This window comes from Mesoplodon mirus (assembly GCF_964341445.2).
Source record: "Mesoplodon mirus genome assembly, chromosome: 11".
Classification (NCBI taxonomy): domain Eukaryota; kingdom Metazoa; phylum Chordata; class Mammalia; order Artiodactyla; family Ziphiidae; genus Mesoplodon; species Mesoplodon mirus.
The window spans coordinates 80606245-81759677 of NC_138987.1; the positions used below are offsets into that span (position 1 = coordinate 80606245).

Genomic DNA, 1153433 nt, shown 5'->3' on the forward strand with positions numbered 1-1153433 from the left:
TATGATAAAACACCAAAAATAAATGTACTTAAAAGTATTTTGAGATTTACAGATTTACACAAACATAACAGGCATTTAAAAAAACAGAAAAAGTATGTTATTATAGAAATAACTGAAATCCTATCTTGAGCCTTAGCAACCAAAGAAAGTTTTGAATATTCCACACTTGTTATTTTCCATTCAACTAATAGCTTATTAAATCATATATATATTCCATTCAGAAGAGGTTGACTTATAAGAAATTCCCTATTCTCAGATTGCAGTATGTTTCAATAAATTTAAAGATTTAAAGCTATGTTAATAAGAAAAGCATAAAAGAAAAATAACATAACTTGCTTTAATACAAAGGTTTTTTTAATAAAAAAAGTCAAAGTCTACATTAAATCAGGAAATCAATAAATCTGAATTATACAAGCTTTCTATATACTTAGAAAAACCAAGAACACACAGTTTATAACAAAACTCTTTAATTCAAAATAGAGTCTAATTTAAAGAAAATGTCATTATGCTCAGTTGATTAGATAGGGTTTTGTCATTTAAATTAAATGGTTCACCTGAAATATGGGAAGTATATAACAGAGAAAATTCAATCTCAAGGGTACTTCGCAAATCATCTAGCTAATTTGCATCATGAATCAAATTCTTAGCTTCCAAAGGGCAGACACAGTCTGTAATTGCTTTTAGGTAGGCACTTAAGAAATGCTTTTGATGAGGAGGAAACCCCAAAGATTATGAGTCACTCTATTAACTCCAGGGGAAAATGAGACTCTAAACAAAGTAAATTTTCCCTAACTGCCCTTCCACTGCCAAGAAACCGTAACTATTCCCAAGTTCTTCCTATTAATAAGAATGAAGGAGATGGAAACTAAAATGCTCTATTCTTATTCAATTAAAAGGTAAACTCAGCTCCTTTGTATCAATCTCTCTAACTTGAATTAATGAATTTTTTTGTACTAGAAGAGTTACCATATTAGAGCCAGAGAATGTTGCAATTTCCCCATATCTTACCCATTCACTATCACACTCGCAAAACATCCTTTTTTAAAATGGGGGGCGGATTTGAGAAAAATCTCATAAAACTAAACATAAGTTAAAGATTTTTTAAAATTAGAGGCAGTTATGATTAGAAAAACCAGAGTTAGTCAGATTGAGATAACCCCAGGATTTTAATAGTTCTTTCTCCTAGATGAGAGATGATCCAAGTAAGAAAAATGGAGATGAACTATTAGATGAACACATAATAAGTATCAAACAAATACTAGGAAAGAGTGGGGTGAGGGAAAGGGAAAGGAAGGAAAGGCAAGGAATGGGGAGGAAGGGAAGGGGAGAACAGGGCAGGAAAAAAAACCTAGAATGACCTTATTAAAACACTGTGGAGTTCCCTAGCAAGCAGCGACATTTATAAAATCTTTTGTAGATTTGCATAATGGTCCTATGCAATTCTTTCCCACTAAGAAGAACATCCATACAAATAAATTATCATTTTAGATTCTGATCACAGATCATTTGTAATAGTGATAACTGTTGTATCTAAAAAAATCCCACCAGTTAACAGTTAAGATAAACATTAGGCCATTCTTGGATAAAGTATTACTTCTCCACTACTACTGATAAAACCAAAACCTCAGAGAGTCATTTTAAAATTAAAATGTTGAGCTAGAAAAGACTATTCCATTCTTAGGGAAATACCCAAAGAAGTTGCTGCTGACATCATCACCCCTATTCTCTAATCACAACCCACCGGCCTTCATTTACTTCCTTAATTCCATTTACATTAGCCACAGTGATGTAGCTAAACATGAACAATATTGCCCTTGAATGAGCTGGCCTCCATCAAAGATCTGAAGACAGCATTCCCACAGGACAGTGAAATTCTCCTCAGTTGTGAACATCCACTCTGTTCAGGATCTTTGGTACATTTGGAGTATAAGATGATAATGGCACAATAATACAGGTACTATCAAAGGAAAAATGTTCATCAAAAGAAAGAAAAGTTAACCAGCCATGATATGTAACAACTTTCTAGAAAACCAAAGTAAATAGCTCTTTGTTCTCTACAAGTCCATTTACATGATCAGAAGTCTGACGTTTAAAAAAATAGTTTAATAAAAATACACTAGTTCTCTACAAGCAGCCCTCATGGTCATTTCTTAAATTCAACTCACCATAATCAAATTAAAATAATGCCATGTCCTCTTGTTAAAAAAGAAGTCCTCTTGTCACAAGAAAAGCAACTTTACATTTTATATAATACAGTACATCTCCCTATGAGTATACAGACTACGTATATAAAGGTCATCAGTATTTCTGAATGCAAAGTAAATATATTAGTGGAGTGCTTGAGTGAAGGTGTTAAAACTTCCTCCTTATTATAAACTTGTCACTCCCTACTGTGGAGTTTGTGCAATAACATGATGATAAATTCTATTTTTTAAATAACCAGTGTATTTCCTTTTTAAAATGTCTTAAAACCATTACAGAAATTGTCTTCATATATATTCTATACATGTCCAAACCAATAGGGCAAGTGTTCTAATGGCTTTTATTGATTATCTAGACCCATAAGGTCTGCAGTAAAACAATACTGCAGTGTTACCTACAGGTTAGCCTATGTTGCTTTAAATGACATATGTTGCTCCTGAATTGATTAGAGGTGTTACAGTACAAAGCCACAGCACACACAGGCAGAATGGACCTTAATACGCATGTAGGCAGTGCAGTTAGAAAGGGATGTACATTTCTTTTATTCCAGTACCTTCATATAATAAAGTTAACAAAAATAATAAAATATTAAAAAAAAAAAAAGCCAGCTGGCACTGCCAACCAATTCCTGTAGTAGTCTCAGAAATCCTAATCCTGTAGAATTTCCTCTTGTAGTCGGAAGCACCACCATCTTCGGGAGTATTTCAGTGTACTGTTATCTACGCCAAGCAAGCCTGGTGATGCAGCTACCTGAGTTCTCTTGGTTGTGAGCGAATGTGATCTTCATTCATAATTTCCCAGCTTTCATGTAGGTGGGGATAGAGCCACGCTGAGTCAACCCTTCAAACCTTTTATAGGTATAATTGAGAAAAACCCAGTCTTTGGATTTGTAGTCCGGTTCTGTGGTGTTTGGCACTAGGAAGATAGAAAAATTAACAAAGAGCAAAGGAATTTCATTAATGAAAATGTCATCATCTTCAGAGACTTTTAATAGTGTTAATTGTGTTGTAGATTGTCCTACCTGGTTGTAAAATATCAGATTCAGGAAAGTCATCAAAATTTGATGTATCATCAATGCTTTTGATTTCTATAGGGATTGCTGCTGGCCTTTCCCTGTAAAAAGGTATTGAGTAACCATGGTAAGTTTTCTTGAACTCAGTTTTCCAAAACATAATCCTGCCTGCAAATTCTGCATGCTGTTCTACAGATATTAGAAGAGCCAAGGAAATTTATTATGGATTTGAAAATACCTGTAGTTAAGTGGATTTCATAGACGAGTATAATTTTTAAATTAAAATATTATCATTTACTTGGAATTTTTATTTCTTTGTACCAAGACTTTCTCATGCTGTCTTTTTAAAGAGGAAAAATAAGAGTTAATGAAAGGGAAAGCAGAAAAGATTTTATTTAAAGAACTTTATCATTATATAAAGTACCCTAGATATTGTGGGGACTGGATCCTACCTAATTAATTCAGGAATAGAATTCTTCTAGTAGAGGATCCGTAAATCAAGTCATTTAGGAAAATAAGGGGCTCAAAGAGTGAAGGGACTACACATTTGTGATGAAATCTGAATCCAAAAACTTCTCAGTCATGTAAACGTTAAGGGAATCAGGGACATTAGGTTAAAAAAATACTAAGTCATGAAAATGCCTTTTTATCATGCTAAAAATAGTTAAAAATTTATCAATTTTTATTGCTTCTAGTTTTTTAACAAGTACTTATTGGATCTATTAGGTGATAAGTTTACAGAATTATGTAAGAGCATGTATATATTTTCTCCAGAATTTTCTAACCTATTTATACTTAATGTACTAACTTAATAAATTTACATTAGTTTAGTGTAAAGAAGCATAGACCCTGGTGCCCTGAGATCTAATCTCTTGTCATTACTTAGCAGGATGACCTTAGGTACTGCGACTGTTCCCTAATATAAAACCAGGAGGGCTTCCCTGGTGGCGCAGTGGTTGAGAGTCCGCCTGCCGATGCAGGGGACACGGGTTCGTGCCCCAGTCCGGGAGGATCGCACATGCCGCGGGGTGGCTGGGCCCGTGAGCCATGGCCGCTGGGCCTGCGCGTCCGGGGCCTGCGCTCCGCAACAGGAGAGGCCACAGCAGTGAGAGGCCCGCGTACCGCAAAAAAAAAAAAAAAAAAAAACAAAAACAAAAAACAAAACAGGAGACTGGACTGGTAGTCTCTAAGCATCCTTCCAACTGTAACAGGGGGGAATCATAGTTCGGCTCAATGAGATGATGTATAGACAGTATAATACAGTGTAGCGGGTAAGAGTCAGGACTCTAGAATCAAACTGCCTGGGTCTAGTTCTAGTTAGCAGTTCTAGCTAGATCATTCACTAGCTGAGGCACTGCAGGCAAATTACTTCTCTGTGACAGGTTTATTATGAGGATAAGATAAGAAATGCACATAAAGCACCTAGAACAGTGCTGGACATACAATAAATGATCCCCCCAAATTGGCTATAATCAGGTAGAGTGCCTAGCATATCATAGAAGCTCCAGTGAAGGGACACATAGGCTGTCTTGAAAGTGAAAAGGGGCTGGCTAGGCAGGGCAAGGGCAGGGGCAGGGAGGTGAAGAGCATTTTTGTCAGAATGAAGAGCAAATGACAAAACCCTGGGGTGGGAGAAGTGGGAAAGACCATACAAGATGCAGCTTGTACAGATGAGGCAAGAGCCGCATCCTACGATCCTGAAAAGCAGTTAAGGATCCTTCGTTTTATTCTAAGTGCAAAGAGAAGGAAGAAAACGGCATGATCAGACTTGTTTCTCAACTGTTGCTGTCTGAGGAATAGATCACAGCCACTGAGGGTGGTTTGGCCACAGACTGAATAAAGGCCAATGCTCACAACGAACAACTGTAAGCAAATTCTTAAAAGTTACTTGCATTATTTAACTTTTCCCACAGTGTTTTTTTTTTTCTGTTGTTGTTGGGTTTTTTTGGCGGTACATGGGCCTCTCACCGCTGCGGCCCCTCCCGTTGCGGAGCACAGGCTCCGGACGCACAGGCCCAGCGGCCATGGCTCACGGGCCCAGCTGCTCCGCGGCACGTGGGATCCTCCCAGACCGGGGCACGAACCCGTGTCCCCTGCATCGGCAGGCGGACCCCCAACCACTGCGCCACCAGGGAAGCCCTCCCACAATGTTTAGAAGAGGGACCGTATATTCTTACAAATTAATGAAGGAGACACAGTATGGTATATTAATTAGAGGACAAAAATGAGGGGTTATAGAGTCAAATGTAATTATATCTTTGTTGTGCAAACAGTCTTCGTCATGTAACTCTGAATATCAGAATCTAAACGGGCACAATATGTGCTTCTTCCTTAAAGTGGACATTAGATAAAATGAGTCATTTAGCTATAGCCACTATAGTCTCACTCATTTATATAACCCAGAGAACACTGATTTATCATATTATCACAGTGCTACTTCTTGTATTTAATCTAGCAGAATCAAAGAAAAATTAATCACCAAATCTAGTAAAACAGTTTTTACTCAGACCTCTCCCACTCAAAGCCTATAAACATACCTGATGTGCCCCCAATCTACACCTTCAAAAAAAGGATGACTTTTTATTTCTTCTACTCCACTATTCCCAATTCTATTTTCAGAATCAATACAAAACCTGGAAAATGGAGACAGAGAAATGATCATATGCAGATTGCATCTAAAGTAGTCTATTTGCATGATTTCAAACATTTCATCGTTTTTTCTGTTTACAGAAGTTAACTCTATTGTGGGAGATGTGGGAAAAAAATAGAAATCATCTATAATTGCACTACTCAGACATAACTACTATAAACACTGAAGCCATTTCCTTCTAGTCTTTTAATATAATTTTTAAAATATTGTGTTGATAAGTAGTTACCATTTTAGGACTATTTTTTCCACTTAGAACATTTCTCAAAGTCATTAAATATTTTTCTATAACTTCATTTTCTAAAATTTACACATGGAAACACTACAATTCATTTAGCCAGTTCACTATTGTTGAACATTTAGAAGGTTTTAAATTTTTCATTACTAAAAACAATATCAAGATAACATACTGTACCTAAATCTTTACACACATCTGATCATCTGCATATGCAAAATTCCTAGAAGTAGAATTGCTGGGTCAAAGGTCATAGACAGTTGAAGATTTTTGTATAATATGCTGCCAACTGGCTGTTCCCATGGGTTGCCCAATTTATATCCCTTCCAGCCATTTACAACAGAGCCTAAACACTTCATCTTAGTTGAGAAACAGAATGGAATCTTGTGCTTAGAAAAGGTTTCATATAGAGACTTTTGTGATATGAACTGCTACTAAGAATTTATTTTCCCTTTCTCTTTAGGGGATAGGGATATGGTCATTGTATTTTAACAGGAGTGACCTTTGAAATAATACAAGGCCTCTTTCCCCTTCTTAACTCTGACTTTTTTTCCTGCATAATTCCTTTTAAGAGTCTACATTTGTAAAAAAACACCTTTTCTTCACTGATGCCTTTGACTGTATAGATCAGTGATAGTCTTTTTCCTCCCACAAAGCTGAAATAGGCAATTTAGTCTTTTAGGTCCCTGTGAAGTTTTAAGATACCACAAACTCTTCTAGGGATTTAACTACTAACCTAAGAATTAAGTCCTTGGCTTTTTCAGATATAGGCACCTCTGGAGGAAATACCAGAGTTTCTTTCCAGTTCATCACTTTCCTATATGTTTCTTGAGGTGTTTCAGAGCAGAAAGGTGGATATCCTACGTATCAGAGAAAACAAGTTTCATGAGCTTTTATGATCAAATATGCTACACCTATTATATGTGTGTCACAAAAAACAAAATAGCCCTGGGTGCTCCTCTTAACGATAAAAAATACCACCATTCAGCCATTTATAATAAAATTGCTAATAAAGTCAATAAAATAAAGGATTTAAAGCATTGCCCCTCTTTTACCTAAAAGGCCATGCAGACACAATTTTGATACATGGGAGTTCCAGTTAAATGCCCCCTTCCTGACAGAGGATCCCTGGAGAGCTCACTGATATTTATCAGTGTGTATTTAACATTGGCGGATGTCAGAAATCAGTTTAAAGAGTTCAGATATTTCAGCCCATAATATCTACAATATGTTCATCAGTGGCACTCAAGGAAATTTATATGGTCTGTACATAAATGAATGATAAAACATACCTATTAGCATTTCATACATAATTACTCCCAAAGACCACCAGTCACACAATTTGTTGTACCCAGTCTGCATGAACACTTCTGGAGCAATGTAATCTGGTGTCCCCACTGTGGAATATGCCTGCAAGGGAACAGCTTGTCAAATCAATGTTCTCAATGTTTTTTTTTTTTAAAGATCCAAGTATGGCTCACTACTGGAAAAACCAATATATACAGAAGTTAATATTTCATTTAATACTTGTTTTGCATGTTTATCATGTATAAGGCTTGGTGATAGGCACTGAGTCAGATAATTTGTTATTTAAGACATGATTTCTGTCCCGCAAAGAGCTCAACAACGTTATTTATGTATTTAGCCCTAAATCCATTCCAAAAAGAATAAAAAGCTTGTGCCCAGTAGGCCTGGCTTCCCCACTCACTAGTAATGTGCTCTCAGGCAAGTTATTCAACCTTTCTGAGCCTCAGCTTCTGCTCACATAAAATTGGAGTAATAATACCTGCCCTAACAGAGTGGATACGAGGATGAAACAAGCAAAGGAATGTGTTTGTAAACTACAGCCTACTATATAAACGTCAGGTATTTTCATTATAAACTCATTTCCAGGGCACTGCTTATCCATTAGAAAGCAATGCAGTTTTTCATTCTTAATTCATGTAAAATCTTACAAAAACTTTCTTTAAGGCAATGATTTTCAACTACAGGTAGTACTCTAAGGGCCACCTGAAAATGTGGAAAATGTGTGACAGAAGATTTTGACATTTCAATGACCTGGGGGAAGACATGATTGGCATAGAGTGGGCAGGGGATACAGGTTCTAAAGGAATTTCCTGCCCCAAATACCAAGAGTCCCTTATGTTTCTTCACTGGGAAACACTGATGTAAGTCATGATGATGGTCACGAGAATAATAAAACCTGCACATGAGTAATCAGTGTGAATATTCTGTAATCAGGGGGTACAGAATTCCCACCATAGCTTTAGGCAGTATTCATTTTTCCCTTTATAAGTAGGAAATACTACAATTCTTTTCTCAATTGTAAAATCTGATCTAAAAGTGACACGTTTAAAAGTAGAAGGAAGATTCTGTCATTAATGCATAGCTCAAAACATTTTAAAAAAACTTGTAAAAACACCAAAATGTTTTACAAGCACAAAAAGTTTACTTGGGCTAATGAGAGAATGAGCTCAATAATGCAAAGGTCATTTTATTTGCTTTGAGAGGGTATCAGACTCTTGCCTTTCAGTCTATTTACCTTCCTGAGGGACTCCTGAATGAGTTTCTCTTCATCACTTTGTTGAATTTAACAAATATTTACAGAGTGTCGATATGTACCAGGCGTTGTACAAGAAGTTACGAAATTAAAGTCAAAAGGCACATTCCTAACCTTGACAGTGTTCATGGACCTAGTTAAGAGGATAAAGGGAAAGAGGAAAAGGGGCAAATGATTCTAATATTTGCTGAGTAATGGAGGAGAAATAGTGTGGGGTTAAAAATAGTGTTGTTCCACATTAAAGCAGTCAGTTTATTTGCAGTAAAGTCTGCTTTCCAATTTTATTTTATCTATTTTATTGTAACACTGCTAACATGCCAGACTTTCTGTTTACTTTGTCTATGAAGTTCTTAGAAGCACACAATAACCTTACTTATGCTGATTGACATTTGTTGCATCAGGACAGGTAGGGAAAATGGAAACATAAAAATCATACGGCATTTACTACAATTTACACTCATCTCGGTGAGTTTTATAGAAAATGCCAGTACTCGTAAACAGACAGATTAACTAATTATAGATATGCTTGATAAAATATTCTGAAGTGAAATCATAAAGTAAAAATCAGCATTTTCCTTTACAGGGAGGGAAGTGTTACAGAGAAACTAAGAAAACTCTATGATCCCGGAACAAGCTCTATCATTGCTATGAAGTAAGAACTAATCATTGTGAAGCTCCGAAGTACCAAGCAAATACCAAATGAGATTTTAGGACCAGGGCACAAAATTCCTTCTTCAACTCACCAGTTGTCTCCTGTTCTTCTTCCATGTTTCTGCTTTCCTCTTTGAGTTCATGTTCTGGAATGCTAATTCAACAAGACAGAATTGTAATTACAAGGGAAAAGCTCTTACCAGAAAACAAATTTACACATATCCATTGAAAATACATTGGTTTAAGGTGTGAGGAGAAGGAGAGAAGCTTCAGTTCTCAACAGTCCTGGATTAAACCAGCTGTACTACTTTAACCCCCCAAAAATCAAACTTACAGAAGTCACTTGGTGGGTTGTGTGTAAGATTTCTGTAGAATTCAGTCCTATGAGCCTTCTTTAATCCCGTGCACAAACCAAAATCAGATAATTTTACATGACCCTAAGGAAAAAAAGAAAGACAAAACCTAGTAAAATCAATAGATTTTATTAACTTAGAGACAAAAGCCTCATTAAAAACTCTTCTAAATGTAATCATAAAAATTCTTAGAATTCATACAGGTGAAATGTAAAATTATCAATATTTGATGATGATGATTTTAAGGAGTAGAAAACGGAAGATGATAAAAAGACAGCCAGTTCTCCCTTGATGTCATTTCACTTCAAGGCTCTCTCCTACCGTATCCGTCTATGAAATAATGTAGGTTAGCAATAATATAAATTGCAGTGGCCCATTTCCAATCACAGAATCACCTCTATCACTTCATAAAATAATCAGCAACCTAATAATTCACTTTCTTCACGTGCCTTGGCATCCAATAAAAGGTTGTCTGGTTTAATATCCCGATGGATGAAACCCAACTGGTGGATCGCATCTATCGCCAGAACAGTCTCTGAAATGTAGAACTGTGTTTCCTCTTCCGTCAAAGTATCTTTCTTCATGAGCAATGTCATCATGTCACCTAATTAAATGAGAGTGAGTACCATGTGTTAGAAATGCCTCAAAAAGGGGAATGCCTTATAAAAGATTTCTTTGTAATATACAACATATGCCTGATGTTTGCCCTTTATGATCTACCCAGTGTACCTCCTACCATCTCTAGGGCCCGATAAAAAAAGTGTCACTGCATAAGGAAAAGTTTCATGACATTTAATGGTTTTAAGGTAGAAAGTATGTGAAATCAAATCAGAGCAGAGGTGATAAAGAAGTAATATCTACCACTCAACATCCAGAATAAGTGGCTGAGGAAAATATGTCAAAATGTGAGAATGAATCAGTGTAAGCACACCTGGAAATGGGATCTATTCTTTCAAATTCAGGTTCAAAAACACTCAGTACTCTCTGGGCCAACAAAAATAGGTCATCATCCCACCAAAAGGGTCACTTCTAGACATTTTTTTGTTTTCAAGAAATTTTGCTCTTTTACAAGGGGCAAAGAATAAACACTGGTGAATTTACAACTCAGAATTGACAACTGTTGGTATTTTTTCATGATGCTTCAAGTCTTAAAAAAAAAAACCACCATGCAGATTCTTTGTCCTCCATTCCCATTCTATTCCACTTTCCCTTTTTGCTGAGTAGCCATTATCACGGATTTGGCTTGGTGTGCATTACTCCAGCTTATTTTTGAAGTATGTTTTCATATACATATATATTAATCTATGAATTTACCGTCTTTTGTATGTTTTTAAAAATTATGTAAGTAATATCAACTGTACATAATTCCACAGCTTGCCTTATTATTCTACTTTGTTTCTGAGATCCTACTGTTGAAATAGATAGAGCTCCTGACTTTTCACTACTGTAAAACATTTCATCACACAATTATGCCACATTTTATTTATCCATTCTTCTACTGATGGACATTCATCTTGTGTCTAGTTTTTCACTACTATGACACTGCTGCAATGAGCATCCTTTTACAGGCCTCTTGCGCACGTGCATTTTCAACTTTACTGGTATCTCTGAACTGCTCTCTGTAAGGGTTAGAGATTCCTTCGAACAGATGAGAGGCCCATTTCCCCCAGCCCCATCAGACTTTCAGTGTTTTTACTAATCAGATGAGTGTGAAATGGAATCTCATTCTTGTTTTAATTTGCATTTCCCTGAATATGGGTGAAGTTGAACATTTTCCTATGTATTTGTAGACTAACCAGAGTTTTCTTCTGTACACTGCCTACCATTTACCCACTGGGTTGTTTGTCTTTTTCTTTAGTGACTTGTTCTTAACTCCAGACTTGTAAAGATCTAAATAATTATATACAGTAAACACAGAATGATAATATTTAAAATGTGCCAACTTTATCATTTCTTCAAAATAATCTGATTTGTGGTCCAAATTAGCATTATTATGGGAGGAACTATTAGAAAGTCATTACTGACTGTGTAAAACCTCAGAGCTAGGGATATAAAAGTAAACCTAATCAATAAAATTATAAGTACATATAACAATGTGCTTGTGTCAGTCTGTCATTGCTATTGTTTGCTTTTACCTCCAGGGAGAAATTCCATGATCAGATAAAGGTTCCTCTTATCTTGAAAACTGTAAAACATCTTCACCACCCAGGCACCATCTGCTTCTACTAAAATATCTCTTTCTGCTCGGATATGGGCCACCTGGAAGAATGTATTTTGAAAAAATAATTGTAACACATTACACATTTTCCAAGCTTACTTCTTAACAATGATCATATTCTCAGTAAATTTGGAGAAGCTCAGGAAATAGTTTATTTATTTATTTATTTTTTGCGGTACGCGGCCTCTCACTGTCGTGGCCTCTCCCGTTGCGGAGCACAGGCTCCGGACGCGCAGGCTCAGCGGCCATGGCTCACGGGCCTAGCCGCTCCACAGCATGTGGGATCTTCCCAGACCGGGGCACGAACCCGCATCCCCTCCATCGGCAGGCGGACTCTCAACCACTGTGCCACCAGGGAAGCCCGGAAAGTTTATTTTAGCTGATATCTTTAGGCCTGAAAAGGTGGGATCACAAGGGGAAGCTGAGGCCTCTGAAGTAGAAAAATGATTAGTCTAAAATTTTTCTAACCAGAATCTCCACCTGGCCAAGGATCTTGGCTTTGTCATGTAAATTTAGGGTCTGACTTTTAAAAGTTAAAAGTACTAAGCAATGCCCTATAGATGGGTATGACAAAGTCTGGGTCCTTAGCAAACTATTTTTAACTCTTACTAGTCCAAAAAAGGGACTGACTTGGTCTTTAACCATTAGGTTGTTTTTTTAAGAAGGAGAAACATTTATAATAATTTTATATCATTTTGTTATAATGAACTTTTATAATATTTATAAACATCTACAGCAAATTATTATATAACTTTTTGGGATTTTGCTACTTACTTTTGTCACATAATTTTGACACATAATTACTAGAGCTACTATTACATGAACAATAGACTGAAAAATTTTATAAACTGAGTGATTTGTGGGGTTGGTATAATCAACTTTCAGATGCTTTTCCACTGATATAGTTATACATTCTCTCTTCAAAGATTAATTAACGATAGGATTTGATTTTATGCGTTTGCTATTTTCATTGTGCATCATTATGAACTCTGACCTAAAGCACACAAGAACACAGATTTTGTAAACCTTTTCATGACAACAAAATATGATCTGCTTAAATTATCTGGGATTATTGTATTATGATCTGATACAGTAAATGCTCTGAGATCAAAATCAAAGCACAAGAATAAATGTTAAAAACTAAAAACTTGTTTTCTGGCATCAAAAACCTTAAAATCTCTCTGGACCTGTTTCATAAAGTGAAAAATGATACCAAAATTCTTACCTATTACCTTTTACAAAGCATTTTAAGATGGCAAAGGAAAAACAAACTTTTGGTGTTGCCTCTGTGGTTGTCAGGATAAACTTGGCTTGACTATTTTTAAGTATCTTAAAGCCAGATTACAGGATATGTTTTCAAAAACGAGCCTATGTTTCTAAAGTATAGGAAGTATCATGCACAGTAATCCAGTACCACAGTAGTGGGGAGAAAAGTTGCTACTTAATTTTGCAGAGTGGTTAGCATTCAAGTAAATGTGATAAAAACTTAAAATAATGACATATTAGAATTGAGTGGGGAAAAGGTTTTCTAAAATGAAATTCAATGGTGACAAAAGCAGATTAATTTATATAGGGGAAAAAACAACCCCAAAGTGCAAAACAGACTTGATGTTGGACTCCAGCGAGATTCTCCTGCAAAATATTCTAGACCAGGGCTGTCCAATAGAAATAAATGTAAGCCACGTACATCATTTTAAGTTTTCTAGTAGCCACACAAAAAGTAAAAAGAAATGGGTGAAATTATTTTTAACAATATAGTTTCTGTAACACCCATATATCCAAAATGTTGTAATTTCAGTATATAATCAATATAAAAATTGAGATATTTTACACTTTTTTTTTTTTGCACCAAATCTTCAAAATTTGCTGAGCATTTTCCATGCACAGCACATCTCAATTCAGACTAGCTACACTGAAGTGCCCAGTAGCCACACGTGGCCAGTAACTAAAGACTAGAGCTGGAACTAACTGCTGCCTTTTGTTCTTCCTCTAAAACCCGACCCAGGACTAATCCCATATGGCTTAGTTAGAAGATTCCTGTTTATGTCCTCATCTCTGAGGATCAACATCTTGACACAGACATGTATTCCCATGATTGTCTGCAACTCTCTAACACAGCTCAGTATCTCGACCTTCCTTGTCTTCCGAACCACTTCCCCCTGGAATCAGCCTGTGTTCAACAGAACCCCTGTCACCTCATCTCTGGATGGCTCCCGTCACCTTCTCATCCTAACTGAAATCGGGCTGTCCACGGAGAGGCCCGTCCTCCTGCACAGTGAGTTGTCAGGAATGCCCTGCTTTCTCTCTCATGGTTCTTGGTTTCCTGCTCATCCTCAGCTGCTTCTTAACCACTGTGACACTTTCCTCATCCCCAGCTCCTCTGAGGGCATGCTGTCAGGCGCCGTCAGCGGTCATCCTTCCTCCTGGTCAACCCCCCCAAGTCATTCATGACTTCAGCTCATGGCTCACCAGCTTCCTTTCCATCCTTTCTAGTCATGCGTGAATTTCAAGATCCGTAAGGACGAACCACCAAATACCCCATCGGCACAGCTCCTGCATTCTTCCTCACCTCCAGTGATCTTTTCCTCCACTGCGCCTCAGCCACCCATGGTAATCTTCTTGTCCTTCTCATAACCAATAACTGCCCTCCCTCTAAAATCTCCATTTGAAGGACCTCTGTTTCTGATCCCCACCTTTTATCCTCCCAGGTGTCTTATTCTTGTACTTCAATCTCCATTCCATGGACCCTACACCACTTTTTCTCTGTTACTCTCCTCAGAACCTCATTTCTTTCTCTACCTGGCCTTGGTTCCATCATTATAATCACTCTTTTGCAAACAGCTTCAACTCCCTTGTCCTCCTCTCCCTCTGTTGTATTTGCCTGGGCCTAGTTAGGCCCAAATTTCTGCCAATTCTGTACCTGCCCCAGAGCAACTAAGTATTACCAGAGAAAAATCACCCAACAATACCAAGTGGTTTCACTTTACGTTCACGATTGAAAATCTCAAGGGACATTCAGCTGCAAGTCTGCTTTCCCACACTTCAAGTCAATAGTTGTGACTGTTCCACAACTTCTCTCTGCTTACACCCCCAGCAAGCTACCTACCCCTCCTTTCCTCCTGCTGATGACCTCCTTTATTTGCACTCAGGAGGAACCTGGCACTTTACACGCCAGATCAACCACCCTGCGTTTGTTCCTACTTTCTCTGCTTTTCCTCCCTGTCCGAATGTCCCAGCTCCTATCAAAGATCAACTTCTCTGTCATCCTGTGTACTCCTGTAATTATCTGCCTTCTCTCTCCCGCATCTTCAGTTTTTCTCTAATGGATTCTTCCAATCAGCAGTGCCTTAACAACAACAAAAGAAACCCCAACATTCTTTACCAAACTGTTCTTTGTTCTGCTTTACGTGAAAGACTTATCTATACTCACGTTCTCCACTTCTTGCTTCCCATTTTCTTTCCCACTGTTCCACTTAGGCACTCCAATCCACTGGAGCTGTCCTTCCCAAGTTATTCAGAATCTCCAACAGTGACACCCAGTGGCCTGTCTTCCTCTTGCCCCTCTCTTAGCATTCAACATACTTGACCATTCACCTTCTCCTTTGAACGCTTTCTTCTGCTGGCTCGCGTAACACCATGTTCTCCTAGCGGTCTCCCTTAACTGAGCAGATGTGCCCTCTTGGTCTCCTTTCCTGGATTCTCCTCTGCCTAGTGTTCCCTAAGGGCTTGGATCCAGGCCCTCTTTTCTTCGCTATATTTGTTCCCTAGGCAATTTCATCTGTCCCATTACTTTAAATACTATCAATCTATTGATTACTTCTGAATTATATTTCTTTTTTAAATTTATTTATTTATTTATTTATTTATTTATGGCTGCGTTGGGTCTTTGTTGCTGTGCATGGGCTTTCTCTAGTTGCGGTGAGAGGGGGCTACTCTTCGTTGCAGTGCACGGGCTTCTCATTGCGGTGGCTTCTCTTGTTGCGGAGCACGGACTCTAGGTGCACGGGCTTCAGTAGTTGTGGCTCATGGGCTCTAGAGCGCAGGCTCAGTAGTTGTGGCTCTCGGGCTTAGTTGGTCTGTAGCATGTGGGATCTTCCTGGACCAGGGCTCGAACCCATGTCCCCTGCATTGGCAGGCGGATTCTTAACCACTGTGCCACCGGGGATGTCCCTAAATTATATTTCTAGTCAAACTTCTCCCCATATTCTAGCCAACTGTCAACATAATTATCTCTACTTGGATATCCAAGAGGGAGCTCAAACAATATGCCACAAAGAGAACACTTGATTCCCAGTGTTGCCAAACCTGTTCCTTCCTCAGTCTTTCCTACATTAGAAACTGACACCATCAGGCATCCCATTCCCACAGTAAAACTCTACGTATTATCCTTGATTCTTCCCTCCCTTTTCACTACCCTTACCTCTCCTCTCACCCCCGCAACATAGAGTATGTCACAGAAAATCCTGCTGGCTCTTCCATGGAAACATATACTTAATCTGTTTGACTTTTTTCCTCTTTGCTGTTGTGTAAGCCACAATCACATCCTGGCTGGAATCGCTACACAGTCTCTTAAGTGTTCTCCCTGCTTCAACTCTTGTTTGTCCTTCCAGCAAGCAAAGGGATTGATTCATCTTTGTAGAACATCCATCAGACATGACGCTTCTCTGTTTAAGCAAAACATGTCTTCCCACTGCATTTGGAGTAAGACCCACACGGCCTGCAAAGCTCTGTGGGATCTGGTCCCTGCCTTCCTCTCCCCCTTCACCTCCAACCACTCTTCCCCTCACTGAATTCAGCCACCGTGGCTTCTTGCCGTCTCTGAGCAGGCCAAGATTATTTATTCTTGCCTCAGGGCCTCTGCATTTGCTCCCTGGATCTTTGTTCTACCAGATCGTTAGATCTCATACTTCCTAATTATTCAGTCTCTCATCAATATTCCCTTCTCAGAGAACCTTCCCTCATCTCATTCTTCCTCCTAAAGCCAGGTCACCTGCATCACTTTATCCTTTTGTAAAATCTGTCTTCATACTACTCATCAGAAATGACTATTTCAAATAGCTGTCTGCCCATTTTCCCCACGACTGTCAGCGAACAAGAATCAGGTTTCTCCTGTTAATCACTGTACTCCCAGAATGTAGAATAGTATTTGACACGTCATAGGCACGTAATAAATACTTGTTGAATAAATGGAATAGAAATAAAGTGAAACAGTGCAGTGAAAATTAAACTGGGCCATATTTAAATAAAAATCAACATCATACGGCTATAATAACAAAGTAAGCTTTAGGTGGGACTAAAGACTGAAATCAAGCATTAGGTATAGAGGGGTGCCATCTCCCTCTGTACCCTTGTTGAGCCCTTCACTAGCATATATATTCACTTAGGGTTCTACCCAGACTGGAGATACACGTGAATGCATAAAATAATACTATTGATGTTTTCAGATTTATGGCCGCCCCATAAACTGCATCAAGTCACAGGAAACATGGAGAGAGCCCAGGAGTACAAAACTGGAGTGGCTACAGATTTTGGAAATATGTAAAATCAGCAAATTCTCAAGAGACTGGTTTGCTTATTTGATAGGTGACAGGGACTGAGAGAGCTGAGAACTGTCCTTTATTTTCACTGAATTCAGAGAAGAAGGTATTCTGTTATAGACTGAATGTTTTTGTTCCTCCTGAAAATTCCTACGGTGATGTGCTAACTCCCAGTGTGCCTGGGTTTGGAGATGGGCCTCTAAGAAGGTACTGAAAGTTAGTGAGGTCGTTAAGGGGCAGGGCTAGTGTTCTCGTATGAACAGAGCCCAGGGAGTCACTCTCCCCTCTCTGTGCACACACCAAGGAGAGGCTACATGGGGACCTGGTGAGAAGGTGGCCGTCTGCAAGCCAGGAAGAGCGCTCTCACCGGCAACCAAACCCTGCCTGCTCTTGGGCTTCCAGCCTCCAGAACTGTGAGAAAAGAAACTTCTGTTGTTTAAGCCACCCAGTCTGTGGTATCTTGTTAGACATGTAAATCAGATTATGAATTTGGAAGAAATCTGAACTATAAGAATTGAGAAACAACGAAGCAGGCTACCAAAAGTCTACAGATTATATAGTAAGATGTGTAGGTTTCTTTCTACAAGTCCCAGTTTTAGCACTTGCTCTAACACCTAGTCAGTGGATACCCCTTTGGCTACGTGTGTTAGAGCTCATACCTGCTCTTTTTCAAGCATGTCAGCTTTTCTCAGTATCTTCATTGCATAGATGTGGCCTGTATCTTTCTTCTGGACCAGCCGCACCTAGAATGTAAAAATTCATATCACAAATGTCAAACAATCACTACTATTTGTTTAGGAGTGAAAGGTAGGTTCCTTTAAAGAAAGCAGTGTTGTAGTTTGCTGTTGCTGGTGTTTTAGAAATTCTATTAAAATTAAGCTATTTTAATATACATTTCAATATATTACACTACTTTAATACATATTAAGCTATTTTAATACATATTCTGAACTATCTTAAGATACATATGTTCAACAGCAGTGACTTAAAAAAGAAGCACACCTCTCCGAATGCTCCTCTTCCTATAACTTTCAGAGACTCGAAGTCATCTAAACCAAGTCTGGTCCGCTTGAGCCGTAAGAACTCTGTTTCCTTGCGAGCATGTTGTGATCGGCGTAACTTTTTCTATTAAAAAAAGGACAGTTTAAAAGGATGATTTTAAAATCAGATTATTTCAAAGGAAGCCTATAGTATTAAAAGATGAGATACATTATAATAAAGGTAATGTATCTAAATATTATATACTGGTACTATAACTTATTTACCAAAGTTGAATATTTATTAAGCATGGAAAAAATAAAGTCATCTGAAAAAACCATTTTTAAATTTTTAACAATTGATAAATCTTTATTCTTGAGGCAGACTCCATTAAATGTTTCATCTTAACTAGTTCACATATGCTTTCATTTTTATGCTAAATTAATTCAAAAACAAAAATTAAACTTTAGGAAATGCTAATAGTATTCTGATATTGATTTTTTACCGTCAAGAACTCTACTTTGCTTCAATTCCCTAATTTCCAAGGTTGCTCTGTCACAACTACTGAGACTTCTGACACTGAAATAACACAACAGCAGTATTTCCATATAGGTTTATTTATGGTTAGAATTTATTCTTGGGCAGATTTTTAATAAAGTGCTTGAGACTTGTCACACAACTTCTTGAAAATATGAAATTGCAACAACAAAAAAAATTACACAAAGTATCCTTTAAAATATCCGAGTCAAGAATTTCATAATTCATTCTCCAAAGATGACAAAAAATACTATTAATAAGAAACATTATGAAATACCTGAAGGTTACACTTGGAATGGGCATTTATTTAACTGTTTTAAACCTCATTTTTCCCCTCACCAAACAAAATTCTCTTTTTTTGACATAGAATTATGTCAAATTACCTCTCCTAGTAGAGGTCACATAGAATGGGTAACGAACAAAATCAGGGAAAAAATTAAACCCCGGTTCATCTTCAACTGAACCCTATCAAGCTTTCAGTGGTTCCGGTCTGAGGAGAAAATAAGTCAAAATGACTGAAACTGGAAACATTGCTCCTAAATGCAGTGCAAGATAAAACCACTGAGTAGTCCCTTCCTACCCCTGTGTACATCTGTTTTCAAAAGGGTAAGGTGAACTATTAATTAGAAATATGCAAGCATGGGCTTCCCTGATGGCACAGTGGTTAAGAATCCGCCTTACAATGCAGGGGACACGGGTTCGAGCCCTGGTTCGGGAAGATCCCACATGCCGCGGAGCAGCTAAGCCCGTGCACCACAACTACTGAGCCTAAGCTCTAGAGCCCGTGAGGCACAACTACTGAGCCCACGTGCCACAACTACTGAAGCCCGCGCGCCTAGAGCCCGTGCTCCGCAACAAGAGAAGCCATTGCAATGAGAAGCCTGCGCACCGCAACAAAGAGTAGCTCCCGCTTGCTGCAACTAGAGAAAGTCCGTGCACAGCAACGAAGACCCAACGCAGCCAAAAATAAATTAATTTATTAAAAAAGAAGAAAGAAATATGCAAGTATGTATCATTAATGCAACGGAATTCTGATACTTCTAACAAAGTTAATCTAAGAGGATAAAATTAGGAAATATGTCTTCCATCTAAATATCTTTAAACAGCTAAGTAAAGTCACATCAATGGTGGGAACAGTGAATACCTTCTTTGTTTAAAAATGCCTTTTGAATAATAATGTTGAAAAATGAATTATTAGTAAAACAAAAGAACTCAAAAGTAGCTTTTCAACTATGTATCTGATTTAAAAAAGGCCACATGGTGGCACTATACCACCATCTTTCAAAACAGCAAAGACCTTTTTAAAATTACATAAATGAACAAATATAAGAATTTTGAAAAGGCATTCTGGATTTATGACTTTATGGATTATAAAACAGTGTGTAGTTGGATGTAGTTCAGAAACTTGTCTAATCTGAACGGAAAAGATGACCTCATCACACAGTTTCATAAATTATGCTCAAAATCGACAGACAAGAGAGACAGCCAAAGAAAATAATGCTTATTAGTATTTGATAGGTTGGGTAGTGCAGTAAGTAAATGATGTTTATGTAGTTTTGAGGACAGCTATTAAATGGCAAAAAGGGAGATCACAGTGTATGGAATATATAATCCTACAAAAAAGGGAAATCACCTACAACATTGTTATAGTACTTTAAAAAAAAAAAACTATCCATGATATTAGAGTCAGTGTTGTAGTCCAGAGAGAGCTGAAACAAGTTCACATTAAACTACAAAAAAAAAAAAAAAATCGATGAAAAATCATTGATACATCTGCTCACAGCCTGTGTAGATTAAGTCACCTTGAAAAACAAATAACATTTTTGTGGTAATCACATTCTTTCCTCTCCAAAGACAACAACAAAAATCTGTGAACAAACTTAACATCTCATGGCTCTCTTGCAGCTTAAACTTGCCCAGTTTGGTTTTCCAGTAGAGTAAATAATATTCCATGTTCGATGGGATTTTAAGTGAGATGAAACTAGAAATATGCCATTTTCTTTTTTTTCTCCATTCCTTTTCAAATTGGCATTCTCCAAACTCTCAATCTGTAGGGTGCTCAGTTTTTGTAGAAGACAGTGTACACAGAAGTTTTAAGATAAGAAAGGGGTCAGCTAACAACTTCATCTCAGTATAAATGCTTTTTAAGGCCACGTTATATATGGTTGAGTTTTCACAAATAACTTTCACAAATTATTTCACAAATAACTTTCTATTACAGAATGAATTAAGGATGAATTTATTTTTATAAAACAATTTTACTTTGAAAAGACCCATCCCACACAAAGAGAGTTCAAAAATACTGTACATTAGGGCCTCCCTGGTGGCGCAGTGGTTGAGAGTCCGCCTGCCAGTGCAGGGGATACGGGTTCGTGCCCTGGTCTGGGAGGATCCCATATGCCGCGGAGCGGCTGGGCCTGTGAGCCATGGCCGCTGGGCCTGCACATCCGGAGCCTGTGCTCCGCAACGGGAGAGGCCACAACAGTGAGAGGCCCGCATACCGTGAAAAAAAAAAAAAAAAAAATACTGTACATTAGATTGAGAGACCATATCTATTTTATAGAATGTGACAGCCTGGGACCTAGTATGGGGCCTAACAAGAAGCATTTTTGGAATTCAAATACCTTTACCAAAAATTTTAGATGTTTTATAAATGGTTATAATGGGCCAATGAGCATTTTTAGGGGTAAAATCACCTCACATTTTCTACAAGTTATTTAAGGAGAAACAAAGAAAACAGCTCTAGATGTACTTAGTACTTCCTGGTGTGAACCAGAGATTACAAGCCAGAAGCTACAAGCTGTACTCAACTCACAGATGCATTTGATTTGGGCCCCCAAGTTGTTTTTAAATCACTCTAATGACTTGCCAATATTTTAAAAAGCGAGTGTTTTCATAAAAGTCCAGATTTCCAGCTTCTCTTGAAAAATAGGAACTTGGCCTCACTGGGCCAATGGTACAGCCCCCTTGGGTGGGCAGCAAGCAGCTCTGGGACCGGTCAGTCCCTATCAAGGCGCCAGTCACCAGGCGACAGGTATAATCGGGCTGGTGCTCTTGTTCTTTCAGTAAAGTGAAAAGTGGTATGTCTTTATCAAAAGATAAACTGTGAGGAGGGAATCTTTTAGAACAAGGCAAAAAAAGAATCTATTTCTTTGTGTAAATGAAAAAAAAATAAGAGTTGAATATGCAAAGTCTGTTAGATCAAAAGAATATAACCTAAGACGTCACTATGAAACAAGCGTGGCCAGCTTTTCTCGTTTATGTTTACCTGCTTGGCCCTTGGACATCTGCTTTCATACAGTTCATTATTAAAGTTCAATAGTCTTCATATATTCATTATTTTGTACAGACCTCTTAACGATCATGTAAATTCTACCTATTTCTTTAAGATTCAAATCAATTGTTACTTCTTCCATGAAACATTTTCTGATCTCCTAAATTAGGGGAAAAAAATCTCCATATTTCCAAAGTTTGCCACATTCTATCATGTGTACATATTTTTACACACACACGTAATCTTTCCTTCCCATCTGTAAACTCTTCAGGGAGAGATCCATTGTCCATTTGTTCATTTATTCACCAAATATTTGTTCATTTATTCACCAAATATTTATTCTCGCCCTCTGACAGCCCTGGAGATGTAAGAAGTTTCTACTCTGGGCAGATGGTATTTTAAGGCTGCCACAGGGACAGGAACAGAGTTCTGTCCCAGTGGACATGATGCCTAAAGTGGGATGGAAGGAGTCTTGAAGAATAATGAGACTCAGGCAGGAGGAAGGAAGAGTTCCAAGCAGCAAAAAAAAAGCACGGGAAAAGGTCCACAGGCAAGAGCGTGGAAATGAAAGTAATTTGACGTTGTTGGTCAGCCTGGCGGTAGAGTGACAAGAGATGAGGCTAGAGAGAGGGAAGCAGAGGCCAAATCATAAAGGGCCTTGTACACCCATGTTAAAGAGTAAGCCTTGGGGCTTCCCTGGTGGCGCAGTGGTTGAGAGTTCGCCTGCCGATGCAGGGGACACGGGTTCGTGCCCCGGTCCGGGAGGATCTCACATGCTGCGGAGCGGCTGGGCCCGTGAGCCATGGCCGCTGAGCCTGCGCGTCCGGAGCCTGTGCTCTGCAACAGGAGAGGCCACAACAGTGAGAGGCCCGCGTACGGCAAAAAAAAAGTTAGCTTTATCCCAAGAGTACTTGGGAGCCAGTGAAGGGTATTAAGCAAAAGAGTGACATGGTCAGATCTGGTTTTTGACAGATAACGCTGGTTGAAGTGTGTAGAAAAACTGGGAGTGGGACTGTGGCTGAGAATGGAGGAAGAGAGACCAGTTGGGGGCAGTGATTCTTCAGGTGAAATACATGGTAGTTTAAACCACTGGGTTCATGGCACCAGACTAGTGAACTAGGTGGTTTTAAGAAATACTTAGGAAAAATTTAAGGAAATTTGGCAACCGATCAATTATTCTTGAAGCCCTCTTTTCTTATTCCTCACACTCGATACTATTCACTGAATATATATATGTTCTTGGAATTAAAAAAAAAAAAAGCTACCCCCTTTCAAAGATTTCCATCACAGCAACAAAGTAAGAAGCCCACGTTCAAATAGGAAACCCACATTATCTAAGTTATAAAATCATCTGATATCATTACAAGAAGTCGTCACTGGGGTTGCTTTCATACAGTAGTTTTTCCCCCTTTTATTGAGATATAATTGTCATGTAACATTGTGTAAGTTTAAGGTATACAATGTGATGATTTTGTTTTTTTCTTTTTTGGCCATGCCACTCGGCTTGGGCTTGCGGGATCTTAGTTTTCCCCTGACCAGGGATCGAACCGGACCCCCTGCAGTGGAAGCGTGGTGTCCTAACCACTGGACCACCAGGGAAGTCCCTACAATGTGATGATTTGATACAGGTATATACTGTACATTGTGAAATGATGACCACAATAAAGTTAGTTAACACATCCATTACCTCACATAACTATTTTTTTTTTGTAGTGAGAGCATTTAAGATTTAGCAACTTGCAATTATATGACAGTATTGTTAACTAGAGAGAGGGAAGCAGAGGCCAAATCATAAAGGGCCTTGTACACCCATGTTAAAGAGTTAGCCTTGGGGCTTCCCTGGTGGCGCAGTGGTTGAGAGTCCTCCTGCTGATGCAGGGGACATGGGTTCGTGCCCTGGTCCTTTTTTTTGTAGTGAGAGCATTTAAGATTTAGCAACTTGCAATTATATGACAATATAATTATATGACAGTATTGTTAACTAGAGTCATAGTAATTACAGCTTACGTTACCTCTTCATCTGCTAATCCTTCTTCTTCCATAGCCACTTCTAATTTCTTCTGCCTTTTCAAAAAAAATTATTTAAATTTTAATATGTACCTAAGTATTCCCATTTAAGAAATGTACATTTATTTTTTCAAGTTTACACTCAGTTTGCCATGCTAAAAAAATCTTTCAAGTTGAATCAAAATAATCACTAAGAATAGCGACTTATATAAATATATATGCACATATAAATATTTCTTTCTCAAAATATAAATACAGTCCAGAATTAGCTGCCTCATACTAGCCAAATGAATAATTTACTTCTAAAGCTGCCTAAATGAATCGTTAGCAAAGGTGACTCATGTTCTGATACAGAAAACTCTGTTATCTAATGTTCAAATATCCAAAATCATTAACATTTATCAGAGTTTATACTAGATGTATAAAAAGGTAACTACAGTGACTAAAAGTAAAAATTTTTAAGGTGGATATCCCTGTGCTCGAACCTTGGTTTTAATGCTTATTAGCTAAAGGAGCTTGTCTAAGTGCTTCACTTAAACACTAAACTTGATTTTCCCAATTAATCACAGAAAGATGTTCAGTGCAATTAAGTATATTTTATTCTAATTCTTGGAAAATTGGAAAGTCATATACGTACATTAAAAAATAACCCATTAACTACCAGAACATTTGCTTTTCTAGGTATAGCCAAGTTCAGTTCTTCAATATTTTAAAATGCACTCTTAAAGTTACTTAAGCTACGGGTAAGGGGGGTGACAGATGAAATAACTAGTAACCAGAGAGATAGCTGTGGTACACATTTTGCAACTCATTTCCAAGTGACTATTAGTATTTTATTTCTATGGTATTGCTCTTTTTCCTAAAGATAAACCTGGGAGAGCTCGTCCTAATTAGTTTTGGAGCGTCCCAGATAAAGACTAACTTTCAAGGATTTATCCAAATGGGTATAAGGGCTGAGGATTGAAACCATCATACAAATCTTTTGGCATTTGTTGTTTATGACAATATGTCCAAAGATAAGCTCTTTCCTAAACCACTGTTAAGATCCTTTTTATTTCTTATGGAAAATTCATAACAAAAATACCTGAAGCCTGTTCATAAATCAGCACCTAAAAGTATATCCTCCACTGACTTTCTCAATTCTAGTAATAAGCACCTAGGCTGATGCTAATCACACTGATTTTTATCTTTTTTACACATTATTCACCCAAGCCCAACCCTTCCAATGGACTAAGTTCCTAATGCTGGATTCTGTGCCTGCCATCAGGCACCTCCGGGCGCCACAGAGCTGCTTGTTGAATGATTTGAGTTTTCTTCTCTGCAGGAAGAATCCAAAGAGTAAGAGGACCATTAACCCAGGAGGACTATCAATATACGAGCAACTTTATTCTTCCGGCAAATTCCTACTGTTCCCTTTCCTCAATCCTTGCTAAAGCTAATATTTCAGTAAAGTATCCCTCCTTCTAGGGAGACATGCAATAACTTTTATCCATTTCCATACCTAAATGAGAAGATCCATGGACTTCTCTTGTACCTTTCTAAAAAACAGCTTTCCTTCTAAAATGATCTTATGCTTTGTTCTGATTGGTACTTTTTTTGTCTTACGCATTTATCCAGTTAATTAAGCCTTAAAAATTCATCACATGTTTCTTAAAGTATAAGCTTCTAGAAAACAGCTGACTATTTAATTTGAATTCCATGGCACCATCATGCTTTTTTTTTTTTTTTTTAATAACAGTAGATACTTTTATTCTTATTTTCCTTTGTTTGGGAACAGAGGGCAAAACTGAATTATTTTAAGGTTTCAGCAATAAAAGACAATGAACCTTTAAAATTCTGATGAATAACTTGAGTACTGTCAAAAAAATATAGGTCTTTCCTTCCTTGGTTCTCTTTTACTTTATTCAGCCTCCCTTGATGATCTGCTCACTTCCAGAGACTTCCATTACATTTACAGTTAGTATAATTTCTTACATGTTTGGATTTATTTCTAATTTATGGTGTGGTTTCTACTTGTGCCTGCCTTTTGGTATTTCCGTTTTTCTTTTTCCCTTGGCTTCTTCTGAACTTATTTTTCCCCATCCGTTTTTTTTCCTTCTGTTAGTTTGAAAGTTACAAACTCTATTTTTACTCTTTTAGTGGCTACCCTAGAAATTAAATGTACACTTAATTTGTCAAAGCCTTAAATTAACCAATCTTTACCCCCTTCTGTGTTGTATCCCTATCCTTAGAGACACATTGATCTCTAAGAACAATTTAATTCCACTTACTTCCCTCTTGACTGACAGTCTACTGCAGGAAAATATATTTTTTAAATACATATGACATTATCATTATTGTTGATTTTTCTTACACAGTCAATTTTGGCTGAGATTTAGCCACATATTTACATTTAGATCTTCTGAATGCGATCACTTTCCTTCTGCCTAAGTTGAATCTTTTGGAATTTCTGCTGATGGCAAACTCTTAGTTCTCTTTCCTCTCTTCCTTTGGGAACTTTGATCAAAGATACGTTTGCTCTCCTCACTATTCTCCGCGTTTCTTAGCTCTCTTTTATATTTCCTTACTCTAAGTTGACTTCCGAATAGTTACTTACGTTTCATTTTCTAGTTCTAATTCTCTCCCCAGTCACGTCTAATCTGTAGTTGGACCTGCCCAAAATTATGCTCAAAACCAGATTCTTCCCCTCGAGTTCTGTTTCACTAAGTTGTACCACCTTTCCAGTTGCCCAGGTGTGAAATTTCAGAGCCAGCGTGGACTAATTTCTCTCACGTTCCATATCTGGGTAGTTGCCGTGTTTTTTCTGTCTTTCTCACTCAGTTCTTCCCTGTCGTTGTTGTCATAATCCTAAAGCAAGCCTCCTTTCCACTGGCCTGGACTACAGCGCTAGCCTTTCCGGTTTCTAATCCCTCCTCCCACAAGCCACTCTGTACATCACAACTAAAGTAATCTTCCAGAGAAACACCTGTGATCATTTAAATCTCCTGTTCAAAAGTTTTCAAGGCTGTTTACTACCATGAAAATAGCTCCGTTACAAAGCATCCAAGGCTCTCAGGAAACGGTAAGAACCCAGCTTGAGTTAAACTGGACAGTGCCTGACCTGGCAGTAAAGGTGCTTTCTTGTGTCTCTGATAGCCTTCCTCCTGCTCTTTAACCTCTTTCTTCTCCCTTTTATGTATATATAAATAATAGTCTTCCTTAGGAGCTCTGTTTAAATGCCACCACCATTTATGAAGCCTTCCCAGTTGCCTTAGTCAAAAACAACCTCCCCCTTCTTTGCCCTTCTCAAAGGGCATACTTTTCACCCTTTCATGTAATATTCATGTGCATTATCTCCCTTACTATAAGTTTCCTGAAGGCAAAATAACGTCATTCATTCTTTTTATAATTCTCCCATTTCCACGGATATACACACAACACTACAAATGTTTCTGGATTAAAGGCAGTCATTAAGTAGCCCTCTAAAAGAAAGTATAAAAAAAAGAAAGTATAAAGATATACCATAATTTCATGGTTAGAAACGTTTTGTTTAAAACATCAATTGACATGTAAGTATATGGGTGCCCAGGACAGGACACTATTCTGTGAAAATAAAACAAGGAACCAGGTATACTGTCAGCAGACAGGGACCCACAATATTTATATTATTCATGGACAACATGCTTATACCCCACTTGCAGTATAACAGCTTATTTAACTACACAGAAAATTTTGACCAGCCTTTACTATACCTGGTTTCTCTCTCTTCATGCTGTAAAATTAGGTTGCTGTAAAAATTCTCCAGCGTGAGCTTGGCCACAGTCACTCTTTCCCGGGTATGGTTGCTCATAGGAAAGGTGGTTGTGGTCCCTGCCGTCATTGCCATAGTAACAGAAACTAGAACAACACAGAGACACAAATTACTCAATAGAAAGAAAACTTTCTATCCCTTTTAACAAACTCTAGAAATGGTTTAATTTCTACTAGGCAACAACATTTTACCCTAACAGTTAAGACATTCAAATGAAACTCAAATGCCTGTAGGAACCAGGCAGGAAACAAAAATGTATGAATCAAGCCAGGTGACAGCATGGAAGTTTTATGGCTTTTCCTGAACAATGTTTGTCTACTTAAAGCCAACTTTTAAAAACCACCGAGCCAGCCAAGCAAAGTGCTGGTTTAAAGAAGATAATGTGGGGACTTCCCTGGCAGTCCAGTGGTTAAGACTCCGCACTTCCACTGCAGGGGGCACGGGTTCGATCCCTGGTCGGGGAACTAAGATCCCACATGCCACGCGGTGTGGCCAAAAAAAGAAAAAAAGAAGACAATGTGGACAATTAGACAAGATAAGGAATGTAAGACTGAACTCTGGTGGCTGCTATAGGTGGGCACTGACCCTAAGAGACTTGCCTACCATAGTCCACATCTAGACCAAAAAAAAAAAAAAAAAAAAAAAAAAACCCACAAAAAACAAACAAAAAACCTAGAATGGTTCCATACATTAAAGAAGTTTTTGCTTATCTGGATGGGAATCATAACAGACTATCCTAGAGGAGATCCAGATTGCCAGGTGACCATCCAACGTTGCCTTCTTAGCTGAAAAGTATTCTTCCAAATCTGCCACCTATTCCCCAACACCTACCTCTCCTTAACTACATAAAGACACAGAGTCCTGGATATCGACCTCAACTGGGCTATACTCCAGGGATAATGGAATGAACCAAAGACCTTCCTTGTTCTTCATGTGAAACAAGTCAAATACAGGTTGAAAGTAAACCATTTAACTCTGGCAAACTCCCAGTTCCACTGTTGTCTTAGTGGGTTTATACCTCAATTTACTGCTTGGGCCTCATTATGTCTAAAATGGTATCTATTATTTCAACATCATAAACTTGTTCCTCTGCTGACACTATAAATCTTTTTATCACAAGAAGCTGATGACACTACTTGTTTAAATTGTTCATGGCATGTACAGCAAGTCAAATTAGCTTAGCAAGATAAACAAAGACAACTCACAAACGCGGAGTGCTGGTATCTAACAGAAACTTGATAAGACTTTATTCATTAATTTCCCCCTTTTCTTGCCTGAGGATTTAAGGCAGTGGCACTCCTAGGCATGACTGCGTTTCTTCCTCACAGCAGCCTGGTAAAGAAAGGAAGTGAAGCTTGGACAAGTCACACAGCTGGTGAGCTGCAGAGTCCAACCCCACCCAAGTGCTATCTCCAACTTGCCTTTCTGGCCTTACCTGCTGTCCTTCCTCACCACTCACTCTTCTCCCAACATACTTGGCCCTTTCATGCCTCCAAGCCCTCACATGACCTATTCCTGAACCAGTTACATCCTACACTCTATTTGCAGGCATCCTGCTGATCCTTTACAGCCCAGTTTGTCTGAAGCCTTACTGCAGTGACTTCTCTAAGGTTCCCTGCCAGAAGAGACATCGATGGACCAGAAGGGGCCAAATGGCATTCTTTCAAGTGTGCTCTCTACCATTTGTAACAAATACTCCCAGGACTGGTGCTGGTCACTTCACCTGCCTATCCCCCTAAACTAGGAACACCTCTGGGCAAGAACTTTTTCTGCATCATTTTTGAGCGTTCACCTTGACAGCACCGTATTGGACACACAGTAGGCATTAATGAGTGAAGGAGTCCACCTATCAAATGGCGGGGGGAGGGGGTGGTGTGGGAGGAGAGTTGAAAAAATTAGCAAAAACTGCCTATAAAGGTGGGCAACTGTGAAAAACGAAACTTACTGAACCTTGGAGTCAGATATTTAGAGATCTAATCCAGGTCCTGCTGCTAACTGATCACATGGTCTTATTCAAATCACCAGAACGCTCTGAACTCACGCCACTTTCCGGGCCAGACAGGAATTACGGTGCTTGCTCTGCCTTGTTCACAGGCCTACTCTAAGGCCATCTGAGATAATATAACATAGAAATTATACAAATGTAAGACATTATTTCAGGCATCTAGTTTAAGTTTTTAATGTGCTTTAATAATAGTGAGCATTATTTTTTAAACAGTAATAAAAATAAGCTCAAGAATTATTCTGGCCAAGTGATTTTCAAGCACTAAGCTTGGAATGCTACCTAAGGCAATGCTGCCATACCATCTTCGGAAATCTCAACTGGGTTCGTGTTTTATGTTTCAGGATCAGATGCAGAAAAGTCAAAGAAAGGAAAAGAGGGAATGGGACTGTATATAGCAAACATCCCAAATCATGTTTGCTAATTGGGATTTGCGGATTTGGTGAGGAGGGGGGAGCTGGGAGGATGGACTAGAAGTGGAGGAATTCAAATATATTTAGGAAATCCAGATTATACAAAGTTTCTTACTGCGAGACTTCCCGGCATCATTAATATGTTAATACGTATCCTGAATCCTCAAAAGAAGGTTAGGTATACATTTGCAATAGTATTCTAGGGAGCCTCTTTAGGCATATAAAATTTAAATTTATAGACAGTTATCTTTAAACACTGGTAAAAAAGTGCCTGCTACTCTTTTTCAATATCTGGGGGAGGGGGACTTAGAAACTCCAACAAAGAGTAATTAATACCTAGAAATTTGAGAGTGCTTTCTGATTTGTCCAGAGTTATCTATAGCTGATAGAGAATTTTCAGATTGGTTTGCCAATTTGCAGGAGGAAAAAAGGTCAAGACCCAACTATAGTTGTCTATAGTTTCCTTTCAAAAAGTGAATGGTGAAAAGAATAACAAACAAAACCATGCCCCTTGGAAAAAAGCACAAAAAAATAACACATCAGTAATATTTGTAGAAGTTGGAAAGAAAGATGTATGATGAACTCAGGGTGTGGCCTTGGAAGGCAGCTGACACGCTGCTCTGCTCTGTCTGGCCTTCAGCTGCCAGCGTCCCAGGACAAGGGAATTCTAGAAGCTCCTTTATCCTCACAAAGTTCACAAGAGACTGATACACAAGACATAATGGCAATCTGCTTTTTCACACAATAAGAAACTGAGGAACACGAAACAGATACTTGTATCTCTGGGCAAATGTGCTCCGTCCTTGTAGACAAGCTGGATGTACAGACTGAAGAACACTGCTTGGTAAGCATGGCATCAAAACAGAGAACTGTTATGCAATTTAACTGTTTAATGGCATAAGGATAAGGTGGAATCTTAAAAAAAAAAAAAAAAAAAAAAAAAAGATCGACTGCTATCCTGCCCAGGACACCTCTGCCCACTTAAAAGTGGCTAGAGGAGATGGCCAATATTAAGCCCTGCTACTGACTGGGCTTTCCCAGATGATGCAAAACTCGGGGGGGGGGGGTGCGGTGGCTAGCAGTGGGCAGAAATACTACTGAGAAAAACTTTGGGGGAAATTTTTGTGAAACATTAAAAAAAAGTTAGGAAATTGAAAACAATTCCAAACTACAGAAATTGTTTGCATTAACAGTACAGAAATAAATATGAAATTGTTTTAGATAAAGATTTTTGAATCTGAGGTCTTTATAAAAGAGGGGTAAAGAGAAGATCAGGTTTCTCCCATATAAAGACGTAATGAGTTTATAACTCCAAGATTCAGAAGTGGATATCGAGTAATGAAAAACAACTTCCAAACACTACATAATTTAACCATCATCGCTATGGTCTTTCCATTCTAGTTATACATACATGCAAGTGTGCAAGCCTTGTTTAAAAACCAAATCAGAGCAAAACCTATGTCTATTCATCTTTGTAACCAAAGTATTACAGCACCTGGCAAAGTGCTGAGCACACAGTCGGCATTCTGTAAATGACGGTGAGTAACTGAACTCAAATTTAATGGATATTAAATTATATATGTCCCATATCTAATAATTTCCTTTGGATTAAAAACTACAGAATCACTTACTGTTATGTTAACCTTCATAGAGACAAATCCTACTTGAGAGATACAACTACAGAAAAAGCCAAAAATCCCACCCTTAGTCTTGACTGAATAACATCTTTTAGAGATTAGCTTAAAAAAACAAGAAAAAACTATTACTCTCTAACCAGACACAAATAGGCTTTATAAAATTCAAATTGAACATAACTAAGAACAGAAGTGACCAAATTATTAAAAAGAATGATCTGGATGACTGGTACTTATTATACTGCAGATTTATTCCTCTAATGGATTTCACACTGTTCTTTGTCTTTTACTAAAGCCCTTTCTTTAGCCAGAAAAAGAACAGGATACAATTTGCAAGTCTAGAATTCCTGGACTGATAAAAACAACACTAGGTGCCCCTGGATTTCCTGTTCATGTGTTTTCTCCAGACTCCCCTATTCATTAATGGAGACTCTACCAATCGTTGAGTCCAGCATTCTTTCGTGTTTATCAAGCCTGGGGAAAGGAGATAACAAATCTGGCACTCAGGCCATCTATAAATACATGTAGTGTCTCTGAGCATTTGCCATCACACTTCTAAAATAGGAAAACAGAGCTGCTTTACCTGACTGGTAAAACACTATTTAACCGATGATTTCACCTTAGTTTCCTCATACTGTATTTCAGAGTATCATTAATGCCTTAGAGTATAAAAATTTTCCTAGATTCATCATTAGTTGCCACCATAGTGGCAACTAGGCTGCAACAGGTCCTCAGGTTGGACACTGTGTCCGCTGGGTCCCTAATGGTAACAGAGCAGCCACAGCTTCTTTCCTCTATGAGGTACAGTCTGAAGAGCAAGAAATTCACAGTCAGGTGAGAGAGAGTTCAAGTCCCAGCACTAACTTGTACTAGTTGTATCATTTCCAACCAACATTTATTGCAGATATACACTACCTTCCAGCACTGCACAAAGTACTAAGACTGATAAAATACAGTCCCTGCCCTTAGGGAGTTCACAATCCTACGGGGACACAAGGGAAACTCAAGGAAAAGTGTACTCAGAGGTGTAAGAGAGGAGGAGATGCCTGAATTGAATCTTGTTGGTGGGTTGGGAAGGATAAGAGTTCACAAGTCAGACGGCCAGGGCAGAAGAGGAAGAGGTGAAAGGGCATGAAATCAACGGACACACCTGAGTGTAGAGAAGGGCTTGAGTATACATTTGGTGAAACAGCCAAAGATGAAGGTGGAAAGTCAGCTAGGAATCATGATAAAATACCTTTTATGCCATGTTAAAAAATTATCCTGAGTATAAATGGGAGTCATTTAAGGCTTTTAATTAAGTGAAGAACTAACAGCCAATAAAGAACATTCATTGAGTGCGTACCCCAGTACAAGAACTTATCTAAAAACGTTACATGTTTTAATATTTTTAATCCGCCTAACCACCCCTAAAATTCTATCTGATTGGCACTTCGGATAGGTTACGCCAGCACAGGGAAGATGGCAAGAAGGCTGGGAGGAGACTAGACTGGAGGAGTGTAAGTCAGGTGAGGGGACTCAGTAGTAAATACTCAGGGGTTACAAACTGGTGGTCTGCAGCCATATTGCGTGTGACTTGCACTATGATTCAGAAATTAGAAGATTTCACGTAAAAATCCAGATTTCCGGTTCCTCTCCAAAAATCAAGTCTGTCAAATTTGAACCCATATTCCTGCCTGCACATAGGCAGCAAGGACAGAAGCAGCAGGCCCCTTGCAAGCCCGCCTCCTGCCAGAGTCCACCAACCTCCATCCCTCAGGCCCAGCCTCCTTCGCTCCTTGCGTTACCTGCCTGCTTCCGTAAGCATCTGAGATTCCAATCCTGTTTTAGTGCAGAATAATAAGGGCCCAATTTCACACAGCAGCAGAAGAGATTAAAAGAAGGGCTCAGATACTCAACTGAAAACACTGAAATCTATCATCCAATTTCAGATCTGGATGACTGGGTAAATGTTGATATCATTAGTAAGAATAGGAAGTATAAGAAGAGCTAACGGTGGGGAAAGAACATAAGTTCAAGGCTGATCCTGAGTTATCTCACCAGACACAGGATCCATGTCTCTAAAATGGATATAAACCACGCCAGCCTTAGAGAGTTGATGTGATGCCCCAATGATGGCAGAGCCCAGTGATGAAGGCCCAGATTGCTAGGTCTGAATTTTGGCTCAGACACTCACTGGCTGTGTCAGTTTAGGCAAACTACTTAAACGTTCTGTGCTTCAGTTTCCTGTTGACTAAAATAAAGAGAATGATGGCCAACTTGTGTACATGCTTATTATGTTAATGCAAGACTTACAAGAATTATGGAAGTTAATATTTATAAAGGACTTAGAACGGTGCCTAGCACAGAGAAATGTCATGTGTTTGATAAATCAATATATAAATGAGAAAATATTTTAAACACACCTGGCTCATATTAAATGCACAAAAATGATGAATTTTCTTCCCTTCCTTACCCAATCCTCCTGCACATTCTTCCTTCCTTGAGCTGCTATCCTAGTAAGTCAGTTTGTAAATTTATTCTCTAGTGGATATTCTCTATCTCTTCTAGTCTTAAAACTTACTTGATTTGAAAATTTAGAGTGCTTTTAGTGGAGAAAGAAATGTACCAAAAAGTACTTATCAGTTTTCTAAATAGAAAGACTTGAAGTACAAAAAAACAAAAAACAACAACAAAAGCTTTCGGTAGAAGTCTTACTAGAAGTTAGTAGTGATTTGGGGCTATGACTAGGACAGCAGAAGGTGCTCCAGAGAAAAACTAATCACTCCTCTTACAAGATGGAGTAATTCTCCTGAGACAACAGACATCCACTCTACTTATAATCTATTTACTGTGTTTAGTGCCAAGAGCTTTTGTTTTTGTTTTTCATTAGTTAATGTGACTCTCTCCATTTGCTGTGTGTCCTGTTCACTAGTCCAGAGGAGCGATTATACAGACGGTTGTCCTTGCTTTCTATGTGTCATAAGCCTGGTGGTGATGGCACAGTGGTGCTGAAATCAACATTATCATTTTTATTTTCAAACCTGTTTTACAAAGAGGCATTTTTCCCTGCTGACCAAAATATAGTTCAAAGGTTGAGCTCCCAAAAGCTTAGCTACAGTAATACTGCTAATAGCAGACTATTTAAGTATGTTGACACGAATAATTACTAAAAATCCCTCTGCACATTTTTTTTAACTTGAGAAGGGAAAGTGTTTATGAAATGTAAACAATTAAGCTAAATTAAACTGAATTAAATTTGCCAAACAAAGTAGTAGTAATTTTATCTAAAGACTGGCCTGTTTACAGATCTTAATGTTTAGGTAAGGTAGTACCCCATTCTTCTCAAAAATATTCAGAAAGAAGCCATCTATTCTTAAATATATTTACAAAATTAAATTTTCTATCGCTCTAGCTGTCTAGTAATGCATTAGATCTTGCCTGCAGAAGATGCTCAGCTCAATCTACCAAGTCATAGTGAACTTAAAAAAATAAACTGGGGCTTCCCTGGTGGTGCAGTGGCCTGCCAATGCAGGGGACATGGGTTCGAGCCCTGGTCCAGGAAGATCCCACATGCCACGGAGCAAGTAAGCCCGTGCACCACAACTACTGAGCCTGCGCTCTAGAGCCCAGGAGCCACAGCTACTGAAGCCCGTGTGCCTAGAGCCCGTGCTCCGCAACAAGAGAAGCCACCGCAATGAGAAGCCCGCGCACTGCAACGAAGAGTAGCCCCCACTCGCCACAACTAGAGAAAGCCCGTGCACAGCAACGAAGACCCAACACAGCCCAAAATAAATAAATAAATAAATAAATAAATTTATTTAAAAATTTTTTTAAATAAATAAATAAAAACTAAACTACCTCAGCTGAAATGCCGAACAACTTAGATGCTGATAATTTAGCACCAGAATGGCAAAACAAACAAACAAAACTTTTAGATAATAGAGGCATCCCTAAAAGAATTTTAGATCAAGTTCTATTAACTGGTACCCTCATAAACACACACAGGAACATACTTGCCTTCTTTAGACTAAAAGAGGAAAAAAAAACACAATTTGCAAGGCAAGAAGTGGGGGGCATAGGGGGAAGGAGGGAGGGGGAGAGTAAGGGAGGACCAGAGTGAGGACTTCAAAGCTATTTGTAATGGAGAATTATGCAGAAGCAAAACAACAAAAATAACACGGGAAGAAAACAAGGATTAATAGATTATAACTATAAAAATATATCCTTATTTATTAGTATTTTATTTACATATAGAATTCATATATGTAGAAATTATAGAATTTACACATGAAGTTAGTAGCCTAGAGAAGTTCTTGGAGAGCGAGAGAGCGTGAGAGGGAGTGAGGGGTTACGAGTGATCTGGAGCCTTCTGGGCTCCCAGACTTAAGCTGTGGCTCTCAATTAGGAGGTGGAGGAGTAAGATGAACAAAAACAATGAATGCGCCAAGAGAACTACCCCTCCCTGCGCCTTGTCAGATGGTCATGCTCCCATCTACTTCCAATACCCAACAACATGAGTTTTCTGTTTTTCGCCTCTGTTATAAAGAATATGGGTCACTGAAAGTAAGACAATGATTTTCTAAATAAAGTGTTCAATTTGAAGGTTAAAATTTATGCTTTAAAAGGTTAGTTTTAAAGATAGACATTTAGAAATGGAAAAATAATCCTGTTCACAGAAGTAGCAACGAGGAGGAGACGGAGAACAACATTCATAAAATCCCTGGAATAACCTTGATCCAAAACAAAACAAAAGAAAACAAACAAACAAAAAAAACCTGGTGGCCTTTTAATGAAGAAATCTCATCATAGATCGTGGAAGGAAGGGAAGAATTATTCAATTAATGTGTTGGGACAACTGGTTATCTATTTGGGAAAAAAAGCAAGTCAGATGTTCATTTCACTCCAAAGATCAAAATAAATTTCAAGTGGTTCAAAAGGGTGAACATAAAAACTAAAGGAAAAAACAGAAAGGAAGGAAAAAGAAAGGGAAGGGAAAGAAAAGGATGGAAAAGAATGGCAAATAAAAGTAAAAGGAAAAATTAAACTTCGAGAAAATAAGATGAATAACTGATCTTTTAAAGGAAAAGAACTGTCTTAAAAGGAAATCATCACAATGAAAATACTGCTAGGAATCATTACAGAAAAATTTGGAATATACATATATGTATGTCAAACAAGATTAAAGGATAGTATTTTAAGCGAAATTGCAAAGTAACAATATATATTAAACGCTTATGTTAAAAATACCTTATACCCATGTTAAAATAACAAATTATATTTCTTAAAACATAAAGTTTATAACAGCTTTTATAACATTAAAGTTGTAAAGAGACAATAAAAACCTTACTAGTAAGTGGCTAATACTGATTGACAAATATATATAAGTAAAAGTAGCTAACAAACATGTGAAAAATATTCAATTTTACCAATAAATCACAGACATGGAAACTTTAAAATAATGCAATATATTCCCTACCTGAAAGTAGCCACAATTTTGGGGAAAACCTTCTTGGTGGGGTCCAGTCTATCATCAGACATCTTTCTACACATCATCTGTGTTCAAGTATATGTTTTTCTAGCTTTATTGAGATATAATTTATATATAAGATTGTGTAACTTTGAGATGTACAATGTAATGATTTCATATGTGTATATATTCAGAAGCAATTATCATAATAAGGTTAGTTAACACATCCATCACCTCATATAGTTACAATTTTTTGTGTGTCTAGTGAGAACTTTTAAAATCCACTCTCCTAGCAACTTTTAAATATACAATACTTACAAATACTTTCAACTTTCAAGTAACAGTATAATATTGTTAACTATAGCCACCATGTTGTACATTATATCTCCAGAACTTATTCATCTTAAAACTGGAAGTTTGTAAGTGAAGTCAGACAGAGAAAGACAAATGTCATATGATATCGCTTATATGCAGAATCTTAATGTGGAATCTTAAAAAAAATGATACAAATGAACTTACAAAACAGAAACAGACTCACAGACTTAGAGAAGTACTTATGGTTACGGGGGGGGGGAAGGGGGAGGGGGAGGGATAGATTGGGAGTTTGGGATTGACATGTACACACTGCTATAATTAAAATAAAATGCCTTTCCATGAAGAAAAAACAAAACAAAACTGGAAGTTTGTACACTTTGACCACCTTCACCTACTCCCCCTCTCCACCCCATCCTCACCTCTGGCACACTGCAACCACCAAGCTGCTCTCTGTTTCTATGAGTTTCATTTTTTTATATTCCACATTTAAGTGAGATCATACAGTATTTGTCTTTCTCTGTTTGACTTATTTCACTTAGCATAATGCCCCCAAGGTCCATGCGTGTTGTCACAAATGGCTAGATTTCCATTTTCATGGTTGAATAATATTCCAGTGAGGGGTGTGTGTGTGCGTGTGTGTGTGTGTGTGTGTACCATTTTCTTTATCCATTCATCCATTAATGGGCAGTTAGATTGTTTCCATGTCTTGGCTATTATAACATGTGGGTGCAGCAGTGTCTCTGAAAGTAACTTTATTTCCTTTGGATAGATACCAGAAGTAGAATTGCCAGACAATATGGTAGTTGTATTTTTAATTTTTTGAGGAACCTCCATACTGTTTTCCATAGTGGCTGTACCAATTTACATTCCCACCAGTAGTGTACAAGAGTTCCCATTTGTCCACATCCTCAATAACACTTACCTCTTGTCTTTTTGATAATACCCTTTATAACCAGTATAGAGTGATATCTCATTTTGATTTGCATTTCTCTGATGATTTGTGATGTTGAGCACCTTTTCATGTAACTGTTGGCCATCTGAATATCTTCTTTGGAAAAATGTTTTTTCAGATCTTTTGCCCATTTTTTTTTTATTGGATTGTTAAATTTGCTACTGAGTTGTATGAGTCCCTTGTGTATTTTGGATATTAATTTGGGAGATTTTTGATTACTGATTCAATCTCCTTGCTCATTACTGGTTTGTTCAGATTTTCTGTTTCTTCAGGATTCATTCTTGGTAGGTTATATGTTTCCAGGAATTGATTTCTTCTAGGTTGCCTAATTTGTTGGCATGTAATTGTTCATAGTAGTCTCTTATGATCCTTTGTATTTCTGTGGTATCAGGGTAATATCTCCTCTTTCATTTATAATTTTATTTATTTGGGTCCTCTTTTTTTCTCGGTTAGTCTAGCTAAAGGTTTCTCAATTTTGTTTTTTCAAAGAATCAACTCTTAGTTTTATTCATCTTTTCTATTGTTTTCCTATTCTCTATTTCACTCATTTCTGCTTTGATCTTTATTATTTGCTTCCTTCTACTAACTTTGGGCTTAGCTTGTTCTTTTTCTAGTTCCTTGAGGTGTAAAGTTACATTGCTTATTTGAGAGCTTTCCTTTTTCTTAATGTATGCTTTCATTTATCACTATAAACTTCCCTCTTAGAAGCTTTTGCTACATCCTACAAGTTTTGGTTTGCTGTGTTTTCATTTTCAACTGTTTCACATTTTTAAAATTTCTCTTTTGATTTCTTCTTTGATTCATTAGTTGTTCATGGCTGTGTTATTTAATTTCATGTATTTGTAAATTTTCCAGCTTTCCTCCTGTTATTATTTCTAGTTTCATACTGTTGTGGTCAGAAAAGATACTTGATGTAATCTTTATCTTCTTGAATTTGTTGAGACTTGTCTTGTAGCCTAACACATGATCTCTCCTAGAAAATGTTCCATGTTCACTTAAGAAAAATATACGCATTCTGCCGCAATGGGATGGAATGTTCCGATTTTGCCTGTTAGATCTATTTGGTCTAATTCAAATCTGCTGTTTCCTTATTGATTCTCTGTCTGAATGATCTATCCATTATTGAGGGGGGTATTCAAGTCCTCAATTATTATTGTATGGCTGTCTATTTCCCCTTTTAATTGTTAGTATTTGCTTTATATATTTTGGTGCTCTGATGTTGGATGCACAATTATTTACAGTTGTTCTATCTTCTTGATGAATTGACCCCTTTATCATTATATAATGACCTTCTTGTCTCTCTTGACTATTTTAAGCTTAAAGTCTATTTTGTCTGATATAACTATAGCTCCCCCTGCTTTCTTTTCGTTACCATTTGCTTGAAATAACTTTTTCCATCCCTTCACTCTCAGTCTATGTGTGTTCTTAAAAGTGAGTGCCTTCTGTTTGCAGATGACATGATACTATACATAGAGAATCCTAAAGATGCTACGAGAAAACTACTAGAGCTAATCAATGAATTTGGTAAAGTTGCCGGATACAAAATTAATGCACAGAAATCTCTGGCATTCCTATATACTAATGATGAAAAATCTGAAAGTGAAATCAAGGAAACACTCCCATTTACCATTGCAACAAAAAGAATAAAATATCTAGGAATAAACCTACCTAAGGAGACAAAAGACCTGTATGCAGAAAATTATAAGACACTGATGAAAGAAATTAAAGATGATACAAATAGATGGAGAGATGTACCATGTTCTTGGATTGGAAGAATCAACACTGTGAAAATGACTCTACTACCCAAAGCAATCTACAGATTCAATGCAATCCCTATCAAACTACCACTGGCATTTTTCACAGAACTAGAGCAAAAAATTTCACAATTTGTATGGAAACACAAAAGACCCCGAATAGCCAAAGCAATCTTGAGAACGAAAAATGGAGCTGGAGGAATCAGGCTCCCTGACTTCAGACTATACTACAAAGCTACAGTAATCAAGACAGTATGGTACTGGCACAAAAACAGAAAGATAGATCAATGGAACAGGATAGAAAGCCCAGAGATAAACCCACGGACATATGGTCACCATATCTTTGATAAAGGAGGCAGGAATGTACAGTGGAGAAAGGACAGTCTCTTCAATAAGTGGTGCTGGGAAAACTGGATAGGGACATGTAAAAGTATGAGATTAGATTACTCCCTAACACCATACACAAAAATAAGCTCAAAATGGATTAAAGACTTAAATGTAAGGCCAGAAACTATCAAACTCTTAGAGGAAAACATAGGCAGAACACTCTATGACATAAATCACAGCAAGATCCTTTTGGACCCACCTCCTAGAGAAATGGAAATAAAGACAAAAATAAACACATGGGACCTAATGAAACTTAAAAGCTTTTGCACAGCAAAGGAAACCATAAACAAGACCAAAAGACAACCCTCAGAATGGGAGAAAATATTTGCAAATGAAGCAACTGACAAAGGATTAATCTCCAAAATTTATAAGCAGCTCAGGCAGCTCAATAACAAAAAAACAAACAACCCAATCCAAAAATGGGCAGAAGACCTAAATAGACATTTCTCCACAGAAGATATACAGACTGCCAACAAACACATGAAAGGATGCTCAACATCTTTACTCATTAGAGAAATGCAAATCAAAACTACCATGAGATATCATCTCACACCAGTCAGAATGGCCATCATCAAAAAAATCTAGAAACAATAAATGCTGGAGAGGGTGTGGAAAAAAGGGAACACTCTTGCACTGCTGGTGGGAATGTGAATTGGTACAGCCACTATGGAGAACGGTATGGAGGTTCCTTAAAAAACTACAAATAGAACTACCATATGACCCAGCAATCCCACTACTGGGCATATACCCTGAGAAAACCATAATTCAAAAAGAGACATGTACCAAAATGTTCATAGCAGCCCTATTTACAATAGCCCGGAGATGGAAACAACCTAAGTGTCCATCATCGGATGAATGGGTAAAGAAGATGTGGCACATATATAAAATGGAATATTACTCAGCCATAAAAAGAAATGAAATTGAGCTATTTGTAATGAGGTGGATGGACCTAGAGTCTGTCATACAGAGTGAAGTAAGTCAGAAAGAGAAAGACAAATACTGTATGCTGACACATATATATGGAATTTAAGAAAAAAAAATGTCATGAAGAACATAGGGGTAAGACAGGAATAAAGACACAGACCTACTAGAGAATGGACTTGAGGATATGGGGAGGGAGAAGGGTAAGCTGTGACAAAGTGAAAGAGCGGCATGGACATATATACACTACCAAACGTAAGGTAGATAGCTAGTGGGAAGCAGCCGCATAGCACAGGGAGATCAGCTCGGTGCTTTGTGACCGCCTGGAGGGGTGGGATAGGGAGGGTGGGAGGGAGACGCAAAAGGGAGGGGATATGGGAACATATGTATATGTATAACTGATTTAATTTGTTATAAAGCAAAAAAAAAAAAAAAAAAGTGAGTGCCTTGTAGGCAGCACATTATTGGATCTTCTTTTTTTATTCATTCAGCCTTTCTATGCCTTCTGATTAAGAATTTAATCCAATTATGCTTAAAGTAATTATTGATAGGTTAAGACTTAATATTGCCTTTTTGTTTTCTGACCATTTTGTAGATCCTTTGTTCTTTGCTTCCTCTCTTGCTACCTTGTTTTGTGAATGATGACTTTTCGTGGCAGTATGCTTTGACTCCTTTAGTCTTTCGTGAACCCACCACAGAAAGTTTTTCCTTTGTGGTTACCATAAGGCTTACATAAAACATCTTATTTTACGGTGATAACAACTTAACTTCAATGGCATATAGAAACTTTATACATTTAATCCTCTGCCCCTCACATTTTAGGTTATTGCTGTTACAATTTACATCTTTTCAATAGTGTGTATCCAATAACAAACTATTGTAGTTATGGCTATATTTAATACGTTTGTTTTTTAACTTTTAAACTAAGTTTTAAACTTTTAAACTAGGGTCACAATTTCAAAGAACCAGATTTTGACCATATATTTACCATTACCAGTAAGTTTTACACATTCAGATGTTTTTATTTAACATTTAATTAACATCTTTCAATTTCTGCTTGAAAAACACCCTTTAGCATTTCTTGTAAGTTAGGTCTAGGGGTGATGAAATCCCTCACCTTTTGTTTGTTTAGGAAATCTTTTTCTTTCCTTCATCTGTGAAAAACAGCTTTACTGGGTATAGTATTCTTGGTTGACAACTTTTTTCTTTCAATATTTTGAAAATCATCCTCCTACTCTCTCCTGAACTGCAAAGTTTCTATGAAGAAATCGACTTACAATCCTCTGAGGGCTCCCTTGTATGCAGGCTAACACAGATGCTAGCTGAGGCCACTGCCCATATTCTGCGGAATGTGGCGGTGCTGCTGGCTAGGCTCTGTGGTTGGGTGAGACTGCTGACTGGACTCTACATCCAAGCAGAGCTGCTGGGAGGGCCCCCTCACACGGTGGGACTGCTGGCTGTACCCGTGGTCAGATGGGGCCCCCAGCTGGATTCCACAACCACCTCTGGCGGGGTGAGGTGGCAGGCTGTGTTCCCTGGCAACACAGTGCTGCAGGTTGGACTCCATGAATGGGAAGGGCTGTGGCCTGGGCTCTGTGGTTGCTCCTGGTTGGGTGGGGTCTCAGGTTGTGCCTCCTAACCAGATGGTGCTCCTGGTTGGACTCCATGTTAAGGGGGGGGGGGCCCAGGCTGGGCTTCGCAATTGGGCAGGTTATTGGCTGTGCCCTACTGTTGGACAAGGTCACCGGCCAGTTTCACTGGTTGGGAGAGGCTGTATCCTGCAGCTGGATGAGCTACAGACTGTGCTTTTCAGATGGTCAGGGTCACTATCCGGGCTCCCTTAACAGGTGGGGCTGCAGGCTATGCTCTGCAACTGGGCAGGGTCAGTAGCTGGACTCCCTGACTAGGCAATGCCACAGGTTGTGTTCAACAGTTGGGCAGGGCCCTAGGCTGGGCTCTGCTGCAGACCAGAGCAGTAGGGTGGCTCCACAGCTGTCACCATGGTTTCCTGGTCAGACAGGACTAGAGGCTATGCTCAGCAGTTAAGCAGGACTGTGAACGTGCTTCTCTGACTGGGTAGGACTGTGGAATAGGCTCCACGCCCAGTTTGCTCATTGGCTGGAGACCTAAATCAGGCCGAGTTGTTAACTGAGCTCCCTGGCCAGACAGGGCCACCAACCTGCCTCTGCAGATGGACAGAGCCACTGACTGGGATCTCTGCTCAGGCATCACTGTAAGCAGGAATGTGGCCCACCAAGATCTGAGCACTGGTTGCTGTGAACCCCACCTACCTTCTCTGTCTCTAGTGTCTCCCAGTGGTTGAGTCCTACAGATTTCCCCAGTGATTCCTGTGAGGTGAAACCCAAGTGGGCTTCCCAGGAAGTGTCCCGCATCACTGGGGGAGCTGGATGTCCAGCTTGGGCTCTTTTTCTCACTGGAAAAACCACAGTCTCAGGGGGACCCTCTTGGTGTGGCACTGTGCTGGCCCGGGGGAGCAGCAATGCGTTCAGAGGGTGGCTGCTCCTTTCCCCCTTTTAATGTGGTTGTTCTCAGTCTCTGCAGTCCCGAGGGGTGAGTCAACCTCACCCCTGGGTTCTGGGATTTTTACAATGGTGTCTGGTCCATAGATAATCAATAACTGGTCCTCTTGTGAGGGGGACTGAAGTTGGCAATGACTTATGTCACCATCCTGATGATAACATTCCCTCTGCTTATGTTAACTGGTAGGGATTAATCCTTTCTGGCAGGGAATGTGGCAATTTATACCAAGAACCTTAAAGTTGTTTCTTTATCTTTTGACATAAATAATTTCACCTTCAGGAATCTATGCTAAGAAAAGAATCAAAATTGCAGCAAAGCTTCGAAGGTTTTTTTTTTTTTTAATCAAAGCATTTTTTTTTTTTTTTTTTTTTTTTGGTGGTACGTGGGCCTCTCACTGCTGTGGCCTCTCCCGTTGCGGAACACAGGCTCTGGACGCGCAGGCTCAGCGGCCATGGCTCACGGGCCCAGCCGCTCCGCGGCATGTGGGATCCTCCCAGACCGGGGCACGAACCCGTGTCCCCCGCATCGGCAGGCGGACTCCCAACCACTGCGCCACCAGGGAAGCCCCAAAGCATTATTTAAAACAGCAAATAAAACAAATGTTTAAAACTAAGTGAAATGACTGATGGAATGGTGATAGCATGAAATATCATAGAAATAATACTGAAGAAAACTTCCCCCCAAAATTTAACAACATGAAAAATAATGTTAAGTAAACAGGATACAATGTTCTATCTTCAGGTAAAATGTGAACTCAACTATATGGGGGGAAAGGAGGGTAAATTAGGGTGAAATATATGAAATTATGGATGATTTAAATTTTGTCCTTTATCTTTTTTTGAATTTTTTAATTTTTCCATAATGGGAAAACCACCATTTTTATAAGAAAAAAATATTTAAGAGTGTGTGAGGGTGCAGGTACGAACAGTAAAAGGGAATCAACTTGCACTTTTCAGCCCACAGAGGTGGTTTTCCAGGTACCACTGTACTTGAATTTTTTCTCTATGAACCAAATTCTTAGTTTTGGTTTAGTGGAGGATTGTGAAGAATAGTAAAAAGAGTCTGAGGTCACAGAATAAAACTAAAGGCAAATAAGAAGACTAATGAGAATTCTGCAAAGTTTTTCAGTCATATCTTACACTTCTTTTTAGGGAAACATTTTTTTTAGTGGCTTATACCTGTGCATATTTACAAGGGCTCAAACTGTCACTCTCTTCTCAGATAGCTTTTCTACTGGTGACTCAAAAGGCCCATACCGAAATCAAAAAGCAAGGCAGCACAAATCTCAGCTAAATTAACTTCAAGTCTTACTTAAGGTAAGGGAATTACTTCTCCAAAATCATAGAGACAAAATAATTGCTCTAGCTTTAAAGAAGATCCCCAGTCCCCTTTACTCCTTCTTCGCCTGTTTTAAAGCAGATAATAATGCCTGATTCAAAGCACCAGTACAACCAAAATTGCCTATTTTGTGCTAAAAGGTGAAGGTTTGGTGTGACAGAGAACAACCAATGAATGGGCAAGGCAGGAAAATGGTGAGTTGTGAGAGGTGGTGTGACTTGCTGGTAAAGGAACGGGGAGGAGCTTTGGGAAGCAGCCTGAACGCACAAATCCCTCAGCAGCCCAGTTATAAAAAGTTTGGTCACCTCTGCACTATTGCCTTTCACTTTCCTAAAAGTAAGCTTCTAAGAGGAGAGACAGAGAGAGAAAGAGAGAGAAACAGACCAACATTCACACACACAATTAAACTTGAAAACAGACCTGAGTTTAAGTGAGGCTGTAAAATATAAATTTCATTAAGTGACTTTAATTAAAAATATAAACTCCTATTTTAATTTCCCCATTCACTCAAAATATTCAAAGCTTCTACATCACTAAATAGCTTCAGGAGAGACTTAGGTAGATTCCTCCATTATATCAATTTCTTTTATATTTCTTAGTTTTAAAATTACTGGGTTGCTTTTTGTTTGTTGTTTCTTTTTAAATGAAAACCACTCACTGAAAGAGATCAGACTAATTTAACAACCTAAGAGCCAGAAGCAGAAGTCCTTTTTGAGGGCAAAGATTGGATTAGACTAAAATTAAAACATGATATCACCACACTTAAAATTTTAAGATATAAGTAGCTATGAGTTACCTTTAGTTATTGTGAGTGATTTAAACTCTCCCAAGAGACTTTTGACCATTACAACTGACCAACGAAAACTGCTCCCAACTAAAAGCAGACACACCATATGACTCATCAGACTCAGATATTGTGTTTAACACACAGATTACTTGACTTCTGCAATCATGAGAAAATCCAGGAGGTATCCACCTCAGTAAGACACCAGAGAACAGAAAACTTTAAGGCAGAAAAAAATACTTTTAGTGCTAGTGACCTTTATAATTAATACCTGAACAGCTTATTATCTAAGTATCAAACAGGGCCATACCACTTTATTGAACACAATTCTGGTTTATTTGGAAAACAAATATAGGAGAAAAAATGCCTAAAATGGAATAAAAAGTAACTAATACAGTTTTTTGTCATCAGGGATAGCCTGCAATTCAAGTAAACATTCTGGCAAACCCTTCCATAAATCACTTTATGAGCTCAATTCTGTTCAGCATTTTTCTAGACTCCACTAAAGGTCTCGGGTCACAAATTTAGCTCGCCACCAGGCAAAACTGTTAGAATCACAGAACTCGAAAACAGAAATTCTATTACCTAGTCCATCTCCCTCATTTTACAGACATGAGGCCCACAAGTCACTTGGCTATCTGGGGCAAAAGCCTGGACTAGAACAGGCCACTCAACCTTTAGGGGGAGCCCCCAGTCCAGCTGGAGAGTCCACCATGCACTGACAGCTAGGTCAGTCCTGGACCACAAGGGTGCCTACCAGCTCTGTCACTGATGTCCCTGTCTGACACTGACACTGCTTCCTATCTTAGGATTACGGGTCTGTGGATCAAATAACTGGTTTCTGCCTGCTTTTCAGATGATCGAAGAATGACATTTTTACCCCAAACTTCCTGGAAACCAAAGTATTGTGACTAAAGTCTTCTTAAAGGCTATTAATACCACGATTACAGAAGTTAGTGACCATTAAGCGATCTAGATTTAGCTTGGGACTCTACCTCTATCTATAATTATTTCCTTATAAAAGTATGCCCCAAAGTGAGGTTCTCAAAATCGTATATACTGTAACAGGGTCCTGTGTACTCCTTGTCTAAGACACATGGGAACGAGGGCAAACCTAAATGTACAAATATTCAGGTCTCTGGAATTTGCCATAGGTATTCTATAACAGATGAAATAAGGTTTCTAAAATATAAAAATACATTTTTTTCCAAACTGGAAATATCTTCTTTTCTATTTATGAAAGTAAAATACCTGTCATGTAAAAATGTGAAAATATCCAGAAGTATATAAACTGCCAAGTGAAAGTGACTTCACCATCCTACCACCCATAATATCCAGTTTTAACTGTTGGGTGACAGACTGGAGTTGGACCGCCTGGATTAAATTCTGGGCCTGCCACTTATGAACTGTAAGACCTCTCAGGGTGTCAGTGTCCTTATCTACAAAACAGAGATAACGACAGCATGTGAGAATTATTAACTAGTGTTGATTAAGTACTTTACAAAGTGTAGGTATTGTTCTAAGCACTGAAAACATATTAACCAATTTTAATAAGGTAGTTGATTGATCCAATTAACTTTAAATGGTTAAAGCACTTAGAATAGTGCCTGAGATTTAGTCGAGGGCTCATTAAGTGCTAACTGTTGTTATATCCTTCCAAAACTTTAATGCCCATATAAACACACACACATATAGTTTTAACATAAATGAGTTTATGTAAACTGTTCTGTATCTTGCTTTTTCCCTTAGTATCTCGCAGACATCCTTCAATGTTAATACCAACAGATCCACTTTATCCTTGGTAAGCAACACACAGTAATAATATTTTCTAACGTATAATGAATTGTTTTGTGTTAGACCCTGTACTTTGTGTATCATCTCAATTAATCCTCATAAGACCCCTAAAAAGGGCACGTGCCATTATTATTCCTCTTAGGGAAGAGGGAGGTGAGACTTAGCTGGATTAAGTAATTTGCCCAAGATCATACAGCTAAACATGGTGGAACCAAGATGTGAACCTGGGTTCCTCTGCAACTGAGGGACCGTGCGCACTCCATTTTCTACAGTGCTGTACTTTGTAACTAATGTCCCCTGACAGATGTTTGGATGGTTTCCATTGTGTGGGGGTGTGTGTGAGATTTTTAGCAATGTTGCTGTGAACATATTAGATCACAGGTTGTGCATTCTTTCTCCTATTTCCTTACTATATTCTTCCAGATGTGCAATTGCTGAGTCAAAAAAAAATTCACATTTAAAATTCTGATACACACTGCAAGATTGCTTTCCAGAGATACAGAACCAATTGATCCATCACAGTTAAATGAGAGAGCCAACACTGGTCACTGTCCATCTTTTTTTTTTTTTTTGCGGTACATGGGCCTCTCACTGTTGTGGCCTCTCCCGTAGCGGAGCACAGGCTCCGGACGCGCAGGCTCAGCGGCCATGGCTCACGGGCCCAGCCGCTCCGCGGCATGTGGGATCTTCCCGGACCAGGGCACAAACCCGTGTCCCCTGCATCGGCAGGCGGACTCAACCACTGCACCACCAGGGAAGCCCACTGTCCATCTTTTTAATCTTTGCCAGTCCAATAGGTTAAACAGGACATCTTAGTTTTGCTTATGCATTTCTTTGACTGTAATGAGTTAAGCATATTTTCATATATTTTAAATAATTATTTCTTCTTCTATAAGCTGCCTGATTTAAGTCCTTTGCCCAGCTTAAATCATACCATAATGCCAATATTTAAATAATTTCAATTTATACAATTTAAGAGAAAAATCAGAGCATGCTTTAGTTCATGCGGGAACTATAGTTATTACATTAGCAGCCAGGCACTTTCCTGTAAATCAATAGGATCAAGTCAAAACTAATGTCACAAAATGCAATGGTTAAGTATATATGTAGAATATGACTTTCCAAACTAAGTACAATTTTCTGTGATACAGATGTGACATTAAGACCCTGTTGCTTAGACCCTATTTATTTGGACTAGCGTATATAAATTTTTTTAATAATGCCAATTTATTCTTCAGCAGAAAACTTCCCAGCTTAGACCACAAATCTCTGGAAAGCAACTAATCAATGTCCTTACCATTATCATGATCATCACTGCCATCGTCACAGCCATCGTGATGGGCCAGACAGTACTGTGTGCCTCATCTCACTTAATCTGCCCAGTGGCCACGTGAGGTACTATTTACGCATTTTCCAAATGAGAAACTGAGGCTCAGAGAGGTTAAGTGACTTGTCAGAGGCCTCTTAACTAGAAAGTAGCAGAGCTGGGATTTCAACCCTGTAGGACTCCAGACCCTGTTCTATTGTTCGAGTAAGGTGCCTACCCTTTATGACCAGACCCAAGCAGTTAAAGCTAAAGCCAAAAATAAATCTATAAGTTCCAAAAAGCAACTCCAAAGAATGACTGGTCTTTTCTTACATGATCACCTTACTTATTCTTGACAAATCTTAAGTTGCTGTATAATTCCTAGTTTTAAAGAAACTTAAAAGGATGGACTTGCCCATCCTCCTACCAGAAACAAGGCTGTGCTAACCTTCCCACTCAACCTGCCTTCTCACCCAAGCAGCTCTATAAGCTGTTTAAAAGAGATTTATAATCTTTGTCGTCCTCATTTACTTGTCCAAATAGGGAAAAAGTATCAGAATGCTTTGCTGTATGAGCACGAGGATTAACCAACATTGAGGGGCAGCCAGAATCTTGGCAAAGATACCATCATTCGGGTTGAAGTCCAGGTTTAAGCTGTATCTAGATGGGTTTGCAGGAGCCCTGAAATAACCTCAGGGGACAGAAAGGTCTCCTGTGGTGACAAAGGAGTCCTTCTTATCTGCTTGGCAGCCTTACAGTCAGAGAGTTCTTACATCTAACCTAAATCTCTCCCACTGAAATTCAAACCTATTTCTTTTTCTCAAATTCTCCATAAAAAGAAAGAACTTTACTGCAGCAATTAACTTGCTCAAATTCTCACAGCAAATTTTAAAAAAAGGTAGCTGGAATCAGCACTGATTTTCTTTGATTCTCTTCATTGCATAATCAAAAGTTCTTAATTTTCAGTCCTTTTTGCTAAGGGAAGAATGGCTTGTCTCTCTCAAGAAAACTGTGAAATTGGTTTGAAAATAAAAGTTGCTTTATTTATAAATCTTCATGACTACTACCTAACTGAGAATTTCAAAAACAAAAGCCCTTCACAGCGCTTTTACAGTCTTTACTAACAAAAATCAAACCACAGGTAACTTTTATCAAAGGCTTCTGTGTCAAGTACAGCGCTAAACACTTAACATGTATGACGTTCTTTCATCTTCACAATAATTCCATGAAGTAGATGTTTCCCACGTTTAAAAATAAGGAAACTGAGGCTTAGTTAAGTCGCCATCCCAAAGACATACAACTAGTAAATGGAACCGGGTCTGCCTCATACCAGAGGCTAAGCTTATAACCCATTCGGCTGCATCGTCTCTCATCTGACCTTTACTTTTAAATGGGTAAAAGCCTCTGTTTATAGAGCACTTTGTTCCTAAAAGCACCAAGTTCTTTGTAAGTAATTTTATTTTCCTCATCTCTTTCCAACACAAAATTTGTGCAATATAACAACCCCAAGGTTTGACAAAACTAAAGAGAGTCATACTTAAGAATGCAGCAAATATCTTAAAAAACTAAGGAAAAAAATACGTGTGACAAGATTTAGGAGCCTGAGTTTCAGCAAGCATAGAACTTTTGCACTAGATAACCATCTGGTAACAGTCCACTTTGAAATTCTACTCTGTTCCATCCATCTACTTATTTATTTATTCTCATACTTAAACTAAGCTATTTCCAGAGCTGTAAAATACATTTTGACATCTGGTTGGATAAGCCTCTCCCCTTTTTGCTTTGTTTTCCCCCACCCCCAGATTTTTACACTCTTTCACCTGAACATCAGACTCTGCTTGTAAAGTTCAATTAAAAATACTGATCGTGTATCAGTTTTTTAAAAGAGGGAAAAAAGCATGGTTCAAGCAAATCCAGCCTCAGCCCCAGGATTAAAATTGCCAATTTGACTTTGGTTCCTTTGCCAAGGTATTTCTGCCACCTGGGAGACAAACATCCAAATTGAAGGTTAAGGTTTTAAAATCCCTTTTAAAAAGCTGCATCCAAATTTACAGTGTCTGTTACTGATTATAGAAAAAAAATTAAATATTCAATAAACCTATCAGGTGGTGTTTGCAAGGCAGGCCTTCAGGATGCCTAAAGATGGAGAAATAGAAGCAAGCAGCTGATCAAATAATTGGCATCAAAAGCATCCATTATAGAACAGACACTTTGCTAGCAGGAAGAGACCCAAACAGTAAGAGAGATGACACGAACACTTAAAATCCCGTAATCTGTTGAAAGAAGCAAGACTAACCCACAAGAACAGTCAATGCATATGACATATATGCCTGCGTGGGCCTTTCTGATATAAGCAGGGCTTCAGAACAGGGAAAGATCAGTGTGGGCTGCAGTGCCCAATAAAGACTAATAAATTGGGTACACTCAGCTCTAGCTTACCCGAATGTGGTAACCAAAAGTTAATGACAGCTATTTAGAAGCCCGTGTGAAGAAAAACAGTGATGAGCTCAAGTTGGTTTATAAATCATGACTGAGCCAAACTTCCAGCACCCTGATAAAAGGGCAGAGAGCCTATAAGCAAGCATGTCTCATTGTTCTTGCAGCAGCTACTCCAGATGACATGCAGAAACTGTGGCCAGAATGGGATTAACACAATGGGAAATCCCCAAATACTCTGTGGCCTGAGGGCATTCAATACCAGAACCTGATCCTACTCCCCTATACTCAACCTGAAAAGTCCCTGTTCCAGAGGACTTGCATCCACAAAAACTCCACCCAGTTTCCTGACATCATGGAAATTCACTAGTTCACTCAGAAGACCTAGTATGTGGGCTCATCTATTCGTGGAAAGAGGTAGCTCTTTCCAAAAGTACTGAGTCAGAAATTTTTACCAGCACTAGATTAGTTCAAAAAAAAAAAAAAAAGGAAAAAAGAATTTTTTGAGTTGAATAAACAGGATGAGCACCGTATCTCCTTCCAAGGAACAAAAAAATAGTGCTAAACATAGCTGGGAAAACTGGATGGGAGGAATTGGGGTGGAACTTCTCAAAACCTGAAATCATATGAAAACTCTACAGTTATTCATTTTAAAACATTAATAGATAATGCAAAGCAAGACGTCTCAGTGACTTCTTTACCAACCTGACATGTCAGTAAGCATTACTTAGGGAGGGTATTTGCTTTGAAAATGAGTAGAAAACTTACCTGTGAGTTAGTTTTAAGACAGGTTCACTAAAATGAGGAAGTTAAGACTATTTAATCTTCTGAGGTTCCTTCCCAATCCCATGACACTGTTTATACTTTTTAAAGGTAATCATTAGTACTTTAAGCACAGAACCTAGCAGGCTGTGAAGAGCTTTGACACACAAGCCTCAGAACTCAATTTCTAATGAGATACAATGTAAATCATAAAACATCGCCTCATATCCTATAGCTTTTATTAAGTGAAACTGGGTTAATTTGGTGGGTTGTACATTTTTAGAAGTGAAATAAACAATCTATATAGTTCCATACATACTTCAGGAGTTGTGAAAATCAAGTGGGAGAGGTAAAATTGCTTTCCAAAGGGCAAAACACTACTCAACGTACGGTTTTATAAATGCACTAGACAATAAAACTTTTACATCAGGATAATGGTTATTTTCAGGAAGAGAAGGGAAGGACTGCAAAGGCATCTCAAACTCTATCTGTAATGTTTTGCTACTTCAGTAAAATTCGAGACAAACAGAGCAAAAAGTTAAGCTTTGTGCAGCAGGTACACGAATGTTCCTTACATTTTTCTCTATAACTTTATAATAATTCATAATAAAAAGTCAACTCTAAGTTTCTAATGTAATCTTGAGAAAATAAAAATGACAAATATTCCAAGGACTTTTCAAAGGTTTCTTGCAGATAAACCTTTTTAAAGCTATTTAACCTTATACTGTATATAAATAGAGTAGCTTGTTTCCTACTAACAACTATCTATTTTCCTTATTAATATCTTCACCATTTCTTTTCTTCCTGACACCTCCATCTAACAGAGTCTGAATAAAAAAAGCACAACTCTCTCTAGGGCATGTGGACAAAGGAAGCTCAGGGAGATGGGCTCAGTGGAGGTGATAGTCCTGGAACAGCTGGGGAGGGGGAGGGGAGAGCACAGGGACAAAGACCACCACCCAGTGGGAGAGGCCGCAGATTTCTGGAGCCGTGTCTTCAGTGAGGCTGCATTATTTTGTCTGAAGTATCATGACTTCCCAGAACACCAGAGGGATCTATATTTAAAAGATTAAAAACGTATCCCATACATACTAAAATATTCCCAGATGAAATAACGTAACATCATCAAGAATCTGCTGCAAAATAATATGGAAGGAATGGGTGTGGGTACAGATGAAATAAGACTTATCATGATTTGGTAACTGTGGAAGCTGGTGATGGTACATGGGAATATATTACACTCTCCTGTGTACTTCTGTGTATATTAAAATTATCCCGCAATAAAGTGTTCAAAAAATATCCCCAAGCTAAAATAAACTGTTTAACTATTATCACATTAAAAGCCTTGCCCCCTTCCCATTTATTAGACCTATTCATGACAAGGAGATCAGCAGTCAGACCAGAGTTAATTCTGACGCTATCGCTCCTCAGCTGGGCGCTCTGGCCTTAGATACTCAGTCTCTTTGGTTTTGAGTTGATCCATCTGAAAAAATGAAAAGGGCTGGATGAGATGATGTCTTAAGTTCCCTTTTAGCTATACATGATTACTGGATTTATAAAACTGACTTAGTTACTGCATAATACAGTTAAGAACTGCACATGTTATTAATAATATACTATGGTCACACAGGAGCATCTTTAATCCCTCACTTATTTATTTATGTGACCAACATTTAGGGAATGTGCACTATGTGCCTGGCAGTATCACATGTGGGTAGAACACAAAGTGAAATGATGCAGAATCTCTGCCTTCAAGATCCAATCTAAAGGTGGAAGACAGATGTATAAACAATACGATACAAGTATATGGTAATAGCGGTGATGGACGTGAAAATACTAGAGGGCCTTCCTAGCGTGAGAAAGCAAGGAACTGTAAATAATTTCATATGCAGAGGGAAAGAGAAAGAAAGTGGCAGAAGATGAGACTGGACAAGAAAGTAGGGGCCAGATTGAGAAGAGCCCTGTACGTTATGCCGAAGAATTTGGACAGTATGTTGAAAAGCGATAAAGAAGGTATTATAAAGATTTCTAAGCCAGAAATGATGTGGTCCAATTTACATTTTAGATGAATTGCTGGAACAGGAATATAGATCTGGTGGTGACTGGTGGTGTTTGAGGAACAGAGAAGAGTAAAAAGGAAGGAAGTTAAACCTAGTTTTTAAGAGATAACTAAAATGGTCCAGCAGGATATGATGAGGCCTTGAATTGAGGTAGTATTACTGGAGATTACTGAGATACTGTTCTAGCAGCATCTTGAGGCTTGGAGTAGGGAATAGAAAGCATTCTAAATTATATAAGGAGTTGTTAATGCACAGTAAAGGTAATCAGTTCCTTCTCCAAAGTAAAGGTAAGCAAAGATCTTAGGAATGCACATTTTAGGTACTCTGCTATATTTCTACCCCCGTCTTTCAAGATACCAGAGAAACTACAGCATGAGACAACAGTTATCTCTTCACCATCGGTGGGGGACCAGCTTCAAGCACAGTGCCACACATAGTAGGCGCTTAATAAATATGGGTTAGGTGTTGAACGTGACGAGTTTTAATAACTAGTGAAACAGTGCCACGTGGCCCCGGTGGTTAACTCCCTGCTCACCGGCCATATTAGCAATGATTTGATCAAGAGCACAAGTAAGGAAAGATGAAAATTCTTTTTCAGGTGATTTTTACGCCCCTCTGAAACCCTTCCCATAACCCCTCATCCCCTTCAGATTTTTAGACCATATCAGCAATAATCCTCACACAATGGAGTGGACGGCTAAGTTCTTGTTATTTGAGTTAGACTACACCCCACATGTAGAGCATTATAGAAGATATTTTTTTCCTTATAAATTACATTGTACCTTTTACCTGAGCCCCCAAAGGGGCACTTCTGAGAGAAGAATCAGAAGTGCTCAGTCAGTCCTAGGTGTTGCAAACCACATGGACTTCTGTTTCAACTTTTATAAAACAAAAGCAATATTTTTTCCCTCAAAAACCATTATCTTTATTTGAATAAAGACAAAAAGTAAAGCACAGGAAGGTAGGTCATCTAGACAATGTCTTGCTGTTAATGGCTATTAGTCTGAAATTAGAAAATTCTGCCCATCTGTTAAGTACTACTTTCTTATACTTTAAGATTTTCTCAGCAGTAAGTCTGTGGTACCAAACAATGAAACTTAGAAATCTGATCACTCTATTCCAAACTCATAACTTTATAAAATGTTAATATCACCCCAAATGTTATTGACATAATTGTCAATATGTTGATGTTATTGACATGTTGACATGTTGACATGTTGACAATAATGACAATATATAATTAATAATAATTAACTGAACATTAATTATGTGCCAGGTAATAAAGCTTAACACTTTATATACACTGTCTCATTTGATTTTGATCCTCACATTAACCCTAAGAAGTAGTATATAAAGTTACTGCCGTTTTGCAATAGGAAAAAATGGGGCTCGGAGATCTGTATCATATCTGATTTTAAATAACCAAAACAAGCCTGTCAGACTCAGTAGCCCAGAACTCTTCATCACTCTGCAGTACTGTCTCTCCCAAACCATGTCAGGTAGGGCAGGTAATATCCCTATTTAAGGATTAAAAACCTGAGGCTCAGGAAGTTGGCAAGACTTGTTGAAGGTCACACATTTAGAAATAGAGCCAGCGTTAGGCTCCTGGTTCAGGGTCTCTACCACTCTACCTCTAATACTGGATCTGTTCCATGAAAAAATCATAACCACCCCACAGGAATCAGCAAAGTATAAAATCCCCACCCTGTTTCAAAAAAAGAAAATCAAACACAAATGGCTTTGTCAACATAGCATAAAGGTCATGAGGTTCTTAAAAAAAAAAAAAAGCCAGTAAGATTTATTTTTGATGCATCAAAGTCCCTTTTAACTCAGATCATAAAAGGAGCTAATTTAGAAAATAATGCTTTTCAGATTTCTTACTGGGCATTTATTTTTGCTTTCCCAATATTTATTTATGTGTTTCTTTTACAGTCCACATTCAATTGTCAAAGTTTTCAGTACTTATCAAGGACTTGGGAAGAGGTTAAAGAGCAATTTTCCGTCCCCAGCCCACAGAGAAAACAATGTATACAATTAATGCTCATAGAACCTACTGCCAAGTAACAAGCAGGTGCAATATTTCTCCAATGCACTGGGCGGGGCGTGGGGCAGGGGGAGCAGAAGGACAGGAGGGGTGAAAGAGGGCAGAGAGAAACACTGAAAACAAACCACACTTGGTGGGGTTCATTTCTTTTAAGTGACTTCCATCTCATAAGGCATTTGGCTGTTGACAAGATGATCCCGCCCTTGAATACAAGGAAGTTGCACCCAGTCTCACAAAGCACAGATTGAATCACCCCAAACAGAAGTCTGGACTTCCCTCCAAGACAAATATGGAATTCAATCTGTGTGATGCTTTGAACGCAGCTAATTAATTTGCAATCCTTCATTATGACCATACAAGGGAGGGAAACGAGCTACCTTCCTAGTCCTTCCGTGAGGGGGAAGCAATAGAGGAAAAAGCATATTTAAATCCCACAGCAAAGTTTTAGAAGTTTTCCATGAAGATACACACCCTAGCTGAGTCATCAGCATAATACCCTCCAGTGGCTCACCTCAGTGCTAACTACCCTTCCTATACATGGTTCTTCCAACTCTGCTAACTGACTCAAAACAGAATGGGTAAGAAGCTGTAACTTGTTTCATTCTTTTCACTTAGTCATTTAACCCTATAATTTTTAGAGTAAATGTACTGACCTTAATCCACTTAAGTACTTAATCTATAGCTAAATGAATAAAGAAACCACAACTCAGTGAAAATTATATCTGAAAATGGCCAATAGCCAAAGCAGTAATAGCAAAATTAAAAAATTGCCTCATGAACCAATGAGAATGTTTTAAATCCAAAACAAAGACTATGAGAGGGGGAATTCTCTTAACCTGAGGTTAATGAGCGGACCCTTTTCAAATATGTTTACTCCCAAATAGTTGTATAAGATTCCCCTACTAAATCTTTTAGAAGGGTTCCAACCAAGCTCTAAAATCAGTGGGAGACCTCTGTGGTATTTCTAAAGCCATTTTCCCACTTTTCCCTTTCCATATAGTTGAAAATGGCATATGGGGAACTGAATTAAAGGTTATGGATTTCCTGACATCTTTCACAGGCCATCGTCCACTCACATAGACCCAAAGTGTTCATAATGGAAGCCTGACACATCAGGCAACTCCAGCTCCAAGCTTTGCCCCTACCTTAAAAGTACTTGATCCCATCTACCATGCTGAAAATGTGTTTTCCACTCTTTCACCATCACATTAAAAAAAAATACAGAAAAAAAAATACAGAATTTTAAGTAAATTCTTCTTTTAAAACTAAATCAAGTAATACTTCGTCAGATACCAAGTTGATAACTATCTTAGGAATCGACTTCTGAGACTGCAACTAGACTCCCCGGATTTGAATCCCTGATTCCACTCTTGCTAGCTTTGTGATTTTAGAGAAGTTAATTCACCTGTCTGAGCCTTGGTTTTCTCACTGATCAAAGAAATTCTTGCCAGTTACTACATGTAATGCCTTTAGGACAGTACCTAGCACATGGTAAGTGGTCTGAAGAAACTATCAATACTGTCTATCATCACTGTTGTTAACCTGACAATCTGTTAACATGTCCCTTTTACCATCCTTCCAGTAAATGGAAGAATCTATCAAGAGATAATTAGGGCCTCCCTGGTGGCGCAGTGGTTGAGAGTCCGCCTGCCGATGCAGGGGATACGGGTTCGTGCCCCGGTCTGGGAGGATCCCATATGCCGCGGAGCGGCTGGGCCCGTGAGCCACGGCCGCTGGGCCTGCGCATCCGGAGCCTGTGCTCCGCAACGGGAGAGGCCACAACAGTGAGAGGCCCGCATACCGCAAAAAGAATAGAAAAAAAAAAAAAAAAAAAAAGAGATAATTAGATCTCTGAACTACCACTAAGCTAAAGAAAATAATACATTAACAGCTTGGTCAGCAAGTTACATATTCCAAAGAACTTAAGTCTGTGATTTAACACCATAAGGACTCAACGACTCAACTATAATAATCGTTTAGGATTCATCTGAATCCCTTATGGGCAACTGTTAGACTTCAGGCAGGCCCTAAGTTATGAGTATTTTCAACTTTTGAAATCATGAAGCCAAAAATGTTTCGTCTTCAGAACAATCACAATACATTTGGAGAGATGGATGTATCTATAAGTAGGCTACAATATAGAGAATTAAACTACAGTAATTTGAACAGGAAATTAAATAGGTTAAAATTTCCTGGGGTTAGGAAAAAAACAGCAGCAGCAGCAACAAAAAAAATGGTACTGCAGATTGAAAAGCTATAGGTTATGAACTATAACATTTGCACCATGAATTTGCCATGGTGATAAATATGTAATTCAAGATTTTATATAAAACTTAATTTATACATATGAAAATACTATGGTAGAAAAAACACATTAGCATCACAGAATGAAAAATAAGCCATAAACTAGCATAAGATATTTGCAACACATAAAAACAAAGAACTAAATACAATGGTAATACAGTATTAATAGCTATTCTTATATAGTTCTTACTATGTATCAGGCACTGTTCTAAACAATATACGTGTATCTTAAATACATGAAGAATTCCTATGAATCAATAAGAAAAACACAAACAACAAAAGTTTTAAATGAGCAAAAATCCCAAACAGGAATTTCACAGAAGAGAAAACACAAATGGCCCATACACATAATGAAAGATGCTCAACTACAATTCTAATCAGGGAAATGAAAATTAAAGCCCTGATGAGGTATCAGTTCATACCCTAGATTTGCAAACACTGAAAAAGCTGTCAGCATCTAGTCCTACTGAGGAAGTAGAACAATGAGAACTCTTATCCACTGCTGGTAAAGGTCTAAATTGGTATAACCACTGTGGAGAAGAGTTGGATATTACTCAGTAAAAAAGAACAGCCAATGACCAAGCAATCCCATTCCTAGGTATACACAGTAAAGATACTCCTGCACATGGGCAGTACCTAACAACGTTCACTGGACATTGTTACCACGGACAAAAAAAAGTACAAAACAAATGACCATCAACAGAAGTGGAATTATGAAAAACAGTCTGGTATATTCATCTAACTGAAAACTACACAGCAGTGAAAATGAACAAAGGACCACTACATGGATAAATCTCAGATTCATGAAGTTCAAAAAAAGGAAGTGAGTGATAGAATATGCACTGTATGTTTCCATTTATATAACGTTCAAAAAGAAGCAAACCTAAAAAATTATACTGACTCAGTGGGATGTATTCCTAGGTGATGAAACTATAAGTAAAAGCAAGGAAGTGCTTACCATAAAATTAAAGACAGCAGTTACCACCAGAGGAGGAAGGGCATATGGGGAGCTTCGGGGACACTGGTAACGTTCTATTTCTTAAGCTCCCTGGAAGATTCTTTGTTGTCTGTTTCATTATTTTTTCTTACTCTGTACAGATACATTTTATATTCTAATATGCGACACACTTCAAAAATCTTAAAAAACAATTTAACATGTATTCATTCCTTTGTAGGCAAGTCTACATAATGAATCCATCATTGAAACAATGTATACACTGCAGAGTAGAAAAGTAACTATTTTAAAATAAAGAAAACCTTAAAATCTGCAACAGAAACAAAATCCTAAAACTTTAAGATTGAACCAAACTAATTCGCAAGCAGAAAAACAACACAGTAATGACCCAAAGCATCATTTGTCCAAGCGTGTTCTACAAAACACTTTTTTCTTAGATGTCTGAGGGAAAATGGGTACCAGGAGTGAAATAAATTTGATGACGAATGGGTTAAACAAGTAAATCTCCTAAGGAGGAAACAGAATTTCCCAAACTCCTTAACGCTGGAATCTTTTAACATGGTGAATTACATAGTGATTCTTTTAGGCTTCATGTTTCCTATAACACAAATTGGGGAACATTTTATGACACAGAGGCCATACTGGAAAGAGAGCAGGAGATACTCTGATAAAAGGTACTCAGATATCTAAGTCTTCAGTAGCTGATCAGTCCAAGCCAAACCCTGGCAGTTGGGATCAAAAGCCATAACCAAATACAATACTTTAGTAACTAAGGGAACAGTCATTTGAGGTGTTGCATGAACATGGAGACAGCTTTATGTGCCTCCCTTGGGGGCAAAACATGATATAAGCAGAAGGTGCAACAGAAAAGATCTGGATAAACATTACTACAGCTTTTAGGGTCATGGTAGACTAACAGAGTGTCTTATTTGGCTTAGGTAGAGTTCAACAGAAGCCTCCAGCACAAAAATCTGTTTCAAATCATATCTCTCAGTTAAAAGGTTTTTCCACTAGGCTTCTCCTAATACAATTAGAAATTCCCTAGTTTTCTACCGAAGTTTTCCCTAGGTACAAAGAATCTGTGAACTGGATCTGCCAATTCTTCCTAATGTGCTTTTATTACCATAGGAAAATAAGATGATAATGCTCTTCAAAAGAAAATATAAACTCTGCACATTTATTTTTAAAACTTCTTTATGATTAGACCACTAACATATACTTTTGCAAACACTTATTTCCCTTGGAAACTAACTTCGGTATTTTTAAGGAAAAAGTTGTCAGACACAAGGTCTTTGTATCTCAAATATGTTAAAATATTATTTGAAGAGAATCAAGCATCTGTCTTTCCAGAGTAGCACAGGGATTCAAACTGGAAAATGTGGTCCTGCCACAGGTTTCTGTAAAGATGGCAGACGGGCTTCTTCAGAGGGCTCTTGACAGATGGCATCGTTACGTGACTATTTACTGCAACCCAGGCCCAATCTACAGCCTCACAAATTCAGAAATTTGTTTTTACCAGCATCAGGTATCTCGCATTCTTAGGAGTAAACAAAAATTAATCAAGCTTCAACAGGAATCAGAATACAAACCTATTAACATAGAATGACAAATATGACTGTGACAGAAGGAAGAATGCCTGTTTGTGGCCGTACGTGGCCAATTATTTCACTACAGCCAGATTGATACTGACAGCCAAATCACAATCAGAGGGTTCCTGAGTACGCATGGAATCAGAATTAAGAAAATAAGAGGAATTGAGTATTTAATGGTCTTCTGTCATCCTGGCAATAACTGTTGTTGTTTTTTTTATTGTTGAGGTTGTTCTGTTTTGTTTTTAATCAAGCAACTTCTATGTCCAGGCATTCTTCCAGGTCCTAGGGATACAGAGGTCTCTGCTTTCAGAGAGCTCAAATTTAAGTAACAGCTGAAGAGTATATATTTCACCAAAGTTTACTGTAATATTATTAATAAGAGCAAAAAAACCATGGAAGCAATCTAAACGTTCAACAATAAAGTTGCAATTGAATAATGGTAAATCTAAATGATGAAAAAAATGCAGTTTTTAAAGAATAGTACTTTTAAGCAGTAATTCATGACATGGAAAAATGATCATGGTGCAACATTACATGAAAAAAGCAAGCTATGAGAGTATAGGTACAGGAAACCTGCACAACCCTCTTAGATACCCTCATCCACCAGAGGACAGACAGCAGAAGCGAGAAGAACTACAATCCTGCAGACTGTGGAACAAAAACCACATTCACAGAAAGATAGACAACATGAAAGGCAGAGGGCTATGTACCAGATGAAGGAACAAGATAAAACTGCAGAAAAACAACTAAATGAAGTGGAGATAGGCAAACTTCCAGAAAAAGAATTCAGAATAATGATAGTGACGATGATCCAGGACCTCGGAAAAACAATGGAGGCAAAGATCGAGAAGATGCAACAAATGTTTAATAAAGACCTATAAGAATTAAACAACAAACAAACAGAGATGAACAATACAATAACTGAAATGAAAACTACACTAGAAGGAATCAATAGCAGAATAACTGAGGCAGAAGAACGGATAAGTGACCTGGAAGACAGAATGGTGGAATTCACTGCTGAGGAAAAGAATAAAGAAAAAAGAATGAAAAGAAATGAAGCCAGCCTAAGAGACCACTGGGACAACATTAAACGCAACAACATTCGCATTATAGGGGTCCCAGAAGGAGAAGAAGGAGACAAAGGACCCAAGAAAATATTTGAGGAGATTATAGTTGAAAACTTCCCTAACATGGGAAAGGAAATAGCCACCCAAGTCCAGGAAGTGCAGCGAGTCCCAGGCAGGATAAACCAAAGGAGAAACACACCGAGACACATAGTAATCAAATTGGCAAAAATTAAAGACAAAGAAAAATTATTGAAAGCAGCAAGGGAAAAACGACAAATAACCAAAGGAGAAACACACCGAGACACACAGTAATCAAATTGGCAAAAATTAAAGACAAAGAAAAATTACTGAAAGCAGCATGGGAAAAACGACAAATAACATACAAGGGAACTCCCATAAGGTTAACAGCTGATTTCTCAGCAGAAACTCTACAAGCCAGAAGGGAGTGGCAGGATATACTTAAAGTGATGAAAGGGAAGAACCTACAACCAAGATTACTCTACCCGGCAAGGATCTCATTCAGATTCGATGGAGAAATCAAAAGCTTTACAGACAAGCAAAAGCTAAGAGAATTCAGCACCACCAAACCAGCTCTACAGCAAATGCTAAAGGAACTTCTCTAAGTGGGAAACACAAGAGAAGAAAAGGACCTACAAAAACAAACCCAAAACAATTAAGAAAATGCTCATAGGAACATACATATCAATAATTACCTTAAACGTGAGTGGATTAAATGCTCCAACCAAAAGACACACGCTTGCTGAATGGATACAAAAACAAGACCCATATATATGCTGTCTACAACAGATCCACTTCAGACCTACGGACACATACAGACTGAAAGTGAGGGGATGGAAAAAGATATTCCATGCAACTGGAAATCAAAAGAAAGTTGGAGTAGCAATACTCATATCAGATAAAATAGACTTTAAAATAAAGAATGTTACAAGAGACAAGGAAGGACACGACATAATGATCAAGGGATCAATCCAAGAAGAAGATATAACAATTATAAATATATATGCACCCAACATAGGAGCACCTCAATACATAAGGCAACTGCTAACATCTGTAAAAGAGGAAATCGACAGTAACACAGTAATAGTGGGAGACTTTAATACCTCACTTACACCAATGGACAAATCATCCAAAATGAAAATAAATAAGGAAACAGAAGCTTTAAATGACACAATAGACCAGATAGATTTAATTGATATTTATAGGACATTCCATCCCAAAACAGCACATTACACTTTCCTCTCAAGTGGCACAGAACATTCTCCAGGATAGACTGCACCTTGGGTCACAAATCAAGCCTCAGTAAATTTAAGAAAACTGAAATCATATCAAGCATCTTTTCTGACCACAAAGCTATGAAATTAGAAATGAATTACAGGGGAAACAACGCAAAAAACACAAACATATGGAGGTTAAACACTACGTTACTAAATAACCAAGAGATCACTGAAGACATCAAAGAGGAAATCAAAAAATACCTAGAGACAAATGACAATGAAAACACGACAATCCAAAACCTATGGGATGCAGCAAAAGCAGTTCTAAGAGGGAATTTTATAGCTATACAAGCCTACCTCAAGAAACAAGAAAAATCTGAAATAAATAATCTAACCTTGCACCTAAAGGAACTACAGAAAGAAGAGCAAACAAAACCCAAAGTTAGCAGAAGGAAAGAAATCATAAAGATCAGAGCAGAAATAAATGAAATAGAAACAAAGAAAACAATAGCAAAGATCAATAAAACTAAAAGCTGGTTGTTTGAGAAGATAAACAAAATTGATTAACAATTAGCCAGACTCATCAAGAAAAAGAGGGGGAGGACTCATCAATAAAATTAGAAATGAAAAAGGAGAAGTTACAACACACACCACAGAAATACAAAGCATCCTAAGAGACTACTACAAGCAACTCTATGGCAATAAAATGGACAACCTGGAAGAAATGGACAAATTCTTAGAAAGGTATAACCATCCAAGACTGAACCAGGAAGAAATAGAAAATATGAACAGACCAATCACAAGTAATGAAATTGAAACTGTGATTAAAAATCTTCCAAGAAACAAAAGTTCAGGACCAGATGGCTTCACAGGTGAATTCTATCAAACATTTAGAGAAGAGCTAACACCCATTCTTCTCAAACTCTTCCAAAAAATCGCAGAGGAAAGAACACTCCCAAACTCATTGTATGAGGCCACCATCACCCTGATACCAAAACCAGACAAAGATACTACAAAAAAAGAAAATTACAGACTAATATCACTGATGAATATAGATGCAAAAATCCTCAACAAAATAATAGCAAACAGAATCCAACAACACATTAAAAGGATCATACACCATGATCAAATGGGATTTATCCCACGGATGCAAGGATTCTTCAATATATGCAAATCAATCAATGTGATACATCATATTAACAAACTGAAGAGTAAAAACCATATGATCATCTCAATAGATGCAGAAAAAGCTTCTGACAAACTTCAACACCCATTTATGATAAAAACTCTCCAGAAAGTGGGCATAGAGGGAACCTACCGCAACATAATAAAGGCCATATATGACAAACCCACAGCAAACATCATTCTCAATGATGAAAAACTGAAAGCATTTCCTCTAAGATCAGGAACAAGACAAGGATGTCCACTCTCACCACTGTTATTCAAGATAGTTTTGGAAGTCCTAGCTTCCGCAACCAAAGAAGAAAAAGAAATAAAAGGAATACAAATTGGAAGAGAAGTAAAACTCTCACTGTTTGCAGATGACATGATACTATACATAGAGAATCCTAAAGATGCCACCAGAAAACTACTAGAGCTAATCAATGAATTTGATAAAGTTGCAGAATACAAAATTAATGCACAGAAATCTCTTGCATTCCTACACACTAATGATGAAAAATCTGAAAGTGAAATTAAGGAAACACTCCCATTTACCATTGCAACAAAAAGAATAAAATATCTAGGAATAAACCTACCTAAGGAGACAAAAGACCTGTATGCAGAAAATTATAAGACACTGATGAAAGAAATTAAAGATGATACCAACAGATGGAGAGATATACCATGTTCTTTGATTGGAAGAATCAATATTGTGAAAATGACTCTACTACCCAAAGCAATCTACAGATTCAATGCAATCCCTATCAAATTACCAATGGCAGTTTTTATGGAACTAGAACAAAAAATCTTAAAATTTGTATGGAGACACAAAAGACCCCGAATAGCCAAAGCAGTCTTGAGGGAAAAAAACGGAGCTGGAGGTATCAGTCTCCCAGACTTCAGACCATACTACAAAGCCACAGTAATCGAGACAATATGGTACTGGCACAAAAACAGAAACATAGATCAATGGAACAAGGTAGAAAGCCCACAGATAAACCCACACACCTATGGTCAACTAACCTATGACAAAGGAGGCAAGGATATACAATGGAGAAAAGACAGTCTCTTCAATAAGTGGTGCTAGGAAAACTGGACAGCTACATATAAAAGAATGAAATTAGAATACTCCACAATACCATACACAAAAATAAACTCAAAATGGATTCGAGACCTAAATATAACACCGGACACTATAAAACTCTTAGAGCAAAACATAGGAAGAACACTCTTTGCCATAAATCACAGCAAGATCTTTTTTGATCCACCTCCTAGAGTAATGGAAATAAAAACAAAAATAAACAAATGGGACCTAATGAAACTTCAAAGCTTTTGCACAGCAAAGGAAACCATAAACAAGACGAGAAGACAACCCTCAGAATGGGAGAAAATATCTGTAAACGAATCAACGGACAAAGGATTAATCTCTGAAATATATATACAGCTCATGCAGCTCAATATTAGAAAAACAAACAACCCAGTCGAAAAATGGGCAGAAGACCTAAATAGACATTTCTCCAAAGAAGACATACAGATGGCCAAGAAGCACATGAAAGGCTGCTCAACACCACTAATTATTAGAGAAATGAAAATCAAAACTACAATGAGGTATCACCTCACACCGGTTAGAATGGGCTTCATCAGAAAATCTACGAACAACAAATGCTAGAGAGGGTGCGGAGGAAAGGGAACCCTCTTGCGCTGTTGTTGGGAATGTAAACTGATACAGCCACTATGGAGAACAGTATGGAGGTTCCTTAAAAAACTAAAAGTAGAATTACCATATGATCCAGCAATCCCACTACTGGGCATATACTCAGAGAAAACCACAACTCAAAAAGACACATGCACCCCAATGTTCACTGCAGCACTATTTACAATAGCCAGGTCATGGAAGCAACCTAAATGCCCATCGACAAATAAATGGATAAAGAAGATGTGGTACATATATATAATGGAATATTACTGAGCCATAAAAAGGAACTAAACTGGGTCATTTGTTGAGACGTGGATGGATCCAGAGACTGTCATACAGAGTGAAGTAAGTCAGAAAGAGAAAAACAAATACTATATATTAACGCATATATGGGGAATCTAGAAAAATGGTACAGATGAACCAGTTTTCAGGGGAGAAATTGAGACACGGATGTAGAGAACGAACATATGGACACCAAGAGGGGAAAGCCGTGGGGAGGGGTGATGGTGGTGGTGTGATGAATTGGGAGATTGGGGTTGACATGTATGCACTGATGTGTATAAAATTAATGACTAGTAAGAACCTGCTGTTTAAAAAAAAATAAAAACTGAGCCTAGGGGGTTAGTGGAGGGATGGAGTGGGAGGTTGGGGTTAGCAGATGTAGCTTTTATATATAGAATGGATAAACCACAAAGTCCTACTGTATAGCACACGGAACTATATTCAGTATCCTATGATAAGCCATAATGGTAAAGAATATTACAAAAAGAATGTATAAAAAAACTTTTTAATAAAAAATAATAAAAATTAAAAAAGAAAGTATATGTAGTGTATGATCATATGTACATATATGTATCACGTGTATACATACATAGATGTATATATTTCCTATTCCTTTATATGCATAAGAAAAAGACCAGAAAGAAAGTCACCAAAGTACTGTTAACAATTATATTTTTTTCCTTGATACCTTTTCTAATTTCCTGAAGTATCACTACATGCCTTTCATCACCAAGGGAAAAAAAATTACTTTTCAAGTAATTTCAATCAATACAAATACTAGAATCTCTTCAGATTTATCTGTAAGAAGCTATCCATGAATGCCAGCCCTTGACTTTGTCTTTGAACTCTCAGGGAGAGGAGTCACCCTTCCCCATGCCTTTAAGCCATACTCTACAAGGATGAGCAATACACCTGAGTAACACACCCTCTTATGTCTTCATCCTACTGGCAGGCTCATATTTCTTGCTGTCATTTCAACGTAAACACCTTACAGATAACTCATATTTAATTATGTCTGAAAGTAAATACATAACTCTTCCCCCACAGCCCATCTTCTAACAACACCATTTCTAGCCATGGCACTAACCTTTCTCCCAGTCAGACAGCTTAGAAAGCAGCCTTAATTCATCTCTCCCTTTCCCATTTCAGGTTCATTAATAAAACCTGTCGAAATCTCTCTCCCATCCCATCTTACTCGTCATTTTTACTTCCATCACCATGCAGTCCAGGCCCTGACTGCACTCACTGTCAGTATCGTGACTGTACCAGTATTCAAGTGGGTCTTCCTGATGCCATTCTCTCCCTTTGCTAAATCACAGCTCCTTATACAGAATTTGGATGATGTCATTCCTAGGCTCAAAAACTTTTAAAGCCACCCCCTTTTTTCCATGCCAATCTAAACTTCTTTGCCTGGCTTTTATTAAACCCCATAATTTGGCTCCACCCTTACTACTTAACTTTATTTTCCATTACTTTCCGGTCTCATCCCTCATCAACCAACAGACATGCCATAATCAATCTGACCACCAAGCCCTGATATATCTAAACATAAAAATGGCCCTTCCTTTCCCCTCTGCTTACATTTAAAGAACCTAATGAATATTCCCTCTTCTACAAAGCTTTTCTTGATTTCTCCAACCTCATTTATGTTTCACTTTTCAGAACTTGTCTAGTGTGTGGTGTGTGTGTGTGTGTGTGTGTGTGTATAAGTTCTTCACCTATTCATCCACTGATGGACACTTAGGTCATATCCACATCTTGGCTAGTGTATATAATGCCGCTTGAACATGGAGGTGCAGATATCTTTTCCAGTTAGTGTTTTTGTTTCATTTGAATATATTCCCAGAAGTTACTATGTAATTTTGACTCACTGATCAAGTGGACTTTAAGCTTAAAATGGAAGCAGTGGTAGAAAAAGTCCAGATATTACCGTAACTACGAAAGAAGCTGGTCATGCTCTTAAAGAAAAAATGACAATAATGAGTAGGATCTAACAAATTATTTACTGCAGAAAAAGAAATGGGAAGGGTGTGAGCAACAGTGTGGTCTTAGGTCCCTGCAAACCCATGTCAAGAATATGGTATTAAATAAAGAAAGAAAACGGACATTTTAAAAACAAGTTAATATAATATACCACTAAGCATCGCTGAGATTTGATGGTATGGGACTCTGAACTGGAATAAAGCGATGGTGGAAAAGTAGAAGCATAAAGAACTGCTGGTTTGCTCTTGCACTGTAGGTGGGAATGTAAACTGATATAGCCACTTTGGAGAACAGTATGGAGGTTCCTTAAAAAACTAAAAATAAAACCACCATATGACCCAGCAATCCCACTACTGGGCATATACCCTGAGAAAACCATAATTCAAAAAGAGTCATGTACCACAATGTTCATTGCAGCTCTATTTACAATAGCCGGGACATGGAAGCAACCTAAGTGTCCATCGACAGAGGAATGGATAAAGAAGATGTGGCACATATATACAGTGGAATATTACTCAGCCATATAAAGAAATGAAATTGAGTTATTTGTAGTGAGGTGGATGGACCCAGAGTCTGTCATACAGAGTGAAGTAAGTCAGAAAGAGAAAAACAAATACCATATGCTAACACATATACATGAAATCTTAAAAAAAAAAAGTGGTTATTAAGAACCTAGGGGCAGGAAGGGAATAAAGATGCAGACCTACTAGAGAATGGACTTGAGGACACGGGGAGGGGGAAGGGTAAGCTGGGACAAAGAGACAGAGTGACATGGACATATATACACTACCAAACATAAAATAGATAGCTAGTGGGAAGCAGCCACATCACACAGGGAGATCAGCTCGGTGCTTTGTGACCACCTAGAGGGGTGGGATAGGGAGGGTGGGAGGGAGGGAGACGCAAGAGGGAAGAGATATGGGAACATATGTATATGTATAACTGATTCACTTTGTAATAAAGCAGAAACTAACAGACCACTGTAAAGCAATTTTACTCCAATAAAGATGTTAAAAAAAAAAAAAAACTGCTGGTTTGGAATATGTTAGAGACTGAAGCTGACATAGAGATAAACTGAGCTGTAACGGGGACTTCAACATTTGGGATATCTGCTGGATTTCTCCCACAGCTAAAAATCAAGGCATCTGATAAATGCCTCGCTTAGCCTTCCATCTCTCACATAGGGAAAGAAACATTCTGGATATGCATGCAACCACTGGGCAGGAATTAGCCGATTAAATGGCAACGATTAATTGGCAAACCTCAGAGTAATTCTGAAGTTGGTTACAATGGCTGGGGATGGGAATGTGGGACATAACTAGGGAACAAAAATTACAAAAAGTTCAGAGAAAAGTAAATCCTGCTTGAGACTATAAAAGGTAAGATGTGTCATATGTTTCAGCAAGTTCTCAAGAACAGAATTCTAGTTAAACTAGCCTTGATTAATTTTTTTAACATCTCTATTGGAGTATAATTGCTTTACAATGTTGTGTTAGTTTCTAAAGTGAATCAGCTATAGGTATACATATATCCCCATATCCCCTCCCTCTGGAGCCTCCCTCCCACTCGCCCTATCCCACCCCTCTAGGTGGTCACACAGCACAGACAAAAGTGGGTGATCACTAAAAATCAGCACGGACTCAGGAGGAACAAGTCTTGCCCAGTAACTTTATTTCTTTTCTTGGCAAATCTACAAGGCAAACAATCTATGTGACTCTCTGAAAGGTACTTAACAAGCTCCACTCTCCAATTCTTTTTAGGGGGGTAAGGGAGAAAGATGAAGAAAAATGGGCTGAGTAATAGATGTGTTGATAACTGATTAAGCAACAAAACCCAGAATGCTCATAAGAAAGTTCTGCAAGACTCACTGGGCTTAGACAGTTATATTACCAATGAACCAGATAAAGCTTTTGACGGCATCCTTATCAAAACATGAGGATGAATAGATCCTAGAGAATAATCAAAAGTGGGACAGCAGAGTCAGAATCCAAACTAATTTTTATAGAAGGTTAACTTTAACAAATGAAATTTAATAGAGAGAAGGTAAAAATTATATTTGGATTCAAAAGCAATCAAATGCTAAGTATAAATTGTGATAAACTGTTATATACATAAAGAACAGCTAAAGTTTTTGTTGAATAAAGCTTGCCACAAATTAAAAGTGTGGAATGACTGCCCCCAAAACTTACATGATCTTAATCTTAGGCTGAGTTAATAGACATAGGTTAGGAAGAAGCAAGGTGAATGCCATACTCTTTGCTGTATTGTTGGGCTCATACCTGGAGAAGCTTTCAATAGTCGGCAATGCCCTATAGACAGTATGAAGGGACAAAGTAAAATGTTCTCGAAATTTGAAAATTAAGTCACCCTCTGGGAGTAGTAACAGCATGAAACAAATGAATTAGATAGTAATTCCAAGAAAATGTGTAATTGAAAATATCTGAGAATATCCCAATGCAATCAAAAGTGAGCAGGGTGTACTTTCTGGGAGGCAGGATTAGAATGTGAATTAAGAAAGCTGAAACCTTGTCAATTGCTTTTCTTCTGGCTAAAGGAAAGACTGTGTTAATAGAAGAGTTACATTAATTAAGAGTTACATTAAGAGTTACATTAATCTAGGGGGGAAAAAGCAGGAGTTTAACAAGCAAGGTTTTGCCTGCATTCCCCTAACATTGTCAGAGGTGGAGATGGCTGACCATATCCAGAGCAGTGCTGGGCAGGTGCATCCTTATAAAAAAGAGGCTCCATCAGCTATTCTGACTTAGTGACACTCCTCATGAGGATGACCCATTTTGATTAGAATGACCACTTCCTATGTAGATTGTTCTACTGAGGTGACATGTGCTGACCAAATGATGCAAGTTTCCGTTCTACTCACAGTGATATTAACAAATTCATTAGTTGACATTTTTGTTTCTATGTCAGTCTCCTGGTCACTTGCTAAATGTAAGTAAATTCTACAATCCTGAGTATTTCTGGACACACACACACACACACGAACACACAAATTCACATCTATGTACCTGGAAAAGTGAGATCTGTATCTTAAATATGACAATCTATATCCAGATACTACACACCTGTGAAGTTCTGCTTCTCTTTATGACAACTGTAATTTATCTAAAACTGAACCACACATTTTAAGAGAGAAAACTAATGAAATATAACACATATGGAAGAGAGTGGCCAGGAAGGTAAAAAGTCTGGAATCTATGTTATCTGAACAAATTAAATGAGCACGCTTAGCCTGAAACACAGAAGACATAAGATAGCTGTCCTCAAACATCACTCTTACAGTGATACAAAATTATCTCTAATTCTGTGATGACAACCAGTTGAAAGCTGCATAAGGAAGAAATTTCCAATTTACACTGTTCCGTGCCTGGCACGTAGAAAAAGCTCAGTAAGTTTTGGCACACGATAAATGTTCACAATGTTAGCTATGACTGGGTTTTAAGATATAAAAAGTATCATGAGAGAGATATGCACAAGATGCTGTGGGAAAGCAAAGGAGGAGCACCTAACCCTGAACAAGAGGTGAGAGGTCAAGGCAGGCATCCCTGAAAGTGGAGATGCCTAAGCAGAGTACTAAAGAAAGCACAGGAGTTACCCAGAGGAGTATGGGAGAGGGCATTCCAGAAAGTAGCTTGTAAGACCCAAGGTCAGAGAAAGCGAGAGGTTCAGTACAGCTGCAGAGGTGTGTAGAGGGAGTAATGAAAGATAAGGCTAGAAAAGCACAAGGGCACCACTTCTTAAAGGGACTCAGGCTCGCATGCCATGTTAAGGAATCTGGAGGAGGCGGTGGGGAATCATTGGAAATTTTAACTGTAGGAGTTATATAATCAGATTTACATTTTAGGAGAACCCTTTTGGCAGCCACATAGAAAACGGAAGACAGCAAGACTGGTAGCAGAGAGATGGCTATTTTAGTAATTTGGAGTCCACTGTGACGATACTGACACTGAAAAAGAGCCGAGATGGATAGAATTCAAGAGGTAGTAAGGAGGACTTAATAAGTAACTGGATGTGAGGGATAAACAAGAAGAGGAGTCAAGGGTGATTTCCAGGTTTATGGCTGGGGCAACCAAAGAGAGAATAACATCATGCATTGGAGGAGGTAAGAAGCATGAGACAGATTCTGGGAAAGGAGAAGATAACATTGACTCTTGCAGAAAACACCCAGGTGGTGATACCTAGGAAAGAGATGGACCATGGAGTCTCAAGCTCAGAAAAGGGTCTGATTTGGAAGTCGTCATCACAGAGTTGTCACTGAAGAAGATATCGGAGCATATGAGATCATCCAGACCCCAGAGTGTGTGGAGTGAGAAGAGGATTGGAGACAGAAGGCTGGAGAACACCAACCACTGAAGAGAATGAAAGTCAGCGATCTTGTCATCTGTTAAGTTTCTTATCTTTAGGCGAGGAACTGAAATCTTTAGGCAAAGACTAAACACCCACTTACCAGGGATCAGAGGGAATTCACAGGAGAGAATTGGACTATTTGACCTCTACAGCATCTTTCAACTCTGAAAATGAGTCAGAGACTTTAATTCAATCCAGTATTTCTTACAATCTGAGAAAACTTTTCATCACTGTTACAGAAAAACTAAAATCATACCTATTTTTATGCTTTGGCTTCGTTTGTCCAATGATGAGAAAACATTTTGAAGAACAAGTTTCTTATTTGATAATGTTTTCATAAAGGGAAGGAGGACCTGTGTTGACCTAGAAAGGAAAACACAGGCTCTAGAGCTAATGTCTTATCCTGCTTCCCCCTCTATACGTCCAGTTATGTGGCTGCTATCAGGATGCAGTTTTACCCAAACACACGTGCCGACTTACTCTTCCTTTCCCTTTCTGTCACCTTGGACCTGACTGGGACTATACATCATCTATGGTTTTAAGTCTTAACATTTCAGACAGGTAGCTGTAACTCTCACTAATATTTAAAGTGTGTTGGTTTCCGTTTCCATTTCTGCTCAATTCTAAAAACAGAGAGACACAGGTACATGAACAAGTTTTTAAACTTAAATCCAGAAATGTTTGATGAAAACAAACTGTCATTTTTGGCACAACACACCCAGGGTATTTTTAGACAGGACTACTTGCGGCTCAACGTAACCTTAAAATATGGCACTGGCCCCACCGAGTGGCACCTGGAACGGGTGTTAGAGGTGCTTGACCTTCTTCAACCATAGGCCCCTTTTCTCCCACCCCCGGCCGATGCCTCTCCGGCCCCTCGGCAAGCCTTCGTTTTCTTCCCCGTCCTGCCTTTCGCTTTCCTCCTGGTAGTGGCCATAGATTTTATGACCACTAATGGCAGTAAAGCTAACACAGCTGTCAACACCGCCGCCCCCCGCCCCCGCCGGAAACGCAACTGATATACACCTAACTGGGGTCTACAATGAACTTTTCAGTTGTCCTTAGAAAACAATTTAACTATATTCTGTGTCAGTGGCCCAAATCACAGGACAGAAAAAACAAATGGCTGCAGAAAGTAAACCTTTGGGAAGAGAAACCTTGAGTGCTTTTTAGCTCTGGCAGTCTAACGTCGAGGCTCAGAATCATGACTTGCAGATGCAGGTTTCTAAATGACCAAAAAAGGTGGAAGCAGGGCCAACTAGAGACAATGGCTGATACCATTTGAAGTTTAGAGTCATGCTGAGTAATCACAATATAATAAGCGCTAGCATAATGAAGATGAAAAAAAAAAGCTATATCCAGAATAAAAGGACTTTAGCACTAGATTTTACAATTCTGGGAAACTTTTAGGGTGCCATAAAACTTGATGGGAAAGGTAAATAATTATGTTCCTACCACAGTCCCCTCCCCCCCCCCAAGTCAAGTGCTCCTGAAGCCATGCTCTGATGCCGCATTCTCCTTATACGCCCTCCTTGCTCCGGGCACTCATCAAAGAAAAAGGTTTTAGTGGATTTCTTCTCCTCTATGTCTCTGGCTAATGGTGTCATTACCTTTTCTATTTAATTTCACAAAATGGAAGCAAGAGACATTTATCCCTGGCAGCAGGCTGAGTGCGAAACACAGCAGAGGTGCCGCCACGAGGCTGTGAGAGGCAACAGAAACACTTCCTTGCAAAAGCTCAGAGTGCTAAAGCTGAATAAAATAAATATGGAAAAACACGGCAAAAATAAAGTTATTTTATGAGGACAAGTTCGTTTATCTTATCCAGCCTCTTGCCCCAACGCTAAAATAATCCCTCAACAGCCTCTTACATTCTATGCTATAATGTTTTCCTGCTGCTTTTTGGCCTGAAAAACTCCCACTCACCCTTCAAGTCTAAGCTCAAACACTACCACCTCCCTGGGAACCTCCTTTGATTCTCCCAGGTAGGTGCTCCCTTTCCTTAGGTGCTCCCCTGAGTGCTCCTTCATTACAGCAGCTACATGACATTGCAATTATTTCTAAACCTCTAAGCAGCCCTGCAGGTGCCTGCCTGCTTTCTGAGTGCGCACCATGTCTTTTCATCACTGCATTTCCTGGTACTCGACACGTACCTCATAGGTAATTCACAGAGTCAAAGAACTCCCTAGGTCTCAACATGAAGGGGCAACACTCATCCATCCAAGTCTCTCCTTTCCAATCCCACATGGTTTAGGACTTCATTATCTATCTCCTAGATTATTTAAATTAGTCTCTTCATTGGTCTTCCCATTTCCGGTCCCTCTTCCCTTGAATCCGTTCTGTATACTCTTGCCTCTGTAACGTTACTAAAGTATTGATAATACTTTAATTAAACATACCAGGTTGAGCAGTTGATGCAGAGAATGAAAAGCTGAAAAACACCCGTTCCCTAAACTGAATGGGCTCAAGTCCAATAGGGCAGAGAAGTAAATAATTAACATATAATTTATCAGGTGTTATAGAGATGTTACCAACTCATGCTAATCCCTCTGCCTAGCATGTCCTTCACTCATAAATGGTCAATTCCTATTTCACTTTATATAAGAAGCCTTCCTAATCTCTCCAGCCAGAAGCAATCTCTCCTTCCTCTGCTCCCACAGTGCCCTGTTACTTGCTTATCACTTTCTGCTTGAATTAACAGTTATTTGTACCCATACATTTTGTCTCTTACTGGATTGAAGCTTTCTAAATAGAAGGGCAATACATTTTACTTGTCTCTATTTTGCCATGGTACCTAATACAGTGCCCAGAAAATAGCTGATAAATGTTGAACCGTGATGATTAACCTCACTAAAATATTATGAGTCTGTGATTCCTTTAGGACTTGCCAGTATTAAAACTATCAGTGGGTCAAATAAATACAATTCAAGACTGAAATTTTTCCACTCTAGCCACAAAAATAGAAAGTCTATTCTGTTTGGCGAGGTAATAGTGGACATATGGAGAATATTCTCAAACAGATTTGAAAGATGTGTCCAAATGAAATGGATCTCTATTGTAAAAAGACAACAAAAGGCAACTCCCTAGTCTTAAAAACGAGACAACTAGCCCCTCCTGACAAATACAGAAAAATTAAGAAGGACAAACATGGTGTGGTATTTCCATAATGGGGGCAAGTCAATGGACAAATGCTCAGCTAAGTAAAAATGTCCACAGCTCAATAAAAACTAAATTTAATAAAACAAGATACTGGCACAAGATAATATTTCAAAAATGGTTCATTAAGTAAGCTCTCTGATCTCTCAAAGAGCACAACTTTCCAGAGGTGAATACTTGCAGCTTATCCATTCTTTAAAATTTATAACCAATTTCCTACAACAGTGCTACTGTAAGATACCTCATCAAGCCCTTGTTAGGATCCCCAATTCTTTAATTTCATTTTTTTTAAGCTAACATTTTATTGTATTGTATTGTACTGTATTGTACTGTATTGTATTGTATTTTTTGGCTGCCTTGGGTTTCGTTGCTGCACGTGGGCTTTCTCTAGTTGCGGTGAGCGGGGTCTACTCTTCGTTGCGGTGCGCGGGCCTCATTGTGGTGGCTTCTCTTTGCAGTGGCTTCTCTTTGCATTGGCTTCTCTTGTTGCGGAGCACAGGCACTAGGCACAAGGGCCTCAGTAGTTGCAGCTTGCGGGCTCCAGTAGCTGTGGCTTGCGGGCTCTAGAGCGGAAGCTCAGTAGTTGTGGCACACGGGCTTAGTTGCTCCGCAGCATGTGGGATCTTCCCGGACCAGGGCTCGAACCCCTGTGCCCTGCATTGGCAGGCAGATTCTTAACCACTGCGCCACCAGGGAAGTCCTAATTTCACTTTTGAAAAAATATCTGTCCTCCCTCCACCCCATTCCTTCATCATAATTATTCTAGTTAAATCCAACAGTTGTGTGCAGGATGAGGTAGACAGCAATTTAACTATCATTCACCTAAATCACAAGAATTGAGAACTTAAAACATTTTATGATTTAAAATGCAGAACTAAAGCTCCAACTTCTCAATTTTGACCAAAAAAGAAGTTCAAGGCTCAAAACTATAAGACCTTTTAAGAAAACGCTGAGCTACAATGATATATATCTGCTCCCATTTGGCTTGAATGAAGTCAGAACATTTGATCATATCATTTGTTTCAACATTAAAACTGCTTAGGGCAAGAACTGTCTCATCAACTAACTTTATAGAAGCCTTAGCAAACTACCTGTAGCAGCTTTTAATCTAAAGACCCGAATTTAAGTTTGCTTTGAGGATTAAGCGAGAAAATGTGCAAAAATGCTTTATAAAACTCTAAAGAACAATACAAATGTAAGGTGTTACTAGTATTATTCTTACAATAAGCTCTCTCCAAGAGCAAATCTCCCTCTATAGGAAATCAGAATAGAGCTGAAATATTTCTGTATACTCTGCGCAAGAGAATTTATGCTCTACATCAAAAATGTAAATAACTCCTAAAAAAGGAGGGAGTACAGAGAAGAAAGAAAATTCAGGTGGGACTAGAAGAAGGAGGTAAATTAAATAGCAAAGGGGAAGTTTTTGTAATAAAATAAAACAATATAAGAGAAAGCAAACCTGGATCTTAGGAATCAGTTTCTAACTCTGCCACTTAACTATCTACTCACCTACTCAGGAGGCCCTGGTCCCTTCACCCCACTAGGCTCCAGTTTCCTTGTTTGTAAGTAGAGATAATAACTCAGAGGGTTGCTGTGGGGATTAAATGGGATAATATTCATATAGAGTATTTAGCACTATATCTGGTGCATAGTAAGTGTTAAGTAAATGATTACTGTTGTTGATAAAATTATTACTAGGGGCTTCCCTGGTGGTGCAGTGGTTGGGAGTCCACCTGCCGATGCAGGGGACACGGGTTCGTGCCCCGGTCCGGGAAGATCCCACATGCCGCGGAGCGGCTGGGCCCGTGAGCCATGGCCTCTGAGCCTGAGCGTCCAGAGCCTGTGCTCCACAACAGGAGAGGCCACAACAGTGAGAGGCCCGCATACCCAAAAAAAAAAAAAAAAAAATTATTACTAGACCTGCACCCTAACTGGTGACATTCAGAAAGAAAAGGAGCCAAGAACATATCAATGGGGAAGATGATATACAGAGAGCTAAGTCTACATACCACTGTTAGGAGACAGTGTTCAAGAAATACAGATTACACAGAGCATTTTTCATGTTAAATGCACAAATTACTTCCTGTGCCTCCAGGACGGCAGAAGGATCTAGAGAAGCATAGCCAAAATCTCCGAGTCATAAAAGCTGAAGAGCAATGACTGTACAGAAGAACAAGACCAAGAAAAAACAAAGGTGCTTATTGATGTGTACAGAGGCGTCTCTAATTCCGAACTTTCGATTTTCTAAATATTCATAGACAGAATGAAAGCGAAGCTCCATAGCAAAGACACAGCAACTCTGCTTGCCCAAAATAGATGGTATTAGCATCATGCAGTGTCATTTAAGTTTCTGCCATCTTGTTCTTTATTCTGGGGAAGTGGTTGTATCTGCAGTTGATTTTGAGGTGTTAACCATTATTAACTCCATCATATTTGGTAATTGCAAAAGCAGTAAAAAGTGCCCCAAAATTAGGAAGAAGAGGAATAGAATCCCCTCCTGAGGCAGATGTAGAGATAGCAAATAACTGTAAAAAGTGAAAGAGCAATGGATGCTGCCTTTGCACATGGGCTCAGTGACTTACACACCTGTGGAATCAATAAGAATCAGCAAAAGACAAGGAAAACAGGAAACCTTCCATATGTGTGCCCAGAGAATCAGCACCAATTTGGGTTGTCAGCTGGTCTGGTGTTAATTCAGGGGAAGACAAGGAGCTTGTTTAAGAATTTAAAAGCTGAGCACAGTACAAGTACTACTATCATAAGCCACAGACAAATTGCCAAAGTTCGAGGCCTTTCTGAATTTACACAACATCAACCTGAATGGTCGCCTCACTATCTGACCCGTAACTGCTAAGGTCTTAGGGAGGCTACCTGTCTCAGTGGACTTTCAATGGAGATAAAACTAGCCTATGGGGCTTCCCTGGTGGCGCAGTGGTTAAGAGTCTGCCTGCCAATGCACGGTACACGGGTTCGTGCCCCGGTCCGGGAAGATCCCACATGCCGCGGAGCGGCTGGGCCCGTGAGCCATGGCCGCTGAGCCTGCGCATCCGGAGCCTGTGCTCCGCAACGGGAGAGGCCACAACAGTGAGAGGCCCGTGTACCGCAAAAAAAAAAAAAAAAAAAAAAAAAAAAAAAAAAAAACAAAAAACTAGCCTATGATGGGATAAGATGCCTCCAAAATTTCTATCAACAAGGAAGTGAGAGTATGTCTGATTTCTCTTTGAGTTTGCCCAACTCACACTCCTTTTTACTGAGAATAACCTTTCAAAACAAAACCCGTACTTAAAGGAACGTAGAACTTTTTACAACGAAGCATAGTGGACTTAAAAGCATCTCCCTGAAATTATGGGCTGAAGATCCTGGAAACTTTATCAATCAGGGGGTGGTAAATGGAAATAATATGCCAGCACTGCTAATTCAAGCTGTGTGGAAAAAACTTCTTAAATTTGTTTTGCCATTTTCCTCTTATTGTAATAATATAAATACATGGGCTTTAAATCCTGGCTATTGTTCTGCCACTTTTCCCATTAGGTTTTACGGTCATCAGGGTTTTCTAGAATCTACCACACTCACACAAGGAGAGAACACTTATATTAATTCACAGAGACTGTGCCTCTGGAGCTCTACTTAAAACTATGAGTATGGTCGATCAGTGCACTGACAAAGGTCTCCATCTTGCTAGACGGGTAAGGACAGGTAAGTACCCCTACCACTGCCTAGACATACTTTTTTTCCCTAACCTTTAAATCCAATTGAGTTTATTGTGATTTCAATACCTAGATAACCAATAACAAATGCGAACCATTCCTGAAACTTCATAAATAAAATCAGTTGGACCATTCATTCAACAAAGAAGCATTTACCGTGTAGGCCTAAACTGGGCCCAGTGCAATTCTATAGCACCTTTTATTTCACAATCCCAGAGAGCTTTCAAAGTTGCCCTAACATAAAGTATCAGTGATTGAACTTCCCTCATTTTAAGCATGTACAACACTCTATTCAAAACAGATTCAGGCAGTATAAATTTAGCTGTTTGTGGAAATAAAAACTGAAAGGGCTGAGAATGACAGTCAATCATTAACTAAATTCCAACTTCACAATTCAATCCAAAAAATACCCAGTACCAAGTGGTTTAAAAAAAATCACAAGCCAAATATACAATGATTCAAACGTTCCACTAGGCAAAGGAGCTAATATAGTTATAACTTCTCACTTCTAAATCCTTATGGGTATTGCTTCTAGGTAATAAGTCAAATTTATCAAAAGTCCCACTCAATGATTACATTTAATCTGCACCAAGAGCAACTTCTAAAAAGAGATTAAATATCTAACATGCCAAAAATAAGTTATTTACCTCGGTTTTTGCGGTCTTGGAGCTCTTTCTAGAAAATAGATCCCTAAATTTAGGTGCCAGAGGAATGTATTTTTCCAAATCAAGTCTTTGAAACTACAGACCTGAGAAAGGCCATCAAAAGCGGGAGATAAAATAAGGAGAGTGGTTAAGCACAGGGATGCAAGTATAAGCCAGAATGCCTGGGTTGGAATCCTTGTTTTACCATTTTCTAGGTACCTCAGTTACCCTGTCTGCAAAATGGGAATAAAAACACCTACTCCATACAGTTGCTGTAAGGATTAAACCCAGGTAGATTAGTACTGTAAGGGTTTAGAGGCAAGCAGCATTATATAAAGTGTTTGCTTATGATGACTATCATATGACTAGCTCATCCAAATCATCTACACAAATGCCTTTCTCTACTGAAAGCCTTCCTTAATTGGTCTAGTAGAATTTAACCCCTCCCTCCTTGGCTTCTCCACAAAATGCATTGTGTACTATAGTTATTGGGTATATTTCCCTCCCATGAGGTTGGAGACAGAGACCACAGTTCATCTGAGTGTACAGGACAGTAAATACTGTTCATTGTTGCCCTTCAGTTTCCTCTCTCTAAAGGTTCTGAACAACAATATCCTGTCAATTAGCAAACCTTCACCTGGAGAAAGGAGCTTTATGTAATCAGCACACTTAAGTACTGGGCATACCTTGCTAAATGTTCTCTTAAGACTTAAACAAACATTTGAGGGGTTGGAGTGGGGAGAAAGAAGGATTCACTTAATATTTTTATAACTAATGACCATGGTTATCTTTTTAAATTAATTTTTTAAAATTTCTTATGCTTTAAAAGCTTATTCTCATTTTTTCACTCAAAAAGTCTATGGTGCTTTTAATATAAAAATACAGTAGCATAATTTCTGCATATGTCAAGTCTACCTAATCATAACTTGACCATCTGCTGATTTTAACATTACTTTGAGATGCCAATCTTTCTGGCTTTGATTTGCCCTCTTTTCTCTCACAAAAAAGTGCCACACACATACAAAAAAGCTTCCAACTTATGCCAGATCGCTGGGAAAACACTTTCTAAGTGTTATCCTACTTCGCTAACATAATGATGTTGCCCTTACTTCGAGAGGACAGAACTTTCCTGAAAACAAATGGCTGAATTGAGTCCATTGGTTTGTTACCGTTTTCTACAAAGTACAGTTCTTCCTTTGTTTTTATAGCATCTTACCTATTGAAATTAATTTTTTTCTGGCATAAAAACTGCTGAGGACAGCTTCTTAGTTGCACAAATATTCCTGGCCTCTACTCTTTGATTTATTTTAAAACAAACTCAAAAACAAAAGGCTAAAGAAGAATTGCACTCATTTAATGTGGTTTTTCTAAGTCTAATTTTTTCATTCCCCAGTGGCACGGCCTTTCAAAGGATTACACAAACTACACCGAATTTGTTTCTCATTCTAAACATAACCCAACCAAATGGGGAATGTTATCAGCCATCTTAACAAGGAAAACACCACAAAGCTAAAACCAAACCAAAGATCAAACCAAAAAAAAATATTTTTATCCATTGTACCTCCTTTGAGATCAGGACTTTTTTACATCAAGGTACTTTGACGTACCTATGCAATGAATAAATGTCATCATAATTTAACATCCTATTTTGGACTAATTTCTCTCCCCTCAAATAGTCACAAGAATGGCCAATTCACATACAATACCTCTCAGCTACTGGGTAAAGAGTATAATAAACTTAATTGTTTTATATATCCTGAGGCATACAAAGAAAGACCAAACAAACCCAAAGAGGTTTCCAGTATCTTATATACATTTATGATCGAAACAAAGAACTTTCAAAAACCTGCCCTCAGTAAGCAAAACTGGGCTTAAACCACCATAAACCCTGCCTTTAAGTAGGGAGACCTGACAAGTTTAAACCCCCAACCCACTCACACACCCTCAAAAGACTAAGTCTCACTCCCTTCTTACAGCTAGGAGGCATAATTAAAACACTTAAAGTTGTTTCCTCAGACTTTAGTAGTAATAAAGCTAATACTCAGGCCACCTTCTCCGAGCAATCGGCTTCTATCAAAACTTATCACAAGCTGCAGGAAATAGACAGGAGCGTTGGTTTTGCATTTTATCAAGTGAAGAACAACAGCATCACACTTTTTGGAGAAGCCACTACTCCCAGCACCACCGGCTCTCCCCGCCCCCCTCCCCATTTGTTTTTGTTTTGTTTTTTTCTTTTTTTATGTCTTTCCTCCAAATTTAGTCTGAAAAGCGGTCCCACGAAACAAAAGTAGTATCAGTAAACGGGAGTCCACTGGTTTTGAAAATAAAGTTTGTTCTTTTGCTATCAACCTGACAACTTTTTAAAGGTGAAATGTCTCCTCCTCAATCGGGCACAACCTCCCCTATTCCCATACCAAACAACCACTCATTTGCCCCCGATAGTAAATGTGAAAAAAGGGAGTGGGAGAAAATGATGTTGAAAAGAAGGGTCTAGGGTTCCAGTGGTAGGTACGGATTTTGAGACCGGTTTCTAACACTCCGTGTCTTCTGGGAGCTGGGCAGCTTTACTGTGTCTATCTGAGAAATGTTTAGCAATCTGACGCATCAGTTTTTAGGAATGGTACACAAACAGCCCCCACAATCTAAGAGCCATGCCCAGAATCCTTCCCCTCGGTGGCATCGGCTGAGGGCAAGGGACGGGAGAGCGGGGGATACAGGAGAGGATCCGCGACATTTGTTATTGTTTATAAAGCCCAGGCAGGGACCGGGAGCGTGGTGCTCGGGGGCCGAAGAGTGGAAGGCGAAAGGAGCAGGGAAGGACAAAGATGCCTCCCGGGGCTCGAGGCCACCTCTCCGGGCAACCGGTGCCAGTACCACCCCGGGAAACAAGAGGGCCAAGGCCGTCGGCGGAGCTTCACCGGAGACATTTCCAGCCCCGAAATTAGCCCGGCTTTCCCTGGACACCCAAAGACACCTAATATCGTCTCCCGCTCCCGCTCTCAGAGTTGGGGCCGGCGCGGCGAGTCGAGCGCCCCAGCCCCCTCCGCCGCGGAGCGCCGCATCCGCGCACTCACCTGCCTCCGGTCGCTCCCGCGGCCGGCTCAGCCTCCACACGGGCCGCAACCGACCGGCGCCAGTCCGCTCCCTTCTGCCCGCTCCGCCCTCGCCCCGCCCCCGGGAGGTGGGACCCGCCGCCGCGCCGGAATCTCGGGGCGGCCTCCCTGAACTCTCGCGAGGCCTCCCTGCTCCGCTTCTAGGTGGCTGGGCCGGTCTGACTCGCCCTGACGTCATACGCACCACAGCCGGAAGTAGCCTTCTGTCGTCAACGCAGCCAGCACCCCTACCGCCCCACCCTCCTGCACCTAGTGAATTCGTGACTGACCCTGGAGGGGTTGTTTGAAGAGTCACCGTTTCCCTCCCTCATCAGCCTCACCTCACTTCCCTCTTCTCTGCTCAAAGCTAGTTCAGGCCACTCTTGAGAGTGGCCCAGTGTGTTGCCACATCAGTCACGTGTCCTAAATGTCGCCAGAGTTTTTCTTGATGCTTCACAATGCAGTGTGAATGTTAGAGGAGGAAAGGGGCTTAGAGATCATTTCAATTATTTTTTTGGAACATAACTGTAGAGCAGAGTAGGAAAATGTGATCAACAAAAATGGATTGACTGACCTAGTTGCCTAGGTAGTATCTGTGGAGTCTAGAAGCCACCCAGCTTCCTCGATCCTTTTCCTTTTCATCATGACTCAACTGTAGAGATTTGAAAGGGATTCACATTTGGAAAAGCTACCAAAATAACTCTGCGGTATTCATGAAAAACTTGCTTGGGTTATCTTGGAAAATCTAAAATAACTGACAATACCGGGCTGCTTATTTAGGATCAGAGAACGATGAGGAAAATCACCTGCCTGTAGCATGACTCAGAAAGGATGATTTTGGGAAAATGATGCGTTTGAGTTTTTATTGGGCAAGCCAAACGAGAATCGTTCCCAATTATTGTTGACAAATTATCTTCTATCTAAAATAGTGGAGATTTTATAAAATACCATTTACTTTTAGTCCTTTAAGACAGTATACAAAGCTAGTACTGTGCTTGCAGAAAATATAATTCAGAGATGCCAATCATTATCTTTAAGTTTCACCAAGAGCAGGTGACACGTTATGAAAGACTTAGGGAAGAATCTTAACATCACTTCTATTTTTTTTACACTCTGTGCTTTTTCATGCATAGCTTGATAGCAGAAAAAGCACTATGTAGTCTGGTAATTAGTGTATTCTTGGGGAAATCAGTTCATTCTATATCATATGGTCGTTTTGAGGCTCAAATGACAATTGCCATATGCGAGCATAAGAGGTTTAATTGTGATCAAACATGCTCGACAGAGGCCTGTGCACCTCTCTCCCTCCACCACGCACATACTACTTCAAGTGGGTAGGATTAAGAACAGCTTATGGAGTATTATACAGCAAATTTATGTTTTCAAATGTGCCGTGCTATTTTCATGGAGCTAGAGTAATAGGGACTTGTCTAGGGTGTCAGACTAGGATAACATGAGGCAGGCTAAAGCTTCGACTTTTAGTTTCTTAATTGAGGCCATTCCAAATAAATTCCCCCTGTTTGTTGAAGGTACCTGACCTGAATCAAATTAGAGCCAACTGCTCTTTTGGAAGTTTGGTGAAATCTATGGACCCTTTTTCAGAACAGTATTTTTAAAGGCATAAAATAAACTACCTAGGGCTATAAAGGAAATTGATTATATTAATATACAATTATTAAAATAGTAAAAAATGAGGTTTTGATATAGTTCTGTAGTAGGCAGCTTCTAAGATGATTCCCAATAATCCTCACCTTCTGGTATTTCTGTCTTGCACAATCCTCTCCTCGAGTGTGGGCTGAACCTAGTGACTTGGTTTGGGTTTTTTTGTTTGTTTGTTTTTAAGTTTTTTTTTGTTGTGGACCATTTTTAAAGTCTTTATTGAATTTGTTACAATATTGCTTCTGTTTTATGTTTTGGTTTTTTGGCTGCGAGGCATGTGGGATCTTTGCTGCCCAACCAGGGATCGAACCTGCATCCCCTGCAATGGAAGGCGAAGTGTTCACCACTGGACCACCAGGGAAGTCCCTGTGACTTGGTTTTGAAAAAGAGAATCTGGCAAAAATGATGGGGTGTTACTTCCATGATGAAGTTACAAAAGACTCTGGCTTCCATCTTGTTCATCTTCTCTTGCTCCACTTCTTACTCACCCTGATGAAAGCCAGCTGTCAGGCTGTGCCCTGTCTTATGGAGAGGCCCATGTGGTACAGAACAGAGCAAGGTCTCCAGTCAACCGCCACTGAGGAATTGAGGCACCCAGTCCAACAACCCATGAGGAACTGAATCCTGCCCACAACTACATGAGTGAGCCTGGAAGCAGACTCCGTCTCAGTGGAACCTCGAGATGACTGCAGCCCCAGCTGACACCTTGACTGAGCCTGGTGAAGGACCCTGAGCCAACAGACCCAGCTAAGCCTTGCCAGATTCCTGGCCCCCAGACACTGTGAAATAATATGTATTTATTTTTTAAGCCACGAATTTGGGGGGACAGTTAATTTATTACATAGCCATAGATAACTAATAGTTATATATTTGCTTCTGTATTAATGCATTAAACTACAAGATCAGTACCTACAGTAATTTTGCAGTAATGATGCACATAAACAATATTTTGAGAAGTCTGCACCAACTTTAATGTGGTAGAAAATATGTGTGAGTTCTATTGGGGGCAAAGCCACAGGTTGCTAATATTACTGTGGTTTGCTGACTACCTTCATAATGGAAGAAATGCTAATTTTCAATTAGGTAGGGCTTAGTAAAAAATACATTTATGCATATATATTATTATTTATGCCTAAGTTATATATATATATATATATATATATATATATATATATATATATATATATATATATATATGTAATGTGTATATTTATTTTTTCCTCAAAGTTCACAGACCCAGATTAAGAACACTTAGTCTAAATAATAGATTTTTTGGTAGGGCTTTCCAAAACTCTTATTATCAACTCTCTTATTATCAATTGGAATTAAATAAACCCAGGTAACCATGGCCATTGCAAACTGTATTAACCTACAGTTGAATATGAATTTTTATCCCCTTTCCCTTGTTCCCTCTTCTCCAAATCTATGCTAAGTGTAGGTAGACAAGCTAAAATTGTAGGCCAGAGAGAGAGAAAAATCATGATGAAAATCTTTTCAGCACCCAGAATTCATCTGATTTTTGTTTTCAGTGTGTGCAATTTAGTATTACTTTTACTCCCCTAGACGTACCACATAGTAAATAACCAAAGAATGCCAAATGATGGTAGTAAATGATAACAGAAGGAAACTATCAATAAAACTCTTCCATATAGAAAACACAGAAACATAGAAAAGTTGCTTTCCTATATATGCAGCTTTGCAACTGTGGGATATGGTCAAAGCAGCTTTTAGAGAACAACTTACTGCTTTAAATGCATTTAACAGAAAACACAAAAATGTAAAAACAAATGAACCAAGCTCTCAATTCAGGAAACCTGAAAAAGAAAACAAAATAAATACAAAGAAAATAGAAGGATGTAAAGATTAGAGCAGGATCCCTTCCAGATGTCCTGGCCCTTATGTGTACCAAGTATTATAGATCAAATACATAATCACTCCCATATATAACTCTATTTTTCAAATGGACCTAAATTATGTTATGATTAACAAGTTCAAATACAGTTCTGAAATATAAAGGCAGAAATTAATGTAACAGGGAGTTAAAATCAAGTCTGAAATTGACAAATAAGATGATTCTTTGAAAAGTCAAGGAAATAGGAAAAACTTTGGCAAGACTAATTGGGGGTGAGCGGTGGCCGGGGGGAAGGGGGCAGGGGGAGACACAACTAGCAAGAATGATAATAGAGATGTAACTGCAGATATGGAGTTTCTTTAAGCCTTACAAAATTATGATTAAAAAGAGAGGCTATCAAGACAAGCTGGCTGAACACTCCCCTCGGTGTGAGTATGAGCAATGCTAATTCCTGATTAGCTCCATGGATAGACCAAGAAGAGGAGCTAATATTTACTGAGTTCTTTCTGTGTGCCAAGCATTGTGCTCTTCGCTTGTACTGTCTCATTTAATCTTTACAATAAGCCAGTGAGTTAGGTATTATTGTCACCAGTTTATAGATGATGAAACGGAGGCTCAAAGAGCTGTAGTGACTCACCTAAGATTACCCAATAGCAAGTGGCAAAGCCTAACAGTAGATAAAAGCAGTACTACTGAGCAAAAGTAAAAAACGGAATTTGGAGACAGGGAAACTAGTTTGAAGTGCTTACCTGTTTACAATATGCTCCATGAATGTTAGCCTCGAGTACTATTATTATGATAATCCCCATCCTTTAAATGGGATTAAGAAGACTACAACTGCAAACATGCAGAGATATGGACAGAAAGTCACATTCAAAGATGTTTATCTCAGCATTATTTATCCATAACTGTAAAAAGTTGGAACTAATCTAAATATCTAAAGATAGGGATTGGTGTAATAAATTATAGTGGATCCATACAGTGTAATAGCATATGTGTGTTAAAAATCACATGTAGAAAAATGGTTAATGACATAGAAAGATGTTCAGAATATACTGTTAGGTTTGGGAGTTCTTCTAAAGCACGTTACCAACAGTGTAATAGCTTTGGTATAAAAATTATTTGAAAAATAATATGTCTATGCATTCATAATGTACACATTCCACATCTATATTTAAAGACTAAAAAGAAAAGCAGTAAAATAAAAACGTTCAATGTTGTGATTATGGAAAAAAAAGTTAATGATCTATAATGTTATGCCAGTTAATTTTTTTTTGAGGAGAGAGAGAATAGGTGCTTTTCAGTTCTCTTGGAAGACTGTCCAATGGAAAACCATTAATTTTTTTATTGTGGACAAATAGAAAGTTGATGGGATACAAAGAAAGTTGAATGGACCTTTCCAGTTTGACGTAAAGAGTGCTTGACCCCTGGCTCCTTTTCTCATAGCCAAGACTTTCAAAGGGGCTCTTGCCCAGACAGGCTAAATGCAATTGAGTTTGTTTGTTTGAAAATAAAGGCTCTTTTCTACAAGCTTCAGGGGACTTTCATTGGACCATTTAATCAAACACATGACAATCCATTCAGAACTCTCATCAGACTACCTTCTGCAGAGCATTTTATAAGCCTGGAAACAATGACTTCTAATTGATTCATGTTTTAATTTTTAACTGGCTTGACTAAAGTGCAAACTATTTATCACCTAGGGTGTAAAGCATTCCAGATTTAGGCTATTAATCCTCCAAAGTTAAAAGCACCTTTGTAAACCAGAAACCTGAAGAAAAGCATGAAGGAAAGGTGAAAATATATTATGTCTAACTATCTCTTTGCATTATATTTATTGCTCTGCAAAGTGTAACAAAGAACCACACGGGATTTGTATTCCAAAGACCTGGTTCTTTTACTACTGTACGACCTTGCACAGATCAAAAAAGTTCTGTGGAGTCTTATTTCCTCATTTGTAAGATGGGAGAATATCAACATGATAGTTGCTGCAAAGATGAAATATTTTTTGATGAAAGCACTTTGTGAACCATACAACATCACTGCCATAATGGAACGAACGCTGAAGATAGAGAGATCTCAGTTTGAAAAATAGCTACCTCTTAGGATTAAATGAAATTAAATGAGATAATATAAATAAACACCTAGTATAGGACTCAGGATATATTCACACTCAATTCAAGGTAGCTATTATTATTATTATCATCACTAATACTAATAATTAGTGATATAACAAAAACGCATGTTTCAAAATGAAACCCTTTTACTTTTGTCAGCTGCAAATTAAATGGATTCTCTGCATCTGCAGATGTTTGGTGCTGTTTACATCCATGAAGAGAGAAAGTCCCTGTCAGACCTTTCTTGCTTTGATTCTTGTCTACTCTATTAATTTTTACAGATTCCTGATACTAACAGAGATACAGTGGATTTTCTATCTGTGAAATAGGAAATACAGTGCATAAGTAAGATGAGGATAAGTGATGCTGTGGTAACAATCACAGAATTTTAGTGGCTTAAAATGTTGAGGGGCTACCCTTGTGTCGCGGTGGTTGAGAGTCCACCTGCCGATGCAGGGGACACGGGCTCGTGCCCCGGTCCGGGAGGATCCCACATGCCGCGGAGCAGCGGGGCCCGTGAGCCACGGCCGCTGAGCCTGCGCATCCGGAGCCTGTACTCCACGGTGGGAGAGGCCACAGCAGTGAGAGGTCCACGTACAGGAAAAAAAAAAAAAATGTTGAGGACTTATTTATTGCTAGTGTTTTATGTCCTTTGCAGGTCAGCAATAATGCTTGCTCATCAGGGTCACTCAGGGTTCCAGACCAACGGAGCAGCTATCATCTTGCACACTGCTGATCTTCATGCCAGAAGGCAAAGACAAGATTGGAGGGTCTCAAGTAGAGACTTTTGCTCACAACCCATTGATTGGCCAGAAGTAGTTGGATGGCCCCATACAAATAAAAGAAAGCCAGGAGGTACAATCTTTTAATATTCCAGGAAGGAGCAAAAACCAGGAATATTTGGCAATAGTACTAATGACCACCACATGTTGTATATGTGAAAAACACTGTCCAAATGCTAGATGTTACATTATTCCCTTTCTCCACTTCTTAAAGAAAAACTGATAGTTAAGCTCTTTACAAAAGAAAAATGCAAGACACTATATAATATTTTGTGATAATATATGCTATATTTGAATGGTTTAAAATTTTAGAATAGCAAATTAAAACAGAAAAAAATAAATTTCTGCTTGGTGTTTTTAGTCTCCTAAAAGCGACATTCATTGACATTAGAAATTCACTAACATTGCATAATATTAAGTTTTAAAAAGACTTTCTTTTTAAAACTAAAAGGTGGGTTTTTTCCCCTTAAATCTCACCGCCTTTCTCATTCCTTATTTTAGGATTGAGTCCTAAAAATTTTATTTTCTCAAGTAAGAAAAAGAATACCCCGCCCCAAAGACTGTTTTTCATCACAATAGTAGAATTCAACTTATTAAAAAAATTCACGTTTAATGTAGGCAGCTGAAGAAAGCTAAAATAATTTGAAAACATTCTAGGAAATTATTATAGTCACTTTGTTGTAGAGTGTCTATTCATATTCTGTGATTCTAGTACTTAAAATTATTATACCTTTAAGAAGCAACTACTCTCCAGTTTTGTATTCATTTATTTTAAATATTATTATTTATTTTAATTATCATGAAAATATTTATTATAAATAAATAAATAACCTATTTGGGTTTTGAATCTGCACCAGAGTTCCTATACTTTATTTGGTTCTTCTTCTATAACTTAGTAGCTCATTTATATAGAATATATTTTTTTTAAGTTGATCTCTTTAGAAGTGATTATGACTCTGCTTCAAAATCTATTTAAGCTGTTATAATGAACTCTTTAGAGATGATGTCAGGTCTCAGAAAATCTATAAAAAAGAGGGTTTAGAGGGGGTTTCTTTTTTACGACTCCCATCTGCTGGGGTGGGGACTCTTTCCTTTTCTTACAGCTACATTATTCAGTGACTCTAAGTGCAGGTGCTACTCCTCAACTACTACATTCTACTTTCAATCTACTTTCTTTATTTTTTATTTTTATTTTCTAGATGTTGAAATTCCTGGGAATGGAGGAACAGGCCAGATGGAGAATGTCTCTAACTCATACCTCCATAGTTGCCCGAGTGCTAGTAGATGTTTCTATAGTTCTATAGTCTGAGCCTGGAGGGACAGTCGGACATAGGGGCAACAATCAGATCTATTTTCCTCGGTTTGAAGTAAATGGCCTGTGCTCAGAGATGGAGGACAGGACTGATCAAATAGTCAAGCAGGACAGAGGGTCCCAAATGTGTCACACTGTGCAATGGAAGGAGGACCACATCTGAGGACCACATTTGGACTAAGGGCTGAGTCCTTAGTCTTGTGGTCTCGGGCACTTAAACTCTCTAAACCTCAATCTACTCATCCATAATATGGAAAATGTAGGATGTTCTGATTATCAGAGGATAATTGTTGCCAGCAAAAAAAAAAAAAAAAAAAGTAAATATCAGAGGGAGGGCCAGTATTTTTTTTTTTTCTTTTGGTTGCATTGGGTCTTCGTTGCTGCGCGCGGGCTTTCTCTAGTTGCATCGAGTGGGGAGCTACTCTTCGTTGCGGTGCGCGGACTTCTCATTGCGGTGGCTTCTCTTGTTGCGGAGCACGGGCTCTAGGCACGCGGGCTTCTGTAGTTGTGGCACGCGGGCTCAGCAGTTGTGGTTGGCGGGCTCTAGAGCGCAGGCTCAGTAGTTGTGGCACACAGGCTTAGTTGCTCCATGGCATGTGGCATCTTCCCGGACCAGGGATCGAACCGGTGTCCCCTGCATTGGCAGGCGGATTCCCAGCCACTGTGCCACCAGGGAAGTCCGATGGCCAGTATTTTATAGAAACTATGGAAGAAAATTTATGTTATATGTATTTTACCAAAATAAAAATAATTGGAAAGAAATTTCAGGTTGCAGTTGTAGCCATGCAGTACTTAGACTGAACAAAGGCTGAATCACGTCAGGGATTTTTTTTTTAACGAAATTTTTCAGACATTGGATGATATTATTGATTGACATTCCTCAGTTTGCGTCTGACATAACGTCACAATCATATAGAGGACTGCTCTTAAAAAAATGTTTTCTGAGATCTTTTGATGTTCACATTTTTCTATTTTAAACCATTGTTTGTAACAGTTTCCACTTTGTGAAAACAGTTAAAACAATTGAACTTCCTTCTCAGTTATCTCTTCCTACTAGAGAGTGTCGACTTTAGGGTGAATTCCTAGAAGTGGGTCAAAGAGAATGCACATTTTATTTTTCCCACACCGATTGCCAAACTACCATGCAGAGGTTGCACTAATTTCCACCGTTACCGGCAAGCAGTACAAGAAAATTCCTGTTTCCCCACATGCTGTTCACAGTAGGCTTTGTCCAGACTTTTCATCTTAACAGAGAAAGAGAGACTTACAGTCATAGAAAACAAACTTATGGTTACCAAAGGGGATAGCGGGGGGAGGGAAGAGGTAAATTAGGAGTTTAGGATTAGCAGATACACACTACTATACATAAACTAGATAAACAACAAGGACCTACTGTATAGCACAGGCAACTATATTCAATATCTTGTAATAACCTATTATGGAAAATAATCTGAAAAAGAATATATACATATATTTGAATATATACATATATATTATATATATATCTCTCTCTGAATCACTTCACTGTACACCTGAAACTAACACAACATGTAAATTAACTATACTTCAATTTTTTTTAATGGTTAAAAAAAAAAGAGAGAGACTAAGACCTTGGCATGATATTAGAGATAAACCTTAGTGTTAAGCAGAAGGGAAATTTGTATGGAGACTCATTTTGTAATTGGTGAGTTGGTTAGTAATTATTTTCATGTTTTGATGATTCCCTCAAACAATTTTATAACAGTGGAGACTCAGAGAATGACTAAGGAGGACCCCCTCCCTCCATCTAATAGAGCTGTGAAAACTAAGTTAGATAAGGTACATAAACTGACCACCACCACACAGGAACTCCATCAGAGTACCTCTTCTTCCTTTCAGCTCTGGAGCTAAGGTTGGGAACAAGACAGTGTAAGGAAGTAAGTGACAAAACCTGTGGCTTGTGTAAACAAAGAGGATTCAAGTACGGTCTGGGGTAGTGTTGGTTGTTGCTGTGTTGATAATTTCTCTTTGCCAGATAATTTTATAAATCTGAAGACAGGGATTGTAGGGGAGAAGTTACTGGACCTGCCTCTCATTCTGCTATGCTTTCCAACCCTTCTGTGAGTCAGGTTGTTTTCAGAGGGTTGGCCTCATGCATTTTATGCTGATTTGGTTTCCTGGAGGAAGTAACCCAAATAGGGCTTTCAAAAAATTGATCTTTTTTCTCATTAGGCCACACGGAGCCTTGTGGACAAGGTTAAGGAGATTTATCTTCACTTAATAGCAACTGGAAGATATTCAAGGGTTTTAGGCAGAGGGGTGATGTGTCAAATAGGCATTTGAAAAGTACTCTGATGCTCGTATAGAGAACTGATCTCATAAGCATCAATATTAAATTGTATATTGTAAACTGTTTGGGGCAAGAATGCCACGGTAAGCAGAAATAAATGTCTGGTCTAGTTGTAGGTGTGTCCCACTAGGGCTGAAGAGTGCAAATATGATCAGATATGATAAATCAGATAAATGAACATCAGATAAATCATCTTAGTCATCACATAAATTCCTGACTTGGCTTCTGATTTAGATTTTCTTATAAATTAAGGGTGTGCCAATTAACCAATAGAAGTTTTTGGTTTGCTAGGCAATTACATTTCTCATTATAAATTGCTACATGTTCTTTTCTGAGTTAGATTACCATTACTCTGCATTAGTTTCTCTGAGTTTTATCGCCTCTGACAAAGTTAAATTTCTGGCCATGCAAAGCTAAGGATCAAGCTCTATCCTGAGCAACAGAGTCTCTTGTTGACTTCTTGGTGAGCATGTTCTCTGACTACAACAGTCTATGGTAGGATATCACTGGAGTAAAATTCTTGTTAAGAGGATTAATATGCAGACTATTTTAATGGTTTTAATATGTTTAAAATGAGCCTGTTTTAATGTTTGAAATGATTATGAAAAAACTCACTCACATATGTAAAATGGCCCAGTCGTAGGTCAGGTTTCCTGGGGAAAAGACCCTAAAACTCTCAGATTAACATGCAAGAGATTTACTGGGGAGTGATCTCTGGAACAACTCAGGTGAGTGAGAGAAGACAGTAGGATGAGGCAGAGGAAGAAGTTGAACTCAGATGCAGGTGAAAAGGAGGCCTCAGCCTAACCTGCAGGGAGCTCTGGAGTGGTGATGACGTTTCCGAGTTGTCCCAGTTGAGACAAGTAGCCAGGCCTCTGTATCCCAACTGCAGCCAGCTGTTGAATGTGGGAGAGGCAGCCTCTTGGCTGAGGGAATAACTGAAGAGGGACATGTCTCTGGGCTGTCAGAAGCCAAGGTTCCCAGCAGCTGTGGGTTTGATGGTACCCCACAGCATCCACTACCAGCCGCCTGAAGTCCTGGCCTTCATCCTTGGTCCTAGGCCTGTTTCCTGCATGTACCAGTAAAATACTGCTCTTTAAAAATGTTCTACTTTGCCTTCTGATATGATTTACTTAGGTCACATCACTTCTGTCTTACCCTGCTTACCCTCAAATTAATCATGAAGAACATCAAACAAAGAAAAAGTCAGAGATGTTATACAAAATAAATGGCCTATGCTCTTCAAAATATAAATGTCATACAAAAAGGCAGACTGAGAAATTGTTCCAGATTTTTAAAAACTAAAGAAATAAGACAGCTAAATGCAACATTTAATCCCCAATTAGATCCTTGACCAGAATTGCATTATTTGCTGTAAAGGACATTGTTGGGACAGCTGACGAAAATATGATTAAGATCGGTAAATTAGATAAAGTCAATGTAAATTTCTGATTTTGATAATCATTCTGTAGTTATATAAGAGAATATCTTTCTCCTAAGAAATACACACAGGAATATTTAAGCATAAAATGGTAAAATGTTCCATTTGAACAGTACCATTTATTTTTATCCCAAATAGTCCCAATTTTGCCCTGGGAAAAACTACAGTATCTGTCAATGGAGAACATGACATTTTCAGTAACTAGGACTAATTACATCTCACAGAAATACATTTACCTAGAATGCATATAAGAAGAATAGATCCTATTTTCTAAAAGGGCCCTTTCTTATAGTTATTTTTTTACAAAAGCCCGGTGGCTTTATTTATTTTAGATTTGTGCAACTACCTCCTTCCTGCCTATGTTCCTTAGGTCCAAAGGCCCTGTATCATTTACCTTCCTTCTTTGATATTTTTTAAAAGAACAATTTGTTGTGAACTAGTTCCATATTATGTAAATATTGTTAGTGAACCTCCACGGGAATTATAGTATCTAAATAATGGTAAAAGAATCCCTCTCAGCTCAACCAGTAAGGAGCTTTGAATCCTGCTGAGTCTCTCTGAATAAAATAAGAATAATATTGTTACAAAGCTTTACAGTTACTTGTGCTTTCATCAAAGGATCCCAAAGCAATTTACAGGTATTACTTAAGCAATCAAACACTCCTGTGAGCACACTGCATATTATTCTCCTCACTTCAAAGCTGATTCAACTAAAGAAAAATTAAAAGGTGGTAGAGAGATAGGTGCATATATACATACATATACATATAAATGTATATGTATATATATTTAAGTGCCTATATGGGATATAAAATTAATGGAAAACAATGTTTATCACATAGACCTAATGCCCTTTATTTTATATCTATATAAATATGATAACCAACTCATCCCAGTTTGCCAGGGACTTTCTTGGTTCCAGCAGTGAAAATGTTGTGTCCGAGGAACTCCCTCAATATTAGGCAAAGCAGAACCATTGGTCACTCTAGGTAAAACTTTTGCTTTTTTTCAAGGTAAATGAATGAAAATTGACTATAAAAGTCAGAGACCCCACTAGTTAATAAATTATGGACTGGCCTTGTGGTCCCATAAATTTAAACTCTCATTTTTTTCTATTAAAGAAGTGAGACCTGGGTCAACTTACATGGGTTTTTGCATTCTCCACCAAATATTTTATATTGACATTTTTTTGAGGAACTGACTATATAAATAGTGGTATAAAACAGAATTGCATATTGCTTCTTGCCTCTTGTGAGCCCAATCTTAAAATTCATAGCACTGAGAAACAGAAGTTATTAAAGTTTTAAGGGGCTTGAAGTTTCATAATAGGAAGGTTGACTAGGAAAAACATAAAATCAAAAAACGCATCAATAGAACTCTCAGAGATGTTGTGAGGAATAACAGACTTTGGCAAAATAGAACCAAGAAGTATGTTAATGAATGGCTTCCTACAGTAACACTGGATCTTGACCCTAGCTAGCATCATCATCATCATCACCAATACCATCATCATCATCATTGTCATCATCATCAACATCATCCCACTATAAACTGGTACTGTATAGACTTTCAAATTATTCATATTTTATATATAAGGAAAGATGAGGTTAAAAAGGTGACTAAAATGAGTAAAACAGCCATTGTGTATAGCCATGTGTATGGCTACTGTGTATAGCAATTAAATTACCTGTAATTAATTCGTGTAACTATCCCTTAAAAATGAAAAATAAATGGAACAAAAAGAAAGCATACTAAGAAGAAAACATTCCCTCATTTACACTGTTTGTATCCTGTGCACATTTTACCACAGCATTTGCAACATTCCAAGCATCTACAGTGATTATTGACATATAATGAATATTCAATAAATATTACTTGAAGAAAAGACTTGGAGAAAGAAAAGCATTCAGGCAAGGGTAAAATAGTCTACTGAAAATTGGTTCTTCTAAATACACAGGTGCTAACTAGACAATGGGTAAGACATTGTTCTTAACTGGGAGGAAGGGTATGAGGACAAAGACATGTAAGATTAGCCTTCTGTCATTAAGAAGATTGACCTTATATTAGGGAGCTATGATTAAAAGTTTAAAAATGCCTTGTGTTCAGTACGATAGTACAAAGCTCCACATAAATAAAAGTCATATGAATGATAAGGACAGTAAACTTGGAGAAGACTGCACAATCACTGTGACCTAGACTAGAGTAGGTGAGGTCTTAGCTTCACCTTCTCCAGGAACCCTGGCCTGATGACCTAAGATTGGGTTATATGTTCCTCTTATGGTATCACCCTCATAGTATGGAGGTTTTGAAATTGCCTTTTCTTCTCTTTTTCTGCCACTAGGCAACAATGTCCTTAAAGGTAGAAACTCTATTTCATTCACCATCACATCTCCACTAGCTGTCATGATGCTTGGTAAATAAAAGGCCAAAAAGAAATGGTTTTTGAAAGGCTGACTGAGTACATCAGTGAATAAAAAAATCTTCTGGCTGAATCTTAAAGGATTTGGAGAAAGTAAAGGATTTGACATTCAGAGACAGGGAAGACAATGTGGACAAAGGTGCGGAAGCAGGAACAATGTGTTTACAGAATAGTGACTGGACTAGAAGTTCCAGGAAGAAGAATTTAGAATATAAACCTAGAAAAGTAAGTTTTAAGGGGCCTGAACATCACAGTAAGGATTTTTAACTAGGTGTTCTAGGCAAAAGGAAGGCAATAAAGGTTTGAATTGGGAGATGATAAAAATCAAAGAAATTCTTCTGGGAGATTAGTCTAGTGGCAAGGAATGGATGCATTAGTTGAATGAGGGAAGGGAAGACACAGAGATTAATTAAAAGGCCAGGGCACTGGTCCAAGTCAAAAAGGCAAGAACATGAGGGTGGCCTTGAAAAAAGAAAAGCAAGGACAGACAAGAGAGATATTTTATTTGTTTGTGATCCTACCATAAAACAGATATATTCAGGAGAGATTTTGAAGAAAAGATCTTTATAGTAGACTGGCTATGGGCAAGGTCAGGGAAAGAAGTAAAGAATTAAGTTCTTGCACCTGGATGAATTAGTGAATGACAGTTTTAGCTATGTATATTAAAAAACCAAACAAACAAACAGAATAGGGGGATGAATTTGGTTTTGGAATGTTGCTGTGGTAGCTGGTCTGAAGATGCTTCCAAACAATTGCACCATTCCCTATATACTCAAGCTGCTTCTCCCATCAAGAGGTAGAGCTTCTGACCTCTTCCCTTGAATCTGACTGGGCCTAGACTGCTTTCATCAATAGAATGCAGAGGAAGTGATGTTCTGGGACTTCTGAATTCAGGCTTTAGGAAGGCTCAGCAACTTCTGCTTCCTGCCTCTTGGAGCTCTGAGCCCTCAGGGAAGAGGTCTAGGATACCCTGCTGAAGAGAGTAGGCCATGGGGATCAGATGACACATGGAAAATCATCAAGCCACCAGACATCCAGCCCCAGCTGCAGCCCTAGATGCAATCTGACTGCAACTGCATAAGAGAATTCAACTGAGAAACATGCAGCTACCCAGCTAAGCCATCCAGGTCAAACTATTTTTTGTTTTTGTTAAATCTGGCAATCTTACCATTAGCCACAATATGGAGGATTCTTTCCTAAAAGAAAACCACGTGCAGCCAGTGTGGGCATTAGGCTTCCCCAGTGTCTCCCATTGCATTCAGGAATTTGAGGGATCCGTGTAAAGTCTGGCTCCTGAGGTGAAGTCAGCCCGCCAGCAAATCCCACCCAGATGCACAGTTCAACTTTCTGTTGTCTCATTCTTACATCTGAAGAGATAACTAAGCATTTGATGAAAGCCTACAACATTAAAGGGAAAGATCAAGACAAGTAAATAGAAAGAGTGGCCCTGGACAAAACAGCAAATGCAGGGAGTAGGATAGAACTTTTAAAAAATGCAGATAGAATCCTCAGAGAAATAGAAGTGACGTATTCCTAAAATATGAACAAGATGCCATAGAAAAGGAAAAGTAAGAGAACAAACCTCATTCTTGGGATTTGAAAATACAACTGCCAAAAACATTTAAAAACTTGGAAGATAAAACAAGGAAATTTGGCAAATACATTTAGAATATAGAATAAAAAAGACATTAAGGTAAAAAATAGAGAGAAAGTTAAGAAATGAGAGATCATTCCAGAAAGTCTCAACTGACTACAAAGCATTTCAGAAGGAAAGAACCACGACATAATAGAAAAGCTAAAGGGAGAAACAAAATGTCTTCACATTGCAAAAGCCCATTGATTGCAGAGCAGGATGAGTAGGAAAAAAACAAAAAGAAAAAGTAAAAACCCAGATACATCACTGGGAATGTATAAAGATAAAACCTTAAAAGCTTCTAGAAAGAAATTTCACACACACACACACACACACACACCTGTCATCAAAGGCATGCCTCAGACTTCTCAACAGAGGTAGTGCTGTCAAAGTTCTAAGAGAAAATGAGTTTCCACCTAGAATTCTATGTCCAGCCTAACTATCAGTTAGGTTGAAGACCAAATACAGACTTTACAAATATGTAAGAGTTTGGAAATTTTACTCCCAATGCATCCTTTCTTAGGAAGTATTTGAATACTGTCTCCAGCAAAATGGAAACAGAGATCCATAGGACCAATCAAGGAAAGTGATGAAGGCAAGTACCAGCATGGCATCTATTTAGCAGGTTTAAGAGAGAAAATCCTTCATTTATCCAGTCAATACTGACTATGCACCTACTATCTCCTAGGCACTCTTCTAGGTGCTGGGAATTCATCTGTGATCAACAAAGTCATCATAATGCTTCCATTCTGACACGGGAGACAAAAAAGGTAAACAAAAATGTATATAAGCTAATTGTAGGAAGTGATCAATGCTATGATGAAAAAGAAAGCAGGGAAAGAAGAGGTATTGCTCATTCAGGCAAGGCGGACAAGGAAAACCCCTCTGAGGAGTGGCACTTAAGGGGAGGCTTGAAAGAAGTGAAGAACTGGGTCATAGGAAAAGCTGGGGGAAAATTACTTCCGGAAGAAGAAACAGGAAGTGCAAGGCCCCAGAGGTAGAAATGAGCTTTGTGTGTTTGAAGAGTGGTAAGAAGGTAACTGTAGCCAGAATGGTGGGAGTGACACAAGGTGTGGTAGATGATGTGAGAGAGATAAGCAGGGGTCAGATCACAAGGACCTTCTCTGCCCTGTTAACTGTGCCCATAAGTCACTGAAGGGTTTAGAGCAAGAGAATGAACTGAGCAGGACAACGGAGGAATATAGGAAAAGGAGGATTTCATGGGCTTGATGGTGTGATTGAAATAATGGAAAATGTTAAGGATCAAGCCAAAGAATGAGAGAAAAAAAATGGAAGGTAATTTGAAACTATAGGGGGAAAAGGTGGTAGAAGAAAATAAAGGTACTCATAGCACATTATGTGCCTTTTCACTGAAAGATATTTAACTCAACACAAAAATAGAAATAGGGCTTCCCGGGTGGCGCAGTGGTTGAGAGTCCGCCTGCCGATGCAGGGGACACGGGTTCGTGCCCCGGTCTGGGAAGGTCCCACATGCCGTGGAGCGGCTGCGCCCTTGAGCCATGGCTGCTGAGCCTGCACGTCCGGAGCCTGTGCTCCGCAATGGGAGAGGCCACAACAGTGAGAGGCCCACGTACAGGAAAAAAAAAAAGAAAGAATTTTCATTGACTTTCAGATTTTAGGATGGATTGGGGGAAGTGTGAAACAGAGGAAGCAGAATAGCACAGTAGTTATAAGCATGGCTTCTAGAAGCAGACTGCCTGAATTTGAATCCCAGCTTTGCCATTTATCAACTGTGTGACCTTTGGAAAATTATATTACCTGTGTTCTTCAGTTTCCTTACCAAGAAAATGGGGATAATAAAAGTACCTACCTCATATGGTTGTAAGGAGTAACTGAGTTGACATTTGTAATGTAGATAGAACAGTATCTGCACATAGTTGGCATTAAATTAGTATTTCCTTAAATTATAAACAGAGTATGTTTAGAGGGCAATAGAAAAGTGCTCCACCTAAATTTCTCCCTCCTACAGGTATGAAATTCCATTATCAGAAATCTTGTCCAAGGCTTTACCATCTTTTAGAGTCCCCTGTTCAGTAAAATTTCTCTTGAGAGGAATGACATCTTAAATTCTCATTTGCTGCAAACGTGTTTGAATCAATCGAATCCTTTCCAACCTTGGTTGCTGTCTGAGCACAAAGGCAGTATGGTGGGTTGCTAAGATGGCCAGAGGGCTCCACCTGCCAGGAGAGTAAAGAGCTTCAGAAAGGGAGGTGAGGGGATAGTTTAAAAGGCAACTAACGTGGAGAACTCCAAGACAAACAACCTCCCCATGTGGCCAAGAGCCAGACTTCAACCAACAGAGTCCTGGCTCCTGTTTCCCCATGGCCAGTCCTGGCTGTGTCACATTGACATGTTAGAACCAAGATAGACCTGGGCATGAGTTCCAGGTTTGGCACGAGTTCCAGGTTTGGCACAGGTACAGGTTATTTATCAACAGACTGAAAAACCACATTATTTCTGGGTCTGCCATGGAGTCAAACCCAGGGACCACTTTCTTCACACTTATTTTTGCCCAAGGCCCACTGGCTGCTATAGTGGACTTGATCCCAAATGGTAGTCCCTGAACCAGCTCAGCCTCAAGGGCTTGGGAGGGGCTGTTTGTTCAGGCAGGAAACGGTTCCCAGAAACTCAAATTGCCTTTGGGAGTGGTTGCCTCGGGAGACCTTTCAATCCCCATGGACTGGGGCCTCTGGCTGGCCAAATTTCCCTACTGTTTCCACAAAAACAGTGTCTGCATTTGAGTGGAAAGAACATGTGGACAAGTTAGGACCTTCCCCTTTTCAAGATGAGAACTTCTGATCCATAGACAATTTACTTTGGGAGTTGATGAATTCTGAAATGTGGCCATTTACAGGAAACTTTTTCAGTCTTTTAGGTTTCACTTGGAGAGAAATATGATATAGGAGAAAACCGTGCTGGCTTAAACTGTCACCATCTGTATTTGTATTTAAAGTACAGAAATCATAAAATTTTAAAGCTGGAAGAGACTTGACATCATCTAGTCCCCCTCCTTTCTTTTTATATATGAGGAAGCTAAGGTATGAAGTAACTGAGAGTGACTGAGATTAAACTCAAGTGTGTTGACTTCCAGGCTAGGAATTCAACTCATCAGACACCATCCGTAAACTGGAGGGGATTGGAAATATACTGTATGAGGCTTGGTGAAAACACTATATTTTCTTTGTCTGATACTATTATTATCTACAAAAATGCAAAAATAATTTCAAATGCTGTAAAATTTTTAATACTTAAATGGTTTAAAAATTTTAAAGACTATAAAAATTTAAAACCATCAACATCTCACAGACACCTGTAACCTGTGGCATGTCCACTGGGAAACTCTACAGATCAGCTCACCTAAGGAGTCAGTAAAGCCCTCTGAAGTGCAAGTAGTTAGTGGGAAAAAAAAAGTATTAGATATCTCCCTTGCAGCCCCACTCCTACCCAAATGGCCAAGCTTAGATGTCTGGGTGTTTGTGAAAGCAAACGAAACTCAGAAGCTGGAGGCTGGCAATGGCCAGACCAGGCCAATCTAGACCAGCATGTCTGCTGTACTGTGGGCCCAAGGGGTCTGGATCCAGAGCACCAGGGAGCTAGAGATAGAAGCAAGGATGGGAGGGAACAGGAAAGTTTGGGAACAAACAGGTAGGAATCAGACACATAGGACTGTGCTCAGGTAAGGATGAGCCCATCATTCTGAGACTTAGCAAAGTCTATCTATGGCCTAGTCTGTAAAGTGTATCCACCCTGAAATATAGAAATACTAATATTCGATCAGGCTGATAAAATGGGCACATGGAGGAAAGACAAAGTGACTGAATCCTTAAAAGGGTGAAGGTAGGGATGGAGTGGGGAATACAGGATGTCAGGGAAGAGAGCAAACTTTCCTCAGCAGTGTCAGAGAAAACTAGCCTCTGCTACTCAACACTTTTATCCCTCTCTCACTGACTCATCACTTATACTCTTTCAAAAATGAACTTTATTTTTTAGAGCAGTTTTAGGGTCACAGCAAAACTGAGTGGAGATACAAAGAGTTCCCCTCACAGACACAACCCCCATCACTTTCAACATCCAGCATCAGAGTGGTACATTTGTTACAACTGATGAACTTAATTGACACATCATTATTACCCAGGTCTCTAGTTTACACTAGAGTTCGCTCTTGGTATTGTATATTCTTTGGGTTTTAAAACAGTGAATGATGAACGTAATCCACCATTACACTATCACACAAAGTAGTTTCACGGCCCTAAAATTCGTCTATACTCTGCCTATTCATCTATCCTTACCCTGTAACCCCTGGCAACCACTGATCTTTGTATATGTCCAGAATGTCATATTGTAGGAATCATACAGTTTGTAGTCTTTTCAGATTAGCTTCTTAGTAATATGCATTTGAGGTTTCTCCACATCTTTTTTGGCTTAATAGATCATTTCTTTTTAGCAACAAATAACATTCATTGTCTGGATGTACCACAGTTTATTTATCTATTCACTGACTGAAGAACATCTTGGTTGCTTCCTTTCTTAATGACATATGATGTTGAGCATTCTTTCATATGCTTATTTGCCATCTGTATATCTTCTTTGGTAAAGTGTCTGTTCAAGTCTTTCACTGATTTTTTTTTTTTTTTTTTTTTTTTTTGCGGTACGTGGGCCTCACTGTTGTGGCCTCTCCCGTTGCGGAGCACAGGCTCCAGATGCGCAGGCTCAGCGGCCATGGCTCATGGGTCCAGCCACTCTGCGGCATGTGGGATCTTCCCGGACCGGGGCACAAACACGTGTCCCCTGCATCGACAGGCAGACTCTCAACCACTGCGCCACCAGGGAAGCCCTTTTCACTGATTTTTTAATTCAGATTGTTTATTTTTTACTGTTGAGTTTTTCTTATTGTTGAGTTCTTTGTATATTTTGTACAAGTCCTTTCTCAGATATGTCTTTTGCAAATATTTTCTCCCATCTTATGTCTTCTCATTATCTTAAAAAAAATTTTTTAACACCATGTATTTCCTTTTTTAAAAAAATTATTTTATTTTATTTATTTTTGGCTGTGTTGGGTCTTCATTGCGGTGCATGGGCTTCTCATTGCGGTGGCTTCTCTTGTTGCAGAGCGCGGGCTCTAGGTGTGTGGGCTTCAGTAGTTGTGGCGTGCAGGCTCAGTAGTTGTGGCTCGTGGGCTCTAGAGCGCAGGCTCAGTTGTTGTGGTGCACAGACTTAGTTGCTCTGTGGCATGTGGGATCTTCCCGGACCAGGGCTCGAACCTGTGTTCCCTGCATTGGCAGGCAGATTCTTAACCACTGCGCCACCAGGAAAGCCCTGTCTTCTCACTATCTTGACAGTGTCTTTCACAGAGCAGAGGTTTTTAATTTTAATGAAGTCTAGCTTATCAATTATTTCTTTCATGGATAATGCCTTTGGTATTGTATTTAAAAAGTCATGTCATTTCCATACCCAAGGTCATCTCAATTTCTCCTCCTATGTTATCTTCTAGGAGTTTTATAGTTTTGCATTTTACAATTATCTGTGAACCACTTTGAGTTAATTTTTGAGGGTGTAAGGTCTGTGTCTAGATTCATTGTTTGCATCTGAATGTCCAGTTGTTCCAGTACCATCTCTTGAAAAAGCTATCTTTTCTCCATCATACTGCCTTTGCTTTTTTGTCAAAGTAACTTGCTGGGATTTTTATTGAGATTGCCTTGAATATATAGATCAAGTTGGGAAGAACTGACATCTTGACCAGATTTGGTCTTCCTATCCATGAACATAGAATACCTCCCCCTTTATTTATTTCTTCTTTATTTCATCAGAGTTTTGTAGTTTTCCTCAAATAGATATTATATATATGTTGTTAGATTTATACCCAAGTATTTCTTTAGTATTTCTTTTGGGGAGTACTAATGGAAATAGTATTGTGTATTTTATTTCAATTTTTACTTGTTCATTCCTGGGATAGGAAATTGACTGACTTTTTTATATTAACCTTATATCCAACAACCTTGCTATAATAGCTTATTAGTTCCAGAAGATTTTTTTCTCTATTCTTTTAGACTTTCTACATAGACCACTTATGCTCTTTTAAGTTTTGTTACACCTGTGTTTTGTTTCAGTTACTTCCAGTGGAGCAGCAGAGTTGGGGGAAAGGGTTTGTGGGCAGACACAGTTTTCCCTGATTCTCCAGACTAGACTGAGCAGAGCTGCAATTCAGATGAAGCTTGTGTTTAGGTCAAGTCACTCGGAAGGATGGTGAAGGGATGAGATAGTGGGTGAATAAGATACTTCCTTCACCAATTTTTCAGATATTTTCTCTGATTTTTGGCTATTGTTTCCCCTAAGTGCTTTCTTTGCCCAAACAGCCATGGATGGCTGGAGATACCATCTTGTTCTCAGGACCTTGTACAATGCTTCTAAAATTTCTAATGTGGAACTGTCTGGTCCTCAGCTTTGCTCTTTTGCAAACCTGGATACCCAGCTAGTCTCCAGAGAGACAGCTCCTTGTGGAGCAACCTCAGAACTTAAAAAATATATATATATATACCTTTGCTGTTTTATCTTACTCCTCTCTCCCAACCTCCTGGAAGTCCTGGGCCAAGTCAAGTAGCCCCTACAAGCAAATATTTACAAACATTTGTTCAACATTGATTTGGTCAGGATATGGATAAACTTTTTTTAATCAGTAAAAAAAATGTATTTAGAAACGTATTTACTACTAATTCACTTCCACTTCCTGAAGAACAGGAAAAGTTCTAAAAAAAATTTTAACAGTCACTTCCCATTCTTCTGAAGCTCTCTTCTCTCTTGAGTTTTGTTTGTTTGTAATTCTATGAACCAGAAAACATTTTGAGAGGCATATGAAAGGGTTAGTAAAACAAACCACTCACTTTCAAGAAATAGCCCTAGGTCGTACATTAACTGATTCAGGAATTTCAGCTGACCACTAGTGCACACATGCATCTCAAAAATATCCAAATTAGATGGACTGCTACTAATAAAGAGTGCTGTTTTCATCTCCTTTTGAGGGGAGTGTCTACCTCAGTGAGACTGGAACCAATTTTCATTTTCTTAGCTATATAAGGAGTTGATAGATAAACCAGCATTAAAGGATACTGCTTTCCAGTTCATTCCAGTGAAATGTTGGAGTTGATTTGTTTTTGCCAATGTTATTTTAACATCCTTTTTTTTTTTTTTTGGTGGTACGCGGGCCTCTCACTGTTGTGGCCTCTCCCATTGTGAAGCACAGGCTCCAGACGTGCAGGCTCAGCGGCCATGGCTCACGGGCCCAGCCGCTCCGCGGCATGTGGGATCTTCCCGGACTGGGGCACAAACCCGTGTCCCCTGCATCAGCAGGCAGACTCTCAACCATTGCGCCACCAGGGAAGCCCTTAACATCCTTTTAAAATCACTCTTCCCCACCCACCTCCTTCCACAGCTGCCCACTGGCCTGCCTCTTTAATCTGGCTCTGAAATTCTGTGACCTAGTCCAGTCACATAGTTGCTCCTTAAAATACTCTTCCTTGACTTGCTGACTTGAAGTTGAGCTTCTGAATAATTTAACTCCTTTCTTGGAACGGCCATATTTTAAGACCTCTCTTCACTTTCACTTCTGAGGGTGGAAAGAAAGTTAAAGTGTTAGAGACTCACTATGTACTTGGCTAAGGAGTACATGGACCTGACAGTAAGAATTTTTACTCAGTCTGATGTATGGGCATCATATAACCCTAGTTTGATCTGTATTCACCACAGTGCCCACCTTTACTCATACAAGTGTGATGGTTTGACTGGGATGCTCTCCTTTAGTCAGGAGGGGGTGGGGGTATGAAAAGAAGAGACAAGACTGTTTCATACTATAATTCTACCCTGACCCACTGTAGCAATATCAACTAGAATTCAATTCAAAATTCCACATACTCCACAAGTATATTTGGCAATACCGTTCTGGGAGGTATTTTGGAAACATGCACCGAAACCTTAGACTGTCTATATTAGGCAAAAGTCTTGGTTGCCTAAAGACAGAAAGCTCAAACTATTTTAAGAAAAAAGAGGAAGTTATTAGGTCAAGTAATTGGAAAAGTCTCAGGCAGCATCTTGCTTCTGGCATGGCTGGAACCAGGAACTCAAATGATATCATCAGGAATCTCCCTTCTCTCTCTACCTCTCAGCTCTGCTTTCTTCTGTGCTGGCATCATTGTGGCAAAGTTGACTTTTGTCAGTTCCAATCTTAAACAGTCCTTGGTGCCCATAATTTCAGAAGAAAAGAGATGTTTTTATCCAAGTATCATTAGCAGACTTAGAAAAATTGCCCCTAATTGACCCCGCTTAGATCTTTTATACCACTCCTGGACCAGTCACTGTGTCTGGAGGGGTCGGAAACAGGACACTCTGATTAATCCCAGCCATGTGACAGAAAGTTCCACCAGGTCGGGCAGAAGCAATTCCTGAAAGGCAGTTCATAAGTAGAGTGTGAGATCAGTTCTATCATCTGAAAAAGGGAAAGAATTCTGGACAGGCAGAAATAAGGGACATCTATACCCAAAGTTCTTATTCTTCTATGTATTTACCCTTAGGAAATAATCAGGGGTGTGAGAGAGTTACAAGGTTATTCATGACAGAATTATTTATAATAATGTGAAACCGGAAAGAATGGAAATATTCAATAATAAGGGATTAGTTGAATAAATTATGATACATGTATCCAAAGGAACACTATGCAGCCTTTGAAAAGTGTGTTGTTGAAGAAAATGACATGACAAAGTGTTCATGGTGTGTTGTTAAGCATAACAACAGTGCACAGTGTCCCAATTTATACACATTTTTACACATGTACACATTTTATCTAAAAAAAACATATTGTGTAAATGTTTTGAAAGATTGAAAAAAATAGATAATGTTGATTACTTCTAGTTGGTGATATTAGGAGTAATTTTAATCATTCCCATACTTTTCTCTATTTTCTACAGTCAACATGCATTTTTTAAATTAAAAGCATTATTGAAAAACTTTTAATTCCTCACTACCAATTTAAAACTGATCATGCTATTTCTCTCTGGGAAAGAAGGAGATGAAATGGAGATTCTAATTACTGGTAAATAGCAAACTATATGGAAAGGAAACTAATTAGGAGAATAAATTCTTCACAAGTTTTCTAAGATTAGCTAAGACCCAAATGTATTCTCCATTATGTCACATTTCCATGTTTTGAGGCTTTATTTGTATGCACACCACTAAGTCTTTCAGAATTAATCAACCAGCCAGCTCCATACTCAAAGCACAGGCCCAGATATCTACACAGAGAGAGACTCAGCGTTCCTTTCTAAACTTTACACTTACTCCTGAATGTATCTGAAGAAAGTGAGATGTATTTCCTACTGCTAGAGACCAGGACTTTTTCTTGATCGTATTAGAAATATTCAGATAAGAGGAAACTACTTCAGTAAAACAGAGAGCAATAAACATCCTAAATGAACAAACCTTAGCTCCTGAAACTCACTTACACACTTGTATCAGTTTCTCCTGGAGAACTCCCTTTATGAATGAGACTTGGCATCATCCAAAGAGCCTCTACATTACCCAACCCCTGGAGAGAGGATCAAGTAATTGGTCTCTCCCCAGTTTACTAATGAAATATCAATGAGCCAAATTTTTATAAGCCAAAAGGGAAAATTTTAATTATGCCAGTGACTTTTAGAAAAGCACAAAATTAGGAGTAAGGACAAAAAGCAACACTCATGTTCGATGATTTCTACCATTACCCGAGTCCATTATTTCACCTGGAAGCTAATCCCATTTCCTTTTGAATTACCAAGCCAGAGGCAGCTTGATGCCATTGGAAGATGGCCTACAGGGTGCTCCCTATTAAGATGACATTTCTGTTCCTTGGTACCTTCCACTATGGAATACACTTACTCGTAGAAGTTTGTTCAACATAGAGTCCGCTTTATCTGGCAAAGTTGTTCTTGTCACTCGAGAAGGAAACTTAACAAAGTATATCCGATACAACAATGGCCTATAAAATATCCTTTCTTCTTTCTTATTAACAGAACTCCAAATTTCTTTGGGAGGGCAACATGTCCAGCTGGAAACCTCCATTTTCCAGAGTGGCATACGTGGGGATGTACCCGTCAAATCCCGTTGCTTCTGGAAAGGATTTGCTACCCATGTCAGACTGTGGTTAGCTGACTGTCTCCAGTTATTAGCTTCTGTCAACTTTCAAGCTGAGATCCTGCTCTCCTCAAGGCAGCCCCCAGCCAATGACTAAGCAAGCTGGTAATACAAAGACCTAGCCATTTCCACCCAACACAGGATTCCCCCAGAGGGCAATCCTTACTCTCACTGGGCTGGTAGAGACTGTCAGGTTTGCATCAGTGAATGCTGGCTCCCCCTGCCCAGTTTGGCTTCCTGCTTCTTTCACAGTGTCACTCCCCATTAAACCTTTTTCACTCCTCACTATCTCAGCATCTATTGATACTTCCTGAAGAACATAACTGGTGACCACCAGCTTCCTTTGTGGCTTTGGGCAGACACATGACACAGTTCTGACCAGTGAGAGGTAAGTGGAAGTGGCTAGGTGGGAGTCTAGAAAAGTACTGTCATCAGAAGCAGTTTCAACTGACACACACCTTTTGCTCTTTGCTTTTTCTCTTTGCCTGGGTTACAGATGCGTTTTAAAGGGTGGAGCAGTGATCTTGTGACAATGAGGTAACAAGTCCAAGGTCTAAAACCACATACTAAGGATGGCAGAGTAGAAACCTGGAAAGAGCCTGGGTCTTAGAAGGAATCATACCAGCCTTGGACTGTGTATCTCTAGGTTTCTTTTTTTTTTTTTTTTTTTTTTTTTGAGGTACATGGGCCTCTCACTGTTGTGGCCTCTCCCGTTGCGGAGCACAGGCTCTGGACGCACAGGCTCAGTGGCCATGGCTCACGGGCCCAGCCGCTCCACGGCATGTGGGATCTTCCCGCACCGGGGCATGAACCCGCGTCCCCTGCATCGGCAGGCGGACTCTCAACCACTGCGCCACCAGGGAAGCCCTCTAGGTTTCTTATTTTGTGTAACAAATAAGCCCCATTACTTTTTTAAGACTTGATATGCAGGCTTTACAGTGGAATGCAAATCTAGCTAATTCACAGGACATAGGAAATGGTCCTGATATTAAGCATGTTGTTAAGCAACACCAGTAGGCTACAGAGCATGTATGGAGCGTGGTCCTCATTATCTGTGTGTGTGTACATACATGCAAATGTGCAGATATCCTTTATATACACATTTTTTTTTTTTTTTTTTTTTTTTTTGCAGTACGCAGGCCTCTCACTGTTGTGGCCTCTCCCATTGAGGAGCACAGGCTCTGGATGCGCAGGCTCAGCAGCCATGGCTCACGGGCCCAGCCGCTCCGCCGCATGTGGGATCCTCCCGGACCGGGGCACGAACCCACATCCCCTGCATCGGCAGGCGGACTCTCAAGCACTGCGCCACCAGGGAAGCCCTATATACACATTTTTAACATGCACACATGCAGATATCTTTTATACACACATTTTACACATATTACACACATTTTATCTATATAAATCTAAAATATGTGCTTAAGAAGAGGAGGGGCATGGTGATACCCACCTATCCAGCCAAATGAGCTAAATCAGCCTCCTTCAGTGAGGGGATTAGGAGTGACATAGGTTTACCCTCACCTTCTCCTGTAACAGTTTAAGTCATGAGGAATAAAACAATCAGTAGGGCTTCCCTGGTGGCACAGTGGTTAAGAGTCTGCCTGCCGATGCAGGGGACACGGGTTCGTGCCCTGGTCCGGGAAGATCCCACATGCCGTGGAGCGGCTGGGCCCGTGAGCCATGGCTGCTGAGTCTGCGCGTCCGGAGCCTGTGCTCCACAGCGGGAGAGGCCACAACAGTGGGAGGCCCGCGTACCGCAAAAATAAACCCCCCAAAAAACAATCAGCATATGAAATATTTTGTGTGCAAGACTGAAAGCAAATGTTTATCAATTGTGTAATACCCGTATTGATTTACCCAGGAAACTGCAAAGCCAAATGCTGCACATAATTTGAGCCAAGCAACTCTCTTCCTAGTGGAGTAGGAGAATTCCAAAGTTCTACCTTGTCATCATCTGACAGTTCCCAATGACAAGGCAAGATATGCAACCTTTAAATTTCTGAATAAGGAAAACCAGGCAGCCACCTGTGCTTTGGTAGTAGAAAATCTGAATTGCAGACCCGTGTACTGAATAACTTCATCGGCAAAGGTGGTAATATGGCTTGTCTTAACCTTTTTCACAGGGTGTTGTGAAAATCACATGAGATAATGACTGTAATATGATATAAAACATAAATTAGTAGTAATAATAATAACAACAACCAATGCTGTCTGTATGTCAGGCACTGTTTACAAACTTTATACATTTTAACTCATTCAATCCTTGTACCAACCCAACGGTATTTTGTGATGTGACTATGGGACCCAGAAAACCGAGACCCAGAATACGCTGAGGGCCATGCACCCATTTTGTGGGTGGCCACATTTATGTACTTACTATGAAGGAAACATGCTTCACTGGTATTTTCACATTTCAGGAAATGTGTTTAATTATGATCGAATTGAACACTGAGACACTTGTAGATCTTAGTGCTTCTAATTATTTCTAAGAACAGAAGACACACAGGTAAGGAAAACTGTTGAAGAGGGAGGGACCTCCTTTCACCTCCTGTGTTTGCCTTATCCCGGAGGAGAAGAAAACTCGCTACACTTCTGTCCTCTCTCGCTTCACTCTTTTCTTTGTTTCTCCTCATGGGAGGGACTGAGATGATTGATCAGAGTTGGGAACATTCGTTGGGCTAGTTTCACTGGTGGGGGACCTGTTTTCAAGGCTAAGGGTCCGTGCTCATGACTGTCCTGTCCTTTCATTTGCTTCTGAGCCCAGATCTGACTTGACTTCCTGTCAGAGTGGCAAGCCCACGTGGGCAGGGCCTGGAGCCTACCTCTTAAAAAGGAACCTGTGGTCCTTGCTGTTTGCCTGCCATTTGGGTAAGTGACCTTACCAAGGTCACTTACCTGTTCTGAAGGCCCTGCCTGTGTTTCCCAGCCACGTGCCTGAATACTCAGGTAGCAAGTCTGCTAGTCAGTGTGCAAAGGAGGAAACCCCAGTACAGCTTCAGCCAGACTCAAAATTCAGTCTCTGACACTGCAGTTTATCACAGCCTTGCATCTGGGGGCATGTGTGGCTACTGCCTGGATTAAGAGAATGGTCTATCCTTTTCATTTGCCTAGTGATCTTTTCACTTGTGTTCCTAGAAGAGAAGAGGGTTAGTGGCACCCTAATCCCCTAAAAGAAATCCAAACCCAAAAGAATATATATATATAGACATATATATATCTGAATCACTTTGCTGTATACCAGAAACTAATACAACATTGTAAATCAACTATATTTCAGTAGAAAAAAAAATAAAGAAATCCAAACTGCAACTTAAGAAACTTCATCTCTTCTGCTAGATGGAACCAGATACCCTTCTTCTATGTCTCCAGGTTGTAGCATAAGATTGGACCTATAGTAGGGGCTTTAAAAGTGCTTCCTGGATGAATTAATAAATTATGTCTTTTTTAAAGTAGAGTTTGAAAAAAAAATTGAATAGAACAGGTTTCCAGAAAGATGAGAAGGTAAACTTAGCTTTGACAGAGCAAAGAAGTATATAGTCTTTCACAGAACCAAGGCAACGTACTCAGAACTGAAGAAATACTGGACTTTGGAGCTAACAGAAGTATCCAAACTGAAAGGCTAGAGTCAGAACACAAGGGCAAACATCCTCAGGCAGTTGCAGAAATTAAAATTAGCTCTCGACGGGTGGGCTTCTCTACTGCAGAGCCCTCCACAGGTAGGTCTTGAAATATTTACTATCTGACTCCCCACAGCTGAAACATCTTTAGATGTTCAATCAAGGTATCTGTCAATATCATGTATTTTACATGTCAAAGGGGAGCAAACCAGTATAGGATAGCTGTAACTTCTCAAAACGTAAATAAAAGATGTAGAAGAAATAGTATGGGCAGTCCTCTAAAAAAATCTGTTTAATGAATTAATTAAATCTTATCAAAACAACACAGGTGCAGTTAAAACAAATAGTGAAAAAAAGGCTTACAATGAAAACAGCAGTTCCTGCTTCACCATTCACCAGTCCCCAGTACCTGTCATAACAGGCCACTCTTCACTTTTTATCTATTTCTGTCGGTGTGTTTCTAAATAATATGCTTATATTATAATATTATTATTATATTTCTTGACTAATTTCAGAAATCTACTAACTTCTTTTGATGGAGGATAAAACTTTAACTCAACTTTCCCTACTCTCATTCACTCTATAGAGTTAGGTCACAATTTCAGGATAACTCGATAGTATTATAACTATGTAATTGCTGACTATTGAAATAAGCAATGTACTTTTGCGGGGGGTTCTATCTTTTTATTTTTCCTACAGTTAACCACTGCCTCATTTGTTCATATGCTTAATTTCCAATATTTATAATCCTTAATTTTTTCTATCAATTTGTTGTACTTGTAGCAATGATAATTTTCCAGATGCCAGACACATCAGTTTATTCAGTCAAATCCATTTTTCCCTAAAGCCCTCCCCTAATCTCAGCTCCAATTCTGACTGGTTTTTGGGCACAGGATGACATCCATGAGCTTTATTTTGTTATTTCCTTATGTTAGATCTCTATTTCCTAGATCTCATTTCTCAATTATATTAAGTTGATGGCTTTATACTTTTTACAAGTTATCAGCACTAATTTTTCTGCTTTCTACTCATTGTTATCAAATGTTAAGGACAAGATGCCATTAAACTATCCTAAAAATTACACACACTACTGTTTAACAGAAATAACAATGCCATCAAACTCAGTACCACCAATAAAATCCTCGACGTATTTAGTGCACAACTGTTACAGAGAAATGTACAAGAAGTACTGCCTGGGTTGTATTAAGGTTTCTGTGGGCTCAAGAGAAGCTTCTCATTTGGTGTCTCTTCAAACCAATCTCTTAAAAATATTTCCTTAACTTCTGTGTGTGTGTGATTAAAAGGATAAGCTGATTTTCGGCAAACTGAAATTGTATGCTTTTTCTTCACGTCTCTAAGCCTTATGCCAACAGTATACTCATCCTCTTCTTTGTTTCCCCTAAACAAGACTCCATTTAACAATAATGTTGGTGACTCAATTTTTTCTGAAAATTCCACTGCGGAATAGTGCACAGCTTTTCACAAAAAGAAAAACAAAAGGAAGGAAAGAAGGAAGAAAGGGAGGGAGGGAGGGAGAGAGTCCACTAGCTATATCTCTTCTTCCAAATCTCTGTATTTGGCTTGAAACCACTTTCTCCCTCTAGCATTAAGCTGGAGCTATCCCTGGGGTCTTGGATCTTCCCCGACCCCCAAACTCTTTCTTTCGCCAAACACTTAAGCTCTGCCCCAGCCTCTTGTTCCAAACTTGCACAACAACCATTTGTTACTACTACTCCCGCCTTCTAGTATGTCAGAAGCTCTTAGATTGATCCTCTAGTTAACGCAGATCCATTTTCATTAGGAGTCAGTGAAGGATTATTAATAATAAATTTTCCTCTTACATGTTCAAAATCAGACTAATGGATTATTTTATGCATTAAAATAAGAGTTGGACTGGGGCTTCCCTAGTGGTCCAGTGGCTAAGACTCTGTGCTCCCAATGCAGGGGACCCAGGTTCAATCCCTGGTCAGGGAACTAGATCCCACATGCCGCACCTAAGAGTTCACATGTCACAAATAAAGATCCCTCATACCGCAGCTAAAAAGATTCCTCATGCTGCAATGAAGATCCCACATGCCACAACTAAGACCCAGCACAGCCAAATAAATAAATTTTAAAAAAACAAGAAAAAAGAGTTGGACTAACTTCAATTTCTCCACTTATATAGGGAGATGCATGTAAAAATCTAGGTTTACCAGCACCAAATTTCCAGGTGGGGTAGGAGGGGTTCATGTTTTGTTCCACTTGCAGATTCTTACCTGGGTAGCTGGCTGACTGACACTGAGAGTGGGTTAGTTGAAAGTGGAATAACTGAAATCAAGGACCACCATGGAGTTTCCCAGAGAAAGGTAAGTCAGAAAGAGCACCTGGGGCGGGGGGGATTTGGGGGTATAAGGCAGCATAGTATCCAGTGTTTGGTTCTCTGAACTGTGATGGAACACTGTTGGACTTTCAGTTATAAATGAATTCTTACAATTAAAGTGCTTTCTTCATAGCACTGTTATGACAGCTATGTAATCCAAGACACAAAAGACATTTAGAACACTGCCTGTCATATCATAAGCCCTCATTAGCTAATAGAAACATTGGCTGCAACAAAATTACTGAGAGTCCTATGTTTTTAATTTGTTAGGCTGGCAAACTTAACGTTTTTATTTGACAGGACACATTGTCATACCCAACAACATGGGCACCTAATCGGAAGCAGAGCAGTCTATTAGCAGTCGCTGCCATGTTGAGCCTTCTGTTGCTTAACCCTCCAGTTTTTAACCCATGTTTCCTCTCCCTGTTCCCTAGAGTAATTAGCCAGTTTTAGTTTTCCTAGGGTTCCTCATCTACTACAATTCTAATATTAACATGATTTTATTTTTAGCAGTACAATAAATTCCATTGTGTATTTGAAGGTTCCCTTGAGAGGTGAATAGAAAGAGAGACATTTGGCTCAAACTGGATGTTAAAGATAAATGAATGCTAATATAATTTGTCACATTAATTTTATAGCCTAAATCTTTGGGTCCACCTCCCTATGTAAAATGTCTTCTACCTCACCGCTTTTATAGTACTTAACTCTGGGTTTTAATAATTAATTTTAAGGTAACAAGTATAGGAACAAAAATGGTGATGTAATTATATTAAAAGGAAAGCAGAGCGGAAATAGAGGAAGGTATGGGGAAGTGAGCTGTTTCATCATCCATTGTAATAGGATGTCAACCTACCATGTTTAACATTGATAAATTATAAATAGTTAAATATATGTATATTTTATTTTAAAAGGTTCCTTTTGGGTTTTGGTGGAGTGGGGCAGGGAGCTATTGCCTTTCAATATAAACCATTATTATTATTTTTTTTTAATCCTGTGATTGAATTATTTCACTGAAAATTGAAATGTGAAGAGGAGATTGCTCACTGATTACACATGGGATTTTATCTTCTTGGAATAAACAAGATGGCTTAGCAAGAGAGCCGTTACAATTAATCAGCAACAGTGACCAACAGAGTGGGCCCTAGTAATCAATGAACTAGGCAAAGGTTATGTTTGTTGCCCACCAACTGCCGCATTTTTCTTTTTACAGACTTCCTTCCTTTCTGTCCACCTGAAAGCTAATATTTTCATTCTTTAGAAACGTCTCACCTGCAAGGATCAGAAATCCATCTACTCCACTATAAACTACCAAGAAGCTTAAAGAGTTACTTTCTTCGTGGCTATTTTGATTAAAAAGATAGGAAGTGAAAGAGTGGCATGGACATATATATATATACTACCAAACATAAAATAGATAGCTAGTGGGAAGCAGCTGATAGCACAGGGAGATCAGCTCAGTGCTTTGTGACCACCTAGAGGGGTGGGATAGGGAGGGTGGGAGGGAGGGAGACGCAAGAGGGAAGAGATATGGGGATATATGTATATGTATAACTGATTCACTTTGTTACAAAGCAGAAACTAACATGCCATTGTAAAGCAATTATACTCCAATAAAGATGTTAAAAAAAAAAAAGATAGGAAGCTTTTAAGGTCAAGGAACAAAACTGGGCAGAACTCTGGGTCCAGGTTGTTAGAGAAAAACTCTCTGGAGCAGCAGGTTTCCCTAGAATGCCTGAAATCAGGCAAAGGAAGTGATTAGATAAGGTTTGCTTTTTGGTGAGGCTGTCACACTAGGAATCATTTATTTGCTTTAGAATTTTGAGTGATATGATTATTCTAAGGAATTAAATCATTTCTCCAACTTAACTTTGCAGTTAAAAAACTAAAAACTAAAACAGTCTCGAGCAGAGTAAATAAGCCCCTAATTCAGAGCCATATTTTAAATCAAGCCATTGTAACACAAATGTAACTTTAATAAGGGCTGCTTTGAAATAGATCACTTTATAATAACTACAAGGTATATTATTGCCACTACTTCCAATAGGGTTGCTCCAACTTAAACATGCTACTACAGTATACGCAGGATGTAATGTGATTTTTTTAATGTCTTTTATTGAAGTATGGTTGATTTACAATGTTGTGTTAATTTCTACTGTACATCAAAGTGAATGAGTTATACATATAGAGACATTCTTTTCCATTATGGTTTAAGGATGTAATGTGATTTTTAAACCTTTTTATGTTGGTAGAATAGAAGTAATATTTTATTCTTTTTTAGTTTCACAGATTTAAAAATTGAAGTAATTTTACAGTGTTTTTGCTCATTCCAAAATAATACACACTGACCTGTAAAAATTAAAACAATGCAAAAGTATACATGATGTGCTGTGGCAGATTGTATTTTCCAAAGGAGGTTGCACCAATACACAGTGCATCCCACACACTCTTCTTACAATGAGATGCTGATGCTTTTCTATCAAGAGGTGGAGTCTAGAACCCATAGAAGCAGAGAACAGGTTGGAGGGTTTTGCTGGGGGCTGGCGGTGGGGGAAACAGGTGAAAGTGGTCAAAAGGCACAAACTTCCAGTTGTTGAGATGAATAAGTTCTTGGGATGTAATGTACAACATGTTGACTGGAGTTGATAATACTGTGTTGTATATTTGAAAGTTGCTAACAGAGGTTTTCAAAGTTCTTGCCACACACACATAATTGTAACTATGTGAGGTGATGGATGTGTTAGTCTTATGTGTAAGTGTTAGTTAATCATTTTGCAATATATACACATACAAAATTACTACATCATATACCTTAAACTAATACAATGCTGTATGTCAATTATATCTCATTAAAGCTGGGGAGAAAGGAGAGGTGGGGGTCTAGGTTCCTCACCTTGGACCTGGGCAGACCTCTGTAACTGCCTTTGACTAGTAGAATGTGGCAGAAGCAACTTCCAAGGCTAGGATCATAAAAGGTGGTATGGTTTCTGCCTGCTTCTTGCTCTCTTTTGACATGTATCTTTGGAGCCCTGAAAAGCCATGTAGGAATTCCACCTGCCTTGAAGCTGCCACTCTGGAGAAACTACATGGAAAAACCACAAAGGGAAAGAGAGAGACTGCTAGGAGTCTCAGCTGTGCAAACCTTCCCAGCCCAGGCACCAGAAGAATGAATGAACAAGCCTTCAAAATGACCCCAACCCCAGCTACGGTCTGACTATAATCTGATTATAATAGAACCACCCAGCTGAGCAGCTTCCAAATTCCAGATCCACATAAACCAGGAGAGTTAATAAATAAATATTGTTGCTTTAGGCCAGGGGTCCCCAACCCCCAGGCCACAGGCTGGTACCGGTCCGTGGCCTCTTAGGAACTGGGCCGCACAGCAGGAGGTGAGTGGTGGGTGAGCAAGCGAAGCTTCATCTGTATTTACAGCCGCTCCCCATCGATCGCATTACCGCCTGAGCTCCGCCTCCTGTCAGATCAGCGGTGGCATTAGATTCTCATAGGAGCACGAACCCTACTGTGAACTGCGCATGCGAGGGATCTAGGTTGCGCGCTCCTTATGAGAATCTAAAGCCTGATGATCTGAGGGGGAGCTGAGGTGGTGGTGCTAGCGCTGGGGAGCGGCTGCAAATACAGATTATCATTAGCAGAGAGGTTTGCCCACACAGAGACCATAATAAATCAATTGCTTGCAGACTCATATCAAAACCCTATCAGAGGGCTTCCCTGGTGGCGCAGTGGTTGAGAGTCCGCCTGCCGATGCAGGGGACACGGGTTCGTGCCCCGGTCAGGGAAGATACCACATGCCACGGAGCGTCTGGGCCCGTGAGCCATGGCCGCTGAGCCTGCGCGTCCGGAGCCTGTGCTCCGCAAAGGGAGAGGCCACAACAGTGAGAGGCCCATGTACCGCAAAAAAAACCCAAAAACAAACAAACAAAAAAAACCCTATTGGAGTGGCTTCCCTGGTGGTGCAGTGGTTGAGAATCCCCCTGCCAATGCAGAGGACACGGGTTTGAGCTCTGGTCCAGGAAGACCCCACATGCCGTGGAGCAACTAAGCCCATGCGCCACAACAAGAGAAGCCACCACAACGAGAAGCCCGCACACTGCAACTAAGAGCAGCCCCCACTCACCACAACTAGAGAAAGCCTGTGCCCAGCAAAAAGACCCAATGCCGCCAAAAATAAATAAATAAATAAATAAAAATTTAAAAAACCCTATCAGGGGCTTCCCTGGTGGTGCAGTGGTTAAGAAATTGCCTATCAATGCAGGGGACACGGGTTTGAGCCCTGGTCCAGGAAGATCCCACATGCCGCACAGCAACTAAGCCCGTGCGCCACAACTACTGAGCCTGCGCTCTAGAGCTCGTGAGCCACAACTACTGAGCCCATATGTTACAACTACTGAAGCCCGCGCACCTAGAGCCCGTGCTCCGTAACAAGAGAAGCCATCGAAATGAGAAGCCCGCGCACCACAACGAAAAGTAGCCCCCGCTCGCTGCAACTAGAGAAAGCGTGCGCGCAGCAACGAAGACCCAACACAGCCAAAAAAAAATAATAATAATAAAATAAAATAAAATTTTTTTTAAAGTGTTCTTAAAAAAAAGACCCTATCAGTGAGTGGCAACTGAAAACAAGCTCAGGGCTCCCACTGATTCTGCATTATGGTGAGTTGTATAATTATTTCATTATATATTACAATGTAATAATAATAGAAATAAAGTGCAAAATAAATGTAATGCACTTGAATCATCCTGAAACCATCCCCCCACCCCACCCCCATTCTGGGTCAGTGGAAAAATTTTCTTCCATGAAACCAGTCCTTGGTGCCAAAAAGGTTGGGGACCACTGCCCTGGACCATCCTATGGACTGTGGCCTCACTCAGTGATGACTGTGTTTTTCACATTGTACCCCTTTGCTTTAGCGTTTTTGAGATTTCAAGGTACTCACCTAAGCAAGGATACTTATGAGATGTAGGTGACATTGGGAGAATATCAATACAGAGCCTTTCAGGCTGGTTATGCTAGGCTACAAAAGGCATTTAGGCCCACCTGGAATAAAAGTGCTAAGAGGGGAAGATTAATCTTGTTATTAGAATTGGTCTTCCTAGACTATATTTCAAGATGATCTCAACCGATAATCCCCGGGACCTTCTGCAGGCTCTCAGGAGGTAAATACTCTTATGGTCTGGCTGAGGTGCTCGTGATTCACACAGAGGTCCTGAGACCACACAGTGGATGCTGCCAGTGCTCCCTGAGGCCCTGCTGCAGCATCTTGCCCCTCTCCCAACATACGCAACTCAGGGTACCACCCTCTTGGTCTGGATCAGGGATGGAAGTATGTGGCATGCATGCCCTTATTCTCCTCATCCTTCCTCCCGGCCCATGGCAGACATTGCTAATCCATCATGGTGGCCGTTTCTGAAAAGTCTGAATGTGGTCTCTAAATGCTCCAAAACACAGTACTCCAAATATCCGCCATCTGTCAAATATCTAGCAGAGCAGGTAGATGGTGGGTATTTGGAGTGGGCAAGAGCATGACAGTGGATGGGATCCAAGTGAACAGAGATGGGTATTTTCCTCTTCATCTAGGAACATCTCTCAGGTATCCATACCTGTTGCCATCCTTCCACGAGATCTGGTGACAAAGGTCTTAAAGCAGAGACTGACAACCCTATAGTTTCTCGCCAGGTAGTTCTTCGATGGGGACCGGATCTCAGGTAGGTAAACTGGATTTATTACTAATTAATCATGTTACTTCGTCTCATCAAGGCCAAATGCATCCCCACAGTCCTTCTCAAAACAGCTCCAGAAGGCCTCTACCAATAACTGTAGATAAAATCTGCTTGCATCCCATCAATGGAGACTTTTTTTTTTTTTTTTTGTGGTACGCGGGCCTCTCACTGTTGTGGCCTCTCCCGTTGCAGAGCACAGGCTCTGGACGCGCAGGCTCAGCGGCCATGGCTCACGGGCCTCGCCGCTCCGCAGCATGTGGGATCTTCCCAGACCAGGGCACAAACCCGTGTCCCCTGCATCGGCAGGTGGACTCTCAACCACTGCGCCACCAGGGAAGCCCCAATGGAGACTTTTTTAACTGGACAAATGGGAATCTTCACTGTGGACTGGCAACAAGGGAATCAAAGGATGGCTCAAAAGCTGCCCTTGTCTCAGGACGGCCCATTTCAAGCTGAGGCTTGTGACAGTGCACTAGCTCAGGAGGGCTCAGGCACAGGGTAAGGGAAGTCCCTGCAACAGAAGGCCCACAAGAAAACAGAATAAGCCAGAACGGATGAAGACTGGCTTCTTTGGCCTGGACAGAGGCCAGGGAGAGACTTGGCTAAAGAAAAGAGCAGTTAGGTGGTCCAAAGTTCAATATTCAGTGGGCAAACCCAGCTTGGATATGATGACCTTATGAGCAGAGACTGGGCTAGTATAACTGGGAAGTCAGATGGGACACTGGTCAATTATCTGGATATCTGCCCTGCTACAGCAGACTTAACAGCTGTGAGCAGAGTTTGGGGAGCGAGATCCAGCTCCTGGAAGGAAAGGCTCGGAGGTACTTGTCTGTGTGCCAAGGTCCTAGTCCTAAAGAGGCACTTGGGTACCAGTCACGGAGACTCAGGAGGAGAAACTAGACAAAACTGAAGGTCTATGAAAGAAAAAGAAAACACATGGCATGGAAAATGCTGTGGTGAAGGAATCTCAGAGGGCACGACTGCAGGAGACCAGTGCTGATACCACCAGACGCTGGGTCCCAGGGGCATGGCTTTATTCCAAGCCACCTTGGTAAGGCTACTGTTGCTATGTCCTGAGGGAGACTAATGCTAGAGTAGGCACCCAGCTGTGCAGCTCTGAGAAAGGCAAAGACAGAAAACGAGGTGAGGCCCACAACTACGTATCAGACTTGACTTCTCAGTGTCCCCTTTTCCCCCCGAGTGCTCCCTGTCCCTGTTCATTTTCTCACATGGCTCCCCCGTCCTACAGTCCCTTTCCCTCTTTCCAGATGAGCTGATCCCATACCTTCCAGCCTTTCTAAGCCAGAAATATTTGGTCCTCACTTAGGACACCACATTTCACATTGTAGTCTGTTTATCTGCTTACAGATTCCCTCCACTGTACTGAAATTGAGACTGTACATTTTGCATTTTCATATTTCTCCACAATGCACAACACAGTGTTAGTAGATTATTTTTTATTAAATGCTCATAACCTTTCCTCTTTCTTTTGGTTCAAATGTCAGCAAACTACAGCCTGTGAGCTAAATTCAGCCCTCTACCTGTTTTTGTAAATAAAGTTTTATTGGGACACAGTCATGTTCGCCATTTATGTACTGTCTGTGTCTGCTTTCACTCTAAAACAACAGTGTTAGGTAGTTGTGACAGACATATAAAGCCTGCAAAGCCAAAAATATTTATTATCTGGCCCTTTACTAAAACAGTCTTGCTAATCCTTGTCCATTTTTTGTAAGAAAAGAGATGTGCCCTTTGGACTTAATCCATTAAACCACTCACTGTTTTCCCTCTCACCTTATAAAATCTGCAAGCATTAGAATTGTGAAGAGGAATATTCATCATAAAATAGAATCTCAGTTCGGGAAGTGTCAGGTGTCAGCTAAGGGCCCTGTAGGAAATTCATCTACAGCCAAAATGTCTAGAAAGTGTCTAATTATCACTGAAAAATACTGACCTGACATTTTAGATTCATAGATAATTTTCTCTGAACTTGGATTATAGGAACCTGCCATTTGTGTCCACCCCAGCTGGAGTTAGTCTCTCCTCCCCCAAAACCTCCAGAATACTTCATTCTCTCTGTTACAACATCTGTTTCAATTGCCCTTGCGTTAATTTCTTTTCATGAGTGTACTTCCAGGCTCGGGTTATCAACACCCTGTGGTAAGGAACCTTTTGTCCAACGCTGCAGCCTCCATGGAGTTTTCCCAAATCAGATATCGATAAATGGCAATTGAATGGATGTCACTAAGACAAACATGAAAAATAGGTTTACAATACATTGATCTTATGAAACCATGGGCAGACCCTCAGCAGAGATTCTTCATACTGTGCTTCACGCATACACGTTTTCAATCCTGTTTTTTCTGCTTATATCTCTGTTGCATTTGTTCATATATGTGTACAAAAAGGAAGTCATCTCAAGAATGCTTACTATACAATAGCGCTCTGTTGTTTAAAAAAAACACAAGACAAAACAATTCTCTTGAAAAAGTAAATGGCTTGTCTGGGGTCAAGCAATTTTCTCAGGAAATTAACATTACTGTGAACTGGAACACCCTTCTGGATTTCATTTCCTTAACTCTTTAAACTCTGTTAAACTTCAGCAGATAATGAATCCCATTTAGCAATCCAAGTGACAGGTGATGTAATAGGCCTCTGGCTTTCATCTGTGTGAAGTAATATTTATAGTTCAGACCCAGTGGAAACTAACTTGAAAAACAAAGCATCTCTAAGTACTTTATTTGCCTTTGAGTAAATAAGGGTATTGGTTGCAAGACGATAGAAACACAGCTTGAATTTGCCTAAGAGAAGGGGATGGGTGGCAGGGGGTGCTGGTTCACAAAATCCAAGGAGGTAAATAATCAAATGATGGGGAAAACTGGGATGCAGCAGAGCTTCTGAAACAATGGGAACCACGGACTGGAAAGCTACCAGAACTCTCTCCTCCATTTGGAATCTCTGCTTCTCTCCACATGCTACCCTCAATCTCAATAGATCAATCTACTCTACCAGGAGGAAACCTAACCTTACACATCTCCTTTTTCCCCCTCTCTTTCAAATCTTACAGACCTATTCCTAAAGAGGGACAGTGTCTCAATTTTAATTAGAAAAATCCCAGGGAAAGCCTTTGGGCCCAGGTTGGATCCAACCTAACAGGAGATGTGTCATAAAGAAAATGATACTCTTGACCTAGCCATGAGGGTAAAGAGGGAGAGAGGATGGAGGAGAGACAGATCCTAGGAGAAGGGGGCTGGAAGGTTATTGGGTTAACAACTCCATCAATGTTCTTTGCTTTTTTTTGAGGGCATGTGCTGTCCTGTTTACAAACAAGTCCCTAAGATTCTGGAAAGACAAAACAGGGCTAGTGAAGAGACTTGCCCTGGATACTCGACCTCAGAGAAGAGACTTTCATCATAGTAGCCTCAGCTAAAGGCAGGGAGAGGTGAAATGTTTAACTATAGTCAGTGACAATAGGCTTCCCATCAAAGGGCTTTGAGAGAAACTGACAAGAAGCACCTAACATGTGTAGCACCTTAAATGGAGCATACTGGGAGGGGTCTGGTCTGTTTTTCTAATATGAAAGACTATAACTGTGGACTGGCTTAAGGTTTCTCCAATCCTTGCCCAGGACTGCTGCCAGCCCATGCAGTGTCTTTGTCTAAATCAGAAAGGCACACCTTTGTCGAGGCAGACCCAGCGCCCACCCACCTCCCTAGCACCCTGCCAGGACTCCTGTGTTGAGTGTTGAATTTCAGCTTCCATGTACCCCTCAGCCAGGCACCCTTGGGCAGGGTCCCACCTGCACAAGTATTTCTGGCAGCCCTGGCCCACCCAGAAGGAGGTGAGGTAGGCAGGGTATCCCTTCTCCAAAAGCGAGACTTCCAGCATCAGTAAAAGTGAAGGCTCAGTGGTAGCTTGGGCTTGGTGATGGAAGACAGCAGCAGGAATGGCAACAGTGGCTGAATTCAAAGGACTCTAGGGACGGACAGTCCACTTCCGGTACCGGAGCCATAGGGACATCTCTGGGAGTGGAGAGGCCAGCAGCAAACTCCATGGGCTGAGCAACAGCAGAAGCAGCACTAGCTTCTGAGGCTCCTGGAGTGACTCAAGGAGCAGCAATGATGAGGGTCTGAGCATGCCTGTCTCTCCCACTTACAAAGAGGGTTGTTCTTTAAATCAAGAATTAATTAATTAATCAATTAATTAATCAAGAATTTACATAGCAGAATGCCTTGACAGAGATGAAACTTTTTTATCTCCTTCAAATACCATATGATACCACTTATATGTGGAATCTAAAATGTGACGCAAATGAACTTATCTACAAAACAGAAACAGACTCACAGACATAGAGAACAGACCTGTGGTTGCCAAGGGGGAGGGGGGAGGGGAGGGATGGACTGGGAGTTTGGGATTAGCAGATGCAAACTATTATATAGAGAATGAATAGAAAAAAGGTCCTACTGTACAGAACAGGGACCTATATTCAATATCCTATGATAGGGCTTCCCTGGTGGTGCAGTGGTTGAGAGTCCGCCTGCCGATGCAGGGGACACGGGTTTGTGACCCGGTCCGGGAATATCCCACATGCCGCGGAGCGGCTGGGCCCGTGAGCCATGGCTGCTGAGCCTGTGCATCTGGAGACTGTGCTCCGCAATGGAAGAGGCCACGGTGGTGAGAGGCCCGCGTACCGCAAAAAAAAAAAAAAAAAAAAAAAACCCTATGATGAACCATAATGGAAAAGAATATGAAAAAGAAAGTTATTCATGAATAACTGAATCACTTTGCTGTACAGCAGAAATGAACACAACATTGTAAATCAACTATACTTCAATACAATAAATGTTAAAAAACAATTTTGGCTCCTTTATTTTTACCACTGAAACATGAAGAATAACTCCCCTTTGAAGGGGGTGCTTGTGTAAGGATTTAAGAGAGCTGTACTTAGAAGAGGTAATGTGAGGATTTAGGAATGCCGGTTTTAATTGGGTTGGCCAAAAAGTTCGTTCGGCTTTTCCTGTAACAGCATAAAGCACCCGAACGAACTTTTTGGCCAACCCAATATAAGGTTGTATTCAAAGTTGTAGGGTAGCCCCTATTCAAAGAGAAGTCACACCCCCATTGTCCCCAAAGAGGGAGCAGCCAGTCCATTTAAGGTGCGTGTGCAAAAGAGAGGCGCTGGCACCCTGAAGCAGAAAGAGAGGGAGAGGGCTTCCCTGGTGGCGCAGTGGTTGGGAGTCCGCCTGCCGATGCAGGGGACGCGGGTTCGTGCCCCGGTCCGGGAGGATCTCACATGCCGCGGAGCAGCTGGGCCCGTGAGCCATGGCCGCTGAGCCTGGGCGTCCAGAGCCTGTGCTCCACAACGGGAGAGGCCACAACAGTGAGAGGCCCGTGTAATGCAAAAAAAAAAAAAAAAAAAGAAAGAGAGGGAGGGAAAATGATCGAGGTCAGGGTCTGGGTGTAGGGGACACCAGAATCTGGGTGTGCCTTCTGATACCAGTTGGAGATCGGCATTCACCCTGGAGGTCCTGAGCACCATGAACCTGGGTGATCACGGTGCAGTTCTGCTGCAAATGGGCATCGGGCCAGTGCCTGAAGCAACGGCTAGAATAGAGGAGCCATCATGCCAGCGCTGCAGTCCAGAGAATAAGTGCCCAGGCAGTCTGCCACTGTGCTGTTAGAGCCCCATTTATTTTTGTCTTCTAAAGGAGCCGCCCATCAATTTTCCAGTCACTGCATGAGTCATAGTCTTGTTCCCCAAGCGTTGCTGCAACGCCGCCTCCATTCCACCCTCTTCCCCCACTTCCTGGACTCCATCTGAGATGCCAGTTACCAAGTCTGTGTATGAATTGGGGGCTGGGCTGGGTCTCATACTCTGACGCTAGCACAGAGCCACAGGGGGCAGGGAGACGGGAAAGAACTGGGTCCTAGTTACGTGAGTATGTGACAAAAAGTGATATTCAAACCATTGAAGAAAATAATGGATCATTTTATTTTTTGGCCATGCTGCGAGGCATGTGGGATCCTAGTTCCCTGACCCGGGTGGAACCTGCGTCCCCTGCATTGGAAGCGCAGAGTCTTAACCCCTGGACCGTCAGGGAAGTCCCAAGAATGGATCATTTTAAAATGTTGGGTAAATTGACTTGTAATTAGGGGAAAAAATACTAGCTCATTACTTCACTGCATCTAAATAAATACAGACAGGCCAAAGATTTAATGTAAACATTTTAAACATAAAAGTAACTTCAAAATAGGAAAAACAATAAGTAAATAATGTTGAGTACAAACAATTGGAAACTTCTGTGTGGCAAAAATTTTTAAACCACATATACGTTTGAAACATAAGTGACAATCAGGAAAATAATAAGGGTAATGCGAGGCAAAGGCTTTGTATTCATAATATTAAAAGAGCTCATAGAAAGCATGAAAAATTAAAACTTCAATAGAAAAAAATGGGCAAAAGTCACAAACAGGTAATTAAAATGCAAATGGCCAATGAATATATGAAAAACTGTTCAACTTCATTAATATTCAAAAAGGCAAGTTGAAACAATAACAAGATAAATTTCACTGTCAGATTGGCAAATTTTTAATTGCTGAAACTCACAAATTAACGAGGTTGGAAGAAATGTGTACTTCGAGCTTTTTTTTGTGGGCATGTAAAATAGTACAACTCTCCCAGAGGGCAATCTGACAAGAAGTATCAAAGCATAAGATGTATATACTCTTTGGTGCAACAATTCTGCGTGTGGGACTTTAATCCAAAGAGATTATTACACACATTTGAAAAGATGTATTCAGACCTTACCATTTTGAAAAATGAGGAACAACCTTAATATTCCTCTGTAGGGGCTATTTAAGTAGTTGTGGTACATGTATCCCTGGATTACTCTATAGCTCTTAAAAAGAATGATGTAGGGCTTCCCTGGTGGCACAGTGGTTGAGAGTCCACCTGCCGATGCAGGGGACACAGGTTCGTGCCCTGGTCCGGGAAGATCCCACATGCCGCGGAGCAGCTGGGCCCGTGAGCCATGGCCGCTGAGCCTGCACGTCCGGAGCCTGTGCTCCGCAACGGGAGAGGCCACAACAGTGACAGGCCCGCGTACGGCAAAAAAAAAAAAAAAAAAAAACTTCTGCTGACAATTCTACCACTCCATCTCCATCTACACCCACCATGTCTCGCTTCTCTCCTCTTTAATAAGAGGCATCTCTCCCCCATCAAAGGCCAACATCTCTGCCTGTTCTTTTTTTTTTTTTAACATCTTCATTGGAGTATAACTGCTTTACAATGGTGTGTTAGTTTCTGCTTTATAACAAAGTGAATCAGTTATACATATACATACGTTCCCATATGTCTTCCCTCTTGCGTCTCCCTCCCTCCCACCCTCCCTATCCCACCCCTCTAGGTGGTCACAAACCACCGAGCTGATCTCCCTGTGCCATGCATCTGCTTCCCTCTCTGCCTGTTCTTAACCTTCCCTTCATCTTCTTGGTGACTCTCCACAATTGATTGCTTTTTCTCTCTCATGAGTCTTCAAACTCTGTCTCCCTTGCCTCCTCTCTCCCATCTTAAACAGGCAAACACCCTTCCCTAGAATTCACCTCCCATCCCATCTATGGTCCCGTCTCTTTCCTCCTCTTCACACCAGATTTATTGAAAGAGCATCTTATACACGTGACCTCCAGTCTCTCTCCTCCCTTCTACTTCTTCCTGCTCCATAGTAACTGCTCTCATCAGGGTCACAAATGGCCTTCTTGTGACAAAAGTCAGAGGATGCCAGTCCTTATCTCTCTTGCCATCTCAGCAGCATGACTCTGCAGATTAGTTTCTCCCTGGGCTTCCAAGATATCTAATTCTTTTCATCTTGCTCCTTTCTGTTCATATCCATTCAGTGTCTTTTTTTTTTTTAAGGGTGTCATTCTTTGGTTTTTAAACTTTTATTTATTTAATTTATTTATTTTTGGCTGGGTTGGGTCTTCACTGCTGTGTGCAGGCTTCCTCTAGTTGTGGTGAGCGGGGGCTTCTCTTGTTGCGGAGCACGGGCTCTAGGTGTGCAGGCTCAGTAGGGCTCTAGGTGCGTGGGCTCAGTAGTTGTGGTGCACAGTTAGTTGCCCCGTGGCATGTGGGATCTTCCCAGATCAGGGATCGAACCCCTGTCCCCTGCATTGGCAGGCAGATTCTTAACTACTGCGCCACCAGGGAAGCCCCCCTTCAGTGTCTTTATTCACCTCTTAAATGACGCTGTCCTCAGCTCTTCAACACTCTCCACCAGTGTTCTCATCCACTTCCATACCTCTATCACCATGCTAAGGGAGATGACCTCTAGATCTACAGAAACAGCCCAGATTTCTCTGCTGAACTCCAGACCTAAATATGCATTTGCTTAATGCACACACTCAAATCTGTCACTTTTGCCAACTCATTAAACTCCCCTTAACCTATGTTCTTGAGTGTAATATGAAAATGAGATGCCTACCTCTTATATCCTTAAAAATTTTTTTGAAATAATTATGGATTCACAGAAAGTTGCAAAGACAGTACAGAGAGGTCCCCTGTGCCCTTCACCCAGTTTCCCCCAGTGGTTACATTTTACATAACTATAGTACAACATTAAAACCAGGAAATTGACATGGGAACAATGTTTGTAATTCTATACCATTTTATCACCTGTGTGTGTTTGTGGACCCACCACTGCAATCAAGACACAGAACTATTCCATCACCACAAAGAGCTCCCTATTTCCAACTTTTTACATGTTTCTTTCTTTTTTAAAAATTCTCATCAGATCCTTGAGTGAAGGGACATCTATGTTATTTGGTTTTGTGTTTTCAGAGTCTCATTGGTGCCTTGCTCTTAGAAGGCACTGCTAAATGTTTGTGAAAGCAAGAATGGAAGAATGAAGAGGGATTCTATCTATGGAGGCCAGGGACAGTTGCCTGGGATCCAGAACAGGTTATGACAATGCTTAGCTCCAAACCAGTGGCCAGGGACCTGAGGACAGAGGCCTCCTCCTTGGATTTATCTCCTGTTTGAAGAATATGTTGGCAGATACAAGAAGCGTAAGAATGGTGAGGCTCACCCCACATTAATTCCAAGAATCACAGCTCTGCCTGTAGTAGAGAAGGACTTTCTCAGTCCAGTACCTTTTGTGGGAATCTCTCACATCACACCACATGGCCACTTACCCACTCCACCCATCTGAAGCCTGCCCTGCTCTGCGTCACATCACTGGCACATTCTCTGCTTGCTGGAAGAATCAGGAAGACCATCCTGACCTCATCTGGTTTGCAACCTGGCCAGCATGTGGGGCAACATTTGTCTCAAGGCTCAAGGAAAGTGTTCAGTCCTAGGGCATGATTTTAAAATTTTTTCTTAGTAGTAATTGCTCTTGATAGATAAGTAATATTTTTGTTTGCTCAGTAATTATTATAGTCAATAGGAAAACTCTGAAGCTGGGAAGAGAGAAAAGCATAGAAGAAAACAGCTAAAGAAACTGCATAGACAATTACACACACATTCATGGCTATACACACCCCATATAGAACGTGTGTGTGTGTGTGTGTGTGTGTGTGTCACCAAATTACTATTCCTATTAGAAGGAGAAATAAGGGAATATTTATCAAACATGATCCATGTTATTATAATAGATTTTAATCAGAGCAAAAGTCAGTTTGTGTTCCCTTAAATAGCATGGTTAAAGCCTCCAAAATGAGAAATATTAGCTTGGAATCTCTTTGTCAGCAATGAACAATTTGGGTTGTCTAGTCTGCAAGCCTCAAAGGGCAATTATTTGATTTCCAAGTCTTAACCTCGTTTATCAGTGGTAGTTTATAAACTTGGTGTAGCGATTTGTGAGCTGATGTCATGCTTACAGCAGGGTGGTTTGGAAATGGTCCAAATGGGAATTCATTTTCTTTTTTTTTTTCTTCCTTCTTTTTTTTTTTTTCTTTTTGGCCACGCTGCATGGCATGCAGGATCTTAGCTCCCCAGCCTGGGATCAAACCCATGCCCCGTGAAGTGGAAGTGCAAAGTCTTAGCCACTGGACCACCAGGGAAGTCCTGGGGATTCATTTTCGATGGAGGAAGGGAGAGGCATGGAATTAAGGCAATACTTGGCTCCATCATCTGGGAAAACTGGGGGGGGGGGTTTGGAAGTACAGTGTGTCTTGTCATTAAGTGGAAGACCCACTGACCTCATGTCAGACTGTGTTTGATTTTAAAGATCGATGTTCACAGAGAGCACATACAGGATGGACATGGTTAGAAGGACAGGGATCTTGTTTAATTCACTGGTGTTTCCTCAGTGCTCAGAATAGTTCTTGGTGGATGGTGGACTCAGAAAATTTTTGTTGAATGAATAGTCAATACTTACACCACATACAAGGGAGAAAGGACAAATCAATAAGTGTTCAATTATCAACCAGCCCAGGGCACTCTGGGTAATAATGTCACAGCTCAGACTTAGCCACAGAGCCTGTTGGGTCACAGCAAAATTAAAGAAGATTGAGAGAGAAACAAGGAGTCAGAAGAATAAGGACAGAGGGGACAACCAAACCAGCTCTGGAAACCATCTGTAGTTCAGGGCCAGCTTGGGTTGGGTTTGGGCAAGTTGGTCCAGTCTGAAGGGGAGGGAATGACAGCGTGAGTCCCAGTGACAGGCTAGAATCAAAGTCAGGTGGATGGAGAACATTCCAGTCCTAGCAGAACCTAGTCAGTGGCTGAAGATATGAGAGAAAGGATTTAGTCTTATAGGAGAGGGATCTAGAAAGAACTAAGAAGGTGAAAGGATCCAAACACCAGCAAAGTACTAGACTTCAGGACAGTGGAATGGAGATCCACCCAAACTTACTGGGATGACCTGGCAGATGACTGGGGAAGGCTGATATCTGGTAGGTCCACAGGGATGTCCAAGGTGCCTGGTTTTCTAGGTCATTTTCTAATCCTGAAGGTTCACCAACTGATGGGCAAGGGCTCATATTGTAGGCAGGGCTGAACCTACAGGTAAAGGGAAGCAGATCAGCCCCTCACTGTGTGCTTCCATGGTATCCTCAATATGCTTTGGGGTAACGCTCATCACACTTGCAATTCCTTCAATGACTTGTGTTTCTTCCCGGTGCAAGGGGCTGTTTTATTTTTATTATCACTGTATGCACAGCACCAATACTTGGCACATAGTAGGCACAAAATATGAGTAAAAGAAAGAACCAGGGCCTCTCTACAGAAGAGGCTTGGGAAAGCAGAGACAGACTCTGAGACTTGGCAGACTTACATCCCGGCAGTATTTCTCACCCCCTCCACCTTTCATGTCCTTGCAATGGTCAGACTGGCATTGAGAAGAAGGAAGGAGACTAGTCATGGCCAGCCTTGCAGAGTAAAGCTCAACAAGGGAGCCCAGAATGTATATATATCTATGTTTTGGGTTAGCCAAAAAGTTCGTTCGGGTTTTTCCGGAAGATGTAAGATGTTACAGAAAAACCCGAACGAACTTTTTGGTCAATCCAATATAACTGAGTCATTTTGCTGTACTGTAGAGACTGGCACAGCACTGTAAATCAACTATACTTCAGTTAAAAAAAAAAGAAAACAAAACAAAACAAACAAATGAGGCACCCTGGCCACACTGCCCCTTTTTTCCTGAGCAGCCCCAGATTTTCAGTTGCAGTTATATACTTTGCTCTTTAAAGAGTGTATTGTCATGCCAGCATTTTCTTCTACTTTACTGAAGAGAGCTAGTAAGACAGTATGAGTTTCAAGGAGAGGAAAGATGAGGAGCAGAGAGAGGAAAGAGAGAAAGAAAAGGGAGAAACTGCTAAGGAGAAGCAAATTGGAAATCTCTGAGCTATTTTCCATGTTTCAAGAGACAAATAAAATCACAAAATCTCCAACTTAAAGACTGCTGAGACTAAAATATCAAATTGCTTAGCGTTTGATTTAAATTATATCAACTAAGTTAATCTCTCTGGGTATATCATGCCAGTTAGAAGTATCATTTGAGAATTCTACATGAAAGTGATTTGTAACAATGGAAAACAGAAACATTGTTATTTAATAAATACAATTTTGTAGACAAAGTTTTTTCAACTATAGGATGAATGGAGGAAGATGTAATTCAATACATGGGGTCCTAGAGTACTCTTATATGGTTTTGGGAAACAAGACATTCATCGATGTGCCTGACCGAAAGATATTGCTCAAGAGTCACATGTTGAATTAATAAACAAACAGATATCTAGGTTGTAGGCTTAAGAAAAAAAGAAGAAGAAAAGAAAAGGAAGAAATTAAGATACCCTAGTGCCACTTGCGCCAGGACAGGATAGGGATTGCTGATGGCCCACCTCCCAGTTGCTGCCCCCATCCTGTCTACTCCTGGCTTCCACTCTCCCAAAACACTGCAGCTGCAGCAAACTGCAACCTCGGGAGAGCCATCCTAGAGACAGAGGGAGCCCTGCCCACCGCATCCCAGCACAGCAGCCACCTTTGTTCTGAGCGCCTGACTTCCCGTACCATATACACTGAAGTCCTGCTCTCCTGTGGTTACTTGACCTTTTAGGGCTTTTTTCCTTTGTAGCATAAGCATCTCAATCAGTGAGACAGATCTGGAAGGTCATACACTCTACAATGCCTCTGAAACCAAAGCTAATAAATAGCTGAAAAATGGGTGAATGGCGGGAAAGAAAGACTCTGTGTGTGTCCATGTGAGATTTTCAACTAACGGGAAAATCACTGTAAATAGAATTCCAACAGGACAAAATCCTATCCAACAGGAAATTGTAAATGGTCCTAAGAAATAGCAAAGAACATAAACTGTTTGCAGAAAAAACTGAGGGATGACATCATCACCTCTAAAAGGACTCAGTGTCTGAAAAAAAAATAAACTGACCCATGAAGCAAAGAGATAACAGGAGCATATCTGGAATGTGTGATTCTTTACCCCATATTTTCATAGAAAGTTCAAAAAAAAAAAAAAAGGATTTCAAGCATGATTCTAAGAGGGAGGAGGGAAAAAACTAAGTGAACATACAGCTTCTATTCTAGTGGAGTGACAGGTAATAAACCAATAAACAACACAGTATATAATACAGTGTCATGTACTAATAAGCACTCTAAAGAAAATGAAGCGATGGAATGCTTTTTTACATAGGATAGTAAGGAAAGGCCTTTATGAGGAGATGGTATTTGACAAAGATCTGAATGGAGTGAGGACACAAATAGTGTGGCTATCTAGGGAGAAGAGTATTCTAGGCAAAGGAAATAGCATGTGCAAAGGTCCTGAGGCAGGCACATGCTTGGGGAGCTCCCAAGAGAGCAGGAAGGCAAGTGTGACTCAAGAGGTATAAGGAAAAAGGGTAGGAAATGAGATCAGAGAAGTAGGCAGGGGCCGGATCACACAGAGTCTTGTAAGCATGATGAGGACTTTGGATTTTGTTTAAGATTAGCCGTAAGCCACTGGAGAGAGTTGAACGGTGAAATGACATTATCTGACTTAAGTGTAGAAGGATTGTGAGGGTGAGAATGAGAGCACAGACAGTTGTTGGGTGACAATCATCTGGATATGAGATGATGCTGCCTTAGCCTGGGTAGTAAGAAGACACTGTATTTGAAGGGAGACGTTATAATAGCCTTGTTGTCAGGTTGGTCACAAGGTGTGAGAGAAAGAAGCATGGAAGTATATGTTCTGAGCAACTTGGGAGAATGGTATCACCATTCACTGAGGTGAGCATCATTCAGGAAGGAGCCATTGGGGGAGGGGAGGTGTTGAAAAGTTTGGTCTTGACTGGTTAAGAAGATGTGAGAGATATATACATGTAATGGAATATTACTCAGTCGTAAAAAAAAGAAAGAAATAATGCTATTTGCAACAACATGGATGGACCTAGAGATTGTCATACTAAGTGAAGTAAGTCAGACAGAGAAAGACAAATATCACATGATATCAGAAACAGACTCACAGACATAGATAACAAACAAAGGTGGGGGGAGGGATAAATTAGGAGTATGGGATTAACAGATACAATTACTATACATAAAATAGATAAGCAGCAAGGATTTACTGTATAGCACAGGGAGCTACGTTCAACATCTTACAGTGGAAAATAATCTGAAAAAAACATATATATAACTGAATCACTTTGCTGTACACCTGAAACTCACACAATATTGTAAATCAACTATACTTCAATAAAAAATTTTGGTCTTGGACATGTTAATTTTGAAATACAAATTAGACATCCAAATTCAGCAGGCAGTAGCAATGAGATTTTACAGTGGAACATTAATAAAAATAGTGACTAGAGCAAGTATTTCCACGACAGGTTCGAGGGCCTGTGTGGCGACAGCAGAAGGATAAAATAGGAGCCACATCGCAGGCAAGGAGAACCGAAGGTGAAATGGTGGCCAGCAGTTCAGAGGCCCTCGTGCGGTGGTGGCGGGCACGGCGTCAGCCAGGTGACAGTGGCAGCATTTGGGCAGGTAAGGGAAGGGGATTTCTCAATTGGGTACAAATAACTCCAGTGTCACACTTGTTTTCACCCTGTCTATAGATTCTGAGACCGAGGGTGTGAGGCAAAAATAAATCACTTAGGGCTTCCCTGGTGGCGCAGTGGTTGAGAGTCCGCCTGCTGATGCAGGAGACGCGGGTTCGTGCCCCGGTCCGGGAAGATCCCACATGCCACGGAGCGGCTGGGCCCGTGAGCCATGGCCGCTGAGCCTGCGCGTCCGGAGCCTGTGCTCCGCAACGGGAGAGGCAACAACAGTGAGAGGCCCGCATACCGCAAAAAAAAAAAAAAAAATCACTTAATATTTCTAAGCCTCTTATTTTTATCTGTAAAGTAAGGAAGATAGACTAATAATACTAATAAGAGTGAATAATTATTGAATATTTTCTATATGCTGGATGCTGTACTAATTATTGTACAAGGACTGTCTCCTTTAAATGTCACAATAACCCAGAAGACAGATGTCATTTTACAGACAAGGAAACTGAGATTTAAAGAAGTCAAGGAACTCTCCCAGGGTCACATAGCTTGTAAGCGGTTAACAGACAGAGACCAGGATTGAAATCCAGATAGTCTGACTCTAGAGCCTGCTAAACAGTTTGACATTCAGCTCTCATGCCCTCTTAACATAGGATAAACATGCCACCTCACATAGGTGTTACATATGACAAAGCACTCCTGAGAAGCACTGGCATGTTTCATTCAGGGTGCCTAAGGTAGTAGTAGCTGGCCAGCATCAAATGGCGTGGTGGGCTGAATGGTGCCCTTCTGTCCCCACTGCCTCCTCCCCATGACCATTAGGATGTCCATGTCCTAATCTCTGGAACCTATGGCTGTTACATTATATGGCTAAAGGGATTTTGCAAATGTGATTAGACTGGGGATCTTGAGATGGGGAGATTGTCCTGGATTATCCAAGTGGGCCTGAAGGCAATGTGAAGATGGAAGTAGAGGAAGATTGAAATTTAAAGATGCTATGCTGGAACTTCCCTGGCGATCCAGTGGTTAAAACTTTGCCTTCCAATGCAGTGGGTGCATGTTCGATCCCTGCTTGGGGAGCTAAGATCCCACATGCCTTGCGGCCAAAAAACCAAAACATAAAACAGAAGCAATATTGTAATAAATTCAATAAAGACTTTAAAAATGGTCCACATCAGGGCTTCCCTGGTGGTGCAGTGGTTGAGAGTCCGCCTGCCGATGCAGGGGACGCGGGTTTGTGCCCCGGTCTGGGAGGATCCCACATGCCGCGGAGCGGCTGGGCCCGTGAGCCATGGCCGCTGAACCTGTGCGTCCGGAGCCTGTGCTCCACAATGGGAGAGGCCACAGCAGTGAGAGGCCCGCGTACAGCAAAAAAACAAAACAAAACAAAAAAATGGTCCACATCAAAAAAATCTTAAAAAAAAAATAAAGATGCTATGCTGCTGGCTTTGAAGATGAAAGGTCAATGAGCCAAGAAATGCAAGAAGGGACTTCCCTGATGGTCCAGTGGTAAAGAATCCGCCTTCCAGTGTAGGGGATGCACATTTGATCCCTGGTCGGGGAACTAAGATCCCACAAGCCGCGGGGCAACTAAGCTTGCGCGCCACAACTACTGAGCTCGTGCACCTCAACAAGAGAGCCCGTGTGCCGCAAACTACAGGGCCCACGGGCCCTGGAGCCCACGCACCACAATTAGAGAAGAGAAAAACCTGTGCACCACAACTAGAGAGAAACCCAAGTGCTGCAACGAAGAGACCACGCCACAAGGAAAGATCCCACATGCCTCAACGAAGATCCCATGTGCTGCAACTAAGACCCAATGCAGGGGCTTCCCTGGTGGTGCAGTGGTTAAGAACCTGCCTGCCAATGCAGGGGACATGGGTTCGAGCCCTGGTCTGGGAAGATCCCACATGCCATGGAGCAACTAAGCCCGTGTGCCACAACTACTGAGCCCACATGCTGCAACTACTAAAGCCCACGTGCCTAGAGCCCATGCTCAGCAACAAGAGAAGCCACCACAATGAGAAGCCTGCGCACTGCAACTAGAGAAAGTCTGCACGCAGCAATGAAGACCCAACGCAGCCAAAAATAAAAATAGATACAAATTAAATAAATTTAAAAAAAAGACCCAATGCAGCCAAAAAAAAAAAAAAAAAAAGGAATACAGCTCTAGGAGCTGGAAAAGGCAAGGAAACAGATTCTCCCCAAGAGCCTCCAGAAATGAATAGCCCTGCTGACACCTTGGCTTAGCCTACTGAAACCAATTTTGGACCTCTGGCCTCCAGAACTATGAGAGAATAAATCTGTGCTGTTTTTAAGCTGTCAAGCTGGTGGTAATTTGTTACAGCAGCCATAGGAAACTGATACAACAGGGAAGTGTGGCAGGCATGGCAGCTACTGGCGAAGGTGATGTAGAATTGGTGAGGTGGTGAAAGTCCCTGGACGTCTTCAAGGGTAGAACTGTCTGTGAGAAAATGCTAAGAAGTAGCCTCAAGCTTGGGATGGATGTAATTTCTAACCAGCTCATAGAAGGCTGTGCTTCCAGAAATGTCAGGAACTGGTTTCCCACCATGAAAAGGTATGTTGAATCAAAGCAAGTTGTGTGCTGCCCAGACTTTCTTTAAGGTTAAGGACTGACACACCTGCACCAGGTGAGATTGGATTCCAGGCTTTGGGGGTGAGGAATGGCACCTTGGCTTGGCACCCAGGACTGTGCCTTGTACATAAAGGGGCTCCAGTAAAATTGTCCTTTGTTTTCTCCTGGACAGTGTGGCTCAAAAACAAGAAACACATAGACATACAAAGACATTCTCTTTCTAGATTTCTAAACAAAGCCCTGGGGAAAAATTTTCTACCCAAACTTAAAGGATTAAAGAAAGTAATGACGCATAGGGAGTGGTTCTGATTCTAAGGAAATTCATGCTGTTTTTCATGCATATCCAGACTCATGAGCATTCTGCCCATAGAAGGAAAAAATGTCAGCATTAGCAACAACAAGTTACCACGGTACCTGATTTATCGCTGGCTCTGGGGTAACTGCAAACATATTCCGTAAAAATTTCATTTTAATCAACCATTGTGTGACTAATTTAAATACCAATACACTACCTTTTTTTGGAATTAAATTAAATTAATTAATTAAGTTATTTATTATTTTTGGCTACGTTGGGTCTTCGCTGCTGCGTGCGGGCTTTCTCTAGCTGCGGTGAGCAGGGACTACTCTTCGTTGCAGTGCGTGGGCTTCTCACTGCGGTGGCTTCCCTTGTTGCTGAGCACGGGCTCTAGGCACATGGGCTCTAGGGTGCAGACTCAGTAGTTGTGGTGCACGGGCTTAGTTGCTCCGCGGCATGTGGGATCTTCCCAGACCAAGGATCAAATCCATGTACCCTGCATTGGCAGGCAGATTCTTAAACACTGCACCACAAGGGAAGTCCCTACACTACCATTTTCAACGGGACTATCTAAATTGCCAAAAGTTGTTCCCTGTAAAGGCTGCTTGCCAAACACTGGGAGTATTGCTGATTTGCTCCCAAGGAAAGCATCATTCACAGAATGACATTGTATCATTTCAGAACTCCAAGGTTTTTAGAAAGCTTCAAGTACACTTGGTTTGAGTGACATTGAACATAATGGGTTTTGGTACACAGTTATTAGAATTCACAAATTCAACCCCAGATACGTCATTTTTATTATTAATTTTTTCCTGATTATTAAAAACAGTGCATGTCATTGTAAAAAATTTAGGAATGCAGAAAAGTGTATAATAGGAAAATACAAATCAGCCATAACAGAACCACCTGGATACAGAACTATTAGCATCTTACTGAATTTTTAAATATATTTTATTTCAAGACAATTTTTAAATGTTTATATACTAATGTGTGTGTGTTTTCTTTTTACAACATTCAGAACATACTGAAAAACTACAACCTGAATTTTTATTGTATCACAAACATTCTCCCAGGTCATTAAATATTCTTGAAAAAATCTGAGTTTACTGGTTGTATCACATGATTTACCATACTTATTAGTGATTTTACATTATTGGATTTTAGATTGTTTTTCCAAGATTCAATTATGAGTCTTGTACTTAAATATTTATGACAACTTCTAATCATTTCACTAGCTAAATTCTTAGAATTACTGGGTTAGAGGATAGTAATTTTTAAAGGTCCTGATACAGAAAGGTAATAACAGTTTATATTTCCACCAAACTTACACCCATTCTGAGTATTATCTTGTTTATATTAAAAATTAAGACTCAAGAACAAACAGAAAGACTCCAACAGTCATAAACATGCACATGTCAGATCATAAGTAAATCTACCTTTCCTGAACAGACAACTGAAATTTCCACCTGAACAGACAATTGGAATTTCTAGCAGAGTTTCACATTTACAGCCAGTTTTTAAAAAGCAGTGTTTTCCTTCTTACTTCTTTTCTGGGGTGTGTGTGTGTGTGTGTGTGTGTGTGTGTGTGTGTGTGTGTTTCCGGTGAGCGTCTATAACTTTTAGAATCAGGAAAACAAATCCTAAGTTAAAAACCTGAGGATACTCAATAGTTGTACAAAGACTTGCTGAATTAGTACACCTATCTATACACATCTTTCAGTAATAGAACACAATCAGAATATTTGCTTTCCTTACCTGTCAAATGGGATCCAGTGAAAGAAAGACTCTATTTTGTGTGTTTGTTATTTTTGTTTGTTTAGTTTACCAGAAAGATTTTTAACAGAAAGAGAACAATGCAACTGGAACAGTTAAAAGAGGCACTGCCTTAGATGGTGTTGCTTGAGTTTCTTTGCTCAGAATGGAAGGGAAAATGATCTTTTTCCATTAAAAATCCCAAAAGATTCCTTTACCCCTCCACCTGCCCCTACCTCTTCTACCATCTCTTTTCTCCTCTACCCATCAGACTTTTGAAAGTTGTCTACACTTACCGGGAGGCTTCGCTTCCTCAGCGCCCCTTTCAGTTCACAGTTGCATCACAGCTCTGTGCCAACCATCTGCTAAAACATGATTTTCAAGAGCAATCAGTGACTTTCTATTGAGAAATCCATTGATTACATTTTGTCCTTATTTGAGTGGATCTTTCTGCTGAATGTATTGCTGGAGACGACTTCTTCCTTAAAATTCTCAACCCTTGGCTTTGGTGACACCATATTTTCCTGAGGCTTCTTAAGCCCTTCTAATCCTTTCTTCTTGGCCACCTTCCTAAGCTCCTGTTCCACTGCCCACTCCATAGGTCTCGATATTCTCTCATTTTCCCACTAGCTCTCTTCTCTTTTTGCTCTACGTGTCCTCCCTGGCAGACCTCACACACTCTTACAGTTGTAACAGATACCTGAATGCCAAGTCTCCCAAACTGATACCTCCCTAAAGCCCCAGACACACAAATCCGTCTGTTCAACTTATCCATTGAAATCTACCACCACAGACACTGCCAGTGAATTGACTGAAATCGGTCTTTGACTTTTCCTCCTTTGTTAATCGTATTTTCTTGCACTTAACTTCATATTTTGATTTTCCCTTGCTCAATTTTTGATCATATGCCTGGGTGATTAGTTAGGATGATTTCTCAACATCATAAAATGTTGTGGAAAAATACACATATTTGGTGTATGTGGTTTCCCAGTTTTCAGCGATACAATAATCATTTTTCATTAGGAAGATACACTTTTTCAAAGACTTGTCCAAAAACATATCAGGTTGCCTTTTGGTGCAATAAGCAGGAATTGATTAAAGTGAAATATAAAGGCATGCTTGTGCTCATGTGCCTCTGACTAACATATCTTATTCAGGTTGGGTGGGGATTGGCTGTGTTTTCTAACTCAAGGAATGGACTTCTTATGAAAGGTCATCTGTCTAATGCATCCAGCCTTGTCAACTAAAAGTGCTAGCCATCTTATCTCTGTCTCTTTGAAGCACTCCAGCATACATAGCTCTAAGAGCTGATAAGATATTCCATGCTGTAAGACTCCAGTAGGATAAAAACTCCCCTCTCTTCAGAACTGCTTTAAAAATTCTGACCTGCGAGAATAAGAAGAAAAAATCCTGGACAATAGTAAATTCAACATCATGTAAGGTCTGAATGTTAATAATTCACTTTAATTATTTGCATATATTTAGCACATCATTTGACAACTTTCACATGCCCGCTACAGAACGCAGCATCCTTTTGCCTTAAAGCCAAGATACATTTGGATGTCTGTAGGCCTCCTCTTCACTTTTAGGAGGAAGGAGATTCTTTAGAATCCGCTCTATTCATGTGTTTGTAATAAACCATCTTTCCTAGTCTTCCTTTTACAGCCTATTAACATAAATGACCCCCACCCTTTATTACTATCCCCCTTCTAGTAGACATGTAGAGTCCCTCTCTTGAGTGAAGATCTCTAGGTTGGGAACTGACATTATTATGCATCTGGCAATGTTATTCATTCAGTCAGTCAATAAATGTTTTTGAACACTTGCTATGTTTCAGGCATTGTTCTGAGAACTTCAGATTTGGCCTTGAGACAAAGAGATGAGGTCTGTTCTCACAGACGTTAAATTTCTGGGGGTGGGTGGGTATGATTTCAGTCAATTAAAAAATCGAGTGAACAAGATAATTTCAGGAATTGCTATGAAGAATAGATAGCCCAGTAATGTGCTAGGGAGTGCGGTGGCAGGGGGGGCTACTTCAGATTTGATGCCAAGGGAAGGGTCTCTGAGCTGGGGGTCTACAAAGGTAAGCCACCCCTCACTCCCAGCCTGGTCTGACAAAGAGGGATTGAGAAAAACTAGCTGAACTTCCCTATGAAATACACTAAAAGCTTTCTCAGTGACAGTGGGGGTGGGAAGTAATCTTAGGGAGATTCTTTGATGTGAACTGATGTTTTTTTCTTCTCTTCCCACTTCTTCTGACTGGAGCCAGGACAGATGTCAGAGTCCTGGATTTCAGGAAGCAGGCACAGTGTATTTGTTTCCTAAGGCTGCCATCATAAACTACAACAAGCTGGAACAACGGAAATGTACTCTCTCACAGTTCTGAAGGCTAGAAGTCCAAACTCAAGTTGTTAGCAGGGCCATGTTCCCTCCAGAGACTAGGGAAGGATTCTTCTTTGCTTCTTCATAGCTTTTGGTGGTTGCCAGGAAACCTTGGTGTTCCCCTTGGCTTGCGGCAGCATGACTTGAATTTCTGCTGCAGTTTTCCCATAGCCTTCTCCCCTGTATCTCCTCTGTGTCTGTTGTTATTAAAAAATAAATATTTTTAATAAAAATTTCCCTCTTTTTATAGATACCAGTCATTGGATTTAGGAGGACCTACCCTAACCCAATAGGACCTCATCTTAAATTGGTCACATCTGCAAAACCCTACTCCAAATAATGTCATATACACAGGTCGTGGGTAGACATGAATTGGGGAGGAGGGGAAAATATCCAACCCACAGTGGAGTCAGCTGGAACTGTCATCAGTGGGAGGAAACATACCCCAGTAACTTGGTGTCATCCAGGGACTAAAGAAGAAGGCAAACTGCGGGGACCACCTGAGAAGCATGGTCTGTGGAGTCTCGGAACAACGTTACTTGGTACATAATTTTAACTTTGCTTCTAGTGTCATCAGCCCCCTCTGTCATCCTCGAGAATTGAGTTAGGTGTGGCTGGGCCTTCGGGCCTCAGCGGGCGGGTGCCGGGGCTTCACCTCCAAGGCGGGTCCCCGGGTAGAGGCCGGAGCGTCTAGGCGGGTGCTGAAGGGCGGCGGGAGGTGGAGTGGGCACCACACGTGACCCACACCCTCCGCCTTATCCCCCACCCACCCACCCAGGGAAGTGGGCCAGATCCTGGAGCCGCTAGCGCTTGCGGACTGCGGCAGCCGAGAGGCCGTGGCACGGCCGGAGAAAGCCATCGCGTTCGCCTACAGGCTCTGCACCGCGGACACGGACGGGGTGGAGCCCGTGCAGTCAGTCCTGGAGGATGGATGTCTGTGCTTAAGATCCGACAATGTGGCAGAAGGCAACTGTGCCGGAGAACTGTTACAAAACTCCCGTCGAGATGTGGAGGAGTATTTTGTGGCCCCCCAGGTCGTATCTCTTGGCCAGAGCTAGATGAAAAAGAGCCCCTCTCACACTGCTGAGGACCTGTTCTGCGAAGGCGTGCCCCATGAACACGTGGAAGTGCAACGACTATTTTGTTATTATGAACACGAGTGTTCCCGCTCCCTTCAGCCACCTGAAAAAAGTGATGGTTAGGGATCTTTTAGTAACTAACTCTTCTGAAGACAGAATTGGGAAAGATCTAGCTAAAACAAGGCAAAGAGTCCCCGATGCCAATGGAAGTAGAAGGTATTGCCAGTTTCCAAGAAAACGGATCAAGTGTTTACTCACAGGCTGTTCAGTATGGAAGGCTTTATCCCCTCCCCAAAAGACCGTCTACCAAACGGCACTTAAGTGAATTTTTCTACTCATGTAACTGTTAGACATCGCATCTGATCACTATGTGACAACCTGAGTTGTCCCTTTCAGTTGCTGTTTCCATCGACTTGAGCAGCCTTTTATTTTTACTGAACACACTAAATTTGTTCCTGGGTACCCACTGTATTCCAAGCAGAGGGCTGACTTTCTGCTAAAGTTAAAGGAGTAAGGAAGCAGCTTTGGGAGGTGATGTATATGTTTACGGCCTTCATGGTTGTGATTTCATGCGTGCGTACTTAACCCCAAACTCACTGACTTGTATACATTAAATAAGTACAGCTATTTACAGGTCAGCTATATTTCAGTAAAATTGTTTTAAAAAAAAAGAATTGAGGGCTTCCCTGGTGGCACAGTGGTTGAGAGTCCGCCTGCCGATGCAGGGGACGCAGGTTCATGCCCCAGTCCGGGAAGATCCCACATGCCGCGGAGCGGCTGGGCCTGTGAGCTATGGCTGCTGAGCCTGCACGTCTGGAGCCTGTGCTCCGCAACGGGAGAAGCCACAACAGTGAGAGGCCCGCATACCACAAAAAAAAAAAAAAAAAAAAAAAAAGAATTGAGTTAAATTTGTTAAACCGCCAAAGCCTCTTAGGAGTTGTTTCAGGAGATGGCTCAGAGTAGTTGAGTCCATGATTAAGCAAAGTGGGCGAGGAGATCACAGCAGCCCAGAGAGGCAATTGCCACACAGCGGGTTGATCAGCAGTCTCGACCTGAGAAGACAACAAAACCAGGACTACCTGGGTGTCCTCAGAAATGTTTGGCAACAAAATCTTTAATGATGCAGGCTTCATTCACCCACCCAACAACATTCCTCAAATATCTGCCATATGCCAAGTACCTTGTTGGTGTTGGGAAAAATGCTCAGCAACAGGAAGCTGGTCCCTGCTCTTGAGAATTTCACTGTCATCAAGGAAGGTGAGAATTTGAAAGATGGTGTTATTTGGATACAAAGGAAAATGTGACCCCAGGAAGCTGAATTGAGGACATGACTTACACTGATTATAAAGTGAGGGGTAGCACAACAAATGTTGGTTGATTGCCTCCCACGTGCCAGGCACTGTGCTGGGTACCAGCATCCAGAAGCACCATCCTCCCTGTTCCCCTTCCTTTAGCTTCTCCTTCACTGTTCCATGGAATCTTTAGACACAACAAATCTATAAGACATTGATGTCCCTCTGACCTTCCCCAAATAATTCCTTTTTGTGTGCTTCATTTGGAAATAGCCCTATAATAGTATCAAATACCAAACACTTGATCACTCAGCATTCCAGCCGGAAAAACCCAAATCAGTGTCCCTCTCCTTCATTTCGATTTAAACCCCATGGCACAAAGACACATGGCACAGGGTCCAGAGCAAAGTAGACATTCATTCACATTTACAACTACTCTGCACCAGGCACTGACCAAATGTTAGTTCCCTTTTCCTTCCTAAATAAATATCACAGGTTTGCTTGTTGGTCACAGCAATGAGTTTAGTATAAAACAAATAAAATTCTGATGAGTCATCTCACTATAATTTAGCCAAAGAAAGAATCACTGTAGTTCAGAATTTCAGAAAAGTTATACCTTCTCAAGATCTTACAAGAACCCATCTCCAGCTTTTCTTTAATGTTGAATTTCCCTCCAGGCATAGTTCCTGTTACGTAATCCTCTTGTCTTCTCCTCTGATCCTCCATCCAAGATAGAGAGTCACTCACTATTCAGTTTGGTCAACTACAGGCAACTTGTAATACTTTTGTCTAAATAAAAGTTAGATGGGCAGTTTACATCTATCTTATAAGAGCTTCTAGAAATCAATGTCTAAGCCATCTCTTGTGAACACACCTGATCTGACATGGCTCACTGTTCTTTTACAATGATGGACACCATGACATTTTGGAGTGTGATGGAAGACCAGAGTTTCGGGGTCAGGTCTAGTTTTGAGTCCCTATTCTTCCATTTGCTTCCTGAGTGAACATAGGCAAGTTCCTTAATTTTTTTCAGCTGAAAATCATAGCTATAGTTTTGGACTATAGTGAGAACTAGAAACCATCTATGAAAACTGTCTGGCAAATAATAGGCACTGAATTCGTGGAAGCTATTCCTATTATTCTAGTCATGTCCAGTAATCTACATAATCTCTTGGATCTATTTATGGTGGCTTCTGACATTTCTACTTTTGCTTTTTTTACATTGGTTAGGAATGTACTTGTAAAAAATAAACCTGGTGTCTTCCAAATGCAAGGGGTGGAAAACCCAATGAAGATTACATTACATAAAATGGAGTGTCCTGGAATTCAAGCTGTGAGATACTAAACAGATTACCTACCATGGACGGGTGGTGAGGTCATAGCTTAAAATAATTTGGCAGAGTTAAACCAGACTAGCACAGACTTCTGAATTCGCACATAGCACAAAAGGTAGGTCTCCTATGCCCAAATAAAGAGGTTGACTCATGCCGTCTGCGTGAAACATCTGAGGAACAAAGTGATATCATCCGAGGAGGGAGGCTGACTTCATTCTGAAAATGTTTCTCTTCTGTCTGGTTTTGGGCTTGGGACTTCTGGGGCTCCCATGTCTCATGATTTCCATCGGTTGCTCTTAAACTCACCCCTCCTTGAGGGAGGCAACATCAGCTCCTGCCTATCTTTAAATTTCCTGTATGATATAAATATTTTTCCTTGTTTGGCACAGTATCTTGTTTCCACTCTGCTCATTCTGTTGAAACTGGTCTCAGAAGGGTTGCTAAAAATAGTCTAGTTGCCCCATCCAATGGATTCTTTTAAGTTTCCTTCCCACTGGAACTGTACGCTGTGGTTGACATGTAGATCAACTCTTCTTCCTCGCCCCTTTCTTTGCTTCCGTATATTTGTCTCATGATTCTCTTGATTCTGAAGATCACTTCTTCCAAGGCTTCTTCACTTGTTTCTCTTCTACAGCTCACCCTTAGATGTTCTCCAGAGCTATCATTCCAGCCTCTTCTCTGACCACAGGCCCCCTTGGCAAGCTCATCTCCCCTCTTCCCTGATCTCAATCACTGCTTCTGCAACAACCTTCTCCAGACCAAACCTGGACAGGTCACTGCCGCAGCTGAGAACCTTCCATTTTCACTGTTGCTTTCAGGATAGAGTCCACACACTCTAGGAAGACTGTTGCCTCCTTTATTACCTGGATTAGCAAATCTTCTGACCTTCATCTCCCACCATGGAGCTTCTTCTCTGCCTCGGGTCATGCTGCTTCTCTGTTTCTCCACCCACTGCCTCCAAAAATCTTATAGGTCCTCTAAGATCCCATTCAAGTGCCACTTCTACAACGTCTTCCTGAGCAGCTTCCTCCCTGCCACCCTGGTGGAATTAGTGGCTTCCTTAACACATAACATTTTTGCATACTACGAGTGGAGCTCTTCCCACATTTTGTTACTGTCTGTTCCACACTTATTTGTCTGTTCCTGTAGACGGTGATTTCTTGAGAGCAGAGATATTACCTTCTTTGTTTTATTATTATTCACACCACCCAGCACAGTGCCTTGCAGATAATTACATTCTCAAGAAATACTTCTCCGTTTGAAGTGAATCTATTTTTCAAAAATCAGCCTTATAATCAGGTCAGTTGCTTTGCTACTTGCAACAGAAGGGAGAGAGAGACACAAACTCTGCCATGCACTCAATGTATGTTAGGCCATATTGGACTTTCTTGGCAAAACTCTTTTCCACACTCTCTGTATATAATTTAACTGTGGCCAAAAGAAAGGTGTGTTCCATGCTTTTTTATGCACAACCAACTCCCAGGTCAGCTAAATTCCAATGCAGAATCATCAGAAAGAACGAACATGTCTAATCTACTCTGTGTGAATAAAGGGCATCCTCCATTAAGTTGAGTAAGCCCTTCTAGAACACCAGGGTATCATTTGGTAAATTTCTTCTCCTAGGAGATTAAATAGGGCCTGGATATATGTTATAATAAATGCACATAAGCTCTCATTTTGTTCAGCAAATAAATGGTTGCTTAAGATTAAGACTGGATCAACTCAAATGTATCATGTAGCCAATCCAGACAGAAATAAAGCTCATGACAATGGTTGTGAAGAGCACAGTTTTTCTATTTTCACCTGCTCTATTCAGTCAAGGTCTACTTCAACAATGATCTCTGTACAGGAATATCTAATTAAGTTCTTTAGCTCAGGATTTCATAAAGGCAACAGAAAAAGTCTGTGAATGACTGAATTTCTACTGCTTAATAAGGGTGCATACAATGTATATGTTTCTATAAAATAATGGATAACATGTATTAAGCAATAGCATGTGTATGTAAAGCCCTGGCTGTATATCTTATATGGATTATCTCATTTCCTCACAGTAACCATATGAGGGGAACTGTTATTATCCCCATTTTACAGATGAGGAAACTGAAGGTCAAAAGGTCAAGTAACTTCCAAGTGTTACAGAGCTACTGCACAGTCAGCTGGGAGTCAAAGACTGAATCTGACACCAGCGAATTTAGGGGATAGAAAGAGATTTTTTTTTTTTTTTGCGGTATGTGGGCCTCTCCCTGTTGTGGCCCCTCCCGTTGCGGAGCACAGGCTCCGGACGCGCAGGCTCAGCGGCCATGGCTCACGGGCCCAGCCGCTCCGTGGCATGTGGGATCTTCCCGGACCGGGGCACGAACCCGTGTCCCCTGCATCAGCAGGCGAACTCTCATCCACTGCGCCACCAGGGAAGCCCAGAAAGAGATTTTTGATGTCAGTTACTAGCACCTGTTTATGAAAGGAAGGATGATGACCCATAAGCCATGTGAACAAGGAAACATGGTCAGTCAGGTCTCAATCTTTATGCACTTTCTTCCAGCCCAGGCTTTATCAGTTACAGGTTCAGAAGACTTTATTTCTTTTTGAAGTGGAAAAGGGAATAGGAAAGGGAGAGATGCCGAGGAAGTTAAAGTATATGAATGCACATTTTCCTGCTCAAACCTAGCTTATAACTATGTGTGGATAAGTGGAGGCTGTGCTCAAAATCCCTTAGGACCTTGACAGTGGGTCTGACTGCACCTTAGCAGAAACAATTCCGCCTTTGCCTGGCTCTCTCCTCCACCGCCCCAGGGGAGCTCTGCAGCTTGGAGCCCAGGGGACTGTAGTACAGGATGGTCAAGCACTGCCACGCAATTACTTCATTTATATGGACATTTCTTTTGTAAAGTGACATTTCTCTTTCACTTTTTCCTGTGTCTACTAGAAAAATACTCCTATATCCCTTTTGAAGTGGAAGAGCCAGAATACTGAATTGTATCTCTAAGAATAAATGTTACCAGTTCTCAAACAAATCACTTCAAGGCTATCATTTAAAATAGAATTGCAATTATTATTAAATGCAATAATTAATGCATGGTATTAGCTAAAAATTGTATTTAAAAAAATCTTAGATGGATTATTAATGACCAATAATAATAATGGTACAGCAAAATACAAAGCATTTGACAGCACACTGTATTGCTGAGGGTGTGGGAAAACAGACATTCTTGTATATTACTGGTAGGTGTGACAATTGATGATGATTTTCATAGACAGCAATTTTGAAATAACTATTGAAGTTACAAATGCATTTACAGATGATTCATAGGTGATTCACTGTAGCTTTGTTTTGTAACAGTGAAAGACTGCAGCCTAACTATCCATCAACAAGGTATACACAGTGTAAACCTAAAAGGACTGAAGAAGCTCTGTTAGTGATATGGAATGATAGTTGGGGTGTGTGTGTGTGTTTATACCATGGTGTGCTGGTAAATGTTCAACTACCAGCTCCCCAAGTGTAGTTCCATGAATGATGGTTGCCAAGTAAAGTGAAAGGGAAACGATGAAGGTGTATTCTGGAGCTTCACTGGTTCCTCAGTGCTGAGAGTGACTTCTTTGCCGGACTGGATAATAATTTCAAATATTGGAAGAATATTTCTTTAATTTTTTATTATATTCACAATGACAAACATTTAGGTTTAATTTGTATTATTAACATATTTACCATCATTTTCTTAAGTCTAGACAATCAGTGAAACAAAAAAATTAAGTACTGATTGTATCATATTCTCATTTCTGTGGTGGAAATACTCCCACTATGGCCAGTTTCAAGCTACAAATGCAACATCACTGAATACAGAGTTGCAAAGAGATGCACGTACCTACATGAACATCATTATACAGCATTTACACCTTTCAGATACAGTAGATGCAAATAATCTCACAACACACATATAATAGAGAAATGTAGTAAAATAATTAGGAAGTGATGAAATTTTAGTATTTATTATCTGTTATAATTTATTTAATTGTAAGTTTCTTTTATTTCTTTTAAAATAGTGGCTGTGTTTGATAACCAGCACACAAAACTCCTGAAAGTTTAACAATCAGCTCTGATGAGTTGGTATGAGCTGGCACCAGCATACCACCAGGTATAAAATTAGATAGTTCCCACGGGGAAACAGAAAACACACTTAGATGAAAATCTGAAGAAAATTTGGGACTTCCCTGGTGGTCCAGTAGTAAAGAATCCATCTTCCAATGCAGGGGACACGGGTTTGATCCCTGGTCGGGGAACTAAGATCCCACATGCTACAGGGCAACTAAGCCCGCGCACCACAACTATTGAGCTCACACGCCTCAATGAGACATCCCATGTGCCACAAGCTACAGACCCCATGCGCTCTGGAGCGTGCAAGCCACAGAAGCCCAAGCACTGGAACGAAAGATCCTGCATGCCTCAACGACCTGACACAGCCAAAAAAAGGAGAAAAAAATCTGAAGAAAATTTATTGAAGGGTGTGATCAAGGTTAAGGAAACACAAAGAGAGGCTGCCAAATCTGTGAATATCCAGAAAAAGAATTTTACACTTTAAGTGAGTGAATTGTATCATATGTGAATTACACATCAACAAAGCTGTTTTTAAAAAAGAGAGAGATGCTGAGGCCCCCAGGGACCAGCAGTGGCAGGAAGCCACCATCATCCCTAAGTCTCATGGGGCAAGAAGACGGAAGGGTGTTTTCAGAGCCTGTGTGAGATAAAGACCCAGAGGAGGCGCTCCCAGCAAGAGCTGCAGCTGTAGAGGGATTCAGCCACTGCCCCAACAGTAGCTCAGAAGCAGAAAATGTCAGTGGTGGTGGTCGTGGGGAATAACCCAACCTTTTTCCTCTCCTTCCCTTCAATCTACTGATGCCTCACATTGACCAAACTCAGCTCTAAGTCAGAGGATAAGGCAACCTGGGTGCTATTTGCCTACAAGTCAACTCCCTGACCACAGAGCAGACCCATGAAAGGTAGATAATGAATCTGAGGGCAAACAGAGAATACACACACACACACACAAGTATTTGCTAATAAGGTATATATAGAGAATATTTCTGGAAGAAACACAAGAAAATTGTTAACACTGGTTGGCTCCCAGGGAAAGAGAAAGATCGAAGGATATAGACTTTTTCACTCTATAACATTTTATAGCTTTTGAATTTTGAACCATGTGAATGTATCACCTATTTCTAAAAGTAAATAACATTTACATTTAAAAAATGAAAACAAATTTAAAAACAAGGAAGTCTGTGGTAGTCATTAGGTTGTTCATGAATAGCCTGATACTTTTCTCCTGAGTGCAGAGTAGAACTGTAATTCTCTATGCCTGTTGAAGTTAGGTGTGACTACATGTCTTATTTGAAGAATAAAATATGAGCAGAACTAATGTACATCAAACCAGGCAGAAGCTTTAAGAGCCAGTGCATGTATTGCCACTTTCTCTTTTTCCCGCCTTATAGATCATGGAAGCATCATGGAACCCCTGTGAGCCAGAGTCCATGACATACAAGGAGTAGACACCCTCCCTCCTACCCCACTACACTAACATTGGACTTGTAGCATGAGTGAGAAATAATCTGTGTTGTTTTAAATTACTGAAATTATGGGATTGCTTGTTACCACAGCATAAACTGCCCTGTCCTTGCTGATAAAAAATGGAACCAGATGACTCCTGGCATTATTTCCAAGTAAAAAATATTTTAAAGAATATTTAAATTTAGCCTCTTGTATTAAAAACAATACACATATTTGCACCCATGGAAATACCATTGTTATTTTTGGGGGGAGGGCATGCGGCTCGTGGGATCTTAGTTCCCCAAACAGGGATTGAACCCAGGCCCTCAGCAGTGAGAGCGTGGAGCCCTAACCACTGTTCCACCAGGGAATTCCCAAAATATCATTGACGTTAATGACAGTATGAATGTTGATTTATGAATATTAATTCTAAGCTTAAATTTGGCAATTTATAACAAAACCTAAAAGATGCATACCTTTTGAACAAACAATTCTACTCCTAGGAATTAATACTAATGAAATAATCAATAATAATGGCTAAATGTTATTGAACAATTATTAAGCACCAGGCACTCTTCTAAGTGCTTTGCACAAATTAATTTAGCATGCTTATAGCAATCCTATTATGTATATTATTATTATTACCTACTATTATTATTACACTTTTACACAAGGAGACTGAGGCTTAGAGAAGTTGAGCAACTTGTAAAAAATTATATAATGGAGGACCTTCAAGATGCAGAGGAGTAAGACGTAGAGATCAGCTTCCTCCCCACAAATACATCAGAAATACATCTAGGGCTTCCCTGGTGGTGCAGTGGTTGGGAGTCCGCCTGCCGATGCAGGGGACACAGGTTCGTGCCCCGGTCCGGGAAGATCCCACATGCCACGGAGCGGCTGGGCCCGTGAGCCATGGCCACTGAGCCTGCACATCCGGAGCCTGTGCTCCGCAATGGGAGAGGCCACAACAGTGAGAGGCCCGCGTACCACAAAAAAAAATATATATATATACATCTACACGTGGAACAACTCCTACAGAACACCTACTGAACGCTGGCAGAAGACCTCAGACCTCCCAAAAGGCAAGAAACTCCCCACATACCTGGGTAGGGCAAAAGAAAAAAGAATAAACAGAGACAAAAGGATAGGGACGGGACCTGCACCAGTGAGAGGGAGCTGTGAAAGAGGAGAGGTTCCCACACACTAGAAGCCCCTTCGCCGGCGGAGACTGCGGGTGGCGGAGGGGGAAAGCTTCAGAGCCGCGGAGGAGAGCACAGCAACAGGGGTGCGGAGGGCAAAGCGGAGAGATTCCCGCACAGAGGATCGGGGCCGACCGGCACTCACCAGCCCAAGAGGCTTGTCTGCTCACCCGCCGGGGCGGGCGGGGCTGGGAGCTGAGGCTCGGGCTTCGGTCGGAGCGCAGGGAGAGGACTGGGGTTGGCGGCGTGAACACAGCCTGCAGGGGGTTAGTGCGCCACGGCTGGCCGGGAGGGAGTCCGGGAAAAGTCTGGACCCGCCGAAGAGGAAAGAGACTTTTTCTTGCCTCTTTGTTTCCTGGTGCGGGAGGAGAGGGGATTAAGAGCGCCGCTTCAAGGAGCTCCAGAGACGGGCACGAGATGCGGCTATCAGCGCGGACCCCAGAGACGGGCATGAGACGCTAAGGCTGCTGCTGCCGCCACCAAGAAGCCTGTGTGCGAGCACAGGTCACTATCCACACCTCCCCTCCCGGGAGCCTGTGCAGCCCGCCACTGCCAGGGTCCCGTGGTCCAGGGACAACTTCCCCGGGAGAACGCACGGCGCCTCAGGCTGTTGCAATGTCATGCCAGCCTCTGCCGCGACAGGCTCGCCCTGCATTCCGTAGCCCTCCCTCCCCCCGGCCTGAGTGAGCCAGAGCCCTCTAATCAGCTGCTACATTAACCCCGTCCTGTCTGGGCAGGGAACAGACACCCTCAGGCGACCTACGGACAAAGGCGGGGCCAAAGCCAAAGCTGAACCCCAGGAGCTGTGCGAACAAACAAGAGAAAGGGAAATCTCTCCCAGCAGCCTCGGGAGCAGTGGATTAAATCTACACAATCAACTTGATGTACCCTGCATCTCTGGAATACCTGAATAGACAAGGAATTATCCCGAAATCAAGGTGGTGGACTTTGGCAGCAACTGTATACTTGGGGTTTGCTGTATGCGACAGACTAGCTTCTGATTTTTATGTTTATCTTAGTATAGTTTTTAGCGCTTGTTATCATTGGTGGATTTGTTTATTGGTTTGGTTGCTCTCTTTTTAAAAATATTTTTTTATTTTAATAATATTTTTTAATTTTTAATTTTAATAACTTTATTTTACTTTATTATTTTTTCTTTCTTTTTTTTCTCCCTTTTCTTCTGAGCTGTGTGCATGACAGGGTCTTGGTGCTCCAGCCAGGTGTCAGGCCAGAGCCTCTGAGGTGGGAGAGCCAAGTTCAGGACATTGGACCCCATGTAATATCAATTGGCGAGAGCTCTCCCAGAGATCTCCATCTCGATGCTAAGACCCAGCTCCACTCACGACCAGCTAGCTCCACTGACAGACCACCCCATGCCAAACAACTAGCAAGATAGGAACACAAACCCACCCACTAGCAGAGAGGCTGCCTAAAATCACAATAAGTTCACAGACACCCCAAAACATACCACCAGGCACAGTCCTGCCCACCAGAAAGACAAGATCCAGCCTCATCCACCAGAACACAGGCACCTGTCCCCTCCACCAGGAAGCCTACACAATCCACTGAACCAACCTCACCCACTGGGGGCAGACACCAAAAACAACAGGAACTACGAACATGCAGCCTGCGAAAAGGAGACCCCAAACACAGTAAGTTAAGCAAAATGAGAAGACAGAGAAATATGCAGCAGATGAAGGAGCAAGGTAAAAACCCACCAGACCAAACAAATGAAGAGGAACTAGGCAGTCTACCTGAAAAAGAATTCAGAGTAATGATAGTAAAGATGATCCAAAATCTTGGAAATAGAATGGAGAAAATACAAGAAATGTTTAACAAGGAACTAGAAGAACTAAAGAGCAAACAAACAAGGATGAACAACACAATAAATGAAATTAAAAATTCTCTACAAGGAATCAATAGCAGAATAACTGAGGCAGCAGAACGGATAAGTGAACTGGAAGATAAAATAATGGAGTTCACTGCTGCAGAACAGAATAAAGAAAAAAGAATGAAAAGAATTGAAAACAGTCTCAGAGACATCTGGGACAACATTAAATGCACAAACATTCCAATTACAGGGATCTCAGAAGAAGAAGAGAAAAAGAAAGTGTCTGAGAAAATATTTGAAGAGATTATACTTCAAAACTTCCCTAATATGGGAAAGGAAATAGTCAATCAAGTCCAGGAAGCACAGAGAGCCCCATACAGGATAAATCAAGGGGAAACATGCCAAGACACATATTAATCAAGCTATCAAAAATTAAATACAAAGAAAAGATATTAAAAGCAAAAAGGGAAAAACAACAAATAACATACAAGGGAATCTCCATAAGGTTAATAGCTGATCTTTCAGCAGAAACTCTGCAAGCCAGAAGGGAGTGGCAGGACATATTTAAAGTGATGAAAGAGAAAAACCTACAACCGAGATTACTCTACCCAGTAAGGATCTCGTTCAGATTTGATAGAGAAATTAAAACCTTCACAGACAAGCAAAAGCTAAGACAATTCAGCACCACCAAATCAGCTTTACAACAATTGCTAAAGGAACTTCTCTAGGCAGGAAACACAAGAGAAGGAAAAGACCTCCAGTAACAAACCCAAAACAATTAAGAAATGGTAATAGAAACATACATATCAATAATTACCTTAAGTGTAAATGGATTAAATGCTGCAACCAAAAGACATACACTGGCAGAAAGGATACAAAAACAACACCCATATATATGCTGTCTACAAGAGACACACTTCAGACCTAGGGACACATGCAGACTGAAAGTGATGGGATGGAAAAAGATATTCCATGCAAATGGAAATCAAAAAAAGCTGGACTAGCAATTCTCATATGAGACAAAACAGACTTTAAAATAAAGACTATTACAAGAGACAAAGAAGGACACCACATAAAGATCAAGGGATCGATCCAAGAAGAAGATATAACAACTGCAAATATTTATGTGCCCAACATAGGGGCACCTCAATACATAAGGCAAATGCTAACAGCCATAAAAGGGGAAATCAACAGTAACACAATAATAGTAGGGGACTTTAACACTCCACTTTCACCAATGTACAGATCACCCAAAATGAAAATAAATAAGGAAACACAAGCTTTAAATGACACATTAAACAAGATGGACTTAATTAAAATTTGTAGGATGCTCCATCCCAAAACAACAGAATACACTTTCTTCTCAAGTGCTCATGGAACATTCTCCAGGATAGATCATATCTTGGGTTACAAATCAAGCCTTGATAAATTTAAGAAAATTGAAATCATACCAAATATCTTTTGCAACCATGATGCTATGAGACTGGATATCAATTACAGGAAAAAAACTGTAAAAAATACAAACACATGGAGGTTAAACAATATGCTACTAAATAACCAAGAGATCACTGAAGAAATCAAAAAATACCTAGGAACAAATGATAATGAAAACACGACGACCCAAAACCTATGGGATGCAGCAAAAGCAGTTCTAAGATGGAAGTTTATAGCAATATAATCCTACCTCAAGAAACAACAAAAATCTCAAATAAACAACCTAACCTTACAATGAAAGCAATTAGAGAAAGAAGAACAAAATACCACCCAAGTTAGCAGAAGGAAAGAAATCATAAAGATCAGATCAGAAATAAATGAAAAAGAAATGAAGGACACAGTAGCAAAGATCAATTAAACTAAAAGCTGGTTCTTTGAGAACATAAATAAAATTGATAAACCATTAGCCAGACTCATGAAAAAAAGGGAGAAGACTCAACTCAATAGAATTAGAAATGAAAAAGGAGAAGTAACAACTGACACTGCAGAAATACGAAGGATCGTGAGAGATTAGCACAAGCAACTATATGCCAATAAAATGGACAACCTGGAAGAAATGGACAAATTCTTAGAAAAGCACAACCTTCTGAGACTGAACCAGGAAGAAACAGAAAATATAAACAGATCAGTCACAAGCACTGAAATTGAAACTGTGATTAAAAATCTTACAACACACAAAAGTCCAGGACCAGATGGCTTCACAGGAGAATTCTATCAATTCTATTCAATATTTAGAGAAGAACAAACACCTATCTTTCTCAAATTCTTCCAAAATATAGCAGAGGGAGGAACACTCCCAAACTCTTTCTACGAGGCCACCATCACCCTGATACCAAACCAAGACAAAGACGTCACAAAAAAAGAAAACTACAGGCCAATATCACTGATGAACATAGATGCAAAAATCATCAACAAAATACTAGCAAACAGAATCCAACAGCACATTAAAAGGATCATACACCATGATCAAGTGGGGTTTATCCCAGGAATGCAAGGATTCTTCAATATATGCAAATCAATCAGTGTGATCCACCGTATTAACAAATTGAAGGAGAAAAACCATACGATCATCTCAATAGATGCAGAAAAAGCTTTTGACAAAATTCAACACCCATTTATGATAAAAATCCTCCAGAAAGTAGGCACAGAGGGAACTTACCTCAACATAATAAAGGCCATGTATGAAAAACCCACAGCCAACATCGTCCTCAATAGTGAAAAACTGAAACCATTTCCACTAAGATCAAGAACAATACAAGGTTGCCCACTCTCACCACTATTATTCAACATAGTTTTGGAAATTTTAGTGACAGCAATCAGAGAAGAAAAAGAAATAAAAGGAATCCAAATCAGAAAGAAGAAGTAAAACTGTCACTCTTTGCAGATGACATGATACTATACATAGAGAATCCTAAAGATGCTACCAGAAAACTACTAGAGCTAATCAATGAATTTGGTAAAGTAGCAGGGTACAAAATTAACACACAGAAATCTCTGGCATTCCTATACACTAATGATGCAAAATCTGGAAGAGAAATTAAGGAAACACTCTAGTTTACCATTGCAACAAAAAGAATAAAATAGGAATTTTATAATAATAAACCTACTTAAGGAGACAAAAAACCTGTATGCAGAATACTAAAGGACACTGATGAAAGAAATTAAAGATGCTACAAACAGATGGAGAGATATATCATGCTCTTGGATTGGAAGAATCAACACTGTGAAAATGACTATACTACCCAAAGCAATCTACAGATTCAGTGCAATCCCTATGAAACTACCAATGGCATTTTTCACAGAACTAGAACAAAAATTTTCAGAATTTGTATGGAAACACAAAAGACCCCGAATAACCAAAGCAATCTTGAGAAAGTAAAACAGAGCTGGAGGAATCAGCCTCCCTGACTTCAGACTATAATACAAAGCTATAGTAATCAAGACAGTATGGTACTGGCACAAAAGCAGAAATATAGATCAATGGAACAGGATAAACACATGCACATATGGTAACCTTTTTTTTTTTTTTTTGCGGTACGCAGGCCTCTCACTGTTGTGGCCTCTCCCATTGCAGAGCACAGGCTCCAGACGCGCAGGCTCAGCGGCCATGGCTCATGGGCCTAGCCGCTCCAAGCCATGTGGGATCTTCCCAGACTGGAGCACAAACCCATGTCCCCTGCATCGGCAGGTGGACTCTCAACCACTGCACCACCAGGGAAGCCCCCAATTTATCTTTGATAAAGGAGGCAAGAGTATACAATGGAGAAAAGACAGTCTCCTCAATAAGTGGTGCTGGGGCAACTGGACAGTTACATGTAAAAGAATGAAATTAGAACACTCCCTAACACCATATACAGAAATAAACTCAAAACAGATTAAAGACCTAAGTGTAATGCCAGACACTATAAAACTCTTAGAGGAAAACATAGGCAGAACACTCTATGACGTAAATCACAGCAAGATCTTTTTAGACCCACCTCCTACAGAAATGGAAATAAAAACAAAAATAAACAAATGGGACCTAATCAACCTCACAAGCTTTTGCACAGCAAAGGAAACCATAAAGAAGATGAAAAGACAACCCTCAGAATGGGAGAAAACATCTGCAAACGAATCAAGTGACAAAGGATTAATCTCTAAAATGTACAAGCAGCTCATGCAGCTTAATAACAAAAAAACAAACAACCCAATCCAAAACTGGGCAGAAAACCTAAACAGACATTTCTCCAAAGAAGACATACAGATGCCCAACAAACAAATGAAAGGATGTTTACCATCACTAATCATTAGAGAAATGCAAATTAAAACTACAAGGAGGTATCACCTCACACCAGTCAGAATGGCCATCATCAAAAAATCTACAAACAATAAATGCTGGAGAGGGTGTGGAGAAAACGGAACCCTCTTGCACTGTTGGTGGGAATGTAAGTTGATACATCCACTATGGAGAACAGTATGGAGGTTCCTAAAAAACTAAAAATAGAACTACCATATGACCAGCAATCCCACTACTGGGCATATACCCTGAGAAGACCATAATTCAAAAAGACACATGCACCACAATGTTAATTGCAGCTCTATTTACAATAGCCAGTTCATGGAAGCAACCTAAATGCCCATCAACAGACAAATGGATAAAGAAGATGTGGTACATATTTACAATGGAATATTACTCAGCCATAAAAAGGAATGAAATTCGGTCATTTGTTGAGACGTGGATGGATGTAGAGACTGTCATACAGAGTGAAGTAAGTCTGAAAGAGAAAAACAAATACCGTATGCTAACACATATATATGGAATCTAAAAACAAACAAAAAAACGTTCTGAAGAACCTTGGGGCAGGACAGGAATAAAGACTCAGACGTAGAGAATGGACTTGAGGACACAGGGATGGGGAAGGGTAAGATGGGACGAAGTGAAAGAGTGGCATTGATATATATACACTACCAAATATAAAATAGCTAGTGGGAAGCAGCCGCATAGCACAGGGAGATCAGCTCTGGGCTTTGTGACCACCTAGAGGGGTGGGATAGGGAGGGTGGGAGGGAGATGCAAGAGGGAAGGGATATGGGGATATATGTATACATATAGCTAATTCACTTTTTTATACAGCAGAAACTAACACAACATTGTAAAGCAATGTTATTATACTTTATTATACTCCAATAAAGATGTTAGAAAAAAAAAAAACCTTCCCTGAAAGCCATCAGGGAGTTTGGGTCTTTAGAACATGAGCTTCCCATTCTTGCTTGGCCCTGTAATAAACACTGTGCTTTCCTTCACCACAATCTGTTGCAGTAGATTGGCTTTGATGCTCACAAGTTTGGTTTGGTAACAGTCTGAGGATCTAACGTATAACATAGTGACTATAGCTGATAACACTGTATTACATAATTGAGATTTGCTAAGAGAGTAGAACTTAAATGTTCTCAAAAAAAAGGTAAATTTTAAAAAATTTCCACATCCTGCAATATGGATGAATTTTACATTGAACAAAGAACAACAGAATTCATAGTGGATTATTCTATTTATATGAAGTTCACAAACAGGCAGGACAATACTACAACGTGTGAAAATTCATGCATGGGTGGCAAACTCTACAGAAAAGCATGGATGTAGTGACAATAAAAGTCATGATAGTTTTTAACTTTGGAACAGAGAGGAGTAGTAAGGAAGAGGGCGCACAGGGGGAGATTACAGAGTTTGGCAATTTTGTATTTCTTGATTTAAGTGGTGGTACTTAATGTTGGTTTGAGATTAAATCCACCTCTACTTCAAGGTTTGTTCATTTTTATTTATCTATGTTATGTTTTACAAGAAAAATTTAATTTTTTTAATTGAAGCATAGTTGACTTACAATATAATACTAGTTTCAGGTGTATTACATAGGGATTCAATATTTTTCTAGATTACACATCACACAAAATTATTATATTATTGACTATATTCCCTGTGTTGTACATTATATCTCTGTGATTTATTTTCTAATACAAGTAGTTTGCACAAAAAAAGTTTAAAGAAAGCTATATGTCTAGGAAAATAAATGAAAGTTTCTCCTTACCTAAAGAAGTGAAAGTTCCTCTTTACATAACAGCCTTCCCAGGTCCAACTCCTGGGAACATCTGTTGGGTACCTCTTTCCTTATGCATATACCATATGCATATCTCTGTGTATATCACACCTTTTTAATTTTTTTTTTTGAAGATGTTGGGGGTAGGAGTTTATTAATTAATTTATTTATTTTTGCTATGTTGGGTCTTCGTTTCTCTGCGAGGGCTTTCTCTAGTTGTGGCAAGTGGGGGCCACTCTTCATCACGGTGCACAGGCCTCTCACTATCGCGGCCTCTCCCGTTGCGGAGCACAGGCTCCAGACGCGCAGGCTCAGTACTTGTGGCTCACGGGGATAGTCGCTCCGCGGCATGCGGGATCCTCCCAGACCAGGGCTCGAACCCGTGTCCCCTGCATTAGCAGGCAGACTCTCAACCACTGCGCCACCAGGGAAGCCCCTTTTTAATTTTTAAAATAAGTTTTACTATTCATATTTTTAAAAAATTATATAACTAATAGAGTACCCTGGATTTAAATCAATCAGCTTGAGTCCTGAGCTTGTACAAAATTTCAACCACCATGATATACTGTTACTTTTTTTCCCTCTGTTTCTTCTTTGACCTATAGACCTCTTAATTTCCAAAGGTATGGTCTCTTTCTAGTGATCCTGCTTTTCCAAACTTTACCGAGGAATAACTGACAAAAATAGTCATGTATATTTAAAGTGTATGACGTGATGATTTTATATATATAAATATTTTATTTTATAAATATAATGAAATAATTACCAAGATCAAGATAATTAACACATACATCACCTCTGTGTGTGTGGTGAGTATGCTTAAGATCTATTCTCAGCAACTTTAAGTATACAATACCTTATTATTAGCTGTAGTTGCCATGCTGTACATTAGATACTCAGAACTTGTTCTTCTATAACTGAAAGTTTGTGCCCTTTGACCTATATCTCCCCATTTCCCCCTCCCCTCAACCCCTGGCAACCACCATTCTATTTTCTGTTTCTATGAAATTGGCTTTTTGTTTTTTTAAGATTCCACATATAAGTGATACCATACCATACCATACTGCTGCTTCTTAAATAGCTTCAAGGATGTAACTCATAGCACTGCTTTAGAATCACAGAGCTGGGAAAAAAATTTGAAGTCCAAATGTGAGACAATGTTGAATTAGTTGCAGTCACACTGTGTGATAGAATACCATGCATGAGCAGGCACACGAAAAATGATTGTAATACATAGAATGAGAATAAGTTAACAAAATATTGTCCCATTTTTCAAAAAAGTATATGCATAAACAACAATCTAGAAAGCTTACGCTTGGGTAGTAGGTCTTGCATGAGTTTTTCTTCTAAGTGTCTACATGTATGTTTTGACTTTCTATAATAACATGAATAAATCTTTTTTTAAAGAACTTTACTGATATACAATTGGTATGCAATAAACTGCACATATTTAAAATGTACAATTTGACAAGTTTTGGCATATGTGTACAACTGGAAACCATCACCATCATCAAGATAATGAACATATTCATCACAGTTTAACCATTCATTTTTTGGTAGGCATTAAGGTTGTTTCAAATTTGAAGCTATTCAAAATAAACCTTCCATGAACATTCATGTACAAGTCTTTTCATGAACATATGCTTTCTCTTCTCTTGGATAAATACCTAGGAATGGAATGCCTGGGTCATATGGCAGCTGTTTCTTCAACTTTTGAGAAACTGCCAAACTATTTTCAAAGTTGTTGTATCACTGTACATTCCCAGCAGCCCATATGAGTTTCATTTCCTCCACACCTTCCCCCAACACATAATATGGTCAGTCTTTTAAATTCCAGCCATTCTAACAGGTATAATGTGGTATTCCACTGTAGTTTTTTGGGTTTTTTAAATTAAATTAAATTTATTTATTTATACAGCAGGTTCTTATTAGTTATCCATTTTATACATATTACTGTATATTACTGTATATATGTCAACACCAATCTCCAAATTCATCCCACCACCACCACCCTGCCCCACTTTCCTGCCTTTGTGTCCACACTTTTTTTCTCTACATCTGTGTCTCAATTTCTGCTCTGGAAACTGGTTAATCTGTACCATTTTTCTAGGTTCCACATATATGAGTTAATATATGATATTTGTTTTTCCCTTTCTGACTTACTTCACTCTGTATGACAGTCTCTAGATCCATCCACATCTCTACAAATGACACAATTTCATTCCTTTTTATGGCTGAGTAATATTCCATTGTATATATGTACCACATCTTCTTTATCCATTTGTCTGTCAATGGGCATTTAGGTTGATTCCAAGAACTGGCTATTGTAAATAGTGTTGCAATGAACATTAAGGTGCATATGTCTTTTTGAATTATGGTTTTCTCAGGGTATATGCCCAGTAGTGGGATTGCTGGGTCATATGGTAGTTCTATTTTTAGTTTTTTAAGGAACCTCCATACTGTTCTCCATAGTGGCTGTATCAGTTTACATTCCCACTAACAGTGCAAGAGGGTCCCCTTTTCTCCACACCCTCTCCAGCATTTGTTCTTTGTAGATTTTCTGACGATGCTCATTCTAACTGGAGTGAGGTGATAACTCACTGTAGTTTTGATTTGCATTTCTCTAATAATTAGTGATGCTGAGCAGCTTTTCATGTGCTTCTTGGCCATCTGTATGGCTTCTTTGGAGAAATGTCTATTTAAGTCTTCTGCCCATTTTTGGATTGGGTTTTTTTTTAATATTAAACTGCATGAGCTCTTTATATATTTTGGAGATTGATCCTTTGTCTGTTGATTAGTTTGCAAATATTTTCTCCCATTCTGAGGGATGTCTTTTCATCTTGTTTGTAGTTTCCTTTGATTTGCAAAAGCTCTTAAGTTTCATTAGGTCCCATTTGTTTATTTTTGGTTTTATTTCCATTACTCTAGGAAGTGGATCAAAAAAGATCTTGCTGTGATTTATGTTCAAGAGTGTCCTTCCTATATTTTCCTCTAAGAGTTTTATAGTGTCCTGTCTTACATTTAGATCTCTAATCCATTTTGAGTTAATTTTTGTGTATGGTTTTAGGGAGTGTTCTAATTTCATTCTTCTACATGTAGCTGTCCAGTTTTCCCAACACTACTTGTTGAAGAGACTGTCTTTTCTCCATTGTATATCCTTGCCTCCTTTGTTATAGATTAGTTGACCATAGGTGCGTGGGTTCACCTCTGGGCTTTCTATCTTGTTCCATTGATCTATATTTCTGTTTTTGTGCCAGTACCATATTGTCTTGATTACTGTAGCTTTGTAGTATAGTCTGAAGTCAGGGAGTCTGATTCTTCCAGCTCCGTTTTTTTTCACTCAAGACTGCTTTGGCTATTCAGGGTTTTTTGCGTCTCCATACAAATGTTAAAATTTTTTGTTCTAGTTCCATAAAAAATGCCATTGGTAATTTGATAGGGATTGCATTGAATCTGTAGATTGCTTTGGGTAGTATAGTCATTTTCACAATATTGATTCTTCCAGTCCAAGAACATGGTATATCTCTCCATCTGTTTGTAGCATCTTTAATTTCTTTCATCAGTGTCCTTTAGTTTTCTGCATACAGGTCTTTTGTCTCCCTAGGTAGGTTAATTCCTAGGTATTTCATTCTTTTTGTTGCAATGGTAAATGGGAGTGTTTCCTTAATTTCTCTTTCAGATTTTCTATCATTAGTGTATAGGAATGCAAGAGATTTCTATGCATTAATTTTGTATCCTGCTACTTTACCAAATTCACTGATTAGCTCCTGTAGTTTTCTGATGGCATCTTTAAGATTCTCTATGTATAGTACCATGTCACCTGCAAACAGTGACAGTTTTACTTCTTTTCCAATTTGTATTCCTTTTATTTCTTTTTCTTCTCTGATTGCCATGCCTAGCACTTCCAAATCTATGTTGAATAATAGTGGTGAGAGTGGGCAACATTGTCTTGTTCCTGATCTTACAGGAAATGCTTTCCATTTTTCACCATTGAGAATGATGTTTGCTGTGGGTTTGCCATATATGGCCTTCATTATGTTGAGGTAGGTTCCCTCTATGCCCACTTTCTGGAGAGTTTTTATCATAAATGGGTATTGAAGTTTGTCAAAAGCTTTTTCTGCATCTATTGAGATGATCATATGGTTTTTATTCTTCAATTTGTTAATATGGTGTATCACATTGATTGATTTGCATATATTGAAGAATCCTTGCATCTGTGGGATAAATCCCACTTCATCATGGTGTATGATCCTCTTAATGTGTAGTTGGATTCTGTTTGCTAGTATTTTATTGAGGATTTTTGCATCTATATTCATCAGAGATATTGGTCTGTATTTTTCTTTTTTTGTAGTATCTTTGTCTGGTTTTGGTATCAGGGTGATGGTGGCCTCATACAATGAGTTTGGGAGTGTTCTTTCCTCTGCAATTTTTTGGAAGAGTTTGAGAAGGATGGGTGTTAGCTCTTCTCTAAATGTTTGATAGAATTCACCTATGAAGCCATCTGGTGGTGGAATTTTGTTTGTTGGAAGATTTTTGTGTGTGTGTGTGTGTGTGTGTGTGTGACGTGGGCCTCTCACCGCTGCGGCCTCCCCCATTGCGGAGCGCAGGCTCCGGACGCACAGGCTGAGCAGCCGCGGCCCACAGGCCCAGCCGCTCCGCGGCACATGGGATCCTCCCGGACTGGGGCATGAACCCGTGCCCCCCGCACCGGCAGGTGGACCCTCAACCACTGCACCACCAGAGAAGCCCTGTTGGAAGATTTTTAATCACAGTTTTAATTTCATTACTTGTGATTGGCCTGTTCATATTTTCTATTTCTTCCTGGTTCAGTTTTGGAAGGTTATACCTTTCTAAGAATTTGTCCATTTCTTCCAGGTTGTCCATTTTATTGACATAGCGTTGCTTGTAGTAGTCTCTTAGGATGCTTTGTATTTCTGTGGTGTCTGTTGTAAGCTCTTCTTTTTCATTTCTAATTTTATTGATTTGAGTCCTCTCCCTCTTTTTCTTGATGCTTCTGGTTAATGATTTATGAATTTGGTTTGTCTTCTCAAAGAACCAGGTTTTAGTTTTATTGATCTTTGCTCTTGTTTTCTTTGTTTCTATTTCATTTATTTCCGCTCTGATCTTTATGATTTCTTTCCTTCTGCTAACTTTGGGTTTTGTTTCTTCTTCTTTCTCTAGTTCTTTTAGGTGTAAAGTTAGATTGTTTATTTGAGATTTTTCTTGTTTCTTGAGGTAGGCATGTATTGCTATAAACTTCCCTCTTAGAACTGCTTTTGCCACATCCCATCGGTTTTGGATCGCTGTGTTTTCATTGTCATTTGTCTCTAGGGAGTTTTTGATTTCCTCTTTGATTTCTTCAGTGATCTCTTGGTTAATTGGTAACGTATTGTTTAGCCTCCATGTGTTTGTGTTGTTTACGTTTTTTTTACCTGTAATTGATTTCTAATCTCATAGCATTGTGGTCTGAAAAGATGCTTGTATGATTTCAATTTTCTTAAATTTACTGAGGCTTGATTTGTGGCCCAAGATGTGATCTATCCTGGAGAATGTTCCGTGTGCACTTGAGAGGAAAGTGTAATCTGCTGTTTTTGGATGGAATGTCCTATAAATATCAATTAAATCTATCTGGTCTACTGTGTCATTTAAAGCTTCCGTTTCCTTATTAATTTTCTGTTTGGATGATCTGTCCATTGGTGTAAGTGAGATGTTAAAAGTCCCCACTATTATTGTGCTACTGTTGATTTCCTCTTTTATAGCTGTTAGCAGTTGCCTTATGTGTTGAGGTGTTCCTATGTGTGTGCATATATATTATTAATTGTTATATCTTCTTCTTGGATTGATCCCCTAATCATTATGTAGTATCCTTCATTGCCTCTTGTAATAGTCTTTATTTTAAAATCTATTTTTTCTGATGTGAAAATTGCTATTCCAGCTTTCTTTTGATTTCCATTTGCATGGAATATCCTTTTCCATCCCCTCACTTTCTGTCTGTATGTGTCCCTAGGTCTGAAGTGGGTCTGTTGTAGACAGCATATATATGGGTCTGGTTTTTGTATCCATTCTGTGAGCCTGTGTCTTTTGGTTGGAGCATTTAATCCATTCACATTTAAGGTAATTATTGATATGTATGTTCCTATGACCGTTTTCTTAATTGCTTTGGGTTTGTTTTTGTAGGTCCTTTTCTTCTCTTGTATTTCCCACTTAGAGAAGTTCCTTTAGCGTTTGTTGTAGAGCTCATTTGGTGGTGGTGAATTCTCTTATCTTTTGCTTCTCTGTAAAGCTTTTGATTCCTCCATGGAATCTGAATGAGATCCTTGCCAGGTAGAGTAATCTTGGTTGTAGGTTCTTCCCTTTCATCAGTTTAAATATGTCATGCCACTCCCTTCTGGCCTGTAGAGTTTCTGCTGAGAAATCAGCTGTTAACCTTATGGGAGTTCCCTTGTATGTTATTCGTTGTTTTTCCCTTGCTGCTTTCAGTAATTTTTCTTTGTGTTTAATTTTTGCCAATTTGATTACTATGTGTCTCAGCATGTTTCTCGTTGGGTTTTTCCCGCCTGGGTCTCTGCGCTTCCTGGACTTGGGTGGCTATTTCCTTTTCCATGTTAGGGAAATTTTCAACTATAATCTCTGCAAATATTTTCTCAGGTCCTTTCTCTGTCTCTTCTCCTTTGGGACCACTATAATGCAAATGTTGTTGTGTTTAATGTTGTCCCAGAGGTCTCTTAGGCTGTCTTCATTTCTTTTCATTCTTTTTTCTTTATTCTGTTCCACAGCAGTGAATTCCACCATTCTGTCTTCCAGGTCACTTATCTGTTCTTCTGCCTCAGTTATTCTGCTATTGATTCCTTCTAGTGTAGTTTTCATTTCAGTTATTGTATTGTTCATCTCTGTTTGTTTGTTGTTTAATTCTTCTAGGTCTTTGTTAAACATCTGTTGCATCTTCTCGATCTTTGCCTCCATTCTTTTCCCGAGTTCCTGGATCATCGTCACTATCATTATTCTGAATTCTTTTTCTGGAAGGTTGCCTATCTCCACTTCATTTAGTTGTTTTTCTGCAGTTTTATCTGGTTCCTTCATCTGGTACATAGTCGTCTGCCTTTTCATCTTGTCTATCTTTCTGTGAATGTGGTTTTTGTTCCACAGGTTGCAGGATTGTAGTTCTTCCTGCTTTTGCTGTCTGCCCTCTGGTGGATGAGACTATCTAAGAGGCTTGTGCAAGTTTCTTGATGAGAGGGACTGGTGGTGGGTAGAGCTGGCTGTTTCTCTGGTGGGCAGATCTCAGTAAAACTTTAATCCACTTGTCTGCTGATGGGTTGGGCTGAGTTCCTTCCCTGTTGGTTGTTTGGTCTGAGGCGACCCAACACTGGAGCCTACCCGGGCTCTTTGGTGGGGCTAATGGTGGATCCTGGGAGGGCTCACGCCAAGGAGTACTTCCCAGAACTTCTATTGCCGGTGTCCTTGTCATCATCGTGAGACACAGCCACCCCTGTCTCTGTAGGAGACCCTCCAACACTAACAGGTAGGTCTGGTTCAGTCTCCTATGGGGTCACTGCTCCTTCCCCTGGGTCCCGATGTGCACACTGCTTTGTGTGTGCCCTCCAAGGGTGGAGTCTCTGTGTCCCCCAGTCCTTTTGAAGTCCTGCAATCAAATCCCGCTAGCCTTCAAAGTCGGATTCTCTAGGAATTCCTCCTCCCATTGCCGGACCCCCAAGTTGTGAAGCTTGATGTGGGGCTCAGAACCTTCACTCCAGTGGGTGGACTTCTGTGGTATAAGTGCTCTCCAGTTTGTGAGTCACCCACCCAGCAGTTATGGGATTTGATTTTATTGTGATTGAGCCCCTCCTACCGTCTCATTATGGCTTCTCCTTTGTCTTTGGATGTGGGGTATCTTTTTTGGTGAATTCCAGTGTCTTCCTGTGGATGACTGTTCAGCAGTTAGTTGTGATTCTGGTGCTCTCGCAACAGGGAGTGAGAGCACGTCCTTCTAGTTCGCCATCTTGAACCAATCTCAACATGAATAAATCTTACGTTTCATAGTGCCACACTGAGCTCACATAGTAGATCCTGAAACAAGAGCTTGCACACAGTGATGCTGTTTTAGTCAGTGATCCTATAGGGAGCAGGTGTGGGAATGTGCCAGAGTGAAACTGGGTGGAAGGAAAGTGAAATCAAGGGTGTGATGTGGTATAAAGCTGATCACCACTGTGGGAAACTGAGGTGTTCTCTCTAGAACTCTCTCTAAAGAGTCAGATGGAATGGACCTCCCCACTGTCTGCCTGAGGGACATAAGACAGGAGGACTTCTCTGTGGTCCCTTCCCCACTGGTCAAGGGTGTTCAGCCCCTCCTGTTTCCAGGTTGGCACATTTGACAGAAAAGCTAAGAAGGTTGCTGCAGGTGACCCACTGCAGAGCAGAGACACCTCTGGACAGAAAGCCAGAGCTATGAAGGGCAGCTAAAGTGAGGGGCCAGAGTGTAACTGAGGCAAACGAGATGAAATGAGAGAATGAGCATTGGGACATGAGAGGTCCACCATATGTATAGCTTTGTGAAGGTTTAGGGATTGAAATGCCTTGTTCTTCCAGTCATGACTCTCTTCTTAATTAGAATGTGATGAGATGCATGTCTTATCTTGTTTTTCTTTTAGAGTAAGAGACTCATTGTAGAAGAAAAAGTCAAGTGGGATCCTCTGAAACTACCCACCTCCCCATCCAGCCAAGACAGTAAATTAAAAAACCAAGTCACATCCCAGAGGAGCATGGAAGAGATTAGAGCCATCCTCAAAGCTTTAAAGGATGCAGGGGTGGTAGCTCCCATTTACTTATTCTGGCATCTGTGAAAACCAGATGGTGGATGATCATGCATTACTTAACTGTAACAAAGGAGTAGCCCCAATTGCAGCTGCTGGGCTGGATGTGGGACCTTTACTAAGGAAGATTAACAGAGCCTCAAGTATGTAGTGTTCATTTGATCTGGTGAGCATATTATTTTCCATATCATTCAAAAAGGAGGACCGAAAGCAGTTTTCATTGGCATGGAATGACAACAGTATATATTCACAGGATTGCCCAGGCACTATGTTAATTCTCCCATTTTCTCTTATAAGGATCCATACTATTTGGACATTTCACAAAAATTACATTGGCCCATCATTTTGAGGAAACGTGTTAATGAGCAGAATGTGCCATGTACCCTTAATGCCTTGATGAGACATACAGAATTCCAGAGGGTGAGAAGTCAACCCTAGAAAGATCCAGAAGCCTGCCAGATTAGCATAGGTCATACAGGGCTATCCCCTCCCAAGTACAAGGTAGGTTACTGCATCTTTCACTTCCAATCTATAAAAAAGAAGGACACCACTTGTCAGGTCTCTTTTTTTTTAATTTATTTTTTTATTCTGGCTGCTCCGGGTCTTAGTTGTGGCATGTGGGGTATTTTAGTTATGGCATGCATGTGGGATCTAGTTCCCCAACCAGGGATTGAACCTGGGCCCCTGCATTGGGAGCGCAGAGTCTCACCCACTGGACCACCAGGGAAGTCCCTTGTCAGGCCTGTTTATCATTTGTTTGCAGGCTATTCCACACTGAGATACACTCCTTCAATCCATTTATAGGAAGGTTGCTAGCTTTGAAGTGGAGCCCAGAGCAAGACAAGGCTTTGTAGCAGGTCCAGTAATAAAAGCAACCTTGCGGCTTGGGTCATATACCCCGCAGATCCCATGGTAGCAGGAGTACCAGTGGAAGAAAAGATGCTGTGTGAGTTCTTTGGCAAGTCCCAGTAGGAGGATCGCAACGCAGACCTCTAGGGTTCTCAAATGATGCCATGCCATTTGATGCAGAGAACTATGCCTCATTCAAAATGCAGCTCCTGGAAGACTATCAGGCCCTGATACATAGTCTGAGTACCTCACCATGGGACATCATGTGACTCTGTGTCCAGAATTGCTCATCATGAGCTGGATGCTCTCAGATCCCCAAGTTCTAAGTTAGGCAGACCCAGCAGCAATGTGCTGCTGAAAGAGATAAGTGGTACCCTGGAGACAGTGCTTGAACAGGCACAAACGCCCAAATAAACTGCATGGAAAATGACCCCAACCCCTGGGATCACCCTGCCGTTGCCCTGACTGACATCTCTTCCTCAGTTCACGCCTATGGCCTCATGGTAGTTTCCCAATGACCAGCCAGCAGAGGAAGAAAAACCCAAGCTTGGTTCACAGACGGATGAGCTGGGTGAAGTTAGTTCGGGTTGATAACGGACTGATAATTCCCATTCAGGGGTGGCCTTGAAAGACAGAGGTGCAAGTAAATCCTCTCAAAGGTCAGGCCACATAAAAAAAATCATTAAATTGTCTTTGTATACATTCACATGTTAACTTTTAAATGTATATTACCTCTACCACAAGCTTTATATAGTGCTTAAAAATAATATTTGTATTAAGTGTTTGCTTAAATGTCCTAGATTTAAATTACTCCATCAATAATGAAAATTATTTCGCTATTACCATTAACATTGTTAGTAAGAGAGAATCAAAGGGAAAGACTTCCAAGACCATATAGAGAACATGCATGGGAAGTAATAGGCTCTTGAGAATTTTGTTATGTTGCCTCCGCAGTGGGAGATTTGGTAAGCCTTAGCAAAAGAACAAGAAGGCAAATCGAAGTAGCAGAAGGCTTTCAGAACCAGATAAATGTGGCTCCGAGTCAAGGCTCTGCCACTTACTAAGTGTATGACTTTGGGAAAGCTATTTAATTTCTCGTAACCTCAGTGTCCTTCTTTGTGAAACAAGGTTGATGATACTTTAACTAGCTTCTTGAGAGGCCTGCCAAGTACAGCTGTGCAGCCTGTGAACTGCACAAACGTACCTAGTGGAGGAGATGAGAAGGGGCTGACATCCCACTTGGGCTCAGATCCCTGGGTAGCATCTACCATGCAGCAGTACCTATTTCTAATTTGCACAAGGCCCCCTATAGGCTACTTCAGACCTGCCTGTTGTCAGGATTTAAATGAGGTCACATATGTAAGGCACCTAGTAAGTAGTAATAAATGGTAGCTGCTACTGTATTCTGTTGACTCCAAGTCCAGTTATTGAAAGCCTAAGTTAAAAATAGAAGTCAGGGGCTTCCCTGGTGGTGCAGTGGTTGAGAGTCTGCCTGCCGATGCAGGGGACATGGGTTCGTGCCCCGGTCCGGGAGGATCCCACATGCCGTGGCGCGGCTGGGTCCGTGAGCCATGGTCTCTGAGCCTGCGCGTCCGGAGCCTGTGCTCTGCAACGGGAGAGCCAGACCACAAGGCTGGGACCTGCCTCACTCACCTCTGGATGCTCCTGGCACCTAGTACCGCTTAATAAGTACTTGCTGAATGATTGGTTGAATGAATGAATGGATGGAAGGATACTTTTACTTTTTCTGAAACAAAGTCACAGCATCTTTGAAAATATTTGCTTGGAGCTGTTCTTGAGTATCTTCCCATACCTTGATTTCAGTTTGCCAGTTCCCAGAGTTTCCTGTAGTTTTGAGGCCACTTATAGAATAAATCTAGGTCAATGTTCAAGATAGGTTGCTTCAACTGTCTTAAATTTAGCGAGAGAATCCTCCAATAGTGCAACCAAGCAATAACAATCCCACAGTTTCTCCAAGCTCGGATCTTTGTCATGTTTACCATGTAATCAAACTATGTCTTTTGGCCCCTTTAGGCTACACTGATCAAGCTTAAGTCTGATTTATTTAGAGTTATTTTTGTTGTCACTTTTAGACTTTTAGACTATGTAGAAAGAGTCTGATTCCTTACATTAAGCTTCCTAAACCACGTGGCTGGCGGGGTGACTACTACAAGAGGGAGAAATTGTCTTTGGAGACAAGTTTCTGTGGTAGAACTTTCTCTGGTTCGACCACAGACTCCTCCCCTTCTCAGCTGTGCAGTGGAGAATCAGACCTCCCTGGGGCACTGTTAGCAGCATGGTGAAGTTCCAGAACAATACTCTTGGGTGATAAAGAAGGGTTGCTGTGAGATATTATGGAAACCAAGTCTTTCCAAAGGAATAAAACTTGCACTGGAATCCAGCAAAATAATGTTTTCAGTTCAGTAAATTTAGTTTTCCTGTAGTTACCTCTGATTTAGCGTAAGTGGTCTGAACTAGCTCTAAAATATGATACGATGTGATGATGAAATGCGGATAAACCTTACTCCCGTGGGTCATCTGTTCCGTTTGCACTCCCTCCCTTTTGTTCCATTGCCTGGTTACATTCCTCTCTTCCTCTTACCTCACCACTGGCTGGGCTTATTACCTGGGTCAGAATTAAATTTTACACGTTGCACCAACAGTTTTAAACATTATTGAGAACTCCAGGCCCTGTAACTGTAACAGTGAAAAGGAGCTGCACAAACCTCCCCAAAAGGACAGCCTCAGTGAGGATCGGAAGGGCCTTTGTTCATCTCCAGAACAACTAATCTCTCTTGCTAAATTTGCCTTCCATGCAATTCCAGAGACTTCTGAATAATTCTGTTCTTGGAGCATTTCCTTACTTGCTCCTAATATGTTTCATTGTCACAGTAAGCCAGGTCTTTGGCTGGTTTTAGTTGCCTGTTTAGAGGTTGCTTTTAGGATAGTCTGCTTTTAAATTAATCTTTATATTCACTAAGTTTGATGGTAAACTAGCAGTATTATGTTGTCATTTCTTTTTTTTTTTTTTTTTTTTTTTTTTTTGCTGTACGTGGGCCTCTCACTGCTGTGGCCTCTCCCGTTACGGAGCACAGGCTCCGGACACACAGGCTCCGCAGCCATGGCTCGCGGGCCCAGCCGCTCCGCGGCATGTGGGATCTTCCGGGATCGGGGCACGAACCCGTGTCCCCTGCATCGGCAGGCGGACTCTCAACCACTGCGCCACCAGGGAAGCCCCTATGTTGTCATTTCTTTATGAGAACAGGATTTCCCAAATTTAATTATATTAAAGCCAAGATAACAAGTTTTGGGGCATTTAAGAGAGCCTGTATCTGTAAATGCAGTTTAAAAATCTTTTCTCATTAAGTAAATTATATTAATTCAATTTACTTCACAGCAAAATGATGCAAGGAAGAGGAAAAAAAATTACGTTCTGCATAATAATTATGTTTTGGAAAGCCGCATTATAAAATCACAAATTTGAAGAGAGGGTGATACAGATTTCTTCAGATAAGGTTTTCCATTTTTGGTCTTAACAAAATAATTGATGCCTGGCCTTCTGTTCCTGATCTAAGAAGTTCTAGGTTCCCTTAATTTCAAAATGATTATGCAAGACCCTCTCCATTCCCAGAACCTTCTCATGCTCACCAAATTCTCTTTCCGGGATACTCCTGTGCTGTCCCATTAACATCTCAAATCCCATTTCTCAGATACCCCAGGAAAACAACAACAGAGAGAAGCCTTGTAAGGGAATGGCTAAGAGTAAGGACCCTCATGCTAGACTAGCTCTACCACCTACTACCTGTATGACATTGGGCAAGTTGGCTAAGCTCTCTCTGTTTCATTTTCCCATCTGTAAAATGGGGATAGTAACAGTATGTACCTCATAGAGTTATTAGGAAGATTAAGTGATTTAATCTTTCTAAAATACTTAGAATAGTAGGAGTAGGTATTATATGGGTGTTGTTAAATAAAATTTTATCTAATAAAGTTTAATCCTGATTTTTACTTTTTCTCTCCAAAATCAGAAGTATTTTTATCCCATAAATCCAGTAGAAGAAGTTGTTAGTAATTTTTAATGCCTTTTATATAAATAACATATCTAATAAATATCTTTGTCACAGATTATAAACAAACTAGATGTCCAACATATACAAATTGCTAAAACTTCAGATATTTATGTGACATAATCTATTTTCAATATGTTTAAGTGAAAAAAAGTAGGTTACATAAAAGTAATATGAATTATGATTCCATTTTTTAATTAAAAACAATATGTATCATATATGAAGGCCAAAAAGAGTCTGAACAGATAGACAACAAAATGTTCGTACTGGTTATTTTTTGGTGATGAAATGATGGATTTTTAAAATTTTCTTCTTTTTCAAAATCTGGATCTTCTAAATTATCTCCAAGAATATTAATTACTTATTAATAAAGGGAAACTAAAAATTAATAATAAAAATATAGTTTATGATTGTGGAAATTTATTTTCTCTCCATGGGAATCTCTAAGGAAAATGGAGAAATACATTAAATTCCTCTAATCTAATTCAATCACAACTTCCATAAACCAGACATTTATTTATTTATTTATTTATTTATTTATTTATTTTTTAATTTTATTTTATTTTATTTTTTGGCAGCACAACACAGCTTGCAGGATCTTAGTTCCCTGACCAGGGGTCAAACCCTGGCCCCAGCAGTGAAAGCACTGAGTCCTAACCACTGGCCCACCAGGGAATTCCCATAAACCTCAAATTTAGTAAGATTTTTTTTTATCCCATTGTTTTTAGATATGCTAAGACACTAAAAGGTATTTTAAACAATCTTGCATTTATTGGTGTGGATATTTTAATCATTTGTTCTCACTTTTATCTTACTTTAGTTGTGGATAATTAATGTTTAATGTTGGTTTATTTTGTGTAAGCAAACCTTTAAAACAACTTATTACACTAAATTTGAGAACTGAAGTAGATATTCTGTGAATACAATAATTTTAGTTGTTTCTCTAGTTTATCAAATAGCAGAAATAAAAAGTTTCTAGCATTACTTATGAGTCAAGATAGATGACTATTTAACTGGATATATTTTCCAAGAATCAGAGAGAAAAATTAAATATACCATCTTATGGAACAGAATAGGGAGCCCAGAGATAAACCCACATACCTACGGTCAATTAATCTTTGACAAAGGAGGAAAGAATATATAAAGGGAAAAAGACAGTCTCTTCAACAAGTGGTGCTGGGAAGGTTGGACAGCCACATGTAAATCAATGATGTTAGAACACACCCTCACACCATACACAAAAATCAAAATGGCTTAAAGACTTAAACATAAGACATGACACCATAAAACTTTTAGAAGAGATCATAGGCAAAACACTCTCTGATATAAATTGTATCAATGTTTTCTTAGGTCAGTATTCCAAGGCAATAGAAATAAAAACAAAAATAAACATTTGGGACCTAATCAAGCTTACAAGCTTTTGCACAGCAAAGAAAACCATAAACAAAATGAAAAGACAACTTACAGAACGGGAGAAAATATTAGCAAATGATGAGACTGATAAGGGCTTAATTCCCAAAATATACAAACAGCTCATACAACTCAACAACAAAGAAACAAACAACCCAATCAAAAAATGAGCAGAAGATCTAAATAGACATTTCTCCAAAGAAGAAATACAGATGGATGATAGACACGTGAAAAGATGCTCAAACACTGCTAATTATTAGAGAAATGCAAATCAAAACTACAATGAGGTAACACTGCACACTGGTTAGAATGGCCATCATTAAAAAGTCTACAAATAACAAATGCTGGAGAGGGTGTGGAGAAAAGGAAACCCTCCTACACTGTTGGTAGGAATGTAAGTTGGTGCAGCCACTATACAAAACAATATGGAGGTAACTCAGAAAACTAAAAATAGAATTACCATACGATCCAGCAATCCCACTTCTGGGCATACATCCAGATGAAACTATAATTCAAAAAGATACATGCACCCCTATGTTCATAGCAGCACCTATTCACAATAGCCAAGACATAGAAACAACCTATTTGTCCATCAACAGATGAATGGATAAAGAGGATGTGGTACATATATACAATGGAATACTACTCAGCCATAAAAAAGAATGAAATGCCATTTGCAGCAACATGGATGCAACTAAAGATTATCATGCTAAGTGAAGTAAGTCAGAAAGAGAAGGACAAATACCATATGATATCACTTATATGTGGAATCTAAAATATGACACAAATGAACCTATCTAAGAAACAGAAACAGAATCACAGACATAGGGACCTCCCTGGTGGTCCAGTGGTTAAGATTCCACGCTTCCACTCCAGGGGGCACAGGATCGATCCCTGGTTGGGGAAGTTCTGCATGCCACACAGCGTGGCAAAAAAAAAACTTTAAAAAGAATCCCAGACATAGAGAACAGAACTGGTGGTTGCCAAGGGGGAGGGGCTTGGGGGGAGGGCTGGAGTGGGAGGTTGAGGTTAACAGATGTAAACTATTGTATATAGAATGGATAAACAACAAGGTCCTACTGTATAGCACAGGGATCTATATTCAATATCCTGTGATAAACCATAAGGAAAAGAATATTCAAAAAAGAATGTACACATATATATGTATAACTGAATCACTTTGCTGTACAGCAGAAACTAACACAACATTGTAAATCAACTATACTTCAATTTTTAAAATGTGTAAATGTATGATCTTAGCATTAGGGAGATTGTACTGCAACACTTCTGATTTTGCCCTTCTTGAAGTGCGACTTTGTTTCTCCTCAAGCTCAGTTGTAATCTTTTTCCACTCATCTGTGACCCTTGTATTTCTTCCTTTAATCAACTTTTAAAGTGTTCAACAGATTCTTAAGTAAAATCCTTGCAAAAAAGCCAACTACAGCTCTTTTTTCTTCTTTAAAAAATAAAAATAAAAAACTACAAAGGGAATTATCTTTCTCTCTCATACTAAGAACCATAAACCTAAAAGCCACAGTGAATCAGTATGTTGGAGAACTGATAAATCAATACATTTAAATTTGAGGGAAGTCGGCTGATCTTTGTTCTCCCACAAAACTGAGAAACCGATTTGTCTCTCATTAAATCAACTGTTAACCCACTAATTCACATACTTTTTTTAGCCACTAGAAATATTTATTTCAATCTTGCTAATTCCATACAACCATCCTCTCTAGCTATTTTACTTCTTTTGTCCCTAAGAGGAATTCCCCACTGGATTGCTGAAAACTTTCCACCTTTGTTTCCCTTGAATATGTTCTCAGATTTAGGAAAAAAAAGTTCTGAAAAGAAGATGACCCTGATTTTTTAGAGTGATTTTTTAGAGTGAATAAAAATTTTCTTCAGTGGAAATCTTATAGTATTTTTCCCCAGAGCTATAAGATGGTGGGAAAGGAGTTTTTTTTTTCTTATTTAGAAGTATTGAATAAAAGGTATAAAAGTTGTCAAAAATCTTACTTAGAAAATCTACTAACAAAGTAGAAAAAGCCCAGAAAACTACAAAGAGGTTTAAAAAAAAAATTAAGGGGTCTTCCCTGGTGGCGCAGTGGTTGAGAGTCCGCCTGCCGATGCAGGGGACACGGGTTCGTGCCCTGGTCCGGGAAGATCCCACACGCCGCGGAGCAACTGGGCCCGAGAGCCATGGCTGCTGAGCCTGCGCGTCCAGAGCCTGTGCTCCGCAACGGGAGAGGCCACAACAGTGAGAGGCCCGTGTACCGCAAAAAAAAAAAAAAAAAAAAAATTAAGGGAAAGCCTCTTTTCTTGTAATCTAATTTCTCTATTAACTTTAAGTTTGAATGAGTCTTTCTATTCCAGATCTTACAGTACAAAGACAGTTTATTAACCAGTGACACTAGGTTAGGAAAATATTTTACTCAAGAAAACAGATAGCCTTTATATGCCATATAAAAAGAGAATGCTGTTTTAGAAAAACACTCAAATATAGCTCAGAGCAGAATGTATTAAACTATATGTATATAGTTTAATATTATATATATATATATATATATAAAGTATTAAAATCTACATAAGGAATTTATCAGATTTTCTGGAAAGCTGAGAGTTTTTCATATTTTTTTCTGATATGCTGTTTCCCTTAAATGTCTTGGCTCCTTATCTCCTGCTGTTACATCTACAAGAAGTATCTTAAAGATATTCTTTTATGGCGCCTAAACCCTTAACTCTAAAAGTTTCTACTGCCACCTCCTCCCTGCTACTCCCAGGAATACGTTCTAATTACTTACATTTAATGTTTTTCCTTCATCCATTTATGTATTTATTCAACAAGTATTAATTGAGCCCTTACTATGTGTCAGTCCCTGGGTTAGGCTCTGGGAACGTCATGGTGAGCACAGACAGACACAGTCCCTGCTCTTATAGAGCTGAACATCTAATGGGGCATTCAGATATTAATCAAGTAATCACACTAATGGAGGTATAATTATGAAATAAGGTTCACTTTCTGAAAAAAAAAAAGAATACAATCTTAGAACCCAAACAGCAGGAACCTCACCAAGACTAGAGGGACAGCCAGGTTTCTCACAGGAAACAAACCAAAACAACATCAAGACCAAACCTGACTGGATCTACAGCACAAGATTTAATTTCTTTTCATAATGGCATTGCTGTAAGCCACACAAACAGCCTATTTATTAATTCTAAAGGTAAGTAGAAGAAAATTTAATCTTGACCCTTTCCCTACCAAAAGTATTCTTTCTCATCTGATAGGAAATACTTACCATCACTCATCTAAGCGATACATTTTACACGGTGCCCCCCACCCTGGCTATTCCCATAAATTATCTAAGTGAGAAAAAAAGAGTTTTAAAACACCTCCAGCAATTTTTCATCATTTTGCCTCTCTGTCAAATGAATTACCCTCTTGAAATATTTTCTGTATATTAAAAAAAGATGCTTCATGGGTTCTTATTTGCAAACCTATTCCTTAGATATTGCTTTAGTAGATTCAAAATGTATTCTTTTTTGCCCCCTTTGGAAATCTGTGACTCTAGATCAAATTACTCCTCAGTTAGGTTTCATTGAATGGAGTATATTAGATAATATTTATTTGCAATCATTGCTTTATTATGCATTTTGAATCATTGTAAAGATATTTCTTACATCAAAATTTTCCTAAAACTCCAAATATATTTGGTTGCTTTTCATTTGGTTGTTCTTTTCTTTCTTTTTTTTTTTTAAGTCAAGGTTTGTCTTCATTTCTGTTATCTTACTCTAATTATCCTTTATCCTTATTTTAAATTCTGCTGGGTTTTTCCTTTATCTCATAGATTTTATCTTTTTGCTATCAACACAGCATTTCAGTCCACAGAAATCACTAGGAATCCTAATTTCATAATCTGTCATTTTAGCTAAACCTCCTACTTTTGTGTGATCAACACATTTGAAAATAATTTCTTCTAAGCCTTCATTTGAAGCATTTATTTAAAATGTCAAACCATTTATAGCATATGGTAAGGATGGCTAAAAAAGAAAGGACAAGAACAAAGTAGCTCACTACACAACTCCAGTGAAAAGACAAATAAGAAAGAGAGAAAAATAAGAAAGAGCCCTATGGATGCAGTAATGACTTGTTCTGGGTGCACAGCTGGAACTCCAGTTTAAAAGAAAGGAAGGGAAAATGTAAAATAGATAGCTAGTGGGAAGCAGCTGCATAGCACAGGAAGATCAACTGGGTGTTTTGTGACCACCTAGAGGGGTGGGATAGGGAGGGTGGGAGGGAGGCGCAAGAGGGAGGAGATATGGGGACATGTGTACACGTATAGCTGATTCACTTTGTTATACAGCAGAACCTAACACACCATTGTAAAGCAAATATACTCCAATAAAGAAGTTAAAAAAAAAAAACTTATACTGAACTTATACTGTCAACCAAAAGCAGTACCCACGGTGAAAAAAGATGTGAGAACAAGGAACTGAATTCAAACAAATCTGCACAAATCTTTGATATTATCCCAGGGAGGGCTATATATCTGTATGACTGCAAAAAGTTGCATGTTGATGCCATTTAAGTATGCCTGGAACATTACAATAAAGATACCTGCTTTTCTGTTTCTGTTTCATAGATTCATTTGCGTCATATTTTAGATTCCACATATAAATGATATCATATGATACTTGTCTTTCTCTTTCTGACTTACTTCACTTAGTATGATAATCTCTAGTTGCATCCATGTTGCTGCAAATGGCATTATTTTGTTCTTTTTTGTGACTGAGTAGTATTCCATTGTATGTATGTACCACACAGAATCACGCACATAGAGAACAGACTGGTGCCAAGAGGAAGGGGATTGGGGGAGGGATGGAGTGGGGCTTTGGGGTTAGTAGATGTAAGCTTTCATATACAGAATGGATAAACAACAAGGTGCTACTTACTGTCTAGCACAGGGAACTATATTCAATATCCTAGGATAAACCATAGTGGAAAAGAAGATTTTAAAAAAGAATGTATATATATGTATAACTGAATCACTTTGCTGTATAGCAGAAATTAACACAACATTGTAAATCAACTATACTTCAATTAAAAAATCAGTTTGGGGCTTCCCTGGTGGCGCAGTGGTTGGGAGTCCGCCTGCTGATGCAGGGGACACGGGTTCGTGCCCCGGTCCAGGAGGATCCCACATGCCGCGGAGCGGCTGGGCCCGTGAGCCATGGCCGCTGAGCCTGCGCGTCCGGAGCCTGTGCTCCGCAACGGGAGAGGCCACAGCAGTGAGAGGCCCGCGTACCGCAAAAAAAAAAAAAAAAAAAAATCAGTTTGGCAAAAACAAAACAAAACAAACAAAAAATACATGCTTTTCACAGCCAATTAGAAGATGGAAGGAAGATTTGACTGCTGTTGCTTGAATCAGCAATGTGTGTACTAGTCGACACGGCACCTGTATGCAAATTAGAAAAAGATGACTCTTCCCCAGGCTGACATAGCTTCACACAAGCGCTTGTCAAGAACAGCACGGGTTGGACTTCTGCCCTCACTCACCCCCTCGGCCAAGAGTCCGGTGCGCTGACCACACATCGCGGCTTTGCTAGTGGGCTCCGTGTTAGGCTCTGACAATAGGGGGCACTAGAGGGAGCCCGAAGGGCTGGAGGAGGAACAAGGGACTTGCTCCTGCCTGTGACCCTCCTGGTGGCTGTGTTCTTGCCAGTGGTACTCCATTAACACTTCTTCCCCGTAGCAGCAGTTAGATCCCGTGTGCAGTTCTCCCAGCACATGAAGGACTAGTTGTCTCGTGCCCCCTCAAGGACACCTGGCACCAGACCCTTCCTCAGAGGTGGGTCCCAGCTCAGTGAGGCACCTCCTCCAAACCCAGAGACACCAGCGCCCCCTGAGCAGCACCCCCTTCCTCAGAAGTCTGAGTTTCAGCTCCACAGGGCCCCTCCTCTAAGTTTCTACATTTTAATAATAATTCTTACCTCTTGACATTGTTTCCTCAATCCTGAAGGTAATTAACAGTTTCCTGTAGTTGCTACCTCGACAATACATTCGATTTCTCTTTATACCTTTATGGTTACCAAGTTGACAGTCGTATACCTAATTGACAGTTCATTATGTTAAATTCTCTTTGGCAAATAACTGTGTAGTTTCTGTCTCTTGAGGAGACCCTGAGGGGTACAAAGAGGAAGATGAAGTAGAACAATAAAGGGTACAATCTACATACATGGTATTTTTCAGACATTACTTGAACTGCCCTAACAGCCAGACTATGCAAAAAGGGGAAACTTTCCATCAGTCTCTTGAGCTGGGGATTATTGCCAGAATCAAAAGACTAGCTGGCTTAGTTGGCAAGCTCTCCTTAAGGAATCCTGGTTGGAGAGCGATAAACCCAACCTACATCTTTCCAAAGGGGTTGTATTAATCACAAACAGGTTATTCTACAACAACAAGCAACTCTCCAGTTAGCACTGACTTAGAACACTTACCTATCTTAGAGGTTTCCTGGCAGCCGAGGATCTGCTGCAGCTCTGTTCCATGGCTCTGCTGCAAATATCTTCTTCATTTGGAGGCCTGGGCCAAAGGTGGGATGCCCCTCTCCTTGCCTCCTGGCAGAAGGAAGAGGCTAAGTTTGGAACCAGACAGTGGCTGCTGGGAGGAGGCCATAAATCACTTCCACTTGTGTCTAAAAGCAAAGTCATGTGGTCAAACCCATTATCAGTGGGGCAGTTTGGATAAAGGGTGAACGAAATCTTTTCCCTGCTGTGTAAGAATTCAACCTTTAAACTCACTAACTCTGTTCCCCCTGGAACCAGATGAGAGTAATATGTTAACAGTGTTCTTCAACAGCTTTGTTTATAATAAAAATGATCTCGGGGCTTCCCTGGTGGCGCAGTGGTTGGGAGTCCGCCTGCCGATGCAGGGGACACGGGTTCGTGCCCCGGTCCGGGAAGATCCCACATGCCGCGGAGCAGCTGGGCCCGTGAGCCACGGCCGCTGAGCCTGCGCATCTGGAGCCTGTGCTCCGCAACGGGAGAGGCCACAACAGTGAGAGGCCCACGTACCACAAAAAAAAAAAAAAAAAAAAAAGATCTCGGATTGGAAGTTGCATCTGTATGGGGAGGAACTATACATGCACAATAGACGCCTGGTGGAGGCTGTGTAGCTTTTAGCTTTCCTGAGTGTGGTGACTGTTTTCACTGGGCGTGTCCTTGTGGCGATGCTAGAAGTTATGGCCCTGAAGCTGTTAAAGGACATATTGGCTCCTGTGGGGTAGGAGTGGTTCCTGCACCTGCCCCAGGTAGATCTCATCTTCTTGCACTTGAGCTGTCCCTAGGCAGTTGTGTGACCTGATGTCCCAACAGAAGAGGAACACCTGATGCTGCCCTGCTGGCAAATTGGGGTTCCTCTCCTGTGTTCTTCTGAGTGACTCTGATGCCAAAGTGGTCGATGGTAGTTTTGTGCGTCTGAATGCTGAGTTTAACCTAAGAATACCGCATGGTGGGCATTGTAGGAGCAAATGTATACTCTTCCACAGGGAAGCACTACAAAGGTGTAGGCCCTTCTTACAGGGAGAGGAGCAAGTAATTAGGTGCAGTAATAAACTCTACGTGGGAGATTCTCCTACAGGACCCTGGTACCTTTCAGTAAATTATAGATTGAGAACTACTGATCAATAGAGGCAAATGGAAAGAGAAATAGGTTTGTGGCTCAGAGAGATCTCAGAAGCTTGGATCTCTCGCTTACTGCTTGTAACTTGACTGATTGAGCATCAGAATCATCACCTATGAATTTATTATCATTCTGGCCTTTTTACTAAAAAGGAAAAAAAAAACAACTGAAACTCAGTTAAGCAAAAGAAGTGGAATTATGTGTTCATGTGATTGAAAAGGGCAGGGATGGAGTTGTAATCTAATGGACTTGAGTCTCCAGGACTCTCTCTTTGTCCCTATCTCCAATTTATTTGGCTTCTTGGCTTCATTCTATCCTACTTCAGGAAGGATATTTTTTACACGACACAGCTGCTAGCAATTTTGGCGCACATTCTTACAATGAGCATATATAAGTCTTTTCAAATTAATGGTTGCATTTTAAAATGTGACTGGGTTCTCTCATTATCTCACCTGTCTTAATTAGATGAACGTCTTTATTTAGGCTAATTGTCCTGATGTTTGTACATTGAAGGCAATCCTTCTTGCTAGAGAAGTTGAAGCAAAGGTAGGAATTGAGTAAACTGATTATCATAAAGCTCTATGTATGGTCGGGACCATGGAGATCACCTAGTCCATGAGTTCTGCCTTCATCTAACCTTATAGCATCCTTCCCAGGTTGCTGGCTTACCCTTCTCTTGTTCTTGTTCAGATCATGCCTTGAAAGTCTTTCCATTTTTATTAAGAATATTCACAAACTTACTTTATTCTGGACTTTAATCTTTGCAACCATCCTATTGTCTTCATATGTTTCTCCTATTTTTTCTCCTTCGGAATTTTTCACATTTATGCAGTCCGATGTTTTTCTTCTTTTTTTTTTTTTGGCTGTGTCGGGTCTTAGTTGTGGCACAGGGGATCTTTGTTGAGACATGCGGGATATTTCTCGTTACAGGGCACGGTCTGCTTGGGTTTCTCTCTAGTCGTGGCGCAGGCTCCAGGACGCCTGGGCTCTGTAGTTTGCTGCACACAGACTCTCTTGTCGAGGCGCACGAGCTCAGTAGTTGTGGTCCAGGGGCTTAGTTGCACTGTGGAATGTGGGATCTTGGTTCACCGACCATGGATCGAACCTGCGTCCCCTGCATTGTAAGCCAGATTCTTTACCACTGGACCACCAGGGAAGTCCAAGTCAGATATTATTTTTTTTAATTAATTAAGTTATTTTTTTTTTGCGGTACGCGGGCCTCTCACTGTTGTGGCCTCTCCCGTTGCGGAGCACAGGCTCCGGACGCGCAAGCTCCGCTCACAGGCCCAGCCGCTCCGTGATGGCATATGGGATCCTCCCGGACCGGGGGCACGAACCCATGTCCCCTGCATTGGCAGGCGGACTCCCAACCACTGCACCACCAGGGAAGCCCCAGATATTATTTTAGAATGTTCTCCTTTTTTCCTATTACATATGGTATTTCTCTGAATTTTTGTAAACCTGCTTTTCTAAACCTATCCATTCTGTTAGGATGTAATTATTTCATAGTAATTTTTCCCCTATAATCAGTCTTTTCTTTCTTATTGGTAGAGAAAAAATTAGAATATTGGGTTTCCCTTTGACTTTCTCTACTTTCTAAGAATGTTTCAGTTAGAGGTCTTGGTTGCAAACAAAGAAAATAAATCTAGTTTGGTTAAGGAGAAAAATGATTTTTGGAGGGGCTGAAAGTTGCTCAATAGGCAAGAAGCCTGGATAAACAGACTTGGGCAGGAACATAGATGGACAAAGCACAGCCAAGATCCTGCTAAAAGAGCCATCTGTGTAGGATGCCCCATTGGCACTGGCCCTGCTTGAGAGTCACAGCTGTGCTGCCGGCATTTGCTCCTTCTGCACCTTTACTCTCATGCCTCCAAACTCACGGTGTCTCTATATATACAGTGACCAGACTGACATTACCAGAATCAACTATTAATTAACCAGAAAGACTATCATTCCCTTTCAGTTTCCATGATGTCAGTCAGAGCTCTTTGTTTCTTATTTCTCCCCTTGTGATTATCCCAAAGAAGGTGTCCATGTACTGGGCTACCAAAACAATAACTGACCATTACAAAAACATCCAAGAAATGTAAGGATTTGTCAGTGTCATTCCTTTTTTTTTTTTTTTTTTTTTTTTTGCAGTACGCAGGCCTCTCACTGCTGTGGCCTTTCCTGTTGCGGAGCACAGGCTCCGGACGCGCAGGCTCGGCGGCCATGGCTCACGGGCCCAGCCGCTCGGCGGCATGTGGGATCTTCCCGGACCGGGGCACGAACCCGTGTCTCCTGCATCGGCAGGCAGACTCTCAACCATTGCGCCACCAGGGAAGCCCAGTGTCATTCCTTTAACATAATTAGTTTTCAGGATGTTGGTATATTTGAATTCTTACATTACCACTCTAACCTGTCCCTCTGCAGTTTTTATAATTATGAGGAAAGCATCTTTTATATAATCTACCATCCTATGTCCTCATTATAATCTAACAGCAATAACATTTTTGTTTGTCCCTGTTTTTATCCTAGTCTGAGGTCCTATGAGATGTTAAAACTGTGTTCTATGGGGGGAAACTTACCATATAAAATTGAGAAGCACTACAAACTATAACTCCCTTTTGAAAATTTTCAAAGCACAGTAGCATACTGAAGGTTTTGGGAAATCTCGAAGTAAAGAAATGTGTTTAACTCAGCTTTGACCATTCTTACTAGAGTATTGATCTAGTTATTTGACTATTGGCCTTCAACTTCATATTGGCCTTCAACTCTTTTTTGCATCTCAGGGGCCAGAAGCCTGAAAACTACATCTCCCAGACTCTCTCATCTGCTGGGTCTGATTAGGTTCTGGCACGGGAGGTCCTGGCAAGGGGTTACAAAGCAGGAAGCGCAGAAGAGCCCTTACTTTCCTTCTTCTGCTCTGGCTGGGGCAGCAGCGGTGGCCGGCCATCACAGGCCACACAGATTGCTGTAATAGTGGCACAGGCATAGCAACAGCGCCAGGGGACAATTAGCAGCTCCAGCAGCAGCAACATCTGTCAGCAAAAACGGGACTGTGGCTTCCAGAATCCTGAACCATCACAGGGACCTCTGGCTTCCTGTGAAGCAGCAGCTGCTGTGGTTCCAACAGTGGCAGTGCAGCAGTGGTGCAAAGTCCCAGCAGCCCAGCACTCAGGGGATCTGGGCGGCACCCTTTCCCTTTCTCTCCTCCCGCCTTATAGTTTGGCAGCTTCCTGGACTTACTGATATCTGAGGAGCATCCTTTCACCTTTTGGCCCCTTCAGCCCTTCTAACACTTTTGCAAACAATTCTCTATATCAAAGGCTAAAGGTTAGAAATACCCAAATTGTGGGACTTCTCTGGTGGCTCAGTGGTTAAGAATCTGCCTGCCGGGCCTCCCTGGTGGCGCAGTGGTTGAGAGTCCGCCTGCCGATGCAGGGGACACGGGTTCGTGCCCCGGTCCGGGAGGATCCCATATGCCGCGGAGCGGCTGGGCCCGTGAGCCATGGCCGCTGAGCCTGCGCATCCGGAGCCTGTGCTCCGCAACGGGAGAGGCCACAACAGTGAGAGGCCCGCGTACGGAAAAAAAAAAAAAAAAAAAAGAATCTGCCTGCCAATGCAGGGGACACGGGTTCGAGCCCTAGTCCGGGAAGATCCTATGTGCCGCGGAGCAACTAAGCCCGTGTGCCACAACTACTGAGCCCGTGTGCCTAGAGCTGGTACTCCGCAGCGAGAAACCACCGCAGTGAGAAACCCGAGCACCACAACAAAGAGTAGCCCCTGCTCACTGAAACTAGAGAAAGCCCTCACGCAGCAACAAAGACCCAACACAACCAAAAATGAATAAATAAATAAATAAATTTATTTTCAAAAATACTCAAATTGTTTCTATCATTCTGACTAGACACTGAAAGATACGAACACAGTAATTTCCCCCCGGCAAACATAACATCTTTTATGACTACAGTATTCTGCATGAAATAGTTTAGAAAAGGCAAACAGCCCAAATCCTCTCTACCTTTCTTCTGTTTTCTAGTTGTTTTTCTATAAATAAGTACTTTGATTATTTACAGTGAGTGAGGGAAAAAATGGGAAGAATTAAAAGTGGAGATAGAGTAAGATCTTATATTTTCTTGAGCGTGAACAATCATGTGTGCTTAAAGATCAGATTTATAAATAGGGATACAGAATTCCATGTCCTTGGTGAAGTTTACTAAGAGAAACTAACACCTCACAGATGAACCAATGCTCCTAAGTATAAGTTTTGGTTCTCAAATACCTGCTGAAGAAAAACCATACACATTTCAGAACTGTAATGAGTCAACAAGCTGAAACCAATTTTGCCCTTCGAAGTACTTCAAAGGAAAGGTGTACCTCAGCCACTCTTATATTCTTTTTTCTAGAAGGTAAATGAAGGAGACTAAAGCAATTGGTGATCTGAAGCCTGTATTTTTCTTATATGGACCAAAAAGACGTCATAAGGATTTTGAGTTTCATTATTCATAATGAGTCCTTTCTATCCCTATAACAGGCCAAGCTTGTTCCCCGCCTGAGCCCTGGCTCTTTGCTCAGCTGGTTCTCTTTAATGATCAAAGCCTGAGTTCAAATTGCTGCCCCCCACAGATAGGTCTTCCCAGACAACTTTATCTGAGACTTCTCCACCCTCCTCACCATCTCTTCCCAACAGCCTGTATCCCCTTACCCTGTCTTACTGTCTTCTTAGCTCCTATGTACGCTATCTGAAATTACCATTTTGATGTATTTATATGTTGATTGTTCATCTCCTCCCTCCATTATGTGATCTCTTTAAAGATATCCCTGGGATGAACTTTTTTTTTGTTTTTGGCTGCATTGGGTCTTTGTCGCTATGTGCGGGCTTTCTCTAGTTGCGGCGAGCGGGGGCTACTCTGTTGCGGTGCGCGGGCTTCTCACTGTGGTGGCTTCTCTTGTTGCAGAGCTCGGGCTCTAGGCGCGTGGGCTTCAGTAGTTGTGGCACGCGGGCTCAGTAGATGTGGCTCTCGGGCTCTAGAGAGCAGGCTCAGTAGTTGTGGCACACGGGCTTAGCTGCTCCATGGCATGTGGGATCTTCCCAGATCCCACAGGGATCAAACCCATGTCCCCTGCATTGGCAGGAGGATTCTTAACCACTGCACCACCAGGGAATCCCTGTGATCTCTTTAAGAATAAAGACCTGATTTTTAAAAAAAAACAAAAAAAGAGGAAAGACCTGGTCTGGCTTATTCATTGCTATATCCCAGGGCAGTCCCTGCACACAGTGTGGGTGCAATAACCATTTGCATCATGAATAAGTAACTGACCTCCCCTACTATATTCAATTGTTCAAGACACTGTACTGGACCCTGTACAATGTTAAGATGGTCCCTGCTCTTTTTGAAAAACTACCATGTCAAGTGTGAGCCAATGTTCCTCAAGTTTGGGTCCATGAATATCTACTGAAGAAAGATAGATCTTAGTTTCATGTGAAAGTAATAAAACAATATATAGTCAACAGAAAATTAAATAAATCCAATAATTAATGTATGCTTTGTTCACAAATGTTCAAAGTTCAAGTTTATATACTTATCTGAATTCTATAAATCCTCCAAATTTATTAAATGAGGTCTAAGATTATGTAAGAGATCAAGCTTTTATGATTCTGATTCCTGTACTTACAAGATTTAGGATGGAGTATTGGGAAGTGCCCTGGAGTACTGGAATCAGAGGGCCTGCCACAGGCAGGCTCTGGGTCAATTGACAATTAATTGCTGATCCTCAGTTTACCCTTGGAAATGGTGATATCTACCCCATAATAACCGCAGAGATGTGTGAGGTTCAAGAAATAAAAGAAAACCAGTTATAAATAACATTTATTGGTCACTTCATATCAGACTAAATACTTGACATTTATTGTTCGTATCAAGCACATAATCCAATGAGGTGGGTCATTATACTTTTTATTTTATAGATTCGGTATCTGAGACACAGAGCAGTGATGTGACTTAATCAAGGTCACATGACTTGTAAGTGGTATGGCCAGGGTTCAAACCCAGAGCCTATGTACTAAACCATTATGTCTATGCCTTCTAAATAGTAAAAAGTTGTTCAAAGGTGATGTATCAATTCAATCAAGAAGTTCTTGCAACAATAATCAGGAGACTGCACCGTTCTTTCAGCAGTAATCAAGAGACTGCATAGTAAGATCCTATTTTTCATAAGCTCAACTTACATCTACTGAACCCAAAGCCAATGCTTCTGGTATTCTCAGTAGCTGCATCTAATTTCCAACAAAATCATGGGAGTAAAATTCAATGCTGAGTCACCATATAAGTCCTGGATTCTGCATAGCATGCTTTATTGGCAACTATTCCTTTGTTGTGATTTAGCCAAACCAGAAAAAAAAAAAAAAAGGCTGACATTGAACTTGCATCTCAAATCTGAAAAAGCCTCTCTGAATTCCTATGTATAAACCATTGTTAGAAAGAATAAGTACAAATGGAGGGAATTAAGTTTAATCCCCCTAATAAATAAAGAGAGCCTTAGCCAGGGTTAGGGAGAAATCTCTTCCAGCAGCGCTCTTAGGAAGGATAGGGATTTGCCGTACTGTTTTGCGTTATTTGCTGAAGCATTTAGAATAAGCCGCTGTCTGAGAGAGCAGCCTACATCAGGAAGGAGCTTAACTCTTCTAAAATTAAAGTGTATATTCAATCTCTTATTGACTTTTTTCTTTGAAAAGCACTTGTTTCTAATAAACAATTTCTTCACTGTGGGTTGAGAGCAATAATTTCAAGATCACAGATATGACCCTGGTGTCTAAGGATTTTCTTAAACTTTTAGCTCTGGCAGAAGAAAAGTATAATTTCAGGGGAATCTTTCAACTTTAGCCAATCCTGGGCCTGAGAAATAAATAAGATCAATGTAAACAGTCTGGATAACTGACAAGGAAATGCTTCATTGTCACACTCAGCATGGTTATGTGACTTATGAGCGTCCTCCATAATGTCAGAATTCTTCTTGCCAAAACAAAACAATTAAGATAAAATACCAAGCTATAACAGACCTCAGCCAAAGAGGAAAGAGTAAGAAGAAAAAAATAAAACCGCTAATTGTTACATCTGCTGCATCACTATTTCATGTAAGCGTCTTCTCCTCTCACCCACACCTTTAAACAATCTTAGCAAAGTAAAGGTACCATGCTGTCTTATTTTATTTTGAGGTAGCAGTTCTCAAACTTTTTAGTCTCAAGACCCCTTTATACTCTTAAAAATTATCAAGAACTCCAAAGAATTTTGGGTTGGATGATATCTAATAAATGGGAAATTGTTAACGTTCAGGCATACCTCAGAGATACTGTGGCTTCTGTTCTATCACCGTAAAGTGAATCTTGCAATAGAGCAAGTCACATGAATTTTCTGATTTCCCACTGCATATAAAAGTTATGCTTACACCACACTGTAGTCACATTTTGTCTAAAAAAATAGTACATACCTTTATTTAAAAATATGTTATTCAAAAACAGAAAGATACATCAATGGAACAGGATAGAAAGCCCAGAGATAAACCCACGCACATATGGTCACCTTATCTTTGATAAAGGAGGCAGGAATGTACAGTGGAGAAAGGACAGCCTCTTCAATAACTAGTGCTGGGAAAACTGGACAGGGACATGTAAAAGTATGAGATTAGATCACTCCCTAACACCATACACAAAAATAAGCTCAAAATGGATTAAAGACCTAAATGTAAGGCCAGAAACTATCAAACTTTTAGAGGAAAACATAGGAAGAACACTCTATGACATAAATCACAGCAAGATCCTTTTTGACCCACCTCCTAGAGAAATGGAAATAAAAACAAAAATAAACAAATGGGACCTAATGAAACTTAAAAGCTTTTGCACAGCAAAGGAAACCATAAAAAAGACTAAAAGACAACCCTCAGAATGGGAGACAATATTTGCAAATGAAGCAACTGACAAGGGATTAATCTCCAAAATTTATAAGCAGCTCATGCAGCACAATAGCAAAAAAACAAACAACCCGATCCAAAAATGGGCAGAAGACCTAAACAGACATTTCTCCAAAGAAGATATACAGACTGCCAACAAACACATGAAAGAATGCTCAACATCATTAATCATTAGAGAAATGCAAATGAAAACTACAATGAGATATCATCTCACACCAGTCAGAATGGCTATCATAAAAAAATCTAGAAACAATAAATGCTGGAGAGGGTGTGGAGAAAAGGGAACACTCTTGCCCTGCTGGTGGGAATGTGAATTGGTACAGCCACTATGGAGAACAGTATGGAGGTTCCTTAAAAAACTACAAATAGAACTATCATATGACCCAGCAATCCCACTACTGGACATATACCCGGAGAAAACCATAATTCAAAAAGAGTCATGTACCAAAATGTTCATTGCAGTTCTATTTACAATAGCTAGGACATGGAAGCAACCTAAGTGTCCACTGACAGATGAATGGATAAAGAAGATGTGGCACATATATACAATGGAATATTACTCAGCCATAAAAAGAAACGAAATTGAGCTATTTGTAATGAGGTGGATAGACCTAGAGTCTGTCATACAGAGTGAAGTAAGTCAGAAAGAGAAAGACAAATACCGTATGCTAACACATATATATGGAATTTAAGAAAAAAAATGTCATGAAGAACCTAGGGGTAAAACAGGAATAAAGACACAGACCTACTTGAGAATGGACTTGAGGATATGGGGTGGGGGAAGGGTAAGCTGTGACAAAGTGAGAGAGAGGCATGGACATATATACACTACCAAACGTAAGGTAGATAGCTATTGGGAAGCAGCCGCATAGCACAGGGAGATCAGCTCAGTGCTTTGTGACCATATGGAGGGGTGGGATAGGGAGGGTGGGAGGGAGGGAGACACAAGAGGGAAGGGATATGGGAACAGATGTATATGTATAGCTGATTCACTTTGTTATAAAGCAGAAACTAATACACTATTGTGAAGCAATTATACTCCAATAAAGTTGTAAAAAAAAAAGAAGGTATAATGACAATGCCATATCACAAAGAGAATATCAATAAAGAGATGGAAATAGAAGGCCAAGAGCAGACAACTTTCTGAAGAAGGACAACATGGTGGACTTATACCAGAAGCTAAAGCCTATTATAAAATTAGAGTAATTCAGGTAGTATGGTATTGGGGGCAGTGTGTGTGGTGGAGGATGGTAGGAAGGAGTAAGATATGATTTTAAATTGAGCCATAATCCCGAATGGCACAGATTCACTCCAGATCATCTTGCATCTCTGCTACTAGCTGGCTCTGTAAATGCATCCACATTTTCCTTTTCTACTCTTTTATTTTCCTACCTCTCCCAGTCATCTTCAAGACCCTTGTGATAAATGTGATTATACTTTTAAAGTTTCTTTGAAACCGTGAATCTAATTAGATACTTGATAGTCACCTGAAAAATAAAATTCCTTAAAACAGAAAATTCTATAGGGGAGCACAGCTTGAAGGCAAAAGCTTGTCAGTCTATTCAGTAGCAAGCATAGACATGTTGTATTTATTAGGATTTGGACTTGGCTATTGATTCAGTCTGATTTCAGCCAGATTTCTAAATAATATATGCAAGTCTTTCTTACTGACTTACTCCCACATTGTAATAGAATTATACTGAAGAATGGGACAGCATGCTGTGTATATGTGTTTATATACTTTTTTCTCTGTTATAGAAGTGGAAGTATAAGAATTTGATCTCATCTTCCATATCAGAAATCAATTGATATTACCTACAATTACAATCAGTAAAGAGAAAAGAATATGTTATTTAGGAATATGGTAATAAGTAAGAATTAACAATTAAAAGAGCTTACATGTTACCTCTAACTGGAATGCAGAGGTGATAGGATATAGAGCAATGGATTACTTTAAACTGTTATATATATGCAGGAATATTTTCCTATTGTATTATGTATATGCTTTATTTGCTAAAAATAAAAATTAAATATAAAAAAAATACGTTATTGCTCGGGTTTCCCTGGTGGCGCAGTGGCTGAGAGTCTGCCTGCCGATGCAGGGGACACGGGTTCATGCCCTGGTCCGGGAAGATCCCACGTGCCGCGGAGCGGCTGGGCCAGTGAGCCATGGCCGCTGAGCCTGCGTGTCCAGAGCCTGTGCTCCACAAAGGGAGAGGCCACAACAGTGAGAGGCCTGCGTACCGCAAACAAACAAACAAACAAACAAAAACGTTATTGCTAAAAAATGCTAACCATCATCTGAGCCTTCAGTGAGTCATAATCTTTTTGCTGGTGGAGATTCTTGCCTCAGTGTTGATGGCTGCAGACTGATCAGGACGGTGGTTGCTGAAGGTTAGGATGGCTGTGGCAGTTTCTTAAAATGAGACAATGAAGTTTCCTTTCACAAACGTAGCATACAATGCTGTTTGACAGCATTTTAGAACTCTTCAAAATTGGAGTCAATCCTCTCAAACCCTGCTGCTGCTTTATATAATAGTCCTTTGTTATCATTTCAGTAATTTTCACAACATCTTCAACAGGAGATTTCATCTCAAGTAACTACTTTTTGGATCATCCATAAGAAGCAACCCCTCATCCATTCAAGTTTTATCATGAAGTTGCAGCAATTCAGTCACCTCTTCGGGCTCCACTTCTAATTCTAGTTCTCTTGCTATTTCTACCACGTCTGCAGTTATTTCCTCCACTGAAGTCTTGAACTCCTCAACGTTATCCATGAGGTTGGAATCAACTTCTTCCAAACTCTTGCGAATGTCGATATTTTGACCTCTTCCCATGAATCTCAAGTGTTATTGGCATCTAGAATGGTGAGTTATTTCCCGATCTCAATTTACTTTGCCCAAATCCATCAGAGAAATCACTATCTATGGCAGCTATTGCCTTACAAAATTTATTTCTTAAAGAATAAGACTTGAAATTCAAAATTACTCCTTAATCCATGGGCTGCAGAATAGATGTTGTATTAGCATGCATGAAAACAACATTAATCTCTTTGTACACCTGCATCAGACATCTTGGGTGACCAGGTGCACTGTCAATGAGCAGTAATAGTTTGAAAGGAATCTTTTTTTTCTGAGCAGTATGTCTCAACAGTGGGTTGAAATTCCTCAGTAAACCATGCTGTAAACAGATATGCTGTGTGTCATCCAGGCTGTGTTGTTCTATTTATAAAGCACAGGCAGAGTTGATTTAGCATAATTTTGAAGGGCCTTAGGATTTTCAGGATGGTAAATAACATTAGCTTCCACTTAAACTCGCCAGCTGCATTTGCCCCTAACAACAGAGTCAGCCTGTCCTTTGAGGCATTGAAGCCAGGCATTGACTTCTCCTCTTTAGCTATGAAAGTCCTAGATGGCATCTTCTTCCAATAGAAGGCTGTTTCACCTACAAATTGTTTGACAATCTGTTGTTTAGTGTAGCCACCTTCATGAATTATCTGAGCTAGATCTTCTAGATAACTTGCTGCAGCTTCTACATCAGCACTTGCTGCTTCTCCTTGCACTTTTATGTTATGGAAAAGGCTTCTTTCCTTAAACTTCATGAACCAACCTCTGCTAGCTTCAAACTTTTCTTCTGCAGTTTCCTCACCTCTCTCAGGCTTAGCAGAATTAAAGAGAGTTAGGGCCTTGCTGTGGATGAGGCTTTGGCTTAAGGGAATGTTGTGGCTGGTTTGATCTTCTATCCAGACCACTACAACTTTCACCATATCAGCAATAAGGCTGTTTCTCTCTCTTATGCGTTCACTGGAGTAGCATTTTTAATCTTCTTCAAGAACTTTTCCTTTGTATTCAAAACTTGGCTGTTTGGCTCAAGAGGCCTAGTTTTCAGCCTATCTTGTCTTTCAACATGCCTTCCTCACTATGCTTAATTATTTCTAGCTTTTGATTTAAAGTGAGAGACATGCAACTCTTCCTTTCATGTGAACACTCAGAAGCCATTGTAAGGTTACTAACTGGCCTGATTTCAATACTATTATTGTGACTCAGGGAATAGGGAGGCCCGAGAAGAGGGGGAGAGACAGGGAACGGCTGGCTGCTCAGTGGAGCAGTCAGAACACACACAACTTTTATAGATTAACTTTGCTGTCTTGGGTGTGCACAGTTTGTGATGCCCCAAAACAATCAACAGTAGTAGCACCAAAGATCACTGATCATAGATCACCTTAATAAATATATTACTGACAAAATTTTTTTTGAAATATTGCGAGAGTTACCAAAATGTGACACAGAAAGGAAGTGAGCAAATCCTATTGGAAAAATGGTGCTGATAGACTTACTAGATGCAGGGTTGCCACAAACCTTCAATTTGTTAAAAAAAAAAAAAAAGTGTCTGAAGTGCAATAAAGCGAAGCACAATAAAATGAGGTATGCCTGTATTAATATATTCTACAATACAATAATGAGCCCAATATACGTAAATATAAATAATGTAGATTTTTATGGAATTTAATTATATTTTCCGAAACAAAAAACTAGTGAGAAGGATTTTGCAAATAATGGATTGTCATATCTGCTTCTGTGTTCAATCTATTATGATACTGTTTTGATTGAAGTATGTGAAAAAAGTCTGGATGTGCAATTTGAACAGGGAAGCGTATTTTAATAGTCTTTTTCAGATCATTGTGAATATTCTTCTTTGACCCAGCCCTGAGAATCAAGTCACAGTTTACTAAAAGTCAGTTGCAACTTGGAATCCAAAATCATTATCAGTGAGCTTTCTTATTGCGTTACAGTAAAATCCATTGCATTTAAATGGATATTTTACTGGTGAATTGTTTTATAACATCAAGTAATGGCCATTTGGGGGAAAATGGTTTGCTGAGCTATTTAGATCTTCCCTATATCGACACATATTATTAAACAATACTTTAAAAATCACAATTGGTAACCTCATCACTGATTTCATCAGAAAGATCTCAGAAAAATCTTTAAGTATTGGGAAGCTGTTGAACTCATGAGGAGGATACAAGTTTTCCAAAATTCTAATTTTTGCTTGAAAACTCATATTTTATCATTGGCAACAAATACTGTCAGTTGTGCTCCTTGAAGTGACAAGATTACTTGATTTATAATATTTTTGAGACAATTATCTTCCAAGTTACCCGAGTCTGAATAGTTTGTCTCTCAGTCATTAGTAAATGATGTTCCCTGAAAACAAGCAGCTAGTGTAGCTCACAGGTCAAAAAACTGTCTAAGTTCTTTCTCCTTCATACAACCGTTATACACGGATATGCAGCAGAAGTGCTATATGTATTCGTCATAGTTTGTCACACAGAATAATAAAAAGATGTACACTCAAGGGTCAAGATTTAATAAAATTAATTTTTACTGTTTCATCAGGGGCATTCTTAAATGAATAGGCTTTTCCCCCCATGTGAGTGTATGACAGTAAAGAACGACAGTTTATGATGAGTTTGTTTCCAGTGCCTTGACTCATGGCAAGGCTCCAGAAGTTTTACCCACCATGGCTTTTGTCCCATCAGTACAATGCCAACACAGCAGAAAAGGCCAGTAATATCTCAGCATTATTATGAAAATACTTTTGACTTCACAGACCTGGGTATCCATGAGCCATACTTTAAGAACTGTTTTCTATAGCATAGCACATCAATACCTGGATTTAAATGTGGATATTCTAAAACCACTTTCTAGGGTTTTCTTCTTGAAAGACTGCCCTAGGAAAATATTCTGACTAAATGTTGCTATTGAGATGACCTGGTATCTAATTGAGTATATGGGTTGCTTCGTTATCATAGAGGCCTATGATCCCCCAATTTTTTATTGCACACCCCATCCCAACAAACGTTGGGTTGACATCCCTGATATATGTGTATTTATTTCTTTACAAACTATGCATAGTGCTGTACTAATATATTTGTTATTATAAGTCATACTTCCAAAGACAGAAATTTTGAAAAGATAAAAATTTAAAACTATTCTTCAATATAGTATTTTATTTTATGTTTTATAAAACATTTCTTTGCCTTCGCCAAAGAAATTTTAGTGAGAGAAACGTAATTAAAGAGTTTTGTTTCTATAAAATTTGGCTTGGTACTATGGGATAAAATGATATGAAGTTCTGGTTACAAGTTTAGTTTATTCCAATATTTGGTGTTAATGGCTCTCACAGCCAAAAAAGATCCTGCAAAGAATTATGGATTCAAATCGAAAGGTTAGCTGCATTTACTAAATCAGTTCATCCACCTGTTATAAAAAGCTTTTTTTTTTTAACATCTAAGTAGTAAATTTCCATCTTCCCAGATGTCAATAAATTGTTCTTCCAAACAGTGAAACTTTTTGCATTTCCATATTTTAAACAAATTGGTTCAAAACTAACTTTTTGGAAATTTTTAAAATAGATCAGATAGTTTTGTTTTAGAGATATTTTAAGTGTTTAGATAGGAGAACTTCACAGAGGATGAATATCACTTTTGGCCAAAAAAAATCCTATAATAATGGGAGTATTTCCAAACATCTGTTGTCAAAATGTCTTTTACATTAGAAGAGTTTCTTTCAAACTGAAGATACATATTCTCACTCAGTGTTAAATATTCCCCTTCTCTTGAAATGACATATTAAATGTGTTTTATCTGTATGTGCTTTGTTTTGTTTCTCATTCTTATTTCCATACAACCACTTTGAAAACAGTTTTGCAGATGCTTAAAAAATGTTAAATATACACCTATCATATGATCCAATCATTCTATTCCTAGGTATTTACCCAAGAGAAATGAAAGCATATGTCCATATAAACACTTATACCTAAATGTTTATAAGCAACTTTGTGTTGGACAAAAATTGGAAACAATCTAAATGGCCATCAATAGGTGTATTGATAAACTGTGGTACATCCATACAATGGAGTAAGACTCAGCAGTAAAAAGGAATGAACTATTCATACATACTGCAACATGGATGAATCTCAAAATCATTATGCTGAGCGAAAGAAACTACACAAAGTACATACTGTATGATTCCATTTATATAAAATTCTAGAAAATACAAACTAATCCACAGTGACAAAAAGCAGGTTAGTGGTTGCCTGGGGTCAGAAAGCAGGAGCAGGGAGGGGACGGAGGAAGGAATTTCAAAGGGACATGAGGAAAACTTTGGGGAGTTACCCCTACACACATCCTGGAGTCGCTAAAGTTAACAGACTGTTACAAGTGTTGGTGAAGGTTTGGAACAACTGGAACTCTCATCCACTGCCAATAAGAAAGTAAAATGGTAAACTTTGGAGAAGAGTTTGGCAGTTTCTTAAAAAGTTAAATATATAACTAATAAATACCCCAGATGTTCCACGCCTAGATATTTATTTATTTATTTATTTATTTATTTCCCTTTTTTGCTGTAGGCGGGCCTCTCACTGTTGTGGCCTCTCCCATCGCAGAGCAAGGCTCCGGACGCGCAGGCTCAGCGGCCATGGCTCATGGGCCCAGCCGCTCCGCGGCATGTGGGATCTTCCCCGACCAGGGCACAAACCCGTGTCCCCTGCATCGGCAGGCGGACTCAACCACTGCACCACCAGGGAAGCCCTAGGTATTTATTAAAGAAAAATTAAAACAAGTTCACAAAAAGACTTGTATAGAATAGCTGTATTCATAATATCCCAAACCTGGAAACAGCCCAACTATCCATAAACAGGTGAAAGGATAAACATATTTGGCACATCCATTAAATGGAATACTCTTCAACAATAAAAAGGAATAAATGACTGATAAACTCAATAACATGTGTAAATCTCAAAATCATTATCCTTAGTGAAAGAAGCCTAACAAAAAAAGAGTACACACTGTATGATTGCATTTATATAAAATTCTAGAAAATACAAACTAATCTATAGTGACAAAAAGCAGATCAGAATTTCCCTGAGGATGGGGGTGGATGGAGGGATAAATTAAGAAGGGGCAGGAGGAAACCTAGGGGTTCTTGGAAATGTTTGTTATCTTGGCCTTGATAATGGTTTCATGAGTGTATGTGTACAACAAATTTATCAAATTGTACACTACACCCCCCAACACACATGCAGTTTATTGTTATCAACTGTACCTGAAGAAATTTGTAAAAACAAAGGACTGGGATATGATGGTTATTGTTAGGTGCTACAATCAATGCATTGGGGCGGGGGGCGGGGAATGAGAGGCTAGAGGTATTAATCACCAATTTAAGGCAAAGGTGTGAAAGCCAGAAGGTGTCCTTGACAGCAGACACTCAGCTCTTATAGCCTGAAGGCAGGAAAAGCTGAAGATCACATTCAGTCTTTAATTATAAGAGAAGTGAGCCTCCAGAAATATTTGATTCTCAACCCAGGCAAGTCAGCTTCAGCAAAGTCAGGGCATTGATTGGGAAGGAGTGTGACGCTCCGACTTAGAATGGGGCCTTCTTGGTGACAGCACTCTAACATCTTGAATCCCCAGATTCATCTGGGACTGAACAAGGCTAGCTCCTCCCCATTAAAGGCTAGCTCTACTCACTTCCTTGAACATGACGCAGAATCCTCTGCTTTGCAAGACAAATGCCATCCCCACACACCTCTGGCCAGGATATACTGTCACCTCATAGCCTGGCTACCAGATAAGAAACTAGGGTCAGTCACAGTCTAACACAGCTGAGGAGGTTCTGGGCCTGCTGAGAAGGATAAGGTGCTGCAGGACCTAGCTAAGGTGTATGGGAGGAGCTGAGAAAATATATGCAAGACCAGGACGTGACACCAGTGTACAGAACCAAGGGGACAAAAAATAAAGCTGGACAAGGGAGAGTTTACTGACATCAGACCACTCTCTTTGTCATATAACATTTAACATCTTGTGTTTAACAACTAGTTCATAAAATTCCTAAAAATGTCACAACTGGGTCTTGTAAGAACTGATAAGAGCCATCCTGCCCTAGGACACCACTGGCTAAGGCAGATGGCAGAAGATGCTGGCACTAAATTGGGCTACCTGATAGCAGTAGAAATGATAGGATCCCAAATCGGGGTCAGGTGGTAATGCTTATCAGAGGCACAAGATGGGCTCAATCATAGTAATAAATAGCAAAGTCAGAGTGGCTAGCAATGGGGACCCTGACTTCAGAGAACTATGGAGTGTGTTAAGAGAACACAAGTCCCCAAGGGCAGGAGAGATGGGCAGTACTGCTCAATCAATACAATCCAATGAAACCAAGGGTGGATGGTTAAACACCAGAGAGCCGCTGCCCCAATTAAAAGTCACAATCTCTTCCCTATTTCCAATCCTGAGCCCCTTGTCAGATTCAGAACCCAGTGTTCTCATGAGGATCCCCACAAGAAAGATTCTACAATACCATAGCAAGTGTTTATAATTCTCCCAGGCCTACTCCCAAGGGACCCATGGCCATTTACCCAGGTAACTGTATACAAGGAAAAGAGAAATATCAAGGCATTTTGAGGAGTGTTAGCTAAAGGGTCTGATTTGACATTAACACATGAGAATCCAAAGCATTATCATGGCCCCTTTGTTGGGGAAGGTAATAATAAACAATAAATGGTGCCCTGGCCAAGATCCCACACATAATAGGTCCACTGGTTCCATGACTTATCCAGTGACCATTTCCCCAGCCCCTAAACTTCACAGTTAGCAACCACTCCACATGAGTTACTTAACCCCTGGCATAAGAGGTATGGAAGTGGACAAAGCCAAGTGGAAGCTCTGAAACTGTCCCTCCCACTCTGCCTTGGTCAAAATAGTAAATAAAAAACAATATTGCATCGGCAATATTGGAAATAAAAGACAAATATTGCAAATATTTGTAAATGCTGTAAAAATTCAAAACAAATTTATAAAATTTTATTATAAATACTGTAAAGAAAAAAATATTGCCTGGAACTATGGCAGAGATTGAAGCCACGCTTAAAGACCTGAAAGATTCAGGCACTGTGATCACCATCACATCCCTACTTAATTCAATAGTCTAGCCCCTACAAAAACACATGTCCAGCATATGAACCTACCTATGAAACAGAAACAGAATCACAGACATAGAGAACAGACTTGTGGTTGCCAAGGGGGAGGGGGTTGGGGGGAGGGCTGGAGTGGGAGGTTGGGGTTAGCAGATGTAAGCTTTTATATATAGAATGGATAAACAACAAGGTCCTACTGTCTAGCACAGAGAACTATATTCAATATCCTATGATAAACCATAATGGAAAAGAATATTTTGTAAAAAGGAATGTATATATATGTATAACTGACTCACTTTGTTGTACCACAGTAATGAACACAACATTGTAAATCAACTATAGTTCAATAAAAAACAAAACACATGTCTAGGAGAATGATGCTAGACTACTGCACACGTATGCTCATTTACCCTTCATAACAACCCCATGAGGAAATTAGTCATATTTCTGCTATTTTTCAGTTGTGTTGAGACATAGGTAACCTGTCCAAGGTCATACAGCTAATTAGTGGCAGTGCAGGCAGGGTGGCACGTGCGCCTATACTATTAATCACTTTTTTCATTGCCTCTCCATGTAGGGCAGGCAGGTTTCTGATGTGCGGCTTGTTCAACACACACCCACATGCATGAAGGTGGACGTAAAAGATAATTCACCATCCAGAGAAAGTGCTCATTGAGCTTCCGCTGTGGCCCATGCCAGGACTTAACAACCTCTGTATGAAGAGCCATGAAGGTGTGTCCCTGTCCTTTTATTTTCAGATGAGAGTGGACATTTGGTCTCAAACTCAAGTTACTGGCTCCAGGAGAACACTAGTTCAAATCAGAATCTTAACACTAGCTTTGAGTGGATTCCAGGGGAATCGTAACCTGGCATGACAGCTAGTCCCCATGTACCCCTCTAGGTCACAGAACAGCCACTTCCTGAATGGAACCAAAGTTCAGGGTCAAACGGCCCTCTCGTGGTGAAAGATGGATACTTGTTTGGTCTCAGAAGCCCCAACCTGCAGCATCAGTGCCTTAATGGAGCTTTTGCTCCATCTGAGGCCTTTCTCAGGCAACTGGGAGAAAAAAAAAATGCAACCCTCAATAGGCAGGGACAAGGATGCAGAGCAAGGACACGGTGGCAGGCAGTTCATCTTCCTAAATTCTACTCACTGTTGAACTTTTGAGGAGTTCGGGAGACAGCGGGAGTCAGTCCTGTGGAGGAAGATCGAAAGGCCCCTTCCACCAATATCTATAGCTGGCTAACAGCAAACCAGTTCTGCCGAAATCAAACAAGATATTATGCTGCTTAAAAATGTGTTGCCTCACTATTTACAATAGCCAAGACATGGAAGCAACCTAAATGTCCATTGACAGATAAACATAAAGCAGTTGTGGTATATATTTAAGATGTTATAGAAAAACCCAAACGGACTTTTCGGCCAACCCTATAAATATAAATATAAATATAAATATATACATATATATAAAATGGAATGTTAGCCATAAAAAGAACGAAATAATGCCATTTGTGGATGGACCTAGAGATTATCATACTAAGTGAAGTAAGTCAGAGAGAGGCAAATATTGTGTGACATCACTTATATGTGGAATTAAAAAAAAAATGATACAGAGACTTCCCTGGTGGCGCAGTGGTTAAGAATCTGCCTGCCAACGCAGGGGACACGGGTTCAATCCCTGGTCCGGGAAGATCCCACATGCCGCAGAGGAACTAAGCCCGTGTGCCACAACTACTGAGCCTGTGCTCTAGAGTCCACGAGCCACAACTACTGAGCAGCCCACGTGCCTAGAGCCCATGCTCCACCGCAATAAGCCCGAGCACTGCAACGAGGAGCAGCCCCCGCTCGCCGCAACTAGAGAAAGCCCACATGCAGCAACGAAGACCCAATGCAGCCAAAAATAAATAAATAAATTTTTTAAAATGATGCAAATGAATCTATATACAAAACAAAAATAGACCCACATACATACAAAATAAGCTTACAGTTACCAGGGGAAAAGGGGAGAGGGATAAATTGGGAGATTGGGATTGACATATACACACTACTATATATAAAACAGATAACCAGCAAGGACCTACTGTATAGCACAGGGAACTCTACTCAGTACTCTGTAATGACCTATATGGGAAAAGAATCTGAAAAAGAGTGGATATATGTATATGTATAACTGATTCACTTTGCTGCACACCTGAAACTAACACAACATTGTAAATCAACTATACTCCAACAAAAAATTCTTTTAAATGTGCTGCCTTAAACCTTATCATTGAAAACATGGCCCTTAAGTATAGTTTACATGAACTATTGAGTTTTATTAAATACATTCCTTCCTGTTCAAGAAAAAGAATATTATTACACTTACCTTTAAAGACCCTCTTCCCAATAGCATCCCCTTCTGTCCACCAAAGAGGTAATCAGTGCCCTGAATTTTGTCTTTGGAATCTCCTTGTTTTTCTTTAAGTTATATAAACATGCATGTATAGGCCTGCCCTGAACATACATAGCCCTGGCCAAGAATACTTGGAAGCCTAGGGACTATATATCCAAATTATAAAATTTATAAATCAAGCTAGCAAAGTGTTAATTAAAAAAATAAGTAAGTTTTGCCCTCCTGCCTGGAAAAGTGAACCTTCTTGAACACCTAGAAAGCCAGATTCAAATTTCTCAGATTACCAATGAGGCTGAGCATTTTTGCACCTTTATTGGCCATTCCTCTGCTGTGAAATGATTATTTTGTGATTTTCCTAATGGGTTGTTTTTTTCTTTTTTTTTTTTTTTGATTCATAGAAGGGTTTTACATATTCTAGATACTAACCCTTTGTCCAGTTCCAAGTATTGTAAATACCTGCTGCAAGGCTGAGCTTGCATTTTTACTCTTTTTGGAGTATTTTCATGAACAGAAGATCTAAATTTTAATGCATTTAAATTTATTAACCTTTTCTAAATTAGTTAACATATGTAAGTTTGAAGCAGTGTGTGACATATTGTTTATCGTAATTTTTGTATTCTTTTCCTTTATGATGTGAAATTTTTATATCTAGTTTAAAAAAGCCTTTCCTATCCTGAAGCTATGCATATTTTCCTAAAAGGTCTTCTAAAAATTTTAGATATTTGCCCTTCACCTGGCATGAAAATTTTTCTTTTTCCTTTTTTATAACAGCTTTATTGGGAAATAATTAGCATACCACAAGTCACCCTTTTAAAGTATGTATTTCAGTGTTTTTCAGTAAACTCGGTTGTGCAACAACGTCCACTAATTCCAGAACATTTTCATCACCCCAAAAGGAAACCCCACAGGCACTGACTTTAATATATAGCATATATATAACCAATATCCAGCACAATTTCTATTCTTTCCGCAGTGATTCACAACATCACCTCCGTCACAAATCAAGTTTTCCTATCTGCGTGGATTTTTGTAGATCTCTCTATTCTCTTCCATTGGCCTATTTATCTATCCCTGCACTAACACATGCTGTCTTATTAAAGCAAGCTGTCATTCTATTATTTTCTCTTAAGAATACTGATTTTTATTGACACTTCGTACTTCCATATAAATTTTAGAAATAACTTGTCAATTTCCACAGAAATCCCAGTTGGAAACTTAGTTAAAAATCTGTTACATCGTGAGGAAAATTGATATATTTACAATATTGACTCTTCTGTTTCATTAAGATATTACTCTCCATTTTATTCCACTTTTGAAGAATATTTTATAATGAAGTTTTATAATTCTTTCAATTTTTATTCTATTTCTTCCTAAATGTTTTACATTCTTATTGTAAACTTGAAAGTTTTTTTTTGCTACTGAAAATTTTTTTTCGAAAATATTTTTTTCTACAATTTGTTGCCAGTGTGGTGCACGTTGTTTTCATGTCTAACACTCGACCCTTCCAAAATCTATCTATGGAATCTTCCTGATTTTCTCTTCGGGTAATTACTTCATCTTTAAATAATAAGAATTTTGTTTCCATTTATAATTTTTATTTCTTTTTAATGCTTAAATGTATTGGTTACTACTGTTGGCACAAAACGAATAGATGTGGTTATAGCAGGCATCCTTGTCTTAGAGAATGCATTTGATCTTTCAATATGTTTGCAGTATTTTGTAAGCTACTCGTCACATTTAAAATTTGTTGTTTCTCCTTTGCCAAGAGTTTTTCATAAATGATGTTGAATTTTATCAAATGCTTTTCCTGCATCGTTAGATGATCCTGATTTTGATTTTAACCTGCTAATGTGACAAATTACATTACTATTTTTTATCAAAGATCCCATCAATTCTAAAACATACCATGATTTTATGCTCCATTAAGGAAAGAAAAAACAGCTGCCCACTGAATATTCCAATTTAAGATACAGTTAAGTAAAAATACAGGCATTTTAGAATTGATAAAAATACAAAGTAACTTACAAAGAAAAACTGCCATGCATTCTTGGGGTTAAACACATATTGTGATGTATTCAATACTGTATTACCCTCTGGCTTTAATTTGCTATTATTTTTTTTTGCATGTTCATGAGTGATATTGTAATTTTTATTTTTGTACTGTCCCTGTTAAGATTTTGGGAATGAGATTTATCTATTTTGTATAATACTGGAAATTTTTTCTCTGAATGTTTAGTAAAACTCACTAATAAAACTCTCAAGTCTTGGAGATTTGTGGGGTAGAGTTTTGACGACTGAATTTCTTTATAACGTTTAAAGGATCATGATTTATACATCTTCTTGAGCCTATTTGCTAAATTGTCTTTTCTTGTAGGAATATATCCTTTTCATCAAAATTTTCAAATTTATTGGCATGAAGATACTCAGATTTTCTCAAATATTGAAAAATCAATGCATATGATTTTTTCTTTAATTCTTCATATTGTTTATTTATGCCATCTCTTTTTTCCTTGATCAAACTTGCCTAACTTGTCCATTTTATTACTCTTTTTGAATCCCAGCTTTTCTTATTCTCTCATGGTATGGTTGCTTTCTTAGTTTCTTCTGTTATGATTCATTATGTCCTTCTTTCTTTCAGCTGGAAGCTTAACTCATTAATTTCTGTTCCCCTTTTTCTAATATAAGGAACGTAATATTGCATCTCCTAAATGCTCTTAGTGGAATGCCACAAGTTTCTATATGTAGTTTGTTTTTATTAAGTTCTGAATTATGTCCTAATCTCCATTATCATTTCCTCTTTGATCGCCAAGTTGTGTCTTAGTGTTAGGCTTTTGTTTTTTTTTAAATTTATTTATTTATTTATTTATTTATTTTTGGCTGCATTGGGTCACAGGCTTTCTCTAGTTGCTGCGATCGGGGCTACTCTTTGTTGCAGTGCATGGGCTTCTCACTGTGGTGGTTTCTCTTGTTGCGGTGTGCGGGCTCTAGGCACGCAGGCTTCAGTAGTAGTGGCTCGCGGGCTCCAGAGCGCAGGCTCAGTAGTTGTGGCACATGGGCTTAGTTGCTCCGTGGCATGTGGGATCTTCCCGGACCAGGGCTTGAACCTGTATTCGAGCATTGGCAGGCAGACTCTCAGCCACTGCGCCACCAGGGAAGCCCCAGTGTTAGGTTTTTAACATTCATCTCTACTAATTTTATCCTGAATGTGCACACAAGATGTTCTGAATCAGAGATAGATTTCTTATTACCTTAAGGTAAGTAAGTGCCTCCGCCCCCTTTACCCCAGACTTAGCCCTGGGGCTGTGCAGTAAGAGTCATGGGATTTTTTTCCCCACACAGTGAGTGGTGTTAAGTAAAAACAAACCCAGACTTAGGTATGACAAGACTTTATTTGAAATACGAGAGGAACTATAGGGAGGCTACAGCAATAGAGAGGATGCTCTGACCATAAGAGCTGCAAGCAGCTCAAAGACAGATCAGATGGGTATGAGGGAGTGAGGGGAGCAGATGACAGAATGGGACAGTTGATCAGGGAATGTCTTTTTTTGTGGTCAATTGTCAGGAGGGGTTGTTGAGGAAAGACTATTCCACATTCCAGTGCTGGCTCAGGCTGAGGGTGGATTCAAGTTCAGAAGCCTACCGGTGAGCAGCCTAAAGTTTGATCAAGTCAAGTTAGAGGGCATTTTGTCTAGACTGGTCTTTGGGAACAACCAGTTCAACTAATTAGTGATGAGATAAAAAACAGGAATCTGGAGGGTCTAGGTCTGGCTGTGTCATAGGTAGTCAAAGGAGTCATCTACACATCTTACCTTAGTCATCTTGGGAAAGGAGGCTCTTCGCAGTAAGCCATTTCCTGGAATACAACAGAGTAAAGGGATTTCTTAACTGCTCGGTCCATACACCTATTTCAGCTCTGAGGATCTCCTGATCCAACAGCCACGTCCACAAAATGATGCCTAAGAGAAGTTGCTGCAAACAGTCTTGATGAATTATGTTATACAATCTTTATGCATATTTCAGAATATGTACTGTCCTTTTTCTATAATACCTTAAACTGGAAAAAAAAGGCAATTTCAAATATAAGAAGTTTCTTTCAGGTAAGAGTAATATTTTAACGGTAGTCTACCAGCTTAAGGCTGTAATTTTTATTTCTCTCTTGGGGCTAATTGTATTGAATAGGGTTCAGTAATTTGAAGGTTACTTTCTTTTGTGAGCTCCTCATCTTCTACTTGATTCCAGTGTTTAAAAATAAAATGAATTTTAAGTGATGTCAGAGAAAATAAGCCTAACATTTAAATTATCTATTAGTGTGAATAACATTTAACAATTTTAAAAGTTAATGATTTTATGGACTTCCCTGGTGGCGCAGTGGTTAAGAATCCGCCTGCCAATGCAGGGGACACGGGTTCGGGCCCTGGTCCAGGAAGATCCAACATGTCGTGGAGCAACTAAGCCCGTGTGCCACAGCTACTGAGCCTGTGCTCTAGACCCCGCGAGCCACAACTACTGAGCCCGTGTGCCTAGAGCCCGTGCTCCGCAACAAAGAGAAGCCACCGCAATGAGAAGCCCGCACATCGCAACAAAGAGTAGCCCCCGCTCGCCACAACTAGAGAAAGCTCACACACAGCAACGAAGACCCAAGGCAGCCAAATAAAAAATTAATTAATTAAGTTAATGATTCTATAAATCGTCTTATTGTAGTTAAAATGTACCCCTAAGCAGTATTTTTCAAGAACTGTAGAAGAGCTTATTATTCAAGGAGATCCAAGAGTTGAATGCATAAGCATACTTGATAAAGCTAACACAAATGTCAACAATAACAAAGTAAGCAATGGCAATGGAGACAATGATGCTGAAGTAACCGATGTAGCGGAAGCATGTTCTGGTCAATTAGAACGCAGCAATAAAGGCTGAGAGGTTTACAAGATCAGAAGACAGAACCTTTGGATAAATAAAAAGAATGAGAAGGAATCAATGACTCAGGAAACATACTTCACTGTGCAAATTAAGGAGAAAAATGGAAAGAAGCAGGTGAAGAGATATGGAGAAAAAAAGTTGAGAATGAAGAAAATTTTTCTCACAACAGCATGGGAATTCCACAGAGGATTTCTTATTAGAAACAAATGTGGAGATGAACTAGAATGGGTATGAGGTTCTAGAAAAAGAGGAAAAAACTTCCATAAAAGTGACCTAATATCTTATCCAGCCACACTAACTCTGTTTCTTAAAAAGCAACATGGTTTCAGAATTGTTCCTTGCTCAAGCTCCAAATTTATACCATGTCATCATTAAAGAGGCAGAAGGGGGCTTCCCTGGTGGGGCAGTGGTTGAGAGTCCGCCTGCCGATGCAGGGGACACGGGTTCGTGCCCCGGTCCGTGAAGATCCCACATGCCACGGAGCAGCTGGGCCCGTGAGCCACGGCTGCTGAGCCTGCGCGTCTGGAGCCTGTGCTCCACGAAGGGAGAGGCCACAGCAATGAGAGGCCCGCGTACCACAAAAAAAAAAAAAAAGAGGCAGAAGGATATCCACCTAAATCCAGAAGTCCACTGTCTCTGCATTTACCACCTCTCCTCTGCCTTGAGGGATGTTTTGATTTGTAAAGACTGTAGAAATATGACAAAAATAAAGACAGAAATTACATCACAGTAGAATTTTATAGTACATCTGTTTAATTATATTATGACCATTAATGCAATATCTGCCTCAATCATTTAACCCAGATAATAAAAAAAATGGCATAATGACAGTTTAAAGCTGGTTCAATCACAATTTTACAAGCTTATTATTAAGAATGAAAACAGAAGACTATTTAAAATAGGTAAAACGATAACGTGTCATAGTGCTTAATGTTTCTGTAACTGTTGGTAAGGCTTACATCTAAATCTGATGCAGAATTCTCAATGGCACTGAAACAGTTCTTTTCTCAGCCGCACGCACGGTATATATATGCTGTGCTATGAGTCTGGAAGAGACTGGCTATGGGTGCCACTTCTTGTCTTCAGCTGGGACTGTGCAATATCAGCAAGTGCGCTCTGTATCTTTTCCAGAAGCATGTCCCCTCGATAAACAACATCCTCCAGACATGTAGCAGCTTCATGATTTTCTTCTTCCAGCTTATACAAGCTTGCAGCCTTTATAAGACACAAATTTAAGAGTGTTCTGAGAAATGAAAAACTTGGAGATTAATGAAAGTTGAGGCGGAAAGAACCTGCAGTAAAAGTATTTACTTTTAAATCAGATGACTACGCAACCATTGTGATAGATATTTCAGTTGCAGAAATCCTAAGATCAGATAAAACTTTCAGCGGCAGAAATCCTAAGATCAGAGTCTTCCCTGTATGAATTAACTTAAAAGATGACTTTTCGATTGGAGATCTCTGTATGGCTACATGAGACTCCCTTCCACACTGCTTTCAGACACTACTATTCTACTCCACACCCAGAATGTGCCCCTCTCACTCTTTGCAAGGAAAAGAAGCAAACTGAGGAAAATGGTAAGTTTTCTTTAAGCTCAAAATTGGACAATTATATACATTCAGCTCGGTCTTTAACAGACTACAGTAGTTCACAGTAAAATTCCCACTTTAAAATTTAGATTAACTTTGAAAATTGTAACAAAAGGCACTAAATCTATCTCTTTAATTCAAAATTCTCTACTCACAAAATTCTCAAAGGAAAAGATATTTTTACCTGCAAAGCAGCTGTAGATTCTTCACTGGGTAAGGAATCTATCAAAACATCAATGTCTTTTGCTGTTCGTGCAATCAACGCTGCAAAAAGCTGGGCATATTCTAGAGAAAGATGGTACTCACTTAGGATATTAGAGAATCTCAAGTTTTCAGAAAGAGAAATTAAACTTTATGAAAACAGAAAACTTCATAACTTTTTCTGTAGCAGGCTTCTAATGATTAAAGTGTAATTTTAACACATCAATTCTGTTACGTTTGAGAATTAGCTTTAATATTAACTCAAATTGGAATGTAAGCACAATGTATATCATTTCATTTATTAGGACAATACAGTGGTCACTTGAATAGAGGAATCTATAAATGGGATGCCTTTCTTATTAAGGTCCCTCAAGTAAAATTCAGCTAAATTCATACAATTCTCCTCTAAACAAGTGAAACGTCTGTTATTTGACAAGAAAAGAATTATGAGGTGTTATGTAAATTGACTGTAACAAATTCATTTCTTTTATGACAAACTTGTAGTAATATTCTCAAACAATAACATTTTTAGAAAGCTATAAATAAGCTGAATTTTTCAATAAATCTAATTTTAAGGGATTACAGGTAATGTGAGAGTCAAACTAAGAGAAGCCAAGAAAATCTATTTACCTTCTGTAGGATTAGCTGGCTGATCTTTGTTAATGGCTGTCTGAATATTACTAAAAGAGGCAGGAGGACCACACTGCTGCAACACTCCAATGGCATTACAAAACTGATCTGCAAGCTTGAGGCCAAAGGAAACGTGGCAAAGTTAGAAAGGATTTATCTGTTTTACCGATTTTATTGGTCACAGCAGCAACAATGTTTCTATTATGGTCTCTGAGCAAGAAAATAAAACAGAAAGGAGTAATTCTGGATAACATAAACCTGTTACTAACAATGATTAAATGTTTTAATCGTGCAAAGAAACTACATTTGGTTTTAATCATGCAAAGAAACTACGTTTGGTATCAATCAAAGAAATACAAAATCATCTTTCTTTTCTTCCCAAGGTAACAGAATGACAAGAGAAATATATGCCAATACTTACTGCAAGCACAAGTAAAGACTTCTGGGGAAGTAGTGGTGGAAAAGAGCAAATGTGATAGGCAAATATCTAAGAATGGCCCCAGGGTAAATTTTAAAATGTGACTCGTGTACAAAGTATACAACCCCTTTTCTGAAACTAGAGTAGTTACAAGAATAAAAGTGGGGAAAAGACTGCACCTTAAGTATTCTGAAATGTTTTTCTCCAGGACTCAAGCTGTAAACTCCCAGGGCTCTAAAAGTATTCCTTATGCAGTTTTGAAGATTGAGAATACCAAGTCCTTACTGAAACCGTGTCCCATGGGGTTAATGGAAGCTGTCACGCTAACAAACATACTGGAGTATGTCTTACAGAACAGCAGATAAGGGAACAGCTTGTTAGAAACCCCTCTGCTTGTAACCTGCCTTTAATGATTAAGACTGCTTTAGTTCTTTTTTCTTTCCCTAATTGCACACCCTCCAAGCTTCACGCAGCCCATGTAATACCACACCAGACTTCTTACCACCCCTACAGATAACGCTGCTGATGCGTGCATCACTGTAGTAACAGGGGCTTAAGTTGTTTTCCAGAAATTTGGAAGATTTGGAGTGGGCCCCTGCCCAGTTCAGACCAGTTAAGAAGAGTTGGGACCACCAACCGTAAAACTGGTCCCGTGCACAACACTGATTACCTCACCTTTTCCCTACCTCCACCCACCCCTCCCCAGGCCTGAGAACACCCTGCTTCTTTATCCCATAAAATCTCAAGGCTCTTGCCTTCTGGGAAGCAATCTGAGATTTGTTCTCCTGTCTCCTCACTCCGCTGCCTCCTGAATAAATAAACCCCTTCTCTGCTGCGAAACTCGGTGTCTCAGTGTCTGACCTGCTCCAAGTACAGCAAACAAACCTGGCTCCATAACATTATCATCCCCAAACCTAAGATTCCTAGTCTCCCCACCAACTATAGTCCCGACCTCTCAAACCTCAATTCCTTATCTCCAATCAGTGAATCAGCATTTCCACTAAGTTTCACTGCCATTATTTGAATGACAGAACTCAAAGTCAACTGTTTCCTTTGTTTAACATCTAATTTGTATTGAGAATCTCCTAGTCAACCAGTCTAACTTCAGACTCAACTTTCCTTTCATCTTCAAATCCTGCTAATACTACTACAAATCTTTCCCTTTTCCTTCTACCATCACTGCTGCTGTTAGTTCAACTTCACACAAGAATTGTTTACAACAGACTCCTTATTAATTTCTAGTTCTTATTTTCTTTTTTAAAATTATTTATTTATTTATTTTTGGCTGCTTTGGGTCTTTGTTGCTGCAAGCCGTCTTTCTCTAGTTGTGGCGAGCAGGGGCTACTCTTTGTTGCAGTGCGCAGGCTTCTCACTGCGGTGGCTTCTCTTGTTGTGGAGCACAGGCTCTAGGTGCAGGGGCTTCAGTAGTTGTGGCTCACGGGCTCAGCAGTTGTGGCTCGCCAGCTCTAGAGCACAGGCTCAGTGGTTGTGACGCACAGGCTTAGTTGCTCCGCAGCATGTGGGATCTTCCCAGACCAGGGATCGAACCCGTGTCCCCTGCATTGGCAGGCAAATTCTTAACCACTGTGCCACCAGGGAAGTCCCTAGTTCTTATTATTTTCTATGTTATTTTACTCTGCTCAAAAATTTTGAGTTTGCCCCAGCATGGTCTTCAAGATAAATCTCCAAGTCTTCAGGCTATTTCAAAGCTTTCAATAATCTAAGTCAACCCTACTTGTTCATTATCTACTCCTCCTTCACATATGCCTGACTGGTGATAAATTCATTCCTGACTACACTGCTTTTGCTCACATTTTGCAAAGGTAATAGAGTGGCAGTTAGTCCTCTGAAGCTGTACAAACATGGATTCTAATTCTGGTTCTGGTAACTCGAGTTTCTTTTAATTTTTAAATTGGGAACATTCTCACATTATAGCATTGTTATGAAGAATACACAAAGCACACACAAATATTTAACACACTGGTTATTTGCTCTGTCCTTATGAAGCTCTCAAAATCCATTTATTCAACAAATATTTATCAAAAATCAACTCTATGACAAGCATTGTATGTAACTGTATAAACACAGTGATACAGTGAACAAGACAGTTTCTGCTCTCATGGAGTTCTCAGTGGGTAAAATAAATTTTAATAATCTCACAAATAATTACAATTCAGATAAATGCTAATAAGAGTCCCTCTATTTTAGTTAATATCACTCAACAGTTCACTTTACTTCAGCACTTACAGCTGAAAACACTCAATCCATTACAACTCCTAACCACATACTGCCTTTGCATTATTTAAATGTCTTGAGTATATGACATCTTTCTAATCAGACTGTAAACTCCTCAAGGAGTATTTCTCTGTAACCATGATGGTGCACCCATCATGGATACCAGGCACCCATACCAGTTAACCTAGAAGTTTTTCTCCAAAATCCAATGATCAGCCTGCCTACCATAGAGTTAAGGGCCATATTCACTTTTCCTTACTATCCTTCTGGCTATGAGACACGTATGAATACACAACATTTCCCCTAAAATAACATTTGTATCCAGCAGCATCATTACAATTTGATTTTGTAAAGCCTCAAAGGAGTATCTCCCTGAGGGAGACTGGTTGGCAGCCTAGGCAAGTCACCAAAGGTAGAATTTACCTTGGTGAATTCATCAACATTTAGGGCCTGGCCCTCACACATAAAGTAGATCAGTTTCTAGTGAGCAGATTCACACTCTTCAAGTGCACAAAGACTAATAACAAGAATACCAACTTATTAGCTTCTGATGAGAAAAAACTGGCAAGAGACCAGGTACTTGGATTTTCCAGTCAACATCTCACCTGGGACATCAAATTATAAATTGAATGACAGAAATGTAAACAATTTAGCTCTTAATGGTAATAAGTATATGAATTCTTTGGTTTGCATATACTTTCTACGTAGACATAGGAAAAATAATCAGAAGGATCAAAGTAAGGGGTTCTACTCACAACACCTGACTTTTCATAGGGAGTAGACCTATTGGCAGGCATTTTAAAAGCCTTAAATAAAGATATACGAAGGTCAGAATATTCACTATCATAAAGACGTCGGTTTTCCCTAAACTGACATGCTGGGGGCGTGGCCAAGAGATGGAACCCTTGGTCTATAGAAACCAACTAAGATGAAACAAAACTTTTCACTTTACTATCACTCCCGCCCCAACCTGAAAATTTTGGCGAATGAATATTCTCGGCTAACATCTAATGACAAAGATCCAATCATTAAGAACACGGACTGCCCTCCGTGGGTTAAAACTGATAAGGGGAAAAAAGCTTCCGCTTCCTCTCCCCTACCGGCCAAAGAGGAGCAATCCCATAAGCACCACTGACAAGAAAATAAAACCTTTCCGAGAGAACATGATAACGCCGTGAAGCCTGACAGTCCACGCAGTCCTGTCACGGAGTGGAGTGAGATCCTCCACTTCGCAGGCTAAGAGGCCGCTGGCTCCCGCACCGCCCCGCCGCCGGCCTAAGACCTTCCAGGCCGCGGCACCGCCTCCCTCCAACCCCAGCGCTTGAGGCGGAAGCCCGGCCTCAGTCCACTCCCCACTTCCGAGTTTTGTCCCTCGGACCTCTTTTTCTGCCTTGCTTTCCCTCGGGAAAGAAGACGACGGAGATTAATCGCGCGCAATTACTCACCGAGTTCACGGCGTCCTGCAACTGCGTGAGCCGATCCGCCATGTTTCTCCCGGAAACAAAGAGAGGCGAAAGCAGCTGCTCGTACTCAATAGGGCAGCTCTAGGATGCGTCATGACCAATCACAGGGCTGCGTTCTTGGAGGGGGTGGAGTCAAGCCTTACTCCACCCCCGGCGCGGAGGGGGCGGGACTTAACGGAGGCCTACTTTCTATAGACTACCGCCACCTGGGGCGACTCAGCAGGGCGCACGTTCAGTAATGCGGGCACTGTACAGGGCCCACTCTGTTTGAGGGACCAACATACTTTCTCGTGGCTTTTAGGTGTTAAACACTTTACAGAGATTGTTGGATTATGCGGTTTTTAAAAGTAATTTCCCCTCTCCTCCCTTGTATCCGTTTATAAACATCGCCTTGAATACTTGCATGGACCACAAAACATACACTAAAGCAACTAAAGCAACTAAAGAATACTTGGGAGTCACGGTACCGACTTGAGTGTCAAGAAATCCAAATTAAAATTCATCAAGCAATCAGGACGGGCTGTGTTCGGGTGCCCCTCCGTTGCTTTTGGGTGCGGAGCGCCTGGATGCGTGTTTAAATGTGGGTGTGCTGGGGGAGCTGACACACGTGAGATGGAGAGCGTCCAAAACTAGTACTAAACTGAGCTGTAATGGTCGTGTTGGAAGAGTATGGAAAACAGAGGTCTTGTGGGCAAAAGTGAGAGGAGGAAGACGGTAAGGTAAGGTGTAATCAGCATCTCTTGTTTGTGTGACTGCGAGAAACTCGGTAAAGAACAGAGCAGGGTTGGTGGAGAAGAGAATGGAAGTTTCACAGTGAGAAAGAGGAGGAGGTAGTGGGAAGAGAGGAGGTTCCTGGAAAATAAGCCAGGTGCGTAGGTGCGGCAAGTTCAGTTTGAAAAAAGATAAGCTGTGCAATTTAGGCTTAGACTTGGGACCTATTGAGGGTTTCAGTGTGAAGAGTGATGGTCGAAACTTGGTATTAAGGAAAGTTAGAGCCTGGAAAGAAATGAGGCTGGAATCAGCTAATGACTGCTTTGTGGACTTCAGACAAACTCACAGGCCCTCTTCCTCAGGCTGATTATCCCTGATTACCCTCCTGGGGTAAGTGGGGTTGGGGGAGGGTGGAGAAAACTCTCCATTGGGAACTTGGCTTGTGGCGTCTACTCCAGCCCTAGCTGGGAAGCTCCACTTCTGCTTCACCACCACCCGACCCCACCTGCAAACAATCGACAAAACTGCTGAGACCTAATTAGGAACCTCTACAGGTGAGGCACCTCCCCCCTTAATGGGATTATTGAGAGAATTCTAATTTGTTTTAACTGTAATATGGGGTAAGCTTGTGACCCTCTCTTCTCACCCCCAGCTGAGAGTGTTCCTTACTGAATGTCTGCCACGTGCCAGAAAGTTATGTGGGTGCTGGGTTTGCAAAGATGAATAGGCCAGGGGCTCACAAGGAGGAGGGGTCTGCAGTTATTCAAGAATGAGGTGGGGGCTTCCCTGGTGGCGCAGTGGTTGAGAGTCCGCCTGCCGATGCAGGGGACACGGGTTCGTGCCCAGGTCCGGGAAGATCCCACATGCCGCGGAGCGGCTGGGCCCGTGAGCCATGGCCGCTGAGCCTGCGCGTCCGGAGCCTGTGCTCCGCAACGGGAGAGGCCACAACAGTGAGAGGCCCGCGTACCAAAAAAATAAAAATAAAAATAATAATAATAATAATGAGGTGGGCTTCCGTGGTGGCGCAGGGGTTGAGAGTCCGCCTGCCGATGCAGGGGACACGGGTTTGTGCCCCGGTCCGGGAAGATCCCACATGCCGCAGAGCGGCTAGGCCCGTGAGCCATGGCCGCTGAGCCTGCGCGTCCAGAGCCTGTGCTCCGCAACGGGAGAGGCCACAACAATGAGAGGCCCGTGTACCGCAAAAAAAAAAAAAAAAAAGAATGAGGTGAGTTGGGCCTAGACTAGGGTGTTGAGCCTGAGAAGAGAAGACAAGGCTAGTTTTGAAGGAAAAATTCACACGGATTGGTGCCTGGTTGGATACAGAGGAATGAATGACAGCACCCATGAAGGGAGAATGCTAAGTTTTGTAGCCTGATTGAAGAGAATTTGGGCACTTGGGGTAGAACCACTCTGAAGCAACTCCTATTACAACCCAACTTCCATCCTGTCATCCTGTCGTTACGTTCCTTACAGTTTTCAGTAGCTCCACAGAGACTTCAGGTTGATGTTCAGCCATTTCTGCTTGGGTTTCAAGGTTGACCATAATCTGGCTCTAGGAAACAGATCCCGCCTCCTCGTGCAATAGTTTTTTGAGTGAAATAATCACTTCATATTATTCAGCCACAGACCCTGAAAACTTTTGTTTTTCCTGTGCTTCTTAAGCTTCTTCTGTCCATGGACCCCTAAAGAATCAGATGAAAACTGTGGACCTTTTGCCAGACCAGGCTCTCAAAATTTTGCATACATTTTCAGGGGTTTATGAACCTCTTGAAGCTGTGGACTTCAGGTAATAATCCACCTGCAAAATACAGTCTTATATGTGTAGCTCAGGATGCCTCAACAGTGGCTCTATTGATATTTGAGGCTGATTATTCTCTGTTCTGAGGTGCTGTCCTGTGCATTGTAGGATGTTTGCCAGCATCCCTGTCCTCTACTCACGAGATGAGAGTAGCAATGCCCCCACCAACCCAGTCGTGACAACACGAAATATCTCCAGATATTCCCAGATGTCTCCTAGCAAGTGTGGGGCAAAATTGTCTCCAATTGATAACCACTCAATTCTTTACCTTTATCAAAACAATTTCTTTGCTGCTATTTAATTCACACTCGATCTTTTAAAGTTTTACTTTTTACTTTTAATGTAAATTTTATGAATTACTAGATTCCACATGGACCCCTTCTCTCTCATGATTTTGACATTTTTTTCATATGCTTTTTCATTTGCTTTTCTTGAATCCCCTACTGGATTATATGGTTTTAAGAGGAGGAACTCAGTATTATGTATCTCTTATCTTTGAAACACAATTTTGGTAAGTATGTCCTTTTAAACTTTATATTATTAAAAGTTTCATTTTTTTTAATTTAAAAATTATTTATTTATTTATTTTTGGCTGCGTTGGGTCTTCATTTCTGCACGAGGGCTTTCTCTAGTTGCGGCAAGTGGGGGCCACTCCTCATCGCTGTGCACGGGCCTCTCACTGTCGCGGCCTCTCTTGTTGTGGAGCACATGCTCCAGACATGCAGGCTCAGTAATTGTGGCTCACGGGGCCAGCCGCTCTGCATTGGCAGGCAGATTCTCAACCACTGGGACACCAGGGAAGCCCATACACAAAAGTAGAGAGAATACTATGGTGAACACTCATGTACCCATCACCCAGCTTCGATTTTTTATCAACTCATAGCCAATCTTGTAGTAAGTACTTTGATTTTTTTAATCTGTAGTGACTCTCTATTTTTTCAGGAAAAAAAATCTTTAACAGTTCTTTAACTTGACATTCTAGACCCTTAACTACCTTTATTACCTACTCAGTCACAATTTATTAAACATCTAAACTGTTCCAAGCACTGTGCTGAAATAACTGTAAATAAGCATTTGCTACATTAGATTCTTTGCAATTCCCTACAGATGCTCTGCTGTTTCGTACTCCTATGCACATCATATAAGATGCATTAATTCTCTCTTCCTTGTATGAAAAGCCCACACTTCCATCCCTACCTCGATTTTGTTCCCCTGTTGATCATCCACTCAGCTTTAAACCTCATTTTAAACGTTTCTTTATTGATAAAACCTTTCCTGAAACCCTGGAGTAAGTTAGTTGCTCCCAATCTTCAGAATTGTTCCTTGTACTTGTTATTACACTTAATGCATTGAGGTTTAATTATCCATACATGACTCTAATTCACTCACCACCATGAGCTACTTGTGGGCAGGAAACATATTTTAACTGTTTCCATATTTCCAATGCCTAGCACCTAGCATTTAGCCTGACACTTAGAAGACTCTGAATGCATATTTATGGACTAAATGAATGAATTTCCTAGCATAATGATTTCCATATGTTACTAAATAAACATTTATTGAATTTAATTTAATGAACACAGTCCAAAGAATGTAACCCACAGGAAGAACAAGAGTTAAAAAATACAGAGCAATAAAATGGATAACTAACAAGAACCTGCTGTATAAAAAAATAACTAAAATTCTAAAATTCAAAAAAAAAATACAGAGCAAAGGTGAGGTTAGAATGAGATAGAATAAATGGGCAAGCTTCACAGAGCACCTTTCCTGCCTCTCCCCTGGAGCTCTATTCCCATCTCCATCCAAGGTGTCTTGGGCTTTGTCAAAAATCTAGGATAGGTTGCCTGCCTTCTTTTTCTAGACTTGAAGCAGTCCTTAAGGCTCTAGTTATCTATATCTTGGATTTGGGAATCTTGTCAGTTTTTGTGTTTCCTTTCAATTCTTAGGAATAAAAACTCATCTGCAAAGCTGCTGGGCCCATTTGCTTCACAGGTTGCCAGTGTAACTCTGACATGAGCAAGGAACCCCAGCCAATATTCTTCCCAAGCTGTTACAGTATTTTGGAGCCAAGGTAATGAGGCCCTCTTCTGCTTACTGACACATCTGTCATCAGCTGTCCACTGCAGGCACAGGGAACTGCAATGCTAAAGTGTGGAAGAGAGGGAATGGGGTTAATTCAGGGAAGTGAAATTAATTCAGCATGGCCAGCATAGAGGAGTTGAGTTGCAGCAAGAACCTGGAGAGCTGGACAGGTGCTACATTATGAAAAACATTATGTGTCATACTCAGGAAGATGGACTGTTATCCTGAATGCTTTTAGCAGAAAACCTTTAGAAGTATATCTTTAAAAAAATTTTATTTTCTTATTCAAAAGCCATATACATTCAATGTAGAAATTTTACAAAGAGCAGAAATGTGCAGAGAAAACCATTCTTAATCCAATCACCTGGAGATAAACTATTTTGATAATGTTTTTTTCAACCTTTCTATGCATATAAACATGAATGCATATTTAAAAAAAAACAAAATAGGGCTTCCCTGGTGGCGCAGTGGTTGAGAGTCCGCCTGCCGATGCAGGGGACACGGGTTCGTGCCAGGGTCCGGGAAGATCCCACATGCCGTGGAGCGGCTGGGCCCGTGAGCCATGGCCGCTGAGCCTGCGCGTCCAGAGCCTGTGCTCTGCAACGGGAGAGGCCACAGCGGTGAGAGTCCTGCGTACCGCAAAAAAAAAATAAAGCTTATACTATATACATATATACATATATTGCTTTTTAACTTGCCTTTTCGTAAACACTTCCTGATCAATCAGTTGCCTTTTAAAAAATGATTTTTGAAGGGCTACAAGGTATTCTATTATATGGCTGCATTACAGGTTATTTAATTAACTTCTTATTGTTGGGCATTTAGGTTGTTTTAGTTTTTTTGCTATTGGAAATAACACCTTGAACAGTTTTGTGCACTTATATATATATATATAATTTTTATACATATTTACATACTTAAATCCAAAAGTGCAATTATCACACCAAAGCTGAGTATTTTTAAGATTTCTGATGCAGCTAATGCCATAAAAAGTTGTATGAACTTACACTCTCACTAGTTACATCTTAGAATGTCTTCTCAGCTCTTTCATCCACACTCGAAGTTCTTGTTCTTTTAAAATATTTACAGCTTAGTTTCTTAATTTGATTTTGTGTGTTACTAGTGAATTTGAACTTTTTTTTCATGTGTTTACTGGCCATTTGTGTTTCTTTTCTTCTATTTTTTTTTTAATTCCCTATTCATGTCGTTTGCTAACTTTTACTTTTGGTCATCAACTTGACTTTCCATATGGTTTATTGTTTATGGTGTTTTTTGACTTTAATAAAATTAAAAATTTTAAGTAGCCAAATCTACCAATCTTTTCCTTTATGGTTTCCTCCTTTGCTTTTTTGCTTAGAAAGTTCCTCCACTGAATACTTCTTTGTACGCGGGCCTCTCACTGTTGTGGCCTCTCCCGTTGCGGAGCACAGGCTCCGGACGCGCAGGCTCAGCGGCCATGGCTCACGGGCCTAGCCGCTCCGCGGCACGTGGGGTCTTCCCAGACCGGGGCACGAACCCGTGTCCCCTACATCGGCAGGCGGACTCTCAACCACCGCGCCACCAGGGAAGCCCCTCTACTGGATACTTCTGATCACTTCTGGTTTGGCGCTGCCCAGATTCCAATAGATTTTTGCTCAAATAAACTCTTAAAAGAAAAGTTCCATCATTCTGCGATCTTTTTTTTTTAAACGTGTATTTCTTTTAGCTCTTTTAAGATTTTAATTTTATTTATTACTTTGGGATTTCATTGTGACAATGTGAGGTAGAGTTGTAATCCTTTCTCCCCTATACAGTGCAACTAATCAGCTATCAGACACAATTTACTGAATAATCCATCCACGGATCCACATGCTACCCTTATAATCGCTGCTATCATCGTCCCGGGGTTTCATCTATTGAGAGTTACTGGAAAGAGGGCAGTGAATAAACACCATAGGAATAAATAGTACTACCGTAGGTGTGAACATTTGGACCAGGCAGAGGATGGACAGGAAAAGAGTTGTGCCTATTAATATTACGGTGATTGCTATAGGTTTTTAGTTTAGTAGTGGATTAACCAAATATGGAATTTTCAACATAGTTGCTTATTAAAATAGATAACTGAAAAAGTTAAAGAGCAGTAAAAATAAAGCAGGGCAATCTTCCCCAAATAAATTTGAGTCTATAAACCTAATTCCACAGTCGTCTCACGAGACATCTGTCACATGGACTACTGTCCTTTAAACAGCCCTCACGTATAAAATTTGAGAGAGGAAGTTCAGATGAAGGTCTTGAGTCTTCGAGGATAATTTCACTTAGAGAAAACGAAACTTTATTTTTAATTGTGGTGCTCATCACCAGCGCAATAACCACTACAGAAACAGCACTGCCCCCGTATTTTCATACCATCATCTTCCTGAGGAGCTAAGGCAATTGCGACAGGGAGAAACGATCAACTCTAGCGTTTTGAGCACCAGATTCCTCTTTTTTTTCCGTTTGCAAAGGAAACGCGGGAAACGGGAGCCTGGAGACGTTAGGCCGCAACAGAAAGGGTTATTTTATACTCGAACGGTAGTTTTCGTAAGTGCGAAAGATACCAAAGTGAGAAGTACAGGTTACACCCCAGAACTTCCTGGGGTCGTCGCAGCCCCCGGCGCAAGGGTGCCCGCAGCGCCGCGGGCAGGGAGGAGGCGAGCGCCGCCCGGGCACGCCCCTCCGCTCCCGTCCCCGCCCCCGCCCCGGGGGGCGCCGTCGCCGTGACGTGAGGGCGGGAGGAGGCGTGGGGCCGCGCTGCTGGGCTGAGTGCCGGAACTGGAGACCTCTGCCGGGGCGGGGGGCGCGCGGGCTCAGCGGGGCTGGCAGGTGTGCTGCGCGTGCACCTGGCGAGCGATGGCGCCGGACGCGGGCGCCCCGGGATAGCGCGGGCTAGGTGGCGGCGCCCGGCTGGGGCAGCAATGGAGCTCCTTCGGCTGCTGCTCCTGGCTGTGTTGGCGTCGGAACCGGCGGCGGTCGGCGGAGCCGAGACCGTCGGGAACTCCAGCGGGGGTAAGGTCGGGGGCGCCTGACTGCTGCAACCCAAACTTGGTCTTGCATTTCTTGCAAGGTCAGAGTCCACGCCGGGCTCTGTCCGCGCAGCAGGGGAGGCGCTGAGTTCAGAACCGGCAGGAATGGATCGAGGTCCTTTCCTGCAGAAGGCAAGTCCCATTGCTAAGGAGGCCTTATTGTCAACCTCTTAATTTAGGTTGGGGGAATGGGAAGAGATAGGAAACTCTCTTGTTCAGACACATTATTCTCTCCCTTAGGGTGCAGCCATGTTTGTAGGTTTAATTTAATACATTAAAACACCTCTTTGCTCCCAAGTGGCTGGTCTGAGCGTCTGGACTGCGAGTCTTGATGCAGCCAAGGTGCAGCGGGTTTTTGTACTCCAAAATCTAGGTGCTTTTCAAACTGGTTATGCTCTACGGAGTTTCGGAGGAAAAGTGAACCCAGAATGGGACTTTAGACCATAGGTCATGTGCTTGGTGAATGGATTTTAGCAACAGTTGGTGGTTTGTTAATATAAACGGTAAAAAGCGCTAATTGTATGAAGCTGATAATCATGTGCTTTTCCATGGGGTCAAGAACATTGTTGGTTTTGTTTCGAGCTTAAGAGACTAGTTGTAGTTCTGAAACATAATATTTTCTGAATAATGTGATTCTGTTTCTGAATGCTTATCTGTGAAAAGCACTTGTGCAAACTGAATCCTAGAATTTTTGCCTAGAATTTAAGGCCAAAGCTGAAAAGGGCGGTTATAGTTTTGCAGAAAAAATAGCCTTATTTATAACAGGGCGCTAACATTCACTGCGTGCAGTATGTGCCAGGTGCTTTTCGTGGCAGTGTTATTTAATCCTTACAACCTTGTTAGATAATTATTGTCCTCACTGGTGGAGGATGAACCTGAGGCCTGAGGCCCAAGACGATGCTCACTACACAAGTAAACAGCTAAGAGGGGCACAGACAGCAGATGAACCCAAGTGTGTCTTGCTGTAAATTTCATGGTCTTCCACTTCTACAAAGCTGCCCTCCAGTGAGAATGTTTTACTTAGTGTGGTGCTTTACACTTAATTCTTCTCTGAATTCTCATTCCTCATATGGCTATTTCCATTCTTCCAAGGTGAAGAATCTGAGAGATTGAGTTCACAGACGATCAGACGAGAGAAGTAATTTGAGAAATTAATGTTTTCCAGACACTTTCTCACCTCTTTTCTGTGATTACAGCACTGTTATTTCTTCAGCCACATTCTTCTTCTGGCCTTGCATCAGTATTGCTGTTCTGTGCAGGAGAGGGACAGCAGGTGGGAACTTGACTGCTGAGGGTTAATGAAAGCTCATATTCTCCACATCTGTCAGATGAAGATCAGAGTGGAAATTAAGGAAGATTTAGTTCCAGACTTGCATGATCCTCCTGGAAAATGTCTGGATTTCTATTTGATGATTCTGATGACTATACAAACTCGAAATTGAGTAGCTGCTGTAAGTTAGGAGGATTTACCCATCTTTAGCAGGAAGAGCTAAACACCTTGAGTAGTGGCTTAGAAGCTAAGTGAATCTTTAAACGTGGCAGATCGAGTTCTAGAATGTCTGAGGATGGTGCTTTCTGTGACCAGCAGGAGATGAACCATACATCTAAACAGTTTTCCCTTCTCTTGGAGTCCCGGTTCCCCGCTACCCTGAACACCTTTCATTATTGATTCAGGTTCATATCTGGTAACTCACAGGAACTTACCTAGTGATAGGAGTTGAGCAGAGTGCTATTTGAACCTTCTCAAGTTTGTGCTGTCCATAATGCTTAAGGAAGGTAGCAGGCCACTTGTGTAGTTAGTTGCAAGTGTTCTCTTTCTCTCAAAAGTGTGTGCATTTTTGTGTTTCCTTTCACCTTTTAGGGCTAATGAAAATTCATAAGAAAGTATCAATGAGAAATTGGGTGGGGCAGTTGAATGCTGGCTAGCTCAAGTAGCTGAACGGTTTTTGTTTTTAATACTCCATCTGAAGAGAATTATGAAGATTAAGCGTTGACAAATCTGTCCAGAATTTTTCTGTTGAGTTAAAGCAGAAACAATGGAGGTACATTTCAGTAAATAGTAAAAAGGAAGAGGTGGAAAATTTTAAGGTTGCAAGTTTAGGATCTGATTGAGAAAGAAAAGGAACATATTGGGATTGGGCAGCTCTTATTTATTTATTTATTTATTTATTTTATTAGTTTCTGCTTTATAACAAAGTGAATCAGTTATACATATACATCTGTTCCCATATCCCTTCCCTCTTGCGTCTCCCTCCGTCCCACCCTCCTTATCCCACCCCTCCAGGCGGTCACAAAGCACCGAGATGATCTCCCTGTGCTATGCGGCTGCTTCCCACTAGCTATCTACCTTACGTTTGGTAGTGTATATATGTCCATGCCTCTCTCTTGCTTTGTCACAGCTTCCCCTTCCCCCTCCCCATATCCTCAAGTCCATTCTCAAGTAGATCTGTGTCTTTATTCCTGTTTTACCCCTAGGTTCTTCATGACATGTTTTTTTCTTAAATTCCATATATATGTGTTAGCATACGGTATTTGTTTTTTCTCTTTCTGACTTACTTCACTCTGTATGACAGACTCTAGGTCTATCCACCTCATTACAAATAGCTCAATTTCGTTTCTTTTTATGGCTGAGTAATATTCCATTGTATATATGTGCCACATCTTCTTTATGGGCAGCTCTTTTTAGAGTGGAATTATTGGAAAGGAAGAATGACTCTGGGTAGGAATGGAGGAAGGGTATGAAAAATAGAAAAGGGTCCCCTGCTGTAGGTTAGATGGGAAGAAACATTTTTGCCAGAAAAAGCAGAGCCACTGCTTTTTAGAGGAGAGCTACAGCGTAAGTGCTCAGTCTCGTGTTAGCCATTTGCCCTGTAATATCCTTCTTTTTTTTTTTGTAAAGCATTGGGCCTTCGTTGCTGCGCATGGGTTTCTCTCTAGTTGCAGAGAGCGAGGGTTACTCTTCGTTGTGGTGCGCGGGCTTCTCATTGCGGTGGCTTCTCTTGTTGCAGAGCACGGGCTCCAGGTGCGTGGGCTTCAGTAGTTGTGGCACGCGGGCTCAGTAGTTGTGGCGCACGGGCTTAGTTGCTCCACGGCATGTGGGATCTTCCCGGACCAGGGCTCGAACCCGTGTCCCCTGCATTGGCAGGAGGATTCTTAACCACTGCACCACCAGGGAAGCCCTGCCCTGTAATATCCTTGATGTGCTGTCTTTCCTGTTCACTCCTCAAGTCATAAGATCTAATTATCCCTCAAAAAATGTTTCTGATTCATCCTTTTCCAGATGACTTAGGAGTGCAGTTAAGTTCCTGTTAACCTCTTCAGGATATATTTTTGTATTTGTGTCTTCCTTTGCCATGTCTGTTTTTATGAGTAGAAATGAAATGCAGTTTCTGCCAGGCTGGACTGTTAAAGTTGTCTTGACTTTGAGTATATTTCCTTGTCACTCTGTGGAGGTCACTTTCTCAACTCGCTGTTCGATGTGCTGGGCGTTTTATACCTGTTAGACCTCGTCTTCCCACTAGTTTATTTGTAGGGGGACCATACTGACTGCCTGCATTTTTTTTTTTTTTTGATAAGGACATGAGCCTCTGAAACATTGGAAAGCTAATAGAAACTAATAATGATATTTTATTGTGTAGTATTGGACAGTTTACACATTTTTTCCCATTTGATACTTTCAGCAGCCACATGATGTGTGCACCACAGTTACCTGCATTTTACCATGAGGGAACTGAGGCCCATAGGAAATAATTACTTGTCTGAGGTCACAAAATTCAACTATCATTTACCAAACATTTACTGTGTGCCAACCAGGTGCCTGGCACTGTGTGAGACTCCGGAACATCAAATATGACAGAGCCCTGCAAGTCAGGACTCAAACCATAACTGGTTTGTTTAATATACAGTAGTCTATAAAAATTGTGAAATGGCTCTTGGATTGCCAGAGGATTTTCACACAAAAGTTAGATAAAGATAACTAAGAATAGGAAAAAATATAGCTTTCCTTCCCTAATTCATCAAATGTTGTGTTAGGAGTTCTCACACCTGGCTGGACATTAGAATCACCTGGAGAGCCTTGAAAAAAAGGCATGTTGGTGAAGAGACAGCTAGAAATTGAAATAGAAAATAAAAAGTAAATTTATAATACCATCAAGAAATATTAAATATTTAGGGATAATTATAATGGGATATGTTACAATCTCTATAGAGAAAACGATCCAACATTCTTGAGATAAATTAAGAAAATAAATAGAGGGATATCTCAAATTCGTAGATTAGAAAAATTCTGTGTTATAAAGGTATCATTTCTCCCTAAATTAATACATTCAGTGCCATCTCAGTCAAATCCCAGCAGAGTTTTTTTTGTGGAAATTGACAAGCTGCTTTCTAAAATTTATATGGAAATGAAAAAGGGCCAAAAATACTCAAGACAGTCTTGAAGAGGAAGAACAATTTGGGGCAGAAATTAATATGCCCCAAACATAACACCAATAGTGTAATATTGGTGTTAGGATAGGCAAATAGACCAGTGGTACACAGTTAAGAGTCCAGAAATAAACCCTCACATATGTCACTTGACTTATGTGAAAGGTGGAATTGCTGAGCAGTAGGGAAACTACTTTCGATAAAGTTTGCTATGTCAACAGGATATTCATATGGGAAAATGAACCTTGACCATCCCGCCTCACACCATACATAAAAATCAGTTTCAGGTTGATTTTAGACTCAAATGTGAAAGGTAGAACAAAGTTCTAGAAGTTAACATGAGGAATGTATCTTCCTGATCTTGGAATATGTTGGCAAAGAATTCTTTAAAATCATAAAGGAAAAACTTGAGAAATTGGACCACATTAAAATTAAAACTTCTGTTAATCTAAAGGTAACGAGAGTGAAAAGACAAGCTATAAGAGTGGGAGAAGATATCTGTAACACATATCTGACAGAATACTCGTATCCGTGATGCCTAAAGAGTTCCTAAAATTCAATAAGGACAGATAATCCAGTTTTTAAAATGGGCAAAAGGCTTAACAGACCCTTTCACAAAGAGGATATTTAAATAACCAATAGGTAAAACAAAATGTTCTTACCAAGCGTTGGTGAGAGTACTGTGTAACTGGAATACCTTCTCACAAGCTGATAGAGGTCTAGATTGGCAAAACCATGTTGGATAACTGTTCAGGAGTATCTACTAAAATTGAACATAAGTATACCCTGTTACCTGATAATTCTACTCATAGGTTCTACCCAATAGAAATGTGTACATGTGCACCAAAAGACACATACAAAAAATTGTCTGAATGGAGTTATTTATAATTACTCCAAACTAGAAATAGTCCAAATGTGCGTTAACAGTAGAATAGATAAATAAATTGTGGTATATTTATTTCATGAAGCATACAACAATGAAAGTGAATGAATAACAGTTACGGTAGCAGCTGGGATGCATCTCACAAATAAAATGTTGATTTTTAAAAAGCTAGACACAAAAGAATTCATGCTGTATGATTCCATTTAATTAAATTTCAAAAAAGAAGTCCATCTGTGGTGTTAAAAGTTAGGATCATGGTTACCTCTGGGGAGGAGGGAAGAGGTAGTGATTGGAAGAGGCCACCAGGAGACCTCTAAGAGGTCAGAGTGCTGTTTCTTGATCTGGCAGTGTAAACTTTGTGCACTTCTTTGTAGGCATGTGGGTTTTTTTAAATTTAATTAATTAATTTATTTAGGCTGCGACTGGTCTTAGTTGCAGCCTGCAGGATCTTCTTTGCGGCATGCGGGATTTTTTTTTTCCTTTTAAATTGCGGCATGCAAACTCTTAGTTGCGGCATGCATGTGGGATCTAGTTCCCTGACCAGGGATAGAACCTGGGCCCCCTGCACTAGGAGCACCAGGCAAGTCCCTGAATGTTATTTTAATGAGTATTTGTTTTGTAATTGATACTTGAACCCTAACCCCAGGAATTTTGATTTAACTGGTTGGAGAGGGGCCCAGGCAACAATATCTTTTAGAAAGCACCTTCAGATAATTGTAACATACAACCAAGGTGGATAACCACTGTATTAGAATTCCTTTCTAAGAAGGACACCTCATGAGCACTACAGAAAATATGAAAAATAGGAAATGTGTAAAGAAAACATTATTTAAAATACACCCCATAGGTACCTGTTTTTTTTTTTTTTTTTTTTTTTTTCGGTACGCGGGCCTCTCACTGTTGTGGCCTCTCCCGTTGCGGAGCACAGGCTCCGGACGTGCAGGCTCAGTGGCCATGGCTCACGGGCCCAGCCGCTCAGCGGCATGTGGGATCTTCCCGGACCGGGGCACGAACCCGTGTCCCCTGCATCGGCAGGCGGACTCCCAACCACTGCGCCACCAGGGAAGCCCGGTACTTGTTTTTAATAGCCCTACTTACTTTGTCAAGTGACCAGTTTTTAAAAAATAATGTATACAGTGTCTCTCCCCTTTGTTATCTGGCTTCTTTCTGGTTCTTGTCACAGGCAATTGACTGGGGAAGGAGGGTTAGTAGGCATCATCTTCCTTTTGGAAGCTTTCGGAAATCTGTTTCTGGAATGGCAGGTGTTCTTCTTGAAGAAGTCGGAAGCAGAGACTGTCACTTACTGTTTTGGTCATGATCATTTTATATTCTCACAGAAGCTGTTTGTTTTCATTTCTGATTTTCTTAATGAGAACAAGACTTCTTAGTTATTTTAACCATTTAAAATCAAAGGTGATCTGCTACACCGTCACAGCAAAAACCTTCTCAAATAGGTTTATTGCCTGGCATATATATGTACAGACACACACACATATGTATATTTTTTTTCTAGAGTATTCTTTCACAAAATAGAACTGTCTTATTTCTTATTTCTTATTCATGCTGGAATGGTAACAGCTTATATGTTCATTAGTAAGGGATTGGTTGAATAATCATGTTTACCTATAATGGAATATTATATAGCTTTTAAAATGATAAAGCTAGAATTATCTGTTGATGTGGAAAGATATCTAAGATCTATGAAATGGCTATACCAAACATATTTGTGTCCTTCTTTTTCCATCTACATAGAGATGCTCATGCTGATATCTGCCTAAATCCTGAAAGATGTATACCAAACTGTTAATAGTGATTATTTCTGTACAGTGTACTTGCTGGAGGAGTTAACTTTCTCTACAGATCTTGCCTTTTAAAATATGGCTTATGTATGATCTGGAACAATATTACCATTTTAAGGGAAAAACAAAACAGGTGACACCCGTTGAGTGTTGAGAGTGTCACCATTTTGTCTAAATTGTGTCCCTGTTTTATAAATTTCACATGAAGAGTTGAGGTAGAACCTGTGTTTTGAGTGCCATCAAGGAAGGAGGTTTTTTTCAAACTGTGCATTTCCTTTCTGGTAAGAACGCCTCATTATCGCTATAGAAATCTGATAAACAGTGAAATGTGTAAAGAAAAGGCACTTAGGGCTTCCCTGGTGGCACAGTGGTTAAGAATCCGCCTGCCAATGCAGAGGACACGGGTTCGAGCCCTGGTCCGGGAAGATCCCACATGCCGTGGAGCAACTAAGCCCGTGCGCCACAACTACTGAGCCCGCGTGCCACAACTACTGAAGCCCACGCACCTGGAGCCCGTGCTCTGCAACAAGAGAAGCCACCGCAATGAGAAGCCCGTGCACCACAACGAAGAGTAACCCTCGCTCTCTGCAACTAGAGAGAAACCCATGCGCAGCAACGAAGACCCAATGCAGCCAAAAATAAATAAAATAAAAATAAATTTAAAAAAAGAGAAAGAAAAGGCACTTAACATACATTCCCAGGAATACCTACTTTTATTACCCCTACTTATTTTGTTAAGTTACCAGTTGTTTAGTAGTATATTTTAATTTCTGTCTTTCCTTACTGTCTTTTAAATCACTGAAAGTTTTGGTTCTCCAAGTATTTCTGAGTTGTGATTTATCTTCACCCTTGTGTGATAGATTAAGGAAACGTTAAGAAAACAAACACTTCACTAACTGATAGCTTCAGTCTCTTCCAGGGCTTATAAATGTTCTGGGTAGTATTTTGATTCAAGGCCCATGTAATGGGAGACAGACGTAAAGATCATCGAAAATTTCTAAAATAGGCTTAAGGGCAAATTTAAGTGTCAGTTAAGTGATTATAACCTTTACGAATTTACTTACATCAGTTCTGGTCACAGTATTCAATAGGCAGAGCGACTAGTCCATAAGTACTAAAATAAGTATTTGTCAAATAGAGAAAATGGGATGGGGAGGGACTGAAAAAACAGAAAAACTGAAAATGTAACTCGAAAAGGCAGGCCGGTAAATGAGCTGAGTGCTTTGGACAGTTAAAGGATGGAAATCCAATTAATTCCTAGGAAAAGAAACAGACTGCTCTTAGACTGGAATTTGTGGATAGTTTTAAGAGTTGGAAGGTGGGGAATGGATGGGACCAAAGTTAAAGTGCAATACATGAAAAGTTTTTAGGGCCATTTACCGAGGTCCACTTAATTTTATGTAGAATTTGGTTTCCTAATAAAGTAATCCTGATGCTAGGAAGACCTGGAATATTAAAATGTTCCTTGTTCCCCTTTAAAAAAAAAAACAAACCCAGAAATCTCCCCACGTTTTCCAGACTTCCGTAGATTCTGTTAGCCACTTCCTAATATTTTTACCTCTATTCAGGCTGGAGTTTTGTTCCACATAAAAGGTGAAATGTCTTTCCAGTTACATAAATAGAAAATACACCACCTTCATTTGTCATTGTTACAACTATTAAAATTTTCTCTGGATTTTTAGAAATTAAATTAGAACCACAAATAACCTTTTTTTCTACAATCAATTAAAAAATTAAGTTATGAAAATAATATAATAATATCATGGAGTTTGGGGAAATTTTATAGAGAGTAACCTTTATTCTAGTTCTAGCAATGTTTGTATGTTCTGTTTGGCTTTCTTGGTTAGCCTTTCTTGATAGTCTTTTTTTTAATCATCCAAATGGAGTACTTGTGTTAACTACAAGAACAACAAAAAGTGCTGAAAAAATTAGCGTTCTTAGGAAACAGTACAGAAGAATGAGTTAGTGTCTGGGGTGTTTTCTTTTAGCTCCCACTGACCCAAATTTCCTTCTAAAATAAAACATGATCCTTCCACTGTGGGACTCTGGTGAATATAATCTTTACCGCATCAACTACTTTTCATCTCTATTAAATTGAAATCTTTTTTCCTATTTTTAGGTTCCAGCCCCCAAGACTGCTTATGTAATGCTTGCAGGCTCCTCTGCTGTTTACGCAAAGACACACTGACTCTAGGGCAGGGGGTGAGATGGGAACCCAGAACCACACAGAAGTCAAAGCAGCTTATTTAGTGGATTCCTTGAGAATTAGGTTGGAAAAGGAAAGAACTGGTGAGCAGCTGGGAGATAAGACACAGTGAGTGAGTGAAACACAAGCAGACAGTGGAGGCAAGTGGACAAATGGGAAAGCCTAGGTGAGGTGTTGGAGAATTTGGTATAGCCTATCTTTTATGTGGACTCTGAACTTGATCCTTAAACAAACAAACGAAAAGCTCCTTCTCCCAGAAGCCCTATGATTCATGAAGTTCCTGGTGTGGACACTCAATAGACATTTTTGCCTGTGATGATGACATCTTCCTTTGCAAGCTGAGTACTTCAGTCCCATTGGACAGATGAAGAAATTGAGGTTTAAGGGAATTAAGTAACTTGCCTGAGATCACACAGCTAGTAAATGGTGGGGTAAAATTGAAGCCAGATGTGTCTTTCTAGCTGGGCTGACTTCAGAATTCACTAGATTGTAATAATCTTTAGTACCCGTGCATTCACGATTGTTAGTAACTCATCAGCGTTGTTAATCCTTAAATTCAGGGACTCTGTTCTGAATAGAGTTGTTATTGCTGCTACCAGAAGGGGGATTTTCCTGGGCTCTGGGAGCCAGGCACCTTGAACAGCCTATTTTTCACATCTCTTGAAATACCTTTCTTCCCCTTAGGTTCTCAGTTCCACCCTTCCTAGCGGAGTCGGGCAGTTTCACCCCTTTGAGCTTCATTGTCCTCATCAGTGAAATAGGAACAGTAATAATAATATTTATCTCAACGGGTTTTTCTGAGGATTAAATTAGCCATGCATTTGTGTTTAAGTATGCAGTTTGTACAAATCATTGTTAGAGATATAAGTGTTACAATGAAACGTTTCTCTCATTGTAGGTCTTCTTGAATTTTCTGTGGGGAAATTTACATACTTGGAGCTCAAGAAGCCCTTTCCAGAGGAAGCTATTTTGCGTCATATTTCCAGCAATGTTACTTTTCTTATTTTCCAAATACATTCACAGTATCAGAATACAACAGTTTCTTTTTCTGAGGTAAGTACAAAGAGTTACTTCCATAAAAGCCATTTCCACATTTTGGGGTCTTGTATTTAGCATGAGCGTTAGAAATTTTTTTTTTTTTTTTATAGACACTTTTTTTTTTTTTTTTTGGCTGCGTTGGGTCTTTGTTGCTGCGTGCGGGCTTCTCATTGCAGTGGCTTCTCTTATTGTGGAGCACAGGCTCTAGGCGCACGGGCTTCAGTAGCTGCAGCGTGCGGGTCAGTAGTTGTGGCTCACGGGCTCTAGAGCGCAGGCTCAATAGTTGTGGCGCACGGGCTTAGTTGCCCCATGGTACGTGGGATCTTCCCCATGTCCCCTGCATTGGCAGGCGGGTTCTTAACCACTGAGCTACCAGGGAAGTCCCGAGCATTAGAATTTGATGCCACTTTATGTCTTAAATTTTTTTTCTTTTTTTAACAGGAAGGGAAAAAAAGAGTTTATTTACATGTACAATGTGCGTATATGTGGGAGAACGCAGTAATGCGTAATTCCAAGAGGTGGTTAGAATTTGGGGCCCCTATACCATCTTAACAAAGGGTGATAAATTTGTGGAGAAGTGTATGTTTTAAATTTTTTTTTTAAAAAATCAAGATTGGGTCCTGTCAAGTTAGTGGTTTAGACTGGCTAAGAGGTGAGTATCACAGGCCTTTCTTGAGTGGTGACCTAAAGAGGGGTGATGCTCCTGAGTTTGGGGGAGGGTGGCTTGTACCAAATGTCTCCTGTCTGCGGTTAAGCTTCCCTCATACTTCCCACCTTTTCTTTTTCTTACCCTACTGTGTCCTTGGTGATTTTTACCTGAGAGTACATTTTAATGGGTTTGCTTTGTCGTTCAGCCATTTAGTGTTGAAGTTTATTAAGACTCCTGTAGGATCAGCTTTCTTCTTTGGAGTCTCATGGAAACAAAAGAATCCTAACACTCAGTTTTAACCAGTGCAGTGCTTTGCTTCCAGCGGCATTGAGGACCCTGTTACAGAGGTCATCCCTACACCCCTGAACCTCAACCTCAGCTCTGGGAAGGTTTTCAAATGTCCTGGGTCAGCTTAAGCTATTAAGGCTCTGCCATTTATGTTAACCTTTTACAAATCTATTTCTATTTAGTCTATATGACCCCCTAGACAAATAAATGAATTTCACTCTGTATAAAGTTGTGCTGCATTTTTATTTGTCCTAAGCCTACCTTCTAATATTCTGGTATTTGCTAAACAGAGCTGTCTTAGTCCAATTCCTATATATCTTATGGGCATGGGTCACAGTATCTTTCAAACTAAGTGTTTGGTATTTTTTGTTCCTGCTTTCCTGTCTCTGCCACGAAGGTTTTGAAGTTGTGTGTGGTGATCTGATAGACTAGAAACGGAAAGGTTTGTTCAAGGAAAAGAGGAAGGAGTAAGTTATGTTAATTGAAGAGATAACAGTGTCTATGACCCATATATATATATGTGTTTTTTTATGACCCATATATTGATTTTGGCTGAGTTCTTTGCAGCCAGAGCAGAAATCAAAGCATGTTAAATTTCATAACTTTCTTACATGCCAGTTCTTGAGGGGAAGTGAAGTTTTTTTCTGGGACTAAATTCAAATGGAAACTTTCTATTCAGGCCCTTACATAGGATGCATAGTAAAATGGCACAGAGATAATTTCCTTCTTAATAATATCATAGCAGAGACAACATTTGAAGGAAGAGAAAGGATGGAGAAAAAAGGCATTTATATTTATTGCATGCCCACTGTGTGCTAGGCCAGCGATCCTTAAGCTCCTGGGGCCATAGACTTGGAATTTGCTGAAATCTCAGGACTCTCTACCTGGCAAAATGTATCACTTCATCTGTATTATTTCATGGGGACCTCTGGAAACTCACTGGGCCTTTGGGGCTCCTAGTTAGGAACTCTTGCATTTGGTTTTCCACGTAGTTAATTTAATTCTCGTAACAGTTCAACCAAGTAGTTCTAATGCCTATTTTTACATTTGAGGAAACTGAGGTTAGATAAAGGGAGGCCAGCATTACTAATGTGACAAAAATGGCCTAGATGAATAGCATCTTGGTCCTCGATTTTCATGCAGAAAGGATCTTAGTTAACCTGAATTATAATTGTGTTCCTTTCTTGGACTGCCTTTAGTTCTCACTGTATTTATACTGCTGAGAAGATGATAACCAGAACTGCACATAGCTCTAGAAGTGAGTCTGTGAAGAGAACTTTCTGTTGTAACTTCCTGATGAAGTGTGGCACTTTGGAGTTTTTGGGTCATCTTAGCAGTTACTTCTTCGAAACTGCTGACCCTGTAGTTCCTCACTCAGTATTTGGGTCATTCTCTTTTACGCTTGTCAAATTGAAACCCATCTGGCACTTTTTTCTATTTCCTTAGCTTTAAGAAAACACTCTGAATCTACTACCTCTTAACTTAATACTTTGTTATTCAAAAAGCTTTCCCAGCATATGGGAGCAGGGGATAGGAGAGTGGCCAGGGTGTGAGGAAGGGTTAGAACGGGGCACAAAGAAGGTGATCTGTGTGTTCACTGTCTTGGTTGTGGTGATGGTGTCACAGGTGCCTACATTTACCAAAACCTACCATTAGTATACTTTATGTGTAATTTATAATATGTTACTTACAACTCAGTTTTTTTAAAAAGCTTTTCAAGAACTGAACTCTTTGGGGGCAGAGCTTATATTTTTGTCTTGGTAGTGGTCAAGTTAATTTGTATATCGGGACCACAAATGGGGGCTGCCCCAATGGCTTGGTCCACGTCACAAATCTAAACCTAAGTCAGCCTGCACTTACAGGGAACCCCTGTCAAGGAAACCTAACTTATACTGACCACAATCTTCCCGCTCAGCTTAGCCTAGAAAACAGGACCTGCTCGACTTCTAAGGAAATGCTGACCTAGCCAAGCATGCCCTTCTAATGCTCTAAAAAACTAGTTCATGCCCCATATCCCTTGGGAATAGGACTCCACAGCTAGTGAGGCACTTCCTCCCCCAATCCGTGGGTTGTCCTCCCTTGAATAAAGGACATCAGACTCATCACTAAATTGTTTGTCATTCACCCAGTAGTCCTTACCCAGTAGTCTTAGTACTTGACATAATAGATCCTGAGGGAATTGAAAAGCTTGGGGATTTTTCTGTGTATCTGTTATTCCTGATCAAAGACGTATATTTTATTTTATTATTATTCTTATTTTTTTAATTTATTATTTTTTTTGCGGTACGTGGGCCTCTCACTGTTGTGGCCTCTCCCGTTGCGGAGCACAGGCTCCGGACGCGCAGGCTTAGCGGCCATGGCTCATGGGCCCAGCCGCTCCGTGGCATGTGGGATCTTCCCGGACCGGGGCACGAACCCCTGTCCCCTGCATCCGCAGGCGGACTCTCAACCACTGTGCCACCAGGGGAGCCCAAAGACGTATATTTTAAATAGTTCCTCCATGTGTATGTGTGGGCACGTGCACATAGTGGTGAAAAGAATTCTTTAACCATCTAAGGAAGGTCTGTGTTTATTCCTTTTTGCTTTGAGAAGCTTTGGAGTAGGGCATGCACACTAGATCCACCCCAAAATTTAAGCTCTCTGCTCGACTCCCGATTCATGATGACTCTTCTTTCCTTATTGCAGACTCTCCTTCCCAATGCCTCGGGAACAGGCACTGACAAAGGACTGGTTTTCATTCTTAGACCAGAGCAGAGTATATGCACTTGGCACTTGGAGACTTCAGACCCTGAGCCTGTCCAAAATGTGGCCATTCCACTCTCCTACTCGGAAAGCGGTAACCTTTCTATTGTCAACTCCCCATTACTCTCCAGAATGCGGGACTTGTGTGTGAAAATTTAGGGAAAACTATAATCCTATTAAAAGTGTTTATTATAAGTACAACACCTTGAGTCAGAAAGGTATTAACAGCAGGGGAGTCAGAGAATTAGCATGATGACTGAAAGCCCAGGTAGGGAGTAGGAGAACACATTTATTCATTTGGAAAACATTTAAGGAGCCCTTGGAGAAGCTGTAACAGAAAGACAAGACATGGTCCTTCACACATTAGTTGGTTATCGGAGGCCGAGGAAGACGTGGAAGAAGAATGGGGTGTTTGGAGGATGGTGAACAGTGGGTGTGGCTGGAGCCAGGGTGTGAAGGGCCTGGTGTACAACGTGAGGTTTGCACTCTATGCTGAGGAACATAGCGAGTTTTTTTTTTTTTTTTGCGATACGCGGGCCTCTCACTGCTGTGGCCTTTCCCGTTGGGGAGCACAGGCTCCGGACCCACAGGCTCAGTGGCCATGGCTCACGGGCCCAGCCACTCCGCAGCATGTGGGATCTCCCCGGACCAGGGCACAAACCCACGTCCCCTGCATCGGCAGGCGGACCCCCAACCACTGCACCACCAGGGAAGCCCCATAGTGAGTTTTTAAGCAGAGGAATGATCTGATGCATTTCATCTCTTAGAAAGTTAACTCTAGAAGCAGTGTGAGGAGTGGGTTGGAGAGGGCATAGCAGAGTCAAGACAGCACAGCTTTCAGGACTCATAGTGAGACATGAAGATGCGAACAAAGGCCCCTAGAGGGGGATGGAGAGGCGGAGCTGGGTTTGAGATATTCAGAAGGTGGAATTGACAAGATGCAATGACCAGTGGTTATGGATTGTACAAGTGGGGAGCATGGGCTTCCCATTTGGGCAGCTGGGAGGTGGTTTTGCAAAATAGGCATGGAGATAGGGTTTTTGTGGTACTGGATGTTTTAGGGGGTTGGGATGAGGTAGATGGTGACTTCAGTTTGGGACACATTGAATCTGAGACCCTTATAGGACACCTGGATGGAAATGTATAGTAGGCAGTTTAAAATAAGGGCCTGGAGTGGAGGTGTGAGGTTAGATATCCAACTGAATAGTTGTTAGTAAAAGCCATGGAAGTGAGTGAGATTGTCCAGGCATGAACTTAGAGATTTAGGGGGGGAAAATAATAGCAGATAACTTCCTAGTGCCTACCACGTGCCAGACTGTTTCTGGGGGATGCTAACTGCTGAAGAATAATTGTAAGACTAAGGAGTAGACAGGAAGGTAAGAGGAGAGCCTGGACATCCTGCATTAAGTAAGGAGTGGTAAATAGTACTTTGCAGAGAGATCAAGAGAGTGACTGAAAGTGTCCATAGGATAGCACAACCCAGAGTCAGTGGTGGCCTTTAATGAGAGTCATTTTAGTGGCACAATGAGGGTGAAAACTAGATTATAGTGATTGAGGAGTGAAGGTGAGGTAAGGAAATTTACATTCTTTTAAAGTTTGGTAGTAAAGGGAAGGAGAGGTTGCAATAACTAGTAAAGGAGGTAGAAGCCAAAAAGTGATTGGAGTTGAAGAAAGACAGTGTTACGTAGCAAAAGGGTAATTACCTGATTGAAAAATGATAGATTTCAAGCTTCCCTCAGGGTCAGTGCACAAGAAAATTTATGGACAGTGGAGTGTCAATTATAGTACACATGCTTTTCTCAGGTGTGGTAAATACTTGTAAATGCAGGGAAAGGAGAGTGTGAAAGAAGAGCATAGAATTCTGAGGAAGGTTCCACAGAATATTGAAACAGTGCACACTGGGTATCTCCATTGCAAATCTGCAGAGTTCCAGCAGTTTATGGAAACTAAGAACCAGCTGTGGGAATGATTGGATGAGTGTATGAAGTTGAGATCTTAAAAGCCTTTAAATGGGTTTACCTTGTTCTTAGCTTCTCCACTTGAGTCCGCTGTATACAGTTCTTTGCATGGAATTGAAGTAATGTCAAGTGACTTCTTTAAGTGTTGTCTTGCTTGAAGTTTATGAATAGGATTCCTAATAAGAAAAGAAGAACTGTTTTAACCACATTACTAATGTAACTTAAATACCCCCAATTTATTTTCTGTTTAATTATACATATGCTATTCTAATACGTGGTCTTGGGGTTCTTGAGATTTTCAAATTTTTACTCTTTTATATATACACATTTACTCTTTTATATATACTTCCAGCAGTGAGGATGACACCATCTTCCTCCCTGCTGAAAGAGTCATGTGAAAAGTGGACACCCTTATTCTGCATACTAAAATCTAATAAAAACTTCTCTATGTAGGAAAGGCACACATTCAACATTTGGCATACAATTTCAAGGTGTTCATAGAGCCCCTGAAACCCACTCTTGGACCCCAGCTTAAGAATCTCTGCCTCTTCTGACCTTTTTAACTCTAGTGCAGAGGTTGGCAAACTCCAAAGCGCAAGACAAATCCAGCTCATTGCCTGTTTTGTACATAAAGTCTTATTAGAACATAGCCCAGGGACTTCCCTGGTGGTCCAGTGGTTAAGACTCTATGCTCCCAATGCAGGGAGCCCAGGTTCTATCCCTGGTCAGGGAACTAGATCCTGCACGCTGCAACTAATGTCCCGTGTGCTGCAACTAAGACTTGGCATAGCCAAATAAATAAATAAATATTTTTTAAAAAAAGAAAAGCAACTAAAAATCCGATACTTAAAAAAAAACCAAAAGAACACAGCCCATTCGCTTACATATCATCTATGGCTGCTTTCCTGCCACAAGAGCAGGGTTGAGTAGTTGCCACAGAGACCATCAAGTCTGAAAAGCCTCTAAAATATTTACTATCTGGCCCTTTACAGAAAAGGTCTTCTAATCCCTGTTCCACAGCCCGTAACCTCAGTGAACTTTACCCTTAGCCCATGAGGTAGTGCAAAACTAGAAGCTGTCTATTTAACTTCTATATTGGGAGTTCTTATAAGGGGTGGGGGGGTCTGTTTTTCCGAGTGTGGTTTGAATATATATGAATTCTATGTTAAGTAACTTCCTTGTTTTCCATCCAGATCCTATCCCTGGTGGTTGTAATTTGGAGTTTGATTTAGATATCGATTCCAACATTTACCTGGAGTATAATTTCTTTGAAACAACTATCAAATTTGCTCCAGCAAACCTAGGTCATGCGAGGTATGTCTGTCTCCCGACTCCTAAAACTCCTTTTAGGACGTGCATGGCTCGCTGTTGTGTAAATTGAGTAAATTCTCTCAAAATCCATAGTGTCTCTTTAGCAAAATGGAATTGCTTAATTTTTGGGGGGGAATGGAAGTAATTTAAGCTTTGTTACTAATACTCGAGCTGTCATTTACAGTTAATATTGTTTCCCTTCATTCTTAGGAAGAGCCAGATGTTGAGCCTTTATTAGGAGCTTAAGCGTACATCTTAGTTTTTGTAAGGAGTTTTAAATATAGAAAACATTCTGGAGGCATGAAACACTCATATGTTTTGTAAGGATTTTATTATTTTAATTAACATTCTGCCCTAGTTTCTACTTTTATAGTAATGTAACTATTGTAATGTAATGTAACTATAATATAGTATATATTAACTTATTGTGTATATTGTAATGTAACTATAATATAGTATATATTAATTTATTGTAATATATTGTAATGTAATATAACTATAATATAGTAATGTAACTATAATAGTAACATTTGAGTAACATTTGAAATGCTCCCTGTGTATCATCCATGGTGCTGCTAAGTGCTGTGTGTTGTCATTTAATCCTAACAATTTTATGAAGAAGGGGCTGCTGTTCTTATTTTACAGAAAGGCCCCCTAAGGGCTGTTGAGATGAAGTGACTTGCCCACATACACACAGCCAGCAAGCAGCAAAGAGGGCAGTTGACTCAACCTGACTGATACTCACATCTGGTTATGTAACCATACATACTGCCTCTCCTTTCTTGGTGGTGCTAAACTTGGAATCGTTGTTGCAGAAGTTTGAAGTTCCAGCTTTTGGTTCCTTCTTATAGATGAGACTTGCAGCACAAGACATTGATGTTCAGTTTTGTTGGTTGACTTTAGAGGCGCAGATGCTCCGCCGTGTGACGTCAAGACGGGCCAGGACTCCCGGTGGAGGTTACAGTATGACGTCTATCAGTATTTTTTGCCGGAGAACGACCTCACTGAAGAGGCATTGCTAAGGCACCTGCAGAGGATGGCCGAAGTGCCTCAGGTGCAGGCCAATGCTGTCAAGGTAAATCTGACTCTCAGTAAATCTGACTCTCATAATTTGTGGCCAGACTGTGATGCCTTTGTAAGAGTTGAGAAGGGGAGAAGCTACCAGGAGCTTTTTTTTTTTCTTTTAAACTGTTTTCTTGGTTTTTCTGGGATTCTCACTTTTTCTCTTTTATTTCATTATCACCTTGGGAGTCATTGCTAGTGATATCCCTAAGTAACATTGGCTTTTGAGGAGATGCGTGTAAATTTTGTTATGTTTTAGTTGCAGCCACATCTATGACTGGTAATCTTGAGCTATGGATGGAAGTGGGTGGTAATTTTCTATGTACTCCCATAACTATTAGATTAAAAAAATTTGGCAAGTCTAAAGGTTATAGTGTTTTGAGAAAAAGTAATGTGAAACTGTGTAACGATATACACGTTATCTTTAATATTTAAACCCAAATGCAAAGTTTCTAACTTGAAGCGAAAATTTTCTTCGAACTTTTGAAACCCCTGAAAACTCTTGCGACTCCAAGGGTGGGGACAGGCCAGCAGCCTTGGCATCATCTGGGAGTTTGTTAGAGTTGCAGACTCTTAGGCTCCACCCCAGAGCTATGGAATCAGCCTCTGTATTTATGATCCCCAGGTGATGCCTGTGCAAATTAAAACTTGACACTCATGCTCTAGATCATTTTTGTGGAGGGCAGGATTTTATCTTTATGTCTTAAAGGGTGCCTGATATCGGTCTAATAAACAAAGTCATCTGTCAGTCTAGTGGTTGGTGGGTAAAGTTTTTCTAGACTGCTAAGATCTTCCTAGAAGGTTGTAGATTATCAGATTACATAGAAAGAAGCGATTGAAACTGGGTGTCTGTGATTAGCCTAGGGGTTCAGCCTGTTGCAGAGTAGGATCTGATTTTGTTGCTATGTCACCTAGCATGTCATTGCCCCATGCTAAAAGGGAGCCTTGTTCTTATTCACAAATTAGGAAGCTCTATTGGCAAAGTTTGCCTTTGTACATAGGAAATTTTGAAGACCATTTTTATTCTTATGAAGAATGTAAGAATTCTTATAACAGAGTCTTTTTAGTTTACTTCTTAACTTTTGGTTAAGAGCTAGAATATCGTGTGCCAGAATTCAAGGAAACCCTCAACGACTAAGGGGGGCGTGTCAAGAAGACTCTGGAGCCTGCTTTTTCTGATTGTTTTTTGTTTTCTTTAGATTTTTTTTGATGTGGACCATTTTTAAAGTCTTTATTGAATTTGTTACAATATTGCTTCTGTTTTATGTTTTGGTTTTATGGCCGCGAGGCATGTGGGATCTTAGCTCCCTCACCAGGGATCGAACCCGCATCCCCTGCATTGGAAGGCAAAGTCTTAGCCACTGGACCACCACAGAAGTCCCTGGAGCCTGTTTGAAGAGGCTCACACTGGCCATCTCTGGGACAATTCAGTCATCAAAGAGAATGTGATTGATTATGCCTTGATTAAACAAAAACACGTCCATACTGATACTAAAAAAAGAAAAAGGAAAAATGCTCAGTTGCTACCGTTGGAGCAACGTACACAAACTTATACTCTGAAAATTAATAAAGGGAAGGAATTTACCCTGCCTTCTTAAAAGGATCTGTAATTCACTCCCAGTTGATAAGAGAAAGCTCTGCTTTACAGAAGTATGCCAGCTAGTAAATGTAGAAGGAATAATAGAATTAGAAAATCTCCATTTTCTGACCCTCAGTGAAATAATTCAGGCAAGGATCACCAGGTGAAAGAGTGTTGGGGGGAAGGATATTCCCAGGATACCTAAATAGCACCCTCAGATTAATTCTAATTGCAAAGGGAAAACTACTTTCAGAGTGGAGTGATCTGATGGTCTCTACCTTATCCATGTGGTCAGAGTTAGCTTTGCTGATAGTAGGTGAACCTGCATTATGTGCTCATGTGAATGTAGGCTGACTTTATTGCCATAACCTATGGAATATTCTAGCAAAACAGGTTTAACTTGACTTCCTGTTTATAGGAGTTCCTGTTTACAAGAAATGCATAGGATCAAAGTACAAGTTAGACATCTTGAGCACAATCTGATAAATTCAGATTGTGGAGTAATCTGTAAAATAACTTCCTTAATCTTTCAAAGGTGATTCTGGATTACAGAAATTGGAGATAAACATCATACGTGAAACTTGGTTGGATCTTGGTTAAGGGGGAGAAAAGCTATAAAAGACATTTGGGAAAATTTGAATGTGGACTGTGTATTAGATAATAAGAAATTATTAATTTTCTTAGGTGAGCTAAGGTATTGTGAGCACATATCCTTGTACTTAGTACCTTGCTATTCAAAGTGTGGTAGATGAATGCATAGCGCTGCATCACCTGAGAGATTCTTAGAAAAGCAGAATCTCAGGTACCTCCTCTGACCAGCAGAATCAGAATCTGAATTTTAACAAGCTCCCAGTGATTCATAGGCTATTAAGTCTGAGAAACACTGTGTTAGGACATGCATGCTGAAGTATTTAGAAGTGAAATGATTCCTGTAACTTACTTTAAAACAGTTCAGCCAAAAACTGTATATATATGTGGGGTGGGGAGGAGCAGGAGGGAGGGACAGAGAAGCAAATACGCTAAATCTAAGTGGGGTATATAACGTTTTCATTGTATTCTTCTTTGAACATTTCTCTAAGGTTTAATGTCTCATAATAAAAACTTGGGAGAGTAGGAGGTAATGTTAACATTCTGTTGGACTTGACCAATCCTTTGCCCAGAAAACATATTTATTTATTTATTTATTTATTTTGTGGTACGCGGGCCTCTCACTGCTGTGGCCTCTCCCGTTGAGGAGCACAGGATCCGGACGTGCAGGCTCAGCGGCCATGGCTCACGGGCCCAGCCGCTCCGCGGCATGTGGGATCTTCCCGGACCGGGACACGAACCCGGGTCCCCTGCATCAGCAGGTGGACTCTCAACCACTGCGCCACCAGGGAAGCCCCAGAAAACATAGTTTTGAAGGCTAAGCACTATATTTAAACAGTAGAAGTTTTCTAAGAGGCTCCTAATTATTTACTTCTGAAACCCTAACATTTCGTTTTCTCACTTCTGTTAGTAGGAACATATCTGTGTATTAGGGCTACATGGGGCTTTTGTTTCTCCTATTATATTTTTCCCCTATTTAAAAAACAACCTTTAAAAGGGAATTTTTTTTTTTTTTTTTTTTTTTTGCGGTACATGGGCCTCTCACTGTTGTGGCCTCTCCCGTTGTGGAGCACAGGCTCCGGACGCACAGGCTCAGCAGCCATGGCTCACGGGCCCAGCCGCTCCGCGGCATGTGGGATCCTCCTGGACTGGGGCACGAACCCATGTCCCCTGCATCGGCAGGTGGACTCTCAACCACTGCGCCACCAGGGAAGCCCTAAAAGGGAATTTTTGAAGTGAAGGACTACAGGATAACACAGCTATATGTGATTTTTCTTATTTCAGAGCCTGTTAGACAAAAGTAAGTGGGTGCTCTCTGTGAGATGTTAACCCACACGGCCTACGTCAGCTCTGTAGCTCGTAGTGACCGCTCATGTTTGTTGCACACTTACTCTGTGCTAATTACTGAGGGGAGACTAGTGAGCAGAATAAATAAGGTTCCTGCCCTTATGTCATTTACAGTCTAGCAGACGAGACAAAAATTCTTTTCTTTGTCCTAACTAGCACATTTTACTTAAATCATTTATTTATATCACATTCTACTTAAATTATTAACATATACAAGATCTTTAGATGCATTTTGTGTAAGAGCTTGTTCATATCAACATGTACAGAGTGTGCAGGACAATCTCTTGACAAAGTCCAATGGGTTGGCAAACTGTTATATGTAGGATGGATAGCACAGGGAACTATATTCAATATCCTGTGATAAACCATAGTGGAAAAGAATGTGAAAAAGAATAGATATATATGTATGTTTAACTGAATCACTTTGCTGTACAGCAGAAATTAACACAACTTTGTAAATCGACTATACTTTAATAAATTGTTTTTAAAAAGCCAAATGGGCTAGTGTATATTTTAAACAAGAATTGTACTTTCATATTAGAATTTAATAGCACATGTAGGTGGGGTTATAATAGAAAAGCTTGTGGGGTTTTTTTAAAATTAATTTTTATTGGAGTATAGTTGCTTTACAATGTTGTATTGGTTTCCACTTTACAGCAAAGTGAATCAGCTATACATATACATATATCCCCCCGTTTTTGGATTTCCTTCTCATTTAGGTCACCACAGACCATAGAGTAGAGTTCCCTGTGCTATACAGTAGGTTCTCATTAGTTATCTATTTTATACACAGTATCAATAGTGTATATATGTCAATCCCGATCTCCCAATTCATCCCCCCCCTTCCCCCTTGGTATCCATACGTTTGTATTCTACATCTGTGTCTCTATTTCTGCTTTACAAATAAGATCATCTATACCATTTTTCTAGATTCCGCATATATGCATTAATATGAGATATTTGTTTTTTTCTCTTTCTGACTTACTTCACTCTGTATGACAGACTCTAAGTCCATCCACATCTCTACAAATGACCCAATTTCCTTCCTTTTTATGGCTGAGTAATATTCCATTGTATATATATGTACCACATCTTCTTTATCCATTCATCTGTTGATGGACATTTAGGTTGCCTCCATGTCCTGGCTATTTTTTTTTTTGCGGTACACGGGCCTCTCACTGTAGTGGCCTCTCCCGTTGCTGAGCACAGGCTCCGGACGTGCAGGCTCAGTGGCCATGGCTCACGGGCCCAGCTGCTCCGCAGCATGTGGGATCTTCCTGGACCGGGGCACGAACCCGTGTCCCCTGCATCGGCAGGCGGACTCTCAATCACTGCGCCACCAGGGAAGCCCATGTCCTGGCTATTGTAAATAGTGCTGCAGTGAATATTGGGGTGCATGAGTCTTTTGAATTATGGTTTTCTCTGGGTATATGTCCAGTAGTAGGATTGCTGGGTCATATGGTAGTTCTGTTTTTAGTTTTTTAAGGAACCTCCATACTGTCCTCCATAGTAGCTGTATCGATTTACTTTCCCACCAACAGTGCAAGAAGACATGCCGATGGCCAAGAGGCACATGAAAAGATGCTCAACATCACTAATTATTAGAGAAATGCAGATCAGAGCTGCAATGAGATACCATCTCACACTGGTCAGAATGGCCACCATCAAAAAACCTACAAACAATAAATGCTGGAGAGGGTGTGGAGAAATAGGGTTTGCCTTTTTTAATCTAAACACTAATCGTGCATTATTTTTGGCTTCAGGTGGTTACCCTAACAGCTGATGATAAGACAAGTGTTTCTTTCTCCTCCCTCCGGGGACAAGGTGTCATTTACAACGTCATCGTTAGAGATCCATTTCTAAATACGTCTGCAGCTTACGTCCCTGCTCACACGTACGCTTGCAGCTTTGAGGCAAGGGAGGATAATTGTTCTTCCCTTGGTGAGTATGTGGATTTCAACTGTGAAAATTCTTCTTTGGCTTTGCCGACCTGTATCAACTAGTACAGAACTGAAGGATATTTAAAACTGCTTTTGTCTCATTCATTCATGCATTCAGCACATGCCTCCTGAGCCCCTCCGTTACTCCACTCTCTGTTCTAGGCGCTGGGATAGAGCAGTGGACAAAACAGACAAAATACTAGCCCTCCTGGAGCCTGCATCTTAGTGGGGGAGACGAGACAGACAAGATACATTTGTGAACTATATCGTATGTGAGATACATGACGAGGGTTAAGAAGCAAGAATTAAGTAGGAAAGGGAGATAACCAGTGAGGGCAAGAGAATTTGAGAAAGCATGGCTCGGGAAGTCCATGCTGAACAGGTAGCATTAGGGGAAAGACCCAGGGCGAGGCAGGGAGCCATGGACGTGTCACCGGCGGGGCAGTGGCAGGGGGTGCCAGGCCGAGGGGACAGCCAGCGCAGAGGCCCTCAGCTGCGAGCCTGCCTCATGTGGCTGCTGGAGCAGGCGGCCTCGCAGGTCCCAGTTTGGACTATAGCTTTTATTCTGAGAGCAATGACAAGGCATTGGAGAGCTTGAGCAGATGGTGCTGATTCATGTTTCAATGGGATCACTCTGGCTGCTTTGTTTCATTTTGTTTTGTTTGAGAAAAATCAGGGGCAAGAGCAGAAATAGGGAGATTGATCAGTAGACCATCACAGTGTCCAGGAGAGAGAGGATGCCGGCAGTGGGGCTGTTGTAAGATCTTGCTGTTTATGTGTATTTAGCATCTTATTTTGAAACAGTTTCACAGAAAAGATGCAGAAATGGTTCAGAGAATTCTGCATAGTCTTCACCAATGGTCCTCAGATGTTAGTTACCACGTTATGCTGTTTGCTTTTTATTCTTTATTTCTATGTACACATATATATACATTTTTTTCCTGAAGCTTTTGAGAGCAAGTTGCAGACATAGAGACCCTTTTGCCCTTAAATGTTTCTATTTATTTCCTTATGTAACTAGTAAAACTATCAAAGCACAAAATTAACATTGATACAGTACTGTTATTTAACCTACAGATGTTATCAAATTTCACTAGTTATTCCACCAATGTCCCTTATAACCAGAAGAAAAATTTCTTTTCTGGTCTAGGGTCCACTTCATGATCACATGTTGCATTAAACTGTCTCTTTTATCTTCCTACATCTGGCACAATTTCTTAGTCTGTTTTTGTCTTTCAAAACCTTTACCTTTTTGAGGAGTACAGGTTATTTATTCTTGTAGAACATCCTCAGTTTGGGTTTATCTGATGTTTCCTTGTGTTCAGATTATGAATTTTTGGTAGGAATACAAAAGAAGTGATGAAGTGTCCTTCTCTAGAGGCACCTGATATCTATGTTTTCCATTACTGGTGGTAGTAACCCTGATTACTTGGTTAGGGGTGTTGGCCAGGTTTCTCCACTGTGTAGTAACTATTTTCCCCTTTAAGTATCTTTTGGGGAGATACTTTGAGTACAGGTCAATAGTCGTTTCTCAAACTCTTCACTTGCTGGCTTTAGCATCTGGTGAGCTTTGCCTGAAACATTTATTACCAGCCGGTTGCCAAATGGCAGTTTTCCATGTTTATCATTCCTTTTATGTTTATAGCTGTAGGAGAGGGAGGGGGTCTAAGGACTGAGCCCTGGGTGCTCCAATGATTAGAGGTCAGGAAATTGAAGAAGATCCCACCAAGGAGACCGAGAAGGAGCAACCAGGTTGGTGAAAGGAAAGTGTTTTTTGTAGCTAAGAGAAGAAAGTGTTTAGAGGAAGAGAGAGTGATCACCTGGGTCAGATGCTGCTGACAGGGCAGCTGAGAAAGAGACTGGAAAATGACCATTGGATTTAGCAATATGGAGGCCACAGGTGCCAGTGAGAGCATTTCAGGGTAGCCTGACTCGAGTATGTTCAAGAACAAATAGGAGGAAAGAAATTGGAAAGAGTTCAGAGACCTCTTTCAAGGAGTTTTGCTCTAAAGAATGAAGTATGTCGGTTGGGTTCAAGCCAGGGTTTAATGTTTTCTCTCCTCTGCATCCTGCCCAGTCTTCCACTGACACACGCAAGATCCTTGAGAGATAAAATGCAAGAGACCAGGCAGATATAAGTTCTGCATTTTTTTGTTTTTGTTTTTGTTTTTTTTTTCGGTACGCGGGCCTCTCACTGCTGTGGCCTCTCCCATTGCGGAGCACAGGCTCTGGACGCGCAGGCTCAGCGGCCATGGCTCACGGGCCCAGCCGCTCCGTGGCATGTGGGATCTTCCCGGACCGGGGCACGAACCCGTGTCCCCTACATCGGCAGGCGGACTCTCAACCACTGCACCACCAGGGAAGCCCTAAGTTCTGCGTTTCTGACTGATGGGCTGTATCTTGTCTGGGTTCCTCCGTTTCCTTTCCCTCAAACTCTTTGCACCAGGGCCCCTCCTAATGAGGGTGAGCTCTGGGACCTGTCTTTCCACGTTAGGCGGAGGGGAGGGAAAGGTCCGATCCTACTGTTCCTCCAGCTCAGAGTTGGGTTCTGTGGCTTTTGTCTTCAAGCTCGATGCACACTAGGATGCCTTTCCTGAGCTTGGAGTAGGGCGGATGGACCCACATTGCCTTTTAATTAAAACCTTGGCCTCTGTCATAGCTATAGTGATTCCGTCATGATTAAAAACACTAAACACTGGCTTCCCTCCCACTCACCCCTTTGTCTTCATTTTCCCCAGAATTCGTACCTTGTGTTGTCTCTAGATTCTACTTACGAAATCTCTCCTCTCGGGCTTTACTTGTATGTTTAACTTTTTCTCTCCTTCCTTCCTGGTACTGTGATCAGAGATTCTACTTAGTTCCTCTCTGCTGTCTAATGTCCTGGAGGAACATATCTAACTGCGTGTGCCAGTTTTTCTTGGGTTGCTGTCTTTGGTGACTGCACCACTTGCTGGAAACTTCCGCTAGATTTTCACTTGAAAAAAATTATCCCGCTGAACTGCATGTTTTTGCTCTAAGGATTGAATCGTGGAACTGCTGTCAGCCGCAGGTCTGAAATAAGCAGGATGTTGCAGTAACTCTCAATTCATCTTTTTTTGAGCTGTTCATTCTCAGAGAAACTGATATGTAGGTATATTTTATGCCCTGCAAATTGTGGTCTTCTGTCTGTGTTCCTTATCTAAATGTAGGTCTTCATGGTATCCATCTGAACACTCAAGTATTTTATGTGTTTTGACGTGTGGTCAGTTTGTAACACTTCACATGAGTTTGCGTAGGTGCTTTGTTTTTGTTTTTAGTTCGGGGATGATTTGCTTGTGTTTATCTCAAAGGTGTCATGATGGTGGTGATTTTAGTGGACCTGTTTCTCCCTTCAATAGGGCTTATCTTTCGAATCCTGTTTTTTCTATTTAAGTTTGTGCCGATTGAGGATCACAGGATTTGGATTCTTCGGCATCAGGGAGCATATTGTGCTTCATCATTAGTTATTACACTACATTTTTTTCCAAAGCAACATGTATAATTGAGAAGATTGGTAGTAATTTGTTCATGTGTTCCTTATAGAATAATACATCTTCTTTAATTTAATGTGAGTTTTGGTTAAAATCTTTTGTTATGGAAAATTTCAGTGAACCTCCATATATCATAATCTCACCTTAGCAATTTTGATTCATGGCCGTTATCTTGTTGCAGTTATACACCCACCTGTGTCCCTGTGGACCCCACGCCTTATCACTGGATTCTTTTAGAGTGGGTCTCTAATGGTCATTTTGCTTACAAAATTTTCGTACAATATGTATATCTTAAAGATAAGTGCTGTTTTTAAAAAATATATATAGCCACAGTATCATTAACACAAGTCTCAATGAAAAATGTTGAAGATAATTCCTTAATAGCGTCAGATTAACAGCCAGTGTTTACATTGTCCCAGGCTTAATTGTTTTTCATGGTTTTGTTTGTTTGAATCAGGTTTCAGATGAGGTCTGCACATTGGTTTTAGTTGATGTGTCTTAACTCCCCTTTAAGCCATCGGTCTCCCTCCCCCGACCCTCCTTTTCTTCTTGTAGTTTACTTGTGAAGAAACAGTTATTTGTTTTAGGCACGCTCTCTCTCCTCCTCCTTTCCCACTTCTCCCCCATCCCCTCCCCCAAATGTGTCATGGGTAGTATTGCAGACCTTCATCAGGAAGCAGTGTTGTCTGATTTCTCTTTTTGTGACACCAGCAACCATTGGTATTCACCGCCCACATAGAGTAAGTCATTAGGGTTGGCAAAGATGTTTTTAAAATAAGTTATACATGTATGGAATAAACTATTGTCAGTTCACTTTGCTTTTTTTCATGAAGCTTTGTTCTATATTAATTCAATTCAAAGTATCAAATTCTATGTATTATGCACTCAGTTTTCATTTTTTTTAGGAAGGGTATCTACCAAAGTGTTCTTCACTCTTTTTGCCCTGCTTGGTCTCTTCATCTGTTTCTTTGGACACAGATTCTGGAAAACAGGTATTTTGTCTAATATAGTTGCTATTTACATGCCTTGTGGTCTTTTTTCTGAAATGCTGCTGGGGAATTTATGACCTGTAAGGAGAGTAAGCAACTGGCTACCTCCACTATCTTTATAGATTTGTAGCTGGGGTCTTTTAGTAAAGATTCTACTGAATTACAATGCATTTTGATTTTTTCTCTTTTCTCAACAATGGAATGCAACCTTCTCTTATTAAGAGGGGAATAAAATTTGATTTGTGCATCAAAACTTCAATTGCTAGATTGACTAGTTGACCAAAGATTACTAATTAGAAATCAGGACGTCTGTGTAAAAATATATGTGGATTTTGGTGATGGTGATTGACATGGTTTTGTATAAATCAGGCTGCAGTGTACAGTACAGGGAGGTCGAAATGTCTGCACAGCCCTGGGAGGTTCAGACAGCAAATGGGAACTCCATGATCTGCTCAGTGAACCCCAGTGGGGGAAGTAGAATATGAATTATGCTCATTGAATTGATTTGAATTCTTTGGGCTGACTTTTTTTTTTTTTTTTTTTTTTTTGTGGTACGTGGGCCTCTCACTGCTGTGGCCTCGCTGTGGAGCACAGGCTCCGGACGCGCAGGCCCAGCGGCCATGGCTTACGGGCCCAGCCGCTCTGCAGCATGTGGGATCTTCCCGGACCAGGGCACGAACCCATGTCCCCTGCATCGGCAGGCGGACTCTCAACCACTGCGCCACCAGGAAAGCCCTGGGCTGACTTTTATATAACTAATGTTTGCAGTTACTAAAAAAAAAAAAAAAAAATCCTTATATAATTCATTAACAGGCAGTATAATGAGCGTCAAGGGGAGAGTAAACATAATCTTGATCTTATAAAACTCTTTGAACTTGCTTTAATAAGTTGTTTGAAGCAGCAACTCCTTTCCCTCCATTACTATACTTTTTTTCTTGATTGAGAAGAGAATATTGTGAAGATATTTAATTTCTCAAAGTGTAGAATGATTCTATAATACAGAATTTAATTGTTAAGCTGTATGCAAGGTTCCAAAGATATTACTAGGTTTTTTATAGATAAAGACAATGGTTGATGTTCATCCTAAACAGGAAAGGATGACTTAAAAGAAGACATAAAAGTTACATTTTGCTTTGGAATATATTTTTTTTAACCTTTCAAATTGTATTCTTGCTCATGTAATGAATTGAAATCTAGTCTGTAATTTCAGATCAGACACAATGACAAAAGTACTATTTTTGTTTTAAGTAGGAAGTATAAATATATTAAAATGAGCTATGAAATTAACAGTTAACTGACCAATTGAAATTGACCTATATACAAGAAAATGTATCCAATAGTTAATACTTTAATTTGTACCCATTTAATGATAATATTTACTTCCAGTGACTTCTGAATTTTTCCTGCCTTTTAGATAATTATTTCTCTTCTCTGAATGCCCTCATGTGTAAATTCTGGGAACTGAAGCATGTAGTTGTAGATTAGACATTTAATTTGCATTTACTAACTGTCGCTTTTGTTTTTTTTCCTTCCTTGGTCGTTTGCTACTAGAACTATTCTTTATAGGCTTTATCTTCATGGGATTCTTCTTTTATATACTGATTACAAGACTGACACCTATTAAGTATGATGGTAAGTGAAAATAATATAGTTTGATTGAGTGTTCAAAAAGGAAGGCACCGTTTACACCCACCTTTCCTTCTACAGTTTGACCAGTATTGTGTGTGATATCCTCTTATGTGTGTAAAATAACTGGCCACCTGTGCTCTACACATCTTTTCTAAACTACTCCTTCAGACCTTCTCTCCCGGGTTTTTAATCTACGTGGTGAATTCCTTGGTCCTGAGGGAAATGAAGGGCCGTATTGATTATAAACCTGTGTTCCAGCTGTGTGGTGTATTGACCATATGACCTTTACAGCAATCAGAGTGTTAGGATTTTCTTTACCTTAAAACAAACACAACCCCTCCTTCCTTGTCACATTGAACAGAATGCTTGTCACCCCTTCTTCCTCTGCCCCAATTATAGGTTGTACCAAGCCATGCCTGTCACTAGTCCTTGGAGGTTTAGCTCCCCGGCTGGTTTCCAGCCTCAGACTGGGCCCTCCCTAGAGAGGGCCTCCCCATGCTGGTTTCACTGCGCCACTGATGCGCCTTCGGTGCCTGACCCAGAGAAAGGCTAGGCTGGCTCTGGTAATGGTATAGTGTGTCTGAGCGTGTGGTTGGAAAAGCTTCCTCTGATCTAACCGTTCATCCTCTCTCCTTGTGCAGTCCGCCTGGTTCTGACAGCCGTTGCCGGAAGTGTCGGTGGGATTTTCTTGGTAGCTGCTTGGTGGCGATTTGGAATCCTTGTGCTCTGCATGCTGTTTGTTGGACTGGTGCTGGGGTTCCTCGTCTCATCAGTGACTTTCTTCACTCCACTGGGTAGGAGATGTGTAACTAATGTTACGTGTGTTCAGTTCATTGTTTAAAGAGTTCATTTCAGCTCTCTAGTACACATATCCCCTCGTCAAGGATTTGGGGCCTCTCCTTAGAGAGTTCTGGAAATTTGCACTGATAATGTGGCACTTTGGGGAGGGTCAGTACCAGTAAGAATCCCTCTTTCCTCAAAGGCGTTCTTTATAGATAATTCTAGAATGTCTTTGGAGGTAGCTTTGTATCTATTTGTCATGATAAGGGCAGTGTGGGTGTGTGTTTCTGTTAGTTGAAATTAAGGGAGCTAAAGGGAATTCTTTATATATGGCAGAATGGTGGTTTTCGTTTTTTATTTGTTAAACCCTGGAACTCTTTCTTCAAGTGAATTTTAAGCAGAAGCCTGATACACCTCACAGATAAATTTGGTGCTGCTCTGATGGCTGCTGAGCTGAGGAACCGGGTGCTTTGTCCCCCATCTTCTCTTTCCCCCTAACCTCTGTTCCCACCCTTTGCCAAACCCCGAGTATTCCCAAAGTACCTACTTGTAGTCATCCTAGGGCAGTAGCAAAGGGATGGTTCTGGGGATTTTTTGAAGTTATTCAATTTCTATCAGTTTTTAAAATCTAGTTAGCTTGTAAGTTAACTTCCTTTTGTAGGGGAGGAAAACTTTTTCTTCCACCCTTCTAGGTTCTTTGGCTGCTCTAATAATTAAATTGACATAAAACAGATCAATAGGAGAAAAACAGATTTAATTTCGTGCCACTGGAGTCCCATAAAAATATAAGACTCAAAGGCAGTCAAGCAGTTGAGGCTTATCTGCCATCCCGAGCTAAGAAACGGAATGGAGTCTGGGGCTTCAAAGGGGAGGAGGGCAGTTTACAGGAACATAAGAAGAGCAGATGTTTGCCATACAGGTAAGTCTTTCAGATAAAAAGTTATCTCTGGTAATTGCTTTCGTTCTGGGTCAGGCCCCTGATCTAAATTCTTTTAGGCAGTTAAGGGAAAGAAAAGGTTTTCTGAATCTGCTGGGTCTTGATTGCCTTTCAGCTCATGCCAAAGGGGCACATTTTGGGGTGCCCTAATCTGTTTCCCTTCACTTTGCAGTTGTACAATAACAACATTTCTTGTTTGTTGTCAAAAATGCAAAAAAAGGAGTATCTACACACTGCTATATTTAAAATAGATAAACAACAAGGCCCTACTATATACCATGGGAACTATATTCAATATCTTGTAATAACCTATAATGGAAAAGAATCCAAAAAAGAATATATATATGTGTATGTGTGTGTGTATAACTGAATCACTTTTGCTATACACCTGAAACTAACACAACATTGTAAATCAACTATATTTCAATTAGGGAAAAAAAGGGAGTATCTACATTCAAAAGTATTAGGCGGGCCTCCCTGGTGGCGCAGTGGTTGAGAGTCCGCCTGCCGATGCAGGGGATACGGGTTCGTGCCCCGGTCTGGGAGGATCCCATATGCCGCGGAGCGGCTGGGCCCGTGAGCCATGGCCGCTAAGCCTGTGCGTCCGGAGCCTGTGCTCCGCAACGGGAGAGGCCACAACAGTGAGAGGCCCGCGTACTGCAAAAAAAAAAAAAAAAAGTATTAGGCTATTTCCTTCTTGTGACAATGTTCTTATATAATAATATCAGATTAAAGGTGATTAAAATGTTAGATATAAGAATAGCTGTCTCAAAAAAAAAAAGAGTGCCTGTCTCTTGAGGCTGTCAGTTCTTTTTTTTTTTTTTTTTTTTTTTTTGCTGTACGCGGGCCTCTCACTGCTGTGGCCTCTCCCGTTGCAGAGCACAGGCTCCGGACGCGCAGGCTCAGCAGCCATGGCTCACGGGCCCGGCTGCTCCGCGGCATGTGGGATCTTCCTGGACCCGGGCACGAACCCGTGTCCCCTGCGTCGGCAGGCGGACTCTCAACCACTGCGCCACCAGGGAAGCCCTGCAAACTCATATTTTTAAGCATTAAAATTTGAGAAAGATTTGGCTGACCTCTCAGATCTAACTAAATTACTGTTTTCACGTTATTATGTGTCTACCCAAGAGCTTGTACTCTGAAAGGGTCAGTGTTCACATGCCTGGCATCATAACTACTATTTTTTTCAAATTTATTTTACTCAAATAGAGTTGATGTACAAGGTTGTGTTACATAACTCCTCTTTTTAATCCTGCATTCCTTTTTTTAAAACCACATGTGCATTTTGTGAAGGTTAGTGTAGTTGACCTCGAGATCTCATCCATCCATTCACCTCACTGCAGCATGTTGCAGTTTGCTTCCTGAGAATGTGGGGTCTCCAAGTCAGAGTCCCTCACTATGGAACTCCCCCTCTTTCAGGATACATGGGTCTCAAGATATGGGGCCACCTCCAGTTGGACTGAGTGACAGTGCCAGTGTCAATATGAAATAATTGTCAGATTTATATTCTTGCTATTTAAACGTAATTTATAATAGGAGTTCTTATATATCTGTCCTGGGTCACCCCAAGGTGTGCTGGACTTTGGAGAAGGGTTTAGTAGGGCAGATAAGTGGTTGGCTCCCAACTTTCCTGATGCCTGAGGAAATCTTCTCTTCCAGTGTGCAGTGGCTGGGCAGGAAATGCATTGATGGTAAAAACCTATTAAATCGGGCTTCCCTGGTGGCGCAGTGGTTGAGAATCTGCCTGCCAGTGCAGGGGACACGGGTTCGAGCCCTGGTCTGGGAGGATCCCACATGCCGTGGAGCAACTAGGCCCATGAGCCACCACAACTACTCAGCCTGCGCATCTGGAGCCTGTGCTCCGCAACAAGAGAGGCCGTGATAGTGAGAGGCCCGCACACCGCAATGAAGAGTGGCCCCCGCTTGCCACAACTGGAGAAAGCCCTCGCACAGAAACGAAGACCCAACACAGCCAAAAATAAATAAATAAAGAATTATTTTGCCTTCCTTACTGAATTACTTATTTAAAAAAAAAAAGACCAAAACTTTAATATTAAAAAAAAACCCTATTAAATTGATTTTGCTGCTTATATGGGGGTTCATATGGTTAACTCTGAATGCCACTTATATTTTTTACTTTGCAGTACAAAATCATGGAATCATTGAAATTTGTAGCTAGAAGGGATGATTTGAAGCTTGGGGATGAAGTAGTTCAACCTTCTCATCTTATGGGTTAGGAAACTGAGGCCCAGCATCACAGCTGGTAAATGGAAGAGCTTGGACTAGTCCAGCTTCTTCTAAATTATCCTGGTAATAAATGCAGAGCATTTACCTGCTTGATTTTCCTCCCACCCCTCTACCTTCTTAGGACACTCCCTTCAAAGGGGATTGTATTGACTGTTAAGTGAAAAAAGTCAGTTCATATCTAATTGCTGACATATTCCCTGGTTGTTAAATTAAATCTTCGATGTACGTCTATGTTCACACGTTGAGAAAATGAAATTTAACTTGGTGAACCTGTTGTTTACTCTTTATTTCTTTTTGCTTTTCCAGGAAACCTAAAGATTTTCTGTGATGACTCAGTGTTCTGGGTGACCTTCTCTTGTATAGCTATTCTCATTCCAGTGGTTTTCATGGGCTGCCTAAGAATAGTAAGTGTCATCGGGTCAGTTTATTCATCCTCTTGTCCTGGGCCTTCAGTTGTTTTGCATTTTTATTCACCAGAGAGAGCTGTCTGATTATCTGTATCAGATGATTGATTTTTAAATAGCCTTGTTACTGTGAAAGCAAGAGAAGTTCTAGTTACGGTGACCTAGTTACGATGTTTTTTCCATCAAGTGATGCAGGTCATCCCTCTTTTGACAGCAGAAGTAGAGAAGGTAGGGCTTACAGTAATGCAACAATCTGCTGGATTGTTCATTTCAGCCGTCTCTCCAGAAGAATGGTTCTTAATCTACTTAGAATTTATTGTTGAAGTTCTTTCACAGGGAAGATATTTTCTATGATGAGGGAAACTTTTACCAACTGTAGGTGTTGAAGATTGTTTTCAGTTTATATTTTCAGGTAACCTTTATTCAGCTGTAAGACTTGGTCTCTCTTCACATGCTCTGAGGGAGAAGTGATTCCCTGGGATTGAGGCCAGTGACCAGAGTTAAAGACTATTATTGTTCTACCAGAGGTGCCGCCTAAACGCTTCTGCTCTTCCACAGCTGAACATACTGAGTTGTGGATTCATTGGCGCCTATTCGGTGGTCTTGGCTGTTGACAGTTACATGTACACAAGCCTTTCCTACATCACTTTGAACGTACTGAAGAGAGTGCTCCACGTGGATTTCCGCAGAGCTTTCATAAATGTGCCTTTTCAAACGAATGGTAAGACTCTAAATCCGAGAACCAAGTGATAGTCAGATAGGAATATTGGCCCACCTGTGCTAACAAGAACTCTTGGTAACCAGATTGAAAGATTGAAAGAAGATTAACTGGACAATAGGAGGAAATTCACACCATCCCAATGCTGTAAGAGCCCTGTGTTAATAACTTAGGATCATAGGAATGAAGAATTTAAATTTGTAAGGTGGCTGAAAGTCATACTTCTAAAAATCTAGTAAATGAACTTTATTAAGAAATTTCTAAGCCAGGATTACTAAGGTTTACCTGGTCAATTCCCAGTTGTAAGAAAAATGCTGAGAATAAAGCTGTTTGGCACCTTATGAGTTGGGGTGGGGTGAGGGGTGAGAACGACAACCTGATTTTTTTAAGCTATTCCCTTGTTTTCCTCCTATAAAGAAGCACGTCATTTGCTAATCAAAGTGAATTTGGTTTTCAATCAGTAGTTGTATTTTCCCTCAATTATAAGAGTCTACCCGTTAAAGATTTTCCATTAACTTTTTGAAAAAAATGACTACTAAATTAAATGTTCACAAAGATGATAAGCTATGTTGGTTTCAGAAATGTTAGAATAGCAAGGATGGAAAAGCAGGTCTTAGAATTGAAGATACATAAGCACCATTGTGATTGTTATGAATGTTTAAGGGCAAATCTTTCCCTCTGCTATCCTGAGCCTGCCCTCATTATTTAAGAGGTTGATGGTAAAAACCTTGAAATCCACATGTCTTGGAAGTTTGACAGTATCTTGCCAAGCCTTCTGCTAGAAGTTCAGTACAATTTGTTGAATCTTTTCATGCATTTCTGTATCCACTCTATGAGTGGGGTGGGATGGCAAAAAAGAGCATCATGACGTTCCAATGATGTACATTTGTGAGATCACTGCCTTTCTCCCCACCTCTGGAGAAACACAGCAAACAACAAACAGCTGTGTCTGTGGGCACTAGTCATAAAATACTGGAATGCCCAGGATCCAAACAACTGATCCTTTACAACCTGTCTGGACTTTCAAATGCCTGTAATTGGAAACTCCTATTTTAAAATATAAGTCCATAGCTTCCTCACTTATTCCTTGGCTGGTAAGTGAGGATATACATGTATGTTTGGACCAACTTACCAGAAAGTCTAATATTAACTGAGAAAAGATGATACAGATTGAGGCTATGAAATGTTGTCTTCGATCTGTGTTAGGTTTTAAAACACAAGATTCAAACTGTGCTTCTCTACCGTTCTTTAGACTTTATTATCCTGGCGGTATGGGGGATGCTGGCTGTAAGTGGAATTACGTTACAGATTCGAAGAGAAAGAGGGCAACCGTTTTTCCCTCCCCACCCATACAAGTTATGGAAGCGAGAGCGTGAGCGCAGAGTGACGAACATCCTGGACCCCAGCTACCACATCCCTCCACTGAGAGAGAGGCTCTACGGCCGGCTAGCCCAGATCAAAGAGCTCTTTCAGAAGGAACAGCCAGCCGGAGAAAGGACGCCCCTGCTTCTGTAGATGCGGAGGGCTTGGTCAGTGCCATCTTGAAGTACAACCCAGGTACCACCTCAGATTGGGTGTTGCTGCCTTGCTGCTTCAGCAGTCTCTGGGGCAAGTCTGCTAAGAAACCAGCTTCTGTGTCCGTGCTTTGTACAGTGTTGTGGTCTCCTTATTGATACAGGGCAAGGGTATACCAGGGAGATGACAGTAATTCTAAGTGAGAGGGAGAAAGATGGCCAAAAAGTTGGTGGTAGGGAGGTTTTTCCTTATTATGAAATACTTAAGAAATTACCTTTTGGTTTATAAATATATGTCAACTTATTCCATTAAATAGATACGCTTAAAAAAACAAAAAAGGAACTTGAAAACAATGGTTCTCCTGTAAAGCCCTGGTGTGTTTTTTTTTTATAACACCTTAAACAGTTCTATCACCTGAGTCTGTCCAAACTCGGGGGCCAGGGCACGGAGGGTGGTTTAATTTAAGGGTGGGACTGAACTTTTATATGTCACTGTGTTTGGAGCTTTGGGAATTTGAAACTGGGCCTTTGAACTTCAGAGTACAAAACAGGGAAAACTAACTTATTTTCTTACTAATAGCAGTTTGATTACTTAGTTGCATCTTTCTTAGTATCATATATTATCAAAAAGTACCCTTCTTTTGTTTATGGTAAAATACATATTTACCGTATCGATCGTTTTTTAAGTATATAGTTCAGTATGTACCCCTCGTCTTTGCCTTTTGTTGCTTAAAATGGTAATTTAAATAGCTAAATTATTCCAATTATTTGAAAGTAGGTCCATTTATGTAGATAATAGAGCTTTTAAATGGATGATTTATTTATATTCCAGATTAAAAAATGGCCTTTTTTTTTTCTTTCAAGACCTTTTAAAATAGTGTTGATAGCTGATCTCTAATTGAAACTGCATTCGATGACATATGAATTGTTTTATTTTTAGGAGACAAATTGGCTCCTAGCTTCATCCATAATCCCATTAATATGGAAACCTTTAAAAAATTTGCATTTTGTAGTTCTTTCTGCTAAATTAGTTGTTAGAGCATTGGCACAGTTTCAGAAAATCTGTGCATGAAGCCTTTGTTTGTCCTGTCTGTGTTGTAAAGCGCTGAGGAGGGCATCAGAAAGGACTCAGGTGTTTAATAGAGCTGCTTTCAGTGACTTGGACTCTGTAAGGAGAGTCCCTTCAGTTTTGACTTTGTTCCACCACAAGAAAGCGCCCGATGCCCTGGGCTGCATCCCTTCTCCTCACGGCCTTTTAACTGTCAGAGCCTCTGCCGAGGAGGTTCTGCCTTGCATTTGGAGCTGGGGACTCTGACGTGCCTGAGTGGGCTTGAGGTCGGTTGTGGTTGTTGCATTCCCATTTGTAAGTTAACCGCTGTTTAAATGATGCTGCTTTTCAGAGGTTTTCAATGGACAGTAGGTTTCTGAAGTTTCGGGTAACTGGAAAATTTTCAACTCGCTCTTAAAAGTGTTCTGGTAAGGTTGAAACAAAATGAAAAAATGTATGACTAATCATTTCTTGCATTGAAAAATTATACACAGGTGTTTGTTTACTATTTATTTTGTAATCTTCACTGTTTATATAACTTCAAAAACACTTAAACTTGAAGAAAAAAATGTGTTTTTTAAATAATTCACTGTAGGGATTCTGGATTCTGCTGTATTGTTGTAAATTCTAACAAAGTTATATGGAATATGTGTGAATTTTTTCCTATACCATCAAAATGCACTGCCAGTAAAGAGTATAAAGACAAAACACACTTTCTTGGAGGGGGGAGACAAAGTGTTTAAAATTTTTCATGATAATTTGTGAGTAATAAGTCCGTATAATTTTTTAATAATAAATACCTATTTTGAAAAAATGCTAAGAAGTCTCATTATTATAAAATTCCTATAAAATTTTTTACCAACTGTATTTTTGTACCAAAGTAACAAGACATGAGAGGACCGTTTCATAGCTATAAAAACAAAATTATTTAATCTGGACAAACAATTCTTTATTAAAAAAGTCAGTTTAAATGGAATGATAGGAAATGAACAAAATGTGGAATAATGTGTTAAAAGTTATATCCTTTGGGGCTTCCCTGGTGGCACAGTGGTTGAGAGTCCGCCTGCCGATGCAGGGGACATGGGTTCGCGCCCCGGTCCGGGAAGATCCCACATGCCGTGGAGCGGCTGGGCCCGTGAGCCATGGCCGCTGAGCCTGCGCGTCCGGAGCCTGTGCTCCGCAAAGGGAGAGGCCACAACAGTGAGAGGCCCGCGTACCGCGAAAAAAAAAAGTTATATCCTTTGTTAAAAGGAAAGCTGATGTCTTTAATGCATTAGTTTGTGTTGTCTTTAGTACTTCAGTTGTGTCAAACAAGAAAAATAGTGTTGCTGGAAACTTGGTTCTACTATTTAAATGTTTTGGTTCTGATTAACCTATTGTAGATTAGCTACTAGGTTGCCAAACCACAGCAGCTAACCGGTGCTATAGACCAGTTGAGTTCTATGTAAATTGGGATAGAAAACTGGTTCTAACAAAGAAATTGCTAGAATATTAGACCAGGAGTGAACTTCAGAGATAATGTTAACTGATCTTAACATGTTATCATGTTATTTTATACCTGAGGAAATACTTAACCAAGGAGTAAATTATATGAAGTCACAGTTATCAAATAATAGTTCCCAGACCAAAATTTGAGAACTCCCTATCCAAATGTGCTTTATACTCTGTCATAATGAAAATGTAATTCATTGATTATTTTCAGTTTTCTTCTGTTGGTGAATTGGTAGGAAGCTCCTATGCTCCTAATATTGCCATGATCTCTACTTTTGGGGAGTTATTAATTTTACACAGTGAAAACATGTTTTTCCAAGTTAATTCTCTGTGGACCATTTCCTATTCATTACAAAGTACATGATAGATACTTAAAATTTCCAATATCCTTAAGTATTTCTCCACAGCAGCATTTGTAAAGAATTTTTTGGTATAAAGTTCACTCCTTGATGATGTACTTGATACCTGTTATTAACCTTCATTAAAACCCCAGAATTCTTGGCTCATCTCCTGAGAACTGGGTGGAGGCTTTCCCATTGTGCTACAGCCCTTCTTGGGAGGGAGGCTACCTGTGTTTTCCTTTTTGCTATGGGCTGAGTTGTGTTCCCCCCTCCCAATTCATACGTTGAAGCCCTCACCTCCCAGTACTTCAATATGTGACTGTATTTGGAGAGAGGGCTTTATTAAAGAGATAATTAAGTTAAAATGAGGCCGTTAGGGTGAGCCCTCATCTAATCTCACTAGTGTCTTTACAAAAAGATTAGAACATACAGAGACCCTGGGGCAAAGTACATGTGAGGACACAGAGAGAAGGTGGCCGTCTGCCAGCAGAGGAGAGAGGCCTCAGAAGAAACCAGCCTTGATCTTGGACTTGCAGCCTCCAGAACTGTGAGAAAGTTTCTGTTGTTAAGCCACCCAGTCTGTGGTATTTTGTTATGGCGGCCCTAGCAGACTAGTACACTTTACAAGTCCTTTTATCCTGATGGTTGATTGAAAGACATCTGGGCACTCTGGCCACTACGTTTGCAAGGACCACTCTTTATGAAATTGAGGTAGAGAGGGGCTCAAGTTTAGCAGAAACTTGGGCTTACCAGGGACTACCCCATAATCATTACACGGGGGAGGCTGGCAGTTCTGGATGAAGCTACATCAGCACCAGGGGCAACATTTTAGTCTTTTTTTTTTTTTTCTTTTTGCGGTATGCGGGCCTCTCACTGTTGTGGCCTCTCCCATTGCGGAGCACAGGCTCCGGACGCGCAGGCCCAGCGGCCATGGCTCACGGGCCCAGCCGCTCCGCGGCATATGGGATCCTCCCAGACCGGGGCACGAACCCGTATCCCCTGCATCGGCAGGCGGACTCTCAACCACTGCGCCACCAGGGAGGCCCCAGGGGCAACATTTTAATAACTGAAATACAATGAATGGTAATAGTCTGATTTCGATCTCACCTTCACTTATTCACTCAATATTTTGTTGCGTTCCTAAATGCCAGGCATTGCCTTGGGGCCTAGAAGATGACAAACAATACAGGCCTGGTCGCTGCTTCAGGGCTTAGAGTGTGGTAAGTGAGACAGATACTAAAATAGTTACAGAAGAAGTAACAATATGCAATGAAAATCTCCAACGGAATTGGGGGTGGAATCTGAGATGCCAGGGAAGAATTCCTTGAGGAAGTGACATTTAAATGGAGATTTGGAGGAAGAGCAGGACCACAGGAGGCTCAGTGCATTCCATGTAGTGGAGGAAAAGCACCAACAAAAGCCTGGAGGCCTTCCCTTCTCATTTTGGAGGTGACCCAGTGGAGTCTCACTTGTGTGCCCACCAGTCATTATAGCCCTTCATTTTGGTGCTTGGTGAGAATCAGCTCTCCTATTCTCAGCTTTTGACATTTTGAGCAGTTGATCCAGACCAGGATGTTGTCAGGTTTTGTTTTGTTTTCTTTAAAATCGAGTAATAATTGACATATCAACATTGTATAAGTTGAAGGTGTACAATGTGTTGATTTAATACATTTATATATTACAATATGATTATCATCACAGCATTAACTAACATCTCTTATCATGTCACATAATTATTTCTTTTTTTGTGGTGAGAACAGTTAAGATTTAGTTTATTAGCAACTTTTAAGTTTATAATACAATACTGTTGACTATAATCACTATGCTGTATATTAGATCTCCAGAATGTATTAATCTTCTAGTTGTAAGTTCATACCTTTAAACGTCTCCCCAGTTCCCCTACCCCTAGCCCCTGGTAACTACCATTCTGCCCTCTGTTAGTAGGAGTTTGGCATTATTAGATCACACGGATGGGTGATATTGTAGTGTTTGTCTTTCTCTGCTGACTTATCTCACTAAGCATAACGCTCTCCAGGTCCATCCAGGTTGTCACAAATGGCAGAATTTCCTTCTTTCCCATGGCTGAATAATATTCAGTTGTATACAAATGCAACATCTTTATCCATTCATCCGTTGAAGGACACTTAGATTGTTTCCCTATCTTGGCTATTGTGAATAATGCTGCAGCTGAAGTAAACTTGGGAGTACAGATAATTTTTCAATATCCTGTTTTTGGGTTTTTTTGGATATACGGAAGTGGGATTGCTTGATTATATGGTAGTCCCGTTTTTATTGTCATTCTTCTCTTCCTCATTAAATTTTAACTGTACTACAAAACTGCACAGAGCACACCTTACCTCTTTATTTACCTTTCTTTTTCCATTCCTTCCAAGACCTAGAATTTAAGTCATTCCCTGGCAGGTAGGTCAGAACTTGAGTGACCCACAAGCTGTGGCCCTCGGAATCATTCTTTCTATTCCAGAGTCTATACATACGAGGATAATAATATACCTGACTCTACTGCCCCTAAGGGTGAATTCCTTCCCCTGGAAGGAGGTTAAAGAATGGCCACAATTTTTTTCTTCTTGAAGTCCTTAAGGGTGAAAAGGCCTATTCTGTCTCACGTGAGGTTCTCATGGCTCCTCCTGTAATGGATTCTCTCTCCCAGACTAGCTTGAATGTGCTTGCCCTGCCTGCACTCATGGTGCAGGATGGATGATCTGGGAGCTTTGAGGAAAGGGCTAGAGGATAAGAAGATGAATGCAGCTGCAAGAAGCAAGCGAGACACGTTACTAAGCATGCCTTGGCTCCCCCATTCTCCATGGGCTGTGTTTTCAGGAATTGAACCAGTTCTCAACTTTTTAAAGTAAACTAGCTGTCTCATTTGGAGACCATCTGTGTATCAAAATTCCTTAAAATGACTAAAATATATGTATCATTAGGGCCGGGCTTAAGGTTCTAGGGCAGGGGTACCCAACCCCTGGGCCACGGACTGGTACCAGTCCATGGCCTGTTAGGAACCGAGCTGCACAGCAGGAGGTGAGCAGCGGGTAAGCAAGTGCAGCTTCATCTGTATTCACAGCCGCTCCCCATCGCTCGCATTACCGCCTGAGCTCTGCCTCCTGTCGGATCAGCTGCGGCATTAGATTCTCATAGGAGCACGAACCCTACTGTGAACTGCGCATGCGAGGGATCTAGGTTGCGCGCTCCTTATGAGAATCTAAAGCCTGATGACCTGAGGGGCAGCTGAGGTGGTGGTGCTAGCGCTGGGGAGCGGCTGCAAATACAGGTTATCATTAGCAGAGAGGTTTGACTGCACGGAGACCATAATAAATCAATTGTACGCAGACTCGTATCAGAACCTTATCAGTGAGTGGCAAGTGACAATTAAGCTGCATCTGGTGGCAGGCTTTAAGTAAGTCAGAATCCGACACGTATTTTAGTCCTTGCTTGGCCCACCCGTTATTTTATTTACCACTTCCATCTGTGCCTCTTTCCCACACTGCGCACTTGTCTCAGTCACAGTTTTGGTGAGTCCACAAGCGAATCCTAGCCAAAGTGAGTAAAAACCAAACGTCGCTGGAGAGCTTCTTTGAAAAGGGGGAAAGACCCAATGATGAGACAGCGGAAGGCTCTAAGACTGCCAACAAAAAGAAAGCTACATTTAAAAGAAAGTACCAAGAGTCCTACTTAAATTACGGGTTCATTGCAACAGGTGATTCACATTCTCCAAGCCCGCTTTGTGTAATATGTGGCGACCTGCTATCCGATGAAGCCATGAAACATTCAAAACTGCTTCACCACGTGGAGACCAAGCACCCTGCATTAAAAGACAAGCCTTTGGAGTTTCTCAAAAGAAAAAAACACAAACACGAAGAACAGAAGCAATTACTGAAGGCCACCACTTCCTCAAATGTGTCTGCACTGAGAGCATCATTCTTAGTGGCTGACCGCATGGCTAAAGCTGAGAAGCCCTTAGTATTGGTGAAGAGTTGACCCTGCTGCTGCTAAGGACGTTTGTCGTGAACTTTTAGGAGAGGCTGCAGTTCAAAAGGTGGCACGTGTTCCTCTCTCGGCCAGCACCGTAACTAGAGGAATTGATGAAATAGCAGAGGATACTGAGGCACAATTGTTAGAGAGGATTAATGAGTCACTGTGGTACACAGTCCAGGTTGACAAGTCTACTGATGTTGACAACAAGGCAATAATGCTTGTTTTTGTGCGATATATTTTTCAGGAGGACGTGCATGAGGATATGTTATATGTACTTTTGTTGCCAACCAACACCACAGCAGCAGAACTATTCAAATCTTTGAATGATTCATATCAGGAAAACTGAATTGGTCACTTTGTATCGGCATATGCACGGACGGAGCAGCTGCCGTGACTGGATGGCTTTCTGGTTTCACTACTCAGGTCAAAGAGGTCGCTTCCGAATGTGAGTCTATGCACTGTGTCATCCATAGGGAAACGCTGGCTAGCCGAAAAATGTCACCTGAACTTAACAGTGTTTTGCAGGATGTGATTAAAATGATCAACCACATTAAAGAACATGACCTTAACCCACATCTGTTCACGCAGCTCTGTGAGGAGAAGGACGCAGAGCACACACGTCTTCTCTGATACACAGAAGTGAGATGGCTTTCTAGAGGTAGGTCACTGGCCAGAGTTTTTTACAAGAGCCGCTCCAGAGATTTCTTTTAGAAACAGTCACCACTGGCAGCACATTTCAGTGACACAGAATGGGTCGCAAAACTTGCTTACTTGTGTGACATATTCAACCTGCTCAACGAACTCAATCTGTCACTTCAGGGGAGAACGACAACTGTGTTCAAGTCGGCAGATAAAGAGGCTGCATTCAAAGCCAAACTGGAATTATGGGGGCGATGAGTAAATATTGGGATTTTTGACATGTTTCAAACATTAGCAGGGATTTTGAAAGAGACTGAGCCAGGGCCTTCTTTCTCCCAGCTGGGGCATGATCACCTGTCTCAGCTTTCAAAAGAGTTTGAGCATTACTTCCCAACCACAAAAGACACCCGAACTGGGAAGGAATGGATCCGCGACCCATTTGTGAATAATCGACTTTGTCCGTGCTAGAACAGGATCAACTGCTAGAGATCGCAAATGACGGCGGCCTTAAAGGTATGTGTGAGACAATTTCAAGTCTCCATACGTTCTGGATTGAAGTCAAGGTGGAATATCCTGAGATTGCCACAAAAGCACGGAAAAGCCTGCTTCCATTTCCAACATCCTGTCTTTATGAAGCAGGGTTTTCTGCAGTGACGGCGACCAAAGTGACATCACGGAGTAGACTGAACATAAGCAGCACACTTCGATGTCACTGTCTCCCATCACCCCCAGATGGGACCATCTAGTTGCAGGAAAACAAGCTCAGGGCTCCCACTGATTCTGCATGATGTGAGTTGTATAATTATCTCATTATATACTACAATGTAATAATACTAGAAATAAAGTGCACGATAAATGTAATGCGCTTGAATCATCCTGACACCATCCCCCCACCCGACACCCCCGCCGTCTGTGGAAAAACTGTCTTCCACGAAACCGGTCCCTGGTGCCAAAAAGGTTGGGGACCGCTGTTTTAGGGGACAAATTTCAGGGATGGGATTGAAGGCCTTTCTCTGAAAAAGAAAACAAAAAATGCACTCTCTCATTTTGCTTATTAATGCCGGAAGGCTTTTCCAACAGAGGACAACTTCCCATTCCACAAGTAGAGCTACTCAACCCTTCTTCCAAACCAGCTCTCCCTCCTGAATCCCTTCAATGATAGATACCAGTGATTTTCTTTCTACTGAATAGAGATGGTTTTCACCTCTTGTATTCTATATATGCTAGCGTCTGCATGAGCTAGGAACAAAAACCTTATAATCACGGAGGTAGGTCTTAAAATGAACATATTCTAGGGGAAGTTAGTATCTGAGAAATTCATTCACTTGCTCTCACATCAGCCTTTGGTTTGACAGGCCAGAAGTCTGAAATCAAGCAGGGTTGGTCCCTTCTGGAGGCTCTGAGGGAGCCGAGGTCATTCCGTACATCTCTCCTAGCTTCTGATGGCACCTCATAAACCTTAGGGTTCCTTGATTTGCATAACCCTCTGCCTCTGTCTTCACATGACTTTCTCCTTGTGTTTCAAATCTCCCTCTTTCCTATAAGGACAACAGTCATTGGATTTGGGGCCCATACTAAATCCAGGATGATCTTATCCTGAGATCCTTAAATCTGCAAAGACTCTATCTGCAAATATGCTCTCATCCACACGTACAACAGGTTAGGACCTGGGCATACTTCTGGGGGACACTATTAAACCCACCACAGATGATCAAAAGGTCTGCCGAGTCAGCAATAAGTTGCTGGCCAATTCCTAAGAAATACAGATAGAAGTTGTTGCTAAGTACTAAGTTTCTGGTAAGAAAAAATAAACTTGGAGACCATACCAATTTTAATCGCTCATCTTTATTGATAAAATAGGTTCCTAGTAGTACATATTCTCAGACACAAATTTTAAGGTTCTGCTTAAAAAAAAAAAGTATGGGATAGAACACTGTTGCTATATAATAACATAAATGTCTTTAAACACCAAGTTCTTAAAATAATATCCAAGTAAGAAGACCAAGAATAAATTAACTCAACTTATTTGTTTACAAAAATAATTATTTATCAAGTAATGTTTTATAATAGAGCTGCCCCAATGAATTGCCTCAGACTTACTCTCAATTGTGTAGCTTATTTCAGTTCTGACTTGGGATAAAAACTCTATGAATGAATGTGCCATCAAATTAAAGGATACTTTCCCGAAAACCAATAGAAAAGTTTAAAAATAAAAACTGTCACTTGTTTATCAAATAACAATTAAGGCCTCTGAATGAGAAAAGAAATCTATTTAATGTTTGGGCCATTAGCCCTTTTCTATTCAATCAGTCCCATCAACCCCACTTACCCCAAACTTAAGATAAAAAATTCCAAAGTGAAAAGTAGTTTTGAATTTTACCAATATATGAAATTATACATAAAAGTTACCATGTAAATATTACTTTAACATATATACTCCAAAGTAGAATTTTCTATTGTGCTGTTTTTAATATATATTTAATATGAGTACAGTATATTTAATAATCATATTTGACACTCTTACCTTTTCTTCTATAATCACGACAGAATATGAAAAATTTAGATTTCAACTGATGTTAAAGCACGTTTCTATTTCTAGCAGCTTTTAAAAATTTATATACTGGATATATATTCTGTAAAAAATAAAACGAATACTTATAAATCCAGATTTCCCCCTCACCACCCCCTAGCCCTTTGACTGAAAGGTCACAAGAAACATCTTGTAGGTTATGAGAACCAGATGGAACTTAAGAATAGATCTAGAAAAAAATTTTTTTTTAATTTTAACTTACTGTTTCTATATGTCTTAAGCGTAATTACTTAAGGGGGAAAAAAAGGGTTTTGAGGCAGAGGAATTCCCAATTTACTTTGAAATTACCATACTGATCTTGCTATATCAAACATTTCAACTGTTAGCTAAATGAACTACATAATATCCTTAAAGATCAACCGGAGAAGAAAAAATCTCATCTTCATTACTGATTTAGAACCAAAACTTATTCTTTCAAAGAAGTAGTTTAACCTACTAAATATGTCTCTTATAAGCTCTTCTTTCTTAGAAAGTAGTACTCCTTCTCTTTCATTCCTGAAATATTTCATATACTTAAGCAAATCATGGACAACTGTTAGCTCAGTATTAATTAGGATAAATTAGCGAAAATTAAATTACCTCTTTTATTTATGGTGTATATAAAACATTCCTAAGTCTTTCAAACTGAACTTTCTTTGACAAAAATTTAAATTAAGGAGAAGGTAGATAGGCAATCATTAAAGCTGAAGTCTCATGGTACATAAGCTACTTGTTAACTTTCACCATACAGGGAGGATATGCTTTAGTATGACGATTTTCCATTCACAACACTGTGGCAAAATTTGTATTTTAAAATTGGGATGTTTCTATTAATTCCCAGACATTTGTTGGGGATATTCATGTTTATCCAAGTGTCAACCAGAAAGCCAACAGCACTGCTGAAAGCTCTTGATACATTCAGCAGTCACTGTGAAAATCTTGAACTTGTTCACCAATTAACAAAGGCTTAGTTTCTATTTTTCAATTACAGTTTGGAATAACGTCTATGACCATTAACTATGCATTTTCTTGTTGCTATCTTTTAAAAATGTCATTGCCAGTGCACTGTACATATTATAAAAAAGTAAAACAAAGGGCAGCTTGAGATGGATTTTTCTGTTAATTCATTCACAGACTTAAAAGCTCTTCAGCTCTTCCTCAGACTCAGGTCACTATTGGTCACTAATGCTGACAAAGATGTACTTTCCGACACATCATCTTTTCTAAGATTCAAAAATGATTCTCGAGTTATTTGAAGGATCTCTCTCAAGCCTTTATTTTCTTGCTATAAGAAAGCACAAAAACAAAGAAGCAGTCACCAAGGTGGCTACAAGAGTACAAATGTATCTTAAGAAAAGCCAAACATATGAAGGTATGATAAATAAAAAGCATGTACTGTAATTGGCAGAAATGTATTAAATGATATATGCAGCTGAAGTTGACAACTTGAATCCACAGAACACTTTTTTAAAGAGGTAGGAATCACGTATTCAATGTCTTCCACCACAGAAAAGCCTTTTTAATTTATGCAGCGGTAACTGTAGACAGAACCTCAGAAACAGCCTTATTTTATAATCACAGTATAGAAAATCACAGTAAGAAAATAACACCTAGATTTATGTTTGTGTAAACTCAGAAAGTCTGAATAATACCCTGGGGCTAAAAGCTCTCAGTACTTTAGTAATTTTATTATTTCCATGATAGCATGGAATGCAGGGCAAGCCCTGGTTTGCTTCCCTCACTGGAATTTAACAGCAGCAGGGCTGGCTGAGTAGATTGTGATATTTCTTAAGAAGGAAAGTTAAGTGACCAAATCTAGCACTGGTAAACAACTTTGCCTTTGCCTTTTTCTTCTAGATTAGTTACTGCAAGAAATTTTTAGACATTTAAAAATAACTCTCATAACTTATTCTCTACTGCTTTGTCTTTTGGTCTTACTTTCTAAGTTTCAATGGTATAAATAAAGCAGAGATCAGCAAACTTTGGCCTGGCTTGAGTGAGGCCTGTTATTATAAATTAAACTTTACGGGAACACAGTTGAGTCCAATCTTATTTTTTGTGTGTATAGCTGCTTTTTCATTACAATGCCAGAGGTGAGTAGCTACCACAGAGACTGCCTGTTTGCAAAGCTTAAAAGATTTACTATCTGGCCTTTTACTGAAAAAGTTTGCTTACCTTTGTTATAAAGAATGAGAGAACTTTGTACACTTAGAGAAATCATTTTTGGCCCTCTATAATCAATTTCTCCACCATGATTTCAAAATAAAGGTTTTAAAAGTATAAAGGTCTACTCTACTGATTTCAGTTATTCAACAATGACCTGTGCTTTTGCTACCACAAAATAAAGGACAGATGCGATAAAAGCTTCTATATTCCCCAGAAAAATACAAGTGGCCAAAGAATATGATTTGTGGACTGAAAACATTTCTCCCTGCATCACTGTGATCTCTAATAAAATAAAGATATTAAAAAAATTACTAAGCTGAAGAAGTATATTCACCTAATAACAGAAGAGACACAGGATCAAAAAAAAATCAATTTTCTCAATTACTGGTATAAGTTTACTATTGATCCTAGACTCTTGCATTACTATATAAATGGTCTTGCATTATACACCCATATAACCAGTATCCAGATTAGGAAAAAGAACATTACTAGTATCCCAGAAAGTGTGTGTGTATATATATACATATATATATACATATATTATTTTTTAAGCTTTTTTGGGACCATTTTTAAAGTCTTTATTGAATTTGTTACAATATTGCTTCTGTTTTTTTAATGTTTTGGTTCTTTTGGCCACGAGGCATGTGGGATCTTAGCTCCCTGACCAGGGATCAAACCCGCACCCCCTGCATGGAAGCTGAAGTCTTAACCACTGGACCACCAGAGAAGTCCCCAAAAGGATATATTTTAAAGTGGGATATATTTTCTGATAAATGTTTGTATGGACAGTTTTCACCCACATGTGCAATTTAAAATTTACCTCAAGTTGAAATATTCGTTCCTGTTCCCTGCAACCCTGTTGCTCGTCAATTTCAATGGCTTTCCTCATTACCGCTGCCATTTCAGTTATCTGGTCAACATGTGCTTGTAATTCCTGAAAAAAAAAGAGATGGAAGTTGTGAATCAGTGAAATACTTTAAAAAATTTTTTGGATCCTCCCCTTTTTATAAAATCTGCATTGCCACTTAATATGAATGTAATATCTTTACACTGCCATTTAACATAAATGTAATATATCAAACAGATATTTACAAGAAAGTTGACTGACCATGAATGTGCTTTTGAAGTCAGATTTCTGTTAGGACTAGGATTAAGGATAAGCAGCACAGTATATCTAAACCCACAAACAGGAAAAAGACTCATTTCACATTCCTCTCACCACAAAGGATCAGAAACTTTTTCTTTTCTGCACCTACATACCCCATTGACCAAAGTAATGGGAAAGATAAGCATTCAATCTCTTTTCCTCACTGAAGTCTTCATGATTTAAAAATATTTTCTGTATTTTCCATGCCTAAAAATTCATCTCAATTCAATCCAGAACCTTTTCTAGATTATAATCCTCATTGAGAGCAGGAACTGTATATTGCTTATATTTGCCTATTATTTAATGTTAGGAACATAATAGATAATAAGTATTGAGTAAAATGAACAGAGTTCTGCTTTTAAGTATTGAATATTAAGTGGCCTTCCTTGCAAACTGTTCAAAATATAACTTTAGTACAAAATAGACATCCACATTTGTTTGGCACAGCAAGCAGCATAAATTTCTTCCAATCTCATTCTCTTATTCTTTTTTGCACACCTATGATGAGCCAGGCACTGTGCTAGGTGACAGGAATATGAAGCCTGTTAAGAAATGTTCCCTGATTTCAAGGAGCTTACAGTCAATGAAACAGACAGACAAAAGGTTTATAATCAACAAAAACATGAGAATAATACTTTTTTAAATGAACAACTTCTATAGACCATTGTTCACTAGCAATTGAGGGTCATTTTGTTATACTAAGGACAAAACTTAAATATAAAAGTTAATAGCTCCCCAAATAAACATTGTCTCTTAAATAGTTGTATATACTCTGTTTGTAAAAAGGATTTGAACAAGACCCCCCAAAACCTACAAAACTAGTAAACTATGGAAGGAATATAATAGAGAACAAATAGGAATATCTTTAGCAAACCACATATTTAATATCTTCTTAACCAACAAAAATACAGATCCTTATATTATTTTAACACAATCTATAAAAAGCGAGTACGCAGGAAGAAGTCAAAATAAAAGCTTACGCTGTCCAGTATGGCACTATTTAAATTTAAATTACTTGAAGTCAAATACAATTTTAAGAAATTAACAATTCAGCCCCTCAGTCGCACTAGTCACACATCAAGTACTTAATAGCCACATGTGGCTGGTGGCTTCCATATTGAACAGCATAGATAAAGAACATTTCCATCACTGCAGAAAGTTCTATTGGACAGCTCTGGATTAGATTATGATAGCAAGAATGATATCAAGACAAACATCTGTCGTATTCTGTAGTAGTTTAAACAAAATGATTACAATCCCTCCCACTGTAAAGGGAGCCTAATGTTTAAAAGCAAGTTAAGTATAGGCAACTGCAGCAGCAAACTGAATAAGGGTAATGAGTAAAAATTTTGAATACCAACAGCTTTCTCAGCTTATGATTTGGTGTCTTATGGCACTGACCTAGGTTAAACGACTACAAGGAAGCAGATAATTACTTGCCTTTAAAACGAAAGAAAACAAGAAACTACTAAATTTTTCAGGACAGTCTGTTTTAATAAAATCATCGTAAGAAAAAAACCCCAATACTTCAAACAGAAGTGTATTTTTATAGGTCTGGTTCCTGGATGGTTCACTTATTACAATAAAATCTTCAGGGAAGTGTCATGGATCTCTTAATAGGCCCAAGAAGGCAAGACCTCTGCTTTCAAAACTCTTAAAGGCAAGAAGTGCTAGCAACATAAACCTTGCACTGTCTTGAAATGCCTTTCAAGAAAAAAAGGCAGTTAAAACACAATAACAATGGAGAGGGTACTACTATACTTAATAACACCTAAACAAAGGCAATTTTATTTTATTGTGAACTCAAACTAAAGGACTATAACTATCGAAAATCTGAATTAAAACAGTTCATTTAACAGTTTGATTGAACAAAATTTTTAGAAAATCAGATTAAAATTATTACCAGGAAAACATCTTTGATGTCCAGCAATAGGATGACCGTTTGAAGCCTACTAAAATTTTGCATCTATAGCTAACAAGAACAATAACATGAAAGGCTGGCCCAAAGAACCTTTAAAGCCTGCAATTATCTAACAGGCTATGTATCATACAATACACAGAGAATTGATGACAGACTTAAAGTTTCTATACTGAGTATTTTTGCAAGGCTATGAAAAGCACAGCGTTTTTAAAAGCAGTTTCATTTATTTGCTGATTTAATTTGGGAGGAGAATTCAATGTAAAAGAACTTTTTAAATGGACCCCCCTTCCATCCACACCCCAAAAGCTGACTGTTTTATTTAGTGTACATTCTGATTTGCTTCCAAGTGCCTCCTCTGCAGTCCATGTTGAGGTGCTTCAAGGATGTGTCGAGATGCATCAAGGAAGAATCCTTCGGAGTTGTTACGATGCACCATGTCAATCTGTAGTACAGAGTCATTATAATGTTAATACGGATATTATCCGTAATTTAAAAACTGAATGAGTGTTAGTTCATGCGTGTTAGCCAACTGTTTGAAATGTTTGTTTTTTTAAGATTTCCAAAAAGGTAGCAGTTCAAAAATAATGTAAAAATGAGTATTTGAATGAAAATGAGTTCTCCTCAAACTTTTTATTGGTTTTTAAATGTGTGCTCAAAAACTTCTAGGTGAGGACAAAGTTCTATGTTACAGTAGTCTCAAAAGGGTCTCTTACTCCAAAATGCTGTTACGTGTAACTTTGTTTATTACCCCTAAATGTGTTATAAAATTATTTTTGTGTTTAGGCATATCAGAGCACTAGTACCTAAACATATCTTGGAAGCTCATATTTATCGTACAAGTTTCTCTGCTCACCCACTTCTGCTTGTTGACCCCAATAATTAGTTCAAGGCTAGATTTAGATGGATTTGCTACCTTTCCTTGCCACTTTCCCAGATTCTCCTCATGAGAACTAATCTTGCTTCCTCTAGTATTCCAGTAATAATTCAGATCTCTATTTTAGGATTCATCACATCCTACCTTATATTAGATAATCATGTTTGTGTCTGTATCTCCCAATACACTGAAAGCTTCTATGGTAGAGTAATTAACTTATTCATTCATCTTATTATTAATAATAACTAAGCCAGTGCAAGTGTTAATAAATATCTGTTTGAATCAAAGTGTCTCCTTTTTGTTAATAAATATCTGTTTGAATCAGTGTCTCCTTTTTGGGAAAAATCAAAATCACAAACATTAATATGTATTAGTTAGAATTAATAACAAGTAACTGAACTGTCATTTCATGGAAGGCAAGAATCAGCACTTAGATGAAGAATTCAATTGACATAATTGAAAAAAGATGATTTACAGCCATCTTAAGAAATGTTTAACTTTGCTAATTAATAAAACAGCTGTGATGAGTGGTAAAATCTAATGTGTTTTAGAAACCATTTGCTTCTAACATAGCTGCTACCACAAGAGACTAGCTAGCTTCAGTATCTTATTCTTAAGCACTAGTTTGCCAGAGCATTCTCTTTAGATCTTAAAAGATTTAAGTTGTTAAACATAAGGGCCTTTTGGAATGTCTCAAGATTATACTTATTTTACCAATAATTTTAAGTCAGTTCATATTTGTACCTTAAAAAAACCTCTTAAATTATATATTTAAAATTAAATTTTTTATAATGATCTCATTAACAATAGATACAGTTTATAGTCAAAAGATTGCCATTTAACTATCCAAGGTTTCCTTTTGGATAGGAGATGAATAGCATAATTAGATAATATTAAAGCCACATTTATTTTTACTATTTTACTATTTGACACAAGAGCTGTCTATTACTGACTTCCTTAATATGTAGAGTTGAATCTACATATTAAAGCAATTCACTAGGTATTTAATTTTAATAGAATTAATAATTTAAAAATACCTACAAGCACCAAGATGGAAGAAATATAACATTCTAAGGAATCTAAAAAGTGTTTCAATAATTGAGAAAGATAAAAATGTTATATGAATATTTCTTAAATAATATTAGTTATAACTAATAGTTAGTTCACCATTATCCAATACAGATAATGGCCTAGTAGTCACAATCTATTCTAATATTTTTATTCCACACCAGCAGTTAAAAATCAGTTTAAAATAAAACATAAATGGAAAAGGACTATTCTACCTGTTTTCAACACAGTTGCTAGCAAACACAGGGATCAGAATGAGTATGATGAACAGCAGGAAAAACACTAATTTCTATTAGTTCAGCTCTGTCTCTAGAAATGATATTAAGTGATATGTGATGGAGGAGGGGGTGGGGAGGCAATATATTTTATATATACATAAATATATACATATATTTGATATATATATTTCCTCTCCCCCCCACCATGGCACTTCCATTAATAATCAGGAGTATCTATAGTCTGGATGAATCAACCTCATTCAGAAAATAGTCTTAAGAAAAACAAATCTACCTTTAGCTGTTTTCAGATTTTTTTTTAAGTGTTAAGCATTTAATTTTCATTTTTGCAAGAGATATCAATACACAAATTAAAAGAAGTATTTCTTACAAGCAGATAACCTTATAAAAATAATTTGATCTGAACAGACTTACCTTTATTTCCCAAATAAAGTTTATTTTTTAATATATATTAAAGCTACTAGGGAAGAATGGGAGTTAGAAGAGTAAATCAAACAAAATGACACATAACATGAAAAAATAAGGAGAAGAAAATGTCAAAAAGAGAAGTATTCAGTATCACGTAAGTAAGATTCTTATGATTTTTTAAAAATCTGAACACAAGTTAACCAATTGTCCTTCTTTTCTATTTCAAATTATATTTACAGAAAGGATTACCTTGGTGTGCTGCTCTTTTAACTTCATTATTATCCCTGGATCATCTTTTTTGCTAGCCATTAGCAATCTAAACATTTGCTCTCGATACTTGCTCATTATAAGTTCCAAGGCAGACTGATGTTCTTCCAGGGATGTACGTAATTCTATCAAAAACAACAGTATATTTTATTCAAACTTGAGTTCAGGATGTACAAAGTATTCTCTTCCACATTACACTTATCAAAAAAGCAATTTATAAAGGGGGTATTTTAAAAAGAAAACATGAGGTACAAAAACCTAGCCACATGGAAATAAAGGATACCAAATGGAGTCCTTTATTCTCAAAATGACCATTTTAAACTCATTTTTTGAGAAATCATTTTAACAAATATTTACTGAACAGAAATTAAGTATCAGATCATGCTCTATATTAGGAAGACCAAAAGGCCATAAAGCTCAGAGTCCAGTGGAGAAAACAAAACATAAATAATGAAAATACAATGTGGTAAGTGTAGAGTGGAGCTCTATCCAAATACATACATAAAGTCCGTGAGGAAAAATTGGTGAAAGCTTCACAGAAGTATAGTATTGAAATCAACTTGCATTCCTTGAAATGAAAAATAAATGACAGGGCATTCTAAGCAGGGAGGCATGAAACTGGATGGTGTGTCCGGGAAATCGTTCAGGGTGACAAGAGCAAAGGTTTCAGGAGAAGAGAAGTATGGGAAGAATACAAAAAAGAAGGCTTGGAGTCGACTTTGAAGACCTCTGGATAAGGAGATAGTACACAATGAAGGTTCTTAAGCAAAAGAATAACATGATCAGATATATTTTTGAAAAATCAATCTGATGCCTGTGTTGAAGATGGATTGGAGGGAAAAGACACTGAAATCAGGGAGACCAATGAGGACAGTTCAGGCAAGAGACTATGAACACCTAAGCTGTAGGCCAAAGTGGTGGGACTGCCGAGAATGAAACTGAGTTATTTCATAGGTAATGACAATGGTGCAAACTGGATACTGAGGGTGAGAGCCTAGATCCAAGTAACGTAGACATTCATATGTAGGACAGGATAAAGAGCAATAAATATCCTCTCTATCTGGGGAGCTACCTTGATCACACGCCTCTTAATCACCACATCACAGCCTTTTGCCCTCAGCTATCTATGGTTCTGGTTCTGCATGGGTTCCAACTGACTTCACATTGTAGCAATCTGACTTCAGGCTTCTGCCTGGCTTCCGGCTAGCACCGTGCACCTCTGCCTTCCACCCTTGAGTTACATAGCACAAATGAAATTGCCTTTCATAGCTAAGCTAAAAAAGTTTTATTACTCAGTACTGAGAGTACTGGCTGACACAAGGGAGGAGATGTAGAGTGTCAGGTCCATTAAAAATATGCTATCTTAATCCTCATCCAAATCTGCGATGAGGATATTATCCATTCCATCATCTGGATGGAGAAACTGAGACTGTGCAAAGGATAAAATATTTCTCCAATTTAATAAAATTCAACTGTAAAAAGAGTGACGAGTGACCCAGCAGAAACAAAAAATAGATGTGTGATAGCAGCAAGAATGGAGAAAAACTGAAGATGGAGTGAGTCAGGAAAGGTGTAGGTATGGCTGCTAATCCCTGGGTGCCTCAACATTCCTTGCTGTTTCCTTCCACACTCCTGAAATAGTGTCTTCATTGCTTTTTCCTCAAAGTCCCAGCTAAGCACGCTGTTTCCTAGTGGAACCCTAAATAATACAGCAGCCGTGTGGTTGACAGGGTCTTGGTGCTCGGGCCTGGTGTCAGCTGGGAGAGCTGAGTTCAGGACATTGGACCACCAGAGACCTCCCAGCCGCACGTAATATCAACTGGCGAGAGCTCTCCCAGAGATCTCCCATCTCAACGCCAAGACCCAGCTCCACCCAACAGCCAGCAAGCTCCAGTGCTGCACGCCCCATGCCAAACAACTACCAACACAGGAACACAACCCCACCACTAGTAGAGAGCCTGCCTAAAATCATACTAAGTTCACAGACATCCCAAAACACACCACCGGATGCGGCCCTGCCCACCAGAAAGATAAGATCCAGCCCCACCCATCAGAACACAGGCACTAGTCCCCTCGACCAGGAAGCCTACACAACCCACTGAACCAACCTCACCCACAGGGGGCAGACACCAGAAACAACGGGAACTATGAACATGCAGCCTGCTAAAAGGAGACCCCAAACACAGTAAGTAAAGCAAAATGAGAAGACAGAGAAATATGCAGCAGATGAAGGAGCAAGGTAAAAACCCACCAGACCAAACAAATGAAGAGGAAATAGGCAGTCTACCTGGAAAAGAATTCAGAGTAATGATAGTAAAGATGATCCCAAATCTTGGAAACAGAATGGAGAAAATACAAGAAACATTTAACAAGGACTAGAAGAACTAAAGAGCAAACAAACAATGATGAACAACACAATAAATGAAATTAAAAATTCTCTAGAAGGGATCAATAGCAGAATAACTGAGGCAGAAGAACGGATAAGTGACCTGGAAGATAAAATAGTGGAAATAACTACTGCAGAGCAGAATAAAGAAAAAAGAATGAAAAGAACGGAGGACAATCTCAGAGACCTCTGGGACAATATTAAACACACCAACATTCAAATTATAGGGGTCCCAGAAGAAAAAGAGAAAAAGAAAGGGTCTGAGAAAAGATTTGAAGAGATTATAGCTGAAAACTTTCCTAACATAGGAAAGGAAATAGTCAATCAAGACCTGGAAGTGCAGAGTCCCATACAGGATAAATCCAAGAAGAAACATGCCAAGACACATATTAATCAAACTATCAAAAATTAAATACAAAGAAAAAATATTAAAAGCAGCAAGGGAAAAGCAACAAATAACATACAAGGGAATCTGCATAAGGTTAACAGCTGATCCTTCAGCAGAAACCCTGCAAGCCAGAAGGGAGTGGCAGGACATATTTAAACTGATGAAAGGGAAAAACCTACAACCAAGATTACTCTACCCAGCAAGGATCTCATTCAGATTCGACGGAGAACTTAAAACCTTTACAGACAAGCAAAACCTAAGAGAATTCAGTACCACCAAACCAGCTTTACAACAAATGCTAAAGGAACTTTTCTAGGCACGAAACACAAGAGAAGGAAAAGACCTCCAATAACAAACACCAAACAATTAAGAATATGGGAATTGGGCTACCCTGGTGGCACAGTGGTTGGGAGTCCGCCTGCCGATGCAGGGGACATGGGTTCATGCCCCGGTCTGGGAAGATCCCACATGCCGCGGAGCGGCTGGGCCCGTGAGCCATGGCCGCTGAGCCTGCGTGTCTGGAACCTGTGCTCCGGAGAGGCCACAACAGTGAGAGGCCCGCGTACCACAAAAAAAAAAAAAAAAAAAAAAAGAATATGGGAATAGGAACATACATATTGATAATTACCTTAAATGTAAATGAATTAAGTGCTTCAACCAAAAGACATACACTGGCTGAATGTATACAAAAACAAGACCCATATATATGCTGTCTACAAGAGACCCACTTCAGACCTAGGGAGACATACAGACTGAAAGTGAGGGGATGGAAAAAGATAGCCCATGCAAATAGAAACCAAAAGAAAGTTGGAGTAGCAATTCTCATATCAGACAAAATATACTTTAAAATAAAGACTATTACAAGAGCCAAAGAAGGACGCCACATAATGATCAAGGGACCAATCCAAGAAGAAGATGTAACAACTGTAAATATTTATGCACCCAACATAGGAGCACCTCAATACATCAGGCAAATGCTAATAGCCATAAAACGGGAAATCGACAGTAACACAATAATAGAAGGGGACTTTAACACCCCACTTTCACCAATGGACAGATCATCCAAAATGAAAATAAGGAAACACAAGCTTTAAATGACACCTTAAACAAGATGGACTTAATTGATATTTATAGGACATTCCATCCAAAATCAACAGAATACATGTTCTTCTCAAGTGTCCATGGAACATTCTCCAGTACAGGCCATATCTAGGGTCCCAAATGAAGCCTTGGTAAATTTAAGAAAATTGAAGTCATATCAAGTATCTTTTCAGACCATAACACTATGAGACTACATATTGATTACAGGAAAAAAACTGTAAAAAATACAAACACATGGGCAAAACAATACGCTATAATAACCAAGAGATCCCTAAAGAAATCAAAGAGGAAATTAAAAATTACCTAGAAACAAATGACAATGAAAATATGATGACCAAAATCCTATGGAATGCAGCAAAACCAGTTCTAAGAGGGAAGTTTAGAGCAATACAATCCTACCTCAAGAAACAAGAAAAATCTCAAATAAACAACCTAAGCTTACAACGAAAGCAATTAGAGAAAGAAGAACAAAAAACCCCCCAAAGTTAGCAGAAGGAAAGAAATCATACGGATCATATCAGAAATAAATGAAAAAGAAATGAAGGAAACAATAGCAAGATCAATACAACTAAAAGCTGGTTCATAAAGAAGATAAATAAAATTGATAAACCATTAGCCAGACTCATCAAGAAAAAAAGGGAGAAGACTCAAAACAACAAAATTAGAAATGAAAACAGAGAAGTAACAACTGACACTGCAGAAATACAAAGGATCATGAGAGATTACTACAAGCAACTCTATGCCAATAAAATGGACAACCTGGAAGAAATGGACAAATTCTTAAAAAAGCACAACCTTCTGCGACTGAACCAGGAAGAAACAGAAAATATAAACAGACTGATCACAAGCACTGAAATTGAAACTCTGATTAAAAATCTTCCAACAAACAAAAGCTCAGGACCAGATGGCTTCACAGGCGAATTCTATCCAACATTTAGAGAAGAGCTAACACCTATCCTTCCCAAACTCTTCCAAATATAGCAGAGGGAGGAACGCTCCTAAACTTATTCTACGAGGCCATCATCACCCTAATACCAAAACCAGACAAAGATGTCACAAAAAAAGAAAACTATAGGCCAATATCACTGATGAACATAGATGCAAAAATCCTCAACAAATACTAGCAAACAGAATCCAAGAGCACATTAAAAGGATCATACACCATGATCAAGTGGGGTTTATCCCAGGAATGTAAGGTTTCTTCAATATACTCAAATCAATGTGATATACTATACTAACAAATTGAAGGAGAAAAACCATACGATCATCTCAATAGATGCAGAAAAAGCTTTTGACAAAATTCAACACCGATTTATGATAAAAACCCTCCAGAAAGTAGGCATAGAGGGAACCTACCTCAACATAATGAAGGCTATATATGACAAACCCACAGCCAAGATCATTCTCAGTGGTGAAAACTGAAACCATTTCCACTAAGATCAGGAACAAGACAAGGTTGCCGACTCTCACCACTCTTATTCAACATAGTTTTGCAAGTTTTAGCCACAGCAATCAGACAAGAAAAAGGAATCCAAATGGGAAAAGAAGTAAAACTGTCACTGTTTGCATATGACATGATACTATACATAGAGAATCATAAAGATGCTACCAGAAAACTACTAGAGCTAATCAATGAATGTGATAAAGTAGGATACAAAATTAAGGCACAGAAATCTCTTATATTCCTATACACTAACGATGAAAAATCTGAAACAGAAATTAAGGAAACACTCCCATTCACCACTGCAACAAAAAGAATAAAATACCTAGGACTAAACCTACCTAAGGAGACAAAAGACCTGTATGCAGAAACTATAAGACACTGATGAAAGAAATTAAAGACGATACAAACAGATGGAAAGATATACCATGGATTGGAAGAATCAACATAGTGAAAATGACCATACTACCCAAAGCTATCTACAGATTCAAAGCAATCCTTACCAAACTACCAAAGGCATTTTTCACAGAAATAGAACAAAAACTTTCACAATTTGTATGGAAACACAAAAGACCCCAAATAGCCAAAGCAATCTTGAGAAAGAAAAACAGAGCTGGAGGAATCAGGCTCCCGGACTTCAGACTATACTACAAAGCTACAGTAATCAAGACAGTATGGTACTGGCACGAAAACAGAAATACAGATCAATGGAACAGGATAGAAAGCCAAGAGGTAAACCCACGCACATATGGTCACCTTATCTTTGAAAAAGGAGTCAAGAATATACAATGGAGAAAAGACAGTCTCTTCAATAAGTGTTGCTGGGAAAACGGGACAGCTACATGTAAAAGAATGAAATTAGAACACTCCCTAACACCACATACAAAAATAAACTCAAAATGGATTAAAGACCTAAATGTAAGGCCAGAAACTATCAAACTCTTAGAGGAAAACATAGGCAGAACACTCTATGACATAAATCACAGCAAGATCCTTTTGGACCCACCTCCTAGAGAAATGGAAATAAAGACAAAAATAAACAAATGGGACCTAATGAAACTTCAAAGCTTTTGCACAGCAAAGGAAACCATAAACAAGATGAAAAGACAACCCTCAGAATGGGAGAAAATATTTGCACATGAAGCAACTGACAAAGGATTAATCTCCAAAACGTACAAGCAGTTCACACAACTCAATATTAAAAAAACAAACAACCCAATCCAGAAATGGGCAGAAGACCTAAACAGACATTTCTCCAAAGAAGATATACAGATTGCCAACAAACACATGAAAGGATGCTCAACATCACTAATCATTAGAGAAATGCAAATCAAAACTACCATGAGGTATCACCTCACACCAGTTAGAATGGGCATCATCAAAACAGCTACAAACAATAAATGCTGGTGAGGGTTTGGAGAAAAGGGAACCCTCTTGCACTGTTGGTAGGAATGTAAATTGATACAGCCACTATGGAGAACAGTATGGAGGTTCCTTAAAAAACTAAAAATAGAACTATCATATGACCCAGCAATCCCACTACTAGGCATATATCCAGAAAAAACCATAATTCAAAAAAACACATGCACCCCAATGTTCACTGCAGCACTGTTTACAATAGCCAGGCAATGGAAGCAGCCTAGATGTCCATCAACAGAGGAATGGATAAAGAAGATGTGGCATGTATATACAATGTAATATTACTCAGCCATAAAAAGAAACGATACTGAGCTATTTGTAGTGAGGTGGATGGACCTAGAGTCTGTCATACAGAGTGAAGTAAGTCAGAAAGAAAAAAACAAATACCGTATGCTAACAGATATGTATGGAATCTAAAAAAAACAAACAAACAATGGTTCCGACGAACCTAGGGGCAGGACAGGAATAAAGACGCAGACGAAGAGGATGGACTTGAGGACGTGGGGAGGGTGAAGGGTAAGCTGGGATGAAGTGAGAGTGGCAATGACATATATACACTACCAAATGTAAAATAGATAGCTAGTAGGAAGCAGCTGCATAGCACAGGGAGATCAGCCCGGTGCTTTGTGACCACCTAGAAGGGTGGGATAGGGAGGGTGAGAGTGAGATGCAAGAGGGACGGGATATTGGGTTATATGTATACGTATAGCTGATTCACTTTGTTATACAGTGGAAACTAACACAACACTGCAAAGCAATTATACTCCAATGAAGATGTTTAAAAAAAAAAGAGCAATAACTACGATTTAGGCATAATGGACTAGAAATGTCAAAAAGTAACTTTAACTGGCTATTTTCCCATTTTATTTATTTATTTATTTATTTATTTATTGACCATGCCACACAGCTTGTGGAATCTTAGTTCCCCAAGCAAGTACTGAACCTGGGCCCATGGCAATGAAAGTGCGGAGTCATAACTGCTAGACCACCAGGGAATTCCCTATTTTCCCATTTTCAAAAATAGTAATTGGTCCCAAGTTGATAGTACAATTGCAGATTAAAGTTCTCTTTTGATTTGCTATACACAGTGATAATATAGCTTGCCTTTGTTCTCCTGCTGCAATTCTCTGATTTGTCTGTTTTCTTGCTGGATTCCCATAACTAATGTGGACCGTGGCCGATGTCTTGCAACTTCATTAAGTTCTTGAATTTCTTCTTGATACTAATGAAAAGATTTTTATTAAAATGTAAGAGAAAATATTTGAAAATATGTATCTGATATATATATACACACACACACACACATATATATGTATATTTGATAAAGAACCCTTACAACTCAACAATAAAAGGAAAAATAACTCAATTTAAAAATGGGCAAACAAGTAAGTTCTGAGGATGTAATGTACATCATGGTGTCTAGAGTTAACAATATTGTATTATATACTTGGATGGTGCCAAGAGAATACATCTGAAATGTATACGCACACACACACGAACAGTAATTATGTGAGGTGATGGAGGTATTAACTAACCTCATTGTGGTAGGTAATCTTTTCACAAAATATACATATATCAATATATATTGTACACCTTAAAGTTACACAATGTTGTATGTCAAGTATATCTCAGTAAAGCTGGAAAAAATGGGTAAAGGATTTGAAGAGACATTTCTCTAAAGAAAATACACAAATGGCCAATAAACACATGAAAGATGCTTAACATCATCAGTCATTCAGGAAATACAATTCAGTGTAACAAGGAGATACCACTTCACAAAGACTAGAATGAGCTTAATCAAAAAGCAAGTAATAACAAGTGTTGGTGAGGATGTGGAGAAATCGCTCTCATATACTGTTCATGGGAATGTAAAATGATGTGCCTGCTTTGGAAAACAGTCAGGCAGATGCTCTAAAAGTTAAACATAGAGTTATAAGACCCATCCATTCTAATTGAACTAGGTATATACCCAAGAAAATTGAAAACATATATCCACATAGAAACTTACACACAAGTATTCACAGCAGTATTATACATAATAGCCAAAAAATAGAAACAATTCAAATGTCCATCAACCCATGAACAGATAAACACAATGTGCTGTATCCTTATAATGAATATTATTTAGCAATAAAAAGGAATCAAGTACTGATACATGCTACAACATGGATGAAACCTGAAAACATTACGTTAAAAAAAGTCACAAAAAGCCACATATTGTATGATTCCATTCATATGAAATGTCTAAAATAGGCAAATCCATAGAGATAGACAGATCTGTGGTTTCCAGGGGCCAGGGAAAGGGAGACCTAGGGAGTAGCTACTAATGGATATGGGCTTTTGGGGTAATGAAGTGTTCTCAAACTAGATAGTAATTATGGTTGCACAGCATGTGAATATACTAAAATCCAATGAACTGCACTCTTCAAAAGGGTAAACTTTATGGTATGGTTCTTAACTCTGGTTGTCAACCCCCCTTCTTTACAACTCAATACCAGATATATATGTTCACTGGAATGCATGAATCAAGGTAGACAGGGATGTATGTAATGTGTTTAGGGCAACAGAGTTGCAAAACAAAATAAGTAAACTTCCTTCACTATTTTCAGCAGCTTTGTTAAAAGCAGTAACCCTGGGTTGCTTCCTTTACAAAAGGGATGATGCATTTCTAGAGAGTAAGCTATGAATATATATTTTCCTCCCGTGATTTCCATCATAATATCAGAGATTTTATAATTCTCTTAGAGTTGAAACTCTTTATCAAAAGAGGGCCTAAAATAGTAGCTCACTGTAAAGTTCTTATATACAACAGTAAGGATAACAAGAAGTGAAGCCCTTTTTATTTCTTCTTTAACTGGCAGCATTAAATGAAAAATAAGGTAGCAAGTACAAATGCAGTAACTGCAAAAGGTGGAAACCAGTTATTGCTTTGCATCATTTTCAAAAACGATTTTATTGTTAAATAGTGTCACCTAAATACTTTTATAAAGAAAAATATTTCTACGTTATAAAAGTAGGAGACAGAGGAAAATGTGTGTCAATTATATAGTAAAAGATATTATCTGGTCTTTGTCAAATGTATCTAGACCTAAAAAATTCACACATTTTCCAAACTCAAATGTGCATCACTGTCAGAAAAGTGATCAAGTCTATATGTTTTAGAATATATACTGAATATATACATATATACATGCCAGTTGAACTTGACAAAATTACATTTCAATCTAAAGTAAACTGAAACACACAAGTCAAGCTACTTTTAAATTTTAGAGAATATTAAAGAATAATAAAATACTAATTAAGCAGAAGTTTACAATTCAAGCAACACATAAATGTCAATGACTGCTTTTTTAAAATGGAATCAGCAAGGAAAAACATCAGACCTGCTTCATAGCTTCTACTCGCTTGTTGAGAGCTGTGGCTTGCTCAATCAGAGATTCTGCTGCATCGTCGTGATCTCTCAGTCTTTCAACAAGGGCTTTAGCATCAGCAAGTGCCTTCTCAATTGTGCAACTCATTTCTAAAGGAATATGTATAATTAAAAATGAAAATCAAGATTCAAAACAAAGCTGGCATAGCATCTTAGTTTCACGTTAACACAGATATGCTTAAGCTACATCTGTTACTGGATTGCTCACTGTCTCGGAAGAAAAAACATCTAAGAACACCTGTGGTTTTGATTCTGTTAAGGTAGAAGAAACTCAAAAGTGAATTTAAAATATTCAAAAAATACAATGCATATAAATATATATAATTATGTAATTACATATATATATACACACATATATGTGTGTGTGATCATACATGTATTATTTGCAGACATAATCAGAATGTATTTAAAACACCCTGAATTTACAGTGGGGAAAAAAAGTACACATCCAATGGATACATTTTATGTTTTATAGAAATTGTGCTCTTCATAAGGGCAAACCCTATCAAGTCATTTGTCATTTGTGAAAAAGGTCACTTTATTAGTCTTTATTCTGCAGTCAATGACTGTCAGGTCTCTGACCATAGACCCTTCCTAGCCTCTGCTTGGTCAGGTGACCTGAGACACCATTCACAAATGCACACTACTGACCAGCCAAAGTGGCCTCTATGTGTCATGCTATGCTCAAGTGTCAACCTCCTTCTGGAGGAACTCTGGCTTCTTATATAAAATTGCATTATAATCCTAACTCTTGCACTTTCCTTAGTGAATGGCAAAGAAAGTTTTAACTTAGAACAAAACTGGCCATTATGGGAAACTTCTGAGTGTTAAAATCAATAATTAATATGCATAAAAGGAGCTCAAAAAATTAGGAGGCAAAACATGAAGCAGCCAATAGTTATTGTAGTTTCTTCAACTGGTATGCTGAGACCTCAAAACAAAATTTTAATCTTAAAATAATGTCTCTCAAAAACTTTAACCTTCTGAAACTTATCATTCTTGAATTTTTCTCTTTCTACTAAGTGTCACCTTACTTTCTATATAAGCTACCCTTTCTTCAAGATTTTCCCAAAAAATAAAATTACACTGTAAAATTACTAGGCCAGAAGCCAGGTCTATAGATATTAAATTAAAACTCAGGTATAGAACCAAGTTAAGGGCTATAATGAAGGATTTTCATCAAGTTTAGGAAGACAGAAATTTGCTACAGAATGTAGGACTTATTTAGATCCTACTGCACTGGACTATAGTTCAGTTAATTATTAGCCCCTCAGATAGAGAAAAATGCAGTAAGTACAAAAGAGATTTAAATAACCCAACTGTGTAACATTTTAAAAGAAGGAAAGAAAACACATCAGGCCATTTTAGCAAGCTTTCATTTAAGGTTATATAGCAAAGATTCAAAATTGTAAACTAAATAAAGATGAAAAAACGTTCAAACAGTATTCTTGGTTGTACCCAACAGCTGAAGCAAAGGGTATACTGTGCTGTTATTATAAATAGGTTGAAAGCTGAATAAAAAGATTTAATCAAAATAAATTAAAATGTAAAACTGCCAATCTAGAAAATATTCATGACTAGACATTTCCAGAGAGCTTTAAGAATTAAGCTGGAAACTAATATGATTTCTGTCTCTCTAGATAAAACAACCAAAAGATTTGTCCTCTAATATCTAGGAGATTTAGATAAGCGTACTTCAAAATACTACAAGCAAAAGGGCAATTAAAGGAACCAATGCCTCCTACTGGCTAAAACACAAAAGGACAGCCATTCAAAATCTATCTAAGATGCTGCTCCAAGGGAGACATTAGCCTCCAATAATGCCTTGCCCTTCCTCTCAACTTCCAAGGGGAATAATCTAAAATTATAGATAGGTAATAGTATGGCTTTCCTATTTATGTGGGAGTTACTATATCTCCATATCTCCCATCAATCCCACTACTATAGAACACCAGATTCTTCAGAGTAAAATTTTAAAGTTATTTGTGGAAAAAAAAATTAAAAAGAGAAAAAAATATTTGTCTTACAGTAAAAATAACTGGTTGTAATAGATGGTGAGGGAAAATAAAAGAAACAAAGTCTAGAGAAAGTTATGAAAGATCTGAGAGAAGTAAAGTTTACCTTGATTTAACAGAACAAGTCAAGTATGAGGAACCTCTTGACAGTCCTAGGTTCCAACCTAGGATACTGTTAAATGATACTGTTGGGACTACTATGAGAAGAACACCTCTTTATGGTTTGTAACAACATGACACCTACAAACAATAGATAGGATGCGTTTCCAAATAAAATGCACTAAAGTTCCTATATATGATCAGATGATAGGTGATCTAGACATGAGAATACCTATATTGTGTGTAATTCAGTAAGTTGCCCTCTGCCCAAAAGCCATGCTCCCAGAATTCTCTGGGCAAAGGATCTACAGAGCCCTGAATCTAGATGGCATCTTTCCAGATAATCATAAATCTTTCTTTTTGAAATACGAAAAAGTTGGGACTTCCCTGGTGGTCCAGTGGTTAAGACTCCGTGCTCCCAATGCAGGGGGCCCAGGTTCAATCCCTGGTCAGGGAACTAGATCCTGCAAGGCCACAACTAAAGATCCCGCATGATGCAACAAAGACCCTGTGTGCCGCAACAAAGACCCCGCATAGCCAAATAAATAAAAAATAAATAAAATATTTTTTTTTTTAGAAAAAAGGAATATGAAAAAGTTAAGCTGTGTTCTGGGGTTATCAACATGACAACGTGGCACCAAAGACCCACTGCCTATTAAATCCTATGCTTTGATTCAGTAGCTAAGGCTCACCCTCCTTGCCTCAGAGCAATCACAGGCCTCAACTAAATTAGTCAAAGCATCTTCAGAGTTTATACTAGGTCTTTATACCTAATGTTCCCATATGTAGTAAATCCCAACTGCTAAATGAAAGCACCCTAAATCATCTACTAGTGGAATAATTATGAAATGTACTTTCTCCGCTTCATATTACCATCTTCTGGTACAAAACTCTTACTTCAACAATCATACCTGCTGGAAGAAAATCTCGTGACTGTGTTCCCATGATTCAAGGAGTGTCCAAGCCCAAAGCAAAACCTTTGAACTCTCTAGTACCAAATCCCGACTTTACTGTTTGTTAACGGGTTTCACATCAAACATGGAAAGTGACGTGCATCAGGCTTGATACATAACAGGCACTTCGGTCATACTGATAAAATTCAATTTCTTACCAGAAGCCAAACTGATCAAATGACTTAACTGTGACCTTCTAAGATAGAGCAACTCGTTAAAATGAAGAGTAAATACATACACTAATAGCTGAATTGTTTTTGGAATAATTCACTTCTTTAAATGCTGCAAGGAAGTTCCTCAGATATCCTTTAAAAAACAACAAATACATTAACTACTTGATGGCTTGATGCTACCTAAAATAATAAGGTAGAGATGCACAGTAAAAAAAAAGATTCTAAAGCTAGTATCGTATATTACAGATACTATTGAACTACTTTAAAGTACATAGTTATAAAAACATTACTTTTACTAAAAGTCCTATGCAAAGGTTTCACGTAAAACAATAAAATCATAAGAAATCCATGGAGAAGTCAAAGATTCCATCACAGACACACAAAATCTGGCCTGCCAAATTCCAGAAAGAAACATGGGATGATCAGGTTATAAAATCCATGAGTATAAGAGCTGACATAATCAGGATGGCTACCTGATAGCACCAGACAAAACCTCGAATGAACACTAACTCATTCCAGTAGAAAAAGATTAGCCACAATATTAAACACTGATGGGAAAATTGCTTGGATGGCAGAGGATATGGCCCAGTACACACCTTATTTGTAAATAAATGTATCCGGAAAAACTGTAAAGGTGAAGCGAGGACTAAAACCATTCCTAAAGGACGTTTTGAACATCTCCAAGTGGATTTTATAGGGTTGCCCCTCTCTATGGTTTAGGACTACATAACATTCCTAAATACACGAGCAATGTATTAATAATAGTATATTTATTTATGTTATGGATGGATTTTAAAAGTCCCCTACTGAAAAGCCATAATACTCACGATGGTTAATATACTACTATATTTTGTGTCCTTCCAAGAATATTCTAACTTGTCAATCAGGTAAAATAGAAACATTTAACTGGATCAGTTATTCATGAATTTAAATTATGCAACACTTTGCCTCTTTCTCAGAAATCTTTCTGCTTGTATCGTTCTCAGTCCTCAGCAAACCCAAAACAGGATAAATCCAAGGAGGTCCAAGCTCAGACACATCATAATCAAATTTCTGAAAATGAAAGACAAAGAAAAAATCCTGAAAGCAGCCAGAGAAAAATAACATATTACTTACAGAGAACCAACATTTTGAATGACTATAGATTGTTCATCAGAAATCAGGAAGGCCAGTTAAAAGCACTAAAGAATGGAACTCTCAACCCCTAATTCTATATCCAGTGAAAATACCCTTCATATATGAAGGTAAAATAAAAATCATTCTCAGATGAAGAAAAAGAGAATCCATTTCTAGTAGATTTGTTCTAAAGGAAATTCTTCAGAGGGAAGCAAAATGACAGCAGAAGGAAACTTAAGAGTATCAGGAATAAAGGAAGAGCAAGAGAAATCATAAGTATCTTGATAAAAATAATAGACTATTCTCTTTTTGAGTGCTTTAAAATGTTTGATATTTGAAAACAAAAGCTATAACTTTTGTGATGAAATTTTCTATTTATGTAGCTGTAATATATAACTACAACATAAACGGGGAGGGTAAATGGACCTATACTATAATGTTTCAACATCTCCCTTGAAATGATAAAATGTCAATTGTAAACAAACATATATATTGTAATACTAGAGAAATCCCTAAAAAAAGCAGTATGGAGAAAAGAGTTAAAATCATAACAGATGAATTAAAATGAATAAAAAGTTTTAATAACCCAAAAGAAGGAGAAAAGGGGAAAGGAACAAAACACTGAGGGTACAAACAGAAAACAAATAAGATGGTGGATCTAAATACAAACATATTAATAACTACACTAAATATAAATGTTCTAAACACATTAGAACATGCAGTCTGATAATCTAATTCTTTAATTAGGATTTAAAACAGGACCCAATTAGATGTTGTCTACACGAAACTCACTTCAAATATGATATAGGTAGGTTAAAAGTAAAAGGATGGAAAGAGACACACTATATAAACACCAATCAAAAGAAAGCCAGTGTACTAATAATAAGTACACAAAAAGGTGCTCAACATGATTAGCCATCAGGGAACTGAAGATCAAAATAACAAGATTCGACTTCATATCTACTAGGCTGGCTATATAATAAAAAAGATAGTAAGTGTTGGCTAGGATGTAGAGAATTTGGAGCTTTCATGGACTGCTGGTTGGAATGTAAAATGGTGCAGCCACTTTGGAAACCAGACTGGCAGTTCCTCAAAAGGTTAAACACATGATCTAGCAATTCTCCTCCTAGGTACACACCAAGAAAATGAAAACATGTCCTTGCAGAAAACTGTACATGAATGTTCATAGCAACACTATTCATAATAGCTCCAAAGTAGAAATAGCCCAAATGTCCAACAACTGAAAAATGAATAAATAAAATGTAATACAGTGAATATTTCTTGACCCAAAAAAAAGAGGAATGATGTACTGACATAAGCTACAAAATGGATGAAACTTGAAAAATTACGCTAAGTGAAAGAAGCCGGTCACAAAGGAGCACATATTTTGATCCCATTTACATGAAATGTCCACAGCATGCACATTCACATAGGCAGAAAGTATATTAGTGACTTGTCTAGGGTCAAAGGGAGAGGGGGAAGATAAGGGGACTGCGTAGTGACTTAATGGGCATAGCTTTCTGGAGTGAAGAAAATATTCTAAAATTGATTGTGGTGATGGTTGCACAACTCTGTGAATATACAAAAAAACCATCAAATTGTACACATAAATGATGGAATATTATGGTATGCGAAACTGTATCTCAATAAAGGCATTATACTTAAAAAAGAGAGCTGGTGGCTATATTAATACTAGATGAGGGACTTCCCTGGTGGTGCAATGGTTAAGAATCCACCTGCCAATGCAGGGGACATGGGTTCAAGCCCTGGTCCAGGAAGATCCCACATGCTGCGGAGCAACTAAGCCCATGCGCCACAACTACTGAGCCTGTGCTCTAGAGCCCGCCAGCCACAACTACTGAGCCTGCATGCCACAACTACTGAAGCCCGCACACCTAGAGCTCATGCTACACAACAAGAGAAGCCCGCACACCACAACGAAAAGTAGCCCCCGCTCGCTGCAGCTAGAGAAAACCCGCGCACAGCAACAAAGACCCAACGCAGCCAAAAATAAATAAATAAATAAATAAATTTATTTTAAAAAATATATTAGATGAATTAGACTTCAGAGAAAAGAAAATTACCAGGGATAAAAGAGGGGCAATACATAGTTGATAAAAGGGCCAACTCACCAAGAACACATAAGAATCCTAAACGTATATGTACCCAACTAGAGAGCTTCAAAATCAAATAAAAACTGAAAAAAATAAATAGACATATCCTCACTTACTGTTGAAATCTTCAACACTTCTTTCTCAGTAACTGATGGAACCAGTACACAGAAAATCAGCAACGATATAGAAGAAATGAACAAACTCCATCAACTAAGTAGACTGAATTGATATTTATAAAACACTATAACCAACAACAGCAGAATACACATGATTTTTAAGTACACATGGGACATTCACTAGGATAGAGTATATCCTGGATCAAAAACCAAACCTTAACAAATTTAAAAGAACTGCAGTCATACAAATTATGTTCTCTGAACATAATGGAATTAAACTAAAATAAATAACAAAGAGACAAAAAGAAAATCTCTAAATATTTGGAAATTAAATAACACACATAAGTAATCCATGAGACAAAAAGAAAGTCTTTTTGGAAATTAGAAAATATTTTGATCTAAATACAAGATATCAAAATTTTGGCATGCATGTAAAGCAGGAAATTTATACACTAAATACTTATATATGAAAACTAGAAAGATATCAAATCAATTATCTAAGCCTCAACCTTATGAAATAAGGAAAAGAAAAGCAAAATAAACACAAAGTAAACAGAAAGAAGGAAATAATACAAGAGCAGAAATTAATGAAACTGAAAACAGGAAAACAACAGAAAAAAAAACAATGAAACCAAAAACTAGTTCTTTGAAAAAGCAAAAAAAGTTGATAAACCTCTAGTGTAACTGACCAAGAAAAAAAAGAGAGAAGACATAAATTACCAATGTCAGGAATGAAAGAAGGGATATCACTGCAGACTCCTAATTCATTAATAGGATAAGTGAATACAATAATAAATTTCATACACATGAATTGGATGAAATGGACAAATTCTTTAAAAACCACAAACTACATAAAGTCATACAAGATGCAACTATTAGTAATAATTATTATAGCTATAACTATTAAATACCTGTAACTATTCTATAGTCCTACAACTATTAAAAACATTGTATTCGTAGTTAAAAATCTTCTGCCAAAAATCTCTAGACTCAAGTGGTTTCAATGGCAAATTCAACTAAATGGCCAAAATAATTTTGAAAACAAAATTGGAGAAATCACACTTCCAAATTTTAAGACTTACTATAAAGCTATAGCAGTCAAGATGGCATGGTATTGGCAGAGCCAGTCAGATAAAACAGAACAGAGTCCAGAAATAAGCCCACAGAAACACGACCAACTGATTTTTGAAGAAGGTGTAAAGGCAAGTTAAAGGAGAAAGGATAGCCTTTTCAGCAAATGGTGCTGGGAGACTGGACATCTGCATGCCAACAAGTTAACCCTGAAGTAATTCTTACAATTTTCACAAAAATTAACTCCAAATGGACCATAGATCTAAATGTAAAATGAAAAATGGTAACACTTCTAGAAGAAAAAACAGGAGAAAATCTTTGTGACCTGGGGTTAAGCAAACACTTTTTAGACATGATACCAAAAGCTTGATTCAAAAAAGGAAAATTCAATAAACTGGATGTCATCAAAATTAGAAACTTTTGCTCTGGGAAACACTGTTAAGACAGTCTGAAAAGACAAGCTATAGACTAGAAGAAGATACAAATCACATATCTGACACAGGACTTGTATTCAGAATACATAAAAACCTCTCAAAACTAACAATAAGGTAATAATCTAATTTTTAAAAATGAGCAAAAGATTTTATCACTTAACCAAAAAAATATATGGATGGCAAAAAAAGCACATGAAAAGATATTCAACATCATTAGCCATTAAAGAAAAGCAATTAAATCCATGATGAGCTCCACTACACCCCTTTTAAAATGGATAAAATAGAAAGCACTGACATACCAAGTGCTGGCACGGAACTCTCACACAATGCTGGTGAGAATGCAAAATAACATGGTTATTTTGGAAAATGGTTTAGCAGTTTCTGAAAAGTTGAATGTATTCTACCATATGACCCAGGAATACCAATTCTGGGTATTTACTGTAGAGAAATGAGTCGATAAACAAACTGCAGTACATACCATCCATACAATGAAATACTACTCAGCAATAATATGGAATGAAGCACTGATACAGGCAACAACATAGGTGAATCTCAAAAATATTATGCTGACTAAGTGAAAGAAGACAATCTCAGAAGGTTACATACTGCTTCCATTTACCTGGCACTGCCCAAAGGACAAAACCACAGCGGTAGATAAGAGGGTACATAAGAGATCAGTGGTTGTCAGGAGCTGGGAGTGGCAGTGGGCACGGGGTCGGGGGGAGAAGGGTATGGCACATGAGAGTATTCTGAAATAATGGATAGTTCTGTATCCTGATTGTGGTGGAATCTGTACACATGTTAAAATGAATAGAACTATATTGCAAAAAAGGGCATAATACGTTAATTTTAAAACTTAAAAAAAAATCATTATCTGTCCCCAAGGTTTTACCTTTGTCTTTAATTCATCGGCTGTTTATTTGCATGCGTGGTATAAGGAAGATATCTAATTATATTTTCCTTTTCTCACGTGGACAACTAGTTGCACCAGTTCCCATTTACTGGATAGTACGTTCTTCCCCCACTGAACTGTAATGCCACACCTGTTATATGTTTTTTCAGTAAATGTATGGGTACGTTTCTGAGCTCTCTATTCTACCTCTGGATCTGTTATCTATCTTTACATCAATACGCTGCCTCAACTGTTACAGTTGTAAAGTAACTCTTGCTATCTGATATGGCAAGTCATCTTTTCCTTCTTCAAAAGTGTGTTAGCCTTTTCTCCAACCTAATTCAATCTAAATGGACCTCTAGAGCACTCCAGGGTAAAATCAAACCGCTAGGTAATCATTTTAATTAATTCCAACTGTTGGTAGCTTTCTGAGCCTGAGTAATACAACCTTATACTGAATCTTGTTCATTGGGGTAACTGTTATTTCCATTTTATCAATGAGGAAATAGACTCAGGATTTCAAAGGTAAGGAGCTGACTGACAGCACCATGTAGCAAGGAAGGAGCCAAGCTAGTACCAGAAATAGAACTTCTGACCCCCAGTCTAGTGGATATTCATGAGCCAAGATGGCTCTCCAGGGCCCTGTTTGCTTTTACCTATATAAAGACTATCCTGGTCTCCTGGGTGGAAAAACAAAGCAAATTCCTTGACCCTACTCCACCAATGAGACTTCCAAAGTATTATATAAATTGCATTTCAAACCAGCAATAGAAAATAAATGGAAGTGTAAATGAAGATGAAAAAATAACAAATATTTAATATTTTTCTGCATAACCAATAAAAGCTTAGTACCTATTTTAACCAGCCATCACAGTTAATTATAAGACTGTTAAAAACAAGAAAACAGGCCCCCAAATGCCATGTCACTTATGCTAAGCCCCAAACATCACCAAACCAAGACTTAACTTACAGTTTTGGCCTCTTCCAGAAATGGAACCTTAAATGTGTCAATCAGGAACCACTGTGAGGTAATTTGTCTGACAGATCCCTGCCGTCCCCTAAAGGAAAGTGACCTTGTTCCAACCAATCTGCTTTTTGTTAGTATAACTTCCTTGTCCCTTCTCCTATAAAAGTCTTTCATTTTGTACAGCTCCTTGGAACTCCTTTCTGCTAGATGGGATGCAGCCTGATTCATGAGTCGTTGAACAAAGCCAATAAGATTTTTAAAGTTTACTCAGTTGAATTTTGTTTTTTAAGGTGACCAATTAGGCTTTCTGAAACTAGAATTAACATCCACTTTAAAAAATTCTCTAGATTGCATAATGAAATACTACTATCAAAACGAACTACATTTGAAATTTCTTTTGTAACTATAAAAACATACCTGTTCAGGGAAAGGAATTATAAATAGCAGGTAATTAAAGGCATACCTTTATTAGCATTTCAGAAAAACAGTGACACAAAGTTTCTATGACTCTGCATGTTCATTTCCTGTATGTAAAGCCACAGAAAAGTTTAAAATATTTTATAATATGCATTTACTTTGCCACCTTTTTTGAAAACCATTGTACTTTTCCCCCCGCACTGTTTGGCTGGTAACTGGAGTGGGAGGAAGATTGTTTTCCACATTCTCTAACAAGTTTTAAATTTTAAAAGACTCCAGTTTAAAAAAAAAGATATTCTCAATTTATCTATTTTTAGAGAGCATGTCTTAACTAGTCACACTTAACTAGTGTACTTACTTACATTATCTTCTATAGGTAGGTTCCTATTATAGGTAAAGTTTTTTAAAGCAGTTCCCCGCCCTCCACATTAGCCACATTCTCACCCACTTTACCACCCAAAGACATTCACAGTCAGACTCCTGGCAGAGGGCTCAGAACACTGTGCTGCTGATAAAAGAGAAACCACCCACCCGAGACAGAAACTGCCAGCTGTTAGTTTTAGATTTTGGTTAAGAAAAATTTAAAGAAATTCAAACCACTCTTCTTTCTCCTTTATGCACAGATCTATTACCCTATAGCTGGAACTACACAGAAATACTGTGACCGCTGACATACCACAGAAGTGTCTATCAATGTCAACAATCTAGTTTAAAATTTTTTATTGTTCAGGCAGGTGCCTCTAAAGTTAATTAGTAGATAATATTAACTGACACATATGGAAATATAAAAAGTCCTAGTTTAAAAAGTCCTAGTTATGGCTTTCTTAGAAATTTATAAAGAGATCAAGAAAGAAAACATGTAAATGATAAATTACATTTTTTTTTTTTGCGGTACGCGGGCCCCTCATTGTTGTGGCCTCTCCCGTGCCGGAGCACAGGCTCTGGACGCGCAGGCTCAGCGGCCATGGCTCACGGGCCCAGCCGCTCCGCGGCATGTGGTATTTTCCCGGACCGGGGCACGAACCCGTGTCCCCTGCATCGGCAGGCGCACTCTCAACCACTGCGCCACCAGGGAAGCCCAAATTACATACTTTGTGAAAGCATCTTATACAGACACAGCACTGTATCTGAAAGCACAAAAAATTTTCACTGTCCTTGAAAATGATGTAATGAACACATGTTTGGAGTTTTATGAAGCTGCTTTATGAAGAAAATGAATTTTTAAAGTCAGAAGAAACAATTTGAAAGTAAGGACACAGGAGAATTTTTTTTTTTAATTATACGTTACCTTGGAATTGTAGCTAAATATAAGTTGCATACACCTGTATGTTCAAACAGGTATGACAATTCAAGAAGGACCTAACTTAATCTAAACCAGTTATTTCTAAGCTATGGGCAAGGAATCATTGGAAGGGCTGCATGGATGTACATATACCAAGCATGGTCTGTAGTCTAAATGTTTCTCTCACATATATAGTCCACTATTTTTAATAGAGACTAGTAATAATAAAATACAAAAGCATTTAAAAGCATAATAGTCCTTTTGCCACTATGCACAATCTCAATTAACAGATACTAAAAGTACAATTACTTGTGTATTGGTGGTACAGGGTTCCTCATATTCAAAACAGGTCAGGGTTCTTAAAGCTAATATACAAGGTTCCTCTGGCTCTAAAATTCTACACTTTTAAGGATGCTAAGGACTCCTACTCCTATGGTGAATCTTCAGAACTATAACACCTGCTATGTGCCAAGCATTGGTCTAACTTTTGTTACAAAGATGAATAAGACGTGATCCCAGGCTCAAGCTCAAATTAGCGCAGGAGACAGATACTTGAACAGATAATGTTATACAACCTAAGAAATACTGCACAAGTACCTTCTCAAGTGCTTTGGGAACACCGTGGTACTATCAATATCATCTGTGGGAGCCTGAGAAGACAATGGTCTATGAATTGGATCTTGAAAGTTGGTTTAAAAAAAAAAAAAAGGGAAGAGTAAGCATTCAAGACAGATGGTACAGCACATACAAAGGCACTGAGTTGTGAAAGTGCTTGCATGTTTGGAGAAATATCCAGCAGTCTGGCATGACTGGGTATTGAGGTATTTGGCGGAGAGGCAAAATAAGACGAAAAAGGTAGAATGGATTGGAACAGACAGTATAAGGTCCTAAGTGGTATGCTTAACAATTAGGACTTAATTCTATCAGCAATATGGTTATTCAAAAAGCTTAAAGAAAGTATTGATATGAACAGATTTGTATTTCAGAATGGTAACTCTAGGGAAGGATGATGGTGGGGAAATCATCTGGTGAAAGAAAAAGAAATAGCATCGTGCAGTGCAAGTGGAAATACCCAGTCAAGGATGAGCCTTGGGTTCCTAGTTTGGACAGCAGGATGGACACCGGTACCATTATCTGAGATGCGATACATAAAAAAGGCAGGAAGAAAACCAAGAAAAGAGTAGGATTCTTCAGAGGGCAGTTTCCAGACAGTATGGTTATCCATGAAGAGTACCAGGAAAAGAGTAATATTTCTTGGAGGGCAGTTTCAAGAAAGAGGGAATGGTCCTCCATGTCATATGCAAAGAGGTACACTGAAAACTGAAAAGGACCCCTTTTGCATCCCTGCCGACCACCCCCCAACCCCGTCCCACAAACGGTGAGCTCCCAGGTGGGTTAGGCAGGAAGAAAACAGAGAAGGAAGGTGTGTCCACAGGGTTAGGGCCAAGGCTTTTCATCGAACTTTCCGCACCTCAGTTCCGGAAAGAGGTGCTCAGAGCTGAACAAGGACAGGAAGTACCGCGCCCAGGAACTGGCAGCCGGTAGTTCAAGAGGTGGTGCAAAGCACCATCGGGGAAGGAAGCTTCCGACTCCCTATGCCCGCTCTGGTCCCTGGGCTGATTCCACTTACTCTGGTCTCAATCCCTCGCAGCCGTCAGCTGTGGCGGTTAGGACTCAAAGCCTCGGCCAACGGGAACCTATGCACCCAGGGGAAGAGGCTCCTCTTGCCTGTTCAGCTTCTTCAGCGAGCAGACGCAGAACCAAGCAGAGGCAGTGCAGGGGCGGCCGGGGTTAATCAGAGGGGCTCAGCCCCATCACTGGCCAAGGGAAAACCCCCGTTCACCGCCTCCGACCAGCGCTCTCAGAGCGCTTCAACCTCGCGAGATTTCCTTCCTCGCGTAACCGTGGGGGCAGAGCCCAGCGATTTTTTTGAGGCCTCTAGCTGACATGCGCGAGAGGTAGGGGCGGGCCTCCCCACTAATCCACCCTCAAACTTTCTCTCGGCCTCTCGCAAAGTCTCGCGAATTTTGCTAGGGGAAACGGGCCTGGGTGGAGAGACGGAGAAGGGGAGATCTGGTGGGCGGGCCTTGCGCTTAGGGGATCGTAGCACCGTTAGTCGGTGCTGTTGTTGGTACTTCGCTCTTGGGGAGGCTCTCAGGTCGCCCGGATCAATTTTCCCAATGGGTGACTGGAAAATTAGGGGGTAGAAAATCTTGAGGGTCGGAGGCATTTTTTTCTTGGCTCCGCCCTCTTCCCGTTAGAGACCTGGGCGTCTGGCCCGCAGAGGGGGAAGGGCAGCTTGGCGGGGCTGCCGAAGAGTGCTTTGCGCACGCGCCAGTCCGAGTGTGTGAGTGTTTGTGTTCACGCGCAGGCGCGCGCGCTCCTGCGTTTAGGAAGCCTGGGAAGGACCGGTGTGTTAGGAGATGAGCGGGGAAAGCATAGTCCCCCGTCTTTGGTACCAGACACTCCTGACTGTGCGCTGATCCTCCCCACCCAGCCAGCAGCCTTTTCCAGAGAGGCTGTGGTGCATAGCCTCTGTTCGTTTTCACTGCAGGACCAGGCACGAAAGTAAGCGAACCTCGATCCTGAGGTCTTCCTTATTCACTCACCTTGTACTCCACCCCCTCCCCCCCAGTTTCCAGCAGAGTATGTCTAGGTTTCTCAAAGAAGAGTTTTGCATGAAGGGGAAATGCATTGGAAAGCAGGAGAAGAAAATAGCTGGATTGTAAAAAGTCGGTTCGTTTTAATGAACACTTCTGCTGTGTTTACCCTGTGCTTTTCGAATATGGTTTGTCTATTCAGTATAAGATTTTATTAGCGAAGCAAGGGAGTTCTTATAAGAAAAAGTTTCAAAAGTTCCTCCTTCCCACCATGTGATGGTAGCACCTAAGTTTTTCTGTTCTACATGATGAATTACCGTGGTGTTTCAGAAGCTAAGGCGGCGAGTGTGAATTTGAGGTCCTTATCCTAATGCGAAGACCAGATATGCAGTTATCTTAGGAGATGTTTGTTATGTTTTGAGCTTACCTTTTGTTGTCACTCTTTCCAGTTCATTCTTTCTCCCCAATCCCCACCCTTTTTCAGAAGTCTTGAGATTTTTTGGAGGGAAGCCCCCAAATGCTGACTTATATTACTTTAGGGGTTTATATTTGATTGATGTCAATTAGCAAGGATCATCAAAAGTGTGTTTGAAGAGTGTTTGTCGTTTATTTTGTTTGGTATTATGTAAGGGAAACAAATACGATTCTTTGTAAAAATGTTTTCTTCTGGCAAATTTAAGTTCATTCCAAAAGCAAAAAATATCTGCATGTATTGTAATCTGCCTGTGTCTGGTAGAATGACGGGTGAATATGGTGTAGCTCATCCCTTGAATTGTTACTTTCTGGTCATGACCTCATTAAATCTTGTCCTTTGTTCGGTAAATTTCTTTGACTGCTGATTATTCATGTTCCCTATCAAATCTTGAGGAAAAGACGCATTCGTTAGAAATAATTTAAGATATTAAATGTTACATATAAGATGTTTGGCTAATATATTTTATCCCTTACAGGTTAAAACAAAATGAAGATTTTTTCTGAATCTCATAAAACAGTATTTGTTGTGGATCACTGCCCTTACATGGCAGAATCATGCAGACAGCATGTCGAGTTTGATATGCTGGTGAAGAATAGGACCCAAGGAATCATCCCTTTGGCCCCTATATCTAAATCATTGTGGACTTGCTCAGTAGAATCTTCCATGGAATATTGTAGAATAATGTATGATATATTTCCTTTCAAAAAGCTGGTGAGTGTGAAGTACAAGTAAAATCATGATTTGGGGGATGTACTTGACTACTTTTTACACTTTTTATATATGACTTTGCTTTAGATTTGACTTACAACTGTTTATTTACTACTTTAAAAGTGTAGTATGTAGAACTCCCCTTTGGGGTTAATATATGTATTTAATTGGGGCCAACAACAATAATAACAGCTAACGATTATGGAGCACTTACGTGTGCTTCATATTAACTCCTTTAACTCTTACAGCAGTCCTATGAGGTAGCTACTGTAATTACTGGGACAGTATTCAAAGTGTATAAAACCAGAATGGAACAGACACCACTGAGAACTGTTGCCAGCCTAAGCAGAAGGGATGTTGGCTGAAAGCACTTTGTCAGAATGTGTTGGTATGTTCCATCTGAATATCAGCCTTGTTTATTACTGCCTTGTTGGAGAGGCAGAAACTGAGGTAGAGAGAAGCAGTTTGCCCTGAGTCATGTAGCTAGTTAGAGGAAGAACCAGAATTTGAACCTGGCTGCTTACAGTTTTAGTGAAAGTGTCCTAAATTGCTGCAGAATTTGGCCATATTGTAAAGAATGTTCTTAAGAATGCTAAGAGGAAATTGTTTTTATCAGTAAGAAGAGAAATTGAAGATAGATAGAAACTCCAAGTGTGAAAATTATCTTCAGTTTTCAGAATCCCAACTGTTTTATTTTGGGAAAGTCATTTGGTTAAGCCACAAGTGGATGCTTTGCTTTCTGTCTCATTTGGAGCAGCATAGGCTGGGACCTAGCCTGTTCATAGACCGGCACAGGCACAGCAGTAACAGTAAGGTTGAACACAGAGAGGCTAATATATATTATACATTCAGATATGTTCCAAATTAAAATATAAATTGTTTTAGTCCCTCTGTAAATTGTGTATCATGTAAGGTAAAAAAGGATACATGAGAGGAAGCATAATGTAGTGATTTAGCGCACAGGTTTCGGTTCAAGTCCTGGCATCATTAAGCTGCCGGCAGTGTGACCTTGATCTTTTTGCTTCATCTCTCCAAGCCTCAGTTTCCTCCCATGTAAGCATAACACCTCCTTCCTATGATTGTTACAAGATTTCAATGAGGTAATGTGAGTAAAGTGGCCAGTAAAATATGTTCCTGTCAGGTAAGTCTTAGGAGAAAAGGCTGCTTATCAAACTTACTGGGGAAGCAAAATGAGTATTACATGGATAATAGGAAAAAAGATCATGACTTAGATCATATAGTCCAGGGGAAAGAAGTAATCTTACCCTCCTCCCAAAAGGGAACATAGCCATCATTTGATATATTTTCTAACGTATACTTACTGTTATCATCTTACCTGATACTATATTTTGTTTGCATTTTACTTAAAAAAACTTTTTTAAGAAATTTGACAGATACAGTGGAAGAATTAGGATGCTATTTATTTATTTATTTATTTATTTATTTATGGCTGCGTTGGGTCTTTGCTGCGCACGGGCTTTCTCTAGTTGTGGCAAGCAGGGGCTACTCTTTGTTACCGTGCGTGAGCTTCTCATTGCGGTGGCTTCTCTTGTTGTGAAGCATGGGCTCTAGGCACGCAGGCTTCAGTCGTTGTGGCACAAAGGCTCAGTAGTTGTGACACACGGGCTCAGTTGCTCCACAGCATGTGGGGTCTTCCCGGACCAGAGATCGAACCCTTGTCTCCTGCACTGGCAGGCGGATTCTTAACCACTGCACCATCAGGGAAGTCCCTTACTTTAAAATTTAGAATAAAGTGCAAATCCATTCTTTTAGCTTTCAGTGCTCTAGGTTATATGGCCACTGCTTGTTTTTCTGACCTTATCTCCTACCTCTTTGCCCACTCTGATCTTCACCCTTTTGAGGGTGTGCACCTAGAGGTCTTTGCATTTGCTGTTTGCTGTACCTGGAATTCTCTACCTCCAGCTCTTTCCCTGGCTGGTTTCTTTTGGTCATTTTGGATTTCCCTCAGTCGCCACTTCTGTAGAGAGCCCTTCTCTGATCACCCAACCTAAAGAAGCTAAACAACTTCTTTTTCATAGCATTTATCACTCTCTGAAATTATGTTGTTCATTTATTTTTGTTTGTATTCTCCCTGCACTGTCTTACCACACCCCGGAACCCCGGCTTTCCCCACATTGTGAGCAACAGAACTGTTGTATTCATCACTGTATTCCCATATCCCTAGTGCTGAGAATAGCACCTGGCCTGTACTAGGCATTCGGTAACTATAATGAGTGAATGAATCAATCAGCAAACCAAACTAGAGACTACACTCTCTATTTATGTTTATGTTATATATAATATATTAAAAGGTATTTATAATAAAATAAATGTTTTAAATATGATGTGATTGAGAAGACTTGGAGTTGAATACTAATTATTTCTTTGAACTCTATTAGGTGAATTTCATTGTGAGTGACTCTGGAGCACATGTTTTAAATTCTTGGACTCAAGAAGACCAAAATTTGCAGGAGGTATGCTTAGATTTTGAGCTGTGGCCATTTTTGAAAATTATCTGGACCTGGTAATACTTCCTTAAAATATAATTAATTTTTTAAATAGGTATAGTATTTGCACGTAGTTTTAAAACACCAACTAATATTAAAAGAAAAACAGCTGTCTGTCTTCCAGTCTCTCCCCACTTTCTAGAAGCAAGCTTTCAACTCTTTAGCTCATCTAGTATTTACTTCATATTTCTAAATAACATGTTTTTACTGCTGTTTACAGAGTTCTCAATTTAAACCTCATTTATCATTATTGTCCATGAGGATTTACCTTTTATACTTCCTCTCACCCATGCCACTCTCACTGCCTTCTTCCCTTCCCTGATTTTCTCAATATTATATCAGAAGTTTTGGTTAATTCAAAATTTCATGTTTACATTGTAGTGTCTACATAAAGTGTTATCCACTGCTAAGCCAAGTAGTTTATGCGATTATTTCCTTTGTTTTGTGTTTTATTAAGGTTTTATTGCGATGTAGTTGACATACAGCACTGTATAAGTTTAAGTTCTACAGCACAATGATTTGACTTCTGTGTTATTTCCTTTGTTGTACAACTTTTTGGTGTTCCTGGAATTTATCATTTCCTTTTTTTCCCCTTTAATATGCTTAGTTTTCTGAGAATCTATTGCTGCTTTTCCTCATGTCTCTGTATAACTTCTCAATATACTTATCATTAATGTATTAGAATTTTAGTAGTTTGATTTTTTTTTTTTTCCCCTTGGAAAACTTCTTGGAACGCAGTCTTGGGTTGCACTTTGAACGGGTTGCTTTCTAGGCCTGGTGCAGTGCTGTCATCCTCCTTGCTTTGTGTGTGTGTGTGTGTGTGTGTGTGTGTGTGTGTGTGTGTGTGTAATCTCTTGTTTTGGTAAAATATAACCTCCAGAATTCTTGTAACTTACCTTACAGTTTATTGATACTTGAGGTATAAAAATTTCAGATTGGAAATAATTTTCTCCTCAAAATCCTGAGGGCCTTACCCCACTGTTTTATAACTCCCAGTGTTATTGTGAAGTCCAGTATCATTTTTCTTCATAATTTCTCTCTGAAACCTTTTAGAATCTTTTCTTTCCCCCTTTATGTTCTGAAATTTCTCAATGATTGGCCTTGATGTTGGTCTTTTCTCATTCATTGTGCTAGGCTTTATATTCTTCAGGAAATTTTCCCGTGTTGTTTCTTTGATAATGTTCTTGTCTTTGTATTCTGTGTTTTTCTGGAATTCCTATGAATGGGATGTTGGACCTCCTGGATTAAATTCCTTATTCTTTTTCTCACTGATCCTCCCATTGTTGTTCTTTCTGGGCCTCTTACCTATTTCCTTTTAATCCTTATATGGAACTTTTTATTTGATCTTATTTTTAATTTCCAAGAACTTCTACTTACGCTCTAATTTTGTCCATTTTTGTCATATCCTTTTCTTGTTTTATGGGTGTAATTTTTTAATCCAAAGGTATTCATTTATTTGAAGTTTTCTTTTGATCTCCTTGTGTTTTCAGCGTTCTTTTCATGTTGAGGCTTTTCTTAAATGCCTACTGATATTTAGCTATTCAACCTTATTTAAAAGCAGGGCACTAAACAGCAGGTTAGAAGATCTGCATGTTGTGGAGTAGGTATTGCTGACTGGCCGTCATCGTGATTTATTTAATCTAGTTGTTTTCCCTGGGAGGCCTCCAGATGTCAGGATAGACAGATTGTCTCTCTGAGACTTCTCAGGGTCTCCAGAGAAGATCTTCCACTCTTCCACCTGTATGCTATAAACTTGGTTGGCAGCCTTCTGGGAGCCAGGGGAGAGGGTAGGTTCTACCATCCAGTAGGTGAACTTTCACTCAGTCTTTCTGTTTTTGGTCTAGTACTGTGCTGTCCAATATAGTAGCTACTAGCCATATGTAGCTACTATTGGCTATCAAATAGCTACTATTTAAATTTAAATTAATTAAAATTAAATGCAATAAAAAAAATCCAGCTTCTCTTTAGCACTAGCCATGTTTCAAACGCTCAGTAGGCCACACGTGGATAGTGGCTACTGTACAGCACAGTTATAGAACTTTTCCATCATCAGAGAAAGTTCTTTTGGGCAGCACTGGTCTAGTGTCTTCCCCTGACACTCTGCTGTGCTTTGTGGTATCCATGCTTGGTACCTCTCTGGTTCATTTCCTCCAAGGACTGTGATTCTGTATCTGGGGGGTCAGGAAGAGGGAGTCACGTGCATGGGCAGGGTGTGAGTAAGATCGGGAGTCAGGTTGTTCCTTATACTGGCTTCAAGTCATTCAGTTTTCAGTATCTTGCCTCATCCTTGATTTATGTGGTACTCGATGCCTCCAGTTCCTGAACTTCTCCTGGATTCTGAAAGGCATATCATCTTGCCTTTTTCCCCTGTAGGCGCTTAGATTTCAGTTTATTCAGTCTTGCTAAGTCCATTACCATTCCTCCATCCATTTTCATACATTCTTGCTGACATCTCTTGATTGTTCTCTTGTCTCCTCCTCCATTCTCTTCATCTTTGTGGGTTTATGGGGTTATTTTTCCCCCCTTTGGTGTTTCCTTTTTTTGTTTGTTTGTTTGTTTTTTGTTTTTCTTGCTGTAAGCAGGCCTCTCACCGCTGCAGCCTCTCCCGTTGCAGAGCACAGGCTCCGGACGCGCAGGCCCAGCAGCCATGGCCCACGGGCCCAGCTGCTCTGCGGCATGCGGGATCCTCCCGGACCGGGCACGAACCCACGTCCCCTGCATCTGCAGGCGGACTCTCAACCACTGCGCCACCAAGGAAGCCCCTGGTGTTTCCTTTTTTTTAATTAAATTCATTTACTACAGTTTTAGTGGAGTTTTAGGGAGCAGAAATAAACCCATGCTCAATTCATCAAGTTTATGCTTTTTAAACATGTGTCTAAAGCTATTGAATTCGTGGTAGATTACGTTCTTTTGTGTCGTTTAGGTGGATAGAAGGCTTCGGTCTATTAGGTCCTTCACTGATGAATATGAACATGAGAGACAGGCATTAGTGAAATATTTGAATACATTATTTGAACTATTTCATGTTAAATTTTTTCTTTTAATGGATGCCCTTTAGTGGAAATAATCCCATCCAAATGTGTTTTAATGAAAATGTGTTTCTTACGATGTTTGGTCTTAAAATGTTGTGATTAATATTATAACATGTAAACATATATAACCTTTTTTTCTTTTGAGGTAACTCACTGAAGGGGGGCTTTTATTGGCTTGGCTTTGCATTTATATCACTCCAGAATGTTCTTTATTCTTTCATTGCTTGAAAAAATATTAAGGATTCCATACATTCCCCCTGTACTATCTTTTTGAAATAGCATGTATTCTGCTTTGTTCTTTCAAGAGGTACTGTGAAAGAAGCCTGAAGCTTCTCTAGTTGTGTATAAATAAAAATAAGTACAAATTTGAATAGATTTTCATTACTGCACCTCTGCAGTGCAGTAAGAGGTATGCATTTAATAATGGGAGCTATACTGATGATACGAGAATTACTGCTTCCTTCTGCTTTCTGAAGGTGAAGGCATATTATATCACACGCATTGCTTTTAGATTATGAACAGAAGGGGAAACTCCAGGTGTGAAGGCAACTATATAGCAAATCCCTAATGTTTAAGATGATATAAAATAATTGACATTTTGTATAAATTATGTATAATCTTGTCTGTGTAAACACATTTAATGTTTAGCTTTGGTTATCTGTGTCACACCTTTCTCTGGTTATTGTGACTGATCATGAGAAGCAATTGAAGTAGATTGATTGAAGAATGTTTGGGCTGGAAGGATTGTAGACATCTTTTGCTTTGACTCCTTCTTTGTGCAGGTGAAGGAACTGAAGCCCACAGGTGCCAGAGGTAGTTTGACTTGCATACCTGGGTCCAGGGCTCTTTCTGTTACAGCACGTGACTCTATCCTCTACATTGTAGATCTTATTACAAAAAATTTATCAGATTTCAGGAGTTTTGGTCTTGTTTTTGTTGGCTAAATTAAATAAAGTTTGAAAGTATCATACTAATGTGGCACAGGTTCTATTATTAGTTTCATTTTCAGATTAGGAAAAAAGCTAGGAGAGATAAACCAGGGTCACACAATATTAAAAGTCAGAGCCAGAATTTCAGTCCATAGTTATCTGACTCCAGAAGTTAAGCTTTCTGCTGCTTTCCCAGGACCACAACACCCCTGTCCTAAAAAGCAGCTTTTTATTTTTTCTCCTGAGTACCAGGGACTTTTTATAGTCCTATATATACAGTATTTTTTCTTTCATTTTTGATCACTTTTTATGAATAGGTAATACCTATGTAGTTTAAAAATAAATTTTACATATATACTTGCATGTATACATATATGTGTGCATGTGTGTGTGTGTGTGTAAGTAAAAGCTAAGCCTTGAAAAATTTCCCACTCATCCCCTGTTCCAGTTAGTGCTGTGCTAGAGCCTGGTTATACCAACTTGGGAGAGCTGAGTGTGTGCATCTCCTATCAACTTTACATTCAGTGAAAGCTTGAAAGTAGCGATCATGGGAGTACTTAACCATAGATATTGGCAAACACTACAAATTAGGGTTTTTTTTTTCCCTTTGGAGAGCTGGTTTACCAGCACATCACTATTTATCCCCACCACTATTAGTTTTTAATGGGTCCTTCCAGCATATCTTTATGCATATATAAAGCAAAGTCCTCACACTTTGTTCTTTTTTAAGAGTGTTTTAGCTATTCTGTATCCCTTGTAATTCCATATGAATTTTAGAATCAGCTTATCAATTTCTATCAATACAAAGAAGTCAGCTGGGATTCTGACAGGGATTATGTTTAATCTTAGTTCAGTTTGGGTAATGTTGTCATCTTAACAATAATAAGTATTCCAGTCCATGAACATAGGATGTTTTCTATTCATTTAGATCTTTAATTTCTTTCAACAATATTTCATAGTTCTCAGAGTGTAAAATCTGCATTTCCTTTGTTAAATTTATTCCTAAGCATTTTATTCTTTTTGGTGCTATTATAAATGGAATTGTTTTCTTAATTTCATTTTTGGATTGTTCTTTGCAAGTGTACAGCAATACAATTGGTTTTTGTCTGTTGATCATGTATCCTGCAACCTTGCTGAACTTGCTTATTATTTCTAAAAAATTTCTAATGGATTCATGGATTCCTTAGGATTTTCTACATACAGGATCATGTCATCTGCAACATAGAGATAGTTTTACTTCTTCCTTTCCAATCTGAATTCCTTTTATTTCTTTTTCTTTCCTAATGCTTGGGCTAGAAGCTCTAGTATAGTATTGAATTGAAGTGGTGAGAGTGGATATCCTTCTGTTTCTGATCTTAGAGGGAACACATCGAGTTTTCACTATTAAGCATGATATTATGTATAGGTTTTTCATAGATGCCTTTTATCCGCTTGAGGAAGTTCCCTTCTGTTTCTAGTTTGTTGAGTGTTTTTTATCATGAAACGGTTTTAGATTTTTGTCAAATGCTTTTTCTGTATTTATGGGGATGATCATATGATTTTTAAAAATTCCATTGATATCGTTTGCATTAATTAATTTTTAGACGTTAAATCAACTTTGTGTTCCTGGGATAAGTCCAACTTGGTCATGGTGTTTAATTCTTTTTATATGTTGCTGGATTCAGTTTGCTAGTACTTCGTTGAGGATATTTGTATCCATATTTATAAGATAAATTGGTCTGTAGTTTCATTTTCTTGTGATGCCTTTGTCTGACTTGTGCTTATTCTTGTCAACATGTTGTTTTACCTTAGCTGATGGCAGCATTAGCTGCTGTTGGGCCTCCTAATCCACGGGCAGATCCAGAATGCTGCAGTATTCTGCATGGTCTTGTTGCAGCAGTGGAAACCCTCTGTAAAATTACCGAATACCAACATGAGGCTCGTACTCTACTAATGGAGAATGCAGAACGTGTTGGAAATAGAGGACGAATAATTTGCATTACTAATGCAAAAAGGTGAGACATTAATCACAGTAATTCTTTCACTGAGGAAATTTTAATATCCTATTGTAGTTTTTATTAAAAAAAAAGCAGGGGCAACATGTTAGCATTTAAGGATATCACATGTGGCCTTTCTAATGTCGAAACTGTGTTTATCCAGTTCTAAAATATCCAATTCATCTCATTGAAAGCTGTTTAGATTGTTATCACGTAGGTCGATTTGACTTTTTTTCCTCACTAGTTTTTCATTCAATTGGTTGGTTGGTATTGTGAATGAGCACACTACAGACAGTCCTTACTGAAGTAATTTTAAGTGCCTATAACAAGATACTACAGCTGAATAGTGTGTTTAATTCTTTCTCTTACTATTTATTTACTTAAGTTGGTTTATCTTTTTTATGCCATAGTGATAGTCATGTGCGAATGCTTGAGGACTGTGTCCAGGAAACAATTCATGAACATAACAAGCTTGCTGCAAATTCAGATCAGTGAGTATAATCCATAAATGGAATAAATATTCCATGTTATAGTCATATTTATTTCATTATAATTATTCCAATAATTTTACTGGTAATTGGTACCATTCCCTTGAATTCTCTGCTGGCTCTACAAATTAGTCAAAAACGTATGTTCGATCAGAAACTTCTTGTCCCATTTTCCCTTTAAGTTTAAAATTTTACTTTTTGCTCACCGGAAAGGTGAGCAGAAGGATAAAATAATACATGAATTTATAATGCATATTTTTTTGATGACTTGTTCTCATACTCTGTATTACAAATCTATAAAATGAGCAAATCATTGGTGGCATTATTCAGTATGTACCAAATCAAAACATAATTAATTATATTGTCTGAATTTTTTAAAAAGAAAAAAGCCACTAAAGATATGTTTGGGACAATTGCTGCGAGGAGTCTATATTAGATCGAGCTACTATTAATTTTCTAGGTGGAGTACTGTTATTATTGTCAACGAGTAGGATTATTCTCACTAGGAGAAGGAAGCATGCTGAGGTATTTAGGAAAGAAATATCATTTCCTCTGCAACTTACTCCCAAATGACTTAGTAAAAAAATAAAAGAATGTACATCTATTTAGGCATTTATAGTGAAAACAAGTGTAGCTAACAGCTAATTAGCTAATCTATGTTAAGGATATATGGGTGTTCATTGAATAGTACTTTTCTTTCAATTTTTCTGTAGGTTTGGAAATTTTAAAATAAAAAGTTGGCTCACAGATATAGAGAACAAACTAGTAGTTACCAGTGGAGAGAGGGAAGGGGAGAGGGGCAAGATAGGGGTAGGAATTAAAACTACTATGTATAAAATAAATAAGCTATAAGGATATATTGTACAACATGGGGAATATAGCCAGTATTTTTTAGTAACTATAAATGGAGTATAACCTTTAAAAATTGTGAACCGCTGTCATATATCTGAAACTTTTATTATTGTACATCAGCTGTACCTCAATTTAAAAAAAGAAATAAAATGGAGGGGGCAAAAATAAATAAAATAAAAAGTTGGGGGTAACTTTTTAGTATTACAAATTCTGTATTCTTGGAAATAACTGATTATAGGTAATATAATTTGTTCTTGAAAAACACTAGTAAAAGGGGAATTAATACACAATATATTCATTTTCTCTGTGGCAGCTATCTATTGAAAATTATACCAGAGTATAAGAATTTTCCCTTTATTTTATCCTTCGAATACACAAAATGATCATTTTTGCATTTGAATTAAACTCATATAAATTATTCATTAAATGTTCATACAAGTACAGCAGTTATGCAGTCTTTCTGAATATTTAGCTTTTATGTTAATGGTAGTATCTGATTATAGAGACACACTGTTTTAGTATATAAACCTTTTTTATAGTTTACCTGCCTGAATTCTTTACATAGTATGTAGTCTTATATTCTAAGTGAAAAGTTTGTCTTTAAGTCTCATGCAGATTCAGAAGTGTGAGCTAGTCTTGATCCATACCTACCCAGTTGGTGAAGACAGCCTTGTATCTGATCGTCCTAAAAAAGAGGTAAGTGCAGAAGTAATGGAAGAAGAGATCATTGTTAATTATTAATAATAAATGCTGAGAAGGTTTAGCATAAGAATGATCAGGTTGCCACCATTTTCTGATACAAAAATATTTAGAGTTTTGAAAGCAACCTGTATGGCAAAGTACCTAGATTAGTTCTTTAATTGTAGATTTTGAAAGTATTTTGTTATGTTTGCCTGTTGATGTTTATTTTAAATAACTGCGTTCTCAAACCATACACAATTTGTATTGTTCCTCAAATTTCAGTTACTGTAATGGATTTCAATTGCTTTAATGACTTCTTACTCTGTAGAACTGTTTTTCTCCTCATTAGGAAAACAATACACTCTTTAATCAAAATACACTCCTATAACAAAGAAATTAACTTTACCTATCCAGAGGGGTAAAAGACTAATTTCCAACCTTGGTTTTACTTTTCAAATAAATTTGAACAATTTTAAAGGAAGAGATGAGTCTGTTGATTGTTAAATGGATTCACGTCACATAATATTCTCCATTGGCGGTCTGTGTTTAGAAATACAGATATGTGTGTTTGTATAACTATATTAAATGTGTATGTTCTTATTTTTGTTTTTTAGTTAGCATTACTTAATATAAACATGAAGTATTAACTTAGATAATGATTTTTTTTATAGCTGATTTTGTTTTAGGTCATTATCTCTATCATTGTGTTTTATGTGGTTTCCAGTGTGAGCCCAGTTTTTGTTAACTTTTTTCTGACTCTTGGTAACATGACATTATATTGGCTTTACTTTGAGATAAGTAAGTAATTTACTTACAATAAATACTATTACCCTGGAATGAGTAAAATTTTGTTACCTTGTTATAAGTAACTTTTGGCTGCCTTATACATTTCTTGGTGACAAAATATGATGATTGTAGTGATTTTCATTCTTTGTAATAAGTAGTAGTATCTGCAGAGGTTTGTCCTCTCCACAAAATTAATTACTTTTTCTACAGTATTTCTGTGGGGCACTTCAAATCAATTTTGCATATAGATAAATAGAAGTAAAAATGATAAATTAAAATATATATTTAAATCAAAGACTATTCTACGCTAAGTTTCATGAGGACAGGGATTTTGGCTGTTCACTGCTATATCCTCCAGTAGCTCACACAGTTTCTGGCAATTTATACAGTAAGTTCTCTTTAATACCTATCTGTTGAATGAATGAATGTATAAAAATATATTACTAAAATAATGATTATGGTTAATTTATGGACCTTTTCCCCCCTAAATTCTCACAAGTAAAAGTACTTAATTTTCATGGGTTGAAGTAAAATATTTAGCACTAAGTTAAAATGTATTAAAGTTTTGTGGGTTTTTTTTTTTTCATACCTTTCTATAGTTGTCCCCTGTTTTAACCAGTGAAGTTCATAGTGTTCGTGCAGGACGGCATCTTGCTACCAAATTAAATATTTTAGTACAGCAGCATTTCGACTTGGCTTCAACTACTATTACAAATATTCCAATGAAGGTAGGCAGTTCTTTTTGTTGCTATTTTGAAAGCTCTGCTTTGCTTTTTAAATATTTATATGTATTATTTATTTTAATGAACCTTAACTTTTTCTTCCCATATCATATTTTCTGTTTTGCTAGCACACATTCAGTGTCTTTGACCAGGTTAGTAAATAATGAAAAGCAACAAGAAAGGATCACAGAACAAAGTGCTGTATTTTTTTTCCTAATAAGAACATTCTCTATCAGCTTTTTTGTTTTTAATTTTGTTCTCATTACTTTCATCAAAATATAATTTCTATCTGAAGTGATTACTTTTTCTGTGATTCTTTTCCCGACAGTTGTTATTAGATTTTACTCACTTTGTGTGTTCTAGTAGATCTTTTCTTTCTTATATTTTTGTTCTTGCCTACCCAGTATAAAGGTGTTTGTAACTAATAGGTCTAACTAGGGAAAAATAGTTTATAGTTTTAAACAAGTTTATGATTCTAGCTGAAAAACAGATGAGTCTTATGATTTTACTAATGGATTTTCTTAGGAATCTGTTACTGTCTTGTCATTTTCATTATGTTATTTAGTTGCCTAAGATCAGCACAATGCCTGGGCCATAGAAAGCTTCAAATGAATTTTTACTGAGGGGAGTTACATTTAATTGTATTGATTATATTTACAAATATAAAGTAGCCAGTATATCTAAAAATTTAAATTAGCTTTCTCATAAGCCCAGTTTCATTTTTTTGGCCACCACATGATGAAAACTAAATTGCATGAGAAATGTAATCTTTTCATTATTAATTTCCTCCTTATACCACTGGCTGGCTCTTTAATAGAAATTATAGCCTTAACCAATAGAACAGTTTAGGTGAGGCAGCAGTGAACAACTAAACTAGCATGATAGATGTATTTTAATATAATTTCATGAGTTATAAGAAAAATACTCTGAGGGTGACAGATACCTTGCTTTTTAAATTTGACCATAGTTGTGTGCTACTGGTGTGGCTCCTCAGTCTTTGTCTTTTTCTTGTAAATAGATAATGTTGAAGTTTCTATTTACTGTTTAGTGAGGACAAGTTACTAAACTTGTTTATTAGTCTGTATTTGCTATTTTATATAATTGGTGCTTGCTAATGTACTATAGGTATTTAAAGATGCTATTTCCTCCTTCAATCAACTATTTTACATTGAGTAAACTATTTCAATTACATCGTATTTGTGTATAAAAAGTATTGGCAGGACAATGCATTCAGAGTAAAAAAATTTCTAAAATTTCTAGATGAACCATCTATGTTAATTCTGACATAACATAAGAAAAATCACTACTTTATTACTGATATGTAGCCAGTAGTTTTTTAATATCGTTTACATTGCTGTGGAAAATTATTGCATCTTTAAATAGATTAATTACTGAGCAAACTGTCCCCTTATTATAGCTAATTATTGTTGGGTATATTTGATCTCACTTTAAGCAAAATGAATAATTACTTCATTGTTTTAAAAACAAAACCAAGTTATTTTAAATTTTGCTTTAAGGAAGAACAACATGCTAACACATCTGCCAATTACGATGTGGAGCTACTTCATCACAAAGATGCACATGTAGATTTTCTGAAAAGTGGTAAGTAAGAGACGTTGGAAAATACTATTTTGTAAGATCTAACATATGAAAGCATATTAACAGCTTTGAGAAGTTCTTGAGTAAATAAACCTGATTGACTTTAGTTCATCCCGTTCCAAACTTACCTGTCAATATCACCCATTAATGGCCATGGAACTAGTGTTCTATTGAATTTACTTTGGGAAAGACTAGGCTAATGGAACAAATACAGACATACCTCATTTTATCATGCTTTGCTTTATTGTGCTTCACGGATATTGCCTTTTTTTACAAATTGAATGTTTGTGGCAACCTGGGTTGAGCAAATCTTTGGCGAAATTTTTTCAGTAGCATTTGCTCACTTCATGTCTCTGTGTCACATTTTGGTAATTCTCGCAGTATGTCAGACTTTTTCGTCATTATTTTTGTTATGGTGATCTGTGATCGATGATCTTTGATGTTGCTCTTGTAAATTGTTTTGGGGTGCCACAAACTGTACCCATATAAGACAGAGAACTTATTCCATAAATGTTGTGTGTGTTCTCACTGCTCCACTGACTGCCTATTCCCCATCTCTTTCCCTCTCCTTGGGCCTCCCTATTCCCTGAGACACAACAATATTGAAATTAGTCCAGTTAATAACTCTACAGTGGCCTCTAAGAAAGGAAGAGTTGCACATCTCTCACTGTATTTTTTTTCATGGAAAGGCATTTTATTTTAAATATAGCAGTGTGTACATGTCAATCCCAAACTCCCAATCTATCCCTCCCCCTCTCCCTTCCCCCCTGATAACCATAAGTTCATTCTCTAAGTCTTGAGTCTGTTTCTGCTTTGTAAATAAGTTCATTCGTATCATTTTTTTAGATTCCACATATAAGTGATATCATATGATATTCATTTTTCTCTGTCTCACTTCACTTAGTATGGTAATCTCCAGGTCCATCCATGTTGCTGCAAATGGCATTATTTCATTCTTTTTAATGGCTGAGTAATATTCCATGGTATATATGTACCACATCTTCTTTATCCATTCTTCTGTCACTGGACATTTAGGTTGCTTCCATGTCCTGGCTATTATAATTAGAGCTGCAATGAACATTTTGGTACATGACTCTTTTTGAATTATGGTTTTCTCAGGGTATATGCCCAATATGGTGGGCATTGCTGGGTCGTATGGTAGTTCTATTTTTAGTTCTTTAAGGAACCTCCATACTGTTCTCCATAGTGGCTGTATCAATTTACGTTTCTACCAACAGTGCAAGAGGGTTCCCTTTTCTCCACACCCTCTCCAGCATTTATTGTTTGCAAGTTTTTTTGATGATGGCCATTCTGACCAGTGTGAGGTGATATCTCATTGCAGTTTTGATTTGCATTTCTCTAGTAATTAGTGATGTTGAGCATCTTTTCATATGCCTGTTGGCCAGCTGAAGCTATGTCTTCTTTGGAGAAATATCTCTAGGTCTTCTGCCCATTTTTTGATTGGGTTGTTGTTTTTTTTGATACTGAGCTGCATGAGCTGTTTGTAAATTTTGGAGACTAATCCCTTGTTGGGTCGCATTATTTGCAAATATTTTCTCCCATTCTGTTGGTTGTCTTTTCGTTTTGTTTACGGTTTCCTTTGCTGTGAAACGTCTCTCACTTTAAATCAAAAGTTAGAAATGATTAAGCTTAGTGAGGATGGCATGTCGAAAAGCCAGGATAGACTGAAAGCGAGGCCTCTTGCACCAAACAGTTAGCCAAGTTGTGAATGCAAAGGAAAAATTCTTGAAGGAAATTAAAAGTGCTACTTCAGTGAACACACAAATGATAAGAAAGTGAAACAGCCTTATTGCTGATATAGAGGAAGTTATAGTGGTCTGGGTAGAAGATCAAACCAGCCACAACATTCTCTCAAGCCAAAGCCTCGTCCACAGCAAAGCCCTAACTCTCTTCAATTCTCTGAAGGCTGAAAGAGGTGAGGAAGGTACAGAATAAAAGTTTGAAGCCAGCAGAGGATGGTTCATGATGTTTAAGGAAAGAAACTGTCTCCATAACATACAAGTGCAAGGTGAAGCAGCAAGTGCTGATATAGAAGCTGCAGCAAGTTATCCAGAAGATCTAGGTCAGATAATTCATGAAGGTGGCTGCACTAAACAGATTTTCAGTGTGGATGAAACAGCCTTCTATTGGAAGAAGATGTCATCTAGGACTTTGATGGCTAGAGAGGAGAAGTCAGTGCCTGACTTCAAAGCTTCAAAGGACAGGGTGACACTCTTATTAGGGGCTAATGCAGCTGGTAACTTTAAGTTGAAGCCAAAGCTTATTTACCCTTCTGAAATTCCTAGGACCCTTAAGAATTACACTAAATCTACTCCACCTGTGCTCTATCAGTACAACAACAAAGCCTGGATAACAGCACATCTGTTGACAACATGGTTTACTGATTATTTTAAGCCTACGATTTAGCCTACTGCTCAGAAAAAAAGGTTTCTTTCAAAATATTACTGCTCATTGACAGTACACCTGGTCACTCAAGAGCTCTGATGGAGACATACAATGAGATTAATGTTGTTTTCTTGCCTGCTAACACAACATCCTTTCCACAGCACATGGATCAAGGAGTAATTTTGACTTTCAGGTCTTACTATTTAAGAAATAGATTTCATAAAGCTGTAACTGCCATAGGTAGTGATTCCTCTGATGGATCTTGGCAAAGAAAGTTGAAAACCTTCTGGAAAGGATTCACCATTCTGGATACTGTTAAGAACATTTGTTTTTTATGGGAAGAGGTCAAAATATCAACGTTAACATGAGTTTGGAAGAAGTTGATTCCAACCCTCTTGGATGACCTTGAGGGGTTTAAGACTTCAGTGTTCATTATTATTTTAACATCTGTTTACTCTGAACTCCATTAAGGCAAAAAGTGCTCACTGTTACATCTTCTTATATATTTACCTTATAGATTCCTCATTTTATATTTCTTCTAATAAATTTATTGGGATTCAGTACAACGAGTTGTACATTTTAGATTCCTGAAGCTTTCTACATAACCATGTTATTTTATCATTTAATGGTGTCAGAGGGTAGCAGTTGTAGATTCTTAAAATTTTAAAAAATTTGCTGTTGATTTTTAGTGTAGTGACTGAAATGATTAAATTAATTAATGAGAAATTTGGAGGAAAACAAAGTACTTATTTTAATAATAACTCATATCCAAATTCAATTTGGTATTTTTCTAGGAGACTTGCTAAAAAAAGATGTGCTCCCAGAGGTATTTTCTCTTATAGACCTTAAACTCTTGGAAATCTTGTCAAACATTTGAAGTTTGTGATTATTTAGTAATGTTATTATTTCTCTAACTTATTTTTAAAGGTGATAACCACTTAAGTGGAAGCAGTAGAGAAGGCTCATTTAAAGAAACAATAACATTAAAGTGGTGCACACCAAGGACAAATAACATTGGTAGGTATTTAAAAATAATTGAAAGAGAAAAGAATAATCAAAAGATTCTTTAAGTATTGTGTAGTGACTATTTGTTTCTTTTTGAATTTTTGTTTTTCATTGTTTTAGAGGATCAAGGAACAAGCTTTTGTTTTTGCTTGTTTTCCCTCTTTTAATTGTGGAAATATTTCTTTATATTCTTTCAAATGAGTGTTTTCTTCTGTTTCAGAATTACACTATTGCACTGGCGCTTATCGAATTTCACCCGTAGATGTAAATAGTAGACCTTCCTCCTGCCTTACTAATTTTCTTCTAAATGGTAACTTTCATCATTTAATTGTTTTGACTGAGATTATGACAAGTGAAATCATTAGTGAGAATATGTGAAAATGTGAATTCTCGAAAAGCTGTTTTCTTCAATATAGTCTAACCATTTTATTTCCCAAAGCTGTTTTAAATTTATATAATGGTAAATACCCTTTAACAGTTTTACTAATGTTTAAACATAAGTTGACTTTGTCTTTCAGACTATTGTATCTAAGTAAATTTACTTAATATATTTTTTAGAATTTTTATTTTAAAAATTTGACATTTAGAGTCTAAGTTGATTTTTTTTGGAAGATAAAATAATATAGACTTGTTTATCTTGGCCTATTGAATTTTAAATTGCAAAATATATATGGAATTATTTCTCTTTAAACACTATATCCTTTTTTTTTTTTTTTTTTTTTCTTTTTGCGGTATGCGGGCCTCTCACTGTTGCGGCCTCTCCCGTTGCGGAGCACAGGCTCCGGATGCGCAGGCCCAGCGGCCATGGCTCACGGGCCCAGCCGCTCCGCGGCATATGGGATCCTCCCAGACCGGGGCACGAACCCGTATCCCCTGCATCGGCAGGCGGACTCTCAACCACTGCGCCACCAGGGAGGCCCAACACTATATCTTTATTATAAATAAACATCTTATTTTCAGTAATATACCATATTATTCTTACAGGTATGACTTTAAATCTGATGTTTCCTTGTGTAAAAAATTTTTTTAAAAATTATTGAATTCCATTTGCTAAATCTAAATTCTGATGGCTCCTCTGATGATTCTTATAATAACTAGGTTTTGGAACCACAGTTGTAAAGAGTTACTCTGCCTTTAGCATAAGGTTAATTTCATTGTTATATTAAGCACAGTTTGATTATCAGATTATGTAATGTTCAGATTAAATAACATTTGGTCATGTAAAGTAGCAAGTAGTTAAAATAACAGTGCCAATAAGGAGGTATGGTAGAAGTGAATTGAGACTTGCTTTCTCCCCCAAATGGTTTGTAGCTTTGATAACCTAAGGGTTATATAAGAGTTGTCCCACTTTTCTTCTTGATGTCCAGGAGAAAAATTTTGTATGAACTTGTAATTGAATGAATAATATAACCAAACACTGTACTTACTTTGGAAAACTGTGTAACTATGTAAGCTTGGAGAAGCAAAGAGAAAGCTAAGGCTAGAATTCAGATTTTTAGGACTTGATATGCAGATACACTCAATTAGCAATGCTGGTTAAAATATGAAGAGCAATAAATAAAATGAAAAATCTAGACATAAATCTTAAGGGAAGAACTAAGAGCCCTTGGGATTTCATTACTGATAGAGTAATCTTGTTTTTGACAGGTCGTTCTGTTTTATTGGAACAACCACGAAAGTCAGGTTCCAAAGTCATTAGTCATATGCTTAGTAGCCATGGAGGAGAGATTTTTTTGCACGTCCTTAGCAGTTCTCGATCCATTCTAGAAGATCCGCCTTCAATTAGTGAAGGATGTGGAGGAAGAGTTACAGACTACCGGATTACAGTAAGACTCTAATATCTATAAATTTTGAGTCTGTCATTCAGCAAGTACATAGAGTACCTATTATATGCTAAGATCTGTGGCAAAAAGAAGTTTAGAGACGTTGGTTTTTTATTATTGTTTTAATTAGGTGAATTTCCTGCAGTACTTGCTCAAAAGAGCCGTTTATCACTATGTTGTCTTCCTTACATACTCAGTGTATGCTGAGAAGTATCTGAATAGCATTGACACACACTGGAATTATAGGAGAGAATGGAAGTTGATTCGAACTAATATTTTAGGTGGAATTTTATTTCCAGTAACTTAAGTGCCAAGCATAAACATTTGAAAGTTTGGATTCTGCTACTTTGAAATTACACTATAAATTTTTATATTATTGAGAGGTGCATACAAGGAAATTTTATCTATTTTTGGTAGAAATTGAATTGTTCAGATTTGAATTTTTCACTCTTCCACCCCTCTTTGATATTTCATGGCTGTCTACTTTTTAAGGTGGTTTTAAAAATTAAATGTGAATGATGTATATGAATATACTTTGTAAACCACAAAGTGTTTTGTACTGTAATTGTTTTTGATTAGGCTTTCATTTTTATTTTTACATAATTTTTTAAATAAGGAGAAAGCTAGTAAGTATTCATTGTAGAAAATTTAGAAAATGTAGATTCTTTTTATAAAAAAGCAAAAACAAAGACTATCAATTACCTGTAATTCCATCATTCAAAGATAACCACTGTTAACATTTTGATGTTGTATTAAGGTAATTTTTAAGCAAAATGGTATTCTAATGTGATGAACTTATTCCTTTATCTGCATATAATAGAAAAGAGTTAAATTATAGAAGTGAAGAAAAATGAGTGTTTTTTAAAAGTGGAAAGAACCATGAATGTTTTAATGTTTGAAGCTTTCTTCATCTCCGTTGAATAAAGGCTGATAGGTTTCATGTTCAAAAAGAAAGGAAGAAATTAGTGTGTGGAGGGCGGGCTGTTAGAGAAAATGCTTTGTTGCATATCACAGGACAGAAGACCTCAGGGGAACAGACTGTTACATGTAATCCGTACTGAAACATTAGAAAATAGTTTCTAATTTTATCTTATTTGGTTATCATTAGGATTTTGGTGAATTTATGAGGGAAAACAGATTAACTCCTTTTCTAGACCCCAGATATAAAATCGATGGAAGTCTTGAGATTCCTTTGGAACGAGCAAAAGATCAGTTAGAAAAACACACCCGTTACTGGCCTATGATTATTTCACAGACCACCATCTTTAACATGCAAGCGGTAAGTGTTAAATAGTTTCAGTTTTTCTTCTAGATTAGTTATATATTGTTTACAAATAACATTTATCAAGCAAAGAATGAAATATAAGAGTTTGCTACAGTTAAAGAATTAGTAATAGAAAATGGAAGTGATGGTTATAGATTAGCTCTCCATGGTGAGGTTTAAAATCAATTCAAGTACTGTTTAGATGCTTCGATACTTATTTTTCATGACAGATTTTCTTTTTCTTTCTTTTTTTTTTTTTAAATCTAACAGGTAGTTCCATTAGCCAGTGTTATTGTGAAAGAATCTTTGACAGAAGAAGATGTGTTAAACTGTCAAAAAACAATATACAACTTAGTCGATATGGAAAGAAAAAATGATCCTCTACCTATTTCCACAGTTGGTACAAGAGGAAAAGGCCCTAAAAGGTAGGGTTTTTTTCTTTCTTTCTCGTATATCACATTTTCTTGATACTTACTGTTTTTTTGAGCTAACTTTTCCATATGTAAATTATATGTTTGGGGGTGTGTATATACACATACATATGATTAAGATGAAATGACATAAAATAGCAGAATTAGATACATTATCACTTAGAATTGCACCGTTGGAAGAGAAAGGAAACCCATGTTTAATTATTTCTTTTAACTTTATCAGTAACAAGTGACACGGGTATTATTTAAAGAGTATTTTGTAAGAACATTATTTTAAATCTTTACTTTAGAGATGAACAGTACCGTATCATGTGGAATGAGTTAGAAACGCTTGTCAGAGCCCATATCAACAATTCGGAGAAACATCAAAGAGTCTTGGAATGTCTAATGGCATGTAGGAGCAAACCCCCAGAAGAAGAAGAACGAAAGAAACGAGGAAGAAAAAGGGAGGACAAAGAGGACAAGTCAGAGAAAGCAGTGAAAGATTATGAACAGGAGAAATCTTGGCAAGATTCAGAGAGGTGATTTCTTAATTAAATTAACATAGCACTATGGTGCCTTTTGGCATATCCCATTCTACATGTACCGCATTTGAACATTCAGACCTTATTTATTAGTACTTCATTTAATATGTGTTTATTGTATTTTATAACTATTATTTTATCATTCTTCAAGTCTGGAAGGTCTTTCTTGGGCTTAAAGAGGTATGATTTTTTTTTTTACTATTGGGGCAAAGATAGTGTTTAATTTTTTTCCTAATTAACTTCTGAAAGTCATAATACATGATTTTTGGTATCAGTAGTTGTTTTTATGTGTTATGAACATCAAAGGCATAGTTTTATTTCTTTATTCAATGAATACTTATTAAAAGCCCATGATGTGCCGGTCATTTGGCATACGATCCCTGCCCTGGAAGAATGTACAGTGTTGTGTAGAGGTAGGCAAGTAAATGAGCGATTTACAGCAAAGTGTGGAAGATGCTATTATAAAAATAGGTATAGGAAACCCTTGAAAGCATGAAAGATCATAGTCCTATTCTGAAAACCTTCCTCAATAGTACACTCTTTTCCTCAGTTCATGATTTATATAGTGATGTCAGGGTTAAATTTGGAAAAAAACATAAAAAGTAATAAAGGTCTATAAATAAAAATATCATGACATATTATCAGTAGTTGGCTCTATCTTCTACCTCCTTGCCAGAAATGAGGCAGAGAACCAGGTAACTATTACAATGGCAATGTAGTCAGTCCTTAAAAACAGAACTTACTATGGAAAATTTGAAACTTAATCCAAGAGTAGAATAAAGAGTTACCTATTATCTACTTTTAAAAGTTAATCAATTCATGGCAGATCTCATTTCATATATATTCACATCCATTCCCCTCACCACTACCACCCTCCACCTCCCCCACCTGAATATTTTGAAGCTAATTCTGGAAAGTGTATTATTTCATTCATAAATAAGTAGGACACTTTTATTCCATTTGGCCTAGAGGTTCACTTCTGCCTTAGTGCTGCTGAGTTTCTGAAACAGAATTGTCTTGCTTTAAGAAGAGGGGGGAAAGAATATTCTCATTCAGATCCCACTGATCTTCAAGTATATGAAATTCAAAATAAGCTTGGAGTTAAGTTCCTACCTTAAGGAACATAAGTACATTTCCACATACATAAACCAGGGAACAAATGCTAGTAGATTTCTTAATCTTATTTGTAATTTGAAATAGTATTTTGTCTATATCTTCAGAAATTAAAATTGTGAAGTATCTTCCAAAGATCACATTATTTGGTTTTTTTTAAATTTTATTTTATTTTTTATACAGCAGGTTCTTATTAGTTACCTATTTTATACGTATTAGTGTATATATGTCAATCCCAATCTCCCAATTCATCACATCACCAACACCCCCCTGCCACTTTCCCACTTGGTGTCCATACATTTGTTCTCAGCATCAGTGTTTCAATTTCTGCCCTGCAAACTGGTTCATCTGTACCATTTTTCTAGGTTCCACATATATGCATTAATATACGATACTTGTTTTTCTCTTTCTGACTTACTTCACTCTGTATGAAAGTCTCTAGATCCATCCACATCTCTACAAATGACCCAGTTTCGTTCCTTTTATGGCTGAGTAATGTTCCATTGTATATATGTACCACATCTTTATCCATTCCTCTGTCATTGGGCACTTAGGTTGCTTCCATGACCTGGCTATTGTAAATAGTGCTCTAATGAACATTGGGGTGCATGTGTCTTTTTGAATTATGGTTTTCTCTGGATATATGCCCAGTAGTGGGATTTCTGGGTCGTATGGTAGTTCTATTTTTAGTTTTTTAAGGAACCTCCATACTGTTCTCCACAGTGGCTGTATCAATTTACATTCCCACCAACAGTGCAAGAGGGTTCCCTTATCTCCACACCCTCTCCAGCATTTGTTGTTTGTAGATTTTCTGATGATGCCCATTCTAACTGGTGTTAGGTGATACCTCATTGTGGTTTTGATTTGCATTTCTCTAATAATTGGTGATGTTGAGCAGCTTTTCATGTGCCTCTTGGCCATCTGTATATCTTCTTTGGAGAAATGTCTATTTAGGCCTTCTGCCCATTTTTGGATTGGGTTGTTTGTTTTTTTAATATTGAGCTGCATGAGCTGTTTATATATTTCGGAGATTAATCCTTTGTTCGTTGATTCATTTGCAAACATTTTCTCCCGTTCTGAGGGTTGTCTTTTTGTCTTGTTTGTAGTTTCCTTTGCTTTGCAAAAGCTTTTAAGTTTCATTAGGTCCCATTTGTTTATTTTTGTTTTTATTTCCATTACTCTAGGAGGTGGATCAAAAAAGATTGCTGTGATTTATGGCAAAGAGTGTTCTTCCTATGTTTTCCTTTGAGAGTTTTATACTGTCCGGTCTTACATTTAGGTTTCTAATCCATTTTGAGTTTATTTTTGTGTACAGTGTTAGGGAGTGTTCTAATTTCATTCTTTTACATTAGCTGTCCAGTTTTCCCAGCACCACTTATTGAAGAGACTGTCTTTTCTCCATTGTATATCCTTGCCTCCTTTGTCATAGATTAGTTGACCATAGGTGCGTGGGTTTATCTATGGGCTTTCTATCCTGTTCCAATGATCTATATTTCTGTTTTTGTGCCAGTACCTTATTGTCTTGATTACTGTAGCTTTGTTATAGTCTGAAGTCAGGGAGTCTGATTCCTCCAGATCTGTTTTTTTTCCATCAATACTGCTTTGACTATCCAGGGTCTTTTGTGTCTCCATACAAATTTTAAGATTTTTTTGTTCTAGTTCTGTAAAAATGCCATTGGTAATTTGATAGGGATTGTATTGAATCTATAGATTGCTTTGGGTAGTATAGTCATTTTCACAATATTGATTCTTCCAATCCAAGAACATGGTATATCTCTCCATCTGTTTGTATCATCTTTAATTTCTTTCATCAGTGTCTTACATTTTCTGCATACAGGTCTTTTGTCTCCGTAGGTAGGTTTATTCCTAGGTATTTTATTCTTTTTGTTGCAACAGAGATCACATTATTTCTGACCTTTAAAATTTCACCTTTATAAATTCTTCTTCATTTTCTTTTATAATTTTAGCCCCATTTTACAGCTGACTATGTTACTGAATTACTGCATTATAAGGAGGAAAAGGGAAACTTGTGTTTAAATTCGTTAAGTTCTCTTACCTGATTTTAATTTGAGGTATAGCTTCTGATTTGTTCCTAGGCTTATGTTGTGAGAGCCAGGTATCTTTTATTGATTGGTATGTAAAGTCTAGTTAAATTATTGAACCATTCAGATTTCTGAGAATTTAAACTTTTAAGTTTTTATTATTTGTCCCTCTGAAAGATTAAAAGGAATCTTAGAACGTGGAAAAGAAGAGTTGGCTGAAGCTGAGATTATCAAAGATTCACCTGATTCCCCAGAACCTCCAAATAAAAAGCCTCTTGTTGAGATGGATGAAACTCCACCAGTAGAAAAATCAAAAGGTAAGGTAGAACTGCGGTAACTATGTTTGTAAAAAGTTTTCCAGTTTAGTTCTGTTGTACAGTGTCCTTTTATGTTGTGTGTGAGGAAGAGCTACTCACTGCTCCTCATGTTGTTTAGGAGACCCTTTGTTCACAGCCTTGGAAAATATAGGCAGTAAATATATTTGTCAACTTTTTTTTTTAATTTTAGTTTATTTTTGGCTGCGTTGGGTCTTCATTGCTGTGCATGGGCTTTCTCTAGTTGCAGTGAGCGGGGGCCACCCTTCGTTGAAGTGCGCAGGCTTCCCATTGCGGTGGCTTCTCTTGTTGCGGAGCATGGGCCCTAGGTGCGTGGACCTCAGCAGTTGTGGCACACAGGCTCAGTAGTTGTTGCTCCCGGGCTTTAGAGCGCAGGCTCAGTAGTTGTGGCACATGGGCTTAGTTGCTCCGCGGCATGTGGGATCTTCCCAGACCAGGGCTCGAACCCCTGTCCCCTTCATTGGCAGGCGGATTTTTAACCACTGTGCCACCAGGGAAGTCCCATTTGTCAGCTTTAAAGGAAACATAGTGTCATAGCTTTATTAATGAAGCCTTTGGAAGATAAACACTTTTACTATAAAGTCTGTGGTTTAAGAAATTTTAATTACATAACCTTGAATCTGTGTATGTTCCTAACACTATACTAAGTGCTAGGCTATTGAGGACAGACTCTTTAAGCTGTTACTGAACTTAGGGAAGGATGTAATATCCCCATTTACTGATAAATTAAAATGTCTTATGAATGGGTTTCAGTAAAGGTATTACAAACAATATTTTTATTGTAATGCCTTTTATGTCTTAGTTATAGGCTGAAAAACTGAATTTCCTCTTGAGGAATTCTAGCAGTCAAAGATAGGATTTGGGTTTGGGAGTGCCTGAAATCACTTGAGGCTTTAGTTATCTTGAAGGTAAACTAAATTCAGTTCTTTCAGGGTAAATGGGAAATGGTATGACAAAGGACTGAGTTCTTACCACTGTGCCTTTACATAAGACCTCAGAGCTAGTTACAGTTATTGGCAGCTCATCCTAGGGAGAAGGTCGGATTGTTTGTTTTTTTTATATACTGTTGTTGTAATATATATTGTAATACATGTTAATATTGTCCAGTTCACTGATTTCTTTGAAATTGGAGGTAAGAGCGATCTTATCATATTTGTCTTTCAGGCATTTGCCCAGGGTACCTGGAAAATAATGGGATTTAAATAAATGTCTATTGGTAAATTATTCTATTACTCACATGCCACTGCTGATTAGGATGAGGTTAATTTAGGTTTAATCTAAACAGTGCTTCAACACTGTTTGGAAAATAGAACTCTAAAAATTATTATTTATAGTAGCAAAAAGTTGCAAGCAACTGAAACATGAATTAGCAAGAGAATGACTTAAATGATGGTGTGTCCGTAGGGTGGAATTTATAAAGCCCCAGAATAACTATTTTCACAAATACCCACTCTTTCCTCTTGCTAATGTATGTCATTCAGATTTTAACTTAAGTAACTACTTTTTCAGCAAAGACTTCCCTGAGGACCTCCTTTCACAATTAAGTCAGGTACTTCTCTGTGTTTCTATTGCATCCCATGATTAACACTATGGTAGCACTTAGAGTACTGCATTGACATTGCTGATTGATATGTTGCCTCTACTATTCGGCTGAAACATTTCAAAGGCAGGGGCTTTTAAAAATTTACTGTTGTAGGGCTTCCCTGGTGGCGCAGTGGTTGAGAGTCCGCCTGCCAAGGCAGGGGACACAGGTTCGTGCCCCGGTCCGGGAAGATCCCACATGCCGCAGAGCGGCTGAGCCCGTGAGCCATGGCCGCTGAGCCTGTGCGTCCAGAGCCTGTGCTCCGCAACGGGAGAGGCCACAACAGTGAGAGACCTGCGTACCGCAAAAAAACCCGACAAATTTACTCTCGTAAATTTTCACTACCACCCACTACAGTCCCTGGTTTATAGTAGAAGTTCAATTATTATTTGTTAAATGAAAAAATTAATGAATTAATGTATAATAAGTTAAATTTAAAATGCAGGTTACACAGCCATATATACCATGATGTTCACTTTATTTTAAAAGAAATTTTTATACACATATGCACTAGAGCATGTCACTTAGATGAAATATCAGCTATAATTCAATTAAATAGATCCCTGAAGCTTTTCACCCTAGAAACACTATATAGAGTGGCCCATAGGAGAAGCAACTTGATTGCAAATCACTGCCTGCCCTTGTAACTTTCCATTCAAGACTGGTACTTGCAACTTGTTTGTTTCTTTTTTCATTCTATTTTACAACCTAAGTCATATGTCTCTTCTGATCAGCAATTTGATATGAGTCTTTTGTTGTACCTCAGTTTCATCTGCTTTGGAAAATAACTTCCTAGGGCTCTCCAAAGTGAATTTTGTGCTTGCTGTGTAGTCTGCATGGAAGGTTAGGCTATTCCAAACATGCCCTATAGATTTGGTGAAAATCTGTTCACCTCTCTTTGTGTAATGCAATAATAGAAAAACCCAAATGTAATTTTATTGCTATAGATTGGCATTAAAAAAAATATGTATGGTTGTTAGAGCAGTAGTATTATCGGTGATTTATCCCCTCTTTATGTTTTGCTTTTTTCTACACTTTATCTAATGAATATGTATTAGTTTTATAGTAAGAAAAAATGTTTCTAATTTTGTTATTATGGAAAATTTATATGCAGTAATATAAACTCTTTCTGGTGCACAGTCTATGAGTTTAGACCTTGTATACAGTTGTGTAACAGCCACTACCACAGTCGGATATAGAACAGTTGTGCTCGTCTTACACTGCCCTACCCCCAATCCCTCATAACCATGGATGTGTCTTTTTCCCCCTATGATTGTGCCTTTCTCAGAATGTCATATAAATAAAATCATAGAGTGTGCTGCCTTTTGAGGTTGGCTTATTTCATAGAACATAATGCATTTGTGATTCATCTGTGTTGTGTGTTTATCATTGGTTTTTTTTATTCCATTGTATATGACTGACTTTATTAGAAAGTGCCACCTCATTTTTCCAAGTGGCTGTACATGTGCATTCCCACCAGCAGTTAGTGAGAGTTCTGGTTGTTCTGCACCCTTGGTAGCACTTGGTATTGTCACGATTTTTTTTTTCTCTCCTAATAAGTATGTAGTAGTATTTCCTTGTGGTTTTAATTTATATTTTCTCTCATGACTAATGATGGCGAGTGTCATTTCATTTGCTTATTTGCCAGCTGTGTATCTTCTTTGATGAAGGTCCATTCAGATATTTTGCTCATTTTTAAATTGGGTTGTTTGGGGGGGGGTGTTATTGTTGAATTTTGAGAATTTTTAATTTATTCTGGGTACAAATCTTATGTTGGATATGTGATTTGCAAATGTTTTCTCCAAGTCTGTGGATTGTCCCTCTCCTGAGAGCGACTTTTGCAGGGCAGAAGTTTCTAATTTTGATGAAGTTCAATATATAAATTTTTTTCTTTTATGATGTGCTTTTGGTGTTATGTATGAGAAATCTTTGCTAATCCAAAGTCACAAAGATTTATTTCTATGTTTTCTTTTAGGAGTGCTATAATTTTATTTATCTATCTATTTATTTATTTATTTTTATTAAAGTATAGTTGATGTACAATATTATATGTTACAGATGTACAGTATAGTGGTTCACAATTTTTAAATGTTATCCTCCATTTATAGTTATTATAAAATATTAGCTGTATTCCCAGTGTTGTACAATATATCCTTATAGCTAATTTTATGCATAATAGTTTATACCTCTTAACCCCCTCACCCCTTCCCTCCTCCCACTTATAGCCCTTCCCCCTTTCTTCTCCCCACTGGTAATTACTAGTTTGTTTTCTATATCTGTGAGTCTGCTTCTTTTTTGTTATATTCACTAGTTTGTTGTATTTTTGAGATTCCACATATAAGTGATATCATACAGTATTTGTCTTTCTCCATCTGACTTCTTTCACTTAGCATAATACCCTCCAAGTTCATCTGTGTTGTTGCATATGGCAAAATTTCATTCCTTTTTGTGGCTGAGTAGTCTCCCATTGTATGTATGTGTATAGATGTATACATACATATACACACACACACACACACACACACCCCACATCTTTACTCATCTGTTGATGAACACTTAGGTTGCTTCCATATTTTGACAATTGTAAATAATGTTGCTATGAACATTGGGGTGCATGTATCTTTTTGAATTAGTGTTTTTGGGTTTTTTTGGATATATACCCAGGAGTGGAATTGCTGGGTCATATGGTAGTTCTATTTTTAGTTTTTTGAGAAACCTCCATACTGTTTTCCACAGTGGATGCACCAATTTACATTCCCACCAACAGTGCACAAGGGTTCCCTTTTCTGCATATCCTTGCCAGCGTTTGTTATCTGTGTTCTTTTTGACAGTAGCCATTCTCACAGGTGTGAGGTGATATCTCACTGTGGTTTTGATTTTCATTTCCCTGATTATTACTGATTTGAGCATCTTTTCACGTGCCTGTTGGCCATCTGCATTTCCTCTTTGGAAAAATGCCTATTCGGGTCTTTTGCCCATTTTTAAATCAAGTTGTTTGTTTGTTTTGATGTTGAGTTGTAAGGGCTGTTTTTATATTTTGGATGTTAACCCCTTATCAGTCATATCATTTGCAAATATTTTATCCCATTTGGTAGCTTGTGTTTTTGTTTTGTTGATGGTTTCCTTTGCTGTGCAAAAGCTTCTAAGTTTAATTAGGTTCCATTTGTTTATTTTTGCTTTAGGAAACAGATCAGAAAAAAATAATTGCTATGATTTATGTCAGAGTATTCTACCTATGTTTTCCTTTAGGAGTTTTATGGTTAATGGTCTTACATTTAGGTCTTTAATCCATTTTGAGTTTATTTTTGTATATGATGTTAGAGAATATTTTTTGCCTTTTCTATTGTGCAGAAAATAGTTAACTATAGCAAGCCTGAGGCTATTATCATTAGAAAAGCCTGCTTTCAAGTTTGGCCCTTGGCTGACATCTGGGAATATGGCTTTTGAAACATTCCCCAAATGATGAAGTTATTTTGCCTTATATCTGAACTGAACACCTGCTTTCCTTCTGGGAGTCTGGAATTTTGGTAGTTGTAGTTAGGCAGGGAATGCCTACGTGACCAGCCCCCAGAAAAACCTTGAACTCTGGAATCTTAAATGTGCTTTTCTGGCAGAAATATTGTACACACATCGCTGCATTTTTGCTGCTGGAGGGAGTATGCACTCTTGTGTGAACCCTCATGGGAGGGAGAGAGCATGGAAAGCCTGCAAATGGATTCCTCTAGTCTTTGACTACTGTGCCTTTTCCCCACACTGGTTTGGCTATGTGTCCTTACTGTGCTGTTGTAACGATTCCTAGCTGTGACTGTAACTTTATGTTTAGTCATTTGAGTCCTTCCAGCAAATCACTGAACCTCTAGTAGGTGGTCTTGGGGACCCCTAAACACATACAAATTTTAGAATAAAGGGAAGATGATATTGCTTAAATTATATAAAGTGAACAATAGACTAAGGGATAAATTTGTTAAGTTTGTAAATTTTGAAGTAATGAATTATTCTACCTTTGTTCTCTTTCAAATATTACACCAGGACCAGTGTCCTTATTATCCTTATGGAGTAATAGAATCAATACTGCCAATTCCAGAAAACATCAGGAGTTTGCTGGACGTTTGAACTCTGTTAATAACAGAGCTGAGTTATATCAACATCTTAAAGAGGAAAATGGGTTTGTATTCATAATTGTAGAAATTAGCTTTGTTAATTGCCATATAGTAAGTTTAAAAAAATAAACGCTGCTTGTTTGTTGTGTTCAGCAATTTTTTATTACTTATAATAACTTTTATTACTTATAATATTATGGACTCATACATGTTACTTATGAAGAGAAAAAAAATTACCTTCTTTGATTCTTGGTACTTGTAAAAGACCTGATATTATTGACTGTAACCATGAATGTTCATTAAACATCATAGAGGGGAAAATTGTAGAGAAAACGTAGTATGCAGCACTGACTCTCGTGTAAAATAACAGGGAGAAAATATTTCCTCGTAAGTAATACAGTATTAGGAATATTGATTTTAATTGAATAAATCTAAAATCTAAAAATAATTGAAGATTTATTAGAATAAACCTAAAATAACTTAAATGGTTATTTTAATCTTTTTTGGAAGGAATTCTCTTAAAAATGTATTGATAAAGGTATTTCTTTAGTGGAAAAGGAAATAAATCCTTGTCAAAATGGAAGAGATTTTTTCCCTTAGTTTTGCTTGGAGCAGTATAGTGGGAAAAAACCAGTGGCCTTGGAAATGAAAGCTTGGGGAAGTCGTGTAATCTCTCTGGGCCTGCCTCAATTTTCACTCATTTGCAAAATGAGGAAGTTTAACCAGGGGGAACCCTAACTTTAGTCACTTTCTAAAGTGCTTACATTCTTCTCTTCTATGACTATATTAAATTTTAATTTCATTTAATAGTTAGATAAGGAGAAAAAATATTGGTAGTTAATGAATGTTTTATTTTACCAACTCATTTTTTTCCTCCTATTTTTCAGAATGGAGACAACAGAAAATGGAAAAGCCAGCCGGCAGTGAAGAGTGACTTGAGCAACTGAATTTAGTATATTGCATAAATATTTTGGATGGAATTTGATATAAGAACTTTTACAGCAAGATTGTATAGTTATGTTGCCTGGACTGGTTTTTACATTTTTAAAAAATTTCAACTAACTTTATCTTTTTTGTATTAATTGTAAAATTGGCACATACGTCAGAAATATACATTTGTCCTCCCAAATTAAACAAATTTATTTTATGGTAAAGGGTGTTCCCTCTGGAAATGTTTTTTAAAAAATTCTTAGGCTTCTCTTTGCCAAATAAAACTCTTAAAATATCTGAAATGCAAAATATCGGAGTATTCCTTTAGGAAAAAGATAATATTCATATAATGGCTGACAATTTTAAGAAATTCTAACAGAATTTGGGTGAGATTTACATTTAATATAAAATATTGCCTACGATCCTGCAGCATATGCAGTGCTTTTCCAAAAAATAATGTTTTTCTGTTTGTTTATTTTAATTTAAGTTGTTTTGTGTGTGTGTTGCCTACTTAAAAGCAGAGTTTTCAGGTAGTTGGGGTAAATTTATGTTTACCCATATTGGATGATGTTATATATACTTTTTATGCTAAAAACTTATTGTTCATTAACTTTTCATGTTGCAAGAGAAGCATGAAGGAGATTGCTTCGCAGACTTGGAAGAAAGAAAAGTTACTGTGTTACTTGTTTTAATCCCAGAAAAGAATCTTGGTCTCCTCATCTCTCAGAAATGTCATGGTTATATGGTGTATATTTGGTGAGTCTTCTTCCTGTGCTGCTTCTGGAAGCTCATAACATGTTGCAAGAAACATGTTATTTCAACGTTAAATGCTAATTCTAGGCTTGTCATTTTTCCTTGAGTATCTATTAGAGAAGGGGAAAAGCTCTTTTTTTAAATATAGAGGTTCAGTATTTTTTATTTTAAAAAAATAACTGGTGGTTTAATAAGGGTTCAGCAGGCTTTCAATCCAGTGAAATATACATTGTTCTCCTTTATCAACTCCTGTATCATTCTTAGCCCTTGCATCTGCCCTCTCCCCTAAGCTAGAGCCATTTTTATTCCTTACCACTGTGTTTAGATATACACCACTCAAAAGCATGACCTAGACTTGCAAGATTTCAGGAGCTGTAACCCAGTACTGAATTATTGGATCATATTTACTTGTGGTTGAGTTCTGACCTTTTGTGTCTTATCCTTGATACCCATTCAGCTTGTACCAAGTTGGAGTCCCTGCTTTAGTTCTTGATTCAAAAATCTTTTCTTTATAACCCATTTCAAAGACCCTTTTTTTACTCTCAATTTGTGCTTCCTCCTTTCCCATGTGCTAAGGCCATGCTACTTGTTGACAGTCTTATCTACATTTCAGTCTCCATTTTTAAGTATTATTTTTGCATATATACTGCTGTTACTGTGTTCTACCAACTGGTAGAATGTTTCTGTGGCTGCATTTTGAACGACTGTACAAGTAGCTTTCTGTATTATTCCATATATTGTTGGTTGTTAAGATTGTCCAGCAGACTCATTCTACCTGCTTAACTAGATGCCTTTTGAGCACCTAAAATTGAGCTCCTTCTCCACCTCCCACAGAGCATCAAGCTATATATTCTTGGTCTTATCTTGAGATACATATTACAGCCTTTTGGTGGAAGTGACTGTTTTAGGACAGAAATAGAAGAATGACTGGTAGTTGTTGGCTCTACTAAAACAGCATCCATATTGAGGATTTACTAGTCAAGAGAAGTGGACAAAATTTAAATTAAATAAAAAGTATTACCCTTCCAGACTTAATGATTGTGGGAATGAAAGTTACCCTAGAGAGAACAAGTGCCCTTTAAGTTATAAAATTCTGATATTAGTATCATGGTAGCAAAAGATGCCCCTCATTTTTGTCCCCTTGCTCCCCAACAACAGCAAAAACTTGACATCCATCCATGGACAAAAGTGCCTTTGAGGGAGCTGTGGCATCCAGCACCCAATGCCAGGTGACCTGGGAAGGGTGTCACCCACCTGTGTGTTTGATAAATAGGCAGACAAACTTTGGTCTCAGCTGTGGACCCTGCAGTAGCCCATGAAGAGGCTCCATACCCTCTCAGCCACAGTCTGGGAACCCCTGGAAAACACTATCTTAGGCACTCATCCATGGACATGAGAGCCTTGTGGAACTCCAGGTTTCTAGGTGAGAGGTTTCAGCACACCATTGGAGTAAAATAAAACATGCATCTGGAAGCACTGGAGTAGATAAGAGAAATAGCTTGACATTACCCGCATTACCCTTCCTCCAAGGTGATGACACAGCTTAGGGCCAAAAGAGAGCTCAGCCCATGATTTCTCCTGTGGGGGAAAGTGAGAATGTGTGAGTGAGCACCCAACTTCTCCAGCTGTGTGGAACGTTGCCAAGGGGGCTCATTTCCTTGTTGCCCCATCCAGAGTACTGAATTGTGAGCTACAAGACAAGGGGGTTGGTGGGAGGGGGTGGGAAGATGCTGGGAGAGTGGCAGATAGGATTCTCAGAGGGCATTATAAAGGGCTGCGGATCTTACTAACTGTGTTGTAGACTCTATCAAAAAGCCCGTCCACCAGCTGCTGGGAACACCTCACCTTGGATCCGCCCAGCTAGCCCATGGACAACCCTCAGTGCTCTGCATGCCTCACCCAGAGACCCCTACCACGCTGTGGCCAGCTCCCTTTGTGCACTGCTGATGGCAGCAGTGAGAGTGAGCTTTGACAGACAGCTAGTGAGCACATGCAGAAAGCTGGATTGAAATCTGCAGGCAAGGGTGAAACTACAAACTTGAGCTTTAGCCACCTTTGGGAAAACAAAGAGACGCTGTCAGCACTTGGCTGGCTGTATTTTAGAATCCAGAGAAGGCAGATAAGCTTAGGAATTTTTCCACAAGAGGGAGAAAGGAGCGTGGAGCAGGTGTATTCACAGGAGGTCTGAGAGAGCCTCTGAACACCTAGCAGGGCTGACAGAAGGTATCTCTCTCCTACAGGCAGTTAGTAAAGACTAGAGGAGGTGACTGCTACTTCAAAAGCAAACAAAGCAATACAAAACTTCAAGAAATACAAAAAATCAAGGTAACATGACACCACCAAAGGATCACAATCTTCCAGTGACAACCCCAAAACATGGAGATCTGCAATTTACTCAATAAAGAATTTAAAATAGCTGTTGACCAGGGAACACAATAAGCTACAAGAAAACAAAGACAATTCAACAAAATCAGGGACAAAAATACATGAACAAAATGAGAAGTTTAATAAAAGGAAGTCATAAACCATACAAATTCCTGAGATAAAGAATACAATGAATGAAATGAAATAGAAAATGTACTAGAGAGCAGCAAAAACAGAATGGATCAATCAGAAGAAAGAATCTGTGAGACAGAAGACATAACTGAAATTATCCAGTCAGAGGAGTACAAAGAAAAAAGAATGAAAAGGAGTGAACAAGTCTATGTGCTCTATGGGCTACCCTCAAAAGAGCCAGTTGGTGAATTACTGGAGTTCCAGAAGAAGAGAGCAGGAAGGGAGCAGAAAACTTAAAGAAATAGTGACAGGGCTTCCCTGGTGGCGCAATGGTTGGGAGTCCGCCTGCCTGTGCGGGGGATGCGGGTTCGATCCCTGGTCCGGGAGGATCCCACATGCTGCAGAGCGGCTGGGCCTGTTCACCACAACTGCTGAGCCTGTGCTCTGGAGCCCATGCTCCACAAGGGGAGGGCCTGCCGCAATGAGAGGCCCGCGCACTGCGGTGAGGGGTGGCCCCCGCTCGCCACAGCTGGAGAGGGCCCGCGCACAGCAACGAAGACCCAACACAGCCAAAAATAACTAAATTTAAAAAAAAAGAAATAATGACAGAACTTCCCAAACCTGGGGGGAGATTCAGATATCCAAGTACATGTAGTTCATATGTCATCAAACAAAATTAACTTAAAAAGCTCCTTTCCAAAATACACTGTAATACAAGTGTCAAAAATCAAAAACAGAGACTCTTAAAAAAAGCAAGAGGGAGGAAAAAGCTAGTAACTTATAAGGGAACCCCCAAAAGATTATCAGTGGATTTCTCAGCAGAGACCTTATAGGCCAAGAGAGAGAGGGATGATATATCCAAATTGCTGAAAGGAAAAAGCTGCCAAACGAGTATTTTACATGGCAAGGCTGTTCTTAAGAAATGAAGGAGAGAGAAAGAACTTTCCCAGACAAACAAAAGCTGAGGGAATTATCACTGCTAGACCTGCCTTATGAGAAATGCTGAAAGAATTCTTCGAGTTGAAATGAAAGGACAGTAATTAGTAACATAGAAACATGAAAATGTAGTGGTAAAGGTAAGTGTATAGTCAAATTTAGAATAATACTATAATATTGTGAAGTATTAACCACTTTAGTGTAAAGGTTAAAGGACAAGAGTGTTAAAAATAACTATAGCTACAATAATTTGTTAATGAATATACAATATAAAAGAGGTAGGGGCTTCCCTGTTGGCGCAGTGGTTGAGAGTCCGCCTGCCGATGCAGGGGACACGGGTTCGTGCCCCGGTCTGGGAAGATCCCACATGCCATGGAGTGGCTGGGCCCGTGAGCCATGGCCACTGAGCCTGCCCATCCGGAGCCTGTGCTCCACAACTGGAGAGGCCACAACAGTGAGAGGCCTGCGTACCGCAAAAAAAAAAAAAGTGTGACATCAAAAGCTTGAAGGGGGTAGTAAACGTGTAGAGTTTTTGTGTGTGATTGAAGTTAAGTTATTAACAGTGTAAAATAGACTGATATATGTATAAGATATTTTATGTAAGCCTCATAGTAACCACAAAGCAAAGATCTACAGTAGATTCACAAAACATAAAGAGCAGGGAATCAAAGCATACCACTTCAGAAAATCATCAGTTCACAAAGGAAGGTAGCAAGAGAAGAAGAAAGGAACGCAAGAAATACAAAACAGCCAGGAAAAGAGATGACATTACTAAGTCCTTACCTATCAATAAGTACTCAAAATGTAAATACATTGAATTCTCCAATTAAAAGACATATAGTGGCTGGATGGATTAAAAAAACAACAAACAACAAGATACAACTATATGCTGCCTACAAGAGACTCACTTCAGCTTTAAGGACACACATTGGCTCAAAATGAAGAGAGGAAAAACATATTCCATGCAAGTGGAAACCGAAAGACAGCAGGGTAGCTATACTTAGATCAGACAACATAGACTTAAAGCCAAAAATGGTAAGAGACAGAGAAGGTCGTTATATAATGGTAAAGGGGTCAATTCATCAAGAAGATATAAGAATCATATATATATATGCATCCATAATTGAGCACCTTAATATATTCAGAAAATGCTAACTGATCTGAAAGGATTAATATTATTGTATTGTAACAATACAGTAATAGTAGGGGACTTCACTACCCTAATTTCAACAATGGATAAATAATCCAGATATAAAACCAAAAAAAAAAAATTGGACTGTAACCAACATTACTTAGACCATATGAACCTAGCAGACATACAAAACATTCCATCCAACAGCAACAGAATAGTTATATTATTTATGCCTTCATACTGAAGGTTGTAATGAGTATCTTGGGTGGCAGTTTACAGCATTTTTTACATTTGGAAATGCTGTTGCCAGTGATGCAATTTCTTTCCATAATGGATGATTCATTACATGATTTGTTTATGGTAGTGGTGGTCTGGGTGACATAAATTTATAGTTGACCATCAGGCTTCTAAGGAGAAATAAGTGATGAGAATTAATTGGTAGTATGTTAATACAGTTAACATGGAGGATGAATTATTTATTGCTTATCTTTTTACAATTTGACTCAGCAATTGTTTATTTTACCTGCTTTCTAGATCAGTTATCCCTGTTTCTCATACAGTTGTTGATACATTTGGATTTCTGATAGTATTACTCACTTCTCCTCTGGCTAGTGAGATCCATTTCATTATGGAATGGGAGTTGACGTTTTGAAGGCTGGAAGATTGACTACTCTTGTGTCTGTGGCAGAGGTCACGTTTTCTCTGTAAGGTTGATGCTGAGAAGACAATGGTGTCCCTCTCCATAATCCAGGTGAGGGTGGAACTTCACACTCCAGGATAGGGGGCTTTCTCGGCCTTAGTACGTACATTTCTTGGTCTGAATTACTTATTAAGGTTCTCCCTTGACACACCAGGGACTGAGGAATAAGAAAAGTCTTATAGTTCCTATAGAAATGGTAAGCTACACTTGCTGCTATTGCCACGATCAGTATACACATACTTGCCAACAAAGCCAAAATAAGATTTCTAATCCAGTGGGTATTTTCTATGTTAGATGAGGCAAGAATGCTGTTTTCAATTAACGACCCATTATCTGGCTCCAGAATAAGGCAGATTCCACCATATGTGATGTTCTCAACTGTGCCAATTTTGTATTCCGGTGACATAGCATATGCAAAATCTGGATGGACATTCCCGTCAGGCCTTCTTAGTTTAAACATCACTTCCTGAATTTTTCTGTGAGGACACCTTTTCAGAGAACTGCCATTGACTTCACATAAGGTTCTGTTATACCAGGATATAATTGTAGACCCTGGTCTCAGGGTGGTTAATACAATTTGTTCAGGGCTACTGAGTTTAGATAGTCAGTGAGTTTAGCAAAAAACAAACTAATCCTCTCTCTCTTCTTGATAAATGAGTAGAAACTGTTTTTAGTGCGCAGAGTGTAAGTGTGGCAGGGTGTACTTCTGGGCAGCTTCAGTTCAATGGTGAAAAGCATCTGAGCAGCCAGGCCCCCAGAATCTGTGGCATGAAGAATAAATTCCTGAGGGGAATACTGAAAATCCAGTTCTAGGGGATATCCATGTAGTATTTGATGAGTCAAGTTAAATTGCAGCCAGCTTTCTGAGCCCGAAGGATATTCATTTACTGATTTTATTGCAAGTGTCAAATGAGTTGAGCTGCCATCTTCCTGATCATAAAATGTGTCAGGATGGATTGGGAAATGGAGTCTGTGCCCGACAGTTGCTGTTATCAGTTGAATTGGATTAACAACTGTTGGAGATGTGTTGGGTTGACCTAGAAGGAGCAAACAAGAAACAAATTTCAACAAAAACCATTCTTACTTAGATGTTTAAGGTTGTCTTGGTGGTTGACTTATTTCCTCCCCCATATTCAGTTTTGGACCTGATTTGCATAGGAATGTGGGAAAGCACAGACATCCTGTATTTGGGTTCCACATAAGTAACTCCAGGAAGGAGTGAAAGAGACTGACTTCTTTCATCTCTGTTTTTAGCCTTTGATTTGGGGACACTTCCTCCGTCTACTCAAGGGTCAGGTTCATCCACCTTAAGCTCTGTCTGCACTTTCTCTTTTGGTTTTCTTTCTCTCACTTCCCTCTCCCTCTCCTCTGACCTTCTTTATCTTCTGTCTTATCATCAACTGGTAGAGTTTGCATTATAGCTTTGATGCTACTTCTTCATATTCACAGAGTTTGTTAGTTTCCAAAGTTCCTAATCCTCTCAGCCTTAAATTATAGTATGGAAGAAGATCTTGAGATTAGCTCATTAGTAGTATCAAGTAACTAAGTCTGGGTTAGAGGGCTTCAGAAAAACAATATTTTGGCAGTGGGCTCAAATTTCTAAACTGATTGTGTGTGTGTGTTTGTGCGTGTGTGTGTCTGTATGTCTATGTTAAAAAGCTCAACAGGGACATTTTATAAAGTTCAGGACATAACAGTTGTATAACTGAACAGAAACATAGTAATGAACTAGTGCTCTAATTTCAAAGAACACATTTAAATCCCAAAGCACCTAGAAAACAATTCAAGCTCTGCACAGAAAAGGTTTGGTGTTGTCTGAGAGAGACGATGAGGTAGGTGACTATCGCAAAAATGGGAATATCCTGCAATATAACAAAGGCAGGTGGCTTTAGATATTGTGAGTCGCACTAAGTTGCAAAGAAGAGTGTCATACTAGGAAAAAGCAATGAATCTAGAAGACAGAATGGGGCAATTACTTGATGAAGGAAAGACTATTTTGAAGGGAGATCTGAGCACTGTTGCATATTTCATGGGATTGACTAACGGTGTATGTTCTAACTACCAGGGAGATAAGTTTCAAACAGGCTCAAGTTCCATCAGCTTTCCCTCCTTGGCGATAGAATTGCTTACCTGGGGGTGACATGTCCTCGGGTTTCTGAGATTCAGGATGGAGAGCACATGTCTTCAGAATCTTTGTTGCATGAAGCAGTTCATATTTAGTGAGAGACAAACTGGTTGTACCTTGTCTAAATGATGTCTCTGGAAACTCTGTAGTGAATCCAGATAAAATGGTGAGCCTCAATTTAAATTAGATGTTTAATTGAAACATAGGAAATCCCCCAGAATTAAAAATCATCCATGCAATTTTCCATGGAAGTTACCATACAAGTATGCTTCAATATGAAACAAGTTCTAAGAGAATCACTCCGATATGGGTTACCTAGTTCAGAAAAGAGAAGCTGGGCAGACATGATAACAGGTTGCATTTAAAGAACATTCACCCAATGCCAGGCACTGCACTAAGTACATATTTCATTTTACCTTCACGACAAACATATTGGGATAATGATCATCCTCAGTTTATAAATGATGAAAATAAAATAATAAAATTAAGTAGCTACTCAAGGTCACACAAATAGTATGTTACAGAGCTAGATTTTGAACCCTTGTCTGACTATAGATACTGAATTCTTAATCACAATACTGCCTGCATTTAGAGTATATGGTGAGAGAGAAGATGGTCTTAATTTTACCAATAGAGATTGAATTTGTTAGCAAGCCTTTTTCTAATTATGATGAGCCATAAGGTTGCAACAGATTATCAGTGTCTTTCTGAGATAATTAAGGAATAATAATAACTAGACAGAGTATGGTCTAAGTGATGGCTTGAAGTTCCTTCCACGTCTGTGAATCTTTGATAAATCTGAATTGTATTTAATGTGTAGAGGGCATAAAATGGGTACTGCATTTTGTTGACTTTTCTTATATAATATTTTTTTAAAATTTTTTCCTCCTGAAAATCACTATGCTCCTTGTAGAAATATTGGAAAATACAGAAAATATAGACAGAAGAAAATCCAGCACTCATAACATCATCACAGTTAACATTAGGCACTGTATTTTAATCTTAACACTATTTTAATCTGAATATTTTAACCAACATTATTTGGTTACTACTTGTTAGTATAAAGATTCACTGAAAAATATAGTAACTAGAAAACTAAGCAACTACCACAATCTTACCTTGTTAACGTCAGAAATAGTCCCATATCTTGTCAATAAGTTTTGGGAGGTATGTGGGTGACTTACCACCATTCCAGTAGGATCCAGGTTAAACATTGTGTCGCCTGGTGAAGTTTGGCTAGTTCTTGAGAATTTGCTAAAAGCTAGATGTTCTATGCCTGAATACCAGTCACTAAGAAAATGCATTATAGTCTTTGAGCCCATGCTTTCAGGTAACTCAAATGCATTTGCAAATTTGGGCAGCTCAGAAAGGGATGAATCCGATAAATCAGGTAAATGAATAAATGATGAGGTCTCCTTAGAATAAGATTGAGTTTTCAAAATCACATCAGATGATGAGTCTTCCTCTGATTGGTTGCTGGGGAACTGAGCAGTTTCCCACAGCAAAAGAGTTGAGTCAAATGTACTATCCCATGCAAATTTGGTATTTACGCTCATGCCAAGAGGTGAAACTGTCTCTGTAGGCGTGGGGAATGAATGAATCCACTGAGAAACTTCAGGAGTCTCAGACACATGACCATGCTCATGAAGATGCTCCTGCCTCAGCCAGCTTGACAGGGGCAACTGGCTGAACTCAAGGGGAAAATGCGAGACTGCCGATATCTCCCTCGCTGAGGCTGCAGGTATCAGGAGACTGTCAGGTGGCTGTGCAAACCTTCCCAGGTAGACTGGGTGAGAGCCACTCCATCTGCAGGGGAATGTTGTCATTGAAGATAGTCCCTCGGAAGGTGTGGCCACATGCTGTATCACCTCCTCAGAGACTGAGGACCCAGGAAAATGAGAGTACTTGGATGAGGCAAGAAAGGCTCGTGAATACGAAGGTTGACTAACTGACTCTGAGACAAGGTCAGATAAAACAGGACGCTTTTGTATTTTTGTTCCGTGGATTGGGGTGTGCCCCCTTATCTCCCACTCTGTCAAGTCTAGTTTTTCTAATAACACTGATGCTGTAGAAGTTCTACTCTGAAGGAAGTCAGAATCTGTGAATGAAGTAGCTGTTAATACCATAGAAGGAAGGACCTCAGGAAAAGCGAAAGGATATTCAAGGTTTGTTGTCAAGGACATTTCCTTGAATGAATTCTGTGATGCTACTGTATGCAGTGGCCTTGTCATCTTTGTATACCTTGGAGTACCTGGAATAAAGTCAGGATGGAGGGTAGGAGTGATCTGTCTTAAGGCAGCAAATAAGCCAGAAATTGAAGAGGCCTCATCTCTAGGGATCCAAGGAGCCACTAAGGTGGGTAATGAAACAGAGAAAGGGTTGTTTGGCTTTCTTGTCATTTCATTTGGCCCTACTGTTGGGCCTGGGATAGCCCTTAACTGCCTGGGTCTTCTTTGAGATTTCTGAAGTAACCTCCAACCTTCAGTCTTATATCCTAAAGTTTGGGCAAGATACTTGGAGGAAGCGCATGCTGTTGAAACACTTGCATCAGCTCTGATAGTGCTGTAGAAACCTCATGTTCCGTAGACCAGTGGAATGGTACAGAGTGACCTTGTAACGGAGTGACTTGCCTAGGATCGTCAGCCAACACTGGAGGTTTCCAGAGGTGCTTGTTTACCTTGCTTCCGAATGCGCTCATAGTCACTAAAGAAGGATCCAGGTGAGGGCTTCCCTGGTGGCGCAGTGGTTGAGAGTCCGCCTGCCGATGCAGGGGACACGGGTTCGTGCCCCGGTCCCGGAAGATCCCACATGCCGCGGAGCGGCTGGGCCCGCGAGCCATGGCCGCGGAGCCTGTGTGTCCGGAGCCTGTGCTCCGCAACGGGAGAGGCCACAGCAGTGAGAGGCCCGCGTACAGCAAAAAAAAAAAAAAAAAAAAGAAGGATCCAGGTGGAAATGGTCTGCCAGTGTGTGTACCAAAAAGAGACGGTCTTGAACACCAAGAGTTTCGGCAGCTGCTTTAAGAGTAATTTCAGCTATGATGGTGGAAGACTCCTTTGAGCCCCCGTGGACCCTAATACTGAAGATTTAAAAGAACAATACAGCATGGATTATTGCTTTATTAGCAATCCCTTATTTTTACGTAGGCCTTCAGGGTATATATAGTATTCTCTCCTACATCGTTTATTGTTACCTCCAGTAACTAGGAGGATAGGGAGGACAATTATTATAATCCCTAATTTATACTTGAAGAAGCTGAGATTCAAAGTGCTAAGAAAAATGTCCAAAGGCACAGAGTAAGTACCTGATCCTAATTCAGGTGTTCTGACTTCAATCAGAAGGTAAGAATTTCAGTGGGAAAGTTGTTCTGGAGTTAGAAAGTTTTGAGTTATTTAACTGATCTGAGCTTCTGTTTCTTCGAATAGAGAACGGGTATAAAAATTTCCCTTGCAGAGCTATTTTGAATATTAATTGATATATGCACTTCGCAAGTTACTACCTGGCACACAATAAGACTTTCACTCTTACTGCGCCTGTCCTGTTCCTTTCTGTCCCTTCTCTTCTCTTCCCTGCGACCTTTCCTATCCTTCCCACCCTTGTGTTCTTCCTTGTGTCCTTCCTTTCATCCTACCTTGTGTCCTTTCCTTCCTTGCATTCTTTTTTTTCTTTCACCCTTCTGTATCCCTCTTTTCCTTGCATCCTCCCTTTTGCTTTGCTCTCTTGTACTTCTTTATCTCACATCTTTTGCATCTAGACCAACAGTGGCCCCCCTCTTAAATGGAAGTACTGGTTAGTAGTCCCTGCAATTACTAAATGCGCTCTTTTAAGTAATAGCCCATGATTTGACTTTAGTCCATAGTTGGGGTTGTGAGGCCAATGTCTCTAGAAGCTCGTGGCTTTGCTGAATGGAAACCCAAGTAATAACTCTCACAGATCTAGAAAGGATGTGAGCATAGGATAGCCCTAGTTTACTGTTGAAATGAGCAGGTATGCCAAACCAAAAAGTATAAAAAGAAAAAAAATTAGTTCTTTTAAGGAAATGAAAACAGGATTAATTTTTAGGGTGAAATGATTAGATTCTGTTTTGAATGCACTGTTAAGGCTTCCATTTCTTCCCTTCATCTCCAAGACTTTCAAATGTGCCACGGAGCCCATAAGGCTTTTCGAGATCCAGCCTCTGCCAACTTCTCCAGCTTCATGTCCCGCCACTACCCAACTCACCCTGTGTTTCAGCAATGCCAGATTTTGTGTGGTTTCCCAAACATAACATTCTGTTTAATGTTTTTGTAGGCATTCAACAGGTCCTTCTTTGAGCCTATAGTGCCCTTCCTCCTGTTTTGGCTAGCTGACTTCAACTTTAAATATCCATCATGGACATTACCTCATCCAAAAGTTTTGCCAACATCCTCCCCCAAGGTGAGTTAATCTACTAATTTAGCCTCTGTATCTTACATATATAAGATATATGTAATGCATTCTTTGCACCATATTACAATTTTTTAAATTACATTTCCACGTACCCTACTGGAGCAAGTTCCTCAGCAGCAATTTATTCATATTATCTCCTACTCCCAGCTCAGGGATCTGGCAAATAGTAGACACTCACTAAATTCTTAATGAATGAATGCGTAAGTAAATGAAAAAAAAATGAAAAAAAATACAATGATACATGGGGAAACACCTTATAAATTGTGAGTTGCTGTGTAAGAGTTGGTTATTATTGGCCTGAACTATAAGTTTCACAGTTTTGCATAAGAATTATTCTAGAAGTTAAAAAGCAACTTTCTAGAGAAAGACTTCAAAATTTTAGATTAAGAGGGATAGTAAACAACACGGTTATTTCCATACTGGAAAATAACTTAACGAAAATAAAAAATACTTAAAATGTGAATTGTTAAACTATATAGAATTACCTTTTAATCGATTTTAAAACAGATAATACATGAACACAATATAAGATTCACAAGGTACAAAAATGAAAATCATGTAAAATACACAGTGTTCCTTTTTTACCCCCTGATCCTTGTTGCCCAGTCTCCCAGTTTTCCTCCCTTACTGTTACCATAATATTCCAATGTATTCTTTGCTTACAAGGTGTATGTGTATTCAGGATGCTGCTTTTTGAAAGAGAAGGACTGTTCTCAGTTAGTGCATGGTCCATGAGTGTAAAATAAAATGGTATGAGAAATAAAAACTTAGTTCCCAAGAGTTCATTTATTTGGGGAGGTTGTTTTCCAATTCAAGGAATTACCATAATAAGCTTTTCTCTAACAGCCTGTTTATTAGCAACACTGTGAAATGTGTCTACTTCTCCCTTTTGTGATGGTCTTCTGTTCCTTACTCTTTCTCTAGTGCAAGGTTTTGTTTCTTCATATCCTGCCCTTGCTCTTTTGACTAAACTCACAGGCTGAGCACCACACCCAGGTGTCCTGGTACTTTTTTAATGCGGACACTTACCCACTTGGAGAAGGAATCAAACTGGCTTCCTTTACTTCATCCCTATCCAGCACATGAAGGGTAAAGGTGATGGAGGCTGTTTGTGTTTGCTGGAAACAGAAATCCCCAGACACTAGCACCATGATTTGGTAATCTCTTCCTTCATCTTCTAAGGGCAGTCCTTGCAAGGTCTTGATAGAAGGATTATATTCCAGCCATCTTGGCAGTTTGACGTTATGAACCCCCGTAACCTGTTCAATTACACATGAAATAAAGTCTGAACTTGCCTTTAGGAAGAGGTTTTACATTTGTTTGCTCTGTCCCTGTGGCAGAGCACTGATAACAAGGGTTAAAGATCTCGGTTGAGGGCTTCCCTGGTGGCGCAGTGGTTGAGAGTCCGCCTGCCGATGCAGGGGACCCGGGTTCGTGCCCCGGCCTGGGAGAATCCCACGTGCCGCAGAGCGGCTGGGCCCGTGAGCCATGGCCGCTGAGCCTGCGTGTCCGGAGCCTGTGCTCCGCAATGGGAGAGGCCACAACAGTGAGAGGCCCGTGTACCGCAAAAAAAAAAAAAAAAAAAAAAAAAAAAATCTCTGTTGAGGTATACATTTCAAGTTTAATCATAAACCAGTTTTTTTTTTAAACCCTAAGAATACACTTCTTTCTTCTCAGGTTCATAAAGTTCTTTTGAAAAACATAAACTCTGAGTAGAAACCACAGAATAATCACTAAACTCATTAAAATACTGGGTCAAGTGTTTCATTAAAAGAAGTTTACAAAACCTAGGAACTATTTAATATGATTGACAATTAAGGCTTGTGTCTAAAAATGCTAAATTCTATTAAATTCATATATTGAATTGCTTTTCCTCTCAGACTAGGTTCCTTACAGTAGCTCATTATTTGTAAGCCTTTAAAGGTACTTTCATTTTCTTGGAGAGTGCCCTGAGACACCTACATATAAACTATTACACGGTTACAGGGACTACTTGGAAAGCTTGAACCCTGTTTATTTTTAATATCTACAAAACACGGTGCTGAACAGAGTGGGTAGAGATACTTAGATGCTTACCTGAAACTGACTTATTTTCCCTTGGAAGGCATATGGAGAAACTGGATAATAGAATAATTTTCCAATGAGAGCAGCTGTGTCTGGCACGCCGTGAAGAACTCGGATCTCTGCACATGAATAGTGAGTTGTCACAGCCAGCCCATGCGTGGAGACAGAGGTCAGCACCAGCGCAAGATATGGTATTGCTGAAACTCTTCGGATCCAGTCCAGGGACTGACGGGTGCCGGCAAGGTCCGCTCCCGTGTGTTTCTTACTGGTATCCATGGCTTCTGTATAGTTAGCTCCACTTGGGTAACTGGATATCACCTTACTGAACCGCAAACTGCTCAACCGATTAGTATTTCTTATCTTCAGAGCAATATTTAGGGTTTAGAATCCTTTTGTTTTCACATATCATTTGCATCAAACGGAGAATTAAAGATTCCCACTATCTCAAAACATCACTGCTCTGTGGTGAAAGTACAAGTGAGAGAGGGAGACCACTGATGCATTTTGACATAGAGTCTGCCTTGCATGGTTTCCTTTAGTGATCTCCATCCAGCTGTACCTAGAGATTATTAATATGGGGCTCATAAAAGGATGAGTTAATGTAATAAGACAGTAAAAACAAATACAGTACAGCAATAAAAGCCTTCCACAGGGCTTCCCTGGTGGCGCAGTGGTTGAGAGTCCGCCTGCCGATGCAGGGGACACGGGTTCGTGCCCCGGTCCGGGAAGAACCCACATGCCTTGGAGCGGCCCTTGGAGCGGCCCTTGGAGCGGCTGGGCCCGTGAGCTGTGTCCGCTGAGCCTGCGCGTCCGGAGCCTGTGCTCCACAACGGGAGAGGCCACAACAGTGAGAGGCCCGCCTACCGCAAAAAAAAAAAAAAAAAAAGCTTTCCGCAAAGATAGCGTTATTCCCATTTTCATCTGTGCCCCCATAATAGACATCAGAGGTTTCTCAGCATCCCTGTCCCTCTTTGGGTCATAAGAACCTCCCTTTGGGAAAATTTCCCTCGCCTACCTCATGACCAAATGAGGTAGCTCCCAGTTGTAGGCACCCATCTCTCTGGCCGGAGAGGTGAGCAAATAACTCGGGGCTGGTAGGTCAAAATCCTCAGCGCCTCTTGCTGTGGGGAAAGCCCGGGTTCGGGGAGGAGACCCAGTCTCGGCTTTTACAGTTTTCTGGGGTTTTACACGAACGTGCTGGGACATAAAATCTCTCCTCTAGGGTTGCGTGTTAACCTGCCGCTTCATCAGTACTCCTCCCCCTCCCCACCCCACCTCAATCCTCTCTCAGCACCCCGCGCCCAGCCTCCTCTCGTTTCTGGAACTTGTTATAGAACAGCCCAGTCATGTACAGGCAGGCACTCCGGAAAATGTGGAATAACCCACGGCCCTAGTTGTAATGTATTCCTTTTCAGCTCCCAATGGACTAGTGTCTGTAGCATTTCTTTTTTTATGGTGAACACGATGTTAAGCTTGGCCAGTAGAGGGCACTGGAGAGACACTGCAGGAAGAAGGAGGCGTCTGGTTTCCGGGCGCTGTTGTGCTTTCGGTAGCTCCTGCTGTAAGGCTCGGCAAGGTTGTGTGTGGAAGCGGACATCCAGTGCACTCTGCACCAGCCTCACACTGTCCCTTGGTGACCTTGCAGTCCAGCCCAGGCCCAGCTGGCCACTAACCAGGACCCTCCTGCCTGGACGCAGGTGTGTTCCAGACCTCGTGTCAGCAGTGGCACCCAGACCCTGTCTGTGCATCCTCCCACCAGCCTCGGTGCATCTGTACCCTGCAAGGTTGTCTCCTGCTGCCTGGTGACTGCGGACCAGCTCTGCATCTGACAACACAGTAAACTTCCCTGCCATCCCGTGGGTGTCAACCATCCTTTTCTCTAAAGAGATCTAAACCCTACTATTGGAGAGTGGGCCTTCCCCCAAGTTTTCTCTTCCTTAGGCACTCCCCAGCAGCCCTAGGTACCCTTAGAGTCTTCTTTACATCTTTGTTTAGCTACTCTCCTACTTTTAATAATTCTTTACATAAAACCTTCCCTGTTCAAACTACTGTGTTTCCAATTTCCTGATTGTCCAGACGGATTCACCCCTTATTCTTAACATTACTTTTAGTTTCTGTGACTGGCTTGGTTCTTTTCTTATCTTTAGGTTGGTAATGTTTTATTATTACTATTCCACCACTGAAGTCTATGCAAAATGGGAGAAGCTATGCCTGTCTTACCTGTTATCATGCATATGGAGGAGTCTGTAAATTATGAAGTGACATTTTATGTTCGTTGTTTTTATTATCTAACAGCCCTTCTCTCTTATTTTCTTTAGTCTCACCCTCTCTCTGAATGTTTCCAGGATGTTGGTTCTTGACTTTTGCCTTCTCTCTATTCCTTAGCTTCTCATACCTATAGCTTCGACTTGATCTCTTGCTGGACCTCTAGGCTTATGTCTCTATGACTCTCTTCAGTTATTCTCCACTGTCTAGATGCTGGAAGATAATGTCCTAAATTTTTAATTTGACAGTCAAGACTTCATTAATTCAACATTCACGAGGGCCTGTTTAACGTGCAAGGTACTATTGTGGGTGCCGGGCATACAGAAGTGAACTGGATAGGCAAAGCCCCTACGTTTATGGAGTTTATATTCCACAGTTTAACCCCAATCTATCTTTCCAGACTTATCTCCCTGCATTAACCTGTGATCCAGGGCAAAGTAAACAACTCCTGGTCATTTTCCTGTCTCTCTACCAATTATCAAACCTGAAATGATCTTGTCCTCTTTGTCTATCCAAACCCTATACTTTAAGACCCAGTTTAAAACCATCCATGAATCTTCAGTAGACAACTTCCAAAGCACTTAGAACAGTGATCCACAGCTTTTCCCAAAGCAACTTAAAATATGCCCTATTGTAACAATGCCTCAATATGCATTATTCTCAATGGGAAAAGGGAGGGTTTTTGCCAGAATTTCAGCACATAGGTATGGGGGACATGTATAATTTGAAAGAGTCTCCCCAGTGATTCTGATATGTCTCCATAGAAGGATATGGCTCCTTCCCTGTTGAGAATCACTGGTCTATACCTTATGTTTCTCAGTGAAATGTGTGCTGCTTTAAAAACATTTTCTATTATTTAAATTCTCATGTCTCATCTCTTTAAATAAATGGAAACACATTAGGAAAAAGTCAGTGGGTCTACTACTTCTTGAGATTCTTCCCTGCCCACAATTCCTGTTTGTGTGTATTACACACAGAATGTTGAGAAATATTGAAATGATTATTGGTTTTATTTGTAAATTGCAAAAACAAAATAAAATACTACTCACTTTAATAACTGTTGCCCATGCTTTCCTTTTTTTTTTTTTTTTTTTTTTTTTTTTGGCCAAAGCATACCTAAGCCCATTCCCTGGCTTGTGCCTTGAACTTAATTTTAGTTTGAAAAATCAAGGTTATATCTAAATATAAGAGTTAAACTTATAAAACTTCTAGAAGAAAACTTGGGGAAAAGCTTTATGACCTTGGATTAGACAAAGAATTTTTAGGATATGAAAAGCACATAATTACCAAAATGATTAATTTTTTTTAAGTTGACAGTCAAGAGCTGGCAATGATGTGGGAAAACTGGAACTCTCATACATTGCTAATATAGTTACAAAATGCCACAGACACTTTGAAAAACACACTGATAGAGCTAATCACATACATATAGAATTTATCAAATATACAGTTTGTTATTATTTCTAGTGGCAATATAACATTTCAGAACCCCGAATTTGAAGTTACCTTAAAGATTAGCACTTTGCTTTTTAATGAGGCAATTCCTCCTTAACGTATTTTTCTGCACTTAACTCGTCACTTAGCTGTCTCTTCTTAGGTAAACATCCCCAGCTCACACGACTCCTGCAAAGAAACCACTTCCTGTCCTTTAGGCTTTTTAGTTACTTATCTTAGACGCTCTTTAATATCTCCATCATTCTTTCACATGAAGAGAGTAAAAGTAAACATCAGGGAAGGGTTTCATCTTGTCTAAATATAAAAAGACAATTTCACTAAAAAATGACTGGGGGAAAATGTGGCAAAGCACTAGCAACGTTTGAAGCTGCCTTTGGGAAATTAGCTGATTGTATGAGCATGACTGCCACCCCTGCAGGTTTCCCACATCTGCTGCGGTCCACCCTTTGAACTCCCTGTGAATAGGATGGTGGTGCCAGGAGGGAATGCCTGTATGTCTCAGAAAGGGCATGTGGACCTGGACACACTGCCAGCTGTTTCACTGTAGAATCTTGGAATCAATGACCCAAGAAAGTTAGAATCCATCATTCTGGTGAGTCCTAAAAACAAAGCTCCCTCCAGTCAACAGTTTGTACTCTGCTTATTAGGCATTTAAGGCTTTATCAACAGAAATGATAAATGGAAAGTGGGGGAGTGAATGGAAAATTCTTTGAATTGGAGGGAGTCAAAGGGTTCTTGTCCCTTTCACAATTAATCAGCTAGTACACTTTGGGAGAATCACTTCCTTTCTCATGGTCTCAGATTTTGCAGTTGTTCAATTAGAGAGGGTCAGACCAGAAGTTCCCTATGGTCTCTTTTGATTCTTACCTTTTATGATTTTGTCATAATAAGCCTCAAGAACTTACTAAAGTGAATCCTTCTCCCTGTGGCAATCATAAGAGAATTAACAGAAGTAACTACTCTTGCTGACTTGGCTGTCTTACCTGGAAGCACTTCAGTGACTCCAGAGGGTCGAAGAGACTGAGCACTTCAAATTCCATTTCGTGACACACACTGTTAAAGAAACCCTGAAACAGATTTACTGGATAGCTTGAGAATATGTGATTGGGTCCGTCAGAAAGCTACTGTTCATTCATTTATTTATTTACTTTAAAATTTATTTATTTATTTATGGCTGTGTTGGGTCTTCGTTGCTGCGTGCGGGCTTTCTCTAGTTGCAGCGAGCAGGGGCTTCTCTTCATTGCTATGGGCGGGCTTCTCATTGCGGTGGCTTCTCTTGTTGTGGAGCATAGGCTCTAGGCGCACGGGCTTCAGTAGCTGTGGCGCACGGGCTCTAGAGCGCAGGCTCAGTAGTCGTGGCGCACGGGCTTAGTTGCTCCACGGCATGTTGGATCTCCCTGAACCGGGGCTCGAATCTGTGTCCCCTCCATTGGCAGGCGGACTCTTAACCACTGTGCCACCAGGGAAGTCCTGTTCATTTAAATAGGTAGGAATTTAATGGACTCTCTATTCTCTGAAACAAGTGATAACAATTAGAATATAAATAATAGAATAACTTTGCCAGCGTTTTAGATTCTGTATTCCTTTTGTTGGTGAACAGGATGATCGAAGAAGTAAACAATAGAGAATGATCTCATTCTTAAAATCTTGATTTTAAGGTACTTTTCCAAAAGAAAAGTATATTTCATGTGCAAGATCTAAAAATCATACAAGTCAAAAAACTATGGCTAGAAAACTCATAAAGTTTTGATCTTAAAAAGATTCGAGGTTGCTTCTTTTTCTTCTCTCAGAACTTCAGCAGCACATAGATATGCTGTGTGCAGCAGTTGCCTAGTAACTGCTTATTTACAGTGACTATGGGGGCCACTTCACTGTAGCCTGATTCTAAAACTAGAAAATTCAAGGAAAACGCAAACACTAAATGATTTATTTCATTGATTATCAATTTGATTTTCAAACGTTCTGTAAGTACCAGCTTTAAACAGTGGGTTTTTAAAAAATCCAGACTGACATTTGCTTTTTTATTTAGTGGGAAAATTTAATACATTTTCCTTTATTGTGGTTATTAAAATATTAGGATTGTAGAAATAAGTCTTATTATGTCCTTTCTCTGTGCTGCCTTTTCTGCCTCCCCTCTTTATTATTGCTGTCTTTCAAATTCATTGAGTTTTCCCTTCCTCCTCTTATTTGAGTCTTTCACATGTACTGACTTGGAAATAATAAGCTCTGTGTCTTTTATTTTGGTGGTTTTTCAGATTATTTTATTTTATTTTATTAATTTATATTATTTTTGGCTGTGTTGGGTCTTTGTTGCTGTGCGCAGGCTTCTCATTGCGGTGGCTTCTCTTTGTTGCGGAGCACAGGCTCTAGGCATGAGGGCTTCAGTAGTTGTGGCACACAGGCTCAGTAGTTGTGACTCACGGGCTCTACAGTGTGGGCTCAGTAGTTGTGGCTCGCAGGCTCTAGAGTGCAGGCTCAGTAGATGTGGCACACGGGCTTAGTTGCTCCACAGCATGAGGGATCTTCCTGGACCAGGGATCAAACCCATTTTCCCTGCATTGGCAGGCGGATTCTTAACCACTGTGCCACCAGGAAGTCCCTCAGATTATTTTAATGTGAATGCTTGTCAGAGTTTATAGTTGTTCAATATTTTCGCCTTCCAAAAATTGCAAAGACCTTAGAGTGTTTTAATTCTGATCACCCCCTCACTATTTATGAGCTACTATAATGGTCTTTTAGGTCAATTATTCCCATTGATTTTTATTAGGTGACAATCAATGTAGCCAATTATTATAAACCATCGATATTGCTTTATTTTACCCATATATTACCAATGTCTTTGGTCACCATTTCTTTAGCAACAGAGTCCTTCCTTTAATATTCCTTTAGTGAGCTCTTTGGTGGTAAAGTCTCTCAGTTTTTATTTGTCTAAAAATTATTTTCTTAAAAGTAATAGATTGTCAATTGTTTTATCTCAGTCTATTGAAGATATTCTACTACCTCTGGCTTGTCTCATTACTGTTGAGAAGTCAGTTGTCAGCCTCACTGTTATTCCATTGTGGGTGCTGTGTCTTCTCCCTGTGGGCTGTTGAAGGCCTTTTGTCTTTTGGTGTTTTGCGGTTGTGGTTAGGTATGGAATTTTTTTCCATCCTGCTTTTTGTTTTTGTTTTCATTTGGTTTGGTTTTCCTGGATCTGTGTCTTTTAACCATTCTGGGAAATTACCAGCCATTATCCTGACAAATATTATTTCTAACCTCTTCTATTACCTCATTTTGCAATGAGAGTTAGACCTCACTCTACACTCCATGTCTTTTAACTTCTATTTCATATTTTTCATTTCTGTCTGGGATATTTCCTGAAAGTCTTTGTGTCCTTCTTCCAATTCTTAAATTCTCTCCTCAGGTGTAGCTAACCAATTATTCCTGTCCACTGATATTTTATTAATTCAATTGTTGACCTCTAGAAATTCTGTTTGGTTCTATTTATTTATTTATTTATTTATCTATTTGTGTTTTGCTCATGCATTTTATTTTATTTAAAACATTTTTATTTCATAATGGAGTATAGTTGATTAACAAGGCTGTGTCAGTTTCGGGTGTACAGCACAGTGATACAGTTATACATACACATGTACCTCTTCTTTTTCAAATCCTTTTCCCATTTAGGTTATTATACAGTATTGAGCAGAATTCTCTGTGCTGTACACTAGGTCCATGTTGGTTATCTATTTTAAATATAGCACTGTGTACATGTCAGTTGTTTGGTTCTCTTTAAAATCTGTTTGTTCATCTTTTGAGTCTGTTGTTCTTTTTTTGTGTGTGTGTAAACATCTTTATTGGAGTCTAATTGCTTTACATTGGTGTGTTAGTTTCTGCTTTATAACAAAGTGAATCACCTATACATATACTTATATCCCCATGTCTCCTCCCTCTTGCATCTCCATCCCACCCACCCTCTCCCACCCGTCTAGGTGGTCACAAAGCACCGAGCTGATCTCCCTGTGCTATGCGGCTACTTCCCACTAGCTATCTATTTTACATTTGGTAGTGTATATATGTCAATGCCACTCTCTCACTTCGTCCCAGCTTACCCTTCCCCCTCCCTGTGTCCTCAAGTCCATTCTCTACGTCTGTGTCTTTATTCCTGTCTTGCCCCTATGTTCTTCAGAAACTTTTTTTTTTTTAAGCTTCCATATATATGTGTTAGCATACGGGATTTGTTTTTCTCTTTCTGACTTACTTCACTCTGTATGACACTCTTTATGTCCATCCACCTCACTGCAAATAACTCAATTTCATGTCTTTTTATGGCTGAGTAATATTCCATTGTATATATGTGCCACATCTTCTTTATCCATTCAGCTGTTGATGGATAGTTAGGTTGCTTCCATGTCCTGGCTATTGTAAATAGAGCTGCAATGAACATTGTGGTTTATGACTCTTTTTGAATTACGGTTTTCTCAGGGTATATGCCCAATAGTGGGATTTCTGGGTCGTATGCTGGTTCTATTTTTAGTTTTTTAAGGAACCTCCATACTGTTCTCCATAGTGGCTGTACCAATTCACATTCCCACCAACAGTGCAAGAGGGTTCCCTTTTCTCCACACCCTCTCCAGCATTTATTGTTTGTAGATTTTTTGATGATGGCCATTCTGACTGGTGTGAGGTGATACCTCATGGTAGTTTTGATTTGCATTTCTCTAATGATTAGTGATGTTGAGCATCCTTTCATGTGTTTGTTGCCAATCTGTATATCTTCTTTGGAGAAATGTCTATTTAGGTCTTCTGCCCATTTTTAGATTGGGTTGTTTGTTTTTTTGATATTGAGCTGTGTGAGCTGCTTGTACATTTTGGAGATTAATCCTTTGTCAGTGTCTTCATTTGCAAATATTTTCTCCCATTCTGAGGGTTGTCTTTTCATCTTGTTTATGATTTCCTTTGCTGGGCAAAAGCTTTTAAGTTTCATTAGGTCCCATTTGTTTATTTTTGTTTTTATTTCCATTTCTCTAGGAGATGGGTCAAAAAGGATCTTGCAGTGATTTATGTCATAGGTGTTCTTCCTGTGTTTTCCTCTAAGAGTTTTATAGTGCCTGGCCTTACATTTAGGTCTTCAATCCATTTTGAGTTTATTTTTGTGTACAGTATTAGGGATTGGTCTAATTTCATTCTTTTATGTGTAGCTGTCCAGTTTTTCCAGCACAACTTACTGAAGAGACTGTCTTTTCTCCACTGTATATTCTTGCCTCCTTTATCAAAGATAAGGTGACCATATGTGCGTGGGTTTTTCTCTGGACTTTCTATGCTGTTCCATTGATCTATATTTCTCTTTTTGTGCCAGTACCATACTGTGTTGATTACTGTAGCTCTGTAGTATAGTCTGAAGTCCAGGAGCCTGATTCCTCCAGCTTCGTTTTTCTTTCACAAGATTGCTTTGGCTATTCGGGGCCTTTTGTGTTTCCATACAAATTGTGAAAGTTTTTGTTCTAGTTCTGTGAAAAATGACTTTGGTAGCTTGATAGGGATTGCACTGAATCTGTAGATTGCTTTGGGTAGTATAGTCATTTTCACAATGTTGATTCTTCCAATCCAAGAACATGGTATATCTCTCCATCTGTTTGTATTATCTTTAATTTCTTTCATCGGTGTCTTATAGTTTTCTACAGGTTTTTTTTCTCCTTAGGTAGGTTTTTCCTAGGTATTTTATTCTTTCTGTTGCAATGGTAAATGGGAGTGTTTGCTTAATTTCTCTTTCAGATTTTTCATCATTTGTGTATAGGAATGAAAGAGATTTCTGTGCATTAATTTAGTGTCCTGCTACTTTACCAAATTCATTGATTAGCTCTAGTAGTTTTCTGGTAGCACCTTTAGGAGACTATGTATAGTATGTCGTCTGCAAACAGTGGCAGCTTTACTTCTTCCTTTCCAACTTGGATTCCTTTTATTTCTTTTTCACACCTGATTGCTGTGGCTAAAACTTCCGAAACTATGTTGAATAATACTAGTGACAGTGGACAACCTTGTCTTGTTCCCAATCTTAGAGGAAATGGTTTCAGTTTTTCACCATTGAGAATGATGTTGGCTTTGGGTTTGTCATATATGGCCTTTATTATGTTGAGATAAATTCCCTCTATGCCTACTTTCTGGAGAGTTTTTATCATAAATGGGTTTTGAATTTTGTTGAAAGCTTTTTGTGCATCTATTGAGATGATCATATGGTTTTTCTCCTTCAGTTTTTAATATGGTTTATCACACTGATTGATTTGCATATATTGAAGAATCCTTGCATTCCTGGGGTAAACCCCACTTGATCATCGTGTATGATCCTTTTAATATGCTGTTGGATTCTGTTTGTTAGTATTTGGTTGAGGATTTTTGCATCTATGTTCATCAGTGATATTGGCCTGTAGTTTTCTTTCTTTGTGACATCTTTTTCTGGTTTTGGTATCAGAGTGATGGTGGCCTCATAGAATGAGTTTGGGAGTGTTCCTCCCTCTGTTTTATTGTGGAAGAGTTTGAGAAGCATAGATATTAGCTCTTCTCTAAATGTTTGATAGAATTGACCTGTGAAGCCATTTGGTCCTGGGCTTTGGTTTGTTGGAAGATTTTTAATCACAGTCTCAATTTTAGTGCTGTGACTGGTCTGTTTATATTTTCTATTTCTTCCTGGTTCAGCCTCAGAAGGTTGTGCCTTTCTAAGAATTTGTCCATTTCTTCCAGGTTGTCCATTTTATTGGCATAGGGTTCCTTGTAGTAATCTCTCATGATCCTTTGTATTTCTGCAGTGTCAGTTGTTACTTCTCCTTTTTCATTTCTAATTCTGTTGATTCGAGCCTTCTCCCTTTTTTTCTTGATGAATCTGGCTAATGGTTTATCAATTTTGTTTACCTTGCCAAAGAACCAGCTTTTAGTTTTATTGATCTTTGCTATTGTGTCCTTTATTTCTTTTTCATTTATTTCTGATCTGATTTTTCTGATTTCTTTCCTTCTGATAACTTTCGTTGTTTTTTTTTTCTTTCTCTAATTCCTTTAGATGTAAGGTTAGGTTGTTTATTTGAGTTGTTTCTTGTTTCTTGAGGTAGGATTGTATTGCTGTAGACTTCTCTCTTAGAACTGCTTTTGCTGCCTCCCATAGGTTTTGGGTCGTCGTGTTTTCACTGTCATTTGTTTCTAGGTATTTTTTGATTTCCTCTTTGATTTCTGCAGTGATCTCTTGGTTATTAAGTAGTGTATTGTTTAGCCTCCAAGTGTTTGTATTTTTTACAGATTTTTTTCCTGTAACTGATATCTAATCTCATAGCATTGTGGTCAGAAAAGATACTTGATACGATTTCAGTTTTCTTAAATTCACCAAGGCCCAATTTGTGACCGAAGATATTATCTATTTTGGAGAATGTTCCAAGAGCACTTGAGAAGAAAGTGTATTCTGTTGTTTTTGGATGGAATGTCCTATAAATATGAATTAAGTCCATCTTGTTTAATATATCATTTAAAGCTTGTGTTTCCTTATTTATTTTCATTTTGGATGATCTGTCCTTCGGTGAAAGTGGGGTGTTAAAGTCCCCTATTATTTTGTTACTGTTGATTTCCCCTTTATGGCTGTTAGTATTTGCCTTATGTCTTGAGGTGCTCCTATGTTGGGTGCATAAATATTTACAATTGTTACATCTTCTTCTTGGATTGATCCCTTGATCATTATGTAGTGTCCTTCTTTGTCTCTTCTAATAGTCTTTATTTTAAAATCTATTTTTTTCTGATATGAAAATTGCTACTCCAGCTTTCTTTTGATTTCCATTTGCATGGAATATCTTTTTCCATCCCTTCACTTTCAGTCTGTATGTGTCCCTAGGTCTGAAGTGGGTCTCTTGTAGGCAGCATATATACGGATCTTGTTTTTGTATCCATTCTGCCAGTCTATGTCTTTTGGTGGGAGCATTTAATGCATTTACATTTAACGTAGTTATCAATATGTATGTTCCTATTACCATTTTCTTAATTGTTTTGGGTTTGTTACTGGAGGTCTTTTCCTTCTCTTTTGTTTACTGCCTAGAGAAATTCCTTTAGCATTCGTTTTAAAGCTGGTTTGGTGGTGCTGAATTCTCTTAGCTTTTGCTTATTTATAAAGGTTTTAATTTCTCCATCAAATCTTAATGAGATCCTTGCTGGGTAGAGTAATATTGGTTGTAGGTTCTTCCCTTTCATCACTTTAAATATGTCTTGCCACTCCCTTCTGGCTTGCAGAGTTTCTGCTGAAAGATCAGCTGTTAACCTGATGGGGATTCCCTTGTATGTTATTTGTTGTTTTTCCCTTGCTGCTTTTAATATTTTTTCTTTGTATTTAATTTTTGATAGTTTGATTAATATGTGTCTTGGTGTGTTTCTACTTGGATTTATCCTGTATGGGACTCTCTGCACTTCCTGGACTTGACTGACTATTTCCTTTCCCATATTAGGGAAGTTTTCAACTATAATCTCTTCAAATAGTTTCTCAGTCCCTTTCTTTTTCTCTTCTTCTTCTGGGACCCCTATAATTCAAATGTTGGTGTGCTTAAAGTTGTCCCAGAGGTCTCTAAGACTGTCCTCAATTTTTTTCATTCTTTTCTCTTTATTCTGCTCTGCGGTAGTTATTTCCACTATTTTATCTTCCAGGTCACTTATCCATTCTTCTGCCTCCGTTTTGCTGCTATTGATTCCTTCTAGAGAATTTTTAATTTCATTTATTGTGTTCTTCATCGTTTGTTTGCTCTTTAGTTCTTCTAGTCCTTGTTAAACGTTTCTTGTATTTTCTCCATTCTATTTCCAAGATTTTGGATCATCTTTACTATTATTACTCTGAATTCTTTTTCAGGTAGACTGCCTATTTCTTCTTCATTTGTTTGGTCTGGTCAGTTTTTACCTTGGTCCTTCATCTGCTGTGTGTTTCTCTGTCTTCTCATTTTGCTTAACTTACTGTGTTTGGGGTTTCCTTTCTGCAGGCTGCAGGTTCGTAGTTCCCGTTGTTTTTGGTGTCTGCCCCTGGTGGCTAAGGTTCGTTCAGTGTGTTGTGTAGGCTTCCTGGTGGAGGAAGTGCCTGTGTTCTGGTGGATGAGGCTGGATCTTGTCTTTCTAGTGGACAGGTCCGTGTCCGGTTGTGTGTTTTGGGGTGTCTGTGACCTTATTATGATTTTAGGCAGCCTTTCTGCTAATGGGTGGGGTTGTGTTCCTGTCTTGCTAGTTGTTTGGCATAGGGTGTCCATCATTGTAGCTTGCTGGTTGTTGAGTGGACCTGGGTCTTGGCGTTGAGATGGAGATTTCTGGGAGATTTTCGCCATTTGATATTACATGGAACTGGGACATCTCTGGTGGACCAATGTACTGAACTCGGCTCTCCCATCTCAGAGGCACAGGCCTGATACTGAGCTGGAGCACCAAGGCCCTGTCAGCCACACAGCTCAGAAGAAAAGGGAGAAAAAAAGAAAGAAAGAAAGAAAGAAAGAAAGAAAGAAAGAAAGAAAGAAAGAAAGAAAAAAAAAGAAAAAGAAAGAAAGTTATTGAAATAAAAAATAAAATAAAAATTTTAAATAAAAAAATTAAAAAGTAATTAAAAAAAGAAAGAACGAAAGAAGAGAGCAACCAAACCAAAAAACGAATCCACCAATTATAACAAGTGCTAAAAATTATATTTAAAAACCCCCAAAATACGGACAGACAGAACCCTATGACAAATGGTAAAAGGAAAGCTTTACAGACAAAATCACACAAAGAAGCATACACACTCACAAAAAGAGAAAAAGGAAAAAAAAATATATATGTATATACAAAAAAAAAAAGAAGAGAGCAACCAAATCAATAAACTAATCTACCAGTGATCATAAACTCTAAATACTAAACTACGATAAACATAAAACCAGAAACCAGTCAGTCGCGTCAGCAAACCCCAAGTCTATAGTTGCTCCCAAAGTTCACTGCCTCTATTTTGGGATGATTCATTGTCTAGTCAGGTATTCCAGAGATGCAGGGTACATCAAGTTGATTGTGGAGATTTAATCCACTGCTCCTGAGGCTGCGGGGAGAGATTTCCCTTTCTCTTCTTCGTTCGCACAGCTCCCGGGTTCAGCTTTGGATTTGGCCCCGCCTCTGCACGTAGGTCACCTGAGGGCGCCTGTTGTTCGCTCAGACAGGACGGAGTTAAAGGAGCCGCTGATTCGGGGGCTCTGGCTCACTCAGGCCTCGGGGAGGGAGGGGTACGGATGCGGGGTGAGCCTGCGACGGCAGAGGCCTGCGTGACATTGCACCAGCCTGAGGCGCGCCGTGCGTTCTCCCGGGGAAGTTGTCCCTGGATCCCGGGACCCTGGCAGTGGCGGGCTGCACAGGCTCCCTGGAAGGGGGGTGTGGAGAGTGACCTGTGCTCGCACACAGGCTTCTTAGTGGCGGCAGCAGCACCCGCCTTAGCGTCTCATGCCCGTCTCAGGGGTCCGTGCTGTTAGCTGCGGCTCGCGCCCGTCCCTGGAGCTCCTTTAAGCGGCGCTCTTAGTCCCCTCTCCTCGCGCACCAGGAAACGAAGAGGCAAGAAAAAGTCTCTTGCCTCTTCGGCAGGTCCAGACTTTATCCCGGACTCCCTCCCATCTAGCTGTGGCGCACTAACCCCTTCAGGCTGTGTTCACGCCGCCAACCCCGTCCTCTCCCTGCTCTCCGACCGAAGCCCGAGCCTCAGCTCCCAGCCCCACCCGCCCCGGTGGGTGAGCAGACAAGCCTCTCGGGCTGGTGAGTGCCGGTTGGCACCGATCCTCTGTGCGGGAATCTCTCCGCTTTGCCCTCCGCACCCCTGTGGCTGCGCTGTCCTCTGCGGCTCCGAAGCTTCCCCCCTCCGCCACCCGCAGTCTCCACCCGCGAAGGGGCTTCCTAGTGTGTGGAAACCTTTCCTCCTTCACGGCTCCCTCCCAGAGATGCAGGTCCCGCCCCTATTCTTTTGTCTCTGTTTATTCTTTTTTCTTTTGCCCTACCCAGGTACGTGGGGAGTTTCTTGCCTTTTGGGAGGTCTGAGGTCTTCTGCCAGCGTTCAGTAGGTGTTCTGTAGGACTTGTTCCACATGTAGATGTATTTCTGATGTATTTGTGGGGAGGACGGTGATCTCCGCGTCTTACTCCTCCGCCCTCTTGAAGGTCTCTCCCGAGTCTGTTGTTCTTTACTCATATTTTGAGTTTTCATTTTTATTTATTTAAACATATTAAATATAGTTATCTTATATTCTGTGTCTAATCATTCCAATATCAGAAGCCTTTGGGGATCTTTTCCCCCTGTTGTTTCTGCTGTCTGTTTTTCATGGTGCCTTGCTTCCTCATGCTTTGTGATATTCAGCTGTGAGTTACTCCTTTTCCTTGGATTTTTCTGTATGGGAGTTTTTGAGTCCTGGATTTTACTCTCTTCTGCCAACCATTTAGGAGACAATATCACCACTTTGAATAAAATTGTCATCTTAAATTTTTTTTTGTTTTTATCACAGTGACAAATTGTAAATCACAATTCAGGCTATAAGTCCCTGTGAAAGTCAGGCTGTTCATTTCTGTCAGAGAGGGGTTTTACTTGGTTAGAAGATCTGAATATTTCTTCCTTCCTTCCTATTTTTATCCATCACTTTGTTTCTATTGCGAGAGTCATTTGGGGCATCTAATCTGCCATACTGCTGGAAATGGAATAATCTTATAAAATTCCAAGTTGAATGCAATTTATTTTCGGCACCAGAATTTCTTTTTTGACACAAAATGCCAGTGACTACAAAGCCACGCAATTTGGATCAAGCTTAGCAGAAAGAGCAAATGAGAATTATTACAATGTAAATGGGGCAGTAGCTCTACTTTTTGTAACATCTATGGCACATAGTACCTGACACTTGCCAACTTTTGGAATTTACTGTACTCAAGACCTGTATTATTGACTTTAAAAAGTGAAATGTGGGCTTCCCTGGTGGCGCAGTGGTTGAAAGTCCGCCTGTCGGTGCAGGGGACACGGGCTCGTGTCCCGGTCCGGGAGGATCCCACATGCCATGGAGTGGCTGGGCCCGTGAGCCATGGCCGCTGAGCCTGCGCGTCCAGAGTCTGTGCTCCGCAGCGGGAGAGGCCACAACAGTGAGAGGCCCGCGTACCGCAAAAAAAAAAAAAAAAAAAAAAAGAAATGTACATTTTAAAAGAGACTTGGATGGAATCCCTCCTAGTAATTTAATATTAATAAACAAATTATACTATTTTAAGTGCAAGATCCACACTGGGAGTGGGTTCATACTTGATACTGGGTCTGAAAGTGTAAATTCCCACGGATGGATATAGCCAGGTGTGTTGTGATGACACCCAGGAAAACATTCCTCCTTGCTTTCTCTTTTTTCTTTTGACTTGCTCAGTTGCCCTGAGGTCAGAAACAGGTATTGCTTTCTGAGAACAATTCTGAAAAATAGTTCACTTTGGAAATTCACATGAACAGACTACTCTTAATGCCAATAGCAAGTTGGTAAACACCATGTTCCTAGAAAAAGGCAAATGGCTGTATCCCTGTTTCTACCTCTACAGGACACAGTGAAACCTGCTGTTGTCTTAAGAGTTCCTCATCCAAATAACAAAAAGAAGGAAACTCCATACTCAGCTACTGCTTCCTGTAGCCCACATAGACCCAAGATTTCTTCCAGCTTAAAAATGCTATCATTTCTTTGATTTACTGCAGACTATTCATAGAAACTTCCACTATCTCTCGGAAAGCAGTTAGCTGAATGTGGCTCTCGCTGTAGGGAGAGTGAGTGGCCAGTGATGAGACCACCCCTGTTCCTCCAAGTCCTGTTCAAGTAGGCAATCTAGAAAGCTGGTCTCAAAGAGACCAGTTAGTAAGCAGTTAGGAATCCCTGAGTCAAAGATCTCACAAAACAGCAGCTTATTCCATAATTTAAAAAAATATTTATTGTGAGTCCACTGTGGTCTCTGGCATTGTTATTAGTACCAGAGATACGATAGTGAGCAAAACAACCCCATTCCTACAGCGCACAGTCCTTGAATGGAGGGCAGATGAGACAAGGGACGATTCCATTACCAAAGTTTAAGTAATGAGGACCGGGATACGGGTGGTAGAAGCTGCTACCTAACCACCTCTGTGTTCACTCTTATGGTTCCACATGGACCTTTTCAATCAAAATTGTACTATGTCACAACACAGCATATGAAATGGTATCTAGAAACTGTGTCCCTAGAATAAAAGAGACATGGAGGGTGGGGTGGGAAAGGGAGCAATGCATAATGAAGAAAATATTATAATTATTTGACCTTTTTTTAACCTTTCAGAGAAGGTTAAACTTTCAAATATATTATATCAAGAAAGGCTGTTTAATAAACAAAACATTGGAACATTTGCCTGGCATGTGTAATTCTTAGACAATAGTGGGAAAAGGAAGTGAAGAAAATTTTTAGTTTGGAACTGAAAAATCAAATTTTAGTATTTTTCTATGTGTACAAAAATAGCTTTATTTTAAAAGTTTAAATCCCTATGTAAAGCAATTTTTTAGGGCAGTGAAAATACTCTGTATGATATTATAATAATGGATGCATGTCATTACACATTTCTCCAAACCCATAGAATATACAACACCAAGAGTGACCCATAACGTAAACCATGGACTTTGGGTGATTATGATGTGTCACTGTTGAGTCATCAATGTAACAAATGTACCCCTTTTGTTGATAACGGGGGAGGCCATGAATCTGTGCCGGCAGGGAGTATATGGGAAATCTCTGTACCTTCCACTCAATTTTGCTGTGAAACTAAAACTGCTCTTAAAAAAAAGTTTTGTTTGGAAAAAAAAATTTTGCATCTTGGTTGGGAGCTCTGAGCACACCCCCTTATAATGCAGCCACATAAGTGAATCAGATATTACAGAATAAAAAGCCCAGTAACACACAAGCTCTTAAATGAACAGGAATGGCTCTAGCACTAGTATGTGTTAGGGTTTTCTCAGGAATAATAGATAAAGCTTAGCACTCCCATTGGAGCATTAAGATCATTTTCTCTCCTTTTTCAGATGTCAAACCTGAGAGCTGGCGTACTCACCAGCGCCCCCTTCTGTATGCGCCTTCTAATTTGGTCGTTGCTACTTGTTAGCACCTGGCTTCTCCCTGTTCTCTCTGCTTGAGCTCTGGGCACAAAAGTGAAGTTGATAGTTAAGTTTTTTTTTTTTTTTAACATCTTTATTGGAGTATAATTGTTTTACAATGGTGTGTTAGTTTCTGCTGCATAACAAAGTGAATCAGCTATATGTAAAGATACATCCCCATATCCCCTCCCTCTGGCGTCTCCCTCCCACCTTCCCTATCCCAACCCTGTAGGTGGTCACAAAGCACCCAGCTGACCTCCCTGTCTCCATGGTGACTGTTGCAAGATATAATTGACCCTTCCTGTATCGTTTGCAGTGAAAGCCTGACTCCAGGTCTCTGAGCTGTCCTCCGCATCTTGCCTGGAAAAGCCAAAACAGCCGTATTTTCCCTTGGGCCCTGGCCATCTGGCCCACTCCCCATGCACTGTTTTCTCTAGATCAGGAGATTGGGGTAACCACCATTCACCCTGCGGGGGAGCAGGTGAAGGGAGTGTTGGAGTGGAAAAGCCTAGTTTTAAATAGGGAATATCGTGGGCACCATGCTTACCAGGATAGCCTGGCGTGATGAGAAATCTTTATTTTTTTCATATCTTCAACAATATTCTTCTGATCGGTATGCCTTTCTCATCACTAGTCCTATCTGAAATTTTTACACTATTCTCTCTTCATGAGAAAAAAAATCTTTATTTAGTTTAAAAACATTACATTATTGAGAAGGCAAATTTAAAGTACTTGACCCTTTGTTGCACATTGTCACAAAGAGTTGTCTTAACAAATGAGACATAAAAGGATGTTTTCAAGAGTCCCAGGAGAGGGTGGAAGGGAGGTTCAAGAGGGAGGGGATATGGGGATGTATGTATACATATAGCTGATTCACTTTGTTGTACAGCAGAAACTAACACAATATTGTAAAGCAATTATACTCCAGTAAAGATATATATATATCTTATATCTTATACCTATATCTATATATAAAGAGTCCCAGGAAAATGCAATGTTATTTCTTAGGATATAGACTTTAGATGGGGTGCTACGTGGGAGCCCTGGATGCTGGTGATAGTCTTGGTGGAAGTGAGTTAGGCATCAAGAGAAAGGAGGGATATAACATAAAAAAGATAACTTGGCTTTCCTCACATTTGCTCAGGGCAAAATTAGCACAGACCACTGAGCATACGTTTACCCAGAGGTACTTTTTCTATTTACCACCAGGGGCCCTAGCTGACTATAATCAGGTGATTGCATTTTTTTTAAACATCTTTATTGGAGTATAATTGCTTTACAATGGTGTGTTAGTTTCTGCTTTATAACAAAGTGAATCAGCTATACATATACATATATCCCCATATCTCCTCCCTCTTGTGTCTCCCACCCAACCTCCCTATCCCACCCCTCTAGGTGGTCACAAAGAGAGGTGATTGCATTTTGAACTCTCCTTATGGAGCAGGAAAACCAGCTGGCTTTCAGTACTAACTTGGGGACTTTGGTTTTGCATATATTGGGTTGGCCAAAAAGTTCATTCGGGTTTTTCAGACGATGTTACAAAAAACCCCGAGCAAACTTTTTTGGCCAACGCAATACCTTTTAAATCAGATGCAACTTCATGCTTTATGTGGATCTTTAATGGTAGTTTAAGTCACTTGATTAGTTGATTAGACGGAGGTTTTTATTGTTGTTGAGTCCATGAAAATTTCACTTTTCACTAAGTTTAAAAAAAAATTCATTCAAGTTTCCTTTTTCTTTTTCCTCTTTGGCTTCTAGTTAGCGAGTTTCAGTTTTTAAACTCACCTTCAGGCACATTTTATCCATTCATGTGAAATTCCAGGTAAGTGTGGCCTGCAGGGGCATCAGACCTGACCCTTTTCTTTACCTCATACCCTACATCCAAATCCTGTCGGTTCTACTTTCAAAATATTGTATATTCCTAAATCAAGTATGTCTCAACATTACATCTTAGTCCAAAACACCATTAACTATTTCCTGGACCGCTGAAATGGAGTTGTAATTGGTTTCTTTACTTCCACTACCTTCTACCACCTTCCCACCCACCCAGCTGTCGGGTTGGGCCACTGAGTCTCCAGAGGTTTAAACGGCAACATTTTTTCAAGGAAATTGGCTTGGTGGTCGCGCCCCTCACGCAGTTTGTTTTTGCCTTATCTGGATGGTCGTTCCTGGCTCATCCCTGACTTATGGGAGACTAGATATTACTACATAAGTAAGAATAAGGAGTTGCTATGGAGTGTAGAGCACACAGAGAAGAGTCATGAAAAGAATATTATAGTTCATGTTGGACAGGAGGATTTTTTGCACCAATAAATGACTCCCATCTTAACAGCTTCTGCTTCAAAATAAACAAGTTCTAGGACAAAAGTTTAACATAATTAGAGACTCCGAGGGCAGTAAGCAGAAGGTCACGTAACTCATGAGGAATAAGGTCCAGGAATTTTCAAGCAAAGATAAACATGGGGCTATACACACAAACTAGGATGACCTCAGTGAATATGATAACATTTAATTTTATTTTTATTTTCTTAAAATTTTTGGCTGTGTTGGCTCTTCGTTGCTGCATGCAGGCTTTCTCTATAGTTGCAGTGAGTGGGGGGCAACTCTTCGTTGTGGTGCGTGGGCTTCTCATTGTGGTGGCTTCTCTTGTTTAGGAGCATGGGCTCTAGGCACGCAGGCTTCAGTAGTTGTGGCACAGGGGCTTAGTTGCTCTGCGGCATGTGGTATCTTCCCTGACCAGGGATCGAACCCATGTCCCCTGAATTGGCAGGCGGATTCTTAACCACTGCGGCACCAGGGAAGTCCTCTGAATATGACAGCATTAAACGCAGGGGCCAAGTTGAAAGGGACAATTTGTCTTTAATGAATTTTTCCCCCTAGATTTCTGTTTGTAAGCTTCAAGTACTGTTCCCTTCTCCACTCCATCTGAAGTATGACTATCTAATACAGATACAACTGCAGCAAAATGAATGCCAGTCAGCAAACTGAACTGTGCAAGAAGTCTGTTTTTCTACAGACCTCTGCTCTGCCAGCTGAGCTATGGAAGGGAGTACAGAAGTCTTCTTTTTTTTTGCAGTACGCGGGCCTCTCACTGTTGTGTCCTCTCCCATTGCAGAGCACAGGCTCCAGACGCGCAGGCCCAGGAGCCATGGCTCGTGGGCCCAGCCACTCCACGGCATGTGGGATCTTCCCAGACCAGGGCACGAACCCGTGTCCCCTGCATTGGCAGGCGGACTCTCAACCACTGCGCCACCAGGGAAGCCCAGTAAATTCTTATTTGTTCATTTATCCATTTATCCACTCATATGGTCACCCTTTCTTTCATCAGTTATGCATGCCTTACTCCTGTATAGCAAGACTATAGACACTGTTAATGAACCTTTTATGATATGTACAAATAGGTCATTGGATGGGTGTGACTGCCCTAGCCATTTATCTAGTCAGCTCTAGACGGAAGCCTTAAGTAAGATCAGTGAAGATAAGCCCTAGAGTCACTATTCCCATGGATCTGATGAACAACGCTCACGACTAGGACCTCCCCATTGCCCTTACCGGTTTCTAGTGAACAAGTAGTTTAGAGCAGAAATAGTGACTTATGGACAACAGTACCTCCTCACCTCTTCTCTAAATAAATGTTATCAATGATACTTTCCAGGCTTCACATAGAGAGTTGGATGAGATAAAATCTTAGATCCAGAGCAAAGTTCATAACTCTCTTTCTTTTTTAAGTGAAGTATAATTTTTATATGGTAAAATGAACAGATCTTAAGCGTTCAATTCAATGAGTTTTTGACAATTCTATACACCCATTTAACTACCAGCCAAACAAGAACTTAACATTTTTATCACCTCCCTCCACAATACTCTCATACCCCCTTCCAGTCAATTCTCCTGCCAATATGGCAGAATTTTTATTGCGAAATCCCCCAAATGTTCTTAGTGATGTCTTCTATTTTATTTAACATTTGAATTCTGACAACTTTCATCTGTTGGAAGCAAACTAGTGAGAGCCAACGTTTGCTGCATCATCTCAATACCCATAACTATTCTATGAGGTAGGAACTATTAGTCCTTTCATTTTACAGATGAGAAGACTGAAGCTTAATGAGATAAAGTGAGTTTCCCAAAGACCAAAAAGCTCTTAAGTGGCAAAGCTGGAATTTGAACTCAGATGGGCCTGATTCTAGAACTTAACTTTTAGTTAATTTTTTTAAAAGACACATTTATTCAGCATCATGATCAGACTATTACATTTAGCAATCAACAGCATGGGTACAAGAACAAAACAAACCCAAAAAACTACATTAAAACCCTTTGTTGGAATGCTTTACGCTTGCCACAGAACAGAAACTGAAATAACGTGTTATACGATTAGTCACAAACACAGTCGTTGAGGGTTTTTTTGCCCATACACATGAGTATTGTCTAAAACATGTCTTCTCTGTAGCAGCTAGGCCCTGCCACCACTGTGCTTGGCTGAGTTCACAAATCTGTTGTAACCTGTAGCTTCCCTGTCACTTCTCTGGCTCTCCTCTCCTACTAAGCTTTGTTTCCTGGCAGTAATCAAAACCTTCTGCCACTGCCATAGCTACTGCTGCTGCTGGAACAGCCATAGCCACCTTGGTTTCGTGGTTTGGCAAAGTGTTGGCCTCCACCACCACCGGGGCCACATCTTCTGCCTCCAAAGTTTCCTCCATTCGTGGGTCCAAAATTTGAAGACTGATTGTTGTAATTGCCAAAATCATTGCAGCTTCTGCCACCTCCAAAATGGCTTCCATCGTTACCAACTCCATTATAGCCATCCCCGCTGCCACCATATCCCCCACCATCGCGGCTGCCACCAAAGACATCTCGACCACTGAAGTTTCCTCCACGACCAAAGCTGTCATTCCCACCAAACCCACCTCCGCGACCACCACCAAAGTTTCCAGAACCACTTCGACCTCTTTGGCTGGATGAGGCACCAGCCATCTCTTGCTTAGATAGGGCTTTCCTTACTTCACAGTCGAGGCCATTCACAGTGTGGTATTTCTGAATGACAGTCTTGTCTGCGGAGTCATGGTCCTCAAAGGTTATGAAAGCAAAGCCTCTCTTTTTGCCACCGCCTCGATCAGTCATGATTTCAATCACTTCAATTTTCCCCTACTGTTCAAAACAATCTCTTAGGTGATGTTCTTCAGTGTCTTCTTTAATGCCACCAATAAAAATCTTTTTCACAGTGAAGTAGGCACCAGGTCTCTGAGAATCTTCTCTTGAGATGGCCCTCTTTGGTTCCACCACTCTTCCATCCACCTCGTGTGGCCTTGCCTTCATGGCCACATCCACCTCCTCCACAGTGGCATACGTGACAAACCGGAAGCCTCTGGAGTGCCTGGTGTTTGGATCCCTCGTTACCACACAGTCTATGAGCACTCCCCACTGCTCACAATGGCTCCCCAGACTCTCTTTCAAAGCTCAAACCTCCGATGAAGAGCTTCCACAGCTGTTCAGGCTCTTTGGGAGACTTTGACTTAGACATGACCTCAGTCGTGGCGGGGTGGGGGGAGACTTTAACAATGCTTACTTGGCGGCGTCCATGGGCAGAAAGGCTAGAACTTGACTTTTATTTTATTTTTTTAATTAAATTTAATTAATTAATTAACTTTTTTGTCTGTGTTGGGTCTTTGTTGCTGTGCGCAGGCTTTCTCTAGTTGCGGCGAGCGGGGACTGCTCTTTGTTGTGGTACGCAGGCTTCTCATTGTGGTGGCTTCTCTTGTTGCAGAGCATGGGTTCTAGGTGGGCGGGCTTCAGTAGCTGCAGCATGCGGGCTCAGTAATTGTGGCACACAGGCTCTAGGGCTGGCAGGCTTCAGTAGTTGTAGTGCATGGGCTCAGTAGTTGTGGCTCGCGGGCTCTAGAGCACAGGCTCAGTAGTTGCAGTGCATGGACCTAGTTGCTCTGCAGCATGTAGGATCTTCCCGGACCAGGGATCATACCCGTGTCCCCTGCACTGGCACGTGGATTCTTAACCAGTACACCACCAGGGAAGTCCCTAGAACTTGACTTTTAAATCACTATGCTAAAGAGCAGGTGCACCCTGAGGTTTGGCTAATGACTGCAATTTTCACATGTCTGGATTTTGTGCATCTGCTATTATGACGAAAGGAGAAAGAGTAACTTGGTTGACTTAATACCATCATACAGTGTAACTTCCATTTCCTTTATAATATCCTCACAAGGCTTGTTACTCTTTCATTAATTTGTGCCTGCAAGATTTTTACCAGATGACTGTTAAGAACCGTGATGGAGATCATGATAATGATGAGAATTACGAAAGCAAACATCTCGGAGCACTTACTACGTCTCAGGAGCTGTGTGAAGCACTGCACCTGAATTTCCTTATTTAGTTCTCATAAGCACTTTCAGGTAGAATCTGTCATTAACATTTTTACAGACTAAAATTTTGAGACTTTGAGAGCCTGAGTGATTTGCCCAGTGCTGCCCAGTTAAAAAGTTGGTAGAGCTGATTTTCAACCACTGCCATATACAGCCTCTTAATCCTCTATTTATGTCCTCAGTCCTGTTAATAAAGAATGGTCTTCGTTCCTGCCCCAACAAGATTTCACCAGGATAAATGTGTGAATGAGAACTCTGCCAGCTGACACTCTTTTAGGTAAGATCTTATTCGTCCTAAACACTTAAGTCCACCTGGTCTTCAAAAACTTGGAAAATAGCCAGGCTGGGCCTTGGCCAAGTTGTGAAGTCGAGGAAGTTTGTCTTGGGCATTTTATACTCCTCTGCCATACCCTCTAAGTATCCTGTCAACCAAAGACTCCTCTAATTTTCCATTCCTGGAGCCCAAATCTTGCCAGAAGGACTGAGCTCTTCAGCCTCCGCCCATTTATTTGTTGAGACTCCCTGACGCCCCTCCCACTCCCACCTGCCCCAGCTTGTTGATTTCCCATCTGTATCTGAGTCAGTTTCCCGCTAGCTTCGCCATCCAAGCCTGTGCTAATGTCGTCATGGAGGGAGGTTGGCAGGAGGCCCTCCAGACACCCGCGGCTTTCTAGAGGTAGGACCCCTATCTATTTGGCAACCAGAGTGCTGTGTCGTCCAGGACTGATAGGAAGGGAAGAGAGGGCAGTCTTAGTGATAACAATGGCTAATCATATAGTATTTAATCTGTGCCCATACTGTTCTCAGTACTTTATATGTATTAATTTATTTAATCCTTACAACAGTCCTATGAGGTATGTTAGTCAAGGCTGCAGCAAGAAATAGGAGGCACACAGAGATGGAATTCTGAAGAGAATTCAAAGAAGGGACTATTTGCAGATGTGTAGGCAGATTTAAGGGAATCAATCAGGAATATGGAGGCTCACAGGAGACTAGCCGTAGTAGAAAGCCGTTCTTACTCCTAGGCCAAAATGGCAGTTGAGAAAATGGTGTAGTTAGAACCTGATGAGGAGCCATTCGAGGAAGAGCTGCTCTAAGGAGCCAATGGCAGTCATGGAAGGATGAGGCCAGAGCCCCAGTGGTGTGGGGTTGGGGGAAGCAGGGGAAGTGAACATCTTGGGGGTTGGTGAGGTGTTGGGGAAGCTAGGACTCTTCCTCCTTCTGATTTCCTATTGGCTGAAACAACTAGAAGCCTGAGGTCAGGGGCATCTGGGTGATACAGGCTTGACATACCAGTCACCATGGAGCTCAGTACAGGGCACAAGGACAGAGAAAAAGAAGTCCACGAAGAAACTGAAGCACAGAGAGGTTGAACAATGTGCCTAAAGTCACAGAATTAGGAAATGGCAGCACTGGGTTCTGAACTGAGGCTGTCATGTCTGCCGTAGCACTGAGGAGTTCTCCCACACTTAACAGAGCATCTTACGGGTTCCAAAAATGCTCTCGGGCTCCATTCATCTGTTTAAAATGTCCTTGTACACAGTAGACCCAGAACAGAAGTTACTTCCTGACAGGTTTGGGTGACACTGGTAGGCCTTGGCCAATTCAGCAGGTTAATGATAGCTAACGTGGTCAAGTTTATGAAACAGAAAGATCATGAAATATTTAGTAAGTTTGCTGGAAAACTGCTGAGAAGTTGGGGAGAATCATTTTGCCTCAGCTGAGGAGAAACTGAGACTTGTGGTTTCTGGGTGAGAGAAGTCAGTATGTACTCAATGTGGACAACTTCTGCAAAAAAAAAAAAAAAAGACTACCCACCTGGGTTGAACCTGCTGGTGGCAGAACAACTGGTAGAAAATGCATGCATCGTGTGGAGACATTTCCTGTGAAACAAGGTACAGAAAAGCACTCTTTTGTGAAAAAGAGAATTCAAGAGAAATGAAATGATTAGAATAAGTCCTTTTTACATTAAAGCAGTGAAGCTCTAATGATAGCCTTTTAGTGTTTATTTTATTTCTAATTAAGTTTTTGTTTTCTCCTTGGTAAAATTCGGCAGCAAGCTGAAGTGCCCTTTTAATGGAGCCAGACAATGGTTTCTATGAAGAAAAAGGGTGAAGCTGGGAAAGAGGGAAGAGGCCCAGGATGATGCATTTAGAGACACAAAAGTGTAAGAAAAATACTGGCTTTTCTTATGTAATTTAGCAACAAAATTGTGTAGCGTGTAATGAGGTACTGTGGCTTGGCATTATCGCTATAATTTGAGAAAGAAAAGCAGTCTTTACAGACCCAACTGTTCTATGATAGATCTCTGTGAAAAGTAAATCAAATGTACTCAGCTTATAACCAAACAAAATGTTATAGACCCAGAGAATACTCTCTCCTACTAGATATTTTTCTCTCCTACTAGTTGTTCAAAAATTGTTTTTGTAAAATTCTATTAAGCTATTTGAAATGTGGAAGTTGGGCTTTAGGTGAGCAATCTTTATTTATCATAAAGATGGAATATAATTGCCTTAACCGTTATTCTTTCTAGAATTTAGCTATTTCTAAAAGCTGATTATTAATAATATTTATTATACAGCTGGTTTGTTTCAAGCCATAAATACTAGACACATATATAAATAGTCAAATAGACATGAAAAAGGCACTCCCCATCTTTCTTTCCTCTGGACTCTAAGTTTCTTAGGATGCTGTGGCACGGGGCATGGGGCCCTAGGGGTCATGAATCTTGTCAGAGGGGACTCCATCTGAACAATGATTTCAGGAAAGGATAGTCAAAAAGATAGTCTAATGTGTATGCATCCAACCCTTCAAAGGGCTGGGAAATTATACCCCCGCATTTGAAAGTAAAAACTAAAACATCATCCAAATTATAAAATAGAAGATAGGCTTGGGTAATGTCCTTAAGAATCCTAGAAATGGTTCACATTTAAAATACTGCTTAAACCCAAGGACACTTGTTTATAATTGATACATACAGCAAGTGGTCATGATTCTGGTTTGTAACTGGTGTGATCTACATTGTTTTCCAACCAGACGTATCTATGATTTGTCTAATGCACTGGAGAAATATATAAGGTATGCTGTGCATCTATTTTACTCTCATAATTTAGGAGGTAGGGAAAGGAACATCTGTCTGTTGAGCTATGACAATATATCATCACTATCTACCTGTTAACTGTCCTCGACTTACAGCAGAACAGCGGAAAGGCAAAGTTATCCTTAATGGTGGTATAACAGCTAATCTATAGGCTGTAATTTACAATAGCGTTCCCCTGTAGGACTTGTGTACCTGCTAGTAACCGGGCATGCCTAAGGCATGTCCACCCTTTCCATTCACCCAGGCACCCTTCACTGGGATCTGGGAATGATCCTTGGGAACGACATGTCCCCAGGCCCCAACCCATCCTTAACAGATAGCTGTCTTCCCAACCCTGCAGTCACTAATCCTTCCTGCACTCTCCTTGCTCTAATTGTCTGGGCCCTCCCTGCCCTAAATAACCAGTGTCTCTAAGGAGAAGATGACACCCAGCATAGGGGATGGATGTTTCCAATTGTAAGAGACACACCTAAGGGGGCAATTTTAAAGTAGGGACGTTTTAGATTAGATAAAAGACACTAATATTAGAAAATCAACATTTGCATTTCTCAGTTCAGTGCTAAATTTTCATTTATCTCTGCATGTCAGGATTCCAACAAAGGCAAATTCAATGAAGTCAGTGTAATGAGAAACTGACATATTTAGCAGAGAATAAAATGTAAGTGGTTTCAGGACTGTCTTGGTATTGAATCTTATCTATCTAATAAGAATATTGTAATTATATTGTGAAAGTCATTGTATTTTGCTTTATCTAGTCATTTTCTTATTGCTCCTTACTCTCCATTTCATCTCGATAAACCCCTCAAAAAATAAGTTACTTTTGTTGAATCTTTACTGTTTGCCAGAAGCTGTGTAAGTTCTTTACATGTGTTAACATGTTTCATCCTCACAACAACCCTGTGTTAATATCTCCCAGTTTACAGATGATAAAAACAAGCATCAGAGAGGTTAATGTTCCCAAGGACACACAGCTGGTAAGAAGAGAACAGGATTTTTTTTTTTAATTTTTGTTTTATATTGGGGTATGGTTGATTTATGGTGTTGTGTTAGTTTCAGGTGTGCAGCAAAGTGATTCAGTTATACATATACATATATCCATTCTTTTTCATATTCTTTTCCCATTTAGGTTATTATGGAATATTGAGTAGAGTTCCCTGTGCTACATAGTAAGTCCTTGTTGATTATCTACTATAAAATATAGTAGTGTGTATATGTTAATCCCAAGCTCCTAATTTATCCCTCCACCCCGCAACTTTCCCCTTTGATAACCATAAGTTTGTTTTCTATGTCTGTGAGTCTGTTTCTGAGAACAGAATTTAGATTTCAGAGGGTCAGAGGGTCAGTTTCCAGAGTGTAAGCACTCAGCCACTAAGCTGAAGCGTCTCTGCCTACTCTGGTGGTTTACACTATAGAAATGGTTTGACTACTTCTCATCTTTCCTCTTTATGTATGATGACTTACAAATGTAACTAATGGCCTAACAGTCTGTACATGTGTCCTCTTCACTTTCCTGCTCTGTGTCCTGACTCCTGTCTGTGTCCCTTATGTTCTCCCTGAGGTCACACCATCTGATTCCACAGTATTCTGAGCATAGTATGAGGGGAATCTCAGCAAGTTGGTGAGTGCACTGCTGATTACCCCACTCTCCAGGTATTTGAACTTGTAGGAAATCTCATGTCAACCAGAGATACAGCGAAAAAGAAAGACCAGGTGTCCTGGATTCGAGCATTCTCTATAGATATTGGAAAAGGTGCTAGCTCTATAAGTTCCCAGCCCTCTTTAGATTGGCTGTAAAATTGCGGCTTTCAAAGTTCTTGACCACAACTTACTATTAGAAATACATTTCTGTTGCAACTCACAACACATATATTTACATACAAAGAACAGAAACAAAATATCATAAGACAACACTTACCTTTGCTATGTGATATGTGTTCTGAATGTTTCTATTCTATTTTAATTTTTTTTAAAGATGCTGGTTCAGATCCAGTAAATTGATTTCACAACCCATTAATGGGCCATGACTGGTAGATTAAAACACACCACAATAAAGGATTATTTCTAACTCAACATACAATGAATTTTCACTAATAATAGATTCAGACCAAAATATGGTTCATGCCTTGATTATCTGTGAAAAGTTATGCAAATTATTTGTGTTTTCCTATGTTTTATATGCTTACCAGAGGTCAAAATGCCAGTAAGGGGGAGCATCATGTGAGAAAGATTTTAAGATTAGACGTACCTTTAAAATGCAAGGCAATCGGGCTTCCCTGGTGGCGCAGTGGTTGAGAGTCCGCCTGCCGATGCAGGGGACATGGGTTCGTGCCCCGGTCTGGGAAGATCCCACATGCCACGGAGCGGCTGGGCCCGTGAGCCATGGCCGCTGAGCCTGTGCATCTGGAGCCTGTGCTCCACAACGGGAGAGGCCACAACAGTGAGAGGCCCAAGTACGGCGGAAAAAAAAAAAAAAAAAAAAAAAAAAGAACAAAATGCAAGGCAATCTTGAGGAAAAAGAACAAAGCTGGAGGTACCTCATGCCCTGACTTCAGACTATACTACAAAGCTACAGTAATCAAAACAGTATGATACTGGCACAAAAACAGACACATAGATCAGTGGAGCAGAATAGAGAGCCCAGAAATAAACTCTGAACCTATGATCAAAAGGAAGCAAGAATATAGAGTGGAGAAAAGACAGGCTCTTCTATAAGTGGTGCTGGGAAAACCAGACTGCTACATGTAAAAGAATAAAATTAGAACAATTTTTTTAACACCATATATAAAAACAAACTCAAAATGGATTAGAGACCTAAGTGTAAGGCTGGAAACCATAAAACTCCTAGAAGAAAACACAGGCAGAACGTTCTTTAACATAAATCATAGCAATATTTTTTAGATCTGTCTCCGAAGGCAAAAGAAACAAAAGCAAAAATAAATGAGTGGGACATAATTAAACTTAAAACCTTTTGCACAGCAAAGGAAACCACCAACAATATGAAAAGACAATCTATGGAATGGGAGAGAGTATTTGCAAAGGATATGACCAATAAGGGGTTAATATCCAAAATCTATAAACAACACATACAACTTAATATCAAAAAACCAAACAACCTAATTAAAAAATGGGCAGAAGACCTGAATAGACAATTTTTCCAAAGAAGACGTACAGATGGCCAACAGACACATGAAAAGATGCTCAACATTGCTAATTATCAGAGAAATGCAAATCAAAACCATAGTGAGGTACCACCTGACATCTGTCAGAATGGTTGTTATCATCAAAAGCTACAAAAATAACAAATGTTGGCTAGGATGTGAAGAAAAGCATACCCTTGTACACTGTTGGTTGGAATGAAAATTGGTGCAGTCACTATGGAAATCAGTATAGAAGTTCCTCAAGAAACTCAAAATAGAATTATCATATGCTCCATCAATTCCACTTCTGAGAATATATCCAAAGAAAATGAAGACACTAATTCAGAAGGATACATGCAACCCAATGTTCATAGCAGCATTATTTATAGTTGCCAAGGTATAGAAGCAACATAAGTGTCCATCAACAGACGAATGGATAAAGAAGATGTGGTATATATATGCATATGCAGTGGAATATTACTCAGCCAAAAAAAGAATAAAATCCTGCCATTTGCAACAATGTGGATGGACCCAGAGTATATTATGCTTAGTGAAATAAGTCAGAGTGGGAAAGACAAATACTGTATGATGTCATTAATATGTGGAATCTAAAAATAAAACAAAAGAATGAGTATAACAGAACAGAAACAAACATAAAAATAGAGAACAAAGGAAAGGGAGGGGAAAAGGAAAGAGGGAGGGGCAATATAGAGGTGGGGTTTAAGAGATAAAAACTACTACGTATAAAATAAATAAGCAGCAAGGATATATTGTACAGAAGGTGGAAATATAACCACTGTTTTGTAATAACTTTAAGTGGAGTTTAAACTATAAAAATATTGAATCACTATGTTATTCACCTTAAACTAATATAATATTGTAAATCAACTATACTTCAGTTAAAAAAAATGATTGACATATGGGGGTTGTAATTGTGTTTGATTGTACATGAAGGAGATTATGGCCTTTCCTGAATACACGCTAGCTAAGGTTAGCTCTACAGTGTTATTATAATCTTTTAAAATATTAAGATTTGGTCAGTTGCATAGTGGGGACAATTGGAAAAATTTGAATGTGGTCTAGGCCTTAGGGAATTATTGTTAATTTTATTAGGTGTGATGATGGTATTGCAGTTGTGTAGAAAAACGTGTCCTTTATAGATGCTTATATTGAAGCGTTTATGGGTGATATGTCATGATGTCTATAATTTATCTTAAAATAAATGTTAACAACAACAAAAAAGACTGGGGACGGGCAGGTGGAAAAGTAGCCCCATACCTCAGCCAGAGGCAGCTGCAGCAGATGCTACCATTATCCTGCTGCCACTTCTCCAGTCTCCTCTGTAACTAAAACTCCAGTTGCTGGGGATGGGTAAGAAGGAAAAGGAGGGAACAAACTTCCATGGACCCACTGAGAGTTAGATGTTAAAAAAATTGGTGTCGGGCTTCCCTGGTGGCGCAGTGGTTGAGAGCCCGCCTGCCGATGCAGGGGACACGGGTTCGTGCCCTGGTCCGGGAAGATCCCACATGCCGCGGAGTGGCTGGGCCCGTGAGCCATGGCTGCTGAGCCTGCGCGTCCAGAGCCTGTGCTCCGCAATGGGAGAGGCCACAACAGTGACAGGCCCACGTACCACAAAAAAAAAAAAAGAAAAAAAATTGGTGTCATGTTTCTGGCTCCAAGATAGATGGATTAAGCGTGCTACTCCCTGTCTCTCCAACTGTGTGCAGCTATAAAACCTGAAAACCAGGCATGGAGCAGCTATCTGAGGACTCTGAAAAATAACTAGGACAGGCAGATTGGGCAATAAGAACAGAATTTGAAGTAACATGAAAATGGCAGTGAATTTACATATTTAAAAAATTCTAACATTGCCCAGCATGGATTCGAGACCATCTGAAACATGGAAGTGGACATGACTGTGGACAGAGAGAGCCCCAGAAGCCTCTAGTTCAGGCACGAGGAATAGGAAAGGAGACAAAGAGTTTCTAGATATAAAACCCAAAGGCACAATCTTTATTTATTTATTTTTATAAATTTATTTATATTTTATTTGTTTATTTTTGGCTGCGTTGGGTCTTCATTGCTGCACGCGGGCTTTCCTTAGTTGCGGCGAGTAGGGGCTACTTTTTGTTGCTGTGCGCAGGCTTCTCATTGTAGTGGCTTCTCTTGTTGCAGAGCACGGGCTCTAGGCGCGGGAACTTCAGTAGCTGTGGCAAGTGGGCTCAGTAGTTGTGGCACACGGGCTTAGTTGCTCTGCAGCATGTGGGTTCTTCCCGGACCAGGGATCAAACCCGTGTCCCCTGCATTGGCAGGGGATTCTTAATCACTGTGCCACCAGGGAAGTCCCCAAAGGCACAATCTTTAGAAGAAAAACTTTGCCAATTAGACTTCATTAAAATGTAACTTTTGCTCTGTGAAAGATATTAGGAAGAGAATGAAAAGACAAAGTACAAACAGGGAAATTTTTGTAAATCACGTATTCGATAAAGGACTTTTATCCAGAAAATGATAAAGAACTTTCAAAATTAATAATGAGAAAACAAATAGCCCCTCCACCCCAAAAGGATAAAAGATTTGAATAGACACTTCACTTAAGAGGGTGTATGGAAGGCAAATAAGCACATGAGAAATGCTCAACATCTTTAGTCATTAGAGAAGTGAAAATTAAGGCTGCAATGAGAAACCACTAAACACGTATTAGAATGGCTAAAACAAAAGATGCTGATAGTAGAAAGTGCTCTCAAAGATGTGGAGCAACTAGAACTCTAAATTGCTGGTGAGAATTTAACATAGTATCACCACTCTGGAAAACCAGTTGGCAGTTTCTTATAAAGTTAAACGTATGGTTTCTATATGACACAGCAATACCTCTAATGGGCATATACCCTAGAGAAATGAAAACTAACATTCACACAAAACCTGTACATGAATGTTTATATCATAATAATTAAATTGATCAATTAAATAAATAAAATTTAACAAAATATTAATATTATTATATCATAATAGAATATAATTTCATAATTGCCCCAAACTGGAAACAACACAAATGTCCTTCAACAAGTAAATGGATAAACAGACTACTGCATTCATATACTGGAATACTAGTCATGCAACAATCTGGATAAATATAAAAGAAATTATGCTGTGTTACAAGATGCTAGCCTTAATAGGCTAATACTATATAATTGCATTTATATGACATTCTTGAAAAGACAAATTTGTAGTGATAGAGAACAAATTGGTGGTTGCCAGGAGTTACAGGCAGGGGGAGGATATGACTGCAAAGGGATACCATGAGGGAATTTTGGAGAGGGAAATAAAGAATTCTATATCCTGATTGTGGTGGTGATTTTATGACTTGATACATGGGTTAATTTTACTGTATGTTGGTTTAAAAATAGAAATTTAAAAAGCTGAACTGAAAGTGACAAAATTCTAACAACTGTTAATCTATGGAATGTCTCCTCTGTATGTTTGAAAATTTTCAAAATAAAAAGTAAAAGCAAACAGATTTATTCAGTCAAAACACCATTTTACAATGCAGCAGGGCACATTGGTTAAGAAATCAGTTTCTAATTTCAGATTTTTAGTTTTCAGGTCCTAGTTCTACAATCAACTAGTTACGTGACCTGAAGCAAGTTACTAAACTATCTGACACCTCAGTTTCTTCATCTGTAAAAAGGGATAAAATAGTATCTATCCCTTAGAGTTTTTATAAGGACTGAGTCAATAATGTCTGTATTTAGTAAACACCAATAGTTGTTATCTATTACTGTTGTTACTTTACTATCCCAAACTCTTGATGTAAACAAGATGTCCTGAATATTGAATTTTGGACTGATTTAATAAAAGTCTAGGTCTCTAAATCTTTTATTCTAAAACAAATCAAACAAAATACAGAACATTAAGATATTTTTCTACTATTCTATAAATTCTTTTCTTGGTTTCCTTTCATTCTCAGGGGGGTAAACATGTCATTAAGAAGTACCTGGACACCATATTGATTATTGTTATTTTCTAGGTCATAATTGGCATCCTAATATTTTAGAAAATCTGCAAGACAGAGAGTTAAAGTTAGTCATATAATTTTTAAAGGTAAGCCATGTACAGATATTCTGATAGTTCTTAAATATTGTAAAATAATTTATTAAGCATTATACTAATCAGACTGAAGCCTATGAATGCATCGTTGCTCCAAAATTCTAGATTGTATTAGTAAAGTAGGGATTTATGAGCACCTAGAAAAGAAAGCTATGGTCACCAGAAACCAGCACAGATTCACAAGGAGCAAGTTCATTGGATTGACTTCATCTCCTTCTTTGATAGCATTACTATCAGGTAAGTGTGGACCAGTTCAAGGCCTTTGTGAAAGTCTCATTATATTCTTTTGGATACAATAGAAAAACATAGGTTGAATGAAGTACCAGGTCATTGTTAAACAATGGTTTCTAGAATCTGGAGGGAGGTACATCTTTCTTGGTTTTCCCCTTTGTCCTCCGCTATTACACATTTTATCAGTGATTTGATTAATGATACAGAAAGAAATGCTCATAAAAACATCAGTAGATTCCATAAAACTTGGATATCAGAATTAGGTTTTAGTAATTTCTTGATAGTTGAAGGGATGAGATGAAGCAAGCAGAATAAAATTGATGTAGATGGTTGTTAAGGTTCTGTTCTTTCATCCAGAAGATCAAACATATAAATGTGATATGGAGATTTGTTACAATATATATAAGCAAAACCTATATTGCCTAAGCTAAATATGAGTACATTAGCTTCTCTGTTGCTGCTATATAAAAATTATCACAAATTTAGTGGCTTAAAGGAACACAAATTTATTCTCTTAAAGTTGTAGAGGTCAGAAGTCTAAAATGGTTTAGCAATGCTGCATTTCTTCTGGGGGCTCTAGGGAAGAATTTGTTTCATGCCTTTTCCAGCTTCTATAAGCTGCCCACGTTGCTTGGCCTGTGGCCCCGCAACACTTGGATCACTACTTCTGTTGTCACATCTCCTTCTCTGACTCTGGTCCTCCTGCCTCCTTATTGTGATTACATTGGGCCCACCAAGGTAATCCAGGATAATTTCCCCTTTTCAAGATCCTTAACTTAATTGTATCTGCAAAGTCCTTTTTGCCATGTAAGGTAACACATTCACAGGCTCCGGGGTTTAGGATGTGGACATCCCTGGAGAACCATTATTCAGCCTTTTGCAATGATGTTATTGCCACAAGTTATGAGATCATTGGAGGCGTTAATATTTTGAATAAAAGTTTATTTTGATCATACTTAATAAATACATTGATAATATAGCAAACTATAAAAATAATATAATACTTCAAATGAAAGAGGTTATAGTTTTACTCTACTCTTCCTTACCAGAGAATATGTAGAAAATGAAGTTCAGCTCCCGATACCATACATTGAAATACAGTCAGACAGGGGCACAATCAAAGACATATTGTAAAAGGATATAAGAATGAGGAACTAGAATGAGAAATTGGAGATGTCTACTGGAGAAAGAGGGCTGGGGAGTATAGCATAGCTACCTTCCCTCTTTGAAACGATAGCATATGGAATAAGCATTGGAGTTGTTACGAACATGTTTAATGGGACAAACGAAGGAAAGAGCTGGCCACATCAGGGAAACGTTTCAGTTCGATGGAAGGAAGAGCCATTGGATCTGGAACGGGTTCCCTTGAGAGCTATTGAGTTTTCTTTCACTGGAGACTCTCATGTATGGACTCTCTGTGATTTATATAAAAGCAATGCAAACATATGGAGAGTACCAAGCCAGATAAATTTCAATGCCCCTCCCATATTTCCATGTTTTAGTTCCATGATTCCAATGACTAAATATCTGTCCCTTCTTGAGGAAAGGAGAGAGAAATGTAGCCAGAGCACAAGAGCCAGTGAGCAAAGAAAGCCTTTGTAATGGTCTGAATGGGCTGTTTTGATGACTGACAGATTTATGGTGGAATAATTTCCTCTGTTTGTCCTGTAATGAGTGTTTGTACCTTGAGTTTGCAACAAACTTCTTGCCCTGTGAACATTTCCAGCTGGATTTCAAAGAAAGGAAATGGTTTTGCTTAAGTGACAGTTAACAGAATTCCTGCTGATTAATTTTTTTTCTGTATTATTTTCATCACAGGCAAATAGGTAGCTATTTGTTTCAGTTATAAACCTAAAATCTTATCATTTTAAGATAAAAGTTTATATTTACTTTATTTACACAGGATATGATTTCCTTAATGCTTAAACTTTATATGGACCCTTTTCTTCTGAACACAGAAATACAAAATTTATTTCTATCCAGCAGTATCCTAACACCCTTTCACAGCAAGTGTTATTTGTATTAATCTATTCATTTTCTATCTTACAAATAAGAATTTTTCTAATAAGTTTCCCTCTCTCTTTTTGATTATTTAACATGGTTTCCTCTCTATTTTAACCTTCTCACTTTCTCCCACTTCTCTCTCCTCATCCCATTTCATTGAGAAAAAAAGGCATTGAGTCATGCTCTCTGATTATCCCATGAACAGTACTATGAACATACCTATTTCTGCACCCATTTTCTTCCTCTTTCCTTCTGTTTCAATGAAAGAAATGTTCCTCCTTTTTTTAAAAGTTAAAAGCAATTTCTGAGGTAAAAGAAAGGCTGAGTTCTATGTTTGTGAAGAATCAGGGAATGTCATGGTAGAGAAGAACTGACCACTTATGAGCCATAAAGGAGAGCGAGGCTTATTTTTGTTTCCATAAAAAGAGAAAAATAAAATGATTTCAGAATTCCTGCTGAGCCACCTAAAATTTGGTTGCATTCAGCTGGTGACTTTGAGACAATCAATCCACAAGCATTTACTGCCTTTTTCCTTGTCATACACAGTAAACTTTTAAGTTTGGAGGCAGATGTATTAAAAAATGGGCAGAGGACCTGAAAAAACATTTTTCCAAAGAAGACATACAGATGGCCAATGGGCACATGAAAAGATGCTCAACATCATTAATCATCAGGGAAATGCAAATCAAAACCACAATGAGATATCACCTCACAGCTGTCAGAATGGCTATCATCAAAAAGAACGCAAATAACAAGAGATAGCGAGGGTGTGGAGAAAAGGAAACCTTCGTGCACTATTGGTGGGAATGTAAATTGGTGCAGCCACTATAGAAAAAACAGTATGGAGATTTCTCAAAAAACTCAAAATAGAACTACCATATCATCCAGCAATTCCACTTCTGAGTATATATCAGAAGAAAACAAACACTAATCAGAAAAGATATATGGATGCTTATGTTCATTGCAGTATTATTTTCTTTTTTTTTTTTTTTTTTTTTTTTTTTGCTGTACGCGGGCCTCTCACTGCTGTGGCCTCTCCCGTTGCGGAGCACAGGCTCCGGACACACAGGCTCCGCGGCCATGGCTCGCGGGCCCAGCCGCTCCGCGGCATGTGGGATCTTCCGGGATCGGGGCACGAACCCGTGTCCCCTGCATCGGCAGGCGGACTCTCAACCACTGCGCCACCAGGGAAGCCCTGCAGTATTATTTTCAATAGCCAAGATATGGAACCAACATAAGGGGCCATTAAGAAATGAATGGATAAAGAAGTGGTATATATAGATAATGGAATATTACTCAGCCATAAAAAAGAATGTAATATTGCCATTTGCAGCAACATGGATGGACCTAGAGGGTATTAATGCTTAGTGAAATAAGTTAGATCGAGAAAGACAAATACTATATGATTTCACATATATGTGGAACCTAAAAACAAAACAAATGAACAAACAACAAAACAGAAATTGAGCTATAGGTAGTGAGAACAAACAGGTGGTTGCCAGAGGGGAAGGCAGTTGGGAGAGGAAAGAAATAGGTGAGTGAGATTAAGAGGTACAGAGTTCCAGTTGGAAAATAAATGAGTCACAGGTGTGAAATATATAGTGTGGGAATATAGTCAATAACTATGTAATATCTTTGTATAGTGACATACTGTAACTAGACTTATCATGGTGATCATTTTGAAATGTATAGAAATATTGAATCGCTATGTTGTGTACCAGGAATTAACATAGTGTTGTTGGTCAATTATAGTTCAAAAACAGAAAAAAGCAAACAAACAAACAAAACAAATTCACAGAAAAAGAGATCAGATCTGTGGTTACCAGAGGCAGGTGTTGGGGGGAGGGTGAACTGGATGAAGGTGGTCAAAAGGTACAAACTTCCAGTTACAGGTTAAATAAGTACTAGTGATGTAATGTACAACATGACAAAGATAAGTAACACTTCTGTACGTTATAAATGAAAGTTGTTAAGAGTAAATCCTAAGAGTTCTTGTCACAAGGAAAAATTTTTTTTCTCTTTCTTTAATTTTGTATCTATATGAGATCATGGATGTTCACTAAAATTATCGTAATCATCATTTCATGATATATGTAAGTCAAATCACTATGCTGTACACCTTAAACTTATATAGTGCTGTATGTCAATTATAATATCAATAAAACTGGAAGAAAAAAACCAAGAACGGCAAAAAAAGAGATTGTTAAGAAATGACTGGTCTTCAAAAGATAATACCATTCTCCTACCCTTATGACACAACTTCCCACAGGACAATTTGGTTCATTTTTCTGACAGTTTGTGATGACTGTGAACATGAGGAGATAGTGCCTTTTTACAAAATTTTTTTGATTTCTCCCCACCTCCATCCAAACCATCCTCACGTCTTTCGATTCAAACTTTCAGATAATTTTAAATAAGTCTACTTCTCTTCATCTCTACCACCCCCACTAGAGTTTGCATAAATATTATCTTTTACCTGGGCTACTACATTAAACTTTCTCACTAGTGTCCCTGCATCATTTCTTGCTCTCCTTGAATCTTTTCTTCACATAGCAGACAGCTGTCTTGTTTCAAATGCTGCTGACTGGTAGGACTGAAAGTTGTCTATTAGACAAACAAGTATAAATGTCTAGTCAGTTAGATATAGACTTTGGAATTAAAGTTGGAGTGGTAAACTTGTGAGTGAAGGTAGACTCAGAAGAGAAGAGGCCCAATGTCTAAGCACTGAGGCACACCTTTGTTTAAACGCTGGGGATATACTGAAGCACCAGCAAAGAAGAGTGAGAAAGTAGTCAGTGAAGTACAAGGAAAACCAAGAGAAGGTGGTTGGTATCCTCGAAGCCAACTGAAGAAAATGTATCAAAGAGGAGGGAGTCAACCACTGTGTAAAATGCTGATGATAGAACAAGTAAGATGAAGACAGACGACCATTGATTTAGGATCATAGAGGTCACAGGTGTTGTTGACGAGAGTAGTTTCAGTGGATTCATGGGGGCAAAGCCAAAGAGTTCAAAAGAGAATGGGAGGAAACAAATTGGAGACAGCAACTATGCAAAGGAGATTTTCTGTAAGGGGATTAGCTGGAGTCCGGGTGAGTTCATAACAACAGAGTAGAGGGTGCAGGAAATGGCAGAGGTGCCTTGTCAGGTGGTTGTGGAAGTTCTGTTTCATTTGCTTCGACTTCCCCAGTGAACTAGGAAATATGCTATCAGCAGGATGAGAGTCAGAACTGGGGAGTAGCTGTGGTATTTGAGGAGGGAGGAGAAGGTGTGAGCAGTCATCTAGAGGAGTGGGAGAGAGAATGAGTTAAGCGAATGTCTTATGACTGCCGCACTCCCTTGAGGTCCAGTAGAATGGGACCTCATTAGAATGGGACTGATGACTGTAGGTTTACCTTTTTCTCTAGTAATATTAGTTAGCGGTGCAGGTGTGCAGCAAGCTGGATATCGGATTTAGCCAGAATAGGAGTTGTCTAGGTGAATAATACAAAGAGAGAGAGGACAAAGAGAGTTGAAATAGTCGTGCGTGATGATGACGCCGGACTCTAATCCAGCTGAGTAAGGAAGGAAAATAGGGCCTGTGAGAAGCGGCTTCCCATGTGACAGTGGTGGATCAGGGGATTTCAGCAGGCTGAACGATGTTGGAGTTACTGTAGTTAGAAAGACGGGAAGCAGATGGTAGTAAGAAAGTAAGCTGCTTGAGACTGATGTTATGGTTTGTAATTATTGGTAACCATAGGATCGATGACATGCTCATAGAGTGAGCAGCTGAAGCAGAGAGGAAAAATTGGGGTTGATTAAGTTAGAGACCAGGATGCGAGAAAGATCATTTATATAGATATTGAAAGTATTATGAGCTATGATTGAAGTGTTGGCAACAGTAATAGTGAACCAGGATGTATATCTACAAGGAATTGAGAAAGATGACTCAGGGGTCTATAGATCAGCGGTCCCCAACCTTTTTGGCACCAGGGACCGGTTTCGTGGAAGACAGTTTTTCCACAGACGGCGGGGGTGTCGGGTGGGGGGATGGTGTCAGGATGATTCAAGCACATTACATTTATTGTGCACTTTATTTCTATTATTATTACATTGTAATATATAATGAAGTAATTATACAACTCACCATCATGCAGAATCAGTGGGAGCCTTGAGCTTGTTTTCACTTGCCACTCACTGATAGGGTTCTGATATGAGTCTGCAAGCAATTGATTTATTATGGTCTCCGTGCAGTCAAATCTCTCTGCTAATGATAATCTGTATTTGCAGCCGCTCCCCAGCGCTAGCACCACCACCTCAGCTGCCCCTCAGGTCATCAGGCATTAGATTCTCATAAGGAGCGCGCAACCTAGATCCCTCGCATGCGCAGTTCACAGTAGGGTTCGTGCTCCTATGAGAATCTAATGCCGCAGCTGATCCGACAGGAGGCGGAGCTCAGGCGGTAATGCGAGCGATGGGGAGCGGCTGTGAATACAGATGAAGCTTTGTTTGCTCACCGCCACTCACCTCCTGCTGTGCAGCCCAGTTCCTAACAGGGGGTTGGGGACCCCTGCTATAGATGACTGCGACAAGGATGATTAATGTATATTAATGTCCAATGACATAGAATATTCAAACCTGGGCACCAAGAGCTGTAAACCTAAAACAGTAATGCCGGAATGTAATAGATCTCATAAAGGAAGCACAAAGCGTTATGACCGTTGTTTTCAAATTTTATCAAGCATCTGAACACTTGTTAAATGACTTGTTAATATACAGATTGCTGGGCCCCACCCCCTCAGAGTTTCTCATATAGTGGGTCTGGGATGGGGCCCAGTGATTTGCATTTCTAACAAATGCCCAGTGACACTGATGCTGATGGTCTAGCAGCCACATTTCAAGAATGAATGTGCTGTGAAAATTTAGAATGAGGAGGGATTTCTTCTGACTGGAGCCTTCAAGGAAGGTTCGTGGAGAATATTCTTTATTTCTCTGTATACTCTTAGAAACAGCAGAGTTTGACATCATCAAATATCATATATTGAATAATAAGAAGTCATACTTTTTGGGTCACATACTTACTCTGCAAGTCAGAGGAGCAGAGAAGACGTGGTTCCTTCATTTGTCTAAAACTTCACTGTATCAAATCAACACTGTGTGTACCATAAACGTATGCAAAGTTATATGTCAATTATATCTCAATAAAACTAGAAAGAAAACTAAAACTGCATTGTCTAAAATGGATCAGATCCTCATGAAGACCCCACCAGGTGGATGAGCAGAAAAGAACTGACTTCGGTCTGCTCTAAGTGTTGATCTAGTTACATAAATTTAAGCAATCTCTTTAGGTAACTATCTAATCTCTTTGGGGTGAAATGTTTGGTCTTTTGGATTTCACCTGGCGGGATGTGGTTTTGTGACCTTGTGGTCGTGGGGGAATGGTGTCCCTGCCCTGTGCTCTGGCTTCTCTCTTCTCTGTGGCAACGTCTCTGTCTGCCAGGCTGCTGCTCACTCTACTGACATTCTTGGCTGAGTTCTAAGCTTGTGTCACTCATGGTCTGGTCACTGAGATTGATCTGAGCCCAGGAATTCTCTGTCACTGACTTGGCGTTACCTTGCTCGCTATGCTGTCCTCTGAGTCTCTGCCCTGTCTCCTATCTGGCCACTGGCCTGGTTGATTATGGATTATCTAGCCCTTCACCAGAGTGGGGAGGGATGTGCTACAGTGGCCCTGTGGCAGCCCCACTGGGTCTCAGTTCATGTGACTTCACATTCTAACTCTCGGATGAGCACTTTGGTTCCAACCTCTACCACATGGGAGTAAAAGCAAACTTTGGGGATCTGATATCAAACTTCCCTCTCTGCACAATTACACTGACTCACCAGTTTTTCTCTGATGTGGCATTCTGCCTCCCTGGTGAGTGTGGGAATTGCCTGAGAGGCAACCTGCTTTTGGAACTCTAACTAGAAACAGGGCAAGACCCCTTCTCTGCCCTCAGCACTGCCCTGAAACTAGCCTAGGAGCCCTCCATCCTCCTGTCTCTAAAGCCCCAGAGTGAGGAGATCAGAGCATCTCGCCCCCACCTCCCTTGCCTCCTTTCTTGTCTTTTTTTTTTTTTTAACCATACTTCATGCATTCTAAGAAACATTCTCCACCCCCTTCATATGCATCTTTGAAACTGGGTCTTAGAACTCGTATCATGTCATAGTTATACTAGCAGAATTTGGGCTTCCCTGGTGGTGCAGTGGTTGAGAGTCAGCCTGTCGATGCAGGGGACATGGGTTCGTGCCCCGATCCGGGAAGATCCCACATGCTGCGGAGCGGCTGGGCCTGTGAGCCATGGCCACTGAGTCTGCACGTCCGGAGCCTGTGCTCTGCAATGGGAGAAGCCACAACAGTGAGAGGCCTGTGTACCGCAAAAAAAAAAAAAAAAAAAATTAGAATTTTTTCTTTCTTGGTGGTATAATGGTGCATGGTACAATCAATGTTCTCTTAGAGTCTATAAAATACTGCATCTCTCTGTTTCTCCTCTTTCACATTCTCCTACCTTCCTCTATATCCTCACAACTCAGTCCATTAATGGCACCAAAGACATTTTCCCTACTCTGTGGCAGGTGCTCTTTGTTGAAAGGAAGATAAAAAATTTAGCAAATTCCTTCTTCACCAGTCTGAATTTCTAGCTTATTGTCTTGATCAACAAACCCAAAACAGGCCATCCTAGGCCTAGTACCATAAAGCTCCAGGGCTTGGTCTCTGAGATGAAGGCTGCACTGAAACCTGATTTTAGAGGGGGAAATAAAATGTATCTGTTTAATAGTTGCAAAATGAATGTGGTACCTGTTACTCATTTAAAATATCAAAACAAAAAATACTTTTATAAAGGTATTGCTGATAGTGAAGGTAAAAATTTCATGCATATAGTAGTTTTTCAAGAAATTTTAATTGCTAATAATGATAACTAATTTTCTAAAAGTGGAAAGTATTTGTATAGATTGTGCATCTTTAAACTCAATTTTTTTATTAGAGTATAATTTTTTTTAATTAATTTTCATTGGCGTATAGTTGTTTTGCAATGCTGTGTCAGCTTCCACTGCACAGCAGAATGACTGAGCTATACATATACATATATCCCCTCCATTTAGGACACTACAGTGCATTAAGTAGAGTTCCCTGTGGTATACAATATGTTCCCATCAGTTGTCTATTTTATACATAGTATCAATAGTGTATATGTGTTAGTCCCACTCTCCCAATTCCTCCCACCCCACCCCTTTCCCACTTGGTATCCATACTTTTGTCCTTTACGTCTGTGTCTTTATTTCTGCTTGGCAATTAAGGTCATCTATACCATTTTTTCTAGATTCCACATATATGTGTTAATATACAATATTTGTTTTTCCCTTTCTGACTTACTTCACTCTGTATGACAGTCTCCAGGTCCATCCACATCTCTACAAATGACCCAATTACATTCCTTTTCATGGCTGAGCAACATTCCATTGCATATATGTACCACATCTTCTTTATCCATTCCTCTGTTGATGGACATCTAGGCTGCTTCCATATCTTGGCTATTGTAAATAGTGCTGCAATGAACATTGGGGTGCATGTGTCTTTTTGAATTATGGTTTTCTCTGGGTATATGCCTAGTAGTGGGATTGCTGGGTCATATGGTAGTTATTTTTAGTTTTTTGAGGAACCTCCATACTGTTCTCCATAGTGGCTGTATCAATTTACATTCCCACCAACAGTGCAAGAGGGTTCCCTTTTCTCCACATCCTCCCCAGCATTTATTGTTTGTAGATATTTTGATGATGGCCATTCTGATCGGTGTGAGGTGATACCTCAATGTAGTTTTGATTTGCATTTCTCTAATAATTAGTGATGTTGAGCAGCTTTTCATGTGCATTTTGGCCATCTGTATATCTTCTTTGGAGAAATGTCTATTTAGGTCTTCTACCCATTTTTTGATTGGGTTGTTTGTTTTTTTGATGTTGAGCTGCATGAGCTGTTTGTATATTTTAGAGATTAATCCTTTGTCAGTTGCTTTGTTTGCAAATATTTTCTCCCATTCTGAGAGTCGTCTTTTCATCTTGAGTATGGTTTCATTTGCTGTGCAAAAGCTTTTGTTTCATTAGGTCCCATTTGTTTATTTTTGTTTTTATTTTCATTACTCTAGGAGGTGGGTCAAAAAAGAACTTGCTGTGATTTATGTCATAGAGTGTTCTGTCTATGTTTTCCTCTAAGAGTTTTACAGTGTCTGGCCTTACATTTAGGTCTGTAATCCATTTGGAGTTTATTTTTGTGTATGGTGTTAGGGAGTGTTCTAATTTCATTCTTCTACATGTAGCTGTCCAGTTTTCCCAGCACCACTTATTGAAGAGGCTGTCTTTTCTCTATTGTATATTTTTGCCTCTTTTGTCAAAAATTAGGTGACCATAGGTGCGTGGGTTTATCTCTGGGCTTTCTATCCTGTTCCATTGGTCTGTATTTCTGTTTTTGTGCCACCACCATATTGTCTTGATTACTGTAGCTTTGTACTATAGTCTGAAGTCCGGGAGACTGATTCCTCCAGCTCCGTTTTTCTTTCTCAATATAGCTTTGGCTATTTGGGGTCTTTTGTGTTTCCACACAAATTGTAAAATTTTTTGTTCTAGTTCTCTGAAAAATGCCATTGGCAGTTTGATAGGGATTGCATTGAATCTGTTGATTGCTTTGGGTAGTATAGTCATTTTCACAATATTGATTCTTCCAGTCCAAGAACATGATATATCTCGCCATATGGTTTGTGTCATCTTTGATTTGTTTCATCAGTATCTTATAGTTTTCTGCATACAGGTCGTTTGCCTCCTTAGGTAGGTTTATTCCTAAGTATATTATTCTTTTTGTTGCAATAGAAAATGGGACTCTTTCCTTAATTTCTGTTTCTGATATTTTGTTGTTAATGTATAGGAATGCAAGAGATTTCTGTGTATTAATTTTGTATCCTGCAACTTTACTAAATACATTGATTAGCTCTAGTAGTTTTCTAGTGGCATCTTTAGGATTTTCTATGTACAGTATCATGTCATCTGCAAACAGTGACAGTTTTACTTCTTCTTTTCTGATTTGGATTCCTTTTATTTCTTTTTCTCCTCTGATTGCTGTGGCTAGGACTTCCAAAACCATGTTGTATCATAGTGGCGAGAGTGGACAGCCTTGTTTTGTTCCTGATCTTAGAGGAAATTCTTTCAGTTTTTCACCATTAAGAATAATGTTTGCTGTGGGTTTGTAATATATGCCCTTTATTATGTTGGAGTAGTCTCCCTCTATGCCCACTTTCTGGAGAGTTTTTATCATAAATGGGTGTTGAATTTTGTTGATTGTATGATTGATTTAAAATGTTGTGTCAGTTTCTGGTGTATAGCAAAGTGATTCAGTTATACATATTCTTTTTCATATTCTTTTCCATTATGGCTTACTACAGGATATTGAATATAGTTCCCTGTGCTATACAGTAAGGCCTTGTTATTTATCTATTTTATATATAGTGGTTTGTATATGTTAATCCCAAGCTCCTAATTTATCCCTTCCCAACCCCCTTTCCCCTTTGGTAACCATAAGTTTGTTTTCTGTCTATGAGTCTTTCTGTTTTGTAGATAAGTTCATTTGTGCCATATTTTAGATTCCACATATAAGTGACATCATATGGTATTTGTCTTTCTCTTTCTGACTTACTTCACTTAGTATAATAAACTGTAGGTAAATTCAATTTTTTTAATAATTGAAATAAGCATTTGAGAAACAAGGCAAATAAAAATTTACTCCTAATGGAAGTATGATAATGATTTATTGTTTAGTGAGAAACGCTAGTTTCCAAATGGTTTGACTAGGACTATCTTTTTCTATTGTTAATCTTATTTTCTATTTCACTACTATAAGCATGATTTATTTGTATAGCATTTTAAAAATTAGGCATAGTTTCTGTTATTAGGATTAATAAAGAAAAAGATTCTAATATGATACTATAATGAGATGAGAATGAGAAGGTCATGATTTAATTCTTGATTTATGGATGAGTCACCTGATTTATTTAGTCCCTAGCTTTTGTCCCTTGTAAAATGAGAAAAAGATGATATTCATCTAGATGTGGAGATGTTATCAAGTCTGGGAGTGTTCTGTTTGCAAAATCAATAGGAAAACTGAGCTCAAAACAAAACAACAAAACAGAGAGCAAAAACAGACACCTAAGCTTAAACTCAAGTATTTGGCTATTTTATTATAGTGTGAATTATCCAGAGTATTGCTTTAGGTCTCTGCCTCACTTTGCATTGTTAGTAAACATCATCTGAAACACCCACAAATGTTTTAACTCCTTCACCTATAATATCTTAAGAAATTTAAAAATATTAACTGAAAGAGATACATGGAAATAGTCACCTTATTACTGCTATCTTAGGGATATTAAGATTAATTAATATTGATGATTCAGTCATTTCTCATGATCAGATTGCATGATATAAAGTTCGCAGTCACTGATACCTTTCACTTCTCTCAGGTACACCCTCTGTTCCTATAATCCATCTTGGAGTATGAATTATGTTGAAAAAACTGATGAATAAGGAATTTCCTATTCTTCTGGAATATGCAAGTGTTACAGTGATATAAGAGGACTTTCATTTTAAGGTTAATGGTGACTTGTTAAATATATGCCAGGCATATAGATTGAATCCTTACACAATTTCCACAAATTTATATTGTAATTTTCTTCAGATTACATAAAATTTAATAATACAGTCTTTGGGATTATACCACATGGAGAATAGATGCATTTTCTGCTAATAAATCCAATTTGAACATTTCTCTAACTCAGAATAAAAATGAAAAGTCTAAAAGTGGGCAAACGAAGTATTTGCCTGGAAGCTATTTGGTACTTTTCATCACAAATTGAGGGACTAATAAAGAGAAAATGCAACTTATTTTCCCAAAAATGTTACCAAGGAAACAAGTTCTGGTAATCTATTAATATACATCACAGTTTTTTCACATTTACAAATACCTTCCTTATTTTCAGACATAATTTTTAAAAATTTTCTCCTTTTATTCACTGTGTCTATTTGAGTATAGCTCAACTAGATACAGAAGGAATTCTGAAAGTTGTTAAAACTGTTAAAATATATGTTAAGTGATAAAGTTGTTTTAAGCAGTCCTTGTACAAATGGTTAGGCCAAGAGAATTCTGTTGTGAGAATTCATATTAAATATTAATGTTTAGACTATTTTATAAGCAGACCATGTTATTGAGGAGGGATTGTGATGTGGAGGATTTTCCTTCCTGACCTTCAGAGAGATGCTGGTCCAGATTCGTTGAAAATTGCCAGTGAATAATAGGTAGCTGATGGTATGTGATATTTGCTGATTTGTGATTACCACAATTTCCTGCTTTGCTTTGGCTTTGCAAACATGTCTTTATTTTCCACATTAATACATACGAACTTAAAAAAGGCCTAAGTGCAGTCAGCTATGTGCCCTCAACTGCAATTTTTGCAAATGTGACATGAATCCAAAATATATTATAGTTTTGATCAAAATTAATATGCAAATTTTTTTGTTAAAATTAGTTGTTTGGGAACAAGCTATATCCTAGAAGAAATAAAAAGCTTGAGAGCAAAATCAGAAATTCTCAGTATTGGTAAGTGTTTAGCCATTTAATTATTACACATGGGAGGCAATTATTTTCAGTCAAAATGCATCTTTTTATTCTTTGAAAAACATTCAGTGAAAGCATCTGTGGCACTGACATTCTAAAATCCAAACAGAATAGATGCATCCTAATAGGTAAGCTGATCCTAGGAAGGCTGGTTCTTGCTGGCCCAGCCTGGCTACCTTGTTCTGCATTGCATTGCAGGGGTAGGGGGATATTTATCTTTATTGCTCCTTTGCTTCTCCGCCCCTCCTCTGCCCTTCGACCCTCTCCATTCCTTTTCCTTCCATTCCTTTTGCTTTCCTTTCCTTCTCTTTCCATATGTTTTGTGTAACTTAAAAACATTCCTAGTTTTGTCTTCTTTCAAATTGATAAAACACATTTGTAAGTGTCATTATGCTGTTAAAGATACACCACCAAAATAATACTTGATTATAAGAAATTCACACATACAGACAGAAAACATTATGAATCTATTTCAATTTGGGATAAATTATGGAAACAAATAATAGAATGTGTTTGATTTTTATAAGTAGAAAATACTATGGGACAGCTGCATGTAAAAGAATGAAATTAGAACACTCTCTAACACCATACACAAAAATAAACTCAAAATGGATTAAAGACCTAAATGTAAGTCCAGACACTATAAAACTCTTAGAGGAAAACATAGAACACTCTTTGACATAAATCAGAGCAAGATCTTTTCTGATCCACTTCCTAGAGTAATGGAAATAAAAACAAAAATAAACAAATGGGACCTAATGAAACTTAAAAGCTTTTTCACAGCAAAGGAAACCATAAACAAGACAAAAAGACAGCCCTCAGAATGGAAGAAAATATTTGTAAATGAAGCAGCTGACAGGATTAATCTCCAAAATATACAAACAGCTCATGCAGCTCAACATCAAAAAAACAAACAACCCAATCAAAAAATGGGTGGAAGACCTAAATAGACATTTCTCCAAAGAAGACATACAGATGGCCAAAAAGCACATGAAAAGATGCTCAACATCACTACTTATTAGAGAAATGCAAATCAAAACTACAATGAGGTGTCACCTCACACCGATCAGAATGGCCATCATCAAAAAATCTACAAACAATAAATGCTGAGGAGGGTGTGGAGAAAAGGGAACCCTCCTACACCGTTGGTGGGAATGTAAATTGGTACAGCACTATGGAGAACAGTATGGAGGTACCTTAAAAAATGAATAATAGAACTACCATATGACCCAGCAATCGCACTCCTAGGCATATACGCTGGGAAAACCATAATCCGAAAAGATACATGCACCCCAGTGCTCATTGCAGCACTGTTTACAATAGCTAGGACATGGAAGCAACCTAACTGTCCATCAACAGAGGAATGGATAAAGAAGTGATACATATATACAATGGAATATTACTCAGCTATAAAAAAGAACAAAATAATGCCATTTGCAGCAACTTGGATGGACCTAGAGATAGTCATACTGAGTGAAGTAAGTCAGACATAGAAAGACAAATATCATATGATATCACTTATATGTGGAATCTAAAAAAATAGTACAAATGAACTTATTTACAAAACAGAAGTAGAGTCACTGATGTAGAAAACAAACATGCTTGCCAGGGGATGAGGGGGGAGGGATAAATTGGGAGATTGGGATTGACATATACACACCACTATATATAAAATAGATAACTAATAAGGACCTACTGTATAGCACAGGGAACTCTACTCAATACTCTGTAATGGCCTATATGGGAAAAGAATCTTAAAAAAGGAGTGGATATATGTATATGTGTGACTGATTTACTTTGCTGTACACCTGAACCTAACACAACATTGTAAATCAACTATACTCCAGTAAAAATTTTTAAAAATTAATGGAACAGAAAACAAAAAAGAAAATACTATGCACATATGCACACAGAGGATGAACTTCACTGACTTAATATTTTAATATATTCTAATGTGAAAATATTTCACATCATTTGTCACACAGACCACTCAAAACTGCCTTTTTTTTAATCCTTGAGAGTCTCTTTATAATAATTATCTTATAAATATAAAATTTTGGAATTTTTTATATGTATTCTTTGAAGGACATGTGTCATTATATACTTATTGTTCATGGGTGATAGTATACGGTTTCATTTTTTTTTTCCCCTCAGAGGACCAGTTTTCTAAATTCTCATTCCCCACCAGATGCTTTCTTAATAACATACACAACAATACATCCTTATCAGAGGAAAGTGTTAGTCCAAAAATTTCAGGAGCTTAATCTTTTTTTCTTCCAGTTTTATTGAGATATAATTTGTATACAATACTGTACACATTTCAGGTGTACAGCATAATGATTTGATTTACCTTCATCATGAAGTGATTATCACAGTAACTTTAGTGAACATCCATCATCTCATATAGGCACAAAATTAAAGAAATAGAAAAAAATTGGTGGTGGTTGTGTTGAGAATGCTCAGAAATTACTTTCTTAACAACTTTTATATATAACATACGTCAGTGTTAGTTATATTTATCATGTTGTACTTTACATCCCTGGTACTTATTTATCCCATAACTGGAAGTTTGCCTTCATCCAGTCCCCCTACACCTCACTCCCACCTCTGGTAGCCACGACTCTGATCTCTATTTCTATGAATGTGTTTGTTTTTGAAATATAATTGACTTACAAAACTATGTCAGTTTCTGTTACACAACATGGTGATTCTACATTTCTATATACTTCAAACTGATCGCCATGATGAGTCTAGTTACCATATGTCACCATACAAAGATATTACATAGTTATTGAAGGTATTCCCCCATACTGTACACTTCATATTCAGGAGTTTAATCCTTATTGTGATGTTGAAATATAGCCAAATTTAATTTAGACTTTAATATTTTGTTCAGAAAAAAAAGAGGAAAATAATTTTAGTGGTGGAGGAGATTTTGCTGCCTCTCGCTTTGTGTAGCTCCTGGGGATAGCAGGAGAGGGGAACTGTTCTCCTCTGTTTCAGCAGCATCGGACCTTTGGGAGTGTGAACTCATGACAGTTCTTGAAGAGACTCAAATGCTTAAAAGGTAATTTTTTTTTCACTTTATTCAATTTTCAAATTAATTCTGATTTTAGAACTCAATCTTCAAGCAAGATGGAACTGGACTGTATAATTCATAAAATATTTAATATCAATTTTTTCTTTAATGCCTATCCAATTTTACATGACTTACGAAAATAAGTTGGCATTTTCTAAAGGATATTTAGATCAGACTCCTTGAGGGCAGAAACAATTTCTTATCACTCTTGTATAACTACCACGTAGCATAGGTATTGGCACAAAGTAGGTGCTCCATGAATATTTGCTGAATGAGTAAAATGACTGCCAGTATGTCCCATTAACTTTGAATAACCTGTTACATTTAAAGCATTTAAAACGTTTATGTCTATTTGCTTTATAAGAACATTGTTAGGTGAATGACACACAATTAGTTTTATGTTTCCAAAGCCTGTGTGCAAACTGACCTGGCCATGGAGGAAAAGAACACAGGGAGACTCAGTTTGGGGAAAAAAAGAAGGCTGAGACTTCCATCAAGTTAGTGGAAGGAGTAGATAGATATACAGAAGTGGAGCAACCTGAAAGCATCTAACCTGACCCAAACTTTAACACGACTCTTAGGAAAGGTCAAAAGCTGTATCAGGAATAAACATGAATAGTGCCTGATGTATGATGCCATGTGGTTTGTGGGCTGTGTTGCAGCAGTGGTGAGAGCAGAGAGAATGAGCACTCTCCTCTCTTTCCATATCCCTGTCTTTTGGTCCAAGAATATGCCGACAGTAAGAAAATCTGTGAAGAAAAGTTAGACAAACATTGAGCTGGAAGAAAATGCTAATGACTAAATACAATTGATTTCTTTTCCCTTTTTAAAAAAATTATATTATTGGGGTATAGTTGATTTACAATGTTGTGGTAATTTCTGCTGTACAGCAAAGTGATTCCATTATACATATACATTATAACCACTCTTTTTAAGATTCTTTTCCCATATAGGTCATTACAGAGTATTGAGTAGAGTTCCCTGTGCTATACAGTAGGCCCTTATTAGTTATCTATTTTATATATAGTAGTGTGTTTATGTCAATCCCAATCTCCCAATTTATCCCTCCCCCCCATCCCCCCTGGTAACAGTAAGTTTGTTTTCTACATCTGTGACTCTATTTCTGTTTTGAAAACAAATGATTTTTAAACTCTAAGGATGCAAAGTAAAGTTAATGTAGATTTGTAATGTAGCTGCCAAAAAACCAATATCGTGCAACTTTATATGGTGTTGTGTACGCCCATGTTGGGGGAGATGGTATATGTTAAGGAATCTTAATATCAGAGACATGGACCATTATGGAATGACTCTAGGGGAGAGTATTTCAAATGCTGTGGGAATGAAGAAATTGCATGTTCATCAGAAGCAAACAGAACAGATGCTGCTGGCAAGTTTTCTTAAAGGTTCTACCACATTCCCTGCCCATCCTCTAGTTCCACCCACTGCCATTTACATCTTCTCTCAGAAATTCTACTATGAAAAGACAGACTACAAGGAAGTGAGCACGTATTCAAAACCTGGTGTTGTGTTATCTTAGTCCCACACAAACATGGGTAGGAAATGACGTCTGAGGCAGGTGTCCATCCATTCAGGGAAATGAAAGTCTGTGTGAAGCAGCTGTGATGGTTGCAGTATTTGAAGGAAATTTTTTTTTCTAGTGTAAACCTACTTCAATAGGAAAAATACTGGATTCAATTTATACAAGAGCCTTTAGGCATTCTTAAGAGTAGATGCAATCTGATTTGGGAGAGTTTTGGGGAGCTGAGTTTTGGCCCATATATTTGAATATCCATCAAAATCTCTTACTGAAAAGAGTTTAGAATTTTATCTATCAATATTTTTATGTCATTTATTGCAAGGCTTATTCAATATCAAGCCTGCTCCAGTTTGATAAGCAGAGATTGTAATGGTGAGCATGGCCAAATCCTTGCTTAGCCCGAGGCCCAGAGCTAAGGCAAAAATGGTAACAGGTTTAGTTGCAACACTTTCCTGGAACATGGTACCCAGAAATAACCAGACCCCAAACACTGATAAGGTTGTCATGGAGAACTACATTCCAGTCTTAAATCTGTTTTTTGCCAAGAAGTGTGGATTCGAATTCTACAGGCTTCTTGAATTTCCACTTAGCATCTTTGTCTACTGAGATGTTCTGAAAGATGCCAGGAGACACTGGGCCAGCCAAAACTGAATTACTGAAATGCTGTGAAGCTGTATGTCCTCTGCTTGTAATTTCACTGTAAAGACTGTGATAAATACTTTCTTAAAAATATGCATTAATAAGAAAAGTTAATTAAAACACCAGAATCAAAAGGCAGTTTCCTAAGCATGTCTTCTGCATGACTGAATCTGTTGGTTCCAATTTCTCCTGCTCTGTTTTCACTCTACTGTGTCAACTGAGACTTTGAAAAACCTTTCTCATAGTTTCTTCTTTAGAAAGTTTTCCGTTTAAAACCAAATGTCACATATTGCTGTGTTTTTTGTCATTTAAAAATAATATAAACTCTCTAAAACATTAGGAAAGTAGAGAAAATTAGCCATAGTTTTATCATACAAATCTTTTTTTCTAGTATGTTGTTTTCCCCTGATATTTCAGTGACCAAACTCATTACAGAACTTTTATCCTACTTTTAAGTCATGATATAAATCTTTTTATATATTATTACATATTCTTAATAAGAATCATTGGTACATATCATGTTAGCTACTCCTTTCTGCATCATTAATTTGCTATTGTTCAATATTTGCTTTGTTTCCAATTTTTATTATTATTATTAATACTATGACAAACATAATTTTGAGTATTTTTCATATATAGGATTTTTCTTTAGGCTATACTCCATAGATCCATATTGTTGTTTAAAATGGTTGTACAGATATGACATTGGCTGTTTCACTCTTAGCATTGGTTATTATAATAAAACATTTTTTTTGTTAGTCTGATATATGCGAAATGATATTTCACTATTATATTACTTTTATTTCTTGCTTACACCCAACCCTTTGCTTATAACATTTGTTGCACATAGTTTACCCATTTGGTTGTTTCCTTTTAAGTTCTGTTTATTAGAATTCTGACATAGAAATTTATAGCTATAGGAATCAAATCTACTTGATATTTTGCTTTATGTTTTTATATTAATGCATATGTATTTCTAAGCTAAGAAAGTCCTTATTCATAGAATTTTAAATATTAATTCCATTTTTGAGTTTTTATATTGAATAACCACATATTCTCCCGAATTTATTTTCACCCTAAGATATCATGTGATATCCTAGAACTAAACTAAAATTTTCAGCCAACCATGGTATGCCAACATGGTACAACTTTACATGGATGTGTGAGTGCCTGGGTGTTGGTCAAATCCTCAGGTGCAAAGCCCATGGATAGGGAGGGCCGACTGTACCAACCATTTTATATGCTCAGGGGATTTTGGCATCCATGGTGGCTACAGGAACCAATCCCCACAGATACTGAGAGACAACTGTACAACGATGTACACAAATGAGAGGAAACCAAGGCAAATTTGGGGAAGGGTCAAGAGGTCAGAAAAAAGACTTCAGGAAGTTCTCGTTGGGTTTATTCTCCCTGTTTTTGCCCTTTTCTGAGTTATGGTGTTATTTTTTCTTTTCTCCCATGTATCTTACTACTTGGGTGACCTTGGGTAGGTTCCTTAACCTCTCTAAGACTCAAGTTTCTTCAGCTGTTAAATGGGATTGATAATATCAATTACCTCCTGGAGGTTCTCAGATAATATCAATATATGAAAAGTGCTCAGCACAGAGACTCAGATATATGTTATTAGTATATATTACTTTCCTCCATCTCTTACCCCTCTACCAAACTTGTTCTCAGATCTTTCATTCTCATTGACATTTACCAGTTGACGAGTTTGGCCTTAGTAGCCTGTTTCCATTCATTAAGACAAGGTTAAAATTCCTGAAGTAAGCCTTTAAGAGCAGCCCAGAAATCCCTGGGGATCTGGGAAATGGAATTATAAGTTGAGAAATTGCTCTTGGTTTGCATTGTAGGCCCTTAACTGCCCCAGCTGCACTTTTTATGGTACCGGAAGTCTGTAAGAGGTGAAGGATAGTCAAAGTTCTGCATTACGTCTTCCCTGTTATCATGCCAGGGACCGCAAGCATGACAGCTTTCTCTGGTGTTAGATGGCAGTTTTCTCTGTGGGTTTTATCTGCCTCCTTCTGTGAAGAGATAAAAACTGTCAGCTTGTGGAAGGCAGGGTTCCCACGGGGCACTTTGGGGTGGTTTTACAGCACCAGGTTGGGAATTTAGCCACTTTTGTTTCTTTTGTCTCAAAACTTGTTTTCTTTTCTTTATTATGCCTGACATTTCCCTGTTAAAAATTAGATTTCTTTCTTTTACAGAAATTAAAAAAATTCCAATATCCCTGAAAGAGGTTATCAGGTATTTACGACTGTTTACTGAAGGGACTGAAGTGTAAATGAAGGGGCTATGGCTCAGCCTCTGGAGACGGGTCTGGTGCTGGCTCAGTCACTAATGTGTCTTCTTGCACAGGTCACAGCATCTCTGATGCTTGGTTTTCTTATGACCCTTAATGTTGCTTTTCTCTCAAATAATGACAATCATAAAAATAGCTAACATGATTGAGCACTTACTTTGTGCCAGGTACTGTGCCAAACCCTTCAAGTGTATTTTCTAATTTAAATCTCACAAGGCCCTTAGGAGGTAGGTACTATTGTCCTCATTTTACAGATAAGGAAAATGAGGCATCAGAGGTTGAATATTTGCATAAAGATTGGCAGAGGGTAAATTAGTGAGTTAGTCATTTAAACCAGGTCTATGTGATGCTTGTATTAAGTATTCTGGTATAGTTATGATTGATGAATACTGTCCTGATATCCAGCTGAGAATATGAAATTATATTTGGGGAAGAATCGTTGCAAATTGAAGTAAGCAAGAATTGAAATATTTGAGTAATTTAAGAGCAGGTAGTGTAAATAGCTCTAAGATTTGTGACTATCAGATAGATTCGAAGAATATTTTAATAGGATGTTAGACTGTGAGTTTCAGTGGAGGCATTGAATAGATGCAAATCATGAAGGGAAACATTTGAGTTGGGCTGTTGGAGATGAGAGATGATTTTGAAGTGCTTTGGAGTGAGCTGCTGCTGTGTTGTGAGTCTTACCACACCCCCAGTGCATGGGCAAGACCCGTGTGTGTGTGTATGTGTGTGCGCGCGTGTGTGCGTTAGGGGAGAGGGTGTGGAAGGGATGATTGGCTTTCATATCTAGTTTAGTGGGAAGAACTTCGAAGGCACCACTGGGGGAGCTTGGTATTTGTCCCCGGCAGGTAGGGAAACATGGTAGACTGATGTCAAACTCCAGCTTTAGAAACAGAGAGGTTAAAGGTCAGGAGATGGGTTGGACACCATTTTTGGCAGGAAAATCAGACTTGCTGCTGCTTTGAGATTGGCCTACATTTCTGGAGTTTTCTCAAGCTAAGAGAGTGTTTCTTGTGGAACAAACTGAAAAGACAGCTGGTTTGGGATTACTGCTAAACTCTTCTCCACTAGACAACACTTTGACAGTGATCAAAACTAATGGCATAAATGAGGGGGCAGATGGACACTGGGTGCCTGAAATCAAGGTTACCTGTGGAAGTACAGCTCCTCACTTGTGTATTATTCCAGCTGGAAATGCTTAACCTAATCTAATTGTGAAGAAATGCAAGACAAGCCCCAATGGAGGACTATCCTATAAGTAAATGGCTTGATTCTTCAAAAACATCAATGTCATTAAAGACAAAGGATGGCTGAGGAATTGGTACAGATCAAAAGAGACTGAAGAGGGCTTCCCTGGTGGCGCAGTGGTTGGGAGTCCGCCTGCCGATGCAGGGGACGCGGGTTCGTGCCCCGGTCCGGGAGGATCCCACATGCCACGGAGCAGCTGGGCCCGTGAGCCATGGCCGCTGAGCCTGCGCCTCCGGAACCTGTGCTCCGCAACGGGAGAGGCCACAGCAGTGAGAGGCCCGCGTACAGGAAAAAAAAAAAAAAAGAAAAAAAAGAGACTGAAGAGATATGACAACTAATATGGACAGTAGATTAAAGTTTTAGATCAATGTTAAATTTTCTGAGCTGGATAGCTGTACTATGGATATAGAAGAGAATATGTTTGTTCTTAGGAATACACGAAGTATTAGGTAAAGGGGCATGATTATGCAACCTATAGTCAGATGGTTCTAAACATAAATTGTATGTGTGTATGTGTGTGTTTGTAGAGAAAGACAATGATGAAACAAACGTAGTAAATTATAAAAATTGATGAATTTGGGTTAAAGTGATGTACTCTTTGTAAAAAGTTACTCTTTTGTAACTTTTTTGTAAGTTTGAGATTATTTCGAAATAAAGATGAAAAACAAGTCATTTTCTCAGCAAAGCGTTCCCACTAACCAAGGTCTGTTTCACCCCTGACTCCCCCCACCCTTGACCACACAAAACCAGCCCCTTCAAAACTAGTAAGCCCCACTCTAGACCCGATAAGTCAAAAATCTCATGGGAAAGGGCCCAGGGAGCTGTGTTTTAAGATGGTTCTTACACTAAAGTTTGAGAAGCACTGGTTTAGACTAGTGAGGACCCATGCTCGGAGTTGGGGGGTGGATTTAACCCCATTCAGGCTGTTAGACATGGGGGAAAGGTGGACGGCTCTCTGGGATCTACCTCACAACAGCAGTTGAGGATGACTATGAGATTGTCCTTCTACATTCTTCCCTATATCATCATCTACTCTTTTCCTTCCAGCCTGAACCTAGAGGCAAGTCACAGCATTTTTTTTTAGTTCAAAATTTCACAGCAGGCTGTATAAATGACTAAGGTATATTTGCTAGGGAACAAATCCACAGAACTCTCCATCATGAATATGGAGATGGGGATTCAGTAGGAAGGAGAACTTTGCCCTGGCAGTATCTGGGAAGCTTCACTGGGGAAATGGAGCTTGGGCATTTAGAAGCAGGAGAAGGAAAGGAGGAAGGGGAATTTCTGGCAGAGGGACCATCACACTCAAAAGCGTGGAGACTAAAATTGTCAGATTATATGTGGGAAGTCTGGCTTTCCACGAGGATATGAGGAGTGGAAGAATAGAAACTAAGAATATCAAAGGAGGAGACCAGGTCATGGTCAGTGTGGAATGCTAGGACATGGTGGTGGACTGATGTTCACAATATCTAATATTCACACTAGCAGGTTAAAGACTTTGAACTTTCTTCTACAGACAGGAGGGTGTCATTGTAAGTCTGAACAGTTTTGATCAGATCAACTTTGTAAGGAGACTGTTCTGGCTTGCTTTGAGGATGGTGAGTCGGGGAGACTGGAAGGGTGGAGACCAGTGAGTAGGCAACGGTATAGAACAGAGCAAGGATAGTGGAGAAGGTAAAGAGGAGACATTCTTGAGATAAAAGAAAGAAATAGGTAGAGGAAAGAATAAAGAGTGACTCCAAGACTTTGTGCCTGGATTCTTAAGAGGTTGCTGATGCCATATGATGACAAAAGTGATTTTCACTGGAAGATGGGACATTTTTGAGTTTGTGTAGTCAGATGATTAGTGAGGAATTAAGTAATGTGTTTTACCCCACCTACAGCTTCACTGAATTCTTTTTATTTTACACACATGTATTTTTGTTTTTGTTTTTTTGCGGTACACGGGCCTCTCACTGTTGTGGCCTCTCCGTTGCGGAGCACAGGCTCCGGACGCGCTGGCTCAGCGGCCATGGCTCACGGGCCCAGCTGCTCCGCGGCATATGGGATCTTCCCGGACCGGGGCATGAACCCGTGTCCCCTGCATCGGCAGGCGGACTCTCAACCGCTTTGCCACCAGGGAAGTCCTCTTTTTATTTTTAAAAAATTTTATTTATTTATTTTTTAAAGTCTCTCTCTTCTTTTTTTTTTTTGGACCATTTTTAAAGTCTTCATTGAACTTGTTACAATATTGCTTCTGTTTTATGTTTTGGTTTTTTGGCCTAGAGGCATGTGGGATCTTAGTTCCCTGACCAGGGATTGAACCTGCATCCCCTGCATTGAAAGGTGAAGTCTTAACCACTGGACCACCAGGGAAGTCCCTGAATTCTTTTTAGTTGTACCCTAACACACTTTCCCCCTTCTCGGCAGCTAGGTATGAGGTTACCCTTGCTTGAAGTAGGTGTCAGGTGGAACCAAGAACACATAGGTCAAGTTAAAGGGAAATATATGCTGAACAGAGGTGTAAGTTTGAAGAATACTTTCTCATCACCCCAAAAAGAAACCCTGTGTCCTTTACTTACCCACTACAGGCCCTAGGTAACCACTAATTGACTTTTTATCTACATGGATTTGCCTATTCTGGACATTTTATATGAATGGAATCATATAATATGTGATCTTTTGTGACTGGTTTCTTTTACTTAGTATAATGTTTTCAAGGTTCATCTATGCTGCAGCATGAATCAATAGTTCATCCCTTTTTATGACCAAGTAATATTCCACTATGTATTTATCCATTCATCAGTTGATGGACATTGGCTACTATGAATAAAGCTACTATGAACATTTTTGTACAAGTTTTCCTGTATACATATGTTTTCATTTCTCTTGGACATATACAAGAGATGGAATTTCTGGGTCAAATGGCGAGTCTACATTCACCTTGTTCAGGGACTGCCAAACTCTTTTCGAAAGTGTTGTACAATTTTACATTTCTACCAGCAGTCGAGGGTTCCAGTTTTCCCATATCTTTGTCAGCACTTGTCATTATCTGTCATTTTTATTGTAGCCATCCCAGTGGATGTGAAATGAAATCTCATTGTTGTATTAATTTGTGTTTCCTTGATGATTAATCATGTTGAGCATCTTTTTGCGTGCTTATTGGCCATTTGTATATCTTCTTTGGAGAAATGACTATTCACATCCTTTACTCATTAAAAAAGTTATTTGTCTTCTTATTGTTGAGTTGTAAGGGTTTTTCAAAAATATTCTAGATACAAGTTCCTTATCAGATACATGATTTGCAAATATTCCCTCCCATTCTGTATATTGTATTTTCACTTTTTTTATAGTGTCCTTTGAAGCACAAAAATTTTTAACTTTGGTGAAGTCAAATTTATCTATCTTTTTTTTGTTGCTTATGGCTTTGGTGTCATATTTAAGAGACCATTGCTAAATTCAATATTATGAACACTTACCTCTATGTTTTCTTATAAAAGTTTTATATTTAGGTCTTCGGTCCATTTTGAGTTAATTGTACATGGTGTGAGGCCAAACTATTTTTTGATAATTTAATCTGTTTTAAGTGCCCATCTCTACTGATGGCAAACTTAACCTGGCCAGTTCTGGATAAATTCAGTAACTTCAGGTTTTCTCAGTCATTGCAGCTTTAGTCTCAGTAAATTCAGGACTCTCCCTTTTCCTTCATTCTCCTTTCGTGGGATTTAGCTAAATCACAGTGGGTTAATGGTACTTATTGACTGGTAGTGTAGAGTGAGTTAGAATTAGGATTAGGTGTAAATGGGGAGGTCTCTGTCCCACGATTAGCTTCAGAGAGAAGATAATGATAGAACATGAAGAAAGTTCAGGGATCTGAGATTAGGGTGAACATGCATCCCAATTGAAGTATGGTTACTCTTGGAGGGAGCAAGCTTCACAGAGGTCCTGAGACTCCATAAAGATGTTGCACTAGGTGATTTTTTCCCCCCACTCACTCAACATATATTTATTAATAGGCACATGATAGTGCCAAGAACTCTTTTATAGAGTGGAATAAAGCAGTGATGAAAACACACAAATTCTCTGCCATCAAGGAACATATATTCTAGTGGGAGGAGACAGGACAAATAAATAAGCAAATAAATGTATAACATGCTATGATAAAAAAAAATCTAAGAAAAATAAATAGAGGGACTTCCCTGGGGGCTCAGTGGTTAAGAATCTGCCTGCCAATGCAGGGAACATGGGTTCGAGCCCTGGTCCGGGCAGATCCTACATGACGAGGAGCAACTAAGCCCGTGCGCCACAACAATTGAGCCTGTGCTCTAGAGCCCGGGAGGCACAACTACTGAGCCCGCGTGCCACAACTACTGGAGCCCGCGTGCCTAGACCCCATGCTCCGCAACTCGCTGCAACTAGAGAAAGCCGCATGCAGCAATGAGGTCCCAACGCAGCCAAACATAAATAAATAAATAAATTTATTAAAAAAAAAAAGAAAAATAGAGTAGGGAGATAGTAAATGGGGCTGACAGTATTTTATACAGCGTTGTCAGGGAAGGCCTCATGACAGGGTGACATCAGAGCAGAGATCTGAAGCAAGGGAGGGACTGAGCCTTGCAGATACACGTGGGAAGAACACGCCAGGCAGAGGGAACAGTAAGTTAAGTGCCCTCAACAGGGAGCAGGCTTGGCATATATGAGGGCGAGCAAGGAGGCCAAGGTGGTTGGAATGAAGAAGGTCAGGTCAGTGGCAGCAGATGAAGTCAGAGGGGCAGTGGGGGGCTCTGAGAACAGTGGTGCAGGTGTGTACTGCTCACTGCCCACTAATGTGTAAGTGCCACTCACACATGCGTACCTGCACAGATGTACTACAATACGTCGGCTCAGGGGGCACATTAAATAGGGCCATATAGGCCATGGAAGTGACTTCAGAGTTCACTCTGAGATGGGAGGTCGTTGCAGTGTTTTGAGCAGAGACTTGATCTAACTTCTATTTTAAGAGCAAATGTCTGGCTTCTTGGTTGAGAATAGATCATAAAGGTGCAAAGGTGGAAGTGGGGAGATCAGTGAGGAGTCTGTTACGACCCAGGAGAGAGATGATGGAGGCACGGACCAGGGTGGTAGGATGTTGTTTATACTTTGAAGGTAGAGCTGACAGGATTTGCTGATGGACTGAGAGAGGAGTCAAAAACGATTCCAAGGTTTCTGAGCTGAGCAAATAAAGGCAGAGTTGCCAGAATAGCTAAGGCTGGGAAGACCCTTTTAAGGAGGCTTGGCTGCCATGGAAGGAAAGCCTAAACCTTTGGTGGTCGGCTGACTATCTTTGCCATGTTAACGCAGCAGTGTGACCAGATCCAGGCCTCAGACTATATAGGACACCTCAATGGGTGGTGGCTGGTGAGGACGGGGTGAGGAGGAAGAAACCCATTGGTCTTGGGTATGTGGCTTGAAGTTTGTACCTGTTCATTAGCATAAACAATCACCCACTTGTTTTGTAATGTCTTGTTCACTGATAGTTTGTACCTACAGGAACTTGGGCCAATAATTGTGGAGCATCCATTTGGATGTATGTTACAGGACTGTGCAACATGGGAAACCATAGAATGTAATCCATAGATCTCTTGGATAAACAGAAACCTCCATTTTCAGGGTCTTCATCTCGCTCCATCTCAAGCTTTTAAATAGCTCGTCCAATGTCTTGGAGGCTCCCAACAGTAATATCATGTATCATGTAGTCAGAAGAGGGCTTCTAACACATAACAGGCATTTCTAAGTTGCTAAGTAACCATTTCCAAAGGAGAACCCAGAGGTAAAGAGAGGTCTGTCAGCTGCATGGTAGGACAATGACTGGGTCCAGTTTATCTCAGTACATTCAGGCTTTGTGCTGGCATCTCCTGGATTCTCGGTCTAACACTTTACTCTCCTCTATCCTGCAGGCTTTCTAAACACAGATGTCTGAACATTAAGCTTAGTCTTTCCTATTCCATTATGTGATTATAAGTCTCAACCCAAACCATCTTCAAACTGTAAGACAGCCTCGAACTGTAAATTTACATTTTGGTCAGTTGCACAATTTGGCACACACCTCTGTGCACGCCCTGGGTTCCTCCACCTTTCAGCAAACCTTGCTCTAGGGGGATTACGTAGGTCACAATTCTTTGGGTGGCTAGTGTCATAACTGCCGTCCAAGTCTGCCTTCTCCAGGTCTTCCGGAAGGGTAGGACAAAAGCCTTGTAAAATGATGAGGGTTAAAAAAGCAACGGAGAAGGTGTGGAAACGTATCCCGCTGTCAGTTTCATTTATGACCGTTGGAGCTTTAAGAGTCAGAAGCTTTAAAAGTAAACAAACCAAGACGGTCAATGAGACCGTGACAGCGGGCTTCCGGAAGTGGAAAGTTAAACCTGGGCTCCGGGTTAAGAGCAGGGGGCGCGGGATTAAGAGAGCAGGAGGCTTAAGAGAAGGTTCACCGCCTATGGTTGGCTAAAAAAATTGCGGGCCCGGCCAAGTGACTTTTACCTCATGTCCACCTGGACATCTGCTGACGGGTCAAGCTTCTCTAACGCCCTATGCTAGAGACAAAACCTAAACTACATAGTCCAAATAGAGACAGACCCTCCCCCCTTCCCTCCCTTCCCCCTCCTTCTCCTTCTTATTTTCTTTCTTTATTGTGTATTTTATTTTATTTATTTATTTTTTTTTTTTCCGTACGCGGGCCTCTCACTGCTGTGGCCTCTCCCGCTGCGGAGCACAGGCTCCGGACGTGCAGGCTCAGCGGCCATGGCTCACGGGCCCAGCCGCTCCGCGGCATATGGGATCCTCCCAGACCGGGGCACGAACCCGTATCCCCTGCATCGGCAGGCGGACTCTCAACCACTGCGCCACCAGGGAGGCCCTTTATTGTGTATTTTAAAAAATGTTCTACTTTTTCCTTTGCTTCAACACCTTCCTTCCTCTCCCTGTGTCAGCAAATTATCCACCCCACGCACCCGCGCCGCTCCGGCTCCTCCTTTTCGTCTCCAGGCGTATCGCCGGCTCACTCCGCTCCGGTCCTGCGCGCGCGCCCCTTCGCCAATTCTCAGTCCTCCCCGCCCCCTTTAAGACAAGGGACTGGGTCTCGGCCCCGCCATCCTTCTCTTTCCCAGGCGGGAACTGTCGCGCCCCAAGTCTAGCCTCTCCAGGGCGGCTCTCCGGCGACCGCTTCCCGGTTCGGGGATCCCGCCGTCCCTCCAGCGCCCCCCCGCGCTCGGTCAGCGCGCGCCACTGCTTCCCGGGTGGCCGGGCCCCACCCCCTATCCTGGTCGCCCCGCCCCGGCCCGGCTCCGCCCCGGGCCGCCGCCGCCTGATTGGCCTCCACCCTCTCGTCCCCTCCCCTTCGCCCAATGGGCACCACCACCTGGTCCAAAAATTCCCCCGAGGGAACTGAGGGGCTCTGCAAGCCCCAGCTCTGGCCGGGCTGCGGGGACCGCTGCGGCGGGGCGCGGAGCGGGGAGCTTAGGCGGAGGAGGGAGCGGAGGAGGGAGGAGGAGGAGCAAAAAGGTGTTGGTGAGAAACTTCTAAAAGGAACAGGAAACTTGCCGGGGAGGCGGCGGCGGCTGCGGCTCTCCGGGCGTCTGGGCGGCGCACGTCGCGGGGTGTCCGGAGCTGCAGCGCCGCTCTTGGCGGCTCTCCCGGCGCGGGGCAGGGCTGAGCCCGACACTCGATCCCTCGGGCCGTGCCCGCCGCCGCCGCTCTGGGCGCTACAGGCGGGCGCTCCGTTCCGCCTCTACCGCGGCGGCTCCCCGAAGAGGGCGGCGAGGGCGCAGAGAAGAGGAGGGACGTCTTCTTCGGAGCATGAAGCAGCATGTCCGATAAAATGTCCAGCTTCCTCTACATAGGGGACATCGTGTCCCTGTACGCGGAGGGCTCGGTCAACGGCTTCATCAACACGCTGGGGTAAGCCGGGCTGCGGGCTGGGGAGCGCTGGCGCTCGGGCCCCTAGGAACCCATCCCAGTCCCTCGTGGCGCCGCCGCGTGCCCCGGCGCCCGCTCCCGCCTGGGGTGGCCGGGAGGCAGGGCAGGCTCTGCGCTCGCGGACAGCGCCGTGCGCTCGGCTCGCTCGCTCGCAGGAAGCTGCCCATAGAGGCAAGACTTTCTCTGCAACTTCGTAATCTCAAACTCAGGGACGCATCTGAAAAGGAGGAAGTGATTCAAAAGCCCGGAGACAGGCCCGGTGAAGAAGTCTTCGTTGGCTTCTCCGTGGGTTGTTTTGATTAAAAAAAATTTTTTTTTCCCTTAGAGGTGAAACAAAATGCCTCTTCTTCCCCATCTTTGCTCGCTACCGCTCTCAAGCCCTTGTCCTTCAGGGCCGGGTTTGTAAGACCAGTCAATAAAAGTCCGTGGCCTTGGACATGAAACTCAGGCGATGTGGCGAGCGGGAGTGTGGCTTTGCCCTGCGGGAGGAGCTCACCGTCCCACTTCGCTGAAGTAATTTCCTTTTGGCCTTGCCAAACGGGGACTCGCCGCACCTCGGGGGCAGCCTGGGGGCTCCGACGGCCTCCTGGGTTCTAGAACTCACACCTGCTTTCTCCCCTCCCCGGGCTTTGGCCCACTGAAATGCTCAACCTCTCCTGGGACTCAGCCAAGTGCAGGGCTCTTGAGATTGGAGTTGATTTACGAATGGGGGAAATAGATACATAAACATAACCGTGTGCTAGATGGTTAAAGAGGACTTCCTTGATTACTAGTATTTTCTGTCTGTCCTGATTGTGAATACCAGCTCGCAGTTTAAACGCACACTGACTGCACTGTATTTTGATGCGTACATTTTTTTGTTGTTGTTACCGTCAGGTCTCAGTAGCTCGACTCCCCAGTCTTAGAGATTTCAGGCTGAGAAACTGGTGTTTCCACTTCGAACTGGTCACTTTTTTCTGCTGTTAGGTTTTAGGGCACATGACTTAACATGCAGTGTCCCTTGTCGGTGATTTTGAGCCATGCCATTAATGGAGTGGTGTCTACCCCACAGGGGACGTGGACGTCACCAGAACTTCCCCAGTTTCTGTTATTTGTGCATCTCCCTTAATGGGTGAAAGAAGGGAGGTAGATTTAACTTAATCCTTTTAAGATCAATGTTAAGTGGAACTGAAGCATGGAAGAAAAAAATAGCCGCGACAGGTGCTTTTGTGCTGGGTTTGTAAGTCATAAGCTGCCATTTGTTTCCCAGAGAGTTCTTAGTACAAGGTCAGTATTTGGGCTTCCCACAACATTTTGCAGATGGACTCTGCTGCACCTCACCCTTCCCCTCTGTAGACTCTCTAGGTGTGTTTAACCTGGTGGTTGATCAGGAAGGGCTTGGGGTCAAATGACCCCGGTCAAGTTACATAATTGCATCTCAGTTTCCTCACTCATGGTTACTACCTCGTAGGATTGTGCTGAGGAAGAAGTGAGTTCACATAAGGTGCTTAGCACAGTAAGTGGCACATGAGCACTTGTATTAAGGGTTAGCTATTGTAATTGTCACTACCTAGGTGGCTGTGAGCGACAGTTACAGTTGTGGACAAAATAATAAAAAGGATTAGGAATAGAGTATAAAACCTAGTGAAATAAAGAGCCATGCTTTTGTAGTGTCTTATTCAGCAAAGGTATGTGTTTCGGTCACTACATACTTTAGCAGTTGCGGAGTCTGTCCTGCTCATTTTGGAGATAGAGAAACCTAGAGGAAGAGAAATGAAGTAACTTACCTATGAAGCAGAGGAAGGACATTAATGCCAAAAGCTGGAACTATAACCCTGTCTCCAGACTCTCAGCCAAGTGTGTGTTTCTTTGGTTACACATTATCTTGAGAAAAAGAAGCTTTAATGTAGCGTATGTTTGTATAAAATATTTATTCGTATTCAACATTTCTTGCTGGTGTTTTGGAAGTTGAGTTGCCTTAGAGTGTGTTTGTGCAGTATTATTTTTCTGTTGACAAACTGATCCTTGTTGTACTTAATATGACAAGACCTCTGTGCAGCTCGATTCTAAGGTGAGGACGGATCGTTGGAAATGCTGCTGCTGGTGAAGCTTGGTGCTCTGATTAGATATTCTTTTTCTTTAACTCATGGAACTACGTTGGCCTGAGAGTTTTAGTAGTTACAAAGCTGGCATGTTCGTGCCACATGAAATGTTATCTAGGCAAAGTAGCATCACCTACTTTGTTAACTTAGATGACAACTGGTAGATACTTTACTTTACAAGTGTGTTTTAGGACCATGAAATCAAAGCAGCGTTATAGTTTTTCATTATACTTTTGTAGGCTCATTATTTATACACCTTTTCTATCAAAGACAGAGTACATACTTCAAGTTGAATTTCCTTGTTCTTCTATAGTTGGAGGTCAGTTGTCCAAGGTCTGTTGCTAATTATGACCTTGTTCATATCATTTATTCTCTTTTCGTGTCAGCATGTCTTTGTGGAGAGTAAGAGAAAGAGTATATGATGCCCCTGCCCCTGGGGTATTATAAAAGTGAATGAAAGAGACAGAAAGGAAAGAGCCCTTTTTTTTAGAGAGTTGCTAGGAATATCCACATTATGCTTATATTTTTGTGGGCCTTAAGTTTCTTCAAAGTTGTGTGAATTGTTAAAGTGAATCAAAGAGCCTCATTGGAGACACTGGCATTGTATCTATTTAGCCAGCATAGTTTGTTCCACTGTAATATTAAAAACTCAACGGAAGAGCTAAAAATGGGGCTGAAAGTTTCTGATTTCTGTCTTTGCTCTTTATCTATTTGACGCTTTTGGTTGCATGATGGTTTTTCAATTTCACCTTAGGAGGTAGTTAGTGAGAATGGAGTTTACAGCATTGCAGGTAATTCATACATATTTATTTGTCTGCAGATAAATTTTGTCTGATTTTAGTATCTCGTGTATAAATTTGTTTGGGAGGATACATGTTATTATTGGCTTTTGGGAATTTTTGTAATAAGGTCATGAATTTTTCACCTGAAAAAAATCACAGTTTCACTCTATTAGAGTTTAGTAGGCCCTTTTAGAGGCCCTTCCAACTGGAAATGTAGGAAGATTTTTGTAGGCTATGTGACCTAGCTTTTAAGTTTGATATCTCAGTCTGAGGAATTAGACTGCTCCGGTTGCAAAGACTTGCAGTTCCCTTTTTTCCCCAGTTATCCTTTAACCAGGATTTACCTGATGTTTCTGAACCCTGAGTTATTGCTAAATGAAGTAGAGTATTGTTCTCCCAGCTTCTATTGGTGCAAAAGGGGCCTGGTTTATGTTTTCTAACTTAACTTTTCATCTAAAGATCTATTTAGGAAACACTTATCTTGACTTAAGGAAAACTACTTTAAATCCTGTTGGATGAAGATGGTGAATATATTTTAAATAAACAATTTTTTTTGTACTGTACATTTTAGCGTTATGGTTTTTATTTTTCTTTTAAAAGAGAAGGGAGGGGGCTTCCCTGGTGGCGCAGTGGATGAGAGTCCACCTGCCGATGCAGGGGACGCGGGTTCGTGCCCCGGTCCGGGAAGATCCCATATGCCACGGAGCGGCTGGGCCCGTGAGCCATGGCCGCTGAGCCTGCGCGTCCGGAGCCTGTGCTCCGCAACGGGAGAGGCCACAACAGTGAGAGGACCGCGTACGGCAAAAAAAAAAGGAAGTAGGACTTTTGGGATATGTTGTACAATTTCAGATGCGATGTTGCTTTTGTTTTTTCTTTTTCTTTTTTTATTTTTATTTTTAAATTGAAGTATAGTTGATTTACAATGTTACATTAATTTCTGCTATACAGTGAAGTGATTCAGTTATACATATATATACATTATTTTTTCAAATATTCTTTTCCATTGTGGTTTATCACAGGATATTGAATATAGTTCTCTGTGCTATACAGTAGGACCTTGTTGTTTATCCATTCTATGTGTAAAAGCTACATCTGCTCACCCCAACCTCCCACTCCATTCCTTCCCCAACTCCCTCCCCCTTGGCAACCACCAGTCTGTTCTCTATGTCTGTGAGTCCATTTCTGTTCATTTCTGTCATATTTTAGATTCCACTTATAAGTGATATCATATGGTATTTGTCTTTCTCTTTCTCATTTACTTTACTTAGTATGATAATCTCTAGTTGCATCCATGTTGCTACAAATGGCATTATTTCATTCTTTTTTTATGGCTGAGTAATATTCCATTGTATATATGTACCACATCTTCTTTATCCATTCATCTATCGATGGACATATAGGTTGTTTCTATGTCTTGGCTATTGTGAAGAATGCTGCTATGAACATAGGGGTGCTTGTATCTTTTTGAACTAGAGTTTTGTCTGGCTATATACCCAGGAGTAGGATTGCTGGATCAGATGGTAGTTCTATTTTTTAGTTTTCTGAGGAAGCCCCATACTGTTATCCATAGCAGCTGCACCAACTTACATTCCCATCTACAGTGTAGGAGGGTTCCCTTTGCTCCACACCCTCTCCAGCGTTTGTTATTTGTAGACTTTTTAATGATGGCCATTCGGACTGGTGTGAGGTGCTACCTCATTGTAGTTTTGATTTGTATCAAATGCAATGTTAATTGTCCTTTCCCCCTTCCTCCATTTCTTTATACTGAGATTTACTTCCTTGGTCATTGACACTTCTGACACTTCATATTTTGGGTATATCAACTTGACCAATGGTCAGGTACCACACAGTGGGAGTGAGCATGGCAGAATTCCCAGGACGGGTGGGACAGTAGAATCAATAAAAAGTATACAGTTGTTTCATTGTCTGTTCTCCATGTGGTTGAGAGGTTAGGGAATGACAAGTGTGCACGTGTGTGTGTGTGTGTGTGTGTGTGTTTATGCACATCTTTATACGTATGTTTAAGTGATTGTTTCCTTTGACTTGAGGTTTCTTTTTGGGATCTACTAAGAATCAGCACCCACTAATTAAGGTCTGAGAAAACACTCAGGTGACCACCCATTGGTGCAGTGACTGCCAAGTATCATGATAGTTTTTTAGAGAGGGAAAAGATCAGGGCCCTTATTTTTAATTACTGCTTGATTTTGGCCAATTCAATGAGCTTTTTAATTCCTTTGTTTCCATGTTCAACAATAGACATCAGGTAGGGGGATGGTGGGTCACACAGTTGATAATTCTGACTTAATTCCTTAGATGGATGAATAAGACTTATGTTTTATTTTTACCAATTATAGTCCTTTGAATTTCCCTTCCTTATCTTTTTTCTGCTTAAAGTTTTAATATTTAAATGGTTGCAGGTTCGATTTATTATTATTTTTCTTATTTAATTTTGCTATTCTTATCATGGTTTGAAAAATCTTTCCCTTAATAGGACTGTTTGATCAGTAGAGAGTCATAGATGAAGCAAGGGATGGTTATAGCCAACTTTTATGTTTGCATAATTTGTAATTTATCTTTAGCCTCTTCTAAACAGAACCCCTCCAAGTAACAGCATTATTTTCTGCTACAACTAGGTATATGAACTTAGCTTTGTTTTGGCTAGGGCATATGTTACTGTGATAAAAGTGTCTTAAAATCTGTTGGATATTTGCATGTGTGTTTAGTGGGGAGGAAGAAGACAGTATAATCTTGAATAGTGAGTTGTTCTGGAAAGTCTAAGCGTTACTAGTGTCATGTTATGGAACTTTAAATCAGCTGGAGTACAAAGACAGTTGCTGAAGTGGTGAACTTAAAGTCTATTTTAAGCTGAAAGGTCCACCATTTCTTAAACTTAAGTCATTCCATAAACAACACTGCAGCTTTTAGACCCGCTCCCGTGGAGAGCTCGGTCAGGTAAACAACCATCCTTCCTTAAGTACCCATGATCCTTGGCTTTGATAGAGAATTCAGAAGCAATTGCTTGGCCTCATTCTAGATTTAACAGAGCTTTTTGGCTTAAAATTTTTTTTTTTTTTGCGTAGGTAGCACTTTTCACAGTCATGTTTCCCCTTTGGAACTGTTCTTGTATAGATACTGTGTATATAACTTAACAGAATATAGACAGATTACTTTAAAACTTTAAAGTTAAATTCAAACTTTAAAACTTAAATTCCAGGCACAAGGTGTATCTTCATATATAAATACAAAGGAAGTAACAGTGGGCTTCTATGACAAATTTCTAGCATAACAATAGATTGAATTTTACTCCTTTTTTTTTTTTTTTTTTTTTGCGGTACGTGGGCCTCTCACTGTTGTGGCCTCTCCCGTTGCGGAGCACAGGCTCCAGACGCACAGGCTCAGCGGCCATGGCTCACGGGCCCAGCTGCTCTGCGGCATGTGGGATCTTCCCGGACCGGGGCACGAACCCGTGTCCCCTGCATCGGCAGGAGGACTCTCAACCACTGCGCCACCAGGGAAGCCCTTTAGTTCTTTTTTTACATCAGGGCTTGGTAATAGATCACCAGATTATAATCAGAGAAGTGAAACTTTAATGGTCATTCATTCATTTATTTAATGAGTAAAATTGTGCCTTTCAAATGCACAGTGGTTATCTTTCTACTCTCATGCAGATTTAGATGGGTACGTTTTTAATAGATGCTTTTAGAAAACCATAATTCTAATTTAATAATATAGAAAATAAGTTCATGGAGAATAGTGAAAGAGAATACAGCAGCATGTTTATTAACAGTGGTGATACTGCATGGTGAATGGGTGCATGATTTTTATTTTCATGTCTCCTATATTTCACAGATTCTGTATATGTTTCTTTAGTTTGACATCTATTGCTATTATAGTCAGGAAAGTTAACTAAATGAAAGTGATGTTTTGAAGGATTCTTCAATTTCTTATTACTGTTCATCAACAATGTTTACTTTAAAAACCATAAATAAAACATTTTCCTGGTCATGGTCAGTGGAAGAAAACCACAAACAAGGAGGCTGCATGTTGCTGAAATAGATGGTCATATGTTTACTGTAAAAAATTTTTGTTCCTAGTTATTTATTGTTGGTATTTTAAAATGTATTATGCAAAAATGTTTAGCCAGTAATGCTGAGCCTTTATGAATGGTTGATTTAACTTGTGCAGTAAATATATAGTCCATTTTATTTGAGAAGTCTGTTCACACATGTAAGAAGTATGCCCTTCAGCATGGCTGACTTGTTCATTTTAATAATCTTAGTACCCATTATGGAACTTTTATTGTCTGTCAATTTCTATAGGTATTAGTTTGTGAGGGATCTGTGTGTGTGTGTGTGTGTGTGTGTGTGTGTGTGTGCGCTTGATTAAAATCGTGCGCTTGATTAAAATCATTCAATTAAGTGTTTTTATTGAATATCTTTGAAATGGATGGATTAGCCCTCTCAAAATGCAAATCAGTGATTGGTTAATAATGCTACTTTATAGTTTATTCTGACACAAACCTATAGAACTCCAACCCTGAATTAAGAATAAATTATCAGTTTATTCAGAAAAAAATTTAATCATAAAATTGAAAATGTGTCCGCATCATGAATCCAGTCTATGGACCTTTCCTGGTGATGTGGTTTATGCTGGAGGATGCTGCAGACTGAATCATTGGTTCACCTGACGCATATTTAACGAGCCCTGACTATGTGTTAGGGATACAGTATGAAGAGATCCAGATGTTGTGCTATTTTAAATTATTATCTCAAAAACTCAAACTTACTTTGAGAAATTTGTGGTATGACACTTGACTAGGATCTATGGGAAACTAAAGGCATTTGATAGTTTTGCTCTCACAGTTGTAAATGCCACAAGATCAGGAACTGACTCTGACTTTATAATCCTTGTATGCTCAGCACCTCACACAATTTCTGGTAAATGGTAGGCATTTAATAAATATCTGTGAAATCAGTGTAGTCATTATTTAGTAATGGAGACAAGATTGGTATTGAATAACCGTAACATAAAGCAATTCTTTTCAAATAAAGATGATTAAAAACAGTATTCAGGGCTTCCTCGGTGGCTCAGTGGTTGGGAGTCTGCCTGCTGATGCAGGGGACGCGGGTTCGTGCCCCGGTCTGGGAGGATCCCACATGCCGCGGAGCGGCTGGGCCCGTGAGCCATTGCCGCTGAGCCTGCGTGTCCGGAGCCTGTGCTCTGTGACGGGAGAGGCCACAACAGTGGGAGGCCCGTGTACCGCAAAAAACAAACAAACAAAAAAACAGTATTCATAGGGAAACAGAAGAAGATTCTTTCTCTGGCTGGTATGACCTGAGGTGGACTTCAAGGAGGAGGTGGTATGTAGCTGAACTTTGGAGGATCATTAAGATGGATATTTGTCTGAAATCTATACCCATAATTTGATCATATATTCTTGGTACTTTTTTTTTATTAAAAAAATTGGTGAAGTTTTATTCTTCATTTTAATAGCTCCAAAAAAGGAAGGAAACAATTTGATATTATTGAGATATGCAAAGATAGAAGAAATAATCAAAAAACATATTTTATGCTTATTTATCAGATGTGAGAGCTTTAAGTTGGATTCAGACCCTCTGAGTTTATTTGGACTGCCTTCAATTCTTGTCCTGTGTGCTGAGTTTACTGAGACCCGAGATAAAGAGGGCAGGATGTAAAGCCCAGAAACTTGGCAGTTTTTACGGGGAATTTTACAATGTTTCCAGCTCCTTTGCATATTCTATTTTCACTCCTTTCCCCCTTATTTTTCCTTAGCCCCAGTGTTTCGTAGTTTTTCTTCATTAATCATGAACTTCAATAGTCTTCTAGATCCCTGGAAGCTTTGACGTTAAGGACAACTTTCCATCTGTAATAAAATAGTTCTAAAGTTTTTTGTCACATAGTGCCTGTGACTATTCAACACACATACACACTCTCTCTCTCTCTCTCTCTCTCTCTCTCTCTGGCCCTCTCCCCCACTTGGCATAGAATACCCTTCTGGTATGTGTGGAGTACACCATGCCCTCATTTCCTTTTGGTGTTTAACAAGTGATAGAGGCCATAGATAGAGTCCCATGAATGCTGGGAAAGACTTAGGAAGTAAACAAAGCATAATCTATATTCGAATCTAAATTCTTAGAATTCAGGCATATGTTACTGAGGTTCTATCTATTAAAGTGTTTGAGTCATTGTTAAAATGTCCTCATAAAAATCTCTGTGAAAATTACAAAATGCTGGACTTCTATATGTTGGTTATCCAAAAAAATTCCTCAGTGGAGTCTTAGAAAAAACTTTTAGGTTTTTAATTAATTCCTAGATATCTAGCTCTCCAAGACCTTGTGGTAATGACTGATTATGAAATAGATATCATAATATCTAGCTCTCCAAGACCTTGTGGTAATGACTGATTATGAAATAGCCACTAGGAGCAGACACTACTGCTGTCCGTAAATCTCCTGTTTAAAGAGGATTCTGCAAATTGTGTAAGGAATTTATGGACCAGCAGAGCTAAATATAAGAGCTCAAACAAACAAACAAAAACCCAGCAAAAAGAAACTGGATTAAAACATTCTTGATTAACTTTCTAGCGGCAAATAGAAGTATTACTTGTAAAAATTTCAGAGAATAAAGTGCTCTCCAGCTCACATTTAGTTAAATTATTTGCAAGTCTCATATTGAATTGTCTTGGAACTCTTGAAAAACAATCTATAGGTATCCCTTGCTATCCCAGTTCTTACTGTGTTGTCACAAAAGCTCCAGAGATTTGGAAAGCAAAGGACGTTTGCATATCCCTTTGCCCATATGGATAAAGCTTAAGAGTTGAATATTAGAACTAAGGTTCCATTGTTTGTAAGGAACAGAAACCATCTTTGGCCAGCTTAAGGAAAGAAGGAAATTTATTAGTATAAAGATACCGGAGGAGCTCCAAGAAACTGAATGATGAGTGCAACAACTGAGCATTAAGAAAGGCAGAAACCCAGTGCTGCTGTGGGCATCTCAGTAGCAGAACCTTCTCTCTGGGTCCTGCCATTTACATGACTAGGATACAGCAATTTCCTATACTCTGTATCTCTCTTCTTTTTATTATTTTTAAAAAATTTTATTTATTTATTTATTTATTTACTTTTGGCTGTGTTGGGTCTTTGTTTCTGTGCGAGGGCTTTTCTCTAGTTGCGGCAAGCGGGGGCCACTCTTCATCGCGGCGCGGGGGCCTCTCACTATCGCGGCCTCTCTTGTTGCGGAGCACAGGCTCCAGACGCGCAGGCTCAGTAGCTGTGGCTCACAGGCCTAGCTGCTCCACGGCATGTGGGATCTTCCCAGACCAGGGCTCGAACCCGTGTCCCCTGCACCGGCAGGTGGATTCTCAACCACTGCGCCACCAGGGAAACCCAGTATCTCTCTTCTTAACATTGAAAATACAGAGTGATAGAATTTGGCCCCTCTTGGATTATTCACTTATGTCCATAAAAGAAAGTCGTGAGGCCAGATCTGACTACCAGGGAGATCCCTGTGAGCAGGGCTCCGAGTTTTGCCTGGTTCTGGGGCATTGTGGTAGGGCAGAAGGAAAGCACAGAGGACCTGGGCATGAGCTGAGGTGTTACCGCTTAGTAGGTAATTTAATAGTAACTTCTTAGCACCTTTTAAAATAAATTATGGTAATGTACATAACATAAACTGTACCATCGTATTCATTTTTAAGTGTAAAATTCAGTGGCGTTAAGTGCACTCACAATATTGGGCAACCATTACCATTACCCATTTTCAAAACTTCTTCATCATCCCAAACAAACTCTTTATCCTTTTGACAATAACTCCCCATCGTCTCCCCCACCATCCGCTGTAATCCCTAGTCTAGTTTCTGTCTATGAATTTACTTATTCTAGGGGCCTCGTATACGTGGAATCATACAATATTGGTCCTTTTGTGTCTGGCTTATTTTACTAAGCATAATGTTTCCAAAGATCATCCACATTGTAACGTATCAGTACTCCATTCCTTTTTATTGCTGAATAATATCCCATTGTAAGGATACAGCACATTGTGTTTCATCACAATTCATCAGTTGATTATCATTTGTGTTGTTTCTATTTTTTGACTATTATGAAAAATGCTGTGATGAATATTTGTGTACAAGGTTCTATGTGGACATATGTTCTTAATTCCTTTGGGCATATACCTAAGCAGGGGAATTGCTGGGTCATATAGTAACGTATTTAACATTTTGCCTCAGCCTTTCCTGTTCTCCTTACCCTGCTTTACCTTTTCTTACATACCATCTTATTACATACAGTATAATTTACTATTTATTTGTGTTCATTGTTTATCATCTATCTACACTGGTAGAATGTAAGCTCTTTGAAGGCAGAGATCTTTTGTTTTGTCACTGAGCATCTCAAATGCTTGACTCCATAAGTATTTACTGAATGAATATTTGTTGAATTAAGATATGCATATTTCCAAATCTTTAAGTAGCTGTTAATATCAGTCCCTTTCTGGAAAAAAGTCAATGTAATTGTAAAGTCAGTGTAATTGTTCTTATTAAATATTTTGAGAATTCATATGGGTAATTCTTTTAAAATGGATTAAGGTTGTCACTGGATTTATAGTGCCATTAAATCTTGCTATAATAGGTACTTTTATAATCTCTTGGGTCATATCTCTGCACCTTCCTAGTCCAACATGTGATAAAACTTACAGCCTGGAAAAAGTAATGTATATAGCCTTATTTAATGATTTGTATGTTATAGGCACATTAAAGTTAATATTTATGAAAGTTCAATTTTGTTTTTAATGTGTGCAAAGAGTTGAATTTGTAAGCATTTTGTGAGACCATTCCTTAATTTCGATCAGCCCTTTCTCTTAGTGGATAATATATAATACATCCAGGGAAATATTTTATACTTTAACAGCTATCAGCAGAAAAGCTTAGTTGGAAATAATTTGCTAATTTGGCATCAGAAAGTAATTGGGGAATTTATAGAACTTTAGAAAAATAGAAGAGTGCATACAACAACTTGTAACTTTTATTTTTGAAATTTAAGAGTAAGTGTCTGGAAAGGGATAGGCATTTAAATATAGGTTGAGGAGAACAAATGAACAGTATTTTTGTTTTTCATTACTTTATATTCTTTCTATTGACTAAGTCTGTTTTAATGTGCTTTGTCTCAGTCTTATTCTAAAAGACACGTTTGGTCATTCTCTTTAAGAACCTGAAATTCTCCGGTGTTGCACTCTTATTCTTGGAATCCTCACTGGTAGCAATGTACAAATGAGAACTTCTCTGAGAGCATATTTGCATATAGGACAGAGAAATAAAGTGAAAAATATAGATATGTAAAAATTACAAAATAATTAAAAAGAGCAGAACAAGGTCGTTCTATTCCCTCTAGTTCTAACATCCACTGTGATAGATGTTTAAAAATATAATATCTTTAGAAAATAATTTTGAGATGAAAGATACAAAATGTTATCAGAGTTTTGCTCCATTTCTATAACATCCAGATTAATCCTTTTGAAGTGTATCATACCAAGTAAAGACAGTGACTTAACAAATCTCACCCAAATCACCAAACACATTTACGTTAGGAATCCAAAGTAAGTTAATGATTTAAGGACTAGTTACTTGTGTTTGGCTAAAGTGTTCAAGGTCATTGCTAGTATCAGGGACATAAGTACTTAAAACATTTGCATTTCAAGTAGATTTTTGGTTTCAGCCATGTTTTCAAAGAGGGTAATTTCAGTCTTGGTTTGTTAGAATAGGCAGGGAAGGTAAAGGATGGAATTTTGTTGTATTGAGGACTCTACTTGTGGCTAGGAATGGTAAATACTATGACATTTTAAATCAAATCAAGACTCGTTGATGAAAGTGTTAGTTATCTAAAACTTTACTAAATTAATCCATTGCTAGGATTAATAACAAATGATAAAGGGCCTTTATTTATCTTTCTTCCCTATTTACCTGGCAGGACATGATTTAGTAATTGAGTTCCACTTCTAAATCCATGTCAAGAATGAGCCTCCTTTCCTGGTCAGTACAATTGAAGTCATTGTATCTTTCAGGGTGAAACCAAGTACTTATTTCTGAAGTCTTGGCTGCTAAAGAATCTCTCAGAACTGGCTCTTAAAAATTATCAAATTACAAGTAGAAAAACACTTTGTTAACTATGGGAGAATCTGAATAAAGAATTGTTTAAACTGACATGTACAAGTTTTGAGAGGCAGTAATTACTTTGGCAACAAGATATCCATAAATTTATACCATTAACATTTTCTAAAGAGTAGATCAACATTCGTATTGCACATTTTTTTCAAAATAGAAGTTATACTAAACTCAAAGAATTAACATCAACTGAATCATTTAGTTTGAACTGTATTTAATTTAGCAAAAAATGCATATTAATTTTTATTTCTGTATCAGAGATTGCTAGTTATTCCCCCAAATTAATTTTTCCCTCTTCCATACTAATAGAAGTACTTGAGTTTGTGGATGCTGAGAATAAAGACCACGTTCCCTAGCCTCCCTTGTAGCCAGGTGTGGCCTCCGACTATAATTTGTGGTTAGGTTCTTAAAGGAGAGATTTACTCTCCTCCTTCCTTTCCTCCCTAGCTGGTCCCCATTCAGCTGTTTGTAATGGGGCAGGGAAGAAGCCACCTTGAACCATGCGGATGAGGCCAACACTTCAGGAATACTAGAATATCAAGAAAGGAACCTGTTCTCTGGACAACCTCAAATCCTAGCTCTACTGTATTTGAACAGAAGATGAAACTAGATGGGCAGACAGGGACCAGATCATGTATTCCCCATTAGGCAGTGTGAGGCCATTGATGGATTGTTAAGTGGAAGAATGAAATAATCAGGTTTTGCTCTAGGAAGATCAGAAGGTGGTAAAGAGAAATAGAAGAAGGCTGCAAACGGCAGGCATGGGAGGAATCAGGTGATACATGAAGGCAGCCTGAATCCTGCAGCTGGAGTTGGGAATGAAGAGTAGCTTGTCATCAGAATCATTGAAAGGGCAGTATCTTTGTTGAGTGTTTGCCCTTAGACCCCCAAAGATGTATGAATTAAAATATTCATTGTTGCTTTATTACTTTAAAAAATGGAACATATAAACTTGAAAGAAGTTTCCCCTTCATTTGCTTACAGTTGGTTAGAATGTCAGTATGACTTCAGGCTTTCCATGGTTCTGGGAAGAGGTACAAGCCTTGTCTTGTACCATATTTCCATCCTCTGGCTCTGTTTCAGGCATAAGGCCTTTTTTCCCCCCTTTTTAGTTGCACAAACATTCTGAGCTCCCTCTTACCTTAGGGCCTTTTCACATATTTGTTTCCTCTTTCGATTGGTTTCCCCTCTTAACCCCCTACGCCTTTCACCTAATTAATGCCTGTTTATCATTCAGATTTCAGCTCTGTGATACTTCTTTTTTATTTTATTTTATTTTTTACTGAAGTAGAGTTGATTTACAATGTTGTGTCAATCTCTGCTGCACAGCAAAGTGACTCAGTTATCCACATACAGACATTCTTTTTTTAATATTCTTTTCCATTATGGTTTATCACAGGATATTGAATATAGCTCCCTGTGCTTTACAGCAGGACCTTGTTGTTTATCCATCCTATATATAATAGTTTACATCTGCTCAACCCACACTCCCAGTCCTTTCCTCCCCCACCCCCCTCCCCTTGGCAACCACATGTCTGTTCTCTATGTCTGTGAGTCTGTTTCTGTTTTGTAGATAGGTTCATTTGTGCCATATTTTAGATTCCTCTGTGACACTTCTGCAGTGAGCTTTTCCTGATCTCCCTGGCTGTGTGAGCTCCCTTTGCTACATATATGCTCATACAGCACCATATTCGTTTCCTTCAGAAAATTTATCCCAGTTGTAGTTTTAATTGTACTTCTATTTATAAGATTATTGGATTATGTATGTTTCTCCCACTAGACTTTAAACTCTGTAAGGGCAGCAACTGTGTTGTGTACAATTATGTCCCCAATATCTTGCACAGTGTCTGTCACATAATAGGTATTAAAGAAATATACTGAACAAATGAATAACATTTTAGCATAATGGTTAAGAGGACGAGTGTTTGATTCAGACAAACCTGGTTTCAAATTACAGCTTTACTCCTTCTCATGGTATGATCTTTGGAAGTTACTTAATATTGAGAACCTCAATTTCCTTATCTATAAGGTGGGATTATTGCCCGGTTTATAGTATTGCCATGATGACTAATGGCAGTTAAAATATGTAAAACACTTAGTAAGCATCAGGCCCTTAGGCACCTAAGTGTTAAATAGGTGGAAACCATTATTATTATTATTACTACTATTATTATTATTATATCTGAAAAATCAGCAGGAGTCTCTTTGGAGGCTTGGCCAAGTTCATATTGCATTGATTTAAAAGTTCTGCTGTATTATGTTTATAAAAATTCGCAGTAAACCAGTTTTTCAGCTGGTATTTGTTTAGTAGGCTATTCAAAGGCACTCCGCCTTATCTATTGTTTATTTTGTTTTTGGACCTTTTTTTTCCCCCTTCCTTACTTTGATAATGTATACTACTAAACTGCAGGCACTTATAATTATCTTTTCTTAGTGGTTTGATACGTGCTATCTTTTTGATGTAATGCAAACACCTAAAGTGTATCAGCATTAGTAATAACCTTAGAATTGATTGGCATATATATCTATATATACCATATCTTCCTTGACTAGAATTTTCAAGTCTTTTTAAATTTTAAAGCCAACATGTTATTTCAGTTGCTGACATTTCTTCTCTACTGGAACATTGTGGTAAAAGGAAACAGCTTTGTTTTATTTATTGAGATAAAACAAATGTTTGCTTTGGAGCCATTAGAATGGATGTTTTGCACAAGTTTCCTATTGGCCAAGAATTCCTACTAAACTTCAGTGACTGTTAGAGGGATTAGCAAAAACATTTATCTAACTTGGATAATGAATCAGTTGACAAATAAACAAATTGGTCTAGGACAGTCTTCTCAAATTTTAAACAGTGACTGATCAAATGATAATGGTTACTTCTCTTTAGAATGCTAATGAATTTTATTTTAATTTAATTTTATTTTTTTTTACATCTTGATTGGAGTATAATTGCTTTACAATGGTGTGTTAGTTTCTGCTTTATAACAAAGTGAATCAGTTATACATATACATATGTCCCCATATCTCTTGCCTCTTGCATCTGCCTCCCTCCCACCCTCCCTATCCCACCCCTCTAGGTGGTCACAAAGCACCGAGCTGATCTCCCTGTGCTTTGCGGCTAGAATGCTAATGAATTTTAGACAAAATCCTAGGGATATGAAAGGCATAGAGAGTGTATCTTACTCCTGCCTCTTATATACCTAACGAACAAAAATTATCCAGGCTGTAACCTTCTTTTGGTTATGCCATAAAAGGAGATTTTACTATTTTCTAAATCTTAGTGTGTATATGCACACAAACTATTGAAGAACTCTTAAAAATTAAAGCATTAAAAAACACTTTCTTTGCAAACTCTTGTTAGAAAATTTCTCTATGAGAAGCTGTTTCCTTTCAGTTAACATAAATTCCTTATGGTGCAGTTTATGCCAGGTTGTTATTTGTAGTCATATTGGACTAACTACTAATGCATGAGAGAAAAGTGCCACATTCCTTGTTATGACAGTGAATTAGTCAATCTGAAGACCATTTATTAACCAGGATTTTTTTGGTTGCAAGAAACAGAAAACCCAATTAGAACAATTGTCAGCAAAGGAGAGAACTTTCTGGTTGAGGTAGCTGAAAAGTCTATGCATAACATTGTTACAGACTCTCTCTCTTTATCCCTGATTCTGTTTTGTAATCAATATTAGTCCCATCCTCAGGCAGGCCTTCTGCCTTTGGTGGCAGCATGGCGGCTAGCAGCTTCAGCCTTAGTGTATCCCATCCTCTTACATCCAGAGCTGAATAGAGAGTGCCTCCTTTCCTCAAACTCTAAAAGTGCTGCAGTCATCCCTGTTGCAGTGACTAGGCTCATAGTCTCATCTTCAGCCAAACACTGTGGCCAGAGGAGGGGATGCTCTGATGACAGAGGTGACGTCATCATGCTCTGAGTGGAAGAAGAAGAGCCCTTCTCCATTCTTCTTTCAGGGCTCAGTTGCCAGAAGGAAGGCAGTGGATGCTGGAAAGGCAAAGACAACACGTGTCCGTTGTAGCCAGATAGGATCACCCCGTGGCCTTGACAAGCCATGTTTCCTATGTCCTTATATCAGGTTTTAAAATATGAAGCCCTTAATTATTTTTGGTACTTATATAAGGCTATTCTCTTTCCAGTTTACTAGTTTTGGGCTTTAGACTAACACTGTTTCAGGCGGAGCCTACTGCCTGATGAAAAGTAAAATTGTCTAAGTACTTTACATGCCGCAGTAAAGCCTCGTTAGTCTGGTCTGGTCTAAACTTTTCTTTAGCATCAGCTCCTGAAGGAAAGCATTCTGAGGATATCAGGGGTGAGGGTCGTGGTGAAGGGTCAGAAAGGGAAGGCAGCATTTTATTGTAATGTTGATGCAAAATAAAAAAGGGAGAGGAGTTTAGGAAGCAAACTTTTTCAAAATGTGTACACTATTCATAAGTATATGAATAAACCTGCTTTGATAAATGAATCTCATCCGTGAAGGTATATGATTTGAGCCTCTTCTCACAGTAAATTTGATTGTGAACGTATTTGCTTTTAGTTTCAATAGCTTTTGTTTAAACACAAGTAGCTTATCCACTTTATGGAATGATTGTGGCACCTTCTGTGTACACAGTGTACAAGAATTAATTATTATGATGAGACGTGTACAAGGCAGGCTGTAGAATAAGCAGGATTTAAAATACAAATTTTAAAATTGAAAAATTATTAATTCCGATATCAAAATTGGAAAATTTTGTAGCTAGAATGCTTTTAATTAAAGATTCCTTCTGTAAAACAAATATCTACTGTGCCAGAGTTAGATTTGAATTATAATTCCTAACTAATATGTAATATTTGAAATGTATATAATATTTAGATCTTTATATAATATTTAGAAAACACACAGTAAGTTTTTCTAACTCTTAAGAGTCAGTGTCTTCAACTTTTTTTTTTTTTTTTTTTGGTCATATCTTAAATATTTAAAACTTGAGTCCATCTTGAACTATTGAACAAACTGGTTGGTTATGAAATGACTGTCTAGAACTCATATTTAATTTCAAGGTTGAAGTCAAACCATTGAATAAAAAGATGTTTGAAATGAGTTTTTAAAGGCAATATGGATTTTGGAAAGAGCTGTTTAAGTGCTTAGATTTGAATTCTAGTCTACCCTGAAGAGGTGGAGAACTTGGACAAATCATTTAATCTCTGAATTCAGTTCCCCATCTTTAAATTGGGAGTACTCCTAATACTTGTCTTCTGATCCTCAGTGGTCCTTTGGGAGTAGGAAATGATGCTATACTTGTGTGAGTATTTGGAAAGCTCTACCGGTACATGCTGGATATTTAAAAAGTTAGTATTAGAGTTTAAAAATTTTAAAAATTCAGTTTATTGAAACTAAAAAAGTTCACACATTTCTCCCACCTCCTACCCCCCACCTCTTGCAACTACCAATCTGTTCTCTCTATCTGTGAGCTTTTTTTTTTTTTTTAAAGAATCCACATATAAGCGACATCTTATGGCATTTGTCCTTTTCTGTCTGACTTATGTCACTTAGCATAAGGCCCTTAATGTCCATTCATGTTGTCACAAATGAAAGATTTCCTTTCTTTTTTATGGCTGAATAATATCCTATTGTATATATTCATTAATATTTTGTTTTGATAATATTCCATTTTACGTGGTATATTCCACAGTTTCTTTTTCTGTTCATCTATCAATGGACACTTAGGTTGTTTCCATATCTTGGCTATGGTAAATAATGCTGCAATGAAATGGGGTTTATATATCTTTTCAAATTAGTGTTTTTGTTTTCTTCAGATATATACCCAGAAGTGGAATCTCTGGATCATGTACAGTAGTTATATTTTTAATTTTTAAGGAATCTCCATAATGTTTTCCATAGTGGTTGGACCAATCTACATTCCCAACAGCACTGCATGAGGGTTCCCTTTTCTCTACATCCTTGCCAACACTTGTTATTTCTTTGTCTTTTTTTTTTTTTTTCTTTTTGCGGTATGCGGGCCTCTCACTGCTGTGGCCTCTCCCGTTGCGGAGCACAGGCTCCGGATGCGCAGGCCCAGCGGCCATGGCTCACGGGCCCAGCCGCTCCGCGGCATATGGGATCCTCCCAGACCGGGGCATGAACCCGTATCCCCTGCATCGGCAGGCGGACTCTCAACCACTGCGCCACCAGGGAGGCCCTGTCTTTTTGATAATAGCCATTCTAACAGGTGCGAGGTGATATCTGATTGTGGTTTTGATTTGTATTTCCCAGATAATTAGTGATATTGAGCATCGTTTCATGTACCTGTTGGCCATCTGAATGTCTTATTTGGAAATAAGTCTATTTGGGTCTATTGCCCATTTAAAAATTGGATTGTTTGGGGTTTTTTTTTTGCTATTGAGTTGTATGAGTTCTTTGTATACTTTGGATATTAACCTCTACATATATGATTTGCAAATATTTTCTCCTATTCAGTAGGTTGCCTTTCATTTATTGATAGTTTCCTTTGCTGTGTAGAAGATTTTTTTTTTCTTTCAAGTTTTATTTAAAACTTCTTATGTAATTTCTATCCCAAGTCACAATAGAGCCATGATTTCTTTGGTTTACAGTACATTTCTCCAAAACCTTTCATTAAAGTAGACCCACTCTGAAAGTGTGCCATGCATACGCTGCAGTGTTTTGTACCTCTGCCATATTTCAACACATCTTCCTTTATCATTGATATTCCAGTTCAAAATAGTATGGGAAGGCTTGTGTATTCTTTTTTTTTTCTTTAAATATCTTTATTGGGGTATAATTGCTTTACAATAGTGTGTTAGTTTCTGCTTAGAAGCTTTTTAGTTTGACGTAGTTCTGCTTGTTTATTTTTCCTTTTGTTGCTTTTACTTTTGGTGTCAGATTCAAAAAATCATTGTCAAGAGTGACTTCAAATAGGAGCTTACTGCCTTTGTTTTCTTCTAGGAGTTTTATGGTTCCAGGTCTTACATTAAGTCTTTAATCCATTTTGAATTAATTTGTGTGTATGGTGTAAGAAAGTGGTCCGGTTTCATTCTTTTGCATGTGGCTGTCCAATTTTCACAACACCATTTATTGCAGAGACTATCCTTTCCCCATTGTATATTCTTGGCTCCTTTGTCATAAATTAATTGACCATATATGTGTGGGTTTATTTCTGGGCTCTGTATGCTGTTCTGTTGATCTATGTGTCTGTTTTTTCCCCCTCAATACCATACTGTTTTAATTACTGTAGCTTTGTAATACAGTTTGAAATCAGGGAGTGTGATGCCTCTACCTTTGTTCTTTCTCAAGTTTGCTTTGGTTATTGAGGGTATTTTTTTTGTTTTTGTAGTTCCATATAAATATTCAGATTGTTTGTTCTACTTTTGTGAAAAATACCGTTGGAATTTTGATAAGGATTGCACTGAATCTGTATATTGCTTTGGGTAGTATGGACATTTTAACAATATTAATTTTTCCAATCCATGAGCACAGAATATTTTTCCATTTATTTGTGTCTTCAATTTCTTTCATTAATGTCTTGTAGTTTTCAATATACAGCTCTTTCACCTCCTTTCTTAAATTTATTCTTAGGGTTTAAAACTTGATAAAGTCATAAAGAGGTCACCTAAACCTATTTATTAGCAACAGTTGAATCATATTACACATTTTAATATCAGTGGCTTATTTTTCCAGATTTGCTATAACTGTAAAGGCAGGAAAATGTCTCCCCTGTACCAGTGATGAAAATAAAAAGAAAATGTTGAATTAGTTACATAACTCAGTATTTTCTTGATTTATTTTGTGTTTATTGATAAAGAAACATATTTGGAAAAGAGAAATAATTTATACTAGTTATATAAATAATTAAATATCTTGGATATTTTGGATAAACCACTATTTTAGGCAGTGGTTTTAAAGCTACACTCCAAATATCATCTAATTACAATTGAACTGATCAATCATGATATTTGGAGTGACATTAAGGTAGCCTACCTTATTGCTTTTTTTTAACCTTGAAACATGAGAGAAGAGATGAGACATAGATTTAAGATTTGTTGATTTTTAAAAAGAAATCTAGTTAAGCTATTTCTTAAAATTGCAGTGTTCAGGGAAGTTTAAAGGGTGAAATACTAAGCATAGTTATGTGTCTACATCAAGATATTCATAAATGAAAGGAAATGTAACATTAAGTGACGGAAAATAAAGCATTTCCTATCACATCCTTACTGTTCCTGTTTTTAAATTACAGGCTCTTTAGAGAAAACTTTAGCTACTTAGCAATTCTTTAGGCCATGGATGGAATACTTATGAGTCTGGCCTAGTAACAGCCCCTGTACTGCCAAGTTCTTGGAATTTAGATTTTCGACAGTCAGGGAAGAGGCCTTTGATTGGTTTGTGAAAAGAAAGGAGGACTGAACATCCCTGTGGTGCTGTGCTGAAGAGAAGGGAAGAATTAGAAAGGGTGGGTGCCGGGGAAGCAGCAAGTCCCTACTGTACGGCTTTTTTATGTTCAGAGAGAATTCAGTGGTTTAGAATATTGAATTCAGCAGGTAACTGAAGAGATGTCATTTCACTAATTTAACATCGAAATATAGGACTCTCCAGGGGAAAACTCTAAGGCTTTTGGGGGACCCTTTACTGTAGGGACTATCCATAGAATTACTTCGAGAGAGGAAACTAAAAAAGGAATGGGGTGATTCTACTGGTAATACTAAATCTTGGCCCAGAGTGAATCATGTGCCTTTTTCATAGACTTTCTTCAGACAGGACAAAAGCAAGGGCCAAGTGCGATGGTGAAGGTTTTTTATTCTTTATGATTTAGGGTAATTTCTGCTCCTCCCGGCAGCAGTGGTCAGCATCTGCAGGGATGAATCCTTCCCATGACAAAGCCCTTAGTGTACAATCCAGAACCAACACACAGTTGCGGAATTGTTTTGTCTCCTAATGGATGTATTTTTTCCATGTAATTTGTTGTTACGAATGGTTTGTGACTTAATGTGCAAAGCTAAAAACTTAAAAAAAAAAAGCTGAAAGTTGTATTGGTTTGTGGGAGAGATTTTGTTACTAGATCTACGTTTGTTTCTTAGAGGATGTCCAGTAAGATAGGGTAACCATGGAGGTTTGTCTTTTTCTTCTTGATCAGAAGTTTGGTTTGAAGTCATCAGTTTGGCAAATGAGTCCTAAAGACAGTAGCTCTAAAAGACAGTTTAAAATATACTTTGAGTAAATTGTACTTAATATCTGTTTAAAGCTTGACATTATGAAAGGGAAAGAATGAGAGAGACAGATATAGATAGGGTACTAAGAGGAGCGTGGGTTACCTAAAGACTGTAGTTGGTTTTATTATGGAGCAAAGTGGTTGCTGGCCACATTGTTTTTCTCTTACCTCTCCGGGGGGAAAGAGAGTTGTACCATCTTGGAGGGAACTGGGAAATCTTACCAAAATGTCAATGGTTGCTTGTCCCTGGGAGACCTCTTTTGGAGAAGAGTGAAAGTAGTGGGTCCCTCGTGAATATGAATCAGTGAATTATTTGGGCAGGATAAAAAAATTCATTGTGTACATTTGATTTCTTGGTGTTCAGTTTCATTCCATAGGATGGCAGGAGGTTGAGAAATGAGTTGTTTTGCCTTGAAAAGGGATCTGCTTTTGGTAGCTTAGATGTAGGAGCAGCCAAAGTGAAAGCCACCAGATCACGTTCTTTTTTTTTTTTTTAATTTATTTTAGAACTTTTTATTTTTTTATACAGCAGGTTCTTATTAGTTATCCATTTTATACATATTAGTGTATATATGTCAATTCCAATCTCCCAATTCTTAGGGACAGTTTTGGTGAGAAAATAATTGTAACGAATCAGCTGCTGTTTAAACATCTCTAAAGACCTTTTTTTGAATAAGGGAAAGCAGTGACCCTGGTTCCTGTTTTTTTTGTTTTTGTCTTTTTATCAGATAGGAATCTGATCAGTATCAGTTAGAAGAAAACCATTTTGCAGATGAAAGGAGATATCTTTTCTTTTGGGTCCAGGAAATGCAAGTGTGAAACTTGGGCAGCCTGTCTATAAAAGGAGTTAGAAAGTAGGGCAGAATATTCCCATCCATTCAAATGAAGGGCAGGATGCAGAAGATGACACCTTCCTTGAGTTTGTCTTTGGAAAATGATTTTCCTCACACTTAAAATTCTAAAGATGAGGCATAGAACTTCAAGAGAAGCTTCTATAATGGTAATTTCCCCTGTGACTTCTGCTTGTTGCAACTTGATTGCTCTTTAGTATGGTATTAATTTACCACATGGAAACTTCCAAATACAAATTATGTTGCTAAGAGAGAAGGAAAAAACCCTGGTTATGAATGATAGCAATGTTTGTAAGCGGGGCCCTTTAAAACCATGTGGGCAGAGGGGATGGAATCTTCCTTTTAAAAAGAGATGTGTAATTCCTTTGCTTCCCATCCGTTTTAAAAAAAGTTACTGAGCTATATGTTAGCCATGAACAGCTTCCTAGGAATATGAGACTATGTTATCTTGAGGAGAGGATCTATTTTATCCTGTGTTCCGTACAGCCCTTAATTGAGGTGCTAATATTTGACATACTCTCCAGCTTATTAGGGGTTGGGGCAACCAGTTATGAGCTGTTAGTTGTGTTTCCACAGAAAAAGGAATTATGAAAGGAGTTAGCCTCATAATATATTTTCAAGGAGAGTGATATTTCTGTAAAATGCCTGCTGAATAGAGTGTGTCTTCTTTCAACAAAACTAGGCTAAGGTTAAGATATGAGAATTTCTGTAAGAACTTTAAAACATCTTGATCCTAAGGTATGCTTATGTTCAGAGAGTTTTTCTTAATCTTTTGCGGGGGTCATCTTCCCCTTTGAGACTAAGAGAAAATTTATGTTGCAACTTCCCATGAATGTATACAAACATAAGATTTTACATATATTGAGGGTGTTCAGAACTCCCTAAAATCCACTCCCACCCAAGCTTGGGAGCACTTGTACTAACATGTAATAGTGGTCCTTACATTAAGATATAAGCTCTGGGTTTGGTCTGTCTTGTACTCTGCTGTTTCCCCAGTGCCTAGGACCATGCCTGGCTTGCAATCAGCACTCAATGGTTACTTGTTGAATGAATGACTCAAGGACAAAATGAACATATTTTATTTTTGGTTATGTGGCTAGTCTGGATTTTCTGGTTGCTTATACTTTCTTTATCAGTTCTTTACCAACTGTGTGACCTTCATGGCTACATTTACTTCTTTTTCAAGGAACTGAAACCCAATCTGTTTAAATGAAATAGAGGCTTTTTGGTTTGCATTTCCGGGAAGTCCAAGAGGAGGTTCTAGCTTCAGGTACAGCTAGAATCAGGGGTTCAGTTGGTGAGACCAGGTTTTTGTCTTTTTCTTCACTTTTTTCCTCCTTCTAGGCTGTTTTCTCTGGTAGACTTTTTCCACCCATGGTGGGGAAAAATTATTCCTGGCAATGTTAGGCATACACTTTCCCTCACAATGCTTGATCCTGGAAGGAGATTAAGACCGCTCCCTTTCCCATTCATTCATTGTTCATATCTGGTTCTGTAAAGGCACTTTGGCCCTGCTGGGGTTGTGTACGCTCTCTGGACCAAGTACTGTGTCTGGGGGGATGGGAGAAAGAAGCGCCAGCCTAGGTCTCTCTCTCTTTTTTTTTAAAATATATTTTTATTTTATTTTTTGCTGTGTTGGGTCTTCGTTTCTGTGCGAGGGCTTTCTCTAGTTGTGGCAAGCGGGGGCCACTCTTCATCGCAGCATGCGGGCCTCTCACTATCGTGGCCTCTCTTGTTGCGGAGCACAGGCTTCAGGCGTGCAGGCTCAATAGTTGTGGCGCATGGGCCTAGTTGCTCCGCGGCATGTGGGATCCTCCCAGACCAGGGCTCGAACCCGTGTCCCCTGCATTAGCAGGCAGATTCTCAACCACTGCGCCACCAGGGAAGCCCCCAGCCTAGGTCTCTTACCCTCCCTTGGGTGGCAAAGGGGTCCTTTTGGTTCTTAAGCTATCCTAAGAGTTTTAAGTGGGAAATGGAAGTTCCTAAAAGGGTAAGTGGCAGAATAAAAAGTAACATATATCTGAAGCACCTATTATATATAATTAGTTCAATCTAAGGTTGATATTGTGGTCGTAGGATGTCAATGGGTCCCTTACTGAGCAACTGGTTTTCTGAATGATATCACCAAACGCACTTACGTCCTCAGAGGAAAGACTCCTATCTTTCTTGCAGAATTTTTAAGAATGAAGAGAATAAATACCAACATTAACTAGGCGAGCATTAACAGGAACCTTGTGAAACCTGTTATAAATCAGAGAGAGCTTCTGTCTTCAGATTGCAGAGCCAGTGATTTGGATTCGCGGTACGTGACATCGTGTTCTAGCTTTGACTTCTTATTGGCCCTCTGGTGCCTCCAGAAGGGTATCAGCCTGTGTTGAACACACTGTGCTTGGCAGGGCTCACAAATGGAACCAGTGCAGGTTGGCTCTGGGTGGGGAGGGAAATGCTTTAGAATATGAGGGTATTGTTTGAAATACTATTCTATATATTTATTTCAATTATAATTTCTTTTTTGAAATTAATTTTTATTGGAGTATAGTTGATTTACAATGTTGTGTTAGTTTCTGCTGTATAGCAAAGTGAATCAGTTGTACATATACATATATCCATTCTTTTTTAGATTCTTTTCCCATATAGGGTATTGAGTAGCGTTTCCTGTGCTATATAGTAGGTCCTTATTAGTCATCTATTTTATACATAGTAGTGTGTATATGTCAATCCCAATCTCCCAATTTATCCCTCCCCCCCTTTCCCCCTTGGTAACCGTAAGTTTGTTTTCTATATCTGTGACTCTACTTCTGTTTTGTAAATAAGTTCATTTGTACCATTTTCTTTTAGACTCCACATAGAAGTGATATCATACAATGTTTGCCTTTGTCTGACTTACTTCACTCAATATGACAACTCTAGGTCCATCCATGTCCTGCAGATGGCATTATTTCATCCTTTTTTATGGCTGAGTAGTATTCCATTGTATATATGTACTACATCTTCTTTATCCATTCATCTGTCAATGGACATTTAAGTTGCTTCAGTTATAATTTCAATGATTCTTTCTTTGACATATATTTTGTTCAGTATTGACTTTCCAAGAATGCATTTTTTTTAAGGAGAAGAGGAATGTTTTCTTTCTATAATTATCATGCAAGTTTGAGAATAACTTGTTGAGGAAGATTCAAATGCATTTAAAATCTTAAGATATATTTTGATAAGTTAAGATGGTTTAATTTTGAAATACATAATGTTCTTAATTTTCTGTTTGGTTCATTGTGAACCCATGCTGAGCAGGAGCCTATTAAATCCTTGATGCAGTGCTAACTTTTAAAACTTAGATTTTTAATATGTTTGGATCCTCCTCCTGAACTTCTTTTCATGTTTAGTAAGTAAATATGAACTTATTTGGAATTTTTCCACACCTTTAGACTTTTTTTTTCCCCTGAGTCTCTTAGTGTAGAGACTCAGTTGGAATCTAGTGTGCCAGTTGTCTGTGTTTTATGAAAGGATGAGCAAATGTAAATTAATGTGTAACAGCTTGCAACAGTGTTTAACAGTGTGCTTCATGAGCAGCAGGTCTAAATCAGATTTTTTCCTATTAAAAATCATGTTTGAAGAACATTTTCCACCAAGAAGTTGAATAAGTTAATTTACAGAATTAAGTAAATGATTATTAAGTATTTACTCTGTGTCGGACATCGTCTGGTTTTTGGATTCTGAAGTACTTGTTTATGGTAAATACTATATTGCTACAACTCTAACTGCTGCTACAAGACTAACTGCTCTATGGTAAATATATATATTCTACTGATATTAGTTATAACTAATGTGTACAATTCTACCTGAAAACCAGTATGATGGCCCTTAAAGAGACAATAGCTAGTCACATCTCTCCTGACGTTTCCTTCTCTTCTTCTTCGTTAGGAGATTGATAGTTTGCATGAGACACATATAGACCCTCACTTTTCTCACCTGGGTTCCTGTGCTCATTTCCACAGTGAGCTCCTTACCTCTGTCTCCCTGACTATTCTCAGCTCAGCAAAACAGAGGGAGCTTTTTACATAGAAGCCAGATCATGTTGACTTTTCTCTGCTCCAAGCCTTTTCAGGGGTGCATACCATCTCATGCACACTAAAAGCCAGAGTCATTACTATACGTAGGAGGTCCTGTAGGATCTGGCCTTCCATTCCTTGGCTTTTCTGACCTCTTTCCCAATCGCTCATCTTCTTCTCACTCCCGTCAGCTGTATTGGCTTCCTTGCACGTGCTCAAGCACTGCAAACATGCTCCCACCGTAGGGTCTTTGCACTGGCTGTTCCTTCTGCCTGGAATGCAGTTCTCTTAGGTAGCTCCCTCACCTCCTTTATGTCTTTTGCTGTGTTTCATGTTTCCTTTTTTTTTAGATAGCACTTATCCCTTAGCACACTATGTAATTTATGGATTTATTATGTTTATTGTTTCTTGTCTCCTTCTTATTGCTCCCTGCCGGAGTGTTGGTTTTGTTTGCTCTGAGAACAATGCCTGGCACATCATAGCTGTGCAGTCAGTGTTTGTCGAATGAATGAATTTCCTCATGAAGAGATTTCAATTCATTTTTTCTGAAATGATTACCTTACTGCTGAACTTCTTTCAACAATTAAGTGGTAATAATAGATAACAGTGATGAACCCTAATAATTATTGAGAATGTACTTTGTGCTGGGCATTTATAATAAATAACATTGATGATGAAGATGGCTAACCTTTATTGAGTGTTAACTTGGTCCTGGGCATTTTGCATTATCAAATCAGTTGTTTTTCAAACCAGCTCTATGAAGTTAGTACTAGAGTTATTGCAATTTTATAGGTAGGCCGGAGAAATAACTTCCCAACATCACACATTTATATGGAGTAGATACAGTTGTGATACTAGAATCTTAAAAGGAAACGTGTATTGTTAAATTTATATTATCCTTTTTTTTTTTTTTTTTGTGGTACACGGGCCTCTCACTGTTGTGGCCTCTCCCGTTGCGGAGCACAGGCTCCGGACACGCAGGCTCAACGGCCATGGCTCATGGGCTCAGCCGCTCTGTGGCATGTGGGATCTTCCTGGACTGGGGCACCAACCTGTGTCCCCTGCATCGGCAGGCAGACTCTCAATCGCTGTGCCACCAGGGAAGCCCTATCCCATTTTTGTCCTAATCTAGTAGAAGCCGATATGTCTCTTTGGGAATATTTATTTGTGGTTTGATGATCACTGTCTGAAGGATTAGGGATTTGAGCTAAGAGGATCCTTGCATTTATATCAATAGATAAATTCATTACCTAGGATTGATTACAAATTCTACTTTAATAGTAGTACTATTTCTGCTTTTTCCAGGGGTTGGAAAAAAATTTTGCCCAATCTGGAAGCAAGAGAAATAATTTAATTTAGTATATATATGTGCGGCTCTTTTCAGTTATCAGACTTTTCTGCTTGTTTTTGTTTACCTTTGATTTTACCCTCAGTTGGCTCTGCTTTTAGAGATCATGTGTGTTGCTTCATTATTTTCGGGTAAGGATTCATTCACTTCATCCCAGAAAGAGAGGGCTCTGTTCCTTAATTAAAACACTGCAGAAGAGGGTATATATTGTCATTTCAGCTACAATTAGACCCTTGCCGATAACACAAATACATCTGGGATTATTCTCTTTGTGCACAGAAATGACTTAAAAGAGGGTTTTATGCCCATTGATTCCATCCATACCAATTATAGGTGTGACTTTAGAATTACATCTGTGTTTTTAAACCCATACTTATACACATTTAGCCACTGTTAATTAAATGTTGGAAGCTATGTCTCTGAGGGAATTATGTGAGAGTGTGAAGTTTTTTTGTTTTGTTTTGTTTTTTAACAAGAGTTTTTACCTCTCCCCTTTTCTGGTAGATCTTAGAAATGTCCCAGTTCTTACTGACTCAGAGTCATCTGCTTGTAGCTTTAATGAGGTAACTTTTATACCTTCCAATTTCCTGGAAAAAAAGTCTAGTTTCTCGGGCTACTAATTGTGGAAATTGGTCTATAGTTGCCAGAAGTTTTTCTGGCTGGGGAACTTCTCTTGCCAACTGTTTCCTCCTAGGTATGTTTCTCTTTTGTGTCTAATTAGCCAGGAAGTGGTATTTGGTTCTCACATTCATCTCTTTTTGAAGAAGATAGCTTACTTAAAAGAACAGGGAAAAGGCAGGTCCTTACAGCTATAAAACTAATCGCCGATTGCATTGCACTCTGGCGATTTCAAAGGAAAGAAATGTTTCTGGCTAAATTATGTTCTGTTCTGCCCAGGAGCTCCTACTGACTGGATTATTTTTTGAGGTCTCTTTTAGCCATTCACTTCTAGAATATATAGTTAAATGTTACTTTATGGCTTGCTGAGGGCATGAGCCAGGGAGGAACAGTCTTATCATTATTATGTACTTAATTCATCTTTTCTTCCTATGTTCTTCCTGCTGCATCTTCATCAGCCTCATTTTGTCTTTTGCGATTTGTTTGCTTTACCTTTGTGGTCCATTGAAGTATGTAAGTTCATTCACTCAACAATTATTTATTTATTTATTTAAAATTTTTTTTGTGGTGTGCGGGCCTCTCACTGTTGTGGCCTCTCCCGTTGTGGAGCAACAGGCTCCGGACGCTCAGGCTCAGCGGCCATGGCTCACGGGCCCAGCTGCTCCGCGGCATGTGGGATCTTCCCGGGCCGGGGCACGAACCTGCGTCCCCTTCATCGGCAGGCAGACTCTCAACCACTGCGCCACTAGAGAAGCCCCTCAACAATTATTTTTATGTACTGACTACATGCCAGTCACTGTGCTAGGTATTGAGAATATAAAGATTAAAAATATACTGCTGCAGTCCCCCAAGGAGCTCACTGTTTATTAGAGACATAGAGCTAAAGGTATCATACAGTAGATAACAGCTTGAAAGGGTGTATATCAAATATGGTGGGATCATAGAAGGAGACCCGAAGCCTCTAGAGGATGGATGAGTATGGGGTTTTAAGCTAAACATAAGTGCATTGTGAGCCAAGAGAATTTCTTAAAACCTGGTGAATTTAAGCTATATTTTAGAAATATGGTAGGGATAAGGAAACCATATAATCTGAAAAGAATTGAGGGAACTGGTGTATTAATGTTCTGTATATGCTCAAAAAGAAAATATTTTCTCCAGCTGTTGAGTTTTATACATTTCCATAAGAAGTTATATGTTTTATATATGTCCGTTAGATCAGGCTTGTTAATTATGGGTTTCAAAGCATGTATCCTTACTACATTTTGTCTGTTTGCGCTATCAGTAATTGAGAAGTGTGTTGAAATCTCCTATTCTGATAATGTCTTTGTTAGTTTCTCCTTGTAGTTCTATAAATTTTGTTTTGTATAATTTGAGGCTCTTACATTTAAATTTAGAATTGTCATATATTCTTAGAGAACTGAAAAACTTATATTTAATGGCCTTATTTGTCCTGAATAATGTTTTTTTTTTTTGCCTTAAAGTCTATTTTTGTGATATCACTGCTAACATAACTTTCTTTTGATCAGTATTTCTTTGTTGTGCTTTTTTCTGTCCATATGTTATAGGTATGGCTCTAGTCTATACCATATGGTTGGATTTTTTCATCCAGTCTGGAAATCTCTTTTTTTTTTTTCTTTAAATCTGGCTTTGAAGTGATGTTAAAAATTAAATATATTATGATTAATATTGACTTATTCCTACCCTCTTACTTTGTGCCTTTATATTAATCATGATTTCCCCTGATTTTTCTTATCTCTTAATTCTTTTTGGATCGACTGAAGTTTTTCTTATTTTTCTTCTTGTTCCATTCATCTTTCTCTATTGGCTTTGTATTTATATACTATTTCTGTTGTTTCAGTATTTTCTTTTAAAATTATACTTTGTACACTCAGCAAAGTATAAAGTTAATTGATATTTTAACTCATTCCTGTACAGTTCAGAGCCATGGAACTATTTAACTCTGATCACTCCCTTTCTACTTATATGCAGATGTCTGGTATGTAGTGCTGTATGTTTAAAGACTCACGTTAGTCATTATTATTCTTTTATACCAACAACATTTATTTAAATTTATTCACATGTTTAACAGTTTTTTCCTTCCCATTTCTTTTTTTAAAAAAATTACTTAATTAATTAATTTTTGGCTGCGTTGGGTCTTCGTTGCTGCACGCGGGCTTTCTCAAGTTGCGGTGAGCGGGGGCTTCTCTTGTTGCGGAGCACGGGCTCTAGGCACGTGGGCTTCAGTAGTTGTGGCTCGCGGGCTCTAGAGATTATTAATTAGTTGTGTCAAATTTACTGTCTTAAACCCACCTACTTAAACAATTAGTTTTCATTTCTAGAAATTCTGTATCAAATCTGTCTGCCCATTTTTGATGGGCTCTTACTCTGCTCTTTTAAGAAAATTATCTTTAATGTCTTTAAACATTCATAATAGTTATATTTTTAGTTGGTAATTAACAATATGTTTATTGTTGTTTTTGCTGATACATGCATAGCAGCTTGTTGCATTGTCTTATTAGTAATTTGTAAAATATTTGAACTCATATTTCTTGAACTTAATCTTCAGTGTAACTACTATAAATTCTGGACAAAATATAAAAAACAACTATGTGGAAATGTGAGGAAGTGACCAAAGCCAGGCAGAAACCTGGGGCCAGGGAGGTGTCTATTCTTGGAATAAGAGAGTGTACCTAGGTGAGTTCCCCATTTTATAGACTTTTTTCCTGAGAAAGTTAGTGCCAACCATGTGGCAAAAACTCAGATAGGAATGACAGTCTGGTGGCGGTAGTAGTAGTAGAAGCAAAGTTCTGGACTTGAACTTTGCCTAGTGTGTCACTTTTACCAGTGTCATTGATTTTCTAGCTCTCTGCAGATAATTGAGAACTGGTAGTAGTTAAGGTCACCTTAGCCATCACTAAATAATTGATCTCAACTAGTATAGATGCCCATTCATATACTGCGAAAGACACTTTACAAATGCTTTGACTTTCACGAGAACAGTAATGGACCAGCTAGAACAAAATGCTGCACATACTGACTTGCAATAGTATTGGGTTCAAAGAAGTTGAGCAGGCACGGTAGAGAGGATCAAGGAAAGGAAGTTATTAGATGGAGAAGGAAAATCCTAGAAGAAAAAATCAGATTGCTTTTTTGGGCTGGATTAGGACTTTAAGCTTTCAAAATATACAGGCAAATCCTTTCTGAAGTCATGGTCAGATATACATGCTTCTCTTTGAAAGGCAATATGTAACTTTTTTCCCCCAAGTTTCACTAGCATCCATACTCTGAATATAATACAGATGCAAATGTATGGAAAAAATGTGTGGACACCAAGGGGGGAAAGAGGGAGGGTGGTGATGGTAGTGGTGGTGGTATGAATTGGGAGATTGGGATTGACATATATACACTAATATGTATAAAATAGATAACTAATAAGGACCTTCTGTATAAATAAATAAATAAATAAAATAAAAAATTGTTTCACAAAATGATGGCTTCTTGCGGTGATTTCTAAAGAAGTTAACGTGTGAGTGACAGCATTCCGTTTGTAGTCCTCATGATACCCATTTTGTTTACAGGTCTTTGAGTCATTTGGTCTAGACGATAACACTGATCAAAAAATTTAAGCGTAAGGGTTCATTCATTATTTTTAGGTGTTTCCATTTAGTAGTACTTGAAAATTTAGTGTTTATTCTGTGATTTATATGTGGTTTAGATTAATTTTATCTTTCAGGGAAGAACAACTGGAAGCATTTTAAATACCTAAGAGCAAGCACAATTTCAGCTTTGGAAGGAACCAATTTTAGAAATATTAGCAGCAACAAACCTGTGCATGGTTGAAAACCTTGCACATGGAATTAAATATACTTTTAATATTTAAACTTAAAATATTTGTTCTAATAAATATATATTATTGAAATAAGAAATCTAAAAAGAGATGATAATATTAAACTTTATTGGTTTAACTTTTAAAAATCTCATATTTCCGATGGCAAAAGGGAATTTAACTCTACTTGTCATCATAGGCAAAATACGAGTACAGCTATGAGTGAATTTTCTGTGTTGCATCTGTTTTGCATTTACAAGTTAGAACACTTTTTGGCAGAAAGTTTTACAATGAAATTACTTACCTCTTTGTGTGATTAGAATTGTTTATGGCCTTGTGCAGGGGTGTGTCCACAGGACCTATCAGACCTATGGTATGGAACTGGACATTTGTAGAACCTAGCGTTTCCTGTTAAGTTGCTCTGAATTATGAGACAGATTAATTGGCTTACAAACAAGAATCTACAGACCTGGAGGTTGGCTCCTTACTTAGGCAGCTTGAGTACCGGTCAGTAAAAAAAGGTCCCTATTACTAAATGGCAAGCACTTAAGATACTAAAATACTGTGTTCTAAGACTATGGTCACTATGGTGAATGAATGGAACAAAAATCACATACCAGCCCTTTGCTTGGAATGATAAAATAATGAATACACTTAAAAAAATTGATTAGAAACAGGTAGACTTTCAAACTACAATGTATAAAATATTATAAAGTCCGAATTTGCTGTTGGAAGATGATACCACAAGCCAAACTTGATTATAATACAGGATCAGAGAAATGAAAAAAAAACAGAAATAGAAGGAATTTGTGAGATCACAGCTGCCCCATTTAGAAAATGAGGCACAGAGAGGTTAAGTGGCTAGCATAAACACAGCTGGTTATGGAATGGCAGACCAAGGATTAGAGAGCTCAAGTTTTTGTTTTTTTTTTTTCTTCTACTCTAGTACTACTTCTAGATGAAGGTGAAGGAGAGGCTTGACTGATGTACCAGGGTTGTGGTGATGGTGGGTGGTAGGGTTGTGTGCAGTGGATGGACAGTTTTGCTAAGAAGTCAGAAGATTGCAGCTAAGGGAGAAATTCATATGGCTAGCAGCGTAAAAATCCCAGAGTTAGGGATAAAGTGATTTGTGACAGTCCTGAAAGTGCTGTAAAGGCAATTCCACCCTACTTATGAACCTAGCCACAATATTAGCCCCCTTTCTTACCAGTAATTTTTAATAATACCCAATGTGGATTCCCCACCTTCTCTCTCCCCTCAAATTCATTTTATTTAAATATGCTTCAGTGTCATTGTATCAATATTAGAAATGAATTATATCACTTAATTGTACAAATATCAGATATATGTGGTAGGCATATATCAGGAAGATAACACACTTACTTTTTTTTTTTTTTTTTTTTTTAAGATGTTGGGGGTAGGAGTTTAGTAATTTATTTATTTATTTTTGCTGTGTTGGGTCTTCGTTTCTGTGCGAGGGCTTTCTCTAGTTGTGGCAAGCGGGGGCCACTCTTCATCGCGGTGTGCGGGCCTTTCACTATCGCGGCCTCTCTTGTTGCGGAGCACAGGCTCCAGACGCGCAGGCTCAGTAGCTGTGGCTCACGGGCCTAGTTGCTCCGTGGCATGTGGGATCCTCCCAGACCAGGGCTCGAACCCGTGTCCCCTGCATTAGCAGGCAGATTCTCAACCACTGCGCCACCAGGGAAGCCCCAACACACTTACTTTTAAAAAGTATTCAAGGTAGAAATACCATTCATGGCTTCATGAGGAAAAATATATGACTAGCATATTTTACCTATTTCGTGACATTTTCTTTGTAGTTGGTGGAATAACGCAAGACTGGAGTCCAAAGAATAATTTGCTTTCTTTTGGAAATCTACTTAAAAATCTGAAAGCCATGTATTTTTATACAATAATTTATTTACACTCCATGTGTGTTCCTAAAATATATGCTGTTTAGTTTTGCCTACTTATGCTGTCTATATAAATGGAATTATATAACATTTGGGACTTCCTTTGTTTTTTAGCTCAACTTTATGTCTGTGAGATTTTCAGTGCTGTTGCATGCAGCTGCAATTTATTCACTTTAAAAAATAGTTATCTTTCTTTTTAACATCTTTATTGGATGTTAAAGGACTGTCTGTCCTCTTGTCTCTCAGCTAGAAGCTGTAATGGTTACTAGACTTTCCAATAAAGTGGAAATTTGGAATCAAAAGGAATATAATCAATTTCCATTCATTGTAGTGCCTGATTAAATCTAACCTGATTTATTTAAAACATATGCTCGTTTTCTAGTTTGCATATAATTTTCATGTATCCATATAAAGATTTTGATTTACTGCTTTTCTGCCCAACTTACCAATTCTGGCTGTGAAAATTATTTTAAAACTGTGTGTCATCTGCCATATGTGCCCATATATCCCCATTTATTTGTTTGGTTTAGACAGTGATTCTGGAATGAGTATTATCTAGTAAATGTGCTGTTGTGTACAAAGCATGATAACCATAGTTTTAGAGAAGTAAAGTTTTAAAATTAAAAAAAATTGGAGTATAATTGGAGTATAATTGCTTTACAATGTTGTGTTAGTTTCTGCTGTACAACAAAGTGAATCAGCTATACGTATACATATATCCCCACCCTCTTGCATCTCCCTCCCACCCTCCCTATCCCACCCTTCTAGGAGGACACAAAGCACTGAGCTGATCTCCCTGTGCTATGTGGCTACTTCCCACTAGCTATCTATTAAAAAATAGTTATCTTTTGTATGAAATTATTCATTTGTCATAATTTATTTATCCATGCTACTATTACTGATGGACATTTGGGTTTTTCCAGTGTTTGCTATCACTCTTGTACATGTCTCCATATGCACATTTGCAAGATTTCTCTAGGGGGCATATCTGTCCAGTTAAAATTTGATTCACGTATATTTTTGATTTATATTTATGTATGAAATCTTCAAAGGAGCTAATGAAATCTCCTTATAGATACCTTGGAAGGTCTAATTGTTGAATGATTTTTTTCTTGTCAATTGCAGTGACCAAATAATTTACAGCTATGACCTTATGAAGAAAAGATAGATATGAAGGAACACAGAGTTTATGTTAGTTGAGTTTCAGTGACAGATTGAGAATTTAAAGCTATCGCTAGAATTGCCTGTTTGGCTTAGTTGCTGATTCAGACTGGGGAAAATAAATGCAGCCCATTAGCTGCATTTAATTTAGCCCATTAAAGTGCACTGATAGATTGGGTTGAAAGGTGCTATATAAGATATTGTTATTTAGAGCAGGCTATCTTGGCCCTTCTCAGGATTTGACATTTTTGATAACTTTCTGAGACATGTCTGGATGGGGAATATTTCCTACCCTTTCTTCCATCTACTATTAGGCAACCATTTGTTAGTTCCAGTTTTTTGTAATGTTTTTGTGATCTACCAAAAATACCATGATTGATTTACTCACTTATTCAAAAAGTGACTCAGTCATTCACTCAATTAATAATTATTTAGCATCTTCCATGTTTGAGGCCTAATACTTAGATTTGGGCATATTATGGTGAGCAGAACAGAAATGCACTGACTCTTGGAACTTATAATTTTTGGTGCTAGTGAAATATGCTTATATAAGAAATCTTGATGGAGTGTGATAAGTTGTCTTATAGAGGAGAGCCTCGGGTACTCTGGGAGAGCAGGTACTCCTAATCCATTCAAGAAGGTTTGGAGAGCCTTTAAAAAATACAGATTCTTAGACCTTATCCCCAGAAATTTTGGTTTGTTAGATCTGGAGCAAAGAAACTTATTATTATTACCTCCTATATATATATGATTCAACGAATGAGCCGAATTTGGGAAACACTGTTTATCAGTGAGAAAAATGGGCAGTAATCATGAGAGGGTATTTAAATGACTTAGGGATGGAATAGATGGTTTTCAGAGGATTTCTGTTCTTAGGCCAAAGGTTGATCTTTATATTTGTCCCTATTCAATTGTCAATTCTTATTTCTAAGTTGTAAAAGTTAACTGCCCCAGTGGTGGATGGGAAAGCCTGGCTTATCAGTAGCACACACGAAAAAACCTGGAATTGTTTAGCTATAAGCCCAATGAATGTCAGAGGTGGGCTTGACTGCCACGGAAGCTACTGCAATCTTAGGTTGCATAACTGTAAGGTTAGTGTCGGAAAGAAGGAGGTAACGGTCCCCTGACCCCTGCACTTGTTGGGGGCACATCTGGACTCATGTGAATAGCTTCCAGGATCACATTTAAGGGGGATGTTGACACTTGGGTGTATGAAAGGATGTTGAGTTCCTTGGTAAATATCCATATGAGGAAGAACTGGAGAGAAATAGTCTTGTTCATTCCAGAAAAAGAAAACAGGCTATGTCGTTCCAGAAGAAAGAACTGAGATCAAAAAGGGAAAGATATTTGGGAAAGCAAGTCTCATTTTTTCATTGATTTATTTAACAAATGTTTATTAAGTGGCTACTATAACTCATTCTAGTAGATGCCAAGGATATAATGGTAAACAAGTTGGATTTAGTTTCTGACTTCATGGAGTTACAATTTATTGGAAGATCAGACAATTAAGCAAGCGGTCATAAGAAAATGTAAGTACTGGGATGGGAAAAAGACCTATACAACAGATTTCTAATTTAGTACTGGCAGAAAGATGGTAAGTGGTGAATACTCTGGCCCTGGAGGTATTCAAGAAGATGCTCTTGTAGATATTGTAGAAGTTGTGCAGTAAAATCCTGTTTGACATTTAGCATCAGTGATCATATATGTTTTTATAACAGATTCATACTCCTTGTTTCTTTTCTCACCCATTTAATCCTAACCTTCCCTTTCTTCCATTCTCTCTAAACTCAGCTCCACTTCTTTAAGTCTGCATCATGAGATGATTTTCTTTGTAATTTTCACAGACCTTTGTTTATAAGGGATAGGACAGATTCTTAGAACTGAAGTCACTCTTAATTACTGTGTTTTTATCTGGGCTATCAGATATTTGAGGATAGGCATAAATGTTTACATAAATGCACTGTGACCTGATTGATGGCTTTAGTTTTTCCCATTCCTCTTGTTGGCTAGCCCATGCAGGTGAGGACTCTACGGGGCATTCTAGGGGAGCCTACATTTCTGTGGGATTGGCAGGCACTAAGAATAAGTAAAATACCCATGCCGCTTTTAATATAATTTTTATACGCTCTAAATGAGACTATGTGTTTTTATTTTCTTTTTTTTACATCTTTATTGGAGTATAATTGCTTTACAATGGTGTGTTAGTTTCTGCTTTATAACAAAGTGAATCAGTTATACATATACATATGTTCCCATCTCTCTCCCTCTTGCGTCTCCCTCCCTCCCACCCTCCCTATCCCACCCCTCTAGGTGGTCACAAAGCACTGATCTGATCTCCCTGTGCTATGCGGCTGCTTCCCACTAGCTATCTATTTTACGTTTGGTAGTGTATATATGTCCATGCCACTCTCTCACTGTGTTGCAGCTTACCCTTCCCCCTCCCCATATCCTCAAGTCCATTCTCTAGTAGGTCTGTGTCTTTATTCCCGTCTTACCCCTAGGTTCTTCATGACATTTTTTTTTTCTTAGATTCCATATATATGTGTTGGCATACGGTATTTGTGTTTCTCTTTCTGACTTACTTCACTCTGTATGACAGACTCTGGGTCCATCCACCTCACTACAAATATTTCAATTTCATTTCTTTTTATGGCTGAGTAATATTCCATTGTATATATGTGCCACATCTTTATCCATTCATCCGATGATGGACACTTAGGTTGCTTCCATGTCCTGGCTATTGTAAATAGAGCTGCAATGAACATTTTGGGACATGACTCTTTTTTTTTTTTTTTTGCGGTATGCGGGCCTCTCACTGTTGTGGCCTCTCCCGTTGAGGAGCACAGGCTCCAGACGCACAGGCTCAGTGGCCATGGCTCACAGGCCTAGCCGCTCCGTGGCGTCTGGTATCCTCCTGAACTGGGGCACAAACCCGTGTCCCCTGCATTGGCAGGCAGACTCTCAACCACTGCGCCACCAGGGAAGCCCACATGACTCTTTATGAATTATGGTTTTCTCAGGGTATATGCCCAGTAGTGGGATTGCTGGGTCATATGGTAGTTCTATTTGTAGTTTTTTAAGGAACCTCCATACTGTTCTCCATAGTGGCTGTACCAAATTACATTCCCACCAGCAGTGCAAGAGTGTTCCCTTTTCTCCACACCCTCTCCAGCATTTATTGTTTCTAGATTTTTTGATGATGGCAATTCTGACTGGTGTGAGATGATATCTCATTGTAGTTTTGATTTGCATTTCTCTAATTATTAATGATGTTGAGCATTCTTTCATGTGTTTGTTCGCAGCCTGTATATCTTCTTTGGAGAAATGTCTATTTAGGTCTTCTGCCGATTTTTGGATTGGGTTTCTTTTTTTTTTTGATATTGAGCTGCATGAGCTGCTTGTAAATTTTGGAGATTAATCCTTTGTCAGTTGCTTCATTTTCAAATATTTTCTCCCATTCTGAGGGTTGTCTTTTGGTCTTGTTTATGGTTTCCTTTGCTGTGCAAAAGCTTTTAACTTTCATTAGGTCCCATTTGTTTATTTTTGTTTTTATTTTCATTTCTCTAGGAGATGGGTCAAAAAGGATCTTGCTGTGATTTATGACATAGAGTGTTCTAAGTTTTTCTCTAAGAGTTTGATAGTTTCAGGCCTTACATTTAGGTCTTTAATCCATTTTGAGCTTATTTTTGTGTGTGGTGTTAGGGAGAGTTCTAATCTCGTACTTTTACATGTACCTTTCCAGTTTTCCCAGCACCACTTATTGAAGAGGCTGTCCTTTCTCCACTGTACATTCCTGCCTCCTTTATCAAAGATAAGGTGACCATATGTGCGTGGGTTTTTCTCTGGGCTCTCTATCCTGTTCCATTGATCTATATTTCTATTTTTCTGCCAGTACCATACTGTCTTGATTACTGTAGCTTTGTAGTATAGTCTGAAGTCAGGGAGCCTGATTCCTCCACTCCATTTTTTGTTCTCAAGATTGCTTTGGCTATTCGGGGTCTTTTGTGTTTCCATACAAATTGTGAAATTTTTTGTTCTATTTCTGTGAAAAATGCCAGTGGTAGTTTGATAGGGATTGCATTGAATCTGTAGATTGCTTTGGGTAGTAGAGTCATTTTCACAATATTGATTCTTCCAATCCAAGAACATGGTATATCTCTCCATCTATTTGTATCATCTTTAATTTCTTTCATCAGTGTCTTATAATTTTCTGCATACAGGTCTTTTGTCTCCTTAGGTAAGTTTAGTCCTAGATATTTTATTCTTTTTGTTGCAATGGTAAATGGGAGTGTTTTCTGGATTTCACTTTCAGATTCTTCATCATTAGTGTATAAGAATGCAAGAGATTTCTGTGCATTAATTTTGTATCCTGCTACTTTACCAAATTCATTGATTAGCTCTAGTAGTTTTCTGGTAGCATCTTTAGGATTCTCTATGTATAGTGTCATGTCATCTGCAAACACTGACAGCTTTACTTGTTCTTTTCCAATTTGGATTCCTTTTATTTCCTTTTGTTCTCTGATTGCTGTGGCTAAAACTTCCAAATCTATGTTGAATAAGATTGGTGAGAGTGGGCAACCTTGTCTTGTTTCTGATCTTAGTGGAAATGCTTTCAGTTTTTCACCATTGAGGATGATATTGGCTGTGGGTTTGTCATATATGGCCTTTATTATGTTGAGGAAAGTTCCCTCTATGCCTACTTTCTGGAGGGTTTTTATCATAAATGGGTGTTGAATTTTGTCGAAAGCTTTTTGTGCATCTATTGAGATGACCATATGGTTTTTCTCCTTCAATTTGTTAATATGGTGTATCACGTTGATTGATTTGCATATATTGAAGAATCCTTGCATTCCTGGAATAAACCCCAGTTGATCATGGTGTATGATCCTTTTAATGTGCTGTTGGATTCTGTTTGCTAGTATTTTGTTGAGGATTTTTGCATCTATGTTCATCAGTGATATTGGCCTGTAGTTTTCTTTCTTTGTGACATCCTTGTCTGGTTTTGGTATCAGGGTGATGGTGGCCTCGTAGAATGAGTTTGGGAGTGTTCCTCCCTCTGCTATATTTTGGAAGAGTTTGAGAGGGATAGGTGTTAGCTCTTCTCTAAATGTTTGATTAAATTCGCCTGTGAAGACATCTGGTCCTGGGCTTTTGTTTGTTGGAAGATTTTTAATCACAGTTTCAATTTCAGTGCTTGTGATTGGTCTGGTCATATTTTCTTTTTCTTCCTGATTCAGTCTTGGCAGCTTGTGCATTTCTAAGAATTTGTCCGTTTCTTCCAGGATGTCCATTTTATTGGCATAGAGTTGCTTGTAGTAATCTCTCATGATCCTTTGTATTTCTGCAGTGTCAGTTGTTACTTCTGCTTTTTCATTTCTAATTCTGTTGATTTGATTCTTCTCCCTTTTTTTCTTGATGAGTCTGGCTAATGGTTTATCAATTTTGTTTATCTTCTCAAAGAACCAGCTTTTAGTTTTATTGATCTTTGCTATCGTTTCCTTTATTTCTTTTTCATTTATTTCTGATCTGATCTTTATGATTTCTTTCCTTCTGCTAACTTTGGGGTTTTTTTGTTCTTCTTTCTCTAATTGCTTTAGGTGCAAGGTTAGGTTGTTTATTCGAGATGTTTCCTGTTTCTTAAGGTAGGATTGTATTGCTATAAACTTCCCTCTTAGAACTGCTTTTGCTGCATCCCATAGGTTTTGGGTCATCATGTCTCTATTGTCATTTGTTTCTAGGTATTTTTTTATTTCCTCTTTGATTTCTTCAGTGATCACTTCGTTATTAAGTAGTGTATTGTTTAGCCTCCATGTGTTTGTATTTTTACAGGTCTTTTCCTGTAATTGATATCTAGTCTCATAGCATTGTGGTCAGAAAAGATACTTGATACAATTTCAATTTTCTTAAATTTACCAAGGTTTGATTTGTGACCCAAGATATGATCTTGGAGAATGTTCCATGAGCACTTGAGAAAAATGTGTATTCTGTTGTTTTTGGATGGAATGTCCTATAAATATGAATTAGGTCCATCTTGTTTAATGTATCATTTAAAGCTTGTGTTTCCTTATTTATTTTCATTTTGGATGATCTGTCCATTGGTGAAAGTGGGGTGTTAAAGTCCCCTACTATGAATGTGTTACTGTCGATTTCCCCTTTTATGGCTGTTAGTATTTGCCTTATGTTTTGAGGTGCTCATATGTTGGTGCATAAATATTTATAATTGTTATGTCTTCTTCTTGCATCAATCCCTTGATCATTATGTAGTGTCCTTCTTTGTCTCTTCTAATAGTCTTTATTTTAAAGTCTATTTTGTCTGATATGAGAATTGCTGCTCCAGCTTTCTTTTGATTTCCATTTGCATGGAACAACTTTTTCCATCCCCTCACTTTCAGTCTGTATGTGTCTCTAGGTCTGAAGTGGGTCTCTTTTATACAGCATATATATGGGTCTGGTTTTTGTATCCATTCAGCCAATCTGTGTCTTTTGGTGGGAGCATTTAATGCATTTACATTTAAGGTAATTATCTATATGTATGTTCCTATTCCCATTTTCTTAATTGTTTTGGGTTTGCTATTGTAGATCTTTTCCTTCTCTTGTGTTTCTTGCCTAGAGAAGTTCCTTTAGCATTTGTTGTAAAGCTGGTTTGGTGGTGCTGAACTCTCTCAGCTTTTGCTTGTCTGTAAAGGTTTTAATTTCTCCATCAATTCTGAATGAGATCCTTGCTTGGTAGAGTAATCTTGGTTGTAGGTTTTTCTCCTTCATCACTTTAAATATGTCCTGCCACTCCCTTCTGGCTTGCAGAGTTTCTGCTGAAAGATCAGCTGTTAATCTTATGGGGATTCCCTTGTGTGTTATTTGTTGTTTTTCCCTTGCTGCTTTTAGTATATTTTCTTTGTATTTAATTTTTGACAGTTTGATTAATATGTGTCTTGGCATGTTTCTCCTTGGATTTATCCTTTATGGGACTCTGTGCTTACTGGACTTGATTAACTATTTCCTTTCCCATATTAGGGAAGTTTTCAACTATAATCTCTTCAAGTATTTTCTCAGTCCCTTTCTTTTTCTCTTCTTCTTCTGGAACCCCTATAATTCGAATGTTGGTGCGTTTAATGTTGTCCCAGAGGTCTCTGAGATTGTCCTCAGTTCTCTTCATTCTTTTTTCTTTATTCTGTTCTGCAGTATTTATTTCCACTATTTTATCTTCCACGTCACTTATCCGTTCTTCTGCCTCAGTTATTCTGCTATTGATCCCATCTAGAGTATTTTTAATTTCATTCATTGTGTTGTTCATCGTTGCTTGTTTCATCTTTAGTTCTTCTAGGTCCTTGTTAAATGTTTCTTGCATTTTGTCTATTCTATTTCCAAGATTTTGGATGATCTTTGCTGTCATTATTCTGAATTCTTTTTCATGTAGACTGCTTGTTTCCTCTTCATTTGTTAGGTCTGGTGGGTTTTTATCTTGCTTCTTCACCTGCTGTGTGTTCTTTTGTCTTCTCATTTTGCTTATGTTACTGTGTTTGGGGTCTCCTTTTTGCAGGCTGCAGGTTCGTAGTTCCCGTTGTTTTTGGTGTCTGTCCCCAGTGGCTAAAGTTGGTTCAGTGGGTTGTGTAGGCTTCCTGGTGGAGGGGTTTAGTGCCTGTGTTTTGGTGGATGAGGCTGGATCTTGTCTTTCTGGTGGGCAGGTCCACGTCTGGTGGTGTGTTTTGGGATGTCTGTGGACTTATTATGATTTTAGGCAGCCTCTCTGCTAATGGGTGGCGTTGTGTTCCTGTCTTGCTAGTTGTTTGGCATAGGGTGTCCAGCACTGTAGCTTGCTGGTCGTTGAGTGAAGCTGGGTGCTGGTGTTGAGATGGAGATCTCTGGGAGATTTTCGCCATTTGATATTATGTGGAGCTGGGAGGTCTCTTGTGGACCAGGGTCCTGAAGTTGGCTTTCCCACCTCAGAGGCACAGCACTGACTCCTGGCTGCAGCACCAAGAGCCTTTCATCCACACGGCTCAGAATAAAAGGGAGAAAAAGTAGAAAGAAAGAAAGAGGATAAAAGAAAATAAAATAAAGTTATTAAAATAAAAAATAATTATCAAGAAAAAAATTTTTTTAAATTAAAAAAAATATACCAAAAAAAAAAAAAAACCCCGGATGGATAGAACCCTAGGACAAATGGTGAAAGCAAAGCTATACAGACAAAATCTCACACAGAAAAATACACATACACACTTACAAAAAGAAGAAAAGGGGAAAAAGTAATAAATCTTGCTCTCAATTCCACCTCCTCAATTTGGGATGATTTGTTTTCTATTCGGGTATTCCACAGATGCAGGTACATCAAGTTGATTGTGGAGATTTAATCCGCTGCTCGTGAGGCTGCTGGGAGAGATTTCCCTTTCTCTTCTTTGTTCGCACAGCTCCCGGGGCTCAGCTTTGGATTTGGCCCCGCCTCTGCTTGTAGGTCGTTGGAGGGCGTCTGTTCTTCGCTCAGACAGGACGGGGTTAAAGGAGCCGCTGATTCGGGGGCTCCGGCTCACTCAGCCCGGCGGGGAGGGAGGGGTACGGATGCTGGGCGAGCATGGAGCATGCGGCGGCAGAGGCCGGCGTGACGTTGCACCACCCTGAGGCACGCCGTGCATTCTCCCAGGGAAGTTGTCCCTGGATCCCGGGACTCTGGCGGTGGCGGGCTGCACAGGCTCCCGGGAGGGGTGGTGTTGATAGTGACCTGTGCTTGCACACCGCCTTCTTGGTGGCGGCGGCAGCAGCCCTAGCGTCTCATGCCCGTCTCTGGGGTCCGCGCTGTTAGCCGTGGCTTGCGCCCGTCTCTGGAGCTCCTTTAAGCAGCGCTCTTAATCCCCTCTCCTCGAGCACCAGGAAACAAAGAGGCAAGAAAAAGTGTCTTGCCTCTTGGGCAGGTCCAGACTTTTCCCCGGACTCCCTCCTGGCCAGCCGTGGTGCACTAACCCCTACAGGCTGTGTTCACACCGCCAACCCCAGTCCTCTCCCTGGGATCCAACCGAAACCCGAGCCTCAGCTCCCAGCCCCGCCCGCCCCGGCGGGTTAGCATACAAGCCTCTCGGGCTGGTGAGTCCAGGTCGCCACCGATCCTCCGTGCGGGAATCTCTCCCCTTTGCCCCTCCGCACCCCTGTTGTTGTGCTCCTGTTATTTTGTTTTTTTTTTGATTATTATGTTTTGAATTCTTAACTTGTCCTAACTAATTAGAAAAGCTGACCTTTCCCTCACAGCAGTTTTTAAAATTTAAATATTACGTTGTGACATTCTCAGGACTCTGCCTTTCACGTTCAGTGTTACAGCCTGAAGTCGGATATTGTGGAGGTTTGGGTTTGCTTTCTCTTGACCCAATGTGATTTCCTGTTTCTAAGAAAACAATTTTAAAGACTCTTAAAAGGAATTTCTTGCATGCTTGGCAGCTCCCGTAAAACCACATTTTAGTAAGCCAGTGTGAATGAAGTATATTAAAAAAATCAAAGAAAGAGCCATATTGCTTGATCAAATTAGCATTTTTGTTTTGTGGAAATTGGATCTCTTAGAAAAATCCAGTGATTTAGGAAGTGTCTGCTTTTGTAATCAGATAAACCAAGAACCAAAAGTTTCATCTTGATTTGTTTAATCATCCTAGTTCAAGGGGACAGTTGGTCACGAATCGGGGTTTACTTTGTGCTGGAGTGAATGCATACTAGTGAATCCGATTAATATGTTTTTTTTAAAAAAAAAACCAAAGTCACAACTGGGGCATCTCTCTTCAAATGAGCTCACAAATTTGGAACTAATTCACATGCATTGTCACAATATTCTGGAGAAAACCCCTGTTACTTCCATCACTTAGTCAATGGAAAAAATGAACATCAGTGAGTCTTTTGCTAGTTAGATATTACTCTCTGCAGGAGATTCACACCTCCTGGCTCTCAGGTCAGAGATTCAGCTTCTCTCGGAATTGTCCTAGAAATTGGCTTCTCGTGAATATTTTAATAGGGGCGTGGTTTTGTAACTAGGTAGGTACTTTATTCATTTGAGTAATGTTTGCTGAGTACTCACTATGTGGTAGGCACCTTTCTAGAGGCAGACAGTATGGTGAGGAATAAGGCAGGGAAAGTCCCTGATTTTATTCATCTATTAAGCACTTGTATAAGGGCTTACTCTATGCCAGCAACTGTACTAGGTACTTTACAGATATTAAATCATTTAATCCTCCTAACAATGCTGTGGGGTGGGTACTCTTATCCTTGTTTTGCAGGTGTAAAGAAGGAGGCTCAGAGTCACCTGGCTGGCAAGTGACTGAGCCAGGGTTGAACACAGGATGAGTGGTCATTCTGTAAGCCTGATCTCATAAGCTTACACATTCCTTATAAAAACAAAACAAAACAACACACACGCACACACACAAGAACATAAAAACTATGGGCAGTCTGACCACTGTTAATGTTTTGGTGTCTCTGTTCCAGTCCTCATCATATGTGTCTGTGTAGAGGGGTGTGTGTGTGTTTAAATGTATACAGTATCTTATTGATTGGTTCCCACTTATTTTCACAACATATTATACATGTTTTGCAGGCCAGTGCATTTAAAAAATAGAATTGTAACTAGCTCTACAGTGTTCCACGGTTTGTCTATATCACGATTTCTCTAACCAGTTTCCTACCACTTAACAATGTTTCTTAATTTTGTATTTCATAAACCCTGATTTAATTCATGTCCTTGTAACCAAATCTTTTTACAAATCCGTGACTCTTCAAACATTTCTGAATGAAGAACGGTATGAAAACTCTGTAAATATTTATGCGGTATCCACGTGCAGTCAGCGCTTTGTGAATATGACGATGTCAACATGCAAACATGCTTTTCCTTCCAGGCTAGTGGATGACAGATGTGTGGTGCACCCAGAGGCGGGGGACCTCGCCAACCCTCCCAAGAAGTTCCGAGGTAAGAAAGAGATGCTTCCTTTGTATTATGTGATCTAACTGGCGGTACTTTTATGTCTTAAAATAAGGAATGTTAGAACTTTATTCAGCATGAAACTTTCAAATAGAAATATGTCCACTGAAAATTCTTTCAAAAATATCCCCATCATTTTTCTTCTTTTACACGTTGAAGGGTTGGTACTGGAAGAATAGTTTCAAGTTTTGTTTTGCTGGACAATAGTCTGTGTGTTGAAAGGAAATCTTGGTAATTAACTGTGGGAGACCACTTTTCAAACCAGTAAATACAGCCGAATGATACGTATTTATATATTTCCGTGAGAGTGTACTATAAATGTTAGTGTTTCATTATCAGCTCTTTAATTTATCTTTGTAAAATCTCCAGGATGGTGACGCTGGTGTGTTAGCTTAGCTTTTAAAATGTCACTTTGGCTGGTATATAATAACTACCAATTGTCTTAGAACTCCCTTGTAGGTATAATTTTAGAGAGAGCATCATACTGTCAACTGAGAAATTGTTCATAGTAGGAGACTGATTATGACTGTTACAAGAGAAGGATTAATGGAACTTGCAGAGAATCACAGACAACTAAAACCAGTAATTAAGAGCTTGTGCAAATCAATTTCATAGTTTGTGTATACTTATAATAATAATTTAAAAACAGCTTTCATTTTGAACATACTGTGAAAGCATTCCTCCTCACAATGATGAAAAGCAGGTTTAATAAGGGATACAGATCTGGAGAGAGAGTCAAAGGGATTTGCTAGAGCCCCAGACCCAACTCAGGATGTGCTCTCCCAGCAGTGGGGAAGGGAGATGCCTAATGTTTGGTACATGTTTCCCATGTTTCACTTTCTGTGACAGGCACTTTCTACATAGTTCTTATTATAAGAATATGTAAGAATATTGCATTTTCATCTTGCAGAGAGAGTGACGAGGACAGTAAATGTCCTTCGAGTGGAATTGGTCACTTTTTAAAAATAATTAATTAATTAATTAATTTATTTTTGGCTGCGTTGGGTCTTTGTTGCTGCACGTGGGATTTCTCTAGTTGCAGCAAGTGGGGGGCTACTCTTCGTTGCGGTGCATGGGCTTCTCATTGCGGTGGCCTCTCTTGTTGCAGAGCATGGGCTCTAGGTGCACGGGCTTCAGTAGTTGTGGCATGTGGTCTCAGTAGTTGTGGCTTGCGGGCTCAGTAGTTGTGGCTCATAGGCTCTAGAGCGCAGGCTCAGTAGTTGTGGCGCATGGGCTTAGTTGCTCCGTGGCATGTGGGATCTTCCCAGACCAGGGCTCGAACCCGTGTCCCCTGTATTGGCAGGTGGATTCTTACCCACTGCACCATGAGGGAAGTCCCGAAATTGGTCACTTTGAATAAGTGATCCAGATGTCTCCCTAGGTGGAGAAATTAGCAGAAAGAAGGCTGTGGGAGATACACCACCCGTTAGAAGCACCCATAACAGTGCTCAGTGGGGACACTCCCCCAGCCCTGGGCACGTGAGGTGTTCTCAACCATACACAGTCCCCACCGAGGATGGACTCACAGTAGAATTACATGAAGGAGAGTCAGCAGTTGTGGCAAACAAGATGCGAAGTGCTCCGGGACACCTTGCCAGACACTGTGCCATAAGTGTGTGGAAATGATTTCAGAGACAGAAGAGGCCAGAGGAGCCTAATGGAAGAATGGACAATATGAAAAGGAAGACACAGGTTCTAAAGAGCATGAACTAGCTATTATATAAAGATGAGGAGACAGTGTTATGGAAAAGAGAGCTGAGGAAATTACCCAGAATGCAGTGCAGAGGAAAGTATGAACAAGTCATGAAAAGCTTGGAGGAGGGACTGAGAAGATCCAGCAGCATCTAATCGAATTCTAGAAGGAGAGGCTGGAGCGCGTGAGAATGAGGTAAAGAGATACGGGCAAGAACCTTCCTAAATTGTAGAAAACCACTGTTCCTCAGGTGGAAGAGACACACTGAGTTCAGAGTAGGGATGATAAGCAAATCCAGATCCACAGACACTCCTTTGTGAACTGTAGGATGATAAAGATAAAAAGTTTTAAAAGCGAACTGGGACAACAAATCGGCATTTGTAACAGAAAAAAAGCTTGGGGTTCGGGTTTTAACTGCACTTTTCGCTGGTTGTGTCATCTTAAATAGGTCACCCAACCACTTAACGTCTCAGAGGACATCTGTCATTGGCTGCTGAGACCAGGGCTGTATAAAAACAAGAATAATCTTACCACACAAGGCTTTGTGAGGCTTGGAATCTTTCCAGAGAATAAATGTAAAAGTGTTTTAAGTCATTATACAAATGGTAGCTAACTTATAATGGAAAGGCATAATGTATTTCCTTTAAACATATTTGACTCTGCTCTTGCATTATAACCTCTTCAAGGGAAGGATTTTATTTATTTTTTTGTGTGTTTCCCAGGCACAGAGGTTTGCCCACAGTAGACATCCAAAAAAAAAAAAAAAAAAATAGCCATTAGATGCTTGTGGGTGGGAGACCCAAACTTTCCCTGGGATCATGTGAAACAACTTGGTTCCCAGGGGTGCTTCACGCTTCACGGCCACGAGCTTGGGTAGCCTTATTCCTCTGTCAGTCAGGGGAGGTTAATCTTCAAAGATAAACCTTCAGGTTTTGTGGCTGCCTTTTTTCTTTTAGATATTTTATTGTATCTGAGGGAACTCTGCAGTAACAGCTCTGCACCCAGTAGGTAATTATACACAGATACTTGGTGTCATATGATTCAGCGGGCGCTGGTTCAAAGTATGAATCACTCAGGTGCTCCGTCTGCCCTGGAAGGCTGGCTTTTCCTGTAATCTGATACTTTAGGTCATTGTCCTTGCTCGTTTGCTCTCATTTTCTACCTCTGGTTTAAGACTAAGCCATTTGTCTCACTCCACTCATCATTGGAGAAGGAGGGTATTTTCCTGTTGGAGATTGAAGATTCCCTTTTATCTTAAAGCTCCGACTCTTCTCTGATTCTTGGAAGCCCATCCTGACGGAGCCCCGGAGGAGGATTCCCTGAGATGGGCTTGTCTCTGCCCTGACCTTCACACTGCTCGGCAGCCATAAGCAAACCTTGTTTTCCCAAATGCTGTATCCTTTCTCATACCTTGTGTTTTTGCAGCTTCACTCTTCTCTTCCTGAGTGTATTTCTCCTGTTCCCTTTGGCTGTAAAAGCCATCACTTTTTCATAGATTTTCCTTCCAAGATCACCACTCCTGCATTTCCAGACTCCTCTGCTAGGTTTCCAGAGCACCCTCCTTTCTTGTTACTTTTCAGATAATGTGAAGAAACTATAGTGTATCAGCAACTGTACTTCAGCTGCACCTCAGTTCCTCTTGCCTCAGCCAAACGATGTTCTGAAATTAATTTGAAAAGATTTTTATTTTTCATACTCACTTTATGATTTGTTCAAGTGAATCATAAAATCTTAGAGCTTCTAGGCAATTAAAAGTAAATCTAGGGCTTCCCTGGTGGCGCAGTGGTTGAGAGTCCACCTGCTGATGCAGGGGACACGGGTTCGTGCCCCGGTCTGGGAAGATCCCACATGCCGCGGAGCGGCTGGACCCGTGAGCCATGGCCGCTGAGCCTGCGCGTCCGGAGCCTGTGCTCCGCAATGGGAGAGGCCACAACAGTGAGAGGCCCCCGTACCAAAAAAGAAAAAAAAAAAAAGTAAATCTAGTACAGTTCCCCACTTTTTTGAATGAGGAGCCAGAGTTTGAAAGAGGTTAACGTGTCTCCTCAATACACAAAATTGTCCGAGAAGTGCTCCTTTGACTGTGTCCTGTGTCCCACTGTCTCTCATGAACAGAGGAAGTGAAGTTCTAACAAACAAGCAACTTCCCAAGGGTTATTTAAAACCTGGCGGCTGGAGAGCTATTTTCAGTAGAAACCACACAATCGGAATAGTATTAACCGAAGCACGTTGGCTTTCTCTTAAGTGAGTGCAAAATTCTTTTCATGATCAAATATCCTCTCATTTTTAAAGATCAAATTTAAACTTTGGAATACATTTTTATTTATTTATTTAATTTATTTATTGTGGCTGCGCTGGGTCTTAGTTGAGGCATGCGGGCTTCTTAGTTGTGGCATGCATGTGGGATCTAGTTTCCCGACCAGGGATCGAACCTAGGCCCCCTGCATTGGGAGTGTGCCGTCTTACCCACTGGACCACCAGGGAAGTCCCTGGAATACAGTTAGATGTAAGAGGAGTTGTAAAGGTAGTATAGAGACTTCCCTTCCATCCAGTTTCCCCTATGTTAGCATCTTACATAACCTTGGTACATTTGTCAACACCAAGAAATTACCATTTGTACATTACTATTGACTAAATTCCAGGCTTCCTTCGCATGTCAACAGTTTTCCATTGTCCTTTCCCCATCCTCATCCCATCCAGGATCCCTCGTGCCGTTAGTCATCATGGCTCCTTAGTCTCCTCTGGCCTGGGACACTTTCTTAGTCTTTCCTTTTTTTTTTTTATGACCTTGATACTTTTGAAGGGTACTGGCCAGGTATTTTGTAAAATGTCCCTTGGTTTGGGTCTGGCTGATGTTTTTTGTCATGGTTAGAGTGGGGCTTAGGTTTTGAGAAGGAATAGCACTGAGGTTAACTGCCTTTTTCCTTGCCTTGTACAGGGGCACGTATTATCAACACGATTTATCACTGGTCCTGTTTTTTGATATACAATTTAACCCTCTTTCCCCATACTAAATTATAGCAGTTATTTTTGTTGACTTTATATTCTTTTCATTTTTCTTTTTTTTCTCCTAGTTCTTTTATGCACGTACGTCTCCCCCTGTTCTCTAGAAAACCCTGGTGTAGATTTTTCCAAAAGTTTGTGCATATTAATATGTGTGCATTTTCTATTAGGAGGAGAAACTGATCTAAATCAAAACAAGGGAGGTTTGTGTGTCCTTTTATTACCATCAGGGTGATAAAACGCGAAGTAACGCAGAACCCAGGGGGCCACTCCCCAGGAGGGCTGAGGGAAGCGGAGACAGCTTCTTTTCTTGGTTGATTAGATAATTCACAGCCTTGGGCCATTTGGTCTTGAAATTTCCAACTCTGAGACTCTGTGGTCATTTGATACGTGACTGTTTCCTAATCCGCTAAGCCTACCAAGTGGCTGCTTCTGGAAAGCAAAAAGTCATTCTGAGGCAATAAGTTAGAATGCTTCAGGAGCTAAAACAGAGACTTTCTCTGCTGTGCGGTGCCACACGAAAGCAGGTAGTGAGTTTCAGGGACTTGGGAGAACACTGACAAGACCATTTCTTTAACTCAGTTCCTTCTCTGCATATAATTCCGGGAAGTCGTCTTGAAGGCTGGAACTCTCACCTTTTGGCTCTACTCATGGAGGTTATACACTTAAAAGTATCTGCGAAAAAGCCATCCAGCTAGGTAGTAGCTTTGGCTTTTTATGTAGTTGAACATGTCAGTCTTGTCTAGCACAGTAGTTCTCTGGTATGAGCCAATTATAAATACTTCCTCTACCAGCTTAACAATTGCTTTATTGTATTTCTTCAGATTTGATGTTAGTGTAAATTTTTTGGGATGAAGACTGAAACTGTTTCAGATTTGAAGTTACTACCATTTATCGAGCATTTAATACATGCCACACTGGGCTCAGGGCTTCCTGTGCATTAATGTTTAGTCATCACAATAACCCTATAAAGTAGAAATTGTTGCTATCCCAATTTTGCAGTTGGAAAGTTCGGTATAAAGAAAGTATACAACCGTTTTAAGGTCGCTGAGCTTATTAGTGGTAGAGTTGGGAGTCAAAACAAGTTTGTCTGACTCCAGAGCTGTTTGTTTTTAACCACTGTACCATACTGTCTATTGAATAATGCCCTCCTGTAAATTCTACCTGATGGTCCAGTAAAGCCACATAGATTCCATCTAATCCCTCTTCCACACAATGGAGCTTTAAATATTTATTTAGAACGATTATATTCCTGTAGATGTTTTCTTCTCCGGTCTTAATTAAAAAAAATTCTTTCACCTGTTGCCAGCTACAGATTCTTCAGTGATTTCTCTAGTCTTCATCACACTGCTGTGTTTGGTTTCTGGTGAGGTTCCTGTTTGTTGAATTAATTCTTAGCGGTGTAGAAAGAACTGAACATAGTACATTTGGGTGCAGTCTGATGAGACTCTCCCTCTTTTTTGGATGCCACACTTGCAGCCCAAGCGTCCTGAGTAGGACTCCCTAACTCACCTGCAGCTGTTAGTCGACCCAAACTCCTGAGGCTTTTTCATTCGCATCTCTGGACCCTTGTTTCCCTCCTCGTGCGCTGCATAATTGGTATTTCGGAACCAAGCGGAGAATTGGCTACTTTCATCTTTTTAGCATTGGTCATTGTTCTAACCTGCCAAGCTTCCTCTTTCTCTCTCTCTTTTTCGATCTTAACTCTCATCCACGTTATTTATTCAAATGCCCAGCCTCATGACATCTTGAAATTTAAGTGGATAAAAGGGATATATGTGATACTCTCCTTTCATGTGTTCTTCTAGTGTGATTGGATATATCGGAAGAGAAATAGATTAGGAGTGTGTTAGTTGGAGCATCTGCACATCTGACCCTGGAAGATGCGGATGGAGGGAATTACTTTGGGAGGTGGTCCTGGGAAGCGTGAGTGAGGGAATGAAGGAGAGTCAGCCTCATGGAATGAAAGTCAGTGAAGTGTGAATAAGGCCCGCCACTGTGGCAGCTGGAACTCAGTCCTGCAGGGCCCTCAGAGAAACCAGGAGGAACGTGCTTCAGAATCTCCTACCCAAGGGCGGAAAGGCTGGGACCAGCTTCCATCCTCTGTGGGTTGAGTTGTCACCCCCTTCCACACACACATCTGGATTGCTCCTGCTTGCAGCTGAGCAAGTTTTTCAAGTGTCAGGGAAGCCCTCATGAGGACAAGAGGAGAGATGCGGGAGCTTGAGCTTGGAACCTGCCCACAGGCTGGGGTCCACTGTGGTGTCAGTGAACTTGGGCCTGAGGACGCGGTCACAGTACTGTGCGTGCTCAGAATTTGCACTCGTTTCTTTAGTTGAAAGACCTGCAATTAGACTGCCAAGTGTTTGAGGGCAAGACTGTGTTCTGTTGAATTACCAAGATCAAGAACAGTATTTTCAATATCACCGGGGCTGACTTAATTTTTGTTGAATTAATAAATAAATGTTTTTCTAGAAAAAAATTATAATTCTTAAAGGCAATATAATTTCAGTTCTTTTGTCACATGCTTTTTTTGGAGGTCTTAATACTACCTAGCTTGTAACATAGTTGTTAGCTGATTACTTCATTTATGAGAAAGCAATGTATAGACCTGTTATAGTATTACAGTTTTGTATTCTAGGCCTCTAAATTTCAGCTCATTGGTATTAAATGTGCATTCTAACATATAAATCTGTAGTGTGAATAGCAGAAGAGGAAAACTTCTACATGAGTTACGTGAAGTTCTTTTAGGTTGTAGTGTGTTGTGGTTTGCTGCTACTCAGAGAAGTTTAGAAAATTGCAGTGGATTTCCAAGCCAGAAATTACAAAATTTATTAACAAATGTCTTTAAAATTCTCCAGTTCAATGTCACTGCTGTGTTGATTCTGTGTATTTATGGTAAGTCATCATATTAAGAACCTTCCACAGCTTATTATTAAACTCTTAAGTGGCAGTGGAAATTGGGTAATAAGATTATTCTTTTCAGTGAGGTTTCAGAGAAGGCCCAAAGGATGAAATGAAAACAGATTGCTTTGCTTCTTTGCTTCTTCTATTGAAGCTAGTCAGGATTGTAAAAGGGCTCGTACTTTAAAATACCTTAGTCTCTATTGGAGGGGAGTTGCTGTGGTTATGAATGGTCAAATAAGACTACTTCGGAATTCTAATCAACTGCTGTTTAGGGCTGCCCTCATACAATTAATTGAGTATCTAAAATACATATGTGCTGTATGAACTTTGATTGATTTGTGGCTTTGACTTGTGAAGTTTAATGTTCTCCTTGAAGAGTGAAAAGTAATGGGCAGAAAATTAACACTTGGGATGTACGTGGTTTACTGGTGTTAGAACAACTCCCTTGCTCTGATCGTGTATCCATGGGCCGATTTTCCTGAGCTGGGGGCTTGTGTGTAAAAATCTTCCTTCTAATATTGTGTATGAAGTTTTAAATATGTGTCTAAATTTTTTGCAAGTACTGAATAAATGCCTTTTGTCTGTGAACACTTTAACTTAATAACCAAGATGGCTCTTTCTAAGAATAGAAAGTCCTAAATATTGGAATTCTTAACTTTGAGTGCTTTTGATGGCCTTTAACCATGTTACCTTACTTAATTCTTAATAGCCCCATTTTACAAATTTGGAAACTACACTGTAGAGAAGTAAAGTAACATGCTCAAGGTCACACAGCTGGTAGGTGGTGAGGCGGGCTTATTTGAAGCTGGTGTTTTCACACTGTAAGGTCTTGATAAATTTAGTAGAGATTTATTGGTTATCCACTCTGTGCAGTGCAGCGTGTGAACTAAGGTACTAAAGTTCAAATGAATCAGAAACGAATGCTGCTCTCAAGGAATTTATAATCTACTGAGGGAGATAAGATGTGTTTATAAATAATTGTAACCCAAGGTAGACAATGATAAGGGGTAAATAAAAAGTTGTGGTAAAGGTATGGTGGGAAGATGGAGATTTTTTTTTTTTTTTTTTTTTTTTTTTTGTGGTACGCGGGCCTCTCACTGCTGTGGCCTCTCCCATCGCGGAGCACAGGCTCTGGACGCGCAGGCCCAGCGGCCATGGCTCACGGACCCAGCCGCTCCGCGGCATGCGGGATCCTCCCGGACCGGGGCACGAACCTGTGTTCCCTGCATCGGCAGGCGGACTCTCAACCACTGCGCCACCAGGGAAGCCCAGAAGATGGAGATTTTAATTTCCTGTTTTGGGAGATGAGAAAAGCTTCTTAATTAAGATAGCAATTGACCTGTAACTTGAAAGATTGGTGCCTGCAGGGAAGGGACATCTAGGCTTTTCAGGCCTAGTATTCACCTTTTCATGAAAGTAGCTCCTAGGATAATGATTGGTACACAGAGTTAAATTGCATTTCCCTTTTAAACAGTAACAGAATGTTTGGTATTTTTTCAAGTACAGTACTGAGATGAAAGTGCCAAGCCATTACCCCAATAAATTTGGTCTTCTGCAGGAGATAGACAAGTAAAGCAATGATAACTAAATGTGACCAGGGCTACTCTGTTAACCACTGAGGCTAATCACTGACATTTATTTAGTCCTTACTATATGTCAGGTGATGTCTGCAATGCTTTACATTCTATTAATCCATTTAATCCTTATGCAACCCTAAGTGGTATGTATTTTTATTAAGATATTATTATTAGCTGCATGCACTAGATAAGGTGCTGTAACAGAAATAAAACAACAACAACAAAAACCAATGGCTTATATAAGATGGAAGTTTATTTCTCTTTCACTTAATAGTTCCTAGATGAGTAATCCAGAACCATCTTGCCACTTTACTCTCTTCAACATGTGGTTTCCAAAGTTGCTTCGATAGTTACTACTTCTCAGTCAGTAGAAAGGGAGCAAGAGGAATCCAGAGCAAGTAGCTTCTTCTTTAAGGAGGACTTCTGGAATTGCATATATTACTCCTATTCATATGTCATAGTCACATAGTATATTGGGTTGAATGGCTGTCTGCCGAAAGATAAGTCCATGTCCTAACACCTAGACACTGTGAATGTTACTTTCATAGGAAAAAGAGACTTTGCAAATGTAATTAAGTTAAGGATCTTGAAATGAGATCACCCTTGATTACCCAGGTGGGCCCCAAATCCAATGACAAATGACTTTATAAGAGACAAAAGAGGGGGAGACACACACATAGAGGAGAGACCTTGTGAAGACAGAGACAGAGAATGGAGTTATGTGGCCACAGGCCAAGGAACACCAGGAGCCATCAGAAGCTGGAAGAGGCAAGAGAGGATTCTCTCCTAGAGCCTTCAGAGGGAACACGGCCCTGCTGACACCTTGACTTTGGACTTTGGTCTTTGAGAACTACAGGAGAATAAACGTCTGTTGTTTTAAGCCACCAAGTTTGGTGATTTGTTACGGCAGCCACGGGAAACTCATACACATAGTTACATGTGCTGCAAGGAGGCTGAGGAATGTGATGGTTAGTGGGCTGGCCATGTGCCTACCTAGAATTCAGGAGTTCTGTCACCTAAAGGAAGAAGAGAATGGATACTGGAGGGTGGAGGGAAGGGTAACATTCTCTGCCACATCCCATTCTATTGAGGAAATTGAGGTACAATACAATGAAGTTAAGTATCTTGACCAAGGTCATATAACTAGTAAGAAGCAAAGGATTGGTTGAAATCCAGACACTTAACCACTAATTATACTGTCTTAAGTCCCAAAGGGCTGTGGAAGTAAGAGAAGAGGATTATAATTGCCTTGGGAGTTTAGAGGAAGCATGGAGGTGAGCTGGAGCTATGGAAGAATGGGCAGTTGTTAATCCGCTGGAAAGGAGAGGGTTGGGGAGAAATAGGCACAGGGGTGTGGAGTAGCATGACCCATATGTGGTTGTGGCTTTTAGGAATGTTAAAAGCTGAGGAGAATGAGGAAGAGTGGCAGAGATGAGCTTGGAGGAGAGTCCAGATGCCCAGTGGTCTTGTATGCTGAGGCAGTTAATTTTTATGTCAAAGGTAGTGGAGCACAATTAAAGACTTTTAAGCGGGGCTATGACATGATCAGAATTGAAATTTTGAAAGACTCTTTTCTTATACGGAGAGACGGAAAATGTAGGATGGGATGTCAACTAAGAGACTGTTAAAAAAGTTCAGAATATGATAAGGGACTAAGTAGCTAGAATATTTAACTATATTAGGAATTGATGACTACTTGTATGTGGGAGTGTGGTGGAAGGTAGGGGTGAGGGAGAGGATGCATCCTAGAATTCCCCCAGGTGTCAGATTTGGGCAATGTGGTAGGTATTAGTAGCACTTATTGAGATATGGAATATAAAACAAACTACTTGATAGGGGAGGATAATTATATTAGTTCTGTATTATTATGTAACAAACCCCCCCAAACTGAGTGGCTTTCTGAACATTCATTTACTTAACTCATAAATCTGTGGGTTTGCTTGTGGATTCTTTTCTTCTGAGCTGACTTGGCTGAACTCTGATGAACTTGCTTGTGTATCTGGGGTCAGTTGGCAGCTGGATGATCTGGGTTGGCTTCATTCACGTATCTGCCTGTGGACAGGTCATTGACTGGGGTGGCCAGGCCATGTGTCTCTCACTATTTGGCAGGCTAGCTCACATTCTTCCCCAGGGAGAGCGTGAGAACAGCAAGAAAGGGCAACCCCCCAATGCTCAAGTGCTATTCAAACCTCTGGGTCACACTTGCTAATGTTATATGACTAAGTTCAGAGGCAAAAAGTGGAGAAATTGACTTCGTCTTTTGATGAGAGTACCTGCAAAGTCACCTGCAAAGGGACATGCATATAGGAATAAGAATTTATGGCTGTTTGCAGTTTACCACAGTAATGAACTTGGTTCTGGCATCCTTTCTGCCAGAGGAGAAGATCTAAGAGATTTCCTGATATGTTAATCTGGAGGCTCAGGAGAGAAATCCAGATGGAAAATACAGATTTGAAATTTAATGGCATGTAGATAGAATTTAAAGCTGCGAGAGTGAGAAGAAAAGAGTACCCTAGATGGAATCCCTGGGAATACCAACATTTAAGGTGCCGCCCTAAAAACAACAATATCAAGAGCCACAATGAAGTACCTCTACAAAAATGGCTGAAATAAAAATGCTGACAATATCAAGCGTTGACAAGGATGCAGATCAGCTGGGAGTCTCATATATTGCCGGTGGTGTACCAAATGCTACAGCCGTTTTGGGAAAGAGTTTGGCAGTTTCTTATAAAGTTAAACATACACATACCATATGAGCCCTAAATTTCACTCTTAAATATTTACCAAAAGCAATGAAAACTTAAGTTCACACAAAGATCTGTTCCTCAATGTTTACAGCAAAAACTGGAAAGTTAAAAAATATCTTTCAATTGGTGAATGGATAAACAATACATGCAGTGGAATACCACTCTGCAGTAAAAAGGAATGAACCATGGATACACCCAACAACACCGATGAATCTCTAAAACATGATACTAGGTGAAAGAAGCCAGTCTCAAAGGGCTGCATAACGTATGACTCCATTTATATAACATTCTGGAAAAGGCTGAGGCAGGAGGGGTGAATTTAGCTAACTCAAGGTAGAATAGTCCAGAGAGGAAAAATAGCCCTGAGGTGGTTAGAAGTTCACTTGACCCAAAAATAATCTCTTGACTTCACTGAAAAATAATGAAGTCTCCCCACTCTACACTTCTGTGACTTTTTTTTAACTTCTAAGTCTAGCTGTGTGGGAAGATGGAGAAGGACTTTATCCATTCAGGACTCTTTGCCTCTCTGGGCCCTCATACATGGGAGGGCCCTTGGTGAGGTCTTCAGATATTTACATGATACAGTAGTAATTTGGGGGAAAAGAGTGATCCTTATGAAAGTACCACAAAGCACATTTTAATCATTTTTACAAGATGTTCGTTCTTCTGAATATATGGAGGGTTAGAGTATTTCTACCTATACTATATCCATTTTTATCTTTGTATTCCCTAGGAAAGTAATCCCAGTTATATTATTCCAGTGGAATTTCCTATGAGAAATGCATTGCTTTTGTACTATAGTTTTCAGAAACACATTGTGGTAAGAAGCACAGACTGTCTGTAAAACTAAAACTATGGCTCACTCAGAAACTCTTCAATGTATTATATAGTAGATATTTTTACTTTTTTTAACATCTGTATTGGAGTATAACTGCTTTACAATGGTGTGTTAGTTTCTGCTGTATAACAAAGTGAATCAGCTATACGTATACATATATCCCCGTATCTCCTCCCTCTTGCCTTCCCCTCCCACCCTTCCTATCCCACCCCTCTAGGTGGACACAAAGCCCTGAGCTGATCTTCTTGTGCTATGTGGCTGCTTCCCACTAAATAGTAGCTATTTTTAAATAAATTATTTCCCTATCTTCTCGTATTTTGTCATGTATTAGGCATATTAAAAGACTTATTAAGGGACTTCCCTGGTGGTCCAGTGGGTAAGACTCCATGCTCCCAATTCAGGGGGCCCGGATTTGATCCCTGGTTGGGGAACTAGATCCCGCATGCTGCAACTAAGGGTCCACATGCCACAACTAAAGATCCTGCATGCCACAGTGAAGATCCCATGTGCTGCAACAAAGACCCGGAGCAGCCATAAAGAAAGAAAGAAAAAAAGAAAAAAAGAAAGAAAGAAAGAAAGAAAAAAAGAAAAGAAAGAAAGAAAGAAAGGAATACATACATGTCAGTCACCAGTTTTCACATGCTGTATAGCATAAAGTATCTCCAGTGGGAGAGAGAGTGTCTTACACATATTTGTTATTTTAAGTGAAAGTATGTGTGAATTAAGATTATACTTCTATAGCTTACAGTAGGTGGGCCTTACTTGTTTTACTCTTTTGAGTATTAAATATATTTGAGTATTAAATATATTAATATGTTTTGTTTATGAAAGTCTCCGTGCATCTCCATAAAGCTTACTAATCATTAACTTATTCAAGCTACCCCTAAGATAAAAGATTGATTTGTCCATTGTGTGTTCAAGTCCAAGTCAACTGCCTTTTCTTCCCAGGTGTTGATTTAGTGAATGAGCAGTTTAAAGATCTTCCCTGATCAGGTGCCCTTGTTTACATTTTGTGGTTTTCAAGGTAAATACAGCAATTTCAGAATACAGCAGACTGCTGGCAGGTGGCAATGTTTGTTTTACAAATGCTTGGAAGTAGTTTGTAAACTTGGCCTTCTGAAGAACAAGAGGTTAAAAACTGAACAAAGCCGCCCTCCAGTAGAGATCCACCCTCAGCTGGTCATGCACCACCCTCTCACCTTGTTCTTCTCAAGCCTCATTGTCCTTTGTTAGCTGGGGACCCCTGCAAAGAGAGATTTATGCCCTGAAAGTGAAAGTGATGTGTCCCCAGGAGTTCACGGAGTCTTGCTACTTCTCTGATGTTTTGCTCTATGACTGTGATTGGTGGTGGTGGGTGGTGGTGGTGTGTGTGTGTGTGTGTGTGTGTGTGTGTGTGTGTGTGTGTGTGTGAATCTTCCTCTGGATAACTTAGAGCCAGTTAAAATTAAACTTCCAGAGGCTCTCCAGGTCCACGAAGACTGGAAGATAATAAGTGCATCCAGAGTGTCCTGTCTTGGAATCATAGGTATAAGTAGCCTAAAAATGCTTCTTAAGCTAGCACTTTCTAAACGACAGAAGTTTCAGCTCTGTTGAGAAATAGGGCTGCAGAATTTGTCCTTCTAGTTCCATTTAGATGTACTGCGTGAAGCACAAGTCGAGCTATGATTGTTCTAGAAAGCTTCACAGTTATGCACCTTGTATTCTGATTGTATCTGCATAATTAAAACCTCCATGTGGATAAATACTGGAAGGAAAGGAGTTAAAACAAAGTTAATTATGTGGTTAGGTTGGGACTTAGGTTTTGTAACGTTACAATACAAAAGAAAAAAGTCCAATACCGGAAACGTCATGTTAAAAAAACAGTGTGGCTGTCCAGTGGGCAAACGTACAAACAAAGCAAAGAGCAACTGATTGAGTGTAACGGATATTTTGACTTAAAGCAATAACAGTGAAAGTTCTTGAATTCCTATTTCTTTCTCACCCCTGTTTTTTCAAAATATATATTTGGCCAGCATTGTTAATGAAACTAAAGGCAGGTACCTTCACTAGTTGGCTTCCACGTAGACAAGCCAGGAGAGCAAGCGAGTTCCCTATTTTCACCTAACACAAGAGGTAGGTAGCATGGTCTAGTGGTTCCTTTGGAGGCTCTGCCTGTCCCTTCCTTGCCCTCCTACATAAGATTTATTAAACAGCCTGGAATTCAAGGTCTCATCACTTAAATAGCCTAGAACATAAGTATCCTAGGAACATTGACTTAGTTGAGTAAAACCTTTAGGACTTGGAAACTGATCACTTTTTTGCAGAGGAAACAAGGCAGTCAGGAGCATTTATTACTTGTACCCTGTGAGCCACTCTGGATTGGTTATATAGCAACCAAGCAAGCCGAAGACAGCCCCACCATGGTGGTCATAGGCCATAAGAGATGGTCAATGCAAAGTGTGAATTAGTCGTAGGACAAAGACCTAGACGTAGTTCTCTAGCTTGGGGGTCTTCAAGACCCTTTTGAGAGGATCTACAAGATCAAATTATTTTCATAATGACAGTAACTTGTTATTTACCTTTTCTACTTTCATTCTTTCTTGATTGTACGGTGGAGTTTTCCAGAGGCTCTGTGAAGTGTGAACATGTGCTTATGTTTTATGGTGTTGCAAATTTCTCAGTTTTAATCTGTTATACAGTAAACATCCATAGAAACAGCCCACAAACGAAAATCTCTTAGGGGTCTTCAATAATTTTTTAAGGGTGTAATGAGGTCTTGAGACCAAAAATTTGAGAACAGCTTACTAGAGAAACAGTCAAGTAGCAAGAGTTAGGAATCAGCTTAACTGAGCTATAGGAAAAGGCATGTGTTAAAAGCAGTGAACAGGCAGGGAATAGGTGAGAACTGTGGTCAGGAAAAGTAATTATTAGAAGTCAGGAAGCCAGCAGGTATACCAAGGAGGCAGGACAAAATGAGGGGACAGGAGAAATAGCTACTTTCCATGAGCTTTTCTAGTTCAGCTTTGTATCCATAGCATTGTGCCTATAGCAGGATGGGCCTTTGATGACTATTTGTGAATGATTGAATTAAGTATAAAGATTGTAGAACTGCATAAAAATTTGAGAAATGTTTGAGATGCAGTGTTTATCATTATTTTTCATGACGAAGGAAACTTAAATATACAAAAGGAGGAAAAGGATATATACACCATGATGAGTCCTAAGTGGAAATTTAATGTTTAATAACTATAAAATATGAAATGTGTATATATATATATATATGTACATATACCACATCTCTTTATCCGTTAATTTATTCTGTTGGTGGTCACTTAGGTTACTTCCATAGCTTGGCTGCTGTAAATAATGCTATGATGAACAGAGGGGTGCATCTATCTTTACAAATTAGTGTTTACATGTACAATGGGATATTACTCAGCCATAATTAAAAATGAAATCTTGCCATTTACGACAACAGAGATGGACCTAGAGAGTCTTTTGCTAGGTGAAACAAGTCAAAGACAAATACCTTACCATTTCACTTATATGTGGAGTCTAAAAAACAAAACAAATGAACAAATGTAACAAAATAGAAACTGAGTCGTAATTGTAGATTCATAGATACAGAGAACAAACAGGTGGTTGTCAGAGTGGGAGGGGTATGGGGAGGAAAGAAATAGAGGAGGGAGATTAAGCAGTACAGACTTCCATTTGCAAAATAATTGAGGTGTGGGTATGAAATGTACCAGTGTAGGGAATATAGTCAATAGCGATGTAATTATCTTTGTATGAAATGTATAGAAATATCGAGTCACTGTTGTATAACAGGAACTAACATAGTGTAGTAGGTTAATTATACTTCAAAAACAAACAAACAAACCAACTGATAGATAAAGGTAACAGATTTGTGGTTTCAGAGGTGCGGGGGAGGCAGGGAGAGAGGGTAGATTGGAGAAAGGCAGTCAAAAGGCACAAACTTCCAGTTATAAGATAAGTAAGCCCTAGGGATGTAATGTACAACATGATAATGATAATGAACCCTGCTGTGTGTTATATATGAAAGCTGTTAAGAGAGTAAATCCTAAGAGTTCTGAGCAGGAGGGAAAAAATAGTTTTTTTCCCTGTTCTTTAAAGTTGTATCTATATGAGATGATGGATGTTCACTAAACCTGTTGTGATAATCATTTAATGATGTATGTAAGTCAAATCATTATGCTGTACACCTTAAACTTACAAAGTGCTGTATGTAAATTATATCTCAATAAAACTGTAAAAAAAAGAGAAAATGTGAAGTGGAAAAAGTACATGAAACTGTACATATAATACATTTTCAGTTATCTAAAATGTATATGCATGTATAAGTGTATATTTTGATAACTGTATCTGTCTGCCTTTCTCTCTAAGGATATACATCAAAATGATAAACATTGTTAACTTTGGGGCATGAAAAGAGGTGGGACTTTATTTTTTCTTTGTATTCTTTAGATTTTCCAAATTTTTTTTCAGTGATCATATATCAGTTTTATATTCAGAAAAAAAAAACCAAGTTTTTTTTTATATACACAGACATATAAACACATACTTTTTTAAAGCCACTAGAAAAACATTTGAGTTGTTTCATATTGAGGTCATTTTCTGTCTCAGGCTCAGAATTTTTTTATTTCTTGGCTGCCTATGTGAAGCTGGCCTGAATGTCTGGAGGTGGCAGAGGCAGGTGGGAATTCCAGGCAGAGGGGGGGAGTACTGGCAGCCAGTACTGCCCTTATCAGAAGGAAGTCTCAAATTCAAGAAGGTGTTTTAACTTGTCCTGAAATACCTACTGCCCCATGTGAAGATCTTTAACAGACTCCAGGCTCAGAAGGAGGCCTGGCTGCTTCAGTGGTATCAAAGAAAGGACAAGAAAGCTTGTAGCAGCAAGAAGAGGAAAGTGAAGAAAGAAATATTTGTTGATCTGCAGCTCTGCCTGCCCTTCAGCATCTGGAAGGGCTAAAAACTAGGCCCATAATAGGAGGAAAAATAATAATAATTAAAAATACATATTACACACACATATGTTCTATTTGCTAGAGTTTTTAGTGGTTTGAGTTTTCTAGCTATAACGCATAGGTTGTCCTTTGGTGCTTCACTTTTATCTTTTTTCCTGTCTTTATAGTAGCAGGAAGTCTTTGGACATTTAAAAGTGAAAAGACCATACACAAAAATTAACTCAAAGAGGATTATAGGCTTAAATGTAAGAGTTAAAACTGTAAGACTATTAGAGGCACAAATAGGAGTAAATCTTCATGATCTTGTGTTATGTAATGATGTCTTAGATATGGCACCAGAAGCAAAAGTAACAAAAGAAAAAAATGGATAGACTGGACTTAATCAAAATTATTGATAAAAACTTTTGTGTTTCAAAGGACAACATCAAGGAAGTGTAAAGGCAACCCATGGTCTTGGAGAAAATATTTGCAAATCATATATCTGATAAAGGACTTGTATCTAGAATATATAAAGAGCTCTTACAACCCAATAATAAAAAGACAGGGACTTCCCTGGTGGCACAGTGTTTAAGAGTCTGCCTGCCTCAGGTTCGAGCCCTGATCTGGGAAGATCCCACATGCCGCGGAGCAACTAAGCCCGTGCACCACAACTACTGAGCCTGTGCTCTAGAGCCCGTGAGCCACAACTACTGAAGCCCGCGTGCCTATAGCCTGAGATCCACGACAAAGAGAAGCCACCGAAATGAGAACCCTGCGCACTGCAGTGAAGAGTAGCCCCTGCTTTCTGCAACTAGAGAAAGCCCGCACGCAGCAACGAAGACCCAACGCAGACAAAATAAATAAATAAATAAATGTATTAAAAAATAATAAAAAGACAAATGACCTAATTGAAAAATGGGCAAAGGATCTGAATAGGTATTTCTCAAAAAAAAGAAGATATAAAGCAGTCAATTAAGAGCATGGAAGGATGCTAAATATCAGTAATCATTAGGGAAATGCAAATAAAATCCACAATGAATATCACTTCACACTTGCTAGGATTGCTATGCTCAAAAAAGATGGATAATAACAAGTGTTGGTGAAGATGTGGAGATATTGGAACCTTCATACACTGCTGGTGGAAATGTAAAATGATGTGTGATTTTGGAAAACAATCCAGGAGTTCCTCAAAAAGGTAAAGTTATTATTTGACCCAGCAAATCCCTCACTAGGTATATACTTAAAAGAGATGAAAACTATGTCCACACTAAAACTTGTATACAGATGTTCATAGCAGGATTATTTATAATAGCCCAAAGTGGAAAAATCCCCAATGTCCATCGACTGATGAATGGATAAATGCAACATGGTATATCCCTACAGTGGAACATTATTTAGCCATACAAAGTAATGAAGTACTAATACATGCTACAGCATGGATGAACCTTGAAACCATTATGCTAAGTGAAATAAGCCAGTCACAAGAGACTCCATATTGTATGATTACATTTATATGAAATATCCAGAATAGACAAACATACAGAGACACAAATTAGATTAGTGATGCCTAGGGATGAAGGAAGAGGATATGGGGGTGGGGGCGGGTTGTGAGTACAAAATTTGTTTTTGAGGTAATGAAAATGTTCTAAAATTAGTGTATGGTGATATTTGCACAACATTCTGAATATTTTTAAAACCATTGAATTGTACACTTTAAAGGGGTGAACTTAATGCTATATAAATTATATATTAATAAAACTGCTATGAAAAAGCAAAATATTATGTAGCCAACATGTGATAAATGTTAAAACTCATAGTTACAAGTTGAAACAACTTGATATACCATTATGATTGTCCAATCAGCCAAAATATGTGAAAATTGTAAGCTCTAGAGAGGCTATGTACTTCCCCCTCTTAAAAAAAGAGAGGCTGTGTGGAAATAGGTACCTTACACTCAAGGAGAAACTATAAATTGGCAAAGACTTTCTGGAGAGCTGTCAGATGAACCAAGCCTATTTTACAAGGCTTTGGCTGATGGAGGAAAATATAAAATAACCAGCAAGCAAAGAATTCTGATCTTAAATGTTAAATAATAAAGTTCCATCTCTACGTACTCATGAGGATACAAGTTCAACGATGAACGAACTTATAAAATCTATTACTAACTTATAAAGTATATAATTAACATAGGTTGTTGAATCAAGATAGGATGGCTGTAGTTCAACGCAAATGAAGGTATCTTTAGTTGTTTTGTATGTCCCATAGAAAATACTATTTTTTGGGGTTTTCACACAAAATTCTACGGTATTGCTTAAGTCCCAGTTAGACAAAGAAATGTTCCAGGTTATGCCAGTTAGACTTAACTTACTGTCCTATCTGACAGCAGATCTAGATGGAAGGGTCTGGTAATCTTATCAAAGCCTTTGTTTCAGTTGAGTCTCAGTGTAGCCAAAAAAGTGGACAAAGAACTTGCAGAACTATTTTTTTTTAAAGCTGTGTTCCTCAAAATAGCTAGAAAAGAAAAACAATAAAAATATTCAACAATTTAGGAATACTTTTATATTTTTAGGCTAAGTAAACCATGAAATATCAATACCATTAAAAAGAAATATGTGCACTTTTGCTACACGTTCATGAGTATACATTTCCCCTATGAAAGTAAAAGCTCTACAAAGGGACACAGTATAACCATTTAAAAATTTTCTATTTATTTATTTTTGGCTGTGTTGGGTCTTTGTTGCTGCGCGGGCTTTCTCTCTAGTTGCGGCGGGCGGAGGCTACTCTTCATTGTGGTGCGCGGGCTCCCCCTTGCGGTGGCTTCTCTTGTTGCAGAGTATGGGCTCTAGGTGCGCGGGCTCAGTAGTTGTGCCTCGCGGGTTCTAGAGCGCAGGCTCAGTAGTTGTGGCGCACAGGTTTAGTTGCTCCGCGGCATGTGGGATCTTCCCAGGTCAGGGCTCGAACCTGTGTCCCCTGCATTGGCAGGCGGATTCTTAACCACTGCGCCACCAGGGAAGTACTGGGTATAACCTTCTTGTTTATTTCTTCATCCACAGCAAATACCATAGTGTTTGGCACATACTAGGTACTCATTAAATGTCCAACAAATGAGTCTGGAAAATTTTTATTTTTTGTTAGGCTTTTCTGTATATTTGAGGTAGTTCATAACTAAGAAAGATTAAAAAACAAAAGAAAATAATGTACCTACCTCTGTTGTTACTATATAACCTTTTATTTATTAATAAGATTTGAAGAGGATATGTTACTTTATGTTTTGAAATATTTTCCTTTAAAGTTGTAAGTATTATTAAAAAATAAAAACAACACATACTTTTAGTCATCCTGGAACATTGGGAGTTGCTATTTGGTGCAGATTCTACTTTGTTCAAAGTGTCATCACAATCCACAAATTCAGAGTCCATTATCAGTCCTTCTGCTTTGTCATGGAAGGGCAGATAAGGTGTCAGGATCATTTTACAGAGCAAACAAAAAGCCTGAGGAGTAAGAAAGGGAGGGCGAAAAGGTCACTCTTCTCCTACTTGATAAATACCACTTGATGGAGGAGGAAAAAGGGAAGAGGAAAGATGAAAACTGCCAGTATTAGGTTGGCTAATCTAGAATTAACTGGGCAGAGCCCCAAACTAGCCTTGCTCTTTTTTTTATTAGATACTTATTTTTAAAAGCAGTTTTAGCATCACGGCAAAATTGATGGCAAAGTACAGAGATTTTCCATATCAACATCCGCCACCAGAGTCAGACATTTGTTACAATTGATGAACTTACGTAGACACATCATTTCATCCAAAGTCCACCGTTTACACTAAGGTTCACTCTTGGTTGTGTACATTCTATAGCAGTTGACGAATGTATAATGATATATGTCCACTGTTATAGTAACACATAGAGTAGTTTCACTGCATATGTGCACTCCACCTATTCATTCCTCCTTCCCCCCGACCCCTGTCAACCCCTGAGCCCTTTCTTCCAGTTTGTTGAGGTATAATTGACATACAATATTGCACTAGTTTAAGATGATTTGATATATGTATATATTGTGAAACAACTACTACAGTAAGTTCAGTTAACATCTGTTACCTCACATAGTTGCAATTTTTTTTCTTGTGATGAGAACTTTTAAGATCTACTCTCTTAGCAACTTTCAAATATACCATACAATGTTGTTAACTAACTACCGTCACTATGCTGTACATTACATCGCCAGAACTTATTTATCTTTTAACTGGAAGTTTGTACCTTTTGACCACCTTCACATCCCCCCCACCCCCGCCTCATCAACCCCCCACCTCTGTGTTTCTGTGAGTTTGTGTGTTTTTTTTTTTAGATTCCACGTAAGTGGAATCATACAGTATTTGTCTTTCTTTGCCTGACTTATTTCACTTAGCATAATGCCCTCAAGTTCCATCCATGCTGTCATAAATGGCAAGAGTTTTCCTTTTTTATGGCTGAATAATATTCCAATGTACATTTTCCATTAATATTTCATTCCAATAATGTTCCATTGTATGTGGTATATATTCCATTTTCTTTATCCATTCATCCATTGATGGATGCTTAGATTGTTTCCATGTGTTAGCTATTTTAAATAATAATGCAACAAACATGGGAGTGCAGATACTTCTTTGAGATAGTGATTTCATTTCCTTCACATATATACCCAGAAGTGGGATTGCTGGATCATTTATAGTAGTTCTATTTTTAATTTTTTGAGGAATCTCCAAACTGTTTTCCATAGTGGCTGCACCACTTTACGTTTCCACCAACAGTGTGCAAAGCTTCCCTTTTCTCTACATCCTCACCAGCACATCTTATCTGTTATCTTTTTGATGACAGCCATTCTAACATCTCATTGTGGTTTATATTTGCATTTCCCTGATGATTAGTGATGTTGAACACCATTTCATGTACCTGTTGGCCGTCTGTATGTCTTCTTTGGAAAAATGTCTGTTCAGATCTTCCGTCCATTTTGTAATCATATTGTTTGGGTTTTTGCCATTAAGTTGTATGAGTTCTTTATATATTTTGAATATTAGCCCCTTATCAGATACATGATATGCAAATATTTTCTCCCATTTAGTAGGTTGCTTTTTCATTTTGTTGGTGGCTTCCTTTGCTATTCAGATGATTTCTAGTTTGATGTTGTCCCACTTGTTTATTTTTGCTTTTGTTACCTTTGCTGTTGGTGCCAAATCCTCTGTCCATTTTTAAATTGGATTGTTTGTTATTTTGCTGTTGAGTTGTCTGAGTTCCTTATATATTTTGGATATTAGTCCCTTATCAGTTATATGTTTTACAAATATGTTCTCCCATTCTAACCTCTGATCCTTTTACTCTCGCCATAGTTTTGCCTTTTCCAGAATGTCGTATATTTGGAATCATACGTTATGTAGCCTTTTCAGACTGGCTTCTTTTACTTAGTCTATGCATTTACTGTTCCTCCTTATCTTTTCATGGCTTTGATAGAGCATTTCTTTTTAGAATGTTATTATATTCTGTCATCTGGATGTTCCACAGTGTGTTTATCCATTCACCTACTGAAGGACATTTTGTTGCTTCTGAATTTTGGGGATTATGAATAAAGCTGCTGTAGACAGTGCAGGTTTTGTGTGGATGTAAATTTTCAGCTCATTTGGGAACATACCAAGGAGCAGGATTGCTGAATCAGATGTTAAGATTATGTTTAGTTTTATAAGAAACCACCAAATAGTCTTTCAAAGTTGATGTACTGTTTTGCATTCTCACCAACAATGAATGAGAATTCCTGTTCCATATCCTTGCCAGTATTTGATGGTGTTAGTGTTTTGAGTTCTGGGCATTCTCACAGGTATATAATTGTATCTCATTGTTTTAATTTGCAATTTCTTAATGACATGATGTTGAGCATCGTTTCAATTGTTTATATGCCATCTCTATATCTTCTTTGGCTAAGTATCTGTTTAGATCTTTTGCCTGGTTTTTAATTGGGTCACTTATTTTCTTATTGTTGAGTTTTAAGTGTTCCTTGTATATTCTGGATAATAATCCTTCATAGGATAAGTTTTTTGGCAAATATTTTCTCTCAGTCTGTAGTTTGTTTTCTCATTCTCTTGACAGTGTCTTCTGCAAAGCAGAAGTGTTTAATTTAATTTTTTTAAAGTTTTTTTTGATGTGGACCATTTTTAAAGTCTTTATTGAATTTGTTACAATACTGCATCTTTTTTTATGTTTTGATTTTTTGGTCCTGAGGCATGTGGGATCTTAGCTCCCCGACCAGGGATCGAACCTGCACCCCCTGCATTGGAAGGCAGAGTCTTAACCAGTGGACCATCAGAGAAGTCCCAGTTTTTAATTTTAAAGAAGTCCAGCTTATCAATCATTTCTTTCATGGATTGAGCCTTTGGTGTTGTATCTAAAAAGTCATCACCATACCCAAGGTCATCTAGGTTTTCTTCTATATTATTTGCTAGGAGTTTTTTTTTGTTTGTTTGTTTTTTTGCGGTAAGCGGGCCTCTCACTGTTGTGGCCTCTCCCGTTGTGGAGCACAGGCTCCGGACGCGCAGGCTCAGCGGCCATGGCTCATGGGCCCAGCCGCTTCGCGGCATGTGGGATCCTCCCGGACCGGGGCACGAACCTGTGTCCCCTGCATCGGCAGGCGGACTCCCAGCCACTGCGCCACCAGGGAAGCCCTGCTAGGAGTTTTATAGTTTTGCATTTTACGTCTATGTCTATGCTCCATTTTGAGTTCATTTTTGTGAAGAGTATAAGGCCTTTACTTTTTTTTTTGCGTGTGGCTGTCCAGTTGTTCCAGCACCATTTGTTGAACAGACCATCTTTTCTCCATTGTGTTGCTTTTGCTCCTTTGTCAAAGCTCTGTTGACTATAATTATGGGAGTCTACTTCTGGGCTCTCTATTCTGTTCCATTGATCTGCTTTTCTATTTTCATCAATAGCACATTGTCTTGATTACTATAGTTTTATAGTAAGTCTTGAAGTAGCCCTTCTCTTTTTCATTAAGGACAAATTGAGGGGAGGTGGGGAAGTTGGATACTAAAATTTCACCTTTTATAAGATAAAGGCTCGGTTTGAAGATTTGGCTTTAGGCATTTTGGCCAAGTTGGGTGTGCTGATTGTGAATCTAGAATCAAGTAGAAGTCCTTTAGCCAGTAATAGGCAGCATTCAGGTAATCAGGTAAGCCCCTTCATTTCCCTGGTGGGGCGAAGCAAAGGGGTGAGAAATGCCATAGTTTGACTACTCAAGTTCCCATCACCAGAAGAAGTGATGGAAGTGGAAAAGAAACTCCCCAATACAAGTACTGCTAAAGCAACAGCGACACGAATGCTGATCGGCCCGCTTTAAACTAGAACCTGCAAGTACTTTGGAAGCACCCTGTGTGCCCCTACTTCATCTCCTGCCCTTTCTTCCCCTGCAGAGATAACTACTGTCCTGATTTTGTGTTAACCTATCCCTTTCTTTAGCTTTATCATTTATGATATATGTATGTATCCCTAAATTAAATATACATGTCTCATTATTTCTGGGTCCATGAAGTTGGATGGAAAAAAATTGCATCCATTTTTTCACTCACGTTTTTTCATGAGTTTCACTATTTTTTATTAGTTTATTGCCTTCAATTATGAATGTAGGTAATAAAATATTTTTCTCAGAAGGGGTACGTGGGCTTCACTGGATGACCAAAGGCCCATGGCACCTTCCTGCTAGGGTATTTCCCTAGGAGTGGCATTGTTGGGAAAGAGCAGATGCTCCATTCTGGCTCTTCTTGCCAGGAATCCTCATTTACTACAGAGCATGGACAATAATTTGAGGGACGCTTCTCAGTTCTCCAAAGGATGGCATGTAAGCAGTCCATTCTATTACATGGTAGGAGAGAAGTTGATTTGTTATCTGTAGTGAATTCCTTAGGCATTAGGGCTTACTTCTCTCCTGGAACCACAGAGTTGGCATTCAATTCTTTTTTTTTTTTTCTTTTTGCGGTATGCGGGCCTCTCACTGTTGTGGCCTCTCCCGTTGCGGAGCACAGGCTCCGGATGCGCAGGCCCAGCGGCCGTGGCTCACGGGCCCAGCCGCTCTGCGGCATATGGGATCCTCCTAGACCGGGGCACGAACCCGTATCCCCTGCATCGGCAGGCGGACTCTCAACCACTGCGCCACCAGGGAGGCCCTGCATTCAATTCTTGGTTGGCTTCCTGGGAGCTTCTTTTTTCCTGCACTGGGTGTAATGGAGTCTGACTGATTGAGATCTATACCCTGCCTCTGCCACTTACTAGGAATGTGACTTTGAGGGGTTACTTAATCCCATGCTGTCTCAGTGTCCACACTGTAAAGTGATGGTGATATAGACCTCCTGGGGTTATTTGAAAATTAATTTGTGTAAAGTAACTAGCACAGTTACTGGCTCAAGGTAGGATCACTAAGGGTTGTTTTCTTCCTAACCCCCATTCCATTCCCTATATTATAAGGAATCAGAGATACAGATGGTAAGATACAGTTAAATTTCCCTTCTATCCTTCACCTTTTCCTTGAAATGCTGAGTTGGATTTTATATATATATATATATATATATATGTGTGTGTGTATATATACACACACACACACATATATATTCATATATATATGTATATATGTATATATGTATATATATGTATATATCTTAATTGAAAATTTAAAAAGTATATATTTTAATTGAAGTCTAGTTGATTTACAATGTTGTGTTAATTTCTGCTGTACAGCAAAGTAACTCAGTTATACATTTACAAACATCCTTTTTTATATACTTTTCCATTATGGTTTATCACAGGCTATTGAATATAGCTCCCTGGGCTAGGACCTTGTTGTTTATCCATTCTCTATATATATTAGTTTGCATGTGCTGCACCCAAACTCCCACTCCATCCCTCCTTCACACCCCTTCTTCCTTGGCAACCACAGATCTTTTGAGAGTTGTTTTTAATTTCATCCTTATTACTCCAATGCAATCGTGTTTGATTCTGGTGACCTCCATATTGCTATGACTTTCTTTAGTTCAGACTTTGCTTGGGCTTAGTGGAGGTGTCAGCACGAGTCACTGCAGCTCTAGGAAAGATGATGTGGAGGTCACATACCTTGTTCCTGGCCTTGCCCAAATCTGCTCCTTCAGTGTTTATCACTCTGTCGTTTAGTCCTGCTCTACCGCCTCTAAGTACTCTTTAGTCTTTGAAGGAATCTTTCTCATTTTCCTTAGGTGGTTTGTGTGTGCCAGCTCATAGTATTAGTAATTTTGTATTTAATTTGTCTAGATTTGCTTGGTGTTTGCAAAGCCTCTGTAATTTCCTTAGGTAAGATATAGTTTACAACAGAATGATACCTTGCAATTTAAATAGCAGCTGTTGAGGGAAGGCAGACAGTTTACAAACTACTCTTTCTGTTCTTTTGCAAAAGAGCTATGCTGTGATGAAATGAATAATATATTTTAGGGCATACCTGGATTTGCTACTGTGGTTTGATTTACATGGACTAAGAAAAAAAACCCTAGTTATTTGAATTTGTTTCCAAATGCAACACAAGTTAGATTCCTATGAGAGAATTTTGAAAGAATAACTGTCTTGTTCCTAAGAGAAGGAAATTCTTATCTGTTAGTTCTTACAGTGGTGATGGCCCATCACCTAATTCTGGGGAGGGGTGTTTCTTTTGCAAGGTGAGAATTTATATGTGTGTATCATTCATTTATTTCTAAAGTATTTAATGAAGACTCTTTTTTTTTTTTTTTTTTTCCGTACGCGGGCCTCTCACTGTTGTGGCCTCTCCCGTTGCGGAGCACAGGCTCCGGATGCGCAGGCTCAGCGGCCATGGCTCACGGGCCCAGCCGCTCCGCGGCATATGGGATCCTCCCAGACTGGGGCACGAACCCGTATCCCCTGCATCGGCAGGCGGACTCTCAACCACTGCGCCACCAGGGAGGCCCTAATGAAGACTCTTTATGTGTTAGATACTTTAAAAAGTTAAAAAAAAAATTTCCCCAGCTTTATGGAGGTTAATTGACTAATAAAATTATGTAGATTTAAAGTATACAAGGTGATGTTTTGATACATATATATATTAGGTACTTTGATAGACACTGGAGATCTTAAAGTAATTAATACAGATACTGTTTCTGCCCTCATGGTGCAAATGGCCATTGATGCCCAGAATATTTAAGTTCGACCTCTTGACTTTGGTCATAGGGTGTCAGATGTGGTCCGTAGAGGATTAATACCTTGTTTGAAAAGCCATATGTTTTGTAAATATTTCATTTTATATTTCCTTTGGGATTTAATAAGAAAAGTTAAAAGAAGATGTTGGCTCATTTCCTTTGCATTAAGGAGAATATAGACAAATCCCTCTTTCCATCCATGTGCTCAGTTCAAAAGGGGAAGCCATAGACCATTGAGAGATGGGCGTGTGAGTTGTAGCAGGTGAAATAAATACCTTGGTGGCAAATGAAACTCAGTAGGGTAGTCAGGCTACTGAATCAGGTGCCGTGTCCTACCCTGGGCTTCTCTTTCTGTGTCTCATCTGTAGACATGTACATTCTCTTTCCTAATAAGAGGCTTCATGTTCTGGACTTGTGCCTTTTAACAGAAACATTGCAGAGTTGGAATTTTTTAGAGCCATTTTGGCTCAGTGTTATGAGGAAAGGCTAGTGTTAAGGTGGGGAATCCTTTTTTTCTTCCTTAAGGGATATTAATCCTCACAAAATTAATCAAGTAAAGGCCAACTGCAAGGCAAAAGCAAACAACAAAGAGGGCAGGGCTAACATTAATAATCATCTATTATGTACTAGGTAGTATTTGGTTATTTCTCAGTTTTCTTGTTCCACTGATCTTTTAACACTGAGAAAAGGAGACATCAGCGTATATTAAATGGATACTTAAAATATGCTTTTCTATACTCTGTCTAGTTAATGAAGAGAGATGAGAAGGGGGAGATGGAGGGTGGGAGTGGTGGGAGGGAAGACAGGATGAGGTAGTGATGGCCCCAGGTGACAGAAGAGATGGAGATGGAAGAGCCAGCCATGTGCAGGGAAGAGGAGACAGGAGGAGAGGTACTCACCCTGGACTCTTAATTTGGGTAGTTTTTTTAGAATCAAATATTGTTGACTATTACTGTTCTTTGGAATTCTAACTAAGGCATAAGCAACTATTCTTAACGCTCCGAGAGCTATCTTTGACTTTCTACAAATTCTCGAATAGGAGAGTCATAGCAGTCATCTCCCATCTTCTACATCCTGAAGAGGGTGTTTTTCTGATTCTGGCTCAAGCATCCTCACAACATAGGGTACTTCCTGAGAGTCCAATAAAATCAAACAGAGATGAATGTGAATCAGATAGAGAAAGGAGAAGAGTTGAGTTAAATAATGTTTTCATGTATTTGAAAAGTTATGCAAATATGAAAAGTAACTGGTCATCTCAACTGAGGATGTAATAGGAGAAACAGGCTTAAGCATTCTGAGGAACTTCGCATAGACAAGAAGAGCTTTATTACTAACCAAGAGGCCTGTTGAAATTAAGATGGGTTTCTAGATGTCTCAAGTGAAATCTTTAAAAGTTTTTTTAGGGGCTTCCCTGGTGGCGCAGTGGTTGAGAGTCCGCCTGCCGATGCAGGGGACACGGGTTCGTGCCCCGATCCCGGAGGATCCCACATGCCGCGGAGCGGCTGGGCCCGCGAGCCATGGCCGCGGAGCCTGTGTGTCCGGAGCCTGTGCTCCGCAACGGGAGAGGCCACAGCAGTGAGAGGCCCGCGTACAGCAAAAAAAAAAAAAAAAAAGTTTTTTTAAAAAGGAGATTGTTCTCTCCTGAAGGCTTGTTATTAATCCTGCATATGCATTTGACCTCTCATGACTGTTTAAAAGGTAAACTGAGGGACATTAACATTTTTGAAGAGTTTTGTGAGCAAACATCGATTTTAACTGGACGGTGCCAAATCGAAAGTGGTTAGGAGCGCTCCAAAAACAGGAGCTAGGGCCAAGGTTTTTATAGAGGAGATGCAGAAGTAAAGCAAAGCAATTGTTTGATTGGTTATAGCTTAATCAGTTGCCTTGGGAAAGCCTAGTTGGCTGTTTATGATGGGTTGTTCTTAAGTGTCACTTTCTCAGATTTGAGTCCATTGATTCTGGCTTAGGTCTTGGTTTGCTTACTTAGGCTACCAAGGTGTTAGACGCCCCCTCATCGATGGCCTCCTGTTTAAATACTTTAACAAGACTATACACACACAGTTCTATAATTCTATGGGTTTGGTCATGTGGTAAAAATAATTTTATGGGTGGGTTTAAATTTGTGTTGTTCAGTGGTGTTTGTTTAGGACCTTTAAAGCTTCTGGTACAAAATGATGCTTTTTGACAGTTCAAGCTCAGCTGATTTGGGTTGAGGGGAGGGTACTGTTGGAAGGTATAGAGAAGTGAAGCTATGTCACCACCACTTGTGCTTCATGGCTACAACCCTGGCTCAAGTAGTGTGAGATGAGTCCTGATGATGCCACTGTGACTGTAGGACTATCCTTAGAAGTGGGCATCTGTTGCTTTGAACTCTAAGGCAGTGGTCTTTCAGCTTTTTTGATCATATGCCCCATCAGAAACAAAGTGGGAATAGATATATATTTACTTATAAATTATATGTGTATTACTGTAATACTGAGTAGTATACATTATTGAACATGTACAAAAATACATTTAAAAATAGGGAATAAATATGAATACAAATTCAGTTCCAAGCATTTTCTTCCACGCCCTAGTAGACTGTTCAGAAACTCCCTGAGAATGTGCGTATCTTTGGGGGAACCTACTGCGCTGTTATTTTTGCCATTACGATGACTCAGCTCTTTTCACTGCCTGAGTGGCGTTAACTAGCTACCCGATCTTGGGCAGATATCCTCACTTAGCTCTTGTGTAAATTTGGGGGTAATTGTAGTGATCTCATGGAATTGCACTAAGGCATCTCAGGTTGTTAGCAGTGTCTGAAATGGCAGCTACTTTTCCTGATGCCATTTCTCTCTATCTCACCTCTTCTGTTCATTCATGATATGCATTTCCTTCTCTTCTGCCTTGGGATATGAGCTTCCTAGTTTCACTCTGTGTGTTTCTACTGACTTTCCCCTGAGTCTCGTGTACAGAGAGAGAGGATCTGTTTAGGCTAATTTGTTATAATGAGGTGTCCAAGTTTACGAGTCAATCCTGGTTGTTATCCATTGTCCCAGTGTCATTACAGTGGTTCTTTTAACTTTTAAAGGTGTCCTGGTTTAGAATAAAGGACATGGTTCCCCTATTAATCAGTCACCAGCAAGTATAGAGGACCTCTATGGGGGCAGACCTCTTGAATGAAGGTCACCTCCTTGGCACTGCACAGCCGAGAGATGGTGACCTTCTGATGAGCTGTCAGTCTCTAGTTTATCCCGTCTGTTACCAGAAGAGAGGGGTCTCATGACTTACTACTCAGATTGCAGAATGAAAATCAAGAATTTATTGGGTATTGAACTTGGAAGTCTACATCTGTGAACTGAAGCTTGATATCATGGTGAACGTTTTCTAAACTGAGAAAAAGTTCTTTCAATTTGGAACGAAATGTGCTGCTATTATGTAAGGTTACCCTCAAATTCATAACAGGAGTTAGAAATAGGTCTTCTTGTTCTTCCTCAGGCTTTCAGGAGGAGCAGAATAATTTATTGTTCTCCTAATGGTTTACTCAAGACTTTTGCTCCTTGTCTTGTGGTTTTTTTTTTTCTTTTCTTCCAGTTCTGGCTCCATGCTTCACCCCTGTTGGACACTCAGCAAATATTAATTACCAATTGTGAAGGTTATTCTAACAGTGCTGGGGGAAAAAACCATACATGATTAGTAAATCATGCATGTCCTTTTCACTTTCAGATAATCCTATAACTGTGTCCCTGAGACATAGTATTTAAAGTTACTAGATTATTTAGGGAATCAGAGGTAGAGGACTTACGTCATAAGAAAGAAAAAGAGTTTTTTGGTATTTATTTTGACATTAGTGACATTTATGGGAATTGATCACATAAGTAACTAATGAACAAGTTAACTTCTGTATTACCCGAGATCTATAGGCTTGGTTTTCTAAAATGAATGTAATATTTGGTTGTGATCCTTAGAGTTGAAATGTTAACAACCCTGATGCAAGACTTGAAAACAAAAGTCTTTATTTCCTCTCACAGAATCAGGAGCATGTGGTGAATGTAGTGGAACATATCAGCATTTCATTGTTTCTCCAGGAATAAAAAAAAAAAAAAGGGATTGAAACTGTATGATGAGTACACTTAGAAATTCAGTTATGGCTTACATGTGGCTACAATTCAGGTTTTTCCACAAATGCTTAACATTTTACATTGTAGAGTAAGCAGTGACTTTCCCTTTAGAAATTTATATGAGTAATATGTCTGAATGATTGCTGCTTTGGGTAACAGTCGATTTTTAATTTTCTGACCTGGACATTTACAAGTCAGTGCCAACCTTCGTGAGTTCAGTTTTGTCCTTTAGTTTCCATATTGGACTTACTGAAGAGTAGGAATGATAACCCATAAGAACTTAGTAGGGAATCCAGATAATACTTTTGGAGAAAGGCTGCAGGTATTTGAGTACTGTATGGTACCATACAGTCAAATCCCAGTAACTAATTTCACTTGTTTTAGTCATTCAACACGTATCTAAAGGTATAGATTTCCTTAGATTTTGCTCTTTTCCCTTCTCAATTCTTTTACTTCCATTTTAAAATTTCATTTATTCTTGTGGTATAAATTGCCATCTTTGTGCTGAAGGACTTTAAAATTTATATTTCATGTTCCTTATAATTTTCTTCTCTAGTGACTCATCACCCATGGGCTTCCTGAAGGAAGTGGTATTTTAGAATCCCATCTACTGTTTCACAATTTAAAAACAAATTTATTTAAATATCAAGAAATGATCATTGTAATTCCCATTAAGACTAAAAGGTGCAGATGTAGAGAATGGACATGAGGACACGGGGAGGGGGACTTTGGACAAAGTAAGAGAGTGGCGTGGACATATATACACTACCAAATGTGAAATAGATAGCTAGCGGGAAGAAGCCGCATAGCACAGGGAGATCAGCTTGGTGCTTTGTGACCACCTAGAGGGGTGGGATAGGGAGGGTGGGAGGGAGACACAAGAGGGAGGGGATATGGGGATATATGTATATGTATAGCTGATTCATTTTGTTTTAAAGCAGAAACTAACACACCATTGTAAAGCAATTATACTCCAATAAAGATGTTAAAAAAAAAACTAAAAGGAAGGTCTAATCTCATGTGGAAAATGGGACACCCAGTGGACACGTTCTGCAGACAACTGGGAAATCATGGCACTGAACCTTGGTGAGAGGATGGGTTAGAGATACATGTTTGAAATTCAGGGAGGAGCAATTGTAAAAACAGTGAGAAAGAATGAATTTTTTTTTTTTGTAATATTATATTAGTTGAGTGTTAACAAAATTAGTTAGGGAAGCCTTCCTGGAGAAAGTGATTCTTCAGGGTTTTGAAGTTAGAAGGGACTTGACTTGGTGGGAAGTTGATAAGCTGAATTTTTTTTTTTTTTAAATTTGGCCACGCCACATGGCATGTGGGATCTTAGTTGCCCGACCAGGGATCAAACCTGGACTCCCTGCAGTGGAAGCATGGAGTCCTAACCACTGGACCGCCAGAAAAGTCCCTAGGCTGAATTATTTAGATGATAAAACAACACACATAGGTCTCTTAGGAAGGAAAAACAAGCTATGGGTTTGGGGCAGGGAATTTTTTTTTTTTTTGGTCTGAAAAAGCAAATCTGTTGAACAATAGTGAGAAAAGGTTAATGAAGTAATGATATGAGATAGGTGACTTGGTGGAGGACACTCAAGATGAGGTAAATAAATTTGCATTTGATGCAGAAGAATTCTTAAACAGGAAACTATGTTAAAAAGCAGTGTTGGAAGAAATTGACCCAATGGTCTCGAGACTGGATTGGAAGGGAAGATATTCGTGATGGAGACTCAAGCAAGGACATAGTTGCCTTGCTGAGAGGTGACGAGCTGTGAGCTTTGGCGAAGTTGTGCAAATAGAGAATGGTAGCTGTAAAAATAGAACAAGAGACATATCAGGAAAACCGTATGGAATTCGATTAGACAAAAATTTATATTTGAATGTGTAATATTAAGACGAGAGGAGTTGAAGATGTTTTTAATCATACATTGTTTGAACTGTATGAAATTACCAATATTTGAGTTTTTAAATCTATCAAAGTGGTAGTTTTATATGATTCCTTGTTATACACACCTGGTTGATGATAACTACTCTCAAAAATGGATCATGGCATCACTAAGGAGCCAAGAATTGCGAGGGTAACAATGCTACCAATTAAGTGAGGACAGTGATTTTAAGTGATGGTGGGTATTTTCAGAGCTCTGAGCTGGGAGCTGAGTAAATTGTAGAATTGAGAACGAAATAAATAAAGGCAGATTTCATGAATAATTTTTCTTTGAAATTTTAAACATGTTCCTATTTAGGTACTAACTCAAAGTCCAGATAAAAGAATATGGCCGGGCTTCCCTGGTGGCGCAGTGGTTGAGAGTCCGCCTGCCGATGCAGGGGACACGGGTTTGTGCCCCGGTCTGGGAAGATCCCACATGCCGCGGAGCGGCTGGGCCCGTGAGCCATGGCCGCTGAGCCTGCGCGTCCGGAGCCTGTGCTCCGCAAGGGGAGAGGCCACAGTGGTGAGAGGCCTGCGTACCGCAAAAAAAAGAAAAAAAAAAAAAAAGAATATGGCCTTTGAAACTGGACTAAGTAGTCCTTAACCAGTGTAGAGAAACTTTGGAAGATTGATTACTTCTTCAGACAGCTTTACCCTGACCCGGGCAATTGCTCACTTTTGATTTATTTGGATATTTAGCAAGAAAAAGGATTTTTGTGCATTTGAAAGGGAGTCTGGAAGCATGTTTGTCTCACTTTTACAGTCATTCTTACGTAGCTAGTAAGAGAATTAGGCTCAAGTTAATTAAGCAACTAAACAAAATAACACTCTTACACACACACACACAAATGATAAAAGAACACTTGAAGTCTTTGGAGGAAAAGGCTTGTATACACAACAGTGTTTTGAAATACCCACTTTGATGGAATTTGATAATCCTCTACTTTTCTTTATGTGGATCTTATTGGTGAGTATAAATTAGTCATAAGTGGCCCACATGTACTTCACTAATAAAGAAAACAGTGTTGCCAGATTAAATTAGTGATGCTCTCAGCAAACCAGGGGTGATGTGAGCCTCTGGATGAAATCTCCCATAGACTGCTTTGAAAAAGATGTGAGTCATCAGACCTGATCTCCCAGGAGTCAGGCCACACCAAGTAGGACCGAGCAGTAGCTGAGGGAAAGAAGTGTTCACGGCTTAGAGTGGCAAATTGTCAGGTTGTTTCTTCTCATTTCCTATTCAACACCACAGAGAACACTAGCCCTGTCTTCTCTAGCTCAGTAAATGTGGGACATGGGGCGAAATAGAATGGGCTCATTCTTTAGGTGGCCTCCATTTGCATGCAGATTTTACTGGGTCTTCAAAGAAGCAGCTCATGGAAAACCATGCAAGAACGTGTATATGTATGTGTGTGTGTGTGTGTGTGTGTGTGTGTGTGTGTGTGTATGTTGTGTGGTTTGCAGGAACGTTACATTTCGAGCTGTTTGTGCTCCCTTGGGATAAATGGGGTGAGATGTTTTATATTTAATCCCACTCAGTGTCCCCCTGGTTAGGTGCTATTGGGCTATTCAAAAGAAATTTAATGCTCAGTCTCTGAATTTGAGGAAGTCGGGAGGTCAGTTGGGGGAGATATATGCCTCTTTGTATAAAATAAAGCACAACAAAGCCGTTTATAACCGTCGTTGGATAGTAAGTATTGGGGGGATCTGAGAAGGGGATTTCTTATGAGTTGCTGTAGTCAGGATAGCTTCTTGGAAGAATGAAGTTTATGTTTTAGAATTAAATTTCAGTTAACTTGGTATTGAACATCTGCTATGCCAGTCTCTGTTCTCAGTAAGGACTAAAATTTGAGTTATGAATAACCACTCTGGCTTAATTCTCTTTGTATACATTAGGTAGAGCCACTTTTTGAGAATTGTGTTACACAAAATAGCATTATGACAACCACATTTCTCTCTCTCTCCTTTAAACCAAACGTTTCTTAATTTTTGTGTGGTGAAATTGTGATTCCCCTATAGACTTCTCTAAGTGAGGATTTTGTTAAGGCATTTCTTCTCCTTTCTTGAGGCGGTGGCTATGGGAAGGAGTTCAAGGGCGCTGCAAGCAGTGTGAGTCAGCTTTCCTCGGTAGCAGTCGTTCTAACAAGCTGATAGTTCAACGTTGCCGTTTGGACTGTTGAAAAATAATCCTCTACCACTTACCGTATTGTTAGAGCATCCAGAATTTATGCCTCAAATAAACTTTTATGTCTGTGGCTCAGAGGGTTGCTGCTGTCCTCTGCCTGGATTCAGTCACACAGAACGGGAGCATCACTACGTGTCATCATTAGAAGTGCAATCAAAACCGCACCTCTGCTGGACCAGCTTGCACTTAGCGAAGTCACAGCTGCTTTATGTCTCTGTGTTTGTTCAAGGATAAAAGGCAAAAGCACCCGGTCTCTTTTCTGTTACCATGTTTTCATCTGCAGGCGAAGAGCACGGGAGGTTTGTTGTTCGCCGTTTCTGCATCACATCAAAGCCTGCCCGTTCCGGCAAAGCTACAACTAATCTGTGGGCAGGATGGGCCTCTGTGACCTGTGAGAACATTTATGATACTGCTGCCTGGGAAGGATCTCTCACTGTCACAAAAACATTTTAGCTCAAAAAAGTGGCACCTGCCGTCATTTGCCTAACTTTTTAACAGAGAACTTCTGCGGGCAATTTCTAAATGAATAATAACATTTTGCCTGCAAATTTATTTCCTCTATGCTCACATTTTCCTTTTAAAAGATCATAGCAACCACTTTCAGGAAAAGACAACACATTTCTTTGTGCTTTCTTGTTTTTGTTGTACTTTTTAGGCATGTCATGGGTAGGATCCAGTTAAATTGCAGGCTCCTGTGGTTGTGCCGTATGTCTTTCGTTCATGGTCCAATTAATCCATACTTATGATAAAAAATTCCGATTGTACCAAAGGTTGTGGGATTTTATTCAACATCCAGGGATTAATATCACTAATTTTTATTCATTTCTTTCACTCCTTTATTCATGGGTGTGTGTTCATTTATTCAGGAAACATTCATTGAGCACCTACTAAGTGCCAGGAATTTATCAGGTGGTGACATGCTAGGTGGAAAAATAAAGCAGGTCAGCCCAGAATGCAGGCTGGAAGAGGGGTGCTATTTTTATAGTGCCAGGGGAGGCTTCACTGATATTTAAGCAGAGGCCTAAGGTAGGAGTCAGAGTTGACCATGCAGAAATTCTGGGGAAAAGGCAAAGGCAGAGGGAGCAGCAAGGTCAAGGGCTCTGAGGTGGAGGTGTCCTGGTTAAGTGCCAGCAGTAGCAAGCAGGTAGGGTGGCTGGCGGGGGCCTCGGGAGTGGCCTGGGGGGTGGCAGGTGAAGTCAGGACAGTCCTTGGGGATGGTGGAGGCGAAAGACTAGAGCCACTGGAGGTTTTTGAGCAGAGGCTGTGGGACCTGACTTGTGTTTCAGTTGATTCACTCCCCCTGCCTTGTGGAGACTCAACAGTCAGAGGGGCAGAAAGAGGGAGGTTTGTTAGGAAGGTGTTGCTGTAGCCAGGAGAGAGATTGTGGTGATTTGGATCAGATCGATGAGTTGGTAAGAAAACAGATTCTAGATATATTTTAAAGGTAGAACCTATACTGTAGGGGCTTCCCTGGTGGCACAGTGGTTGAGAATCTGTCTGCTAATGCAGGGGACACGGGTTCGAGCCCTGGTCTGGGAGGATCCCACATGCCGCGGAGCAACTGGGCCCGTGAGCCACAACTACTGAGCCTGCGCGTCTGGAGCCTGTGCTCCGCAACAAGAGAGGCCGCGATAGTGAGAGGCCCGCACACCGTGATGAAGAGTGGCCCCCGCTCGCCACAACTGGAGAAAGCCCTCGCACAGAAACGAAGACCCAACACAGCAAAAATAAATAAATTAATAAACTCCTACCCTCAACATGTAAAAAAAACCCCCAAAACCCCCCAAAACCCAAAAAAACCCTATACTGAAGGTTTCTTTTTGTCTTGTTTATGGTTTCCTTTGCTGTGCAAAAACTTTTAAGTTTAATTAGGTCCCATTTGTCTGTTTTTGTTTTTATTTCCATTACTCTAGGAGACGGATGCAAATGGATATTGCTGCAGTTTATGTCAAAGGGTGTTCTGCCTATGTTTCCCTCTGGGAGTTTTATAGTATCTGGTCTTACATTTAGGTCTTTAATCAACTTTGGGTTTATTTTTGTGTATGGTGTTAGAGAATGAAATAATGCCATTTGCAGCAACATGGGTGGACCTAGAAATTATCATGCTAAGCAAAGTAAGTCAGACAGAGAAAGACAAATATCATATGACATTGCTTTTGAGTAGAATATAAAAGATGATACAAATGAATTTATATACAAAACAGAAATAGACCCACAGACATAGAAAACAAATTTATGGTTACTAAAGGGGAAGGGGGGAGGGATAAATTAGGAGTTTGGGATTAACACACACACACACTACTATGTATAAAATAGATAACCAACAAGGACCTACTGTATAGCACAGGGAACTCTACTCAATATTTTGTAATAACCTATAAGGGAAAAGAATCTGGAAAAGAATAGATGTATCAATATATATATATGTTAACTAAATCACTTTGCTGTACACCTGAAACTAACACAGTCATAAATCAACTATACCTCAACAACAACAAAAAATAAATTAAAAAATAAAATTGTATCTATTCCAGTGGGGTAAAAAAAAGGGAACCTATAGGGGTTTTATTATTTTGGACATGAGGTACAAGAGATGGGAGTCAAAGATGGCTCTAGGGTTTTTATTTTTGTATTACTATTATTATTATTTTTTTTAATCCTTGGTTTTTTTGTTTTAAACCATCTTTATTGGAGTATAATTGCTTTACAATGGTGTGTTAGTTTCTGCTGCATAACAAAGTGAATCAGTTATACATATACATATGTCCCCATATGTCTTCCCTCTTGCGTCTACCTCCCTCCCACCCTCCCTATCCCACCCCTCTAGGTGGTCACAAAGTACCGAGCTGATCTCCCTGTGCTATGCGGCTGCTTCCCACTAGCTATCTATTTTATGTTTGGTAGTGTATATATGTCCATGCCACTCTCTCACTTTGTCCCAGCTTACCCTTCTCCCTCTCCGTATCCTCAAGTCCATTCTCTAGTAGGTCTGTGTCTTTATTCCCGTCTTGCCCCTAGGTTCTTCATGACCTTTTTTTTTTTTTTTTAGCTTCCATATATATGTGTTAGCATATGGTATTTGTTTCTCTCTTTCTGACTTACTTCACTCTGTATGACAGACTCTAGGTCCATCACCTCACTACAAATAACTCAATTTCATTTCTTTTTATGGCTGAATAATATTCCATTGTATATATGTGCCACATCTTCTTTATCCATTCATCTGTTGATGGACACTTAGGTTGCTTTCATTTCCTGGCTATTTTAAATAGAGCTATAGTGAACATTTTGGTACATGACTCTTTTTGAATTATGGTTTTCTCAGGGTATATGCCCAGTAGTGGGATTGCTGGGTCATATGGTAGTTGTATTTTTAGTTTTTTTAAGGAACCTCCATACTGTTCTCCATAGTGGCTGTATCAATTTACATTCCCACAAAGAGTGCAAGAGGTTCCCTTTCTCCACACCCTCTCCAGTATTTATTGTTTAAAGGTTTTTTGATGATGGCCATTTTGACCGATGTGAGATGATATCTCATTGTAGTTTTGATTTGCATTTCTCTAATGATTAATGATGCTGAGTATTCTTTCATGTGTTTGTTGGCAATCTGTATGTCTTCTTTGGAGAGATGTCTTTTTAGGTCTTCTGCCCATTTTTGGATTGGGTTATTTGTTTCTTTGATATTGAGTAGCATGAGCTGCTTGTAAATTTTGGAGATTAATCCTTTGTCAGTTGCTTCATTTGCAAATATTTTCTCCCATTCTGAGGGTTGTCTTTTCATCTTGTTTATGGTTTCCTTTGCTGTGCAAAAGCTTTTAAGTTTCAGTAGTTCCCATTTGTTTATTTTTGTTTTTATTTCCATTTCTCTAGGAGGTGGGTCAAAAAGGATCTTATGAACACATGCCATAGAGTGTTCTGCCTATGTTTTCCTCTAAGAGTTTGATAGTGTCTGGCCTTACATTTAGGTCTTTAATCCATTTTGAATTTATTTTTGTGTATGGTGTCAGGGAGTGTTCTAATTTCATTCTTTTAAATGTAGCTGTCCAGTTTTCCCAGCACCACTTATTGAAGAGGCTGTCTTTTCTCCACTGTATATTTTTGCCTCCTTTATCAAAAATAAGGTGACCATATGTGTGTGGGTTTATCGCTGGGCTTTCTATCCTGTTCCATTGATCTATATATCTGTTTTTGTGCCAGTAACATACTGTCTTGATTACAGTAGCTTTTCAGTATAGTCTGAAGTCAGGGAGCCTGATTCCTCCAGCTCCGTTTTTCTTTCACAAGATTGCTTTGGCTATTCGGGGTCTGTTGTGTTTCCATACAAATTGTGAAATTTTTTTCTAGATCTGTGAAAAATGCCATTGGCAGTTTGATAGGGATTGCATTGAATCTGTTGATTGCTTTGGGTAGTAGAGTCATTTTCACAATGTTGATTCTTCCAGTCCAAGAACATGGTATATCTCTCCATCTCTTGGTATCACCTTTAATTTCGTTCATCAGTGCAGTGTCTTATAACTTTCTGCATACAGGTCTTTTGTCTCCTTAGGTAGTTTTATTCCTAGATATTTTATTCTTTTTGTTGCAATGGTAAATGGGAGTGTTTTCTTAATTTCACTTTCAGATTTTTCAACATTAGTGTGTAAGAATGCCAGAGATTTCTGTGCATTAATTTTGTATCCTGCAACTTTACCAAATTCATTGATTAGCTCTAGTAGTTTTCTGGTAGCATCTTTAGGATTCCCTATGTATAGTATCATGTCATCTGCAAACACTGACAGCTTTACTTCTTCTTTTCTGATTTGGACTCCTTTTATTTCTTTTTCTTCTCTGATTGCTGTGGCTAAAACTTCCAAATCTATGTTGAATAAGATTGGTGAGAGTGGGCAACCTTGTCTTGTTTCTGATCTTAGTGGAAATGCTTTCAGTTTTTCACCATTGAGGATGATATTGGCTGTGGGTTTTTCATATATGGCCTTTATTATGTTGAGGTAAGTTCACTCTGTGCCTACTTTCTGGAGGGTTTTTTATCATAAATGGGTGTTGAATATTGTCGAAAGCTTTCTCTGCATCTATTGAGATAATCATATAGTTTTTCTCCTTCAACTTGTTAGTATGGTGTATCACATTGACTAATTTGCGTATATTAAGAATCCTTGCATTCCTGGAATAAACCCCAGTTGATCATGGTGTATGATCCTTTTAATGTGCTGTTGGATTCTGTTTGCTAGTATTTTGTTGAGGATTTTTGCATCTATGTTCATCAGTGATAATGGCTTGTACTTTTCTTTCTTTGTGACATCCTTGTCTGGTTTTGGTATCAAGGTGATGGTGGCCTCGTAGAATGAGTTTGGGAGTGTTCCTCCCTCTGCTATATTTTGGAAGAGTTTGAGAAGGATAGGTGTTAGCTCTTTTCTAAATGTTTGATAGAATTCGCCTGTGAAGCTATTTGGTCCTGGGCTTTTGTTGGAAGATTTTTAATCACAGTTTCAATTTCAGTGCTTGTGATTGGTCTGGTCTTATTTTCTATTTCTTCCTGATTCAGTCTTGGCAGCTTGTGCATTTCTAAGAATTTGTCCATTTCTTCCAGGTTGTCCATTTTATTGGCATAGAGTTGCTTGTAGTAATCTCTCATGATCCTTTGTATTTCTGCACTGTCAGTTGTTACTTTTCTTTCTTCATTTCTAATTCTAATGATTTGAGTCTTCTCCCTTTTTTTCTTGATGAGTCTGGCTAATGGTTTATCAATTTTGTTTACCTTGCCAAAGAACCAGCTTTTAGTTTTATTGATCTTTGCTATTGTTTCCTTCATTTCTTTTTCATGTACTTCTGATCTGATCTTTATGATTTCTTTCCTTCTGCTAACTTTGGGTTTTTTTTTTGTTCTCTCTCTAATTGCTTTTGGTGTAAATTTAGGTTGTTTATTTGAGATGCTTCTTGTTTCTTCCAGTAGGATTGTATTGCTATAAACTTCCCTCTTAGAACTGCTTTTGCTGGTTTTGGGTCGTCGTGTTTTCACTGTCATTTGTTTCTAAGTATTTTTTGATTTCCTCTTGATATCTTCAGTGATCTCTTGGTTATTAAGTAGTGTACTGTTTAGCCTCCAAGTGTTTGTATTTTTTACAGTTTTTTTCATGTAATTGATATCTAGTCTCATAGCGTTGTGGTAGGAAAAGGTACTTGATATGATTTCAATTTTCTTAAATTTACCAAGGTTTGATTTGTGAACCAAGATATGATCTATCCTGGAGAATGTTCCATGAACACTTGAGAAGAATGTGTATTCTGTTGTTTTTGGATGGAATGTCCTATAAATATCAATTAAGTCCATCTTGTTTAATGTATCATTTAGAGCTTGTGTTTCCTTATTTATTTTCATTTTGTATGATCTGTCCATTGGTGAAATTGGGGCGTTAAAAGTCCCCTGCTATGACTGTCGACTTCCCCCTTTTTTTAATTTTTTTTAATTTTTTTTTTATTTTTTTTTAATTTTTTGCGGTATGCGGGCCTCTCACTGTTGTGGCCTCTCCCGTTGCGGAGCACAGGCTCTGGACACGCAGGCTCAGCGGCCATGGCTCACAGGCCCAGCCACTCCGCGGCATGTGGGACCTTCCCAGACCGGGGCATGAACCCGTGTCCCCTGCATTGGCAGGCGGACTCTCAACCACTGCGCCACCAGGGAAGCCCTCGACTTCCCCTTTTATGGCTGTTAGTATTCGCCTTATGTTTTGAGGTGCTCCTATGTTGGGTGCATAAATATTTACAATTGTTTTCTCTTCTTCTTGGATTGATCCCTTGATCATTATGTAGTGTCCTTCTTTGTCTCTTGTAATAGTCTTTGTTTTAAAGTCTATTTTGTCTGATATGAGAATTGCTACTCCAGCTTTCTTTTGATTTCCATTTGCATGGAATATCATTTTCCATCCCATCACTTGCAGTCTGTATGTGTCCCTGGGTTTGAAGTGGGTCTCTTGTAGACAGCATATATATGGGTCTTGTTTCTGTATCCATTCAGTCATTCTATGTCTTTTGGTGGGAGCATTTAATCCATTTACATTTAAGGTAATTATCTATATGTATGTTCCTATTCCCATTTTCTTAATTGTTCTGGATTTGTTATTGGAGGTCTTTTCCATCTCTTGTGTTTCCTGCCTGGAGAAGTTCCTTTAGCATTTGTTGTAATGCAGGTTTGGTTGTGCTGAATTCTCTTAGCTTTTTCTTGTCTGTAAAGGTTTTAATTTCTCCGTCAAATCTGAATGAGATCCTTGCTGGGTAGAGTAATCTTGGTTGTAGGTTTTTCTCCTCCATCACTTTAAATATGTCCTGCCACTCCCTTCTGGCTTGCAGAGTTCCTGCTGAAAGTTCAGCTGTTAACCTTATGGGGATTCCCTTGTGTGTCATTTGTTGTTTTTCCCTTGTTGCTTTTAATTTTTTTTTTTTTTTTTTTTTTTTTTTTTGCGGTACGCGGGCCTCTCACTGTTGTGGCCTCTCCCGTTGCGGGGCACAGGCTCTGGAAGCGCAGGCTCAGCGGCCGTGGCTCATGGGCCCAGCCCCTCTGTGGCATGTGGGATCTTCCCGGACCGGGGCACGAACCTGTGTCCCCTGCTTCGGCAGGCGGACTCTCAACCACTGCGCCACCTCGGAAGCCCAATATTTTTTCTTTGTATTTAATTTTTGATAGTTTGATTAATATGCGTCTTGGCATGTTCCTCCTTGGATTTATCCAGTGTGGGACTCTCTGTGCTTCCTGGACTTGATTAACTATTTCCTTTCCCATATTAGGGAAGTTTTCCACTGTAATCTCTTCAAATATTTTCTCAGTCCCTTTCTTTTTCTCTTCTCCTTCCGGGACTCCTATTGTTCGAATGTTGGTGCATTTAATGTTGTCCCAGAGGTCTCTGAGACTGTCCTCAATTCTTTTCATTCTTTTGTCTTTATTCTGCTCTGCAGTAGTTATTTCCACTATTTTATCTTCCAGGTCACTTATCCATTCTTCTGCCTTAGTTATTCTGGTATTGATCCCTTGCAGAGAAGTTTTTATTTAATTTACTGTGTTGTTCATCACTTTTTGTTTGCTCTTTAGTTCTTCTAGTTCCTTGTTAAATGTCTCCTGTATTTTCTCCATTCTATTTCCAAGATTTTGGATCATCTTTACTATCATTATTCTGAATTCTTTTTCAGGTAGACTGCGTATTTCCTCTTCATTTGCTGGGTCTGTTGGTTTTTGCCTTGCTCCTTCATCTGCTGAGTGTTTCTCTGTCTTCTCATTTTGCTTAACATACTGTGTGGTCTCCTTTTCGCAGGCTGCAGGTTCGCAGTTCCCGTTGTTTTTGGTGTCTGTCCCCAGTTGCTAAGGTTGGTTCAGTGGGTTGTGTAGGCTTCCTGGTGGAGGGGACTAGTGCCTGTGTTCTGGTGGATGAGGCTGGATCTTGTCTTTCTGGTGGGCAGGTCCACGTCTGGTGGTGTGTTTTGGGGTGTCTGTGGTCTTATTATGATTTTAGGCAGCGTCTCTGCTAATGGATGTTGCTGTGTTCCTGTCTTGTTAGTTGTTTGGCATAGGGTGTCCTGCACTGTAGCTTACTGGTTGTTGAGTGGAGCTGGGTCTTGGCTTTGAGATGGAGATCTCTCAGAGATTTTCACCGTTTGATATTACGTGGAGCTGGGAGGTCTCTTGTGGAGCAGTGTCCGGAACTTGGCTCTCCCACCTCAGAGGCATAGGCCTGACATCTGGCTGGAGCACCAAGAGCCCGTCATCCACACAGCTCAGAATAAAGGGGAGACAAAAAAGAAAGAAAGAAAGAGGAAAATAACATAAAATAAAATAAAGTAAAATAAAATAAAGTTATTAAAATTGAAAATAAAAAATAATTATTAAAAAGTTTCTTTAAGTAATAAAAAAATAAAGAAATGAAAGAAAGAAAGAAGAGAGCAACCAAACCCAAAAACAAATCCACCAATGATAACAAGTGATAAAAACTATGCTAATAAAAAAAACAAAAAATGGACAGACCGAACCCTAGGACAAATGGTAAAAGCAAAGCTACACAGACAAAATCACACACATAAGCATACACATACACACTCCAAAAAGAGAAAACGGGAAAAAAAATATATTGCTCCCAAAGTCCACCTCCTCAATTTGGGATGATTCATTGTCTATTCAGGTATTCCACAGATGCAGGTATATCAAGTTGACTGTGGAGATTTAATCCGCCGCTCCTGAGGCTGCTGGGAGGGATTTCCTTTTCTCTTCTTTGTTCTTACAGCTCCCAGCGTTCAGCTTTGGATGTGGCCCCGCCTCTGCATGTAGGTCACCTGAGGGCATCTGTTCTTCCCTGACAGGACGGGGTTAAAGGAGCAGCTGATTAGAGGGCTCTGGCTCACTCAGGCCGGGGGGAGGGAGGGGTACGGAATGAGGGATGAGCCTTTGGTGGCAGAGGCCGGCGTGACGTTGCACCAGCCTGAGACGCGGCGTGTGTTCTCCCGGGGAAGTTGTCCCTGGATCCTGGGACCCTGGCAGTGGCGGGCTGCAGAGGCTCCCGGGAGGGGAGGTGTCGATAGTGACCTGTGCTTGCACACAGGCTTTTTGGTGGCTGCAGCAGTAGCCTTAGCATCCCACGCTCGTCTCTGGGGTCTGCGCTGTTAGCTGTGGCTCACGCCCGTCTCCGGAGCTCCTTTAAGCAGCGCTCTTAATCCCCTCTCATCGCACACCAGGAAACTATGGTCTCTTGTTCTTCAGCAGCTCCAGACTTTTTCCCGGACTCCCTCCCGGCTAGCCGTGGCGCACTAGCCCCCTTCAGGCTGTGTTCACTCAGCCAACCCCAGTCCTCTCCCTGGGATCCGACCTCCGAAGCCCGAGCCTCAGCTCCCAGCCCCGCCCGCTCGGGTGGGTGAGCAGACAAGCCTCTCGGGCTAGTGAGTGCCAGTAGGCACCCATCCTCTGTGCGGGAATCTCTCTGCTTTGCCCTCCGCACCCTTGTTGCTGCGCTCTCTTCCGCGGCTCCAAAGCTTACCCGCTCGGCCACCCGCGGTCTCCGCCCATGAAGGGGCTTCTAGTGTGTGGAAACCTTTCCTCCTTCACGGCTCCCTCCCACTGGTGCAGGTCCCTCCCTATTCTTTTCTCTGTTTTTACTTTTTTCTTTTGCCCTACCCAGGTACGTGGGGCGTTTCTTGCGTTTTGGGAGGTCTGAGGTCTTCTGCCAGCGTTCAGTAGGTGTTCTGTAGGAGTTGTTCAACATGTAGATGTATTTCTGAGGTATTTGTGGGTAGGAGGGTGATCTCCACGTCTTACTCCTCCGCCATCTTGAAGCTCTGCTGGCCCTTTGGCTCTAGGGTTTTTTTTTTTTCGCGGTGCGCGGGCCTGTTGTGGCCTCTCCCGCTGCGGAGCACAAGCTCTGGACGGGCAGGCTCAGCGGCCATGGCTCACGGGCCCAGCCACACCACGGCATGTGGGATCTTCCCGGACCGGGGCACGAACCCGTGTCCCCCTGCATCGGCAGGCAGACTCTCAACCACTGCGCCACCAGGGAAGCCCGGCTCTAGGGTTTTTAATCAAGACAACTGAAAAGGTGAAATTGCTTCCCTTATCACATACTATGTGCTGGATACTATTCTGTGGGATTTACAAGCCACAGTGTTATGGATTGCAAAAAGATTGTGTTTCTTCAAAAAGTTATCTGCTGAAATACTACCTTACATTCAATAAAACACATAAATATTCAGTGTAAGCCTAAGTGTATCAAGTGTAAGTTTGATTAATTTCTACATATATATGTTTATTCATGTAACTACCATCTAGATCAAGGAGTGTTATATAAACTATTTCAGCCTGCATAGGTTTCCTCGTGCCCTTTCCTACTCCTTATCAGTTCCTCTGTTTAACGTAACCACTATTTTTACCCTCATCACCATAGAGTAGTTTTGTCTGTTTTTGAGCTTTATGTAAATGGAACCATGTCGTACACAGTATTTTTTAATTAAGTTTAATTAAGTTTCAAATTGAGATATAATGTATATACCATAAAAATTCACATTTTAAAGTGCACAATTCAGTGTTATTTAGTATATTTACAAATTTGCACAACTATCACCACTCTCTAATTCCAGAACTTTTCAACATCCCCCAAAGATGTAGCCGTAGCCATTAGTAGTCACTCCCCCATCTCCCCCACTTCTACCCCTGGCAACCACGAATCTACTTCCTGTCCCTATGGACTTGTGTATTCTGGACATTTCATATAAATGGGAACATATAACATGTGGCCTTTTGTGACTGGCTTCTTTCACTTAGTGTAATATTTTCAAGGTTTATTCATGTTGTATCATGAATCAGCAAATCATTCCTTTTTACTCCTGAATAATATCCCACTGCGGGAATACACCATATTTTGTTTATCTGTCTTCAGTTGATGGAAATTTGGGTTGCTTCCAATTTTAGGCTGTTATGAATAATGTTGCTATAAACATTCATGTACAGTTTTTGTGTGGGACACACGTTTTCAATTCTCTTGAGTATAGACCTAAGAGTGAAAAGCACATCCTCGTGTGGCTGGTTTCTTCTGATCAACATTATGTCTGTGTAATTAATTCATTTGTGTTGTTGCATGTTGCAGCAATTCATTCTTTTTCATTACTTTTTAGGATTCTATTCTATGAACATGCCACAATTTATCTATCTCCGATTGATGGACATTTGGGTTGTTTCCAGTTTGAGGCTAGGTGAATAATACTGCTGTGAACATTCTTTATATGTCTTTTGGTGGAAAAAGCACTCACTTCTCCTGGGTAAATACACAGAAGTGATGTTGCTAGGCCATCCTTCTTTATCTGTCTTTCCGCATCGTTCCAACATGCTTATTCACGTTGGTGCTGGGCATGCCCTTGGCTTCTTGCCGACCTGCTGCAGGAGTCCTTCCCTGCCTGGGCACACATTTAGGACTGACTTTTCTTCTGTCTAGTCTCTCTGAAAAGCATCTTGTAGCAATCCTCTCCTTCCTTATATACTTTTTCTCCTGTTGATTAACAAAACAGAGCCTAGCTCACACCTGCCTACGGCTCACTGTGTTTGTACAGTTACCAGCTTGAGAGCCTAAGATGATTTATAATGGTGCATTACCTACCTTACAGTAGTGGTCACTACGGGTTTTGAGGGGCCTAGATCCCTCTTAGAATCTGATAAAAGCTATAGGCCCTCCCATAGAAAATGTACACACACACACACACAATTTATCTTACACCTTTGTGGGATTTGTGGACCTCCATGAATCCCATCCAGCTGTTGTGTTCTTGTTTCCTAGGTTAAGGATCATCTCAATTTTGGGGAATTCCCTGGCAGTCCAGTGGTGAAGACTTCACCCTTCCACTGCCGGGGGCACGGGTTCAATCCCTGGCTGGGGAACTAAGATCCGGTATGCCTCACAACATGGCCAAAAAAATGAAATGAAATGAAATAAAATAAAGTATTAAAAAAAGAATCTTCTCAATTTTGTAATGCCTTAAAAATATCAGTCCTCTTCAGCCTTCCCCTTACTCTTTAAGATCTTCTATTCCAAGCTGTCATTGTCAACTGATGTGCACATAGGAAGGACCATATAGTCACAGATATAACAGTGGCTAATACAGAGACCCTGATCTCGTTGGCAAAAGGGGTAAGAATTACTAGCACTTAAAAAGTCACTGTTATTGTTGTGAAGTCCTCATTCTTTCAGTTCTGCTAGCATTTGAGAACTTTTCTAATTGTATCCTTCACCACTCCTGTTCAGCTCCTTAACTGGAGATTAAAAAGGATACATTGCAGTTGAACTGGACCCTCCCAGGCTGAGAAGGCGTTGCCCTGGCCGCAGGTGCAGCTGGCCTCCGAGTGGGTTGTGCACGCCTCCAGCTTCCTCCCTCACCAGGAGCCTTCCCCTCCTCAGCCTGGCAGAGTTTCCTGTCTCACATTTTCTTCATGGATGAGTAATTGGGTGCCACTCAATCACAGAGTTCCATGGAAAAGAACGTGTTTGGACTAAATGAAGTGGCCAATTACGTAGTCCATAATAAGTTAGATCTTTTTCTTGGAAAATGAAAAATTTTTGTTTAAAAAAAATATTGGCTTAAAATTTTTATAAAAGTAATAAAAAGCACAAAATGAAAATCATTTTCCCTCCTCTGCAGTGCCCATTTCCATTCCTCAAGGTTAATAGTTTATCTTACTGGAGTTTTTATCAAGCAAGGTGTAGATTTGTTTGTTTTTACAACCCTGAGATCACAGTATGCAGTGTGGTGCAGCTTGCTTCTTCCACTTTGCAGGGTAGCACAGACATGCTTCTTTGTATATGCTGTATATGTGCTGTTTTACTTTCCTCTTTCCTTGTCTTTCTTTTTTAATGCTTGGTTTCCTTTACTTCCTTGTATTTAGAGTAAAGAGTTGGTACCCTGATCTCCAAAGAGTACTAATAAGTATTTTTCTTGTAACTATGAACTCATGGACCTTAACGTATTTGATGTACTTTAATCCAATTTAGTCATTAATCTTTATGCACAGGTAGCCTCATTCTTGTTCAAGGATGAGGCTTGTTGTGAAGTCCTCATTCTTTCAGTTCTGCTAGTATTCGAGAACTTCACAACTAGCCTCATCCCTCTTCAAGTCCTTTGGATGTGACTCAGTCTGTGTCACTCACTTTCAGGTGGGACAAGGTATTCCAGGCTGTTCTTTCCTCCAAATTAAAATTAAAGTTTGGAATAGGCCTCAATTTTATTGTGAGGCGTGTTTAGGAAAATGTGTCTCACTAGGTTTAACCAGATCTCCCAGGTGCAACCCTGGGTGTGCCTTATCACTCAATCGCCAAGTATGTGTGAGAGCCGCCAGGTGCAGGGCAGGCAGCTAGAGCCTGTTATGTAGCTGACAAGTCACCCCGTCTAACTCTTCCTCCCAGACCAAGCAAACCACAACCCAAACAACAAAAACAAGTCCTTATTATGTCCTCGAAGTTTATCTTTAAAAATTTTTTTAAAAATTAATTAATTAATTAATTTGTTTTTCTGGCTGCATTGGGTCTTCATTGCTGCATGCGGCTTTCTCTAGTTGTGGCGAGCAGGGGCTACTCTTGGTTGTGGTGCACGGGCTCCTCACTGTGGTGGCTTCTCTTGTTGTGGAACATGGGCTCTAGGTGCACGGGTTTCAGTAGTTGCGGCACATGGGTTCAGTAGTTGTGGCACACGGGCCCTAGGGCAGACAGGCTTCAGTCGTTGTGGTGCACGGGCTTAGTAGTTGTGGCTCACAGGTTTAGTTGCTCCGTGGCATGTGGGATCTTCCCGGACCAGGGATGGAACCCGTGTCCCCTGCACTGGCAGGTGGATACTTAACCACTGCACCCCCAGGGAAGTCCAAGGTTTATCTTTTATCTTAAGAATATTTATGGGACACCACTGATCCTTAGAAAAGTAAGCAGTTGAGGGCTGTCTACAAATCTATTGATGTTTTGTTGCACAATAACTTACATACAATCACATTCACCCATTTTAAGTGCTCAGTTCAATGAGTTTTGGTAACAGTTGTGCAGCCAACACTCTAATCATACTTCTGTCACCGTCCCGCCCTCCCCCCCCACAAAAATTCTTCTTGCCCCTTTGCAGTCAATCCTTTTCCCCAGCCCGGTGCCAGGTGAATCACTGACTTTCTTGTGGATGCTCTAGGTTTGACTTTTCTAGAATTTTATATAAGTGGCATCACGTGGTGTGTAGTTTTTTGTGTCTGGCTTCTTTCACTTAGTATATGTTTTTGAGATTTATTCATGCCCTTGTGTGTATCAGTAGTTCAGTCCTCTTTTTTGGCTCAGTAGTATTCCGTTGTATAGATATACTACCACATTTGGAGTTGGGTTGTTTCCCTTTTTTTGTGGCTATTATGAATAATGTTGATATGAACATTTGTGTACGAGGCTTTGTGTGGATGTGTGTTTTAATTCTCTTGAGTAAATCCCTAGGAATGGGGATTGCTGAATCATATATTCAGTATATGTTTAACTTTTCAAGAAATTACCAAAACGGTTTCTCAAGTTGCTGAACTATTTGCTTCGTACCATGAATGAGGTATGTATACATGTATGTATGTACCATGTACGAGGCTTCCAGTTGCTCCACATCCTCACCACCGTGATATTGTCATTTTTTTTTTTTTTTTTTTTTTTGCCATACGTGGGCCTCTCACTGTTGTGGCCTCTCCCGTTGCGGAGCACAGGCTCTGGATGCGCAGGCTCAGCGGCCATGGCTCACGGGCCTAGCCGCTCCACGGCATGTGGGATCCTCCCGGACCAGGCCTCGAACCTGTGTCCCCCACATTGGCAGGTGGACTCCTAACCACTGCGCCACCAGGGAAGCCCCTGTCATTCTTTTTTATTTTAACCTTTCTAGGGGGTGTGTAGTGGTATGTAACTGTGGTTTTAATTTATATTTCCTTAATGACCAGTGATGTTGAGCATCTTTTCCTGTGCTTACGGACCTTCCATGTATCTTTTTTTGGTGAAGTGTCTGTTCATATCTGTGGGGTTGTATGTGTTCTTTTATTGTATTGTAAAAGTACTTTCTATATTCTGATCCAAGTCCTTGTTAGATATATGTTTTGCTTTTGCAGGTTAATTTTAAGTTGAGTTTTGATAAGAAAATGTCCAATTCATCTGTATTTTATTTGAAATGCAAAAGATATAATCTTATCCAAGGAAAATAATAATACCTCTTAAGCACAACTTTGTAATCATGTAAGGAAGAGAAAGAAAGAAAAAAGAAAAGTAAAGAGAAAGTTCAGAGAAGAGATAAAGGAAATATTGGGGAAAGAGTAAAATGAAAGGAAGAAAATGATTAGGAAAAAAGAAAGAACTAGACAAAACTGAAAAGAGAGATGGAATGAGAGAGAACCTAGGAAGAGAAGGAAGAGGACAACAAAAAAATGTACAGTTGTGGAGGGAAAAGGAGAAATGAAAGGAGACGACAAAAAAATACAGGGAGAAGAAAATGCCTCCTGATGCTTTGGTTTCCCTGCCCTGTTTTCTGCAGCCGCTGCTCTGTCACCCCGTCTTTCAGTTTCCTTCTTCTGAAAAGCAGGCTCATGTCCAGCCTACTTTCTGCCACTTCCCAGTGCTTCAATATCTACTGCCCTTACTTCCAAATATGCAACATAGCGGGGTTATGTGTGTCCTTTCCACCTTCAGAGTCCACAGACCCTGAAGTTAGTGGTGTGTGTTTGAATCCCAGCTCTGCCACTTGTTTAACTCTGTGACCCTGGACAGAACCTAACCTTCAACCTCCAGTTTCACCATCTGTAAAATGGGAATGATAGTAGGACCTGCCTCTTATTTTTCTGTGAAGATTAAAGAATCCACGTGGAGCTCTTATCATAGTGCTTGGTACATAGTGCTTGATCATTCAGTGTTAGCTGCTATTAGTGTGTGTGTGTGTGTGTGTGTGTGTGTGTTTTGTGAGGAGAGGGTATTTCTTGGTTATCATTCTTTAAACTTTAGTTTTCTGTTCATCTTCTTTTCATCTGGGAGTATCTTATGAAATGAAAAAACTTAAGTGACAAAATATCACAACAAGCATCATGCTTCTGAAACTCCGAGATATAATAAACACAACTGTATTTGCTCATCTGGAATGTAAAGTTGGAAGTAATAATAATGGATATTTACGTAGTGCTTTAAACATTGAGTATTTTAACCTAGGACTGACAGATATTTAATAGTAGAAGACATAAGATCCAAGGCTGCAATTTTCTGGTCTCTGTAATAGTGAGATGCCAGACCAATCCACAATGTGATAAACACAGCTGGGGCAGGTGAGCCGTCTGGGCTTTTTATCAGTAAATACTAGACATGAACTCTACCCTTTCATGCCAATCATCTCTGCCACAATTCCCATCATAAAACAGAAGGTAGTAAGTAGTATTTGGAAGGGGCCATCTTCCCAATGCAAGATCCCTTCTACAGCATTTCTCATCTGCCTCTGCCTGAACACTATTGTAAAAGTTCACCTGTCTGTGATTAATTTGTATTTTTTGGACATTTCCAATTGCTGGCAAGATTTTCCTTACATTGAACTAATTGATAGTGAATTAGTATAGAAAAAAATGTCTTCCCCTTTTTACATGTAGACCTTCAGCTTTATAAAGTAAGATTACGCCTACTGTTTCTTTCCTCTGTTGGGCAGTGTTTTCCAGTTCCAACCATTGTTCTTCAAACAAGATGATTTCTATATTATGCCTGCTTTCCCATTTGCCTAACTTTGGATACAGTCTATTTTGTCAGGATGCCACTTAAAATGTGGCAGCTCTAATTGAGCCCAACATTCTAGACATCTATAATTTTTTTTTTTTTTGGCCACACGGCATGTGGGATCTTAGTTCCCCAACCAGGGATCAAACCTGCTCCCCCTGCACTGGAAGCACGGAGTCTTAACAACTGGACTGCCAGGGAAGTCCCAAGGTGTCTATAATTGAGCCTAATGTTCTGGATGTGTCCCTGCTTCTCTGGTTGGGGCTCCATTCTTCCATGAGTAAGTCTACAATGGCTCCATCAGTTTTCCAGCTGCCACATCATGGTATTCATTTATTATATTTGGGGTGAGCATATACTTTATCATCTAAACCAGGACACTTTTTTTTTTTTGCGGTATGCGGGCCTCTCACTGCTGTGGTCTCTCCCGTTGCGGAGCACAGGCTCTGGACGTGCAGGCTCAGAGGCCATGGCTCATGGGCCCAGCCGCTCCACGGCATGTGGGATCTTCCCAGACCGGGGCACGAACCCGTGTCCCCTGCATCGGCAGGCGGACTCTCAACCACTGCGCCACCAGGGAAGCCCCAGGACACTTTTGAGAGTGAAAAAGGACACAATTAATAATTAGGCTCAGGTAACAGGCATAAACCAGAATTGTCCTGGGCGCACAGGGCTGTATGGTCACTATAATTATATGAAGTTGAATTCAAGTCTGTCACATACTGAAGCAGTTGAATTTTTCTGAATTTAAATGCAGAACTGTATGTTTGTTGTTTTTTTTTTTTTTTTTTTTTGCTGTACGCGGGCCTCTCACTGCTGTGGCCTCTCCCGTTGCGGAGCACAGGCTCCGGACACACAGGCTCCGCGGCCATGGCTCGCGGGCCCAGCCGCTCCGCGGCATGTGGGATCTTCCGGGATCGGGGCACGAACCCGTGTCCCCTGCATCGGCAGGCGGACTCTCAACCACTGCGCCACCAGGGAAGCCCTGTATGTTTGTTTGAAGTTTAATTGTGTTGATGTTTGTCCTGTAGAGATTATTTAAAATCTAGATTTTTGTCTGTCAAATTAGTTATTCTTCCCCAGTCTGCGCCATCGGAAAATTTGATGCACACCTTTCATCTCATCCTTCCCAGGCGTTGGTAATGTAAAAGGTGCTTTCCCCAGATCTGCAGCACCAACCCATCTCCAGTTTTAAACTGAGAACCAGGATCTTAGTGTGTTCCCTTCTCAGGTGTTTGCATTTTAACAGGATACAAAAAAGACTAAAACCTTTCGGAGCAGAAAGAACAGAAATCTAATGATTGTTTCTCAGGCAACTTGGCAGGTGTTTCCTCTGCAGATTCTGAACATCTTCCATATACCAGATAATAGGTTGTGAATGTAGAGCTACATGCAAACATATTAACTAATGAAAGATACCATTTGATGGATAGGTACTGGAGTAAAGGTAGAGGTCAACTAGAGTGGGGGTGAAAAGGAGGAAGATATATTTAAAAGGGCATCTTCCTGTTTCCTTGTAATTGGCTATATAAAAATTTGATGGGGCAGTAAATAAAAGGATAGTTTTTATTTCAAAGTAAAAGCTGGACTTCAAAAGTAATTATAGAGCAAAAAAAAGGTCCCTTGGTTGTCTCAGTTTTCTCTCCTCTTGACCACAGGATTCCTTCCTCCCTCCCTCCTTCCATTCCTTTCTTCCCTCCTTCCCGTCCTTGCTCCCTCTCCTCCCTCCCCCTCCCCCCTCCTCTCCTCTCCTCTTCTCTTTATATTTATTTGTTTTTTAAAAATATTTCGGTTCCCTTAACCCTAACCTATATACATGTATAGCCCTCTAGAATAGTGACTTTCAAACACTTTAAAAAATATATATATTTATTTATTTATTTACTTTTGGCTGCGTTGGGTCTTCGTTGCTGTGTGCGGGCTTTCTCTAGTTGCGGCGAGCGGGGGCTACTCTTCATTGTGGTGCGGGGGGCTTCTTATCGCGGGGGCTTCTCTTGTTGCAGAGCACGGGCCCTAGGCACGCGGGCTTCAGTAGTTGTGGCACACGGGCTCAGTAGTTGTGGAACTCTGGCTCAGTAGTTGTGGCTCGTGGGCTCTAGAGAGCAGGCTCAGTAGTTGTGGCGCACAGGCTTCGTTGCTCCATGGCATGTGGGATCTTTCTGGACCAGGGCTCGAACCCCTGTCCTCTGCATTAGCAGGCAGATTCCTAACCACTGTGCCACCAGGGACGTCCTCAAACACTTTTTATTGCAACTCTCAGTATGGAATACTGTACCTTTCACATTGTAATCCAGCATGTACACACACATACACACACACCCCAGAAACAAGTTTCTTTTTTTTTTTCAGAGTTAAAAATTTTTTTAAATTTTATATTGGAGCATAGTTGATTAACAATGTTGTGTTAGTTTCAGTGTACAGTGAAGTGATTCAGTTATACATATACATGTATCTATTCTTTTTCAAATTCTTTTCCCATTTAGGTTATTACAGAATATTGAGCAGAGTTCCCTGTGCTCTACAGTAGGCCCTCAGAAACAAGTTTCTTGAAAAGATTACTTGCTATTGCAGTGTCCTCTATTTCTCTTCCCTTCCCTTCCTGTTCCATTCAATTCTATTCCACTCCATTCCATTCCAATCCAAACCATTCCATTCCATTCAAAAATGGCTGATTGAACCAAATAAATTGACTTGAAACCTGGTTTTCACAATTACAGTTTTTAAAACACTTCTCTAAAGTTATTGTCCACTGACTGCTAAATTATTTATAGAGATAGATGCTTTATGGTTATAATAATCAACAAAAAGCTAGTCTCACTTGGGCATAAATCTACAGTAATAATGATGATTAGGACTTTATGATCTTCTTTTGTTCTTATGGGTAAATATCTGCTCACAGAGGACCTAGCACAAACTGATTTTGTTTTGGTTCTTCCAGATGAGAATAGCAATTAATTTAGAAGCTAGACAATGAACAGTGAGCAATTCTTCAGTCTAAATATTACATAAATCTCCATTACATAACTGTAACATAGCATAAAATATCCTGTGTTGGACTTAAAAAAATTTAGGCCAGGAGTTATTATTGCAATGCTAAAACTGGTTAAAAAAGCCTATCTCTATAAAGTTAATTTACCTGTCTTAAGAATTTAGTTGTTCAGCTATTCGAAAATCAGGACTTTCCAAGTGGAGGCCTTGAGGCCATAAAATTCCCTGCCCACTGTTTCTAGCTTGCTGCTCTGTTACTTCTATTAAGTCATAGTTACAGATACATGGATAGTCTCTTTTTCATACATTTTGGGACCCTTATAGGAGAAATTCAGGTCTCTAGAAGTATGAAACCAGGGAAAGCTAGACTATCATGTTGTGTGTTTTAATTTCAGTGAATGTACCTAAATGCACTTTTTAAGCATGTATCAGAATTTTATTCTTTTTATGACTGAATAATATTCCATTGTAAATGTATACCACGTTTTGTTCATCCATTCATGTCTTGGTGGACATTTGTATTGCTTCTACTTTTTGTCTATTGTGAATAATGCTGCTATGAACATTAGAGACTCAACTTTCAATTCTGTTGTATACTCAGCAGTGGAATTGCTGGATCATATGGTAATCTTATGATCAAACCTTATTTTTTGAGCAGTTGTCATACTGTTTTTCATAGCAGCTGCATCATTTTATATCCCCACCAGCAATGCACAAGGGTTCCAGTTTCTCCATATTCACTCCAACTCTTGTTATTTTCTGCTCCTTTAAAAAAAATTAACTGTCCTAATGGATGTGAAGTACATGTATTTTTTTATGTTTTAATTTCATAAATATGGAGTGTCTTCTATGAAATTACGAAGATGGGCTTTGGACAGAGATTGATCTGGATTAAGTCTTAAAACTAGTTTTGAGACTTTAGGATAGATCTTTAAAACGTTTAGAGTTTTCCTTTCTTCATTTATCAAGCTAATGGTTACCTCAGAGGGATTTTAGAAGAATTAAGTGAGGGAATGTGACCACCCCTGATACGTAGGAGACACTATAGCAGTGTATTATATACTTATAAATGAAAATACAAGTAAACATATATAAAATATATTATATATGTAAGTATTGTGTATGCGTGTGTCTATATGTATAGACACACACATTTATGTATGTATAAATTTACTTGTATTTCTTTTCTTTCAGACTTCATATTTGTGTAATGGGATTTGGAGACTTGTATTTTGATTTTGGAATCAGTCTGCTTATTACACTTTTTTTTGATTATCACTGTTAATATGATAATTTGAGGATGGGAAAATTAGTTGAAAAATTATACATTATGATGTTCTGATAGCGAATTCTACTTATGTCTAATGTAATGGTGCTTAATGCTAAAATTTAAAACTTCACAAGAATGAAAATTAGCATTGGTGCATTTGGATTTTGTTTTTCTGCCTCACTCCAAAGGAAGCAAAATATAAAGTTTCATTTGTTTCTGTTTATTTAGCCATTAATCTAGGAATCAGATAATTAATGTTTTTAAGACTAAGATTTTATAACATTCCTATTGATGTCTTACCATGAATTGTATATGCACATGTGGCATATTTCCCATGAGAAAACATAAATGTTTCTTTTGAAGTATTACAGCTCTTTTATATCTATCTATCTGTCTATCTAGATATCAGATATTTATGTATCTATGGATGTAGTTAGATAAAGATATATATCAGAGGATCTCAGTTCAAATTCCAGCTCATTTCCTTACCAACTGTGTGGACTTAAGAACAGTCTCAGTTTCCTTCTCTGGAATATGGAGAAAATAATCCTGGCTAAATCTCAAGGGTGTTGTGAGGATCAAGTGATCTTAATTATCAATATGTAGTACTCTTTATAGTTCACAAAGTACTCCATGGCAGTAATCTGTAATGAGCAAACCAAGTATGGTACTTAAAAATTTTTTTTTTATTTGTACTTAAAAATTTTTTTTGGAGTATAGTTGATTTACAATCTGTGTTAGCTTCAGGTGTACAGCAAGGTGAAGGAGTTATACATATACATATATCCACTCTTCTTAAGATTCTTTTCCCATATAAGCCAGTAAAGAGCATTGAGTAGAGTTCCCTGTGCTATACAGTAGGTCCTTACAAAGTATGGTATTAACATCCCTGCCACCAAGCGGCCAGACAGTCACTTGTCAGGGCTTTCAAGCATCCTATGTGTGGTTGAACTTGTTCATATTTATAAATTATTTTAATCTAGAGAGTCTGTCATGAATGACTAAGGTAACTCACTCTGAGGTTTTGCTTCTTTATCTCAGAGAAGGGAAAGGTTGGATTTTATCTCGGGCCCCTTCGAGTTTTAACATCTTCGTAGTCTACAAGCCTGTAATTACAAAAGGCAGTTTCTCTCCCTCTTGACTAGTAAAATAGCTGACTTTTGCCTAGAGGAAGTTATTCTCTAATAATTCATGGTCGTCCAGCCATATATTGTGATAAATTTTAATGTTTGCTAACAACTGCAATACATTTTCTTTGGCCTTTGTAACATTCTAGAGGACACTTTCCCTCTTACATACCCTCTCTGTACTTGCTTTTGACTCTGACCAAAGGAGTAGATGTTTGGTTTGAAATTTCCATTCATAAACAAAACAGACTCCTTTTAAAAGCACACTCTAAACATAAAGAGTTCTATACACACACTGTATTTCAGGATGCATTTCTTAGAGAAACAAAAACAAAAAGAGAGCTACAGTTATATTTTTGGCTAATGAATGTGTACCTCTCCCCTGACCAACTCTGAATTCTAATTGCTGGTGTCCAGTGGCCCCTTGTCTGCCTGGGAGACAAGAGTTTTGTTGTCTCTCAGGAGACAACAACAGGGAGAGTTTTGTTACCACTTTCCAGTTTATCGTTCGGAAGGTTCTGTTGTCTTCATGGAATTCTGCTCCATCCTGTTTATATGAAAAAGAGAAAAAGGAAAGCTCCTCCCTCCTCACCTTTCTCCATGTGGAGATAATAAAGCCCTTGGCAACCATGTTCCCTGTAATCAGTATGAGGTAATTTTACAAGCTACCATGAAAGAGCCATTTGTTGAATGCCTGCTTTGTGACAGGCATTTGCTGATGGTTTAATTATGTCTTGCCTGATATAAATCGTACAACATCTGGGGAATTCCCTAGCAGTCCAGTAGGTAAGACTTTGCCTTCCAAAGCAGGGGTGTGGGTTCGATCCCTGGTCAGGGAGCTAAGATCCCACATGCCTTGGGTCCAAAAAACCAAAAATATAGAAACAGAAGCAATAGTGTAACAAGTTAAATAAAGACTTTAAAAATAGTCCACATCAAAAAATTAAAAAAAATATCTTACAACATCTTTTGGAAGGAGGAGAAATGAAACAAAGTTTTCTTTCCACCATTACCAAAGGAAATTGCTGGCAGCTACATAACTTGAACGTCTTATATAATAGCCCAGAATGGAGTCCTATAGACAATTTCTGGGGTGCAGAAGCTGCCTTAGATACAAATATTTTAGGAAGTACTTGTATACATACAAAGCAAAACACTTCAGAACTATTTAGTGAGGTATTGTGAGTGGAGGTTTAGACTGGGTTCTTTCCAGATGTACATGGAATCACGTGAGAAGGTCAGTTCTTTGATTTACAGCGTTATATACCATGGATTATGTGCTCCACACCATTTGAATGGCTTTCATATTTCTTCCCTCCACTAGCATTTATTCACAGGTTAAAGATGCCAGCAGATCTTTTAGTTTAACATGAACACTTCTGGGAGGCTTGATTTCCGTCCACGGTTGTAAAAAAACAGTTCTAATTCTGAGACATTGTTTTTAGCATATTGCCTGAGTGAACATAGTCCATTTTGTTGAATTTCTAACATTTCCTAAACTTACGTAATTCTGTAAAATTGCTGGCCTTAGGTTCTTAAGGTTAAGCTTTTAAGAAATTTAACTGAAATTACTTCCTTCTCTTTGTGCTTTTGGTGTTTGCTCTATGAAGCAAATCTTTCCTTTTTTATTATTCTTTGAGTCTTGAAATGCTGAAAAGATTGTTGTTACCTAGTTAATAAATGACACTGAGCAGGTTTCTAATTAGAAAACCCCCCAAGACCTTTTTTCCTAGCAGTATATACATCTCTAACTTTAGAGAATGAGCAGACTAAGGGATTCTAGAGAACTAGTTCTAGAAGCAGGGGTGAGGAGGGTGAATAGCTCTGGATTCCTGCATGCCAGAGAAACACAGGCTTTTTGTCAAAGGCTGCATCCATGCTGGTGCTAGAGATTGCTTCTGCGTATTTTAAAAGATATTACAAGGTAATGGAGATTTCACCGTCTGCTCCCTGCCATGCTGTTTCAAGGGAATTCAAGAACTGTATAAAAAAACACATCGTGGTGTCTTAAAACAAAGGGGCGAACACCTTGTCATGAATTGGGCATTTGGGTTTAATCCAAGAACTCTACTTACTTATTTATTTTTTTTGCGGTACGCGGGCCTCTCACTGCTGTGGCCTCTCCCGTTGCGGAGCACAGGCTCCGGACGTGCAGGCTCAGCGGCCATGGCTCACGGGCCCAGCCGCTCCGCGGCATGTGGGATCTTCCCGGACCGGGGCACGAACTCGTGTCCCCTGCATCGGCAGGCGGACTCTCAACCACTGCGCTACCAGGGAAGCCCAAACTCTACTTATTGAAGCTCTTTGCTGAGAGCTCAGTAAGGGTTTAGTCACCTCTCAGTGAAGCTATTGCTGAATGAATGAAACAATACTGATAATAATACCTTACATTTAACATTTATAATAGGCCTTTCAAGTTCACAGAGTAGTTTCACAAATTCTCTTTTTTGCCCATCTCAGCAGCCCTATGAATTAGGCGTTGCAGGTATTATTAATGCATTTATTATGTAGTAAATTTAGAATCAGACAAAATACATGACTAGTCCAAGACCAGTAGATTTTTTTTTTTTAAGATTTTAAAAAAAATTTATTTATTTATTTTTGACTGTATTGGGTCTTCCTTTCTGTGCGAGGGCTTTCTCTAGTTGTGGCAAGCGGGGGCCACTCTTCATCGCGGTGCGCGGGCCTCTCACTGTCGCGGCCTCTCTTGTTGCAGAGCACAGGCTCCAGACGCGCAGGCTCAGTAGTTGTGGCTCACGGGCCTAGTTGCTCCGCGGCACGTGGGATCTTCCCAGACCAGGGCTCGAACCTGTATCCCCTGCATTGGCAGGCAGATTCTCAACCACTGCGCCACCAGGGAAGCCCCGACCAGTAGATTTTTTAAAAAGTTTTCCAAAGGAGGCAGAGAGAGAATTACACACACACACACTCACGCATACACACACACACACACACCCATCACAATCACCACCACAAGCATTTTTACAGACATCTGCATGCCCTAGGTTCCCTCCCGTCAACCAAAATAGTCCTGTGCTATTAGTTGCCACGCAGAAACAGATCGGTTATTTACAAAATGAGATGCCTCCTGGGGAATGTTGCTGAGGAGAACCATACAGCTGAGGCCCTGAAAATGGAAAGGGCTGTGGAAATCTAAGCCTTAGTGTCTCAGACGGAGTGGATGGAAGCCTGTTTGACCATCCTCACTCTCTCTCTCCCTCACCCTTCCCCACCCCACACTAAGAGATAAGACCAAGCCTGTTGGTTCTGCTGCTTTCTTTTTAAATCTGCAGCTCCCCTAGAACTCCCATACGCCCAGATTCAGATCCTCCCTGTCTCTCATCACGCTGGCAGTTGGCTTTTGTGCTGGGTTTCTTGCCTCGTGTTCACATCATCCTTCACGTGCTGTAAGAGCTGAAAACCCTGTATAAGAGTTTTCCCTGGGATAAAGTGCATACTTATAACCTGGAACATGGCACTCTGCAGAGGCTGATTTCGGCCAGCCTCACCGATTCCATTTCGCAGCCCGGGCTGTCGTTTTCCGGCACGGTTGGCAGGTCCCTGGGCATTCTCCTTCGCTGCCCTTGTACCGGCCATGGGCTCTTGTTGGGACGCCCCTCCCCTCTGAGCATTTGAACCCTCTCGCGAATGTGCTGAATTAGTATGGGTTCTTTAACTCTTGACTTGTGCCTTCTTTTTTGGAAGACTTTTCTGGCCTCCCCTAAAGAATGCGAAAGGTCACATTCATCTCTGAACCACACAGCACCTTCTCCAGAGCCCCACTGAAAAACTTCAGCCTGTTTCACCCGCTAGACTGAGAGCTTCTAAGGACAGGGTCTGAGCCTTACAGCACCCAGAGGCACAACCTAAGCAGTAAACCTTAGTTGGCTGGATGCTTAACTTCGCTTCACAATCACTTTAGCTATGATGATGAGGATCACGACACCCAGTTTCTTTCCTAGTTACCTAAGGATACCACTAGTTAGGAGTGCTACTGGTTGGTCTAGAATTTAGGACAAATATTTTCTTTGTCAAAAGACCATTTCCTGGGCTTCCCTGGTGGCGCAGTGGTTAAGAATCTGCCTGCCAGTGCAGGGGACACGGATTCGAGCCCTGGTCTGGGAAGATCCCACATGCCGCGGAGCTTCTAAGCCCATGCACCACAACTACTGAGCCTGTGCTCTAGAGCTGGCGAGCCACAGCTACTGAACCCGCGCCACAACTACTGAAGCCCGCTCGCCTAGAGCCTGTGCTCTGCAGCAAGAGAAGTCACCGCAATGAGAAGACCAGGCACCTCAACAAAGAGTAGCCCCTGCTCGCCACAACTAGAGAAAGCCACGTGCAGCAACGAGGACCCAATGCAGCCAAAAAAAAAAAAGACCATTTCCTAATGAACTTAATTAGGAATTTGAAGTAATGGAGAAGAACACATTTTTTTTTTCTCTTTTCATAGTTAAAGGAAGTTAGAGACTGCAGATTATGGAGTTCAGTTCTACTTGAATATGGACTTGTGTTTTTGCTGCACTAAACAATGTAGAGTTTGGCGACTTGCCTGATATAGGACAGTCAAAATAGCCTGCTGTGTTAAATTGGGAGTACTCTTTTGGAGCTATCTATAAACAACTTCTATATGTGTGCTTGAAAAAATTGTGTATTATCTTTGTAGATACTAATATATACAAAATATTTTCTAGGGCTAATTAAATATGTTGTCAAGAAAAACAGTTTTCAGGTCTAGTTATTTGGTTTTCACACCGTTGTGCTAAGTGATGATTCCTGTAACCTACTGTAATTCTAACAGTCTCTCAACCAACTTTCAGCAGTTAGAAGGTGTCTGTTTTCTGTTGGTTATAAAATCTTTACTCATCCACATAAGTAACTTTTAGACCAGAAGTTAATAATGTTTTCTATACCTTTGTATGTGTAGGTGGGAGGTAATCAATAGAACTTGTGTTTATAATTACAAGCTATAGGAAAAAAGTAATTATTTCTTCTGAATTTGAAAAATTCCTTAAAAAATTTATGGTCATATTTCTTGGTCATGTGTGCCATTAGAACCATAAAAAAGTGAGATATGAAAAGAGATTGTCTCATTTAATTTTATAATTAATTTTAAAGAGAATAATAGAATGAGTGCACATATAATATAGTCAAGAATGTGGCTAAAATGTATGTTTGAGCTGACTGAATTTTATTTTTGTGAAACATGCTTGAAAAATGAGAATGATTATAAATATTAACACATCAATCAAAACAAGGTAAATTTGTTACATAGAATTCTTACAATTTTTTGTGAGAAAAATGAAAATAATGTTTAGATCTTCTATGTCAATACTCCTTTATTATAGAATATTTGGAATTGACCTTTATTCTAGATTGTGTGTTATCCATTCCACAAATGTACAGAATCATTAGCACATGAAGGCCTTTGTTTAGTCAAACTTTCATTTTCCTCATTAAACAGAAAAAAAATTTGTTTTTTGACTTAGAGATATCATTAACTATATTATTCCACTGTGATTTCCTAACTTGATATTTAGTAGTAGAGTTAGGACTATAATCTTGGCTTAGTTTTTTGTTTTTTTTGTTTTGCTTTGTTTTTCCCTTATAACATACTGCGTCTCACATGTCCACACCATGTTCACCCCAGGTATGTGGAAACTTGGGGAATAGATGACTGAAATGCGACTGCTTGATTACTGTGATTGTTTCTACTTCTTCCATCACTTTGGCTGTCAAAGATACATACCATGAATAAGTAATTAATTGTGCAAGGTCAGATAAGGCAGTGAAAGACACTAATCTCATCCTATTGACTTTCTAAGTCCAGGCGTCTTATTATAATTAAGAAGTGCTTTATAATGATTACATTGGTTTGATTTCTTTATAAATCACGCTAGCTATGATTTCCTATAAATTAATGAAAAAGGTGGTACTTTAACAGGCTAAATGATTATTTAAAAAGGATGTTATAGGGGTAATTTAACAGTTGACTGGAGTATGGGCTAGATGATGTTTAAATGTTATTTATACTCAGGGATTCCGAGATTCCAATGCTAGGCTATAAGGGAAATCTTAGAAATGCTAGTTTCCTTAGTTACAGTGTTTTTGTTTGTTGGTTTGTCATAGACTGCCTCTTTAAGGTGTGCCCTATGAACCGATATTCTGCTCAGAAACAATATTGGAAAGCCAAGCAAGCTAAACAAGGGAACCACACAGAGGCAGCCTTGCTGAAGAAATTACAGGTAAGGACCAGCCTTCCATCTGTCTGGTTTAGGCTAGAACAAGTACAGCAATAACAAAAGATCTATTCTGTAGCTTAATGATTTCACTCAATGCACTGAGATTCAGAATAGATGTGGCAACACATTGAAAGTGGAAAGGACTTTTAAGTCACAGAGTGTGACCACTGATTTCCTGGAGAGTAGGTAGTGCATTTCTGCTGTTTATTCAGGTGTACCAGACTAATTCAGATATTCACATCACACTGAAAACCAATCCAGAATCTCTGCAGGAATACCAAATCCAGTTATATTGTACTTGACATAGTACCTAATTTTTTTGAAAGACTATTGGAAAAAATTGAAAGTCTGTTGTTTCTGATTTGGGCTCTGTGTAAATTTAATAGAACTTATTTTGTGTCATTAAAATTCCTGTTACTTTCGAACTGCAACTGAATTTGAGGCTTTTGAAATTTACCTACTATGTTTGGTTTCTCTAGCAATATTCCTTCTGAAAATAATTTTATAAGACCAAAGTGCCTAGTACTTTTCTGAAATTTCCAACATAAAAGCATCTCAATATATTTTGGGCTACATTTCAGCATTAAACGGAGAGATTTTTATCACACATTATCATCATGTATTTAATTATTGCCACTCTTCTCCCGAAGCACCAAGAGTAAAGCAACCCACCTATTTTAGTCTTGGTTGTATTCTTTGTTCCTAAAATAAACCTTATTTCTTTGTCAATTATTGTGCTCTGTTTTCCATGCTTCCACACTAAATATTTGATAATCAATTTATAGCATGCTGCAGAACTGGAACAAAAACAAAATGAATCAGAGAATAAGAAGCTGTTGGGAGAAACTGTGAAATATAGTAATGTTATACAAGTAAGTGTCTATTTACTTTTGCTTAAAGGGGTGAATGTTTTATGGTTAATTTGCATTTGGTAGGAATGCCAACCTGCATTAAAATTGGGGGATACAGTGGTTTGTTCTTTGGTGGGAATTATACAGTGTGATATTTTCTGTTAATATTCAGCACACCATTCTGTATGAATAAATCTGGTGCATACACATAAAGAAGTGAGCTTATCCAGATGTATGCACAAATTATTAAACCAAAAGGAAGAAAATGGGGAAAGCCTGTAATAAAAGAGTCCTTCAGAATTAATGGGACTAACCTGTAACAAATGAAGCTTTATGTTTTCATTTTGTAGGGAGGAAAGTTTTCAAATTGTACTTCTAGGTGAGAACTGTCCTTGAGTTATTAGCTCTTCCGTTTCAATTAGTATACACGCTGATTTATCTCAGCAGCATTTCTTTCTTGTGCTTCACTTAGATCTTTTAGCATTTTACTTGGGTAGTTGTTAATATTGCCCCACCTTGTTCCAAAAAGAATGTAAGGCATTTTCAAAAATACATTCCACATAAGATAAAATATTAATAGAAATAAATAAGGCAACTGGATCAAAGGGAAAATAATGATTGCATGAAGCCAAAGGTGAGGCATGTTTATAAAATCCTTGTTGTAAAGGCTGATAAACTTTGGCTCGAAGCCTTTTTGTTGCTTGAGTAGCTATAAGGGCAGTGTAAAATATTACAGCATTCACATAGAAGGTCCGTACAGAGAACTAAGTCAGAAGTTTGGAAGCACAAACATTCCCAGGAAGAAGACCAGAGAACTGCTTCTCCAATGAGCTCTCATAAAGAGGACACTGTTTAATATAGTAAACAATGGCCTTAACAACTTCCTTACTGTAAATACTACATACAGGTGTTTCATAGAGCTGTTTCAAAAAATAACATCCCCTGATGTTTTGCTATTGGCCAATGGCAAAGTGCCAGAGCACAGGACTGGCAAAGCGGTTCTCTGATGGTACAAGAGGAGAGCCCTGGGTCTGCGGCTCCCTGGACGTATGAGTTAATCTAGTGGTAGACTGTGTGATACCTGTGGCTGCATGTCCCTTGGGCAGTCCTCCATAACTAGAGTTTCTCTTAACCAAGTTTAGATTCATACTAAGTGCCAGTGAGCAGAGCTCATGTTTCTTGTCAAGAACCTGATGCGCAGATCTTTGTGTGGTGAGTTAGGGGCTGAGCCACGTTCTCTAACATGGTGGATTCCAAAAGGAGAGGGGTTGGCCCATGAGGGTTTTCACTGGTTTCTGAGATAACTTCCTTCTTATATTGTGGATATTAAAACGACCATTCTCTTTTGAAATGATTGTAATAATAGGAAGGTTATGTGTTTTAGTTTTCCTACTCAGTAATGTCTTGGAAAGGTTTTGCCCATGGAATCCAATAACCCGAACAGTGGTGCTTCTGCCCTCATCTGAGAAGGAGTGGGATTGCGTCCTCTTACGGAAGTGGCAGAGTTTACTTAGGATGGGCAGGCTGTCTCCTCCCCCAGGGGGTGAGGGCTGTCAGCAGGCAGGGGTGCTTAATAATACTAAGTGGGTTGGTGCATTATTACAGGTCCTTGGTTATTCTTTAGTATGTTCTGTCTTTGTGGCCAGGCAGGGATTGAGAAAGAATGTAGTTTGGGGGGACCTCCTGGTCTCCTTTGGAAAGCTTGGGTTTATCCTATTATTTATCAGTAGATGAAAATCATTCAGAAGTGTCCCCTGGCTTGTTTTCCTTATGTGCTCACTTTGTTATGAAACAGAATTGGGGATGGAGGTGAGGAGGAACCCAAAGAAAGTCGGCTTGGAAAGATGGTGACTGTAGAGTCTGGAAAGAACTTTGTTTAAACTCTATCCCGAGCCGTGTTATGTGGGCACATGATATAAGTATAAACACATAAATGCAATTAGCAGAGGAGATCAAAGAATAAAGGCGGTAATCCATATCTTTCTTCTACAGCTACTGCATATAAAAAGCAACAAGTATCTGACTGTCAACAAGAGATTACCGGCTTTACTGGAGAAGAATGCCATGCGCGTGTCCTTGGATGCTGCAGGAAATGAAGGGTCTTGGTTTTATATTCATCCCTTCTGGAAGCTGAGAAGCGAGGGTGACAATGTATGTAACTATAAGATTAAGAGAAAAGCAGCACATTCTTAAAGACAGTAGTTCTTAGTAGTAGAGAATCCAGAAAGTGCAAAGAAAACAGATACAGTTTTCAATGTTCAACATATTATCTTTATGTTAATTTCTTTAATAGGTTGAAAGCATTTATTTATAGTACAAAGTGTGCTCAGGAATCATAAAAAGACAAAGATCAGATTAATTTAAAAACATCTTCCAGCCAGAGTTTGTGTGAAAGAATTTAAGAACGTTAATATTGGCTGAGACTTCAGGGAGAGAGAGGCAGGGTTTGCTTCTTGGCCTGTTCAGGAGGGAGCATGGCTGTAAGGAAAAAGAGCTGTGTTGCAGAAGATGGAGTCTATTCCTTTGAATTAATAGAGCGACACAGCAGATCATGACAATATGTCATTTACTGCCTCTGCAGCCAGGTGTTTGCCGTCTGTACATCTTAATGGATGTGTAATGAACGAGGAGCTATAGATTGGCAGTAGCTCATTGACGACAGTACTTAAATACGCTGTGGAATGTGAACGTGTTGTAGCATGTGAATTTTAGTAGTTGCTAAAATATTTTCCTGCTACTTTATAGAGCAGAGAAAATAAAATTATGTGCAATGATTCAACAGGATCAATAGTTAGATATTTTTGTGTGTAATAAATGAAGTAGCAGGTGACAGTCCCTGGCACGTGGAAGATGCTTAATAAATTCTGGTTGACACCAAATACAGAATAACTTTCATAAATAGACGACTTTACAGATAGTGGGTCAGGTGATTAAGAAAAATAGTTGAGATTAAAAAAATTAACATAAAAATTCAAAGCAATATAAAAGTGTAATTATTCTCACAGTTCTCTCAATCAATACTGTGATGACATTTTAAAATGTATTGGGGCTTCCCTGGTGGCACAGTGGTTGAGAGTCTGCCTGCCAATGCAGGGGACACGGGTTCGTGCCCCGGTCCGGGAAGATCCCACATGCCGCAGAGCGGCTGGGCCCGTGAGCCATGGCCGCTGAGCCTGCGCGTCCGGAGCCTGTGCTCCACAACGGGAGAGGCCACAACAGTGAGAGGCCCGCGTACCGCAAAAAAAAATAATAATAAATAAATAAATAATTAAAATGTGTTGGCTGTTTCTTGTCTTAGAAATGTCTTCTGTTGTAGTGAATCAATTTTTTTCCAGTGAATTTTGAAGTCCAAATTCAATTCCACAGGATGCAAGCTTCATGGTTTAATTTGGTTAATAAGTTATCTGATGATATCCTCCTTAGGTAAGGTTTGGGAGAAGCATGGCATGCAGAAATATAATGCACTTTAAATCTTGTGTTGGATTTCTTAAAAATAAGTTCTCTTTTTTTTTTCCTTTTGGCATCAAGTGATGTATGCTGTGAGCATGACATATATTTTAATTTCAGTAGGTAGTTAATTACAATCAACTCTCAATTATTCAGGGACTGGTCATGCAGTTTATGAACAACCTGTGTGTTTGGATGCCCTGTTTGGTAATGCTCCTTCCCTTCTCCAGCGCCGTCCCCCGTCTCACTCCCACTGAGTACGGTCCCTGTTGGAAGGTGGTCAGTGAATTTCAAAACAAAACGTCAAAACAAATAAAACCTGAACTCAAGCTCTAAAGGAATGTGATGAAATGATTGGATAAATCGGAGCCTTGAGATTAGCTGTGGATTTTATTAATTCATTCTGTCTAGTTTTTCATTCTATCTATTCCTTTCCCTGCTCCCAAATGCCTTTACAGGCTCAAAGAGAGTTGAATGTAATGAACTATTTCAAATAATTAGTTGTATTGGGTTGTGGGGTGGGGAACTACCTACCACCCAAACATTCCATCTTGGTTAAAATGGACAATGTAATTGTTCAGTGCGATATAGAGATCCTCCTTATATAGATGTGCTCTATAAAGCATGGCTAAAGCAACCTTACACACTGCTTTTTGCTGAAATAGCTCACTGTTTTTGTTCGCCACTGTGTAGCTTTTATGTGTGATTAAGGTTGCTGTGAAAGCCTAAGCGTATCCACAGTCCTGTATTTGCCATGTAAATAATTGTATCGTAATGGTTATTTTCTTTGCCTAGGAATAGGTAGCATTTTTCTAAAATACAAGCCTACTGTATTTTATTGAAGGCAATTGGAAACACTGTTATTTCATAACAAGTGGTTTAATTACTGTTGATTTTCTTTAAAAATATATTAAACTTAGAGGAGGAAATTGCAAGGTTTAAAGGACTTTAAAATTTCTATTTTACTATTTAGCAATTAGTTAAGTTGCGATTTAGGTTATAAGTATCCACAAGATGTTCAGTGACCAAAATGAAATGTAAGAATGAGGCTGATGATAGTCTGGGGAGAAAAATGCTTGTATCCTCAAAAATCAGTTGTTTCTACCGTTTAAGGACACCTTTGTCATTTATCTTATAGAATTTCGGGGTGGATAGTTTTGGGGGAAAATAGATTCATGGATCCCTCAGCTGTATAGAAGTCCTCACTTGCTGTTGCTCAGTTAGAAAGTCACTGGGGACAGCCTTGAGCAGAGTTCATAAATATTTCATTTTCATTTATCTTCCCATGATTGAGTAGTTAATTTTTCATTTAAAACTTTGATCTAAGAAGGCCTTAGTTCTTTACATTGGTGGTAGATTTTAAAGGGGAGAAAAGGCCAGATGTTCTTTCAATCAAGAAAAAAAAACAACCCTTAGGGAAAGAGTCTTTTTAAATAGCAAGTAGATTTTACTGTTTTGCAAAACTAGACCCCTTGGAATTCTAGTGAAGGTGGACTCGATCCCTGGTGTTTTGATTTCTATTGCAATGTTCTTTTCACCACATCAGGTGCCACTTCAAAAGAAGGGTAGCTGCCAGTGGCATTACATTGCTCTTCATTTTCGGTAAAATCCCATCATGAATCTTACATGGCTGTTAACATAGAATCAACAGAAGTGCTTTTGGAATTGCAGTTTTTTTAAATGTTTGTGCACTAGGGTGAATGTGATATGGCAGAAAATTCAAGTTCTGCATTAAATATGTGACTTCTCAGGAGGCATCTGACCCTATCAGTGGATCAGGCTCCATGCCTGTACTCTTCTGAAAATATTACCAAGTTCCATATTTACCAAGTTATCTAAGTAGCTGTGAATTCCTTGAAAATAGAGACTATTTATTACACACTTTTGTGTTATTCCTGGTACCTCTTACTGTTCTTTTTATATCTTATGATTAACATCTTGTCCATTTCATTTGTAAGTTTTATTCAGCGTGGGTAGTCAAAGTAACTATTGTGAAGAACAAGACCTAGGACCTGGAAATTAGTGAATTAATGTTAGATTCTCCTTATGAATACCATTCTTATGAATCCTTGGAGTTGGTGACATTTTGGCTATATGGCTAGTCTCTTAAAATTATATAAGACTTTACAGGTGGTGTTTTGAGGTAAAACTAACTTTGGGATTGGCCCAAAGCATACAGACAGCTATAATAAACAGTAAGACTTAGAGCAGTGAATATAGGTGCAATCAAAAGTATTCTTTTAATTGGAAAGAAATAGCTAAAATATATCATTATACTTAGCAGCTTACTGGCTAATATTTGTATGGTACAGATAAGAATGACAGTGAACCAAATCGAATTGTTCTTTAAGAAATTGGAAGGCCAGATATAGCACTGGCAGAATGTGGTATCAAGTCCCAGTGTTTATATGGAAGTATGGAAGACTACTCAGGCTTCTACATGATTCTGAGACTTGGAGCTGCCTTGGTGTCATGTGCAATAACACATGTTTTTGTTTTTCGAGGGGATGTTGAAAATATGTCTATGTCATGTTGACTTTTATTTTTTGTTTATAATTTAATTGTTTAAAATAGGTAACCATTCATGGTTCAAAGATAGAAAACAATATAAAGATACATGGGGAAAAGTCTGTCTCTTATCTTTTTTTTCACGTCCTGAATTCCCAGTTCTCTCTTTTACAGTTAACCACTGGGAGAATTTCTTATGCATACACTCCTACTCTCTTTCCCTTTTTTACACAAATATAGGCCAGTTCTGCCCCCTCATCCTCTCACTCAACACAGTTTCTTTATGATTTTTCCTTATCTGGACATATAAAGAGTTTCTGTGATGGATATTTTGAGTCACAGCATCTGCCTGATTATGGACTTGAAAGACAGGATGGTGAATAGAGACCAGTCCTGTAAATAAGAGAAGCTATTCCTGCAAACTAAAGGATAACCTTCTTTTGCTCCATTAATGAGCTTGAGGCTTCTCTATCCCATTTGAATCTTCAGATATAGTTTGTGCCAACAGTACTATAGGTGAATGTAGACTCCTGTGTATAATTTATTAAAGGTTAATTTATATTAAAAGTGTGAAATTGTGTTCCTTAAAATCTTGGTTTAGGTTCAGATCCAGGGAGAAGAAGTTCTGTCTGTTTTTACTGTCTGAGTCCTAATTTGTTTTTCAGTTGTCTACTAATCTATTGTAATATTTAGTTGATATGAAATATGCAGAGGGAAGGTGTTGGTTTTCATTTCTGAGATGGTGAGCAATTCTCTGAAGGAGAGTGTAGGTAACTACAGCAATAAGTCTTCTAGCAGAACCTAACAACAAAAGTAACTTTAATAACTATAAAATAACTGTTCGTTATTATCATTAAGAAAGCACAACATCATTTCCCCGCAATTTGAGATATGAATAAAAATACTTGAAGATTAAGCAGACATTGTTAATGATAGCATAAATAAAAAATCAACTTAGACTTACTTCTTTAGAGCACTTTTCCCATAACTGATTCTAATTTTTATCTAAACATGAGCACGAACCTATTTGCAGGGCAGGAATAAAGATGCAGATGTAAAGAATGGACATGTGGACACAGTGGGGGGAAGGGGAGGGTGGGGTGAATTGTGAGATTAGGTTTGACGTAAATACACTACCATGTGTAAAACAGATAGCTAGTGGGAACCTGCTGTATAGCACAGGGAGCTCAGCTCAGTGCTCTGTGATGACCTAGATGGGTGGGATGGGGGTGGGGTGGGAGGGAGGTCCAAGAGGGAGAGGATATAGGTATACATATAGCTGATTCACTTCATTATACAGCAGAAACTAACACAACATTGTAAAGCACCTGGACTCCAATAAAAAAAGTGAGATAAAAAAATGAGCACCAGGTTTAAGGAGCAATATTAGTGTTGGATGTTTAAGACAAAAGTGAGCCATTTGCCCAAGCCCCAAACTATAAATGTATTCCTACAAGGTCATACTTGATTCTGCATTCTCTGAATCCAGATGACATTAGAATGTTTAATAAATTTCTGAGACTATGGGGAAGATCAAATATAATAGATTTGTTTTTAATTCTGGCGATAATACAAATGTATAAGATTTCCCACTTGCACTTGAAGTGATTCTAATATTTAGGCAGATTGGTTTATTTGTGGTGGGTACATTCACTCTTTGTATCTCCTGGCATCGGACCTGGTGTGGGGGGATGTTGACCTATTTATTGACATTAAGAAAGCTCTAACTGAAATAGGAGACCAATAAGAAAAGGATCTAGGGACTTTCCTGGCGGTCCAGTGGTTAAGACTCCACGCTTCCACTGCAAGCGTTGTGGGTTTGATCCCTGGTCGGGGAACTAAGATCCCGCATGCTGTGCGACGTGGCCAAAAAAAAAAAAAAAAAAAAAAGTATCTACACCAGCTTTATGAATCCAGACTAATAGGCACTGTGGGACATGATTATATGATCATTTATCAGAAGATATTTTACCTCGAAGAGAAAAAGAATTAAAATTTATATGGAGGATAAATGGGTCAAATGTTCAGTCAGTAACGAGGACTTCTGTGCAGTTATTTTTAGCTTCAGGTATAACACCACAGACCCATGCAGTGTCTCAATTGCAACTTATTTCTGATTCCCAGATTGTTGTTGGAGATAAAGTTGTTTTGATGCCCGTGAATGCAGGACAGCCACTACATGCCAGCAACATAGAGCTTCTCGATAATCCAGGGTGTAAAGAGGTAAGTTCAGGAGGAAAGGAAATGAATTTGTTGATTTTCTCATGAGAGGAAAAAAAAGCCCCATAGTTTCTTTCATTGTTTTCATAAGCATAAGCCCAGTTATGCTAGTTAATATTTCTGAGGTACATGTAGATTTCAGATGGTCCTTTGAAGATATTTTTTGACATACATACCAAAGTTGTTCTTTCTGCTCCTTCTACTAGTTGAAGTAATAATTTCTGGTATAAAATTGAATCTGCAGTCTTATAACTTAATGTTTCTTCATTAATAGGTGAATGCTGTTAATTGCAACACTAGCTGGAAAATCACTCTATTCATGAAATATAGTTCCTATCGAGAGGATGTACTAAAAGGGGTAAGTATGTGCTACCTAGACATTTACTGGAAGAATTGAAGGTAGTCTTACTGAGCTTCTAGATGCAAAACCTGTGTATTCACTGAGGTTTGAAGTTTAGAATGTGACTATAAACCTTAAAACTCACATTGAATTTTCCCTCCTGTATTTGGAAATGTATATTTATACATACGCATTAAAAGCCAAGTGTTAGCAGAAGGCCCAGAGTATCAAAACTATAGAGAGACACCCACTTCTTATGTCTATTTGTTCAAACTTTTGTTGGAAATATAGTTTTCTTGACCTGTTTTTCTAGGGTGATGTTGTTCGATTGTTTCATGCGGAACAAGAGAAGTTTCTGACTTGTGATGAATATGAAAAAAAACAGCACATTTTCCTTCGTACAACTTTGCGTCAATCAGCCACTTCTGCTACCAGTTCTAAAGCACTCTGGGAAATAGAGGTATGTAAATATTTTCTGGCTTTTAATAAATACTTATATCAATAAGACAAGGTCACTAGGCTGATTGGTTTATTGTTATAAGCATCATTTGTGATAGACCCATAAAACAACAATTTTGGTGAAGCCACTTGTACCTCTTTACTGCTGTGACCAGTTTGAAATGTTGCTACTTTCTTTTTTTTATTTTATTTTTTATTTTTTTTATTTTTTTTTTTTCTATTCTTTTTGCGGTATGCGGGCCTCTCACTGTTGTGGCCTCTCCCGTTGCGGAGCACAGGCTCCGGATGCGCAGGCCCAGCGGCCGTGGCTCACGGGCCCAGCCGCTCCGCGGCATATGGGATCCTCCCAGACCGGGGCACGAACCCGTATCCCCTGCATCGGCAGGCGGACTCTCAACCACTGCGCCACCAGGGAGGCCCGCTACTTTCTTTATCTATCTTCTCAGGAGCATCTCTCTCTCTCTCCCATTTAATAAGGGCATATATATGATTTAGCTTTTTAAAATTCTGTCATGAAGTGTTGTCAAGCCCAGTCAGACTATAGGCCTTGTGCCTCGAATGGCAGTGGGGTTGAAATGGAGCAGGAGGACTCACTGTAAGTGAGGATCTGAAGTGCACAGTCACTGAAAAGAACCTTTGTGTCTTCTGGGGATGCCGTTTCTGTTGGAGTGAGGAGACCCATAGTTAAGAATTCATCATCCTTTAAGAGGTATTTGCTTAAGTGTGCCAATATGATAGAGTAATTAAGAAAATGTAAGGTATGGATTTTTCTTTAAAGGACCTTTCTGTACCATGGAAGAGATAAGATATACATAGTTAACTACAAACAACCTGATAAGTTCCATCTTGATTTTTTTTTTTTTTTTTTTTTGTGGTACGCGCAGGCCTCTCACTGTTGTGGCCTCTCCTGTTGCAGAGCACAGGCTCTGGACGCACAGGCTCAGCGGCCATGGCTCACGGGCCCAGCCGCTCCGTGGCATGTGGGATCTTCCCGGACCGGGGCACGAACCTGTGTCCCCTGCATCGGCAGGCCTACTCTCAACCACTGCGCCACCAGGGAAGCCCAGTTCCATCTTGATTTAATGGACATCCAGACCCTACAGCAGTGGTTCTCAACCATTTCAAATTCATCACACTTGTTTTTCAGCATATATTTTGTTATACTTCCTTTATGTATGAAAATGAAATTCCTATTTAATATTATTTTATAGTCTCATGATTAAAAGTTAATAAAATGCCCAAATTCTAATATAAAGGAGAAACAAAAGAAAAATAATTTATATAAAACAATATGTATTTCAACATGTAAGTACCTACTTTAGAAGATAAAATATTTATATCTATCTTTGATGGATACATTTGGATTTGAGAGAAGTAGAAGAAGAGGATCAGAAGACATTCTAGACCAGTACAGGAAAATGAAAGAGCAGAGGGAAATGTGTGCCATCGGATAATATCTAGTATTAGGTGAAGTAATAACAGAATAGACTTATTTGTACGTGATTTTAAAAAAATCACTATAATTGAAATAGGGATAATGAGGCAAATTCCAAACTATTGAAACAGAGAAAATGAGGAAGTATCATGTTTATGCAAATGAGCTGAGCCTCAATTATAAATGAAGCGTCAAAATAATTCTCTAAGTTATGACATGGTTTAGAATAGAGATGAAATGGCACAAAAGCATAGTTTTTATCTTGAAACACCACTCATGTTGAGGCATACTTTCAGGCTCTAGCATTCAGAAGAGACCATATCCTTCAATATATTTGGAGACCATAGCCTTCAATAAGTGAAGGGAATTGAGAAGGTCTGGGGAAAACAGCTACCACCAAAACTACATGATATTCTTCCCAGAAGCCTACCCCACAGCTTATCTTATCAGGGTAAGAGAAAGATAACAGGCAACCAGAAGATAAATACATAATTAAAATACACATTTCCTTATCACTGTGCTTCCAAAATTTTCAAAATATAGGGATAGCAATAATGTGAAATATTATTTTAAAACTTTATTAGCAAAATACAGTGATGAAAAAGTCAGATAGCAACTTCCCTACACAGTGAGTTCCCTGCATTTCACGTGTCTCTGTCTATTTAATGTTTGGTTCTAAGTCTGTTAAAAGGAGTTTTGGATCTCTCGTCTTACATATTTACCATTAGTTTTATAGCTTTTGCTGTAACTGTACCTCTGCACTGAAATCCTTTCCAGCAAAATGTGTGGTTGGAAATGCTGCGTCCCATTGAGCAGTCAGAATGGAGAGGGTGAATAGATTATTCAATAATTTTGAGACAATGTCTTGGATCCATTTAAGCTTCCTTCTCCATAGTGAATTTCTCTAAAATGATTCGCCTTTTCATATAACTTGATGTAAAAGCTTTCTAGTATGAGTACATGTTAAAGCATTACCAGTTTATATTTGTGGTAGGTTTATTTCTGCAATACTATGGGACATTTCTGTATGTGTGCCGCATCAGCCAGGCTTCAGTCAGGAAGCCTGAGCGTCAGGTGTTTCAAGCAGAGAGGTATTTAATACAGGAAATTAGATTTCAACGTTGTTGGAAGGACTGGGTGGGAGAAAGTGGGGCGGGGAATGTGGTCTTATCTGAAGATCTGGCAGTGCCAGAAGCCGCTCCTCCCCGTGGGAGCCTGCACAAGGCAGCTGCCACCACCTTTACTGGAGCCCTAAGAGGAGCCTCTCTTTCACTTTCCTCTGCTTCCCGCCCCTGTGCTACAGGGGAGCACTTTGAAGGGTGGGGATGCTCCTGAGTGTCGTACACAATATCTAGCCTATGCTGAACTCTCCTGTGAATTGCAAGATATTTAATGTCTTGGCTACTGCCCATTCATGCCACTAGCATTCCTCCCAAATCATTGTGATAAATGAAAACACTCTCCCTTCCCTGTCTGCAAATTGTCCCCTAGGGAGCTGTACTTCTGTTGCTAGACCCGCTAGTGTATAGGACAGGAGTTCTTAGTCTGTGATTCCTGGTGAGCTTCAAGTTATTTGTTAACCCCTTGCAGTGGTATATACAGAAGGTGTGTGTGCGTATGTGTGTATGTGAGACAACCGCTAGATTTGATCAGATTCTTCAAGATACCTATGCCTCTCACAAAGGAGTAAGAGTTCAAACATTGACAAGATCACAGTCGCTGGTGGGATTAGCAAAGGATTGGTGGTAGAAGGTCGATGTGAGAACTGAGCTTTGAAGGATGGGCAGGTGCTTGGCTACAGGGGAACATTTTTGTAAGACTTCACCCACTTTGAAGTATTTTCATTATTACCTCATTGAGCTTTTGGAGTAGCGGAACACATAGGAGCTGGAGTCTAGCAAAAGGCCTTAGAAAGTCCTGTATGTCAGCACCCAGAATTTGATGCTGGGGCTGGAGGCAAACAGTATGAATGAGAAGAAGGAGGCAAAGAGTATTAATCTGTTGGAGAATAGTGGGAACTTATCTGAGCACTCTAATATGCATTATGATATTTAATCTTCACAACAATCCTATGAATTAAACCCACTTGGTACATGAAGAAGCAGACTTGAAGATGTTACGTTACTTGCTGTGATCATACCGTAGTAACTGGTGGAGCTGGGACTCATAAACAGTCGTCTTTGGACTGGAAAACCTGAGCTTTGCTACAACACCGAGCCACCTGTCATAAGTGACAGTTGCAGACCCCACTTTCATGCTCAGTGAGCCTAGTGGCTCAGCACCTGGGGCAAGACAGGTTGCTAGGACAGGTATCAAGGGACATGGTGTTAGTAAACAGGCAACACATGGAAAGGGCCAGGAAGTAAGTTAATCCAGACCTCCAGGCCTTGGCGTTTATGGTTCTCTCTTCCTGGAATGATCTCTTCCAATCTCTCTGCATGACTGTCTCATTCTTTTTTTTTTTTTTTTTGGTACGCGGGCCTCTCACCGTTGTGGCCTCTCCCGTTGCGGAGCACAGGCTCCGGATGCGCAGGCTCAGCGGCCATGGCTCACGGGCCCAGCCGCTCCGCGGCATGTGGGATCTTCCCGGACCGGGGCACGAACCCATATCCCCTGCATCAGCAGGCGGACTCTCAACCACTGCGCCACCAGGGAAGCCCATGACTGTCTCATTCTTATCCACCAGAGTGCCCATGCTGATTGCAGTGTCGATAGAAAGTAGCCTACTCTAGGTACCCAGTCATGCACTCTATTTAGTTCCTCCTGGCACTTGCCAAATCTTATTCATTGAAAGCTCTGGTCTTATTCATTACTGCGGTCCCTACTGCCTAGAAGAGTATCTGACACATGGTAGGCAACAGGTTCATTCATAATCTGTTGAATGAATGAATAACAAATATGGGGAAACCCCACAGTATTTACAGTTTTGGCCCGGGAAACATGTCTTTTGAAGTAAGGCATCTGTATTTGCAGCTGTGAGGTGTGAGAATCATGCAAGCCCAGTGAGTTAACTGTGCAATTACTCATTTATGGGGAATTTTGTTTTTCTGCCACACTGTCCTCCTGAAAACGTATATTAGATCTGACAAGTTTAGCATGAACAGGCGGGCACCCCATGTAAACTGTTGGCATTTGCTGGCCAGGAACATGCGTGTCTTTTAGCCATTATTTTTGTTTCTCTGTCTGTCTGTAGGTAGTTCATCATGACCCGTGCCGTGGAGGTGCAGGACAATGGAACAGCTTGTTCAGGTTTAAACATCTTGCAACCGGGAACTATTTAGCTGCAGAGGTAAGACTAATGGATAGAGTGCTGCCAGATCCCTGATTCTGAAACAGTGGAACAGGCAACACAGAAGACGTTGTATTTGAAGAGACAGTTAGTATGCACCTTTCAGTATTGCCTGTCGTGTTCTGGATTGGCATGTCAGTTGTTCTCAAAATGTAAATATTAGTTAAAACCTTGAAATAATTTTTGTCTTGAAAATGAAAACAGCAGCAACCACAACAACAGAACTGTGTGGTTAGTTTGCTGTAAGGGCATCTGGAAGGGGGTATCTGATTTGCATCTGTGTGGGATGCGTCTGAGATTTGCTATTTAGCTTCACTCTTCCGGAATGTCTGCGTTGGAGCCATGATCAGCGCATAGTCGATGTGGTGTAGTCTAGATAGTTTCTGGTTGATCTTCTGTGGCTATTCTTTTACTGATGGGTGGCTTTCATTGTTCAAACCATTGGAGAGGAAAGGGTTTTTTCCTTGAGATACTGCACTGCCCTAAAACTGTCAATAAATATGGTAAAGACTTAGAAGGGTCTTTTCTTTCTCCACTAAATGCATGTTGACAATCAGAATGAAGCGTAGGTAGATAGAATAGTACAGATGTTTATTTATTTATTTTTAATTTTTTGCGTTACGTGGGCCTCTCACTGTTGCAGCCTCTCCCGTTGCGGAGCACAGGCTCCCGACGTGCAGGCTCAGCGGCCATGGCTCACGGGCCCAGCCGCTCCGCGGCATGTGGGATCTTCCCGGACTGGGGCACGAACCCGTGTCCCCTGCATCGGCAGGCGGACCTCAACCACTGCGCCACCAGGGAAGCCCCAAGGAGAATGGATTTTATGTGTAACTTAAAGAGCAGTGTTCTAAGTAATTTGTGTTCAAAGCCGACCACTCCAGAGTGGCACTGTCCAATGTGGTAGTCACCAGGCACACATTGGTTATTTAAATTAAAGTTAACAGTCTTAAAATTAAGTAAAATTAGAAAGACTGGCAGCCTGAGAAGTCACAGAAGCAACTGGAAAATCAAATGGGCTGAGTCACAGAGGCCAGGCAAGGGAAGATAAGAGTTTCAGCAAGGGGGGAAAGCTACCAAAAAGGGCAGGAACAATATGTCACAATATTTGGCAAGAACGGGGTCATCTGTGACTTCACGGAGAGCTTTTTTTTTTTTTTTTTTTTTTTTGCGGTACGCGGGCCTCTCATTGTTGTGGCCTCTCCCGTTGTGGAGCACAGGCTCCGGACGCGCAGGCTCAGCGGCCATGGCTCACGGGTGCAGCCGCTCCGCAGCATGTGGGATCTTCCTGGAGCGGGACACGAACCCGTGTTCTCTGCATCGGCAGGTGGACTCTCAACCACTGAGCCACCAGGGAAGCCCCACTGAGAGCATTTTTAATGGAAACCGGAATGCAGGGGATGGAGGAAGGGATGAGGAAGTCAGGAAGCAGAAAGAAGTGCTGACTGAGTTATCAGATAATGACTGTGAAGGGGGAGAAATATTAATAAAAGGAGAGTAAGAGTCCAATTAGACAGACTTTTATGAAGTAGTTTTAGAAAAAGTAAGATGGATGAGTTGTTTTTATATTAAAGGGAAGGACCTATCACAGGGCAGGACTTGGCGGTGTATTACTCTTTTCCCCCAGCTTTTCCACTCTCAGCACACCGATTTATAATTTAAAATATTAATTTAATGTGCTTGAGGCACCCCTGGTGAATTGGATGATGTAATTCTTGAATTGCCTTTGAACTTATGGTGTTTATATTGGCCAGTGTGGCAAAGAGGGCCTAGAGTAGTGGGAAGACAAGTCCCAGGTAGGCCGCTCACAACCTCTCTGCCTTTAAGCAAGTAGTTAACCTCTCTGAACTTCAGTTCCCTTGTGTGTAAAAAAGGTGATAATATATATTACATGGGATTTTTTGGAATTAAAGAATATCTTGTGAATTTTCAGCACCTTGTACATAAAAGGTATTCAGTAAGTGTTAAGTCCCTTCACTTCCACTGGGAGGAAGGAGACAGAAATTATGTAGTAGTGTTTATTATTATTATTTTAAAATTTATTTTTATTATTTTGATTTTCCAGAACTGACATTTCTTTGTCAATCAGATAACTTAATGGGGAAAAAAGTTGAGAGGCTCCCCACTGGCTACCTTGTGCCTAGAACAGTGTCTGATATTTAATTTACATTCAGTAAATATTAGATAGTCTAATGAATGAATCATAGAGACAATGAGGTACACATCCAATGATTTCACTTTACAGAAAAGGAAACCACATCCAATCATTTCACTTTACAGAAAAGGAAACCCAGACTCAAAGAGGTGATTTATTTTGTCCAAAGTTAAAAAACAAGATTAATGATAGTATCCAGGCTGAATGCTACACTTGCCTTGTTTCATCCGTACCAGTGGTTCTCAGCCGAGGGTGATCTTGTCCCCAGGGGATATTTGGCAATGTCTGGAGACATTTTTATTGTCACTGTTGGGGAGAGGTGGCTACTGGCATCTAGTGGGTAGAGGCTAGGGATGCAGGTAAACACCCTATAATGTGCAGGACACACCCCACAACAAAGAGTTATCTGGCCCCAAATGCCAATAGTGCCAATGTTGAGAAACCCTGATCTCCGTTACACTGAAATTACACAACGTTTTATTGACAGTCTACTAGGTGGAAGCACTACTTTGTTATTGTGAAAAAAACGAAGGTGATTAACATTTTGTCCTTGTTCTTCAAGAATGTGCAATCTAGAGGAGAATTAGATGAACTCATCACTAGGACATCTCTTTTGCAATTGTTGCCAGCATACATAAACTTCTGAGATAACTGGCTTTGTGTAATGTTTACATTATTAACGTCTATAGAAGACCATGATGAATCTCACAGGAAGTTTACAGGGTTGCAACGTTAAGTGTAAGCATATGTGAGAAAAAACACCTAAAATGTTTACCTATACTTCCTTAACGTGATATTCTATGTAACCAGTACTTACTGGGTGGCGAAGTTATTCAGAAAAATGTAATAAGCTTATTGTTTGTTTAGAAATGAAGGGGGAACTAACTAAATAAAATTAGACCCTTCGTACGATGAAGATTCTGTAGTCTTACTATAGAGACAAAGCACATAAATTGCAAGCTATCCAAGAATAGCACCATGTTTTGCGTGTGTATAGGTGTGTGAATTGTGGAAAACATCTAGGAATTAGGACAGTGATATAACACTGTTTAGATTTTATTCTCTAAGTTACTGAAGTGAACCGACATTTAGACATGGACCCTTATTCAATTTGAATATTTCCAACAGTATTGTCTTAGGGAATTCAAGGTTTATTTTTGAGTAATATGCACTGCTAGAAACTCATGGACTAAATGTGGAACAAAGTATTTAATTATGAATTAGGTAATCAGGGCATTTGTGGCTGCATCAGATAATGCATTACAGTACTGTATTATTAGGCTGTCTTCCTATAATTTCTGTGGGCCATACAAGAAATTAGGTGAGGGGAAAGTAAACAGTCATGTAGCTTTGCTTTTAATATACAGGACAGTTCTGCTTTTAATGTCAGCACACTCTGTGCCGTGTTGCTACAGATCTTTTTCTCGTATCACCTTATTGGTTCAGGAGAGTTCACAACCATGTCTGTGGGGCAGAAAGTAAATTTATCATATTTTGAATAGGATAATATGGGAGCCTTAGTAAATAGTTCTTCTATAGCCATGGGAGAATGATAAATCAGATATCATAATTTATGATCTGCTGCATTTTCTTTCTTTGGATATTATTAAAGCAATAACTTTTGATGATCCTTTCCAAAACAAGATGGAGGGACTAGTGCAAAATAATTTTGTTAAAGATTTTATAATTGCCCTTTTAAAGACTGCTAGCTTATTTGTTTGTAGATAGTCCGGACTTCCACCAGATGGCAGTAAACACTTATTTCCTAACTATACAGTAGTCTTTGGATTTAATTAATTAAGTAAAAACTTTGTACTCAAGAACCTGTACGTTAGCATAGAATCTTAGGCATATTAGGGCTGTAGTTTTAAATATCCCAATGTTTAGCTCTCTATCAAATATACCAGCCATAGTATATGAAAAGGGACTCTCTCTCACTCTCTCTCTCTCTCTATATATATACACACAAACATATATAACACATATATATACATACACATACAATATTTATATATAATAGAGAAATATACATACCAGACCCTATACACATGTATAAATATATATCAAAATAGAAATGATGCCTGGCACATATAAGCATCCAGTAAAGGTTATTTTTCCCTTCTTTTCTTTTCTAGACCTAACAGTCAGCGTAATAGGCTGGCTCTGAAATGCCTGGTCATTCGAAAGAGGAACATATAATTATTTACAAATCCACATGTGATGATTTTATAACTTCAATGGTATATATAATAAAAATTGATCAAAAGACATTTCATTATAAAAAAGTAACATTTTTTTTTTTTACGAAAATGAACAAAAATTATGGACTTACAACTTGTGGTCTGCTTCTTACTATTGTTAGAGGGACAGTTGCAGCTGTCTTTAATTTGATAGGTGGTACAACCATGACTTTCTCTCTCTAGGTGTTCATGATATTACTCTCTCTCTCTCTCTCTCTGCCGCTTTTCTATTCTGACTTAGTCCCACTCTCTACCTGACTTCATTCTGGTCCTCTTTGGCCTCTTACATGAGGACTCCCTTCAGAGCTTAGTGGTGGCTGTTTGCTCTTTCTCTTCTCTGTCACTCACTCCCGTGGCTGCAGTGGGTCGTGACTTGGATCTCGGGTATCTCACTGCCATTGAAACTCAATAATCATATCTAAGCTGGAAGTGTTTCCCCACAGAGAGTGAATTTTCTTAGCTCTGGGTTAAAAACTTGGGAGTCAGGATAAACGTGTTTTTCTCTCTCAGTTTATGCATTCAGGTTCTCCTGACTGTCTCTGCAGAATCTTCCGCATCTGCTTTCTCCTTTCCGTTTCAGCATTGATGTCGCTGGGGCTCTCACCTCTTACGTGAACCCCACACTTGGTTACTTTGCTTCTTTCATCATCTGTCTCTGTCTCCTACTAATTACGGCCAAGTGAGGATTTTTTTTTTTTTTTTTTTTTTCTTTGTGGAACGCGGGCCTGTCACTGCTGCGGCCTCTTCCGTTGCGGAGCACAGGCTCGGGACGCGCAGGCTCAGCGGCCATGGCTCACGGGCCCAGCCGCTCCGCGGCATGTGGGATCCTCCCGGACCGGGGCACGAACCCGTGTCCCCTGCATCGGCAGGCGGACTCTCAACCACTGCGCCACCAGGGAAGCCCCCAAGTGAGGATTTTTAATGCGCTGTTTCTGCAGACATTTTCCCAGTGATATTCAAAATCTTTCTGAAGATGCAAACCCTTTAGCCTGTGGCAACAAGCCCCATTGGCCCGACCTCTTCCTACCTTGGATCACACCAGTACTCGTTATGGAGGTGGGAGGGAAGGTATATGCTATCAGAACTAAAAGATGTCGCTTTGAAGCCCTCAGACCTGTGCTTCTGAATAACCCTGCCGCTCGCCAGCAGTGTGACTTTGCATGGGGTACTTCACTTGATGCCTCCTCTGGAAAATGGGGCTAAGGGTCCCTTCTAATAGGATAATTGTATGGGGAAATGAATGAGCCTTAGAAGCATATAAAAAGTATTCCGTAAATGACATTTATGGGTCTTCTCTCATCAAGGCTCATTTTCTCACCTATTTGGCATTGGCTCCGCCTGTACTGCCTGTCCTCTTTACCCCCTCTTCCTTCTTCTTCATTTTTTTTTTGCAGTTTTAGTTTTTATTTTCTTTTTTAACTTTTATTTTATATTGGAGTGTAGCTGATTTACAATGTTGTGTTAGTTTCAGGTGTACAGCAAAGCGATTTAGTTATACATATACATATACATATACCTATTCTTTTTCAGATTGTTTTCCCATATAGGTTATTACAGAGTACTGAGCAGAGTTCCCTGTGCTCTCCAGTAGGTCCTTGTTGAGAATCAATTTTATATAGATAATCTTGCCTCCTCTCCCAGTCATATTGAATAATTCTACCTATCCTTCAAGGCTTCGCTCATATGCTACCTTCTCCATGAATAATTCTTCAATAAATTTGCCCACCACAGATCCCTCCTTCTTCTGACCTATGTTATTTATAAATTATGCATTCCTGTCTTATATCTCTTGTCACGTTCTATTTTATATTACTGCTAACTGTATTTTTGTCTTCTCTTCCCTCCTAGATTGTAAGGTCTTGTGGTCAGGGACCATATTCTCTTTGTCTTTGCTAAAATACCGTATGCCACCATGCTTTGTCCATTATAGATGTTCTATTAATATTTATTGAGTAAATGATTGAGTAGCATATTAGATCTCTCTTTCTCCAATGCCAGATTTATAATTTATTTTTTAACATAAGGAAATATTTCCTTTAAAGCCCTAAAAGATTCAGGAACCTCCACATCACTACGTCTTTCTTTCCCCATCTTTAGGAATGTATTTTTTGGATTCATCCTTAGTCTAATTACTTAATTACTGTGCTTATTATGGTTAGAGTAGGAAATCAGCAGTATAATTGAAACATATATTAAAGTGTATATTTACTTGGCCTTTGGTTAATACTGGTGGATTTATGTAGCCATAGATTTGTTTGGGTGCTTCCTCCTCCTCTTTCTCCTTCCTCGTCTTCCTGTTCTTCTTCTCCTCCTTCTCATTATTATTATTATCACTTTAATGAATTTACTGAAGCAATAATTTTATTTATTTTTTAATATTTAAAAAAAATTTATCTATTTGGCTGCGTCAGGTCTTAGTTGCGGCACGCGGGATCTTTCATTGCGGTGCCCGGGCTTCTCTCTAGTTGTGGCCCGCGGGCTTAGTTGCCCCCCAGCACGTGGGATCTTAGTTCCCCGACCAGGGATCGAACCCACATCCCCTGCATTGGAAGGCAGATTCTTAACCACTGGACCACGAGGGAAGTCCCTGAAGCAATAAGTTTATATAAAAAAGGCCACAGTGCAGCCTGTGAGACACAAGATGAGGCGAAATCTAACTGATCGGCACCGTCTTTAGTATTGTTGCCAAAGACATGAATATGTAAAATTTAATGACATGTAATTAGTATGATTAGGCTTTGGTCATAGACTTTTCTCTTTTACAGATGAGGACCCTGAGTTCCATGGAGGTTAGGCGACCTTTCCTAAGGCCCATGGCATTTCCTTCCAGACCAGAGTCTGGAATCCGGTTCCCCACACATCCCTCAGGAACTAACTGGGTGATCCTAAAAGGGTGCAATATGTGAAGACAATTTTAGAAAGTAACATTGTCTTTAAGGTAGAATATGACCTATGTCTTAAAGGGCATACATGACTCCTGTTTGACTTAGGTACGTTAGTTCCTGTTTCTGTACACATTATAGTTATGGGTATGTCATGGCTTCCAGCATGAAGTTAATATACTTTAACCAACTAGTTGTCTTTAACCAACTAGTCTAAATGCTTACTGAATGAAAACTTTGACCATAGGTATATCCTGGTTAAACATGTTACATATCTTTTGAATATAATTTAGCTATAATTTTAGTATGTATTTTTTAATTTAAAAAGAAAAGTCTGAATTCTTCAAACTGAAAACAAAAGAATATAGCACAGTGATCCTTTATTTTTTAAAGTCATTTTATTTTATTTTTATTTGGCTGCACCACATGGCATGTGGGAATCTTAGTTCCCTGACAAGGGATAGAACCTGGGCCCTGGCAGTGAAAGCGCCAATTCCTAACCAGTGGACTGCCAGGGAATTCCCTAAAACAGTCATCCTTGACTAAAAGAGCTAAATAAACCCCTTCTGTGCACTATGCTGACCTTTCATTACTACTGAGTAAAAGTGTGTCTTTTTGAGTTTGGTTAATCAGTAGACAGGAGGCCAGTTAAGTCACTGTCTTTTCACTTTCTACCTTTCACTGTTGGATTCCAAATGCAGGAATAATACTGTTTTGGAACGGATTCATTTATTCATAATTCAAGGGAATTTAAGGAGCCTGAGGTACGCATCTCCATAGAAAAATAAAATTCAGCCTCAGATCTCCCCAATTGCTGGCCTAGCACCAACAGGCAACTTGTAACCGGATTCCTGTTTTATCATCCCTCCCCCACCCCCACTGTCTGTCTGCTCTGAAAATTGAAAGACTGCTGTCCAGTGGCTCTTGGACTTGGTTCTGACTTCCAGCCACTCCTCTCCCTTATTCCCCCACTCACTTTCCGGTTTGTTTAACTATTTGTTTAACCACAGTTTAGTTTTGTCTGTTCTTAGATTTCATATAAATGGAGTCATACCATGTCTGGCTTCTTTCACTTTAAAATCGAGATGTAATTGACGTATAACATTGTATTAGTTTCAGGTGTACAACATAATGACTTGAGATATATATATGACATATATCTATATTGACATGATTACCACAGTAAATCTTGATAACATCCATCACCACACAGTTATACATATTTTTTCTTGTGATGAGAACTTTTAAGATCTACTCTCTTAGCAACTTTCAGATATGCAATTCAGTATTATTTATTTATTTTTTTTGCGGTACGTGGGCCTCTCACTGCTGTGGCCTCTCCCGCTGCGGAGCACAGGCTCCGGACGTGCAGGCTCAGCGGCCATGGCCCACGGGCCCAGCCGCTCCGCAGCATGTGGGATCCTCCCAGACCGGGGCATGAACTCATGTCCCCTGCATCGGCAGGCGGACTCTCAACCACTGCGCCACCAGGGAAGCCCGCAATTCAGTATTATTAAATGTAGTCACCATGTGCCGTCACATTACCAGGACTTATTTTCTTATAACTGGAAGTTTGTGCATTTTGACCCCCTTCACAGATCTCTCCCACTCCCACCCCTGCCTCTGGTAACCACACACCTGATCTCTGTTTCTATAAGTTTGTTTTCTGTTTGTTTGTTTTAGATTCCACATATAACTGAGATCATACAGTATTTGCCTATCTCTGGCTGACTTATTTCACTTAACATGACGCCCTCAAGGTCGATCCATGTTGTTGCAACTGGCAGGATTTCCTTCTTTTTTATGGCTGAATAATATTCCATGGTATATATTTTTGAGATCTACCCTTGTTGTGTACATCAGCAGCCCATCATTTTATTGCTGAGTAGTACTCCATTGTTTGAATATGCCATATTTTGTTCATCCATTCTCCTGTTATATGATAAGCATTTTTGTCTAAGCCTACTTTCTGGCCCTATTTTATGTCCCTACCATTGTTCCCCCCGCCTTTCCCATCATCCTCAAATGAATGTGCCTGTTTTAGTTGATTTTCCTGGAATATGGTTACCTCTGCAGACACAGTTCTTTCTTTAGCTGAGGAGAGCTTTATTTTCCATAATCTGTGATTATGGCTTGTATTCCACTGATTTTCTCTTCCTTCTAGTATCCTGGTTGCTCATTAGTTGATACCCCATTCTCTGGTCCTCCGTGACCATGTCCTTTTTCCTAATTTTCATTTCTTTCCACTTCTCCTCTATGGTGAAAGATAGCTGTTCCATTTTTATCCTTTGCATCACTCATTTCCAGTCATGTCAACTCTGCTTGTTCCTGCTGCCGACATGGACTTTAATTTTGTATTTATGTTCTCATTGTTATTGAGATCCTCCTTAATTTTTCTTCCTTTTTTTTTTTTTTTTTTATCTTGGTACGCGAGCCTCTCACTGCCGTGGCCTCTCCCGTTGTAGAGTACAGGCTCCGGACGTGCAGGCTCAGCGGCCATGGCTCACGGGCCCAGCCGCTCCGCGGCATGTGGGATCTTCCCGGACCGGGGCACGAACCCGCGTCCCCTGCATTGGCAGGCGGACTCTCAACCACTGCGCCACCAGGGAAACCCAATTTAACTTCTTTTTATATTGTGATTATTTCTTATATTATTATATTATTTATCTGATTATTTTTATATTATATTTTCCTGTTCATCTTCTGCTGCCTTCACATGGAGGCAATGTTTACTTGCACTTTCTTGAATATGCCAAACCATTTCCTGAAAATGTATTTTGTATCATACCATAGATAATATTCAGAAAGACTCTGAGAAAGAATTTCCCCCCATTGTAACGTACTTTTTAACCAGTCCCGTGTTGTTTTTTCCTGCTTTCCTCCCTGATTGTCCTCAGACAAGTGAGCTCCGTGCAGAAGCAGAACGGTTGAGTGGACGGTCTTTTTGTTCCATTTCTCTTTTTCTCAATTCTCTTGCAAAATCTTTAGCTGCAGGGCAGCCTGCAGGGTCCTGATGTATTTCCCAGTTCCAGCAGGTGTCCAGTCTGCGTCCCTGGGCTCTCTTGAGGTCGCTTCTCTCCCCGGCCCCTCTGCTATTTTTCCTTTATCACACAGTGTCATTCCAGCCCACAGCAGCTACAGTTTTTTCTCTTCTCGCCCTTTCTTCAGACAGCACTGCTTAGAAAGCCCTCTGCCGTCATCTGCTCCCTCCGCTTTCTGCCCATTTGCTTTCTGAGCTTTGTTGTATCTCTCTGGCCATGAGAAGACAGAGAGAGGTAGTGGACAGTGGGTGGGAGGATGGGGGAAACAATTTTCTGCTCCATCTCACAGCAGCTTCTCAGTGATGGAGAAGCACTTCTGTATAGGTCTTTGGTTGGTGAATACTCGGGGTCTCTGGGTTGGGGACACAGAGTGGAACTGCAGCAAGTATCTTCTGAACTGTGTTCACCTGGCCACTAGCTTGAAGTCAGGTTGAGGTTTGCCATGAGATGACAACTGGGGATTTATTGCCTCTCCCCCAGCACTATCGGCTTTATAATTACTGTCAATTCATTGATGATTTGGGGTTTAGATGGTTTTCAACCTTAGTCTTCAATGAGATGGAGAGTGTTTTGCTTTGTTTTTGATCATTTTCAGTACTGTCATTAATATTTAGTGATAAGTTGGGAGGGGCATTCCTCAGAGCTACTAGCCAAGTGTCATTCTGAGAAAGACACCCAGCCTTACATCTTAAATGGTGACTTTAATTACCTGGGGTTGCGTATTGTATACACCAACTGATTCACATTAATAGGATTACATTCAATTGGACAACTTGTTATTTTGAGAAAACACCTTCTAAACCAGATGCTTTACAAATGATCAGCGAGGACATCTTTTTGAAACTGTGTAGTCAGGTGGAAATCAGGAGTTACGGATGCTAAGCAGCTGGAAATATGTGGGCCAACAGGCAGCATGTCCAGAACTCATGCTTTCTCATTGCAATGACCCCTAAACTCCACAGTCCAACCCAGACACATGTGTTCTTTTTTTTTTTTTAACATCTTTATTGGAGTATAATTGCTTTACATTGTTGTGTTAGTTTCTGCTGTACAACAAAGTGAATCAGCTATACGTATACATATATCCCCATATCCCCTCCCTCTTGTGTCTCCCTCCCACCCTCCCTATCCCACCCCTCTAGGTGATCACAAAGCACTGAGCTGATCTCCCTGTGCTATGTGGCTGCTTCCCACTAACTATCTATTTTACATTTGGTAGTGTATATATGTCCATGCCACTCTCTCACTTCGTCTCAGCTTACCCTTCCCCCTCCCCGTGTCCTCAAGTCCATTCTCTTTGTCTGCGTCTTTATTCCCGTCTTGCCCCTAGGTTCTTCAGAACCTTTTTTTTCTTTTAGATTCCATATATGTATGTTAGCTTACGATATTTGTTTTTCTTTCTGACTTACTTCACTCTGTATGACAGACTCTAGGTCCATCCACCTCACTACAAATAACTCAATTTCATTTCTTTTTATGTCTGAGTAATATTCCATTGTATATATGTGCCACATCTTCTTTATCCATTCATCTGTCGATGGACACTTAGGTTGCTTCCATGTCCTGGCTATTGTAAATAGAGTTGCAGTGAACACTGTGGTATTATGAATTACCTCTTTTTGAATTATGGTTTTCGCAGGGTATATGCCCAGTAGTGGGATTGCTGGGTCGTATGGTAGTTCTATTTTTAGTTTTTTAAGGAACCTCCGTACTGTTCTCTGTCTCTCCATCTGTTTGAGACATGTGTTCTTGTTTGTTAGTTTAAATAGTCCTCATGCATTAGCTGACATAGCTGATATATAGATCCTCTTTTGCTTGACTTTCTTTTCTTGTGTGTATAGCACGTGGAGCATGATCTTGAATCATTGTTAAAACTTTCCTTTGGTCTATTTTTAGAAATCCGTGTCTGCATTATTGGTCAATAGCAGATTTTGTGGTGGGCAAAATGAACTCTCTTGAATGCTTCTTAAGAGGTGGTGAGACTGTCAGCTCTCACTTGTTCAAAAATGTCAACTGTTTGATACAAACAAAGGCCATAAATTTGGCATTTTAACTCTTGTCTCCTGCAACTAGGGTTTGAAGGTATTTACTAACCATTTCTTTCTTAGCCTCTTTTTATGTTAAACTTAGTTAAGTGTACAATAGTGTACTGGAATTAAAGATCACTGTCTTGTTAATATGCTTTTAATAGCAATTCAAAAGTAGCTTTGTTTTTTGTTTTTTAGCTTAACCCTGATTATCGAGATGCCCAAAATGAAGGAAAAAATGTGGTGAGTAGAATTGTTTTATATGAACAAATGGAACAATTTATTTTATATGAACAAATTGAAAAGTTAGTAGAAAATTTGAAGACTAGGGCTCTGAGAGAGATTCTCCAAGTAGAGGCTGTGGATCCAAGATAAAAAGTAAATGATGATTTGGCTTAGGTTATAAGAAGATGACCAGAAGTGGGTGTTTAGGGAGATTTCCAGAAACTTGGAGGCCACTTATGATAGATCGTTGAAGTCAACTGGATTTGGGAGGTGTGGTGGGTCTAGGTTTAGTTTTCAGAAGTTCATAGAAATTAGGAAGGAGGAATGGAATTGTGGCATAATATTAAAATAGGACAACAGAACAATCCTTTTCAATTCAAGATAATTTGGTTTCTATTTATGGGGAGAAATTGAAGTGTTCAGTAACTAGATAATTCTAATTTCTAATAATCTACAGTGTGCTACTCAAAAAAAAATTCGTAGTCTTATTTTAAAGCCAGTTTTCATTAAAAATACTTATTATTATTTATCCTGCTCATCTCATCATAATTTGGAAAGAATATGACTTAACAATGACAACATGATTTAATTCAATAAAAAATCCATAGGGGAAGGGAGTTACCAGTGGGGATGGGGGTGGGTTATGGGTGAAACTGTATGGTGATAGATGGCAACTAGACTTGTGGTGGTGACCACTTTGTAGTATATAAGATGTCGAATTGTTAATGCTGTACACATGAAACTTATTAAAAAATTCAGAAATTCAGGATATTTTGATGTGATCCAAATAAAGCCTGGACGATGCACTGGATTTTTTTTTTTTTTTTTTTTTTTTTTTTTTTGGTGTTTGCTATTATCATTTGGTGTTTCCTATTTTTTTTTTGGTGTTTCCTATTATCAATCATTTTTATTATTGTTGTTATATCAATATTTTTGATTACTCCTGCAGCTACTGTCCACTGCCCCATGGTGTCTACTGCCTTTTCTGTGTGTGACTCTCAGCAGGGCTGGATTTCTTTAAAAGCAATTTAGCCAGATATTTTGATATAAAATAGACACAGTCTATAATACAGTTTTGTTAGGAATTTTGCCATCCCTTTTGGAATGGGTAGGTATTATTACTGCCTCACCCCAGATTCTGCTCTTTGATAGAAACAGTTGGAATGTTTCATTAAAATGACTACTGTTTTACATTGGCGCACAGATTTACGTTTTAGGAGGCTATGGGGCAGATGGATCAAATAAGAATTTCTGGACCTGAGTCAACCCTGTGTGACTCCTCTCTCCATATGATTATCATGTTTACAATAGAAATAAGCGAAGTATCAGGTCACTGACCCAGTGAAAACTTGTAATTTGTGTCAAAATGTCTTTAAATATAGAAGTAGGTTTGTTAGATCCATTGGATCTTTTATTTATGATTCAATTTTATCCGCCTGTATGGGCTTTTCTCCCCCTGGTTTTCAAATAGCTGCACCAGGATGGTTGGGTCCTTACCTTCCTATGATTTAGGAAAATGCTATCAGTAGCCATGTTTAAAAAGCAAAGCATGAATCATAGTTTCTTTGGTTCTTCCTATAAGCTTGTCGATGGTCTCAATGGTTTCCAGCCAGAGACCGGACCACCAGGAAAATACCCATACAAGTGGTGTTTATAACTCACTGCACGCACACTATGGGGAACCGTGCTGCTTCTCAGTAAGAAGGTGTTAGAAAAAACGTCTTATAGGAATTGGGCTTGTGCGATTGATTTTGGGGAAGATTTAAAGAAGTGGGGCTTTGCTGTGGTTGGGAATGCTGTTAGGAAGAGGAGGTATCTTAATACATTTTATCTGTGGGTAGGGCAGGCTAGGTCTGTAATTGCTAAAGAAGCAGCAGTCGCTCATATTCGCTAGAGGAGAGGAGCGGGATTGTCATTTTTTGTGGCTTGAACACCGTTCACAGTCTGTCGGTGTTCAGATATGGTTAGGGAGTGGTGGTGTTTTGTCTTGATCCATTCCAGTCATGAAGTGACCTTGTCTGGTGTTGCTGTTTTGTGAAATTGTCCATATTCACTAGGAGAACACCATGGCCCAGCTGGAGTGTCAGGTCAGCTCATACACCAGGCCAGCTGTCGGATGTCGGGGACTGCTTTTCTCTTTGTCCAGGTTTATTTCTGTGACATTCTATGTGACTTCTTGAGCATGCCGTAGAGACAGCGGAGCTCTACTGTAGCACCACCATGACCTTGTGTAGCCTTGGACCAGTCAGATAGCTTTCCTGAGACTCATTTTCTTCACCTGTCTGATAGGATGGGGATGTTTGCCCTACATCTCTCACCTGCATGCCATGGGGATAAAATGCCAGCAGACAAATGGAAAACTCTCTGAATAAAAGATGTTAGTAGGCTAAAGATGTAAGTTGTTTCTATTAAAAGGTCATCATATCAAAGCTTCAAATTGTGCAATTGAATTAAATCTCTGGCTCATCTCCTTTTGGCTACGTACCATTTGGAGATGCTACTGATGATTCTGGGCAGAGCTGAGTGGGAGAATACAGTGAATGAAGGTTTATGGAGCAGCACAGAGCATATAAATAAGTAGTAAATCCATGGTGAAGTTTACCCTCTGTGTTCATCAAGCTTTTGGTTAGACTTGCTGAATTTTTCTCCTTTTATTCTCAAGTACAGTTTCTTTATCCTCCTCTGTAGGGGAGAAAGCAGTGTTACTAGCGATACTTTAATTGCATACAACATAGGCGGGCTTGCTTTTGTTGTAGAATTTATGGCTGGATCTCATCTGTCATCTCAGAGACACAGCCAACTGGAGACATCTGATTTCATTCCCTCTAAAACCCCTCGCTTGAAAGTAAATGAAACTGAGAATATGGAACAGTAAAGCTAACAATATGGCTTCTCATTTTATACACCATTTACCATCTAGCAATAATGATGTTTCTGTCTAAAAAAGAAAACAGGGCTTCCCTGGTGGCGTAGTGGTTGAGAGTCCGCCTGCCGATGCAGGGGACACGGGTTCGTGCCCCGGTCCGGGAAGATCCCACATGCCACGGAGCGGCTGGGCCCGTGAGCCATGGCCGCTGAGCCTGCGCGTCCGGAGCCTGTGCTCCACGACGGGAGAGGCCACAACAGTGAGAAGCCCGCGTGCCGCAAAAAAAAAAAACCAAAAAAAGAAAGAAAAAGAAAACAGAGGAACGTTTACAGTGTAGCCTGTGAAAAATGAAATCAGTTTCCCAAAACAATGCTATCTCACCTCAGATCTGGGTTCTAGTAACACTGAGTTCCCTGTGACCTGCTAATTATTTTCTTTCCTAATTTTCCCTATGTTGTCTATTAAATATCCAGTTAATATTTTTCCTGTAATTTAGAAACCTTTATCAAATGTGGCCCTCCATTTTTGAAGTTTCAGAGGTTAATGGATAGTGCTGCTGAAATGAGGCGGAGTGTGTCACAGCTCCCATTAAGACCCAAATAGCTGTATTTATTCTACAAAGAAGCCTATTATTTCCAATCTTACAAATGTACAGCATCCACAGGGACCCTGTAAATATTGGAACTGTATCAAGCCCAGCTGGGAACCTGAAAGTCGTTAGTTTTTTCTCCGTGAAAACCGGCATCTTTTCAAATGGCTCTTTGAAGGAGATTTTTCTGGAACAACACCACCCATTTTAACATTACCTTATTTATGTGGAATGTGATTTGATTTTTCCAGGGAATGTTTTTTGTCTGTGCTGCGGATCCTCAGCCTCAGCAATACTGATATATTGATATTCGGGCCAGATCACTCTTGGTTGTGGTCGGGCTGTTCTCTGCATTGTAGGATGTTTAGCAGCATCTCTGGACTTTACTCACTAGAGACCAGGAGTGGTCTCCCTCTTCTCCATCCCCCATCCCCCGCCCAAGTTGTGGCAACTAAAAGTGTTTCTGGGAATTGCCAAATGTCTCTGGGGAGCCAAACTCTCTCCCTTTGAGAACCATCCGTCTTTGTGCAAAAACATACATTAAACAGAAATGTTCTAGGAAGCATGAAACTTTGCTGAAATAGACTTGAAAATTCTATTCTGTAGAATTTTTCTTTTGGGGGAGGGTACCAGATTCTGAAAGAAGACCCGCAAATTTCTTTGAGTTTTCCTATGTATTCATCAGTGGTAAGATGATAAGGAAAAGAAAGAAAAAAGGGTCATATTGGGAATTAGTTTGAGAGCACCCGATTGTCAAGGAACCGTGGCAAGAGAAGTGTTTGCAGCTTTAAATGGCCGGGTTGTGTCTGTTCCATAAAGTCTACAGTGAGAGCCCTAGAGGGTCTGGACCAAAGCACAGATGCCTACACATTGTTATGCTGCCGTGGCCACAGGTCTGAATCGGCCCTGAAAACGCAGACATTGTTTCTTACCGAATGTCTCTGGCTCTTCACAGCAGAATTGCTACGTGATGTCTCTGCTGAAAATGCGATGACTCACAAATGAGGCAACAGAGAAGGTGTAACAGGAGGCTCCCTGCTGTGCGCCGCAGGCAGGGCCCCCAGGAGCTAGAGAAGCTGGCAAGCCATTAGCATCCTCTGGCTTCTCATACGGGATTTTCAATTTGTATAATCTGCGAGGCTGTGTGCCTTTCCTTCCAAGTGAAAATGCTAGTTTTCTAAAAGCCCAGCAGACTAGGTTAACATTCTGCAGCCCTGCATTCCCTAAATTGAGAGTGTTTTGGAGACTGAGATGCTGTTAAATTTAACACCTGTTTAAGCTCTGTTGTACCTTAATGTCTTTTCATGATGCAAAGAGGGAGGGCAGTGTGCTTCTGTAATTCCCTGCAGAGAACTAGTGTTTAGGGGTCTTTTTTCTTACTTAAATAGAGATGGAGGTTCGTAAACAAAAGCCACAAGCACAGAATTTTGAACAAAACTGCCTTCATATTGTAGAAATATAATATTAATTTTCTTGATTTTGAAGCTTGATCCATTTATTTAAAAACTGTATACTTATAACTCATTATTCATATTTCATTATTTAAAAAATTCCAAGGGGCTGGCTTGAAGTTTGCTGTCAAACTGCTATGACAGCTTGTTAAGCAAATTAACAGAGTACAAGAGATTAATAGCAGAATGCTTAAGACTATAGCACTGTTTTAAAAAACTTCTAAATGTGTTAGAAGCTCTTATTCACACCTAAACAATTGTTATGCTATTTATAAATGGAACTTATCTATTCATTAAAGCTTTTTTCCTCAAAGACCTAAGCAAATTATTTGGGGGTCCATTCCACTTATCCTAGGTAATTAAAATTAAACCACAGGTCTTAAATAGTATGAGCAACTTAGAGTGACCTCTTTTAGCTAGCCCTAATAAGTGAGGTTTCTCTATGGAAAAGATTTTTATTGTTCACTGTAAGAGTGTCAAAATAGAGAGGTCTTTGACTATATCTCCCACAGGGAGATATTACCAAGGGGGATGGGGTAGGAGGGCAACCTCTTGCAACCTGAATCTGCTCTCCTTTTATAAGTCTAGAAAATTCATTTTATTAGCCTTTCAAAAGGGGGAAAAGGACAGTACATACAGGAGGATTGATTCCACTAAATGAATTCACAAATGACTGATGTATAAAACACAGTGCCAACTGTCAGTTGCTAAGTAGATCTAAATCCTTGGGTCAGTTAGTGCATTTTCTCTGAAGGAAAGTCTGTATCAAAAGCTAAATTATGATTAGAAGTTTGGCATGGAGAGCTCAGGAAATTAGATGACACACATGCCTTTCAGGGATATGGAATTCCTCCAGGAAAACTGGAATACTAATTTGTTTCATCTACCCTAGCCTGCGGTGAGAGAAACTGTCAAATTCTTGTTCATTGACTCTCCATTTGTTTAGGTTACATGCTTATCTTCCCTTAATAAAGCCTTTCTTCAAATATGGTTCAACGTGATTGATTAGATTTTATTTTCCTTAGCTAAAATCATATTTTAATTGTGCCTTTCGAATACTCCATTTAAACCACTTGTGCTCAAATCCCTGTGCCTCCATAGTCACAAAAATCCTTTGAGTTTTTTTCTACAACTGACTGATCTCGTCCATTATTTCTGCATTCTTACATTCTGAGGCAATCTCCCCTCACATGTATTAATAACACTCATTATGTTGGTGGTTCTTTCTTTTGGCCGCAGTAGCCTTGCCAAACCCAGAAAAGACCTCTTTCATAATATTTCTCTGTGACGGTAGCTCTCCTCGTCTCTTTCTCCCCAAGTTTTCATGTTAAGATGTAATAAACAACACACTTCCTTTTCTTTCTTTCAGAATGAGCACTTCCTCTTCTTAAATCTCCCCTTTCCTCTTTCTCTGCCTTCTTCCTCATAGAGTGACTATTATCTTCAATTTCAGACGTCACCACCATTTTTACCACTGGGAAGGAGTTCATAGTTGTACGTGGTATTCTACTGGGCGTAGATACGTAAGAAGATTGTGTAGATCTTCTTAAGACCTTCTTGACTCAGTTATTCGGGGTCAGGCAGAAGTGTGATTCCTGTGTCACCATGACATTTCAGAGCCTCCATGGAAAACTGCTCCTTTGCTATCCAAATCTTAGTATAACACCTGGATTTTCATGTTGAGCTGCATGGCAGAGATCAACGCAACGACACACTTTTCTTTCATTGTTTTAGTGAGTTTGTTCACTCGTTTGTTCCTTCCCTCCCTCCCCCTCTCTCTCCCCGTCTCTCCCATCTTTCCTCCCTCCCCCCTCTCTTTTCTTTTCTTTCCTCCCTTCCTTCAGTAGCTTTATTGAGATATAATTCACATACCATAAGAATTCTCATGTTTAGAATTACAGATCAGTTGTTTTTAGTATATTCACAGAGTTGTAAAACCATACCCACTATCTAATTTGAGAACATTTTTACCACGCCCAAAAGAAAGCCTGTATCCACTAGAAGCTCCTGGCAACCTGGATGTACTGTCTCTATGAATTTGCCTTTTCTGGACATTTCATAGGTGGAATCATGCAATATATGGCCTTTCTTTCATGGCTTCTTTCACTTAGCATAACATTTTCAAGGTGCATGCAGGTTGTACCATGTATCTATACTTCATTCCTTTCATGGCCAAATAATATTCCATTTGGTGCATGTACCACATTTTGTTTATCCATCGTTTGGATGATGGTTATTTCTACTTTCTGGCTTTTATAAGTAAAGCTGCTATGAACATTCAGTGCAAGTCTCTGTGGGGTCATATACTTTCATTTCTCTTGGGTAGATACCTAGAATTAGAATTGCTGGTTATATGTACAACATTTTGAGGAACTGCCCAACTCTTCCTAAGTGGCTATACCATTTTGTGTTCCTCTAGCAATATATGAGTGTTACAATTTCTCCACATCTTAACGCTTGTTATTGTCTGTATCTTTGACTATAATCATCCTAGTACATTTTCCTAATTAGTAATGATATTGAGCACCTTTGCATGTGCTTCTTGGCCATTTGCATGTCTTCTATGGAGAAATGTCATCACGTCCTTGCCTCAATTTTTATTTATTTATTTATTTATCTATTTATTTACTTATTTATTTATGGCTGTGTTGGGTCTTTGTTGCTGTGCGTGGGCTTTCTCTAGTTGCGGCGAGTGGGGGCTACTCTTCGTTGTGGTGCACGGGCTTCTCATCGAGGTGGCTTCTCTTGTTGCGGAGCACGGGCTGTAGGTGCACGGGCTTCAGTAGTTGTGGCACGCAGCCTCTGTAGTTGTGGCACGCAGGCTCTGTAGTTGTGGTTCTTGGGCTCTAGAGCGCAGGCTCAGTAGTGGTGGCACATAGGATTCGTTGCTCCGCGGCATGTGGGGGATCTTCCCGGACCAGGGATCAAACCAGTGTTCCCTGCATTGGCAGGCAGATTCTTAACCACTGTGCCACCAGCAAAGTCCCTTCTCAATTTTTAATTGGGTTACTTGTCTTTACAGCTATTCAGTTGTAATTGTTCTTTATATATTCTGGATACAAATCCCTTATCAGATATATAATTTACAAATATTTTCTCTCAGACTATTTTTTTTAATAGACACTTTTTAAAGAGAGTTTTAGATCCATAGCAAAATCCAGTGGAAGGTACAGGGGGTTCCCACATACCGCTGCCAGCACACAAGTACAGCCTACTGTCAACATTCCGCACCAGGGGGGTACATTTGTTACACTGGTAAACCTGCCTTGACACATCATTATCACCCAAAGTTCAGAGTTTACATTAGGGTTCTCTCTCAGTGTTGTACATTCTATCAGTTTGACAAAAGTATAATGATATGTATCCACCAGTATAGGATCATACAGAATAGTTACACTGCCTTTAAAATCCTCTGTGTTTTCCCTATTCATCCCTCCCTCCCCCAATCCCTGGCAGTATATTCACAGTATATTTTTATTGTGTTCATAATTTTGCTTTTTCCAAAAATCATATTTGGAATCACACAGTATGTAGCTTTTTCACATTGGCTTCTTTCAAGATGCATTTAAGGTTTCTTTGTGTCTTTTCATAACTTGATGGCTCATTTATTTTTAGTGCTGAATAGCATTCCATTGTTTGGATGTCCTACAGTTTATTTACCTACTCACCTACTGAAAGATTTCTTGGTTGCTTCTAAGTTTTGGTAGTTATGAATAAAGCTGCTGTGCAAGTTTCTGTGTGGATATAGCTTTTCAGTTCATTTGGGTAAATAACAAGGAGCATGATTGCTGAATCATATGGTATGGAATGTGTTTTGTTTTGTGTAAAACCACTGAACTGTCTTGCACAGTGGCTGTACCATTTTGCATTCCCACCAGCAGTGAATGAGAGTTCATGTTGCTCCACATCCTCGTCAGCATTTGGTGTTGTCAGTGTTTAGGATTTTGGCCATTCAATAGGTGTATATGGTATCTCTTTGTTTTGAGTGATATCTCATTAGAGAATTTGCTATTCCCTAATGACATTTGATGTTGAGCATCTTTTCATGTATATATTTACCACCTGTATGTCATCTTTGGTGAGGTGTCTGTTCAGGTCTTTTGCCCATTTAAAAATTGGATTATTTGTTTTATTATTATTGAATTTTAAGAGTTCTTTGTATATTTTGGACACCAGTTCTTTATCAAATATGTCTTTTGCAACAGTTTTATCCAAATCTGTGGTTCATCTTCTCATTCTTTTGAGAGTGTCTTTCATAGAGCAGAAGAAACCCGTTTTCATGAAAACCAGTTTATCAATTATTTCTTTCATGGAAATTGCCTTTGGTGTCATATTTTTCTTGTACACTACTATTTTTCTTCTAGTGTCCACACTCATTTCCCTTTCTTTCTCCCTCCCTCATTCCTTCTTTCTCATTCCAGCTATTTCTCTTTCTTTAGACTCTTTCTCCCAACCCACTGTGAGAGTTGAAATATAGGAAATAAACAAAACTGTACAAAGGCTGTCTAAATTTCAGTAGGGAATAATTAAAGACTAATGTTTTCAAGACCCACAGGAGTAAATCCCAAGTTATAGTATTTCACTAGACTAGCTGCTGCCAGAGATTTATTTGGAAGAAGTCTTTTTAGCTCACAGATGATCTATAAAGATCCTTCCCGTGCTTGATATTCCATGAGCCTAAGTGGTTACGTTACCCAGGCAGCCTTCTTTCCCGACTTATTGGTCTGGCCAGACTACTCTTGTTGGGTTATTTAAAGACATTTAGGTTTTCCTCTCTCAGGATGTGATGGTGTTTTTGCCCTTCAAAGACTGTTGTCTTTAGTTCACAGACTTCCATGCCCTCAATGCAGATCATTGTGAAATGGGTCTCCTGACCCATGAGAATTTTTTTAGAAGACCTAAAGAAGGTTTTTTTTTAAAAAAAATAAAATTTATTTATTTAATTTATTTATTTTTGGGTGCATTGGGTCTTCGTTGCTGCGCACGGGCTTTCTCCAGTTGTGGCGAGTGGGGGCTACTCTTCATTGCGGTGGGCGGGCTTCTTATTGCGGTGGCTTCTCATGTTGTGGAGCACGGGCTCTAAGCGTGCGGGCTTTGGTAGTTGTGGCTCGCAGGCTCTAGAGTGCAGGCTCAGTAGTTGTGGCACACGGGCTTAGTTGCTCCGCGACATGTGGGATCTTCCCGGACCAGGGCTCGAACCCATGTCCCCGGCATTGGCAGGCAGATTCTTAACCACTGCGCCACCAGGGAAGGAGGTTCTTAACCGTGAGTTCATGCCTGCCCTTTGAGGAGTGACTAATTCAGTGCTTAAGGGCTGCAGACCAGGCCGCTGGCTTTGGTTAATTTGGACTGAGGCGTGGCTAGTTGAATATGGGGTTGAGCATTCACTGTAGCACCCACTGCTCCCCTTGCCTTCCTCTTCCCCCCTCCTTTTTCCCTTTTTATTCCCTCCTCTCCACCTCCTCTCCCTCCTTCCTCTCTCCCTCTTCTTCCCTCCCCCTTTTTCTACTCTGGTCCTCCCCCCCATCCTCTTTCCTTCGCTCCTTCCCTCATCCTTCATCTCCTGTAGGTAACTGCACTCATGTCTTTATTTAAAGGAAATAATGCTCATCTTCCTCTCTCTTAAATTTTTTTTTTTTTTTTTTTTTTTGCGGTACGCGGGCCTCTCACTGTTGTGGCCTCTCCCGTTGCGGAGCACAGGCTCTGGACACGCAGGCTCAGTGGCCATGACTTATGGGCCCAGCCGCTCCGCAGCATGTGGGAGCTTCCCAGACCGGGGCACGAACCCATGTCCCCTGCAAGGGAATGGTTTTGGTATTGTGAGAACTTTTGTATAAATTCAGAAGTGGGGTTTGCTTACTGCTTTTGCATTTCCTTCTTTCCTATTTCCCTATACTCACTTCTAGTGTATGGTAAGTTAAGTATACCTTTTTCTGATGAATGAACATAGTTCACATTTGCTGGTAAGAGACAACTGTTATGAGGGTTAAACCACCTGGGGAGAGTTTTCCAGAGCCCTGTCTTCATATAAGTCTGAACTTAGATCTCTGCAGAAAACATATAAATCAAAGATGACAAGATACCAGATACTGCTAGCCTATGTGAGATTTAGCAGATAGCAATCCTGTTCCTTCTGAAGAACACTGGCAGTTCCTCTGCCCAGTCACAGTTAACTGGTGCTACCAATTTGTGCACCATTTACAGAAGACACCAGCATGAAACTGCAAGGGTTTACTGATCCAAGGAAAACGATTTTCACAGTCTTGGGATGGAGCTTCAAGTGAATGTTTCGGAATGATCAGGTGTAGTATTTCATTGTCATGGCAGCCTTTAAAGAAGTGCTTGTCTTTCGATATGGATGGCTTTCATTTGCCTTTGAGCATCCCTTCCCACCTATTTTCTTTCAACTTCCTGTGATGGTACAATGACAATTTTTCTCTCTCATTTTCAAATTTAATTTGATTTAATAATTATATAAATATATATAATTTATATATATAATTATATAAATATTAAGTAATTATATTTATGTACTTTATTACCAAGCTTATATTACATTTGCTGTATCATGTTTTGGTTTTCTTATACATCAGATTCTTCCATGGGACGCTGGAACTTGGGGAAGTTCGAGCGAAAATACATAATCATCAGTCTTGTGTTGTTTTCTGCTTAAAATGGTAGGAGTGTACTAGAAATATTGACTGAGTTTCACATCATCCTGAAGGCTTCTATTCCATTTGACTTCACTTTATATTACATTATAGTATGTTCTGGGATCTAATGGACTGAGCCGATGAACTGAACGGGGATGTTGCTGTTGATTCCTCTTCCCTCCAAGTTAATATCCCAATGATTTTTGGGAGTTAGGCAGGAACTCTGAAACACTTCCATGCTTACTCTTTAATTTATGAACTCTAGATGAGTCAACACACTACTTCTTCTCTGTGTTTGCTTTAAATGTGGAATGGTCCGAATTACTACTGTGACAATAGGTTTAATACCAGGGAAGGGATCAAAACCACTGGGACTGTTAGTGCCTTGGTAATTTGCCCAGGTCAAATCACCCCTCTGGAGTGTGTGACTTATCACTGTTAATAATGATTACCGGAAAGGCTCTCAGGCCCGATCTGTTCTTTCTGGATGATGTGAACTGGACATCACTATAATCCAATGAAGAAATAAATGCAAATTTAAAACTTATCTTCCAATTAATTGGAGAGTTTAGCAAGAAACATATAAAAGTAAAAAAACCTTGTACTTCCTCAACAGAGAGATGGAGATCTTCCAACTTCAAAGAAGAAACGCCAGGCAGGGGAGAAGATCATGTACACTTTGGTCTCAGTCCCACATGGAAATGACATTGCATCCCTTTTTGAACTGGATGCCACAACTCTTCAGAGAGCGGACTGCCTGGTCCCAAGGTAAAAAAAAAATATGGTTAAACAGTAGTGTTTCTCTGAATAATTTTACTGGCAGGTAAGGAATAAAAATCATAATCTTAGTATAATTTTTGTGATATAAAGAGAGCAAGCATAAGTGAAGAACAAGAGTTAAAAAAATCATTCCTCTTTTGTGAGTAGATTAACATAGTTTGTTTTATTCTTAAAAATAATTCAAATGTGCAGGACAAAAGAAATTCTGAAAAATTCATAAGAATCATTTATTCTTATTACTTATATGGCCTGTGGTTACTAAAATAAAAAATGATCTTTTCCATTAATAGTCATGGCATTTATTTTTATTATGTCAAATTTCAAATTTCATTCACTCATCATCCACTTGTTCATTTATTTAGTCATTCAGTCAACAAATCTTTAAAAAAAAATTATTTATTTGGCTGCGTTGGTTCTTAGTTGAGCACTCCGGATCTTTGTTGTGGCATGTGGGATCTTTTTTTGTGGTGCACGGGCTCCTTGTTGTGGCCCACGGGCTTCTCTCTAGTTGTGGCGCGGGCTCCAGAGTGAGCGGGCTGCTCCTTGTGGCCTGCGGGCTTCTCTCTAGTTGTGGCAGGGGCTGTAGAGCGTGGGCTCAGTAGTTGCGGCACGTGGGCTTAGTTGCCTCACCGCATGTGGGATCTTCGTTCCCCGACCAGGGATCAAACCCACGTCCCCTGCATTGGAAGCCAGATTCTTAAGCACTGGACCACCAGGGAAGTCCTTCTGTCAACAAACCTTTACTGAACATCAGTTCCATTCCAGGCATTGCCCTTGGCACTGGGAAGAAAACCATGAGCAAACTGGTTATGAACTTAAATTCAAATGGGAGTGGGAGGCAATAAACACATAAACATAAAATATAAGGTCAGGTAATAAGAACGCTTTGAAGAAAAATTAAAGAGTATGGGGAGTTCTATTATGAGACCTCTGATTTAGGACATTTGAGAAAAGATCTAAATGATTTGAAGGGTCAAATCCTCTCCATATGGGAGAAGTGTTTCAAGCAGCAGGAACACAGAGTGGAAGAATCTTGAGATTTACTAGGTGTGCTGAAGGACCAGCTAAGAGACCAGTCGGCCGTCTCAGCGAGGGAGGGGAAAGGAGATTGTTAATGAGGGAGTCAGAACATAATGTAAGAGAGTATTTTACATTTTTCACTTGGATTTGATTATTTTAATTAAGATTTTTTTGTTTTGCCTAGAGCTGTCTATTTTCCAGCAATAGCACTCTGATGCGATCTCTAGATGCATAGAGGAGTTTTGCCCATATATTCAGGTCTAGTGGAATGGTTCTAAATTGTCCTTGGTAGAGCATGATTGTCTCGGCCTTGGGCAGATGGCAGTGGTTAGGCTGAAGGTACCTGCTGAAAGTGCAGGCGTTATTGTGTAGGTTACTTTCAGGGGAGGTAAAAAGTTGCTGTACTGACACTGCCAAGAAACACTGCTCCTCGGACTTCCTCGGCTGTTTCATGGCTGTTCTCATTCATGAGAAATGTAGCTGAGTCCACGGCCATACCACCCTGAATGTGCCTAATCTTGTCTGATCTTGGAAGCTAAGCAGAGTCAGACCTGGTTTATACTTGGATGGGAGAAATGTAGCTGAATCTTGGCCTTATATGAGCCATCTCTCACTCTGTTGTACCAGTAGAAGCCTGTAAAGAAGTCCCCTCTGAAGGTTTGGCCTGATGCAGGTCTTTGACCTTCTCTTCTGAGTATTGCATCTTAATAAATCCTTACTCTGACTATGCATTTTAGATTTTAACTCAGCAAGAATAGAGTCCTTCTTGAACTCTAACCAAGAAAGTTTGCTTAGGGAAATGATAGAAAGATCTTACTCTAATGTGACTAGACCCAAGACAAGCCCCTGAGCCTCACTTTATATGGAAGGGTTCATCTATTACTGTTTCAGAACCGCTGAAGCCCTTCTTAGTATAGAACAGAATTTTGTATTAACATAGATTCATTTGTCATTAATTGTTTTAAAGCTAATGCTAATTAACACTTAATAATGACTACTATTATAACTCTGGAGCGCTGGCTGTGTGCTAAGCACTATGTCAGCTTCTTTATAAACGTCTTATTTAGTGCTGGCAGCAACTCTTACAGTTCAGGAACTAAGGACTTAGAACAGTGCTTTTCAAGTTGCCTCTAAACTGGAATCACCTGGGCAGCATTGTGCCCTCTCCATGCTCTGGCCACACCAAGACCAGTGAAGTCAGAGTCTTGGGGGCAGGATGCAGGCTTTACTTTTAAAAATCAGTACCCAGGTGATTCCAATGCGGGGTCAAATACTTCTCAAACTTTACACTCTGTAATCAATGCTTCTCACACTTTAATGTGTACTGAACCACCTGGGGATCTGATGGCAGCTCAGATTCTGATCTGCTTGGTCTAGGGTGGGGTCTGAGGTCTGCATTGCTAACAGACCCTCACATAATGCTGATGCTCCTGGTTTGTGGACTAGACTTTTAAGTATCAAGGGCTTCAGCAGTGGTTCCCAGTCTTCGGTGTGCGTTGGAATATCTGGGGATCTTTTAAAAAGTACTGATGCCTCCTCTTACTCCCAGACATTCTGATTTAAATGGTGTGCGGCGCAGCTTGGGCAATAGGGTTGTAAAAGTTTTCCAGGTGATTCTAACGTATAGCCAAGTTGGGGAACCACTGGCTCAGTGTGATTAGGTTGATTGATCCTTGTCAAGCTCATGAAGTGGAATTTGATCCTGGATTGTGTGAACTCAAAATCTGTACTCTTAACCACTATGCTACTGTGCCTTCATATTTTAGACATTCAGATTATATCAAGATTTTAACAGTGGATTTATGTGGTGTGGGTCCTTGCAAAATTATGCTCAAGTGTAGTCTCTTTAGCTTGGAACCCAGCCACCTAGGTTGACTCCATAAGCAGTTGTAGAAGGTCCAGGAGTAAGAATAGGGGGAACGGGGGGCTTCCCTGGTGGCGCAGTGGTTGAGAATCTGCCTGCTAATGCAGGGGACATGGGTTCGAGCCCTGGTCTGGGAGGATCCCACATGCCGCAGAGCAACTGGGCCCATGAGGCCATGGCCGCTGAGCCTGCGCATCTGGAGCCTGTGCTCCGCAACAGGAGAGGCCGCGATAGTGAGAGGCCCGCGCACCGCGATGAAGAGTGGCCCCCGCTTGCCACAACTAGAGAAAGCCCTCGCACAGAAACGAAGACCCGACACAGCAAAAATAAATAAATTAATTAATAAACTCCTACCCCCAACATCTTCTTTAAAAAAAAAAAAAAAAGAATAGGGGGAATGACACAGAGCTGAATAATCTATGGCCCCACTTTCCAGATGCTTAAAATATCAATACAATGAGGAAGATAACTGAGTCCAAGTGACATCTCCTGTATAATTCCATGCAGAAGATAAGTGGTAATACAGAGGTATTTCAGGATTGGACCTTTGCTGATTATTTGGACAAGGATTGGACCTTTGCTGTTTTAGATTTTTGAAACAATCTCTATTTCTTTTTTTGCACTTAATTTATTTGAAACTTTGTTCACGTCTTGATAAAGCATTCTAATATTTCGTTCCAAGTGTGATAGGCGGTATAGCAGGCACCTCTGTGCAGGGCAACAGAACATCTATTACAAACATACCATGTTTCACAGTGCTTTCCCCTGGAAGAGCAGACTCTATACTTTCTGGCAGCATTTTTTTTAGTCCTGTGGGTATTATTTCCTCTAGAATATGTTCTTTTATTTTACCTGATAGTCGACAAGGTGGATCTTTGCAGGGGTCTCTTTTAGAAACACCACGAGAGGGTGTGGGACTACCACTGCATTCACCAGAACGGTCAGTTACCCATTCTCTAGCTACTGCTAACAAAAATTGCTTGTGAGACATTTTATTCAGTGCATTAACTCAATCTCTATTTTATCTCCTTTTATGAATGAGAAGAATCATGATGTTTGAGAATGAATCTCTTTCCCTGAAGTCCTTGGCGTTTTATTTGATTTTCTCTTATTGGCCTTAATGCTTTCTGCCTCATGTTATATGATTTATTTATCTTATCTTTCCTACTGAACTTTCAGCAACTTGAAGGCAGAGAACTTACCTCAGTGGTTTTCTTTTAATAGATACTTTATCTATTTTGTTAAAGAAATAATGATAATAGATTCACTAAAAATGATAATATTTGAGCTGGATGAAGCTCTAGCTGTCCTTTCTTATGCACTCTCTCTCAGTTCACATATACTTGATTCTTATTATTTCTGGAACATGAATTAGCAAATACTGACCCATTGCTTCTAAGGGAAATGCAGAGTTAGGTTCCTGCAAGCCTCTGGGCACAATATTTTTGTCAATCAATCAATACTCAACCTTATTTTATATGTGTTTCTGTTTAAAGACACCTTATTTAATATATATTGTTTCATTAGCGTTGAATTCACGGCCGGCATCACTATAACTCATGCCTGAATGAAGCATCTCTTATATGAGTTATTTTCTCCATAATGCACATCACAGCCTTGCTCTATAGGAACACAAGACAACACTTCAGCACTATGCTTAGGACTGTTTTAAACAATGAATTCACTAACAATAGACGGTGAAAAACATGGCACCAAACAGACCACAGAAAGACACTTGTTGACAGTATGAGAGCAGAAACCAGAAGGAAGAGCATCATGTTGTTCAGCCTCACAGGGAATCAAATTTTTTGCCACTCCGTGTATGTCTGAGAATGACTTCCAAAGTGGCCCAAGTGTTGATTTGGGGGTTACAGATAAATTTTTGTGAGTAGGCAAATTCACAGGTATGGAATCTGCGATTAATGAGGATCGACTGCACTATGTGCTTTTACGTGCAGATGATTAAACCACAGAAGGGACTACAATCAGACAGCAGTTTTAACTCAGATGGTTACATAGTCAGTGCTTCTTACTTTAGTATGCATCAGAATCCCCTGGAAAAGCTGGTAAAATCCTGTTGGATCTCACCCTCAGAGTTTCTGATTCAGTGGACTTGGATGAAGCCTCAGAATTTGCTTTTCTAACTAGTTCTCAGGTGATGCTGATGTTGCTGGTCCAGGGACCAGATTTTGAGAACCACTGGTTTATGTAATAATACTGCATGCTTTGAAATCGCCTATAGTTCAGATATTCCCCTTAAACCAGACTGATCTACACTTGAGTCAGTTACTAGTCTAAAAATATATTTATATTCATATCATGTATGAAACTGGTAAATACGTTGATATGTAAGTGTGCTAACTTTTTATAATCTGTGTTTTTAATACTATTTTGCTTTTAGGAATTCATACGTTCGATTAAGACATTTATGTACAAACACGTGGGTAACCAGTACTAGCATCCCCATAGACACAGATGAAGAGAGGCCTGTTATGTTGAAGGTAAATGTTGCTGAGAATGGTTTACTTTTCAGCCAGATGTTGTGTGAATAGGATTAGGGGGTGACTGACATGTTCTTACAATTGAGCTTCACCAGTATTAGAGATTATTGCAACTAATTTCGTCAAGCACTCATGCCTACCTGTTGCTTTAGGTAGCTGAACTTAGAGGCTTGACTGCAGCCGGGCTGTGATTCAGGAAGATGCAGCAGAGATACCAAAAGAGTGGGAGCAGCATATAGAAAGGGAAGAAGATTCTAGGAGGGCATTTCCTCTCCTCTGTTGAAACTGAAGCAAAGAACATGTGTGAAAGGGATACATTTCTAGTCGGGCTTTGAAAACAAGGCAGGAAATGGGCACAGGACATCTGTGTCCCTACAGCCTTTCATAGTGGACGATGCATGTAGGAATTACTGTGTTTGGATTCTCTACTCCTGTTTTGTATTTCTTAAACAGTACTAAGATGTGTTAGTAGCTGAAGAATATTGCATAGTTATTTAGTAAAACAACTAATCTTAGTGGAAAAACACATTGCAGATCGGAACTTGCCAAACAAAAGAAGATAAAGAAGCTTTTGCCATTGTGTCTGTCCCGCTGTCTGAGGTCCGAGACTTAGACTTCGCCAATGACGCAAATAAAGTGCTGGCGACCGCAGTTAAAAAGCTGGAAAATGGCACAATAACTCAGAATGAAAGGAGGTTAGTGACTTTTAAAATGACTTTTAAATCATACAGTCAGTTGTCAACTCTTGCAGTAGACCTCGGGTGAATGAATGACTCTAAGGGAATATGTAGAATGGTCTCCATAGCAGCACACCTGCTTCTGAATGAGCAGACCCTGGTGAGTGAATGAAAATGGTGACATTAAAATCTGGTGGAATATTTACTTTTTCCATTGTAGCTTGGCTTGAACACAGTTGTTTTTAGTTACTTTCTGGTCTTTCCTTTTAAATGTTTCATAAGAGATGCCTTTTGCTGCACTTGCTTTGATATTTGAGTTGGGAGTTCTAAAGGTCCTAAAAGAGGTTTTGTGTTTTTCTGTTCTTATTTATTCAAGATACATTTCTCTGCTCAAGTACCACAAAGCAAGCATGTTATATAATACCAGCAAACAATCTGCAAAGTGTACCTCTCTACCTTGTAACTCCCTCAGAGAAACTGGATCTTTGATTCTTCAACTCTGGTTTTGGAAATAAGTGAGACAGAGAATGAGATTGATAGCCATCAATCATTTCCTCCCTAATTTATGTTGGTGCCATGTTAGGCACCGTAAATATATTTCTCTAGTCCTTCAAACAGCCCTGAGATGGACATCACTCCCATCTTACATAAAGGGAAATTGAAAGGTTAAGCAAATTAGGTAAGGTCACACAGTAAATGGGGGATTTAATCATGTGTGGTTTTAAAGTCCATAGGTTTCCAACACACCAGAGCACAAGCATTCTCTGTATTTCTCCACTTCATGGTCTGCTATATACCTTTCAATTTGAACAAGAAAAAGCTATTTACCAATTTCCCAGGCATTCATACGTTGGAACTCTCATACACAGCTGGTGAGATGATAATTGGTATAAGCACTTTGGGACATAGTTTGACAGTAATGAGCAAAGTTAAAGAAGCACTCTCTCCTCATGTAAGTGGAATCATGTAGTGTTTGCCCTTCTGTGACTGGCTCATTTCACTAAGCATAATGTCCTCCAGTTTTATCCACATTGTCACATGTGACAGGATTTCCTTATTTTTTAAAGTTGAATAATATTCTTAGGACAGTTTTCTTGTGCAAACTGTCAAGATGATGAATGAAATAGGTGTGTACAGATGGAGAGGGAGGGTGCAGATTGCTGACATTAAAGTATTGACCTCCACATTTTGGTTCTCCTAATATCACAGCTGTGGGGAGTCAGAACCGAGAGAACAGCCGACTGCATGATTTGGTTCATTTTCTTAACTGCATATGTAATCTTCGGATGATAATAAAGTAGATTATACAAAAACTGAAAAGTTGAATAATATTCTATCATAGGTGTATATTACACTTTCTTTATACATTCATCCATTGATGGACATTTAGTTTCCATATTTGGTTGTTGTTAATAATGTTGCAAAATAGTCTAACTCATAGAAACAGAGACTAGACCGGTGGTTGCCAGGGGCTGGGGGGAGGGAGAAATGAGGAGTTCTTGTTTAACGGGTATGAAGTTTCATTTATACGAAATGAAGATCAGCTGTACAACACTGTGCCTGTAGTTAACAATACTGTATTATGCACATAAAAATTTAAAACAGTAGATCTCATGTGTTCCTAACACACATGCACATGTGCGCATGCGCGCACAGACACACACACACACACACACACACACACAGAAGCAAATAGTCCATGACTTACCAATTCTGCTCCTAGGCTGAACATTCTTGAACATCTGTCCAAAAGAAGTTTCTATATGTGTGCACCAGGACACAGTTAAGAATGTTCAGCCTTAGTCTAAATAACCCCAAACTGAAAACTGTTAAATGTCCATCACCAGTTGAATACAGTTTTGGTATCGTCATATGGTGGAATACATATATAACAATGAAAATACATGACCTACATCTACATATAACTACATGGATAAATCTAATAAACTTTCGATTGAGTGAGAACAAGACACAAATGTATTCACCGTAAGATTATTTGTAAAGTTCAAAATCAAGCAAAATTGAACTCTTTGGGGTTTAAGAAATTGGCAGAACTATAAAGAAACGCAAGGAAAGAATTGTCACAGAAATCAGGATGGTGTTCTCGGGGGGAGGGATTTGAGGAGATTTTTTCAATGTCCCACTTCCTACTCTGTGTGGTGGCTTGATAAGATTCACATGGTAAGCATTCCATAATGAAACACATATGTTTTATGCACTTTTAGATCTCTGTCTTACAATACAAAGGAACAGAAAAATCCAAGTTGCTTCCTTCCAGCCCTATCAATAGAAAAAGTCATAAATATGCAAACAAATGGAATAGTTATTTCTCAGCTTCCTCTGTTCTTACCTCTGTTTCCCCCGTAACAAACCTGCATTTGAAAACCACTCTTGTGTATGCAGTCGACCTCCAACCCCGTCGGGTGAAATGAATAAAGGCCACAAGCTGAAGCAACTGCTCCCCTGTTCTGGACGGCAGATAATTAAATATCAGAACTAAATTGTGACAGACAATGGAATCCCATGTGTACATACCACTTTTTTTATGTCTGTTATTTAGCTATTAACTCTGCTTTTGATGAATCTGTTTCTTTGTCTCTGTCATTGTCACATACGTGCAGAAATTTCCTCAGCCTCGCTAAAAAGTCTCCCTTGCTAAGTATTAAGGTGTTCCTTGAAGAAAAGGACAAATAAAGATTGATTATGAGCACTCCGCCATTGCCGACTATAACTCTTCTTCAGTTACTGCCGGAGAGAATCTTAACCTCTTGAGATGATTCTCAGGAAGGTGGTGGACCAGGACTGACCAGGGATCGTGCATTTTTATTCCCCCGCTATTTTAGAGTGAAAAACATCGTAGCAAAAAGAAGGTCTTGCCTGAGAAATAGGAAGTTGCAATGGTTGATCTTCATTTAGTAATTTCCAAAAAGCCACCTGCCATCAAAACTCATTCAAAGCTGCCTGTCAGTACGGGGGAGCTTATAGGCTTAGTTGAATATGTTTATATTATTTTCTCAGTTTTAGAATTTGATATAAAATTATTTCTGAAAATTCCACACAACTCTGACTCCCCTCCCCCCAGAGAATGAAGTTATTGTTAGAGATTCTTTTACTCAAAACCACGAAGAATGTTACAAGGTCAAAGGGAACATGTTAGAATATAGGAGATCTGTCTGAAAATGCCTGTATTGTTCCAATCCTCCCTCCCCCACCTCTGCTCCCCGTTCATTCACCCCAGGAGTGGGCTCCAGAGGCACAGCTCTTGTGTTCCGCTCCAAGATCCTCAACCTCAGATATTTTTTTCGTGGAATTTTCTTCTGCATAGCTGCACCAACAAAATAGATAGCATTGGGAACACACTGGGGTGGGAGAGGAGAGAGGATGGAGGGGGGTAAGTCCGTTCAGAGCTGGAGGAGGTGAGTCATGCACCACGTTTTACCTCTCAGGGCACAGAAAAAGAGGTGGGGTTCCTCTGCTGCCTTTACAGTTCAGTGCCCATTTGTTTTTAGTGTTACAGAACTCCTGGTCCGTGCCAGGCACTGGGCGCTGCAGCGTGTGTACACACAGTACCAATGCCGTGGTGAACAGCCCAGACCCTAGCCAAGTGTTTCTGCAATTTGGGGGCTTGAGCACTGGTTCGAATTCCTTGTGATAGGATCTCAGGATCTAGAGCAGGGGTCATCAAACGTGATCACCAGATCAGATGTCCTTCTGATTCAAAGTTAATATTTTCCTATAGCAGCATCATCTCCCCTTGAATTTTTATTTGCCTGATACTACTATCTTGACAACAGCTAACTTTTTTTTTTGCTGTACACGGGCTTCTCACTGTTGTGGCCTCTCCCGTTGCGGAGCACAGGCTACGGACGCGCAGGCCCAGCAGCCATGGCCCACGGGCCCAGCCGCTCCACGGCATGTGGGCTCTTCCCGGACCAGGTCACGAACCCATGTCCCCTGCATCGGCAGGCGGACTCCCAACCACTGCGCCACCAGGGAAGCCCAACAACTAACTTTTTTTTAGTGTTTGACTAGATGTCTTTTTTTTCAATATCGATTTGTTTCAGATTTCCCGGTCATTTTGTTTTGTTAATGTCTCTTGTGAGTGGCCGAGAGCTGGATTTTTAAAATCTAATCTGATAGTCTATTTGAATTTGCTAAAGTTTAATTACTTTGCATTTGATAAATAATGTGTTTGGACTTAATACTATGGGTATCTTATTTTGTTATTTTCTTTCTTTGGTGTAGCTTTTTTTCTTTTCCTCCACTTCTTTCTTGCTTTCTGTTAGATTGATGAAGTTTTTATTTTCTCCCTATTTTTCCTTTTCTTCTACTGGTTTAAAAGCTATAGATCATATTTCTATTCTTTTGCAAGTGCCCTTATGTTCTTGTCATACATTTCAACTCTATATTCTTTCTTACAAAACTTGAAGACATTAAATATTTCTTTCTCTCATGGGAGAAAAATGCCTCAGAATGCTTTAATTATACACTGACATTCTACCTCCCATCTTTTTTTGGAATAGTTGTCTAAAACCATAGTTCTGTGTTTATTCTTTAAATTACTTGTGTCACGTAAATTACGATGTATCACTTTTTATTACTGAAAATCCAGTTCCTAAAAATTTCTTTTAGTTATTAATTATATTTCTTAATGTATTTTACCTCTTGTTCTGCTTGCTTTTATTTCTTGCATCTCACTCCTCTCTGGGTTCACTTTTCTTCTTGCTGAAATTTGTTCTTTAGTCTATTCAATGAGGTTATAAATCTTATTAATCTTTATGTATGTGAGAATGTCTTTATTTTTCCTCCTCTCTTAAGTGATACTTTATGTATGGAATCCTAGCTTGACAATTCTTTTTTTTAGTATTTTAAAGTTATAATTTAATTATTTTCTATTATCTCTTGTTGCTATTAAGAATTGTTATTCTTTATTGGCATTTTTCTTTACTTTCTGATAATTTTCTGGGTTTTTCCCTTTGTCTTTGATGTCCTAAAGTTTCACTACAATGTGTTTACAAGTAACTTTTATTTTTGTTTTTCCCACTTGACATTTAGGGTATGCTTTTGATCAGAATACTTAAGTCTTCCTTCAATTCTGGAAAATTTTCAGCTATTTTCCTTCAGATATTACTTCTTTGTCTTTTTCTCTTACCTCTTTTCTGGAACTCCTATTAGGTGTATGTTGGATCCTCTTAATTCATCTTCTTTATCTCTTAAATTTCCTTTTATTTTTTATTTTTTTATTTTTTATTTTTTTTGCTGTACGCGGGCCTCTCACTGCTGTGGCCTCTCCCGTTGCGGAGCACAGGCTCCGGACACACAGGCTCCACGGCCATGGCTCGCGGGCCCAGCCGCTCCGCGGCATGTGGGATCTTCCGGGATCGGGGCACGAACCCGTGTCCCCTGCATCGGCAGGCGGACTCTCAACCACTGCGCCACCAGGGAAGCCCTTAAATTTCCTTTTATAATTTGCCTTTTAGAATCTGCTGCTTTCTGGATCGATTTTTTAAATACTGTCTATATTGTAAGTCACTACTTTTTCTTAGAATGTGTGTATAATAGTTTACCTTCATGAATTATATTTTTATTTAAATGATTATAATTTTATTTCTCAGATTTCTATTGATTCTTTTGCATAGCCACATTTTCTTCATTTGTATCTGCCCTCTTTTACATATGTTGTCTTTTTTGGTATATAGTTTTTTTCTTTATCTCTTTGAGGGTTGGAAACACTTATTTAAAAGTTATTTTGGAATTGTTCTGTTACTTGCATTTTGATGGTAACGAATTGGCCTCCTGATTTTTTAGTATGATGGTTGGCTTTCTTAATGTCAGTTTTTCTCATGTGCTTTGGAATTTAAATATTCAGGCTCTTCTTGGATGGGCGATTTTTGCTTATCCTCTCTCTACATTCACTCATCTTTTTTATTAGTTTTATGGTTGCCTCCACCTGGCTTGCCTCAACAAGTCTGGAGCCAGATCTGATATTGAGGGCTGAGAGTTCATGTCTTATGGTAATTTAAGGCTTTAGCCATTGAGATCACAGGTGGGTATGTCCAGTCCTGTCTGTGCTTCCTCTCTTTCCTCCTACCAATCACTGTACAGCTAGGGCCCAAACAGGGATCACCACATTTTTAAGGTTCCTTTAAGAGATGGAGAAGCCCTGCTTTAGTCTCTGCTTTCTTGACTTTAGTTTAATTCCTTATCACATGCTTTCAGTTCCTATTTTCTTGCCAGTACTGAATATTATCCTTGCTCATCACTGTATTTCTTATTTTACTCCTGATCCACAAAGCTTTTTATTATGGTTTTAGGTATGTCTTTTAAAAATATATATTTCATCTCTCATTGCTGCATATGATAAAAAAGTCACACAAAAATTTTTTAGTAAAAGCAGATTAATAAGATTGAATGAGTTAGTAGGACCTAACCATCTCCCTGTATAGAATTGTAATTTTATCTAAACTGAAAAAACCCAGTTTTGTCTGCCACAGGTGGGATGCTTGAGGTGAAAAGACAAAAGAATAAGGTTTCAACAGTTTCAGAGATCAAAAGAGAAGACTAGTTTTCTTGGCTATCATTGCTTCAACATCAAGGGAGTTGGGCTCTGCAAATAAGGTTAATGTACAGTGATCCTCAGTCAAGACTGTTAATTTTCTTCATCATCACTCCATTAACTATGATCAATTTTTAGGCCATTTGGAGGAGTTTGAAGCAGAGTCATTTGTAGTTGCTCCCAAAGTTGCCCTTCCTTAGATGTCTAAACATCTGAATACAATATCCTCAAAACAGCAAGAGAAAAAGAACACTAGTGCTTTTAAAAAGAAAATGCAGACATATTTATGCTCGGACTGGACTTGTAGATTGAACCACTAAGGTTCAACTAAATTTCAGTTTGTTGAAGAAATCTGAGCTCAAAATAAATGTTTTATTATTTCTTTTAAGCATAACAGAATGATATAGAAGACATTGAGCCACAATTTCAAAATAAATTCACACCACATTTTGATGCATAGGAATCATGTTTTACATTTCTTTGGTTGCCCACAGAAGTTGAGTGAGTGAATCCTATTCGTTAGACATGTTGTCGAAAAGATATAGATTGGGTTAAATTTTTGTGTGTGTGTGTGGTACATGGGCCTCTCACTGTTGTGGCCTCTCCCGTTGTGGAGCACAGGCTCCGGACGCACAGGCTCAGCGTCCATCGCTCACGGGCCCAGCCGCTCTGCGGCATGTGGGATCCTCCCAGACCAGGGCACGAACCCGTGTCCCCTGCATCGGCAGGTGGACTCTCAACCACTGCGCCACCAGGGAAACCCTGGTTTAAAATTTTAAATAGGCACACAAGAAAATATAATATCTCTGGAATATGGGGGTGGAGTTTATGATCCTTGGAAGTGTGCTGAAATTTGGATGTGGTGGTTAAATTCTGGATTATGGATGTGTGCACCTACCTCCATTCCATTGCAGGAGGTAAATCTGGAGATAAGATCAAGATGCTTCCTAACTGAATACATTCCACACTTTTCTAGAGTCGCTGAATCTCTTAAATTGTAGTTTTCTTATTGATGTTATCATGATTGATCATGCTAATAATGGTGAATAATTATGCTAACGTATATGGATAAAGCTTATTTATTTATTGAAGTATAGTAGATTTACAATGTTGTGTTAGTTTCTAGTGTACAGCAAAGTGATTCAGTTCTACATAAATATACATATTCTTCTTCATATTCTTTTACATTCCATTTTATTACAGGATACTGAATATTGTTCACTGCGCTATACAATAAGACCTTGTTGTTTATCTATTTTATATATAGTAGTTTGTGTCTGCTAATCCCAAACTCCTAATTTATCCATCCTCCACCCCCTTTCCCATTTGGTAACCGTAAGTCTGTTTTCTATGTCTCTGAGTCTGTTTCTATAAATAAGTTGTAAATAAGTTCATATGTGTCATATTTTAGATTCCACATGTAAGTGATGTCATATGGTATTTGTCTTTCTCTGTCTGACTTACTTCACTTAATATGATAATCTCCAGGTCCGTCCATGTTGCTTCAAATGGCATTATTTCATTCTTTTTTATGGCTGAGTAATATTCTATTGTATATATATACACCACATCTGCTTGGATAAAACATATTTAAATATTTGTTGGATAGCTTTTGTTGTATCCAAAAATTCACATGTGGCATAGCTCACTGGTGGTCTAGTACCTGGGATCATAAAAAAATCCATATAGAAAATGAAAAATCACAGGAAGGAGGAAGAAGAAGGCTAAGGGGGGAACTGTTCTCCAGGAACTTTAGGTATTAGATGCCACTGAAGTTCAAGAAATTGTTAAAATAATAACTGAAATGTAGAATGTAAAGGTGAACATTAGTGTATGATTTTAGAATATTATGATTTTTATAGATCAGTTAATACTTTCAGAACAATTTAGAGCATCTGATTGCTTACTCTTCTCTCTCTCTGAAGTTCAATTAAGTTTCTCCTCTTTTGTACAGGGAGAAATTGAAATGTAGTGAACATTAAGAGATGTAGATTGATAAAAATAGAACTACCATATGACCCAGCAATCCACTACTGGGCATATACCCTGAGAAAACCATAATTCAAAAAGAGTCATGTACCACAATGTTCATTGCAGCTCTATTTACATAACCAAGACATGGAAGCAACCTATGTGTCCATTGACAGATGAATGGATAAAGATGTGGCACATAAATACAATGGAATATTACTCAGGCATAAAAAGAAACGAAATTAAGTTATTTGTAGTGAGGTGGATGGACCTAGAGTCTGTCATACAGAGTGAAGTAAGTCAGAAAGAGAAAAACAAATACCGTATGCTAACACACATATATGAAATCTAAAAAAAAAAAAAAGGTTCTGAAGAACCTAGGGACAGGACAGGAGTAAAGACGCAGATGTAGAAAATGGACTTGAGGACATGAGGAGGGGGAAGGGTAAGCTGGGGTGAAGTGAGAGAGTGGCATGGGCATATATATACAGTACCAAATGTAAAATAGATAGCTAGTGGGAAGCAGCCACATAGCACAGGGAGACCAGCTCGGTGCTTTGTGACCACCTAGAGGGGTGGGATAGGGAGGGTGGGAGGTGATGCAACAGGAAGGAGATATGGGGATATATGTATTTGTATAGCTGATTCACTTTGTTATACAGCAGAAACTAACACACCATTGTAAAGTAATTATACTTCAATAAAGATGCTAAAAAAAAAAGAAGTGTAGTCTGAGGTAACAGTGAAAAAGAAAAGAATCTGAATTAAGAATTTAGTTTAGATCTCAGAGCCCGTGTCCCACGCAGAGGCTCCACAGGCAGCCCACTGCCACCATCTTGAAGTGCTGGTGCTGCCTTTTCACAATCTGAAGCACCGCATGCGAGGTCTCTGCATGCAGCCCCCTGTGAGCACGTGAAACTAGATGAAGCACAAAGGAAAAGACATAAAAAGGAAGAAATACAATCCTGCAGCCTGTGGAACAAAAGCCACATTCACAGAAAGAGAGACAAGATGAAAAGGCAGAGGGCTATGTACCAGATGAAGGAACAAGATAAGACCACAGAAAAACAACTAAATGAAGTGGAGATAGGCAACTTCCAGAAAAAGAATTCAGAATAATGATAGTGACGATGATCCAGGACCTCAGAAAAAGAATGGAGGCAGAGATCCAGAAGATGCAAGAAATGTTTAACAAAGATTTAGAAGAATTAAAGAACAAACAAAGATGCACAATAGAATAACTGAAATGAGAACTACACTAGAAGGAATCAATAGCAGAATAACTGAGGCAGAAGAACGGATGAGTGACCTAGAAGACAGAATGGTAGAATTCACTGCTGCAGAACAGAATAAAGAAAAAAGAATGAAAAGAAATGAAGACAGCCTAAGAGACCTATAGGAAACATTAAACGCAATAACATTCACATTTTAGGATCCCAGAAGGAGAAGAGAGAGAGAAAGGACCAGAGAAAATATTTGAAGAGATTGTAGTCGAAAACTTCACTAACATGGGAAAGAAAATAGCCACCCAAGTCCAGAAAGCACAGAGAGTCCCATACAGGATAAACCAAAGGAGAAACATGCTGAGACACATAGTAATCAAGTTGGCAAAAATTAGAGACAAAGAAAAATTATTGAAAGCAGCAAGGGAATAATGACAAATAACATACAAGGGAACTCCCATAAGGTTAACAGCTGATTTCTCAGCAGAAACGCTACTAGCCAGAAGGGAGTGGCATGATATATTTAAAGTGATGAAAGGGAAAAACCTACAACCAAGTTTACCGGGCAAGGATCTCATTCAGATTCAATGGAAAAATCAAAAGTTTTACAGACAAGCAAAAGCTAAGAGAATTCAACACCACCAAACCAGCTCTACAACAAATGCGAAAGGAACTTCTCTAGTGGGAAACACAAGAGAAGAAAAGAACCTACAAAAACAAACCCAAAACAATTAAGAAAATGCTAATAGGAACATACATATCGATAATTACCTTAAATGTGAATGGATTAAATGCTCCAACCAAAAGGCACAGGCTTGATGAATGGATACAAAAACAAGACCCATATATATATGCTGTCTACAAGAGACCTACTTCAGACCTAGGGAGACATTCACACTGAAAGTGAGGGGATGGAAAAAGACATTCCATGCAAAAGGAGATCAAAAGAAAGCTGGAGTAGCAATACTCATATCAGATAAAATAGATTTTAAAATAAAGAGTGTTATAAGAGACAAGGACGGATAGTACATAATTATCAAGGGATCAATCCAAGAAGAAGATATAACAATTATAAATATATATGCACCCAACATAGGAGCACCTCAATACATAAGGCAACTGCTAACAGCTATAAAAGAGAAAATCGACAGTAACACAATAATAGTGGGGGGCTTTAACACCTCACTTACAGCAATGGACAGATCATCCAAAATGAAAGTAAATAAGGAAACAGAAGCTTTAAATGACAAAAAAGACCAGATAGATTTAATTGATATTTATAGGGCATTCCTTCCAAAAACAGGAGATTACACTTTCTTCTCAAGTGTGCACAGAACATTCTCGAGGATAGATCACATCTTGGGTCACAAATCAAGTAAATTTAAGAAAATTGAAATCATATCAAGCATCTTTTCTGACCACAACGCTATGAGATTAGAAATCAATAACAGGGAAAAAAATCTGTAAAAAACACAAACACATGGAGGCTAAAAAATACATTACTGAATAACCAAGAGATCACTGAAGAAGTCAAAGAGGAAATCAAAAAATACCTAGAAACAACTGACAATGAAAGCATGATGATCCAAAACCTATGGGATGCAGCAAAAGCAGTTGTAAGACGGAAGTTTATAGCTATATAAGCCTACGTTAAGAAACAAGAAAAATGTTGAATAAACAATCTAACATTACACCTAAAGGAACTAGAGAAAGAAGAATAAACAAAACCCAAAGTTAGCAGAAGGAAATAAATCATAAAGATCAGAGCAGAAATAAATGAAATAGAAACAAAGAAAACAATAACAAAGATCAATAAAACTAAAAGCTGGTTCTTTGAGAAGGTAAACAAAATTAATAAACTATTAGCCAGACTCATCAAGAAAAAGAGGGAGGGGACTCAAATGAATAAAATTAGAAATGAAAAAGGAGAAGTTACAACAGACACTGCAGAAATACAAAGCATCTTAAGAGACTATTACAAGCAACTCTATGCCAATAAAATGGACAACCTGGAAGAAATGGACAAATTCTTAGAAAAGTATAACCTTTCAAAACTGAACGAGGAAGAAATAGAAAATATGAACAGACCAATCACAAGTAATGAAATTGAAACTGTGATTAAAAATCTTCCAGCAAACAAAACTCCAGGACCAGATGGTTTCACAGGTGAAGTCTATCAAATATTTAGAGAAGAGCTAAAACCCATCCTTCTCAAACTCTTCCAAAAAATTGCAGAGGAAGGAACGCTCCCAAACTCATTCTATGAGGCCATCATCACCCTCATACCAAAACCGGAAAAGGATCCTACAAAAAAAGAAAATTGCAGACCAATATCACTGATGAATATAGATGAAAAATTCCTCAACAAAATACTGTCAAACAGAATCCAACAACACATTAACAGGATCATGCACAATGATCAAGTGGGATTTATCCCAGGGATGCAAGGATTCTTCAATATATACAAATTAATCAATGTGATATACCATATTAGCAAATTGAAGAATAAAAACCACATGATCACCTCAATAGATGCAGAAAAAGCTTTAGACAAAATTCAACACCCATTTATGATAAAAACTCTCCAGAAAGTGGGCGTAGAGGGAACCTACCTCAACATAATAAAGACCATATATGAGAAACCCACAGCAAGCATCATTCTCCATGGTGAAAAACTGAAAGCATTTTGTCTAAGATCAGGAACAAGACAAGGATGTCCACTCTCACCACTATTTTTCAACATAGTTTTGGAAGTCCTAGCCATGGCAATCAGAGAAGAGAAAGAAATAAAAGGAATACAAATTGGAAAAGAAGAAGTAATACTGTCACTTTTCAGATAACATGATACTATACATAGAGAATCCTAAAGATGCCACCAGAAAACTACTAGAACTCATCAATAAATTTGGTCAAGTTGCAGTTCACAAAATTAATGCACAGAAATCTCTTGCATTCCTATATACTAATGATGAAAAATCTGAAAGAGAAATTAAGGAAACACTCCCATTTACCATTGCAACAAAAAGAATAAAATACCTAGGAGTAAACCTACCTAGGGAAACAAAAGACCTGTATGCAGAAAACTATAAGACACTCATGAAAGAAATTAAAGATGATACCAACAGTTGGAGAGTTATACCATGTTCTTGGATTGGAAGAATCAATATTGTGAAAATGACTATACTACCCAAAGCAATCTACAGATTCAATGCAATCCCTATCAAATTACCAATGGCATTTTTTTTAAGTTTTTAATTTAATTTTATTTTTCTGATTTATAACAAATTTAATCAGTTATACATATACATATGTTCCCATATCCCCTCCCTTTTGCGTCTCCCTCCCACCCTCCCTAACCCACCCCTCCAGGCGGTCACAAAGCACCGAGCTGATCTCCCTGTGCTGTGTGGTTGCTTCCCACTAGCTATCTACCTTACGTTTGGTAGTGTATATATGTCCATGCCTCTCTCTCGCTTTGTCACAGCTTACCCTTCCCCCTCCCCATATCCTCAAGTCCATTCTCTAGTAGGTCTGTGTCTTTATTCCTGTCTTACCCCTATGTTCTTCATGACATTTTTTTTTCTTAAATTCCATATATATGTGTCAGCATACAGTATTTGTCTTTCTCTTTCTGACTTACTTCACTCTGTATGACAGACTCTAGGTCCATCCACCTCATTACAAATAGCTCAATTTCGTTTCTTTTTATGGCTGAGTAATATTCCATTGTATATATGTGCCACATCTTCTTTATCCATTCATCCGATGATGGACACTTAGGTTGTTTCCATCTCCGGGCTATTGTAAATAGGGCTGCTATGAACATTTTGGTACATGACTCTTTTTGAATTATGGTTTTCTCAGGGTATATGCCCAGTAGTGGGATTGCTGGGTCATATGGTAGTTCTATTTGTAGTTTTTTAAGGAACCTCCATACCGTTCTCCATAGTGGCTGTACCAATTCACATTCCCACCAGCAGTGCAAGAGTGTTCCCTTTTTTCCACACCCTCTCCAGCATTTATTGTTTCTAGATTTTTTGATGATGGCCATTCTGACTGGTGTGAGATGATATCTCATTGTAGTTTTGATTTGCATTTCTCTAATGAGTAAAGATGTTGAGCATCCTTTCATGTGTTTGTTGGCAGTCTGTATATCTTCTGTGGAGAAATGTCTATTTAGGTCTTCTGCCCATTTTTGGATTGGGTTGTTTGTTTTTTTGTTATTGAGCTGCATGAACTGCTTATAAATTTTGGAGATTAATCCTTTGTCAGTTGCTTCATTTGCAAATATTTTCTCCCATTCTGAGGGTTGTCTTTTGGTCTTGTTCATGGTTTCCTTTGCTGTGCAAAAGCTTTTAAGTTTCATTAGGTCCCATGTGTTTATTTTTGTCTTTATTTCCATTTCTCTAGGAGGTGGGTCCAAAAGGATCTTGCTGTGATTTATGTCATAGAGTGTTCTGCCTATGTGTTCCTCTAAGAGTTTGATAGTGTCTGGCCTTACATTTAGGTCTTTAATCCATTTTGAGCTTATTTTTGTGTATGGTGTTAGGGAGTGTTCTAATTTCATTCTTTTGCATGTCCCTGTCCAGTTTTTCCAGCACCACTTATTGAAGAGACTGTCCTTTCTCCACTGTACATTCCTGCCTCCTTTATCAAAGATAAGGTGACCATATGTGCGTGGGTTTATCTCTGAGCTTTCTATCCTGTTCCATTGATCTATCTTTCTGTTTTTGTGCCAGTACCATACTGCCTTGATTACTGTAGCTTTGTAGTATAGTCTGAAGTCAGGGAGCCTGATTCCTCCAGCTCCATTTTTTGTTCTCAAGATTGCTTTGGCTATTCGGGGTCTTTTGTGTTTCCATACAAATTGTGAAATTTTTTGTTCTAGTTCTGTGAAAAATGCCAGTGGTAGTTTGATAGGGATTGCATTGAATCTGTAGATTGCTTTGGGTAGTAGCGTCATTTTCACAATGTTGATTCTTCCAATCCAAGAACATGGTACATCTCTCCATCTATTTTTATCATCTTAAATTTCTTTCATCAGTGTCTTATAATTTTTTGCATACAGGTCTTTTGTCTCCTTAGGTAGGTTTATTCCTAGATATTTTATTATTTTTGTTGCAGTGGTAAATGGGAGTGTTTCCTTGATTTCACTTTCAGATTTTTCATCATTAATATATAGGAATGCCAGAGATTTCTGTGCATTAATTTTGTATCCGGCAACTTTACCAAATTCATTGATTAGCTCTAGTAGTTTTCTGGTAGCATCTTTAGGATTCTCTATGTATAGTATCATGTCATCTGCAAACAGTGACAGCTTTACTTCTTTTCCACTTTGGATTCCTTTTATTTCCCTTTCTTCTCTGATTGCTGTGGCTAAAACTTCCAAATCTATGTTGAATAAGAGTGGTGAGAGTGGGCAACCTTGTCTTGTTCCTGATCTTAGCGGAAATGGTTTCAGTTTTTCACCATTGAGGACGATGCTGGCTGTGGGTTTGTCATATATGGCCTTTATTATGTTGAGGAAAGTTCCCTCTATGCCTACTTTCTGCAGGGTTTTTTATCATAAATGGGTGTTGAATTTTGTCGAAAGCTTTCTCTGCATCTATTGAGATGATCTTATGGTTTTTCTCCTTCAATTTGTTAATATGGTGTATCAAGTTGATTGATTTGCGTATATTGAAGAATCCTTGCATTCCTGGAATAAACCCCACTTGATCATGGTGTATGCGGACCAATGGCATTTTTTTCGGAACTAGAACAAATCATCATAAAATTTGTATGGAGACACAAAAGACCCCGAATAGCCAAAGCAGTCTTGAGGGAAAAAAATGGAGCTGGAGGAATCAGACTCCCTGACTTCAGACTATACTACAAAGTTACAGTAATCAAGACAATATGGTAGTGGCACAAAAAAAGAAACATAGATCAATGGAACAAGATAGAAAGCCCAGAGATAAACCCATGCACCTATGGTCAACTAACCTATGACAGAGGAGGCAAGGATATACAAAGGAGAAAAGACAGTCTCTTCAATAAGTGGTGCTGGGAAAACTGGACAGGTACATGTAAAAGAATGAAATTAGAACACTCCCTAACACCATACACAAAAATTAACTCAAAATGGATTAGAGACCTAAATGTAAGACTGGGCACTATAAAACTCTTATAGGAAAACATAGGAAGACCACTCTTTGACATAAATCACAGCAAGACCTTTTTTGATCCACCTCCTAGAGTAATGGAAATAAAAACAAAAATAAACAAATGGGACCTATTGAAACTTCAAAGCTTTTGCACAGTAAAGAAAACCATGAACAAGAAAAGAGAACCCTCAGAATGGGAGAAAATATTTGCAAATGAATCATTGGACAAGGGATTAATCTCCAAAATATATAAACAGCTCATGCAGCTCAATATTAAAAAAACAAACAACTCTATCCAAAAATGGGCAGAAGACCTAAATAGACATTTTTCCAAAGAGACATACAGATGACCAAGAAGCACATGAAAAGCTGCTCAACATCACTAATTATTAGAGAAATGCAAATCAAAACTACAATGAGGTATCACCTCACACCAGTTAGAATGGGCATCATCAGAAAATCTACAAACAACAAATGCTGGAGAGGGTATGGAGAAAAGGGAACCCTGTTACACTGTTGGTCGGAATGTAACTTGATACAGCCACTATGGAGAACAGTTTGGAGGTTCCTTAAAGAACTAAAAATAGAATTACCATATGACCCAACCTTCCCAGTACTGAGCATATACCCAGAGAGAACCATAATTTATAAAGACACATGCACCCCAAAATGTTCTTTGTAGCACTGTTTACAATAGCCACGTCATGGAAGCAACGTAAATGCCCATCAATAGACGATTGGATAAAGAAGATGTGGTGCATATATACAATGGAATATTACTCAGCTGTAAAAAGGAACGAAATTAGGTCATTTGTAGAGACGTGGATGGATCTAGAGACTGTCATACAGAGTAAAGTAAGTCAGAAAGAGAAAAACAAACATTGTATATTAACGCATATATGTGGAACCTAGAAAAATGGTACAGATGAACCAGTTTGCAGGGCAGAAATAGAGACACAGATGTAGAGAACAAACGTATGGACACCAAGCAGGGAAAGCGGCGGGGTAGTGGGGGTGGTGGTGTGATGAATTGGGCGACTGGGGTTCATATGTGTAAACTGATGTGTATAAAATGAATGACTAATAAGAAAAATAAATAAATAAATAAATAAATAAATAAAAAGGAATTTAGTTTAGCTGTTTTCCCTTTAAGCAGAAATACTCTTCTTTGGTAATCAGTCATGGAAGAGTATCTGTGGATAGGTGAAATGCTCTCAACACATCTGTCTTTGGGACTCAACAGGGTTTTATTTCATAGCTGTGTTTCCAGATACTTGATTAGAGCTGGAGGTGGGGTGGAGTTGAAGGAACTGAAAAAGGGATGGTCTTCATAAAGATTTAAGGAAATATTAACTGCATTAGGTATTTTGTTAATTAAATAATTATTATAAAATACTTTCACTTTTGTAGTGTTTTAGTTCTTAGTGTTTATTTAAATATATTTCCAAAATTAAGCACACCATAATGTTTCCTTTTCATCTTATGATAGGTTTGTGACCAAATTATTGGAAGACCTTATCTTCTTTGTTGCTGATGTACCTAACAATGGACAAGACGTTCTGGATGTGGTAATCACCAAGCCAAACAGAGAACGTCAGAAATTAATGAGGGAACAAAACATATTGGCACAGGTGAATGTTTCCATGTACTAATTTTTCATATTTTATCATTTTGAATCATAGTATCGGGAAAGTTCTTGTACTCATTATCTTTCGATGTGTAACACGTTACCCCAAAACTTAGTGTCTCAAAGCAGATACTTACAGTTTCTGCAGATTAGGAATCTGGGGGTAGTTTGCTCAGGGTGTTTCACAGGCTGCAATCAAGGTGCTGGCTGGACTGCAGTCAGCTCGAGTCTCAAATGGGAGAGGATTCACTTCCCAGCTCACTGGCATGGGCCTCCGCACAGGGCTGCCTCAAGAGCTGGCAGTTTGCTTTCCTTGGAAGTGAGAGATCCAGGACAGAGCAAGAGAGGGCCTTCAGATGGAGGCCATAGTTTTCTTGTAACCTAATCTTAGAAGTAACATCTCATCAGTTCTACCTTGTTTCTTAGTTAGAAGTGAGTCAACACATCCAGCCCACAGTCAAGAAGACAGTATTCCATACGAGTATAATTCCATGAGGCAGGGATCACTGGGGCCATCTTGGAGACAGCCTATCACAGACCTTTAAAAACCTATGTGGTCAGACTGTCTCCAGAAAATATGCTGTAATGCTTTTTTAAGTACAATTTCCAGGGGAACTTGAAAGCTGCCATCTCCATTTGCTTCCTACCTTTTTCCCTTTGTTTCTTCGAAAAGTAGGGCAGTCTATTCATCAGCTCTCAAGTGCTCTATACAATATTCTAGTTTTTTCCCTGAAAATCTAGAGCTGCTTCTATGCTATGTCTTCCTGAAATTGTTCATAACATGCCAGTAAATTAATTTACTCCTTAATAATATGCACATTTGGACATGCCTACCTTCATGCATTCTTTTTATTCTGATAATTATTATATAAAGTAATGGGCTTCTGAATTAATTGTGGACTGAAGGAAGATACTTAAATAAAATTTATGTTATTAATATACATGTTCTTGTGGAGTTGGGAAAGGAAGACAGTAGACATATTGTCGATTAATATTCTATAGCGGATTGTCTGAGTATATAAAATCAACATTTTTCTCAAAGAAAGTAAAGGTTGCAAATCTAATGAGGCAAAGCCTTTTCTGACATTAGCATTTCTTTTGTATAAAACATTTGATTTCAAGGACTTTTAGGACCTTGAATGATTTATTAATATTATTTCAATCAACATATGTCAAACATTTTACTTTAGTATTATAAATAGTAAAATTCAAGGTTTAGTGAATATAGAATTACTGAAGAAACTTTAATTCATGTTATATTTCATGAACTACAAAGGATAATTCCATTCCATTTTGCTTTCTTGTATGACTCCTCATATCTTTGCCTAGGTGCTCTTTCATAAACAATTTGCTCATTCCACCAGTTCATCTCCAGGTGATCCTACCTGCTGTCTTGCTGCCTAAAAGAATTATGTTCCTTAGTGATTTTTAAATACTTCCCAACTGCTAATCTTCTTACAAGAAGAATCTGAGTCACTGGGTATCACCAGCTGCCCATATGGCTCCTTATTTGTTTTGAATGCTTATGCATTCATTGATTTGGCCACATCTTTATGTATAGAAACAATAAATTAATTCTTTTATGAAGAGGTTTAAAAGCAATATTTGGAGGCAGTTTTTTGATGTCAGTTTCAGATGAAAAGTAAATATTTTCCTTATATTATTTTGATTTTAGAAAGTTATAGAAAATAATAGAAAGAATTATAAAGCCTATCGAAATCAAACTGTATTTTAGCTCATCTGACTATGTTCATGTAACTTGGTACAACCTAACATCTTTATATTTTTATTTTAATAAAATAGAATTTCTAAACAAAATTAAGCATTTTATTTAAATATTGTTTTTGTCATTCAACTTAGGGAATCCTTTTACCAGTATTTTTCTGTCCCTTAATATGTTGGTCTTGTATCCTAAAAAAATCTTTTTTTTTTTTTTACTTTATGTTAATTCTATTCAAATATTACAAAAGTGTTTTCCAGTCAGTGTGTAATAAACACACTGTTTATTGCAATGTTGCAAAACGTGCACCTCCATTCATCAGAATGAGTGGTTGTTTATTTTTCCTGATAGGTATTTGGGATTCTGAAAGCACCCTTTAAGGAGAAAGCAGGAGAAGGCTCAATGCTGAGACTTGAAGATCTGGGGGATCAAAGATATGCCCCCTACAAGTACATGCTGAGGCTGTGCTACCGTGTGCTGAGACATTCACAGCAGGACTACCGGAAAAATCAGGTGGAGAAGGGTGGCTCTCCTTTTTACCTCTGTTTAACATCTAAAGTATGGGCAAAGTTCTTTGGTTACTGTTCTAAGACATTTAAATAGGAATGGGAAATTCTGCTTTGCAGTGTTTTATATCGGCAACACACAAAAATGACCTAAAATGTATTTGAGCTGACATATGTATTTATTCTTCCACGTAAAGTTAGAATTGTCAAGAGAGGATGTCTAAGTCCTTGTATGCGCGTGGTATTAGCTCCTGCTGGGCAGGAGCCCTGCTGGATATGTTATATAAAGAGGAATGAGACATTTTTTGGCATTTCTAGGAGCATGTGCGGTACCAAATCGCTGTATGTAGGCCAAAGAGTTCATTGTCTGGTGGAAAAGGTATGACATGTACATCTGAAACGTAAGGTAGAGGCATAGAGGGGACAGGAGAGATAGGAGAGCATTGTGGGAATTCAGGAGAGAGAGGAGTTCAGCTGGGGGAACCCAGGGAAGAGCACTTGGAGAAGAAGCATTTGGGTTGGATGAAAATCATTTTCAGAAATTGTATGGGAACAAGCATTTTAGTGAAGAGATATTTCTGAAAAGAGAATGATGGATCCTAGAAAGGGCACTTTCAGCCCAAGACATTCCTAATTGTGGAGGAGAGGGAACCCAGGTGTGTCCAGGGATATAGCTAAAAGTTCCCAACTGCAAGTGAAGTTTCTTTTAAGTCTCAGTTTTTTTTTTTTTTTTTTTTTTTTTTTTTTTTGCGGTATGCGGGCCTCTCACTGTTGTGGCCTCCCCCGCTGCGGAGCACAGGCTCCGGACGCGCAGGCCCAGCGGCCATGGCTCACGGGCCCAGCCGCTCCGCGGCATATGGGATCCTCCCAGACCGGGGCACGAACCCGTATCCCCTGCATCGGCAGGCGGACTCTCAACCACTGCGCCACCAGGGAGGCCCTAAGTCTCAGTTTTGTCTTAAAATATATATAATATTTTGCAATGTGCTCAATAATACACATTCGCTGAGTATAACATTGCTTTCAGTTAATGATCGTTTGGTACATTAGTGTCCCATGTTTCTCTTAGCCAGTTGGAGAGATGAGTACATAGTTTGTAAACTTCACTGATGAGTTTGGTCCCTGGGGAAGGATGCTGTAAGAGAAAGCTGGGAAGGCAGGTAGGACTGAACCATGGAGAGGCTAAGTTGTCAGGCCTGGAGGCTGCAGGTTATTTGGGAATAGTTAGTAGTATTTACTGAGTGCTTACATTTTACCAGGCTCAGTTCTAAGCACTTTTCACAACATAACTTGGTTAATACTGAGTTAAGATGAAGAACTGAGGCACAGAGAGGTTAAATAAATTGCCAAAGAATACACAGTTTTGACTGGAGCCAGTATTCAAACCCAGACTCTTAATAATCATAGTACTGCCTCTAAAGTAGTCTAAAAGTTATTTGGAAAGAAAAAAAAATTGCTCTAAAAAAAAGTGTGAAAATACATTTTTTTTGAAATTCAGTTTAAAGATTAAGAAAAAGTCTAAAGGGCTTCCCTGGTGGCGCAGTGGTTGAGAATCTGCCTGCCGATGCAGGGGACATGGGTTCGTGCCCCGGTCCGGGAAGATCCCACATGCCGCGGAGCGGCAGGGCCCGTGAGCCATGGCTGCTGAGCCTGCGCGTCCGGAGCCTGTGCTCCACAACGGGAGAGGCCACAACAGTGAGAGGCCCGCGTACCGCAAAAAAAAAAAAAAAAAAAGAAAAAGTCTAAAAAGAATATGTAAAACAGATTAACCAGAAGATAAATAATTTGACAAGGACAAGAGTGAGGAAGCAGACAATATAAACAGATTCTTAAATGCTTTTTTTTTTTTTTTTCTTTTTACGGTATGCGGGCCTCTCACTGTTGTGGCCTCTCCCGTTGTGGAGCACAGGCTCCGGATGCGCAGGCCCAGCGGCCATGGCTCACGGGCCCAGCCGCTCCGCGGCATATGGGATCCTCCCGTACCGGGGCACGAACCCGTATCTCCTGCATCGGCAGGCGGACTCTCAACCACTGCGCCACCAGGGAGGCCCTTAAATGCTTTTTAATATAATCCTAGTTATAAACATTTTTCCTCCCAATTGAAAATGCTTGTCATTGGAATTACTTTTCCCAACTTCATTGCATTCCTTTAATATGGCAAGGTAATGTAGGTAGAGTTATGTTGTTTTATTGGAAGGAATATTAAGTTCCAGAATGTCAAATGACAGACAGCACTCAGAGAGTCAGCTTCCGAGAAGCCCCGGATACCAGGGCCACGTTATTCAGCGAAGGTCAGGGATGAGGGTGGGACTGGCGGTCACTCTGTGGCCTCATTTCCCTTCTCGGGTCTAGAAAGATCTACTTTGCTAGACAGGCCTCCACTCCACACTGCATGCAATAGTCTATGAGAGAGATTGAATTAACTGAAAAAATCAATAGGTCTACAGGGTTTACCTGGTACCCTCAGAACCATGGGACCCCCTAATGTGCATGTCCTCCGTTGTACTCAGTCTTTGGGAGGGTCCTGTGGACCCGCTTTCCACAGCACTGCCCTGTGCTTTAGCACCGGATATCCTTGGTTTGGCTGTTCTGCTAGTACCTAGTAGATTGTCCAGGCAGCACATCTCAATTGGTGTCTTTTGCCAGTCCCTCGAGGTCTGGCACAAAGTTCTTTCTCACTCCTCCCTGTCTAAGCTGGGGACTCGTGTGCCTGGTGTCCTGAGGAGTGACTTCTCTGGGGTGCAGTGGTTAAGAATCCACCTGCCAATGCAGGGGGACACGGGTTTGTGCCCTGGTCCAGGAAGATCCCGTGGAGCAACTAAGCCCGTGAGCCACAACTACTGAGCCTGCGCTCTAGAGACCGTGAGCTACAACTACTGAGCCCACATGCCGCAAGTACTGAAGCCCACGTGCCTAGAGCCCATGCTCCACAACAAGAGAAGCCACCGCAATGATAAGCCCACGCACCGCAATGAAGAGTAGCCCCCACTCACCGCAACTAGAGAAAGCCGGTGTGCAACAACGAAGACCCAATGGAGCCAAAAATAAATAATAATAAAAAAAATAAAGCATGAGCAGAAAGACTTTCTACTTTTTGCATAATTCCTTCTTCTCCTTTATCCTCACCTATATTTTATAGAGTCCTAATAGGGAATTCTTTTGTGATTTAGTACTAACCCAAGTCTTTCATGTTGAGTTTCTGTTTATTGTTATTTATAGAATTTGGAAACACCTCTAATTTCGTTAGATTATTTACTGACATCTTGATCTATTTATCAAACATCTTGGAGTTTTGCCTTATAGCAAGGTCTGATTACAATAGTCGTACAAGTGTATAAATTAATACATATCTTTAAAATGATACACTAATAGAAGACATTTACTTTACTTAACTGGTACCCAATATACAAAACCATTATTTTGAAAAAGGCCACAGAATTGCTGCCTAGAATATAATGAGATTTATGCAACCAGTATCATTTTCAAGGAACAGGTAGGTTCCAGTAAATCTTAAGGCAAAAACACTTTCTAATCAATAAATTTTCCCATCATAGAAAAACCCCCCAAGGAGAATCCCCAAGAAATTGAAGTGAAAACTTTGGGTTGTGGACAGGGTTAAGCCTACCAGTTCTGTGGTTGACTGAGACGTGGCTTGGAAGAGAGGCGAGGTGGTGGGAAGAAGGAGCAGATGGAATCATGCATGAGGGAAGCTCACCAGTGGCTTTCTCTTGCTCTAAGAATGAATGTTTCTGTGTTCACCGTGGCTCGCAAGGGCCTCACCTCCCACGTCAGCTCTTGCTTTCTGCTCACTCTCTGTACTCCAGCCACAATGGCCACCTTGTGTTTACAGAACTCCGAAGACTGGGTTCCACCATTACAGAGCCTTCCACTTGGTACTCCCACTGCTCGATGGCTTCTCTCCCCATGGCTGCCTCCTTTTTATCATTTCCATCATTTCTATCGTAGGTCAAATGTCCCCTCTTCAAGAGTCTACCCCATCTCAAGTTGTCACCTTTTCCCATCCCTCTGTTTGTTTCATTTCACTTCTCAACATGTAGAATGATCCTATTTACTACCTCATTGACTGCCCCTCCTCACTAGGATGTAAGCTCTATGGGAGCTTATCTGTCTTACTGCTGCATCCCTAGTTTCGCAAACAGTACCTGGAATGGCTTTCCAGAAATATGTCTTGGGTGAATGGATCTGGTCAATAAAGTGATCAATCACATTATCTTGTTGGATAGCTTTTTTTTTTTTTTTTTTTTGCGGTACGTGGGCCTCTCACTGTTGTGGCCTCTCCTGTTGCGGAGCACAGGCTCCGGATGCTCAGGCTCAGCGGCCATGGCTCACGGGCCCAGCTGCTCTGTGGCATGTGGGATCTTCCCGGACCGGGGTACGAGCCCATGTCCCCTGCATCGGCAGGCGGACTCTCAACCACTGCACCACTAGGGAAGCCCTTGGATAGCTTTTTAAGGACAAAAAGTGCTATGAAATTTTATCATTATTTTAAAGAGATTTAATAGGTCATTGTGGTATATGTACAAAAAAGAAATCAGCTAAGTTCACCTAGGATCGTCGTGTAACGCTATAGAGCTCATGCTTCATGAACCAAATGTCAAAGAGTCATTTTCGTTTCTATAATTATGCCAGAATTCTAGGTTATAGCTCTTAGTGAGTGTTCGAAGAAAGGCATCTGTTATACTGGTGAAATCATTACTTACCATGTCATAAAAAAATTGTCATTTTAACTCAGTTTACTTTTGTTTTTCTCACTTGTAAGAGTGTAAGCACCCATACGAAAAATTATTACTAGGCACGTAATTTTCTGTTATAATTTGAATGAGGTATATGCGAATATATTTCCATTTCCTTCCTCAAGTATCCTATTTACTAAAGAATTATTTATTTGCTCTTCTTTAACAATAATTTTTAGCGAGTTTTCTGTTATGAATAAATTAATAAATGTTACTGACCCTAATAGAACCTGTTATTTCTGAGCTCTTTGTCAGTGCATTCTGACAGTCTTTCTCCTTTGTAGGAATATATTGCTAAGAATTTCTGTGTCATGCAGTCCCAGATTGGCTATGATATTTTGGCAGAAGATACCATCACAGCTTTGTTGCACAACAACAGAAAACTACTAGAGAAACACATCACAGCAAAAGAAATAGAAACATTTGTTAGTTTACTCAGGAGAAATCGGGAGCCAAGGTTTGAAGTGGTTCATGCCGTATTCTTTTCTTGTGGGGACTGTGGCTTTTTGCTTTATTTTTAGAACTTTGTTAAAGTTCGAATTGTTTCATGGACAAAACAGTGTTGCGCTTATTGCTATAATAATTATGTACCATAAACAGTTATTATCTCATAGGAGATCAAAACCCTTTATAGACGTATTTAAGTGTAATTGATTTTCACTCTGATAACTTGTGTTTTTATAGTACCCCATAGTTTTTCAAAATATATTCATATTTCATTCAATTCAATACATTGCCTCATTTAAACCCTTGCACATTCTCTTGAAGTACACTGGTCATATAATATTATCCACATTTTAGAGATGAGAAAATAGAAGCCTAGAAACCAACTAGGAACAGAATTTAGAGTTTCTGACTCCACGTCAAGTACCCTGTCTCTTATACCATGCTCCCTTATCTGGGAGAAATGAATGCAGAAATGTCAAACAGATTGACAAAATTTTCTTAATTAGCAAGCAAATAAGTGTTAGAAGGTAGAATTGGGCCTCGGACTTGACCAGGCCATATTCACGTTGATTAAGTATGTGCTGTATGTTTGTTTTACTCAGTACAACATTAGCTTTGATCTGGCTTTGTTTTGATATTGTAAATATAACAAGTCACAGTGCTGTGGGATGAATATTACCAAATAAATAAAAGCAAACCTATCATTTTTGGAAACAAGATTTGTCCTAAATACAAATAATTGGATATTTAATTTGTTTCTAATGGTGCAGTAGATAAGCAACACATTAGAAAAATGTTGCATGGAAATAATATTAAAAATATATCTAGAAAGTCAGTTTCATTATATCTCAAAGTATATTTGGGGGGATGATTTTATAAGATGCTTTTTGTTAATGATCAATTTAATTTTTTCTCTTGTCAGGTTTTTGGATTATTTATCAGATCTCTGTGTGTCTAATACCACCGCTATACCTGTAACTCAAGAACTCATCTGCAAATTTATGTTGAGCCCAGGCAATGCAGATATTCTCATTCAAACTAAGTAAGCCCCGATGATGGAGACATCCTTTTCTGTTCATTATTTGTAAGCAGTACAGTTCCTTATCATGTTTCTGAATGAGCTTGTTCATGGATTTTGTGTGTGTTATTTATTTCAAGGCTGGTCTCAATGCAAGGAGACAACCCCATGGAGAGCGCCATCCTTTCAGATGACATTGATGAGGAAGAAGTTTGGCTCTACTGGATTGACAGCAACAAGGAACCTCATGGCAAAGCTATCAGGCACCTTGCTCAGGAAGCAAAAGAAGGCACCAAGGCTGATTTAGAAGTTCTTACCTACTACAGGTTAAGTATTGTAGAGAATCGTAATTCTCAGTCTCACATATTCATTGAGAGCTGATTCTCTGACATCTCTAAAAGTTTGGTATCTATGAAGAAGAAATTTAAGAAGTTGTGTCAGAACTAGGGTAGCTGAAATATTTAGTATTATTTAAAATACTCACAATAAATGTAAACATCTGTGTTTTCCACATATACCACTTGCAATTTTCTAATTTTCCACTAGTTTGGAACTGTTGTGCAGCAAAGGATTTTTTTCCTCTTGTTGACTGGTGTGGGTGCAGATGAGAGACGTGTTGGGACCTAGGTAATCGAGTTGAGAGGGAGGTGAAATTATGGTTGGGGAAGCTGATCCGGTTGTAGGGGTGGCCTCAGAGAAAGTTAGCTGGTAGTTATGTATATACCACTTGTGATTATGTGGAGACCTAGGGCTTCAGAGAAACTGGTGTCTTTAGCTGTGAAAGTTCAGCGGGGGCATATGGCAGTCAAAATTTCAATGGTAGTTGCTGGTGGTCAGTATACTGGGAGCAAGAAACTAGCTGGCATTTTTGAGTCTAAGGCTTGGAAACCCAAGGCAGAAGCCCTTGGACAACTTTGGGCCCAAAGGACAGGAATCTGAGAAAGGCAGAGAATTCACTGTGTTCCCTGGTTTCTGTAGCTACAGCTACAAAGCCAAAGGCTACTTTCTGGATCTCGGAGGCTGATGAATCCAAGTGTACTGATGCCTTTGGATTGATCACATTTGGTTTGGGAACTGAGTGGGTCTACCCTTGGAGTGTAGATGCCAGAGCCTGGAGCTGAGTGAGCCTGGGAAAGGCAGAGAGACATGGTTTCATGTGAGCTGTTGTCCATAGCCTACAGGCTTAGTGTATTTGCAGACCCAGGAAACTGAGAACTGAGAGCCTAATGACACTCTCCACCAGATATATGTTGCTGGAACAAGTAAGAGAAGTTGCAACTGAATGGGCATAGAGGTGATTTCATCTGTGTGTTGTCATTTGATCACTTAACCTACTACCAGAGGAGTTTGACTCCAGTTATCACCTACACTGGGAAATATTGGAATCATAAAAGTAGATGATGATTGATACTAATATTTATGAACTTTATCCAGATAAGACAAATAATGTAATATGTTTAATATTTTTAAGGTACCAGCTAAATCTCTTTGCAAGGATGTGCTTGGATCGCCAGTATCTGGCCATAAACCAGATTTCTACGCAGCTCTCTGTTGATTTGATCCTGCGGTGTATGTCAGACGAGAGCCTGCCCTTTGACCTCCGAGCATCTTTTTGTCGCCTTATGCTGCACATGCATGTTGACCGGGATCCCCAGGAGTCTGTGGTGCCTGTTCGCTATGCGAGGCTCTGGACAGAAATCCCCACAAAGATCACGATTCATGAGTATGATTGGAAAAATTTCTTCTTTTAAAAAAATTTTTAAATTTTATTTATTTTTTTATACAGCAGGTTCTTATTAGTCATCAGTTTTATCCACATCAGTGTATATATGTCAATCCCAATTGCTCAATTCATCACACCACCATCCCCACCCCCCCGCGGTTTTACCCCCTTGGTGTCCATACGTTTGTTCTCTACATCTGCGTCTCAACTTCTGCCCTGCAAACCAGTTCGTGTGTACCATTTTTCTAGGTTCCACATAATGCGTTAATATACGATACTTGTTTTTCTCTTTCTGACTTACTTCACTCTGTATGACAGTCTCTAGATCCATCCACATCTCAACAAATAACCCAGTTTCTTTCCTTTTTATGGCTGAGTAATATTCCATTGTATATATGTACGACATCTTCTTTATCCATTTGTCTGTCGATGTGCATTTACATTGCTTCCATGACCTGGCTATTGTAAATAATGCTGCAATGAACATTGGGATGCATATGTCTTTTTGAATTATGGTTTTCTCTGGGTATATGCCCAGTAGTGGGATTGCTGGGTCCTATGGTAGTTCTATTTTTAGTTTTTTAAGGAACCTCCATACTGTTCTCCATAGTGGCTGTACCAATTCACATTCCCACCAACAGTGCAAGAGGGTTCCCTTTTCTCCACACCCTCTCCAGCATTTATTGTTTGTAGATTTTCTGATGGTGCCCATTCTAACTGGAGTGAGGTGATACCTCATTGTAGTTTTGATTTGCATTTCTCTAATAATTAGTGATGTTGAGCAGCTTTTCATGTGCTTCTTGGCCATCTGTATGTCTTCTTTGGAGAAATGTCTATTTAGGTCTTCTGCCCATTTTTGGATTGGGTTGTTTGTTTTTTTAATATTGAGCTGCATGAGCTGTTTATATATTTTGGAGATTAATCCTTTGTCTGTTGATTCATTTGCAAATATTCTCTCCCATTCTGAGGGTTCTCTTTTCATCTTGTTTATGGTTTCTTTGCTGTGCAAAAGCTTTGAAGTTTCAATAGGTCCCATTTGTTTATTTTTGTTTTTATTTCCATTACTCTAGGAGTTGGATCAAAAAAGATCTTGCTGTGATTTATGGCAAAGAGTGTTCTTCCTATGTTTTCCTCTAAGAGTTTTATAGTGCCCAGTCTTACATTTAGGTCTCTAATCCATTTTGAGTTTATTTTTGTGTATGGTGTTAGGGAGTGTTCTAATTTCATTCTTTTACATGTACCTGTCCAGTTTTCCCAGTACCACTTATTGAAGAGACTGTCTTTTCTCCATTGTATGTCCTTGCCTCCTTTGTCATAGATTAGTTGACCATAGGTGCGTGGGTTTATCTCTGGGCTTTCTATCTTGTTCCATTGATCTATGTTTCTGTTTTTGTGCCAGTACCATATTGTCTTGATTACTGTAGCTTTGTAATATAGTCTGAAGTCAGGGAGTCTGATTCCTCCAGCTCCATTTTTTTCCCCTCAAGACTGCTTTGGCTGTTTGGGGTCCTTTGTGTCTCCATACAAATTTTAAGATTTTTTGTTCTCGTTCCGTAAAAAATACCAGTGGTAGTTTGATAGGGATTGCATTGAATCTGTAGATTGCTTTGGGTAGTATAGTCATTTTCACAATATTGATTCTTCCAGTCCAAGAACATGGTATATATGTCTCCGTCTGTTGGTATCATCTTTAATTTCCTTCATCAGTGTCTTATAGTTTTCTGAATATAGTTCTTTTGTCTCCCTAGGTAGGTTTATTTCTAGGTATTTTATTCTTTTTGTTGCCATGGTAAATGGGAGTGTTTCCTTAATTTCTCTTTCAGATTTTTCATCATTAGTATATAGGAATGCAAGAGATTTCTGTGCGTTAATTTTGTGTCCTTCAACTTGACCAAATTCATTGATTAGCTCTAGTAGTTTTCTGGTGGCATCTTTAGGATTCTCTTTGTATATTATCATGTCATCTGCAAACAGTGACAGTCTTACTTCTTCTCTTCCACTTTGTATTCCTTTTGTTTCTTTTTCTTCTCTGATTCCCGTGGCTAGGACTTCCAAAACTATGTTGAATATTAGTGTTGAGAGTGGACATCCTTGTCTTGTTCCTGATCTTAGAGGAAATGCTTTCAGTTTTTCACCATGGAGAATGATGTTTGCTGTGGGTTTGTCATATATGGCCTTTATTATGTTGAGGTAGGTTCCCTCTCTGCCCACTTTCTGGACAATTTTTATCATAAATGGGTGTTGAATTTTCTGAAAAAGTTTTTCTGCATCTATTGAGGTGATCATATGGTTTTTATTCTTCAATTTGTTAATATAGTGTATCACATTGATTGATTTGCATATACTGAAGAATCCCTGCATCCGTGGGATAAATCCCACCTGATCGTGATGAGCTCAATGATTTTGATTATGTCTTCAATTTTTAAAAAATTTATTTTATTGAGGTATAGTTGATTTATAGTGTTGTGTTAATTTCTACTATATAGCAAAGTGATTTGGTTATACATATGTATACATTCTTTTTCTTCTTCTTTTCCATTATGATTTATCATAGAATATTGAGTGTGGTTCCTTGTGCTCTACAGTAGGACCTAGTTGTTTATCCATTTTATATATAATAGTTCGCATCTTCTAATCCCAAACTCCCAATCCATCCCTCCCCCAAATATCTTCAGTTTTGAAATGAAATATAATGAAAGGCATTTCTTTATTCAGACTTGTATTGTTAATCTTCCAAATGCAAACAAGATACTCTTTTTGGAAAATAAAATGACAACTCTTGATAATAGAAAAGTTATTCTGGAAACCAATAAACAGAAATCATGTTAATAAAAGGAGTAACAATTAATAAAAGGAGCAACAATGGTAGACTCTGATTTAAATGCTTTACATGTATTAACTCATTTCAAAATAACCCCATTTTACAGATGAGGGTACAAAGTCTAGAAAGTTTAATTAATTTACCCAAGCTTATAAGTCAAGAGGTCAAAAAATATATATTTTCCTATTTTAAGTGATTAGAATCAATTTAACTTCCTTTAAATTCTTTCTGTCTTCATAGATATGATTCTATAACAGACTCTTCCAGAAATGATATGAAAAGGAAATTTGCACTGACAATGGAATTTGTTGAAGAATACTTGAAAGAAGTTGTAAATCAGCCTTTTCCTTTTGGAGATAAAGAAAAAAACAAACTGACATTTGAGGTAATTGTTTAAAACAATTAATCCGTGAGGTTATTCAATTTACGCTGTCTGCAGTTAGATACATTGAACATCAAAGATTTTTTTCCCTCTAATATTTAGGATGTTTTAGTAATTAGGTAGTTAAATTCATGAACATATGATTCCCTCTGACACTGATTAAAAGATAGATTTGATGCTTTAATTATACCTGATATAGAATACTAAATATTTTATTTATAATTATCTGTTAGATACTCTGATTTTTTTAGTTTCATTTATTGTGTAAGCTTTACTGCATTTAATGAACAAAGACAGCTTTGCATATTTATAAAATGTTTGGGTACATTTTTTTCATCTCCATGAAGGTAATGTTTTTAGCCTTATTAAACTGAATTGAAATACCTCCAGTTATAATATCACTTTGGGGGTATAGGGACAAAACTAGAGAAAGGATGCCATTACATGATATCTGGGGTATTAGGTGCCTACTGGTATGTAACAGATTACCCCCATACTTAGCAGCCCAAAGCAACAAGCATGTATTATCTCACAGTTTCCGTGGGTCAGGAATCTGGGAGGGCTTATTGTTGGGTAGTTCTAGGTCAGGATCTCTCATGAGGTCAGGATCTCACAAGCTGTTGATTGTGGTTGCAGTTTCTGTGGGTCAGGCATCTGAGAGGGCTTATTAGTTGGATGGTTCTAGTCAGGGTCTCTCATGTGGTCAGGGTCTCACAAGCTGTTGATTGGGGTTGCAGTCATCTGGGGTTAGATGATCTGCTTCTAAGATCACTTGTGTGGTTGCTGGCGGCTATACTTCCTTGCTGGCTATTGTCTAGACACCTTATCTTCTTGCCGTGTGGGCCTTTCCATAGGCTGCCTCAGTGTCCTTACAGTATGGCACCTGGCTTTGCCCAGAACAACCATTAGAGAGAGGGAAAGAGAGAGCCCAAGATGGAAATTGCAATCTCCTATAACGTAATCTTAAAACTGTCATGTCATCACTTCTGCTGTATGCTATTGGAGACACTGACTAACCCTGGGGCAATGTGGAAGGAGACCCTACATTGGGCGCCATCTTGGAAGCTGGCTCTCACACCTAGTATGTCCTATAGTATCCAGGAGACCACACAGTGGCATAAGGAACATATATTTCTAGACAAATTTCTTAGATAATATTCATTTATTAAAGTAATTCATTAACGTAACTATTAAGTGGTATCCTACTGACGTAAGTTAATGTTTAAATAAGAGGTAAATCATTCTAATGTAAACCTCTTTTAACCACCCTGATACAACTAACATCTTGTCTTGTCCCTTCCTTTCTGGCTGTTGACAAGATACCTCATCTTCTTGTCACATAGGCCTTTGATAGGATTGATGAACTGGTCTTATTTGGATTTAATTCTAAACTTGACTAAATTGGAGTTCAGTGGTTGCTTTCACAGGTATTTCAATTCCTAGGTATTAAAGAATTAGAAAAGTTAGAAATACCTGCACTAACTTAGATAATAAAAAGTCAATGCTAATTTCCGTTCCTAATGTTATTCTTTTCTTTTTCACCTTCTCCCCGCCTTTTTAAAATTAAGGTGGTCCACTTGGCTCGGAATCTTATATACTTTGGATTTTATAGTTTCAGTGAATTATTAAGGCTAACAAGAACACTTCTGGCTATCCTCGATATCGTTCAGGCCCCCATGTCATCGTATTTTGAAAGATTAAGCAAATTTCAAGACGGAGGTAAGAACTTTGGAGAAAAGTTATAATCTTTTTGGTATTCCTTTGAGGTGAGATAGAAAACAAATCTATAGAGAAGTGGTTGTTAACATGTACCTGCTAATATATGTGTGCAAATGGAATGTCATCCTGTGATAGGACTGAGTGACCAGAGGCTAGATGTACAAACATTCTTCTCTGTTTTTAATGAAGAGCTTTAAAAGACAACTTCATAGGATCAATGAATTCCACCTTCAGCAGCTCATGTTAGGGTCAATCCACTAGTGAAGTATTATGCATTAAAAAATAAAAACATCTTAATACTTGTGATCATCCTGATGTGTGTCATGTGCTGGCTACGCTTCATAGCATGGCATAAAAAATGCAGAGAATGGGCACACTCAGGGTCACACCAGAGAAGCAGAGAGAGCAAGGCTAGCACAAGAGGCAGTACAGTAAAGTGGGCAAGAGAGCATGCACTTTTGAGTCAGAGTGCCTATGTTCAAATCCTGCCTTGACCATTTATTAACTTAGGCAAGGTACTTATCTTCTCAAAGAGTTTCTTTTCTTATCTGATATATGACGTTGAAAATAACAGTATCTTCCTCACAGTCTCCATGTGAGAATTAAGTGAATGTGTACAACATATTCAAAGCACTTATAACAGTGCCCATCTCATAACTCAATACAATTTTTTTCAGATGGTGATTGTCTTTAAGTTGGATGCTCTGAAAATACCGTGTGGTATAGAATTGTTTGCAGAATGTATATTGAAGAGTGCATTTAAGGTATACAGCTGTAAGGAAGTGGGGAAGGTAGGATTGGGCAGACAGAGAAGCTGAACCAGGTGAGGTTACAATTGAGGTCATTGCTGATCCTACAGGGATCTCTGGAGCTGAGCTGGCCCTTCAAAGTGGTCACAAATTAAGGCAAAGGGCCTGAGCTTTATATCCTTGCATTAGCCAGCCTTGACTGCCAGCTTCATCACAGAGGGGGTGTGTAGCCTTGGATAAGGCAGTTCCCCTTGACAAGGGTCACTCTTAGTGCGAAGCACGGCTTTGAGAAGACAGCAGTCATCATGCCCAGCAACTGAGGAAATAGATGCCTCAGCTCTAAGAGGTGATGCGGGTGGAGCACAATGTATCCACTATAGTATCCACTACAGGATTAAGCAGTAAATCCAGAAATCTAACTTCGGACATAGGGAAGACATATCTGACTAGGAATGATAAACGAACAAGTAGCTGAAGTAATTAATTGTGATGCCTAAATCTCAATTCCTTCTACATCTGCCAAAAATCTGTACAGACCAATAAAAAGCAAATTATACCCCATAAATCCCTCACCTTCAGCAGAACTAGAAGACAGAGGACAGTCTGAACTTCAGTTATTATAAGTGGAAAAGCAACGTCAGTTTTTAGTGGCACTGTCTCACTGTTCCTACTGAGAGCCTCTGTGGACAGTTAGGGAGTTCTGGAAAAACCATGTGGAAGAGACAGGAAGGGACTGTGCGAAAATCACCCTTAGAATTCCTTGGCAGTCCAGTGGCTAGGACTTCTTGCTTCCACTTCCGGGGGCCTAGGTTCAATCCCTGGTCAGGGAACTAAGATCCATCAAGCCGCATGGTGTGGCCAAAAAAAAAAAAAAAAAAAAGAAAAGAAAAGAAAAGAAAAAGAAAATCACTCTTAGAAAAAGAAAGTCTGTCTATCCTAAGGGTGAAAATATTGAAAGAGATTCCAGGTAGATAAGAGCACTGAGTAAGGAGGAAGGAACTTGAAAGTACACAGGTAGCAGTTGTGGAAAAGCAATGCTTCTAGGGATGAACAAGTTTGAAAGTAAGGAAGAGGCACCCTTTGGAGTCTTGTTGGTGAAGGCAAAAAGAAGCAAGGTGGGGAAGTCTAGAATACCAGATAAAAGAAACTAACACAGTATTGTGAAGCAATTATACTCCAATAATGATCTATTAAAAAAAAAACTGAAGAAAATATAACTTCCTCCACTGCCCCTGAACAAAAGCCAGACTTTAAAGAAACTGCACTTCATGACTCAGACAGAAGAGGGTGCTCCAGAACTGAAGATCTTGTAAACCAGCGAGCATGTTGTCACCTTGCCCATGAAATGCAGAAATGTAATCAATCTTCATCTCTATGAAAGGACTGTAAGATCAAAACAGAATGCAGAATCAAAACATTTCAGTTGATGGAAATTTCTCTCTGAACAGCAACCATGAAAGAGAAGAAAATTGTAACATGATACTCTAAACTGAATTAAATATCTTCAAACATGAACATATGAAATACACCTTGAATTATAAATCCAAGAACTAAGGTTAGAAATGGACCAACACAAACCAGTTGGAAATGAAATGAAAGTTGATTGGACTCAGAAAAGAAAAAGGCTTTATTATTATTATTTTTAGAAATAACAGACCGAATTACAAGATATCAAAGGAAGAATACATTTGAATGAAAGTATAGTAAGCACCATTGAAGAAAGGCAGGAGAACAGTGATGAGAATGTTAAGGATTTAAAGAAACAAGTAAAAATGGTCAGTGAGAAAGTGGTTGAAATGGAAGAAAGGCAAAGAAGAGCCATCATATGAATAATTGGAGTCCCTGAAAAAGAAAAACCAATGGAACAGACCTGAGGTTTAAAATTCCAATCCAAGAAAACATTCTGTAACTAAAAGATAACCTGAATTCTACATGGTGAAGTTATGTAGGATGGTAATCTCCAAGACTTAAGACATAGAAAAATGAAACTATTATATATAGTATATATTCGGACAGAGTGGTGAGGGGGACAGGGAGGCACTATGAAAGCAAATGGAGAAAAAAGGAAAGGAAAGATGCTTCCTGGTATGATGCTTTTTACAATACCCAGTTTACTTTACACCAGACCATTCTTTAAAAAGTTAGAAATTGATTTTGACTTTTGTTCTCAGTGCTTATAGTCTGCTTTCAGAGTTATACCCTACAGAGTATTTTATTCCTCTGAAAATTTGCTGATATCTTGTACGTACTCTCCACTGTCCTGTGCGTGTCTGCCCTCTAAGACACGTTTTCTACTCTTTTCAATATTTTATAAGTCTCATATTTTCTCATGAACTCCATTCACCTCTGGATACCTTAGTCATTCTTTCAACTCTCTGAGAACAATTAATTTTTCAATAAGAATTTATTGAGCAACTATTGCATGCCAGACATTATTCTAGACACCAGAAAAAAAAATAATGAACAAGGTAGAGTCCTTAAGCCTAGGGCGGACAGACAATAAATAGGCATAATCCCTCACCTCTCCCTATTGGGGGAGGCAGTCAGATAATAAACAAATGAATATACACTGTTACATTGGATAATACTATGGACAAAAATCAAGTAGGACAATATGGCATGATGGAGAAGGCAGGGGCAGTTATTTTTAGCTAGAGTAGATTTTTTTTTCAATTGAAGTATAGTTGATTTACAATGTTGTGTTAGTTTCAGGTGTACAGCAAAGTGTTTCCATTATACATACAAATATATCTATTTTTTTTTCAGATTCTTTTCCCTTATAGGTTATTGTGAAATATTGAGTATAGTTCCTTGTGGTGTATAGTAGGACCTTGTTGGTTATCTGTTTTATATATAGTAATGTGTATATGTCAATCCTAATCTTCCAATTTATCCCTTCTCCCCTTACTCCCTGGTAACCATAAGTTTATTTTCTACATCTGTAACTATTTCTGTTTGTATATAAGTTCATTTGTATCATTTTTTAAGATTCCACATATAAGTGATATCATATGATATTTGCCTTTGCCTGACTTACTTCACTTAGTATGATAATTTCTAGGTCCATCCATGTTGCTGCAAATGGCAATATTACATTCTTTTTTATGTCTGAGTAATATTCCCTTGTATATATGTACCATATCTTCTTTATCCAGTCATCTGTTGCTGGACATTTGGGTTGCTTCCATATCTGGCTATTGTAAATAGTGCTGCTATGAACATTGGGGTGCATGTATCTTTTCGAATTATGGTTTTCTCTGGATATGTGCCCAAGGGTGGGATTGCAGGATCATATGGTTGCTCTATTTTTAGTTTTTTAAGGAACCTCCATACTGTTCTCCATAGTGGCTGATTCAATTTACATTCTCACCAACAGTGCAGCAGGGTTCCCTTTTCTCCACACCCTCTCCAGCGTTTATTATATGTAGACTTTATGATGATGGCCATTCTGACTGGTGTGAGGTGATACCTCACTGTACTTTTGGTTTGCATTTCTAGGTAGTTTTTGTTTGCATTGAACAACCTCTCTGTTGTCCGAGCCCAGACCTATATGCATCAAGGAAGACTGCCCTGAGGCAGAGATAGCTTGCTATGTGTGAGGAGCAGCAGGAAGGCCATTTTGGCTGAGGCACAGCGAGGGAAGGGAGAATACAGGAGAAAAGGCTGGAGAAGCTCAGACTATAGAGATTTGTAGACCCTTGAATTTGAATTGTGCTCTAAGTTTGATGGGCAACTTCAGAGGGTTTTGAGAAGGGATCAATATGATTTGATAACTTTGGCTGCTGAGTGGACAGTAGTGAACATGTATGTGGACATAAATGTTAGAAAGACCATATCAAGGAGGCTACGGCAGGATTGGAAGATGGTGCTGGACTAGAATAGAAGTGGTAGAAGTGGATGAATTTGGAATGGTACTGTCCTGACTCATAGGACTTGGATGTGAAATGGGAAAGAAAGAAGAGAGTCAAAGATTATTCCTGGGTATTGAAAGCAGTTGGATGAATGTGGTACTATTTATTGAGGTGAGAAAGACTAGTGGATAAGTGGGGTTGTAGGGACAGTCAGGATTTCTGTTTGGGCACATCAGGTGTGAAATGACTGTTAGGCATCCAGTTGGGGATGTTATGGTGACAGTTGGATATGTGGATGAACTTAGGGTATTGTCAGGGTAGAAATATGAATGTGAGAATTGGTGCATAGGAGACATGAATATGATCACTTAAGGAGTGATTGTTGATTGGGAAGAAATGACGTCTAAAGACTGAATCCTGGGGGCTTCCCTGGTGACACAGTGGTTGAGAGTCCACCTGCCAATGCAGGGGACACGGGTTCGTGCCCGGTCCGGGAAGATCCCACATGCCACGGAGCGGCTGGGCCTGTGAGCCATGGCCGCTGAGCCTGCGCGTCCGGAGCCTGTGCTCTGCACCGGGAGAGGCCACAACAGTGAGAGGCCCGCGTACTGCAAAAATAAATAAATGAACGAATGAAGGAATGAATGAAAGAAAGAAAGAAAGAAAGAATCCTAGATGCACCAACATTGAACACCCTGCAAAAGAGACTGGGACAGAGAACCAGTGAGTAAAGAGGAAAACCAGGAGAATACGTTGTCTTGGAGGCCAAATGAAAAGTAATTGTAATTGTTTGTTGGCTTATATATTTCCTAGATAGCTGCTGTTTATTGAGTACTGTATGTGCTGAGTGGTTTTCCATGGACTACTTTCCATGTAGAGTGACTTGTGCTTAACCATGACACACAGTGTTACTCCATTAATTAAATATAAAACACCATAATTTTATTCCAGTATAAAAGGTGATTCATGATAGTTTTTATCAGCCCATTATAATTCTCTAAGAAACTTCTTGGTGAGTTGTAAGAAATACCTGTATGTGTCCTGTATGAACCGAGGCTCGGAGGTCTCTTCCTTTTGAGACTCGACTCGTGTGGTGTGTAGAATGGTGTCTCTTTATTTGGGGAAATGCATTTTCCTAATCTGTGGAAAGGGTTTGTGGATTTTGCCTAGATTTTTGGAATTTGAAAGAATACGTTTAGTAGTAAATACCCTAGAAATCTGTTATTCTGGTTCTTGGTGCATTGAAATTAATTTGAATTTCAGGACTATAGTTTAAGATTCCTTCTCTTGATATTTGCAAATCAGAGGGTAAATTATTTCTTTTATACATTCCTATTATTGGATACATAATGTAAACTGTGAGAAAATATAGTTTGTTGTTAAGCACGATTTGATAACAGTGATGATTATACTACACAAGATACCTCTGAGAGAATTTGTTATAGTGAGCTTTCTTCATTTCTCTCAACTCTAATAGTCCTGCTCAAGGAATCATTTTTGCTTTTACTAGCACTATATGTTTATTTAATATCATTATCTTGCATACATATGGGAGGATAATGCTTTTATAGTAAAACACTCCTTAGATTTCTTTGGAGCATAACTATACTTGCAAGACAAAAAAAAAAAAAGTACTATACTTTTTTTCAACGTTGCCTTGAGGTACATTTGAAAAAGTGAATATGTGGCTTTATTTACAGTATATAAAATAGAAAAGAAAGAATGTACCTCACAGGGATACATTGTTTGCTCATAAATATTGCCAATATGCGAATGTAATGGAATTGTGCCTGGATTCCACACTGTTTTGTAAAAAGTATCAATATAGAAAACCATAATCAGGGAGATTAATTAATTTGCCTAAGATTCATTAGTAAGTTAGTAGCATTGCTAAGAATTAAAGTGCAGGGAATTAGTCTTCCTATCTTTTGCACCACTCAATTATTTATTAGTCTGATGAACTAATATTTTAGAAAAATTGTTACTGAGGTTAGAATTTTGGTCCGTAATTTTTTTTTAAGTTAACACTTCTGTAGGGGCTCAGTCTTATAGGTATTCTTTAAGGTAAGTAAACAAAATACAGAGTTGAAAATAAATTTTTAAAATAAAAAATAGTAAAATTGGGACAAAGCAACATCATGTGCCTCTAGATGTGACATGCTGAGAAGGACACAACATTGCCTATTTAGTATTCCTGACAAAAATTCATAATCTCCATCTAATCATGAAGAAATATCAGACAGGTACGAATTGAGGGGGGTATTTTATAGAACAACTGGCTTGAACGTTTTGAAAATGTCAGTGTTATGAAAGATAAAGTTTGAGAAACTGTTTCAGAATAAAGGAGATTAAATAAAGAGACATGACAACTACATATAATATGTGGTTTTGGATCAGGAAAATTATTATCTACAGAAGACATTATTGGCACAATTGGTAAAATTTGAATATGGATTGTACATTAGGTTGTAGTGTTGTATCTGATTTCCTGAATTTTATAATTGTACTGTACTGTAGTTATGTAAGAGAATGTACTTGTTTTTAGCAAATACGTGCTGAAGAATTGAGAGTTTAAAAGGTCATGATGTTTGGAACTAACTCTCAAAGAGTGCAGGAAAGGTGTGTGTGTGTGTGTGCGTGCGTGTGTGTGTGTGTGTGTGTACAGAGAGAGAGAAGATGTAAATGTGGCAGAATTTGTGAATCTGATAAATATGGGCAGAGGGTGTTATGGATGTTCTTTGTACTATTCTTGTAACTCTATCCATAAATTCGAAAGTATTTCAAAACAGAAAAATTAATGACTTAAATAATTAGCCAAGTAGGAAAATGATTTATTATATGTAAGATGACATTTCAAACTTACAGCATTATCTTGCAACTCTTCTAGGAGATGTGTTATTATAGCTGAGTTCTATTAAGCTATAAATTCCTAAAAAAGCCCTATTAGACTCTATAAATTCTTAGCAAAAGAAGCAAGAGAGAACACATTTCTGGAATTTCCAAATGTGGAGACAGGATTGTCAGGCCTGGGAAAAATTCCTGTGGTACAGGGTGAGACTGAGGCTGATGCCAGAGAGGAAATCCCAGATTACGGGAAGTACCTGGAGAAAAAAGAATTGTTATTCTAAAGGACAAGTCAGGGAGCTGTAGCAATATTGCCACAGTATAATACCCGGTGTAGCACTATCTTGGCTCTTGTATATTAAAAGTGTTTGATGATATTTTCTTATTTTTAGTGAAACTTTATTCTTATTGGCAGTCATTTGCAAAACACAATTTTTTAAAAGTAGGAGGTAATTTTATAAGCACTGTTGCTAGACAGGCCAGCTCTTTCAAGTAAATGATAACAGCTTTCTTTTCTCATACTGTGTCTGGAAAATTCTGTGCAATAGAACTATGTCTTTTTTTATCCTTTTGATCGACTTACCACTTAAGAATTCTGCTCCAGCACAGTTGGGGTTGGACATTCAGAGAAATGTGTCTGGTCATTGTTTGGCAGGTCAGACCCAGGGGAGCAGAAGAAGAGAGAGGTGTGTGGAGAAGGTGAAGGCGTACGGTTCCCGGAGTTCAACTCCATGAAGGCCTCAGTGGCGCCTGTCTTAAATAGGGTGTGCACACAGCATTCATATGTTTTTCTGGGAAATCCTGTAGGCTTAGATGCCAGTGATTCGTGTTTGAGGCAATGGGGATGGCTGCCTTGGAAAGTGGCAATTACAGGAGTTTTCCTCTTCTGGGTCCTTGGTTACACTGCAGCCCTTTGCATCACTGGGAGTTGTCCTCATCCTAGAGCTGGTTGGGAGTCTGAGTCTAGCTCCCAGTCTGTGTCTGTTCACCGTCACGGTGGCTTTTTAGTCAGCAGAAATTGATAGGTTCAGAAGCAGCTTCTCATTTTCGTGCCCTAGAGGTGGTCCATTCAGAAAATTATCCAGGCATACTCACATGGAGACAAAAGGAGCTGGCACTGCCCTGGCCTTTACTGTAGTGAGGCAGAAGATTCTCGTCTTCAGAACTATCAACTGTCAACTTTTCATTCACTATGTACTCACTTAAGAAAAGAAATATTGTTTTCAAACAAATGTATTCACTCCCAGCAGGCTATGTTGTTCAGTCAGTGTGCTTTGCCTAATACCTATCATTTACTCTCAGTGATTTAGAATTCACAGGCATCATTCAGTGTAATTGATCTTTTGGGTCGAAGGATTGTGTCAAGCAGTGCTCTTCTTTGTCATGTTTAGAAGTTAAAAGCAAATGCCATATACAGGCTGATAAACTGGATATTTTCAATATATTTGTGAAAGTACATTTCATTTAAAAAATTATGCATCTCTCTTTATTCTTGCTGAAGGATACACAATCCAAGGATTGATACTACTACAGGCATACCTGCTTTTATTGCACTTAGCTTTATTGCATTTCACAGATACTGCATTTTTTACAAATGGAAGGTTTGCATCACCCCTGAGTCCAGCAAGTCTGCTGGAGCCATTTTCCCAACAGCATTTGTTCACTTTGTGTCTCTGTGTCACATTTTGGTAATTCTCAGAATATTTCAAACTTTTTCATTATTAATATGTTTGTCATGATGATATGTGATCTTTGATGTTGCTCTTGTAATTGTTTTTGGCCACCACTAGCCATGGCCACATAAGCTGGCCAACTTAATCAATAAATGTTGTGTGTGTTCTGACTGCTCCACCAACCTGCCGTTCCCCGTCTCTCCTTCTCTCCTTGGGCACCCCTCTGTGTGTTCAAGTGAAAGGAAGAGTTGCACGTCTCTCACTTTATATCAAAAGCTAGAAATGATTAATCTTAGTGAGGAAGGCATGTTGAAAGCCAAAGATACACTAAAAGCTAGGCCTCTTGCACCAGTTAACCAAGCAGTGAATGCAAAAGGAAGGTTCTTGAAGGAAGTTAAAAGTGCTACTCCAGTGAACATATGAATGGTAAGAAATGGAAACAGCCTTATTGCTGATATGGAGAAAATTGTAGTGATCTGGATAGAAGATCAAAGCAGCCACAACATTTCTTTAAGCCAAAGCCTAATCCAGAGCAAAACCCTAAATGTCTTCAATTTTCTGAAGGCTGAGAGAGGTGAGGAAACCGCAGGAGAAAAGTTTGAAGCTAGCAGAGGTCGGTTCATGGGGTTTAAGGGAAGAAACCATGTCCATAACATCAAAGTGAAAGGTTAAGCAGCAAGTGCTAAGGTAGAAGCTGCAGCAAATTATCCAGAAGACCTAGCTCAGATAATTCATGAAGGTGGCTACACTAAACAACAGATTTTCAGTGTAGACAAAGCAGCCTTCTATTTGAAGAAGATGCCATCTAGGACTTTCATAGCTAGAGAGGAGAAGTCAATGCCTGTCTTCAAAGCTTCAAAGGACAGGCTAACTCTTGTTGCGGGCTAAAGCAGCTGGTGACTTTGAGTTGAAGCCAGTGCTCATTTACCCTTCTGAAAATCCTAGGGCCCTTCAGAATTATGCTAACTCTACTTTGCCTGTGCTCTATAAGCACAACAACAAATCCTGGATGACAGCACATCTGCTTACAACATGGTTTACTGAATATTTTAAGCCCACTGTTGAAACCTACTGCTCAGACAAAAAGATTTCTTCCAAAATATTACTGCTCATTGACAGTGCACCTGGTCACGCAAGAGCTCTGATGGAGACATACAACCAGATTAATGTTGTTTCCCTGCCTGCTAACACAGCATCCATTCTGCAGCCCATGGATCAGGGAATAATTTTGACTTTCAAGTCTTATTATTTAAGAAATACATTTTATAAGACTATAGCTGCCTTAGGTAGTGATTCTTCTGATGGACCTGGGCAGAGTAAATAGAAAACCTTCTGGAAAGACTTCTCATTCTAGATGCCATTAAGAACATTTGTGATTCATGAGAAGAGGTCAAAATATCATCATTAACAGGAGTTTGGAAGAAGTTGATTCCAGCCCTCAGGGATGACTTTGAGGGGGTCAAAACTTCAGTGGAGGAAGTAACTGCAGATGTGGTATAAGTAGCAAGAGAACTGGAATTAGAAGTGGAGCCTGAAGATGTCACTGAATTGCTATAATCTCAAGTTAAAACTTGAACAATTGAGGAGTTGTTTCTTATGAGAGAAGAAAGTGGTTTCTTAAGATGGAATCTGCTCCTGGTGAAGATGCTGTGAAGATTGTTGGGATGACAACAAAGGATTTAGAATATTATATAAACTGAGTTGGCAAAGCAGTGGCAGGGTTTGAGAGGATTGACTCCACATTTGAAAGAAGTCCTACTGTGGTTAAATACTGTCAAACAGCTACAGAGAAATTGTTCATGAAAAGAAGATCGATGCAGCAGACTTCATTGTTGTCTTGTTTTGAGAAACTGCCATGGCCACCTGAACTGCCACCAAGCCCCACCCTGATCAGTCAGCAGCCATCAACACTGAGGCAAGAGCCTCCACCAGCCAACAGATCATAATTCAGTGAGGTCTCAGATGATGGTTAGCATTTTTTTATGATTAAGGTAATTTCATTTATTCATTTATTCTTACATTTATGAATTTATTAAATGACATGTTATTGTGAATACACTCTGAAAAGACTCAACTATTACTAGGACAGGCATGTCATGCAATGTTTGAACATGGGTAGACACTGACCTTCTTTGACGTTAAAAGAAAATAAACTATACGTTAAAAGAAATTAAACTATCCAGATGGTTAGCAATTTTTAGCATTAAAATATTTTTTAAGGTGTGTACTTTTTTTTTTACACATAATGCTGTTGTACACTTAATAGACTAAACCATGGTGTAAACATAACTTTTATATGCATTGGGAAACCCAAAAACCTTCATGAGACTCATTTTTATTGCGATATATGATTTGCCATGGTGGTCTGGAACTGAACCTGCAGTATTTCTGAGGTATGCCTATACTAATGTGATTAATTAAGACCACTTATTACAGGTGCGTGAGTGTATTTTGTTCTACTAGAGAGTCATTTAAATGGTTGGGACAAATGTGAATCGTACTTATACATTCTCCTAAGAGCAACATAACGTGTTAACTTGGAAAGGTGAGAGTATCCTCTCCATTTGAGCAGAGTATAGAACTTGACACAGTCTGGAAATGGTTTAAGTCGAATTTGTTATTTAGTTATCCTGTCAATATCCTTTCATTTATCTGTTTGTTGTTTGAATGGAACTGGGGTTCAAATTTAAACCTCCAAAATGGAGCAATAAAGTCTAACCACTGAGTAAGCCTTGGGCTCATTTGGGTGTCTAGGTCACCACTGTCATTTTTTCCTCACAATGGCCCCCCAACCCTTGAACTCACCACAGTTTGAAAAGACAATAGATCAGAAAACTGTCAAAAGATCAAATAAGAGCCGAATAGTTTCTTTTCATCTTCTACATTTTGCTTTTTCACAGCTCCAAGTTCTTGGGAGTTTCTGTAGTCAAACCCTGAAAGGTCAGCCTGTTCCCAGTTGGTAACCAGATAATCTCTTTTTTTGGCATATATGTTATAATATTGAAGAAGGGAAATCACCAAAAAAAAATCGATGGAAATTCCATTTACTTTTAGGATTTCCTTTCCTTTGAGGTTTCAGGGTGGGAGCTGAAGTGCATTTGGTCTTAGAGAATAAAATACAGGTAACCACAGCAGCCTGAAATTATCCTCCTGCCCTAAAAGGATTCCAGCTGCACTGGTGACTCACGTAGCCCTGTGGGCCCAACCCAGGGTAGGGAAGAGATAAGGAGGGAGGGTAGTAGAGGCACCTTGGATACACAAATGTCCAGTAGTACCCTTTGCCCCAGAAGATTGGAGGAGGAGAGTGAGGGCGTGCTAACTCCCCATCTAGTGGCAAAGAACCAGCTGCTTCTTCAATTTAACTTTTTTTTTTTTTTTTTTGCCTTGGCTGGGACTTCACATGATCCACCTTGAAATGCTTTTCCTGGCAGCATAGTTGCTTTTTAAAAGGAGAAGGGAAATTGAGATGGGAGGTGGAGCAGAAACATTTTTTAATAGTGTTATATGGGTGGGAAAGGAAGAAAATATTTGCAGCAAAAAGTCTGCCAGAAAATAGTTTCTTCCTTTATAAAATCAGGAGGTTAATCTAAATGTGATCTTTACAGTCTCTTTGAGTTCAAAACTGTGATTCTTTGAAGATTAGTATGTAATTCTCATTCGCTCACTCAATGGTATTCTTTTTAATGTGTGTTGCAAAAGATTCCTTTTAGCAAATATCCATGAAGCATGACTCCTGGTTAAGAGCTGTGATTGCTCTTTGTAAAGACACCAGCTACAATGCCTTGAAACCAGGAACCTTAGTTCACTTAAAATATCGAGTGTATCAAAAAAAGCAAGCAAGGGCTTCCCTGGTGGCGCAGTGGTTGAGAGTCCGCCTGCCGATGCATGGGACATCGTGCCCCGGTCTGGGAAGATCCCACATGCCGCGGAGTGGCTGGGCCCGTGAGCCATGGCCACTGAGCCTGCGCGTCCAGAGCCTGTGCTCCGCAGCAGGAGAGGCCACAACAGTGAGAGGCCCGCATACCGCAAAAAAAATAAAATAAAATAAAAAAAGGCAAGCAAGTAAGCAAGCAAGAAAGGCTTACCTGTGTGCAAGTTGGGACTCCGAGGACGTGTACATGTGGAGTTGGAGGATGAGAAAAAACAGAAATGAGGTTTAGTACAGTGACCATCACCGAACAGCAGGTAGCAAAGGTCCAGGCAGCTTCATTTTAAGGACTGTCTCTAATGCCCCTTCAGCTCCTGTCAATATTTCATCAGACTGAGCTCCTTCCAGGTCGGTATGAAGGACATAAGTTCACAGCACAGCTCACAGTGCTCAGAAGTGTCAGGCAGGTTGGCTTGCCGGAGGAAGATGCCACAGTGACCAGTCATCATTTGAGCATCTCTTTCCTGGACTTCTGGACTTAATTTTTCCCACCACCATTCTGCCCCTCGCGATGCTTCTTTTGGGTGGTCCTGCCTCGTCTCTGCTTCCAGCCTGTCCCTCGCCTTCAGGCAGATCTGTCTCATCCACTCTGGGTCTCGGTCCTCACACCTGCCTGCTCCCATCTGCTTCTTCTCCCTTCTGCCTACACCTTCTCCCCATTCACATCCTATGCTTCTAGTAAAGGGAGCTGGAGCCTCAAAGAGGCGGCCGGGACTCGTGTGCAATCCTATCCACAGTGATAGGTTTCTCTTGTCCTCTAGGTTGTGTGTGTGCCCTGTGTCAGATGAGTGTGTTGTTCTCATCATACCTTGAGATTCTTCTCCTGACAGCAACTGCCCAGGAGCTCTGGAGGTCCTTAGTGCAGGTTGTGTTCCCCAGGAAGCAGACTCTGAACAGAGATTAGCACGCCAGAGGCTTATTAGGGAGAGCTCTTAGCATCAACACTGGTGGAATGGAAGGGAAAAAAGCAGGCCTGGGCCAAGCAAGAAATTGGGTTGTGTTGTGGTCTTAGCGGGGAGCCTCTGGGGGGTCTGAAGGTGGGGTGTCCTTTCAGAGTTCTCTCTCATTGGAGTGAGGGGGCTGAGTTTTTATGCCCCCGTGGGCTGCCCTGGAATGGGGTGTGGTCTGGCTTGAGGCAGCCATTTTCAGACCAGCCAATCCCCAGAGGGCTCAGTTTTGAGGGCTGTCCCCCAAGTGGCGCTGCCAGCAGCTGAGGCAATAGTCCTTCATTCCTGAAAGGGAATCTGGGCAGGACCATCACAGCATCCACTACAGATATTTTCCAGAAAAGTACCAAGATTGGAAAAACTGGAGGTCAAGATGAAGATCTCATAGGAAAAACAGATTAGGAAGAAAACTAAAAATGATTCGGATCTTATAGAAGATAGAGATTAGGGAGACAAATAAAAACAAGATTAAGACATTTAAATGCACAACAAAGTTCTAGAGATGAAAAACATTTCTAGAGGCTACCTACTTCCAAATGCCCCAGAATCACTGGCATCAGAAATCTACTCCGGGCAGCAAGTGTTTTATGGAATCCTTTTCTTCGGATGTGAAGGAAGATTTCTGTGATATTCTGATCTTCTGAGTCTGGTTCTCTCACCAGCTTTGTGCTGTGCTGACTGCACCTCTAAGTCCTTTCTGGCTTAATGTATAATGTCTTTTACACTTTTGTTATATATTTTTTTCCCCCTTAAGCTTTTAGAAGTTTTAGAAAAAGTGCCTATAACTGTCAGGTTTTCTCTTAGTTATCAGTAGTGCCTGGGAGGACTTGTTTTCCCCCTCTGGGCTTAGTCTTCTCTCTCTATATCAAGAGATTCTCAAACACATGATCTACGCTAGATCATGTCCCTTTAAAAAATCAAATGAAGGTATAAAAATAGGCAGAGAATAACTATGTAATATGTCTATTATATAGTTAATAGTGAGTGTCCACCATTTGCTAGGCCACACATTTGACAGAGGATTACTTCAGAAGGGAATCTATTATTTATATTTAACGCCTAGCACACATCAAAATCTTGCATATTTTTATCTGTAATCCTTGTCATAATCCAGCAGGTAGGTATTATGGTCACATTGTGCCCAGGAAATGTGCTCTTACAGAGGGTAAATACTTGCCCTGAGACCATACAGCCTGTAGCTTGCTGAGCCAAATTTTGAATTCAGCTTTCTTTTTCTTTTTGTCTAGTTCTTCACAAAAACCAACAGCCCTGCCACGGATGTGCTTTCTGCTGTTACACTACTTTCTGTACAGATGACTTCTTCATCTGCAGGGACTCTGCTTTCTACTTTTTCCAAGTTTCCCAAGAAAGTTTAACACGAAACAGTGGGTGTTTATTAAAGAGTTTTGATTTAACTTGAGGTGATTTCACAAGTCAGATCCAAAAAAGAAAATTTAAGCCAAGAATCTCGCCTTCCTGAACCGTTGTTGGGATTGTCTCAGAAACAAAGTTTGAAATACAAGTCTTAAAACTGTTACCACTTAAATATCTTGAAGTTGGATGTTCCTTTTCACTCCCTGCTGGTCTCCCTGACTCTGTTTTTGGCTTTTTCTCCACATTCCCACATAAGGATCCTTTTGAATCACATACTCTACCTCTCACTAGTTCTCATCATCTCTTAGAGAGTAACAACCCAAGTTCCCTAAGTTGGTGCCCACAGGTCTTCATAATCTGCATTAGACATCTCTAGTTCTGTTTCTTGCTGTTTCCCCAGTAATACGAAACAATTTTATCCTCCAGGACACTTTGCTATGAGCTACTTCTGTATTTCATATATACTTTCATAACTTGCTTATCACTAGGATGAATGTATGTGCCATGCCTTATATAAACATGCATTTGAAGGACAAAAATATTTAGAGACCCTAATATTCCAAATATATGTTGGTGACTTTTTTTTGTTAGTGTTGAAATTTTTTATGTCTGTTTCTCCTAGTAGACTTATGAAAGGCTCCATGACTCTTAGAATTACTACCTAGAAAATTCAATAATAAAGATTCAAATTTATTGACTGAGAGAGCCAGAAGTGGGGAGAAAAGCTATGAAAATACATTCTGTTTCTGGTTCCATAGCTGACTTGTACCATGCCCAACATAACATGCATACTTGGCTTTCAAAAATATTTACTGAGTGACATACATTTGATGAATGTATGTAACCTACATGTTTTATATAAATATGTATTTGATAAGAATATTTTCTAGATCATGACATCTCAGATTTATAATTGTTTTTCTTTTATTACTTAAGAACTTTTAATTTGGCTTTCGAAACTTCCAATGAATGGGAGATAACATGACAAACGCCAGTTCATGTTAAAATACTTCCTGGTATATTGTTTCTACAATTTTAGTGATTGATGTTATACCTTTTCACGATCTCTGCACCATCTCTTTTATAATTGATGTATAGTTGATTTACAGTGTTTTGTTAGTTTCTGGTGTACAGCAAAGTAATTCAGTTATAAATGTGTGTGTATATATATATATATATATATACACATACACACACACACACACATATATGTAATATATTCTTTTTTCTATTCTTTTCCATTATGGTTTATTACAGGTAGATATTGAATATAATTAGTTCCTTGTTCTACACAGTAGGAACTTGTTGTTAATCTGCTTTATATATAATAGTTTGCATCTGCTAATCCCAAACTCCTAATTTATCCCTCCTCCCCCGACCCTGGCTTTCCCCTTTGGTAACCATAAATTTGTTTTCTATGTCTGTGAGTCTGTTTCAGTTTTGTAAATAAATGCATTTGTATCATATTTTAGATTCCACATGTAAGTGATATCATATGGTATTTGTCTTTCTCTTTCTGACTTACTTCACTTAGTACAATAATCTCTAGGTCCATCCACACTGATGCAAATGGCATTATTTCATTCTTTTTTTATGGCTGAGTAGTATTCTGTTGAATATATATATACCACATCTTTTTAATCCATTCATCTGTGAGCATTTAGGTTTGGTACACCATCTTAACAGAATAATATGGTTCAAATATTCCCTTGCTAACTGTGTACGTTCATAAATTTCAGGAGGGCTTAATGGGTATGATGCATGCATAATTTCCGTATTACACTAAGTCAGGAAGCAACTCTATAACTTCCTTCTAGTTCTCTCAGTCAGGGGTTGCTCACATAAATTTATGATACAAAAAAAATATTTTTGTTATTCTTTGTAATTAATTTAACTCAGTAGAGGCAGAAGACTCTGTAGGTTCATCTGTATTTCTCTGGGATGTGTTGGAAACAAAGGCATTGTCTGTAGTACTTTGGGTTTTGGTTTCCCAAAGGTATCAGCCACACAATGGATGAAGCACCTTCCACAGTTTAGTGTGGAGTTTATTCTTATTCTCTAAGCTATAAAGTGACTCTGAAACCTCTGGAGTTCTGTAGGAGTGGTGTAAATGATTCCTGGCAGCCAGGAAGAGCTACTGACATTACCAAATTGAGTTAATAGGACAGAATCAATACCTAGATGACCTCACAAATAATAAGAATGACTAAAGAAGACCAGGTTGTCCTCACCTTCTTTCTACTCAGTTATTTCCTCCAATTGTAAATACTGTTTGACCCTCAGAATCTAATGCCTCAAGGTGTTAATACACTGGGGTAGGTTCCTCAGTTCCCTCCATTTCTGGTCAAGAGCATCCACCAGTGACCTACAGTAAGGCACTTTATTGGAACCCAATCATAGATTTGTAGAACGTTAGCACGTAAAGGGGCTGTAGAAATCGTCTATATGAACTTCAGATCTTCATAGTACCTGTAGCAAATGGTCATCTAGGATCTCTTGGAACACCTGAGTGACCAAGATTTTACTGCTGCAAAAGGTAGGTCTTTCTTATTTACACCAGCTCCAAATATCGTCTCTTTTGTTAGGTTATCCTAAATATACCTCCCTCTCACTTCCAACAAGCAGCCCTACTTTTGTTCCCTGGAATCATGTGGAAATCTAGCCTCACTTTCACATATCAGTTCTTTCTATGTTTGCACATGGCCGGCATGTCACCTGAATATCTCCTCCTCTCTGTGTCATCACCAGCAGTTTCTTTAACAGTTCCCCTTATGTTTCTAATATTTTTGATCACTGGTTTGGCAAGAACAGTTATTTTCTCATTCATAACGAGAAACTTTACTTTTGTAATACAGTCTAGATGAAAATGGGTGTTTTTGGTAATGATGACGTAGTATTGATTTCTACTGAACTTGAATGAAACTAAAGTTCTAGTTTGTGCTCTGTTAACATCACATTTTCCCATCACGTACTTGAGTTGGTTTTATTCGGACCTAAATGGCAGGGCATTTTATATTTTGATTTTACTTTGTTGGATTTAACCCATTAGTTTTCTTTTGTTAATGCATTGATTGTTTTGTACATATTGAACCATCCTTGTGAACTTGGGATGAATCCCACTTGGTCGTGGCCTATGATCTTTTTTATGTATTGTTGGATTCGGTTTGCTAATATTTTGTTGAGAATTTTTGCATCTATATTCATCAAAGATATTGGCCTTTAATTTTCTTTTTTTGGTGGTGTCTTTGTCTGGTTTTGGTATCAGGGTGATGGTGGCTTCATAGAATATCTTTGGGAGTCTTCCCTCTTCTTCAATCTTTTGGAAGAATTTGACAAGGCTTAGTATAAGTTCTTCTTTGTATGTAGAATTCGCCTGTGAAGCCATCTGGTCCTAGACTTTTGTTTGTAGGGAGTTTTTTTTTTTTTTTTTTTAATTACAGATTCTATTTCACTTCTAGTGATCAGTCTGTTCAAATCATCTATTTCTTCTTGATTCAATTTTGATGGGCTGTATGTTTCTAGAAAATTGTCCATTTCTTCTAGGTTGTCAAATTTGTTGGCATATAATTAATTGTTCATAGTATTCTCTTATGGTTTTCTGTATTTCTGCAGTGTCAACTGAGATTTCTCCTTTTTCATTTCTTATTTTGTTTATTTGGGTCCTCTCTCTTTTCTTCTTGGTGAGCCTGGTCAGAGGTTGGTCAATTTTGTTTACCCTTTCAAAGAACCAGCTCTTGGTTTTATTGATTTTAATCCATTAGTTTTCAACCCGTCCATGTAGTTTTGGGATTTGATGGAGTCATTTTCTATATTAGTTATCCTTCATTGTCTCATGTTGTCTTTGCATTTGCAAAACATGCTCTTTCTGACTTCACCTGTCACTGACAAAACTACTTATGTGGGCGAGGCAACAGCAGAGCAGCAAGGAACTAGAGGCCCTTCTGTACTTCAACAGTGATTGATTTAATAGGACTCTTTGGCTATAAGCAGTTAACTAAAATCATATACCTATGAAACTGTACACTATTCAGTGTATATCTCTATGGTATGATAAATCAGAGGAGTGGTTGTTTTTGGTGGTGGTGGTGAAGGGGAACGTAGAGCTCAATAACTGAGAAAGGGCACAAAAGAGCTTTCTGGGGTAACGGAAATGTCTGAATATCTGGATACCATGTGGTTTATATGGGTCCTTCTTGTCCAAACTACTAAAACCTTTCATTTAAGATCTGCATATTGCACTGTATTTAATTTACATCTCAATTATAAAAATAGTATGTAAGTCCACTTATTGCTTGCATTACCAGCTGTTAAGAATTAAAGATCAGTTTGGCAAATTAAAATGAAATCTTGAGGTTTGGAATACTGAAATGACTTTGTCAGTATTTGACAGTGATGAAATCCAAAATAAAATGTAGAACTCAACCAGTGTTTTGTATGAATTGCTTTTTCAATTAATCCTTTGAATAACACTTCTTTAGGGTGTGGGATGGGAAATAATTTTCCTCTAAGCAGTCTACTTGATATTCAGAAAAAGATGGCTAATAACATTACTATACTTTAGTAACATGTTTCTTTTTTTCTTTGTTCTGTTTCTTTTTTTTTTATAAATGTATTTATTTTATTTTTATTTATTTATTTATTTATTTATTTATTTTTCTTTTTGCGGTATGCGGGCCTCTCACTGTTGTGGCCTCTCCCGTTGCGGAGCACAGGCTCCGGATGCGCAGGCCCAGCGGCCATGGCTCACGGGCCCAGCCGCTCCGCGGCATGTGGGATCCTCCCAGACCGGGGCACGAACCCGTATCCCCTGCATCGGCAGGCGGACTCTCAACCACTGCGCCACCAGGGAGGCCCTATTTTTATTTATTTTTGGCTGCATTGTGTCTTTGCTGTTGTGCGCAGGCTTTCCCTAGTTGCGGTGAACGGGGGCTACTCTTCGTTGCGGTGCACGGGCTTCTCATCACAGTGGCTTCTCTTTGTTGTGGAGCATGGGCTCTAGGCACACGGGTTTCAGTAGTTGTGGCTTGTGGGCTCTAGAGTGCAGACTTAGTAGTTGTGGCACGTGGGCTTAGTTGCTCCGTGGCATGTGGGATCTTCCCAGACCAGGGCTCGAACCTGTGTCCCCTGCATTGGCAGGCAGATTCTTAACCACTGCACCACCAGGGAAGCCCTGTTCTGTCTCTAAGATCTTGGAAAGTTGGAATCTGTAAATGGCTTATCAACATACTGTATTCAATGAGTGTTTATTCAGAATGAAGAAAATGAAGTGTCGTATCATCTACTCTGGCCATTGAGTATTCTTTATAAATCATTGCTCTGCAAGACTTCTCCTTTTAGAGGTGATATTTTGTGTCAACCATGTCATAGTGTAATAGGTAATGAGCTATGATTATGTGATGGACCACAGGCTCATTACTAAGGTGGCGGCCACTATAATAGAACATAATGAAACAGAGAAGAGCTGTTTTTCATGGGTGTAGTGAAAACATGCATGTGTCCTCCATTTTTCATTTTGAGGAATACAATTATATGGTATTTTTCATTCTTCATGATTTTTTTGCACACATTATATAATTTTATTCTCACAAGGAATTGGGACCTGTTTTATTAGGATTAAGATTCTGAGCATCGGATGGCAAAGTGATTTGAGAAAGATCACAGTAATCTAAATCCTTCACACCATTCAAAGCCTAGTTCACAATTGTATCTCTTCACTGAAGCTGCCTTTCACTCTCCTCACCCTAAGATAATTTTCCCAATTAAAATAAATATCCTAAGCAATTTTGTATACCATCCATGCTATACTATTACTATCTTATTTGCTTTGTATTTGGTCTTCAATTGGGGAGGGGGGAGACATGTTTTCTGTTTTCTTAGCTCTATTATAAACTCTCTACTTCTCTCGTGTCCTCCCATCCTCGATATCCCTAATATAAGAGCCAGATGAACATTGGTTACCTAATAAATAGTTTCTGGACAGGGACTGCCCTTAAAATTAAATTGTGTCATATAAACATAATGCCACGAGTAGTGTTGGTTCATTATATAATAATAACTGGTTGGATAAGGTCACTTGAGAATAATGTGAGCAGATTCATGATCTGATTAATAGTAATTCTACGTTTTCAGTACACAGATTTAACTAGGATATTTTCTTTCTGCGTTTGGTAGGTTTCTGAGTTCTAGTATAAAATCTCTGGAAACTTGGAAGGTGATAGCCTTTAGTGAAGCAACACGTGTGGGGAAAAGATGCACATTGACATTAGTTGACCAGAATCTGAGGTTCTGCCACTTTCTCGTCGTGTAAAATGAGATGGGTTCCCCACCTCCCTACCTGCTGTGAACAGTGTATGTGGCCTAGCAAAGTACATGGGATGTGATATGCCCTTGATAAAGTCAGATTCCATGATTTTCCTTATCTCATTGTTATCTATTGTATTAAACATGTTTTTCTTTTTAACAAATACGTTTTTAAGTAACATGAAATTATATATGCTTTTAGAAAAAAAATAGAAAATTCAGAAAGTATAAAAGAAAGCAAGCAAAAACTCACCTTGATGAAACTTACCCTTAGTGTAATAATATCTAATTTTTTATATAAGCCTTATAAAAATTATTATTATTTTTTTGGCTGCATTGGGTCTTCATTGCTGTGTGCGGGCTTTCTCTAGTTGTGGCGAGCAGGGGCTACTCTTCGTTGCAGTGTGTGGGCTTCTCATTACGGTGGCTTCTCTTGTTGTGGAGCACGGGCTCTAGGCACGTGGGCTTCACTAGTTGTGGCACGTGGGCTCCACTAGTTGTGGCATGTGTGCTCGGTAGTGTGGCTCCCGGGCTGTAGCACTCAGGCTCAGTAGTTGTGGTGCACGGGCTTAGTTGCCCCACGGCATGTGGGATCTTCCTGGACCAGGTATCAAACCTGTGTTCCCTGCATTGGCAGGCGGATTCTTTTTTTTTTTTTTTTTTAATTTATTTATTTTTGGCTGACGTTGGGTCTTCATTGCTGCGCATGGGCTTTCTCTAGTTGCAGCAAGCGGGGACTATGCTTCGTTGTGGTGTGCAGGCTTCTCACTGTGGTGGCTTCTCTTTGGGAGCACAGGCTCTAGGCATGCAGGCTTCAGTAGTTGTGGTGCACAGGCTCAGTAGTGGTGGCATATGGGCTTAGTTGCTCTATGGCATGTGGGATCTTCCTGCACCAGGGATCTAACCCGTGTCCCCTGCATTGGCAGGTGGATTCTTAACCACTGCTCCACCAGAGAAGTCCCTTGGTAGGTGGATTCGTAACCACTGCACCACCAGGGAAGTCCCAAAATTATCATTTTTAATAATTCGTTTGTTTATCCAACTTTTTTTTATTTGTGCAATAATCTAACAAGCATGTATGGAATGGCTGCTATGTGTCAGGCACTATTCCTGGTGTTGGAGATAGAGCAAAAACTAGGCAGAATCCACGTCTTCATGGAGTTTATGTTCGTTTTTGAGGGAGGATACAATAACCACATAAACAAATATAAAATATGGTGTGAGATAGTGATAATGCCAGGACTGAAATGTAAAGCAGGATCCAGAGTGATGGCAATCCTTCTTTAGAGAGGGTGGCCAGAAGAGATCTGAGGAGGGGACATTGAACCAGAAATCAGAAAGGATTTTGAGGGAGTGAGCCAGGTGACCATCTGGGTAAGAGACCTCCAGGCAGAGGAATACCAAGTTCCCTCCATCTCCAGCTCATGGATTAAAAACTCTGTTTGCCTGAATGGATAAAGAAGATGTGGTACATATATGCAGTGGAATACTACTCACCCATAGAATAAATGAAATAATGCCATTTGCATCAACTTGGTTGGACCTAGAGATCATCATACTAAGCGAAGTAAGTCAGAAAGAGAAAGACAAATACCATATGATATCATTTATACGTAGAATCTAAAATATGACACAAATGAACTTATCTACGAAACAGAAACAGACTAACAGACATAGAGAACAGATTTGTGGTTGCCAAGGGGAAGGGAGGGTAGGGGAGGGATGGGATTAGTAGATGCAAACTATTATATATACAATGGATAAACAACAAGGTCCTACTGTATAGCACTGGCAACTATATTCAATATCCTGTAATAAACCATAATGGGAAAGAATATGAAAAAGAATATGTATATTTATGTATAACAGAGTCACTTGGCTGTACACCAGAAACTAACACAACATTGTAAATCAACTATATTTCAATAAAATAAATTAAAAAAATAAGATATCATTGGGGAAAAAAAAAAAAAGAAGTACATGGACTGGATATGTAGTTCTCCAAAATACTGTGATCTGACTCTGAACTGGGAGTGCTGGTTATTTATTGTTATCTAGGGTGTTAAATCTTTTTTTTTTCCTTTCTTTTTTTTTTTACATCTTTATTGGAGGGTAATTGCTTTACAATGGTGTGTTAGTTTCTGCTTTATAACAAAGTGAATCAGTTATACATATACATATGTTCCCATATCTCTTCCCTCTTGCGTCTCCCTCCCTCACCCTCCCTAATCTTGACCTTTCTTTTAGTTCAGGTTGATACCATGTTCCCTATTACTCTGCTTATATCACTAGCTTAACTAAGGTTTTGATCTTGTGTTAATGTTTTTGGGTTTTTTGCATCAAAAAAGTCCTTTTATAACCCAGACCCTAACCACTGGGAGGAAGCACTGCTCCAGAGAATGTTCAAAATGGAAAAAACTGCTGTAGTTCTAGAGAGTGTAGGCATTTTCCAGCAAGTGAAAGTTTATAAGGAGCTGCTGAGCAGGGAGGGGAAGTAGGAAGACGTCCTGAAACATGTCTTTATGGTTTAACATCATTCTGTTTCAAATGAATTATAATAACAGCAGATACATTTTTCCAAGTCCAACTATAAAAGTATGTTTCAGGGAAATAAGAATGGTTTTGGGGTTATCCATTTTTTGGCTTCTATTACTATAAAGCATTGAGAGCTGCCTTTGGTAGTCACTAAACGAGAAAATTGCTGTGAACAATTATTCACAGAACTCTTATCAAATATGTCTATTATCTCTTATAAATGTTTAGAAGATTTCAGAAGTGTCTATCTGAAATCTAAACAACTGGAAAATTCAAATTATCATTTTTATTCTTATGTGTTCATAGGAGAAAAGTATTTCTAATAGAAAGAGGTAACAGATAAAGAGGACTTTAAATAAAACACCAAGGGAAGTAAGGTAAATTTCAGTCATGTAAGATTCTGTTAAATCTCTTATACTATCTCTAAATCCACATAACTCTTAATGATTGTTGAAGCCTATAGTGTGATTACCGGCAGTAAAATGACTTTGGAATAAGGAAGAATTAAATCATGGTTAGCACAGCTTTAGTGTTATGTAAATTCCTTATTGCTTTTCACGTCTCTGGAATTGGTAATGGAAACTTGGCTCACTGGAACCATCAAAGAAATAAAGCAGTGGACTCTCAACCCGTTCCCAGATACCATTTCTAGTATGCATTTGCTGTACTTGTCTTACTTTTGGGTTTTTCTCTTGAGGGAATTAGGATTAGTAAAAATATCTATACAATCATATAATGAAAGAACCTGGACAGTCTATCTGCTTTTGTTTCTAAGCAATTCCTTCCTCTGTACTTTTACCTAACAAAGATGACTCCATTTTTCACACCATTTCAATATACTTTATACATAAATCCAAATTCTAGTTGCTGAGTTAATATAAAAGACATAGAAAACCTGAATTTATCCAGAGGATTTATATTATGGTACAGTAGCCCTTTCACTGAAAACTTTTCAGTAGTATTAACTAATTATGGTTGAGAAGAGAAATAGATTTCTTCTTTTGCATTGCTGAAGACCAATCACCTTTGACTTATCTCAGCAGTCTAGAATTAGAAATTTTTCTGTGGAAAAATGGATACCAGGAGCCTTGCACGTCTGTTATTTATGTGGTGTTTGACTTATGTTTTCCAAGCTGTAGTAGTTCCTAATTGAAGCACTTCTCATCATCACCAATCAACTCTAGAAAATGTAGCATCTTTTAATTTTGCAAACTCAGAGTTGGCCATATATGGAGATGTGAGGCGAGTTGTGTGGCAACCACGTGCCACAGGCATCTAAGGCTGTGGTAACACTGGAATGAACACTCCCATTTCATTGACCACATGTGTTATATATTATTATGTTTCTGGCCTCTAGATTTTAATTTCTTGGTGACAAGACCTATATTTGGGGGAAAGAATTGTCTGAGTGAATGTTTTGTATGTAACAATCATTTAGATTAAATGATTATTTTTCATGCAAATCTAAATAAGATGCAGACACTGGGTGCCAAGGACTTTTGTGTGAATCAAGTGTAAGAATAACAGAGGAGCCTGTTCTGTGTTGGTGGTGAGAAAGCATCTCTTGGAGGCTAACACATATATATACTAGAATCCAGGCTCGGATAAATGTACTGGTTGAACATTGATGACTGAAAACTATTGCCAACAACCAGATTGTATCCCTGCAATCTATGGGGGGATTCGGAAATACTCAACTGTTATGATTGTATGAGAACCATAGACAATGAAGCATTCTGCTTCATTACAGGTTTTTCTGTTAGAAAATGGGGCTGTCTCAAATCCTTTGTCTCAACCCTGTCCAAACTTGGAAATTATCTTTCATATTTTTTTTCTTATGCCTTTTTTTTGGCTTATGCAAGCAGCAGCGTAATAAAAGTTCCTAGATTCTCAGAATGAAAACCCAAATTAATTTCTGCCTGGAAGGTGCCACTCTAGGAAAAATGTTCCTTCATTGCCTACTCAAAAATGTACTATTTCAGTACCACCCTCTTGTACGTATACTAATTTCATCTATGGATAAGATAATGAATTTTAAAAGGCATTTCACCTTTCACAATGTACAAATAATATTGGTTACCACTGGCTCCATGGTAACTGTGGTCTGCGCATAGGACCGTGAAGATTCTCGTGAATCATCCTTTACATATTTTCTTTTTCTTTATTTGTTTGCCTTTCAATCCTGTAGGTATTCCCACAGTTTATGCTCTTTGCTTAGAGCTGAGAGTTTTATCTCATCCCATCTTATTTCCATTTCCCTTTCTCTTGGTTTCCACCCTGAGACACTGGGAGAAAGGAAAATTCTTTGCCAGATTCTTAGGCCTTTGCTTGAGGCAAAGCTCCACGAACACCCACGAAGCAAAGACCACTGTTCTGAAAGGAAAGCAGACAGTTGTTCTTTCAAATCCTTGTTGCTCGTTGTAGGGATTTAGAAGTGAGAAACAGCAGTTAAGCTGGAGAGGGTAAATCGTAACAGTGGCAGGAGGATCCTTTGGTACAACTGCTTGTGGTCAGTGTGAGGAATGAGTGCGTGGGCAGTTTTATTGGAGGACGAATTAAATGAGAAGCCAAACTCAAGAGAAGACACAGAAAAGGAGTAACACCTCGTTGAAAATGATCATTTGTCAATAGTTTGTTTCCCTAATTATCTCAAACATAGCTGCTTTTTGTGGATTTTGAATTACAATTTTCTATTCAAATTGATGAAGGAATGGATAAAATGGTGCTTCCTCTCTAGGTAAGAGTTTTTCTTAAAATGAAGCTGTAAAAATCCTCCTCCCAAGCTCTTTTCACAAGCATTACGAAAGCAAAGCTAAAAAGTCCTTGGTTTGAGGGTAGGGTTAGGACACTAATTTAAATGTTTTCATGTAGTCTTTGTATCCTCACTTGCAACGCCCTTTATCGTAGAGATTGATAACCTTTCTTCCTCATTATTGTAAGAGTTAGTGCCTATTGGTGTGGTAGTTGGTAGGACTTACTGTGCTCCAGAAGGACCTGATTTGGATATTGTTAGAGCTGCCAGCGGCTCACCTGCAGTGTCATTTGAAAGCACTTTCTGAGAAAAGTAAACTTTCAGTTCTAAAATCTGTCATTTTGAAATGTGTCTGCACTATTTTAACTTTATCTGCAAGGAAATAGCTGGAGCGAGGCTGATGCTATTCATTCCCATCCTTAGTACTCTTCCTGCCACATTTTCAGTCTGGTTGTGGCCAACTGGATATAACAGCTGTCTCCCGAGGTGGCGTGTGTGTTGACTTAAGGACTTTTCTTGTGCCAGGAAACAATGTCATGAGAACCATCCATGGGGTGGGAGAATTGATGACCCAGATGGTGCTCAGCAGAGGTTCCATCTTCCCCATGAGTGTGCCTGACATCCAGCCCAGCCTGCATCCCAGCAAGCAGGGGAGCCCCGCCGAGCACGAGGATGTCACTGTCATGGACACCAAGCTGAAGATTATTGAGATTTTACAGGTACAGGACCTAATGGAAGGGAAGTGAGAAACACCTAACTGTGCCTATTGCTTTAACTTCTTACACATTTTGTTCCAGATCATTGTGTAAATATTCTGAAATGGTATTGATCTAATTTTATTTCTTTTACGTTAATGATAAGCCTGGTAAGAAATCTTACACTGACACTATTTAACATATTAATTACATGTGTGAATTCTCACTAAATATAATATATTAATGATGATACCTAACAAATGTGGAGTGCTTCGAGGTTGACATAACTTCTTTCATATGTATTTTCTCATTTAGCATTGACCCTGATTAAATTTTACCTTTATTTAAGAAGAATTTCAGAGTAGGCAAAGTTAAGATTGAATTCCAACTGTTTTTCTATTTTTAATTGAATTAGACATATGATTCTACGTATACAGATTTATCGTAGTATGAAACTCAAAAAAAATTTATTTTTATTGACAAAAATGTTAATAATTGTTTTTAATATTTTATGTAAGTGACTATCTCTCTTGATGATTTCATTTCCAAGAGGCTAGGAATAATATATATATATATATTTAAAATTAACCTAGTCTAATACCTATCTCTGTGAATTTAAAGGGGATAAATTACTATTTCATGACCAGTGGTTTAGTGGATAAATTCCCCGTTACTGTAGCTATGAATTCTTAGCATTTTTTTTAAGTTTGGAAAGTAGTTTTATGATCCTTTAATTATAGCATTTATTCCAGATTCGAAGAATGGAGCCTGGAGTTTTTGAGGATCTATTAAAATTCTGGAAACAGTTTCCTAAGTCTTTCATCATAATTTGATGTAGACTGAGCTACCAGAAGTGGGTTAGTAGTCCTGGAAGGGTCTGCACATTTTTATTGAAAGTAATTAGATTTATAATCATAAAAGATTTCACAGTTCCTCCAGGAATTCCAAAGGCTGAATCCCGAGAAATATTGGCAGCCCTCCCAACCCCGTGTTCATGACCCTGAGAAATCACTCAGTTGTCCTGTTCTTAACCTGTGGAAGGTGTTGGGCACCCGACCTGTGGGTAATGGGCCTCCAGCTTAGCATCCTCCTCCTCACAGCAGAGCCTCTGAAATACATGTCCTCATTTTAGCCCAGTGACAGTTCAGAAAAGTAGCATTTACAAAAGTCCCTAACAGCCAAAAAACGATGAGATGGAGATACTATGGCAGGGCAGGCTAGGGCTGACTTGCTTTTTCTGCGTCTTTTGGGCTCTTTATGTATTTCTTGTTGAACCTCTGTTCTTGCTCTGATTTTTGTGCCTCCGTGTCTGAGTCTGATGCGCTGTGTCTGTGTTCCCATGTGCTGCGGCACTTGAATGTTTCTTTCTTAGAACTTCCCTTCAAGAATTTCTTTGTAGCCACGTTCCTTAAGCAAGTCTCCTGCTTTCTGCCATCTCTTCCTCCTCTCAGGCTCTTCCTTTCTTTTCCCCGTCATTTCTTGTATTTCTTTTAGTCTTTTCATTTCTCTCTTATTCTCCCCCTCTGTCTGTCTTCAGCTCTTTCTCGACTCTCTTTCTCTGACTTTCTTTTTATTCTTCCCTTTCCCCTCTTCCCTTCTACCTTCCATTCTTTTTCATAATTAAATATAGTAGAGGATGAAAGTTTGAATTTTGGCTCTATTTATAAAATACGATTCCTTGAACACTAATCTTCAACTCAAAGCTAACAAATGTTTCATTAACTCATGTTTTAATCATTTGTTCTTTACATAAGTTTGTTTAAAAAACACCCTTCTTTTTATGCACCCACAGTCTAGCTTCTCCCACCCTCTGCTCGGGGCTGCCAAATCCACTGGCTCTTTCTCAGCCCTCTTCTCCCACAATCTGTCTCCTGCTTTGAAATTCCCCATATTAACTGGAATCAGTTCAGCCAATATGTGTTACAGTGCTCACTGCATGTTAATAAAAGAGTCTCTCTGGTGTTTACTTTTCCTTCTGGATTATATGCTCTTCAAAGGCAGGTTTTATATCCTTGGTACCTTTTCTGTACCCTTGGCAGCTTCCTCAGTAGCTGGCTCAACAAGTTTGTTGAATTTGATGGAACATAGCTAACATAGAGCATGGTTGCTGCCCAGGAGGAGCATAAAGGTCTAGCAGAGGAGGAGAAGGGGGGAAAGGGAGAGGGAGAGAGAGAGCGAGAGTGAGAGAGAGAGAGAGACAGAGAGGGAGAGAGGGAGAGGGAGAGAGGGAGGGAGGGAGGGAGGGAGGTTGATTCAACTTTGGACCTGTAGGTGTAGATAATGTGTTGGGTGAGCAAAGAGGAGAAAAATTGATTCGGACTGGGGAACTAGGGAAAGCTTCACTTCAAAAGGGATTTAAATAGGACCTTGGGGCTTCCCTGGTGGTGCAGTGGTTGAGAGTCCGCCTGCCGATGCGGGGGACACGGGTTCGTGTCCCGGTCCGGGAAGATCCCACATGCCGCGGAGCGGCTGGGCCCGTGAGCCATGGCCGCTGAGCCTGCGCGTCCGGAGCCTGTGCTCCGCAACGGGAGAGGCCACAACAGTGGGAGGCCCGCGTAACGCAAAAAAAAAAAAAAAAAAAAAAAAAAAATTAGGACCTTGGAGGATATCTCAAAAGCTGGTTATTATGGGGTGGAGGAGAAGAATATTCAAGGTAAAGTGAACAACGGAAATGAATGTGTGGAGGCAAAGGAGACACTGCAGGCATTCCAGCCTGTGCTGTCAGGACTGAGAAGAGTGGAAGAGAGAGTGAGAGGAAGGGGGCAGCAGGAGGGGGGCGTGGGGCAGGGGTCTGATATGACGGCGGCGTAGACAGTGAGAGCTAGGGGGAGATGGTACCACCAAATACCAAGTTTTCTCGAAACTTGCCTGCCCATTACTGTTTGCTGGAACAATGACAGTCTCTTAAGAGAGTGTAAGGGACACAGGTAATAATTATTCTGGGAGCGAAGGCCAACCCAGGCCTCTCCCAGGCAAACTGGGATGGAAGGTCACCCTGTGTAAGTACAGCTGTTTCCCGTCTCCAGTCATGTCGGTGGCACATATTTTTCCTTCTCTGATCTCCACTGTATTCTATCCCACGTGAGGTAGCCCTCCTTAATTTCCTAATTATTTTAACAATGCTGTATCTTGTTTTCCCGACTCAGTCACTGGCATGTTGAGGACCCTGGGCTTCAGGCATTTGCATTCTTCTCAGTGCCGAGCACAGACGGGAACCTTATTGACACTTAGTTTCTGTCAATACGTCCATTAAGGAGAACAAGGACAAAAACACAGACCCAAGGAAAAACAGGCACTAGGGAGGCACATCCCTGGTATATTAGATGCTATTACTTAAGCTGTCCTTTTGTAGCCTAGATCCAGGATTCATTGTGGTGTAGCCAGAATCCACACTATTGCAGCTGAAATCTCGCCTTTCTGTGCCTGAATGAGGGTCACAGCTCCAGTACTTTCCTTGCCGAGCCGGTGAAAACTCTGCAAAGTGCTTGGAAAATTATGTCATCGTTACCTCTTCATCCAGACCCAGGAGATACCTCTACTTGGAATATTCTGAGAGGAATCATGGAGAGTCAGGTTTTCTTCTTTCCAAAAACTGTTCAGGGATTTTACTGACATTGGCTAATGGAAATGCATCACTTTTCTTAGTGTTAGGACTGATTATCATGTAAGCAACAGAAGCGGTAGGAGTTTACCAGTAAAGTTTCTAACTAGTTCATGTGACATGTTGATAGTAATGTGGCTCTTGGTGTCCTGTAATGAATTTTTAAACACCATGCTGATGAAAGAAACTTACGTTGTTTTTAATGTTTCTTGTAGTTTATCCTGAGTGTCAGACTGGATTATAGGATCTCATATATGCTGTCAATATATAAGAAGGAATTTGGGGAGAACAATGGAAATGCTGAAACGTCCACCAATGGCTCTCCCGATACATTGCTGCCATCAGGTATTTCCTCTGTGACAATATTTCCTCTTTGGATGGTGTTTTCCTGAGCACTTGAAAGTTCCTTTTATGTTTTAAAACAAGAAGTATTCCTATGAGACAAAAATGTCAAAATATCTCCACCAATAAAATGAAGGAACTGAGACAGAAATTAAGTAACTTGCCTAGAATGGCAGCGAGGATGTTTGCTGCTACTGGCGCTCAGTCCTTTGAATGCAGTTTTTCTGGTAAAATCTTCACAACTCTGTGAAGGCGAGGTAGTGTTTTTTTTTTGTTGTTGTTCTTTTGACATCTTTGTTGGAGTATAATTGCTTTACGATGGTGTGTTAGTTTCTGCTTTATAACAAAGTGAATCAGCTCTACGTATACATATATCCCCATATCCCCTCCCTCCTGCATCTCCCTCCCACCCTCCCTATCCCACCCCTCTAGGTGGTCACAAAGCACCAAGCTGTTCTCCCTTTGCTATGTGGCTGCTTCCCACTAGCTACTGGTTTTACGTTTGGTAGTGTATATATGTCCATGCCACTCTCTCACTTTGTCCCAGCTTCCCCTTCCCCCTCCCCACGTCCTCAAGTCCATTCTCTAGTAGATCTGCGTCTTTATTCCCATCCTGCCCCTAGGTTCTTCATGACCATTTTTTTTTTTTTAGATTCCATATATATGTGTCAGCATACGGTATTTGTTTTTCTCTTTCTGACTTACTTCACTCTGTATAACAGATTCTAGGTCCATCCACCTCACTACAAATAACTCAATTTCGTGTCTTTTTGTGGCTGAGTAATATTCCATTGTATATATGTGCCACATCTTCTTTACCCATTCAGCTGTTGATGGATATTTAGGTTGCTTCCATGTCCTGGCTACTGTAAATAGAGCTGCGATGAACACTGTGGTACATGACTCTTTTTGAATTATGGTTTTCTCAGGGTATATGCCCAGTAGTGGGATTGCTGGGTCGTATGGTAGTTCTGTTTTTAGTTTTTAAAGGAACCTCCATACTGTTCTCCGTAGTGGCTGTATCAATTTACATTCCCACCAACAGTGCAAGAGGGTTCCCTTTTCTCCACACCCTCTCCAGCATTTATTGTTTGTAGGTTTTTGGATGATGGTTCTGACTGATGTGAGATGATATCTCATTGTAGTTTTGATTTGCATTTCTCTAATGATTAATGATGTTGAACATTCTTTCATGTGCTTGTTGGCAATCTGTATATCTTCTTTGGAGAAATGTCTATTTAGGTCTTCTGCCCATTTTTGGATTGGGTTGTTTGCTTTTTTGATATTGAGCTGCATGAGCTGCTTGTAAATTTTGGAGATTAATCCTTTGTCAGTTGCTTCATTTGCAAATATTTTCTCCCATTCTGAGGGTTGTCTTTTGGTCTTGTTTATGGTTTCCTTTGCTGTGCAAAAGCTTTGAAGTTTCATTAGGTCCCATTTGTTTATTTTTGTTTTTATTTCCATTTTTCTAGTAGGTGGGTCAAAAAGGATCTTGCTGTGATTTATGTCATAGAGTGTTCTGCCTATGTTTTCCTCTAAGGGTTTTATAGTGCCTGGCCTTATATTTAGGTCTTTAATCCATTTTGAATTTATTTTTGTGTATGGTGTCAGGGAGTGTTCTAATTTCATTCTTTTACATGTAGCTGTCCAGTTTTCCCAGCACAACTTATTGAAGAGGCTGTCTTTTCTCCATTGTATATTCTTGCCTCCTTTATCAAAGATAAGCTGACCATATGTGCGTGGGTTTATCTCTGGGCTTTCTGTCCTGTTCCATTGATCTATATTTCTGATATTTCTGTCTTTGTGCCAGTACCATATTGTCTTGATTACTGTAGCTTTGTAGTATAGTCTGAAGTCTGGGAGCCTGATTCTTCCAGCTCTGTTTTTCTTTCTCAAGATTGCTTTGGTTGTTCAGAGTCTTTTGTGTTTCCATACAAATTGTGAAAATTTTTTTTTCTAGTTTTGTGAAAAATGCCAGTGGTAGTTTGATAGGGATTGCATTGAATTTGTAGATTGCTTTGTGTACTATAGTCATTTTCACAATGTTGATTCTTCCAATCCAAGAACACGGTATATCTCTCCATCTGTTGGTATCATCTTTAATTTCTTTCATCAGTGTCTTAAAGTTTTCTGCATACAGGTCTTTTGTCTCCTTAGGTAGGTTTATTCCTAGGTATTTTATTCTTTTTGTTGCAATGGTAGTTGGGAGTATTTCCTAAATTTCTCTTTCAGACTTTTCATCATTAGTATATAGGAATGCAAGAGATTTCTGTGCATTAATTTTGTATCCTGCAACTTTACCAAATTCATTGATTAGCTCTAGTAGTTTTGTGGTAGCATCTTTAGGATTCTCTACATATAGTATCATGTCATCTGCGAACAGTGACAGCTTTTCTTCTTCTTTTCCGATTTGGATTCCTTTTATTTCTTTTTCTTCTCGGATTGCTGTGGCTAAAACTTCCAAAACTATGTTGAATAACAGTGGTGAGAGTGGGCAACCGTGTCTTGTTCCTGATCTTAGTGGAAATGGTTTCAGTTTTTCACCATTGAGAATGACGTTGGCTGTGGGTTTGTCATATATATGGCCTTTATTTTGTTGAGGTAAGTTCCCTCTATGCCTACTTTCTGGAGGGTTTTTATCATAAATGTGTGTTGAATTCTGTCGAAAGCTTTTTGTGCATCTATTGAGATGATCATATGGTTTTTCTCCTTCAGTTTGTTAATATGGTTTATCACATTGACTGATTTGCATATATTGAAGAATCCTTGCATCCCTGGGATAAACCCCACTTGATCATGGTGTATGATCCTTTTAATGGGCTGTTGGATTCTGTTTGCTAGTATTTTGTTGAGGATTTTTGCATCTATGTTCATCAGTGATATTGGCCTGTAGTTTTCTTTCTTTGTGATAGCTTTGTCTGGTTTTGGTATCAAGGTGATGGTGGCCTCATAGAATGAGTCTGGGAGTGTTCCTCCCTCTGCTGTATTTTGGAAGAGTTTGAGAAGGATAGGTGTTTGGTCTTCTCTAAATGTTTGATAGAATTTGCCTGTGAAGCCATTTGGTCCTGGGCTTTTGTTTGTTGGAAGATTTTTAATCACAGTTTCAATTTCAGTGCTTTTGATTGGTCTGTTTATATTTTGTGTTTCTTCCTGGTTTAGTCTTGGAATGTTGTGCTTTTCTAAGAATTTGTCCATTTTTCCAGGTTTTCCATTTTATTAGCATAGAGTTGCTTGTAGTAATCTCTCATGATCCTTTGTATTTCTGCAGTGTCCGTTGTTACATCTCCTTTTTCATTTCTAATTCTATTGATTTGAGTCTTCTCCCTTTTTTTCTTGATGAGTCTGGCTAATGGTTTATCAATTTTGTTTATCTTCTCAAAGAACCAGCTTTTAGTTTCAGAGTCTGAATTTTTTGTGCATTATGCTCTTTTGGTGAAAATCCAAGGTTTTTTGGGGTTTTTTTTTTTTTTTTGACTTGGATCAAAGAACAGTGTGAAATGCTGCTATCAGGAGGAAAGGTATTTTGTAGGAATCACCCCACTCAAGAATAAAGACATGGTATTCACCACAATAGTCTGGATGTGGGTGTTGGCTTTATTGTGTGTGTGTATGCATGCATTCGTTCTTTATTTCCTTGCATGGTTGTAAATTGGTACTATATTTCAGTTTTTCACATTTAAAATGTGTAAGAATGAAGCCACTCTATCTGAGAGTGGGGTAGCACAATGACGTAAGAGCATAAAATTTATTGTAAAAATTTTGTGACTCTAGAAAGTACCTTGTGAAACCTAAGGTATATTAAATTACCATTTTTCTGGATAGATCAGGCCAGTCATGGCAAGTTGGAAACTATGTTGTATTGAAGAATTAGCCAGTTAACAGAATTCTTTTGCTGGGGCAGGATTTGTACACCGATATGATACTTTCTTTTAACCACAACCACTGTAACAACATCAGGAAACCTCCTCTTCTTTGTGCATCAATCGATTTGATAGGAATGAGTCAATGATTATAAGTGTGTAGTTAATGTAGATGCTCAACCAAATGTCCTGCTGTCCAACTCATCGGTACAATCCAAAGGCAGCATGCCTCTATGGAAGGGGTTAAGCTGTCCTGAGCTAGAAGTCTCCCTGGAACATTTGCAACAGTGTTGGTTTTTTTATGCTTCCCAGAATTGTAGAGCTCCAAAGGGCTATTTCCAGGAATGTTAGGGCAGAACCAGAAAGTCTTGCTGGCAGTTGCCTTGACACTAGCATAAGAATTATTGGCTCTCAGAAGCCAGACTTCTGGAAACAGGAGCTCTAAGCGTCAGTAAAAGTGGGGGAGCGAAAGTCTAGGGGCATCCCCAGAAAACCAGTTCTCTCTGATTTACCTGATCTCTTAAATTGGTTGTATTCATTAGAGTAGCATTCTGGGAAGAATTCCTTTTCCCTTTTTATGTCTTGCTCTGTTTTCTTTTCATACTTTTGGAGATGAGAAGTAAATTGTGTACTTATCATAGATATTTTCAAAATGTTATTGTTGGGCATGAGTGATGAATCATGATTGGTTCACATTAAAAAAAAAAATCAAATACCCTGTCCCAGAAGAAGGGATGGATTTATAGAAGTAAGCTTAGATTAAAAGATCATGTTGTTTGGAAGTACCATGGAGTAACAGGGTTCCTTATAGGTATACTGTGATTTTTAAAAAAATATTATCCTTCCATGTCATTACCCATTTAAATTAAATGTGTGTATATAGGTGTGTAGTTGATGTATGTATGCATATATATATATATATATATATATATATATATATGTACACACACACATACATACTTATATAGTTGAGGAAAGTTTGTAAATGGTTCTTTCTGATCTTTTAAATGTATCTTTGACTATAACAATATATATTTTAAAAAGTAAACTTCAATTTAAAATGTTGACTGATAAGAGGAACTGTACTGTGACTTTTTAAAGTGTTAATTGACTTTTGGTGGCATAAAGAAATTAAGACAAAAATATTTTTAGTAAGCTAATATTATCATAAATATTGGGACTTCTAATTATAAAAAGATAAAGAATGGATTTTACCGTTTGTCTTTGCAGCTATTGTTCCTGACATAGATGAAATTGCAGCTCAGGCAGAAACTATGTTTGCTGGAAGGTACAGTAACATTTATGTATCTTTTTCTTGTGAATAAGATTTTACTTAGAATTTTATTGACACTTTATTGTTCACTTTGCTATATCTATTTAATTTAGATCTTTTATCATTGCCAACATAATTTCTGCCATAAATGAAGCTGCTAATTTATTGTAGAAGAGAAAGCATAGCTTTTCTTTAGGTCAGGTAAAAAAAAAAGACAGGAGAGATGAGTTCAGTGTATTGAACTTTCCCCTGAATTCTTTGCTTTTCTTTCCTCAAATAATGACAGCACACGAATACCCTTTAAGTCCCCTGGTATAAATATTGCTGCCTCTTGCAAAATGTTGCTTCCTCAAATCTGAGAAATTTGAGGCAAGAAAGTAACTTCTTTCAACGTTATCATTAACTTTATTAGTGAGAAATAACGCTATTTTCTGCCAATTGGAAATATCCATGATTAAAGAAAATAAAACATCTCTGCCATGACTACTCTCCTTTGCTATCAGGTGCCCTGCTACTCACTGTTTTTAGGTTGTTTCTTTTTTTCCCATAAATGAAACTGGTAGTCAAAAAGAAAAGTGAAAACCGTAAAATGTCTGAGCTACAAATTTTTGACTTTCTGGCATTCATTTTTATTATAGATTTGCCATGAGTACCTAAACAAATTTCTGTACTAAGGCATTGCATTTTCTTTGGTTAGAAAGAAAGACAAGAATGAGGAATCAGGGGAACCAAAAAGGATTTTTATCTCTAGTGAACATTTGGTTTAGGTTTGTTTTTTTATTGTTTTGCTAGTTTTTGCTGTTGTTATTGTTGCTGTGTTTTCCTATTCAAGTATTTCATTACTCCCGAAGAAGAGAGAATAAACCAGTGTATGATTTTCACCTTAAAATACATGGACCTTTTATCAGGGGAATCTTGCTCAGAGTCCAGGTACACCAAACTCGCAGAGTTGCTCTGGTGACGCCTGTGTGCCTGTGTGCGTGAGCACTGCCTTCCCCGTGCCTCACCACCTGTCGTGGAGAGGTTTTTGGACTCGGGGGAAGTTCAGCCCTTGATGTACATCCAGCCAAGTATGTCTTCTCAATAAACGCTTCAGGATTGATTCAGATTCTATCTTTTGTCTTTGCCTACATGACCAAATCATCCCGGTTTGCCTGCTACTTTCCCAGTGCAATCACTGACAGTCGCCTATCTTGGGAACCCCCTCAGTCTTGGACAAACTGGGGCATAGGTCACCCCTACTTTCATGGACAAACACAAGTTTTCTCTCTGTTTTGTTTCCTCATTAGTTACCCGAGGCCAAAAAAGAGTAAACATTTCTTCCTTTGTACTTTCCAGGTTTTTTTGGGGGGGGAGGGTGGGTGATAACTGAGGATGTGCACACAATTTTAACCACTTCTGACTAAATTTTATGTAAATATAAGGTATTTTAGAATAATTTTTGGTTTTATAGAAAGGAAAAAAATCCAGTTCAACTTGATGATGAAAGAGGCAGGACATTTTTACGGGTCCTCATCCATCTGATCATGCATGACTACCCTCCTTTGCTATCAGGAGCCCTGCAGCTGCTGTTCAAGCACTTCAGCCAGAGAGCGGAAGTTTTACAGGCATTTAAACAGGTGAGATTCAGTAGCCCTCAGTGGTTCCACAGCAGAGACTCTGAAAATATTGTTTATAGCATCCAACCTGACTTCATGGTTGCAGAGTTAATGAGACTGTGCAGCTTTTCCTGGGGACACTTTCTATTTTTAAAGATAGATATGGCCTTGTCTGAGGCCAAGACATGATCTATTTTAGAAAGAGATCCCCACAAGTGATTTTTCAGTTAATATCTTTAATGTAAACGACAGGCACTAAAATTTAGGAGGGCACTGGGAGATAAAACCATGTTAGGAATTTTGTTGCCAGTGCTGTTATTTTGACCCAAGATTTTAATGATAAATTTGGGTAATGCACTGAAATAAATGTCGTGATTGAAAAAAATGTAGAAATCCAAGAGAAAGGAATTGTGATGGATCTAATCTTTTTCTTTGTTGTCTTTGAATGATATCAATCTTGAGACCATTAATGAGAAATATCTCAGGGCTTACATGTATTTCACTAATATTTATTTAATAGAGCATTGATCTTCCTTAGGAAGTTTTACAAGGATACATTAGAATATGAAATAATTAAAAGAGTAATTATATAAGTACAGATAATTATTCATATATTTGTAAATATCACACAATACATATAAATTTAGGTTTAGACTGTATCACTGTTTTCTTCCAGTTATTTTTATGCTTCTACCTCTTTTCAAATAGAGAGAGTCTCAGAAAAATTAACTTTAGCAGTAAAATTAGAGTTAGGGTATCTCTTATTTTAAATTACTCTTTAACACTTTAAAAAGCTTTGCTAGGGCTCACTTTTTTATATGTATAATTCTTCATAACATGTGAATATATTGAGTAGAGTTCACAGATACTTTCAGGGGAATTTTCATGATCAATATACATCTAAAATATGTAAAATATATGTAAATATATAAAAAATATTCATAAATATTCTAGAAATACTAAACTTCAACTGAGGGGCAAATATGTTAAAAAGACTTGGGATTTTTGACATAAATGAAATAGGAATAAAGGAAATTCCATAAGTAAAATAAGTAAACTAAGGATTGCAATTCTGTTTCCAGGTGCAGTTACTGGTGTCCAATCAGGACGTAGATAACTACAAGCAAATCAAGGCAGACCTAGACCAGCTTCGACTAACTGTAGAAAAATCCGAGTTATGGGTTGAGAAGAGCAGCAGCTATGAGAATGGAGAAATGGGAGAAAATCAAGTAAAAGGTGGTGAAGAGCCAATTGAGGTCTGTTTTCAAGATCTATTTTGAAATAATCCAAACAATATCTTTTAAATCAGCATAAAATTTCCATTTGCCAAGTCAAATATCTGCATAAACTTGCACTTTGGTTAATTCTTGTCAATTACTCTCACTTGAGACCTCATCTGACTACTTTTTCACTCTTTCTCCTTCCACTGTAAATCCTATAAGCCAGGAATCAGGACAGTAGGAGGGAGTGAGGTGGAGAAAAAGAGGAATAGGTCTTAAGCTGAGACCTGTACAGAGAGGGGAATTTTTTTTTCTACTATTCATGGTGGCTTTTTATTGGCAACCTATAAATCATTCCTTTTATTATTGAATAACCTTATAAATATGTAAAAATACCCAATGGAAGGACAATATGCTTTATTACCAACATGAAAATCCCCCAAATCTGTTTCATCTACAGAATGGTAAGACACTGATCATAAATCCTCTGTTATATTGGTTTTAATTTTCAGTAGGTTAATTAGTTGCTGTTTTCAGATTTCGCTAAATACTAAATCATACAAATTTTTAAGCAGTGTTTTAGTAGACTGGTGCCAACACTATAATTGATAATGTATTGAGTTTCTTAAATACCTCTCTAGTGTTTTATTTAGTTGCTGTTTTATTTTATTTTATTTAACATCTTTTTTGGAGTATAATTGTTTTACATTGTTGTCTTAGTTGCTGCTGTATACCAAAGTGAATCAGCTATATATATACATAATCCCCATATCCCCTCCCTCTTGCATCTCCCTCCCTATCCCACCCATCTAGGTGGACACAAAGCACCACGCTGATCTCCCTGTGCTATGCGGCTGCTTCCCACTAGCTATGTATTTTACATTTGGTAGTGTATATATGTCCATGCCACTCTTACTTTGTCGCAGCTTACCCTTCCCACCCCCCGTGTCCTCAAGTTCATTCTCTGCATCTGCGTCTTTATTCCTGTCTGACCCCTAGGTTCTTCAGAACCCTTTTTTTTTTTTTTTCGGTTCCATGTATAGGTGTTAGCATACAGTATTTGTTTTTCTCTTTCTGACTTACTTCACTCTGTGTGACAGACTCTAGGTCCAACCACCTCACTATAAATAACTCAATTTGGTTTCTTTCTATGGCTGAGCAATATTACATTGTATATATATGCCACATCTTCTTTATCCATTCATCTGTTGATGGACACTTAGGTTGCTTCCACGTCCTGGCTATTGTAAATAGTGCTGCAGTGAACATTGTGGTATATGACTATTTTTGAATTATGGTTTTCTCAGGGTATATGCCTGGTATTGGGATTGCAGGGATGTATGGTAGTTCTATTTTTAGTTTTTTAAGAAACCTCCATACTATTCTCCATAGTGGCTGTATCAATTTACATTCCCACCGATAGTGCAAGAGCGTTCCCTTTTCTCCACACCCTCTCCAGCATTTATCGTTTGTAGATGGTTTGATGATGGCCATTCTGACTGGTGTGAGATGATATCTCATTGTAGTTTTGATTTGCATTTCTCTAATGATTAATGATGTTGACCATTCTTTCATGTGCTTGTTGGCAATCTGTATATCTTCTTTGGAGAAATGTCTATTTAGGTCTTCTGCCCATTTTTGGATTGGGTTGTTTGTTTTTTTGATATTGAGCTTCATAAGCTGTTTGTAAATTTTGGAGATTAATCTTTTGTCAGTTGCTTAATTTACAAATATTTTCTCCCATTCTGAGGGTTGTCTTTTGGTCTTGTTTATGGTTTCTTTTGCTGTGCAAAAGCTTTCACATTTCATTAGGTCCCATTTGTTTATTTTTGTTTTTATTTCCATTTTTCTAGTAGGTGGGTCAAAAAGGATCTTGCTGTGATTTATGTCATAGAGTGTTCTGCCTATGTTTTCCTCTAAGAGTTTTACAGTGTCTGGGCTTACATTTAGGTCTTTAATCCATTTTGAGTTTATTTTTGTGTATGGTGTTAGGGAGTGTTCTAATTTCATTCTTTTACATGTAGCTGTCCAGTTTTCCTAGCACCACTATTGAAGAGGCTGTCTTTACTCCATTGTATATTCTTGCCTCCCTTATTAAAAATAAAGTGACCATATGTGTGTGGATTTATCTCTGGGTTTTCTATCCTGTTCCGTTGATCTATACTTCTGTTTTTGTGGCAGTACCATACTGTCCTGATTACTGTAGCTTTGTACTATAGTCTGAGGTCCTCAAGCCTGATTCCTCCAGCTACGTTTTTCTTTCTCAAGATTGCTTTGGCTATTTGGGGTCTTTTGTGTTTCCATACAAATTGTGAAATTTTTTGTTCTATTTCTGTGAAAAATGCCAGTGGTAGTTTTATAGGGATTGCATTGAATCTGTAGATTGCTTTGGGTAGTAGAGTCATTTTCACAATGTTGATTCTTCCAGTCCAAAAACATGGTATGCCTCTCCATCTATTGGTATCACCTTTAATTTCTTTCATCAGTGTATTATAGTTTTTGGCATACAGGTCTTTAGTCTCCCTAGGTAGGTTTATTGCCAGGTATTTTATTTATTTTTTTGTTGCAGTGGTAAATGGGAGTGTTTCCTTAATTTCTCTTTCAGATTTTTCATCATTAGTGTATAGGAATGCAAGAGATTTCTGTGCATTAATTTTGTATCCTGCAGCTTTACCAAATTCATTGATTAGCTCTAGTAGTTTTCTGGTGGCATTTTTATGATTCTCTATGTATAGTATCATGTCATCTGCAAACAGTGACAGTTTTACTTCTTTTCCAGTTTGTGTTCCTTTTATTTCTTTTTCTTCTCTGATTGCTGTGGCTATGACTTCCAAAACTATGTTGAATAATAGTGGTGAGGGTGGATATCCTTGTCTTGTTCCCGATCTTAGAAAAAATGCTTTCAGTTTTTCACCATGGATAATGATGTTTGCTGTGGGTTTGTCATATATGGCCTTTATTATGTTGAGGTAGGTTCTCTCTATGCCCACTTTCAGGAGAGATTTTGTCATAAATGGGTGTTGAATTTTGTCAAAAGCTTTTTCTGCATCTATTGAGGTGATCATATGGTTTTTATTCTTCAATTTGTTAATATGGTGTATCACATTGATTGATTTGCATATATTGAAGGATCCTTGCATCCCTGGGATAAATCCCAGTTGATCATGGTGTATGATTGTTTTAATGTGTTGTTGGATTCTGTTTGCTGGTTTTGTTGTGGATTGTTTCATCTATATTCATGAGTGATATTGGTCTGTAATTTTCTTTTTTTGTAGTATCTTTGTCTGGTTTTGGTATCAGGGTGACGGTGGCCTCATAGAATGGGTTTGGGAGTGTTCCTTCCTCTGCAATTTTTTGGAAGAGTTTGAGAAGGATGTGTGTTAGCTCTTCTCTAAATGTTTGATAGACTTCACCTGTGAAGCCATCTGGTCCTGGACTTTTGTTTGTTGGAAGATTTTTAATCGTTTCAATTTCATTACTTGTGATTGATGTGTTCATATTTTCTATTTCTTCCTGTTTCAGTCTTTGAAGCTTATACCTTTGTAAGAATTTGTCCATTTCTTCCAGGTTGTCCATTTTTTTGGCATAGAGTTGCTTGTAGTAGTCTCTTAGGATGCTTTGTATTTCTGTGGCGTTTTTTGTAATTTTTCCTTTTTCATTTCTAATTTTATTGATGTGAGTCCTCTCCCTCTTTTTCTTGATGAGTCTGGCTAATGGTTTATCCATTTTGTTTATCTTCTCAAAGAACCAGGTTTTAGTTTTATTGATATCTGCTCTTGTTTTCTTTGTTTCTATTTCATTTATTTCTGATCTGATCTTTATGATATCTTTCCTTCTGCTAACTGTGGATTTTGTTTGTTCTTCTTTCTCTAGTTCCTTTAGGTTTATGGTTTATTTGAGATTTTTCTTGTTTCTTGAGGTAGGCTTGTATAGCTATAAACTTCCCTCTTAGAACTGCTTTTGCTGAATCCCATAGTTTTTGGATCATCATTTTTTTTTTTTTAAGACCATACTTCATTCAGATTTCTTTTGCTTTTTTTTTTAAATTTTATTTATTTATTTATGGCTGTGTTGGGTCTTCGTTTCTGTGCGAGGGCTTTTTCTAGTTGCGGCAAGTGGGGGCCACTCCTCATCGCGGTGCGTGGGCCTCTCATTATTGCGGCCTCTCTCGTTGCGGAGCACAGGCTCCAGACGCGCAGGCTCAGTAATTGTGGCTCACGGGGCTAGCTGCTCCGCGGCATGTGGGATCTTCCCAGACCAGGGCTCGAACCCATGTCCCCTGCATTGGCAGGCAGATTCTCAACCACTGCACCACCAGGGAAGCCCCAAGATCATCATGTTTTCATTGTCATTTGTCTCCAGGTATTTTTTGATTTCTTCAGTGATCTCTTGGTTATTTAGTAATGTATTGTTTAGCCTCCATGTGTTTGTGTTTTTTACATTTTTCTCCCTGTAATTGATTTCTAATCTCATAGTGTTGTTGTCAGAAAAGATGCTTGATATGATTTCCATTTTCTTAAATTTAATGAGGCTTGATTTGTGACCCAAGATGTGATCTATCCTGCAGAATGTTCCGTGTGCACACTTGAGAAGAAAGTGTAATCTGCTATTGTTGGATGGATTGTCCTATAAATATCAGTTAAATCTACCTGGTCTATTGTCTCATTTAAAGCTTGTGTTTCCTTATTAATTTTCTGTTTGGATGATCTGTCCATTGGTGTAAGAGAGGTGTTAAAGTCCCCCACTATTATTGTGTTACTGTCGATTTCCTCTATTACAGCTGTTAGCAGTTGCCTTATGTATTGAGGTGCTCCTATGTTGGGTGCATATATATTTATAATTGTTATATCTTCTTTTTGGATTGATCCCTTGATCATTATGTAGTGTCCTTCCTTGTCTCTTGTAACATTCTTTATTTATTTATTTATTTATTTTTATGTTTAATTTTTTTTGCGGTACATGGGCCTCTCACTGTTGTGGCCTCTCCCGTTGCGGAGCACAGGCTCCAGATGCGCAGGCTCAGCAGCCATGGCTCACGGGCCTAGCTGCTCCACGGCATGTGGGATCTTCCTGGACCGGGGCACGAACCCGTGTCCCCTGCATCGGCAGGCAGACCCTCAACCACTGCGCCACCAGGGAAGCCCACATTCTTTATTTTAAAGTCTCTTTTTTCTGATATGAATATTGCTACTCAAGCTTTCTTTTGATTTCCATGTGCATGGAATATCGTTCTCCATCCCCTCACTTTCAGTCTGTATATGTCCCTACGTCTGATGTGGGTTATTTGTAGACAGCATATATATGGGTCCTGTTTTTGTATCTATTCAGTAAGCCTGCGTCTTTTGGTTGGAGCATTTAATCCATTCACGTTTAAGGTAATTATCGATATGTATGTTCTATGAGCATTTTCTTAATTGTTTTGGGTTTGTTTTTGTAGGTCCTTTTGTTCTCTTGCGTTTCTCACTTAGAGAAGTTCCTGTAGCATTTGCTGTAGAGCTGGTTTGGTGGTGCTGAATTCTCTTAGCTTTTGCTTGTCTGTAAAGCTTTTGATTTCTTCCTCTGAGTGAGATCCTTGCCAGGTAGAGTAATCTTGTTTGTAGTTTCTTCCCTTTCATCACTTTAAGTATATTATGCCCCTCGCTTCCGGCTTGTAGAGTTTCTGCTGAGAAATCAGCTGTTAACCTTATGGGAGTTCCCTTGTATGTTATTTGTCATTTTTCCCTTTTGCTTTCAATAATTTTTCTTTATCTTTAATTTTTGCCAATTTGATTACTATGTGTCTCGGTGTGTTTCTCCTTGGGTTTATCCTGTATGAGACTCTCTGCGCTTCCTGGACTTGGGTGGCTATTTCCCTTCCCATGTTAGGGATGTTTTCGACTATAATCTCTTCAAATATTTTCTCTGGTCCTATTTCTCTGTCTTCTCCTTCTGGGCCCCCTATATTGCGAATTTTTTTGCGTTTAATATTGTCCCAGAGGTCTCTTAGGCTGTCTTCATTACTTTTCATTCTTTTTTCTTTATTCTGTTCCACAGCAGTGAATTCCACCATTCTGTCTGCCAGGTCCCTTATCCGTTCTTCTGCCTCAGGTATTCTGCTATTGATTCCTTCTAGTGTATTTTTCATTTCAGTTATTGTATTGTTCATCTCTTTTTGTTTGTTCTTTAATTCTTCTGGGTCTTTGTTAAACATTTCTTGCATCTTCTTGATATTTGCCTCCATTCTTTTTCTGAGGTCCTGGATCATGTTCACTATCATTATTCTGAATTCTTTTTCTGGAAGTTTGCCTATCTCCACTTCATTTAGTTGTTTTTCTGGGGTTTTATCTTGTTCCTTCATCTGGTACATAGCCCTCTGCCTTTTTATCGTGTCTGACTTTCTGTGAATGTGGTTTTTGTTCCACAGGCTGCAGGATTGTAGTTCTTGCTTCTGCTTTCTGCCCTCTGGTGGATGAGGCTATCTAAGAGGCTTGTGTCTGTACAGTTTTTTTCCTGTAATCGATATCTAGTCTAATAGCGTTGTGGTTGGAAAAGATACTTGATAAGATGTCAGTTTTCTTAAATTTACCAAGGCTTGACTTGTGACCTACGATATGATCTATCCTGGAGAATGTTCCATGAGCACTTGAAAAGAAAGTTTATTCTGTTGTTTTTGGATGGAATGTCTTGTAAATATCAATTAAGTCCATCTTGTTTAATATGTCATTTATAGCTTGTGTTTCCTTATTTATTTTCATTTTGGATGATCTGTCCCTTGGTGAAAGAGCGGTGTAAAAGTCCCCTACTATTATTGTGTTACTGTCAATTTCCCCTTTTATGGCTGTTAGCAGTAGCCTTATGTATTGTGGTGTTCCTATGTTTGGTGCATAAATATTTATAATTGTTATACCCTCTTCTTGGATCGATCCCTTGATCATCATGTAGTGTCCTTCTTTGTCTCTTGTGATAGTTTTATTTTAAAGTCTAATTTGTCTGATACGAGAATTGCTACTCCAGCTTTGTTCTGATTTCCATTTGCATGGAATATCTTTTACCATTCCCTCACTTTCAGTCTGTGCATGTCCCTAGGTCTGAAGTGGGTCTGTTGTAGACAGCATATGTATGGGTCTTGTTTTTGTATCCATTCAGCCAGTGTATATCTTTTGGTTGGAGTTTTTTACCCATTTATGTTTTAGGTAGTTACTGGTATGTACATTCCTGTTTCCATTTTCTTAGTTGTTTTGGGCTTGTTATTGTAGATCTCTTCCTTCTATTGTGTTTCCTGCGTAGAGAATTTCATTTAGCATTTGTTGTAAAGCTCATTTGGTGGTGCTGAATTCTCTTAGCTTTTCCTTGTCTTTAAAGGTTTTAATTTCTCTGTCGAATCTGAATGAGATCCTTGCTGGGTAGAGTAATCTTGGTTGTAATTTTTTCCCTTTCATCACTTTAAATATGTCCTGCCACTCCCTTCTTGGTTGCAGAATTTCTGCTGAACGATCAGCTGTTAACCTTATGGGGATACCCTTGTAATTTATTTGTTGTTTTTCCGTTGCTGTTTTTAGTATTTTTTCTTTGTATTTAATTTTTGATAATTTGATCCATATGTGTCTTGCCGTGTTTCTCACTGCATTTATCCTGTATGGGACTCTCTGTGGTTCCTGGACTTGACTGACTATTTCCTTTCCCATATTAGGGAAGTTTTCAAGTATAATCTCTTCAAATATTTTCTCAGTCCCTTTTTTTTTCCCTCTTTTTCTTCTGGGACCCCTATAATTCGAATGTTCATGCATTTAATGTTATCCCAGAGGTCTCTGAGACTGTCCTCAATTATTTTCATTGTTTTTTCTTTATTCTTCTCTGTGGTAGTTATTTCCACTATTTTATCTTCCAGGTCACTTTTCCATTCTTCTGCCTCAGTTATTCTGCTATTGATTCCTTCTAGAGAATTTTTAATTTCATTTATTGTATTGTTCATCACTGTTTGTATGCTCTTTAGTTCTGCTAGGTCCTTATTAAGTGTTTCTTGTATTTTCTCCATTGTATTTCCAAGATTTTGGATCATCTTTACTATGATTATTCTTAATTCTTTTTCAGGTAGACTGCCTATTCCCTCTTCATTTGTTTGGTCTGCTGGGTTTTTACGTTGCTTCTTCATCTGCTGCATATTTCTCTGTCTTCTCATTTTGCTCAGCTCACTGTGTTTGGGGTCTCCCTTTCACAGGCTGCAGGTTCGTAGTTGCTGTTGTTTTTGGTGTCTGTCCCCAGTGGGTAAGGTAGGTTCCATGGGTTGTGTAGGCTTCCTGGTGGAGGGGGCTGGTTGCTGTGTTCCTGTGGATGAGGCTGGATCCTGTTTTTCTGGTGGGCAAGACCATGTCCAGTGGTATGTTTTAGGGTGTCTGTGAAGCTAGTATGATTTTAGGTAGCCTCTGTGCTAATGGGTAGGGTTGTGTTCCTGTCTTGCCACTTGTTTGGCATGGGGTGTCCAGCACTGTAGCTTGCTGGTTGTTGAGTGGAGCTGGTTCTTAGCGTTGAGAGGGAGATCTCTGGAGGAGCTCGTGGATCCAGGAGTTGTCTGGTGGTCCAATGTCCTGAATTCGTCTCTCCCACCTCAGAGGCTCAGGCCTGATGCCCAAGCAGAGTACCAAGAGCCTGTCACCCACAGGGCTCAGAAGAAAAGGGAGAAAAAAATAGATAAAGAAAAATAAAATAAAATAAAGTTATTAAAATAAAAATTTAAAAAACATATTATTAAAATAAAAAATAAAAGAAGTACTTAAAATAAGAAGGGAGCAGTGAAACCAATAACAAATCCACCAGTGATAACAAGCACTAAAAACTAAAGTAAGATAAGCATGTAAATCAGAAAATAATCAGTCGCATACAGCAAACCCCAAGTCTACAGTTGCTCCCAACGTCTACCGCCTCAATTTTGGGATGATTTGTTGTCTATTCAGGTATTCCACAGATGCAGGTACATCAAGTTGATTGTGGAGATTTAATCCACTGTTCCTGAGGCTCCTGGGAGAGATTTCCCTTTCTCTTCTTTGTTTGCAGAGCTCCTGGGGTTCAGCTTTGGAATTGGCCCCGCCTCTGCATGTACGTCTCCACCCAGACAGGATGGGGTTAAAGGAGTGTCTGATTAGGGGGCTCTGGCTCACTCAGGCTCACTCAGGAGAGAGGGGTACAGAATGTGGGGTGAGCCTGTGGTGGCAGAGGCCAGTGTGACATTGCAACAGCCTGAGTCACGCCCTGTGTTCTCCTGGGGAAGAGGTCCCTGGATCACAGGACCCTGGCAGTGGCCGGCTGCACAAGCTCCCAGGAGGGGAGCTGTGTATAGTGACCTGTGCTTGCACACAGGCTTCTTGGTGGCTGCAGAAGCAGTGTTAGCATTCCATGCCCATCTCTGGGGTCCGAGCTGATAGCAATGGCTCGCACCCATCTCTGGAGCTGTTTAGGTGGTGCTCTGAATCCCCTCTCCTCGTGCACCCTGAAATAGTGGCCTCCTGCCTCTTAAGCAGTTCTAGACTTTCTTCCGGACTCCCGGCTATCTGTGGTGCACTAGCCCCCTTCAGGCTGTGTTCACACAGCCAACCCCAGTCCTCTCTCTGGGATCTGAGCTCCAAAGCTCGAGCCTCAGCTCCCAGGCCCCACCCGCCCCGGCGGTGAGCAGACAAGCGCCTTAGGCTGGTGAGTGCTGGTTGGCACCGATCCTCTGTGCGGGAATCTCTCCACTTTGCCCTCTGCACCCCTGTTGCTGCGCTCTCCTCCGTGGCTCCGAAGCTTCCCCCCTCTGCCACCCACAGTCTCCGCCCGCTAAGGGGCTTCCTGGTGTGTGGAAACCTTTCCTCCTTCACGGCTCCCTCCCACTGGTGCAGGTCCCGTCCCTATTCTTTTGTCTCTGTTTTTTCTTTTTTCTTTTGCCCTACCCAGGTACGTGGGGAGTTTCTTGCCTTTTGGGAAGTCTGAGGTCTTCTGCCAGCGTTCAGTAGGTGTTCTGTTGGAGTTTTTCCACATCTAGATGTATTTCTGATGTATTTGTGGGGAGGAAGGTGATCTCCCCATCTTACTCCTCTGCCATCTTGAAGGTCCTCCTTAGCTCTTATTTTAATCTGCAGGATTATAAACTATTACTATTTAGATAGGTTTACCTACCCCGAGTCTTCTGTTTCTTGGAATACCTAAAATATTTTGTAGTGCAGGGTGATGAGCAGGAGGTAATTAGGGTCATCAAAATGCTAAAAAGTTCCAAAGGGAAATTCAGTGGTGGGTAACTACTTTCTACTTGTCTCAGGACTAATTATCACTGATCTGCGCAACAGTTTTGACTTAATCCTTTAGGAACTTTTTCTGTGATTTTATGTTGTAAGTTAGTAGAATGTAGAATTTCTAAAGCTTTTATTTATTTATTTATTTATTTATTTTGGTTAAAATAGAGTTCTTCCATAATATATTTAAGAAATACGAGAGGGCTTCCCTGGTGGCGCAGTGGTTGAGAGCCCGCCTGCCGATGCAGGGGACACGGGTTCGTGCCCCGGTCCGGGAAGATCTCACATGCCGCGGTAGTGGCTAGGTCCGTGAGCCATGGCTGCTGAGCCTGCGCATCCGCAGCCTGTGATACAACAGTGAGAGGCCCACGTACCGAAAAAAAAAAAAAGAAATACGAGAAATTTCAACATTTATTTAGTATTTGCTGTACACCAACTCTTATAGCCGACACTGTCATGCATGGTATATCTTTTAAAATGTTACAACAAACTTTGGAGATAGTTACAAAGATCACGTTTCTGAGCACGAACCAACTGAAATTCAGAAAACCCAAGTGTTTTCTCATTGTCAAGCAGCTCTATGTGATTTTAACTCAGGTCTTTTTGATGATAAGTTCCAGGCTCTTTAATGTAAAATTGCACTTTCTGATATAATACTTTGTTATTTAGAGATGTATTATGCTTTCGCGAAGTTAGAATACCTCTTCCTTTTACAAATACATATTTTGTAAATATTCTAGAGGGTAAATGTAATGTTGCTTCCCCTTTCAGAACATTTCATTCTTTTATTTTAATAGAGAATATCTCTAAACCTCAGCAAAATGCAGTATGCATTTGTAAAAGTTTGCCCCCCCCAAATCACCGAAGAGTAGGGGTGAGATGTTCCATGAAGGATGTTAGTCCCTGGTCTGCAGTTTAAGTTCCCAGTCATGAGGGAAAGTGGAGAAAGAACCGCTTTTATAGTGTATATCAATGGCATCCTCATAGTAGTTTAATAAACAGTCTGTATTGATGTGAGAAAGAAGATGAATAAGTCATCTGAGGATAGTCATCTTATTAAAGATAAAACTGCATTACATGTGGGCTATAAAACTATTTTTCTAGGGCCTTCAGATGAATACAAGTCAGTGAAGCTGAAATGTATTTATTTATTTGTTGACTTCAGGATTTATCAGTTCAGCAAATGGTAATAATTTTTGGTACTTAAAGCAGGAAGTGATTTAATACAAGGAACTAAAATTTTGAACAGTGTGGAGGAATACAGTTTAGAGGCTGCCACTGGACTCTTGATTTCAGCGTCAAACAGTCATGGCTATGATTCAGAGGTGAAGACGCTGCTTCGGCTGATGCCGACACTGCTGCTGCCACCACCACTGACTCATACCGTAGAAGCTTGTGGCCAGATAACAGAACCCTCAGATCTATTGGGACTTTCTTTTCAGCCCTCATAGCCACAGGAAGATAGCCTTGAGTGGATAGTGTATTAAGAGTATAGGTTTTAGAGTCTAAAGCTGTATACAGTCACTAACTGTATGTGTGACTTCGGGCAACTTATTTTAATTCTTTCAGTTTTATTTTCATTGTCTGTTCAATGGACTTAATAATGACACTGAGCTCATACGATTACTGTGAAGATTAAATGAGCAAACTCTGTGCATGTGGTGTGTCGGTTAATATGGCTTCAGTGGGAAAATGTAAACAACAAGGTGACATATTATCTACTAACAAGTGAGGCTCCAGTTTTAATTAATTTATTGTCTCAATGCAATCATCATGGACCAGTGACCTTACTTCTGAGACTGATCTTTCTCATGATTGACTCACGACAGCAGCATCCTAGACATCACAACACTGTCACAAAAGAATATCTGTGCTTTTCTAAGTCTCCTGTTTAGGAGCAAGTAAACCTTTCCCAGGCGCCCCTTAGTAGATTCTATCTCATGTCTCCTTGGCCAAAGCAGGACCACATGTTTACCTCTAAACCAATGGACTATAAGATTAGCTTAGACTAAATAAAAGATGCTCTGCAGGCTAGGATACTCTCCCCCGAGTTACATGGGGGAAAGATAAACGAAATCAAAATCTGCTAGCAAGAAGTAAGAAAGGATGTCGGTATCTGCCAAAAGTCCACAGTCAGTGAATGCTTGTTATAATTTTTATTGGTTTTCATGTGCAACACAGTGTGCTGTTTACTATGATGCATATAGAATTATGAAATCTTAAAAGATACTTGTTAAATTAAAAGATACTTGTAGGGTTATCAAGTCTATTTCCTATGTAGTATTTGTTCTCTCTCTAAATAGCTCACCTAAGTGAGATATTTCTTAAAATAAAACAAACTTCTGTGTATTGCTTAAGAAATAGAATAGTACCAATAAGAAGTCTCTGTGGTCCATCCCTATATCCCAGAGGAAACCATTATCATGAGTTCATGTTAATAATTTCCTTGCTTTTCTTAACTGTTTTACCATGTATATCTATATTTTTAAAACATTTAACAAAATGAAAAGTATTTCACTTAAGTCTGTTTTAGATATGTTTTGTCCTCCATCTTTGTTGTTGTATAGCAGTAATTATTCATTTTCTCTAATATACATTATTACATTTTATGCACATGTTTATCTAGTAAACTGTTGATGGACATTTTATGTTCTTTACAGTTCTAATGTTTTAAAAGAAAATTTGCTACCAAAAGGAGCTTAAAAAACTTTTTTTTTTTTTTTTTTTTGGCGGTATGTGGGCCTCTCACTGCTGTGGCCTCTCCTGTTGCGGAGCACAGGCTCCGAGTGCGCAGGCTCAGTGGCCATGGCTCATGGGCCCAGCCGCTCTGCGGCATGTGGGATCTTCCCAGACCGGGACACGAACCTGTGTCCCCTGCATCGACAGGCGGACTCTCAACCACTGCGCCACCAGGGAAGCCCTAAAAAACTTTTTAATGTCACCTGATATACATGTTTAAACGTCCCTTCAGGATATATATTTAGGTGTTAATATCTGGTATGTTTACCTTTACCAAATAATGCCAGTTGTTTTCCAAAGACCAAATGATACTCCCTCCAGGGTATATAAGAGTTTCTGTGGTTCCCCATCCTGATGACTACTGGTTTTCTCACTTTTCCATTTTTGATAATTGGGTGTGTTTGGTATATTATCCCTGTTGTGATTTTCATTTTGCTGGATTATTATGAGGTTGAGCATGTTTTTATATGTTTATTGGACATTTCACTTCCTCTTCCAGTTTAGATTAAGCTAAATTCTGTGTGTGCAGGTAGTTAGGTCCTACCAATTCATGTATAGCTACCTAAGGTTAAAAATATTTTTGACATAAAGTCATGGTTATGCTATAATTCAAACTTGAACACTATCTTTTCATCTATTATTTCTTTTTTTCTTGCTTTATTGTGTTGGTATGGTTTACCAGTACAGTGGTGAATAGATGTGGTGATAATGGGTATCCTTGTTTTGCTTCTGATTTTAAAAGGAATAATTTTAATATTTCACTATTGAATATAGTTTTATGGTACTTTTGTTTTTTTGTAGATACCTTTTACCAACTGAGGAAATTCCCTTCTGTTTTCCATTTGCTAATTTTTACTATGGTTGTTGACTTCTATTAAATGCATTTTATGCATCTGTCAAGATTGTTATTTTTCTTTAATTATAATCTGCTAATTTTAATAACATGAATCATAAATAGAGCTGCTACTATAGTAACCTTGCATTCTAGAATAAGTGTATCTTGGTGATATTTTTTACAGTACTACATCCAGTTTGCTAGTATTTTGTTCAGGATTTTACATCTTTGTTGTCAGTGAGGTTGGCCTCTAATTTTCCTTTCTTGTACTGTTCCTGTCAGTTGTTGGTATCCAGGTTAAACTAATTCTGTAACAAAGTGAGTTACACAATCTTCCCCTTTCTTTATCTCTTCTGTGAATGTTTGGTAGAACTTTTCTAAATCTGCCTGGGCCTTGGATTTGGTTTGTGGGAAGACTTTAACTAGTAATTAATTTTTAAAGGTTATAAATTCATTAAAATTTTCTATTTTGGGTCAACTTGTATATTTTTCTGACTATATACTTTAGTTTTCAAATTTATTCATCTTATTTTATTATCTTTTATTAAAAATAAATTTATTTATTTATTTATTTTTGGCTGCATTGTGTCTTCTTTGCTGTGTGCAGGCTTTCTCTAGTTGCAGTGAGTGGGGGCTACTCTTGGTTACCATGCGTGGGCTTCTCATTGCAGTGGCTTCTCGTTGCAGAGCACAGGCTCTAGGCGTGCAGGCTTCAGTAGTTGTGGCACATGGGCTTAGTTGCTCTGCGGCATGTGGGATCTTCTTGGAGCAGGGATCAAACCCGTGTCCCCTGCATTGGCAGGCGGACTCCTGACCACTGCGCCACCAGGGAAATCCCTCATTATCTTTTTAAATATCTGCTATATCTGTAGCTCATACCCCTTTTTCATTCTCTTCTTTTTCCCTTTAGATTTCACTCTTTATGTTGTACAGTTCTATGGGTTTTGACAAATGCATAATGTCAGGTACAATCTCACCAGAGCTGGATATACTTTATTCATCTGTTTAACAAATCTATTTTTGGCTTTGTTGAGCTCCTGGGTTTGTTTGCTATTTCATTATATTTATCCTACTGTACTATAGCCTTTTACGTTGACATAATTTTCAGACTTTTCAAAAATTTAATGATATAATTTCCTTCTAAGGAGCTGCATCCCACAGATTTTGACAAATGGTATTTTTATTACTGTTCAATATTAGGTATTTAAATAATTTCATTATGATTTCTTCTTTGGCCCAGTATAGTTTCTTGGAAATGAGTTTTTAAATTTCCAAATGCATTCTCAAAATTTCCCCTTTTTTTGGTTATTGAATTCTTAATTAACTTGTAGCAGGAGAATGTGGTTATGATGACATCAGTTATCCAAAATTTGTTGAGACAATTTTTGGTCTATTATATCTTCAGGTTTTAGAAATATTTAATGTGGGCTCAAGAAGAATGTGAATGCGTGTAAGTTTCCTTATATGTTATTAGTAAATCTAGTTTATTGTATTTAAATCATCTATCTAATCACAAATATTTTTGTTTTCTTGATGTATCAAAAATTGAGAGAGATTTGTTGACATTTCCCACTATAATGGTTGGTTTGTCAGTTTCCCCTATAGTTCTATTAATCTCTATATGTTTTAAGGCTGTTTTATTTGATGCCTATAAATTTAAAATTATTTTTAACTGGAAACAAAAACCTTTTATCAGTTGAGATTTATTTTCTCCCACTTCTGATGATATTGTTCCTTGTCTTCTGGCTGCCGTTGCTACTGTTGAGAAGTTTGCTGTGTGTTGAATAGTGGTGCTTTAATTCTGATTTTAAAACTGATTAAATGTTTGTTAAACCTTACTATTGCCTCCATATCTATTAGTTTCCTTTTTATATTTTCCATACCTGCGACTTTATGCTAAATTTGAATAATTTCTTAGAGTCGTCTGAGTCGCTCTTCAGGCATGTCTTATTTGCAGTTCACTTTACCTCTTGACTTTTAATTTCAGCCCTTATACTTTTTCACATCTGCAATTTGACTAAATAAATCTTTTTGGTCATTTTTGATCATCTTTTGTTGCTTGCTAATTTTTGTGATTCCATATGGCTATTTTATAGCCTGTATCTAATACTAATTCCATGTTTCATTATATATTTGGTCATCTTTGATTATGAGCTCATATCTTTTAGTAATGGACTTTTTTTAGAGCAGTTTTAGGTTTAGAGAAGAATTGCACAGAAAGTACAATGCCCTTATATCCTCTCCTCCCCTCCCTTCAGTTTTCTGTTATTAACATCTTACATTAATGTGGTACATTTGTTGCAATTGATGAGCCAGTATTGATACATTATTATTAACTGAAGTTCATAATTTACTTTAGGTTTTGCTGTTTGTGCTGTATGATTCTGTGGGTTTTGACAAATGTGTAATGCTATGTACAGTATCATATAGAATAGTTTCATTGCCCTAAAATTCCTCTCTGCTCCACCTATTTGTCCCTCTCTTGTGAATCCCTGAGCCCCTGGGAACCCCTCAGGAACCCCTGATCTTTTTACTGTCCCATGTATAGTTTTGCCTTCTCCAGAATATAGGTAGAATCATACCGTATCTAGCTTTTTCAGACTGGCTTCTTTCATTTAGCAATATGCATTTGAGGTTTTTCTGTGTCCTTTTGTAGCTCACTACCACATTTCTTTTTATTGCTAAATAATACTCCATTGTCTGGATGTACTACAGTTTGTTTATCCTAATTCACCTATTGAAAGACCTCTTGATTGTTTCCAGTTTGGGGCCATGATGAGTAAAGCTGCTGTAAACATTCGGGTGTAGGTTTTGAGCTCATATCTTTTGGATTTAGGATTTGAAAGATGGTATGTTTTCCTCTTTAGAGTATTTGTGATTACCTTGGCCTATGGCCAGGGGGCGCTGTGAGCCTGAGACCGCATTGCTCCCTTCCCACACACGGGTCTAAAGGCAGGAGTCTCGGCTTTAGCTACTCCAGCTTGACACTTGCTTAGAGCTGGCTTGTCTTTCTGGATTGCAGGTTTGGTACTACTGGCATTTGCCTTCAGGGAAAGTTACCATGTTGCCCTGAAGCTTGGAACTCTCTGATCTGGTTTCAGGTTACTTTTTTTCCATTGTAGATGGTGGGTGGGGTTTTTCAGAGTTGTCCTTCATTTCCAGTGAGCCCAGAAATGTACTTAAAATAGGTTCTGTATCTAGGATCTAGTGGTTTCCTAATAGGAAGGCAAATATTTGCAGGGTCTCTCCCGTTGCGGAGCACAGGCTCCGGATGCGCAGGCTCAGTGGCCATGGCTCACGGGCCCAGCCTCTCTGCGGCATGTGGGATCTTCCCGGACTGGGGCACGAACCCGTGTCCCCTGCATCGGCAGGCGGACTCTCAACCACTGCGCCACGAGGGAAGCCCCATTTGCAGTTTTAAGTGTGCTATTCTTGCAGAAGTCCTTGGGAATGTGTTTACTTAGATAGTTAGTAATTTTAAAAATGTATTATGAACTTAAATTCTTTGGAATATGTGAATTCCTCTGAAGTTTGTGTTTAATCCAGAGAAGATTTCATTTGCCTCATTGAGACACTTTGAGATATGACATTTTGTAAACATGTTAGACAAAGTTTTTGGCTTGGAACTTTTGGAGCCTTTTTATTAGTGGGAATTCTATCCCCAAATCTTGAGTGAAAGTGGACTCGTCTTTGTATATAGGAGCTCAAGAGAGTTTTCTCCCTTTTTTGGTTTTGACCAAGCCAAGCCAAGACAGGTACCCCTTTGTTCTTCTATGGGCCACGTTTTTCCCTGGCTCGTCACTGTGGGTGTCTCCTTTAGGTGTTCCTGGTCCTGAGGCAGGTTTCTGGTCAGACCTTCCATTTTCCTTGGGATTCAGGCGTTGCTTCTTTTCTGTTGTGTATGTGAGACAAGTTAAAACTCAGTTGTCGGTTATCAGCTTGGGCTGATGCCCTCAGGGCCAACGAATGAGTCTGTGCTTGATTACTGCTTGGAAATTTCATGTATTTTTCTGGTTTCTGGCCTCCATTTGCTTCCTTCTCTTTACTAAAAAGAGGTAGTTTAAATATTTTATCTATCACTTCTGAATGTTGTGTAGTCAGAGGGGTTCCTCTGCACTTCTACTTCAACATTTTCTATTTTTGACAGTTCTTACAAGTAGAAAACTCTATTTTGAGCTCATATATTTATCCTTGTAATGTCTGTTTACTGATGTTAGTACTGAGGCACTGTGGAACATATCTGAAGCTACTCTACTTGATTTGCTGTCATTTTTCTCCAGAGAACAACCCTTCTTTTGAATATTCTGCTTAAAGTACAATTTCATCCCTTCACCATCATGCTTCCTTGCCTTTGTACACACCTGAATTTCTCCTTTCCCTTCTTAAAGTTTGATATCTAGAATCAAATCTAATATTTGAGCTATGGCTCTTGTCCTCAAAGAATGAACACACAGATTAACACACATAAAACAGTATGACAAAAGTATGATTGAGGGGCTTCCCTGGTGGCGCAGTGGTTGAGAGTCTGCCTGCCGATGCAGGGGACGCGGGTTTGTGCCCCGGTCCAGGAGGATCCCACGTGCCGCGGAGCGGCTGGACCCGTGAGCCATGGCTGCTGGGCCTGGGCGTCCGGAGCCTGTGCTCCGCGATGGGAGAGGCCACAACAGTGAGAGGCCCGTGTACTGCAAAAAAAAAAAAAAAAAGTATGATTGAATATTGAACTGTTGTAGCACAGAAAAGGGAGAGGTCAGGGTGGGCCTGGCTACTCAGAGAAGGCTTCGGTGTTTTGAAAGATTGGGAGGATTTCGTTAGTTAGTGATTCAAGAATAATTACAAGAGAAGCAGATATTCAACAGGAATAAGTGATTGGTGTTTGAAGTGGCTGGGAGATTGGGAGCCTTTGAAGATTTGGGGGAAGGATGGTTCAGCAGCACAAGAGACTAAAGGAGGGGACCAGTTAAGGGCCTCTTGCCCAAATTCAGGCGTGAGGTTAGGTGAGCATGGACTAGGGGAGCAGCAGTAGAAATGTACACAAGTAGGTGCATTGAGAAGCCAGGAGAATGGTACATTTGTCATAGATTAATATAAGGAGAAAAAGTGAGAAACTACAAAGTTACTAATTGTACACAGCCAAATAATCTACATTATACAATGAACCAACTGCCAGCGATAGTGACAGGTTATTGTAAACAGGATGAAATATATCACAATATCAATGGAAACAGCCAGTAGCAGGCAGCATGTACTCTGGCAGGCCAATCAGATAATAATCCTTTGTTGTTTAGTAAATCTTTACAAAGGCTCTAAACACAGGATGATTGGCATTGTTTTAAAACAGCTCATAATGGTCTTTGTGCCTGCTTAGATATCAGAAGACCAGATAGCATTAAAGTCTTCATTTTAGTAATCAGAAATGTTTTCCATAACATAAAAGTGTTTTCTTCCCTCAACGGTAAACTCTGTGTACTTGGGGCAATAAATGTGAATTGATAATCCATTTACTAACACTAACAAATCTCAGCGAAGCCAAAATTATCCCATTATTGAAGTTGATCTCGTAGAAGCAGGGGGAGGACGCGTGGATTTGGTCTTCTAGTAAGCCTGTTTCAGTCCCTAGTACCTAGGAGCTTTATTACCTAGTATATCTTCCAGGGTTTCCCTGTATTAACTTGCCTTCCACGACATGAAAAGATTATACCATTGTTGCTGAAAGCTTGATGGCTAGGGTGTAACAAGTTGACAGTCTCAGTAGTGTTACTCATGCCTCACATTCAAATATGTTGTGTTGACTTCTAAATATAGGAAGGGGAGGGATTAACTCAGGAAACCATATCCGAGTGGGTTAAGTCAGGATTGTCCTTTGTGCTCATTCACCTCTTAAGAGTTGAGAAGCAGGCCACATGGGCATCACAGGACACAAAGTTCCCACTCGTGTTAAATATTTTGGTTGTTGTTAGTTTTTCTTCACAGTGATTGTGCATCTGTGTCTGTATATCTATATTTATTTGTCTCTGCATCTAGCTACCTACCTATATGTGGTTGCCTGCTCCTTTAAAAGAAAATTATAGTCTTCACTGACGTCTGATGTTTAAACCATCTATCTAGTTTTTACTTCAAGGACTATTTTTTTCCTTGTCGGGGTTTCTGATTGATTCTTTTTCATATCTATGCATTCTAGATTCATATCTGCCTGTTTTCACTTCATAACTTTTTGTTCTTTTAACGGGTGTGTGATGTATGGGGCAGAATTAACTGGGAAGTGTCCCTGGGAGCTCACTCTGGGTTGCCTGGGCAACCACCTGGCTGTCTGTTTGCAGGGTGAGGTGCGGTGGTGTGAGGTGCAGGGCAACGTCTTCTCTCCTAAGAGGCTGTGCACTAATTTGGCTTCTCGTGGGACCTAAGGCTTCTGCCGCTCAGCAGGAGCATTCTCATTTCTGTGGGCCTCATAGCTCGTGTACCTGGTCAATTCCTACCAACAACAGGCACCTGAATCCAGACTGCCTGGTGCCCAAGACGTTTTGTGTACGTCCATTGACCCGTTGACTCTCAAACTTCCCCGGTGAGAAGTTGCTATGAGGTAGGGGCACAGGTGGTTACTCAGAAGTGTAGACTGGTGTCCAGCAGAGCAGCCGTACCTCCCCGGGGGGTGATGGAAGGCTGGGGCGCACACGCCTTCTCTTCTTTGCTGGCCCTTGGCTCGCAGTTCCCCCTTTCCCAGTAGAGCTCTCCCTCATCCCTGCCGAGTGATGCTATGGGGTCATCCCGAGCCGTGGTAACCACAGAGGGGTCCACCTGGGGTGACAGATGTTATCCCTCACCTTAACTCTATGATTATTTTAAACGTACTTATATTTCGAAGTCCTTTCAGATTATTTGACTGTTTGCATTTCACTGGGAATGATATAATCTCATTATTGATGCTTTTGTTGTCTTTCTTAGCATTAACTTTCCTCACAGGTGTTTGAATTTTAGTTTGCTGATTTATCTTACTGAGAGAATGAATTCCTTCCTTCCTTCCCTCCCTCCCCCTTTCCTTCCCTCGTTTGCTTTTTCTCTGCTTCTCTCTCAGCACCCCTTCCCTGTCTGATGGTTTTTCTCTTACCTCCACATCTCATTATTCTTTAAAAGCAAAACCCAGTTTCCATTCTTTGCCAACCGCTTCTGATCTTTTTTCTTTGATGAAGCAAACAGGTAAGGAGGCTGATCCCTCTAGAAAGATATCTTGAAAGAAAATGGTGCTTTCCCGAGTGTTAGTACTTTGATTCTGCACAGCAGGGAAATAGTTCTATATAGACTTGGTTTCTTCAGCAAAACTTCTGATTGACTAACTGACTCTTGGCAAAAGTAACTGGTAGAATGTCTAACCTTCACCGCTTGGTTCAGAAAGACTACATGAGTTTCAGACAGAATATCCCTACAGGATCTGACCAGTGAGGGACACTGTGAGAGCTACATGGAGAACTTGTATCCATTCATTTGGGAGAGTGCTTTCCGGAATTTTCCTTTTCTGGAATTTGTTTTCTTGTCTCCACTTTCTGTTTTTGCTCTCAACCTCCTTGTATATTTATTTTACTTGTTTATATCACATTACATATCTCTGTCCTTTATGTCTGAGCTGATGTTGCTGAAGGTGATTGCTACACATGAGTGTCACTTAAAGTCCTTTCACAAGACATGCATCTGAAAGCTAATTTTTGGCTTTGAGCCAAATGCTACTTATACACATTCTCATTCTATTTGGTTGTAATGCAAGTTCTTAAATGTAATGCTTATATGTCCTGAGTTTGTTTCTTCCGATTACTTCCAGGATAAGAATCTTTTTCCCTCTTGTCTTCTGGCCTACATTTAAAATGAATGCCGTTTTAGCATAAACTTATCATTTCCTTTCATGTTATAGAGGACAGTTACTATTTTATTCAGTTTTTCACCTTGCCATTTATTCTCAATTTCATATAAGTTGGTAGCATGGATTCTAACTTCCTATATTTTTCTTCCTCAACGAGTGGCTTGCAAGGAAATTATAGAAGTTGATTCATTCAAATCAGAGCCACCTGTGTCATTGGGCCAGGCAGCAGCGTTTCCTTAATGATTGCTTGCTGAGGAGGGAGTTAAAGAGAAGGTGCTGATTTCTTCCCCTCACCTTCTGTACATACAGCCCCCTCTCTCAGTCACATTGGGGTGTGCTCTGAGGTGACTGTGACTAAGAATGCTTTCTTCACATAACATCAGGTACCAGACATAGTCTGTAAGGGCTCTATTTATATCACTGTTTTCATTTCCTGCACAGTGCTTTGTTAGTCTTTGTCACCCTGCTGGCTAAAGGGTTGCCTATCCTTTCTAATTTCATATAATACTGCTGAAGAGCATATTAAAAAGTATTATATAATATAAATAAAGTATTATAGAAAGTATTATGGAAAAAAGTACTGTGCATTGCTGTGCTGTAGTGGGTTCCTGTTGTACTCCTATGAAAGCAGCTATTAGTTTACATCGAACATACCTATCATCAGTACATTCCCTTTTTTCTGGAATATGTCTTTAAGCAAAGAGAATGCACTCCAGTGGTACATCCTTTTTTGGTTCCTTATTTATCAGAGATATAGATAGTCAAAGAGATTTGGAGTATTTTCTAGGACATCTGATTAAACATCATCAAATACTCATTAAAATGGCATCAAATGAATCTGAAGATGCCATGTTTGTATTTGTCTTAGGACAAAGGGAAGGAAAACAGGTTTGGAGTAAGACTTAAGAATATGCATTTACCCTCTAGAAGGGCAGGGATTTGTGCCTAGTTTGAGGGAAATCTGGAGGGACGTTATCAGCCAGTGTTGGTGGACACAGCCTCTTCCCTGCACTGTGGATCTTGGACCAAGTCTTCAAGCAGCCTTAGGTGCCAGCCAGGGAAGCAGAAACGACCATGACCCCATGATGGTCTGAATTAGCTTTACAGGCAAGGTCAGATAAGTAGATCTAGGCTGATGTTAGGGTTCCTGCATCCCCCTGGATACCATCCCGAATGGGTGGTATGTGATGTTAGTCTTAGGTGGGAGGGAGAGAAAATACCTTATTCTCCCACAGTGAGGCATTCATTCAGTGGTCTGAAGGAGGTGCTATTTACTAGGAAGAGCTTCAGCTAAATTATATGGTTGGTCAGTCAAGTATAAAAGACTGAGTGTTAGATTTTTTGTGTGTGTTTCGGAGGGAGGTGGGAAGGGAAAAGGATGGCATTTGACATCTGAAGTTGGGAGGAGGGTGATTGGTAAATGATGCCACTGATTCAGTTAAATAGTGGATACAGGAAGAGAAGGCTGGGAATCCAGATGGTGAGCAGAATGCTTTGCAATCTTGCTGACTTGATGACATTTGCTGAGGAAGGACACCTGTCACTTCACTGGGATGGGGACAAAGAGAAGACCTGCACTGAGCTATTTTTTTTAATAGATCTTTATTGGAGTATAATTGCTTCACAATACTGTGTTAGTTTCCGTTGCACAACAAAGCGAATCAGCCATATGCATACACATGTCCCCATATCCCCTCCCTCTTGAGCCTCCCTCCCACCTCCCTATCCCACCCCTCTAGGTCATCGCAAAGTACCGAGCGGATTTCCCTGTGCTATGCTGCTGCTTCCCACCAGCCAACTATTTTACATTCCATAGTGTATATATGTCGATGCTACTCTCACTTCACCCCAGCTTGGCCCTCCCACCCCATGTCCTCAAGTCCATTTTCTATCTCTGCCTCTTTATTCCTGCCCTGCAACTAGGTTCATAAGTACCACTTTTTCTTTTTGATTCTATATGTATGCGTTAGCCTACGGTATTTGTCTTTCTCTTTCTGACTTACTTCACTCTGTATGACAGACTCCAGGTCCATCCACCTCACTACAAATAACTCAATTTCGTTTCTTTTTATGGCTGAGTAATATTCCATTGTATATTGTATATATGTGCCACATCTTCATCCATTCATCTGTCGATAGACATTTAGGTTGGTTCCATGTCCTGGCTATTGTAAATATGCACTGAGCTATTTTAATCACAGCTGTAGTAGATGCAGGAAGTTCTACATTGTAGGATTTGGAAAGTTCTTTTTTTAAAAAAAAATGATTGCCCTTGTTTAAGTTAAGGAGCCAGATCCTCATTAATTTGTGCCCATGTTTAGTTCACCATATGGTTCATACAATATTATTCTCATATCATTTTTGCTATTGATCTAAAAGGCGTTTCCATGCCTGATGCAAAATAAATTTGAGAGCAGTGCTGTGTTCAGAACCACTATTTGTTTAGGTATTCACTCTGAGTCTGTCTAGATCCATGCGACCATCTAATTTCTAGACTCTTCCCTAAATTTCTAGACCCTTCTAGACTATCCTTGCTATGTTGTTGCTGAATGTATTGCTTTATGTTACAGTATATACTCTGCAATTAAAAATCTAGCCACCTCAATAAAATCACTTAACTAAGTGGTTCCCATATTCCACTAGAGGAAATAAATTCAAGTTCTTCCAGATGATTAGAAACAATTATAATAAAGTGCAAGTATTTTTGGAGTTCCTTATTTATTCTTCATCATTGCTGTCAAAAGGGTAATATGGATATTTACTATAAGCATGGCATTGTTCTCAGTGTTACACTTTTTTTTTTTTCCTGAGTCTGCTCAGCTCTGGGACTCTGAATAAATTATAATTCTACATTTTACACATAACTAATATTTTGTCATTAGGATAAAGCCACAGCTTTGTAGATTTGGGCACTGATGTAGGGCCAAATTTGCACAGGATATAAAAAATATAATTAATTTCTTCCCTTTCTGGAGGAGATCTCTCAGAACATCTTTACTTAGAGAATTTTGGCATCAACCTAAGGAAACAAAACCTCACTGTAGTTATATAGTTTACGTATTTCTTAAATTCCCCCAATCTCTGTTTTGGGATCTTCTAGATGTTCTGTAGGTTAGTATTTTTGTTCGGTTTAATTACATTGAATTATTTTCTGAAACTAAAGGGGGCCATTTGTTGAATTCTCCAGCATTGCCTCCTTTTGTTGACTGCTAGCAATTTTAAAGTAAAATAAGTTTTGTTCATCATTCCCATACTTAGAAAGTTTAGCATTGTCTATATCCTCCCTTGAGCAGAACTAGAGAACATAGCTTTTTGTACTGTAGTACATCTTCCCTGAGATTACTTTTCTTAAAACAAGACAGTTGCTTTTTCTGCAGGCCATTGTTTGAAAAATAGACTTAAATATATCTGCCAGAGCTTTGCCTGTATTTCTGACTGATTTTTTTTTAAGTTGACATATGTCAGAAAGATCTCCTTTCCACCTTAGGAGCTGTGTCAGTCTTTAGACTTGGTAGCATCTTAATCCTGGCTTGGAATACAAAGGTGGTTTTCTTTAATATTTCTTCTCTTCCAGAAAAAAAATGAATATGGCCTTTTTAAATTCAGCCTTCACCTTTGTGATCAGAAAAAGGAACTTTAATTATATTTCTAGCTTTGCAATTTCTATTTCTCATCAATAAATTATTTTTGCTATCAAATAGAAATGCTGTTTGTCTCATGCTCTGACCTCCAGCCTCTTCCATCTAAACAGTTTATATTTACATGAGCCACTTGGGCCCCTTCCCTCTTCTACACTGGCTTCACTTACATATATAGTTTTACATTTTCTTCTACGACTTTTTCAGATTCAGTGTTTCAGATTTCAGTGTTTATTGTCTTGTAGACAATATCTCCCATTCTTTTTTCTCCTTTATTTACCTGGGGTGGAGATTGGATTGCTTTCATTTTCTTTCCTAGGATTTATTAGCATAGATGACACAACCCTGGAAGGAAACAGTAACAGTTTGAATACTTGCAGTGTTTTTATTCTTTACTTTTTGCCATTCCAGTTCCATTGAGTGAAAGAGATAAGGTGGTCAGAAAATCTTGGAGAGTATCCTGTCATAGTAAAACAAAGTGAGATTTAAAGGAAATGGTAGTGAGCCATAGAATCAGATGCCAAAGACAGTTTTAGTAATTGAGTCATTGACACATAAAAGAATTTTAATACAGTAGATTATTCTCTTGAGGAATTTAAGTGGGTTAGTAATCTGAGATGCAAGACTACTTCCCAGAATGGGTGGTGTCACAGAAAGTGCTTGGTTGGACTCAACTTGGCCATATTTTCAGAGAGTTCAGAAAGAATCAGTGGAGGGTAGAAACTGTTCGTGCACAAGAAACAGAGGAAGCAGAGAGAAGAAGCAGGGGGAGATGGAATTTTAAAATCCGTGCTTCCAAAGTTCTTTTTCTCTGAGACATAGCTGGGAAGGTAGACAGTTTTGTAGATGATACTGGACATTTTCAGATGGAGAAAAGGCAATGTCATGTAGGGGAATTTCCTTATGCTCAGTAAAATGGGAAAAGAGTTACTTGCTAGATGGAGTTCAGATTGGGAGCCTCCGTCTTGGACAATATTTGCCTGGAGAGAAGTCAAAGAGGAACATGGAGCTTACTGAGCAGTCGTGATGGCACCGCATGGACCAAGTCACTCGCCTCCTTGAAGCCTTCCATCAGAATTCTTTGACTAGCAAGGAAAAAATATTTTTTTTTCTCTCTTGGTTTGCATTAATTTTGTGATTTTTCATGGAACACAGTAGGAAAAACAGGGACAAATACAATTTATCAATTAGCTTCCTATATTTTTTACTTTTTCCTGAGCTTAGATTGGAGTCCCCTTTAACTGTGAGTCCAACACCTCAATGTAGTCAGGACTTTCCGGTGTTTTTTAACCCACGTTGAACTTGACATTCGTCCCAAGTGCAATTTTGTACCTGTTGTAAATCAGGGAGGTGGTCAGGCCCCACTCCATCTAATTGTCCACTTTCGCAACATGCTTTGTCAGTTCTTGTCATTTTCTACACACTGTTGTGCTTTTCTTTCTACAGTGCCTTTGGCTAAGGTGACTTCTTTGCCTAACAAGTGTCCCCCTGCCCTTCCACACCTCTCTCATACTTAACTAAGTAGTTTTCATCTTTCAAGACCTTAGCTTAAATTCCCCTCCTTCATAAAGCTGTCTAAAGCTATAACTAGCCTCTGTCTCTCTCTTTGAATAGTGAATTCTGCTCAGTTCAAATCTTTATTTTCATATTTCTCCCTGTTTTCTTAGGTAAACTGTAATTTTCTTGTGAGAAGGACCATATCTTCTATTTCTTTTATATCTATTCACCATTGCCTAGTACCAGAAATGTATTAAGTCTTAATAAATGTTCAGGTATTAAATTGCTTGTAAGTGATGTTTTATTTTCATATGGTGACTCCAATAGTTGATATTTAAAATATGTAACTCCCTGTATTTGTTTTTTTATTATACTGCTACAGATAATGGTTGTTATAATGAAATGCTTTTGGTGTTTCAAGTCCTCTTAATAAGTTTTATTAATTTAGTAATTTAAAATATTATTTTTAAATAAAGAAAAATTATTTTTTCATTTTCATGATTCTGTACATGGTCGGTTGGCCCCTAGTCATGACTCTTAAGGATGTCATGGTAACCTGTCAGAGAATTCTTGGGTTAAGGTGTTTTTTCCTCCCACCCCTGAAGTGTTTCAACATGTCATGTTATGATATGCTCCTTCAGTCTTTTTTTTTTTTCCCTGAATTTCATCCCTAATAATAAAATTATGCCTCCTATTCCCTGGATTTTTACTATTCCTTTTCCTATAGGCAATATAAAGTCATGATATGTCTGATACATTTAGCATAAGGAAATAGACTGATAATGTTACCTGTAATACCCTTTCCTTTTAAACTTAACTCATTAATTATTAGTAATGCCATAGATCTTGTAATTGGTTGTTGTTGGGAAGTGGTCATTTGCATGACTCATTTAAGCCAAGGAGCTTCTTATGGGATAAAAAATACCAAGGAAACATTTAAGTTGAATAATAAATTCATCACAAAATAATTGCAAGAAGTATTTCTTATTTATTACAAAATAAATAAATTTATTACAAAGATATATAGGGCATAACATACATCTTTGTGTTTATTTTAGGACTCAAACATTTTAAGTCCAGTGCAAGATGGAACAAAGAAACCTCAGATTGACAGCAATAAGAGCAACAACTACCGGATTGTAAAGGAGGTCAGCAGATGGGAAATATTTCTGTATGAGTTTATACTGGCATGGCAAAGAAGTTTTGTTCATTTATTATATTTAATATTGTATTTGTTATATTTAATGCTTTTCTTCTTCTTTGGAAAGATTTTGATTAGGCTAAGTAAACTCTGTGTACAGAATAAAAAGTGTCGGAATCAACATCAACGATTACTGAAAAATATGGGAGCCCATTCAGTGGTGTTAGACCTGCTGCAGATACCCTATGAAAAGGTAAGTTCTTAGGTACTGTTTTTCTTTTTAAATTTTGATACAATTTCAATATAGCAAAGTTACAAAGAATTTTTTTCCTTGAACTATTTGCAGGTAAGTTGCCAACCTGATGCCCTACCACCCCTGAGCCCTTTAGTGTATATTCCCTACAAGCATAACCAAGTAACAACCTTCCAGATCGGGAAAGAGCATCCCACTCTACTGCTACCTAATCCTCACATGCCATTCACATTTCTCCCATCATCTCAATCATGTCCTGTTTGACAAAAAGATCCACTTCAGAAACAGGAGCTGTTTGGTGTTATGTGCGTTTAAATCTCCTCATGCTGGAACTCTTTGACATTGACACTTTTGAAGACAGAGCAGCTATTTTGAAGACTGTCCCTTAATTTGGGTCATTTGATGTTTCCTCGTGATTCGATTCAGTTATGCATCTTTGGCAGGAACGTGACAGCATTAACACTAAGTTTTTCCCACCACTTCCTATCAGGCAGCATGCGATTTTGATTTGCTGCATGACCAGTGATGTTTACTTGGGTCACTTGATTAAGGTGGTGTCTGCCAGGATTATCACTGTGAAGTACTCAGTTTCCCTTTGTAACAAATACTCTGTGGTGTGGTTCTTTGAAACTAAGTAAACATTCCATTTTTTAAATCAAACTTTCAATTTATTCATTTATTTATTTTTTATCAGTATGGACTTACAGATGCTCGTCTTATTCAATAGGTTATATTAGGTTTCTAGCACTGTTTATTTTGATTGTCCCAGATTTGGCCAATGGAGCCCCTTCAGGCCAGCTGACCTGTCCTCTAACATGGTCCCATCATTCTTCGAGTAGTTCCTTGCTTTGTTGCACATTAAAATATTCCAGGCTCCCTTGCATTTTTCTTGTTCCACCTCTGGAATTAACCATTTATTCAAGAAGCCCCAGTTCCATTTGGTGGAGAATGGTATTTGGGAGAAAAATTCTGAGAACTAAATGTACTTATTGCTGTGGAGGTGTGCCCCTCCAGGCCCTTTAAGTAGACAAATCTAGAGAATATATGTGTGTGTGAATATAGTTATTCTCTTACTCCATCTCGTCTTCCATCACCACTGCTGCCCATTCCTCCTTATGAATGCCCTCTTCACCTCACTCAGGCTCTGACCCCTCCACAAGGGTGGATGCCCTCTTCATCTCTCTTGGGCACCAGTGTGCCATGCCAGGCTCCTCTCTGTGGATACCCTCCCCACTTGAACTTTTTACTTCTCATACTGGATTGCCTCCTGTCTGACTTAGTTACATTTTAATATGTAAATTTATAAGGTGGTATAATTCAAGCTAGGTTAGATAATGCAATAAAAGAATTATTGAAAAGCAGGAAAAGGTATTAAACCTTAAAGAAGGTATTAAAAAAGGTATTTTCCAAATTATTATATCTTTGATATTGTAATATGGCCATTGGACATGTGATCAAGTCCCTTTTTCTACTATTTAGTATAACTGTAGTGTTGAGTATTTTACTACTACTTTGTGTTTGGGGGTTTGCTGTTTTATTATTAATCATATTTTTATTGAAGTATAATTCACTTAAATATTATATTAGTTTCTGGTGTACAACAGAGTGATTTGATACGTCTATACATCACAAAATGATGTGACCATAAAAAGTTATTACAATATTTTTGACTATATTCTCTATGCTGTATATTACATCCCTATGACTTGTTTATTTTATAACTGAAAGTTTGTACCTCTTAATCTCCCCTACCTAGTTCACTCATTCCCCCCGACACCGGCAACCACTAGTTTGTTCTGTGTATCTATGAGTCTGTTTCTGTTTTGTTATGTTTGTTCATTTGTTTTCTCTTTTAGATTCCACATATAAGTGAAATCATACAGTATTTGTCTATGTCTGATTTATTTCACTTAGCATAATACCCTCTAGGTCCATCCATGTTGTCACAAATGTCAAGATTCCATTCCTTTATGGCTGAGTATTATTCCATTGTATATGTATATCACTTCTTCTTATTCCATTCGTCTGTCAGTGGACACTTAGTTTGCTTTTGTATCTTGACTATTGTAAATAATGCTATAGTGAACATATGGGTGCATATGTCTTTTTGAATTAGTGTTTTTGTTTTCTTCAGAAAAGTACTCGAAGTGGAATTGCTGGATCATATGATAGTTCTATTTTTAATTTTTGAGGAAACGTTATATACTGTCTTCTGTAGTGGCTACACCAATTTACATTTCCACCAACAGTGCATACGGGTTCACTTTTTTCCACATTCTCACCAACACTTGTTATTTGTTTTTGATAATAGCCTTTCTGACAGGTGTGAGGTGATATCTCACTGTGGTTTTGACTTGCACTTCCTTGATGATTAGTGATGTTGAGCATCTTTTCATGTGTCTGTTGGCCATCTGTATGTCTTCTTTGAAAAAATGTCTATTCAGTTCCTATGCCCATTTTTTAAATCAGGTTGTTTGTTTTTTTGATGTTGAGTCATATGAGCTTTTTTGTATATTTTGTATATTAATCCCTTATTGGATATGTCATTTGCAAATGTCTTCTCCCATTCGATAGGTTGCCTTTTCGTTTTGTTGATAGTTTCCTTTGCTGCGCAAGAATTTTTTAGTTTGACTAGGTCCCATTTGTTTATTTTTGCTTTTGTTTCCCTTGCCTGAGGAGACAGATCCAAAAAGTATTGCTGAGACCAATGTCAAAAAGTGTACTTCTCATATTTTCTCCTAGGAGTTTTATGGTTTCAGGTCTTAGATTTAAGTCCTTAATCCACTTTAAGTCTATTTTTGTGTATGGTATGAGAAAGTAGTCCAGTTTGATTCTTTTGCATGGAGCTGTCCAGTTTTCCCAACACTGTTTATTGAGGAAGCTGCCTTTTCCCCATTATGTATTCTTGCCTCCTTTGTCATTCCTTCCTGATGCATTTCTACCACTCTTCACCAGCCCAGAATGTCTAAATCAAGTGATTTTTACTTGCATCACCTAAAGCTTAAATAAAAAGTTGAAGAATTTTTCTACACATCACTGAAAATCACATATAATGTGGCATCCTCTCTCTCAGAGCTCATTCCTTGGTTAACTGACCATAGTTCTTGGGTTTATCTCTGGGCTTTCTGTTCTGTTCTGTTGATATATGTGTCTGTTTTTGTGCCAGTATCATACTGTTTTGATCACTGTAGCTTTGTAGTATAGTTTGATATCAGGGAGCATGATATCTCCAGCTTTGTTCTTCTTTCTCAAGATTGTTTTGACTATTCAGGGTCTTTTGTGGTTCCATATAAATGTTAGAATTATTTCTGGGAAAAATGCCATTGGGGTTTGCTCAGTTTTGATACCTATTGTTCAGAAACAAACAAAAAAAAGCATAAGACGACAGTTTCAAAGAAACACCAATTCCAGTAGAACTGGCCCTGATGTCCTTCTGTGTGGCTGGCTTTTCTGTGGGAATTGGGTGTTCCTGCGGCTAAAGTTCCTTTGATGTCTTTTCACTATCCCTGGATTACACATATAAAGGAAAATGTTAGTAGATTTTGAAATAAAAACTTCCTATTTTCAAGATAGGAATGGAGTTTTCTGGACATATTTATTAGTCTGGTTAGTTCATCCCTATTTTCAACGTGAGGAAGTGAGTCTATTAATGATCCGAGGCAGTTTATTTAGTTATAGATGGCATAAAGTACAGACTCTCAGGTTAGGAAAAAAGAAAACATTAAATTCATTGAATATAAACTATTACTCAAAACATGAGTCCATTTTGTATATCTGACACTGACCACATTACCTACCCAGAAAAATTTTTGGTTGTTTCAGTGATATTGTTAAAAGACCACTTTTAAAAAGAGAACTTTGCATTCTTTGTGAGTTTTGAGACTGAAGTTTCTTATTGAGATTCTTATTAGCAATGAAGTACCTTATTGTAGGACTTTGGGAAATGACAGTGAATAAGGAAACAACTTAAGAGTGTGTGTGTTAAGAAAGAGGGGGACAAAGAGAGAGGGGAGAAGAGGAGGTCAGAAAGGGAAGAGAACAAGGAAAAGAATGAGATGGAAAAAATAGACAAAGTAAGTTGCAAAAGGAGGGTGCGCAGAGAGGGGAGAGGAGAGACTAGAGGTAAGGTCAGAACTATATATACAGAGCGAAATTTACAGAGTGGGGAAAAGAGGGCAAGTGAGTGGAGAGAAGAAAGAGTGGGGGCAAAGCAGGAGGACAAGGGAGTGAGAGCAGGAGAAAAGGAGCAGAAGGCGCCAGAGCAGGAGGGATAGATGCCTCCTGGAAAAGTAGAAAGGGAGGAGTTGGAGAAAGAGGGGGATAGAGATGGTGGGGAAGGAGGAGAAACAGAAAACAAAAGGCACAGGAAGATCCAGGTACATGGAAACACTGGGAAAGATGGGAAATCCAAGAGAGGGGAGGAAAGAGGGGGATTGGAGGGTGCAGGACAGAAGAGAGCAGAACCCAGGAGAATGAGGGGGCCAGAGAGAGAGGAAGGGGGGACAGCGGGGGTGTGGGGACAGAGGCAGGGGAGAAGAGGCAGCTTTGTACGGAGATGGGAAATTGTAGTGGACAAGCAGGAAAGTTGGGGAGAATTAGAGATGGACCGTGAAACAAAAAGAGGGAGGAAAGAGTGGAGCAGAACAGATAGGAGGAGAATTAAGAGAAGGGGAGAGACATCTACAAAATGGGGAGGGTGGATGGGATGGGGTAACTGGGAGAGGTGTAGACACAGAAAGGGGAGCATTAAATAGTGGCATGGAGGAAAAAATGCATGTGCGAAAAAATATATTCTTTGATAATATTTTTGCTCCTGTGTTTCTCTGTATCACATGCTACTCTTTAACTTCCAGAATGATGAAAAGATGAATGAAGTAATGAATCTGGCCCATACATTCCTGCAGAATTTCTGTCGGGGAAATCCACAGAATCAAGTTCTCCTCCATAAACATCTGAATTTGTTCTTAACCCCTGGTGTAAGTATTTGAGAGATTTCTAATATTTATAGTAAAGTGTCCATCTCATTCGTTTTAGCAACATTGATGGATAGAATTTTATTCATCTTCATCACCACATTTTTTAACTTGTAGGCTGTTCTCCTCCTAAAAGTGAATATCTTTTATTTCCATTAAGGAAACATTTAAAGAAACATGAAAAATTACACAGATCTTACCTGCAGATGACAACTTCATTTATATGTACATAGTTTAATGTTAGGAAAAAGATGTGGTAGGACAAACTTTGATGCCATGAGTAAGTTAAATCTGGAAAACTCAAAGGTGGAGTTAACTCTGCTCTGTAAAACATGTGTCAGCGAATACTAAGGAACAGCTACTTTTGAACAATACATAATTAAATTAATCTCAAGAATACTGTTGCCAACTTGTTGACCTTTATAATAAGCTCCGTTTTCCAACTAAATTCCTTTGTGAGCTCAGGTTTTTTTTTAAGTGCTGAATAATCTAAATGCACTTTGTAGAACACTTGCACAGAAAACTCACTACAGTTTTGCGTAAAATAGGAAACTGATCACAAGCTGTGCAATTGGTCTAAGTACTCTAGAATAGAAAATTGATCTTGTCAGAGTTACAAGGGCACATTCCTCTGTGTGTAGCTCCTTGAAGCAGAAACCATGCGGCACATCTTCATGAACAATTACCATCTGTGCAATGAAATTAGCGAGAGGGTTATCCAGCACTTCGTGCACTGCATTGAGACACACGGCCGCCACGTGGAATACCTGAGGTTTCTGCAGACGATTGTCAAAGCAGATGGTAAATATGTGAAGAAATGCCAGGATATGGTGATGACCGAGGTATGTTCTCAGTTTGCATTTTATCAGCTTCACATAGACAATATGCTCAAATGTGGGTTTTCTGTTAATTTAGAATGAAAAACAATCCCCCAGCAACATAGGTTTGGAAAATAAATTAAGTACGACTACTTAAGCACAAATGTATTTTGCTTAGACCTAGGGAAGTAACGTATCATAAGTTGATGTTATAATTTTCTAGGAGTTTATTTTTTTTGATTCTTAATGAATTTGTGTATTTTAAATAATGGGTAAAATCCTATGAAATGTTATAGGTTATTTAGAATGAAAGTGATTAAATTTTATATTTTTAAGTTTCAATATATAACAAAAATGGATTAAACTCTGCTTTTCAAGTGCCCTTATTACTCGGTTCCTGAAACATAGAATGGGTGTTCTTTGCTACTATTTACAGGGGACTTTGAAGGGAGTGAAACTAATGAATAGAAATTATCCATCAGTGATTCATTATATATGGAAACTTAGCTATTTAGAGTAAGTTAAAAATTTAAGAAAAGCAAATGGATGAAGTACTTCATTTATTTTGCCCTTTTCATTATGATGTTTGTCATTGAGCAAGATTTATACAATGAATGGGTTACTCACTGGGAACCAAGTGATACTTTGGAGAATACTTTGAGCCTGTTTGGGTAAATCACTCCTCTGTGACCTAATGGTTTTCTAAAGGCCTGTATGGATTAGGCAGCTTTCAAACATGGCTACAAACAAGTTATATAGTAGATTATATTGATTTGGGGGGATTTTCATAATTATGTACCTTAAATTTGAGAGTGGGATTAGTTTCTGTATTGGTACAATGTGAGTCCCTCTTGCCCCATAGAAATGTTAAAGTTAATTCAGCTTGAAGCCTTGAATTTTAAACGTAAATTATTGTTATTAACATTTAAGGAGCATTTTATACTTGTAAAATTTACCTCTTATCTATCTGTATTTACATTAACATTAGCCCTTCATTGCCTAGAAATGTGAGAATTAATTTGATTTTGGAAAATCATCATGGAAAGACTTAAAATGGGAAAGCAGCAAATAGTTAAGCCAGTCCTATGGCATTTATTAGGTGAAGCATTTCTATGTGTAAAGAAGTATTTATAATATTATATTAATATATAAATTTTTGACCCATATACATTCACTTTCAACAAAACTTTCAGTGTAAGCCAATTGTCTTGTCAATTTAAATATTTTACCAATTCAAGTAAAATAGAGAAAAAAATTACATAATCTGTGTTCTCCACCAAAATATTTCACATTGGGGTTAGAAACTTGGTACTGTAATAGGCAATAAGAATTGAGGCCTGCGCAGGTCCTGACCTGTCTGTGGTTTGGGGTTGCTATCTGCCTCATAAAGCAAAGTAAAGGGTTTGTCTTCTGGGAAGACAGAAGTCTTCTCTGCCAAAACCTCTTACATAGTTGGCATCTTCCAGGAATTGGAGGGCAGGGATTGAGACCTCTTGAGTCTGGGTTTTCAGTTGAGGTAGAGACAGAAGACAGTGGTTATGAAGTCTGGAGTGGGGTGTAGTTACCTCCAGAACTCATCACTGTTAACTCAGCCTGGGCTTCACGACAGTCAAAGTGGATTCCTCAATAAAATAATAATACAGTTTCCCCCCAAAGTAGACAAGGCATTACGGTGATTGAGCAATAAAATTACCACCTGCTGGAATTCTCCACTGAAGTTATATAAACAAAACAGGGAGGAAAATTTATGTCCTAAAAGCCCCTACATATTCATTCTTTGTCTCTCTCTCTCTTTTTTAAAAGTTGTCTTTTTCTCTTCATTTCTCCCATCTCTGCTTTTACCGCCATTCTCTACCGACATCCATGACACGTGGAATCTCCAGATTCTCGTAGAGTTGCATTTGGTCCAGTGTACTTGCTTACTTATTCTGTCACTATTGAAGGAGATGGGGATATTTTATTCTATAGTAAAATTAGACTTACGAGGTCTCTCATGCTTGGCAATGGAGTCTGCCATTTGAAGTAGAAGGAAGTAACTTCACTGGAATATTTTGCAGGTTTAATTTCAGTGGGTGACTCACTGAACAGTTTACTGTCATCTGTGTCCTTAATTCTTGCCCCTATCCACCCCTCCCATGTCTCTCTGACTGGTTTTGATAACATTCATAACTAATCACTTGACACATGCCTAGAATCTTTTTACCATCCTGCCTTGGTGTAGTTCTGCATTTGCAGTGTTATCTATGTTTTTACAAAGAGATGCACATATTTCCAGATAGACCAAGCCTTTGGAAATAACTGCAAGGATGAACATTTGGACTGCTATGTTGACTCTCTTATTATCATTTCAGTTGATAAATGGGGGTGAAGATGTGCTGATATTTTACAATGATAGAGCATCATTTCCCATCCTTCTCCATATGATGTGTTCAGAGAGGGACCGAGGGGATGAGAGTGGCCCCTTAGCCTACCACATCACCCTTGTGGAGTTGCTGGCAGCATGCACAGAGGGGAAAAATGTCTACACTGAAATCAAGTGCAATTCCCTTCTGCCCCTGGACGACATAGTGAGGGTGGTGACCCATGACGACTGCATCCCTGAGGTAAGCCTGGCAAAAGCTTAGCAGCTATAGAATTGTTATTAATTTTCAATAAGTGCCAGAAGTCCTCCTACTATTATTTATAATGAGATAATATATTTAGTGAAGGAATTGTACTTAGCTATACAATTAGGAACGTTTAAAAGAGCATAAAAAGTTTACTCTTTTGTTCTACAAGGAACTATGAAAGAGGATAAACCTTTTTAAAGTATAGCCGCTATTAGTTTACTAGAAGCTACTATAGGAATTTCTAGGTATGGCATTGTGATCAAACTGAAGAATTGACTTGTAATCTCTAGTATGTTCCTGAGCATAAAACAGATACTTCATAAATAATTCACAGTGATCAATAGGAGAGGCTAGGATGGTACTGCAGGATCACTATCAGATTCTCTAGGTTTACCTTTGCTTTATGGAATAGATGCATTCTTGGAAATATGGGCACATTTTGCCTTATTCACACATCATCTTTTACCCTCCATTCTTGTTTGGCATGACGGCAGGGCAGAAACTCATTAGAAGCTGGTTGTCTGCCAACAAGATTAACGAGGCTTCCAGGAACGTACATTGCAATAATTTTTTTCTTTTCTACCATTGTGGTGTATTGTTGCAAAGTTTATAAACATGTGATACACTAAGTCCAAACATTTTAAATCCCAGTAACTTAAAAAGGCATCAGGTTAGGTTAACTTCCCTACTTCCAAATAGTCCTACATAGTGATGGACTTGAAAGTATATTTTTATAAAATTTTGTGGAATTGTTGATACCTCAAACCAAGGGTACTTCATGACTTGATTGGTTTGAAGTAAGATGGCAAAGAAAGGAAGCATAGTGTAGTGAGTAAGTCCGTGGGTTCTGTCTTTATTTGAGGTCCTGATTCTGGCCGTGCAGTTCTCTCGGACAAACCACTCTAACCTCTTATATTCACCTACTTCACCCCTCTTCATCCTTCAGATCTTGATTCAAGCATTACTTCTTTAAGGAAGACCCTCCTGGCTTCCCATAGTAGAGTCTATAAGAGCCTATAATTTGAAATTTGATATTTGAATTTTATTAGTTAAAAATATCTATAGCCTTCACATTCTTTACCAAGATTATAAGCTAAATGAGAGTAACACCTGGGTCTGTTTGTAGTCACCATTATATTGTCTGAACCTGAACCTACATTTAATAAGTATGTTCTGAATGAATGAACGAATGGATTAAAGAATGAGTCAGAATCTTGGATCCATTACTTTCTAGCTGTGTGACTGATTCCAACAGGGTACTTCACCTTCTAATCTTCAATTTACACAATTTTGAAGTGAAATAATTATAGTATGTACCTGATAGGATTGGTGGAGGATTAAATTAAGATATTACATACAGACTGCTGAAGGTGTTTGGCATGTAACAAGCACTGAATGCATATTAACTGCTGTCAAGATGATTATGATAATGCACCAAATGACTCTGATGTCTCCATGACACAGGCACCCTGCCATGGAAGATTTGCTTCAGACCTCAGTCAGGTAGACATAAGTACTAAGAGCATGAAAGCTGACCCTGTATTCCTTATGGTTCTAACTCGGATTCTGTGAACCCTCTGAAATTGTTTACATGATTTTTTTATGTGTGTGCAATTTTCTGGGGAAATTTATAGCATTCATCACATTCTTATACAGAGAGAGAGAGAGGAAAGAAAAGAAGAGATGAGAAAAGAGAAGAAGAGGAAAGAAAAGGAAAAACAAAAACTATTGCCCTATGCACTTTAGAAATGGTATATGTTGGTGAGACTCATGCCAGTCTTTTATGAGGAACTTCGCTAAATCTGGAAAGGAACTTTACTACATCTTAAAATAATTCATTTTTTTTTTTTTTGGTAAACTGTGAGCCTACTTCTTCTCAGAAATAGTAATTTAAATGCTTTTGAATGTCAATAAAGTATTATTTAGTCAACATATTGAAGCATTGTATTAGATCTCTCTTGGTTGCAAGTGACAGAAACCCAATTTAAACTAGTTTAAATTTTAAAAGGGAATTTTATTGGCTCTTGTATTTGGGACTTTGAAGAATGGTTGTTCACATGATTCAAGAGGTTCAAACAATGTCAGAATTCCTTCTTTCTCTCATTCCCTTTTCCTTTGTGGTTTTCCCCATTCTCTTTATCTGAGCATAATTTTCCTACACACACCCGGAGAAGATGGGTCTTGGAGTCCAGGTTGACCTTGTTCCATTTTGACAATGAGAGAGGGGGAAAGAGAGATAGAGAGATAGAGAGAGAGAGAGAGAGAGAATATGAATGAATGAATGACAGAGACAGAGAAGGGGAGAGGAGGTGGGGAGGGGAGGGGGAGAGGAGGGAAGAGAGGGAGGGAGAGAGGGAAAGGGAGTACTTTTGACTCCTAGTGTCTGAAATATGTTAGACTTGGTTTACATGAAGTTCACATTCTCACACCAATCACTGGGCCCAGGGGAATGGAATACTAGGTCATGTGTTTACCCTGGGTCAAGAGGTGGAGTGTTTTAGTAAAAGAAAGGAGATGGGAATGCTCTCTGGGTACACCCAAAGTATACTATAATTTACTATAGGAAATAACACAGTTTCACATAACCAGTCATAATAGATATTTGAAGATGAAGAATAAAGAAAAAACTCACTTTCTTTTCTATTTGAAACTTGCACAGGTTAAAATCGCTTATGTGAATTTTGTTAATCACTGTTATGTTGACACTGAAGTGGAAATGAAAGAAATCTACACAAGTAACCACATTTGGAAATTATTTGAGAACTTCTTGGTGGATATGGCAAGGGTACGTTGATCATTAAATACTACTTCATGTTTAGTAAGGTTGTTGATATATATTTTGAACAGTATCAAGCATCTGGATGAAAACTTAGAATGAAACCCACTATGTTTGGATGTCATCTGTTACATTCAAAAAGTTGTGACTGAGTTTCATAAGACTGTGAGATTTAATGAGTTAATGTACTCAAAATACCAGTACAGTGTGTATGGCAGCAAGGTGTTCATTTTCACTTTTACAACTGACCCTATTGGCCGGTTAGTAAATGGAATTTTAGTAGCCTTTTTACACTGGTTAGAGATGATACTTGGCAGAGGTCAATTTGTATTCGACCTTGTATCATGAATGCAATTATAAACCATAGATGGAAGAGATCTCACGAGGTCTTGGATACTGCTTTCGGGCAGGTAGGTACTTGCAGACTCTTTAGGACCCCGCACTGCCCACTGTTGCCTATTCCACATCTTCTTTGGGAGTGTGCTCCGGTACTTGAGTCATCTGTTGCTTGCACTCATGTCAGTCAAAATACAGTCTGCTTTTTACTTTGAGTCCATTTTCTCATGTTTGGCTTTTTGGGGGGTTGGGGAGGACACATGGAGCTGGCTGGCATTTTCTAGATACTGTCTAGTGTATGTTTTTGCTCTGTTAATATTGAGTAAATGAATTAACGAAGAAAGGAGGGAAGGAATCTTTGATAGATAGCACTTAATTTTAGTTAGTATATCTTAACCCCTTTTGTGCCTGCTGAATGATAATGTCCAGGGTGTATTATTTTAGTTTTTTTGTGGGGGAGGGATCTTCTCCAGTTTTCCCATTAAAATTATGGGACATAATGTTCAAATGTGAGTTTCACTAATAGGAGATAGTGTATAGCTAACTCCTTAGACTTATTATGACTTATGGTGGCCTGTCCCAGTCCTTTGGCTTCCTACATGCCTGAGTGCTGGTAGTTTACATGGGCTTCACTTAGATGTATTAGAGGAGAGGGGTTAGTGAAGTCCACATGGATGGATGCTGATTGTTATCCATTAGCTCACTGCCTTCCTACAATTCTTTCTGGAAGGAAGGAAGGCTAAAGGGATATAATAAAACATTAGCTGCAGATCCAGACATCCAAGAGCAATCTCAGATAACAGAATACATCACATCTTCCAGTCCAGGAACTCTTTTATTTAGTCAAGGCTCGCAGGTGGAATGTACTTATTTCGCCTTTGGTATGGGGTCGTGTGAGTGAGCTCTGCTGTGTTCACACATGTGTGAAGCAAGGCAATCCTGTTTTACTTCATTTCTGTAGACCTTAAAAGCCACTCGCTACCTTCCTCAGGTAGACCTGCACCTGTGGAGGAGTCATCCTGTTTTACACAGGACTTATCTACCATGCATATTGACCCCCGTGACCTTGTGAAAGCCCTTGTAAGTGACTGGCCACAGGTATCTCCAGAGACCTTGGAGTAAAGGGTGGTTTATGTGCTGATGGCTGAGCTTTAAAACTGCACGTGCAGGAAGACGTTAAAGAGATTACAGACTGATTTGAAGAGTTGCACAGTGCTATGGACTAAAGATACGCTTGAAAAGACCAAGGTCACATTCTAGGCATCATGATCTGCAAAGCTGAAAGGATTTTTATTTTTAAACCAAAGAAGGCTTGATGATAACTGCCATTGATTATGCTACCTTGGAAACAGTCTTTCCATTGATGTGTTTATTCATAAGGCTAAAGGGTATATATTCTTTTTTTTTTAAAGTATGCATGTAGGGAGGATTTTTATTTTAGCTATTCAATATTTAAGTAGACATAGTGTTATTAGTATATAAAGGCTTTAAGAGAATTTCAAGTTTTCTTGGTCTATTCAATCATTATGTCTAACCACAACAGCTCAACTATACTGCAGAAGCATTTTTTTTTTTTTTTTTTTTTTTTTTGCGGTACGCGGGCCTCTCACTGTTGTGGCCTCTCCTGCTGCAGAGCACAGGCTCCAGACACGCAGGCTCAGCGGCCATGGCTCACGGGCCCAGCCGCTCCGCAGCATGTGGGATCTTCCCGGACCGGGGCACGGACCCGTGTCCCCTGCATCGGCAGGTGGACTCTCAACCACTGCGCCACCAGGGAAGCCCAGAAGCATTTTTTTTCTTTCCTTCTTGTTTCCCTCTGATTTATAGTTTAAAGCAGCAACTCTCTTATCCCCTCATCAAGAATGACAAGGACTCACCCTTCCTACTTCAGGGAAGGGACAGGAAACCTGCCTTTTCCATATTTGGGATTTGTCTTTCTTCCCGTGAAGACAGATTAAGGAGCCACCACACACTCTCAAATTCAAGTACAAAAAAAAATATGGTTAAAAAAGTAGAATGTGGCCTTTGAGGTGAATTTTCAGTTCAGTAGAACAGTAGCTCTCAAACTTTAGTGAGCAGGAGAATTATCTGCAGGATTTGTTAGAACACATGTTGCTGGGCCTCACTCCCATAGTTTCTGATTCAGTAGATGTGAGACTTGGCATTTTTAACAAGTTTTCAGGTGATGCTGAAGCTGCTGGTCCAGCGACCACACTTTGAGAATCACTGCAGTAGAGCAAGGTAGTTAGCAATAGGCATTTTAGAGTCATTAGCCAGACCAGAGTTCAAGTTTAGATTCTGTCTCTTACTAGCTCAGTTATCCTGGGCAAGGTACTTAGCCCTCTGACCCTGAGTTTCCTTATTTGTCAAATACATACAATAATAACACATTCGTTATGGCGTTACTGGGAGGATTCAATGAGATAATATGTATAGAGCTCTTTGCACATGCTCGGCACTTAGAGAGTTGGTGCCATCATCTATTTTATCCCTGTCACGGTTAACATCACTGGTATTATTACAAGGTGATATGTAGCCTTTAAAGCAATTTCAAGTAGCTTCCCCAAGACCTGATAATTATGTTGAGGATAACCTAAAGGAGGACCATCTTACACAGGCAAGAGCCACAAACCATGTTCGTGAAGCTGGACACACACAATAGTGACTTGATGTAGAGATGGACTAAATTCAGATATTACAACAAAGTTATGAAATCCTGGAGCAACTGATTTACATCAGTGAGACATGGTGAAGGTAATCTGGAGGAAAGGTATTTGATAAATTGGACCTAAAGAATCGTAGGATCTTAGGGTTGAAAGAGACTGGCAGTCCTACAGTTCAGTTTTTAGCACCTGCCTGTATATTTCCATTTACAATGATTTCACTACTTTTTTGTGAGACAACTGATTTCATTACTGTGCAACTTTAATTGTTAGAAACCAAAATTGAGCCAGATTTTTTTTAATTTTTAAATTTTATTTTATTCATTTTCTTATACAGCAGGTTCTTATTAGTCATCAATTTTATACACATCAATGTATACATGACAATCCCAGTTGCCCGATTCATCACACCAGCATCCCCACCACCCCGCTGCTTTCCCCCCTTGGTGTCCATACGTTTGTTCTGTACGTCTGTGTCTCAAATCTCTGCCCTGCAAACCGGTCCATCTGTACCATTTTTCTAAGTTCCACATATATGCGTTAATATACAATATTTGTTTTGCTCTTTCTGACTTACTTCACTCTGTATGACAGTCTCTACATCCATCCACGTCTCAACAAATGACCCAATTTCGTTCCTTTTTATGGCTGAGTAATATTCCATTGTATATATGTACCACATCTTCTTTATCCATTCATCTGTCAATGGGCATTTAGGTTGCTTCCATGACCTGGCTATTGTAAATAGTGCTGCAGTGAACATTGGGGTGCATGTGTCTTTTTGAATTATGGTTTTCTCTGGGTATATGCCCAGTAGTGGGATTGCAGGATAATATGGTAATTCTATTTTTAGTTTTTTAAGGAACCTCCATACTGTTCTCCATAGTGGCTGTAACAATTTACATTCCCACCAACAGTGCAAGAGGGTTCCCTTTTCTCCACACCCTCTCCAGCATTTGTTGTTTGTAGATTTACTGATGATGCTCATTCTAAGCCTTTGTTGGGCTTCCCTGGTGGTGCAGTGGTTGAGGGTCTGCCTGCCTATGCAGGGGACGCGGGTTCGTGCCCTGGTCCGGGAAGATCCCACATGCCGCGGAGCGGCTGGGCCCATGAGCCATGGCTGCTGGGCCTGCGCATCCGGAGCCTGTGCTCCACAACGGGAGAGGCCGCAGCAGTGAGAGGCCCATGTACCGCAAAAAAACAAAAAAACACCTTTGTTCTGTGAATGAATGAAATCAATTAGAGTCATTCCATTGCTTCCATTTCCTCAACTAATAACGTTCATTTTCTAATTCTCACTTGGCAATATTCTTTTGTTTGTTTGTTTGGTTGGTTTTTTGTTTTTGTTTGTTTTTTACATCTTTATTGGAGTATAATTGCTTTACAGTGTTGTGTTAGTTTCCGCTGTATGACAAAGTGAATCAGCTATATGTATACATATATCCCCATATATGGTGTGAGGTGATACCTCATTGTAGTTTTGATTTGCATTTCTCTAATAATTAGTGATGTTGAGCAGCTTTTCATGTGCTTCTTAGCCATCTGTATGTCTTCTTTGGAGAAATGAATATTTAGGTCTTCAGCCCATTTTTGGATTGGGTTGTTTGTTTTTTTAATATTGAGCTGCATGAGCTGTTTATATATTTTGGAGATTAATCCTTTGTCTGTTGATTCATTTGCAAATATTCTCTCCCATGCTGAGGGTTGTCTTTTAGTCTTGTTTATGGTTTCCTTTGCTGTGCAAAAGCTTTCAAGTTTCATTAGGTCCCGTTTGTTTATTTTTGTTTTTATTTCCATTACTCTAGGAGGTGGATCAAAAAAGATCTTGCTGTGAGTTATGGCAAAGAGTCTTCTTCCTATGTTTTCCTCTAAGAGTTTTATAATGTCCAGTCTTAGAAATTTAGGTCTCAAATCCATTTTGAGTTTATTTTTGTGTATGGTGTTAGGGAGTGTTCTAATTTCATTCTTTTACATGTAGCTGTTCAGTTTTCCCAGCACCACTTACTGAAGAGACTGTCTTTTCTCCATTGTATATCCTTGCCTCCTTTGTCATAGATTAGTTGACCATAGGTGCGTGGGTTTATCTCTGGGCTTTCTATCTTGTTCTATTGATCTATGTTTCTGTTTCTGTGCCAGTACCATATTTTCTTGATTACTGTGGCTTTGTAGTATAGTCTAAAGTCAGGGAGTCTGATTCCTCCAGCTCCGTTTTTTCCCCTCAAGATTGCTTTGGCTATTAGGGGTCTTTTGTGTCTCCAAACAAATTTATGATGATTTGTTCTAGTTCCGTAAAAAATGCCATTGGTAATTTAATAGGGATTACATTGAATCTGTAGATTGCTTTAGGTAATATAGCCATTTTCACAATGTTGATTCTTCCAATCCAAGAACATGGATCCATCAGTTGGTATCATCTTTAATTTCTTTCATCAGTGTCTTATAGTTTTCTGCATACAGGTTTTTTTGTCTCCCGAGGTAGGTTTATTCCTAGGTATTTTATTCTTTTTGTTGCAGTGGTAAATGGGATTGTTTCTCTGTCAGATTTTTCATCATTAGTGTATAGGAATGCAAGAGATTTCTGTGCATTAATTTTGTATCCTGCAACTTTACCAAATTCATTGATTAGCTCTAGTAGTTTTCTAGTGGCATCTTTAGGATTCTCTATGTATAGTATCATGTCATCTGCAAACAGTGACAGCTTTACTTCCTCTTTTCTAATTTGTATTCCTTTTATTTCTTTTTCTTCTCTGATTGCCGTGACTAGGATTTCCAAAACTATGTTGAATAATAGTGGTGAGAGTGGACATCCTTGTCTTGTTCCTGATCTTAGAGGAAATGCTTTCAGTTTTTCACCATTGAGAACAATGTTGGCTGTGGGTTTGTCATATATGGCCTTTATTATGTTGAGGTAGTTTCCCTCTATGCCCACTTTCTGAAGTGTTTTTATCATAAAGGGGTGTTGAATTTTGTCGAAAGCTTTTTCTGCATCTATTGAGATGATTATATGTTTTTTATTCTTCAATTTGTTAATGTGGTGTATCACATTGATTGATTTGTGTATATTGTAGGATCCTTGCATCCCTGGGTTAAATCCCACTTGATCATGGTGTATGATCGTTTTAATGTGTTGTTGGATTTTGTTTACTAGTGTTTTGTTGAGGATTTTTCCATCTATATTCATGAGTGATATTGGTCTGTAATTTTCTGGTTTTGTAGTATCTTTGTCTGGTTTTTGTATCAGGGTGATAGTGGCCTCATAGAATGAGTGTGGGAGTGTTCCTCCCTCTGCTATATTTTGGAAGAATTTGAGAAGGATAGGTGTTAGCTCTTCTCTAAATGTTTGATAGAATTCACCTGTGACGCCATCTGGTCCTGGGCTTTTGTTTGTTGAATGATTTTTAATCACAGTTTCAGTTTCATTACTTTTGATTGGTCTATTCATATTTTCGATTTCTTCCTGGTTCAGTCTTGGAAGGTTATACCTTTCTAAGAATTTGTCCATTTCTTCTAGGTTGTCCATTTTATGGGCATAGAGTTGCTTGTAGTAGTCTCTTAAGATGCTTTGTATTTCTGCGGTGTCTGTTGTAACTTCTCCTTTTTCATTTCTAATTTTATTCATTTGAGTCCTCTTCCTCTTTTTCTTGATGAGTCTGGCTAATGGTTTATCAATTTTGTTTATCTTCTCAAAGAACCAGGTTTTAGTTTTATTGATCTTTGCTACTGTTTTCTTTGTTTCTATTTCATTTGTTTCTGCTCTGATCTTTATGATTTCTTTCCTTCTGCTAACTTTGGGTTTTGTTTGTTCTTCTTTCTCTAGTTCCTTTAGGTGTAAGTTTAGATTGTTTTTTTGAGATTTTTCTTGTTTCTTGAGGTAGGCTTGTATAGCTATGAACTTCCCTCTTAGAACTGCTTTTGCTGTATCCCATAGGTTTTGGATCATCGTGTTTTCATTGTCATATGTCTCTAGGTATTTTTTGATTTCCCCTTTGATTTCTTCAGTGATCTCTTGGTTATTTAGTAGCATATTGTTTAGCCTCCATGTGTTTGTGTTTTTTACGTTTTTTTCTCTGTAATTAATTTCTAATCTCATAGTGTTGTGGTCAGAAAAGATGCTTGATATGATTTCCATTTTCTTAAATTTACTGAGGGTTGATTTGTGACACCAGATGTGATCTATCCTGGCGAATGTTCCGTGAGCACTGGAGAAGAAAGTGTAATCTGCTGTTTTTGGATGGAGTGTCCTATAAATATCAGTTAAAACTATATGGTCTATTGTGTCATTTAAAGCTTCTGTTTCCTTATTTATTTTCTTTTTGCATGATCTTTCCATTGGTATAAGTGAGGTGTTAAAGTCCCCCACTACTATTATGTTACTGTCAATTTCCTTTTTTATAGCTGTTAGCAGTTGCCTTATGTATTGAGGTGCTCCAATGTTGGGTGCATATATATTTATAATTGTTATATATCTTCTTCTTGCATTGATCCCATGATCATTATGTAGTGTCCTTCCTTGTCTCTTGTAACATTCTTTATTTTAAAGTCTATTTTATCTGATATTAGTATTGCTACTCCAGCTTTCTTTTGATTTCCATTTGCTTGGAATATCTTTTTCCATCCCCTCAGTTTCAGTCTGTATGTGTCCCTAGGTCTGAAGTGGGTCTCTTGTAGACAGCATATATATGGGTCTTGTTTTTGTATCCATTCAGCAAGCCTGTGTCTTTTGGTTAGATCATTTAATCCATTCACATTTAAGGTAATTATCGATATGTGTTTTCCTATGACCATTTTCTTAATTGTTTTGGGTTTGTTTTTGTAGGTACTTTTCTTATCTTTTGTTTCCCACTTAGAGAAGTTCCTGTAGCATTTGTTGTAGAGCTGGTTTGGTGGTGCTGAATTCTCTTAGCTTTTTCTTGTCTGTAAATCTTTTGCTTTCTCCATTGAATCTGAATGAGATCCTTGCTGGGTAGAGTAATCTTGGTTGTAGGTTCTCCCCTTTCATCACTTTAAGTATATCATGCCACTGCCTTCTGGCTCTAGAGTTTCTCCTGAGAAATCAGTTGTTAACCTTATGGGAATTCCCTTGTATGTTATTTGTCATTTTTCCCTTGCTGTTTTCAATAATTTTTCTTTGTCTTTAATTTTTGCCAATTTGATTAGTATGTGTTTCAGCGTGTTTCTCCTTGGGTTTTATCCTGTATAGGACTCACTGCGTTTCCTGGACTTGGGTTGCTATTTCCTTTCCCATGTTAGGGATGTTTTCGACTATAATCTCTTCAAATATTTTCTCTGGTCCTTTCTCGCTCTCTTCTCCTTCTGGACCCCTATAATGCGAATGTTGTTGCGTTTAATGTTGTCCCAGAGGTCTCTTAGGCTGTCTTCATTTCTTTTCATTCTTTTATCTTTATTCTGTTCCACAGCAGTGAATTCCACCATTCTGTCTTCCAGGTCACTTATCCTTTCTTCTGCCTCAGTTATTCTGCTATTGATTCCTTCTAGTGTAGTTTTCATTTCAGTTATTGTATTGTTCATCTCTGTTTGTTTGTTCTTTAATTCTTCTGGGTCTCTTTTAAACATTTCTTGCATCTTCTTGATATTTGTCTCCATTCCTTTTCCGAGGTCCTGGATCATCTTCACTATCATTATTCTGAATTCTTTTTCTGGAAGATTTCCTATCTCCACTTCATTTAGTTGTTTTTCTGGGGTTTTATCTTTTTCCTTCATCTGGTACATAGCCCTCTGCCTTTTCATCTTGTCTATCTTTCTGTGAATGTGGTTTTTGTTCCATAGGCTGCAGTATTGTAGTTCTTCTTGCTTCTGCTATCAGCCCTCTGGTGGATGGGGCTATCTAAGAGGCTTGTGCAAGTTTCCTGATGTGAGGGACTGGTGGTGGGTAGAGCTGGCTGTTTTTCTTGTGGGCAGATCTCAGTAAAACTTTAATCTGCTTGACTGCTGATGTGTTGGGCTGAGTTCCCTCTCTGTTGGTTGTTTGGCCTGAGGCAACCCAACACTGGAGCCTACCTGGGCTCTCTGGTGGGGCTAATGGTGGACTCTTGGAGGGCTCACACCAAGGAGTACTTCCCAGAACTTCTGCTGCCAGTGTCCTTGTCCTCAGCATGAGACACAGCCACCCCCCGCCTCTGCAGGAGACCCTCCAGCACTAGCAGGTAGGTATTGTTCAGTCTCCCCTGGGGTCACTGCTCCTTCCCCTGGGTCCTGATGTGCACACTACTTTGTGTGTCCCTTCCAAGAGTGGAGTGTCTGTTTCCCCCAGTCCTGTCGATGTCCTGCAATCAAATCCCACTAGCCCTCAAAGTCTGATTCTCTAGGAATTCCTCCTCCCGTTGCCAGAACCCCAGGTTGGGAAGCCTGACGTGGGGCTCAGGACCTTCACTCCAGTGGGTGGATTTCTGTGGTATAAGTGTTCTCCTGTCTGTGAGTCACCCACCCAGCAGTTATGGGATTTGATTTTATGTGATTGCACCCCTCTTACCATCTCATTTTGGCTTCTCCTTTGTCTTTGGATGTGGGGTATCTTTTGTGGTGATTTCCAGTGTCTTCCTGTCAATCATTGTCCAGCAGCTAGTTGTGATTCTGGTGTTCTCACAAGAGGGAGTGAGAGCACATCCTTTTACTCCGCCATCTTGGTTCAGGGCCCCAGATTTTTATCTGTTATAATTTTTACTTATTCTTTCCTTCTATAGCAGCATAGAATGATTCCGTTCAGGAAGAATGTGCGTGTTTACTATTCTTCTTGCTGGTGATCTAGTTTGAAATGATAAAATTATTCAACTTAAAGGAACTTAAGATCATCTAGGCTGACCTCCTAATTTTGCTCCCGAGTTCCAGAGAGATTAATTTGCTAGCATGGAGTGATTCGCCTGGCTAGGAACAGAGCTGGGAGGTCTGTGGCAGCCTATTGCAGGGCTCTTTCCACAATAGCTTTTCAAATGTGTCACGACAGCCCTCATGTCTCCCATTATTTTCTCCATGACTTTCAGTGGTTCCTCTTCTGTTAAGGCTTCTGGGCTTCTTGTTTCCAGTACAGTTTTGAGTTCTTTCTAATTTGTCAGTGTTTTAAACGTATGGCATTCACGATGGAACCCAGTGCTTCAGGCAGGGTCCAGCCAGCACGAGGCAGATGATTATTTTAGTAGAAATGTGGAAAGCAATCCTATTTAGAAGGCAAATGAACTATTAATATGTAGTGGTCCTCATACCACCTTCCACCTTTCTCCTCATGTTTCTCAGGAGTCAGCACCACCAAGTTCTTTTTGTTTGCTCTTGGTAAAGCTCTCTAAAGAGTCCCCTTAATTAGTATCTTTCATTTTTCTGTTTGTACCCCCTTGTCTGTTATCTTGGTAAGACCCATATAAGAAAAGCTTTCTGAAAGACTTTTTAATGAACTAAATTTGTTTATTTTTATTAATTTTATTTATTTTTATTTGTTTATTTGCACTAGATTGTTTCACGTACTTACTCTATTCTGATTTTCTGACAGAGACTGCATCCATGTCCTGTAAATATACCAGATTTAGATAGGCAGCAAAGCTGTTAGATACATGAAAAGTTGTTCTACTGTCCTTTAGAGCATTTAACGGCAGCCCACTTTGATCTCTGTGCCAGTGCAGCTAAAATTGGTGTGTGTAGGGCAGAAATGCTTTTCTTTGCCTTCATAACTGATTATTGTTGCAAAGTCAGGGGATTTGAGTCATCATTAGAAAGCATTTGGACGGGGAGGAGGGCAGTGTTCAGTGTCAGACTCCCTTTTCTTTTGAAGATGTTCTCAATTTTGCTATCAATTTCAAGATTCTGTAATGGCCAGCAATACCCTAAGTGATGTACTGGCAGATGACATTAGACCGAGGTATAACTTAGAGACACACCTAACACATTGTCATGTCATTGCCCCATCAGTCATTGCCAAACAAGACAAATCAGAGTATTTCATTTCCAAATAGGTCACTTGAGCATTCTCTCCCTTTGTTTAGCTTACCAAATAGGTAGGAAATGGGAGTAAAGATAAATTTATATGTACTTTGAAACACACTTTCTAGGTTCTCTAATTTGATAGGATTGTATAGGTTTTCTTTCCTTGATGAGTTGATTCCATTATTTTCTTCACTTTCTGAAGTTGAATGAGCCATCGAAAAGTCTCATTCTAAAGCCTTCTTTGAATATGCCCTTATTAGCTAACATTGCAGTCAAGTGAAGAGTGTAAATATTCTGTAAATATTATTTTGTGTGTAGCACCTTTCCCTCAGTTGTAATTCTGTTTTTCTCCTCCATTTTCATGCTGAATTATACTGATGGTGCCCAGGTGGGATGAGCACTTGTTTGGCTCTTCTCGATTGGTGATTGGTTGGCCCCTGTCCTGCTCTTCAAGTCAACTTCAGCGTTTATCATAGTTGATTGATTCCTTCTTGAAACCTGTCCTCACTTGGCCCCCAGGATATCAGCCCTGTTCCCACCTCACTGGCCACTCCCTTTCAATCTCCTTTGCTGTTTCCTCCAAATCTTCCCAGCTTCTAAATACTGAAATGTGCCAGGCTTAAACCTTAGACTTGCTCCCTTCTCTGTCTCCAGTCACTTGCTTGCTGATCTCATCCACTCTCCTAACTTTAATCCCAGGCTGGGTGAAGCTTGGGTCCTTCCCCTGATAGTCTCACATATCTCACTGCCCCCGTGACATCTCCAGTTGATTATCGAACCTCAAACTCTTAATTCACTTTCATGGCCCACTAAAATTAATGCCTTCTCAAGTCATTTGTGTCTCAGTAAACGGCAATTCCATCATTCAGTCTAGGCATTCAGGCATAAAAATCTTGGTGTCATCTGTAACTCTTATTTTCTTGCTCTTCAGTTTAATCCTTTAGCAAATTCTGCAAGCTTTAACCTTAAAATATTCAAAATCTGACTACCTCTGAATACTTTGATTACTGCCACCCTGCAACAAGGTACCATTAACTCTCATCCGGATACCTTCAGTAGCTTCATAACCTGTTTTCCCTGCTTCTACTCTTGCCCCCTCCCTTCATCATCTCTTCTCTATACAGCAGCTATAATGATTAAAAAAGAAGAAGAACTTTGATTCAGGTCACTCCTCTGCTCAGATTCCTCACAGAGTAAAACCACTACATGATTGGGCTCTCCCCTGTCCAACAAACCCCCCCATCCCTGCCCTCACTTCCCAGTGTCCTCTTGTTCTCCCCCTACCTAGCTCTCTGCTTCACCTGGTGGCCTCTTGCTGCTCCTCAGATATGGCAAACACACTCTCATCTCAGCATCTTTACATCTGCCTGGGATGCTCTCATCCCCCAGGTACCCTCCATTCTCGTGACTTCTTTCAGGTCCTTGCCTAAAGTCTTCAGAGAGGCCTTGGCTGACTACCTGGTGTAAAGTGACAATGTCTTCCTTCCATCCCTCTTTCATTTGCTTCATTTTATCCCCACCTGATGTTTTTATATGTATTCGTGTTTGTTTCTGCTGAAACAAAAGAAAGGCAGAGGTTTTGTCTGTTTGGTTCACTGCTGCATAGCTGACCTAGAACAGCGTCTCACGCATAGTAGATACTCAGTATTTGTGTTATTTTTTATGTATCTATTTAGGCTGCACCATGTGGCCCGCAGGATCCCAGTTTCCCCACCAGGGACTGAACCTGGGCCATGGCAGTGAAAGCTCTGAGTCCCAACCAGGGAATTCCCAGTATTGGTGGAATAAATAAATAAATATCATCTGAAGTTAAAAATATTTAAAAAGTGAATTTGAAAACAAATTATGTGGTTTTAGCATAGAATTAAGTGGGCCTGTCAATGGAATGGAATAAATAGCCAGAAAAAGATTTTTACTTATGTAAGCCATTAAGATATAATAAAGAAATTATCACCTATTAGTAGGGAAGTGATGGGTTATTTTCGGTGATCAGCAAACTTTTTCTGTGAAGATCTTGATAGTTTTTTAGGCTACCATCACAGCTCTTATAACAATTACTAAAGGGAAAGGAGTCATAGACAATATATAAATAAATAGATATGGCTAGATTTGACCCATGATAGTTTGCCTACCCCTGGATTATTAAATTAATAATAATAAACTCCATTAGGGTTGTGATTTTTATATATTTTGTTGTTCACTGATGGATCCCAGGTACACAGAATGTTCTTGGCATGGAATATGGGCATTCAATAAAAATTGTTGATTTGAACTAAATCAGAATGACATTTGAAGACCCTGGCTATTTGGGGTGAATTGAACTCAGTTCATGTCCTCACATCATACATTAGCGTAAATTGCAATAGATTTTAGAGATAAATGTGAAATGATAAAAATGGTTGGAAATGTAGGTGGATATTTGTCTGTCTTTGGATGAGAGAGTTATTTTTAAGCATAAGAGCAATAGATGAAATTAGCTAAGGAAAAACGTTTCACTATTTGAAAATTTAAAACTTAAGTATATAAAAACATCATAAAAATAAAAGAACATCAAAATAGAAAAAGTTACACTACATTAAAAAAGAACTAATAACCTTTATACAAAGAACATATAAATAGATAGATAAGAAAAGCACTATAACAATCTAATGATAAAATGAGCCAAATTCAGGCATTCATGATTTATAGAGGAGGACATACAAGTAAATCCCTGAGAAAATAGTCAACTGTTAATAATTTTAAGAAACTAAAAAGGAAAATAAGATCTAATTTCTAACTGTCAAAGTTTAAGAGTAAAAGGATAAAAGTAAAACGATAATATTAAATGTTGGTTTACATACCTTGCTGATGAGAGTAAATTTATGCTGTCTTTTTGAAAAGCATTTTGGTAGTACATTAAAAAAAGCCTTCATACCTTTTTAATGTGTCAAGTAATTTACCTTCCAAGAATCTGTCCCTTAGGAAATAATTAGAAATGATATCAAGGATTTATGGGCAAGGAAGTTCAACATACTTTTATAATAAAATACAGTAGGAAATAGTTTACATATTTAATAATAAAGAAATGGTTCAACAAATTATGATATAAGATTGAAGTTATAGTATCACTGATTATTTTTTGAAGATTTTTAATGATATGAGAAGTGCTAATGATTGAGTGATGAGTATTAAAAGGGGAATAAAAAACCAGTTATCCAGAATTATTTCCATTATGTAAAATATATAGGAGCAAAAAGATTAGAAGAAAAGATTCCAAGATGTTAACCATGGTTTTGTTTGGATTTTGAGATTATGGATAATTTTTGTTTTCCATTTTGTATTTTTGTATTTTTTACAGGGTTCCTACAGTTAATATTTTTCTTAACATCAATATATATTACCTTTTAAAAAATGAATTTAAAATTCTAAGAAAGTGTAGGCAGGGATGACTCATAAAAAAGAGATACTAAAAGCGAATGTTTGGAAAAGTTTTGGCCTCATAAATAAAGGAATGCAAATTAAAATAAATATGAGATGTCACCTCAGATATTTATAAGAACATTTTTACTGCCTATGAGGAATAAAAAAATGATTTTTAAGATTTGTATTCCGTGGTCTGTATGATCAAAAGTATATTACTGGCGAGAGCTGCCCTATCCGGTAGGGTAGCAACTTGCCACATTTAAATTTAAATTTTAATTAGATAAAATAAAATTTAAAAAAACATTTCAGGTGCTCAATAAGCACATGCCTAGTGGTTACGATCTTGGACATCCCAGATATAGATTTCCATCATTGCTGAAAGTCCTCTTGGACAGGGCTGCTCCAGTGTATGTATGATAACTTATTTAACCCAATCTGTCATCTTTGGAAAAGTAAGAGTCACTTTTAGAGCAGAAGAGAGAAGGGACATCATATATACAAGGGGAGAAATCTCAGAAATAATTATACCTAGAAATTACGCTTAATGTTTATTTGTTCAACCAATGATTTAAATACCTACTATGTGCTAAGGTACTGCATGTGCAGTGGGGAGCAAGACAGAGCAGCTCCTGGTGTCTAGGGACTTATATTCTAATGGTGGAGACAGATTTTTACTTGCTTTTTCCCCAGAAACCTCCGTGGCTATTTCTGCACTTCCTTCGGTTCTTTGTTAAAATGTTACCTTATACAGAGAAGTTCTCCAAGCAATTTAGATAAAATAGTAATCCTTCTCCGTACCTACTCCTCCTGCCGTATTGCCTGCACTACTTGCTCTTTATTTTTCTGAAAGTCTATTTATTTGCTCTATTTTTACCACTTGTATGTTTGTTAATTTGTATATTGTGTATCTCTTTTGATTAGAATCAGAGCTCCAGTAGAGTAGGGACTTTGTTTGGTTTGGTTCACTGTTCTAACTCCTAGTCTAGTAGTTAGTGGGGTTTTTTTTTTTTTTTTTTTTTTTGCGGTACACGGGCCTCTCACTGTTGTGGCCTCTCCCATTGCGGAGCACAGGCTCCGGACGCGCAGGCTCAGCGGCCATGGCTCACGGGCCCAGCCGCTCTGCGGCATATGGGATCCTCCCGGACCAGGGCACGAATCCGCGTCCCCTGCATCGGCAGGCAGACTGTCAACCACTGCGCCACCAGGGAAGTCCCTAATAGTTAGTTTTAATTTAACAATTTATGTCCCTAAGTGATAGTCCATGAAATTTTATAGGTGCATAGTAAAATTCATCTGGAAGCAGAAAAGGACAGATATTTCAAAAGGTGATTTTTTTTTCTTGGAAAGGACAATGAAGGTAGACTTGTTTTTCCAGTGTAAAACACATTACAAATTGAAAATCATTTCATTCTTATAGAATTGAATTAAAATACTTAAAAAATAATGATACATGGAGTATACCAGAGATAGGAGAGATTTAAACAGTGATTAGTGATACACTATAAGATAAAATTCAAGTAACCTGAGAGTGAGGCAAGAAATTACTATCAAATCAATGTTTAGAGGACAATTGGATATCAGTATGGAAAAAAACTAATCAGAATGCATAAATCAGGTCACGTACAGCAGAAAATTCAGATAGCTTAAAAAGTTAAGTAGGAGTCAAGATGTGGATGGAGATGGGAGAAGGACTCCCAAATAAAGCTAGAACAAAAATGTTCAGAATATTCTCTTCTTTTGTGGAAGGGATTTTTCCTTCTTTATATTAAACAAATGGAAAGGACCCAAATAAAAAAAAATAGTGCCTGAATGCTAAAAATTATTTTACACCATGAAATGTAATGAAAGGAATATTCTAAAGAGTCAGAATGTGAAAATACATGTGAAATGACTGCTGAAAAGTTTATTATGTAAAATATGTTTACTGATATGTAATATACAGTCATTATCCATGTTTCATTTTAAAGTCGTTTCGATGGTTTGAATCATCTCTACGTGACAAAATATAGACATGAAGTTATTATGTGAAAAATGCCCTGCCTTGTTAGCAATGTCAGAAATGCCAGATAAAATAAATTTTAGGTATCATTAAACTGGAAAAAGTAATTATAATTTACAGAGATAACAGTTCTAGCAGCAAACAGATGGCACACTCCAAGAGGTGTGGGAAGGGTTAAAGGAACCAGGAGTGACAGGGAAGCATCCAGGAATTGGTAACAGTGCAAAGCTATTTCCACCCCAGGCCTGAAGGGGCAAGGGTGGCACCAGTGTTACCAGAGCCCAGAGAGAACTTGGAGACATTGCAGAAGGTCTCCAGCAGAAGCTATACCCAGAGACACAGACACTGCTGAAGCCTCAACGAGGCGAATGGAGATGGGGATGCAGGTAGAGGCAGAGGCAGAGTAGGTACCTGACTTCTTTCTCTTCCACTCTGTGATCTTCTGCCAGTGCCTCGCATCCGCTGAACCTAACCAGAGCCCGAAAGCTAGAGCTAGTGGATAGTAATGAAGGAACATCCTGTGTATGCACAGATAGGTTGTTGATATCATTGTAAATTTATTATTTTAGAGGATGAGCCCAGCAAGTAGTACAGAACTGTCTATATACCCTCATCTGGTGATTCCTCTTTTGGTGAAATATACCCCCAAAATCTGAAAGTAAAAATAATAATCTTGCATAATCCTGTATAATAGCAGTAATCGGGGGGAGGGGGAATCTCATAAAAGACTCGCAAGAAAGAAATAGCTAAGAAAATAAGAAAATGATTTGTATTTTTTAGCTACGTATACCTAAACTCATTCCAAAAATGGATTAAAGCATGATGGTGCATTAGAGTGATGGAATAAATATAGCGTTTTGAAATAAGTGTTTAAATAATGATGGTACATGGGAATGTTTGATAGGAAGTAATGGTATGTGAATAATATCTGCAAACAGAAACTTTAAAAATATATGTATTACACATAAAAATTAATTTAATATGATGTAATTTTATTTGAGCCATTTCTAATCTTTATTGGAAAGAAACAGTAAAAATAAATAAAAGACAAGATAAAGAAATGTTGCTAATAATTAGGTTCCTTATTTCCTGAAAAGTTTTTAAGGACTTTAATTTAAAAAGTGGCGGGCTTCCCTGGTGGCGCTGTGGTTGAGAGTCCGCCTGCCGACGCAGGGGACATGGGTTCGTGCCCCGGTCCGGGAAGATCCCACATGCCGCGGAGCGGCTGGGCCCGTGAGCCATGGCCGCTGAGCCTGCGTGTCCGGAGCCTGTGCTCCACAATGGGAGAGGCCAGAACAGTGAGAGGCCCATGTACCGCAAAAGAAAAAAAAAAAACGCGGCTTCCTTATCTCTTGCCTGTCCATAATATTACAGTGTAAGATACAGGCTCTAAAGGTGAAAAAGTTGTCATTCATCTGAGGCATAAAAAGTATCTGGAACATTATTTGAATTTCTTGTACAAATGAATTAAGGAATAGGTTCCACACAGTTGTGTAAACCCAGAATTTCCATGACCAGGATTTTGAGGAAAGCCTTCATCTAGAAGTATTATAGATAACTTTTATTAATTAATCCACTGACTAAAGCAAATCTGTGGGGTTCTTTAGCAAATGATCAGTTGCAGGTAACGTAGTGTAATTCTCTGGTAGCTCCAGAAAGCCCCGTTCAATTGTGTGAAATGTCACTGGATGAGGAAGAAGCTTCTCTGGGCTGGTTATGGTAGAATTGTTCAACTACTTACTCAACTTTAATATATTTTTATCCTATGTATCAGAAAAATTCACCATAAAAGCCAGTGCTGAAAGATACTAAATGAAATAAATCCTACTTAATATCCATCATGGGAAAATCAATTTTATATTAGATCTGGGACCACATTAAATTTTAACCTGAGGTTTGCTATTCCACAAATAGTCTAACCCTTAGTTAAACTAAGATAAAATGAGTCCTTTCTTATTCTCTCTTATTCTTTCATTAAAAAAATTAATTGTTTTATTCTTTTCACAAACATTTATTGAACATTTTGTATTTACCACGCATTATGTTATGTGCTGAAACAATAACTAAAAGATGACATAACTTGACATAATTTATTTTCTTTAATTGCATCATTCCCTACGGTAACTATGGAATTAGACACACTAAAAACCTTTTAGTTCTGATAACACCGCTGTCAGGTAGGTGTCATTTAATAGATGGGGAAAAAGTGAGCTGCCCCCGACAGGAAGTGACTTAGAAGCAAAACAGACCCTGTGCTCTTTCTTCTCTCTCCATTCAGCAAACACTATTATTTTCCAAACTGAAACATTGGGACACATGGTTTGAGGAGGGAGTTTTTGGTGATTTTATTTGTGTTCAGGGTTTTAAAGCAATATCAGATTAAATTATGTTTCCTTACTCTTGATTAATCACCTATTGAAAAGAATAAAAAACTTACATTAAAATTTGAATTGTCCAAGAACATCTGGAACATCTGGCCACCACACTGACTCACTGTAATCTTGTGGATATTTAAACATTCTTACTCTGCCCAGTTCTTGAGTCCTTCCTTGCACCCTATGTTCTCCCCCACTCACTTCTTTTTTTATCTCCATGTTCTTTTTTTTTCACCACCCAACTTTTTTTCATTCGGTTTTAATCGTGTATCTTAGCTTTTGCAATTTGTCAACCCTGACATGTTTGGAAATTTACAGTTTGTTTAGCAGAATGACCAATTACAGCCTTATTTAATCCCACATAAAGGTCAGAGCCCATGTTCTTTGCTGATGTTCCCTTTGCTCTGGTGTCCTGTCTTCTTGCTTAGCCAACTCTGAGAAGAAGGCACGGACACACCCTCCATGCTTCCCAGATAATCTGGGGATGAACAAGTCAAAATTGTTGGCAAGGGTTTGACCTTTGATTTTTTATTTTTATTTTATTTTTATTTTTTTTTGCGGTACGCGGGCCTCTCACTGTTGTGGCCTCTCCCGTTGTGGAGCACAGGCTCCGGACGTGCAGGCCCAGCGGCCATGGCTCTCGGGCCCAGCTGCTCCGCGGCATGTGGGATCTTCCCGGACCGGGGCACGAACCCACGTCCCCTGCATCGGCAGGCGGACTCTCAACCACTGCGCCACCAGGGAAGCCTGACCTTTTCTTATCTTTCTGTTTTCCTCTCCAAATATTTTCTGTTTGCATGAGCCAATCTGAGCCAGGTATTAGAGGTGAAAATGTATAGAGAGATATGAGCCAACATTAATCACCTTCACCACTTTCTTGTACTTATAATGACTGTTTCCTCTTTGATTTCCTCACATCAAGTGGAAAAGTATTTTTCAGCAAAGCTAGGCTTGAGGATGGAGGGAGAAGGCTGTGTGCAGGAGGAGGGAGAAGCAGATCTGGAAGAAGGGTCTGGGGTCTGTGAAACAATTCTGGCCCAAGGATGAAATGGCAACCAAACTTAAAGGTGAAACTGCTACAGAATGATAAACTTTGAATGGATTTCAGGCAGATTTTTTTTTAAGTATATTTATTTAGTTATTTAGTTATTTATTGGCTTCATCGGGTCTTAGTTGTGGCATCTGGGATCTTTCATTGCGGTGCGGGGCTCTTCATTTTAGTGTGCAGGTTTCTCTCTAGTTGTGGCATGCAGGTTTTCTCTTCTCTGGTTGTGGCGTGCGGGCTCCAGAGCACGTGGGCTCAGTAGCTGCAGCACGCGGGCTTAGTTGCCCCACAGCATGTGGGATCTTAGTTCCTCGACCAGGGATCGAACTCATCTCCCCTGCGTTGGAAGGCGGATTCTTTACCACTGGACCACCAGGGAAGTCCCAGAAATGTTTTTATTCAAAGCAACTTTCAAAAGCAGAAGAAATGTTATAAACAACCATTTCAGGACAATTTTTAGAAGGTTCCAGTATTGACTTATAATTCAAAGATGTGGTAGAACACATTGAGTTGTTTTGTTTTTCTCTCCAGGTTTGCAACACAACTACAGACAGGAAACACGCAGACATCTTTTTGGAGAAGTGTGTTACTGAGTCAATCATGAACGTTGTGAGCGGCTTTTTTAATTCTCCCTTTTCAGACAACAGTACCAGCCTGCAGGTAATCTAAACAAGCAAGTACAAAAGAAGTCTGTCACACGGAATTTCTGTACCTTATTTGAGTGCAGAAAACTTTAATACGCTTGGAAGTCCTTTCCTACACTTCTCAAGATCACTCTTCTTTCCTATTATTTACTGTTATGCCCCTTTCTGAGTTTCCCAAACTTTATTTTAAATAAAGAGGCTCCATCTTCAAACTGAATTATGTTTGCTCTCCCTCTAAGCAAAATAGGAACTTCCATATCTGTAGATCGACTGCCAAGTGTCGAAATAACTGATAATGACTCTTTAAATGGATAGATATTTTGACTCAATAATTCCCGTTTAGTAAATCCTGAAAGAATCGGCAGGGATTTATATACTAAGATTTTCATTGAAGTGTTTATAATACTTAAAAATTGACATCAACCTTAAATGTCCACAAACAGGGGAACTGCTAAATAAATTATGGTATATCTGTAGATGGCTTATTATAGAGCAATTAAAAATCATGTTTTGAAAGAAAAATTGATGCCTAAGGAAAATGATCATGAAGCAATATAAAGTGAAACAGGCCACAAAATTGTATCATAGTATCATCCAGGTTTGTGCGTGTAAAAAATATATGTGCATGTATACATAAGAAAGCTCAGGAAGTAATTATCTTAAAAATGTTGATACTGATTATCTCTCTATGTTAGGATTATTGGTGATTTTCATTTGTATGGTTGCCAAATATTCTACAGTGGTTGTGTGTTGCTCTTATAAAAGTATTATTTCAGTTATACTTTTTTTAGGGAAAACTTTTGAATGAACTATTAGAATCATGTAAAATTGTTTTTGTAGGTCAAAATTGTTGTCTCCTCTACTTGCTGATCATATGAAACCAAAACATACAATCAGTGAAACAAACAAACCCAAAATGCCTGCTCTATTTATACTCGGAAATAAACCAGAGATTGTAAAAATATACTTAAATCCATGTCATTGGTTTCAAGAAATGCCATATTTTCCTGATTAAGAATACAGTTAAAATAATCAGTTTTCTATAGTGTCTGGTGTGGTGCCTCTCATGAGACAGGTACAAAATAAATATTTGTTGAATGAGATGTTCATTAAGTAGCACTGAAACATAAAAGACAAGACTGCATTTTATTTGGTGGGCCTTTTGTGATAATGCATAGATACTGCATCAGGAGTGTTAATGGTTTAGTGACCTGTTTGCCTCTTTTCTTTCTGTTCTCAGACACATCAGCCAGTTTTTATTCAGCTGCTTCAGTCTGCCTTCAGAATTTACAATTGCACCTGGCCAAATCCGGCACAGAAAGCCTCGGTGGAGTCCTGTATCAGAACTTTGGCTGAAGTGGGTAAGTCAGTGTCGGATTTTACTTATTTTCACATTCTGTGAAAGAAGTCAGGCTTTTGGCTAATAGGCAATACAAGTAGCTTTCCAGTTTTCAACTTAAAAAGAGAGCAGGTGTGATTTCTGTAAAGCTGAAGATTGGTGATCAGCAAACGACTCTGAAATTGCATCCTTTTTGGGAGGGGAATATAATTGTTGTATTTCTTCTCTTTAAATATTTTAAAATATATTTATTTATTTTTAAATTATTATATTTCTAACCTTAAATTTAGTATTGCATATGGTGCTTTAATATAGCTTAGTAAGATATTACACAAATGAGTTTAGTTTAATTGTTATCTCAGATTTCATTATGGAATTGTCTTGTCTGTTAAGTAGCCTGATTTATTAACATCTTCATGTGGCAGGAGAACTTTTTGAGGGGTTTTTAGATTTCTAATTTTGTGTGAAATTAATCAGTATTCATTGAGGTTCTGTTATGCATACAAGGCTTCAGAAATTCCAAATAAAATGGAATGCAAGGGGATAACAGCTAAGGGAAGGTTAGTACATTATAGGAACATTAGTTAGGTTAGTACATTATAGGAAGAATTTCTCATAGAGTCCTCTTTTGTTTGTTTGTTTGTTTGTTTGTTTTGGCGGTACGCGGGCCTCTGTTGCGGAGCACAGGCTCCAGACGCGCAGGCTCAGCGGCCATGGCGCACGGGCCCAGCCGCTCCGCGGCATGTGGGATCTTCCCGGACCGGGGCACGAACCCATTTCCCCTGCATTGGCAGGCAGACTCTCAACCACTGCGCCACCAGGGAAGCCCCCTCTTTTTTTAAAAAATAAAGTTAATTAGGGCTGTCAGAAAGGAGGAGGGAAAAGAAATATAGACTGGGTTGGACTTCAAAAAACAAACAGAGGAGCTGGATCATTCTCTCAACTAGAGGTGGTTCTGCAGGTATTGGGAAGGGAAGCTTATAGTGTGTTTCATAATCGTGGTCATCGTCACTGCTGACATTTGTCAGTGCACACCATTTGCAATGCTAAGCAATTCACACGTATTATCTCATTTAATCCTTAGGTAGGCTCCTTGATTATTTACATTTTACAGTTGAGGAAACAGAATTATCTAGATTAGATAACTTGGCCAAGGTAATGGTATGTGCTCAGTAAATATTTGATAAATGAATAAATGGTTTAACTAATTAATGACCACGTAAAATATTTTTAGTCTTTTCTCCCCATCTGCAATTTGGTTTAAGTAATTTAATATTAACAAAATTTAATGATGGTGCAGTTTTAATTTGAGTACATTCAAAAGCAGTTATAACCCAAGAGGATCAATTGAAAATTATTAGAACTAAGAGATTAATAGAGTTCATCTAGGTGATTAATTATAAATAAGTATTAACTTGGTAGATTTTCTATATATCCAAAAGGGAGAAAAAATGTGAAAAAGATATGTCACAACAGCAATAGAAATAGTAATTACTTAAGAGAAAACTTAAGAAAAACAAGAGAATAAAATTATATTGTTATTTTGAGGGATATGAAAGATTTTAATAAATAGAGAGTTATACTATTTCTGGATTTCAAAATTCAACTTGTAAGGATGCCAGTCTCCTCAAAATTATAATTTTAATGCTTTACATCCGAGACCCCTCCTTTGCACACACCCTTCCCTCGTCACGGCCCACTCGGGCTTAGGCACCCCGTATAGGGCCACGCCCCACAAAGATGCATCCTCTGGCAGCTTGGCCTTTGCCACCTTCCTGCAGTTCCCCCTGGTCCATGTCACCCTGCTGCTCTGAGGGATGGCCTCTCTTCCCTGGTGGCCTCTGACTCTGTGCTGGGTCACTCGTTTGCATGAATACCCTTATCACCTTTGACATGGTGCCAAGCTGTCCACTGCCGTGGACGCCCTCCTCACCTGACTCAAGTCTAATTCTCCACTCCCGGCAGCCTCCTGTGCACATGCCTTCCACTCCTTTCTGGGCTCGAATGCTCTGGACCACCTCGGCCCCTAGCACTCCTTGTCCAGCGCTGGCACTTGACTTTTCTCTGTTCCTCCTCCAGGTTTTAGGACAGAATAGTTCAGGAAGGGAAGGGAAGAGATAAAGGAAGAGGCCACCATATGCGTTGCCAAAAATAAAGGACACAGAAGAGAACCTAAATTTTATTTTAAAAAGTTGCACATAGCAAAATGTCCGGCAGGATATCAATAAAGAAATAACACTGGTATCTCTGGCTGGTGGAATTATAGGTCAGTCTGGTCCTGTTGTTCTTGCTTTCCTGTAACTTCTGAGTTCTTAATAATATACTTTTCAAGTTATGATAAAACAGTACTAAAAGCATCTTCATTTGGACGAAATCAGCTGGGAAATATACTAACCATTAAAAACTAAAATCTGAAGGAAAAGCAAAGAAATGTGATGATGCTATTTACTTTACATAGGAATACATTGTGTTTGCTGCCAAGTATATTTCTATATTTTATATTTTAAGGCTGTCCCCCCTCTTCCTCATCTCCTTCCTGCTTTCTATCCTCTAATTCTCTTCCTCCTCCCCTTTTTTTCTCCCCTCTTTTTTCCTCCTGCTCTTCCTCCCTCAGTACTTAGCAAATGCAATGAGGGGAGACACCAGTTGGCCCTACCCGGGGCACAGAGGGCGTGCTGTTCACACCACTTACAAATTGAGAAGCAAAGAGCTTTGAGCCACAAGTGAGATTCCATGCTGTGCTTTCCCTCCATGTTGCAAGTTGCTGCTTCAGTGGTGTTCCCTGTGTACTCACATCAGGATGGCAGAGCTTTAGGGGTGTAAAACAGTCACTGAGACTGGATCAGTCTAAAGATTCTTTCATTCCATTTTCTACCATTTCCTCGACTATTTATGATTTAACAGGAAATTTTAGTCTCTTTGTATGCTAAAAGACATATGTGATAGGAAGTCTAAAAAATAATTATATCTAAGTCTACAATCAGGGTAGGTTTGGAAGAGTGATGTATTGGTATAAAATCTGTTTTATCTTTGTGAGGATTGTTTTTTAATTGAAGTATAGTTGATTGACAATGTTTCAGATATATAGCACAGTGATTCAGCTATACATAAATATACATATTCTTTTCCATTCTGGTTTATTATAGGATATTGAATATAGTTCCCTGTGCTAGATAGTAGGATCTTGTTGGTTATCTATTTTATGTATAGTACTGTGTATCTGTTAATCCCAAACTCCTAATTTATCCCTCTGTTACCCCTTTCCCCTTTGCTAAACATAAGTTTGTTTTCTCTGTCTGTGAGTCTGTTTCTGTTTTGTAAATAAGTTCATTTGTATCATATTTTAGATTCCACATATAAGTGATATCAAATGACATTTGTCTTTCCCTGTCTGACTTACTTCACTTAGTATGATGATCTCTAGGTCCGTCCATGTTGCTGCAAATGGCAAGCATGTTTTCTTCCACTTCCTTGTTTGTTGTTTCCACCTGAACAGTTAGGAAGCTATGGAGATTCCATCCCGCTCTCCCCTGCATTTGTACTTCCCCCTCCTTCTCCTCCATAATGGCCTAGTTTGACCCCTCTTTGCTTCCTTTTTGGACCACTGTAGGCATTCAATGTTCTTTCCTTCTGTCTTTCTTCACTTAAATAAATCTGCTACCAGAATAATCTTCTTGAAGTGAAATTCTCTCTGTTGGTTTAAAAGCATCAACAACAAAGTCCTCAGCCTTCAGCAGCATACCTTTGTCTAACAAACTAAGGATGGATTCCTCTTTGCAATGTTTGTGGCCTCCACAGCCCTACCTCCTCTTTTGACCTTGCTCACTGCTTCTCACCCCCACCCAGCAAACTGAACTATTATGCCCCAGGCATTGCTCACACTATAACTTTCCTTCTCCAGTTTCCACCATTGCCATCTCTCAGCATCTTTTCTATTACTCAAAAAAATTCTTTGTCCAAATTCCTCCATAAAAGCCATTTCTGACTCCCAGGTCCAGATCTGAACTCACCCTCCTTTGGCCGTTTATACTTTTCTTATGGTCTTTACTGTATCCTAGCTTACATCATCATAGGTATTAATCTACTAGATTTTGAGGGACAATGACTATGAAGTATCTGTCAAAAAGACATTAATAAAAGCTATTGTCTAGGATAAAAAAGGTGAAGAGCAAATTCTGCTTTGCGATGGGTAGGCCACATCTTTTTTTGTTTGTTGGTGGATGCTCTTTATGGAAAAACACATAACCAAAATGAGAGGCATTCAGAAGTGAGCATCCATAGTAGTAAAGGGATCTAAACCCATCTTACTTGTGTAGTGATTGAAAACATTTGAAATATTTAGACAAAGAAAAGAAATCCAAGGGGGAACATAATTATTTTCCAACATTTCAAGGTGTGAATGGACTTCTTTTACAGGTTCCCAGGAATGGGATTATAATTAACATATGGTAGCTGCAAGAGGCAGATTTTTGTCCCATTGTAAAGAATAACTATTTTACAGTTAGTAGTCTTAAAACCTTGGGAGTCACATATGATTCTTCCCTTTTGTTCACTTGTATTAAATACAATAGCAAGTTCTATTGGTTTCACTTCTAAAATACATCTTTTTGTGTTCTCTTGTGGGGCACCCTTGTCCAAATACACCATAATCTGACATGGATTACAGAAGAGTCTCCTTACTGAACTCCCCACCTCTACCCCAGTCTCACTACAATCCATTCCCTACACAATAATTAGAGTGATCTTAAAATGTAAATCAAACCATATCTTTCACCTATGTACAACTCTCCATTTCACTGAAGATTCCTATGCCTTTTCATGACTTAGAAAGCCCTTCATCATCTGAGCTTTATCTACTACTACTTTCCCCCATTTCCCTACCCTCACTTCACCCACACTGGCCTTCATTCTGTCTCTCATCTACAAGCCTTTTTCTCCTCGTAGGGCATTTGCGTGTGCTGTTCCCACTATTTGGATCCTTATCTCCCAGATGGTCACATGTTCAAAAGTTCAGTGCTCAGTGAAGTGTTCCAGCTCCCCCCATCCTATCTTACTGTCTTAGCACTTATCACTATTTGAAAGCACCTTGTTTGTTTGTTTGTTTGCTTCTTTGTTGTCAGCTTCTCCCATTAGAGTATGAACTATGAAAGCAGGGACTTTGCTTTATTCACTGATCACTACTACCTAAAAGTGTCTGGTTCTGATGAAGCCGGTTTATGAATGTTGTTGACTGACAATAATTCATGAGCTAGATATTTCGCAGATAGTGAAATTTAGGAATAGAAAGGTTAAATAACTTGCCCGATTAACAAGTAGTTGAGTTGGATTTGAAATCCAGGTTCCTCTGAGTGTGACGTTATGCTCTACCAGGTTGTCCCAGAAGTCATATCTTAGGAAGCCCTGACATATAAACTAGAACTATGGCAGTTTGGCTTGCTGGTAGGGAGCTGTCTGAAGTTTTATAACTCAGATGCAAGGTCATTTTCGTGTTTCAGCAGCTCTTTGAGAATACAAAGGGGCATTATTATAATTCAAATATGTAAGAATTTATAGTTATAAAACAGAATATACATATTTAAGAAAAATATTACAAGTCAGGAGAATACTTAGTTTTTATAAAGCAAATTTTCAGTGCATTTACAAATTGGTAAACATATTCCTATACATGCAAATAGCTATTATATTATCTATTACAGTTACATTTATATAACAGTTTGCAGTTTGTAATGTGCTCTCAAGGACATTGGTTCAACTCATCTATCATCAAAAGTATTTCACTCTCTTCCATATTTGTACATTGGACACAAAAGATAGTAAAAACAGCAAAAGTATTTACTAAATTAGCACTTACCTGGCTGGGAGTAGAGAGCATTTATTAGTGATAGACATTGTGGTAAACCCTATGATGTGGACATAATTCTTAGCCCCATTTTACAGATGCAGACATGAAGTTAGCAAGGTTAGACAGCTTGCTAGGTCACACAGGCAGGTGTGAACCCCTTCTAGACTGACATGTTAGCAGGCATTTGTGATGCTCTACTATCACAAATAGGTTTAAATAAACATTGTTTTATACCTTTAAGGTACAAAATATTGATCAAGATGTTAATGCCCTTGGTCAGTTACTGTTCCTCAGTTTATTCATTTATATAAAATACAATAGCACATGTTAGAAGTACTTCGAGAAAAAGCATCCAAGGATTACTCCCATGTTACTTCACTTAAAAAAGAATTTTGTTCCATGTGTTTCATAATCTTCAAATGATTTAGGAGGATTAATACTGGGTACTTTGTTGGAAATATAATCATTTTTTCCACATGGACATTCTGTAAAATATCATTTACAAATGGTTTGAATAATGAACATCAACCTTCAAGCCAGTTGTTTCCCCCCCAAATTCGAATGTGTATAAATTATTAATTCTTTGAGAAGAGAAATTCAGTCTCTATTAAAACAAACATGTCTGTTTTCATCTATCTAGATGTTATGGCTGATTGTATAAAGAGGTTGACATAGTACATCCCTGTAATTATGGTTTTAAAGTAATAATGGAAATATAAAAACTCCATTATTAATTAACTAATTAATTAATTTATGGCTGCACTGTGCGGCATGTGGGATCTTAGTTCCCTGACCAGGGATCGCACCCGTGCCCCCTGCAGTGGAAGCGCACAGTCTTAACCACTGGACCACCAGGGAAGTCCCTCCATTATTACTTAAAAAAAAATTAAATATGAATGAGTCAGAAGATAGGGCAAAATCTTGTAAAGGTTTTCACTTATTTATTAATTGAACTATTTATAATGAACCATCATTATCTGAAAGGCATTATTCTAGTTGTTAGGGAAATGCAGTCTGTCAAGCCATATTTCCTGCCCTCAATGAATTTCTAGTACATTTGGGTCGATGTAACATGTATGGAAATCACAAAGCAGAATAAAACTAAGTACCTTATCTGTTACAAATTTCTAGAGCCTGACACTGTGCCTAGAGCATGGTAGGTACTCAATGAATATTTATTGTATGAACAAAATATCTGGGTGAATACAAAGAAATGAGTGAATATCCTATTCTTGTCATTGGCTGCATAATATCCTATTGTGTGCCTATATTCTAATTTATTTAACCCCATTGTTGGTTATTTATGTTGTTTCCAATCATTTTTCTCATGAGGAAGAATAAGGTAAACATCTAAAGGTAGAATTTCTAGGTTTTCTAATTTTGACAGATACTGCCCTCTGTAGAGGTTGTTCAATTTATATGCCACAAGCAATGTAGGAGAGTATCTTTCTCCTTGATAATGTGCTGTTATCAAATTCTTACATATGTGCAAATCTTATAAATAAAAGCATTGTTATAGTTTTAACGTGTGTTTCTCTTCTTATGAACGAGGGAAAACAAAACCTTTCCATATGATTGATTCATTGGTATTTTCTGTGAACTGTCACTTTTTGAGTTTTGCTCACTTTTCCTGAAGCCTTTGTTTTTCTCGATAGTTTGGATAGCCCTTTATTTCTTAAGAAAATGAGCTCTTTGCCTATAAGTAGCCAATATTTTTTCTCAGTTTTTCATTTGTCATTTCAATTTTTTTTGGCATGCAGGAATTTCTTTTCTTTTTTTTTAATAAACATTTATTTTATTCATTTATTTTTGGCTGCATTGCGTCTTCGTTGCTGCACGCTGGCTTTCTCTAGTTGCAGCGAGCAGGGGCTACTCTTCGTTGTGGTGTGTGGGCTTCTCATTGCAGTGGTTTCTCTTGTGGAGCATGTGCTCTAGGGCTCATGGGCTTCAGTAGTTGTAGCATGGGGGCTCAGTAGTTGTGGCTCACGGGCTGTAGAGCAGAGGTTCAGTAGTTATGGCGCACGGGCTTAGTTGCTCCGTGGCATGTGGGATCTTCCCGAACCAGGGATCAAACCTGTGTCCCCTGCATTGGCAGGCAGATTCTTAACCACTGCACCACCAGGGAAGCCCAGAAATTTATTTTCTTTTAGGCATTTTAGGTTTTCTTTCATCTTCAGAATGGCCTTGATCAGTATACGATGCTGTTTCTTAATTCCCATTGAGAATTTTCATGTTTCTAGTTTCTCTGTCTGTTTGTTTTTTTGGTGTGACTGTTTGCAATTTTGAGTTATCTGGAATATATTTAATTGTAAGGTATAAGATATGGAATTAACTTAATTTTTTCCAGATGACTAGTCACGTGTGCCAATAGTAGTTCTTGCACAACCATAAAATTATATGTTCTTTTTTTATTGAGGTAAAACTGATATAGAACAATATGTTAGTTTCAAGTGTGCAACATAATAATTTGATATTTGTATACACTACAAAGTGATCATCACAATAAGTATAGTTTCTATCTGTCACCATGCAGTCGACCCCCTTCACTCTTTTCACCCACCTCCTAACCCCCTTCTCCTCTGATAACCACTGATCTGTTCTCTGTATCCATGAGTTTTGTTTTGATTTGTTTGTTCATTTGTTTCGATTTTTAGATTCCATGTATAAGTGAAATCATGCGGTATTTGTCTTTCTCTGTCTGATTTATTTCATTTAGCATAATAACCTCAAGATCCATCCATGTTGTTCCAAACGGCAAGATTTCCTTCTTTTTTATGGCTGAGTCGTATTCCATTGTATGTGTGTATATATGTGTTATATATATATAAAACATATCTTCTTTATCCATTCATCAATTGATGAACACTTAGGTTGTTTCCATATCTTGGCTATTGTAAAAATGCTGCACTGAACATGGGGGTGTGTATATCTTTTGGGGTTAGTGCCTTCATTTTCTTTGGATAAATATCCCGAAGTAGAATAAGTGGATTATATGGTAGTTCTATTTTTGATTTTTAAGAAACCTCCATACTGTTTTTCATAGTGGCTGCACTGATTTATATACCCACCAACAGTGCAAAAGGACTCCCTTTTCTCCACATCCTGTTTAACACTTGTAATACAATTATTTTATTTATTCAATTTAGGGGTTAATTAAGTATAGTTTGAGTGCCAAACAAGAAAGAAACATTTTGTGGTTTTAGTGTTCTTTGTATTTAAGAACACTAGTGTTTCAGTACAGATTTATCCTGGATATTTTGACATGATTCAGAAAAGGTACTGCTCTCTGCCCACCCCATTATACCTTCCTTGTGCACCAGCTGTCCTTGCTCTTGTGGACCTGTACAGGAGTGCTTGACAATAAATGAAGTGTTATAATTACTGCTCACACTTTCTGTTGCCTTTCCCCCCTACCTGTCAGTTTATCTAAGCATTTTTTTCCATGGCACTTACCACTGCAGTATGTGTGTTCTCAGAGATTTTTGGTCTGGCAGTTACCACCAGTAATTTTGTCTAATTTAAAAATTTCACACAATATGCAAGACTTAATGAATAATAATTAGAAATAGATTTCAATCACATCTTAAAATCACTGCAAAGTCTTGTCACATCTAGAGAATTTTCAGGGTTTGTAAGCCTAATTAGTTGGTTAGCCCAATAATCACAATACCTGTGAATAAAGATAGCGCATTTTAGAGAACTGTCGCTGCGCAGAACTCTATAAAAGGGGAATACATTAATAACAACCCATCCTCTCTCTTATTAGTTTTTAAAGAACTCCATATGCTTATTCTCTGGCAAAATACCCTTAATAAGATAGTATCTTAGCTGCAGTCCAACTTAGGAGTGAAACAGGAACATTTATTTTTTAAACATCTTAAACTTTAATGTGACCACTAAAACACAGAAGTTGGAGTTAATGCTACGTGCCCGAAGAATAACTGACTGTTGGTAAATTCATTAGTTTTTCCTTATTGGGGGTGGGGAGGTGGGATAACCATTAACCCCAAGAATTCGTCCTAGTTCACATTGCGATATACTATTTATATCAGAATTTTTTCTAGCTAAATAAAAGGAAGCTAAGTTTGAATCATATTTTTGGTTGCATTTGAAAAATATTATTCTAGTTATTAATGGTCTTGTAAGTGAGATCTTGAATTAATTCCTTTTTTTTCCTAGTCACAATCTTCTGCTTTAATTTTTTTTTTTTTTTTTCTTTTTGCGGTATGCGGGCCTCTCACTGTTGTGGCCTCTCCCGTTGCGGAGCACAGGCTCCGGACGCGCCGGCCCAGCGGCCGTGGCTCACGGGCCCAGCCGCTCCGCGGCATATGGGATCCTCCCAGACCGGGGCACGAACCCGTATCCCCTGCATCGGCAGGCGGACTCTCAACCACTGCGCCACCAGGGAGGCCCTGCTTTAATTTTTAAACAATATATAGAAAGCTAAATTAGCACTGTCAACTTTTTTTTTTTTTTTTTTTTTGGCTGCGTTGGGTCTTCGTTTCTGTGCGAGGGCTTTCTCTAGTTGTGGCAAGTGGGGGCCACTCTTCATCGCGGTGTGCGGGCCTCTCACTATCGCGGCCTCTCTTGCTGCGGAGCACAGGCTCCAGACTTGCAGGCTCAGTAGTTGTGGCTCACAGGCCTAGTTGCTCCGTGGCGTGTGGGATCCTCCCAGACCAGGGCTCGAACCCGTGTCCCCTGCATTAGCAGGCAGATTCTCAACCACTGCGCCACCTGGGAAGCCCAGCATTGTCAACTTTGCTTTCAAATTAATCTTTATAATATTTTGACAGAGCAGAGAATCTATTTCAGGCCATGTCTTTAATGGTATTAATATTTTTACAATTGCTTGAAAAAGTTTCGTCATTATCTACACAGCTGATTTATTTTAACTCAAATCCTTTCCCCAGTTGCATCGTTAATTTTCTTTTATTGCCTAGAAATTGTGATTTAGCCTTTGGCTAGAGTTTACCTTTGGACATGAGAAAGTAGGGTTTACTTTAGCCAGTTAATTTATATCGTGCAATCTGTGCTAAGACAAGAGACTAGAAAATACCACCTAGAGTGGTACAGTTTGGGGGACCAAAAAACCCCTTTCAATAAAGTTTGGGATGGTGGAGTCTTCTCATTCTGGTTTGACCCTGCTGCTGGCTGTAGTGGAATAGTGGTAGCAGCTCATAGATGCATGAGGTAGGGGTGCGGGGGTGAGACTTCCCTGACCACACTGATAGGAGGCCTGCACTGCTAGGAATAATGGAGTTGCTACCATTGGATTCCATTCCAACTGATATCATTAGAAGAAAACTCCTTGAGCACGTCTTTGTGTAAGTGACATTCATAGCAACAAATGCTCACTTGATGATTAGTTGTATCTAACGTACCTGGTTCCTAAAGGGGAGGTAAGTCCACCCCCCCAACTTTGTTTAAACATGAGCGGAAACTTTGTTGCAATAAGTTTTGAGCAACTTTCAGTTTTACAATTTTCGTTATTTTCTGTTGCTTAAAAAATAACATATAAGAAGTATTGTCTTCTGTTTGACTTTTGAATGTTTAGAGCAAACCCAGTTTATATGTGAAACAGCCATAAAAGGATGAAAGTCTTGCCGGGATTTGATCATGGTGCAGGATTAAGTATTTATAAAAATATGTGCAGCCTGGCCTTTTCAAGGCTGTCCATCCTTCAGATGGGACAAGAGTGCAGTTGCTTTGCTGTGTGTGATGGACAGAAACAGAGACATTGTATGCTTTGGAAAGGGAAATTTATAATGAATATTAGGAAAACATTCACTACGGAAATTTGGGCAGTGGTGCAATTGATCGTTAGGGTTGCCTTAGAGCTGTTATTTCCTTAACACTTCAGCTTGAGCCCTTGTTTAAATTGGGAACTTTTTGTGTTGGTAGCTAAGATTATCTGTTTTCAGAGAAGTTTTTAAGTATCTCTGAGCTTCAGAGAATTTTCACCGGCAGAAATAGTACTTCCCACTGTTGTTGTTTTCCTTGGGATTAGGACTTCAACATATATTTTTGGGAGGCACCATTCAATCCATAACAACATTATAGATGTTTACTAGAATATGGCCAATATGCTTATTTAATCCTATTAAACACACACAGTAGACCTTCTCAGTTTAAGGACTTAACATCTTTCTTCAGCTCAAGGTGACTAATTGCCCTCTATATTTTCTTAATCATTTCTTCCTTTTCATTCTCTGATATTTCTTTCTAGAGCTTACATTTATTAGTTATTTGACTTCCTGGATGACCCTCCCTATTTCATATTCTCTGTTTTATTTTCCCTTTGACTCTTTTTAATTAATTAATTAATTAATTAATTAACTTTTGGGCTGCGCTGGGTCCTTGTTGCTGCGTGTGGGCTTTCTCTAGTTGCAGCGAGTGGGATCGTCTCTTCATAGCTGTGCGCGGGCTTCTCATTGCAGTGGCTTCTCTTTGTTGCGGAGCATGGGCTCTAGGCACGCGGACTTCAGTAGTTGTGGCACATGGGCTCAGTAGTTGTGGCTCACCGGCTCTAGAGCGCAGGCCCAGCAGCTGTGGCACGCGGACTTAGTTGCTCTGTGGCATGTGGGATCCTCCCAGACCAGGGTTCGAACCCCAGTCCCCTGCATTTGCAGGCGGACTCTTTACCACTGCACCACCAGGCAAGTCCCCCCTTTGACTCTTTTATGCTCTACAAGATTCCTTAACTTTTCCAGACTATCAGCTCGGTCCTTATTCCTATTTTTTTCTTTTTCAGCCAATTTTGAAATGTTTATTTACACAATCATATTTTAATTTCCAAGATTTCTTTCTTTTTTTTTTTTTTTCCTAATGTTTTGGAGGCACTATATGCTCACATTTTCTGAGGACAATAATTACAATTATTTAAATATTTTTTGTGCTTCCCTAAATCATTTGTTTTCACTGGGGCTAGTTATTCTTAATGTTCTTGGTTTTCCCTGTGATTCTTGGTGGTGTGTCATAAAGACCTATAATGACTGGCGCGGGCTTCCACTGCAGTTTTGAGGCTCTGTTTCTCTACTAGCTTTCTCATGTAAATGACAGGGCTTACCCTGAGTTCTGGGTGAGGGGCTGAATAAATGATACACAGGCTTTCTTGGAGTGTGTGTGTGTGTGTGTGTGTGTGTGTGTGTGTGTGAAGCAGAAGGCAAGCTGGGAATACTAACAAGTGTTAAACTAAGGAGGGCTTTCGTCAGGGCTTGGGATCTTTTGTATATTTTCTCTTCTTTGAGCTGCCTTCTCTCTCCCCGCTGTGCTACTGCTTATTTGATGAGGACTTTGCAGTTTCTTCAAGCTCTGTTCTGCTTCTCTGTCAATTCTTAACCCCTTCATTTGGCATTCTCTCCAGGCAGGTATTCATGTTTGTTGAGAGAACATTTCTGCATGTCTTTAACTTTCTCCTCTGGGTAAAAGCCTCTGCTGCCAGCTGCTCTGTTTATGCTAGTCAGAGGGATGAAGGCCTTCACTTCCCAGATATTCAGATGCTATTCCTTCTTGAGTTGCCAGATGACTTTCCCATCCCCTGTGACCACTTTGTGTTTGTCTGGGAACCTAGGAAAGCCTGTTCTAACTCTAATCTCTTGTAGAGCAATTTATTCCTTCTTCTTTCTCTGATGGACAAATCCCATCTTCATTCTGCTTGCAGAAATGCCTCAACATTTCTGTTTTCCTTATGGCAAGCATTCTTATTTTTCAGTATTGTGATATAAGTGTATTAAAATATAAATTTCAGTGGATCCTGGGAAGAAAGAAAGACATGTACTGTGTACTGTCTTCCAGTGCAGATTTTTTATACTTGTCAATTTTTTATTTCTTCTCTCAGATGTTTTACCACATGCAGTTTTGTGCATTTGTGCATGTTTGTGCACAGACACATACACGTGAATTATATTAATAAAATGGACTGGCAGGATTTTATCATGTGTCTTCTGTCTGCTTTTTAATTTTCCTTTGCATCTTGGAAGGTACAAATTTACATGGTTGGTACACAGTGTTTTGCTATATTGGTGCTGTGTAAAGTGCGTTTCAAACATTAACCATCAAGAAATCACATAAATTCTTGAATGTTTAATGAGCCCACTTTAATAATTGGTCTTAAGAATTGAGATACTTTCAAGTTAAAAACTTTTGCAGTTATATAAAATAATTTGACAGAATTTGAAGGTTTGGCATTTTCTTTTTTCCCCAATTTTATTGAGATATAATTGACATATAATATTGTCATTGATATATGTATATATTGTGAAGTGATTACTACAATAAATTTAGTTAACAATCATCATCTCACATAGTTACAATTTTTTTCTTGTGATGAGAACATTTAAGATCTATTCTCTTAGTAACTTTCAAATATATAATACACTATGGCTAACTATATGCTTTACATTACATCCCAGAATTTATTTATTTTTTCTTTTTTATTTGTTCTATCTTTATAAAATTATTTTGATAGCATGCAAGTAGCTTTAGTCAAATAAAGAGGAAAATATTTTAAATCTTTCTTTTTCAGCAAAGAATCGTGGAATTGCCATTCCAGTGGATTTGGACGGCCAAGTTAATACTCTTTTTATGAAGAGTCATTCCAATATGGTACAGAGAGCGGCCATGGGTTGGAGACTATCAGCTCGCTCTGGACCACGCTTTAAGGAAGCTCTTGGAGGGCCTTCTTGGGATTATAGAAATATTATTGAAAAGTTACAGGTACAATAAGAGCCTGAAATGGCATTAATATTTTCTAAATTATAATTTTTAATATACGCAGTCACATAAATAAAATATGGTTAAAAATATCAAATTCTAGTTTGCTTTACAATGTCCTACGAACACCACCCTTTTAAAAAGCATAGCTTCTAGGTAGAAGTTGTGTTGAGTTGTTTTTGGTGAGTATGTATTATTTAATGTGCTCTGATAGAGTAATGGGTCTTAATAACTTCAATACATTAGGTAAAATAATTTACTGTGAAGACTCATGTAATAAATATTCACAACCTTGCTTCAATTAATCTCTAAGTATCCTTTTATACTCCTTTGGTGAGAATGGTGTGAGCACCTTTACTCCCAAATTATTTGCATAGTATCCCACTCCTGTTTTTGGCCGGGACATTCTGGGACACTGAGTAAAGAGAGACATTGTATTAGTCTGCTTGGACTGCCATCACAAAATACCACAGACTGGGTGGTTTAACCAACAGAAATTTATTTTCTCACAGTTCTGGAGCTAGAAATTCAAGATCAAGGTGTTAGCAGGTTGTTTTCTTCTGAGGCTTCTCTCCTTGGCTTGCAGATGGCCTACTTGTCACTGTGTCCTCATATGGTCTTTCCTCTGTGCATATGCACATCTGTGCCCTAATCTCTTCTTATAAGGACACCAGGCATTTTGGACTAGAGACCATCCATATGAATTCATTTTAACTGAATTACCCCTTTAAAGGCCCTAACTCCAAATATAGTCACATTGAAGTACCAGGGTTAGGGCTTTATCATATGAGTTTTGAGAGGGACACAGTTCAGCCCATAACAGATCTCTTCCCTCTCACATAATTAGTGGAAGATTTCATGGGATGAACTGGGGTATGGCTTGAGGAAAGTTCTTGGCATGGAGAATGGTCAGGACATGAACTGGAATAACTATTGTAAGATGTAATGAGTAGATTAAATGGTGAAGGTTCAGAGTTTTGATAGATGAGCGTTATACGTGATTATAAAGACAAGTTAGGGACTTCCCTGGTGGTCCAGTGGTTAAGATTCCGTGCTTCACTGCAGGGGCCACAGGGGCACAGGTTTGATTCCTGGTTGGGGAACTAAGATCCTGCATGCCACGTGGCAAAGCCAAAGGGGGGAAAAAAAAAAAAAAACAAGTTAGACTCAGTCTGAAAACTTGAAGTTTATAAGTCATTAAATGTTTTGAGGAAAATGTCATTATAAATGAGTAAGCAGTTATTGGTTTGCAGGATAGAAATATCAGGAACAGACTAGAGGAAGGCAGATTAATAAGAAATTACTAAAAATATCAGCCAGGTGGTGGTATCAATGAAATGAAAAAATAGGTGTTATATACAATAATGAAGGCAGGGTGAGCAGACCTGGTGGTTTTTGGATGGAGATAGAGAGGGGACATGAGGGGTGTTTAAGAGGCACTGCTGATTGGAGACTGATTGGAGACTAGGTGATGTTATAGACTCTTCATTGTAAGAGGGAAGGAGAGAATCCAGTAAAAGGATGTTGGCTATGATCATTAAACATACAGTGAATTAGGTTTATAGGCTACTGAATGTATTGGAAGGTAAGTTAATATTTAGAGATAATAACTGGAGTGAGGATAGTGGTTGGTATTGCTGAAATAGAGAGCATAGTGATAAGAAAAACAAAGAACATTTTGTGAGCGGCCGGAAGTGGCAGAATGGCCAAATAAATGAGAAAAAAAAGACACCGTCAGGAAGGAGGGAAGTCAGGTTCATGAGAGCCAGAGGGGTAGACATTTCAGGGGAGAAGTAAAGAGGGCGTACTTTAAACTTCTTTTAGCACAGTCATGGGCATTCACTGGATAAACATATATTTGATGAAAACTCTGTTCCAGCCACTGTGTTAAGTACTGGAGATAGAACCATGAGGTCTGTGCCCTCATAGAAAATGCGTTCTGATGCATTAAGTAAATGATAGGATATTAGAGAATTAAAACTGCTATGAATAAAATAAATCAGTATAACAACATGATGGAGAATCACTGGGAGAGTGATCCTGCAGTGAGGGAGCTCTTCTCTATTAAGGAGACAGTGAGTTGAGACCCAAATAATGAAGAGGAATAATCTATTCAAAGATAGGAGGATAGAGAGCTTTATGGGGAGGGAAGAGTAAATGCAAAGATGTTAAGGCAGGAACGTGGATGTGGGTTTGAAGAAGCAAGAGAAACCCATTGGGGCAGGAGTGAGCAAAGGAAGAGAGTATTATGAAATAAGGAGCCAAACCATGTAGAGACTTCCATGGTAAAGCATTTGGATTTATTCTAAATGTGATGGAAAATCATTGGAGATTTTTAGCAGAGTATAGGCATGACTTGGTTTACCTTTTAAAAAACACTGTGGATTTTGAATGGTGAATGGATTATAGGGTCCAGACATGGAAGCAGTGAGTCTAGTTAGGTAGTTATTGTATTAATTCAGGCAAAAGGTGTTGGTGGCTTGGCTTAAGGGGATAGCAGTAGCAATGAAGATAAGTAGATGAACTTTGGATATAGTTGGTCCCCTAGGGCCAATGGGACTTGGTGGATGGATGGATGAGATGTGGGATGTTGGAAAGAGAAATCAAGGATGAGCCTGGGTATGATATGATTGGATCATTTGCTAAGATAGGGAAGAATGGGAGAGTTGGAATCAGGCGTTCTGTATGGAGAATTTTAAGTGTTGGATGTCTATGTCAGTATCTCTGTGAGTGTGTCAAATAGGCTGCTGGATATATGAGTCTGAAGTGGTTTGGAAAGATGTCCATACAGGAAATAGAAATGTGGGGATTTTCAGCATACGTATGATATTAAAACCATGGAATTGCGTGAGATTCCTCGCGAGAAACTGTAGATATAGAAGAAAAAGGACCAGGAGCTACCAGGAGCTGGTAAAGGAGTGGTCAGGACATAGGTGGAAAATAAGGTGAGTGCAATGTTACAGAAGCCAAGCACAGAAGGTGTTTGACAGAGTAGGGACAAGTGTGTAAAATGCTTAGCAGTGGTTGGGTGACATGAGGTCAGAAAAGGAACCACTAGGTCTGGCAACAGGGTGATGATTGCAGCTAACTGGTACTCAATAATTACTAACATTTATTCATGAATACTAAGTGGTCAGTACGTGTTAGAGCCTGGTTTTTTTTAACCATTTAAAAAAATTGAAGTATAGTTAATTTACAATGTTGTGTTAGCTTCAGGTGTTCAATGATGATTCTTTTTCAGATTCTTTTCCATTATAGGTTATTATAAGACATTGTAGAGGCTGTGTTATGTATTTACTTTTAATCCCCTGTAATTGCTAGTATCATTATCCTGGGTTTTCACGTGGAGAAATAATGAATCAGAGATCACATAGTTGGCCCATGATCAAAATAGGAGATAAAGACAGAATTCACATCATAGAAGCCTGGGCACAATTTGTTTAGTAAATGAAAGGAAGAAGAGAGGTAATCTGAAAGATAGGTATGTGTTAGTGATGTTTTATTAAATATGGTCACATTGGATAAGCATATTCTTTTCCCACCTTTGTATAATATCTAGTTTCCCATTTATGTGATTTCCTCTCTAGTAGTCTCTCTTAGCTGTCATGAGGAATTTCTCAGAAAGCTTATTTAGAGTAATTGAAGTAGAAATGATCACTTTTGCTACAAAGAGAGGAAAGAGTTAAACAACTTAACCCCTGAGATCTAGCCATAAGAAATCAAGAGACTACCAGGAAGAAAATAACATAAAAACACATGTTGTGAGACTTCCCTGGTGGCACAGTGGTTAAGACTCCGTGCTCCCAATGCAGGGGGCCTGGGTTCAATACCTGGTCAGGGAACTAGATCCCACGTGCATGCCGAAACTAAGAGTTTGCATGCCACAACTAAGGAGCCCGCCTGCCGCAACTAAGACCTGGTGCAACCAAACAAATTAAAAAAAAAAAAATAGCATGTTGCTATAGCTGAGAGTAACAATAAACAATTGGCAGTCAGTCTTCTGCTTAACAAAATATGCCACAGGTATGGGTGAATAAAGTATTGCTTTATGCGAGTTTTTTTGGTTTATTTTCTAACTTAGTTATCTTTAAAACAGAGGGGATGCTTTAATCATTAAAAAATTTTCAGTAAATTATCATTGCTTATAGTCCGTTTTAGAAACATGTCAGATGCTTTCAGCTATAATTAACACAATATTCAGCTAAAAGTAGCTTAAACAATAAAAAATATATCTTTTGCATAGCAAGGAATCTGGATTTGGGGCTCTTCCTGAGGTGTTTAGTTCAGTTGCTTGATAGGTCCAGGCCTTAACACCTTTGGTCTGTTGCCTTTCAGCTTAAGGCTGGTCTCCAAAGGTCATAAGAGGGCTGCCTCGTATTTTGGATTTTCACACTCTCGAGCTGTCTTGAGATAGCTACTATCTCAAGTATACTATAGTATCAAGTATACTGTAGATACTACTATCATAGGTAGTTCCTAAAGAATCTGCCCCGTCCTCCCCCTATACACAGCCCCACACTCAGCAGACTTCACCAGATGTCTTATTGGCCAGGACTATGTCACATAATCATTCCTAGTCAATTACTGGCAGGGGAAATGGAATGACCATGACTGGCTTAAACTAATCAATCTTGTCTTTAGGCTGAGGGAGCTCATCTCCCTGAGAATGTTGTTACCTGACTGAGAAATAAAATGGAGATTCTGTTAGCAAGGAAGAGGATGAGGAAAGGCTATTGGCAAGTGACCAATAGTGTCTATCAAAAAATATAATTTGAGGGCTTCCCTGGTGGCGCAGTGGTTGGGAGTCCACCTGCCGATGCAGGGGACACGGGTTCATGCCCCGGTCCGGGAAGATCCCACATGCCGCGGAGCGGCTGGGCCCCTGAGCCATGGCCGCTGAGCCTGCGCGTCCGGAGCCTGTGCTCCGCAACGGGAGAGGCCACAACAGTGAGAGGCCCGCGTACCGCAAAAAAATATATATATAATTTGAAATACTATTAAGTGCCACTGAACCCTTGTTTAGTACTACTAATGCTTCAGATAATATGTCAAGGAATTTTCCCATTGGAAGAAATGGTTAGTTCCGGATGACCAATGACATATATGATGTCTTTTTTAGCTGTTTGCTGAGCATACCCCAATTTGATGAATACCTGCATCGTCTCTATTGCGATCTTAAACACTGCAGTCCTGGTAACAGTGGCTTTACTGACTTTTCATCTTGTCTGTATATCCTTAGAAATCATATAGCTACCCACCCCTCCCTTCTAGTATAAATGCAAAAGGAGACTCAAACAGTTTTCGTACAGAAAACCAGCCTATACTTAAAGCACAGACATTTGGTGCCGTGGGAAGTAGGGCGCCTCTTCTCTGAAATTCCCACATCTCATTCCTGGTTAGTATTCTTAAGGTTGCCCTATCTTCAGAGGATGAAATCTGAGTTAGGCCTTTACATGGTTTCTCTTGTGCTTTATTCCTTAGGATGTCGTGGCGTCCTTGGAGCAACAGTTCAGCCCGATGATGCAGGCTGAGTTCTCTGTGTTGGTTGATGTGCTGTACAGTCCAGAGCTACTGTTTCCTGAGGGGAGTGATGCAAGAATAAGATGCGGTGCTTTCATGTCCAAGTAAGTACGTACAGCCTGAGATGCTGCACGTGCTGCTACATGGAGATGGCCTCTGACGCCCCTGCTTTTTACTCTGCTGATGCCTGATGACAGTTCGCAGAGCGTGTAAAAGGTCTAAAATCCGTGTTAAAATATACCTCCAAAAAATTAGTCTGATTCAACAGAAATTCTGTTTTGGTGACGTTCAAACTTATATTTATTAATATTTGCTGAAAATGAAATGTCATTATTGGGCACAAAATATCACATAAACGAGTATCTTGGTTCTGATTCCTTTCTATAACTGTACTGTATGAACTTTTAAAAGATTCCTGTTTAAAGTCACTGATTTTCATTAACAGAGAGAGGAAGGAAAGGGTAGTAGCATTTATCGAGGCCTTCCTATGTGCATTGTTATCCTGTGCGTGCTTACCTGTGTTATCTAATCTGCACAAATGCTCTGCGAGGCTGAGCCTCATTTTAGAGCCCAGGCATGCTTCCGGGAAGAGCTGTTAAGTCTCCACCCAGCACCTCCCATGCTGCCTTGATGATCCTCATCTGTAGCTTTCTCATTTATGTATTTCTCTCAGCATTTCTGTGGTATTGTCAGGTCTATTAGAGTAGATGTGTTAATCGTAGCATATTTTCATTTTAATGGTAAAGGAACCATTCTTAAGGAAATAAAAGCAGTTGTGAGAAAAAGTATTTAAGTAGCTCCAGAAAGAAAAGACAGATCTTAATGTTGAGGACCCTTGGCTGAGTGCTTTGTGCAAGTAATCACATGTAGACCCAAGATGGCCAGTCAGAGGTGCTTGGTCACCTTGGGGAGAGTATCTGGATGGAGAGTCAGAAGAGGCTTCCAACCCTCTTGACCATTATCCATCACAGCCTCTTCCTGTGCCCTTGAGGATACAACTGAAGTGGTCTCAAAACCTCCTCTACTGACATACTGAGGGAGAAATTGAAGGTTGTGGAGACACAAGAAGTATGTTCTTTCTTTTACCAGTTAAAGCTGGGATTCGGGGAGAGAAAACAAGGTATGGGGTGCAAAGAACTGACTACGGGGTCATGTTGAAGAATAGGTGGGTTTCTATATTACGGCCAGAGTCACGGATTCTTGGCTTTTGATCACTATATCTTAAGGGACCTGGGAAGAATGGGTTTGTCTGGACATTGGCCAGTCTTCTAATAAGAATTTTTAAATGAAGAGGTCCGGAGTGTCTGCAAAACTGATGATGGTGGAAGCCATTGGGAAAAAAAATTAAGTAGAGATATTGCCTAGTATAAAAATAGGGTCTTTGACAAGTATACTTAACCTCCCATGAATAGGTATCAATATATAGAATATAGGTTAAAAAGTGGGTAATAAGCCTGAGAATTCTAACTCCAGTATATTCATATGATACTATAGCTATATCCCAGAGACTTGATAGTTTAGATAAGTGATTGGCAAACTCTGGCTCACAGGTCATTGATCATTTTTGCAAATAAAGTTTTGTTGAAACACAGCTACACACATTTATTTACATATTGTCATCTATGGCTGCTTTCATACTATTGTAGAAGAACCCACTAGTTGCCTAGTCTGCATGGTCTACAGAGCCTAAACTATTAATATTTACTGTTTGGCCCTTTAGGCAAGAGTTTGCTGATTGAGTGTCAAGAATTAGAGTGTCAATACAGTAGCTACTAACTATCCATGGCTACTTAAATGAAAGTTTAAATTAATTACAATAAAAATAAAATATTTAGCTCCTCAGTTACATTTGCCACATTTTAAGTACTCAATAGCCATATGTAGCTAGTGGCCAACAACTAAGGCAGCACAGATACAGGATATTTTAATTATCACAGAAAAAGTTCTGTTGGACAGCATTCGTCTAGAACTTAAAGATATAGGTCTATAAGAAGGTAATATAAAGTAACTCAGAATATCAAGAAAATATTGACCTGTGTTGAAGATGAAGCAAATCTGTTGAAATATTAGGTAAATTCAAAGGACAGAAGCAGAGTGATATGATAACGGGAATATATCACAGGCCCTACACCCAGGTGGAGGAAGAGGATGTCACACATAGTGTAGTGGTTAGAGAAAAGATTTTTGTTCTGTTGTATGTGTGTGATTGTAGTATGGCCAGAGGCTCAGGGATATCTGTTTACTTACTCCTTCCTTAATTCTGGGAAGAACCAAGAGTTTTATTTGCAAAGATATCTATTAAAATTAGAGTCCAACTTCATTAATTGCTGTAGACCTTAAGTGGGTCTCCTGACTTCCTCAAATGAATTTAATTCCTGGAACTTGTTGAGTCAGGTGGGTCTGCAGGAGATGTGAGGGCTAAACCCCAGGAAAGGACCAGATTTCACGTAGAGTAAGAGAGAAGAGAAGAGGTCATTGTGGGTGTTAGCTTTTTTTTTTTTTTTAAAGGACTTCAAAAGCTTGGCTATTAATTAATTAATTAATTAATTTATTTATTTATTTATTTATTTATTTATTTAAGGCTGTGTTGGGTCTTCATTTCTGTGCGGGGGCCACTCTCCATCGCGGTGTGTGGGCCTCTCACTATCGCGGCCTCTCTTGTCGCGGAGCACAGGCTCCAGACGCGCAGGCTCAGTAGTTGTGGCTCACGGGCCTAGTTGCTCCGCTGCATGTGGGATCTTCCCAGACCAGGGCTCGAACCCGTGTCCCCTGCATTAGCAGACAGATTCTCAACCACTGAGCCACCAGGGAAGCCCGGGTGTTAGCTTTTATGGTGGCTGCTTATAGTTCATTCATATCAGCACTCACTCCTCTCTTATGAAGGAAGAAGCTCAGTGTTTCCCAAACTGTGGTATGTGACTTGTGGAGAAGAGGCAACTGTTAATTTTAAAAAATGAATTAGGAAAGAATACAGAATATCAGAGTGCATCTTATAGAGTCAAGGTAACTTTTGCGTTAGTTTTACAAATACACTCACATACATGTATTTGCATGGTGGGGTTCATAGAAAAAAGTACTTGAAAGTCACCTGATCTAACTCAACCAAACATTATATGATAGACGAATACCTGTATAAATCCCGAGCAAGTGTTCATTCATTCCCACTGATATTTTCAGATGGTTAGTGAATTAAATATTTTATCTAAAGAAAAGTTAAAGAAAATGGAAGTAGCCTGAGAAAAAAAATCAAAAGAAATTTACAGTGTCCATCAAATGATTTTCATATCTTTAAAGACTATATCATGTGGGGAAAAAAAGACTAAATAGCTGAAGTTTTAGAGAGGCAGGTTGTTTTTTTTCTTGTCAGGAGAACTTTAGAACAATTATTGTGCCTGACCACATGGACATATAGCACCCTGCCCAGATGTAACATGTCTAAAAGGGAATCACTATTCCTTCACAGTGTGAAATAGGTGTCATTTAAAAGTATCATTGTCCATCTACTGACCCAACTCACCCATTTCAGGCATCTGTGGTCTCCCTTCCCTCTCTTCTTCCACTTTCTGTATGTCATCGTTTGCCAGGTCTTGGCTATTTTGTTTCAATATTGCTTTTGGTATCCTTACCCTATCACATGCCCTGTTCATCTCTTGCTTGTTGTCACTCTTCTGTGCCCTTGTTCCCACCTCCATTTGACGTATCTTTGTCACAGGTAGGCAGGGTCATACAAGTCCTTTAACACAGTGGTTCCCTATTTTCTACAGTAAATTCCAGACTCTTTAGCATGATATTCCCAGATCCTTCTTTTCAGACTGCACCTCTTACACTCTCCTCTTCCATGTCTTTAAGTGTCAGCTGACAGTTGGAGTACTTATTTCCTGGACGTGCCATCAGCTTTCTGCATCTGCCCTTTGTTCATTTCCTTTGCAAGGATGCCTTTTCTCTCCACTCTTCCCTGCCAGGTGAAATCTGTATAGTTAAGTGTTACCTTGTCACCGAAACCTTCTCTGATCAGCCCTAAGCAGCTCCCCCAACAGAATATAACTGTTTCTTTGTCCAGTTTATGGCATTTGCCACCGCCTCTGCTATAGCACTTACCGTGTCACATAAGAGGCAGCCGTGTACAACCTAGTGTGTGTCAGGACTCTTCATCAGTGAACTGTCTTGTCTCCACAAAGTGGTGCTTCAGAACTTTGGCTCTGAAGTCAGATGGTCCCGGGGTCTATTTCCAGAACCCACCACTGAACAACTGTGTAACCAGAGGCAAGTTACTTTATCTCTTTGGGGCTCTGTTTTCTCATTAGCAAAATTAGCCTGATAATAGAAACTATGACATTAGCTTGCTGTGAGGATGAATGGAGAAAATGCAGGGGAAGTCCTCATACCTCACCCTGAGAGCTGATAAGCACTACTGGCCATTATCTAGTGAAAGCTCACTTTTCCTCAGGGCTCTGCCCCTCAGGACTCCTGTTAAGTCACTGAAATCAGATCATTCCATTATATTCTACATCGTTTTGTTTTTCTAGGAGGACACACCTCACAGGGTCATTTTGAGAACCAACTTTTTAACAACATGAGCTATATGTGCTAAGCTGTAAATTCGGATTCTGAACGTCTTACTTGATTCTGAATTTTTGGAGAGTTATAGAACTGTGATCTGCAAACTTTTCTCTTGACAGAGCGCCAGTGCAGAAGTCACCACTGTAAAATTAATTAGAGTCTTTGCCCAAATTATAGCAAAAATAGTCAATGGGTAGACTGTGTTGATGTTACTCTTTTTTTTTTTATTATTCTAATCACAAAAACTGCCTGTTTCTACCAAGCCCTAGCAGTGAAAAATAGCAATTATTATTAACGGAAACTGGAAAGCAGCCCATTAATGCTAAGGTTCCAAAGTTGTGTACTGCTACTCTACTATACAGTTAATGTGATATAGTACATAGAAAATAATATAGTAGGACATAATATAATAAAATGTAATATACTGCACATATTCATGTGCACTGGGATAAACTGACTATAAAACAAAGGTTTTATAATACAAAGCTTATAAGCTGAAGTATAATTTTAAAACTTTGACAACATGTATCTGGTTTGCTTTATACTCTCAAATAATAGTGTGATTTTTTTTCCTCTAGTATATGATGTTAGTATATAGCTTGAAGAGAAACCACTGTCCTATTAAAGTTTAATGTTTTCTTTTAAGGTTGATCAATCATACAAAGAAACTGATGGAGAAAGAAGAAAAATTGTGCATTAAAATTCTTCAAACTTTACGAGAAATGCTAGAGAAGAAAGACAGCTTTGTGGAAGAGGTATTTAAATTTTTTTCGTAGTATTTGAAAATAAAATAGAATTTCTAGAATATTATAATGAATGAATTACAATAGGCTATTATATAATTCCTTGCATTATGTATTAATAGTGTTGTGTACTTAGATGAATTAGATAATTTGAGTTTCTATGCTATTCAACTCTCATATCTGCTTTGATTTGAGAAGGAACTAAGATTAGAATGGTCCAAGTATTTGGTTTATTTTTTATTATATTTTATCTTGATTATGTATATTTTTCTCATATAACATCAACAGACCAAGTAAATTTTTTTAACAATGAACAACTGAGATGCGTTATTAGATTCTGTATAAAGTTCTGCTGTGTATTGAAATGGTCTGTGCATTTTGGAATATGTTGATTTTTCATTGTAAATATATGTTCATGTCATTTTCTATAATATTATGCCAAGTATTATAAAATAATACTTTTTAAAATAAATGCAACTGTAAGTTTCTATTCTTAACTGTATTAATGTAAGTATTGCACAGATGACTTTTCAGGGAATATCAACTTATGAATAATAATTGTCAGTCTGTTATTAAAAATGACAGCTCAGTTGCTCATTAAGAGATAGCTAGCAGCATGTTTAATACCCAAGGTGATACACTTAGATATAAAATATATATCTAGTGTAGGTTTTTTTAGCTAGCTACCTTTACCCTTTACTTTTTTTTTTTTTTTTTTTTCCGGTACGCGGGCCTCTCACTGTTGTGGCCTCTCCTGTTGCGGAGCACAGGCTCCGGACGCACAGGCCCAGCGGCCATGGCTCACAGGCCCAGCCGCTCCATGGCATGTGGGATCTTCCCGGACCGGGGCACGAACCCATGTCCCCTGCATCGGCAGGCGGACTCTCAACCACTGCGCCACCAGGGAAGCCCTACCCTTTACTTTTATGCTAGATATCAAACATAATTTGTACCATGCTCCTTAATAATTTTTTTGGTCTGTTTCTGTAAATACTAATCATCTGCTGTGTTTAAAATTGGAAGGATTTTATTTTTATTTATTCATTTATGTATATGCTATCTAATTCCAAAAAGATTGTAGTGGTAGGGTTTTTTTAAAAAGTATTCTTGTAGAAAAGAAATACAGTGGAATCTTGGATATTAATAGAAGGGGCATAGCTTTAAAATGCAGCATCTGAATCAGATGTTTCTTCAGTAGGCAAAATGACTTCAGCTTTGTGTTAGTTCATTTAATCTATATTTGAGAAACATCAAAATACAGGTGAGGTGGTCAGTGCAGTTTTAGCAAATGTTTCCGTGACATAGGACTCAAGAAATATGCTTATAAGTTTGAGTATATGGTATCCTTTAAAAAAATGGTACATAGAGTTCCTTGGGACTTTTTATTGTTTTTCTTTGGTTCCTCAAAATATTGCTGTAGGTTGTTTGGTTTGGGCTGACGTACTAGATCCTAAAGGTAGAAAAATGGGATCATATGAGTTTTTGACAGAAGATTGAGGTTTATGATAACAGTAACTTGTGCTTAACAGGAGATACATAATAAGCCTTCCAATTTTATATAATAGATTATTATTGAATTTCTCTAAAGGAAAATAGGGAAGAAATCAAGTAAAATTTGACTCTGACTAGTCAAGAGTATTTCAGCAAATCTCCCAAACCACCCTAAAATAAATCATGCTGGCAACTGTTTCTCCTTCCCACTCCCAGGGCTGTCACTAGTTCAGGCTTTCATTTCCTCTTGTCTAGAAAACTCCAATAGCCCAGCTCCCTGAGACCTCCTGAAGGGAGGCAGGGCTGCTGTTTTCATAACTCCAAGGACACCATTCCCATCACGCATAATATGCATGGCACCCTTAGGACAGGGTCCTCAGGGAAAGGGTCAGACGAGCAAGGCTATTTGGGCTCCTTCACTCAGCTCACACACACCGTGAGCAACTATTAAGTGCCGGTTCTTGTGTCTGGGCACTGGGGAGAAGGTGACGAATGGCACAGCTTGCTAGGGGCTACCACGGGGTCCATTTCACATGCTAGTGGACTCCGGTCACAATCTGCAGAGATCACGAGAGCCTTTCAGGAACCTTCAGGGGCTCTGCACTGCCTTGGGGCTCCAGGCTCTCCATGGTGCCCCCTATGCTTCCCCCCACCCTTCCTCATCCATTAGCCTCAGAAATCTGTGCCACTCAGTGTGCCTGCGGTGTCCCTCAGGCTTTCCCCGCACTGAGCCTTGCTACATCCGTAATCAGGATTGTTAAAATCCAAACAAGCCTCAATATCCCTAGTTTTATCTTTGTGAAGGAGCTAATGAGGAGTACTTATCAATTGTTTTTGCCAGAGGTGACTACTTTCTCAATAGAATTAGCAAAATACTTTGTACCTTTCTTTTAAGACACTGTATCTGGGTGTTTTAGTTCAAGTTCCTTGTTTTATAGATGATGTCACTGAGACCAGAGAGGTTATGTGATTTGCTCAAGGTCACACGGCAGTGTCAGAACCAGGGCTTAAATTGGAACTCCTTCCTCTCTGCCTAATCTTATTTATTCGATCACAGCCAACTTTTACAAATGGTGTATATCACTATGAAGAAAGGTTAATATATTTGGTCCAGCATGTTTTAGGGTCCAGATTTTAAGTCATAGGCAGGCAGAACATAGCAGAATATAATATCCAAAATAGATAAAGGTTTAGAAAACCTCTAAGAAAATATTAAAGAATATGGAAGTGTAGTCATTAACTTAGAAAGAAAAACCTGAAAGAGACTTATAAGTATCATTTCTTAATTTCCATGTTTACTAAAGACAGAGGAAGAAAAAAAATTTTAGCTGAAAGAATTCTACATCTTAGACAACTTTTTCATTCTAAATGTTTTAGAATGAGAAACATTTCTGCTAGTGGAAGGAGAAGACTTTTTCCCCCCAAGAAAATTTTTTTAAAAAGCATATTAGATCCAGAATGATTCAAATACCTATGCTGGGAAAGAGACAGGCCTGGATGATCTCTACATGTTGTCAGTTGGCCCATCTTACACAGCTGGTGTTCTGTTATCCGTGCCAGTGGAGGGGACCTAAAGGACTCACCAGTCTGGGGGAAATGGGCTTGGGAAACAGATTCAGTAACTGGTCAAAGCTATTATTTTACAACTTATCGTGTATTCTCAGAAAAAAATTGTGAATATCAGTCCTGGGATAACAGGTGGTTGTGCTTTCATGATCATATTAGTTTCCTATTTATCAGAAAGTGAGTGGTTTACAACCCACATGTTTATTATCTTATGGTTTTGGAGGTTGAAGTTTAAAATCAAGGTGTCGATTGTGTTCTTTCTGGAGACTCTAGGAGAAAATTCGTTTCTTTGCCTTTTTTAGCTTCTAGAGGCCTCCTGTGCTCCTTGGCTCATGGTTTCTCCCTCCATCTTCAAAGCCAGCAGCAGTAGTATCTTCAACTCCCCCTCCCCCGTGCTCTCTCTCTCTCTCTCTCTCTCTCTCTCACACACACACACACACACACACACACACACACTCCATTGTCACATCCCCTTCTCTTACTCTGACCCTCCTGCCTCCCTCTTATGAGGACTCTTATGATTGATTACATTGGAACTACCTAGATAATTCAGTATAATCTCCCCATCGAAAGATCCTTAACTGAATCACATCTGCAAAATTCAGTTGCTATGTAAGGTAACGTTCTCAGGTTCTGGTTGGTTAGGGCATAGACATCTTTGGGGAAGGCCATTATCCAGTCTATCACAATGATCCTTTTACTGACACTGAGAAATGGCATGTAGAATGTAGATGGAGAGCTTACCTGTGGCTGATTAAAATGTAGGGCAGTTTACATGTGAATGAATATGACAAAAAATGTTTTGAATGTATAGCACTTTGCTGTTTTCAAAGTATTTTAAAATATTTTGCTACCTTTCAACCGTTCTAGGAAGTATACAAAGCAGGCAGTGTCATCTCCAGGTTTGTAATGTGGAGGGACTCAGAGAATTGAATTGCACTGTTACATACATTACCTAATACGTGGTTGTCTAACGCTTAATCAGCTGGATTTCTTCTGTCTGTGTATCGAAGCATTCCCAAGAGATATCTCAGAATTAAAACAGAAAACTCACACCAGGGTTTTTCACACAAGCTATCCAAATACTACATTTGAGACTTCACTTATTTAAATTTAAAATCTTACCTTAAAAGAAAATCTCCATTTTCATTTTTGTTTATTTGGTCTCTGATACTGGAAGTTGTGTGTGTGTGTGTGTGTGTGTGTGTCTGTGTATAGCTGGTGCAAATTTAAAAATAGAGCAATGAAGCAAATTTGCTTCATGGTTGAAACAGATGTCCTTAAAGCAATTTGCGACTTTGAGACCGAGTTTTCTGATTTTATTAGCCTTGTATGTATGATATATTAAGGAAAATTGTTATGTAACTACGTTTTATCTGGTATTTAGTCTACCTTAAAAACATTTACCATTTGTAATCCCTTTGATTACAATTCCTAAATTAATTTTACTTAATATTCTTCCTTGCTTTCATGTTCCTTTGCACCCAAAGGATGAGAGAGAAGATGTGGGTGGCAATATCTTGAAGATTCCAAAGAATAGTATAAGTAAATGACAATTGAATTTTCTATTAGGCATGCCTGTATGAAATCCGGTGATCACCTCTGTACTGTTTGTTTGTTATAAGTTACAGTACTTATTTTTATTGAAGGTTAAAACATGAAAATTGTATATTGAAAGTCCCGAAGGGGGAAAGTTAGCTAAGTTTTATAAAAATTTTATGAAGTTTTGCTTGTTTAGGCGATTCTGGTAGAAAAGCAAAAAGTTACAAAGGATATATATAACTCTGCCTTGGACGCTCAGTGTTCCTTTGGGATGGGTTCTGTTTGACAGGCTCCTTTAAGGTAACAACCGCAGGCATGTTTATTTGCATTTAAAAAAAATATGTATGTTGGAAAATGTGGGCGGGGAAAGAGAAGAGAAGGAATGTTTTTCAAATGGCTTTAAGATAGTATGATTTCTAATGTTCTCCATCCTCAGCACCACGTTGTTTTACTCTTATTTCTGTGACTCTCTACCACAAAATAGAAAGACCTGTTAGGATGTGTGTGCTGCTCAACAGTGTGGCTTCATTATAGCATCACACCTTAGGTATGTGTACTTCGAGGTGTTTTAGGTCCAGGTCTGAGTCAGGGTTCACCTGAGGTAGTCAGGGTTCACCTGAGGTGGTCAGGAGATAGAAGGAGCTGGGTGGATTGGATAGAGGTGGGCTGGTGGAAGGTGGAGCAGGAAATAGGAAGGACTGGGTTCAATGGATTGGTTTGGTTTTAAGGATTTTTTTTTTTTTGGTCAATTTTCTTCACCTTACACTCTTCAGTATATAATTCTATTAAGATTTATAGAGCATTACAAACTGTTCCCTCTCATAAAAAGGGAGAAACCTATAAATCATAAATAGTAAAGATGTCTATAAGATCTGATCCTGAATATGTAAAATTCATAGTTTCTGTACTGTAGAATTGGAAAAGATAATGAGTACTGAAAATATTCCCTGGTAGCCTGTGGAACTGGTGATTTACGGTCTCTTTCCTTACATTGCAGTCAAAGAAGTTGACCTATTTAGAATGCCAATCATAACTTCCCCTGTGAATATATTCCTGTCTACCCGTAAGTTACACTGACAATACATGTAATCTACAGGACGACAAAGATGTTTAGTCAAGTTCAATATTCTTAAAGTGTTCAGGTTTGAAGAGCCATATATCCTTGGAATATTATTGCAAAAGGATCTAGAAATCACCTCTACTCTCGTGGAGTTTTATGCTCTGGTGTTTATAAAGTAATGATAGCTCGCATTTATTGGGAGCTTCCTGAAAATCGGATACTCTTCCTCTTTATATTATTTAATCTTTAACTCTTTGTCATAGGTAGTATTATATCTCTCTTTTACTGATGAAGAAACTGAGGTATAGAGTTTGAGGTCACACATCTAGTAGGTGAAGAGAGCTGGTATCCCACCCAAACATTTTGGCCCCTGAGGTCTTAACTTGCATGTTACAATCTTACAATCACAACTTACAATCACAAATCTTCTGTTTTCTCAGATATTCAAGTAAATAAAATGAAAAGTTCTTTAGTTTTGTTCTTGATTAAATTTGTATGCATGAGTACTGGAAAGCCTAAGCCATTTATTCAGTGAGCTGCTAAGGAAAGGCTTGAAGATTTTAGACTGAGCTGTTAGGGAACAATATGATACAAGAGCTGTGCAGATTTTTAAGATTTATTTTTACAGACCTACAGATCAATATCCGAGCTCCCCAAGACCCACGCTGTGATCATGGTCTGAGTTGCTAGTAGCCTGAATAAAGTTCTAAACAATGCTTTATAAGATGACATGGTAGATAGCCCCTTGTGGAAATGTGGCATTCAGCAAACAGCACAGCATCTGATTGAGAGCTGTGATCTTTATGAATGCCCAGGTGGGGTAGGTGATATTTACACATTGAACAATGCTGGCAGACAGAGGCTTCTTGATTTGAAAGTTGGTATGTGGATTGATACGGAATAAAGATCTTTAAGAAATGATGCCTTGAGTTATTTTTAAAATATCTTCCATCTTTTAACTCAGAAACTTACTGTCGGCTGAGTTAACTAGATTTTATTGTTTTCCTCAGCAGGAAAAAAAATCATTGTAGTTAATCTTTTATTTCTGATTTTGAGGAGCAACAAAAAGAATGTCAGATATCTACCAAGGAACTTAACTCCTTCATCAAATACGCAGACTTCTCAGTCCCGACAGGAATCACACTCTTGCAAATTTGTAAATTGTATCAAGCTCCTCTTATTGTAAGAGTCTGTGCAGAATCATTCACCTTCTATGCATATACTCATTTCACTTTTTAGGAGGCAGATAAACAGATTTAAGTAGAATTGTTGTACGGAGTGCACTGTAGCTTAAGAATTTGTTAATAACTGTTTTGCTAAGGGAAAATTAATTTCAGTTTTAGCATCAGCTACATTTTGTAGAATTTTAAAAAAATACATTTTAGAGGTGAGTACAGTTTTTCCCCTATGTTCTAATGTTTAGTTTTTTTAAACTAGATACAATAAGTGCTCTTGCAAACCTTTTGTACTACCATTCCTGTATTGTGAGTGTGTGAGTGTGTGTGTGTATGTGTGTATTGTGTTTTAACTAGGTAACTAAATGGTTGGAAATATGAAATTATGTTGATGTCTCCTTATAGTAAGAGATCTGTTTTAGAAATATAATTGGTATACTCTTCCACTTTGGAATTTTTATTTTATATTTTTATCTGGGCAAAAAGACTTTGACCATTCAGGTGGGCACAAAGGAAATAATTACATTTATAAATTTACTCTTTAGTTGCTGAGCTGACTTGGTCGCTTGTTAGACCATTCAAAGTGGTACGTTTATCAGATTTACTAAAGTCATTTGTAACCTCATTATTACAAAAATTATAAAGTTCTTAATTACATCTTGCCTTTACTCTCCCACTTAAAAATCTGACATAATAACATCACTGCCTCAGTGATTTTTGAGATATGCTTTGATTCTGTAGAGATCAGTGACTAAAAGATCATGTTGAAAATATTATGAATACTCAAAATTTAGCCAACTATTTATTGCCTCCAGTAGGACACTTGGTAGTTAATGGTTGTAGGTGAAAAATGGTATTGTGATTAAAAAATAAACATGGATAATATAAAAAGTAAAAAAAAAGTATAAGAAAAGAAAAAAGAATAAAAGAAAAAACACTAAAATTAATATATTACTAAACTATCATGTTAATTCTTTCTACCTAAATCTAACCTAAACTCTTTTTCAGGATGCATTCATGATTAGTTTCTTTTAACTCCATATTATTCTAGTTTGTAATCATTTCAGCACTTATAAAATCATGTCTGTCTTGTTAGTACACTAACAAGGCCTTTTATTATCCTGCCTTCTGAAGGATTTCTTTGGTGTGTGTTGTTATTTTAACTAAATTAGAAACTCCTTGAGGATGGGTCTGATACATACGCTGAAGAAATGCACAGAAGGCCTTTCAGAGCTGAGATTCTGTAAAGGTCTAGTTCTGTATTTCTCTCCAGTCCCACTCCACACGCCATCAGTGTTGTACTAGTGAGGGCAGAGATGGGCAATCTTATTCACTGCAGTGTTCCCCATGGCTGGCACTGTGCCCTGCGCACAATCGTTGCTCAATAAGCGTTTGTGGGCTGACTGATTTATACATAGTAGCAATAAATGTTAGCGACTGTCTGCTAGTACAGCACATTGCCCTTCACTAGTCATATCCAAGAAGTGGGTTCTAGAAGTATCACTTCAGTTCTACTTTGCGTCTCTTTGTAACCCAGGACATGGCAGGTTTCTTGGTACTTGGCACACCTGCAGAGTTGGGCCAGCTGCAGGGAGAGCTACATACAGCACTGAGCACTGGTGAAGGGGATTATCTTGCAGCAAATGCTTTGTCTGATGGGCTGCGTAGTCTCTGCTTGCTCTCTGGCTTGGAAGGGAAGGAACTGCGGAATCCCCAGACATAGTAACGGGGGTGCTCAGCTCAGGGAAGCTGCGGCCAAGGCAGGATGACTGGATCTGGAGGCAAGCAAATGGGAGGAAGGTTCCGGCCACCGGGCTTCTCTCCCAGGAAGGGCCCCGCTCCCGGAGAAGGGACTGGGAAGAACAGGCAAGGAACTTAGGCCACACAAGAAGGGGGAAGAGCCCACTGTGTAGCCAGGGGAACCTGAGAGCAACTGGGGCTCTGCAGAGCCCCTGCTGAACTGGTCACTGAGCTTGTCAGGTTAACTAGTGTAAGTAGCTGTAGAGGCCACTAACGGTTGATCTCGAGCAGCACTAGGATCTCCTGCCACGGGACAGAATTGGTGTTTGGAACTGTTCTGCTGTTACCACTGTAACGAGGAAGAGGGATGTAAAGGCTTGAAGCAGATCGGGCCGGAGACATTTTACTTTTTCCATCTGATACCTTCATCTCTGGACTACTATTTGAACAGGTCCTCACAGAGGAGATACCCGACCTAGTATATGAGGCACTAAAACCACATTATTGTCCTTGCTGTTACTTAACTATTGTTGATTGTGCATCTCTAAAGAAGCCATTTGCAAAGTAACAATGTGTCTGTGGGCATTTGGAGCCTCACAATAACTCTCTGAGGTAGGAAAATATTTTTTAATCTCCATTTTATAGATAAGAAAACTGAGGCCCAGAGTGTGGAATGATCTGGGAACAATCATGATTCATAAGTAGCAGAGCTAGGATGAATCAAGGTGTTCTGATTCTACTCTGCATATGATCTACTCTGTAAATGATCATTTAAATTTGATTTCACCTTGTGAAACCACCTCTTTCAGACTTTCAGTTCTTTTACTACCTCTAGAAACCTGAAGGTTCAAACAATCTTGAAAAAAAAATTTAAAAAGGAAATGTATTCTCATTCTTTTTTAGGTACATACTCTAAATAATAGCAATAGCTATAACTTCTGTGGTGTTTACTATATAGTAAAAGCCAGGTGCTTGTATAAATGCTTTACAGTGTTAATTCATTTAACCTCCGTAACAACACACTGAGGAAACTGCAGCACAGAAAGGTTGCGGAACTTGTCCGAGGTCACACAGCAAAAAAAAATGGTGGAGCTAGGATGCAAACTCAGGCCTTCTGGCTCCAGAGCCCATGTTTGCAATCACTGCGGGAGGCTGCCTTTCATTCTAGTCTGGTATCAACTTACAAAGCCACAAGAACGTCACTCATAGCTGTCAGAGGAAAACTATTTTCTTGTTGCAAGTAACACAAACAACCTTAAGATATTTCTTGTGTTTAATGATTTTGAACGGCTACCATTTGCTGATTTCTTCAGGGTAGGCTCGGTTTTTGCACATTCCATCTGGTACTTGAAACTCTCAAGCATTTTTGGATAAATCTTGGTTACTTACACCAGAACAGCGTACAACATTTTGAATATTTGCAGATTGCTCAGTGCAATGTTAGGTTTATCTTTTCTCAGTTGTTCTTAGCCTTTGGCTGAGTTTTTAATTAAAACTCAAATTAGAGACTCTACTAGTTCCGCAGCCACGGAGTAGGGAAAACAGACATGATGTGTTAATGAACACATCCTGGCAGCTTGGTTTAATGAATTGGTGGCACAAAAAAATCTAAGTGAGAGCATGTGACAGTTAAAATCAAATCGAATGCTTGTAATTAATATCAGATAGATGGAATAATATTGATGATTCTAACTCAGAGACATGTACTTGTAAATTTCCATCCCAGGTATTGAGTCAATTTCCCTTTCTCTCAAAATGCCAGAGTACGTTCATATAGTAACCAGAGATGTGCTTGCCAGAAGGTGTGTGGTAACCAGCAGTAATCTCACACTTGGGCGTACCTTTGAGAAGGATGCTTTCTTTAGGCTTCTCATCATCTTCCACCATGGTGCATGCAGTCATTTATTCACTCAACAAATGGGCTGCACCATATGTAGAGTCGGCTGAGATTCCCTGTCCCCTTGGCAGAGTTAGATAAGACCTCTGGCTGTTGGCCAATTGCCCACTCTCTTGAGAGAGACCTGTCAATTCCATACGCTTTTGCCATTCAGGGCACAAAGTGTAAACACTAAGCCCTGCCTCCAGTCCTGGTCCCACTGCTGTCTCCATGGCATTGCCCATCTCCTTGCCCTGACCTTGCTATTTCTCTCCTCCTCGGTCTCCCAGGCTCTTCCTCTTCACTCTTTCCCTCTCAGAAGGTGCTCCTATGTCATTATCTTCTCCTCTATGTATTCCCTCCACCTTCTTTTCTTAAATTTATTTATTTATTTATTGACGTATAGTTGATTAACAATGTTGTGTTAATTTCTGCTGTTCAGCAAAGTGATTCTGTTATATATATATATACATACATTCTATTTTATATTCTTTTCCATTATGGTTTATCCCAGGATATTGAAGATAGTTCCCTATGCTCTACAGTAGGACCTTGTTGTTTTTCCATTCTCTGTATAATAGTTTGCATCTGCTAACCCCACACTCCCAGTCCATCCCCCACTTTCTTACTTTAAATGAAGTCACTCTCCCTGAGGCCACCCCTCTTTGTCAGCAGCTCTGCGGATTAGAGCTTATCTCTCATACCCACTGTGTGAAGAGGCTTTGTCTTCTTGCTCTTTTCTCCTGGTTACTTCTAGACCAATTCCTCTGCTGTCTTTTAAAATCTGAGGCCCTCTGACTCCATCACCCTGGCTCTGCCAGCATTCCAGTCCCTCCCTCTCAGCTCTCTGAGACTTTGGAACCTGGCTCCCATTCTGTGTCCCCACCCCCAGACCTGCCATCACTGGGGCAGCTTCAGTCCATGTGGGCCGTGCATCCAACACTCTGGCCTCTCAGGCCCTTGACCCCTGCATTTGCACTGACCTTCTCCCCTCCACACCCATCACTGACTTCTTTGGCAACATTTTGGAAGTTTTTATCACCAGGAACCGCTTCTTCCCCACAATAATGAATTCAGACATCCTGTTGGCTGCCCTTTCCTCTCTCCCGTTCAGCTTGCTTATTTAACTACACCCATTATGACTGTCCTTTGACCTAATCAGAACCACTGACCCCTCTAATTTCCCAGTTGCCCAGCTTGCTCCCTTCCTCTGCCTGTTAACTCAAGATGTCATAGTCACAAGCCCAACTGTTGAGCAGCTGTTTAAGGCGGGCCACTAACAAGCAGTCCTCACAAAACAGCATGGAAGGCTGGAGAATGGTTCCCCGTGAGAGAATTGGAGTACTGTTGCCAAAAGGTTGGGGAAGGGTGCCAGGAGGGCCAAAACAACCGATGACCACTCCAGTTTCTTCTGCAATTTCTGCTTCTTGACAGATTGAGTAATTTAGATTATTTAAGTTGTTTGGCTGATTTTCTATTCATGCTCCGCCTAACTGTATATGCCACGTCTTTCCAAGTGAAACCAGAATTCTTGGCTCAAAGTTCCCTGACAGAAAAGCTTCTACTTCACTATATACACATGCACTCCGTGTTCTCCAGAATTGAAATGGCTGAGGATATCTTTTCTCAGGCTGAGAAAACATATGGACAAGAGTTTGCTACTTCTTGTAGTGTGTAGCCTTTTGACAAGACATCTGCTGTAACATTTTTTGCTCTTGGATCATAGACGGTTGTTTGCCAATTGTTTTCATAAATATTAATCTTTGAAATCTTGACTGACATCTAAGTTGTTCTTTTTGGATTCTTTTCTTCTTTATATGCACCATCTTTAAATAATTGTGTCACAATATAACAACAACAAAAAAGGTTTTTCTTATGAAAAATTCCTACTTTATAATCAAGGGCTAAAAGTTCTAATTCAGTAACTTACATGCTTTTTTTTTTTTTTCTTACATTTGAATTCTCCCTCCTTTTCCTTTACTTAACTAAATGTATTGCCATTGGAATAATGCTTCCGCATTAGTTTTGTGAAAAGTAGTCTTTCACTTCAGCCCTTGAAAGCCCCTCAGGAAGACGTTGAAACTCAAATCCCCCAGACATTTGACTGAGTCCCAAGGTTGGTAACTACACCTTCTTTGTCTGAAACTATGAACTTGAGAACCAGATCATGATCATGAACTGGGCTACAAATAGCGTATTTGAGATGTTCACTAATGGTCTTAATTTCTAATCATACCTTTGCATGAGAAGATAATTGACAAGGCTGTGATGGAAGATACAATGAGCACAACTTCCACCCTAGGGCCTTATCTAATGACTGTTGATCAAGTTTTCCTGGACCTGGGTGGCCTCTACCATGCTCTAGGTAACAAGTGGAAAGCAGTGTGCATGCTCCATGCAGCTTTTAGGCCCATTTTTATTATGCATGATAGTTTCTGATGTATTGTACTGTTAACTCTGGGGATCAGTAATTCAGTCCACTTTAAGTTGTTTCATTTATTCCTCAATGAATAAAACATTTTTAAAAATTTTATTGGAGTATAGTTGATTTACAATGTTGTGTTAATTTCTGCTGTACAGCAAAGTGATTCAGTTATATATATATATATATATATATATATATATATATATATATTCTTTTTCATATTCTTTTCCATTATAGTTTATCACAGGATATTGAATATAGTTCCCTGTGTTATACAGTAGGACCTTGTTGTTTGTCTATTCTCTATATAATAGTTTGCATCTACTCACCCCAAACTCCCAGTCCATCCCTCCCCTACCTACCTCCCCTCCCCCTTGGCAACCACAAGTCTGTTCTCTATGTCTGTGAGTTTGTTTCTGTTTCATAGATAAGTTCATTTGTGTCATATTTTAGATTCCATATATAAGTGATACCACATGACATTTGTCTTTCTCTTTCTGACTGACTTCACTTAGTATGATCATCTCTGGGTCCATCCATGTTGCTGCAAATGGCATTATTTCATTCTTTGTTATGGCTGAGTAGAACTCCATTGTATTGGAATGGCCAAAAAGTTCATTCAGGTTTTTCGTAAGATGTTACAGAAAAACCTGAGTGGACTTCTTGGCCAACCCAATATACATGTACCACATCTTCTTTATCAATTCATCTGTCAAGGGACATTTAGGTTGTTTTCATGTCTTAGCTATTGTGAACAGTGTTGCTATGAATATTGGGGTGCATGTATCTTTTCGAATTATGGTTTTCTCCAGATATAGGCCCAGGAGTGGGATTGGTGGATCATATGGCAACTCTATTTTTAGTTTTTTGAGGAACCTCCATACTGAATAAAACATTTTTTTAATCATAAGAATGAAAAGCCTCCATGGAATCAGGCTCCCTGACTTCAGACTATACTATAAAGCTACAGTAATCAAGACAGTATGGTACTGGCACAAAAACAGAAAGATAGATCAATGGAACAGGATAGAAAGCCCAGAGATAAACCCACACACATATGGTCACCTTATCTTTGATAAAGGAGGCAGGAATGTACAGTGGAGAAAGGACAGCCTCTTCAATAATTGGTGCTGGGAAAACTGGACAGGTACATGTAAAAGTATGAGATTAGATCACTCCCTAACACCATACACAAAAATAAGCTCAAAATGGATTAAAGACTTAAATGTAAGGCCAGAAACTATCAAACTCTTAGAGGAAAACATAGGCAGAACACTCTATGACATAAATCACAGCAAGATCCTTTTTGACCCACCTCCTAGAAAAATGGAAATAAAAACAAAAATAAACAAATGGGACCTAATGAAACTTCAAAGATTTTGCACAACAAAGGAAACCATAAACAAGACCAAAAGACAATGCTCAGAATGGGAGAAAATATTTACAAATGAAGCAACTGACAAAGGATTAATCTCCAAAATTTATAAGCAGCTCATGCAGCTCAATAACAAAAAAACAAACAACCCAATCCAAAAATGGGCAGAAGACCTAAATAGACATTTCTCCAAAGAAGATATACAGGCTGCGAACAAACTCATGAAAGAATGCTCAACATCATTAATCATTAGAGAAATGCAAATCAAAACTACAATGAGATATCATCTCACACCAGTCAGAATGGCCATCATCAAAAAATCTAGAAACAATAAATGCTGGAGAGGGTGTGGAAAAAAGGGAACACTTTTGCCCTGCTGGTGGGAATGTGAATTGGTACAGCCACTATGGAGAACAGTATGGAGGTTCCTTAAAAAACTACAAATAGAACTACCATATGACCCAGCAATCCCACGACTGGGCATATACCCTGAGAAAACCATAATTTAAAAAGAGTCATGTACCAAAATGTTCATTGCAGCTCTATTTACAATAGCCCGGAGATGGAAACAACCTAAGTGTCCATCATCGGATGAATGGATAAAGAAGATGTGGCACATATATACAATGGAATATTACTCAGCCATAAAAAGAAACGAAATTGAGCTATTTGTAATGAGGTGGATGGACCTAGAGTCTGTCATACAGAGTGAAGTAAGTCAGGAAGAGAAAGACAAATACCATATGTTAACACATATATGTGGAATTTAAGAAAAAAAAGTGTCATGAAGAACCTAGGGGTAAGACAGGAATAAAGACAGACCTACTAGAGAATGGTCTTGAGGATATGGGGAGGGGGAAGGGTAAGCTGTGACAAAGCGAGAGAGAGGCATGGACATATATACACTACCAAATGTAAGGTAGATAGCTAGTGGGAAGCAGCCGCATAGCACAGGGAGATCAGCTTGGTGCTTTGTGACGACCTGGAGGGGTGGGATAGGGAGGGTGGGAGGGAGACGCAAGAGGGAAGAGATATGGGAACATATGTATATGTATAGCTGATTCACTTTGTTATAAAGCAGAAACTAACACACCATTGTAAAGCAATTATACTCCAATAAAGATGTAAAAAAAAAAAAAAGAATGAAAAGCCTCCATAGAGATACCTGATCTTAAGGCCTATTACGAAAGAGTTATCTGTGTGTTAAGCCAGTATGCCAAACACAGCAGGAGACTCATTTTAAGGGGAACCTATTTGTTCACAGTGCTGTGGGATCTTCTCTTCCTTAGTAAACTACCTGTTCAACATTGAATTTAATCTGCTTTTAAAAATGACATTGAATTTAATCTGTTTTTAAAAATAGCTTGCAAGATCTCATTACAAGATCTTGCGAAGAATACTGCATTCTCATGTTTTCATAAGAGTATTTCTTTCTCTCATTTTTTAAGCCAGAATACTCTATTTTTAAAGCAGAGTTAATAAATTGGAAAATATAGTAACTCACTGATGTGCGATGAAATTGTTTCCTCAGCTCTATCTAGAATCACGTAAAAATTAGAGTAGAAGAGATTTTTACATTGTGCCGTCCTAAGGGGTGTGTCAGGGTCTGGGAATGTATCTCACAGTTGAGATCAAGCACAGTTCCCTCTGAGGTCTGTTGGCAAGAGTCCGCTCTCCTCAACCTCCACAGTTTCCTGAAAGTAAAACGAGATTCACACGGTTGCATACCATCCTGCTGATTCTTGCCAGGGATACTTTCTGGAAAGAGCATACTGAATATGTCTGCTGTGCCTGTATTTTAGGGAGAAAAGAAAATCTCACACAACTTGGGACCTATTCCATCTACTCCAAGAAGTTGAGGAATAGATGAAGGGCCTGCCGCAGGGAGGCCTCTGCCACGGCGGCCAGTGATTCCACGCAGCTGAGGGATGGGTGTTGAGCGGTGTTCCTCTGGGTCAGGGATTAGGCACCAGAGAGAGTATTATTTGGAGAAAAGCCTGGCCTCACTTGTGTTTTTTTTGTTTTTTTTTAAGAGTACAAATCAGATTTTTATTGTTTCATTGCATTTTCAAAATCCATATATTTTGTATACTCTGCAAATCTTCTGTAAGTTCTACCCATGTGCCTGGCCTCACTTGTACCATTTTAGTCAGATAACCACACCTCCTGAGAATGTGCCACAAGCTGCATTATACTCTGTGGTAAAATACTAAGGATTGACACGATACCACCTGCATTAGTTTTCTTGGGCTGTCATAACAAAGTACCACAGACTGGTAAACAACAGAAATTAATTTTTTCAGAGTTCTGGACTTGAGATGTCCAGAGATCACGGTGTTGGGGAAGTTGTTTCTTTCTGAGGACTGTGAGGGAAAGGTCTCTTCCAGACCTCTCTCCTTGCTTGTAGATGACCGTCTTCTCCCTCACGTCTTTACATGGCCTTCCCCCTGTACACATGTCTGTCTCCAAATCTCCTCTTCATATAAAAGATACCAATCCTATTGGATTAGGGCCCACCCTAGCAACCTTGTTTTAATTCACTCACCTTTTTAAAGCCCGAACCTCCAAGTATGGTCCTATTCTAAGGTAATGGGAGTTAGGACTCCAACTATGAACTTTTGGGTGACGTGGTCAGCCTGTATTACCACCTCGGACTTTACTCATAGATAAGACGTGTATAAACGTTTTTTGTGTATGCTTCTCTTTTGCTCATTTGGTCTAGGGCAGCCAAAACGGACTGAGCAGATTGCTGGCATCTACAAGCAGAGATTTAGGAAGTTATTTTTTTGTTTTATTTTGTTTGTTTGTTTGTTTTTGCGGTAGGCGGGCCTCTTACTGTTGTGGCCTCTCCTGTTGCGGAGCACAGGCTCCAGACGCGCAGGCTCAGCGGCCATGGCTCACGGGCCCAGCCATTCCGCAGCACTCGGGATCTTCCTGGACTGGGGCACGAACCCGTGTCCCCTGCATCGGCAGGCGGACTCTCAACCATTGCGCCACCAGGGAAGCCCTAGGAAGTTATTTTTAAACATTATTTAAATCAGTCAAAACCAACAAAGAAATGTAGAAAAAGGACTTTGCTTTCCTCTTGTTTCGTATCGTGGATTAATGTTGAAAGAAAACCGTTGATTGGCATAAAAATTCCAGTGATGCTGGGAAGTACATGGATAGATGTTTGAGTATAAAATTGAATCACTATATAGATCTGACTGGTTCTGAGAACACAAAATGGGAAAATTTTTAAATTTGATAGAATTTAATGTTTGTGATAGTCCTTAGCCTTGGCCTGACTTTCAAAAGCATAGTCCAGTTTTTTTTCTTGGGCACTTTTGACAGTGTTTCAGCACAATCACAAAGAATTGGAAGTTTCAGATATGATCTTTGGAGTTTCTCTATTTGCTCCAAAATAAATTAAAGAATTATTCTGGAATATCATTTTAACAATTTATCATTCTGGTCCTCTCATAAAAAATACACACTTAAAATCCTTCATTGAAAAATATACCTTTTCTAGATGACGGGTTTCCTACTATTTGTAAACCACACATGCACAATTTTATTTATTTTGATAAGTGATCAGTTTTTTAAATGGTTATTTCTAGTACTCACATAAAGATAAAGCAAGTTTTTTTAATAAATTTATTTATTTTATTTTATTTATTTTTGGCTGCGTTGGGTCTTCATTGCTGCTTGTGGGTTTTCTCTAGTTGCGGTGGCTACTCTTCATTGCGGTGCGTGGGCCTCTCATTGCGGGGGCTTCTCTTGTTGCAAAGCGCAGGCTCTAGGCGCATGGACTTCAGTAGTTGTGGTGCGTGGGCTCAGTAGTTGTGGCTCACGGGCTCTAGAGTTCAGGCTCAGTAGTTGTGGCACACAGACTTAGTTGATCTGCAGCATGTGGGATCTTCCTGGACCGGGGCTCGAACCCATGTCCCCTGCACTGGCAGGTGGATTCTCAACCACTGCGCCATCAGGGAAGCCCAGATAAAGTAAATTTTAAAAAACATAACACAACCAGGAGCACTACTTTTAGCCTAGCCTCAATGCCTTATTCCTTGTGCTTGTATGTGGGAGGAAGTGATAAGTTCTCCTTATTTTAAGAAAGAAAATGACTCAGGTCATAGTATTACTTTTGTAAATCTCCTGGTTTATAGAACATTTTTCTGATAGATTAAAGCAGTGCTACTTTATTTTCTTAGGTGTAAAGTTTTTCTTTTTGTATATTTAAAATCAAGTCTCTCATTCTAACAAATGTAAGGTAAGTAGTATCAGAAAAATACTTCAAGACACATTCACACAATAATTTCTTCTGTTTGTAAACAAGTGACTGTATAGCTAAATTAAGATTTTTGATCATTTTTGTTTTGATTTTTGTTGTCATCTCTCCCATGGGATTCTAAATGGTTACTTCACTAACTGCACAAGAGCAGGGAATTTTCTTGGATCATTCAGGTAAACATTTATACATGTATGTAAAGCAGTAAACATGAGACATAGAACATGGTAGTAGGAAATCAAAGGTATTGTGAGAAAATATTACCTATGATTAAAAACTAGACTAAGGTACATTATTCTAGAAGTGGAGAGCCAGTCTGAGCTATATAAGAACAACCATCATCAGAGCATTTTTATGGATGTATCACAAAGCTAAAAGGACTAAAAAAACCCAGGACCATTTTTTTTTTTTGCTGTACGCGGGCCTCTCACTGTTGTGGCCTCTCCCGTTGCGGAGCACAGGCTCCAGACGCGCAGGCTCAGCGGCCATGGCTCACGGGCCCAGCCGCTCCGCTGCATGTGGGACCTTCCCGGACCGGGGCACGAACCCGTGTCCCTTGCATCGGCAGGCAGACTCTCAACCACTGCGCCACCAGGGAAGCCCACCAGGAGCATTTTTAAAAACCACTATGTATACCTGTCCACTGCTGAATTGCTCTAAGTTTAGTTTTTCACTCCAGTTTAATATACACGACCACTGTGTAGTAAATGAACGTTTAGAAGTAGGTTACAGACTTTAATGTGAAGATCTTTTTTCTGATCTTATTGCTCACTGCTGTTATTTTAAGTACGTTTATTGAAATGTGTTACTCACGTAATGCTGTAGTGTATTACACTTGTCTATACTTCACGTTTGCCTTAGATATTTCAGCGGCAGAACACAATGAGGTACATTAGGAAAGTCCGATGAATATCGATGGCATTTCTAGGGAACAACATACAGAAGTGAACTTGCTCAGCTCCCAGACATTTATCTTTTCTCTTACTCTTAAGGATATTTAAGATAAAAACAATTTTCTGTAATTGACTTATTTTACCAAATATGCTAGATATACTAGATAGATTTCAGTGACCTGTGAAGAAATGTTATTCCAGTCACCTTCCCCCTTCAGGTTTTCATAAGGATGGGTATTGTTATAACAAGTGACTAAGGAAGAATATGGGAGAGGATAATTAGATCGATGCTGTTTTCCTGGGATTACATGCAGTGTTCCTAGATGATCTAAGGGTATTGGATTTTATGTTTAGCTCTGTAGCCTCAAATGAAAATTCAGCACCCTGTGTGGTTCTAATTCAAACTATCTGTTAGTGTTAGTGTTTGAGAAGGGCCCTTAAATAGCATCATTCTCCCAGGATTTGTAACTATTGAGAGACATCGGAGTCACTCAGATTGAGATCAGAGTGTCAGCTTACTAGCTGGAATATCCAACTGGAAAACATGCTTTCAATCTATGGATGTTTGCTAATATTTTGCCCCAACCTAATAACAACCCCAGATTTCCCCAAAAGGGCAAGCCTCTTAGAGTATGGCAGAGAGCAGCCCAGAATTCACCTGCTCTTGTGGTCAGGAAGAACTCAGGAGAAGCTTTGCTAAGCATCTTCCTATTCCGTCTTTCCATCTCACCAATCAGATAAGATACTTCCCCTTTTTAGGGGGGAAGTGAGTGAGTCGGCAGAGAGAGGTCAAAGTGTTACTATTAGGAGTTCCTCCGCCCAGGACACATGAGGAGCGGAAAAAGGAAGTTCCCCACTGACTTTTCTCCTTTGGGAGTTTTATTTAATTACATAACAAACTTTAATTGCCTTCATCCATGCTAAGTTCACAATTCTATAAGAAATACTGTATATGTATACTCCTTACTTTATACAATGGGAGCACTAGGTCTTCTTAACTTTTTTTCACAGAAACATATTGATTAATAACTTGCCATCAATATTGGGACCTCAGTCTATGCTACTGCTAAACTGTGCATAATTGCCAGTTTCACTGATGCTGAATCTTTTCTTTTCTCTGTGGGCTTGAGAACCCCTAACATAGGTATGTTTTAGTCTAGACTGACTAAAGAAAATGTCTCTAAAATGAATATTTGGAACTGATTTTCTCAGTAAGTTTACCGGTAAACCTGAATTGAAAGGTATTCATTTGATTTCCATTGCTCAAAATGCTGAGCATTCAGCTCTGTCAGAACCATTCTGATTCGTTGGTCACTGTTTACTAGATTCTCAGGATGTGATGCTACTGTTAGCTGTTATACTCTTCATCATCAGCAACAGACACTTTCAAAAGCCTGCTTCCTACAAAGTACAGTACTACCAAGTTCTGAGGCATCAGAAGATATCAATTATCTGCCCACAAGAAGTTTGTGCTCTAACAAATGCATGCATGTAGAATGCATGCCAGGCAAGTACATGTGAAAAGTAAATAACGTGCATTAAGCCTGTGCTTCCTGCTAAGTGAATTGTATAGGTGTGAGAGGCAGAATGTTAAGTCATGCACCAAAGACAGTTTTGACAGGTTTGGGATGGCTACAAGCCATTTCCTAGGAATTATTCATAAAGTTTGAGACACTAAAAAATGAGTGTTACTGTTAACTTTGCAGGAGTAGATTATTATGAGATTTTTGGTCCTAGGAAATTTCAGGAAGGAGGTAGAATTTTAGCTGGTCGTCTGATATCCCAAGGACTGAGTCGTTGGTACCCTTCTCACCCTGCATACCACTTATTAGTAAGTAGCATCACCATCTACCAAGCTGCTCAATCAAAACCTTCAGTGTCATTCTTGATCCCTCCTTCCTCTCATCCACACAGCACATGCATCAGCAAGTGCCACTGATTCTACCTGTAATGTTTCTTGAACACACTCAGCTGTCTGTCTGCCCTGCATCTCCCTGGTCTGGACCCATTATCCTGACCTAAGACATCGTCATCTCCTGCCTGGACTACCCCATGATGTCCTAATTCATCTCCCTGCTTCCATTGTTTGTAACCTCCAGTCCATTCTTTCCATAGAATAATAGTTGTAAATCATAAGTAAGATGATGCCATTCTCCTGCTAAAATCCTTTGATGTTTTTCTATTGTTCTTTAAAAGTCACATTTCCTACCAGAATAAATAAGGCCCTACATGATCTAGCTTGTGCCATCTTTTTAATCTTTTTCCCTTACGTTACTATAATGTAGCCACATAATATCCCGTCTGTTCCTCAAACAAAATAATCTCTTTCCATTTAGAGGCTTTGCATTTGCTATTCCTTCTGCCTGGAATGCTGTTCCTTTGGCTGTTTGTGTACCTGTTTCCTTTTATCCTTTAGGTCTCAGCTCACATGTCACATCCTTAGCTCAAATGCCTTTTTTTGATGACCCCATCTAAACTAACTTCCCTCAGTTGTCTTCTATTATATTATCCTATTCATTTTTTTCATAGCACATTTTAGAAAATGTGAATGTCTAGTTCCATTCTTTTATTGTTTATTTATTATCTGTCTCCCTCTATAACCCTATAACTCCATGAGGATAAGAATCTTGTCTTTTGTGTTTATTACTGTATCTGCAGTGCATAGCACAGTGTCTTGGATTACTCAGTAAACATTTGTAAAATTATTAAGAATGCAGCTGCATAGCACAGGGAGATCAGTTCGGTCCTTTGTGACCACTTACAGGGGTGGGATAGGGAGGGTGGGAGGGAGGGAGACGCAAGAGGAAGGAGATATGGGGATACATGTATATGTACAGCTGATTCACTTTGTTATAAAGCAGAAACTAACACACCATTGTAAAGCAACTATACTCCAATAAAGATGTTAAAAAAAAAAAAGAAGAATGCAGCTCATATAAGCAGAGGAGAAAGAGAGGGGCATTCCAGCTTGAGTGAGAGCGTGAGGACACTGCAAAATAGTTCAGGATGTGGTTTGCGAACAAATTATGCAGGGCACTGTTCTTTTGGGGAGTAATACTGTTTATATGGTGCAGTTTTATTTTAATCGTACTTGGATATAAATTGGAAAGTAAAACTAACTTATAGAAGGTCTTAAAGCTAAAGCTGTGAGAATAGAATTCACTGTGCAGTCAATCAGCTTGACGCTACTGAAAGAATATTTTTGATCAGGGAGTGACTCTATTAAAGTTAACCCTGCAGTGATATCATTGGTGAGAAATGCTGTAGGCAGAGAAGTCATGTAGGAGAGGATTGTAGTTGTCTATCTGAGAGTGTATGAAATGTATTTCTATGACTCTTTCAACTAGAAAAGGATGGAATTTATACGTCTGTCATGAATCCCCAAATAAAAACTCTTCAAAGGGAGTTATCACGCAATGAAGGGCTTGAAGACTTGGACTTTGGAAGCTTTAGCATTAGAAAGGCCTGGAAAGCTGGCAGGAACATGAGTGTCTCTTCTTTGCTATTCCTTCTCTTCCATGTACATACTCTCCTCATGGTAGTGATACTCGTATTTTGCACTGAAATCTTGAAATTTCCTCTTTCTGTCTCTTCGCTAAGACGATAAATGAACCAAGAACCTATAAAGCTGGGCTGCAATGTCACAACTCATCAGTAGGTGTCAGCATCTCACAAATGATTTATCCCACTTTGAGAATTTGTCAAATGTAGAGCTTTAAGTTATATAAAATAAATTACTGTTTTATTTTATCCCATATATCTTTTGAGTTCTCACTTCATAGTTATAAATATTTATTCAGGTCACATGAAATCAACAAATTTTTTCTAAATCTAGTTACAGAACATAGTCACATTTTATTCACAGTTCTCTTGTTTTGTGACACTTTTTAACAGTTGATAGTCCACTTAATTTTAGCTACTGTGGTATTACATTACTTATTTCAATAATATTTTAATATTTGGTGGAGTTATAGACACATCTGGGAACCAGAAAAAATATGGTTTGTATACTTTGTTTTCATTTTCCTGTTTCTTTTGTTTTCATTTTTTTTTCCTCTCCATCTAACATTTCCACCATCACAGAAAGTTCTATTAGATAACCCTGCTATAGACTAAACTGATCCCTTTTGTTAAATAAAAAAAAATCTGCGGACATCACCATGTGCCTGGGTTCAGGACCTTGTACATAGATATGTTTAAAAATTTTTTTAACTAAATATGGGTAGTTGTTCTTTGTTTGGGGGGTTTTCTTTGTTTGTTTAGTATGTATTATATTTCACTCTCAGTTTTAGAATTCTTTTAACATTAGGGTGCAACATTATCAGTAAAATGGAAAGAAGGCAAGGGTTAAATGTCTAGGTTATATGCTAGCTCAGTATTTTCAAATCAAATAACATTACTTGAAAACTAGATATACTTAAGATTTTTAAATTGTGCATATTCTAATCAGTCCTTGTAAATAGGAGTACATGAGGCTGGGAATTTATAGGAGCCCCTGTAGCTCATTTTCAGGAATAACCAGCTCATGTTTGACAATTGGTTATACTCTATGCAGCTAGTTGTAAATATAATGTAAATGCTATGTAAATAGTTGCCAGCCTGTGGCAAATTTAAGTTTTGCCTTTTGGAACATTCTGGAATCTTTTTTCCCCAGGTATTTTCAATCTTAGGTTGGTTGAATTCACAGATACAGGCTCTGCAGATAAGGGCTGACTATACTTTCCTTTACTCTCTTACTTCATTTCTGGCCACCAAATGTGTAAGTACCTCCCTCCCTCCCTCCCTCTCCCCATTGACTAATTTTCCACCACCAGCTAGGTGTCTTACAATTTAATTCAATTCTGACTACCAGAGACAAGACTACTGTTTACCTAGAGGCAGCATCAGATTCCACAGGTTAAGGACTCAGTCCCACAAGACTGCTTTCCTTCTTCAGAGGCCAAAGCAAAGTCCAGGTTTTTACCTGTGCTTCTGACTGACCAGCTATAAATCCGAGATTCCCATGACCCTCTCCTCAGGTTTGATAATTGGCTAGAGTGGCTCATAGAACTCAGGAAAAACAGTTTACTTACTGAATTACAAATTTATTATAAAAGGATACAACTCAGAAACAGCCAGATGGAAGAGATGTGTAGGACAAATATGTGGGAAGGGGCGTGGTGCTTCCCTGCCCTCTCCCAGCACCTCCACGAGTTCACCAACCCGGAAGCTTCCTCAACACTGTACTTTAGGGATTTTTATGGAAGCTTCATCATGTAGCCATGATCGATTGTTAACTCCATTTCCAGCCCCTCTCCCCTCTCTGGAGAATGGGGGTCAGGGCTGAAAATTCCAGACTTCTGATCGCAACTTGTTCTTTCTGGTGACCAGCCCCCAACCAGGAGCCCACCAAGAGTTACCTCATTAGAACAAAGGATGCTCCTGTCACCCAGGCAGTTCCAAGGGATTTAGGAGCTCTGCGTCAGACACTCCTATTACTCAGGAAATTACAAGGATTTTAGGAGCTTCTTGTTGGGAACCAGGGTCAAAGACCAAATATTAGCAGAAACCATGGGCAGAGACTGTTATTATTTCACACTTATTATTATTCACACTTAATTATATGAAAAGTGGAATATTTGATATTTTCTCTCGCTTGCTTAGAAGCTGCAGTGTTGTATGTATCTTCTATCCTGGTATAATCTTATGTGCTATGTGACTGGTTTTAATGAACTGTTTCTACCAGTAGGGAAATGGTCCCTGTTTTATTAACTGCTATGAAAGTCTCAAAACATGTGACTGTCCATGTGAACAGCCTGTGCAGATTAAAACTGCAGGGCATGATTGGAGGAGACACGGACTGCCAAGCCACGAGGCGGCTAGGAAGGCATCCTCTGCCAGCAACAGCACGGGATTATGTAACGCCTGCAGTGTCTGGCACTGTGCTCCACTGGAGACACATCACGTGTTGTGCAATGCTCTTGGCCCTGAAATTCAATTAGATTGCTTTGAATGATGCGTGAGTCTGCATGAGATAAGCTTTTACTGCTCTCCACTAGAAAGCAAATGGGTTGATTAACCCCACATAAATTGAGAAACTGCCATTATAATTCCAGCAAGGATAGTTGCATTATATATATATATATATATATATATATATATATCATTGTGCCACAGAAGAGCAGAATTTAAGCATTATGTAACCTGGATAAATAATGGGGGGAAAAAACCCAACCCTCACAACTAGAAAAAAAATATTTTCTTACAGACACTTAGCCATAGATTTTCTTTTTAAAAAATAGATTTTGCCATTGTTTTGGGGAATCTGCCTAAAAACTGCCTATGTGGCGTTTTTTTTTTTTTTAATGCCATGATCTGTGAATGAGAATGAAGAAATTGATAGAGTGATAATTTGGTTGGGGGAAGGAACTTTCATTGGAAAAAATTTTTAATTGTGAGTTCAGTGACCTTTTTATACTGAGCAAGTTTACTTTCTTTGTGAATTGTAGCTGACCAATTTAAGGAGTTGGGAGCCATCTGAAATTAACCCCGTATTGTTTGGCTGAAAGTTCTTGATATCTTTTCATAAAAGAAGATCTGGGATGGAGGAGGGAAGATAATAGTAGATGTTAAGAAATTGAAAACTTGGAATGAAGTTGAGGATTATTATCATACTAAGGACTTAAAGGGCCACTGGGAAATCACAAAAATCAGTGATGTGAGCTTGACTTTCCCAGGTTCTTATACCCCCATTTTCCTCCAAATGGGATTTAAGGTGTCAACCAAAACCCCTGGTGAGAAGTTAAAGTTCATTAGAATTGTTTGGGACACTGAATTGAAACCTAGGGTGCCGAAACGCTATGCAGAGAGCTTCCGTTTTGTTATATCAACAGGGATTAAGAGCCCAGTTCCTGGGCTTCCCTGGTGGCTCAGTGGTTGAGAGTCCGCCTGCCGATGCAGGGGACACGGGTTCACGTCCTGGTCCGGGAAGATCCCACATGCCGCGGAGCGGCTGGGCCCGTGAGCCATGACCACTGAGCCTCCGCGTCCAGAGCCTGTGCTCCGCAACGGGAGAGGCCACAACAGTGAGAGGCCCGCGTACCGCAAAAAAAAAAAAAAAGAGTACAGTTCCTTTGTGATTTAAGGTAAGGTCGTCTTGAACTGCAGCAAAACCACCACTGTCATAGTTTTTTCCCTATTGAAAAAGGCTTGTATTTCTCTCCTATCCTTTGAAATCCTTAGGACACGAATTTGCTCAGTGTAACCTTATATCCTGCCTTTAGTGTAAGTGGATATTCACGAGTAGGTTGTTTTCTAACATGTCGTAGTAAAACCCAGATTTTTAACAATTTTTCTTTTTTGATAGATTATCTAAATTTTGTGAGATTTAACATGCATAGGTTTTTCTCACTGGTTTAGTTTTTCTAGCTATCTGCAGTAGGTATTATTACTATTATTTTTATTAACTAAAGGGAAAATCGATGCGTCCAGAGGTACAATGAACTGCCCCGGGTGACACCGCAAGGCGTGACTGCATAGGGTTTCCAAAAGAGCTTGTAAGCATTCTCATCCCTCTATGTATTAATGGTCCCCAAATGCTGTTCCATGGACTGGTACCAGGCTGGCCCATATTTCAAGGAAATTCTATTTTATTATGCCTAGAGTGAAGGTCTGGGATTCTGTCATTTTAAAATAGCTTCCCAGGTGATTCTGATGCAAGGTAAGAGTTGGTAGCTACTTCACGTTTAATATTCTGAGCTATAGAGATAGCAGTAGATCATCTCTATTTATGCTCTACTTCAAAAATATTTTTTTGTTCATCCTTCTGATATGTGTGTGTGTCTATATACGTATGTATATGTATGTATGTATATATATATTCAGACCAAATTGTAAAAACATAGTTCATTCTTTTTTTATTTCTTGGTAAAATTTTAATAGAAAATGTATCTTTCCAAAATGGACCTAAATTATTTTGTGGCTAATGTAGTAGTATGTTATAATATTCAAAAGAATACAGTGAGAAATGTAATTCAATAAATGGCATCTGATATTAAAAGGCCAGCTAGCCTCCAGGTCTTAAATAGATGCTTGCTGGTGTAACTTTGTTACCGAGGGAATTCAGAGTTGGTTTAATGAGTTGGTGTTGGAGGGATGGCTCGTTATCATCAGTGGATGTAACTTGCTGCTGCATCTTTGCAAAACAATAAAAAGGGACTAGCGCATCCCTTACCCTACCATGATTCTTTTTTTTTTCCTTTCCTGTTTCCATCTTTAAAAGAGGATGTGTGATCCATCACTCCTGGGGCCGGGACTCCATGAGCATCTTTCCTTTCTTCATCTCATTCCCCACCTTAAGCCCACCCCACAGCCCCACCCTATCTTTTTGCAAAGATCATCTTGTTTTGTACCACGAATGTTTGTTTTAAAGGGAGATGTTTGCAAAGGCCAAATTAAGCCTGTGAACCTACATGCTTCATGACCAAGCATCATGGCTTGGGCTTTGGATAGACTTGGAAGGCGGCTCTGAATGCCTGCAATGAATCTGAAAACTTTTGACAGTTCTAAGTTAATAGGCAGGGTACAGACAACTTTGCAGAACATATACTTTCTAGAAACACATTCTTAGTAGTTCAGCTGTCATAACACATTTGCCAAGTACATGATCGGCAGCTATTTAGGCTTTTTTTTTTTTTGCGGTACGCGGGCCTCTCACTATTGTGGCCTCTCCCGTTGAGGAGCACAGGCTCCGGACGCGCAGGCTCAGCGGCCACGGCTCACGGGCCCAGCCACTCCATGGCACGTGGGATCTTCCCGGACCGGGGCATGAACCCGTGTCCCCTGCATCGGCAGGTGGACCGTCAACCACTGTGCCACCAGAGAAGCCCTAGGCATTTTTTTTACTTACATTTTAGTATTTATGTAATACTAGCATTACATTATAAATAGAAATAATTTTTCATGTGTTGTACTTATGAAAGTAAATAATAAAGTGTGATATGGTTTTCTGAACTTCAGTCATGAGCAAATAAACTTTTCTTTACAAATGAACCATATATTTTCAGTTTTTCACAACTGTTGAAAGTGCACCGTCTTGCAAAAATGTCTTCAGGTAATAAAATAAATGAAATCAGCCTTATGCAGGCTGGTTAGGTGGAGTCTCTTTTTGACGATTTATACCATAGAAAGGAAGCTACTTAAGGACAGAATCTGGGTCTCTAGTGTACTTTCTTTCACAATGACTCATATTGTTATATTAATGTGATGATGTTTGGTCCAGGAAATAATTTATTCAGGTACTCTAAAAAGAAATTATATTTCTTTCATAAATGACTTCTCCCCAGTTCCTGACTTGTTCTGTATAGTTTTTCAAAGTTATATCAGCCTATAGAAGATCCATTCCCACAAATATCTAAGCAAATTTATAGGTAGTATGTGCTTAAAAATTTTTTTTTAAAGATTTGCTTGGTGTATTAATCAGGTTTGAGTCAGGAAAAAGCAAAAGACACAAGTTATTTTAACAGATTATTTAAAATAAAGAATTGCTAATTAGGAATTGAAGAAATGAAAGGCTAAAAGAGAAACACTAAAGTGTGATGTAGAAAGGAACTTCAAGAAGCAGCTGTCACCCCTAGGGCTGGAGCAAAGGGAAGAGATTAGAATCACTAAGACTTAAAAACTTAGCAGAGGGGACTGGTATGGCTGTATCAGACTTCTGAGGCATGTGGCAAAGTCCAGGAGCAGATGTGTTTTGGGGAAAGGCATGATGGAAAAACTACACGCTGGGTTAGGTGTAGCTATGGACAGAAATCACCCCTGCCAGAATAATGTGTGGCTTGAAAGCCACTCCCAAGAACAAGAAGTAGAACCAGGAAGTCCACCGGAAGCCCGCAGGAAGCCGACAGGAAAGAACAAGCCTCTTCCTTCAGCCCTGCACTCTCTCCCTCTCCTGCCTCCTGTGGCAGATCCTCATTTGGATCCAGCCAGCAAAGCAGAAAAGAGATTTATAAAATCCTAGCCCCTGCACCTCAAGGGCCGGTTTGGAGCTGAGAAGCAATAGCTTAAAAACTGGCACGCTCGACTTTTAGTAACTTAAGAAAACTCTCTCAATCAAAAATTATTTGAAATTTAATTTTTGAACAGGTAATATACCACGTGGTACAAAAATATAGAGAGAATGATTTCCCTCTCACCTTCACACCACTTGTATCCTGTTCCTGCCCTCCCATCTACCTCCAACTAGATAATCACTGTTGTCCGTTTCTTACATACCCTTTCAGAGTTTCTTTATGCGTTCATAAGCAAATACAAAATTCTTTAATTTTTACTGAAGTATAGTTGATTTACAATGTTGTGTTAGTTACTGCTGTACACCAATGATTCAGTTTATATATATATATATATATATGTATGTGTGTATATATATATATATATACATTCCTTTTTTAAAGAATATTCTATTCATTATGGTTTATCATAGGATATTAAAGATAGTTCCCTGTGCTATACAGTAGGACCTTGTGGTTTATCCATTCTCTATGTAATAGTTTACATCCTCTAACCCCAAACTCCCACTCCAGCCCTCCCCCAACCCCCTCCCCCTTGGCAACTACAAGTCTGTTCTCTATGTCCGTGATTCTGTTTCTGTTTCATACATAGGTTAATTTGTGTCATATTTTAGATTCCACATATAAGTGATAGCATGTGGTATACAAGTACATATTCTTTTTTTTAAACATCTTTATTGAAGTATAATTGCTTTACAATGGTGTGTTAGTTTCTGCTTTATAACAAAGTGAATCAGTTATACATATACATGTATCCCCATATCTCCTCGCTCTTGCGTCTCCCTCCCTCCCACCCTCCCTATCCCACCCCTCTAGGTGGTCACAAAGCACCAAGCTGATCTCCCTGTCCTATGTGGCTGCTTCCCACTAGCTATCTATTTTACATTTGGTAGTGTATATATGTCCATGCCACTCTCTCACTTTGTCCCAGCTTACCCTTCCCCCTCCCTGTATCCTCAAGTCCATTCTCTAGTAGGTCTGTTTCTTTATTCCCGTCTTGCCCCTAGGTTCTTCGTGACCATTTTTTTTTTCTAGCTTCCATATATATGTGTTAGCATACTGTATTTGTTTTTCTCTTCCTGACTTACTTCACTCTGTATGACAGCCTCTAGGTCCATCCACCTCACTACAAATAACTCAATTTCATGTCTTTTTATGGCTGAGTAATATTCCATTGTATATATGTGCCACATCTTCTTTATCCATTCAGCTGTCAATGGACACTTAGGTTGCTTCCGTGTCCTGGCTATTGTAAATACTGCTGCAATGAACATTGTGGTACATGACTCTTTTTGAATTATGTTTTTCTCAGGGTATATGCCCAGTAGTGGGATTGCTGGGTCATATGGTAGTTCTATTTGTAGTTTTTTAAGGAACCTCCATACTGTTCTCCATAGTGGCTGTATCAATTTACATTCCCATCAACAATGCAAGAGGGTTCCCTTTTCTCCACACCCCCTCCAGCATTTATTGTTCTTAGATTTTTTGATGATGGCCATTCTGACCAGTGTGAGGTGATATCTCATTGCAGTTTTGATTTGCATTTCTCTAATGATTAATGATGTTGAGCATTCTTTCATGTGTTTGTTGGCAACCTGTATATCTTATTTGGAGAAATGTCTTTTTAGGTCTTCTGCCCATTTTTGGATTGGGTTGTTTGTTTTTTTGATATTGAGCTGCTTGTAAATTTTGGAGGTTAATCCTTTGTCACAAGTACATATTCTTACCTTTGTTATCATATTACTTCTCATACCACTTTTTGGCATCTTGGTCTTTTTACTTAACAGTATATCTTGTTGATTTTGCTGTATTCATACATAAAGGGCTTCATCATGTTTTAATATCTCATTACCTTAGTGAATTCTCTCTTTTCAGTAGTTTCAAATTTTATTCTCTTTGGTGTTCTCAGGATCAAATGACATCATCTGAAAATACTGATAGTTTCCAAATTTTCTTTCTATCTCTAAAATCATTTCTCTCTGCTAATTGTTTTGGCTTGTACATTCAGCACAGTGTTAAATATTGACGGTAATAATGAACATCTTTGTCTCTTTCTGGCTTTATTGGGAATGCTTCTAATATTTCCCATTAAGCATGATGTTGGATTTGGGGATATGATAAATATATTACTTTGTTAAAGGAATTATCCATTTATTGAGCTTATTTTTTAAAATCAGGTATGATGTTGAATTTTGTTAAATGGCTTTTCAGCATCTATAGGGCATGACCAACCATGTGACTTTTCTTTTTATACTTAATATATTAGATATATTTCCTTTAACTTCCTATATTGTTAATAGATTTCTTAATATTTCTAATATTGAGCCATCTTTGTATTCCTGGAACAGAGTCCACTGGGTCATAGAATTGTTAACAGACACACACACACACACACAATGATACTTATAAAAAGATTATAGGTATTTGTTATTATCCATCACTATTCCTTGGGTTTTTATATCAGTTTTACTGTTTCATAAGAAGAATTTGGAAGTCGTTCTTGTTTTCCTCTCCTGAAACAGATAGCATTAGAATGATCTCTTTAATGTTTCATAGAGTTTCCCTGTGAAACTATCTGGGGTTGGTGCTTTTTGAGTGTTTAGCTCTTTGACAGTTTTCTCTATTTCTTCGTTGGAAATGGACCTTTAGGTTTTTTTGTTTCATTTTGGTTCAACTTTGTTGAATTATATTTTACTAGAAAGTTATTTATTTTATTCAGATTTTGAAGAAAACTTTTATATGTAGATGAAAAGTTATATTGATCGTAGAAAATCTTATGATCACTTAATTTTTTCCTGTTTGGTTATTTCTCCTTTGCAGTGTATTACTTAGTGTTTTAGCATTTTTTTCCTTTCTTTACTATGTCAGATGGTTAATCTTTCTCATTTTTTCCCAAAGGGAAAGTTTTTAAAAATTTATTTAATAGTGCTATTTACTTTTCTAACTCATTACATTGTACTTCTATATTTAAAATTTTATCTGGCTTAAATTTTTGCTCTTTTTTATTTTTGAGTATGACATTTAATCTACGTTTATTGCTGCAAATGTTTAGGGCTATGGATTTCTCTCTTGGCACTGCTTTTCCTATATCCTATAGCATCTGTCTCTATATAGGAATTTATTCATTGTTGTTGTCGAGAAATTCTGCAATTTAGTTGGAATTTTCTCTCTGGCCCAAAAGTTTAAGGAGAGTTTATTATTTACCAGATGCAGGGGATCTTGTTTTCAGATTTTTATAACTAATCCCTAGTTTTGTTGTTTGTTATCAATGTTATACTCTTAAATTTTTCTTTGCATTTAGGAAAATTCTATTATGTTATATCTTTTTAAGTATTTGCTCTCTTCCATTTCTTTGTTTTTTTTCCTCATACCTCCAATTATGTGTACATTGTTTTCATTCCCTATCTTCTTTTTTTTTAACTTTCTCTTTTAACTTTTGAAGAAATTACTTAATGTCCATTTTATTTGTTTTTCGTATATCTGTCTTCTGTGTCTCTCTGTTTTCTGTAGTGTCCCTTCCAATTATTTATTCATTTCTGAAGAAATATTTTCTTAGTTTCATCTCCTACTATGTTTTCCACAATCTCTTTTCTGAATTCTTATCTTTTTGCTCTGCTGTGTTCTTTTATAGAGGTGATTTCATCACAACTTTAAAAAAATGCTTATTGAAATATTTTGGTAACAGTTTTAATTTGCATGTATAATTCATAAGAGTGACATTTATTGATAAGTTTTGCTGCTGCATTTCACCTTTTCTATCCTTTCATGTCCCTTTTTATATATTCTTTCTGTTGATACAACCAAGTCCTTTACAGGAGGTGTTAAAGGTCCAAAAGCACTTTCCTTTTCTGCCACCGCAAAGACAGAATGATCCTATAAATATGGCGACTCTAGTTCCTCTGCACCTCTCACATTGCTTTTCCTCACTCTCATCCTGACATCTAGTGATGCAACGTGGAATGTAGCTTTTGTATTTGGGGCGGGGGGTGGAGGGGGCCGTTCATAACTTCAGGGGATATATTTTTGCCTTCCCTTTTTGGCTCTGCTGCAGGGCCATCTTACCACTCTTAATGCTTCTTCCTGTCACTTTATCATGCATGGCTTCTGCCAGACAGCAGCTGATATGGACAGCCTTTCTATGTCCTTTGTAGTCTTTGGATTATATCTGTCTCTTTCTTTTGCTGAAAATGGAGTTTTCAGGGTTTCATTTTATTCATTGTTGTTTTTGTTGATTTCCAGAGAAGTATAATGATGTTAAATTAATTAGTACAACACATACTGGAAGTCTATGTGCTTTTAAAGAATAGCATTTTAATATTGGACTTTGATGGTTTACACAGGCAGTATAGTACTTAAAACAGGTGCTGTTCAAAATAATATTCAGGCCGCCCCCAGAAAGTCACTGTAGAAAATGAGAGAGATGCTGCTTTTCTTTTTCTTGACTTTCATTTCCTTAAAAAGATCTTTTAGTATTGGAACTTGGTGCTAGTATTTTGATAGTCCAGGAAAATTATTTTCATTAATAAATGATATGAAGCTTCTGGTTTTTTTGTGTGGTTCTTTTCCCCTAGAGTTTCCCTTTTTTTAATTTGTAGGCTCTTTTTCTTCTTCTCTTTGCTGCTACTGGACCAAATTGGCCCAATTTGAGTAAGATTTTATGGACCCTGTTTTTCACCATTTTTTAGGTGTCTTGTGTTTTTTTTTGATAGTGCAAAATATGTTAGTGAGTACTGAGGTAGAAATTACTTTGTGTGTTTGTTAAACTGTCCAGAGTTTGGGAGAATAACTTTCTACTGTCTAACTTTTAGTTGATGAGAAATAACCCAGATTCTGTTCTGTTTGAAGGAAAATTTTTTTAGTCTGTTGTTATAAATACAAACAGCAGTGGATCATTACATTTTGTCTGAAGGGTAGTCATAGTTTAACTGTGAGTTTTAATTAATAAATTAAAATAAGAAAAATTAAGGTCAGCTGTTCATTAAGTCTTTTCCCTTTTTGGTTGTTGTTAGCTACCAAGCTTAAACGGCTTGAATTAAGATGAAAGGTGAAGCTTTAGAATTAATTTCCCTTGTAAACTACAGTTCTCCACAACAGAAAATAAATGAACTGAAATCAGTGTTCCAACAGTGTCACTACACATGCAGTAGCAAGTCACTAGAGCTGACAGTTTCCAAGTGATAGTAGCTGGTTATATAAGTCACCCAAGGCGGCTTGGTGTACTATTATTTACAGACAGAATTGGAAATAGTACCACGTGCCAAGGTAACAGGCAGTCAGACAAAAACGTAACAATTTATTTTCCAGTAATTATCATCACTTCTAGCCAGGCTGGAACTTGATTGATCCCGTACAGAAGAATATCTTTTTGTGTGGATTTATTTCAAACCCAGAAACATCATGACTGTAGTAAATATTCCTGTAAATCATTTTTTTGGACTTCATTAGAAGAAATAGCAATAATCACTTCATTCTTTGTGTATCAAAGAAATTGATATAAATTCCAGCTGGTACCATTCATCAATTCATTTGTCCCGATTTCTGTTCCCTCACTCTTGCTTTTTTCCTGTCTCTCTTTTTAAAAAATGAAGTTGACTGGAAGTTTTCACATGAGAACTGATTATGCTAAGAAATGTAGCTCATACTTCTTCGATAGTTGGTAAAATAATAAAAAATAAAAATAAATCTTGCTTCATATTGTTTGGAAGTATCATATTGTTCTTGGAATGCATATTTAACTGAGGGATTTCTAATACTTTCAGAGGCTTATTAAGCCTTAAGTTATCACCGTGGAAGGGATATGTTTTCAGAGGCTCCAAGACGAGACCAATGAAAACAGACAAATGACAAAGTTGGTGGAAACATAGCTGAATGGTAGAGAGTTTGAAACAGTTGGTGATAGGCATGCGGCCTGACGTCAGTTGATTTTCCTTCTGTATTTCCCTGTATTCAGTGTCAGCCACATGGGAGAGAGAGAGAGTGTGTGTATGAATCGTAGTAATGGGGAGTTGGAGACAATGGAAAAATTGGATAAGAGAGAGAAGGCAAAGATGCTGGAAAGAGGGAATACTGTGGTAAGCTAAGGAAAACCTGTAAACACTCTCGTGTGGATGAAATTTTATTCCCAGATGCCTTTCCATGGCAGCTTCATGACTAGCTTGCGCTCAGAGTTTCTCCAGACAGAGGTGGGTCTGGACAAAATACCATAGGAAGAGTCACAGCTGGAGCTGCCAGGAACAAGACCAGCAGTTCTCCATTCAGGCCAACCCACACTGGCCTATGTTGTTGAAGGTAGCACTAGCTAATGAACAGATAAACCCGAAAACCTCCGTAGCTTAGTGTAGTAAAAGTTTGCTTCTGTTTTCGCATAATGAAAGCTAGAATCCTGAGGTGAGTGTTCTGGCCAGGGAGCTTCCCAGCAATCCAGAGCCCTAGGTTCCTTCCTTCTCTGGGCTGTGCATCTTCCTAGGCGGCTGTGCCTTTTTGCCTCAGGCTACAGTAGGGGAGAGGATGCAAGATTCCCACATGGGCCGGATCCCTGTCCCTTCTGCTCCCCTTCAGTTGGCTCCGACTCAGTCACATGACCCCACCAGACTGAGGGGAAGGCTGGGCAACGTAATCGAGTTGTGTGTCCAGAGGAAAAGGGAGAGAGGACTGGTGAAGAGTGGGCCAGCCTCTTCCTCTCCTAGCAGTAAACCAGAGAGTTTGTCTTTTCCTCTCTTGTGTTGGTAATGTCAGACTTACAGGGCAGGGATAGCTGCTGGTGTGTTTAACCCTGGATGTTTTTAAAACGTATGTTTTCCAAAAGGAACACCTAAACTAATATTCTTTTTTCAAAGGGCTGAAATGTTAGCATCATGGCAATACTAACAAAAAAATATAGAGCGGTGTATATACATATATACAGTATACACTTACAAAAAAATTACTGAATGTCTGCTAACCCCTGAAGATACGTTGATGAACAATCTCTGTTACATCCTCAGAGTTTAGAGTTTAGTGAGAAAGTCAGGTACCAACGAAATAGTTAGGCAGGGATTAATTAATTTTTTTTCTTTACTTAATGACTCTGAGTAAAAAGTCCCAAGTGCTGTAAGAGTGTGTAACTGGAGGTTACAAGTTTGGCAAGGGGAGGGGTATCCAGAAAATGGTGTTTCCAAGAAAGTGACATTTAAGCTGCGACCAGAAGGATGAAGGCAGTAGGAGCAGTGGAATAGCACAGGGTGGAGGAAACAACAGATTCAAAGGCTACTGCACCTTGGATGGGACGATACTGGTACAGATCTCGCCTCCCTTGAAAAAAATTAGACACCCAGAAGCAAAAGGGACTGCAAGGAAGGAACTGGTTACAGCTCAGGTGAAAGGACACTGAGAAAACAGGAAGAATTGGGGGGAATCAAGATGATAGAGAACAAGAAATAGGGGAAGAGAGTTGGCAACAGTCAAGAAAACTTGATTCGTGCCGAGTTCTATTTAATAGGAGTGTTTTTCTGGGTAGAGTTCTTTTTGTGTTCTTTTACTATCAACTTCTGCCCCCAACATTTTTAGTGAATGTTTTCTAATTTTTCAAAATGTCTCTATGTTAACATAAAATTAAAACAAATGCATACTTTCCAAAAATATTTGGGACAAGCCTATGCAGTGAGTTGACTCTTGCAGCTAAGTGGGGTGTTGTGTCAGTTTGCTGTCAGCATCGAATGAGACATTTGTGAAATTGTCCTGATATATATCAAATATTGGTTTAATTTGATTAAAATTTACTGATTCGTTTGTCTCCTTTATTAAAACAGTTTGTGTTCTTTCCCCTCACTCATGCTGGATCTCACGTAATGACAAGACTAAGTGGTCCAAGGAAAACAACCATATTTTCATGCACGCTGGTTCTCTCTTGAGTTCTGGGAATGAATCCTGACTTGGTTGCCTAATAGGGAAAGTGATTTGGGGACGTGGAAAAAGCTGATGCTATGACTTTCTCATTCTTCTTCTCTAACCTTTAAAGGTGTGAACAAACAGGTGTATGGTCAGGTCTTCTCAGCAAAGCGGAGTGGGGAACGTCTCCTTTTCTTATGAAAGCTACATGTGTTCTTCTCATGCTTTGTTTTGTTTAATTCTGCTATGGTTGTTGAATAACACTGTGGCTTTCATGCTACATCTGGAAAGTGTGTAGTCATATTCCATGGGAAGGAACAAAAGGATGGTGGGTGGGGTAATAACCTGGTTGTAATCACAGTGTACATTTATTTGGAAAGATCAGCGTGTTAGTACGCAGTGGCCAGATTAACTAAACTCAGCTGGAATAATTCGATATATTTGGTTTCTGTAAAAGCTAAATATCTTTAAAACTCTAGAGGTTTGCTGTAAACCTTTTGATGATAGATGCCTTTTGAATATGGCTCTCCCACAACTATGATTTCTAATGCAACTTAAACACTATCCTTTTAAAAACCTTGCCCCCCTCACCCCCCCCAAAACTGTATCCACTTATCAACAAAACAAATTCTAGCATCTTTCTTCAGGAAAATTAGTATTTTTTTTAAACTAATAGATTTTGTGAAGCATAATTTTCTTGAGGTTGTTTATAAATTTTAGTTTCTCCACCTCAAGTAGTGTGAGGTACCCATGGAAACTGTCCAGCCTGTATTCAGTGCACTGGACTGCCTTCCCACACAGGTCAAGACACAAGCAGTCTTAGATACTAGTTCAATTTATTGTGCCTTAAACATTAGACAGTTTTGAAAAGAAATTGGCTCCTAATTGACACATACAGTTTTATATTTAATTAGCAGTTTGAGCTGCTCTACATTTTACTAACAGATATAACATTCAAAACATGCGCCATTATAATACATCTGTCGTACAGATGCACTTAAATGCGAGAACTTTGTGGCAAATAGGAGTAATGGCTCAGCAGCTTAGCAAAAAGTTGGGCAAAACTGACATTATTTTCTGTAAGATGTGGATTTTAAAATCATTTAAAGAGTGAATTTCTGTAATCTAATGGATATATTTTATTTTTTTAACAGCTTTATTGAAATAGTCACACATCCTAAAATTCACCCTGCTGAAGTATACAGTTCAGTGGTTTTTAGCATATTCACAGATTTGCAAACAACACCCACTGTCTAATTTTAGAACATTTTCATTACCCGCAAAAGAAACCTCATGCCCATTAGCAGTCACTCTCCATTCCCTCCCCCACCTCCTGTCAACTACTAATCTACTTTCTGTCTCAATGGATTTACCTCTTCTAGATGTTTCATATAAATGCAATCATAATATATGTGGTCTTACATAACTGCCTTCCTTCACTTAGCATAATGTTTTCAAGGCTCATCCATGTTGTAACTTGTATCATTACTTCCTTCCCTTTTTATTGCCAAATAATATTCCATCATATGGATAGATCACATTTTGTCTATCCATTTATCTTTGATGGACATTTGGGTTGTTCCTACTTTTTAGCTATTACGAATAATGCTGCTATTAACATTCATGTACAAGTGTTTGTATGGACGTATGTTTTTATGTTTCTTTTGCATATCCCTCTGCAAAAGGGGTCATATGCAAACTCTATGTTTAATTTTTAGGAACTGCAAAACAGTTTTCCAGAATGATAGCACCATTTTATTATGGTCAGCAATGTATAAGAGTCCCAATTTTTCCACATTAACAGTGTTGTTATGGTCTGTCTTTTTTTATTTTAGCCATCCTAATGGGGGTAAAGTGGTATCTAGGGGTGAATATTTTAAAGGACAGCAATTTCATATTGTCTGTGCTTCATAAATTAGTTAAATGCATCTCTTATTTATTTACTTTTCCATGGCTCTTCATTTGTAAGTAAAATATACCTCTTATCTCTGTCAATATTGTCATTTTGTTTACTGATTTTAATGTAGGCCCAGTTCAGAGCATGTGACATCAAAATGTAAGATAGTGGTGAACTGAAGTATTATACACAACATGTAGCAGTAAAAAGGGAAAACACTAAAGACAAATAGTTGGATTATTTAAATCTCTGGTATAATTTCATCTTGCTTTATGTGAAAAATGGGTGTGATAGTAGTACCAGATACTGTGAAGCTTTGTTGAGTTCCAGTGCCAGATTAAAAGATATTCTTATTTTATTTTATTTTATTTTTTTGCGGTATGCAGGCTTCTCACTGTTGTGGCCTCTCCCGTTCCGGAGCACAGGCTCCGGACGCGCAGGCTCAGCGGCCATGGCTCACGGGCCCAGCCGCTCCGTGGCATATGGGATCCTCCCAGACCGGGGCACGAACCCGTGTCCCCTGCATCGGCAGGCGGACTCTCAACCACTGTGCCACCAGGAAAGCCCCGATATTCTTATTTTTTCATTCAACGTGATATACGTCTCATCAGTTCTAATACGCCATCAGTTGTATCACTGGAAAAAAAGAAAAGAATGTTGCCAGTTGAGCTATGATAAACCATTGATTTTAGAGTGACCTGTGATTCAGGAATGTTAAAATTTGGGAAAAATTTTAGAATTTTGTTAGAATCATTGAAATGTAATAGGAGATGTGCTAGTGCACTTTTTGGGGGGGAGGGAACCCAATCATCTATGCTACCAATACCCACAGGAGAAAGCAAGACCTTTAATACCTCAAAGATTTGATAAATACCTTTTTACACATATTAATATCCAGGAGTATAAAAGTGATATATTACACACACTCATGCACACACACACACACAGATAAAGAAGAGAGGGAGAGTCATCAACTTATTGTTACCCAGTTTGGGAGTATGAAATTAACAACCTATAGTTCACGGAAATTCTTCTTTTCCCTGTATTCTTTAATTTACTAATTGAAAGTAGCTTGTTTCCCTCAAATCAATTTTTTCAAGATTGTGTTTTCTTTTCAGTCTGAGAATGTTGTTTTGTTCCTTTCCAAAGCTAACTAGACAGGTGACTCACAAGCCTGTGAAAATGTTTATAATGCAGATACCTTTCACCCCAGCACTACCAAGCAGCTCTACTTCCATAACAGCAAACGTGCTTTGCATATTATTAGACATAAAGTGTTACTTTCTTAGTGCCCTGGATTCCAGTTACAGTTGAGGATGTGTAAAGTAGTGAAATATCTGCCATGGTGTGTGCCAGAGGGAATCAAAATGACTTTCAGAATAGTGTTCACGAGACTGTAATAAGCCTAGTCAAAGACTTTCTGCAAAAGTCTCTTCCTAAGGTAGGCATTTGATACTTTGTCTTTTAATCAACTCAGGCATCTTTTTTTTTTTTTTTTTTCTTTTTGCGGTATGCGGGCCTCTCACTGTTGTGGCCTCTCCCGTTGCGGAGCACAGGCTCCGGATGCGCAGGCCCAGCGGCCATGGCTCACGGGCCCAGCCGCTCCGCGGCATATGGGATCCTCCCAGACCGGGGCACGAACCCGTATCCCCTGCATCGGCAGGCGGACTCTCAACCACTGCGCCACCAGGGAGGCCCTACTCAGGCATCTTTAGGTTGGTTTGGATTGAGATCTTGTTTTCTTTGGGTAATAATTGTATTGGTGCTTTGAAATGTTGTTGAACATTTATGGAATTCCTAGTTTCTACTAGTTCTAAATCATTGTCTCACAGTTTTTCATTGTGGAATTCTTGGAAAATTATGGTTAACATATAGAACACAGTTGGGAGGTATAAGAAGATACTTGCTTATATTACAGTAGGCAAAATATATCATCTCATGACAATTTGATGCAAGAAATCATCAACATTAGACCTACATAATTTTTTATTGTCACTAAAGAAAACACTAAAGAAAAACATGATTTTCATTTGATGAGGGGAAAATGAGATAAAATAGAATTATTTTTAATTTTATCTTTTGTTATAAATTATGGCACACCCAAACATAATATTTTTAAAAGAAAATAGTAACTTTGTATCTTTTAAAGTGATACATTTACATAATATTAACAATTATGTTGCTCAGTCAGATCCTTGCAGTGATGTACAGCATCAAGGTGGTTTCTGTGTTTTTCAGTAAAATATGAACATCCTATTTCATTAGACCTATGGTGACAGGGAAGAACTTAGACTAGACTTTCGGCATATTAGTGTATTCTCTAGCATTAGGCCATATAACAATCATTGATTAATCTTTTACCTTCCAGTTTTTCAGACTGAATGTTAGAATTGTTTACTTTTTCTTTTTGGTATTCTAACATTTTGCTGTTGGATTCCAACATAACTTCCTTCTTTCAGCCATAAAACTATAGTTAATGAGTTTGTACACTAAGAGCATTTAATATGCAAGTAACATTAAATATATCTCAAATATCTGCCCAAGTTGTAAGACATGATAGATATCATATATTGCAGTCCTTAAATAGGTGGCACTCAGGACAAATCTTTTTTGGTAGATAGTGATCTCTCATTCAGAATCATTGGTTTAGACATTGATTCAAAAGTATTTATTGAGTACTTAACGTGCCAGGTTTTGCACTAGGTGTTGGAGTTGTTTGTTGGGCAGCCAAAAAGGGGAAAAAAAGCACAGTCCCTGTCCTTGTGGTGCTTATAATCTAGTAGAAGGAGATAGAAACCATTCAAAAACTAATATAAATAGCTATAAAACTAAAATACTTGGTGAATGAAGTGCAGGATATTATGAGAGGACTGAATGAGAACTAGCTTAGTAAGGTTAGAGAGAATGACTATGATATGGTTGAGCTCAGACCTAACGGTTGCCTAGGAGTTAACTAAGCAAAGCTGGGAGTACTTGGGGATGGGGGTGCACAGAAAGCATGGCTGGCAAAAGGAAACCTCGTCTGCTAATGCCCTGAGGAAGAGGAGACATGATGAGACACTGAAAGGCCTGTGTGGCAGGAGGAAGATATAGATTGATTCAGGGAACAAGGATGACAATGGTTCAAGATTTGTAGATGTTGGATCACAAGTCCTTACCTAAGCCATGCTATGGGTTTGGGTCAGTATTCAAAAGCCAAAGAACATGATATGCAGGAAGTAACCATCATGATGCTTAAATATAATATTGAATTTATATGAAATAATATATACAACATCATTTAAAATTATGAAGCATAACAATATAATGAAGACCCATGAATCCCCCAGCCAACTGAAGAAAAGCTTGTATCTACCTATGTGTTTTGGCCTCCCCTTCCAGAGGCAGAGACAACTAGTACCTCTCAGGTTTAATACCACACTACATGTCTCCTAGGACTTTTTTGTGTGTGTGCGGTACGCGGGCCTCTCACTGTTGTGGCCTCTCCCGTTGCGGAGCACAGGCTCCGGACGCGCAGGCTCAGCGGCCATGGCTCACAGGCCCAGCCGCTCCGCGGCATGTGGGATCCTCCCGGACCAGGGCATGAACCCGTGTCCCCTGCATCGGCAGGCGGACTCTCAACCACTGCGCCACCAGGGAAGCCCTTTTTTTCTCTCAAGATCATGTTTCTGAGATTCATCAAGGTTGTTGTGTGTTGCTGAGGCTCAAGTTTTTTTTTATATTTACCAAAGATATTATTACCCTCTGGGAATATACTAAAATTTACTGATCCGTTTTTCCTGTCAGTGGATATTTGGATTGATTCCAGTGTTTTGGTTTATTTTTTGCCTGTTTGTTTTGCTGTCAATGCTAATATAAATGTCTAGGATATGGTACTATGTGTCTCCTGGAGCACGTTTCCTTGGGAATGTAATTGCTGGGTGAGAACATGTTTTCTAAAGTGGTTGTACCAATTTTCATTCCTACAATTGGTCCACATCCTCTCCAGCACTTCATTTTGTCAGACTTCTTAATTTTTGCCAACCTGGTGGGTGTAAGATGGTGGCTATGGTAGTCTTTCTTTTTTTAATTAAAGTATAGTTGATTTAAAATGTTGTGTTAGTTTCAGGTGTATAGCACAGTGATTCAGTTATATATATATATATATTCTTTTTTCAGCATAATCTTAATTAATACTCCCTAATTACTAATAAAGGTAAGCACGTTTTCATGTTTATTGGCCATATGTGTTTCTTATAAGAAATGCCAGTTCAGTTCTCTTGTCTGCTTTTCCACCAGATTTTTTTTCTCATTGATTTGTAAGCATTTTATGTATTCATATATATTCAGTTCTAGTCCTCTGTTGTTTCACAACCCTCTGAATGACAGAGAATGAATTGGGGGGGCACCAAGTGCATATGGGGAGACTAGTTAGGAAGCACAATATTTCCTAATGGACATTGTGTGATAATTTTATAAATGTTTTTAATATTTTTCTTACATTTCTTATGTTAAAAACAAATATCAGGAAGAAATATTGCTCTTTTCTAAGAGAACATTGGACCTTTGGTCTTCCCACTTAACACTACTTTAAGAAAAGTTGATCTAAATTGGCTTCTGAAGAAGTTCTGCTTTGTACGTGCACTAGGGATGCTTGAAAGTTACGCATGTGCATGTGTTATTTTTATGAAAACAGAGCATACTGATCAAGTTGGCTTCAAAGTGATCTTCTACGAAATGAATGCTGTTTTTCATTTGCCTTCTCTTAAAAATTTATAGGAAGTTGGAACTGGATATTTATGTCAGAACTTAAAGCTGTGGGTGTCTTCATGGCACTGGGCATTGTCATATCCTATACATGCCAGTTGCGCAAGTCTTTCTCAAATGAAGCTTATTTTTTAAAACGTTAAACAAAATATTACAATAGCTGTTTATTTAGTACTTATTATGGGCTAAGAACATAAAGTTTTCCATATACAATTTCTTTTCCTTAAAATAGTCCTGCAGTGTGGATATTATTACACAAAGATGGGGAAACTGAGTCTGAGGGCAGCTAAATAAAATTCTTGAGATCACAAAGCCAGTAGTAGAACTCAGATCAAACCAATTTTTTTAAAAATGGTGTCACCAGTTTACACTTATCAACAGTGTATGAAAATTTCCATTGTTCCATAATCCTTGCCAACATTTTGGACTGTGAATCCATTTTGTTTCTTAAAGGAGCAAGCCGCTTTTTTTTTTTTAATTTTTTATTTATTTTATTTTTGGCTACGTTGGGTCTTCGTCGCTGTGCATGTTCTCTAAAACATTATCATTTTCACTAAGTGCACAGCTTTCCAATGCTGAGCCCTTTTGTAAATTGCATGATTATGTGTTAAACAGTGTGCAGATAGATATCATCTCACTTAATTCTCAAGAGCTTCCCTTGAAGTTGTGCTATGCAGAGCTCCTCTTCATTCCATTGACTCCGTAGATACTTCTATCTGAGGAAATTCTAAATATATTCTGAACTTATTAAAATTTGGCTTCATACTTCCTTTGTCAAAATATTTGCATTGATTGATAAGTAATGCGAGTGCTAGTTTTCTCCTTCCCTTTTAAGGACAATTTCTTTCTAGTATTTTTGGGGAAAGGGATTAGGTTTCTCTCTCTCTCTTTCTGTAAGGGGGTGGCTATTCTACCATGCTGTTCTCTTGATAACTCTTCCAAGTCCTGTGCTCTCACTGCCCCATGGGCCAAGACCCTCTTGGTTGCAGGTGGTAGATTCCCAGCTTGGAGCTCGTGAACTACACTGAAACAGGAAGGTGAATATAGAAACAGGAAGGTGAATATAGGGCTGGAGTGTGCTGGTCTTACCTCTCTGTCTTTTTTTCTTTTTGTTTTGTTTTTGTCTTGTTTTTTTTTGTTTGTTTGTTTGTACATCTTTAGCTTTACTAAGAATGTCAAATTGTTTTTCAAAGTAGCTGTACCAATTTGCCCAGCTATCAGTGTTCTGTTTGCTCACATGTTTGTAAAAGCTTGATGTTGAAAGAATTTAAATTTTTTTCCAGTTGTGTAGGTGAGAAATCTCTTACTGCAGTTTAAGTTTTCATTTCTCTAATTACTTGTGAGGTTAATTATCTATTTTCTTATGTTTATTGGCTACTTGGCTTTTCTCTTCCATGACGTGCCTGTTTGAGCCTTTTGCTCATTTTCTTTTGGATGATTTATGCTTTTTTTCTAGTGTGCAGGAATTCCTTAAACACTACACACACACACACACACAAACATATATAATATCTTTTCCCAGTTTGTGGTTTTAATGATGTGTTTTAATTAATGGAAGCTCTCAATTTTACTGTAGTCTTTTATAGTTTGCGGTTTTAGTTTATTGTTTAAAAAATCCTCCCCTACCCCTGTATCATAAATATACTCTCCTCCATAGATCTCTGAAAGTGCTACAGTTTTGTCCTTCACATTTAAATCTTGAACCTACCTGGAATTGATTTTTGTGGATTGTGTGAGATACAGGTTGAATTTCAATACTTTATATATTGTTCCTTACCACTGTTACTCCATCTTGCAAAGTTGTACCTATGTATCAGTCTTTACCAAATGATTGTGGAAATATAAGAGGAATCACAGCACTTGAGGATCTAAAACAGATATCACTCTTCCCATTGTCCGGGAGGGAAGCTCTCCAATTGTACTTCACATTATCATTCAGATCAAGGTCAATTCTCTCATTTATTTCCATCTCCTCCCCTTCTTGCTTTGTCCTCTTATGTTCTCTGAGACCTCCCATAAGCTGAATCTTTTTTGCTCTATACCTCTCCATATCATCCTTCAGGTACACAAAGCCTTTGCAGAAGCTTTGAAATTAACCATTTGAAATTCCATTTTTCCTGGCCTTTGGTGTGAGTGTGCATGCTTGCATTGGCAGCATGTCGATTCCATTTTTCTCAGTAACAAGTAGTTTCTATACTGTGAACCAGCAGATTATGGGCTTAACTTTAGTGGTTGTGTGCACTGCCATTTGAGTGTAATTTTATGAGGTAGTGATTTATGATGTGTGTCAAGGAGTTTTGCTTCAATAGGGAAATGGTGTCTAAGGCTCATCTGCTTATTGTCTGATTAGTTACTCTTCTCTCGACTTTATGTTCTGGAGATGAGATGAAGACTGCTTACTCAGAAAGGTAAACAATTACAGGCAGAAAGATCCATTCTCCAGTACTGTGGGTGAAGAGTTGCATAAGTTCTCAACCTCTGAATGTAAGCAGACCCTGTATTGAAATGGGTGAGGTGTATGATTTTGTTGAGTTTCATGTCAGTCCATATGCTTCCTGGAAACCCAGTACTGAGAGGCTTTTATTAAACCCCAGAGAAGATAGTTTCCTTTACTTCTCACTAGTTAGAGGGCACAAACGCATCCTCTATGAAAAGCCTTCTCAGCAACCTTGTTTGTCTAGAGGCTGGGATATTTGATAAACCCAGAATGATGACTTTAAGTCGCTCTTATCTCAGTATCATCATCAAATGTTTTAAATATCATCATTTACTGTGTAAATGTTTAAATTTCACAAATGGAATCAAATGGTCTAGTGAGGATTATTTATGTTGAAAAACAGTGCCATATATCCTCTACATATTTGAAAATTCTTTCAGCATATGCTGCAGAATTGCTTTTTGCACCCCCTTTCCTAGTTCCTGACACATGGTAGAAATATAATGTCTTTACAGTGAATTAGGAAAAGGGAAGAAAGGAGATGGCAGTAGATTGCCATTGTGGCGTATGAATAATTGGCTTAAAATTTTTCCACATTCTTTTTTTTTGTAACCTCCTTTACAAAAAAGGAATTTCAGAATTCTTTTCAGAATTATTGAAACATCTGTATGTTTTTCAAAATTATCATGATTGTGTCATTGGATTGATGAAGAGCATCTTGTGAATGTATATAATAACTACTCCTATTGAAGTTTATGTTTCTTGTCTTAAGAAAGTGGGGAAAATCATCAGGGGAAAGAATTGGCTTACATTCCTTGGAGTCAGTGACCAAGAAATACAAACCATTAGCCAGTTGGATTATAGGAGATTGGCCACATTTCCGCCAAGGAGTTCCTTGAAGATGTAGTTGATTATAATGACGGATCTAATGTAATTCCACTAGGATACAGCTGTTGCAATAATTTATTTGAAATTAGATACATACCTTTTTAACCCCTGGGAATTCAAATGAGGAAAAATATCTAATCAGACAGGCTATCATTAATGAAAAGGTTAGGGGAACGCCAGTTAGACTAATATCAAGTTTAATGTTAAAATAAGATTGTGTGGAGACTATAGATACATACAATCACCTCCTTACAGATCTTATCCAAGCTGATTAGCAGCTAATTGTTAGACTTGGAGGGAAAACCCTAAATTAAGCATCTTCAGTTTGCAATTTTCATTACCTTTTGAATTTCTAGTTGAGGGCTTAGTTTTCTAGGATTCTGGTTGTGGTGACATATTTTGATGATGTCTTGATGATATTGCACACTATGGAAAAAATATTACTTTAGTGTATGATACTTCCAAGGGAACAGGAACAGAGGTGGAATCAGTACCTCAAACATCACGTCCTTGGACTCTTCACTCCTAATGCTATTAACTCCCGTTAAGGCAAACAGGGCTGTGCTTCTTTGAAAATCAAAGAAAACCTCTAGTCCTTTCTAAGACTAATACATTTTTGTTATCCTTTCTATCCATGAAAGGCAATCATTTCTGACTTCTTAATTTTTTTTAATTAATTTATTTATTTATTTATTTTTCGCTGCATTGGGTCTTCGAAGGTTGCTGTGTGCGGGCTTTCTCTAGTTGTGGCGAGCAGTAGCTTTTCTTGTTCTGGAACACAGGCTCTAGGCGTGCGGGCTTCAGTAGTTGTGGCATGTGGACTTAGTAGTTGTGGCTCGTGGGCTCTAGAGAGCAGGCTCAGTAGTTGTGGCACATGGGCTTAGTTCTCCGTGGCATGTGGGATGTTCCCATACCAGGGCTCGAACCCATGTCCCCTGCATTGGCAGGCAGATTCTTAACCACTGCACCACCAGGGAAGTCCTGAGCTTCTTAATTTTTGATCCATTGGAGTTGATGCAACAGGAAATGGCCGGGAAAAACCCATCCTCTCAGATTTTCACAAACTGTCAGTGTGACTTCTCTTTTTATGGAGATGTTTTGTTGTAATTTCAGAAGGTGGTTGTTAGTTATGTTGGCTACATTACATTTAGTACATCTGGGATGTGTTCATATGAAGACATTGGCTAAAAGCTGTGTCTTGTGGCCTGGAATTGACTCTGATACTGAAAAGACTGGGAAGGACATTCCTTGCTACTTGGCCTAATCTAACAAAGACACCTTCTTGGGAAGCCCAGTCAGGAATTCATTTTGGAATTGAAGAATGAGTACAGAAGTTGAACTTCTCAATTGTTGTAGAATTCTTTTCGAAATATGTTTTTAGTTCTTTCCCAAATTTCTGCCATGGCAATTACAGCTCTGAGACTATTATTTATAACCATGGCACCAGAATTTCTGACCATGGCTCTACAGTTACTTTTATTTGAGTTAAAGGAATTTGGGTAAATGACTTGCCCCTCAGCTGTCACCACTGTAAGGCCAAGACAGGTTTGGACGTAATACTTGCCTCCCACGCCTCAAGGCAGAACTCAGTATTTGACAACAGGAATCAGTTCTGCTAAACTTGTGATGTGGCAATATCTAAAGTTTTCCAATCTTAAATGAGGACGGTTAAGACAAACAGAACAGAATCCTGTTCCATCTCTGCCTATTCTTCATTCATGTTTAGCACCAAAGTTTGCCTTTTTTGAAAACTATGGAGTTTGAACCAATGTAGCATTTTTTTCCACCTAGTTGAAGTTGGAAGGTCCATTGTGAGCCCCGGGTCCATTAGCTCACAAGTATATAATTCTAAGGACTGATTAAAATAGTGGACAAATAAAGATTTTCAAGTAGTTTATCATTTATTATTTTTGCCATTTTCTTAGTATGTGGGATGGTTTGGTATAAAGTGAGAAAGTATGTACAAAATCACCTTGTCAACTGTAAACTGTTCTGTGATCTGAATAATATTAATACTAGAAACAACAGCATCGATTATACACGAATTACGTAGCACTTACTATGTGGTGGGAACTGTTCAAAGTACTTTACATATTTTTCCCTATTTAATCATCACTGAAGCCCTCTGTGAGTAAGTGTTACGATCATTCCATTTGACAATTATGGGACTGGACACAGGGTAGTGAAGTAACTTAAGATATTCCAGCTAGTATGTGGCATAGAGGGGACTGAAATGCTGACAGTGTGGCTCCAGAGTTGAGAACAGAGATATAGGGAGCCCCCGTCTCCTTTCGGTGGCATTCTGAATGTCACATAGTTAAAAAATATATGCTTCTAACTAGGCCGGAAGTAGATAAGAAGAATGTTGCTCATTTGATTTAGATGTTTATGAATCTGATAAACACCTGTGATTTCATCTGCCTGAAAAGAATTTAGAAATGATGGCAGGTATGGTGCTCATTTTAATTTGATATGAAACACTTCCACTGTCTGATTGGTTTTGAACAGCTTTATTCTTCTAGCAATATAAAGAGCATTTTTAAAAACAGAGGGTAAAATGTAGCTTTCTATAATATTTATCCTTTAAACTATTGCTTTTCTATCTCTTGGTTGAGTTCTTGGAATAATGTGGTTTAAAGGCTCTTACAGAGCATAAAAAGGGAGCTCATTCACATGGACCTGGGGTTCTACTCACAACAGGTTCTCTTCCAGACAGTGACACTGACTTGTACCATTTCAAGAAAATCAGTCCTGTGTTTTCACATTTGTCAGTTTTACTTATTACAGCTGGGCCAACTGTATGTTACTGGGTTAGAGTGAGAAGCAATCCATTCATGTGTAGAGGTGAGAACCATGATTAGTGCAGCAAACTGAGGTGCCCTTTAAAGAAATTAAGTACTTCAGTCAATGTGTTCTCATGTCTTTCTCCCCAACATACAACCTCAGCCTTATAATTGATGGGTCTAAAAAGGTTTCTCTTAGCATCTCCTTCTGCTGTAATGAGATACACAGTAAAAGCCCATTTGATTCCAAAGAAATGTCTTATTTTGTTTTTCCTCCCCTGTTGGAAGGATGCTTCTTTGGCCAGATGAAATTAATTTACTCAAAAGGCTTTCTTTTAAAAGAAAAAAAGAAAATTTCATTTCTTACGTCTTCTCTAAGTGCCCCACTTTGGTTTGACAGGGGCGAGTTGAGTTCTCTTCACTGGTAGAATAAGCTCCTAACACCTCACTATCTCTTCCAAGACTGATCATCACCTTTACTCACAACACCCCTATATGAAAAAGTCTTAGAGGAAGAAAACATGAAATAGGAGGCAATAATAAATGTCTGTGTTCTCAAATTTAAGTGTCAATAAAGGAAAGTTGCTATAAGGCTCTGGGTGCCTGTTGAAATTCTTGGCACTGTGACATTTAGGACATACATATTTGTTCCACACTGTGTACGAGACAGCTTTGCTGGGATGATCGTCTGGGTTAGCAGGGGAGGTTTGCCATGTAAAGCCTCTTCCGAATCAGCTGTTTCCCCTTAAGCACTTCCATAGGGCTTAGTATACATCTCTATTATGGAACCGATGGTATTGCAAATTCTTTGAGGAGAGGGTTATATCTTATTCACTTAAGATAGTGCCTAAAACACACTTGGTACCTAATGAATATTGGTAGAATGGAGGGAGGATAGGACATGTCCATAAACAAGAAGAAGAAGAGCTTTTCAGACAGAGAATATGATGTGAACAAAGAGAAAGTGTGGTTGAGGAATCATCACATAGTTCAGTTTGGTTATTATATAATGTGTGAAGACGCTTTTGGAAGCAGCTGTTGAAAAAGTAGAATAGGTGGGTTTTCACAAATCATTGTCAAGTTGGGTATGGTGGTTAATAGATGATCCCTTAAGTTTGGAGCCTAAAAGACCAGAACGATGTGATCTCCTTGAAATAAATTGGATTTCTTCAGTTTGAGAGGAAAACAGGTTTAAGAGAGAAGGAATATTCCCTTCTGAAAAGCTGAGTTTGAGGTGCCACTAGAATCTCCAGATGTAGATAAGGAAATGTAAGTGGAAACAGGATGAGAGGCTCAGGAAAACAAGGTCAAGGCTGGAGGAGACACACTTGGCAGTGAGACCTGCACAGGTGATTGTGCAAGCAAGGGTCAGATGAAGTTGCTGATGGGGAGAAGGAAGCTGAGGGGAGAAGAGCTGAGGACAAAACGTGAAACAAGGCTGGAGAAACAAGGACAACCAAAGCATGAGAGAGAGAAGGAGGAATGAGAGCCACCTGTCTCAGCATAAAAGGCAGGCATGCTGGGGAGGGAGCGTGCAATGCAGCACGGGGAAGTGGCTGGGTTTTGCCATCAAGAGTTGGGTTCAGGTCTTACTCCATCACCTGTTAGCCGCATGATCTGCAGCCAATTACATAAGCTCTTGGACCACGATTTCCTTACCTTGGCAGTTGTGGTGTTAATTTAAATAGTTTAAGCATACAGTCTTTAAATAATACTTTAAAAATTACTCTCGTCTCTTAAAATAATAACCAGTAAACTGGAAGATTTAGAGTTGTCTATATTTCTTATGTACATGCAAGCAACTGTACTGCAAAATATATCATTTAAAAAGTGTCTTGTAATCCATACAAAATTGAAGATTTAGGAATTTTTGAATTACATGTTTGATACACTGTCTTTTGCCCACTGTCTTCGGAATAAAGCACTTGGAGTTTAAATATAATTCTCTTTGTCTGATCAAGCTTAATTTTTTGAGCACCTGCTGTATACCCAGAACTTTTCTAGCTCTTTTTACTGAGCCCCTCTAACTAAGGCTTTTTCTTTCCAATTCTTAGGGTATTTATTAATCTGTGTTTTCTTTAGCCACCATAAATATTCTTACCTACACTTTTTTTTTTTTTTTTTTTTTTTTTTGTTTGCGGTATGCGGGCCTCTCACTGTTGTGGCCTCCCCCGTTGCGGAGCACAGGCTCCGGACGCGCAGGCCCAGCGGCCATGGCTCACGGGCCCAGCCGCTCCGCGGCATATGGGATCCTCCCAGACCGGGGCACGAACCCGTATCCCCTGCATCGGCAGGCGGACTCTCAACCACTGCGCCACCAGGGAGGCCCTTACCTACACTTTTGAAACAATTTAAAATGTATAGTGTTTGTGATTTTCCTAGTACAGTCTATTGAAAATACTATATTTTATTCTTTATTTCTGGGAGAAGCAAAACTATTGTTATTTTCTTGGGAAATATTTGCAAGTTTTTGCCTCAGAAAATATTATGCAGGGCTTCCCTGGTGGCGCAGTGGTTGAGAATCTGCCTGCCAATGCAGGGGACGCAGGTTTGAGCCCTGGTCTGGGAAGATCCCACATGCCGCGGAGCAACTAGGCCTGTGAGCCACAACTACTGAGCCTGCGCATCTGGAGCTTGTGCTCCGCAAGAAGAGAGGCCACAATAGTGAGAGGCCCGTGCACCACAATGAAGAGTGGCCCCTGCTTGCCGCAACTAGAGAAAGCCCTCGCACAGAAACGAAGGCCCGACGCAGCCAAAAATAAATAAATAAATAAATAAATAAATAAATAAATAGATAGATAAATAGATAAATAGATAAATAAATAAATAAATAAAATTTTAAAAATATTATGCAGTATAAAGTTACTTTTTCCATGTCTCAAATAATTGATAAAATGCATTTTAAGTGGCACTTTAATGTATTGATATTTTTTCTTTTGCTAGAAAAAGAAATAATAACTTACACTTTTCTTATCCTTTTTATTAGGGTACTACATTAAGAAAAATACTCCTGGATCGGTACTTTAGAGGCGATTATGGTGTCTGTATGAATGGACATCTTTCTGGAGCCTACTGCAAATCTGCACAAGGAGGAGGCAAGACATCATTTTTTCCTCATTTTCGGATTTTTAGAGCGTGTCTGCATGCAGTGCTACTCTAGTATTTTACTTAACATAGCACAAATATAAAAATCATTTAAAGAGCACTATTATCAGCCACAGCAAAAATAAGAAGATCCTGCCATTTGCGCCAACTAGCATGGACCTCAAGCTCATTATGCTAAAGTGAACTAAGTCAGACGAAGACAGGCACCACATGCTATCGCTTACATATGTAATCTAAAAACAGCAAACTCCTAGACACAGGCATCAGATTTGTGCTTGCCCGAGGCAGGGAGTGGGGAGTAGGGGAATCAAGGGAAAGGGGTCAAGGAACAAACTTCCAGCTATAAAATAAATAAATCCAGGAGATGTAATATACAACACGATGACTATAGTTAACAATACTGTACTGCATATTTGAAAGTTGCTAAGAGAATAGATCCTAAAAGTTCTCATCACAAGGAAAATAAATTAACTTTATGAGATGATGAATTTAATTAATCTTATTGTCGTGATCATTTTGCAATATATCAAAGCATTATGTTGTACACCTTAAACGTACACAATGTTATATATCATTGATATACGATGTTATATCTCAATAAAACCGGAAAAATAAATTTAAAAAGCACTATTAAAAACCTTTGCACAGGGGCTTCCCTGGTCGTGCAGTGGTTGAGAGTCCGCCTGCCGATGCAGGGGACCCGGGTTCGTGCACCGGTCCAGGAAGATCCCACATGCCGCAGAGCGGCTAGGCCCGTGAGCCATGGCTGCTGAGCCTGTGCGTCCGGAGCCTGTGCTCCGCAACGGGAGAGGCCACAACAGTGAGAGGCCCGCGTGCCGCGAAAAAACAAAAAACAAAAAACCTTTGCACAATTTTGGGTTCATAAAACAATGGATTTGAACATTAGAATTAATTTTGCCTTCTGACAAAGGTTTATTTATTTGTTTTTCCTAATCACAGGAAGCTTTTCTGGACAAGATTCAGATAAGATGGGGATATCCATGTCAGATATTCAGTGTCTACTGGATAAAGAAGGTGCATCTGAACTTGTCATCGATGTTATAGTGAACACCAAAAATGACAGAATTTTTTCGGAAGGCATTTTACTTGGCATTGCCTTGCTTGAAGGAGGAAATACACAAACTCAGGTACTTGCTTACCATCATGACCATTTGCTACATTTTGTTATTTTGTATTTCTTATTTACTTGTTATAGAAACCCAGGGAAAGTAATGTTTTTTCGTTAAGCTTCTCATGACTGTCCCCCCACCCAAAAACAGCCACATTTTCCTTATATATTTATTTGATTTGCTGTAGTAACTACAGAGCTTCACAAATTATTCGGTGAAGCAGAACATTCCTTAGCAGCATCATTTCTAACAGGACACCAGAAATTCTGGTTTGCTTAGGGAAATTTTAGGCTTACTTTCAGCAAATTAGGACAACATTTTGACTCATCAAAGAATTAAATGTAGAAGAAAAAGAATTAAGTGCATTAATTAAATGAGGTAATATATATAAACTCCTCGCACAGTATTTGGCATTAACACAAGTTCCCATAACATTCCCCACCCATCCCATCTCAGATACTTCTTCAGAAGCTCAGAACTCTACCTTTCCCTTTTGCCCCAGATCTCCCGGTGTGTGTTACCCTGCTGCTTCTCCCTGCTTTCACTGGTGTGGGGAGAGAAGAACCATGTCTTCTTTCTTCATTCTGTTTGCTCACTCACCTCAGGAGGGGTGACTTGAGAGTCATCGTTCATCTATTCAGTGCTGTGCTCCAGTGAGTGGTGTGCTCACTTGCATGCAGGATCAGACCACTGCTTCCAGAAGGCACGTGTTTCACTTTGAAATGCCTGCCAAGTTGTGCCTGGACTCCCCCCACACCTAAAGGCAGAGCTCGCTCGATGTGTGATCCCCAGAGCTGGGAAGTGTTCCCAGGGAACAGGCATCATCCTCCCAGCCCTGCCGCTCACTCATCTGATATTTCTAGGTTTGCCTTGGTCAGGAAGGAAACGATGCTTACAACTAATTGGAAAATCCAGAATCCATTTTCCCTCTTCATGGCAAGTAGAAGCCACATCTAATTAAACACTAAAAAAAAAAAAAATCATGTTACCTCTAAAGATATCTCTCCAAAACACACGTTATTCTCCTGCTTAAAATCAGTCACTTTCCTATAAAGGCAAACTCTACCGTAGTCCATACGATCCTTCGTGATCTAATCTCTTCAAGTTTTCCATCTTTCCTTTCTTATTCCATCTCTCCCCTCCCCCATCCTCTCTCTTGTGCACCAGCTATATTAAGCTCTTGTAGTTCCTTAGATGTGTTGTGCCGTTTCTCATGTCACTTTCTCCTCTTCAAGGACTCAACTCATGAACTTCTTTTGGAAGCCTTTTCTGATCCTGTGTCCCACTGGGCAGAATTGTCCACTAGGTACTGTACACTTCTGCTCTATCCTGCAGACATCTTCAGTAGCATTTCTTTTTTTTTTTTTTTTTTTGCGGTATGCGGGCCTCTCACTGTTGTGGCCTCTCCCGTTGCGGAGCACAGGCTCCGGATGCGCAGGCCCAGCGGCCATGGCTCACGGGCCCAGCCGCTCCGCGGCATATGGGATCCTCCCAGACCGGGGCACGAACCCGTATCCCCTGCATCGGCAGGCGGACTCTCAACCACTGCGCCACCAGGGAGGCCCTTCAGTAGCATTTCTACCACTTTATTGTGCCTCTTCATGAGTTCATCAGGCTATGATTCCTTAGAGGTTGAGACCACATGTTTTCCATCTTTGCATCCCTTGTGTCTGGCACCATGGCTGGCCCAGCCTAGGGATTCAATAAATGTTCAGGATTGAATGGCTCTATGAATGAATGGTCCGAATCAAATTCTATCTCATTCACAAAGTCTTCCCTGTCTGGTTGGGGCCGTTGGGACCGGTCCTTTATCTGAGCTCCCATAGCATTTGTTTCTTTGATGCTCACTTGGCACTTTGCCTGTGCAGCTTTGTTTGATTGTTATTTATATGACATCCTGTCTCTCCAGTTAAATGTCATCTTCTTTAAAGTAGGGGATCATGTCTTGTTCTTTATACCTATGATGCTTTATAGCCGTTCAACAAATATTTGTCGATGTGGATAGCATTCAATGATTTTTGTAGAAGAAAACCTTCTTTTAAGATGGGTTATGACAGTCTCATTTACCAGCCTTACACGATTCGGGTTTCTCACTTACCTACATCGTTGTGTAACCCAGATGTCAACTGTGTGCTCCTGGCCCTAAGAGGTCTAGTTGAGGTCAACTTGAATCCTTGCCCTCCCCAAGACTTCTGCCAAAATCCAGGAGGGGTTACATTCTCATAGTCTTGCTGGCCACTAATGTCTTGCTTTCTTATCAGTTCATGGGCTGTCTTGGCACTTGGCAGGTTCTGTAGCCCTGAGGTAGGAATCTGACCCCTTCCTTAATTTCTATCCTCCTAGCTACATAAATCAATTTATCTGTTTAATGTACTTTATTAGAGAATGGTTGAGGGGGAGGGTAGAGGAGGTGGTTAGATTACAACTTCAAATTGCACGCTAATAATAGCAACAATGAACATAATACCTCCACCAAGTGCTATTCTTGGTTAATCCTCACAAGCAATCTGTGCAGGAGCTTGTGTCCTATCTCATCTTTACAAAGAAGAATCTGAGATACACCTAAACTCACATAGCTAGTTAGAGATCAAGCTAGGATTGGAACCCGTGCCGACTGGCTCCAGAGTCTGTGCTGTTAACCACTACAGACATCTCCTTTCTGAAATATCCTTCTACCGCCTCACTCCTAGGAAGTTTCCCTGGCTGATCACCGTGCGTCACGCCCTGGTCTTACTTCATCTCTCTGGTTCCTCACTTCATTTCTCTTCTCTGTCCTCTCATTTCTAGTCTCCCCCACCCCCTTCTTGGGGGAAAGTCCTTCCTCTGTCACATAGATCTGTTTATCTATCACCCGTGGCTCCCCCCAAAACCTTAGAGTTTCCTCTTATACTCTGAAACTCATGGAGATGCTTCCCCAGTCAAAGCCCACCTCTTTTGTGAGGTAAATCGTTATGCTGCCTGTTGAGATTATATACACATATAAAAAACATACTGTTTATCTTTATTAAAATCATACTGTTCAGCTTTATAGAGCCCTGGTTTTTAAAAGTCTATGTAAATCATCTGATATTTTGAGCTTCAGGGGTTATTTTATAAATTTAGTGATTTAGAGTCAGAGAATCTGGAGTTAAATCCTAGCTCTACCCACTTACTACTTATATAATATTGGGCAAGTCGTTTACATTCACCAAACCATATTTTATTGATCTGCAAAATGGAAATAAGGATAGCGTGTTCATCACACAGTTGCACTGAAAGAATCAATGAGATAATATATGTCAAGGAACAACATAAATTATAAAAACTTTGTTTTAATAGAACCACAAAGTTCTATAACTTCCTCATTAATATATAGGAATCCCTTTCTACCTTCTAACCCCATTATATTGAAAATATTAGGGTTCAAGCATCAGCTTAATTTATGGGACCATAGAGGTCTCTGAATGCTGAATTTATCCTTTGAATTAACAGAACCAGCTTGACTGTTTCACTGTGGTTGCTATGGTTACTGTGGCTTTTTGGCCTGCTTTCTTGAGTTGTTGCTAGCCCTCTGCTTAGAGCTTCCCCCTTGTAGGTATGAAGCCAACTTGTAAGACTTCATGAAACACTTTGAGAATATGCCTTGCCCACATCACAAATTGAAGGACAGGCATCCATTTCAAGGCCTGATGTCATTAGAGTCTCACCTATAAGTTCAAGGACCTATGAGTCATGGTTTCAGGCATTCTTTCAGGAAAGCATATCTGCAGGAGCCAAACTCCCCAAAATTGACTGTTTAGATATATTGGATTATGGTCAATTCTAGTTGATCTGGAAGTCATTATTTCTTCAGATGTTTTCTTCCCGTTGTCTGTCATCAAGGTTATATAACTCTTTTTTATCAGCACAGTTCCTGGAATTATTATCTTTATTAATTTTTTTTTTACTTTCTCTTGTTTGCATTGCATCTATTCCAAGGTTTTAGTCTTAATAACTTACAATTTCCCCACCCAGTGTGAATCCTGACTTCTCTGGAGTGTATCACCTTTCCCATCTCCTACCTCTTTGGTTACTTCCTGAAGTCATTAAGCAGACCATGATGAGGGCAGATATTCTCAAGTTTCAGTACTTCCACCTCTCCGTGAGATATGTTTTATCATACTTGGGGTGTTGAATCCTTTCTACATCATTATTTACTCTAAAGCAGAATTCACTTTATACATTTTAGGATGGGCTTGCCCTAGACCCCATGCAAAGCAACGTATCTAATAAAGTACCAAAAGAATTTAGTGCCTACTTATCAGTGGGTTCCTGTGAGTGAGGCTGCCATGGTAACACATTCTAAATTAAATGTACTATAATTTAGACAAAGAGAAAAATAACTCTTTGTAGACTCACATTTACCATCAGATTAGTGGTTGTTTTCCATGCTAGATTACAAACTCACAAGGGCAGAGACTGTAGTTGTTTTCCCTGTTTGTTCTATCCCTTCGTAGCATGGGACCCGGCATATAGTAGGCCCTCAATAAATACGTGTTGAATCAAAACATGACTTCATAATAATATAAAAATCAAAGAGCTCTTTGCATACCACTTCTTACGGTACCTTTGTAAAATTTTAAAACAAATAATCAGTAGAGATGAATTCAGTAACATGAAATTATGTTGGATTTTAGTGGAAAGTGCTAAGCAAATACAAGCTATTATTAGGACACAGTAAATAGTACAGGAGACTAGCAAAGCTGTCAGTTTATGAAATAATCATGGGCAGCACATTAAATATAGACTTTTATCCATAATGCTTATGTTTATTTCAAACGTAAAAACATTACTTTCTCCCCTTGGGTATAGATGTCTTAAAATATGTTTTCTTGCAGTATTCCTTCTACCAGCAGTTGCATGAACAAAAAAAGTCAGAAAAATTCTTCAAAGTTCTCTATGACCGAATGAAGGCTGCTCAGAAAGAGATAAGATCAACAGTGACAGTTAATACCATAGACTTAGGTAACAAAAAAAGGGATGATGACAACGAATTGATGACATCTGGCCCACGAATGAGAGGTAAAGAAATAGTTGAGTATTGGGGAGAATAGAGTGAGAGAAAAGAGGGGTAACACAGTTTTTAGATCTCTCTTATGTTTTTCATCTCACTTGTCTTAGTCTAATTATTCCAGCTGTGACTCTGTTTATGGAACTCCATCCTTGAATTTTTGTGGTCATGGGGTTGACCTTGAAAGAGCTCTGTAGGGCCAAGCTCAAGCAAAGAGTTATCAGTGCAAACCAACAAGTGACATGAGAATGTTTGATTTCATTGTGAAATGTATGGTAAAGAACAACTGCCCAAACCTGAATGTTCATGAAATTTAAACTGTAAGAACAGGAATTACAGCACTAAACTCTATGAAAGATTTTTGATATTTGGAATAATGAAGTCATCAGTGTAGTAAATACAAATCATCTAAATATTAACATTTTTGAAGTTTGCCCTATTTTCCCACCTTCTCGTATTCAAGAACTCTGACATTTTATATTTATCAGAAAGACAGGAGCCCTTCTAAAATTGGCTAAGCATTAAGATCTTTTTTTTAATATCCCAGTGCAAAGTTAAATTTTTAGTTGCTACCTCAGATTCTTTTTGGGAAATTCTTGCACCTCTTGTCAGGTGATTTTATTTTATTTTTTTTTATTTTTTATTTTTTTTGCGGTACGCGGGCCTCTCACTGCTATAGACTCTCCCATTGTGGAGCACGGGCCCCAGATGCACAGGCTCAGCAGCCATGGCTCACGGGTCCAGCTGCTCCACGGCATGTGGGATCTTCCCGGACCGGGGCACGAACCCGTGTCCCCTGCATTGGCAGGCGGACTCTCAACCACTGCACCATCAGGGAAGCCCGTCAGGTGATTTTAAATTCAATTGTTAGAGAATTTGGATAACTGTCTTTTTTTTTAATTAGCAAAAGGAAGTTCATTCATCAATATAAGAATACTGCTTTATTTTCAGTAAGAGATTCATCATTACATTTAAAAGAGGGAATGAAAGGGCAATTAACAGAAGCTTCTTCGGCAACATCCAAAGCATACTGTGTGTACAGAAGAGAAATGGATCCAGAAATAGACATCATGTGCCCAGGATCAGAAGCGGGAAACGCTGAGGAAAAGTCTGCAGAGGAAGTAACAATGAGTCCTGCCATTGCCATCATGCAGCCGATTCTGAGATTTCTTCAGTTACTCTGTGAGAATCACAACCGGGAACTGCAGGTATTTGTTCTATTTTGTGTGAAAGCTGAGCGTACAGCCTATGATTATAGGTAATTCAAATAAAACTAACAAGTAGTTTTGGAGAGAGTTTGGGAGAAATAATAAAAACAACAGTGCTCTTCTGAAATGGAAGAAATTTTGGTATCTAAGTGAAGAAAAATGAGAGGAAAATTCCTTTATGCATGAAAAAAAATCAGGCTCCTACAGTATCATTCTTTGCATTTTCAACTCACATCTCTTTAGCCTCAGTGGGTATCATCTAACCTTAGGACTCTGGGATTTGTCAAGTAAGGTCACATTTGCCTCATCTGTATCTTTCATGGTTTTATAAGACTGTGGAGGCTTTCATCATTCCCAACTCAGTTCATATTTCTTGAGTGAGGATACAGAGTATCTTTGTATGTCTTCATTAGAAACAGAGTTAATATAGAAGAGGATTTTTTTTTTTTTTTGCTTTTGAAGTGTAGTTGATTTACAATATTGTTTTAGTTTCAGGAGTACAGCAAAGTGATTCATATATATATATTTCCTTTTTTAAATTCTTTTCCATCATACCTTATTATGAGATACTGAATAGTTCGCTGTGCTATACAGTAAATCCCTATTATTTATCTACTTTATATATGGTAGTGTGAATCTGTTAATCCCATACTCCTAATTTTTCCCTCCTCCTCCTCCCTTCCTCTTTGGTAACCATATGTTTGTTTTCTGTCTGTGAGTCTGTTTCTGTTTTGTAAATAAGTTCATTTGTACTATTTTTTTAGATTCCACATATAAGTGGTATCTCTCTAGATCCATCCATGTTGCTGCAAATGGCATTGTTTCAATCTTTTTTATGGCTGAGTAATATTCCAGGGTGTGTCTGTGTGTGTGTATGTGTTACATCTTTATCCATGTGTCTGTTGATGGACACTTAGGTCGCTTCCACGTCTTGGCTATTGTAAATAATGCTGCTGTGAATATAGGGGTAAGTGTATCTTTTTGAATTAGAGTTTTTGTCTTTTCTGGGTATATGCCGAGGAGTGATATTGCTGGATCATATGGTAACTCTATGTTTATTTTTTAAGGACCATCCACACTGTTTTCTATAGTGGCTGCACCAATTTACATTCCCACCAATAGTGTAGGAGGGTTCCCTTTTCTTCACACCCTCTCCAGAATTTATTATTTGTAGACTTTTTGATGATAGCCATTCTGACTGGTGTGAGGTAGTTTGGATTTGAATTTCTCTAATAATTAGCAGTGTTGAGCATCTTTTCATATGCCTGTTGTCCATCTGTACATCTTCTTTGGAGAAATGTCTCTTTAGGTCTTCTGCCCATTTTTCAATTGAGTTGTTTGCTTTTTTGATAGTGAGTTGTATGAGCTGTTTATATATTTTGGAAATTAATCTCTTGTCAGTGTATCGTTTGCAAATATCTTCTCCCAGTCTGTAAGTTGTCTTTTCATTTTGTTGATGGTTTCCTTTGCTGTGCAAAAGCTTATAAGTTTGATTAGATCACATTTGTTTATTTTTGCTTTTATTTCTTTTACCTAGGAAGACTGACCTAAGAAAATATTGCTACAATTTATGTCAGAGAATATTTTGCCTATGTTCTCTTCTAGGAGTTTTATGGTGTTATGTCTTATATTTAAGTCTTTAAGCCATTTTGAATTGATTTTTGTGTATGGTGTGAGGGAGTGTTCTAACTTCATTGACTTACTTGGGGAAGAGGATTTTTTACAACAGTGAAGGTTTTGTGAACCTTTGTAAATTAATATAATCCTGGCCTTACATCTTCTTTGGTACATTTTTTGTTGTCAAATAGATGAACTTAGGTGTGCCTAGGAATTTTGGCCCCTTTGTTTTGGGCATCATTTGTCACCATAGAAAAACCACATGAATGGTGACGTCATTTCTAAGAGCACAAATCCAGTATTAGAGCGACAGCAGAGTTTGAAGCTGTGTTTCTGAGTAAGCATCTAAAGTGCAGGTGTTCTGAATTGGTAAGAGAGGTTAGATTCATATTAATTGGATTGAATATCCTCCAAGGAGATGAGACCCTCAGGAATTAATGAATGGCGGACGCCATGACTCTTGTGGACCACCCCACCACAACTTGGAGAGAGCTGCTGCAGAGCTGTCAGCAGGCAAAGACCAGAAGCTTTCTTTGCAGAGGGAAGATACTTATGTGTGCCTGTGCACTTATGCTGACCCATGTGGTCTGTCCATGTGGGAAGTGGATGTGTAGTGTCTGATCAAACATTTTACTAATAGGAATGTGGGATCAAACAATTTGGAAAATGCTACTTATAAAAGAGTTTTGTTTTAATACGAATAAGCGTTAGAATTATTCACAATAGCTAATATGAACAAGCAGCCCCAGTGTCCATTAACAGATGAATGGATACACAAAATGGGGTGTATACAAAAAATATAATATTATTCAGCCTTCACAAGGAAGGAAGTTCTGACATGCGCTACAAAATGTATGAACCTGGGGACATTATACTAAGTGAAATAAGGCACACAAAAAGACAAATAATGTGTGATTCCACTTGTATGAGATAGAGTAGTCAAAATAATGAAGACAGAAAGTAGAAGGGTGGTTGTCACGGGCTAGGGAGAGGGAGAATGGGGAGTTGTTAATAGGTGTAGAGTTTTAGTTTTACAAAGATGAAAGGAGTTATAGAAATGGATGATGGAGATGGTAGCTAAACATTATGAATATGTTTAATACCACTGGACTGTGTACACTTAAAAATGGTTAAGAGTAAATTTTATGTATATTTTGCCACAATACAAAAAATTGGAAAAAAGTCACAAATGCAAACTAAAAGGAAAAAGAACAAATGGTAGAAATGAATTCAAATGAATTAAATAGTAAATTAAATTAGTGAAAATAAGTAATAAATTAAAATAAAATAAAAGTTTCCATCTTTGCTTACACTTTCACCAGGTTTATTCCCCCATGAAATCACTATATTTTTGTTTGTTTATACAATAGGTTTTTATGAGTCATCAATTTTATACACATCAGTGTATACATGTCAATCCCAATCTTCCAATTCATCACACCACCACCCCCATCCCCCTGCAGCTTTCCCCCCTTGGTGTCCATACGTTTGTTCTCTACATCTGTGTCTCAACTTCTGCCCTGCAAACCGGTTCATCTGTACCATTTTTCTAGGTTCCACATATATGCGTTAATATACAATATTTGTTTTTCTCTTTCTGACTTACTTCACTCTGTATGACAGTACCTAGATCCATCCACGTCTCAACAAATGACCCAATTTCATTCCTTTTTATGGCTGAGAAATATTCCATTGTATATATGAACCACATCTTCTTTATCCATTCGTCTGTCAATGGGCATTTAGGTTGCTTCCATGACCTGCCTATTGTAAATAGTGCTGCAATGAACATTGGGATGCATGTGTCTTTTTGAATTATGGTTTCCTCTGGGTATATGCCCAGTAGTGGGATTGCTGGGTCCTATGATAATTTTATTTTTAGTTTTTTAAGGGACCTCCATACTGTTCTCCATAGTGGCTGTATCAATTTACAGTCCCACCAACAGTGCAAGAGGGTTCCCTTTTCTCCACACCCTCTCCAGCATTTGTTGTTTGTAGATTTTCTGATGATGCCCATTCTAACTGGTGTGAGGTGATATACCTCATTGTAGTTTTGATTAGCATTTCTCTACTAATTAGTGATGTTGAGCAGCTTTTCATGTGCTACTTGGCCATCTCTATGTCTTATTTGGAGAAATGTCTATTTAGGTCTTTGGCCCATTTTTGGATTGGGTTGTATTTTTTTTAATATTGAGCTGCATGAGCTGTTTATATATTTTGGAGATTAATCCTTTGTCCATTGATTCGTTTGCAAATATTTTCTCCCATTCTGGGGATTGTCTTTATATCTTGTTTATGGTTTCCTTTGCTGTGCAAAAGCCTTCAAGTTTCATTAGGTCCCATTTGTTTGCTTTTGTTTTTATTTCCATTACTCTAGGAGGTGGATCAAAAAAGGTCTTGCTGTGATTTATGTCAAAGTGTGTTCTTCCTTTGTCTTCCTCTAAGAGTTTTATAGTGTCCAGTCTTACATTTAGGTCTTGAATCCATTTTGAGTTTATTTTTGTGTATGGTGTTAGGGAGTGTTCTAATTTGATTCTTTTACATGTAGCTGTCCAGTTTTCCCAGCACCACTTATTGAAGAGACTATCTTTTCTCCATTGTATATCCTTGCCTCCTTTGTCATAGATTAGTTGACCATAGGTGCATGGGTTTATCTCTGGGCTTTCTTTCTTGTTCCATTGATCTATGATTCTGTTTTTGTGCCAGTACCATGTTGTCTTGATTACTGTAGCTTTATAGTATAGTCTGAAGTCAGAGAGTCTGATTCCTCCAGCTCCGTTTTTTTTCCTCAAGACTGCTTTGGCTTTTCCAGGTCTTTTGTGTCTCCATACAAATTTTAAGATTTTTTGCTCTAGTCCCGTAAAAAATGCCATTGGTAATTTGATAGGGATTACATTGAATCTGTAGATTGCTTTGGGTAGTATAGTCATTTTCACAATATTGATTCTTCCAGTCCAAGAACATGGTATATCTCTCCATCTGTTGGTATCATCTTTAATTTCTTTCATCAGTGTCTTATAGTTTTCTGCATACAGGTCTTTAGTCTCCCTAGGTAGGTTTATTCCAAGGTATTTTATTCTTTTTCTTGCAATGGTAAAGGGGAGTGTTTCCTTAATTTCTCTTTCAGATTTTTCATCATTAGTGTATAGGAATGCAAGAGATTTCTGTGCATTAATTTTGTATCCTTCAACTTTACCAAATTCATTGATTAGTTCTAGTAGTTTTCTGTTGACATCTTTAGGATTCTCTATGTGTAATATCATGTCATCTGCAAACAGTGACAGTTTTACTTCTTCTTTTCCAATTTGTATTCCTTTTATTTCTTTTTCTTCTCTGATTGCTGTGACTAGGACTTCCAAAATTATGTTGAATAATAGTGGCGAGAGTGGACATCCTTGTCTTGTTCCTGATCTTAGAGGAAATGCTTTCAGTTTTTCACCATGGAGAATGATGTTTGCTGTGGGTTTGTCATATATGGCCTTTATTATGTTGAGGTAGGTTCCCTATATGCCCACTTTCTGGACAGTTTTTATCATAAATGGGTGTTGAATTTTGTCAAAAGCTTTTTCTGCATCTATTGAGATGATCATATGGTTTTTATTCTTCAATTTGTTAATATAGTGTATCACATTAATTGATTTGCATATATTGAAGAATCCTTGCATCCTTGGGATAAATCCCACTTGGTCATGGTATATGATCATTTTAATGTGTTGTTGGGTTCTGTTGGCTAGTATTTGGTTGAGGATTTTTGCATCTCTATTCATCAGTGATATTGGTCTGGAATTTTCTGTTTTTATAGTATCTTTGTCTGATTTTGGTATGAGGGTGATGGTGGCCTCATAGAATGAGTTTGGGAGTGTTCCTTCCTCTGCAATTATTTGGAAGAGTTTGAGAAGGATGGGTGTGAGCTCTTCTCTAAATGTTTGATAGAATTCACCTGTGAAGCCATCTGGTCCTGGACTTTTGTTTGTTGAAAGATTTTTAATCAGAGTTTCAATTTCAATTGCTTGTTATTGGTCTGTTCATATTTTCTACTTCTTCCTGGTTCAGTCTTGGAAGGTTATACCTTTCTAAGAATTTGTCCATTTCTTCCAGGTTGTCCATTTTATTGGCATAGAGTTGCTTGTAGTAGTCTCTTAGGAAACTTTGTATTTCTGCAGTGTCTGTTGTAACTTCTCCTTTTTCATTTCTAATTTTATTCATTTGAGTCCTCTCCCTCTTTTCCTTGATGAGTCTGCCTAATCGTTTATCAATTTTGTTTATCTTCTCAAAGAACCAGCTTACAGTTTTATTGATCTTTGGTATTGTTTTCTTTGTTCTTCTTTCTCTAGTTCATTTAGGTGTAAGGTTAGATTGTTTATTTGAGATTTTTCTTGTTTCTTGAGGTAGGCTTGTATAGCTATAAACTTCCCTCTTAGAACTGCTTTTGCTGCATCCCATAGGTTGTGGATCGTCATGTTTTCGTTGTCATTTGTCTCTAGGTATTTTTTGATTTCCTCTTTGATTTCTTCAGTGATCTCTTGGTTATTTAGTAACATATTGTTTAGCCTCCATGTGTTTGTGTTTTTTACGTTTTTTTTCCCTGTAATTGATTTCTAATCTCATAGTGTTGTAGTCAGAAAAGATGTTTGATATGATTTCCATTTTCTTAAATTTACTGAGCCTTGATTTGTGACCCAAAATATGATCTATCCTGGAGAATGTTCTGTGTGCACTTGAGAAGAATGTGTAATCTGATGTTTTTGGATGGAATGTCCTATAAATATCAATTAAATCTATCTGGTCTGTTGTGTCATTTAAACCTTCTGTTTCCTTATTTATTTTCATTTTGGATGATCTGTCCATTGGTGTAAGTGAGGTGTTTAAGTCCTCCACTATTATTGTGTTACTGTCGATTTCCTCTTTTACAGCTGTTAGCAGTTGCCTTATGTATTGAGGTGCTCCTATGTTGGGTGCATATATATTTATAATTGTTATATATTCTTCTTGGGTTGATCCCCTGATCATTATGTAGTGTCCTTCCTTGTCTCTTGTAACATCCTTTATTTTAAAGCCTATTTTATCTGATATGAGTATTGCTACTCTAGCTTTCTTTTGATTTCCATTTGCATGGAATATCTTTTTCCATCCCCTCACTTTCAGTCTGAATGTCTCCCTAGGTCTGAAGTGGGTCTCTTGTAGACAGCATATATATGGGTCTTGTTTTTGCATCCCTTCAGCAAACCTGTGTCTTTTGGTTGGAGCACTTAATCCATTCACGTTTAGGGTTATTATTGATATGTACGTTCCTATGACCATTTTCTTAATTGTTTTGGGTTTGTTTTTGTAGGTACTTTTCTTCTCTGTGTTTCCCACTTAGAGAAGTTCCTGTAGCATTTTTTGTAGAGCTGGTTTGGTGGTGCTGAACTCTCTTAGCTTTTGCTTGTCTGTAAAGCTTTTGATTTCTCCATCAAATCTGAATGAGATCCTTGCTGGGTAGAGTAATCTTGGTTGTAGGTTCTTCCCCTTCATCACTTTAAGTATATCATGCCACTCCCTTCTGCCTTGTAGAGTTTCTGCTGAGAAATCAGCTGTTAACCTTATGGGAGTTCCCTTCTATGTTGTCCTTTTTCCCTTGCTGCTTTCAATAATTTCTCTGTGTCTTTAATTTTTGCCAGTTTGATTAGTATGTGTCTCAGTGTGTTTCTCCTTGGGTTTATCCTGTATGGGACTCTCTGCACTTCCTGGACTTAGGTGGCTATTTCCTTTCCCATGTTAGGGAAGTTTTCGACTATAATCTCTTCAAATATTTTCTTTGGTCCTTTCTCTCTCTCTTCTCCTTCTGGACCCCTATAATGTGAATGTTGTTGCATTTAATGTTGTAACATTAGGCTGTCTTCATTACTTTTCATTCTTTTTTCTTTATTCTGTTCTGCAGCAGTGAATTCCACCATTCTGTCTGCCAGGTCACTTATCCGTTCTTCTGCCTCAGTTATTCTGCTATTGATTCCTTCTAGTGTAGTTTTCATTTCAGTTATTGTATTGTTCATCTCTGTTTGTTTGTTCTTTAATTCTTCTTGGTCTTCATTAAACCTTTCTTTCATCTTCTCGATCTTTGCCTCCATTCCTTTTCCAAGGTCCTGGATCATCTTCACTATCGTTATTCTGAATAGTTTTTCTGGAAGGTTGCCTATCTCCACTTCATGTAGTTGTTTTTCTGGGGTTTTATTGTTCCTTCATCTGGTACCTAGCCCTCTGCCTTTTCATCTTGTCTCTCTTTCTGTGAATGTGGTGTTTGTTCTACAGGCTGCAGATTGTAGTTCTTGCTTCTGCTGTCTGCCCTCTGCAGAAGTTGGTTCTTTAAAGAAGATCGATAAGATTCTTATTCCCTCAGCAATACGTATGGAAACTCCTCTATGCTGTCATATAGTTTGCGGTAACGTCTCACCTCTAGCAGGAGCACTGAGACCGTGGGGATGCTTATCCATTGCATTGACTGGACAGAATGCATAATCTCTCGTTAGACTTGGTTCTAGAGAGGGTCCACCGCTGGCTGCTGATACGGTTCCTGCAGGGCCCCGACTGCTCCCGCTACTGGACCGCAGCTGTCAGCAAGCGGGCAAGGTCTCGAAATCACTCTGATAGGTTGTATTTCCTTCCAGAAATTTTTATGTATATATAAGCATACTGATCTGTACATGTAAACCTTTTAAAAAATACACACACAATATAATGGTCCTCACTTACTTTTATCATTTAGTAATATATCTTATTACTAAACTACTTATTACTAGATTATGTTTATATCAGTACATATTGAAGTACCTCGTTCTTATAGCTTCAGTATATTCCAGTGTTTGGATGTACATTTATTTTTTAAATCAGTCACTTTGTGATGGGTGGGTATGGTGCGGTTTCCAGTTGGGGCTGTTATAAGCAGTATGCCGTGAACCTCTTTGCAGTTGTATGTTAACTGAAAATATTTATAGGTGCTTCCAAGTTGCCCTCCATAATGGTTGCATCATTTACTGTTTGAAGCTACACTGTTTATAAGGGATCATTTAGTTGAATATTTGATTTCTTCTTTCCCTAATGAATTTCTTTCCATTTTTTTTCCTTCTCCTTTTCCTACTACCTATTGTTTTTGCCCTTTGTATATAGTTTTAAGACAATGACGTTGAGAAATATTTGTTATGAACCATACTGATAAATATAGATGCTTGGGGGAAAATGCATCTTTTATTTCTTAAACCCAGGAGAAATTTAATAAATGCAAATGCTTCCATATAAATAGCAATTCCATCCCACATTGCCACGGGGATCCTCTCGAGTTAGAAAAACACTCATACGGAGAGAACTGAAAACAATTAGCACAGTGATTTTTTTTTTTTTTTAATGCTTCAGGTATGCTTTCTTTTGCCTTTAGAATTTCTTGAGGAATCAAAACAACAAAACAAATTACAACCTTGTCTGTGAGACCCTTCAGTTTTTGGACTGCATTTGTGGAAGTACGACAGGTGGCCTGGGCCTCTTGGGTCTCTACATCAATGAGAAGAATGTAGTGCTGGTCAACCAGACTCTGGAGAGCTTGACTGAGTATTGCCAGGGCCCATGCCATGAAAATCAGGTAACTGTGAAAGCAGTCCTTCACGCACAAGTATTCTGACCAGTCAGCAAAAGGATCAGATTGGTGAAGGAGCCAAGCTTTGTGTGCATATAAAAGATCTTTCTTCTTGCTTTGCCAGATAGTTTTACTTTCCTAACAAAACATACAAAGACTGAATTATGGACTAACAAATACTATGCCATATTTTAATTTAATTTCACCATAAAAGGAAATTCCCATGAAAATATTCCAGATAAAAATCAGAGTTATCAAAAAACGTAAAATACGTTTTTTCATCATTGATCAGTTTTCATCTTTAGTCAATCTTTCTAGGATTTGTGGCATCACCTCCCATTGGTTTCTTCGGCTCCACTGCAGTGTGTTGTGTATATTATCTCCTTCATATTCACAGTAAACTTACGAAATATGTAGTAGTGCTCCCATTTTGCTGATGAATAGGTTCTGACTCAGAAATCAAGTGGTGTTCCAGAGTCTCAGAGTAACCAAATCTGTACGTTGTAGGGCCATTCTTAAAACTGAGGACTTGTGGTTTAGTCTAGAGTGCGCTTTTAACTGTATTACATTTTCCAGGGCAAAGTTTTGACTCCTTTTTCCAGAGTGTTTGTCTCTGATTCCATTTTCTTGGATATCACAGAAACATAGAAGGAGTAGACGGTAGAACACTTGGACTAGTAAAGTGGGGGGCACCCTGGAATTTACTGACTGTTCACATCTACACAGATTGTTACAGGGCTACCATCACAAGCATGGATCTACCCTGGAAGGAAGAGTTTTCAAGTCACAAACATTTCTGGATATTAATTTTAAAGACGCCATTGAGACCAGCTATCAGTGCTTAATATTAGAAAAGTGAAAAAAGTAATTTGCTTTTCTATTGTGAATTATATGATATATATGTACAAAAATGCACACACACATACATGTAAATACATAGGTATGTAGAACAAAAACGCAATTATTGACATAAATAATTTGTTAGGGGCATACTTCTTCCCCCCCGTAATATGCACGTGACATGGTGAAAGAGTTTGTGGATTTTGCTCTGTATTATATTTCCCTCTCCTAGGGCAACAATACAAGAAAACCTAACTGTTGATTTAAAGTTAAGGAAATATATGCAAATTCAAAGATTTGGTTTTGTTGTTGGTTAAAATCATATATATCTATAACAGAAAACAGGTATTCTCCACTCTTGGTGTTTTACTAATCAGGTAATCTCTAAAAGTAGAAATTAATAATAAAATAGCATGAATCCCGTATGCTCTGGAAATATACTTACTATGAACCCCGTGCTCTGGAAGTGTGTGGAAAGAAAGAAAGTGGCTAGCAAATTCCGGAAACGATCTGCAAATTGATTCCCTCTAAGTTTAGCAAACATTTTAACAATCAGAAGAACCTCAGGAGATGTAGAAGATGGATGGAAAACACCTCTCTTGGGTGTCAGGGGAGTAAAAATTTCCTTGTATGAAGGGAGAAATGAAGCCCATTCTGAAAAATAACAGTCCTTTCAGAGTCACCTTGATTTTACTCTTTCTCATTTATCTTACGTGGGTTTCAATTTTTCAGACACCTTGACAGTGGGTGCCGTGTGGTAAGATGTAGTTTCACAAACTCCAACTCACAGGTTCCTGATTTTCAGGTCCTATAAAATGAATTAAATTCGGAGTCCTAGCACAGTAGACCCTAACCTTCAAAATACTAACATTTATCTCTCAGGATATTTTATAAGCTTTTCTCAAGTCATATTCCTCTGTGAATCACTTAAGTTTAAGGAATCTTCTGACCTTTTCCCTCAACCACCATAATTGACAAGAAGTCTCCAAAACATCAGGAGGTGCCTTTATTCCCTGTCTGCTGCCACCCAGAATGATCAACAGCATCACTTGTTACTCATTAAACATCAAGTAGCAGATAAATGAAGTTGCTACATCATTTCCAATAAAGTTTACTTACAAACCTTGGGCATAAGGGGCACATTCCTTTTATAAATAGAAATATTCCTTTAGCCTGGATAGGTCAGATCTTAAAATTCTAAATTTAAGGAATTCCTCTAATGAAGGGCATATTAAAATTTATTGACTGAGTGTTTTACTTAACCATTGTTTTTTGAAATTCTATTAAAATGGTTCATTGAAAAGATACCTGTTTCATACAATGTCTATCTCTATGTTCTTCATACAAAGCCATTTAACTAATACTAACCAACGAATAAAGTCTATGCAAAAGAAAAAGTTAAAGTTAAACCTTTGACTTATCTTAGACTTAATCTCAAAGTTAAATTTTAATTATATTTTAAAAGTTGAAAAGCTAGGGTGATTCTGTAATTTTATGTCATGGCTTCTAGTGCACTTATGTGGTAAATAAAGTGTTATTTTATTAACATTTTGTTTCCTAGACATGTATTGCTACTCATGAATCTAATGGGATTGATATCATCATTGCTTTGATTCTAAATGACATAAACCCTCTTGGTAAATATCGAATGGACCTGGTGCTTCAACTAAAGGTAGAGTAAATCCACTATTCGGGGGGGGAAGTGACATTCTCTATATAAAACTCCCTTTCAGAGTTGACTCTAAATCTTCAAGTAGGTCTTGTAAAAAGCAAGGTATTATCGTATTTTCAACTAATGAATTGGCAGAGAGGGATAGTAAAAGCACTGTGAGCACTAAATTCCTGATAAAGTGTCAAATAAGATTTGAGGTAATGTTAGTTGGAGGGTACTTTACTGGTAGTTTTTTTAAGCAGACACTTTGTTTTGCTGCTTTTCTTCTGCTTTTATTTTCTATTTTTCATTATATAGAGGAGCAAAAGGTTCTGAACATTCACTATCCCATATATTTTTAATTCGTCTTGACTACAGCATTCTATCCAGCAAGTCACGATTAATGAGACTATGTCAGAGGAGGGCTGCATTTTAGTTTTATGTCTCTTTAGTTTCTAAAAGTTGTTTTCTTTTATTATATATTAGAATCTTATTTTTTCCCCCAAATAAGCTAAGCCATTTTCACACTCCCTTTGAGGAGGTGCTTCAACTTAAACCATGTGCATACTTCCCAGCAGTTCCATTTATCAGAGGTCAGGAACACAATGGCATTTTGAAAAACATTTCTTCAACTTTTTGTTCAAGTAGAAACAGATAAATGAATATACACAAGAAACTATATAATCCCAAATATAAAGACATGCTGTTCAATTGAGATGAATTATTAAAGACCACCTATGTTTAGTGTTAAACAGGTTTAAAAATCATTGGTTAAATAAAATTTTTCTGTAAAGACAGGTCGATCCAATATCATAGAGAGAATAAAGTTTAACTTTTTAATGGGTAAATTTATGGCCAAGAAGATTAGAAATGATATTTCTATAATTATGTTTCTAAATATAGATTTAGATATATAATGGAATATATATTATGTATATATATCCTACTTACGTGGAGATTGTGCTAATGGCTCTTAATAAGCAAACAAAGAGATAAGTTCACTATTTTCATTTGCAATATATATAATCTTTGGGTATTTATCTTCATAGATTAGAAAGAAGGTGATCCTTATGTAGATTGAACGTGCGTCCTTTTCCTAATTAGCTTCATGCGTCACTTAGTAAAAACAGCCTAGGCCTATATAACAGACAGCTTAATTTGAATTACTAGGAAAAAATTATTATATCTTGAATTCATTTTTAACCATAATTCATAAAGAAACAGGCTTTTTAAATCCTTTATTTACCTAGAGACTATACCTTTAAATCTCTCTCTCTCTTTTTTTTTTTTGGGCCATGCCATGAGGCTTGTGGGATCTTAGTTCCCCAACTACTAGGATTGAACCTGGGCCCTCGGCAGTGAAAGTACGGAGTCTAACCACTGGTCCTCCAGGGAAGTCCCTAAGTCTCACTCTTAATTGACATAACTTAATGGGGGAAAATACTGAAGGATTTCTCAAAGTATAGGCATACAGATTATTTACAAATCCAGACCTATGTAAAAAAACCTAAATTAAATGATGTGGTATGACTTAACAGTACAAAGATACTCTTGGCTATTCAAATGGAAATCTTTTTTGAAAAAGGATCATTTAAAATTTCATTTATGTTTCTAGGCATAATTTATATATACCTTTTCAAAATATGACAGTTGGATAGATCGTTATATATAAAATACAAAATGAATGAATTTGACTTGAAATATTCATAATTTTCTACTTAAAGAAAGAGATGAGTGTACATTTCTAAAGAATCCATGAGGCTATACATAATGGCCAATATGAGAACAATGTTTGTAAGACAGAATGATATAGTATATTGGCAAATTTTAGAAGGTATAGGTGGTATGCTTTTAATTATAAATTCTCCAGAACATTATAGAGATTCCATATTAAAAATGTTAAGGTTTTATTTTATACCATTCACCCTTAAATTTAATTACTTAACCAGTTATAATTTTAAGTATATTTAACTTTACTAATTTACTATACCATTTTATGAATTTTCTTATACATATATCTTGTCCCTTTTAATTTATATTTCATAACTGATCTGGGACTATAAAGTGCTGAAGTTATAAATAGGTAGTTTTTTTTGTTACTATTTTTGGTTTTTTGTTTGTTTGTTTTTTCTTCTAAGGACTCCAGCTTCCTTTGGAAGAAAATCCTCTATTAACACACATAAACTTGATTTCTTAGCATGTATAGGCTCTTGTACCTTCAAATTGATTCAAATTTCAGTAAGTCATTTACAAGATTTCTGTTCCTCCAACATAGTATGAAAAAGATTGGTCAGAAAAAATACCGTATTGCCAATAGCATTCTGAAATTGGATGTATTTTTAAGCTATGATGTATTGGGCCTGCTGAGTGAGGTTCATTAGAGAGTACTGTTAGCGTTGCCAGGGTTTTAATTTTCAATTCTATGGGGTCAACTAATATTGCTCTAAGGATCTAAGCTCTCCACTAATACTGGAGCCTTATTTTTTTAGGTATGTTGTTTATATGGGATGCTAGGTTATAAAAAAGGAATTTTAGGATTAGTACAAATCTGTAAAAATTGAAAATGGAACAGAAAAAAATAATGCTACCTTTCCCACAAAATCCTAACATCTTTTTAGGATGGGTTAGTGACGTTGGTATCATCATCACCATCACATTATCATCATCATTACTAATATTAGCCATTTAATCAATAGGCTGTATTTCTGAAAGAAAAATAGTTGGGTAGAATTTGGTATTAAAAATATCCAGTGTAATTAGTTTGCACAACTTTAACAAAATTTGTATTGTGAATGCCTACATCACCAAACAACTGATTCAATTTAAGTTTTCATCCCATAAGATGTTAATTTTGAGTCACTAAGAAGCATCTTAGAGCCATTTGGCTCTGCGTGTGTGGAGGTTGAGATTTTTATCTAAGTGAATATTACAAAAACACTATAGAAATATCTCCCGGGTCATTTTTATCATCTTGCCGTTTGCCACAATTCTAGGGCAGTGCTGTTGAAAACACAGTATAAAGAAACATCATTCCAGGGACTTCCCTGGCGGTCTGGTGGTTAAGACTTCACCTTCCAGTATAGGGGGTGCGGGTTTGATCCCTGGTTGGGGAGCTATGATCCCACATGCCTTGCGGCCAAAAAAACAAAACTTAAAACAGAAGCAATACTGTAACAAATTCAATAAAGACTTAAAAAAAAAAAAAAGAAACATCATTCCAAATGTTGAGGATATTGTACTTTGTGTTGCAAGATGGTGTATAACAATGTTGTACCCGTTTTGGATAATAAATTGGCTGTATCAGAAACATTTTTGATTTCTATATGTAAGCATGTTTGAGACAATATATTTATAAACTAAATTAGAAAACACCAAAGGCAACATAAGCTGTTTTTATTCTCTATTAAACAGAAATAGAAAATATTATTCTTCTACAACCCAGATGGTAAAAATGTTGCATATATACTACCATGTAGGGAGACTAGTAAACTGTTATCAATAAATATTTTGTTTCTAACTCATGAATTTAGAATTTTATAGATTAATTTTCACTAATTATTGCTCAAATTTATTTAAAATTTTGATTTGCTAGTGTGTGTTAATGTTTCATGTTAAAACAATTATGCTGAATTCTTTGTAAATTATATGCCATTTTTGTGAAATATGTCGTTGATACTGGTGTCTTGTTAAAGTTTCATCATAGAAATGCCTATTTAGGAAATCGTCAAGGAAGATATGATTAGATTTTAATGCATTATATATAAACTCAATTTTGTGTTTAAAATTCCTTTTCATCAATATTTAAAATATCCTTTGTAACATATCTCTCATATTGATTATTTTTATTTTGTGTTAACAACAAAGTAAAATACTCTATTTTAAAATGTTAATAAGCCAAACTAAATCAGCAGTTTAAATTCTGCTTGATTTTAAAAAAATAGTCCTGATAATCTCAATTAAAACAAATTGAGGGGATCATTAATCCATGAAATAGACCTTTCACGTGTATCAACTCAATCTGTATCTCTAGAACAATGCCTCCAAGCTTTTGCTGGCCATCATGGAAAGTAGACATGACAGTGAGAATGCAGAAAGAATTCTATTTAACATGAGACCCAGAGAACTGGTAAGAAAACTTTTGAAAGCTGTGTTAATAATGTGTAACCTAAAAGGGACAATGTATAGTATGCACGTCAGGGGAAATGTCTACTGGCTTTCACTGCTCTACCAAGGCACAATGGCACATCAAGACCTGCTATTACAAATACCTCAGAAGCCCCATGATAGCGAAGGCCTGTGTGATTTGGGTCCTTATTTCTTCATTGGCTTTATCCACTTTAAGCGCTTTTCTTAACTAGATTTTCACACTTGCCTAAACTATCTGCAAATTATTTTTTGCCAGAAAAAAATTTTGCTTTAGTTTGTGTACTGGAATATAGGTGAGGACGGTATATAAAAATGTTTGAAGCCCTCAAAAGTTTTATTTATACCTCTTTCTGAAAATAAAAGCAAAATAAATATCTTTGGTAATTGTTGTTATTAGTAAAATGTTACACGGTACTCAGCCTAGAGGAAACTGTGTGGAGACCTGCTGGGAATTCCGCAGAGATCATTAGTGTGTCTTCCTATTGTAGAAGTTACATTTTCCTCCTCACTTGTGACATGGAAATTATGAAGAAATATCATCATGCTTTAAAATCATTGGGTCTCAGAAGCGTTGAGAACGTTCTCGAACCATATCAGCCAGTGCCCCAGTGACTAAGTCCCAGTCTTCTATAAACACCAGTGTTGGTGCTATGGGGAAACCTATGAAGGCACTCGTTTGCTCTCTTCAATGGTAAGGGATGGATTCAAAGAAGGCAGATAAAGAGAAAGATAAGATGCAGTTTGATTTAACATACATTTAATGAGAGCATAGGACCTGCAAAAAACAAAAGCAAAAAACTCCATCCATGGAAGGCAGTGGGCTAAGAGGAGCAAGGCCTTCCTTATCATTATGGTTAAACGGGGCGGTGAGTTATATATTCATTCGACAATATCTCTGCACAATAGCCCTTTGAAAATACCATTTCCTTTGCCTACAACATTTTTATCCCATCATCTACTTCCTCCTTGTGACCTACCCTCAACTTCTTGCCTGAGTTAGTGCCCCTGCCCTGTGCTTGCTGAGTGCCTCACAGTTGTGTTGGCCTCTTGATTTGCTGACAGTAAGTTCCCTGAGGGCAGATACTCTGTTGTATCCACTCTTGGGTCCTCAGGGCAGAGAACGGTGTCCAGCACCATGTGTTCTTGTTATGAGTGGGCCCTTAATAAGTAATGGATGCTTATCAGGGTTCCAACATCTCCCAGTTGATGGGAACTTTGGCACAGTCAACATTAAAAAACCAAAGCCAAATTTTGCAAAGAAAACAGGGAATATTGTAGGAAAATACTTCCATATTCATTTAAATACAGATGGTTTCCTAGGCTGTTTTCATTTAGAATTCTTTTATACTTTTCAAGTCTTAGGAAGCATTCCAAGTTTTAATTACACCTCATAGATGATGTAAATGCATGTTGTTTGTGGCATTTCAAGCCTTCTTTTTCCCCTTTGTTTTTTGATAGGTGGATGTGGTGAAGAATGCCTATAACCAAGGATTGGAATGCGATCATGGGGATGATGAGGGCGGAGATGATGGTGTTTCCCCAAAAGATGTTGGACACAATATCTATATTCTGGCCCATCAGGTGTCACATTTTATATCTTTATATTGTTTTGCTAATCTTATCAATCATGTCTTGTGTCAACGCTTGCTATCATATTTTCAAGTTCTGGTCCCTCCAGTTTTTCAGCACTTGCCTTCCTTGCTCTGGGTCAAGGAGAAGAAAAAGCTCCCAGAATGCCTGATGGTGCCTCCAGGGCTGTGCTAGGGGCTGGTGCACAAGAAAACAATACTTGGTACCAAAAACTGGGCCAGCAGGGAGGAGACAATCCCATGTCAGAGCCTGAGGAATAGGTAAACCATGGCAACAGATGGAAGTCTTGAAGGACAGAGGAAAGAGGCTACTGAGAAGATAGAGAGTATGAAGTAAGGGATTGCGTTTAGCTCAAAACAGGCTTCTGGCCTCTTTGAATTGTAGGTTGGCGTGTTTCCTGCAGAAGCTCTAAAGTGGCAGCCTCTAACTGGGTTATATTGGACTTCTAATAAATATAAGGCTAAATTTACAGTCTTTTGAAGGAAAACCATTTCTATTTTATAGTAACTTGTGAAAACAGGCGCTTGATAAATTTTATTTGATAAATTTAATTTCATTAACCTGAAGGTCAGCTTTAAATTTGCATCTTCTAATGCAGAGTTTTTAGAAGTTAAAAAATTGAAGTGACATATGCCCATTTGATTTTATCTATATAGCTCACATTTTCTTACAGGATGAAGTCCAAACTTCTAGACTTTCCCAATCTCTCTTTCTAGTCATTTTCTCGCACTGACAATCTCTTCCTTTTCCTGCTTCCCTGTACATCTTACCAGATAATTGAACAAACATTGGTAGCTATAAGTAAGACTCTGAGTAGATTAATTTTTTTAGTTTTTAAATTTTTCCAGTTTTATTGAGATGTAATAGACATACAGCACTCTGTGAATTTAAGGTGTTAAAAGTTTCCTCTTTTAGACAGTTATTGCCTTTCTCTGTCCTTTGTATAACTGCCTAATGTATGTAACCTCGAATATAACTTTTACAAAATATTCAGGGAAGGAGTCAAATTCTAAAAGATATTAATACAAGAAGCTGGTATCATTTTGTAATATAGTTGCACTACTGAGAAGATTTTTAGGTCTCTCACAGTATAGCGAAATGCACATATAGAACAGAAAAAGGTGAGGGCAAATGGGTTATAGCTAGGAAGACAAGAGAGAATTTTAGTTATTGAGGAACTGAAAGTTAAGATGAAGGGCACACTGAAGGAAGTAGAACACAGAGATTTAGGATGTGGAAAAGAAAAAGAGAGAGGGGGGAGAGAGAGAGAGGGAGGGAGAGAGAGAGAAAGAAAGAAAAGAAAGAAAGGAAAGAAAGAGAGGGAAGGATAGAGAGAGAAAGAAAAAGAAAGGAAAGGGAGGGATAGAGAAAGAGAAAGAAAAAGAAAAAGAAAGAAAGAAAGAAAGAGAAGGAAGGAAAGAAAAGAAAGAGAAAGAAAGGAAGGGAGGAAGGAAGGAAGGGAGAAAGAAATTGGGTGACAGGAATTGAATCAAGCTAGAGAAGGACTGTCCAGAGTCTGAATGAGAGTAGAGAGGAAAAAAAAAAGCATGAACTGAGAATTAAAATCATGTTGGCTTCTAGAATGAATACAGAAATACAGTGACACAGCATGGCTACATGATCAAGGAGTTATTTCAGAAGCTGTAGCATTGTGGAAGGAAAACAGCAAAAAAGAGAAGGGCAGAAGGAGCAGTGATAAATTTTAGAAGAAGGAAGTCAGGGAATACAGCCACCCATGGTCTTTTGACTGAAAGCTAGTCTTGCTCTTTCTGGAAAGGTTATCCCAGCTACACAAGCAAGACCTGACCCTGTGTCTTTTAAGTGGGAAATGAACAGACCAGCCGAGTCAGACCTAGAACAAATAGAGGAGTAGATGTTGGAGCCAGATCACCTCATACCCATGAAGAAAACTTTTAAAAATGCAGTTTCATGTTACTAATTATAATATGAGTAACAATAAAAAGATCAACGTCAAGAAAAGACCTATGTTAGTTCAGTCCAGTTTTAAGCAGATTAAGTATAAGAGTAGAGAACACAGATTTTTTAAAAACAGGTTAAGGTGAATGTCGAGAAGAGTGGAGCATAAGGATAAAGAATGCAAGTGCTAGTCATGGATTGAAAGATAACGATTTAAAATATGAAAGAATGGGGGCTTCCCTGGTGGCGCAGTGGTTGAGAGTCCGCCTGCCGATGCAGGGGACACGGGTTCGTGCCCCGATCCGGGAAGATCCCACATGCCGCGGAGCGGCTGGGCCCGTAAGCCATGGCCGCTGAGCCTGGGCGTCCGGAGCCTGTGGTCCGCAACGGGAGAGGCCACAACAGTGAGAGGCCCGCGTACCGCAAAAAAAAAAAAAAGAAAAAAAAAAAAAGTTAAAAATGAAGACAGCATAAGGTCAATGATTTTGATGGATTTGAGTTTATGAAACTGCTAGGAGAGAACAGATTAAATTCAACGAATGGTGAAATTGTCCAAGGAGTGGGAATTCGGAAGCAGTTAAAAAAAAAAAAGTAACAAGGGGTTAAAAACAACTTACTGAAATGAAGAGATGAAACAGTGGATGTGAAAATGGTCTGAATGGTTATCTAGAGGTTTCTGAATTTCTGAAAACCAACATGTTAGAAAAGCGGTCGTTTGCAGAGCTGGGATGGTACAATATAGAGATACATAAATAAAACCAGTCTTCAGGAAGAGGGAGAATGTCAGACTGAGTGAGGGGAAGGAGATTCGGAATTGCTGAATACTTAAGGGCTTGTGGTTAAATTGTAAGAGTGTAAACATGAAACGAGAGTCCATAGGAGTCCCTTCCAGGAACTCAAGGAAAGGACAGGAATGGCAAAATATGTGCAACGGTATATGTAACCAGCAGTGTAGTTAAGCAAAGGTCTGCTCACTTTCTTACAGTGACACAGGAAGTTGTTGCCTTGCCACTTTATAAATGTGTTCTCTGTGAGGTGACTCCTCCCACCAATTTTAATGAAAAATTCAGTTTTCACCCAGAAGAGAGCCCGCTGTGCTCTTTTGATCTTTCCACAAATGACTCCTTTGGCTTTCTCTAGGCCAGGATATCGTGCTGGTTTCTTAGGAGGCCAAAGATGGTTGCTGAGTTCCTTATGAATCTGTTGTCCAAAGAGCCCCCATACTGAGACACAAATGCCAGAGACAGTGGCTATAAACACGGCTTCAGAAGTAGCCATGTAGCTGTGCTCCAAGAGTTTTCTTGCATCCAGGTTTGGCTGTTTGCATTGCGAATGCAGAATCGTTTGGCTCCGCCATGCTAGTGACTATGCAGATTGATTTCTGCCTTTGCACAGTTCAGTAATTCCAAAACTGAGGTTCAACTTCCTCCTTGTTTTACTATAATCATCTTTTGTACAGACAGTTTATTTTGGTGCCCTCAGACTTTCAATTTTTGTTGTTATTCTTTTCATGGTAGTGAGGTAGTTCTGCTTTTTCCACCATGACATCCTTTTGGCCCTTCCTGTGGTTGGTGTTACAAGAAAAAATAATGCTTCTTGTAAGTGTCTTGTCTGATCTACATAGAACTATAAATACATCAAAAAGGGAATTTCTTAAGTTCTGATACCATAGTGTCGTGCAGAGAATTTCCTTAAAATTCAGCTGTGTGTCCGTTTTAGACTTTCTGTCCTTCACATGCTCTTCTCATGCGTCTCTGTCTCCTCTCTCTGCTCTAGTTTTGATCTTTTATATTCTGCTTTCTTCCTGTTCCTTCTCTTTATTCCTGTCTTTCTATAGAACAATCACTGCCTGCAATCTAGAACATTGCTCAGTACTTTAGGTTAAGTTTAACATATAAGTCATACTGTTTCTTTGATTCCATGTAGCGATTTCTGTTTTTCTGAGACTTTATTTTAGTTTAGTTTCCTTTCTTCCTCAGTTGTGCTGAGATATAATTGACATATAATATTGTATCAGTTTAAGGTGTTACAACAGGTTGATTTGATACATTTATATGTTGCAAAATGATTACCACCATAGCATTAGTTAACACCCAATCCAGTAACATAATATCATTTTTCTTTTGTGGTGAGAACATTTAAGATCTACTCTCTTGGCAACATTCAAGTTTATGATACACTATCATTAGCTATAATCACTGGGCTGTACATTAGATCCTCAGAATTTATTAATCTTATAACTGGTAGTTTGTACCCTTTGACCCCCATATCTCTCCCTCTTTCCCCCACCTCCCAAACCCTGGTGACCACCGCTCTACGCTCTTTCTCTGAGTTTGTCATTTTTAGATAGCACATCTAAGTGATATTATACAGGATTTGTCTTTCTCTGTCTGACTTATTTCACTAAGCGTAAGGCCCTCAAGTTTCATCCAGGTTTTTACAAACAGAAGGATCTCCTTTCTCATGGCTGAATAAGATTCCATTGTATATCTATACCACATCTTCTTTATCCATTTACCCATTGACAGACAGCTACGTTGTTTCCATATCTTGGCTATTGTGAATAATGCTGCAATGACACCCTTTATTTCAATACCTACTAGAATTAAGTATAGGGAGATGTGTTATGTGCTTTTCAAGATGGGGAGAAATATTATATAGCAAGCCTGTGGAAAGCAAAAATAACTCCTGGCTCTTAAGGCGAGAAAGAATGGATCCCTTTCATTGGATATATGAAATTATTTTTTAAATATAGGCTTTAAATTTTTTCATCAGCATTTCCCCACATCATTAAATAGTCTTTGAAAATGTAATTTTAATGTCTGCTTAATTGTTCATCGTTTGAATGTACCATAATTTATTTAATCACTCTTTATTGTTAGACATTTAGGTTTCTAATGTTTTTGATATTATAAACTACACTATGATTAACATCCTCATACATTAATCCTTGTCTGCTACACTGACTATTTGCCTAGGATAAATTCCAAGAAGTTTAATTACTAGGTTGCAGGGTAGTAACTAACTATTTTATGGTTCTTGATGCACATTATAAAATTGTTTTCCACAGTGTGATGGTAGCCATCTTTCTGAATCTTAAAATTATTACCATTTAAAAAAAGCTTCACCAAGTTGATAGTGTCAGGAACATAGTGACCACTCAACACATGTTTATTGAATGAATTAATGAGATAAATGAAAAGGGATCTCATTTTAATTCACATCTTTTGGATTACTAATGAAATGGACTGTCTTTTAATATGTTATTTGGTCATTTCTATTTATTCTCTGAATTACTTGAAAATGTGTTTACCCATTCTTCAGTTGGGGTTCATTTTTGTCTTAGTGAACTTTAATTAAGGTTAATAAATCTTAGTCATAGTAGTTAGATCTACTTCATCCTGGTTCATTTGCTTTTTAATGTTTTAATGATAGTTTTTTTCCACCACCTTGAGGTCTGTTAAACACTTACCTAGATTTTCTTCTAGTGTATAATGAATTCAGTTTTTGCTTTTAGCTATGTAATTTTTCCATGCAGGAATAATAAAAAGTGTTAATTTTTATTGTGTTAATTTATCTCTAAAGACATAGTCCAAGGTTTAGTAGTAACAGAGGTCCATGGGGGAAGGGTTTGTAGTAGTTATGTGAGTGTGGTTTAGGGCATATGCGACCTTTACTGGAAGAGATCAGGGTCAAAATTGAAACCACCTTCAGGGCCAAACAAAAATGAGTGATATGGGGGCAGGTGAGGCTGGGTCGATGGGGTGATATGGTAAAGCTGTTGCTTACCTCTTCCGACTTTCCAACTGGGTTTGCAGGCTCTGAATTTCTTCTTCTTTCACTATTTCAAAAAGTCTGAATTTTGAAATTTTAAAGAATGTGAAAGCTCCCAATTTTTAAAAATTGACAACTCATTCAAAAATTTGTAAAACACTGAGCAGTCGAAGCAAAACTCACCAGCAGGCAAAATGCAGCTCATGAGCCATAGTTTGCCACTTGTAGAGTAAAGGATCTAAAGTTCTCATTCCTTTTTTATTCAATTGCATGGACTTTTGAGTGTGTTACCAGATGTCAGGCACTGTACTAGATACTAGGATACAGTAGTGAAGGAGACCAACAAGAGATCAGCTCTCAGGGCATTTACATTCTGACTGGGAGCAGTGACAAATAGACGAACCGGAGATAGCAGATAGTGACACAGGCTATGCAGTGAATGAGAAGAGGGTGTGATGAAAGACACTCAGGAGGTGCTGTTGTAGATTGGCTGATCAAGAGGGTTTTCTCTGGGAAGGTGAAACTGAAGTTAGATCTAAGTGAAAAAGCAAAAGTCAGCAGTATATAATGGGGCAGAGTGGGGGAGCATCCCACAGATGGCTGGAAAGTGGCAGTGAGCTTGGCGTGTTTACAGGAATAAAAGACCTGTGTAGCTAGACCTTCAACCAGCCACCAGCACTTGAACACTATAATACTCACAAACACTGCACACGAGGCTTATTTATTGTAAGATAGTCATTCAAGAACATTTACTGAGCACCTCTTATGTCAGGCATTGCTTCAGTTGCTAAGATAGAAAATGAATAAAGATGCCATCAAAAAGCTCACAATTGAGTGTGTGTTGGAGGGGGGAGAGGGAGACAGATAAATCATTATAACTGAATGTACTTAGGTTAAAATGGAGGTGTGCACAAGACACGCTTCCCTGAGGAGTCAGGAGAGAATTCATGGAAGAGGTGACACTTGAACTAAATCTTGAAGAATAGGGGGAAGGGGGAGAACATTCCAGGCAGAGGCAATGACTTAGGCACCATAGATATTTTAGAGAAAGGAACTTCTTTGGGGAATATTGATAAGGATTTTGTGTGGTATCTACTTACGTGTTTATATGAAATGAATTAGAGTCATTTGAATTCAGTCAACACCTTTGATAACTGTAATGACCCTGATTGTAGGCATTTAACAAATATTGCATGAACGAGTGAATGAATGAGTAGGACATGATACACTTTAAAAATTTAGTGTTTTATAATTTAAGTATTATAATAAAAAACTGAAAAAAAACATATTTTACTGTTATCATCATTATCATCAAGTATCATAAAATTAATGACATTTTTCCCCACTGGAGTGTAAATCCTGGTGCACAGACAGTTACTTTTTTCTGTTCCTGGGACAAGTACATACCTAGCTATGGTAGATACTCAAGAAGAGTTTGGGGGAATAATTTCTTGTAAAAATGCATGTGTGCTGAGAATATTTTTATATAATGCAGGTACTCTGGAGGATTTATAGAATCCTACAAAATTGATATTAGCATTCTGGCAGTCAATAATCTTATTCAACTGCTATGGACTTTCTTTTTAATTTTGTAGTTTATTCTTTGCCAATCATGTCAGCAGACCCTACATAGATAGGACCCTATGATATCTTCCCTCGTCAGGAACTTTTCTTATTTTCATTCATGATGCCAATTTTCTGCTGAGCTAATATCTCCTCCTGTTCTTAAAATTCATTTAGTATTACCTTAGTTCCTCTAAACTTCAAATTGAAACCTACTTACCCCATTTCCAGTCAACAATGAACTTTCTTTACTTTGAGTTCTTGTATCTATTATGTTCACCCCAAACTGCATACATTCTTTCACACTAGCTTATGCTGTGTATAATTCTAGAGTTGTTCTTTATTTCATGTATATAGGTCTAGGTTACATAATTAGTAGTAGATTCACAAAATCTGGGTACCCATAAGGCCTCATTATAAAAACAAAACAAAACAAAAAAACTTCCAACAAAGAAAAATATCACAGGGAAAAATGCTTAGGTGTATAAATCCTCAAATAGGCACCTACATCTCTTTCAACAGGCAACAGAGAATCTTGGGATTACAGCCATTTATATGACCTCTCAGATTCATGGTGAGTGGGAGCAATAAAAAAATATAGTCCAGGAAATGGATCGAAATTGGACTTCTAATTGTTAGTTTGCTGTGAGGATCTTGAAGCCAAGTTCAGTGGAAGCAAATATTTTTCTGCTTAACATTTCATGATTGGTATATTTATATTTATTTCTGAGTGACATAATTATTAGAGCAGCAGTCTAAATTCTAGCAACATAAGAGGCCTTCACAGTGTCTTCAGCTCCTCCTTAGGTCTGCTCTAATTTCAACTATATTCATTGAATTCAAAATCTATTAGGAGAGCTAGAGATACCAGGCAGGGCTGCATCTATATATATTTTTTTCCATGCAGGGAAATACATACATAGCATATTTTAGACCTTTGGTTTGTTACCCTGTCCCCAGCTAAAGCCAATATCTCTTTCTTTCCTTTCAGGGGAGAGAGGATGGTAGGAACTGCCATCCTGTTTTAAGGACTGGGATGCTTTCTGTCATGTTGACAGAATTTGCTAGATATCTTGATAGTCCTCATTAATCTGGGGTTTTTTTCTTAAAATTTTTGTCTCATAGCTGCTGTTGCTTGAGCTATATTCATTTTAAGGGATATGCATATACATTACTTTAAGTAGCTAAATTTTAATTTATACTGAAGTCATATGAAATGTATGTATTGCTCAAACTACTTAAAATGTTTTCCTTAGAGACTTAGGCTGCTTCACCTCTTTGCCGCTTCTATTTTCTTATGCCAATATGTAGTAATCAGCATTGCTTCATTTACTTTATTTGTAGAAATAGAAGGATGAGCTTGTAATTGGATACATAACTTCCATCTTTAATATCTTTGAAGTGTTTTAACTAACAATTTCTTCATCTTTATTATTGCTTGTAGTGCAGAGAGTAGAAAACACAGCTGGGTTTTCAGCTCACAGAGGCACTTGTAGCTCAGCAATTTGCTGGCTAGAATATAGTACAAACAGCTTAACTCTTAAGTCACCCCAAACCCTGTATTTTCTCCATTAGCTGATTACATCACTCAACTTCTCTGACTTCAGCTTTCTCTAAAAAATTATGATGAGTATCCATGAGCTATGTTTGCAGAGCAAACTTTCAGAGACCTATTGGACACTAACTGGAGAGTAGTTGGACCTTGATGGCTCTTTTACTGGAATAGATTATGTTTTAAATAACATAAAAGTAACTAACCAGCTACTGGATATTTATGTATTTATTTATACCTTATCTGCTTATAAAAGGAATTTAAGATTGAATAAGAAATGCACTTGTAAAATTAGACTGTTAGAATACAAGATCAAAGCCTTGAGAAGGAAAAGAATCTAAGTATGCTAAGGGTCTTGGCCAATATCCTCACTGTTTATCAGTGGTAACTCTGAGCTTCTTGGTAACCAAGAATAAAAAATAATGGGCAATACAAGTCATACCTATACTATTCATTTATGACCAACTTATTACTGGTATTTAATTCTCAGAGAAATGTATACAAGGGCAGAGGACAGCATGGTAAACAATGTTTTCTAAACTGTTCTGCAGAACGGACCAGAAAAAAATGAACATAGCTGTTTTTAGTCCTCAGGGATAAATAATGATCTACACTTCTGAATTATAATTGAGTTGAATATAAATAAACATGAAGTGTGTATGATACAACAGTCATTCTGAAAATAGATATGTAAGGTCACTTCATAGAGAGACTTTCATAATGTAGAAACTTTACAATATGTGAATTTAGTTGAAAAAAAACTTGTTTAAATATCAAGAGATTATTTTATCAAATCGCAAAAAATAGGCTTATCCTAATTGCCCAGCTATGTGAAAAACCTGCAAATCTTGGCAAATAGATATGTAGAAATGTAAGCAACTGAAGGAACTTTGCCTGAAAACTTAACTTAACATAACGGCAGGTTTTCTTTTTTGAAAGAAATAAAAAAATCAGGTTCAGCTATTTTCCCCCTACAAGAAAGATATTTTTCTGTGTTGCTATCACAAGGCAGTTTGATGTAATAAAATAGGTTATTACCAACTAATGTTACTTTGAGCATTAATTATTCTGTGTTTCTTGGCAACCAAGGCAAAAAAAGAAATATTTAAGTTACATGATACGTATATAATGCAAAATACCCCACCCAAAATCTAATCCCCCCCAAAAAAACAAACCCATACTGATTATTAGTGAAGCACAACACTTCTTTATACCTAATGCTCATAGGAATTTACTGAGGGAACCCTCACTAGTAGTATTAATTACTGGTGATGTGATAGAGGTTTAGATTAATACAACTTAGTAATTTAAAAATGTCAGATACTAGATTAAAAAAAAAACAAAGCTTAGCTGTATCCTGTTGCCGTGCATACTCTGTAATAATAAAAGGCAACTGAATTTTCAATAAACATTTTAACATGATGCTATATAGACAATTGTCTCCACAAATATTCCTACATACACAATCCAGCATCTGGACAGAGCCTGGTTCATCAGAAGTGCTCCATCAGTGTTAAGGCTAATCAGGTTTATTTTCATGACTTTCCTCAGCTAAATTCATTCTCAGTTCATTCTTAATTCAGTGTAAATTTATTGATCACATACTATAACCTGGCTGTGTTCTCAGCAAACAGATCTAAATCCCTTGCTCAATGAGCCTGTATTCTTGTGGGGATGTCATCCTCCTTGAGATCCCATTGCCTGTTCCTTTTGGGGCAGGTATGCTACAGACATCAATTGTGCCACAGATGGGGAATCCCGAGGGTGTGAAATGAGATATAGTCTCTACCCTCGTGGAATTTACCTTTTATTACCGGGAAGCATAAAGACAATCACAGCTCAGCAGCCCTGTGGAAGATGTGTCCCTGGGATGCTCTGGGATCTCAGGTTAGGGGTATGCATGGGAAAATGAGTGTGTGGCTGAGACAGAGAGGGAGGGAGAGAGTTAGAGGAACAGAGATATAACTTTCCCCCGTACTCGATCATTTGCTCAGCATTCAAGCAGGCAAATCAGCTTCTGTAAAAAACCCCCAGGCCATTGACCCATAGCTCAGCTCCCTTTTTTAGCAAAACGATCAAAAGTTGTATACAATCGCTGCCTCCGTTTCCTCTTTCTATTCTCTCTTAAATTCATCCCTGTCAGCCTTTCATCCTGACCATGCCACCAGAACAGCTCGTAACGAGGTCACCAGTGACCGCCACCTGGATAAATCGAACAGCTTGTCCTCAGACTCCATCGTTATTTGTCCTGTCACTAATATTTCACACAGTCGGCTGCTCTCTTCTTGAAATACTTAGCTTTCATGCAGCACGATTGATTTTCTGCTCTTTCTTCCTTCCTCCCCGGCCCCTTCTTCTCAGTTTCTGTCACTGGTTCCCATTCCCCTCCTGCTTCTATCAGAAGTGTTCTAATCAGAGTGTTCTAGGACCCATTCCACGGCTCTCTCGTCTTCTCAGCCGACACTCCCTCCCTAGATGATCTCACTCAGTCACGTGACTTTAAACACCAGCTGTACCATAATAAATTCCCAATTTGTATCGCCAGCGTGAGCCTCTCCTCTGAACACCAGACTGGTATATCCAGCTGCTTGTTTGAGATCTGCATTTGAATGCCTTTTTAAGCCTCTCACACTTTACATATTTGTGAGGAAACTCTTGATTCTCCCACAGTCTTTTAAACTTAGACACAGACCCAGACCCTGTGACTCCAGAACCTTAGTTTCTTCTCATTTCTCTAACCCAAGGCTGGGTTGATGCCTGTGCTGTGTGCTCCCATCACACACTGCTTACTCTGATCAAGGAACATCTATCACTGAATCACTGTGGCCTGTTTCCTTGTTTGATGCCACTAGACTCCAAGTTCAGCAAAGACAGGAGTTGTGTTTTATTCATTAATGTGTTGCCTAGTGCATAGGACTGTGTTTGATACAGTAAATACTTTTGATTGATTGAGTGAGTAAATAAGTAACTATTACAGTTAACAGGCGCCATAGATCACTAGAAAGGAAATAGGTTAATATTGGTGTTGCTATAGAGGGCTTTGTGGAGGGGCTAACATTTTAGATTAAGCTTATGTATTGATAAGATTTAGATAAGCAGAGAAAAGAGAGGAAGGCATTTCCATCACAGGGAAGGAAAGAGCAGAGGAAGAGGTAACAGTCATCATGTTATGTGTATGGAGGTGAGGAACTCTGGGACGCCACAACAAGGGATATGGAAAGCAGCGTGGTGCAGATGTGGAGGGAGAATGGAGGGACACATCTTACCAAATTCTGGAGGGTTTTAAGCACCAAAAAACAATTCAGTCAAAATATTTATTGAAATATAGCATAGGGCTTCCCTGGTGGCGCAGTGGTTGAGAGTCCTCCTGCCGATGCAGGGGACAGGTTCGTGACCCGGTCCGGGGAGATCCCACATGCCGCGGAGCAGCTGGGCCCGTGAGCCGTGGCCGCTGAGCCTCCGTGTCCAGAGCCTGTGCTCTGCAACGGGAGAGGCCACAACAGTGAGAGGCCCGCGTACTGCAAAAAAAAAAAAGATATCCACCAACTCAAAAGCATTATTACAAGTCTTCAAAAGATCTTTTAATGATTATACTTTTATTCATGCACTAATTTATAACCTGACATTACTAAGCAAGTATTTAAAGACAGGTCAATTAAAAAGGAACCCAAGAGAAAATAGAACTACCATATGACTCAGCAATCCCACTACTGGGCATATACCTTGAGAAAACCATACTTCAAAAAGAGTCATGTTCCACAGTGTTCACTGCAGCACTATTTACAATAGCCAGGACATGGAAGCCACCTAAGTGTCCATCGACAGATGAATGGATAAAGAAGATATGGCACATATATACAATGGAATATTACTCAGCCATAAAAGAAATGAAATTGAGTTATTTGTAGTGAGGTGGATGGACCTAGAGTCTGTCATACAGAGTGAAGTAAGTCAGAAAGAGAAAAACAAATACCGTATGCTAACACATATATATGGAATCTAAAAAAAAAAAAAAAAAAGGTTCTGATGAACCTAGGGGCAGGACAGGAATAAAGACGCAGATGTAGAGAATGGACTTGACACGGTGAGGGGAAAGGGTAAGCTGGGATGAAGAGAGAGAGTAGCATACACTGCCAGATGTAAAGTAGATACCTAGTGGGAAGCAGCTGCATCACACAGGGAGATCAGCTCCGTGCTTTGTGACCACCTAGAGGGGTGGGATAGGGAGGGTGGGAGGGAGATGCAAGAGGGAGGGGATATGGGGATATCTGTATACATATAGCTGATTCACGTTGTTATACAGCAGAAACTAACACAACATTGTAAAGCAGTTATACTCCAATAAAGATGTTAAAAAATTTTTTTAATTTTAAAAAGAGAAAATATAATTAGTAAACATGTAATAGTAAACATGTAATTAGTAAACATGTAAAAATATAATTAGTAAACATACCAATATGAAAACACTTATTTCAAAGCACAACTAGTATTCTGGATGTATGTGTTTGTGTGTGTGCTTGCATGTATCTGCCTATGTTTATTGGTTAACTTGGTTTTCCAGCTCAAACATAAGTGGAGAAAAGTTAACTATATAGCTGACACTTTATTCCAGTGATACATTGTAGAAGTATGAGATGGGATGGGATGGCAGGACACAGGGATCCACTTTACTCTTTTGGTCAATAGATCCAGTGGTAGAATATTAAGGTTGTGTATGAAAATACTAAAATAAAAATATTTTTGATTTAGTAGCCAAGAGACTTTTGTAGGTATGTGCGTCTTACTAGTAATGTGATGAGCTTGCTCAGCCTTTGTGTTTTGTGCCTGTTGGTGCATTTGGAGTTTCAGAATTACTTACAGAGGCACAGAAAAGTGAGACACCATAGTGACAAAATAGTGCTTGAAGGTAAACTGTTGAACTAAAAATCAGGTTTCAGAAACTGCAATAGTTGTCCTCAGCCAGGCCAAAAAAGTCCCCCTTCTGCATCACAACCAAGCAGTTATTTGAAATTATAAGTAGGGGAAAGTTCTGGAAAGTCCCTTATTGGGATTCGTGTTATCAATGAAATAATATCGCTTCTAGAGATATAAAATTGTTTGGTTCAAAATATATCTTTTTTCCTATCTATCTTTCTATCTATCTATATCTAACATTTTGTCAGCTGTATGAGATCTGCAAAATATTTGCAAGTGTGTTTTACTTTTCACTTTTATAGATAACTTTTTGCAGAGGGCCACGTAGTCAATATTTTAGGCTTTTTCAGTTATACAATCTCTGCCGCAAACATTTAACTTGCCATTCTAGTGCCTAACCAGCCATAGACAATACATAAAGAAATGAGCATGGCCGTGTTAAAATGAAACTTCATTTAAGAAAACAGGTGGTAGGCCAGATTTGACCCACAAGCCATCTTTTGCTAACCCTTGCTTTAGATGTTTTTTAGAATCTTCACAATCAGAAGTTTCTCACATTTGAAAAACCTTTATGAGTCAGAATTGGTAAGTCATTTATTTGCAAGTATCTTTCATGTTTATATTTTTAACATTCAGTTCACTTTGTATATGAGTGTAACACACGTGCGTACACACACAACAGAGAGACGTACACTTAGAGTGTCTGCCTGGATAAAAACGAACTCACTGGAGGTTCTTTCTTTCCATTGCTATGATTCTGTGATTTCAGTCTTCTGTGAACAGTGGAAGCCTGATCCTAAATGACAGTTGACTATTTGACGAGGCAGCGTAGGTTGAATCGTCAGATTGAGAGTATGAATGAATCAAGTATGAAACAGGAGTGTGAATGAATCAAGTAGAACAGAAGCAGAAGAGGGGAACATGTAGGCACAAGTACTTGAAATGACACAGATCTAGGGGTGGAGGTTAGAGGTCAGAATAAAGAAACTTTGCTGGGGAAAAGGTAACATTCTGCTTCCATCTGGTACGTAACTAGGGAAACGCTGTGTATGAAAGTTGAGGTCAAAGCAGTGGTTCTGACATTGTAGTGGGCATCAAACTCCTGGACCCCGTCCCTAGATACTTTGATTGAATAGGTCTGGGGTGGAACCCCAAATTGCTTCTTACCATACATCCTGGGTATTTTTATTCAAGTTGTCCGCAGGCCACAGTTTCAAAGAAGCTGCTTCAGAGGTTTGCCCTCATCAGCTTCCTTCCCTAACTGTCCCCGAGGCTGGTCACCTGACCCAGATCCAGCCTCTTTTGAACTTTCTACCTTCCTGCTATCAAACTAATCTGATTATCGCCTAATTTTCTTTTATGTGAAATTAAAGGAATTAATCTGGGCTATTTATCAACAGAAAGAATCTTTTAAAAAACTAACTCGCATCTAAACAAGCAAAAACCATAACTCTGCCCTCTCTGGGCATGTATTCTTTGAGCCCCTACAGCAGTGTGAGAATCCTGAGCCTCTCACTGATTTATATGTAAAATTCCTAAGGACCAAACCAAAAGAGAAGGCCAGAATGGCTGGGACACAAAGTAGGAGAGGGCCAGAGATGAGGCTGCGGAGGTTGGCAGGGTCAGGTCAGGGCATGTAGAGCTTCCTAAGGGGTTTGGCCTTTATCCCTGGAGAAATGAGAAGCCATTACCATCATATAAATGCAAACTCCACTTCATTTCTGGGAATGGCATGAAGAGAGCCGGAATGTGGGAGAGTCTTGGATAACTGCCAGGTGTAGAGCCAGTGGCTGGTTAGATGATGGTGCATTTCACAAGACTGGAGATAGAGAAGGCTGGGAGGTGGAATGGGGGGAGAAGAAGCTTGGTTCTAGACCTCTGGTGTTTGAGGAATTTATGGGATATTGGGTCAGAGGTGTTTAACCTGCTGTTGATTATAGGTACCTGATTCTCAGGAACGAGAGCTGGGCTTGGAGCATGGATGGACAGAGACGTTAGTATATTGATGATAGTGGAAGTGCTGGGTGTAAACGAGATTTCTCAGGAAAAGCAATTGGAATGAGAGGAGGAAAAAGATCGAGAATGGAACACTTTAAAGGAAAGGCGGAGAAAGAGAAACGTATAGGTTGAGAAGGAGAGATCTGAGCGAATGGGACATGAAAGCAATATAGGAGAGAGACTCACAAAGGAGCCAGGAACCAGGGCCTCCAAGGAACTCCATACACAAGGTGTAGCCCTAAACCCAACCCCAGGACTTGGCACTTAGCAGGTTACCAACAGTCTCACTAAGAGCAATCCATACCGAGCAGTGGGGGCCCTAAACAGACAGCAGTGAGCAGAGGAGGCTGTGGGATTAATACCTAAAAAGGAGATTCACTCCAGGTGCATGTTAGAGTCAGAGAAGCAGTGAATCAAAACAGCTTAGTCAGTGTCTCCTCTTCTGATCCCTGTCCTCAGCAGCATGAAAGTGAAATATCAGTTCTAAATCTTAGAGGGGAGGGAGGATGACATAAACCCTGGTGGCATTACAGCTCAAATTGTCTCGCTGTCACTGAGCAACTTCATTTATACCCTAAATACACTGCAGTTGCTCTTCAGAAGTGGGTGTCTGCGTGTGTGTTTTGTTTAAAATGTCCATCCAAGATTTCCACAGCCTCCTCATGTATGTTTGTCTCTGCTCTTAGCACATTACCCAAAAGCACTACCAGTAAAGGGCTAATAGGAAATATAGGTTCCCGATGGCACAAGCAGATCTTCAGCTGCCAGACAAGGGATTTGTTTCAGCCGGTACCCACCCCGCGTGGTGCTCCGCGGTTCCCATCTGGTAACGCACGCTATGGGATCACAGCAATGGTGCTAATTAAATGTCAGTGGGCTCAGGAGGTGCAGCCAGGCCTTCACGCTCAGATTCCTGAGACAGAAGCAGGAAGGAGAAGCACGTCAGCCTTCCTGAAGCTCATTAGGGTTGGAGAGGGCTCGAATTCAGACAGCTGCCGTGTTCAGATCCTAAGTGGATGCTGCAAGAGGGCCCACAAATGAGCTCCAAAAGGAATAAACAAACATTTGTCTATACAGTATTAACAGGAAACACTTTCTGTGGGCAGGTTTTCCTTGACATCCTCCATCACCCCCTATTTTATTGACTGCACCCCTGATTCAGAAGTGCGTATTTAACTCGTTTTTGAAGTTGATCACTCCCACACGTTCAACACTGATACAAATGAAGGGAGAAGTTTTCCAAAGTAATCAATTAAACACACATATCAAGAAAAGATCAGTACTGAGGCTGCAGGTGGTGACAGGCAGCCAGACCCTTCTGGCTTCTCCTGAGGGCCCTGACCTTCTCCTTTCTCGTGTGTTGCCATCTGCGTTTACTGTGGCGCAGGGAAACAGTCTGAAAATCATCACCAGCCTCTCCCCAGAGCTACGCCGAGGTCCTTTCCTCAGTGAGTGGCACGGTCCTCTAAGCAGTTACCCAGCTAGAAAGCCGGCATTCATCTTGACCCTTCCTCCACCCCACGCGGACAGCAAGGCCCACCAGTTCTGCCCTCTGGGCATCCCTCAGACCTGCCCGGTCTTCCTCTTCCTGCCCGTTTCCTCCCTCTGCCTGGACAGCTGCTGCAGCAGCTTCCTTTCTCTTTGCCTCCAGTCAAGTCCCTTTTTAATCCACTTTCCACAGGGAGGTCAAAGGGATTGTTTTAAAATGCCAACTGCTTGTGTCTGTCTCCAGACCAAACTTTTCAATTGCTTTCAGTAGAACAGGGCACGCACTCGGGAACAGGGCTTGGGAGACCTTTGATGATCACGTGCCTGATTACTTTTTTTAAAAAAATTAGCGCATAGTTATCAAGTACTAAGTGCTGGGTCTCATGTAATCATTACCATAACTCTCTGAGATAAATATGAATAAAGTACTGTTATTGGACAGGGTTTGAACCCAGGTCTGTTCTGAGCCCCTGATGCTAAGCACTGTGCAGTCCCACTCTAGCCATCTCTGTCAGCATCCTTCCTCTTGTACTTTATATTCCAGAATCTGCCGACATCCTTCACCACCACCTAGTCCAAATCACCATCATCTCTCACCTGGTTTATTTTAATAAGCGTCTTAACTGTCCTCCCCCCTCCATTCACCCTTGCATTCTTCAATGTCTTCTCTAACAGCAGCTGCCCTGAACCCTTAAAAATGCAATGCAGATTATGTCACCTCTCTGCTTACAACCTTCTGATACTTCTTGTTTCTAAACAAAAGTCAAATCTTGGCATTGGCTTCATAAGCTTCTCAGTATGACCTGACCCTTGTGCCCCCTCTACCTATATCTCCAGCCACCCTCTTCCTCCCCAACTTAAGCCACACAGGTCTCATGGCTGTGCTTTGAAGCCAGCAAACATAATCCTGCTTTATGTCATTGAATTTACTGTTTCTTCTGCCTTTTAAATTTCTGTTACAGTGTTCTGACCATTTCATTTGAAATGGCAACCTCCATCCCCCCTAGTGTTCATTCCTCCCATCCTCTGCCTTATTTTCTTCTTAGCACTTTCCCCTTTTGGTAGACCATATATTTGTTTGTGTATGTCTCCCCCATGACCAGAAAGTCCGCTCCGTAAGGGCAGGAGTTTTGTCTGTTTTGTTCACTATTGTAATCCCTATGCTTAGAGAATTACTGGGCACACACTACAGTTTCCTGAAGTATTTTAGAATGAACACACAAGGCATACACCAATCGTAGTATTTAGCTCATGATTGCTTACCTTATGAAGAGAATTTTGTTGTTGTTTTGGATTGGGATAAGTGGGTCTTTATGTTATGTTAAAATGGCATATAACGTGCTTTATGGATCTAACAATATTTATGGATAATTCATGACCTCATCATGTAGGACCAAAGAAGCTTAAAATGCAGGCAGTAGCTTTGCCCATAGTATCTATATGTTTGTGTTCAATGCGTGTTTCTTTGGATGTCTACCAGTTAGCTGTGTATTTTTTAAGAATGGAGAACAAATCTTTCTAAATGAGTTTGTCTCTAAATTTTCTTTCCTCCTTTTCTCTCTTTTCTTTGCATGCCCTCTCTTTGTCTTCTCATTTGCAACCTGGGTAATTTAACTTCTGAGTGACTAGATAACATTGAAAAGGCGTTGGGTGTCACAGAATGAACAAGTAACAGAAGACATCTGTTTGCAATTCTTTGTCTCTTTTCAGTTTGATTCAACGGATCTGAATCCTGACTTAGAGCTGAAGTTCACCTTGCCACCTCATTTCCTCCTTCATTAAGTTTGCCTTTGAAATGCAGAAGTTCACTTGAGCAATAATTCTCTCCCTTTTGAGAATGCTCTAACAAAAGCTGACCTTTTTTGTAAGCAGCTGTTGATTAGACAGTTAAACATAGAGATGGCACTAGCATGGTGTTTCTCCGTCTGATGTAACTCAGAAATAGAAAGCGGCAGAAACCGGAGGTTGAAACGCTTTCAAGCAACTGAGCTTGAAGTTCCTGAAAATGATCTCGCAGTGCTTCCTCTCGGCTCCCCACACTCCACCCCTGATTTTACATCTGGCTCATTTGTGCACTTCAGATTAGACTCCTGAGCACACCGGCAGTGTGAGAACTGTTGTGAAAATCATCATTAGGGTTCCAAGCCTTTAATTAGGCCACTTTCAAATGGCTTTGTCAAGACTAAGAGCAAGAGAAAAGCAACTGACTCATTCTTAGAAGAGGTTTATCGTAAAGGAGAGAAGAATAGTAATACTGTGCTCTTCGCTAGGTCTGGTTGGTTGAGGAATGTCAGGGGCATTAGAAGCACAGACCCTCCAGTAATTCTCTTTGATATGGTATTGTATGTATCATTGTTATTTCACAGCCAGGTAAATTAGACATAAAAAGGTCAAGGGATGTGTACGTGTTCCCATGAAAGGTCAGGGACAGAACCAGAGATAGTCCCTTAGTGTGAATAATAATCCCACTTTCTCCAATAATTACTGTGAGAGCAAGAATTCTCTAAGTTTTCCCAGCCAACCATAAGACCTACTTTAATATGGTCAAAGGCCTCAAAACGATGGCTTTCTTCACCTCTTGGTGCTTTCCTTGGCGGGGGGGAAAAGATCACTAGAAGCAATGAAAGAATCAGAATACTTTTGAAGAGATAAGCAATGCTATAATTCCTAATTTCTTTATGTTGTAAGTAAACGACTGCTTTATTCCAGATAGGAATTAGAACATCTTTCATATACACAAATTGTAATTCAGTATTTTCTAAAAATCAATCTCTTTTGGAAAATTAAACACATTTACCATTAAAAATTGAACAAAAACTCTCTATGCCTGCCATCCACCCATCCATCCAGCTATCCATCCATCCAACAAATATTTATTAAGGAGCTGTTCCATGCTGAACAGTGTTCTAGTTACATGGGACACAACCGTGAACAAAACAAAATTCCTGTCCTCCTAGGACTTATAGTCTAGGTGAGGGAGATAACACTAACATCAAATAAATAATAATTCACACTCACATTTCATTATTTTAATTGTCATGGGGAAGGATCCTTCTGTTCTGCTAGTGTTTCCCAAGCCACATTTGAAAAATCACTAAGGAGGGGACATGATTGTAAATATCCAGCAAATTTATTTCTAGATGCTTTATTTCTATTATTATTTCTAGATAATAATACTAAAGTATTATTATCTTCTTATCTCTGGGTCTGAAGAAATGCATTACTTCCTCTGTGGGAATGGTAAGACCCACAGATTTCAAAGATGTGTCTTTATTTACATCAAAAAGAAATAGAGTCTGAAGAAATGTCTGTCATCAATTCTACAAAACAAAAGCAAAAAACTCCGAATGTACATCATTTTGGGGTGTCCTAGACATCAGCTGCTGCCTTCTTTGTCTTATATTAATGTTTATCTGTATTTCGGGTAAGCTCACTAAACATGTAGAATTCGTTTTTTTTTTTTTTTTCTTGCTTTTCACCATGAAATATTTTATTTATTTTGACTAGGACACTGCCAAAATGATTAATATAGAATATTTTTGTAAAATACAGATTTCAGAGAAGATGACCTACTTAACATACAGTTTATTTTCATGTAGTTTTTAGTCATTCAGAAAATACTGATGTACATTCTTATATTGACATCAGAAGCAGTTCAGATTTATACTTTGCTAAAGTTTTCACGAAACAATGTAAAATGACAGGTATTTTCCCTTAAAATGATAAATTCTTAATAAAATACTAATATATATATCTTCTAAGTATTAAGGTAGGAGAAAGTGTGACCTGTTTTAGTTGAAGAAATGAAACTAAAGAATAAATATGACAAATAATTGTAGGGAAAAGCTTGCTTTAGAAGGTAATTTTGTTCATCTGTTCATGAAAATACACTTATAAACTAATTTTATAAACTAATATATTTATTATATAGTATAATATGTAAACCTAATAAACTTTTTTTTATTTGAATGGGATTTTAGTATAGAAGTCTTTTTATTTTTTTTTTAATTTTTATTAGAGTATAGTTGATCTACAGTGTGTGTTACTTTCTGCTGTACGGCAAAGTGAATCAGTTCTAAGTGTACATATGTTCACTCTTTTTTAGATTCTTTTCCCATATAGGTCATTACAGAGTATTGAGTAGAGTTCCCTGTTGCTATACAGTAGGTCCTTATTAGTCATCTACTTTATATACAGTAGTGTGTGTATGTCAATCCCAATCTCCCAATTTATCCCTCCCCACTCATTGCTCCCCGGTAACCATAAGATTGTTTTCTACATCTGTAACTCTATTTCTGTTTTGTAAATAAGTTCATTTGTACCATTTTTTTTAGATTCCACATGTAAGTGATATCATACGATATTAGTCCTTCTCTGTCTGACTTACTTCACTCAGTATCACAATCTTTAGGTCCATCCTTGTTGCTGCAAATGGCATTATTTCTTTCTTAATGGCTGAGTAATATTCCATTGTATACCTGTACCACATCTTCTTTATCCATTCCTTTGTCAATAGACATTTAGGTTGCTTCCATGTCCTGGCTATTGTAAATAGTGAGTACAGAAATCTTTTTAAAAGAGCAAAGTGAGCTCAGAAATTGGAAGCCATGAGTGATAAGTGACCAGTTTTCTTTTAATTAAATGGAATACTTTTGATATGTCTGATCCCAATTTCAATTTTTTTTGAAAAATGGATTCAGTAAACGACTGTTATTAGAGTATTTAATAAATGTTTACATTTTTCTTATAGGTTTTTAAAGGAAAAAACTTCTTTTAAAAAAGTTGCTTCTTTTATGTTTAATTTTAGATTACAAAAAAGGGGATTTCCTGTCAAGAATATAAGTTGGTCATGGTGATAAAACATATTAAGGACCAGGATTCTGTTAGCAGGATTGGAATCTCCTAGAGGGTTGGTTAAACCAGGTTGCTGGGCCTCACCCCCAGAGTTTCTGGTCCTGAAGGTGAGGTGGGACCTAAGAAACTACATTTCTCATGAGTTCTCAGGTGATGCTGATGTCGCTGGCCCTGGACCACATTCTGAGAACCTTTGTATTAGCGTGAATATTAGCCATCAGTAGGAAAGCTAGATTCTTCATCACAACAATTTGTAATGCTTCCTGTCACAGCCTTAGTACCTAGAAAACTTACTACTTTCAATCATTTAAAAATGCATTGTTTCTTGCCTTTTTTGCCCCCTCTCCTTCTTTGCCCTGCTTCAAGGGTTGAGCTATCATATTTATTTAATCATTAAAGGTCTTTTATTGATTTTACTATAATTTCGGACAGACCCTCATGAATAGGAGTCTAGATCATCTGGAAATTAGGAGTTTTAAAATTTTTCACAAATTTCTTGTCATTTTGCATGTATCTTTATCTTAGTTTGGCCACCGTTGTAAAATGGAAATAATAAACTGATCCCTAAGAACCATAAAGAATTTATTTTAGATATTAGTTAAGTAAAAGCTATGTTTTTTAAACTCCTTGGATAACGATGCTCTAACGTAGGGTAATGCTGGCTTTCCAGGGTCCCTCCTTCCGTCCTGCAGGGGGAGGGAAGGGACCAGTTCCTTACTTCCCTGTGGTTGTGTGTATGTGGCAGGGATGAGAGAAAACAGTCTTGAGATCTCATGCTTTCCTTCGGGTCTGGGGTCCTTTGGGCTGGTGGTTTATGAATTCTCCACAGCTGCCTGGCAAGATGCTCAGGAGTTTGCCCCATCTCTTTCGCAGGGTGCCAAACCATATTTCTTGGAATGAACACCCCCTCTGTTCTCTCTTCTGTCCATTGCCAGCTTCCCGGTTGGTCACGCTTTCTTTGGGGCTTTCTCTTTGGATTCTCCAGAGCCTATTTGGAAATCCAGAAAAATGAATATTGCCTTTTTTCTCTCTCATTCTGGTTACAGTCCAAATTCTGCTCAAGATACTATGGATAACTGTGTTTGACTAAGGAACAGGGAAGCCTGAGAAAGAGAAAAAGGGATTTTTTAACTGACTTTTTAAGAAAGACTGAGATTCGTTACTTTTCCCAGCTAATCCATTCCATTACACTGGTTGGTGGTGAATCAGTACTTTCCTCTGCTTCCCGTAGCCCATCTATAATACGCTTCCCACTCCCTCTCATCCTCATCTGACCCCTCCTCCAACTCTCTAATATTATCGCCTCCCTTCTTTGGGAAAGGCCACCATTTCCTCCTTGGGAAAGGAGCCCTTCACTACTTAACCTCAGAAATGAGCTGAATATTAATGGGGGTTTCCTGCAGCCTGAATTCTGCTGCCTGAAGTGGGAAGGGGGTGCTCCTGTCTACTGGGGGGTCTGAAGCTGATTCTCTTCTAAAGTATCTTAGTGCAAACACCGCCTGCCACGGTGACTGTCTTCTTGTCGAGACCGCAGGGCTGAACCGCCTCATGTGAGTAAACCTTTTCTTCTTCTGAACATGGCTTTGACCCTACTCCTAACAGAATAATAATTCTGGCAACCACATTGCTAGAAGAAGAGTTATTTCTTCTTTGACCTATTTTCTTTATAAAGGACCTCATAGTCCTGAGAGTAGCTCTGGACAGATGGCACCTTTCCCAAATGGATTCTCTCTAATCCCCCAATTCCTTTTCCAATAGAAGCAAAAAGAATAGGTAAGGATCTCAGTTTATCTTGCCACAGTTAATAGAAAAATTCCTTTATGGTTTATATTAGCTTTTGCTATAGATTGAATGTTTATGTCTCCCCAAAATTCATATGTTGAATCCTAATGCCTAATGTGATGGTATTAGGAGGTATTAGGAGGTGGGGCCTTTGGGAGGTGATTAGGTCATGATGGTGGAGCCCTTCTAAATGGGATTAGTGCCCTTATGAAAGAGGCCTGAGAGAGATCCCTTGCCTCTTCCACCTATGAGGTTATAATGAGAAGACATCCGATTGTGAGGAAGTGAGCTCTCCTTAAACATTGAATCTGCTGGTGCTTTGATCTTGGACTTCCCAGCATCCAGAAATGTGAGAAATAAGTTTCTGTTTATAAGCCACCCAGTCTATGATATTTTTGTTATCGCAGCCTGAATAGCCTAAGACAGCTTCCTCGGGCTGCTGTAACAAATTACCACAAACTTGATAGCTTAAAACAGCAGGTTTTTATTCTCTCACAGTTTGGGGGGCTAGAAGTTCTAAATCAAACTGTTGGCAGGGCCAAGCTCTCTCTGAATGCTCTAGGGTAAGATCCTTCCCTGCTTCGTCTTAGTTTCTGGTGGTTGCTGGCAATCCTTGGTATTCCTTGGCTCGTATCACTCCCATCTCTCCTGTCATCAGTTGGCATTCTCCGTGTGTGTGTGTGTGTGTATCCAAATTTCCTTCTTCTTATAAGGGCACTAGTCATTGGATTAGGGCCCACCAATATCCAGTATGACCTCATCTTGATTTCATTATACCTGCAAAGACCTTATTTCCAAATAAGGTCAGTTTCACAGGTCCTGGGGGTTAGAACTTGAACGTATCTTTTTGGTGGACACAATTCAACCCACAGAAGTATTCTCTATTCAAACTCCTCACATGGGCATTTAGTGTGACTCCAAATTCTAGTCCCATCTCCTGCTATCCACCCTCTATGACTTGGTTCATGCAGATCCCTCTCTACATTAGAAAGGCCTCCTCATGCCATTCTCCTTCCCCTTCATCATTTTCTCTATTCTTTACAACCTTTATCGGATGCATTTCTTACATGATTCCTTTCCTAGTACCACCAACCAAATGTGATTCCTTGTATTTCTTCCCTTGATTTCCCTCTTTTAATTACATTTCTGTAATTGTTTTAATTCCTCCAACTAGAAAGTAGGTTGCTTGAAAGAAGAAAGTGTCTGCTTATCTCTATAATCCCACAATAGTTCTATGCTTTGCACATAACAGAATCACAAAATCAAAGAAAAATAGATGTCTTGAAAATACAAGACTTGTGTATTTTAAGCCTGTTAGAATAGGTGAAAACCTTAGTTTATATCCTCTTTTGCTGATTTCTCTCTGCTTCAAACAAGAAGAGTGTTTGGTATAAAAGCAGTGTACCAAACCTAAGCAGATAAAGGCAATTATTCTGACTTCAGGCTGTGGCTCACTTTGTGATCTTTGGAAAGCTGGTAGCCATGTCAGTTTTACCAATTAATAAAAGTGGAGCTTACATGAAAAAATTCACAGATGAGAGGTGCCAAAGAATAATTATCGTTGAATAATGTTCAAGTGCAATTGCTTGGTTTTTTTACTCCAACCTTACTTGGACCCAAACTGAAATGAACACTAAAATCCTAATGATAAGAAGACAAATGTGAAATGGTTTAATAAGGGATGCTGCTAAAAATGAAAAGCCCAAGTCTGTCACCTTTATTCCCCAGTCTTGGATTTTAAAAACTGAACAATGTTAGTCAAAGACCCTGCTGTAAGTTACATGTGTTTATATATAAGGTTTGTACTTACAAGTATGTGTATATACATATACATATGTTAATTTCTATTCAGTGTTGTGTATGTATTTAACTAAATTACAAATAAGTCATAATTAATAATGAGGTACATGATCTTCACTTTTCTTTTCAACATATAGTGAAAGAATCGCTAGCCCTTCTTGGTAGTCCTTTGCTTCATAGGGATGTCTTGATTCTTTTATAAGGCTGACTATCCACCAAAGCTTTTGATCCCTTCCTCACTTATATATATGCATATATCTGCCCATGATTACATTGCATTTTGTTTTAAAATTTTTCTGTTATGATAGACAACAAATTATCTCAGGGCTAGTTTTTCTGTTTATAATAATGAGCTAATGAGAGTTCTTTATTGGTAAAATCATTTTGGCATCCCTTACTAAGCAGGTATGACATCATATATAAAACAATTGCTACTATTTTGCCTTACAAAGATTGTTGTGGATTACAAGTTTTTCTAGAACCCAGAGATTTCCCACCTATGACATTATCCTTTTTGGCATTCAGTACTGTTGCCCATGTTCAGATTCTCATTATTACTAATACTGATTGCTGGTTCATTTTCCAGACTATGTTGTGTTGTGACATCAGCTGATTTCGAGTACTGTGGTAAGGGTCTCTGTCAAGTACAGCTGGATATTGTAATATGGCTATCCTTGATTATTTTAATTAGCTATTTTCCAGTTTTTCATTAGGATTTAAATTAGATTTCTTACTATGATGGCTCTCGACAGATGTGCTGTACTTCTCCAGTAACTTATCAAGTGTTTTCACCTTTAGCTTCCAAAGCATGTAATACTAAATGATGCCTTTGCATCTTTGGGTGCTGGGGTTGTTTTTCTTTTTTTATGTCATATAAAAAGGTACATGGCAGGTATAGCGGACAAAATGTGGCCAGAGTGAAGACCCCATCTCTAAGGAAAAACTGATATCTCTGGTTGGCAGTGTGGCCATTCTACATGATATTTTTTATAGAATTGCATAAATAGGGGACTAAATCTTTCTTTAAAAAACAGTTGGGCATATGTTAATTGGTCTCTTGAGAATTTGTACTGTGCTTTTTAGTAAACTATAAATTTGGACCAAGAGAGCTCTATACTGGTACCAGTCATTTTCACACATTTCAGAATCAGTGAGATACTGTACTTCTTTTGTATTTTGTCTGTATAATAGGAATGCTATCCTTGCTTCATAAAGGGTGCAATTCAATTCAGCATTTTTTGAGTATCCAGTCCCTTCCTCTCCAAATAGTTTACAATCTAGCAGAAGGGGTATAAGTACATGAATAACTATGAGACAAGAAAAAATATTAAAATATTTTATTTCTGCAAACACTGGGAATTCTATCATCATCTGATATCTAATCAGATTTCTTTGGCCTTTCTCTTTTATCGAGGAGAAAACAGAGAGATAATATACTGAGATTTATGGGTCCTTGCTCACTTAAGTGCATAATGAATGTCATTAATTAACCCATTTCTTTACTGATTCGACAAATACTTATTTTTGTCAATTTGATGTACCAAGTTCTGTTTTTGACTCTGAGAACGTAGAGGTGAGTAAGACCAGGCGCTTTTCCTCAAGCATGTCACAGCCTGTTGGAGAGTAATAATAGTTACTAAGATACAGTATGAGAAATTATACTATCTAGATATGTACAGGGCACTATCTGAGCACAGAACAAGGAAAAAGAAACTAGGTGACTTTAGTCAGGAACGGCCATCAGTTACAAAGAATATAAAAGACATCCAGGTAGAAAAAAATGATACAATTACTTCTATTTATTTTTTTTTTATTTTAAAAACTATATATTTCAAATTTTCCAAGATTTGTATAGATTACTTATATAATCATGAATGAAAATATTATTTTAAATGTTTGGACATGTGAAGGGAGGCCTAGGCATTTTTTAAAGTGCCTTTTAGAGTGCCCCTTATCTGCAATCAACCAAGACAAATGTAGGATTATTTCATTAAGACTGAAGGAAAGAGAGAGGCCCTATCATGTTTCTGTTGAGCAGGATGAAATGAAAATTGTATAGATTTGTACTATTCATTATATCACATAAAATAGCATTAGTGGTTTCTTAAAATAATTATAGCAATTTTGACACTATAAAGTGACTATAAAGAGGTAAAAGCTTTTCTTTTTTTTTTTTTTTTTTTTTTTTTTTTTTTTTTGCGGTACGCGGGCCTCTCACTGCCGTGGCCTCTCCCGTTGCGGAGCACAGGCTCCGGACGCGCAGGCTCAGCGGCCACGGCTCACGGGCCCAGCCGCTCCGCGGCATATGGGATCCTCCCAGACCGGGGCACGAACCCGTATCCCCTGCATCGGCAGGCGGACTCTCAACCACTGCGCCACCAGGGAGGCCCAAAAAGCTTTTCTTTTAACAAATGAATTTATTTACAAAACAAAGATAGACTCACAGACATAGAAAACAAACTTATGGTTACCAAAGGGGATGGTGGGGGGAGGGGGATGCGTAGAGATAAATGAGGAGATTGGGATTAACAGATACAACTACTATATATAAAACAGATAAACAACAGGGACCTACCACATAGCACAGGGAACTCTACTCAATATCTTGTAATAACTTACGATGGAAAAGAATCTGAAAAATATATATATATATATACATATATAATATATACACACACATATTAACAGTCTCTTTGTTGTACACTTGAAACTAACACAACATTGTAAATTAACTATACATCAGTTGAAAAAGAAAAAAGAGAAGAAAAAAGAACTAAAAAATTTTAATAAATAAATTTAAAAGAAATTATTCAAATTAATGTCTCACCTTGGGAAGCTCTCCATAATTTAAGACTTAAAGACTTACATTCAGTCGATTAAACAGGTATGTATTGAGCATCTAATATGTACCAGACACTCTTCTAAGCCTTGGAACAGTGAACAGCAGTGAACAAACCAGATGAAAACCCATGTCCTCTAAGAACATACACTTACTTTCTTCAGGGGGAGATAACTAATAGATCAATGATAAAATATGGTATGTTGTAGTGTGTGCCATGGAGAAAAATAAAGCAGGAAATGGAGTTAGATGTTTTGGGGAAGGTGAGGGAGTTGGGCTCTGAAAGCATGGTTATTGCTAAGACAATATTTGGAAGGGGTCCTGAAGTAGGGTTAGGGAGCAAGCCACGCGGGGATCCAGAGGAAGAGAATCCAGGCCAAGGGAACCACAACTGCGAAATCCCTGAGATGGCAACGTGATTCTCGGGTTGAAGGAACAGGCAGGAGCCCGGTGGGGCTGGGACTGTGGGGAAGGTAGCAGGAGAGGAGTCCAGAAAGGGAGTGGGGCCAGATTCTGTTGTCCTCCTTGGCCATGGTGAGGACGGGGCTCTGGCTCTAAATGAGGTGACAGCCGCCGAGAGTTTGGGGCAGAAAAGAGGCATCATCTGATCGAAAAGATGACGCCAGCTCCTGGGTTAAGGCGACTCCGGAAGACAAGGGTGGAGCCAGGAGACCAGGTACGAGGCTATTGCAGGATTCCAGGCAAGAGGAGATGGTGACTGGGAACAGGGTGGTGTGGAGGTGTGAGAAGCAGTGAGATGACAGACACTTCTGAAACCTGGTCCTTGCTGATCACTGCTCCCTGCACTCTGTCAGTAAGCTCCATGCCAAGTATCTCACTCTGACTAGCCCTCCCTAACTAGGACTTCCTTCTCCCACCTAACTCCCAACACATTTTAAAACCACGTTAGAAGCTACAATTCGTTGATCCTGTCACCTTTTCATTGTCCCTCCTGACTTCATTTCCTTCCTTATTCAGCTTGGATTCCATGGTCCCATATACATTCCTTGCATAGACTCTTAAATTCCACCTCTGTCTGTTTTTTGTATGTTGTTGACCTCACCCAGCAAAACCACAATCTCATTAATTACAACTCTGCTTACTCCATGTCTGGACCCTGACAGATGAACATCAAGGGAGAAAAATACAAAGATGCTTATTGCCCTCACTTTGACCATAGCAGAAGGGGGACCCTTGGGGTTTCCTGACAATCCCATTTTCCAAGTCCATTCACTTTCCCTAGCCGACTGTTCCATACCTTCTCTTCCTCAAATTCCCAAACCTCTCTCATCCTCCTTGTCAGCTTTTTACTCCACTGAGAAAATAAAAGTAACCAGAAAAGAACTACTCTGTATATCCACCACAACTGCCCACCCGTATTCTCTGCTGTCACTGTGGCTGAACTTGTTTCTATCTGAGGCAAGTTCTTCCATTTATATACTAGATCATTCCATTCTCACCTAGTCAAGACATTGCTTTAGCAAATGTTCCATCTCTCTCAAACAAACATGACGCTATAATTGCCATCTTTTAAAAAATCCTCCCTTTTCCCCTGTCCCTTTCTCTAGCTACCACCCTCTATCTTGCCTCCCCCCTTAGAGCAACACCCTTCAAGATCTGCCTACACTCATCGTTTGTACTTCTGCTCCTCTCATTCTTTTTTATTTTTTTATTTTTTTTATTAGTTTCTGCTTTATAACAAAGTGAATCAGTTATACATATACATCTGTTCCCATATCCCTTCTCTCTTGCGTCTCCCTCTCTCCCACCCTCCCTATCCCACCCCTCCAATCGCTCACAAAACACCGAGCTGATCTCCCCGTGCTATGCGGCTGCTTCCCACTAGCTATCTATTTTACATTTGGTAGTGTATATATGTCCATGCCTCTCTTTCGCTTTGTCACAGCTTACCCTTCCCCCTCCCCATATCCTCAAGTCCATTCTCTAGTAGGTCTGTGTCTTTATTCCTGTTTTACCCCTAGGTTCTTCTCATTCTTGTTTAAACTCACTACAGCTAGGCATTGGTGCCCACCATTGCCTGACCTGCTGTTGTCAAGGTTACCATGACTTCCAAGTTGGTAAACAAGTGACCACTTCCCAGTCCTCCTCTGATTTGATGCAGATGATCGCTGCCTCCATTTTTTAAAGTTCTTTCTTCATTTGGCTGCCAGGACACCTGATTTCACTGGTTTTGCTCCTACTTCACTGGCCCAACTTTCTCAGTCTGCTTTGCTAATGCCTCTCATCTTTCTAGCCTGTGTCAGAGTTCCTTAGATCTCCCTTCTCTGTCTAAACTTACTTTAGGTGATCTCATTAAGGTTCATGGTTTCAAATGTCAGTCATCTACCAATGACCCCTGACATTTAGCTCCAGCCCCAGCCTCTGCCCAGAACTCCTGACACACATCAACAGCCTGCTCACCATCTCCCTTTAGATGATGTCTAAAGCTTCACATGTCTAAAACCAAAGTGCAGATACTCACCCCCTGAATATGCTCCTCCTGCATTTTTGCTTAGCAAGTGGCATTTCTAAACTTTCAGTTGCTCAATAATTCTGGAGTCACCCTGAACTCCTCTCTCTCTCGTGCCCCAGATCCAATCCATACACAAATCATGCCAGTCCATGCTTTCAAGAACTGGCCATTTCTTAAAACATATGCTAATGTGCCTAAATGATTATCATAGTTTTATCCTTTGACACTCATTTAGATTTTAAGAAACACCTACAAGTCACAACAAGTTTTATGACTGGGGTTTGTAATAAAATCTGTATAATGCACATTTCAGTCAAAAATAAAATGTAAATATAAAACAGGAAATGGCTTTCTTGAGTGATTTATAAATACCCCTGAAAGCCAATTCTAAAATAATAGTTTCAAAAATGAGCAACATCAATGGAATGAATAACTTATCAAATTATCACTAACAAGGATGCTGTTGATTTAGTTTTAGTTTTATAGGTTCTGGATTATTGTTTAAAATTTATCTCCATTCTTTATACTTACAATTAACAGTAACATTTCATGAGTAATACAAAGACTTATTTATTGCCCTTTAATGTTGATAAGAGTACTGGCTCTGGAACCATACTGCTTGAGTTCAGTACTGGTTCTATTATTAGCTGGAAAGCTACATTCTCACAGACAATTTCCTTAAGTGCTCTGTGCCTCAGTTTTTCTATCTGTAAAATGAGGATAAGAGTGCTTGCCCCAGGATTTCTTACTAGGATCAAATGCGTTCATGTACTTAAATGTTTAGGATAGTACCTGGCACAGAGTAAGAGATAGGAATGGTACTAGGAATAAAAGAATTATATGGCAGATTCTTTGTTACTAGAAGCCCTCAGGGAACTTGAGGCTTAGTAGAAAATCTGCAAGGTTAAAGACATTATGAGGTTTTAGAGATTGTTCAAGACAAGCATAAAAGAGATACCTGAAGGCAATAGGTATTAGTTATCTACATGGTGAGAGAACTGACCAACAAATGCCATAGACATTCAAATGAGAAAGATTACTTCTGTCAACAGCAGGTTAAGATAATTTATGGTGAAATGTTTGTGTTTTAAATGTTCGGTTTCAATTACAATAAAACTGAGATCTGTACTCATAAGGCACCAATATTGACATACGAACATGTAGAAGCATAGGATTTTAGTACAAACTGCTAATTGTAGAGCTTTGATTAGATGCTGTAGGAAACATAGATACCTATTTATGTGTATATAAGAAGCTGCCATTTATATTGGTACCACTACCCACTGAACTATCACAGTGTTCATCAAGTTATTTATTATAAGGAGTATCCATCATATATCACTGTGGGCTTTTCTTCTTCCTGACACAATTATACATTATTGAAGATGTGTATTTCGTCAACAATTAGTAATTGAATACCTACTCTGGGCAAGACACAGTCTTCTCATGCTAAGAACCTATATTGCCAAATAAAAATGTAAGATTGCTATAGTGATGTTGTCATTTATGCCTTTCAAATAGACATGCTTTCCTGAAATGGAATTAATTGCCATTAACCCCAGAACTGTGAAGCTTATGTATACAAGTGGACAAAGTATTTTCAAAGTTTGTCCCCAGGACAGGGGAAAAAAGAAGTCCTGACACATTTCTTCCCTCTTTTCCCCCTAGTTGGCACGCCACAATAAACTCTTGCAGCAGATGCTCAAACCAGGATCCGATCCAGATGACGGAGATGAAGCCTTAAAGTATTATGCCAACCACACCGCACAGATCGAGGTAACCATCTATTATTTCTTGAATGGGACCAACTGTGAAAAGATATGCTTACTTTCTCTTTCAGACCGTTTTCATTATTGTTTCCTAGAACAACGAAGTAGAATTGAGTGATGTAAACTGTAAAAGTATATATACCAGAAGAAGAGATGTGAGCAGTCACTTGTAAGAAATTCATGTGCACGTCTTTCAAAGTTGTCTTTATTTTTCGACCAGAAATATATGTAAATTCTCTTTTATAATTAATAAGTTGGGTTTTTTTGTTTGTTTTGTTTTGGTCCTGGAAGAAATCATTGCAGAGCAGTGATATTTTAGAGACAGGATTATTATAGTGGATATTATCATTCAAGAAATGGTTTCTTTTAAAAAACTATGGAAAGCTTATTAAAGTAGAGATCTCTGTGTAAGAAAGTATTCAGAAGGGTGGGCAAAACGGAAGGCACTAGTAAAGTTTTCATATTGATAGCATGAGCTTGAAATGGTTTAACAATGTCCATTTCACTTTGCAGCAATTCAGTCCCACCCCCATAAATGAGACCTTATTGAAGGGCTGGTGGCAGTTCAGGAGGTGTGGGTTAACATGACCTTAATCATTTTGTGTTGTGAGACCCATCTGGCTGTCATTCACTAGCTATGGTATCATTTTGACACTGGTTGGCAGAGCTAATCAGGCAGAAGTGAGCAGAGTAGTTGACGCCTGTCACTCATAATTTACATTCACACATTCATTCACTTTGGCAGATATTTTTAGTTTTCAGCAGAGTGCATGATGGCATCACTGCTATTAACTCTCAAGGTACATAATCACTGTACCTTCTTGTTTACCGTTGCCAAACCTTTGCAATAATGAGAATTATTACTTCGTGTCTCAGAATGAATCCCTTGCTCACGTTTATAAGCATTAATAGCTTTGGTGGTAGACTTGACTTAGTGCGGTGCATGAGCTGGACCAGCAGCAGAAACATTGCTCTCTACCTCAGGTGCTTAGGAACTGGGAAGCTGGCAAAGTCAGCAAGCCAGGGAAATTGATATGAGTAAATCATCAAACCACCAAGGTTCTGCAGAAGGTCCCAGAGGCCAAAGTACAAAGCCAGTGATTAGAAGAGAGTATCAGGAATGGTAGACAGAATGGGCAGGTAGAATAGCAGGTGGGCCAGAGGTAGAGGTTGGGTTAATACTTGTGTGTGAGAGACAGAGGTTGTTATTGAAGTTGGACTTCCACTGGTTCCCAGCAGTGAGGAGAGATTTAGCTGTAAATACATATATTTGGTAAATGTTTACCGAGCCTTTACTCTTTACCAATTACATACACATAGAGAAGGTCATTCTGTGTAGTAATTGTATAAACAAAGGCCAACGAAATTTAGAGAAAATAGTAATTAACTGTGCCTGGGGAATTTCAGGATGGATTTCACAGAGAAGGTTGTCATAAAGTATATATTAAACGAATAAGTAGAGGTTTCTCTCTACTAAAGTTTGGGCACGGGATTTCAGGTAGAATTAAATGAAGGGAAGGTGAAAGAACATAGGAAGGGGAATGACTCTCTTCAAAAGATTACGGAAGTTGCTGTTTGGAAAAGGGATTGGAAAAGGGAATGAGGCAAAGAATGCAGGTAGACGAAATAGGAAGATAGAAAAGGGAGGAATGGTTGTACTGAAGATGACTTGATTGGAGAAAATAGACACACATATATTATAACACACACACATATACATATGTAAAGGGCTTGATGCTTGATGTTGGATTGCACATGTAAGGTGAGGGAAATACTGGGGAAAAGGATGCCCCTGGGGCTTCTGGTTTGAATAAATGGAGAGAAATTGGTGTTATGCATGGAGATCCTAGCTTTGGCAGTTAAAGTGTACAGGAAGATCATTTGTTGATTCTTGGATAAATTGAAGTTGAGGTGACTTTGAGGAATGCATTAAGTTGGATATAGAAGTTAAGGGTTCAAAGGAGTAGTCCGAGTTGATGATCTAAATTCTTCGCTTTGACCAATCCTCATGCTCATTCAAGGACCAGCTCATATGACCTCTTCAGAGAGGGGACTCCCCTCCTTCCTTCAGGCATTCATTAATTTCATCCCACTCTGCTCCCACAGCAGTTTGATCATTCTGTTAATGTGTCATGTTGGAATACTGTAACTTGTCCCCTATTTGAGGCAGAAGCTAGCCTTGATCATCCTTTTATTTCCAAAATGGAACACTGTTCTTGGAGCCTAACCATAATAATGAGTATTGTTGAAAATAATAGTTTGTCTATATGTTATAGACTCAAAGACCCTGGGAAATAGGAAGGACCTTGTGGGTTACCTAGTCTGTTCATCTATCCAAGGAGGAATTGCTTTATAAGGATCCTGTTTCTGCTTTAAATTCTTCCTGTGATAGTGATCTCACCATTTCAGGAGGAAACATCCAATTTGGAATAACTCCAATAATTAGAAAGTTATTTTTTGATAAAACATGCACTCTAGCCCACTTTTATGTTTGCCTACTGTTCCGAATATTTGCTACCCTGTCAACACGACAGCTTACCTCTAACATTTGAAGAGCCATTGTGATTAGTAAGCAACACAAGCTTTTACAGATAGGGATTCATGTTGTTTTTTCACTTTGAATTTCCCAGGACTGCTCGCCTAAGGACTGAATAAGCATTTGTTGAATAAGTATATTTTTAAAAGTATACATTTTTGGCTTTTCACAGTTAACGCATTCCCATCTCTTTCAGTAATCCCTCCAGCCTGTCAATGCCCCTTGTAAAATGTAACAACCAAGATCAAACATAACGTGTCCTAAAGGGGCTGAAAAGCTTGGCTTATAGTAATCAGAACATTATTTCTTAAATGCACCCTGAGTTTTTTTTAAACTGTTTGACACTGTTGGATCAAGTAAACCTTTTTTTCCCCGCACATAATTGCTTACCATACCAAAGAGGTCCAATTCTTCTTTTGTACAATTGATTTTTTTAGCCTATGTTCAAGAATTTTATTTACCACTACAAATTTCTTCTTTGTCTTATGATAGTATTCTAGTATGTGGTCTGTATATAACATATCATTTAAGGTAGCTTCAGTTACAAGTAAAAGAATACCAGACTGACAATTTTTTAAACAATAAAAATGTTTGATTATCCCGCATAATGGGAAGTCTGGAGGTACCAGTAGTTCTATAATTGATTAAATGACTCAGTGATGTCTTCAAACACTCAGACCTTTTCCATCTCTTCTGCTAAGTCTTCCTTATTATGCTGGTGATATGTCACTTCATGGTTGCAAAATGGCTGCCAAAGTTTTAAGTATCATCACCACCTTTTGTTCTAAGCAGGAAGAAAGATGGTACAGCAAAAAAGAGCTTTTGTGTTGTGTATTTGTTTTTTTGTTGTTATTTTATCTGTCTCATGTGGCTTTCTGTCTCTTCAGGAAGCACAGTCTTTCCTGGGAGCACCTCGCAACCCCAGGATATTTCTCCCTGTGCCTCATTTCCCAGATCTAGGCTATTTGCTCATCACCATACCAGTCAAAGGGAAATAGAATGACTCTTTTGCCTTAAACCAATCCTGTGATTCATTCTTCAGGGCTAGGTAGAGTACATAAATATGAAGCTTGAGACTTAGTCTACACAAACCCTTGTGACATAGGAAAGCTGTGTGTAAACATTTACCCTGGGTTTTGTTGTTGTTGTTGTTTAAAGTTAAATTCTTACAAATACCAAATAAGAGAAGTACAAAATAATGACTATTCACATCTGGGTATATGCTTGAATGGATGTTATACCTACAAAAGTATGTCTTGCTACATTTTCATGACATAAAGCATTTTTCTCTGTAGAACTCAGGGCACATCATGTAGCATATGTCATTTGTTCCCCAACAGCCCTTTTTAGGAAGAACAGGCTAACAGCAGGATAAAAATATACGAAGTGCTGTGCTTAAGATTACATAACCAGTCACTTGCCAGTTAAGACCCTCTTAGTTCTCTGATGTACTTCATGAACATAAAAATGTGTGGCAGGAGTTTAATGCTAATCCAGAAAGAATAAAGATTTTCTTTTGTTATTTATAACAAAATATAATACTTATAATACATTAGTCCAGTTAATTTCTCTCATTTAAAGAGAAAAATGTAAAGAACTATTTCAGATACTTCAAGTTGGTATATTTTTCATAACTGAAGTCATAAAGTATCATTAATAAAGTCGTGCTAAAAACAGAAAATAGTTGAAGACCATCCAAAACCTGAAAGAAATGCAAATTAATGTTTTCAGATTGTTCGGCATGATAGGACAATGGAACAAATAGTGTTTCCTGTCCCCAATATATGTGAATACCTCACGCGAGAATCCAAGTGCCGTGTGTTCAATACCACGGAAAGGGATGAACAAGGAAGTAAAGTGAATGACTTTTTCCAGCAAACGGAAGATCTCTACAATGAGATGAAGTGGCAGAAGAAAATCAGGAGTAAGTACAGTAAACTGAAATGGTTCATTTTGAGCACAATGATAGATACCTTGGTACCTCGGGATAACTGACGGTATTCGTTTCAGTTGGTTCTTAATTTCTTGCCATCTGTTGTTACTGAAATTGTTTATAGGCTTAAGATTGTAAGCTCAGTCTGCAGCTGAAGCCAAGACACCTGTGGCTTAAGGAAAACAGAAAACTCTGACTAATTAGATCATCTTTTAGTGCTGATCCTATAGTTTTATAAATATTACGACATCCAAGATTGCAGCTGTATGTTTCAGCCTTGGAACAGCTGCAGGTTTGAAGGGCATGAATAGGCCCTGACCGGCCTTAACAGTCAGTGAATGGGGTGGAGAGTGTCGGCACCAGCACTTTTGTCCTCTTGTGTTTCTGATCTTATGATTGAGTAGATTGTTTAATAGTTTCTTCTGAGAGTTATTCTATCTTTCAACATATCTGTACCTCAACAAATCAAAGTAAAAATTGTGTGACACTTACATTCAAATAGGGCAGAGTTATAATGTCACAGTTAAAAGTTACCATAATACAGTTACCATTACTTATTTCTCAGGTCTCCAGTCTATTTGGAAATATTATGTAACAGCCTAAATGGGGAAAGAATTTGGAAAAGAATAGATACATGTATATGGATAACTGAATCACTTTGCTGAACACCTGAAACTAACACAACATTGTTAATCAACTATACTCCAATATAAAATAAAAGGTTAAAAAACAAAATAAAATAAAAAGTTTACCAAAAAATTGAAAATTTTTCAAGTTTAAAATAAAGTTTATTTTCCCAGATGAGAAATATCATGAGTTTTTAACAAAAATTGATAGGGGTAAACTTTTGATTAAGTCTTTTCTGACTTTTGGGAAGGTTTTCCAGATAGGCAGCCATATGTTCTCAATACCTCTACTCAACAGTGCTTCATCATTTTAGATTCCTAGGAACTTCAGTGATTGTGGTTTATGAACTTGGTTGAGCTTGAGACATAGCATCTTTGGATAAAAATTGTAACATGCGTTGTCACGCTTCTTAGCAGAATATTTGAAAAAATATAGAAATTACTCTCCCTTAGCATTTTACCATGTAGAACCTTATGGAATTCAGAGAAAATTTTGGGTGTCCAGAATACATATAAAAACTCAATTTGATAAGCATACTTTTAGTTCTTGACAAAAAGTAAATTGAATAATGAGCCAGTGCTTGTAGGATCTGTGCTTTTTTAGATAAATGTTTTGTCATTTATCAAAAAACAAATCTTGGGACTTCCCTGGTGGTCCAGTGGTTAAGACTCCACCCTCCCAATGCAGGGGGCCCAGGTTCAATCCCTGGTCAGGGAACTAGATCCTGCGTGCTGCAACTAAGAGCCCTCATGCCACAACTAAGGGAGCCCACATGCCACAACTGAAAGATCCTGCCATGCCGCAACTGAGACCCAGTGCAGCCAAATAAATAAATAAATATTTTTTAAAAAAACAAATCTTAAAATAATTTCCAACATACAGTTTACTTTTAAAATTTGGAAGCAACTTATGATCAGGTTATAGACAGATCTAATTCATTTGATGGATTTGTTATTACAGATGTATGCATCAACATCTTCTGATTTTGTCTCAATATTCTGCTTTTTAAAATGAGGACTCCTAATTCAGGAATGATGGAGATGCAGATGTTTACAATTTATGACACATTAGTCAACTAAATCCCATGGCTAATCATAGCCTACTCCACTGCTGGAATGCTCCATTCCAAGAGAAGGAAAACAAGAAGTACTGAAGGGAAGTGTAGTTTATAAGTAAGGAACAGACTTGAGATTGGAATTCACAGAACATAATTTGAAAAGCTTAAAATTTCTATTTGAAAATTGAGATGTCTTTCCCCCTCAATTGACTCCAATATTTTAAATCTGATGTTAAGCTATTAAGAGTTAGAGAATGGACAAGACTCGAATAAGTCACGTGTCAAACTTATATGCATGACGTATCTGTTCAGTTCTTTAGGAGAGGTGAAAACAACTGAGTTTTGGTTTATGTAAATGTCAGTTGTGTTCAGTAGATGCATCTGCTAATTCATTTCTGATGACAGGTACAGAATCCCATTTCTGAAAATATTCAGCAAAGCCTCTCCCACTTATTGGTAGTTCTTGTTGTATCTTTCATTTACTTCTGCTGTTGCAAACCCAGCAAGTTCTCGGGAAGCCTAAAGGTTTAAAACTTAGTGTTATAAATCACTAGTTCCCAGTAAACAATGCTATGCCATGCTGTTAAGTTTCAGAGTTTCAGGTAGCTGTGAATGTATACCATTCCATTAAAAGGGGCCCCAGGCGGCTGCTAAACTCTCTTCCCCCCAATCTGTTCTAGGGATAAATTAAAGAGAATTCATATAGAATCATCTTTTCTGACCACCTTTAGCAATTGCAGAATTACTCATCCTTCTACAGTGGCTTAGATGTAAACTGGCTAAAGGAGAAAGAAGGAATCAAATAGAAAACTCCTTTTTGGTATCGATTATAAGTGTTCTAAAATAAGTCGTAGTTTTATAGTAGTTTACAAAAATGCATTTAGTAAAATGTTATTTCAATAGGACTCCTGATTTGAAATCAAAATTCATTTTCTGTTCTGTTCCACTGTGCTTCTTTCCCACTAGGTAATCCTGCCCTGTTCTGGTTCTCAAGGCACATTTCTCTCTGGGGGAGCATCTCCTTCAACCTGGCTGTGTTTATCAACTTAGCTGTGGCTCTCTTCTACCCATTTGGGGATGATGGAGATGAAGGCAAGTGCTTGTCTATCTTTAAATGATAAGTATTTTTGAGTCTGAAAACGATACTCTTGATGCATGCCCTAACTATGTAGACCTTCCCAATTACAACAGTTACAATCTTGTTGAACAGATTTTCTTTATTCATTGGAAATAGAGAATGATGGTAAGGAGAGTAGGCAAAAAACGATGGTCAATATAAATGTTTTTCAAAAAGCTCATATACAGAAGAGCTAGTAGAGCTATATTATATATTGACGAATAAGGCAATGAAAAAATTATTTGTATGTAATTTTTGTGACTGAAAGCATTTTTGTACTGTATTGTTTCAATTACATAAATATATGGGAAAAATGAGGGGGATGTATGCCAAAATGTTGACTGAGATAAATAAGTAGAATCTCTATTTTACTCTCTTCTCTTTGCTTTCCGTGTTGTCTGAGGTTTCTACAAGGAGCAGGCAAGTAATCTGAAAAGCAGTTTTTAAATGTACAGGGTAAGACAGAATACGATAATAGAGCATAAAGGATATTGACTATGAAGTTAATATTATTAAACGAACAATGAATTAGGTTTTGCAAAAGCAAAGACGAGAAATTATCCCATGTTAAGTGAAATGGGAAATAATAGGAGAGGTATGCTAAAGGGTGGGACTGTGGGAATTAAGTTTTGTTTAAATCTGGCAAAAGTGCATATGGGAAAATATGTCACAGGCTTGGGGTACAGTCCGGTCAATAACTTTGGAATGGGCGTTGAAAGAATGGCTTGGAGGACAAGATGGGAGATGCCAGCAAACAATCACCACAAGGTGCTTTTGTATCTCATCTGTTCATAGGATTGTGTGAGAATCTAATGAGATGCTATAGGTACAGCAGGTAGAATAGCGGCTGATGAGCGTGCCGTAAAGCTTAGCTGTCGATGTTGTTTGTTGTTACAAGATAAATAATAGTACTACAAAGGGAAGCTCAGTGAAAAGGATGGTATGAGACGAGCAACCGGTGTTTAGGCCTATTTCAGATGAACTGGAGGTGAGCAGGAAGGGAAATGGGAGTGTGCTGGTAATTTATTATTTCCAAGGTCCGTACAGACAGCAGATATCAAAGTTCTAGCCTTTGGGTATAATCTGAGTGGTCATAAAAAGTTTGATTCTTTTAGAAGGTACACCAGTGCTAATAAAAGAAGAATATTTGGCAGTGGAGTAGATGTGTGAGTTAAATAGCAATGAAAACATAGCAAATATTTGGCCGCCCTATGTAGGGAAGTTGCAAATACAGCAGGAAGCGGAAACAGCTTTCTCTTCATCGTGTTTAGTCTCATTTAGTGATGATAGCCCTCTTGGCGTAGAAGAATGTAACTCTTGTTACGGGGAGAAGTCCAGCCGGAAATGATAAATTAGTATCATTGGCACATGGAATGCGGAGAGTAGATCGTAGGGTCCCGGTTAATAGAAGCATAACATCTTAGATAAGGAAGCAGTTCTGGAATCATCTAATACCAAATCATCATTTGACACATACAGAGATGGAAGCCCAGAGAAGCTGAAGAATGGCAGATCTCAGAGTAGAAGGTTAACGCTTTTGTTTACAATCTAGGACTTTTCTCTGTGGATGATTAGGTTGCGAGTGTGTAGGTAACAGGTGCCCCTTTATACAGGACATCATCTTCCCTGAGTTCCATTCCATGATATCCCTTACGAGACCACCAGAGCCAAAGTATACAGCCTCTGCTGCCACCAATTGTACATGAAATATCATGGAGATGGGCGCTGCCACCACTCTGGACATCTACTCTTTACTCAGCAGGAGAAAGTAGAACACCTGCTACATTTTTTCATATTTGCCTGACTAATAACAATTATGATAGGAAAACTGATGAGGATAACAGCAGCTGTTATTGTTTACCATTTAGATAGGCTCGGGCAAAATGCTAAGCACGTCACATACATAACTTCATTTAATCCTCCTGACAATCCATAAGGTAAGTACTTCATCCTCATGGATAAAGACTTAGAGGCTTAGGAAGATTTGCCCAATAATTCGGGAGCAGAGTCTGGAACTGTGTATTTTTTTAACAAGTTCCCAAGGTGTTGCTAATACAACGGGTCCTTGAACAAGAACTTGAAACCACATACATAGTGGAATTTGGGATGAGGCTCCAGCCTCAGAAAGAAATAGGACTAACACAAACAAGGCAGGAAAACATGCTGTGTCATCATCAGGTGCAGATGCAGACTTTCCTCTTCAAAAGGGACTGAATAGACGTTAACAGTAGTAACCAAGATGGAGGCTCACTCTTAGGTATCTGGGTGTGGGTGTGGCCCTAAGAGGGAAGGGAAGGCATGAGCTGCCATTTTGGCAATGTGGAATCTGAAGATTGTTTGGGTAATCTGATTACAGTTCTATGTGGTTTATTTAATTATAGCTCCATGAATAAGGTTACAGTTTTGGTCAGGATTAGCTGAGCCTCCAACCTTCAGTTACACGCTATGCATAGCTAGGAAGGCTGAGGAAGCAAAGTTAAGAGTGACTAGCATACTTGGCCATCAGAATTGGCAGGAGAAGGTAAATTCTGTGCTGGACATACAAGTCTCTAACCCTGGATTTTGTCAAGCATAGACCAGATGACTCCATGGCTGGAGCACTTTGAGGCAATTTAAAGATGATTTAGTTGATCATAAGATTCCTTCCAAAAAGTGCTAAAAAAGTGATGGGGACATGTCAGAGAACACAGGATTCAACTTGAAAGGTCTCCCAGTGGCCACATCAGTGGAAATTTTGAGAAAAAATATTGACAGTAATACGTAATAACCCATAGAATAAAATAAGAATCCAGCAGTCCATATTGATAGAAGAGAAAGTATTCCAATTAATTCTGGAAACAGAATGTCACCATTTGGCGAACATCCTATGGTAGTAAGAATCATCAGTGGATGCTAAAATTAATAGGTGAGTGTTAGATGAAAAAGTATAATGAGAAACAGGACACTGACATAGTCAAAGTGTATTTCTCCATAATATACTTATTATAAAAGCAACAAGAGTGACTTTAAAGTGGAGAAATCACTTTAATTATGTGATCAATATTAATGTCACCAGTAATGAGACATAGCAACATCGAGTGCTTCTTGACATGATGTGCTGACAAGGACATGGCATCATTTGCCAAAAATGCATAAACTGAGGAAATTTCAGGCAAATCCAGAATGAGGACCATTCTACAAAATAATTGGCCCATACTCTTGAAGCTTATGAAAGTCAAAGAAATATTGAGGAATTAAGAGACTAAAGAGACATGACAGCTAAAAAGAATGTGTGATCCTGGTTCAGAAAAAAGTCATTATTTGGGCAATCCATGAACTTTGAATAAGGTGTATAGATTAAAGTGGTATATCCTATTAATTTCCAGATATTGATCATGGTACTGTGATTATGTAAGGTATTTGGGGAATCTAGGTAAAGGGTATATGGGAATTTTGTATTGTATTTGCAACTGTAACATTGTCAGAAAGTTTTGAAATAAAAAGTTAAAAAAGAAAAAAATAAGTAAATATGAAGACTCCATCCAACTCTGAGGTTCCTGGTTTCTGGGTATAGAAGTTGATCACAAAAATCACCTAGTGAATCTTGGGCCAAAAAAAGACCTGTGGTCAAAATGGGCCACCTTTCCCAACCCCAGATCCTAATGCAAACTGCTCTGGAGTCACTGTGGCTGATGTGGCAGGGAGAATGGGCTGAGTATGCTTTCTCCAAGGGTGTTTTCCAGCCTGACCACACATGAGCTACTGGGAATCAGTTGTGCCCAGATCTCTGGTTCACACTTGGGTTGTAATATTAACTGAGAAAATAGTGTCACCCTGCAACCAGGGTAGCAGTGTACAATAATTAAAGGGAGATACTTACTGGGGAAGGTGATTCTCAGAGGATCAGCTTAGAAGGCCCCCACCCTCCCAACCCCTACTGCGGATAATCTCCTTTCATTGCCAGGCTTTGCAGAGCTCTGAATTTCTTCAGGAAGCCAGGGCTTATTGTGTGACTGTAGGTTTTGGTCTGGGTTTCCATGTTTGGTTGATTGGTTTATATGTTTAACATGTGCTTCTCTAAAAAAGAAACTTGTGCCAAAGTTGAGGAAGGATGCTATGCTGGTTGTGGCTGAAACCAGAGCTGTTGATGCTAGAGCATCTCCTAGATGTCCACTCAGAAGTTGAGCATTGCCATGCCAACCATCCCTGCCCAGTTTGGCAAAGGCAGACCGTTAGCAGAGAAAAGTGCTGCCATGGGGATTTCTTATATCCAGATAGCATGTGATTTTTTAAGAATATTGTGTTCGAATTTTCGGTGTAATTCTTTTTTCCCTCAAGTGCTTCATGTTAAAGGAAATAAGTTCTTCAGGGTGGTTTTAATGCACTCATCTTAATAACAACCATTGATGGAGTGTGGCTGGGTGCCAGGCACTGTGTTAGGCCCTAGAGATACAAAGGTTGGGAAGGTTGTCCTTGTCCTCAAGGAACTTACAGTCTAGTTAAGGGATGAAGAAAGGAGTGAGGCACAATAGTAAAGAACACCCATAGATTTATCTGGTCTAGTTTAGCTGGACTGAGGTGGGGGAAACAGGAAATTCTTCTGAGGCTCTGCAAGGGGCAGAGCAATGAAGAGAGGGGAGTAATAAGCACCAAGCTCTCTAAGTAAACGTATGAACAAGTCAGTTGAGGTAGATAGGAGAGGTGAATTGCCTTGAGGTCTCCAGTTTTTCTATTTGAATTATTTTTATTAAGGACAAACTTTATACTTTCTAACACTTAATAATATATAGAGGGAATTCTAAAAATGTTTTCTGTTACAAAAGTAATACATGCTCATTATAGAAAGTTATATAAAGTATTAAGAAGACAGTCCCCCCTTTCGACCCTTAGTGGATTAAAAAATGGCTGTGACAGTCTGTACTGTCTTCTCTAAAGTTTGTCAGAGAGTTTCAGTTTATTCTTTTAGCATCAAATCTTCAGCTAGAAAACAGTATGATCATTCATATAGAATATGATTACAAATTATTGTCAATTGTCAAATGACAAAACTGTAAATTAACAGCCATTTTAAGTAACTTGTAAATTTATTTACTATTCACAAATACATATTTAACACTAAACTTTGTGCAAGGTACTAGGCTAGACACCATTTGAGTTCTCTCTACAAAGAGATCAAATACCCAGTTGTAAGTTCATGGTTATAATTTCATATTTAATCGAGGGGAAATCTCAGCAAGCCAGATACTGTCTGGGAAAGAGTGGTCAAGATGTGGTTAGATGATCAGGCATTAGTGACAGTGCACAGTGTGACTATCAGTGCCAAAGCTGAGACTTTTAAAACAAGAATGTCACACCAAGTCGTTGCTTGTGAATTATACTGAAGAGTCCAGTGAGTGGCTGAGAGTTGTTAAGTGTGCAAAGATGTTGGCAGTTTTAGTAAACTTAACAGTGAAGCTCCACAACTTGGGGAATTTATAACTGGAGACTGAGTTACTTACTCAAAACGAGCTCACAGGTTATGTTTCTGTTTATTCATTTAGTCAGCAAATATTTATCTGTTACTGCCTGCCAGGCACTGGGACAGGCCCAGAGGTGGTCCTCACGCTGACAGAGCTCACGTTCTGATGGCACCCCAGTAAGCATGAGAGAAGGTTGAAGGCATCATTCTCTCCATGGCTCTTTCAGATCTGTGAAGCCCGGGCAGTTGGTGGTCAGGCTATGTTTTGGTAGACATAGAGGGCTCACAAGCCAGCATCTTAATAAACATGAGTTGGGTACCCATTTTGTTCGTGTTGACAGAGGACAGGAATTGAAGGTAATTTCCAGAGCAAAGAACTTACCCCTTTTTTCCCACCATCTTCAAAGTACTCTTATCAGATCATAAATCTGGTAAGGGGGCAGATCAGATCTCTCCTCCCAATCTTCTTTCATCACTGCTTGCTTTAAGAGATAACATAAGAACAGTATTGCAAAAGGAAACCTGTCTAAGCCAGTGCTGCTCATTATCTGACTTTTGTTTTGTTTGTTTTTTAATGACTGACAGGATCTTCCTGCCTACTTTTGATCCATTAGCACTCACTATGAACTAAAGGCTTGTACAGAATTCACTGACGGAATCCAGATAATTCCATGGTTTCCATGATAATACAGAAACTCTGCACATCAGAGCACTTGTGGTGGTGTTTGCATTCAGAAGTGAATTTTATAAATAATAAAAAGAGGTGTGGCCCAGAGAAATCACTAGTGGAAAATCTCTATTTTACTGTTTCCCCTCTGACTTCATCAGCCTAAAGACACGTTTGAGGTCTAATCAGCCCAAGAGTGTTGCCCTTTAATTTACTTCTGCAAATATAGCACCACATGACCTTCAGAGGGGGATTCTTTGAATACCCATGTCAGAGCAAACGTCAATGAATTGTCCTTTTTTAAAAAGGAAATGTATTTTTGAACCCCTTTTAGGGCCATTGCTAAAGAAAATTTTGTTGTAATGGAGTTTAGTTTTGAAACATTTGGAACTTCTGTTTTCTGATGATGTAAATAGCTGAACATTTTTTTTAGATGTTCATTTGGCTTCTAAATACATACATATACATATGTATTCATACACATAAATACACTTGTATGTTTTAACAGTTAAAGCTTAGGTGTATTTCATTAAAGACTGGATATTCTCCATTCTGAATTCTTTAGAGGAATCTATAATATAAAAACTTGATAATAATAAAACAGGACAAGGTATGAGTTCACTGCCTGATTCCATATGATTTAGCTGAACATTCAGTGGTCATTAATCATAAATTTTGAATTAAGACTCCCAAGTGAGATACCTCTATCCAAAGTATTTAGCATGTAACTCCCGTAGGAGAGAAAGATGAACAAGTCTCAGACTTAATGAAAGGAGTGATGACTAGTGAGTATTTAAGCAGCCTGGGATTCATCACAAACTTTCTGGAAATGTAATAATGAGTAATGTGTACAAAGACATTTCCTCTAAGTATACAGTGTGTAGAGTGGGTTATTTTGAAATTCACTGTCTCAGGGCTTATCTTGCTGTATTATATAAAGTAGAGTGGCAAATATTTTAACATGTTCTAGTTCTGTTCTTAGTAAAAATAAACTCCTTCCACATCTTACAGGTACACTTTCACCATTGTTCTCAGTTCTGCTTTGGATAGCAGTTGCAGTCTGCACATCTATGCTGTTTTTCTTCTCCAAGCCTGTGGGTATTCGGCCATTTCTTGTGTCAATAATGCTCAGATCAATATATACAATAGGTCTTGGGCCTACGTTAATACTTCTTGGTGCAGCTAATGTAAGTACTTTACTTAGCTTTCTACTGTTCTGGATTAATTAAAAGTGTACTAAATATAAAAATGTAACTCTATGCTTTAACTCTGTATATACAGTAAATTCTAATTCATTGTGAGTCCGAGTTAATCAGAGTTTAACTTGTACCTTTTTTATTGACTTTTGAGAGAAGGGAAAAATGGCAAGTGAAAATTTGATATATTTAAGATGGTAGCATTTGGGGCATGACCCAGTTCTGCAGTCAGTTTAATCCAATTCAGTTTTAATGCCTTTGGCATCCTATATGGGCAGCTATTGACAATTGACTCTGAGCCACTGTTAACATCCTAAAGTAACTTCTAAATCATCCGAGAAAGATTAAATTATATTCAGCAGAATTTTAGAAGTCAGTAATACCTTTTATAAAATGACCAAAAGAAAAGGGTTGCTGTAAGAGAAAATATGAAGTTGGACTCTTTTTATGAGAACAAAACCTATTAACTTGTGAAAGGCATAGATGAGATTTTTTTTTTCCACTTAATTTTTTTTGAACTATTAAAACAAGGGAGTACATTTCACAACTTGAGCTAGGTAAGTTTAGAATAAGTAAGGCAGACTACTATTGAAAATAGCAGTAATTTTGCCCAAGAGATAAAATTTTAAAGGGACTAGACAACTTTTTGTATGGCACAGCTAAAAAGAGATATTAGGAAATGGTAAATCACCAAGTTGATGAAAGAACATGTTGCAGGTAAATAAATATTGCTAATAGGTCTGTCTGCTCAATAGCTAAGCACTTTCTATATTTTTTACTGGGTTTCTAACATAATATCCTATATTCTGGTGTCTGTATATCTGTATCTGGTATCTCCCCTACTACATTATACAGTTCATAAGACTAATGATTGATCATTCAATGTCTGAAACATCATTGGTACTCAACAAATATTTCTTAAGTAAATTAACTAATGAATGAGTGAAAGATTATCTTTGTATTCTTATACATTTACAGTGCCTTGCACATAAAAAACAGGTGGCAAATAGATATTGAAAATGAATAAATGAAATAATCAACCAAACTTTTGAGAACTATAAAGCCAAGCTAGTATGGCCAAATCTATGTTTCTGACCCCTACTATAATATTATATATAATATTATACATTATAATATTATAATTCTTCAAAAACTGGACATGATATATATGACAGATATGTACATACATATGTGATGGATACATATATATATATACATATATGTATGTGACAGATATATTTATATGTTTATATATATTAAACGATTACATTCAGGTCACCAAATTACCAATTATTCCTCAATCATTGTGAATAAAGGGAAGTGTACTATACATACAAAGGGCTCTATCAGCAAAGAATTCTGTAAAGTACCAAATATGTTATTCTGTAAGTTTCTTGAGGGCAGGGGTTGTCACATTCATAGATATAATCCTGTCTACCTCACTCACTCCCTACCTCATTTTTCTCCACCTTAATGCCTAGCACTTAAACATTCAAAAATTGTTTACATGAACTGAACTAGTACTTTCGGTGCTTTGGGATTAAGCTAATTTTGCAAAATTCCCAACCAAATGAATTAAGGAATCTTCATGGATTTATCTGATTTTTTCTAGGCCTATTACTGCATCCAGCTTATTATTTTTTCTTTAAAAAATACATTGACTATTGAACCCAATTATTTAAAGAAACAAATAATATTTCTAAACTGATAACTGATCCTCAATAAGACATTAATCCAAGTGAGAAAATCCAAATTTGATAAAGGAAATAATAGCTAGACAGAATTAGACCAAAATAACAGCATTTATTGGGTCTCTGTTATCTAATAGACACTGATACTAATAGAGGATTTGTGGTTCTTGCCATCCAGAAGCTTTAAGGATATATAAAGAGGTACGGAATAACATTTTAAAGTCTATTGGGAAAACCAAACACATTGGGAGAATTTTTCTTTTGCCCCTCATGGGACAGGATAAAAAGATAACTTCTGCCTGGTTTGGTGAGAATAGTTCCACTATAAGAAATGACTATTCATCACCAGAGGGCAGACAGCAGAAGCAAGAAGAGCTACAATCCTGCAGCCTGTGGAATGAAAACTACATTCACAGAAAGATAGACAAAATGAAAAGGCAGAGGAATATATACCAGATGAAGAAAAAAGTTAAAACACCAGAAAACCAAATAAATGAAGTGGAGATGGGCAACCTTCCCGAAAAAGAATTCAGAATAATGATAGTGAAGATGATCCAGGACCTAAGAAAAAGAATGAAGGCAAAGACTGAGAAGATGCAAGAAATGTTTAACAAAGACCTAGAAGAATTAAAGAACAAACACCTAGAAGAAGTAAAGAACAAACACCTAGAAGAATTAAAGAGCAAACACCTAGAAGAATTAAAGAACAAACAGAGATGAACAATACAATAACTGAAATGAAAAATGCACTAGAAGGGAATCAATAGCAGAATAACTGAGGCAGAAGAATGGATAAGTGACCTGGAAGACAGAATGGTGGAAATCACTGCCATGGAACAGAATAAAGAAAAAAAGAATGAAAAGAAATGAAGACAGCCTAAGAGACCTCTGGGACAACATTAAATGCACCAACATTCAACACACCAACATTCGCATTATAGGGGTTCCAGAAGGAGAAGAGAGAGAGAAAGAACCTGAGAAAATATTTGAAGAGATCATAGTTGAAAACTTCCCTAATATCAGAAATGAAATAGGCACCCAAGTACAGGAAGCACAGAGAGTCCCAGGCAGCATAAACCCAAGGAGAACCACGCCAAGACACACAGTAATCAAATTGACAAAAATTAAAGACAAAGACAAATTATTAAAACAAAAAGGGAAAGATGACAAATAACATACAAGAGAACTCCTATAATGTTAACAACTGATTTCTCAGCAGAAAATATACAAGCCAGAAGGGAGTGGCACGATATATTTAAAGTGATGAAAGGGAAGAACCTACAACCAAGATTACTCTACCCGGCAAGGATCTCATTCAGATTCGATGGAGAAATCAAAAGCTTTACAGACAAGCAAAAGCTAAGAGAGTTCAGCACCACCAAACCAGCTCTACAAAAAATGCTAAAGGAACTTCTCTAAGTGGGAAACACAAGAGAAGAAAAGGACCTACAGAAACAAACCCAAAACAATTAAGAAAATGGTCATAGGAACATACATATCGATAATTACTTTAAACGTGAATGGATTAAATGCTCCAACCAAAAGACACAGCCTCGCTGAATGGATACAAAAACAAGACCCATGTATATGCTGTCTACAAGAGACCCACTTCAGACGTAGGGACACATACAGACTGAAACTGAGGGGATGGAAAAAGATTTTCCATGCAAATGGATATCAAAAGAAAGATGGAGTAGCAATACTCATATCAGATAAAATAGACTTTAAAATAAAGAAGGTTACAAGAGACAAGGAAGGACACTACATAATGATCAAGGGATCAATCCGACAAGAAGATATAACAATTATAAATATATACGCACCCAACATAGGAGCACCTCAATGCATAAGGCAAATGCTAACAGCTATAAAAGAGGAAATCAACAGTAACACAATAATAGTGGGGGTCTTTAACACCTCACTTACACCCATGGACAGATCATCCAGACAGAATATTAATAAGGAAACACAAGCTTTAAATGACACAATAGACCATATAGATTTAATTGATATTTATAGGACATTCCATCTGAAAAGAGCAGATTACACTTTCTTCTCAGATGCACATGGAACATGCTCCAGGATAGATCACATCTTGGGTCACAAATCAAGCCTTGGTAAATTTAAGAAAATTGAAATCGTATCAAGTATCTTTTCCAACCACAATGCTATGAGACTAGATATCAATTACAGGAAAAAAACTGTAAAAAATACAAACACATGGAGGCTAAACAATATGCTACTAAATAATCAAGAGATCACTGAAGAAATCAAAGAGGAAATCAAAAAATACCTAGAGACAAATGACAACGAAAACACAGTGATCCAAAACCTGTGGGATGAAGAAAAGCAGTTCTAAGAGGGAAGTTTATAGCAACACAGTCCTACCTCAAGAAACAAGAAAAATCTCAAATAAACAATCTAACCTTACACCTAAAGGAACTAGAGAAGGAAGAACAAACAAAACCCAAAGTTAGTAGAAGGAAAGAAATCATAAAGATCAGAGCAGAAATAAATGAAATAGAAACAAAGAAAACAATAGCAAAGATCAATAAAACTAAAAGCTCATTCTTTGAGAAGATAAATAAAATTGATAAACCTTTAGCCAGACTCATCAAGAGAAAGAGGGAGAGAACTCATATCAATAAAATTAGAAATGAAAAAGGAGAAGTTACAACGGACACCGCAGAAATACAAAACATCCTAAGAGACTACTACAAGCAACACTATGCCAATAAAATGGACAACTTGGAAGAAATGGACAAATTCTTAGAAAGGTATAACCTTCCAAGACTGAACCAGGAAGAAGTAGAAAATATGAACAGACCAATCACAAGTAATGAAATTGAAACTGTGATTAAATATCTTCCAACAGGGCTTCCCTGGTGGCGCAGTTGTTGAGAGTCTGCCTGCCGATGCAGGGGATGTGGGTTCACGCCCCGGTCCGGGAAGATCCCACATGCCGCAGAGAGGCTAGGCCGGTGAGCCATGGCTGCTGAGCCTGTGCGTCCGGAGCCTGTGCTCCGCAACGGGAGAGGCCACAACAGTAAGAGGCCTGTGTACCACAAAAAAAAAAAAAAAAAATCTTCCAACAAACAGAAGTCCAGGACCATATGGCTTCACAGGTGAATTCTATCAAACATTTAGAGAACAGCTAACACCCATCCTTCTCAAACTCTTCCAAAAAATTGCAGAGGAAGGAACACTCTCAAACTCTTTCTACAAGGCACCATCACCCTGATACCAAAGCAGAAAAAGATACTACAAAAAAAAAACTACAGACCAATATCACTGATGAATGTAGATGCAAAAATCCTCAACAAAATACTAGCAAACAGGATCCAACAACATATTAAAAGGATCATACACCATGATCAAGTGGGATTTTTCCCAGGAATGCAAAGATTCTTCAATATACGGAAATCAATCAATGTGATGCACCATATTAACAAATTGAAGAATAAAAACCATATGATCATCTCAATAGATGCAGAAAAAGCTTTTGACAAAATTCAACACCTGTTTATGATAAAAACTCTCCGGGAAGTGGGATAGAGAGAACCTCCTACCTCAACATAATAAAGGCCATATATGACAATCCCACAGCAAACATCATTCTCAATGGTGAAAAACTGAAAGCATTTCCACTAAGACCAGGAACAAGACAAGGATGTCCACTCTTGCCACTCTTATTCAACCTAGTTTTGGAAGTCCTAGCCAAAGAAATCAGAGAAGAAAAAAAATAAATAAAAGGAATCCAAATTGGAAAAGAAGTGAAACTGTCACTGTTTGCAGATGACATGATACTATACATAACTAATCCTAAAGATGCCATCAGAAAACTACTAGAGCTAATCAATGAATTTGTTAAAGTTGCAGGATACAAAATTAATGCACAGAAATCTCTTGCATTCCTATACTCTAAGAATGAAAGATCAGAAAGAGAAATTAAGGAAACAATCCCATTCACCACTGCAACAAAAAGAATTAAATACCTAGGAATAAACCTACCTAAGAGGTAAAAGACCTATACTCAGAAAAACATAAGACACTGATGAAAGATATCAAAGATGACACAAACAGTTGGAGAGATATACTATTTCGTGGATTGGAAGAATCAATATTGTGAAAATGACTGTACTACCCAAAGCAATCTGCAGATTCAATGCAATCCCTATCAAATAACCAATGGCATATTTTACAGAACTAGAATAAAAAATCTTAAAATTTGTATGGAGACACAAAAAGCCCCGAACAGCCAAAGCAATCTTGAGGGAAAAAAATGGAGCTGGAGGAATCAGACTCCCTGACTTCAGACTATAATATAAAGCTACAGTCATCAAGACAATATGCTACTGGCACAAAAACAGAAATATAGATCAATGGAACAAGATAGATAGCCCAGAGATAAACCCATGCACCTATGGTCAATCTATGACAAAGGAGGCAAGGATATACAATGGAGAAAAGACAGTCTCTTCAATAAGTGGTGCCTGGAAAACTGGACAGCTACATGTAAAAGAATGAAATTAGAACACTCCCTAACACCATACACAAAAATAAACTCAAAATGGATTAAAGACCTAAATGTATTAGAACACTCCCTAACACCATACACAAAAATAATCTCAAAATGGATTAAAGACCTAAATGTATTAGAACACTCCCTAACACCATACACAAAAATAATCTCAAAATGGATTAAAGACCTAAATGTAAAACCGGACACTATAAAACTCTTAGAGGAAACCATAGAAAGAACACTCTTTGACATAAATCACAGCAAGATCTTTTTTGACCCACCTCCTAGAGTAATGGAAATAAAAACAAAAATAAACAAATGGGACCTAATGAAACTTAAAAGCTTTTACACAGCAAAGGAAACCATAAACAAGACGAAAAGACAACCCTCAGAATGGGAGAAAATATTTGCAAACAAAGCAACAGACAAAGGATTAATCTCCAACATATATAAACAGCTCATGCAGCTCAATATTAAAAAAACAAACAACCCAATCCATAAATGGCCGAAGACCTAAATAGGCATTTCTCCAAAGAAGACATACAGATGGCCAAGAGTCACATGAAAAGCTATTCAACATCACTGATTATTAGAGAAATGCAAATCAAGACTACAATGAGGTATCACTTCACACCAGTTAGAATGGGCATCATAAGAAAATCTACAAACAACAAATGCTGCAGAGGGTGTGGAGAAAAGGGAACCCCCTTGTGCTGTTGGTGGGAATGAACCTGATACAGCCACTATGGAGAACAGTATGGAGATTCCTTAGAAAAACTAAAAATAGAACTACCATATGACCCAGCAATCCCACTACTGGGCATATACCCTGAGAAGACCATAATTCAAAAAGACACATGCACCCCAGTGTTCATTGCAGCACTGTTTACAATAGCCAGGTCATGGAAGCAACCTAAATGCCCATTGACAGATGAATGGATAAAGAAAATATGGTACATATATACAATGGAATATTTCTCAGCCATAAAAATGAATGAACCTGGGTCATTTTTAGAGACGTGGATGGACCTAGAGACTGTCATACAGAGTGAAGTTAAGTCAGCAAGAGAAAAACAAATATTGTATATTAATGCATATATGTGGAATCTAGAAAAATGGTACAGATCAACCGGTTTGCAAGGCAAAAATAGAGACACATATGTAGAGAACAAATGTATGGACACCAAGAGGGCAAAGCAGGGCGGGGGGTGGTGGTGGGATGAATTGGGAGATTGGGATTGACATGTATACGCTAATATGTATAAAATTTATTACTAATAAGAACCTGCTGTATAAAATAAATAAATTAAATTTTAAAAAATAACTTCATAAGAGCAGCAAGTGTTATACTTTAATTTCTTCCTGAGAAGAAATCTACATAGAGATATAATTTTCTTATTAACTATGTGAATCTGTGGGTAGTCTAATAGCCTTCATAGCATAAAACACTCGTTTGCACAGCCCCCAAATGATACGTTATGATCTGCCTGTCCAGGGCATTTTGACCAAAGAAAATATTAGCTTTGATCTGGGACAAATTGAATGGAATAATTGTAATTTTGATATGATAGATATTGATAGAAGAGTTTTTACCTATAGTTTTGATACTGTACAGATTAATACAAACATTTTAGCAAATATCATTTACCTTAACATTTAACATAACAGGCTCATTACAGAACTGTCTATGGTTTACCATTTCCTAGGAGGTAGGAAAAAAAAGAAAACATAAATCAATCATGTTTGTCCCTTAGATTTTAACATATTTATTAACTTAAGTTACACTTAAAACTTTGCATTGTGTAACAGATGGAACTATAACTGCTAAAGCGATAGGTATCAGAAACAGGAAAATATTGTCTACCTGAGAGTTAAGCCTTAATGAGCATCAGAATTCCAGACCTTAGGTAAATAGCAAGCCTCTGAATTTCCTTCTTCTCATCAGTGAAATGAAGATATTAAAGCCTAGTCTGTCCTCATCGGGTTGTTGAGAAGATCAGTTCAGAAGATAGTGTGAAGATTTAGAAAAGAACAATAGCATGATAATGATAGCAGTAAAGGCTGCCGTTTACCGGTACCTAATACATGAAGTAGGATTTAATAGTAAAACATTGCTGTCATGATAGTAAAAGTGTTTGTATTTTGGTTCACAGGGACTTGTTTGTTTCTGACTCAGTGTCTTTCAAAGTGTTAAGCAAATACAGAAAGTCCTTTTTTTTGGTAAAGGAATCAAGTGGGAGGAAAAACGTCAATCTATATTCTGAGCACTTAGTATTATCAGTTTCTGCTTATTATGATGCTTCATCTTTATCATCTTTGCTAGTTTCTAAAAAGTTTGTATTTAGCTTGCAGCTTGCTTCTCTGTCTTGTCACAGGGGTTACCTCAATATTTGAGTTGTTTTTAAAAATTCAAATGTTCTTCTGTGTTATAAAAGCATATCTTATAACCCAGTACAGTTTTCTTCCCACATCTACATTACATTTTTAGTTATTGCTAATGAAAATTAACATTATTTTGGCAAATATAAACACATTTTATCAGTTTGGGATCACTTAATATATTTTCATACCATTAAACTTATTTGTAGATCTCATTTTAATAATGATAATATTAACCAGTTATATGGATGTTATATAATTTATTTAACCATTTCATTAATTCTTATTGTTTAGATTTTTAGATTTTTATAATAAATAATACGATAAACACCTGTGAAATATATTGAGTCAAAACACTCATATTCTCGTCCTTTCTTTCTCACACACACACATACACACACACACACACTCCCTGTTTTTCATATAATACAGTCACTGATGCTCCCATTTCTGATATTCAGTTGCAGAAACAGAAAACTGCCCCAGTGCTGGGAGAATACTAGCATGTGTTGAATTTAGTAAGAGACACTACAGTTTACACCACCCTTGTTTACTGTACTGTTTTGCTGGCAATTTAAAAGATTTCTTGGGTGATTTTGACTACATGACAATTTTGTCTCACGCTTTGACTGTAGAACCTTATCCTGCCCAAGATGTAACATCACTGAAATGGAGATTTTTGAATCAAATAATCTGATTTTTTAGTAAGAAGGTTGATGGTTGATGAATATATAATAATATAGTTAAACTGCAGTTCAAGACAATAAATTCAATTTTATTTTTTAATAAATAGTAGACAATCTTTTTTTGCTATAATTATTGTTGGAAAATAACTAGGAACAATGTAAGATGGGGATAGGATTATTGATCAGGGACATAGAACCAAATAAGACAAAAAGAATTATATAAAGGCAGCTATAAATTTCTGTGATCACATAAAATAGAAAAATTTAAGGGACACCACATAAAATTCTAGAGCTGTGAGGCACCTTAAGGCTTATTCCCTTCTAGTCATTTCATTTTAGAAATGAGTGTATACATCCTATAGACACCAGGGGGATTTACCTAAGTAATTAGTGGCAGAGCCAAGACTGGAACCCTGATGGCCCAACTTCTAAGCCAGGGTCTTTCCACTATACTGCACTGTTTTAAAAAAAAGTCCTGCAAAGACATATCAATGAAATATAAAGTATCTATGAAAATATTACTATACTGTATAGTTAATTTACCTAGTTAAAATTAATGAATTTGTTTTAGTGTACATTGATTAACAAACGAACATTCATTTTTCTGTTTTGGAAGACCATCATTTGGATGATGTGTCAGTTTTAAAAGGCTGTACAGAGAGCTTACATTGCTGCCGTTTCCCTTCCCCACCTGCCACTTTTTCCCCCAACCTTCACACAATTTATCCCATTCTCAATGAAAAATATATCAAGGGCAGCTTTGAAGAATAGATGGAGAAAGAAAAAAATATAAGGGACGGTTGTGATCATTTATATTGGTATTTGTGTGCTGACTCGAGGGTCCTTCCAACACCAGTTCAGAAGATGGCCTTTTAACCACCTTGCTCAGTTCCCACACCCCCCGTTTATTGTTGCCCACATGAACGCTTGCCACAGAAGCAATGATTGCCTACGTAATGGTATTGACAAACGAAGGACTGGTTAGACAATGTCAAGTAAGTCATGACATGAAATGGGAGAATGTTTTTGTAACTTCTTCATTTCCATAAATATTCCCAGCTTTCATGGAAAATGCTCAATAAAATGAATTTGCAAATTTCAAGGTCATGCGGCAGGAGAAACCGGCGTTCAAGTTCTTTCCTACCCAAATCATTTATACTTACACTTATTTCTTCATGGTATGAATACTTCAAGATTAAAAGACAGCAGTTTCCTTGTTTCTGATCTGTGCAGAAATAGGTGGCTGCCACTACCAGCATTGGCTCCATCAAGAGAAAAGGAGCATATTCATCAATATGAAGCTTTAGGTCAAGGTTCAAAAAAATTAACCTGAAGCAAATAAGGCGAATCTTTCTTTTTCATGGAAGAATGGCAGAGGCCCTTTTAGGCAGAAGTGTGTCCTTGCTTTTGCATTGTTTGAGAACTGAACTGTATTTCTCTTGAGAACCTGAAGTCAATGTATCCCTTTTCCTATAAGTATATAGGACTTATTGTTTTCCTGCATAATTTTTTATGACTCAAAGACACAACATTTAAACAATTTGTCTTCAACATATAATTCATCCTTCTGAAAAGTCATAATTTTAATTTTATTTTTTATAGCACTTCTTATTTCTATTTCATATTGATGATATGGATGAATGAATTAAACTTGCTCTTGGATAGTAAACATAAAGACATCCATTAATACTGTAGCTATGTATTAATAGTAATGTAAAGGTATGATGATGTAACACTAAATAGTGAAGTAAGACTTTCTATTTAACATTATTCAAGTTAACAAGATAATGAAATTGATAATATCTATTATCGAGAGGATATTTAATTAACATGGGGCAAACTTAGGAAAGGTTTGAAGTTTTTAATTGCTATGTTGTTGATTTGGTTTGGTTATCTTCACAACGTGCAATGATAAACCATTTCTCATTTTATCTGTATTGATTTGGATGGACTTCAGAAAGTGGAAGGGAAAGGTTTTTCCAACCTCTCAAATTTTACTTCTGCCCAAAGTGTTGTGCTCCTTCTTATGTTATTTAAAATCATTCCATAAGGCAGTTTCTTTCATATACATGGAGAAAAATCTATGATGTTGCAAAGAGCAAGCTGTCTTCCCAAAGTTAGGTTTGGACATATAAAAACAAATATGGTACCGTTGCCAAAGAACCTCAGTATAAATTTCTGTATTCTGTATTTAAATGTCTGTACTTAACCTTAAATTTCTCTATTTAAATGTATTTTTAATTTGAATACTCTACATCAGCGGTCCCCAACCTTTTTGGCACCAGGGACCGGTTTTGTGGAAGACACTTTTTCCACAGACCAGGGTTGCAGGGAATGGTTCAGGCGGTAATGGGAGTGGTGGGGAGCAATGGGGAGCGGCAGATGAAGCTTCCCTCGCTGGCCTGCCGCTCACCTCCTGCTGTGCCACCCGGTTCCTAACAGTCTGCAGACTGGTACCAGTCCACAGCCTGGGGGTTGGGGACCCCTGCTCTGCATGGTACCAAGCATAATAAACACTCCAAAACATTTACTGAATAGTTACCATGCATAGAACTTAGAAGATACATGCAAGTATTATATTTATTTTAATCTAGGTAGAGAAATATATTTATATTTTTATGAATGTAGAGTAAATTAAATACAAAAATAATTTTAAATGGCCTACTTGTTTAAAATAATATTCAGTAGAGAAAGTCCAGGATAAAAAAATCAAGGACAAATCTCTGGATGTTTTCTGAAAATATATTTTTCTATTTCATTTATAGTATAATAATAAAAACATTGCATTATTACTTTTAATATGGAAAATATAATGAGTAATATTTCAAGAGTCATTGTACTAAGGGCTTCATATGCATTATGAATTATTTAATTCCTTGAAGAGTTCTATGAGGTGGGAATTCCTTTATTCCAATTTTTGAGAAGAAACAACCAAGGCCTACAGTTGCATGGCCTAGGTAAGATAATAGTAGTGGGGAAACTAAGATTTAAATTCACGTCTGTCTTGATTGCAGAACTGGGGCTCTTAATCACTCTTCCTCTCTTTTCCTGGAACTGCAAAGAATACAGGGTTTGTCTGTATGGTGTTTACATGCAGATTTGTAAGCAGTGCTGAAAAATTACAAAATGAGAAATCATAAAAGAAAACCACAGACTTTGTGAATAATAGGTTTTGTCAATGACATGCTGTTTTTGTGAGTTTCAGAACAAATAAGACAGTAAAATCGAATCTTTTCCTCCCTTTAGCTTTGTAATAAAATAGTATTTCTGGTGAGTTTTGTTGGAAATCGTGGCACCTTCACCCGAGGATACCGAGCGGTCATCCTGGATATGGCCTTTCTCTACCATGTAACATATGTCCTGGTTTGCATGCTGGGCCTCTTTGTCCACGAATTCTTCTATAGCTTCCTGGTGAGTACATCTCTATGTGGATAGTCACTGCTGAAAAAAATACATAGTGCTGCTGCTTCTTATGCTTCTTCCTTTGATTTTTTTTTTTTAAGCAGAGTCTGGCATTTAGGACAAATTATGTTATTTTTAGACTTGCCTAGGAAAATCATGCATTATTATTATTTTTAGTCTTTTTCTCTGAGAAACGACATAGGTGGTGCAATTCTTTATTTTCTCTCTCTGAGACCCACCTCTTGACCCAGGCTTTGTATAGCAGGCTGCTTTGGGTTTCAGCCAAGTCATATTTCCCTTAGAGATTCTTCAACAAGAAAAGGGATATACTTTCTTGGTACTGAATTCATTGCATTTATGTATAACAGCAAATATTTTGTGTATCTTTAGAATGGCATATAAATAAAATGAGGCGGAAAGCCAACTTAGCAAAAAGATGATGAGTTGTTTTAAGGGCAGTCTTATAGTTTTAGATTTAATATGTTATTGTTGTTAAGCTTATTTACATATATCTATTCATTAAGTGGATTTTTAGATTTCTTCTAAAGTTGCATTTTGGTTTTGGTTTTGTTTTTTTGCTGGTTATCAGTTTTCCTTGCTACATATATGTTCTATAGCCATAAACAAGGAGAGGAGTCAGTACAAGTATATGGTAATGTTTTGAAACTTAGAGCATTACCAGGTTAGCATCATGATGCCAGAGGAACAATTTATTTATATCTTCAGCTCACAGTTGGTATGCAGAGGAGAACACTACCCAATAAAATAATACCTGAAAACAAGCTGAAGATCTAAAAAACATTATGCTGACCTGGCTTGCTTGGGTCATGAGGGGCAAATTCATTGCCTCCTGCTTCCCTGTGACCTAGCTCACCCATGTAGGAAGATTAAGTAAGAAGCTAACTTCCTGTTTACCCTAAAACACTTGAAAGAGCCACAGTGAAGAGTGGATTTGTCCCTTATCAACATAAGGATACAAAATTATCTTCCAGGCAGCTAAGTTAGATTAGTATTCAGCCAGTTAAGTTAGATTAGTATTCAGCCATCAAAAGTAGACTTTTTTTCTGATCCAAGGATCCTACTGAATTCCTTCTTTGCTCTAATTCACCACAAAAATTGCATTTTTTAAAGTCTGCCTATGATAGGTAAAGGTCTATTATACCCAGCACTTTTCCCTGACTGTAATATGTAATATTTATTATAATGTTTTTGTGCTTCAATCTCCTTGTCTATAAAATGGATAGGGGTAATATGAGACTAGTAATATCAAGACCCATTAAAGAAATAATATGAAAAACATGTGAAATGATATATGTAAATCTTTGTTATTTAAGGAAAGGTTTTTGACAAAATAAAGGTGTATCTGAATTATTGTATGAGTTATTAATAGTAATGGTACTTTTAATTTATGTTAACCTTAATTTCCAGTTGCATTTTTCTCTCATCTTTTTCAAATCATACAACACTTATGCTAATTTGTTTTCATTGGGTTGATTATAAAAAGGATATATTCCATTTTCATGTTTAGAGGACTAGAAGAAAATTTTAATGGACATAATGTCAACATGGTATTTAAATGTATTTTAAAAATATTTTTATGTTTTAAAAAATATGTGAATTTGCATTCCCAGTTGTGTCCACAAATGCCAATCCTTTAACCAGTAATAGAAACCACACTCTAGATTTTCCTTTGAGAAATAAACGGAAGGAACCGTTCACCTGTCCAACATCAATACCTTTGCATTCTCAAGATTCTGATTCCATGGGTATGGAATAGGGCCCAGGAATATGCATTTTCAGCAAGTATCCTATGGGCTTCTGAAAACTATAAACTTTCATAAACTATCCAGAAATGATCTGGAACCATTTCCAGACCTTTTCTTTAAGCCACTGTTCAGCTGAAGGAAAATCTCCTTTCTGTCAACTAAATGCTTAAATAAATAAGTTAAATAAGCCAGGTCAGTAATTTGGAAGCTGAACTTGTGTTACTTAACTTGTCTTCAAGGAAGAATAAGGACTTTGTTTCTAAAGGTTGTATCTCCCTCCAGGAGATAAACAGATAGCAAAATAGTTAAACATATGTTTTTGTGTTTGACCATCAAAAAACATCAGTGTCCTAAGGTGAGCAAACAAGTTAATATATTTACAGCAATTATTTGCAAGACTATAGTTAAATTGGAAAGTAACTGTATAAGCCTCAAAACTCTGAAAAACAGAGTACAAGGCCCTGGTGTTTCTGAAGGGATGAACGACACTGGTATTAATCATTTCAAACAGCTCAGAAATTTTAATCACTCCCCATAGATAGCAGAAAACAAACCCCAGTTATTCCAATATCAAAAATACTATTCAGTTCCAAACTGATACTTATGCCTTCATTAAAGTAAATGTTAATATTGCTTTTAACCAACTTTTAATAATGAAACATGTAGTTGCGAATGTATAATTTCAACTTTAAATATAGCAATAAATAAAATTGTTCTTAAAGTTGACTGCCGATAGCAAACATATACCTAGGTTCTTGACTAGTGCATATGGATTGTCTACTACTAAACACAAAATGGATAATAACCCATTATCCATAGAGGAAGTGAATTAACACTTGTGAATTATAATTCTGTTTATACTTCTGTTCCCAAAAGTATATACTAAAGTAATAGGTTTTGCCCTCGATCTACCTGTTTAGTAAGAAAGATGTCTGCATTTCTCAAATATTTTTAAATTTCATACCTTTTCTATTTTAGTGGGCTCATAAAATTGAATTCATGTCATTTCACCTCTCATCCCTATATTAAACAACCGTTGAATGAATCCTTCAATTATTCATCACTTAGTTCCCTAATTCAGCATTCTCATGTTAGCCATTTTACATATTCTAGAAGCAACTACAGAATATCAGGAAGACTAAAAATAGGGAATAAGTAGCTAAGTTGGTTATGTATCATATTACAATTTTTCTAAATTCAAATTTGAAGCTATGCTATTACCATGTCTTAAAAAATTGATATTACATTGGTTATGAAACCAACAGATGCACATTATGTATTGTGTTAGAATTATCTTTATTGAAAAGCAGTTTATTAACACATTCAAACTGGAGAAGAAATACATATTTTGGTTCATTTTTAAGTTGTTATTTATACTGTTATTCTCTCACAGATAAACTAAAATGGCCTGCATTTGTATTTGTGATTACCTTTGTATTTATTCACCCTTTGCTTCATTGCATTGTTTCCTTGTTTTTGTTCTCTTTGGTTTTGTAGCTTTTTGATTTAGTATATAGAGAAGAGACTCTGCTCAATGTCATAAAAAGTGTCACACGGAATGGCCGCTCCATTATTCTAACTGCAGTCCTCGCCCTCATCCTTGTCTACCTGTTTTCCATTATTGGATTCCTTTTTCTGAAGGATGACTTCACTATGGAGGTGGATAGGCTGAAAAACAGAACTCCCCTTACAGGTATTGCTGTTACCACTAAATGAGCTTGCTCTGATGGCGGCTCTGACTGGTACATCGCTTGCTAAGAGGATCACAGATGAATGATGATGGAGGCAATGTTTTCTTTCATTCCTTTGAAAACATTTTCTTGTTCACTAAGAGCTCATGAGTGTGAAATACCCCTACACTGTATGTTAGCTGACAGTGTGCATAGGGATATCTTCATACAAGAAACGTCACCTGAGCTCAGTCTCAGTGCAGAAGTTTCAACAGTGTTGACTGTACTCCCGGGGACAGTTGACAATTTTAGTGCAGAGTAATAGCTTTGGGATTCTTTCTCTTAGGGGATGTCTCCCCCAAGAACTTCCAGCATCATTCACAACCATTATTTCATACATGTTTGCTCACAGTACATTATATTATACTTGAATAGTTGAAAAGCATAAATGCTTTGATTGGAAACCATCAGATAGTCAGAAAATTTGCTATAGAAAAATGCTCAAAATATTTTCATTAAGGGACTCTGTCCGTGAATATGTGGCTGTCAGAATTTCTGTATGATATTTATTTTTATTGTCTGACTGGTTAGACATCACCCATTTATACTCGCTGTGATTCTTGTGGTATGAGGGGTGATTCTTTCCATCTTACTTTGGACTTTTTATTTATTATGCTCCCTAATGGTTTCTTATTTCCCCCTTTCCTACATTTTGTTGTTTTGGTTAAATTTTGTTCTTAAGTCTCTTTCCTCCTCTCCTGTGTTGCTGGATGGACATCGCAGTTCTGCACTTTGCTGATAGTTTCTCTGGGTGATTCCACTGCCTATGGGTTGCAGAGAAGGGAAACCACAAAATGACTCTCTCTTTCTTCAAACCATCAAATTTAAAAGTAGGATTTAATTAGTGGTGCTTTTAGAATATGGGATAATTAAGTGGCATTTAGATCTATTATTTAGTCTAAGTAATCAAGGCATGGAATAGAAACATCATATACATAGATTGAAAGTTATTAAACTTGAGACTGAATTTCAGACCTAGGTAGTAGTCTTTATTCACAGACACATGGTATATTTTCTGCTATGGCCTTTCTTTTTCTCCCTTAAATGTTACTTTTTCTAGAGTTTTATAGGTGTAAATATTTGGAGGAAAAGCTCATGTATGTAAATACCCCCAAAACTCCACTTGTACTAAACTATCTGTGAATCATAAACTATCTGTTCTCAAAATTCTTTGTCTTAATTATTTACTAGGCATGATCACATTGAGTTATTCAGTACAGAGTGAGTCTGACACTGAAGCATCACAGTTTCTGAATCAAACGTGTACAGTCATTATTGTTTTATGAATCTTGTAGTAAATAATTTTAATTGTGCTGTTTAAAAAGTTAGTGTCCAGAGGAATGGATAAAGAAGATGTGGTACATACATAACAACAGAATATTACTCAGCCATAAAAAGGAATGAAATGGGGTCATTTGTAGAGATATAGATGGACCTAGAGACTGTCACACAGAGTGAAGTAGGTCAGAAAGAGAAAAACAAATATTATATATTAATGCATATATGTGGAATCTGAAAAAATTGGTACAGGTAATCTTATTTACAAAGCAGAAATAGAGACAGAGATGTCGAGAACAAACGTATGGATACCAAGGGGGACGGGGGTGGGGGATGAATTGGGAGATTGGGATTGACATATATATACTACTGATACTATGTATAAAATAGATAACTAATGAGAACCTACTGTATAGCACAGGGAACTCAACCCCGTGCTCTGTGGTGACCTAAATGAGAAGGAGATCCAAAAAAGAGGGGATATATGTGTACCTATAGCTGATTCACTTTGCTGTACAGGATAAACTAACACAATATTGTAAAGCAACTATACTCCAATAAAAAAAAAGTAAGTTAGCGTCATTATATTATGAATATATTTTCTTTAGAAATATAAAAAAGTCTTCTTTCCTATCTTTTACAAAATAGGAAGCACGAAGACTAAAATGTCAAGATCTTCACTAAAAATATTTATACATATTTATATAAAAAGTTGTTAAACAAGAGAAAGCATTTGTAAATACTATAAAAATCTGGCATACAAAAACAGCTAACAAAGTTAAACTCTTGATTCTTCATAGACTGAGAGTTTTTGTTTCATAGAGAGTGTATGTGGTACCATGCCCTGGAAGAAGCACTCATATTTTCGTAACATTTTAAATTTAATTCCTAATACTATATATTATGTCTGTGGATATGTAGCATAGAGTTTATTCTTTCAATTACTGAAAACTATTTTCTCCCAAAGTTGAGTGAAATTATCAAGCATAACACATCTAGGAAGCAAGTGAAATGGGGAATGTAGAAGTACACAGTTCTTCAGTGAATGTGAAGAAATCAGTGAACAAAGAGAGGAGGGTGAGGTTCTAGAGCTGAATGGCAGGTGCACCACAGGTGGATATGAGAGCAGAGGACCAATAATTTGCAAATGGCCTTGGGAGTTTGGGACAATGCATATCCCACCTCTGACACCAGAGGAATCTGACTCTGTAGATGCAGGAGCCTGCACTTGACGGTGTTCAGGGGAATCCATGTCTTAGACAAGCCCAAGGAGTTGGCGGGAAGGTAGTGTTGACAAGCGGAGGTTCCAGTGTCTCTCCCACTGCCCCCTATTCCCCATCCTCAGTGCTGCCCTCCTGTTTCTACCCTCATTTCCTCTCCCCAGAAAACGGCAGAAACTTCCCAGGTGGTTCTCCCCCACCCCTGCCCCCCAACGCTCAGCCTCTCTTCTGCTTGTGCAAGTCACTCATTCCTACCACAGTTCTGATTCTGTGTCTTACGGGTTTGAAAACTTTGCTGGGCCCTGGGCTGGCTGTGGGATGCTTGGTTTAAAATCATTAGCCTAGAAGCTCTGCCTTGTCTGTGCCTTTGCTGGCCTCTGTACCTTTTGTCATAGGATTGTACCTGGAATTGCCCCCTTTACCCTCTACCTCATCTTCCTGTGTGTAAATCCTGTCTCCTCTAGATGGATCCTTCTCCAAAAACCTGTGTTTTTTCCTTTCTAGAATTCACCTCTCCCTCTCTGAACGCACTACCTCACTTTACGTGTACCCCACTCCCTCCATTCAACTATAATTATGTCTGTACCTCTCTGTATTCCCTAATCGATTGTGGGTTCTCCAAGGCCCTGACTCCGAGTCCTCAGAGCCTAGCACGAAGTCAGTAAATATTAATTAAGGGAATGGCTCCTGGGGAACACTCAGGAACCCCACCCCTCTGACCACGTGACGCTCACTCTACCCCGTGATAGACCCATCCTTTCTGCCATGCTGCCCCAGTCAGGGTGCGGGGAGGTAAAGTTTGTGGCTTCCCTTTCTTGGGGACCCGAGCTCTCTCAGCTCCAGGGCTTGTGTTGGTGGCACCTCCAGGCCTGGTCTCTCTCCTCATCACACGTCCAAACTCCAGCCACCATTCCCCACTTCTGCCTTCACCTCATCAAACAATCAGGCCAACCTTGGTGGGTGCTGCCCTGAAATGCACTCGAATATTTCTTCAGTCTATAAAAATGAACTTAATCCTCTCCCTCCACCTTCTGGACTTTCCTTGGTGGCTCCGTGTGAAAAACAGGTTTGAGAGGAACGAAACTCTTCATGTTGTGTTTGTTACTAACAACAAAATTTGTTATATGAAACTTGTTTTACACAGATAAGAAGGTTACTATTTTCTTTTCTATCGGGGCCGGGGAGATAGGGGGTAAAGATGGATCCTTGGGGACTAAGGAAGGCAAGATTCTGAACAGGGATCTGGCAGACGATTCTTGCTTCCCTGAGATGTTTGATGTCCTCTTCCCGGGAACCCACCGTTTACTGTTAAGAGATGCCACCTCCTGCTTGCTGTACCTCAGCCATGGGCACCAGTGGCTGAGAGCTCAGGGTTACCAGCTACACGGGGGGAACATGTTTCTGGCATTTCCAAGCCAGAGCCCTGAATGCATCTGGCCATGGGAACATTGTTACACATGGTGGTTAGGGCCTGCAGTATTATTAGTAGTTTATCTCAGCCACTTTAGAAAGATAGAAAAGGCTTTTCGTGGGTTGGCCCATGAACCTATTCTCTATTTATAAAATTGATTCAGTAGGCAAAAGTGTGTTCGGAATTCTACACTAACTTAACTAAAAACTTTAGGAGCACAGCTAATTTGGAGTAATAGCACCTTTTATTTATGTGCCTGTGTAATTTGTCTGCTCATTTCTTGTCACTTGCATATTTGTCTCTATACCATGTCTCCATTGTGTGTTCTCAGGTAGCAATGCAGTTTCTGCTATGACTTTCGCTTCAATCCTGGGAACATGTGAAAAGGACAACTGCTCACCCACAATGCCAGCTTCAAATACAGGTCTGTAAAAAAGGCTCCGGGACAGCATGAACTCGATACTTCTGAAGTTATGTTTATTTGATTAAAGTTATTATAGGTTAGAGAGTTGCTCTAAAAATTTCATGGTGAGTTGAAATAGAAGAATGGAGGGTAAAAGAACCTAAAAGTTTCAAACTAGAGAAAGGATTCTCATATCCGTCATTTTGTATCCTCACCCTGTTCCTTACGTTATTTCTAATCATGAGAATTTATCAAATTTACCCTGTGGTACATGCTGCTAAAAATTCTGTTACCATATTGCAAAACCATACCACACTAAGCAAGTCCCTTTCCACTGTATAGCCTTTAACTAAGAATATATTGCCTTTAACAGAAGAATCCATCCTTTAACACAGAATGGGAAAGCATGGGTTTAGAACTCAAAAAGCTTGGTTATAATCCCTGACCTGCCACTTTCTAGGTCTATGTCTTGCATATGTTATGCCAATTTCCTGGACCTTGTTCAGATGGCTTGTCCTGAAAGAGAGGAAGGAAGGAAGGAAGGGAGGGAGGGAGGGAGAGAGGAAGATCTATCTAGGTACATAGGTAGGTAGATAGATAGATAGATAGATAGATAGATAGGGCATATGATACTTTCCCTGCCTCCGAAGGAACAAATGGAACATGCATATAAAAAGAATTTTTTAGACTCTAATCTGTTCTCGAAGGATGTGGCAGGAATTTGAAAACTATGGCATGTGTGAAATTTAATGAACTGTAGAAGGAATTAGTGATCTGTTTCCAGAAGCAGCAAAGATTTAGGGAGCATTTAGATATTTCAAGAGTTCTGTATATAAAAAAGGAATAGATTTAGTCTCTGTTTTGTCTACAGAGGGCAAAATCAGACTCAGAGAAAAGGAGGGAAGCAAGAGTTAAGCACAGCATAAGGATGGATTTCCCCACTTCCATCTGGAAGCACGTTGTTCGGTCATAACGATAGAGCCTTTTTCCCCAAGTTGCCTTTTGCCCTAAGATGTTGGACTGTTGCTTCAAGTCCAATAAAAATGGACAGTCTCTTCTACTGACTCAATGTTTCATGCTCTATGACTTAAAGGGAGAATTAAACACATGCATATGTTCCATTTCCACGTCCCAGCAGCTCAGGCACTGTGAACAGCTAGCTGCCACTCAGGATTCTTTCCCCCCTGACCTCCTGGGTACCCAGTTCAGGCCTATAAACCACAAACCAGCTCCTTCTCTACTTGTGTAGCTTTACTGGACTCTGAAGTTTCTAAAATCCCGTTACATGCATCCTCTGGCTTATATACCTCCAATTTCTTCAGCTTCCTCACATATTACAGTGATGACTCTTCATGTAACACTCCAAGGCAAGAAGTTGAGTGGTGTGATCATGTTTAGGATAGAGCAGTTTGCAGTCACTCCCCACTCTTGACCCATATTTGACTGACTCGTGGCTAAAATGCTGTTCTTCACTGGTTCAGCTGTCAAGCCATAAATGCCTATTCTGTGCTCACATAATTGGGAGTTTGGGATTTCAAGTATAAAACCATGCATTTATGTCCATATATTTCTGCCAACCCATAATCCCAGGTTGTCCCAGTTTGTCCTGTGAATAGAGGAGGGGCTTCTTGACCAGATGATCTCTAGGTTTCAGGCCCCTTCCTGTGCTCACGTGCCATGAGGCTCATGGTACCTTTATGGATCCTGATTCTATTAAGCAGAATATTCATTCTCTCTCATGTCATCCTCAAGTTTGATAAGCTCTAGAACACGGGTTGGCAAACTTGGGCCGTGGGGAAATATGAATTGTCACCAGTTTCTGTACACCCCTCGGGCTAAGAATGGTTGCAGCTTCTTTTTATGTTTTTTTTTTTCTTTAATGAAAAAGATACAACGGAGACTGTATGTGACCCACAAAGCCTAAAATATTTACCATCTGGCTCTTAACAGAAAAAAAAAATTTGCCAACCTCAAAAGATTTTCATTAAGGGTGCTAGAAATGCTGCATGGGGACAGTGCTAAGGACAGAGTCCATTGGTGTGTGGCCACCAGAAACATGCTTTCAGATTAACATAGTCATGTTTTGTGCATTATTCACCCACAAAGAAATCGGCCTTAAATAAACTACCATTTATCCCATGTTCCTCCTTTTAAAAAATATCTCATGAGGCTCCTTCTCAAAGCCTCCTTGCCAAAGCCCAGATACATAATGTTTGCCAATATTCCCAATGTGAGGTTCGTCTGAACCCATACTGGCTTCTCTTGATCCTGACTCCTTCCCACACTATCCCTTTAATGACATATCTTATCTGGGGGAGCAGATCAATCTCATTTGTCAGCGGTTTGCGGAATTTGTCATAATCTCAGATTCAGATCTGCAGATGTTTCACTCTTCTTCCCATTTTCCATGATTCAAAAAAGCACAGAGAGCTATTTCAAAACCTCAGACATAGTTTAAGTAGCTGGCTAGAATTAAATAGCTCTTAGGATCTGTTGGCCACCTTGAATGTCAATTTATTGTTATAAGTACTTATCTCTTTTTTAATTCAACATTCTTTCTGTGTGACAGAGTATGAAAAAGAGTATGTTAAAAATTTTCCTTTCTTGTTAGCATGAGCATTTTAACAACATGGTCCCAAGCAGAGTAACCCTGTTTCTGCCTTGCTCTTCTAAAAATTATTTCCTTTTTTTAAAAAACAAATACACTGCAACAGTGGTTTGATTTTAAGAGCAAAATGTTGGTTTGCCAGTGAATCAAAAACAAAGCTAGTGTCCCTCCTGCCAAAGTCTATAAAGGCGGCTGACAGCAGTGCTCATCCACCCCTCGGCATCCAGAAGCCCTAAGGTACAGTGAGGGAGCTGCTGAAGCCCCCTCTCCGAGAATGAGAGCCTCTAGGTCATACACGTATGGACATATCCCAGGAGGTTGCCACCCACCTCTGTGCAAGTCTGCAAAGCTTAGGCTTTATACAATTTCCCAGGCATTGTTGTAGATGCTCAACCAGGTATCCTAGTGTAATTGTTTCCTACAGTCTTACTCATTGTGACATTTGGATCTTAACATTTAACCGAACGAGGTGAGTGTTTTTGTAAAATAGGAATTGAGTTAAGTCAGATCAGTACAGATCCTCAATGATGATGACGATGATGATATTCATAATTATAAAAACTCTGTGTATTCATTCATTCATTCATCCCTACAGCAGCATTTGTTGAGCCGCTACTATGGGCCAGCCAGCATATTCAAGACAGTGTTGAATAAAGAGATGATCCTGGACATTATGAAACTATGGGATAGTGAGGGGAGCGTGAGAAGTTACACAATATGGTACTGCAAATGGTGCTACGATAGGTAATCACAGGAGAACGCAGCTGTAGATAAACAGACAGGCCCTTCTGGGGAGGGGTCATTTAAACTGAGACTTGGAGGGTGAAAGGCCAAGGGAAAGAAGGAGCCGTTCTGGGCACAGGGAACAGCACGGGTGAAGACCCTGAAGCATGTCCAAGGATAGAGAGATGCCGCTAACTATCCTCATACTATAGGTAAAAACACTGAAGGACAGAGACGTTACTTTCACAGCTAGGAAATCAATCTAGATCTCTGATTCCAAGGCCTGTGCTCCAACCTTCTAAATTATATTGCCTCCTCATTAAAGGATTAATCTCTATAAATTATTTCTTTCCTAACCAAAATGGGGAGATGGTTAAAATTCTGCCTAATATTGCCTTCCTCATAGAATGCTTGGAATGCTTGTTCTTTATGCGTATTGTCTTCTGAAGGCAATTTCTTAAAACAAAAAGTAAATCTTCTCTATTATGTATTTATCAGCTGGAGTTGATTCTCTCCCCTCTTCCCCAGACATTTGGTAATGTCTGGAGACATTTTTGGTTGTCCTAATTCTAGGAGAAGTTTTACTAGCATCTAGCAAACGAGTAGGGGCCAGGGATGCTGCTAAACATCTCACAATGCAGAGGACAACTCCCCCCCACCAACCAAGAATTATCCAGCCCCAAATGTCTACAGTGTTGAGGCTGAGAAAGTCCGTTCTGTCACAAAGTCTGTTTGGATATGGGTTTATACCTCCGAATGCAAACGCATTAAAGACTTCCCATAATACTGCTATCACCTGTCATTTTCACCTAATACATTACACAAAGAACAGAACTTCCCTTTTCCCTGTGGACAAAAGGGGACAATTCTTCCAGGTGTATTGCCCCAGGGGCAAAGTCTGCGGGTTTTTTTTAGGCTGACCTGAACTGGGAGCTGTGGGTATGATTTTGCAGGGAAAGCCCCCAGAGTAAGGAGGAAAGAATCCTGGAGGGATTCCAGCACTTAGGTGCTAGTGACAGAGACGCTGGTGGCATCCAGAGGTGGCGGCAGTAGCTTTTCACGATTAGGGATCATTTGTAAGTCAGTATGAAGAACTACAGGAAAGCCTGTATTAATCTGCTCTTTCTTCTGTGGCCTTCTTACATTTGACATGGTAAGTGATAAAATCCATTTGATTGAAAACTCTGCGGATCTGACCTTGTAACCCCTGCCACCTTTCAATCTTGGCCACGTGTGTCTAACTGCAAAAGTAGAACGAGGGCCTCCCTGGTGGCGCAGTGGTTGAGAGTCCGCCTGCCGATGCAGGGGATACGGGTTCGTGCCCCGGTCTGGGAGGATCCCATATGCCGCGGAGCGGCTGGGCCCGTGAGCCATGGCCGCTGGGCCTGCGCGTCCGGAGCCTGTGCTCCGCAACGGGAGAGGCCACAACAGCGAGAGGCCCGCATACCACAAAAAGAAAAAAAAAAAAAAAAAAAGTAGAACGAAAGCCAGAACCTGGTGTTTGTGGGGCAGCGTGTGTCACTTAGATGTTAAAATAACTTTGCTGTGTCTAAGACCAGGATGAAAATTTTTTTTAATTTATTTATTTTATTTACATTTTATTTTTTGGCTGCGTTGGGTCTTCGTTGCTGCGTGCGGGTAAGCGGGGGCTACTCTTCATTGTGGTGCGCGGGCTTCTCATTGCGGTGGCTTCTCTTGTTGCCGAGCACGGGCTCTAGGCTCACGGGCTTCAGTAGTTGTGGCACGCGGGCTCAGTAGTTGTGGCTCTTGGGCTCTAGAGCATAGGCTCTGTAGTTGTGGCGCACGGGCTTAGTTGCTCCACGGCATGTGGGATCCTCCCGGACCAGGGCTCGAACCCATGTCTCCTGCATTGGCAGGCGGATTCTTAACCACTGTGCCACCAGGGAAGCCCCAGGATGAAATTTGAATTTGCAAGCCCTAGCGTGCATTTGTGAAGGCCTTGGTTTGTTACCTAGTGGACAGCAGGTCCACATTACAGAAGGCCCAGACATGCGCAGTAGCATGATAACAAGCCTCGGGGAGTGGAAGGCTGTGCAGCCAGCTGCTGCGGAGGCTCCATAGGTGCAGGTAGTCATCCTCCTAGAGGCAGCGAATTCTCATGGCAACTGGCAACTGACTGCAGTTGAATAAAAAAACAGAAATCTTTTATTTCATTTGCTGCAGACCTCCCTGACGTCCAAGACAAAAATGTTCTCCTAAAAAAAAAAAAAAAACCCAAAACTGATTTTCTAGAAAAGTAAGGCTTTTTTGAGGCAAAAAAAAAAAATTATTTGCAATTATTTTCCAAGTAAAAATCATTTGAATGTACAGGAAAAAAGAGGTTTACAGATGTCCGACATTTATGAGTTATTCAAATTGAATATATTTTGGTATTTTACTTTAATAAAAAAGATTGATGTGTAGCAGAACCGGTCCGTCTTTATGTCACTCTACCTTTGGCTTCCTACTGGGTGCCCTGTGTTTTTAATTTTTTTTTCCTAAAGTTTTTTAAAATCAGCAATTCCATATTGAGGTGATTGTGATTAAAGGTTAAGGCCAAGAAACAAGAGGTTCTCAGTTGTATTCAGAATTTCAAATATGTCTCAATGACAATCTATTGCTTCTAAGAAACCATTAAAAAATGGAATAATTTAATGGTCAAAGCAGAAAATAACTGGCATTAATAAATAATTTTATTCATGCATGTCCAGAAAAATTTATAGACTAACACCTCAGATCGGGGGGAAGTCTTTCAGAGTCAATAGAATATATTTTTATTCCTTTCCTCATATGAAACACCCCTATTATGAATTAAGAAAAAATCCTTTCTAATACTCCTAAACTGAAAATGAGGATAACTTAACCTCATATTGTTTAAGTATAGAATTTGTTGGTTATATTAAAACTATAACTTTGCATGAGATTTGACAGCCATCTATCAATAATAATGCTAATTATGATACTTGGAATTTATTACACCCTAAATATATGCCAAGCAATGTTCTAAGTTCTTTACATGAATATACTTAGTTCTTTTAAAATGTCTCCCCATTAAAGTCTATGTCCACTCATTCTTCCTTTATGCATGTAAACAAGGGCGTGTCCTCTCACTTCTTTTATAACCGCCTCTGTTTTCATCATTACCCCTGTGCCACCATTATCTAGATCATTATTCTTGCACCTGAAATCTTTTCCTTGCTACCATCTGTTCTCTTTCTTCTTATACACACTCTTGGGTCCTAATTGAACCTTCTTCTGCATTCTCTTATCCCCCCAAACTAATATCCTATTAATCTCCTTCCTTTCAGTACTAAATTTTTCTATAAAACAGTTGACCTACACTCTCTCCTTCACCTTCTGAATCAACTATCTTCTCTTAAACTATTTGCCCTCTTCCTATGACATCTTCCTGTGCTTTTCCTGATGACCTAATTGTTAAATCCAGTGACCTTTTCTTGTTTCTCATTGCCTTTGACCCTTCTGTACTTCTGATGTTTTTTGATACTCTCTTCATCTTTAAAGTATTGTCTTCCTTAATTCTGGATCCCAGTACTCTCCCAGCTCTGGCCCTCTGTAGCCTTTTAAAAGTCTTCTCGTCCGATAAACGTAAAAATCATCTGAGATTCTTTCCTTGTCTTCCTCAAAGCCCCGGCATCCAGTTCTTCCTTCCAAATGGTCCGTTTCTGCGGTTTAGCGAGACCCTCCTTTCCCGGGTCACCGCTGGCTGGAAGCTTCAGTCTGACACTTCACGTTGCCGTCTCCTTCATACCGAGTCCCGTCAGCTCCCGATCTTTCATCCTTTCCATTCTCACACCCATTACTCTGGTGGAGGCTCATGACACATCATGCCTGAATTATTGCAACTGCCTCCTAAGAGGTCTTTCTACCTCCAGTTATTCTCTCCTCCTCAATTTACCCACTATATCACCACTAGGCTACTTGTCAGAAGTCACTGCTTTGAATATGTCCTTCCCTACCCACAACTCAAGATGTCCACGATGCCCCATTACCTGCCAACTAAAATCCAAACTCCCTAGAGCTTTTCAGAGAGCTGCCAGTTTATCTCCAGCCATATCTTACACTCCTCTGCATACTGGTATTATTGGCTCTTCATCATATAAGCAATTATTTTTAACTCTGGGGCTCTCTGCCCGTGACACGTGAAATGCCTATCTACTGCTGTCTTAGTCCATTGAGGGACTCCCCTCTCATTATCCTTGGTATTAAAAGTTCTCTCTCTATACTGATCTCTTTGCACTGCTCTTGTGGCTTTTATCGTGTGTTCATTTGTCTTGTTATTTAAGTTCATGTTTTATCTCATACTGCTTTGCCAACTAGATGCTAAATCACCTTTCTTCTGTTTAAAATTCTCCAGTGACTCCCCATAGCTTTCAGGATAAAATTTAAACTCTGTAGCTTGGTGTATGATTCTCTCCATAATCTGGCCCCTACCTACTTCTCTTCTTACAGCTCCCGCACTCATCTGCATACCCCAGAGGCCCTGGCATCCCAATCCACCTGCCGTTCCCCAGACACTCCAGATGTTTCTTCATGCCTGTTTGCCTTCGCTCATCCCATTTTATCTGCCTGGAATGTCTTCACTGATCTTACTGGCCAACCATGCCCCCTTTCAATATTCAGCCCAGGTGCCCCGTCCTTTAGGATGCTGCCCCCGACACCCCAGCCCATGAGATGCTCATCCATCCTGCCTCCTTAGTACCCATGGTACTGCACTGCCTTTGTTCATCTGCTACCCACATTTCCTAGGGGACCATAAGTTTCCTGGGGGCTGCAGCACTTTCATCTTCCCACTTGTATTTCTAGCACCTAACGCAAGGGCTCTTGACATATTGAAATGAAGCAGGTTTGGCATGGGGAAACCTGGTTATGTAGGTAGGTCTCCACAAGGTGGCATTTATTTAGGTGAATTCATCGTGACTCAGGGCCTGGCTCTCAGCCTGAAGGCCTGGGAACTTGGCTTAACATATTATGAGTAGGTCCGTCTCACAAAGGTAAAACCTTATTAACCAAGCTCCTAGAGGCTACTGTGTAAAACTGGCATGCCCAAGCACTAGTTATGGAGTGAGTGGACTGGACTATGGCTGGCATTGACCCTGACCTGGGCACTCTCCCCATGTTTACATGTCACACAGAAAGCCAATTCTCTTTATGTATTTGCAGCCAATCTATTTTATTTCACAATGGCTAATCATGTGAATTGTGTGTGGATTTTACTAGCTCACCTCTTATTAAAGAGCAAACAACCTCACTTCTGAATTATTGGGGAGAGATGGGAGCACTTTCCTGTAGCTTCCGTAAACTGATTAATCTGGCACTTAATAAGTCTTTAGTAAACATTGGTGTCATATGACCAGGTAGTTGCTGATTAAATAAATGAACGCAGATCCTGCCACTAGATAGAAGATTGATTGAAAGTCTAGCCGTGGGAAAGTAGTATATAGACATACTGCACGTGACTGCATTGCTGGAAAGCCATATTCCTCTTCAAAAATTCCTTTAACTCTCTTACACATTTCTAACTATTTTCTTCTCATTCTTCCTAGCCATCACCACCACCAGGTGTCGGGGACCTAACCAAGCACTTTGCAGACTGAGCTTTCTCACTGTCTTCTCTGCCTTTCTTGCCTCTTCTGCTGTTCTGACTGCTGGCACCACAAGCTTTACTTCTTCCTCATTTCTCCTGGTTTTATTTCTTCTACTTTCCAAGTCAGAATGTGCCTTGGTGCTCACCTCTACGGTAAGTGGTCCAGCACAGACTCTGCTGATATCTTTGATGCTGCATTTGATGCTTGCCCATCTCTGACTTCCGCCCTCCTCTTGAGGAGTATGTTTTAGAAAGAAGCAGCTCTGAATAAAGGGGAAATGCCAGATCCCTCGTCCATGTGATGTTAAAGTCAGCTTACAAGAAGAAAATCAACCTTTTCCTAACAAAGTACCAGACAGGCTATTTGTAGTGGATCAGGTACACAAAATTGTCAATAGAAGCCTTCTTTTTCTTTTTCCTTTGGTGGTGGTTGTTTTCACATTCACGCCATGACATGCAGACTGGCTACACCGTTCCAAAATTCAGTGCCACTATGGCTCTTTAATCTTGTAACAAGAAAAGTACATTCCTACTTACTTAATTTAGGAAATCCTGATTCTAGTATCCAAGTTGGTGAGAATTTTTTATTATTTTAAATGACTGAGAGATTACTACCATATTTGGTAACTTTATCTTTAAACAAAATAAGACTAGGAATTTTTCTGTCACATAATACTTTTTTTATCTCTCTCCGTTTGTCCCTAAGTATTTTCACATAAACACGTTCACATAAAATAAATTATTTACATGAAATAAATTGTTTACATAAATGCATCGTGCCTCTTATCTGTAGCTCCATGCTGGTCATTCAGAAAGCTTAGACACTTACTAGAGAAATGAAATAGTATTTGCCCCAATTTGTGAGCCCTTAACTTACTATGGGTATGCCAACCTCTGTACAAAGTGTTTTATATACCTTAAATATAATCCTTAAATAACCCTCTGAAGGGTTTAATCCTTAAACAGACCTCCCCATTTTACAGATGAGGATGTTGAGATTAAGTAACTTGCCCAAGTCCCAGTTGTGGAACAGAGTAGAATTTAAAGCTGGGTTCACCTAGCTTCCTTGTACAAGCTCTTTCCCCCCCGCAATACTTTTGCTTCCTGGGTGAGTTGACTGTGTTTTCAGAAGGTCTCACTGAAATCTCCCCACATCACGACAGTGTGCAATGAATATTAGCTTTCTTATATTCTGTCCTTTTCCACCAATGGAAGAAAAAATGATTTGGGGATATTATATGCATGCTCTATGAGTCTGTGTCAGTCACGGGCTTCACGGGCTGCCGCATGGAAAATAACGTGTTATATCCCTTCAGAAAACTGTGTCCTGACACAGTTATAAAGCAATAGATCTTTGACAGTACATAAGAGTGTGTTTTAAAAGCATGAGGTTGCTGTACTGTTTGACTTGTTTGTTTTTGTAGCTGCTGAGGAATATGAAGATGGAATTGAAAGAATGTGTGACACCCTCCTTATGTGCATTGTGACTGTCCTGAACCAGGGCCTCAGGAACGGCGGCGGCGTGGGAGATGTGCTGAGAAGACCCTCAAAAGAAGTAAAAGCTGGAGAAAAATGGTTTTTCAAGAAGCACATGATCTTGTTTTAACCTTTCTTAACAGCATTTACAATATGGTTTTTGTTTTCAGGGTACTGTATGTTCTGTTGTTTGCTTTAACAGTATCACGGTGGCCATTGAAACCAATTCGTTGTATACTGGGATTACACAGAAACAGCTAATGTCCTAGAAATCTACGTATGTTAGTAGGGTCATGAACTCTGTACACCTTTGAACTGTGGACAGAGTTATATTCGACTGTATATATTTCGACTATAGTCTTTATGGAGGAGTTGATTGTTAACGTAGATAACAGAAACCAGGCTGCCTTTTGTCTATCAGGTTTCTTAGGCATGAAGATTTACTCTTTGCTTCTGAATAGGAACAGCCTCTATTATTTATTGATGAGGAGTATCAAATCTGAACAAATTCTAACAGGATTTCGTATATTCAAATGGCAAGGCTGAAAAATTTCTCATCGGCTACAACGTCTCAGGTGCCATGCTGGGAGCTTGAATAATCTCAGTCCTCCAACAGGCCAGCCGTATCACGTTGTCCGTTCATCTCATGTTTCCTCATCTATGAAACATCTAGGCTATCTGATCTCTAATGTGTATTTTAATACCATTTGACAAGTAGAAATAAGCCTGAGTTGAATGTACTTAGCTCTAAGGCCAAGAACAAAATCGACTCCAGAAATTGACGGATCATTAGATCCTCCTCAAATCTCCAATCTCTGACCTTTGGGACTGGTATTTGTCTACCTTTTGTGCAGCTTCTGGGATAGGGGCCCACTGCACCAAAATGCATTTAGCACAATGACATGTCAAGTGGTTTTTAATACACAGTAAGTCCCTCCCTTGGAGAGGAAGAGTGCAAGTCCTAGGGAATGGAAGGGGTCTGGGAACAGACTGGAAAGTTTTCCTCACAACACTTAAAGACAACGAAGATAGAAGGGGTTCTTATTTTTCCAACTTGGAATACTATTCATATTTAGCAAACAATGATTGAATATATACTCTCTGCTAGACAATATGCTAAATCAACATGCCTCGAAAATGTGTGCATCTGTATATATACACAATGGATTTTTTTTAATGTTTTAAAATTTTTTATTTCAGGAGCCCTTGTTTGCTGCCCGAGTGGTGTACGACCTTCTTTTTTATTTCATTGTCATCATTATCGTTCTTAACTTGATTTTTGGGGTTATCATTGATACTTTTGCGGACCTCAGAAGTGAAAAACAGAAAAAAGAAGAAATTCTAAAGACAACCTGTTTCATCTGTGGTAAGTGTTCTCAAGATACTAAAATAATAGAGAAAGAAACTGCCCAGTAGAAAGGAGGGACTAGAATGATTTTTGTTTGCCATGCTTTGGGAAAAATTATTTCAAAATGAAAGCTGGACAAAATTCAGATTATGTAACTGAGCATTGGACTGGGATACTCTGCTTCCAGAAAAAGCAGAAGAATTACATCCCAAAGGTAACTTGTCATTATTTCTGCAATTTGTATGATTCTCTGCCTATAGTATGTGTTACAAAATGCCAGAAGGTTCCACCAACTGGCAAAGAGATGTTTAATCACAATAACATATTGAGTAAACAATAGAATGATTTTTATTTTATTTTGTTAGGTTATGAATGCTCAGATGATCTTCCCAGCAGCTTGAACTTCTACTCACTGGCTGCACTTTGTTTTTGATTCTGAACTGTGCTCTCTCTCAGTTTCTGTCCCTCTCTCCCTCCCTCCCTCTCTCTCTCACACCCTGTCCTCCTCTTCTTCTATCGTCAGCTCTCTCAGGCCCACCCAACCTTCTCTTTGTCCTCATTATTTCCTTTGGCTCTACCTTTGCTTCATAAACCTTAGCCCTTTCTGGCTTTAGTCATCTCTGTAGCTGGCTTAGTCGCCCTAGGATCCTTCCCCCTCCTTGAATAATCACCAACTCCCGGTGATACTCACCATCTATTTTTCCGTGTCAAGCTGAAGAATCTTTTTGATAAAAGTCACGAAACAAACATAAGGGCCTCACTACAATGTTTATTCTATATAACTTCAACTGGACCCACAATATATCCCCTTCCTTCCTTGGTTCACCTTTTGTCAACTGTCTCATTTCCCTGAATGGTTCTTCCAAGCCTTTCCAACATCCCTCCAACAGGTGGGAGTATGCCAGATATTAGCCTGTGACCATGAGCTCTATTCCAAGGAAACAAACACCAATTAGACATGCCCTTCGGGGTGTCCACAATCTGTTGTGGAATACAGACACAATAAATATCAGTGCTATCTAATGCATTAAGGGAAATGATGGAGAAGTTTACAGGTTGTTAACGTCTCGTTGGGTTGTGGTAGGGGGCAGCCGAGGAAGAGTCAAGAAAGGTTTCTTAGAAGAAATGGTGATGGAGCTGATGGTAAAAGATGGAAGGGAGGGACTTTCCTGGTAGCCCAGTGGTTAAGACTCCACGCTGCCAATGCAGAGGGCACGGGTTCGATCCCTGGTTGGGAAACTAATATCCTGCATGCCACATGGTGCGGCCAAAAAAAAAAAAAAAGATGGAAGGGAGAGAGCCATATCCAAGTGGGCAGAAGCAGAGTGGCCAGCAGAAGGAAAGGCGTGGAGGGGTGAACAGCATGAGTAGAATCTTCATTTCCTGTAAACAGGTCAGTGTTTCTGGAGTATAAGTTTCAGAGCAGGGCAATGCCAGCAAAAGAGATTGGCCAGATCATATGTGGCCTTTTATATTAGAAAGCTTGGACTTCATCCTATGGACTTATAGAGGATGGCGAACAATTAAAGAATTTTAAGTAGAGGATGCAGGGTCTAATTTTTATTTTCGAGCACTGTGGCAGCTATGGGAAGTTGTTCATCAGAGGACAATATTGGAGGCAGAGTAACTAGGTAGAAGGTTATTGCCATAGTCCATGAGAGGTAACAAAACCTTGATCTGGGAGAGGTAGTGGTGGCGGTATTCAGGATTAGAGGACAAAGTTAAGAAATATTGGGGAGATAGAATTTTTAAATCTCAATGGTTTGGTTTGGAATGGATATGAGAGAGTGTGGGTGCCTGGGTGGACGGCAGTACCAACAGCTGAGTTTGAGAACAGAAGAAGAAAAACAATTTTACATAGGCATATACTGAATTTGGCTTTGGAAGTACTGAAATTGAGGTATGTACTGAACAGCCCAGTGGGATACACTCAGTACAGAGGTCAACATATGGGTCTGAGCCTCAGAGAAGGAGACAGTATCGGGGAATCCTCAGCCCGTATGACATAGAAAAAGCTGGAGTGTGGAGGAAGGCTTCCAAGTGAGAGGAGGAGATGATGGGAGTTCACATGGAAAACATCAGCATTGAAAAGTTGAAAGAGAAAGGGGATCACACACTCACAGAAACTTTCCAGTCCGAATGGTGTGAGGACAACCGGACATGTGTGGCACGTGGAAGTGAGGGGCGAAAATACCCTTGGGAACAAAAGAATTGATTATCAACTGTGTCAAAGCAGTAACATGAACTGAAGCAGAGCCTTTGAGTTTCTCGTTTAGGAGGTTTTGGAGTTTTTAGAGAGGAGTTTCCAGGAAGGTAAGGGCAGATACCAGATTACACAGTGCTAGGGAGGGACTCGCTGGAAGGAAATGACACAAAAAGAAGAGTCTTCTCTTCATATGTCTAGATTAGATGGAAGAACACAAGATTGACATGGCGCCAGAAAGGTGTTGTGTGATAATTGGGAGATTTGGGGAAGAGAGTTATTATATAGAAGGGTGAGTCCCACAGAGGAAGAAAGATAGTACCTTTGAAGATCTTCCTGTGTCTCATGGTCTTGCCTTTACACTGCTTCCTCGACGCCTTTTTCTTCACAATCATAATAACTATTATGTCAGCACACTACCTCCGAAACATGGGTTCTTTGGAAAAATCTATCGGTAGACTGAGCCTCATTCTAAGACATGATCCTGTCCCCCCATTATAACAACAAAAAACATGAACAGCAAAATAAGCACGTCACTTCACCCCTATTTCTGCTCCTCTGAGCTTTCCCTTCAATGTCAAAATTCTCTCTCGCTTTTCAGTTATCAAAAAGCCTGTAGCCTGTAAATTCCTTAAAATATCACAATAACCTTCATCACCAAGTTGAAATGTTTGTCTCAGATCTCATCATGAACTTCCTGCTAACCTTTTCTTCTAGCTCAGATTGCACGTTCTCTGGGTCTATCACAAGGCCTTAGTCCTTCTCCCAACCCCTGGATCAGAGGTTCTGATTTTATCATAGACTCCTTGTCTCTTCCCTCTGCCCTTCTCTTTAACACCACTTTATGTAGTTTATTGCCAAATATGCAGCCAGGGCTCCAACCTCTCTCCAGGCTTTTGTTCTTTATTTTCCATGGTTGATGGACATTTAAAAAGATATGACTTCCTGGCAGCCAATTTTACCACGTCTGCAAACCAGTGCATCATGCCTTTCCATCTCCTTCCTCTAACCTGGCAACTTATCTTGTCTTCTGTATTGCAATTAATGATACCCCACTGGACTGGGAACTTCTCCATCATTTTAAGCATCTCCTTTTTCCTCTTCCAGGTGCACTAGTTACCACGTGGTAATGAATCTGCTTTCACAGTCTCACTTCCTTCCACATATTCCCACAGCCACACCTTGGTTTTTGAGGCTCACCCTGGCTCATACCCCCCAAATGGACTGTTCAGTGCTGCCAGACAGAATTTTCCACTTTGAACTCATTTCCTTACTCAAAAGCCTATCAATAACATTGTACAGTCTATAACTCTAAAATTTTGATTTTCCTGCCCCACAATTGGGCCCCTTCTTTTTTGCCTGACTTTTCATCCACTGTTCTCCCATTTATAGCTCAGGTTCTGGTTTAACTGCATTACTCATCTTTAACTCTCTCTCATATGTTCTCAGTTATGGTGTTTCTGTTTGGGATGCCCAAACTCCTAAGCTTTTGAACTACTGCCCTGTCTCTGAGACCCAGATCTAAAGCCGTTGTTCCATGAATTCAGCTTTCTCTGGTCTCACTAACCAGAAGCAAACACATCTGCTCCTAAATTTGTCGATCACAATTAGCCATATAGTACTGTACATATTTTTCATTGTCTCATCTCCTCTGTTGTATACTATGCCTTACCATATTATAGAAAGTATATGAACTTTACCATCAAGTAGACATGGGTCTACACTGGCTCCACATCCTGGCTATGTGGTCTTGGTCAAGTTTCCTTTCACCTTGAAAGTGAGGAATATAATGCCATGTTTTGGCATTGTAGTGGGTATAAATGAAATCCTGTATATAAAAATTCTTAGCTCAATGCTTAACTGAGAGTAAGCTCTCAGTACATGATAACTTCTCATCTTTAGGAGATCCACATCTACATCTTATCCGTTTTTATGCTTCCATAGTGTGTATTAGGGATCCTTCATAAATATTTGCTTAATGAATGACTATCCAATTAGTCACCTCCAAATTAACATTGTCTCTATATTTATGTGGCTTATAACCTATGAAAGGAAGATAAAGCAAGTAAGTCCTAAATTGCTATATACTGCAGACAAAAAACTTAGATGCACTAATTCCAAGTTATCCCAAGTTTTGTCACATGTGTGGTATTGTTTCTGTGGCATACACATGTCCACAGGGATATAGGGTGATATATCAGAAGGTATTAGATCAACATGGCCTATTTTTCAGAAGCTTCACATTTATTAACAAATTTGAGAGACCATTGAGGTGAGTTAACCTGAGAGCAAATTCAAATAGTATTTTTATATTAGAACAAATACTTTGTAAAGTAGAACAAATTTAGTGTGAACATTTAAAATAAAATAGAAACTTACTTAAATATTGAAAAGTGTTTTCAAGCTCTTTTAGCTGCTAATCCCTGTGACCTCAGTAACATAAGAGTTCTTTATTCTCTGCCCTCAAAAGGCAGAAACATGTGGGAAGTGTTGTGATAAAGTATATCTAGATATGCATTCATTCCTGGAATCACTTACCACATATAAGATCTAATATATACCATATATATTAGAAGAACTTAATTACAAGAATAATTTAAACATTCGGGATATTTGGGGGTTGTATTAGTAGGCTATCAAATAGTTGTGATTAATCTAGAAATGGTTCTTGGAGGAGTTCGGTGTTAAATTGTGATCCAAAGGGGGATATAGTATCAAATAATAGAGGAGAGATTCTCCCCAGTAGGAGATGGCCCCAGGAATATTCCGAGGATGCCCATAGTAGCAACAGAAGAGGTGGGTACTGTGACAGGCAGTGAGAGCAAATGGGACTCTCCTAGCCTTGAAGACAGTGAACCAGATGTTTCAGAGTTGAGATTCAGAAAACAGTTGCTAGTGGTCCAGAAGGTGGTCATGATGAGGTGATGATGAGCACATGACAGAGCTAAAGCAGTAAGCATGGAAACAAATTGACTCTGTTGTCCACATTAACTATTAATTTTGAATTACTAGAGGTGAAAAATCCAGTGAAAAGGAGATGTCGACAGACCAGGTGTGACAAAATAACAAAATGGAGAAAGGATTTGATGATAGGTCAGAACTGCTATCATAGGAGGGTCAGGTTCCTAGAATTAAAGATCTTTCTAGGTGATTTAATAGGAAATAAAGGCTAAATTGTGAGGGGGGGCATCTGTGTTCTTCTCTTGGTAATTAGTCCCTTCTCTATACTTTGCGCATTATTTTATTACCTTTATTGTCTATACTTATGCGTGAAAGTCATTCATTCACCTGTTTGTTCAACCGTTACTTACTGAGCATCTACTAAGTGCTAGGGTATTGCAGTGAACAAAAACAGACAAACACTTTCATCATGGAACTTATTTTCCACAATACATAGAATGTCAAATGATGACTATGGAGAAAAATAAAGCAGAGAAGAGGAATGTGGATGCCGGGCTAGTGGGTGGGTATGTTCCCTTACCTTAGTCATACTGGGTGGGAAACACAACATAAGTGTAGTCTTAACATTTTTCCTGAAAAGTTTGTATCGAGCATACAGAGCTCCTCTTACCCTTCCTTTCTTTCTCCCTTGGTCGTCTCATCTAATGCTCTGGCTTTCATTGTTCATTTTATGTCATTTGTCCTTGGACTAGTAGAGTTATATCTTGAATGCTGTTTGGAATATCCAGCTTCCTACCTAACATCCCAACACTGGTTGTTCTGTAGGCATCTTAAACTCAACACATCCAAAATCAAATACATCCTCCTTTAAAATCTCTTCCTTCTATTTTTTTCCCCTTGATTTAGTGATATTACCTTGAACTTGGTCATTCAAGTCAAAATATCGAGTAGTCCATGATTCCTCCTAAATTGGTACCTCTAATCGGACATCAAGCCCTCTTCAGTTTCTACTCCAGAGTCCTCTTCAATCTTTATTGATACATTCAGTTATTCTGTGAACTTTAGTTGAATGCCTACTGTTTTCCAGCTACTATGCCAGGTGCCGGTAATACAAGAATAAATCAGACAAAGTAGTAGAGCCTAAGATAGAAACAGACATTTTTATAGCAAAGACACAGAGAGGACCAACCAAGGGAGTCAGAGCTGTGGCAGTGGTTGAGTTGGCTCTTGGAGAAGAAATTCCTGTAAAATGGGAAAGAGACTAGATGGGGGCGTAGAGTTTTCAGAGGAGTTGGTGTGTTTGGAGAATGGTGAGAAAGTCCGAGTGACTACAAGACATGTGCACAGAGTGGATAGTCAGTGCATGAGTCTGAGGGCGACTTCAGGTTCACTGGTGGACAGGGATTTCATTAACAGAGGGGAAGAAGAAGGGCTAAAGAAACAAATCTTTGATGAGTTGAGTTTGACCTGCCCATAAGTTATCCAGGAGGCAGCGGGAAATAGAATCTAAAGTTGAGAAGAAGGGTCAGTACTGGGGATAAAGGTCGAGAACTCATCAGCATGATGATGGTGGAAGCCATGGGAATGGATGTTCAGGCTTAGAGAGCAAGACCCAGTGAAGATGAAAGACAACCAGTTTCCCTCCCTTATATCCCTCCTCCCCTGTCCTAGTCCCCCTGGACTCCTACCCTTAGCCTCTTCTCTCACAGTCTTCCTCTAAATCCTGGCACAAGGAGTTACTTAACGCACAGCTCCCAGCATGCTAGGCTCACTCAAAAATCTTCAGCATAAAGCACAGACTCCTTTGCTTTGTGTTTAATACTTTCCATGGTTTGTGCCAAATGTACCATTTCATCTTAATTTCCGAGTGTTCCCTCCTGGCCACACCAGAGGAACTGACAGTCCCCCAAACAGGGCATTTACTCTCATCTCTAGCTTTGCTGTGCTATTTCCTCAGCCCAGAGGCAAAAGAACATGGCTTTCGAGTCAGGAAGATTTTTATTTAAATACTGGCTGACTTTTCCACTAAATAGAGGTGTTAACTTGAGCAATTAATTGAATCCCTCTGAATCTCTTTCCTCACCTGCTAAAAGGTCAGATCGGATTATTGTAATTATTATAGCATATTTGGACATCTTTATAGTTGTCAGCACAAATAGGTGCTCAATAAAAATTAAGTACCTTTTCTTACCATTCATCTCTTCTCCACTTGCCATGATCGTGTTTCATAGGCCAGACGTGTAAAGTTTTATGCCTCTTTGAAACCTTTTAAAACGTACCTGGTCAGAGCTCATTTTGTCCTCCTTTATGTTTCCTTGGCAGATTATATCGCTTCAGAATGTAAAACAAGTTGTCTGTTTCCTCTCCCATATTATAGGTTAATTGATGGTAGACATTATCTTTATAGTCCTATGTACCTTGCAACAGGTAGGGAATTGTTTGAATTGAATTCTAGGAGAAAGCTACTTAAAAATTTTCTCCTTTTTTTTTTGGTAATAACTCTGTTGAGGTACAATTCACATACTGTATGATTCACCCACTTAAAGTGTATAATTCAATGGGTTTAGTATATTCAGGGTTGTCCATCCATCATCACAATCAATTTTAGCACATTTTCATTGCCCTCAAAAGAAACCTCATACCCTTTAGCCATCACTGCTCCCTCCTTCCCCTTCCCTTCCATCCTCCTCAGCACTAGGCAACCACTGATCTACTTTCTGTTGCTATAGATTTGCCTATCCTGGACATTTCATGTAAATGGAATCATATAATATGTGGTCTTCTGTGACTTGCTTCTTTCACTTGGTATGTTTTCAAGGTTCATGTTATAGCATGTATCAGTACTTCCTTTCTTTTTATTGCAGAAAAATATCCACTGCATGGATATACCATATTTTGTTTGTCTTTTTATCAGTTGATGAACATTTGGGTTGTTTCTACTTTTTGGCTATTATGAATAATGCTGGATATTCATGTACATGCTTTTGTGTGGACATATGTTTTGCTTTTGTGTATATACCTAGGAGTGGAATTGCTGGTACACATGGTAACTCTGTGTTCAACCTTTTGCGGAGCTGCCAAGCTATTTTGTAAAGTTGCACTATCTTGCATTTCCATCAGTGGTGTAGGAGGGTTCCACATTATCCATGTCGTCATCCACATTGCTATTATCTGTTTTTGATTATAGCCATCCTAGTGGAACAATATTTTATGAGTGACATGTTCTTTTTTTTCTTAAAGTAATGAGAATTTATTGAAACAATACACGAGCAATTTAAGATAACAGGTGCAGTAAGCAAAGAGCCATCATGGAGAGCCAGATGCTATTCATGAAACTAAAGCAAGACCCTCAGCTCCACCATACACTATTACCCAACAACTTTTTCTCGGCTTCCGCTTTCTCTCTGTCTAGAATGGCTTCCCTATTCTAATTGCTTCTCTCTACTTGCTGCTCTACCTCCTGGTTTCTGCCAGTTCACAGCTTCTACTGCCTCATTGTTTTCTGCTTATATCCTACTCTTTCTACATCTCTTCAATTCTGTTATATTCTTAGTGACATATTCTTAATTCACTCAATTAATATTTTACTCAGTGCCGACTATGTAGCAGGCAATATTCTAAGCTATTGGGACCATCGGTGAAGAAAAGAGACATATATCTGCCCATGGACATGCAATAAATAATCAACATAATAAGCTCATATCTAAGTTCCTGGATAAAATGATATTCCTCTTTTCTGTGCCAATTAGTAGGCTGGATTTTTCTTGCACAATCATTTTTACCTCTGTAATTGAGACTTGTGGTCCAGTTTAATAGAACACCTTGGATATGGCTATATTCAGTCTGTTAAGAGGTGATAAGCCCTCTAGGAAAAGGAAGGGGACAAGGAAAGAGTGATCAAAAGTATCGGAAAAACGGAAGAGACAGGCTATGGGATTAAATAAAGTGATCGAGTTAAGCCACATTGAGAAGGTGAGATTTGAGAAACACTGGAAGGTAAGTGAGTTAGTCAAAGAGGTACCAGAGAGAAGAGGGTTGTGGGCAGAGGAAACAGCCAGTTCAAAGGCCCTGAGGCAGGGGTCTGGGTGCGAGGATCAGCAGGGAAGCCATTGTGGCTGGATGAGAGTTAGCAAGGGAGAAGGTAGTGGGAGACAAAGTTAGAGAGGCTGGAGGGCCACATCACTTAGGGCTTAGCAAAAAGATATTGCATGGGATGTAGTTAAACTCAACAATTATTCGATGTTTTTCCAAACTTTGAACTTAACTGGGCATCCTGTATTTTCCCCGGCAACCCTACTTGTAGGGCAGTGTAAGAACTTTGACCTTTATTCTGAGGAGGTGAGCCACTGCAGTGTTTGGAACAGAGGAGGGACACCATCCTACTCGGGTTTTTAAAGCATCACTCTGGCTGCTGTGTTGAGAATAGGCCACAGAGAATAAAGGTGGAAACGAGGGTCTGGAGATTATTTGGGTAATGCAGATGAGACATGATAATGGCTCAGACCAGAGTGGTAACCATGGAGGTGGTGAGAAGCAATCAGATTCTGGGTATATGTTGAAGGTAGAGCCAAAAGAATTTCAACATGAATTGGATGTGGCATGTGTGTGTGAGAGAGAGAGAGGATTCAGGGTTGACTCCTAGACTTTTGGCTTGAAAACTGGAAGAACGGAGTTGTCGTGGAATGAAAAGAGAACATGGGTGGAGCAGGTTTGGGGGAGAGGATTGGATTTTATTTGAAGCATGCTGAGCTGTTGATAGGTCAAGTAAGATGAGGCATAGCCATTAGCCAGCCAAATTTTATGGTATTTCCCGTAAAAATATCCAATAATACAATTTAAAGGGTCACGCCTTCACTGGGGACAGGTTTTTTACTTATTGTACTTTGCATCTTATTGTTTAAAGGGTCTTCTTCATGCCTAAATGGCCAAATGACCTTTTTTTAAAAAAAAAAATATGTTTAGGAAAAGAATAGCCAGGTTTGGAAATCAGTTTCCACATTTCTCCTCCAGTATCTGAACTGCAAAACCAGACTGAATCCCGGCATCCCATTTTACTTGGCAGTGTAATTCATTTTTCCATAGATGTTTTTCTTCATCTCCATTCATTTCCTTTCATCTGCGCTTCAACCTTTGAGAGAAAAGAATCTTACTACCCAGTAAGATTACTGCTCCGTGTCCTTCCAGAGGCTAAAAATATGCCCTGGAAATTGAGCAGACCTTCCCCTCCCCAAAATGCCTGGAACACAGTAGTCTAAGGGGTGGAATGAGCCTGTGAGTCCTTATTGCGCTCGGAGCCCATGTATCTGTGGACATTCGTTTGTCCTTCACTGATTACAAGTGGTTTTGAAGAGATGACTGTTAGCTGCCTTTTCTCTTTTTACCCAAGTTTCTGGTTAAAATGACCCTTTCTTTCTGCCCTGATTAGCCAGCGTGCTTTTTCTTGCACAATCATTTTGACTTCTTTTTCTTAGACTTGCGATCCAGTTTAATTTGACAATTTTGATGCAGCTATATTTAAAATTGTCTGCAAACTTTACTTCTATAATAGGACTGTGCATTTCTAAGGATCCACAGGAAAGAAATTAAAAACTCTGACTTTTTTTCTGGAGGTCTTATATACTACATTGTTTTTAATCATAACATTTTAAATCGTCATGCTCTTTCCGAAAGCGTTTTTTCACAATAGTTATTATGTTCTGTTTTTATGCCAAGAAGTGAGTGCTGATTAAATTACACACATTGTGTCTCCTGTGATTTGCAGGACTCGAGAGGGACAAGTTTGATAATAAAACGGTTTCTTTTGAGGAGCACATCAAGTCAGAACATAGTATGTGGCATTATTTGTACTTCCTCGTCCTGGTGAAGGTGAAAGACCCAACTGAGTACACCGGACCTGAAAGTTACGTGGCTCAAATGATTGTGGTGAGTGAGAAGAGGGTTTGCCTCTATGACCGTGTTGCATTTTGTCTGCTTTCACCTTCCCTACCCTACCTTTCTCCCAGAACATAAAGTTTCTAGCAATCATTTTGTTAACTTTTAAATAGGACTGGCAGTCATTGAAGGACCCCTATCCTGGCTAAATCATTGGCTCCTAGTGGACTTCTTGGTTATACAAACCAAATCTAAGCCTCAGATGTGCAGATGGTATTTCTTGGAGAATTCTCTGTGCATTGAATTCAGTCCTGTCTGTCATCCTCTGACCTCATGCCTCCTGTCATCAGTAATGTCTCAATTCCCCAAACCTGGAACTTTGCCATTGGCAAAAGGAGATTCATACTTTAAGAAATTCCTTGAGTTGCAGAAATTAAGGATTTAAGCAATTAAGTTGTGTTTGGGGAGAGGATAATGTTCAGTCCCAATGGGAGATCACTGGCTTTTTGTCAGCACACATTTTGGATAGATTGACTGGTGTTGGTGATGGATTTGCACTGAGCCTGCGGCATCCAGTTGCTTGTAACTCCTCCTTAAGATCAGTAGCATTGCACAGAGGGCGTGGTTGTCCATGATTTGAACTTTCTTCTGCTTCATAGAAGATTAAAACTAACAGGCTTAAAGAGAAGTCAAAGGTACAACTTTCTTGTATCCATGATACACAATTAGGGAGTGAGTATCATTGAATCTGATATAAATTCTTGTGTATAAACATAGCCATAGGGCCTCCCTGGTGGCGCAGTGGTTGAGAGTCCGCCTGCCGATGCAGGGGATACGGGTTCGTGCCCCGGTCTGGGAGGATCCCACATGCCGCGGAGCGGCTGGGCCCGTGAGCCATGGCCGCTGAGCCTGCGCATCCGGAGCCTGTGCTCCGCAACGGGAGAGGCCACAACAGTGAGAGGCCTGCGTACGGAAAAAAAAAAAAAAAAAAAAAAAAAAAAAAAACATAGCCATATATTGGATATTTTCTCAAAAATCATCCTCCAAAATTCTGTTAATAACTATTTGAGAATGAGACGTTAGAAGAGTCATGACCCTCTTTGATGCCCAGTCCCAAGGATAACATTTAGTAAACACCAAAGTGTCAGAAGAGCCGGGTAACGGTGGGCCTGTGCCTTCCCCTCTGCGAACTTATCATCCACTTAGGAAGACATAAACTACAATATTGGGGAAAACCAAAGAACATTTTCAGAGGTTCACATCTCACTAAGTACAGGTTAATATTGCAGTAGTTTACCTTACATGATAATATTTATGTGTCACAGGAGAGCTACATGTAAATTGAATTTTTATAATTCATCATTTTCCATCCTATCTTATTGACGTGCATTCTACCGTAAGTCATTTTCTCTCCATTCTTCATATGCCAGTGGGCAGAACCTAACATGGTTTCTTTTTCTCCACAAATCCTTTTCTGCCCTCTCTCCCTTCTACATTAGGAAAAAAGGTGATCACTTTGAGGCTATGCACTCATAGTCATCATTTAAACAGTCTTGATCTCAAGATGCTCAGAGACTGTGTGAAACATTTTGTTTCTTCTTGCTAGGGGAGAATCATGTACAGCATTGCATTTAAAACGTGACCTCACACTGCTAGATTTTACTGAAGTTTAACTAAATTGAATTAATGTGTATTTGGCAGGCATCCATTATGTCCTTTGGACTAAAAGATTACAGGGAATACGCTGAAGAGTCTGAAATGTCCCTTCTGTGCCAAGGGATTTAGAGCTTACTAAAAGAGGAGGGGGCAATAAACCCAAAGCAGAACAGGCTACGTTACCCAAGAGTGGAACAGATGGAAGTCTGGGAAGGCTTAAAGATGTAAAGTGACATCCAACTGGAAGGTGGTGGAGGGGAATTGGGGTGTGTGTGTGTGTGTGTGTGTGTGTGTCTGTGTGTGCATTACATGAGACGGGGTAGAGTTTGTGCAGATGGGGAGTGTCTGCTGGATTAAGAGTGAGTTCCTGTAAGAAGGAGCAGCCTGAACCAAAGCATAGAAATGGGACATTCAGACACTCAGGGAATAGTTAGTTGCCCGGCTTCTCTGGTACATAGTTTACATGTCAGGAAGTTCTGAGAGATATGACCCAAAAAGTAGATTGGACTTTTGAGCAAGAAGTGTAGGTATTTGGACATTATTTTCTCTCAGCAGTGAGAAGCCACCGAAGATTTTACCTAAGGGAAGAATGTGAACACTGGGGAACAGTGCTCAGGAAGTGGTGTGTCGGCTGGTTGGGAGAATGGAAAGATGAAGTCAGAGGTAGTATTTGGAAGTTGGTGAGGTTAGGAGGTGGGTGTGGAGAAGCAAGGCAAGGGGAGGACCGCGAGATGAGACAGAGACTCCCGACACTGTGAGCCGGGCCGTTGGGAGAAAGGGGGTGAACGGTTTCAGAAAGTCTCTGTTAGGAGGAGAAAACAGTCAGAGAAGAAGACTTGTGGATTTTGAAATGAGACCGGAGGCCGAGTCATGGGTTCGGAGGGCCGGTGTAGTGACAACGGCATGGGCCTTACAGCCAGAAAGATCTGAACTCCAACACTGGCTCTAGCATGTATCTGCTGTGTGGTCTTGATGTCTTGGGTGAGTCTTCAGACCTCCCTGAGACTCTGCCTCCTCACCTAAAAGGCAGAAAATTGGTGTGAGATCAGTGAGACGACATGTAAAAAGTGTCCAGCTCGGGACTTCCCTGGTGGTCCAGGGGTAAAGAATCCACCTTCCGATGCAGGGGACGAGGGTTCGATCCCTGGTCGGGGAGCTAAGATCCCACATGCCGTGGGACATCTAAGCCCGCGCACCACAACTACTGAGCTCGTGCGCCTCAACGGGAGAGCCTGCGTGCAGCAACGAAAGATCCCGCATGCCTCAACAAAGATCCCGTGTGCCTCAACTAAGATCCCGTACGCTGCAACTAAGACCCGACGCAGCCAAAAACATAAAGGAAATAAATAAAATAAAATAAATAAATATTTTTTTTAAAAAAACTGTCCAGCTCATGATAGATACTCAGTAATTGACAGTTTTCAGTGAGACCGTCCACATGGAATGACAGTTGAAGCCTTCAGGTTAGCAAGAGGTGGGAGAAGGGAGAAACGCAGAGAGAGGAGAAGAGAAAGCCAGAGACAGAACCTGGGGGAATCTCCCATTTAGGAAAAAAGAGAAAGACAAGTAAAATAAGTAGAAAAGAAGACACTGAAAAGGGTAGAAGAAGAACCAGGCAATGGAGTGTGTTAGAAGCCAAGAGATGAGTATTTCCATGTCAGAGTTCACAGCATCAATTGCTGCAAAGAGGAGACAGGTCCAAGCCTTTGGATTTTGTGATAAGGAAATCACCAGGTGACTTTCACTGTGAGAGAAGACTGCTGCAAAAACGTTGACCCATCTTTAGCTTTCACATTAAGACCCGCATTTTGCCGGACTCTTGTGCTTGAATTTTTAAGACATACTGATCCGTGTGTCTATCCATCCTCTCCTGTCAGAACTCTCTCCAGAACCAGGACAGGAGGGAGGAGAGCCCACAAGCTTATTGCAACATGAACTGTCTCATTCTCATCCAAGCAGTGCACACCCAAGAGAACAGGCACTGGTCCTGGATTTTAATGGGCAGGAGAAGAAGGAGAGATATTAAGCTTTGGAAGGATGGAAACAAAAAGTCACTTGCCGGTAAGAGTGTTCATTTACTGAAATAGCCTTTTTGGAACACTTCTAAAAATCTGTAGTTGATGAACCCAATTTGGAAAATCTGTTACTCCAGGCTCCTTGGAGATTATGGCCTCCTAATCTTGATCCTCCTAGAGAGAGAAGATTTTAGAGCACATGGCAAGTTGAAGCCTGTCTGTAGCTCAATTCAAAGACTACATTTTCTCTCCCTCCAGGTCAAAGGCAACTACTCTTAACAGTTTGGTAGGAAAACTTCCATTTTCCTCCCACTTTAATTTTTGGTCCTTAAAAATAAGTGCATTTACCAAGTAGATTTAAGTGCTTGTTTATCAATAGAGCTTTAGAAGAAGTTTTTACTTCTTCATAATTGATGTAGCTTTTACCCTCAAGGATTTATGCAAAATAAAATAAGGAAGTTCTTCATATTTGTTCACAAAACAACTCATCTGAATTCTACACACTTTAAGCCTGGTTTGTACCTTAGAGGCCCTTAGAAAATGTTTCCTGTCTTCTGGTGAAATGAGAAAATGAGAAAAAATGAAATGAGAAAAACAAGAATATAACAAGTTTGGGGATGTTTCTCCCTCTGTGTATTTTTTCACCTCCAATACTTCAACTTTATTCTTTACTACTAGGTCCCATAAGGAATATTTATACTAGTATGCATTAAAACATACATTATAAATAAATTAATATATTGCTTCTAGGGGATAGAATCTTAGGAAATACATTTGTGCCTCTACATCCCTCTAGTGACAGGATCAAGACTCTGAAATAGTAACAGAAGCTTAAAACTTCCTCACCCCTGCCTTCAAACCCTACACCAAGCTGTTGGACTATCCATTGTTTGAGTCTTTGAATTAACACAAAACCTCTTCTGGGATATTGTTAGGGGAGATGTGACTAGATCAAGGTATTTGGGGAATATATTTTCTTCTGGCAAACAAACTCTCATTTTTGATAAGATTTGAGCTAGTATTTATTGGGGACAGAAAGTAAGAGACAGAAAAGAAAGGATCATGCAGAAAAGTAAAAGTAATGAAAGAGAATCCAATAAACTAGGAGGAAAGGGTCTAAGAGGATAAGTCCTGCAGCCTGTGCTAGTAATGGCCTGTGAGCATCACTAAGCCCTTTTGCCTCTCCCATTACTCATAGGATGATATTGAAGAGGAACAAACAAAATAGAGATCATTAGAAAAAATGCCCAAGGCTTTTAGAGGTCTCTCTAACATTTTGGAGACATTTTCAGTTGTTCATTTGCTGAGGTATATTAAGGACCTTTGAGAATATTTAGTACTTAATTTGACAAACAGTGGGATCAAAACCAGAGGTACCTGGAAGGACAGGTACCATGCGTGTTCAGAGAACTGCCCACGTGTTCTGGTGTACTGGGCTGCGACCCAGACCCTGGCTGACCATGCCCCATGACCATGGCTTTGTGGGGACCAGTTTCTCATTTTAGCACATGGCACTTTTAAGCTTTTCTACTTATTTGACTCTTGACTAAAAATTCTTTGTGGACATCATAGTGATGTCAGCTGGGACAATTTAACTCATGTTTTGGGGTGGGTTTTTTTTGTTTTTTAAATTTTTATTAGAGTACAGTTGATTTACAATGTTGTGTTAGTTTCTGCTGTACAGCAAAGTGAATCAGTTATACATATATTCACTCTTTTTTAGATTCTTTTCTTATATAGGCCATTACAGAGTATAGAGTAGAGTTCCCTGTGCTATACAGTAGGTCCTTATTAGTTATCTATTTTATATATAGTAGTGTGTTTATGTCAATCCCAATCTCCCAATTTATCCCTCCCCTCCCCTTCCGCCCTAGTAACCATAAGTTTGTTTTCTAAGTCTGTGAATCTGTTTATGATCTGTAAGTTCGTTTGTATCTTTTTTTAGATTTCAGATATAAGTGATATCGTGATATTTGTCTTTGTCTGACTTACTTCACTTAGTATGATAATCTCTAGGTCCATCCATGTTGCTGAAAATGGCATTATTTCATTCTTTTTATGACTGAATAATATTCCATTGTACATACACACACACACACACACACACACATATACATACCACATCTTTATCCATTCATCTGTCGGTGGGCGTTTAGGTTGCTTCCATGTCCTGGCTATTGTAAATAGTGCTGCTATGAACATTGGGGTGCATGTGTCTTTTCAAATTACAGTTTTCTCTGGATATATGCCCAGGAGTGGGATTGCTAGATCATATGGTAGTTCTACTTTTTAGTTTTTTAAGGAACCTCCATACTGTTCTCCATAATGGTTGTACCAATTAACTCATGTTTTTGTTAACATAATAATTGTCGTGACACAAAAAATAAGTGTAAGTTTCTTGAAGGCCACAACCAGGAATAGAGTATCTTTTGTTCTGTGTAAGACCAGGGCAGATGATAGCTATAATATGTATTAAAAGCAATTCGATAGACACTGAGTGCCTCTTATATGCCAGCAGCTGTGCTGTGGGTTTGATACGTAAGGATAAATAAGAAGTAATCTCTTCCCTCAGGAAGCTCAAAACGTTTATTCAATGAGTAAATAAAATAATGAGTGAATTAACAAATGAACGGTTTATTCTTAGCCCTCTGGTAGTTGGACATAATTTACGGAAAGATACACCAAAATAGCTGCAGGAGTTGAGAACATGAATTTCTCATTAGGCAAATGTCATCTTTCCCCTCTTTTAAAATCGGAAGATAAAGACACAGCAGGAATGTTATGCCACCTGAACCAAGTATAATGAATGCAATATTAAAACTCGGATGGCTGATTGGAGAGACAGGCAATTTAATCCCTCTGTCGTCTCTCTCAGTATTTCTGAAACCTGACCCATCCCATACATGCACAAATCCTCAGGAGTGCCCCTGAAGCTGCTGTCCTAACAGAGGGGCAAGCATGCGCATTGGTGGGTTGTTCAGCATAATTCACCCTTCAGAATGAATTCTTCCTTGCATAATGTATTAAGGCCTCAGAAAGAGAGGGATTGTCCTTTTAATGAGATAGAAAAGAAATGTCATCACCCAGAAGGAAGGAAAGGAGCTAAGAATTTTCCAGATGTTGTTTTCTGTGTCTGGAACTCAAAATCAGTCTTGTTTAGTTAAACCGTATTTTTGAGCCGTAACTGTTGGAGGGGGGATATATTGGGGCTCATGAAAGACATCAAGTCTTCTAAGATTTATATGTACCCCTCCTGCATTAGCACCGTTTGCCAACTTAATTTCTGCCTTATTGTCCTGTGTCATAATTATGAAATTATATGCTCTGGTTCTATTATTTCCAATTTACGCTAATTGTGTAATTGGATCTAATTAAGCCAATTATGTAACTGCTCAATCTTTAAAACCTATTTTAAAGATGTTAGAACATAATTAGACACTTTTAAAATGCTTACATTTCAAGGCAAGCTGGGGGCGGGAGGTTGTAGCTTCAGAATGCACAATTAAGAAGGAAATGTCTACATTCAAGGAGATGCCCCCTCTACTGTCCACATTTTAAATCCAGACATGTGTCTTCAATTTAAGAGGGATCTTTTTCAGTTCCCAACTCTGGATTTCATTTTTGTTATGGGACCTATCCTATACATTATCCTAATTTCCTATTTAGTATTCGTACTATAATCCATGAGTTACCACATATTTGTGCACGTTAACGTCTTTCTAATTCTCTTCTTATTTTGAAAATAGAGATAGAAATGGTGAATATTTAACAGTGTGGCTGTACACGGAGTCTTCATCTCAAAGACTGTCCTCAGCGCCAGAAGTGAGGGTGGAAGGATTGGGGCCAAATTGTTTTAGATGAGATTCGGATGGAAGTGGAATGGGGAATAAGGTCGAGGACAGGCACTTGAGGCGTGGACTCTCAGATGTCACTAATCAGAAACTGAATCTGCTGGTGCCCAGGTAATAGTCCTCGAAGTTCAAGAAGCTAAAGTGGCTCTTGTTAGTTTTTCTAATCCGTGTCTAAGGAGAAGCTCCATGTCAAGGAAGGAACCTGGGCATCGGATCCTGAGGTTTGACTTCCTGGGATTTCCATTTACAAGGTCGATGACTTGACTTATTCCCTCTGTACTTCACATTACCCATCAATGAAGAAAGTGTCATCAGCCAGTCAGCACTCAGAATAGAATAAGGTGAATTGTCTGGAACCTGGAGGCCTCTGGCTGTGCCAGACCCTGCCCCATTAGCTGCCAGATCATGGGGAGAAGGGGGGAGGTAGGGATCCCGGGGAAAGAACCTGGACAGAGAAGGCTGCAGGGTCATGGGGTCGGGGAGCGGGATTTGGAGGGCTTGGGACAGCAGGTAATTTGGCAACTGGGAGATACTGCAACAGTTTTAGCAACGAGTATAGCCATATCTATGCAAGCCAGCTGAATAGTGACCCTGTATATAACAAGACTTTCCGTGCAGAGTTGCTACCAGGATTAAATCAAATCAGGCATACAAACAGTACTATGACTAATGGGACTTCCCTGGCGGTCAAGTGGTTAAGACTTCGCCTTCCAATGCAGGGGATGCAGGTTTGATCCCTGGTCGGGGAGCTAAGATCCCACATGCCTCTCGGCCAAAAAAACAAAACATAAAACAGAAACAATATTGTAACAAATTCAATAAAGACTTTCAGAAAATGGCCCCCATCAAAAAAATCTTTAAAAAACAAAAACAGTACTACGACTAATATAAATTGACATTCGATGAGTGCTGTTTGCTGGATGCTGTGCAGTTTGACATGCATGATCTCTTTAAAGGCCTTGTATCAACCCCGGGAGGCAGTCTGATGTGATTATCCCCATTCCACACATGAGGAAACTGAGGCTTAGAGAGGACACAGCCAGCAGAAGGGGGTGCTGTGTCGGTTACGTGCAGGACACATGCAAGCGGCCGGCGCGCGTGCTGTTGTCCTACGATGATGCAGTTAGTCGCGTAAAGCTAGCAGCAGTGCTTCCTGTGAGGGCGGGTGCCCGGCACAGACGTCATGCTCTACAGAAGAGGGACCACAAACGCGCCCTGCAGGCTGGGGCTGGGAGTAACCTGGCTGGGAGACAGGAAGTCAGCGGAGAAGCCTACAATGGCAGGAAGGCCTGAGAGGGATACAAATATGAAAACTGTCCTCGTTCAGATCTAGCTGGCAACAGCAAGTTTCCTGCAGAGATTAGAAGGGTTACTATGACAATTATTACAGTTGCAGGCAAGAAAGAAAGGACAGGACATTTCCATTTAATTGGACAAGCATTTACTGGGAAGACTATGCATGAGCCACTGATGGAAGCAAGAATAAAACCTCATCACTGCCCTTACAGAGCCACAGTGTGATAGAAAAGACAGGTGTATTCACCAGAAACTATAGTGCAAATCAGAACTCCCTTGAGAGAGATAATAGGCGTTAAGACACACAGTAGCTGGAGAAATCTGAAAACAAATTATACCAGTACACCCCTGATTTATTAAAACCCTTCAGTGGTACTTGGAGTAAAATTTAGACTCTTCCCTGTGGCCCCCTTATGCCATCTGGCCGCAGCCTACTTCACCAATTCTATTCCATCCCACCTTCCTTAGCCCACGACCGTTCAACCACATGGGCCCTTTTCTTTTTATCGAAAATGCCACACTTTTCCCTGGTCAGTACCTTGGTGTGTGGATGCCTTCCATTTGCAGTTTTTGTTCCCCAGCTCCTTCCATGCCTGGCCCCCTCCCTGACACCCCCATTCTGGTTACTTCCTTTCCTGTTACCCATTAGAGCACTTATATTCATCTGACCTAATATTGTTTTTATACTTATTGACATGTTTATTCCTCTCCACTACGACTCAGGCATTTACACATCTGTTTCGTTCACTGCTGATTCCCAGCCCCTAAATTAATGACCACCACATAGTAGACACTCAGCATAGATCTGTCGAACAAAGTAAATAAGACATTGAGGCACTGGAACCCAGGTGACAGGACAGCCCTTTCTGGCTGAAGGCTCCAGGGACAACTACACAGAGAAGATTAGGAGGAGAGTTGGACCTTAAAAAATGAGGATTTTGTCAGAAGGGATGGAGAGGAATATATTCCAGGTGAAGTGTGTATCTTTAAGGGAAAGTGTAAGCAGAGAAAAAGAAAGAAAACTAATTCAGTGTATACTATGTGCTAGCAGCTTTGCATGTTATCCTATTTAATTATACCCATTTTATGTTAATTGAGGCTCAGAGAAGCTTATTACTTATCCAAGGTTCTCAGTAAATAGGGCTTGAACCTGGATCCAAACACACATTTTTCTGGCCCCTTTGTATATGATTTTACCTTTAGCTATTCCATCTCCTAGTGAAGAATCACGTAGAACGACTAAGGTCAAATGTATGTAAGTTCAGTGTTGGAGAAAAGGGAGGGCAAAAAAACCCAAACCCCAACCAAAAGACATCCTTTGGAAGGAGGAAATCTCTTTCTGCTTCTCCAACACGTATTTTAAGGAATTAGAATCCTTAGTGTTTCTTTTTTGTTTTGTTTTGTTTTGCGGTACGCGGGCCTCTCACTGCTGTGGCCTCTCCCATTGCGGAGCACGGGCTCCGGACGCGCAGGCTCAGTGGCCACGGCTCACGGGCCCAGCCGCTCCGCGGCATGTGGGATCTTCCTGGACCGGGGCACGAACCCGTGTCCCCTGCATCGGCAGGCAGACTCTCAACCACTGCGCCACCAGGGAAGCCCAGAATCCTTAGTTTTTAAGCTGCAATAGTTGAGGTATGATCCAGAATGCCTTAAAACTGCAAAGCAATAAATCTTTCTCCATCAGTTAAAGATTTGTTCATCCAATAAACGCAGGCTCACAGGCTGAGTGCTTACTGTGCCCCAGGCACTGGGCTGCCTAGGGATTCAAGGTTGAGGCAAATACCGTAGCTTTCTTCAGGAAACATTGGTGAAATACAGCAGAGAAATCAAATAAAGGGTGGTGACGGCCCAGTGCAGCTGTGGAGCCTGCTGCAGAGCAGACAGCCTGGGCAGGGAGGCTTCACGGGGTCAGGCCTGGATGCTTGGGTGAGTCAGTAAATAAGGATGGAGCAGGTGGAGGGAGCAGGTCAGCCTGTCTAGGGAGAGAGTGAGGCTGTCCAGGAGGCAATGTAACTAGGAGCCTGATCACAAGGTCCTTGTGTGCTCGGAAGTCTTTACCCCGAAAGCTAAGGGAAGCCCTTCAGAGATATTAAACCAAAGAGACAAGGTCAGATGTGCATTTTAGAAAGTATGTTCCATAACAGTGTAGGAAACATATTCAAGGGGGCCTTCCTGGAGCAAGGAAAAAAAGAAAAAAACGGGTAGAAAGATTTCATTTCCTAGCAACAGTGATGAGAGCTGGTATGAAATGCCACTGCAGACTGAGAGGAAGTGAAGAGTATGAAAAGATTCAGGCAGAAGACTCACCGAAGGCAAGAGGAAAGAGGTTTCAGTCTCTGGCCTTGGATAGTTGGGGTGCTGGGTGGAGCAGTGGGGCCCAACCCAACTCCTAGGCGTTCCTCAAGGGCCAGCTGAGGAGATGTGATGATATCAGTGTCCAAGTGCACAGGAACAATTTGCGTGTCTAAGTGCATATGTCCAATAAGAAACTGAATAGATGGGTCTCCAATTCCCACAAGGAGTTAGAAAAGATCAACTACCACAGGGGGAAGATTTCCAGAGCATAGAGCAGTACCTGGTATATAGTAGATACTGGATAAAAATTTGTTAAATGATCATAAAATGTATACACCACTGGAGTATACTTGATAGCCGAAATCACAGATTTGGATGAAGTGCTCCAGGGGAAACTATACAGAGTGAATAAATCAGAGAAACACGCTCTTAGACAGACAGACAGGAAACTGTAACTGTTATTTAATACTGATAATAACAACTAATGATAATAATAATGTGTAGGTCCTACCACCCAGATTTTACTCATCAAGAAGTAGAACCAGAGGGCTTCCCTGGTGGCGCAGTGGTTGGGAGTCCACCTGCTGATGCAGGGGACATGGGTTCGTGCCCCGGTCTGGGAAGATACCACATGCCACGGAGCGGCTGGGCCCGTGAGCCATGGCCGCTCAGCGTGCGCGTCCGGAGCCTGTGCTCCGCAACGGGAGAGGCCACAACAGTGAGAGGCCCCCGTACCGCAAAAAAAAAAAAAAAAAAAAAAAAAGTAGAACCAGAAAGGAGAAAAACAATTTTCATAGGAGAGCTCTGAAAGCTTATTTTAACTTTTCATCAGCCAGCGAACCTAGAAGTGTTTTGGTCAATATGTGGATATCCTGTAACCCAACACTGATTAATAAGTTTTAGTGCGGAATTATGCCGCAAACCCAAATGTTTAGAGCAAAGTGATTTGGGCTTTGTTCAATCTATAGAAGCCTCTCTGAAGTGGTGACCCATCCTAAGGCATTTATTTGAAGCTTATAAAGGGATGCTCACATCTCTGATTCTCATAACCTTGATAAAAAGATTTCTTCCCACTGTGCCAATGAAAATTCTTGTTTCAAAGTTCTAGTCATTACTGTAAGATCTTGTTCAATTCTCAGTTGGCTTTCTGGAATAATAATGTTCACATTGCTAGGGCTGATACATTTTACTCAGAAATTCTGGCTTTCTTCCAGAGAGTAACAGATGCCATCAAAATGTAAGTTGTGGGAATGAGAGCTATATACTGTAAAGCCACACAGCTTCTGTCTAATGGTTTTTAATAGGCCAGCATAGCCTGTACCACATCATGAGTAACTAGTCAAGATGGCAATTAAGCTGAAACACTACTCTTGTGTTAGGTAAGGTTATCAGGCAAGCTAGTTTCCATAGGATTTTTTTTTTTTTTTTTTTTTTGCGGTACGCGGGCCTCTCACTGTTGTGGCCTCTCCCGTTGCGGAGCACAGGCTCCGGACGCGCAGGCTCAGCGGCCATGGTTCACGGGCCCAGCCGCTCTGTGGCACGTGGGATCTTCCCTCCATAGGATTTTGGACTAGTTTTATCTAAGGGAATTACTGAAAACTAATTGCTGAATTTTACAAAAATGATTAACACTTGTATTTCAAAGATGAGTCACATAATGTCATGTTTGTGGAATCAGTTACTTTTAAGGGGATTTCAAGATCAAGGTGTTTTGAAATAATAGCAACTAAGTAAGGTAAGTCACCCCAGCTCTGAGTCTTGTTTCCTCACCTGTAAATGGGGATCCTACCCCTCTTTGCCAGGATTCCTGTATGTATTCAACAAAACCACCTCCATCCTTGGGCCTAACGTGGTGTCAGGTTCCTGGTCATTGCTCAAGAAATGTTTGATCATTCCACTTCTGCTTAAAATATTGGCCTCTTAAAATAATGTGACTACATTTAAGTACTGTTTTGCAGATTCAGAGCATTCTTAAGACTTTTAATGTTCAAACCCTTTTCTGATTCAGCATCATGTTTCTCTTAGAGGTCAGACAATGGTCAACTTCATTTGTTCAATAAATACTACCTACCGTGTCCTAGGCACTGCGTTAGCCCCTGGAAAGGTGGGCAGAGGAGAGCAGGACAGGTGTGGCCTGTCACAGAGTTTCCTGTTTAGAGCAGAAGGCAGATCCTAAACAAGTCACCACAGTTTTTCCATAGTGAATGTTACCAACAGGACAGGCCCGGCAGGACCTTCCTATCTTGTGGCCTGACTCAAACTCAAGTTCATTTGCATTTGTTCCTTTGTTAAACTGAAAGTCAGGAGCTCACTTAAACATTTGAATGGCTTGAACTACTGAAACCATTTGAGTTCGACAAGTGATTTTAGGAGAGATCTTGCCACAAAGAGGTATGGTGTGATGCCAGCAGGAGAGTCCCAGAGAGGACAGGGGGCAGGGCTGTTGTGGTGGGAGCGCAGGAGCTGCCACTGAGTCAGAACAAAAGTGCTGGGAGGGGCTTCCCTGGTGGCGCAGTGGTTGAGAGTCCGCCTGCCGAGGCAGGGGACGCGGGTTCGTGCCCCGGTCCGGGAAGATCCCACATGCCCCGGAGCGGCTGGGCCCGTGAGCCATGGCCGCTGAGCCTGTGCGCCCGGAGCCTGTGCTCCGCAACGGGAGAGGCCAAAAAAAAAAAAAAACCACCAGTTCACCAGGATCTGAAATTCAAAAATAGGCAAATTCAGGGGTGGTTTATTTGCAGAGGTACTTATAAATTGACAAAGAGATAATTACCCAGGAATTTTCTCTAGCCGGCTGGGTACCATGCTGTGATATAAAGGCCCTTGGCCCTGGCTCTACCTGTGACTTTGAGAAGAGAGTTGACTGCCATGCACATCAACTCCTCATTCACAGTGAGAATCTAAGTGGATTCCAAAGCCTCTTCATCCTAGTTCTAAAATTCTGACAACTCTAATATTTAAAATATTTTTTTATACTAAATTTTGAGTATGTTAATGTTTGTTTTCTATTACAAGCCGGAAGCAGTTGTGGTAGGAATTTTGGAGTGGTCCGAATTTGACTGTTTCTGTTTTATTCACTGGGAAGACTGTGTGTGGACTGACCCCTCCCCCAACCCTTGCTGGAGTCTGGCTGTTAAATGATAGTTGATCTACTGTCCACATGATAACACATCCATGCTGCTGGGATTCCCCAGAGGACAGCACTGGTTAGGACCAGACCATGAATTTTCCTCTAAGACTTGGAGCCTCACCTCTGAGAGAAAACTGGTTCCAGTGGGGGGCTTGGGAAACGTCCACTGTCTCAGCTGCACCTGTGCTGCAGGGCCTCAGAGAATACCTGTTTCCTGAATGAGAGCCTAGTACCATTTGGAAGCACTAAACCCAGTTTGAAATATCATTTTAGCAGACAAAGACATAGTGCCAACAGATATGTAACAAGATAACTCATTTTACTGGAGGATGATAAGATGTATTGTTACTTAAGAAGATCATGCCTTCCTCACTTTGTCCTCTAGTGTCTAACTCATTTGTGCCCAAGTACCCAAGGATGAAATAAGAGTGTGGAGTGTTCAGAGGGAGTTACTGGAAGGAGGCTGTGTGTGAGAGAGACACAGCATGGCATGGTGTTTAGACACGGACTTGGGGGCTTATGCAGGTACTTTAACCTTCTTATGCCTCAGTTTCTTCATCTGAAAAATGGGTAACCATCCCTACTGCTAGGATTTTTATAAGATTAAACAAGTTAATAGTTATACAGTATCTGACGCAGAGTAAATGTTACATGAAAATTTAAAATATATATGAGGGTCTGGGGACCAGAATAGCATTTCAAGGCTCAAGAAATTATTATTTATTTAACAACTTTTATATTTAGTGCCTACCATGTTTGTTGCAATGGGTTAGATCATATAGGAGAGCACAAATAAAGGACAGATGAAGTCCCAGCCATCAAGAAGCTTGGGCCTAATTCGGAGAGCATAATGTGTGGTCATGAAGGTTGGTTGATAACACCAGGTAGCAATGTTTGATGAGCTGCAGATGAGGAGCTCTCCTGCAAGTTAGAGAGAGAATGTTGTGTGTAAAGGAAAGAAGCAGATTTGAGTAATGATATCAAAGCCTAGGTGGACCCATCCCCAGATTAGGTTGGGCTAAATGGTAGCAGTAATTCATTGTTCAGGATGAGGGGTTTCCGCATGATCTTGCAAACAAATGAGAGACGTTGGCAAGTTTTAAGCAGAGGAATTATATGACTTTTTGTGTGTGTGTGTGCGGTACGCGGGCCTCTCACTGTTGTGGCCTCTCCCGTTGCGGGGGACAGGCTCCGGACGCTGCGCAGGCTCAGCGTCCATGGCTCACGGGCCCAGCCACTCCGCGGCATGTGGGATCTTCCCGGACCGGGGCACGAACCCGCGTCCCCTGCATCGGCAGGCGGACTCTCAACCACTGCGCCACCAGGGAAGCCCTATATGACTTTTTTAAATGGGTTTTTTTTTTAATGGAGTATCATATAGTTCATAGTAGGATGTAATGAAAGGGCAAAGGCTGGAGGAAGGGAAACCAGTGACCATCGCTCTGATGGAAAATGTGATGGAAGGAACCTGGAATAAAAAGGAAGGGTGTGGTGGGACGAAGATTGGATCAGGAGTGAGGATGGGCTATTGTCCTGTTCCGCCACCCAGCAACTGGCCGGTCTTGCCCCCCACACCTGCCTCTCTGCCTGTGCCCAGCCTCGCTGACTATTCCCCTGAGCTTTCCAATTCTGCCAACCTTGTCTCCTGCTGTTCCCTTCACCTGGAACGTTTATCTTCAGGAACTAAGATCCTCATTGCTGGCCAAGCCCACTAAGATCCCTTGATAAGAGCACCCGGTTATATTTTTACACTAAGACCCCAGGCCCTTGATAAGAGCACCCGGTTATATTTTTACAAAGTCCTCACCACGATCTGAAATGATTTGCCTGTGAATGTGCTAACTTTCTTTGGTCTTTGTTTCTCTGGGAACTGTGCTGCTCACTGTTTTCCCAGTACCTAGAACAGCTTCTGGAATAAAAAGGCTCTCAACAAATATCTGTTGAATAAGTGAATAAATCACTGATCTCTGAGGCCCTTCCAGACCTGATTTTTCACTCTCTGATTCTACCTGACAGATAAAAGAAGAAAACTATTAGCTGACAATGGATTTATGAGAAAGGAAAAGAAGACTAAGGTTTCAGATTTGGGTGACTAGAAGAATACTTTTTTCCCCCCAAATCATACAGGGAAATGGTAATTTTGGTTACCACCTCATTCCATGTATGATTACAATGGGGCCTCCATCCAGAGGACAATGATTCCATGGTTCCTGATGATAACAAAACTGGGGTCCAGGAGAGTAGACTGACCAAAACTGAAGATGAGTTATGGAATTCATATGTGAAATTCATGTTTGCTAACTGGTGGTAATAACAAAGATTGATTTATTTAAAACTATTAGTGTAGCTATTGATATTTGAATGAAAATCCTACATTTTCATTCAAATAACCTAAAGGAACATGTTAAGAGCTTTTAGCATGGTAAATCAGCGTTAACATGTAATAGTTACATGAATTTGCTCACTGTTTAGTACAGAGTGGTGGTGAGACTAAAGGCCTCCCTTTTCATTAGGACCTGACTATGGATAAATCATTCTCCTCAGGTCTGTTCTGTTTTGTACAGCCATGGTGACCTGGGATGCTATTCTGATACCAGTCGTTATAGCAATACAGTTCTGGTGGTAACCACCCAGAGTTAACTCAGACCCCGCAAGTTACGGGCCATTGTCCCTAACAAGACTGCCCTGACTTCAGATGCCAGCTGCACTTTTTTTTCCCAGGCCACCTGCACTCTGACCATCAATTCAGAGTTTCCCATGAGCCCTTCATGTTTGATAGTTCACTAGAGTGACACACAAAACTCAGAGACGCACTATACTTACAATTACAGTTTTATTATAAAGGATTTAGATTGGAAACAGCCAAAGGAGATTTGGGTGGGTTTCAAACACAGCGCTTCTATGCCCTCCCTCTGGAACAGGGTGCATCCTCCTCCTAGAGCAGAGATGTGTTCACCAACCAGGAAGCTTCACTGAGCTGCGGTGTCCAGAGTTTTTGCTGGGGCTTCAGTAGATAGGCACGGTTGACTTTTTGTGACATTTGTCACATGATTGAACTCAATCTCCCGCCCTCTTCCCCTCCCTGGAGGCTGGGCTGACTCAAAGCCCCAACCCTCTAAATCACATGGCTGGTGTTTCTGGTAACCAAGCCCCATCGTGAGTCATCTCATCACTCAACAGACACTGAGGTGTAACCCATTTTCTCATGAATGACAAATACACTTCTATCAGATTAGAACCGCCCTGTCTGGAAGAAGAGGTAAAGACCAGTCACATTATACAGCAGATGTATTCCCCATTTTCTGCACGTGCATTTGTTGCTTTTTTTTTTTTTAAGCAGTTAATTGGAAAGGAGTTTTAAACCTTAACTTGAAGTTAGGACTCCTCATTCCTCTATCTCTCTTATACACAGCATACACTCCACCAAAGTACTTCATCTACACTACCTAATGAAACAGATACAAATCTGCTATTCCCAAAACTTCTACCGCTCTAGTCCAAATAACCTTCCACTCTCATTTAGACTGCTGCAGGTGCCACTGAATGAGTCCTTCTGCTTCCATACTTGCCCCTTTACTGATTATTCCTCAGAGAACAAGGTGATGATTTTTAAAATGTGATTTGGAATATGTCGCTCCTCCACTCAGAGCCCTCCGCTGGCTTTCTAAAGTACATAGAATAAAATTCAAACTTCCTGCCCAGGCCTATACACTCTGACACCTGCCATCCCCTGCCCCTCCATCATTCATTGTCTTCAGCCCCGCTGACCTTGCTCTTCCCACAATACGCCAAGCCTGTTTCTACCTGAGGGCCTTTGCATTTGTTTTTCTCTTGGCCCGCAGCACTATACTTACTCTTTCACATCCTGCATGTTTCTGCTTAAACGTCACCATCTCAGAGAGTCTTTCTCTGGTCACCTTTTCAAAAGGAGTCCCTCCTCCTGTCTGTATCATTCTTAATCCTCTTACCCTCCTTATTGACTCCCCCAAACACTTATTGCATTCTGACATTATATTGCATATTTACTTTTTAATTGTATGTCTTCCTCACACATACGTAACATAATCTGCATTAGGGCAACAACTTTTTTTTATTCATTACTATATCATCAGGACTCAGAGCAGTGGCTGGCACATAGTAGGTGCTCAGTAAATACTTGCGGAATGAATGGATGACTGGGTGAGCAAACAAATGAATAAGAAATAAGTAATCATATATCTCTAGTGGCTTAGCTTAGGTTCCTAAGAATGCAGATGATAGCTAGTGAGCAAAATGGGATAGTAAGAAGAGCACAGGGATTAGCCTATCTGAGTTCACATCCCAGCTTGGCTGCTTCCTAGCTGTGTGACTTTTGGCAATTTGCTTAACCTCTCTGCCTCAATGTACTCGTCTGTTAAAAAAGAAAAGAAAAAACTATTATCTACCTTAACACTTAAAACTGTGTTTGAAAACCTCTAACAATGAGGAAACTCCTCCCGCCCAGTACTTATAACTCTCCAGTATGCACACATTCAAGTGGAACCTTGGATCAGAGGATCCAACAAGTCTAAAAAATAAACCTTGTGGACATAGAAGACTGAATTAGAGACTAGGAGACGTAAGATAGCTTGGCCATGTTTCTTAACCTCTTCTTGCTCCCTTGTATGAAAAACAAGGGAGTTGAGTTAAACTATCAAAAGACCCTTTGATCCCTGATATTCTGTGGTTTTATAATCAAAGCCACGAATCTGGGCAGACGTGGAAGCCAGAGGTGGATCAGAGAATCATACACCAACCTTGAAGAAAAACAATGGCACTCTCTTATAAGGTCCTGCGAATTCAAATGGTCACCAAGTAGTCCTACAGTGTCAATTAAATTTTCTTTGTGAGGGCCTCCCTGGTGGCGCAGTGGTTGAGAGTCCGCCTGCCGATGCAGGGGATACGGGTTCGTGCCCCAGTCCGGGAGGATCCCATATGCCGCGGAGCGGCTGGGCCCGTGAGCCATGGCTGCTGAGCCTGCGCGTCCGGAGCCTGTGCTCCGCAGCGGGAGAGGCCACAACGGTGAGAGGCCCGCGTACCGCAAAAAAAAAAAAAAAAAAAAAAAAAATTTTCTTTGTGAGACATAAACAGTCACTGAAAAGCATGATTCCATTGGTTATTATTAGGTTGCCAGTTCTGGTCTGTGCAGAGAAATGACAACAAAAATGGAGCTGAAGGTGGAGTCAGATTGAGGTCAGTGCCCACGTCAGCATCTCTCTCCTCTCTTACTCTTTCTCAGATAAAGTACTACCTAAGAAGGAAGAGAAATTAGTTTATATCATTAGTGAAAGGGCACTGTCTAGATAGAAACAGTGATAGAAACATGGGCTAACACATGTGAATGCAATTTCTCCATCTGGCAATACACAAATTATTTGATCTATTCAAATCATAGTAGCATTGTCTTCTCAGAGTACTTAAATGGTTCCCTACTGCTCATTCTCAATTTTTTTCAGGTATGTGTCTTAGTTTCGTTCATTTGCCAGATTTCTTCTTTTCATATAATATCATTGTTTCATTAATCTTCATCTACATTGTGAGTTTTTGTCAGATTTCTATATTTGGTTGCAAACCTGCTTTGTGAAATCCTATCCTTTCCTATCTTCATCTTTGCATACCTCTCTTATTTTCAGTAGTTTTGTGGATGCGAATGTGATAGAAGCTAAGATTACATCATCTTTAATAAAGGAGAAAATATATAATATGTAGAAGTCAGGTGAGCTACACAGAAAGAAATCAATCCGGTTGGCAAATTGCCTCTATGAGACAAAGTGCAAAATGCTTTTTTCATGCAGTATTTATTGAAGAAGTTTGTGGAGAAGATGGTTAAAATGTATATGGAAAAGTAAAGAACCATTTTGTTCAATTTAAATGACACTGATGTAGTTTTTACATTATGAAATCTTTCAATATTTCCAACAATCCTTGATATAGAATTTTACACAATTGCCTCAGAGGGCCTTCAGATATAGAAGTCTATGTCTAAGGTTGTAAATTGGACACATCCAGTCTATGTATAATAGACATCTCTACAGTTACTCCAGAGTTCAACGGATCAAGAACTGCATTATAGCCTGGGAATTTGGGGGAAGTTGTGGTTTCAGATAATCCTTAAAACCCACAGTTAGCTATCAATGTTTTTAATCAGTCCTAGTTTAAAATGTCATATGGTTTTCTGTAGGATGAAGTGTCATTTTATGCCCTTTTCTGTTCACTGTGAAAAAGAAGTCATAGTGTTGATTTTATAGAACCAGAAAATGTATTCTTCCAAAATGAGCAAAATGTCAAAATGACTTTTCTTTCCTTATGGTTACGGTAACTATTAATATGGGCATCCTTTTTAGAAGTGACTGCTCAATAGATTGTTTTTATTGTTTTTTCTCAAAAGGAAACATTTAAGCAAAGTACAGCCCCCCAGATAAGTGGGTACTTCCCTCCTGCCATGAATGTAAATAGGGGTGTACAAGAGGAGGAAGAATACTCTCACAGAAACTTGCATTCTCTTTAGTGTTCTTAGCCTAAAAGATATTCTAAGACAATACTGGAGAAGAGCATGGTAGATTGTATTTGAGTTATTCCAACAACAACAGAAGAATGCATTTTATTTTGAAGATAGAGAAGAGATAGGACTGTAGTTGAGTGGATCCTGATAAAGACATCCCTGCTAATGAAAAAACGTAAGCATAACCCAGCATAAGCGTAATCCAACATAAGCATAAGCCACTTTCCGTAAAACAGATACCTAATAAACATTGAAATATCAAACTAAAATTAGCAAAAAGAATTGTCGACAAAGGCTTCATTTAAAAACAGGGTGTGAAGCAGTTGCAGCAGGGTGTGAAATTGTAGTTACAGATCACATAGCCATTCATGACTTAATTTGCAATCTAGTTGGATTTTCCTATCTCCCTGTTGTTCCTGTAATTAGCCATTAAACCAGCAGAAACTACATTTTCTGCATCACATGGGCAATGTCTTTAAAGTCTGCAAAGAGAGCAAGGAAAACAGACTAAACCGTTTCATGAAGAGTCCAACTAATGTAGGAAGATAAGAATATTTGTTGCATAAATACTGAAACCTTGTCGGCAAGCAGAAAGAGGATATTTGGCTGTTAATTAACTTAAAATAGACGTCTCTTCTGGTATCTTTTTAAAGAAATCCTCTGTATTATTTTTATTTTCTAGTTTAATATAATTTATAGTTTTCATGGTAAACTGGACAATGTGCAAGAGTAATACTATATTACCTAAAAATACTCAACTCAGAAATGGTTTCTGTGCAGGCAGCAGCTATGGGGCCAGAGTCTGTAGAAGGTTTCCTCTCGCACACTCACTCTTGTTTTGTTTTGTTTTTTTAAGATGTTGGGGATAGGAGTTTATTTATTTATTTATTTATTTTTGCTGTGTTGGGTCTTCGTTTCTGTGCGAGAGCTTTCTCTAGTTGTGGCAAGCAGGGGCCACTCTTCATAGCGGTGCGCGGGCCTCTCACTATCGCGGCCTCTCCTGTTGCGGAGCACAGGCTCCAGACGCGCAGGCTCAGTAGTTGTGGCTCACGGGCCTAGTTGCTCTGCGGCATGTGGGATCCTCCCAGACCAGGGCTTGAACCCGTGTCCCCTGCATTAGCAGACAGATTCTCAACCACTGTGCCACCAGGGAAGCCCCTGCACACTCACTCTTGTGCCTGCACCCCTTACCTGCCCTCATACCGTGACATCATCTTAATTAGATGGAATTGTTTTTTAAGAAGTATCCGATTTAAACTCTTTTTTTTTTTTTTTTTTTTCCGTACGCGGGCCTCTCACTGTTGTGGCCTCTCCCGTTGCGGAGCACAGGCTCCGGACGCGCAGGCTCAGCGGCCATGGCTCACGGGCCCAGCCGCTCCGCGGCATATGGGATCCTCCCAGACCGGGGCACGAACCCGTATCCCCTGCATCGGCAGGCGGACTCTCAACCACTGCGCCACCAGGGAGGCCCCGATTTAAACTCTTTAGGTGACAGATTTGCCTTTTAATTAAAACATTTTATTCCTTTAAGTAGAAGGCATATATTTTTCACAACTTATTTTCCATAGAGAACATCTTTTCTGCTTCTCACCTTCTAGAATAAATGCACAGATGAGCAAATTTATTTTGGGATTTAAAACTGTAAACTCATATATATAATGGTAAACAAGCATGAACAATCATACGTTTCAGGGATGTCATGTGTGCTTAATGAAAATTCTGATCTCTTACCTCTGAATTCCCATGTCTTAAGTCCGGGGATACAATATGTCAAGAAAAATATAACAGTTTCATAAAAAAATGATTCATGTAATTAAAGTTGCAGGAGCCATTTCTTGATTTCCTGCATGTTTGGGGAATGCACAATGCCTTATTCTTATATTAAAAATATTGTCAGTTACTCAGGCTACAGGAATTACTGAGCTTTAAATTTAATTTACATTCTATATAGTGACATGGTTCATTTTCCTTTCAAGTCCTCTGTGTTCAAGCATGAAAATTCTCTGACTTCCTTAGAGATTCCAGTTTAACCTTGCTAGGAAACCCCTCAATAAAGTTGTGGCTTGCTTTTGTAGTCTTAGCATGATACCAATAAGCTTCCTTTCACGATTACTGCTCATTGCTGTCATTCCCAAATTATATCAGATAACTGTAGTTAGAATACTGCTTTACTGAAAATGCTTTATCCCTTATCCCGGATCAAATGGGAATGCAGTGATATGGGGCCACCACCTGGGGAGGCTGACCTACAGCAGGTCACCAGATGGTGTCTCAGGGACAGAGCTCCAGACAGGCCCTTTCCCAGGTGACAAAGTTCTAGATCCTGTGCTAAACTTCGCAGGCTCAGATCCTAGATACCATCAGGACACACAGAATGAATTGGGGTGGGAATACACTAATCAGAGTCAACAGACAGAGCTGTGGAGAAGTCAGACTGCTTATGCATTGATTTAACAGGATAAATTATAATTTCCAAGCAGAACAGACACACGTTCTGGCCGGTCGGTGTATTTTTTTCCTGAGAAGTCAGATTATAATCAGAAGGTTGCTTAATGAGCAGAGGTTCCGTGCAAAGGGAGTTAGTTGGATGCATGATTTGAATGTTTAGTGGGTCAGATAAGCTGATACAGCCTCGTCACTGAATGCAGCTGTAGCCTAGAGTGTAAAAGAGAACTTGAATCCCATGGGTAAGTCCTGGCTTTACCACCTACACGCTCTGTGACCTTGGGAAACAATCACTCTGTGTAACAGTTTGCTTCTCTGTAAAATGAGATAAGACTAGTGCCTACCTTAGGGTTATTGTGAAAGTTCATTCATTTATTCACTCATTACCAAGTATTTATTAAGTACTTATAATGAGCTGGGCATTATTTTAGGCACTGGGGAAGCAGCAGGAAACAAAACAGACAAAAATCCCTACCTGCATGAAGTTTATGTTCTGATAGCAGGCAATCAACAACATGAATAAATAACATAATATGCTAGATGGTGATGGATGCTACAGAGAAAAATAAAGCAGGAAAGGGAAAATAACCAGGGCAGTGTAGCCCCTTTTAAATGCAATGAAATAATGAATGTAAATATGACGGCACTTGGACCATTATATTTTTCATTCTAAGTTAGTATTACTACTGCTCTTCTCGTTTTCTCTTCCTTGAGGAACACACACCGCCTAGGCACATATCCCCAGGACAGTGCTAGACACACAAGCCAGTTCTGCTGACTTCTGGCCCCTTTGTCCCAAGCTAACTACCTTCCTCCCCACTGACAGAGTTGCCTTTAGATGTGTTAATTCCATTGATGAATTAAGAGTGGGTCTTTCTTTGTTCTGGAAGACATTTTATCCTTAAGTTGTGAGAATACAAAATTTCTTTTATCATGAGTTCGTTTTTTAAGTCTAACTTCAAGCATTTTAGAGACATCTACATATGTAGAGCGATTTGTAGGATCTCTTTCTAAGATAAGATCATGAAAAGGATTCTGGTACTTCATGACCTCAAGAGAAAGGGTTTTGGGACCTGGGAATCAAAACCTGTATCCTAGTTCTGACTTTCTCATCATCTGTGTGACACTGCTTAAGCCATGACAGCCGTGAACCTTAGTTTTCTCTCCTGTCTCTTGGGGTGCCCTCCACAGAGTTCATGTGAACTATTTAAAGCACCTATTTAGAGCAATGAACTATTTAAAGTATTATGTGATTGAAAAAATACAGATTTTAATAATGTTTTTAGTGGTTTCTCCTTCACTTTTCCTTTCATATCAGTACCAATATTTTGCCCACAATCCTAAGTAGGAGTTAAGATGATAAAGCATAGGCTTCAGTAATCTTAGGCCTGCAATAACTAGTCCAACCTTCCAGCCAACTCAGGAATCCCTCTCCCAAGAGAGGATCAGAGAACAAAAGTACTCATCCAAGATCCGTTGCCAGTAGTTTCCCTATCTTTGACCCCCAGTTAAGCGTTCTTTCAACTACATTACAAAGAGGTGATGAGGGAGAGTGAAGGTCTGACCAAGATACAAGGGAAGATACCCGTACATGAGGCTGGGTAGCTGCCTAGTAGTTAGGCTTTAATGTTATAGCAAGAGACCAAAGAGTTTTAATGTGATAGGTTGGAAAATGATTGTGTTTAAGCAGATGAGGAACTTATTACAATGTTTTTTGGGTTTTTTTTTGCGGTACGCGGGCCTCTCAGTGCTGTGGCCTCTCCCGTTGCGGAGCACAGGCTCTGGACACGCAGGCTCAGCGGCCATGGCTCACAGGCCTAACCGCTCCGCGGCATGTGGGATCTTCCCGGACTGGGGCATGAACCCGCGTCCCCTGCATCGGCAGGCAGACTCTCAACCACTGCGCCACCAGGGAAGCCCAAATTGTTTTATTTTTAATAAAGAACACATCCTTGTGAGCTCTGGGTTCGATCTTCAGCTCAGGCTGGAGATAAATTGCCAGTGACCAGCTCTGAGGGAGAGCCTGTACAGTGCTGTAGATGAACTTGGACCAGGTGGCAGGCACCCTGCTCTGTGCACCATCCCAGGCAGCTGCATGTGACTCCAACCTGTTAATAGAACTTCAGCACTTTGACTGAAGCCGGATGCCAGGGAATGCAGTGCCCTTCGGCTGCAGGATCCCAAGCCACTTGGAAGCGAGGCACATCAGAAACACCTCATTGCCTTGCTCCAGTTGTCACAAGTGTATTTATTATAATGGGATTCTGTGCAATAAGGTGGTGATGCTGTGACTCAGGGAATAGCACAGGAGACTCTATTATAAGTGGGATTTGGCTGGTAGAAAGCTTATACTGCGCATTGTATCAACTGCTTTCATCCTATAAAATTTGACTTTTCAATAAAATGGCTGTCAATATAAATAAGAATTTACTAAATTAGCTGCTTAACCTTATAGTACACATCAAAAAATCTTTCACTCACTTTTTACCCCAGATGCTTCATTGGAAGGTTACATATAAATGTATTTTGTGTTGAAAATTGAAACATACTTCCAATGTACCTGGGGAAGTTGATACTTAAAGAAATCTTGTGATTATTCCTTTAGGAAAGAAGCCTTATGAAATGAATAGTAAATAATCTATTTTGTTTGGTTTTGTAAATCTGTTTTTTTATATATCACATTAACTTAAAAGACACCTGTGTCTTAGGTTAGAATAGATTATTTTTTTCCAGTAGTTGGTCATTGTGAACCATCTAAACCAATACAATCTGTATTATATAGTTGTATTGCCAAATCATTCCCCACATTTTTCAGCAGATTAAAAAAGAGTTATGAAGCAATGGGGCTAGGAGTACAAGGATTACTCTGAGGAACAGAAATGCAGGGAAATTATGCTAAATCTTATATGATACATAGACCATGGCCAAAGATATAAATCATAACCAAATACCATAAGTAATGTTGAATAGATGTTGCTGTAATTCCAATAGATAATGTAATATCCAACCCAACACAACACAATTAAATGTGAGGCTGAGAAAAGACGGCCTCTTCAATAAGTGGTGCTGGGAAAACTGGACAGCTACATGTAAAAGAATGAAATTAGAACACTCCCTAACACCATACACAAAAATAAACTCAAAATGGATTAGATACCTAAATATAAGGCCGGACACTATAAAACTCTTAGAGGAAAACATAGGCAGAACACTCTATGACCGAAATCACAGCAAGATCCTTTTTGACCCACCTCCTAGAGAAATGGAAATAAAAACAAAAATAAACAAATGAGACCTAATGAAACTTAAAAGCTTTTTCACAGCAAAGGAACCCATAAACAAGATGAAAAGACAACACTCAGAATGGGAGAAAATAGTTGCAAACGAAGCAACTGACAAAGGATTAATCTCCAAAATTTACAAGCAGCTCATGCAGCTCAACATTAAAAAAACAAACAACCCAATCCAAAAATGGGCAGAAGACCTAAATAGACATTTCTCCAAAGAAGATATACAGATTGCCAACAGACACATGAAAGGATGCTCAACATCACTAATCATTAGAGAAATGCAAATCAAAACTACAATGAGGTATCACCTCACACCAGTCAGAATGGCCATCACCAAAATATCTACAAACAATAAATGCTGGAGAGGGTGTGGAGAAAAGGGAACCCTCTTGGACTGTTGGTGGGAATGTAAATGGATACAGCCACTATGGAGAACAGTATGGAGGTTCCTTAAAAAACTAAAAATAGAACTACCATACAACCCAGCAATCCCACTACTGGGCATATACCCTGAGAAAACCATACTTCAAAAAGATTCATTTACCACAATGTTCATTGCCGCTCTATTTACAATAGCCAGGACATGGAAGCAACCTAAGTGTCCATTGACAGATGAATGGATAAAGAAGATATGGCACATATATACAATGGAATATTACTTAGCCATAAAAAGAAGCGAACTTGAGATTTTTGTAGTGAGGTGGATGGACCTAGAGTCTGTCATACAGAGTGAAGTTAAATCAGAAAGAGAAAAACAAATACCATAAGCTAACACATGTATATGGAATCTAAAAAAAAAAAAAAGGTCATGAAGAACCTAGGGGCAGGACGGGAATAAAGACACATACCTACTAGAGAATGAACTTGAGGATACGGAGAGAGGGAAGGGTAAGCTGGGACAAAGTGAGAGAGTGGCATGGACATATATATACTACCAAATATAAAATAGATAGCTAGTGGGAAGCAGCTGCATAGCACAGGGAGATCAGCTCCGTGCTTTGTGACCACCTAGAGCGGTGGGATAGGGAGGGTGGGAGGGAGGGAGACGCAAGAGGGAAGAGATATGGGGATGTATGTATATGTATAACTGATTCACTTTGTTATAAAGCAGAAACTAACACACCATTGTAAAGCAATTATATTCCAATGAAGGTGTTGAAAAAAAATGTGAGGCTATTTGGTAACATTCTTTTATATGCTAAATAAGTACCCCAAGGTTTAATTTATTAAACTTTGGACAACTACAATGTCATGTAAAAGTATTTATAACTGTCACATGAAGACATAATCAAATTACGTTAAAATCATCATAGAAAGAAAAATATGTATTCACATCTGCCTGGTGAAAAGTATAAGATGTAACAGAACATCTACTGAGGAACTAAGGATAAATTTGAGTTCAGCAGGACCTTGGAAGCCTTGACTACTAACACTGGCAAAACCATCAGTTTTCCACTCCTGGTGATAAATTTTAAATCCAACTAAACCCTGTTAGGGCACTAAAAAGCCTTGTCAGCTCAGAAGTTAAGTAGGCACGCATTCACTGGCAGCGTATTGACACCACAGACTGGGCCAAAGTGCAGACATCTCCTGTAATCGAATTTGCAAGCACAAAGTTAAGGCAAAGCCAAATATGGCTCCAAGGGCAAGGCTTCTTTAACACAGTTCATAGCATCACCCTGGGCTTTGGGACCAGGCAAAGCCAAAGGTCAACATCACTTGTTTCTCTAAAACAGTGAGCCTTGAAGAGAGGTGACAAGGAGGTCAGAGTGGGAGAGGGAAGAGATAAACTTGATGTGTGGAAGGAGTTCTCTGTGCCCCCTTGGGTTAGACAAAGAAGGAGGAAGTGGAAGAGAATTAACAGTGTGTTTTGTAAAATGTGGAAGGGCTAAAATACCCTGGCAAAAAGCCTCGTCACTTTCTTTCAAAGTCACAGTCCAGATACACCAATGTTGTGGTCTCTGACTGTGTGGCACCAACCCTGAGAAGGCTGACCACAGGCTTGCAAAGAAACGGAAACAAAAATAGAATTCTTCCACTCTGAGGTGGCCTCCCTCTTCTCTGTGTGTCAGTGATTTTCAAACAGTAGATTTTGAAATCCATGGTGACTTGAGGAATTTACATGTTAAAAAGTGGGAAGCTATAAGCAAAAGCTGCATGTGGGGATCTGGAACAAATGAACAGCCTCCTCTTTCCCACAGGGTTACTAACAGTGGGGTGGGACAGAGTGGAGGGAAAACCCCCTAAAACTCCCAAATAGCATTTGACATGGGAAAACGTTAAAACTCAATGTCAGGGTGACTCCTTGTTCTTGTCCCTGAAAATTTGTTGATTTCAGTGATGTCATAATCTCATGAGGCCAGTTACAGACCAGTCCTCCCACTCTCTCCCATCCGCTTTGCCCCAACCTTATGCTCCCACGTCCTGCACCTACTCTGCCCTGCCTGGCTCCCATTCGACTCTCCTCCCACCAGAAACTTGTTATAAATATTATCTCTCGTTCCCCACAAGACAACATCATTGCACCAGTTCGTCTACATCATTTCTTCATCCTGACACAAATCCTAAAAGATAAGTAGTATTATCCCCATTTTCAGAGGGCGAAACTTAAGCAGTAATCTTCTCTGATCACACACCTAATGGGAGGCAAAGCTGGGATTCAGGCAGAGAGTGGACTGCCTCCAGAACCCCTGCCTTTTCCATCACAGCCTGCTGTACTGGGTTCCTGCTCATCGAAGCATTCGGGGACTGTCTTGAGTGGTTTCACCTTGGTTAGTGCTAACACAAAGTCTGCACCTTCCCAGCACAGAACAAGTCACTTCTCCTTTTCCCTGAATATTCCTCACCTCTGGTGCTTGAAAAAGTCAGAGCAGTGGCAGAAGACTTTTCTTCCTCTGCATCCTTCATTGTAGCCTCTACGTTTATTCAGCTAGCATCTAATGAAAGCCTACTGTGTGCGAAACACTATTCTACACTCTAAGAATAAGTGAAACAATGCCCACCCTCCTAGAACTTACACTCTATTCCTGGAAACAGACAAATAACTATATAAGAGAAGCCATGTCAGGGAATGATAAAAAACACATGATCATCTCAATAGACACAAAAAAAGCATTTGACAAAATTCAACATCCGTTCATGATAAAAACTCTCATCAAAGTGGGTATAGAGGGAACATCTCTCAACATGATAAAGGCCATTTACAACAGACCGACAGCCAGCATAATGCTCAATGGTGGAAAGTTGAAAGCCTTCGTGCTAAATTCAGGAACAAGACAAGAATGCCCACTCTCACTGCTTCTATTTAATATAGTATTAGTCCTAGCCACAGCCGTCAAACAAGAAAAAGAAATAAAAGCTATCCAAATTGGAAGGGAAAGGGTAAAACTGTCACTATTTGCAGATGACATGATACTCTATATAAACAACCCTAAAGTCTCCATCCCCAAACTATCAGAACTAATAAATGAATTCAGCAAGGTTGCAGGACACAAGATTAATATATAGAAATATGTTGCATTTCTATACACTAATAATGAAATATCAGAAAGAGGAAGTTAAAAAAAAAACCCTGTTTAAAAATGCATCCAAAGAAAATACAATACCTAGGAATAAACTTAATCAAAGAGGTGAAAGACCTACACTCTGAAAACTATAAAACATTGGTGAAGGAAATTGAAGATGATTCCAAAAAATGGAAAGATATCCCACACTCTTGGATTGGAAGAGTTAATATTATTAAAATGGCCATACTACCTAAAGTAATCTACAGATTTAATGCAATTCCTATCAAAATACCCAGGACATTTTTCACAGAACTAGAACAAACAATCCTAAAATTTATGCGGAACCACAAAACCCCAAATTGCCAAAGCAGTCCTGAGAAAAAAGAACAAAGCTGGAGATGGTGACCCTCCCAGACCTCCGACTATACTACAGAGCTACAGTAACCAAAATAGCATGGTATTAGTATAAAAACAGACACATAGACCAATGGAACAGATTAGAGCACCCAGAAATAAACCCATGCACCTATGATCAATTAATCTACAACAAAGGAGGTAAGAATATATAATGGAGAAAAGACAATCTCTTCAACAAGGGGTGCTGGGAAAACTGGATAGCTACCTGTAAAACAATGAGATTAGAACATCCCCTCACACCATATACAAAAATAAACTCAAAATGGTTTACCTACATGTAAGACCTGAAATCATAAAACTCCTAGAGAAGAATATAGGCAGAACACCCTTTGACATTAATTGTAGCAATATTTTCTTGGATCAGTCTCCTAAGGCAAAAGAAATAAAAGTAAAAATAAACAAATGGGATTTAATTAAACTGGTGAGGAAAAACAAAGTAAGCTAAAGGAGTAGAGAGGGATGGAGGTATATTCTATTGGAGTGAGTGAGCAAACCATGGAAAGCTCCAGGGATCAGCAATAGCTAGCCCCTGGCAGCAATGGGCTGGGCATGAGGGAGGACCAGCAGGGCAGCCCACTTGACCAGAGCTAGTGAGGAAGGCAGATGGCAGCCAAGGATGTGGGAGGGGAGAGGGACAGAGACTAGATCATGCAGGGCCCCTGGGCTGGGAAAGAATTCTACATTTTATGCTAGGAAATTTATTCTAAAAACTTTATCAGTGCTTTCACTTTTTGCTTCAACATTATCAATTATTTCTCATACACAAAATTCACTCCTGACAAGGAAATGGGTAGAACATACTAGGGTAAATAGTTCAACTCACAGAACAGTCACAGGCTGGTAGATTTCAAATTGCTCCTAACCCCTCAGGCAGAAGGTAGGGGGTAAAGAGAGAACTTAAGGTGGCAATCCAACAGCATCCTTTTCACTTTATTCTTTGCACATTTCTGGGTGTATTCTCTGCTTCTGCAGCTCCCTTTAAAACAGTCCAATCGAATATTTATATATATAATATATATATATATATATATATATATATATATATATATGATATATATAATGTCTCAGACCAGCAACAATTTAGCAAAAACTGATGCCTAGCTAGCCCAGTTTACCTGGACTGCTTGTCCTGCAGCTTCTTCACCATTGCTTCTAGGGCACCCTGCCCCTGTGGCCACCTGCAGCCGCTGATGGCCACACGGCCCACAGCCAGAGGCAGTGAACAAGGTTGGTGCCTATTCTAACACCAGCTATCCCATCTAGGGGCACTGCAATCCAGTTCTGGCATTAACCACCCAAAACTATCAGCAACCCCATAAGTTAGAGAGCATGATCCCCAACAAGACTGCCTAGATTTCAGATGCCAACTGCACTTTGGGTGTCCCCAGGCCACCCATACTTCTGACAGCCTACATATACGTTCAGGGATTCCCATGACCCCCCTCAGGCTCAATAACTCAGTAGAACAACTCACAGAACTCAGGAAAACACTGTACTTATGATTACGGTTTTATTATAAAGGATTTATTACAAATCAGGAGGGCCAGCAAAATAAAGAGACATATGAACAAAGTCTGGGAAGGAACACAGAGCTTCCATGCCCTCTCCCCACGGAATAGGGTGTGTTACCTTCCCCTCACATCTGTGTGTTTACCAACCAGGAAGTTCCACAAGCCTCCATGCCCAGAGTTTTTATTAGACTTTCATTACATGGGCGTGATTGATTGAATCATGGACACATACTTGAACTTGATCTGCAGCCTCTCTCCCCTTTCCGGAGGTCAGGCTGGCTCAAAGTCCCAACCCTCTCTTCAGGAGTGCTTGGTCTTTCTGGTGCCTCGCTCCTGTCTTGAAGCTTTATAGCCCACCGGGAGTCACCTCATTAGCATAAACTCAGGTGTGATCCAGGGGGTTTGTGAATAACAAAGACATTTCAATCATTGGGGAAATTCCAGGGACGCACAGTCTCCCCCTAGGAGCCAGGCAAAGACTAGTCTTATTTTTTATTGTACAACAGTGCCCCTGCCAGGGAGAGTGACAGGCCTGGGAGTGGTCAGTTGGCGGTGAGAAGGAAGGTAATGGGGGTAGAAGCAAGTCAGAGGAGAAATGTGAGGTCAGAAATTGCCTCTACTGCTCGGGGGGCCACATACATATGGATTTATCCATGGTTTCAGCTTTTAAGACGTGTACCACCTAAATGAGGAGGCAATTAAAAGTCAGCCAGTATTCGTTATAAAACGTCTCAGGACAGCATCTGAGTTCTCATCAACACAGAGCACCTGTGGGCAGCAGCCAATCATCACCAGGCATCACAGTGTTACGTCGACTGGCTCCATCATGTGTCAGAAATGAGTTTTACACGTACACATTGCTTCAGCATCTGTTTCAGTTTCTTTAAGTTTTGTGTCAGATTGACATTCCATAAAAACAAATCATCAGGGAAACGTTTCAAAAATGGAAAAATGGATAAAACGCATAAAACCGGAACAGCCTCAGTTGGAAAAATGGGGAGTTTATTTGTGAAGCTGCACAGAAATTAGAAAGGTGACACCTACTGCGTGTTCAACGACTGTTTCCACATTGCCTTTGTGTCAAACTGCTCAATGACCTAGGGTTGCAAGTCCTGTTCACCAAGACGCTGTGCCTTCTGTGACCTGGCATCTTATTATTATAATCAACCAGGAGTCATTTTTCAAGAAGAGCCGCCATGGGGCTTTCCTGGTGGCGCAGTGGTTGAGAGTCCGCTTGCCGATGCAGGGGACATGGGTTCGTGCCCCGCTCGGTGAAGATCCCACATGCCGTGGAGAGGCTGGGCCCGTGAGCCATGGCCGCTGAGCCTGTGCGTCCGGAGCCTGTGCTCCGCAACGGGAGAGGCCACAACAGTGAGAGGCCCGTGTACCACAAAAAAACAAACAAACAAACAAACAAAAAGAAGAAGAGCCGCCATGCTCTGGGGGTTCGGTACACCTATCTTCTCCCAGCCTCACTTGTGTCCTGGGCAGCCCATACCTCTGTTTTGTCTTCCGAAGTCTCCCTTGTTCATCCCACTTGAGATTACCTCATTTCTTTTCACATTTAACAGCTGCTGCTTGGCAGAGTTATGTGTCATCGTCTACGGCTGCTGGGTTCCTCGTGTTCAGGACTACATCGTCTTTGGACCCAGCTGGCCAGCTGTTGATGCAGTGGCAGGCTTGGTAAAATTATTTTCAATCTGTGCACCATCCTACAGTTGTTCTAAGTCCCAGACAGTGGTCACTACTATACTCTGCAAAGCTATCATCCAACTTAGAGTTCAGTCCCATGTTGACATCACACCCTGTTTGCCCCTATGCCAGAAGAACATATTGGTTTGGACTCAATTCAAAGTTTTTTATTCAGCATCCCTCAATCCACATGATGTCCTATGCAGAAAAATTTAGTGAAGAAATGTTAGCTTGTTGACGCTAATGAAAAAGTTTGACCTGAGTGTAAGATTTCTTTGGTACAATGTGGCACATCATCTTGGTCCAATTCTGAATTTATTTTTAGGTCTCTGTATTGTGCTAACCCCAAAGAACCACTCCAGATCTTTTATATTCTTTATTTTTTTAATTGAAGTATAGTTGATTTACAATGTTGTGCTAATTTCTGCTGTACAGCAAAGTGACTTAGTTATATGTATATATACATCCTTTTTTAAATATTCTTTTCCATTATGGTTTATCCCAGGAGACTGGATTTAGTTCCCTGTGCTATAGAGTAGGACCTTGTTGTTTACCCATTCTAAATGTAATAGTTTGCATCTATTAGCCCCAAACTCCCACTCCCATCCCTCTCTCTCCTCCCATCCCCCTTGGCAACCACAAGTCTGTTCTCTATGTCTGTGAGTCTGTTTCTGTTTTGTAGATAGGTTCATTTGTGCCATATTTTAGATTCCAGATATAAGTGATATTGTCTGGTATTTGTCTTTCTCTTTCTGACTTACTTCACTTAGTATGATAATCTCTAGTTGCATCCATGTTGCTGAAAGTGGCATTATTTCATTCTTTTTATGACTGAGTAGTATTCCATTGTATATATGTACAACATCTTTATCCACTCATCTGTCGATGGACATTTAGGTTGTTTCCATGTCTTGGCTATAGTGAATAGTGCTGCTGTGAATATAGGGGTACATGTGTCTTTTTGAATTATATTTTTGTCTGGATATATGCCCAGGAATGGGATCGCTGGATCATATGGTAATCCTATTTTTAGTTTTCTGAGGGACCTCCATACTGTTTTCCATAGTGGCTGCACCAACTTACATTCCCACCAACAGTGTAGGAGGGTTCCCTTTTCTCCACACCCTCTCCAGCGTTTGTTATTTGTAGACTTTTTAATGGTGGCCATTCTGACCAGTGTGAGGTGCTACCTCATTGTAGTTTTGATTTGCATTTCTCTAATAATGAGTGATGTTGAGCATCTTTTCATGTGCCTACTGGCCATCTGTATGTCGTCTTTGGAAAAATGTATATTAAGGTCTTCTACCCATATTTCATTTGGGTTGTCTGTTTTTTTGTTGTTGAGCTGTATGAGCTGTTTGTATATTTTGGAGAGTAAGCCCTTGTCAGCGCAGCATTTGCAAATATTTTCTCCCATTCCGTAGGTTGTGTTTTCATTTTGTTTATGGTTTCCTTTGTTGTGCAAAAGCTTGTAAGTTTGATTAGGTCCCATTTGTTTATTTTTGTTTTTATTTCTGTTGCCTTGGAAGAGTGACCTAAGAAAAGCCACTCCAGATCTTGATCGTGACCATGCCCCAGCTGCTCATGATAGATTTTTGAAACAATTCAGGGACTGGTAGAGAGGCCAGTGACGATAAAAGCTAAAGGAAAAAGTCTGGATTTTTTTCAGGACAAGGTCATTGGAATCAAGGACAAATTTCAGGGGAGTATTAATATCCATCCACTTTATAAGAGGAAAAGAGAGAATAGGAAATAATGAAATAACAGTAGCAGGTATAGACTACTCTCATGAAAAATATGTCAAAACCCATTTTTATAGGCAATTTACAAGTGACCAAAATACATATGACTTCATAGTAGATTATACCTCACAAACATCCTTTCAGCAATTTATGTACATAAATGCAATTTTCTAATCTACAGGCTGCCCAGATATGGAACTCTTTCATTCTCCTAATTGGTCCAGATACTATAAATGATAGTACAGGTTTTCATGGAAACCAGAGGGACCATAGTTGTGACAGGAACAATCCTGGTTATGCCATTGTCTCTGCAAAAATTTGTTTTTGGAAAGCAGAATGTTTTTATTTGCATATGATAAGACTGTGCTGATAGAGCATCCTAAGGAATCCATAAACAGTTACTAGAATTAATATGCAAATTTAAAGAGGTTCAAAATTATAAAGTGTACACAAAATAATCATATTTCTATATATTAATCAAAACCTGTTGAAAATTAAATTTTAAATGCCAAAAACATGGAATAATTACAAGTAGATTTAACCAACTATAGGTGCAAACTCTGTTAAAAAAAAAAAACTACAAAATATTGCTAGCGGCTTCCCTGGTGGCGCAGTGGTTGAGAGTCCACCTGCCGATGCAGTGGATGCGGGTTCGCACCCCGGTCTGGGAAGATCCCACATGCCACGGAGCATCTAGGCCCGTGAGCCATGGCCGCTGAGCCTACACGTCCAGAGCCTGTGCTCCGCAACGGGAGAGGCCACAGCAGTGAGAGGTCCGCGTACCGCAGAAAAAAAAAAAAAAAAAAAAAAATATTGCTAGGAGAAAGAAATTTTTTTGTTGTTGGAATATAGTTGCTCCACCATGTTGTGTTAGTTTCTGCCACATGGCAAAGCAAATCAGCCATACTGTGCAAAATTTTTAATAACACTGCTTTCATGCTCACATGTGTCCCTATTTAGCCTACAAATAACACGATTTGTAACGGGAGTATAGTTAATAACAGGAGTACAGTTAAGGATTTCCTTTAAGGTTCAGCCAAAGGTTAGCGATGTTAAGATATCACTGGTTAGGTCTTGAGTTATTTAAAGTGGTTGTTCTCAGACTTTAGTATACATCAGAATCACCTAGAGGGCTTGTTAAACACAGATTACTGGGCCCCAACCTTACAGCTCCTGATTCTGCAGGTCTGGGGTGTGGCCTAAGAATTTGCATTTCTGTTTCCCATTTGATGTTAATGCTGCTAACCCAGGACAGACAGGCTTTAAGGACCAACAACTCTTCTCCTCTGCTTGGGTAGTATTTTGAAGACAAGGGAAAAGACTTTCGGATAAACCAAACAAGTTAAAAGAACTATTTGATAAAAGGTCTTAATGTCAGGGGCTAGTATAAGAACATCAGCTGGTGAGCTGGCTGACTGCAAATTCAGTCTAATCAGATTATTACAAGTAAAGCCCCGCGACGATAACCATGTGCTGGATCCTTCATTGATTTTTGTGTGTGATTTTGAGATTTGGTGACCATTCATTAAAGAGTTTGCTCTCAAGGGGGGAGGGGCGGGGGGGGAGAGCATTGTGGTTTTTTTTTTTTTACATCTTTATTGGAGTATAATTGCTTTACAATGGTGTGTTAGTTTCTGCTTTATAACAAAGTGAGTCAGTTATACATATACATATATCCCCATATCTCTTCCCTCTTGCGTCTCCCTCCCACCCTCCCTATCCCACCCCTCTAGGTGGTCACAAAGCACTGAGCTGATCTCCCTGGGCTATGCGGCTGCTTCCCACTAGCTATCTATTTTACGTTTGGTAGTGTATATATGTCCATGCCTCTTTTTGTTGTTGTTGTTCCAGAGAAGGAATTTAAGTAGGCTTTTAGAAGATTTACTCATTTTTTTGTTCAAGACAAACCTGTATGTGCTGTGTATATACATACATATACATCTGTGTGAGGTATAAAAGGCAGTGAAGTTCAAACGGTAACAGATGGAGTTACTAAAACAGATTTTAATTCCACTTGTTATTGTGTTACATTTGACTCTGGTGTTAAAAAAGTTCTGGAATGTTCTTTCTCTAGATCTATGTTTTCTGTGTAGACATTTTATATGTGTGTGTACGTAAATTTTTCCTTGAGCTCTATATATAAATTGACTATGATTTTTTAAATAGATGTATTATTCTTAATTCGCCTCTTAATAAGTCACCTACAGTGGAAATGAATATGATGATGATATTTGAGAGAAATTTCAGGAGAGTCCTGTCAAAATATCAGAAAAAGATGTTTTGATTTACATTTTACTGCTGGTGTCACCACTTGCTATTCAGCATTTTATTAATAGTATTGAAATATAAATTGCCCTTTTTTGTTTTCATTATTGACTTTTTTTGATTATAAAGAACAGGCTGATCTTGATCTAAACATGCTTGTCATTTTCATAATTGAGGAGAGTTATAGCCAAAGTACATATGTAAATACCGAATAACTGAAAGATTCAGAACAAAGATTAACCCGTGAACACCGTATAGTAAAAATTAAGTTGGTGACACCTTCTAGGGTCAAGAGACTTTTAAGGTCAGGGATGTCTTTGATGTATCAGGAGTCCTCCATCGTCATCCTGGTTCTGCCATGATCTTCTGATTTGTGACTCAGGGGTTAGTGGTTAAATTTAAACTATCTTTAAGGCTTCCTCCATCTGTATTAGTAAGGGACATTCTCCAGTGGTGTGCTAATGTTTAACGACCAGTTCTGGCGGTAACGAGAAAGCTCTGATGGTTGCATTGCCTATTTCCATGGTGTAAATATTCCCACCGTGGCTGATTTCAGGCTGCCAATGTGGTGTCACTGAACTCAGAGGTGGAACACAGTGGCACAAACCAGCTCTCTTCAGTGGGAGAATAGCTGTGGAGTTCTGGCCCAATAACCCATTTAGGGGCTCAGTTATCCAGTCTATCTGTTCACATTAATCCTGCAAACAAAATATTTTGAGCTCTGTGAATGCAATCTTATCCTCCAGGAAAAGGTGTGGTCTGTCAAGTATGCATTTCCAAACATTCATTTGCTGACTTCAAAGCCCCCCGGGGCTGACATTATTGTGATAGCACACCCCGTGTCCCACTCCTGCCACTCTTGCCAAAGTCCCCATGAATGCCCACCCGGAGATGGTGGTCTCCAAATGGAAGTCTACTATGTCTGTTCTTCATGCAGCAGCCAAAGTGTTCTGTTTCATTTTATTTTATTTATTTATTTATTTATTTTTTGCTGTACACGGACCTCTCACTGTTGTGGCCTCTCCCGTTGCGGAGCACAGGCCCGGACACGCAGGCTCAGCGGCCATGGCTCACGGGCCCAGCCGCTCCGCGGCATGTGGGATCTTCCCGGACCGGGGCACGAACCCGCGTCCCCTGCATTGGCAGGCGGACTCTCAACCACTGCGCCGCCAGGGAAGCCCTCATTTTATTTTTATGTGTACATGTGTGTATGTATTTGCTGTAAACCAGGAATAGCCATTCCTCTGCTGGGGGCCAAAACCCTCCTTGGCCCCCACTGCTTCCAGTCCTCTCCATAACTGGGTCTGCTTCTGGTACCTTATCTCCTACCACTCTCTGTCTCTCACTTAGGACCACACTCCAGTTCAACCTTCTTTCTGTTCTTCAAATATGCCAACCTCACTTCGAGCCTTAGAGGCCTTTGCCAGACTGTTCCCTCTGCCTGAAGCTCTGTCCCATCACTTCAGTGCAGAGCTATTTCCTTCTCATCAGCCAGGCATCACCTCCTCAGAGTAACCTGTATGGCCTATTCAATCTACAGTAGCCCCCTCTCCTCCAAAGACAATGTTTCAAACCACCGTTTTCTTCATAGTATGTACCCTTATCTGAAATTATTTCATTTATGGTCATTCGTTATCGTCTCCCTGCTCTTCATTCACCGTCCGTTAGACTGTAAGCTCTATAAGAGCAGAGACCCTTTCTGAGCTGTTCATTGCTTTAGCCAGAGCTTGGAACAGCATCGACTACATAGTAGGTGGTCATTACATATACTTGAAGAAAGAAAGGAAGGAGGTCTTTTTGCTTTGGATTAGTAAAGAACAAAAAGAAAGGGGGGCTTCCCTGGTGGCGCAGTGGTTGAGAGTCCGCCTGCCGATGCAGGGGACACGTGTTCGAGCCCTGGTCCGGGAAGATCCCACATGCCACGGAGCGGCTGGGCCTGTGAGTTATGGCCGCTGAGCCTGCGTGTCCGGAGCCTGTGCTCCGCAACGAGAGAGGCCACAGCAGTGAGAGGGCCACGTACCGCAAAAAAAAAAAAAGAAAGAAAGAAAGGGGAATTTTTCATAGTAATGATATGTCTTATTGAAAAACTCAGGTTACCATGTTTACTGTATATAACAACTCCTAATCATCCATCCATTTTACCAACAATATGTATCAAGTGCCAACGACATAGAAATGGAAGATGCAAGAAGAAATCAGAAAGAAATACTGCCCTCTAAAGGGCTTATAAACTAAACAGTTCACATATTTCTCCTCTGTGTAGTTGATGACCCCAGAATTAATTAATAATATTAATTATGTATGACATTTATGATATGATTGTGATATTTCATTTATGGTATGGTCACAATTATCCCATAATTATTATAGTATTAAATATGATTATTATATAATAATTAGTTAGCTGTATGACTTAGATAAGGACCTTAGTCATTCTAGTTTAAAGTTTTATCACCTTTATGCTGGACAAAATAGGCCAGTGTTAAATTAGCACCTGGCCCCTTTAGTCCCTTGACATTTGCACCAGTCGGGGGTCTTTAAACAACAGCAGCTAACCTGGCTATCTTAGGGGGATAAGGAATTTGTGGAAGGGATGCGCAAAATTAAGAGGAAAGGGACAACCAGGCCCAGCTGGGCAGAATCCAAGCAAAGTGAGCTGGCCAGAAAGTCCCACCTGGGGCCAAGGCTGGCTGGAGGGAAGGTGCCACTGTCTCTGCTGCTGTGTCCTGGAAGCCGGCCCTGGCACCAGTGGCATCACCACAACCAGAGGTCACTGTTTCAATCACTGTGAACAAAAAGAATTCTGCTTCTTGGTAGCCCTTGTTCCGTGTCAAAATCTCAAGCAGGAGCAACCGGTGGGCCACTCTTAGGTCATGTGACTGCGCTCTGACTACCACAGGGAGGACAGACTTTTCAGCTTCCTCAGCAGGACGATGGACCCAGCCTTCCACACGACCCCCAGTGGCAGTTTCCTCAAGCACAGGAGGGCATCAGGGGTTAGGCAGCCAGAAGTTGGACAGATGCCTACTTGAGTATTCAATACTCTGTTCAAAATACTTTGCCCCAATCTCACCATGAAGAAACCTCTAGTTTTTTCCTATCCCAAGGAGACTTGCAAATGCTCATACTTGAGATTATTTGCAGAAGAAAATAAATATTTATGTTCTTTGATAAAGAGGCCAAGAGAGAAACTTAGGAGAGTAAATATGGAAATTAACAAATAATAAGATTAAGAAAGGGTTAAAGCCCCAAGAATAAAAATATAGATTAAGTAGAGTTATGAACGGACAGGAAAAGAAAACCATAAACAGGAAGGGAAATGACTGGCTCTAAGGAGGCCCACAAGTAGGACCCTAGAGCTGCCTGGCGTTCCCGACGATCTCCTCTGTTATGCAAGCTTTACTTATTTATGTTTCCTTTGTGGTCAGAGTGCTTCCCACTTAACACTTCTCCAGGAAAAACGGCAATAGGGATCTGGGAGAATGTCAGGCAGGCCCTTTGGTTCCTTGATTGCTCACAGCCAGGTGGCAGACAAGCCTCCCATCGCTGCATCATCAGACCTTTGACTGGGTTTCGGTGCCTGCCTCTGGGGCTGCTGTGTATCTTTGAATCAGCTGGCCGGTGGCTCAAAGCATCTTTGGCTGCGGGGCTCCACTCCCATCCTCTCTGAGTGATTCCAACCTGGTCGGTGCTCAAGGTGGGGTCCATAGCCTCCAGCAACCCCATATCACAGCCGCTGCCACAGCCAGAGACCTTCTGCCCTTTAGCTTTCCTGGTTACCAGTCTAGCAATCCTGCTAGTTATTGACAAGAGGACTGTAGCTCCCAGCAACCCTAAGCTGCTCTTGGGTCCGGATCCTCTTAGGTCTCCCCAGCCATGGACCACTCTCTCTCCTCGGTGCAGCTCCCTCCCTGGCTGCCCTGTGGGCTGGGAGCAGATCAACCCCTCCACTTGCTGTTGTAGCTGATGCTTTGTGTAGACACCCAGGGGACACGGTTAGCTGCGTCAGGGGTGAAAAGACTGAGACCAAAAGAGAACCTATAAGCAGTTTCACTTCCGTGTGCAGCCATTGCCCTCCCATCGTGGACATACAGGGTGTCGCTAAGAGGGAGGGTTGGGAAGGCGGGAAGGGCTAGGAAGCAAGGCGGGTGCTCCGGGGCTGTGGTCTCTGCCCACAGTCCAACCTGCTGCCCATGATGAGAGCCGCCGCTCGCCCCCAGGGGTGCGTCACCTATTCCAGGTCACTGCCAAGAGCCCTACTTTTCAAAAGCGGTGCATTTTCAGGTTGCTGGAATAGGTAGGACTTGAAGATCACAGTTCTCTCAACCCCCAAATAGCCGGGGTCCCCCATCCGGCACGCAGACCACACTCAGGCAATGACTCTTCCATTGGCCTAGTGCATGCAGTGCCTCTTGCCCATTGCAGGAGGCCAAGGTCCACATTAATGCCTGACTTTACCAGCACCTAGCTCCCCCGCCAGTCTGGAAATGCTTAAGGACAGAAATCTCGACCCATGAGTCTGAAACTCCAGAGCCCAACACTTTTTTTTGGTAACATCTTTATTGGAGTATAATTGCTTTACAACGGTGTGTTAGTTTCTGCTGTATAACAAAGTGAATCAGCTGTACGTATACATATATCCCCATATCCCCTCCCTCTTTCGTCTCCCTCCCACCCTCCCTATCCCACCCCTCTAGGTGATCACAAAGCTGTGGCTCCCTGTGCTATATGGCTGCTTCCCACTAGCTGACATTTTACATTTGGTAGTGTATATATGTCCATGCCACTCTCTCACTTCGTCCCAGCTTACCCTTGCCCTCCCCGTGTCCTCAAGTCCATTCTCTACGTCTGTGTCTTTATTCCTGTTCTGCCCCTAGATTCATCAGGGGCATCACCATTTTTTGTTTTTAGATTCCATACATATGTGTTAGCATACGGTATTTGTTTTTCTCTTTCTGACTTACTTCACTCTGTATGACAGACTCTAGGTCCATCCACCTCACTACAAAAAACTCAATTTCGTTTCTTTTTATGGCTGAGTAGTATTCCATTGTATATATGTGCCACATCTTCTTTATCCATTCCTCTGCTGATGGACACTTAGGTGGCTTCCATGTCCTGGCTATTGTAAATAGAGCTGCAATGAACATTGTGGTACATGACTCTTTTTTTTTTTTTTTGCGGTACGCGGGCCTCTCACTGTTGTGGCCTCTCCCGTTGCGGAGCACAGGCTCAGGACGCGCAGGCTCAGCGGCCATGGCTCACGGGCTTAGTTGCTCCGCGGCATGTGGGATCTTCCCGAACCTGTGTCCCCTGCATCGGCAGGTGGACTCTCAACCATTGTGCCACCAGGGAAGCCCACATGACTCTTTTTGAATTATGGTTTTCTCAGGGTATATGCCCAGTAGTGGGATTGCTGGGTCATATGGTAGCTCTATTTTTAGTTTTTTAAGGAACCTCCATACTGTTCTCCATAGTGGCTGCACCAATTTACATTCCCACCAACAGTGCAAGAGGGCTCCCTTCTCGCCACACCCTCTCCAGCATTATGACACTCTTGTTTAAGTGTTTGTTGAACTGTTTTGATCCTCTCTTCAACCGAGGGGGGTCCACACTCACCTGTTTCACTCTGGCTCCTAAGGTGAGGAAGTCACAGAAGGCAGGCCCTTCCGGCTTTCAGCTCTGCAGAAGCTGAGCCTGCCAGGCTGTGATGCCCTCCAGCACGCCCCGTGCTGGGAGCGGGTCAGCCACTTCCCCCACGGCTGTGCTGTGTGTAAAACTGGACCAGCGTCCAGTCCCTCCCAGATGTAACTTTTTTGATAAAGAGGCCTCTCACCTCTGTGGCCTATCCCGCCACGGAGCACAGGCTCCGGACGTGCAGGCTCAGTGGCCACGGCTCACGGGCCCAGCCGCTCCGCGACATGTGAGATCTTCCCGGACCGGGGCACGAACCCGTGTCCCCCGCATCGGCAGGCGGACTCTCAACAACCGCGCCACCAGGGGAGCCACCAGGGAAGCCCCCAGCTGTAACTTCTTGACTGCCAGCCTGAGGCCCTGCTGAATCAGTACCCTGTGGTCCTCATCCCAGCACTTCCTCCTTCATCGGCACTTTTGCTGGACCTATTTTTCTCTCTGCCCTTGGGAGCAGTGACTGGATCAAATAGGCCTTGTCCCTGGAGGGCTCCCCAGCCAGCAGCCCCCTTCCCAGCAACGATGCCCTGGATGTGGGGGTGTGGAAAGGGGTCAGGCAGGAGCACCGCAGTGACGCCAGGGGCTGTTGCTCTTTGAGCATTTGTTCGGTGCCTCTAAGGGGCAGGCTCCAGCCTCTGTGCGATCAGCTCAGCCGTCCAAGGATCCTTGAAGTTCATACAGTGCTTTGTAGGGTGCAAACTCCTTTCACATGCGTAATGCAAACTTGATGTCCACGCATCTAGATTTGTAAAATACTTCAAGGTTTGACAATGACATTTTAAAGGGATTTGTTACTTTACGAAAGCATGCAATACAGATTTGCCTTGGATAACTAACACATTTTAAATTTCTCAGTCCACGCAAATATGGTACTCTACCACATTTGCAGGAACTTAGTTGCAGGAGGAAGATACAGGTACAGAATAAACAGGGAGAGATGGAAGGAAGATACAGTTAATAAGGGCTGAGGGACTTCCCTTGGTGGTCCGGTGGTTAAGAATCTGTCTTGCAATGCTGGTTGGATCCCTGTCAGGGAATTAAAAGCCCGCATGCCCCGGGGCAACTAAGCCCACGTGCTGCAACGAAAGATCCCACGCACTGCAACTAAGACCCGATGCTGCCAATAAATAAACAAACAAACAAACATACATACATACATTTAAAAAGAAAAAAGTGAGGGCTGGCAAATGGATCTTCCAGTCCTGGAACGTGTTATTTTTCTAATGCAGCAAAATTTGCTCTTCTTCCCTCCCTTTTCTTTAGAATGAGTTGCCAAGGTTTTCATTTATTTGTCAATCCAGGAATAACGTTTTCATTTCAAAGGACACAGCTGGATCCTTTCTGTCACCTCCAGTCCCCAGTGTTTGTCAGACAAGAGTGTGTTTTCCAGCTCATCCTTTCTTCCTCAAAACCCAGGGCCTGCATCCGAACCCCTGTGAGAATCAGCCTTTTTGTTGTCCATATTGAGCAATATTTGTCCCATACAGGTCGGGTGTTTACCAGGAGCAAGTGAAGCTAGAAGCCCAGATGCTAGTGCTGTGGGTGTCCCTTAAGTTTCTTTTTTTTGGCTGCATCGGGTCTTAGTTGCGGCATGCGGGATCTTTTTTTTTTCAACTGCAGCACACGGGCTCTTCATTGCAACGTGCGGGCCCAGTAGTTGTGGCGCGCAGGCTTAGTTGCCCCGCCGCATGTGGGATCTTAGCTCCCCGACCAGGGATTGAATTGGCATCCCCTGCATTGGAAGGCGGATTCTTAACCACTGGACTGCCAGGGAAGTCCCTCCCTTAAGTTTTTGAGCTAATGTCTCACCTGCCAGCAAGGCCGCCGTGTTGGTCTGAGGGTGGGAAGCCCACCATGCCCCTCCATCATTGAGCAGAGTCTGGGATGGGGTACATGAAGCACTTCGCGTTAACCAACACGATTACTTTGACTTCAGAAAGAATCCCTGTTCCAGATATTGTCCTTGTTCTGAAGTTCCAGGAAAGCAGGAATTATGTCTTTCCTTCAGGGACCTTCCAGTAAGTAGGTGGTATTAGCATTGCTGGTGTTCCTTTTGCGAGCCATTTCTGCTGACATCTTCAAACCAAAAGTGCAAAGAGAGGAATGCAGTGGGTCACAATGAGGCTTTGGGGAAATGGTTATACTCGTCAGCCTAGGAGGCTTTGCATATGATTTTAGAATGGAAAATGAAATATAAACTTAAGACTTAGAAGAGGATGGTAACCAAGAAAAACCTTTGCCAGTGGTCTTGTAACAGCATATTTTAAGCATAGAGAGTCTAGAAGCAGAAATGAGGATACAGATTAAATGGTTTATTGATATTCCAGTACAACACAATACTGTGCATGGTATGTTCAATGTGATACCCCTCATGAGCAGTCTTTTAGAGCACTCTGCAAAATTGCAGTGAATGTCAAGCATTGATCAATGTATTTCCACAGTATCTGCATCTGCATTTCTGATACAATACCTAAAGCATTTATTTCTGATTTTCAATAAATAAACCTTTAGCATACCCCAGAAGAAGTAATCAAGGGGGTTCAAGGTATAAAATATATTCTCACTGTAGTCTCTGTTTTCTCTGGCAAATTCAGAAGCTAAGCATTGACATCTCCATTGGACGTGGAAAAATAGTCCAGTGCAGTGAAAGGAGCACAAGATTTCCTTTTGCACAAAGTGGAGGCCAAAGCCTGGCCCAGTCACTTATAACCCCTATGTGGCCTTGGCAAGTAACTAATCCTCTTCCTGCCTCAGTGTTGTCATCTGTAAAATGGAGATGGTAACAGTCTCAACCTTATGGAATCATTCTGGGTATTGGCCATAGCATGACTAAAGTGCCTGACACTTGCCAAGCAGCCAAAAAATGGGATTATTACTGTGTTATAGAACTACAGTGCTTGCTTTCTCTTTAGTTTACATGCAGGTGACTTATTTTTAATCTTTTTTTAAACCTTTTTTTATTGAAGTATAGTTGATTTACATTTTAGGTGTACAGCAAAGTGATTCAGTTATATATATGTATACATATATTCTTTTTCAGATTCTTTTCCATTATCGGTTATTACAAGATACTGAATATAGTTCCCTGTGCTATACAGTAGGTCCTTGCTGTTTATCTATTTTATATATAGTAGTGTATATCTGTTAATCCCAAACTCCTAAATTATCCCACGTGACTTTTAATGTGTACCTAGTAGAACGAAAATGACATAAGACAGTTTCTCCAATGTTTGGCTCACTGAAATCAGTCTCCTACTTTTCAATCTCGTTCTGATGCAGAGAGAAATCCTTACAATCTTTACATTTTCTCAAGCCTGTCACCAATTAAGCATCAGCAGGGCTAGATTATATAAGAGCTTTTCCACTACGTAATATGGAAGAACTTGTCCAGAAGTGGAAGTCAAGTGCAGGGAAACAGTTATAAGACCTCAAGGAAACCTAAACTTTCTAGGTTTCAGACTGGGCGTTTGTAATATGCTGAGCTTGGGTTATGTGGTTTCAAGGTTGCTTCTAGCCTAAATGCTATGTTTCTGTTTGCTCACTTGGCGAGCTTGGGGCTTGTCTCAGCAATTTGGTTTGTAAAGTTTTGAATTCATAGCTCACAGAATGATGAGCTGGAAGAGACATAGAGACCACCCAGGGTAACACTCTGGTTTTACAGATGAGGAAACTGGGACTCAGAGTATAAGGCTTCCCCACCATCCTTATATCACATAGCTAGCTTTTGGCTGAACTAAAACCAAAACCCAGGTGTTCTGACTCCTAGATCAATGCTCTTTCCTTTATATCGCATGGCCTCTTTCCTGCAAATGGGGTATCACATTTAAGAACCAAATATGAAAACAGCACAGCTGAGCTCTGACTGACTCTGACAACCTAATTGTTTACGGAATAACTACAAAATTACATAAGTCAAATTGATCTGACTGTTGAAAGGACTATTTGAAGGGTTTTCACACTTAAGTCTGTCTATGTTCTAGTGATGGAGAAAGACACATTATTATTAGAATTTAGGGATAGCAAGAGGGTTATGGCTGGCATGCTCTTGGTCCCTTCATCTCTGGGCTTTGCATTTTAGAAGGCTTGAGAAGCTCTGGATTTCCCATCACCAAGTAGCTAGGATCATACACTGTAACCTCAGAATCTAACACTTAATCTGCAGCTTCCCTGACTTTATATTACCCTGTGGTTAAACATTTTCATTCCTGATGAAATAAGGAAATGGTGTCATATTGACTAACCAAAGTCGCCATGGGACTCTGCTAATCATGAGAATGATCACGAGATGTACGTAGCATATGTGAGTAACCAAGAAATAACAAATCAAATCCAACTGCTTTGTTAGATGATGGACTCATTGCAAATCGACGCGGTGAGGGAGTGGTGTCCTGTTCACCAGTCACCGTTCTGAGTGTCTGTCCTGCAGTTCTGGCTTAGACTAAAGTCCAGCGCTCTCTTTTCTCACTTTCCATGGCTTCCATGGAAGCCACTCTTTTTGACACTGGAGCAGAGAGAGGAACCTTGGGGTATTTCATTGGAAACAACTTTCAGTGAACAAGCCTGTGCAGCATTTATTCTAAGAACTCTGCTTGATTTGAGTTAATTTTGGTGAAAAGAATATACTTTCTGCACGAATTTGGAGGAACACCCATTGTGAAAATTTATTTTTAAAAGAGTGGCTTTTTTTTGTAAAAAGAGGACAAAAGACCATACATTTAGGTTGCTTATTTTTTGCCATTTTAGTGAGATGCAAAACATTCAAGTCAGGTTCCCAGAAATTAAGAAAAGGAACCAGAAAGCATTCAATACTGAAAAAAAAATCTTAATGACACGTTATATTTTAGCTTCAGATTATGGTCCATTGATATACAGAGGAAGAGAGGAATGAAACAAAAAGCACAAAACTAGGAGAGAAAAGGCTGAGAACCAGGCAAACAAACAAAAACAGAGAAAGATACAGGCAGTGCAAGGAAGAAAGATGAGAAAAACCAAAAGAGGATTAGAAGAGAGAATGATCTTTAGGGACTCGGAGAAAGGACAGTGGAGCTGGGTGGCTTTCCTAGCTCCCCCTTAAGCCCGGCTTGTCGCTGTTTTCATCATCTTTGATTGAAGTCTTACTCTCCACCTAGACTGTCAATTCCACCAGCACAAGAACTGCACTGGGTTTGGCTCTCTATTGTTTTCCCAGTGCCTAGCACAGACATAGTCAACACTGTAAGAATTAGGCAATGAATGGATGAACAAAGGAACAAGTGAAAAAAGAATGTGTAAGGGAAGAGTCCTGTGGCCCAACCAGCTGGGGCAGTGGTCCCCTGAGAACTGCCATTGTCTCCTCAAAAGCAAGAGACCGTGGACTGGGCTGACCTGGGCCCCGCAACACCTACAAGAGCATTTCTTCAGAGGCGATTCCACCATCTCACCCATGTTCTCTTTGCTAAGCATTAGAACACTGTTTTGTCTCTCTTTCTCTTGGAAACTTTCTGAAAGCTGATGTTTTCGCCAGCCCCACCTTGGGTATCACCATGTCTCCTGGTACCTTCTCACCCCAGGCCCAGTTGTCTGAGGTTCTCGAACGCTTCTGTTCCATCAGCCTCCCTGGAATCCCTGTCCTGATACAGACCAACTCTCCTCTCCTACAAGCTGCCTTCTTGGCTCTCCTGAGAGGAGTCCCCTGTCCTTTAGCCCACTGGTAGCAGTGGCCGATCTTCCTACCCCCTTAGTACGAAGGGCCCCAGAAGCGGGTCAGCTGACTCAACTCCCCATCGCCAAGAAATCATCACATCTTCACCCTCATGTGAAAACCCATTCTTCAAGCCTTTCCGTCACTGTCTTCTAATACCCCCTGGTCACTCCTGGGTGTCATCCACCCCTTCTACTGACCTCCTTCAGGATGAATTCTCGGATTTCGTGCATGATTCATCCAAAAGATTCTCCTCTGCAAATTGTGATTTTTAAAATCTGTAGTAAAATATACATAAAACATAAAATTTTACCATTTTAACCATTTTACGTGTAGAGTTTTATGGCATTCGGTACCTTCACGTTGTTATGCGGCCATCACCACCGTCCATCTCCAGAGAGTTTTCATCTTCCCAAACTAAAACGCCGTACCCATGAAATACTAACTCCCCAAATTCCCTGATATTTTATCAGATTTCAGACCCTCTCACTCTAGAATTTTTATTTCCTGACATTGTGCTGCGTTCAGGATTTTAAATATTTTTCCACTTTCTGTCCACAGTCTCCCTTGCCAGGAGGCCTGGATGCAGACAGGTCTGGGTGGGGATCCCAGCTAAACGATTTGCCAGCCTCAGTTTCTTCATTTGTAAAATTAAGATATAGAGAATACGGTAGATAATATAAATACTAAATAGATAAGAGAACTGGAGTCCATTGGATCGTCCAAAGGATTAAGTGCTGACAGAGCATTTAGCACAGGTCTGCGCTTCTCTATCCCTCCTACCAGGTCCACACGCTAGTGTTCCTCAGTCCAGCCACTGCTCTGCTGACATTCCTAGCTTCCTGATACCTTTGTCTTCCTAAGGCCCATTCCAAGGGACACACCATCTTGTATCAGTCCAGCTCTCTGCCTCAACTCCACACCCACTTGGACTGTTGGTGAACAGTGGTCTTTGCTGGAGTCATTACAAGGCACGGTCTCCCACTCCGCCCCTGCAAGCAATTAATGGGCCCCTATTTGGCTTCCTCTTCCCATTCCTCATGCCAGCCATTTCAGGTCTTTCCTCTTCACTCCATCTCCCTACCCTGCCACTACCCAAGCAGTTACCATTTATCTTCTATGTCTCCATAGATCAGAGTTCTTAAACTTTAGTGCACATAGGAGTCATGCAGGTCCCCTAAGAGGTTCTAATTTTGTAAGAGACAGTGGGGTTGAAAGCTGCTATTTTAACAAGCAACCCCAGGGGATTTTGATACGCAGAGTGCCCAGTTCACTTTTTGTGGAGGGCTCTCCTAAGCCACAAGCTCCTTGAGAGCAGACATGTTGTCTTACCTGATTTTCATCTCTAAATACCTGGCAACAGATATTGAAGGATTAATTGAATGAATGAATCTGGCTGTCACTCTGCACTTCAGCATGTTACCATTCTCCTTTGAAATGCTAATTGGCTACAGCTATTTAAATGCAGCTTAAATCTCTTTAATATGTTTTATCCTATCCTTTATCAGCCCTTTTCACTGCCACTGGGGGTAGGGGACTATAAAGAACATGTTATTCTCTGACTAACAACTACCAAAAAAAAAACCAATCCAAGGTCCAGATGAGGTTTAGGGAGAAGTGCAGAGATACATAGGTTGGGTCTTTCCCCTTTCCTCTTAGGGGAGGAACGTACTCTGCTGACTCTTGTTCTAGGGATCAGCTAGGCAGACATCTTTGTAGCCACTGCAGTGGACTTTTCTGGAGTGGAAAGAATCTTAAGCAGGAAGGTCACTGCTAGGGATATTGGGAGAAGGTGACTTAGAGAAATAGGTAGAGATACAGACTGACATATCCAGTCAGTGGTGGAAAGGCTCACCTGCCTTCAAATCCTAACTCTGCCATTTTCTAGCTTGTGATGAGGGTAATTAAACTGCTGGGGCCGCTTGATTCCTCATCTGTAAAATGGGACAGTGATTTACCTTGCAAGCTCTTTTGAGGATTGAAAGACAGGGTATAAATAATTCACAGTGATTCTATGATGGTAGGCAATCAGGCAGAGTTTTCAAGAGAGGTGGGTATCTCATTAACCATCTGTCTTTACCACAATGGAGGGGACACACACACACACCCACACACACGTATGTGCTCACACCCCTACACTCAGTCAGCCTGGAAAAACAGAAGTGGCACCAGCTATTGCCCTCTGGGGAAGTCTAACTCTAAAACCTCCCTCCCACTGTAATAAAATGTTTCCAAAGAGAGCAGACAGGGTAACCTCGGGCCATGCCCTTCCACTTCCCTCTTCCCTGAGCGGAGCTGGGAGCCTGTCTTGGGGAAGTGGGAGGTAAACCAGCATGGGTGGCTGGAACTGAAACATTTCTTTTAGCATCTCCAGACCCTACCTCATCATTCATCAAGATTCACTGATCGCCCACAGCGTTCAGGGCGCTGCTCTAAATGCTTTATCCGGGACCTCCCTGGGAGCCCCTACGAAGTTTGTTGCAATATTTAATTCCCACCCTCAACCTCTCCCCACCCCTGGCCAGAAAGAGTACCTTTTGCTTTGGGTGCTAAGAAACTTTGATTTAAATGTTAATAATAAACATATAAACATTCTTTACAGAACTTCAGGCACTCTTCCATATTTATTCCCTTGTTCCTGCACATGTATTTGCTTTTAGGAGAAGAATCTGGACTGGTTTCCTCGGATGCGAGCTATGTCCCTTGTTAGCAATGAAGGTGACAGTGAACAAAATGAGATTCGGACCCTGCAGGAGAAGTTGGAATCGACCATGAGTCTGGTCAGACAGCTCTCGGGTCAGCTGGCGGAGCTCAAGGAGCAGGTGGGTGCACTGGGCAGATGGAGCTGGGGGGCGGGGCATGTGAAATCGTTCACCACTGTGAGAGAGGGGTGGCTGGAGACTTCTGGGCGCAAGATTGTTACCCACGATGGACTGTAAATTCCCATAAAAAAAACACCCCACCAAATCTCTGCAAGCAAAGGCTACTTCTACTTATCACACCTCCCCATCTTGTGTGACACTTCTATGGAACGGGGAAGGAAGGAGCAGATACCTAAAGACAAGGACCTCTTTGGACTTTTTTATAGAAAATCGTATTCTCTGCCATCATACCCATTACTGACTTCATCAGAAAGGCAGATCGTCATTAGTACCTGTCATTTCAACACTACAATCGACCCCTTCGTCGTGTAACATTGTTAGCATTAGTAAAAATATCAAAACTGTGGTAGGTTTTAAAATGACTAAGGTGATGGCAATGATTATATGTGTGTGACAAGCAAGGGCTGCTTTAAAAGAACCACAGTTCCTCTTTCTTAACCACAGACAGGGGTTTGCTCTGTTTCTCTGCCTAGGGAAATTCACTTTAAAAAATATTTTCCCTTTTTTGATAAATATATTTTCTATGATGCTGGACAGACTATAGGTGCTTGGGAAATATTCACCCAACCTTGTGTGTCCCACCAGCACTGAGAAAGAGTGAGAAAATCAGCTCAACGCGTTCTCTCTTTTCCCCCAGATGACAGAACAAAGGAAGAATAAGCAGAGACTGGGCTTTCTCGGATCAAACACACCCCACGTGAATCATCACATGCCACCACACTGATACCATGGGGGCAGCCGTGACTAGCCTTTCATCAGTATGCTGCCAGATCACTGAATACAGAACTGAGATGGAGGGGAGTGAACAGTGCCTATTGTTGAAAAGTTAAAAACAGCCAAGTGCCAAGATGTTGAGTGGTTTAGCTCCGAGAACAATTTCTAACTGTGTTTTCATGGTTGAGAAGACCAAACTTAAAATGCAGCCACTAAAAAGCACACATCACACATTCTTAATGCAAAGAGAGGTGCCTTGCTCAAATGGACGGAGAAGGTAGGGGGAGGCGGGGTGGAAGGAGATGCAGGGCGGAGAGAACTACCTTTGGCTGAATCTATAAGAGTCCATTTTGTCTTAAATGCTGACTGCGACCTTTGTCATGGTTGGTTGGAATTTCTTTCTTTTAATTATGGCATATAGGCCAGTGATACAGGAAGTCATATTTTGGTGGCTAAGTTTTACTAAGGGAAAGAACTGAAAAGATTAAAAATGAGAGTTGCAAAGAAAAATGTTAATGCTTCCAAACCGTAGCTGTCACAGGCCAATTTCCTTATTTATAACGTGCAACACAATGGACTTACAGCTCTAGGAACTAGAGCTTTGGGGCTTATGCCCCTCGGGCTGACAACGCGACTGGAACGTGATTTCCTTCTCCCAGATTCAGAGGGGCTCTGTCAGTATGGAGCACAAAAAGAGGTTTTCATAAAATTTGTTTAAAAACATGCTTAAAGTCATGTAGAGGCTAAGATTTTTTAAAGATTTGGGGACAAAAAAGCTGACAGTAAGCCCCAAGCACATATGTATGCTATTAAAATACATCGAGATTAATAAATGAAGATGCTTAAAGGTGACAGGAAATATTGAGAAACTTATGATGGTGGCATTGCCTTTTATAAATATGGAGTAAAAGCTATTTGATTCATGTTTGCTGTACTTAAGAACTGAGTGGTTTTATTTATGCTATTCTTGCAGTTAGGGAAAAAATCCAAGAAACATATTGAATACTCAAGAAAATGCAGCGTTTCAATTGCATATTTTAAACTGTATCAGTAAGAGCTTTTCAAAATGTAAAGAGATAATAATCTCTTCCTCAAATTGTTTGTATGTTAAATTATGCAACCAGAATTTGTGGAGGGAGAAATTAACCTGCCATGCTTGTATTATTCTTAGCGATTACGCTTTTAGAATGTTAAGGCAAAATTCAGATCATGAAAGTGTTAGGAGAACTGCAATAGAGCAGGCACGTGACACCAGACTCTTGGAGCTGCTCTGCAAGCTGACCTTTCCTGGTCGCTGCCCCGAGAAGAACAAAAAATTGCATTTTTAAACTCTCATGTTATTACCACTAAGGTTTAAGTTCAGGACAGCATTTGCTATGACCATTTTTAAAGCTTTTGGATTATTTTAATATAGTTTAAGCTATTGGCTTCTAAAATTCTCAAATCATGGTCTGGGTAGATGATAAAGGATGCCTGAACCAATCCTTTTTCCACACACACCATTAAAATGTAGACTTGGAGGAAAGCTGTTGAAACCCAGAGCAATGAATTTTTGAACTGAATCTGCTGGTACACCTACCCCGCTCCTCCAAATACCTACCCAAGTTAAGAATTCCTTACTCTGATCTGATGGTATTTTTCCTAACCAGTTGCTGAAAGATCATGAAACAAAGATACTCAGAAACTGGGATATATATCTGTATGCAACACAGAACTTTGAACCTAGGAGGCATTCAGTAAATGTATGAGAAATTCCAGTGTCATTCGATCCTAATGCTTCATTGAAACTTTATATCATATATTTGATTTTTAAAAATGGCTTCACCAAAACTGAAGTAGACCAAAGCAGCCATTTTTTTAAAAATCCAAGACCATTATGGTTATTAACAGTATTAGATGAAAAGTACCTTTTAAAATATTTTAATTAGGCAGAGTTTCATGGGAAGGGAAAAGAAGAGAAAGGTGGAAAACATTGGCTATATTCCAATGTCAGAACTTATCCCTGTTTAACACAGAGTAAAATTTTTCTGATGGATGTTCCAGCATCAAGAAAATAAGTTAATTTGTACAGATGAGAGCAACCTGCCTTTCAGGTGAACTATCTAGTCTTTCTTACACTTTTTTATAGAGAATGAGCCATTGGATATGTACTGCCGTCAAGAAATGGCTTAATCTCTCCAACCATTGTGGAGTGGCAGGTCACCATGTCACAGTGTGTTTTCTCCTATGAGAAGTATTCAAAAGCGATTACAACTAACCAGACTCTTATTTAATCAAAATTGAAATATTTCTCAGTTGTGTTTCTCTTTCTTTCCTGACTAAATACTTTAAGACTATAAAGCAAAATAAACAAAAGCAAACAAAAAAAGGCAGTTTCAAGGCTATGAAATTCATGATGGAGAAGATAATCACAGGGAAATTTGACATTCGCTATAAATTTATGTTTGTTTTGTGTATGTTTGTTAATGCAACTGGAATATTTGACCTAGGCAAGTGTCAATTAACATTCTCATATTTATATAGCAATATTAAAATAAATATAATCATCTTTGATTTTGATGTTAAGGAAAATGTTTTACTATTTAGTTATTAAAACCCATATTGGTTTAAAAGTATGTTTCCGCTGAATATAATTTTTAATTTCAAAAGGATCTTATTCCCCTACATGTTCCATTCTGAGGTCCAAGAGTTTCATGCAAGTATGTTTTAAGACTATAATATTAAAAAATAAATTTTATACATGTACAACTTATATTTAACTTTAAAAAGTTAGACGGGGCTTGTTTTCTTTCATACTGAAATTTTTCTGTTGGTGATGAAGATGCAGTTTCTAGTGGATTATTGATAAGTCAGGAAGATACTTCATTCAAGTCAGAACTAATGGTTTGCTTTTTTCCATATTCTCAGCTCGCAACTCATTGTTTTGGCTGCTCTTTTTAGTTTATAGTTGTTTTTATTAGAAGCAATCATGCAGTAAGGCCCACCCTCTACCCGGACGCCCCAGGGCTGAGAATGAGCAGAGAGGCTGGGGATCTGGAGACTTGGGGAAGGAAGGTGCAGATTTGGGACTTCGCTATGATTAGGGGAAAGGAGTAAAGGATAGACAATAGGATGAACAGGGCTTACCCTCCAGGAACCCAGTAGACTGGGGCATAGGTAAGTAAATATTGCACAAGTATAATGATGTGACAGATTACAGGCTCAAGAGATAACCCTTAAACATGCAAAGAACAGGGCTTTGTGGGGAGTAGCCCTAAGAGGTGTGTTCTCTCCAGCAGTTCTTAAATCTTTACAGAATAAGAAATCAGCATATTCTGACCCACAGACCTGTTCCAGGATGCCCTGACACATGATACATTGCAAAAAGGGGTGCAGCAGGCATCTTAAAGACAAGCACAGGTGCCTACAGGAACCAGGCAAGTGACTAAAATGCATGCAAGTGTGAGGGGCACACTGTATGTAGGGAGGGGGGAGCCTGTGGAGAGCTTCTTTTTTTTTTAAATTTATTTTAGTGAAGTATATAGTTGATTTACAATGTTTGTGTTAATTTCTACTGTACAGCAAAGTGATTCAGTTATACATATATATATATATATATACGTTTTTTTCCATATTCTTTTCCATCATGGTTTATCCCAGGATGCTGAATATAGTGCCCTGTGCTATACAGTAGGACCTTGTTGTTCATCCATTCTATATGTAATAGTTTGCATCTGTTAATGTGGGGAACTTTCTATTTGCAAAATTTGACACCTAATTCCACTTTGAAGAAAATGCCTGAGGCCAGTTGAGGCCCTCTAGTCACCCATTTGTTGATAAAGCTACCCCATTTAGTAGAAGAAAATACACTATACCAAAATGGAGCACAGGAGCTAAAATGCATGTGAAACTTGAGAAATCTGAAAACAAATCCAGGTGTCACCTCTGAACTGAAGTGTTTCCACAGACTTGAACTAATTTATAAAATTATCATACCAGTTCTTCTCATTTCACCAGTAGCCTTTTTTTTTTTTCCTACAGTAGAGGGATGCTACATTTGCCTCAGAAAACATGATTCTAATATATGTCAAAGCCAGATAAGTATAACTTATAAATTATTATTAATAAAATTGAATTTGTTTAGCTTTTTTGCATGTGATACTTTAAGTGCTTTATTCATTTCTTAACGTTTCTGAATAATGTATCCATTGGTATGAAAGTCATTATTATTGCTATTTTACATAATGAGACATAGGGGACAAAAATTTTGGTGACTTGAATCACACTGGTGAGCTAATCCAGGTGGACCATTGTGTCCAGCGCTTACTGAGAGTTGGTCAAATTCCCCGTTGGCCAACACCTACTGGTATATCTACATCCTGGTGATACACAGCAGGGGCTCTGTGGGTACAGGCCGTTTGGCCATCCAGGATTTCCTGGTTCTTAACCCCCAGAGCGTGGGACAGCTGAAATCAAAATGACTTGCATGAATCACATGCAAACCACAAAGAGAATTCTCTGCTCACATGGGCAATTTCTAGTGTCCTTGAAGCTGTGTGGCAAGAATTGTTTTGTTTTGTTTGGGATCCGAGGAAAGGTTTCGGGAGGGAAAGTGGGCAATGTGTTCCTCTTCGAGTGAGAGTAACTAGCATGAAGGGTGGGAGGATACACGTGGAGGGGAGTGTGATGGACATTTGAAAGTCACCCTGCCTTTGACTGTCAACCGCAGTGCTTTGGGGAAGTCGGGAAGGCTAGTCTTCAGAGCACAACTGTAGGCCAGAAATCTGTGCACTTGAACCTCTCCTATGTCCCTCCCCGACAGCAGAGGCGCTGGCACGTCACATGGAACGTGTCACATGGCAAACAAAGAAACACAGAGACCAAACTTGATGAAAGTAGAAAATTTATAAGAACAGAGAGAAGTTGTTGAACTCAGTTTGACTCAATCTAACAGCAAATTCTGGTCTTTACACTTCGATGTGGATTTCCCCCTAGATTAGCCTGTTCCCTTTTCACTCTGGTCCTTGGGGTAAAATCAGCTCCAGGTAGAATTGCCCTCCTAACAGCTGTGGAAATGTGGGTACAGGTGTGGATTCCCTCTACAATCCACTGCAGCACTTCCTTCCAAAGTTCTCCTTCCCTCAAATCTATTTGTGTAGGGAAAACCTTCTTCTGAGGCTGCTGCCTGTCCTAATAACTGTGGTTTTTGTTTTGTTTTTATAATTGTCTTCACTGTGGACAGTTGTATCTGCCCTTCTGTCTGCCATAACCTGTTCCCTCTCTTTCAACATGGATCAGATGATTTTTTTGCGATCCTGGTCTTCTCAGCAGTATATTCAAATAAAAATTTTCTGAACACATTACCTTAAAATTAGACCCTGCTTCATAAAAAATATTAATGTATTTTATATCATTTAGGGTTTTATTGGAGAAGAAAAATCAGGTTGGGTGACATGGACTAAGAGGATTTTAAGGATTTGACATCATGCAGTTGTAGTGAAGAGCTGGTGAAGAACTCGATGGAAGGCTGCTGCTTCTGCATCAGTGGTGGTAGGGCTGAAGTCACGGTGAGTCAGTGGGGCTAGTGGTCAGGAGAAAAAGCTGGGTGTGAGGCACGGAAGAGCAAGGACAAACTAGGACCCATGAGAAAAAAATTCGCATCTAGCTTTTGCTACCTCCAAACTCCATAGCTCATGTGACATAAAAAAGAAGCTAGTGTCCTTCACCATGGAGATGCATGTGCATCTGACCCAGGACTCAGCGAAGCTGAAGAGGAGATCTGATGGGAACTGGAAGATGGAAGACTGTGGACTGGCTGCTGCCCACACCAGCATGGTGAGCAGGAGATCAGGCTTCAGTGGTACCTGTCGCCTACTCCTTCTGAACTTAATGACTGTTGCTTCACTCCCACCTCCCAAATCTCAAGAAAATATCTCCTGTGGTCAAAATTAACCTATAATCCTATGAGAGAGGAGGTTCTGAGAAACGTAGTTCCAGCTAAGCTAAACTGATGGAGTGCAAAGCCACTCCATGGGAATAGAACTTAATGCTCACCAATAGCGATGCTCCTCCTCGTACTGGACACACAAAGGACATATTTCCCAGCACCCATTGTGATTTGGTGGAAACACACAACTAGTTCTTTTTTTTTTTTTAGATTTTTTTAAGGGTTTGTATTTTTTAAAGGATTTTTTCTGTTTGTTTGTTTGTTGGCCGCGCCATGCGGCATGCGAGATCTTACTTCCATGACGAGGGATCGAACCCGTGCCCTCTGTGGTGGAAGTGCGGAAACTTAACCACTGGACCACCAGGGAATTCCCTAGATTTATTTATTATTGAGGTAACTTTGGTTATAACATTATATACGTTTCATGTGTACAACATTATATTTCTATTTCTGTATACCCTACAGCCTACCCACCACCAAAAATTTAGTTTCTGTCCATCACCATGCAGTTGATCCCTTTTACCCATTTCGCCCCTCTGGTAACCACTACTCTGTTCTCTGTATCTACATGTTTGTTTTTGGTTGGTTTGGTTTGTCCCATTTATTCTGTTTGTTTGTTTTTTATATTCCACATATCAGTAAAATCATACTATATTTGTCTTTCTCCATATGACTTATTTCACTTAGTATAGTACCCTCAGGGTCCATCCATGTTGTCACAAATGGCAAGATTTCATCTTTTTTATGGTCATTACTATTCCATTATGTATCTATACATACCACGTATTCTTTATCCATTCATCCATTGATGGGCACTTAGGTTGTTTCCATATCTTGGCTATTGTAAATAATGCCATGATGAACATAAGGGTGCATATATCTTTTCAAATTAGTGTATTCATGTTCTTTGGATAAATGCCCAGAAGTAGGATGGCTGGATCATATGGTAGCTCTGGTCTTAACTTATTGAGGAATCTCCATACTGTTTTCCATAGTGACTGCACCAATTTACAGTCCCACCAACAGTGTACCAGGGTTCCTTTCCTCCACATTGTTTCCAACATTTGTTATTCCTTGTATTTTGATGATAGCCATTCTAACAGGTGTGAGGTGATATCTCATTGAGGTTTTGATTTGCATTTCCCTGATAACTAGTGATGTTGAACACCTTTTCATGTGCCTGTTGACCATTTGTATTTCTTTAGAAACATTTTTAATCGGGTTGTTTGGTTTTTTGTTGTTGAGTTAATATGAGTTCTTTATATATTTTGGATCTTAACCCCTTATCAGATACAGGATTTGCAAATATCTTCTCCCATTCAGTAAGTTGTGTTTTCATTTCGATGATGGTTTTCTTTGCTCTGCAGAAGCTCTCTAGTTTGATGTAGTTCCATTTGTTTATTTTTTGCTTTTGTTTCTCTTGCCTGAGGAGATATATCTAGAAAGATATTGCTAAGACCAGTGTCAAAGTGCATACTGCCTATGTTTTCTTCTAGGAGTTTTATAGTTTCAGACCTTACATCTAAGTCTTTAATCCATTTTGAGTTGAATTTTGTGTATGGTGTGAGACAGTGGTCCTAAGTTTCATTTTTTCACATATGGCTGATATGACTAGTTCTGATTAGTGGATTGTGAGTGCAGTTGACAAGCAGGGGTGGTAGAAAAAAGGTCCCTGTACAACCTCAAGTTCTTTCCCCACCACATTAATCATGGAGGCCAAGATGGAACCAGCCTGAATCCCCAAGTCACCGCTTTGAAGGGAACTACCCTGGAGATCCTTGACACACACAGCAGAATTGATATGAGTGAGAAATAAACTTTTGTGTGTTAAGCCATTGAAATTTAAGGGTTTTTTGTTTTTTGTTAAATAAATGAGATTGGGGTATGTGTGATTGTTGCTGTAGCATAACCCAGCCTACCTGACTAATCCAGATATATGTATTAGGCACCAGAAAATTGACCCAAATATACAACTTCTGGGAGGTGTGCAAGAAGAATATAAAGAAAATTCTATGTAGGCAAAATCTAATTATTTATCATTTAAAAACTGCATGTAATCCAAAGGTCCAGTAATTTGGGGTGTGTTTTAAAATTTATGATTCAATCATAGGATGGAATGTTATGAATCTGTGGGAAGTATGTAAACTGAGGCAACATTGGAAAACAGGCAGGATAAACTTTTAAAATGCCTACAAATTATATGTACACTATTAACTATAGAAAAGCATGTTTCTCAAAAAGACTTAAACAAAATACACTATAATGGTATTTGTTTTAAAACAGCTATAGGATTATACAGTATTTTCCTTTTTAATTTTCTAAGCTTTTTATAGTTTTAAAAGTTGCTTTTATAGTATAATAACATTTTTTTAAAAGAAATGAAAGTTGTATTAAATCCAGCAAGTGTTTTCTAGGAACAAGTTTTCCCAAACTCATTTACATTTATATAGGATCATTGGAATTGTAGATTAAATAAATACTATAGCCACAGTTTATACTGATTTCAACAAGACATTTAAGAAAAGTTGCATGATATTCCTTTGGACAAGATAGAAAATTTGTCCTTGATTAGAGTGGAGTTCTACAAATATGCATGCAAGTGAACAATTTTACCTAACATGAGATTAGGGTAAATTATCCTTGGCCTATTGTTAGATCTCTGTCCTTGGCCTTTTCCTGACCAACCTTTATTCCAATGTCTGGAATAACAAAATAGCAAAATTATAAAATGTGGAGATGACATAAAGTGGGGAAGTGGAGTAAACAGGATGGATGACAAAGTAACAATACGGTCAGAAAACTAGAATAGTGAACAAAGCTATTGTGATAAACTTTAACTGGGAGAAATGTAAAATTTAGCTCTACAGAGCTCAGTTACATAAATATAGGGTAGAGAAGACAAACATGTTATTAAAAAAAATCAAACAGACCTTGAGATTTTTAATAACTTCTAGCTCTATATTTATATATTCATTTACTTCAACATATGTTTATTTAGTGTCTGTTATATTTAAGGAATATTGCAGAAGTCCAAGCAAGATATGATGAGAGTTTTATCTCAAAGAGTAAGCATTGGGGATAGAAAGACGGCTTGGTTGAATACAAGAAATATTCAAAAGGTAGAATGTACAGAACGTGGTGCCCAACTGGGTACTCAAGAAGGAGGAACCCAGAATGATTCTTGGAGGGACTTCCCTGGTGGTCCAGTGGTTAAGACTCCACACTCCCAGTGCATGAATGGGGAAATAGTGATGCTGTTCATTGAGCTGGGGAATACTGAAGGAGTAGGCTATAGGAGGGGAGTAAAAGATAAGCTTATTCTTGGACACACTGAGTTTTAGTTCTTTAAGAGACATCTGGGAAGGAGTATCTGTTAGACAGTTGGATATAAGGGTCTAGAGTCCATGAAAGAAGTCAGGGCTAGAGATAGAAGAAAGAGTCATCAAGACATAACATGACAGAGAGACCAAAGAAGTAAATAAATGCTGAAAGACAGAGAATAGACATTAAGAAGAGAAGAAGGTCAAGGGTAGAGCCCCAAAGAACGTCTAGCAAGGGAAGCCAAAAAAAAGTGAGAAAACTTAGAGAGCTAATGTGAGAATAAAAAAGGAATGATGTTTCAGAAGTCAAGGGAGAAGAGAGATTCAAAAAGGTACAGAATTTCCTATCAAATATGTTAGTAGACTGTCAGAGCCTCATATACACCCTAACTTTATATTTGTAAACATAAAAACTAGAGAGTAATGCCATACCTAATAATACAATATAGAAACAAAATTCCATCATCACACATAAACTAGATAATACCATTATTAAAGCAAAGGAAAGTCTATTTAGGAATTTTTCTAACTGCATCTGGGCCACTCCCTTGACATTCCATTCTCAGAATCAGTTTGTGGACAGCCTAACATAAGAAACTAGGGGAAAACTTTGACTCACTCTCACAGTTTGTCCTTACACCAGGATATGGACTGCTCTCATCTGGAAAACGGGTGACCATCCCCTTTTACATGAGAGCTGTGCTCTGAATCAGTCAGTCCCCATGTCAACCTTCCCCTTCTCCCTTCTGTTCCCATCAAATCTTCTCATTCTACCTCTATAGGTAAACGTCCTGTATATAACTCTACAGGAAGTAGAATGGGGCAGGCGAGAAGCAAGGTTCATCTTGGCATGTCTACTCAGTGGAGGAAAACTGTTGTGAGTCTGGACAGGAAGGTTGCTGGGAGTAATACATACACGGAATGAAAAATAATGTGCTGCATCTAGAGAATCTAGAATTAGTGTAGAAAGAACGCACTTCTACGAAAATTGCTTGCTAGGCACTGCCGTTTGGGCTGCTAGCATGCACATCAACCTGCTCAAGCAAGAGAAGTAAAGTGGGAATGAAGAAAATGGTCTTCTTCTACCAAAGGGAGCTCCATGTTCTCCTTCCTCCAGCATGGCTGATTGAGGGCAGCTAGGAGGGTAGCGCCAAATAGGCTCAGTGTAGCACAGGACATCCTAAGGAACCAAGTCCTGGCCTCCCTTTCAAGTCAACCTTCACATGGTAGAGATACAACTGAATGCTGAATTAAAAAGGACGTGGCAGCAGAGCCTTCTCTGCATCTGAATTTTTTTAATTGAAGTATAGTTGATTTATAATGTGGTGATAATTTCTGCTGTACAGCAAAGTGATTCAGTTATACATATATATATTCTTTTTCTAATATTCTTTTCCATTATGGTTTATCATAGGATATTGAACATCGTTCTCTGTGCTATGCAGTAGGACCTTGTTGTTTATCCATTCTATGTATAATAGCTACATCTGCTAACCCCAACCTCCCATTCCATCCCTCCCCGAAACCCCTCCTTAATTTGGCTACATGAAGAATTACAGACAAGTATAGGCTCAGGAAATTTTAAATGAGAAGCATATTTCTATCACCAGTTCAAACTCACTTCATAGTTGCAGAGCCCAGTTTTCTGGCTTCAAGATACCCAACACATGACAATTTACCTGCTTTTCAATAGTTTCAACATTGTGCTATTGGTTTGACCTGTACCTTGTGGTATGTGCCTTCTCTTGGTTTAAAATAATCCAGCAATGTGTAGACATGCATATAGACAAACACACAAATATTGGATGTACTATACCACGAAGTTGAGACTGACTTTGTGCCCCACACAATCTTGTTCGTCTAGTGTCACCTTTAAAGACCCTGGGCTGGCTCAGTGAATGAGCTATGCAGGCAGCCAGTCCAACACAGTGTGATGGCCTATTCTGTGAAGGCCATGCCCATCCGTGATTGTCCAGACTCCACTGTCTATCTGATTTAAACTGTCCGTGACTCGATAATCACTTCTTTAAATTAAAAATAATTGTAAAAAATAAATTTAAATAAATTTAAAAATAAAAACAAAATAAAAATTGTAAATTTTTTAAAGAGAATAATTGTGCTGTGTATGGAGGATGGGAGATAAAGTGGAACATGCTCTGTAAAAAAGAACTCATGGGAGGGGAAAGGTTAGCTAAGAGAGGTATTCTATGGAGCCCAGAAGAAGGAGCTTGGAGGAGAAAGGAGAGGAGTTCACAGTTGGATCACGCTCAGCTGAGCTAATACTAGAAGCACCTAACATTCCCTGAATGTGCACCAAAGGATACTACGTGCTGCACATGTTTTAACTTATTTAATCTTCCTGTAACGCTGTGATATATTTTAATTATCTCTAGTTTAAAGATGAGGAAACTGAGGCATGAAGAAGTTAAGCAATTTGCCCCAAATCCCACAGCTTATACGATCTGAACCAACACAGTCTGATTCTAAAATCCATCCTCTCAGCCCATGGGCTACCGTGCACTGAAGAACAAACAGAAGATGTAGGACAAGTCATGCTGGAGGAGAGATGGAAATGTAGCAGTGTCCTTAAATAATTAAAGTAGAAGTAGGAGAGGCAGAGGCAGGAGGAAAGCTAGGCAGCTCTCAGAAGATGAAGATCTAGGACAAATGCCTGAGGGATGGGAGAAAATGAAGGCAAGCTCTGCCTCTTCCTATATGTATCTATCCATAAAACATCTGTCAAGGTCACACACTGTTTCAAGCACTGAGCTGGGCACTGGAGATACAAAGACAAAATATAACCACTATTCTTGAGAAGCTCACACTTCCAGAGTGAGATGGGCCAACATATATTTCAACGCAATGTAGTAAATACTAGGGTTGACGTATGGAAGTTTCCATGTCCAAAGTGTGGAAAGAGGTTGCAGAGAGGAAATGGCATTGAAGAACTGAATGGGAAGTGGCCAAGGAAAGGGCTCAGGGAGAATAGGCATTTGAAATCTCAGGCAGAGTGAAGGCAAACAAAGAGAGACAAGAAAACAGGAACTGTGTTCATAGAATGGCCAAAGTTGCAGTGGCTGGTGTGTCACGGAGGAGTAGTAAGAGCCAGGCCATGAAACTGTCCATGTTATTATCTCAAGAAGCAATGGGAGAGAGGCCAGCAAAAGCTTTTACAGGAAGCGGAACATGATCATGTTTAGTTTCAGCAAAGTAACTAGAGGCAGAGTGAGGGCTGGATTGGAGAGGAAGAAGTTATCAACAGGAAGGCCAGTTCAGTTAGGTTGCTGCAAATATCCACCCAAGAGAAGGCCTGTGGTCTACAAAGAAGCATGGACAGCCCAAGAGACATTACTGAGTTAGAGGGCCAGGATTTTAGACCAATAGAGGGAGAGTTATTAAGGATTATCTCAAGGTTCTAATTTGGGAGAGAGGGTAGATGTCCATTAGCGGGGGTGGGGGTGGGAGAATTCTTCACAGGGAATATGTTTGTGACCTGTCGAGTTTGAGGAAACTACCAGGCATCCAGATGAATATTATAGTAGACTCTATAATTGTTGAGGCAATTAATATCATCATTGTGATCTCCTAACACCTTATTTTCAATGCCAGATAGCTTCTCTATAAAAACAGTAACGGATTGTAGATGGTTGGCAACTGAATCAGTTGCCTGAACGCTATAGATGGAGATGCAATAATCGCAGTGTATTCTGAGTTTAGCTAAGAAGAACCAAGATTTATATCAAGTTTTACAATGCTTTAACATATGGTATTACTTTTAATCCCCCCAGCAATCCTAAAGGTAGGTATTTAATATACTTCCAAAGTAATATTTAATATCCTTTCAATTTTGAGGAATTGAAGTCAGTTGTGTTAGTGATCACACAGTTAGTTAACAGTGGAACTACAACTGGACCACCTCCTTCTACCTTTGCCTGTAGAGAGAGACCATCCTCATGAGACTGCAAAGCCACTGAGGTCAGAACTGGTCTTGTTAATTCTTAAGATTCTGATGTTTATCACAATGCCCAGAGTATGGTAGCACCGAATCACTGGATTTATTCATTTGTGGAATGAAGATATGGATGACACACCTCTAACATTCTAGAATTCTTTACTTTGTTAAATTAACACGATTACATTCCTGAGTAAATATTTTCTTGGAAATGAAAAATTAAAGATATTAGGCAGGTGTTACTTCTTGTGACAAAGCTTGGGAGAAAGGATAGATTCCATTAGCTAAAATAACGCTGTGGGAGGGGGTAATATTACAAAGAGAATATATAGGAAGAGATATTTCCATATAATCTAATTCATTTCCCATGCTGCTGGCAGGAAGACCCTTTCCTGAATCCCACCTGAACAAGCCTTTTCATTGCTGTCTTTCCAAGGGTGTGCCTATACACCGACTCCTCATCTTCTCTGCCTGCCTCTCTCTATTTTATTACAGGACATTTTCATTGAGCTATCGAAATTGGATGTGTCAGACACATTAAAAGCAATGGCAGTTGTGGCAAGTTAGTTGATATATTTTAAAATAAACCAAGAGGACCATGTTGATGTCAGGGAAATAAATTGCTCTATTTAGCAACAGGTGATATATTTAACGGCAGTAGACAGGGTCCAAGGGATGCCAAGCTGCATACATTTGGGGAAGAGCTGAGCTGTTTTCTCAGAAATCTCTCATATGGGACCAAAATAAGAGCCAGAGAAGTTTGTGAGAAGATTAATTAAATTCTTGATTTGGGAATGACCCCAAGGAATGAATTTTATTTCCCATGTGCTGCAAAATTGACCTCGTAGCATTTCTGAAGGCGAGACACGTTCTAGAAGCATCAGGTATGAGCACTGACCCAGACTTCATGGGTTTTCCTCAAACTGCAGCAGCAGCATTTTCCTGGCTCACCTCTGAGGACAAAGGGTGATGTTTCCAAAAGTGCAGGAAGCTGAGAGGCAGAAGTCTGGGACTTCACTCTTTCTTCCTCTCCCCATTCAACCTTGGTTGGTGGCTGCTAGATACAAGGTAATCAACACATGTGAATTGACTGAAATCTAAAGTTGCAAACGTACAGCACAGCAGCTAAAAGCACGGGCCCCCATTCTAGAAGGCCCTGATTGGCATCCTGGTTCTGCCTCTTATTCACTGGGTGACCATGAACAAGTTTCTGGCCTTTCTGTGCCTCATTTTTCTCATCAGTAGATGAAGATGGTAGTAGTACTGATCACAGACAGCTAATGTGATGTTAAATGAGTTACTACAATTACAGAGAGGACCACCTGCGATTGTCCCTTCTCTTATCATTGACAATTCCCTCTCCATTGGTTAATTCCCCTCAGCAACACATCTACTGGAATAGCTCCCTTGAAAGAGAATCCTTGATCTTACATCCTTCTCTAGTTTTGACCTTATTTCTTTTCTCTCATTCACATAAAAACTCCTGGAAAGGATTGTACACTTGCTCTTTGATCCATTCCATTCAGACGTTTATCTTTACTATTCCAATGAAATTGTTCCTCAGAATCACCAGTGACCTCCATCTTGCCTAATCCGAAGGTCAATTCTAAAGGTTCTCTCATGGGACACGACGTTCAGCAGCATTTGACCCATCCTGGATTCCCTCATTCTGCAACACAACTCTTTCTTGGTTCTTTTCTTACTCCACTTGGCCACTCTTCCTTAGTCTTCTTTGCAGGCACTTCCTCACTGGACTGCCCCAGGGGTCAGTCTCTGGAACTTCTCTGTCCTTTTTCTATGCTCCCTGGATGATTTCATTCAGTCTCGCGCTAACTACAGATGTAGATTTAAATACATGGCAGTGACTCCCAAATCAATACCTGCAGCCCCAGTGTTTCCCCTGGAATCCCCCAGAATCCAACTATTTTTTCACATCTCCACGTGGATGAACAATAGGCCTCTTAATCTTAGTTCAATCAACCCTCATTGTTCGAGGATTCCATATTTGCAAATTTGTCTATTTGCTAACATTTATTTGTGACCCCCCAAATCAATAGTCATGGTGCCTTCTCAATCATTTGTAGACATGTGCAAAGCTGCAAAAAATGTGAGTCATCCAACATACACGTTCCAACTAAGGTCACATGGCAACACTCTGGCTTCTCGTATCCCACGATGTAAATAAGCATCCTTTAGTGATCTCTTTAATACCACATTTTTAAAATTTGTGGGCTTCTCATGGTAATTTCACTGTTTAAAATGATTCCTAAGCACTGTGCTGAAGCACTGTCTAGCATTGCTCCGTTCTGCATATGGAGAAAATACATGTGTTACATAAGCTTCATTCAGGAATGAGTGATCATGCTGTTGGCAATTAGTTCAATGCTAATGAATAAACAACATATATTAAGTAAGGTGTCTTTTTTTTTAACTTGAGGAAATTAAAGAAGTTTTGAGGTAGATACATGTCATTTTAGATAGCTAAAAAGTGATCCTCTTTTCTACTACATGAGTCTTGGTATCAGGCAAAGGCTACCACTTACTCTCGAAATCAAAAGATCCAGAAACTCACTTTCCCATCCCCTTTGCACCTAGAGTCAGGGGACTTGATCTAGGTTTGAGCATTCAAACTCAGCAACACTGAATTTGTAATATGGAGAGGAAAAAAAGGGACAGGGAAAAAAGAATTTTGGCTGCAAAGTCAGCCAGGCAGCCATATCAAGACTGCCGCAAATGTATCCTGTATCTGCACCAACTGCATTGTGACTGTGAGCTGTGGCATCCAAAGTTCAGCAGCAGCGATAGGAGCTCCTCTTGAGCAAGTGTAGGGAATTGATTTTGCCTGTTGTCCCACTGTATTGCTTTCTTCTATTCCTGCCCATTTTTCAGCTGATTCCTCCAATCTCCATGGACTTTCTATGATATTGTCACTTTCCATTCAACTAACTAATTTTCTATTACAAACAAGTGCCCTGGCTTTAACCAAAGCGATATAAGGGAGAGACCAGAAGGATATACTGAGCAGAGTGATCAGAGAAGCAGAAGGGAGACTGGAGAGTTGAGTGTTGTGGACATACAGAGACAAAAGACACAAGGACATAATGAAATGCAGCACCAACTGGCAAAACGAATGCTGTGGTAGAACCATGAGTGAACAGAGATCACTGAGTATGGGAAATAAGAGATTTTAGTGCCTTTAGTGGGAGTGGTTTCCAATTTAAGACAGTTGATGCCAGAGAATAGTGTGAGATGAAAGGGAAGCATGGTGCACAGCATAAGCTGTCTTTAAACAGAAGCATAGGTCATGTATTGGTCAGTTGACAAAAAGATTGTAATCAGGGGCTCGCTGGACGCCAACTCTGTATTTCCCCTAGGAGCAAGGGTTCAGTATTCATTAATTCAGTGTTCACGATGACTTTGTAGAATATAGCTATTGTGAATAATGACAATCCATTGTATATCCAAAGCTTACCTGTGAATTCCTCCCACCCCATTCTTAATCTCTGAAAATAACTTCATTCCTCTAGCTGCTTGGACCAATCAGTTACCTTTGTTCATCTTTTCCTCTTGCCTCCCACATGCAATCAGCCAGTCCTTTCATATCTTCCTTTGAAATTGCTCCACTTCTTACACCTTCATTCTTTCAAGGCTGGTCCAAACCATGATCACTATGATGATGGTAATAGCATCCTAATTGGTTACCCTGCTCCCATCCATGACCATGCCCACCCTTCACATTCAGGTAAGTCAGATCGTGTCATTCCTCCACTGAGAACCTTCCAATGGCTTCTCTTCTTATTCAGAGCAAAGACCAAAGTCCTCACCACGGCTTTCAGCTACACTGTCATCTCTCTTGGTCCTCTAACACATCATGACATGCACGCCCCTTAAGACCTTGCACTTTTTTTCTTTTCTTAAAACATTCATCCTGCAAGGATTCACATGTCTCACTTCCTTGCTGCCTTTGTGTCTCTCCTCAAATATCAGCTTATCAGAGAAGGCTCCCCTTGGTACTACTCCATGTAGAGTTGCACATCCCTCAATCTCTCTCCCCTTTCCCCGCCTGATTTTTCTTCCTATCAATTATCACTCAATATATTATATATCTGTATAATGTTTCCTCTCAACAGAATGTAAGCTTTTCGAGGGCAAGAACTTTATCTGTTTATGTTCACTGCTGTTTCCCCAGTGCCTAAAACGGTACCTGACACAAAGTAAATGTTAAATAAATTAGTATTCTGATTATTTGTTTTCTTTTACATGAAATGGAGATAATATTATTCCTATTTCACACTGTTGTTTATCCGTAACAATGTTAAAATATACTTCCGACTGCCTTCCCTCTTTACTGGGCATGCCCCTGGGCCATCTTCAACAAGTTTGCTTAGGGAAAGCACATGCTCACTGCTGCCCTAAGCAACACATCCCAAGCCAGGTATCAGGAATGGTGAGGTTATCTACTGCCCTGGCCTCTTGGCTTTGGTAAAGGTGATTCAGAATGATGGTGTTTCTTCAGAATATCATCTTGAAAGCTCTATGGATCAAGGGATTTGATTGTCCCATAAATTACCTGTTTTCTTCCCAGCATGAATTATGGAGGAGACAGCTTTCTTCTCAAAGGAAGATGTGCCATTTGAAAAGTTTTGTTCCCACGCAGGGTGCATCACAATGAGTTTACCATCCAGCCAACCGTGGAATTGTGACCCAGGACATTCGTGTAGATTTGATGCTTAAGAAGTTAGCTGCATGATTCCCAGCTGTTAAGGTCCCTGACCAAGGATGTTTGCTTAACTTTGAAAGAAAGGTTTCCTTTGGAACATAACTTCCTGGTGAACAGGATCAGGTGTTGCTTAATATATATTAAATGGATACAGAGTAAACCATGGGCTTATGCAGGGTAATTAACTGCTTAGGCAAACTCACTCTTCAGTTTTGGTCATCAAGCCAAAATTTTAGGCAGTCAGGGCTGGAAGCCACGTGCATTGAGGATCTGTGAAACCACCCACAGAGTCATCATTCTTCCAGGCTCAGGCTCCTCAAACAAAAATCCCACTCTGTTCCCAGTCTGGAGAGCCTCCAGGGCTGGAATTGCTCAAGCCTCAGTTCACAGACATGTCACTGTATTCATTTGCTCCATAGGTATGCTTGCAGGTTGGCCCCATACACGACAGTCCCAGTTAATAGAGACTCAGGGAATTGATGTTTATGGCAAAAAGAACACATGTTCGTTGTGAAAATTTTGGAACCTACAGAAAACATCATGAATAAAAAAGGGACTCATAATTCTAACACCCAGAAACTAAACTGTTAACAATTTAGTGTATATCCTTACAGCCATTTATTATGTGTGGCAGTATGTATAGTTTTAAGTAAGTTGGATTATTCTCACATTTTTTCATAATCCTTTTCTACTTACTATTTTATTGTGGACATTTTCCCAGGTCATTAATTATTCTGCTATAGTGATTTTTTGAATAGCTGTCCACTATTCCAACATATAGATGTACTGTATTTTATTTAATAATGCTTTACGGCTTAACATTTAGATAATTTCCAGTTTTCCATTATGAAAGACAATGTTGTGATGAACATTGTTGAACATTAAAGTTTGTGTACATCTCTGATTATTTTCTAAGAATAAATTCACTGGAGGAAAATCATACAATCAAAATGTATGAATAGATTTAAGGCTTCAAAAAGTTTTTAGCCAGTATACACTCTTACAGAGCAGACAAGGGTCCCCTTTCCAGAGGTGGCTTTTAGATGAAGCTACCCTGGGAGTCCCTCTCAGGGTCTCCCTGACCCTATTGGATCTAACCTGTACCCCCAGAAGCTGCCCCAGGGAAGTAGTGTGCAGAAGGCTGTCTCTGCCCCTCAGGGCCTTCCGGGCTGCATTTATTCATCTCTACAGCTGGGCCAGCTGAAGCATGTGGAGGTCAGGTGATGTGCGTGGGGTCATGCAGCCAGCGGTGACTCAGCCAAAACCGCTCCAGTGCCTGAACCTTGCTCAGATCACAAGGTTGAGAGCACTTGCTTCCCTGAGGCCCATTATTCCCAAATAATTAAAAGAGGCCACTTGAGTTTGTGGATATTCAGTTTGGGAATGACTGGTTCAGCCCCATGACTTTGCTAATTGATGCCACTAAATGCTGTACAATCCTGTTTTCCTTTTCCTTTTTGGAACCAGTCAGAGAATGATTTGTAGAGTTTCCCTCCACAAAATAATTTGCAGTCCAGCTGTGCGATGGGTGTCTCCAGGTGTCCACCTGAAACTCTCAGACTCAGAGGCATAACTGCTGAACTGGATCAAAACAAAATTCTTATTCATTATGACTCACACATAAAACCCAAGCTGCCTAGTAAGGCACCAGAACACCCTTATCAACATAAGAAAACCTCTGGTGACACAGGTTGGCCCTAAGATGGAGGCCTCTTGTCTACTTAATCCTTCATCCATTAAGGTGAATTAAATTCAGGTGACCCATAAGTCAGCAAACCTAGTAAGACTGAGTCTTCGCAGATGATTGGGCCAGTATGAGGTATGACTGCATCTGATTCACAATGGGTCCATGCTTCCAGTGGTTTGCTGTCCCTGGATTACTCCCTGGAATGGTGCCTATGAATTCAGGGTCCTCCATGATATTCAATACTTAGCCATAGACAGTGGGAGTTAAAACCCAGATGTTCCTCTAGTTGCTGGCACCACTTGCACAAGGGGTAAGAGAAAGTGGAAAAGCATCAATTCAATTTTTTAAGTAGATATAAGCCTATTCAGATTGCCTATTTCTTCTTGTGTGAGTTTTGGCAGATTGTACATTTCAAGGAATTAGTCCATTTCATCTAGGTTATCAAACTTGTGGTCATAGAGTTGTTCATGGTATTTTTGATTATCCTTTTAAGGTCCATGGGATCTGTGGTGATGTCCTTTTTTCATTTCTGTTTTTCATTTCTGTGTCCTCTCTCTTTTTTTCTCAGTTAACCTGGCTACAGGGTTATTGATTTTATCCATATTTTCAAAGAACCGGCTTTTGATTTCATTGTTTTTCTCTATTGATTTCCTCTTTTCAATTTCATTGATTTTTGCTTCACTTTTTTTGCATTTCTTTTCTTCTGCTTCTTTGAATTTAATTTCCTCTTCTTCTTCTAGCTTACTAAGATGAAATCCTAGACGGTTTGATTTTAGATCTTTTTTCTTTACTAATATTTGCATTCAATGCTATAAATTTCACTCTAAGCACCACTTTCACTGCATCCCACAAATTTTGATAAATTGAGGTTTCATTTTCATTTAGTCAAAAATATTTAAAATTTCCCTTAAGATTTCTTCTTTGACACATGTTTTATTTAGAAATGTGTTGTTTAATCATTAGGGAGTATTTTGGAGTTTTCAGCTGCTTTTCAGTTATTGATTTCTAGTTTAATTCCATTATGGTCTGATAACAGGCTTGTATGATTTCTAATCTTGTAAATTTGTTAAGGTATAGTTTATATCCCAGAATGTGGCCTATCTTGGTCAATGTTCCACGTGAACTTGAGAAGAATGTGTATTCTGCTACTGTTGGATGATGTAGTCTATAGAAGTCCATTATATCCAGTTGATTGATGATGTTTGTTGAGTCCAAGAATGTCCTTACTCATTTTCTGCCTGCTGGATCCATCCATTTCTAATAGAGGGTTCTTGAGGTCTCCAACTATATTAGTGGACTCATCTATTTCTCCTTGCAGTTCTATCAGATTTTGCCTCACATATTTTGGTGCTCTGTTGTTAAGCCCAGAGCACACTAAGGATTTTATTCTTGAAGAACTGATACCTTTATCATTATGTAATGTCTTTCTTTACCCATGATGACTTTCCTGGCTCTGAAGTGTGCTCTGTCTGAAATTAGTATGGCTAGTCCCACTTTCTTTTGATTAGTTTTGGCATAGTATATCTTTGTCCATCCATTTACTTTTCATCTACATGTGTCTTTATATTTAATGTGGGCTTCATATAGGCAGTTATATAGTTGGGTCTTGACTTTTGATCCACTATGACAGTCTCAGTCTTTGAACATAAATTTTTATGTGTATTTCTGATGAAATTCATATACATATAACAACATATTTAATATTGTGCCTATCCACTTAAAATCAAATTTATCTTGTTATAAGTTGTACTATTCACATATATACATATAAGTATATAATTTGATGACTTTTTATAAATATATACATCGTGTAATAACCTCCCCAACCAAGATGTAGGATATTTCCATCTCCTTGGAAAATTCCCTTGTACTACTTTACAATCTCTCTCCCCTCCTTATGACTCTCCAGCAATCATTGATGTGATTACTATCACCATAGATTAATTTTGCCAATTCTAAAATTTCGTGGAAATGGAATGATACCGTATATAATCTTTTGTACCTGGATGATGTCACTTAGGGTAATGTATTTGAGATTTATTCATGTTGTTGTCTGTATCAGTGTGTTCCTTTCCATTGCTAAGATTCCATTTTATGAATATGCTCCAATATATTTACTAATTTTACTGTAGATGGTAATTTGGGTTGTTTTCCAAGCTTTTACAAATAAAACTGCTGTGACTATTTCAATATGAGTCTTTTTATAGACATGTGCTTCGTTTCTCTTGAATAGATACCTAGGAGTGAATTTTCTGGATGGTTTGATAAGTTTGTGTTTAAATAAGAAACTGCCAAACTGTTTTCCAAGTTGCTGTACCATTTTGCACTCCCACCACTAAGAGTTCCCATTGTTCTACATTTTCACCAACACTTGGAATTTTTAGTCCTTTTAATTTTAGCCATTCTAGTGGGTATGAGATATCATTGTGGTATTAATTTTCATATCCCCAATGACTACTGATAAGTACCTTTTCGTGTACTTATTGGCCATTTATAGATCTTTTTAAAAATTATTTTTATACGTTTCAGGTGCACAACGTTATAGTTCAACATCTGTATACACTGCAGAGTGATCAGCCCCACAACTCTAGTTACCATCTATCACCATACATTGACCCCCTTCATGCATTTTGCCCATTGGTGGTAACCACCAATTTATTCTCTGTATCTATGAATTTATTTTTATTTTGTTTGTTAGTTGGTTTTGCTTAGTTTTTTTTTTATTCCACATATGAGTGAAATCATACAGTATTTGTCTTTCTTCATCTGACTTATTTCACTTAGCATACTACACTCAAGGTCCATCCATGTTGTCACAAATGACAGAATTTCATTCTTTTTTATGGCTGATCACTTTTCATTGTATATAGATATACCATATCTTCTTTATCCTTTCATCCATCAATGGACACTTAGGTTGTTTCCTATCTTGGCTATTATAAATAATGCTCCAATGGACATAAGGGTGCATACATCTATTCAAATTAGTGTTTTCATGTTCTTCAGATAAATACCCAGAAGTGGAATAGCTGGGTCATATGGAAGCTCTATTTTAAATTTTTTGAGGAATCTCCATACTGTTTTCCATAGTGGCTGCACCAATTTACATTCCCACCAACAGTTTACCAGGACTCCCTTTCTTCCACATCCTTTCCAACATTTGTTATTTCTTGTCTTTTTGATAATAGTTATTCTAACAAGTGTGAGGTGCTATCTCACTGTGGTCTTGATTTGCATTTCCCTGATAACTAGTGATGTTGAGCACCTTTTCATGTGCCTGTTGGCCATCTGTATGTCTTCTTTGGGAAAATGTCTATTCAGCTCCTCTGCCCACTTTTAAATCAAGTTGTTCAGTTTTTTTGTTGTTTAGTTGTGTGAGTTATTTATATATTTTGGATATTACATTGCTTTTAATATATGATTTGCAAATATCTTCTCCCATTCAGTGGGTTGCCTTTTTGTTTTGATGATGGTTTCCTTCATTGTGCAGAAGATTTTTAGTTTGATGTAATCCCATTTGTTTAGTTTTGCTTTTGTCTCCCTTGCCTTCAGGGTGAGATCCACAAAACGTGGCTAAAACCAACGTCATGAGCTTACCGCCCATGTTTTTTCTAGGAATTTTATGGTTTCGGGTCTTACATTCAAGGCTTTAATCCATTTTTATTTAACTTTTGTGTATAGTGTAAGATAGTGGAAAGTTTTATTCTTTTGCATGTGGCCATCCAGAGTTCCCAACACCATTTATTGAAGAGATTGTCCTTTCTCCATTGTATGTCTTTTGCTCCTTTGTATTAGACTAATTGTCCATATACATATGGGTTTATTTCGGGGCTCTCAATTCTGTTCCATTGAGCTATATGTCTGTTTTTGTGCCAGTACCATTCTGTTTTGATTACTATAGCTTTGTAGTATAGTGTGAAATCAGGGAGCATTATATCTCAAGCTTTGTTTTCCTTTCTCAAGATTATTTTGGCTGTTCAGAGTCTTTTGTGGTGCCATACAAACTTTAGAATTATTTTTTCTAGTTCTGTGAGACATACCATTTGCATTTTGATAGGGATTGCATTGAATCTGTAGATTGCTTTGGGTCATATGGGCATTATAACAATATTAATTCTTCCAGTCTATAAGCACAGAATATCTTTGCATGTTTTTGGCATTTCCTTCCATTCCTTTCATCAGTGTCTTAAGGTTTTCAGTGTAAAGGTCTTCACCTCCTTGATGAAATTGGGATTGTTTTCTTAATTCCTCTTTCTGATGGTATATTTTTAGTGTATAGAAACATCACAGATCTCTACTGGTTTTTTATTCTGTGACTTTACTGAATTCATTTACTAGTTCTGTCAGGTTTTTGTTTTGTTTTTTTTTTTTGGTTTTCTATATATAGTATCATGTCATCTGCAAATAGTGATGGTTTTGCTTCTTCTTTCCAATTTGGCTGCCTTTTATTTCTCTTTCTTGCCTACTTGCTGTGGCTAGGACTTCCAATACTATGTTGATTAAAAAAGTGGCAAGAGTGAGTATCTTTGTCTTGTTCCTGATTTTAGAGGAAGAGTTTTCAGCTTTTCACCATTGAGTATAATGTTAGCTGAGAGTTTGTCACATCTGGCCTTTCTCATGTTGAAGTACATTCCCTCTGTATCAACTTTGTTGAGTTTTTATCATAAATTGATGTTGAATTTTGTCAAATGCTTTTCCTGCATCTACTGAGATGATCATATTTTTAATCCTTCATTTTGTTAATGTGATGTATCACACTTGTTGATTTACAGATGTGGAACCATCCTTGCAGCACTGGAATAAATCTGACTTGATGGTGGTGTATGAGCTGTTAAATGTATTGTTCAATTTGGTTTGTTAATATTTTGTTGAGGATTTTTGCATCTTTGTTCATCAAGGATATTGGCCTATAATTTTCTTTTTTGTGGTGTCCTTGTCTGGTTTTGGTATCAGGGTAATGCTGGCTTTGTTTCCCTTCTCCTCAGTTTTTTGAAAGAGTTTAGAAGGATAGGTATTAATTCTTCTTTGAACATTTTGTAGAATTCACCAAAGAAGCTGTCTGGTTCTGGGTTTTTATTTGTTGGATTACGGTTTCAGTCTCCTTACTAGTAATTGGCCTATTCAGATTTTCTATTTCTTCATGATTCAGCCTTGGAAGATTACATGTTTCTAGAAACTTATCCATTTCTTCTAAGTTGTCCTGTGTATTGGCATATAATTGTGCACAGTAGTCTCTTATGATCCTTTGTATTTCTGTGATATCATTTATAATTTCTTCTCTTTCAGTTATGATTTTATTTATTTGAGTTTTCTCTCTTTTTTCTTGATTAGTCTTGTTAATGGCTTGTCATTTTTGTTTATCTTTTCAAAGAACCACCTCTTAGTTTCATTGATTATTTTTATTTTTTAACCTCTATTTCATTTATTTCCTCTCTGATCTTTATTATTTGTTTCCTTCTACTGATCTGGGACTTCATATGTTCTTCTTTTTCTAGTTCCTTTAGGTGTAAATTTAGACTGTTTATTTGGGATTTTTCTGTTTCATGAGGTAGGCCTGTGCTGCTATGATCATCCCCTCTCAGACTGCTTTTTCTACATCCTATAGGTTTTGGTATGTTATATTTCTGTTCACATTTGTCTCTAGGTATTTTTGATTTCCCCTTTGTTTTCTTTGATGACCCTTTTGTTATTCAGTAGCATGTGGTTTAATCTCCATGTTTTTGTGGGTTTTTCCCCTTTTTTCCTTGTGCTTGATTTCTTGTTTCATACCATTGTGATCAGAGAAGATGCCTGATATGATTTCAGTCTTCTTGAATTTATTGAGACTTGTTTTGTGACCTAGTATATGATCTATCCTAGAGAATGTTCCATGTTAACTTGAGAAGAATATGTATTCTGCTGCTTTTGGATGCAGTGTTCTGTTTATATCTATTAAGTTCATCTGGTTTAATGTGTTACTTAAGGTCAGTGTTTCCTTATTGATTTTTTGCCTGGATTATCTATCCACTGATGTAAGTGGAGTATTAAAGTCTCTGAATATTATTGTATTGTTTTCAGTTTCTCTTTTTTAAATAGTTAATAATTTGCTTTATATATCTTGGTGCTCCAGTGTTTGGTGCATGTACATGTATAGGTGTTATATCATCTGCTAAGTTGACACTTTTATCATTATATAATGCCCTTCTTTGTATTTTATTAGTCTTTATTTTAAAGTCTATTTTATCTGATATGAGTATAGTTACTCCAGCTTTCTTTTCATTTCCATTTGCATGGAATATCTTTTCCTTCAGTCATTGTGTATCCTTACTTCTGAAATGAGTCTCTTGTGGGCAGCATTTAGATGGGTCTTATTTTGTCATCCATTCAGCCACTCCATGTCTTTTCATTGGCAAATTTAGTTTATTTACATTTAAAGTAATTGTTGATAGATATATATGTACTTATTGCCATTATATTAATTATTTTCTGGCTGTTTTTGTGGTGCCTCTCTGCTCCTTTATTCTTCTCTTTTTTTCTGTTCCCTTGTGTTTTGGTGGTTTTCTTTAGGCTTGTGTTTAGATTTCTTTCTCATTTCCTTTTGTGTGTTTACTAAATTTTTCCTGTGGCTACTGTGAGGTTCACATGTAACATTCTATGTAAATAACAGTCTGTTTTAAGTTGGTAGCAACTTAAATTGAACACTTCCCAAATTTTTACCTTTTTACTCCCCCACCCCACATTTTAAACTTTTAATGACATGCTGTATCTTTTTTATTTTATATCCCTTAACTGATTATTGTAAGTTTGGTTAATTTTACTACTTTTGTCTTTTAAGCTTCATGCTTTTTTTTTTTTTGACACAAAACTTAATTAAATAGAAATTTCGTTTGTAGTTCTTACATTCTCAGTATGAGCCAAGCTAGAACCCCCTGCCCCACTCGGAACTGGCCCAGTCCTGGGGGCAGGGGAGAAAGGAGAGCAGGAGGTCAGAGCTCAGGCCTTAGGATCCCCATTCTTTCTTAGTGCTGGGGGGCTGATGATGCCACCCTCTTCTCCTACCCCACTGTGGGATCCAGGAAGGAGAGCAGATGGAATCTTGGGCCTGGGGCTTCTCCTCCATGCCACACCCCACCCTCAGTCCCCAAGTTGGAGGGGAACTAAGGGATCTGGGGAGATAAGGGGACAGCAGAAAGCAAAGATGTCAAATCAAGAAAGATGAAGGCCAGGGGAGAGGATGAAGGAGAATCAGAGACAAAACACCAGTTAAAAAAAAAAAAAAAAAAAGCTTAAAAAAAGAAAAAGGGAGGGGGAGAACAAAAACAAAATCCACCCCAAATTGGAACCTGCCTGGAAAAAAATGAAAGTTCTCCAGTTTCATAGAGACATTATTTGGCGCGGCCGGCTCTGTGGCAGGAGCACTCAGGCCTCAGTCCAGCTCTGGAGGCAGTGGTGTGGCCCCTACAACTCATCCTTGGCCTGGCCAGCGGCAGCGTCTTCCTCCTCCTCTTCCTCTTTCTCATCCTCATCCTTGTCCTCCTCATCTTCCTTGTCTGCCTCCTCCTCTTCTTCGTGCTTCTCCTCCTCCTCCTCCTCCTTTACCCTCTACTCTTCGTCTTGCTTGTCCTTCGTTTGTAATTGATCCATCACTTTTATGATATATTTACCCTTTCCTGTGGGAGTTTTACTTTTGCAGGTTTTTCTTGATACTAATTAATGCTATTTCTTTTTATTTTAAAAAAGTCCCTTTAACATTTCATATAGGGCTGGTTTAGTGTTGGTGAACTCCTTAAACTTTTGCTTATCTGGGAGACTCTTATTCTTTCCTTCCATTCTAAATGATAACCTTGCCAGGTAGAGAATTCTTGGTTGGAAGTTTTTTACTTTCAGCACTTTGAATATGTCATTCCACTCCATTCTGACCTGTAAGGTTTCTGCTGAAAAATCTGATGATAGTCTTTTGGGGTTTCTCTTGTATGTAATGAGTTGTGGTTGTTGTTGTTTTCTTGTTGCTTTTAGGATTCTTTCTTTATCCTTAACTTTTACCATTTTAATTATAATTTAATTATAATGTGTCTTAATGTGTGTCTCTTTGGCTTTATCTTTCTATAAATCTCTAGGCTTCCTGGACCTGGATTTCTGCTTCCCCAAATTAGGGACATTTTCAGACAGTATTCAAAAAAATGTTCTGGACCTTTCTCACTCTCATCTTGTGGGACCCCTATAATGTGAATGTTACTCCATTTGATGTCTGAAATGTCCCTTAAGATGTCTTCACTTTTTTATTTTTTTAAATTTTTATTGGAGTAAAATTGCTTTACAATGTTGTGTTAGTTTCTGCTGTACAATGAAGTGAATCAGCTATATGTATACTTATATCCCCTCCCTCTTGGATCTCTCTCCCACCCCCCACCACCCCACCCATCTAGGTTGTCAGAGAGCACCGATCTGAGCTCCCTGTGCTATACAGCATGTTCCCACTACCTACTTATTTTACACATGGTAGTTTATTTATGTCAAACCTAATCTCCCAATTCGTTCCACCCTCCCCTTCCCCACTGTGTCCACATGTCCATTCTCTACATCTACGTCTCTATTCCTGCCCTACAACTAGGTTCATCTGTACCATTTTTCTAGATTCCACATATGTGCCTTAATATACGGTATTTATTTTTCTCTTTCTGGCTTACTTCACTCTGTATGACAGACTCGAGGCCCATCCACATCTCTACAAATAACCCAATTTCATTCCTTTTTATGGCTGAGCAATATTCCATTGTATATATGTACCACATCTTCTTTATCCATTCATCTATCTTTGGACATTTAGGTTGTTTCCATGCCCTGGCTATTCTAAGTAGTGCTGCAATGAACATTAGGGTAATGCATCCTTTCGAATTATGGTTTTCTCAGGGTATATGCCCAGTAGTGGGATTATTGGGTCACATGGTAGTTCTATTTTTATTTTTTTAAGGAATCTCCATACTGTTCTCCATAGTGGCAGTATCAATTTACATTCCCACCACAGTGCAAAAGGGTTCCCTTTTCTCCACACCCTCTCCAGCATTTATTGTTTGTAGATTTTTATGGCCTTCATTCTGACCAGTGTGAGGTGCTACCTCATTGTAGTTTTGATTTCCATTTCTCTAATAATTAGTGATGTTGAGCATCTTTTCATGTGCCCCTTGGCCATCTGTATGTCTTCTTTGGTGAAATGTCTATTTAGGTCTTCCACCCATTTTTGGATTAGGTTGGTTATTTTATTGATATTGAGCTTCATGAGCTGTTTGTATATTTTGGAGATTAATCCTTTGTCCGTTGCTTCATTTGCAAATATTTTCTCCCATTCTGAGGGTTGTCTCTGTGTCTTGTTTATGGTTTCCTTTGCTGTGCAAAAGCCTTTAAGGGTAATTAGGTCCCATTAGTTTATTTTTGTTTTTATTTTCATTACTCTAGGAGGTAGGTCAAAAAAGATCTTGCTGTGGTTTATATCAAAGAGTGTTCTTCCTATGGTTTCCTCTAAGAGTTTTATAGTGTCTGGTCTTACATTTAGGTCTTTAATCCATTTTAAGTTTATTTTTGTATATAGTGTTAGGTAGTGTTTTGGTTTCATTCTTTTACATGTAGCTGTCCAGTTTTCCCAGCACTACTTATTGAAGAGACTGTATTTCCTTCATTGTATATCCTTGCCTACTTTATCATAGATTAGATAACCGTAGGTGCATGGGTTTATCTCTGGGCTTTCTATCCTGTTCCATTGGTCTATATTTCTGTTTTTGTGCCAGTACCATACTGTCTTGATTACTGTAGCTTTGTAGTATAGTTTGAAGTCGGGAAGCCTGAGTCCTCCAGCTCTGTTTTTCTTTCTCAAGATTGCTTTGGCTATTTGGGGCCTTTTGTTTTTCCACACAAATCGTAAAATTTTTGTTCTACTTCTGTGAAGAATGCCATTGGTATTTCGATAGGGGTTGCACTGAATCTGTAGATTGCTTTGGGTAGTATAGTCATTTTCACAATATTGATTTTTCCAAACCAAGAACATGGTATATTTCTCCATTGGTTTATGTCATCTTTGATTTCTTTCATCAGTGTTTTATATATAGTTTTCTGAGTACAATTCTTTTGCCTCCTTAGATAGGTTTACTCCTAGGTATTTTATTCTTTTTGTTGTTATGGTAAATGGGATTGTTTCCTTAATTTCTCTTTCTGATTTTTCATTATTATTGTAGGGGAATGCAAGACATTTCTATGCATTACTTTTGTATCCTGCAACCTTACCAAATTCTTTGATTAGTTCTAGTAGTTTTCTAGTGGCATCTTTAGGATTTTCTATGTATAGAATCATGTCATCTGCAAACAGTGAAAGTTTGACTTATTCCTTTCCAATCTGTATTTATTTTATTTCCTTTTCTTCTCTGATTGCTGTGGCTAAAACTTCCAAAACTATGTTGAATAAGAGTGGTGAGAGTGGACAACCTTCTCTTATTCCTGATCTTGGTGGAAATGGTTTCAGTTTTTCACCATTGAGGATGATGTTGGCTGTGGGTTTGTCATATATGGCCTTTATTATGTTGAGGAAAGTTCCCTCTTTGCCTACTTTCTGCAGGGTTTTTATCATAAATGGGTGTTGAATTTTGTCAAAAGCTTTCTCTGCATCTATTGAGATGATCATATGGTTTTTCTCCTTCAGTTTGTTAATATGGTGTATCACATTGATTGATTTGCATATATTGAAGAATCCTTGCACTCCTGGGATAAACCCCACTTGATCATGGTGTATGATCCTTTTAATGTGCTGTTGGATTCTGTTTGCTAGTATTTTGTTGAGGATTTTTGCATCTATGTTCATCAGTGATATTGGCCTGTAGTTTTCTTTCTTTGTGACATCCTTGTCTGGTTTTGGTATCAAGGTGATGGTGGCCTCGTAGAATGAGTTTGGGAGTGTTCCTTCCTCTGCTATATTTTGGAAGAGTTTGAGAAGGATAGGTGTTTGGTCTTCTCTAAATGTTTGATAGAATTTGCCTGTGAAGCCATCTGGTCCTGGGCTTTTGTTTGTTGGAAGATTTTTTATCACAGTTTCAATTTCAGTGCTTGTGATTGGTCTGTTCATATTTTCTATTTCTTCCTGATTCAGTCTTGGCAGGTTGTGCATTTCTAAGAATTTGTCCATTTCTTCCAGGTTGTCCATTTTATTGGCATAGAGTTGCTTGTAGTAATCTCTCATGATCTTTTATATTTCTGCAGTGTCAGTTGTTTCTTCTCCTTTTTCATTTCTAATTCTATTGATTTGAGTCTTCTCCCTTTTTTTCTTGATGAATCTGGCTAATGGTTTATCAATTTTGTTTATCTTCTCAAAGAACCAGCTTTTAGTTTTATTGATCTTTGCTATCGTTTCCTCCATTTCTTTTTCATTTATTTCTGATCTGATTTTTATGATTTCTTTCCTTCTGTTAACTTTGGGGTGTTTTTGTTCTTCTTTCTCTAATTGCTTTAGGTGCAAGGTTAGGTTGTTTATTCGAGATGTTTCCTGTTTCTTAAGGTGGGATTGTATTGCTATAAACTTCCCTCTTAGAACTGCTTTTGCTGTATCCCATAGGCTTTGGGTCGTCGTGTCTCCATTGTCATTTGTTTCTAGGTATTTTTAAATTTCCTCTTTGATTTCTTCAGTGATCTTTTCGTTATTAAGTAGTGTATTGTTTAGCCTCCATGTGTTTTTATTTTTTACAGATCTTTTCCTGTAATTGATATCTAGTCTCACAGCATTGTGGTTGGAAAAGATACTTGATACAATTTCAATTTTCTTAAATTTACCAAGGCTTGATTTGTGACCCAAGATATGATCTATCCTGGAGAATGTTCCATGAGCACTTGAGAAAAATGTGCATTCTGTTGTTTTTGGATGGAATGTCCTATAAATATCAATTAAGTCCATCTTGTTTAATGTATCATTTAAAGCTTGTGTTTCCTTATTTATTTTCATTTTGGATGATCTGTCCATTGGTGAAAGTGGGGTGTTGAAGTCCTCTACTATGAGTGTGTTACTGTCGATTTCCCCTTTTATGGCTGTTAGTATTTGCCTTATGTATTGAGGTGCTCCTATGTTGGGTGCATAAATATTTACAATTGTTATATCTTCTTCTTGGATCGATCCCTTGATCATTATGTAGTGTCCTTTGTCTCTTCTAGTAGTCTTTATTTTAAAGTCTATTTTGTCTGATATGAGAATTGCTACTCCAGCTTTCTTTTGGTTTTCATTTGCATGGAATATCTTTTTCCATCCCCTCACTTTCCTTCTGTATGTGTCTCTAGGTCTGAAGTGGGTCTCTTTTATACAGCATATATATGGGTCTTGTTTTTGTAACCATTCAGCCAGTCTGTGTCTTTTGGTGGGAGCATTTAATCCATTTACATTTAAGGTAATTATCGATATGTATGTTCCTATTCCCATTTTATTAATTGTTTTGGGTTTGCTATTGTAGATCTTTTCCTTCTCTTGTGTTTCTTGCCTAGAGAAGTTCCTTTAGCATTTGTTGTAAAGCTGGTTTGGTGGTGCTGAACTCTCTCAGCTTTTCTTGTCTGTAAACGTTTTAATTTCTCCATCAAATCTGAATGAGATCCTTGCTGGGTAGAGTAATCTTGGTTGCAGGTTTTTCTCCTTCATCGCTTTAAATATGTCCTGCCAGTCCCTTCTGGCTTGCAGAGTTTCTGCTGAAAGATCAGCTGTTAACCTTATGGGGATTCCCTTGTGTGTTATTTGTTGTTTTTCCCTTGCTGCTTTTAATATTTTTTCTTTGTATTTAATTTTTGACAGTTTGATTAATATGTGTCTTGGCGTATTTCTCCTTGGATTTATCCTGTATGGGACTCTCTGTGCCTCCTGGACTTGCCTGACTATTTCCTTTCCCATATTAGGGAAGTTTTCAACTATACTCTCTTCAAATATTTTCTCAGTCCCTTTCTTTTTCTCGTCTTCTTCTGGAACCCCTATAATTCAAATGTTGGTGCGTTTAATGTTGTCCCAGAGGTCTCTGAGACTGTCCTCAGTTCTTTTCATTTCATTCTTTTTTCTTTCTTCTGCTCTGCAGTAGTCATTTCCACTATTTTATCTTCCATGTCACTTATCCGTTCTTCTGCTTCAGTTATTGTGCTATTGATCCCATCTAGAGTATTTTTCATTTCATTTATGGTTTTTAATCGTTGCTTGATTCATCTTTAGTTCTTCTAGGTCCTTGTTAACTGTTTCTTGCATTTTATTTATTCTATTTCCAAGATTTTGGATCATCTTTACTATCATTATTCTGAATTCTTTTTCAGGTAGACTGCCTATTACCTCTTCATTTGTTAGGTCTGGTGGGTTTTTATCTTGCTCCTTCTCCTGCTGTGTGTTCTTCTGTCTTCTCATTTTGCTTATCTTACTGTGTTCTGGTCTCCTTTTTGCAGGCTGCAGGTTCGTAGTTCCTGTTGTTTTTGGTGTCTGTCCCCAGTGGCTAAAGTTGGTTCAGTGTGTTGTGTAGGCTTCATGGTGGAGGGGACTAGTGCCTGTGTTTTGGTGGATGAGGCTGGATCTTGTCTTTCTGGTGGGCAGGTCCAGGTCTGGTGGTGTGTTTTGGGGTGTCTGCGGACTTTTTATGATTTTAGGCAGCCTCTCTGCTAATGGGTGGCGTTGTGTTCCTGTCTTGCTAGTTGTTTGGCATAGGGTGTCCAGCACTCTAGCTTGCTGGTCGTTGAGTGAAGCTGGGTGCTGGTGTTGAGATGGAGATCTCTGGAAGATTTTCGCCATTTGATATTATGTGGAGCTGGGAGGTCTCTTGTGGACCAGTGTCCTGAAGTTGGCTCTCCCACCTCAGAGGCACAGCACTGACTCCTGGCTCCTCAATTTGGGATGATTTGTTGTCTATTCATGTGTTCCACAGATGCAGGGTACATCAAGTTGATTGTGGAGCTTTAATCCACTGCTTCTAAGGCTGCTGGGAGAGATTTCCCTTTCTCTTCTTTGTTCCCACAGCTCCCGGGTCTCAGCTTTGGATTTGGCCCCGCCTCTGCGTGTAGGTCGCCGGAGGGCGTCTGTTCTTCGCTCAGACAGGACAGGGTTAAAGGAGCAGCCGCTTCGGGGACTCTGGCTTACTCAGGCCGGGGGGGGGGGAGGGGCATGGAGTGCGGGGCGAGCCTGCAGCGGCAGAGGCCGGCGTGACGTTGCACCAGCCCGAGGCACGCCATGCGTTCTCCCAGGGAAGCCGTCCCTGAATCCCGGGACCCCGGCAGTGACAGGCTGCACAGACTCCCCGGAAAGGGGGCGTGGATAGTGTCCTGCGCTCGCACACAGGCCTCGTGGCGGTGGCAGTAGCCCCAGCGTCCCACACCTGTCTCTGGGGTCCGCGCTTTCAGTCGCGGCTCGCGTCTGTCCCTGGAGCTCCTTTAAGCAGCGCTCTTAATACCCTCTCCTCGCGCACCAGGAAACAAAGAGGGAAGAAAAACTCTCTTGCCTCTTCAGCAGGTCCAGACTTTTCCCCGGACTCCCTCCCAGCCAGCTGTGGCGCATTAGCCCCTTCAGGCTGTGTTCACGCCGCCAGCCCCAGTCCTCTCCCTGCACTCTGACCGAAGCCCGAGCCTCAGCTCCCAGCCCCGCCCGCCCCGGCAGGCGAGCAGACAATCCTCTCGGGCTGGTGAGTGCCGGTCGGCAGCAACCCTCTGTGCGGGAGTCTCTCCGCTTTGCCCTACCCAGGTACGTGGGGAGTTTCTTGCCTTTTGGGAGGTCTGAGGTCTTCTGCCAGCGTTCAGTAGGTGTTCTGTAGGAGTTGTTCCATGTGTAACTGTATTTCTGGTGTATCTGTGGGGAGGAAGGTGATCTCAGCGTCTTACTCTTCCTCCATCTTCCCTGGAAGTCCCCTTACTTCTTACTATTGAGTTACAGGAGTGTTATTATTCTGGGTTCAAGTTATTTTCTAGATACATGTATTGAAGATATTTTTCCCAGTTTGCCTTTTATTTTCTTTCTTTGAATAGCAGGTTTTAACTTTATAAAGTCCAATTTATCGATTTTTTCTTGTACAACTAATAAAATTAATATTTTGTATGAAATTAGGAAAAAGTATTTATTTATTTTTAACACTCTACATAGTCTAAGGTTTACAATTGACCAAGTTCTATATGATAATGAGCAGAGGACAAAGCAAGCAAACAAGCAATCAAGCAAGCAAACAAACTTTTCTTTCAAAAGCTTAACTACAAAGCAACTTAATGCAAAAAGTCTGAGGTATAGTAAAAGGATCAGAGGTCATAATGAATCATTTTCCAAAGCAGAAGGTAGCACAATAATATCCACCTGTTGTATACGTGTTGCTATGCACTTATAGTCTTGAAAAGGACCCTCTTGTTTAGCTTTTTCTTCTGCCTATTGACTCCCTTAAAGGAGGGAATTTGGAACCCATTCTGCTCCCAGAGTCTGTTTCCTTGTGACTGAAGCTATAGAATAACAAAGTAACTACAGGTTTTGTTTGTATTTATTTGAAAATACAATTGAATGGCAGCTCTGCAAATAATGTAGAAACATATAGAAAAGTGGTCTTCTACCTCTTTCATGTTGGACAAAAGCATGGTGCTCATCTAGGCCTTGCTACTGCATAGACTGATTAAGGACAGACAGTGTAATGGATGCCACAAGTTCCGCTGGCTATAAACATCATCAGTTTTCTGGAGAAGCTGAATGTTCTCCATTAGTGAGTGGACAGGACACTTCCCTTCGGTTAGAACTCAGCTTTCTTTGACTTTCAGCAAATAAATTACCTTTTCTGAGGCTCTGGATTTTTCTTTTTAAAGTAGGGATGCTACCTTACATGGTTGTTATAATCATTAAATGATATTACATTTGTGGGAATATCTAAGACAACACCCTGTGTTATCTAACAGGGAAGATACTCAATAGAGTATGTTTAATCTGAATGAGTTGCATATTCAAGGTTGTTATTTAAACCAAAGGATTATATTAAGCTGCCACAGGCCATTAGCACCTTATTTCAAGGTAGCTTTTCAGATTTGCCTGTTTTCTAGCAAAGACCTTATGGGAATGCACCACTACACAGTCATTTTTGAGCAGGGAAAAAAGTCATATCCAAGAATGAAGAAGAAAATGTCAAAGACATAGGTATTTCCCAAAGTGGTTTTCATTTCTCGAGTGGGGTTTCACCTTTTGACTGAGGTTTCACACTAGGGCAGCCAGAGTGGATTATGTTGATTGGGTGCCCTGGGAGGGAGAAAAGAAAGCCATAAAGGGCACAGTAAATAGAAGGAAGCAGAATGCAAGATCACCAAGTCAGTGTTTTCTTATTTCACATTTAGCCCTTATCTTAAATCATTTATTATTTCAACAGATCTTCTTCAAAACACAATGGACATAACATTCTGCCAGATACTATAGATAATTTGAAAACCAGTGCCCATATTCTCCAATAAGTAAACCATATAGATATAAAGTAGTGATTCAAGGCCAAAACTATTGGCACAGACTGTGGTGGTTAAATATCTTTCTAGTGGTATCAAGGTAGGGATTGTACTGGAGTCGTCATGGGGATTAGAACATAGGCTTATGTCATAACCAATTTGTGCCAAGAGCTATCTGTGATTCACCTTCCACCATCAATGGTCTCCTCACTGCCAGCCAGCAGTCAAAACCTAATTTCTGCCTATGTTATAGGACCACCCCTAGATTGGGTTCCCCAGAAAGAGACCCAGAGACAGAGTTTGGCATCAAGATATGCATTAGGGATGAACACCTATAAAGGAAGTATAAAGGAGCAGGATTAGGTAGAGAAATCTGAATGTGGTAGGGAGCCCAAGAGCTAGGATTGCTCATCAGTCATCCTGCAGGGGGGTGAACTAGCTGGGACTTTGTTTTTGCTTTCCTCAGTTATAGATGTGGGCCACTCTTATAAGGATGTGAGGTCAGGCAAGGCAACTCTCTGCAGCTGAAATAGACTCTGAAGGAGCTGACACTGAAGATTGTTACAGATCACATTGCCCACAGCTGGGCAGCAAATCATTCCTTCAAGGGGGATCTGGACAATGTATCCCCAAGTCTACCACAAGACCTGAGCCAAGATGGATACCATGAGGTGTTTTAGATAGATAGATTGATAGATAGATGTGTTCAGACACACACACACACACACACACAAGGGGAGAGAGAGAGAGAGAGAGAGAGAGAGAGAAGAAGGAAGAAGAGGAAGAATTATGAAACGGAATTAGTATTTTCTATAAATTAAAAAGGCAAATTAATTTGTGAAGATCAAGGATGGCGTAGCTGGATATTTGAAGAAGATGGAGCATTTGGAAATGTTAACTGGGAGGAATGTTTTAAGTCTTCTGACAGAATTTTTAAATTGCCCTACAGTTCAGGTGAAGTTTACAGTGTAAATTTGCAGAAGACAAATCCTATAAGATTTTGAATCTTTATTCCATGGTCTCAGATTGACAGGGGTAGCTCCAGAGAACATAGTAGGTGTAGACTACAGTTTGGGATTGGCATGATGGACTCGGCAAAATGCCAAATGGATAAAGGCATCTAGGATGATGGGGGCAATGTTATAATAGTTGACTATGGAGCCCAAGCTGAGTGAAGCATCCAGGGGAGTTAGAAGGGCTCCTAGGTGTTGGTGTTGTAGAAAGAATAATAAGTAATTGAAGCTAGCATAAGGGTAGAAGAGGACTTTTAGTTCTTGTGAGTGAATGAAAGAGAGACTAGATGAAGAGGTTGCATTAGAGAAATGAAAGGACCAATTTGAGATCTTGGTTGGGAAATTTCTCATGAAGAGACTCAAGATATAGCTATACAGGTAGAAAGATGGCATGGACTGGAAATGAAGGCTCCTAAAGTCATATAAGGCAGATGAATGTGAGGTCAACAAGTTGTCATCATCCTTGTCATTAAGAAGATTTTAGTAAAGGCTGGAATAATCAGATTTGAATTTTAGGTGCTGCACAGGGCAAGGTAATAGTTACCATGTCCAGCCACTAGGAATTTATCATCAGAAACTCTGGAAAGGAGGTGAAAACCAATTTCCCCATTCCTGAAGAAAAGTCCTCACTTACTTTCTCCAAACTGAGAGGAAACAGAAGAATGTTTTGGTGAAAAGTATTAGGTCTAAAATGGAAAAATATGCTGCAATCTACTTTAGTGGATGGAGGGTCAGAACACACTTTTTAAAAAACAGACATTGAATGGCCTCTTCTTTCACTTTCTGCCACAGTGTCTGCTAGGCAAGGAAAATGACTCATTAATACATTCAACGCCAGAGGCCTGACTCATTCAGAAATCTCTTAACAACCACGTCACCAATCTTACTATACTTTATCTAATGATATTCTGAAGCTCAGGCTGTCAGAATTATGCCTCACACGTGGGTAATGGGTTTTATAGCTTGTACCATAAGTAGGCTAGTAGTATTAATTCCTATTTTAATGATGTAGAAGCTGAGCTAAGTGAATCACCTTAGGCTAGACATTGAACAGAGGCTGAAACTGTACTTCTTCTTACCATCAAAATTAGCAAAGTGTCCACAGCAAAACACTGACTTCTAGAGCAGACACTTCAGGTGATTGTTTGAGGTCTAAACCTAGTGACTGCACAGAAATAACTGCTACCACATTCGAAGAAGTGATAACATGTACTAATGAGCAAGTCGAGGGCAGGAATAATTTTTTATCCAACTTTCTATTTCCTGGGCCTAGCACAGAGCTTGGTAATAAGTATTCAAAAAACATGTCAAATGAATGAAGGAAATATCTTAAATATCAACTTTGTGATTACTGTCTTTCCTGAGAGGACTATAATAAAATGCATGCTTCATCTCTGAGACAAACTTTGTTGTTCTCAGCAGTGAATTGTACTCAAGTGCAAGTATCAAAGAAAAAGATCGATTGCATTACAGAATTTTCTGTCTCCTTGGTCTTACTCTTTTGATCAGAGTTTGATGCTAATACACATGCAGTCCTGAGCCAGAGGTAGAGAAGGAGCACAACGTGATTCCTAACAGACCTCCAGCTTTCTGGGCTTAGGGTCTCCAAAGCCTTATAATTTTAATTTTATCATCTGAAACTTAGAAATTTCCATTGCATCTTCTGTGCTCATGAAGTAGAGAAAGTAGTGACTCTCAGAGAAGTGAAATCCAGTCAATAAATATTTACTGACATCTACCAGAGAGTCATTTGGGGGTTACAGTATGGAAGATATTAGCTTTCTCTCAAGCTGTTTGCCATCTACTTGGGGAGAAAAGATATAAAAAATATGAAAAGGTGACAATAAAAGGGATTAATAGTCAATTCAAGATAATGAACATTGTCACAGGACAGCCTGTACTATGCAGCATTCATCTTCCCCTTCTTGATTCCTACCAGCAGCTCAAGTTTATTCAAGTATCCACTCATCCCAGGTGCTAGAGGAGAAGATGACCTTCTCCCCAGACCAGGTTTAGGTCCTAATTAGTAAAGACAATTAACATGTGACATTCCCTGTGCGGTTATTGGTCCAACAGGGGACATGTGACCAATGCTGGCTCAAGCCAACTGAGGGAAACTGATAGCCACTGCTCGGGGAGAGGGTTCCCATTCTCTGCCACTAGATGTGAGCAAAGAGGAGAGTGTAGCCCTAGCTGCATTTGGCAGCCCTCTTATGACCACAAAGAAACCAGACATGGGATGGTGGAGTGGAGAAAACTTGGGTCTCCAATGATGTATTTGAGTCCCTGAATCAACTTCGGAGCCTCTCTTAACTCAAGGCTTCCTGCTACATGAGATAATAAGTCTCCTTATTGCTTAAGCTGGATTGGTGGGGGATTTGTTTCCAAAAGGATCTCAAGGAGACAATGACCAATTGCCAAATGCGTGGGCAATAATAATTACTGTGAGAGTTCAGGATGAGGAGAGTTCACATCAGGCCAGAGTGGTCAGGACAGTATTCAGAGAAACAGAGCCTTTAAAAATGAATAGAAAAAAAAAGAGAGAGAAAAAGAGAGAGAGAGAGAGAAAATGAATAGAATTGTACAGGAGAGGCCAGAGAAAGACCTTCCAGGCAAAAACCAGGAGATGAAAGGAATTTGAAGAGCAATAAAGGAATAGAGGGTGAAAAGTGAGAAAGGAAAGGTCAGATCAGACTTTAGAAGACCTTGAAGATCAAGTTAAAGTACCAGGGGCTCTGATATTTAGGCTCCAAGGCTACAATAAAGATTTTTGAACAAGCAAATTGTCCCTGCCTGAGCATTTGAAATCAGGTCCACTTACCACCACATTATACTCCTGCTGGTCCATAAAAGCAGTTTCAAACATTCATGGGTGTTTTAAGCGAATGGCCCACCGCACCCCACTGCCCCTTCACCTTGACCTGCCTATACTTTGGTCTCATTTCTCTGGCTCCACACTTGTGGCTCTGAGATTCTGACTTTGACCCCATGTCTTTGGCCTCTGCGGATTAACCTCTCATCCTGTTCACCCCATCATTTAGTCTTTGTTTCTTCTGTCTCATGAACTCTGGGGTACTGTGCCTTCTGCATTGGAGCCCCACTGTGTTCTTGTGGGATGCTGTACTTCCTCCCAGAACAATCTCCAACTCAGGTACTCAGGAGAGAAGAAAAGGGGGGAAGATTCCGGTAGAAATGACAGTGCAGAAGTGAGCCGGGCATGGTTGTGCCCATGGTTAGAACCAAGGTTGTTTTAAGGGAACTCATGAGGACTTAATATATATGTTATACAAGTAGCTCTTGGAAGTTGACAAGAAAGATACAAGCAACCCAGTAGAAAAATGAGTAAATGGCTAACCGACCTGAAAGTGTGCTCGAATTCCTTAAAATGATGGGAGTGCAAATTAAAGAAAAAATGCAATATCACTTTACGAATACCTATTACTTTGGCAAAAGTAAAAAAGAGCTCTACTACCTACTGTTGGTGGGAATGTATGGAAAAGTGCACTCCTACATTACTGGAGGAAATATGAAGACTTACCGCCTTATTGGTGAGGGCAAAATGTCAGCATCTTAAAATTAAAAATACATGTATACTCAAATCCAGCAATCCGCTCCTGTTTTAATCTCATAGAAATAAAAGCAGCAATACAAAACACATAAGTACCCATAAATACATATTGCAGTGCTATTTGTATGAGGGGGAAAATACTGGAACAAAGAGAATCCTCATGAAATGAAGAGGAACTGAGTAAATTATAGAATATTATACAGCCATCACAGTCAATTAGTGTTCTGCCGATTGACATGGACAGGATTATATGAGGAATAATAATGGCCCTGATTTATCTGGTGCTTACTAAATGCTAGGCACAGTTCTAAGTGCTTCACATGTATGAGCTCATTGCTCCTCATAATAACCCTATGAACTAGGTATTAGCATAGAGAAGTTGAGTAACTTGTCCAAGGATGTCCAAGTAAGTGGCAGAGCTGACATTTGAAGCCCTAGGGGTGCAGAGCTGCTGAAATGAGTGGAGTAGGGAGAATAAGAGGGGAAATCCAAGGTTAAAAAAGGAAAAGAAACACGTCAGACTTTAAAAAAAAAAAAAAACCAAAACAGCAGGTATGACATAATAACATTCATGCATTATAAAACCATATAGTTGTGTGTATAAAGAAACTTGACTTTTTAAAAATGAGAAGTCATGGAATCATAGAACCTTATGGTTGTATGGGGAATATAAAAATCATGTAACACAATCACCCATCTGAGGCTTGAAGCACATAGTATCTGTGCTCAGTAGTGGGCAGACATACCAGGATGAGAAACTTAATATATTTTTCACATAGCCCCTATTTTGAGTCTCTGATTTTTATCAACTAGCCCTTGTTCTATCACTTGGATGTCATACAGAATAAGCCTGTTTTCTCTTCCACAAGGGAGCCCACCAAGTGTTTTAGGAAAGGTATTGTATCACTTCTAGGTATTCCCTTTTCCAAGTGCTGAGTTTCTTCACTGAGGCTTCAACATGGTTTTGAGTTTCCATTAAAATGATCATCCCTTTACAAATATAATCTGGTTTCTCTATATCTCTTTTTCAAGGGTGGTACTCACAGTTGGACACAACGCTATAGGTACACGTGGTTACCATTCAAGATTCTGACCCTGTGTTTATGTAAACTAAAATCATTTTAGTTTTTGTGATCACTGAACCATGCTGTTGGTTCTAAATGGGCTTACTGTCAGCTAAAACCACTGTCTTCATCACTGCAAAGCTCTCTGACACACACTTAGTCAAGAGTTGTTTTTCAGATGCAAGTGACATAATGGAACAATCTTGGTCGAGAGACTGACCTGGTTTGAATCTTGGCTCTATCGTATCCTATGAGACTTCGGGAAAGTCAATTACTTTATCTAATCTCAGTTTCCTCAACAGTAAGGTAAGTATAAGGATTCCACTAAAGAGTTGCTTTAAGGGTTAGAAATAAGGTATATTGAAGCTAGTCCATATAAATACACAATTAAAAAATAGATGTTTTAAAACCAATTTATTGCCTTTAGTAGATTTAAGTCACTGTAACAACATTTGAGGGCCATTTGGGATGGAGATTATAGCCTCTTTATGTTAACCCTTCACCCCTGCTTTCTGTCAGTTGCCACCAGAAATATCTTCTGATTAATCTTCATCCTTTGGATAAGGTCAGCAACTATTCATGTTTCCATCTAATTATCCTTTTCTCCAGTAGTTCTTTGTCTATTTTGCAGAGAAAGAAGGTAGCTTCTTTCTTGAAGTCAGAACCTTTACCTATTGCCAACATTATTTTATTTTTTCACAGTTCCACAAAAATCACCAATATTGAATTCAGTGATCTCATAAGCTGGGAGAGTTGCGCTCATTTAGAGCAGTTAAGGGAATCATACCGCTTTCTCTCTAAATTCTCATCAATTTCACTTTCACCAAGACATTCTTCCTTGTTAAAGTAGAAGCTGTCCCTGTCTCTGCCTCCACTTACTGACTGATGATTCTGTCAGTAGGGTAAGACAAGAATTTGTCAGATGCTCTGCTTTTAGCTGAGTGAGATTCCCTGCAGGTGCCCTCTTGGTTAGAGTAGCCTTCTAAGCTGTGTTGAGATCTGGGTCAGGAAAGTATCCTCTCAGCCAGCTGGCCCCAAGTATGTTCTTCTTGAAACCACCCATATGCCTGTGTGGTGTTCTCATCCTCAAATTTATACATTTGTACACTTTTACAGAGGTGTACAACTTCTTGACAGGCAGTGAAACTGCATCCCCTCCTATAAGGTTAGATCTTTTTAAATCTATTGAGCCTAGAAAAGTTTCACTCTCCCTCAGCCCCCTTCAAGTCCCCACTTCCCTCCTTAGTGAGCTTAAATTCCATCGTTAAAATAGCTGGACAAGCATCTCAGATCTCTTCCTCTTTTTCCCTTCATCATACTCACCTGGTTAAACTCTGGTCCTGATTACATCCTATATTGTGCCCACATCCTTAAGTCTTAACGTTTCTGGAAAAAAATCACGGAACCATGCTGAGTAGTCTCACTTAAATTCATGACCACAAACCTCAAATGGGCACACAGCACTGCTTGCCACACCACATCATTTCTCTAGTAGTAGATTTGTCACTCTCCTAAGTTGACTTTTTTCATACAGCTCTTTACTCCTCAAATACCCAGCATCCACCCCTCCTCCCTCCTGCTGACCTTCTACATACTAATGCCCTTTCTGTTTATTTGTATTTGTTGTTGCCCTGCCTCGAACGTTTCTCCCCTGACCCTCTTAACTTCATGATTTACTCCTTCATTTTATTCATGTCTTCGTTCAGGTCTTCCTAAAACAATTTAGCCAGGAGGGCACTCTCCATCACCAACTCTCTTTTTCCTTCATAGTACTTATTTCTACCTGAATTGTTTTATATACATATTTTCTCTACTGTTAGCTGAAAAAATTATTTAAATTTCACTTTCATAATTTGCATATGCATATTCTTAATTTTTTCTGGATGCGCCATCACGTTATCATCTATAGTATCTACCCTGTTGCGTTTGGATACCTGTCTCCTAAGCCCCCCATCCTGCCGTTTCAAACTATACAGATTGTTCTCAATGTAGGTTGTGTAGTTATTATCCTAAGTCTTCACCATCTCCTAAGTTGAACCCACCCTTTCCTAGATAACATGTTTTGCTCCCTCACAGTTTACTCGTTCTTTGTGCTGGAGCATATCTTCTGGGAACTAGGGCCTCTAGACTCACAGAGCCCAGAGTTGTAGGGACAGGAAGCACACGTTTCCCAAATGGGTCACTGGGAATGATAGTAAGAAGAACCACTCCTACTTTCCCCCTTATTTTCTAGACCCATTTATTCTACCTATTGGAGGCACAGCACAATGTAATGGTCATTGATTTATGGCAGCTATTCTTAACAAGGATTCTCCATGATAATCAAGCCCTAATGCCCTAATGCATCCATTATATATTATGAATTAACTTTCCTCCTAAGAGCTATGGATCATCCTTGACAAAATTGAGAAAATGGTCAGTCCAATAATTTTGGGCGTGGCTTAAATATCTCATGGAATTCTGATTGAGAAAGACTGAGGGTATATCCTCTACCCCAGAGGATGGCATATCTACACAAGGTAGTATCTCCAAGCAGGCACTGTACTTTCAAAAGACCATTTCTTCTTGGTGGTACAGTATGTGATACAACCAGTAGATATTATGGTCAGATGCCCAATGCCACATCTTCTTTGCTATAAAAAAGTAGTTCTCAAACATTAGTGTACATTAGAATCATTTGGAGGGCTTTTTAAAACACAGACTTCTGGACCCTACCTCAGTCTCATTTAAATTCTTGGGTGGGATCCAAGAAACTGCATTTCTAATAAGTTGCCAGGTGATGATGATGCTACTGGTCCAGGAACCACACTTTGAGAACCACTGCTGTAAAATGAGTTTGTAGATCCAATGTATTGTTATGTAGGATCCCAAATCAATGGATCAGATACTCTATAAACTTTTCAATAGCAGTGCAAGCTGAAGCCCTGGGAAAGGCAAACCCACACCCAGAATACATGCCACTCTCCTTTCCAGGTGGAGGGGACCCAATGTAATCAACTTGCCATCAAGCGGCTGGTTGATTCCTTGAGGGATGAGATCATAGAATTGGTTTCTGTTGATAGCAGATTGGACATATGGCAGTAGGAGTATCTATATCAGCCTTGGTGAGTGGAAGTCCCTGTTATTGAGTCCATGAATAGCCTCCAACCATGCTACCATGGTACTCCATTCACACACCCATTGTGCCAGCACTGGAGTGACTAAATGACAGAGGTTTGCTGATGTCGACTAGTTAAGTCATTCTGTCTACTTGATATTTTATGCTTTGTTTGTGGTTGATGCTATCTGGTATGTAGGTAATATGTAATACCAAGATTTTCACACTTTGTGTTCACTCCCATACATCCATCCAAATCATTTTCTTGAATTTGTTAAGACTTGTTTTGTGGCCTAATTTAAGATCTAGTCTAGAAAATGTTCTCTGTGTGCTTGAGAAGAATGTGTATTCTGCTGCTATTTTATGAAATATTCTGTTTATGTCTGTTATGTACATTTGCTCTATAGTGTGGTTCAAACCCACTGCTTCCTTATTTATTCTCAGTCTGGGTGAGCTGTCCATTGTTGAGAGTGAGGTAGTAAAGTCTCCAACTATTATTGCATTGCTGTTTATTTATCCTTTTATTTCTGTTAGTATTTGCTTTATATATTTAGGTGCTCAAGTTCGGTGCATAAATATTTATAATTGTTATATCTTATGGATGAATTGACCCCTTTATCATAGTATAATGACCTTCCTTGTCTCTCATGACCATTTTTAGCTTAAAATCTATTTTGACTCATATAGGTATAGCTACCTCTGCTTTCCTTTGGTTATCATTTGCTTTGACTATCTTTTTCATTTCTTCAATTTCAGCCTAAGTGTGTCTTTAAGGCTAAGTATAGGCAGCATATTGTTGTATCTTGTTGGTTTTTTGCTTTCCTTTTAGTCATTCAGCCACTGTATATCTTTTGATCAAATAATTTAACTGATTTACATTTAAAGTAATTATTTATAGGTAAGGACTTACTATTGCCATTTTGTTCATTGTTTTCTGACTGGTAGTTCCTTTGTTACTTTCTTTTTTCTTGCTCTCTTCCTTTATGATCTGATGACTTTTTGTGGCAGTATGCTTGATTCCCTTATCATAATCATTTGTGTATCTACTACAGGTTTTTCCTTTTTGGTTATAGTGAAATTTATATAAAATATCTTATAGTTATAAAATCCTATTTTAAGCTGATAGCAACGTAACTTTGATAGCATACTGAAACACCATGCTTTTACTTTTCCTCCCCTCACATTTTAGGGTTACCGATGTTACAATTTAAATCATTTCTATACTGTGTGTCTACTAACAGCTTACTATAGTTATATTTATTTTTAATGTGTTTCTTTTTTAACTTTTCAATTAGAATTGTAAGTGATTTGCACATCACCATTACAAGATTAGAAAATCTAACTTTGACTACTTACTTTCACTGGTGAGTTTTGCACATTCATATGTTTTTACAATGTTGATTAGCATCCTTTCATTTCAGCTTGAAAAATGCCTTTAGCATTTATTTTAAGGCAGGTCTAGTGGTGATGAACTCCTTCAGCATTTGTGTGTTTGGGAAAGTCTTTATGTTTCCTTCATTTCTGCAGAACAACTTTGCCAGGTATAGTATTCTTGCTTTACAAATTCTTTCTTTCAATATTTTGTATATGTCATCCCACTTTCTTCCAGCCTGCAAAATTTCTGCTGAGAAATCCACTGATAGTCTTATGGGGGTCCAACGGCTTCCTATTATACTTAGATAGAAATCCAAATTCCTCACCATTACTCTCAAATATTTGCATGATCAGGCCCTGTCTACCTTTCCAAACTCTTATGATCCTCCAGTTACTCTGGCTTATTTTCTGTTTGAAACTTTCCAGGTAGGGTTCTCCTTCAGGGCCATTGTGAATGTGGTTCCTTCTGCTTGGATCATTCTGTGTCCATTTCTTCACGTTGTGGATCCAGCTCATAATTCAGGACTTCATTCAAATAGTACATCCTCAGAGATGCTACCCTGACCACCTCCCCATCCAAGTTGACTGCCCACCACACTACATCTCCACTGGCAGTCTTTCAATCTTCTTCTCTTTTTTCTGATATGGACCATTTTTAAAGTCTTTACTGAATCTGTTACAACACTGCTTCTGTTTTATGTTTTGGTTTTTTGGCCACGAGGCATGTGGGATCCTAGTTCCCCGACCAGGGATCAAACTGCACCCCCTGCATTGGAAGGTGAAGTCTTAACCACTGCACTGCCAGGGAAGTCCCAGTCTCTCAGTCTTATCACTTTTTTTTCATAGGACAAATCACCATGTGAAATACTCTTATTAATTGAATTACTATCCTGTTTATGTTTTGTCTCTTTCCCTCCCATTTTTTAGTTAAGCTCCAACATTTAAGGGCTCTTGCCTCTTTCATTCAGTGCTCTATCCTCAGCTCCCCAATAATGTAGGCACTCGGTTCATATTTGTTGAACAAATAACTCAGTAAGAAATTCTACCCAGTTTTATTAATGTGTATGAAATTAAGCCCAAAGATGTATTTTTGGCACAGCCATAGGCCTTTTAACAAGCTAACCTCCACTCATCATCTCCTAAGCATATACATTAGTCAGTCTGAATAACGCTTTGCAACCTGGAAAAGATCCAGCCTACTTCTTGAACCCAGTCACTACAACCCACTCTGGGATCAAATTCACAAACTGTTTCTGCCTCGCTGCCTCCTGGCCTCTTGCCTTACTCCCCACCTAAGCTGTGCCCTTGCTTTGAAGTTTCCACAGACCCCCTTGACAGAGGACCAGATCCCCGCATCATCATCTCCAGCTCCCCTTGTGAGCTCCTCACACTCTATGCACTGATAGGGAAGGCTGCTCCCCATCACACTTGTGACTCACCATGCCTTTTCCTTCTCGATTTCTTCTTTCCATGTTTCGACCTGCCACCCTCCATGGTAACTGTTTTCCCAGGTTTATCTGTTTTTCTCCTTCCCCCACTATACTGAGTTAAAAGCCTTCTAGTTCTGTCAGTCTAGCCTCCAGGCAGACACATTCTTTCTGTGCTGTGAAATGTGAACCACCCGTGGCCAAGAACCCAGTATTCCAGTATCTTAAGCCAATGGGCCCCCAATCCAAATCTAGTTCATCAACACTATCTGGACAGGCAATCACTGACCTCTTAGCTCTTTCTCTTTCATCTCAAATCCATACTCTCAGTAGAATTAAGTGATAAAAACAGCACCTGTATCCCAAGTAATATTTTGTTGTTGTTCAAGAGTTTATATTCTCTAAAGACTCTTCCCTGAGAGCTTCAGATTTTCTCTGTTTTCAGACTCAAATGCTGCCTCTCTGTTTTCTCTTTGCTGCAGCAGCCAGGTTTCCTGTGGGCAGGTCTGGGCTTTGAGCATCTCTTTACAATCAATTTTGATGCAGGCCAACAATTTCTTTGTTCCCATACTTTCGTATACCTCAGAGATCTTTCCATCAGATATACCAGAACTATTCATGCCTCAAAATGTAGTTCCTCATAGAGTGGAAATCCCAGAGTCAGGAGATCTGCAGGAGAGCTGAGGGAGAAGGAGCTTCATGCTTCAAAATGTAGTTCCTTATAGAGTGGAAATCCCAGAATCAGGAGATCTGCAGGAGAGCTGAGGGAGAATGAGCAGGTGAACACAAAAAAGAAATGATAGAGGAAAATGAGCCCAATTCCTAGGCAAGACTTATAATGCCCATGGATTACCTGAAAACTTTTAAAACATCCAAATGAAAATGGAAGAATTAATGAGGTCAGCTCATGTTGTACATTTTTGCATTTTATCACATACCATCAACCTTGCAGAATAATCTGCCTCTGAATCAAAAATTTTGTTGGAATATCTGCCCCATTTAAGTTATAGATACAATATTAAACAATAATAACTACAGTACTGGGAGATGGAACATCAAGCTCTTTTCCAAATTGATTAGTCAGTTTATTTATGTAATTATGAATACAGCTACTATTTCAAGCTATAAAGCTATAGCATAATGTGTTTGAAGAAATAAGTTGCTCAAATTATTCCCCCACCAAGAGAATAGAATCCAGCAGCACCATGGGGTTTAGAATCAGACCTAGATTTAAATGTCAGGTCTATCAGTTATTAACCTGTAGCACTTAATCTCTCTGAACTTTCCTATACTCATATATAAGAATGGAAGCGAAGACTCCTTTCTGGGTTGTTCTAAGGATTTAATGACACAATCTATAGGCAAAAGCACCAGCATGGTGCTTGACACCTGATTCCTCAATAAGTGTTTACTCTTCTTCCTACCAGATGACCAGCCCAAACTCTGAGATTTTGGACCCCATATAAATATTAGACATTCATAGCACTTCCCCTTTAAAGAGTGGGAACAAAAGTAGCTTTGTTCCACCTCCCTAAGAGGTCATTGGTTAGAACAACCCTTCTATACCTATTCAATAGTGTTTAGAAAGGAGAACCTCAAGTTTTACTGTCAGTGGATGTTTGATGTTGGGACATAGGGAGTGTCATGGTGTCAATGTTTCAGCCTAGTGGGAATTTCAATTCCAAGTTCAAACCAGAAAAATCTTAATCATATCCAAAAAGTGTGTACATAGAAGAGGAACAACAGAAGTAGATGAATCAAAACTCAGTGAGAAAAAAATAATCAGGTACACTGATTTTGTTTATTGGATTAGTGATGAAAATCTGGACATTCATGTCAAATCTCACCCCAGGTCCTTAATTTGCTGTGGACAATTTTGTTTAAATTAATGTAAAGTAAAAGGTACAACTATGGTCTCATTTCAAATCATGGTCTCAGTCACTCTTGGCAAAATATTTCGTTGTCTCATGAAGTTAATGAAGCAAAACCTCAGGAAGGAGAAACCATGGCCATGGCCAGTGTGCCTTCAGTCTCCCCTCCTGTTCCCATAGCAGACATCACACCATGTCACTCATTCCTTCTGACCTTGGATGTGGTCTCAGAATTGCAGCCAAGGTTTCAGAGCCCAGAACAAGTGAAGGCAGGTGAGCAGCTCTGGTTACAGGTCTTCTGTCTGTCTAGGTGTTCTATGTTGGTCATGGGTGGAGTTGTCTTCTCAAGGATGAGGAGAAGCAGGCTCTATCAGAAGATGCCAACGCATATTTGCTCCGGATTGGCCCCAAAGAGCTTGCTTCTCTGTTTCTACTCATGTGGCCTGGACTTTTGACCTTACCTCCTTGGCTGTCACTGCCTTTGCTCCTGCTTTTCTGAAGGCCAGGCCTGCCCCTATGTGGCACACAGCTCTGCTTCTTCCCCAACACCCACTTAGCGCCAGACCTCACTCCAGATGCTCACTTGGTGCTGCTTTTGCTCACTGAAGAGAGGTCTCAGGACTTTTCCGGCAACCCACCGCTTCCTGCTACTCCTCCTGGGCAGAGCCTGCTGTGGCCTTAGCGGGCAGCCACTCTCCGCTGTCCTCACCCGGTCTGATTAACTAACCCAGTTCTGGGAAGCTGCCCTGTGGGACCCAGCCTGGCCTGCCCTGGCCTTGTCCGGCCTTGGCATGGGGGAGGGGGTCTTCAGAATCCACATCTTTCCTCAAGGGACAGCCTGTACCTGAGTTAGCCCACACCAAAAAGGGGGCCTCTTCTTCCTTTTCAGGATTTGTGGTTCACTCGTTACTCCTCAGGCCTACCACAGTTGCCTTGGCAGCAACACACCCTGGGGCCCGCTGGGAAAATTCCACACTCCGATTTGGCACCTGTCGCTGGTAGCAGACAGGCCTGAACTGCTGGGGAGGGACAGAGCCGTGATGAATTAGATATTGAACCGATTGGGGCAGCGGTGGAGTCCCTTTCTGTGACAGTGGACGGCAAAGCAGTGTTAGGGAAATGGCTTCTTTTCTTTCTTCTGTTAGCAATCAATCCTTGTGCCCCAGGACGGCCTCCGCTTGGCAGGTTGACACCCAGATGATTTCTGATGGCCTACGTGCCGACCACAAGGCAAGCTCGAGTGCTGCCAACTCAGCCCCACAGAGAATCCCTTCTCTGGGGATGAGAGGTGCCGTTCCAAACCCCAGCAAGCTGGACTGCATCCACTCCTATCCCTTGCATGCAGCTACAGTGAACAGTGGTCAGCCGAAGCAGAAAAGCAGAGGCACGGCCCGTCTGTGCGGGAAATGTTAGTCTAGGCTCTGAAATCTGAGACGCGAAGGGAAATTTGCCCACGGAAGAGCTGTGGTTCCAAAACTGATAAAAATGTTCCAAAATCTTGCTCTGTCATATGCTTGAGTACACCACTACTCAGGATGACAAATGAGCTTCCATCTTAATTATAGCTTGGGGAAGGATGCATAGACAGTTCTTTGACTTCTGTTTTATTCTGTCCATTCCAATAGCTACTTCCAAAAGCAGGAGTGTAGAAGAAAAGACATAAATAACACTCCATGGACTGTCTCATTTGCTCTGGAAAATCCCCTAAAAGGTTAATGTTGCATCTCATGCTTCTGGGCATGTGTGGGTCACATGCTGGGAGCTGGGAAGCAGCTCCTGACTCCTGCTGTGGTGATGCCCAACCAGGCGGATAGGGAAGGACACCAGGCACCACAGACACAAGCTCTGGTAAACCAGTGTTGACTTCAGGATTACGTCCATGTCTAGAAATCACATGAGGAGAGAACTCTCAGTTTCCTTCCCTGGGAGAAGGATGGAGCAAGAGAGGAAAGGGCACAGTGATTTAACACTTTCAAGGTGTCGAGAAGGGAGAAAAACCCTCAGACAATGTAGAGACAGAAGCCACTCTCTCCAGAAGCTTCCAGAAGATGTTGGAAGCATCTGGATTCCTGAGGACAAAGGACACCTTAATTCCTGGTTGGCACATGCTGAATCTCCAGTGCCAAGTACCCTGACCAAGGCATTCTGTGACAAGGAGAAAGGAGAGGAGGAAAGAGATCGAATCCCACTGGAGACTGTCTCATGGGGAAAAGCCAAGTAGCTGAGTTACTCTATTTCCCTGTAGTCTAAGAGTCCTCACACTTAAGGCAGGGAGCCCGAGCCTCACACAACTTCACAGGCAATAGGATGCCAGGGGACCTGGCCAGAGTTGCTTTTCTGTGGGGGAGAAAGTGGCTCCATCCTGCTAGAAGGTTTGGGATTCCTTCGGTGAGGGTGTCAGTGGAGAAGGTATAGAAGTCACCCCAAAAAGAGTTAGAGATGGAGGGTGCCTGTGAAAGTGAGGCGGGGAATGCAGCTGGAGCAGGTTAAAGGCAAATATGGCTGTACATGCAGCTGCCTTAAGCAGGCTAATGGGGAAATGGACCAAGGCCTCTGAGGGCAAGAAAAGCAAAAAGATGCCACGAGCTTGGCACCATGATGGCCTGGGCGTGAGAACTCACCTCCCCCCATCCCACCTTCCCCTGCCACCTCCCAGCCTCATGCAGTTCTCATGTGCCAGCAGAGGCTCTTGGATCCATATAAAATCTGCTCCCACTGGTGTTGGAGGTGGGCCGCGTGCCCGGATGCCCTATGAATCACCTGCAGCAGGAGGAGATCATCACTCTCCCATCTGCTGCCCCTGCTCTCAACCTCCAAGTAGAGCTGGCAGCTGGGAATAGGTCCGGGATCTCAGCCTTCTCCCTCTCTCCTGCCCTGTTCACTAGAAGGGGTGGGCCTCGACCGCTAACCTTACTGCTCTCTGGCTGTCCGGGGTGGGACCGTTGTAGCTGCCGGAGACCCCCCAGCAGATGCAATGCTTGTGAGTGATGTTAGAATGGGTCCCTGGAAATAAGGAAGTAAACAATCTGTCTGGGGACTCCAGGACCAGCCCCTCAAGGATCAGGAGAGCCTCATCTGTGTTCCTGGGGCAGATGGCCGGGGAGGTAGCACAGGCATGGCCATCTGAAGGAGCCTGTTTTTATCTCTTTGTTTGTTTGTTTGTTTTTAGCCATTTGGGAGGGGCAGACTGTAGCAAATTCTTGCTGTGCTTTTGACTCTCTTAATATTCTTCAACGTGACCACATTTATTTAGGGAATCAGGGACCTCCCGGGGGTCTTCTGGCTGGTTCTCTTGCTGCCAGGGAGGTCTGTGCCATGAAATCAAGACAGACGAGGAATGATTTTTAGCAGCAAAGATTTGTCCTCCTCCCACCTCCAGCATCTGCCAGACGCCCTGAAAATTTCACAGATCAAAGAGTCTCTCTATTAACAATACTATGTATGAAATAAAATTTATAGTGGAAGCTTGGATGTATTTCTTTTAAAAAAGTTATTGATTGCTTAGTATATACCAGGCACCAATGAGACTAAGGCTTAGAGAGATTTATTAACTTCCATGTAGACATAGGTAGTACGAAGGAGGGTCAGGGTTGGAAGCCACATCTTCTCAACTCTCAGTCCAGTGTTCTTACCATAATGCCATAAAGAAGGGAAGGAAATAAGATGTCTGATCTTGAAAATATTAACTATGGAATTTCTTTTAAACAATACAGTTTGCAAAAAATATTTGCAAAAACTATTTTTGCCAGTTAAATTCATAAGAGATCTAAATTGTGTATAATCAGTGCTTCTAGAACTTAAGAAAGCAACATTTTCACAAACAAGGTGAGCCTGGTCGTGATAATTTGGTCTTCTGATACTGTGCTTAGCAAAACCCTTTCTCCTGGCCACTCCCGTCTTAATGAGAATGAAGCCAAATGAGTGGGATCCCGAGGAAGGAGGCTCATGGCCTCTCCTATGGTGAGGTAAGCTGGCTATACGGCCATGTGATCCACTGACAAACTTTCTTTAAGAATCAGAAAGCAGGAATTCCCTGGCGGTCCAGTGGTTAGGACTCCGTGCTTTCACTGCTGGGGGCCCAGTTGGGGAACTAAGATCCCACAAGTTGCATAGGCTCAGCAAATAAAAAATTAAAAAAAGGATCAGAAAGCACTTACAATTTCCCCAGCTGCAGCCTTTGAGAGATAGGATCAAAGGCTCTTTCCCAGTTGGTGCTTCTCAGCACATCTCCTACCTCAGAGTTGGCAAACTTGGGAAAGGTAGGCTGGTACTCTCCCATCCCTCACCCATGACAGTCATAGGTAATCTGGCATGGCTGTCTTTCCCACTGACCTTTGGGGTGACTCAGAATCCTTCTCAACACAGCACTCAAGACAGCAGCTGTCAACAGAAAGAAGTGACATGTGAACTGACATCTGATTGCCAGCAAGGTTTTACCGGCTCCTTTTCACTCAGAGGGGTGCCAGATGTTCCCACTTTTCTCTGCAGTTTGCTCTTTGCTTCCATTCGACTGTGGTAGGGTTACAAATTTACTTAGGGTACACTGAGATGTGTAGGTAAAAAGTAGTTTCATATTGTGTTGTAGTCGCTGTAGTCACCGTTACTTGACAATGGGGAAGGGACAGAGAAGGATTCTGTACTTTAGACCAGTGCATCTCAAACTTTTATGTGCATCCAAATGAATTATCTAGGGATCTACTTAAAATTCAGATTCTGATTCATGAGGCCTGAAAGGCGTCCTGAGTTCTACATTTCTAATGAGCTCCCAGCTGAAGCTGTTGATTTGGGGCCCACACTTTTGGTAGTAAGGCTTTTAGACTCTGCAATAAACTCAGTCTGATATTAAATTTCAACAGTCTCCTTATGTAGCTCTTTGGTCTCTCTTACATTAAATACTTAGTCCATCAGAGGTCCATTAGATCTCATGGTGGAATGGGAAAATGGTACCTATGAATCCACATGGAATCCTCCGGATCATCCCTAGCCTCTGTTATGAAGTGGCTGGTCTGGGCTGCTCTACAGACTGTTGACCACCAAGGTTTAACTAGTCTCTTCTCTGGGCCTGATTGTGTTCAGACTCTCAGAAGCAAATCTGAAAAACTGATCTTGTGAAGATACTGTGAATGGCATAGACTTCCTGTGCTGACACAGAGAATCTATGACCATTTAGAGAACTGTAAACAAGATGGCAGGCTAAAGTTTGGGGTGGGGGGTTTTGAACGCTCTCAAATCACAGGTAGCTACCTAGGGATAAGACCACATTAAAGGCTCAATGTCTCCAAGCCTTAGTTTCTTCTTCTGTAAATCATACCCATACCATAGGATTTTTTGCCATACACAAACTGTACCTTTTAGTGTTTTCCCACAGCTGCAAGGAAGCAGAGTGAATCTGCTTTTGGTTTCACCTCAATCCAAGCGAAACTTGAACTCTGGTGAAGTAAGAGGATGTAAGTTAACATCAAGTATGCCTGAGGATCCTAAACTGCAAATCTTGAGAATTCCAGAGCAAGGGTGAAACTTAATGGCAGGTGATTTTCTACTAACCAAGACTGAGCCATCCATGCCTCCATCTCTCTGGCCAGAAACATTCGTTAAGCATTTAAATGTGACACAGGCAGAGCCATGTGCTAGATGTGAGTCCATCTTTTGCAGTAACTGGACATATCACATTCAAGGCCACAATTCAAAGAAACAAATTTCAAGTTTCCTTAATTTAAAAAAGGAATATAGCATAGTTTGATTCCTACATAAAACTTGCTTCAAAATGGTCTTAAGTCTTTTTGAAAGCCACTCTAAGTAACACTCTGAAGATTCCCTGACATTTTCTCTGGAGGCTGCAAACCAGAAGCTTTTAGAATGCTCTGCGGATTGCTGATGAGAGCTCCCATTTACTTGCAAATTCTCTTGACTATCAAAAGTGAAATGCGGAGAGCAGCCAACGTCTTGTAAATAGAAAGAGGTCATTATTGCACTGAAGGAACCAAGTTGCTCAGGCCTTTCTACCAAACTAATGAATTCTCCCTGCTCCTTTTTGGGTTGTTTCACATTTTGGAAAGAAGGAGCAGACAGATTGGATGACTTGCCTAAGGCCAGAGAATGTGCCACCACCGGACTTTGGAATGAGACATATCATTCTTGGCTCTCCGGACCTTTCCCTGACAGCCTTACCTCTTTTTGGCTACAGGGATACTGGGGTTGCTGTGAAGAGTAAAAGAAATGAGTTAGAAAGAGTCCTGCAGCTGTATTATGTTTATAGCCCTATTGTACGTGACATCTGCCCCTTGTGAATTTGTTCAGTAGATGAGGAATGCTAAGGATTTCATTATTCAGACAGCAAGTAAGGCCTGGTCACCAGTCCTGGAACTGACGGGAGGGCTGCCAGTCCTTGAGTCTTTGAAAAGGGAATGCCGGTGGGCCTTCCCTGCAAGCCTATCTTGGCTTGAGCCAACTGGGTCAAAGGCAGGCAGCTTAGCCCTCTACTACAGAGCAGGGAATTAACTCGTGATGTCAGTAGTCCCAATATTGGAGGTGTGAGCGGGTGACACGCTGTGAATGAGCAAGTATCTCATCCTCAGCACCCCTGCCTCTCCCAAAATGTTGACCCAGTTCACAAAATGAAAATGAGTTGTCTTGCTCAGCACCTTCATAACCCACTAAAACTGGAAGACAGTCCTAAGGCTCACATCCCTTAGCTGGCTCTTGCTAACTCCCAGCCCTTGGCATCCAAGGGCGCTATATGGATTCTGTTCTTCAGCCAGTCAACACCTGGCTGGATCTGGGTCTGGAATGGACAGTCCAGCCCAAGCCATGCTGTTCTTCACCTCCCTGCACATCACTCAGGGATTGGAACTCCCATAGGGAGCCCAGCCTGAGGATGGCCTCTCCCTGGCACAGTAAGTTATGTAGGCTCCCTTCCCAGGGCTGTACATCAGCTGCCTGGAGAAATGGCCTTGATGACCTCATGAATGTAACATGCACAGAACCACCCTTAGATCTGGCAGCTGGGCCCCTGCCTCTATCCTGTGCTTTAGAGGTCCCGGCTCTGACCCTCACCCAGATGAGTGAGCATCCACAGGTCCCACCCAGCACATATACTGTCCCTTCTGACCACTCTCCAGGGCTCTGGAATACCTTCCAACAGCTCAAGGCCCATTCTCAGGACCAGCCTTGGGCCTTTTCCCCAGGTTCACCCCTGACTAGTGGACAATAAGTGCTGTGTATGGAGAGAGTGGTGGAGATTGGGGGTTGTACATAAGGGGCTGGGGTCTCCACACATACGTACATGAGGCCCCTCCTGAAGTGGCTTTAGAGCCTCTGTGTGTATTCCTGCCCAGGGGCCCATGCAGGCCAGGGCATAAGAAATCCCCAAATATTCTTTTCTGGAATAAATTTCTACTCCCCATCTACTAGGTCAGTTCATCAGTTCCCATGGGCTATACCAGCTTCATGCTAATGACATCTTAATTTATATGTTTTCTTTGCTGAACTCTAGAATATCTACTTGGTATTCCCAATTAGATATATCTGATATCTCAAACTTAACATAGTTAAAACAGATTTCTTGATTTTCCCCCCCAAATATTGTGCTCCCACTGTGCTTTTTCATCTGTGCTTTTTCATAGTAAATGGTGTCACTATCCACCCAGTTGCTCAAGCTAAAGACATAGGAGCATCCTTACTGGATCTCTCCCCTTCCCCCCAACCCATGTCAAATCCATTGGAAAATTCTATTGGTTCTACCTCAGATCTCTTTCTTCTCTCCCTTTTCACTGCCATCCCTTTGGCCCAAGCCACCATCACCTCTTGCCTGGACAACTGAACTAACTTCCTAACTGGTTTTTCTGCTCCCATTCTTGTCCTCCTACAGTCCTTTCTCCCGAGTGACAAAAATGCTCTTCTTTCCATGTAAGTTAGATCATGCCTTCTCACGTGGCCCCTATGCAAAAGGGGGGAAATGTCTTCTCACACCTTATGGATGTAGCCCTTGCCTATCCCTCCATCCTTCTCCCATGCGTCCCTCCTTCTCTTTCACTGCCTACTCAGGCCCTTCAGTTCCTCCAGCGCCCCCTGCTTTCCCACACCTTATACAACCAGCAACATCTCCTCATGAGAGTCTCAGCTTACATGTCACCTCCTCTGAGAGCCCTCCCAGAGAGATCCAGCTAAAAATGGTCCCGATCCCTTGTCTCCTGCATTGATTCTCCTTCTCAGCCCCTTATTTGTTCCCTGCATAACAATTATACTTGAATGTATTATTTTATGTGATTGTTTTCTAGTCCTTCTATCCTACTAGACTCTAAGCTCTTTAAAGGCAGGGTCATGTCTGTCTTGTTCATAGTTCAGTCCCCTGTGACCAAGACAGTTCAAGGCATATAGTCAGTGCTGGGGAAACATTTGTTGTATGTATAATGAAGGTGGGGACAGGACTGGTGGGTGTGGAAAACATATAAGTAAGAATAGCATCTTTTGCATCCCTCAGGGACCCAGGCCTAGTCATTTTCCCACAGTCCAAGGGTCAACGGCCGATGTCTGAAGACTCCTTTTCTCCTGATCACTCTTGTTGATTTCTAGATCCTCTGTATGTGTTCTCAGAGGGCCCCTTCTAATCTATAGAAAGAATGTAAGACCCTGGCTAAAGCTGAAGCTGAGACATTCCGCTGGGCCTCAGAGATCGAGAGAAAGCCATCCCCACCCTGAGAGTGACAGGTTATAGCTCTGCTCATGGGGCAGCCCGGTCCTGAGAGCCTGGTGGGGTTGCTTGGGCGCAGAGATTACAGAAAGCCTCTCTGTTTGGGGTGGGTTTCCTTCGCTTTGTTTCTTTGTGTGCTCCGTGGCTTGTTCCTAACTCACGGCCAATCACCACACTGCCAGATGGTGCGAAAGATTTACCGGAATTTCGTTTTCAAATAAACCACAAGCTTGGATGAGCTAATGTTGTTCCACATAAAAAAGCCACAAAACTGGACAAATTAGCGTTGTTTCAAGAAAAGAAACTTATCCAAGCTGTCAGCTCTGCCCTTCTCAAAGGGCTCTGATAGCTGCATGAAAACACTGGGGGTGGGTCATTCTCATGTGAGGCCACCACACCAAAGGATGGGTGGGGAGGGAGCACCCCTCCCACTCTCCCTGACTCCGCAGAATGACTTGGCAGTGCCGTGGGGAATTTCATTCTCCCGTGGAACTGGATCGTGTCTGTCAAGATCGTCTCAGTTACACCAAGAGCCCAAGGATGGCAACGGCCTCTTCCAGCCTGTCAGCAATGGCTGCAGTCCCCCCTCAAACACAGACTGGCTGCGAGCTTTCCTGGACAGCAAGTCATCTGACAGCTGACCAGCAGGGATGTGAGGACAGATGATTAATATGCCACAGCTGCCGGGGGTGTTCCACGTAGCATCCCCTCCCCACAGTAATGGCAATATATCTGGTAGACAATGCTTCCAAGTTCAAAACCTAGATTCTAACCCCAGCTTCACTGCTTACACCTGTGGGGTCATGGGCAGATTGCAGTTCTCTAAGGAATAATGTTTTCTCGTCCTTTAGATAGAGATAATAATCCTAAAACAATAGGGTCATCTCAAGAATAAAACTGAGATAAAAATCCTTTGCACTGTGTCTGACATATAGTAAGAGCTCCCTAAATGTGGCAGCTGTATGGGCTGATGATCATCATGATGATGATGGTGTCACTTTTGTGGCCGCCCCCCAACCCCGTCCTTAGAGCACTCAGAGCCAGTCTCAAAGGAGGTGTGTCATCTGCTTCCTGTGGTCAAAATACCATGAAGTAAATCAAGCCAAGAAAGCAATCAATATAGCTCAACCGAAAGAGCCCTTCTTAAAGAATCTAAAACATCGCCTTTTCTTTTCTTGACCACACATCAGACTAGGTCCCTTCTGACCTTTGTGTTGAATTAGAATTCTACTGGTTTGCCTCCTTTTGGAAATTTTATATCATAAATGTATGTAGAAATACTCTAAAGGGGTGTCTGTGATCTGGGTCTTGGAATTTCATTTTGTTACGTGGGATAAAGAAATCTGGAACTTATTTGAGCAGAGATTCAGGTTCATGAACTTAATAATAATAACCAAAGTAGCTACCATGGATTGAGTACTTTCCAAGCTAAAAAACTTTATATCCTTTATTCTAGTGAATCTCCACTATAAATCTGCAATATTTCCCCCATTTTTTTTTTTTTTTTTTTTTTTTTTTTTTGCGGTATGCGGGCCTCTCACTGTTGTGGCCTCTCCCGTTGCGGAGCACAGGCTCCGGATGCGCAGGCCCAGCGGCCATGGCTCACGGGCCCAGCCGCTCCGCGGCATATGGGATCCTCCCAGACCGGGGCACGAACCCGTATCCCCTGCATCGGCAGGCGGACTCTCAACCACTGCGCCACCAGGGAGGCCCCTATTTCCCCCATTTTACAGATGAAAATACTAGAGAAAAATTGTACTAGTTACAAAAAGCCCAGATCTGCTTCACCGTAAGGTCTGCTCATGCTGTTCTACTTGTGTTTTGGGGTAGAAGTCACTAGAGAGGAACGAAATAACAAAGATAATAATGGTAACGATGATATCACTGTCATTATCTTTACTGAATGTTTAAAAACCATTTTAAAATGCCTTAGAAGTTTTGCCTCAGAACTCACAACCACCCTGTAAGGTGGAGACTCTCATTGTCTCCATTTTACAGTTGAGGGAATCCAGCAGAGAAGCTAATGGCACATCAAAGCCACTTAACTGGTGGTAGGTAGCAGAGCTGGGATTCAAGCCCAGGCAGTTTGACATTGACCTCTGTGCCATGTGACTTCGCAAGGGCAGAGCTCGAAGCCTCCTGAAGCTTTGTGCACTGAGGAAAATATTCCCGACATTATTCATCAAGCCAGACGCCCTGAAGCTCCTGCCGCATCCCCACAGCATAAGGTAGACCCACCGACTCTGTAAGGGATCCCTGTGTAAGCACGCAGATTTGGGTTGTGACTTGCTAAAGAGGCACAGTAAAGGCTGTGACTTCTTCCTGCACATGGTAAAAAACATCTCAGTGAGCAGGGAAAGGGGTCACGAGAAATGAAATCATTTCCTGATGCGAAAACTCTACAAAGTTTGACTGGATTTCTTAGAAACGTGAAGAGGGACAAATAATTTTTGGTCCATTTTCTTACAGGGCTTAATTTCGTTTCCTCGGGGTCTGGTTTGTTTTACCTCAGAATGTGATCATCAATAGCATATCTTAATTTCTTTCTTCTTTCTGGCTGAAAGCAAAGCTTTTAACTTCTCAGTTGATATAAATACACCCCTCCTCTCACCTCTCAGATTTGGTTCATTTCTTAGGGTTCAGATGAGGTTTGGAGAAAGCTCTGTTCATTTTGAAGCCTCATGTCTGAGGCCTACAGAAGAAGGCTACAACTGCCCAAGATAGGAAATCCCCTGTCAAGTCAGCCACAGGCCTAAATACACAGTGAATCTCCTCACAGAGTGCCCAGCCGAGCTTCAAATGCCCCCACGTCCCTTCAGCAGCTCCACGTGCAGGTCTGGTGGGAGCCTGCATTTCGGGGCCCTCTGGGGTGCTTTCCCTTCCCAAGGCTGACGTCCCCAGCCACTGACTCACTGCTCATCCTCCTTTACTAGAAGTTCTGGATGAAGCAATGCAGGGGGAGAAATTCACCGTTTCTACTCCCTAAATCTGACCATGACTCATTATTCAGCAAACACCAAATGGTTCCACATCCTCCTCCTGAGAAGGAGGGGCCAGGCGGTTACATAAGCAGCTGTGTATGGCTGCTCTTGGGTAATTGAAAGTGAAGCCCTTCTGACTGGAAGCCTGGCTGGCAGGGACGTGACTCTTTCCTCACCCATGACACCAGCCTTGACGAGGGGAGAAACCTCTCCGGGAGAGGGTCCCCAAAGCCAAGGTGTACCGTGGGGGGTTGTTTTTTGCACAGTAGGCCTGATGGTGGGCATAGCTGGTATTTTCTGCCTTGTCAAAACAGGGCCCTGCCACAGTGTCTCTGATCTTATCCCTTGACAAGCTGGAGCTCAGCTTTGTGAGGCAGATTCTGCCCGGCACGCTGGACAGAGGAGGAAGCATGGTGAGGGGCCTCTGTGCCCAGGGACCAACCAAGAAGGACCACCCAGGAAGGATCATTTAAGGGAGAGGATTCGCAAGGGCTGTTTTTGTGTAATAAGCTGAGCACTGTGATCATAGAAAATAGAGTTGAATTGCAAAGCTCGGAGTACAGGAGACAATTGTTTTTCTGGTTCAGGGAGAAGAGAAGTGACTTTCAATTCCTCTTCGAAACATACAGAGGGGTTAGACGGATCTTCGCTAGGCTCAGGAATCCTGTCCTTTCCAGCCTGCATTACCAAGGAATGACTTTTGAGGAGCGGTGGGAAGCAAAACAAATTCTGAACATCCATTTCTGGAACCTGCTACATGCAGAGAAGTCCTGCTTATAGACACCACAGGAAGTTCCAGCTGATGAAGGGAAAGCTATCTTTTTGAATGCCATCCCTGAGGGGCTTGAAGGTGTATATACCTGGCTTCTTGGACAAGACCACGGTTCTCCTTAACTGGGCGTGGTTGTCTGCTTGAGCGGAGCTGGGAAGGGCCTTCAGGGGAGGAGCGGTGGGTGAGGGAACACAGTGGCCTCCAGCTTGGCAAGGCTGCCATCCTCAAGAAGAATGTTCCAGGAAACATCCCCGACACACAGAGAAATGAGATCCCGGAGAAGACTGGCCTAAAGAGCTCAGGAAGGCCAGTAAAGCTGGAGCATTTGGTAAGAGATAGAGATGGAATGGCATTGTTGGGTTATCTAAATGTGGTGTGTCGCCATGAGTGGGGGGCTGCCTTGAGGTTCCCAGCCATAGACATGGTATCATAGTATGGTGTACTATGATATGATATATGGTATAGACATAGCATGATAGTATGGTATACTATGATTGATACGATATATGGTATAGACATGGCACTATAGCATGGTGCACTATGATTGATACGATATAGGGCGTAGACATGGCACCATATCATGGCGCACTATGATGCGACACATGGCATAGACATGGCACCATAGCATGGCGCACTATGATACAACCTATGGTGTAGACATGGCACCATAGCATGGCGCACTATGATACGACACATGGCGTAGACATGGCACCATAGCATGGTGCACTATGATACGACCTATGGCGTAGACATGGCACCATAGCGTGGTGCACTGTGATACGACACATGGCGTAGACGTGGCACCATAGGCTGAACTATGTGTCCCCACTCCACCACCAAACTGATATGTTGAAATCCTAACCCACCCACACCCCTGCCCCAATATTGCGGGATGTGACTATATTTGAGACAGGGCCTTTAAAGAGATAATTAAGTTAAATTGAGGTCATAGGTGGGCCCCACTTCAATATGACCAGCTTCCTTATAAGAGGAGACGATTAGGGCATAGACACAGGCAGAAGGAAGCCCATGTGAAGACACAGCCTGTCCCTTTTATGGGTGGTTCTCGGAAGATAAGCTAAGGCAGATAGAGAGAGAGGGCTTCCGGCCCCCATTACAGTCCTGAGTATAAATGGAGCTGTGGAGACTGGGTCCCTGAGTGTTTTGAGAAAAATTACAAAGGCTCATACATCCTGGTACAGAGAAGTCTAAGAGTCTCCAAAGGCCCTAGTGAGGAGATGCAGTTCTGTGGGCCTTCTTCTCCGGGACGTTCTAACCAGCACTGATTGTCTCAATAGAGTGTGCTCAACCCAGGGGCATTCTCCTCAAGCCCCCCGCTTTACAACCCCTATACTGGAGCCCGGCCAGGCCCTCCAGCAGCCCCATCTCAGTTAAGAACCTGCCAAAGGAATGGTTTACCCATGTGCCTCGTGTATATCAAGGGAAATTGATCTAGGCTCTGGCTGAGAGGGTCTTCGTGGACCCTTCAGGAAGGAAGCCTGCCTGATAACACAGGGTGAGATAGCTGGCTGTTTGCTTTGCTAGAGCTTAGTTTTTTTTTTTTTAAGAAGATGTTGGGGGTAGGAGTTTATTTATTTATTTATTTATTTTTGCTGTGTTGGGTCTTCGTTTCTGTGCGAGGGCTTTCTCTAGTTGTGGCAAGTGGGGGCCACTCTTCATTGCGGTGCGCAGGCCTCTCACCATCGCGGCCTCTCGTTGCGGAGCACGGGCTCCAGACGCGCAGGCTCAGTAGTTGTGGCTCACGGGCCCAGCTGCTCCGTGGCATGTGGGATCTTCCCAGACCAGGGCTCGAACCCGTGTCCCCTGCATTGGCAGGCAGACTCTCAACCACTGCGCCACCAGGGAAGCCCTAGAGCTTAGTTTTGTGTTCTCTCTTCTGAGAGGCAGGGGTTGGACACCAGCATGAACAGGATAAAACCCCCGAAGGATTAATGACTGAGTCCCTCCCCCTCTCTCCCACCACCTCCGTCTCAATTATTCCAGTTTTAGTCTTTTCTCACCTTCCCTAAATCTGATATTTTAACTGAACTTTCTGGTTTTGCCTTCTTCCTTCCTTCCTTTATTCCTTTTTAAAAGTCCATTTTAATGAAACGCTCTCTGGCTCCCAGCAAAGCTCACCTCCACTGTGAGTGCCCCTGGAGGGGGCAGGAAAGGATGAGTCCTAGCTGCCTTTCAAAGCCGCCCCCATCCCTTCCCACTTCCACACCGCCCACGCCTACATGAAGATGAGGACAATAGGGCATCAGTGTCTCAGAACAGTTCCCCAGAGCCACTTCCCCTAATACTGCTCTTCCCTTGGGGCTGGCAGCTGTGAGTGGGGCCTGAGAGAAGCTTCTAGCCTCATCATTTTCTTTGAGACAAAATTTAGAGAAGCGTTAAGAAGCAAACAGAGCATAAACCAATGTCTTAGCAAGTGCTGCCATTCAGAGATGAAGTGTATTTAGGAGGAAAAATGCAACCCTGGACCCATAGGTAAGAGCTAAATCCCGACATAAATACCTCATAAACTTGGAACTTCCAACCCAGTCCTGAGAATGCCGTGCTCTCCCACGCACTGACGGCAAGCCTGGTCCTCGTCCAGGGAGTTCAGTTGCAAAGCTGGAAACTCCCTGACTTAAAACAATGTCTGGGTGTTTTCTGCTTCCTAGGAGCTTGGAAGGAGGGTAAAAAGTTTAATAAATGTGTTGCTTAACTTGACTTCTCCTACCCTGCATACCTGTGTGTTTCATCTGCGTTCATTAGATGCGCCAGCCATAAAAGGTGAGCTGTAAAAAGCTCGGCGAGCCAAATGAAGAGATTACTTCCTGGTTCCTATCCAGTGTGTAGCAGTGTGCTCGGGTATTGTATAAGACAAGCACCTCCACCCGCAAATAATAGGACATAGTCCCTGCATTCTTGGAGTTGATAAACCAATGAGTCCAGATAGACGGCTAATCAACCCTTCAGATGCCTATTTCTTTAAAAAAATTTTTTTTTTCTTTTCCATTATGGTTTCTTACCGCATATTGAATATAGTTCCCTGTGCTAGGAACTTGTTGTTTATCCATTCTCTATATAATTGTTTGCATCTGCTGGTCCCAAACTCCCAATCCATCCCTCCCCTGTTCCCCCTCCCCCTTGGCAACCACCAGTCTGTTCTCTATGTCTGTGAGTCTGTTTCTGTTTCATAGATAAGTTCATTTGTGTCATATTTTAGGTTCCACATATAGGTGATACCATATGGTATTTGTCTTTCTCTTTCTGACTTACTTCGCTTAGTATGATAATCTCTAGGTCCATTCGTATAGCTGCAAATGGCATTCTTTCATTCTTTTTATGGCTGAGTAATATTCCATTGTGTGTGTGTTTATATATATACCTATACACACACACACACACACATATATACATATACTACATCTTCTTTTATCCATTCATCTGTCGACGGACATTTAGGTGGTTTCCATGTTTTGGCTATTGTGAATAGTGCTGCTATGAACATAGGGGTGCATGCAGATACCTATTTCTAATACCCATTTTCTTTTCCTGCTTCACCTGCTTCTTCTCTTCTTATTTCCCCTATCCTTTAACCTCCGCCTCCCCTTCATTCATTCCTTGCCCTTTCCTCCTCCAGGTCCTCCTTTACTGGGCTAGAAGTGAAGAGCACAACAGCTGTCTCATTGCTCTCAGCGTCAAGGGTAAAAGGAAGTGACCTGGAGTTGTCTTACCTTCTCAACCCAACTTCTCTTGGCTGAAGTTAGCTTTTAGGAGGAGTGAAATAAGAAGGGAAGAGAAGTAGATGTGGGAACACCTCATCAAAAATTATTTGCTGGCAGGGAAGCATATAGGTGAATACATAAATGGTAAATCACAGAATTACAGAGAAGGAAGAGGACTTTGAGCCTTGAAAACTTACTCCCTCACTTTACAGATAAGGAAAATGAGACCCAGAAGGTTGGTGATCTTCACAAAAAGGGAGCATCATCATAAAAGGGTCTAAGACTCAGGCCTTCTTGTTTCTAAATCAATGCTCCTTCCCTGGATAGATTTCCTCCTAGATGCCAGATAAATATAGGTGATTGGGAAGGCCATCCATGGACCTAATCCTACCCCACCTTCACCTTTGCCTGCAAGTTCTCTCACACCATCACATTAAATGAAACTGCCCGGGGATGTTATGTTAAGCTCTTATCTATCCACTATGTCTCCATGTAAATGAGTAATGTGAGAATGGTGGTTTGGAGAGAACACTGAGGACCACAAGTCCCTACCTGTCTCCTATGATCTGGGCAGAACAATCTGGATCAGTGCTAGCCAACAGAGTTATAACATGAGCCACAAGGGAGAGCCACTTGTGTAATTTTGAATTTTCTAGTAGTCACATTAATAAAAAGTAAAATGAAGCTGGTGAGATTCATTTTATTTTATTTTTTAAAAAAGATTTATTTATTTATTTTGTTTGCACCTGGGTCTTAGTTGCGGGATCTTTTAGTTGTGGCATTTGGACTCTTTACGTGTGGCATGTGGACTCCTTAGTTGTGGCATGCATGTGGGATCTAGTTCCCCGACCAGGGGTCGAATCTGGGCCCCCTGCATTGGATGCGTGGAGTCTTACCCACTGGACCACCAGGGAAGTCTTGAGATTCATCTTAATATATTTTATTGGACCTAATCTATCTTAAATATCATACTAACAGACCATCAATTTAAAAAATGTATCAATGAGATATTTTACATTCTTTTGTTTTGGTACCAAGTCCTTGGCATTTTGTGTGTGTGTTTCACTTACAGCATCTTCAGTTTGGACTAGCCATTTCAAAAGCTCTGTGACCACACGTTTCTAGTGGTTACCACATTGGACAGGGCAGATCTAGACCTCTTTTCTCATCTGTAAAATGAGAAGTTAAGACCATCAGGGATTTTCAAACTTCTCTGCTTAGAGTCCTAGGAATTCTTTAGAGGTGCCTCAAGGAGTGTGAGTGTGTGTGTGTGTGTGTGATGGATTTGGGAGGGGTGGAGACAGCTAGCTTTGGATCATCTACTTCCACTTCATGCCAAATACTTCCAGCATTAACTGCTTTAAATATTTGCCTTTGGTGTGAGATTTTGTTGTGAGAAGATGTTCCACAGCTACCTAAAGATGCTAAAAACCCTTGAATAGCATAACCTGTAAATTTCACCAAGTACCCCAGCCTAGCTTCTGGAAGAATGGAAAAGGAGACAATAGTTACCGGCCAGGAAAGAAAAGGGCCCTGTGACAAGTGTGGGAGTAGCCCAACACTCCACCTGGTTGTAAAAGTTATGGCTGTGGCCTGTAAACTAGTGTGTCAGGCACAGACTCTTTCCCACTTGGTCAGGTTAATGGATAACAGTTTGAGTTATCAACCGGGGTTTTGTCTGGTACGGCTGTCCTGGGGCCCTAGCCTTTTCCATAGGCCAGACTGTCTGGAATCTGGGCTGACTGATACACAGAGGTCACAGAAGGACAGGCTTTTTGTGGAACACAGTACCTTGTTTCTCTTGCTCCATAAGCACCCCAGCTTGAGGACATCCTGCCCATGGAGGCTCCACATGTGGCTCCAAAGATTTTATCCTGTTCTCTTCATTTTAAACTGGAATATACAAGAAAATACACACAACAGCAAAACAGCTGCAAGATTCAAACAGCTATACCAGCAAAGGATGCAGTGTTGGAGGATATCAGTAAATCCAGGTTCACGGCCAGCCGTCAACCCACCCACTCAATTCCCAGGGCCACGCCAGTATGAGATGGAGCTCGTGGCCACAGTCCTTTGAAACTCAACTGCTCAGGAAATTCACACATTTTTGTTAGATTATTATTCTTCATTTAATGAGTTATTAAGTAGCCCCACTGAGTTCAGTTAAACACATGGTCCCCACCCTTCTGGAATTTCTTAAATATTATGGTAAAATGAAGATGTCCTTCTCTTCAGTTGGCTAAAAATTCCCAGAATCTTAAGCAAGCTAGAGATGAAAAAATATATAGCAGTCCGTGACATGTTTATATTACCAAGGAGACAATTAAAAACATAGCCTGAAAAGGCTATTTCCTCAAAAAATTAAAAATAGAGCTACCATATGATCTAGCAAATCCACTTCTGAGTATTCATCCAAAGGAAATGAAAAGTCTAACCCAAAAAAATATCTGCACCCCCATGTTCACTGCAGCTTTATTTACAATAGTCAAGATATGGAAACACACACACACAATGGAACATTATTCAGCCATAAAAAAGGAGGGAATCTTGCCATTTGCAAAGTCATGGATGGACCTTGAGGGTACTATGTTAAATGAAATAAGTCAGACAAAGAAAGACAAATACTGTATGATCTCACTTATATGTGGAATCTTAGAAAAAACAACAAATAATGAATTCATGGATTCAAAGAACAAATTGGTGGTTGCCAGAGCCGAGGAGTGGGGAGTGGGCAAAATGAACGTGGTCAAAAGCTACAAACTTCCCGTTATAAGATAAATAAGTAAACAAGTTCTTGAGATGTAATGTATAGCTTGGTGACTATGGTCAATAGTACTGTGTGGTATATTTGGATGTTGTTAAGAGAGTAGATTCTAAAAGTTCTCATCATAAGAGAAAAGAAATTTTTAACTTTGTGTGGTGATGGATGTTAACTAGACTTATTGCGTTCATCATTTTGCAATACATGCATATATTAAATCATTATGTTGTGCACCTGAAACTAGTGTAATGTTATATGTGAGTCATATCTCAATTTTTTAAAAAGTGAGATCTAGTCCCAGATCTATCCCTTAAAAGAACACTTAAAGATGTTTCTAAGAAAAACAAACAAACAAACAAAACATAGCCTGCACATTTCCCACTTTCCAACTCTTCTCCACTTACTTGCCTCTCTTTAGTGGTATCTGCTTCTTTGGATCAAGTATAAACAGAAATCCTCTAGATGTTTCTTCAGGTACAAGGGAAGATACCGCCTAAGTATCTAGCAACATACAAATGATAATAGTAGCCATTTATGTGCCAGACATTGTGTTGCACATTTACTCTGACAGGTTGCTTCATTTGATTTTACAATAACCTTCATCAGCCCATGATTTATGAAAGAGACACTGGCTCAGTGAGGATCAGAGGCTTCCCTGGCATCACAAAGTTAAGGTAGAACTGGGGTTCTAACTCAAGATTAAAGTATATGTCAGAGCCTCTGGGCCTTATGTACAACATTCTCTTGCCATCCTATACGTGGCCCAATCTGTGCATTTTTAAAAAAGACAATTCTAGAAATGTATTAGCCACAGTTGTACAAAAGAGGACAACTAAATATGTTCCTGTTCAGTATTTATTAATTTTGGAGGGGATATTAACTAAATGACATATATTTAGGTTTGATAGACACAGAGAAGGTCCCCATAATTGTTAACTATAATTATTGGTCTGGAAAAACTTACCTCCTGTAGGAAGCCACTTTCCTCCTTTCTAAGAACAAATGTCTTTCCTTACCCGACTCTGATTCCTGCCAAAGGCCTGGACTTATGTCATATTTCTACAGGGGAAAAAAAATGGGCCAAGTGGGTTGAGGAATTATTTTTCTAATATGTGGATTTAATTATATTAAATCTTGCAAAGATTTTCAAATGAATTACACTCAGTTCTATGTTAACAACTTACTTTTCTTGAAGAAAAATAAAATGAAGTAAAATTTAGATTTCCTTTTTGAAAAAGAGAGTAAAAGCATCGTGACCTGAGAGATCTCACTCCCAGCGGTCTGACAACTCAGACACCTTCTGATACGAATGTGTTACATAAGAAAGCCTGCTGAACAGCACTTGGGCTTCTAAGTATCTGCATTTTAATAGGGTCCCCTTGAAAATCAAACTTTTCTAGATCCCAGTAACGGGACTGTAATGATGGGCTGACCTGTGGTTGAGCTAATGTTTTGGATAATAGTCCTCATTTTCCTAGATATTCATTTCACAACTTTGCTCTCCTCAAAGCTCTAGTACTTCTCTGTCCTTCTCTTTCAGCTTATGACTTTTTTCCTATTTCACTGAGAAAAGAGAAGCAATCAGAAAAGAACTTCCACAAATGTCAACCACATCTCCCCACATAATTGCATCTATCACCATATATCCTGCCTTCCCTCCATTTACCAAGAGATGAATTGTCTCTGCTTCTATCTAATCCAAGCCCTGTACATTATTATCCTCTCTCATCAGCTCACTAACATCATTTAATCTCCTCTCTCCTGTATCAACATTTTTTTTCCTTTTCTACTGGACTGTTTCCATCTGCATACACCTATGCTGTAATTTCACCCATCTTTAAAACAAAAGAAAACAACCCTCCCCCAAAAAACTCTCTATTGACTTTATCGATACTCTGACTGTTGCCATATTTCTCTATTCCTCTTTATAGGAAACGTGTCAAAAGAGTTCTGTTTATTCATCATTTTCTATACTCCTCCTCCTATTTTTTCTTGACCCCATTTGCACTACAACTTTCATCACTACCATTCAGTGAAATAGCTCTTTTCAAAGAAGCAATGAATAAATTCTCAGATCCCTCTTCCTGGACCAAGCTGCAGCATTGAACACAGTTTCTCACCCTCTCCTCCTTTGCTTTCTTCACTTGGCTTCCAGGATGCCAAGCTTTTTGGCTATTGCTCTGTCTTCTTTGATGCTTCATCCTGATGTCCTCATTAATACTGGATGCCCTCAAGCTTGGTGCTTGGTCATCTTCTCCTCTGGATCTCTACTCTCCTAGAGGTGTCATCAAGTTTCGGGGTTTTATTTATTTATTTATTTTTACATCTTTATTGGAGTATAATTGTTTTACAATGGTGTGTTAGTTTCTGCTTTTTAACAAAGTGAATCAGTTATACATATACATATGTTCCTATATCTTTTCCCTCTTGCGTCTCCCTCCCTCCCACCCTCCCTATCCCACCCCTCCAGGCGGTCACAAAGCACCGAGCTGATCTCCCTGTGCTATGCAGCTGCTTCCCACTAGCTATCTACCTTATGTTTGGTAGTGTATATATGTCCGTGCCTCTCTCTCGCTTTGTCACAGCTTACCCTTCCCCCTCCCCATATCCTCAAGTCCATTCTCTAGTAGGTCCATGTCTTTATTCCTGTCTTACCCCTAGGTTCTTCATGACATTTTTTCCCCTTAAATTCCATATATATGTGTTAGCATATGGTATTTGTCTTTCTCTTTCTGACTTACTTCACTCTGTATGACAGACTCTAGGTCTATCCACCTCATTACAAATAGCTCAATTTCGTTTCTTTTTATGGCTGCATAATATTCCATTGTATATATGTGCCACATCTTCTTTATCCATACCATCTTTACACTGAGTGTGTGTCTCCAGACCATATTACCCTCCTTAACTCCAGTCTTGCATAACCAACCACCCGCTTGGCATCTTCACAGAGTTGTTTCAGTCTTCTCAACCTTAACATATCAACTTGAACCTGCTCTTCACATAGTCTTCCCTCTCTCAGTAAATGGCAGCTTTATCCTCCCAGCTTCTCAGAGCCAAAACCTTGAAGGCAAGAAAAGGAGGACAAAAATAGTACTTATCTCATGAGCCTATTGCAAAGATTAAATGAGTCAATATTTCTCAAGAAAGTGGAACAGTGCCTGGCATATAATTAGTACTACATAAACTTCTGTTAAATAATCAAAATAAATCATCATCTTTGGCTTTTCTCTTTCTTTCACACCCTGTATCTAATCATCAGCTAATCGTGTTGTCTCTTCCTTAGAAACATGTACGAAACATGGTCTCTTCTCACCTCTCCCATTGCTCATACCCTGATCTAAGCCACCATCACCCCTTGCCAGGATTATTGCAATAGTGTCTTAACTGGTCTCCCAGCTTCTGCCTCTGCCCTACTACAGTCAATCTCAACAGAACAGCCAGAGTAATCCCTTTAAAACAGAAGTCAGATAGTATCACTTCTTTGCTCAAAATCCTTCAGTAGCTCCCCTTTCACTCAGAGTAAAGTCAAAGGTCTTAAGATGCCCCGCAAGGCCCTTCATGCTCTACAAGCCACACCACCTCTACCACTCTGAACTAATCTCCATCATGTACCCGCCTCCACTCCGTGCCATACCCACGCACGTACTCTTCCTGCTCTTACATGAATATACCCAGAGTACTCCTGCCTACAATCCCTTGTATATTGTGTTTTCTCTCTGCCTGGGTTACTTTTTCCCAAGGGAGCTGCATGATTTCCCCCTCCCTTGTTTCCTACAGAGGTACTAAATGTCATCTTGGTAGAAAAGCTTTGGGCGTTCACTCCGCATACAATGGTGACTGCCACCTCCACCATTCCCATTTCTCCCTTTCCTGCTTTTCAGGGCTTTCCAAAGCCCTTACAGACCAAACATCAGTAATTATTTGTTTAGTGCTTATCTCTCTCCCAACTGCAGACCCCAGGAGGGCAGGAACTTTGTTTTGTATACTGCTGCACTTCCAATATCTAGAACAGCGCTTGGCACAAAGCAGTTGCTCAATAAATATTGGTTGAAGAATTAATGAATGAAGCCACATGACTAGTGCAGCTGCTCAGTTGCTCCCTCATAAGACTGGCTTTTGTGTGCATACAGCTCAAGGAACCCACATTTTGGAAAAGTTCTGAAACATGAGATCCTTCATATTCAACATTTGCTGAGGAAAAGAAAAAGATTTATTCTATGAGTATGAGTTAAATTTGTCTAAGCCTACCTGATAAAGGCCCTCTTCAGCTTGTGACTACCCAACTAACAAATGGCCTGTTTGAATAACACATTTTCCTCTTTCAAACTACCCTGAGGTCTTTTGATTAGCAATGAAGCTACAAGTGCCAAAAGTACCACCTAGTGGATGAAAGGCACAGCGTGAGCAAAGGCTCAGAGATGAGAAATGGGTACAAAAACCTGCTTTGAGGGAAACAGAGTAGAGAGTAGAGAATAAGTTGTAGCAAAGACATGTAATAACTTGAATGCCAGGCTATAGGTTGTATAGTCCATGGAACATGGTTAGTTTTCAAAATCTCAATTGAGTAAACTACTAAAGGTTGATTGAGCAATCTTAATGAGCTGTGCTCCAAAGAGAACATAGTAAAGGTACACTTTTGGCCTATAGCAGCTTCTACTGATAAGAATTAAACACCTTAGACATTTTTTGTTTTTTTTATAATAGCTACACTGAGGTATAGTTTGTGTATAATAAAATTTATCACAATTAGATGACTGCAGTAAATTTAGAGAATTCAGAAAGCATCACTACATCCACAGGTTGGAGAAATTCCCTTCTATTCTTTGTGTGTTGCGAGTTTTTAATCGTGAATGAATATGATGTTTTGTCAAATGCTTTTTCTGTATCTATTGAGATGATCATGTGGTATTTGTCCTTCATATTTTAGGTTCATTTTCAGATCTTGAACCAACTTTGCATTCTTGGAATGAATCCTACCTTGTCTTCACTTTTTATGTTGCTGGATTCAATTAGCTAAAATTGTCTTAATTATTACTGTGTCTGTATTTATAAAGGTTATTGGTCTGTAGTTTTCTTTTCCTGTGATGTCTTTGTTTGACTTTGGTATCAGAGTAATACTGGCCTCCTAAAATGAGTTGGGAAGTGCTTCCACATTTACTTTCAGGAAGATTTTTTAAAGGATTGTTATTACTTCTGTAAATATTAGAAAGAATTCACCAGTGAAACTCTGGGCCTGAACTTTTCTTTGTGGGAAGATTTTTAATTACCAGCTCAGTTTCTTTACTTATTGTAGATCAATTTCAATTTTCTATTTCTTCCTGAGTCAGTTTTGGTAATTTGTGCCTTTCTAGGAATTTGTCCACTTCACCTAAGTTGTTGAAATTATTGGCATACAGTTATTCATAAAATTCCCCTTTAATCCTTTTAATTTCTCAGGGAAGAGAATTAGCTTAAAATTAGCTTAAACTCCTCTCAGCTTAAACTTCTCTGTACCATTTGATTTTTTAACTTATGTGCATGTATTATGTTGACATAAAACATGTTTAAGAGTTTATAGTTTTTTCAACAAGTGAAGAATCAATGCTTTCTATATGGTTAGTACTAAAGTTGTACCAGCCAATATGACCTAGATATTATCCATTTTTCTTTGAAGAAGTTGTGTGTACTAAACAATGAAATAAGTACTGTGCTTTACTCCTCTGATACAGAAATCAGATAATTTCAATGTTGCCTCATTAAAAAAAAATTCTCCTGCCCCCTCACAGTTATTTTTACTCCTTTTAAGATGTCAGTGTGTGTTAATTCAGAATGCCTTTTTGTGTTGGTTTCCTATGGCTGCTGTAACAAATTACCACAAACAGCGTGGCTTAAAACAATAGGGATTTATTCTCTCACAGTTTGGGAGTCCAGAAGTCCAAATCAGTTTCACTTTACCAAAACCAAGGTATGGGCAAGGCTGTAGCCCCCTCCACAGGCTCTCAGGAAGAACCCATCCCTTGACTCCTTCAGCTCCAGTGGCTGCTGGCACTCCTTAGCTTGTGGGCACATCACACCAACCTCTGCCTCAGTGCTCACACTGTCTTATCCTCCTCTGTGTCAAACCCCTCTCTCCTCTCTCTTATAAAAATACGTGTAATTATGTTTAGGGCTCACCTGGATAATCCAGGATAATCTCCTCATCTCAAGATCCTTCACTTAATCACATCTGCAAAGTCCTTTTTTTGCCATATAAGATAACATTCATAGGACCCAGGGATTAGAACATGGATATCTATTGGGGGGCCAATGTTCAGTCTCCCATACTTCTTTAGATTTTTAGTCATTGAGTTAACTTCCAATGTCTATTCAAATGAAGGAACTATCTCTGAGGTAAAAATGAAATTTAAAAATCTAACTTATTTAGGGCTCTGAATCACTGTGAAAATAAAATATGTGATGGCAGAAAGTGTCCACATTTTTCAGAGTTAAGTATTTTGCTTAATTAGAGTAGCTTTCCCTACTCTTTTATGTACACTCTCCTTTTTTTACCCTCTTAAAATATTTTGTCTTTCATTATGTCTTTAAGTTGGCAAAGGATTAATGCGATGAACTGAATAAAAACATATCTACAAGTAATTCATGTTTTCATTTATTCTTTGTTAATAATTACTCTGCCCAAGTCCATCATAGTTTGTCTTCAGACATTAACTTTGTTATGTAAAAAGTTATGTGTTTGGCTTTTGTACATATTTGCTTTAGACAACAAGAAATTCTGTGGGCATACAGTCTCTGCTTAATTGTAGTGTGAAAAATGCCTCTAATCACTAGGTATTTAAAACTTCATCCTTTTACAAGAATAGCATTATGTAATTTTAGCCATATTAGACATAATCACAGTTCGTAATAAAAATCATCTCCCTTTTCTCTCAGATTTTCCTTTCCTTTCCTTAAAGTTCTTGAGGAAGAAAGAAAGAAAGAAAGAAGAAAGAAAGAAGAAAGAAAGAAAGAAGGAAGAAAGAAAGAAAGAAAGAAAGAAAGAAAGAAAGAAAAAGAAAGAAAGAAGGAAAAGAATGGAAGGAAGGAGGGAAGAAAAAAGAGAAAGGAAAAAGGAAGGAAAAGAAAGGAGGAAAGAAAGAAAGCAACATAGTAAAGGAATATTTGAAGGAGTTTCATAGGTCAGCACCCCAAAACATTTACTGTACTTGTTCAAGTCCTTTCATTGACTGGGTCTTCCAGCTTGGTGACAATGTCCTGGAACAAAGAGAAACCACCGTGGTTAAACAAGTGAGTAAAGCTGAAGGTTCTCGTCTGGGTCTCAGACAGAGACCTGGTACTCTCTGCAAATATGGATAAACCACGCCACTTGTAAATTACTGGCTATTGGTTTCTTAAACCAAGTCGTGCGTTCTCTTAAGGGATATGTAAGCCCTGGGGACTTAATGAGAGAGCCGTCTAGCTTTCTCTTCCCTGTTGTGTCCCTGTTCTAGTCATAACAAAATATCTTAAGAATGGTCACTGAAAGATTAATGTCCCCCATGACTTGTGTGTGGATGGCTCCATTCCATTTCAGGTATTACTTTTATAAAAAGGCCTCAAGGAAACATTTGCCTTATTTTCCAACCTAGCCCTTCCTCTTGCATTTCTGAGAAAGCGTTCATCCTTCTAAATATCAAATCTAAAGTAACATCCAATTATAAATAAGCAAAACATTTTTATAATCTAAATTCAGTTTCTACCCTACGTACCTTCCCTGTGTGTGTGTGTATGTGTGTATGTGTCATATGTGGGAATGGGAAACAGAGACTCCAGTGGCTTCCAAACTCTTTTCCTTGGCCTACAAATACCTCTGCTATCTGACCCCAACTTACCTCCTCACCCCCATCTGGTAGCAGCCTGCCCCTCTGACACTCTGATCAAGCTTCCTTCATCTTCTTTCTCTTTCTCTGGCTACTTAACCTCATTCCTGGGCATGTACTATTGCTGTTCCTTCTGCCTGGAATGCTTTTCCCCCCAGATCGTTGCGTGGTTAATTCCTTCTCATTACTGAGGTGCCAGATCGAATGGTATGTCCTGAAAGCAGTCTTCCCTTACCATCTCAGTGTCACCCAGCCCCTTCACTCTCTCCCATAAGACTCTGTTCTTCATAATACTTACTTCTATCAAAAATGTTCTATTTATTTGCATATATATATATATATATATATATATATATATATTGTGTGTGTGTGTGTGTGTGTGTGTGTGTACATGGGCCTCTCACTCTTCTGACCTCTCCCGTTGCGGAGCACAGGCTCCAGACATGCAGGCTCAGCAGCCATGGCTCATGGGCCTAGCTGCTCCATTATTTGCCTATATTTTGATTGTCTGTTTCTCCTGCATGAATATAAGCTTTGTTAACCTCTGCACTTCCAGCTCCTAGAATGATGACTAACACAAAGTAAGTATTCAATAAACACGTATTGGAGAATTGAATCTTTTACATTTCCTTTTCCTCTTGCCCTTGTTTTTTTATCCTGTGACCAAGAGGCACAGGTGTTCTGGAAAAGCTCAGAGCATTCAAAGATCTATGGATCCAGTTATAATAAAAGGCACCTTGGGGCAGAAGACCAGTTATGGGCTTGGAGTGCTAAGATCTTGAACACTTGGGGGGATTTGGCGATGAGAGATGATACCCACCCTTCTACTCACCACATTCCCATCCATCCACCCCCATCTCAGCTGGCCTAGCATAGCCAGGAAGTATCTTCCTGGTCACCTCTTCCCCAAAAGGCACTTGGAATATGGAGTACAAAAATAATTTAATGATCCAGGCGCTACTGGCCATTTCTAGTAGATGAGCTTTGGGAGAGCGAGAATAAGCAAGCTGGAAAGATGGCACACACGTCCACAGCCACATTACAAGGTCCCTGCCCTGTTCCCACCCTGCAAGTGGCTGCTCGGCTGAGTCACTCTGGGTGGGGCTAAGGCTGGCAGAGGAGCCAGCAGTGGGGACAGCCTCCTTCTGGAGCTGTGTTTTTCTTGTCTCAGAGGAGGAGAGCTGGAATGGAAACGTGTAGCTAAATAAAATTGGAGGGTAGGGAGCAAGGATAGTGGTGGTCCTGTCTTTCTGCCCCAGGCTGAATTACTCTCATTCTTGCTCAATTTGAGTTAGGCTAAAAGCAGACAGATTGTCTTTTCAGCCTTTTTTCTCCCTTCAGTAGGTATCCAAAAGTCTAGAAATTGATATAATTTAAAGTTAATGAAAAGAAAGTTCAGCAGCTGCATCGTATTTCATGCCATTCTTTCCTTCTCCTTGGTCAGGCCTCTCCCAGTTCCCCCAGTCTTCTGTTGTGTTGCCAAGGGCACCGCACTGAGCGGAGGAGCCTGTTTGGAGGCCATGGCAGGCTTCCCTATGGCTGATTTCGTATTAGTCACTTAGTCGGCAGGAGATAAAAAGGAGCCTGGTCATTTTTGCACGTTGAGCAGGTGACGAATCTTTCTAGCTGTTCTGGTGGCATTGACCAACGATGGTGCTTGTTTCTGTTTTACCTACTGCCTCCAAAGTCCAATGTTTTTTAGCTTTAAGTTGCATATTTGATTTCTCTGTCAAATGCAGTGGGGAGAGATAATCCTGAGTGCTTTAGAAGGAGTTTACGCAATTCACCAGCTTCTCCAGTCATAGGGCATGTTGTGTGTTTGCACTGGTGGTTGTATACAAGACATAGATGAGAAAGCAGAAGCAGTGGAAGGTTCTCTAGCAGCATGGTTCCATTAGCATCATCAGGGATTCCCAGATCACTGTTTTTGCTCCTAGCATAAAATGGCCTTCAGAATCTACTGGTGTCAGGCCAATTAATTGCCATTGGAAATTTTCTTTACCTCCTCTCCTTACTTTTTTTAATAATATGTGATATTTCCAGAGAGGTCCACTGCAACCCCACTAAAGGCAAAAGGACTGACACAACACTGGAGAGATTGATGATTTGATGAAGGAGAGAAATGTCTCATTATTTGCACACCAAACCTCTTCATGCATCTAGAAGGGCTGGCTCCAAAATCCTGGCGCTTTTTAGAAGTATCAGCAGGTACCTCCCCAGGGGACAAGTCCAGCTTTGAAAAGGACATCACCAAAGGCACAGGAAGGTGACTTGGAAGAAGCAGCTACTGCTTATTGCCAAGGAACATTTGGAGCAGTCTAAAAGTAACCCCATGTATGAAGACTTGAGGTTGGTGGGACTGTCATTCCCTTTGTGGATCTCATTCCACATTGAGAAAACCCGGTGCATATTAGATACAGAGAGGCTTGCTAAACCAACCAGAGACCAGACTTTTAATCTCAGAAAGCCTACCAGAAAGTTCTCTAAGAAAGCATGTTCTGGAAACTGCTCTCTGTTTTGAATGTTAATTGTGAGCAAGTATGCCTTGATGGTTAAAGCTGGGTTTAGGGAGAGGAGAAAGGGTTCCTCCTTGTCCAATCAAGATATGACGGCATTGTTTTCCTGAGCACCTCGTTAAACATAATAAAACATTTCCTCTCCTCTTCCATCTCTGGCCTATATTTTCAGATTTAAAGTTGGGCTGGGAAACAGGGTTCATAATAGGTAATGAAAATAATAAGCATAGATTGAGCCCTCAGAATGTTCCAGGCCCTGTTTCCAGCACATTACAGGTACAAACTCTTGCAATCTTCACAATGACCTTGTGAGATAGGTGCTGTTATTACCCCCATTTTATGGATGAAGGAATGTAGGCATAGAGTAGTTAAGGAACTTGTCCCAAGTGTCTGTAGCTAGTAAATGGCAGAAAAACCTAGACTTGGACCTTTAGCAATCTGACTGGCTCTGGAGTCTGTGTCTTTAATTGAGGCCGACAGCAGCTCCCTGAAGGATTCCAGTCACCAGCGTCATCTAATCAGTACCAAGTGCACAATCGCAGAGGGGCTGCTCGGTCTGCCCCTCAGTATTCCCCAGCCACTCAGAGCTACTCCTCTTCAAGTGGGCTCTTGGGTCCCCCTTTCCTTTTCTCCACTCACCCAGGGTCATTGAGGTTGGGAGCAGATGTGTAACTTTTATTTTATTTTATTACTTTTATTACTTTGTTTGATTCTAAAAAGAAGTTTAGAAGAAATGTCCTGGAATATATTAGCAAAATGAAGGTGGGGTTTTCACCCTGTCCCAGAAAAAATACAAAATCATGCTTCGTCTCCTTGGGCATATTGAGCAGGGATTTCCAATTTGTTGAAGTCAGAGTGTGTGTTATTGCAGGTCCCAATAAGGCAAAGAATAAAGAAAAAAAAAAACAGAAAGAGGAACTTATGCTAAGACTTATGTTAAATAGAGAAAAAGAGAGAGAGATTGAGCCGAGTAAACTTGAGCAAGTCACTTACCCTCATTTGGCCTCAGTTTGCTTTTTCTGTAAAAGGAAATATGTTGGACGAGAGGCCTCCTTCCCCCATGAACGCAATGATTTTAAGATAAGACGTAAATGCTAAGGAGAAAGATTTGGGAGTAAACTAAAGAAATGGTAAAACATTTTCTTTTCCATTTTCATATTTTTTCCTTATTACAATAAAACAAATGTAATAAATAACTGATCCTGTAAATAACAAGACAATATTTGGAACTTGAGAGCAGACAAACATTTCTCCTTTTTGATTTATGTCAAGGGCCCTGACTGCACTTGGAGAAAAATGCAAGGATGTAGAGTTTGGAAGGGAGTAGAATCTGGGAGTCAAAGAAGAGAAATACTCTTTCTAAAAAACATTTCAAAATCTGATAATTTCATTAAAAAAAAAAACACCTGAAGCCTAAATCCTCTTGCAAAAGGGTACATGGACCTTCAGTAAATCCCAGGTTTCCACAGAACATAGCATAAAAAATCCTGGTGCTTCTGAGTCCCTCACATGTTTATTCACTCTTACCTTCCAACTCTTTTTCATCCAGAACTGCTTCTGTGTTGCAGGAGGAAAGAATACAAAACTCTGCAGGCAAATATCCTATCCCCACTCCCAGCCCTGCCCCGTTGTGTTGCGTCTTACTCTGCGTGAAAGAAAAGCAGGCGGAAGAGAGTGAACTCCGGGCAGAAGGGGAGGTGGTTGGAGGTCAAGGGTAGTATTGGCTGTGTCCTAGTTCTACAACTGTTGGAGTAATGGTTGTGGCTTGGAGTGTCTGCTGGTGGTCAGATGAAACCTCACTACATTCCTCCTAAAGGCAAGGAAGGTACCTCCCCCCAATGGGGTAGCTTGCTCTTGTCTGTATATAATTTCTATTTTTAATGCACAGGCATGCTGTGGATCTAAGTCTCATCTCTCTTAGCTCTTCAGAGTACCCAAGATGTCAATTTATAGAACTCTGCCTACTTCTGGCACCAGCCCCTGGGGCCTCTGGGGCAGGAGAGTTGGCCTGGTAAAAACAGCTTTGAAAAAGTCCTCTGCAGATTTTATCTCTTGGATTCTAGGGCTGACCTTGGCTATCTAGACATGGATCCAAAAAGTTCAAAGATCCCAGTTTGCTATGAGCCATCTTACTGTCACACAGAGGTCCCTACTAGGGCTTAGTCAAGGTCCTGTCCCTGTGTGGAGCCCAGTGCTGGGCAGGGACTCAGAGCTGATGCATGGGTAGGAAGAAAACAATTCTGCCGGCTAGGTCTGAAGAAAGAAGTCAATGTATCTGTGCAAACACTTAATTCATAAACCCACCAGTGTCTCCAAAGCAGAGATGGTGGGTTGCCCTTCCCAGTGGGTAGTGCCCATGGTTGGAAGCTCTCTGTGACTTTTTTCTCCCTCAAAGGCTACATGAGGTATTTCTTATCACCTGGGGTCCCCTGTATCTATGGGAGCAGTAGAGTGGCCCACAGGATGGCTCTGGGCTCTAAAAGTCTTGCTCTGGCCCTGGTATGTCATCCAGTGAGGTCAGTGAGCCTCAGGCTTCAAAGGTGCCAGGACTTTAAAGCCCTAATCCAGTCTGCCCACTGAGTAGAGATCATGGCTGGGAAATAAACACAAAAATACCATCTGAATTGCACTTCCAGTGTTTGCAAGGGGCAGAGGGGTCACTGTTTCGTACTTAGGCTCCAGAAGATGGAAACTCTTAATTTGTATGTTTCTGCACCGTGCTTGGCTACAGGAATTACAGGTACTACCACTGTTTTCCTGCTTTCCTGATGCACCCTTGAATTTAAATTTGTTTCAGTTTATACTCATCAACATCATCACCGTCACTTACACAGTATTGACCATAGGCACTGTTCTAAATCTATTACAGATGATCATTCATTCAATCACTCATCGGTATATTCTTCACAAAAGCCTTATAATTACCCTTCAGATGAGGAAACTGAGTCAGAGAGGCACAGAGAGGGTAGCTGGCTTGCCCAAGACCACACACTGGAATTCAAATCCAGGCTAGAACCATGCTCTTAATGACCATAATATATATATATATATATATATATATATATATATATATATATATGGCCTCTCGAATGCATATAAACACTGAATTTAAAGAGTCCTTAAAATAGCATTCTGGGATTTCCCAAATCTAGTTAAACAGGACTGTGTTTTTGCATATTATTTTCACGTATATACTAAAATATGTAGCCTAAGCTTAAGGATTTTTTCATTAAATTTTATTTTTATTGCTACCTTAAAATAGTAATTTGATATTTCAAATCTACTCCTATCTCCTGTCCCTTAACTTCCCTACTTTTGACTCTGTCTCCAAAATTCCCCAAGCCAGAAGTATTTTTAGAGATACAAGAGACCAGGAGACAAATAAAAAGGGAGAGTGACAACATTAGAAATCTGTTGGTTTGGTAAATTCCCATGATTTACAGTTGAAGGAATTTTTTTCTTATAAACTTGGGGTAGGATTTGAATGAAGATATTCTAGAAAAAGAATTGTGTACTATTTTATTAATAATCTTCAGATAAGATTATTTAATATTCTGGAGGGATTGGGATTCTACAGTAATTCCTTTGGTAATTTCTTCCATATCTTACACGTTCATAGTTAGGAATGTCATTCTAATATGTATTCTAAATCCTTCCTACACAGCAAGGTAGCATTAAAAAGGCAGATGGATTTGTAATGACACTTGCATTAGCTATGATGAGTTGTTCTTGCAGTAAAAGTAGCCCTCACCCATTTTTGGATGCAGGTTGTGTTCAAATAAAATGGAAACTATCTGGTTTTCTTGCCTGAGGTGGACTTGAACTCCACTTTGTCTCCTGGAAATCAGAAGCCACAAGAAGCAAATTTTTTTTCTTATTATTTTAAGGTTGGTTGCGACTCTCAAATTATGTGCCCTAAACTTTTTCCCTGCAATGTAGGCAAGTAGCTCCCACTACTTGTGGGAGCTTGGGCTGCAGAGATCCTTGTGGAAATCACTCTTGTTAAGCCAGAAGGGAAGCCCCCTTCTACTCTCAGCTTTTGCTAGCACAGTGAACTGAAGGTGATGAGAGCTGGAGCCACGTTTGCACACGAGACCCAGCACAGAAAAATTTCTTACATGCTTAGATTGGCTGCTGCTGTCCAGAGACCCATGCACTGCACTTGGTAGACTGGTACCTGATACAGAGGTGTTGAGGAAACGGCAGGGGGCAGCTGGCACAGGGGGAAGCAGCCCCTCACCTCTTCTCTCCAGGCTGCCTGGGTATGCTTCATGAGGCATTTGGAGAGGGCGGCCCTCCACCAAGTTCAGGGAGGGATCTTTTCTGAAAGCTGGGCTGAGGGCTCACATGTCACTGAGCAGGGACAGAAATGTGCCTCCATCTGAAACTAATCACATAGCGTGTCCCAGGTGAGACTATGTCTGCTGCAGGAAGAAATAAGAGCCTTGAGGGAGCCTTGAAAGACTGTGAGGTCCGTGGGGAAGAGAGAGCAGGCTGAAGCAGGCTGTCTCCCCTGTCTCTCCAGCTCCTCTCCCCAGGGCTGCTCTGGCAGCAGAACCAGATGGGAAGATCACCTAACGCAGAGTGTTTTATTTGTCCTGGTCTACACTCCTGTCTTATGCAGTGAAAGCTCCTTGGCCACACCATGCAGAGGTTCTTCTCGTTTTTAATTGAATCCTGAGGTATATTTGTTTTCTAGAGGTGCCAGCTTAAAGTAATTACTAGAATTCCCAGCAGGGCTAATCGGAGATTCATAGAAAATAAAGATGGAGAAGACCTTACCCAATGGGTTTCTGTCATTCTGCTCAGAAGGTCCTTGCCATCCAGGGCAGTGATCACAGTTCTTGGCATGGTGGGCTATGAATAGGAGCCCTGAAATAAATCCCTGCCCAGTGAGATAAGAGAAACTGATTTCACTGCCTGGATATCTCTCCTCTGGTGATAAGACACCTTCCATTTTCATCAGCTGTTTATCAAAATCAGATTAGTAAGAGAATCATCAGATCAGAATTGTTTATGCCCGTCTCGATCTTGAATTACAAATGACTTTCTTGTGCTGCTTGAGCAAAAAACCATGACCTACAGATGAACCAGGCTTTGTATTTCCTGCACCTTGTCCTGAACTTGTAATTCCCCAAAGACCACAGTTGTGAAGTCTCGCCGGTGATCATTGATCTAAGGCAGGTGAGGCTTGCTCTGTGGGGCTGTGGCTATATGGCTGATAGATTCCATCTTTGTGATAAGTCATAAGTCACTAATGGGTTATTTTGAGCTCTCCCAAGTGGAAGACAATGGAGCATTTAGTAAGCTGGCGGTTACGTAAGACATCTCTTTCCAAACAAAGAGGAGGCGGGACACCCAGCCAAAGGGTTGAGCACAGGAGGCTGTGTGGTCTGGTGGTTCCAGGGGGAGACGTAGGGTCAGGGCTTCCTGGGTTCAGCTACCAGCCGGGACTCTGACTCAAGGAGAGCAGAGGCAAGTCTCTTGGCTTGAGGCAGAAAGACTGTAAAACCCAAGAGAGAAAACCACAGGTCTGTGCTCAAGGACTCTGGGGGAAAAGCACATTTTGGAAATGAAAAAAAAAAAAAAAAAATCACCCTGTTAAGTTACAATCTGGGCCTTTTCCAATAAGACGTGAGCATTTTTTCCTGCTTATTGCCTGACACATCCTTCTCCAGGCAGCAGCGTGAAGCCAAGCCAGGCTCCGAGGGTGTTGTGCGTGGGATGAATAGAGGAGCCCGGAGGTCCGAGCAAACGCAGTCAGCCTGGGTGTGTTGTCACCCGCGGTGCTCAGGGAGCCGGGCCCTGGCGGCAACGCGGTTCTGCATGGATTCTTCCCTTTGCCTCCCCAGTCTGCCTTCCACAATCAAGAGCCCTCTGAGATGCTGGGAGGAGAGGGCCCTTCCCGCAGACTCTGTGTGTTTCCCTTCCACGAGTCTCAGCCGGCGTCTGCTCAGCTGTAACCAGCGGCCCGAGCCTCCGCAGACCCACGCGGGTGCCCAAGTCACAGCCCGAGCCAAGGCCCAGGGCAAATGTTCTGCACGTCCCGCCAGCTCTGAAACTGTTTCTTCTGCCCAGACAGAGTAGGTGGCTGCCTACAGGGTTGGGTTGGGAGGACACCTGGGCAAGCCTCCCCTCAGGGGCATCACACCTCCTTTCTCTGGACCAGAGACATTTTCTGATCTTTAGGAATCACTTATGGAAATGAAAACCCTACTTATAGGGGTCTCTGTATTTAAGGTCTTCACCCCCAGCACGGGAGTTAACAATACCTTAGTTGAGTCTCATAGACGTGGGCCAGGGCACGAAGGAGGGGGAGGTTTTGCTGTGGAATGAGGTGGTGGGGAGACCAATCTCTTCCCTGGAAGAGAGAGATATACATCCCAGAAGTAGAGGTGGCCTTCTTGGTCACTTGACCCAGAGCTGTCTGGGCAACTTGGAAATCTGGCAGTGGTGGGTGTGAGGGTTGCAGCAGGATGGTTGCTCTTACTCTAAGCCAAGGTAGGCCAAATGGAATCCAGGTTCTCACTCGTGGCCCACTCATCCAACCCCAGACACACTCAAGATGTCACTTCTCTCTACGTTTGTCCGAGGGGACGTTCCCAGCCTCTGGCCACGTAGCCAAGCTCCACGTCCCACATTCTAAACTGCTCTATATTAAATTAAATAAGCTCTCTCTCTCTCTTTTCAGTTATATAACCATCCTTTGGTCACTTTAGTTGCAATCCTGAAAAAAGTTTTAATAAAAAATTATAAGTCTACTCTTGGGGCTTCCCTGGTGGCGCAGTGGTTGAGAATCTGCCTGCCAATGCAGGGGACACGGGTTCGAGCCCTGGTCTGGGAAGATCCCACATGCTGCGGAGTAACTAAGCCCGTGCACCACAGCTACTGAGCCTGCACGTCTGGAGCCTGTGCTCCGCAACAAGAGAGGCCGCCACAGTGAGAGGCCTGTGCACCGCAATGAAGAGTGGTCCCCGCTTGCCACAACTAGAGAAAGCCCTCGCACAGAAACGAAGCCCCAACACAGTCAAAAATAAATAAATTAATTAAAAAGGAAAATCTTTCCGATGACAGTGAGCTCATTTAAAAAAAAAAAATTATAAGTCTACTCTTACCCATAAAGGTATCTGTGGGAATATTGCCTATTTTATAAGAATATGTGATTTCTATCCTGACTGAAAGAGAAGTAAAAATAATCCATTGAGGCTAGTGATAACTTTAATCCCATAATTTTCAGACTCTGGTTCCTCTACTTGACAGTTCACTCTGGCTGGCGCACCACTTTCACACCTGCCCTGGGTACCAATAGTCTATTAAACACATGCCTAGGAAGATGTAGGGAGAAGAGCTGGGGGTGGATTTCATGAGATTACGATCATCTTCTCTGCTCACAAGTGCCACTGCTTCCTGTGGTCCTTGAGAACCATCCTCTTGCTCTCTACAAGGACACCTGGTCAGAAAGACAACACACTGCGTTTCTGGGGAGAAGGGTCTGGGTAGAAAGCCAAACAGAGTAGACAGTGCACCCCATGCAGAGAGAGATGTCTCCAAAGTGTCCAGCTTCAGAGACCCCAAAGTGCCCGCTGACATCTCATTGTTTTGCCCCTCCTCAGGCACTGTCCAAACCTCCTCCGCAATTCCTGGCAGCAGCATCCCAGGGACCCCTGCCTCCTTCTCCAGCAAGATCCATGTGGAAGAGGAAAAAGCAGCACAGGTCCCACAAATGAATCTCCAGACCTCCCCACCCCCCATCCCCCCACCCCTCGCCCCAATCACAGGGTCTTGTTAAACAAAAGGCTTCATGTCTCAGTTGAAATCGTGCATTTGGATTCTTGCCCTAGTATCTGCTTTTCCCCAAGAATAACAGCTGAGTATACATCCCACGGGATCTTTCTGATGACCTTTCCAAAGAAGAAAAGACTTCCTCTAAAGCCCATGTTTTGGGAGGGATCAATAAACATATAAATATCTGTTGGAAAGAAATAGAAGAATGAATTGTTGTCTCCAAGCTGGCATCATCCCCATGTATTAGTTTTACTTTCATTTGCTTACAATCTGAATTTTAAAAGCTCAATAGCTGATATTAGTCCTGCACTTCATAAATACTACCTTATTAAAGATGAATCTGTCAAATGAAAAAATAGTTTATAACAATTTGTCATGAACTACAAAGATAGATAGACCCTGTCAAGGGAAAAAGTAGATTTCTGGCTGTAGTGTTTTAATAATTAAATTTGTCTCCAATTTAAAAATTCATATGAGTGTTTTCCTATCCAGCCTGGAGAATGAAGTTCCAGCTGGTATTTTCTGACTATATTCAAAAGTAAACTCTTCCATGATTCTTGAATGAGAATCAGTGATCCACAGAGTCAAGCATATTAAAGGTGCTTGATGGTTGGTTTTTAAATAAATGAGGGATTGTATGTTACAACCGAACATGCAGTAGACCGATAATGTACCAAAGCTCAATAAAGCTTCACTTTTAAAAGTTGGGGTTAAACACGCTTCTCTTACATTAAATTCAAAGGGCTATGAAAATCAGGAGAAATGTCTCAGCTTCTACTTCTGCCTGAGAGAAGAGCTGAGAGAAGGTGGCCACATTCAAGAAACATCCAGATGTGTAAACCAACAAATAAGGATCCAGCCAGCACATGATTCCATACACATTGTCAGTAAGATTGGTACTATATTATTTTAAAAGCAGAATTTCTCTTTGAGGCCCATTTGATAAAGTTTCTGGCTTGTAAAAAGGAAGTTCCAGAAGGGGATAGCAACGCAGAGACACTTTTCTAGTTGGATGTGGGGACTGGAGCCGGCATCAACGAGAAGGCTATGTAGAACCCAGCTGGAAAGGGGAAACCAAATATTTATCAAGCCACTGCTATGAGCCACTTTGCTAAGTGCTATTTAATTTAACCTTTCCCATGAGGCTGTGAGGCAGTTACACTTTTCTCCACTTTACAAATGGGGAAACTAAAGACTAAATGGTTTGTCCAAAGTCACATAGCTAGAAAGTGGCAGTCAGATTTCCAACCCTAGGACCTGCAGCCTTAGGACGAAGGATAGGAAGTTCAGCTCAGAGCATGTGTCCTAAATCGTTATCCCTTTCCTTTGGCACTCTACAAGCTTTTCTAACTAAATTAGAGAAAAAGAACCACTGCATTTTACAGTATAATCAACTATTTAAATTGCCTCAGAGTTGGTAAGAAGGAGCCCTTGTTTTCAGATTTGAAATGGAATAGGCTGTCTGTTTTTCCATATAATTCAATGTTGAATATGACTGCGCATGTAACATTCGACATGTATCCCATTCTTTAGGCCAAGCTTTACTTGATATTCATAGGTGTAAATGAAGATCAGCATTCAAAGCATCTTCTGCAAAATTTTTTTTCCAGCTCAGGCTCCCTTTGGCTGGGGAGCATTTACAACCTTGACTTCGACAATGTACGAAAAGAGAGTCAGCCCCTGGAACAGAGAAGTCAAAATGCATATTGGTCCTTGTCTATCCCAAACCCAGATTTTTTCTGTAAACCCTAAGTTGAGAGATGTTATGTAGACCCGTTCATGTGCAATGTACCATCACCTTAAAACACATCCAAACAAGGAGTTTTCAGAGATTATGAAAATTTTATTAACAAAGAAAATCTTCAGTATACACACCCCCTTAAAAACCACCACCTCAAACATGTAGGAAACACTTTGTTTTCTACTCATTATACCCTCAATGCCAGAAGAACAAAACTGCAACACCAAAGTACAGACCAATATTTTCAAAGGGGATCATTGTTTGAGATAATAAAATACTAGAAAATTAGAAGAAACCAATCAAGGTATTCATTCCACAGGCTGAACCACTGAACCTTTATCCAAATGAATGTTTCCACTGTGAGTCAATATATGTGGCCCTCAGCTCTTTGTAACACTACCCCGAAAACACAGCGTACATCTAAAAATATGATCAAGTTCTTTGAGTACAGTAAGAACCGAGGGCCAGCCTGATTCGCAGGCTGTGTGTATGGCTGCACAGCAATGGTTCAGCGACAATCACTAGAAAATGTAAAGGTATGCTTCATGATAGGATGCAATTAGTTTTTCAGGGCAACTTTTCAGTTCATTTCTGATCAGCATTAACCGATCCACCGCTGTCCCCTGGAATCTCCCTCGGATACCCTCTACCCCATCCTTTACTAAACAAATCTATAAACATATTCCAGATATACTGCATGCAAGAGAGGAAGTATGAGAATATGAACAGATTCTAATGTCCTGGATACAAATAGAAAACACATAACGGGTTCTCGCTGTCAGAACACACTGATGTCTGCAGCTGAAAGCCCCTTCAAAGAGATCTTATGGAGGTTTAACTCAAGGAAGGAAAAGAGTTAGGCCTGTTACTTGACTACAGTTTCTAGGGCCTGGTGTAGCTATATTTTTAGGAATGGCTCCAAGGATCTGCCTGCACAAATTTGGATGGAGCTAGGGAGGCACAGATGGTGGTCACGTGAAGGCACAGACCGACTGGGTGGGCTCAGTTACAAAGTCTGCACATTTAGGCTGCTGTATTCCTCCTATTTCAAGTGCTGCCAAGTCCCGGCTGTTCGCCTTCTTTCCAAAGTCTTTATTCATTTAATTCTCCTGAAGGAGGTGGAAGAGAAGGAGGATTGTGCAAATCTAACTGTTTTATGGTTTAGAAGAGACAGTCACCATCTTGGCACCTTGTCAGATTTTAAATGTAACATTTTGCTAAGTGTAAAGCTCGGTATCTGTTCCTTTTCTGTTGCCATTACTGTAACTTCAATATTTGCAAAACACAACCTCAAAATACTTCAAATCCAGCTCAAAGCAGTTTGTTATTCATGCAACACAATTCTCACATGTATCAATACACAGTGAGTTTGCAGCACAGAAATCTTTTCTTTCTTTCCTTTTTAATTTTTTCGTTTTATTTTTTGTTTCTTCTTCACTTATGAATTTTTTCTCTCTTTAGGGATTTAAGAATGATTCAAGCACACAATAGCAAAATCCCCATTATATATACATTTTATATTTATATATATAATGTGTATATATATACACATTATATATGTGTGTGTGTGTATATATAATACACACACACACACACACACACACATATATATATATATATATATATATATCTCCTGATTATTACCAAGCTTATCACCATGTCAGTTCTTACTGGTTGCATTATTTAGAAAAAGGAAGCACATAAGCTAGAGTTATTCTACCATTTGAAATACCCTGTGAATCACTTGTAAAGCATAGAGCACCTTAGTGTTGTGTAGAATTTAATTTTCTGATAGAAAAATTTGTAGTGTTTGCTATAAAAAATTGTTTAAGGTATTCAGGGTGTGATTCCAATGGTGCCTTAAAAAAAGAGCCCACAGATTATCAGTCATTTTCTTTTGTAGGGAACTGTCAAAATCAAAATGGATTCAGTTATTGGAATTTTTTTAACAGGGTACAAAGTATTTTTTTAGGTCATCATCAGGAGGCTTGGTGTGTGTTGATGTAATTTTTGTGTATCAAACCTCTGCTCCAGAATCATCCATTAAGCCCCCGATGTGCATTTTTGGCCTGAGCTAGTGTGTAGGAAGGCCATTTTTAAAGCAAGTCAATACATGAAAAGGTTTTAACATCTGTTAATCAGGTGTTTTATCTGGAGGGCATAAAATACATTTACAATCCTCCAACTAACTTAACATTTCCCTTTTTATTTGGATATTCAAATCATGTAATAATCGACACTATTGTCACAATCGATGGAATTATTCATATACCTCTTAAGGCAAACAAGGAAATGATTTTTTTAGAGTAGGATTTAATGATTAGTAAAATATATCAATAGGTAATGTGGAGAAGCAAATAAAGCTCAATTATGTTGAATTTCTGCTTTCAACAGAGCATACTAATAGAGAAAGTTTTGGGGTTTTTTTTTTTTTCTTGCGGTACGCAGGCCTCTCACTGCCGTGGCCTCTCCCATTGCGGAGCACAGGCTCCAGACACACAGGCTCAGCGGCCATGGCTCACGGGCCCAGCTGCTCCGCAGCATGTGGGATCTTCCCGGACCGGGGCACGAACCCATGTCCCCTGCATCGGCAGGCGGACTCTCAACCACTGCGCCACCAGGGAAGCCCTAGAGAAAGTTTTTGGTAACATTTATGCTACATGAATTTGCATTCTGAGCTCCTTCCTTAAAACATTGATATTGTTCCAAGTTCAATGATAACAATAACTAGAGAGAAAAGTCTCCCACCATAGGGTAGCTGTGCTCTTTTAAGTCGCAGTCACTTCAAAACAAAACCAAAAACTACCCTCCAAGTCAATGGCCAAATGTTCAAATAAGGGCCTCAGAAAACATTAGTTTAAGGCTCTAGTTGACTGTGCATACAAATCAATAATAAGATTACATATCAAATATAATTTCATGAATGGGACACCTCAGCATTACTCAATCTTCGTCAAAAGTACTTAGCTGACAAGAGAGATACTTTACAACATATCACAAATGTGCTATTTGCATGAACATTTCCCATTACAAATGCTGTCTTTTTCATTTAAATGAGTATTTTTAACCTGAGCTATTAATAAAAAAAATTTTTTTTTCTCCCTTGTAAAGCTTGGCTTTCAGAAGAAAGAATCTTTAAGCCTTCTCTCTTGTGATAGTAATTTCTCCAAATACTGACAGTGCCACGTACGTACAGCCAGGGCTCATTAAATAGACTTCTGAGCATAATTATAATTAACAATTAGCTAGAAATTAGTTTTAATGATTTGTTTTAGATGACAGAATAGAAGCATAATGTAATTATTTTTAAACCGTCTATATCATTAAGAATACAACTACTACCAACTTTCAATTACTGAGAAGCAGACAATCACCCAAAGCATTCACTAAGTGATCTATTTACAGATCCAAAATAAGGGAACAGAGGAAAAAGGCCAGGGACCCCAACCCAGGTGTTTGTAATTATTCAGCCTTTTGCAAAGTCTCTTCCTTTTCTACGCTGCTCTTTTAAGCTGTTTCATGCCTTGAAGACATCTCTACCAGGGAAAATAGAGAAAGACACACTGGCTGTTCAGCTCTCCCCCTCCTCCTGCCCCCCTGCTTTTCTCGGAGTCATAGTGAGGATCATGGGGGGAGGGGGGGAAAGGCCTGGAGGAAGATCCTACAAAATTTAGCAAGTGGGTCTGAAACTGTCCAAATCGAACTGGACTAACTGGAAAGAAGATTATATCAGTAATAGGTAACATGAGTATTAGGAATAGACTCCAGACTTTAAAGATAGATCTATACCATTCTTTCCCTGTACCGTGTTCTTTTAATATCCCAAAGTCAGTTTAGATCTTAAGAATTAACAAAAAAATACTATGGAAATCTGAAGAAATGCTCTTTCATTTCCTGAAAAATATAAAAATATTCATTTAGAACAGTGAATATTAGTTATTGTCAAATTTCATTTTTTCTTCATTTTCTTTCTCTTTTTTTCCTTTTTAAAAATATCTCAGCTAGTCAGGGTGCTGTTTTCTCCCCACCTTTGAGCAAGAATGTTAGACCTTTTGCTGCTGACCTTCGGAAGTTGTCAGGGAACACATCCTGACACCCACATAAAAGACCTGGTACCTGTGTTTCCACATCACAAAGCAGGCCAACAAACACACAAGGCCGCAGACCAAGTTCAGAATCATCTGGATGAGTAAGAACAGTTTGAAAGTGCCAGTGATGCTGGTACAGTCAGTCACGTCCCGGTACACAAAGGTCCTGCTGAGGGGCTCGGAGGAGGGCAGTTTGCACTGGCAGGTGTCGAGCATGGTTCCACAGGTAAACTGTGTGAGTTGTGCAAAGTGGTGAGCGGCGAACGCCACGGCCAGCACACAGACCGTCAGGCCAAGGGCGCTCAGCAGAAAGTACAAGAGCTGCAAGAAAGCAGAAGAAAACCTTTCCAGTTATAGAGGACGTTGGATGACTATTGGCAAAGCTAATAAAGAAAAGCTCTTCTTCTTCTCTCCCAAGATTCCTTCTCTCCCTCCATTCCCTGATGGAGGGGGCTGTCTCTCCTCAGAAACATGGTACCCAAGACATGGCAATGGCTCGTTATGGACTGTTAGGGAGCAATCTGATCACAATCTGAAAAACTCTGATCATATTTTCATTTGTCGTACAGATGTCGGGTGTTCCCCATGAATTGAGCCAACAATATTAGCTTGATTTGGGGATGTTTGTATATGGATGTAGCAGGCAGCTGAGATGACTCCCAAACACAAGAGCCATCCCTGAAAGGCATACTGTGCTCGTTTTGACCTTAACAACTGCTGATATAAAGACTGAAACAAGACTAGGAAGTAGAGAACAAATTTCTTCAATGTAGACACTGTGTTGGCCAAAATTGGCAATGATTGGTCAACTAGCAACATGGGTTAATGAAAAAGACTATATTCAATGGAGTGGTTGCCAAACTATGTCCAGGGAGGCCAGGATCCCCAGTGAGAGGTTGCTGGGAGAAAAAAAAATTATGGTTCCAGAAGGTAGGTGACTTGATCACCTACAAGTCTCATCCCAAGTCCAGCTATAACTATCCAGTTTCTGAGCATAAAAATAAACTGTAAATGGTCCCTCAGCCACCAAGGTTCTGAACAGCGTTGGATTATGTGTTAGCCTTGGAATGGAAAAGTCTGGTTAAAGTTCTAACTCTGCTACTAAAGAACCATGGAATCCCTGAACAACTCAGACATTTACCCTACACCTGAATTTTTTTTTTTTTTTTTTTTTTTTTTGTGGTACGCGGGCCTCTCACTGTTGTGGCCTCTCCCGTTGTGGAGCACAGGCTCCGGACGCACAGGCTCAGCGGCCATGGCTCACGGGCCCAGCCGCTCCACGGCATGTGGGATCTTCCCGGACTGGGGCACGAACCCGTGTCCCCTGCATCGGCAGGCAGACTCTCAACCACTGCGCCACCAGGGAAGCCCCCCACCTGAAATATTTTGATCAAAAATTGTGGGTGCTTGTTGACATGGCCACAATATAAATCATTTTACAGAACAAGAAATCTTGTGATTGGACTTCCCTACTGAAAACCTTTCTCTTAATGGCCCAACCTACTGAGGATCTAGGTAAGGAACAGAGTCCCCAGCTATTGGGACTGGTGTACTGAACCCAGTTCTCAGTGCAAGATTTACATTCCCATAGTCAAAAGTTGCTCATAGAGCAATTCTGCTGAATGTGAACTCCTCAAAGGAAGATTAGTCACGTCCAGGTTCAGATGAAAGTTGCTCTGAAAAGATTATGCCCTCCCCCTGCCTCCAACTAATTGCAACTCAAAATAAAAACATGTATGCAAGATTATAAAATATGTGTGCATAAGTCCTCCAGATGAGTGATTTTGCACACAGGGACAACTTCAAATGTTTTCAAGTCTTAAATATAGAATACTTAAAATTTTATTTTTTCTGTCTTGACTGGTGTGTGTGTGTGTGTGTGTGTGTGTGTGTGTGTGTTGGTGTCTTGAGCATGTGTCTGGTTTGCTTGGAAGCTTCACTGCGGACACAGGAAGAGAGTGGACCTGGTTAAAGCCGTTTCATCTTCCTATGGCTGCACGAGCAAAGAGTGCAGGGGTTCTTTGGATCTTCTCATCAAAAATATCTTAAACACACAATCTCTTTTTCATTTTCAAGTCATACGAAGGACTGTCATATACAACCCACATTTCTGCATCTGTGAAACAGTTTATGGAAACATCGATCTCAGGGACATAAAAAGGATAACTTATACTGAACACACTTAGCCTCCCTTGGAGGAAGGGAACCAGAAAAACACACTGTGGCACCATTTCAAAAATTTAAGAGGAAATATTTAATCTGTGCTATTGAATGCATCACCTTGGTCCTGCCTGTTGCCCAAATTTTCAATGGCCACATTTTCTGCAAAAAAAAAAAGTAGTTCTTGGGCTAAAAAGTATGGATTTATTTTGTGGGGCCATTGGGACAGAATATTTGAATTATTCTGGGTTGTTTTGAAATATTCAGGCTTGACGACTGACTTCAAACTCTTGATGCCAAGGGCCAAATTAAATTGTGCTGGCCGTGTCGTGCGTGCCTGCCCATGGCAGCTGCATTTCCAGTGCCGGCGACATGAGTGACTATACCAGCAGGGAGGGCCCAAATTAAGGGATAATTTTTCACCTGAGAGTCATCTGCTTAGCAGAATGGCCCCAGTTCGAGTTTTCTTCATACATTTTATCGCCATCAGCGGATGGGACTACGGATGTCCTGTCTTAACTCTCTCCCACACACTCATACTTAGATAGAGAATTTCTATAACATCCCCTGGGGCATTATCTTGAAACAATGACAATAATCCCTCATCTCGATCTGTAAGTTATTCAAATAGCTGCAAAAACTATTCTCTCATAACCATCACAAAAATCCGTTTGCTGAAATGAGAGTTTTGTCTCTTCTTAAAAGATAACTTTTGGGCCCAAAGAGCAAAAGATTTGCCCAAGACTTTTACCAAGTACACAGCAGTGCCTGGTGATGGTTATAGGCATGGACTGGGGAGCAAACCGCCTGAGTTAGAATCCCGGTTCTCCCCTCCATAACTATGAACCTTGGGCAAATTAAATCAATCCCATGGGTACCTTTGTTTCTTCATCTAGCACCTAAGTCACAGGATTACTCTAAGGATCAAAATAATAGATACTGGGCTTCCCTGGTGGCGCAGTGGTTGAGAGTCCACCTGACGATGCAGGGTACACGGGTTCGTGCCCCGGTCCGGGAAGATCCCACATGCCGCGGAGCGGCTGGGCCCCATGAGCCACGGCCGCTGAGCCTGCGCGTCCGGAGCCTGTGCTCTGCAACGGGAGAGGCCACAACAGTGAGAGGCCCGCGTACCAAAAAAAAAAAAAAAAAAAATTGATACATGCAAAGGGCTTAGAACAGTGGCTGGTAGGCAGTAGCACTATTTAAGTATTCTTGAAATAAACACATTAGTAGACCTGGAAAGAGCTGCCAGGTCTCAGGACTTTTAGGATATCAACCCTATACTGGCTTTGTGTTATTCTGTGTCATGTGAGAGTAACAACACATCCTTGGTTTGTAGAAAGGACGTGAACATTTACACAAGCACAGAGACTGCTCAGTTTTAATTGAGCATATTAGATATGCTAGAAGCCTCAAGAGCACAAACAAAAGCCATGCCCCTCAGCTCCTTTAAATATGAATACATTTTCATTGGTGCATTAGCTCACACATTGTGATTCTGCCTCTCCCACTGCAGGAAAGCATCGGGCCAAGTAAGCAAGAGTGAGCCACAGAATCAAGTTTCTTATCCATTTCAAGACATAAATATAGACTTGATCGGCCAAAGCCTGTGGGCTTCATCTGCAGCGCTGTAGCATTTTTCCTTCGCGGCTTTTAACTCAGCTGACAGCAACAAGCTTCTGGGTCAGAATCTGTAATTTAAAATCAAGTGGCTTGTTTTACCTACACGGCACGAATAACTATCAATGAGAGTGTTTACGATGACCTTGGGAAGGCCAGCAAATATATTTTGATTCCAGCGGGGCTCGGGACGCATCTCTCTTGCCTGTGTCAGGCCGGGCGGCCGGCACTGCGCAGCGGGCGGAGGCGGGCGCCCCCGGCGCTTATGTAACCACAGCGCCCGGGGGCGCGCCCCGCGCTCGCCGCCTCTAATTGGTACCCGGTCGCCGCTTCAAAGTTCAGAGGCCATTGCGCCTGCAATGCCCTCGTGGGGAATGTGCCCCGGCGTGTTTTTGCACGCACACGAACCAGACACGTTTCTGAACATCATCAAGGTGAGCCCCGAGAAAACACGGCCAAGAGGATAGGCAGGAGGTCCAATCAGCGGCCGGATGGCCCGCCGAGCCCAGGAGCAGAACTCGGGAGCAGGGCCCGGGGAGAAAGATGGAAGGCGCCGGCGGCTTACAGGGCTTGCCAAAGGGCCGCCAGAGAAGACTGTGCTAGCTTGAGATGAAAAGACAAGCCTCCGTGGCCACTGTCTGTAAGGAAAAGGGAAGTGTGTGCGGCATGTGTGGATGTGTGGGTGGGTGTGTGTGCACGCGCGCGCGCGCTAGCGCAGGCTGCAGTAAAGCGCTGGCATCCACCCCCCCACCCCCACCCCCCCCGTATTGCTTGTCCTGACTGGTCGTTCAACAGAAGGAAATAAATTCGCCACCAAAGCTTGGTCCAGGATATCAACACGTAAGCACTAAAATGCGGTTTTGCTAGTGAGAAACACCTCATGAAGGTGCATTTTATTCCTTCTCCCCCAGGTGATGTCAGGAGCACAAGGGAAGTCCGCTGTAACCTGTTGTGCCTTTGGAAAACCTGGAGATTGACGGAGCTCATTTTCGACCTGAAGATAATATAGCGGGCACCTTAGAGAGCTGGCAGCAAGCATCACTAAAGGTCACACTCAGGAGAAGAGCAAAGTGCCTCTGTATTTGTCAATGTCTGTCACAGGTGAAAAAAAAAGATAGTTAATGAGATCTTTCTAGTGGTGAATTCTCAACCTGGCTGACATTGGCAGTGACTTTTTTATTTTTTAATCTTTTTGTCCTTGCTCCTTATTTTAAATGCAGACGTTGAGATGGCTTTAGGGGCCTCTGTGAAGATGTTGCTGTTGCCTCTGCTGTTTCCTGGGATCGTGGTGGAGAGGGGGATGAGGGCATTTCACAGAAACTGATGAACCTGGTTTAGAGCCCTTTTTACCTAATGAATGAAATTCCCATAATTTAACAGATCATTTCTTACTAGGCTTTAAAAAACAAAATCGTCACTAAGCCTTGTAGTTTATTCAGACTTCTACCGAAAAAGTAAACATGGACTGATGTCTGCTCTATCTGGCCTTCTTTTAAGGGACACCCTCAGACAGAAAAAGTAAAATTTCCAAGGTGGGTGGGGGGGCATATCCACCAAAATTCTAACTCTATCAATTTTTAAAATAGCATCCATTAAATTGTTAAATTAGAAGAGTTACATCTAACTATCGGAGAACATCTCAAAATTGAAGAAAAAAACTACACAATGTAGGTATAATCCCACCACTCAGAGAAACTATTTTTTCTGTGCATATAAGAGCTATTTGTTTAATTTCCATAGGATCATAGCATACATTTTGTGTGGCCAGATTCTTTTTGCTAGCTAAAATAATTTGAATATTTTATTCACTAATTACTCTTTTACGACATGACTTAAATATATATATATGTATGTATATATGAGCACATTGCTTTTTTATGTCAATAGCTTTTATATCAATATACTAGAATATACTAACATCTTACAAAGGAGTATCCAGTTTTTATGTGTTTTCTTATAGAAGAAAAGTAAACAATGTGACTGGACCCCAAAAACCAAACCAAACCAAACCAACATTACAGAAAGCTTTTTGTTCTCTGCTACAGGAGTTGAAAGAAAATTAGGAATTTGATTTCTACTAACTGATTTCTGAGTGGGCTGTTTATCTCCCTAAACTCTGAAAGGGTGTGTCTGTGTTTCCCTTTGGAGCAGATTCTACTGTGCAGTGAAAATGCTGTGTACTTGAATTGGCTCCAACCAAACACAGTGTCTCTAAAAAAAAAAGGCACTCAAGGAAAGGCACACACACTTGCTAAACCAAGCGTACTCCAACCTCCTGCATTTGCCCTCAAATTCTTGGCACAGGTCATTTGGATGCACCCAATGTACCTTTTCTGTCTCAGTGATCCCACCTACCAAGGGAAATACACTTAGATTGCTTCATTATTAAAACATTCTAAAAAAAAAAAACCCCAAGATGGGGAAGTGGGCACTGATATAGACACTTTTTCCCTGGCCAAGTGTTTTGCTGAACTGATGAGTTTTCAATTTTCCTTTTAAGGGCATTGGAGGGTACTTCATATGCTCTGTGCCAATCCAGTTCATGGAAATTAAGACTTAAAAAAAAATCAGCATTACCTTTGGGGTCTGGATGAATGCCCTTCTAAAACATTTTTTGGCCTGTCTAAAAATGCAATTTCTAGAATAATCAGATATACAACCCCTTAAAAAGTCCTCCTTAATTTTGTACTCGTGTTTCCTTCTATGTGATGATAAAAGAGAAAGAAAAATGACAACTTACTTTCATGGCAAACTGGATACATGTCCGTTCGTCAACTTGATAGGAGACACAAAGCATAAACAAACCAAGATAGGCCACTAAGCAGACCTGCAATGGAGAACAGGGATGAAAGGTTGTTATCAAGGAAAGCCGTGTATTCTAATGACATCAATCTCAGCGTCTTTCACCAGTAACATCCTTGTTATCAAGGTGTTCATTTCATTTGCTTATCTTTATGTGCTATTTTTTCTCAGCTTGTGGAACAGAGTTTTAAAAATAGGAAAATCAATTTATTTCAATTTAGCCAGTATTTATTAAGTCCTTTTGATGTGCCAGGTGCTGTACAAGGTCCTTCAGCGAATACAATGATGAACAAAATTTCCTCAACCTCAGTAACTGTACGGTTCAGGCCAGGCCACGATAAGTGCACACACTATTCTAAGGCAGGGCATTCTGTGTCAAATGCTATTCAGAGAAGTACAAAAAGAAGAAAAAAATAACATTGAATTGGGCAATTAAAAAAGCCTTCACTAAAGAGGTGGATTTGAAATGGTCCTTGAAAGGGATGATGATAATAATAATGATCACTACCAGTTACTGAATACTTACTTTGTTCTTAGGCTCTTCTAAGGCCTTTGTATGGATTTCTTCAAGTAATCAGCATAAAACCCTATGAAGTAGGTGCTATTATGATCCTCACATTATAAGTGAGGAAACAGAAGCACAAAGCTAGTAAATGATGGAACCCACCCTCAAACCAGGTAGCTTGGGTGAAACAGTACGAGTGCAGGCAGACGCAGGACTGTGTGTGGAAAGAATAGCAAACATGTATCTACAGTTGAAATAACAAAATATAGAGCAGAAAATGTAGGTGGAAAGTCTGGGGATGTAGAACTGATTTAGGAAGTAGTGGGGTTCCCTTGAACATTTCTGAGCAGGGGAATGACAAGATTCAAGACATGTTTCTGGAAAATGAGCAGTGGTGTTGGGTGGGTTGGCGGTGAGAACATCAGAATCTTATTTTACTAATCTAAGCAAGATTAATCTATCAGGTGAGCCAGAGCTCAGAGGGTGGTGGACAAAGTCAGAGAAAGAGGTGAGAGGAAAGGTGTAGTAAAAGTAAAATGTATACATCTTGGCTATTGCATGACCAGTGGGAGGACACTGGAGTGGGAGAAATAGAAAGCCATCTCCAAGTGCTTGAGTGTCAGTGATGGGAAGAGTGGGGGGGGTGGTGCAACTGACCCAAAGAAGGCTGGCAGGGGGCATGGCAACTTTGAGAGAAAACATACTCAATTTTTAAAACAATTTTTTAAACCGAAGTGTAGTTAATTTACAATGTTGCGTTAGCTTCTGGTGTACAGCAAAGTGATTCAGTTATTTACATATATATTTAGGTTCTTTTCCATTATAGATTATTACAAGACATTGAATATAGTTCCCTATGTGATACAATAGGCCCTTGTTGTTTACCTACTTTATATATAGTAATGTGTATCTGCTAATCCCAAACTCCTAGTTTATCTAACCCCCCACCCCCCGCTATCCCCTCTGGTAACCATAAGTTTGTTTTCTATGTCTGTGAGTCTATTTCTGGTTTGTAAATAAGTTCATTTATATCATTTTTAAGAGTCCACATATAAGTGATATCATATGATATTTTGCTTTCTCTGTCTGACTTACTTCACTTAATGTGATAATCTCTAGGTCCATCCATGTTGTTGCAAATGGTATTATTTCATTCCTTTTTATGGCTGAATAATGTTCATATATATATATATATATCCAGAGGAAACACTAATTCGAAAAAATACACGCACCCCAATGTTCATAGCAGCACTATTTACAATGGCCAAGACATGGAAGCAACCTAAGTGTCCAGCGACAGATGAATGGATAAAGAAGATGTGGTATATAAAACCTACTCGATTTGATTTTCTTTTTAGTGCATCGGAGTTTCTTAAACTGTGATTTAGAGTTTCTAATCAAAGCATACCTATTCACACTCAACTTTGGAAACCTTAAAAGGTTGCTAATTTCTACTTTAGGATGAAAAACATAAGCAACAGAATTGCATTTTCTGATAAGCACAATTTTCCTAGAGACAATGTTGGAAGGGTGGCTGAGAGTCACCCAGCAAGTCATTAGATGGCTGGTTTGGTGATACTCATAACTCCTACCCCCAGGGCCAGCTTTGAACCTCGGACCTGCTAGGGTGGTAGAGCTGTTTATTTACAAAGCCAACACAACATTTTAACGTAGCACCTCTAGCCTATTCTCCCCTTGATTACAAAATCAATAAGTGGCTTGTGCCCTCACTGGTTCCCAAGTTGCGGGTTTAGGTTTCCACTGGACTGTGAAGCCAAAAGCCAAGTCTTCCTTGAGTACAGGCTGTTTTCAGCGTTTTCCACCACTATGACAGGCTGATGGTTAAAAGCAGAGATGACATTCCTAGTTCAACAGACACAGCGTGGGCTGGAGAGGGCTGGGTAGAAAACAAAGCAGATAGGACCCACAGAGACAGCTTTTCAGCAGAGCACCGGCAGATGTGGAGGTAATGACACTGAAGTTGTTTGTGTAACCCACAACGTGGCCATATTTCCAAGGCAGGGATGAAGTTCCCTTTCAAAACTCTTTTAAAAATATATCTAAAAAATATATCTAATTGAGGTATAAGTTTGATAAGGCCTGTAATGGCTTACTGTGTATTTTCAAATTAAGAATTTTCGGAGCTAGGGACTTCCCAGTGGTAAAGAATCCACCTTCCAATGCAGGGGATGCGGGTTCGATCCCTGGTCAGGGAACTAAGATCCCACGTGCTACAGGGCAACTAAGCCTGCACACCACAACTACTGAGCTTGCGCGCCTCAATGAGAGAGCCCACGTGCTGCAAACTACAGAGCCCACGCACTCTGGAACCCACGAGCCACAACTAGAGAGAGAAAACCCGCCTGCCACAACTAGAGAGAAGCCTGCATGCCACAACAGAGTCCACGCCACAACGAAAAGATCCCGCGTGTCTCAACGAAGACCCCTCGAGCTGCAACTAAGACCCGAAGCAGCCAAAAATATAAAAAAATAAAAAAGTAAAATTCTTAAAATGATTTAAAAAAAGAATTTTCAGAACTAAAACAATGGAAGAAAGACCTTTTCTTTTTTGTTTATTGGCAAGAAACCCAATGGAAGCTTCTAAACTTGCTTGTGGGGATGGTTAGATCCCTAAGTATGTGCCTGGGCTTGCTTGTTAGCATCTGTCTGCAGGTGCACAGGGCCAGGCTCTCTCCTACATAACTGTCTTTGTCCCTAGAGGCTATTGTGAAGTTGGCGATTGCCAAAACTCTCCCCTTTGTCTTCATGAGAGACACATTCCAACAATCGAGCCTAAATGACCAGTATCTTAAAATCTGACTCTGCCTTCCTTGAACAAATTTTTCTACTTCAGTAGTGTCTACTTCTGTGAAGTCTTAATTTAGCCTGGCTTCCAGCAAGAAGTTGCGCAAGAACATATAACCTCACTCTAGAGTATTTCACTTAGTCAGTCGACAGAACTCTTTTTGAGGCCATACTCTTTTAACAGATCCAGGAACTGAGCGGTGAAAAACCAGTCTCAGCCTTCAAGGAGCTCTCAGTTCAGTGGGAAAAAGAGGAGAGTGAAGTTACAATACCATGTAAGTTTTAGGACCGTGTCTGCTGTAATACACTGAAGGGGTGATTAACCTGAAGGCAACTTGAAGAAACTTCCTGGAGGAAGATGGATTTTGAAAGGTAAGCAGAAATTAAGCAGAAGGATGTTAGGAAGATTAGAGCAAGTACTAGTGGGTACAAAAGCATGGAGAAATGCAGAGTAAACATTGAGGTCTCCCAGAGCTCTGGTGCACAGGATGGGAGAAGAAAAAGCCGAAGATGAGCTTGTAGAGATGAGCAGGAAGTAGGTCACAAGGAACTTTTATTTCAATCTAGGACATTTGAGGCAAGGGAATCATGTGATCAACGTTGCCTTTTAGAATGGTCTTTCTGGTTGTGAAGAATGGATTGGGAAGGGAAGACCAGCTGGGAGGCTGTTCTCCATCTATGGAGAAATGGTGAGTGCCTGAGCTCAGGTAGCAGTAGGGACCAAGAGTAGGTGTGTTTGAGTGATGTGAAGGAAGCAGAATCCAAAGCTCTAAGAACTGATTAGATGTGAGGGTTGAAGGGGAGGGAGGGTTAAGTAAGGTGCTCAGCTACCCGACTTGAGCTGCCAGGTGGATGGAGTTCACGTTTAATAAGGCACAAGATACAAGAGGAAGAGGAGAATGGGAATGGAAACCGATAATGCCCACCTGAACTCAAATCTCAGACACGTGGGCCTAGAACTCAGGAAAGGGATCTTAGCTGAACATAAGCCCTTAAAGCAATGGAAACCATCAGAAATGCTGGGTCAACCAGAAACAGTCTAGGGAAAACAAAAAAAGGCCAAGGAAGTTACCCAGTTATGAAGAACCATTGAATAGTTTGAACAGAAAGCATCTCAAATACACTTCATATAACTTTGGTTGTACATCATGACATGTCTAAATACTATGAAACTGATCATCCTTCTGGATTTTTGAAAGTTTCACTTCTAGGTCCTAGTGTAGGATATTTGCTATAAAGCCTGGATCAATCCAACATATTTTATTTTATTTTAATATTTATTATTTATTTATTTGGTTGCGCCGGGTCTTAGTTTTGGCAGGTGGGCTCCTTTGTTGCGGCTTGCAAACTCTTAGTTGCGGCATGCATGCGGGATCTAGTTCCCTGACCAGGGATCAAACCTGGGCCCCCTGCATTGGAAGCGAGGAGTCTTAACCACTGCGCCACCAGGGAAGTCCCAATCCAACATACTTTAATTTCTTGGCCTTCTGATAGGGCTCAGTCGGCTCTGGGAGGGGGTGGGGAGTTCATTTTCTTATCTACAGATTTGCATACTAGAACAATACTTCTTTATCAGAGGGTTTATTGGAGTCTAGAATGCAAGCACTTTATAGAAGAGTAGTATTTATTAAACACTTAAAACTGAAGGCTTATCATCAAAAAATCTAGAAACAATAAATGCTGGAGAGGGTGTGGAGAAAAGGGAACCCTCTTGCACTGTTGGGGGGAATGTAAATTGATACAGCCACGATGGAGAACAGTATGGAGGTTCCTTAAGAAACTAAAAATAGAACTACCACACGACCCAGCAATCCCACTACTGGGCATATACCCTGAGAAAACCATAATTCAAAAAGAGTCATGTACCAAAATGTTCATTGCAGCTCTATTTACAATAGCCAGGACATGGAAGCAACCTCAGTGTCCATCATAGGATGAACGGATAAAGAAGATGTGGCACATATATACAATGGAATATTACTCAGCCATAAAAAGAAATGAAATTGAAATATTTGTAGTGAGGTGGATGGACCTAGAGTCTGTCACACAGAGTGAAGTAAGTCAGAAAGAGAAAGACAAATACTGTATGCTAACACATATATATGGAATCTAAGAAAAAAAAAAAAGGTCATGAAGAACCGAGGGGTAAGACAGGAATAAAGACACAGACCTACTAGAGAATGGACTTGAGGGTACGGGGAGGGGGAAGGGTAAGCTGGGACAAAGTGAGAGAGTGGCATGGACATATATACACTACCAAACGTAAAATATATAGCTAGTGGGAAGCAGCCGCATAGCACAGGGAGATCAGCTCAGTGCTTTCCTAGAAAGCCACCTAGAGGGGTGGGATAGGGAGGGTGGGAGGGAGACGCAAGAGGGAGGAGATATGGGGATATATGTATACGTATAACTGATTCACTTTGTTATAAAGCAGAAACTAACACACCGTTGTAAAGCAATTATACTCCAATAAAGATGTTAAAAAAAAAACCCCAAAACTGAAGGCTTTATGGCCACGGGGAGGAAACCAGATTTCTCATGCCAGACCAAGGGTCTTGTTTTCTAAGTGGGTGGGACGTGGGCACACCAGGAAGACAGGGTGCTCTGGCTTCCCAGGGCGGAGAAGGAGGAGCTCTTGTTAATGAGTGGTGATACTTGCCAGGCCTCTCTGGAACAGCATTCTTGGATTCTGGGCCAGGGCTTCCATTGGATATGGTGAGGTGCAGCCCATAGAAGTGGAAAAAGGCAGTTACATAAGATTTTCAAGAAGGCACCCATTGGACCAGGGGCAGACAGGTGGTATCACTGAACACAAAACCAGACAAGACCTGGGTGGCACTGGGAAAACTAGTGCTGAAAGGGCAGCTAGCCCTGAAGAGCTTGTGAAGATTTAGTTCATGTACAGATGGATAATTATGTTGATAAGAAAAGCTTGAAAAGATTTTTTTAGTGAAAAAAAATCCCATCATTTTAAACCTGTTTTTGGATGCATGTGTCTGCAATCTGTTTAGCAAGAAGAGAAACCTAAGTCGCAAACTCCACATTCTGTCTAAAGATGTTCTTTGTCTGCTCAGAGTGAAGACTGCATTCTCTCTTGAGAGTTAGAAAGTTAAGCAGAGTTGAAATGTTCTCTGAATGTTAAATCCATTTCTAGATGTTCGAGTCCTGAGTCTTGTCACACTTTGTATTATTCCTGCAGTGGTACCTTTTGAGGATCAGCTTATTATGAATAAAAAGTGAATGGTGGGGGCTTCCCTGGTGGCGCAGTGGTTGAGAGTCCACCTGCCGATGCAGGGGACATGGGTTCGTGCCCCGGTCCGGGAGGATCCCACATGCCGCGGAGCGGCTGGGCCCGTGAGCCATGGCCGCTGAGCCTGCACGTCCGGAGCCTGTGCTTCGCGGCGGGAGAGGCCACGGCAGTGAGAGGCCCGCGTACCGCAAAAAAAAAAAAAAAAAAAAAGTGAATGGTGGATGGACCCGAGTCTTGGAGATTTACCTACATATCATTTTTTTCCTTTTCATTTTGGCACAGCTAGAAGGTATCACCCTAAAACATTTTGTGAGAATGCGAATTATTGGTATTTACTTCGCTCCGTGTCATATTTATATTCTGGTCTTGTGACATTCACACAACCTCCAATTTATTTGTTTTCTTTTTGTTGTTGACAGAGCTGCTTGACAGGGCTATCTGGAGAATACAACCTCGCCTGTCAAATGTCTTTCAAGGTTTCTCTCCTCCTTCCATCCCCCCCTTTCATTTGTGTACCTGAAATGTGACTCTATTTCTGTTAGTTAATCAATGTTCACCTTTGTATTTAAAGTGCTTTATTTCAGTCAATATAGTAACAAGATGAACTCTCCTCTCATATTTGCACAGCCAATTGATCAACCAGAGATGTAGCAGAACTGTACCTATTTCTCTAGATATTTCTTAAGCGAATTTCTATGGGTTTTCACCTATTTAATAGAATTTAAGGTAGAGTATTAGAAATAATTTTCAACAAAAGATATATTGCAATATATCAAATGAATGCAGTCTCACTCAGGAGAATTGCTTATTAATACATAGTTTATCAGAGATTTAAATAATATACAAAAGAATATTTCATGAGAATCTATTAAAGGATGTTTATCGGATCAAGACTTCAGAAGGATGGGATAGAATATTTTAGCATAACTTAAGCATTTTTACTAGATTCTCATTGCCACTGCCTCTGGTAAGACAATGTTTAAGCTGGTGGTTCAGAATTACTTGGAGGGCTTGGTGAAAACTCCCTTGTCTCCAGAATTTCTGATCCAATAGGTCAGGGGTGGAGACCGAGAATTTGCATTTCTAATAAATAAGGCCACACTTTGAGAACCACTAGTCTAAGCTAAAAACATAGTCTTCTAAATGCTGACGCCTGGTATGGGTTAGGGGTTAGGAGTTATACACTGACTAGTGGAGTTTCCTATAGAAGAGTTGTTTATTACAAGTAATAATGGGGTGTAACAACAATAGTTTCCCCATAAATAAATTTAGTCATGGCTATTGTAGCAAAATTCCTTAAAATTGGAGGGAAAAAATCCTTCGTCTTCATCACTTCTTAAATATGACCTCATTCTAGAGCCCGTGGCCTCAGCGAGTGTGGTTGATGGTTTGGGAGCATCTCTAAATCATCGCTTAGTGTGATGTGGCACTCTGCTACTGTTGACAGGAAAAGCCCCCTCCACTGCAAGCCAAAGCAAAGCAATCATCCAAAACTGGACCATCTCTCCATCGGTGTGCTGGTACACGTTTAACAACCAGCTGTACGGGTGGGAGGTGCTATCTGCAGCGCTTGCTAATTTCCATGGTATAAATACTTCTACCAGTGCTGCTTTCAAGCTACCGATGTGAAGTCACTGAACACGGGGCTGGGAAGAGATGTGCACAATCAGCTTTCACGAGCCCATCAGAGGTGCCCCAGGCACCCCGCACCCCTACCACACTGTCTGCCTATTGGAGTCCCTCGTCTTATTTTAGAAGCATCTGGTTACCAAGTGGGATTAGTTTGTAACTACAGCGTAAAGTTGGGCACATGACTCTTTATTAGTTGTTTGGAATCCCTGAAACCAGCCTACAGAATCAGTATAAAGGTGCAGGGGAGTGAGCCAGGGAGAAATCCTAATACTCATTTCCTAACTTGTGAAAATGGAGTAAGAATTGTAGCAACATAATCTTTGAGATCTTGTTATTCACGGCCACCCCAGTGAAGGTGTCACTGCCCAGCTGAGTCGAGCTCAACAACTTTTATTGTGGTAGGCACTAGGAACATGCAGAATAAGATATGGTCATTGCTCTTTAGAAATTTACAGTTTAAGCCCCACTTTGCAGAGAAACTGAAGCACAGGAAAATGGATTGCCATGGGTAATGCCATCTGACCAGGCTAGGCCAGGTGTAAAAATGGGCAGCCCACAGCAGCTCATTCAAATCCCTCCTTCCTCATCAAAATTTATCATGCTTTCTATAACGTAAGGGACATTGAATCAACTGTGATTTTTTTTCCCTGCTGTGCATTACTTTTTAAAGACAACAAAAAGTTTGGTGTTAATCAGATAGGATTTAAATATGGTAGAATGATGAAGTCATCCCTCCCCACATTTATTATTATTATTATTTTAAATTGCACTTTAAGGTAAAAGCAAGATAATAGGATTAAAAAATACTCTAATCAGATGAGGTAAGAAAGGTAAAAATAACTCTCAAAAGCATGAAACATCAAGTAACAGTTCATTCAACCGGTGGTTACTGCTTCTTTAGTTTTGTTAAAACCAAGTCTAGAACTACAGTCAAGGAGACAGTGTTGCATAGTGGAAAAAATGTGGGCTTTAGAACCTGAATCTTGACCTGCTGCTTTACTAGCTAAATGATCTGGGACAAAGCAATTTAATTCTTCTTAGCCTTGGTTTCCTTATCTATGAAATGGAAACAATAATGCCTTCTTTTGATGGTTAATTCAAGGATTAACGATAATGCAAGTAAAGGGTGTAGTATAATACCTTAACAAATAGCTGGAGAATAACTGGTAGTGATTACTACCATAATTATTATTGCAATTAGAGTCACTCATACATTTATTACAGTAGGCCAAATTTAGAGTATATTTCAGGGGTCAGAAATGTATTACCAACTTAAGCAGGTTAGGAATTGATAACACACATACTGTCTTGGTTACAAATATCACATAGTCTACTTTTTATTAGCACCAATGGATACTTGGTGTGGTCTTTATATTTATGTAAGAAAAACGAATTAACAAGTCTAGATGGTTTGACATTTTAATGCTAATGTTGAGCAGTTTTACGTGCCAGGCATTAAACTAAGCTCTCTTTGTAAATTATCCCATTTGGTCTTCATAAAAATCCTTGACGTAGTCGCTGTTAATAGCCCATTTTATAGATGATGAAACTAAAGCTTAGAAAGGTTTTATGCTCGAGGTCACATAGCAAATACAGAACCCTAAGCTGTACGTGTCCAAGTACAGATCCTGGCTCTTAACCATTATACATCCCAGTCGACTCCCTGGAGGAATCTGGACAGCCCTATAAGTGAAGTGAGAACTGCAGAAATTTGGATAACTTTCCATCATCTGCTCCTCTCCTGTGTGGGATGGCAGGAAGCCCTGGTCCTGAGGTATCATGCGAAGACCAGTCTTTGAGATCCAGACACTGTCCAAGCTGAGGGAATGGGACACAGCCTTTGAGACTCAGTCTCATCATGTATAAAATAGAAAAAATAATACTTTATAATTTAAGGATCATAAGTAATGTGCCTGAAATGGTAGTAGGTATTATTTTTTCCATCTCATATGACCTCAAACTGTGCCAGTACAACTTACTCTGAAATTTGAGCTGAAATGAGTAATATATATAAATGTAGCCCTCTCTCACATCTTAGAAATAATCTCATTCTCTTCATTTAAAAAGTTTTCAGGGCTTCCCTGGTGGCGCAGAGGTTGCGAGTCCGCCTGCCGATGCAGGGGACACGGGTTCGTGCCCCAGTCTGGGAAGATCCCGTATGCTGAGGAGCGGCTAGGCCCGTGAGCCATGGCCACTGAGCCTGCATGTCCGGAGCCTGTGCTCTGCAACGGGAGAGGCCACAACAGTGAGAGGCCCGCGTACCGCAAAAAAAAAAAAAAAAAAGTTTTCATTGTGTATCTACCATGTGCCAGAAACTCTTTGAGACTCTGGAGATACCACAGTTAACAGAAGAGACAAAAGTCGCTGCCTTGATAGCACCAATGCTTTAAAGTGGAGAGGCAGACCATAAACAAATGAATAAGTAGAAATATAATGTATCAGTCGTTGAGAAGAGTTATGGAGAGCATAGCACTTACCATCATAGCTTCTTTTTCACGCAAACATGACATATAGTAAATAGCAAAATACAAACAATAAATCCTTAAGGTGATATGTTCTCCCTAAAAATTGAATTGGTAATCCTAGCAACCCCTTAAGAAAAGATGGTAGACTCAAGATAGTTTCTTATGAGAACCTTGTTGATTGTTATTCCAACAACACATATCCACTATAAGCTAAGACCTCACAGGCTCTAAAAAAGAGAACACATCCGTGACCCCAGAGAAGGGGCAACAGAGGGTAACTACAGAAATGTTTACAGCAAAATGGGCTGCATCCAAAGGATAGAAACTGGGGCAGTATATCTTAGCTCTGGATCTGACAGACCTAGGTTCAGAACCCACCTCCACCACTTTTTTGCTTTTGGCCTTGGACAAGTTAACCTCTTTGAGCCTCAGTTTCATCATCTGTGGGATGATAACCACAGTGCCTACTTCATAAATTGCTGGGAAGATTATATAAGACAGCATGTGTAGAAGGCTTATTATAGTACCAGCACATATGAAGCAGTCAATACTAATTTGTCAAATAAATGAATCCATTCATTGAGAGACTTGGGCTACATTTTTTTTTTTTTTTTTTTTTTTTTTTTTTTTTTGTGGTACGTGGGCCTCTCACTGTTGTGTCCTCTCCCGTTGCGGAGCACAGGCTCCGGACATGCAGGCTCAGTGGCCATGGCTCACGGGCCCAGCCTCTCCGTGGCATGTGGGATCTTCCCGGACCGGGGCACAAACCCATGTCCCCTGTATCGGCAGGCGGACTCTCAACTGCGCCACCAGGGAAGTTGGGCTACTTTTGCTTTCGTAGCAAGGACCCACTTTTCAAAAATCTCTCTAATAATGTTAACATAAACAGTTTGCAAACACCTGAGAGTTATAAAACATCTTTTTCTGCATCTTTTCCTTTCTGCTACAAGACTGTTTATTATCTACTACTCAGGAAATGCCAATCTTGGTAAACATACCAAGCTGTATATGTTTCTCTGATAACACTATTGTTGCTTTACAAAGATAAGCATTTAATTTCTGAAAACAAAATGCCATTCAGCTAAAAATATTTTCTATCCATAACAGATCCAAAATTGATATTACTTTTTTTAAAAAAGTGAAATTGTTTCAGCCAAACTTAGTGCACAGATATTAATAGGAAGTTCCAAAAGTGATAGGCATGTAAAAGTAAAGGTTCCAAATCAACCAGAGTTTATGGCAGAATTGAACATCAGGATGAGAGAGTAACGTACTTATGGTCAATTAATCAACAACAAAAGAGGCAAGAATATACAATGGAGAAAAGACAGTCTCTTCAATAAGTGGTGCCGGGAAAACTGGACAGCTACATGTAAAAGAATGAAATTAGAACACTCCCTAACACCATATACAAAAATAAACTGAAAATGGATTAAAGACCTAAATGTAAGACCAGAAACCATAAAACTCCCAGAGGAAAACATAGGCAGAACACTCTGACATAAATTGTAGCAATATTTTTTTGGATCTGTCTCCTAAAACAAAGGAAATAAAAGCAAAAATGAACAAATGGCACCTAATTAAACTTAAAAGCTTTTGCACAATGAAGAAACCATTTACAAAATTAAAAGACAACCTGCTTAATGGGAGAAAATATTTGCAAATGATACGGTGGATAAGGGGTTAATATCCAAAATACATGAACAGCTCATACAACTTAACATCAAAAAAAACAAACAACCCGATCAAAAAATGGACAGAAGACCTGAATAGACATTTTTCCAAAGAGGAAATGCAGATGGCCAACAGGGACATAAGAAGATGCTTAACATTGCTAATTATCAGGGAAATGCAAATCAAAACCACAATGATATATCACCTCACAACTGTCAGAATGGCTGTCATCAAAGAGAACACAGATAACAAATGTTGGCAAGGATGTAGAGAAAAGGGAACCCTCCTACACTGCTGGTGGGAATGTAAATTGGTGCAGCCACTGTGGAAAACAGTATGGAGGTTTCTCAAAAAACTAAAATAGAACTACCACGTGATCCAGCAATTCCACTCCGGGGTATATATACATGAAAAAAACAAAAACACTAATTTGAAAAGATACATACACCCCAGTGTTCACAGCAGCATTAAATACAATTGCCAAGATATGGAAGCAACCTAAGTGTCCATCAACAGATGAAAGGTTAAAGAAGATGTGATAAATATATATATATATATATATATACACACACACACACACACACACACATACACACAGACACACACACACAATGGAATACTACTCAGCCATAAAAAAGAATGAAGGTTTGTCATTTGCAACAACATGGATGGGCTTGGAGGGTATTATGCTAGGTGAAATAAGTCAGACAGAGAAAGACAAATACTATATGATAATCACTTATATGTGGAATCTAAATACAACAAACTAGCGAATATAACAAAAAGGAAGCAGACTCACAGATATAGAGAACAAACTACTGGTCACCAGTGGCGAGGCAGGGAGGGGACAATCTAGGGGTAGGGGATTAAGATGTACACACTATTATGTATAAAATCAGCTACAAGGATATATTGTACAATACAGGGAATATAGCCAATATTTTATAAAAACTATAACCTTTAAAAGTTGTGAATCACTATTTTGTACACCTGTAACTTACATAATATTGTACATCACCTATACTTCAATAAAAATAAATTTCAACAAGAAAAAAAAGATGAGGGGTAAACTGCAACTATCTGTCTCTAAACACTACAAACATCAGTATAAGCATTAAAGCCTAGAACACTAATCATAATTTTGAAAAAATGTTTCCTCTTGGTTTTTATTCAACTAAGCTCAAAATAGCAGCTTCTTTTCTACTACAAATAAAACTATAGCTAGCAACAACTTTTTATAGATAGTAAGTTTTGCTAAGGAGTGTTTTATTTGGCCTATAATATATTAGGAAGATATTCAATGCCTTTCCATCTGCCTTAGGAATCTACAACCGCAGAGCTTCATTGCTCTACTTTTTCTATTTTTATTTTTCCATTAGAGTAAAAGTTGCCAATGAAGAGCTGTAGTACAGAAATACTCTCTTCATCTAAGGGTTAAATTCCGCCTGGCCCAGGAAGAGTTTGGGTTATGACATACATCCCCATCTGTGCATTTCTACATATTTCTTGGAGGGAACAATTTGGAATCTTTAGTTTTCAAGTTAAGATGATCTTTTAAAGAAGCTGGTAGAGATCCAGGTCAAAATTTCTCAGCCAAAAGGTAATTCTAGATGACAAATTCTCTCACAGAAAATTATTTCTTTGCAGAGTCTAAAGAGAAAAGACACTTCCTGAACCACACCTAAGTTGAGCTCATCTATAACATCCCCTCAATCTTTTTCTTCTCCTTTGTTATTATCATTGTCCTTTTGCCTGAGGAGTTGATACCTGACAGATCTATGTCTCATTACTGTAACTCTATGGACTTTTCATATATGAGTATGTAAAGACATTCCAACTGAATCAAAATTAATGATTTATGTGCTAATTAATTAAATTAAAAAACAAAAGCAGGCCTATCGTCACCTAGAACTTTCTTAAATCTAGATCACTTTGGAAAATAAATTGTAGAAATAAAATTTCTAAGAACTTATAAGGCAACTTCAGGAACTTCAGGAAATTATTACTCATGCAATTGCCAGCAGCAGAGAATGGACTCACCTGCTTTGCTGTGACAAAAGTTCTGATTGGTTGGTCAAGAAGCATGGAGTGTTAAGCACTTACTTACCAGACCGAAGTCCTTTGTTTGGTAAAATACAACCTTTCTCATTCCAAGTGGTGGGTTTTATCATGATTTGAAACTATCCAATAACCAGAATTTTATATCTATATCTTTATTGTGATATTAATATAGCTGTATATCTTTATATATAATCTATCTTTACATATAGAAAGATTATATATGTATAATTCATGATATATAGAAAGATAGACTTTATATATGTATTTAAAAATTTTTTTTAACCAATGTTGCATTGTACTTTGCATTGCTGTGTAGTTTAGGCAGATCTGTTGTACAAACACAAAAAGAGTGCAAAGGACAAAGTGACTGCCCGATTTCTTAGCACACATTGTGTTTTGCAGATGTTCACTTATACCTCCTATGTTGCTTTAGACGATACTAGAAAACTATCCTGATGGAACTGATAAAAAGGAGCTGGAACTTGTGACCAGCGGCTGGATGAAGGGAGCCTGAATCTCTTAAATCCTATGGATATAGTGTGCTTTCCTTGATGTTCCTGCCAAAATAAGGCTGGAAAGCTAAGGAGATCTGCAAGAGATGTGCCAGCACAAAGTTGCTACAATTCCTATGTTTCCAAAACCTTGCTTGAAAACGATTGCAAATAGCTCATAATTTTAAAACAATGAATCTCACAACTGAGTGTTTCATCAAATCACTTACAGAAAACAGAGAGAAAAATCCGACAACTATCCTAGTGCGTGACTTATCGTGCAGACATTCAAGTAGAATCCCTTTAGTTTGGGGGCTTCCCTGATGGCGCAGTGGTTGAGAATCTGCCTGCTAATGCAGGGGACACGGGTTCGAGCCCTAGTCTGGGAGGATCCCACATGCCACGGAGCCACTAGGCCTGTGAGCCACAACTACTGAGCCTGCGCATCTGGAGCCTGTGCTCGGCAACAGGAGAGTGGCCCCCGCTTGCCTCAACTAGAGAAAGCCCTCGCACAGAAACGAAGACCCAACGCAGCCAAAAAATAAATAAATTAATTAATAAACTCCTTTAGTTTGGGTTTTACTTTAATATTACAATGCAGCTTTGCATATCTATGCTAAGATACATATTTTATAGGAACTGCTGGGAGTTTTGCAGTTACACCCTCAAAAGACTGAATTAGCACAAACAAAAGAATTGTGGAGCAATGAAGTTGGTTATGGATAAAAATTGGGCTTAATAGTCATAGGACAAGAATTGTGCCTTCGAGCTAAAATGTCCCTTTACTTCTTTATCATCCTGGTATAGTACTCTTCCTTCAACCATTTTGAATCCAGTAATATTCATTCTTCAAACTCTGCTCACAGATCTTCTCTACCCAGAAAGGGTACCCTTTTTGCATTACCCACTTTGTATACATTAGCTCATTTATTCCCTAAAACAGTGAAATAAGAAAAAAAATTTACCTCATTTTATAGAACACTGTCACTTAGAGAGGTTAAGAAACTTTCAAGTTGATCCAAAGAAGATTTTTTAAAGCATCAAGAGGTTCCATTTCTGCATAATATTAAGGACTAAATTATATGAAACTCTTCTCCCAAAAAACACTTTCAAATGCACTGAGCTTCTATAGGCTAAGGGTGGAACCAAGCCCATGGCATAAATGTAGGCCCCTAAGTGGCTACTCCCTTAAACAGCTATACCCTAAATGGCTACTAGAAAATAATTAATCCACTAACACTAAAATTTATCAAGAAACTTGTTCTGTCTCAGCTGATGAGGTGGGGTAGAGGTTTTGAGAGTTTTCTGCTACTTGCACAGTCCTGGCAACTACGAAGATGAGAAAGTAGAAAGTAACATGAAAGTGATCCTGAAAAAAAAAACCAACTGTTTTTTTCAACAAATAAATTGTAAGAGGGAGAGAGAGGGAGGGATGGAGGGAAGAAGAGAGAGAGAGAGGGAAGAGAGAAAAGGTAAATCTTTGAGAAAAGGAGATATAAGAAATATATGAACCAATTGCAGTTCGTGGATCTTACTGGGATCCTTATTTTGACAAACTGTGAGGAAATATTCCTGAGTTAATCATGAATATTTGAACTCTGATTTGAACCTATTAAGAAATTGTTAGCTTGTTAGATGTGATTGCTATCTTGATTATTTTTTAGTCTTCATCTTTTGACTTACATAGTGAAATATTTATAGATGAAATGATATAATATCCAGGATTTACATCAAAATAATCCAGTGTGTGGTGTGTGAGTATGGAAGGAGTACAGGAATATACAAATGAAGCAACACTGATCATCACTTAATAATTATTGAAGCTGAGTGATGGGACCATAGGCATTCATTGTACTATTTTATCTACTTTTGAGTATGCTTGAAATTTTCCCTAATAAATAGGTAAATTTAAGAAAAGGTGGCTCTTGGATCATGATACCATTGGGACACTTGGCAAGACAAATCATCTGGAAGGGTTACATCCTCAAATAGCCCACACCGAATTATCACATATAAATCCTCTTAGAAAATGAACTCACAGACTAATTATAGCAAACATATGAAAAATCAATTCATTAGTGAAGGCCAGCACTCACACGCATATAAGTTTGTATGCATGTACACACACACATTCTCTCTCTCTCTCTCAGAATTAAAGCCACATGAAATTCAAATAGCAGAACTAACAAATAGAGCCTATAAAAGTACATTCAATATATAACTATATTATTTGTTTACAAAATGATTTTATATTATATATGTGATTTGTAACTATTTTTTTACATAACCATCTACTGTGAACATATTTGAATAAATAACTAAACATATTAAAAAGTACATTCAGGGCTTCCCTGGTGGCGCAGTGGTTGAGAGTCCACCTGCCGATGCAGGGGACACGGGTTCGTGCCCTGGTCCGGGAAGATCCCACATGCCGCAGAGCGGCTAGGCCCGTGAGCCATGGCCGCTGAGCCTGTGCGTCCAGAGCCTGTGCTCCGCAACAGGAGAGGCCACAACTGTGAGAGGCCCGTGTACCGCAAAAAAAACTCCTGGACAAGTAACAGGCAGATTAAAGTCAACTGAAAAGGGGAATAGTAAACTAGAAGGTATATCTGAGGAAATAACCTAAAATACAGCACAGAGAGACACAGGGAGATGAAACATAACAGAGGGACTTCCCTGGTGGCACAGTTGTTACGACTCCACGCTCTCAATGCAGGGGACCTGGGTTCGATCCCTGGTCAGGGAACTAGATCCCACATGCATGCCGCAAATAAGAGTTCACATGCCACAACTGAGGAGCTGGCAAGCCGCAACTAAGGAGCCTGCTTGTCGCAACTAAGACCCAGCACAACCAAATAAATAAATAAAATAAATATTTTTTAAAAAAGAAAAGAAACATAATAGAGAGGTTGAGAAATAAGGAAAATAAAACAAGAATGTCCAAACATACATCTGATAGCAGTTCCAGGCAAAGTGACTAAAGAGAAGAGGGAAACAATACTTAGAAAAAATAAATAATGGCTGAATTTTTTTCAAAATTGATGAAAGACACAAAAATCTTAGATTCAGGAAACATATAATCAAATCCACATGTAGGCACATTGTAGCTAAACTACAGCACCCTCAAAAACAAAAAGAAAATCAGAAAAGCAACCAGAGGAAAGAGGCATGTTATCTATAAAGGAAAAACAATTAGATATTTACCAAACTGCTTAGCAGCAATAACTGAAGTCAGGAGACAATGGAATGATATATATTTTTTAATGGGAGAAAATAGCTACTAACCTAAGACTAAAGAAATACTTTATAATCATTATCTTGTATGTAGTTATTAAGTAGATTAAAAATGTTTAATGAAAATGGGAAGAAAACAAGGAGAAATAGATTCATCTAATGTTGGGAAATCTGAATACACATCTCTCAGTAATCTTTAGATCAAGCTGAAAAATATTAGTAAGGATGTAGAAAATTAAACAACCTGATTAAAAAGCTTGATTTTTAAATTGAATACAGAACTGTAAATTTCAAAATGAGAGAATCCACATTTTTTTCCAAGCATAAATGGAATGTTTATAAAAATTAGTCACATGCTAGATCACAAAGTAAGTCTCATATAATATCAAAGAATTGATAGTATGAAAAGCACATGAACCGAGCACAAAGCAATTCAGTTGAAATCAATAATCAAAAGATAAGCAAAAAGGACATTAGAGAAAACCCAAATAACTGGTGAGGTATTCTTTGCTTGCATAGAAGGTACAAACTGAATGAAAATACCAAAAGTATTTTTCTTGGAACTTGAGAAGCCAGTGCTAAAATATATAGAATTTATATTCTTCCCTGGCAGTCTAGTGGTTAAGACTTCGCCTTCCAGTGCAGAGGGTATGGGGAAGATAGGGGTCGGGGGTGGGGTGGGGGTGGTGAGCTGCTTATGCCATCACCTTTATAACAAGATGCATTATAGTGCTATTTTAATGCAGACAGTGTGATATCAGCAGAGTTACAGACAAAACAATGGGATTGAAGAGGATCACAGACACACTCCTCAAATCTAATATGGAAACTTGATAGACGATAAATGGAAATAGAAGATCAGTGTGAAAGTACTGATTATTTATGGTACTAAAACAATTAACACTCCAAAAATAAAATATGGACATTATCTCACATCCATATGCAAAAAGTAGACCACTTAGATTAAAGATATAAATACAAAAGCAAACCTTCAACATGTCAGTAAACAATATAGAAAAATATCTTCTTGACCTCAGAGTAGGGGGAGATTTCTTTAAAATATATCAAAGCATATACCATAAAAAGATTAATATATGTGAATACATAAAAATTAAATCTTTTCCTCAACAAAGCCACCATAAACAAAAGTAAAAGACATGATACCACCTAGGAGAAGATATTTGCAGTACCTAAAATGACAAAGGCTAAGTAACAAAGATAATAAATCTTATAAATCAATAAGTAGGAGAAAAACAACTCATAGAAAACATTTGTTGAATAAATAAAGGATAGAAAACATAATTAAATGGTCAATAAACATATATGTTCAACTCCATCAGTAATCAGAAAAATATAAATTAAAATAAGATATCATTGCATACAAATAAGATAGGCAAAAACTAAAATTGCCTGCTACTTGGCCATAAGAAATAATGAAATTTTGCCACTTGCAGCAACATGGATGGCCTTGAAGGGCATTATGCTAAGTGAAATAAGTCAAACAGAGAAAGACAAAGGACAAATACTGTATGATATCACTTATATGTGGAATCTAAAAAATACAACAAACTAATGAATATAACAAAAAAGAAGCAGAGTCACAGATAGAACAAACTAGTGGTTACCAGTGTGGGGCAAGGGGCAATATGGGAGGGCGTTGGGAGGCACAAACTATTAGGTGTAAGATAGGCTCCAGGATGTATTGTACAACATGGGGAATAGAGCCTTTATTTGGTAATAACTGTAAATGGAAAGTAACCTTTTAAAATTGTATTAAAACTTGTTAATTAAAAAAATAAAAGATTTTTTAAAAATTAAAATTGTCTGACTAACAAAAGCTGGCATACATGTAGATCAGTGGAAATTCTGACTTACTGGAGTGTAGATTTGTACAACTTTGGGTTTGCGGTACTGATTTGGCAATATCTAATAAGTTGAAAATGCCTATATCTTAAGACCCAATCATTCAATTCCTAGGAATATTCCTTTAAAAACTTTGAAATACATGCATAGAGAGCCATGGAATAGAATGTCCATTGTATCACTGTTTGTAATTGCAAGAAAAAAATAATCTTTTGAAAACAACCTAAATTTTCATCAACAGGAGAATGAATAAATTAATTGTATAGTCCTATAATGTAATATAGTATAGCAAAAATGAATGAATGATATCCATGAACTATTATAAATAAATCTCAAAAACAATATTGAAAAACATGATATTATGCTACCATTTATATAAAATTTAAAATATTGAAAATAACATTAATTACTGGTTATGGATATATACATATAAAAAGTATGAAAACATTCATAGGCATGACAGATATCAAATTCAGGATAGTAGATACCTCTGGAGAAGGAGGATGGGGTAGGAGAATATGATTAAGAAAGGAAACAGGTGACTTCAATATATTGCAATGTTTTCTTTCTTAAAAAAATGAAAACAATTATGACAAGATACTAAAACTTGATGAACCTGCTTTACTATTCTGTCTATGCTATTATATACTTAGAAATTTTCATAATTAAAATCATAGGATTGTATAGAATTGCCCATACTTGTTCAAACTCACACAAAAATAAAAATAAAAATCATAACCTAAATTTTTGGAAAATGGTAGATCTGGGATTCTACCCACATGTGTTTTATTCCAAAGTTGAAGCCCCTCCGGCAGTTTCAGGCCCTCTCTCCTTGCCTTTTCTGATCCTCCCCAGACAGGATTAATCACACCTTCCTCTGTGCCACCTTCTTTAGAGCACCAACTTAACACTTGGTTTTTTCAACTGTGTCGTAGCTGGTTGTGTGTGTGTGTGCCCTCTCCCAGACACAGCTCCTGGGGGAAATGAACTTGGCACATGGAAAGACAGAGGGAGAATGGCTAGATGTGAAAAGTTTCTGTTTTACAAGTTGGTACTCTTTTGTTGATAGGCCTCTGTTCTGTTGCTCATCAACCACCTAACTCACTCTTGTGGTAACTTATCAGAAACTAATCATCAATAGGTTCTATAAGTACCTACTTTTGCAAAATAATCCATTCTCAAAGAATATAAGAGAAACAAAATTGTGTTTCAGCATTTCTCATGAATCAACACGAGGGGTAGAAGTGCTACCTATTTGTGGGAAAAATAAACTACTACAATTCATTTGTTTCACTTAAAAATTTTTCAAGTCCTCAGAAGGGAAAGGAATCTTATAAATGTGGATTTAGCCTACTCCAGAGGTATAGAGATAGGCTGAATTTTATGATTCAGGCATAATTAAGTAGGTTCTCAAGTTAGGTCCCACTTCAGAAATGGTTGTGCAGATAATTCTACGTTAATACTCCTGGGTCCATCTATCTGAAACAGTACAATAAATAGAATTTGATGAAATGGTACAGTATATAGAAATTATACAGTAAATCAATATACATTCAATTATAACAGGAGTGTAAATGAGAGAACCATCCTGTTCAAACTTTAAAAAATATTATCAAGTGGCTTTTCTAATTAAGAGCACTTTTTACCAAAAAAAAAAAAAAAAAAAAAACCACACACACACAAAGGATATAATGGAACATTACGTAATATAGAGTAACATTACTTCTTTAAAAAGTTTTTTGTCCTTCTCATCATGAGGAGGTTAGTGTCCCCAGGCAGCCTGCAGCCTCTCCCGCATTTCCTCTCTTCCCTTCCATGGCAACATGGGTTAGCTAGACACTGAGCTTTTTGTGATGTGTGTGTGAGGACGGGGAGAAGGGGAACGAGGCTTCAGGGAGGTCTCCAGGTGGAAAATTTTGTGACGCACTAGCTTCAGTGACTGAATGAGTATTTATCGAGGGTTCTCGAACACAATAGTTACGGTCGCCCTATGTTCATTTTTAAAATTATGTTTGGTCTCACAGCCCTTAACTCGGATGGAAGCTCTTTCATAGGCATCCCGAACCACTTGTTCATGAAAAGATTATGCGACAAAGCCAACCTGCGTGGGTCGGATCCTTCTGTTTCAGAATCTGAGGAGCGAGCGCAGGAGAGACATGCATAAACTTACTGAACGCGGAACACGCGCACTAAAATGGTTGAATTCTGTCTTTCATCAGTATGCAGTCATGGAGAAGTTAGTCTTCATTGATTATGAAGTGTCCACCTTACGGAGACCTAGTTTGCCCTTTGGCTGCCTCTGATGCTCCACCCCTTTGCTGAGACGGGGAGAGTCGCCCTGTGTTTGTCTCCATAACTGAGCACCCTCCACCCTCCACCAGAAAGGATGAAGGCTGAAATGCTGTTTCCCTTATCTTGGAAAAGGCCCCTTTTATAGCTTTCCTGGCACAGCTAAACGGCACAGGTAATGGCCTGATATGTGTGCCACACCTGATACTTTAGAAAGAAGCTGGTAAGTGTTATGTTTTTCCCTAGCAATAAAGCGAAAATTCTCTCCTTAGTTAGGGTCTAGTTAACACATTAGCAAGTCCCCCTCTTTTCTCCTCACCTGTCATTATCTTCCACACAAGAGAGAGGTCTTGATAACAATGTATCTTAATGGGATTTTAATGGCTCATTACAGTGAATGCCGAATCAAACACTTTCACAACAACAGTTGAGTGGGAGGCTGATAAAACAGCATCCTCGAGGTTTCCGCAGCCTCTCCCAGCCAGGGGGAGTTGCTCATTTCTGCAACAACAGAAGCGGCCCCAACCGAACTTCTTCAGCAGAACGTGAGAATGCTTATTTGTGAACAAACCATTTGCTTTCTAACATCCAGTCACTTACCAGCCTTTTGCCAGAGTGAGGAAACACAGCACCGAAACACTCACATTCATGACTGTGTTAGGCAGTGGATGTTGCTTAGCAACCTTAGATCAGAGAGCATCAACTTTAAATATGCTCAAAAATCAAACCAGCGATACTCCAGCACGTCTCTGGAACCATGGCCTTCCTTGCCTTTTGTTTGCTACTCATTTTGGACTCGGATTGGACCAAAAGGTGGCGTATTGGATGGTTCTACTCAGTCTTCTCTAGTTTTTTCCCTCTGGGATGGTTTGGATTTGTGCAGCACTTGTTAAAGTAAAGCAAAGACCCTTGGAATTTTTAGGGTTTTTAAGCTGGACAAACAGGATCAAACGAGAAGCCCTGACAGTGTACCTACGGAGGAGGATCCACCCGCGGCTACATGCTCGTCCTGGAGGCTGTGGCAGCATGACGCCCCAGGTGGGAGCACCCTCAGGGTTTTATTTTGACCCATTCCACAGAACAAAGAGTGTTCATCTAATTTTCAGAATCATCATCAAAAATGAAAGCATCAGCTGCATATTATAAAGGAGACCTGAGAGCGGGCTTCCCTTGAGTTCCAGAAAGACCAAGCCTGAGATCACTGTTCCCAGAGGCCAGAGGGCTCATCTAATTGCTGAAAATCTGAGCTTCCGCCACCAGCAGGGCTCAGTCAGCCACCCTCATTTTCTTGCCTCAGAGGCCAAGGTGTCATGTAGCTAGATCCTGATAGCGACTCACTCCAGGAGCGGCCAAGAAAGGCAGAGATTTACTAAATGGTGGGTCCTAAGCCTTAAAGCTAAGGCAACAAATGAAACGCCTAAGCTACCCTTGGAATTGTAGGCACCGGCTAAATCTACTTGATTTTATTTTCACTGAAATTTGACAAAAGAAGCAATCCGTAAATGCATTGAAAACACCCTCCTCCATATGCTTCACTACTGGCATGAGCCTGAGCCACGCCACCCCGCTGCACTGCCAAGTGTCAGCTTACTGGTTCAGAACCCTCATCAGAAACATTCAGGCTTCTAGCTGTTCCATGAAAGCCACAAGGCCTTCCTGAATAAGCTGAGAAACACACTTAAGAATCACTGAGGTGGCTGTACAAATTGATATTCCTCACTGAAAAGGCTATGGATTGAATTATGCACACCCTCCCCCAATTCATATGTTAAAGCCTTAACCCTCAATGTGACTGTGTTTGGAGACAGGGCTTTTAGGAGGTAATTAAGGTTAAATGAGGTTGTAAGGGGGAGGTCCTAATCCTACAGGACTGGTGACCTTAGAAGTAGAGGAAGAGAGCGAGACCCCTTCCTCTCTCCAGGCACATGCACCAAGGAAGGACCACGTGAGCACGTAGTGAGAAGGTGGCCATCTGCAAGTCGGGAAGAGAGCCCCTCACCAGAACCCACCGTACTGGAGCAGGCTAAGACAGAAAGGAAAATGTATTTTAGTTATTGCTGTATTGGGAAGCGTACACGTATGAATTTTAAAATCTACCAGGGTGATCGAGTGAGCTGCCTCGCTCAGTCATCTAACAGTTACTCCTGCCAAATTTTATCTCAATACACTGAGATCTGAGGTAGCATCCAAACCATCTGAAAGAGGACATGCCTCTGAAATAGGCTTTTATATAGTTTATGCTACAAATACTGTTCCCAACATCCATTTTTTAAAAGATCACCTTCAGCTTATGAACTCATTGTAATAAACCTAGACTTGAATAAACCTAGACTTGAATCCAAGCCTGGATTTTAATGGGCTCTTCTGAGCAGCATTTCTTTAGTTTGCCAGGATCTAAGTCCTAAAACTGAACTGTACTTTGCAGTGAAATGGTATCTAATTAAAGTTTAATGACTAGATTCCATTCCTATCCTACAGCAACTTAGAAATATGCACATTGAACTCTTCACATTATCTTGTGTGTATCCTTTAATGTTGATGCCATCCCTTCAGGGTACAACACAGGCAAGTGGACCCAGTTAAAGGACACCCTTAATAGAAATGTCATGGACAAGGTTAATGGGAAGAAAAAGTCGAGAAAATATCCATTTCCTCAGACCAAACTGAAAGTGGACATCATAATGGCAATCTATAAAACTACTGGACCAAATATTAGGGAAACCTATGCCATTGCTTTCTTTGTAGAAGATAAGGATGGTAATATTGGCATCTAGCATTCAGCCACATCAATCCTAATTTGTCCTAATTTATTCAAGTTAGGGGAATGCAAAATAAGTCATGTGACTTCTTTCTTTTTTTAGATCCTGTAGTCATTTTATAACATGAAATAAAATATCTCAGTAATGTTAACATGTTCTGAATATTTCTGGAACCCAAGGGCCCACAATGGAGTAATAATGCACCCCTTATGATTACCTCTTAGTTCTTTTCAACATTATCAATAAACATAAAATTTTCTATACTGGAAAATACAACTGTATGTCATTTCTCAAACCATAGTTTAAAAATGGATATACATAAGTTCAAACAGAAACTCTAATAATGGCAAATATGGAATAGAGTTTGGTTTAACACACTGGATACCGTTATGTGTCAGGGATAAATAATGGCCCCATGGACACATAATATACTTAAAGAGAATTAATTGCTTTACCTTTTATTTGATTATCCCCAAATTCTATGCACTACTATTTCTACCACAAAAAATAAAACCAAAATGATAATTGTCAATATTAAAAGTTTCTAGAGATTGAATATATCCATAATACAGGTTGAAAAATACCAGAAGCTGTCCCTTCTCCTGTCCCTTCTCCTCCTTTTTTTTTTTTTTTTTTGCGGTACGCGGGCCTCTTACTGCTGTGGCCTCTCCCGTTGCGGAGCACAGGCTCCGGACGCGCAGGCTCAGCGGCCACGGCTCACGGGCCCAGCCGCTCTGTGGCACGTGGGATCTTCCCGGACCAGGGCACGAAGCCGTGTCCCCTGCGTCGGCAGGCGGACTCCCAACCACTGCGCCACCAGGGAAGCCCTCTCCTCCGTTTTTAAAAAGAGAAAGGAAATTCAAGGATAATTTCCTCATTGTATAAGCATTCCCTTGGCCTTTGCATATCTGGCTTAGTATGAAGCTAGAAATAGAAGTGAAAATACATTCTCCTAATGATTCTAAGCATCTAATGATTTTTTCCAACTTTACTTATTCTTTAAAAATTTTTTTTGTTTTATTATTAACTTTACTTATTCTTTATTCAGTATTCCTAAAATTCTTTCAGAGAGCATGTCACCAAATTCTTGAATATTCCCTTTTGTGTTCATACACTTATTAAAATTAATTTTTTTCCAAATTAATCCAATTACATTCCATTTCTAGACTTACTACAACAACTTCATGTACCTATAAGATAATTATCCTCTCATTACTTATTATACGCACTCAGTGGAGACTGAGGCCATGGGATTATCACTCCTCAGTTCCTAACTATCCTGTGACAGTTGCTATAATCAAAATTATTTCCCAGTGGCACTAGAGATGCAGTTTTAAGGTTTGGAAGCATATTAAAGCCCCAATATGAAAAATAATGTACTACTATGCAATGTGTTCCTAAAAATATAACTCCAGATTAAATTCTCAAATGTCAATACACATATATAGAAAATTGACATCATTTTTTTGCTTCTTGACTTGTTTTAGGGTCTATCCAAAAGCCCAGTGCCAAATCTTTCTCACTTCCAGTTTTTCTTCATAACCATGATCAAATCATTTAGGCAAACCATCATGTCGCAGTCTCTCCACTTACAGATTGCGGATAATAACAATATCTGTTCCTTACTTGCTATATGTCATATATCTACTTGTGAATTTCAGGGTGTATTCTTTTTTAAAATAAATAACCACCCAATTTCCCCTTCCATTAAGTCAAGATTAAAAATAGATTTAAAAAATCTGAATACACCTGCACTTTGAATTCCTTAGAGTACGTTAACATATGAAAACTGTTATTGAAATTCTTGACAGCACTCTTAATCATTACAGATTCATATGATAAGTTTTATGAATGACATTAAGGAAAGGAAATATTCTTCCCTTTAAGCTCTTTCCTTAAACTTTCTAATGTGATTACTGTAGTATATATCTCAGGGATTTTATTCCAGGGGGATGGGGTATGGGAACAATGGAGCAAGAGTGAGGAAAACTAAAAAAAGCACAGTAAGGCAAATAAATTCCCACTTTCCATGGGAATATTCCCTACAAGGACCAAGAAACTAACAAACAGTAAACATCTCCATTGGGGAAGAGAAGGAAGAGTTTGCTCTTAAATTGACTTCAAATAGAGATGCCAAAGCAAATAAATCACGGTAAGTGAAATACTTTGAAAGGTAAATGGACTTTAACAATATTTGCGTAGGTTAAAATTTTTAATCGCAAGTATTCATTACTGTCAGATAAGATAAGGCCACATGTCCATCAGGATCTCTGGAGATCTCCTCCTTGTATATGATTCATTATTTTTAGACCAATGCCTAGCTCGTCAGACATCCCCAACAAATGTTGCCGAATGAAAAAAATAAGCCAAAGTTCAAACATGTTATGCTTCACCTAAACCAAAATTGTATTGAGTAAGAAGTAAGTAAAGGACTCAAAGTTCTTAGATTTCTTCAATCCTTACACATTTTTTCATCAATAAGAATTCTGGAATGACACGCAAACTTGAATGTCTATTCGACCCAGCTACTCAAGCCATTAACAGAATTAAATGCAAACTTCTGTTTCCTAGGATCCCTTGCCCCTAACCAAGTTCATCCTCAAAGACCCTGTTTCAGTTTATGCTGTCCTTGTGGAGTGACTTGCAACCCTCAAGCCATGTAGAAAGAATTTTGAGAGAAGAATGGCACTTTTACAGGTTACGTGGTCTCCAGAGCAGTTCCATTCTTTTTTTTTTTTTTCCTTTACGGGAATCTTTTGTAATTGAAGTAAAAAGACTTCAGTCATGTCTCTGATGGAGGGTGAGAGTCATATTTACAGGTAGGTAAGAAATAACCTATTTGTTTTTCTAAAATTCTTCTGGACATAAAATCTCTGATTAGAGATTACCAATGGCTTTTTTTGTAACTAGAATTTCACTGAATATTCATCAAGCCACCCAGATATTGGTCAAGAAGAAGTTGCCTAAGTAAATTTATCCATATACCTAGATTCTATCATGGGAATGGTGATACCCAAATCCCAAAGTAATGCGATAGCAAACCTTGTAAAATGAAGTAAGTGTCACATGATCAGAGGCAACCAGTATAAACAGAAATAGAAGAGTGAAGCAGGTCAAACTGTCCATGGGGCGGGTGCCTCAGTCTGGGGGCCCTGCTTGAATTCAGCGTAAATTCCGGAAACAGGTTTGACTCTGCATCAGCCTCAGCCTCAGGGATTGACCTGTACTGCTTTGGTCTAACAGGTCTGCTAAATAGGGCAAACTTTCCAGTATCCCCTGGGGGATATACCAGACCAGAATCATTCCACGTCCCTAGGGAAAATGACCCTGAGGAGGCCCTTTTCCCCCCAGTTAATTTTTATAACCCTCCAGAAAGATTCAGAAAGGACTGGACTCATCTAATACCGCTAAGACTGCTAACAGTAACTTGGCTCAGATCAGAGAAAGGTGAGATGGCCGAACTGATAGCTTCTTCAGGGTTCAAACTGGTCTGGGAAATGGAGCAAGTCCAAGGTGACTGTTCTGCGTGATTAGAGATAAAATAGAGCCACTGCTACTTTGAAGAGCGCTACTACCAGTGACTGCTCCGCTCATGGCTAAGAAAAAGTGCGAACTCACGGAACGCTTACCGGGAGCCAGCACTGTTCTAAGTATTAGAACATGTATTCATTTCTTTATTCCGCAGGACAACCCTAAGAGAGAGGAATTATTATGACCATTCTGATTTCATCCGCGAAGACATAGAAGCCTAGAGAAGTTCAGTAACTTGCCCCAAGTTATTCAGTCAATAATGGCCGGGCGGGAGCTCAACACCAGGTGCAGTGTTTCCGCTTCTGTACTTCACCACCCGGCCTCCCTGCCTTTTCCCTTCCTTGAAAGCTTGGAAGAGCGCCCCAGGACCAACCACAGACAGCCTGAGGAGAACAACAAGCACGGAGTCTGTGGGAGACGGGGACAAGTTGCCTGCAGCTCCGGCCCAGCTGGGCTGAGCTTTTCCTTGCCCAGCTCCTTAGGGCCCCTCCTCTCTTGTCTCAGGCCATCTCCACTAACTGCTCTGCTCTGCATATGCTCTCTGTTGAAAGACAAGATTACAGATATCATCAATACAGATGTCACTACAAGAAAACTTCGAGCGGATCCCAGATTATAACCGAGACAACTGGAACAAACAGAGAACTGGCTGCAGGTAATGCTCTTTGCACCATATCCAGGGAGCTTCCAAGGGCAGTTAGGAGCATGTGATGCTCCTACAAGGAGCTCATGAAATTTCAGAGTTGCAAGATTTGTACGTTCCTGTCTTAAACATTAAGACAAATTTTCCCCACCTAATTTGCTTTTTTCGTACTGGACTTTTTAAAGTTGAAATAAAGAAAGGTTAGAAAACACATTTGTAAGTGATATTCAAAACCACTGAATGAGAAGTTTCGTTCCTTTCTTCTTTGAACTCACCTAGCCTTGAAGAACAGACATTTTTTTCCCTCTGAGTATGTTAACAGTCATTGAAGTGACTAAAATACCCAGTATATCTTAGTGAAAAGCTATTTTTAAAATCACTTGATTTAGAAAACTCCAATCATGATAATTTCATGGGAATTCTCAGTACACAAAATAAAAGTTTTAAATTACTCTGCAAGGATTTGGAGTTCGAATAATCTTAAATAGAAAATACCTGCATCAATGCATACTTAATCAGGTGTTTTTAACATCTGTCCCTGATCCAAAATTATTTTGAGGGTTGTTTCATAAGGTATAGTTCTTGTGGTAATTAATAGCAGCACTGATGCAATGTGAGACTAGGAGCCAGAGGTGCCGATTCTGGTCTCACCTGACTCCACCACTTTTCACCTCTGGGCTTTGAGAATGCCATTTAACTTCTCTTAGCCTGCTTCCTCGTGTCCACAGATGAATAACAGTTCCCACCTCAAAGTGTTGTTTCAGGGACCAAATGAAATAAGGCACGTGAAAGAGATTTTAGTAAGCCCGAGGCACTATAATAATAAAATTACAAACTAAATGTGGGAGCAGCATGGCCCAATGAGGAACACGCAGATGTAGTCTGGTGCTAAAAGGAACCAACTTGGTTGATTTGCCAACTTTGGAAACTCATGACCCTCAGTGGGTTTGCCCTTGGTTCTCTCATTTGAGAAATGGAAGGATAATAACTATCCCATAAGGCTAATGTGGGGATTAGAAATAATACGTGTAAGGCCTCTCTAGCAGGACAGGCCCACAGTAGGTGCTCAATAAATGGCACCCATTTCGTATCAGAGAAACCGTTTAATTAAGCCAAGTATGCTGTGTCCAAACACTCAACTCACAACAGCTGAGCGGTGTTCTGCTTCGAACAGTACATCCATTAGCAGAGTCCCAAATAAGGTTCCTGCCACGGCCAGCACCCTGGGTTTATCCCACTTTAGATTCCAGTGGATTAAGGCTGTGCTTGCTGTATTCACATTTCCTGCCTTCAACCACTGTTTTATAAACTTACTACCGGAACCTCAGATTTAAAAAATAAAATCAATTCTACCCAGTGTGGTCACTCCAAGTACAGGAATTTTCCTAACTTGCTTTTACAGGATGAACGTATTCACTTTTTTGCTACTTCTGTAGGGACGAGGGTGGGGTCCGCGGGCGAGGAGAAGGAAAAAGCCGAAGTGAATCTGCTGTTGTTATCGAGGCTGTTCAGTGTGACCAAAGTAAGCAGCCTGTGCCTCCCTCCCCAGCTCCAGCGCGTGAGGGTCAGGCCTGTCGGAGGCGGAGGCGTTCGGAGCCACAAGCAGGACAAGGGCACGAGCCCCGCCGCGCCCGGCCCGAGCAGACCCGGGGCGGCGGGCATCGGTCACCAAGCAGAGGGCGAGTTAGAGGCGTGGAGCCGGGGAAGGGCGCATGCAGGTGGGTTAGTGGTAACTCGACCATGCGGCGTGGCATTCCTGTCTGGCAAACGCGCTCAGGCAAAACAGACTCGATGCTTACAATGATCCCAGCCCAAAATGGAGTGTCTCTGACTAGCAGGGAGGAGCTGATGCCGGCCATGAGAAAGCCCACCACGGTCACGGCGACGCCCAGCGCCAGCTGCAGCAGCGCGAGCAGCAGCGGGAACCGGCAGCCGCAGCACCTCCGGGCCTCCTCCTCCCCGCTCTCCTTGGGGGCCCCCGCGCCCCTCTTCGGCCCCATGTCCTCGGGCCCCGCGGCGTCGGCGGCCGGCGGTCCCCCTTGGCTCTGCGCGCCGCGGCCCGGCCGCTCCCTGCCCATGGCGGTTGCGGGGCCGACGGAAAGGGCGGCGCGGGGCGGGCCGCGCTGGCCCTGCTCGGAGAGTTACGGAGGCTGAACAAATATGGCAAACATTTGGAGCGACTCGCCGAGCCTCCGAAGGCCACGGGGAGCCCGCGGCGGCGGGGGAGTCGAGGGGTTTCGCCAACTGCCAACTCGCCGGGCGGGACACAGCGCTCGCCGGATCGGGCAGGGTGGCCCCGCGCCTCCTAAACCCCAACGCACTTTAGACAGGCTGCGTGTGCGCGCGCGTGTGTGTATGTGTGCGCGCACGTCTGTGTACGCGGGGGTGTGTGTGTGTGTGTGTGTGTGTGTGTCTGTGTGTGTGTTGTATGTCTCCCACTCCAAACCCCAGGATTTTTTCGGTTTTGTTTTTGTTTTCTGAGAGGTGCAGTGCAAGGCGATGAATGTTTAAATCATTTGAGTTTAATTAGTAGAAAATTTAATCCGAAAGAGGCGTTGCTAGGCTCCAAGCTGTGAAGTTCCAGAAGTTAAATTGTTCTTTATTTTCCAAAAAAGGCATGGGCTCTTTCTTTTTAAATTCTGCGATCCTGCTGACAAATCAAGGTATTTTTCCTATTGAGGTATTTGCTTTTGAAATTACTATTTATACAGATGCTGGGATAATTGGGAACTCTCTCACATGTATTTTTTTTTAACATCTTTATTGGAGTATAACTGCCTTACAATGGTGTGTTAGTTTCTGCTGTATAACAAAGTGAATCAGCTATATGTATACATATATCCCCATATCCCCTCCCTCTTGCGTCTCCCTCCCACCCTCCCTATCCCACCCGCCTAGGTGGTCACAAAGCACCGAGCTGATCTCCCTGTGCGATGCAGCTGCTTCCCACAAGCATCTGTTTTATATTTGGTAGTGTATATATGTCAATGCTACTCTCTTACTTCGTCCCAGCTTACCCTTTCCCCTCCCCATGTCCTCAAGTCCATTCTCTAAGTCTGTGTCTTTTTTCCTGTCCTGCCCCTAGGTTCATCAGAACCTTTTTTTTTTTAGATTCCATATATATGTGTTAGCATACGGTATTTGTTTTTCTCTTTCTGAATTACTTCACTCTGTATGACAGACTCTAGGTCCATCCACCTCACTACAAATAACTCAATTTCGGTTTTTTATGGCTGAGTAATATTCCACTGTGTATATGTGCCACATCTTCTTTATCCATTCATCTGTCGATGGACCCTATTTGTTTTTAAAAGCTCTTTTAATTGTTTATATGAAGTCCCTAACCAGTCTTCGCTAATCACAACAGTGCCTACGGGGATTATTACACACTTTGGATGTGGAGGATTTAACTCAGTCCACGTTTGAGATATTTTTAATGCACCTACAGTGTGCTAGAAAATAAGAATGCTCAAGGTAGATTTGGTCCCTGCCAAAAGTCAGTGAACAAATCAATAAAACCGATTATTCTTATTCCCACATACCTCTCCTCAGTAGCACTTAGAGCAAATTTCAGTGAAACCACTCAGAAATGATTCCATCACTTTAGAGTATTTATATCTACTTTGGTATGGTCATTTTAGCATTGAGAAAGCTTTATTTTAAAAAAATGATGTTGCCAAGATGCTAGGATAAAGCCTACTCCTAGATTGTTTGCTATCAGCGAATTTAAAGAAAATCTAACTCCCTGCTTTGTCTCCAAAGAATTAGAAACTAATTATCATCAGCTCTCCTTGGGTACCTTTGAAGGTATAAAATATATTCTTATTTTATGAACTTCAATGTTTTCCTTATACCTTCCTTCTGGATCAGTGGAAAAATATGGTCCATGGAATAAATGCAGTAGCTTAAAAAGCAGAAACCAAACTGCACATACCAGCGCTCCCCCTAGAAGCAGTAGAAACAGCGCTCACTCTCACAAGAGGAGCAAAGAGGCTGAGGAAAGGTCATTGTCAGCTTTGGGGCCATTACACCATTAGGATTTCTAGTGAGAACAGACAAATAATAGCTGGTGTTACATCAAGGTACCCATGTGACTTGTGCCTGATTGAGAACAACCTAAATGGCAAAAGAGAACAATACTTGGTTTTTCTACATAAACCAAGAAAACATTTTGAGGAAGCTGAGTACATGGAAGTAATTATTTGTTCTTACGAATAATATAGCTACCAGTTACTGAGTATGTATCTATCTATTCTGTAACAAGCACATGCTAGGTACTTTACATTCTTGACAGTTACTCGTTGTAATTATAGTTTCTTCTTTTAAAGATGAAAAAATGGAGTAGCAGAATCATTAAGTAGCCAGATTATTGGGCCACTCACCTAGTTAGGGATGAGTGAGGGGAACCAAATGTAAACTCTTGTGGATTACCTGTTTTGTTAGTTACTTCTTGTAGGCAAATAAGTGGATGGACTGATTTAAATCATTTGTGATTTTAAACAATTTAATGATCATAGGTAGTACTTCATCTGTCACAGAATTAGCTATTAGCCTTGAATCTAAGAGTATTTGAGTACTTTACAAAAATATCTTGATCTACCACCATAATGTATGTGATAGTTGACTGAGACTGTTATTTCTGTTAATAATTTATAGCTAGATACAAGCTCTATTTGCTGACCATACTGCTGGGCTGTCAGTTAGTTAAGAATAAAATATTCTTAGCTTTTCCCTCAATATCTTAAATTAGATGTTAAGTTAGAATAGGTAAACAAAATAATAGGGTATTCCTGTAGGTTTGTCTTCTAAGTTTCAGAACTAGTGTGGCTTACGGTTGCACATAAATTCTTATAACGAAGGCTTACTTTTAACTGCCTAGGTGAGACAAGTTACAAATAAAACCAGTAGCAGTGAACAACAACCCAGATAAATTGTAATCCTTCTAGTCTGATTACAATTTTCAGCTTCCAGCAAAGGAAGGCAGTAGTCGTATGGGGAGCCTTACACCTGCTCAGATTCCCAACCACATGCGTGAACCTGTGTCCGAGGGGGCCTGGTCTTTGGCAATACCACAAGGTGATAGTGATGAGGATGGTATTTTCACTTACTTAATGTGAGGAAGTAGAAACAAAGAAGAGGATGACAGAAGTTTTCAGAAGGTTAGTGATGAAGAGTAATCAAGGCTAAAATGGTATCAAAGGGTCTTTTAAGGACAACAAGAAAAAATGTCTTCCTTTAATATGTCCTTTCCACAGAAAAAAATCACCATTTCCAGCTCATCACATAGTTTAACAGAAATGAACAGGATTTTTTTAGTATTCATAAGTTATAATGTCTCTGTTATATAGGCTAAGCAATAACCTCTTCAGATATTTATATTACCGGGAAAAAAGGCAAAGTAGAAACAAAGTGTTTTCAGATGCTCTACTGGCTGCTCCCATAACTCAAAACTGACAGAGATGGTAACTTAGAAATTACACGAGAGTAGTTAATATAAGGTTTGAGATTATTTTGATTCTGTGAGGAAAATAACAAAAAATAAGCTTAGTATTTCTGTGTTTGCTACATTTCAAATTCAACATTATTTGGACGTATTTATGCTTCAGAAATTCAGAACTGGGGAAAAAAGTTAGTGTCATTAACAAGATGTCCTTAGGAAATACGACTAGAAATAATCTCTAAACCACCTTATTTCTGAACACATGATCTTAGATTCACCAAGAACAAAACAGATTTCATAGGAAAAATTATTACAGTTTCAAGGTCTGTGTCAAGTCTCTAATATGTAATGACATATATTTTAAATGTTCGATTAGATTTGATTTAAGGAAGTATCAAATATTCTACAGAGAACAATTGAGAACTCATTTATGACATGCAGCACCATTGGTCTCCCTATCTAAAATAACTCTAGGGATATTGCTGACATGCGTGTGTGTACAACAAATAAAAGAAAATCTTTTTTTGTATTTGTATACAAAAATTTGTATATAAAAAAATTTGTATAATTTTTTGTATTTTCTTTATTTATATATCATTAATTCTAAATATTTCTTTTGGCTCAAGTTTTTCTCCAAAGAATTGGCCCATTTATGATCTTTGTATGGCAGTTTGTCTTTTCAAGTTAAATGTCATATGTGCAGTGTACTCTCTATGGTTCACATAGGGCTTATAACTTTCTCATTCTATAGAGTGTCCATAGCAATGCTAACTATGAATCCTTTCCTAATGCATTCCACCTATTTATATGATGTTATTTATAATATCAAATTTTTCTACATGCAATTTGTACATGTATTTTTATCTATATAATTTTGATGTGTGCACTGCATATGATAAGGTAGAAATAACTAAACTTATTATAATTAAGAAATATAGGGAGAAGAATGGATAAAAAATTGTGGTATATTCATACAGTGAATACTACTTGCTAATAAGAAGGAATGAACCATTGATATAGTCAATGACTTGAATGAGTGAAAGAAATTAGACACAAAAAATAAATACTGCATAATTCCATTTATGTAAAAATAAAAAGGTAAAAATCTATGATAACTGAATTTAAAAAGTGGTTGTAGAGTTGGGATGAGAGAATTGACCAGAAAGGAGCAGGACGGGATTCTCTGGGGTGATGGGAGTCTTATATATCTTGGTTTGGGTGGTGGTTACATGGTATAAACCACTGTGAAAAAGTCATTGAACAACACTTAAGATCTGTGCCTATTATTGTATGCAATGGTATCTCAATTTTTGAAATGTAATAAGAGGAGAAATACAGGACATCATTGTATATCCATCAGTTATTAACAATAGAAAAAGTAAAGTTTCTTTTTTTTTAACTAAATTATCTTACTAAACTCTCTTCATTTCTCTCCTGCTATTCTGATTCCTCTGTATTAATTATCTATTGCTGCATAATAAATCACCTAAAGTTTAGTGCTTTGGAATAACAGTAGTTCTTTATTATTTCATAATTTCTGTGGGTCAAATACTCAAATAGGGTATAGCAGGGATCATTTGTTTCTTCACATTTTCTGAGGTCTCAGCTGAAAGACTTAAAGACTGGGGCCTGGAACCATCTGAAGTTTTGACTGAGGCAGAAAGATTTGCTTTCAAGGTGGCTCACTCATCTGGCTGGTAGGCTGGCTCCTTTCCATGTGGCCTCTGTGCATTGGCCTCTCCACAGGGTTGTTTGAGTGTTCTCACAACATGGTGGCTGACTTCAACAAGAATAAGAGATTCAGAGATTGAGAGAACAAGACAAAAGCTATCCTTTTAATGATGCAGCCTCAGAAGTCACTTAGCAACACTTGAGCCACACTCGAGCCACACTCTATTCTTTAGAAGCGAGCCACTAAATCCAGCCCACATTCAAGGGGAAAAGAATTAAGATCCGTGTATTGAAAGAAAGAGTATTAAAGAATCAAAGAATATCAAAAGCATTTTTTAAAAAACACCAATTTAGGTATCACCACATTGAGATACGACTGATATACAAAAAATTGCACAAATTTAATGTATATATCTTGATGAATTGGATTTTTTATTGCATAGGGAAAGGGCATGTACACTACACATTCCATGGCTTCATCAAAGACTCCAAAATCTAAGGAATCCAGACTTCTTTCCTTAGCTCTAGATCTGCAAATGTAAATATCTACTTACAACTCCATTTGAATATCCCAAATGTACCTCAAATTCACCCTATCCTTGAACTCCACAGAGAAATCAAGTAAGATAAACACAAAGTGTACATAGACTTTAGTGGCAAGGTGGCCATTGGTTGCCCTTGCCAAGAGCAATCCGTATAGAGTTTCAAGATTCCAGTGAGTTTAAAAGTGAGTGGGAGGTGATGAAGGGGGGAGAAAATTATCTATGGAAAAGCTTAGCTGTGAAGGGAAAGAAAGAAGAAAAGCTATAGCTAAAGGGATAATATAAAGTTGAGGAAAAGTGTGCCTCTCTTTTTTTGGACAATTGATCAGATAAAATCCTTGAGGTGGGAGAATTAGTCAGAAGGAAAGTCCCTCCACAGGCTGAGATAGAAGGAAAGAATGTAAAATTAGATAAAACACAGTTAAGTTTGCAGGTGTGTGAGGAAGGCAGTTGAGGGAATTCATATCTTCTGGCCTCCTCTAGGATGTATACACAACAAATATAGTACCAACATTCTCCTAAATGATGCAGATTTTAGCTACAGAGCCAGTCTACTTCCATAGCCTATCCCACAGCACATTTTATTGCTATATCCCATAAGTATAGATTTAATGAAACTATATCATTTTCTGAAAAATTTCTCTAAAATAACAAAAACACGATATTCTGTAAATTACAATAATAAATGATGTCTGGAATGTGTATATATACACACACACACATACATACCTATATTTTATAGGTTACAAAGTACTCAAATTATTACTCTCTAAATCTAACCAAAACCCTATGAAGTCGAAATTTCTTCAGTGGTTAAGTGACTTGCTCAAGGCAACATTTTTTTAACCATTTTTAAAAATTGAAGTATAGTTAATTTACAATGTTGTTAGTTTTAGGTGTACAGCAAAGTGATTCAGTATATATATATATATGTATATGTATATATATACATATATATATATATTCTTCTTCAGATTCTTTTCCATTAACGGTTATTACAGGATATTGACTATAGTTCCCTGTGCTATACAGTACGTCCTTGTTTATCTGTTTTATATTCAATAGTATGTATATGTTCATCCCAAACTCCTAATTTATCTCCCCCTACCCCCCACTATCCCTTTTGAAGGCTACAAGACCTAAGCTCTAAGTTCTCTGCTCTTGTCATTTATATTTTAGCTGAATGACTTGGATTTTTTAGCTTTATTGAGATATGATTGGTACACCACACAAAAATTGCACAAATTTACTGTATATATCTTGATGAGTTGGATTTTTATTGCATAGAGACATGGCATTAATACATTGCATGCATAAGCATTCATGCGTGGTAAGGGCAAATGTGTGCTAATATACACGTTAAACATGTTAACATATATGTTAAACATGCATGTTTAGGGCTATGCTCTCAATTCCGATGTGTGGGTTTTCTCCCCACACCACCAAGCAGTTCTCCAACACCAGCTGGGTGTCCTACAATTCAACTCAATTCTGACAGTATCTAGCCAGAGACAGCATCAGATTCTAGGTGTTGAGGGCTTGGTACCACAAGACTGCCCCTACTTCAGATATAGATCGAGAGTCCAGATGGTTATCTGTGCTCCTGACCCATTGGTTATAAATCAGAGGTTTCTGCAACCCTTTCCTTGGGCTTGATTAACTTAGGACTCAGGAAACTATTTTACTCACTAAATTGCCTGTTTATTACAAAGGATGTTAACAGATACGAATCAACAGCCAGAGAAAGAGATACATAGGGCAAGGTCCCGAACAAAGGAGCTTCTGTCCTCATGGAGCTTGGGGCTGTGCACGGTGGCATGTGGAAGTGTTCTGGTTCACCAACCTGGAAGCTCTCCGAATTCAGTTTTTTGGTTTTGGTTTTTATGGAGGCTTCATTACATAGGCATGATTGATTAAATCAATGACCACTGGTGATTGGTTCAGCCTGGGGTGGAGGCTCTCTCCTCCCTGGGTGTCTGGAGGGTGGGACTGAGAATTCCAACCCTCGAATCATGTGGTTGGTTCTCCTGGAGGCCAGCCCACATCCTTAGGTGTGTTCCAAAAGTCATCTCGTTAGCATAACAGAAGACACCTTTGTCACTTTCTTCACTTAGGAAATTCCAAGGATTTTAGAAGGTCTGTGCCAGAAATGGGGACAGAGACCAAATATATATCTTTTGTTATAAATCACAATATCACAAGGGCATAAGTGCTTTGTGCATAGATATCCCTGTCAAGTCCCAGGGTAGTGAGAACAGATGCTGTCTAGAATCTGAACCATAAGCACTGTGAGGACAGACATCTTGCTTTTCTTTTTTTTTTATTTTATAAATTTATTTATTTATTTATTTATTTTTGGCTGTTTTGGGTCTTCGTTCCTGTGCAAGGGCTTTCTCTAGTTGCGGCAAGTCGGGGCCACTCCTCATCGCGGTGCGTGGGCCATCTCAGCCTCTCTTGCTGTGGAGCACAGGCTCCAGGCGGGCAGGCTCAGCAGTTGTGGCTCACGGGCCCAGTTGCTCCACGGCATGTGGGATCTTCCCAGACCAGGGCTCGAACCCGTGTCCCCTGCATTGGCAGGCGGACTCTCAACCAGTGCGCCACCAGGGAAGCCCCATCTTGCTTTTCTTAATCATCATTGTTTCCACAGTACCCAGCACAGTGCAAAGAACATTGCATGGCTTTAATAAATATTTATAGATCCTAAATAGTCATATAATTTACACACAAGAGTCACCTGGATTCAGATATTTCTGATATAAACAATATATCTTTAAAATCCTTGAATGCATATTTTGTTCGTCCATTTTTCTTCCTCTTTTAAGAGTTGTCTCTAGGAATAACTCAACCGAGACACTTTGGATGAATTATAATCAGGTTTTCTAAATAGTAACATTGAAAACACCATAAAGTAATTTTAAATATCCTATGTGTTATAAGCAAACTATATGATTTTCAATTTGACCACTACTCTTCCTCTTTAGAGTAAGTGAGTCACTGTCTGACTCCAAGCCAGACTGACATCTTCTTTCATTTTCATAGTATGCAGGTTTCCATAGACTTACAACTCCCTGCATTTGGTTCCATATCCAGTCATCACCTCCTTTAAAAACATCTTTGGCCCTAAGACAAATCTTTATAGGCTGTGTTCTTTTCCTCCTACCATTTTTCTATAAATTCTCTCTCATTTTTAGTGCGTCAGTGAGTGCAAACTTCAGACTCAGTCTGCCTGAGTTCCAATCCCGGCTCCAATTCTTACCAGCTGTATGATGTGGACATGTTCCCTCACCTCTCTAAACCTTGATTTCCTATCTGTGAAATGTGAATATTAAAAGTACTTATCTCAGAAGGTCTCTATGGAGTATAAATACAATAGTTCATGAAAACATGGAGGACATTTCCTAGCATGGATAAGTAATCAGTAACTGTTAAGCTATTATCCTAGCTTATCATTCTTGGCCTACACAAGGGGCTCAATCAGTATTTGCTGAATGGTTAAATAAATAAACAAGTCAACAGATATTCCTTTTGTTTAATTATTTCTATCCCTTGAAACTGAAGGTACCCTGACCAATGCTCCCGCCCAGGTGAATCTCAGCACTGCCATGAGCATCCTTGTCTCTGCAACAGTAGACCTGCTGTTGTCTAAGAAAACTATATAGGAGTGACAAGTGAGTGGTGAGTGGTTTTTTTTTTTTTTTCTGTCAAATTGTATCAGAAGATATGAAGCCATTGTAGGGCAGGATAGATATTTTATAAAGTTTCTATTTACAATACTTTTGCAATGTGGCATATAAGGAAATGCCAAGTGCTATTTTATAATCCACACCACTTTCAGCTTAGGTGTATTTGTATGAGCATTATGCTCAACTAGCTAATTATACCTGGAATTTTTGTTGCTCTTTTTTAGCCTAAATCATAAAATTAAGTAGTAGGTTAGCAGATACTTGTATGCACTGCTTTTTTTTTTTTTTTTTTTTTTTTTGCTTTACACAGGCCTCTCACTGTTGTGGCCTCTCCTGTTGCAGAGCACAGGCTCCGGACGCGCAGGCTCAGCGGCCATGGCTCACGGGCCCAGCTGCTCCGCAGCATGTGGGATCTTCCCGGACCAGGGCACGAACCTGTGTCCCCTGCAGCGGCAGGCGGACTCTCAACCACTGTGCCACCAGGGAAGCCCTATGCACTGCTTTTTAAGCCAGGGATGCAGGTCAGAATTACCTGTAGAGTATTTGATACATGTTTTTGTTTTTAATGTCTGACTTAGTTATATTTTAGGTGGAGTCTAGGCAGTTAGTACGTTTGGGATGTACCCCTGTGATTAAGTCCCCCTCTGAAAACCTACCTAGGACACACTCCAAGCTAAGCTCAACAGTCTTGCCATCCCCTAAGGCAGGAAGAAACATTCCCTTGTCAAAGACTGACTGTAACTTTATCATTTTATTTCTTCTTGGAACCCTTTTCTCAGGAGTGAGTGCCTGTACAGCATTCTTTCTTGAGTTCATTCAATAAACATTTAATGAGTGCCTAAGATGGCCAAGTAAGCCAGCAGGCACTGATGGTCAAAAGGCAGCAGGTTCCTGCTCTCAAGGAGCCCACATTCAACTGGAGGGAGACAGACACATAAACAGGGAAGCGTAATAAAGTGTTAAGTGTGTGAGGACAGAATTGTGTGTGAGGTACAGCAAGGCATGAAGGCCCCGTGACTCTACTAGAGGGTGTCACAATCAGTGTCATAGGCCTGCATTCCTGGGAAACATGTGGCATAGCAGAGTAATTATTCACGCCTTGTGGGTTTTTATCTATGGGGTGACTCTGGAGTGTGTCAGCTTGGACCTACTGGTTCAGACTTACAGCACCATGTCACCTAGCCAACAGCTCCTTCCCTGTGCCTAGTCCTTGGAGACAAACCTTCCTAGTTTAACTTTTTTGCTGCTCCACCTCATGGTAGTAAAGGTATAATCAGACCAGGACAAGGAGAGAGGAGCTGACTCTCAATACCCAACCATATTGCTGGCCCCTAGGAGGATAGCCCTCTCTCAACTCCCCTGAATACTGAAGAACCAAGGTCTTGCTGGAGTTCATGAGCCCCATGCCTGTCAATCATTTTCAACTTTCTTCAACATCTATTTTTTACTTAGTCATATTTTTTATGCCTAAGCAATCTGTAATAAACATGTAGTACACCATGCAGATTTGGGGAAAGGGCATTTTTTCAATGTCATGCATTATTTTTTGTTCTGTCCCTAAAAGCCTAAACAATCCATAGTTCAAATAAAAAATAATTTAATTTTCTTGTGCATCCTGTTTAGACAGAGTAGGGGAAGCATGTGAAATGCTTATTGAAGGAAGTTGCTTGAGGTTTAATAAGAATGAAACTAGCACCTAGAAAAAAACTCATCAAGATGTAAAAAAGCAGTGCTTGGGGGCAGTGGGACATGGATAATGGTTTCCTCTTCTTCCTATTTTTCTATTGTCCTCTAACGGGCACATTACATTATGATGTAACCAAAACAAAACACAAAACAAAACAAACACCCCCCAAACCCTTAGTTTTCAAATGAAACTCACTTCAGTAGAGATTGGGTCTTAGATTTATTTTAGAGTCACCTAAACAATGGAGTACATAATGGATGCTCAATTAAAAAGATATTACACTTGGTAGATTGAGAAATTCTCTCTGGATTGAATCTTCATATATTAATTGAATTTAGTTTCAATAATGAGATGCTGCTAAGATAATATTTTTAAAAGGAAGTTTGTGAAAAGAAGAGATAAGGGCTTCCCTGGTGGCGCAGTGGTTGAGAGTCCGCCTGCCGACGCAGGGGACACGGGTTCATGCCCCGGTCCGGGAAGATCCCACATGCTGCGGAGCGGCTGGGCCCATGAGCCATGGCCGCTGAGCCTGCATGTCCGGAGACTGTGCTCTGCAATGGGAGAGGCCACAACAGTGAGAGGCCCGCGTACCGCAAAAAAAAAAAAAAAAAAAGATGATTTAAGAGCCGCCCAAGATAATAATCATCCTTATTACATAATGCTTGTGTAAACCTGGCCTGCTAATTTTTATTTTATTAAAGATTGATTACCAACTTGGGACAGAAATGATGTAAAGGCAGAGGTAATCACCTTATCCCTCCATTCCCATTATCTGCTCCCCCCAGTGAATGCTCGATTAGCCTCTGATGAATGAATGAATGAACGGTTCTTCTTCCTCATTTTCACAGATGAGCCTCCGAGCAGTCATGCCGCTTGCCCACGGACTCACTACTAATTGATGGCAGTGTTGGGACTCAAAATCAAGAAAGCCCGCTCTCAATGCTTGAGTCCACCCATGCTGCCACATGCTTTACTCACCTCCAAACAACTGTTGATTGTCCCAAAAGTTAAATCCATCCTTCAAGAATGCTATTAGCTTCCATAGAGAGCATTACAAATAATGTACCACAATTCTATAAACATAATTGACAAAAATACTTAGAGCAACAGTAACACTGTGTGAGTGGAATGCCTTCCAAAGTGAGTACTTCAAAAGAGACACGATTTCTACATATAAGTTCTGGTTCTTAAAACTCAGTCTTTGATTTCTAAGTTGCACAATGTACCCTCCAGTTATATATTGTTCCAATGAGGGGCATCAACGTGCCAGGTTTAGTTATTAGTTTCCTTCAGGTCAGTATCTCACTGGAAAAATTTGGCTCAGATCACCTTACCAAACAAAAAAGCTAAACTTTGATCTGTAATTAATTGGTGCCTCTGTTTTCACAACTGTACATTTTAATTTATTTTATTTTATTTATTTATTATTATTATTTTTTTGCGGTACGCAGGCCTCTTACTGTTGTGGCCTCTCCTGTTGTGGAGCACAGGCTCTGGACGCACAGGCTCAGCGGCCATGGCTCACGGGCCCAGCTGCTCCGTGGCATGTGGGATCTTCCCGGACTGGGGCACGAACCCATGTCCCCTGCATCGGCAGGTGGACTCTCAACCACTGCACCACCAGGGAAGCCCTGTACATTTTTAGATAAGACTGCCAGATTGCCTACCTAATTGACTTGTGTTAACTGTCTTGTAGAACCAAGAGAAACTGTAGGTTTTTTTTTTTAATGCATTTTCACCACACCCCTTTTTTAAGCCACCATTGGGGAAAAAAATTATAACAATAAGACAGGACAAGAGGGCTACCATTGTTGACCAATCTCCCTCTAACAGTAAGAATGTTGGAGTAGGACTTTGGTCTTAAATAATAACTTTTGTTTTACAACATAATTTTTGCTTCTATCATGTCTTCAAATAGAAGGTAACACAGAATTCGGATAAACAAAGAAGTGGATAAAATTAAAGTTGCCCCAACTATAATAAGAACAGCTTCTTTGGATAAAAAGTGGGGGAAATGCATATTAAAGTCTAGGAAAGGAAAAAGATTTTCACAAAGATCACATGTTTTTACTGATATGACCAAAGTGAGAAAGAAAATAGATCCTCATTAAGCAAAAGTAAAACTTGCATGAGATTCTGTGCAGTGTAAGAGAATCATTCTGGTTTTTGTTAAGCCTGCTTCTTGTCTTCAAACAGTATCTTCCCTGGAGCACAGCCAAACCAGCAAGGATTATGGTGGGTACATCAGTGCGTACATCTGAAAGGACTGGCAGACAATAGGGATTGTTTGCCCCTTGGAAATTTTTAATCCTTCCTTCGAAACCTATAAATTCTGCTGCATATCCCTCCACTTCTATTCTTACCATCAGGATGCTCTATGTGTGCAAACAATCCTTGATAGATGTTTAGCTTAGAGCTGAACTCATCATTTGAGTCCCTTACTTGTATGAGATGCTATTCAGGAGAAAATGAAAAGACAAAAAAAAATCTAATTTCCTCTCCATTCCTCTCAAAAACCTTTCAAGTTTTCTTGTATCTTAAAGTAGTGTTTTTTTCACCCCAGAATATCTAAAATTGTTTAGTTATTAAACCGTGAACTTTAAAGTTAAATTTTAGATCTGGGAAGAATATGCTGTGTGCCCAGAACATCCAGGGGACAGTTAAATGGGAGGAATCGAATTTCTTAAGTTTAGAGGTGCAGTTTATATTTTGTAGCATGAGATTGTGTATGTCATGTTGTATGATGGTGGGGCTATCTGAGGTGGCGTGGAGGTGAAGTAGAAAGTCCCTTCCCTTGTCGTTGCCTCTGACGAGGTTCTGCAAGCACCCTAGTGTCTAAAGGCGTCGGGATACTCGGTTCATTGTGTCAAGAAAAGAAACCTCACCACTCTGTGCACGATCGTGTGAATGAATATTCAGCACCTCCAACTCAGATTCACGGCTAATGATCTAGATTCTGAATTTTCAAGGGCCAACTGTGTGGCCTCCTTCTTGCATACTGCCTTTTTTTTTTTTTTTTTTTTTTTGCTGTACGCGGGCCTCTCACTGCTGTGGCCTCTCCCGTTGCGGAGCACAGGCTCCGGACACACAGGCTCCGCGGCCATGGCTCGCGGGCCCAGCCGCTGCGCGGCATGTGGGATCCTCCGGGATAGGGGCACGAACCCGTGTCCCCTGCATCGGCAGGCGGACTCTCAACCACTGCGCCACCAGGGAAGCCCATACTGCCTTTTTTTAAAAAAGTAGTTTCATTATTTGTTCACACCTCCAGGAGAAGGGGAGAAAGAAGATGAAACATAAATTCATTAACTTTTTTCAACTACATCGTCATTGCCAAACTCCTCTGGTTCCAGGAGGGCTTGTGGGAGAGCACAGAACAGTTGGGGGAGCGATCCTTTGCTGTGCCAACAAAAATGTAACACAGGGCCCACTTCCTCCCATCAGGACCAACTGAGTCCTCTTCAAACAGAAAGACAGCATCCGAAGTTAATATTTGACTATGGCACTGAAAGAAAAAAAAAACAAAAAAAAAAGCCTGGCTAAATCCAGGATCCAACCATCTGAAGGTTTCAATGACCCAAGTGCTGACCTGAGCAGAGAGACTGCAGCACCGTGTGTGTGTGTGTGTGTGTGTGTGTGCGCGTGTGTGTGTGTGTGCGTGACACATACAGAGTGTACACAGCTACACAGCTGAAAACGGATTGGCTCTGTTGCCTCCTTCCACAGGTAGCCTTAAACTAAGAGGCATGAGATTTAGTTTCTTTGTTCGTGATGACTTTCACATAGTTTGCTGGCACCATTTTTTTTTTTTTTTTTTTTTTTTTGCGGTACGCGGGCCTCTCACTGTTGTGGCCTCTCCGGCTGCGGAGCACAGGCTCCGGACGCGCAGGCTCAGCGGCCATGGCTCACGGGCCCAGCCGCTCCGCGGCATGTGGGATCTTCCCGGACCAGGACACGAACCCATGTCCCCTGCATCGGCAGGCAGACTCTCAACCACTGCGCCACCAGGGAAGCCCGCTGGCGCCATTTTGTAAGGCCTCTTAGGAGACACTTGGAACTAAGGCCATACACAGGACAGCCAGGGTTTCTGATGCCGTTACGGGTACAGTCATGAGAAACTGAAAATACGCCCATGCAGAGCTTTTGTTTATTGGTGATGGTTTGGGGAATACAGAGCCCACAAGCAAAATTGTGAAGTCGAGGGGACTCCTCTTGACACAGGCCTGCCTCTCTTTTGAATCCTCCTATGTCCTGATGGTACCGCCCCTCACCCCCACCCCCTGTCAGAGTGCCTGGCTCCTGTCCCCAGCAAAACAGGGGAGGACGATCCATCAGTACGAGTGAGGTCCAGTCCATAAGTGACAAGCTTAATCTCGTCCACCCCTTCGCACTACCCTCAGTATATAAGTGCAGGCCTCTTAGCCTGACTCCCTTGCTGCCCGCCCTACCCTCACCTTCTCTTCTCTGTCTCATCTCCAGCCACATGAGGTTCCTTTCCTTCCACAAGCCCTGCTCCCTTCTTGCTGCTGGGCCTTTGAACACTCTGTTCTCCATGCCGGGAACACTCTCCTCCCCTCTCCCCCAGCCATCTCCCAGGAAGCCGGCCTTGACCCTGCAGCCTTGGTCAGCTCCGCCCCTCAAGCCCTTTCCTAGATTACCCCTGCTTCTCCTTTGAAAGTCCCCATGTCGGGGTTGGTCTTTCATGTCATGTTGTGTTCCCTCCCCAGTTATCAGCCTGTGAGTGTCTGAGCTCTTACGTGTGTACTGCTGCAGTCCCAGCATAGAGCATGGCCCACAGCAAGTGCCAAATAAATAGTTACCATGCTCTTAACTACACTTTATTGTTTCCCATGTGTTAGGGCTACCTAGTGCCCTGACCACATCAATTTCTTCAGGAGTCCTCTTTCTTAGTCCCTCCTCAATGCGCTTCAAAGCATGTGACCTTGCATTTCATGGCCTCAAGAAACTGGACAACTGCTAAATAGCTGACACAGGAGGTTTGATCCATAGGCCAACAGTGCACTGAGACTTGGGGCCTTGTTCAAATGACAATATGGACCAATCAGATTCCTCGCTGGAAAGTCTGGAATTGGGATATGAGCATTAGTCCCATCATTAGCGGATGTCAGAGATAACCAGTCCTGATATACATGATATATAGAGAATTGAATGGGGCCGTGTGGGGTCTTGTACGGTTACTAAAGTAGAGAGCTGGTTGAAGCCGAAGAGCAGAACATATAGTCAGAAACAGACGTGAGAGAGACCATGTGTCACTTAAGACTGAGAGAGACCAACTCCAGCTCCTGATCTTTCTAGTTCCCAGTTTCTGGGATTTCTGTTCCTTGTAACCAAAGGATTTGTGATTAGAACCCATTGCCTCAAGATTTCTAGGGGGCTTCCCTGGTGGCGCAGTGGTTAAGAATCCGCCTGCCAATGCAGGGGACACGGGTTCGAGCCCTGGTCCGGGAAGATCCCACATGCCACGGAGCAACTAAGCCCGTGCGCCACAACTACTGAGCCTGTACTCTAGAGCCTGCGAGCCACAACTAATGAGCCCACGTGCCACACTGAAGCCCTCATGCCTAGAGCCCGTGCTCTGCAACAAGAGAAGCCACCGCAATGAGAAGCCCGCGCACTGCAACAAAGAGTAGCCCCTGCTCGCCACAACTAGAGAAAGCCTGTGCACAGCAACGAAGACCCAACACAGCCAAAAATAAATAAATAAAATAAATAAATTTATATTAAAAAAAAGAAAAGATTTCTAGGCCCCAAGGACCCCAGTTAGTCCTTCCAGGTGAACCCAAGAGGAAAAACAAGCGACACCTGTTGCCTCCCCTCTTTGGTGGCAGGGGAAGCAACAGGTGGTGCTGATCCCTGGGGGACTTCTGTTACCTCCACAGTCCTTCCCTGGGGATGACCCTGACTGAGTACCCACATGGCAGCATGACTGCTCAAAGCTGAGCACCTCTAACGACTGGGGATGCAAGCAAAGGTGCCCAGTGGCACAGCTTTGATCTGAGTGTTCAGAGCCATGTAGCAACCAACCCCATATGCCAGGCTTTCATGAGCCTAGGCTGGAATAGCAAGCCACTTAAAAGTGAAGTTCTGGTATTCAGTAATGCCAAAGATTCACTGAGAGACAGAAAGGAATAATACTAATATAATGATGGCATTGAAATAATGTTTTATATTTCACGAAACCCTTTTACTTAAATCACCTCATTGGATTCTTGCCGCTATCCTCTATCTATTCGGTCACTGAGCTTTGCTAATTTTATATTCTGAACTTCCTTTGATTCTGCCTCCCTCTGTTCTTGTATTCTTATTTCCTTAAGAATAAAGGTCAATGTGAAGAGCCTTGCAAAGTCACGCTAAGAATTTTGAACTTTATTTTTAAGGTAATATAAAGTCCTGGCCAAGATTTGAGCAGGAGTGTAATGTGTTTAGATTTATATTTTGAATACATCACGGGGCTGCAGTGTGGATAATGGACTAATGGAGGGGAAGAATGGAAGCAGGCACATTGGCAGCAAGGCTGCTGCAAGCACCCAGCAGAGAGACACCGGTGGCTTGGACAAGGTAGAGAACTGTGTATGAGGGCGGAAAGAAAAGTGCCCAAGTATCTGACTTAAGCAAGGTGGGGATGGTGTTTCCATGATAGAGGATTAAGTGACTTCCAAAGAATATCTAAATCATACAACTTCAATTCTTTTGAAGGAATATCTACTTTTATTCTGATGGTTTTATGGGTGTATACATATGTCCAAACTTATTAAATTGTACATTTTAAATATGTGCAATTTATTATATGTCAGTCAAACCTCAATAAAGCTGTTAAAAATGGGAAAAAAATACATGTGGTCAGTATTTGTGGTCTAAGTAGAACCTGAAGAAAAATCAATGTTTAACCAAGATAGTATTTGAAGATCAGGTGTGTAAATAAGCTAGTGATGATGCCCTGGAGTGCGAGTTTGACCTTCAAATGTCTAACATTTTTTTGTGGCTACTGTGAGGAAGTTTCCTGATTTATTTTTACTTCATCTTTACTCGGTTGTAAACAAGGTGTATTTATTTTCTTGGGGACCAGTGAAACCCTGGCCATTTCCTCCCTAGGGTACTTTTAACCATGAGAGTTCTGCCTTCCTTGTTTTCAGATGTTCCACTAAAATTTATGAACTTAATACAGAAATCACATGTGTCACAGATTTCATTTGAGTTTTTGATAGTTGCAAATGAAAATTTCCTTATCTACCAGTTTTATGATATTAAATAAATCTCCACTTCATCATTCATCCTTGAAGGCACTATTTAAGCTTAATTATCCACATACATGGGCCACAGTCAACATAATAACAAAAAGAAATAAGAAAACTGATGAGGGCAATATATTTTAATGTATGGGATTTAGCTTCCACATTTCTTGAAATATAAGATTTGAAGGTATAATGGCTAGTCCATCGATCCTTAAAATAGATTTTTAAGAAAAATACTATGAAGATAATGCTCAGAATGGGAGAAAATATTTGCAAACAAAGCAACTGAAAAAGAATTAATCTCCAAAATATACAAACAGCTCATGTAGCTCAATATCAAAAAACAAACGACCTAATTCAAAAAAAAAATGGGTGGAAGACCTAAATAGACATGTCTCCAAAGAAGACATACACATAGCCAACAAACACATGAAAAGATGTTCAACATCACTAATTATTAGAGAAATGCAAATCAAAACTACCACGAGAAGAAGAAGGAGGAGGAGGACGAGGAGAAGAAGGAGGAGAAAAAGGAGGAGGAGGAGAAGGCGAAGGAAAAGGAAAAGAAGAAGGAGAAGAAGAAGAGGAAGAAGAAGAAGAAGAAGAAGAAGAAGAAGAAGAAGAACAAGAACAAGAAGAAGAAGAAGAACAAGAACAAGAAGAACAAGAAGAAGAAGAAGAAGAACAAGAAGAAGAAGAAGAAGGAGGAGGAGGAGGAGGAGGAGGAGAAGGAGAAGAAAAGAATAAGGATATAAGAGTAAAGAGGAAGGGAAGGAATCATCAGCATACAAAGGAGATCAACAAATATCTGGACATTGGGAAAAGGAAGGGAGCATGTTGACAGGAGAAGCATCCCTGATTATCCCCCAAAAGAAGGGTTCCAGAGTCAGGGTTCTCAGGAGAGCCCTAGGGAGGCTCTGGCCTCTGAATCTTCAGGAATAGAAGGCAAAGCTCAGAGGAGGACCTGAAAACTGGGGACCTAACTAAAAATCTCTTTAGAGAACAGCTGCACTCATCATCCCTATCTCCACCTCCACTCTTCAATGCAGAACTGCACCCTCACACACCACCCTGACATTTATCCCCATGCTCTTTTCTAAAGTAATGAAATAAATTGAGATTCCTAGATAGCAGGTCATGCCCCAGAGTAAAGTTTCCCCAGTTCTGGAGGTTGGAAGTCACCTGCCAGTCATTATATCATATCCCTTTGTCTAAGCATGAACAGGCAACCAAGGATCACAGAATGTGTAAATAAAATCAACAGCACAAAACAGAAGGATCAAAATGAACAGCCCTCAAAAGGAACAGGGAGAATTGGGGAAACAGAAGAGGACTAGTTAAAATTTTTCATCAGTATCCTCAGACTGTCAATGAAGATATTGCATCCATAAAATAAGAATTGGAAGCTACCGAAATAGCAGATTGGAGCAAGAGGTCAGATGATTCAGAGAGAAAATGAGAGCGATCTCTGTAAAGGAAGTAGATTTCTTAGAACTAATGATTAAAAATCAGGATATTTTTGAGTATATGCTGAAAACACATTTGCCTTTTAGGCTGGAAACCTTCTCCAAACCTTCAGCTGTTCAGTGACAGTTCAATCAACAAATAGACACAATGTAGGAAGAATAACTTGATACAGGACAGAAATGCTATCAGCTTTGACAATGTGAAGTATACACTGTCAGAAATAGGGAAGCAGAAGAGAAGGATAAAGATTGAGGTAAGGCTAAGAAAGTTGTACCTTCTTTCACAGGGTAGAGTCATGAGACTGTCTAAAAAGGTAATGGAGTAAAAGAGGGAAAAGAGGTGGGGGAGCAAGTAGAGCCCTAATTATCTTACTTATATTTAAAATGCTATATTAGCATCTAATTGGGGATAATACAATACACTGAGCTATAGCCCCATCTTTCACAGCAGGGACCTTTTAGATACTGCCTAACATTTCCGATCAAAGTAGGGGCGTAACCCTGTTATTTAGAGTTGTGATGGGAACTACCCCTGGAACTGGAAACAGCAATGGATAAGAGCAGATATTTAAATCTGGAGAGTGGGAGTGATGGACTAAAGACCAGGAGATATTTTGCCCACAAAAATCCTTCTGGAATATTTGGATATTTTACCGTGTTCTTGAATTATTTTCACACATATTTTAAAAATTCTAAAGTGAGTGTATAGCCTTCACACTGAAATAAGAAGGATCTATTACCCATCAAATATTATGAGTGACTCTTGGGATTTGGGGCAATTTCACATACTTTATCTTATTTGATCTATAACTAGTGAGGAAGGAGGTGCTGCTTTCTTGTAGCAGGGAGAAACCAAGACTTGGCACATTTAGTTGGCTCCCCCCGTGCACCGAGGTGATAAGTGGCAGAGGTAAAGCCTGAGCTGAAGTCCTCTGATGCCACCTTCAATATTCTTTCTTCTGTACCAGTGGTCCTCAAACGTTTGGTTTCCGCATTCTTTATACTTTTTTTTTACAATATTCCTAAGATTTATATTTATCAAATTTTAAAATCAAATATATAATATAAATTTAGGGTGAAAACATTTAAGTGTATATGCTCAATGTAAATTAGATCTATGAAATCATATACCAGGATGTAAACTCATGTATTAAACCTGAATATGAAACAATGACAAACTAGTGTCATGGCAGTTAATCAGTATAGAACCCTGCTGACTTTTCTTTAAAAAAATTTTTTTTTAACATCTTTATTGGAGTAAAATTGCTTTACAATGGTGTGTTAATTTCTTCTGTATAACGAAGTGAGTCAGCTATACATATACATATATCCCCATATCTCCTCCCTCTTGCGTATCCCTCCCACCCTCCCTATCCCAACCCTCTAGGTGGTCACAAAGCACCGAGCTGATCTCCCTGTGCTATGTGGCTACTTCTCACTAGCTATCTATTTTACATTTGGTAGTGTATATATATCCATGCCACTCTCTCACTTTGTCCCAGCCTACCCTTCCCCTTCCCCGTGTCCTCAAGTCTATTCTCTACATCTGCGTCTTTATTCCTGTCCTGCCCCTAGGTTTACCAGAACCTTTTTTTTTTTTTAGATTCCATATATATGTGTTAGCATATGGTATTTGTTTTTCTCTTTCTGACTTACTTCACTCTGTATGACAGACTCTAGGTCCACCCACCTCACTACAAAAAACTCAATTTCGTTTGCTTTTATGGCTGAGTAATATTCCATTGTATATATGTGCCACATCTTCTTTATCCATTCATCTGTCGATGGATACTTAGGTTGTTTCCATGTCCTGGCTATTGTAAATAGAGCTGCAATGAACACTGTGGTAAATGACTTTTTGAATTATGGTTTTCTCAGGGTATGTGCCCAGTAGTGGGATTGCTGGGTCATATGGTAGTTCTATTTTTAGTTTTCTAAGGAACCTCCATAGTGTTCTCCATAGTGGATGTATCAATTTACATTCCCACCAACAGTGCAGGAGGGTTCCCTTTTCTCCACACCCTCTCCAGCATTTATTGTTTGTAGATTTTTTTTTTTTTCGATACGCGTGCCTCTCACTGCTGCGGCCTCTCCCGTTGTGGAGCACAGGCTCTGGACGCACAGACTCAGCAGTCATGGCTCACGGGCCCAGCTGCTCCGCAGCATGTGGGATCTTCCCGGATGTTTGTAGATTTTTTGATGATGGCCATTCTGATTGGTGTGAGGTGATACCTCATTGTAGTTTTGATTTGTATTTCTCTAATGAGTAATGATGTTGAGCATCCTTTCATGCGTTTGTTGGCAATCTGTATATCTTCTTTGGAGAAATGTCTATTTAAGTCTTCTGCCGATTTTTGGATTGGGTTGTTTGTTTTTTTGTTATTGAGCTGCATGTGCTGCTTGTAAATTTTGGAAATTAATCATTTGTCAGTTTCTTCCTTTGCAAATATTTTCTCCCATTCTGAGGGTTGTCTTTTAGTCTTGTTTATGGTTTCCTTTGCTGTGCAAAACCTTTTAAGTGTCATTAGGTCCCATTTGTTTGTTTTTGTTTTTATTTCCATTTCTCTAGGAGGTGGGTCCAAAAGGATCTTGCTGTGATTTATGTCATAGAGTGTTCTGCCTATGTTTTCCTCTAAGAGTTCTACAGTGTCCTGCCTTACACTTAGGTCTTTAATCCATTTTGAGTTTATTTTTATGTATGGTGTTAGGGAGTGTTCTAATTTCATTCTTTTACATGTAGCTGTCCAGTTTTCCCAGCATCACTTATTGAAGAGGCTGTCTTATCTCCACTGTATATTCTTTCCTCCTTTATCAAAAATAAGGTGACCGTAGGTACGTGGGTTTATCTTTGGGCCTTCTATCCTGTTCCATTGATCTATATTTCTGTTTTTGTGCCAGTACCATACTGTCTTGATTACTGTAGCTTTGTAGTAGAGTCTGAAGTCCAGGAGGCTGATTCCTCCAGTTCTATTTTTTTTTTAATCAAGATTGTTTTGGCTATTCAGGGTCTTTTGTGTTTCCATACAAATTGTGAAATTTTTTATTCTAGTTCTGTGAAAAATGCCATTGGTAGTTTGATAGGGATTGCATTGAATCTGTAGATTGCTTTGGGTAGTAGAGTCATTTTCACAATGTTGATACTTCCAACCCAAGAACATGGTATATCTCTCCATCTGTGGGTATCATATTTAATTTTTTTCATCAGTGTCTTATAGTTTTCTGCATACAGGTCTTTTACCTCCTTAGGTAGGTTTATTCCTAGGTATTTTATTTTTTTGTTGCAGTGGTAAATAGGAGTGTTCCTTTAATTTCTCTTTTAGATTTTCATCATTAGTGTATAGGAATGCTAGATATTTCTGTGCATTAATTTTGTTTCCTGCTACTTTACTAAATTCATTGATTAGCTCTAGTAGTTTTCTGGTAGTATCTTTAGGATTCTCTATGTATAGTATCATGTCCTCAGCAAACAGTGACAGCTTTACTTCTTCTTTTCTGATTTGGATTCCTTTTATATCTTTTTCTTCTCTGATTGCTATGGCTACAACTTCCAAAACTATATTGAATAACAGTGGTGAGAGTGGACAACCTTGTCTTGTTCCTGATTTTAGAGGAAATGGTTTCAGTTTTTCACCATTGAGGATGATGTTGGCTGTGGGTTTGTCATATATGGCCTTTATTATGTTGAGGTAAGTTCCCTCTCTGCCTACTTTCTGGAGAGTTTTTATCATAATGGGTGTTGAATTTTGTCAAAAGCTTTTTCTGCAACTATTGAGATGATCATATGGTTTTCTCCTTCAGTTTGTTAATACGGTTTATCACATTGATAGATTTCCATGCACTGTAGAATTCTTGCATTCCTGGGATAAACCCCACTTGACCTTTATACTCTTAAAAATTATTAAGTAGCCCAAAGACATTTTGCTTAAGTGGATTACACGTATTGATGTTTACTGTATTAAAAGTTCAAACTGAGATTTTTTAAAATATTTATTTATTAATCCATTTAAAAACAAAATAAACACCCATATAGTAACTTACATATTTTAATAAACATAACTATAATTTCCAAAGCAAAGTATAGTGAAAATGGGGACATTGTTTTTAATATTTGTAAATCTCTGGATTGATGGAAGACAGCTGGGTTCTCATAACTGCTCTGCACTCATTGTGTTGTGATAGCATGCATCAAGTAGCCTCTGGGAAGACTCCACTGTACAGATGAAAAGGGCAAATAATATCTTAGTATAATTAAGAAAATAGTTTTGAGTTTATAACCCCCCTGAAAAGGCTTCATGGACCTCCAGGACCTCCAGACTCTACTTGGGATTCCACTTTTTCAGGAAGTTTTCCTTGGTCTCCCCAGGAAGAATTCAATCAGCTTCTGTGTTGTTCCCACAGTTCATCCCTTGAGCCTCAAGTTAGTCCTAATGTTTGTATAATAGTTGTTGACAAATCCACTTCCTTTACTAAGTTGTGAACTCATCTCTGGTTCGGTCCCCACCCAGTGCCTAATACAGGGTGATATAGTAGGAAATAATCACTGTGGGATAAATAAATAAACGAAGCCCAGCACAATGTACCAAAATACCACAATAGTATGAGCTAGAGTGTTCCGGTAGAGAAGTAGAGCAGCCAAGCTAGAACACAGTGGCATTGTTAAGAAAAGCTAGCAAGTTAAATGAATAGGTTTGATTTGCACCTCTGCCACTTACTAGCTGTCTGACTTTTGAGCAAGATAGTACATCTCAGTTTCCTCATCTGTAAAATAAGGATAATAATAATTCCGACGTGTAAAGCTATTGTGATGGTGAAATGTGATAATTTATGTAATTACCTTTATAATGCTTGACAAATTATGAGCACTTTTACATTTATTATTATGTCTGTCACTGAACAGGCAAAGCTGGCACTCTATCTCCACCCATTGACTAATAAGTGGGGCAAAAAAGAGGGAAAAATACCTCACTGGGAAGAAGATCTTGCTCAATGACTATTTATTCAATGAATTTCAAAATATAAAATATCAGATTTTGAACTGAAGCAAATTTCCTCTAGCTTACTTGGAATTAGCAAATCATAGACCACAGGGGAAAATTAGAGTAATGACAATAGATGATTAGAGAATAAGAGGTGAGATATACAGTTCATGGATTTTTGTATAGATTTTTCATAGCACTTTGTTACTTTGAAAGGATTTCAATAGTGGTAATCAGTCCACTTGTTTGGATCTTAGTAAATACATGAAAACTCAAATTACGTCTATATTCTGAAGTCTCCTTTAAGGTCATTGGAGGAAGATGGCCTGATAATGGCTTAGGACAGTTCTTACTTAGAGCAATTGGAAATAATGCCATACATTTTGAAGGCAAAATGTTCAGCTTTATCCTATACTTATTGAGTCACACTGAGAATAATTTATTGCAATCAGTCCTCATTTAACTCCTAATTTTAATGATGTGTAGTAGCGCTGAATGTTCACTTACATGGTGTACACTCAGATGTACCAAAAAATGCAGTTTCTTTATTTCATTATAACTTTTCAGATTTCTTAAGTCCCCACATCTTTGGGGGGTTGGAGAGTGTGAGGGTGGGCAGTGGTTACATATTTTGTTTAATCTGCAGATATTAATGCTATCCAAACATTTGCACTATCTCTTCAGATAACTCAGCTTCTGCTTGGATGACCTCAGGTAAGTGCTCAGCCATTCAGAAGTCGCCTCCCTCCTCTGTTCTTCTCTTTGAAAGCTTCTGGGTGTAGAAAAGGGGGCTGAGGCTTTGCCACCTTATAGGAGGAGCTTAGGGGAGATGCAGGGGGCACTGCTCCTTGGACTGGTGACTGCTGAGGTGTGACAGGTGCTGTCTGACTTTTGAAGGTGAAAACTTAGTTCCCAACACTGGAATCTGGTTCAGATTATTTGCCTCTAAGTCTTCAACTCTTTAGCTTCCCCTCTCCGTACCTAAGCCTCTGCTGGTCTATAGGCTCTTTCTGCACCCCTGGGACCCTTCAAAGAGAGTCCCCTTTAAGGTCACATATGTGAGTAGGAGGAAACAGTTGCTCACCTCTTGACCCGTGTTGACCTCTACCCCAAAGCCATCTCCTTCGCACCATCTTTGATGTATATCAAGCCACAGGCTAGAGCTTTTTCTAGGGGCCACAGTCTCTTCTACACTAACCTCAGAAAAGTAAGACATCAGTCTAAATGTCCTTCAGCTTCCATATACCTATCTGGGTGTTTCTAAAACCTTACTTACTAAGCCTTCAACCTCATGTGGGAGATAGGAGTGAGTTTGATTATCTGACATCCATCAAACTTCTTGTCTTCCTTCCCTTGTACCAGAAAGGGCAGGATTCAGCCTTTCTGCTTCCTCTGTGTCATATCCTCTTTTCTCCTCCCTCATCCATCCTCATAGCTTAACTCTCTTAAGGGGGAAGAGCTATCCTCTCTGCACTATGGAAGAAAGTCTATGATTTGAATTATCATGGCTTAGTCTTGATAGTTAAAGAAATTTAGAAAGTTCTTTCTTTCTGGGCAAAACCTGGCTTAAATGACTATTGTCTTTTTGAAAATCCTATTTTAACATCAGAGGCTAAATACTAACCCTAGGAAAGCCCTTCGCATTCATTCCTTCCATAACATTCTTAAATCCTCTCAAGGCAAATGGGTGCTTCTGGAAGAAATAGGAAAATATATGAGAAAACCTAATTAATATATTTCAAAAATATCCCCCATTATGAGTGATTGTCATTACTCCAAATCCAGGCAATATTATTGGACAACATTAATTTGCATATTAACTGAGAGCTTTCCAACTGCTTTTGAAAGGCTGAAAGAGCCAAAATTGTTAGTAGAAAGCAGAATCAATTCTTTGGGAGTTTCAGAACTAATGCTTGCTCAATATAGGAATACTTTTCAAAAGTTCTCCTAGAACTCCCTAATTCCAGTCAGCTAATGAGACATTTGATGTTGGATGACTCACCATTATCTTGAATTATTTTTCTAAAACTAGGCTCAGAATCTTTCTTTTAAAAAATCTAGCCTGCTTTCTTTTTCTTTTAATCTTGTTAATGGTACCACATTTCTCCCAGCCTGACAATCATCTTCAGCCCATTTCATTCAAACCACATTTGAATGGCAGGCACCACGTTAGTCACTGTGGTTTGGCTAGGGCACAAACTCCACCCTCAGGGAAACTTCTATATAATATCCCCTATCTAATTAATCACTAAGTCATACAGATTTTTCCTTGGAAATGTGTCTCATGTTTCCTCTTGTTTCTCTTTTCTACTGTCACCATGTCCTCACATCTGAATCACAGCCATGGCAGTTTGGTGTCCAACCCCTCCACACCACCTTCCTCTTGCCGCCCAGAACACATCATCTTCTGATACTGCTTAACCTCACTTTGTTGGTGCTCAGTAAATACTTCTTAGATTTAATTCAGTTTTCCAATCCGTGCACAGATGACTCTGACTAGCATAAGAACTGTATCAAGAGGTAAGGAGAGAGGATGGTCTGTAATGTCAATGTGATTTCATTCATATGGACCAACCATCCATGCTTGCCCCCTCCTCCCACTGGGCGGTCCACTACTGCCTCAGGATACTGGGTCAGATGGATTCCTCTTTGGATCATTCTGGAATTTTTTGAACTTTTTTCTTCATCTTTCTATGGATGCCTTATTGTATAATAATTTCTTAGTGCCTCTTTCTTCAGTGTTTTGTGTCAGCCACAAATTTAATCCTATGAATATGTTTTCCTTGTTATCATTTCATTCTTACTGTCTCAAAATATTGAACCGCAATGTTAAGGAATGGTGATATTATTGTCTTAAAGACTGCAATGTAATGTGATTAATGGCTATGTTCGTCACTGGGGAAAGAGGGGAAAGAGCAGGGTGTTTGGTATCTAGATTCCAGAACCACTTCTACTTCAGAAAAACTCCCACTTCCCCTTGCTGCATGTGCGTTCTTAGATCATCATGAAAAACACAGAATACCACTAAATCTCTTCAGAGAAAAACTTGCAGTTTGCTCAGATGGTACGACTGTTGGTAAATAAGCTTATCTTTTTTTGAAAGAGGGAAAGTCTTTCATGCCTATTGGCTCCTTGGTTTGGTGGGGGTAGAAAGCAGAGATTTTTTAAAGGAAAACCTGCTCTTTTCTTTAATAAAGAGAAATATGGTAAATGAGGAGGTAAAGACTGAGAAGTTGCTGGAGCACAACAAACCACAGACACCAATATCAAGGGTCCTCTGCAAACCCCACCAGGCAGTTTCAGTCTTATAGAGAGCTGTTCATTGTCCTTTTGTGTATTCTGATGCTTTTCCCAATCTTTTTTGATAAGGTTTTTAATATGTAAGTAACATAAACATCATACAGAAAAAAGTCAAAATAGAGATGAGAAAAATAAATCAACAAATATAACTTTTTCTACATATAAATTCTTTCCAGGATTTTTTCCTCTCATGTATATACCTCAATAATATTCTAGCCTCCAATAAATGTTTGTTGGATAGCTAAATTAATTGAATAACTAAAGGCTATAATCATACAGTTATACAAGTTGGTGCTCTGATTTTTTTTTCCACTTTAATTAACATAACCATTTTATTTTTCAATATTGTTAGTCATTGCCTTCCTTTGAGTGGATATGACACAACTTACTTAATAATTTCTATATACTTGGGGAACATTTACATTTTTTCTCAGTTTTTCTATTATAGATAACACTATGATGACAAGAGTATTCCACATTTTGTGGGCCACTTCTTCTGGATGGATTCTCTAGATCAGGAGTAGGCAAACTTTTCTTGTAAAGGGCCAGATAGTAAAATTGTTTGGTTTTTAGGCCATATGGTTTCTGTCTCAGCCACTCAGCTCTGCTGATATAATGCAAAAGCAGTCATAAATAATACATAAATGAATGAGCATGCCTGTGTTCAGATAAAACTTTATACGTGTGCAATGAAATTTGAATTTATTTAGTTTTCAATGGGTCATGAAATATTAGAATTTTAAAATTTTGCTTCAACCATGTAAAAACTGTAAAAAACATTCTTAGTCCACAAGCTGTACAAAAATAGGCAGCAGGCTAGATATGGCCAGATGGCCTATAGTTTGCTCTAGAGTCCAGGGATACTGAGTCAAAGGATACACAACCAGCCAGGTCCTTGCTGGTAATTTTGATGGCTACCTTCACCCATATTTCTTGGTTGTTAAACTTCTAAGTTTAGGTATTTAAATAAATAGTCAATGTTTTCATCCTGGACCACATAATTATTAAGAGACTATGCAAAAGAGCCATCCTTGCAGTTTGTTACCTCTAGCCAGTAACCATTTTCTTGAAATTGACTTAGAGTGACGAGATTGTATGAGAGATCATCTGGTCCAACCTTCTGCAGTGGCCATCTGAAGCAAGAAAAGCCCTAGTTAAAGGGTGCCCAGCAGGAGCATTCCAGAATTTCAGCATCTAACCTTAACCTTCCCAGTTCAAACACATTTCATTCTAATTCTTCAGTTGAACCTGAGAACACCTGGCCAGCTGCCACCTTCAAACACTAAGACAATTATTAACTTAATAATCCCTCTGCATTTCCTTCTCTATCCTGTGTTGATCATGATGAACAAGAACTATTTCCTTTTCTGGATTGTGAAACTGAAGTATAAAAGTACCTGTTTTCTGATTGCATGGTGATTCAGAGAAAAGGAAAACCATGTTCCCTGCTTCTAGGGCTAACTGTCATGGTCATAAATTAAAACTTATTAAGCATCTACTGCTTATATTCCACTGTGGGAGGCAAAATGCCAGTTAGTCCCATTCTTTACAGTACATTTTTTCCGTTTTTTCAATTTATTAAATTGTATCCTGGATGATTAGATTGCTTCAGGTCATAAGTACAAAATTGAAAATATTTAATTAGGACGCATATAACAAAGCAGCAGCAGTTAAAACCTGGTGCATTAAAATATCCGCTTGACAGTTACTATTCTCCAAATCCAGAAGGGGCAGATTTATAAGATGTCCTGAGGGCCAAAGGACTTGGTCAGACCAAGAAAGACAGTGAACTCTTTACACAGAGGAAACCCTTTCCCCAGAGTTCTCTATAGATGGAACTTGGGGCCGAAGGTTTGTGATGGCTTATCTCCCAGAGCTTTTCTAAGTTATTTCTTAAAGATATGAAGAAGGTATGTATTCTTATTCCAACTAGAAGTTAAGAATCTTTCAAATAAAAATACTCATTCAAGAACTCTTCTTTATATAACCCCCCCACCATGCTCTAAGTATTTTTTTATGAGATGTTTGTATAAACCAGGCCATAAACTACATATAAAGAAAACAGCATTTCTCTTTACGGGAATGTCACAAAAGTTAAGACCAAAGTTACTCATGGCTGAGGATCCTTAATGGGTAGAGTGGTATTCCACAGAAATCAGTTTGAAGAGAAGTTAGGAGGGGTTTTGCTTATCTGTATCTTTACAAATAAAAGAAGAAATCAAATGTGAGCTTAGTAAATATGTTACTGGTTGTAAATCCTATTGAACTGGTGATAAATACTACAGAGAAAAGAGGTAATTTCAAAATAGCTTTAAAAAAATAATAAGCTTTGATTAGATATTTTTAAAGATCAAAATGATGAAACTTAATAGGGACATTTAATAGGATGAAATCCAATAGGAACAAATATAAAGGATATACCTACAGAGCAATAAAAGTCAACCAAGAATACAAATGCAATATAGGAAAGAACTGGTTAAGTCTCCAAATGATAGAAAAGAACTCGGGCTCATATTTGACAATGAACTGAATTAAATTAATAATAGAGTGTCATTAGGAGATAAGCCAATATAAATTTAGGATATTTTGATGTTTGTCACCATGTCATAAGTTCAGATGTGTAAAAATTATTCTGTGTTAAACCTAAACGGTATGATTCTGAAACAATGCCTGAGAACTACCTGGAGATTCTTTAAAACAAAGACTCCAGCACCCAACATGGCAAATATGACATAGTAAGTTCTTGAGAAGGGTCTCAAGAATCTGTACTTTAAACAAGCTTGAAACATGATTCATATGCAGGTTAGTCTCTGGACAAGGCTTTGAGAAGCATTACTCTAGAGGGTGATCAATTCTTTTTTAGTCACTCTGCCTGCAGTTCAGGTATCTACCCTTGGTATGTGGTGCTGATGTGACTTTCAGTTGAGTTATCTGCTTACTGGGCTTTGTACAGACCTGAGAATTAAGGCTATCTACAAGCGATCCACTTCTGTTTTTTATTTCTTTTAAAACACAACCCTTTATTAAAACAACTGCTCAAATGATATACACTATGATCAGAATATTCCTCTGTCTTCTAAGCTTCTTGAAAGCGGGACTGTTTTTGTTCACCCTGGTGGTGTTAGTGCTTAGCACAGTGGAGTTCAATTATAATTTTTGTAGAATGTTAAGCACAATGGTATTGATTTATTCATGTTATAAGATATGCTATATGATATATAACATATCAGTATTAAAGAAATATAAATCTTTAACAGAGTAAAAGAAGTTGCCACTTATATTCAAGCTTTATCACTATGAATAGAAAACTTTTTCTCACTTATTCTTGTACTCCACATTCACTCATTTCTCCAGCTCTGGCTGAGGGCTTCAGAGCCATTTTAGATTACCTTAACAACTGATTATAATTTATCATAAAAAGGTATTGAATGCCTTCTTAAGAACAACACCGTGTCTCACTAGCCTCCCTACAATTAATTCTCAGTCCATTCAGGTCTAAACCTGCCCTTTCAAGAAAAACTTCTTTCCTTGCCCTGAGGGTGGACTTGGACTGGCCTGGCACTCCCCCACAGCCCTGCCCTGCCAAACCCAGAAGGCATGCAGTGCACATAGGGGACACCCCTTGAACATCTGGCTCTGGTGGCCAGGGAACTTGCATTTCTGGGCCCCACAGGACTGAAGCAATCAGAGAGACAATTCTTGGCAGGCTGCCACCCCAGGGCACTGCACAGACAGCAGACTGAAACACAACACCAGTGTTCCTGTGACCACTCCTTCAAGACTGGAGGAGGTAGCTGCTTCACCGAATACATAGAAATAAACAGAGAGTCAAGAACATGTTCCAAAGGAAAGAACAAGACAAAATCCTGGGGGGCGGGGGGAACTTAGTGAAATAGAGATAAGTAATTTACCTGATAAAGAGTTCAAAGTAATAGTCATTAAGATACTTAGCAATCTTGGGAGAAGAATGGGTGAACACAGAGAGAACTTCAACAGAGAGATAGAAAATATAAGAAAGTGCCAAACAGAAGTCCTAGAGCTGGAGAATATAATAACTGAACTGAAAAATACACTAGAGGAGTTCAACAGAAGAGACCAGATGAAATTGGAGAAAGGATCAGTGATTTGGAAGACAGGGCAGTGGAACTCACCCAAACACAGCATCAAGACGAAAAGAGAATTTTTAAAAAGCCCCTTAAAGGACCTATGGGACAATATCAAGCAGGCCAACATTTGTATTACAGGATCCCAGAAGGAGGAGAGAGAGAAAAGGGACAGAAAAGCTATTTGAAGAAACATTGGCTGAAAACTTCATTAACCTGGAGAAGGAAACAGATATCTAGATTCAGAAATCTCACTGAGTTCCAAATAAGTTGAACCCAAAGAGATCCTCACCAAGACACATTATAGGTAAAATGTCAAAAGTTAAAGAGAGAATCGTAAAAGCAGCAAGAGAGAAACAACTTGTTACATACAAGGGAACCCCCAGATTTTTCAGCAGAGACTTTGCAGACCAGATGGGAGTTGCATGGTATATTCAAGTGCTGAAAGCAAAATAACTTCCAACCAAGAATACTCTACCCTGCAAGGTTATCATTCAGAACTGAAGGAGAGATAAAGAGTCCTCCAGGGTTTCTCACAACAGTGAGAGGACCGCGTACCGCAAAAAAAAAAAAAAAAAGAGTCCTCCAGATGAGTAAAAACTAAAGGAGTTCACCACCACTAAACTAGTCTTACAAGAAATGTTAAAGGAACCTCTTTAAGCTGAAAAGAAAGGGTACTAGTTAGTAACAAGAAAACATATGAAAGGAAAAATCTTAAAAGTAAATACATAGTAAAGGTAGTAGACTAATCACTTATAAAGTGAGTACGAAGGTTAAAGGACAAAAGTAGTAAAAATAACCATAACTACAATAATTAGTTAAAGGATCCACAAAATAAAAAAGATGTAAAATGTGACATCAAAAACTTATAACATGTGGTGGAGGGAGTAAAAATGTAGAGTTTTAAAATGCACTCAAGGGACTTCCCTGGTGGTGCAGTGGTTAGGAATCTGCCTGCCAATGCAGGGAACATGTGTTGGAGCCCTGGTCCAGGAAGATCCCACATGGCATGGAGCAACTAAGCCCCTTCGCCACAACTACTGAGCCTGAGCTCTAGAGCTCACAGGCCACAACTACTGAGCCTGTGAGCCACAACTACTGAGCCTGTGTGCCACAACTACTGAAGCCCGAGCACCTAGGGTCTGTGCTCTGCAACAAGAGAAGCCACCACAATGAGAAGCCTGCACACTGCAACAAGGAGTAGCCCCCACTCACCGCAACTAGAGAAAGCCCATGCACAGCAATGAAGACCCAACGCAGCCCCCCAAAATAAATAAATTTATTTTAAAAAATGTACTCAAATGTAACTTAATATCAACTTAAACTAAACTGGCATATATATATATATATATATATATATATATATATATATATATATATATATATATATACCTCATGGTAGCCACAAAGCAAAAGCCTATAGTAGATACAAAAAACAATAATGAGGATGGGATCTAAACATGACACTAAAGAAAGCCATCAAACCACAAGGAAAGAGAACAAGAGAAGAAGAAAGAAACAGAGAAACCACAAAACAGCCAGAAAACAATGAACAAAATGGCAATAAGTACATTGCTATCTACAATTACTTTAAATGTAAATGGTAATAAGTATAGACCTATCTATAATTAATTTAAATGTAAATGGGCTAAATTCTCCAATTAAAAGACATAGAGTAGCTGAATGTTTAAAATATGCTGCCTAAAGAGATTCACTTCAGATGTAAGAACGCACACAGACAGAAAGTGAAGTGCTGGAAAAAGATGTTTCATGCAAAAGGAAGCCAAGAAAAGCTGGGGTAGCTACACATGTATCAGAGAAAATAGACTTTAAAACAAAAATTGTAATAAAAGACAAAGATGGGCACTATATAAATGATAAAGGGTCAATCCAACAAGAATATATAACATTTGTAAATATTTATGCACCCAACATAAAATCACCTAAATATATAAAGCAAATATTAACAGACCTACAGAAAGAAATTCACACAAATACAATAACAATAGGAGACTTTAATACTCCACTTAATCAATGGATAGATTATCCAACAGAAAATCAATAAGGAAACATTGGCCTTAAATGACACATTAGACAAGATGGACTTTATATATATAACCCCCCCCACACACACACACACAAACACACACACATATATATAGAACATTACAAATCATGTATGTGATAAGGGGTTCATATCCAAAATATATAAAGAACTCATACAACTCAGTAACAAAAATACAAACAATGTGATTAAAAAACGGTTGAGGGTATGAATAGACATTTTTCCAAAGAAGACATACAGATGGCCAACAGACACATGAAAAGGTTCTCAACATCACTAATCATTAGGGAATTGCAAATCAAAACCACAATAAGATACCACATCACACTTGTTAGAATGGCAAGGATGTGGAGAAAAGAGAATCCTTGTGCACTATTGGTGGGAATGTAAATTAGTGCAGCCACTACTGAAAACAGTATGGAGGTTCCTCAAAAAACTAAAAATAGGAGTACCATATGATCCAGCAATTCCACTTCTAAGTATTCCACTTCAAAGAAAATGAAAACACTAATTTGAAAAGATACATGAACCCCAATGTTCATAACAGCACTATTTATAATAGCCAAGATATGGAAGCAACCCACGGGTCCATCAACAGATGAATGGACAAAGAAGATGTGGTATATATTTACAATTAAATATTACTCAGCCCTAAAAAAGAATGAAACCTTGCCATTTCCAACAACATGGGTGGACCTTGAGGGCATTACACTAAGTCGGACAACAGAAGACAAATACCATATGATTTCACTTATATGTGGAATCTAAAAATACAAACCAATCAAACAATCAAAACAAACAAAACTCATAATAGATACAGAGAAAAGACTGGTGGTTGCCAGAAGGGAGGAGGTTGGAGTGTGGGCAAAATGGTTGAAAGGGTCAAGAGGTACAAACTTCCAGTCATAAAAAAAGTCAGGATATAATGTGCAGCATGGTGATTAGAGTCAATAATATTGTATTACATATTTTGTAACTTTGTATGGTGACAGGAGGAAACTAGACAAATCATTATGTTGTACACCTGAAACTAATATAATGTTATATGTCATTATACCTCAATTTGAAAAAGAAGGATGGAAGGAAGAAAGGAAGAAAGAAAGAAAGACTGCTTTCAATTTCTTCACGCTGTGATGCTGTGGTTATATTTGTATTCCAAGTTCTAAGGTCCCAGACCTCATGATTTCTTGTTCTGTTGGTTAGCACTCCCTCCTCCCCACCCCACGCCCCCGCACACACTGAAACATACAGTGTTTGATTCTGGTTAATCTTCTTTGTCTAACCTCCCTTGTCCACTCTAGTTAAACTTCCTCCTACCCACTTACCAACTTCATTTGGGTGTCATTCTGTATAACTTGTTTTCAGAGAACATATTAACTCATCTTCCCAAGCTTTCAGATCATTATGAAGTTGTATCTTTCTTTTTCCCCCTCCCCGTGCCACATGGCATGTGGGATCTTAGTTCCCCAACCAGAAATGGAACCCACATCCCCTGCATTGGGAGCATGGAGTTTTAACCACTGGACAGCCAGGGAAGTCCCTAAGGTTGTATCTTAATGGGATTTCTCCTACCATGAATATTTTAGTGTTTAAAACAAACAAAACTCTTTTAAGACAAGTTATACTGTGGTTTTCTCATAAAGGCAACCTTGCTCACCACTGAAGTCTGAGCTTTAGTCAACTGTTGTAGTCAGTAAATCATTGTGAAATATACTTGTTAAAGTGGCATGTTTTCAGAAAAAAATTATGTCCCCTGGAGAAAGATTAATGTTCTGTAGACTAGAATGCTGAGGGTTAGATTTACTTTCTTCAGCTACATGAAGGGCTTCTTGGGAAGAGATGTCTGGTGACTAGTTTTCCATGCATGGAGAGAATAAAGAAGAAATTCAGGGCTTAAGTTAAAGCAAGAGAGCCACAAGTTTAACAGCAGGAGGAACTCAGCTGCAGCAGTCAACTGAGAACAGCAAACTCATTGGATTTTCACTTGCCTAAAAGCAGGACCTGGCTGAGAAGCTCTCTTGAAGGCTTATGGAACTGGATGAATGATAAAAAGAAAGCACAACTACATGGGTGAATATGGAAGTGATTTTTCTCAACTTAAAAAAAAAGGAGAATTTGATACCACTGCATGCAAGATGATCCAATGAGATAGCAACAGGTACCCAAAGGACAAATGGGGTGATGACTAAAAGGGCTGGCCAGTGACATGTTACACAGAAGGATGACAAAGGTTTGAACAAACTAACGTGCACCACGATATTCATTTGCTCACTCATTCATTCCACAATATGTACTGGGTACCTACTACATGACAAATATTGTTCTAGGCACTTGAACAAAATATAGATCCCTGTCTTTGTGCAGTTTACATGCTATTAGAGGGACACTCAAAGTAAGTAATAAATATAATACATAACTAAATCATAAGGTACACAAAGACAAGAAAGAAAGGAAAAAGTAGAGCAGGTTAAGGTGGATTGTTGCTGAACCAAACTTGGGTCCAACTTGCCCGAGCACAGTAAAGTCAATCTATTGACTTGGGGTTATGGTGAAGGAAAGTGCAGCATTTATTGCAGGGTGCCAAACAAGGAATCCAGGGCAGCTAGTGCTTAAAACACCTGAACTGGGCTTCCCTGGTGGCGCAGTGGTTGAGAGTCCACCTGCCGATGCAGGGGACACGGGTTCGAGCCCCGGTCCGGGAAGATCCCACATGCCGCGGAGTGGCTGGGCCCGTGAGCCATGGCCGCCGAGCCTGCGTGTCCGGAGCCTGTGCTCCGCAACAGGAGAGGCCACAACAGTGAGAGGCCCGCGTAACGCAAAAAAATAAAAAATAAAACACCTGAACTGCACAATGGCTTTCAGGAAACCATTTTTAAAGGCAAGGTGAGGGAGGAGGAGTCCCCAGGGTATGCGATCAGCTCGTGCACAATTCTCTGATTGGTTGATGGGGAGGTAACAGGGCGGTGTCACAGAGGTTCACAAGATCAATCCCTAGGCACCAGTCAGTCTGGGGGCTCTGTGCTCAGGGTCATCGAGCAGTTAATTTGTTCCACTTGGTGGTGGTTTTAGCATCTGTAAAACAACACAGAAAATGTGCATCAGATACTATTATCTAGGTGCTCCAGAGAGGAGCTAAAGCAGAGGATTTGGAAGAGGGGTCTGTCCTGAGAAGGCCCCACAGTGTCCTGCTAGGTTACAGGATCAGGTGTGGAGAGGTGCGTGCTGAGTTGCAGAATTAGAGAGGTCAGGGCAGGCCTCGCTGAGAACAAAGATTTGAGTAAAGATTTGCAGAAGAGAGGGAGTGAGCCCAATGTCTGTCGTTGGGGAAGACTGTCCCAGGGCTGAGGGAAGAGCTAACGCAAGGGTTTTAAGACACAAAGCACTTGAGGGGCTCCGGGAACAGTATGGAGGCCACGTGGCTGGAAGGGAGTGAGAGAAGAGAAAAAAGAGGAGGTTAGAGGTAAGAGGGGTGAAAACACCTCATGAAGGGCTCTGTAGACCTTGCTCAATGCTTTGAGTTTTACTGTGAGTGAAACAGGAGCCACGGCAAGGTTTTAAGCAGAGGAGTGACAGGATGTGACTTGACTTAAAAATGCTCACTCAGACTGCTGTGTTGGGAACAGGCTGAAGAAAGCAAGAGCAGAAGCAGAGTGACCTTCCCGAGGCTCTTGCGGTAAGACCACAGGTGGCAGTGGCTCCGATAAGTGAGGGGGAACCAACGTGATAGTAGGTTAGAAAGAAGGAAGAAAAATGGCCCAAGAGCTGCCATCGACAAGTTGTACCTATAAAGGAAAAATTCACACATTCCTTTCGTTTATCAAGGAGACAAAATAAACCACTGTATGTTTACGTTGAATGTTGCTGCTTGCATAATTTCTCAAAATGACTGACAGCATTTGATGTAAAGGTGGGCTTGCTCTGGCAGTTATCGTAGAATAGCAGAGTAATTTCTCTTACAACCTACAACACCGATGTTATTTGTGTTTAGGTGGCAGTGATTACTTGGGTCTGCAAACAAAGTATACTGACTTAAAAATAAATTGGAAATGAAAATAAAAAATAAATTTGAAAGTAGAAAACCATTGGGGGGCAGGGGGAAATGAGAAATATAAAATGAGTGTCCATTTGTATTATACACTATATTGGCAGGACGGGGTGGTCAATGTTATGCCCATGGTATGAGAACAATCTTTTTTTTTTTTAATTTCACGATTGATCAAAAATGTGGGTGCTTGGGCTTCCCTGGTGGCGCAGTGGTTGAGAGTCCGCTTGCCGATGCAGGGGACACGGGTTCGTGCCCCGGTCTGGGAAGATCCCACATGCCGCGGAGCGGCTGGGCCCATGAGCCATGGCCGCTGAGCCTGCGCGTCCAGAGGCTGTGCTCTGCAACGGGAGAGGCCACAACAGTGAGAGGCCCGCGTACCACAAAAAAAAAAAAAAAAAAAAAAAAAAAAGTGGGTGCTTGTATTGTGTTCTCTTTTTCGCCACTACCCAAAATGAGATGAGAAAAAAAAAAAAAAAAGTAAAACCATTTACTGTGAACAATTAGATAATACAGATAAGGTCGGGGGAAACCCAAATAATACAAATCAGCAAAAGTCTCACTAATAATCACTTTGAACATTTTGGCTTCTACAGCTCCAGCTCTCTCCTATGCTCAAGTATACAGAGTGTCTTTTACATATACTTACATAAATAAAATTATATACATACATAACAATGTGAGAACAGTCTTGCGACAGCATTCAGCTGGGATTCACAGCACCTGGCTTTAAAGGGGCCACTACGTGACAGTGAGCAAATCAGAGTGTCCTAGACATTAAAACTAAATGGGATCCTAATGGTCTGCTTTGGCAGCAGCCCTCCCTGCTGGGGCTCTTCAGCTCTCTTTGTTTAGATACCTTCCATCCAGCTTCCCTCAGCTAGGACCTTATCTGCCTCTTCTGGTTACAGCAAGAATTGCCAGGGCCCTGCAGAGTCCATGAGCATAGTCAGAGAGACTTCCTGCAGATCTGTGATGCAGGTGGTAAGGAGTTCTGTCATTCAGAGCCTGAAGGTGCTACAACTAAGCTGTTAAACCGCCTCCATCCTGACCAGTTTGTTGCCTGGGGATGTTAGATGTGGCCAGGAAGTTACAGAACCTGGACAGGGTGGCCTCATACATGGTCATGTCCCGGGAAAGAGGAGGTCCAGAACAGGAAATAGGTAAGGATGTACAAATACAGAAAAATTAAAAACAAAAGGAAGAAAGGAGACAGAGTGAGAGGAGGGAAAGGAAGAAGGGAGGAGGGAGGAAGGAGAGAGAGGGGAAGGGAAGGAGGGAAAGAGGTGAAAAGAGAGAGAAGGAAAGAAACGACAAAAGGGAGGGAGGGAGGAAGGAAATACAGCAAGGTGAGGAAGAGACTGAACGGTGAAGAGGGATTAGCACTTAATCTTCTCCCACATCAGTCTACACTGATCAATATCCCACTTCTGTCTTTTGTCATATTAAAACAAACATGTTTTCTACCTTCTAAAACAAAACTTATTCTCCATTTCTAGTTGCCTTGGATTTGAGATTTTGAGCAAAGAAAAAAGATAAAGTAACTACCCCTTTAAGATGACTTTACCACAGCTCAGAAGGTAGATAATGAGATTTGCGTGCTTTTTCTTGTAAAAATACTTTGAATCCTGAACAAACCGTGTCAAAAGGAGAAATAATCAAGCATATCACCCATCTGGACTCAGGAGATAGCTGATTCTTCATGAAGAGGCTGGCTAGTGGTCAAGGCATTGATTTTTGTCCCCTGATTTGGAGTTGCCATGCTGCCAATGAGCCACTTAATCTTATTGATATCAGAGAATATTTATTTTATCCAAATGGAATAAAGCAGGGGTGTAGGATACAGGCACGAAGTGTCTAGACACATTCAACAGTAAACTTTAAAATTACTTTGACTACAATTTCTAGTGTCTCCTACTCATCCTAGTACAGAAACTGGGGCAGGAAAGCTGGGCATTCTCCCAGATTTCCTTGAAGAAGGAGCAAAAATAGTAATCTGAACAGCCAAGAGTGTCAGCATGCATTGATAATTGTGAGTATATCCAATATAAAGTTTTGTGTGCCAAAATGAGTTGATTCTATTCTAAATGGGCCAGAGTGAATTCAGTCCATTTTACTCACACATGCTTAAGTGTGAAACAAAGACTCCAGGGTCGGGGAGGGGATGCAGGTGGGGGGTGGCCGTGGTGTATTTCCCAGCTGTCCGTTTACTTCTGTGGATAACGTTTAGCTGGCCATCAAAGAATTGCTTTCCAGAGGATCACTGTATCTTGGACGGCTGCAAACAAAAGGACCTGCAGTCAAATCCTCAATCACTTTGTGAAGTCAGCGTCCACCTTTGTTAATTATTAGCCCATACAAGGTTAAGGTTCTATATGAATCTGCACCTGGAAAACACTATCACAACCAAACACAGCACTAAGACTGAGCTGAATGTCATTTTCATCTGGAAAACAAGGTTGTTTGTATTAAGAACCAGAGCATTTTTTTTAAAAGAGCTACCGGTAGAGCAGAAAGTAAAGAGTCCTGCTCAAGAATATTTCCCCCATTATCTGAATCTCCAAATTCACCATTAGAAACATATTTCTTTAAATTACAAATGGTTCAGTATTAAGCACACTTGATTTAGAGTCTGACATCTACAGTCTAAAACTTAGGCACCTCGGGCAAGTCCTCAAACTCTGTGGTTCACGGTTTCCTTCTATGCAAAATGGTGATAATAAAACCTACCTTACCAGCTTTGTAGGGTTGTTTTTCATCCCCAGCTATGTGGCTCTCTATCCTATACAGTAACCACACTTCCTGCCAACCACCTCTGCAGAGTGTGCCTTCCTGAGCTCCCCTCTGTGTTTATCCCTTTTTAAAATTATTGTTTTCTGTGAAGCATCTGTCGCAGTCAGCAGTATGTCAGTCAGTATGTCCAATGTCTGGAATCTTTCTTGTCACAGTTTGGGGTTTCTCCAAATCACATGTTTAACAATTCTTAACGTTGCATGCGATGACCCGTGTTGGCCCTTCTGAGCCACTTAGTTGCTTTGTTTGTCACTCAGAGCCTTGAAAAGAGACCTCTTTGGCCAAAGGAAAAACAGGTGGTGTGAGCTTAATTATCACCCTGTGGTCCTCCCTTTCTCATTTCCCTTTTTTGTCTTTCTAGTCATGCTTTATTTGCATTTTTGCCCCACCATTCGAAGGAGATGCCATTTCTGCTCTCTCACACCCAGCCTCAGCACTTCCTTTCCCAAGGCAGCTGTTCGAATGGAAATACTGTGGGCTTTCTAACGCTGCCGACAGCGGTTCTAATCCTGGCTCTGGTATTTAAGAACTCAGTGATTAACGGTGACTTCTCTGCACTTCAATCCCCTCATCTGTGTAAACGGAAATCATGTCTATTTCAAGCGTTCTTGGGTGATGAAGGGAGATTATATATGTGCTCCTGAGTCCACAAGGTGATCAATAAATATGAATTAAATGTTTTCTTCTTTGCTGTGTCTTACTTTCATTCTAAAATTCTTTAGCATCAAAGTTCTTGGGGCTTCCCTGGTGGTGCAGTTGTTAAGACTCCAACTACCAATGCAGAGGACACAGGTTCGAGCCCTGGTCTGGGAAGATCCCACATGCCACAGAGCAACTAAGCCCATGTGCCACAACTACTGAAGCCCATGAGCCACAACTACTGAAGCCCATGTACCCATGTGTGGAGCCTGTGCTCCACATCAAAGAGTAGCCCCCGCTCACCGCAACTAGAGAAAGCCTGTGTGCAGCAACAAAGACCCAACACAGCCATAAATAAATAAATAAAATTTTAAAAAAAAGTTCTTTGTAACTCCCTTCCTGGTCCTTTCCCAATCTCCATCATCTTCTTGCAGCTCTCTGGGTGCTGTGGAGGAGCTTTTGTCTCAGAGACCCTAGATGTAAAACTCAGATCTCCTGCCTCCCAGATCCATCTCCACAAAGTTACAAAGTTACCCTGTTTAATGGGGCTAACCAAGGACCTATCTTATGGGTTGTTGTGATTCAGTGTGGCGGTACATGTAAAAAGCTTGCATGGTGGGCTCCACATGTGTTAAGTACATGGTTACTACAGTAGTGTTAGCTCTAATCTTTGTCCCCCTGATTCATTATTAAACCTTGCTCTTTCCTTTACATTCATCACGAATGATCTGCTTCCCTGTTCTTCTAATCTCAGATTTCCCCTTTCAGATGAACTCTTCTCCTTTCTGCCAAATCACTCTCTTGCCTACACACCTATTCCAAAACCATTCAAGGGGCATCAGTCTATTACTGGGCCAGGAGACACTTTCTTAAATGTTAAGGTATTTTTCCTTTGAGGTCTTAAAATTGTATGCTATAGCCATTTAGGGATAAAGCCTGGGTCATCTTTACATTTTGAAGGCTTGCTTCTCTCTCATTTTTCCCCTCTACCCCCAATCATGTCCTTCTATTTCAGATACCTGCTCCTATTCCCTTTTTCTGTGGCCCTCTTCTGTGTTCACAATTATTTTTTCTTTAATTTTTCCCCACTTATCTAGTGATTCACCTCTCCTTGATCAATCTGAGCCAGTAACTTTAACTCATGATTCACTCTCTATTATTTGACCTACCCAATATTAGAAGAAACAGAAGTCATCCAGTGGCCTGGCTTTATATGATGAATACACTAGTCATTCATTTAAAAACAGCCAACTGCCAAGTTGTTCTAATTCAATGGTCTTAGAACAAGGTTTTGCTTTTTTTTTCTCTAAAAAAATAGATATTTAGTGAAGAATAGAGATTCTCAAGTAGTTTGATAGATATCCAGATACCATTCCTAATAAAATTTTCCATCTATGAAAATTGAACTATTCCTGGGTTTTCTCTGTCATTCTATTGTCATGAGCAACCTTCTCACTCACACCTACCATCATGGTGCCCCAATCTCCAGGCCCAAACTCCACTTCTTCCTAAAACAATTCTGGCCCAGGATCTGCTATGACCCTGTGTTATTGGACCCAGTTCTATTGTGCTCTAGACATACCCCTGCCCCTTAATCTGCTTGCTGATAATATGCAAATGAACAGCACTCTACAGCTTCTAGTAATTGAACTCATAGTAGGTACCAAATTCTGGACTAAAATGTTTCCATACTCTTTCTGAGTTAATCCTCATAGGTACCATTTTTATTCCTATTTTACAGATTAGAAAATTCAGAGAGTTTAACACCCTATGAGGGAAGTATTACAGTTCCTTCCGTTTAACAAATTACAAAGTTGAGGCATAAAAAGGCTAAGTAATTTGTTTGAGTTCATGGGAATGAGGTAATGTGACAGAGAGTGGTGATATGGGGAGTGGGGGCTACTTTAGATAAAATCGTCAGGGAAGACTCTCCTAGGACATTATATCAGTCAGAGTTCTCCAGAGAAGTAAAACCAATACAGGAGATAGAGAGAGAGAGATAGAGAGAGAGAGAGAGAGATGAAAGATAAAGAGTGAAAGATTTATTATAAGCTATTGACTCGTGTGATTATGAAGGCTGAGAAATCTCACCATCTGCCTTGTGCAAGCTGGAGACCCAAGAAAGCCAATGGTATAGTTCAAAGCCTGAGAGCCAGAGAGTGAGTCCAAGTCTGAAGGCCTGAAACCAGGATCCAAGGATCAGGTGAAGATCCATGTCCTAGCTCCAGCAGTCAGGTGAAGACTGAACTTCTTTGCCTTTTCATTCCATTCAGGCTCTCAAAGGATTGGGTGAGGAGCACCCACACTGAGGAGGGCCATCTGCTTCACTTAGTACAACCATTTCAAATGCTAATCTCTTTCAGAAACACTCTCACAGACACAGCCAGAAATAATGTTTAACCAGATATCTGGGCATCCTACGGTCCAGTCAAGCTGACACATAATATTAACTATCACAAGTCCACCCCTTGTCAATCTGGCAGCATACACATCTTCAGCCATACTTAATCTCCAAATAAAGACAATAACAAAGTCATAACTCCACCTAACACGATCAACCTATCCTGCGTACAAACTAAAACTTTCTAACCTCTTCCTCAGAAGAAGAGGTAAAGTCCTTGAGTGATGTTGACTCTTCTCCTTGATTTCTCATAACTTAAATACTATGACGTAAAATTAACAGTACTTAAATACTATGATATAAAATCAATACATCTTATGTTACACGATAAGGGAATAAGAGAGGAAAATAAACGAAGGTATGTGATACACACACGTATTCATAACTAACTAAGGAGGAAATGCTCATTATAATAACAGCCGTCATTTCTGTGACTGGTCACAGGGTATTTATAACTACCTGCTTCCGCTACTCACTCCATATCCCCCTTGCCTTCAGTAAGCACCAAGCAAAGTAACAACCAGAAGCACCGCTCGAAGTTCTGCCCCCTGAGAGGACTTCCCTTCACCACTGTCCTTCAGGGATGTCCCAGAAATGGGCTGTAGTGCTGCAGCTGTCCACCTTCTGGTGCTGCCTGCATATCATGCAAAACCATGCAATGATACACCAGGCCTGAGTCTTCTCTCTTCCTCTGTGAACCGATCTCAGGGAACTCCCCATGAGGTCTCGGGTACAGTCTGGGAGAGAGAAGCCAGTGCAGCAGGAGTGGGGACCATGGATATTTGGGCCACTTCTTCATGCAACTTACTTGTGTCTTCAGAGCCTGCTCGGGCCTGATCAGAGATACTCAACTTCCATTTGAGGATGGAGTGCTGCTGTACGGCTTGGTGGGTCAGACAACACCCAGTTCATGATGGGTAGCTCAGGCTGCCTGGTAACTTGGTGACCCATGGCTAAATGTTCAGTCTCTACTAAGACCCAGGAGCAGGTCAACAACTGCTTTTCAGAAGGAGAGTAATTATCTATAGAGAATGGCAGGGTTTTGCTCTAAAGGGCCCACACTATGATTCTCCTATAGCAGCTGCTAAATGCCCCAAAGAGCATCCCTATCTGCCACTGACACTTCAAGGACCACTGGATCTGCTGGATCATATGGCCCAAGCAGCTTGCATAGCAGCCTGGACCAGTGGCAGAGTCTTCTCTTGTTCCGGGTCCCACTTCAAAACTAGCAGCTTTTCAGATCACTCAGTAAATGGGCCACCGTAACACACCCCAGATGAGGAATATGTCGTCTCCAAACTCCAAAGAGACCCACTAGGCTCTGTTCCTCTTTTTCACTTGTAGGAGGGGTCAGATGCAACACCTTATCCTTCACCTTAGAAGGGATATCTCAACATGCCCCACACCACTGGACCCTTAGAAATTTCACTGAAAAAATTCGCCTGAATTTTTGTCAGATTTATTTCCCACCCTCTGGCATGCAAATGTCTTACTAATAAGTTTAGAGTAGTTGCTGCTTCTTGCTCACTAGGTCCAATCAACATAATGTCCTCGGGGCTTCCCTGGTGGCGCAGTGGTTGAGAATCTGCCTGCTAATGCAGGGGACACGGGTTCAAGCCCTGGGCTGGGAGGATCCTATATGCCGTGGAGCAACTAGGCCCGTGAGCCACAACTACTGAGCCTGTGCGTCTGGAGCCTGTGCTCCGCAACAAGAGAGGCCGCGATAATGAGAGGCCCGTGCACTGCGATGAAGAGTGGCCCCCACTTGCCACAACTAGAGAAGGCCCTTGCACAGAAACGAAGACCCAACACAACATAATGTCCTCAATTTAATGGACCAGTATGATATCTTGTGGAAGAGAAAAGTGATACAGATTCACCCAAATTAAATTAAGATGTATGGCTGGAGAATTGATATATCCCTGAGGTAGGACAGTGAAGGTATATTGCTGACCTTTCCAGCTGAAAGTAAACTGCTTTTGGTGGACCTTATGGACAAGGGTGGAGAAAAAGGCATTTGTCAGATCAATAGCTGCATACCAGGCCAAAGGGAAGGTGTTAATTTGCTCAAGCAATGAAACTTCATATGATAAAGCAGCTACAATTGACATCACCACCTGGTTAAGTTTACAGCAATCCACTGTCATTCCTCAAGTTTCATCTGCCTTCTGCACAGGCCAAATTGGTGAATTTAATGGAGATGTAGTGGGAATTAACACCCTTGCATCCTTCAAGTCCTTGATGGTGGCACTAATCTCAGCAATCAGTCCAAGTACTGCTTTCAGCTTACTTTTTTCCTAGATAGAGGGAGTCTTTAGTTTTAGTGGCACATGGTCTTTCCCACCATCATAGCTCTCACTCCACAGGTCAGGGAACAAATGTGGGAATTCCACCAGCCTCTGAGTATATCTATTCCAGTTATGTATTGTGGAACTAGGGAAATGACCCTAGTTCAGGTCATTTCCCACTGTGGGAAGGATCTGAGCTAAAAATCCATTGGTCGCCTGAACTTCATCAGTCCCTATTCTGACTAGGACCACAATAACTTTTGGGGTCTCCTGGAATTACTGTCAGTTGAGAGCCAATGTCCAACAGGTCCTGAAAGGTCTGATTATTTCCTTTCCCCCAATGCACAGTTACCTTGGTAAAAGGCTATAGGTCCTTTTGTGGAAGGCTAGGAGAAAGGTTAACACAATAAATTTTTGGTAGTATACTGGGGTCCTTCCTTGACTTAGTCAGTTTGGGTTACTATAACAAGAATACCATAGACTGGGTGGCTTAAACAACAAACATCTATTTCTCACAATTCTGGAGTCTAGGAAGTCCAAGATTAAGGTGTCAGAAAATCCTGTGTCTCCTGAGGCATTCCAACGGTTTGCAGATGGCTGTCTTCTCTCTGTATCCTCACATGTTGAAGAGCAGAAAGAGAGGGAGCAAACTATCTTGTATCTCATCTTGTAAGGACACAAATCCCATTCATGAAGGCTAATTATCTCCCAAAGGCCCCATCTCAAAATACCATTACATTAGAGATTAGGGTTCAGCATACACATTTGAGTGGGACAGAAACATTCAGTCCATAGCATTCCTCAAGGGAACCCAGCCTCCGCTTTATTCAAGAGGCTTTGGGTCTGTAAACTCGCTCAAATCTGGGATTTGATTAAAGGGTCATGACCCTGTTCAGGTTAGACTTCAGTTCACTTGACCTAGAACTTTCTTGCTTATAAAAAAAGAATTTAGGGGCTTCCCTGGTGGCGCAGTGGTTGAGAGCCTGCCTGCCGATGCAGGGGACGCCGGTTCGTGTCCCGGTCTGGGAAGATCCCACATGCCGCGGAGCGGCTGGGCCCTTGAGCCATGGCCGCTGAGCCTACACATCCGGAGCCTGTGCTCCGCAACGGGAGAGGTCACGGCAGTGAGAGGCCTGCATACCGCAAAAATAATAATAAATAAATAAATAAAAAATAAAAAAAGAATTTAGTAGGCGTCCTATCTATTGATTTCTAGAAACACCATGATCAACACCATAGCCAACTCCATAGGTCTGCATGAGTCAGTCTATTCTGATTGCTGCTTTTTTTTTTTCTTTTTTTTTTTTTTTTTTTTTTTGTGGTACGCGGGCCTCTCACTGTCGTGGCCTCTCCCGTTGCGGAGCACAGGCTCCGGACGCGCAGGCCCAGCGGCCATGGCCCACGGGCCCAGCCGCTCCGCGGCATATGGGATCCTCCCAGACCGGGGCACGAACCCGCATCCCCCGCATCGGCAGGCGGACTCCCAACCACTGCGCCACCAGGGAGGCCCCCTGATTGCTGCTTTGATTCTACTACTCATTACAGTGACCATGCTCACCTTGCCATTGGTGTTGAGTGCCACCACTTGGCCCCAGCCACCATGGGATCCAATAAATCCCACTGCATTTCAGTTTCCCAATTCAGTGACTACAGTTCTCACTGTGAGGACTGGCCTGCAGAGAACAATCACAGGGCTCTTTAAGGATGTCAGGGCTCCTCTCACAAATTGATTTCTCCCGGTGTTGGTGAAAGGTGTGTCTTCTGGATTCTCCCAGTATGGGTGAGTGGGTCTTAAATGACAAATCCACTCTAACATTTCAGTATCCTTAAGCCTTTCAATCCCTTCCTCTACTTTAAACCAAGGCAAGTTGGGCATTTTCAATTCATTCACTGGGGACACTTTTTGATCTATGTTTCAGCCAACCAACCAAACTTTCTAACTTCCTGAGCTATAACATTAATTGCAGAGTCTCTGCTTAGTGGTCCATATCAATAATTTCAGTCTGATGCAACCTTGTGTTCCTTTCTCCATTATCCCACATTCTTAGTATCCATTCTGACACATGTTCTCTGGGTTTTTATCTGTATAAATCAGAAAACTCAAGTAGTTCTTTTGGACTACAGTGTACTTCCCTGTGGGTCACACTTTGTACCCAACCTTTAGGGGCCTGCTGGGACCCAAGTCTAGTTATAGGTCTAGAAGCAAAGCAGGTGGTAGGGGTGGGTCCTGAGGAGAAGCAACATTGTCTTGCATGCTTGGCAGCTGTTTCAGGAGAGGCCTTTACAAATTCTCAGGCAATACAGGGTTAACCCCCTCAGACAGGAATAGAAAGGCCAATACCACTGGGGGTGGGGATGCTGTTGCCAGTGGGGATGAGAACACCACTTCTACTGGGGGCGAGGAGGTTACTCCCACCAGGGTGGGCAGATCACTTATACTCAGAGTGGGGAGATCTTTTCCACTGGCAAAGAGGACTAAACAGAATTTAGGAGCTCAATGTCTCCAGCTTCATTAGCGTCTCTCCCAGCTTCATAGTGTGTTCTCACATGTCCCCATCCCAGCTTAGAGGATCCAATTCTTTCCCAATCAGTGTCCTTACTTTTATGGTAGACACCTTGCAAGGGTGGAAGTTCAACATACGTTGTAATTCAGCCAGTCACAGGATGAGATTCTGCATTTGATTTTTAGCAATCTCAGCTCTGCATCTCTAAGGGTCTCATAAAGGCACACAGAGAAGCTTTTGGGTCATTTGTACAGCATTTGAGCTAGGAATTCAAACCCCTGAGCTCATCCTCTTCTTTTACCATTTTGTCCAAAGACATTAGGAGCTGCCAACCAATGTCATTATATTTGTTAGTTTTCCAAAAATGTCCAAAAGCATTACATACACAGTCATTCAGCTCTTTGCTTCTTATAAGTTGTTGATTAGGAGTATCCAGTGCAGGTATTTTGCATACCTCTATTACGAAGTCCACTCCATTAACTGCCAGTGCTTTCTTTACTATTGGAAATAAAGTCAGTAGGGTCTTTAAATCTAAATAGATGAGAAGGCCAACTTCAGAAACCCTAGAACCAACTCAGAAAACTCATCCATAAAATGCTATTCCTCTATAACCATTCAGTACCCAAATCTGTATTAGTCAGGGTTCTCCAGAGAAAGGAAACCAACAGGAGATATATATATATAAAGTATAAATATGTTTATATAAATATATAAATATTATATTAATATATTTATAATATACTATACACTATAATAATATAATATAAATATATAAATATATTTATATGTTTTATTTATTTATTATATATAAATATATTTATTATCAGGACTTCCTTGGTGGTCCAGTGGTTAAGACTTTGCACATCCATCACAGGAGGCATGGGTTCAATCCCTGGTTGGAGAACTAAGATCCCACATGCCACGCAGCACGGCCAGAAAAAAGAAAGAAAACAACAACAACAACAAAAAGATTTATTATAAAGTATTGGCTTATAGAATTACAGAGGCTGAGAAATCTCACAATCTACCACCTGCAAGCTGGAGACTCAGGGAAGCCAGGGGTACTATAGTTCAACGACCAGGGAAGCAGAGATTCTAGTCTGAGTCTGAAGGCCTGAGAACCAGAGCACCAAAGGAAGGAGGAGCCTGATGTCTCAGCTCCAGCGGTCAGGAAGAGAGTAAATTAATCCTTTTTGGCCTTTTTATTCTATTCAGCCTCTCAATGGACTGGATGATGTCCACTCACATGGGGGAGGGCAATTGACTTTACTCAGTCAATTAATTCAGATGCTAATTTCTTTGGGAAAACCCTCGTATATACACCCAGAAATAATGTTTAGCCAGATATCTGGGCATCCTATGGTCCAGTCAAGTTGACACATAAAATTAACCATCGCAGAGTGATTTCACGGAAACCTAATGAGAAGGAGCCAGGACTGGAATGTCGTGAAGGAAGAAGAGCATTCCCAGCAGAGGGAACAAGTGCCAAAGCCCTGAAATCAGTACGTTTTAGAAAAAGAAAGGCCAGTGTGGATGGAATGTAGTGCTTGAGTAGGACAATGGGCAAGATGAAGTTGTAAGGCAGGCTGTAGCCAGATGATGTAGGGTCTTGCTGGGCGTCATAAGAGCTTGGGTTTTCTTCTAAGGACAACGGGGAAATGTTAAAGAGTTGAAGATGGGAAGTGATACTGATACAATGTGATATACATTTAAGAAATATGACTGGCTACTGTAAGGAGAATGGACTGCAGGTATGTTAGAAGTGGTGGCAGAGAGAGCGGTCAGGAGGTTTTGCAGGAACACAGGTGAGACGTGCTGGTGATGAGAACTGTGACGGGAACAGGGAAGGGAGCGATTCAAGGTATGTTTCAGAGGGAGAGTCAACATGATGTGCTGTTGGATTGAAGGAGAGTGATAAGGAAATTAAAGAGATTATTTATGATTTACTATGGTTTGGGCCTGACATAGTGACTTGTGAGAGTCAATGGTTAAATTTTTAGGAATTCTGTAAGCCAGTTGTTAAACATAGCCACTATTAAAAATTAAATTATAGAAATTTATAATTAAATTATATTAAATTTTTAAAAGGTAATAAACTCCCAAAATTCATCACTTCCTAATTGTTTTATTTCTACTACATGTTTACTTATCTAGGATCTTGAAGTCATCTATGGCTACATATCTGTTTGGTGGAAATAGTAGGTAATGATGAGCTGTTGCACATCTTTTCTACATTCAGTGACATCACATTGGTAGCTTGAAATTAATCATGGTCAGAGTATTTACACCATGGAAATCATAAATTCTGTAATCAGATCTTGACTTACTGTTTTGTTGACTGTCTAAACTTATGAAAATAATGGGGAAAATGTTAGTAATGCCAATTAGACTTAAAAGTGTGTTGTATTGGGCTTCCCTGGTGGCGCAGTGGTTGAGAGTCTGACTGCCGATGCAGGGGACACGGGTTCGTGCCCCGGTCTGGGAGGATCCCACATGCCGCGGAGCGGCTGGGCCCGTGGGCCATGGCCGCTGGGCCTGCGCGTCCGGAGCCTGTGCTCCGCAGAGGGAGAGGCCACAACAGTGAGAGGCCCACGTACCGCAAAAAAAAAAAAAAAAAAAAAAAAAAAAGTGTGTTGTATCTGTAGTATTGAATTATGAATAGCACAAAATATTGAGAAAATAGTCTTCCAGCATCCAGAAGTATTATCTGATGCAGCACTTCTTCTTTCAGTCTAGAGACTAAGCATTACCCAAAAACAATAGTTAAATTGTTGCACTGGAGGAGAAAAAAATCTAGCTGTTTTGTTTTGTTTTGTTTTCATTTTCGTTTTCTACCGGGCAGGGGCACATAAGGAAGATTAGATCAGGTATAGACAAATTTTTAAAAATATTAATTTTTCTCCATGTCTGAGTGTAATGTGTTACTGAATTTGCAGACACACTACAAGCAATTTGTAATCGACCCCCTTGGGCCACAGGGATCCTTTAAGCATTTTGGAATCTGGGTCTTGTCATGCACAGATATGTTAGATGCTCTGTGTGAGCTAAATTGCAAGGTCCATGGGGGCAGGGAGATTTGTCTGTTCACCGATGTTTCCTGAGAACTTTGAACAGCTCCCAATACACACTAGGCATTTAATAAATATGTGTTGAATTTTTAAATTGTGATAGTGAAACTTTATATGAAAAAGTGCCTCCAAACAGAAGTTCAGAGACTCAGCTGAGGATTTTAAGAAGCAGTCATGCAGGGTAACAGCAAGAAAAAAATTAACACAATGTATGTGATTACTTTTTTCATGGTTGAGAAGAGATCTAAATAGGAAAATAATGCCAATACTAATCGGAATATACCAGAATTAACTTTATTTCCTTTACTTTCTCTCCTTGCTCTCATCTTACATCTCCAAAAGGATTTGGTAAAGTTTGATGGTTTCACTTGGGTATTTTAACAAAAGCTGATCTCATGCTGGCATTATAGCACGATTGTTTTTCAAAACAACCTGTTCAAAAGACTAACAGGCACTTCAAAGTTTTCTGAGAGAAAGAACGCTCATGCAGACTTTTAAACATATACTAGCCCTTTCTTTCCAAGTCCCACCTTAAAACTCCACCAAGAGTTGTCTTTCCAGGGCTTGAAAAGCAATGAAGAAGAATTTCTGTACCTTAACAAATTGTGGAGATGATTGTTACAGCAAATCATTTCTCAACCACTGTCCACACTGGCCAATGAATAGCATTCTTGAGTTCTCTAGTGAGCAGAGACAAACAAGTGACTTCAGACTTGAGAATCCCAGGAGTGATTTTGGCCTGACTCTGACTTTCCCAGTGGCAAAATTATCCTCATGCAGAATGTATCACAAATCCCAATGATGACTCTCTTTCCAGGTTTTAAGAAGGGTCTGAAAAAACAAAAGCCTTGCGCCTCCTTCCAAAATCCACTCGCATTCATAGCACTGGGCCTTATGCTCATTTATTACAAAGTGTCCTCGGCTCAGGGGTCTCAAGGGTCTCCGTTAATACTTTTTTTTAGTAGGCAAGTAGATTATAATGATTTTGATGACTCTCCAAATTAAAAATGTACAGGGATTTGTGCAAAAAGAAAAAATATGACTTTTCACTTGAGTTTATTTTTTAAAGGACACATAAACAAGTTCTTTTTGAAGCAGATTTAAACTCTATGCCTAGGAGAAAGAAAAAACTTAGTCATTCCTGGGAAAATAAAATCAGTAGCTTAAATGAAAAAATAATTAAACCAGTTTTATAGCATCAGTATGTAAAACTATAACTGGTCAATAGACTAAAATGTGAGGGTGACATTTTGGGGAGAGTGTCATATAAACATTAAAAGCTTTTACAGAAATGTGCTGTTCAGTGTTAGAATATTTAGCTCTGTGATGTTGCCACAGTGCTTTGTGTGAAGTGTACCGTGTGTGAGATGGGTAAGACAATCACAGCACGCCTGTGCTGCCCCAGAGTCAAATCCACATTTTGCTCTCTGCAAAGCGCTTTCTTTCTTTGGGCTAATGTGAGCTTGGCCTTGAGACCTCCTGACACAATAAAGAGGGAGGTATAAACCATGGGTGCCCTAGGTTAAGACGGTGCTCAGTCAGCTAGAATTGTCTTAAAGTTTGAGACAGTGTACCATATAGCATAGTTATGTGCCCATGTTTCTTCCTACATTTGAGAAGTCATGAGACAGTATTGACCTTGAGAATATATGTATCCCAATATAGGAGGATTTAAATTCTAGGACCTCTCCTTAAAAACTTCAGGTGCAGTACGTATGGACTTGTGTGTGTGTGTGTGTGTGTGTGTGTGCACGTGCACATGCCTGTACCTGTGTCCATAGCTACTATATAACCTGCAGAATAAAAGGTATAGTAATTGAGTCATAGGGTATCACATTATTTGGTTAATAAAGATTACAACACACACCTCACATAGGATAACACATATTTCCAAATCATTATTATTATTGTCATTGCTGTTGTTGACAATAGCAAGAGGCAACATGTACTGAGTACAAATTATGTGCCACACAAGCCATTATGTGTTGGCTTGCTTAATTCTCACAACAAACTTATGAGCTATATGTGGTTATCAGTGAAAGAGAGAGGAGGAAAATGAGGCTGAGAGGTGAAAGAACTTGCCCAAGGTCAGAATTAGAAAAAGATGAAGGTGGGCTTCAAGTCTGATGTTTGGCTTCTCCAAAGCCTTTTTTTTAAAATACTAAAATAAAATGAATTCATTAGGAACAAAACTTGTTCTTTCTTTGATGATTTTTTTAAAAACCCCTATTGTCCCAGTGCCTCTGAATCACCAATTTGGTCACTAATTACCATATAAAGTAAATGTATAAAAAATAGAAAGCATTAGGATTTCCAATCCTGAGAATTACAAATGAGTAAACTTTTACTGGATGCTTATGAATGCAGCAACACAAGCGAACAGAAATAGTACTTCTGAGGTGGAATTTATAAACGGCATTACGTTTATAGCTAATTTAAAAAGTTTTTATGTACCAAGTAAAAGTAGTAAGCTCTGTATTCATCAATTTATACTAAGTGATTCTCCACAAAAGATAAATGTTCCAGAAGGAAAATCTACCACTACTTTATTTATTTAAAATTTTATTGGAGTATAATTTCTTTACAATGGTGTGCCAGTTTCTGCTTTATAACAAAGTCTATCAGCTATACATATACATACACCCCCTTATCTCCTCCATCTTGCGTCTCCCTCCCACCCTCCCTATCCCACCCCTCTAGGTGGTCACAATGCACAAAGCTGATCTCCTTGTGTTATGCAGCTGCTTCCCACTAGCTATCTATTTTACATTTGGTAGTGTATATATGTCCATGCCACTCTCTCACTTTATCACAGCTTACCCTTCCCTTTCCCCATGTCCTCAAGTCCATTCTCTACATCTGCGTCTTTATTCCTGTCCTGCCCCTAGGTTCATCAGAACCTTCTTTTAAAATTTAGATTCCATAAATATGTGTTAGCATACGGTATTTGTTTTTCTCTTTCTGACTTACTTCACTATTTATGACAGACTCTAGGTCCATCCACCTCACTGCAAAAAACTCAATTTCATTTCCATTTATGGCTAAGTAATATTCCATTGTATATATGTGCCACATTTTTATCCATTCATCTGTTGATGGACACTTAGGTTGTTTCCATGTCCTGGCTACTGTAAATAGAGCTGCAATGAACATTATGGTACATGACTATTTTTGAATTATGGTTTTCTCAGGGTATATGCCCAGTAGTGGGATTGCTGGGTCATATGGTAGTTCTATTTTTAGTTTTTTAAGGAACCTCAATACCGTTCTCCATAGTGGCTGTATCAATTTACATTCCCAACAACAGTGCAGGAGGGTTCCCTTTTCTCCACACCCTCTCCAGCATTTATTGTTTGTAGATATTTTGATGATGGCTATTCTGACTGGTGTGAGGGGATACCTCATTGTAGTTTTGAGTTCCATTTCTCTAATGACTAATGATGTTGAGCATCCTTTCATGTGTTTGTTGCCAATCAGTATATCTCCTTTGGAGAAATGTCTATTTGGGTCTTCTGCCCATTTTTGGATTGGGGTGTACAGTTTTTTGATATTGAGCTGCTTGTAAATATTGGAGATTAATCCTTTGTCAGTTGCTTCATTTGCAAATATTTTCTCCCATTCTGAGGGTGGCCTTTTTGTCTTCTTTATGGTCTCCTTTGCTGTGCAAAAGCTTTTAAGTGTCATGAGGTCCCATTTGTTTACTTTTGTTTTTATTTCCATTTCTCTAGGAGATGGGTCAAAAAAGGATCTTGCTGTGATTTATGTTATAGAGTGTTCTGTCTATGTTTTCCTCTAAGAGTTTTATAGTGTCTGGCCTTACACTTAGGTCTTTAATCCATTTTGAGATTATTTTTGTGTATGGCATTAGGGAGTGTTCTAACTTCATTCTTTTACATGTAGCTGTCCAATTTTCCCAGCACCACTTATTGAAGAGGCTGTCTTTACTCCATTGTATATTCTTGCCTCCTTTATCAAAAATAAGGTGACCATAGGTGCGTGGGTTTATCTCTGGGCCTTCTATCCTGTTCCATTGATCTATATTTCTGTTTTTGTGCCAGTACCATACTGTCTTGATTACTGTAGCTTTGTAGTAGAGTCTTAAGTCAGGGAGCCTGATTCCTCCAGCTCTGTTTTTCTTTCTCTAGATTATTTTGGCTATTCGGTGTCTTCTGTGTTTCCATACAAATTGTGAATTTTTTTGTTCTAGTTCTGTTAAAATGCCATTGGTGTTTTAATAGGGATTGCATTGAATCTGTAGACTGCTTTGGGTAGTAGAGTCATTTTCACAATGTTGATTCTTCCAATCCAAGAACATAGTATCTTTCCATCTGTTTGTATCATCTTTAATTTCTTTCATCAGTGTCTTATAGTTTTCTGTATACAAGTCTTTTGTCTCCTTAGGTAGGTTCATCCCTAGGTATTTTATTCTTTTTGTTGCAATGGTAAATGGGAGTGTTTCTTTAATTTCTCTTTCATGTTTTTCATCATTACTGTATAGTAATACAAGAGATTTCTGTGCACTAATTTTGTATCCTGCTACTTTACCAAATTCATTGATTAGTTCTAGTAGTTTTCTAGTAGCACCTTTAGGATTCTCTCTGTATAGTATCATGTCATCTGCAAACAGTGACAATTTTACTTCTTCTCTTTTGATCTGGATTCCATTTATTTATTTTTCTTCTCTGATTGCTGTGGCTAAAACTTCCAAAACTATCTTGAATAGTAGTGGTGAGACTGGACAAGCTTGTCTCATTCCTGATCTTAGATGAAGTGGTTTCAGTTTTTCACCATTGAGAACGATGTTGGCTCTGGGCTTGTCATATATGGCCTTTATTATGTTTGGTAAGTTCCCTCTATGCCTACTTTCTGGAGGGTTTTTACCATAAAATCGGTGTTGAATTTTGTCAAAAGCTTTTTCTGCATCCATTCAGATGATCATATGGTTTTTATCCTTCAATTTGTTAATATGGTGTATCACGTTGATTGATTTGCGTATATTGAAGAATCCTTGCATTCCTGGGATAAACCCCACTTGATCATGGTGTATGATCCTTTTAATGTGCTGTTGGATTCTGTTTGCTAGTATTCTGTTGAGGATTTTTGCATCTATGTTCATCAGTGATATTGGCCTGTAGTTTTCTTTCTTTGTGACATCTTTGTCTGGTTTAGGTATCAGGGTGATGGTGGCCTTTTAGAATGAGTTTGGGAGTGTTCCTCCCTCTGCTATATTTTGGAAGAGTGTGAGAAGGATGGGTGTTAGAATGTGAGAAGGATGGGTGTTAGCTCTTCTCTAAATGTTTGATAGGATTCGCCTGTGAAGCCATCTGGTCCTGGGCTTTTGTTTCTTAGAAGATTTTTAATCACAGTTTCAATTGCAATGCTTGTGATTGGTCTGGGTGTATTTTCTATTTCTTCCTGGTTCAGTCTTGGAAGGTTGTGCTTTTCTAAGAATCTGTCTATTTCTTCCAGGTTGTCCATTTTATTGGCATATAGTTGCTTGTAGTAATCTCTCACGATCCTTTGCATTTCTGCAGTGTCAGTTGTTACTTCTCCTTTTTCATTTCTAATTCTGTTGATTTGAGTCTTCCTTTTTTTCTTGATGAGTCTGGCTAATGGTTTATCAATTTTGTTTATTTTCTCAAAGAACCTGCTTTTAGTTTTATTGATCTTTGCTATTGTTTCTTTCATTTCTTTTTCATTTATTTCTGATCTGATCTTTATGACTTGTTTCCTTCTGCTGAGTGGGGTTTTTTGTTCTTCTTCCTCTAATTGCTTTAGGTGTAAGATTAGGTTGTTTATTTGAGTCGTTTCTTGAGGTAGGATTTTATTGCTATAAACTTCCCTCTTAAAACTGCTTTTGCTGCATCCCATAGGTTTTGGGTCATCGTGTTTTCATAGTCATTTGTTTCTAAGTATTTTTTGATTTCCTCTTTGATTTCTTCAGTGATATCTTGGTTATTTAGTAGCATATCGTTTAGCCTCCATGTGTTTGTATCTTTTACAGTTTTTTTTCCTGTAACTGATATCCAGTCTCATAGCGTTTTGGTCAGAAAAGATACTTGACACAATTTCAATTTTCTTAAATTTACCAAGGCTTGATTTGTGACCCAACATATGATCTATCCTGGAGAATGTTCCATGAGCACTTGAGAAGAAAGTATGTTTTGGGTTGAAATGTCCTATAAATATCAATTAAGTCCATCTTGTCTAATGTGTCATTTAAAACTTGTGTTTCCTTATTTATTTTCATTTTGGATGATCTTTCCATTGGTAAAAGTGGGGTGTTTATGTTCCCTACTATGATTGTTTTACTGTCGATTTCCCCTCTTATGGCTGCTAGCATTTTCCTTATGTATTGAGGTGTTCCTATGTGGGATGCATAAATATTTACAATTGTTATATCTTCTTCTTGGATTAATCCCTTGATCATATGTAGTGGCCTTCTTTGTCTCTTGTAATAGTCTTTATTTTAAAGTCTATTTTTTCTGGTATGAGAATGCTACTCCAGCTTTCTTTTGATTTCCATTTGCATGGATTATCATTTTCTATCCCTTCACTTTCAGTGTCCTTAGGTCTGAAGTGGGTCTCTCATACACAGCGTATTTATGGGTCTTGTGTTTGTATCCATTCAACCAGTCTATGTCTCTTGGTTGCAGCATTTAATCCATTTACCTTTAAGGTAGTTAACAATATGTATGTTCCTATTCCCATTTTCTTAATTGTTTTGGGTTTGTTATTGTAGGTCTTTTCCTTCTCTTGTGTTTCCTGCCTAGAGAAGCTCCCTTAGCATTTGCTGTAAAGCTGGTTTGGTGGTTCTGAATTCTCTTGACTTTTGCTTGTCTGTAAAGCTTTTAATTTCTATGTCAAATCTGAATGAGATCCTTGCTGGGTAGAGTAATCTTGGTTGTAGCTTTTTCCCTTTCATCACTTTAAATATGTCCTGCCACTCCCTTCTAGCTTGCAGAGTTTCTGCTGAAAGATCAGCTGTTAACCTTATGGGGATTTCCTTGTATGTTACTTGTTGCTTTTCCTTTGCTGCTTTTAATATTTTTTCTTTGTATTTAATTTTTGATAGTTTTATTAATATCTGTCTTGGCATGTTTCTCCTTGGATTTATCCTGTATGGGACTCTCTGTGTTTCCTGGAGTAGACTGATTATTTCCTTTCCCATATTAGGGAAGTTTTCAACTACAATCTCTTCAAACATTTTCTCAGTCCCTTTTATTTGCTCTTTTTCTTCTGGGACCCCTATAATTCGAATGTTGGTGCATTTATGGTTGTCCCAGAGGTCTCTGAGGCTGTCCTCAAGTCTCTTCATTCTTTTTTTCTTTATTCTGCTCTGCAGAAGTTATTTCCACTATTTTATCTTCCAGGTCACTTATCTGTTCTTCTGCCTCAGTTATTCTGCTGTTTATTCCTTCTAGAGAATTTTTAATTTCACTTATTGTGTTGTTCATCATTCACTGTTTGCTCTTTAGTTCTTCTAGTTCCTTGTTAAACATTTCTTGTATTTTCTCCATTCTATTTCCAAGATTTTGGATCATCTTTACTATCATTACTCTGAATTCTTTTTCAGGTAGACTGCCTATTTTCTCTTGATTTGTTTGGTCTGTGGGTTTTTACGTTACTCTTTCATCGGCTGTGTTTTTCTCTGTCTTCTCATCTTGCTTAACTTATTGTGTTTGGGGTCTCCGTTTCACAGGCTGCAGGTTCATAGTTCCCATTGTTTTTGGTGTCTGCCCCCAGTGGGTAAGGTTGGTTCAGTTGATTGTGTAGGCTTCCTGGTGGAGGGGACTGGTGCCTGTGTTCTGGTGGATGAGGCTGGATCTTGTCTTTCTGGTGGGCAGGTCTATGTCTAGTGGTGTGTTGTGGGGTGTCTGTGAACTTATTATGATTTGAGGCAGCCTGTTAATTGGCAGAGTTGTGTTCCTGTCTTGCTAGTTGTTTGGCATGGGGTGTCTAGCACTGTAGCTTGCTGGTTTTTGAGTGGATCTGGTCTTAGCGTTGAGATGGAGATCTCTGCGAGAGCTTTCACCATTTGATATTACTTGGAGCTGGGAGGTCTCTCGTGGACCAATGTCCTGAACTCGGCTCTCCCACCTCAGAGGCACAGGCCTGACAGGCAGCTGGTGCACCAAGACCCTGTCAGCCACATGGCGTATCAGTGTGGACTTGACCAGCTGTGTGCAGTGAGGCACAAGGGGCCTCTCTGTCTTTTCAGGGAGTCGTGGTCCAAGGCTGGGGTCTGCAGTGATGGTCAGTGCCAACTGTGTCTCCGTGGGACATCATGAGACCAGCTGAATGACCTGGTACAGGTTTCTTAACCTCTCTGCAGCTCTGCTTTCTCCCCTTCCCCGCAGGGATGCAGACAGCAGCAGAGGAGTCTTTACTTTTCTCCCCGCACTGTGTACTTGGAGAACTGGAAGGGCATTCAACCTCTACCAGTACTTTAAAATACAAGATAGCTTGACGGGTTTTTAATTGCAAACCTTAAACAGGAATAATGCTTGATGGGGAACAAAGAGAATTTCTGATTTAAAAAAAAAATTCAGGCATTTGTGTGGGGCACCCAGCAGGTCTGAGCGTGTAACAATACAGATGAGAATGGTAATTGCACTAAGATCAGCCAGTAATGAATGGACACAGCATTTTGTCCACTGTGATTCCTGTAAAGTCTTCATTTATTTTCAAGACAATGCTGAATGCAAATGTCACCTAAGAGCACAACTGAGAAATAAAGTAAGCTTTTTTAAAAAGAAAGATTCACCATGTTACAATCCTTTGTGTTCATGTGTTCACTTCATGTAGACAGAGTTTTAGAAAGCCATGCTTGAAACAAGGTGGAATTGAGTTAAAATATTATAGAATATGAGATGCCAAAAACATAGAACCAGAAGTAGAAGAACTATAGCTTGCTTCAACCCCTCAATTTTTCACTTACCTAAACTCTACAAAGCAGCACATCACGTTGGTCTATTTTTTATCATCACACAAGCCCACAGTGTTCATATTTATCTCACAAAGTCAGTTCTAAAGCATTCAACAGGATTACTCACTGTCTTGATTTTATTCAGAACGATTTACGGTTTCCTCCCCATCAGTGCCCAGAAGAAAAACACAAACTAGGCAGTATCTCATTTTATTTACTCTGCGATAGCATAAACCTAGGCCATTCCACCTAATTAGAATCTAGGGAAGAAGCCTGGTGACTCCTCAAAGTAAGGCTGAGACACACAAAGCCACAGAGATAAACTGACATTCAGCGAATAAAAAGAAGGATGGTAGGAGAATGGAAAAGGAGTCAGGGCCAGATCATACAGGCCCTTAAGAAGTAGACCATATTAATTTATGGGTTGTTATCCACAGATGAGATCTTTGAGTCCCTCCCTTAACAGAAATTCATGTAATAGAATTCCAAACTACAAAATAAAATCTATTAATTATCTTATAATACTTGGTCATTTCTCTTTATGAAGTGAAGCTCTTACTTCATTATATAAATATTAAGATGTATTCTAAACTCCAAAAAGTTCTCTTAGATACAACATAGACATGTATTTTAAATACTACTTTTTATGTTGAATCAATCAAGTCTTAAGAATTTAAAGTTACTTGAGCTTATGGCCAGTAAATTAAGAGAGATCATGACTTCACATGCTTCACTTTGACATTTATCATGTCGTTTATTAAAATATCCCTTATGATGTGGAGAAATTAAGACCCTCATATAGTTCTGGTGGGAGTGAATGATGTGGCCATTTTGGAAAGAAGTCTGGCAGTTCAGTTACCATATGACCCAGCAATTCAACTCCTAGGTGTACACCTGAGAGAACTGGAAGCATTTGTCTACACAAAAACTTGTACATGAGATGTGACCTTCAAGGTGGTGGAGGAGTAAGATGTGGAGATCACCTTCCTCCCTACAAATACATCAAAAATACATCTACAAGTGGAACTACTCCTACAGAACACCAACTGAACGCTGGCAGAACTCAGACTTCCCGAAAGATGCCTGAAGGCAACCTACAAGCAGAGGTGGGGCCAAAACCAAAGCTGAAACCTAGGAGCTGTGCAAACAAAGAAGAGAAAGGGAAATCTCTCCCAGCAGCCTCAGGAGCAGCAGATTAAATCCCCACTAGCAACTTGATGTACCCTGCATCTGTGGAATATCTGAAGAGACAACGAATCATCCAAAAATTGAGGCTTTGGACTTTAGGAACAACTGTAGACTTGGGGTTTGCTGTCTGTGACTGATTTGTTTCTGATATTATGTTTATCTTAATTTAGTTTTTAGTGCTTGTTATCATCCATGGATTTGTTTACTGGTTTGGTTGCTCTCTTTTTTTTTATTTTATTCATAAAATATGAATAAATGTTGCTTTCCAAAATATTTGGTACATTCAGTGGTCATATTTGTCACAAGTGTGTATGTGTAAGATATTCTACTGAGAACTACAAGACATGAAAACTAAGTAAGTTATAGTTTCTGCTTTCAAGAAATTTACAATTTAGGAGGGAGATAATTAGACCAGAGTACAAAAAAATTTACAATATAACAATCACCATAAAATTGGTACATGTAAGGAATGGAAGTGATTCAATGAAAAATAATGGCACCCATTTGAGAGGACCTGGAAGAGGCAACATTTGAAATGGGTGCTAAATCACAGGCGCAGGTGCAGAAGCCAGTCATCTCTGGCCATGAGAGCACATTCCTGATTCTTTTCCTTCCTCTCTGACTATTCCACCTTGTTTCCATTCTTGGATTAATCTTCTTCCATCCAATGCATAAAAATTGGTATTCTGCAATGTTTCACCCTCGATCCACTTCTCTTCTAATCTCTATGTCTGCAAAACTATCTCAACCGCTCACATCACGTACGCCATTGACTCCCAAATCTCAATCTCTAGACTGATCCTTCCCCCAAGCTTCAGATCCAATTATCCAAGTCTCTCTGAGATGTCTCCTCCACCTTCATGACACCTCAAACATGTCATAGTGAAGTCTGTCTCATATCCTCCTCCTGTACTTCCTATTCTTGTTGGTGGTACCACTCTCTGCCGGGTCACCCAAGCCAAAACCCCAAGAGTCATTCCTAATCCTTCTCCTCCTTCATTCCACACAATAAATTGGTCTCCAACCCCATAAAATCTACTTCAAAAATATTTCTCAGATCTCCCTATCATTCTCCATCTTCATTGCTACTTCCGTAGGGTCTTTTACATTGACAGTGGCCACATCCACCCAACTAATGTCCTGCTCCAGCACCCTTTCCCTTCAGTCTATTCTCAACAGTATCATCAGAGTAAATTTTTAAATTCAAAACTGACACAGCTTACAACCCTTCAAGGGCCCCTAACTGCCACCTAGACAAATTTACATTCTCTTTGTAGGTCATACAAAGTGCTCTGTGAGGAGGCATTTTCTTACCTTTCATTTTAGGCTCCCAGGTAACCAAACCACCTGCAGTGCCCATAATAACTTCCTATTTCACACCTCTGTGCCCTTGCCCTGCCAACAACCTCTGCTGGAAAATCTACCTGCTCTTTTATTTTATTTTATTTTTTTAACCTGGCTTTACTTTCCCACTTTCTTTTCAAGATTCTTCCTAGTAGTCATTCCTCTGGAAAGCCTGCCAAGGTGCTTTCCTTATGGATGCCTAGAACACCCCATATGAACCCCTCTCATAGCATTCATTACACTGTTCTGTAATCATTGTTTCATTCATCTTCTCGCCCATAGACTGTGCATATCCTCAGGCAAGACACCATGTTGTCATTCATTTTTTCAACAAATATTCACGGAGTGCTTACTAGGTGAACATGGTAGACTAGATCCGTGATTTCATGAAGTTTCTATTTTAATGGTGCGTGTCTGGTAGGGGGTTACAAAGACAATAAACATATTACTAAGACAATTTCAGATCTGGATTAAAGCTATATAGAAAATAAAATGCAGATTAAAGAGTGACTAGGGGATGGTGCCTTTCTGAGGAGGTTTCAAAAATCCAAATGATGGAAAGCCAGCTATGTGAAGATCTGTGGAAGAAAGTTATAGGCAAAGGAATAGCTGGTACAAAAGCCCTAAGGAAGAATCCGCTTGTTATGTAGACAAGATGGAAGTGTAGATGGCTAGAGCATGGTGAACAAGTGGGAAGAATGACAGCAGCTGAGATCAGGTTGACAGGAAGCAGATCTTGTAGGGTCTTATAGGCGATTGTATTTGTTTCCTATTGTTGCTGTATGTTACAAATCGTCAGAAATTTACCAGCTCAACTAACACAAACTTATCTTACAGTCCTGTAATTTAGAAGACTGACATGGTTCTCACTGGGTTAAAATCAAGGGGTTTGCAGGGCAGCATTCCTTTTGGAAGGCTCTAGAGAAGAAGCCACTCCCTCTCCTTTTCCAGCTTCCAGAGGCTGCCCATATTCCTTGGTTCTTGCCCCCCTTCCTCCATCCTCAAAGCCAGCAGTGTGGCATCTCCCTGATCATTCTGTAGTTACCTCTCCCTTTGACTCTCTTCTACCGCCTTTTCCCACTTTTAAGGACCCTTGTGATTACGCTGGGACCACCTGGATTATCCCCCCATCTCAAGGTCCTTAATTTAGTCACATCTGCAAAGTTCTTTTTGCTGTGTAAGGAAATATTTATTCACAGGTTCCAAGGATTAGGATATGGACATCTTTGGGGGCCCATGATTCTGCCTACCACAGTCACAGAAATTTGGACTTTATTCTAATTGTAAAAAATAGCCACTGGATAGATCTTAAGCAAAAGAGTGAAATGAGCTGGGTTTTATATATATATATATATATATATATAAAAATAATTATTTTATTTATTTATTTATTTATTTATTTATTTTTGCGGTACGCAGGCCTCTCACTGTTGTGACCTCTCCCGTTGCGGAGCACAGGCTCCGGACGCGCAGGCTCAGCGGCCATGGCTCACAGGCCCAGCCGCTCCGCGGCATATGGGATCTTCCCGGACCAGGGCACGAACCCGTGTCCCCTGCATTGTCAGGCGGACTCTCAACCACTGTGCCACCAGGGAAGCCCTGGGTTATACTTTTAAGAGTTAATTCTTCATAGTGTGTGTAAAGTTAGATAAGGGGAAAAGTGGAGCAAGAAGATCAGATGAGAGTCTCTTCCTAGTCCCAAGGGGAGAGAGTGCAACTGACTAGGCTGACAGCACTGAAGATGGTGAAGACTGTCCACATTCAGGAAATAGTTTGGTACAGAAAAAAACAGGACTTGCTCTTGGATTGGATACAGAAAGGAAAGAAAGTGAAGGGCCAAGGATGTGTCTTAAATTTGGGGCTCAATCAACTAGTGTACTGTAGAGTCACTGACTGAGAATCGTGAAGAATAGAGGCAGAGTGGATGGATTGGGGGCAGAAGGTGGACATTAAGATGTCTCAGGCTGAGATAGTCAGGTTTAAGATAACTAGTTTAAGATATCCAAGGGGAGCCATCAGGTAGGCAGCTGGATTTATGAGTCTGGAGCTTGCAGTTGAAAATGGAGGTGGAAACATAAATCTGGAAGTCATCAACATAAAGATGATATTAAAGCCATGAGCCTAGATGAGATCATCCAGGGAGAAAAAGTAGATAGAGAAGAGGGCAAGAGCATATCCTGGGCAGGCCTTGTTCATATTTATAGCCCTAGCACTTAGTCCTGGCACAGAGCGGCCCCTCAGTAGATTGCTGATGAACACAAGACTAATTCTGGGCTAGCCATTATTAGAAATTAGGTTATATAAACATAACTAAATAAATCATATTAAGAATGAAAGTAACACCATTGTAAAGCAATTATACTCCAATAAAGATGTTAAAAAATAAATAAATAAAAATTAAAATTTTTTTTAAAATTTTTAAAAAAGGGGAAAAAAAAGAATGAAAGTAATACATACTCAAAACTCATCACTTCCTAATTATTTTACTACATTTTACTATTCTCTATGCTCTTGAGATTAATTATGTCTATTGTAGCTTACCAACTCTGCGTTCAGTGATGTTGCCTTGGTAGCTTGAAATTGCTAGTGGTGGGAACGTGTATGTCATGGAAATTGGCAAGGGCTACAAATTAGGGCTTGGGTCATTATTTTGTCAATTGTTAGACTCAAAAAAGTGAAGGAGAAAATGTTAATCATGCAGATTGAACCTAAAATTGTGTCATGTCTGTAGTCATCATATTGTGAATAGCACAAAAATTTCAGGAAATATTTTTCCAGAATGTGAAAATTATCTGGTTTAGAAAAGAAGTTGCTCATATCACGGGTACGAATGAGTGAGGTTCTAAAAAATGTCTTCATTGTTTCACTTTCACCTTACTCATGAACATAATGATATAACATTTACATAGCAACTCATAACATAACAAATAAAAAATCAACAAACATTCATGTAGGAATTACACTTGTGAATTAATTACAACCAAAGGTTGGCAAGGGATAAAGAGTTTGGCAAAAATTAATAAAAGCATTCAGTGAGAATCAATTGGCTACATGGAGTTTAAAGGAGTAGTCTTTGCTTCATATCCTTCATAACAGTAAAATGTACAATAAACTATACGCATACACACAAACATTTTGTATGCACACATTTTCCCTAGAGAACCAGTTAATCGTTTACCAACATACCACTGCTTACATACAGACCCAATAGGCATATGGTAGTGTTTGCAGTATTAAAATTATTATATTACTATCTATTTATGGGAAGTGACTAAAATATTCATAGCAAATTCATGATCAAAATGTTGATAAGTTGTGTCATTTGAGTTCCAGTAAAATTAAAATGGATCTGTCAAATATCATAAAACCTAGAGACTGAGGGCTATATCTTCTGTTTATTTGCCTGAATTTGTGCTTGATAATTGATATTTTTTCTTTCCTACACAGAGGTCTTAGACACCTTAGAAAAAGAACAGGTTAAGAAACTTACTTGGTCGAGAAACAGATGTAGAGAACAAACGTATGGACACCAGGGGGGAAAGTAGGTGGGGTGGGGTGGTGGTGGTGGGATGAACTGGGAGACTGGGATTGACGTATACACACCAACATGAATAAAATGGATGACTAATAAGAACATGCTGTATAAAAAATAAAATAAAATTCAAATTAAAAAAAAAGAAACTTACTTGGCTTTCTTAAAAGAATTATCTGCTGATCAACTATTTGGACCTGATTAAAGCATCTACACTTTCACTAGGCAATACAATACCCACTAACCACACCTGGCTATTTAAACTCAAATTTAGATTTGCTAAAATGAAATAAAATTGAAAAATCAGTGCCTTAGTTAAACTAACCACATTTCAAAAGCTCAATAGCCACATGAGGCCAGGGGCCACCATACAGGGCAGCACAGGTTATAGAACATTTCCATCATCACAAGAAGTTCTACTGAACAGCACCGATGTAGAAGATGCTTTCCATGTAGATGCTCTACATTATTAACTGAGTGATCCAATTTTACCCTATATTTTTAAGCTGAAAAGTTAAAAGAAGTCAAGAAGTTAATTTTCAGGAGAAAAGAAACCACCAATAATTGCATATTTGGATATATTTAGATATTAAGTAAACAAGGTAGGGACATACTTCTTAGGCATCTCCTATGTGTTAGACATAATATTAGTCACGCTCACAATAGGTATATAATATCTCCACTTTGTAAACAGTGAGGACGCTGGGGTTTGCAGAAGTTCGATGCGTTGCCTTTCATGGTCAGGCAAACAAGGGGTGGCAAAGTTTAACCTTCTGCCCAGAGTTTCAGACTCCAAAGCCCATGTTCCTTCTGGCACCATGAACCTCTCTTCTCTAAACATGTCATAGATGGTGAATAGAAATGCTCCATTTTCCTCTGGATATTGGGGAGGCCGCTGTGCAGAGAGGCTGTAAAACAAGAGGCTGTGGGCACTGACTGTGGAACCCTGGCTCTGCCATTTACTAGCTGTGTGACGTGGGCAAATTGCTGCATCATGTGCCTCAGTTTCCCCCTTTTCTGAATGGCAACATCACAGTTCCCATCTCAAAGGACCATTAAGCAGTTAAATGAATTAATATTTGTAAAACACTGAAACAGAGCACGGCACCAAATAACTGCTACAAAAGTGCTTGCTAATATTATTAGGGTAGATGGCATAAAAAAGAAATCAGTCACTGTATCTTCCATGGCCGGAGAACAAAACTTGAAACTGAATTTAGGCATGTCATTCATTTAAGACATGAACAAGACTTTAATTTATGACAAAGCATGGGCTGACAGCATCTCCCCACATTCGTGCACAAATATGGAGCTGTGTGACATCTCAGAAGAGCACTCCGAAGAGTATGATTCAAAAATCATAAGGTTGGGCTTCCCTGGTGGCGCGGTGGTTGGGGGTCCGCCTGCCGATGCAGGGGACACGGGTTCGTGCCCCAGTCCCGGAAGATCCCACATGCCACGGAGCGGCTGGGCCCATGAGCCATGGCTGCTGAGCCTGCGCGTCCGGAGCCTGTGCTCCGCAACGGGAGAGGCCACAACAGTGAGAGGCCAGTGTGCCGAAAAAAAAAAAAAAATCATAAGGTTGTGGCCGGTATTGCCTATTTTCAACCAGCACATGAAATAAAACTACATCTCACTAATGGAAAAATCACAGTGACAGGTCTGGCCCTCGATTTTATTGTTATTCACCTATTAGTAAAGGAAAGGATAATTGAAAGCAATAGGTTTACCTCTTGAACTTAAAATATTTTACTTAATCTATCAATTATTTTCAAACCGTACTCTATGATACCCATAATTGTAACCAGGCAGCTAAAAGGGGACAATAATAGCTACCATTTACTGCTCACCTACCATGCTGTAGGGGCTCTGAATGCATTGTCACCAGCCTGCACAAAAGCCAGGCAGAGGTAGGCATCGGTACCTCTGTGCTACATTTGAGAAAACTGACGCATTAATAACTTGCCCAAGGTCAGCTAGTCAGGGGAAAACAACAGTTGAACGCAGGTCTCCTTGGTCTTAATGCCACAGCCCACAGCACTCTGCCACCGTAAGCAGGAATATGAAATAATATGAACCAGGAGAGAAATGTGTGATGTGTCTATTTCATTACTCTCAGTATGTCTGAGGCGGAATTTCTAAAATATTAAAACACCACAGATCCCAGAAAAATCATTAGCATTACTATCCAAAATCACAGTAGGCTCAGAAGTTTATGGGCTGGATCACCAAGGACAATGCAGGACTGTCGAGCAGGTGTGAACTCAGGCCCAGGCCTGCTGACGGCTCGCCATCCCTGGGCTGGGCTTGATGGGTGTAGTCTTTATTTTGCAACCTCGTGACCAGGAAAATCCATGCTGTCTGTCTGAATACATAATTAGGGAAATAGGACCTCTGTGTTTCTGCAAGTGTGAGTAAATGCAAAGTTGGTTTGGGGATGTGAGGGTGGAAGTGGTCCTGCCCCTATTTCCAGACTCTCGGGCGCATGACTGACCACCCCGGGGAGAATCGCCCTGCATCGGCAGCATCTTTTGCCGACCAGGGTCCTGCCTGCCGCGACTTGCTCCAGCTCTCTTCTGTCTGCACTGACCCCTCACTTCTTGTCTCCTCTGTGCCTACCAGTTTGGCATTCTGATGGGTTTGCTTCACTGCCTCCCCACCCTCCCACTTTGTTCCACAGTCTGAGGCTTGACTCCTTCATCCTGGCCCGGCGATTGTCTCTTTCTGCACTCCTGGTAACGGAACTCTCTGGCACTGCCCCAGGACGCCGTCCTGTGATCCACTCAGCCCAGCAGACCTGTAAACACAGCCTGCCATGCCAAACTTTGCACCCCCTCCCCACTTCTGGCCTCGCAGAGCCGTGCCCTGAATGTCACTTCACCAGCCCACGGCCTCTAGAGCACCTGTGGAATTCAGCTGGGCTAGTTCCAGCCCCTGAAGTCTCTGCCTTGCCCATGCCCACTGTGAAAGGAAGTAAAATTCTGTGAGTCAGAAACGCCAACTTACCAAGACTTGTAGGGAGCACACTGGCAGAGTTTACTGCCTTCTGGGCACAGAACATGTCCATCCTGGCACAGTGGCAACAGCCATTCCAGAGGCATGGGCCCTACACCCCAGCAGAACTGCCCACCACTCCACTAAAGACCGGGCCAGGCTCCTGGGGTTCCCACTATGTCAGGAGCACCTTTCACTCCTCTATGCTACCTACTTCCTGATCTTCCTGTGCCTGGTGAGGCCAAGAAAGAAATATGCAGCACCCCAAGAGCAGTGAGGGTGCCCCAGCCCAGCAGAGCCACACCAGTATGGGGAAGTCCCAGCAGGAGGATGGGGGGGTAGGAGCCAAGACTACATTCTCCACCTCCTGCACCTGTGAGGACCCTTCAGATGCTCTGTAGCTGGGTGATGACTTGTCCTTCAAGCCTTTTACTGGAACAAGGCTTCAGTTCAGGTGACACCTGAAGGATGAGTAAGAGGAAGAGAGTTGAAGGGAGTTGGGGACGTGGGAAAAAGCATTCCAATCAGTTGGGAAGTCGGGACAACTTAGTGAAGGACCTGAAAGTTCAGGGTACATTAAAAAAACGAAAAACTGGGCTTCCCTGGCGGCGCAGTGGTTGAGAATCCGCCTGCCGATGCAGGGGATACGGGTTCGTGCCCCGGTCTGGGAAGATCCCACATGCCACGGAGCAGCTGGGCCCGTGCGCCATGGCCACTGAGCCTGTGTGTCCAGAGCCTGTGCTCCGCAATGGGAGAGGCCACAGCAGTGAGAGGCCCGCGTACTGCAAAACAAAAACAAAAACAAAAACAAAAACAAACTGAAAGGAAGTAGGCATGCTGGAGTATAGAAAAGAGGCAGAGAAATGACACAGAGGATGTATAAAGGCAAGTCATACAGTGCCTCTCAGGCCACTCAGAGTTTTTATTTTTATTTTAACCTGATGGAAATGGGAAACAAATGGTTTTGATGAAGGGAATGACATGGACAGAAAGATTGCTCTGGTCACAGTGTGGAACTGAATTAGGTGTGGTGGAGGGAGAAGGCATGCCTACCCAGTGGATATGGCGGTGAGATGTCTGTTGTCAACTCCACCCCAGATCCACTGCCTTCTCCATGGGCTCTCATCACAGGTGGGAAGTTGGGAATGACATTTTGCACTCTCCCTTGCCCACAGGGGAGTTTAGATGATGCTAATGAGAGGCCCTTGTGCAAGAGGTGGAAAGTGGAAGAGACACACCACGTTCCTCCAGCGGTGTCAGCGGCTGTGTGCCGATGTGAGGTTCACACTGGCTTCCAGGCAAGCTCCTGCAACTCAGCCTCTTCAGCAAGGCAAGCAGCTGAGCTCAATGGCATTCAGGTTACCCTAAAATATCTGGCAGTC

The 1153433-nt window shown here is 39.5% G+C and overlaps 7 protein-coding genes and 1 pseudogene across 17 annotated transcripts; 3 read left to right on the plus strand and 5 right to left on the minus strand.

Annotated features, from left to right (window-relative positions):
* Positions 1 to 336: 336 nt before the first annotated feature.
* STK38L (serine/threonine kinase 38 like) lies at positions 337 to 84194 on the minus strand. 5 transcript variants are annotated; one of them, XM_082635939.1, is made up of 15 exons: positions 73787 to 73870; positions 73631 to 73694; positions 27943 to 28087; positions 24217 to 24268; positions 18418 to 18540; positions 18075 to 18158; positions 11796 to 11919; positions 10110 to 10264; positions 9642 to 9744; positions 9400 to 9461; positions 7389 to 7506; positions 6833 to 6956; positions 5752 to 5847; positions 3224 to 3315; positions 337 to 3117 (listed from the first exon to the last, which is right to left on the minus strand). In XM_082635939.1, exons 3-15 carry the CDS (start codon positions 28074 to 28076, stop codon positions 2990 to 2992), a joined length of 1395 nt encoding a protein of 464 aa, XP_082492065.1. In that variant the 5' UTR covers positions 28077 to 28087; positions 73631 to 73694; positions 73787 to 73870; the 3' UTR covers positions 337 to 2989. The 5 variants fall into 5 exon arrangements, with proteins under 5 accessions (XP_082492065.1, XP_082492064.1, XP_082492066.1 ...); XM_082635938.1 differs by lacking the exons at positions 73631 to 73694; positions 73787 to 73870 and adding an exon at positions 84112 to 84194; XM_082635940.1 differs by lacking the exons at positions 73631 to 73694; positions 73787 to 73870 and adding an exon at positions 29947 to 29967.
* Positions 84195 to 210178: 125984 nt separating this feature from the next.
* Positions 210179 to 216036, minus strand: MED21 (mediator complex subunit 21). Its single transcript, XM_082634784.1, has 4 exons — positions 215966 to 216036; positions 211868 to 211982; positions 211221 to 211321; positions 210179 to 210661 (listed from the first exon to the last, which is right to left on the minus strand). The coding sequence occupies exons 1-4, from the start codon at positions 216005 to 216007 to the stop codon at positions 210485 to 210487; spliced, it is 435 nt and encodes a 144-aa protein (XP_082490910.1). The 5' UTR covers positions 216008 to 216036; the 3' UTR covers positions 210179 to 210484.
* Positions 216037 to 223348: 7312 nt separating this feature from the next.
* TM7SF3 (transmembrane 7 superfamily member 3) lies at positions 223349 to 268306 on the plus strand. 2 transcript variants are annotated; one of them, XM_082636218.1, is made up of 13 exons: positions 223349 to 223598; positions 233827 to 233981; positions 237589 to 237739; positions 240797 to 240917; positions 241818 to 241989; positions 247254 to 247431; positions 251845 to 251931; positions 253480 to 253560; positions 254199 to 254351; positions 257828 to 257925; positions 258484 to 258646; positions 259896 to 260200; positions 267275 to 268306. In XM_082636218.1, the coding sequence occupies exons 1-12, from the start codon at positions 223508 to 223510 to the stop codon at positions 260156 to 260158; spliced, it is 1713 nt and encodes a 570-aa protein (XP_082492344.1). In that variant the 5' UTR covers positions 223349 to 223507; the 3' UTR covers positions 260159 to 260200; positions 267275 to 268306. The 2 variants fall into 2 exon arrangements, with proteins under 2 accessions (XP_082492344.1, XP_082492343.1); XM_082636217.1 differs by lacking the exon at positions 267275 to 268306 and having other exon boundaries at positions 259896 to 262010.
* A 1188-nt stretch (positions 268307 to 269494) lies between these two features.
* On the minus strand, positions 269495 to 302037 carry FGFR1OP2 (FGFR1 oncogene partner 2). 4 transcript variants are annotated; one of them, XM_082636487.1, is made up of 8 exons: positions 301770 to 302036; positions 292679 to 292783; positions 288444 to 288580; positions 286165 to 286282; positions 278308 to 278450; positions 275801 to 275914; positions 273225 to 273338; positions 269495 to 271523 (listed from the first exon to the last, which is right to left on the minus strand). In XM_082636487.1, exons 3-8 carry the CDS (start codon positions 288576 to 288578, stop codon positions 271386 to 271388), a joined length of 762 nt encoding a protein of 253 aa, XP_082492613.1. In that variant the 5' UTR covers positions 288579 to 288580; positions 292679 to 292783; positions 301770 to 302036; the 3' UTR covers positions 269495 to 271385. The 4 variants fall into 4 exon arrangements, with proteins under 4 accessions (XP_082492613.1, XP_082492612.1, XP_082492614.1 ...); XM_082636486.1 differs by lacking the exon at positions 292679 to 292783 and having other exon boundaries at positions 301770 to 302035; XM_082636488.1 differs by lacking the exons at positions 292679 to 292783; positions 301770 to 302036 and adding an exon at positions 295077 to 295095.
* Positions 302038 to 302185: 148 nt separating this feature from the next.
* On the plus strand, positions 302186 to 335333 carry INTS13 (integrator complex subunit 13; the record flags this gene model as incomplete). Of its 2 annotated transcripts, XM_082636485.1 has the most annotated exons (17): positions 302186 to 302707; positions 303690 to 303925; positions 306322 to 306396; positions 312182 to 312384; positions 312777 to 312857; positions 314312 to 314402; positions 315773 to 315901; positions 317413 to 317497; positions 320828 to 320917; positions 321126 to 321215; positions 322553 to 322731; positions 323837 to 324007; positions 324263 to 324417; positions 324714 to 324944; positions 328280 to 328419; positions 334049 to 334184; positions 335007 to 335333. In XM_082636485.1, exons 2-17 carry the CDS (start codon positions 303701 to 303703, stop codon positions 335044 to 335046), a joined length of 2121 nt encoding a protein of 706 aa, XP_082492611.1. In that variant the 5' UTR covers positions 302186 to 302707; positions 303690 to 303700. The 2 variants fall into 2 exon arrangements, with proteins under 2 accessions (XP_082492611.1, XP_082492610.1); XM_082636484.1 differs by lacking the exon at positions 335007 to 335333 and having other exon boundaries at positions 334049 to 334248.
* A 36576-nt stretch (positions 335334 to 371909) lies between these two features.
* LOC309812537 (heterogeneous nuclear ribonucleoprotein A1-like) lies at positions 371910 to 373019 on the minus strand (annotated as a pseudogene). The gene has a single exon. The product of its transcript is annotated as a heterogeneous nuclear ribonucleoprotein A1-like (transcript).
* A 41324-nt stretch (positions 373020 to 414343) lies between these two features.
* On the plus strand, positions 414344 to 954652 carry ITPR2 (inositol 1,4,5-trisphosphate receptor type 2). Its single transcript, XM_082634919.1, has 57 exons — positions 414344 to 414837; positions 461728 to 461798; positions 526675 to 526790; positions 527573 to 527659; positions 529631 to 529789; positions 535718 to 535816; positions 536088 to 536171; positions 536467 to 536613; positions 541241 to 541336; positions 553877 to 553921; positions 566079 to 566230; positions 571528 to 571627; positions 572162 to 572322; positions 589690 to 589831; positions 591899 to 592060; positions 597092 to 597264; positions 598177 to 598296; positions 598413 to 598598; positions 599744 to 599995; positions 603057 to 603201; positions 604767 to 604917; positions 632396 to 632589; positions 636382 to 636511; positions 641599 to 641656; positions 643095 to 643260; positions 644322 to 644495; positions 672314 to 672403; positions 672524 to 672649; positions 677503 to 677625; positions 678264 to 678464; positions 680792 to 681043; positions 683709 to 683834; positions 704106 to 704234; positions 705459 to 705579; positions 719924 to 720114; positions 725593 to 725735; positions 730838 to 730946; positions 783997 to 784105; positions 785076 to 785263; positions 790102 to 790285; positions 791226 to 791482; positions 800508 to 800708; positions 803104 to 803214; positions 807224 to 807319; positions 808798 to 808920; positions 841552 to 841659; positions 845920 to 846112; positions 848772 to 848897; positions 856038 to 856213; positions 868747 to 868911; positions 872166 to 872361; positions 876639 to 876731; positions 887071 to 887201; positions 888323 to 888488; positions 899336 to 899496; positions 951105 to 951266; positions 951964 to 954652. Exons 1-57 carry the CDS (start codon positions 414746 to 414748, stop codon positions 952048 to 952050), a joined length of 8106 nt encoding a protein of 2701 aa, XP_082491045.1. The 5' UTR covers positions 414344 to 414745; the 3' UTR covers positions 952051 to 954652.
* Positions 954653 to 1040355: 85703 nt separating this feature from the next.
* On the minus strand, positions 1040356 to 1082479 carry SSPN (sarcospan). The gene is made up of 3 exons (XM_082635943.1): positions 1081946 to 1082479; positions 1050883 to 1050969; positions 1040356 to 1044683 (listed from the first exon to the last, which is right to left on the minus strand). The coding sequence occupies exons 1-3, from the start codon at positions 1082222 to 1082224 to the stop codon at positions 1044318 to 1044320; spliced, it is 732 nt and encodes a 243-aa protein (XP_082492069.1). The 5' UTR covers positions 1082225 to 1082479; the 3' UTR covers positions 1040356 to 1044317.
* Between the last annotated feature and the right edge of the window lie 70954 nt (positions 1082480 to 1153433).

Bases quoted from the DNA above. Each gene is read 5' to 3' on its own strand.
- MED21 (XM_082634784.1), bottom strand. From the start codon at position 216,007: ATGGCGGATCGGCTCACGCAGTTGCAGGACGCCGTGAACTCG. The intron at 211,322-211,867 runs GTAAATAGATTT...ATCTTTCTCTAG, and splicing joins GCCAGCTAATCCTACAGAAG to AATATGCCCAGCTTTTTGCA. The intron at 210,662-211,220 runs GTAAAAATATCT...TGTCTTATAAAG, and splicing joins AATCTACAGCTGCTTTGCAG to GCTGCAAGCTTGTATAAGCT.
- FGFR1OP2 (XM_082636487.1), bottom strand. From the start codon at position 288,578: ATGAGTTGCACAATTGAGAAGGCACTTGCTGATGCTAAAGCCCTTGTT. The intron at 275,915-278,307 runs GTAATCCTTTCT...TCTGTACTACAG, and splicing joins TAAAAGAGCAGCACACCAAG to ATTGACATGGTGCATCGTAA. The intron at 271,524-273,224 runs GTAAATTTTAAA...GCTTTCTTATAG, and splicing joins AACGAATATTTCAACTTGAG to CAAGAAAATAAAGGCTTGAG.
- SSPN (XM_082635943.1), bottom strand. From the start codon at position 1,082,224: ATGGGCAGGGAGCGGCCGGGCCGCGGCGCGCAGAGCCAAGGGGGACCG. The intron at 1,050,970-1,081,945 runs GTAAGCATCGAG...TCTCCATTGCAG, and splicing joins CATTTTGGGCTGGGATCATT to GTCTGCTTAGTGGCCTATCT. The intron at 1,044,684-1,050,882 runs GTAAGTTGTCAT...GCTTTCTTGCAG, and splicing joins GTATCCAGTTTGCCATGAAA to CTCTTGTACTTTCTGCTGAG.
- ITPR2 (XM_082634919.1), top strand. From the start codon at position 414,746: ATGTCCGATAAAATGTCCAGCTTCCTCTACATAGGGGACATCGTGTCC. The intron at 553,922-566,078 runs GTGAGTAGAATT...CTTCCTCAACAG, and splicing joins AAAATGAAGGAAAAAATGTG to AGAGATGGAGATCTTCCAAC. The intron at 951,267-951,963 runs GTGGGTGCACTG...CTTTTCCCCCAG, and splicing joins TGGCGGAGCTCAAGGAGCAG to ATGACAGAACAAAGGAAGAA.
- TM7SF3 (XM_082636218.1), top strand. From the start codon at position 223,508: ATGGAGCTCCTTCGGCTGCTGCTCCTGGCTGTGTTGGCGTCGGAACCG. The intron at 233,982-237,588 runs GTAAGTACAAAG...TCCTTATTGCAG, and splicing joins CAACAGTTTCTTTTTCTGAG to ACTCTCCTTCCCAATGCCTC. The intron at 247,432-251,844 runs GTGAGTATGTGG...CATTTTTTTTAG, and splicing joins GGATAATTGTTCTTCCCTTG to GAAGGGTATCTACCAAAGTG.
- STK38L (XM_082635938.1), bottom strand. From the start codon at position 28,076: ATGGCAATGACGGCAGGGACCACAACCACCTTTCCTATGAGCAACCAT. The intron at 24,269-27,942 runs GTATAGTAAAGG...TTTTTTGAAAAG, and splicing joins CATGAAGAGAGAGAAACCAG to GCAGAAGAAATTAGAAGTGG. The intron at 5,848-6,832 runs GTTAGTAGTTAA...TCCATTTTCCAG, and splicing joins GCCAAGGACTTAATTCTTAG to GTTTTGTATTGATTCTGAAA.